This window comes from Bos mutus, chromosome 17 (genome assembly GCF_027580195.1).
Source record: "Bos mutus isolate GX-2022 chromosome 17, NWIPB_WYAK_1.1, whole genome shotgun sequence".
Classification (NCBI taxonomy): Eukaryota; Metazoa; Chordata; class Mammalia; order Artiodactyla; family Bovidae; genus Bos; species Bos mutus.
In genome coordinates, this window is record NC_091633.1 from 61,980,024 (window position 1) to 63,133,456 (window position 1,153,433).

Consider the following 1,153,433-nt stretch of genomic DNA (forward strand, 5'->3'; position numbering starts at 1 on the left):
AACCAGACCTCAGAGTCAAGCCGCCTGCTGAGGAGTATTACAGATGCTCTGAAGATGCCCCTTCCTGGTCCCGGTCAGGTTCCCCCGCATCGGGGAGCCGACAGTGAAGCAAAGAAAAGGGGAGGCGCTCGCGCCTGGGGCTGGAGGTGAGCCGCAGGGCGAAATTATACACCAAGGAAGCCTCGGAAGGAAGAGGAGGGGCCACTGCGCGTGGGGAAGAGAAGGAAAAGAAGGAAGAGACGTTCTGGGAAGGCAGGGAGAGGAGGAAGGAGGAAGGCGGAGGAACAAGACAGGGGCGCGCGCGGGGCGGGGCGGGGCGGGCCCGGGCCTCCGAGAGGGCGTGCGGCGCGGGGCCGGGCGGGGCGGGGCCGCGGCGCCCGAGCTTCGGCGGGGGCTGCCGGGATCCCGGCGCCGCGCTCTCGCTCGCTGCCGCTGTGCTGTTGCGTGCGGGCCGGCTCCCCTCCTCGGGGCATGTCCGCGCTGCTCTCGCCGCACGCCCGGGGCTCCTAGCTTCTCCGGCGCTTGCTACGCTCGCGGCCCCTCACCTCGCCCCGGCGCCCGGCTCGGGCTGTGCGCGCGGACTGCCGCCGTCATGGGGCTGCAGCCCCTGGAGTTCAGCGACTGCTACCTCGACAGCCCGTGGTTCCGGGAGAGGATCCGTGCCCACGAAGCGGAGCTGGAGAGGACCAACAAGTTCATCAAAGAGCTCATCAAGGACGGCAAGAACCTCATCGCCGCGACCAAAAGTAAGCGGGGCCGTGGGGCGCGGCCAGCAGGAGCCTCTGCCGGAGGGACACCGACCATCCTGTGCCTGGGGCCGGCAGCCGGAGGATCGGGGGATTCATCCGGCACCGCGAGGCCCCGGGGTCGTTCCTCCTCGGCTCCCCGGGCAGCCGGGGGCGAGTCCCTTTCCCGCCCCTGCCCCCGCGCGGCGGCCCGAGCCGGGAGCCATGCGCGTAAGCTTGCCGCCCGCCAGACCCCGCAGCTCCGGCCGGGCGCCCTCGGTGCCTGCGTTCTCCGCCGGACGCGCCGGAGGGCAGGTTCTCTTGCCCCCTAGAGCTGCTCTGTCTCGTCTGAAACACATCAATTTCACGGGTCTTGTCTCGTGATCCTTCGGAAGAACTTGCCTGAGGATTCTTTGCAAACCTGCTGAGTTGGTCAGAAGTCCCTTGAGCCGTACCCTTTCTGTGTCTTTTTTGGATCCCCTGCGACACTCCCGTCTCAGGCGCCTTTCTATGCGAAACCCGAAAGTCCACCTGGCGTTGTGCAAGTTCCTTCCCTCCTCCTGCGCCGAGGAGGTTCAAAGATTGGGGCTTGTGAGGCTGAGCAGACAGCCTGCCCTCTAGCCCCGGCGAGCCCTGCCTGCAAATAGGGAATTCCACCCCGGCCAAGCTTGATGCCTTTCAACCCTGTTCGTCTCTATCTTTTGAGCAACTCAGAAGTGGCCACAGGAAAATAAGAGATGTATCCTCATATAGCGTTTGAAAAGAGTCTAGGCGGGAGGTGGCCTGAAATGCATGCTGAAACACTGAGTTGGTGATGCAGGTGGAAATAGGAAAAAGTTAGCTTGAGTGAGGAGCCGGGCAGCCTGAGCACACATGTAACCTATACCCCATTCTGAGGATGCCGGATGAGTGTTGGCTTTTCCCTCTTAAAAAGACCTATCCATGCAGCAGTCTGGGAAATATATCCCATGTCACCGCGCCCCGCCCCCCCATTCCCCATTTTGCATTAAGGAAGATGGAAACCTACTGACTGAATTGTCTCAGGTACCCGGCCCAGAGCCTGGAACAGTGCAAATTCAATGAATGAATGAGTTGAAAGAAATATGATTTCATGGGAAGAATTCAGTGAGTGAGCCATCTCTAATTTTAGAAGCAAGTCACTCAACTTCTCTGGGTGATGACCAGGGTTCATTTTGGTTCTGTGACCTCTTTGGTGTTGTAGAATGAGGATTGGGAATCACTTTGGAACATGTGGCTGGTGGGCTATTGGGTTGGTGGCTCTCCAGTGTCTTGGCATTGTGTGTGTGTTGGGATGAGGGTGGGGAGGGGCTGTAAATATGTAGGTGTAAACGGAGAGAGGAGGAGACGAAAAGGACGTGGGATGTATGTGTGTGTGTGTGTGCAGTGGACATGAGGAGAAGGACTCTTTCCTTTTGTAGCTTGGTCTTAACTAGTGTCGCTGGCTGGGGGAGTGTTCTTTCTCACTGGCTCTAGCAGCTCCCTCTGGCTCGAGGGGTATGAGGAGGGAGGCTTTGGTGTGGAGAGAGGCAGATGGCAAAGCCAGTTTGGCCACTGGCAGAAAGCTATTTATGTGACTGCATATTCGCTCTTCTGCCAACAGGACACACGCCTGTGTTCCAGCAGCAGCCAGTGCATCTGGGGGCCCAGCTGTCAGCCCTTCTCTCCAGAATGTAGACTTTCTGGCATTTGTGAATTGACTCCCTACTCCTTTTGATTCTTATCCTTTACTGTAAGAACCATAACTTATGCTTATGCTCTAGAGATCAACCAAAGTTTCTTTTTTCTCCTTTTCCAGAGAAGGACAGGAACACAGCGTTAGCTCACATGCCTTTGGCAAGTTAGGAGGGACCTGGCCTTTGTCCAGCTTGCCCCATAAAGTTCACATGGAGTTCATATCAAGACTAAGATCGCAGGATGTAAGTTAGGACACCTGAGTGTAAGTCGCTTCACTGTTAGGGCCTGGCTGCAAGAAAATGAGGCAGGTCACTTTTGTGTTCTGTTTCTCTTGTTCTACTTCTAAGAGGCATCAGTAAGATTCTGCAGTGTTCAGCAGTGACTTGATTAGGTAATTAGAAATTACAGTCGAGGTCAATCATTGGCATAATCAGTTGAGCTTTTCTAGAACATCTGAGTGAAGAGGTTGAGGAGAGACCTGAGACAGAGGGAGGAGGTACGGAAAGGGGAACAGTCAACTAGCTCAGACTGATTGTGTTTTCTGACACTTTAGGCTTTGTTTTGCAAAAATGGCATTTTCAGAATTGTGCCTTTAAGGGGTTTCTGCTTTTAATTGCCCTGTGTGATGCCTCCTGCATTCACTGAATACTTGTAGGGTTTATGTAACTTTGTTTTTGCTTTTTTTTTTTAAATGGTTTGGTCATTTGTGAACGCGTAATCTCTGAAAATTATGAAAACACCCCTATTGCCAATACGTTTCTAAATACAAAGCTGACGACCAAATTGTTACTTCTGTGAAGAATGTATTGAGGCTTTGAATAATCCACAGATGATTAAAGAAGTTGGAGTTGGGTTCTGTAGGGCCTGAATGTTTACTCCTGACTTTAGTTATGTAGCCAATCAACAAGTACTTCTCATCTACAGCTTGAGTATCGGGCTGGAGACACAGAGAGGAATCCAAGCGGAGGCCCTTGTCCCTGAGGTTACTGTCCTGTGGTTAAAGTTCAGGTCAATCTAGGAAATGCATTTGAACTCCTGTACGCATTGTGCCTAGTTCTTGAAGAAACAAAGGGTACATAGACACACAGGTTAAAAGATTCAGAGGATTCAGTGACAGGTTTTCTAACTTGGACAGAAACAAGAGCATGTTGCAAGTTAGAGTGGAAGTTTGGGAATTCTTTGGTATTTCAAGGAAGGAGTAGAACCTGGTCAGATTGGAAACAGCTGGGTCTGAGTAGGATGAGGAGACCAGTTTGGCCGGAATGGCGATTTCATTTGCGGGAGTAGATGAGATTGGTGGAAAGGTCAGTTTCCAATGATTGAAGCCGTAAAAGTGGGCTTGGAATGTAGGCTTTATGCTGTGGCGAATCACTGAGGGTTTTGCAGCAGAAGCCTTACGTAATGGAAAAGAGCTGCTTTAGAGGGACGTTTTGGTGTCTGTCTACGTATCGGGGGTAATTTTGGAGATAGCAGTGGGGGTGGGGAAGAGCAGGAGAGAGGAGAGTCTGGGATCATTGATTTATGTGATGGATTTGGAGATCTTTCACTGAATTCAATGGACTCTTTGTTTAGATGGCTTTTTTAGCCCTTTTCCTTTTTTTCACTCCTTTCTAGAATAATCAGTGTCTTCTTTCAATACAGTTTAAACTTTTGTAAGCCTTTCCTGTGATGTCTGTGTAGTTTCAGATGCTTATGTTTCCTAGTGATGTATATTTACCAGAAATGGCAATAAGCCTTATATGCTTTTGCTGTAAAGTTTATAATTAGGCATTCCTGAGAGAATATGTTCTGTGCTAGAGGAAGCCATGTATGTTTTAAACAGATAGTCCTTACAGTCCTTAAGCACTTACATAGCTGAGTAGCAGGCTCTTTAGTAAACTCAGATTGTCTGGGGGGGGTGTGTGCATGTGTGTGTGTGTGCGCGCGTGTGTGCATGTGCCTGCGTGCGAGCGAGCTGGAGGGGCCCTCATTAGCCTTCTTTCATCACAGACCTGGGGAATCGTGTTACTGGTGGCCAGAACTAGAACTCAAGTCTTTCAAGTCTTGGTTTTGGTACTTCTTTTAGGCCTTGATATTTTGATGATTTTACTTTGGTTTTCTTAGGAGCATAAAAGTCCCCTTTTGCTGTCTTTGTGTTTCTTGTTCCAGAGACACGGTTCACATGGAATTCCTTTTGGGGAAGTTTCTCAGGTTCCTATTGCATGGAAGCATAAGGAGATTTGGAGGACTTAAAAGAATTTCATTTAGTAAACTTGAGCCTTAGTCTCATTTGTAAAACGGGGTTGTTGCCTATAGCCTTGAGCTTGACCCACATGTGCAAGTGTTTTGAAAACACAAGTGTGAAGCGGTTGTGTAGGTGTTATGGTTTGCCCAGCTAACATTTTTTTCCTCTGACAAGCCAAATTTTGTTCAGATGTCTACGCTATTTCCCAAATGACTTATAGAAAGGTGCTTAGGGATGATTCTGGTTAGCCTGACTCAGTGGTTCTCAATCCTAATCCTGGTTGACCATTAGGATCACCTGGTAGGCTGCAGTCCATGGGGTCATGAAGAGTCCGACACGACTGAGTGACTTCACTTTCACTTTTCACTTTCCCCGCATTGGAGAAGGAAATGGCAACCTGCTCTAGTGTTCTTGCCTGGAGTATCCAGGGATGGGGGAGCCTGGTGGGCTGCTGTCTATGGGGTCTCACAGAGCTGTACACGACTGAGGCAACTTAGCAGCAGCAGCAGGGAGCTGTGAACACGCACGGTTAGGGTTGAGAAGTGCTGAACTCTTAACAACTCAGCATGGTCCACCTGTTTTCTGGGCTGGTAATTAGATGAATGAATGATTGGTATCTCACTTCTGACCGGGGAGACCTGATAGGAAGTCTGCTGCAGACACTGGAAAAGGTCTTCTTTTCTGAGAGAGGAGACTCATATGAAGGGTTCTTGCCTTCTGCGATGTGTGTCTGTATTGCCTGGAGCTGTTCCCGCCATCTCAGGAGGCGAGGAGAACTAAGATAAGGAGTGGTAACTGAATCTGGAGTTTTGATGCTGTAATGAGAGCCACAGATGGTTCTGTGCCTGGCTTTCTGGTTCTTTAGTTGTTAAGTCATGTCTGACTCTTGCGATCACATGGACTGAGGCCGCCAGGCTCCTCTGTCCATGGGATTCTCCAGGCAAGAATACTGAAGTGGGTTGCCATTTCCTTCTCCAGAGGATCTTCCCAACCTAGGGATCGAACCTGGGTCTTTGGACCGCAGGCAGATTCTTTACCGACTAAGCTACAGGGGAAGTCTAACAAAATGGCAAGCCAGTTTCAGTTGGGTTTTCTGCTACTTAGTACTCTAACTTTTTTTGTTTTTTGGGTTTTTTTGGCTGCTCCTCATGGCTTATGGGCTTCCCTGGTAGCTCAGCTGGTAAAAAATCCACCTGCAATGCAGGAGATCCCAGTTCAATTCCTGGGTTGGGAAGACCCCCTGGAGGAGGACATGGCAACCCAGTCCAGTATTCTTGCCTGGAGATTCCACATGGACCGAGGAGCCTGGCGGGCTACAGTCCATGGGGGTTGCAAAGAATCAGATACGACTGAGTGACTAAGCACAGCAGAGTACATGTCTTGCAGAATTTTAGTTCCCCAACCAGCTATTGAACCTGGATCCTAACTAAGCTTTGAAAGTGTGGACTCCTAACTGCTGGACCACCAGGGAATTTCCAACATCCTGATTTTGATGAAGTGGGATAACTGTAAATTGTGGGCTGATGCTCTGATTAAGTAGAATTTAGAGAGGCCTGGAAGTAAAATGCTATTTAAAAAGTTAATAAATTAAATACAATTTTACTTTGAATGGAGGATACTCATCTGTATTCTTTGCCCCAAAGGAACTACTGTGGATCCCCTACAGTTCAGGGCATCACTTGGGGGTGAGTCTTAAACTCTCACTTGGGGTTTTACTACTGACCTGGTCTCTAGTGCTAGGGTAGACTTGCCACGAAAAAAATTCCTACCAGTCTTGACCTGGAATGTGGACCCAGACAGGCTTTAAAGGTTTTCAGTACTTTACTCACTGCAAAGGTGGTCCTTGTCTCCATTTAGAGTAGTTCCTATTAATATTCAGCACCCTCCACCAGCCAGCCCTGCTTGTGTGGAATGTCTGCCTGGTCAGTGAGTCATCTGCTGCTCTGGGTCTTCCTGCCGAACTGCTTTTTCCCTGCCCTCCCATTTGCTACCTTCTACTGAACTTTCTTTGACTACCTCCTCTTCACTCTGTTTTTTGGTGGGGGGACCAGAGAGCATCATTGACTTCCAGAAGAGGCAGAAGGCAGAGGAGGACATTTTTGTGTTTTAATTTTTAATATAGCTGGTGAGAGAGTATCGTATAGGAGATTAAGAGCACAGCCAAGGCGCTACCACTTATTCACCCTGGGACCTTAGTCATGTTGGTTAGCTTTTCTGTATCTGTGTTGTCATCCATAAAATGGAAATGATGAGACTTCCCCGGCAGTCCGGTGGTTAAGACTCTGTGCTTACACTGCCGGGTTCACAGGTTCAACCCCTGGTCAGTGCACTAAGATCCCACATGCTGCAAGGTATGGTCAGAAAGTGAAAAGAAAAAAGAAAATGGAGAGTGTTTCAAACAAGCACTCAAACGTGAACAATTATGATGTATTGTCTAATTTGCAGGTATACATTTTTTAAAATATAAATTTATTTAATTGGAGGCTAATTACTTTAAAATATTGTATTGGTTTTGCCATACATTGACATGAATCTGCCACGGGTGTACACATGTTCCCCATCCTGAACCCCCCTCCCATCTCCCTCCCCATACCCTCCCTCTGGGTCATCCCAGTGCACCAGCCCCAAGCGTCCTGTATTATGCATGGAACCTGGACTGGCGATTCGTTTCACATATGATAATATACATGTTTCAATGCAATTCTCCCAAATCATCCCACCCTTACCCTCTCCCACAGAGTCCAAAAGACTGTTCTATACATCTGTGTCTCTTTTGCTGTCTCGCATATAGGGTTATCGTTACCATCTTTCTAAATTCCATATATATGCGTTAGTATACTGTATTGGTGTTTCTCTTTCTGGCTTACTTCACTCTGTATAATAGGCTCCAGTTTCATCCACCTCATTAGAACTGATTCAAATGTATTCTTTTTAATGGCTGAGTAATACTCCATTGTGTATATGTACCACAGCTTTCTTATCCATTCATCTGCTCATCCATTCATCTTATCCATTCATCTGATGGACATCTAGGTTGCTTCCATGTCCTGGCTATTATAAACAGTGCTGCGATGAACATTGGGGTACACATGTCTCTTTCAATTCTGGTTTCCTCAGTGTGTATGCCCAGCAGTGGGATTGCTGGGTCATATGGCAGTTCTATTTCCAGATTTTTAAGGAATCTCCACACTGTTCTCCATAGTGGCTGTACTAGTTTGCATTCCCACCAACAGTGTAAGAGGGTTCCCTTTTCTCCACACCCTCTCCAGCATTTACTGCTTGTAGACTTTTGGATCGCAGCCATTCTGACTGGCGTGAAATGGTACCTCATTGTGGTTTTGATTTGCATTTCTCTGATAATGAGTGATGTTGGGCATCTTTTCATGTGTTTGTTAGCCATCTGTATGTCTTCTTTGGAGAAATGTCTGTTTAGTTCTTTGGCCCATTTTTTAACTGGGTCGTTTATTTTTCTGGAATTGAGCTGCAGGAGTTGTATATTTTTGAGATTAGTTGTTTGTCAGTTGCTTCATTTGCTATTATTTTCTCCCATTCTGAAGGCTGTCTTTTCACTTTGCTTATAGTATCCTTTGTTGTGCAGAAGCTTTTAATTTTAATTAGGTCCCATTTGTTTATTTTTGCTTTTATTTCCAATACTCTGGGAGGTGGGTCATAGAAGGATCCTGCTGTGATGTATGTCGGAGAGTGTTTTGCCTATGTTCTCCTCTAGGAGTTTTATAGTTTCTGGTCTTATGTTTAGATCTTTAATCCATTTTGAGTTTATTTTTGTGTATGGTGTTAGAAAGTGTTCTAGTTTCATTCTTTTACAAGTGGTTGACCAGTTTTCCCAGCACCACTTGTTAAAGAGATTGTCTTTTCTCCATTGTATATTCTTGCCTACTTTGTCAAAGATAAGGTGTCCATAGGTGCGTGGGTACAGGTATTCATTTTAGTATGCAGGCTGTTTTCTTGCCCCACAAAATGGCTGCTCTGGCCCAAAGATGAGGGTCTAATCTTTAGTGCCTGTTATCCCTAAAAATGTATTCGTCCAAATCATTGTGACCAGTGACCAAGAAGAAAGACTAAGTGGTCTAAGGCTGGTAAGGCTTCCAAAGTTTGAATGGAGCTCAGGATGCTAAGAAGTCTGGCAGGTTGTGAGTGGATGAATCAAAGCTAAGCGGTGTCTTGGGAGAGTATGTCCCAGAATTTGTTTCTGATTCAGAAAGGCCTCGGAGAAGGCAAAGGCACCCCACTCCAGTACTCTTGCCTGGAAAATCCCATAGATGGAGGAGCCTGGAAGGCTGCAGTCCATGGGGTCCCTGAGGGTCGGACATGACTGAGCGACTTCACTTTCACTTTTCACTTTCATGCATTGGAGAAGGAGGTGGCAACCCACTCCAGTGTTCTTGCCTGGAGAATCCCAGGGACGGGGGAGCCTGGTCGGCTGCCGTCTATGGGGTCGCACAGAGTCGGAAACAACTGAAGTGACTCAGCAGCAGTGTCAGAAAGGCCTGAGGGTGATGTGGAAGGTGTCACTAAGAATGTTGGTGATCTAGCCCAGTTGTCTGCAACTAAGGCTCAGGCAGGCAGCCCCAGGCCTGCCATCCAGGGGATTGATGGCAGAGGGCCCAAGACAGAGCCCAAGAGGGCAGGAAGAGCTCTGCTTGAGAAGAAAGGATAACATCGTCAGAGGTTGGAGCCCGCAAATTCTTGAAAATCACAACGGTGTTTTTAGAGGATATTCATCTTAGTGTCTAACATGCAGGAAACCCTAATAATTTAGTGGCTAGTGTTTGTGTTTGCTGTGGGAAATCCACCAAGATTATACAGGGCAGCCAGAGACAGTCTGGAGGAGTTGTTACATAACCTATTTTCTGCCAAACGATACTCCAAGTCCCCTGGACAGATTTCCAAAGAAGCTGTTTTAAATTCTGACTCCAGTAGCTATTTATTACCTTTTGATTTTATTTTTTGGGGAAGAGGTCGAGAAGCAAGAATTATGAAGGAGATACAAGTATTGTGTAGTCCTCTAGGTACTGTAAGTTGTGCTTAAATGATTGCTGACTGTGTGTAGTCGTGAATAGGTCCGAGTGTTTACCTCTGACCGTGGGGCTTCCCTGGTGGCTCAGAGTGTGAAGAATCTGCCTGCAATGCGGGAGACCCAGGTTCAATCCCTGGGTCAGGAAGATTCCCCTGGAGAAGGGAATGGCTACCCACTCCAGTATTCTTGCCTAGAGAATTCCATGGATAGAGGAGGCTGGTGGGCTACACAGTCCGTAGGGTCACAAAGAGTCAGACATGACTAAGTGACTCACACTGTCACTTTACGTCTGACCATAGTTAATATCATGTGGTGTCTGTTGTCACTTTTTAAAAGTTTAATGATAGAAATGTAGCTATGAATGCACTGCCTTTTGGGATTCAGTATTATCTTGTATTGCCTTTGATTTTTCTACAAATTGTTTAAAGAAAACTTGTCAAGTTGGCTTTCTTCAGGAATTGTAGGAGAGTGTTTAGATATTTGTAGATTCTGATTGACTGTCTTGGATGTTTTTTGCTTGGTTCCTGTTTGTTTTTTTTTTTTTAAGATTGTGTATTTTTGACTGCGCTGGGTCTTCGTTTCTGCACAGTTTCTCTATTGCGACGCGTGGGCTTATGGCGCTGGCTTCTCTTATTGTGGAGCCCAGATGGCAGGCGCGCCAGCTCCAGTAGTTGCGGTTACTAGGTTACTTTAACGGAATTACCTATCAGAGACTAACAGGCAGTTTACAACTTCAATCAAAAACTGTTATTTGAAATGAATGTCATTTAAATGATTTTAACAATGGTAGCTAACCTTTATTAAGCATTTACAGTTTGGTTTCAGTTCAGTCACTCAGTCGTGTCCGATTCTTTTCGACCCCATGAATCGCAGCGCCAGGCCTCCCTGTCCATCACCAACTCCCGGAGTTCACTCAGACTCATGTCCATCGAGTCAGTGATGCCATCCAGCCATCTCATCCTCTGTCGTCCCCTTCTCCTCCTGCCCCCAATCCCTCCCAGCATCAGGGTCTTTTCCAATGAGTCAACTCTTCTCATGAGGTGGCCAAAGTACTGGAGTTTCAGCTTCAGCATCATTCCTTCCAAAGAATACCCAGGACTGATTTCCTTTAGAATGGACTGCTTGGATCTCCTTGCAGTCCAAGGGACTCTTAAGAGTCTTCTCCAGCACCACAGTTGAAAAGCATCAATTCTTCAGTGCTCAGCTTTCTTCACAGTCCAACTCTCACATCCATACATGACCACTGGAAAAACCATAGCCTTGACTAGACAGACCTTTGTTGGCAAAGTAATGTCTCTACTTTTGAATGTGCTGTCTAGGTTGGTCATAACTTTCCTTCCAAGGAGTAATTTAATTTCATGGCTGCAGTCACCATCTGCAGTAATTTTGGAGCCCCCCCAAATAAAGTCTGACACTGTTTCCACTGTTTGCCCACCTATTTGCTATGAAGTGATGGGACCAGATGCCGTGATCTTAGTTTTCTGAGTGTTGAGCTTTAAGCCAACTTTTTCACTCTCCTCTTTCACTTTCATCAAGAGGCTTTTGAGTTCCTCTTCACTTTCTGCCATAAGGGTGGTGTCATCTGCATATCTAAGGTTATTGATATTTCTCCCTGCAATCTTGATTCCAGCTTGTGCTTCTTCCAGCCCAGCGTTTCTCATGATGTTAAATAAGCAAGGTTTCTGCATATAAGTTAAATAAGCAGGGTGACAATATACAGCCTTGACGTACTCCTTTTCCTATTTGGAAGCAGTCTGTTGTTCCATGTCCAGTTCTAGCTGTTGCTTCCTGACCTGCATACAGGTTTCTCAAGAGGCAGGTCAGATGGTCTGGTATTCCCATCTCTTTCAGAATTTTCCACAGTTTATTGTGATCCACACAGTCAAAGGCTTTGGCATAGTCAATAAAGCAGAAATAGATGTTTTTCTGGAACTCTCTTGCTTTTTCCATGATCCAACGGATGTTGGCAATTTGATCTCTGGTTCCTCTGCCTTTTCTAAAACCAGCTTGAACATCTGGAAGTTTACGGTTCACATATTGCTGAAGCCTGGCTTGGAGAATTTTGAGCATTACTTTACTTTACTAGCGTGAGTGCAATTGTGTGGTAGTTTGAACATTCTTTGGCATTGCCTTTCTTTGGGATTGGAATGAAAACTGACCTTTTCCAGTCCTGTGGCCACTGCTGAGTTTTCCAAATTTGCTGGCATATTGACTGCAGCACTTTCACAGCATTATCTTTCAGGATTTGAAATAGCTCAAATGGAATTCCATCACCTCCACTAGCTTTGTTCATAGTGATGCTTTGTAAGGCCCACTTGAATTCACATTCCAGGATGTCTGGCTCTAGGTCAGTGATCACACCATCATGATTATCTGGGTCGTGAAGATCTTTTTTGTACAGTTCTTCTGTATATTCTTGCCACCTCTTCTTAATATCTTCTGCTTCTGTTAGGTCCATACCATTTCTGTCCTTTATCGAGCCCATCTTTGCATGAAATGTCCCCTTGGTATCTCTTAATTTTCTTGAAGAGATCTCTAGTCTTTCCCATTCTGTTGTTTTCCTCTATTTCGTTGTATTGATCGCTGAGGAAGGCTTTCTTAAACAGTTTGGTTTACTTTGTGGTAAATCCTCTTATTTATTGTGAAAACTTCCTCAATGAGGTATGTTTTATTTACCCTGTTACAGATTTAGAAACTGAATTTAGCAAGCTTAACAGCTTGTTCCAGTCACGTGGTTTGTCAGTGGTGGAGCTGGAATGTGAACCCACATTTGTTGGATTCCAAAACCCTTAACCACAATAGTAAGCTGTCTCTCTAAAGGGGTGTACCTGTGGTCTTCCGTTAGGAGAAGTTACTACAGTAAGACCTGCTCATCTGGCAAATGTTATACATTTCACGATCCAGTTAGGAGACTGTGCTTTATTAGCTCAGGTCAAGGACCATGTTTTAAAATTTAAGGCCACCTGGGATGGCTACTGTAAGTAAAACTGATTGTTAATTTGTGTAGTAAGTGTAGATATTCAGAGATTGGGTTGATTTAGGATCAGTTGCTAGTTGCAGATGTCTCTCTTCCTGCCTCTTAATCTCCATCTCTTCCCTTCTCTTAGTGTCTCTTTTCCTGAAGAGTAAATTTTAATTTTGTTACATATATATGTATATACGTATATATATGTGTGTGTATATACGTATATGGGCTTCCCTGGTAGCTCAGATGGTAAAGAATCCGCCTGCAATGTGAGAGACCTGGGTTTGATCCCTGGGTTAGGAAGATCCCCTGGAGGAGGGCATGGCAACCCCCTCTAGTATTCTTGCCTGGAGAATCCCCATGGACAGAGGAGCCTGGTGGGCTGCAGCCCATGGGGTTGAAAAGAGTTGGACATGACTGAGCGACTAAGCACAGCACACATATATGTATATATGTATATGTATTTATGTGTGTGTATATATATTGTTTGGCCACACCACTGGGCTTGCAGGATCTTAGTTCCCTGACCAGGGATTGAACCCTTAGCAGTTGGAAGTGTGGAGTCCTAATCACTGGACTGTCAGGGAAGTCCTTTGTTCTTATATTTTAGTATTAGGCTTTTTCCTTTGCAAAAATGTTGGGTCAGTTTAGAACTGTAAAATGATACAGAGAGTCTCATCCTAAACCTCTCTGTATTTGCCTTTCAGCTTTGAAATAAAAGCTTCCTGTCTGCCTCTTCCCAATGGCACCCTTTCCCTGAAGAGGTGCAACTATCTCAAATCTGGCATACATTATTCCCAGGTATTTTAACTCATTATTGACTGGAGAATTTTTGTGGAAACTAATGCCTGTGGCCATCGATTTGTTATACAAGTGATATTGGTATGTTTCCGATCAATAATGTTCTGGTAACAAAAGATGTATTAATACCTTTCCTGTTAATAATGTGTTAATACATTTGCACACATTCCTAAATAAAAGATAGTGTGTTTTGCGTGTTTTTAGACATCATATAATGGATTCATATGACATGTGTTCACGTGTGCTCAGTTGTGGCCGACTCTTTGCAACCCTGTGGACTGTAGCCCGCCAGGCTCCTCTGTCCATGGAATTCTCCCAGCAAGAATACTGAAATGAGTTGCTATTTCCTTCTCCAGGGATCTTCCTGACCCAGGAATTGAACCTGCGTCTTTTTCATTTCCTACATTGGCAGGTGAATTCTTTACCACTGCACCACCCAGGAAGCCCACATAGGTTCTTCTGCAACTTTTTTCCCCTTGACATCCTATTTGTGAGATTTATCCACGTGGATACATGTAGCTCCATTTCATTGAGTTTGACCTTTTTCCTACAAGTGGTATTTAAAAAGACTTGGTTAATTGATGTTATGTAGATACTCTACGGAGAAGGCAATGGCACCCTACTCCAGTACTCTTGCCTGGAAAATCCCATGGACGGAGGAGCCTGGTAGACTGCAGTCCGTGGGGTCGCTAAGAGTCGGACACGACTGAGCGACTTCACTTTCACTTTTCACTTTCATGCATTGGAGAAGGAAATGGCAACCCACTCCAGTGTTCTTGCCTGGAGAATCCCAGGGATGGTGGAGCCTGATGGGCTGCCGTCTCTGGGGTCGCACAGAGTCGGACACGACTGAAGCCACTTAGCAGCAGCAGCAGCAGATACTCTAAGGTGTTTTATGGTGTACCTTATTTACATGCAGTTTTTGGATTGTGAGACAATATATTTGGAGAATTTATTCAGTATGAAAGCCCTGTTGTTAGTTTTATAAACTTTGAAATACTATCTCTGGGGACTTCCTTGGTGGTCTAGTGGTGGGACTCTGTGCTCCTAATGCAGGGGGCCTGGGTTCAATCCCTGGTCAGGGAACTAAGATCCCACATGCTGCAACTAAAGATCCTGCATGCCGTGACTAAGACCCAGTGCAGCCAAATAAACTAAGACAATCCAAACACTAACTCTAATAACCAGTAGATAAAGAATTCATGAATTTTAAAGATACTTAATAAAATTTCTGTTTGATATTTAATGTTACCAGCTTGGCATGGGCAATCAGAACAAATCAGTTTAAATTTCAGGATTGGAAAAAATAACTGGCCTGAGTCACACAAAATCTTCAAGGGCCTTTTTGCCTCACTGAAATTAGATTTTCAGTATTAGCATGTGAAAAAAAAAATGATCATCTTCATGAACACAGTGCTCTTTAAAGCACTCTGGAAACTGTCAGTCTGGTTAGGTCAGATGAACATGATTTTTAAGGCAGGGATTGGTTGGTATTTTGATAGGCCTCTGTGCAAACAGGCTTTTATTTAATTACCCTAATGTAGGAAATGTAGGGACATAATTTATAGACTTGCCAGGGGGATGCTTTTCTAATTAGAAAGCTTTGATATCCTTCTCTTTAAATAAACAGGCACACTGAAAAAAACCCCTGACACTTGACATTTTAAGAGCAGGCATCTCTTTAAGCCCCAAGATCTGCTGGGATTGCTGCTGCAATGCTGCTGCTAGGCCTGCCTCCCTGGTCAGACTAGAATTTCCTTCCTGTGCTTTCTGAGGAAGATGTTAGTCTTGTGTCACTTAATATTTCAACGGGGAGTGTGAGTTTTCCTTCCTCGTCACCTGGTTCACCCACCGGCACTGTCTGCCCTTTGCTCCGAGGTTCCATCACCTTCTGGTAGCGGTTGAGTCACGATTGGGTATGTGACTGGAGGAAGAATCAGTTTGGCCCTAGTGATTCAGGTCACCTCTGGCCTGAATGCTGGATATATTTTGGATTCTCATTAAGAATGTGATTTAAAAAAAATTCTGACTGTAAAGTTAGCTCTACCACTGATTAGGTGACCTTGGGCAAGTTAGTGAAACCCTCAGTGGCTGATTTTCTGTTTGTTAGTAAAATGGAGATTCCAAGAACTCTACCTCAAGGGATAGTGATATTTAATCCTCATGTTACTTATGAAAGGTCTTAGAGCTCTGCCTGGCCCGTGGTAGGTACTGTCGTCATCACCATCATCCCTCTGCTCCCCACCATCATTATCATTGTCGGAAGACGACTTTCTTTGGCTGAACTTGAATACGGTTGTGGCTTTACCCGTAGTAACCGTGGAAATCGTCTGTGAGCACATGTTCTCTTCTGTCTTTGAGGCTCACGATGTTTTGAAATGCAGGGCTGATACAGGCCTCTCATTTATTCAGCAGGAGAAACCTTCTGTAACAGGTTGTTGAAATCCAGCATATTACTGAAGATCCTAGCTTGAAAGTTTTGGAAACAAAGCCAACAAAGTACAAGGGAGTGGAGTGTCATCGACACGTCATTTCTTATATTTGAGAACCTGGCAGGTAGTACTTCTATCACTCTGACAGATAGTTTTGTTTTTCTTTTGTGAAATGCAGGTCAAAGGCAGCCCAGCCAAAATGTTAACAATCATGATGTTTGAAGTCAGATCCGTTTACTGTGTGACCTTGGGTGACTTTGCTTAACTTCTTTGTGCCTTAATGTCCTCCTCTGTCAAATGTGGATAGTAATTTTATCTCCCTGAATGTTGCTAAGATTAAATTAATTATTTGTAAAGCGCTTAAAAAGATGGCCTGGTCCATAGTGAGCCCTATATATGTTTTCAAAGCCTAGGGAAAAAATTTAAAAATCTGTTTACTATTTAGTTATTACTATAATAATCTCATTTATGACAGTGGAAGAGGGGTGTCATCTGAAGCCACTGAACTCAACCTGTTGTGGGGTTAGTTGCTAGAGGGTTAGGGGCTTCCTTGGTGGCTCAGAGGGTAAAGCGTCTGCCTGCAATGCGGGAGACCGGAGTTCGATCTCTGGGTCGGGAAGATCCCCTGGAGAAGGAAATGGCAACCCACTCCAGTATTCTTGCCTGGAGAATCCCATGGATGGAGGAGCCTGGTAGGCTACAGTCCACCGGTTGCAGAGTTGGACACGACTGAGCGACTTCACTTTCACTTTCATAGCAATAAAGAGACCTGGTAGATCTATGCAGAAGTTAGCCTTCTCATGGGGGAGATAGATTAATTAAGCAGTATCATCACACTGTTGAGTGAGAATGGAGAATGGGGTACTGTAGCCATAGTTAATAGGACTAATTGGTTGAGGGGATCAAGGAAGACTTGAAGAAATTAGAAACTTCTCAGAGACTTCCTTAGTGGTCCAGTGGTTAAGACTCTGGTCTTCCGCTGCAGGGGGATATGACATTGGTCCCTGCTTGGAGAGCTAAGATCCTACATATGCAAGGTGCAGCCTAAAAAAAAACAAACAAGAAAGAAGTTGGTAACTTCTACGCTGAGACCATAAGGAGGTCTGTGCTGTGGGTAGGGAAGAAGGATAGGGAAGAAGGATGTTCCCAGAGTAGTGAAATGCAGGCGGGTGGCCTGGAGGCAACAGCGAGCACATGGGTGTGGCTACCGGACCAGCGCGGATGGGGTGGGGCCTGGAGGTGGGGCTGGAGGAGGTCTTCTGTGGGCTTGGGAGCAGGAAGAGGGGGCTACGGTGCAGGGGCAAGGGGGGAAGGGTCTGGTGAAGCAGGTTGGGGACTTCAGACCCCTTATCCAAAGGACGGTGGAAAGCTATGGTGATATTTTGAGCAGGGGATTGGCCACATCTGAGTTGCATCTTAGAAAAGTTTAGGAAGCCTGCAACCGGAAGAATGGATTTGAGGACTGCAGGCCTGGAGGGTGGGCACTTACTCATCCAGGCCGGAGACTTTGGTGGACGAGGCAGGCTGTTAAGGAGCCAGGATTCTGGGGCTTTGGTGGGTGCTTGGGTTGGGGGGCTGAGGGAGGATGCATTGGAGATGACTCCTGGCTGCCTGGCCTGGGCAGTGAGAGCCGTGTGCTGAAGTGGGCCAGCCAGAGGAACGGGTTTGGTGGGAACGAGGAGGTGTTCGTGGTTCGGGCTGCGGAGGCGGAGGTGCTTCCGGGTTCTCCTCTGGCTGTGCTTGGAGGTATTTATTTCTTTTATGAGTGCGTATTGCAGAACATTTACTTCTGCTTTATTGACTACGCCAAAGCCTTTGACTGTGTGGACCGCAACGAACTCTGGAAAATTCTTAAAGAGATGGGAATACCAGAGCACCTGACCTGCCTCTTGAGAAACCTGTATGCAGGTCAGGAAGCAACAGTTAGAAATGGACATGGAACAACAGACTGGTTGCAAATTGGGAAAGGAGATCAACAAGGCTGTATATTGTCACCCTGATTATTTAACTTATATGCAGAGTACATCATGAGAAACGCCGGACTCGATGAAGCACAAGCTGGAATCAAGATTTCTGGGCAAGGTGACAAATATCAATAACCTCAGATATGCAGATGACACCACCCTTATGGCAGAAAGTGAAGAAGAACTAAAGAGCCTCTTGATGAAAGTGAAAGAAGAGAGTGAAAAAGTTGGCTTAAAACTCAACATTCAGAAAACTAAGATCATGGCATCCTGTCCCATCACTTCATGGCAAATAGGTGGGGAAACAGTGGAAACAGTGAGAGACTTTACTTTTTTGTGCTCCAAAATCACTGCAGATGGTGACTGCAGCCTTGAAATTAAAAGACACTTACTCCTTGGAAGAAAAGTTATGACCAACCTAGACAGCATATTAAAAAGCACAGACATTACTCTGCCAACAAAGGTCCGTTTAGTCAAAGCTATGGTTTTTCCAGTAGTCATGTTAGAGTTGGACTATAAGGAAAGCTGAACGCCGAAGAATTGATGCTTTTGAACTGTGGTGTTGGAGAAGACTATTGAAGAGTCCCTTGAACTGCAAGGCTGTCCAACCAGTCCATCCTAAAGGAAATCAGTCATGAATATTCATCGGAAGTACTGATGTTGAAGCTAAAACTCCAATACTTTGGTCACCTGATGTGAGGAACTGACTCATTGGAGAAGATCCTGATGCTGGGAAAGATTGAAGGCGGGAGAAGAAGGAGACGACAGAGGATGAGATGGTTGGATGGCTTCACTGACTTGATGGACATGAGTTTGAGTGAACTCCGGGAGTTGGTGATGGACAGGATGCCTGGCGTGCTGCAACCCATAGGGTCACAAAGCATCAGACATGACTGAGCGACTGAACTGATTGCAGAACAGGGTTCACAGCTGAAGAGACTGAAGACATAGCATCCAGATAGGAAATGACACTGGGCAACTGGATCACCAACCTGCTGGAGAGAAAATGTGGAGGAAGAGGCAGGGTGGCTCAGGGCAGGTCCTAGAGAATGGAACTTAAAAAAAAATTTTTGTTTGGCTGCGTTAGGTCTTAGTTGTGGCATGTGGGATCTAGTTCCCTGACCAGGGATTGAACCCAGAGCCCCTGCATTGGGAGCTCAGAGTCTTAGCCACTGGACCACCAGGGGAGTCTTGAGAATGGGATTTCTAAGGAGTGGGTAGAAGAGGCTGAGAAAGACATTTGGGAATAGTAGCTATTGAGAGGGAGGCAGCGGGTGGAAAAACCCAGACAGGATTGCATGAGCAGAAAGATAGTTTTAGAAAGTAGGAGGGAGTAGACAGGGCCATGCTGCGGAGAGGTCAGGTCCCAGGGGCCCAGGTGACACTGTGTTAGCAAGAACAGCGGTCGTTGACGCTCCTATATATGAGATGGCTAAGTAACAATGACTGCAGTATAGTGTGGGGAACTCTGTAATCACCTGTATGGAAATAGAATCTGAAAAAGAGTAGATGCATGTATAGCTGATTCACTTTTCTCAAACCAGCACAACACTGTAAATCAACAACTGTACTCCAATAAAAACTTTTAAGAAAACAACAGCATTTTTTTTTTTTTTTAGGTTTATTTTTATTTTTGCTGTGTTGCGTCTTAGTTGCAGCATGCAGAATCTTTTTAGTTGTGGTATATGGGGTCTAGTTCCCTGACCAGGGACCGAACCTAGGCCCTCTGGATTTGGAGCGTGGAGTCTTAGCCACTGGACTACCAAGGAAGTTCCCATGGATGGGATTTGAACATGCCAATTTAAGTGTTCAACAGAGAAGAGGAGATGGAAGGTTCAGGGGATAGTCCAGCAAATACAGCGCTTCTGAACAGTATAGAGGTTGGGATTCAGATTCCAGGTGAAGGGGGGACGCGTCTACTTCAGTAACAGAAGGGGTGGAAATGATGGGTGCAGACCCAGCTCCGTTTGTAGGTTTGTGTCAGGACATTGAGGAAATGACGACCTGATGGATTTATGTTCTCTGAAGTAGACAGCAAGATGATTTCAGTAATGAATTGTGTTAATTTTTCCCCAGCACATTCTTTTTCTGCTTAATCAATAATAGACAACTTGTAAAAGTTTTGTCTCTTTGAACTGGGTATGATGGAAAATTGTTGCAGAAACGAATGCCTGTGGCTGGTGATTTGTTGTGTAAGTGACTATTGATATATCTCTGGTCAATAACATTCCGGTGACAAAAGACGTAAGCAGTCAGTGGAGAGGCCACTGACTTTTTTTTTCTTTTTCACTGAGGACCACTGCTGATGTTTCGGTGTGATCGCAGTGGAGTCATGCTGGTTCTCTTTGAATGTCTGCAGAGAAGAAATTTCTCTTGGCCACATTGGAGAAGAGATTCTAGGATTTCAGGTTCAGAAGAGAACCTGTAAGAATTAAAGGTTGTAGTCAGTATCAGTGATTGGAACATTTCTTTTCTAGTTAACTGCTTAGTTAGGTTCGAACTAGTTTAAGAAACAATTCATGGCCATCCCCTTCCCTCAGGCCCCAGATGAATAGACTCTGTGCACCGGGTACCATCAAAGTTGGGAAACTGGAGACTTTCAGGTTCTTCAGTGGGAGGGCTTCTAGGACTTGGTGAAGTTCATTGCCTGTGCTAGAGGCAATGTGCTAGAGGCAGTGTGCCTAGAGCTAGAGTTGGTGGCCTGTTCTTGTGGAAAGCAGTAGGTTAGGGTTCCCATTAATTTTTTTTCCTCTTCTTGACAGTTCAGAATTTTGGCATAAAACATGCTGTGTATCCTCATGCATTGCCTTCAGTAGCAAGTGAGAGAAATCCAACTAAAACTAGTTGAGGCAAAAAAAGGCTTTCTGGCTCATGTGAGCCAAGTCTCAGGAGTGGGCCTGCTTTAGATACATAGGCAGCCAAGGGTTCAAGCAATGTCATCTGGTCTCTCTTTTTGCATCTTAGCACTTGCTGCAGTTGGCTTGACCCCAGTGGGTGCTCTTTCCCTAAAGTGGTGATAGCTTAGGGTTACTTGCTCCGTACTTAAGGTTACTTTTTAAAAGGGATTTCTTTCTTTGTTGGCTGTGATCAGTCTTCATGGTCGCACGCAGGCTCTCTCTGGGTGAGGCGAGTGCAGGCCACTCTTCTTGGAGTGCTCAGGCTTCTTGTGGTGGCTTCTCTCGTTGTGGAGCACAGGCTATAGGCTCACGGCTTCAGTAGTTGGAGCATGTGGGTTCAGTAGTTATGTTACATGGGCTTAGCTGCCCTGTGGCATGTGGGATCTTCTGGGACCAGGGATAGAACCTGTGTCCCTTGCATTTGCAAGGCGGGGCGAATTCTTAATCACTGGGCCACCAGGGAAGCCCCTGCTTGTCTTTCTCATTGTTCCCGGGGTTCCAGAGAACAATGCCTCCTTTTCCTTAGGGCGGTTGTTCTCAAACAGATGGTTTTGTGATGCCCTGGAGACATTTTTGTTGTCATAATTGGCACAGATGGCTGCTGGCATCTAATATGTAGAGGCCAACGATGCACTGAGGCTGGAATAGGCTTTGATGCACAGGGGCTACTGCCCCTGCTTTCCCCGCCCCCGCCGCAAGAGCTTTCTAGCTCAGAGCTACTTGCACTGAGGTTGAGAGAGACCATGTATTGTCTCTATCAGGATGCTTTTGGGCATAAAATTCTGCCAGTCCAACAGGCATAAACTGATCTTGTCCTAGGTGAACCTGAACATGTGGTTTCCTTCCCTGAAGGCCCTGTCTCTCCTTGGTCACTTGTCTAGCCTGGAGCCGTCACTCAGTGTGGTGGGACACCTTGGCCAGCCTGAATCCCATGCCTACCAGTGGGGAGAAGAAGCAGGCGACCAGTGATGATCTGCCTCACCAGAACGCCATGGGTCCTAACGAGAGATGTGCAGACCGTAGAAAAAAGCTCTGTTCAGTGTGCAAGAATATATGCATTTTCAGAAGCTTTCTAAGTTCTTTTTAAAAAAATTTTATTTTTGTTGTAGTTGATTTACAAAGTTGTTAGTTTTAGATGTACAGCAAAGTGTTTCAGTTATACGTGTATATATATATATATTATATATATATATATATTTTAGATTCTTTTCCCTCATAGGTTATTAAAGAATATTGAGTATAGTTCCCTGTGCTATTACAGTAGGTTCTTGTTGGGAACGTGCATCTTGGGAAGTATCTTTACTAGATCTGGTTTTTCTGGGCCTAAGGGTATGTATGGTGATTGCAGCCATGAAATTAAAAGACGCTTACTCCTTGGAAGGAAAGTTATGACCAAGCTAGATAGCATATTGAAAAGCAGAGACATTACTTTGCCAACAAAGGTCCGTCTAGTCAAAGCTATGGTTTTTCCAGTGGTCATGTATGGATGTGAGAGTTGGACTGTGAAGAAAGCTGAGCACTGAAGAATTGATGGTTTTGAACTGTGGTGCTGGAGAAGACTCTTGAGAGTCCCTTGGACTGCAAGGAGATCCAACCAATCCATCCTAAAGGAGATCAGTCCTGGGTGTTCATTGGAAGGACTGGTGCTGAGGCTGAAACTCCAATACTTTGGCCACCTCATGCGAAGAGTTGACTCATTGGAAAAGACCCTGATGCTGGGAGGGATTGCGGGCAGGAGGAGAAGGGGATGACAGAGGATGAGATGGCTGGATGGCATCACCGACTTGATGTACATGAGTCTGGGTGAACTCCAGGAGTTGATGATGGACAGGGAGGCCTGGTGTGCTGTGATTCATGGCGTCGCAGAGTCGGACACGACTGAGCGACTGAACTGAATTGAAGGGTTTGTGGCAAAGGGCTCTGTGAGATTATCGAGTCAAGATAAGAGTGGCTTCTCTTTTTTTTCCCATTGCTTGGTTGATTCATTTTAACCAAAATAGAGAAGGATGGGAGAGATGAAAGGGTGGAAACAAAGACTCCGGTCTGCACAGCTCCTCTGGATACAAAGTCAAAGTTGTTGATTCTCTGCTGTGCTGTGTGCTTGTCTGTGCTGAGCAGCATTTAATCTCTGAGCTCTGGAGTAGCTCAGACACTTGCCATCACTGTGGGAAAGCTGAAAGTAGTTAAGGTTTATAACATCTTGTTAGAGTCCAAGGAAACTTTTTGCAAGTTAAATAGTGATTTTTCTGGCGTTGTTTAGATTTCTGATGCTCATAGTGTTCTTGTTTAGTTTTGGAGAAGGTATTATTAAAAAAAACACAACTGATCTTTGTGAGTGTAATTCATCTGGCAGAAGGATTGAATAATTTTATGTTCTTTTTTCCTTTTTAAACAAACAAAATTCTTGAAGAGAACCGAGGGCAGATTTTAAAAACTTCTGATTTTCTGTATTCCTGGCTTAATTTTAATTTTGAAACCATTTGAGAAATCCTGTAAACACCTAGAAAAGTTGTCCAAATTATTTTCTTTTGAAATTGTGTGATGGTCTCTGGAAATACTTTCCTTGTCTCTGTTTTATTGTGTGTGTTGCTTAGTATCTAAAACAAGAATTTGAAAGTAGGTAAGTGACCTATTTGGACTGTTTTCTTAGTAGTCTAGGGGAGTTGAGATGGTTAAATGTTTATGATGTGAACTCTGAAATCTTGTAGAATTGACTGCTCTGTCTTAATGGCTGAAAGGCTTGCAAATTAACCTGGTAAGGAGCAGTCCCGCATCCACACACTGGATGTATCGCTTAACCAGAGTTAACAGGTTTTTGTTGTTCTGGGATGGTCCAGTGCCTTTTGACAGTGTCTCGGGGACTGATTTATCTTGACACTTGTCAAACAAAGTGGTTTTTATAAGTGCTCTTCTGTCCAGAGACAAAGAGGCAATTTTGTAAAGACCTTCACATTTTGTGACTTCGAAGCTTTCTTTTCCCAAAGCTTTAAAGCTCTAAGTAGAGTTTCGAGTTAAAGGCACTTCCTCAGTGTAATGTCTGGTGAGAGCATAGCTGGCCGGGGTGGTGGTGGGGAGAGTGGAGAGGACTGGGTTCCATGGTGGGAGCTAGTGCACTGGTGAGCATTTGACCTTTGGAAGGTGTGGGAGGGCACGTTGGAGCAAAGCCTGCTAGACTGTGGCATGGTTAATGCCTGTGAACCCAAACCCAGAGTTTATATTAGGAAGAAAAGATGGAATGGAGTGGAATGAATGCACATCCAGCTCTGTGGGCTTACATGGTGTGTGTGTGTGTAATCTAATCACTCTTTAGATGTAACTAAACAGGAGGGATCAGAGATGGTTCTTTATTCACTCCCAACCTATTTTTTGTGTGTATGTGAATATCCATTAAATTTTTAAAATTGAAATACAGTTTTACAGTGTGTTTCAGGTACACAGCAAAGTGATTCAGTTATATCAGATTCTTTTCCATGACGGTTTATTACAGGATATTGAATACCGTACAGTAAACCTTTGTTGGTTTTCTATTTTAAGTATAGTAGTATGTATCTATTAATCCCATACTGCTAATTTATGCCATCCCCTTCTTCTTTGGTAGCCATAACTTTGTTTTCTGTGTTTGTAAGTCTGTTTCTGTTTTGTAAATAAATTCGTGTCTTTTTGGTTCCATGTGTAAGTGATATATTTGTCTTTCTCAGTTGGGCTTCATTTACATGATAACCTCTCGGTCCATCCATCTTGCTGTAAATGGCAGTCTTTATTTCTTTTTAGCATCTGAGTGATATTCTGTAGTGTAAATGTGCTGCATCTTTATCCGTCTGTATCTGTCGATGGACATTTAGGTCGTTTCCATGTCTTGGCTCCTGTAAATAACGTGTGATAATGCATTTTTATCCACTGCTGCTGCTCTTCAGTTGCTCAGTCGTGTACGACTCTTCGCTACCCCATCAACCGTAGCCTAACAGGCTCCTGTGTCCATGGGATTTTCCAGGGAAGAATACTGGAGGGGGTTGCCATTTCCTTCTCCAGAGGATCTTCCTGACCCAGGGATTGAACTTGCTTGGCAGATGGATTTTTTTTTTTTTACCACTGAGCCACCTGGGAAGCCCTTTGTATATCTTAGTTGGTTAGATGAAGGTGCACGTAAAATATCTAAAGTTTGAAACAGCAATGGGTAGATTACTACAGTCTCTCAAATTAGAAGTATTAGATTTTATTTTCATTTGCCTTATAATGTGTTTATAAGTTTAGCTCTTGGTAAACATCTGAGATGTACTAACACAAAGTTTAAGTTTCCTAGAAGTCTTGATAATAATAGTGGTGGTGGTTGTATTTGTGGCAGCAGTCAGTAAGGTTTTAAAATTTATTTTTTAACCCCAGTGTAAGGGGACAAACCTTTATGTTAATTAGCATTTACTTCTCACAACAGTCCTGTTTGGTGGTTACTCTTGTAGTAGATACTATTTTGCAGTACAGGAACCTGGGTTTGGATGTGTTAACAAGTTTCTTTCCCCAGGGCCCTAGCCTGGAAAGCCATGTGGCCTCCAGTTTCACACTGTCTCTGAGACCTTTAGTTTTCTAGAAGAGCAAACATGATTGCCGTTGGTATAGTATGTATTTCACAAGCCTTATTTGTGGTGCTATCTTGTATAAAGGCTTGGGGGAGGGGATTATATCTCCAAAGCACACTTCAGGAAATTTAAAAATTTCCCATGAAGGTGATAAAAGCTTCCTTTAAGCTATTTAAAGTCACAGGAAAGGAAGTCATTTTCAGATGATCTGAAACAGTGGCTGTGGGATTCAATTTGTATTGCATAAAATGAAAAGGATTTTGCTATTGTTTGCTATTTAGACAAAGCAGAATCTCGAGAGTAATGCCATTGTTCAGGATCCAAAGGGCGCACTGGGTTTGAACGGTGCTGACAGACTGATGTTGCCATTTTCAGCTTCCATGTCTTATCGATGATCGACAAAGCATTTCTCTCCTCAAAGGAAAAAACTTTGCTTGTTTTGTGAAATGCATGCTTTACTGTCAATGCCAGTTTGGACCCTTGTTAAAATTTGCTGCTTATCTTACTCTCCAAAACTGTACTGCTATTTAATTTTCTTCACAAATAGCTGTTCCCTTTCTTTCTATCCTTTTCTCTTTATGTATTCTTTTTTTTTTTTATTTTTTTTTAAAAATTTTATTTTATTTTTAAACTTTACAATATTGTATTAGTTTTGCCAAATATCGAAATGAATCCGCCACAGGTATACCCGTGTTCCCCATCCTGAACCCTCCACCCTCCTCCCTCCCCTCCCCTCCCTCTGGGTGGTCGCAGTGCACCAGCCCCAAGCATCCAGTACCGTGCATCGAACCTGGACTGGCGACTCGTTTCATACATGATATTATACATGTTTCAATGCTATTTTCCCAAATCTCCCACCCTCTCCCTCTCCCACAGAGTCCATAAGACTGATCTATACATCGGTGTCTCTTTTGCTGTCTTGTACACAGGTTTATTGTTTCCATCTTTCTAAATTCCATATATATGCGTTAGTATACTGTATTGGTGTTTTTCTTTCTGGCTTACTTCACTCTGTATAATAGGTTCCAGTTTCATCCATCTCATTAGAACTGATTCAAATGTGTTCTTTTTAATGGTTTCTAGGTGCATGTTCATTCTTTTTGGTGCTGGTGTTCTGCATGTGTTTACCCTGAAATAAATTTTCTCCTGGTTCACTGGGGAGGAACTTGCTGCCCAGAAGATTAAGAATTTTGCCCAAAGCCAGATGGCAAAGTCGGAGACAGTGTTGATGAAGACATTGGAATTGATTTTAAGAGTTTCGGGGTTTGTCTGATCTTCGGTTTAGTGAATCTCAGTTTCCCTGTAGAATGCTGGAGGGCGAGTCCTGCTCTCCTGACTCTTGTGGAGTGGGAAGGAGTGCCCAGTCCTCTTCCTCTACAGACGAGGAGACAAGACCCACGCGCCCACTCGGATAGTCTGTTGGTTTCATGAAGCTCATTTGTAGTGTTGAGTCTCCATTGAGCTCATTTTTCTTCTCTGTGTATTAGCAGTATTAGTGAATAAATAGTGAGGAAATCCTATTTAAAGAGTGTTTCCTGCCCCCTTTGGAAACAAATTATTTCCGTGATGCTCATGTCGTATTCATGTTCATCAAAAATTTAGATACGGGGACCTCCATGGTGGTCCAGTGGCTACTACTCCGTGCTCCCCATGCAGGGGGTCCGGATTTGATCCCTGTTTGGGGAGCTAGACCCTGCATGCTGCAGCTAAGACCCGGTGCCCCCAAATAAATTAAAAAAAATTAAATCTGGAGGAGAGAAAATACAAGGTCAAGAGGATGGTTACGGCATGCCAGTACGGTTCCTACTTTGAAGGAGGTTTGGAGTAAAGCCTCTCATCTCTCTTTGTGACCCCATCGACTGCAGCCCACCAGCCTCCCCTGTCCATGGAATTTTCCAGGCAAGAATACTGGGGTGGGTTGCCATCTCATCTCTCAGGGTCTCATAAAAGCTCCTGACCTGACTATCACTATCAGATACTTTGCAAATATTAATTATACTTATGTCTCCTTCTATTGAGATAAGAGATACTGATCCCAATTCTCTTATCTATAGGAGTGCATAAACTACCTTAGTCCCAAGCATTAAGCCTAGTCCAATAATATATGCTGTTTTTAATCTGAGGTTCATAAAGACCTTCAAAAGGAATCCTCAACCTTCCACCACTGAATTATTCCTATGAGTGAGAGCCCTTCCTCTTGACACCTCCTTTGAAGTTGAAGTAGAGAAATGAATGAGTTGGACAGAGATGATGTAACATTGACATTGTTTTGTGCTTGGGGCTTCCATTCACCTGCTGTGACCGGTGCTAATAAAGCCTAGACATTCCTGAAGATGTCCTGCCACTCACCTTGCTCCTGTTCCAGGATGGTGAGCCCCTTGAGGGCAGTGTCTGATTTTGGTCCCTCACTAGTGTCGAGAGCTCTATCTGGCTCTGAGGTCTTGGATTCATACTTGCTGAGTAGATTTCTGTCTGGCTCCTTGCATATTGGAAGCCTTTGAGGTTCAGAGGTTGGATGATATCAGGAAAGACGCAGAGGAGAAGATGAGAATCAAGGGCCTCTGATGGCAGGCCTGTTCCTGAGCCACAGATGAAAGTGGAAACAGCCTTCTGTAACTTTGGACCAAATGTCACCATCTCCCATCTCAGCTCCTCACAGATTGCTGCCAGGATTCTTTACCTCTGATGAACACAGTCAAAATCAGAACTCTCAGGTGGCGAGAGTTAGAAAGTTGTTTTGGCCTGAGTTGAACTGATAAATCTTCAGAGTATGAAGACAGGTCTAGAAGGAGTTAGGGCATAGTTTGGGACAGCATTCAAGGTTCCAAACTGCCCCCAGATGGACAGAAAAGTTCAGACTGTGGTTAGTGCTTTATTTCTTTTGGCTGACTTTCTATTGTCATTCCTTAATAGCTGTTTATATTTAATATGATGCAAGTTGTATATTGTATACAAGTTATTCTTTAGCCTGTCTCTGTATAGAGAGAAACAGGATTGGTAAATTTTCACTGTTGCACACGAGTGAAATAGGGTGTTAATGTTTCATTTGTTTCACATCAAGTTAAATAAAAGGGAAAAACACAAATAAAGATAGTGATTTTGCTACACAGTCCAGTTGTACATTCTTTTGTTAGATTTAACAGAACAAGGTCCCTGAAGGAATGTTAAAATCCGTTCAAAGTGATAGCTTTAAAACGTTCCCAAGCAGTCATGATAAAATACAAGCAGTTATACTATTGAACTGTGATATTAGAAGTCCTTGTTATTTTAAGTAGAGCACAATGTCATATTTTTCCTTACTAATTTTTTTTTTGTTACATAGCGAACTCTTGTGATAAACTTGGTCTGGATGTTCTGTGTTCATGGCATCACTTTCCATTTGATTTCTCCTAGAAAATTAGGATGCATTCCATTCCTCTGGCTGCTTTGTACATGGTGATAGCTTAGCGTTGAGACTGATGTCAACCAGGGGCATGGCCTCTGGTCTCAGCGGGCAGGGACTCTGGCTGTAGGAAGGGACCCCAGGACCATGTTATCCTAAAGAGAGAGGGCTCTTTTTGGAAACAGTGACATCATTGGCCTTTTCCTTGGTAAGCTGCTGGTAAAATATTGCAGGGAGTGGCTTTCCTTTTGCTCACATAGAGGAGAAAGAGGCCGCCCTCTTGTGTGGGTCTCTTGCCCTTATTAAAGAACAGGGGATATTTTTCTCTGTCTCCTTTAGAAACTAGACTGTCACTGAAGAAGGTAGGGCTGTGTGGGGGTGTATGTGTAGTATATGGTGAGTTAGCCTCTGTGACTGCTTGCTGTGTATTTTGTCCTTGGTTTATAGTATGTCTTTTTAAAATAATCTCTTTTTAAAATGCATATATATTGAGTCCAGAAGGATGGTACTGATGAGCCTATTTGCAGGGCAGCAGTGGAGATGCAGACAGAGAGAACAGACTTGTGGTCACAGTTGGTCAAGGAGATGGTGGGACGAATTGGGAGCATGGCATTGAAACATATACTTTGCCATATGTAAGATGGATGGCCAGGATGGTGCAGGGAGCTCACCGGTGCTCTGTGACAGCCTAGATGGGTGGGAAGCTCAAGAGGGAGAGAGCGTGTATATACTTACGGCTGATTCATGTTGATGCATGTCAGAAACCAACACCATATTGGAAAGCAGTTATCTTCCAATTAAAAAATTTTTTCTTTCTTTTTAAAATTGAAGTATAATTGATAAACCGTGTTCTGTGAGTTTCAGGTATACAGCGAAGTGATTCAGTTACACATATATACATTTAAAAAAAAATGCTATTTTCCAGTATGGTTTACCATAGGATATTGAATACAGTTCTGTGTGCTCTACAGTAGGAACTTGTTGTGTATCCATCCTGTATGCTGTTTTTGCTGTTCAGTTGCCCAGTTGTGTCTGACTTTCTGCGACCCCATGGACTGCAGCGCACTGTTGACTAGATAATAATCCTTTGAATCTGTTCGTTACCTCTTTGCGTATTCATAGGGGATTTGATTTAAGTCATACCTGACTGGCCTAGTGGTTTTCCCCACTGTCTTTAGTTTAAGCCTGAATCTTGCTATGAGGAGTTGATGCTCTGAGCCATAGTCAGCTCCAGGTCTTGTTTTTGCTGACTGTATACAGCTTCTCCATCTTCAGCTACAACGAATGTCATCAGTTTGATTTCGGTATTGACCCTTTGGTGGAGTCCATGTGTAAAGTCATCTCTTGTGTTGTTGAAAAAGGGTGTTTGCTATGACCAGTGCATTCTCTTGGCAGAATTCAGTTAGCCTTTACCCTGCTTAATTTTGTTTTCCAAGGCCAGACTTGCCTACTAACTCCAGGTATCTCTTGACTTCCTGCTTTTTGCATTCCAGTCCCCAACGATGAATAGAACATCTGTTTTGGTGTTACTTCTAACAGGTCTTCTAGGTCTTCACAGAACTGATCAACTTCAGCTTCTTTGACGTGCATAGTAGGGGCATAGGCTTGAATTACTGTGATGTTGAATGGCTTGCGTTGGAAACACACCGAGATCATTCTGTCATTTTTGAGGTTGCACCCACATACTACATTTCAGACTCTTTTGTTGACTCTGAGGACTGTTCCATTTCTTCTATGAGATTCTTGCCCACAGTAGTAGATATACTGGTCATCTGAATTAAATTCACCCAATCCTGTCCATCTTAGTTCACCGGTTCCTAAGATGTTGATGTTTCTTCTCCTGCTTGACCGTGTCAAGTTTACCTTGATTCGTGGGCCTAGCATTCCAGGTTCCTATGCAGTACTATTCTTTGCATCAGATTTTACTTTCGTCACTAGACACATCCATAACTGAGCATCGTTTCTGCTTTGGTCCAGCCGCTTCTTTCTTTCTGGGGCTATTAGTAGTCATCCTCTGTTCTTCCCCAGAGCATACTGGACACCCTCTGACCTGGGGAACTCATCTTTTGATGTCATATCTTTTTGTCCTTTAATACAGTTCATGAGGTTCTCATGGAAAGCATACTGGGGTGGTTTGCCATTCCCTCTCCAGTGGATCACGTTCTGTCAGAAATCTCCACTATGACCCGTCTATCTGGGGTGGCCCTACATGGCGTGGCTCATGGCTTCATTGAGTTAAGCGAGCCCCTTCGCTACAACAGGGCAGTGATCTGTGAAGAGGGGATCCATTGTCTATATAACAGCTTAAATCTGCCAAGCCCAAGCTCCCATTCCATCCTTCCCCCATTGCAAAAGGAGGACCCTTTTGCAATGACAAGTCTGTTCTCTATAATTTTGGTTCATAGGTAGGTTCATCTGTGTCATTTTAGATTCCACGTATAAGTGATATATATGGTATTTGTTTTTCTCTTTCTGACTGCCTTCGCTTAGTATGATGATCTGTGGTTGCATACATGTTGCTGCAAATGGCATTATTTCATCCTTGTTATGACTGAGTGTTCCCTTGTGTGTGTGCCACATCTTTGTTACCAGTTCCTCTGTCGATGGACACTTAGGTAGCTTTCAAGTCTTGGCTCTTGAGGACAGTGCTGTTATGAACATAGGGATGCATGTATCTTTTTGAATTAAGAGTTTTGTCTGGATATATGCCAACGAGTAGGCGTGCCTGATCACACGATAATTCTATTTTTAGTTTTCTGGGAACTTCTATCCTATTTCCCATAGCAGCTGCACCAATTTACATTCCTTCTAACAGTGTAGAAGGGTTCCCTTTTCTACACACCCTCTCCAGCATTTGTTATTTGTAGAGTTTTTAATGATGGCCATTCTGACCAGTGTAAGGTAGTACCTCCTTGTAGTTTTGAGTTGATTTCGCTGATAGTGATGTTGAGCATCTATTCCTCTGTCTGTCTGGCCAGACAGACTGCTTGGCTGCTCTTAGATCTGGTGCCAATCCCTGTCTGGCCAGTTGTTAGCTGTCATAGAGAACGGATTTGCCCAAGACTGCCCGCCTCGCCCGGGCCTGGGAGAGGAGGACTGGGCTGGCTAGGGGCTCGCAGCGCACAAGTACGAACCTAATCCGTGTGCCAGAGCTGGCTTGGTGTTTTGTAATCATTTCTTTATCAGAGGGAGCTGTTTTCCTTCTCACACTATACAGAGTGTGGTGCGGTTACGTATGAATAAACTTTGACTAATCTTTTTTTTGGTATTTTTTAACAGCTTCACTGGGACATAATTCACACACCATATGATTCACTCACTTAAAGTGTACACTTCAGGGACTTCCCTGGTGGTCCAGTGATTTGGACTCTGCCCTTCCACTGCAGGGTCACAGGTTCAATCCCTGACTGGGGAACTACGATCCCACATGCTGTGCAGCTCGGCCAATAAGTAAATAAGTGAATACTAAACAAAAGTGTACAATTCATTGTTCAGTTTCTGTGCTCACAGATTTGTGTAGCCATCCCACGCCAGTTTTAGAAAATGTTCATCGGCCTGAAAAGAAGCCCTGTATCCCTTGGCATAATGTTTTTTGATGCTGATAACGGGTACCATGCTTGTCTACTGCCACGCTGTTCTAACGAGGCCTCCGACTTTCCGTATTCTCCCTTCCTTGTTCTTCCTCCCTCTTGCTGACTGTTATGTACCATTGTACTTAGCACTTTCTGTGTGTTTTTACATTTCTATTTTTTTTTAATATAACCTGGAAAGTCTTTTTTTAAAAACCACTGTTAATTCTATTACTTTTAATTTTTTTATCTTTGGTGGTGCTGGGCCTTCGTTGCTGTGTGCAGGTTTCCTCTAGGTGCAGTGAGCAGAGTGACTCTTCCTCGCGGTACACGGGCTTCTCATCTCTGTAGCTCCTCTTGTGGCGCACAGGCTCTAGGGCCCTGTGTTTCAGTAGTTGCGGCATGTGGGATCTTCCTGGACCAGGGTTTGCACCCATGTCTTCTGCAGTGGGAGGCGGATTCTTTACCACTGAGCCACCAGGGAAGCCCTTTACATTTCTGTTTTAATGTTTGTTTTTCTCAGAAGGTAAGCTTTATGGAGGCAGGGATTTTTGTCTTGGTTCAGTTCAGTCGCTCAGTCCTGTCCAACTCTATGCTACTCCGTGGATTGCAGCACGCTAGGCTTCCCTGTCCATCATCAACTCCTGGAACTTTCTCAAACTCATGTCCATTGAGTCGGTGATGCCATCCAACCATCTCATCCTCCTTCGTCCCCTTCTCCTCCCGCCTTCAGTCTTTCCCAGCATCAGGGTCTTTTCAAATGAGTCAGATCTTCGCATCAGGTGGCCAGATTATTGGAGTTTCAGCTTCAGCATCTGTCCTTCCAATGAATATTCAGGACTGGTTTCCTTTAGGATGGACTGGTTGGATCTCCTTGCTGTCCAAGGGACTCTCAAGAGTCTTCTCCAACACCACAGTTCAAAAGCATCAATTCTTCAGCGCTCAGCCTTCTTCACAGTCCAACTCTCACATCCATACATGACGACTGGAAGAACCATAGTCTTGACGAGACGGACCTTTGTTGGCAAAGTAATGTCTCTGCTTTTTAATATGCTGTCTAGGTTGGTCATAGCTTTTCTTCCAGTGAGCAAGTGTCTTTTAATTTCTTGGCTGCAGTCACTATCTGCAGTGATTTTGGAGCCCTCCAAATAAAATCTGTCACTCTTTCCATTATTTCCCCATCTATTTGCCATGAAGTGATGGGACCAGATGCCATGATCTTAGTTTTCTGAATGTTGAGTTTTAAGCCAGGTTTTTCACTCTCCTCTTTCACTTTCATCAAGAGGCTCTGTAGTTTTTCTTTGCTTACTGTTCTTGCCCACAGAGGTAGATATAATGGTCATCTGAGTTAAATTCACCCATCCCAGTCCATTTCAGTTCACTGTCTTAAAATGTTGATGTTCACTCTTGCCATCTCCTGTTGGATCACTTCCAATTTGCCTTGATTCATGGACCTAACATTCCAGGTTCCTATGCAATATTGCTGTTTACAGCTTTGGGCTTTACTTCCATCACCAGTCACATCCACAACTAGGTGTTGTTTTTGCTTAGGCTCTGTCTCTTCATTCTTTCTGGAGTTATTTCTCCACTGATCTCCAGTAGCATATTCGGCATATACTGACCTGGAGAGTTCGTCTTTCAGTGTCCTATCTTTTTGCCTTTTCATACTTTTCACGGGGTTTCTCAAGGCAAGAATACTGAAGTGGTTTGCCATTTCCCTCTCCAGTGGACCACATTTTGTCAGAACTCTCCACCATGACCCGTATGTCTTGGGTGGCCCTACACGGCATGGCTCATAGTTTCATTGAGTTAGACAAGGCTGTGGTCCATGTGATCAGTTTGGTTAGTTTTCTGTGATTGTGATTTTCAGTCTGTCTGCCCTCCGATGGATAAGGATAAAAGGCTTATGGAAGCTTCCTGATGGGACAGACTGACTGAGGGGGAAACTGGGTCTTGTTCTGATGGGCGGGGCCATGCTCAGAAAATCTTTAATCCAATTTCCTGTTGATGGGCGGGGCTGTGTTCCCTCCCTGTTTGACCTGAGGCCAAACTATGTTGGAGGTAATGAAGATAATTGCGACCTCCTTCAAAAGGTCCCCTGTCCAGGTCCCATTTTAGATAGCTTTTTGTCTTAAAATATCTAGAATACCATAAGGATTCAGATATTTGCTGAATGAATGATGAGTGATCAGTTTATTAATTTGTGCTAAGAACTTGCTTGAGAGCTACTGGCTTTATTTTATTCCCATAAGATTTTCAGCTCAGAGGCGAAATAACTTGCCCCAAGTAGGTAACTGGCAGAGCAGACTGGTGAATCAAAGTTTAGCTCATTGCTGTCTAGTACGATGTACGTCAGCCACCCATGGGGCTTCCCAGGTGGCTCAGTGGTAAAGAATATGCCCGCCAGTGCGGGAGATGAAAGAGACAAAGAGACACAGGTTCCATCCCTGGGTCGGGAAGATCCCCTGAAAGAGGGCGTGGCAACCCACTTCAGTATTCTTGCCTGGAAAATTCCATGCACAGAGGAGCCTGGCAGGCTACAGTAGTCCCTGGGGTCAGAAAGAGTCGATCACAGCTGATCACTGCTCATGCACTCCACACACATGCAAGCCAGGCATATAATTTACATTTTGTTAGTAACATAATTAAAAAGTTAAAAGAAACAGGTGAAATGTATAGATTTCATTAACCTAGGACATTCAGAGTATTATCATCTCAACATAAACCTTGTAATCAGTATAAAAATGGTCTTCTGCTTTTTTTTCAAAGCAAATCTTTGTAAGCCGTTGTGTATTTTATGCTAATGGTAACTATCCATGGAGACACATTTCTGGGGCTGAAGAGTTGCACCTGAGTAATGACTTTTCTGTTGGGACCCCAGCTCTAACTGATGTCAAATCTCATGGTCCTGCCTCCGTCCCTTGCTGCTTCCCAGTGTTCAAGCTGACACTCCTTTCCAGTTTGGGAAGAGGACAGCAGGACCCACACCTGACGTTTCTCGAGGCTGACCTCATGCAGACGGTTTTGGTCACGTGCTTACTAACACCTGTGATTTTCAGAAGAACTCAAGGGGGGTCAGTATGTCAGGTTCCAGATTTTGTCCAGTCAGTAGAGTTGCAGCATGTGGGATCTAGTTCTGCGCATGAGTGCTCAGTCGTATCTGACTTCACGATCCCATAGACTGTAGCCCGCCAGGCCCCGCTGTCCATGGAATTTTCCAGGCAAGAATACTGACCAGGGATTGAATCCAGGGCCCCCTGCATTAGGAGCGCAGAGCCTTAACCTGTGGACCTCCAGGGAAGTTGTCTCCTCTTGTTTAAACAGTTCCTCCTTCTCTACTGTAATCCACTTGTTGGATTTCTTTTTTCAGACTGGGTTCCTGGTAAGGCTTTCTTATTTCCCCAAATTCTCCCCTGGAAGTTCCCTGCCCTGTCCCTTTCATGACAAATAAGTTCAAACAGTCTTTTGAGAAAAACATATGTTAATTTGAGGACTTGACTCTCTGAGGGCCGGTTCATTAGTTGGCAGCACAGAACTAGGTGAAAGAAAGATTTCTCCTTTGAGGCTGGTTCCTTGCCTTCCCTGCTGGAGGGGGCTCTGTGGGTGTCTTCTGGGCGGGAGGGGCGAGCCTGCAGCGGTGTGGGTGCTGGGTGGAGTTTCAGGGGTTGAGAGCTGGCAATTCTTGCCAGGCTTGTGGAAACTATGTGGATTGGAACAAAAGGCTGGGTGTAAAGTTAAGAACCCTGAGCTGAGAGCTGGCAAAGAGCTGCCTGTGGGTGATTGTGTCTGAGAGGCAGAGTGTTTGACACGTTGAGGTTTCCTCTTTCCAGTATCCTGGAGTTAAATGTGTTGAGCACAGTTTAGGTCTTCTCTTGGGTTTTCCCTTTTAATAAGTAGTTTCTTCACTGACCTCAGATGAGTTTTGTGTATGTGGCTGGGGTGGGTGGGGCAATAGCATTTAATTCAAACCACATGAATCTGCAGCGTGACCTAGTAGTTCCTCTCTGGTTGAAAACTTGGTGTTTGGATTTATTCCACATTCTCTGCATTGGAGAAGCAGCAGTCTTTCATGAATGGAAGGAACACTTTGGATAGGGGTTAGTCATTGCATCAGACTTTTGAATTAATCCACTATGAAATGGAATTGCATGGATTTCTGGAGCATATAAAAGCAAGCAGCATGAATTGGGAAATCGGTCCATTTAGGATGTGTGGATTAGTTTGCCTTACATAATATTGGGCTCTTACTAAGATTTTGTGCAGATTAGTGCTGATTTTAAGGTGGTTTTAAGCAGTTTCCTAGGACAGAAGGAACAAAGCTGAGTGAGTTCACTTGTAAGTTGCATTTGCTTCCGTCATTTGAGCAGCAGCCTCTTTTCTTGGGTCCATTCTCTTGACTCTGATTTTCATGCTGATGCTTAGATGGGAAACTGCCAGATTCTCCCCTTTGAGAAATTCATTCCTTTTGAAATAGAAAATGGTACCAATTAATGCAGTTATCTTGTAACAAATTACACTTTTTAGCGATGGTGTTTTTTCTTTTTCAGCTTCATTGAGGTAGACAATATTGAGCAACCACTCTGACTGCATGAATCCACTTACACATAGATTTTTTCTAATAAATATTTACTACAGGACTGAATGGTCTGTGATTGGTTCTGAATCTGGGGATGAAGAGTCACCTGTGTGGAGAGTTGACTAAAGTTACATGAAGGTTTTAACTGCATGGTGGTTAGCACCCCAAACTCCCCACGCTGTAATTGACAAATAAAATTGTAAGATATTGAAAGTGTGCAACACAATGATTTGATATATGTGTACATTATGAAGGATCCCCCCTCTGAATTGATACATTTTATTATATAAAACACAATATTTTAATATAAAATATTATAAAACAATATTTTATATAATATAGTATATAATATTTTTATATTATATGTATCTGCTTCAAGTGAAGCAGGATGGTAACCTGATAAGGGTGTCACGTCAGTTCAGTTGCTCAGTTGTGTCCAACTCTGTGACCCCATGGACTGCAGCACGCCAGGCTTCCCTGTCCATCACAACTCCTGGAGCTTGCTCAAACTCATGTCCATTGAGTCAGTGATGCCATCCAACCATCTCATGCTCTGTTGTCCCCTTCTCCTCCTGCCTTCAATCTTTCCCAGCGTCAGGGTCTTTTCCAATGAGTCAGTTCTTTGCAGCAGGCGGCCAAAGTATTGGAGTTTCAGCTTCAGCATCAGTCCTTCCAATGAAAATGGAAAAGGAACGTCAGTGAGGTTGGTGAGACTGCCCCAAAGATGAATGATTTTTTCATTTCTTCAGTAAGTGAACTAAACATGGGGGAATAGAGGGTATTATTACTAATCAAAGAACCGATCTGGGCTACTCATCTATTCTCTGTTGCATTCCCTGGGAATGCTAAAGAATAACAATAACTTTTAACAAAAACCTTGACAGGACACAAGCACAAAGACATAACCAGTCAATGATATTATATAAAAAGATCCATATATAAAAGAAGATGCATATAAGGATGTATAAGATTTACTGCAAGATGAATATTATAGAACAGTGGCTTTCAGCCTTCACTGCTTTAGAATAAAATGGAAAACTTAAAAAAAAAAATGCTGATGACTAAAAAAAAAAAAAGATTGAGCGATTGTATTCAACTTGTTTTGGGATGAAGGCTGGGCATTTTTGAGAGCCCCCGAGGTAATTGAGAATAGGGTTGAGAATAACTGGGTGGGTCTTGAGTGGAAGCCTTATATAGAATGTGGTTCTTGACATTTAGGGAATCGGAAACACTGAGAATGCAGTTTCCTGGTCTTTGTTCAAATTCTGTCCTGGGTCGTCTCTGTTTGAGAAACCCTCTGGTAGGTGTAGACTGTTGGGTTATGAGGTCACTGGGCACTGGAGTTGGACAGGTTTCATGAAAAGTGGGGCATGAACAAGTGTCTAAGTAATGTGTAGAATCCAGGAGAGTGGGTGGGAGAGCAGAAGGTATGTTTGGGGCACTGAGAGAGTTGGTTTCGGTGGAGGAGTCATGTGAGATGAGGTTGGGAAGGTAGAGGGCCTTCAGCGCTCTTTTCTGCAGCTTAGGTTTTACATTGTTAGGCTTGGGGAGACTTGAGTTTGGAGGGCCTGGCCTGAGCAAGCCAGGTCAGTAAACATGCCCAGAGGGTAGGTGTCCTTGACACAGGAAGGTAGTGGTTATATGGTAGGTGACTTGGAAAGTACGGTCTTATTTCACATTAGCTCCCAGGATGTCATAAAATGGTGACACTTGAGCTAAAATTCTCTAAATTTGAAATAAATTAAGCATTAAAATTTTTTTTTTTAATGGGAGTATTTTTTAATTTTTTAAAAAAGTTTTGGCTGTGCCATGTGGCATGTAGGATCTTGGTTCTCTGACCGGGAATCCAACCCACACTCCCAGCACTGGAAGTATGGGGTCTTAACCACTGCACCACCAAGGGAGTACTTCAACAAGCATTTATTAAGTGCCTTTTGTACAGCAGATATGCTGAAGCACTCTAAGTTGTTTTCTGAAAGCATGCTGGAATGCTTTGTTGGTAGCATATTTATATATTAATTCCTGCAGACTCATCAGACCCCAGTCCATCAGACCATGGAAAAAAATAGCAACTGTGACTTTTATTTGTGCAACAATTCTAATGTCATGGTCATGGCTCATTGGAAATGCTTTACTCAGGACATTTCACAGTGGTTTGAGGATCTTGACACATACAATTGTGTCAATACAATACAATATGACTAGAAGAAAGCTAGAAGACTGCTGGCCTGTTGGGAATGTTTTAAAAATATATTTAGGCCCATGAATCCTTTGAATAGCTAATAAGAGCAAGAGCTGCCTTTCTACAAAAACCCATGGAGACATATAATCTTGCTTATAATTTTAGGACTTTTAAATGTTCTGAAATTAGTTCATAACCCCTGAAGGTCTCATAGACTCCAAGGTAAGGCTTGGAATAGACTGTGGAGTAACTGTGATGTCACTTACGTCTAGGGGAGTGGAGAGGTACAGCTGTCCCAGTCATTTTCTTTTCTTTGATTGTTTAGCCATAATTCATCACGACCTATGAGTAATTCAATACCTATTTAACAAATAGTTTTTTGATGAAGCTGGCATAAGCCACAGCTAAGTGTTTTCATATTTTAGTACTATAATTAAGTACATATCAGAACATCGGGGTGTGTGTGTGTGACTTAACGCCACATCCATTTTCACTGACAGGCTGCAGAGGAGTGAGCATGTCTGTTGTTAGGCCTTTTGAAGTAACACACGAGATAGGAGCTAATCCAGCAATTCCCAGTGTGTTTTCGGGGGTGGGATGCGGGAATGCTAGTGCTGATAGAAAGAAGCTGCTTGAAATCAGCATCTGAAGTAAACATCGTCCTGTAATCCATGATGTGTTCTGTAACTCATGACTCGTGGTGTCCTGTCTTGGGGATACATAGTAGATGTGATTATATTAAAGGAAGTCTGGCAGTAAAGAAGCCTGTTTAGTGTGGTTTAAGCTGATTGATTCTTAACTTTATTTAACTAGGACCTCTTTTCTCAAACCTGTCTAACTTCTCGAAGATAAATATTGCAGAATATTATTTTAACTTATAATTAAAGTTGACTGCATGAAATACACATGAAGCCTTAACATTGTGTGAGCTGCATTTGTTTTCTCACCCTACATGGAAGGAATTATGTAGACAGTCTGGATGATAACTTTGTCTCTGCAAATCTAGTGTCAGAATTTTGAGTAACCTTGTGAGATGACTGAGATCTGCCTATCACTACTTAAAAAAAAAAAGAGCTGTACTTGTTTCTGTAAAGACAGAATATTTCAAGAAGTTATCAGGAATCATGTTAAAGATAAAATGAAAAACTTGACAGCTTTCTTCTTCTAACCTGTGGCTTCTCAGCTGAGTCTTTTCTTTCCCCAGCGTGAATTGCAAATTTGAAAGCAGTCATAATGGGGGTAGGGGACTGGAGAATAACATATTTGCATGCTCAAGAGAACTGGTCTTAAATAATAAGACCAATAAATTTGAGTATTTTATTTATGAAGGAGCCCAGATAAAAGACGATAGAATCATAAGTGTGTTATTTATGAATATACTGGGGTATGACTCCTCCCCTCAAAATGGTGTAAGTCTTAAGGCATGAAAATTACAGTGTAATTAATGGATTATTCCTTTATTATTATTTAAATGTTTGGCTGTGCAGGGTCTTAGTTGTGTCGCATGGGATTTTTCCTTGTGGTGCATGGACTCCATGACTGTGGCTCTCAGGCTTAGTTGGTCCATGGCATGTGGAATCTTAGCTTCCTGACCAGAGGTTGAACCTGTGCGACCCCTGCATTGGAAGGTGGATTATTGACCACTGGATCAACAGGGAAGTCCCAGATTATTTCTTCTTAATAGTTTATTTATCAACTATTTCAGGATGATTTTCAAACATCTAATGGATTAGATCACATATCAAACCCTGGATAAACATCTGTAATTGAGCTGCTGAATATTCAGGGAAGGGTAGGATCTGGCTCCTGCCCCCGAGAGGCTCATCATTTTGGTGGAAGTTGCTTTCTCCATGCAGTGTTCCTCCGGGTGGTGTGTTTTTCCCCTCCAGGCACTCTCTCCTTCAAACCCCTCCTAACCGCCTGCCCTCTGCCCGCCACACGACTATTGCTCACAGCTGTTGCCAGCCTGATTTCAGGCTGAGTGGGTTATATAGAGAGGAGCGTGGCAGTATTTTGCGTTCTTATATTGTCCAACACTTCTTGATGGTTTTCAGTGTCTGAAAACATTGTGATACGGCCAAATAATCCTAACGGGCCTCTGTTTTAACATCACTGTACGGACATGTCAGTGACCGACCGTGGATTCCTATCACAGCAGTCTCCCTATTTAAGAAAAAGTCTTTCCAGTTTTGGATTTAATGAATTTTGCTTACTAAGTTTTCTCAGGAAGAAGAAACTTGAGCATATTCTCATTATGAAAGTGTTCATTCCAGGAATCTTCTCTGCCAAGTTTTCTGTTCTTTTTTTTTTCCCCCAAACATACGTTTGCCATTTTTGAGTTGAAATGGGTGATGGAAACTGTGGAGACTGAAAGACTGATGTCAACTTTTATGTGTTGTGAACATTTTGATTTAAATATTGTATCAGTACTTAAGTACTTAAAAATAGGGGAAAGTAAGTTATGCGGTGGTGATACCATCATTGCTCTCAGAAACTGCAGAGTAGCCTAAGGTACCACTCATCTGTTTCAGCGATGAGGCGTTTTTCTCACCAGGATAGTAGTTCTGGTCTTCAGGGGAATTACGCAGTAAATGTGCTTGAGGAAGAAGGGGAAAATGAAAGTTACCCATCATGGCTCGTAATTTTAAAGTTAAGGTAAATCCCTAATTAGAAATTAAGTATACATTTTATATGGATCTAAGTCTTTATATATGACCGTATTCTGTATTGTTTTAATCATAAAAGTGAAAATGAAGGTTGCTCAATCATGTCTGACACTCTGCGGCCCTATGGACTATACAGTCCATGAGACAAACATTAAAAACAAACCACGCATCAAGTCTTTTCTTTTAAATGCAAGCCACAGAGCTTTGCTTTGTATAGTAAAGTCCCTGTTAGCTGGCACTCTGTTACCTGGAATTTCCCTGAGTTGAGGTTCTTTCTGTAGTGATGATTAATACTTATAATAATTACCCCGAGGATCTGTGAAAACCTCTTTGAGTCATCAAAGATTAAGTTATATTCAGTCCTAGCTGTCATGACACACCTTTAATGCCTTCTAATGGTTTGAAAATCGAAAATCTGTTTGTGATATTTTTTTTTCCTGGTTGAAATGCCCCATTTGCTCGCATAAGAAACCATAGGATGGATGCCTCTGGTGGAACTGGTGTTCCTTCGTTATCGTGGTTAAAAAAAAGCAGGGGCTGGGATTAAGAACTGTTCTGAGGTAAGAAAACATGAGGAAATGAGGAGCCTGAAGTGCCTCCCACCTCTCCCTGACCGTGGTTTGTGGAGTACAGCTTTGGACTAAGAGTGATTGAAATGAAGGGGAGTGGATCCTGTCTTTTGTGCACAGATGCCAGATCACAAGGTCCCGAAGAAGGCAGGGAAAATTATTGTGCAGCTGTCACCTCTGATCGCACGGAGAAGGAGGCACGCAGCAGCGTATGCTCGCTATGTCCTGTCTGCTCACCTCACGCGCTGGGTCTCACTGGTGTCACCTCATCAGTCATGTGATGGGGGCATCTCCCTCAGTTCTGAACTTAACTTTAAACGATAGAATCACGGATGCAGTTGTTGTTGTTGTTTAGTTGCAAGTTGTATGGGACTCTCTTGTGACCCCCATGGACTGTAGCCCGCCACGCTCGTTTGTCCCAGGCAAGAGACAGAGGTTCTCCAGGCAAGAATATTGGAGTGGGTTGCTATGCCCTCCTCCAAGAGATCTTCCTGACCCAGGGATTGAACCTGCATCTCTTGCATCAAACCTGGGTCTTCCTGCATTGCAGGCAGATTCTTTTCAAGATACTGTACTGTAATATTAAAAATGTTTTCTTTATTTTTTGTTTTTGTGTATTATTTGTGTAAAAAGTATTATAAAGCTAGTACAATACCTTACTAAATAGCCTGTTGTGTTAGTTGGGTATGTAGGCTAACTTCGGACTTAAGAACAAATTGGACTAATGAACACGCTCTAAGATCGGATCTCATTCATATGTAGGGGACTTACTGTACATGTGAATAATGAAATCATTTTGCTGTATGCTGCTACTGCTTCTAAGTTGCTTCAGTTGTGTCCGACTCTGTGCGACCCCATAGATGGCAGCCCACCAGGCTCCCCCGTCCCTGGGATTCTCCAGGCAAGAACACTGGAGTGGGTTGCCATTTCCTCCTCCAATGCATGAAAGTGAAAAGTCAAAGTGAAGTCGCTCAGTCGTGTCTGACTCTTAGCGACCCCATGGACTGCAGCCTACCAGGCTCCTCCGTCCATGGGATTTTCCAGGCAAGAAGAGTACTGGAGTGGGGTGCCATATACCTGAAACTAATACAACATTGTAAAAAAAAAAAAAAAAAAAAGTGGCCAGTATTTATGGAGCACTTGCTTTGTGCCAGGCAAAGTGCTCAACTTGGAAAGAGTGGTCTGAGTTTTGACCTGGATTCAGGTTCCAGCTTTGCTCTGTGACCTTATCCAGGGACTCAGCCTCTCTGAGCTCTGCTGTCACTTTCTGGATAGCAGTTGTGTTGGTTTACTTGGGCTGCCACAGCGAAGCACCATGGACTGCCTGGCTAAAGAAGCACAGGTTTGTTTTCTCCCAGGTCTGGAGGCTGAAAGTTCAGGGTCAGAGTGCCTGTGCAGTTGTCTCTCTTTGGCTCGTGCGTGGCTGCCTTCTCCCCGTGTCTTCAAGTCTCTTCTTTCTCTGTGTGTCTAGGGACAGTTGTCTAAAGACCCCAGTCATACTGTTGGAGTAGGGCTCACCCTGATGATCTTATTTTAACTTAATATCCTTTTAAAAGCTCCTGTCTGCAAATAGACAGTGGTCACTTTCTGGGGTACTGGGATTTAAGTCATTGACATGCATTTTGGGGGACACAATTCAGCGGACCACAGCAGCAGTGAAAGTATTTATGTGCGAGTATGGAGGTATTGTTGTGAGGATTAAATAAAACAATATATGCAGAGGCCTGGCCCAGCAGCTTAGTGCCCACTCACTATTAACTCTTTTGCTCGAGGTGTGGGTGGAATCCTGCTTTCTTTAAATTCCATCCAAGTGTGAACTGTACACATTGCTGAGGTTGTGTTTTGAATACCTCCTGCCTTTTTTCCATTGGATTCTTTTTCTTTTCCCTCCATTCATGAAGTCAAATTGGTGTTGTGCTCCATGGCTGCTTTTCGTCTCTCCTGTGTTTGTGTGTGTGTTCTGATTCGCTTCAGTCACGTCTGACTCTTTGTAGCTCCATGGACTGTAGCCTGCCGGACTCCTCTGTCCATGGAGTTCTCCAGGCAAGAATACTGGAGTGCATTGCCATGCGCTTCTTTGGGGGATCTTCCCGACCCAGAGCTTGCATCAGCCTCTCTTTCATCCCCTGCGTTGGCAGATGGGCTCTTCACCTCCAGCGCCACCTGGGAAGCCCCTCTGGTCTCTCCTCGGACGTTAGTTCTCTCTGCCTAGTTAGTTCTGCTCCCTGTCCACCCGGGCAGCATTGCTTCCACTTTCACACCAAGCTGGGCTCTTCTTTCCTTGCAAGTTGGCAGGCGTGTCCGAGACTTTTCTGGTACTCAGCACTGGACTTTAGTTCCTTCTCTCCCTGGATTCTTTCACCATTTCCTCCTGGCAATAGTGTGTATCTGCCAGTGGACACTTTTCGGATCTCGTGGTTTGTGTTTTTTGGACCCTACTCTGATTCCCTCTACCTCACGCGACTGTATTTTTCACTCCCTCATCTTATTTCTGCACACAGATTGGAAGTTTAAGGCGAGGCGTGGAGTGGAAAGGAAAATGAGCCCCGGGCTCCGGATAACTTACTGTTTTAGTTCAGACCTGCATCCCGTGGCCCGGGACTCATGGTGAGTGAGCTGTAATCCCTCTGGGAATGTTCCCTTGGAGGATAATGTTTGACCAGGCATTAGCAAACCATCATCATCCCAGGAATTCCCGATAAACACACGTGAGTTTAAAATCCCAGGGTATAAATGGTCCCCAAATTTTACAAACCATTTACTTCTAGGAGAGAAAATGTATTTTATAAATGTCACTTAAAAAGCTTCTGCGGGCATTTTCACTATTACCTAAAGGGAGTTTCCATGCTGTGCTCCTCTCAAGTTGAGAAGGGTTAGTACTCAGTATCGTTTTCCAACTGGAGCCTGGTTTCCTGAAAGCTATTCTTGGTGTGGTGTCCAAGCGCAGCTGTTCACATCTCTTAATATTTCACTTTGAGTCTTTGGGTGGGCGGAACTGATTAGAATTCCAAAAGCAATAGACGCAGGCAGTTAGTGGAACTCTCTGGGAATATACTTGGAGAGATTTTTGAGGGAACCCCTACGTTCTGAAATTACTTAGGTGGTCAAAAGAAGACTTTCTGTACAAATTATCTGAGGAAGTGTCTTTTGCATTTTGCCTTGGTTTTCTTCTTAGATTGGTGGGACGCTTTTCTTTGTATATTAAGGAACTGTTAAAATACGTTGTCAAGAAGGCATTCTCTGGGACTTTCCAGTGGTCCAGTGGTTAGGACTCTGTGCACTCGCTGCAGAGGGGCACAGATGTGATCCCTGGCCAGGGATTTAAAGTCCCACAAACTGCACAATATGGCCTCCTGCCCCCAAATTAAAAAAAAAATAAATTAGAAGAGTTTGTATTATTAAATAAAAGAAAACATTCCTTGAAATTATTGACAATAATTATTGTGGGTTATTGTTGGTGGTTTAGTTGCTAAGTTGTGTCCGACTCTTGCAATCCCATGGACTGTAGCCCACGAGGCTCCTCTGTCCATGGAGTTTCCCCAGCAAGAAAACTGCAATGGGTTGCCATTTCCTTCTCCAGGGGATCTTCCCGACCTATGGATTAAACCCGAGTTTCCCGCATTGTAGGCAGATTCTTTATCAAGTGAACCACCGGGAAAGAGGGTTATTGTGGGTTAGTAGAGTCGGACACGACTGAGCAACTGAACTGAACTGATGACCTTATTTTCATGAATGATCCTGTGTACATACAAAGCATTCTCATTTTTTCTCTTAAATACTTTACAGAGCTTTTATAGTTATTCCACCCCGCTTATCCCAGGTTTGAATTTTGCCCTTTCCCAAGTACTACTTGAGAAGAGAAGTTAAATTTATGGGGTGGAAAGTAACTGTGGAGCTGGCTAGTATAAACATCCTTCTGGACCGTTATCCAGAATAATAGAGACAGGGCTGCAGAAGGCTTCAGAATGGAGGGCTCCAGCTGGCCAGGGACAACTTGGGAAGCGATGTTATTTTTTAAAGTTTGCATTCGGAATCAACTCAAAACCATATGTGGGCTGGAAGATTACTTTCTGAGTTACGACATAACTGACATTGTAGTGTTTTCTAGTGTGTGGTTTCCAGGGTTGCTCTGATGTCATCAGTAAGGCTTTAAAAACAGATCTGTTTTTCACAGGCAAAGTTTAGAACAGTGTATTCAGAAGCATGTGCTCTGTGCAATACAAGCCGTCTGTCAAAAGTATTGCATTGGCCAAAAGTTCGTTCAGGTTTTTGGTCTCATCTTACAGAGAAACCTAGATGAACTTTTGGGCCAACCCAGTAGAATGTTGGGGGATCCCTGGGGGCTCACGAGGAGAGAGGGTTCTTGCTTCCCCACCCTGAGTCTTCAGGATCTGAGCACGTTAAGAACCTGGGCAACTCTGAAACAGGCACGTTTTAGAGACTGTAGGATTGAAAGCCCCTTTGTGGGATTGGTTCCTTTTCTCAGTCCTCCCATCTCTGCTCACTTCTGGAGCATGGCATGAAATAGGTCTTGAAGCTGTTCATGAGGCAGCACCTCTGGTTAGGAGCACAGGCTGGAGAATCTGCTGGCCGGGCTAGTGCATACCTGCTTCTGCTCTGCGGCCTGGGGCGAGTTATGTACATATCTCCCATAGTTGACTCTCGTCACATCAGGTCGATTCTCCATTCCTGACCTAATTTGTCTTGGGTTCTCCACTGAAATCTAAGATCCCCAGGCTAGGCAAGTATTGTCTTCTTCTCAGTGGAATCTCTCTGGCATCATTTGTTTCTGCAGATATCTGAGGTCGTTTGACAAGTTTGGTTCGTGGGGATGGGTGTTAAGTGGAGAGCCAGCCCTGGGTCTGTGCTGTAGGGTGTAAAGTATGTCTTTAGGATCAGGGATATTAGGGCGATTTTGAGATTAAAGTTTTTTTTTTTTTAAGCTTTTTCCTTCCAGTGTTCTCTCTTCTATGACATACTTAATTTGTCTTTTTTTTTTTTTTTTTTTAACCTTTAAGGCTCAGCCTCTTTTTTCCTATGACTTTATTTTGTGGGACAGTGACCATCTGGGAGTTTGAAAGCTTGGGGTTTGTGCATAACAGTTTGTATAACATTCGGATAATGCTTTTAGCTAGCCACTTGTGTGTGTTTTATTTCTTTACTTGGACTTGTGTGAAGAGGCAGAGATAAGGTAAACATTTTGGCATTGTCTGAGCCCCAGCAGGACTCAGAGTTGATGTCAGCTGCAGTCCCTGGGTCTTCACGGTAATACTGTGGTTCTTTCCTCCTCGATGGTCCTTAACTGCCCTCGGAGTCCTCATTTCTTCATGGAGGTCAGGTGCAAATCTTCCATACATCCTCCCAGCCAGTCCTGAGCCCTACAGAAATAGATGGGCCTGCTTTGGGCTGCTCCAACTCCATCTTGGGCCGACAGAGATGGCTTTTCTGCAGAGACTGAGCTGGCAGGTGGGAGCTTTCTGGAAGAAAGCACCGCCTGTTGTCTCGGCCTGTGTGAGGGCCAGTGATGGTTAAGACCTTTTCTCAGAGCTGTGTCAGGGTTCTGGTCTAAACCTTGTTTTCATGTGAACTGAATCAGCATGTTATAATGTGGCCTGGCCTAATGGAGAAGAACGATGATTAGCGTCGATTCCAGCGATCCCCAGCCTTTTTGGCACCAGGGACCGGTTTGAAGGAAGGCTGTTTTTTCCACGGATGGCAGCAGGCTGTCGTTTCAGGGTGATTAAAGTGCATCATCTTTATTGTGCTCGTGTGAAAATCTAATGGTGCCGCTGACCTGATGGGAGGCAGAGCTTAGGCGGTGATGGGAATGATGGAGAGAGGCTGTAAATACAGGTGAAGCTTTGCTTTCTTCCCTGTTGTTCACCTACTGCTTCCTAACAGGCCACAGACTGGTAACCGTCCACGACCAGGGCACTGAGGACCCCCTGGTCAGTTCCCATGGCTTCTGGCTCGTTTCTATTTGGCCAGGAGGCAGAGTGGGAATATGGGAAGATGACAGGCAGACGTGGGTTTGAATTAAATAGAGACAAATAATAACTCGTACTGAGCCTGTTTTCTCCTCTGGAGCAGAAGGCAGGTTTCTCATTTTTCTCACGTCTATGGTGTAGAAACACCTGGAATGTGCAGCCCACCTGGGTAGTGGCAGACAGCGATGCTGGTGGTATTGTGGGTATTGATAGAGGGCTTGCTTTGTTCCAGGTATCGTCCTCAGATGTAACGTGTTTTATCACTTGAGCACCACCAAAACCGCACCTCTGCTTTGCACATCAAGGCCCCTAAGGCACAGAAAATGAACACAGCATATTGGCACTGAGAACTGGATTTATTTCCAGGTCCTCAAAAGTTTGCTCCTGCCGTCGTCCAGGTGTATAACTTCTTTTTTAAATTTATTTTTGGCTGTCTTTGTTGCAGCAAGTGGGCGCTTTAGTTGTGGCATGTGGGTTTGATTGTCCCGTGGCATGTAGAACTTAGTTCCCCAACCAGGGATCAAACCCGCGTCCCCTGCATTGGAAGGGGAATTCTGGACCACACAGAAAGTCCCCAGATGTATAACATTTTGATTATTCTGAAGGCTTTTTTTTTTTTTTTTTAAAGTATTTATTTGGCTGCGTTGGGGCTTAGTTCCTGCATGAGGGATCTTTAGTTGTGGTATGCGAACTCCTAGTTGAGGCGTGTGGGATCTAGTTCCCTGACCAGGGATCAAACCTGGGCCCCCTGCATTGGGTGTGCAGAGTCTTAGCCACTGGACGCCCCGGGGAAGTCCTCGAAGAGTTTTGACATTAGAAACTAGAGCGACTTCTCAATTCTCGGTCACCAGATAACACTTCCTTGGCTGCTACGTTCACCTCCTGGAGACCCCCCTGAGGGCCACAGAGACAGCCCACTGATGAGAAAACGGCCCTGTTGCAGAGCTGATGGATGTGGTTGAAAGGGCTGTCCCTGTTCGATGGGAAGCATTCTCCTCCCCTCAGAGACCGAGGGGAGTGCCCCCCACCCCGCCATGGATGACACACAGGCTGGGAACCATTGCCCTTGAACTTTTGATGAGTCTCCAGAGCCTTCTGGCTTCCCTGGGCATCTGTGCTTCATCCAGGATGTCTTGGGGCTCCGCTGCTGCTTGGAGGTGCGACTTGACGGGGAGCAGCTGGTCCGGGGCTGTGCCCTGGGGCCTGGACGGTTTCTTATCTCCTGTGAGGCTTGGATGATGTGTGGTTCATTCTGCTCCTGCTCAGCATTGGGGGGACTTTTGCCAGGGCCTGGTGACAGCCCTAGGGTGCCTCCTCTGTGTGTGAGAGCCAGTGTTCTCTCTCTCTTCTAGTGCCTTCCCCAGGCTTTAGAGGAAGACGTTGGGCTCTCTTCATCCCCGGCCAGTCTGGGAAAACACTGGCTGGGCTTGAATCTGGCAGCGCCAAGCCCTGCAGAGGGCTTGAAAGCTGTCCTAGTCGGTTCTCTTCTTCCAGACCCAAGTGTGTGTTTATGTCAAACTGTTGGATGGTCTGAGTCTCAACTCCGTATCCGTGTCTGTTCCCACACCATTAGGAAATTGAATTTTCTTGCCTTTGGCCAATTGAATGAAGGTTTGTGTGGCCGGAAAGAGTTGTCTGGCTAGGGTGTGTTGTTCAAACTTGGCCTTGTGCTGAACCTACAGCTTAGAGATGGAACCTTCCTGTCAGACAGGCAGATCTGTGAATCACACTGGCTGGGCTGCAGGGTGATTCATGAGCCTGTCATCCCCAACTGGGTCATTACTACTCCCCAGGTAGGGACGTTTTGCTTCTGTAAATGGTGAATGGGGAGCAAGGGGAGAGTGTTCTCTGCTTTTGATTATCTGAGTGACACACACGAAGTTATACAGTGGAATTCTTGTTCCATAAACAGTACAAGAATAGTAATACGATGACCTAAGTTTCTTTTTTTTTTTTTTTTAATTTTTTTGGCTGTGCTGGGTCTTTGTTGCTGCTCAGGCTTTTCTCTGGTGGTGGTGAGCAGGGGCTGCTCTCGAGTTGCGGTGCACGGGCTCTCGTTGTGGTGGGTTCTCTTGTTACAGAGCATAAACTCTACCTGCGCGGGCTTCCGGACTTGTGGCACACGGGCTTAGCGGCTCTGAGGCGTGTGGGATCTTCCCGACCCGGGGATGTAACCCGCATCTCCTGTGTCTCCTGCATGGGCAGGCAGATTCTTTACCGCTGAGCCCCCGGGGAAGCCCCCTCGGAGGACGTGTAAGTGAGGTTAAAAACAACATGGATTTGTAATAGGGAAGACTTGGTTAGAAATGTTTGTTAACATTGGCACCAAGAGGAACAAATGGTTTGAAATAGATGGAACTGTTACCTCTGAGCCTGACTTAGACATGGTATTTTTGTGTGGCTTTCTTTAAAAAAAAAAAAAAAAGATTTGGCTGTTCCAGATCTTAGTGGTGGCTTGCAGGATCTCTAGTTGTGGTGTATGGGATCTGATTCCCAGACCAGGGATATAACCCTGGCCCCCTGCATTAGGAGTGTGGATTCTTAGCCACCAGACCTCCAGGGAAGTCCCTGTGTGGATTTGTTAAGCAGAGGGAATTTGGTGTCATCTGCCAATGACGGATGTTACTGTTATTGACAGGAAATTTCTTTGTTTTTTGTTCCTCACGTCACCCAGGGGAGCATACCTGTGGAATTCTGGAGAAAATTTAGATATGCGTGGTGTTTACCGTGTGCTTTAACCTGGGGCGTCGCATGCTCGGTCCGCAGGCCCTGGGCTGCTCTCTCGCAGACGTATCAGAGGCAGACCTGTCGTTATGTGCACAGGCAGTGGACCCTGCCCCCTGAGTGCTGCTTACTGCAGTCTGGTTTGTCTCTGAGTCTTTGACAGCCCTTTCCCCCATCTCAGCTTGGGTTCAAACCCTAGAGCAGGAAAGACAGGTCAGTAAATATGCTATTGCTCTCCTCCAGACCTCCCAAGGAAACTGGCATGTTGCTCTTTGAAATAGCGTTTTCCTACCTGGGTAGAGCATCAGAGTCTTTCAGCACATGTGATTCCTGGCTGCAACTTCCAGTTTGGCTTAACATTGGCACATTTTACGACGCCTGTAATCCCTACCCTAGAGGCTGGAGGTGGCGTCATCTTTTGGCTGTGTTGAGCGAGATGACAGAGTCACATGTTAGGATCGCATGTTAGGGTGATCAGGAAAGAGCTGCTGGTGGAAGAAGGGCTGGATCTGTGCCCTGAAGGACAGAGACGGTTGAGATGGATGGATAGTGGGGAGGAAGTTGTCCTGTGAACATCGGGACAAGAGCTGGAAGGAAGAACAACTGCTAAACTGGCGATGGTGAAGAAGTCAGTTTGAGAGTTTGAGAGGGTTTCTGTGGGGCGGTGGTTCTTGGTTTCAATGTATCAGTCACCTCCGGGCCCCATCCCCAGAGTTTCTGGTTTAGTAGGGTCTGCAGGAGGGCCCGTGAGTTTGTATTTCTAACATGTTTCCAGGTGATGGTGGTGCTGTGGGTCCTCCCCAGCATCCGGGGAGATCAGATGCTGCTGGAGGAGTCACCTTCGGGTGGTGGTGATGACTGGGGCCGCACCGCTCCCAACTCCAGGGAGCACCATTCCCACGTGTTCTCTGTTCCGGGTTGGCCCTGGGCAGCAGCCGTGTTGCGGTCTGGAGCGAGCCTAAGTGTAGGTTATGAGAAGCCCGGGGAGGATTTTATCAGGATCTCCTTATTGGCATTAGCCTTTTGTTAATTTGGTGGCAGATGGGGAAGTGGCCAGAGATGTTTAGACAAGTTGAAGGGCAGTGCCATGTCCAGTGGGTGGGTCATTTTAGCAGTAGACTTGAGAGGAAGATCTGGAAGGAAAGAAAGAGGAAGAATGCAAAGGTGACCCAACGTTTCCTTCAGCTTGGGAGCCTGGCGAATGGTGCTCACATTGGCATAAAGGGGAAATCAGAGCCTGGGCTGCTTTGGAGGGAACGTCTCAGCTATTTTAAAACTGAGTTGAAATTGCTCATCTTTTCTTCCAGGAAGATTGTTGTTTATTCAGTTTTCAAAATGAAAGGTCTTTGTCATGTTCTGTGACTTCCAAGTGTTTTTATCTTTATTGTCCAAGCATTCCATGAGCTAAACATGCAGTCACTTGTCTCCTGGAACAATCTCCTCCTATACCAAGGTTTAAATGGAAAATTGTTTAAAAATATCTTTGCCATTCCAGTATAATTTTTTTCGATTTTTATACCCTTATGGTCTTGCTTGTGGGCTTCCCTGGTGGCTCAGCTGGTAAAGAATCCTCCTACCAGTGCAGGAGATGCCAGAGACATGGGTTTGATCCCTGGCTTGGGAAGATCCCCTGCTGGAGAGCAGGGCAACCTACTCCAGTATTCTTGCCTGAGAAATCCCGTGGACAGCAGAGCTTGGCGGGCTATAGTCCATGGGGCTGCAAAGAGTTGGATACAACTGAGCATGCACGCATACACACAGTCTTGCCTCAAATATGAGTAAAATAGTATTGTTAAAAGTCACTTGTGTTATTAGCAGTAGAGCCCTGATTACCTTGGGTTGCATTGTATCTGTTTTATTTTTCTGTAAGCTACCAATTTCTTGTGATCCTTGAGATCTTCTGTGATCCTTGTGAACACACAGGACGTTACTTTTGGATCTTTCCTTTTTTCAGTCATCTTCCAAATTGGAGAATTTTTGGAACATAGTTCAGTTCATTTGTTCAATCATGTCTGACTCTTTGCAACCCCATGAACTGCAGCACACCAGGCTTCCCTGTCCATCACCAACTCCCAGAGCTTGCTCAAACTCATGTTCATCGAGTCGGTGATGCCATCCAACTGTCTCATCCTTGGTGTCTCCTTTTCCTCCTGCCTTCAATCCTTCCCAGCATCAGGGTCTTTCCCGAGGAGTCAGTTCTTCGCATCAGGTGGCCAAAGTATTAGGGCTTCGGCATCAGTCCTTCCAATGAATATTCAGGATTGATTTCCTTTAGGATGGACTGGTTGGATCTCCTTGCAGTTGCAAAGGGATTCTCAAAGAGTCTTCTCCAACACCACAGTTCAAAAGCATCAATTCTTCGGCACTCGGCTTTCTTTATAGTCCAGTTCTCACATCCGTATTAGTAAGAGTTTAATTAAAGAAGAATCAGCCGTGAATTCTTAAGTCATGCCTTTGCACTTGTCCATCCCAGTCTCTCCATGGCTATGTGTGCTTGGCAGCCATTGTGACCTGCATTCTCCTGCCCCTCCTCTACCCCATGACCTGGCGACCCCTGCGTTTTGCCTGGAGCCACATGACAGGGAGCGACAGTAGGAAGCCAGATGCTGACCTGGACAAGAAAGGGGTCTGGGGAGCAGGGCTGGAAGTAAAGAGGGCCGTGCTTGGGGCTCTGATGGGGCCGGGGAAAATCAGACTCAAGAGACTGTCGCAGCAGGATTCCCCCACCTTGTCCACAGAGAGGGATCCAAGAAGGGAAGGTCCCTTACTGATCATGCAAAGAGAGAAGGAAACATTAGGGGTCGGTGACTGGCCAGCCTTGGCTTCCCTGCTGGTTCTGACAGGAAAGAATTCGACTGCAGTGCAGGAAACATGGGTTCAGTCCCTGGGTTGGGAAGATCCCCCGGAGGAGGGAGTGGCAACCCACTCCATATTCTTGCCTGGAGAATCTCCCATGGACAGAGGAGCCTGGCGGGCTATAGTCCATGGGGTAGCAAAGAGTTGGACACGACTGAGGCGACTTAGCAAGCGTGCATGACAGGCCAGCCCAGCCCGGGGTGGCTCTGGCAGGACAGCGGCCGCATGTGGAACAGCACAGGCGACAGTAAAGGTAGGTAGTGACAGAGCTGAAGGTGCAGCTGAGTGAACACATGCCCAGAGGGCGTGCTGGAAGCACTCCGAGAGGGGACCCGGGGCTGAGTCAGCAGCCTGGCTTCACGAGGGTGAGTCCTGTCCCCTCCACCTCCGCCTTTGGGAGCTCCAGAGAAAAAGGAGGAGGAAGGCTCAAGTCTTTGTTTGGTTGTAGGAGCCATTGACCCTGCAGACTTAGGGAATGCCTGAGAGTGACCTGACTTAGGGCCCAGAAGCTGCTGGGGCTTGGGTGTGGTGACCATTTAATCTGTTGACCAAACTGGGACACTGTTAATATTTTCATTGGGACTGGTAGGCTGGGATCACCCTAGATGTCAGGGCTATTCAGGTCACACTGACATAGTCAGAGACATGTAGGAACTGTTTCTATAGCTTAAGTACCTCCTTCCCAGGGCCCTGAACTATTTTCATATGTTGGCTTTTTTGTTATGTCTTAAAAAAAAATAAGGATAGCAGTACTTTATTAGAACTATTTTGCTATACTAAATATCTTACCAAAAATATTGTAATGGCTAGTTGGGTTTTGTTTCATAAATGTATCACAATTTTATTAATTTTATCATGCTATTAATCCATTCCAGTTGTTTGCTACTCTGAATGATAGCAAAATAAACAACTCTTTGTATATATCTAAATATTTCCTCAGAAGTGAAATTCTTAGAGCAGCTGGGTCTGATTGTACAGTTCTTGATAGGTGTTGCCCCTTCTAGGCATTTATGTTAAATCTGAATTTTTCAGTTGAAAAGTTCTGATGGTTGAGCCACCAGGACTTGGAAACACTATGAAATACATGATTTTTATAAAAAGTCATTAAATAATTTTTACCACTTTGTAGTCCAGGGTCACAAGAGAGCTACTAAGGGGTAATTCAGTGAGGAAACAGCTTAAATAAAGAAAACATTTTTGGGAAGGTCCCTGGTGGTCCAGTGGTTAGGACCCAGCAGTTTCACTACCAGTGCCCAGGTTCAGTCTCTGGTTGGTGCTGACTTAAAAAAAAAAAAAAAAAAAAGCACAATGTGAGAGTTGTAAGTTGTTTTATTTGGGGCAAACATGAGGACTATGGTCCAGGAAACAGCGTTTAAGATAGCTCTGAGAAATTGCTCCAAAAAGCTGACTAAGGTCAGTGTAGATGTGATGCGGAAGTACATGTGTTCAAGCAGGTATTTTTTTTTGCTGAAGGTTGCTGCTAGTCACGAGGAGCGGTCGTCACCAAGAAGGATTTTAGTGCTTTTGTAGATTGAGGAGATGCAAGAATTGGACTCATGAACTTGTCTCTTGAAGATATCTAGCTCTGCGAAGACCTCTTCTGCCTGTTTTTCCCAGAGTAGAGCGCCTCATTTCTACTCTCCACTCGGAACTCCTTTCAGCAGGTGTTGAAAATCAGCAGCTGCAGGGACTTCCCTTGTGGTACAGTGGTTAAGAATCTGCTTTCCAACGCAAGGGATGTGGGTTGGATCCCTGGTTGGGGAGCTGAGATTCCACACGCCACAGGGGAGCTAAGCTCCCACGCTGCAGCTGCACCCCCACAAAGACGCAGTGCATCCGCCTGCCACCCTGTGCCCTCTCCCCCGGCTAAGTCAGCAGTGGCAGCAGCACACGATTTAATCCTCACAGAGGTTGGTGTGTGTGCACTCAGTCACTCAGTCGTGTGCCTATGGAATGTAGCCTGCCACGCTCCTCTGTCCATGGGATTTCCCAGGCAGGCGTACTGGAGTGGGTTGGCATTTCCTTCTCCAGGGGATCTTCCGACACAGTGATCAAAACCGCATCTTCTGCATCCCCTGCGCTGGCAGGAGGATTCTTGACCGCTGAGCTATCGGGGAAGCCCTATAGCAGTAGGTGGCAAGTGCCAATTTGTAGTTAACATTGGGGAAATAAGATCCTGCAAACCTAGTGGTATGGCTGAAGAAAAAGGGGAAAAACACATTTGTGGGGAGGGGGCTGGATAAATTAGGAGTTTGAGATTAACAGATACATGTTACTACATATAAAATAAATAAAGAGCAAGGGTCTATTATATGGCACAGGGAAGTATATTCAATATCTTAGAATAACCTATAATGGAAAAGAATCTGAAAAAGAATATATATGGAGATATATGTATATCACATATATATTTCCATATATATGTGAAACTTTTTTACATACACTGAAGCTAACAGCGTAAATCAGCTATTCTTCAAAAATGTTGTTTTGGGGGAAGACATTTCTGTGGACAAAAGTAAACATTTTTTTCACGTTGTAAAACAAAATACCTCCCACTCCCACTTTTATTGCTAACGCAACCTCTTTTCACATTGCCATGGAACAGAAGTCTTAGACTGGATTATACTGAATTTAGCTGTGATGTGTGTAGGGGGGATGTGGGCAAAAACATATTTTCCGGTGAAAAGTCCCTCCTTGCTTTATTGACACTTGGCACACCATGGTTGAAAGATCAAGTACTGGCTGTGTTGAGCTCTGTGTAGTTTTCAGGAGGAACATGATTGTCTGTATCTGCTCAGTGGGTAAAGAATCTGCCTGCAATGCAGAAGACAAGGGATGCAGGTTTGATCCCTGGGTCAGAAAGATCCCGTTGGAGGAGGAAATGGCAACTGACTGCAGTATTCTTGCCCAGGAAATCCCATGGACAGAGGAGCCTGGCGGCTGCAGTCCAAAGGTCACAAAGAGTCGGATAGCCTGAGCACGCACACACGTGACGACAATTTCAGAACATCATGGGGAGGCCAGTGACATGTCCTGTGTGGCACGTGGATCATACCAGCATGAGAGTAGCACATTTTCAGCAATGGGTTCTTCCATTGTGAATCAGCCACGCAGCTGACTAGTCAGCTACTAGTTATAGAATAATGGTGGTCAGCAAAAAAAAAAACAAACAAAAAAACAACCGAGTCTGCCTGACCTCAGCGAGAACTAAAGCTGGAAAGTTGGGTTTGAGAGAACCATGCATGCCGGTCATGGGTTTGGATAAAATGAGGGCGCTTTGTGGAGGCTGCATGGTAGCTGGTTCAGTCACTGCTTCTATCTCTGTGCAGTCCGCCAGGCTGTGTCTGGGGTGCACATTACCGACTATATTACAGCTTGCTCAGAGGAGTCAGATCAGTTTGCAAACAGGAAAGAAGAAGCATCTGCAGAGTTCAAATGTGAAGATATCCTGGTTAGTTTGAAAGCATTCCTCAGTTGTTCCCAGCTCAACTAGTCTGTAAAGAGTCAATAGACCCAGGAAAGATGTCCTTCAATTTTAAATATGAGAGACTGTAGTCCATTCCAGAATGATGAAGTGTGCAGGTGATTATGTGCTAACAGTCCAGAAAATAAAATGTTACTGTGTGTATGACACTCAGATAATATTGCCTAAGTTAAAGGGGTCAAATAACTTTGAATTTTATTCAAATGATGCCACCGTTATGGCAGAAAGTAAAGAGGAACTAAAGAACCTCTTGATGAAAGTGAAAGACGAGAGTGGAAAAGCTGGCTTAAAACTCAACATTCAGAAAACTAAGATCATGGTATCCGGTCCCATCACTTCATGGCAAACAGATGGGGAAACAATGGAAACAGGGAGAGACTTTATTTTTTTGGGCTCCAAAATCACTGCAGATGGTGACTGCAGCCATGAAATTAAAAGACACTTGCTCCTTGAAAGAAAAGCTATGACCAACCTAGACAGCATATTCAAAAGCAGAGACATTACTTTGCTAACGAAGGTCTGTCTAGTCAGAGCTATGGTTTTTCCAGTAGTCATGCATGGATGTAAGAGTTGGACAAGTGCCGAAGAATTGGTGCTTTTGACTTGTGTTGGAGAAGACTCTTGAGAGTCCCTTGGACTGCAAGGAGATCCAACCAGTCCATCCTAAAGGAAATCAGTCCTGAATATTCATTGGAAGGACTGATGCTGAAGCAGAATCTCTAATACTTTGGCCACCTGATGCCAAGAACTGACTCATTGGAAAAGACCCTGATGCTGGGAAAGATCAAAGACAAGAGGAGAAGGGGGTGACAGAGGATGGGATGGTTATATAGCATCACTGACTTAATGGACATGAGTTTGGGCAAACTCTGGCAGGTAGTGAAGGATAGGGAAGCCTGGCGTGCTGTGGTCTGTGGGGTCACAAAGAGTCAGACACAATATAACAACTAAACAGAACTATCATTGATGGGCTTTCCAGGTGGCTCAGTGGCAAAGAATCTGCCTGCTAATGCAGAAGATTCGGGTTTGATCCCTGGGTTGGGAAGAACACCTGGAGAAGGAAATGGCAACCCACTCCCGTATTCTTGCCTGGGAAATTGCACAGACAGAGGATCCTGGCAGAGTACAGTCCATAGTGTTGCAGAGAGTCAGACACGCCTGAGTGGCTGAGCCTGCATGCACTATCATTGCTAACTGTGACTTTGGTCAATTACTGTGGGTTTTTAGCAGTCACTTCATATAAGGAAGATTGGACTCTGAAATTTTGTTACACTAGGCTTAAAAATATCTATAAAGGCTTGGCTCATAGATGACTGTTAGCTGACACTCATCAGCTAACTTAATGATAATTAATACACTTAATCCTTTAGGTATGCAAACCACTCCCTATTTTCATAATCTGATCACAGAATACATTTTTTTTTTTCAAAGTCCCAAATTAGTAGTGAGAAACGGAACCTTTGAATTCCCTTTATAGGATAAACTTATTTCTGATCTTCAGAAAATTGAGGTTGGTCTGTTGATGTTTATTGATAAGAATTTTATGGGGGCTGGGTTATTTAAAAATTGTTGGTTTCCAAATTTTCCGTGTGCGAGGTTGATTTTGGTGAAAGATAAGGCAGAGGGAGACCCTAGGCAAAGGAGCTGTGACAGTTTAAACTACCTGAGAGTCAGATGTTAGTGAAACTAGGGCTTCTCAAGTGGTGCTAGGGGTAAAGAACCCACCTGCCAGGGCAGGAGGCATAAGAGACATTGGTTTGATCTCTGGGTGGGGAAGGTCCCCTGGAGGAGGAAATGGCAACCAACTCCAGTATCTTGCCTGGAGAAACCTGGGGACCCTGGTGGGGCTGCAGTCCATGGGGCTGCAAAGAGTCAGATATGACTGAAGCAGCTGAGCACAGCACAGCACAGCCTTAAGGTGACTGGAGAGCCTTGAAGCCTTTCTTAAACTGATTTGCATTGATGTTTGGACAAAAAGCAGACCAAGTAGGGTGTTTCAGTGTATTTGTTTTTTGAATCTGGCAATATCAACGTTAAAGTTGTGTGACCCCCTGAATAATTGTGCTGTGGGCATGGGAAATGCAGCACCCCGGTGAGGGATCCAGAAAGTGAAACTCTGTCCCTTCCTGTGACAGGGAAAAGGGCATCTCAAAATATATAGGAAAGATTTTTTTTTTTCCTCTTTCCCATCAGTGCATTTTCCTTAACCTAGATGGTGTCCCATCTGCGGGAACAGAAAGGAGAAAACATTCCGTGAAAACGTTTTGGTTTGTGGGATGATAGGAAAAACAGTGTAATATTTCAGAAGACAGCTGAGGATTAAGTGAGGATAAAAGACTGCTTCAGGTCTGGTGTACTGCGTGGCACAAGTTAGTTTTGTGCTTGAATTCGTTTATAGCAATAATTACTGTCCCTTTTATTGTGACCGCTGGGTCTTCATTGTACGCCCCGGCTCAGTAGCTGGGGCAAGTGGGCTCCAGTTGTGACTCATCGCATGTGGGATCTCAGCTCCCCTACCAGGGATTGAACCTGCATACCCTGCATTGGAAGGTGGATTGTTAACCACTGGGTCACCAGGGAAGTCCCAATAACCACTATCTCTTTACACATAAGACCTCTTGAAGCTGTTTGGGGGTGCGGATGGTGGAAAGCTGGGATGATAGTGAATCTACATTCAGTCCCCATTTCCTTCTCTGCCTACTCTCTCTGCTCAACTCATTGTGTGTTCTTTGCTCTCCCCACTCTAGTGATGGTTGTCCTCTCCAAGGTCATGCCTCTGATCTCCTTGGACTTGGCGTAAAACGGATACTTTTTTACTTCTTATCTTCACCCCTTGGCAGCATGTGCTGTGTTGAAAGTCACTTCTTTGTTCTTGAAGTGCCCTCTTCGGAAGGACTGCTCAGTCCTTCTGCAGAAAAGTTTCTCTCTTGTTCACTAGGCTTATCGCCCCGACACATACTCCAGGTGGAAGCTAGGAGATTGGAGTATACACATATAAGGTGCTGTCAGCCTTTATAAGACAGGAGGGAAACTGGGGGACTAGGTATGAATTCCTGGTAGAAGCAGCATTGAATTTTTTTCCCTCTTGTTTAAGTGGGCTTTGAGAGGCACTTGGCACTGTGGGGGCTCAGCATTTGAATGAATAAAGGCAGGGTTTAAACAAACAGATTGGATCTGGGAAGAGTAGTTTCAGTGTAGGAAACAGCATGAGCCAAACAGTCAGGTGAGGGAGACGATGGAGTCTGTGAAGGTGAAAATGAATCACTCTTGGCTGGAGGCGAGGCGCTGGGAGGGGACGGGGCAGGGGGAGGGCAAGGATGCCAGCCAGGGAGTTCCGGGTTGTGCTCCTAAGGCAGTGGGTGGAGGGGAAGGACTCTGAGCCGGAGCGGCTGGAGGCATTGGGCAGATTCTGCAGCAGTGCGTTGGAGGGGGTTAGGATGAGGAAAACTGCATTTTGGTTTCTCACCTCTGGACTCTTCTCAGGCATATTGCTTCGGAGGGTCCTGTCCCAGCCACTGCCTTCCTGCTGCCCCGGCTCAGTCCTCTTGTCCTTTGGTCACTGCATCTGAGCCACCTGGTCCCATGACCACTGACTTCCTATCACCTTGTGCCAAGCACATCAAGTAATAATGGCCTTAACTCTGATCTGATAACAGGCACACTAATGCAGTAACCTTAGGAGCAGTCTTGGTGCCCGGTGGGAAATACAGCAGGGTGTCAGTGGAAGAGAGTCTGTGATGTAGGAAAGAGCGTGTGAAGGGCGTGGGCCATGTGAGCTGGGTGCCTGGGATGGGAGTAGGGATAAGGGGCATAGGGTGAAATCAGGCCTCAGTGTTGGTCTTAAAACCCTACTTTGTAAATAAATGGGATTCCCAGGTGGCTCAGGGATGAGGACTCCACATGCCAATGTAGGAGACACAGGTTCGATCCCTGGGTTGGGAAAATTCCCTGGAGAAAGAAATGGCAACCTACTCCCATATTCTTGCCTGGAGAATCCTATGGACAGAGGAGCCTGGCGGGCTCCTGTCTGGTTGCAAAGAGTTGGACATGGCTGAACACACATGCACAGACAGGGAATTGACTTTCCGCTCTTCCTCTGCAGGACTCCTTTCCGCACAAACCAAACACACCTTCCCTCAAACGTCATGTTGACATCATAGTAACCTGGTTTTTCTTTCCTTTAAAAGAGTAAGTACTTCTGAGGGTAAGGGGAAGTGTGAAGGAAACATGTAGAAAGCCTTCATTTTGTCCAAACCTTGGGGTACTTGGGGGCCATGACCAAAGGTGGAGTGGCCTGTGCCTTGGGCTGGGAAGGATAGGTTCTCTCTTCTTCTTCACCTCCACCAGCCTCTCTCTCCCTGTGTGCATGGGAGTGTTCTGTGCGCATGACTTGAACAGCGAGTGGCCAGCAGCCTGCCTGCCTTATCTCAGTAAGTGTAATCTGTGTTAGGTCTTTCTGCTGGGTAAATATGAGAAAAAACAAAACAGTGTCATTCTGAGATATTGATGAAGTGTGATTATAAGTGTTTTGGTGGATTCCTGCGACACCAGGAATGTGAGATACTTAATCTTAACGCTCAAGAGAATATTCATGTGTCATTGATATTTATTTCATGCATCATTGGTATTTATAAGCTATAAAGCAACATCTGGAAAATCCTTCAAATGGACTAAAGCTGAAATAGGTTAGAATTTCAATTAATGTTGTGATCATCAATATGATGCCAATGTCATAAATTGATTTGATTCTTAAAGCTGCAGGTTTGCCAGCTACTTGAAATTTTCTCGGACCTGCTGACCTGAGTGCAAAGGGGTGGCTATGCTGGTGAGAGCAGATTTCCCTCTTAGCAGCCCCAGCTGTCTCTGAGGTTGAGCCTTGGAAAAAGAGGCTCCTGGGATGAACATTACCTGTGTTCCATCTGTGGAAGTCAGTTTAACAATAATCTTAATTCAGCTTGGTAAATCTAAGCAGTATTTTGTTCAGGTATATGTCTGTGTGTGGATTGAATGCCACTCGATTGCCACATTTTAAGCAAGAGAGTCAGAAATTCCTAATTAGTGTAACATCCTAACTCTGAACCTGAAGAGACTCTGGTCCTTTGGAGCACTCTGGTGCTTTAGATGAGTGTGTCTGGTCATAAAGAGGAACTGAGTTGCCCAGTGTCATGCAGGGAGGTGGTGTCAGATCTCAGACCTCACATATTTTCACTCCCTAGTCAGGGCTTTCTCCAATAAACTACTGTTTTTCTTTGTAAAACGGTAATGGGAATCGTTTAAAGTCAGAGCATTCCTGTTGGTTCAGGGAGACGGGACCCACATGAAATATGGGCATCTTATCAGCTCCCCTTGGTAGGATTTGATGCTCTTCTATTAGCAGTTCAGAAGGTGTGTTCTTCATGAGCAGAGACGTTTTTTTTTTTTTGTTTGTTTGTTTGTTTTTAATCCTACTGTGTTAGCTTGGGTTGCTGTAACAAAATGCCATAGGCTGATTGGCTTAAACAACAGACATTTGTTTCTCAGTTCTGGAGGCTGGGAAGTCCAAAATTGCGGTGCCAGCAGATTTATTCATGGTGAGAACTTTCTTCCTGAGCACTTAAGCTCCGGTGTCTTCCTCTTATAAGGTCTCTTCCTCTTATAAGGGCACTAATCCCATCAAGGGCCCCACCCTCATGACCTCATTATGACCTCCTGAAGGCCCTTTCTCCAAATACCATCACTTGGGAGGTTAGGGCTTTACCATATGAATTTAGGGTAGACAGAAACATTGGGTTCATAACACATAGTGATACTGTTTTTAAAATAAGCTATCTAGTAGAAGATATGTGTTCTAGAGAAGATGCAGTGTATCAGTAATTATTATTCAGACTCATAAGTATTCAGCAATTAGATACACTGTATTTGAAAATCTTCAGAGATGACTTGATTAATAGTTTGACCTTTTTTTCTACCTGCTGGTCTAGTTATTGAGCAAATATTTATTTGAGCACATTTTATGATTCAGGCCTGGGCTGGTTTCTAGGCCGAAATGATAAGAAAGCTGTAGATAGGGGAGCCCACATTTGGTAGCTGGTATTAAAGGTGTTTACAAAGAGTTATTTTCATCCAATCTTCTTTCAAGTAAATTTTATTAAATTGTAATCTTGTCCTGTTTTTTCTTTTCTCTGTAAAATTGTGAACATACATATTAATAATATATGAAAGTGAAAATGTTAGTCGCTCAGTTGTGTCTGACTCTTTGTGACCCCATGGATTGTAGCCCACCAGGCTCCTCTGTCCATGGACTTCTCCAGGTGAGAATACTGGAGTGGTAGCCATCTCCTTCTCCAGGGGGATCTTCCTACCCGGGGATTGAACTCGGGTCTCCTACACTGCAGGCAGGTTGTCTGAGACACCAGGGAAGCCCATTATAATATATTGATAATATAATGAATACCTAAGTACTCACACCTGGCTTTGCCAGATCTTAATATTTGAAGGAAACATGTCAAAATATTTGTTAATATGAGAAATGAATATCACCTGGAACTCAAGACCGCTGTGTGCCTCTCCCTGTCCTGTGTGTCTCTGTCCTCTTCTAGAAGCAACCACTCTGCTGCATTTTCCGTATATCATTACTGTGCCTGAATTTATGCTTTTATTATGCACATATGAGTTTAGGAGCAATATAAAATGCCATTTTTTAAAACTTTATGAAAAAGATAGCAAACTTGTAGAAATTTTTCTGTGCTTTGAGAGAAAAAATAACCATAAAGTTATTTTTGAGTTTTATTTGTTATGAAACATAGCTCTAGTTCTTTTCAAAAACTGATGTATACGGTATTCCTTTGTATGATTAGTCTGTATTATAGAAGTCTGTTCTCCTGTTGTCAGATACGTTTGGAATGTTTCCGAATTTTCAGTGTTTTAAACATCGTTGCTGTGGACGTTCTTGCTGATGTGCCCTGCTGTTTGCGTGTGTGTGTTCCTGGGGACACATGCGAGTGTGGAGTTGCTGAGTGGAGCTTGTCTCCAGCTTCGCCAGAGAATATCACCTTGCTGTCCACAGGAGCCAGTTTACCATTCCCTTCAGTGCCTCTGTGATCTTGTTGAACCGCATCTTCTCTAGTACTTGATATCATCAGACTTTGGAATTTTTGCTCATCTGTGGGATGTAAAGTGATACCGTCCTGTTTCTAGCTTTCACACTGCCTTTCCCTGATGGTGGTGAGGTTGATTATCCCCTGTGACACATCTGTTGACCTTTCAGGCTGCTGCTTCTCTTAATTGTCTGTTCATAAGGCACTCCCTTTTCTTTATTGGTGATGGAACTTGGGTGCAGAGAAGCAGATCGACCATAATCTTTATCATGACACATGATGATCATTGGGCTTTCTGTGACTTTGTTGTTTATTCATATTTTTAATGTAATGGATACCTGTGAATGCATCAGCGTCTGAAACATTACCTACAATTTCCGTCTCCCTGTGTTTCTCCCTGCTTCATTCCTCTGCCTCTCCTTTCCCTCCAGTTTTTTTTTTTAATGTATTCTCCTGAGCTCTGTGATTGCTTCTTATCTAATTCTGGGAATGCGCTTTGCTCTGGGCCTTGCTTTTCTCATTCCTTGTTGTTAGGATAGTTTATCCTGGCTGTTACCTTGACTTAGGTCCATTCATTTTCACTGTCCTGTAACATTCCCCAATGTGATTATTTTTCCGTCATTTCACCTTTGAGTAGCATTTGGGTTATTTCCAGTTTTGTTGTTATGAACTATTCTTTTATGATTTTTCATTTATGTGAGTCTTCCCGGCTGTGATCAGGAAGGCCTCTTGAATACTATCTGGGACAGGAAATGCTGGATTAGATATTCTAATTATAATTTGCTTAGCAAATTCCAATTCTGCACCCCCCCCCACCCCCCGCCCCGCCAAGTTGTACCATTCTTGTTCCCACAAGCAGTGAATAAGGTTGTTCTAGAGCTTCTTCTCAACTTGCAGTTCTTTTAGTGTGTGTAATTCTCTTGAACAGACATCTGTTGGTTTGGTAGAATTGGTAGTAAGATTTGATTTCCTTGTAACACACCAGCTGCTCTGAAGCAGGCAGAGGAGGAACCCATCGACCTCCTTGGCTCACTGCTGGGGTCTCCCATTATTTGTGAAAAGAACCTGATGTTGGGTGGCCAAATGGGTTGCAAGGTCATTTGCAACGTTTCTCTTCCTATCTCATAGGTCTGTTGTTTACAGTCGAAGCAGATTGAATCCCTGCAGTTATTTACTTATGGTTGTGCTGCACGGGGGCTTTCTCTGCTTGTGATGCCTGCGCTTCTCATTGTGGTGGCTTCTCTTGTTGCAAGGCACAGGCTCAGTAGCTGTGGTGCATGGGCTTCCTTGACCCAAGACATGTGGGATCTTCCCAGACCAGGGATCGAACCTGTGTCCCCTGCATTGGCAGGTGGATTATTAACCACTGGACCACCAGAGAAGTCTGAATCCCTGCTGTTTTGTAGTATCTGCTCTGTTTTGTTCATGGTGGGTTTTTTTCCTTGTGTGTGTTTTAGTTTTGGCTTGTGAGGTCCTTTTTGGTTGAGTTTTCTCTGTTAGAGTCCTAGGAGAGCTATGACTAAGATGTATTACAAATATAGAGGAGGGGTTTGATTGACTAAATACTTCACAGTGTTGGGCAAGCTATAATAAACAACCTTTAATGCATAGATGTGATTGCTTAAAAAATATGGGAAAATCCCTTGAGTCTGACAATGAGGAAAAGATGATTCCAGACAGTATATTAGGTATATACTGAACTTTCAGCAGAGTCAGAAGCAAGATGCTTGATAGCTTCACACCAACACAAGAAGAGAGAAGGATGCTTTGGGCCAGGAGTGGGAGCTGTGGTCTTCCTCCCGGTCTGGTTTGTCAGGACTGTCCTGTGGCTGCAGCCTTGGTGAAGAAATGGACCGAAAACCCCTGCCTGCCAGCACAGAAGTTAGAGGTTTATCCATCTCAGCCCGGACTCTGGGTAGGAGCTCCACGTGCTCTGGTCTCTTCCTTAAGTTAGAAAGCATGGGTGGTTCCCTCACCTCTTAGAGTTCACAGGTATGCTGCCCAGGTTTTCTAGGAGTCACCAATTCAGAGAATTAGCATAAAATCCAAGGAGTCACCGACTCAGGGATTTAGTCTAAAATCCCTCTGCAGAGGTACCTCCCAGAAACGAATTATGCCTGTTTACACATCTTCCTGAACAGTAAGCTTCTTGGAATGTGGACACAGGATCCTGTGTACCTGTGTACATCATTGTGTTTGTGGAATGAATGAATGAGTGAACAAGTGGAAACGTGGACATGATTAAACCTACTTAAGATTTACCTAGTAGGTAGGTTTTCAATATGTTAAAAAATAAAGCTTAGCTACCGTGTGACCCTACAGTCCCACTCCTGGACATGTATCTGGAAAAAAACATCCGAAAGGATGCACGCACCCCATTGTTTATTGCAGCACTGTTTACAATAACCAAGACAGGGAAGCAGCCTAAAAGTCCATCAAAAGAGGAATGGATGCAGAAGATGTGGTACATATATACAATGGAATATTACTCAGCCGTTAAAAAACCGAAATAATGACATTTGCAACTACATGGATGGACCTTGAGATTGTCATACTGAGTGAAGTCAGACAGAGGGGAAATATTGTATGACATGTGGAATGTAAAAAGGAATGATACAAATGAACTTACTTGCAAAGCAGAAAGAGATTCACAAAGAGATTCACAGACGTAGAGAAGGAATTTATGGTTGCTGGGGGGAAGGGATGGTTAGGGAGTTTGGGATGGACATGTATACACGGCTGTATTTAAAGTGGATAACCAACAAGGACCTACTATATGGCATATGGAGCTCTGCTCAGTATTATGTGGCAGCCTGGTTGGGAGGGGAGTATGTGGAGAATGGATACATGTATATGTATGACTGAGTCCCTTCATTGTTCACCTGAAACTGTCACAACATTGTTAATCAGCTGTACTCCAATAGAAAATGATTTTTTTTAAAATACAACTTGGAAGGGTTGGTATTTTGCATTTTTTTTTAACAATTTTTAAATAATCCTTCCATTCTTAGAATTGTCTTCAGATCCCAGAATCAGCAGACATTTATTGAGCCTCTGTGCTGTTCTGTGCATTGTGAAGGATACACGGATGACCGTGTGCTCTGCCCTTCGGGAGTTATAAGTGTAGGCAGTGACAAGCTTGAATGTAAATTGTTATGTGCAAAGTGCAGAATAAGTGCTATAGTAAATTTTTACTGTAGTTTTGGGATGGCAGAGGTTGGCAGTGTTTCATTTCACCTTAGGGATTTGTTCATTCAGTGAGCATTTACCGGAGCTTCTCATGTGGTCAGCGCTGGGAAGATTACAGGAGTACCTAAGATTTAATGTACTCTCACCCATGGATTAGGTCACAAGCACTTTCTATACAGTTAATGTTTACAACACAGTTAAATTCTCACAACATCCTCTTGAAGAGGAGCCTATAATTATCTTCATTTTCAAAACTTTTAATTGAAGTTTAGCATATATGGAGAGAAATACACTTTTTTTGGGGGGGCTGCATGGTGCGGCATGCAAGATCTTTGTTTCTGGACCAGGAATTGAACCTGCATCCCCTGCAGTGAAAGCCAGGAGTCTTAACCACTGGACCACTGGGGAAGTCCTGAGAGTATGCTTTCATCTGTATACACCTGGGTGGATGTTCATGAATTGTACACATCTGGGTAACCAGCACCCAGAGCGAGAACAAACCACACATTACAGACGCTTCAGAAGCCCCTCTGTGCCTGCTTGACTTCCAGCAGCAATTTTTTCCTCTTTCTGTATTTTCTAGAAATGAAATCACGTAGTATGTATTCTTTTGTTGTGTTGTTCTATCGTATGGAATTTTAGATGATTTATTCCCATTTGTGCCGAGTATTCCATTAGCCCCATATTCCAGATGAGGAGACAAGGCTGAGAGGTCAGAGTACCCCAAGATCCTACAAGTAGTGACCAGTGTATTACAGTGCGCTTAAGTGTTTGTTTGAAACATGAATGTTCGTTTTCGCACTGTTGCATTTCTGTCATGTAAGTTACCATGGTAAATTTAGCCCCAGTGAATTGATGCTTCTGATGACTGTGTGGGTTCTCTCCAGCATGTCATCTTTGTGTGTCATGGGTGCTCGGTCGTGTCCAACTCTTTGCGACCCCCTGGACTGTAGCCCGCCAGCCCCCTCTGTCCATGGGATTCTCCAGACAAGAATACTGGAGTGGGTTGCCATTTCCTTCTCCGGGGATCTTCCTGACCCGGGGATCGAACCCGTGTCTCCTGCATTGCAGGTGGATTCTTTACCACTGAGCCATTCATCAGGGAAACCATCATCATAGATACTTAACTGTGAAAGGAAGTATGCATTTCAGTATTCTAAGTATCCAGCCACGTTGCCATTGACAGTCAGGTCCAGGTAAGTGCGGAGCTAACAAAGCATTGATTTCCCCCATGGCCTCCTTTGTGAGGTAGCAGCTGCCAGTCGGGTGGCGTTTGCAGTTTTTGTGGTCTACTTTTCTTTCGAAAGTACCTTTTAAAAGGATGTAGTGTCCTTGCTTTTTTCCTTTTAGCCTAGTTATGTTGTTTTCTTCCTATTCCCATTATTTTCCCTTTAAAACTTATTAGATCATCTCTGTTCTGCTGTAGCCCCAAATTCCTTTGCCTGAAGGCCGGCGCTTGGCCTGCTCATGAGACCTTCAGGGGGCTTTCTAGGGGTTATGGGTCTTCAGAGGACATAGAATTTTCTTTCTTCTTCTTTTTTATTGAAGTGTAGTATTCATATATATACAGGTATACATGCATATATAATATGTATACTGTACTTCACAGTTTTCCCACTTCATTACGAGATATTGAGTATAATTCCTTTTCCATACAGTTGGACCTTGTTTATCTTTTGGAAGGAATGATGCCAAAGCTGAAACTCCAGTACTTTGGCCACTTCATGCGAAGAGTTGACTCATTGGAAAAGACTCTGATGCTGGGAGGGATTGGGGGCAGGAGGAGAAGGGGACGACAGAGGATGAGATGGCTGGATGGCATCACTGACTCAATGGACATGAGTTTGGGTGAACTCCGGGAGTTGGTGATGGACAGGGAGGCCTGGCGTGCTGCGATTCATGGGGTCACAAAGAGTCGGACACGACTGAGTGACTGATCTGATCTGATGTATTAGTTTCTATCTTGTTTATCTATTTCATAGGTAATAGTTTGTATCTGCTAATCCTTAACTCCTAATTTATCTCCGCCAACCCTTCCCCTTTTGGTAACTTTAAGTTTGTTTTCTGTCTGTGAGTCTGTTTTGTCAGTAAGTTCATTTGTATCCTATTTTAAAATTCCATCTATAATATCATATGACTTACTCTCTGACTTCACTTAGTATAATAATCTCTGGGTTCCTCCATGTTGCTGCAGATGGCATTATTTCATTCTTCTTTATGGCTGAGTGATATTCCATTGTATTACATATTCATTCACTTGTTGATGGATGTTTAGGTGGCTTCCACGTCCTGGCTGTTGTAAATGGTGCTACAGTGAACACTGGGGTCAGTGTCTTTCCAAGTTAAGAGTTTTGTCGGGGTATATGCCCAGGAGTGGGGTTGCTGGATCATGTGGTAACTCTTGATTTTAGTTTTTTTAGGACACCTCCATACTATTTTCCTTCCTTAGTGGCTGTACCAATTTCCATTTCTACCAGCAGTGTAGGAGGGTCCTCCTTGTTTCACCCTTCTCCAGTATTGATTGATTGTAGATATTTGATGATGGCCGTTCTTCCTGGTGTGAGGTGATGCTTCCTTGCAGTTATGATTTTCATTTCTCTTCTAATTAGCAGTGTTGTTTCTTTGCATGTGCTTATTACAGACATTTCTCTGTGAAGCAGTGTTTACTACTGCAATTGACAGGGAGCTTCCAGAGTGTGAGCTCCTGGAAGGTGGGAGCTGTGTGGTAGTCACCATGGCACCTTGGATGTAGCTGATGCTCAATAAATGGCTCGTGGAAGACCTGCTGGAACCTCAGGCTTGTATTCTTTTGATTGAACGTTATAATGCCGTCCTTTATGTTTTGCGGGAACATGATTAATTTTCTCAGACTTTTTAGTCACAGATAGAATACCCAGAGCTGTTTATTTAAATATTTTCTCTCTGTTCTGATAGTAGAGGAGGAATGATTTAAGAATGCACTAGAAAGTAAATATACAGTGGTTTTGCTACAATATGGAGTTTCCTATATTTTCTCCATTTTTTGATGTTTATTGAAGCCCTACCTACTGACTGGCATACAGTAGACATACAAAGGTACATATAAATTATGCCTTTGGGGAACCTACTAGGAGAGACTGACACGTACATTAACGTAATACAGTGTGGTAAAATCAGTCAGTATAGCTGTGAGTAGATTTTGGTTTCTGAACATGGTGGAAAGGGAGACCTCAGCCTAGTGAGTGGCGAGGCTGTCTCAAGGGTCCTCTTGGAAGAGATGCTGCCAGAACAGATTCTTAGGGAATCTGTTCCTACTTAACCTTCCACCCAAACCCTACTCCACCTCTTTCCTCCTCTATTTCAAGAGTGGAGATACTGCCCACTTTTTACCCTTCTTAATGTAAAAACCTCATTCTTGTCTTTTCCTTCACATCATCTGGCTCTTCTCTCACAGGTTATGCTGATTCTCGCTTTGAAATGAGTTTAGAATGTGGTTTCTGCCTTCTTGTCCTTTCTGTCCTACCAGGGATGCTCTGGGTTTGGAAGACAAGAGAGAGAAGTCAGTTGTCATTGTGTTTTAAGCATCTGACCTGGAGCCTTGCACGTTGTGCATCCAAACTTCTGTTGGATCAGAATCCACTGAGTGATCTTAACTGATCCTCCTTCCTCTTGTCTCTTTTCCTTCCCTTTGATTCCATATAGGGTCCTCAAAATTAATAAACCCACCCCTCCCCAGTATTATTCCTCTGCTTAAAATTCTTCTGTGACTCCTTCTCACCCTCAAGATGGAAATCCAGTTTCCCGGCCCAGGTCCTTACCACTGACCCAGGCTGCATGAGGCGTGCCTCATCCTCCCACTGCCCCACCATACTGCATATCAGAGCACACCTCGAGATCTTAGTCATTTCCTGGCCCCATGTACTGACTCTCATTTTTTTTTCTGATGTGTCATTTCTGTGTCAGGTATTAAGATCCAGCTCAGCTGTCACCACCCCTGCAAAGCCTTCCCTACCTTTCCCAGGAAGGTGGTACCTTCTGCTGGGTTTGCTGATGACTGTCCAGTCAGTACTCTTCTGGGCTTCTACTACCCTGTTTCCCTCTGCATCGCTCCCATTACACTGAGGACCAGGAATGGTGCCTAATTCTTCTGTCCCTTGGTCAGGCTCTTATCACATGTCAGACAAATAGATCCTCCCTGTAAACACACTTGCCACTTCCCACCTCTTTAGTTCTGCTTGGGTAATTTTTTAATGAGGGACACACCCTTTCATTAGCTCTATTTAAATGCAGTGCATTGTTCAAGGGCCATCTTCTCATCCCTTGGCTGTGAAATTTTTCTGTCATTATGGAAGCCCAGAATATGGGCAACTACCTCTGAACTGTGTGTGTGTGTTAGCCATTGGCTGTGGCATTTATAGAACATCTTCAATTATTATTGACACTTCTGTTGTGTATGGGTCATCTCTCCCTACTTAGATTATAAACTCTGAAGGTAAGAGGTGGTCTTATAAATAATTTTGAGTCGTCTCTGTAGAAAAATAGAATTCCTTAATTAAAACTCATTTGTTGTTTAAAAGTAGGTCTGTTAGTGACACATTCCTTTAGTTACCTTTGAGAATGTCCATTTGCTGTTCGTCCCTGAAGGATACTTTTGTTGGGCATGGAATTTTCAGTTGAAAATTCTTTTCTTTCAGCACTTAAAAAATGTGCTACTTCCTTTAACCTCCATGGTTTCAGATGGAAAGTTCATTGTCATTTGAACTGGTGTTCCCTTCCTGATGGCATGTCATTTCTCTCTGCCTGCCTTCCGGATTTTTTGTCCTTAGTTTTCAAATGTTTATGTAGGATGTTATAATATTTTACCATTGACCCTAGCTTCTGCGTAGGTTTCTTTGGATTTATCCTGACTCAAGAATTTGCCCAGCTTTCTTAAATCTGTATGTCTGTGACTTTTACCAAATTTGGGAGGTTTTCAGTCATCATTTCTTTGAACACTCTTTTAGCCTCACCCCATTTATCCTCTCCTCTCTGGGACTCGGATGATACAGATGTTAGTTAGCTCTTTTGTTGTTCCCTGAGACTGTGTCGGTCCCTGAGACTGTGTTCATCTTTTCAGCATATTTTTTGCTGTTTTTCAGATTGCGTTAATCCTGTTTGTTTTTTCCTCAAGTTCATAGATTCTGTTCTCTTTCATCTCCACTGTACTATTGAGCCTATTCTGTGAGCTTTTACTTTTATTACTATATTTCCCAGCTATATAATCTCTATTTGGTTATGTTTCTATCTCCTGTTTCTTTGCCAAGAATTTCTATTATTAAATTTGTTGTAACAGAAGTTGTAATAGATTCTTGAAGCACTTTTATGACTTTTATGCTTTAAACCCTTATTAGGTGCTTCCAGCAGCTCACTTATCTCTGGATTGGCATCAGTGGATTGGCTTTTGTCCTTCAGCTTGTGGCTTTCCTGGTTCTTGGTCTGACGGGTGATTTTTCTGTTGTGTCCATCCATTTTGCTTGGACAGATTAGAATATTCTGGGTCCCACTTGTGTATTTTAGCCAACAGTCACCCTCTTTAGTTTTAGCACATTTGTGGGCTGTGGTTCCAATGATCGGTTAATTTCAGAGCCTTTTCAGGGTTAATTAATCTCCTTGGTTGACCAGGTATCACTGGAGCTCCTTGCTCTTACTGGTTGAGGGGGCAGAAGGGGTTTCCCTAAATGGGGCCACTGAGCATGTCTTGATGGAGGAAGGTAGACTCAGCTGTCTGGGGACTAGAAGCTTCCTTGAAGGTAGTGGCTCTCCCCTGCCTGTGGGTGTAGGGGGATAGATAGCTTTTCTTGATCTGGTGGCTTGTTGAGGTGAGACATCTGCAGGTGCTGCATGGCCCCTCTGAGGTCTCTGGGCAGGGGAAGTGGGGTGTCTGTGGAGCCAAAGAGGCTTCCTGCGCTGGGCCGTGCGTGGCTGGGTTCGTTGTGTGTCTGCCTGTTGTAGTTTCTGGGTCTTGGCTCCCCGAGTTGCTTATTGCTGGTGGGGCTTCAGATGGACCCCCTTTTGGATGGTGTGGGACCTGCCTGATGTTGCTGTAGGGCCTCCTTCCTTTGGGGTAGGACTGAGCCTCCATGTGTGGTCTGCTCTTGTTAGAATGGGGGTTGGGACCTGGTGGGTCCGAGCGGCCGCCTTCTTCAGTCCTTTGCTGTGTGGCTCCTTAAGTCTTGGAGTCACAAACTGATTTGCTTTCTTCCTGCCACCTTTCAGAGTTCTCCTCTGGCTTTTCTTCCGTTATTTCCAGGGTTTTTGTTTTTGTTTGTTTATTGGTTGCACTGGGTCTTCATCGCTGCTCAGGCTTTCTCTCGTTGCGGAGAGCGGGGGTTACTCACTGGTTGTGGTGCGTGGGGCTCTCTTCACGGCGGTTCTCTTGCTGTGGACCACAGGCTCTGGGGTGTGCGTGCTTCAGCAGTTGCAGCTCGTGGGCTCAGCAGTGGTGCACAGGCTTGGTTTCTCCATGGCTTGTGGGATCTTCCAGGACCAGGGATCAAACCTGTGTCTCCTGCATTGGCAGGCAGATTCTAGTCCACTGGACCACCAGGGAAGTCCTCCAGGGTTTTTAGGATTTAGCTGGGAGGATCAGGGGAAATAAGTCTATGTTATTTTTATCCCTAAGCATCCATGGTTAAGTGTTGGATTTTTTTCAAAGGAATTAAAAAATGTCAGGAAAATTAGCATTGCTTTTCCTGCATTGGCCAAAACATATCATTGAGCGCTCTCATTTTATATTGATAATAGATCAGGAAACTTGAGACCCAGTCAGGTTAGGGGACTGATTTCAGGGGTGCAGTTCTAGTTAATTGCGTAATCCAGATTTGACTCAGGTTCTTAATGAGAAAGCCAATATGTGTTTCCTTGTAGCAAATCAGAGAGTTGTCCGGAAGAGAAGTGACCTTTGCAGTGCTGCAGGGCTCTGGGCTTTAGAACATTAACCCACCAAAGAATTTATTGCCCAAATGAAAAACCTATCTGAATACAAGAGGAAAATAATCTAGTCCTACATTACATTACATTGAGGTTGAATGCCATGCTGTGTATTTGTCCCCATTTTAATAGTAATCATTTCTTATAAAGTCCAAGATAATCATGGGCTTCCCTGGTAGCTTAGCTGGTAAAGAATTCGCCTGCAGTGCAGAAGACCCCGGTTTGATTCCTGGGTATACCTTCTATTTTTACTATAAAACATCTGAGTAACCTTACAAAATGTTCCTTCTTGCAAAAGAAAAGTCTTCTGCTAGTTATCACCATTCATATTCTACTTCAAAGAAAGTGGAGAATGGAACAAAGATCGAAGGTGCTGCCCAAACAAATTAATATTATAGCTTAGCATTCTGTGTGGTTTGTTAACGTGTAATCTCTGTATCCTCCATCGACATTAGATACTTCTAGTGTTTCCCTGGGAAGCGTTTTCCTGTATGGCAGAGTTGGAGAAATGGGTCGATTCAGACGTTAACTCTTTGGTTGGTTGTATTTTTTTTTTTTTAAGTCTCCAAGGTTTTACAGACTATAATCTGTATAATACAGGGTCAGAGATGAACTGATGCCAAAACTCTTTGGAGATCTGAGAAGGGAAGCGTTTACTTTTTCCCCTAAGACTTTCCCTGAGGCTCCACAAGAATGAGATACGATAAACAGGGTTAAATGCAGGCTCTTTTTAGTGCTGCTTGGGTAGTAATGACCGTAGAAGCCTGAAGAAAGGGCGACGCTCGCTTGTACCCGTGCACTTGTTTCTCTTTTTCTGCTTTTTTCTTCCTCTTTCCTACTCATGGATTTTTGCTGAAAAGGTAAAATCTATGATCCCTACTGAAGAAAGAATTAAACATATTGTGCTTTGTAGAATTTTTCCAATCACTTATGATAAAACACTTGCCTCGGCAATCCATGTGCTAAAATCATTTGCTGGGAATTTGGAGTAAAATTTCATTAAAAATTCCATATACCATAATCATAAAAAAAAGCCTATGCAGTATAATGGTTAGTTTTTCAAACCCGCTTCTCTGATCCATGATGCATGTACTGTATTAATAGTTGAGCTCTGATGCCACTGGTGAGATAGTAGTATGGATGCTAATAGTTCACTGTTGATTGACTTAGAATCAGAAAATGTTAGCATTGGACAGGGACCCTTTTGGACCCCTGTTCTGACCTCCCATCCTCAGCAGTATCTCCATGATACAAACAGTGAAGAGGTCTCATAATTGTTTTCAGTGAGGAAGCCCATTGCATTACAGTTGGCAGGTTCTGCTTTATCCTAAACCAGATCTGCCTCCTTTAGCTTCTTCCTATATTGGGTTTTCTAGATCATGTAGGGTGAATCGAAGAATTCTTAATTAACATCCCCCACAATTCAGGAGGGGGCCCCCAGGTGGCTCAGTGGTAAAGAATCTACCTGCCAGTGCAGGAGACATGGGTTAAATTCTTGGAATGGGAAGATCCCCTGGAGAAGGAAATGGCAACCCACTCTAATATTCTTGCCTGGGAAATTCCATGGACAGAGAAGCCTGGCGGGCTGCAGTCCATGGGGTCGCAGAGAGCTGGACGCCACTGAGGACTGAGCACACCTTCACAATTGCGAAACAGAAGTTGTGATTCTACCTTTCTAACAGCGAGTCTTAATCAGTGGGGTTTTTGGACTCATCATCCTCTTAACTTTTTTCTGGATGTTTGGTTTTGCCAGTGTCCCCTTCAAATGTGGTCCAATCAAAGTACAGTGCCCGAAAGTTTTCTTAGTGAGGCAGGGGATATTACTTCTTAAAACCTCCCACTCCTGGGCATATATCCAGAGAAAACTCTTAATTCAGAAAGACACATGCACCCCAGTGTTTATAGCAGTGCTATTTACAATAGCCAAACTAAGTGTCCATTGACAGATACATGGATAAAGATGTGGTTCATATATACAATGGAGTATTATTCAGCCAAAAAAGAATGAAATCATGCTGTTGGCAGCAGCGTGAATGGACCTAGAGATTGTTAAACTGAGTGAAGTAAGTCAGAGAAGGAGAAATATTGTATGGCATGTGGAATCTAAAAAGAAATGATACAAGGGGACTTACTTCCGGAATCACTTTGCCGTACACCAGAGACCGATGTGGCATTGCAAATCAACCATACTTCAATTAAAAAAAATTTACTTCCTCTCTCAACTTCCCTTTTTGTTGTGTCACCCAGACAGGATAACTTAGTAATCTTTGATTGAATAATTTCCTTTGCTGCCATTTGTTATAGAAAATCCAGGATTATCCCCAAGTTGTCAGTGTTGAAACTGAGGGTTGAATGGGTGGTCACTTGCCCAGGTTCACCCAGCTGGTCACCACTGATGCTAGTGTGTGAGCCCGTCTGTCTGACACCAGAAGTCACGCTGGTGCTTGATTCACTGTGCTTTTCTGTCTCCAAGGAGCTTTGTGACCGGACTTTTTCAAAGAACAACTAACTGTACTTTGTGGACTGTGTCAAATGTTCAGAGATTGGCATATCTGCTGTCAATACTACTTATACTGGCTATCTGAGTGTTTGCTCTGGAAATGCTGCTCATATGATATCTCTTTTGTGGATGCAAAAGAAATTTGTCATTTTGCAATGCCAGATTATTTACATTTTCCTCTTTTGCGGGGAATTAGGGAGAACCCCAGGGACGGGGGAGCCTGGTGGGCTGCCATCTCTGGGGTCACACAGAGTTGGACACGACTGAAGCGACTTAGCAGCAGCAGCAGCAGCAGCAAGGGAGATGTGGCAGTAGTGGGGTGAAGGTTCTTCATTTCTTTCTTTCTACGAGTATATGAAAGGGCTCATCCATATACTTGCAGAGATTGAATTTTATGGTTTAAAATAGTGTTGGCCATCACGTGTAAAAGCTGTGACTTAAAATTTCCTTTCATCACTGGTGACACTGAATTTGTGTGTGTGTGTTTATTTGTGGATGGATGGTGTCCACCCACACGGGGGAAAGCCATCTGCTTTGCTCAGGCTGCCAACTGGAATGTAAGTTCTTCTGGAAACACTTTACAACGAAGCCTAGAAGTGAGACTTAATGTGCTAACTAGGCATCCCCAGGCCCGGCCCAGGTCACACGTAAAATAAACTGTCACAGACAGGCATGCCGAGATCTCTGCCCATCCTGATGATCAGCTGTCAATTATTCTTTGGTTTTGTTTGACTTCAGCTTGCTTTTTTCTGATCATAAATTTAAGTATTGCTAAATGAAGATTATTTTGAAACTGGTTATGATTTTGGTGGGGGGCTTACCTTCTAAACTGTTTTGTAGACACGTGGGTACCTTCCTCAGGCTTTAAGCAGCTTCACGGGTTGACCGTGTATCTTCTTCCTGTAACCTCCCTCTGTGAGCAGGGCGTTTGTGGGAGGTCCCTGTGTGTGGCAGGGTGGCCCTAGAGCCCTGGCTTGTGTGGGGTCTGCTGCCCGGGGTCCTGGCGCATCTGCTGGCCCTCCTTGAGGAAGCCTGAGCTGAGAGGCAGCCCTCACAGGCCTCGCCGCCCAGCCTGCACACTGGTTTCCTCACAGCTTTTCCACGTTTGCTGTTTCCTCCTTCCTGTTGGCTGGGGCTTCCTCTGCAGAGCTCGTTCTCATCCCGGGAAGCTTTCCTCTCCTGGGGGCTGGCCCAAAAACCTTTACTGAAAATTCCCGACCCCTCCTCAACATTTCAACACCATCTAGAAAGCTCTTTGATTATCTGTGTGTGTGTGTTGTAAGGGCATTGTGAGGAAAGCAGCTCGTGTCCACGTTGTGGTGGCCTCTATAGTTTGTGTTTCCTGCGATGCGGTAGCAGATGCTGTGTGTGTGTTTTCTTTTCCCAGTTTTTTAAAAACTTTTTGGCTGTACCTGCTGCCGTGCCAACCAGGGATTGAACCTGTGCCCCCTGCATTGGAAGCACAGAGCCTTAACCACTGGACAACCAGGGAAGTCCCAAGGCAGCAGGTTGTGATGGGTTAAAACGAAAGCTGGCTCCTGGGTTCAAATCCTGGCTCCATGACTTAACACTCTGTCTTCTTGCGCTTGTCCATAACATGCCGTGGGAAATGCTTACCCACCTGGGTGTAGGGAGGACTGAAGGAGCTAATAACATGCAGAGTCTTTCCATGGAGCAGTGACCAGCACATCTGAAGTGCTCGATAAATACTTGATGGTGAGGCAAACACCTAGACCATTTGGGCATGCTGAATTGCAAATGCTTTTCTAGTCAGTGATGAGTGTTGACATTTCTGTATGTTGAGCATAGTCCCTCACATTAAAATTGCCCATCTGTGGACTGAGGCCCTGCCTGTTACACTTTTTTCAGTGGGCTGGTTTCTGCCTTTAGGGACTTTTTTTGGTGGAATTTTATATGATAACATGGAATAACCTTCAGAATTAATTTTGGCCTTTAAAGATGTGGTGTTTTTCTGTGTTTTGTTTGTTTGGTTTGTTTATGGTTGTACCATGTGACATGCAGGGTCTACATTCCCCACCCCAAAGACTGAATGCCTAGCCTTGCAGTGCGAGCATGAGTTTTAATGCTTGACTGCCAGGGAAGTCCCAAAGATGTGGTTTTTTAAAAAAATTATTTTTTCAAAAAAAATTGAACTTTTGTTCATTTACAGTATTGTGTTTCTGGTGTACTGCAAAATGATTCAGTTGTATATACATATATATATATATACACACATACACATTCTTTTTCATATTCTTTTCCATTATAGTTTATTATAAAATATTGAATATAGTTCCCTCTGCTATCCTATAGGACCTTGTTGTTTATCAGTTTCATATATAATAGTGTGTATCTCCTAATTCCAAACTCCTGGAGGTTCATGACATTGTACGGGAGATGGGAATCAAGACCATCCCCAAGAAAAAGAAATGCAAAAAAGCAAAATGGCTGTCTGAGGAGGCCTTTCAAAAAGCTGTGAAAAGAAGGGACGTGAAAAGCAAAGGAGAAAAGGAAAGATATACGCATCTGAATGTAGAGTTCCAAAGAATAGCAAGGAGAGATAAGAAAGCCTTCCTCAGCAATCAATGCAAAGAAATAGAGGAAAACAATAGAATGGGAAAGACTAGAGATCTCTTCAAGAAAATCAGAGATACCAAGGGAACATTTCATGCAAAGATGGGCTCAATAAAGGACAGAAATGGTATGGACCTAACAGAAGCAGAAGATATTAAGAAGAGGTGGCAAGAATACACAGAAGAACTGTACAAAAAAGATCTTCACAACCAAGGTAATCACGATGGTGTGATCACTCATCTAGAGCCAGACATCCTGGAATGTGAAGTCAAGTGGGTCTTAGGAGGCATCACTATGAACAAAGCTAGTGGAGGTGATGGAATTCCAGTTGAGCTATTTCAGATCCTGAAAGATGATGCTGTGAAAGTGCTGCACTCAATATGCCAGCAAATATGGAAAACTCAGCAGTGGGCACAGGACTGGAAAAGGTCAGTTTTCATTACAGTTACATAGAAAGACAATGCCAAGGAATGCTCAAACTACCACACAATTGCACTCATCTCACATGCTAGTAAAGTAATGCTCAAAATTCTCCAAGCCAGGCTTCAGCAATACATGAACCGTGAACTTCCAGATGTTCAAGCTGGTTTTAGAAAAGGCAGAGGAACCAGAGATCAAATTGCCAACATCCGTGGATCATGGAAAAAGCAAGAGAGTTCCGGAAAAACATCTATTTCTGCTTTATTGACTATGCCAAAGCCTTTGACTGTGTGGATCACAATAAACTGTGGAAAATTCTGAAAGAGATGGAAATACCAGACCACCTGACTTGCCTCTTGAGAAATCTGTATGCAGGTCAGGAAGCAATAGTTAGAACTGGACATGGAACAACAGACTGGTTCCAAATAGGAAAAGGAGTACGTCAAGGCTGTATATTGTCATCCTGTTTATTTAACTTACATGCAGAGTACATCATGAGAAATGCTGGGCTGGAAGAAGCACAAGCTGGAATCAAGATTTCAGGGAGAAATATCAATAACCTCAGATATGCAGATGACACCCTTATGGCAGAAAGTGAAGAGGAACTAAAAAGCCTCTTGATGAAAGTGAAAAAGGAGAGTGAAAAAGTTGGCTTAAAGCTCAACTTTCAGAAAACTAAGATTATGGCATCCAGTCCCATCTCTTCATGGCAGGTACATGGGGAAACAGTGGAAACAGTGTCAGGCTTTATTTTTTTGGTCTCCAGAATCACTCAGATGGTGATTGCAGCCATGAAATTAAAAGACGCTTACTCCTTAGAAGGAAAGTTATAACCAACCTAGATTGCGCATTCAAAAGCAGAGACATTACGTTGCCAACAAAGGTCCATCTAATCAAGGCTATGGTTTTTCCAGTGGTCATGTATGAATGTGAGAGTTGGACTGTGAAGAAGGCTGAGCGCTGAAGAATCGATGCTTTTGAACTGTGGTGTTGGAGAAGACTCGTGAGAGTTCCTTGGACTGCAAGGAGATCCAACCAGTCCATCCTAAAGGAGATCAGTCCTGGGTGTTCATTGGTGGACTGATGTTGAAGCTTAAGCTCCAGTACTTTGGCCACCTGATGCGGAGAGCTGACTCATTTGAAAAGACCCTGATGCTGGGAAAGATTGAGGGCAGGAGGAGAAGGGGATGACAGAGGATGAGACGGTTGGATGGCATCATCGACTCAATGGACATGGGTTTGGGTGGACTCCAGGAGTTGGTGAACAGGGAGGCCTGGGATGCTGCGGTTCATGGGGTCGCAAAGAGTTGGACAGGAGTCAGCAACCGAATTGAACTGAATCCTCCCCCATCCCCTTTCCTCTTTGGTAACCATAAGTTTGTTTTCTGTTAGTCTATTTTTGTTTTGTAAATAAATTTATTTGTGTATTTTTTTTCTAGATTCCACATATAAGTGGTAGATGATATTTGTCTTTCTCTGACTTCACTTAGTATGATAACCTCTAGTTGTATCCCTGTTGCTGGAAATGTCATTATTTCATCTTTTTTAATGGCTGAGTAATATTCCTGTGTGTGTGTGTGTGTGTGTACCACATCTTATCCATTCATTTATTGATGGACATTTAGTTTGCTTCTTCCGTGTCTTGACTATTATAAATAGTGCTGGCATGAACATAGGGGTGTATGTTTTTTCTGAATTAAGAGTTTTTTCCCCTGGGTCTGTGTCCAGGAGTGGGTTTGAAGGATCATACGGCACCTCTAGTTTTTAGTTTTTTTAAGGCACCTCCATACTGTTCTCCATAGTAGCTGCACCAATTAACATTTCCCCCAGCAGCACAGGAGGATTTCTAAAGGAAATGTTTTGTACTCACTGGCTTTGCATGTGAGTCTCACTCATGTCCTCTGCCAACTACCGCATGGCTCTTAGCAGGGAGAGAGGCTCCGCCTCTGTGAGGGGGTGTCTCTCTGAGGACCTTGGGCTGTTCCTCCTCTCCTGTCCCTGGGCTGGCTAATGTCGCTGGGGAGGGGCCTTAGACAGCTGCGTGTGTCACGTCCTTCCGTGGGAAAGAAATGAGCAGGGCCGTTTGGAGTCTCCTGAGAATTTCACTTCGGGAACGAAGATGGGAAAAGCAGTGAGAGCTGAAGTTGAAAGAATGCATCTGAGTTGATGTGAGGATGCTGGAAAGGCCCCGGCCTTCCAGGAATGGCCAGGCCGCGGACCCTGTGGGGCAGCAGCAATTCTGACAAGAGGAGTTGTCGTGAAATAGAAGAAAACACCCCATTTCAAGTGGGAGGAAAGTAAACACTCAGAGAGCAGCCGCGTGGTATTAATGGCAGAGAGAGGGTCCCAGGGCAGACTGTACTGCAAGTTCTTAGCACAAGTTGTTCCCTATTTTTTCTCCCTGGCTCTTTGCAGTTATGTTCTCGTGACTTTATTGCTCGCATTCAAAGGCCCTAACTTACATAGGGCGCAGAATAGATGGAGTTCTCTTTCCATCGCAAGGACTCACCTCCTTTTGTTCATGGTACCTCACTGTCTCCCCTGTGGTTTATGATATGAATTTAACTCATTTTTGGGGAACCCTGTTCACCGCCCCCCCATTCTTTGCTGTTTTTTTCTGATGACTTTAATTTTTTTTTTTTTTAAGTTTGTTTTCTGCTGAACTCCACTGGAATGTGTCATTTTGACTCTGCAGAGTGGGTGGTGATCGCCCATCCAGTGGGGGCCGTGACTCCTTGGTCGGCCGTCACGTCCTCTTCTTATTTTATCCCACGCCCTGGGCCGTGCTGAGTGAACGGGCAGTGCAAGTCATCGGGCATTTCTTGTGAAATGCTTAATTTGGGGTGCAAACGGGGAGGTGTTAGGCCTTCCTTAGAGTGAGTCATGTTTGATTCAAATAATTTTATTTTAAAGGAAACGAGAGACTTCCCTAATGGTCCAGTGGTTAAGGCTCTGGCTTCCAGTTCAGGGGTGTGGGTTCAGTTCCTGGTTGGGGAAGTAAGATTTGACATGCTGTGTGGCATGGCCAAAAGTTAAAAAAGATGAAAGATATTAAAGGAAATGAGTATTTGTTTGTGAGAAATGGGAGACTTAAACTGCAGCTCTTGGCTTTGGTCAGCAGCTGAGTATCTAGTCCGCGCAGTGAAATGGTGACACACTGGCTGAAGGGTGGGAAAGCTTATATTCTTTCCGTCAGGTGAACACTCTGACATCTAAATCCTGGCTGATATTTATTTTGGACCTTAAGCATATGCTGTGGTTAACAAGGCAGCTTGTCTTGACAGTATTCCCTGTACGTGGTTTTATTTTTCTTTTCTGTCTCCCCTTCCTTAAGATATTTTGGAAACTGCTTTGTTTGCCAAGTTACTATATTCAGTTCCGAAATGTTTGAATAATATTATGTTTTGTCATTGAGCTTACATCCTCGATCTGGGGAAACAGTACTCGCAAATAGTGTTCTTGTCTTCTGTATATTACCTTGCACCTCAAGGTTACCTATTTTTCTTAAGAAAAAACTATCATGGTGTATTTGTTTCCTAGGGCTGCCATAGCAGAAATCCCACAGATGGGGCGGCTGAAGCAATGGAAATGTACTGTTGCACAGTCTTGGAGGTTAGAAGTCCAAGATCAAGGTGTCAGCAGAGGTGGTTCATTCCCGGAGCTGAGAGGGAGGAGCCTGGCCCAGGCCTTGCTCCTTGGTGGTAGATGGACCTCATCTCCTTGTGTCTCTTCACCTTGTCTTCTCTCTTTGCATGTTTCCGTGTCCTTTTTTTTTTTTTTTTTTTTTTTTAAAGGACACCCGTCATTGAACTAGGACCCGTCATAATGACCTTGGGACTCCCCACACGGCACTATTGGTAAAGGACCCGCCTGCCAGTGCAGGAGACTTAAGAAACTCGGGTTCAATCCCTGGGTCAAGAAGATCCCCTGGAGGGCGGCATGGCAACCCACTCCACTATTCTTGCTTGTTGTGTTTTTTAGATTCCACATGTAAGTGATACCGTACAGTAGCTGTCTTTCTCTGTCAGACTTGCTTCACTTAGTATAACAACACCTGCAGGTCCATCCATGTTGTCACAAATGGCAAAAACGTCATTCTTTTTAATGGCCGAGTAGTAATCCGTTGTGTATTTCTACCACACCTCCTGTATTCCGTCATCTGTTGATGGGTACTTAGGTTGCTTCCCTATTTTGGCCGTTGTAAATAACGCTGCTGTTTACATTGGGCTATGTGTATCATTTTGAATTAGTGTTTTCATTTTATTTTTAAGATATCTACCCAGGAGTGGAATTGCTGGGTCATATGATAGTTCTATTTTTAGTTTTTTGAGACGCCTCCATACTGTTTTCCACAGTGGATGCACCAGTTTTCATTCCTACCAACAATTTACGAGGGTTCCCTGTCCCCCACATCCTGGCCAACATTTGTTATTTGTGATCTTTCTGATAATAACCATTCTGACAGGTGTGAAGTGATATCTCATTGTGGTTTTAATTTACATTTCTCTGATTAATGATGTTGAGCATCTTTTTATATGTCTGGCCATCTATACATCTTTGGAAAAATGTCTATTTAGTTCTGCCCATTTTTTAAATCACTTTAAAAATATTGAGTTGTATGAGCTGTTTATATATGTTGGATATTAACTCCTTATGGGTCATAAGATTTGTAAATATTTTCTCCCATTTAGTAGGTTGTCTTTTTGTTTTGTCAGTGGTTTCCTTTGCTATTCTAAAACTTTGAGGACCACCGGTTTTTGTTGCTCAGATTTAGGTACTTCTCTGGATGTGTCAATGATCCTGCTGCTGCTGCTGCTAAGTCACTTCAGTCGTGTCTGACTCTGTGCGACCCCGTAGATGGCAGCCCGCCAGGCTCCCCCGTCCCTGGGATTCTCCAGGCAAGAACACTGGAGTGGGTTGCCATTTCCTTCTCCAATGCATGAAAGTGAAACGTGAAAGTGAAGTCGCTCAGTCGTGTCCGACTCTTCGCGACCCCATGGACTGCAGCCCACCAGGCCCCTCCGTCCATGGGGTTTTCCAGGCAGGAGCACTGCAGTGGGTGCCGTCGTTTCCACCATACGTTCTTGTTATTCAGCTTTGTTGGTCCATCAGCATTTCTTGTTTTCTCAGGTGATTAGAGAAGGTAGAAGTTGAGCGGGTGTTAGCCTGGTTATTCTTTCTCATACTTAAGCACTTCGCCTTATCCCACAGCATGTGTATGCGTGCACACACGTGTGTGTGTGTGTGCACGTCCTTTGCGGCTTCTCTCCGGGACGTGCTATTCAGCTGGTGGACCATGTGTCCCCCACTAAGAGTGTACCTGTCACTGCCATTCTTTGCCTCACCAGGCTAAACCAAGGCTGGATTCTGTACTAAAATCTGGATTCTAGCGAGTGCTCTCCTTGAATTAGGTGTGTGAAATTGAGCTAGTTGTCCACAGCTGTGCTTTCTTCCCTGCCTGTAGAGTGAGGGGAAGACTGTCTGTGATTTTCAGATTGACTCCCGTGGGATCTGGTCTCACTGGGGAGCACTCAGTGGGAGATGGGGGCGCCTCAGGCAGGGTTCTTCATCCTGCCTCCACCTGGGCAGTTGTGCGTACCTCTTGGTTCCACTGTTGACTGGTTGTGTGATCTTGGCTGAGGTGCTTGACTGTGTGTCTCAGTTTCCTCCTCTGTAAAGTGGGCATGATGACAGAACATGCCTCTTGGAGTTGTGGTGATACCCAGATGAATCAATGAACACAAGGTGGTTAGGAGAGTACCCGACATTATCAGGTATGGTAGGCAGTGTAATGACTCTCCAAAGATGTCCCTTCCTAATTACCGGATAACCTGTGAATGTTAATTTTGGTGGCAGAAGAGACTCCGCAGTTGGGAGTAAGGATCCTGAGGCGGTGAGATTATCCCGTGTTGTCATGGTGATCCCATTGTAGTTATGGTGGTCCTTAAGAGAGTAAGAGGAGGAGACGTAATGACAGAAGCAGAGGTTGGATGTGATTGACGGCTGGGGGGCATGAGCCAAGGATTGTGGGCACCCTTTAGGAGCTTGAAAAAGCCGGCAAATGTATTCTCCTCTAGGGCCCCAGAAGGAATACAGCCCTGAGGGACCCGTCTGGACTTCTGACCTCTAGAAATAGAAGATAATAAGTTGGTGGTATTTTAAGCCACTCAGTTGGTGGTAGTTTACCTTAGAGCAGCAGCAGGAAACAAATATAGAAGTGTTAGCTGCTTAGATGTGTGGCTGAAGTTTGAATGAATGTCGTTCTCATCTGACAGCCTGCGGTGGCAGCTCCTCTCTCTCTACAGACACCCTCACCCAAAAAGACTCCCCATGTTTGTAGAGGTGTGCAGCGTGGCTGAGGTCTGGAATGCGGCAGGGTGTGGCGGTGAGGATTGGGTGGTGGTCTGCCTTGGGTGGTCAGGCAGGAAGTGTGCCTGCCCTGTGGGATTCTCTGCATTGCCCACATCATTCCCCTCTGAAGCGTTTTTCGTAATGACGTGATCACTTTGGTCAACAGTATCTGGTTGTCTGTCATGCTCCATATTGGGTCTTTTTTTCTAGTTTTTATTTATTTGTTTTGGGCCATGCAGGGTTTTTTGCTGCTGTGTTGGCTCTTCTCTAGTTGGCAGCAAGTGGGGGCTGCTCTCTAGTTACAGGTGTGCAGGCTTCTTATTGCAGTGGTCCCTCTTGTGGAGCGTGGGCTCTAGGGCACGTGGGCTTCAGCAGTGGCAGCTCCTGGACTCGAGAGCACAGGCTCAGTAGTTGTGGCCCACAGGCTTAGTTGGGCTTCCCTGGTGGCTCAGATGGTAAAGAATCTGCCTGCAGTGTGGCAGACCTGGCTTCGATCCCTGGGTGGGGAAGATCCCCTGGAGGAGGGCATGGCAACCCACTCCAGTATTCTTGCCTGGAGAATCCCCATGGACAGAGGAGCCTGGTGGGCTACAGTCCATGGGGTAGCAAAGAGTCGGACACGACTGAGCGACTAAGCACAGCACAGGCTTAGTTGCCCCACAGTATGTGGGATCTTTCCAGATCAGGGATTGAACCCATATCTCCTGCATTGGCGGGCAGATTGTTTACCGCTGGGCCACCAGGGAAGCCCCTCCGTATTGGGTCTCGAGTCCTGGTTTATGCATTTGTTTTGAGGCATCTGCATCTTTGTGGACTCAGCTTGTGTTCCTTTACCCCCGGCATTTGTCAGTTCAGGCCATTCTATTACTAGTGACTTGAGGTGGGGTTTATTCTGTGATTAAGAAGAACTCTGCACAAGCATTCTAATTGGGTTGGATTGGAGAGTTAGGGCTAGGATGGCTTTAATGTAAGAGTTGCACAGATGGTACTGGCCCTTGAGCTGCTTGAAGTATAGCCTGTGATGTGGCCTTCAGGCCATGACTAGCCCAGTAAGGCATTCTGGGCTGGAGAGACATTTGCACCACTTAAAAACTATCAGATGAGTTGTTTTCTTTCTTTTTTGACTAGTATAGAGAGGCCAGACGGCTATTCTTGTACACGGTGCTGCAGTCAATTCTGTAAATCTGGAAAAACACGAAGGAAAAATGAGAAGCCCGTCCACAGTCCTGGAGGAATTTTGTTTCACTTCCAAGTTCCTTGGATTAACATCAGCATTATTTCCTCGGCATGCATCTGACGTGAAAGAAATGAAGTTCTTAGAGTCTGCACCCTGTTCTTCTCTAAATAAAACACAGAGGAATTTGGGGACGTGTTTTGATGTGCAGAATGGGTGGTGGCCCTTCCCTTGGCAGAGCCGGTGCATATTTGATAATCTAGCGATTTCAGTCTCTACATGCCGAGGAATGTGAGCTTCTGTGTGCAGTTTGTCCATTTGGAAAAAGAGTTTAGGATTTGATATGGTGAAGAATCCTGAGTTTCAAATTTCGTGAGTGAGAAAGGTACATTTATTGGCTGCTTCATTTTCCATCTCAAACTGGGAATTAGAGAGCATGCCACGGTTCCTCAAGGGTGCCATTTAGTGGTTTGGTTGATGGGATGGGAAGTTGCAGAGAGATCCTGTGGTTACAACGTTATTCCCAGGGCCAGTCTTGTCACTTCAGGGGCTCTCATGTACCCAGAGGGCTACCTGGCAGTGACGTAGAACAATCTGAACAGAGAGGTTTCCCTTCCTTCCAAGTGCTGTATGTGTCTAATCGTTCAGAACTATTAGGTGCATAGGTGGCTGTGCTGTAAGAAATAATCTCGTTTGTCAAACCATCAAGGATGAGTGGGGCAATTCCAGCCAGCGTCTGGAGGCTCTCCAAACCTGGATTTAAACTGTGGTTAGGAACTTCCTTGGTGGTCCAGTGGCTAAGACATTGCACTCCCAATGCAGGGGACTCAGGTTCGATCCCTGGTGAGGGAACTAGATCCTACATGCTACAAATAAAGTGTGGTTGGATCTCTACATGTGGAGTTCTGCCCTCAGACTGAGTAGGTCTCAAATACAACTCCTCATCTCTCAAATTTCTTCCAACCCTGGCTGTATTTTTCTCTTCCATTTGCCTGCAGATTGAAGACCTAAAAGTTCCACTCTGGGAGACTCTGGAAGCAGCAAGTTCAGTTGAAAGACTGCAGATCCCTTTAATTCTTTTAAGTCAGCTATGCTTTTTGTGCACACAGGCATCATATTGGGCTTCCCAGGTGGCTCAGTGGTAAAGAATCCACCTGCCAAGGCAGGGAGACACAAGAGATGTGAGTTTGATCCCTGGGTTGGGAAGATCCCCTGGAGAAGGAAATGGCAACCCACTGCAGTATTCTTGTGTGGGAAATACCATGGACAGAGGAGCCTGGTGGGCTGTAGTCCCTGGGGTCACAAGAGTTAGACATAACTTAGCGACTAAATAACACCACCGACAACAAAGGTTTGGTCTTATCCAGTAGTATGTGCCAGCCTTGAAGGTGTTCCTAGAGAGTAGTGCTATAATTTACCATCCTTGGGAATCAGCATGCAGGAGAGGATGAGGGACATGGAAACATATGGTATATGAATTTTCCATTTAGTTCAGTTCAGTTCAGTCACTCAGTCGTGTCCGACTCTATGTGACCCCATGAACCGCAGCACGCCAGGCCTCCCTGTCCATCACCAACTCCCGGAGTCCACCCAAACCCATGTCCATTGCGTTGGTGATGCCATGCAACCATCTCATCCTCTGTCGTCCCCTTCTCCTCCTACCCCCAATCCCTCCCAGCATCAGGGTCTTTTCAAATGAGTGAGCTCTCCACATCAGGTTGCCAAAGTATTGGAGTTTCAGCTTCAACATCAGTCCCTCCAATGAACACCCAGGACTGATCTCCTTTAGGATAGACTGGTTGGATCTCCTTGCAGTCCAAGGGACTCTCAAGAGTCTTCTCTAACACCACAGCTCAGAAGCATCAGTTCTTCTGCTCTCACCTTTCTTTATGATGCAACTCTCACATGCACACGTGACCACTGGAAAAACCATAGCCTTGACTAGACGGACCTTTGTTGGGAAAGCAATGTCTCTGCTTTTTAATGTGCTGTCTAGGTTGGTCATAACTTTCCTTCCAAGGAGTAAGCATCTTTTAATTTCATTTCAAGTGTCTTTTAATTTCATTCAGTCACCATCTGCAGTGATTTTGGAGCAAAGCCAGCCACTGTTTCTACTGTTTCCCCATCTATTTGCCATGAAGAGATGGGACAGGATGCCATGATCTTAGTTTTATGAATGTTGAGCTTTAAGCCAACTTTTTTACTCTCCTCTTTCATTTTCATCAAGAGGCTCTTTAGTTCTTCTTCACTTTCTGCCATAAGTGTGGTGTCATCTGCATATCTGAGGTTACTGATATTTCTCCCGGCAATCTTGATTCCAGCTTGTGCTTCTTCCAGCCCAGCGTTTCTCATGATGTACTCTGCATATAAGTTAAATAAGCAGGGTGACAACATACAGCCTTGAGGTCCTCCTTTTCCTATTTGGAACCAGTCTGTTGTTTCATGTCCAGTTCTAACTGTTGCTTCCTGACGTGCATACAGGTTTCTCAAGAGGCAGGTCAGGTGGTCTGGTATTCCCATCTCTTTCAGAATTTCCCACGGTTTATTATCCATTTAGTTTGAGCCATTCAAGAGAACTAGTTGAGATCTGTGCAAAGGCTCTGGGAATCATGTCAAATCTCCCGAAAAGTCAGAACAATGTGATGGAGAAGACATCAGTAGAAGCTTGAGAGACCAAGGAGTTGATCCTTTGCCTCCAGGTCATAATATGAGCAGTCTAAAGAGGTCTGTGAGTTTGATCAAGTCACTAATCTATCTCTGAACCTGCTTAACCCATCTGTAACTTAAGGTAACATCAACACTCACCCTTCAGGCTGGTTATAAGAAATAAGTGAAATATTATTTGTAAGTCCATTAGCACAGAGTAGGCACTCAACAAAGGCAGTCGCATCTAGTGGGCCCTTCATTACCTTCCCCTAGCAGAGGAGCACTGCCAGCCATTGTAACTGAGACTGGTTGAGTTTCATGTGCTATGATAAACCTTTATCTTTGGCACAGAGGATCTTTGTACTTTTTTAATGGACTGTGTAAATGTAGTAAAGTGTCTTATGATTTTGTTATGTATGAAAAGGCAGCAGAGATCTCTCAGAGTATAAACTACATGGGAGAGTGTGCTGTGCTTAGTCACTCAGTTGTGTCCACTCTTGGCAACGTCATGGACTGTACCCTACCAGGCTCCTATGTCCATGGGGATTCTCCAGGCAAGAATACTGGAGTGGGTTGCCATGCCCTCCTCCAGGGGATCTTTGCAAGCAGAGGTTCAAACCCGGATCTTCCACATTGCAGGTGGATTCTTTACTGTCTGAGCCACCAGGGATTTAAAATGTACTTTAGAGACTTCCCTCGTGGTCCAGTGGTTAAGAATCCATCTTCCAATGCAGGGGACATGGTCGGGGAGCTAAGACCCCACATGCCTCAGGGCAGCAGTGCCTGGGAGCCACAACTAAGACCTCATGCAGCCAAAAACAAGTAAATATTTAAAAAATGTACTACACAACAGAAAAGGTGATAAATTTGTGATGATTAAATGGAACTGGAGTTTAGAGTGGTGAAATTTTTAAGCAATAAGAAGTTTTTTAAATGAACTCTTAATAACACTAGAAAGAAGTCAGTGGAGGGGAAAAATGATTATATTCTAAAATAAAAATAGATGTAACTATAATACCTAGCACAGAGGTAAGAGAGAAAAGTATGGTATTTACATAGGAAGAAATGTATCATATTAGCTGTGCAAATATGATTCAGTTCAATTCTGCTGTTATAAATAGTTTCAACTAATGAGATTAGGAATTGAAATAAATGTTGAGAAATGGATGCATTTAAATTATAGCTTTCTGGAGAGTATCTTGCCCTGACATTATGAAAGCATGATTCTTGAAGTATTTTTTGACATGGTAGTTTTGGATAAAATAAAGGAAGAGACTCCAGAGGGGAAAAATAGATTTTATACCAGCATTTATGGTTCTGTGGGCTTCTCTGGTGGCTCAGATGATCAAGAATCTGATCCGGGTTCAGTCCCTGGGTAGGGAAGATATCCTGGAGAAGGGAATGGCAACCCACTCAACTGTTCTTGCCTGGAGAATTCTTTGGACAGAGGAGCCTGGCAGGCTAGAGTCCATGGGGTCATAAAGAGCCTCTGACACGAGCGAGTGACTAACATGGTTCTATATGTATAATATAAGCATTATATGTTGTTTATATCTGGCATATGTAAATAAGTACATAGAGATTTACATAGATAAACACACAAACGGAACCACTTACGTGCCCCTGTTGAGAACTGGCAAACATTAGCAAAATGGAATACGATAAAGTTATTAAAAATGATAATAAGCCCACACGCTCACTATTTGGAAACAGCTGCATGAACTAAAAAGCAAAAACTGTCTGGTCCCTGTTTCAAAGATAGAGGGAAGCACAAGGGTGCCAGCTGCTGCCTCAGGGCCCAGATAAGCTGAGGCGGGAGAAGAGAGAACCCCGAGAAAATACTGGCTAAATGAGGCAGTTTCAGGTGAGCAGCGCTGTGAAGGTCGCGCGCTGTGGAACAGAGCGGGGTGTAGGGCACAGGGGCGATGATTCTGGGGAGGGTGGTGCGAGGGGCAGGTTTCTGTGAAGGAGCCAGCCAGACGGGGGTGCGGGCGGGGAAGGAGCCCTTCCAGGACGGGACAGCACTTTGAAGCCTGGTAGTCTGGAGTGATTTGGCTTGTGTACACCAAGAACAGGCCGTCATGGCCAATCCTAGGGAATAATCCTATGTTTGCCTGGATTAACTCTGGACTGGCCTCGATAGCCAGGGTTTATTTTTTTTTTAGAAGATATATACCTTTATTATTTTATTTATCATGCCCCTTGGCATGTGGCATATTAGTTCCCTGACCGGGGATCGAACCTGTGTGTCCCCCTGCCAGCGCAGAGCTTAACCACTGGACTACCAGGGAAATCCCCAGGCTTTACATTTTTATGATTTAAACATTTTTATTGTTTAGATGTGAAATTTTGGTGGAAATACAGAAATATGGGAACCAGGTGTATGCTTTAAAGAAGAATGAGAAAGCAAATATCCGCAGACTCACCACTAGGTTATGAGCTAAAATAACCTTTGAATCCCCTCGTAGCCGTCTGTTGCATCCTCTGCCGTTGTCCCAGGTGGTGAAGATCATGTGACTTTTGAGAGAATGATTCACTTACCGTTCTTAGTTGTTCTGTAATTTTGTGACCCGTGTATGCAACGTACACATAGGGTTTAGTGGAGCTTGCTTTGAACTTCATGTGAAACAGCCATACTGTGGATTCTTTCGGGACTTCCTTCCTCCTCTCCACATTGTGAGGTTAATCTGTGTTGATGCGTGGATGTATGTTGTAGAAAGTACGCATCTGTAAGTGCACGTGTGCTGAAGTTTATCTTAGGAATTTACCTGGAAGGACAGTTGTAGGTTCTAGGTTCTTACCGAACTTATTAGATAATGCCAGAATACTTGAAAGGTGATTGTATCAATTTTTGGGCTTCCCAGGTGGCTCAGTGATAAAGAATCTGCCTGCCAAGCACGAGATGCGTGTTCTGTCCCTGGGTCAGGAAGATCCCCTGGAGAAGGAAATGGCAACCCACTCCAGTATCCTTGCCTGGGAAATCCCATGGAAGAGGAGCCTGGCGGGCTGCAGTCCTTGGGGTCACAAAGAGTCGGATAGGACTTAGCGACTAAATCACCACCACCACATACCCATTCTTACCCTTGCTGGCAGTAAGTGAAAATTTTTGTTGCTCCAGATACACCAACCCTTGAGGTTGCCAGACTTACTGATTTTTGCCAGTCCGATGAGTGTACTGAGGTGTGTTGAGGTTTTCTTTTCACTTTTATAATCACTAATGAGTTTGAGCACCTTTTCATGTGGTTTTGGGCCATTTGGATTTCCTTCATTTTGTTTTGCAAAGAGCCTATTCAAATGTTTTGCCCAATTTTTTATGGGACTTTCTGCCTTACCTCAGTGATTCATAGCTGCTGTTTGTACCTTTGGGGTATGTGCTTTTTCTTTACTCTTTAATGTCTTTAAAATTTTAATACAGTCAAATTTCATTAACCTTTCTATATTAGTCTATTTATTACTTAGTAACAAATCACCCCGTGTCTAGTGGCCTAAGCAGCAGTCTTTATGTCAGTTTGGACTCTGCCCATTGGGCAGTGTGATCTCATCTGGGCTACCTCCTTTAAGGCGGGAAGCTCTGCTTCTATGGGTGGGATGTCTGACCGATGGGGCAATAAGTGGGGGGCTTGGGCCACACATCTTTTACCGTTCAGGAGGCTAGCTGGGGCTTGATCACATGGCGGTCAGAGGCTTTCAATGGCGTGGAGCAGGGATGCGCGAAGTTCTGAAGCTGGAGGTTCCGAATTAGCAGTGTCCCTTTCATCACGTTCTGTTGGCCACAAGACCAGCCCAGATTCCGGGGGTGGGATAAAACTCTACCTATTGCCAAAGGAGCTGAAGAGTCCCATTAAAGAGAAGCCTCCTACAAAGGAGGGGTGGAGAAGGAGACCATGCTTGCACCCATCATGTTTTACATGATGGTTGTGCTTTTGTTCTGTACTCCAAGGGTAAGAAATTACGATCCTGTGTCACCTTCTAAAACGTTTCTGGTTTAGCTTTGGAAGAATGAGGTTTCCAAATCTGTGACAGTGGAGGTTGTTGATAATGAGGGAAGCTATGCATATCAGGGCAGGGGTTCTAGGGAAGACCTTTCTACCTTCTCCACAATTTGCTGTGAACCTGAAACTACCCTAAAATAGAAACTGTTAAGAAAACATTAAGAGGCCTTCCCTGGTGGTCCGGTGGTTAAGAGTCCACCTGCCAATGCAGGGGACGCGGGTTCCGTCCCTGGTCTGAGAAGATTCCGCATGCCACATGCCACGGGGCAGCTAAGCCCGTGAGCCACAGCTAGAGAAAGGCCACATGCCACAGTGAAGACTCAGCGCTGCCAGAAAGAAAATAAACAGCCAGACTGTGAGAGCGGCTGGGAGAACTGGGGAGGGTTCGTAGGAAGTTTAAGAAGTGAGAAGCAGCAGCTTGTCAAGGAGGGCATTGGGGAACCATTGTGCTTAATGAGTGGAGGTAAAGAGTTGGTTAAAAAGCTTTTTTTCCCAGTGTAAAAATAAGAAATTTTTTCTTTCACTCCTTGCTTGTTAGCTGTAATACAGTGACTAAAAAAGAGAAGCTTTTTGCTGCTACCATCTTACACCGTCTTATTAAAAACAGCCCTTAGTGTTCACGTCCAGTGCTTCGATTTCTTGTCCGTATTTATTTTTTGTGTAAGCGCTCTGATCAACAGTTATGGACTGGTGTTTTGCTTTTTCAACTTTTCTGTTTGCTTGACAGGAAGTGTTACTTTAACCCAGTCTGTCAGTATTCATTGTAGTGAGCCAGGAGCCGTACGTCAGGGAGCAGCAGCTTCTAAACCTTTGGAAGCAATCAAACCTTTGCTGTTGTACTAGCTGGGTGACTTAGTGCTAACATCTCCATGGTAAAATGGGGATAACCTTTATTCTCTCTTTAGAGCATTGAGAGAGGTTTAAAGAAATATGTATCCTGTAGTATCGTGTGTGGCCTGTAACATAACTGTTGAAAGTGAATGAAAGTGAAGTTGCTCGGTCGTGTCTGACTCTTTGCGACCCCATGGACTGTAGCCCTCCAGGCTCCTCCGTCCATGGGATTCTCCAGGCAAGAATACTGGAGTGGGTTGCCATTGCCTTCTCCAGGGATCTTCCCGACCCAGGGATTGAACCCAGGTCTCCCGCATTGCAGGCAGACTCTTTAACCTCTGAGCCAAACTGTTAGCCTGTTACAGAAGAAGAATTTTCCACTATTTTCTATGAATCACCAGTTTAGAAAGAAAAAATAGATGAGGCCCTATAGGTCTTTTGGAGAATGAATTCTTTCTGCCATTTAAGCTTGGCCTTTGGCTTACCTGGCTGCTGCTGTTTGCTTTGAAAGCTCTTTGAATCCTCTGGGTTCCTCCAGCCAGAGCTGGAGCATCAGTTCAGGGCATCTGGTGGGCTGACTGGGCTTTGAGATGTCTGTGTTTGAAATCTTGGCGCCTAGTTGGATGTCACCAAGCCTCGGGAGGTGCTCTCAGGTGCAGTGTGCCCCTAATGACGGCTGGAACTTGACTTGGCCCACGTTTTGACCTGAGTGAGTAGAGAACGGGAGACTGCTTTTGGGAGCAATATAAATATTTCTCCAGCAACTGCTCCATCCTAGAACATAGCAGACAAACTCCCTGGGCGTGCCCAGGTGGGATGCCGGGCCCCTTGGCTGAGGTGCTGGGTTGTGTCTCGTCACAGCTCATGTGGAGGACAGCTCCACAGCTCTGCCATCTGAGGAGGAATCAGTTCATGCTAAACTTTGACTGGAAGCAAGGACGCCCGTGGTCACTCCATCTTTCTTTCCAGGTCTCTCGGCAGCCCAGCGGAAGTTTGCGCACTCCCTAAGAGACTTCAAATTTGAGTTTATCGGTGATGCAGAGACTGACGATGAACGCTGCATAGGTACGTAAAGACGAGGTTTTCGTTGGCTTTCCTTTGCCTTGGCCATGAAATAATGATGCCTTTCTCCTTACAGATGCTTCCTTGCGTGAATTTTCTAATTTTTTGAAGAATCTGGAAGAGCAGAGGGAGATCATGGTGAGTGGTGGGGTGTTCATGAACACATCCGTCTTTAGATGGGGGGAAATCTGGGTGTAGAAGCTGGCTCTGGTGGAGGTTTTGGTGCATTTATCTGTGGATGAGTAGAACCTGGTAACGGAAAGAAGCCTGGGTGAGGTTTGGGGAGCCTGGATTTCTAGTACCCCAGTGGCGCCACTCATGGGGAGATCTTGGACAAATTTCTGAACCTCTTGACCAATGCTCTGTGTCTTCATCTGTAAAAAGGTGCTTTGAACTGTATCAACACTTCCTAGATTTTTGTTAGCCCTGGAGCAGTTGCATTGAAATCAAATCTCATGAAGAATCATCTTAACATATCAAGAAGACAAAAGCAGGAAACTTACGGAAGGACTTCTCTGGTGGTTTGGTGGTTAAGAATCCATCTGCTAATGCAGGGCACATGGCTTTGATCCCTGGTCTGGGAACTAAGATCCCACGTGTCTTGGGGCATCTAAGCCTTTGAGCTGCAACTGCTGAGCCCACGCCACAACTCCTGAGCTTGCGTACCCTAGACTGTGCGTGCTGCAACAAGAGAAACCACTGCAGTGAGAAACCCACACGCTGCAACTGGAGAGTGGCCCCTCCTCACCCCAGTTAGAGAAGGCTCATGTGCAGCAACAAAGAGCCAGTGCAGTCAAAATTTTCTTTTCTTAAAAAACCAACAAAAACAACAACAACTTATGGAGAGGCAGAGGGATAGCAGGGCAGTGTTGGAACTTGCCTCATTCGGTGGGTTTCTAGGCTGTGTGCAGAGGAAGAGAACTTGAGCCTGCGAGATTTTAAAGTCCCACTTTGCCTTGAAATACACTGTCCCAACAGGAGTAGTAATAGCTCCCCTCCGTGGAGTGCTCGCCATGTGCCCAGTGCTGTGCTGAGTGCATTGTGTGCATGATCTTACTTCACGTGAGTTCTGAGGGCGTTGAATAGTATTTACCAACATTTCTTAAACACTTGCATTTGTCTCCTGACATTCATTCACTCAACAGAGATTTACAGCAGAATCCCCACTAGATTGTGATACACTGTACTGTCACCAGTTTTTTCAGGCCTTAAAAAAAAGACAGGCTATTTTTTCTGTGTTCTCGAGAATGAGTACTTCCTAGAATTATGTTAAAGGGTAAGTGTATAAGCTGGAGGAGGAAGTGGCAACCCACTCCAGTATTCTTGCCTGGAGAATCCCATGGACAGAGGAGCCTGGCAGGCTACAGTCCTGGGGGTTGCAAAGAGTCAGATGTGACTGAGCGACTGGGCACGCACACGGCAGTGTATGAGTGAGTTCAGCTGTGGTGATAATGCTCCTGAACATGACAGCTAAGAGAATTGACCTTTACCCTGTGCCTGGTACTGGTCTAGGCTGTGTACCTGTTACTCAGTCCTTTAATTCTCATATCAGCCTTGTGATATAGACCCTGTGATTGCCCCCTGATTCACAGATGAGGAAACAGGTGCAGCACCTTGCCCAGGATCACGTGGTGGCTGAGGGCCGGAGTCAGGTCAGGGTAGAACCAGATACTCTGAACTGCCTGCCAGCTTCCTAGATGTTGCTGTCACAAGGCCAATTGCTGGTCGGGATTTTTAGCTGGTAGGATTGTAGTAGGAGAAGGAGGAGCAAAGTGCTGATTGTTTTTACCCCCAGTTGCACAACCAAATGTTGTTTATTTTTAAAACCTATTTTTATTAAAATTTTTTATTGGTGTATAGTTAATTTACAATATGGTATTAATTTCAAGTGTACATCAAAGTCAATCAGTTATACATACACAAATATATCTACTCTTTTTAAGATTCTTCTCCCATATAGGCCATTACAGAGTACTGAGTAGAGTTTTCGGTGCTTGCTATACGGGAGGTCCTTGTTAATCTATTTTATATACAGTAGAAAGCACTAATTTTTTACTTAAAATAACAACACCCATGGCCTCTAAAGGCTTTAATGTAATTCCCACTGCACCCTGAATTCTGAGATGATTTGTGTCTGTTGGAAATACTGAAGCGGGCACAAGAAGGTACTGTGTTTGCACTGGGTTCTTTTCTGGCACAAACTGACATATTCAGCTCTTATTAATATGCCCCTGTAGTCACTGATTTTTCAGTTCTTTAGAACAGTCTAAATGTCAGAGTGCATAAAAGTAGTGCCATGAAATCACCCTGTTAGGGCATGAAGTGGGTGTGGGTGTGGGCGTGTGGGTGGGGAAAGCGCATGTTCTTAGTTAACGTTAATAGTATCGGTTTTCTGTTCTCAACCCGCTTTGACCTTTAGTCCTATTTTCCTGGGATCCTGAGCATTCTGCATACGTGTTTGTTCTGCTTTTATGCTTCAGGTACTGTTGAGAGTCTGAGCACACAGAGGCAAACCAAGCCAAGTCCCAGCCCTCAGGGAGGTTACATTTTGGAAAGGAGAGGTGATAGACAAACTTATTGTCAAGTAGCAATAAGTGCTACAAGATAAAATTGAGGGGATTCCCCGGCAGTCCAGTGTTTAGGACTCTGTGCTCACTGCTGAGGGCCTGGGTTCAATTCCTGGTCTGGGAACTAAGAGCCCACAAGCCACCTGATGAGGCAAAAAAAAAAAAAAAAGAAAAACAAAATTGAGAAGGGCAAGGAGCCAGGGAGCACGTCGGGGCACCTTTACCTCTAGAGTGGCGTGGGAGGGAAGTCTTTGCGGTGGAGAACTGTGACAGCATCTTGGTACCCGGGGGAGGAGAACTTTAGGCAGAACGGCGCTGGAGTTTACCTCTACAGAAACACAGGGTGATATTCTGTAGCTGGTGCTCTGTATTCGTGGAGTTTGCCTTTGCAGATCAAAAATATTTGAAAAAAGATTCCGGCAAGTTCCAAAAAGTAAAACTTGCATTTTCTACATGCTGAAACTCTCTGTCTCCCGTATACATTGTAGTCACAGCTATTTACATAGCGTTTTCGTTAGGCCTTATTGTGCTTTTCAGATACTGTGTTTGTATTGCATGTTGGTGGTGACCTTAAGTTAAGCAAGTCTTTAGGCCCCATCTTCCCAATGACATTTGCTCCCTTTTTGACTCGGTCACATTTTGATAGTTCTTGTTAAAGTTCAAACTTTTTCATTGTTAACACATTTGTTGTGGCTGGCTGTGATCAGTGATCTTTGATGGCACTACGGCAAAGAGATCACGACTCACTGAAGGCTCAGATGATGGTTAGCATTTTATAGCAGTAAGATATTTCTAAATTAAGGTATGTACATTGCTTTTTAAAGATATGATGCTATTGCACACTCAGTGAACTGGTGGCTTAGATGGTAAAGAATCTGCCTACAATGTGGATGACCTAGGTTTGATCCCTGGGTTGGGAAGATTCCTGGAGAAGGAAATGGCAACCTGCCCAAGTATTCTTGCCTGGAGAATCCCATGGATGGAGGAGCCTGGTGGGCTACAGTCCATGGGGTCACAAAGAGTCGTACACGACTGAGCAACTAACACTTTCACTTCATATTAAAAACATAGCTGTGTATACTGGGAAATCACAAAATATGTGTGACTTGCTTTATTGCAACATTTGCTTTTTTACAGTTATCTGGAATTGACCCTGCAATTCCAGTCTGCTAAAATTGAACCTCTAAGGTCTGTCGGTTTGTATTATGTATTGCAAGTCATCTAGAGATGATTTCAAGTATATAGGAGGGTATGTATAGGTTATATGCAAGCATTATGCCATATTTATGTAGGGGACTTCAGCATCCTTGGATTTTGGTGTCCATGGCCATCCTTGAACAGTCCCCACTGGATTCTGAGGGACAACTGTACCTCTGGTTTCTGTGCCTTGAGATGAATTGGCAGGATTGTGGTCTTAGCTCCAGGCTGTCTGATAGAAAGTGTGGTTCTCAGAGCTGTTGGGAAGCTGACCTGTTGATTGAATCTTCAGCAGTGCCGGGGGTTGATTGGGCCTCTGTCTCAGGCAGGATGAGGGTGACAGGGCTGGGTTTCCAGCGTAGGGTAGAAGTAGGAACGGGATGGTGTCTGTATAAGGCCATGAACCTCAGAAAGGAATGGGACAGCATGTCACAACCCCTGTGTGGGGATGGCAGCTCCCAGACGGCAGGAAATGAACCAGAGCCAGGAAGCAGTGGAGGGTGGCTGCCACAGACCACGGAGTGCAGCGGGCACCTAATGCTTCCTTAAAGTTAGTATCTAAACTGTTTAGTCTGGAAAATTGTGAGCATGTGCAGATGGAGAACTAGAATTAAACTACACATCCTCAGTGGTCGCCTTCAGTGGGCACTGCCACACGGCCAGGCCTGTTTCTCCTGAACTCCTCACCACCCCACCCCCAGTATTTTGACAGAGAGTCCAGTATTATATTGTTTTATCATAACTCTCAAAGATAATACTCTTTTGAACCACAATATCCTTGGTCAAAGATGGGCTCGATAAAGGACAGAAATGGTATGGATCTGACAGAAATGGTATGGACCAGAAGATAAGAAGCAGTGGCAGGAATACACAGAAGAACTGTACAAAAAAGATCTTCACGACCCAGATAATCACGATGGTGTGATCACGCACCTAGAGCCAGACATCCTGGAATGTGAAGTCAAGTGGGCCTTAGGAAGCATCACTATGAACAAAGCTAGTAGAGGTGATGGCATTCCAGTTGAGCTATTTCAAATCCTGAAAGATGACGCTGTGAAAGTGCTGCACTCAATATGCCAGCAAATTTGGAAAACTCAGCAGTGGCCACAGGACTGGAAGAGGTCAGTTTTCATTCCAATCCTAAAGAAAGGCAATGCCAAAGAATGCTCAAACTACCGCACAATTGTATTCATCTCACACGCTAGTAAAATGATGCTCAGAATTCTCCAAGCCAGGCTTCAGCAATATGTGAACCGTGAACTTCCAGATGTTCAAACTGGTTTTAGAAAAGGCAGAGGTACCAGAGATCAAATTGCCAACATCTGCTGGATCATCGAAAAAGCAAAAGAGTTCCAGAAAAACATCTATTTCTGCTTTATTGACTATGCCAAAGCCTTTGACTGTGTGGATCACAATAAATTGGAAAAATCTGAAAGAGATGGGGATACCAGACCACCTGACCTGCCTCTTGAGAAACCTGTATGTAGGTCAGGAAGCAACAGTTAGAACTGGACATGGAACAACAGACTGGTTCCAAATAGGAAAAGGAGTACGTCAAGGCTGTATATTGTCATCCTGCTTATTTAACTTCTATGCAGAGTACATCATGAGAAAAGCTGGGCTGGAAGAAGCACAAGCTGGAATCAAGATTTTAGGGAGAAATATCAATAACCTCAGATATGCAGATGACACCACCCTTATGGCAGAAAGTGAAGAAGAACTAAAGAGCCTCTTGATGAAAGTAAAAGAAGAGAGTGAAAAAGTTGGCTTAAAGCTCAACATTCAGAAAACGAAGATCATGGCATCCAGTCCCATCACTTCATGGCAAATAGATGGGGAAATAGTGGGAATAGTGGCTGACTTTTTTTTTTTTGGGGGCTCCAGAATCACTGCAGATGGTGATTGCAGCCATGAAATTAAAAGACACTTGCTCTTTGGAAGGAAAGTTATGACCAACCTAGACAGCATATTAAAAAGCAGAGACATTACTTTGCCAACAGAGGTCCATCTAGTCTAGGCTATGGTTTTCCCAGTTGTCATGTATGGATGTGAGAGTTGAACTATAAAGAAAGCTGAGTGCCGAAGAATTGATGCTTTTGAACTGTGGTGTTGGAGAAGACTCTTAAGAGTCCCTTGGACAGCAAGGAAATCCAACCAGTCCATCCTAAAGGAGATTAGTCCTGGATGTTCATTGGAAGGATTGATGTTGAAGCTGAAACTCCAATACTTTGGCTACCTGATGCGAAGAACTGACTCATTTGAAAAGACCCTGGTGCTGGAAAAGATTGAGGACAGGAGGAGAAGGGGACGACAGAGGATGAGATGGTTGGATTGCATCACCGACTCAATGGACATGGGTTTAGGTGGACTCCGGGAGTTGGTGGTGGACAGGGAGGCCTGGTGTGCTGCAGTTCATGGGGTTGCAAAGAGTCGGACACGAATGAGCTACTGAACTGAACTGAATCTTTATCACACCTAAAAATAAACAGTAGTTCCTTGAGATTACAAAGAATTAGGCCATATTCATTTTCCCCCTGATACTCATTTACATTTTGTCTCTCCTATTACCTCCTTCCCATAACAGTTGGATTTGTTGGAATCTGGATCCAAAGACACTGCATTTGATTGATAAGTTTCTAAGTGCCATTTAATATATAGATTTTTCTTCTTCTCTTTCCCTCTTGACTGGAATTCCTGATATTGTTCCATTTGTTAATAGCACTACCACCTGAGTTATCAGTGAGTTATAATAATTAAATGAATGAATGTTAAAATCAATGGCACTTAACCCATGTTGGCATTATTTGGTGTTTCTGTCTAATCTTTATAGATAGTGGTTACTTGTTTTTTTAACCATGAAAATTGCATGGCATCATTATGGCTACTTTCGTTATATAACCTTTGATCGCTTAGTCAACAAAAAAACTTTGATGCTTTACCAGACTCCAGCCTGAAACTTTTGAGTAAGAAAAGATAGCTCCCTCAACAAGTGTCCAATGTGGTCTTGAGTAACTGTTAAAAAGTGAATTAAAATATATCATACTAAGTGCTAAACAGAAATACAGGGTGTAGTTGCCTGGAGGCGAGGAGTGGAGACTGTGCTTGCTGGGAAGGGCGTTATGAAAGAAGTGGTATTTGCACTGGAGTTTGTGGGGATAGAGACTTGGGGGTGAGGCTCTTTGTATAGTTTAACAAAGTCATACCTGCAAACACAATGACAAGGAAATTCAGGAGCTAAAATGGATGCCAGTACTTTCTGAGAACTTTGGAAAACTCTTGTTTTTCTTAAAATTGTTACAAAACAGCAGCATGTTAAAAGTCACATATTAAAAAAAAGAGCATGGAAAATGACTGCTGTAAAATAGAGGTAGACATACTCTGAAATTGGTTCCAAGAGTTTAACAAAATCTTCATGTCACTTAATCTTTAAAAGTGATTAGTCAGCAGATATGTAGAAAAGACGCTCAACGTCACTAATTATTAGAGAAATGCAAATCAAAACTTACAGTGAGGCATCATCTCATACTGAGCAGAATGGTCATCACCACAATATCTACAAATCAGTGTTGGAGAAGGTGTGGAGAAAAAGGAGCCGTCCTGCACGGTTGTTGAGAATGTAAAATGGTGTAGCCACTATGGAGAGCAATATGATGGTTCCTCAAACAAATAAAAATAGAGTTCCGATAAGATCCAGAGATCCTACTGCTGAGCATCTATCTGGACACAACTATGATTCAGAAAGGTATATGAACCCCTGTGTTCACACAGCACTGTTTGCAATAGACAAGACATGGAAGCAACCTAAATGTCCACTGATGAATGAATGGATAAAGAAGATGTGGTGTGTACACAAACACACACCCATACACTGGAATATAACTCAGCCATAAAGAAGAACAAAATAATGCCATTTGTGGCAACATGGATGGAAATAGAGGGTATCATGCTAAACGAAGTAAGTCAGAAAGAGACAAATATCAGTATGATTATCACTTACGTGTGGAATCTAAAACAGGACACAGATGAACCTGTCTATGAAGCAGAAACAGAGTCATGGACACCAGGCTTGTGGTTGCTGAGGGGAGTCGGGGGGAAGGATAGACTGGGAGTTTGGCATTAGCAGATGCAAACTCTTACATACAGACTGCATAAACAAGACCCTACTCTGTAGCACAGGAACTATATTCAATATCCTGAGATAAACCATAGTGGAGAAGAATATAAAAAAGAATATGTATGTATAACTGAATTACTTTTCTGTTCAGCAGAAATTAACAGTGTAAACCAATTGTACTTCAATTTTTTAAAAAGTGATGAATATTTCCTGGTGTCCTAAATTAAATGATGGTGTAGCATAATATGTAGATATTTACAATTAAGTCATTAATATAATCTGTATTTTAGAAGGCAAAGACTGGTGGCACATATTTTTTAAAAAGCTTTCCATCTCTGAAATAAATGTTAAAATATGTTTTGGGGCTTTAAGGGATAAAGACATGAGACTGGATGCTCAGCAATCAGGAATACATGCTTCTCTGTTTTGAGGCGCCAGGTATGTATGATCACATGCCTCATGTATGCCTCAGTGGGCTGGATATATGTATGTAGTTCGGCAAGCACTCTGTGTCAAGTGCCATCAAGACAAAGGCGTAGTTCTGAGCCTTGAGTGGTTAGTGCTGCACTGGGGAGATTGTCCAAAGTGTGCATTGTGGAAAGTTACTGGGGAATTCGGGGAAGGCGCTTTAGAGACATTGTTTCTGGTCTGAGTTGATATATTGGAGTTAGCCTGGGATGGAAAGATGGAAATGAAGCCTGTTTCTTTTCTGCTTTTTTTTTTTTAAACACTTACTTATTTGGCTGCAGTGGGTCTCAGTTGTGGCATACGGGATCTTTAGTTGCTGCATGTGGGATCTAGTTCCCTGACCAAGGATTGAGCCGGGCGCCCTGCATTGGGAGCGCAGAGTATTAGCCGTTGGACCACCAGGGAAATCCTCAGTTTCTTCCTTAAGGGAAAATGGATTGAATGTGGGGAAGAGGGAAGCTGTGTTTGCATATCCTCCCCCCACCAATGGTGTCCAGCTCTGTAGCCGTTAAAATGAAGTGTTAGAAAGTGGAGAGAATGCCAGTCTAGGAAGTCAGTGGTTCCCTCCATGCGTGAAAGTCAAATTTCTATGAACGGATGTGCCATGTCCTTGAAAAGGTCAATATTGCCCTTTTTCAGGACAGTGTTTCCAAGTGAGTAGTTTTTTCCTGATCATGTTGCCAACTGTTGAGGTGGAGAGCCAAGTCCACGGGATGCCTGTGTCACTTCCGTGCATGTCCCCCGAGAAAAGTCCTGTGTGGTGTTCCCCTGCCAGAATTCCGGACATGCTCTCCCTGGCGGGGCAGGACATGCCGTACTTATCTGCAGTGGGCAGCTGGCCAGGAATTTAGGGACGTTTAAAATAGTGCTGTTGTGTTGATGATGTTCTTTTGAAAGCCCTTCATGTTGTATTTACTTCTCTGCGTGAGTCCTGTCATCCTGCGTTTTTAATTTTTGTCCGTTGCTGTAAATCGGGAGTTTTCAGTGACGCTGAGTATATGGGAGTTCTGGTACATCAGGGCAGTTGCCTGAGGCCCAGAGGTGCAGGGAAGCTTGGGGAAGGCGGGCGTGTCTGGAGAGAGAAGTGAGAGCTTGCCCAGTGGTGTCCAGACGTAGGCGGGCATCTTGTCCCTCAGTTGCATCCTCTTCCCCCTTGAGCTGTCTCTGTGTACACAGACTCTTCAGGCTTTTGAGACCTCTTCCTTCCTTCCTTTCTGTTTTTTCTTCTCCATGTTCTTCCCCACCACAGATTTTACTCTTGTGAACCCACTGGGCCAGGAAGCACTTGCTGGGTGCTGGACCCTGAGCTTATGTCCTGATAAAGAAAGCACTGGGTTGAGTCTTGAAGGCTTTAGTTACTATTGGGTTGGCCAAAAAGTTAGTTTGGGTTTTTCTGTACGCTCTTACAGACCCAGTGGACTTTTTGTCTGACCCAGTAGTTTGGATGCTTCCAGGCAAGGCAGGATGGGTGTTCCCTCAACTCATTCTGATTTGCTTCACTCCTTTCTCATCATTCTTACCTAGTCTCAAGGATCTTCTGGAAGCATTTGGTTATGTGATTTCTGTATCTTTTGGGGGTTTTGACACTGATTTTTGTTTCAAACTTTCTATGACAATTTTAAAGTTTCAAAAATGCTTCATGGCGTTATTAAAATAATACATGTTGGTTGTGTGTGTGTGTTAGTCACTCAGTCGTATCTGAGTTCTCTGTGACCCCACAGGTTGTTGCCCATCAGGCTCCTCCATCCATGGAATTTTCCAGGCAAGAATACTAGAGTGGGTTGCCATTTCCTTCTCCAGGAGATCTTCCTGACCCAGGAATCAAACCCGGGTCTTCCGTGTTGCAGGCAGACTCTTTACTGATTGAGCCACTAGAGAAGCCCATGTGTGTTAACATGAACTAAGTAGCTTTTACCACTGGGGAGAAACTTCCGTGACATTCTGTCTTTAGTACCACCTTGGGTGGTGGTTCTCCAAGCTGGGTCGGTGGACCAGTAGCGGAACTGGGAACTTGTTTGGAAATGCAAACTTTCGGGCGCCTGTCCAGACCTACTGAATCAGGAACTCTGGGGTGGGGCACGTCAGGCTCTGTTTTAATAAGCCTCCAGGTTGTTGTGCAACATTTCTACAACTGCACCACTGGCCCCGGGTGCTCGTGAAAGCTCCACTGGCTTTCGTAGTCTTGGAGCCAGATCTGTCTGAAAGTTTTTGTTGTTGTTGAGTCTCTCAGTTGTGTCCCACTCTTCGTGACCCTATGAACTGCAGCAAGCCAGGCTTCCCTGCCCTTCACTATCTCCTGGAGCTTGCTCAAACTTATGTCCACTGAGTCGGTTGTGCCATCCAACCATCTCATCCTCTGTCACCCCCTTCTCCTCTGGTCTTTGATCTTTCCCAGCATCAGGGTCTTTTCCAGTGAGTCGGCTCTTCACATCAGATGGCCAAAGTATTGGAGTTTGAGCATCAGCCCTTCCGTTGAATATTCAGGACTGATTTCCTTTATGATTAACTGGTTTGATCTCCTTGCTGTCCATGGGACTCTCCAGAGTCTTCTCCAACACCACAGTCTGAAAGTTGGAGCCACTCTGAATTGCTTTTTGGTGACTTTGTGCCTCTCAGGAGGTTAAAGTAGTCTTTACGACCCTAAGTTTTCACTTGTCATTTCCAAAGTATTTTGAACTATATCTCATTTATTTTAATGGAGCAGATTTCTGCTGTTAGAAATTTTACGTATTTCTGTATTGGCATCAGGTCTTAGTTGCAGCTCGCGAGATCTCTGTTGCATCTTGTGGAATCTTCTGTTGAGGCACGTGGGCTTCGTAGTTGTGGTGCAGGGGCTTAGTTGCCCCTCGGCATGTAGGATCTGGTTCCCTGAGCAGGGATCTAACTCAAGTCTCCTGTAATGCAAGGTGGGTTCTTAACCACTGGACCACCAGGGAAGTCCCTCTGCTGTTAGGAATTACAGTGTTCTTTAGCTTGTGTTTAGTAATTGCTTCCGAATTCCTGTAAAGACATTACATGCCATTAGAAAAACTGCCTTTCATGTCATCTATTTATATTTTATACAGTATATCAAACCTAATTTAATTAGTTGTGTTACAGATAAATGACACATTTTTATGCAGCATTCCCTTGGCAGGCACAATTCAGGGGGGAGAGAATCCACCTTCAACTTATTTATGAAAACTTTTCTCTGTTCACTGTAAAAACTGTCAGTGATCTATATTTATGAAGAATTTTTCTCATAACTGACCTTTACAACTTGACAACAATGTTTTTCTGGGAAATCCGCTATAATTCAGCCGGACGCAGATGTCATGGTGAAGCTTGTTCTTCTGGAATGCACCTTTTGAGGCTTGGATTTTTTTCTGACCTAGAATCCTGTAGAGCCGGGGTCCCCAACCTCTGGATCTAATGCTGATGATCTGAGGTGGAGCTGAAGTCATAGTCAAAATAGAAACAAAATGTACAGGAGATGTAATGCGCTTGAACCATTCTGAAACGGCCCCTGCGACTTGCGTGTGGACACCCCGGGCGGGTGGCCGGGGCTCCTCCTGGGCCCTCTCGCGGGAAGCCTGGCCTCCTGACTCAGTGTCCTCACTCCTGGTGACTCAGGGTCATTTGTGGCCTTGCAGCCCTGTCATCGTCAGATGCTGCTTCCCTCTTGAAACTTGCGGTTCCTGAATTTCAGCTCCTTGGGCTTCTCCTCTGCTTCTGAGGAATCAGCCAGCTCTTGGGATAAACCACTTAGTACTGATGTGAAGGAGTAAAAAGCAGGCATGGACCCTTCCACTTGCCCCCCACCCCACCCCGCCACACACACACACAAACACACACTCGCTACACACATTCACCCCCAGCAGACACATACACACACACACACACACTCGCTACACACATTCACCCCCGACAGACACACACACACACACACACACACACTCGCTACACACATTCACCCCCGACAGACACACACACACACACTCGCTACACACATTCACCCCCGACAGACACACACACACACACACACACACACACACACACACTCACTCACTCACTCACTACACACATTCACCCCCGACAGACACACACACACACACACACACACTCGCTACACACATTCACCCCTGACAGACACACACACACACACACACAGACAGACACACACACACACACACACACTCGCTACACACACACACACACACTCGCTACACACATTCACCCCCAACAGGACCAGAAGGTAACCAGCCTGCTCAGTCAGCCGTCTCGTCCCCATTAGTGGGAATCAGTTCAGCTGCACCCATAGTTTCCTGAGGGAAAGACTTTGATTCAGGTCCTGTCGTGTAGCACTTCCGCAGTAAGGCTTTGGCTCCTAAAACAGAGATGAGGGAGAGCTTAGGGAAACTTAGGTGTTATCCCATCATTCCAAAAAAGGAAAGGAAACGGAAACTGGAAGAGGTGGAATGATTTGACTTGGGCTTCCTGGTGGCTCACACGGTTAAGAATCCGCCTGCAATGCCTCAGACTCAGGTTCGATCCCAGGGTCAGAAAGATTTCCCCTGGAGAAGGGAATGGCAACCCACTCCAGTATTCTTGCCTGGAGAATTCCATGGAATGACTTGACTTATATCACAAAGTAAGTTGGTGACAGAGATGCAAAGAGAATCTTTATCCTATCTTCTGGTAGTCCAGTGACAGTGTTCCTTGCCTTTAGCTCCTCATAAGATTGAACACCCCCACCTCCGCCTTTGAATATGGGTCAGATGTATGTGTATTCTTACAGCTGCTGCCCGCCCCCAGGCAGCAGTCAGGAAGAAACGTGACTTTGGTTGTTACCTGGCCTGTTTGGACAAGAGTAACCTCTCACTATTTCAGTCAACGGACCACTTAAGGACCGCTGAAAGAAGAAATATAAATTCTGCTGGTGGTTGGAACACCATTGAGGCCTTCTGGGTGGGTCAGGGAAGTGCCAGTATTATTACCTAAAGATCGCGTGCCATCATTTTGAAAGAAAATCTGGGTACCATAGTGGAGCACTCCTTAAAGAAATGATTCAGCTGTGAGACTCCTGATGGCACAGAAGGAAAAAAAAATACATGGGGAAAACCAGATATTGGTGACTGAACTGAAACTGACTGAGAAGAGTTGGATTCTGAAGAAGCTTTAGAAATATCTGTGATATATTTTGCCTTTTGTTGTTTTAAAAATGTATGCCCAAAAAGGGAACATGAGGGGCTTCCCTGTGGTTCAGTGGTTAAGACTTCCATGTAGAAGGTGCAGGTTCGACCCCTGGTTGGGGAACTAAGCTCCTGTATGCCTCACGGCCAAAAAAACAAAAACATAAAACAGAAGCAATATTATAACAAACTGAATAGAGACTTTAAAAATGGGCCATGTCAAAAAAAAAATCTTAAAAAGATGTATTATAAAAACATATTGACTCCCAAAGATCATTTTCAGTAAATATAAAAGTTCTTAGGGTTGATAGTGAATGATGTTACTAGCAGCATTTTTTTAATAGTATGGGAAAATATGGAGTGTCTTAGTTTTAGTGGCTTGTTAGATTTAATGAAACACAGTAGTACCGTGGTGGTGGGGACTGTTAGAGGCCCAGGGGAGAACCACTGGGAAGTGTAGTGGAAGGAATATGGAATTGGAAGCAATGGAAGACATGATCTCCCGTTGCAGGAAGTGGAATCCTCCCCTGGGCCTCATTGCTGCGAGGTTCCATCGCTGCATTAGCGCGGAGACCAGGGTTCCCACGTCTGCCCCCAGCCTGTGAATGAGCAGAGCAGAGATACGAAAGCAGGCTTATTCCTGGAGACTGGAGTCCTCTGGCAGGCAGCCAGGGCTCGAGGAGTCCCTGATGGTCTAGTCGAACTTTTTCTAGAACTGCACTGCAGTCTAACATACACCCACCCCACGTTTCTTCCTTCCTTGACTCCTTTCCCTCGGGCCAGACATTCATGGATATCTGATGACTTCCAGCCTCCCCTGTCTCCTTCTCCTTTTCTCTCATAAACATTTCTCAAATATCTTGTCTTTCTAATCCTGTCTTGGTGTCTGCTTTTTAGAAGACCTGGTCTAATACAGACACAGACTGTTCTGAAGGAGAGAGAATGTGTCCATATGTTGCAAGAAGGGGGGCCCCGTCCAGAACCTGAGAATGGTTTAACACTGAGAATGGTTCTTGTTTAACACTCAGAAGTGAATTATTGAAGACACCCATACTGGCAAAGCAAGAGACTTTATTGGCACGGGCGCCCAGGTGGAGAGCAGCAGGGTCAAGGAACCCAGGAGGATGGCTCTGCCACGTGGCTCCCAGTCTTGGGTTTTATAGTGATGGGATTAGTTTCCAAGTTGTCTCCGGTCAATCATTCTGACACAGGGTCCTTCCTGGTGCTGCGGGCTTCACTCAGGCAAGATGGGTTCCACAGAGGAGGATTCTGGGAGGACATGCAGACTGGCATCTCCTGTGGCTTTTTACCTTTCCTGAACTCTTCCAGCTGGTGGGGGCTTGTTAGTTCCACGTTCCTTACCAGGAACTCCTGTTGCAAATGGTCACAATGGTGCCTGGCCAGGGTGGGCGGCTTCAGTTAGTGTTTCCCTTAACACATATAGGAAACTCAACTTGGTCATTCGTGGCAACTTTATCACCAGCAGCAGGAAATTGATCCAGAAATGCTGTTCTCTATATTATATGATTTTGTGAGAGAATCTTGCTTTGTAAAACAAACACGTTTGAATGCCATTATGAGCTTGGCAGAGTTCTAGCACCTGAGGATACAGAGAGAACCTAGGCCCTATTCCAGGATGAGGTGCTTAGCTCGTGGCTACGCAGCAGAGAATGAGTTATCAAGGGCCCTGCTGCCCCAGGCCTCACAGAAGGGGTGGACAGCTCACCTCTTTGTCATTGGTCAAAAGTGTAGGTGCTCTTTTCTGACTAGTTCTCCTTCCTACTTCTCTCTCTCTCTCTGTCATATTTTCTTTATTCAGCAATTTATTGTCTCCTTGTTCATGACGTTCCATTTCTAGCCATACCACAGAGTTATACTGTTTCCTCAGAAATTAACATTTTCTTATTTACAGTTAAAAAAAAATCCCTCTAATTTTTTCAAGATACTTTTACAGCTTTCTGACAGGTTTAACTTTGACTCCTGTGGCATTTTATTCCTTCTCATGATGTTCTGCCCAAGTATTTATTTTGTCTGAAAAATAGAAGCCAGGTTTTTGTGGTCCCTCAGGCACAGAGGGAATGAGGTTCAAGGCTAAACATCCACACACCCCTATTAGGCTGTGCTCAGTCGCTGAGTCGTGTCCTGCCCTTTGAGACCCCGTGGGCTACAGCCCGCCAGGCTCCTCTATCCACAGAATTTTCCAGGCAGGGACACTGGAGTGGGTTGCCATATCCTCCTCCAGGGGCTCTTCCAGACCCAGGGATCAAACACACATCTCCTGTGTATCCTGCTTTGCAGGTGAATTTTTTTTTACTGCTGTGCCACTGGAGTAGCCCCTTATTAGGTAAAACCCAATAGCTTTTGTTAGAAGATTCTTGATTTTTCCTAAGTATGAAAAGCAAACAAAAAATAAACACTAAAAAACCTTTCCTGTTTGACTTAAACAATCTGAATAAAATTGGTACTTTTATTTTGGTTAACACCCTTCAAAATTGATGCTTCCCTCCCCCCACCCCCAAGCAGTCCCCAAACAAACACTAAGATATTTGTTTTTAGAAAATAGGCATTAAGTGCATCTTAAAATTTTGTCATAAAATGACTCAACTTCTTTTTTGAGAGCAAAAGTGAAAGTCGCTCAATTGTGTCCAACTCTTTGTGACCCCATGGACTATGCAGTCCATGGAATTCTCTAGGCAAGAATACTGGAGTGAGTAGCCTTTCCCTTCTCCAGGGAATCTTCCCAACCCAGGAATTGAACCTAGGTCTCCCCCATTGCAGGCGTATTCTGTACTAACTGAGCTATCAGGGAAGGCCCTTTCGAGGGTGAGGTGGCCAAACATCAGGGGCACTAACGCAGAGCAGAAGTGGTCAGACCTTGAGCTCAAACCCTCTAGCTTTGTTAAGTTTCAAGCTGTTTAGAATTAGGACTGAAAGTTGAAGAACTTTTATTCTTGAATTGTCTGAATAAAAGCACAAGCGTGGTAACTAAAGTCATGCATTTGGAATATATATCAATGTTTTACAAATTATGGTTCCTAGGCTTTTAAGTGAAATTGCCGTGGTCTGAAAGAATCAGACATTGAAGGAACCATCTCATATTAATTGGCTTCTCATTTTCAGGTCCAAACCCTACAGAATTAATGTGCAGACCCTCTGCACCTATGTCCCAATTAGAGCTTATTTTACAGGTCCATTAAAATGCTCTCCAATTCTTAGCTGGTGAGTTTGAGCTATTACCACTAGAAAATTTAATTTCATGTTTTCCCATTAATTCTTTTTTCTGACCAGGAGGGATTAAGTTAGCTTGTACTGTGCTTAGAAATAAAATAACATCCAAGGATTTATTTATTTTGAAGTTTAAAATTGCTTCTAGCATGATATCCTCTTCCTTTTTAACTTAACAGTATTAAGTAGGCAGAGAGCAAGTAATGTCCTTCTGTATTGTTGAGAATACACAGGTAACAAAAGAAAATTGTTTTTCCTGTGGTCTAAAAACAGAACTAGATAGCATATTAAAAACCAGAGATATTACTTTGCCAACAAAGGTCCTTCTAGTCAAGGCTATGGTTTTTCCAGTGGTCATGTATGGATGTGAGAGTTGGACTGTGAAGAAGGCTGAGCGCCGAAGAATTGATGCTTTTGAACTGTGGTGTTGGAGAAGACTCTTGCGAATCCCTTGGACTGCAAGGAGGTCCAACCAGTCCATCCTAAAGGAAATCAGTCCTGAATATTCATTGGAAGGACTGATGTTGAAGCTGAAAGTCCAGTACTATGGCCACCTCATGCAAAGAGTTGACTCATTTGAAAAGACCCTGATGCTGGGAGGAATTGGGGGCAGAAGGAGAAGGGGATGATAGAGGATGAGATGGCTGGATGGCATCACTGACTTGGTGGATGTGAGTTTGGGTGAGCTCCAGGAGTTGGTGATGGACAGGGAGGCCTGGCGTGCTGTGATTCATGGGGTCTCAAAGAGTTGGACACGACTGAGCGACTGAACTGAACTGAAAAACAGAACTAGTTAGCTCAGAGCCTAAGTGAGGAAATGCTGGCCTCGTATTTATCTCTGTGGCAGGACTCTTAGCAAAACCAGCTGTGAAACTTCATCATTTTTTGCCAACATTAGAGCCTTAAAAAAAAAAAGGGCGGGGGGGAGGACTTTAGTGTTCATTTAAATTTTCCCTTTAAGATTTGAGCCTTAATTGATAGGGGGAAGGTACAGTACAGGGAGAGACTGGCTAGAGGGAGAAAGAGGAAGCGAAGGAGCATGTGGATGGGGAGTAATCTAATTAATTAAAAGAGAATTGGTTTAATCAGGAGAAAAATCTTGTTTTGGAATATGGAGAAGGATAGCACTGAAAGCAGTTGGACAAGATGGTTTCAGGTTCTGAACTTTAAAAAAAATATTAGTCTAGATTCTCACTTTCTTGGTCTAGCTTTTCTGAACAGAAAGGAGGTTCATTGTTTGTTTATTTGGCTGCCTTGGGTCTTAGCTGTGGCACACGGGGTCTTCATTGCATCACGAGGGATCTTTTGTTGCAGCACTTGGACTCTGTAGTTGGGGCATTCGGGCTGAGTAGTTGTGCTGTGCAGCCCTTAGTTGCTCCATGACCTGTGGGATCTTAGTTCTCTTAGTTCCCTGACCAGGGATTGAACCCTCATCCCCTGCATTGCAAGGTGACTTCTTATCCAGTAGACCACCAGAAAGGGAGTTTATTAAAGAATAGTAGTAGCTTGCAGTATCTTTTTGGGAACTGGGAATGATGCTGAGGGTTGTAGCACAGAGTTGGGCTTGGAGACGGCCGCTGTTGCCACCACATGATGAGTGCACCAGCAAAACCACTGCCCCTGGTGGCTGTTGGTGGAACTGCTGCGCCTGGGAAAGAGGCGTTGCTCCCACCACCAGGACTTGGTTTCTCAAGTACTGTTGCTCAGATGCTCAGTCGTGTCTGATTCTTTGCGACCGCGTGGACTGTAGCCTGCCAGGCTCCTCTGTCCATGGGATTTTCCAGGCAAGAATACTGGAGTGGGTTGCCATTTCTTCCTTCAGGGGATCTTCCCAACCCAGGGATTGTGCTAGTTTCCAAATCAAATTCTTGAGTGGGGGTCACTGAGTAGTGGAACTCTGGCCGGGCGCCAGGACCTCACGCAAGATAGCAGGGAAAGCAAGTGTCTGTCATTTTCAGCCTTTACAGTGGAAGATGGGTTTTGTCCTATTTGGGAGGAGAATTTCTCAAACATAGAAAGGAGGTTTCAAGTATCCAGTAGCCGAAAAGGACAGATATCCACTACCTATAATGTTTATGCCTGATGGTAATGCAATACCATTTTCCCATGAAAAGATTAAATGAGAAATCTTTGTATAGCTTGAACTTACATACTTTTTAAGTATGCATGTATGTGTCTGCCAGATAATCAGATGTATATTATCATGATTTAGTTGGTTAAATGTGTGTCTGTATTTAAAAATTAAATTACCAGTGTATAATTTAGGAATATTTCCCATATTTCATGAAGAAATTATTCCAGGTTATTCCGTTGCCATTAATGTAATAATTATGATGCATTCTGAATTTTTCAGCACAGCTTTCCTTGTGGCCACGTCAGTCTGAGTTCTTTGAGATACAGACCTCTTTAAAATGTCTTTTCTGATGCTTTCACTGGAAATTTTATCTCAAGCTACAATTTTATCTTACAGCACATTTGGACAGTCTCACTTAAAAAAATTATTCCTGAGATGAATTTTCATGGCTTTCTGTTTTTAAAAATTTACTTTATTGAGGTGTAGGTGATTTACAAAGTTGTGTTAATTTCTGCTTTACAGCAGAGTCATTCAGTTATACGTATATGTACATTCATGACTTCCTTAATGTAATCACTTAGCTTGTTCTTCTAGAGTGGTTTTTATGAAATTACTGAACATCTCCTGAATGATAAATAAATCTCTTCAATTTCTTAGCTTCCCCTCGTGCTTGTAAGTCAAACCTGTTTGTGATCTCTAAGCAGCTGAAACTAGGGGTGTTCAGGGCTGTTCTAGGCTAGGATTCTTGAAATAATTCTTTGTTCATCAAAATGTTGGAAAGTACACTCCTTTGGGAGGCTAAGAATTCTTATATAGGGCTAAGTCTCTTTTTTTCCTGAGGGGAAGTTTGAGAAACACAGTCCTTATGATCAGATATATATGAGAGTTCCTTGACACCTTTTCTCAAGGTTCTGTTCAAGGAAAAATAATATGTCTTTGCCGAAAGGTTTCTCTGCTCCTCTTCTTGACACTGGAGTTGGAAAGTCGAGTTTTTGCTTCAGTCTAATGAAATGGAAGTCTCTGGAAGGTCATGGGAGAAAAATAGTGGAAATTCTCCTTTGCTTTCAGATTATGCATTCCTCTGGGGTCAAGAACACTTGGAATCCAGGCTTAAAATAACGAGAGCCATGGGGAATGGTCATAATTCCTTCTGTTTCATTACAATCTGTCTGTCCTTGTTAGAGCTGAGTGATTAGGAAGGCAGGGCGTAGTGAGGCTACTGGCTGATTCATTGTTTGACCTGGACTGAGACTTTAAAAAAAAAAAAAAAGAAATTACGAAAGATATCCTGGGATGCAGTTGTGCCTTTGTTGCCTTTTTACTGAATATGGGTTTCTGGTCGTAAACCCTCTTCTCTTTAGAATGTATATCAGAACTTCGCTGTGAGAAGGGATAGTTAGGGAGTTTGGGATGGATATGTAAATGCTGCTCTAGGTGAAATGGATAACCAACAAGGACTTGCTGTTTAGCACATGAAGCTCTGCTCAGTGTTATGTGGTAGCCCAGATGGGAAGGGAGTTTGGGGGAGAATGGATGCATGTAGATGTATGGCTGGGTCCCTTTGCTCTTTGCCTGAGGCTGTCACAACATTGTTAATTGGCCATACTCCAATAGAAAATAAAAGGTTAAAAAAAATGAACTTCACCTTTGACGTCATACGTGAGGGAAATTGAAAGCAGTGGCAGTGGTTCTTCCCAGTAGAGCCTGATCTCTTCAGGTCAGCTAGTATTGTCACGGGAGTCTCAGCTCTGGCTTAAACTGCAGAGGGAGATAAAGATACCACCCTATCATTCCTTTTTAAAAAATAAATATTTATTTGGCTGTGCTGGGTCTTAGTTGCAGCACAGGGGATCTTTAGTCGTGGCATTTCAACTGTTAGCTGTGGCATATAGGATCTCCTTCTCTGACCAGAGATTGAACCCTGGCTCCCACCCTGCACCGGGAGCCCAGACTCTCAGCTCGGACCACCAGGGAAGTCCCATCGTCCCTTTCCTTTTTAGACGTTTAAGCTCTCGGATCCTAATGGCTTACAAAAAGGGATTTCAGGCTTACCTAGTGAGAAGAATTGAATCCTCCACACTGTTACCTGATACTCTGGTTCTCTGACTTTGGATTGTGGAGTTCTGATGGGTCTGTGGTTTGTCATCATGACACAAGTGTGTGCGTCTGCCTCTTGCATCTCATGCTGAATCCCAGGTGAGAGAGATGGTTGGGACCTCGAGGTCTCCTTGGCTGAATCTGCGGTAGTGTCTTATTAGGACATGGGCCATCTTGCTTCAGTGAGTACTTGTTGACGGGGAAGGAGCCTGGGCGTCACACTACCTGGTTGGGTCCATCGTAGTTCGTATTGAGTTCCTCTTGGGGGCGAACCCAAATCTGCCCTATAGCTTTTCTTCGTTAGACCTCGTTTTGTCCTCTTTGAGCGTATCAAAATGATTTTTCCTTCTCTCATACTGTACCCTTTTAAATATTTGAAAACAGCTTACATCTTGTTCCCTCGAAATGTTCTTTTTCTCCCTAATTACATTTAACACTGTTTTTTTTTTAAACCTGTTCTTCTAAACATTGTTAGCCTTATCTCAGATTCCTACTATGTGCCCATTAGAGAATGTCTCTCTCTCCTTTTTTTAAATTTATTTTTTAATTGAAGAATAATTGCTTTACAGAATTTTGTTGTTTTCTGTCAAACCTCAACATGAATCAGCCACAGGTATACATATATCTCCTCTCTTTTGAACCTCCCTCCTACCTTCCTCCCCATCCCACCCCTTTAGGTTGATACAGAGCCCCTGTTTCAATTTCTTGAGACATACAGCAAATCTATTTTACGAGAATGTCTCTCTTCAAATGTGGTGAACCTGCTGTTGAGATAGTTTCTGATCTTACAAGACACAATTGAATGATTGTCTTATTTGGATTTGAACAATATATGTAGCCTACATATGTGTTCATTAACTTCTAGGGTGCCTTGTGACAACTTCAGTTCATGCTGAACTTTTAGTTCACTCAAACTTTTAGGAGCCACAGCCCCTGCTAAAGTCCACTATTAAATTAAGACACCTTTCACACTTGAGCATTTGGCTTTCAAGACTGCCTGGTTGGTTGCTTATCTCAGGCAAATACTGCAGCAGTGCTTTTGAGTCCTTTTCAACTTGAGAGCTTCTTGAGCTGTGATTTCCTTATCCAGCATTCAACCTTCCCTCCCAACTTTGGTGCCCTGCAAATATGACAAATGGATATTTAAAAAATATATAATCAGATAAGAGTAAGAAGAACAGCTTACGCCCAAGGTGATTCTCTGAGGCAGGGTTGAGTCACCCGGGGTCCATAGGCCCAACACAACTTGCCTCTTGTTTTGTAAATGAAATTTTGTCAGATCACAGCTATACTCGTTCGTAGGTATACTGTGTATGGCCGCGTTTTTACTGCTTGGGGCAGAGTTGAGTAGTTGCATCTGAGGCTGCACAGCTCAAAACCTGGATTATTTACTACCTGACCTTCTATAGAAAGAATTGTCTGACCCTTGCTGTAAGATGAGACCAACGGATTTATTAACATGCTTTATGTTCACATAGATACATTCTGTTTCTAAGCAAGACTGTCTCAAACTCTTTCCATGGCTCATTAGCAAGGCTTCTTATGACATTTTTTGTGTGTCTGCTTCAAGTATTTCATGCGAAAAATACAGTTATAAAACTGTATACATGGTTATAAAATCACATTCTAAATTTGCTTTCTCTGTTTTTAAATTATCTGATTGATTTTTAATATTTTAGGATTTGAAAACTCTTCTCCATACTATTACTTCAGTTGTTTCTTTCAAATTGGGTAATTTCCCCATCAGGAATTGCCTCAGTTTTAGGCACATTCCCTGGAATTGGTATATGTTTATCTCTAGGGAAGAAGACTCACTTTGGCATTAGAAAACTTCCATAACATTTATTACTCACAAATATTATATAGTATTTTTGTGAAATTATAGAAGGAACAGAGAGATTTCATGGAGTCTCTATTTTTAGAAAAAGAAGAAAACCATCTTTGTCGTTCAACCCACATTGCCTTACTCCGAAGCATTTAGCAGCTACTTTAGGATTTTGTCTTTGAATAGAATTGTTCAGTTCAGAAGTTACATAATCAGGCGTTTTTTTTTTTTTTTAAAGTTTATTTATTTTTGGCTTTGCTGGATCTTCATTGCTCTTTGTGGGCTTCCTCCGGTTGTGGTGAGCAGAGGCTCCCTTCGTTGCGGTGCGTGGACGTTTCTTCTTGCAGAGCACAGGCTCTTGGCACGTGGGCGTCAGCGGTTGCACCTCAAGGCTCCAGAGCACAGGCTTCGTTGCTCCATGGCATGTGGAATCTTCCTGGACCAGGGATCAAACCTTTGTCTCTGGCATCGGCAGGTGGATTCTTAACCACTGCACCACCAGGGAAGTCCAGACTTTATTATAGAAGAAAAATGATAGTGGCGTTTAAGTTAAAAAATTTTGATCAAAACACTTTGATCAAAGAATTGGGTTGCAGTGATGCCTGCCGTAACTACTATTTCTGTTATTTTGGAAATAATGCTTGTTGACCTGCCAACAGTAAGGTGGAAGCCCCTTATAATTTCTGTCTACACTAGTGCTATCCCTTGGAAGTTAGATATTGCATCAATTCTCTCGGCTAAGGATGGATATAAAATTGCTCATGTGGAATCTTTGTGGCATGATCCTTTTGTGAAGGACAGTGCTTACTCCACAGAGTTTGGGGTTTCAGGGTTCTGATTTTAAAGGGTCTTCACGTAGCTACATCATCGTTGCCACGTTTAGTGTTGATTCAGCATCTCTAGGTCGCATCCTGGTGACTTCTGGAGCCCGTCAGACTTCTCCAGCCTCCTCTCCTGATTTCTGATTTCTTCAGGGGCTTTAGTGACGCTGAATTGCTGGTGGTTCCATGCTAAGAATCACTGGTTTCCCCTCTTTCTTTTATTCTTATCCTTTGACCTGAGAACTCCCATGCCTGTTTCAGGCTCAGTTCTGTATTATCCCTTCAGGAAGTCCTCTCTCTCCTAAGCACCTGTTCTGGGCCTCATCCACACTGCACACACTGCATTATATCATCTTATGCTGATGGGCTCTCAGAAATAGTCTTACTAGGATGAACCCAACTGCTCACCTTCTTCATGCCTCATTGGAGACAGTCGCACAAGGCCCAGTGGAGGTCCCATAAACTCCTGCTTACTTCTCAGCCAGGAAGCCCTGTCCCCACTGTTTGTAATGATTCCTTCTTTCATGCTCCTCTTTATTCGCACTTTTCTCCACACCCGAAATCTTGAGAACTGACTTTGCCTTGTATGGAAAAAATAACTCTCTGGTAGCAAATCCCACAGCTTCTGTTCATGAAATCCACACACCCCTTTGTTTGAGCCACTGCTTGTTCCTTGCATCCTGTCTCCACCCCCATTAGAGACTTTAGACCATCTTTTCTGTATTCTTAACAGGGTGTGCTTTAATCTTTTTAATTTATTTCTTCGGCTGTGCTGGGTCTTAGTTGTAGCGCATGGGACCTTCGCTCCTCGTTGTGACATGCAGGATCTAGTTCCCTGACCAGGGATCGAACCCAGGCCTTCTGCTTTGGGAGTTCAGCGTCTTAACCTCTGCATCACCAGAGAAGCCCCTGCTTTCACCTTTGAAATGTCGACCTTACTAAGAAAACAAACACACACGCCTTTGCTTTATGTCGTGCTCCCTTTCGGCTGCCCTCCTCTCATCTCTGTCCTTCGTGGCCATCCTTGTGGAGAAGGGCTGTTCCCACAGATGTCCTTGCTTTTTAGTTATAAGCCAGCTCCAGTCTGGCCTTTTCTCTCTCCTTGCCTTGGGTATTGCTGAGGCCTTGTTCCTTATTTAATTTCTCTGCGGCTCATGCGGCTAAAACCCTGTCTTCATCATCAGTGCCCCAGTAGCTTCTTTCCAGTGTCTGTTGTCGTCTCCTCCTCCTGTTTGTCCCTTTCTGAGCATCCTAAGTGCCTAGTCTGAGACCTCTTGTTTCAATCCCCTACCACATCCTACTTGAGTTCTTTGGCTTCCAATACCACCTACTTGTAAACGACTCTTGCCAGATGTATATTTTTGATCTAGATGTCTTTCCTGGACGTTGCGCCAATGTCTCTGGCAGCCTCTTTTACTCATCTTTTGATCGTCTCTCAGCATCTCCAATGTAACATAACCCTGTAGTGCTTCCTCCCAATTGCCTTTCCTCAGAAGCTTCCTCTTTCAATAAATAAATGAATAATATTGTTGTCCATTCAGTTGCAGATGGCAGAAATCTAAGAGTCATCTTGGAAACCCTTACCCTTTCCACGTTCAGTCCATCACCAGTTACTTTAGTTCTACCTGTACATATCTCTGCAGTCTATCTGCTTCTCTCTAGTTTTGTTCTATCTGCTTCTCTCTAGTTTTGTTGTCACTGCCTTCAAGCCATCATCCTCTCTTGTCCGTGTTGCTCTGGAAGCTTCCTAACAATCTTTCTCCTTCCAGTTTTCCTTACCTCTAATCTCTCTTTCTCAGAGAGCCAGAAAGAGCCAGAATCTGGTGATTAAGACTTTACCTTCCAATGCCGGTGTTGTGGCTTCAATCACTTGTTGGGGAGCTAAGATCTCACAAGCCTTGTGGCCAAAAAACCTAAACATAAAACAGAAGCAGTATTGTAGAAAATTCAATAAAGACTTTAAAAGTGGTCCATATTAAAAAAAAACAAACTTAAATCGGAGTCATCTTTGAAAGATCATTGTAATAATTCTGAGCTTAAGGTCCTTTGCTGCTGCTGCTGCTAAGTCGCTTCAGTCGTGTCCGACTCTGTGTGACCCCATAGACGGCAGCCCACCAGGCTCCCCCGTCCCTGGGATTCTCCAGGCAAGAACACTGGAGTGGGTTGCCATTTCCTTCTCCAATGCATGAAAGTGAAATGTGAAAGTGAAGTCGCTCAGTCGTGTCTGACTCTTAGCGACCCCATGGACTGCAGCCCACCAGGCTCCTCCATCCATGGGATTTTCCAGGCAAGAGTACTGGAGTGGGGTGCCATTGCCTTCTCCCAGTGTGAGAGTAATAGTGAGTTTCTATTAATCCCAAAATAAAATAGCCCTTTCCCTGGACTCCCAGGCATAGCTTGTTCTGGTCCCCTGCCTTCTCTCATCTCTCTGTTCGCTTGCTTGTTCTCTGTGCTTCAGACTCACTGGTCTTTTGCTGTTTCCTGAGATCCTCACCTCAGTCCTTTGCCTCTGCTGGCTTCAGGCTGCAGTTCCAGCCTTGTTCTTTGCACCACTAATTCTGTCTCATCGTTCAGACCTCAAGCTTAAATATCACTTCTTTGAGGAAGCCCTCCCAGAGCTCATTTCTCCCTCTATCTCCTCTAATAGATTTGTCAGCCATGGGCCTACATTTCTCTGTTGGAACGAGTTACTGGACCTCTTTCTGCACATTTGCTCATGTCTTCATGTGTCCACTGTCTATCTCCCCACCTAGACAGTAAGTTCCACAAGGGCAGGGGCTGCACTTGGGCTATGTGTTCATAGTCGTGTCTTTAATACATGGTACTTGGCACTGAGTGTTCAGCACGTATGTGTCTCATGAGATAGTTTATTGATATGGCAGCTTGGAATGGGGAGGTGCCCATTTGGTACTTGGTGTTGCAGTATTGTATGGTAGTTAAGGCCAGGCTAGGCTCATGCTTATTTAAGTTTGCATCCTTGTTCCTCTGTGAACTTGAGCAGTTATGAGCCTGTGGTCCCAGCATGGAATTCTGGGCTGACTTCTTTCTTGAGTTGACCAAGCCTCCAAGGATGATATATCATATCTGGGTTTACTTAGGACCACTAATAGGCTAGGTCCAGATGTGAAAGCCTAGGAGATGGTATTTGTGCTAAGAGAAGTGAGCCTTAAATTATTTTGAGATGCCACTTCCCTGGCGGTCCAGTGGCTAAGATTCCATGCTCCCATGCTGGGTCTGCGGTTTGATCCCTGGTCAGGGAACTAGATCCCAACTAAGAGTTCATGTGGTACAACTAAGAGCCAGCTCAGCCAAATAACTAAGTGAATGAGTGAATGATTTTTGAGCTGTTGTATGTCGGTTGAGTCACCTTGAAAATGTACGGCAAAGCCTCTGATCTGCTTTCCCAGTGGACTTGGGGCTTCCATATTGTTTAGAGTCATCAGGGTTCCTGGCATGACCTGCTCTTTCCCTCTTCTGTTCTTTGGTTTGGTCTTGTTGTGGGTCACGTGGCCTACAATGTGGACAGGATGAGATTATCGTGTTTTGAAGGTGATCCCTTTCCCTTGACTTGTGATTGCTCTTAATTCTGTCTTTTGCCTAAACTCTTCAACACCCAAGTAACAAATTGTCAGGGTGGAAGTGAGTGGAGCCCAGTAGCTGGCCTGGGGAAGAGAGTTCAAGCAAGCTCTAGTCATCTTGAGTGTGGACAGGATCATTTTTTTGAGGATTCTCTAAGGGGCTTCCCTAGTGGCTCAGATGGTAAAGAATCTACCTGCAATGCAGGAGATCTGGGTTTGATCCCTGGGTCAGGAGGATGCCCTGGAGAAAGGAATGGCAACCCACTCCAGTGTTCTTGTCTTTTTTGATTCCGTGAATAAGTGATGTGTAGATTCTGTATTAAAATGACTTTTCACTTACATCTCACTGGATGAATCGTCTCTGGGAGAAACCCTTACATAATGAAACAATGCAAAGGAGCGTAGGGGGTTAAATGAAGATTGGTTTCCTATTCCAAGTCACTTATTTTTTTTTCTGTAATCTTAAGTTTGGATTTCTGGGGACCTTTATTGTAATAAGAGGGGGGTGATACATTGTTGTAAAGTGTTTTGAGGTTCTACTGAGATTCTATTCTGGACCTTTCTGGAAATGGTGAGAACACTACTCACTAGCATATTGTGGTTAAGTACATTCTCCTTAGGTAAATATTCCCTTGTGCATTTTCAGCATTGTTGTAGATTTTTAAAAATTTTTATTGAAATTAAAAAAATTGAAATATAGTTGACGTGCAGTGATATTATATGTTACAGGTGTATAGTATCGTAATTTACAATTTTAAGGTTATGTTTCATTTATAGTTATTAAAAAGCACTGACTGTATTCCCCCATATTGTATAATATGTCCTTGTAGCTTATTTTAAACCTAACGGTTTATACCTCTTAATCCTCCAGCCCTGTGTTGCCCTGCCCCTTTCCCTCGCCCCACTGGTAACCGCTGGTTTGTTCTTTGTATCTGTGAGTCTGCTTCTTTTTTGTTTATTCACTAGTTTATTGTCTTTTTTGATTCCACATATAAGTGTTGTGTAGATTCTGTATTAAAATGACAAGCCCCAAATCAGCCAATATAAGAATGAGTGAGGTTGTGGGTAGCATTCATGTGTGGTTCCTGTCACCGTGACCTTGCCAACTCCCCTAATATTTGGACGACTGACTGTCCTGAGCTCCAAGTGACTCTGTTTTGCTGGCACAGCCTAAATCCTTATGAGAAATTTTCAGTGATGAAGGGCAGTCTGAGTACATTTAAACTTGTAGCCACAAACCTAGCTCCCTGTGTAATGTAGTCTGATCACTAATAAAGGAACGTCATTGACTTTTAAATTTCTGAGCTGAGGGATTAAAACAAAAAACAAACCCTCAAACAGAAGTGTTCTGTTAATGAGTGTGATAGACCCCTTTGTTGTTTGAAGCCAACCCTCTTGCTGTGTCTCTGAAGAAAGGGCTGTGTTGGGGCTGGGTTGCACATTTCCCTGGCGCTTTGCCCCACCTCCTCTTCCCTAAAAATATTTATGGAGATCTGGTGTGTTAATAAATGTAGAAGTGATTTAATGGCCGCATTGGCAGGGTGAGATAAAGCTGTTCAGTGTGTTGTTCGTTTTGTTTCTGGGCGGGGTGGAAGAGGGGAATGGAAAGCTCACTTTTTCCCTTTTGGAAACCTAATGCTCTGCTCTTTTGTTATCGCTCTTGTTCTCTAGGCATTAAGTGTCACCGAAACCCTGATTAAACCCTTGGAAAAATTCAGAAAAGAGCAACTCGGAGCTGTCAAGGTCGGTGTCTAATCTGAGCACACTTGTAAACAGCCAGCGGAGACACTTCTGCCGCTGGAGCACACACTCGCTTCACACTCGACAGCCGGGAAGGGGCTGTTGGAGACTAATGTCTGTTGCTGAATGTTTCAAATGTATTGTATCCCCTTTGGGGGAATCTGAAAGCGAAAACAAAGCAAAAACACCTGGACTAGATGGTAAAACCTCTCGTACTCGTCTTGGCTACACCTTTTCGTATAGAGTTTTAAAAATACCTTTCACCAAACAGCACATTTACGCTGTGCCAAGCATCTTAATCTTTGTCAAGAGGGCACTGATTTCCGTGCCCGCCTCAGTTGGGCGTCAGAGTGTAGCATCATACGAGGGTTTAAGGTTGGAGTTGCTGCTACACTGGCCTGCCATTGAAACTAGAAAGAGACTACTTGGTTATTCTGATACACTTTACTTGTGCTTCTGTTAAGTGCTCATGTTGTCATGGGTGCTGGGGATTTAGAAGTCTGAGTGAACCACAGACTCAGCTTTCAGAAGCTCTGAGATGTAGCCAGGATTTCTGGGAGTACTGCAGCAATTTTGCCACCAGGAGCCTGGGATGTATTTAGCAACTTTTAAGGTTTGCAAACTGAGCTTTGAAATTAGTTCAGAGAAATAGTATCCACCAGCCTGTCCTGAAGGTAGTGCATGTACTCGAGGGAGGAAAAAGTAGCATCTGTGTGTTGTTGACCATTTTTGGCTTGGCCCAAGGAGAAGGGAATAAATAACATCAGTTTTAAGTAGAAAAGAGAGTTTTTATGTTTGTTTTGTTTTTTCCCTCATACCTTGGGGATGTGAGTTTTTTTTTTCCCCTTCGAAAACATACTATTAAAATCCTTTTCTGTAAATAAACATTGTGGTCTCCATGGCCATAGCTATACGAATGGGCCCAGAAAGGGCCCCTTTTTATGGATTCAGTTCTTCAAGTGACCTGTTAACATACTAGACACTGCTTTTCAGCATAGTTTTCAATGGAGGGCTTTGTGTGTTGAGTGGAGGTCAGTAGGGATACCCCCCAAAGTCTCAACCTAGGATTGTTTGCTGAGCTGCGCAAAGCTACTGACTTGTAGCAGGACTTTGGGGGTCTGGCTTCACATTTCTGTCCTTGGGCAAGTAATTGGCTTTAGTTTCTTACTTGTAAAATGACAGACCAGGGATCTGACTGCTTTGCTTTGCAGTTTAGTGATTCTGTTTTCTCCAGTCTTCCTAGACTATTTTGAAACTTGAATGTCTTGGTACTTTCTCTTTGAACATTTCATTGGCAGGCACTGAATGTAAACATTGGGTGGTGGTGGACAGATATTATATTATGGAAATTAAAAATGGATGTAACTTTATTAATAAATATATTTCCTTTCCATTTATTTACCGATCAGATTTTTAGAAATTTCCAGCCTCAGAATTTCTCTTGATTCCTTCTTCTCAACATACCGGCCCAGCTTCTCATGCTGTGGTCATTCAAGGTGTGGTTGACCCTTGAACAGCTCAGGTGTGGGCTGTGTGGTTCTACTTGGATAGTTTTCACTAGTAAAGACTGTCGTACTACAGGATTTGCGGTTGGCTGCATCCGCGAATGTATAACCTTGTATACTGAGGACCAACTATAAGCTACACTTGGAATTTTGTCTGCTCCTGTGTTGATGTCCCTGACCTCCGATGTTCAAGTCTTAGTTGTATAGTCTGCAAAGCAGTTTGCAAAAAAAAATTGCCATATCAAATGATTTAATTATTTTAACGCTTTTAGTCTATGTTTTGAGCTATTCAGTGGCCAAAATCTACCCTGGAGTCCCATTTCTTTCTTTCTGTGTTCCTGACTTCAAGTTTATGAAGGGTGTACCCTTCACTCTTGTTCAGTACAGTGTGTGTGTTGACTGTCAGTGATGGAGGCCCCATCATTGTGAGTCACAGGGAGTAGCCTTTTTTTTTTGGACTGGCTACTTCTGCTGCTGCTAAGTTGCTTCAGTTGTGTCCGACCCTGTGCGACCCCATAGACGGCAGCCCACCAGGCTCCTTTGTCCCTGGGATTCTCCAGGCAAGAACACTGGAGTAGGTTGCCATTTCCTTCTCCAATGCATGAAAGTGAAAAGTGAAAGTGAAGTCACTCAGTCCTGTCCAACTCTGAGCGACCCCATGGACTGCAGCCTACCAGGCCTCTCCGTCCGTGGGGTTTTCCAGGCAAGAGTACTGGAGTGGGGTACCATTGCCTTCTCTGCTTATTATAGTAAAAAGGGAAAGATAACTTTCTAGGTTATATAGTGACATATACGCATCTATCTTTTTCATCATGTTGTTAAATCTTTAAGAGAAAAGACTATGCTTATTTATTTTCCACTTTCTCCCATCTATTTTCCATGAAGTGATGGGGCCAGATGCCATGATCTTAGTTTTCTGAATGTTGAGTTTTAAGCCAGCTTTTTCACTCTCCTCATTCACCCTCATCAAGAGATTCTTTAGTTTCTTTTCACTTTCTGCCATTAGAGTGGTATCATCTGCATTTCTGAGGTTGTTGATATTTCTCCCAGCAATCTTGATTCCAGCTTGGGATTCATCCAGCCTGGCATTTCACACAATGTACTCTGCATAAAAGTTAAATAAGCAGTGTGACAACATTACAGTCTTAATGTCTTTCTTTCCCAGTTTTGAACCAGGCAGTTGTTCCATGACTGGTTCTAAAGGTTGCTTCTTAACCTGCAAGGTTTCTCAGGAGGCAAGTAAGGTGGTGTGGTATTCCTATGTCTTTAGGCATTTTCCTCAGTTTGTTTGATCCGCACAAAGGCTTCCACCTAGTCCATGAAGCAGAAGTAGATGGTTTTTTTTTGGAATTCCCTTGCTTTTTCTATGATCCAGCAGATGTTGGCAATTTGATCTCTGGTTCCTCTGCCTTTTCTAAATCCAGCTTGTACATCTGGAAGTTCCCAGTTCATGTTCTGTTGAAGCCTAGCTTAAAGGATTTTGAGCATTACTTTGCTAGCATGTGAAATAAACTAAGATTGTGGCATCTGGTCCCATCAGTTCATGTCAAATAGATGGGGAAAAAGTGGAGACAATGGCAGATTTTATTTTCTTGGACCCCAAAATCACTGTAGATGGTGACTGCAGCCATGAAATTAAAAGATGCTTGCTCCATGGAAGGAAAGCTCTGACAAACCTATGCTATGCTATGCTAAGTCACTTCAGTCGTGTCTGACTCTGTGCGACTCCATAGACGGCAGCCCACCAGAATCCCCCGTCCCTGGGCTTCTCTAGGCAAGAACACTGGAGTGGGCTGCCATTTCCTTCTCCAATGCATGAAAGTGAAAAGTGAAAGTGAAGTCTCTCAGTCGTGTCCGACTCTTAGCGACCCATGGACTACAGCCTAACAGGCTCCTCCATCCATGGGATTTTCCAAGCAAGAGTACTGGAGTGGGGTGCCATTGCCTTCTCCGATGACAAACCTAGACACCCATTTTAAAAAGCAGAGGCATCACTTTGCCGACCATAGTCAAAGCTATGGTTTTTCCAGTAGTCGTGTATGGATGTGAGAGTTGGACCCTAAAGAAGGCTGGGTGCTGAAGAATGGATGCTTTTGAATTGTGGTGCTTGAGACTTTTGAGAGTCCCCTGGAGAGTAAGGAGCTCAAACCAGTTAATCCTAAAGGAAATCAACCTTGAATATTCATTTGAAGGACTAATGTTGAAGCTCCAGTGCTTTGGCCACCTGATCCGAAGAGCTGACTCAGTGGAAAAGACCTTAATGCTGGGAAAGAAAGAGGATAAGAGGAGGAGAGGATGAGATGGTTGGATGGCATTACCAACTCAATGAACATGAATCTGAGCAAGCTCGGGGAGACGGTGAAGGACAGGGAAGCCTGGCGAGCTGCAGTTCATGGAGTCGCAGAGTTGGACACAACTTAGCGACTGAATAACAATGATTCCTTTGTTTTCTACCAATCTCCACTCTGACTGACTTTAAGTTATCTAATAAATAAATCAATTCTACCCTTAATTCTTTTCCATGGGGATGGTCTTAATCCCTGTCTCCTATACAATGTCACGAACCTCATTCCATAGTTCATCAGGCACTCTGTCTATCAGATCTAGGCCCTTAAATCTATTTCTCATTTCCACTGTATAATCATAAGGGATTTGATTAGGTCATACCTGAATGGTCTAGTGGTTTTCCCTACTTTATTCAATTTAAGTCTGAATTTGGCAATAAGGAGTTCATGGTCTGAGCCACAGTCAGCTCCTGGTCTTGTTTTTGCTGACTGTATAGAGCTTCTCTATCTTTGGCTGCAAAGAATATAATCAATCTGATTTCGGTGTTGACCATCTGGTGATGTCCATGTATAGAGTCTTCTCTTGTGTTGTTGGAAGAGGGTGTTTGCTATGACCAGTGCATTTTCTTGGCAAAACTGTATCAGTTTTTGCCCTGCTTCATTCCATACTCCAAGGCCAAATTTGCCTGTTACTCCAGGTGTTTCTTGACTTCCTACTTTTGCATTCCAGTCCCCTATAATGAAAAGTACATCTTTTTTGGGTGTTAGTTCTAAAAGGTCTTGTAGGTCTTCATAGAACTGTTCAACTTCAGCTTCTTCAGCGTTACTGGTTGGGGCATAGACTTGGATTACTGTGATATTGAATGGTTTGCCTTGGAAACGAACAGAGATCATTCTGTCGTTTTTGAGATTGCATCCAAGTACTGCATTTCGGACACTTTTGTTGACCATGATGGCCTCTCCATTTCTTCTGAGGGATTCCTGCCTGCAGTAGTAGATATAATGGTCATCTGAGTTAAATTCACCCATTCCAGTCCATTTGAGTTCACTGATTCCTAGAATGTCGACATTCACTCTTGCCATCTCTTGTTTGACCACTTCCAATTTGCCTTGATTCATGGACCTGACATTCCAGGTTCCTGTGCAATATTGCTCTTTACAGCATCGGATCTTGCTTCTATCACCAGTCACATCCACAGCTGGGTATTGTTTTTGCTTTGGCTCCATCCCTTCATTCTTTCTGGAGTTATTTCTCCACTGATCTCCAGTAGCATATTGGGCACCTACTGACCTGTGGAGTTTCTCTTTCAGTATCCTATCATTTTGCCTTTTCATACTGTTCATGGGGTTCTCAAGGCAAGAATACTGAAGTGGTTTGCCATTCCCTTCTCCAATGGACCACATTTTGTCAGATCTCTCCACCATGACCCACCCGTCTTGGGTTGCCCCACGGGCATGGCTTAGTTTCATTGAGTTAGACAAGGCTGTGGTCCTAGTGTGATTAGATTGACTAGTTTTCTGTGAGTATGGTTTCAGTGTGTCTGCCCTCTGATGCCTTCTTGCAACACCTACCGTCTTACTTGGGTTTCTCTTACCTTGGGCATGGGGTATCTCTTCACGGCTGCTCCAGCAAAGAGCAGCCATTGCTCCTTACCTTGGATGAGGGGTATCTCCTCACCGCTGCCCTTCCTGACCTTTAACATGGCTATTTCTGCTTTATTGACTATGCCAAATCCTTTGACTGTGTGGATCACAATAAACTGTGGAAAATTCTGAAAGAGATGGGAATACCAGACCACCTGACCTACCTCTTGAGAAATTTGTATGCAGGTCAGGAAGCAACAGTTAGAACTGGACATGGAACAACAGACTGGTTCCTAATAGGAAAAGGAGTACGTCAAGGCTGTATGTTGTCACCCTGCTTATTTAACTTCTATGCAGAGTACATCATGAGAAACGCTGGGCTGGAAGAAACACAAGCTGGAATCAAGATTGCCGGGAGAAATATCAATAACCTCAGATACGCAGATGACACGACCCTTATGGCAGAAAGTGAAGAGGAACTAAAAACCCTTTTGATGAAAGTGAAAGTGGAGAGTGAAAAAGTTGGCTTAAAGCTCAACATTTAGAAAACGAAGATCATGGCATCCGGTCCCATCGCTTCATGGGAAATAGATGGGGAAACAGTGGAAACAATGTCAGACTTTATTTTTTTGGGCTCCAAAATCACTGCAGATGGTGATTGCAGCCATGAAATTAAAAGACGCTTACTCCTCGGAAGGAAAGTTATGACCAACCTAGGTAGCATATTCAAAAGCAGAGACAGTACTTTGCCAACAAAGGTTCGTCTAGTAGAGGCTATGGTTTTTCCTGTGGTCATGTATGGATGTGAGAGTTGGACTGTGAAGAAGGCTGAGTGCCGAAGAATTGATGCTTTTGAACTGTGGTGTTGGAGAAGACTCTTGAGAGTCCCTTGGACTGCAAGGAGATCCAACCAGTCCATTCTGAAGGCGATCAGTCCTGGGATTTCTTTGGAAGGAATGATGCTAAAGCTGAAACTCCAGTCCTTTGGCCACCTGATGCGAAGAGTTGACTCATTGGAAAAGACTCTGATGCTGGGAGGGATTGGGGGCAGGAGGAGAAGGGGACGACAGAGGATGAGATGGCTGGATGGTATCATTGACTCGATGGACGTGAGTCTGAGTCAACTCAGGGAGTTGGTGATGGACAGGGAGGCCTGGCGTGCTGTGATTCATGGCGTTGCAAAGAGTTGGACACGATTGCGTGACTGAACTGAACCCTTAATTCTTGGCTTCTCAGGTGGCTTAGTGGTAAAGAATCAGCCCAGCAATGCAGGAGATGCAGGAGACGTGGGTTCAATCCCTGGGTCGGGAACATCCTCTGAAGAAGGAAATGGCAGCCCACTCCAGTATTTTTACCTGTCAAATCCCATGGACAGTGGAGCCTGGCAAGCTACAGTCCATGACCTCACAAAAGGTCGGCTGCAAATGAGCGACTAACACTTTCACTTTCACCCTTTATTCTAGAAGAACTAGGAAAGGGTTTATAATCTGGATATTTGATTTTCCCTATCTGTGTTTCCTAAACACCAATCAAGAACAATCGCATGTTCTTATTCTATTGGTTTGTTTACTTACTTGGGATACTTAAAAAATAACTTTATTCTCTTAGCATGATGATCTTTTAGAAAGTACTGTGAAGCAGTTTTCACGTGGGGGAGAAAAAACAAAAGTCTTTAAAAGCTGGCCACAGCAGAAGTTTTTGGATGTCCTTGTCAAAATGTTCATCTTCTGCTCCCTATCTGGAAAGGTTGCTACCTTTTGACTTTGTATGGAAGCTTCTTTCAGTTCCCTGTGCTTCCGTCTCCAGTTTCCAGAATCCCAATGACATGGGAACTTGTGGTTTTAATGTAATCAAAACTGCCAGGTGGCTTTTATAAATGGGATTTTTTAGGAATCACTGGACCTTTCTTCTCTGCTGTTTTCTCTTCTGTTTGGATATGTTCTCCATCAGTTGTCTGTTTGAGCTTCAACTTCCATCCTGTAGGTTCTGCCACTTTTTCTCATGTGCTTTCCACGTTCTCACCTCCGTGTAAAGAGACCCAGTTCCCACTGCAGGATGCAGGTGGTTCTGTGCTGTGTCCTGTCAGTTTGGAGTTTTCCTGTTGATGTCCCTCAGCTTTATGTCCTCTGAAACTCTTCTCCCTTCCCTAGAAGTTTGTCACTTATTCCCAAGTGTCTGCATACACTTTGTCGATAACCACTGCTCATTAACTGTCGGTTTATCCACAACTAATCCAGGCACCAGACAGCATCAGAGCCAAGTGCATTGTGTACAAACTCCAAGAAATACTAGAGCTTGCTGAGGGTTACAGTGGGACAGTATCAGTGGGGAGAACTTAAATGTGCTCTTTTTCTGAACGTGGCAGCATGCAGGTATCAGATGGATACAACAAAATGCTATGGATAATTTATAGAGCCTATTCAAACTCTGGGGCTTCCTGGTGGCTCAGTTGGTAAAGAATCTGCCTGCCAATGCAGGAGACCCATATTCGATCCCTGGTTTGGGAAGACCCCCTGGAGAAGGAAATGGCGACCCACTCCAGTATTCTTTCCTGGAGAATCCCAAGGACGGATGAGCCTGGTGAGCTACAGTCCATGGGGTCGCAGAGAGACAGACTCGACTGAAATGACTTAGCATGAAAAATTTCCTGTTTTATTCAATAGAATAAAAAAATTAACCTCAAGAGTTAAAAAATGTTTATATCATAAATTAAAACTTAGCAGCCCAGCCATTACCAGACTCACCTTTTTTTCATGGAGAAGGGAATGGCACCCCACTCCAATACTCTTGCTTGGAAAATCCCATGGGCGGGGGAGCCTGGTAGGCTGCAGTCCATGGGGTCTCTTAAGAGTCAGACACGACTGAGCGACTTCACTTTCACGTTTCACTTTCATGCATTGGAGAAGGAAATGTCAACCCACTCCAGTGTTCTTGCCTGGAGAATCCCAGGGACGGGACAGCGTGGTGGGCTGCCGTCTGTGGGGTCGCACGGAGTCGGACACGACTGAAGCGACTTAGCAGCAGCAGCTCTTTTCAAGGCTGTGTTTAGGGAATAAACGTTGAATAGAAATCGACCTCCTGAGAGTCTGTAAATGACTGCAAAATATAGGTAAGAAAGCAAATCTGAATAATTTCTCAATTATGTTTGATAGAGCAGAAAAAGTGTGACTTAATCACATTTCTTTCATTTTAGTATTACAATAATAAAACCGCTTATCAGGCCTATTTCAATGGCACAGTATGAGATATATGGTAAATATATCTGGGATATACATTAAGTCCCCTACTTAGGAACCTTTAAGTTGGAAACTTTGAAGATGTGAATGTGCGTTCCATCAGCATGAGGCTTGAGTGAACTTGCAGCTTGCCCTCCATCTCATATTGCTGACGATCCTTCAGCACTACCATCTCCTACCTCCTCTGTCTCCTCTGGTCAGTAACACTTTTTGCCTGTTCACTCCATGCCAGCCCCCGTATACCAGCCAGTGTCCTGTACTTCTGTGCTTTTCACGATATTGTACTGTGAGATTAAAAATGTTTTCTTTATTTCTGTGTCTGTTGTCTACATATTTTTTGTGTGACGAGTATTACAAACTTATTACAGTACAGTACTGTTTAGCTGGTTGTGTTAGTTGGGTATCTAGGCTAACTTTGTTGGACTTAGGGACAAATTGGACTTAGGAGCATGTTCTTGGATAACAGCTCATTTGTTTGTAGGGGACTTACTGTACAACTGTGAATTAAAACACTGTCCAGGCTTCAAGAAATTGGCGAGTCTGTGGGGAAGATGTTAAAAAAAAAAAAATAAAAATGCACTGTGAAAAGTGCCCTAGGGCTTCCCTGGCGGCTCAGTGGTGGGGAGTCTGCCTGCCAGTGTAGGAGACCTGGGTTTCGATTCCTGATCAGGAAGGATCCCATGTGCCACGGAGCAGCCAAGCCCACGGGCCACAACTAACGAGCCTGTGCTCTCCAGCCCGGGAGCCAGAACTGCCGAAGCCTGAACGCTCTAGAGCCTTTGCTCCACGAGAGAAGCTGCCAGTGAGAAGCCTGTGTGCCGCAACTGGAGAGTAGCCCCCACTCGCGACAACTAGAGAAAAACCCGTGGAGCAGGGAAGACCCAGAACAGCCAAATATAAATCAGTGCTAATAAATACAATTGAAAAAAAAGTGCTCTATGAAGAGAAAGCATCAGTGCTCTGTATGGGTGGCCTGTCATCTCAGTTTGGGGCCTGATTGTCCCTTGTTTTGAATTGGCTTTCTGCCCCTTGAGTATCTCTGTGATTTGGGACAAGTTACTTAAGGCCTCCAAGGCTCAGTTTCCTGGTCTTTAAAATGGTACCCATCACACCTGTCCCCGAAGGTTATTGCAAGGCTTCGGAGCCTTTGATGGCATATTTCTGGGGTCTAGTGCAGGGCCTGGCATATACACGGTTGCAGTTTTTTTATGATCCCCTTTGTGACTTGCTTTGTATCGGCTTGCTAACAACAACTTCTTAGGTTTTATTCCACCCTTTGCCCACCAGGTTCAAGCACTGTGGCTTGTGACCCTCCTGGTCAGACTGTGCTCAGGTGGTGGATTGGTGACTTGGGAGCACGTGCTGAGGAGCCAGCAGGGGCAGGTTTTCAGTGTCGGTGCCTCTGCAGCCATAGGCTTCCACCTTCCTGTGTTCTCTGACCATGTCCCCTGGGCATCTACCAGGTGTGGGGATAAAGGCTGACTTCTCAACGCTTTGGAGAGGCTGAAAGAGCTTAAAGGCAGGAGAGGGTGTGGGTTGGATCGGGCAAATGAACGTCAAGGAGGAGAGGTGACATTGGTGCAGGAGTTGAGGGAAGGGGCTGTTTCCCCACTGGAGAAGTCAAGGAGCGCTTCATGGAAGAGGTGGCATTTCACCTGGCTTGTAAGGTGTTGGTGGACCAGCGGAGAAGAGTGGGGATTTCAAAACTCTGGTTGGCCTGGATATGCAGGAAGAAGTGCTCCTGCCAAGTGTGTTTCATGTGCTATGAGTTGCATTTCTTGTAAGTGTGGGCATTGCCATTGTGCTAAGTCGCTTCAGGCGTGTCCGACTCTTTGTGATCCCCTGGACTGTAACCTTCCAGGTTCCTCTGTTCATGGGATTTTCCATACCAGACTACTGGAGTGGGTAGTCATTGCCTTGTCCAGAGGATCTTCTCTACCCAGGGATTGAACCCAGGTCTCCTGCTCTGTAGGTGGGTTCTTTACCATCTGAACCACCAGGGCAACCCACGTGTGGGCATTCCCCCCACCTTTTTATTTAAATAAAAAGAGAGTTGGAATCTTTAAGAACGTATGTAAGCTCTCATCTTGACTAGTTGGGACTTACTTTTTGCTGTTCATAGTCTGAAAATAAAAGTCTTTTCATTTCCTCATCCTAGAAAATTTGTAAAATACCAAAAATACATAAAAAGGAAAGTTACCTGGTAATTTAAAAATTTCCCCTTTTTCTAAGATGAAACAAAATATTCTAATAAATGTGGATAGTTTACAGGTATTTTCAAACTTTTGTGAATTTTCTGTAGTCTTTACTAATTTTTCTGTGGAAATGTAAGGTATGCTTTGAGCAAAAAAATTGCTTCATAAAGAATATTTTATGTGTTAGGAATGTTAACTCCCTTTCTTCCATATTAATTGTATCTCTTCCCTGCCAGTTGTTGGCTTTTTGCCTTATTTATTGTATAGTTTTGATATCTTAAAGTTCTTATGGCTTCTTCCATTTCCCTTTTCTTTATAAATTCCTTCTCTGTTCTGAGATCTGATGAAATGCTCTTTTTTGGTTTCATTTTTTACTTGTGACTCTCTCAGTGCATCTGGAATTAATTTTGATTTAAGACATGGTTCTCTTTTTATTTCCAACTACTTAACCAGTTATACCACACCATTAGTTGAATAATAGTTTTTTATTCCATGATTTGTTATGACACCTTTAAATATATATACTATATATATGTTTTTGGCTTCCCTGGTGGCTCAAGTGGTAAAGAATCTGCCTGCAATGTGGGAGACCCAGATTTGATCCCTGGGTCAGGAAGATGTGGAGGAGGGCATGGCAACCCACTCCAGGATCCTTGCCTGGAGAATCCCATGCACAGAGGAGCCTGGTGGGCTACAGTCCATGGGGTCACAAAGACTCAGACAGGACTGAGCGATTAATGCTTTGACTTTTCTTTTCTTTCATATGTATGTTTATTTCTAATATATTAAAAAAACCTGAGTATTTGTTTTGTTTCTTAGATTTAAAAATTTCTCTTCCATTTACATAGTGTGCATCTTATTTGGCTGGTTATTCTGTTTTAAGTAACAGCTGTTCTTCACTGTTTTTTATTTTTTGCATGTGAGATTTTATAACAGATTACAAACTGACTTCCCATGAGCCATCTTTAACTTGTAAACATTTTGTTTGGCTTACTGAAGTTGAATGCTTCTATGAAGACCTATAAAACCTTCTAGAACTACCACCCAAAAAAGATGTCCTCTTCATCATAGGGGACTGGAATGCAAAAGTAGGAAGTTAAGAAATACCTGGAGTAACAGGCAGATCTGGTCTTGGAGTACAAAATAAAGCAGGGCAAAGGCTAACAGAGTTTTTCCAAGAGAAGCACTGCTCATAGCAAACACCCTCTTCCAACAACGCAAGAGAAGACTCTATACATGGACATCACCAGATGGTCAACACCAAAATCAGATTGATTATACTCTTTGCAGCCAAAGATGGAGAAGTTCTATGCAGTTAGCAAAAACAAGACCGGGAGCTGACAGTGGCTCAAATCATGAACTCCTTATTGCCAAATTCAGACTGAAATTGAAGAAAGTAGGGGAAACCACTAGACCATTCAGGTATGACCTAAATCAAATCCCTTATGATTATACAGTGGAAGTGACAAATAGATTAAAGGGATTAGATCTGATAGAGTACCTGAAGAACTATGGATGGAGGTTCGTGACATTGTACAGGAGGCAGTGATCAGGACCATCCCCAAGAAAAAGAAATGGAAAAGGCAAAATGACTGAGGAAGCCTTACAAATAGCTGAGAAAAGAAGAAAAGTGAAAGGCAAAGGAGAGAAGGAAAGATATAAACATCTGAATGCAGAGTTATAAAGAATAGTGAGGAGAGATAAGAGAGCCTTCCTCAGTGGTCAGTGCAAAGAAATAGAAGAAAACAATAGAATGGGAAAGACTAGAGATCTCTTCAAGAAAATTAGAGATACCAAGGGAACATTTCATGCAAAGATGGGCTCAATAAAGGACAGAAATAGTATGGATCTAACAGAAGCAGAAGATATTAAGAAGAGGTGGGAGGAATACACAGAAGAACTATACCAAAAAGACCTTCATGACCCAGATAACCATGATGGTGTGATCACTCACCTAGAGCCAGGCATCCTGGAATGCAAAGTTAAGTGGGCCTTAGGAAGCATCACTGTGAACAAAGCTAGTGAAGGTGATGGAATTCCAGTTGAGCTATTTCAAATCCTGAAAGATAATGCTGTGAAAGTGCTGCACTCAATATGCCAGCAAATTTGGAAAACTCATCAGTGGCCACAGGACTGGAAAAGGTCAGTTTTCATTCCAGTCCCAAAGAAGGGCAATGCCAAAGAATGTTCAAACTACCACACAATTGCACTCATCTCACACGCTAGCAAAGTAATGCTCAAAATTCTCCAAGCCAGGCTTCAATAGTACGTGAACTGTAAGCTTCCAGATGTTCAAGCTGGTTTTAGATAAGGCAGAGGAACCAGAGATCAAATTGCCAACATTGGTTGGATCATCGAAAAACAAGAGAATTTCAGAAAAACATCTACTTCTGCTGTTTGATTATGTGAAAGCCTTTGACTGTGTAGATCACAACAAACAAGAAAATTCTGAAAGAGATGGGAATACCAGACCACCTTACCTGCCTCCTGAGAAATCTGTATGCAGGTCAAGAAGAAACAGTTAGAACTGGACATGGAACAGCAGACTGGTTCCAAATCAGGAAAGGAGTACATCAATGCTGTATATTGTCATACTGCTCATTTAACTTATATGCAGAGTACGTCATGAGAAACGCTGGGCTGGAAGAAGCACAAGCTGGAATCAAGATTGCCAGGAGAAATATCAATAACTTCAGATATGCAGATGACACCACCCTTATGGCAGAAAGTGAAGAGGAACTGAAGACCCTCTTGATGAAAGTGAAAGAGGAGAGTGAAAAAGTTGGCTTAAAGCTCAACATTAAGAATACTGAGATCATGGCATCCAGTCCCATCCCTTCATGGCAAATAGATGGGGAACATTGGTGAGAGACTTTATTTTCTTGAGCTCCCAAATCTCTGCAGATGGTGACTGCCGCCATTAAATTAAAAGATGCTTGCTCATTGGAAGAAAAGCTATGACCAACCTAGACAGCATATTAGAAAGCAGAGATGTTACTTTGCTGACAAAGGCCTGTCTAGTCAAAGCTATGGTTTTTCCAATAGTCATGTGTGAATGTGAGAGCTGGACCATAAAGAAAGCTGAACACCACAGAATTGATGCTTTTGAAATGTGTTGTAGAAGACTCTTGAGAGTCCCTTGTGCTGCAGGGAGATAAACCAGTCAATCCTAAAGGAAATCAGTCCTGAATAATCATTGGAAGGACTGATACTGATACTCCAATACTTTGGCCACCTGATGTGAAGAACTGGCTCATTGGAAAAGACCCTGATTTGGGGAAAGATTAAAGGCAGGAGGAGAAGGGGTGACAGTAGATGAGCTGGTTGGATGGCATTACCAACTTGTTGGATATGGGTTTGAACAATCTCTAGGAGTTGGTGAACTGGGAAGCTTGACGTGCTGCAGTCCATGGGGTTGCAAAGAGTTGGACAGGACTGAGCGACTTAACTGACTCTTGTTAAACCTAAAACATAAGTTTTTTTTTTTTTTTTTTTAAATTTTAATTTTTAAACTTTACATAATTGTATTAGTTTTGCCAAATATCAAAATGAATCCGCCACAGGTATACATGTGTTCCCCCATCCTGAACCCTCCTCCCTCCCCATACCATCCCTCTGGGTCATCCCAGTGCACTAGCCCCAAGCATCCAGTATCGTGCATCGAACCTGGACTGGCATCTCGTTTCTTACATGATATTTTACATGTTTCAATGCCATTCTCTCAAATCTTCCCACCCTCTCCCTCTCCCACAGAGTCCATAAGACTGTTCTATACAACACTGTCTCTTTTGCTCTCTCATACACAGGGTTATTGCTACCATCTTTCTAAATTCCATATATATGCGTTAGTATACTGTATTGGTGTTTTTCCTTCTGGCTTACTTCACTCTGTATAATAGGCTCCAGTTTCATCCACCTCATTAGAACTGATTCAAATGTATTCTTTTTAATGGCTGAGTAATACTCCATTGTGTATATGTACCACAGCTTTCTTATCCATTTATCTGCTGATGGGCATCTAGGTTGCTTCCATGTCCTGGCTATTATAAACAGTGCTGCGATGAACATTGGGGTACACGTGTCTCTTTCCCTTCTGGTTTCCTCAGTGTGTATGCCCAGCAGTGGGATTGCTGGATCATAAGGCAGTTCTATTTCCAGTTTTTTAAGGAATCTCCATACTGTTCTCCATAGTGGCTGTACTAGTTTGCATTCCCACCAACAGTGTAAGAGGGTTCCACCGTTTAAAAATCATTGAGTCTTTCAGCTGTTCTAGAAAAATCAGTGGAGCGGCCTAAATACTGGGCTTATAGTTCCACATGGCAGAAGTCTGCTGGGGTCTGTCATGGCTGCCTGCCTCTCTCTGTAATACAGATGTGGGCTGGCTGGCGAGCCCTTGCCTCCGCTTTTCCTTACTGGCTTTACTTCCAGCTTTACCCAGACTCACTGGAGTAATGCTGTTTCAAAAACAGTTTTCATTGTAATAATTTGATCCTTGATAGAGCCTTTTGTGTCATATTACTCTATTTTAGTTTTTTATTGGAGTATGCTTGCTTTACAGCGTTTTGTTTGTTTCTGCCGTACAGCATTATGAATCGGCTATATGTATACACATATCCCCTTTCTGGTGCCCCTCCCTCCCCTCTCTAGGTCATCACAGAGCGCCAGGCTGGGCCCCCTGAGTTATATGGCAGCTCCCGCAAGCTGTCTGTTTTGTATATGGCAGTGTATATATTTCAGTGCTACTTTCTTGATTTGTCCCACCCTCTCCTTCCTAATCTGTCTCCACAAGTCTTTTCTCTATGTCTGCACCTCTGTTCCTGACCTGCAAACGGATTCATCAATATTTATTTGTCTAGATTCCACATATATGTGTTAATATCCAGTATTTGTTTTTCTGACTGACTTCAGTCTGTATCACTTCAACTGATTCAATTTTGTTCCCTTTTATGGCTCATTTATTTTATATTTCTGTGTGTGTGTGTATATGTGTATATATACATGTACATATATATATCTGTATACATCCATATGTGTGTGTATCCTATATTGCAGTGTTGAAGAAAAGACTCTGTTCTTTATTGAATGCTACTTGAACACAGCCCCTTTTAAATTTAAGAATTAAGTGCCCAAAGTCATATGAGTACAGAGAAACAGAATATTCTGTAGAGACACCGAGAAAAAAAATGCAACGAGAGACGATTATCTGAGTCTTCAGATTCAAAACAACACACAGCAGCATTTGTATAGTATCATACCAAAGATGAACAAGTGTATTTTCACTCAAATTGGTGGGTGTGATGCTGTTTCTTGGCTAGATTCTTTCTTCACAGAGGCTCGATAGCACCATTTTCTTTCATTCCAGACTTAACCCACGTCCTCATTTACATACCCCACTATTTCCGCATGGGCTGGGCGTTTTGACTGCCGGCTGTAGCATCGTTGCTTCCTTTGTCCCCTTCTGTGATTCAGATGAAATCAAAGGAGTAAACACGTTTTCAGTATTCTCTGAATACTCATCTGCAAAGATAGTAAGCATTTTTAACCACATGATGTTGTGTTGCCGTGTACTTGTGGTAAATGCAGCTGTGTTACCTCCATTCCCGTCTGGTTTTAAACCTGAGAAACTGATGCTCAGAGAAGGCTGTGACCCCGGGGGCAGAGCCACAGGGTCATAGCGGCCACTGGAACCTGCGTCTTCTGACACCTAATCCAGTGCACACTCTATCGTATGAACTTGTAAAAATAGTGGAGACTTTAAAGTAGTGGCCATATGTTCCATTTAGTTTATTTTCTGTTAGTCATTAACATCGTACAGGAAGTGCGTCATAGTAAAAAGCAGAAAAGAGAGAGTAACCATGTAATATTAATGAGTTAGGCATAAAAAAAAGCTGTAAATTAAACCTAGGGCATAAAGGAAAAAAATGCCTCCATTTCAGTGAAAGTTTGACCATTCTCACGTATAGGTGAACGGTAGGATTACAGAATTTTAAGATTGGTTCTAAGAATGAACTAGGACAGAACTGAATTCCTGATTTTTTTTTTTTTTTTTTTTAATATTTTAGGTTTTATGACGGTGTTTTTTGGCCACACCACACAAGGGCATGTGGGGGCTGTGTGGGGTGTTAGTTCCCAGACCGGGGATGGAAGCCTCACAAGTGTGGAGTCCTACCTAACCACTGGGCCACCAAGGAAGTGCCCTGATCTTTTAAACAGAACAACGGAGGTTTTATACTGTTAAGTGTTCTGTTTTGTTTTTGCCCTTGAAGATGTGCGGCTAGTTGGTAATTAAACTTGAGGTAGAAATGGGAAGAAGCATCAGTTCTGAGTCTTGTGCCTTCGTCAGCATGGGGGTTAATTCAGCCTTTGGGTGAGCGGGCAGAGCTTCATTCCCAGTGTCTCACACGGTCTGTAGTCCCGTGGAGTGAAAAAAATGATGATAAATGCAGAGAAATACAATTTTTGTCCTTTATTTACCCCTTTTGCTTAATAGGAAGATCATGCCAGAAAAAGCCGGGACAGTTCATTATTTTTGACTTCATAAAATAGAAGCTGGAAAATAGGGAAGGGAACGTTCCTTTCTAGGAGGCCTTGGAGAGTTGGGGAGAGTCTGACGTTAATAGAAACATTTTGACAGCAGGAGAACATCACGTGAGCTCATTGGTGCTCAGAAATGTTTATGAAAAATCTACTTATGTTGGCAGGCAGTTTTAGGGGAGGTTGTCTCTGCCGTATAAAAAAAAATTGGTTCCTTGTTTTCTCTAAAAGCTACTCTAGCAAAAGGAAAACAAATAGTATTTCTTGGCAGTGCCTGAGAAATGTTTGTAATGTTAACCAAAGAATCTCAGTAGAAGTATGTCAGTATTATTTTAGGCCCTGTGGACCTATTGATAAATACTCTAGACAGTGTTATAGAAATCACTGCTGAAATTTGGGTAAGTAGTTGACATTTCTGATCAGAGGATTTTATTGTTATATTTATACTAGACAGTTAGGGAAGATTTTTTTTTCCGATATGTGTCTCCACCCCCACCATGGCGATTGTAAATAATTTTTAAACGTAGATCAAAACTTACTCAGTTTTATGTGAATTCCATTTATATGCCAAAATCTGTAGCAAGTTTGCTTTTTTAAGCTTTATGGTCTTATTATGTTTTCATCCTAAATGTTTTTTTTTTTTTAAATGGACAAGTGAATGGCATTAATTCCAAACACTGATAGGTATGAGGGATTGAAAATAACAGGCTAGGAAAAAAGTTCATTAAAGGAAAAAGCAAAAAGGTAAGTGACTCTTCAGTCCAAATGCTGTCTTGATGATTAATAAACAGTGGCCTGGCTGCAGATAGATTTTCCAGATAACTTTTTCACACTTCATGGTACTTTCTTTTTGGATATTTTTCATATTTTGATCTTCCTAGTAGATTGACTGTATATGCCTTTCCCCCCCTCTGTTTAATCATACTTGTCTATGTTTTTCTTATTTGTAGGAAGAAAAAAAGAAGTTTGACAAAGAGACTGAAAGGAACTATAGCCTAATTGATAAACATTTGAATTTATCAGCAAAAAAGAAAGACTCACATTTACAAGAGGTATTGTTTTTATTTTTCTTTTAACTTGTTTGTAAAATTTAATAATCAGTGCATGTCTTTTTTTTAATGAGCTTTTCTTTTGAAAATGTTTCATCTAGGTTTATTAGAGATGGAAAAAATGACTAGGTATCACCATGAATTTTAAAAAAAGCTCTTTTGGAATAAGACAAAATAAGATCTCATAGAGCGATTAATGCAGTGTGGGCTCAGAGTATTAGAAGTTTTTGTTCTGACTATATTTTCCCAGGAACAACCATTTTAACTAGGATAACTGAGAAAAGATATATTATTTTCAGGAATAGGTTATTAATTAACTTTCAAGATGTGTTGAAAAAGTGAATTGAATAAGCTCCTATACCATTTGGCTTTTATGTGAAGGCAGAATTAATCTTACCTAACGCTGAAGATTCAGGAGTTTTTCAGCTTCTTTGGAAAGAGAGCATGTTTTACTTGTGTTAATAGACTTGTTTCTTTTGGAGGGAGCCATATGTAAGGAGAAAGGAATTTATATCTTCTGTCTCGTTTTCGCTTTCTGTTTTTTTCTACATTCCCTGCCACTTGTTTTTCCTCACTCACACCCTGGAAATTCAGTTGTTTACAATTTGGAACATATGCTTTCCTTAAACATAATGCTGTTTTCATCCCACAGAAGTGTGACTTCTTCCCCGTGCATTTGTTTATTTTTAAACACATAAGGGATCCAGGCGTAAGGTGCCACTATAATAGACACTTGGTGAAGTATCATCAAAATGACAATGTTGTAGAGTAAACCTGGGTTGTGTTGAAATGTTACAGATTTAGTTGCAAACGCTGTGTGTATGTGTGTGGCTATGTTGACATGAACCACATGTTGCATCTTCTTTTGTCTCTGTAATGTGATTAGCCGATGTTTACATGGTGTTTGGTGGTCTGTAGAAGAGAAAGGCCCTTTTGTACCGTCTAATCCTGACTACAGTACTGTTTGCAGGCGGTCCTGCATTCTCTCGTTTTCCATATTGTGCAGAAAGCCATGCAGTTGCTACACGTGCTCCCTCACCTCCTGCCCTCTGGCAGTTTTGAAGGGACAGCTGTTGCTCGTAGAGGCTCTTTATGCCAGCAGTTTTCCACTTCCTGTTCTACTTGATCTCTGTTTCCAGGTATCCTGATGGGATTTCCATGCCCCAAGTCAATTTCCATCTCCACCTCACTCTCTAATTAGATATCATTCTACCTGTTGCTAGGGCAAAATCTGTAACGTCATCCTTGGCTTTTTCTCTCTTAGCCCGTCTACTCAGCCTAGGTCTTCTTCAACTTCAGGTTATTCTCAGAATGTGGCCAGTTCTCCTAGCCTGCAAACCTGTCACTCTGACGCAGGTGGTGGGCATTTCTCACATAGGTGACTATAGAAGCCTCCCGGCTTTTTACTCAGGGATCTCTACAGTTTATTTTCATTTTCAAGTTATTTTGCATTCATTTATGTGTATATGCATGCAGCTTTCTCTGTGGCTCAGACTGTAAAGAATCTGCCTGCAGTGCAGGAGACCCTGGTTGGATCCCTGGGTCTTAAAGATCCCCTGCAGAAGGGAATGGCTCCCCAGTCCAGTATTCTTGCCTGGGAAATCCCATGGACAGAGGAGCCTGGATGGACTACAGTCCTGGGACTGACTCAAGGAGTCAGACATGACTGACTAACACTTTCACTCTTTCTTTATGCATATGTGCATGCATGTTACTCTGTGTAATGACGACACAGGGATCGAACCCCTGTCCCCTGCATTGGGAACATGGACTCTCAACCCCTAGACTGCCAGGGAAGTCCTCTTACGGTTTATTTTCTATATGGCAGCAGAGTCAGCCTTTGTCTTGCTCTTCGTCTCCAAATGCTCCTAGAAGCTCTGTCAGAGGCCCCCAGTCCACTCCGCCTTCTCTCACCCCACATGGCAGCCTCATTCTGGCTTGGCTCCATGGCTTAGGGCCTCAGTGCTCGTCCTTCTGCCAGATCCGCATGACTCACTTGCAAATAGTCTTCCAGATAGTCTCCTCTCAGACTTCCCCTGAGTGGAGATGTTGTATCTTATTTAGGGTGCCTTCCTTACTCTGCCTTTTTTGTTGTTTTTTCTTTTTCTTGCTCTTACAACCATTTGACTCATTATGTATTCAGGTGTGGGCTTTCCTGGTGGTTCAGTGGTAAAGAATCCACCTGTAAATGCAAGAGGCATGAGAGACTCAGGTTCGATCCCTGAGTCAGGAAGATCCCCTGGAGTAGGAAGTGGCAACCAGCTCCCATATTCTTGCCTAGAAAATTCCATGGACAGAGGAGCCGGGGGGGCTACAGTCCATGGGGTCACAAAGTGCTGGACCCGACTGAGCACACACGGTACATTCGGGTCTCATGGCTTCTTTCCCTGGGATGTCAGCTCCTTGCAGGCAACAGCCTAGTTCTCTTCAGCACTCTGTCCACAGTGCCTAGAATAAGACCTGTCGGGGAGCAGGCACTCATAAATACTTATTGAATGAACTAGTGTGAAGATTATGAGAGCAGGCACTCATAAATACTTATTGAATGAACTAGTGTGAAGATGATGAGCTAGACCTTCAACAATTTCATCATTCCCAAAGATGATTAAACATTACGTTGGAAATTTGAAGAGACCCTCAAGATGAATCATTTTAGTTTTCACTTAAATTATATATTCTTGGGTCTTCTCTGGTGTTCCATGGTTAAAAGACTCTATGCTGTCCATGCAGGGGGCATGGGTTCGATCCCTGGTTGGGCATCTAAGATCCCACATACTGAGTGGCATGACCAAAAGGATTAAAAAAAATTACATTTTCTTTGCTGTTTTGATTTGTGTGCTCCTTTCAAATGTACAGAACCCCACTTGACCGAGCTTTCTGTTGCAAGAGTGAATGCCTTACGGATGGGGATGCTCCTTAAAGGAAAGAAGGTTAGATGTGGCTTTGGCCACTTCTGGCAGTGGCTAATGCGTTGCTGATCTTCAGTAAATTGAGTTGAGGTGCTTGAGAGATTAATAAAGGTTGCTGAGAGTGGTACTGAACAAAGGCGTGTGTCCTTGTTATCAGCTGTTCTTTCCTCTGGTTTCCAATGAAAATCACAGAGAATTGTGGCCGACAGCAGGCTGGCAGTTTTGGTTTATTCGGACCTTTGCCTCTCGCTCTGTATTGAACGGACACTAGCTTCTGCTCCATCACACCCCCAAATTCTCAATATTACTGTCTGTACTAGAACAGTAATTGGGTATTTGAGAAAATTCTTCGACTGCTGATATTTGAACTGTATTTTTGTTTTCTTATGGCAGCTAAAAATTAGCACTTGCCCTCTGCCTCTTTAGATTAAATTCACTAGGCAACCTCTGAGGCCCCGCTCCCAGGCTGTATTCCACATTGTGCCCCCATTAAAACTTGACTCACAACTCTCACATCGTGCATTTTTTTTCCAGTTGAGTACTCAGATAATTATATTTCCGTAAGTATGACCAGAGAAATAGATCCCCTGAAGATCTTTGTGTGAGGGATCTATTCCTGTTATGCGTATTTACAGCAGGCATGGTCAGAAGTGAAATTGATAATCTATTTGAAGTTATATGTTTAAAAAAATGACTTTTGCTTGGTATAGTAAAAAGTATAGTCCAGATGTGTGTTTTTCAATTGCCACCAAGCAATGATCTCTGTTCTGGCACTACCTGGAAATAGCGTCAGATCCTGCAGGTTAAAGGCTCAATCCTACAAGACCGCCCTACTGATGACTGGCAGATGCCAGCTATTATATATAGAATGGGTAAACAACAAGGCCCTATTCAGTATCCAGTAATAAACCATAATGGAAAAGAATGTATATGTGTAACCAAATCACTTTGTTGTACAGCAGAAGCTAACACATTGTAAATCAACTGTACTTCAGTTAAAAAAAAAAAGACCGCTTCTAACACCAAATCCTGGTGTGCTTCTGATTAACTGACTACAAAGAAAAGGTTCCTGTGGCCCCCTCTTCCTTGGGTTTGATTGATTTGCTAGGGCAACTCACAGAACTAGGCGACATTTACTTAAGTTTACCAGCTTATTATAAAAGGTAATCTAGGGGATTCAGATGAGCAGCCAAGAGGAAGAGGTGCACAGGACTGGGTCCAGAAGGGTCCCAGGTGCAGAAACTTCTGACCGTGTGGAGCTGGGGTGTGTCACTGTTCAGGCAAGTGGATGGATTTACTCATGACCTGAAATGAAGTCTGCCAGATATTTCTCCAGTAAAGACGGGTTTATTCAGGATCAGAAGAGAGTTGCTGTTTGAGGCCTCGCAGCCATGGTGAGCCAAGGGCACGTTCCCACCTGATGCATGAAGGAGATCCCCTTGATTGTGAGGGACCGGGAGTTGAGAGGCAATAGTAAACAGAGGCCATGGCTTTTCTTGGGCTGAGTCCTGGCCAGGCGAGAAGAGTCATCTTCCTTCTTTCTCTTGGGCTCTGTTGTTGTCTGAGGCCATGAGTGCTCCCACTCTGGTGACCCAGCTCTGTTTAATTGAGTTTTCTGTTTACTGATTTTTTACATTGCTAACCTGGAAGCTTATGAACCCATGTTCAGGAGTTGCTACAGAACTTAATCTGTAGTGCTTACCCCTTCCTGAGGGCCAGTGGGTGGGGCCGAGGTTCTAACCTTCTGATCAGTGCAGCCTTGGGGCCCCCCAAAGTCACCTTATTAGCACAAACAGGAGTGTTCTCACTCAGGGCTCCTTACAAATGACAGCAGGCACTTCCCTCAGTCCGGAAATTCCAAGGGTTTTAGGAGATTTGTGCCAGGAACCTGGGACAAAGACCAAATACATTTCTTCTTATACCGCTTATATAGTGATTGCCTTTCAGACGGAGTCAAGCTAAAGGACTGTGCTGCTGGGTGTAATTTGAATGTCTGTGGTGGTGGCGTAAATGATGGGTTATCTACAGTCCCAGGGATTCTGGTGATAAGATCTCTCCGTGCCTGGCACAGCAGAGGCTGTGAATAGAAGCTGAGCAGCGATACAGGAGCACAACCAGGAGAGAGAATCCAAAAAAAAAAAAAAAGAAAACGACCTTGGTAAATGTGATCCTGGTGAAATTTTCTTGAAAGGCATCTCCCATTAACAATAACATGAAAGATTCACCCTTAAATCCCCCATAGCTCCATTTTAGTAAATACTCAACACACTTGCATTGTTTTTCCTGGGAGTCGTGCCTGTTAACTGCTGGTGGCTGAGCTCAATCTCTGGTCATTAGAGGCATAAAAAATCATGATTTCTATGAGTATTAGGTAGAAAATTTGGCTGAATAAGAAACATTTTGACTTAGTCATGTTGGCTAAACAAGTAGTCACAATCTGAAAGTAGAGTTCTTTTTTCGGTGGAAATTATGAGGATTTCCAGGAGGAGAGAGCATCTCAAAGTGATCCCAAGAGACTGCTCCGAGGAGGCGGGGAAGGGAGTCAGTATATATAGAAGTTTGTAGCAAGGTAGGGGTGGCGGGAGGCAGTCTGTTAATTAAGGAAAGCCAGATATCTCAAGGAATTTAGCATTCTTATATGTATGTTGTTGTTCAGCTGCTAAGTTGTGTCTGATTCTTTGCAACCCCATGGAATGTAGCAAGCCAGGTTTCCCTGTCCTTCACCACCTCCCAGAGCTTGTTCAAACTCGTGTGCATTGAGTTGATGATGCTATCCAGCCGGCTCGTCCTCTGTTGTCCCCTTCTTCTCCTATCTTCAATATTTCCCAGCATCAGGGTCTTTTCAAATGAGTCAGCTCTTCCCATCAGGTGGCTGAAGTATTGGAGTTTCAGCTTCAGCAGCAGTCCTCCCAATGAATATTCAGGGTTGATTTCCTTTAGGATGGACTGGTTTGATCTCCTTGCAGTCCAAGGGACTCTCAAGAGCCTTCTCCAGCAGCACAGATCGCATGGATCACAGCCGTGTCTTCTGTGGGTGGGAAGACGCAAGTGTAGGCACCCATTTAATTCATTCCTTTCATGCGCCTCTCAGCTGTCTGGGGCCGAATCCTGCTTCTTGATTGTTCATACCCTTAGTGTTTACCGTATGTGTGTGTGTTAGTCACTCAGTCGTGTCCAACTCTTTGCGACCCCACGAACTGTAGCCCACCAGGCTCCTCTATCCATGGAATTCTCCAGGCAAGAATACTGGAGTGGGATGCCATTCCCTTCTCCAGGGAATGTTTACCATAACAGGTGGAAAATGTGACGGATGGCTGCCTCCTGTGCTTTCTTGGCATCCCCCCAAGCCCTTCAGCATACTTAGCCAATGGCTGGTGCATAGCTGGTATTGTTTTCCTGGGCTCAGAAATTTACATTTGAAAGGCTAATGTTTACACATACAGCAGAAAATATTTCATTTCAAAGTAAGATGCATTTATTATATTTAAACATTAATTAAAAAATGATACGCCAAAAAATTATTACCTGTTACCTTTTTTTCCCCCCAAAACTTAAAATTTTGTTGTGGTAAAATATAGCAGGTGAAGTGAAAGTTGTTCGGTTGTGTCTGACTCTTTGCGACCCCATGGACTACACAGTCCATGGAATACTCCAGGCCAGAGGGTGGCCTTTCCCTTGTCCAGGGGATCTTCCCAACCCAGGGATCGAACCTGGGTCTTCTGCATTGCAGGCGGATTCTTTTCCAGCTGAGCCACAAGGGAAGCCCAAAATATAGCAAGATATGATTTTAACTATGTTCAAGGATATCGTTTGTGCAGTGTCATTAAATACAGTCACCCCCACATTCCAACTCCTAAAGGCTTAGGTACGGAAACTCTGTGCTTCCCACTAAACTGTGACTCCCCAGCCCTCTTCCCTCCGGCTCCTAACCATCATTCTACTTCTGTCTCTATCAATTTCACTCTCCCAAGTACCTCATGGAAGAGCAATCATGTGGCACCTGTCCTTTTGTGATTGGCTCATTTCATTTAGCATTGTTGACTAAAATAAATGTAAAACGTTGTGAGTTGAGAGTTGTGAGGAAGTTTTATTTGGGGCAAAGTGAAGAAATTTTATTTGGGGCAAAATGAGAACTATAGCCTGGGAGACAGCATTTCAGATAGCTCTAAGAAACTGCTCCACAGTGGTGGAGGGAAGGTCAGTACATATGTGATTTTGTTGAAGGGGGTGTGCGTGCACTGAAGCATGCGTTTTTTTGTGTGGAAGGTTTCTGGTAGTTTTGTGAGGGTGACTGCTAGTCGCGAGGAGCAGACATCTCCGTGAAGGATTTTAGTGCTTTTCTAGATAGGAAGAGATACAAGAATTGGGCTCATCAAATCAGCTCCTGAAAATACGTAGCTATCTGAAGACCTGTCCTGGCAGTTTTTCCCAGAGCACAGAGTGCTTCATTTCTGCTCTCCACCCTGAACTCCTTTTCAGGGGGTTTTGATGGTCAGTAGCTATGCAGCTCATGATTTAGTGCTTGTAGAGGTACAAGGTAAGTGCCGTTATGTAGTTGACAGGTTAATGTCCTGAGGCTTCTTCCATGTTAAGCCAGGTGCCGGAATTTCCTTCCAGTCTGAGGCTGAATAATATCCCATTATCTGTGTAGACCAGATTTTGATTATCCCTTCGTCTGTCAGTGGGCACGTTGGTTATTTCTCCCGTTTCGCTGCTGTCAGTGTGGGTGAGCAAGTATCTGTTTGAGTCCCTGCTTGCAGTTCCTGTGAGTGTATACCCCGAAATGGAACTGTTAAGGTCGTATGGTCATTCTGTCTTTAATTTTTTTGTAGTCATGGCAGCTGAGTCATTTTGCATTCACGTCGGCAGTGTACAAAGCTGTTTCTCTACGTCTTCACCAGTACTTCTCGTTTTCTGTTTTGTTCTGGGGATAGGTCTGTTTTTTGTTTGTTTTGTTTTCGATAAGTGTGCAGTGAGTGTGCACACCACAGTGTAACCTGTGGTTTTAATTTGTATTTCCCTGATGGTGAGTGATGCTGAGCATCTTTCCATGTGTTTAGATATGGCCTCTTTGGAGAAATGTCCTGGTGAAACCTACATGATGCTGAATAGGAAATGTTCTGAGGGCCAGAGTTTTCTCCACCGTTCCTCTGTGGAGCCATCGCCTCTCCCAGTGCCTTTCTAGTTAGACAAGAGAACGGGTAACCTCTTTTTGGAATAGTCTCCCAGCCATCTGGTGCCTGCTCGCTTCCAAGGGATGGGCGTGTTGAGGGCGTAGGAGCGTGACTACCTGCAGATGGGCATCAAGCCCAGCCTTGCCTGGGAGCCAAGTTCTTGCACAGGGGCTGTTGCCACTTCTTCACCTGCTGTTTTCACTCAGGAATGCTGTGGCGACTGGAATTTGTTCAGTCCTCCTTCCCAGGCCGCTTCATGCTTAGGCGATTTGTTAATGGAAACACTGTTTGTGTAGTTCGGAGTCTGTGTGTATGGTTCCAACTTGCGTGTTAGTTGTGGTTGGGGTAGGTTTCTCGTGAAGAGCGAGACTGCGTGATGTTCGGTCCTTAGGAGTCAACCTCATCACAGACATGAGCAGGGGTTGGCAAACTACTTCTGCAGACAGTCAGATACTAATAAGTATTCTACATATTTGAAGACCATGAGGTCCCTCTTGGGACAACTCAGTTCAGCTGTCGAGCAGGGAAGTCCACATCGAAGATACGTTACGGAGTGTTTATGGCTGTGTCCAGCACAACCTCCTTTAGGAAGACAGCTGGCCATATTTGGCCCACAGATGGGAGCTTTGCAGACCTTGGATAAAGAGTTTCACATCACACCATCTCTAATCTGACTGCCTCCTTTGTTTTAACACAGGCAGATATCCAAGTGGAACAGAACCGGCAACACTTTTATGAACTGTCTCTTGAATATGTGTGTAAGCTTCAGGAAATCCAAGAAAGGAAGAAGTTTGAGTTTGTGGAACCCGTAAGTATAAGCAGCAAGCTTCTCTGTGAGTCAAATGTCGTGATAGAGAATAGGAGTCTGTTTCTTTCAAGGTCTTATTTACGGTTGCTACAGGCCGTGATGCATAAGCACGACAAGATGTCGTAAACTGTACACAGCGCGCCCAGGTCGCTGTGGAGTCAAAATCCCACCACTGAGTAGCGGTTCTTGGCCTTACTGTGCAGCAGTGGAATGAGGATTATCCCTTTTGCTGCATGGCCGCAAGGACCCTGCAGTCAGGTGCAACTTCTCCCATCCTAGTTGTGACTCCGCCCTTAGCAAGAATTCCCATGAAGTTACTGGAATATGAGTGAGCGTGGGGGTGTTTATGGGATAATCTTTATTCTACCTAAATTTGTTTCTAAGGCAAGTGCATCCATCCAAACCTTGGTACTTTCAACAATGACCGGTAACAAGTTATTTCTAATACAATTCACGCTACTTACACAATAGCTCAGTTGGTAAAGAATCTGCCTGCAGTGCAGAAGACCCCACTTCAATTCCTGGGTCGGGAAGAGCCCCGGGAGAAGGGATAGGCTACCCACTCAGTGTTCTTGGGCTTCCCGTGTGGCTCACCTGGTAAAGAATCTGCCTGCAATTCAGGAGACCCCAGTTCAATTCCTGGGTTGGGAAGATCCCCTGGAGCTACCCACAGTATTCTGGCCTGGAGAATTACATGGACTGTATAGTCCACGGGGTCACAAAGAATCAGACATGACTGAGTGACTTTCACTTTCACTTTCACGCAACCTAAATTAAGAACCAGTATGCAGAACATTTGAAACTACTTTGTGAGTTACTCTGACATTCTTTACACTTATTTTAGAAACACGTGATTTTCATTGGTGCTTATGTAGGTGTACTCTGAGAGCTTCACTTATTTTTATGTTAATGTATCTATGAATATATATCTTCTGAATCAGAACAAAGGATATTTCATACTGAGGGTTTTAGCAAAAAAAAAACAAAAAACAAAAAACACAAAAAACAGATATACACTGAGATCCATGATTCTCAAGTCACTTTAATTTTAATATAGTCTATATTGCATGTGATTAAAATAAAAAAGCTTTACTGAGGTATAATTCACATGCCATACAGTTTAACTATTGTATGTATGATGTTGAGAAACAAACTGAAGAACCAAGTAATTGTTAATGAAAAATGAGCATTGGTGGAAGCTATGTTCCAGTGGAGTAATGGAATTACCCTAAGTTAAAGAGAAAACCTCCTTCAAGCTTTCTTCTTATGAGAAATCATAATAATGGCCTACTTTTTTTTTTTTTTCTGGTTAACATTTACAGTGCTCTGCCATTGTTTAGGTCATTCTAAGCACTTTTCTGTGATCGTGTGTGGATTCCACACAGTACTCTATTAAGGAGATATTTTAATTATACCACTTAGCAAATGTAGACATCGAAGTAGAAAAATGTCAGCAATTGGCCCCAGTGGGGAATTGACCTCTGCTGGCCACTGGACGTCAGAGTCCCAAATTCCTCAGCACTACATGATGTGACATTCTGAAGATGGTGGATCCCGGGATTTCCTGAGCTCTCACCTCTAATCATTCTCACTGTAGATTTGCTCACACGTGGAGCAGAGGCAGCTGCTTTCTGGTCAAGAGGGTCGGGGGTTTGTAGGAAGCTCGGGGTTTGATGACTGCCCTGCCTTTGCACTCTCTGCCTCAGTCATGGAGCATCTTTGTCAACAACAGAGAGGGTGCCCTACACTGGGTGCCCTTTGAAAGAGCTTTTGACTCTGATCTGTATTTCACTTTCCTTATAGGTTCTATTGGCCTGTAGGGAAGAGGTTTCATTTTAAATGAGTGTAGGGATTCTCTTGATTAAAAAGGACAAATGAGGGCTTTCCTGATGGCTCAGTGCTCAAGAATCCACCTACCAATGCAGGAGACATGGGTTCGATCCCTGGAATGGGAAGATGCTACATGCCGTGGAGCAGTGAAGCCCGGGGGCCACAACCGTTGAGCCTGTGCCCCAGAGCCCGGGGTCCGCAACTACTGAGCCCACGTGCTGCCAGTACTGAAGCCCGTGCACCCTAGAGCCTGTGCCCTGCGGCAAGAGAAGCCTGCACCCCACAACCAGAGAGTGGCCCACGCTCATCGCAACCAGAGAAAAGCCCACACAGCAACAAAGAACCAGTATGGCCAGACATAAATAAAGATTTCTTTCTTTTTTTTTTTTAAAGAAAAAGGACAAAGGGGTGATGTAGAATTCCATTTCTTCTTACAGCATACTATAAAAGCTATCTAATGGCTCTGCTATTGAGGGAGAAATCGCAGATCCTTCATTCTTTTTTTATAGGGAACAATTAATGAACAAAATGCAGTTAGATTTAGTTGAATTCTAGTGACTTGCTTTGAATTATTTTCCATTGATAGAATCATAATGAGATGTGGGGAGACATGTGGCCGTTTTATTTTTTCCCCTGAGGGTTTGTGTGTGTGTGTGCGCGCTAATGTTGTCTTTTCTCCTTTGTTTTAGATGCTGTCATTTTTTCAGGGAATGTTTACTTTCTATCATCAGGGCCATGAACTTGCCAAAGACTTCAATCACTACAAAATGGAACTACAGATCAACATTCAGAACGTAAGGAAACGAAAGCTCTCGCTTTAAAAAAAAGACGTTTGAGAGGTGTAGTTGTGATTTCTTTGGTGTGTGAAAAGCCTTAGGAGCAGGCTGAGCTGTTGGTGCTGGGAAACCGAGGCTACGCTGCCACCTTCTGGTCAGTTCTTAGTATAACAGCTGCTCGCCCGCTAATGGAGGCTCAGGACACTGCCACCTAGCGGCTGCTTTTTTAAAAGACGAATTCATTTTCCATAATTAATTTTCCTCTCTTATTTTCCAAAAAGTCATGAAGTATGTTGTTATAATAAAATCTCACATAATTTGCCTAATTCCCTCCCCAATTTTCTTGAGATATAATTGACACACAGCACTGTATAAGCGGTACAGCTTAACAACTTACTAATTGCAAGATTATTTCCACTTTAGTTAACATCAGTCACCTCCTGTAGTTAAATTTTTTCTTTTTTACCTTGTGACGATAACGTTGAATGCCTACTCTCTTAGCAACTTTGAAACATGCTGTATAGTGATGTGACCTAGTCATTCTACATTTTGTAAGATGGTTCTAAGGATAACTTTTTCGTGTAATTCTAAGTTTGATCTGTATGAAAGACAAAACCGTCCTCCAGGTCTGATTTAAGGCATTTCAGTTGTAATCTAAATTTCTTCTGTTCCCTGTATGACTTATTTGACTTTTATTCCCACATAGGCTCTCAGTTCCAGTGGAATTTCTTTCCTGTGTTTTGTGCGTCTTCACTAATATATTGGTGTTCATAGTTGCTGTTGGTCCTTTATTTTCCTGGAAGAGCTATACTGTCTGTTAGGTCTTGAAGAGAGATTTTTTAAAGAACCTAATCTGTTAAATGGGTTTCCCAGGTGGCACCAGTGGTAAGGACCCTGCCTGCCAGTGCAGGAGGCTTAAGAGACTTGGATTTGATCTCTGGGTCAGGAACATCCCCTGGAGGAGGGCGTGGCCACTCACTCAGTATTCTTGCCTGGAGAATCACATGGACAGAGGAGTTTGGTGGGCTACAGTTCACAGGGTTGCAAAGAGCTGGACACGATTGAAATGACTTAGCACAGCACAACATAATCTTTTAAACAGTATATAGTATGTGGTTTTGATCAGAAGGTGGTACATATTTTTCATTTCAAAACTTTAGTTGATTTGGGAAGTTGGAAGTCTCTTCCTTGAAAAGCTATTCAAGTTATGTTTAGTATAATGTCAAATGTTGTTGAGAGTATAGTGAGTGAGTTTTGGGACAAACTCCTAGTGCATCCTGAAAGACATACCAGGAGAAAGATGGGAATCTCTGTACTGTTCTTATAATCTTAGAAATTGAGAATGAGGGGTTTTTGTGTAGATCTTGTTTCTAAGTTATTTTGGTATAGTTCCCTACACTTGGGAATACAGATAATGAAATCTCTCATGTTTTGTAATTCATGTGTCAGTTTGTATTTGAAGATCGTACATTCTGCTGAGTCATATGACTAAGAGTCGACTCCTCCCTTCACCCCCACCACTCCACCCCCACCCCAATATCAGTGACATAACATAACACAGTTTAAAACTATGTCCCCGTGTCTGTGTGTGGGTTAGTCCTAACTTCAAAGCTGCCTCTGTCGGTAGAACACTTAGTCTAACGACGCTGGGATGTATCGGAAGACTTCTGCAGACCGCGGAATACAGTGTTGTGAAAAGCGTGTTCCATAGTTAGTTTAGAAGATGAGGTGATTATCTTGATTTTTTTGTTTGTGTTTTCTCCACTACCTGACTGTGTAACTGTGTCTGTAGCTCACCTGTCAAGGGCAGGGCTGGTCTGGATGAGAACCTTCAGGCAGAACTAACCCATCATTTGTGTAAAATGAGGAGGCAGGCCCCCTTATTCCAGAATGAAGAATTTCAAGGCGGCCACGGTAGAGCGTTAAATCCAGCGCCCAGCCACCTGCGTGCGGGCCTGGGTGACAGCTCAGGCACCTGCCTGAGGAACCGCCGGCCCTCCGGGTCTGGGGCGAGGTGTGGGGACACTTCGGCCTCTCCTCGGGGCTCCGGAGGAGCCGTCCCTGCAGTGCTCGCTTGTGTGGACCCCCGGGGTCAGGGGGCTATAGTTAGCTTGTTGCTGTGTAGGTGCTAAGCAGTGTCTGACTCTTTTGCGACCCCATGGCCTACCTTACACACCCCACAATAGTTGGAGAGAGAGTCAGGATTTCAGTGGGATTGAACAGTACTCAGACATGAACCACTGTAAGCAGAGCTTGAAGACAGGCTGCCCGTTGAAATGGTTCACCTGGCTTGTAGCCTTAGTCTATTTAGCACTTAGTGCACATACTTGGTAACCTTAATTTCCCACAAAGAAATGGGCAGAGAATAAGTTACTGGGAAGAAGCCTTTTCCTGTGTCCCCGGAGCGTCAGGATCGTCCTCAGCCAGCTGCCCGAGAGCCCCACCGTCCCTGTGTGTGCTCCTCTGCCTTCTGTTCAGGCTCTTCCCCAGGCCGCTCTGCCTCCACCTCACCTTCAGCATGGGGACACCTGACCCCGGGAGCCGCCGTGCTCTGCACTTGTGCTTCTAGCTCATTCTTTTCCCTTCAGCAAGACCAGCGCCCGGGAAACGCATGCCACGCACTCCGCCTCACCTGCGGCACCTCAGTAAGGTGCTGTTCTTAGCCAGCTGTCCCATCCCCTGATGATGCCAGCTTACGGTGTACTGGAGACCACACAGTACAAAAGTCCCAGCTGGGCAAGGGCAGAGGGCGGTGGGCAGCACCAGGGAGTGGCACTGGCCGTACACGCCGCCACGTGGAAAATAGGTGGCTGGTGGGAAGCGCTTACATCACATGAAAGCCCAGCCTGGTGCCCTGTGACTGGAGGAGTGGGCTGGGGGCACAGGGCAGGGAGGCTCCAGAGGGAGGGGATTCATACGTGGTTATGACGGATGCTGAAGCTGAAACTCCCGTACTTTGGCCACCCCATGCGAAGAGCTGACTCATTGGAAAAGACCCTGATGCTGGGATGGATTGGGGGCAGGAGGAGAAGGGGACAACAGAGGATGAGATGGCTGGATGGCATCACTGACTCAATGGACGTGAGTTTGAGTGAACTCTGGGAGTTGGTGATGGACAGGGAGGCCTGGTGTGCTGCGATTCATGGGGTCGCAAAGAGTCGGACGTGACTGAGCGACTGAACTGATGATTGATCCACCTTGAACGACAGAAACCAACGCAGGAATGTAAAGCAGTTATCCTCCAATTAAAAAATAATCCCAGCTGTGTGTTACTCTTTTTGTTTGTTTTTTTTAAGAATCTATTTTTAAAATTTATTTTAATTGGCGGCTAATTACTTTACAATATTGTGGTGGTTTTTGCCATACATTCGCATGAATCAGCCATGGGTGTACATGTGTCCCCCATCCTGACCCTCCCTCCCAAGAATCTGCTTTTTGGCTGCTGTGACTTCACTGCTGCATACACTTTCTCTGCTTGCTGATCGTGGCCTTCCCGTTGCAGTGATTCCTCTTGCTGTGGGTCCCGGACTCTGGAACTCAGGCTCTGGAGTCTTGGTGCACAGGCTTAGTTGTCCCATGGCAGGTGGGATCTTCACGGACCAGGAGTTGAACCCGTGTCCCCTGCACTGGTAGGCAGATTCTTATCCGCCTGTACCACCAGGGAAGTCCCTGTTTGGTTTTAATCGATGTATGAGCTGTGCTCACTCAGTCGAGTTTGACTCTTTGCGACCCCGTGAACTGCAGCCCGCCAGGCTCCTCTGTCCATGGGATTTTCCAGGCAAGGACACTGGAGTGAGTTGCCCTTTTCCTTCTCTTGATGTATAGCAGATTTAAAATGTAGTGTTAGTTTCCTCTGTCCAGCAAAGTGATTCGTACATAGATACAGGTACATTCTTGTTCAGATTCTTTTCCTTTATACATTATTGCACGACATTGAATATAGTTCCTCACGCTGTACAGTAGGTCCCTGTTGTTCGCCGGTTTCACGTGTGCGTGTTAAGTCGTTTCAGTCGTGTCTTACGAAACCCATAGAGTGAAGCCCGCCAGGCTCCTCTGTCCCTGGAATTCCCCAGGCAGGAATACTGGAGTGGGTTGCCATGCCGTCCTCAGCGGATCTTCCTGACCCAGGGATCAAACCCACATCTCCTGCAGTGGCAGGCGGGTTCTTTACCGATAGTGCCACCTGGGAAGCTCTTTATGCATCAGGTCAGATCAGTTCAGTCGCTCAGTCGTGTCCAACTCTTTGCGACCCCATGAATCGCAGCATGCCAGGCCTCCCTGTCCATCACCAACTCCCGGAGTTCACTCAGACTCATGTCCATCGAGTCAGTGATGCCATCCAGCCATTTCATCCTCTGTCGTCCCCTTCTCCTCCTGCCCCCAATCCCTCCCAGCATCAGAGTCTTTTCCAATAGAGATGTGTATCTGTTAATCCCAAATTCCTAATTCATCCCTCCCCACTTCCTCTTTGGTAAGCATAAGTTTCTTTTCTATGTCTGTGAGTCAGTTTATAAGTAAGTTCATTTGTATTATTCTTCACGATTCCACATTTAAGTGATAAGATGACAGTTGTCTTTCTCTGATTTACTTATACTGTGTGTGTTTATGTGTTGAAGGAAACGTACCCAGGTGTTGACACCAAATCTTAGAGTTAACTATCTCTGTTCTATAATGTTAGAGATAATTTTGGTCAACTTTTAGGTATTTCCCTGTAGTAAAAAATGGAAAAACAGTTTTATAATTTAAAAAAAAAGGAAAAGTTACTTAAAAGTAGAACAACCTGTTTTCCCCCACCTAGTTTCACCTTTTCTGTAGTAAAAATGGTTAGACCTTTTTTTGAGAGAGACTTGTCTTTTTCCATGTCCCATAATCTAGAGTAATTGATGGGCAGCAAAAAAGAGCAAGATGGCTTTTAAAAATTACATTTTTTTCCAGAAGAATGTAAATTGCGTCAAAATTAAAGGATATTTTAAAAAATTAATTAAAAACATTTTATGATCTCTATCCCCAGAGAGACTAGAATAGAATTCTTCTGGAAGAAGTAGAACTGGAGAAATTTTAGGGTTCTGGAGTCCCTAGAAGATACTAAGAGCAGTTAGTAAGAATTTATGGATACACACACACGTGTTTGTTACAGTTTTGAGAGAAGAGTAGAACACCAAAATAAACTCTGTGACAAAAAGAGAGAGGTCGGAAGTGGTTGTGAGAAACACGGACGTGATGGTTTCTGAGGGGGAGCCTGTCTGTGGTCACTTCGTAATCCTGTTTGCCCCTCTTCTCGCCTCCAGACAGCGCTGTTCGTGCCCCCTCTCTGTTATAGTGTCATGATTAGCTTTTATAATCCCCCCCCCCAAAAAAAATTAAAAATGTACTTTCTCTTTCACTCAGATGTAAAGTAATACAATTGTAGTTTTATATTGAAGATTCTCTTCTTTCCTTTGTGAGAGACTGATTGTCACTATTGAGAGGCTTAATTGCAATGAAAATAATAATAACACTTATTTTGTTACCACATGCCATGTGTTACCAAGTGCAATTTGTTTGCAATACAAATGTGTCATAACATTAAGTCTTCAGAAATGTCCTGTGATGTAGATTTTAAAATTCCTACTTTGGCAAGTGAGGAAAAGGAGGAAAGATAACTTCCTCAAGTCATAGTGCTTTAAGGCCGAGTGGCATTGGAACTTGGGCAGGTTTATTCCAGGGCCCAAGGTCACTGATTTCAGACTTAATGTTGGGCTAGAAATAGGTTCACTCATGGAACGTCTGGGGTCAGTAAATATAGGAGTTGGTGGACATCCTGCCCTGGCCATTTGGCTTCCTTGGACCTTAACAGTTTCTGGCTGACATGGGCTTCCCTTTAATGGTAAGAGCTCAGACGTGGGTACGGGTGGGAAGCCTCAGCTCATGCCTGCCTCTCAGCAGTTCTAACCTGCATTCCCCTCGTCCCCGTGGAAGCTGTCCTTCAGGTGTTTAGACTTGATCACCTGTTGGCCTGGCTTCCATCGCATGCCCCTTCTTACCTGGCCATCTGCCCCTTCATAAGGCTCTTGAGGGGGTGAGTTGGGGATGCGGTGAGGGGTATGTGTGGAGAGCCCTGCCCCTTCTTTTCTGTTTAACTGTTTGGGGAGGTTGCTAAGGCAGGCTCAGGGGACCTACCCCTCATGTTTTACAGCTCCTTCATGAAACCCTCCTCGTATTTTTAATTATCCTCTGTCTTCTTTTGCTCTCTGGATGAGGTCATAGGGCCAGGATGAGAAAGCTTGAATGAAAAATGGCAATCTGAACTTGAAATCTGTCTTTGCTATCTGCCTGTGTGTGCTTTGTGCGTGGTCAGTCATGTCTGATTCTTTTGCGACCCCAAGGGCTGTACCCCACCAGGCTCAGAGCTCTGTCCGTGGGATTTCCCAGGCGAGAATACTGGAGTGGGTTGCCATCCCCTCCTCCAGGGGATCTTCCCGACCCAGGGATTGAACCCGAGTTTCCTGTATCTCCTGCATTGGCAGGCAGATTCTTTACCTCTAGTGCCATCTGGGAAACCTTGCTGTCTGCCTGTTAAGCTTTATTTCTGGGTCAGACTTGCTGTGAGCAGTGCCTTCTCTCCCCTCCCCGCCAGTTTTGTAAATACTCTGATGTATTTGAATTCCTGCTCAGTCCCCGCTTTGAATCCTCCTCCCCCCAACAGGTAATGTAATAATATATTTATTATGAGACTTAAGACTCACCAGTTTTGAAGTGTGTGTGTGTGTGTGTGTGTGTGTGTGTGTGTGTGTTTAACCAAAGCATGCAAGGAAAGGAAATACAGCAGTGGTGTTTTATAAGATTAGAGATGCTAGACTCTGTCATAGGTTATCGTGAGGATTAAAGCACTGTAAACTGATTTCGCAGCCTACTGTGCTATAGTTCACGGGGCCGCAAAGCGTCGGAAACGACTTAGAACTGAATGACCAAAATCTCAGTGTAAACCTTCTCATGTGACCTAGTAATATTTATAGTCTAACATTGTTATTATTCGATGATCTCTTCCTGTACACCTGGAATTTAGAACCAGAAATTGCTAGATTCCAGGCACTGTTCTCTTGCTGTTGCTAAGTTGTGTCCAGCTCTTTTGCAACCCCATGGACCATAGCCCACCAGGCTGCTCTGTCCATGGGATTTCCTAGGCTAGAGCACTGGAGTGGGTTGCCACTTCCTTCTCCAGGGGATCTTCCTGACCCAGGAATTGAACCCACATCTCCTGTTTTGCCAGGTGGGTTCTTTCCCATTGAACCTCCAGGGAAGCCCAGCCATTCTATTACTTGGGCTCTGATTTTTTTAAATGTAAATTCATAATTTACGTAAAATGACACATTAAAAATATAGCTACCCTTTTCCCTTCCTGGTGTAGAGTCACTGGCCTCGGAGGCAGGAGGGCAGTGAGGGTGGGAGGGTACAGAGGCAGAATGCAGAGGAGGGGCTGGAAGATTGAGAGGATTGGCTACATCGGGTGGATGTATTTGTTGAGCAAATAAGTAAATGTATCGGGAATACTGCGGAGAAGGCGATGGCAGCCCACTCCAGTACTCTTGCCTGGAAAATCCCGTGGACGGAGGAGCCTGGAAGGCTGCAGTCCATGGGGTCGCTGAGAGTCGGGCACGACTGAGCGACTTCACTTTCACTTTGCACTTTCATGAATTGGAGAAGGAAATGGCAACCCACTCCAGTGTTCTTGCCTGGAGCATCCCCATGGACAGAGGAGTCTGGTGGGCTACAGTCCCTGGGGTCGCAAAGAGCTGGACATGACTGAGCAACGGAGCATAGCACACAGGAAAATGAAACAGGAGGCGGCTAGAAGGGGTCCCTGCCGGTCAAATCTAGGACAGTTTGAGCATTAACTTAAATAATGAGAGTTTTGGATACAACTCGTTAGGTTAATAGCAGTGTGTGTGTGTGTGCACACACGTGTGTGCTAGCATTTGCATATATGTAGCGTGCACATACGTGTGTACATGTGTATGTGTATATATTAGACACAGAGATGGAAAGAAGTGAGAGATGGGGAGAATCTCTGTAAAGTGACAAGGTGACTAAAATTAGGGTATAATTAGCTTTAAGATGCGGCAGGAAACCCCAGAGCATAAGAAACGGGAAGGCGAGAGATGGCCACCAGCAGGTGAGTCCCACCCTCTCTGCAGCCCCGTACATTTTTAGAGTACATAAATGAATTAAAAACAATCTCTCAGCTTGTGTTTAAAATAAGCCTCTGTTAAGTTTCTCCTTTACAGTCTTCATTTATCAGACTTCCCATCCCCCTCTAAAACTGGACCATTCTAACATTTTTCTGCATTTAGAACCCTTGGTAACCCCTTTCATTGTAGGGAGGAGAGAGGAGGAATTTCAATAATAATTTTTCATCTCAGCTCCTCCACAGTTTCACATCAGCAGTTTTTCGGTATTAATACAATTATTTTTGAGTGTAGATGAAAGAAATGTCCGGAAACTTGGTGGTGCTGACTCGGCAGGTTTGCCTGGTAATTTTGTCACTTCACCTTGCATGTCCGTTGGCAGTCTAGCCGTCTGACAGAGATATTGACATCCCGTCTCCAGGGCTTCACAAATGTGATTTGCCTCTTTAGATATCAAAGACATTATTCGTAGGTGAGATTTCTTTCCCCCCTTCTTTATTCTGTGAAGAAATGTCATTTTCAAGTGCAATTACCACAGCCTGGGAAAAATGACACTGAGTTTTAGTAGTTTGCAAAGTAGAATTAAGTTTTTTCAGATTCTGAATACTTAGATATATTGCTGGTAATGAGTCAGATTGATTGTTGCAAACGAAAGACTTCCTTTATGGCCTATATATATATATATATTTTTTTTTTTTTAAACCTAAGATTTAATACTATTGTGAGACGTGCAGACATGAATTCTTATGTTGAATAATGGAATTATTCTTGGTGTTAGAAATCTTCCAAGTAAATAACCTCTAGTAACCTTTGTTCCTATATGTCTGTTAACTACTTAACTAGTTTTTTTCTTTGCACAATAATCTCAACAAAGAAGAGACAATGGAAAGGATGTACACGTTTTGAGAAGTTGGTAGAAAAATGCTACAGATTTAATTATAGCTATCCAGAGACTTGAAAATGTACTTAAGTTCGTTTTTAAGTCCTTTTAAAACTTATACGTGTTTCTTAAATCCATTTCAGACACGGAATCGTTTTGAAGGAACAAGGTCAGAAGTGGAAGAACTTATGAACAAGATCAGACAGAATCCCAAGGACCACAAACGAGCAAGTCAGTTCACAGCGGAGGGCTACCTGTATGTGCAGGAAAAAAGTAAGAGACTCTCCCGCGGTGGCGACTAACTCGTTAAAAATTATTAAAAACTCTCACTGTAATCACTCTCTGATATTTGGGAGTAGTTTTTCCTACCAGTTTCTTTGCTGTCTGAAGGTGTAGGTTGCAGTTTGGCGGGGAAAACACATTCCTTCCCTAGGGGGAGAATGCTGAGATTAGGAACTCTGTGAGCACCCTGCTTTCCAGCCACAGCCAACCGATTCTCCGTCACACTTTGTTAAAATTTGCTTGCAAGGGAGGAATGACTTGGTAACATCTGAAAGCGAGGTGGGTATTAGCTTTTTCCTCTTTTCTTCTCATCCTTATCATTAACACCAACACCCAGCCACCCACATACTCATATGCACCTGCACCCTCTCCCCAGAGCCCTGTTCTTCCGTGTTGAAGTCAAGAAGGGCAAATGTCTCTCCTGCTTTCACGTCACTTCTTGTGTGCTTTGTCTGAGATCGTTTTTTGTCCTTGTTAAAATTACCAGGGCAATTGCATATGACTATGAAAAAAAAATTCTGGATGACATGCTAACTTACCTCCCTGGATTTTCAGCATTGTTTTTCTCTTAGCGAACGTGCAGTGTGTGAGTCAGTCAGTCAGTTCAGTCGCTCAGTTGTGTCCGACTCTTCGCGACCCTATGAATCGCAGCATGCCAGGCCTCCCTGTTCATCACCAACTCCCGGAGTTCACCCAGACTCACGTCCATCGAGTCAGTGATGCCATCCAGCCATCTCATCCTCTGTCGTCCCCTTCTCCTCCTGCCCCCAATCCCTCCCAGCATCAGAGTCTTTTCCAATGAGTCAACTCTTCTCATGAGGTGGCCAAAGTACTGGAGTTTCAGCTTTAGCATCATTCCTTCCAAAGAACACACAGGACTGATCTCCTTTAGGATGGACTGGTTGGATCTCCTTGCAGTCCAAGGGACTCTCAAGAGTCTTCCCCAACACCACAGTTCAAAAGCATCAATTCTTCGGCGCTCAGCTTTCTTCACAGTCTAACTCTCACATCCATACATGACCACTGGAAAAACCATAGCCTTGACTAGATGGACCTTTGTTGGCAAAGCAATGTCTCTGCTTTTGAATATGCTATGAAGGTTGGTCATAACTTTCCTTCCAAGGAGTAAGTGTCTTCTAATTTCATGGCTGCAGTCACCATCTGCAGTGATTTTGGAGCTCCCAAAAAATAAAGTCTGACACTATTTCCACTGTTTCCCCATCTATTTCCCATGAAGTGATGGGACCGAATGCCATGATCTTCATTTTCTGAATGTTGAGCTTTAAGACAACTTTTTCACTCTCCTCTTTCACTTTCATCAAGACGCTCTTTAGTTCCTCTTCACTTTCTGCCATAAGGGTGGTGTCATCTGCATATCTGAGGTTATTGCTATTTCTCCTGGCAATCTTGATTCCAGCTTGTGCTTCATCCAGCCCAGCGTTTCTCATGATGTACTCTGCATATAAGTTAAATAAGCAGGGTGACAATGTACAGCCTTGACGTACTCCTTTTCCTATTTGGAACCAGTCCATTGTTCCATGTCCAGTTCTAACTGTTGCTTCCTGACCTGCATACAGGTTTCTCAAGAGGCAGGTCAGGTGGTCTGGTATTCCCATCTCTTTCAGAAATTTCCACAGTTTATTGTGATCCACACAGTCAAAGGCTTTGACATAGTCAATAAAGCAGATATAGATGTTTTTCTGGAACTCTCTTGCTTTTTCGATGATCCAGCAGATGTTGGCAATTTGATCTCTCATTCCTCTGCCTTTTCTAAAACCAGTTTGAACATCTGGAATTTCACGGTCCACGTACTGCTGAATCCCAGCTTGGAGAATTTTGAGCATTACTTTACTAGTGTGTGGGATGAGTGCAATTGTAGAGTATCCTTATTTTGAAATTAAAGCACCCCACGATGCCTTCAGACTTTGGACAGTGTGGTCTTACTTTAATGATGAGGCTGTTGCGGTTTACCTCCTCAGCTGTGGAGCCTGATTGCCAGTTAGGAGGAGGAGTCGTGGGCTTCCCAGGTGGTGTAGTGGTAAAGAATCCTCCTGCCAGCGCAGGAGACGGAGGAGACTAGACTTGGATTCGTGGATCAGGAAGATCCCCTGGAGGAGGGCTTGGCAACCCACTCCAGTCTTCTTGCTGGGATAATCCAATGACCAGAAGAGCCTGGCGGGCTGCAGTGCGTGGGGCTGAAAAGTCAGCCGTGATTTGGGGACTGCACATGCACACACAGGAGTGGTGTGTGAGAATGTTCCTGTATTTCCTGTTTCCCTCCCCTCCGCCCTTAACTGTAGTTAGGCTGCTTTAGAGTTTTCATTTGCCAAGTGTGACTCTTGCAACGGGATTCCCAAACTGACCAGTTTTGTAGCAGAGAGACTCAGGGAACAGCCGCGTGACCGGGTGTTCCTGTTACTTGCAGTGGGGAGACTGGTGGTCCTTTCTCCACTTGCCCTTCTTTAATCTGGGCTTAGTCTTAGTGTCTCATGAAGGACAGTTACTGGCATGGCACAACTGTAAATTTGTTTAATTTTTTTTAGTCTCCTCCCTCCCCCCAAAAAAACAAAACTGAGAGGCAATTTATTTTTACAAATGTTGGTTGAATGGCAAAATCGTGTCATTTCTAAAGGTGCTGTCAGGAACAACAGCTATTGAGCTGTGTATAGAGTGAATATTTCATTAAAAATTTTTTTTACTTGAGTATATATATTTTTACTGGAGTATATACTTTTTTTTTTTTTTTACTGGAGTAAAATATATGTGTTATTTTACAGCAAAGTGAGTCGGTTATACATATGTTTGTTTTCTTTTTCATATTCTTTTCCATTGTGATTTATCATGGGACACTGAATACGGTTCCCTGTGCTATGCAGTGAATGGGACCTTGTTTATCCACCCTATGTATTACTAGTTTGCTAATCCCAAGTTCTCCTTTCCTCCCCCTCTAATTTTTTTAACCTTTTTAACAGTCAAGTGAAAAATGTCACAAGAATCTTTTTTTAGACTTATAACTGTTGGTTAACTTACTGACTTTGAGAGAGATGGGGCTGAAATTGGACTGAAAAAACCACAGTGACAGAACTCTTCACTTTTTAGCTGTGCTAAACTCTCTATCCATCTTGTTTTATTTAATGCATTAAGAACTCCTATGAATTGTGAGGTGCTGTTATCACCCCGTTTGCCAGTGAGAACACAGAAGCACTGGGGGATTAACAGTGCTCCTTCGATCATGCACCTCCTCAGTGCTGGAACTGCCCGAGACGAGAGTCTGTGTTGGGCTTCCCTCGTGGCTCAGCTGGTGAAGAATCCGCCTGCATTGCGGGAGACCTGGGTTCCATCCCTGTGTTGGGAAGATGCCCTGGAGGAGCGGACGGCTATTCACTCCAGTATTCTGGCCTGGAGAATTCCATGGACAGAGGAGCCTGGCAGGCTGCAGTTCATGGAGTCACAAAGAGTTGGACACGACTGAACGACTTACACACACACACACACACGGCTGCAGTTCATGGAGTCGCAAAGAGTTGGACACGACTGAGCGACTTAAACACACACACACACGAGTCTGTGTTACACCCTCTCTGTCATATTGCCCAAAACTTGGACGGCATGAAAAGCTGTCACTAATCTCTGTGCTTAGGGCTGGTTGAGCGGGGTCCGGTGAAGTCGGGAGGGGGTGGCAGCTTAATCAGTGAAGCACCTTGATATCTGGGCAAGAGATTCTGAGGTTTGGCTTTGCCATTTGGTCTAAGCCTAAGATTTTCTTTAGATTAAAAAGACAGTAATATACATATCGTCTCTTGAGGTATTTTTCTTGGTGTTGAATGAAATACCTACGCAGTATTTTTATGAACCATAGAACAGAGTACACATGCTTGCTGTTGATCACACACACACACACTGAGGGTTCCCAAACTCTGGCCCAGCACTAAGGATGTTTTGAGGTGAGATTTATTGTGGTCTATTAAGCCCTTTCATCTCCCCTCCACCCAAGGTGATGTAATTCATTTTTCCTAAAGCTAAATGCATTTCTTTTAAATGGGTCCTTCCCCCCCCGCCCTCCAAGTTTGTTCTTTTTGATTTTTAGGTATAAAAATCTATATTTTTAGGCTTTATTTATATTTTCAGCTGTGATGATGTTGATCATAGGGTTGACTTTTTTTTTTAATTTTAATGTCCTTTCTTGATAAAAGAAAAAATTATCAAACTGAATGGGACCTCGCTTTTCCTTTGCTGTGATGGAACCGTTCTAGGTCTCCTGACTTGGGACCATTTTCTTTTAAGAGCTCTGATGGTTGTAATACTGACCAAGCAAGAGGTAAAAAGTGGTTCCAAAACTGTTCTGGTGCACATGTGGACAACTCACTCTTCTGTTCTAAACACGTCATTTAAATTTAGTTTTACTTTTGGCTGCTCTGGGTCTTTGTTGCTGCGAGCGGGCTTTCCCTACTGATGGTGAGTGGGGGCTGCTCTTCAGCTGTGGCACACAGGCTTCTGTTACAGAATGTGGACTCAGTTGCTCTGAGGCATGTGGGATCTTCGTTCCCGGGCCGGGGATCAAGCTCTTGTCCCCTGCATTAGCGGGCAGATTCTTAACCGATGGACCATCAGGGAGGTCTCATACTTCATTTTAAAGTTTACCTTTGACATCGTTAGTAAGGATAGCTGCTTACAAGGTGCTTTAGTGGGCTTAAAGCACTAGATAGATTTATAGTCTACATGCTTTTCTGCACTGTGATTCTACAATTCTATTATTTTGAGAGGCCAGAATTGAATCCAAAACCATCACATATATCTGGTGGCATTCTTGGAATTCTCACGAGCTATTCATACATAGACAAAAATAAAAAATGTATAATTTACAATTAGGAGATTTTCATGTATGAGATAGCAGTCTAGCAGATTATGTGAAAAACATGTCTTTAAATTATTTATTTGTTGCTGAGAACTGTTAGGACCTTTTCTCAAACTGTCTATATGAGCCCTCTTATTTCCCCTAGCTTTTCCCTTGTCTTAGATGAGCTGTGTTGCTGATTTGTTTTCTTGAGCTGTATTAGTTGCCATTTCTGGCTTTTTTCTCTTTAGCAATATAGAGTTTTGCATACCTGTTTGTTTATAAGGAAACATGTAAAGTTCTGTTTCTTGTTGAAGGGCCTCCTCCATTCGGTTCCAGCTGGGTCAAACACTACTGCATGTATCGAAAAGCTGCCAAGAAGTTCACCATGATCCCGTTTGAGCACAGATCCGGGGGGAAACTTGTAAGTGTTTCCTTTTTATGCTTTGTACTGGCTGTGAGGTGGTCTTTGAGGGCATCATTTTAATGGTGTTTCCATTAAATGATAAATACCTTCCATTTTGCTTTTAGAATGAAAAGATTGTTTTTTTTTTTCCTAAATAAAATCGGCCAGAAAATAATTCCTGTATTTTCTGAATTGCTGGCATGTGGTTTTAAAAAAATATTTTAAAAATGTTTATTTGGCTGCCCCAGGTCTTAGTTCTGGCACGCGGATCTCTTATATGTGGGGTGTGGGCTCTAGTTCCCTGACCAGGAGTTGAACCCAGGCCCCCGGCCTTGGAAATGCGGAGTCTTAGCTACTGGATCACCAGGGATGTCCTGTTGGCATGGATTTTTATGGTCAGATTTTTTTTTTTTTAAAGAAAGAATGATTTGACGTCCCTGTTACTGGAAGATAGAGTTCATACCTTCAGCATGCTTTCCTGACTCAGGGGGCTGACTGCTCAGGATTTATGGGGGAGGCCTGACGTTGTACATGGTGGTGGTGGTTTAGTTGCTAGGTCGTGTCTGACTCTTGCTATCCCCGCCATGGGGATAGCTCTCCAGGCTCCTCTGTCCATGGGATTTCCCAGGCAAGAAGGCTGGAGTGGGTTGTCATTTTCCTCCTCCAGGGGAATCTTCCCAACCCAGAGATTGAACCTACGTCTCTCACAGATTCTGCATTGACTGAGCCACGTGCACACGTAAATTCACATAAATGAAAAGATTACAGAGTAGATGATCTGTAGTGAAGTTTTCTGCTTTTCATTCAGACTTGAACCTTCTCACTTAGACACTCACCATTTAGTTTACACCTCCTGAGAAATAAACTCCACAGCAACTCGTGATACAGGAAATGTATGCGAGAAGCCCGCAGGAGCTGTCTGGGTGGAAAAGGTGGTCTTTGTTTTAAAGCAGAAGCTGTAGCTCTTAGCAACAATAATAGTCAACACAGAGCTCCTCTCACTAACATTGACTGTAACTGGTGACACATTTTAAGGTTAATTCATTGCTTGCTGGGTGGATGGGCATAATTTTGTTTCTGTGAATACAGAATTAACCCAAGTTCACTTCTGTTTACACGTACTTTGCATCTTCCTGAAAACTATTTAAAGCTGCTTATAATAGAAGCACATTTTTGTGATATCAAAATACACATGGAAAATCGTGGCCATGGTAAAGAAGAGGAAGCCAGGATGTCACCCCTGGAGGGGGATGGCTTTTGTTGTTTTTGTGTTCTTTTTTTTTTTTTTTTAAAGATCACATTCATTTATTTTTGTCAAATGTAACTAAAGTTTAATGGATACAGTCAGGAATAATTTGTTAAGAACATGTCAGACACAGAGAAGGCAAAATTTGTTGGTAAGTGAAGCATCAAATCTAATAAAAGAGCAAACTCCAGGAATGATCAGCAACTGTGCGCAGCTCATTAACCAAATGCTCGTGATTACTTTATACCTCTGAGGGCCACTGACATGATCAGAAGTTGCAGTGAGAGGATAAATATGGATTAGCTTCTGTATCTCTGTACACTTTTTCCAGTTTTTACAAATTTTATATTTAATGGGAGGATAATTGCTTTACAATGTTCTGTTGGTTTCTGCCATACGTCAACATGAATCAGCCATAGATAGACATGTGAACCCTCCCTCTTGAACACTAACTCCCATTCTCTTTAATGACAAACCGAGCATGGGTTGGAGTGCGAGTTTCCTTTCAGAGCCGACTCAAGACCCAGGACACATCTGCTTAGTGGTGTCTTTCTGTTTTAGCCCCAAATAACAAATACATTTAAAATACGATGACTGTGATATTTTGAATGTTTTTTACATCTGAATGCTGGTTTAATATTAGAGATCTTCACATTCCAGAAAATACTAAAATATTCCAGAAGTGTTTCTCAGACTCTTACAGTTTCTTACTGAGAACCTGTTTTTGCATTGCTTCTGTCTCCTGTTTTCTGCTGCTTTTTAAAGCTCTTGGAGAGGGTGGTTAACTGAGATAAAATGGTACCATATTTAACTGAACACTCAGTAAAGGTAAATTCAAGGTGATTCACTGAGGAAACAGCAAAGCACATAGATGTGTTGGGAAGATCCCCGGGAGAAGGAAATGGCAACCCACTGCAGTATTCCTGCCATGCATGATCCCCTGGACAGAGGAGCCTAGTGGGCTGCAGTCCATGGGGTTGCAAAGACCTGGGCACAGCTGAGCACACACCCACATAAATGGAATGGTTCTAGCTTGAGATGATCACAATGGCTGATCCAAGGTCCTTCATGTACTTTTAGGTAGATTCCTATGGAATTAAAGTTTTCATAGGTCAGAAATGGTTACCTGTGGGCTGTTTCATGTGGTATAATGTAATGTGAAATGCAAACACATTATCTTTTTTTTTTAACAAGAGGGCAATAAGAATAACAAATATAGACATGTGGAAACTATATTGCTAATCCACCTTTTAAAATTAGCACTCATAAGGTCTGGTTTAAGGTTACTGTAATTGAAGCAGCGTCTAAAAAATCTTAAGAAAAGGTCAGTGACAGAAATGGCTACAGTTCGAAATAAACTGGTTCCAAAGAGAACAGAATAGAGGAACCTAAGATCTGAACCTTGCCTCCCCTCCCCCCTTCAAGTATAGGATACGTAACTCTGTGTATGTGTATACTGTAGTGTTTGAAAATGCTTAAAATGATTCTTCGCAGGGGGATGGAGAGGTCTTCTTTTTGAAAGAATGTATCAGGAGACATACTGACTCCATTGACAGAAGGTTTTGCTTTGACGTGGAAGCTGCTGACCGGTAAGTTATTGGAATTCCTGGACTTCATGGAAGGAGTCGTTTCAGAAAATCATTTAAAAAATAGGTAATTGCAGCTTGGATTTCTGTGGCCTGGGAGACGGTTATCTTTCTGTTTTTCCAAGCTGTGTATTCACTGTGGGCTGTTCTGTGTTGGTCACTGCGTTTGGCTGTGGAATGATATAGCTTAGTCTTGGCCGAAGTTTGCAGTCACTTTAACTAGTGTTGTTGCTTAAACAGTGACCTTGGGGGGTTTCATTGTTGATCCAAGCCTCCTTTTCTGGCACTAAAAGTGTGAGGCGTGAAGATGAGGAAGTAGGTGATGGAGCTAGAAAGAGGTGCTTGTGGCTCTTCACACACAGCAGTATTCATTTTTGCGTGTGGGAATTTTCCATGTGTATATGGAAAGGTAATAGAAGGTCACAGGCAAACTCTGTTTATTCAAAGACTAGTTATCTTTTTTTTTTCTTGCAATATGACTTTTAGTTATAGAGATTCTTTTAGTTAGAAAAGAATCTTTGCTGGAGGGAAAGAAGTGAAAAAAAGAAAAACAAAGCTCATTTGTCAATATTACTACCTGTCTGGCATTTATTTCTGTGTCCTTCCATAGTACTAAGGAAAATCATGGTGCTCATAGAATATTTCTTTTTTAATGACTGATGATGGTATGAAGGTTTCTTGCCAGCCCTAGTTATGGGCAGCAATGGTCTCTAGATAATGATGTTTCATGTTTGTATAATAAAAGTTTACAATATGAGATTTTTTTAAACACAAGTTCATTTCAGATCAGGACCCAAGAATACAAAAATAGTGTTTCCTCTTCCCTCAGATGATGTAACTGAGTCTATGGGGTTCATTCAATAAATGCATTGAAGACCAGGTACATAAAAATGTGTGTTTATGTATCATGATAATATGGTAATACAATGAAAAGGACAAATGGTTTAATAAGCCTTTTGCCAAGACTGTAAAAAAAGAGAACGTCATTGTAAAAGAGGTTAAATTTCAAGCCAGTAAGGATAAGTTAAAAATCTTTAAGAAGAGATTCGGGCTGTATAATACAACTTGAGCGTAAGTATGTATGCTGTAAGCATTGACTGAGTTTTCTGTACGTACCAGATAGTGTTCTGAATTCTTCTCTTCTTTACCTCATTTTATCCTCAGCCCAGCTCTGTCAGGTAGACATTATGCTTCTCATTTCATGATGAAAAACGGAGCCTTATGTGGTTCTCCTAAGGTCATGTAGCTAGTAAGTGGAAGAGCTGAGATGTGAATTGTTGCGTTTGTCCCTGGAGCCCAGGCTCTTAACTGCTCTGCTGCAGGCATCAGAGTATAACTGTGTAAGTGTGTTGCCTCTGAAATAGTTGACAGAGGTGAGTCAGCAGTGATGTCTTACAGAAAATGTGTCAAATGAGGTTAATCTGCATTTCTTTAAAAGGGTAATTCTAGTACTTCCATTTATTGTTTTAATTTTGTATTAATTTTATTTTAATTTTGTATTGATTTTCCCCAGTCCTGTGTTTTCTCTAAGACCTTGATCATGCCAAATGCTCTTCTTCATTGATATCCTTATTACAATAACTGTTGAATTGACCAAAAAGTTTGTTTGGGTTTTTCTGCAAGATGTTATGGAAAAACCCGAACAAACTTTTTGACCAACCCAGTACTTTCCACCCCTCACAAAGGTTGATGAGTGGTTACTGTGGAGTTACTTTCATAATGATGGTATTTTGAATGGAGACCCTCAGAACTGGGGAAGACGTTAGAGGTGATCTATTTTAAAGCAGAGACATTACTTTGTCAACAAAGGTCTGTCTAGTCAAGGCTATGGTTTTTCCAGTAATCGTGTATGGATGTGAGAGTTGGACTATAAAGAAAGCTGAGTGCAGAAGAATTATTGCTTTTGAACTGTGGTGTTGGAGAAGACTCTTGAGAGTCCCTTGGACTGCAAGGAGATCCAACCAGTCCATCCTAAAGGAGATCAGTCCTGGGTGTTCATTGGAAGGACTGATGTTGAAGCTGAAATTCCAATACTTTGGCCACCTGATGTGAAGAGCTGGCTCATTTGAAAAGACCCTGATGTTGGGAAAGATTGAAGGCAGGAGGAGAAGGGGATGACAGAGGATGAGATGGTTAGATGGTATCACCAACTCAATGGACATGAGTTTGGGTAGACTCCGGGAGTTGGTGATGGACAGGGAGGCCTGGCATGCTGTGGTTCATGGGGTCACAAAGAGTCAGACATGACTGAGCGATTGAACTGAACTGATTTTAGTCGTTTTCAAACTGCTCTATAGGGATGTCTTTTCAAATAAAAACTTTACACTTTTAGGCATATATAAATCAGAAAAAAAGAGAGTTCCCTTATTAAAGTGAGGTAGGGGGCCTGGAGGGCTTCCTAGGTGGCATTAGTGGTAAAGAATCCACCTGCCAGGGCAGGAGACATAGATAGGTGGGTTCAATCCCTGGATTGGGGAGGTTCCCTGGAGGAGGGCATGGCAACTCATGCCAGTATTCTTGCCTGGAGAATCCCATGGACAGAGAGGAGTCTGGCAGGCTGCAGTCCATGGGATCACAAAGAGTCAGACACGACTGGAGTGACTTAGCATGCACGCATTCTGGGGACCTGGATCTTTACCCTCTCAGCTGCCTTCTTCTTGAAGAAATCACTGATTTACTTCCATTGATGCCCAGAGCTGCTTTCTGGGAACTGGGTGGAGGCAGACCAGTAATCTAGTTTACGTGATTCAAGAAAGGCATAGAGGATCTAACGTCTATAATGATAACTGAAGGTGTATTTGGAGTCAGCTGGGATTGATTGAGACACATTCCAGGCAGAGTGATTAATATGTGTAAAGTTCTGGAGACAGGAGAGCGTGGTCCATGTGAGGTCCCCCTGGGGATGGACACTGAGCATCACTGGGGCAGAGAGCTGGGGACGATGGAGATAAGGCTGGACAGCGGGGGTCAGGGCCTGACCCTGAGGTTTTGAGCTTAATGTATTAAATGGTTTTAAGCAGGGCATTGAGTGGTAGGTTCCTGCTTTTCAAAACCCACTGTGGCAGAGTAGAGAAAGTTTAGAAATGGCAGGAATGGTTGGAAGGGTTATGGATTGGTGTGGCGGTGGCCAGAGTGTCTGTTTGAGGAAGACTTGTAGAGAGAAATTTACAGAAACGTTGGATGTTAGATTCCAGGGTGAAGGAGGAGAAGGTTTCTGGCTTGAGCAACTAGGTGGTGCCATTTACTACGATGGGAGAAGCAGAAGGCACAAGGATGGAGGAAAATGATGCCTTCAGTTGTGGGCCTGTGGGGTTAGCTTGCTGTGGGCCGTTCAGTGGTACACGTAGCAGGCAATTGGATGTAGCCCTCGGCAGCTTCAGCAGCACTGGACTCGAGCTGACCTTGGACCTCCTCCATCCCGTGACTGTCACCGCAGGGAACCAGGCTGGTCCTCCCCCAGTTTGGGCAACCTGTCCGCTTTCAGCCGTTGCACCTTACAGAGTTATTTCCCACTGTGGCTTTTGTTTCTCCATCCATTCACATGGTTTCACCCTCAAAGTCTCTCTCTCTACAGTCTGTTCTCTTCTTACTTTTTTCCGTGTTTGGAACCGCATGCAGACTTCTGAAGTTCCTTTTGTCCGTGTGCCTTGCTTTTACACTTTCCTTGGTAATTTCAGTGTCACCTCGAGTGGTGCTTTCTCCTTGGACTCCTCTCCTTCAGGCCTCTGTTCCTCCCCTTCTCTCAGCCATTTCCTGTCACGCTCACTGCTTAGATCTTGTCACCAGGATGGGTACCCTGTCCACCATCTCAATTGTGAGGCTTCCTCCTTCCAACACCGCCTTCTCTTCTTCCCTAGTAAGTAGTCTTCGCTTACAATCAACTGATCCTACTTTTCTCAGCCCCTCACACCCTCACTTCTTTCCATGTGTGAATGGAATTTCAGTGTGTGAATTTGTCATTTGTTAAAGTCACTCTTTTCACTACACTCAACTCCATTGCCCTTCTCTGCCTTGATTAGACTTGTTTGCGCAGCTCCAAATTAAGGAGGCTTCACCTCTGCCTTCTCTCTTCCTGGAAAGGTGTATTGAGTCGTGTTCACTGGGCTCACTTCAGAGTCATGACCACCGGCCTCAGATAGGCCATTAATCCTGACCACAAAGCATCTTCCATTTTCTTAGTTCCTTCATTCTCCTAGTTGATGAATATTTTATATTTTCCCCTCTCTCTAAGCTTCTGGGACTGCCTCCCTTTGCTGATTTTGTGTCCTGTTTTGCTGTGAACTCTGTGAACTTAGAACTCCTTTGAAGAGCTCTTCCACTGAAATGGATGCCCGCCCCTTCCTCAGCGCCAGTGCCCCGCCTTCCCTCCACTGCCCTGCGGACCGCAGCGGCCAGCCTCTGTCCAGCTGTTTCCATCCCCTCTTCGCCTTCCCTCCTTACTTCTCCCGGATGTCACACAAGTAGTTCGTCTTTTTCTTTCTCATTGACACCTGTTTTTCCCTTTCTACTGGACGACTCCCCTCAGTGTACAGAACACTCTTAATTTCATCCATATTAAAAAAAAAATACCACCGCCATCACCAGTGAAAGAACCCTGTCTTCCCTTTAGTCTGCTGCCCATGTTTCGTTTCTCATACGTAGCAGAAATTCTTTAAGAAGCTCCTGTATTCAGGCCTCCTGCATATTCAGGGCCCTGTCTCCTTCCCCCTGTTCTCATCGGGGCCCAGGGCTCCCGGCTCCTTCCTCCTGTTCTCATCGGGCCTCGCCTCCACCCTCCGCTGCGTGTTCTGTGAGGGTCGTCGTGGTCTCGGTGCACCACCTCCACCGTATATTCAGGGCTCCCGTCCCCTTCCTCCTGTCCTCGTCGGGGCCCAGGGCCCCGTCTCCTTCCTCCTGCTCTTAGCGGGCCCTCCCCTCCACCCTCCTCTGCGTGTTCTGCGAGGGTCATCGTGGTCTCAGAGCGCCACCTCCAGCGTCAGTTCTCCGTCTTCCTGTTCTTTCCTGGCAGCAGCATCTGATGTGGCCGTTCACCTTCCCCTCTGTGATACCCTTGCTCTACTTGGCTCAATAACCTCACACCTACTTGCTTTTTCTCCCACCCCACTGGCTTTTCCATTTTTAGCTTCCTTTGCCAGATTTCCTCATTTCCTGGACTTTTTGTTGTTAGAGTTCTCTGGAGCTCAGTATTTTCTTTTTTTCCTTAAAAAATTTTCTTTTTTATCAAAGCATAAATTTATTTAATTTGATTTACAGTGTTGTGTTAATTTCTGCTGTACAACAAAGTGACTCAGCTATACATGTGTGTGTATATGTATATAGTTCCTCTGTCCATGGAATTCTCCAGGCAAGAATACTGGAGTGGGTTATCATTTCCTTCTCCAGGGGTTTTCCTGACCTAGGGGTTGAACCCAGATCCTCCTGCATTGTAGGCAAATTCTTTGCTATCTGAGCCACTAGGGAAGCCCCATATATATGTATGTATGTATCTGTGTGTATCTGTCTATCTATCAATCAAGATTTTCATGACCCAGATAACCACAACGGTGTGATCACTCACTTAGAGTCAGACATTCTGGAGTGCGAAGTCAAGTGGGCATTAGGAAGCATCAGTATGAACAAAGCTAGTGGAGGTGATGGAATTCCAGTTGAGCTATTTCAAATCCTGAAAGATAATGCTGTGAAATTGCTGCACTCAGTATGCCAGCAAATTTGGAAAAGTCATCAGTGGCCACAGGACTGGAAAAGGTCAGCTTTCATTCCAATCCCAAAGAAAGGCAATGCCAAAGAATGTTCAAACTACCATACAATTGCACTCATTTCACATGCTAACAAAGTATTGTTCAAAATCCTCCAATCCCCTAAGCTAGCCTTCAACAATATTTGAACCGAGAACTTCCAGATGTTCAAGCTGGATTTGGAAAAGGTAGAGGAATCGGAGATCAAATTGCCAACATCCATTGTGTCATAGAAAAAGCAAGAGAATTCCAGAAAAACATCTACTTCTGCTTCATGAGTATGCTAAAGCCTTTGACTGTGTGGATCACAATAAACTGTGGAAAATCCTGAAAGAGATGGGAATACCAGACCACCTGACCTGCCTCCTGAGAAACCTATATGCAGGTCAAGAAGCAACAGTTAGAACTGGATGTGGAACAACAGCCTAGTTCAAAATTGGGAAAGGAGTACATCAAGGCTGTGTTTTGTCACCCTGCTTATTTAAGTTATATGCAGAGTACATCATGAGAAACGCTGGGCTGGAAGAAGCACAAGCTGGAATCAAGATGGTGGGGAGAAATATCAATAAACTCAGATATGCAGATGACACCACCCTTATGGCATAAAGAGAAGTGGAATTAAAAGAGGCTCTTGATGGGGTGAAAGAGGAGAATGAAAAAGCTGGCTTAAAACTCAACATTCAAAAAAGGAGTATCATGGTATCTGGTCCCATCACTTCATGGTAAATAGGTGGGGAAACAGTGGAAACCAAAGTCACTGTGACAGAGACTGCACCCATGAAATTAAAAGATGCTTGCTCCTTGGAAGAAACGCTATGACAAACCTAGATAGTGCATTAAAAAGTAGAGACATTACTTTACCAATAAGGTCCATATAGTTGAGGCTATGATTTCTCCAGTAGTCATGTGTGGATATGATATTTGGACTATAAAGAAGGCTGAGCACTGAAGAATTGATGCTTTTGAACTGTGGTGCTGGTGAAGACTCTTGAGAGTCCCTCGACTGCAAGGAGATCAAACCAGTCCATCCTAAAGGAAATCAACTCTGAATGTTCATTGGAAGGACTGATGCTGAAGCTCCGATACTTTGGCCACCTGATGCAAAGAGCTGACTCATTGGAAAAGACCCTGATGCTGGGAGGGATTGAAGGCAGGAAAAGGGGACAACAGAGGATGAGATGGCTGGATGGCATCACTGACTGGATGGACATGAGTTTGAGCAAGCTCCAGGAGGTGGTGAAGGACAGGGAAGCCTGGCGTGCTGCAGTCCGTGGGGTTCCAAAGATTCGGATGCAACTGAGCAACTGAACAGCAGCATATATATTTCTATAAGCCCCATATACACATATCTGTATATATTCTTTTTTATACCCTCTTCTGTTCTGGTTTATCACAGGATATTGAGTATAATTCCCTGTTCTGTGTAGTAGTACTTTGTTGTTTTGTCTATCCTATATATATATCAGTACTGGTTTACATCTGCTAATCCCAAGCTCCCAATCCTTGCCTCCCGTTTGGCAACCACAGGTTTGCTCTCTATTTCAGCAAGTCTATTTCTGTCTCTTAAACATGTTCACTTGTGTCATATTTGAGATTCCATTGAGCTCAACCTTTAGATCTCCTCTCTCTAACCATCTTGTCCAGCCTCAGGACTTTACATGCTATCTATATGTCCGTAAAAACTTCCCAATTTATTGTCTATACCCAGATCTCCTTTGTGAACTCCAGGTTTTTAATAGCCATTTTTATAGTTGCTTCTGGGGTGTGTGCTGGGCATTTCAAACAGTGCCAGAGTGGGAGTGATTGACTGGTTTTTGTAAAGTTTCCAAGAATTCATGGGGGAAACAAGGTACATACTCTTTATGGGCCCAGCATTTTATATAGGTATGATACTTTAACCTTATCATATAAATACTAATAATATATAAATCTTTTTTTTTTTTTTAAGTAGTGTATTCTCATTGTAGTCTTTTTCTCTAAAGCTTTTGGTTTGACTTAGAAGGCTTTCCCATGTGTATCTCCTTGAGCCTCTGGGGTTACGTGACTCTTCCGTTGCATTATAGAGTTCTGTTGTCTTTGGTTTATTTCCTCATTCCTGAGCAACCGCAGTCTGTTCAGGTTGGATATTTCCAGTGGATAGTGTATTTGTGGGGCCCTCACTTTCCTTTTACCCACTACCGGCAGTGTGTGGCTGTTGGTCTTCTACTTCTAGAACAAAATCAGGAAGGAGGGAGAGAGAGTCACTACCCTAATTCTGGGGATTTTTAAGGCATAATTTAGCAAAAAGTTTGAATGGGATTGGCTCTTATTTTGTCTCTTTCTCTGATTCGCGGCCAAGCACAGTATTGGGAATTACAGGTAATTTGTTCCTTGTCTATTAGATTAGGAATTCCTTGAGGATAAGAGTCTTAGCTCATGAACTGCAGTACCCAATGCAGTGCTTTATGTGTGGTGGGCATTCACCAAATTTGTGCTGGATTAAATGAAATTGAGTTGTTGCTTAGCAGTGACAGGACCGGGATTGGATTCGGTCAGGCAACAGTCAGTGAACTGTCCTTTTTTTCTGTTCATGCTGCAGCATTGTGAGCGCCCGTGTTTGCATTCTGCTCAAAGAAAATACACTTCGCCCGTCTTGGAGTGTGTGGGTATTGCAGATAGGCTTCTAGTGGGGTGTGTGCCTAATGTGGACCTTCATACACAGCATTTCACCACCGATTGCATGTTTCATGTGAAGTTACCTTGTTGTCTTTCCTGGTTTCAGTCTTTGCTAGTTTTTTATTCCTTATGTTGGAAAAGCAGTCAGGTTAACACTGTGACAATAGGAAATACTTCTTAAACTGCAAAATGGAGCCTGGCCTTGCATTTGACCTGTGTACATGTAAATCAAGAGCATGCACTTCACTGTCACATGAGTTTAGATCAGATTTGATTGCATGTAACAGAAAAACTCAAAATATAATAACATACGTTAAACAGTGTAGAAGATGAGTTTCTTCTCTTTGTTAGCAAGCCTGAAGGTGATCAGGTCAGAGCTGATACACTTCTTGGTGTCAGTCATGCCCCCTCTTGTGCATTTACCTTGCTAGTCACCTGAGGGCAATCTGCCGACTCACATGTGCCATGTAGCCTTGTCTCTTGTAGTAGGAACGCTTTCCAGAGGAAGCACACGCTGGTTTTGCTCACATACCATTGACCTTGATGGAGTTGTGTGGTTATATCTAGCTGCAAGGGGAGCTGGGAGGTATTAAGACAAGGAAATGTCTGGGAACAAAAGAGAGCAATCCTGGACTTACGTGGTGGTTCCGTGGTCAAGAATCTGCCTTGCAGTGAAGGGAGTGACTTTGATCCCTGGTCAGAGAGCTAAGATCCCACATGCTGTGTGGTGTGGCAAAGAAAAAGAAAAAGATCAACACTGCATTTGCTGAAAATAAGAAAAATGATTATTTAAAAAGAAAAGAGCAATCCATGTGTTGTTCTAATATTAATACTTGGGAAATCTCTTGCTAAGAATGAAGGGGAGAATAGCTGGTGGGTTGGTTTCCAACTTGCTGTTACTGCTTTGGTTATCAGTGGTTAGGAGGGTGTGTGGTTCATTTTCCCTCTGTTCACTGAAAGCTTACTTTAACTGCTTTAGATAAGAGGTAGTTAAGAACACATATGTTAAGAACAACATTAGCAAAGTGAAAAGACAACCCACAGAATGGGAGAAAATTCTTGGAAATGACATATCTGTAAAGGCAGTGGTCCCCACCAGGGACTGGTTTTGTGGAAGACAATTTATCTATGAGCTTGGGATTGTGGGGATGGTTTCAGGATGATTCATGTACATTGCATTTATTGTGCACTTTATTTCTAATCTAATGCTGCTGCTGATCTGGCAAGAGTACCGGTCCACAGCCCAGAAGTTGGAATCTCCTGCGATAAGAGACTTGTATCCAGAATATATAAAGAACTCCTAACTCAATAATAAAGAACAAATAACCCAATTAAAATGGGTAAAAGTTCTAAATGAGACATTTCTTCAAAGAAAATATACAAGTGGTTGATAAGCATGGGCTTCCTTGGTAGCTCAGCTGGTAAAGAATCCACCTGCAATGCAGGAGACCCAGTTCAGTTCCTGGGTCAGGAAGATCCACTGGAGAAGGGATAGGCTACCCACTCCAGTATTGTTGGGCTTCCCTGTGGCTCAGCTGGTAAAGAATTCACCTGCAATGTGGGAGACCTGGGTTTGATCCCTGGGTGGGGAATATCCCCTGGAGGAGGGAAAGGCTACCCACTCTAGTATTTTCACCTGGAGAATTCCATGGACGGTATAGTCCATGGGGTCACAATTGGACATGTCTGAGCGACTTTCATTAATAAGCACATCAAAAGATGCTTAACATCATTAGCTAGTAGGGAAATGCAAACCTAAACCACAGTAAGATATCACCCACTAGGGTAACTATAACTGCTGCTGCTGCTGCTAAGTCGCTTCAGTCGTGTCCGACTCTGTGCGGCCCCGTAGATGGCAGCCCACCAGGCTCCCCCCATCCCTGGGACTTTCCAGGCAAGAATACTAGAGTGGGTTGACATTTCCTTCTCCAACACATGAAAGTGGAAAGTGAAAGTGAAGTCGCTTAGCGACCCCATGGACTGCAGCCTACCAGGCTCCTCCATCCAGGGGATTTTCCAGGCAAGAGTACTGGAGTGGGTTGCCATTGCCTTCTCCCAACTATAAGTGAAAAGTCAAATAATAACAAGTGTTGGTGATGACGTGGAGAAATAGGAACTCTTACGTACTGATGGTGGAAATTTGAAATGGTATAGCTGTTTTGTCACTTCCACTGTATAATCATAAGGGATTTGATTTAGGTTATACCTGAATGGCCTAGTGGTTTTCCCTACTTTTTTCAATTTAAGTCTGAATTTTGTAGTAAGGAGTTCATAATCTGAGCCATAGTCAATTCCTGGTCTTTTTTTTTTTTTTTGCTTATGGTATAGAGCTTCTCCATCTTTGGCTGCAAAGAATATAATCAATCTGATTTTGGTATTGACTGTCTGGTGATGTCCATGTGTAGAGTTGTCTCTTGTGTTGTTGCAAGAGAGTGTTTGCTATGACCAGTGCATTCTTTTGGCAAAACTCTGTTAGCCTTTGTCCTGCTTCATTTCGTACACCAAGGCCAAGCTTGCCTGTTACTCCAGATATCTCTTGACCTCCTCCTTTTGCATTCCAGTCCCCCACGATGAAAAAGACATCCTTTTTTTGGTATTACTGCTAGAAGGTCTTGTAAGTCTTCATAGAACCATTCAAGTTCAGCTGCTTTGGCATTAGTGGTTGGGGCATAGACTTGGATTACTGTGATATTGAATGATTTGCCTTGGAAATGAACAGAGATCATCCTGTCGTTTTTGAGATTGAAACCAAGTACTGCATTTTGGACTCTTTTGTTGACTATGAGGGCTACTCCATTTCTTCTAAGGGGTTCTTGCCCACAATAGTAGATATAATGGTCATCAATTAAATTCACGCTGTCTTGTCCATTTTAGTTAATTGATTCCTAAGATGTCCATGTTCACTCTTGCCATCTCCTGTTTGACCACTTCCAATTTACCTTGATTCATGGACCTAACATTCCAGATTTCTGCTCAATATTGTTCTTTACAGCATCGAACTTTACTTTCAGCACCAGTCACATTCACAACTGGGTGTTGTTTCCACTTTGTCTCAGCCTCTTCATTTCTTCTGGAGCCATTTCTACGCTCTTCTCCAGTAGCATATTGGACACCTACGGACCTGGGAAGTTCATCTTTGAGTGCAGGCACAATGAAGGACAGAAATGGTATGGACCTAACAGAAACAGAAGTACTGAGAAGAGGTGGCAAGAATACACAGAACTATACAAAAACATCTTAATGACCTGGATAACCGAAATGGTGTGATCACTCACCTAGAGCCAGACGTCCTTGAGTGCGAAGTCAGGTGGGCCTTAGGAAGCATCATTGTGAACAAAGCTAGTGGAGGTGATGGAATTCCAGCTGAACTATTTAAAATCCTAACAGATGATGCTGTTAGTGTGCTGCTCTGAATAAGCCAGCAAATTTGGAAGACTCAGCAGTGGCCACAGGTCTGGAGAAGGTCAGTTTTCATTCCAGTCCCAAAGAAAGGCAATGCCAAAGAATGTTCAAACTATTGCACAATTGTACTCATTTCATGTGCTAGCAAAGTAATGCTCACAATCCTTCAGGCTAGGGTTCAACAGTGTGTGAACCGAGAACTTCCCAATATACAAGCTGGATTTAGAAAAGGCAGAGGAACCAGAGATTGTATTGCCAACATCTCTTGGATCATAAAAAAGGCTAGAGAATTCCAGAAAAACATCTGCTTTATTGACTGTGCTAAAGCCTTTGACTGTGTGGATCACAAGAAACTGGAAAATTCTTAAAGAGATGGGAATACCAGACGACCTTAACTGCCTCCTGAGAACCTGTATGCAGGTCAAGAAGCAACAGTTGGAACTGGATGTGGAACAATGGACTGGTTCAGAATCGGGAAAGGAGTATGTCAAGGCTGCATAGTGTCACCCTGCTTATTTAACTTATATGCAGAGTACATCATGCGAAATGCTGATGCACAAACTGGAATCAAGATTGCTGGGAGAAATATCAATAACCTTATGTATGCAGATGATTCTATTCTTATGGGAGAAAGAGAAGAGGAACTGAAGAGCCTCTTGTTGAGGTGAAAAAGGAGAGGGAAAAACTGGCTTAAAACTCAACACTCAAATAATGAAGATCATGGCATTTGGTCCCATCACTTCATGGCAAATAGATGGGGAAGCAATGGAAACAGTGACAGACTTTCTTGTCTTGGGCTCCAAAATCACTGCAGATGGTGACTGCAGCCGTGAAATTAAAAGATGCTTCCTCCTTGGAAGAAAAGCTATGACCAACCTAGACAGCCTATTAAAAAGCAGAGACATTACTTTGCCAACAAAGTCCATCTAGTCAAGGCTATGGTTTTTCCAGTTGTCATGTATGGATGTGAGAGCTGGATTATGGAAAAGGTTAAGCCCAGAAGAATTGAGGCCTTCAAACTGTGGTGCTGGAGAAAACTCTTGAGAGTCCTTTGGACTGCAAGGAGATGAAACCAGTCAATTGTAAAGGAAACCAGTCCTGAATATTCTTTGGAAGGACAGATGGTGAAGCTGAAGATCCAAAACTTTGGCCACCTAATGCTAAGAGCCTACTAATTGGAAAAGACCCTGATGCTAGGAATGATTGAGGATAGGAGGAAAAGGGGGTGACAGAGGATGAGATGGTTAGATGGCATCACTGACTCAATGGATGTGAGTTTGGGCAGTCTCTTGGAGTTGGTGAAGGACAGAGAAGCCTGGTGTGCTGCAGTCCATGGGGTCACCAAGAATTGGGCATGACTGAGTGAACTGTAGAACAACAACAAATAGCTGTTTTGAAACTTGTTAGCTCTTTCAAAAATTAAAGTTACATGACCTGGAAAATTCTTTTCCTAGCAATATAAAAAAGAGAAATGAAAACCTAATGTCTAACTAAAAACTTGCACATGAATATTCATAGAAACATTATTCATAATAGCCAAAAAGTAGAAATGATGGAAATATCCATCAACTGATTGATAGATAAAGGTGGTATAGCCATGTGATAAAATACGGTTTGACAGTAAACAGAAATGAGGAGCTAATACATGCTGTGTTTTGTTTTTAGGCAAATTTAATTTAGAGCCTGAGACTGTCTTTGCTTATATTTTATTTAACACAGGTTCATTGTGGGAATAATTTCACAAGCAGTAGCATGTAGGACATGGCAACCCACTCCAGTGTTCTTGCCTGGAGAATCCCAGGGATGGGGGAGCCTGGTGGGCTGCCGTCTATGGGGTTGCACAGAGTCGGACACGACTGAAGTGACTTAGCAGCAGCAGCATGTAGGACGCATAATGTCTCTTTACACATACTGTCTCTAATAGTGTGCATGTTGTCTCTTAGCAAATTAATACAGAAATAACATAATCCAAACCAGTGACAGATTAACTCAACTAGCATTCCAGGCAAGGGAAGATGAAGGGAATACATATAGTTGAGGGGTACCTTTTTACAGGTCGGCTCTTGGAAGGAGACAGCTTGACCCATTGAGAGCAAATGTGGAAAGTACTTGGTTCCTAGGGAATGAAGGTGCTGGTGTGGATGGACAAGATCTTCTTTTTGGGGCTGCTGTTAGGTTTTTGCCTCTGCTGGTAAGAGTCCCCTTCACCACTGCTGGCGTTAATGCCCCAGGGGCTTCAGAGAGCTGCTTAGGTCAGTGGAGGGTAGCCTTGCCCAGACCTCACAAACCGCGTGTTGAGTTTGAATCCCCACCATCCCACGGTTCCTTCTTCATGTGTTCTTACTGACAAGCCCCCAGCAGTGCCCTTCACTACTTGAACTACTGAGTTCACAATTTCACAATTTCACTTTTTCTTTAATTAAAAAAATTTTTCTTGGAGTATAATTGATATGCACTCTTGTTAGTTTCTGCTGTACAGCAGAATGAATCTATTACACATGTATTACATGCATCCACTCTGTAAGATTCTTTTCCCATATAGGTCATTACAGAGTATTGAGTAGTGAGTGTTCCCTGTGCTGTACAATAGGTTCTTCTTAGTTATCTATTTTAATTTAAATTTTTAATTGGAGGATAATTGCTTTACAATGTTGTGTTGGCTTCTGCTGTTTAACAAAGTGAATCACCTCTACACCAGGGGTCTCTCCCAGAGCAGTATATCTCCCAACTTCACTCTTAAAAACTTTATTTTTGTCATGAACAAGAAGTTTTGAAATTATACCGAACCACTACCATGTGGATGAACCTTGAAAGCAGTCTGCTGAGTGAAACCAGCCAGTCATGAAAGACTGCATACCAGATGATTCCATTTATATGACACATCAGAAACAGCGAAATCTGTATAGGTAGAAAGTAGAGTAGTCATTGTCCAGGGCTGAGTATTTGGAGGGAAATAAAGATTAATGGATAATGGGTGTGGGTTTTTTTTTTTGTAGGTGGTGATGAAATATTCTAAAATTGATTTTCGTGATTGTCGTACATCTCTGTGACTGTATTAAAAGCTATTAAACTGTGTTCTCTAGGTAAATCTTATGGCGTGAATTATATCTCAGTAAAGCTTAAAAACGAACAATGCTGAAAATAAATACTATAACTAAAATCAGGCTTTTAAACGGCTATAAACATTCACTGCTTCACGCCCAGCCACACATCACCTCTCATCGGCTGTGAAATGGTCACGTCACTGATAGTAGGTTGGAGAAGAGCATTTTGTATAGTTAGCTCCCCCGTGGCAAGCTCTAGCCTATCAGGAGAGACAGCTTTCCTTCCTGGAGGGTGAAATATCACCTCCCGCCCACACACAATTTTGTTATATAATGTGCTTTTCATTTTCACCGGCATGCTTGCCATATGCTTCACTGTGCTGTGACCCCATACCCTTGCTTGGTAAATAATTACCATTCTGTGCCCTTCTTCCCCACGTCGCATTCAGGCAGCACTTAAAGAAAGCACTTGCTGTTTCGCTGTCATTAATCTAACATTTCAGATATATATGTATATTTGGTTTGATGTTGCCTCATTCCTGGTGTATTGCACCTGAGAGGATGCAGGCAAGATACTTCTTGTTTTTATAATTCACCCACTTATATTTTCATGATGATGATAAGATGAAATCACCCCTGTATCTGAAGCAATATGCATTTATACCAGAGACTTTATTTAGCATCTGTGTGCATGGTAATGTACTCTTTATCACTTCAAACGAGGGAGTTAAGACTATACTGCTTCCAGAAGCCCATTGAACTGAATAATAACAGAGATGTTTCTGTAGCACATCAGTTGGCATAATATTTGCAAGTATTTTTCTAGTGTGTGTCCCTCAGGGAACTAAACAGACTTTGACTGTGTTTGATGCTGAGGATGGGAGGGACAACCAGAGACTAAAGTATCTAACCTTAAGGGAACTCATAGCCTGGGAGTGTTTGCAAACAAAAAGCAGTTTGGAGCTCTGTCCAAGGTGCTTAGGGAGCTGAGAGGCAGTAGGGAATAGGGCTGTCTGCGAAAGTGTGTACTAGAAAAATTGATTGTTAAATTTAATCTTAAAGATTCGGTCAGTTTGGAAACTCGGAGGAAAAGAGACCTGAGATAAAAGGAATCATAGAAATCTTGGGAGAGCATGTTAAGATAATCCTTGGAGTCTGAGGTTCTCAACAGTGAGTGACTTTGTATCTGGGGACATTTTGATTGTTGCCGGTGAATGAGGACGGCAGCAGGGGTGCAGGCTGTTGCTTCTACTGTTTGGTGAGCGGAGGCCAGAAGTGATGCTAACTGTTCAGCCCAGGGCAGCCCTCCCCAAGAGAGCACCGTCTGATCTAGCCTGTCAGTATGGTCACTGTTGAGAAGTCCTGTTTTAAAGCATTTGAAAAGACAATGCCAAGAGTTGGTGCAATTGAATGGAGTTGTACTGTTTGCCTTTACATGTTTACAGGAATGTATTCATGAGGTATACATTTCAATTACAAAAAGTGTAACAGCAGCATAATTGGTTATAGTGCAGGGGATGCATAAAGACACTGTGCATCATTTAGTAATTCTGCTCAGATACCAGTAGAGAGAAGAGGAATGGAAGTAACTTTTAAAGAATTTTGTAGAATTGGTAGAAAATGGAGTGGGCAGAATTATAGGCAGCATTTCTTGCGTATAGGCTTCAGTGTTTTTCATAGAATGTACGATTTTTTTTTTTTTTTTTTACCTAAGGATGGTACTGTTAATAGTGGCATGCTGAAAGCTACATTTTGTACTGGTTCCAATATTTAAATGGAAATCTGAATTGACATTCATCTGAATTTATTCATGGAAATGCATGCTGAAGGACACTGGAGTGTGGATCGTTGAAAAGGTTTTTAGGTTTGTAAATAAAGTTGTAAAGAACAATTGTATACAAGGGTTTTTGTAGACACATGTTTTCATTTCCCTTGGATAGATATCTCTGAGTGGGATTGCTGGGTCTGTGGGCTCTGCGTGTGTACGACTTAAGAAAACTGAGAGTTTCTTCCTACCAGCCATGTATGAGAATTCCAGTCTCTCTATCCTCTTACCAACTTTTGATTGTGTTCGTGTTTTTCCTTTAATTTTTTTTTTTGTGTGTGTAATAAAGTTTTATTGAAGTATAAAGGAGATAGAGAAAGCTTCTGACATAGACATCAGAAGAGGGCAGAAAGAGTACCCGCTTGCTAGTGTTAACAATGAGGTTATATAATCCAAAGAATGTCTGGAGGTTGTAAAGACCTCATCAGACCTACTCCCATAATTTACATTTTAAGATAACACTGTCCTCAGGCAAGATACATCCATGTAAAGACCAGGTCTACTCCCATAATTTACATTTTAAGATAACAGAAGGTTGAATCCAAAGACTGTCCTTAGGCAGGATATATTATTGTTATATAATCTTAAGTAATGTGGAGAAAGAAAAAAGTTTGTCCTTTCTTCCTCCTTGTGAATTCCAGACCCCTCTCTCCTTGGGGACCCCTAGACTCCCTATCAACCTGCCTAGGAACTGACTCTCTCATTCCCCCCTTTTCTTTTAGGAGAATTTTGTTGCCTAGGGAAAAGGGGCATCGTTCTCGTTCTATAACTACTTCCGAGCTGACAAGGGGTGTTGTCCCTAAATTGGTGAGGCAACATATTCTCCCAATCCTTATATTGAGGATATATTATCCAGGGGCCCCAAACGTGTTTTTCCTTTAAGCTGGTCATGACTAGTGATGATGATTGAATGCTGTTCCATATGGTTTCTGGCCATTTATATTTCTAACATTATGAAGTGCCTATTAAAATCTTTTTTTTTTTCCTCCATGTAAAATATTTTGTTGGTCTTTTTGTTATTGAATTGTAGGATTTTAAGTTTTCTGGATACTAATCAACCATATTGTGAATATATTAATGTGAATATTTTCTGGGCTCTATGGTTTGCCTCTTCATTTTAACAGTGTCCTTTGATGAGAAAAACATTCTTATTTTGATGAAGTTAATTTATCAGTTTCTCGCTTAGTCTCATCCTTTGGTTTGTCTGTCCTTTTTGCCAGTTCTGTAGTACTATTATTACTGTAGCTTTATAGTAAGTCTTGAAGCCAAGTGGTACGATTTCCCTGGTCTTTTTCCAAATTTGTTTTTGCCATTCTAGATCCCTTCATATAAATGTTGCAATCAGTATAAATTTGTAGGAATTATTTTAAGTATTCTGGATACTAAGCCTTCATCAGAATCCTTCATCCAAAAACCTACAGGCCAATATTATCAATATGGAACCATAATAATTCACAAGTCTGACTTTCTATTTATTTAGTCTTAAATTTCAGCAGTGTTTTGTAGTTTTTAATATCAGATCATGGATATCTTTTGTTAAATTTCCCTAAGTATTTTATGTGTCTGGGTGCTATTCTTAAGTGTGTTTTATTTTTCATTTTATTTTCCCAATAAACTGTTAGTATATAAAAATGCAGTGCCCTATAATATTGCTGAGTTGATTTATTGCTTCCTATAGTTTCTTTAAGGATTTTTCTTTTGTATACAGTGGTATCATGTGTGAACAAGACAGCTTTCTTTCTTTCCAATCTGAATGCCTTTTATGTCTTTTACTTGTCTTTCTGCACTGCCAAGACCTCCAACAATATGTTGAATAGAAGTGGTGATAATTGGGCATTTTGTCCTGTTCTCATCTTAAGGGGAAAAGCATTCATTATTCACTGTAAAGGATGAAATTTGGTTTAAGGCTGTAGATGCCTTTTATATTGAGGAGATTTTTTTTTTTTTGTCTGTTCCTAGTTTTAATCATAAATAGATGTTGACTTTTGAAAAAAATGTCGGTATCTGTTGAAATGATGATGAAATATTTTTCTCAAATCTGTTAGTAGGTGAATTGCATTGAGTTTTCGAAGTTGAACTAACCTTGCATTTCTGAGATGAACTCTACTTGGTAGTGATGTATTAACTTCTTTGGATATTGCTAATAATTTTTATGCTAATATTTGGTTGATAAGGAAATAAAAGTGTGTTAGTTGCTCAGTCATGTCTGACTCTTTGCAACCCTATGGGCTGTAGCGTGCTGTGCCCCCCCGACCCCCCAGACTCTGATATCCTATTTTTGTGTGTCATTTTTGATAATTTGTTCTTCAAGGAATTTGTTAATTTCCTCTAAGCTGTTGACTTTATTGGCATCGCCTTCTTCATAATATCCACTATTTTCAAAGAGGATCTATAATGATACCTCTTTTTTAATGCTTGGTACTGAAGACTTATTTTTTTCTCAATAAGTCTTGCGTAGAACTTTATTAATTTGTTACTTTTTTCAGGTGACCCATATTGTCAATATGTCATTGGGTTTTGCTTCTATTTTTATTTCCTTTGGATTTTCTTTTTCTTTTAAACGTTTAAGATGGAAGCATGACTTTACTGTTTTATTTTGAATACAGACATTTAAATCTAAATTTCCTTCTAAAACTACTTTAGCTTGCATCGCATGAACTTCAATGTATAATGTTTTCATTGTAATCCAGTTCCAAAGAATTCAGATTTTTTGTGATTAGAATATAGGCATTGAGTTTTAACTCAGATGTTATTTAGAATGATGTTTTAGAAATTCCCAATGGATGGAGAATTTCTGTGTACATGCTATTTTTTTTTTTCTACTTCTCTTTTGGTCTGATAACATAGTCTGTATTTTATTAATGAGTTGAAGTTTACTAGACTTGTTTCATTGTCTTAAGTGTGACCTATTAGTAAATGATTCATGTGTATGTGAGAACAATGATTTTTCTGCTGTTGCTGGGTGTAATGTCCTGTAAATGTCAATTAGATCAAGTTGGTTGTTACTGTTTCTCAAATCTTTGGTACTGTCTTGATTTTTGATAATGTTCTGTCAATGACTAAACTAGCGATGTTGAAATTTCTAACTCTTATGAGGACTTGCTTGTTTTCCTTTGATTTTGTAATTTTTGTTTCCTATACTGAATATTCGTGATCTTTTTCTTTGTGTATGCACATTTATGATTGTCTTCTTCAAGTGACCGTTTTATCATTATGAAATGTCTGTTCTGGGATAATCTTTATTGTGGAATCTACCTTGTTTGATGTTAATTGTAGCTGCACTAACTTTCCTAGTGTTACTTGGCGTATTTTTTCCTCCTTTTTCTTTTATCCATTTGTGTCTTTATGCTTAATTTTTTTTGTAAGCAACATATAATTGAGTCCTGCCCTTTAAAAAGTCCAGTGTGTTAGCCTTTGCTTTTTAACCAGGGTTTTAGCTAATGTGAATATAATAGTATAGTTTTGGATATGCATAGGTTTAAGCCCACCATCTTGGTTTTGTTTTCTATTTGTCCTTTTTGCTCTTTTTCTGTTCCTCCTCTGCTGCCTTCTTTTGTGGAACTGAGTCATTTTTAGTATTCCATTTTATCTCCTCTATTATATGATTTTTGGTTATAGCCCTTTGTACCTTTATTTGAATATGAAGTGCATTTTATGGTTAACCTATTTTTTACCTTTTCATACTCAGTATAGGAACCTTGCAACAGTAGACTTCTAATGACCACCCTTTTGCCCTCTGTACCCTTGTTTTATGTATTTTAATTTTACATACACTCGGAGCCTAGTTGTATGTTACTGCTTTCACTTTATGAGATCAATGATCAGTAATCTTTTGAAAAAAATTCAGTGTTTCATTTACATATATAAGGGTGTGTGTGTGTGTTTTCTTGTCTTTTAGTGTCAGTGTATTTATCCATTCTGATTTTCTTCATTCTTTTCTGCAGAACTAAGTTTCTATCTTGTGCTATTTCCTTCAAGTCCCTTAGGGTCATTTAATTTGAACATTACTTATAATGCAGATGCGCTGGAGACTTCTTTCACGTTTTGTTTATCTGAAACCGTCTTTCTTTTGCCTTCACTTTTGATGAATGTAGAATTCTGGATTCATCATGTTTTACCCCCAGCACTTCTAAGAAGTCATTTTATTTTCTTTAGCTTCCATTTTTTTTTCCCTCATGGCAAGTCATCTTTCTTACTGTTCTCTTGTATGTTGTCTTTTTCTCTTGCTGCTTTCAAGATTTTCTTTTTATGACGTGCCTAGATGTGTTTTTCTTTGTTTTATCCTGCTTGGTGTTCTTTGAAGTTATTGGATATGGGAGTTGATAATTATTCTCAGTTTTACAAAATCTTACTCATTAGCTCCTCAAAGACTTCTTCTGCCCCCCTTTCTCCTCCTTCACTCTCTGGGATTCTGATCGCATTATGTTAGACCATTTGGGACTGATTTTAATTGTACCTGTGGGATTTTAATTTACAAAGGTGGCTGAGGGCTGACATGGAGAGGCTAATGCCACTGAAGAGAATTTTATCCCTACAGTTTCCAAGGGCAGAGAGCAAACACACTGTGTCGGGGCACGTGGGGAAACACCAGGGTTTGGTCAGGAGTCTGGAGGAGCAAGGGAAAAATCCTAGACCCTCTTTACTGGGGTTTCCAAGGGAAGGGCAAGGCAGAAAAAAGGGAAAAGCATAGGATTGGCTGCTTTGAGTGATGTTGGTGGGCTCTAGGCTGTGGGGGTGATTTTCAGTTGTCTGGCCTGGGGGTGACTTAGGGCAAGAGAAATTCTGGCTGGGCGTGTGAGAATTAGGGATATAGACTTGAACTTGTTGCTTTGCCTTTGGAAGTGAACTCTTCACTACTGTGTGGTTTTATTTTCTGTTTCTTGCATATCCACTTGTTTCTTTTTAATAGTTTCTATCCCTAGATAGCATATGCAAAAGCAGAGACATTACTTTGCCAACAAAGGTTCATCTAGTCAAGGCTATGGTTTTTCCTGTGGTCATGTATGGATGTGAGAGTTGGACTGTGAAGAAGGCTGAGCGCTGAAGAATTGATGTTTTTGAACTGTGGTGTTGGAGAAGACTCTGGAGAGTCCCTTGGACTGCAAGGAGATCCAACCAGTCAATTCTGAAGGAGATCAGCCCTGGGATTTCTTTGGAAGGACTGATGCTAAAGCTGAAACTCCAGTACTTTGGCCATGTCATGCGAAGAGTTGACTCATTGGAAAAGACTCTGATGATGCTGGGAGGGATTGGGGGCAAGAGAAGGGGACAAGAGAGGATGAGATGGCTGGATGGCATCACTGACTCGATGGACATGAGTCTGAGTGAACTCCGGGAGTTGGTGATGGACAGGGAGGCCTGGCATGCTGTGATTCATGGGGTCGCAAAGAGTCAGACCTGACTGAGCGACTGATCTGATCTGATCCCTTTGGTAAAATTCCTATCAATTTATGCGTGTTGGCCAGCTTTTTAAAAAAAATTCATTTATTTATTTGTTTAGCTTCATTACGACATCAAGGTCTTTAGTTGAGACATGTGGGATCTTATGTTCCCTGACCAGGGATTGAACTTGGGTCCCCTGCATTGGGAATGCAGAGTCTTGGCCACTGAACTGCCAGGGAAGTCCTTTGGCCACCTTTGACACTGGATACTTGAACATATTCAGATTGGTTTTTAGGTTTCAGTTTGACAGTCTCCCCTAGCCCCCACCGCCTGAATACCTGGGCTATTTCTGGGTCTCTTTCTTCATGATTTTGAGTTACTTTTCTTTGCTTCTTTGTATGCCTTGTAATTTTTTGATGGAATACCAGAGATTGTGTGTCAGAGAGCAGTAGAGACTAAAGGAAGTACTATCCATACCTGGTGAAAGGCACACCCATTTTTCCATCAAGCTACAAGTGTGTAGGACTGTCAGGATGGTTGGCAGTTGAGCTGAGATTGGGCATGGTTGTTGTTAGTCACAGGCTTCCTGCGATTTGAGGATGCTGTCAGAAGCCTGTGCGGAAGCTTGCCCGCCCTGTCCCTTATTCTTATGGCACATACCTCTTTTACCTCTGCTCTCCACCTGCCCCTGAGCATCTGGGGACACCCTGTGGGAAGGAGGGAGAAGGTGGACCCACATTCTTCCCTTGTCCATGTCTTTCAGAGACAGGGTCTTTAACCTCTGGGTTCTAATGCCTAATGATCTGAGGTGGAACTGATGTAATAATAATAGAAATAAAGTGCACAATAAATGTCAATAAACGGAGTGCACTTGAATCATCCTGAAGCCCTTGTCTGCCCCCATCCATGGAAAAATTGTCTTCCATGAAGCTGGTCCCTGGTGCCAAAAGAGTCGGGGGCCACTGTTGTAGAGGTTTAAGCCATCACACCAGCTCCTGCGCTCAGTCGCTTCAGTTGTGTCTGACTCTTTGCCACCCATAAACGGTAGCCCGGCAGGCTCCTCTGTCCATCGGGTTCTCTAGGCAAGAACACTGGAGGGGTTGCCGTGCCCTCCTCCAGGGGATCTTCCCGACCCAGGAGTTGAACCCGTGTCTCCTGTGTCTCCTGCATTGCAGGCAGGTTCTTACCCACTGAGCCATCTGGGAAGCCCCCCACCAGCTCATACTCTACCTTTAAAACTTTGTTGAAATCCAGTTTTCCTCCGCTCTTATAGCTTCCTCTTCGTCCTGCTCTTCCCGAAGGATGAAAACAGCTGTATATGTGTGTGTGTGCATCCTCTCTAGGAAAGGACTCTTTACTTCCTGTGTTTTAGCGTGGTTTTTTTTTTTTTTTGGCATCTTCAGTTCTCAGATGTTTATTAAAAAAAACCAAACTACTGTGATTTTGTAGGGATTTTATAGGTTCTCCATCTTGTTTGAGTCGTTAATGTAAAAATGATGTTTCCTATAACTCCTGCAGGTGGAGCAGAAGCAGCCGTTCTCTAATGAGAATGGGTTGAATTCACTTTTACTGGAGAAAATAATCCCACTTGTGACTATATCACTGCTTATTTGGTCTGTTTGAAACATCTTTTTGGTGGACCAAAGAAAGTTGTCATTAAGTCCTCCCCCTTAGTAAACTCAGGTTACATGCTTTAACCGTCTCTGGAAAAATTCATAGATTTATATTTAAATTTTTCCCCCCAGCATCTCTTGTGAGAAGCCGATTATGACTGCTACATTTCTAAAACTTTTAAAAGTGTTTTACTTGGCTTTGGCACTTTCCTCTTAGAATAAAATTTAGTGTAGGACTTGTAATACGCTGGGATTTTTTTTTCCCCCTCTTCCCTTTCAACATTCCTCTTACAAAAGCATTAGAATATTCTTGATTTATTTCCATCATAAGTTTTGGTAGCTGCTGCTTAGGTTTTTTCCCTCTTAACATCTCTATTTATAATAATATCTCATTAATTGACATCTTATAAATGTGAATGTTTCTCTCCACGCTTATGTTGTTTTATATTTTCTTAATTTACAGGCTCATTGATCTGTCTTGTAGAATCTAAGAAAAACCCGTGTCTTCCACATGCTTTGACAGAACAATAAAAAATGCAGTTGAAAGAGGATGAATAAATAGAAGGTCAAATGGAGAATATAGATACTAGCTTTGTAAGGCCGTTTCTCATGCATCAATCTTGGGTTGTGTCTGATACCTGATAGTCCATATTTTTTTTGAATGAATGAATGAAAAGAGATTGAGATGGTGATTTAAGAATAAGAACCTGTTTAACCTGAGTGTTTCTTTCTTCAAGTTTCAGTTCTCAACCTTCGCTGTATAACAATATTGGTTTTAAGTAAAGACAGACTATCCCAGCCAAGGGCTCTCTTTGGTCTGGTTCAGTTTTCCTTCATGAAGTTTATCCTGTTGCCTTTGTGTTCACCTGGAATCCGCTTTGCCTTGCTGGGCATGGAATAATCTGCAGAGCTTAGGATACTGTCTGGCACATAGTACATACCAAATGTTAATTTGGTTGAATTGATTATTTGATGAAGGAAGAAGAGGAGGCTATGTCCTCCCCGGGAAACATAACAGCAACATCTGTTCTAGAAAACCAAGTTAGAACATTCTCAATCCTGGTTTCTGGCTCCAGGGAAGTCACTAACGTTCTTCCCTTAGCTTGTCCATGAAATGAAGAGATAATTGCTATTTCTATCTTTATGTGGGCTTTCCTGGTGGCTCAGATGATATAGTAGCTGCCTGCAATGCAAGAGACCTGGGTTCAATCCCTGGGTTGGGAAGATCCCCTGGAGACGGGAATGGCTACCCACTCTGGTATTCTTGCCTGGAGAATTCATTGTTTCTCTCTTTATGTAAATGTGAACAATGCAGCATTTTGTTGTAAAATTTTCTGTTCTTCACTAGCCTTATGGTCACCAAGTTGTTCTATGTGCCCACTAAATTTTATTAGAAAAGCATGTTTTATCAATAAAAGATGTCTTTCTTTTGAAAACTGGAGAATTTTTATATTTTGTTTCAATGATGAGATCCTGTTAATACTGTAATTTAAAATGTGTCCTTAAGTCTCAGTTTTGCTTAATGATTTCATAGCAATGGATTATTACAAATAAAAGGAAGAAACTTGAGAAATTTTAAATGGTTGAAACGTATTTTAGTGCCTGACGTTTTATTTGGAGGTAGGAGCTGTAGTGGATGGCTTTGGGCTGCTTGTGTGGTAAGATGGGGCTGCTTTCTATAAATCTGGTGACTGTTCCCTGTAAGAAGCATGTGACGAGTGTGAAGTGTTCTGGGGAATCACTGCAGTGTGATGGATTGATTCTCTGAAGTGGAGTTGTTGTGAGTTACTGTGTTATTATTTGTCAAAATGGAAACAAAAATAGAATTCTGTCCTTGTAGGTAATAGATCTCTACTTAATCTCTCATCTTTCAGCAGGTAGGTTGGTTCATTCTCCGCTGTATTCTTCAGCGAGCCAGGGGGCTCAAGTCTGGATCATCATGCCTTGGAGACAAGGAGTACAATAGTATTTTCATTTTTATGCCACATTGGATTTTATCCAGACATAATGCGGCTGTTTGATCTGAAGCCTGACGATTGCTTTTTTATTTACTTTAGTATCTGTAATTCTAGTTTCATAACTCTTGATCATTCAACACTTTTGTCTTCAAGTTATCGGAACCAGTCATTGTCTCTCTCATTTGTTGCTCTTGTACAGTTTGGTTAAGAATATTCAACTGTAGTAAATGTTATCTTCCCTCATGTCTGAATGGAGAACCTTAGGGGAGAGCAAAAAGAAGCTAGCAAGTACAGGAAATTTCATCACGATTCAGGGCTGATTTTGAGTATTTGAAGTATGAGTGCATGCTATGCATGCATGCTTGGTCTCTCAGTCATGTCCGACTCTCTGGGACCCTGTGGATGTTGGCCCTCCAGGCTCCTCTGTCCATGGAGTTTTCCAGGCAGAAATACCGGACTGGGTTGCCATTTCCTCCTCCAGGAGATCTTCCTGACCCAGAGATTGAACCCATGTCTCCCACATCTCTTGCATTGGCAGGTGGGTTCTTTATCATTGCGCCACTTAGAAAGACCATTCTAAGTATTGGTTCAGGTCAGTCGTGTCTGACTCTTCCCTGTCTATCACCAGCTCCTGGAGCTTGCTCAAACTCATGTCCATCGAGTCAGTGATGCTATCCAACCATCTCATCTTCTGTCGTCCCCTTCTCCTCCTGCCTCCAGTCTTTCCCAGCATCAGGGTCTTGTCAAATGAGTCAGTTCTTCGCAGTAGATGGCCAGAGTATTGGAGTTTCAGCTTTATCATCAGTCCTTCCAATGAATATTCAGGACTGGTGTCCTTTAGGATGGACTGGTTGGATCTCCTTGCAGTCCAAGGGACTCTCAAGAGTCTTCTCCAACACCACGGTTCAAAAACATCCATTCTTTGACACTCAGCTTTCTTCACAGTCCAACTCTCACATCCATACATGACTACTGTAAAAACCATAGCTTTGACTAGACGGACCTTTGCTGGCAAAGTAATGTCTCTGCTTTTTAATATGCTGTCTAGGTTGGTCATAACTTTTCTTCCAAGGAGCAAGCATGTTTTAATTTCACAGCTGCAGTCACCATCTGCAATGATTTTTGAGCCCCCCCAAAATAAACTCAGCCACTGTTTCCACTGTTTCTCAGTTTATTTGCCATGAAGTGATGGGACCAGATGCCATGATCTTTGTTTTCTGAATGTTGAGCTTTAAACCAACTTTTTCACTCTCTTCTTTCACTTTCATCAAGAGGCTCTTTAGTTCCTCTTCACTTTCTGCCATAGGGGTGGTGTCATCTGCATGTCTGAGGTTATTGATATTTCTCCTGGCAATCTTGATTCCAGCTTGTGCTTCAAGTATTCTAAGTGTCAGTTCAGTTCAGTCGCTCAGTTGTGTCCAACTCTTTGCTAAGTATAGAATGTCTTTATTTGCTATGGCTGTTTTGGCTTTCACTGAATCGCTTAACTAGTTATTAATGGTATATTGTGAATGATCTGTCTTTCATTGTTTATTCTTAGAGTGATAGCTTTCTTACTCATTATTTTGTTGCCCATAGCATATGGAAGTGCCTCTTGAGTATTTTCTCAGATCCATTCATTTATTTCTCTTTATTTTGGTCATTCTGTCTTATCCTCCGAATTGTCTAACACTTTTTTTTAACCACCCCTGCTCAGCTTCAGTCCATTTGTTACTGAGTAGCCATTGTTCACATACACATTTTTTTTTAACTTTACCATAAGTTTTTAAATTGGAGTATAGTTGCTTTACAGTGTTGTTACTTTTTGCTTTAGAGCAAAGTGAATCAGCCACAGGTATACATATATCCTATTCCCTTCTCATTTACATCACCACAGAGCCCTGAGTAGAGTTCCTTATGCTATACAAAAGGTTCTCATTAGTTATCTATTTTATACATAGTAATGTGTATATGGGGTTTCCCTGATGGCTCAGATGATAAAGTGTGTATATACCAATCCCAATCTCCCATACGTTTGTTCTCTACATCTGTGCCTCTGTTTGTGCTTTGCAAATAAATAAGTTCATATGTACCATTTTTCTAGATTCCACATGTATGTCTTCATATATAATATTTGCTTTTCTCTTTCTGACTTACTTCACTCTGTATGTCAGTCTGTAGGATGTGGAAGCAGCCTAGTTGTCCATCAACAGAAGAACGGATAAAAGAAGATGTGGTACATATATACAGTGGAATATTACTCAGCCATGAGAGGGAACAGAATTGTGCCATTGATAGAGACATGTACATGTTTAATCTGATCATGCTGACCCCCTACTAAAAACCTTCAGTGACATGGAGGATTTGTTTATGTTTTAAGTCACTTTTAGTTGTGTCCAGCTCTATGGACCGCAGCACGCCAGGCCGCCTCGTCCCTCACTGTCTCCTGGAGTTTGCCCAAATTCATGTTCATTGAATCGCTGATGCTATCCAACCATCTTATCCTCTGCTGCCCTCTTCTTTTGCTTTCAGTCTTTCTCAGCATCAGAATCTTTTTCCAATGAATCAGCTCTTCATACCAGGTGGCCAAAGTATTGGAGCTTCAGCATCAGTCCTTCCAATGAATATTCAGGATTGATTTCCTTTAGGATTGACTGGTTTGATCTCCTTGCAGTCCAAGGGACTCTCGAGTCTTCTCTAGCACCACAGTTCAAAAGCATCAGTTCTTCGGTGCTCAGCCTTCTTTATGGTCTGACTCTCACATCCATCCATGACTACTGGAAAGACCATAGCTTTCACTATATGGATCTTTGTCAGCAGAGTGATGTCTTTGCTTTTTAGTACTCTCGTCTAGGTTTGTCACAGCTTTCCTTCCAAGGCACAAGCGTCTTCTAATTTCATGGCTACAGTCACCATCTGCAGTGATTTTTGGCTACGTAAACCCTCAGCATGACCAAGGAGGCCCTGCGTGGTGGGACCCCGTCTTCCCACGGAGTTGCTGTGCAGCTGGTTTTTGGGACCCATGATGAGACTGCTCCCAACTCCTCCAGAGGGTGCTCTGTCCTTGCTGTGTGCCTTCTCAGCCTAGGGAACACCATGACCCTCTTGCTTCTATTCGTACATAGCTCATTTATCCTTAAAGTTTCAGATTAAATGTCCCTTCCCCAGGAAAGCCTAACCTCCAGGGTTAGAACAGGCTTTCCTTTCTTATGGGACTTCCCTGGTGGCTCAGACGGTAAAGAATTTGCCTGAAATGCAGGACACCTGGATTCGATCCCTGGGTCAGGAAGATCTCCTGGAGAAGGAAACGCCAACCCACTCCCAGTATTCTTGCCTGAGAAGAGAATCCCAATGGACAGAGGAGCCTGGTGGACTGGAGTCCATGGGGTTACAAGAGTTGGACACAACTGAGCAACTAACACTTTCACTTTCTTCACTTCCTTTCTTACTCCCAGATCACCTTACAAATCCTGAAGTTGCCCAAAGAGATTGGCAGGTTCACCGACAAGTCTCCTAGACCACAATGATTTAGCATAGTTGAAATTGAAAGGTTTTCTATTTGGGCACATATCTCCTGATGTCCTCCTTCCTCTTTTCCTTCTAGGGAGCTGGCTTTGCTCATTTATACTCACCTGACTCCCTTGCAACAGTCTTTGTGTGTGCTGAGTCGCTTCAGTTGTGTCTGACTCTTTGCAGCCCTGTGGACTGTAGCCCACCAGGCTCCTTTGTCCATGGTATTCTCCAGGCAAGAATTCTGGAGTGGGTTGCTGTGCCCTCCTCCGTGGGATCTCTCTGACCCAGGGATGGAGCCCTCATCTCTTACATCTCTAGCACTGGCAGACAGGTTCCTTACCACTAGTGCCCCCTGGGAAGCCCAGCATTCTGTGTACTTGTAGTTAATTGATTATTTATGATTTGTTTATCTTCTGCTTTCTCTGCTAGACAGTATGCTCAGCCCAATACCTAGCACACCGTAAGATATTTAATAATTCCTGACCTCCTGGGACAAGACAAAGCAGAATAGCTCATCATCCGGTGATTGCTGAAAGGACTAAGTGGTTGTAAACTCTGTCTTTGTATCCCATGTCAGACTTTGCTGTTTTTGGCCTGGAGCCCCGTTTTCTCTGCTGGTTTTGTCATTCCTGGATTAGAAAATCTGTTAGCTTTCTACTATGCATTCGCTGTAGCCCCTCCCTGTCCATTTTATATTTATTTCTTTTGGTTATATATTAAGTGTTTGAATCCATGTACTTTTGGGAGAGGTCTTTAGATATTTTTTCTGCTTTGCAAGAATGGAGCATTCATGTAGACCTGAGACCCCCCCCGTGTGTAAATATTGTTTTATCACTTAACCGATGTAAAGAAAAACACGCCTGCCATCTGAAGTTTTCCCTCACAATTTTAATTAACTCCCCTGAGCCCAGTGTGGGTTACTAAGAATAAGGGCCAGAATCCCCACATCCCAGTCAAGGCACTTCTTAAAACAGCCTGGTTTTCTGGGCATCTTGCCTCAATTCTTGCTGCAGAAGGATGCTGTGCATAGCAGAGTGAGAGGAGGTGGGATCTTGGTTGTGAGCTCCGTAGTGCCAGGGTGATGGCAACCCTGGGCCATTGCTGAAATGTTTAGGGTAGACCAGTCAAGAGTCATGTTGCTGTTCAGGAGTGCACTTAGGGGTTGAGAATTGATTTTTAATTTTTAGGATTTTTTTTTTTTTTGATATGGACCATTTTTAAAGTCCTTTAAATTTGTTACCTGTGTGTGTGTGTGTGTATTTGGGGGGCCGTGTAGCATCTGGGATCTTAGTTTCCCGACCAGAGATTGAACCCCCACCTCTTGTACTGGAAGGTGAAGTCTTGACCTCTGGACCACTAGACACATCCACAAGTTATTTTTTTCCACAAAACTCATAGCCTGGAGAAAGTGGTTGAAGAGGCGGACCCATCAATTGTAGAGACTTGGTAGTGAAGTTGAAGCAGATAACTGCTCAGGCTTTGTAGCCATCATGTGGGGAGAAAGCCTAACACCTGTGGGTGTGAGTTTTGGGAACACAGTGTATTTGCCTTGGGTATGGTGCTTTTGGAGTATTGCATGCTTTAAGTACTTTATAAAAATTGTAGTGGTTCTTGAGTTACATTTGATTCTTGCCACTTGCTTTACTTGTAAAAGATTATCCAACTCTTGAAAATGAGGTGAAATACTGTTCCAGGGGTGATAACTTTAAAAAATATTGTATATTCAGTATTAAATGGGAATGGATATTTACTTTCCATTTCAACCATCTATTTTCATTTCCAGTTGTCTGTGGTTTGGAGTATTCTACCTTTTCATCCCTTTCCCAAAAGTTTATTTTTAATACTTTTTGTCAAACATACAAAAGTTGTTTCATTGGAGAAACCACCAAAGTTTAAGAGAAATTATTAATAGCTTTTCTACCTAGCACTCCTTCCCAGCATGAAGAGTTTTCAGGCAGATTGTCTAAATATCCAGATAAACTGAACTAAGAAAGATCAGCCTTTGGCTCTGAGGACCAACCCAAGGCTCTGAGAAAACACTGAGGAAACCCCCCAAACGGTTGACAGTGCTGGGGTGGGATGAAAAACGACTTTCTGGTTTCATTCTGCCCACGCCTGGGTAACAGTGAACTTGTGCCAAGTCGCTTCAGTCGTGTCCGACTCTTTGTGACCCCATGGGCTGTAGCCCACCAGGCTTTTCTGTCCGTGGGATTTCCCAGGCAAGAATACTGGAGTGGGTTGCCATTTCTTCCTCCAAGGGGTCTTCCCCATCCAGGAGCTGGACCTACATATGTCTCCCGCATTGGCAGACAGGGCCACTAGAGCCACCGGGTAAGCCAACCAACATGTGTATCTTTATAAATAAAAATGCAATCCTCACTACCATCCCACATCCACTGGATGGCGACTTTCAAAGAGAAGGAGAGAGGAAGAAAATTAAGTGTTGGTGAAGATATGGAGAAATTGGAACCCTGTGCAGTGTTAGTAGGAATGCACAATATTAAAAAGAATAAAAATAAAATTACCATTTAACCCCCCGCCTTGTGAGACAGAAAGGTTTCTCCCTAATTACAGAACACACCTGTACTCCAAATGTGTGAGTGTCTCTAAGCAATTCTCTAATTCTCCGTGGAGAGCAAGTGTGCTAAGATTAAACTCAGCTTTGGCACTAGGTGGAGTTCAGGAAGACCCCGCAGATCAAGGCCTCAAGGCTGCCCCCTACCACTGTCCTTGAGTTTGATAATTTGTTAGAATGGCTCACAGAACTCAGGAAAATAGTTTACTGACTGTTGTTGATTTATCTGTGTGTGTGTGCTCAGTCATGTCTGTCTGTCTGTGACCCCGCAGACTGTCGCCCGCCAGGCTCCTCTGTCCGTGGGATTTCCCAGGCAAGAATACTGGAGTGGATTACTATTTCTTCCTCCAGGGGAATCTTCCCAGTTTACAGTAAAGGATATTTTAATGAGAACAGATGAAAAAACCCATGAAGAGATAATACAGGGCAAAGTATGGAGGAAGGGACTTGGAGCTTCCGTTTCTGCTGTTGGGGTACTTTCCCTTCAGATTTCCATGGGCTCATCACCCTGCCAACTTTCTTGAACCCCAGGGATTTTTATGCGGGCTTCATTATGCAGGAATGATTGATTAAATCATTGGCTGTTGGTGTTGGAAGTCAACCTCCAGTCCCTCCCCACTCCTGGGAGGTGTATGGATGAGATGGAGCTGAAAATTCTAATGCTCTAATCACATGGTTGGTTCCCCAGGCAACCAGCCCACATCCTGAGGCTTTCCAGGAGCCTCAGCTCATTAGTATACAAAATGACACATCATTTTAAAGATTCCAAGTTTGTCCTTCCTGCCTACCCCCTTTCTCTATTCCTCCCTTCCTTCTGCACCACGCGTCATGCGGGATCTTAGTTCTCCAACCTGGGATCGAACCAGTGCCCCTGGCTTCAGACCTTCAGGGTAGTCCCTCTAAGGGTTTTTGGAGCTGTGTGCTGGGAGATGGGGTCAGAAATTAAACATATTTATTATATCACATCCTACAACTCCACTTCTGAGTATATACCCAAAAGAATTGAAAGCAGGATCTAGTAGCAGCATTGTTTACAGTAACCAGGTGGAAACAAACCATGCATTCACTGATGGGTGCATGGATAGAAAAATGTGGTATATTCATACAGTGGAGTACTATTCAGCCTTAAAAGGGGAGGACATTCTGACACATGCTACAGCATGGATGAAAATGGTGGATACTTTACCAATTGAGATAAGCAAGTCACAAAAAGACGAATACTGTATGAGTCTGCTTGTTAAGAGTCACCTAGAGTAATCAAGTTCCTTGAGACAACAGGTAGAAGGGTGGATGTCAGGAGCTGGGAGGGAGGGGAGTGGGGACTTGTTGTTTAATGGGTACAGAATTTTAGTTTTACAAGATGAAGAGTTCTGGAGTCTGGACTCAATACTGCTGAACCGTGTCGTTAAAAATGGGTATAGATGTAAATTTTATGTTCTGTGTATTTTATCTCAATTGAAAATTTAAAAGAAACAGTGACCACAATGAAACATTAGGAAGTGGAAAAGGAGGTTTGTTTTTTTTTTAGCAGTCAAGGAATAACCTGATCTGTTTCTGGTGTCTTGCAGGCCTGGTATTTCCTTGACCATGCAGGCGTTTTCGGAAGAAGAGAGGAAGCAGTGGTTGGAAGTTCTGGGTGGAAAAGAAGCTGTAAGATATAACCAGTGGTTGAGTTTTATTTCAAATCCTTTAGAGTTGACTTCTGTTCATTTTCATGTTATTTTTGCTTTATAGTATATGAAAAAAAGTTCCCTGCTGAAGCTGGTGTCTGAATTCCTCTTGGAAGCGTTTGGTAGTCTAGAAATTTGGTTTGAGATAGCAGCGGCACCCTTGAGACTGGCATATCATTATTTTTTATTTTTCTTGACTTTGTCGCTCAGGTTCGCTTTGCTTGAGGAAGTCATCTAAATTCTCAATTTCTTCTTCCCTACCTGCGAAAGTACTTTGGGTGATGAACACAATAAATGCTTGCAATTCATTTTGATCTCAGTGGAGATGGAACGATAAATATGAGGCTGTGCAGGCAGTATTACAAGTGACTGCTGCACTTATTTGCTTGATTTAACAATTTCTGGTTTAGCCTAATGAGCCACAGTGTGCAGTGTTAGGTAGCCTGAGTGAATGGGCCTCTGTGTTCAGATTGGTTTGAGGAATAAATTAAAGGCAGCGATAGCAATCCAGAGGCATGGGACTTCAGTCCGTTTGCCACTTTATTCAAGCACTGCCTTCCTCTCAGAGGACTGGTGGCGTCTGGGAGTTGAGAACTGGGCAGGTCATATATTGAATGGGGGACTTAACAAGGATAATTATAGAAAACACCATAGTACTGGTTTAAATCAACTCTACTTAAAGTATTATGACTCATAACCAGCTGCCAGTGCAGGTACCAGGTGGGCTTATCTGGCAAGCATTTGGCGTTTCAGCAGGATTTAAAAAGAGGGATAGAGCCCAGTAGAAGAGGGGTCATATATAGTAAAAAGAGAGGTGTCAGAATAGAGCTTGTGAGATGGGCAGAAGATAATGTTATCTGATGGCAGTGGGCAGTCCCTGAGAATATAATAAGGCGAAGAGGATGGGCAGCAACACATTTAGCAGTCTTGACACGGTGTTTGAAACATGGAAGCCCAAATTACATACTTTAAAAATAGATCCTGTATAAGAAAATGCATCATCCTTGGAGGAAAAAAGCAGTGATCAGATTTGTGTATCATTTTTTTATATTTGATCTACATTTAGCTTCCATGATTTTAGTTCTGTTTATTCTTAATTTGTCCTTGAAATTTTTAGCTAGGAGTCAAGAGTACTTTCAACATTGGTAGCTGCTGAGATCCAAAACAGTTTATCCTAATCCTCTCTAGTAAAGGCACTGACCTAGACTTGTCCCCCCAGAGATTCAAGAAATGCTTTGGAGAGTGAGTTTGCCTATTTGCATAGCAAAATGGTCATATGGCTAAGTCATGAGGAAATAAGTCTATTGCCAAAGGCAGTGTAACCTTGACACATACATCCTCTCCTTTAGAGTAAAAAAGCCAGGTAATTACTTTGAGATATACAGATAAATGCAAGTGTGCATAAAGAAAATAAATATTCAGTTATGTACTTAGGTAAGGGCACTGAAGGCATTTCATAATTTTTTTCAGGTGACGTATGTGCCTTGAAGATAATGGGGCAGCACTAGAATTCTCAGAGGCAGCCTGGGATCATCACCTTGATGTTTCAGATGTGGTTATTGAGATTACGGCAGAAGTCATGTCTTTAAGTAAACAGCAGATTTTAGCAATGGTGAATAAATGAGCTTCATCTTCCTAGTTAGAATGCAGGAGTTTGTTTGAGCATTACAAATTTACATGAACTTTCAGTCCTGGCCCTTCATATTATTTTTGCTACTTTGGCAATGCCTTGGTGAGAGGCCAAGGAGACTCAGAGCTCTCCTTTTTGTTACCTGTCTTGCCTTTGAGCCCATGATAGTGATTAACCAACGTCAGTGTATTATTTGGACAGTCCCTAGGTGTGCCTACTACAATAGAATCATTTTTATGGATTTGCTGAAAAAACTGTTTCCCCTTTTTCTCTTTTACTAGCTCTTCCCTAGTTTTAATAGAGCCATCATCCCAAGACCAGAAGGAAGTAAGTGCTAATGTATAAAAATGACTGTTGTCTCCCTTTCTCATGAGTTACTCTGTTTTTATTACTGATGTCAAACTGTCGCTGGGTGCTTGCTCTCTGTACTCTGTCTGTGTCAGTCTGCTAAGTGGTGGGTGTCTTATCCACTGAGGACCTCTTCAGACTTTTCTTGACTGCTGAAACTCGCCTTGATCTTTCCCATCTCTGAGCCTTTTTCTTTCTCGTCTTCCTCTACGGAAACCAAAATGCTCTATCATTGACTTTGGTATTTGTTTTTATGGCCATAAACGAATACACAAGAGTTTCAGGCATGCATCTGTAAGCTTCCTAAGTTATAAACTCCTGTGGGTGGGAACACCCCACCAGTTCCTCGGCTCCCCACCCCTCTCACCTCCACACATGGTATCCTTTATTCTTCCAGTCTCTTGGATGTGGGCTGTACAAATAGTCAGCATTACACCTTAGAAAATAAAACTAATAGCAACCAAATGCGTTCAGATATTCTAGGACAATGATCTTCCCTTGCCTTGTATGTCCTAGAGGAAAAGGAAATAATCTCTGGCTCTTGTACTCTTGATTTTAACTGGATAAGATAAGATGTGATGAAATTTTCTGGATTCTTTATGAATCTACTTTTCATATCTTTGGAAGAATGAAGCCACATTTGTCAGATGTCCACAGTTTGGAGACATTGTTAAATGAGCCACGATTTCAAAGTGATTATGGTGTGTGCATCACTTAACCCGGCCCTGGAAATTCACCAGGTGCCTCGCAAGGTTGTCAGCCATGGAGGCACCTGCTTAGGACTTCCCTCCCTCTTGTCTTCTCTTCTGTTGCCCTTTCTTCTCCTCCTTTCTCTTATCCCCTCTTTCTCTTCTCTTCCTTTCTTTTCTTTTTACCTGAGAAATGAAAACATGTTTTGGAAAAGTAGTTTTGCTAAGCAGAAAGAAACACTTAAATTTTATATAAATGTGAATAGTAGATCTGTAAAAAAGTACACCACTGCCCACTTTTCCTCATTAAAGTGCTCTCCAAGCTTAGCTTTAAACCTGTAAAGTTTTTGTTCATAAATTATTCCATGCTGTCCCTTCTGAGAACCAAGGGTTAGTATTCCTGCTTCTGAGTTCTAAAGGCGGAATAAAGCATTCACTTTCCCTGAGTGCATTTTTGAAACAAGAGTTGTCTTTTATTAGGGTCCTCAAATACATCAGCCTAATCAATGGCAAAGTATTCATATTAGAAAAAATATAAAATTGTATTTTCAAAATAATTTTTTTTTGCTACATGAATCATCTTTTAAATTCATTATGAAAATAATAAAATATTAAACATTTAGAGCATGGTATAAAATGTGAAAAAAGTTTCTAGCTCATCATTCAAATACTATTTTTAAGAGTGTCTAAGAATTTTTTCCTCCTAGGTTAAAAAAGAAAAGTTTTGTGTTATTTCCCCAGCTTGTCAAGTAATTTAAGAACTTTCACTTATGTTTATAATTAAAAAACAAACCTGAGTTGTTGGAATTTGGGCAAAACATTAACTATTTCTGGATAGCTTCCTCTAAAGATTAATTGTAATCACTTTCTTTTTCACTATTTAAAATATTTTTGCTAACAGCTAGTTTCAATTATGAATTTATTTATATATGTTGGTAATGTTAGTCATATATGGGTAATGTTAGTCGTGTCCAACTCTTTGAGACCCCATGGACTATAGCTTGCCAGGCTCACTGTCCATGGGGATTCTCCAGGTAAGAATACTGGAGTGGGTTCCCATGTCCTTCTCCAGGGGATCTTCCCAACCCAGAGACTGAATCCAGGTCTCCTTTCTGTAGGCGGATTCTTGACCGTCTGAGCCACCAAAGAAGTATCTGTTGTTAATGAAGGTCCTGATACTACAAGTGCTCCTCTTCTATGAAATTCTGATTTACGTTATTTAAACAGGGAGTGCATGGCCTTTAGTTTTCTTTTTTTGAAGAGGGAAATAAAAAGTATATTGGACCTAAATACTTTTGTCTTATTTTTGTCAGCAAGAAAAATGTGAGTATTTGCACCTTTAATATTTTACAACTGTATTTCTTTTAGGTGCACAGTTGGATAAAATGGGATTCACAATTCTTAGAAAATGCATCCGTGCAGTTGAAACACGAGGTAACATGATTGAATCATTTTATTCATGAGAGGCTATAGGTATGTAAAATCTTAGGGTTGTTTCAAATGCTTTTTGCTTGGTTAAGTAGAATGAAATATTTTAATGCAAAACGCACCTTCTAGGCATCAGAGATTCAGTTGTTCATTTACTCTGAGCCGGGTAGGGGAGGAGGGTGGCGGGGGTTCCTTTTTATTTACACGTTTCTTTCTTGTGTCGAAACCTGAAGTCAGTGGAAGAATCAGCAGCGCTGGACTTGGACAATCAGTCTTAATCACTTCTTGTTTACACGCTAGTAAGGTATTTCCGTCTTCACTTGTCTTGTTAGCTTCCAGTTTAAAAATCAGCATCATTGAGATATCTTTTATGTATGGTAAAATTCACTGATTTTAGCTGTAAATTGATAACTTTTGATGAATGTGTTATAGTTGTGTAGCTACCACCACTGTTATAGAAGATTTCTATCTCCCCCCCAAATTCCTTTGTGCCCCTTCTCAGCCTGCCTGCCATCCTTGGCCCTTGGCAACTACTGAACTGCTTTTTATCACTTTCGTTCTTTTTATTTTTTTAAAAAAGCTTTTTAAATGAATGGAATTATGTAGTATATACTCTTTTGAGTCTGGCCTCTTTTGTTTAGCATAATGCTTTTGAGATTCATCTTTTTGGGTGTACTTTTGTGTGCTCTAAGTTGCTTTAGTCATGTCCAACTCTTCGCGACCCTATGGACTGTAGCCAGCCAGGCTCCTCTGTCCATAGGATTCTCCAGGCAAGAATAACGGAGTGGGTTGCCATTTCCTTCTCCAGGGGATCTTTGCGACCCAGGAGTTGAACCCACATCTCTTACATCTCCTGCGTTGGCCAGCGGGTTCTTCACCACCAGCAAACACCTAGGTGTACTCTTAGTGCTTTTGTCTTATTGCTTGGCAGAAAATCCATGGACGGAGGAGCCTGGAAGGCTGCAGTCCATGGGGTCACTGAGAGTCGGAGACGACTGAGCGACTTCACTTTCACTCTTCACTTTCATGCATTGGAGAAGGAAATGGCAGCCCACTCCAGTGTTCTTGCCTGGAGAATCCCAGGGACAGGGGAGCCTGATGGGCTGCTGTCTATGGGGTCGCACAGAGTCGGACACGACGAAAGTGACTTAGCAGCAGCAGCAGCAGTATTTCATTTTATGGATATACTGCATTTTGTTTATTCATCCACCTGTTGGTAATTTTTGAATTGTTTCCACTTTAAACTTCAGGGAAGATAATCCCTCCCCATTTTGGTTTCCTGACTTAAAAGCTCAAGGGTCTTTTGTTTCTAGTCCTTAAGGAAAAACAGGGCCTTGGTGCTTTGCAGCCATTGTGGCAGGCTTTGGAGAAACTAAATACAATAAATTTGCAAAACAAGCTGTGTCTGGGGGCTGGATTTCTCTTTGTTTAGAGTCTAGTGAAGTATGGATAAATTGAATATTTAATTCCCTCTCATATATTGTTTATCCCAGTCCTACTCTGAATGACTTAGTGGAATGAAGCATTGCACTCACGTTTTCTGTCAAAACAAGGTCTTTGTTATAAAGCCAGGACTGCCACCTGTGAAATGAGAGTGTTGGCTAACAGATGAATACGAGCTGTTTTATGATTTGGGGATTTGCCCATCGATAATAAAAACCCAAGCCACAGAAAGCTTTTCTTCCATTCTCCCTTACAGTGGCAATTCAGGCAGTGACACATTTTCATTCATTTCAACCTGCACTGAGGTTGAGCTGACAAGTTTGTTCTTTTTCCTAATGGTTCAAAAATTTCCAAAATGGGGATACTGTGATTTTTCATCTCTCTCACTTCATCATTCATGTTTCTCTTTTTCCTGAGCTTCTTAAGAGCCTTTATGGTATCACTTGCATGGTTTTTTTTTTTTTTTTTGTAAATACAATTCTTTCCACAAAGGATATAATTTATATCTACTTGTCTCTGCCTGGGCAGATAGAAATCTATCTAGAATGCTTTCTGATGAATCTGTAGTTTTATGGAGTGTTATGTTCATTGGCCTCCCAGGTGGCGCTAGTGGTAAAGAAAGTGACTGCCAGCGCAGGAGATGTAAGAGTCACGGGATTGATCCCTGGGTGGGGAAGATCCCCTGGAGGAGGGCATGTCAGTCCACTCCAGTATTCTTGCCTGGAGAATCCCATGGACAGACGAGCCTACAGTCTATAGGGTCACACAGAGTTAGATACGACTGAGTGGCTTAGCGTGTATGCACATGTTCATTGAATGGAATATGTATAATAGAATCTGCATGAATTGAATGTATTTTATTATAAACATGTAAATTTTTTTTATAGAAGAATGAGTCTATATCTTTTAAGTTAGATTTTTCCCATTTACAATGAAAAACAAAAATGCATATAATATTCTTTTCAAATCTGTTGTCCCTCAAGCTCTTTCATAACTAAAGCCTTTTGTTTTTAGTAGAGTAATAGGCTAAAAATAGAGTTAAAAGGATCAACTGTCAGATCATGTTACTCAGTATGATGAGGAACCTTGTGGAATCGCTGAGGTTTTTATCCTAAATTTGGAAGTTCCCTCAGGGAATATTGCTCTGAATGATTTCCCCTAAATCAGCTATCACGGCTATTGATTTTTTTTTTTTTTTTTTGCTACCAATGTTGTTGCATCACTTTTTTTCATCAGTCAGGATAAAGCTAGTTTATGTTCCTATAACAGGAAGCTGGAAATTCTCTGCGGGTTAAGACAACAAGACTTATTTCTCACTCAGATAGTTGGTAGGAGGGCTTTGCCCATCACTGCTACCTGGCTTCCAGGTTCCTGGTTGCCTTGCCTGGAGGACTTTGGACCATCAGGTGAATACTCTGGCTTTGATGCGAGTTTCATTTGCTCACAGCTGATTGGTTAGAAATGACCACATGGCCTCGTTCAACCGCAAAAAGTCTACATAGCACACCCCTACCAGGAGCCTGGAAAGCAGGCAGAGAGCCAGGAGTATCTGGTGGTGGCATTAATGACCGCTGTGCGTGCTTTGTGGATCTACATGCCTACGGTCCAGAGGCATTTAATAAGATCTGTATGAAGAATTATTTCTGTTCACATTTTTCAACATTTTAAACAAAGACTATCATTTTCTCTGAAAACTACTGTTTCATATGTTTTGGTTAAAGCAGTTAGTGTACCTTTTACCTAACATGTCTTTTAAAAATGACACCTGGGATTTTTATCAACTTTTGAAAGCCACTCGGTCACGTCCGACTCTTTGCAACCCCATGGACTGTGGCCCGCCAGGCTCCTCTGTCCCTGGGATTCTCCAGGCAAGAATACAGGAATGGGTAGCCATTCCCTTCTCCTGGAGAATCCTTCTGATCCAAGTATTGAACTGAGGTCTACTGCGTTATTGGATGATTCTTTACCATCCGAGCCACAGGGAAGTGGCATCAATTTTGTGTTATCATTTAAATATGTACAAAGCATCAGACAAATGCCTAAAACTTACTGTAGTCCTCAGCCCCCTGAGAAAAGGTAACATTTTTACTGATGTATCTACCACACATAGTGATGTAGATAACATACGTACTATGTGACACATATGTAGTGTAATATATGTTGTCCTAGAGGGGACTGTTAGCATTTAGCATTTGCTGTGCTAACAGCCAAAAGCTAACAGCCAAAAGCATCCTAACAAACCCCATTTCACTGTAATGTCAGCATCAGTTAACAGATCCTACTCTTCTTTTCTGTAGAGTTGTTCATGAAGCTAAGGCACACGAGAGAGTCAGATCAAGGGGTCTTTCATCCATTTACTGAGTATTTGTTAATGATCTTGTACCGGCTCTTAATGGATCCAGGTCATCTGACCACCGCTGGGAGCATATCGCTTATGTTTTCCAAGTTGAAGGACTTCCTGAAGCATCTGTTCTCAAACACTGCTGTGCCATGGAATCACCTGAGATCTTTAAATAATGCTGCTGCCTAGCTCTCACCCCCAGTCAGTCTGATTTCGTTGCTGTTGGGTGTGAACTAGGAAGCTGGCGTTTTCAATGTTCCCCAGGTGATGCTAATATGTAGTAAAATTTAGGAGTCTTAATGGAAGAGTTGCTTATGTATTGGAGCAATGGGATACACAGATGTTATCTATATAGTGTCCTGCTGGGAGGGATTGGGGGCAGGAGGAGAAGGGGACGCCAGAGGATGAGATGGCTGGATGGCATCACTGACTCGATGGACGTGAGTCTGAGTGAACTCCAGGAGATGGTGATGGACAGGGAGGCCTGGCGTGCTGTGATTCATGGGGTCGCAAAGAGTCAGACACGACTGAGCAACTGAACTGAACATGGGGGACTTTCAACTTCTTTTTTAAAATAATCCAACCTAAACCCAGACAAACAACAGAAAACTTCCAAAGAAAATAGCTCCATGTTTGTTTCCTTCCCTCAGTAACAAGTGATTTGTCATAGTTAAACTGTAGTTCTCATGTGAAGCCAGTATTTATGGAGCATTCATGGGGTGAATATAGCCTTGCTCTAGGCTTTTGGGATTCATATTAAAGGTTGGTTACATGTAATGCTCAATCCATGAATGGTAGACAAAACATAGATATTTGTAAGTAATTTAAGGATTTCAGACACTAAAATAAAACTGTTACCAGATTGTGTGGATGAAGAGAATTTGAATATACAGATAGATTGCTGAGTGTGTGTCTCTGTGTATGTTCAGTTGCTAAATCGTGTTCGACTCTTACGATCCCATGGACTGCAGCATGCCAGGCTTTCCTGTCCTTCATTATCTCCTGGAGTTTGCTCAAACTGATGTCCACCCAGTTTTGATGCTATAAACCATCTCATCCTCTGCCTCCCTCTTTTGCCTTCAGTTTTTCCCAGCATCAGGGTCTTTTCCAGTGATTCAGCTCTGCATCGGGTGGCCAAAGTATTGGAACTTTAGCATCAGTCCTTCCAGTGAATAGTCAGGATTGAGTTCCTTTAGGATTGACTGGTTTGATCTCCTTGCTGTCCAAGGAACCCTCAAGAGCTTTTTCCAGCAGCACAATTTGAAAGCATCAATTCTTTGGTGCTCAGCTTTCTTTATAGTCCAACTCTCACAATCTGTACACGACTACTGGAAAAGCCATAGCTTTGACTATATGGACCTTTGTTGGCAAAGTGATGTCTCTGCTTTTTAATATGCTGTCAAGGTTTGTCACAGTCTTCCTTCCAAAGAGCAAGCGTCTTTTTCAATTTCATGGCTGTAGTCACTGTCCACAGTGATTTTGGAGCCCAGGAATGTAAAATCTGTCACTGCTTCCACTTTTTTTTCCCTTCTGTTTACCGTGAAGTGATGGGATCAGATGTCATGATCTTAATTTTTTGATTGGTGAGTTTTCATCTTAATTGAAGTCTGTGTTTTGGAACAGCCTTCTTTGGATTTATAGGAGTAGCAAAGTATATTTTAGCGTTTAGAGAGACCTCACCAAAGATGTGGAGACAGAAAATAGCCAAATGGAAAGGAAGCATGAAGAAGTAGAATAAAAGCAATACTCAGGTGTTTGCATTTAATTAAGAACCTGAATGAGCACTAGAGGGTGGTGGATAGCAGAATAGCAGGCTTAGAGAGGTAAATATAAAAGCTAGTATTAGTGACCATATGTGGGATAGAGGGGCTGAAGAAGCACGTGGGAGGGAGCGGGGAGCTCAGGTTACTCCAGGAAAGAGTTGCTTTCTGTGAATGATGAGATGTAGGTTCCAAAATGGTGCAATAAAGAGAGGCCTTTCAGAAAGTTACAGGTAGGTACAACTTTTTTTTTTTACCCTTTCAGGCTCTTAGTTTCTAAAAGACTGTCACTAGGAAGTTCATTCATCCTGTCTCCTCCCGCCCCATCTGTGAAGGTCAGAGAGCTAATTTTTTTACACAGTAGATTTTACTGCTCATTAAGTGTATCTGTTTCCTCTTTCTGTCCTTCCCTTGGGTTGTTTTGTTTCTTTTTTAAACTGTTTATTTTGCATTGGAGTATAGCCAGTTATCAGTGTTGTGATAGTTTCGGGCTGGCAGCAAAGGGACTCAGCCCTACATATGCATGTGTATCCATTCTCCCCCAAACTCCCCTCCCGTTCAACCTTTGGATTGTTTGAATCCTGAGATGTTCGTGTTCCTTCCTTTGGCACTTCTGTTGCCTGGTATTGTTAATTACGTACTTATTTTGTTTCAGAACGTGGAGAATAATTTTCTTTTGTAAATAACTTAAGGAACCGCCTCCCATGCCCAGTACCTGTTTTTTTTGGAGTTGGATGAAACTACATTTTCCAGGTGCATGCACTATAAAATATGCAAAAACAAAGTATAACGCTTGCTGAAAACCTTCTTTCAGTTGCTGTTTTTTAAATAGTCATAATTTAAAACTACATTCGAATGCCACTGGTTTATGAAGTTTCTCTTAAAAAATTCTTCCTTATGTGGATAATTTGAATATTCACTTTAATTTCTAGAGCATGGCATTAAGACGTCAGTCTAGGCAAGCTGTCAGTTATCAAATTCAGCTTTGTAACAAGCTGTGAATTCATGGGATAGAAGGAGGAAGCCACATCTAAGATATGACAGTCTTTGAATTGTCTCACGTAAAAGTGAATTTCTCTTCCTTTCGAAAGCAAAGTTTTAGGTCTTTGGGAAAATATCCTGAAGTTGGCTTGAGGACTTTTTCTGCTTCCAGAGCACTTCTAGAGCTGTATGGGGCCTTAGAATGGACCTGGTAGAAGATGATGATGTACAATTTCAGTATTAATCTTTGTGGGAGGGAAGATGCCCGAAGTGAACTTGCAACATATTTTACCAGCGTTGCACATTAATCTTAAATTGACAAGGGCCATTTACGTGCAAAATGAAGAAATAAAGAACAGCTGTCCCTGGAAAATTTACAGCAAGTTAACTAGCCTTTCTGGCTCACTGTCTCTTTTTTAATCAGAATGGGTGTGAGATGCGTGTGGGTGGAGAGAGAGGACGGTTTTCTGTGGGAGGGAGCTGGAGTCCTGTGGTGTCTGCATAATGCAAATACAGAGCTGAAATACTAACTCCAGGCGAGTCAAGACTGACTTTTCATTTTCTCAATTAGTAATCTTAATTGTTTTAAGAATAAGTACGTTTCCAAAGCTATTAGCTTCCAAATGAGTTGTTCTGTAAAATGAATAGCGACAAATGGTTAAACCGTCTTGTTCCTGAGTTGGCACGTGAGGTTTTGTGTGTTTGGCTCACAGTTGGATGAGGTCCGTGGGCATTTTCTTGTGAGCCTGTCTTGGCACTTGGAGCATCACGCTGGAGACCAGGGGCTCAGAAGTCAACCCTGATGAGAATCTCTTTCTCCACTTTTCTCTTTAGCTCTGCAGCCCTGTAAGTGAGCTTGTTAACCTGTCTCAATTTTATCATGAGCAAGACAGGCTAACAGGAGCAACTCCCTTATAGTGCGGTTGTGAAAATCAGCAATGGGGATTCTTGGGATATTGGCATACATTGAGTGCTTAGTAAATGTGAGTTGCTTAGAAATAAATCTATTACTTGAAGCCAGTCATCATTAAGTGGTCCCATCATTGATGCAAGGCTCTGGGAACACTAAGGAACTTTGTTTTGTTAATGGTCATTTATATAGGGAAAGAAATCACCTGAGTTCAGCTTGTCATGTAATGCTGTGTGACTTTTGTAAGAAGCAGCAAAATTAACTGGCTTGACTTTCAACCTCTGTCTCTCAGTGCCTTGTAATGGACACTTGAGCAGTTAAATGGCTTGAATGCAAGGAAGAGACCTTGCATATGGAAAAAGAAGAATATGGCTTTAGACTATCTCAAGCTTTCCAAAAAAGAAAGGAAAGAGAGACTGTTCAGGGTAGCCTAACAGTGCTGTTCAGTTGCTAAGTCGTGTCATACTTGTTTGCAACACCACAGACTGTAGCCCGCCAGGCTCGTCTGTCCATGATATTCTCCAGGCAAGAATACTGGAGTGGATCACCATTTCCTTCTCCAGGGACCTTCCTCACCCAGGAATTGAACCTACGTCTCCTGCATTGGCGGGTATTTTTTTTTTTTTTACCGCTGAGACACCACGGAAGCCCATACTTGAGAATAACCCACAGAAATATGGATATAAAGTTGTGATGATTTTTGACTTGTCCCTGTTGCCACAGCTGCTCTGAGGTGGTGAGGCAGGTGGCAGCAGAGAGACACCACTAGACCTTTTCCAATAATATTCTGATCTCTGTAGAGGACCGATAAAAAAAAAAGAGCCTTCCTAGAACTTTCCCAGTGGCCCAGTGGTTAAGACGCTGAGCTCACAATGCAGGGGCCACAGATTCAGTCCCTAATGGGGGAACTAAGATCCTGCATGCTGCATGGCGCAGCCTAAAAAAAACAAGTGTCTTGAAAATAGCAACTGCCAACTTTTGCTTTAAATCTGAGTCTCTTTTTAAATTTATGTAAGTAAAAATTTGTAGCTACTTAAACTTGAGCTACATGAGTGCTGAGTTTGAAAAGAAAATGACTCTTACTTAGCAGCCCATCCATTCTGGCTTGCTGTACTACTTATCCACTCCTGAGTGTGCACAAGTTAGATGGACTTTACTCAGCACTTTTTGACTTTCTTCAAGGGAAGATATCGGGGTTGGGGGGAGCGGGTAGTTAGATGGTAGAGATATGGTTCTTGTTCTTAATTATCACCTTTAGTTTAAGGCAGTGAAGGCTCTGAGATTTTATCTAAGTTTCATGTGAACAGGTTCCCCTGTAGAGTTTCATGGATGCCGGTAGAAAACTCAAGACTCCTGGATCAGGGATCAGGGACAGTTCCTTACTCTCAGTAGGCAGCGTTCTACATTTTGTGTTGGTGTCCTGAGCCCCAGTTCGCAAGGGCATGGCAGAGAGGGTGAAACGTATCTGCACACACTGCATTGTGCATTGTGTTGTAGGAGACGAACTCTGAACTTTGGAAACTCAACTGTTTTGAAATGACTGGCACATGGGCCTGCTGTTTGCTCTAGACGGACACTAGCTCTTATTTTCCAAGGCTGCAAACAAACCTGTTCTTTGTGTCAGAAGAAGGTGCTGGCACAGTCGGTGTTCACGCACCCTGGGGTGTTGCTGGCGGAGGTGAGTGGGTGGGGATGGCTTGAGAAGATGCTCAGCAAGCAGTTGAGGCCGGCGTGTGGTAGGTCCTGGGTGTTGGGCTGTATATTTGTCTCCGTTGTGCAAGCACTGTGAGAGTGACAGATTGGAGCAGAAGGGAACGCCCGAGGAGGAGATGGTTGGATGCCATGACAGACTTCATGGACGTGAGTTTGAGCAAGCTCCAGGAGTTGGTGATGGACAGGGAGGCCTGCGTGCTGTAGTCCATGGGGTCACAAAGAGTCAGACACGACTGAGCGACTGAACTGAACTGAGAGTTGATGTGGGGAGGGGCACAGAAGCAAAGACGGCTGGTTGGATTTTAGAAATAATCCAGGTGAGAGGTGATGGAGGTTTAAAGTTTCCATTGGCAAAGGGAAAGAGATAATGGATTGGAAGAGAGACTCAAGAGAAAAATAGGATCTGGTGACCTTTTGGATGTGTTCAGTTCAGTCACTCAGTCATGTCTGACTCTGCGACCCCATGGACTGCAGCACGCCACGCTTCCGTGTCCATCACCAACTCCTGGAGCTTGCTCAAACTCATGTCCATCAAGTTGATGATGCCATCCAACCGTCTCATCCTCTGTTATGCCCTTCTCCTCCTGCCTTCAATCTTTCCTAGCATCAGGGTCTATTCCAGTGAGTCAGTTCTTCGCATCAGGTGGCCAAAGTATTGGAGCTTCAACTTCAGTATCAGTCCTTCCAATGAATATTCAGGACTGAGAGATAAAAGTGAAAAGTAAAACAGATAAACAAAAACTTGACTCTAAGGTTTCCACCCTGGTAGATGAAGACATCTTTAGCCAAGACAGAGAATGCAAGAGAAGTAGTAACTTTTGAGGGAATATGAATTGGTTTCAGTTCAGTTCAGTCGCTCAGTTGTGTCCGACTCTTTGCGACCCCGTGAATCGCAGCACGCCAGGCCTCCCTGTCCATCACCAACTCCCGGAGTTCACTCAGACTCACGTCCATTGAGTCAGTGATGCCATCCAGCCATCTCATCCTCTGTCGTCCCCTTCTCCTCCTGCCCCCAATCCCTCCCAGCATCAGAGTCTTTTCCAATGAGTCAGCTCTTCGCATGAGGTGGCCAAAGTACTGGAGTTTCAGCTTTAGCATCAGTCCTTCCAAAGAAATCCCAGGGCTGATCTCCTTCAGAATGCACTGGTTGGATCTCCTTGTAGTCAAAGGGACTCTCGAGTCTTCCCCAACACGACAGTTCAAAAGCATCAATTCTTTGGTGCTCAGCTTTCTTCACAGTCCAACTCTTACATCCATATATGACCACTGGAAAAACCATAGCCTTGACTAGACGGACCTTTGTTGGCAAAGTAATGTCTCTGCTTTTGAATATGCTATCTAGGTTGGTCATAACTTCCTTCCAAGGAGTAAGCGTCTTTTAATTTCATGGCTGCAATCACCATCTGTAGTGATTTTGGAGCCCAGAAAAATAAAGTCTGACACTGTTTCCACTGTTTCCCCATCTATTTCCCATGAAGTGATGGGACCAGATGCCATGATCTTCGTTTTCTGAATGTTGAGTTTTAAGCCAACACTTTCACTTTCATCAAGAGGCCTCTTCACTTTCTGCCATAAGGGTGATGTCATCTGCATATCTGAGGTTATTGATATTTCTCCCTAAAATCTTGATTCCAGCTTGTGCTTCTTCCAGCCCAGCGTTTCTCATGATGTACTCTGCATATAAGTTAAATAAGCAGGGTGACAATATACAGCCTTGACGTTATTTGGAACCAGTCTGTTGTTCCATGTCCAGTTCTATCGGTTGCTTCCTGACCTGCATATAGGTTTCTCAAGAGGCAGATCAGGTGTTCTGGTATTCCCATCTCTTGAAGAGTTTTCCAGTTTATTGTGATCCACACAGTCAGTCTTTGGATAGTCAATAAAGCAGAAATAGATGTTTTTCTGGAACTCTCTTGCTTTTTCCATGATCCAGTGGATGTTAGCAATTTGATCTCTGGTTCCTCTGCCTTTTCTAAAACCAGTTTGAACATCTGGAAGTTCACGGTTCACGTATTGCTGAAGCGTGGCTTGGAGAATTTTGAGCATGACTTTACTAGCATGTGAGATGAGTGAAATTGTGCAGTAGTTTGAGCATTCTTTGGCATTGCCTTTCTTTGGGATTGGAATGAAAACTGACCTTGTCCAGTCCTGTGGCCACTGCTGAGTTTTCCAAATCTGCTGGCATATTGAGTGCAGCACTTTCACAGCATCATCTTTCAGGATTTGAAATAGCTCAACTGGAATTCCATCACCTCCACTAGCTTTGTTCATAGTGATGCTTTCTAAGAAGACCCACTTGACTTCACATTCCAGGATGTCTGGCTCTAGGTGAGTGATCACACCATCATGATTATCTGGGACCTGAAGATCTTTTTTGTACAGTTCTTCTGTGTATTCTTGCCACTTCTTAATATCTTCTGCTTCTGTTAGGTCCATACCATTTCTGTCCTTTATCGAGCCCATCTTTGCATGAAATGTTCCCTTGGTATCTCTGATTTTCTTGAAGAGGTCTCTAGTCTTTCCCATTATCCATTCCCCTGGAGTTCATAAAAGTTGATGGGCTTTCAGGTTGCTTCTGTGTCTTGGCTGTTGTAAACAGTGCTGCAGTGAGCACTGGGGTTATGCATCCTTTCAGATTATGGTTTTTTCTGGACATATGCTCAGGAGTGAGATTGCTGGATCGTATGGTAGTTCTAGTTTCAGTTTTTTAAGAAACCTCCGTAGTGGATGCACCAATTTACATTCCCACTCACAATGTATGAAGGTTTCCTTTTCTCCACACCTTCTCCAGCATTTATTGTTTGTAGACTTTTTGATGATGACTATTCTGACTGGTATGAGATAACCTCTCATCATAGTTTTACGTGTCTTCCTGGTGGCTCAATGGTAAAGAATCTACCTGCAGTGCAGGGGACACAGGAGACCTGGGTTTGATCCCTGGGTTGGGAAGATTCCTTGGAGAAGGGTTTGGCAGCTCACTCTGGTATCCTTGCCTGGAGAATCCTGTGGATGGAGGAGCCTGGTGGGATACAGTCCAAGGGGCTGCAGAAGAGTTGGACATGACTTAGTGACTAAACTACAGCAGCTAGTGATGTTGAGCATCTTTTCAGAAGACAAATTTTTAAGGAACAGAGGAAGTTTGAAACTAGACATTAGGAAAGGGAAGTGGGGAGAGAAGATTTGATTATCACTCTGTGAAGTGCTCATCTCCATTTGAGATAAAGCCATTCTGAAGTTACACCTGCCCTCTTTCCAGATCAGCTCCATCGTGGACCCCTGAGGTTTATCATCAGCCCGAGAAAGATATGTCCCCTTTGCTGAGACTCTGCAGTGCCTCAGAAAGTCTCTTAGTGGCAGATATCATGTCAGTGTAGAAGCTGCATCTGACAATGTTTAAAATCCTAATAAACAGAAGTTTACATTTTCTAGGTGTTTCAAATATGCTACTACACTACTTCACCCAATCCCTATAGAACTCAGTAGGTAGTTGACCACATATATCTTCTTTTTTAGGGTCAGGTGCGTAGTTCAGGAGACAAGTTGAAAGTGACAGAGCTGGAATTCAGATCTTGGTCTCTGATCTGATCCTGGTCTGTGCTTCTTAGAAATGCTGTGTGGTGTAAAGTAAAGTGAGAGGAAGAGTTGGGTGACGGAGCATCTTAGTGGTGGCAGGGATGCTGAATTCTGCCACAAGGTCCAGAGACTGTGCCATGCTGCTTTTCCCAAGGTTCACACCGTGAGGAAAGGCAGAAGGGTGCCTTGAATGAATTGAAGCTAGATCCCTTAGGTCTGGGACAGCTGGAGAGTGTGTGACCCTGAGCAGTTTTCCTGGCCACACCTTATGGCTTGTGTTCTCTGTATTCCCTGATCAGCGAGCAAGCCTGTGCCCCCTGCCGTAGAAGCGTGTGCTGTGGGCTAAGTTGCTTTAGCCAACTTGGTGCAACCCCATAGACTGTAGCCCACCAGGCTTCTCTGTCCATGGGATTCTCCAGGCAAGAATACTGGAGTGGGTTGCCATGCCCTCTTCTAGGGGATCTTCCCAACCCAGGAATTGAACCTGTACTTCTTAGGTCTCCTGCATTGGTAGGTGGATTCTTTACCACTGACATTACCTGTTAGAGTCTTAACCACGGGGCCACCTGGAAAGTGCTGTCTCCCTGAGCGTTTCTAATGAAATAAGAAACTTCCTGTTACTTTGCAGCTTTCTCTTGCCCCCTCCAGACATTCTGCCTGCTGGTTTGGGTGGTTGTACAAGGAATGCAACAAGTCTAGGGGTTTTCTTGTCTGAAACAAAAATTCTTTCTCTTGTTCTCGCCAAAAACTCGAGTTGTGGCCAGTTACCTGGAGTATTGGGAATATTTTGTAGTCCATTTGGGCCCTAATAAAGGTTAGGCCTTAATAAACCAAACACTCTTTATATTCGAGACTTGGATTTGAGAGGATGGCTCATGGTCAGACCTCCATGTGCTGCAGAGTCCAGAAATTATCAGTACTTCCAAAGAAGTTGGCTTGGACCTGGAATTGGAAATTTGCCTTGTAGTTTTTTTGAACATGTCTCACTCCTGCTGGAATGGGTGTGCATGTGACGGCTGGCCTCAGGAGTGCCAGGCTGGCGGGGTTCTGAGCTCAGCCTTGGGTTGGTCTGGGTGTGAAAACAACATGTGAGTGAAATCCTGAGACCTCTCCTCCAGGTGCCTGCGGATAGGGAGGCACCTTGATCCCAGCCTAGAAGTGGATTTATATGGTAAGAGTGTGGGAAAGGCGACATGAAAGCGAAAGCAAGGCTTCACAGGAAAGGAAAATGCAGATCAGCTCCTGGCAGGTAGTAGCTGTCTGTAATGGTTCTCTATCTGCCGCCCAAATAATTAGCATCCAAGGGAGAAATTCCAAATGTTATTGGTGAACAGGAATTTTATATTTTCCATGAGTCATTCATATTAAATAAACTTTGACTCTTTTCCCAGCATATGCTTTATTTTATGACAGTGGGCTGCAGACTATAAGCCTTCGTTAGGGTGACTATTTATATGCATTGTGCCAAACTGTTTTGATATTAATCTTGAATTTTATGTTACAGTAAGAGATTTTCATGACTGTTATGTAAGGCTTATGCAAATGCTTTATAAACATCATCTCTCTTATTTTCGCAGCAGCTCCATCCCATCATTAACCTCGTTTTCAGATAAAGAATTTGAGACAGAGATTGAGTAACTTGCCAGGTTATACAGCTGGGAGAGGGGAGAGCTGGAAGCTTTCAGAATCTCTATAACATTAATTTGTAATAATTTGTATCTGTAACCCTAAGAAGTTTGTTTCCCAGATGGTTGTATTTTTTTTTAAATGAGGGAACCAAGATCTAGAATGAAGATGTTACTCAGTATCATTTTGAGCTTCTCATCTTTGTAAAGCTGTAGTTAATCCTCTAACTGTCCCAGTGCTTAGGAATGGTGTCCTACCCTGCCTACTTTTTGCAGTATTTGCTACCTAGTGTTAAAATAATGCATTCGTCTCCTAAAGTTTTAGAATTCTTCAGTTTTATACATAGAGCATCTTAAATTTATGATGTTGAATACGTATGTTCCTTTGATGGAAGAGTGAAGCATTCTTGGTTTTATATGCTTATATTTAAAACTAATTTAATATAGACACATGTTCTTGACAGAACCTTAAAGTATTATGAATGACACTGTATCTGGGAAGGGTGTCTGTGTATGAACTTGTTTATGTAACTCAGTGTAGTGGATGGCTTGAAAAGCGTTTACTATACTGACACAGACATTTGAACAGAGTGTTTACTTAATTATAAATGTAAGAAACACATTGCCAAATGTTTGTATTCACCTGTGACCTAAAACAACGTTCATGAGCCTTTTCATTGCTTTTCTTTTCTTTGAATGACTTTAATAACATCTTATTTATTTATTTATGTTTAGAATTGAAGTATAGTTAATTTATGGTGTTGTATTATTTTAGGTGTACAGCAAAGTGATTTGATCATATATAGATATAGGATATAGGGCTTCCCAGGTGAGTCAGTGGTAAAGAGTCTGCCTGCCGATGCAGGAGATGCAGGAGACATAGGTTCGATCCCTGGGTTGGGAAGATCCCCTTGAGGAGGAAATGGCAACCCATTCCAGTATTCTTGCCTGAAAATCCCATGGACAGAGAAGCCTGGTGGGCTACAGTTCACTGGGTCGCAGAGAGTCAGATACAGCTGAATGCACACACACACACACACACACACACACGCATAGTGGTGTGTGTATATGTATATACTGTATACTTGTATATATACACACATACACATGTAATGTGTATGTATATACTTTTTCAGATTATTTTCCCCTATAGATTATTAAAAGATATGGAATATAGTTCCCTGTGCTACACAGTAGATCCTTGCTGTTTATTTCATTAATCCTATACTCCTAAATAGTCCCTTCCCCTCCTTTCCCCTTTGGTACCCATAAATTTGTTTTCTGTGTCTGTGAGTCTATTTATGTTTGTAAATAAATTCATTTGTATCACTTTTTTAGATCTCACGTATAAGCCGTATCATATGATATTTGTCCTTGTTCTGACTTCCTTCACTTAGTACGTGAATCTCCAGATCCATCCTTGTTGCTGCAAATGATATTATTTCATTCATTTTATGGCTAAAGAATATTCCACTGGGGGTGTGTGTATCACATCTTCTTTATCCGTTCACCTGTCGATGGGTACTTAGGTTGCTTCCGCATCTTGGCTATTGTAAATATTGTTGCTGTGAACACTGGAGTGCATGTATCTTTTTGAATTAGAGTTTTTCTCTGATATATGTCAGGGAGTGGGACTGCTGGATCATATGGCAACTCTATTTTTAATTTTTTGAGAAATTTCCATACTGTTCTCCATAGTGGCTGCACAAATTCACATTGCACCAGCAGTGTAGAAGGGTTCCCTGTTCTCTGCACCCTCTTCAGTGTTTGTTATTTGTAGGCTCTTTGATGATGGCCCTTTTGATTGGTGTGAGGTGATGCCTCATTGCAGTTTTGATTTGCATCTCTCTAATAATTTGTGATACAGCTGTCATTCTTAAGCTTCGTTGTTAGGTATTTCCTCACAAATTTTTCCTAATCATCTCACCTATGGTGCTCTTTCCCTTTTATTTTCCAGAATCTTGACGATATATAAGACATAAAACATATATGCATGAATATTTATGCTTATTCATTACATAGCCCACAGGGAAATTTGTCTTTGCAGTGCTGGTGGGATATGTACATGTATATTTGTATTTATGCATGTCCATGCATGTATATACACATGAGCCTTGTTAATAACGGCACACTTTAGACTTTTGATGTGAATGTGAACATGAACATTAATGACCTTTCACCCTAGTAGTCAGCATGCACAAATGCAAATAAATGTTTCACTTCCTCTGTAAATATTGATCAAGTATCTCAGTTCACGCCAAGCACTCTGCTTGTTACTCTCAGTAGGTGAGAACTGAATGAATGTTACTTTGTAGACCCATGGAACCTGATCTTAGAATCATACACCTGGAAAGGTCTTTTCAATAATTTTTTGCCTGTTAACCATCAAGTGTTGATGTTTCAGTTTGAGCCTTACTTCTTTGTACAGTTACATCTATTTTTTCTTTTCTTTAAAATGTTTTTGTTTTACATTGGACTATAGGTGATTTACAGTATTGTGTTATTTTTTTCTCATTATAATCTTTTTCGTCTCTTTCTCTCCATGTCTTGTTACCAGCCAGTCATCAAGTTATCACTCACTGGTTCAGTGTATCAGTTGACTCTGTTTCTTTGTTAAAGGTATGCCGTGTGCTCTCAGGCTCAGCATCTGCTGCTGAAGCCAGAGAAGTGCTTTTCAAAAGAAAAGACTTTATGACTGTGTGGGTCCCAAGTTTCTCTCTCTTTTAATTTGAATGCCTTTTTAAATGTTACCCTGTGTCGTCACTGTATTCTACCTCAGTGCCTGAAATATAGTAAGTCCTCAACAGTGGTTATGAAATCAACAGGAAACTAAATGTGATACAATTTCTAGCCCATGATCCTCTCCTTTCTTCCCCGTTTCTCCTTCCGTTCATTTTATAGTCATCTTCTCCCTGTCTGCCTTCCTGTGTGCGTGCTTTGAGTACCTGTCTTCTCTCTTCTGCTTCCATGACTCCAGACACCACTGTTTTTTTCTTACCACGTTGACTTGGTCAGGTCAGTCCTTCCAGCCTTTACTGCTAACCTCTGTTTTTTAATGGAATTTACCAAGCCTTGAAAGTTTCCTTTTTCCCCTTTTGCATGTAATTTTCTTTTGGTTGTCAGGTGAAGCATCTTCTTTTCTCATGTGATTCTCCAGCCCACCCCCAGGGCCTCTGGGTTGCCCTCTGGGGTTCCTGAGTGCCGTGTGAGTGTTTGCTGGGGCTGACCATTTGGAGAGGGAAGCAGTGAGACAGAGAGGATGATGAGGCCTGACTCATTCCTGCTGCTTGCCCCTCTCCTTCAGGAAGACGTGGGCAGTGCTCGCTGACAGAGCTGTGTGAGATTGGAGGAGGCAGGTGGGGGAAGGGAGACGAGTTTGATTTCACCGTGGCCACTGTGCCCGGGGACAGCCGTCATCAGCTGCTCATCAGTGAACTGGAGAGCACTCCCCTTGTCTTTGCTACTGGTCAGAACCAATCTGATTTATTAAAAAAAAAAAGCTGTTGGCCTGTAAATACTCTAATGAGATTCCAGGTTTTTGTTAAAAGTTAGAAAGGATTGTGGTGATGACAGCTGTCAGTGAGCTTTGATATGCTGGAAAAGTTGTAATACCTTGGATTTTTCTTAAGATTTTTTACTGGAGTATAGTTGATTTACGATGTTGTGTTCAATTTGGGTGTATAGCAAAGTGAATCCGTTATGTATATATGTATAGTCACACTTTTTTAGGTTCTTTTCCCTTATAGGTCATTACAGAGTATTGAGTAGAGCTCTCTGTGGTGTACAGTAGGTCCTTATTATTGTTGATATTTATTTTATATATAGTACTATGTATATGTCAGTCCCAATCTTTCAATTTATCCCTCTTCTCACTCACCCCTCATGACCATTAATTTGTTTTCTACGCCAATAGCTCTGTTTTATAAATCCATTTGTACCCTTTTTAAAGATTCCACATGTAAGCAGTACCATAATGACGTTTGTCTTCTTCTGTCTCACTTCACTCAGTGTGACAATCTCTAGGTCCGTCCATGTTGCTGCAGATGGCGTTATTTTGTCCTTTTTATGGCTGAGTAACGTTCCGTTGTATATGTGTACCACATCTATATCTGTTCCTCTATATCTGTTCCCTGACATTTAGGTTGCTTCCATGTTTGACTATTGTAAACAGTGCTTCAGTGAGCATCAGGGCACATGCATGTTTTTGAATTATGATTTTCTAGGGATATATGCCCGGGAGTGGGATTGCTGGATCATATGGTAGCTCTAAGTTTCGTTTTTGAAGGAGCCTCCATACCGTTTTCCATAGCTGCTATAACAGTTCCCATCCCACCAAGTGTGGAGGGTGCACTTTTCTCCATACCTTCTCCGGCATTTGTTATTTGTAGATTTTTTTTTGAAGATGGCCATTCTGACAGTGTGAGGTGATACTCATTGTAGTTTTGATTTGCTCTTGTCTAATAATTAGTGAAGTTGGGCATCTTTTCACTTTTTAGCAGTCTGTATGTCTTCTTTGGAGAAGTGTCTATTTAAATCTTCCACCCATTTTTTTGATACTTTTTTGATATTAAGTTTCATGAGCTGTTTATATATTTTGGAGATTAATCCCTTTTGAGTCACTTCATTTGCAAATATTTACTTCCATTCTGAGAGTTGTTGTTTTGTTTATTAATACCTTGGATATTTGAGTTTTTAGTTCCTAGGTGTAATGTCTGTTTTAGGCCAAGTCCAATCTATATCTGTAGTTCTAAATTAATTTCAAGTCAAATCAACCTAGGTATACTGTTCCATCCTCAACTAATCTATGCAAGGCACCGTGAAGGCTATTGAAAGCAAACACACCAAAAAACCCCAAACCAAAGCTAACCTACTATTTTTCAAGGTAATATGTCTACATATTTGGGGAGAGATGGAGGAACACAGGTCTTAATCTGAGAATTCTGAGGTGGACGTGTTTGAGAAAAGGTGGTATGTGGCATACATTGTCGAGCATATAGCATCTTTAGACAGGTTTGGTGTAGAAACTACTTTTAACATAGTGACGTATGAATATTCATACTGACTGGGGAAAAAGCAGACCGAAATAACCTGATGTCAGGTCAGGCATTCAGATGTTTGATTTTGGGAACTGTGAATGGGAGAATTTGGGCTTGTTTTAAATGTAATCAAATGTTAAAAGGAATTAATAATAAGTCAAATTCAGAAAAAGGGACTATCAGAGGGTGTGGAGAAAAAGGAACCCTCGTACACTGTTGTTAGGAATCTAAATTAGTGCACCCACTATGGAGAACAGTATGGAGGGTCCGTAAAGAAAACTGTGACTAGAATTAGAGCTGCCATATGACCCGTCAGTCTCCCTCCTGGGGATATGTCTAGAAAAGATGAAACTCTAATTCAAAAAAGACGCCTGGACCCCCCAGTGTTCGTAGCAACACAGTTTATAATGGCTGACACGTGGAAGCAGTCCTAGTGCCTGCTGACAGATGAATGGATAGAGGGCATGGTTCATATATAGAGTGGAATATCACTCAGCCATAAAATGTGATGCCGTCTGCAGCCCCGTGGAGAGACCTAGAGATTATCATACTAAGTGAAGAAGTCGGAGAAAGACTAATACCACTTGTATATGGAGTCCAAAATATACAAATGAACTTATTTACAACACAGAAAAAAATTCATAGACATAGAAACAAACTTAATAGTTCTCAAAGGAGATGGTGGTGGTGGGGGGGAGATGAATTAGGAGTTTGGGGTTAACAGATACACACTGCTGTATATAAATTAGATAAGCAACAAGGACCTACCATATGGAACGGGGAACTATCGTCAACATCTGGTAATAACCTAGAATGGAAAATAATCTGAAAAAGAATACATATACACACACACATACATACACATAACTGAGTGAATTTGCTGTGTGGTTGAAACAAACACACGTTACAAGTGAACTATAGAACAATAGGAAAAAATGATGGAAAAAGAATACATAAGTTCAAAACAGATAACATTTGTAATTAAAGGAAATATCACTATGTGACAGTGATAGTGACAGAAGAAAGGTGGGATTTTTTTTTTCTAGTTTGAAGTTCTGGATGGGACTTTATCTTGCTCCCTGTTGACTCTTGGGCAGCTAGAATTTTACCCGCCGTGTATTTGATGAATAAATATTTGGCAGATGAGTCATTAATGAAGAGAAAGGGAAGAACTTCTCCCTCAGAGGGGACTTGGGCCTGAGGAGGGGATGAATTTGTTTTTTTGTGGGTAATAGTCAGGGGTCTATTCTGATATAGATGAATATTCTACAATAAATTATGGGTTGGTGAGGTGAGGCTTGTTATGAAGAGTTATGTGTCTATGCCTTACATGCTTGTTCAGCTGAGGAATTTGGACTTGCTTTGATGACTTCCTCTTAAGTGTGGATGGGAAGGACCTAAAATAATCAAAGTCACTTGAAAAATAAAAAGTAGAAAAAAATGATGGTGTTCAGAATGGATTATGGTTATGTTCGTCCCTATTAGGGGTGCTCAACATACAGTCATCAAATTCAAGGCCATGTTGAAGAAGCAGAGGTTAGTCTGAAGTGTGAAGAAAATGCAGACATTGGTCTGTTGAATTCGGAAAGTGAAAGGGAAGAAGTTAAAGAAAATTTTCAAAATTATAATACTTAGTGATGAGAAATAGTGATCCCTCTGGCTGGAAGAGGGAAATTTGGAAAGAAGTTGCAGAGGTTATAAAAATCCTATGACTTGACATTTGGATTGGTAAAAAGCCTCTTGATGAAAGAGGAGAGTGAAAAAGTTGGCTTAAAGCTCAACATTTAGAAAACGAAGATCATGGCATCTGGTCCCATCACTTCATGGGAAATAGATGGGGAAACGGTGGAAACAGTGTCAGACTTTATTTTTTGGGGCTCCAAAATCACTGCAGATGGTGACTGCAGCCATGAAATTAAAAGACGCCTCCTCCTTGGAAGAAAAGTTATGACCAACCTAGATAGCATATTGAAAAGCAGAGACATTACTTTGCCAACAAAGGACTGTCTAGTCAAGGCTATGGTTTTTCCAGGGGTCACGTATGGATGTGAGAGTTGGACTGTGAAGAAAGCTGAGCACCGAAGAATTGATGCTTTTGAACTGTGGTGTTGGAGAAGACTCTTGAGAGTCCCTTGGACTGGATCCAACCAGTCCATTCTAAAGGAGATCAGCCCTGGGATTTCTTTGGAGGGAATGATGCTAAAGCTGAAACTCCAGTACTTTGGCCACCTCATGCGAAGAGTTGACTCATTGGAAAAGACTCTGATGCTTGGAGGGATTGGGGGCAGGAGGAGAAGGGGACGGCAGAGGATGAGATGGCTGGATGGCATCACCGACTCGATGGACATGAATTTGGGTGAACTCTGGGAGTTGGTAATGGACAGGGAGGCCTTGTGTGCTGCAATTAATGGGGTTGCAAAGAGTCGGACACAACTGAGCAACTGAACTGATACTCTTTGAATTTATTTATATGATGTGTTTTGTACATCATGCATGTGCTCATGGGTATAGTTTTTCTGATTATTTAGTCCAGAGCTTTTAAGGACAATGTGACAAGAAACAGAAAATTCTGCATGACTGGAGTATACGTGGTCCATGTGCTGTTTCCAAGTTGCTTTTGTACAAGGTTTATTTAAATTTATTTTAAAAAAGTAAAAAAATGTTGAGTAGCATTAATTCCCCCATGCACCTTTCATTATGCATTAGCAAATTAACTCTCCTTCTCTTAGGTTGATGAATGTGAACTTGATCAATTATCTGATCATAATTAGCAGCACAGAGTGATGACTGTTGCTGAAATAACATTCTTACTTTATTTCTCTACATTTGTCAGGCACTTCTTAGAGGGGCATGTTAGTCTGCAGAATATGACTTGTTCTTTTGGCTTCTGGCTTTGAGGCCAAACTATTTTAGGTTTCTTAAATAGAGGAGTGTTGAAAAAAAAAATACTCTGGTATTTCAAACTCTCTGGACATAGCCTTCTAGCCTCTAGGAGAAGAAAGGAGTGAGGCCTGGTCTTTTTTCCTCTGGCAGGTTCAAGCTCTGATTTTTGTGTTTTTTGACAGTGTTTCTAACTCTTGGCAGGGCTGATGTGCATTTTTATCCACCCTCAGCATTTCCTATCACAAAGGTGCCTCTTGGCTACTCTGATTCTTGAGCCTTCTGAACATCCGTGTAGAGACTGAAGGGCCAACCTTGGCCACCCTGGTTCTTTGAGCTCTAGAGGAAATCCAGAAAGAAGGTGTGTCTGTTTACTGGGACCGCCATACTCAAGGACCACAGACTGGGGGTCTTAAGCCACAGAAATTTCTTTTCTCATCGTTCTCGGGGCTGGAGATCCGGGACAGCGTGTTGGCATGCTGGTTTCTCCTGTAGAGCCCCTCCTCTGGGCTTGCAGACGGCTGTCTTCTCCCTCCGTTTCCACAGTGTCTTCCTTCTGTGTGTCTGAGGCTTGACCTCTGCTTATAAGGACACCAGTCTTATTGGATCAGGACCTGCCCTCATGACCTTGTTTTAACTTAACCACCTCTTTTAAAGACTTTGGTTACCAAAACTGTCACATTCTGGGATACTGGGGTTTAGGACGTCAACATACGAGTTTTGGGGGACATGTAACAGACAAACAGGGCATTCAGAAGTTTGAAGCTGAGTGAGGAGACGTAAGGGCTTCCCAGGTGGCTCAGTGGTAAAAGAATCTGCCTGCTAATGTAGGAGATGCAGGAGACTCAGGTTCCATCCCTGGGTCAGGAAGATATTCCGGAGGAGGAAATGGCAACCCACTCCAGTATTCTTGCCTGGAGAATCTCAAGGACAGAGGAGCCTGGCGGGCTACAGTTCTTAGGGTTACAACAAGTTGGATATGACTAATCAACTGAGCATGCACACAAGGAGAAGTAAAGGCCAAAAAGTGAAACAGAAGGAACAGAAATGCTCAGTTTTGTAAGGAGTAATGAAGCATGGTGTATGCGGTGTGTTATAATAAGCAGGGCACATGTATGTATCATTTGTGTTCTCCCAGTGAGACAGACTGGGACCTGGGACCCTTTGCTGCAATGCTTGTACCTGGACAAATGTCTCCTTGAGACAAAGAAACATTGTTTTGTCTTTGTCAAATACAAGGAAACTGTTGTTGTTCAGTCACTCAGTCATGTCCAACTCTTTGTGACCCCCTGGACTGCATCTCCTGGAACTTGCTGAAACTCATGTCTATCAAGCTGGTGATGCCGTCCAACCATCTCGTCCTCTGTTGTCCCCTTCTCCTCCTGCCTTCAATCTTCAGGGTCTTTTGCAATGAGTCGGCTTTGTATTAGGTGGCCAAAGTATTGGAGCTTCAGCTCAGAGAAACTGTAAGGGACTGAAAATAACTGCATGCGTGCTCAGTTGGCGCAAATCATGGGCAACAGGATACAAAAAGACCAAAAAAATCCAACTGCTACTTCTGAAGAGCCAGGAAGCAAAAGCACACGCCCCTCTGCACACATGGACACCAAAAGGGTGGGCAGACCACCTAAGCCACCCCCCAACCCAACCTCTGGGCCCGCCCCTACCCTCACCTGTGTAAGGAACCAGCTCTCCCCCCACCTCGGGCAGTGAGCTGGGGAACCTGTTATTTGTTCTTGCTCCCCCATACTACAGCAGGGGCCCCAGTAAAGCCTTGCCTGAATTTCTTATCTGGCCTTAGTCAATTTCTATTAATTAAGGAAGGCCAAGAGACCTGGCCTGTATCACCATGCTAGTTAGTACGTGGGGAGAGACACTGTCCTGACCTTGGAGGCAGCGTCGAGGCTCTCAGAGAAGGTTCCTGGCCTGCCCTGGGTCTCAGAACTCAGGAGTGACTGGGCTGTGACTTGAATCCAATTCTTTAGACTCTGGCTGGTACACTTGTCACCATACAGGGAGGCCAAAAAAAAAAAAAAAAGAGAAGTTCCCTTGGGTTCCTTGGCCTTTTTGGTGCGGTGTTTTGTGTTGGAAACTGCGGATTAGAGCCATGATCTCCTGGCCAGCCAGTCCGGTTCTTGTTAGGGTTAGCATTTGTGGTGCAGAAAATAAACACACAGAGTTTCACCTCTTTTAAGAAATAAAGATATTAAATCACACTTTTTGGAAGTCATGATTTTATTATGGAAATTTCAAGCCCAGAAAAGATAAGAGGGCACAATGAACTCTGCATTCTTGTGCAGACTCAAAAATTTTCAAGATTTTACTAGTCTCATCTTTCCCTTCCTCCTCCTTCAAGCAAATCTAAGATAGATTACTCTTACTCCTTTCAATATGCAACATGAACAATAAAGACATTTTCTTACATAACCCTAATGCCACTCCAAGTTTCCTGATTGCTTAAAAAATGTCCTTTTTTGCCGTGTTCACATCAGAATTCAAACAATCATGTGTCCAACATACTGAGTTACATTTGCTGATACATTTTCTTGCCTTTATTTCTTGTCTGTTGTACTTTGAGATACTTTGTTTCCAGGTCTCCACAGAGGGAGAATGCAGTGATTTGTTTCATTTTGATATATAATTTTGATGTGATCCTCATTTGGAGTTTTAGTGTTTCTCTGGACAATGCATGTACTGCCCTAAAGGAAACACAAAAGAAAACAAATTTTGCCTTACTTTTGATTAAGTGATTTCCTTGGTCTTCAAGAATCATCCAAACAATTTCTTTCTATGTACCAGTCAGCACCATATTATTTTTAAAAGGCTAAAACTTGTCAAGAACAATCTCAAGAATACCTAAACATAGGAAATGCGGAAGATACAGTGCATCTTTACAAATTGCATTGGTGTGTGTGACGACTGCTTAGCTAATGTTTTTTCATTTACTGCTTACTCCTTACATTTTGTCCACATGGAACTTTGTTTTATTTTTTTCCAGCTGTAACTCTTGAATACCAAGCTGCTAAGACAAGTTGGTAAACACTCTTGTCAAACATTATTTTTATAGGCGACAGGAATGCTGTTAATGTGAGCTAGCAAGAATTCTGTGTGCAACTGTGTGTCGACAGCTTTTCAGATTTGAATGTCTGTATTTTGCTAACATTTTTTCTCTTCCAATAGGTATAAACGACCAAGGATTGTATAGAGTTGTGGGGGTGAGTTCAAAGGTCCAGAGACTTCTGAGTATGTTGATGGGTATGCCTCTTTTCTAATCATTTTCCATGCGTTATTTGTTGATGTTCGTTGACTTTACAACTTAATGTTTCATAGTAACATAACTCAGAAATCCATTCTGTTCTACTGCCTCCAGGAGTTTTCTCCTGAGCAGAGTTGGCTCAGATAAGTCGATTAGTGTTTGCTCAGGCCTCTCTTACTAAGAAAGGGAGGAAGAAAAGAAGACAGCTCACGGGTGAATGTCTTCTGCTGCTTCTCCCAGGAAAGGAAAAGCCAGGCTTCTGATTCGCCTGGCTTCCAAATTGCCTGTGCGGTCTTGACAGTACGTTTGGTTGGACAAGACCACAGGGACACGTTCGTTTTTCTGGAGCTCCCCAGCTGTCACTCGACAGCGAGGGTCTGATTCTCAGGGATTCATTGGTATTCACACTGGCTTGTTTGTATCAGGCTCTTCTCCAGAACCATGCCTTCTCCATCTGTGCTGATAACACAGTGTTCTTTGGCACCGCAGACAAGAGGAAGCCAGAAAGTGAATTCATTTCATTACCCCAGACATTATGCGAATGACAAAGTGTTTTTACATTACACTCTGCTGTCAGCTTGGTGCCACCTGTAAAAGGCCCCACTTCTCCCTGCACCCTAGCCCCAAGCAGGCTACCTCCTGGGGGGTGATGAGAACTCATCAGGCTTCAGGGCCCATGTGTCAAACCGATCTGTCATTATGACCTTGCTAAATGTTAATTAATTTGCTATCTCACTTTAATCAATATTAACAGTACCCTCAGGTGTTCTATCAATGCATTTAAACCTGTCTACCTCTTAAAGTGTTGCAAAGGCTCACTTTGAGAAAGCTTGAACCGAGCTGCATAAAATCAACTGGGGTGTTACAGATAGCATTGCTCGTTTGGCTGTGTTTGAATTCAGGATTTAATAAGCAACAACCCTTTTTTTAGATATTAACCACAGGAAAAATGGCTCGTCATCACTTGGAAGAGCCTTATTAGAATACATTCGCTTTTCATGAGCTGTTTTCATTTTCTGCCTCTCTGGTTTAACTTGGGTGTGCAGTTTTGGCAGTCAGATTTTCCTTTTTACCATTAGTGGGCTCCAAATTAAATAGACTCAGGTTGCCAGTGGTTCAGTAGCAGCTGGCAGAGTTTAATGGGACAACAGCATCTGCTTTTAGTTAATTTTAAAATTAGAAACACTTCTCTCATTTCCAAGATGGTGTTATAGTGATTAGAACTGGAAGACTTTGTTGGTATCAGAAAGGGAGATTTGGCTGAAAGGCCCACTTGGCAGTGAATGGGTCGTAAGGATCCTAGGGTCATTTTACTATCTTCTCGTTCATGTTCAAGGGCAGCTCGAACAAGTGCCTGTCCCTGTGGTCACCCTGAGGTGTTAAGCTGCCTCCAAATTTGTTCTTAATCTCATAAAAGCCCACATGATCATCAGCATCCCTAGACCCGGGTGGTGCTTTGCTGTGCTTGTGGGAAATGTCCCAAGACAGTCCTTTACTTGCAAGGTGTTTAAAATATCTAAACCCTTAAAAATTCATGACCTGGAAAACTGTTTTCACTTTCCATGAGACTCAGGGTAGAGAAGTCCAGGACACAAGCGTGACACCACCACATTTAAGTTGCTGGCAAAAGAAATGCTGTGTTTTCAGTAATATTATTCTGCCATCAGAAAATCAGAGAATTAACACAAGACAAAGATACTGACTTGTTATTTTTCTTATTAAGTAAAGCATTTAAGGGAACAGTACTAGATAAATTTATTTTACTTCATCTCTAAATAATTCCTAGTATGAATTTGAAGTTGATCAGTCACAAACTTTGGATTTTTATTAGCATTAACATCATTTTTTGTTACTTTGTGTTACCAACTCAAACTTTAGTTCTTAGATTCATTCACTGTTTTCAAATGAATTTCAAGATGGCCTTAAGATGTTTCTTTCCTTTCTTGCTGATTCAGCAAGTGTACAAATTGAACTAATTTATGCTTTTTCAGAAAAAGAATTTTAGAATTTCTGAATAGTTGTGTACATTCTATCCCATAGATGTTTTTTCTTTCCAACCTTTCCCAACCTCTCTACACTCTTTCAAAGTTATATGTGTTAAATAGAAAAAATTGGGTGAGTCTGCCAGATTTTTAACTTTGCTCTATTGTACCAATCTGTTTTTCCCTCGTATAACTTATTAATTATGTTAATTTTGCCTGTTTGTGATATTAGGTAATTATTTTTAAAAAATATGTATCTATTCATTTATTTTTAACAAACAATTTTTTTTCATTTTGAAATAGTCTCAAGCCTACAGAATAATTGCAGCTATCGTACAACGGAGTCCCACGATAACGCTTCCTCAGATTTACTAAGTTTTAACATTTTTAGGCAGTTATTTTTTTAAATTTCTGTTCCTCTAGATAATATTTATTTCAAATTTGATTGTTTTCAAAGTGTTTTTGTTCATAATGCATTTTTTCTTTGCAGAAATGAAGACTAATATAACTTCTTAAGAATCTGAGAAAAAGTTCTAAGTTGTTTTATATTTTCTGACAGGAATTTCTGTGTTTTTTTTTTTTTTCCTTTGTCCTGGTTCTTTGTCATTCTTAAGAACCAGTCATATACTTTGCTATTATTTTTCTATTATTGCCATTTTTATGTAAAATATTTTTGTGTTTCTGTACTTTTTAAATATTCCTGTGTTAAATGTTTGTGATGATTTCTAAGAGAAGGGTGCATGCTTAATATCTTGCATGTATTTCTCTGCTTGTCTCTCTTGGGTGTTTGCAGTCTTCACATTTAAGATTGCAGCAGAGGGAAATATTTCTCTCTTCTTCCTCCTCCTCTTCCTTCCCCTCCTCCTCTTCCTCTCCATCCTCCCTTCCCCATTCCTGTTTGCCTCTCCCCTTCCTTCTCCTCTCTCCACCACCCATGAAATCCTGATGGCAGTTGACCATTAAGGCCCTCTAAACAGACACATTGTTTTACTCCTCCAGGTGAGGTAGGGAGGGGGAAGCTGCCTTCCCCCCTGGTGAGGAGAGTTGTTTGTCTTGGTCCTTCTCCATCCCCTGGGCAGAAGTTGCGGGCTGCTGAGTTTTGCAGCAGCCTCCCAGCGTCCCCTCAGACCATGCTTCTTCAGGTTCCACACACACATGCCTCAGTGCCTGCCTTCCCCTTACACGTGTTTTTCTTTTCCTCCTTCTTCCTCCTCTTTTTTCTCTAATAGAGGGCACACATAGTCTGTTAGAAGTTTTTTGGTTGGTTGGTTTGTTTTTTATGAGAAACTCGAGGCAGTTGGGAAAGGCAAGGAGAAACAGCAGATGAGGTGTCTTTGGGTGAGTCATGGTATTTTAGTAAGTGGGGTGAGGATGTAACAGATGAGCTGTGGTCGCTATTGGGAGGCTGGAACCGAGCTGAGTTACAGTTGTCCTGTGGGTTTCCTTCTCCACGGTGGAGTGAGAGCAGCAGAGCAGTGCTGGGGAAATCAGTGGTAACTTGTGTGTGCTGGTGAATCTTCTGTTTCTAAATTTAATTTGCAGTAACAGCTGGGTGATTTTATTTATTTAAGACATAGAACCACAGAAAGCCAGAAATCAAATTGATTTGGAGTTGTTTTTACCATAAGCCTATTGTGTTGCTTACTTTGTTTGTAGGACAACTTTTCACATAGGTTGAGGGGAAAAGCAAACTAATGGAGCTGAAAAAGATTCTGGTTTTGGGTTATAAAGAATATTCTCAAAACTCATTCAGGCACTGTGCATCTTCAAGTACTTTAGGACCCAAGTCAGTGTCCAGTAAGATGTCAGCACTTCGGGCTGGGCTGCAAGTTTCCAGTTTCAAAAAGAAAAATGACCACTGGTTATGTAATTATGAAACGTCTATCCAAATACAAAGTCAACTCTTTGTGTCTCTGCTCACTAGTGTAGGTTTTAAACTAATCCATGTGGTGTAATATTCCTTGGCCAGAGAAGGAACAGAATTTCTACCTTATTTGTAGTAGAGCATATATTCTAATTGAACTGTCTAAATGCATTTTTAAGTTTGAATCCCAAATAAGTTACTAACAAATTTATCTAGTCCCAGTGCATCCACAGATTTTCAAGAGCTGCTAGGGATGGGTGATTGAGTTATTTGAAAACAGTGACAATTTAATGGAGGAGTAATACCATGGACACCATGTAGTCATTGGTTTCTATTGTGACAGCTCCTTTTTATTCCATAAATGCAAAAGGTGGCTTATTTTCCCATAGAAAGACTATGATTCTCAAAATATAAAATAATCATCAAAAGCTGAAAGTGAAAGATTTCCTTTCGAAGCCTCCTGGATTTTAAAATGGTGATTTGCTGGTAGCAAGTTGATTGAAAATGTTATCTGACTTGTATGAGATTTAAATAATTGATTTAATGAGAGAGAGAATATTCAGTTACTGCAGTAATTGGTTGGCAAAGCCTTTAGAGCAGAATTATTTAGTCCTAGTTATGAAGGATTGCACCTTTAATCAGGGTGCTTAATTTGATTTCTTGAATGTATCTGTGGCTTGTCTGACAAGCGCAGTAACAAATGAGTTCTGAATTGTAGGAACCGATCAAAATGTAATCAGTGTCAATTGCCATTGTTGTAGTTTATTGCATCTTGCTGTCAGTTGCTGTAATCAAGAGCTGTTGAAGTGCTTTAAAAAGTCTCTAGACTTTTGAGTAATTGACTTCATATATCTGATGTTACGGCTGTGAAATAACCATCATTTCCTGTTTTACTTTATTTTCGAAAAATTTGAGGGTAGCATTGTGTTGTCACGCATCTTTTCTCTTTTAAGAGGCACGCGTGACTTAATGCACTGTTCCGTTTGAACAGGATTTTCTTTTTTGAGCTTTAATTTGAAAAGGGTATACCAACAAAGTGTTTCCTTGCATATTTAGACAAATAGAGTGCAATGAAGGAAAAAAACCCTGAAACGACTAGTTTTTTGGGGAATCTTAGTTGAAACCTTCTGGAATGAGGGGGAAATAAGTCTCTTTCACAAATCTCTTATTTTCTCCTTTGCATGGTTGGAGTGTAGAAACTCAAAGCAGTTTCTGCTGATTGACTGATGTCATTCATCATAACCCATTTACTGCTTCTCTCTTTGGGTAGAATGCTTATACTTTCGGTGACTCAGCTCTGGTGATTACCTGCACATTTAATGATTCATGGAAGTCTGCATACAGCCCTGATTGACTGATGCTCTCAATAGAGCGCTTATATCACCTCCATTGAGCACAGGAAGAGCTGACGTTCAGATAGGTTAGAACTGACTTAGAGTGATGAGGCTGGTCAGGTTTGCAGCGGGACTTAAGCCTAGGCATGTGATCCTTTGACGCACTCTCTTCCCTGCCACTGGGTCACAGCCTTCCAAGGCTTGGAGATGCCACCACACTCAGAATGCTTGCTTTCCCCACCATCCTTCTTTTTAAATTTCAGAACTGACTTTTTCCTTTTCAAAACCAACTGTACATTCCATCTCCTCCTCCCTCTCCTGCCCCTTCTCCTTCAACTCTTCTTGTTCTTTTTTTAGTGCATGTTTTATGTGTTTAGAGCTTACTAGGTATTTGAAAGGGCATTTGGAAGAAACACGTTATTAATTTCAGGACAAAGAAAACCAATTTAGCATGAATGTCAGAAATGTTTTGTAGCGGCTTCTAATAAATACCTCCTGGATGAGAGTATAAATTGTAATGTTAATAGGAAAGATTACTCATAAAAGACTTTTTAAGTTTGTGTGTCATCATATTTCTGTTTTGGTTGATCATGTATTAGTCTTTGGAGAGATAGTATGATGAGTGCAAACCTTAGAAGTGTGGGACCAGACTTAGCTTCCTTCTTCTCCACTGAGTTGTTGATCTTCTCATAGTAATTTTAACATTAAGGGTGCTGTTTCCCCTGTCATAACACAGTGTGATAACAATAATGCCACCCGAAGCAAGTTCAGATATGTAGGCACTTCGTATGTCACATGCTATAAGCCATGGCTGCTGAGTAGCATCTTATAATAGTAGTAGTAATAGCGATCTATGCTTTTCAGTTGTGAATACTGAAATGCTTTTTTAAGATCTTCCATACTCCTAGCCCAACCCTTACCCTTTTACTTTGATCTCCACTACAGATTTTCTGAAGTGCTAGAAATGTCTGAGAATAGAACATGGCTTGTAATATGATAAGAAATTGTATGTAATGTTTTTTATAGGAAACCGCAGAACTCAATATTTGTGGTTTGGCTGTTTAAGAATCTAAGCATTGTCAGGCCGTCAAGAGGGCCTCTGAATGGTCAGGTTTTAATATTTGTTTCTTCCTTGCTTGCTCACTAGATGTGAAGACCTGCAACGAGGTAGACCTGGAGAATTCCGTCGATTGGGAAGTGAAGACAATAACAAGTGCCCTGAAACAGTATTTGAGGTGAGCTTCTCTTGGTAGCGGGGGGAAGAGCAGACTGTGTCTAACACACAGCCAATGTTGACTCTGCATGTGCAACTCAAAAGTGAAAGTTTATATGCAAGTATAAACTATGAGGTACCTAATGTGATGCTCCAGGAAGTGTGGTCCATAGTCAGTGAACATCAGCTGACAGATCGATTGCAACTGAAGAGAATTGGAAGAGACTTGGGTTTTGAAATGCGGATGTGAGTTTTCGGAATTAAATGCTCTGAAACAGTGAGGAAGAAGGCTATTTATTAACATTCATTGAATCTTTTCTTTGTATTGTAGGCTAAAGTGAAGATATCTTAATTTAAATGTAAACCCTGTGAAGTTAAACACTTATGATAATGACACAAAGATACAAAGCTATTTGAAAAGAAGTTTAATTGATGAGGTGTTTTTTAAAGATGAACTTTGAGTTTCACATTTTTGCTATCGAGTGCCAAGAAGGTTCAGCATTTCTATGAGCATTCACTTCCTTGAAAAAATAAAGGAACTGAGTGATCACAAAGCTGGAGGTTAGATGAAGGACAAGTACATGGAGCAAAGGAATGGGAAATAGTCGCAGCTGTGGTTCCTCGGCTCTGGGTCTGCGGGGGACTTTGATTTTTGTCTGGCAGTCAAATGGCACTGCCTCCCCAGCACGAGTTCTTTTTAACCAACACACAGGATTATTTTTCAGGGAAATGCTATTTGGGTTCCAACAAGCACATTAGAGTCAACTGATAGTACGTATTTTATATTTAAAAATTTCAAACATATAGGCTTGAAGATGAATATAATGACTTCTCATCGCCCCAGTATCCTGCTTCTTCAGTTTTCAACATTCGACACTTCTTGTTTCGTCAGTCTCCCTACTGCCACGTTTTGGGGATAATACTTTAGAGATTTTCTAAACCATCATATTGCTGCACTCATAAATCTTTGAGTGTGTCTCAGAAAAGACAAGGACTTTAAAAAAGGGGCCAAATAGAAAAGACAAAATGTATCATGCTTGTGCACTCAGTCATGTCCAACTCTTTGCAACCCCTTGGACTGTAGCCCGCCAGGCTCCTCTGTCGGTGGGATTCTCCAGGCAAGCATACTGGAGTGGGTTGCCATTTCCTCCTCCAGGGAGTTCCAGTAATTCCCCAAATGCTGGGACAACGAGAGGGTCTCCCCTGCCCCCAGGTGTGCAAAATGTCTCACGTTGGATGAGAAGCTGACCGATGTGGTGACTCAATATAGTGTGTTGTATGTGGGAATCTTGTCATTTTTATTACCGCTTCCCCAGCGTTAACAGTAATAAAACAATAGTTAAGGGGTTTCTGAGGTGGTCTAGTGGTGAAGAATCCGCCTTCCGATGCGGGCCACTGGGATTCGATCTCTGGTCAGGGAACTAGGATCCCACATGCTGCAGGGCATCCAAGCCCATGAACAGTGATTACTGCGCCTGTGTGACACCGGAAATAGCCCACGAGCCACAAGGAAGACCCAGAGCAGCCAAAATTTTAAAAAAACAAACCTAAAAACACCCAATAATTCTTATTTTTTTATGCTGCATTGGTTGGCTAGACATACAGCAATGATGTAAGTAGCATGAAGATATTTAGATACGAATTCATTTTTATTGGAAATGAAGCACTCGCTATGGGATTTCTAAGCGATCTCATCCCCCACCCCCTTTTCTTTTCTTTTCAGAACCCTTTAACTTTCATTCTCTGACAGATAAACAGTTTCCTTTATCCCTCCTTCCTCCTTGATCCCGTTTTGAAGCAAAACCAGAGCTTTGCGTTTTGATTGCGTCGTCTTTTTCTTTATTTAGTCTGTGGTGTAATTCGTTTTATTTTTCTTCTTTGAGTATAGGGGATGAAGGGGAGAGAGAGGAAGCCAGAGAACAGCTTCTCTTCACCAGTGCTTTTCAGGTTTAGTTCTACTGTCTCCAGTTGTCGGTGTGTGTGTGTGTGTGTGTGGCAGTGTGTGTGTGTGTGTGGTGTGTGTGCGTGTGTGTGTGTGTGTGTGTGTGTGTGCGCGCGCGCGTGTGCGTGTGCGTGCGCGCGCTGCAGCATCATACATTGTATGTAAGATAACATAGTGGCTGGAGGGGCCTGGTGGAAGGATGAGACCGGTGTTAAAGGGGACAGACCTGTAATGGGAGGTAAACAGGCCACAGAGATGTAATGCACAGTATAACGGCTGTAGACAGCAGTGGACTGTAATTAGGTGATGTGATGAATACTGCTAAATCAGTTATCACATCACAATATATGAATTATCAAAATAACACCCTGTACACCTTCCACTTATCTAATGTTCCAAGTGAAATTTATTCAGTAAAAACTGAAATGTAGGGGGAGCATAGTCTGTAAATGTATTTTTGCATCTGTTTTGCAAAGCGGTTTTATTGAAGTGTAATTGATGTACAAGAAACTGCATATATTCATAAAATATCTTTGGACAAGTTTGATGTGCATGTACATCTGTGACGCCGTCAGCAAAGCCCGGATGGTGAACCTGCCATCAGGGGTTCCTCAAGCCCCTTTGAATTCGCTCTCTCTCACTCTTCTCATTCCCTCATCCCTGGGCAAACCTCTTGGCTTGCTTTCTGTCACTATACATTGATTGACATTTCCTGTAATTTCATATAAATGGAGTCATACAGCATGTACTTTTAAAAATCTGGGTTCTTGGACTTTCCTGGTGGTCCAGAGGGTAAGACTAGGCTCTTCCAACGCAGGGGGCACTGGTTCCATCCCTGGTCAGGGTTCTGGGATCCCACATGCTGCATGGCCAAAAAAGTAAAAAAAAATCTGGGTTCTTTCACTTGGTATAATTTGAGATTCACCTGTGTTGTAGCAAGCACCAGTTGTCCATTCCTTCTTGATGCTAACTGGTGTTGCTTTTTATGGATATACCACAAATTTCTTCTTTCATCCATTTACCTGTTAATAGATACTTGCATCATTTGTTGCTTTTGGCTGTTATAAATAAAGCTGCTAAACATCTTTGTGTAATTAATCTTTTGAGTGAACGTAGGCTTCCCAGGTGGCGCCAGTGGTAAAGGATCCTCCTGCCAGTGCAGGGGATACAAGAAACTGGTGTTTGATCCCTGGGTGGGAAGATCTCCTGGAGAAGGAAATGGCAATTCAGTTCAATATTCTTGCCTGGAAAATTCCAGGCACAGAGGAGCCTGGCAGGCTACAGTCCATGGGGTCACAAAGAACCAGACACAACTGAGCACCGAGGTGTTCGTTTCTCTTGCGTGAATCCTAAGAGTGTAGTGCCTGGGTCTTATGACAGGTATATATTTAACTTTTGGGGAAACGGACAAACTTCTTTCCAGAGTGGCTATGTTTTTTTGCATTCCTACTTATGATATACAAGAGTTCCATTTCCTTTATATCCTAGCTAGATCTTGTTATTTTGGATACAGATCCTTAGATATCTGCTTTGCAAATGTTTTCTTCCAACCTTTGTGGCTTGTCTTTTTATTCCCTTCAAAGTGTCCTTCAGAGAGCGTTTAAAACTTTTGATGATGTTGCATGTATTTATTAGTTGCTGTGGACTGTACTTTTGCCTAATGCAAAGTCACAAAGATTTTGTTTTCTTCCAGGAGTTTTATAGTTTTAAGTTTTACACGTAGGTCTATGATCTATTTTAAGTTAGTTGTTTTATAAGATACAGAGTATGGATCTGAGTTCACTTTTGAATGTGGATATCCAGTTGCTTCAGTACCATTTGTGGGAAAAACTATCCTTTCTCCTCTAAATTGTCTATTGAGATGATCTTACAGTTTTTCTTCTTTAGTTTGCTAGAATGGTGGTGGTGGTTGTGAGTTGCATTAATTTTATTTTAATATTAAGGCAGTTATGTTTCTGTGATGGGCTTCCTTGGTGGCTCAGTGGTAAAGAATCTTGCCTGCCGATGTAGGAAATGTGGGTTCAATCCCTGGGTTGGGAAGATCCCCTGAAGGAGGAAATGGCAACCCATTCCAGTATTCTTGCTAGGAAAATCCCACGGATAGTGGAATCTGGCAGGCCACAGTCCATGGGGTCACAGAGGAGTTGGGCATGACTTAGCGACTAAAAAACCAATAATTTCTGTGATAAATCCAACTTAGTCACAATATATTATCCTTTTATTTATCTTACTGAATTCCAGTTGTTAACACTTTATGTAGAATAGTTGCATCTACATTCATGAGTAATATCAGTAATATCTATAGTCTTTTTGTCTTTAATTTTGGTATTAATACTAAGGTAAATGCTGATATCAAGGAATGACTTAGAAAGTATTCCCTCTTATATTTTCTGGAAGGATTTGCATAGAATTGGTAGTATTCCTTCTTTAATTGTTTGGTAGAATTTATCAGTGAGTCATCTGGGTCTAGAGTTTTCTTATTGGCAGGATGTTTACAAATTCATTTTCTCTAACAGACGTGGGATAGCTGTTTCTCAGAGGAAGTACTTCTTATGGAGTGAGCTTTGATAGTTTCTGTCTTTTAAGACATTTGTCGATTTCATCTAAACTGTTGAATTTGTGGGCATGAATAGTTTCATAACATTTTATTGTCTTTAGAGCCGGCAGTGATTCTTCAGTCACCTCTGTTACTTGTGACTGGTAATTTGTGTTTTCTATCTTTTATTTCCTAATTATTATGGCTAGGCTTCCCAGGTGGCGCTAGTGGTAAAGAACCCGTCTGCCAGTGCAGGAGATGTAAGAACCCTGGGTTCCATCCCTGGGTGGGGAAGATCCCATAGAGAAGGAAATGGCAACCCACTCTGGTATTCTTCCGTAGAGAATCCCATGGACAGAGGAGCTGGTGGGCTGTAGTCCATGGGGTCACAAAAGAATCGGACACGACTGAGTACTGAGCAGCCGCAGACTTAACAACTTTATGGATTATGTAGAACCGGTTTTTGTATTCACTTATTTTCTCTGTTGTGTTTTGTTTTCTGTTTGATTGACTTCTGCTCTGATCTTTGTTTCTGTTTTTCTGCTTATTTTCAGTTTAATTTACTTTGTTGTTTTTTTTTTTTTTTGGCTGTTCAGGGTAGAAAGTTTAAGACTTTTTTCTAACATAAGTACTTAGTGGTATAAAATTTCCCCCAAATACTGTTTTACCAATATCCCTTAAATTCTGATATGTCTTATTTTCATTTTAATTCACAGTACTTCCTAGTTTTCCTTTCTTTGAGGTTTTCTAGATGTCTCTGTTCAGATCAGATCAGATCAGATCACTCAGTCGTGTCTGACTCTTTGCGACCCCATGAATCGCAGCACGCCAGGCCTCCCTGTCCAACACCAACTCCTGGAGTTCACTCAGACTTACATCCATCCAGTCAGTGATGCCATCCTGCCTCTGTCATCCCCTTCTCCTCCTGCCCCCAATCCCTCCCAGCATCAGAGTCTTTTCCAGTGAGTCAACTCTTTGCATGAGGTGGCCAAATTACTGGAGTTTCAGCTTTAGCATCATTCCCTCCAAAGAAATCCCAGGGCTGATCTCCTTGCAGTCCAAGGGACTCTCAAGAGTCTTCTCCAACACCACAGTTCAAAAGCATCAATTCTTCGGCGCTCAGCCTTCTTCACAGTCCAACTCTCACATCCATACATGACCACAGGAAAAACCATAGCCTTGACTAGACAGACCTTTATTGGCAAGGTAATGTCTCTGCTTTTGAATATGCTATCTAGGTTGGTCATAACTTTCCTTCCAAGGAGTAAGCGTCTTTTAATTTCATGGCTGCAGTCACCATCTGCAGTGATTTTGGAGCCTAGAAAAATAAAAATAAATTCAGACTTAAATTGAAGAAAGTAGGGAAAACCACTAGACCATTCAGGTATGACCTAAATCAAATCCCTTATGATTATACAATGGAAGTGAGAAATAGATTTAAGGGCCTAGATCTGATAGATAGAGTGCCTGATGAGCTATGGAATGAAGTTCGTGACATTGTACAGGAGACAGGGATCAAGACCATCCCCATGGAAAAGAAATGCAATAAAGCAAAATGGCTGTCTGGGGAGGCCTTACAAATAGCTGTGAAAAGAAGAGAAGTGAAAAGCAAAGGAGAAAAGGAAAGATATAAGCATCTGAATGCAGAGTTCCAAAGAATAGCAAGAAGAGATAAGAAAGCCTTCTTCAGCAATCAATGCAAAGAAATAGAGGAAAACAACAGAATGGGAAAGACTAGGGATCTCTTCAAGAAAATCAGAGATACCAAAGGAACATTTCATGCAAAGATGGGCTCAATAAAGGACAGAAATGATATGGACCTAACAAAAGCAGAAGATATTAAAAAGAGATGGCAAGAATACACAGAAGAACTGTACAAAAAAGATCTTCACGACCCAGATAATCACGATGGTGTGATCACTGACCTAGAGCCAGACATCCTGGAATGTGAAGTCAAGTGGGCCTTAGAAAGCATCACTATGAACAAAGCTAGTGGAGGTGATGGAATTCCAGTTGAGCTATTCCAAATCCTGAAAGATGATGCTGTACAAGTGCTGCACTCAATATGCCAGCAAATTTGGAAAACTCAGCAGTGACCACAGGACTGGAAAAGATATCTCTGTTACTGATGTCTAATTCAGTTTCTAATTGTAAACAGAAATACCCTGTATAAATTGAACCCTTTAAATTTATTGAGATTTGTTTCATGGTCCAGGATATCTTTATCATGATGAGTCCTCCATATGCACTAGGAAAGAATGTGTTTTCTGTTGATTTTGGATACAGTGTCATTTAGGTGACAGGAATACCAATTAGGTGGGCTTCCCTTGCAGCTTAGCTGGTAAAGAATCCGCCTGCAATGCAGAAGACCTGGGTTTGATCCCTGGGTTGGGAAGATCCCCTAGAGAAGGGAAAGGCTACCCTACTCCAGTATTCTGGCCTAGAGAATTCCATGGACTGTATAGTCCATGGGGTTGCAAAGAGTCGGACACGACTGAGCGACTCACTTTCGCTTTGATACCAATTAGGTACATTGATGGTTGGTAGCTTTGGTCAAATCTGTATCCTAATTGATTTTGTCTACTTGTTATTTATTATCGTTTTTTTGTCTACTTGTTTTTATCAGTTACTGAAACAGAGAGATGTTTAAATCTCTGGTCATATTTGTGGACTTGTCTTTTTCCTCCTTGTAGTTCCATCGGTTTTTGCTTCATGGATTTTGAAGATCCTGTTATTAGACCCATTAACATTTATGATTGTTGCAAATTCCCTGGCAGTCCATTAGGATTCTGTGCTTTCATTGCCGAGACTGAGGGTTCAATCCCTGGTTGGGGAACTAAGAACCTGCAAGTCATGGGGGCACAGCCAAAATAAATTAATAAATTTTAAAAACTCATTTCGGATTGTTTAAAAAATTAGGATTGTTATGTCTTCTTGATGAATTGACCTCTTTGTCAGTGTGACATGACCTTCTTTATCCCTGGCATTTTGAATGCGATTTGAATGTGTTTTAAATGTTTTTTTCTATGTGTATATATGTCTTTAATTTTTTAAAAAGCATTTGAAGAGGAATTTCTGGGCTTCATGATCTAAACGTTTTAAGAAGTTTTTATCTTTTATGTTGCCAGATTGCCTTCCAGAAAGCGAGTGCAGATTGATAACTCGTCTTAGTGTTCTTTAAGTGTTTATAGAGTTTGAAGATCTGGTCTTTTAAAATTTAAGATACATATCAATGCTCATTGAACTAACATTCTGTTGACCACAGTATGAAATCTACTATTTATGTAATTTGCTTTGTAGAAAATTAAAATGATTTTTTAAAAGTTGTTATCAATTTTATTTTATATCTTTATTGTTTCATAGGCATATATCAAAATTGAGTACTATATTTTTATAAGAGATGTAAGAGGAGGGGGCTTGATTTCTTTAAGTTTGTTTAATCTTCTCCATATAGTTTTTGTGACGTCTTCAATGAATGCCCTAGGGGTGATTGCCAATATTATGTTTATATTTAGTTGGATAAAATGTTTGACCTTAAATAAATTAGTCTGTGGAAGGAAGTTTTATATATGAAATCAGATGTTTGTAAAGGTACTTTCCTACATTAAATGTGAAATACTATGTGCTTAGATCCGATAGGGATTTGTGACTGCTTGAGCTTTTGATAATGCCTGGTGCAGATAACACTTAATAAAGGAATCCATTTGAATGATGTATTTTTTTGATATGTAAAATATTTCTTGGAGAGTTTTGCACATAAAGAAACGCATGACATATTGAATATCCTTTTGTAAAAAGCGCAAAGAGAGTTGACCTGTTTGGTAATTCTGAGCTGTCTTTTCCATGTAGGAGTCTTCCAGAGCCGCTGATGACCTATGAGTTACATGGAGATTTCATTGTTCCAGCCAGTAAGTATTGTGTCGAGGTGATAGAAACAGTTCTGTGGTTAACTGTGTATACGCTAAAATTTCCACTAAATGGAAACTGAATTTTGATTTAAATCTCCCTAATTTAATTTCCATTTAAATTTCCACTAAATCTCATTTCCACTAAAATGAGAGATTTGTTTTTGTTATAATCTGTATTAAAAATGGAAATCACTTTAGGAGGTGTTTGACATTTGCCCCCCTTTTAGAAGATGAAAAAAGGAATAATTAATATATGCATTCATACAGTCACAGACGTTTATTTATTGCCTACTGTGCACTGGTCCCTGGTAGATTGTGAATATATTGAGCTGTGAAAGGATTTCTGCCCCAGGAGTGAATTCTGTAGCAAATATTGGGGTTCACACACTTCTCCCTAAACCATAATATGTATAATAATGTCATGAGCACAATGTGATGGGAACACAGACATATTTAACTTGCAGAAGGTTGGGGAGATTAGCAGATTTGGAGAGATTAGCAGGTTGGAAATGACTTTACATAGAAAGATATTTAGATGGAAACTGCAGGCAGAAGGAATATTGTGAGCTCATGCCAGAAACCCACACAATATTTGGTAGAGAGTGAATTCTATGTGATAAAACGTTAAATGAAAAAGGCTTATAGTTGGTAGAATTTTAATTTGTGATTACATTTTTTTGTGAGTCATAACTCATTTCTTGTTTTCTTTCTATTATACACTCAATTATACCGTGTTATACACACTCAGTTTTTATATTTGACACATGGTGTTTAATCATCATAGTCCTCCTAAATATTCTGGTGTTAGGTATTTAATAGTTAAGGAAAGCAAGGTTGGGATATGTTAAGTACCTTGCCAGGTTATAGAGATCTTTATTTAAAATTCAAAACCCCAGTTCTATTGGCTGAAACCTGCAGTATTGGTTTTCACAGGTGCACTGACGGTAGCTGTAATTGTATTTTCATTTCCGTTTATTTTTTTCCCTTGGATGTATTCCATAGTTTAATCTGTTGAAAACCTTAGAGCAATCCCTTTGGGTCCCATGTTACTGCTGCCCAAACATTGCTTTAAATGTTATCTCCTTGTGAGGTCCCTGCTCCAGCCAGCATGAAGGTTCCTGGGAGGTTGCAGAAAGAAGTAATGGGTCAACCCAGTTAGATTCTGCATATAAAACAGGCGTTTGCAAAAATATGGTCTATTCACTTGTTTTCACATGGAAGAGGATTTTTTTAAAAAGGGAATCAGTATGATCAAGGAAGTAGGGGAAAGTTTTCTTGGCAAAAACTCAAGCAAATGCTTAGTTGTTTTGAATTCTTGCCTGTGGCATTTCTGGCAAACCGGGGAAAGAGAAATTAAACTCTCGTTGGAGGACAATTGTTTCATGTTGTTTGCCTCCGAGACTGGAAAAAGCAGAAGAGTGCCAGTTTTAATCTAAAATCCTTTGAGAATTGGAGAAAGATAAAGTGATTATGGGGTAAAGGCTTCAGTCACCATAAGTTAGTATCGTTACCGCGCTTTGTAACTGAAGCCAGTATGTTTGAAATTCTAACATCACTGTATTTTTACCAGATGTAGAGGTGGGAGTTCACAAGTGGTTGCTAAGTCCTAGGAGGTGAGTTTCAAGAGTTGTTGAGGCTGTCCTTTCACACTGTGGAGGAAGAGATTGTGTAAGTACAAAAGGCAGCGTCACCTTCTAGGCCAGTGCCTTATTTTTTGCTTCCGGACTTTGTGAGGATCCCACACAGCGGGCTCTCAGTTCCTGACCAGTAATCGAACCTGTACCCTCTGCTGTGGAGGCTCAAAGTCCTAACCACTGGACTGCCAGAAAAATCCTTCCCTTCATTTTTTTCCTTGTCAGTTTCTTTCCTGTAGAGGTCTGTTGAGAACCTGTGAGTTCATTTCTGGAGTATATAATACAAATAGAAATTTTCTCTCTCTGTTGTCATCACAGAAAAGAATTTTTTTTCTTCTTCATTCTTAAAAAACAAAAAACAAACAAAAAAACCCCTACTGATCCATGTTGAATGCATCAAGAAATTAAAAAAAATTTTTTTTTCTTAGTAAAATTAAGAGCATTTCAGCTGATGGAGTTTACTTAAAATTGCTAAAGAAACTGGAAACCATCTGTGTAGGAAAATCACTCCTGTGTGTCTCCTGCACACACACAATACTTCACTTCTGGTCACCAAATGTGTGGGTTTCCCCCCATACCAACCAATTCTGTGACACCAGCTGAGCGGCCTGCAGTTGGATTCAGTTCTGATTCTGTCTACCTGGAGTTGGCCTCTGATCCCACAAGTTAAGGACTTGGTCCCACAAGACTGCCTTCCCATTAAGATACCAGTCCGAAGTCCCAGGTTATTTCTGGTATTTTTGACTGACCGGCTAGAAGTCCACTTTCTCATAACCCCCGTCCTGGACAGGAGAATTTGTTAGAGTGCTTCATAGGAGTCGTGGAAATGCAAGTGTCCATTTATTTACCAGCTTATGGTAATGCATTTCATAAAAGATATGATGAAGGATGCAGATACATGGTCAGGTTCATAGGGCAAAGTCCAGATGTCTCGTGAGTGTAGGAGTGTTAGACCCATAAAGCTGGGATGTGCCACCCTCCTGGCATTTAGATATGTTCATTCACTTGGAAGCGCTCTCTCTATACCCTGTGCTAGAGGGACTTTTTATGAAGTCTTCATCCTGTAGGCATGATAGATTATTAACTCCATTTCTTGGCCCTCTCCAGAGAATGGTGGATGGACCTGAAAATTCAAGCTTCTTTCTGGTGCCTACCCGCCACGTAGAATCCCACCAAAAGTCACCTCATTAAAACAAAAGGCATTCTAATCACCCCCAGGTTCAGAGGGACCTGGGAGCTTGGTGTTAGATGTTCATATCACTCAGGAAATTGCAGAGCTCCTAGGAGTTCTGTGTCAGGAACTAGAAATATTAGAACATAAGACTCTCTGAGTACCCCCCAAAGACAAGGGTTTTAGGAGCTCAGCATCAGGAACTATATCAGGAACTCTCAGGCACAGAGACCAGTATATGTATATTTCTTACTATTTCATACCATCCATCTTGTGAGAGAATATAATGGGATTTTAGTATAGGAATTTGTAAGGTGAAAATACAGTTGGCTTGGTCCTGCTGGAATCAGAAGCTTACCCAGCTGGGGGAGATTGGTAGGCATTTACCTGGATCTGTTACTGCTCATGGGGTGTATTTCCTTTGAGAATGTTGTAGTCCTCAATGTGTGTCTCAGCCTTTCAGGCTCACAGTCTTTGATAGATCATATTGGTAAGAATTGGACCCAGGCTTCAGGGTTGTACTCATGCTAAACTTCATTTGAGAATGAAAACTGAAGCCTGGATGCCTAACACGGCATCACTCTAAAACTTCCCGTCTCCCAAATCAGAAACTGTTTTCTTTAGTCTGTGTTCTTCAGTTCAGTATGTGTTCTTCCTGTAGTCAAGTTACCTGGGAAGCAAAATCATAAATCACAGAGTTCTGTAGTCATTGGTAATGAGAAGGAAACTATTACCGGAAAGGCGCGAGTGTCTGCCTAGCTAGATTGTTCTATCCTTGTTTCTTGTAGGGGAAACAAGACACAGTCATGTTGTCTTGGTGAAGAGGGACTCAGAAATCTGGAAATTAAAGAAATTGGATGCTTAATGACATCAAGCTATCTGAGCCTGATGTATTCAATATCTGGTAGATAGGGTCTCCCCTGGAAGAACTGGATTCCTTGATGTCTGTTAATTGAAGCCCTTTGTCCTGTGGAAAGTACTTGAATATTTATTGCTAATGGTTTCCTAAAATTACAGTATTATTGACTTATGACATTTAAATATTGAATTTAAGTTTATCTGTCTGTGTATCTTTGATAAGCTCCAGTAAGCTACGTTCGTATCTTTTCCAGTCTCCATTAGTTGGCACAGCAACGTAAGCAGATTGACATTAAGTGTTGTAGACGCTGATTTGTAGTTTCACAATTTAAAATGCTTTTGCTATTACAGTAAACTCCTGTCCCTGGCAAGTGGCAGGAATTTGGTGTTATGAATTCGGTATCTTAGATTTTTTAAAAAGTTATGTCTTGCATTCTTTGTCAGTTTATATTAGTTAAAATATAATGAAATGCACATGGCATAGGCAGCTAAGGACAGTTTATCTTAGAAAACTCCTTTTGAGTACCTGAAAGTTATTATTATGTTGTAGCCGCATGAAAATGCCCATTAATATAAAGCTTTGATTAATATAAAAATGGAACAAAATGGAGAAAAAGTAGTTTCACATTAAAAACTTTGTATCCACAAAATCTTCTTTTTTGGAAGAAGGAAAATCAAACTCAGGAAAAAAATGTGTGTGTGACTTCCAATGAGATGAGTGTGAGCTGGTGGGACAGGGACTCAGGAAAGGACATGGAAGGTTTTGATTCTGTTTTTCAAAACTGATTATAGTATTTTTAGAAATGAAGAACCTTATCCTTTGAAAGCAGGAAAACTCTTTTCCTATCTTGTATTTCTGAATAAGTGATAAATCAAAAATATTAAAATTAGATTTTCTTTGAAGAAGATGATTATTGACAAGGTATACACATGAATTAGAAGTAGTGTTTTAGTGCAGAGTTTTCAAAAATTTTTAGTTTTTGAAAGTATGAAATTCTTACTGCAGGCAATTTTCCTTTCTTTCCCTGGGAATTTTTGACTGTTTTTGAGAGTCCCTGCTTTAATTTCATTTTAAAAATCAAAGCTGTGAATTGAAAAATGCCATTATGTTTTTATTGCTTTCATTTCCTTCCAGCTTTGATGTAGTAAGGTGTTATCTTGGTTTTAACTCCAGATTAAAAACTTGATTATAATTTATCACCTAACTCTTTAGAGAGTTGTACTTTTACTTTCGATGACAAATGTAGTCTGTATCTAAGAGTCTTTTATTATTTAATAGTATTTGATTAATACTCCTTTATCCTTTTTCCTTTATCATGTGCCTTTTCATTTCTTAGCCTTTTTTCCTTCCTCTTGCTTTATCAACAACATGTCCTGTGTTGTAAAATCTCATTCCTGTTCTCAAACAGTACTACTGAAAGTGTCACGTGGAACAAACTCAACTTTACAAACATTGGAAGCAACCTAAATATTCATAAAATTAATGGTGTGCAGTCCATTTAATGACCGAGAGATGTCCGTTATATATTAAGTGAAACAATATATGAATATCTCATTGAAAAAAAAGAGGGAAAACTCTGAAAGGATTAAATTTAAAAGTTACTAACACAGCCACTGTGGAGAACAGTATGGAGGGGCCTAAAAAAGTCTAAAACTAGTTACATATGATCCTGCAATCCCACTCTTGGGCGTATAGCTGGAAAAGGTGAAAACTCTAACTCAGAAACTTGTATGTACACCAGTGTTCATAGCAGTATTATTTACTATAGCCAGGATGTGGAAGCAGCCTAAATGTTCATCAAGAGATGAATGGATAAAAATGTGATTTGTGTGTGTACACACACATACACACACAATGGAATTTTAGCCATAAAAAGAGTGACATAATGCCATTAGTAGTAACGTGGATGAACCCAGAGATTATCATACTAAGTGAAGTAAATCAGAGAAAGACAAATACCATATGATATCACTTCTCTGTGGAATCTAAAACAAAATGATACAAATGAACTTATTTACAAAATAGACTCACAGACATAGAAAACAAATTTATGGTTACCCAAGGGGAAAAGGGGTAAGGTGGGATAAATTAGGATCTTGGGAGCAACATATACACACTTGTTGTTGTTTAGTCAGTAAGTTATGTCTGACTCTTTTGTGACCCCATGGACTGTAGCCTGCCAGGCTCCTCTGCCCACGGGATTCTCCAGGCAAAAATACAGGAGTGTGTTGCCATTTCTTTCTCCAGGGGATACTCCCCACCGAGGGATAGATCCCGCATCTCCTGCATCGGCAGGAGGATTCTTTCCCATTGAGCCACCAGGGAAGCCCATATACACTCCGCTATATATAAAATAGATTAACAACAAGGACCCACTGTATAGCACAGGGAACTATATTTAGCATCTTGTAATGACCTAAAATGAAAAAGAGTTTTAAAAATTACGATTTTATCTTAGGGTGAGATAAGTTTTATGAGTGACTTGGACTTTTCTTTGAAACATAATAGAAATGTGCACAAATAATCAGTGTGCAGTTAATGATTTTCGGTTAAGTGGAGATAGCTGTGCAGTTAGCCCTCAGGTCAAGAAACTGATCATTGAGGAATTTCCTGGTTAGGACTCTGCCTTCACCACCGAGGAGAGACAGCCGCCCCTGGTTACTGTCCCCCCTCCCCCATGCTCCTGACTTCTGACATCGTGGGTGAGGGTTGCTGCGTTTGACCTGTATGTGAATGGAATCATACAGGATACACTGACGTGTCTGGCTTTCTTAAGTTCATCTAACGAGATGTCTTCCTGTGGAGGGAACCGGCACGTCACTCTCACGGCAGTGCGGCGCCCCGTTGTGTGACTATACCGTCACCCACCTTTCTGGTCTTGATGCACGCTTGAGTTGCTTCAGTTTTGGACTGTTACCCAAGGTGCCGCTGCCAAGAACATTCCAGTGTGTGTCCTTTAGTGAGTGATCCTATGGCATGTTGGGATCACCGGGAATGTGTGTGTTCAAGATTGGTGGATTTTGCCTAACCGTCCTCCAAATTGGTTGTACCATTCAGTTATTCCCACCTAGTTAATGCATGACAGTTCCACTTGCTTCATGTCCTTATCAAAGCTTATTATTCACTTAGAGCCATCCTCATAGGTGTATAGGAGTTTTTATTTGGTTTTAATTTCTATTTTCCTGATAACTAATGAGGTTTGGTGCTTTTGCCATACATGTATGGGTCATTTAACTGTCGTCTTTCTTATATTTTTGCTCTACGCTTTCCCATTTTTCTTTCGGGTTGTCTCTCTCTCTTCTGATTGTAGGAATTCTATGTACTCTGATTGCATGTTCTTTTTAAACTATATGTATTTCCAATTTTTAGTGATTTTTTTTTTTACTGAATTTTTACTTTATCTGTTTTCTAAAATTTTAGCAGAACAGACTTTTTTTTTTAACAGTGATAAGGTGGTGAAACTATTATTTTGAAAAAGCATATTCCCTAAGTCAAGCAGAGAAAGACAAATACTGCATGATCTCACTTATTTGTGAACTTAAAAACAAACAAAAAACCTTCAAGTTCACAGACACTGGGATCAGATGAGTAGTTGACAGAGGTAGAAGACAATGAGGTGAGGAAAATGGGTGAAGAGGGATAAAAGGTACAGACGTCCAATTGTAACGTAAACGAGTCTTGAGGATGTAATGTACAGCTTGATGGCTATAGGTGGTAACACTGCATTGTATGTTTGAAAGTTGTAAGAGAGTAGATCTTAGACGTTCTCATCACCAGGAAAAAAATCTGTAACTATTTGTGGTGACAGATGTTAACTTGTTACGGTGATCATTTTTCATTTTTCAGTGTATCCAAATATTGAATTACAGTGTTGTACACCTGAAGCTAATATAATGTTACATGCCAAGTATTAAAAAGTTAAAAACAATTTAAAAGACACACTAAATTCCCCTTTCTTAATCGGCTTTGCCTTTCTTTTCCCGTCTCTGTCCTTTCTCCCACCACCCTCCTGCCCCGCCTTTTTTTCCTTTCTGGCTGAGCCTTTTGGCACACGGCACTTCTCCGACCACGGATCAATCTCGTGCCCCCTGCGGTGGAAACGCAGAGTCTTAACCACGGGAGCACCAGGGAAGTCCTCTCCTATTTTGAAGAGCTGGTTGAAACCCCGCCCGCCCTGTCCCGTCAGCACCTCGCTCTTTCACCTCCTGCTTCTGTTAGGTAGACTTTGCCGTATCTGGGGCTGCTCCTTTGGGTTTCGATTCCCCAGTCTCTCCTTAACTCCTGATGATATGATGGTGCGAGCTACCCGGTCTTCACGGGTTTCTTCTCATTTGACTGGCGACACTGAGCCTCCCTGGTCTTCTGGTCTCTTCCTCCTCCTGTGTTTTGCTTGGCTCCCTGTTGGCCTCTCCTGGAGCTCTTTTCCCCACCATGTCCTTTGTTGGCCTCTGGAGTAGTTGGGCAGCATTGGCCACGTGCCCGAGGTCACACGCTTTGGAGAGTGTGGCTAGTCTTCACCTGTAAAGCATCTTCCCCTTTACAGATAGCTGTTAGAGTGCCAGCCCTTGAATGTCACTTACTCCATCACTCACCATTGTCTTCCTCCTCAAACATGCTTTGCCTCCTGGGTTCCTGTCTGTCCATAGAACTAACTCTACTGCCAGATAACCCAGCCGAGAAACGTCTTCATCTCTGCCTCTTCCTTTGACCCGCAGCCGAGCTGAGGCTAGATCCTGTGAATTCTGCCTCTTCTGTAATAGCTCTCACATTAGAGGAACACAGACCGCAACAGTAACACAGATGACATCAGTAATGTTTGCTAACAGTTTGAGTGCCTCTCTCTGCCAGCCACTGGGGCTCAGCGCTTGACACTGGTCACCTCACTGAGTCTGAGCGGCCTGCTTAGATAGTGCTGTTCACTTTGTTTTGCAGGTGAGGAAACAGGCCTAGAGAGCTTAGGCAACTTGCCTAAGGCCACTTTGCTGTTAGTTGGGAGAAGTGATTCTACTAACTGCAGACTACACTTCTTTGCTCTGTTTTCTCATTTGTAGTTCAACCCCTTGCCAGACTTCCCTGGTGGTTCAGGTGGTAAAGAATCTGCCTGTAATGTGGGAGACCCAGGTTCGATCCCTAGATCAGGAAGATCCCCCGGTGGAGGAAATGGCAACCCACTCCAGTATCCTTGCCTGGAGAATCCCATGGACAGAGGAGCCTGGCGGGTTGTAGTCCACGGGGTTACAAAGAGCTGGACACAACTGAGTGACTAACACAACTGCTTTCCCATCTGCCTGCCCCTTCCTGCCTCGCTACTTCTTGCCCAGATAGCATTTCCCTCTTAATTTGTTCTTTTCCCCATTCAGATTCATCCTCCAAAAATTTCAGGTGTATCTTCCCCTCTGCTCATATTCTTTCTTGCTTTACTTTCAGTGACTAATTTAGAAGCCATCAGTAAAGACAGTTCTTTTTTTAAAAAAATTTTTATTAGAGTGTAGTTGATTCACAATGATGTGTTAGTTTCATGCGTACAGCAAAGTGAATCAGTTACACACGTACATACACACACACGTATATATATATTTACCCTTCATTAGATTCTAGCTCATATAGGCCATCACAGAGTATTAAGTAGAGTTCCCTGTGCTACAGAGTAGGTTCTTACTAGTTAACTGATTTGTGTATAGTGTGTGTATGTCAATCCCAGCCTCCAGTTTATCCTCCCTGTTACCTTTGATAACTACACGTTTGTTTTCTACATCTGTCACTCAATTTTTGTTTTGTAAATGAGTTCATTTGTACCTCTTTTAAAAAAGATTCCGCATATAAGCAATATATGGTATTTGTCTGACTTCACTCAGTGTGACAATCTCTAGGTCCGTCCGAGTCACTGCCGGTGGCCTTATTTTGTTCTTATGGATGAGTAATATTGGTCTTTACAGACCAAAGTTTGGTTGTGACCACCTTTCTATAAGTTGAAGCTGCCCTCTGTGAGGAGGCTGTGTACTTTCTCACACTGTTTGCCGAATGCAGAATGTACCCCTCACCTCCCAGTTCCGCCTGTCCCTGAAACCTTTCCTGTTTTTCAAGCCCCTGCTTCAATGCTCTCCCTTATGTGAAGCCTTCCTGCGCGTCCCTGCCAGCTCTCTGTGAACTTCCACAGCAGTTTGCAACCTTCCTTCCTGATGTGGTAACCTGAGCAGCTAATTCTTGTTAGCCACTTCTTTGACACCTCTGAAAACTCAAGCATAATTTTCGATATTGTGTTTTTTTTTTTTTTTTTGATGTGTTCCATGATTTTCCATCAACACAATAAAAGGAATTTGGGGACATTGTTCATAAGAGCCATGGATGATAAGACCAAAGTCTAAGGCATTAAGGGACTATATTTGTTCCCTTAAGCTGCTGTGACAAAGAACCACAAACAGAATGGCTTAAAACAGGAGAAGTATATTCTCTTACAGTTCAAGAGGTGAGGTCCCCAATCAAGGTGTCAGCAGGGCCTGCTCCCTTGGAAGACTCTAGGGCAGGGTCCTTCGTTGCCTCCTCCACCTTCTGACGTTTCCTGGCAATTCTCAGTGACCCTTGGCTTGTAGCTTCATCACTCCATTGACACATAGAGTCTCTCCTGTGTCTGCCTTCACAGTGGTCGTCTCCCCCCATGCTTTTGTTTTCTTATAAGGGCAGCAGTCATATTGGACTTGGGGCTTCCCTGGTGGCTCAGCTGGTAAAGAACCTGCCTGCTAGTGCAGGAGACACAAGAGACCCGGGTTCAATCCCTGGGTTGGGAAGATTCCTTGGAGAAGGAGATGGCAACGTGCTCCAGTATTCTTGCCTGGAAAATTCCACGGACAGAGGAGCCTGGTGGGCAGCACCACATTTCTCCACTGTTGTCTCATCTGAACTAATGACATCTTCAGTGACCTGTTCTAAATAAGCACTGAGTCAGGCACAGCGTGTGATCCCAATGTTTTGACATCTGGGGCCTGACTGACCCTGGGGAGACTGTCCTTTGCAGGGCTAACCAATTCCTAGAGATATTTAACCTTTGCACAGTTTCCATGTGCGAACTAACCAATCCAGAGCCCACGTTGCCTCCCTGACCCCACCTTTCAGGTTCTGACGTTCCAGGCCAACATTCTCCTGCCTTAGTAACCCCAGGACCAGGTGCCAGATAATCAGGAACAGTCTTTATATCCCTGAGCCTGTTCAAAGATTTGGACCAACCAATCCTAAGCCTGCTTACCCTGCCTTGTTCCTTCAGAAAGAGAGCACAGTAAAGCAGCTTGCCCTCACCTCCTGACCGCCCCTGGTGCTTCACCACATGGCCCTGCCTGGCATTGCATTTCCCCTTATTTCTAGGGATCTGTGAGGATCAGCTTCTTCCTTCATGACAGTTTTCATGTCTGTGTGTCTTACCATACCTGATGAAAACGAGATGGTACATTTAAAAACATTCAACTCTGTGATACCAGGAGTTAGAATTTCAGCACATCATTTTGGGGGATAAAATTTAACACATCAAAGGAAAGAAGCCACTTGGTGAGATTTTATTTGCATTCCTCTGTGAGGTGGTGACCCATGACTAGAGTCAACAGGTAAGTAAGGAGCAGACTCGAGGAGCAGCATGCCAGAGTGAGAAGCCATGGTCCCTTTCTGTTCTGAAATACCAGCAGAGGGAAAGGCGTTATTTGCCGCTGCACTGAAATTACATCATAGGGGAGGCATAGAAGATTCATAATAGGGAGAAAGATGGATTTTCTTTTCCTTTGAATGGAGGCAAAATGCGTGTAAATTCTGTGCTTGAAGATTTAATGGATGAGCTGTTGCAATTGTTTGTTTTCAGGCCCATATTTCATTCTGAATTCTCTGCTAACTTTTCTGTTTTTCTTTTTTTTTTTTAAAAGAGAGCGGCAGCCCGGAATCTCGTGTTAATGCCATCCATTTCTTGGTACACAAACTGCCAGAAAAAAATAAAGAAATGTTGGATATTTTGGTGAAACACTTAACTAAGTAAGCCTCTTTTTCTTCCTGACTTGCTTTATTTAGTTCTGGGTGCCATGTGGTGGTGTGGGTCTGTAAGGCTTTGAACTGGGGCTGCGGACCCAATACCAGAGCCACACCTGCAAGTGCAGGCTGGACGCTTGCCTCGCTGTGTGTGTTTTGGACAAGAGTGATGAAATGTGATGCTCATGAAGTCGTATAATTATTTGCTTAACTTCACTGCCAGCAACTCAGGGTTTGATTAGAAGTAAGAAAAGAGAATCTTAAACATTTCCCTATACACTGATTCTGGCCATGTGATTATAAGTCTGTTAGCAAATTTAGCTTGGTTTCACACCTTCCTAACTCTGAGTCTGCATGGATATATCCTTGAAGTTTGTTTAATCCAGTAGTAGGCAGTTATTTCATTCAATCCATTCCATTTTTTTTTTCACTCCCTCTTTACAAAGTAAGCAAAATCTAATAATTCAGTGGGGAAATTAGCTCTTTCGTCATATATAAATGGCTCCTAGGTCACTGTAATTGTAGAATTTTAGAGGTGGGAGGAAGCTGAGGAACACTGTGTTTTATAACCTGTATTTCACACACACACACAAGAAACTGAAGGTGAGAAAATATTGTGGCTTCCAGGGCTTCTCCTGCTGTAGAGCCATTCATTCATGTGGCCTGCCAGTGTTTTCTGAGTGCCTTCTAAGGTGTTAGTTGAACACATAGTTGAACAAGATAAAGTCCCTGTCTTTGTGAAGTACCTTCTTTCTAGGAGGGAAAAGATAATGAACAGACTACAAATAAAAATCATGTCAGGTGGCAAATGGTAAAAAGGCTCAGTAAGAGTGAGGGATAAAGAATATGTATTGGGTTTGGGACTATTAAGAGTTGTGATGGAGGGTCTTTTCAAGGATAAGACCTTTGAGTGGAGACTTGAATTGGGTGGCAGGCTGCTGAGAACAGTCGCCCAGGTTGTTGGCTGCACAGTGGAGTATGGGTGTTCTGACCAAGCTCTGTGTGCTCGTGACGATGCTTCTTACAAAGGCGCCAAGTGGTCTGGGAGTCCCTGGAAACAAGTGTATAACGACCAGGGGAAAGAAGGGGTGTTCTTAGCAGAAAGGAACAGACAGTACATGAAGGCCCTCAGGGACACAGGCTTAGCGTAGACATAGAATTATTAAGAATGGTGCTGTGGTTAAACAGAGCATCAAAGAAAAGGAAGGAAGTGGGAAGGCAGGTAGGGTCCCCAGCTGTGGTGCCCTGCCAGGCGTGGCTATTACAGTGGCGGACACTGAGGCCAGTTGAGTCCGGCTTCTTGCCTGTAGGGAAAGGCAGAGTTGCAGACATCCCACGGCCACTGCCCCTTCTTTTAACCAGAGACCTTTCTACCCCCTTTCATCTTATTAGTGTTTCAAATCACTCCAAGCAGAACCTCATGACCGTGGCAAATTTAGGAGTGGTGTTTGGACCAACTCTCATGAGGCCGCAGGAAGAGACTGTTGCTGCCATCATGGATTTGAAGTTTCAGAACATCGTTGTGGAAATTTTAATTGAAAACCATGAAAAGGTAAAAGTGCCTTTTTTCTCCTTTCCTTAGGGTAATTCCTGTTCGGGGCTTATTTCCATATGAGGTACGCCTGTCCTCTTAGTTTTTTGTGTAATGATTTTATGATCATGATGGCAAGCCTGGTTCTGAGAAGTCCTCATGGAGTTTGTGTCTTTGGTGGAGTTCTATAAATCTGAAGCTTTCCTAGGCTTCTGCTATTCCCCTGGTTTAAGGAAGCACCATTTATTCCAGATGTTGTAGACTGTTTCTTGCGGCCCTGTTCCTCGCCTTGGATTTCCCACGCAGATTCTGTTTTCTGTAACATGGGGAAAACGTGTTGTCGGTCCGTTTCACACTCTCCCCAGAAAACCACACACACCTGCCCCCTCTCCTCACAGCTATGCCAACAATTTCAAGAGATCCACATGCATTCTTGAACCTGGGGCCTCCAGGTTGAGAATCTCTGGCTTAAAATGAATAATCTCTTGGGTAACATCCTATTGTTTGTTTCTCTGTATTCAGAGGAATACATGAGTTTTCAAATAAATGGACTCTTTCAAGATCTTTTAGGATTTTTTCCTTCTCTTCTGTTCATATAGAGCAGGACCTAACTTTCCTCATTCTTCTTTTTTTTTTTTTTAAATAATTTTTATTGAGGTATAATTGCCTTACAGTGTTGTGTTATTTTCTACTCTACAGCATGATGACTCAGCTGTAGAGTAGATATACATATGTATACAGACATACAGCTGTACAGTAGATATGCATACATATGCATCTGTATGCATATGTATACAGATATACAGCTGCACAGTAGATATGCACATACATGTATCCCCTCTTTTTTGGTTTTCTTTCCCATTTGGGTCGCCACAGAGCACTGTGCAGACTTGTCTGAACTGCACAGTATGCTCTCACTAGTTACGTATGTTATTCATCGTGTCAGGAGTGTATATATGTCAGTCCCAATCTGCCAGTTCACCCCATCCCTCTTCCCCACTTGGTATCCATAAGTTTGTTCTCTCCATCTGTGTCTCTGTGTTTGCTTTGCAAATAAATTCATCTATAGCATTTTTCTAGATTCTACATATATGTGTCAATATACAGTACTTGTTTTTCTCTTTCTGACTTACTTCACTCTGTATCACAGACTCTAGGTCCACCCGTGTCTCTACAAATGTTCCAATCTCGTTCCATTTTATGGCTGAGTAATATTCCATTGTATATACGTACATCTTCTTTATCCGTTCCTCTGTTGATAGACACTTAGATTGCTTCCGTGTCTGACTATTGTAAACAGTGCTGCAGTGAACATTAGGGTGCACAGGTGTTTTTTGAGTTATGGTTTTCTTACTTCTAAGACAGGGAATTGGAAAACGGTTAAGATGATTGGTCAACAACTTTAATTGCTTACTAAATTTTGTAAAACATTGGGATTGCGTTATATGGTAAGCATGTATTAGGTGCTGGGAGGTGAAGACAAGCATTACAACCCCTGATGGAAAGTATGTCACCATCTGGGGGCTTGGAGTCGTGTTCTGGGAACTGTGTCCCACAGCTCACATCCCTAACATCTGGTGCAAGTGTACTTACTTTTCTAGTTGTTACCCGTTTCTCTCTTCTAGATCTCTGAGGACAGAGATCTTTTTGCACCTTTAGAATAAATCCTGGTACTCCTTAGGCACTCTGTTAATATTTATTTGGTGAATTAATGGATTCAGTAAAATATATGGAGGTCAGAGAAGTGGGAAGGAGACAGAGAGAGGTGTAGTCCCTTTGGCAAAGCGGGGGAGAATGTTCCTTGGATTCTTGTGTCTTCTGCTGCTGGAGCAATTCTAGCTTACGAGAATGTCACTTCCCACTGAAAAGTGAGGCTTGAAACCTAGTTAGAGATTCACTTTATGAGGGTGGCAAAAGCACCTTGCTTATGGGTGTCAGACATTGGTGGGTTTTTGCTTTGTTTTGTTTTTCGGCAGCTAGTGGTGCATTTATGCCTCCTTTCATGGTCCCGTTAAACCTCGTTAGCGTGGACAGTGAGCTGTCCAGTAAGACAGCTTCATGGCACAATGCTACTATTCGTTTTGTGGAAAAGAAATAATTAGACTCTAAGCTTCAAGAAAATGTTTAGGAGCGCAGCTGTCATTAGGTTAAATTCCAATTAGAGGACTTTTATTCAATTTATTTATGAAAATACCGACTCTGGGTCTTGCTCTGGGTTAAAAGGCTCCCCCCGCCTAATGCTGCAGCTCCCCATTTTCTTCTCTTATTTGGTGCTGGGGAGATAAGTACCTGATTCTCTTCTTCTGGGAAGTAGTGAGGGCTACTTACCCTGTTAACAAATCTTACAGGAACTTCCAAGCAGCATTGTCGAGCCAATTACAATAGTTACCGCAGATGGGACTGGACCCATGCGTGGAGCTGGAGTTTTATAAAATTAAGTGGAGGGCTTCTGGTCTGCGCTCTCCCCTTTGCTGTGGCCAAGCTAGGTGGTGCTGTGAATGCACAGCTGGTACTCACTGAAGTCCTGAGGTCTCCTACCAAGAGGAGATGAGATACTCAGTTTCAGATTGTTCCCTGAATGTGTGGGCTCATGTTTGGGTCACCCTAAGGGTTGCTTGGGGTGGGGACGTTCAGTTCAGTTCAGTCGCTCAGTCGCTCAGTTCAGTCGCTCACTCTTTGCTATCCCACGAACCGCAGCACGCCAGGCCTCCCTGTCCATCATCAACTCCCGGAGTCCACCCAAACCCACGTCCATCGAGTCGGTTATGCCATCCAACCATCTCATCCTCTGTCGTCCCCTTCTCCTCCTGCCCTCAATCTTTCCCAGCATCAGGGTCTTTTCAAGTGAGTTAGCTCTTTGCATCAGGTGGCCAAAGTATTGGATTTTCAGCTTAAACATCAGTCCTTCCAATGAACACCCAGGACTGATCTCCTTTAGGATGGACTGGTTGGATCTCCTTGCAGTCCAAGGGCGGTTAGCTTGGATTAATGAACATTTTTGAGAACTTAATTTCTCTATTCTCTCTTTTTTCCCCCCTTCAATTTCATCTTTGTGCACTTTTTTTTTAAAGATTTTTTTTAATGTGGACCATTTTTTAAAAAGTCTTTATTGAATTTGTTAAGATATTTTGCTTTATGTTTTGTTTTTTGGGCCCTGAGGCATGTGGGATCTTGTCTCCCTCACCAGGGATTGAACTGCAGCCCCACATTGAAAGCACGGAATCCTAACCACTGGCCCGCCTGGGAAGTCCTGCCCGTGTCCACTCTCACTCTCACTCCCAGCTTTTCGTTTCTGTTCGGGCTTCACGTAAGAGTCTGTGCTCAGCTCTGAGGAAGGGTATTTCTGCCGACGGGTGGTTTTGTGGAAACACTTCCTGTGGACATCTGGCCCCACCTGGGCCGTACGTTTCCTTGACAACTGATCTCCATATTCCACCTAAAGAGGCTGATGTTTGTCTTGAATGTGGTGAAAGAGGGATATGTTGATAGTTCCTTTTCATGTTTGAGAGCAAAGAGAAAAATGAGAAAGGATAGGAAATGTGAGAAAGAATAGTCTCGTGAGGAAGGAAAAAAAATTATAATTCAAGAAAGAGGGGAAACTAGCAGCGAAATGAAACGGCCAAAATGACAATGGAAGGAAAATGTTTTCTTGTCCTTAGTTACTTATTTTTCTTCCCTAGGAATGTGAAATATGTTAACTCTGACCAGGAAAGTTGCTAAGTCAGAAAAGGAAACTTTCAACAGATAATTAAAGCAAGAAAGCTCCAGATTAATTTTGGAGTTGGAAAAGGACCCCTGGTTAATCTTTGGAGATTACATTTTATCCAAGCCTCTTTGCTGTTTTCATAAAATCCATATGTACTTTATAGGAAACCTAATCCATATGTTTTGGCTTCACTTCCACTCAATACATTAAGATGTTGTTTTAAAAGAAGTGTTCATGAGCCAAAAATATTACCAAGGTCTTTTTTCCTTTGCAAACCAGAAAATTGCATTTCCCAGATGGAAAGGGTACTGTGAAATTCCCAGGGATTTTCAAATAGGGGTTACACCTTAGAATTTGTGAGTTTTGCATTTGTTTTGTTCTTAAAGTATACAGTTGATCCCTTGGTATCTGTGGGGAGTTGGTTCCAGGATCCCCTGCAGATACCAAAATCCACAGATTTTCTAGTCCCTTATATAAAATGGCATAGTATTTGCACATATCCTATGCACATTTTCCTGTGAGACTTCCCTGGTGGCTCAGATGGTGAAGCATCTGCCTACAATGCGGGAGACCCGGGTTCAATCTCTAGGCTGTAAAGATCTCCTAGAGAAGGAAATGGCAACCCACTCCAGTATTTTAGCCTGGAAAATCCCATGGACGGAGGAGCCTGGTGGGCTATAGTCCATGGGGTCACAAAGAGTCGGACTGAGCAACTTCACTATACACATTTTCCTGTATTCTTTACATCATCTCTAGATTACTTGTATTGATAATACCTAATACAATGCAAATGCTGTGTAAATAGTTGCCAGTGTGGGGCAAATGCAAGTTTTGCTTTTTGGAACTTTCTGGAATTTTTTTCTAAATAGTTTTGATATGCTGTGGACTGAATCTGCTAATGGGGAACCCATGGAGGGCCAACTAGTTGAGGATTAATTCAGTACATCTGTCACGAGCGCCTGCTCTGCATCAGACACAGTGTGAGATTTGAGAGAAGTGAAGACAATCCTGTAGGGAAAAGAAGAAATGAAGTGGTGGAGGGTAAGTGTGCTCAGACAGAAGAGAGAAAGCTGCCGGGAGTTTATGAGCAGAGTTTATGTCCAGCTGCGGGGAATCTGGAAGGCTTCCTGAAAAGGTGACTTGAATAGGTTGTAGCATGGAGTTTGAACAGGTGGAGGTGTTTTAAGGGGGCATTTCAGGTATGAGGCATCATGTAATCAGAGAAGCAGCGAGTCGGTGTGTGTTCTGGGAATGCACCTCTTGTTGGAACGCGGGCGAGTGGCACTAGATGAGATTGGAAAGAGATTCAGACCAGGTGTGGGGAGGTTGAGACTGCCACCATAGGACTTGGGGTTTAATTTTGGAGGTACCAGGGCCTCTCATCGTTTTGAAGTGAGCTGCTTAATCTGGCAGCAAGGTTTGCCATGAAAGCAGAGGAGTGAAGGGCCAGGTGAGAGGTCTATGGAACGCTGGTGGGAATGGGGCATTTCCAGGGGAGAGCATCAGTTTGTGAGGTGGAAGAGACAAAATCCAGCTGCCGGATTTGTGGGGCGCCTCAGAGGAAGGGGTTATAAATGATGCTGGGTACTCCATCTCAGGAGAATATTGGTGTTATTAATGAAAGAAGGGAAGAATGTGTTTGGGGCAGGAGTAAGATTGAGTTTAGTTTATAACATGTGGGATTTTAGTGGTTGTCTGGATATCTAGCAAGATCAGCCCAGCATTGGAAAAGACCCTGATTCTGGGAAAGACTGAAGGCAGGAGGAGAAGGGGCGGCAGAGGATGAGATGGTTGAATGGAATCACCGACTCAATGGACATGGATTTGAGCAAACTCAAGAAGGACAGGGAAGCCTGGACTGCTGCAGTCCATTGGGTTGCAAAGAGTCGGATACGACTTAGCGACTGAACAACAAAGCCCAGCAGGCAGTTGGGCTTTATTTAGTGATGCCAGTTGCTCTCAGGAGACAGGCAAGCTTGAGGGCTAATGGAAGACATGTTTTCTCCAAGAGTAAGATGTCTGTTGAGAGCAGCTTTTAAGGCCGTAAGTGCATGAGTGTTCAGGAGTGGGTAATTAGTCTAGATCTACTTTGGGTGTTTCCCGTGTCACAGAAGGACATACAGGAGCAAAAGTCAGAGCCTTCTTGACAGGGAAGGGAAGGCTGGTGTGGACTCCTGCACCTGCACTGACCATGGCTTGGTCATCATTCTCATACCTGATCTTCTGTTAGCTCACAGCTGGGGCGGGGATGATCCTCAGAGGAGCTTAGCTAAACTAAGTGTCAAGAACCCTCCTGAGTTATAGGGTCTATTTCAGTTGAGCATGTTCTGTTATTTTATATATTTCTAATGTCATAAAAGAAATTTATGTTTATAATGTGACTCCCTCCATGCCTCTGCCCTGATCTGTTCCCCCAGGGCCCTTGAACATTCAGAAGAGCCTTTGAGGATCATCAAAAAAAAGCAAAAATCCTATGTCACAGTGGTTTTCTTTTATTGTCTGCTTCATTTTATGTTCTTATTGAAAGTGGCAATTTATATCAAGTGTATAAAGTTACTCTCAAGAAAATCACTTCACAAAGTATGTATCATACTACAGTTATAATCTAAGTTATATTTATCTCGTTAAGGATTTTGGTTGGATTTTCAGTGTGATGGGTTTGCTCTCAAGGTCATTGATTCTGAGGGACAGTAGGTGATGTGGTTTTTTCCTGGTTTTAGCTTGTGTACAGTACAATTTCTGGGGACCTCAAGGTGCTGACAATTATGTTTTGTTTACATAAATCTTTTCCTCTACGAGGATTCCTGTAACTCTGCTACAAGAAGCATTGTTGCCTTTGAAATAGGCTCAGAGTCAGCCTGTGTCATTTTTTTTCTTTTTGATTGTGCTGTGTGGCATGCAAGGTCTTAGTTCCCTGACCAGGGATTGAACCTGGACCCCGGCAGTGAAAGCGTGGAGTCCCAACTACTGGATCACCAGGGAAATCCCTGTGTCTTTTTTTCTTGCTGAGAAAACAGAAGCTGTTGGAGATGGTCATGTGCTGTGGTAAAGGCTGATGTGACGTTCCTGTTCATGAGTTTCTTCAGTAGGCTTCCTTTAGCCTTCTTTTTTTGTAACGTGGGTTGCAAAGTTCTTGACTAGCCTGTATCCCCGTCACAGGAACCTCCCAGGTGGCTTGTGGTAAAGAATTTGCCTGCCAGTGCAGGGGATGTAGATTCAGTCCCTGGGTTGGGAAGATCCCCTTGAGAAACGGAATGGCAACCCATGCCAGTATTCTTGCCTGGAGAATTCCATGGACAGAGAGAGGAGCCTGGCGGGCTATAGTCCATGGGTTGCAAAGAAGAGTTGGATGGGGCTGAGTAACAGAGCATGCTTGCTGTTTATCACAGAGCATTTAGTAGTAATAAAGGTGAGACGGGCGTACATGTTTCCCCTCAGGTGTGCAGCGCAATCCCCAGATGTTAAATTATATCCCGTGGAGAGGGGTATCCGATGGGGGTGGGGGTGGGGGCGGGTATGATTCACTTCTGCTAACCTTGGGACTGACTGTCTGACCTTGCATCCAGTGGATTTTCCCAAAGCTAGAAGAGTCTGTCCGTGACTGGTGGGATGGATGGCGGGATGGATTCCCTGTTTGGGCCCCACCTGCAGGCCAGCAGCAGCCATGTGAGTTCTGGTTGGGGTATGGGGAGCCCGTTCCTCCATTCCTGTGGATACAGAAACCACACACCCAGCCTGGCCGTCTCCTGGTCTCTTGTCATCCTTTAACTCCAGTGAGACCCAAGTGAGCAGCGTGCAAACCATTTTTCCCAGAGTATGAGGAACCTTCCGGTCTTAGCACACGCTTGTTGTTTAATGGGAGAAAGATTCTTTTTCAAAAAGAACCCAACCTAAAATGCATCTTGATTTAGCTTTGCTGGCACTGGGTTGCTAGGCAGCACCCATTTTCATGTGCGAGAAAAAGAAATGTCTGAAACCCCAGCAACAACAATAAAACTCCTAAGTTTCTGAAAGTTGAGTCTGCCTGAGTTGTGATCACTCAGAGCAGAGGTCAAACTCTGTGGCAAGACTATTTTGAGAACTTTTCAAAGTTTTTTTTTTTTTTCTTTCCAGTTTTCATAAATGTTGACCTCCTTGGCATAGCCGTGAAAACATACTTTACTGTTGGATTTATTTTTTTTTCTCTCAACAGGGCAATGCATTTTCTGGAGCGTTTACAAAGAAGCTTTATTATTCTTTTTAATTGGAGGATAATTGCTTTACAATATTGTGTTGGTTTCTGCATATAAATATATATTGAGGAGAAAAAAGTGTTAGTTGCTCAGTCGTGTCTGACCCTTTGCAACCCCATGGACCATAGCCTGCCAGGCTCCTATGTCCATGGGATTTTCCAGGCAATAATACTGGAGTGGGTAGCCATTTCCTTCTCCAGGGGATCTTCCCAACCCAGCGATTGAACCCGGGTATCCTCCGTTTCAGGCAGATTCTTTACCATCTGAGCCACCATATATATATAATGTCTCCCTTCTTGAACACTCCCTCCCCACCAGCCCACCCACTAGGTCATCACAGGGCACTGAGCTGAGCTCCCTGTGCTGCACAGCAGCTTCCCAGCAGCTCCCTATTCTGCACGTGATATTGTATATATGGCACCCCACTCCAGGACTCTTGCTGGGAAAATCCCATGGACGGGGGAGCCTGGTGGGCTGCAGTCCACGGGGTCGCGAAGAGTCGGACATGACTGAGCGACTTCACTTTCACGTTTCACTTTCCTGCATTGGAGAAGGAAATGGCAACCCACTCCAGTGTTCTTGCCTGGAGAATCCCAGGGACGGGGGAGCCTGGTGGGCTGTCGTCTATGGGGTCGCACAGAGTTGGACATGACTGAAGTGACTTAGCAGCAGCAGCAGCGTATATATGTCAACGTTACTTTCTAAATTTGTCCCACCTCCTCCTTCCCCACCGTGTCCATAAGTCTCTTCTCTGTCTGCGTCTCTCTTTCTTCCCTGTAAATAGGTTCATCAGTACTGGTTTTCTAGATTCCATATATATGCACAGATATACGATATTTATTTTTCTCTTTTTGAAGAAAGGAGCCTTAGAAGCACAGGAAACTTGCTTCTTCCTTCCTTTAAGGTGAGTTGGAAAATAATAATGACGTTGTCTTCTGTTCTTTTCCTTTGGCTCCAGCATGAGGCGTCTCTGCTGTGTTGTAACTGTGTAGATGGTAGGCAGTATTTCCCCAGGGGACTGTAGCATGGCTTGATGTGAGAAAATTTGGGAGATGGGGGCCTTTTCTTCTGGAGCATTTTTGTGTCCAGTAGAGATGAGATGCTGGGACTGTCTCAGGAGGATGGAAGAGCTTCAGCACAGAAGAGGGAGATGGGGGAGATGATTCTCTCTTGTGTAAGAAAGCATGCCCAGTACAAGTGAGTGGAACTTGCCGGAAGATGAGTTTTTAATTTAGTAGAAGGAAGAACTCCGTAGGTTTTTGCGATTTACGTATGTATCTCTTTGGGCTGTGCTGGGTCTTCCTCGTCGTGGGGTGTTCTCTGGTTGCGGTGGATGGGGGCTGCTGTTCGTCATGATGTGCAGGCTTCTCACTGTGGTGGCTTCTCTTGTCGTGGAAGCATGGGCCCCAGGGTGTGAGAGCTCGGGAGTTGTGGCATGTGGACTTAGCTGCTCCTCAGCATGTGGGATCTTCCCAGACCAGGGATCGAACCCATGTGCCCCAGAGTGGCAGTGCATTCTTAACTCTTGGACTACCAGGGAAGCCCCATAATATTTTTAATCATGAGACTGTGTTCCTGGTAGAGATAGGTCTGAGGAGTTGAAGAAAAGCTGGCAGATGGCTGAGGTCTGGCCCAATCTGGAAGTCTTGGCCAGAGACTCTGGAGACGCAGAGCTGCAAAGACAGGTCCTCAGAGTTTGTCTCAGTGCTTGGAGCTTGCACTCAGTCAGTGTTGAAATAGTTAAAAATAGCAAGGAGGATTCTGATCCTTTTGGTCACCTCCCTTTTTTGTTATTTATATTCCCAGCATCATCCAGAGGTCTTGGAAGGGAAGATAAGGATCCAAGTGCTGGGTTTGTGTGGGAGGGCTCTGGAGAAACCACCATCAGTGCCTTTTCTTAGGGGGCAGCAGAGTGTGGGGTGTTTACTGGCTTTTGCATGGACAAATCTCCCCCTCCCTCCTTTAAATTTTCTTTGTAAAATCAAGAAACCAGCTTTCAGACCTGGCTCTTCTGTATCTCTCAAGCTCAAATTTGGTTTGGTTGAGAAGTCATGTCTCTTGTGACCCCATGAACTGTAGCCTGCCAAGCTCCTCTGTCCATGGGATTTTCCAGGCCAGAATAGTGGACCGGGTTGCTGTTTTCTTCTCCAGGAGGTCTTCCTGCAGGATCGAACCTGGATCTCCTGCATTACAGGTGGATTCTTTACCAGCTGAGTCACCAGTGAAACCCCAAGCTCAAATGGAGAACAGTAATAATTCCAGTAGCCAGTATTAACATAGGGGTGATGATGTGCTGGTACCAGGTTCTGCTCCTGACATGACATTTTATTGCAGTAGTCTGCAGACGGGATCACAGAATGCAGCAGAGTGGGCTCGAGCGCAAAATTCCTTGGGTTGGAATCTTAGCTCCACCAGGTATGTGACTTTGGGGCCTCAGGGCCCCCCACTGACCCTCATTGTCAATTTTCTCATCCGTGAAAGAAGAAAAGCTAAAGTATCTATCCAGTCGAGACCTACGCGAGGATGTTGGGAGCTATTTTACAGATGAAGAAAACGAGGCTCAGTAACTTGCTCAAGGGGCTGAGCTGGGGTTTAAACACAGTCTTTCTGCCTCCAAAGTCTTCTCCTAACATCTGTGCTGTAGCTGACTGACGAAGTATGCATAACTCTGTACATTTTATGTCAAACAGCTGTAGTGACTTATTTGTATTTTTGAACAGACTTTGCATATTTTAGAACAGTTTTAGGTTTATAACAAAATTGAGAGGAAGGTCCAAAGAGTTCCCCTACCCGTCCCCCCCACCTCAACCCGTGGGGGTCCCCCCCTCCTCAACCCCGTCCCCACACATACACAGCCTCCCTGACGCATGCATAGCTTCCTCCATCGTCGACACCTGCCACCTGAGGGGTCCATCTGTTAGAACTGAGGAACCCACCTGGACACATCATTATCACCAGAGTTTACTCAGGGTTCCCTTGTGGTGGTGTTCCTTCTTCAGTCAGTTCAGTCACTCAGTCATGTCCAACCCTTTGCGACCCCATGGACTGCAGCACCGGAGAAGGCAATGGCACCCCACTCCAGTACTTTTGCCTGGAAAATCCCATGGATGGAGGGGCCTGGTAGGCTGCAGTCCATGGGGTCGCTAGGAGTCAGACACGACTGAGCGACTTCACTTTCACTTTTCACTTTCATGCATTGGAGAAGGAAATGGCAACCCACTCCAGTGTTCTTGCCTGGAAAATCCCAGGGACCGGGAAGCCTGGTGGGTTGCCGTCTCTGGGGTCGCACAGAGTTGGACACGACTGAAGCGACTTAGCAGCAGCAGGACTGCAGCACGCCAGGCCCCCTGTCCATCACCACCCCTTGGAGACTGCTCAAAACTTATGTCCATTTCGTCAGTGATGCCATCCAACCATCTTATTCTCTTTTGTCCCCTTCTCCTGCCTTCAGTCTTTCCCAGAATCAGGATCTTTTCCAGTGAGTCTTCTTCACATCAGCTGGCCAAAGTATTGGAGCTTCAGTATCAGTGCTTTCAGTGAATAGTCAGGACTGTACCTTCTTGGGTTTGGCCAAACACATTACAAGCTTTATTCATCATAATCATCGGTGTGTTTTCATGGTCCTGGATATCCTGTGCTCAGCCTGTTCATCCCTTCCCTCCCCTACACCCTCCACCCCCGGCCCAGCATCACTGATCTTTCATTGTTTTCACGATGCTGCCTTTTTCAGAATGTCATGTAGTTAGACTCCTACAGGATGAGCCTTTCCAGATTGGTTTCTTTCACTTAGTACTGTGTGTTTAAGGCTCCCCCAAGTCTTTTCATGGCTTGGTAGCTCATTTCTTTTTAGTGCTGACTTGTTTGTAGTTTGAGAGAACCAGGATGATTGTTCTGTAAATGACTATTACGACCAGTAGGTAAGGACTCCTCTTCCCTGACCTCCTTCCCACCCCTAAGATGGCTTTCCTGTGACATACACCCCAGCGGACAGGGTCAGGCCTCTCATCTTCACTGCTGATAAAAGCTCTAGGTAAGCCCTGGAGGTCATTCTCTTCCTCCTCTTCATTGCCATCAAATTGAGAGGAAGGTATCAAAGGTTTCCCATACCTGTTCCCCAACCACCACCCCCACACCATCCCCATGCATGCACAGCCTCCCCCGTTATCAACACCTGCCACCCGAGGGGTCCATGGTTAGAACTGCGGAACCCACCTGGACCCATTGTCATCACCAGGGTTTACTCAGGGTTCACTTGTGACTTACGGGCAATGGCAGCACTGGGGTTTGAACTGAGGACTGGCTGGCTCAGGAGGCGGAGCTGTCCCGTCTTCTACTCTGCTGCTGCTCCTCCTGTTTTAAATCGCTTCCAGTGGAAGGCTTCGTGTTCAGGGCCACTAACCAGCAGGGCTGTGATACTCTGATGCTCAGAACCAGCAGATCTGGAGTAAGTCCCTTTTTACTTATGTTGACTTGGTGACATTTTGGTTGCAGCCAAGTCATCTTGGGGTGGTGTGAGAAAATATGTAGTGTAAAGTGCTGGCAGTTTGATGAATTCCCAGGTCGTTTATTCATTAGCTTTGATTTGGCTCAATTTATGTTTTGGTAATTTCAGGTAGTCCCTGCGTGTCCCTGAGTCCAGCTGCTCCTTGGGCCCAGTCCTTACGAAAACAGAACAAGTGGGTCTGGTCAATGTAGCTTTAGGTAGAAACTGGTACTTTGAAGTCACCCAGATCGGAACCTGTTGGTCTCTTCCCAGAATTTTATGACTAGACCTTCTTTAACTTTCTCCTTTAGTTTTCTCATCTTGGACCAAAGTAGAAACCAGAAGTGACTTTCTTCTCAAATCTCACATAAGGTCTTTTTTGCCAGGTGATTGATTTCCTAGGGCTTGGTCTCCAGTATCATGTACCCATTCTTCCTTGCATTCACGACTGCATATGTCTCCCAGCACTAGGGGCCTCTCGTCTACCTTGAGGCAGCCAGTTGGCATCTTAAAGTCTACTCATGTCTCTGACATCCTTTCCCTCTATCTAGAGAAGTAGTTTTGAAGGCATATTACATTAAGACCCACTTGGAAAATTCAAGGAAAGCTTTGGGTCCTTTTCCCAGAAAGTAGTATAGTATCTATACACAGAGAGACATATATACAGTTTTAGGAATTTTGGAGACTCCCAGGTCAAGAACCTAGAACCATAGGGAAAGCCAGAGCTACAGGATGATCCCGGAAGAACTAGGGTCCAGAGCATTTCTTCAGGTTCAGTCTTTCTCCTCTTTTGCTGGTGACCTACTTTCTCTGCTTCTGCTGAGGAACCGAGGTGGGGGCAGGGTGTGGGTAGGTAAGGATTCATACTTTATTTCATCAGTGACACTTGGTTGTTCCTGTCCTCTGCCTGGGGCCAGCCACTGAGGGGACCTTTCCTGAAGATACTGATTGCTCAGGTGGGCCACAGACAGTAGGGACCCCCAGCGAGAGGTGTTTTGTGTCAGTAATGAGAGACAGCCTCTCTGCATTATTTTGAGGTGTGCTGGTGCTCAGACTTCTGCCTCTGGGGGTACAGGGAGGAAATTAGGAGACAGATCGAAGAAGGCCACTCTGTCCACATCAGGACTTCCCAGAGGAAGCCCTTTTATCGCATTTGAATTCTTCCACATTTCCTTGAAGTTAAGCCTGCTCTGAAACCCACTGCTGCATTTAGTCAGTGATGACTGACCGCATGCTGGTGTCTCAGCTTCTGCATCTTTAGAATGGCAAATGGTGACATCTTACCCAACTGATAATGAATGGTAGCCAGGAAATGGCTAAACGAACGGTTGACAGTCATAGCTCATGATTTCCCGGGGCATAACTGTTGTCTTTCTGCCAGACTTCTGATCCTCCTCCAGTTTCTCTGGGACTACAGGTCACAGTGGGTAGACTGCTTAAGGAAGCAGGCTGCCATGGGGGGCGGGCCTCCAAATCGAGGCCTTCCCATTAAGTCTAGCGCCTGCCTCCCTGGGTGTGTCCTGGGTCTTTAAAACCATCCCTGTGCCTGGGGATTTGCTGGAGGGACTCACGGCACGCAGCTTGTGGTTGTACTCACAGTGATGCAGTAAGGACGTACAGTGGAGAAGATGACACCAGAGGCGTCTGGAAGAATCACGTGGAATCCTCCGTGTCGCCTCACCTCCCAGAGGGGTCACACACAGCAGACCCCAGCCCTGAAAATGCAGCCACAAGCATAGAATGTGTCTGTTCAGGGATGCGCCTTAGAGACTTGGGGCCTGTCGGGAGGTAGTCACGTCTACATCCTTTGCCAAGCGGGTACCAAGACTCCCGGGAGAAAAGCCAGTGTTCTGCATCACTCCTGCCTATGCATATTTATGTGTAGACAGTTGAGGCATGGTGGGCCATCCTGGCCATTTTGGAATTTTTTTTCTTTTGGCTGCATCATTTCAGGAATTTGGCGGGGGCGGGGGCGGGGCGGTGCACCTCGCAGCTTGTGGGATGTTAGTTGCCCGACCAGGGCTCAAACCTGGGCTCTCAGCAGTAAGAGTGTGGAGCCCTAACCACTGGACAGCCAGGGGATTCCCTCGGGAATGTTTTATAGCAATGTAGAGAACTGTTAATTTGCCAGGTTTCTAGATGCCAACCAGAGGCCAGCCTTGCCGACAGGGCTTTCTCAGGATGGCCGGCTCAGCTTTTCTGTTCGCTGGGAATCTTTGACCGGCCACGGTGAGGAACTTGGAGGGCAGCTGTGAGGGTGAATTCCTGTCTCGTCTGTAAGGATGTTCTCTGTCGTCGGGATTCAGAGCCCTTCCTCTTTTGCTTGGAAAATGTCTTCCCCATTCAAGAGGGGAAGTGCCCTGTGGTCAGCCCTACTGAAAGTGCAGGGCTCGTTCTGCCAAGGATTGGAGGAGGGGTGTGGTCAGTACAGGGTAAGCCGTGGCTTCTGATGTCACTGGATGAATTTGGCACAGGATGAAATGTCCCTCAGAATCTCTCTGTTTTAACTTTCTGGTTGGTTGATTTCTCCTTGAGAGTGACCCCAGAAGGCAGGCGCCAGCTTTGTTAGGCGTGTTTGTTTTCACCCTTAAGTTCTATGGAGTCGGGACTTTGGGGCCCCCCGTGTCCTCAAGGATCAAGGTGCTGCCAAGTCTCTCCTGCCCCCCTCCCTCTGCATCTGGTCAACCCCCACTTCTTGTCTCAGCCTGACCTTCCTCAGATATGCTCCTCCCTCTGCTTAATCTGGATTTTTCTCCAAGAAGCCTTCTTATTGCAAACTTTGATGAAATCCCTGCAGCCTTTCGTCAGTATTCCTCAGTGAGCTTTCCATCTGGTATTAACACTGTTTTCCTCCTCCCATGACATGTCTCAAGGTCATTGTTTCTTTTCATGAAGATATTTGTAAAATTATTATCTCTTTTGGGGGAGGATATCTTAATCATATCCATATTGTAAGTACCCCCTGATCCATAGCGGAGCTTCCCAGGGGTGCTAGTGGTAAAGAGCCCTCCTGCCAGTGTAGGCGACCTTAGAGACATGGGTTTGATCCCTGGGTCAGGAAGATCTCCTGGAGGAGGGCATGGCAACCCACTCCAGTATTCCTGTCTGGGAAATCCCATGGACAGAGTAGCCTGGCAGGCTACAGTTTATGGGATCACACAGAATCTTGGACACGACTGAAGTGACTTGGCACTCATGCACACAATGACCCGTAGCAGTTTAGGGGGATGGTTTGATTTTTACTTCTTGACCATGCAGTGGTGAATTCTGCTGATCTTGGTGCAATAGTGTATGTTTATTTTTACTCTCGAGATACTAGTATCTAGAATTCTAGAGTTAAGCAAAATTTAATCCCCTAAAGCTACTTAAAGACCTGTACGTACAATCCTTAGCCTAGAATCCTCTTCAAAACAATCTGGGGATATGGATGAACTAAGATTGGTCATCAGTTCGTGACTTGGTGTAGCTCGGTGAGGTGGACAGAGGAATTTGTTATAGTTTTCTTTTTATTTATATACTTGTGTATATATCTGAAATTTGTTGTTGTTCAGTTGCTCAGTCATGTCTGACTCTCTGCGATCCCATGGACTGTAGCACACTAGGCCTCCCTGTCCTTTTTCATCTCCTGGGGTTTGCTGAGTCTCATGTCCATTGAGTTGGTGATGCCATACAACCATCTCATCCTCTGTCGTCCCCTTCTCCTTTTGCCTTCAATCTTTCCCAGCATCAAGGTCTTTTCTAATGAGGTGGCTCTTTGCATCAGGTGGCCAGAGTTTTTAGAGCTTCAGCATCAGAAATGATTGATGATAAAAGTTAAATGATCTGATATTTAGTGCTGACATCATTTCTTTTTTTGCAGTTCATTATCCGTTCAATCAGTTGTTAAGCTGCTCCTTGCTTTGTACTGTATGGATAGGCATGTGTGCGCGCACACACACACGCAGGTCTTGCTTTCTAGAAGTCCAGCATTTTAGTGAGAAAAACAGCAGTGAGACTAACTTGGACACAGCTGAAGTCTAGTTCCCTGGCCTTAGGATTGTATGTTTGAGTTTGGACCAATGAGAAGCTAGTTACTTTCTTGGGCCAAAGCCCGGTTGAGACCGTTTTTGCACTTGAATTCTTTGTACTGGGCATCTCTTATTGTTTCTCCAGAAGGTTTTCACGCCTTCCATTTTCAGCAGCAAGTGAGACCTGTAGGGGCGGTAGTGTGTGTAATTATGAAATGTAAGGTTCCTTAGCAGACTAGAGTATTCGTGAGAGGCTGGGCTCTGAGGGCTTCCCGAGCCCCTGGGGCTCTAGACACTAGTCTGGCTCTAGGTCAGAGCAGAAATCAACCGGCTAATGCTGAAAGGGCAGGGAGTGTGGATTTGTCTGCAGTTTATAGACTTGGGCAAGAATCTGAAGCTTGGGGAGTTGAAAGTAACCAACCCAAGGTCACACAGCTTGCTTTATTCATTTACAGCCTGCGTCGTTCCAAAATGGATTTCAAGCCGTGAAGCCACACAGTTAGAAAGTTCCTTGTGGTCCTTCTACCATCCCAAGAAAAACAAGGCTATATTTTTTTTTCCTTTTTGAGCTTAAATGATGCATAGTGTTTCAGTCAATATTACTGCACGGATAGCTCCAAGTTTAAATTGTGCAAAAGTGCTTATGTATGTCTCTATTGGAATGTGTGGGACTCAGAAAGGAAGTCTCTGTATTTGGTTTCATAAAGTCATGAGCTTTTCATAGTCACCTGAGCCACACATGCCAGCGCCTGGTTGTACGCACGAGAAAGTTCTTATTCATCACGGTACAGCTGGGCTGTCGTTTGTCATCGTTATTCCTCATTCTTAATTACCAAAAGTGCACACGGGCTGCAGACTGTCGATCGTGCCAAACTAAACCTCTGAAGTGGTTGGATTAATAGGTTTGGGGGAAGATTTATAATCCTCTGTAAATGATAGTAATTCTGTGTATGTTCATGGAAAGAGAGAGTGAGTGCACATCAGAAAGTCACTCAAAATCTGGACTGAAATCTCAAGTATATTATTATTCTCTACATCTGCCTCCCATTCTTTTATTTGTTGAGGAATCAACTTTGCTTTCATTTTTTGTGTATTTAAAATGGAACTTATTTACAGGCTATGCTTTTTCTTTTTGTAATTTTTTTCCGTCTACCTCAGCAGTAAGTATAAGTGGAGACATTCTTCCTCCAGGGAAGGCTTCAAACACTTGGTTTTTCTGGAATGTCATTTCTCTTTAGGTGGAAATGAAGGGAATGACCACTAAGAGGATTAGTTGTCATTTCCAAAACTTAATGAAGGAATTAAGTCATTTGTGATTAATGTGCTTATAAGCTCAGAGTCAGCTGTGCTTATGGACAGATTGATGTGGAAAGGTCCTTGGAGAGAGAATTATTTCATGTGTATAACCATTTTATTCCATGATTCCTGCAAGACTGTTTCCTGGAGTGTCCAGGACCACAAACACATACTCAGCAGTTAAACTTCTTTGGAAGTCTGCTGTGGCTTTAGCCAAATTCCATGTATCTTAAAAGAAAATTCTTTTAGTTGCCTTTATTTTTCAGATGAATTCAACCTTTTGTAAATTGTCTCTAATTTTCCTTTGTTTCCCATTCTTGGCAGCTTTCCTGTTCATTACTCCAGGTCAGTGATTCTTAGCTAGTTTTTTTTTGTTTCATACCCCTTTGAGACATTAAAGGGTCACAGACCCACTTTCTGAAAAGATACAACTGCATATGTGGCACGTGCATGGAACTTTAGGGCATGTACTAACACTGGAGAGACCTCAGTTAAGGAACCCCTGCTCTAGGTGAGATGAACTTGACTGATATTGAAATAATTTAGTAAAAGCATGTGACTCATTTAGACAATGTGCAGAGTGGAGAAAGTGAAGTTATAGGTTTCCACATGAGATGGTATATTACTTTTTACTAATATATTTACCAGTATTATTTGTCATCCATTTATTATCTAAAATAGGTATCTCAAACATATGCTTCCTCATGGCATAAAAGTAAAGACTGGTCTTTAAGAGTGAAGACAGGTCTCATAATCTTGCAATATAAATAAAAAACAGGTTAAAAAGAGAGAAAAACCTTGGTATCAGGCAAATGGAGGAAAAAACCTCAGTTCAGTTCAGTCACTCAGTTGTATCCTACTCTTTGTGACCCCATGAATCGCAGCACGCCAGGCTTCCCTATCCATCACCAACTCCCGGAGTTTACCCAAACTCATGCCCATCAAGTCGGTGATGCCATCCAGCCATCTCATCCTCTGTCATCCCCTTCTCCTCCTGCCCCCAATCCCTCCCAGGCCTAGAGACCACCAAATGGAGTGTCCAAACATTGGTGTGGGCCATCTTCATTTTTATCCTAACTTAACCTTCCACAGACCACGGCATGGGGCAGAGATGTATGCAGTCCTCAAAGACACATCCCTTTGAAGTAAAGGGGTAAATTGTTCAGGTAGCTTTGGGTCAAGATGTGCAATTTCCACAGAGGCGGAAGCTCCTCCTGAACATCAAATTCTTCTGCTAAACTAGCTGGGGCTTTGGCAGATCATACTCCCATCTCAGAGATACTCCCGGATCAGTGATCTCCAGCAAGAAACAGAAAGACAGAAAGAAAACTTCAAAAGGAAAAGAGCTTCTGCAGAAGGAAGAGAGGGGACCCTGAGAGTGGAGGAGTGTCGCTTCCCACTCTGAGAACTTCTAGCGTGAGCACCTGGAAGTCATCATCTCTTATGTGGTCCACCTTGTGCCTGCAGAATGACAGGAAGTGTTCGACAAACTGGCCACCTAAGTAAGACTGATGCTCCTGGTGGGGGCTGAAAGACCACGCCCTCTGCAGGAATCGTGTGCAGCCCAGACAGGAGTGAACACATATGTGGGCATTTTGGCCAAACCACAAAGGTGAGGTCAGAGACTACTGCATCCAGTCCTGGCTGAATCCCTGTCCTCTCCATGCCTGTTGTTATGGGCTGAATTGTGTGTGTGTGTGTGTGTGTGTTAGTCAATCAGTCGTGTCAGACTTTTTGCAACCCCATTGATTGTAGCCCACCAGGCTCCTCTGTCCATGGAATTCTCCATGCAAGAATACTGGAGTGGGTTGCCATTACCCTTTCCAGGGGAATCTTCCCAACCCAAGGGTAGAACCTGGGTCTCCTGTGTTGCAGGCAGATTCTTTACTGTCTGAGCCACCAGGAAATTATATCCCCTCAAAATTGATATATTGAAGTTCTAGCCTCCAGTGTGACTCTATTCGACGGGGATCTTTAAGGAGAGAATTAACATTAAAATGATGTCAAAATGAGGGGCCCTAGTTCAATAGGACTGCTGTCTTTATAAAAAAAGGAAGAGGCACCCAGGATGTGCATGTACAGAAGAAAGCAAGCGTGAGGACCCAGGAAGAACCATGTACAAGCTAAGGAGACAGGCCTTGGAAGAAGCCAGCCCTCCCAGCACTTTGATCTTGGACTTCTGGCCACCAGAACTGCTGTTTAAACCACCTAGCTGTGGTGTTCTGCTGTGGCAACTCTTGTAGAGAAATCCACCATTCTCAGGCTGCAGACACCTGGGCAGGCAAAACTAGAGCATGGAAGAAGGACATCGACATCCAAAACATGGGGCAAGATTCAGGGCGATGTCACCCCAAATGTAGTGGTGTGAAGAGAAAGTGTTGGTCGAGCTGCCCATTTAGAACATTCAGATAATTGAAGTAAACCCCAAATACCCAGTGTGGACTCTATGTGAATCTCTTGCAGCAAGAGGGGAAGAAATACAAACTGTGGGTGAGGGATTTATTTTGATCTAAGGAAGAGCAGTGAACTTACTACCATTTACCTCTCTGGGAGAACTAAATATTCAGTAAAATGGGAGTTCAGAAATAGCGATGAGAATTTAAGAAAACAGACTGACACCTCCGGTGATACTTGAAAACAAATGAGCAAATTTAAAATGGAAATGAATAGAATCAAAAGGTAAAGAAAGAAGGGATCAACATCGATGAAGCAGACCCATTCAGTGAAAGGAGAGAGACAAACGGAAGCAGTCAGAACGGGAAACAAGGTGGAGATGACCCAGGGTAAGGCGTGGTCCCAGAGGTACAGAACCACATACACAGACAAAAATCATTTTGCTGATAAAAATAAGAGTCTTTTTTCCTGAATCAAAGTGAAACCTTTATCTGCTCAAAGTGTCACTGAATTGGAAGAAACCAATTCTGAATTTTAAGTCATTCAGAATTATTCGTATAGAGACAGAGTATGGCTCAGTTATTGGATTTTTGAGGAAAAATCAAAATTCCAGTGGGGATGATACATCTGGTTGCCGCATATTTTTCTATACCAACTCAGAAGGTAATAAAGCAATGTTTATAAGTCTTGAGTATCTATTTTTGGCAACAAAGAAAAAGTATAAATTTCAGAAGGCAGAAAGAAATATTGCTTTTTCTGATCCATATCAGGCTCAATCCAGAAAAATTTTAGCATTAATAATTATAGAAGCAAAAAAAAGTCTCTGGTCACTTGGAAATTTAGAAACTTTCATGATTCTTGGATCAAAATAGAAATTTTTAAAAATCATACAATGCCTAGAAAACTATTATGAAGACGAGTGCATTAGAACTTGGCGGATAAGGCACAAATTATGTTCTGAGGGAAATTATAACTTTAAATAACCACATAAGATAGAAGGAATGAAATATGCCAAAAGCTTCCACTCAGCCAGTTTAGTTCAGTTCAGTTTCGTCACTCAGTCATGTCTGACTCTTTGCGACCCAATGGACTGCAGCACGCCAGGCCTCCCTGTCCAGCACCAACCCCTGGAGCCTACTCAAACCCGTGTTCATTGTGTCGGTGATGCCATCCAACCATCTCATCCTCTGTCGTCCCCTTCTCCTCCTGCCCTCAATCTTTCCCAGCATCAGGGTCTTTTCCAATGAGTCAGCTCTTCACATCAGGTAGCCAAAGTATTGGACCTTCAGCTTCAACATCAGTCCTTCCAATGAACACCCAGGACTGATCTCCTTTAGGATGGACTGGTTAGATCTCCTTGCAGTCCAAGGGACTCTCAAGAGTCTTCTCCAACACCACAGTTCAAAATCATCAATTCTTCTGCACTCAGCTTTCTTTATAGCCCCACTCGCACGTCTATACACGGCTGCTGGAAAAACCATAGCTTTGACTAGACGGACTTTTGTTGACAAAGCAATGCCTCTGCTTTTTAATATGCTGTCTGGATTGGTCATAACTTTCCTTCCAAGGAGTAAACGTCTTTTAATTTCATGGCTGCAATCACCATCTGCAATGATTTTGGAGCCCCCCAAAATAAAGTCAGCCACTGTTTCCCCATCTATTTGCCATGAAATGATGGGACCTGATGCCATCATCTTAGTTTTCTGAATGTTGAGTTTTAAGCCAACTTTTTCACTCTCCTCTTTTTCACTTTCATCAAGAGGCTCTTTAGTTCCTCTTTACTTTCTGCCATAAGGGTGGTGTCATCTGCACATCTGAGGTGATTGATATTTCTCCTGGCAATCTTGATTCCAGCTTGTGCTTCCTCCAGCCCAGAGTTTCTCATGACGTACTCTGTATATAAGTTAAATAAGCAGGTGACAGTATATAGCCTTGACGAACTCCTTTTCCTATTTGGAACCAGTCTGTTGTTTTATGTCCAGTTCTAACTGTTGCTTCCTGACGTGCATACAGATTTCTCAAGAGGCAGGTCAGGTGGTCTGGTATTCCCATCTCTTTCAGAATTTTCCACAGTTTATTGTGATCCACACAGTCAAAGGCTTTGACATAGTCAATAAAGCAGAAATAGATATTTTTCTGGAACTGTCGCTTTTTCAATGATCCAGCAGATGTTGGCAATTTGATCTCTGGTCCTTTGCCTTTTCTTAAACCAGCTTGATCATCAGGAAGTTCACGGTTCACGTATTGCTGAAGCCTGGCTTGGAGAATTCTGAGCATTACTTTACTAGCGTGTGAGATGAGTGCAATTGTGTGGTAGTTTGAGCATTCTTTGGCATTGCCTTTCTTTGGGATTGGAATGAAAACTGACCTTTTCCAGTCCTGTGGCCACTGCTGAGTGTTCCAAATTTGCTGACTTATTGAGTGCAGCACTTTCACAGCATCATCTTTTAGGGTTTGAAATAGCTCAACTGGAATTCCATCACCTCCACTAGCTTTGTTTGTAGTGATGCTTCCTAAGGCCCACTTGAATTCTAGTAAAACACTTTAATAAAGTAGAAATTTTGGATACTTCCTTAAAATGATATAAAATGTGTATTTTAATCCAAAAGGTAGAGTTTTCATCATTAAAATGCTCAAAATGTTGAAATTCTGACTTGACATGCTATTTAATTAACTATTTTCCTAGGATTACTAAACAAAAAAAGAGAAAAAAAAAGGAGTTGGTATGAAAACTGGAAGGGGAAAATGTTAGATTATTTGCAAATGGATTGCGTACATGGGTGGCCCAAGAAAACAGACTGAAGAACTATTAGGTACATCAAATGATTCTTTGAGATGAAGGATTAAAAGTAATCATCCCATTGATAACTTCCTTATATACAACAAAAATCAGAAAATACAGTGAGAGAACAGGCTGTATCATTGATGTCCTTCAAAAAGATACATTACCTGAGCGTAAACCTAACTCAAGAAAAGATAAATCACCCAGTTGTAAGCTTAAATCAAGAGATGAAGAACACCTACTTGATAAAATTTTTAAGGTTCCACTAAGGAATGTGAGAGAAGTAAATCTCATTATTATTGTTCAGTTGCTAAGTCAGGTCTGATTCTTTTTGACCCCAGGGATTGCAGCATGCCAGGCTCTTCTGTCCTGGAGTTTGCTAAAATTCATGTGCACTGAGTTGGTGATGCTATCTAACCATCTCGTCCTCTCCTATCTCCCGGAGTTTGCTAAAATTCATGTGCATTGAGTTAGTGTTGTATCTAACCATCTTGTCCTCTCCTATCTCCTGGAGTTTGCTAAAATTCATGTGCATTGAGTTAGTGTTGTATCTAACCATCTCGTCCTGTGCTGCCCCCTTCTCCTTTTGCCTTCAGTCTTTCTCAGCATCAGGACCTTTTCTAATGAGTTGGCTCTTGGCTTCAGGTGGCCAAAGTATTGGAGCTTCAGCATCAGTCCTTCCACTGACTATTTAGTGTTGACATAAGTGGTCTTTTCTGTGGCTGATATAAGTGTGAGTTGGTGCAGCCTTTCTGAAATGGTTTGGCAGTGTCCAGCAAAGATTAAAATTCACTCCTAGTTTGAAGGCAATCTCTGCTACAAAATGCTCTACATATATTCTCTCAAAATTTTGCAAATATGTCGAACATGTTCATTGCCATGTGTATATCTCAGTGGAAAAAGTCAGAAACAGATAGTCTTCAATGACAAGGGAGAAAATTAAATTATATGCTCCTAAGAAGAAACATGGGTAACTCATTAAACAATGAGGTGGATTTGTAAATGCTGATACTGGTGGTGGACATATTCTAAGGTGACCCAGTGTTTAAGGCCCTTGAGCACTGGTGGGACCTGCTTGATTCTAACCAGTGGGACCCAAGCTGATGGATTCTTTCCCAAGAATGTTTGGTTATGAAAGACTCCAGTGGATCAGACTGGAGAGAGGTTCCCCTGCTGGCCTGAAAGAAGCAAATAGCCATGTTGTGAACTGCCTGTGGAGAGGCCCACATGGCAGGGAACTGCAGGCAGCCTCCAGCCCATAGTCAGCAAGAAGTCAGGACTCAGTCCTCTGACTGCAAGGAAGTGAATTCCGCCAGTGGCCCAAATGGGCTTGGAAGCAGAGTCATCCCCAGTGGAGCCTCCATAATTCAGGTTGGTGGACCCCTTGATGACAGCCTTGTGAGCTGAGGACCTGGGCAGGGGCTCCAGTTAAGATGTGCCTGGAAGCCTGACACTTGGAAACTTTGAGATAATTCTTTTCTAGTTCTTGTTATATGTAGCAAAGTTATAAAATGTATATTTAACTTTGTTATACAGCACAAGAATTAGAAAACACAATAATAGTAGCTGTATAATTTTCAGCCTATAAATTTATAGTCTTTTGTTAGTAATAGTAAATGAATATGCTGAAATTGAATGGTCTCCAAAACTCTGACATCCTGTCTTACTGTGAATTAAAAACAAAACAAAAAAACTCATGCTGTTTACTGATGCAGCTTCCCTTTCGTATCCTCATGCACTGCATTCTGGTCACCTGGCCTCTTTGGTTTCCTTGGAACACACAAGGTATGTTTCTACATCAGGGCCTTTGCACTTATTCCTTTATCTCCAACGTCCAGAGTGTTGCATGTCCCGTAGCAGGCGTTCAGTTAGTATTTGAATGGATAATACAAAACTAAAGTGATACACTGTATCTCTATCATGATCCTTTGTGTGTTAAAATACATACATAGAAATGACTCATGTGAGCAGGCGTATGCATAGGCAACTTTTAAAATTTTCTTAGGAAAAAAATCAAAGAAACTATTGGCAATGATTACCTTGGTGGGGAGAAAGGAACTTTGTATTTTTCCAATGTTCTTTGTCAGTATTATCATTACAGTGATGGGGGAGATTATGACTCATTTGTAGTTTTCTTCTTAGACTTAATAAGCCAAGGAAGTCTGCTGAATGGTATGTGGCAGCCTGGATGGGAAGGAAGTTTGGGGGAGAATGGATATGCGTACATGTATGGCTGGGTCTCTTCGCTGTTCACTTGAAACTGTCGTGACATCGTTAATCAGCTATCAGTTCAGTTCAGTTCAGTCGCTCAGTCGTGTCCGACTCTTTGCGACCCCATGAATCGCAGCACGCCAGGCCTCCCTGTCCATCACCAACTCCCAGAGTTCACTCAGACTCACGTCCATCGAGTCAGTGATGCCATCCAGCCATCTCATCCTCTGTCGTCCCCTTCTCCTCCTGCCCCCAATCCCTCCCAGCATCAGAGTCTTTTCCAATGAGTCAACTCTTCGCATGAGGTGGCCAAAGGACTGGAGTTTCAGCTTTAGCATCATTCCTTCCAAAGAAATCCCAGGGCTGATCTCCTTCAGAATGGACTACTTGGATCTCCTTGCAGTCCAGGGGACTCTCAAGAGTCTTCTCCAACACCACAGTTCAAAAGCATCAATTCTTCGGTGCTCAGCCTTCTTCACAGTCCAACTCTCACATCCATACATGACCACAGGAAAAACCATAGCTTTGACTAGACGAACCTTTGTTGGCAAGGTAATGTCTCTGCTTTTGAATATGCTATCTAGGTTGGTCATAACTTTCCTTCCAAGGAGTAAGCGTCTTCTATACCCCAATACAAAATAAAAAGTTTTAAAATAATTAAAAAAGAGAGAAAGGGGGATATATGTGTACATGTGACTGACTCACGTTATACACAGAAGCTAACACAATTGTAAAGCAATTATATTCCCATAGAAAGAAGGTAGAGAAAAAAATAGCAAGCTAAGTACCACAGACTTAAATTTACATTACAAGGTAAATAAGTACACTAGCCCTCAACCTCAGTGCAAGAATATCTGTCAGTTTGACTAATCTAGTGGATAAAATTGGAAATCACTAGAGGGATCAGGTTTCAGTTTGAAGAACCTTAAAAAAAATAATTCTGAATCTTTTTTGAGTTTGAGCTCCTTACAGTCTTCCGTATCCTTTGTGATAAATGGAGCTCTTGTGTGGCTGTCTTGTCCTCAGATGACAACGACTTGAAGCAGTCGTGAGAGAAGTATTGCTATTTATGACCGATTTAGCACATTATATTTATTGTGAAGTGTGTCTGTCTTGAAGTTACTTTGGGGATGGTTATTTTGCTCATCTTATGTCTGGGCCTGCACATGATACCAGATGAAACCTGAAATAAATGTGTCTCGTGGTGGCCTGTCACATTCTTCCTCACTGTTTTTGTAGAGACAGGAGAGTCTGTGTCTCCTTCTGTTAAACCTCAGTGGACTCTGAAATGACCTTGAGCATTAGACTGTGGCAGAAGTGACTCAGAGCTGTGGCTGGGAGAGACCGAGCCCTTCCTTCCACTTGCTCACCCGGAAGTCCACTGCGTGGAGGACATCCGGCCTCCCTGAGAATGGCGAGCTGCGAGGAGGCTCCTGCTCGCCACGGGCAGAGGCTGTGTAGCTGAGAGAGAGAGAGGCCTGGCCAGCCCCAGCCCCTCCAGCCTGTCCATCCTAGGCGTTATCCCAGACTCCAGCAGACCACACTGAGGAACCCCACCGACAGCCAAAACTGAGCTTGCAGACTCTGCGCCCAGTCCCGGTCCTAGCCATGTCCAGCCCTTTGCCAGATCCCTGCAAGGCTGATGGGCCTGCTGTGCCATGCCCAGGTCCCTGGGCCAGAGAATTAGGAGCGTAATTAAATAGAGGTTGTTGGAAACCATTCACTTTGGAGAGCCTGTTATGTTGTGATAAATAGCAGTATCCCACTACTTTGGTGAAAATCAATTTTTGTTTAGTGAGTATCTTTCCCTGTTGCCTTCCAGAGCCGTGTGCTTTTAGATGGACAATGGAGTGTTTTTGTTTTTTTTTTTAGAATTTTTTTATTGGCGTATAGTTGCTTTATAGTGTCGTGTTAATTTCTGCTGTATGGCAAAGTGAATCAGTTATATATATGTACATATTTCCCCTCTTTTTTAGATTTCCATCCTATTTAGGTCATTAAAGATCATTGAGTAGAATTCCCTGGGCTATACACTAGGTTCTTATTAGTTATCCATTTATACATAGTAATGTATATACATCAATCTACCAATGCATCCCACTCCCCATTCCCTTCTTGATATCCATAAGTTTGTTCTATATCTGTCTTTTTTCTGCTTTGCAAGTAAGTTCATTTGGACTGTTCTTCTAGATTTCACATATGTGCATTCGTATATAATATTTGTTTTTCTCTTTCCGACTTCACTCAGTATGACAGTCTCTAGGTTACCCACATCTCTGCAAATGGCGCTATTTCATTCCCTTTCATGGCTGAGTAATATTCCATTGTATATATGTACCACATCTTCTTTATCCATTCCTCTGTTGATGGATACTTAGGTTGCTTCTATGTCCTGGCTGTTGTAAATATTGCTGCGGTGAGCATTGGTGTGCATGTACTTTTTTTTTTTGCATTTTGCTAAATTTATTTATTTCTGTCTGTGCTGCTTTTTTGAATTTTTTTTTTAATTGAAGGATAATTGCTTTACAGAATTTTGTTGTTTTCTGTCAAACCTCAATATGAATCAGCCATAGGTATACACATATGCCCTCCCTTTTGAACCTCCCTCCCATCTCCTGCCCCATCCCATCCCTCTAGGTTGATACAGAGCCCCTGTTTGAGTTTCCTGAGCCGTACAGCAAATTCCCATTGGCTATCTATTTTACATATGGTAATGTAAGTTTCCATGTTATTCTTTCCATACGTCTCACCCTCTCCTCCCCTCTCCCCATGTCTGTAAGTCTATTCTCTATTCCTGTTTCTCCACTGCTGTCCTATAAATAAATTCTTCAATACCATTTTTCTAGATTCTGTATATATGCATTAGAATACAATATTTATCTTTCTCTTTCTGACTCACTTCACTCTGTAAAATAGGTTCTGTGTTCATCCACCTCATCAGAACTGACTCAAGTGAGTTCCTTTTTATGGCTGAGTAATACTCCATTGTGTATATGTACCACAACTTCTTTATCCATTCATCTGTTGATGAGCATCTAGGTTGCTTCCATGTTCTAGCTATTGTAAACAGTGCTGCAGTGAACAATGGGATACGTGTGTCTGTTTCAATTTTGGTTTCCTTGGGGTATATGGCTAGGAGTGGGATTGCTGGGTCGTATGGTGGTTTTATCCCTAGTTTTTAAAGGAATCTCCATACCATCTTCCATAGTGGCTGTATCAGTTTATATTCCCACCACCAGTGCAAGAGCGTTCCCTTTTCCCCACATCCTCTCCAGCACTTACTGTTTGTAGACTCTTTGATGAGGGCCATTCTGACCAGTGAGGGGTGATATCTCATTGTAGTTTTGATTTGCATTTCTCTAGTAGCACGTACCTTTTTGAATTAAGGTTTTCTCTGGGTGTATGCCCAGTAGTGATATTGCTGGGTCAGATTATAGTTCTACTTTTAGTCTTTTGAGGAACCTCTATACTATTCTCTGGAGAAGGCCATGGCACCCCACTCCAGTACTCTTGCCTGGAAAATCCCATGGATGGAGGAGCCTGGTAGGCTGCAGTCCATGGGGTTGCTAAGAGTCAGACAGGACTGAGCAACTTCACTTTCACTTTTCACTTGCATGCGTTGGAGAAAGAAATGGCAACCCACTCCAGTGCTCTTGCCTGGAGAATCCCAGGGACGGGGGAGCCTGGTGGGCTGCCGTGTATGGGGTTGCACAGAGTCGGACACGACTGAAGCGACTTAGCAGCAGCAGCAGTACTATTCTCCATAGTGGCTACACCAGTTTACATTCCCACCAGCAGTGTAGGAGGGTTCAGAAAAGGGAATATTTTTAAAGGTTATATATTTATAGACCAACATATCGTCTACATCTTTTCATTCAGTAGAAGTTCTTGAAAACGCAGTGCGAGTTCTGCACGTCACATAGCTTCTTCTCACGCCATTCTCCCCATATTAGCAGTGCTTTTAGAGCTCGGGCCACCTGGCTAAGACGTCCACCTCCTCTGCCCTTCTCTCTTTCGTCCTTTCCCCACACACGTACTTGAGCTTGTTCTCAGTTGAACTCTCAGGTCTTTGGGGGAATAGTAACAGGGGGACTGTAACACATGCATGATTTTGTGTGTGTTTCTGCATATTTTTGTGTACTATGATACAGGAAAATCAGGTTAGAATGCCAACAGGTGCTGTGGCTCTTAGGAAACTTCTCAGAGGCTAATTATTATACTCTTGGACATGTCTGTGGAAGAATTATAAAGTTAGCATTTCACGGGCCACATAAGAGTGACTTTATTGATGATGAATATATTTATGAACGATAACCGTTTACAAAGCCTTAGCATTTACTTGTTAATATCTGGCATGTTCTTCTTTGGGAAAGAGAAAATCAGATTAAAAGGAATATTAAGATGGGTCTGGGTCAGCCCTTTGGCATGTTGGTATCCATGCACTGCAGATGAAATCAGAACCCTGAACGTGACCAACTTGGAGTACAGAAAGAAAGTTCAAGTCCTGGCATGGCACAACCTGTGTTTGTCAAGGATCTGGTAAGGTTGCCCTGTCCTGCAGAAAAGGGTGACAGGTCAGCTTGACAGGCTGGCTTCTGTATTGAGAAGAGTGAGTCAGTTGGCTCAAAGAACTTGGTGAGTGAGACTGTCTTTAGGGATAGGCATGTATTTTCTTGCCTACAGATGCATGGGTCAGCTATTTGAGCCCTGCGTGTAATATTTGAACCTCTTTTGGAATGCCCCAGTCTTATCTTATAAAACTTTTGTGACATGGAACTCAGTGTCTCCCGAATTGACCTGCCCAGCAGTTGTGTAACTTCACCAACCCAGAAAGTTGTTTCCCTTCATACTCAGCTGACAGGTGCCTTTTTATTTTCTCAGCCCATTAGCCCTGGTTAAACCTCTGGGTCAAGTACAAGGTGAATCCCTCTTCCACATAGGACTGGTTTCAGAATCTGAGAATTGGTACAGCGACCTGTTGAGTTTCTTTCTGGGTCCTTTACTTGTATAACTTCAGTTTGAATTTCTTACCTTCCTGGTTACATTCTGTAATGTACTTTATTAAAAAAAAATTTTTTTTAAGTTATTAAAGTATGCTAACACATTTATAGAAGACTTGGAAAATACAGAACAAGGTTATATATAGTTCCACTACATATTAGTTATTTTTTAAGTAGATAAATTAAGATTTTTAATTGGAATTGCAATATCAAACTCTCAAAAATTAATAGAATGAATATACAGAGAAGTAGAAGGCTATAGTAGACCTGAAAAGCACTGTGAACCAATTCAACATAATTTTATGTTGATTTTACATACAATTTTCTCAAAACAATTTTCACACAACCGTAGGATACAAATTCTGTTCAAGTTCCCATAGACTGTAAACTAGCGGACGCTAGAACATGTCCTAGGACATAAAACAAGGTGCAAAAGTTTCATGGTCTAAAGGTATTGAAATCATACAGAGTTTGTTATCACGGTGGAATTATGTTAGAAATCAATATCAAAAGAACTTGAAAATAACCCACATATTTTCTAGTGTAGTGTGACATTTACCAAGAGAGATCTTTGACTTAGCCATTGAAACCTCAAAAAAGTTAGACTGATTAATGTCGAGGTATGGCAAAACCCACCACAATATTGTAAAGTAATTAGACTCCAATTAAAGTAAATTAGTTTTTTTTTTTACAGTTAGACTGAAAAAAACAGTCTGACTGCAGAGAAGAAAGCATTTAAATGAGAAATTAGTGTCAAAATGAGAAATTAAAGATACTTTAAACAGAATCCCATGTATTTAGAAATTAAATGTCCCCTTTTAAATGATGGGTATATCTAAGAAGCCGTAACAAGGAAAATTAGAAAATATTTGTAATTAAAAATGAAAAGAGAATCTACCAGAATTTGTTGCATGTAACAAGTGATAGAGTATTATTAACTAAAGTCAGGTTATGTTCCAATTTCACAGAATTTTAAACTAGTATCCATTATTTGCTTTGATGTACTTTATAATAAGAAATACATGTTTGGTTTTCATCCATGATACCTGGCACACAGCTCCCCAAACACTTGGAATTTCCTGAGTAATAAGAGTGCTCGGGGCATCTTTGTTAAATTTTGTCTCCCATCCACAGTTGCCCAAGTTGCTTCAGGGTCATGAAGATGAAATGGGTATCTTCCTTTCATGAGAATTCTCTTTGCACCATGACTGAGCCTATGTTAATTAGGTGGCTTTTGGAAAGTGCCTAGGTGTGAGGGCAGATTGCCATAGAACCAACCATGGATAAAGGATTGAAACTTTCAGTCCCACCCCTTGATTTGTCGGGAGGGGGAGGGGCTGGAGGTTGAATCAGTCACCAGGGGCCGATGGTGCCTGTGTATTAGAGTCTCTGTGAAAACCCGAAAGGAAGGACTTCAGAGAACTTTCAGTTGGGGAACCAGAAAGCTTCTGCATGCTACTCTGCCCATCTGCAAACTCCTGGAGGGTGGAAGCCCCTTCAGAACCTCCCGCATGTATCTCTTCATTTGGCTGTTGATTCATACCCTTAAACGTCCTTTGTGATAAATTGCTGAACTAGTGAGTGTGTGGGTTTCCTAAGTTCTCTGAGCCACTCTAGAAGATTAATTGAACCCAAGGAGAGTGGGTCTAGGAACCTCTGGTTTATAGCCAGTCTATCAGAACCAGATGTTCTGGTTCCAGATGTTCAAGCTGGATTTAGAAAAGGCAGAGGAACCAGAGATCAAATTGCCAACATCCGCTGGATCATAGAAAAAGCAAGAGAGTTCCAGAAAAACATCTACTTCTGCTTTATTGACTACTCTAAAGTCTTTGATTGTGTGGATCACAACAAACCGTGGAAAACTCTTAAAGAGATGGAAATACCAGACCACCTGACCTGCCTCTTGAGAAATCTATATGCAGGTCAAGAAGCAACAGTTAGAACTGGACATGGAACAACAGACTGGTTCCAAATCAGGAAAGGAGTACATCAAGGCTGAATATTGTCACCCCGCTTATTTAACTTAATGCAGAGTACATCATGTGAAATTCTGGGCTGGATGAAGCACAAGCTAGAATCAAGATTGCTGGGAGAAATAGCAATAACCTCAAATATGCAGATGACACCACCCTTATGGCAGAAGGTGAAGAAGAACAGAAGAGTTTCTTGATGAAAGTGAAAGAGGAGAATGAAAAAAGTGGCTTAAAACTCAACATTCAGAAAACAAAGATCATGACATCTGGTCCCATCACGTCATGGCAAATAGATGGGGAAACAATGGAAACAGTGACAGACTTTCTTTTCTTGGATGGTGACTGCAGCCATGAAATTAAAAGATCATTGCTCCTTGAAAGAAAAGCAATGACAAAGCTAGACAACATATTAAAAAGCAGAGACGTTACTTTGCCAACAAAGGTCCGTCTAGTCAAGGCTATTGTTTTTCCAGGGGTCATGTATGGATGTGAGAGTTGGACTATAAAGAAAGCTGAGAGCTGAAGAATTGATGCTTTTGAACTGTGGTGTTGGAGAAGACTCTTGAGAGTCCCTTAGACTGCAAGGAGATCCAACCAGTTAATCCCAAAGGAAATCAGTCGTGAATATTCATTGGAAGGACTGATGTTGAAGCAGAAACTCCAGTACTTTAGCCACCTGATGCGAAGAGCTGACTCATTGGAAAAGACCCTGATGCTGGGTAAGATTGAAGGCAGGAGGAGAAGGGGATGACAGAGGATGGGATGGTTGGATGGCATCACTGACTCGATGGAGATGAGTTTGAGCAAGCTCCGGGTGTTGGTGATGGACAGGGAAGCCTGGCATTCTGCCGTCCCTGGGGTCACAAAGAGTCGGATACGCTGAGCAACTGAACTTTACTGATCAGAATCATAGGTGACAACCTGGACTTGTGATTGGCACCTGAAGTAGGGGTTAGTTTTGTGGGACTGAAATTTCAACCTGTGGGGGCTGATCCTGTCTTCAGGTAGATGGGGTCAGAATTGTGTCAGATTGTAGGATATCCAGTGAGTGTCAGGAAATTGCTTATTGGTGGGGGGAAACCCTCACTACTTTCTGGAATTGATGACTGGAATCCTTGTACCCCACCAGGGACACTTCTGTTGCTCAGTGTCTCTTACCACGGGACAGGAGTGTAATGCCAGGAGTGTAATGCCCTCTCCTGGTCCAGGCAGTAAGGAGTACAGTTGGGATGAGCATCCTTCCTGTCTAGGTGTATTCTGTGTCATGTAATCGAGTCTGTGATGTCATCAGCTTGCCAGCCATGCCCTGTGGTAGCCTCAACCTGCCCTTACTGTCCACAGAGCTGGCTTTTTCCTGGTGGTTGCTGAAGTAGCTAGTCTCTGTACTGTAACTGTGGGACTGCTTTGTAGACATGTAGGTACTGCTCGATAGTTTTTCCCTTTAGATCCTGCCTTGCTTGTTGGTTTGTTTCCAAACTGCTGAAAGTTTGGGGCACGTTTCTCGCTCCGAAAATTATTCAGTACCTCTCCCAATTTTGTGTTGTCTGCTGTTGAAGACCAAGTCATGGATAATAAATATTGAACTAGCGCTCTGAGGCATACCACTAGAAATGTTTCTCTGGCTTTACAGCGGTGGTTCTCATTCCTCAGGAGATGTTTAGCAAAGTGTGAAGACATTTTTGATGGTTACGTCTGGGGAGGAGTAGAGTCTGGGATGCTGCTAACAGGCACAGAATAGCTCCTCCTAAAAAAGTGATCTGGGACTTCTCTGGTTGTCTACTGGTTAAGACTCTGTGCTTCCAATGCAGGGGGAGCAGGTTCGATCCCTGTTTAGGGAACTAAGATTCCACATGCTGAGTGACCATGAAAAAAAAAAAAAAGAGAATGATCAGACCCAAAATATCTGTGTTTCTGAGGGTGAGAAACTCTCCGGACCGATGTAAGTTTCCTACAGAGTGTCTGGTGGGGATGGTATTTTTAATTTAGTTAAGCACACTTACTATATCAGCATGTAAGACAGAGATTCTCAAAGTGTGGACTGGGGTCCCCCGAGACCCTTTCAGAGGTCTGTGAGGTGACTGCCTTTCTCACTTATTCTTTTACAACTGTCGAGTGGAGTTTTCCAGGGGTGATGTGACATCAGGTGTCAAAACAGATTGAATGCAGAAGCAGATATGAGAATCCTGCTGTCTTCATCTAAATCTGACAAGAAGTAGACTTACAAAATATAAAAACAATGCCATTTTTTTCACTGCATTATGTTTGTTTTGGAAAATAGTTATTTTTTCGTAAGACAGTATGTTGTTACGTAATGGTTGTTTAATCAACTAATATGTCTTTGAAAAATTTAAAATTTTATTTCCTATATCTAACGCTGGGGATATCATTAAGTGAGAATCCACACAAAGAAAAGTTCTTTGGAACCTAATAATTTTTAAGAGTATAAAGAGGTGCTGAGATGACAGATTTTAAGTGCCTTTGACTGGTCTGTATTTCTTCATTTTCTGTGCAGGGATACCCTGTCATGAGCAACAGTTTCTAAGGCCTTATTAGAATGTAGATACAGACTCACAGACTTAAGAGGGTGGGCTTGCGGTTGACAAGGGGAGTTGAAGGGAGGATGAATTGGGAGGCTGGGATTGGCATATGCACACTACTATATATAACATAGATAACTAACAAGGACCTACTGTTTAGCACAGGGAATTCTCCTCAATAGTCTGTAATGATCTACATGGGGAAAGAGAAAAAGGAGTGGCTATATGTTTGTAACTGATTCACTTTGCTGTACACCTGAAACTAACATGAGATTGTGAATCAACTATACTCCAATATGAAATAAACATAGTTTTAGAAAGTGAGTTCAAAAAATAGGGAAGAAAAACAATGTAGATGTACAAAATGTTGATCTGTTTCCCAGCCTGAAAGCCCTCAGTTCAGTTCAGTTCAGTCTCTCAGTCGTGTCCGACTCTTTGCGACCCCATGAATCGCAGCACGCCAGGCCTCCCTGTCCATCACCAACTCCCGGACTCACGTCCATTGAGTCACTGGTGCCATCCAGCCATCTCATCCTCTGTTATCCCCTTCTCCTCCTGCCCCCAATCCCTCCCAGCATCAGAGTCTTTTCCAATGAGTCAACTCTTCACATGAGGTGGCCAAAGTACTGGAGTTTCAGCTTTAGCATCATTCCTTCCAAAGAAATCCCAGGACTGATCTCCTTCAGAATGGACTGGTTGGATCTCCTTGCAGTCCAAGGGACTCTCAAGAGTCTTCTCCAACACCACAGTTCAAAAGCATCAATTCTTCGGTGCTCAGCCTTCTTCACAGTCCAACTCTCACATCCATACATGACCATTGGAAAAACCATAGCCTTGACTAGACGGACCTTTGTTGCCAAAGTAATGTCTCTGCTTTTGAATATGCTATCTAGGTTGGTCATAACTTGCCTTCCAAGGAGTAAGCGTCTTTTAATATCATGGCTGCAGTCACCATCTGCAGTGATTTTGGAGCCCCCCAAATTAAAGTCTGACACTGTTTCCCCATCTATTTCCCATGAAGTGATAGGACCAGATGCCATGATCTTCATTTTCTGAATGTTGAGCTTTAAACCAACTTTTTCACTCTCCTCTTTCACTTTCATCAAGAGGCTTTCTTCTTCACTTTCTGCCATAAGGGTGGTGTCATCTGCATAATTGAAAGCCCTGGACTGAAGGAAATTAATTGGCAGCTTCCTAGTTAACCTGCACAGTCCTGGATATTCTTTCTGCTTTTCCAGCTGCTCACCATTCCTTTAGAAATCAGTCCAGCGCCTAAGTTGGAATCTCCATTTTTCAGAATTGTCAGTTTCAGGTCCCTGGTCCCATTCGTGTGTACCATCTCTTGGTTGCACAGGTAAGGTTGTTGTTATTCGGTCACTAAGTCGTGTCAGACTCTTGGTGACCCCATGGACTGCAGCATGCCAAAAAAAGGCAGAGTTAAGATTAAATTTTTGAAAAATCTCTAGCCCTTTGATTCCTGGGTCGGAAAGATCCCCTGGAGAAGGGGTCGGCTACCCGCTCCAGTATTCTGGCCTGGAGAATTCCAGGGACTGTATAGCCCATGGGGTCGCAAAGAGCTGGACACGACTGAGAGACTTGCACTTTCACTCTGGCCCTTTGAGCGGGCTTTCCTTTGAGGCCCTAAAGCGTTGGAAGCATCCTTATCCTCATGCAGAATATTTTGAAATCTGCTTGCATGAAAACTAAGTCTGGCATCTGAATAAGGGATAATACTGTTTCATAGAGTAAAAATGGGGCTTAACTCTTGAACTTTTGTTAGTGTTTGGAATCATGGCTACTCTGGTTAACTAATTCAAGACTTCAGAGAGATCTGTTATTTGGTCTAGCTTAGATAGATAAGGTTTCCAGTAATGTTTGCTTTTACCCTTTCCTTCTGCCATGAAGGTGGACGAAGAATAAAGTTCTGCCATAGTGAAGTGTGGGAGGAATAGACTGATTGAACGGTGCACTGACTTGTGTTAATAACGTGGTGTTGGAGTTGCTCGAAGTCACTTGGTCTGGTGCAACCGTTCACATCAGGAAACTGAGGCTTAGAAGGCTGAGTTACTCTGCAAGGTCTGAGTTACTCTGCAAGTTGTGACAATCAAATGGCAAGTTATTAACAGCACTTGTCAAATAAGGGAGGTCATTATTTAACCTTTATGGCCTTGGGGCCCTTTATTAGTAAAATGATTACACACAAATTATTTAATCTCTCCAAACATCTGTTTTCTCAGGTATACCATTGAAATCAAACTAGCAACCTTATAGGGTTGTTGATATCTACCTATTTACATAATACCCTTTCTGTTCCAAAATTGTCCTTTGAAAATTTTCAGACCCATAGCAAGGTTGCAACAAAAATACAATAAAGGTTTGTAAGCTCCATACAGTGTAATTATAGCTATTGTTGTGGAACCCTTTGAGACTAAGTTCCCTTACATCATGACCCCTCATTTCTTCAACATTTGTCTTACAAAAACAAGGACAAGTTCAGGAAGTTTCGCATGGACACTGTATTGAATATGTTGTGATTCTAAGTGTGGCCATAGTCTAGCATGTCAATACAAATTGGGAATTTCTTAGAAATTAGAATTTGGGCCCCCACCCCAGCCTGCGAATTAGAATCTGTGTTTTCACCTCCAAGTGAGTGTACACGCATCAGTGTTTGAGAAGCACTAATGTATGGGTTATCCATATTCATGCTTCACCAGTTGTCAGATGATAATTTACAGGAAAATTGCCCTCAGTGCAGGATCCAGTCCAGTATCGTGCAGTGTATTTAACAACTGTCATGTCTCTTTCATCTCCTTTCATTTGGAACTGGTTTCTCAGTCTTTATTTTTCATGATACTGGTACTTTTTTTTAAGATTGATTTATTTCTGGCTGTGCTGGGTCTTCACTGCTGGTAGGCTTTCGCTAGTTGCAGCGAGTGGGGGCGCCTCTCTAGCTGTGGTGCTCAAGCTTCTCTTGTAGTGGAGCACAGACCCTGGGCACACAGGCTTCAGGAGTTGTGACACTCAAGCTTAGCTGCCACGTGGCATGTGGGATTGTCCTGGAGCAGGGATAGAACCCATGTCCCCGGAATCGGCAGGTGGATTTTTAACCACTGGACCATCAGGGAAGCCTGATACTGGTACTTTTCAAAGTATGTGGGCCAGTTATTTTTCAGAATGATCTGTTTTGACTTTTTCTTCACAATTAGATTCTGGTTATGTATTTTGGGGCAATAGACAAATGATGTTGATTCTTCAGAATCCTTCTGCTGGAAAGTCTTGAATGGCTGGGGACTGGAATCACCTGGAGGCTTCTGTAACTCACCTCTAATGCCTGGGCTGGGGTGAACTGAGAGTGGGCTCCTCTGGGTCTGTTGAGCAGAGGACGTGCACATAAGCCTCTTCCTGTATTTTGAGCTTCCTTGTAGAGTGTGGCAGCCTCAGGGCTCTGAGCGAGGATTTCAGCCAACAGGGCAGAGACCAAAGGGCCTTTTATGATTTAGCATCAGAGACCACAGAGCATCACTGAGCGTGTGTTGTTGACCGACTCAGTGGGGAGCCTGCCCAGGCTCAAGGGGAGGGGACGTGGACACCACTTCTTGTTGGGAAGAGTGTCAAGGGATTTGTAGCCATGTTTTAAGAGTGGGGTGCCAGATGTACACCTATGACTGATTCATGTTGATGTATGGCAGAAACCAGCCCAGTATTGTGAAGCAATTATCGTCCAATTTAAAATAAGTAAACAACAACAACAAAAAACCCATGCTATGGATGGTGACTGCCAGATTTCTCAATCATAAATGCACCGATCTCTTTGTAATTGATGATAATTGATCCATTAGGAGATACTCCAGAATAGTTAAGAATCCATTCCCTCCAGCAGGTTTTTACCCTTTTAAATTAATATTCACTGATGTTGAGATTTATGTTACATAAAAGTCTTAAACATAAGCTGCTCATCTCTCAGTAAATAAGCATATACATAATGATACAGAGTTGGAATCTTTTGTGATAAGGATAATCATGCATGACCCAATTTGACAGGTTCTAAACATATGGTGGCAAATAGATGGGGAAACAATGGAAACAGTGACAGACTTTATTTTCTTGGGCTCCAAAATCACTGCGGACAATGACTGCAGCCATGAAATTAAAAGACGCTTGCTCCTTGGAAGAAAAGCTATGACAAACCTAGACAGCATATTAAAAAGCAGAGACATTGCTTTGCTGACAAAGATCTGTATAGTCAAAGCTATGGTTTTTCCAGTAGTCATGTATGGATGTGAGAGTTGGACAATAAAAAGGGCTGAGCACCGAAGGATTGATGCTTTCGAACTGTGGTGTTGGTGAAGACTCTTGAGAGTCCCTTGGACAGCAAGGAGATCAGACCAGTCAATCCTAAAGGAGATCAACCCTGAATATTCATCAGAAGGATTGATGCTGAAACAGAAGCTCCAATACTTTGGCTACCTGATGCGAAGCTCCAGTACTTTGGCCACCTGATGCAACGAGCTGACTCATTGGAAAAGATGCTGGTGATGCTTTTCCTGATGCTGGGAAAGATTGAAGGCAGGAGGAGAAGGGGATGACAGAGGATGAGACGGCTGGATGGCAACGCTGACTCCATGGACATGAGTTTGAGCAAACCCTGGGAGTTGGTGGTGAAGGACAGGGAATCCTGGCATGCTGTAGTCTATGGGGTGTCAAAGAGTTGGACATGACTGAGAGACTGAACAAATAAACAAAAACATTTCATACTGATGTTAAGTGATAACTTGATAGATAGAATACCGACAGCAAAACAGGAAGGGGCTCTGCCGTCTTCAGTGTGTGGTTTGCTGGCTGTGTTATCCTGACCGTCTCCTTCCAGTTAAAGGAGTACACTTAATGCACCCTCGCACCCTTTGTCATTATTGGAAACCTGTATGTCAGAGCTGGTCCTTGGTGAAGGGAGCTCAGTGGAGGGAAATCTTCCTTTTTTCACTTCAAGCACAGCTACTAAAGATGGAGGATGCACAAGTTCCAAACTGAGCTGGAATCCAAGCATCTAAGCATTAACCTTCTGAGACGCTCCCTGTAAGGAACTAGGTAGAGTTGATGCTTTCATCACAGTTAAGACTTAAGAAGATGAATCGTGCATCCGCACTGAAGGAAAGGCTATTTTTGGTCTCCAGTACGTATGCCCTTGATGTAGCCTTGGGTTGGCAGAGATGAGGGTCTAAAACATTTGGCTGTTTGGAATGTTCTTAAAAATATGTATGCCTGATTTCTAAACCCTTAGTTAGAAACACGTTTCGCTTGGGAGGTTAAAATCTAGCTGGGCCCTAATGTGTTGAGAAATCGAATCTTGCCCAAAGCTTTGTTTCTAACTGATGCATACAGCAGAGGTCACCTCTAAAGTACAGCTAGGGACTGTGTTCTGGTAAACTCTAGGAGCCTGGGCTCCACATACAGTTGTCCTCATGGGTTGATTCTTTAAAGAGACAGGTGTTGCATGGGAAGAAAAGGCTCTGAAGACTAGTCATTAGCATTTTAACAGAAATGGTTTTGTGTGTGGGCTGATGGGTGGTTTCATCTTTAAAGAGATTTTTTTTTTTTTTGAATGTTTATCAGGATTTCTGCAAGGAATATAATGTGTATTAGTTATCACTTCTGTAACAAATAAATTGTAATTTGAAAGAAACTTGCTATTAAAAACTGACAACCTCATCCCATAAATTTTAGAAGCAGTGATAAAATATAAAGGCTGAAATCACACGTCACCTCTCCCCTTGTGCAACTTCTCATAAAATCCCACCATTGATCTCATACAGAACATGGTTTTGCTTTAGGCATTTTAGGCATTTTATTCTGATAGCTAAAATGGAAAAAAAAAAAAAGTGTGTTGCATTATCTCTCTTAAATATGTGGGCCACGCCTAGGGGTGTGCATATTTTGAAAAAGATTTCAGATGATTCTGTTAAATGTAATCATATGCAGGTCTTCAGGAGATGTTTTCTTCACTGATGAAAATCCATGCATTTCCTTTTGTAGAATTAGTAGGTCCAGGGCTTATTTTTCTTTTCAGAGAAATGGTCATTCGTGCCTACCCAAATGAGTAGGAGTCCTGGCTTACATGCCCAAAGAAAAAATGTCATTTACCTTGATGAGTCAGTTCTAAATTCTATATTCAGTTTAAAGTTTCACAGGTAACATTGAGGACAAGTCCTGCTTTTGTCATAGCCAGAGCTAGCCCTGGCTGGCAGAGATCTCTTTTTGCAGACCTAGGCTTCCTGTGTCCTGATCTTCTGTGCCATGGTTAGGACCATGTGATTTCTAAGGCAGGCTTGAGTCCTGGAGAGAGGCTAGAGTAACAGAGAAGTAAAAGAACCTCAGGAGAAGTTGTACACCTAAACTGAAGGAGGAGGAAGAGAAAAACAAAGGAATATCATGTGTGGAATACGCTGTATTGTTGACACGGGGTATGTTTCTTCAGTGTTATTCTAGGCTTCTGTAGGAAAAGTATAAGCTTTCTGTTTGCATGTGAGCCAGGGACATATTGATCAGAAAAAAATTCTAGCTAACCACTGGCTCTTTATTCAGTTAAGAATATTTGTAGACATTTGGGTTATGAAAGTCAGGTTGCAGCTGTGTTTGGGAAACTGTTTTCTTCTGACTTGAGAAAGTGTGTGCTTGCGTTTCCCAAATGTTTGCAGGTGCAGATTGATTAAAAAAAATGCACTTGGAGTGTTTTTAAAGGTTTGTAAACCAGAAAACAACATTTTAGAACTGGGAGTATGTGTTTGCACCGTGAATGTAAGAACGACGCAGTTTTGGCTTCATCAGGAGAGGTTCCCCTCATGAACTGATCAGGGAGAAAGTTACTTGGTGAGCACATGTGAATTTCTTAGATGCCAGTTGGTTCCAGTACGTTATCAGTGTTTCTTCTTCTTCCCTCTTTTGGTCTTTGTGGAACACTAGGAAGACCAGAGCACTGATGTCACATCTGCAGTTTTTGTCACTGAAAAAATGCCCATGGTTTGGGATGGGTTGTTTTGGGGTACGTTCCGTTTTATAAAGCTTGTTGATAAAGGTTGTCATTTACTGAAATCTTGAAGGCAAGAGCCAGAGTCAGTTATGTATTCTCCTATTTGGAGCACAGAGAGCTGCAGAAATCAAAGTATACATTGCCCTAGGACTTGGGAAGAGGTCGGAAAAATGCTACTGGATTGCCAGGGAAGTCCCCACAGTTGGAATCTTAGAAAGAAAAACAGCTCTACCAATTTGATAGATCCCTCCCCACCCTGTAGTGGGGCTTCCCAGGTGGCACTAGTGGTAAAAAAACCCACCTTAATCCCTGGGTTGGGAAGATTCCCTGGAGGAGGGCATGGCAACCCACTCCAGTATTCTTGTCTGGAGAATCCCATGGACACAGGAGCCTGGTGGGTTTCAGTCCATGGGGTCACAAAGAGTCAGACATGACTGAAGTAACTTAACGTGCATGCAAGGACCCCACCCTCCACCCCCACCCAATAAACTTTTTGCCTTTCTTTTCTTTGAGGGGAGATTTAAACCAAAATGGTTGCTCTTCAAACATTCACAGTGAGTCAGAGCCACTGTCAGAGCCGGGGTCCGGGGGATGGATGCCCCGGGGCTTATTGTGTCTCCCGTTCCTTCTTCCTGCTTGTTCTTCCTAGACGCCCCCCTCCCTCTCCTCTGTGATATCAAGCCTCGTGCTGGTGGGTGTCCGCAGAACTGGGAGCAAGCCCCTGCACTGTGCTCCCATGTCAGCCTCCTGGGTCTGTGTGTTGAGGCTTGTGTCCAATAATGCATGTGAAAGCATTTTCAAGAGTTTCAGCTACTGAGCAAAAATCTCCCCTATGAGGAAGGGCACGCATAAAGGATAGTCTTTTGGAAAGAAAGAGTCGGTGCCAGCGTGATGAGAGAGAGCAGTGAACACTGAGACCTTCATCTGGGAACGAATCTGCTGTTCGCTGGTGGTGTGAATAGAATATAAGGGAATCTTTAGCCACAGGGCCTCAGTCTGTTCCACTGAGATGCAGGGGTGAGGGAAGCGATAACTAGGAGCCTTTGCAGCTCGCGATTCTGAGTTTATTCTCCAACCAGAATAAAGCATGAAGCCTTAGACTGTTTCCAGGGTCTAGTCTTACTGTCAGTTGCTATGATCAGTGCTAGTTAAATTTTCTGTAAAACGCACGTTTAGTCTTGGGGTAATGTTGATTCCAGAACAGACAGTAGGATGTTTTCACAGCTCTTGGTGTGCTATTCACCCCCCAGCTTAACTCTGCACATATGTTGTAGATGGATGATCGGTCAGGGTTAGAGTCACACCGCCCCCAGGTAACAAGTGTTTGTCTAGAGACACTGGAGACTCTGAACTGAAAGAAATATTCGGCCATTTTGTAGTTATGTGTTTTATTTAAAATTTTTTATTTTTTACGTGATTGTTTTTGCTGGGAAAGATTGAGGGCAAGAGGAGAAGGGGTTGACAGAGAATGAGATGATTGGATGAGATCAATGGACATGAGTTTGAGCAAACTCAGAGAAATAGTAGAGGGTAGGGAAGCATGCTGCAGTTCACGGGTCGCAAAGAGTCATACACAACTCATCAGCCAAACAATACAGTTTTCAAAGATGAACCTCCCTTCACAGTTATTCCAAAATACTGACTGTATTCCCTATGTTGTACAGCATTTCTTTGTAACTTATTTTACACCTAATATTTTGTACCTCTTAATCTTTTAGCCCTGTGTTGTCCCTCGCCCCATTCCCTCTCCCCTCTGGTAACCACTAGTTTCTTCCCTGTATCTGTGAGTCTGCTTCCTTATTTTCCCTAGTCTGTTGTATGTTTTATTTTTTTAACTTTTCACTGGAGTATAGTTGATTTGCAGTGTTGTGTTAGTTTCAGGTATATACCAATGTAGTTTTGTATTAAAAAAAAAACAGAGATTGGATATTTTATTTGTCCCTCTTTTCTATATTAAAGGTTTACTAAGGAGAATATGCACGGATTTCCAATGTCTTCTTATTGAACCTGTTTACGGATAGATGTAGTTATATGAGATATGACATCACCAGAAAGGACATAAGATGAATGGGGCCTGGTATAACTGGGTGGTGTTGGATGTGGACGGGCACGGCGATGAAGACGGGCGTGCTGGAGTCAGGAAATCGGGGCTCAGCTCTTTGTGAGTTAAGCACCGGGCACAATGTCAGTCATACTGCAAGTACCCAGGAATTGCAACTGTTACTATTCAAGGTGCCAGGAATATACAAACATATTAGTAATCTCCCTATCACAAGAAAGACCACTGAACTCTTCTAGAGAAAGAGCTTTTTAAAAAAGAATGACCTCATTCCCCTTAACTTCCTTTACCCATGATGATCTTGTTTAGTCGCCAAGTCATGTCCAACTCTGTGTGACCCCATGGACTGTAGCCCCCCAGGCTCTTCTGTCCATGAGATTTCAGCTGAACCAAATGCTCTAGGCTTGAGTTGGATACTGAAGTGACATTTGCAGAAGCCCATTCTTGTTTCCTATTCTCTGCAAAGTATTTCCGGCAGAGGTCGCCTGGTCGTTTCCACTCAGGCCCCTGCTAGCAGAGCCTGAACGACCCAGGGAGGTATTTATGTGTATGGCTGCATCCCATGGGCATAAGCATCCGGTTTGTTAAGTCTGAGGAATCTGCGACTCTGAGCAGTAGTGCCAGACGTCTGCCTGTGCCAGCACTCTTCAGAGACCGAGTAAGCACTTCTTCACTGCCATGCCTACGTGTGGATTTTTGTTTTTTTGTCATTGGATTGTGTGGTTTGAGTTTTTCTTATGTTGTAAACACATAGGTACTGTGGAGAAATTTTCTACCCTGGAAAAAACAGATTCTGAGTAGGCTTGATTTGAGTTCATCTTTTGCCCCAGAGCCAAGATGTCCTGATGTGGGGAAGTTGGGAGAGTCGCATGATTTTGGAATGAGACTTGGGAGGTAGAGGAATTTGCATCCATGCAGTGGTTCTGGACTTGGAAAACCAGTGTTATATTTAAAGTAGACAAACGTCTTGACTATATAGAACAAGATAAGCTAAATTTTAACTGTTAGAATCAGATTCCCAGGAAAGAAGACAGCACTTTAAATAATTTACTCTTTCCTCCTCTTTTGAATTTAAAAAGAATATCTTTTAAAACTAAAAAAAAAAAAAAAAAGAGTATCTTTTAAAATAATTTCCGAAGTTTCAGAGAGAACCATGAGAGCATAGATTGGCAGCCTAAAAAAAAAGAGAGATCTGTGGTCGGTGCATTGGCGAACAAGGTTAGATACGTATGAAAGGCAATACATTCTTGAAATGTCTAGGAGACCAAAACACAATGATGGTAACTCTGTATAGATAACCTCCAGGTGAACTTTCCTGAATAGATACAGGGCAGCATAATTGGTGGTTTTTTCCTTAAGAATTAAGTTTGTTTGTTTTTTTAAATGGGCAACAGGAGCTTTGAAATCAGAGTTGAGAGTTAGGATACCAACTCTGCGGTCTGGGCCGACTATTTAATCTTTCAGCTTTTATCATTTTAAAAAACCATGAGGAGTAATACTCCCCTCAAAAGTCCTTGAGAATGTTCAACTGTTTCAGAGAGAGTCTACCACGTAGTAGGTGTTTATTAAATGTGAAATGTATTACATGATAGAGGAAGTAATTTAAATTCTAAATTTCAGTGGGAAAATACAGAAGTAAATATATGAAACCATTGTGTGATTCCAGGTGACTTGGCAGTTTTGAGGAGGTACTGTTCATTGTTTCCTTGTAGTCCATTGTTTGATGAGCTTTTCTACAAACACTTTCAACTAAACAGTGAATTTAAGGGATATTCAATACCTCAAAGAATTAACAACCTCTTAAAATGGCAGTTGAGTACGGCAATAAGGATCTGCTTTCATTTTTATTATCATTATTTACTGGATGTGATCCCATTATAATACAGTAGTTACTATTTATTTCTGTTACTTAACGGTGCCAAGTACTGTACCAAATGCTTTATAAATATCTCATTAAATCCCTGTAATAACTTGAGATGTACACATTATGGCTCTTACTATGTAAATGAAAAGATGAGAAAACACTCTTAATAATATGTCTAAACCTCCATAACTGGGAAGACTTAAAAACCAGGGTAGTACCTTTTCAAGTTATCATCTGTGCTTTGGAACCACCTAATCTGATGATGGGCTTCCCAGGTGGCTCAATGGTAATGAGTCTGCCTGCCAAGCAAGAGACACAGGTTTGATCCCTGACTCCGGAAGATCCCTTGGAGAAGAAAATGACTTGGTACACTATAGTCCATGGGGTTGCAAAGAGTTGCACACAACTTAGTAACTAAACCACCACCAGTTCAGTTCAGTTGCTCAGTCTTGTCTGACTCTTTGCAACCCCATAGACTGCAGAATGCCAGGCTTCCCTGTCTATCACCACCTCCCGGAGCTTGCTCAAACTCATGTCCATTGAGTCAGTGATGCCATCCAACCATCTCATCCTCTGTCGTCCCCTTCTTCTCCTGCCTTCGATCTTTCCCAGTGTCAGAGTCTTTTCCAAGGAGTCAGTTCTTTGCGTCAGGTGGCCAAAGTAATGGAGTTTCAGCTTCAGCATCAGTCCTTCCAATGAATATTCAGGACTGATTTCCTTTAGGACTGCCTGGTTTGATCTCCTTGCAGTCCAAGGGACTTTCAAGAGTCTTCTTCAACACCACAGTTCAAAAGCATCAATTCTTCTGCACTCAGCTTTCTTTATAGTCCAACTCTCACATCCATACATGACTACTGGAAAAACCATTGCTTTGGCTAGACGAATGTTTGTTGGCAAAGTGATGTGTCTGCTTTTTAATATGCTGTCTAGGTTTGTCATAGCTTTTCTTCCAAGGAGCAAGCATGTTTTAATTTCATGGCTGCAGTCACCATCTGCAGTGATTTTGGAGCCCAAGAAAAGAAAGTCTGTCACTGTTTCCATTGTTACCCCATCTATTTGCCATGAAGTGATGGATGGGCCTGGATGCCATGATCTTAGTTTTTGAATGTTAAGTTTGAAGCCAGCTTTTTCACTCTCCTCTTTCACTTTCATGAAGAGGCTCTGCAGTTCCTCTTCATTTTCTGCCATAAGGGTGGTGTCATCTGCATATCTGAGGTTATTGATATTTCTCCTGTCATTCTTGATTCCGGCTTGTGCTTCACTCACTCTGGCATTTCGCATGATGTACTCTGCATTAAGTTAAATAAGCAGGGTGATAGTATACCGCCTTGACATACTTCTTTACCAATTTTGAACCAGTCCATTGTTCCACGTCCGGTTCTAACTGTTGCTTCTTGGCCTGCATACAGATTTCTCAGGAGGCAGATCAGGTGGTCTGGTATTCCCATCTCTTTAAGAATTTTCCACAGTTTGTTGTGATCCACACAGTCAAAGGCTTTGGCATAGTCATTGAAGCAGAAATAGATGTTTTTCTGGAACTTCTCTTGCTTTTTCTATGATCCAGTGATATTGGCAATTTGATCTCTGGTTCCTCTGCCTTTTCTAAATCCAACTTGAACATCTGGAAGTTCACAGTTCAGGTACTGTTTGTTGAAGCCTTGCTTGGAGAATTTTGAGCAAACCACCACCACTGCTAATAGGTTAGCTCTTTGAAAGCTAATTCACATACAGTTTATTGAGAGAATGGTGGGTCATTAGAATCTTTGAATCATTTCACGCCTAGTTAGGACTTGGGAAGATCCAAGGAATTGATTGCATATGTTCAGGGCCAGTTTTTCTGAAACAACTATTCTGGTGTTTCAATATAGATTTAGTCCATCCAAGAAAAGTGGAATGACTATGGAATGACTATCATTGTTTCTCAGCCTTGACTACACAAAAGAATCACCTGGGTAGCTTTAAAATGCAAATCACAGAAAAACAGAACCACTCCCACCCCCTCCAAAAGCCCAAAACCCATTCTTAGATATATTCCCTCCATCAGTTTTATAATTGACATATAATGTTGTTTTAGTTGACGATGTACAACTAATTTGATACGAGTATATATTGTGAAAATTACCCCCGTAAGTTTAGTTACCATCCACCATCACATCACATAGTCACACAATTTTTTTTTCCTGTGATGGGAACTTTTAAGACTACTCTCTTAGCAACTTGCAAGCATATGATATAGTACTGGTAAGTATGGTGACAATGTGGACTTTACACCACCAGAACCTATTTATTTTATAACTCAAAGAAGTTTGTACATCTTGACTACCTTCACCCATTCCCGGAGCTGCCTCTGGCAGCCACCAATCTGTTCTTTGTTTCTATGAATTTGGCTTTTTCTGAGCTTTCTTTCTTTCTAAGAGTCCAGTGTAAGTGAGATCATATGTGTCTTTGTCTGACTTAATTCACTGAGCACAGTGCCCTCATCCACATTGTTGCTTGTAGCAGGGCTTTCTTCTTCTTTATGGCTTAGTAATATTCTCCTTGGAAGGACTGATGCTGAAGCTCCAATACTTTGGCCACCTGATACAAAGAACTGACTCATTAGAAAAGACCCTGATGCTGGGAAAGATTGAAGGTGGGAGGAGAAGGGGACGACAGAGGATGAGATGGTTGGAAGGTATTGCCGACTCTATAGACATGAGTTTGAGCGAGCTCTGAGAGTTGGTGATGGACAGGGAAGCCTGGCGTGCTGCAGTGCATGAGGCTGCAAAGAGTCGGAAAGGACTGAGCCAGTGAACTAACTGAATATTCTCCTGGATGCTCTGATGTAAACTCAACTGTTTCTTATCTTCTGGATGCCCAGCCCTGGGATGTCTTGGATCAGCCCCCCAGGAATCTAGGAGTCACACCCCTGGGTCCCGATTTGCTTGGTCGTTGGCTCTGCAGACTGGGACTGCTCTCACACTGCATTCCCCACACCCTTACCCTGTGTGGTGGGGGAGGTAGGGGATGCGAAACGGGTCAGCATCCACATCATTCCAATCAGTGCGATCTTCCAGGAAGGTCTGCTTAGACGGTTATCAGCTCTCCAGCACTGTTTCTTCGAATATACCCTTTCCACTGTTTATACTTCGGGGATACTGGCTCTGTGTTGTTTGATTTCCTGTTCCAGTAACATCCCAGAGGCAGGTGCCATGTTTGTAAAGATTGAACATAAGACCGCAGGCTCTTCCCAACGTTGGTCACACACAGGTGCTAGTTTCTTTTCATGGGATCAAGTTTCCCCATCTTTTCTTCCCTCTTTCACCACTGTCATCCTCTTCACCACCTAAATTCTTTCCTGTTCCCGTCACTCTGCAGCCTTCCTCAATTACAGTGATGACACATGGCAGTAAAGCCAGCTGTGCACAATAGTGTACACAGAAGGGCATTTTTTAAGGCAGATAAGTAGTTGCTATTTGCCAGAGCACCCTATTGGAGCACAAAGTCTGTGGAAATATGGTATTAGCAGGTTACCAGTTGGAGCACAAAATTAAATTTTCACAAGCAAATATTTGTCCATAGTAATTTAAACCATTTTTTATTCCATTTACACATGAGGGGGCAGTATGGTACTATAAAGCAAAAGCTCTGTTGAAATTGTTTATTTCTGTTGGTATATGATAGCTTTTAGATGAGAAATTGTAGATTGTGAATATAACTCTGACATGTTGGATAGCTATTCAATGTGATACATATATGTGGTACTCTCACTTGTATATACAGGTCATACACCTATTTTTATTCACATGCATAAATAATAATCTCTGTGCAACAAGGGGGCTTTCACTGAGTGCCTTTTATTGTGTAGTTTTATATTTATGGTTTATTTAATGCTAGCTGACTTTCTCCAAGTATCTACATTTAGAACGTCAGTGCTCTGGAGATACAGTGTCTGTTAGGGTGATGTCTAAATGTTTTATATTAAGACTTCGTTGAAGGCTGAAAGGACTCCAGTGTTGGGGATGGGAAGCTTCTGAACTCAGGTCTTGGCAGCAATGGAAATGTTATTATAAATCACCTCTGTGATATGCTTCCCTTTATGGCACAGTTTGGCGCTTCCCAGGTGGCACTAATGGTAAAGAACCCTCTTGCCAGTGCAGGAGACTAAGACACATGGGTTTGATCCCTGGGGTGGGGGGGGAAGATCCCCTGGAGGAGGGCAGGGCAACCCACTCCCGTAGTCTGGAGAATCCCATGGACAGAGGAGCCTGGTGGGCTACATACAGTCCATAGGGTCACAGAGTCAGACAAACGACTTAGGATGCACGCATGGTGCAGCTTGCGATTCTCAAAGAAAAAAATTTGCTAAGAAAAGAATCAGCACATTTTAATTAATGTTGTTGTTGCCGACAGATGAATGACACTGTAGATAATGAAGGTGCTGATATTCTAGGTTTCAAAAATAGAGGGGAAATATTTAAGGGAGGTTGGAGGGTATTAAACAAATTGATTAAACATACAGAGCATTTTATGAAAAATGTATGTGGACTCTGAAAGGTAATTTCATAAGCACAGGGTATTTTTAAATGTGTAAAAAATATTTGCAGTCCCATGTTTCTGTTTATGTAGTTTGAAAAAAAAATTGAAACTAGCATTTTGGCATAAATATAACCCTGTGTGAAATTGAATGGGATATTTGTTTTTAGTGTTTTATCCTGGTTACTTCCTTTGCGGATGAAGAGCTGTGGTATTGTCTACATCTGGTGGAGATAATTAGACTTGTTTAGTTTGGGCATGACTCTATTTTGAAATATAATGATTTGATGTTGCTTTTACTTACTGTTAATGAGAAATTTTATTTTGAAATCTTCTGTTAAAAAATAAATACAAGATTTATGACTTATGCCCAAAATTTAAAGGCATGGATTTTTGGCTCCAGCAGCCCATTTTGGATGGACTCCAAATCAAATGTTGTTTGGGATTGGTATACTGTTGCAAAACCCAAGTTTCTGTTCATGGAAAACAATTAATGTCCTTTGTGTTCCGATGGCAGATTTTTAGGACCCCGCCTGATGCCACATTGCCTGAGCCAGGCCCCCTGTCAGCACCCCCAAATGCTCCGCCGAGACAATCGAAGAGGCAGGGCCAGAGGACTAAGAGACCCGTGGCCGTATATAATCTCTGTCTTGAACTGGAAGATGGTAAGATGTTCGTTACATTTTTCTTCTATCCTTTGTCCCCAGGGCAGGCCATCATTTCCCATCCTTTGTGTTTTTAGCTTCCTTCTACCCTTAAGATTATAATTTTTTTAGATTAACAGGGAGGGTAAAGCTTGTGTGTCAGGGAGAGCGTGCAAAGTTTCAGTTTGTGTTTGTCTTTGTTATGCACGGTTCTTTTTCTACTTTGAAAAAGACAGCTTACATTTCTCTTTGGGAGGCTTGTGTGACCTCCTGTGAGGTTACATAACCCTGAGACAAATGGAGCTAAAGTGAAAGCAGCTCTTTTGCGAGAGGAGCAGATCCTGTCTGCTGTTCAGGGCATTGAGATCAAAGGCGCAGGGCACGCTTGCACTGGGTCTGTGCTTCCGCACCATCCTTGCCCCAGGTTTCTGACTTTCTCCTGAGGCAGGTGTCTTATCCTGTGGCAGAGGTGGCAAAGTGACCACGGGTGGGGCTCGACTGAGCGGACCAGGCTACACTGGGACTCTGATCAGTGGAAACCCTCACTTTCCATCCAAACCACCCTGTTCCAGCTCACTGTTGCTCAGCGGTTGCCACCTGTCTCAGTATTGCCACCTGTCTCAAATTGGAATTTTAAACAGTGATCCTTACAAAACAAGGCTGTGAGCTCACTGGACACACCCAGTTGCTGATTTGTAACCATGTGGTCATTGGTGTGGAGGATGAGATTGAAACTACCAAGGTTTCATTGGTTTGGAGGTATGAAGTGATTGTCAAAGGGAGGGCAGAAATGAAGATAGAAACAAATCCAGTACCTCCATTATAAGCAGCTGTATAGCTGATATCCAAAGATCCAAGCCAGCAAGCGACATGTGTCTTTAACTCCCAGGGGGTCTGTGCAGGAGGACTAAGGCTTTCCAATATTCTTTTAAAGTATTTAAGACATCCGTGCATGTGATACAAGTGTTAGCTTTACAATCACATCCACATTTTGCAGAGTAAGGGCATGATTTGTTGTGTTATTCCCTTAGTCATGTCCAACTCTTTGTGACCCTATGGACTGTAGCCTGCCAGTCTCCTCTGTCCATGGAATTCTCCAGGCAAGAATACTGGAGTGGGTAGCCATTCCCTTCTCCAGGAAATCTTCCTGATCCTGGGATTGAACCCAGGTCTCCCACATTGCAGGCGGATTATTTACCATCTGAGTCACCAGGGAAGCCCTCTGATTTAAAGCAACCTCTAGTTTCAGAGCTGCCTTTTAGTCCTTAGTTTGAGCTTCTGAGTCCAGCTAACTTTTTATCCTCTCCTTTTTTTTTTTTTTTTTTTCCCTCACATTCACTGTGTCTACAGAGTTGCTAATAAGGAGTAAAGCTGACTGGTTTGAATTGCACCTTGACTTCTATCTCACTTGTCCTCTGGTGGAAGTGTTAAAAGATCAGTGAATGAGGCAAATGTTGGAAAGTAGGTGGGGGAAAGAAATCAAGGTGACACGAAACAGTACCTACACAGGCTCATCGACTTTGAGCAAAATCGAATTGACTCTCATTTCATAAAAGGAGTGACCAAGGAGGGACCTTTGGTTTTAGAGTTGCATCTACTTGGGGGGCAGGTATTTTTAGCAATTGAATCAGAGTATCCAGTCATGTGAATATAGTTTACCAATCTCTTGGTCACTGGGTTGCTGAGTGATTATTATTAATGGATAAGAAACTGCTGAAGTGGTATTTAGCATATTTTTTATGGATATATTCAAAATGGTGTACAATCATAGCTTTTCTGATTTTTAGGCTACATAATAATTATTTAAAAATTTTAATTATAAGGAAAAAGATTGACAGATATTTAATTCCTTTAGTCTGTCTTTATATTCACTACTTATATGATGTTTTAATCTACATTTTGTCTTTTTATAAACTTTATGTTAATTCTTGATTTCAGCCTTTTTTTTTTTTTTTAATGTTGTTACACTCATAAAAGTTCCTGATTTTGGTCATGGAGTGATTTTATCTCACAGGTCATAAGATAAAGCAACTAAAAACTGTTATTTATCTTCTCCCCTCACTCCAACTATTTGTAGCTCAGCTTTAGTGAAACTCAAGTTGTGTAAAAAAGGATTGTTTCAGAGAGAACAAAGTGGGAGCCATATTCCGCATATTCTAAAAAAAGGAAATAAATGAAGAGGTGGTGAAAATGCTTTTGAAAGGAAGCATACAGAAAAAGGATACTAAAGAGCTTTGTTATTGATTACTTAGCATACTGAAAACTCTACCCTTTCAAAAAAAAAATCTCTTATCACCAGAACTAAATGTTTTTCAGTAGTCTGAGTCATCTAATTGTCAGCTCTATTTGGAATTTTCAAAGTTTAATATTTTTATGCATTTTTTCTTATTCATGGTCATTGGGTCACTTCTCATGTTTATCTAGTTTTGGTTACAGTATGTGTTATAGCCACCTTTGGTTGATTTATTTTTCCAAATTATTTGGTTGAGTCTAATAGAAAATTTAAATGCAAGTGTGTTTCTACCCTTCCCCCCACCCCATTTATCTACTGTAGTACAAGTTAGATTTAATGAAGTCCAGTACAAATTATTTTTGTTTAAAGTTAGGGAATTTATTTGCCAAGATTCAAGGAATTAGTTTGGATGACTAGGGATTTTATTTTTCTTTCTTTCTTTTTTTTTAAACTTTTTACTGGAGTATGGTTGCTTTGCAGTGTTGTGTTCTTTGAGGATTTTCTTAAGCTTTTTTGGTCACAGGTTTGGTATTTGAGTGAAGTGGTTTGTAGTATGTTATTTCTTCTGCATGCAGTAGGGTGTGAAAATATAATATGTGATGTACAGAACAGCCAACCTTGGAAAACACTTAGGATTGGTTTCAGTTTAGCATGTAGCAAATCAGAAAGTCATTATTACCAGTCAGCAAGCCTGATGGCATGAGCGGAAGTAGGGTAGGCTTGAAAAGCGGAGAGTCCTGGCTTCGCCTGTGTGAACTAGGAGAGACACCCTCTGCTGTTACACGTGGTTCTTTCTATGTTTTTTTAATACCCGCCCCTGCAAATTTAATTACACATACTTAGTATCTTTACTTTAGCAAAGGTTTAATTGGCATTGGCACATTTAGCCATATTGCATATGCAGGCTCATTATTTTCCTTTGTTAATATGTGATTTAATGGTATTAGACTTGTTATTTGCAGAAAACTTTACAATTTAGTTTCCTAAGGATCTCTGTTGATGATTAATATGAACTGAAATGGATATAGTATCTAGCTAGATTTCTAGAGCAACTGTTAAATCTATTCTGAAATTCTTATTATTTTGTAGAAGCCATATTGTTCACTTTAATATAGCATTTTATAGTCTCAAAACCTTAAAGCTGAATAGCTTTAGCTAAGTCAGTGAAATAGTGAAATATAAGGTAGGCTGCTCAATGCTAAAAAGTAGATCAAAGGCTCCCTTTTATTTTATTCTCAACTTATGTTCCTGTGTTTTTATTTCCTCAGAAGTGGTAGTAAAGTAACTTTAAAAAAGTTAATGTATGTTGTGTTTTTGTTTTCACCTGCCCACTCCAAATTTATGTCCTTACTACCTCTTTTTTAATTATATGGATTTCAGATGTACATTATTTTGACATCTGTATACACTAGAGGTTAATCACCACCACAAGTCAGTTATCATCCATCACCATACAGTTGACCTTCAACCGTTTCATCCACTTCCCAATCCTCTTTCCCTCTGATAACCACTAATCTGTTCTCTGTATCTGTGTATTTGTTTTATTTTGTTTATTTGTTTTGTTTTTTTAAGATCCCACATGTGAGTGAAATAATATAGTATTTGTCTTTTTCTCTCTGGCTTGGTTCATATAGCAAAATACTTCCAAGGTCCTTCTTTGTTGTCGCAGATATCAGGATTCCATTCTTTTTCATGGCTGAGTTACATATATACATATGCAATATACAAGGTACGTATATATACATATCCATTCATCTGTCAGCGGACACAGGTTGTTTTCCATATCTTGGCTGTTATAAATAATGCTGCAGTGAAAACTGGGGTGCATGTGTCTTGTTGAATTAGTGTTTTTGTGTTCTTCAGGTGAATACTCAGAAGGGGGATAGCTGCGTCACGTGGCAGTTCCATTCATCTCTTGAGGGACTGTTTCTTTTCCCTAATGGCTGTAGCAAGTTACTGTCCCACCAGCAGTGCTCCAGGGTTCTCTCTTCTCCACAGCCTCTCCAGCATTTTCTTATCTTTAGTAACAGTCATTCTAACAGGTGTGTGGTGATATCTCATTATGATTTTGATTTGCCTTTTCCTCATAATGGATGATGTTGGACATCTTTTCATGTGTCTTTTGGCCATTCCTATGTCTTCTTTGTAAAGTGTTCGTATTCCCTGCCCGTTTTAAAGTTGTGTTGATTTATTGCCTTACTTTTGGCTGCCCTAGGTCTTCGCTGTTGCCCATGAGCTTTCTGTAGTTGCAGTGATTCGGGGTTCCTCCTCTTTGCGGTCCGTGGGCTTGTCATCGTGGCGGCTTCTCTGGAGGAGCACAGGCTCTAGGGCATGTGGGCCTCAGGGGTTGTGGCTCATGGGCTTAGTTGCCCCACAGCATGTAGGGTCTTCTCAGACCAGGGATCAAATCTGTGTCCCCTGCCTTTGAGGCGGCTTTAAACCACTGGACCGCCAGGGAAGCCCTCAGCCCGTTTTTAACATGGGTTGTTCTATTTGTTTTTTGTTTTTACTGTTAACTTGTATGAGGTCATTATATTTTTGACATTTTAAAGCCTTACTATATATGTGGTTTGCTCACATCTCCTTCCATTCTGTAGGTTGCCTTGTCATTTGTTGATAGTTTCTCTTGCTGTACAGGGTTGATATAGTCTCATTTGTTTGTTTTGCTTCTGTTTCCCTTGCCTTTGGAGTCAGATCCACAAAAAAATTAGCTATGACCAATGTCAGTGAGTTTACTGCCTATGTTTTCATCAAGGTATTTTATGGTTTCAGCTCTTACATTCAAGTGTTTAATCCATTTTGAGTTAATTTTTGTGTCTGGTCATTCTTTCGCATGTGGCTGTCTCGTTCTCCCAGTGCTGTTTATTGAAGAGACTGTCATTTCTACATTTTATGTTACATTTACAATTATGTTGTTCCATAACTTAATTGTCCATGTGTGTGAAAGTTTATTTCTGGAATCTCAGTTCTGTTTTTTTGACCTGTGTGTCTGTTTTTGTTCCAGTACCATTCTGTTTGGATTCCTATAGCTTTGTAGTATACTTGGAATAAAGGGAGTATAACACCTCCAGCTTTGTTGTTCTTTCTCGAGATTGTTTTGGCTATTTGGGGTCTTTTGTGGTTCCATACAATTTTTGGAATTTTTTGTTCTGGTTCTGTGGAATGTGCCATTGGCATTTTGATAGGGATTTCATTGAATCTGTAGATAGCATGGATATTTTAGCAATATTTTTCTAATCTGTGAGCATGGAATATCTTTCCATTTATTTGTGTCTCCTTTGATTTCTTTCCAGTGTCTTATAGGTTCCAGTTTATAGGTCTTTCACCTCCTTGGTTAAATTGATTACCAGGTATTTCATTATTTTTAATGCAATTTTAAATGGGATTGTTTTCTTAATATCTGTTTCTGGTAGTTTGGTGTTAGTGTATATAAAAGCCACAAAATTCTATATATTGATTTTGTATCTCAACTTTAATGAATTCATTTATTCTAACAGTCTTGTTTTTGATGGAAGCTTTAGAGTTTTCTATATATGGTATTATATCATCTGTGAATAGTGACAGTTTTATTTCTTCCTTTCTAGTTTTGATGTCTTTTATTTCTTTTCTTACATAATTATTGTGACTAGGACTTTCAGTACTGTGTTCAATAAAAGTAAGGTGAGAGTGGGCATCCTAGTCTTGTTCCTAATCTTCAGAAGAAACTTTCAGCTTTCCACTGTTAGAATATGATGTTAGCTGTGGATTTGTCACATATGGCCTTAGTTATGTAAAGGTTCATGCCCTTTACATGCACTTTGTTGAGAGTTTTTCCATAAATGGATGTTGAATTTTGTGAAATGCTTTTTTTGTCATCTGTTGAGATGATCATATGGTTTTTATTCTTTAGCTTTGTTAATGTAATGTATCATATTGATTGATTTATGGATGTTGAACCAATCTTACATCCCTGAAATAAATCCTAATTGATAATGATGTAAGATCCTTTTAATCTATTGTTGACTTTCATTTGCTAATATTTTGTTGAGAATTTTTTTCATTCATCAGGTATTGGCCTGTAATTTTCTCTTTTTTGTGGTGTTCTTATTTGGTTTTGGCATCAGGGTAATTCTGGCTTCATAAAAAGTATATGAAAGATTTCTCTCCTTTTCTTTTTTTTTGGAAATGCTTGAGCAGGCTGGGTTTTAAATCTTTGAGTGTTCTGTAGAATTTGCTAGTGAAGCCATCTGCCTGGGTTTTTGTTTGTTGAGAGATTTTTGATTACTGTTTCAACCTCCTTGCTAGTAATTGATCTAGTTTAGATACTCTCTTTCTTCATGATTTAGTCTTAGAAAAATTGCATGTTTCTAGGAATTGATCCATTTATTCTAGGTTGTCCATCATTTGTTAGTTTATAATTGTTTGTAGTAGTTTTTCACGATTCATTGTGTTTCTCTAGTTGTTACTTCCCGTCTTTCATCTCTGATTTTATGCAGTTGAGTCCTCTCTTTTTTTCTCAGTAAGTCTAACTAAAGGCTTGTCAGTTTTTGTTTGTCTTTTCAGAAAACCAGCTTGTAGTTTCACTGATCTTTTCCATTGTTTTTTTCATCTCTGTTTGATTATTTTCACTCGATTATTCCCTTCCTTCTACTGACTTTGGACTGTGTTCTTTTTCTAGTTTCTTTAGATGTGAAATTAGGTTGTCTAACTGGAAATTTTCTTATTTCTTAAGGTAGGCCTGTATTGCTGTGAACTTTCTTTGCTGCAACTCATTGATTTTGGCATGTTGTATTTCTGTTTTTATCTCTAAATATTTTTTCTCTCTCCTTTGATTTCTTTGATGCTTTGGTTCCTCAGTAGCCTACTTACTGTCATGATTTTGTGGATTTTACTTTTTTTTTTTTTCTTGTGATTGATTTCTAGTTTCATGTCCCTGTGGTTGGAGTAAATGCATGATGTATAATTTCAGCCTTGAAACTAGTGAAATAACATGTAACCTGTCTTGGAGAATGTTCCACGTGCACTTTAAAAGACTGTATATTCTGCTTTTGGATGGAATGTTCTGTATTTGTATTAAGTCCATCTGATCTAATGCATTGTTTAAATTCAACGTTTCCTTATTGATTTTCTGTCTGGATGATCTACCTACTGATGTAAGTGAGGTGTTAAAGTCCTCCACTATAGTTGTATTGCCTTTAATTAATCTCTTTGTATGCCCATTAATACTTGCTTTTGTATATCTTGTGCTCCTCTACTGGGTGCTTATACATTTATAAATCTTATCTCTTCTTGCTGTATTAACACCTTTGTCATTATATAATGCCCTTCTTTGTCTTTTATTACAGTCTTTGTTTTAAAGAACATTTTGTCTGATATGAGTAGAGTTTCCTCCAGCTTCCTTTTATTTCCATTCATATGAAATGTCTTTTTTATATCCCTTCACTTTGAGTTTATATGTGCCCTGTCTTCTGAAGTCTGTCTCCATTCAGCCCTTCTCTCTCTTGATTGTAAAATTTAGTCTTTTTACATTTAAAGCAATTATTGATAGGAATGTACTTATTGCCTTTATGTTAATTGTTTTCTAGCTGTTATTGTAGTTCTTCTCTGTTCCTTTTCTCTATTAATAGCTTCTTTTGTCTTGGTGGTTTTGTGTGTGTGTGGGGGGGATATTGACATTTCTTCATGATTTTCTTCTGTGTGTTCACTGTAAGCTTTTCTTCATGGTTTCAATGAGATTCAAATATAACATTTTCATAGTAGCCCATTTTATGTTGATAGCCACAGCCTATTTTAAGTTGATAGCTGCTTAAAGCTTTGGAATGTGTCCAAATTTATCTTTTTACTCCCCATCACATTTTATACCTTTGAAAAAAAGTTATTTTAGTAACTTTTAATTAATTAATTTATTTTTGGCCACACTGTACATCATGTGGGATCCTAATGCCCTAGCCAGGGATCGAACCCATATTCCCTGCACTGGGACACAGAATCTTAACCACTGGACCAGGGAAGTCCCCACATTTTATACTTTTGATGACACATTTTACATCTTTTTATTTTGTGCATCTTTTAACTAATTATTTTAATTTTAGTTAATTTTACTACTTTTTGTCTTTTAACCTTCATAGTTGTGTTTTAAGTGGTTGATTCATTATTATATGTTCACCTTTTCCAGTGATCATTTTACTTTTATATGTTATCTCATCACTAGTGCCATTTCTTTTCAGCTTGAAAAATTTGTTTTAACATTTCTTAGAGGGCTGATTTAGTGGTGATAAACTCCTTTAGCTTTAACTTATCTGGGAAACTCTTAATCTCTACTTCAGTTCTGAATGATAACTTTGTGAGTACAGAATTCTTGGTTGGAAGCTTTTTTCTTTCAGCACTTTGAATATGTTGTATCATTCCCTTCTGGCTGAAGTTTCTGCTGAAGAAGTTGCCAATAGGCTTATGGGGCTTTGCTTGTATACAACAAATTGTTTTTCTCTTGCTGCTTTTATAATTCTCTTTATCCTTAACTTTTACCATTTTAACTGTGTGTCTTGGTGTGTGTCTTTTTGGTTTCATCTTGTTTGGAACTCTTGGGCTTCCTGGACCCTTGGAAAGTCTGTTTTCCTTCCACAGATTAGGGAGGTTTTGCAACCACTATTTCTTCAAGTAACTTTTCTGTCCCTTTCTCTCCCTCTTCTCCTTCTGGCACCCCTGTATATGAATATATTCTGCTTGATGTCCCAAAGGTCCCTTAGCTTATCTTCACTTAAATTCTTTTTTTTTTTTCCTTTTTGCGGCTCTGTCTGGGTGAGTCCCATTGTTTTCTCTTCCAGCTTGCCGATTCATTCTCTTGCCTCATTTAATCTCCTGTTGAGTCCCTGTAGTGTATTTTTCAGTTCATTGATAACTTATGTTTGGTACTTTCTTATTTTAATGTCTCTTTGTTGAAGTTCTCATTGTATTCATCTGTTCTTCTCCCAAGTTCAGTGAGTACCTTCTTGACTATTACTTTGAACTCTTGACAGGTAAATTGCTTGTCTTTGCTTTCTTTTGTTCTTTTTCTGAGGCTTTGTCTTTTTCTTTAGTTGGACCATATTGCATTGTCTCTTCATTTTGTCTCATTTTGTGTTTGTTTCTATTACTGACTTTAAAAAAATGCACAATGTGAAAGTTGTGAGTTTTATCTGGGGCAAAATGAGGACTATAGCCTGGGAGACAAAATTTCAGCTAGTTCTGAGAAACTGCTCCAAAGAGGTCAGGGGGATGGTGGCAGCGGTGTCGGGGAGGGGGGAGGTCCGTATATATGTGATTTCAGTAAAGGGGGAGTAAATGCAATCAAGCACATATTCTTCTTTTCAGAAGATTTCTACTAGTCACAAGGAGCCATTGTCACCATGAAGGATTTTAATGCTTTCCTAGATATGAGTAGATATAAGAATTGTGCACATAAAATCAGCTCCTGAGAATATCTAGCTCTCTAAACACCTGTCCTGTCAGTTTCCCAGAGCACAGAGTGCCTCGTTTCTGCTCTCCACATGATGAATTCCTTCCAGGGGGTACTGAAAATCAGCAACTGCAGCAGCTCATGATTTAATCCTTGTAGAGTTGGATGGCATGTGTCAATTTGTAGTTGACATATATTAGGTAAATCAGCTCTCTCTCCCTGAATTGACGGAATGGCCTCACTTAGGAGATTCCCTGTGGGGCCCAGAAGTGTTTTCCTGACTGGCCCACCAGGGCTAGGTACTCAGGGAATATTCACGGTGTGGGCAGCATGTGCTCTCTTACGGTGGGACTGTGGCTCCCGCTGCGGTGTCTGGTGGATGGGGCTGGCCCCTCAACCTTAGTACCCTTTCATATAAAGAGAGACTTTTATTTGTTTTAATGTCCCCATGTTTAAGGAAAGTTCATGAGGCTATATGAAGTATATTCTTTGCTATTTTCTATTTAAGGCAGAAGAAACATTTTAAAAGAAGGTTGGGAGTGAGTGAGAAGATTATCATCTGAATTTTGACTAAGCTCTCCAATTCTTCCTGTATGCTAGCTCTAATTTTAAACAGAACTAGACATTCACAGGACTAGTTTTTATTTGTATCTTCTTGGGTAATTAGGTATTCTATGCCTATCTTCTTTTGTACATGATATAGCAGTTTGTTTGTTTAGACAACATAAAAAATATGACTTATAATGAGTTGAAAACAAAATCATCTTGCAAGCCAATTGGCAAGATTTGATATTATTTTAGAGTAGTTCTTGCTTGGGTATCGTTAGGTTGGCACTTTCCCACTTGGATCCCCAATGTGCTAACTGCAGCACATTTTGTTGAACATGTATTATAGTCCTACACTGTGGTAGAGAACATGATGACAATGCAGAGCGTTGTAAGCAAAAATGTGAAAACACAACTGTTGAAGTGGAGATGGATTAACAATGAATCGGGACCATCTCTCTCCTTTCTTAAAGGAGGGAACCTCTCCTGATACACGTTGGTCTCTAAAATCAGATTAGAACACATCTGTCAGTAGGAATCAAGAAGGCTTTTGAAAAAGGCTGGGTTGATAATTTAAGCTTAGGTTGCTTGGGCTTGAGTCAGCAGTAGGAATTGAAAATAAATAGTTGTCTGGTAGAGATGTTAAAGCAGGTTTGCGACTTCTGCACTGATCAGATGTGGAAGATGAAGGCAGGTCATTAAAACAGACGTCATCAACAGCATTTTAGGCTCGTAGGTAAATCTGTTCCTTGTGTTTATATTTTAGTCTGGTCCGGAGGCTTTTTTTAAATAAAAATATTTGGACCATCTTCTCATCAAAAGGAAGAAATCATCTCATTTTGTTAGTGTCATCAGTACATATTGTTATGTATAACTGCTTTAGAAAATAGGTTTGGTATAAGTAGTGTATATAAAAACCAGTGGATAGAGAGATATTACATAATGACTAAAATGTTGTCTTCCTAGAGAAAGTATAGTGTCATAAATTATGAACAGTGTATTATAGAACTCAGTTTTCTCCTACTTTGCCTCACAGACATATCCATTCATTCATAGGCTTTTGTAGAGGACAGGCAGCACCCACCACACTCAAAGATGGTTATTTCAGTAGAAGTCAAGGACGGAAGGCTGACAGTCATGGCAGCTATGCACTCCCCAATCTCAGGCCCAACAGAGTATCTTCAGAGGAAGAAATGAGGAGTTTGGGATTGACGTGTACAACTGCTAGAGTTAAAATAATCCACAAGGGCCTACTGTATCGCACGGGGGAGTCTACTCAGTACTCTGTAATAGCTTAAATGGAAAAAGGATTTGAAAAACAACAGATACCTGTTATGTACAACCGAACCACAAGGGCCTACTGTATCGCACGGGGGAGTCTACTCAGTACTCTGTAATAACTTAAATGGAAAAAGGATTTGAAAAAGAACAGATACCTGTTATGTACAACCGAACCACTTTGCTGTACACTTGAAACTAACACGGCATTGTTAATCAACCATGTGTGTGCTCCGTCGTGTCTGCCTCTTTGTGACCCTGTGGACGGTAGCCCTCCAGGCTCCTCTGTCCGTGGACTTCTCCAGGCAAGATTACTGGAGCGGGTTGCCATTTCCTTCTCCAGGCCATCTTCCCAACCCAGGATTGAACCTGAGCCTCTTGCATCTCCTGCATTAACAGGCAGATTCATTACCCCTGCACCACCAGGGAAGCCCATCTATATGGGCTTAATCAACTATACTCTGATATTTAAAAAAAAAAAATAACCTTCATGAAAGCATGCTTTTGTAAGTAAATTGTTACTACCCCATCCTCTCTCAAATTATACCAGGGCCTTTATGTGAGAGAAGAACTGGTGTAAAACCTTGGTTGATGTGGATTTTCAGAGCTATTGGCATTTCCTTGTAGACATATCTGTTCAGTTTGCATAGAAGGATAACCAACCCAAGTAACCGGTCCCAGGTAGGTCTTTGTCTTAGGCTTGGTCATCTTCTCTTGATTCTTACCATTTTTATTTTTTGCATGACCCTTCAGGGGTGGACCCTGGATAATAACTTCCGAGGGTCAAGACCTCTTGTCACCTTCTCAGAGCAAAGTCACGGTTCCGTAGCATGGAATTACTGCATTGTGAAGTTAAATCTAAGCCCGCGCTTGGCTCAGTGACAGCCTATATAGACAGATTATGTCTCACTATTACAGTGATTAGATCAGTGGGTTGGAAAAGGCAGCCGGAATGTCAGGGCTGTGACTGAATTGTGGCCTGCCCATAAATCATGCACGCGGCCTCCTCTGCATGGGCGTCTCCCCAGATGCCTCCCTGAAGCTCAGCCTCCGGCGTATTAGCGGCAAAGCACGAGGCAGCTTCTTATATGACTTCCTCTATAATCTTAACTGTGCTTCTGTGTGGGATGAACATTTCCCCCTTTCTCTGGAGGGGGGAAAGAGGCTTATTTAATGCCTTAAAAAAATACATAGCTGCTTCTGTGGTGAAAATAAGTTCATGGCAGGTAACTTGAATTTATAGAAGAGAGAAGAAGTCTTTCAAGCTTGTCTCCCTGTGGTGTGGGTTTTTTTCTTCACTTCTAATAGCTTTTATTTTAATTTCTAGTTCTGAATTCAAGCAGCTGTCACTCTCTTTATAGCCCCCTTTGAAACGCTTACAGCGTAGGAGGTAGCTGGGCTGTCTAAGAAACATCTTTTCAAACCAACCAAAGTATTGTTTATCCTGAATGAAGTGGATTTTTTAAGGCTGTCAGGAGTGACTGATTTGAAACATTTCCTTTGGTAGCCAGGAAGATGAAGAGAAATCTTGAAGGGAAAGGTATTATCTCAATGTGGCCGAGTCCAAGTGACTCTGATTGCTCAGAAAACTCCTATGGACCATGATAAAAATTACCAGGCACCCAGGACTTCCCTGATGGTCTAGTGGTTAAGACTCTGCACTTTGACTGCTGGGTTCCAGGTTCAGTTGGTGGTCAGGGAACTAAGACCCCCAAGCTGTGCAGAGGAGCAAAAAAAAAAATTCTACCCGGAGTAGAGAGTGCCGTATGCAATTACTATAACCAAACAACCTGTGGCCAGCTAATCTGTACTTGCTAAATCCTTCCCAGCTATGGAAGAAAAAACATGACTTGGGGTTGAGTCAACTGTGGAGACTACTCCTGTAACCAGTTGTCTTGTATCTTCTTATGAACCTGCGGTCACAGCTTAGCAGCCTGGCTCCTCCTAAATGCCCATTCCACTTCCCATGGCATTCCTGCGTGTCTTCTGAGCCAGTATTTAGAAGTCCAGTGTCACCCTTGGATAGGGGGAAAAAAAATCTTCAAGCCTATTACAGTGAATTATACGTCTAATATTTTGCGGGTACTAATATTTGTTCTCTGAACTCAGCAGCATGAGTTTTTGAGCTTGAAATGTGATGATGGTCATGGTTTTATTTTTCTCTTTGGGTCAAAACAGAAATAGTGACTCTGTAATTCTCTGGTTATTATCTTAATCATTTCAAAGGTGGACTCTTAACATTTTTAATACTTACTGTGAGAATAGAATATACAATTGAGAGGGTAACACTACTGCACAGGTACAAATAGCGTATTACCTGCCAGCTACTGTTGTTAGCAATATTTGTTAAACTTATGTAATCCTTATAACAATCCTTTAGGTGGTACTATTATTGGTATTTTATAATTGAGGAAACTGAGACTCAGAGAAGGTTCAGTAGCTTACTTCAGTCTCCCGGCTGGTGAGGGACAAACCCAAGATTGACCAGTCAGATCCCACAGTCTGGGCTCCTTAACACTCTGCTCAAGTACAAACCCAAGTGCCTCAACACGGGGTCTTCTCTTCTCTGGAGTTTTCCACTACCAATCTTTTCTGAGCTATCGTGTGCCTTTCAAGCACTATGTTGGTTTACTTTTTTAATTTTAAGAATAATTCTTAGTTTTTTCTTTATAACTTTGTTTCTAATGAAAAAACTAAGAAAAATTCTTAGTTTTTTCATTAGAAACAAAGTTATAAAGAAATCAGAGTGATGATTGAAAGAGATGGAGAAGAAAGGGCCAGAAAAACATCTATTTCTGCTTTATTGACTATGCCAAAGCCTTTGACTGTGCAGATCACCATAAACTTTGGAAAATTCTGAAAGAGATGGGAATACCAGACCACTTGACCTGCCTCGTGAGAAACCTGTCTACAGGTCAGGAAGCAACAGTTAGAACTGGACATGGAACAATGGACTGGTTCCAAATAGGAAAAGGAGTATGTCACGGCTGTATATTGTCAGCCTGCTTATTTAACTTATATGCAGAATACATCATGAGAAACGCTGGACTGGAGGAAGCACAAGCTGGAATCAAGATTGCTGGGAGAAATATCAATCACCTCAGATATGCGGATGACACCACCCTTATGGCAGAAAGTGAAGAAGAACTAAAGAGCCTCTTGATGCAAGTGAAAGTGGAGAGTGAAAAAGTTGGCTTAAAGCTCAACATTCAGAAAACTAAGATCATGGCATCTGGTGCCACCACTTCATGGCAAATAGATGGGGAAACAGTGTTTAGACTTTATTTTTCTGGGCTCCAAAATCACTGCAGATGGTGATTGCAGCCATGAAATTAAAAGATGCTTACTCCTTGGAAGGAAAGTTATGACCAACCTAGATAGCGTATTCAAAAGCAGAGACATTACTTTGCCAACAAAGGTTCGTCTAGTCAAGGCTATGGTTTTTCCTGTGGTCATGTATGGATGTGAGAGTTGGACTGTGAAGAAGGCTGAGCACCGAAGAATTGATGCTTTTGAATTGTGGTGTTGGAGAACACTCTTGAGAGTCCCTTGGACTGCAAGGAGATCCAACCAGCCCATCCTAAAGGAGATGAGTCCTGGGTGTTCATTGGGAAGACTGATATTGTGAAGCTGAAGCTCCATTACTTTGGCCACCTGATGGCAAAGAGCTGACTCATTTGAAAAGACCCTGATGCTGGGAAAGATTGAGGGCAGGAGGAGAAGGGGATGACAGAGGATGAGATGGTTGGATGGCATCACCGACTCGAGGAACATGGGTTTGGGTGAACTCCGGGAATTGGTGATGGACAGGGAGGCCTGGCGTGCTGCAGTTCGTGGGGTCGCAAAGAGTTGGACACGACTGAGGGACTGAACTGATCTGAGGTGAGGATGGTTTTAAATCCAGGATACAATACACTTTTACAAAAATGGACCCCCAAGGAAAAGAGGGATACTAATTTTTATGGGCGAGGAGGAGGGAAAATAGTAATTTTATTTCAGTATTATATGTGTTTTATCATGATGTTTGTACCCATTTACCTCAGGGAACAAGTGTCTGTTCTTATGTTAGTTGTAATAAAGTGAAAAGTCTCCATTCAATTCCATTACTTCAGTCCCTGCTCCCCAGGTGCACCTGCAAACCAGATCTATAACCACTGCCATTAACAGGTTGAGCCATGCCTAGTGCCATCTCTCAGTTCTGAAGTTATCTAATATCAGCAATTTCAATTTTTTTTTTTCATTTAGTGCTTCAAAATAGTAAAGCAACATTAATTTCATGTCATTTCAGCCTATAGTTTCGTGAAAGTGAAGTCGCTCAGTTGTGTCCAACTCTTTGTGACGCCGTGGACTGTAGCCCACCAGGCTCCTCCGTCCATGGGATTCTCCAGGCAAGAGTACTTCAGTGGGTTGCCATTTCCTTCTCCAGGGGATCTTCCCGACCCAGGGATGGAACCCAGGTCTCCCGCATTGCAGGCAGACGCTGTAACCTCTAAGTCCTTTCAAAGTTGAATTCCGAATTGGATTGCTGGCCACTGTAATGAGTAGGGTCGTTCCGTGTGAAACTGCTCTGCTGCTTGTCTGTGTCAAAAATGATTGAACAGCAGCCGTTTGACATGGTTCACCCTGTAGTTTATTTTCTTCTTCTAGAATCTTTCATATATATATATATATAAAGCATATAGTTTCGTCCTTTATTTAAAAAAAAGAACTACAGTATATCTGGTGTTGCTTTTCATGCCCGTATAAAGAGAACTCTCTTCTTTTATATTGCTGCATATCATTCCTTGTGTTCTCTTGTGTGGTGTGCTCCTAGAAGCCTTGTGTTCTACAGCCAAACGTAAGCAATGTAGGTCCCATACTAACCACACACCAGCTTCTCACCTTCCAAGGATCATGCACACACACAAATGTGTCCGCAGAAATAATACACATAGTGTGTTTTTGAGTGGCTAAAGTAAGTTCTAAAACAGAATTTCAGAATCACCTCCCTTCTAAAAGGAAAACTAAGTGAATAAGCATAGAAATAAATCTGGAAGAGTATTAGTCAGCTATGACAGTAGTTATCCTTAGAAAGTGAGAGTCTGATTTTCATCTTTAAACGTACCTCTCTCTTTTTCCTTGTCATTACATACATACATAAATACACATACACATAAAACATGCATACAGGTATGTGTACTTAAGTTATAATAGTTTCAGCCTAATTGATGTAAGCTGTACTTACTATTTGGTGTCTTGGGTGTAAGTTGAAGATTTTGAAGTAGAAAACACGAAGCAAAGCCCAAGGAGAAACATATGGAGTCCCACCAGCCTGAGTTGACCTGGAGAAGCTTCCATGGCCGCACATTGAGAATGGGGAGCCCTCCCTGCTTGGTGTTTTCATCTTGGGTTTAATGCATCTTTCCTCTCCCCCCTGGGCTGCTCTCATGGTCTCCTTGCCCTGGCATTTTGGGGATCAGTATTACTGGAAATCCCTGGAGAAGGAAATGGCAACCCATTCCAGTGTTCTTGCCTGGGAAATCCTATGCATAGAGGAGCCTGGCAGGAGCCTGGCAGGCTACAGTCCATGGGGTCACAGAAGAGCTGGACACAGTGACTGAGTGCAACATATTTGTGGAAATACTTAAGACAGCAATGAGTTTTATTGAATGGCAGTATTATTTGTGGTTAAGTTTGGGTGTAACCTAACCTGGATTTCAATCCCTGTCCTCTTCTTCTTGTCTTTTATGACCTAGGCAAATTCCCCTCCAGGCCTCATGAGTTTGGGTTAGTAAACTTTCACATGGCTTTTGCCAAGAACAAATGAGTTAATGGCTGTAAGCACCCAACATTTAGTGCATACTCACTCTTGCCTGGAAAATCCCATGGACGGAGGAGCCTGGTGGGCTGCAGTCCCTGGGGTCGCTAAGAGTTGGACACGACTGAGCAGCTTCTCTTTCACTTTTCACTTTCATGCATTGGAGAAGGAAATGGCAACCCTCTCCAGTGTTCCAGGATGGGGGAGCCTGGTGGGCTGCCATCTATGGAGTCGCACAGAGTCAGACACGACTGAAGTGACTTAGCAGCAGCCGCAGCAAGAATTTTAGCTTACATTTTCCTGAGGACAAATAGAGGAACTATTTGTACTTTCTATGTCACTTTCCAAGAAAATATAACTTAGTCATTTGTTTTTGGTTATTTTTGTCCAGCTTAGTAAGGAGACTTATAGGTTGCTACTTAAGGTCTTCATCTGGCAAAAGATAATTTATATTGTTCAGGGGAGAAGAATGGAGGGGAGGAGAACAGGTAAATAGCTAGGAATCCAACAACCCTCCTTTCTCAGCTGGATTGGAAGGTGTTCCGAGCACAGTGCTCTAAATTTCCTGAGCTGTCAAAACGTCAGGCTTCCTCAGAAGTTTATGGAAGACAGCTTGATTCAGTATCTGATTACTTTTTGGTTCCTAAGGACAATAGTAGATGGCGGTCATATTTTTTGTTTGTTTATATAGGCAGAAATCTCAATCTGTAAATAATGCCTGAGGACTGTGATTATGATATAAAAACGCTCTCTGCTTTACAGAGTAAAGCAATTTGCTTTGACTTCTGTTGACATTGCAACTGAACTGGTCTTACTCACTTTGTAATTGAATTGCTGCAGACTTCCATTGACCTTTGTAAGTAGCAGAGGTGGTTCCTGGAGTGGTAACCTAATGCCTATTAGCTGCTGCTCTAACATTATAATTGGGTCTGTGTTTTATGTCATGTGATTAGAACACAGCTGATTCTCTCATCAGCTTTTCCCAGCTTACACTTTTGGCATATCTTAGCCATTCGGTAGCTTTTCAGGCAAGCATTATGTTCCATTTTTAACATCTTCAGGCAGTAGAAAATAAAATCTGCTTTATAATTGTATGGAAATTTCATTACATCTTTTCGTGCCTTAATGTGACAGGAGTTTACTTTTATTCTGATTTGCTTTGTGTGTCGGTGGGGAGGATGCGTCTCTGAGTGTACTTCTGTTTTTTTGACTTTGGGGACTGAGGGTGGGAGGCTATTCCATTAGAGTCACATTTCACGTTTTTAGACACTATTTGAGATAAAGTATATTGCCAAAGTGGATTTTTTCTTAGCTAGACCCTGAGTGTCATTAATTTGCATGTTATTAACTTCATCATGGTCCCCATTGTGGTTTGTTTTGTTCCATGAGGCCCAATGAAATGAGAGGAACTGAGACATCTTGCCCCCCACCCAGCATGACATTGCATTGACTTGCAGCAGAGTCAAGAATTAAGGTCACTGGGACTTTAGGAACCTTTCTTTCCACTTGACAATTGGAACTGGTCTCTCAGTGCACCTTTCACTGCTGAGAAGTAAATTAGTGTGCTTTCCTTAATGGACAGTTAGCTGGGTTAATTTCTTATAGTCCCCTCCCCTCTCTTTCCCTAATGCAAGACTTAGGATAGATTTTCTAATCAGAGAATCCAGACTTGTTTTCTCATAGTAGTCGTTTACTACCTACTGATCTGTGGATAGCAAAGGAGAATTCCCTTTGCATGGGAGGGTGGGATTTGCTCTTTTAAAAGAAACGTACCCCATCATATTAGCGATTACAAAAGTTTAATTTTAAATTCAAACTTTGAGTTTCCTAACCTGTCTTTATTATTCTAATTGGTTTAAGACAGAAATTGCACGTATGGGCAAGGACACATGGAGTTGTGTGCATGTGTGTACACTTTTTCAGTTAATTAAAGCTGACGTTTAAGATGTAACTCTTTTGGCCTGTGTTTTGAGAAGGATAAGAATACCTGGCCTGAAAACTATATCAGCTTTAATTTTTGTCTTGCCTTGAACGTCTCTTTCTCTCTGTTGATCTTACCTGTTTAATGCTGCTGTTGGCAGTGTCTCATAAGGCAAGTTCTCTTAATTCCTTGGCCATTTTAGTTGAGATGGACCAGCATATGCAGAGATGTGAAGGCAGTGCTGGGTTTTCTTTGGCTCTTAGGTGTTAATGGAGTCTGGGACCTGATGCTGTCACTTCTCAGCCATGCTGCTCACAGACTCCTCTGCTGTACGCTGGTCATTCCGTGTGTATGCTTCAGCTTTTAGTTCTAGAAGCTCATAGAACTCCATGAGGCTCTGGGTGAGTGTTTAAAAAGTGGTTATGAAGAAACAAGCCTGTTTACTTTTTCTCACCACCAAAGAGTGGACCACTTGATAAAACCAGGCCTAGATAGTCCAGTTAGGTAAGACAGGCTGTTCTATGTTACTGGAGTGTGTGTAGGCTTTTCCCATTTCCCTCAGTCTCACAGTAAATTTGACTATCTGGTCACCCTTTTATCTGCATGTTAGTTGTCAGGGTGATGCTAGCGCTAAGGACCAGATGCAAAACCAAAATGCTGGACAAAGCTGTAATCCTCCCTTTGGAGCAGGAGTTGTGCTCCAGCTACTGTTGTGGAAGTCATGCTCCTTTACTCAGAGTTGGAACCCTTGAATGTTCCATTGTTTACAGCAGTCTCACCCAGTAATTTGAAAGCAAGGAGACATTATGCTGTACTTTTAAGACTTAGGTGGGAAGAGTAAGCCGTGAATGACTCAAGTGTTCTTGAGTGTCCTTGTTAAAAGTGGAGTGCTGTCCTAGGTGGATGAGTATTCTGATCCAGCATGATAGTTCTATGAGGTCTCATTCCTCATGAGTTAAGTAGTGTACTTTGACTTTTATTAACCACATTTCAGGGCTTCTGTGGTGGCTCAGACGGTAAAGATTCAGCCTGCAATGTGGAAGACCCAGGTTCGATCCCTGGGTCAGGAAGATCTGGAGAAGGAAATGGCAGCCCACTCCAGTATTCTTGCCTGGAGAACTCCATGGACAGAGGAGCCTGGCAGGCTACAGTCCATGAGGTCCCAAAGAGTTGGACACGACTGAGCCACTAACACACATTCACAGCTGCATGTCAGGGACTAGCACTGCTCGGTGCATGCTGCTCTCCCTGTGCACGGAGTCATTAAAGAACGAATTGTGGCTGAATCCTTTGATGTCTGTCAGCCTTAAAAGCCCATTGTCAGTCCACATCCCACATCCCATCTGTTATATTGGCCTTATGAAGGTTGATGGGGGCATTTTTTTTTCTTTGATAGTGCTGGGTCTTCACTGCTCTGCATGGGCTTTCTGTGGTTGCAGCGAGCAGGGGCTGCTCCTTGTGGCAGCGCCTAGGCTTGTCCTTGCAGTGGCTCCTCTTGTTGCAGAGCGCAGGCTCTAGGTGCATGGACGTCATGTAGAGGCACATGGGTTCAATAGTTGTGGCTCGTGGGCTCCGTAGTTGTGTCTGTGGTGCTCAGGATTGGCTGTTCCACAGCACGTGGAAACCTCCCAGACCAGGGCTCAAACCTGTAGCCCCTGCATTGGCAGGCGGACTCCCATCCACTGTGCCACCAGTCGCATATAGCTGAAGCTTCACGCTGGCTCCTAGACAGGTTCAGCTTTATGTATGGAGGTCACTTCCATATTTGTTCAGCATTAGCTTTTGTTTACTGGAGAAGGCGATGGCACCCACTCCAGCACTCTTGCCTGGAAAATCCCATGGACGGAAGAGCCTGGTAGGCTGCAGTTCATGGGGTCGCTAAGAGTCAGACACGACTGAGCGACTTCACTTTCATGCATTGGAGAAGGAAATGGCAGCCCACTCTGGTGTTCTTGCCTGGAGAATCCCAGGGACGGGGGAGCCTGGTAGGCTGCAGTCCATGGGGTCACTAAGAGTCGGACACGACTGAGCGACTTCACTTTCACCTTTCCATTTCGTGCATTGGAGGAGGAAATGGCAACCCACTCCGGTGTTCTTGCCTGGAGACTCCCAGGGATGGCTGAGCTTGGCGGGCTGCCGTCTATGGGGTCGCACAGAGTCGGACACGACTGAAGCGACTTCCCAGCAGCAGGTTTTGTTTACAAGGTCAAGTCCACTGCATATTGGGTAAAGGGGAGGGTTTGGTTTATTCTGCTTTACACTAGTCAGTGCAGTTTTAGAAACTAGTTTTTGACATGATGAAATACGGCAACTCAGACTGCATTTTAGCTGAGTAAGAATTATTTAGTCAGAGTATCTGTGAAATGAGTTTGGGAGTACTGTTCCTGATACCAGGCACCCCTCTCCTTTTTAGTACACTGCATGTCCCGGGTGACCTTAGGAGGAACGACCACTGTGGCTCGAAGGACATTTTATTGATGTTATAATATCTACCACATGATGGAAACTGGGGCAGCATGACTATTTTCTGCTTAGTTCAAAGGTCGTGTTTTAAACAGGCTTATATAAGTTAGCAAAACAAACAAAACTCTCCTCCTGCAGCATTTCATCATCCCCTCCCAGTTTCAGCCTCTTTGCATTTAGCTTCATTACAACTGTTTGTCTGCTTCTGTGACTCGTACCCAGACATGTCTTTTCTTGGGGATAGCCTTTCTCAGTCTCCTCTGAAGTTGCAGATGCTGCATGCTCTTCAGCTTCAGACATAAAGCCCAAATGTTTGGCACCTGAGTCTTCCTTGGGAGCAGCATCATGAGAACACACATACCAAATGGACAAAGAAGATGCTGACACGCTAAGCAAGACATTATTGGTTATTATTGGGAAGCCCTGTTTAAAAGATAGAGAATGCAGAATGACAGGAGAATGAATGCACGCACAAGGGGAGAGGGATTTGAGGTGTCTGTTACCACATCAGCTTTCCACCCCCTGCTGGGGAAGGAGTACACCTGGTTTTGGTAGAAGCCACTCGACAGAGGAGCCTGTTGGGAATGCAGTCTGTGGGGTCGCAGAGTCAGAATTGACTGAGCATGCACACTCACACGTGCACACTCAAAAGTAAAACAGGTTATTTTAGCCTTGAGATTTATTTCTCTATACTTAGGTAGTGAATTTTTATATGTCTGATTATATTTTCTAGTCAATTTCCATTGTGATTTTAGAGATTTCTTCCCCCTAAGGAAGTCCTACGTACCAATCAATAATAAAAATAGCAGTTAAGAATATTAGTTTTTTACTTTAAGGAATAGCATGTGTATATTAATTATAGTATACAGGTAATCCTTGCTGAGTGAGTACACTAAAATATAAAATACATCAAATAGATTTTAATAAATTCTAGTTTTTAGGGTTTACTGTGATTGAATTTAACTTCAGTATTCAATCATGATGACCCTTTCACTATCACTATTTAGGAAAATTGCCTATTTAAATATGGCATAGAAAATGTTCTGAATCTTCTTTTTTTCCTAATAAATATTTTAGAGCTCTAAAATAATTCTTCTTGGTGTTATTGTGCTGTGTTTCACAAATTTTGATATGAAATATCTTTATCATTGAGTTCTAAATCTTTTTAAATTTCAATTATGATTCTCTTTTTAACCATATGTAGTTTAACAGCATATTGAAATCATAAAAATCTATCCTTTTATTAAGTTCTAAATATTTTACAATTTTGGCATGAGAAGAGAGTATGTATAATTTCATCCTTTGAAATATTTCCTTCAAAAACAGTTTATTCTTATAAAATATTTATCTTCTGTTTCTTTCAAAGTATGTGTGTATAAAACAGAATGCTTAGCATTATTGATTACAGATACCTTAATTTCTCTCTCTTTTTGTCCTGTCTGATAGCACTGCCTGAGAAGAGTATGTTAAAATCTCCAATTGCAGTAGTTGATTTTTTATCTTTTCTGTACAGTTCTATATGTTTCTTGAGGCATATTGTTAGGTATTTATCTTCTTGTTCCATAATCTTATCCCTTTATCAATGTAAAATGACCCTCTTTGTGTTTACTAAGGTTATTAACTTTATTTTGATTTATATTTGCCCAGGATAGCTTTATTTTTTAATTTTCAACCTTTGTCTTTTTGCTTTAAGTGTCTTGTAGTCAACACATTATTGGATTTAAAAAAATACATTGGAGAATCACTGCCTTTTAATTTGTGAGTTTAATCCATTTATATATAATATACTGCAGTTACCATTATGTTAGGATTTCTGTGATTTTACAGTTTTTACTTAATTATTTTTGATACTTTTTGCTTTTTAATTTTTTTCCTTTCCTCTTTTCTCTCTACTAAAGCAAGTGTTCTTCTGCTCTTTCCACTAATGTATATTCTGTCTTTGTTTTTAAGGTAGCTTTGAGATTTGTGATCTCATTTATCTATTGGCTTCTTAAACTTGATGGCTGAGGTGGTAAAGAATCTGCCCGCAATGCAGGAGACCCGGATTCAATCCCTGGGTTGGGAGATCCCCTTCAGAAGGGAATGGCTATGCACTCCCGTATTCTTGCCTGGAGAATTCCACGGATAGAGGAGCCTGGCAGACTACAGTCCATGGTCTCAAAGAGTTGGACGTGACTGAGCAACTTTCACTTTTCTTAAACTCAACCATGTTTCTTTCTCCATCTCTAATAAGATAAATAACTAATGAACTCTACATTTCCTTTCTGGGCTGCCCACCCCCATCATGTTGATATGACTCTAGGTTCTGGATCAATTTGGTTATTTTTTCCTTTTTTCTTTTATCTTAAAGTTTTCAGAGAACAACAGTAGACATTGAAAATCTCATAGTGCTTCATTTATTTAAATATTTGAAAATTGTCTTTCTTGAGAGTGTTATCGCTGTAGTTTTTTATGTGCCAAAGTTTGGGTGATTGTATGTCTAATATGTTTATTATGCCGTCACATTTGAATGGCAGTTTGAGTATACAGTTGTATGCTCAAAATTCTCCTTCAGTACTTAAAACATATTGCTGTGCATTCAGTTTTACTGTTGAGAACTCTGATGTCATTCTGGGTCTTTTTAAAAAATATCTTCCCTGTCAGGATGCTTTTTATTTTCTTCTCCATATTTGATATTCTCAGATTCCTCAATAACATATCTTATGAGCACCATTTTCTTTATTTCCTTGTTTGGTACTCTGAGTCCTTTATTAAATAGATTGAAGTCTTTCGAGGTCTTTGAGACTCTTTCATTTTGAGGAATTGGTCATTATCTCTTTAAATATGTCTGCTCAGTGTAGTTCTTTTTCTGGGGTCTGGATGTTGGCAGTTTCACTTCTCTTTTGTGTTACAGATCTCTAAATGCTGAATTTTTGTTGAGTTTGCTCTCCTGGTTTTCCTTGTGTTCTTAGACATTGCAGGTGCAAGTCCCTTGCTCAGGAGGGCTGTGTGTGTGCCTGTGCTTAGGATGGTTTGGAGTCTCCTTCTCTTCTCCTTTCTTTCTTTCTATTCCACTTCTGGCTTTGCCTTTATCGGGTTAACCGGGTTGAACCAGGTGTTTTGGTTCAGAACAGCGATTATTCCCGTACATAACTCTCATTCCGGGGAGGGGAGCACACAAGCTTACTAAACCCATTTCATAGGCAAGCAGGGCACTTCATCACAGATTTTTGACCTTCATTTAGTGTGGTGTCTCCCAACCCCTAATTCCACAACAAAAGCCTGGTTCTACCCCCGAATCATGCCTGGTGTATTGTAGGTGTATTGGTCTAAGGACACCCCAGGATTGAAATGTCTACTGGTTCTGCTGGTTTTGATGAGTCCTGGAGCCAGTAGACTTCTGGCTTGAGCTCCACTGACTTCTGAAACTATTTTCTTTTTATTTCTATTTCACAGAAATGTGAAGCAAGTTTTTCAACTACAAGTTTATTTTTAAAAAATAAAAAAGAAATCATTTCATTTTTGTTGTTTTGGGTATATGTGGGAAAAAATGTGGGTGTCCTTTTAAAATTTCATTGTCTTCTTGACTGAAAATTTCCTGACTGATCTTTATTGTTAAAGTGTTACTGTTGCTATAAGTACAGTTAGTGTTGCTATAAGTACAGTTACTTTGTTCTCAATAAATCTTTCTTTGATTCTAGTGACTAGCTGCTTGATATTTAGGAGCATCTAAGTTTATTCTGATCTGTATTGTAAAAGTGTTAACTGTGTTGTTGTAAGTATAGTTACTTTGTTCTCAATAAATCTTTCTTTGGTTCTTGTGACCACTAGCTGCTTGATATTTAGGAGCATCTAAGTTTATTCTGATTTGATGGAAGGGGTGTTTGTGTGCCAGGAGAACTACAGAGGGAATCTACTGTTGTCTTCCAATTAACCAAACGTGTAACTGGGGGGTTTGTCAAGAGTTAAGTTCAACTAATGCATTAGCTCTTTTTTTTTTTTTTTTTTTTTTTGCTTTATTTCTTTCCTCTTTTCTGTCCATTTTCCTTTTCTTTCTTTCTTCTGCTAATTCATCAGCCAGGATGTTTGAGAGGTGGGGACATGGACCAGCCTTACTAGTGCAGATAGGCTGTCCCTGAGAAATAACAGAAACCTTCTACAGTTTCAGCTCATGCCCAAGCATTCTAGGCTAAGTAGAAAACAGCTGGAGAGGGATTCAAAGGGAACCATCTCTGACTTCTTAACGATTAGGAAGTGATTTGAGAGGAGGACAAAGAAGAAATGAATGAAATGGGAAGGATAACTGTGAGCCTCATTCCCTCCAACAATGCAACGGCAGTTCTGTTTAAGTGAAATTAGCAGAAGATGAGTGGAGAGTTTCACCTTGTCATCATCAGACCAAGAAAGTTCAGTTGACTAGAGTAAAAGTTGATTAGTATATTAGAATATAGGAGATACACATCCTCTGTGTTAACTATGGTAGAATTATAGAGTTCTTCTTCCCTCTTCCTGTTCAGTTCTCTGCCAGTCATTGAAGATTGTTTTAGTCGCTCATGAGAACAAACCACTCCTGCACATGCTCAGGGTCATAAAGAAATCAGAATAAGTAATGAATCTATTGGCTTGGTCAAAAAGTTTGTTCGAGTTTTTCCAGAAGCCATAACGGAAAAACTCAAATGAACTTTTTGGCCATCCCAGTAGCTGGCATGAAGGCATGTCCTTGTGAATATTTTTTTTGGTCCATTTTTTAATGTGAGTCTATGTCTAGGGGGAAGTCCTAAATACTTACAACACTTCTTTCTCTTTACCAGAATGACAGCAACCACCACCACCACCACCACCAGTAAGGAGAAGCCTGCTCCTCACACTAAAGTTCCTCCAGGGCTCTCTCCCATTTTTTACGTCTCCATTGCTCTCTCCATCCATTGCCATGACTTCACTCTGCCCACATACCTCTCACATCGATGAAACTATCCCAGACCTCTCTGCAGGGCCCTGCAGCTGTTTAACCAGATCCCCTGGGTCTGTTACTCATCCCTCAAACCTATGTCCTCAAAACCATGTCCACAGCTGGTTTATGTCCCACACCCAGCTCACTTGCTCCTTGCTTTTCCTTCCCTGTTTCAATCGATAACTCTCCATTCACCCAGTTATCTAAGGCAAGAACTTGAGGGTCGTGTGCCTTGTACACTACATATGAATGAGTTGTGTTCCGAGAACACATTTGTGAGTCCAACAAAGTTAGCCTAGGTTCTCAACCACCACAATCGCCTATATAGTACAGTGATGCAATAGGTTTATCATACCTTTCACACAAATAACACATTAAAAAATGAACACAAAAATAGAACATTTTTAATCTTACAGTAGAGTACCTTGAAAAGTCCAGTAGTATAGTGCAACCGCTGGCATACAGGGGCTGGCATCAAGAGTTACTGACTGGAGGAGGGAGAGCAGGTGGGAGATGGTAGAGCTGAAGGACTGTCAGCAATCAGAGCCAGGGGGCAAGCTGTGCTCTCTCTCATGCCTGACGTTGATGGACCTCATATTGGCATCTTTGAAAATTCACAACTTGATGGGTCGTATGTCCGGGACTTACTGTATGTAAGCAGAGCCTCAGCAAATTGAAGAGAGGATGACTGTGGCTTCAAAGGGGAGAGGACAATCCTCAGAAACTGTGTGCAGATTTCATAACAGGACTCCCTTGAGGTTTGTAGGGTTTTTTCCTTGTTAATTCCTGGAGGTACTGGCTTTGCAATATCATGATCTCTTCCCTGGCAGTGAGTCCACAGTCAGTATTTCCTGAAGCCTCCTGATCTGCCTGGCAGTGCCTTGTGTTCTAAGGGTTACCAAGATGAGAGGCGGACTCCACCCTCAGAAGATGTGTAACGGTGATGGGGAGCTAAAATCAGGTCGTGGAAGCGTCGACAGTGCAGTGTGGACTTGACTGCACCTGCTGTTGTGAGAGAGGAGAGAACAGGCAGCAAATGTGGTTGGCAAGAGCTTATGGAGAAGGTGGGAATTAATCCAGGGTTAATTGTGAGGACGTCTTTCTCTCTCCGAGATGCTGGTGGTTCTCTTCTAGTGCCTTTCTCCTCTTGGAGTCTGTTGCTCACGAAAGCCCTTCAGAACCATTCTTGCTCACGTACCCAGCTCAGCCTTGTTACTCATAGGTGATGTGTGTGTCTGGAGATGCCTGTTGACGGGTAGCACCTAAACTAACAGGTTGTGTGACACGGAAGAAATGCAAGGTGAAAAGTGATGCGGGTGTCTGACTTTGCTTCTCAGGTACAAGTGAGCTTCACAGGATTTGACGTCTTTATTCATCGTCTTTATTCCTGTGAGCTTCACAGGATTTAACGTCTTAATTTATCGTCTTTATTCCCGATATTGTCGAACATGGAATTTTTTAAAGCTTTATTATTTTCCTCCTGTTAATAGTTACAAAGAAGTCATTTGGTGTTGGTAAACTAAACTTTTAGAATATTTAACTTTCCATGCCTGATATTAATGTTTCCTCAAATTCCGTGATTCTTAAGTAGAAAAGCACTTTCCTAAACAGTGGGAGAGAAGGGAATTTTGAGGGAGCTCTTTGATCAGTTTGTGTACACCTGTGCCCTTGTATCAATATTTTTTTTTCACTTGAGGGTTCAGATTGCCACCCTTTGGCAGGAAGGAAGGGAGAAATTCTCTTACTGGTGTGTGATTTAATATGTTGAGTGACAGTGTGTGCTGTGTCAGTCTGCTTGGGGACAGAATCAGAGGGGCTGGCCATGAGCTAGTGTCTGTGGTTGAGCGAGTGTTTCAGGCATGTACCTTTGGAAAGGAACTTGGGACCCTGGGCTCCACTTCCTCAAGCTACTTCTCAGTGTCAGCTTTCTCCTTGTAGGAATGAGGCAGGGAGTAATAGGCCCGCTTGCTGCTTTTGCTGGGTCAGGCCCTGCCCTGGAGACAGGGCCCGTGGCCCAGCAAGCAGAGGGCCAGCGTCCAGCCTCCTGCCGCCAGGAAGCTGCTGGCGTGCGACCCACTGTGGAGGTTACCCTGTCCTACTGCAGAACTGGTCCGCGTTTGCACCTTCTAGCCAAACCCCGAATTGGCAGCTGTCGTGCCAGAAAACATTTCAGAGTTTGCTTTAGACGGTGTGCTGTGGTTACACAAGAGGCCGTCCTAGTTTTAAAGGGAGTGGTTGCCCAGAATGACTGAGCGATACCCGGAAGGGCCCGGGAAAAGCTGGAGCTCCAGGTCTCATTCGCCGAGAACTGGATGGACGGAGCTCTCCAGGCACAGAGGGAGGCAGCCTTTGCTGCAGAGTGGACTGTATCCCAGAACGAAAATAAACCCAAAGGAAATCACAGAAATCTAGCAGTGGGTTTCGGTTCATTGGCCTGAAAATGAGCCCTTCTCTTCGGGGCTGAATTATCCCAATTAGCTAAATGTGTTTGTGGTGAAGGGCTGTAGGAAAAGGAAGCTCACTGGAAGAGGAAGCATATGGTATTCTGTTTTTTTTTTTTTTTTTTAATTTTATTGGAGTATAGTTGCTTTACATTGTGTTAGTCTCTGCCGTACAGCAGAGCCAGAAGCTCTGCATATATCCCCTCCCCTCTGTTTTTGGATTTCCTTCCTGTCTAAGTCATCACAGTGTTGAGTAGGGTTCCCTGGGCTATGCAGTAGTCCTCTTTAATTATCTATTTTATACGCAGTATCAATCATGTACCTAGATCTCCCAATTCATCCCACTCCCCCTTCCCCCTCAGTATCCATATGTGTATTCTCTATGTCCATGCGGTATTCTGGACCGTGTGTTTATGAATGGGGAGAGAGAACAAGGCTTTTATAGAGAGACTTTGCTCAGGGAGAAGACCTGCCCACAGGGATCACGTGATGTTCACCTCTTGCTCATTATATCTCCTTCCCCAACCGTGCATTTAAAAAAGAAAAAAGCTCAGAAAACCCTTCCTCACCACAGTCTTCTGCACAGGACCATGCACCCCCCTCAGTGCTTCCTTAAGGGATCCCTTCTTCCAGCCACCACCATCTCTAATTCCTTCTTGCCTGAATTCTGCTTTTCCAGATCTTTGCTCCTCAGATCCTTTTAGCCTTAGTTGTAAGCTGGGTCAGAGTTAAGTAAAAATTTTTCACACAGTCAGTTTTCAAGATTAGTATTTTGGAAGTGAGCCTAATCAGAGGCCAGGGATTTCGCTTGTGCTCTGTGATGAGTAGAGCTGAAGTATGTCTAATATGCTTTTCTGAGAGTGGGTTCCCAGCGTTCATACATCCTCTATTTCTGGGACTTAGGCCTGAGGAAGAAGGAAGCTTTAATCAGCTGGAAGCTGTTTGTGGCGAGGGTGTGACCATCCACATTGTGTGTTATCTGCTGCCATGGCAGTTTGTTGAGCAACTCTCGTGACCCATTATTTATAAAAATCAAGGCCAAGCCATTGCCATCTTAATAGAAAGTTGCTGCCTCTGGAAGACACCCTTGAGTGGTTACGATTTAATGGGGTCCGTGACTTTGGCTGAATGGGCCAAGCTGTGATGTGGGCTGACACTACCACGGAAGTGAGCAGACCAGTTGGGAGAGACAGAAGCTCTTCTGAGCTCCTACCCACCTTCTGCAGTTTCCGCCCAAGCTCGTCATGTGTACAAATGATACTAGATGTATTTCACCAAATGGTCCTCTCTGAGTGAATGAATCATGGAACCCATTTAAGAAACGCTTCTTCTGTTTGAGTGTAAGTTCATCTCTGGGGATTTCCGTGGTCTGGTGGTTGAGTGGTTAAGAATCTGCCTGCCAATGCAAAAGATAGGGGTTTGATCCCTGGTCCGGAGGATCCCATGTTCCGCAGAGCCGCTAAGCCTGAGCATCACGACTCTTGAGCCTGTGCTCCGGAGCCCGTGTGCTGCCGCTGCTGAAGCACCTGGAGCCTGCGCTTCACAGCCAGAGAAGCCGCCTCAGCAAGGAGCCCGTAAATGAAGAGGCCCTCCACTTTCTGCAGCTCGAGAAAGCCTGTAGCAACAAAGACTCAGTGCAGCCAAGTAAATAAATCTTAAAAAAAAAAGTCACCCCCTGTAGTCACTGCCTGGGCCTAGTTCTTGTAGAACATCTTCATGTTCACCAGCAAATGGAAGTTTCTTCTTGTCCACAGTTTAATCAGTTGGGCTGCTAAATTGTAATCTAAGATTTCAGCTCAGAAAACAAGGTCCCTTGCAAGTTGTTGAATTTATGTGGTAGGTGGCGATTGGCAGTAGCTTGAAGAGTCATCATGTGGCTGGAAAGAAAGAGGCTGGACCCGGCAGGGCTGATGCGCTGCTCTGCATTGCTCTTGAGGTTATCGCTGATTTATGACTGTGGTCCTTAGAGACCAGGAAGTCATCGTGGCTGCCATTTATTCATCTTCCGTCTTGATCTGACTTTGATTATTGCTTTTTTTCTTGTGGGGAAAAACTCCTCATTTTATATTATCCATGATTTATTTTAAGCATCTTTGATTTAAAAAAAAAACAAAACAAGAAAATCCCTGAAGACAGGGCACCAACATACTCTCAGACTGCATTGTAAATGTAATTTTGGATATAATTGGATTGACTCATCAAGTGAGGCCATGTAGTTATTAGTGGAGTTGTTTTTTTCTCCTCTGAGCATTTGTTTGAAAGTTAATGCCTTTTTCTCCTCCCTAGGTGACCGTCCCAGTCCTCCTAAGGAGGACACCCCTCCCAGCAGCCTGGACTCGCTTTCCTCTCCGTCTCCCACGACTGCCACTGCCCTTGGGCACCCTGGACCAGACCGGAACCACCTGCTTACAGACGGGGGCAGCTTCGGGGACTGGGCACCCACTGCGTAAGTAGCTGTGCTCTTCTCTTGGGTGCTGAGGGAAGGGGGGCGGTGATTTTTATTCTGAAGTTTTATGTGCCAGGTCAGTCCTATAGCCTGAGACCTCAGGACCTTTGCACTCTTAATCTGTGGGGATGCCACAGAGGAGAGGGTCCATAAGCCAAAGGGAATAGGGTCTGTGTGTTCCCAGTATGGAAGGGATGGGTGGATGCTATTTCAAATCTGTTTTCAGTTCAATTTGTGGAAGTTTGGGGTTGCACAAAGGAAGTTTGTTATTGTCCTGCTCGGGAGGTTTTCTCATTAGTTACCACAGACTTTTAGAAAGACGAAAATCTTGCCTTGTGATCAGTAGACTTTTAAGTTTTCTATAGGATGATATCTTAATGATAGGAATTTTTATGAGCGTCATGCTAATGCCTTACTCTGTTTACTCTGTGTGATCATGTACAATTGACAATTGATGGATGAAATATCTGATTTTGTCTTCTCAGTGTGGTTGAGTGCCAGGCATATGCAGATGCTCATGTGTATTAGGGTAAATAATTCTAATACAAACAGAATACCGTGTGTGGGCTTGGTTTGACTGCTTGAGGGTGTGTCTTTCTCTACTGCCTGCAGTTGTGGAGTAAATGCACATCGGTGGTGGTGTGCAACGTCAGACTTCAAACAAATGCTCAGAGAAGGGAAAATAAAACAACTCCACTAATAATTACATGACATGACTTGATTAGTCAATCAAGTGACATCCAAAAATACATCTGTAATTCAACCTGAGAGTATCTGGGTGTCCTGCCTTTAAAGTGGGGGAAAAAAATCAAAGTTGCTTAAAATAAGTCACAGATAATGATGTCATTTGACCCTAGCTGAGCATTCTTGGGACTTTAAATGGAATTGAAAACTGTTCCTCACAGTACTTGGCTTTTTATAGTTACTGCTGGATTCACATGAAATCATTATGAACTTATTAAGTATTAAAAGAGGCAGGGACAAATCTGGTATGTTATCCTGAAATTTGGGGGTGACCTAAAGACTTTGCAAAATCTAGCTGAAAATCCAAGCAGAACTCAAAATATGGGTACACGTTCTCCAGAGGAGTTTTTTCCCCCCAAAGATTGTCACATACATGTATTTAAATGCTGAAGACTGTATTGTGGATTTAAATTACATGTTACTCAAATGGGCCTATCATTTTTACTGTTCTCTTTTAAAAGTAAGAATAATTTTTCACTTTTGTGCCAGAAGCAAAAGTAACAGTGGCTACATCGGAACCCAGAAGCTGTAATGCAGGGCACTCTAGCAGTGGGACTTGAGGTGTATTAGTGTGTGTGTGTGTGTGTTTTAAAGCACAGACCAAGCCTCCAGTCTTGTCAGTAACTGTCCCGGTCAGTGGACAGCAGTTTAGTCAGTTCTTCGTGGTGGTTCTGTGGAGCAGTGGCATTCTGAGCCACGATGCAGCCCGTGCTCAGTTCATAGCACATCCACTGCTGAGACATGAAAAGCTTGATATTTTTGGTTGTCAATCAAATGCAGAGTGAATCCCCCAGCTTCTTATTCATACAGATTAAAAAAAAAAACAAAACACTTAGTCTTTATTTATCTGCTTTATGTCTCAGGCCAGGCCCTGCTCAGCGTGTGGGATCTGATTTCCCCGACCTTTGCTCCGAGTATAGGGAGCACAGAGCCGTAACCCCTGGGCCACCAGGAAGTCCCCATACACGTCTTAAAATGTCATAGAAAGTACTCCAACCTTGAGAGGCCTGAAAAAAACAGGGCAAAGTAAGTAGTTGAATCCAGTCCGGAAAGGAGATTTTTGTTACAATGGACACTTCTGCTATTTGAAGAACTTATCTTTTTCCCTGGGTGCTAGACAAAACCCGTCTCCCTCTTACATATGTAGAATGTTTCCTGTGTATCTTTTAAAGGATTTATTGTAAGCATGCTTCAGTCTAGATTTCTCATTAAGTTGGGGAGTGCTTCTCATACTTGAGCCAATGAGGACCCTTTGCAGGACTTGTGAAGCCCACAGTGCTGGATCCCACCCAAGAGTGATGCTTAGGGTTAGAGGGGAGCTGGAAGATGTATATTTCTAATGTATTTCCTGACGATGTTGGCAAACCCTGATATACTCTCCTGCCTGCCCCTCCCCCACGGTTCCAGGTGCGTGCCGATGTACATCTCCGAGGATTATAGTTAAGAGAAGTGACAGTGCATAGTGCTTCCTTTTTTTTTGCTTTTCTTTTCTCTTCCTAGGATTGTGTGTTTGCTCTCTTCAAGCAGCCCCTGGGTGCTCACTGCAAATGTTGATTCCCTTTGCCTGAAATGTCTCCCTTCCTTTTTGCTCAAGACAATCCTGACCTGTCTTCAGGGTGTAATTTAGTTTTCACTTTTGGGAAGCCTTCTCGAATATTCTAGTCTCCTGGAGGATTCAGAATTATACCTTTCTCTGTCTGTGCCCAATACTTGATGTTAGGAAATGATTCCCTAATTAATGTTGTTGTTGTTCAGTCACTAAGTCATGGACGTCATGCCACCAGGCTCCTCTGCCCTCCACTGTCTCCCAGAGTTTGCTCAGATTCATGTCCATTTCTCCTTTTGTCTTCAATCTTTTCCAGCATCAGGATCTTTTCCAGTGAGTCAGTTTTTCGAATCAGGTGGCTAAGTATTGAAGCTTCAGCTTCAGCAACAGTCCTTCCAAAAAATATTCAGGGTTTATTTCCTTAAAGATTGACTGGTTTGATCTCCTAGCAGTTCAAGGGACTCTCCAGGGTCTTCTCCAGCACCACAATTCAAAAGCATCAATTCTTTAGTGCTCAGCTTTCTTTATGGTCCATCTCTCACATCCATACATGACTGCTTTGAAAAACCATAGCTTTGACTATGTAGATCTTTGTTGTCAAAGTGATGTCTCTACTTTTAAATATGCTGTCTATGTTTGTCACAGCCTTCCTTCCAAGGAGCAGTGTCTTTTTATTTCATGGCTGCAGTCACCATCAGCAGTGATTTTGGAGCCCAACAAAATAGTCTGTCACTGCTTCCACTTTTTCCCCACCTATTTACCATGAAGTGATGGGACCGGATGCCATGACCTTAGTTTTTTTTGAATGTTGAGTGTTAAGCCAGCTTTTTCACTTTCCACTTCCACCCTTATCAAGAGGCTCCTAAGTTCCTCTTCACTTTCTGCCATTAGAGTGGTTTCTGCCGTTTTGCATTATGTACTCTGCATGGAAGTTAAATAAGCAGGGTGACAATATACAGCCTTGCCATACTCCTTTTCCAGTTTTGAACCAGTTTTTCCATGTCCAGTTCTAACTGTTGCTTCTTGACCTACATATGGGTTTCTCAGGAGGCAGGTCAGGTGGTCTGGTATTCCCAGCTCTTTAAGAATTTTCCACAGTTTGTTTTGATCCACACAGTCAAAGGCTTTTGCATACTCAGTGAAGCAGAAGTAGATATTTTTCTGAAATTCCCTTGCTTTCTCTATGATCTGGTGGATGTTGGCAGTTTGACCTCTGGTTCCTCTGCCTTTTCCAAATCCAGCTTGGGCATCTGTAAGTTCTCGGTTCATGTACTGTTGAAGACTAGCTTGGAGGATTTTGAGCGTTACCTTGCTAGCATGTGAAATGAGAGCAATTATGTGGAAGTTTGAACGTTCTTCGGCATTGCCCTTCTTTGGGATTCGAATGAAAACTGACCTTTTCCAGTCTTAGGACCACTGCTGAGTTTTCCAAATTTGCTGGCATATTGAGTGCAGCACATTAACGGCATCATCTTTCAGGATTTGAAATAGCTCAGCTGGAATTCCAACACCTCCACTAGCTTTACTTATAGTAATGCTTCCTGAGGCCCGCTTGACTTCACACTCCAGGGTATCCAGCTCTAGGTGAGTGACCACATCATCGTGGTTATCTGGGTCATTAAGAGCTCTACTGTACAATTCTTTAGTGTATTCTTGCCACCTCTTCTGTTGGATCCTTCCCATTTCTGTCCTTCATCAGGCCCATCCTTGCATGAAGTGTTCCCTCCATAGTTCTCCAGTTAACCCTTAACTTTCCTTCTTGTCTGATATGTGTGCGTCTGCGTCAGTAACTCCATGTGCCTGCCTGCTTATCTGTCTCACTCAGTTCCAGCTGCTGTAACAAAATTACTTTGAGTGGCTTTATGAACAGCAGGAGCTTAATTACCACAGTTTTGGAGGCTGGAAGTCCAAGTTCAGGGTGTCAGTCTAGCTGGGCCCCAGTGGGAGACTGCTTCCAGTGAGCAGAGTGCTCACTTATCTTGTATTTGCATGTGATGGAGAGCAGAGAACAGAAACGGATTCTCATGGATCTTCAGTTCAGTTCAGTCGCTCAGTCGTGTCTGACTCTTGTGACCCCATGAATCGCAGCATGCCAGGCTTCCCTGTCCATCACCAACTCCCGGAGTTCACTCAAACTCACATCCATCGAGTTGGTGATGCCATCCAGCCATCTCATCCTCTGTTGTCCCCTTCTCCTCCTGCCCCCAATCCCTCCCAGCATCAGAGTCTTTTCCAATGAGTCAACTCTTCGCATGAGGTGGCCAAAGTACTGGAGTTTCAGCTTTAGCATCATTCCTTCCAAAGAAATCCCAGGACTGATCTCCTTTAGAATGGACTGGTTGGATCTCCTTGCAGTCCAAGGGACTCTCAAGAGTGTTCTCCAGTACCACAGTTCAAAAGCATCAATTCTTCGGCGCTGAGCTTTCTTCACAGTCCAACTCTCACATCCATACATGACCACAGGAAAAATCATAGCCTTGACTAGACGAACCTTTGTTGGCAAAGTAATGTCTCTGCTTTTGAATATGCTATCTAGGTTGGTCATAACTTTCCTTCCAAGGAGTAAGCATCTTTTAATTTCATGGCTGTAATCACCATCTGCAGTGATTTTGGAGCCCCCCAAAATAGTCTGACACTGTTTCCACTGTTTCCCCATCTATTTTCCATGAAGTGATGGGACCAGATGCTATGATCGTGGCTTTCTGAATGTTGAGCTTTAAAAAGCCAACTTTTCCCACTCTCCTCTTTCACTTTCATCAAGAGGCTTTTTAGTTCCTCTTCACTTTCTGCCATAAGGGTGGTGTCATCTGCATATCTGAGGTTATTGATATTTCTCCCGACAATCTTGATTCCAGCTTGTGCTTCTTCCAGCCCAGCTTTTCTCATGATGTACTCTGCATAGAAGTTAAATAATCAGGGTGACAGTATACAGCTTTGACATACTCCTTTTCCTGTTTGGAACCAGTCTGTTGTTCCATGTCCAGTTCTAACTGTTGCTTCCTGACTTGCATACAGATTTCTTAAGAGACAGGTCAGGTGGTCTGGTATTCCATCTCTTTCAGAATTTTCCACAGTTTATTGTGATCCACACAAAGGCTTTGGCATAGTCAATAAAGCAGAAATAGATGTTTTTCTGGAACTCTCTTGCTTTTTCCATGATCCAGCGGATGTTGACAATTTGATCTCTGGTTCCTCTGCCTTTTCTAAAACCAGCTTGAACATCAGGAAGTTCATGGTTCACATATTGCTGAAGCCTGGCCTGAAGAATTTTGAGCATTACTTTACTAGCGTGTGAGATGAGTGCAATTGTGTGGTAGTTTGAGCATTCTTTGGCATTTCCTTTCTTTGGGATTGAAATGAAAACTGACCTTTTCCAGTCCTGTGGCCACTGCTGAGTTTTCCAAATTTGGTGGCATATTGAGTGCAGCACTTTCACAGCATCATCTTTCAGGATTTGAAATAGCTCAACTGGAATTCCATCACCTCCACTAGCTTTGTTCATAGTGATGCTTTCTAGGGCCCACTTGACTTCACATTCCAGAATGTCTGGCTCCAGGTGAGTGATCACACCATCGTGATTATCTTGGTCATGAAGATCTTTTTTGTACAGTTCTTCTGTGTATTCTTGCCACCTGTTCTTAATATCTTCTGCTTCTGTTAGGTCCATACTATTTCTGTCTTTTATCGAGCCCATCTTTGCATGAAATGGTCCCTTGGTATCTCTAATTTTCTTGCAGAGATCTCTAGTCTTTCCCATTCTGTTGTTTTCCTCTATTTCTTTGTATTGATTGCCGAGGAAGGCTTTCTTATCTCTTCTTGCTATTCTTTGGAACTCTGCATTCAGATACTTATATCTTTCCTTTTCTCCTTTGCTTTTCACTTCTCTTCTTTTCACAGCCTCCTCAGACAGCCATTTTGCTTTTTTGCATTTCTTTTTCATGGGGATGGTCTTGATCCCTGTCTCCTGTACAATGTCACAAACCTCCTTCCATAGTTCATCAGACACTGTATCTATCAGATCTAGTCTGTTAAATCTATTTCTCACTTCCACTGTATATTCATAAGGGATTTGATTTAAGTCGTACCTGAATGGTCTAGTGGTTTTTCCTACTTTCTTCAATTTAAGTCTGAATTTGGCAATAAGGAATTCATGATCTGAGCCATAGTCAGCTCCCAGTCTTGTTTTTGCTGACTGTATAGAGCTTTTCCGTCTTTGGCTTAGTGGGACACTAATCCCTTTCATGAGGATTCTACTCTCATCTCATCCTGATTTCCTCCTAAAGGCCCCAACTCCTAATGCCATCTCATTTTAGGGAGTAGGGTGTCAACGTGTAAATTTTGAGGGGACACAAACATCAGGTTCATAATACTATCCAATCTTTCCCTCACTCCAAGGTCAATAATAAAATTCTCAGTAGTAGAAATTGGGTCTTAGGACTTTTTAGTGATATTGCGTGTATGTGCTTGGTTGTGTCTGACTCTTTGACAATCCATTGGACTGCCCACCAGGCTCTTCCATCCATGGGATTTTTCAGGCAAGGATACTGGAATGGGTAGCCATTCCCTACTCCAGGTGATCCTCCCGGCCCGGGGATCAAACCCAAGTCTCCTGCATTGCAGGCAGATTCTTTACTGTCTGAGCCACCAGGGAAGCCCAAGTGATATTGAGATAGTTATTAATAGATATTTTATTTTCCATTTTAATTACTTCATATTTATAAAAATGCTTTCCTTGTGTCAGTCTCTCTTCTTTCTCTATATCATTGAATATCTCTCAGGCAGCTATGTTTGATTTGGTTTCCATCCTCTTTCTTCCTTAAGATTTAAAACTCTTCCTCTGGGAATTCAACAGAATTCATCTCACCATTTTCTCTTTGTAGCATTTTTCTTCATTTTCTCAGCATTTATAAATTTAGTTTTCATATGTATGTGCTTTCCTTTTTGTTTCTTAAAAAAATTACCTATATATACTAGCTGTACAGTATTGGTTATAGTAGGATCTGAGTAAATTTGATGACTAAGATCCCTTTTAATAAAACCAAAGCTGTTGTGGGGCGATTAAAACTCTACTCAGAGCCTGAAAGAAGAGGCACAGCCTGGTCTGCCTGATTTTAATCTAGAGTGGTGACTCTGTGTTTCAAAAGTTATACTCGCCTTATCAGAGGTCTTGTAAAATGAAGCCAAATGTATGTAGTTCACATGGGACCCCAGTGGCTCTATTGTAGAGTACTGCCATGACCCTCGTCACCAGGAAGCAGCTTCACACAGGAGAACCCACAGTAGCTGATATTCTGGTATAGGCAGTGTGTAAATACAGCTGTAGCCTCTGACAGGGAGAAAACAACCCAGCAGAATTGGATTTCTTGGGTTTCTGCTGATGGTGTGAATGGTGGGTCATATTCATCGCAGCCCATCAACCTGGAGCTATGACTTACCTGTGCGCTCAGGAAGGTGACAGGCGACCTCATTGCCGGTGAAGAATTGCATGCTCAGTCTCCTTGGAGACATTACATCACAGGCCAAGGTATTTCAAATGTTCTGAGGTCATTTTTCCCCCGTAAAGTAGTTTTCTCTTCAGTTTTAAATGATGGAGCAGGTCTTTGACAAGTAATTTTTTTTTTAGGTTCCCTGCCGCAATTGAGAATCTCTTGTTAGAAATACCAGGCATTGCTCTCTGCTTCCTTTACAGATTTCCAATGAAAAGAAGCACCTCCTTCCAGGACTTGGCCACACTCAAGATGGCAGCATCCATTGGTACCCACGTTGCAATGATGTGGGAAATTAGTAGTGTACACAGTTGCCATGGCATTTATTGCAGGGAACGTCCTCAGGGGACCTCAGTTCTCTTTGGCCAGTGAGTTCTGGGTCTGAGGATTGGCTCAGGTCTGGATCCTGATAAGGGATGGTATTTCTTTTAGGCAGCTTTCTATTAGGCAATGAATCTCAGCCCTCAACTCAGTCATTCTTGATCTATTAATTATGACACTAAGCAACACTCTCTGTTGGCTGTCCATCTGCCTCGCCTCTAGAAATACCGTGATCTATTAGACATTTCCGGAAGCCCCTTCACAGTCAGAATTTCCTGCTTCCATTCTGACATTGTTAGGGAGTTAAAAAATTTAGCTCTTTCTTCTGCCTCCCTGTCACCTGTCCCCCCAGCTTTCTGGAATCCTATTATCCTTGTTACTGTTGTAATATTATCTCTTAGGTCAGCCCCCACTACAAAGGACAGACACAGTGAGGTTAATTCTCTGCTCATTTATTATTGCCTCATATACACTTTCCTTTAGGAAATAGTTACCTGGGTTTTGTTTTTTTCTCCAGTTTTGTTTTATTACCAACACACCCAGTTCTCCACGCTTTTTCATGTCTTCCTGTACAGTCACTGTGGTGGTTCTGGCACCAATGCTTCATTTAACGTGGACCATAACTTTTGTTAGAATGACTTTATTGATATGTAATTCACCCATTGAAAAGAATCGATTGTGACGTCGTCACAGAGAGGTGTGACCATAGCCACAATCAATTTTGAAAGATTTTCATCACTGAAAGGCAAAGCTAAAGCTCCAATAGTTTGGCTACCTGCTGTGGAGAGTCGATTCAGTGGAAAAGACCCTGATGCTGGGAAAGACTGAGGGCAGGAGGAGAAGGGGGCGACAGGATGAAATGGTTGGATGGCTCATTGATCACTGACTCAATGGACGAGTTTGAGCAAGCTCCAGGAGATAGCGGAGGACAGGGAGGTCTGGCGCACCGCTTTCCATGGGGCCACAAAGAGTCGGACACGACTGAACAACAGCAGCAAAGGCGTTTTGAGAACATTGTCACCCCCTGTACCCGTTCTTTCCTGTGTGGTCAGCCTCTGTTTCTTTTCAACATTCTCCTCATCTCTAGACAAACAGTAATCTACTTTCTGTCTAAATGGATTTGCTTATGAATCCTGTAAATAAAATCACACAATCAAAAAAAAAAAAAAGATGGCTGCATCGTAGAATAGCTCTTCGTAACTGGGGATGTTGATACCCTGAGGTGTATCTCAGTCTGTGTTCTGGCAGGCTGGGAGGGCAATAGCTGCTTCTCTTCCTTCCACGCACTGTGAGGCTCTCGGTTTGGTTTATCCTGAGTGTGAAAGTTCCTAGCACACCTATCCTAGTGTGAAAGATGTTCCTAGCACATCTGTCCTCAGAGCTGCCTTGAACTTCATCAGAGGTTCATGCCTCCCCAGTCCTGGTGCTTGTTAGTTAAAGTCGTCACATGGTAGACTCCCGTGCCCATTGCAGACTCTGTGTGTGCTCGCTGGTGACCATCTTTATTCTTGTCAATGAAATAACTTGCCTCTTTTAATGTGGGCTGACAAATAGAATTTTCCCATAGACAGTTACATGGCATTTGAAATTCCTTGACTTTTGGTTACTCGATTGCTTTTCAGGGAGTTGGTAAACTTTGCTGGAAGATAGAAAAGTACCCTGGAGAAGGCAATGACACCCCACTCCAGTACTCTTGCCTGGAAAATCCCATGGATGGAGGAGCCTGGTGGGCTGCAGTCCATGGGGTCACTGAGGGTCTGACATGACTGAGTGACTTCACTTTCACTTTTCACTTTCATGCATTGGAGAAGGAAATGGCAACCCACTCCAGTGTTCTTGCCTGGAGAATCCCAGGGACGGGGGAGCCTGGTAGGAGGCCATCTATGGGGTTGCACAGAGTCGGACACGACTGAAGCAACTTAGCAGCAAAGTACCCCTTCAATTGTATTTGTGTCTACCACAACAGTGATTTGTCTGAATCAGAAAAATAATCCTCTTAAACAATTTTTAACCAGATTTGGTGAAATTGGGTGCACACTTAGAAGTGATCAGGTGGCTGTTATAGCAGACTTTGTCTCCACTTCTTCCCTTCCTCTCTCTCTCTCTTTCCCCTTCTCCCTCCTTCACCCCTTCAGGGAGGGCTTCTTCAACCCCACCGCTCTTGATTTTACTGCTCTCAACGCTGCCGGGGGCAGTCAATTCACCCTAGAAGTTGATGTCTTAAATTTTTATCTCTATTATGATTGTTTCAAAAGAAAATAGGGAATGTATCTCTTTAAGTTCTTTTTTTTACATAGACCATTTTAAAAATCTTTATGAAATTTGTTACAGTATTGCTTCTGTTTTATGTTTTGGTTTTTTGGTCTTGAAGCATGTAGGATCTTCGCTCCCCGACCGGGGATGGAACCCATACCCCAGGAAGGCAAAGTGCCAGCCACTGGGCCGCCACGGAAGTCCTGGGAATTTATCTTTTAAACGTTCTCCCTCTCTCTCTCTCTTTCTTTCTTTGTTTTTGCATATCTGTATTTTGTTAAACTTGACTAAGATGAACACAGATGGCTTTTGTAACAAGGGGAGGAAACTGATGCAGATTTGAAAAAGAGATTAAGAGAGGGTAGTCTTTAACTCCCCCAAATGAATTGCCCATCATAGAAATTTCCAGACTCTTTACTGGCTAATCAGGTGATCACATCCTTATAATGGGAGCACCTTGTCTTCTCTGCTTACCTCTAGGTGGGCCCCGTTGACCGTGATCTCTAGTAGAGCTCATGCTGGGAGCAGTAGTACATGTGGGAGGATGTACCCCGGTCCTATGGGGAGTGAATTGGAAGCCAGTGTCCTGTACCTAAGTGAGCAGCAAAGTCCCTGGTGGGTTCAGAAAGATCGACATGTCAGATAGCCCACAAGGAAACACAGGGCAGTGAGCAAGAGGAAAGAGCTTCCTTGCTGCGAGCCCCAGCAGTCTTGTTTCGTCTGCTCAGAGGTTGAACCCTTCTGGACCTGTGTGGGCTGGGGACTTAGAGGAGGAGGAGGCTTATGCTTTAGCAGGGATTGGTGGTGAGAGGCTGCAGGGAAGGTTTGATGCAATAAATCACCTCTTGTATTTCTCAGAATCAAAGACTGTAGAGCATTGACTCTCAAGGGCCACAGACTTTGTTATAGATTCTTTATAAATATTTCATGTTGAGCCTCACATCAAACCTGGTAAGGCAGAGATATATTCTTTTAAAAAATATATGTATTTATGTATTTAGTTTCTCTGGGTCTTTATTGAGGCAAGTGGGATCTAGTTCCCTGACTAGGGATTGAACCCGGGCCCCTGCGTTGGGAGCAAGGAGTCTTAGCCACTGGACCACCAGGGAGGTCCCAATGTATTCGTTTTTTTGAAAAAGTCTTTATTGAATTTGTTACAATATTGCTTCTGTTTTATTTTTTTTTTTTTTTGGCTTGGCCATGAGGTATTTGGGATATTTACTTCCCAAGCAATGATCGAACCTGCACCCCCTGCCTTGGAAGGCAAAGTGTTAATCACCAGGGAAATCCCGATATATTCGTTTTTAAACATAGGGAAATGGAGGCACAAAGATGGTCGGAAACCTGCCCCAAGTCACTTGACTAGGAAGGGCAGAGGTTGTTTTTGACCTTGATCTGTCTGTCCCTGGGATCTGTGGTTCCCTTGCCATGTTTTACCGTCAGTATAGAGATTGTCTGTTTGCAGATGGGGCCACTGTCGAATTGAAGCTTTCCCCTGATTCTGAGACCCGGTGAACTGATGAAGGGTGGCTGTCCGCTGGCCGCTGCCCTTGTTTTGAAGTGGAGCACTGACCCAGTCTTAGGTCATGTGGCTGCGGTTTATAATTATCTATGGGGAGTAAACACTTGAATCTGAATTTCGGCACATTTCACCGTCCAACACCTTTGGCTGAAATCTGGGAGGGGGGAGGGCATTTTCCCCCACCACACCCCACAGCAGAGCTGGGGGACTTGAAAATTTGATATTTTGCAACAGAGCAGCATCCATAATCTTTTATGAGTAATATGATATCTGGTAAAGCTCTTGAATCTAATCTCAGGGCCCACATTCTTGGCCTTCAACCATCAGTCTCTGCATGTTCACTGGTGGAGAGGTGGGGTAATATAATAATTTTTGTCCTGTATATTTTCTTGGATCTTTTTTCTCACTTGGTACAGACATGACGCTGCCCTGACCTAGCTTCCTTGCAGCCTTCTGTACATGTCCCTTGTGTGTTTCTAGGTGTTTTTGGTATTTGTATCGTGTACTTGGCACTTGCCTGTGGCCTGATTCATTTCTTCCTTTCCAGTGCTGTAACTACAGGTTCTGAAGTTCAGAGGTTTTATTTTCAAGCCAGATTGTTGGTCATTCTTGTAACTTTAAAGCCTCATAATGAAAAGTTGACTTTCCAAAATAAAGACACTTATCTGAATTTTTATAGTAGCTTCTCTACTGCTTAAGGCTCAAAAAAAAATTGTCTTCTCATGAGTCTTATTTTGTTTTTCATTTTCATTTTATCAGTTTTTGTTGTAATTCGTCATCGGCTGTTCATGGATTGGTTGGCTGTATCTCAGTACTGAAATGTAGGCAGGGCCTTGTGAGCTTTCTGTGAGTTGAGAGACTCTGGTGTAGACTGGTGAACCACTGACTTTTATAATTTATTTAACTTATCAAAGAATTTTTTTCTTCCTTTTTGAAAATTTTTTTTTAATTGGAGTATAATTGCTCTGTTACTGCTAAGTTGCTTCAGTCATGTCCGACTCTGTGCGACCCCATAGACCGAAGCCCACCAGGCTCCCCCGACCTTGGGATTCTCCAGGCAAGAGTACTGGAGTGGGGTGCCATTGCCTTCTCCAATGCATGAAAGTGAAAAGTGAAAGGGAAGTTGCTCAGTCATGTCCGACTCTTAGCGACCCCATGGACTGCAGCCCACCAGGCTCCTGCATCCATGGGATTTTCCAGGCAAGAGCACTGGAGTGGGGCGCCATCGCCTTCTCCAATAATTGCTCTATGACATTGTGTTGCTTTCTGCAGTACAACAGCGTGAATCAGCTGTATGTATACATGCTGATATACAGCTGATGGGCTACAGTCCATAGGGTCACAGAGAGCTGGACACCACTGAAGTGACTTAGCCCGCATACATATACCCTCTCCTTCATGAACGTCCCTCCCACCCCCGTCTCCCATTCAATCTCTCTAGGTCATTACTGAGCACTGAGCTGAGCTCCCCAAAGCACTGATTTTAGAGTCAAACAAGCCTAGCTTTGCATTCTTTTCCTGCCACTTCAAACCTTGGAGGCCTTATATAAATTACTCGAACAAACTAAGACTTAGTGAGATTATCTGCAAAGGGGGAGTGCGAGCACCTGCCCCTCTGAATTGTTGTGAGGTTTCTGGGTGCCACATGAAATCAGACCCCACTGCTCCCCTGGGAGCCCTGGGTGGCCACCTGCTTGCATTTTCCTTTCCTCTGAGAACCTAACTTGATAGTCTTAGTTGAACCTGACCTGACTTCTTGGTTCATCAGTTATATAATCTCCCCACCAAATGGCTTAGGAAAAATGACCTCTCCTGTCCTGCAGGAACCTTTGGCATTGACCCGAAGTTGTGTTGTTTCCAGCAGTTACAGTAGTTATTCCAGGAGGACCCGGGGCTCCCTTCCTAACCTCGCTGTACAGGAACCTCCTCTGGAGAAACTTCTGAGAAAATGGCCCTTGGGTATTGCGTGACCAGGGCATGGGGTTCCCATGGCCAGTGAACTCCCTCAACTGTTCTGAGAAGTTTGGGAAGCTCATCCATCATGACAGGTAACCTGTAAAACAGCTTGGGGAGTAACCAGAGGCTTTTCATAGCAGAGAAGTGGTATGCCCCTTTCAAGCTGTGCTTGGGAGCTCCCCTGTTCTATACGTTCCACTCTCATGTTGGGTGGCGCGTCTTCCCCATACAAATTAGACTTGTAGAAATATTCCCGTCAGTTGCCCTGCAGGACCACAGCTCTGAGACCCCTCCAGCCCCGTAATTCTCTGAAATGCAGCTGCAGCTCCTTTTCCATTGAGCTAGCAAGCCCTGTCCCTGATTCCACAGATCATCTAGAAAGAAGAGAAATGCGATTCAAGGAACACTTTGAGCAAAAGATTGTTAGAATTAATCACTCTCAGATAGTTCTTAGAGTTGCCACTCTCAGATATTTCTTTTATAGTGAAACCCAAGCAAATGATCCTCCTGGGAGTGAACTTCGTAAGATACTGGCTGACTCAGTGGTGATGTCCTTTGTTGTCAAGGGAGGAAAGCCACCAGCTGCCTTAGCATCCTGCAGGGTGGGGACTGAGTGTTCAGAGTGGTCGTGTCCAGCCTCAAAGGGTTCTGTCTCTCCTGCATTTGAGAGCTTTCCTCCCATTCCTTTCCTTCTCTCACTGCTCACCTCCCTCCTGTAGAAGACTTTTTATGTCAAGGGAGAGCAAGTTCTAGCTTTTAAGTGCTGGCTTGATCTATGGGCTGTCTCCTTCCTGCATGGCAGGTGATCTTGAGCAATTTGTGAAGAGAGCTGCTGCTGCAGGAGAGCCCTGGGTATTTGCACATTGGCTTCTAACACACACGGGAGCCCCATGCCACAAAGCCCAAGAAGATGGAGGAAGGGGAGTGGCTTCTTGAGCCCTGGGGAGTTTTCCATCAGTGTCTTCATGTCTTCCAACTCTCTACTACAAAACAGATTCACATCTAATACATCTCATTCAGGAGTCTGCAAACTGCATCCCACTGTTGCCTGTTTTTAATATATAAATAAAGTTTTATTGGAACACAGCCACCCAGACACTGACATTCTGTCTGTGACTGCTTTTGTGTGGCTTTGATAACAACTGGGTTAAGAGGGTGCAAGATCTACAGCCTGAAAATCCCAAAGCATTTACTGTCTGGCCCTTTGCAGAAAAAGCCAACCTCAATCTATCATATAAACAAAACCAATCTTTTTGGAGAAGTCCACATTCCTTAAAAACCAGTTTCAACAATTGTGGTTAATCGCTACCTTTCAGATGGGTGGTCTGAGTGATTTTTAAATAGAACCCTTATGAATTTTTTCTTATTATTCAATTAACCAAAAGGTTTCCTGCAAGTGTGTGATCGTAATTTCAAAAGGCTTTTAGTGTTTCAATGATTTAAAAAATTATTTGGGGTTATTCCTTTTAAAACCTATTGTTAAAAATAAACATTTTATTTTGAAATAGTTTTAGATTTATAGAAAATATGCAAAGATAGTATAGAGAGTTCCTGAGACCCTTCATTCACCTTCTCCTACTGTTAACATCTTACACTGAACCACTTTGGTTAAAACTAAGAAATCGGTTGGAATTATCACTCTCAGACAGTTTTACTTTTAACTAAACTTACTTTGGTTAAAATTAGGAAATTCACGTTGGTACAACACATACAAAATGTATTTGTATTTCACTGTATATATATTTTTAACTCATGTCCTTTTGTTCTAGGAACCAGCCCTAGATCATATATAGTCATATTGCATTTAGCAACATTTCTTCCCCAATAATGACATTTCCTTAATGTTTAGAGTTTTCTTTCTTTAACATAGTTCATTTCTTTAGGTAAAGAAGATGATTCATTAGTGAAGAAACAAGTCTGAAAAGCAGAGGCGAGAATACTTAGAGGTCATAAGAAGTGAACTTGGGGCTCCAGTCACTCCCGGACGCTTTCTGCCTGTAATGTTATTCATATCTTACTGCCAGCCAGCCTCTTAACAATTACTCTGACTTTAGCCAAGGAAGCTGAGACCAAGGAGATTGTTAGCCGCCTGTTTGAGTTGCGGCTGACCCTCAGCCAGGGCTGATAATGCCAGCTGTCTCCCAGCCTCCGAGAGAGTGAGAAGTGTCCTCCTCTCTTCCCAACCCGGCCTCATTTTTTTTTTTTTTTTTTTTTTAACAAAAAGAGGAAGAAGCTTAGGGAGATTACGAAATTGCAGATGGGCACCCAGCCAGAGCTGTCTTGGAACCCAGGTGTCTCTGTAGAGTAGCAGCGTGTCGTGGTGTGAATAAAATCCTTCAGTTGCCCTGCCTGTGAGCATTTGACTCCGTGGTCTTGTCCCCTGGGTACCTCTGCCTCCCCTCTCTCTCCATTCAGCTCATGTTTCATTCCAGCCACTCGCTGGTAGGGACCTGCGACTCAGAGGTCTTGCAGGCTTGTCAGAGCGCAGCTTCGACCCAACATGACCTTGAGTAAGCACCTTCGCCTTTCTGCTGCTGGCTCGTCACGAGTCACGTCGGAATGAGTGCAGTAACGTGTGTGCATTGTGTCTGGCAGAGTGCCAACGGCCAGGGTGTAGGGAGCGGGTGAGGATCCTGATGAGCGAGGCGTCGACTCAGGGCAGGAGGTCTCTCCCGATGCCACGTGACAGCTGCCTCCGCCTCTGTTCTCCTGCGGGACCCTGGGCCCCTCTCCGCGTGGCCCTCATCACGCTGCGTCGTCATCATCAGTGTATCCTTCTCCTCTCACCGGACTGGGTGCTTGTAGAAAACAGATGTCATAGTTCCTGGGGTGTCCCCAGGGCAGGCGAGGGGCCTGACTGGTGCTTCTCAGATCCTGAACGATGAGTGAACAGGGTGTGGTTGGAGCCCTCCTAGTGGCCAGCACTGACCTCCCGGCCCCCCACTGTGATTTCTGGTGACTTGTCACAGTGCCCCTCCCCACTGCCGTGCCCTCACTTGGAGCCAGCAGGGTGCTGGCTGGGGAGTTCTCCTTCTCGGGCACTTCAGGAAGAGCAGTGGCATTTATTTGAACAGAGATTTCCCATAATATACAGATCAACAATATTTCCTTCTGTCTTCATTAACATTTTCAAACACTCTTGCCCAGGACAGCTGTTCTAGACTTATGCCGTACGCTTCCTGGACTGGAATGAAAGATCATTTCACTAATGTGTTAGTTTCTGCTCGGAGACCTTGCAAATGAGCTTTTAAAATCTTTCCTTCCAGTGCAAACTTCTGATTTGATGCCGACACGACAAAGGCCATCTTCTTGGTGCTTGGGGGATTTAATCGCTTTAGAAAAGCAGTCATTTCTTTCCTTGAAATGTATTCCCCCTTGAATGTTACCTGACGCCCTGTGTTCCCAGAGTTTGGAACCGGGTACTTGTACTACCAGCATTGGCCAGGGCCTGACCTACCTCAGCTATGCAAGAAATATTTGTTAGAGATAGACAGGCTCTGGTGACTGGTGCACTGTTGTCGAATTTCAACAGTTAAAAGCCTAAGTCCCCTTCCCTATTTCTGAAATGTTTATGCTGTTTTGCTGCCAAAAAGTTTCTTAATATGCACGGTGCGTGGAGTCTGGTATTGGAGATTGGGTCGCCGTTTGAATCCCAAGCAGCATCTACTGCTGATTTGTTACGTTTTCAGAAAAATAAGCTCTGCAAAGTGTATGCATATATAGCTACGGTCATAATTTTGTCTTCAGGGTTTATTCCTCTGTGTGGTGAGAGCTACAGGGCCTTTCCCTGGAGTACAGACCTGTTTTGCCAAAGCAAAGATGTTGATTTTTGTTACTGGATAGAATTTTCTTCCCCTCCCCAAAGCAGGAGACATCCCTGTCGCCTTTCAGTGTCAGAAAGTTTTCCAGCATAAGTTTCTAAGTTAGCAGGGGGAAACCTCTGTGTTTTTTGGTGAAACCCTCTTGTTTTCATTTCTTCCTTTTCTCTGAGAAGGAAACATTCCTCCTCAAAGGAAGGTTGGCTCTTCTGCCCTGAAAATGGAGAGGAGTCACCACGCTTTCAGTTTCGTGTGAGAAGTTGGGAAGAAAGCAGAGACGCACATTCATCTTTCTCTGTAATTTATTTCTCTTTTGGTCAATGTGGTTTCTGAGCTTTTCAGGAAAAGTTGACTTCTGCCTCCCGTTTTTGCAGACCACAACTTGGCTTTCAGGAAACAGGGCACTTGAGGTGCTCTTTTATAATTGGCCAGGGGCTTCTTACTCAATAAAATCAGTGGTTTGTGATCACTTCAGTCTTGTTCATCAAAAATCCATAGTTAAAGGGGTAGCAGGAAGAAGGAATTAAATAGGTTTTTTTTTTATTTTTTAAGTGCTGAACCTTTGGGAAGTGAAGAGAGAACATTCAAAATATTGCATTATATTCTAGCGTCTTTATTATGTTCGTATTTTTTATTCTTGGATCAACTATCAGTTTTGGTCTTTTACCTGAGGGCACTTTTAGCCAGAGTTCTCCTGTGAACCACAGAATACAGGAAATGACCTGAGTATTTTCTCAGTGCTCTCAGGGATGCTGGCATGAACTGTGACGTTGGAAATTTGACTCTGCTTTGCAAGCTCCCACATTGGCCCGCCATGATTCCGAGAATGCTGGCACGGGACATGGGACGCCTGGTCAGAGTTAAAAGACCGTATTCAACACGGATATAGCAGTCCGCAGAGGATTCCTTTGAGTCCCATTTCTCATAGGGTGGTGCCCTGTGGGCCAGATAACACCTGCCTGTGGACTGCTGCAAGAGAGAATCCAGAGCTCTGGCAAACCAGATCTTTTATGATGGTGGTAAAGCCTGTTCTTCACTCCAGGAGAAGACACAAACTTTATCTTCCAAGGCTCTGTGTTCCATAAACACTTTTGAAAAGATAACCCAGCCTCTGCTCACTATAAGTGCATAAACAGCAGAGATTCGTGAAGAATTGTCTCCCAACGTGTGCGTAGCTAGAGCACTTCTGGACATGCAGGAGAGATGTTCATTCATTAGGTACATGAGTGCCTTAGGGTTTCCTTCTCTCCTACAGCGCTGGCTGAGAAAAACGGCCAGACCTTTGCTATGGGTACCCTCTCCCAAGTGCTTGAAGTCAAAGTGAAAGTGTTAGTTGCTTCAGTCATGTCCAACTCTTTGCCACCCCATGGACTATCGTCTGTGAGGCTCCTCTGTCCATGGAATTCTTCAGGCAAGAATACTGGAGTGGGTTGCCATTCCCTTCTACAGGGGATCTTCCTGACCCAGGGATTAAACCTGGTTTTCCTGCATTGCAGGCAGATTCATTACTGTCTGAGCTACCAGGACAGACACCACCCTGCCCCAAATGCCTAGGGTTCCTCTAAAATGTTTAAGTCAAAGAAGAGAAAGAGAATATCAGACATTCTATCTTAACACAGTATCAACTGGAGACATATTAATGCCATAGGTGTTTGTTTCTGCAAAAATCCCCTGGTCCATAATGTATTAAAAGTAATACTTTACTGCTTTTTGAGAAAATATAAGTATTATATTTAAAGATTTAAATACTTAAAAATATTTTTTGATGCTTATTGCCAAAACAAAACCAAACCCAAATTCTGAAAAGTAGTCAAAGTGAAGTCACTCAGTCATGTCCCCACGACTCTCTGCGACCCCATGGACTGTAGCCTACCATGCTCCTGTGTTCATGGGATTTTCCAGGCAAGAGTACTGAAGTGGGTTGCCATTTCCTTCTCCAGGGGATCTTCCTGACCCAGGGATTGAACCTGGGTCTCCCGCATTGTAGGCAGATGCTTTACCATCTGAGCCACCCAGGAAGTCCCTGAAAAGTAGGGAATGGTTTATATAAAAAAGCTCACGTTTACTATTTCTTGTCTTAAAAAAATTGGGGGACGATTGCTTTGGAGACACCTGTGAAGCATCTTCTAGCCTTTGCTGGCTGAGGTGAGAAGTCAGGTCTTCAGTCTTGAGTATATTTATGTAACTGCTTCCTGCCTCGTCCCGGCTCCTTCCCAGCAGGAAAGCCAGTGGAGAGTTTCTCGTATCCTTGAGACCACTCGCTGTTTCCCGAACTTCTTTTTGCCGGGCCAGTCTCACAGGACTTCCTTTCTCCATACGATGATGCTGCCTCCCTACCGTGGAGGCTGTTCCCAGACTTGTGTCTTCTGACCTCTTACAAATACTCCAGCCTGCAAAGCTCATGCCCACAGAGAAGTCCTCAGCTGAGGCTTCTGAGATGTTATGGAGAAACCCAGGGACTCAAATAAAGAAGGATTTCCCAGGTGGCGCTAGTCATAAAGAATCCACCTGCCAATGCAGGAGACACAGGAGATGGGGGTTCGATCCCTGGGTTGGGAAGATCCCCTGGAGGAGGAAATGGCAACCCTTGGGGTCACAGAGAGTCAGACACGACTTAGCTACTGAACATACAGCACACAAATAAAGAAGTTTAGGTCTCAGTGGGAAGTCTGGAAGGCTCTCTTTATGAATCATTGAGTGCGGGATTGCCAGCACATCTCTGTGTTGAAAGACAGTAGAAAAATCACAGAGAATAAACCAAGAAGCAAAAAAAGGCTCATGTTGAGGGCTTACTCTGGACAAGGTGGAGAAGCCAAGCTAGGGATATAACCTTGCCTTCTGCATTTGCTATTCCAACAATTCTTTGACTTTCTAGAAGGCGTATTTTCCCTTTACAAGAAAACAAAACAGTTTTCTTAAAAAAAAAAAAAAAAGGATGAAATAGATAATAGCTATAAAATTTATGACTTTCACTTTGAAAGAGCCTTATAAATACACACATTGTTACTCTGTCTTCATCTCGTGACTGTCCTCCCTGTCAGCGGATGGATGGCCATCATTTTATCGCTTGACTGTTTATGACCAGGAAGAGTTGATGGGGGTGGGGTAGTACACTTCATTCTCTGCCACCACCACCCCCGAGCACCTTGAGTAATTGCTGGGAGATAAAATGGCAATTGTTTGGCTAAGTGTGGTCTTAAATTCTCTGTCGGAGCTTCACTCCCGCTGTCCTTTCCTGATTAGTAAGACACCATTATAGGTTCCTTTTCTGCTAAAGAATGGAGTGACTTTTGCTGTTGGATATACGGACCCCCTTGGGATTTATAGAATGGTATATATTTATAGCTTGGTATGAAATAGATTTGATGACTTCCAAATGAATGGCTGGATAGGGGGATTGTAAAGAAGTTGTTCAAAGAATAACTTGTAATCTTTTGGCTCTGATGCATGTGGGATCTTAGTTCCCTGACCCCTGCATTGGCGGGGTGGAGTCTTAACCACCGGACTGCTGGGGAAGACCCCCAAAGTATAAAGTTTTTAAAACATGCATCCCCCCCCCCTTTTTTTTTCCTGATGAAGAGGATACGAACCTTTTCTGTACTAAAAGCCTATCAAGTCAGTCATGCAACATTTCATGTACTTGATGGATAAAAGCCAGGTAGTGTTAGAACATCTGGACTGAGTTCCCAGATGTGGCTTGAAGACTTCCCATGCCAAGCACTCTGCCTGGCTTTATGCAATCTATAGAAAGGATTATAAACCTGCTGTTATCCAGAGGCTAAAGAAATCCCTGAAACCATCACAGAATGATCCATGCTCATCTCCCCTCCCGTTTATTGGTGTGATGGGCCTGTAGAGGAGTTCTGTGACTTAGGCCAGAGGAGAAGTAGTTGGTGGGTGTGAGGCGGGGCGGGGGTGGCAGCTGGAGCTGAGCTGGGGGACGGGCTAGATTGGAACAGGCAGAGGAGCGGGAGAGACAGTGGGGCGGAGGGGAATGTCGGGGGGCCAGACCATGGGCAGAATGGCCAGGCTGCTGGGGCTGCTGGGGGAGCTGCTGGAGGGCAGGTGGGGGAGTGCACCAGTTCTTAGGGGAGGCAGATGAGGTAGACTGGGTCTTACCCGGTTGGCTGATGGAGCTCGCTGAGTGGGAAGCATGGGGCTGGGGGCTCGGCTAGGAGACCACAGCAGCAACACAGGCACGAGCAGGAAGAATGGGATTGCCTCCTGTTTATGACCAGAGGATACAGAAAGGAACAGCCTGGGAGCTTTTGCAGAAAAGATGGATAGAACGTGAGGTGCATTCTTGTCTACAGGAGAAATCAAAGAGAAGGCTCTGGGATGTGGAAGGACAGAAGCTGCTTGTCGAAACTGGTTTTAGCCAAAGAGGGTGAAATTGAGGTGAAGAGCATCTGGGTGTAGCCGCACTGAATACCCATGTGTTGAAAATGTCTTTGAATGAAACAAGCAGCTTTCAGAGCATTACTTTTATTTTTTTAAATATAAATTTATTTACTTTAATTGGAGGTTAATTACTTTACAATATTGTATTGGTTTTGCCATACATCAACATGGATCCACCACGCGTCAGCACATTCCTTTTAAAGCAAGCTTTATTGACCATAGTCTCAAGCCTCCAGTTTTGAGACCACTGAAAAATACTTTAATTCAGACCCACATATACTTATGGAAGTGTCCGTGTTTAGAGGAGCCTCCATGATCTGGATTACATGACCTGGTTTACTGATCTGCTTACATTAGCTTATTCTCAAAATTGGCAAATACCGGGGACTGTTCGGGTTACTAGGGGTTTGCTGTTCCCTGGTTTCTCCCTTCAGTGCTAGATTTTTGTCTACTCTAAAGGAATCTCAACTCCCAGTGGCATTTTGAGTTTCCACATGTATAGGACCAGGTGAAAGAACTTGAGACATGAAAAGGCCACTGTTGAATTTTTAGAGGTATAGGTCACAGGCTTAACTATAGATTCTTGTGACTTTCCTTCTAAGCAGAAAACACGAATACTTCGCAAGTCCAAGCAATTTGCTTTGGCCATTGGATTCTGGTGTTCTAATTAGTGAATCAGTATGATGCTAGCTTGGACAAGACTAGATCTTCTCCACAAACCTGGAGAAGTTCAGTAAGACATCTCTAGTTCTGAGGTGTGGCTCTTGGGGCTACAGACCTGGGAAGGTGTGGGGAGGATTCTGTCCCTTTGGATCATCTGGAGAGAGAGAGAAGCTCTCATCCTAGCTGTTGAGGAATGGAGTGTCATGTATTTGGTGTCCTATGGGCTTTATACTATTAATTCTATTCTTCAAACTCCCACCCTTAGCCCAAGTCAGGCCCGATCATCCGCAGTCCAGTGGCTTAACCCTCAATCTCCAACCACACCGAGCTGCAGCCCAGCTGTTACACCTCCTTCACCCAAGCTGCCACCTGTCCCCCTCTCTCTTCCTGCCACTGTAGCGGACAAGCCACCTGAAAGGTATGTGGTTTTCTGTGTGATGTAGAATATGGGGGTGGCGTGCAGAGGGGCTTGATCAACCTGAGTGGGTTCTTGTGCTCCCTGCATGGAAAAGGCTTCCCGTCTCCTGGACTCTGTGGACATTTATAACCTTATCTTAAAGGTTCAAGAGCAAGTACATTCTTGGAAGAAATTTGCCTTATGTGAGACCTGCTTGAACCTGCCCTTTTTGGTTCTGGTCGTGCATTTATGAAACCATATTTTTTGGAAGAACTCCTTATACATAAATAGAAAGCACACATGCTTTGTTTTCCAGAAGGAAATGTTGTTCAGCAGCTCAGTCATGTCTGACTCTTTGCAACCCCATGGACTGCAGCACCCCAGGCTTCCCTGTCCTCTACTGTCTCAAACTCATGCCCGTTGAGTCAGTGATGCCATCCAACCTTCTCATCTTCTGTCATCCCCTTCTTCTCCTGCCTTCAATCTTTCCCAGCATCAGGGACTTTTCCAGTGAGTCAGCTGTTTGCATCACATATAAATGGGGCACTGGAAACTGTAATTAATATGGCCCTTTGATGCGCTAGTGATGCAGAGGCCAGAGTGCTTTAGCAAAGCCCGTCCTCTGGGCCAGCAGACTGGCCATCCCCATCAGTGGCCCCCCCCTCCTGCCGAGAGATGGGATGCTGCCTTCTGCCCTGGTGTGCAGCTGGCTGGCAGCCTGGTTTCCATCCTTCCCCACTGGGTTCTTTTCCCACGAGAACACACAGGATGTTTTGACAAACGGAGAGAAGTTGAGCCTGATGTGCCTTTTGGGGGCGAGAGTGAGGGGGTCAAATACAGAAGACCCAGCTGAGAACAACAAGGCCTTTCCGGCGGGGGCGTGGAAGCAGACTGTCAGTGGAGGATCGTGTCCTCGGCGCATGGCTGGAGCCACTGAGTATCTGTGTGCCTCAGCCCTTAACTGACTTGCCCCTGTCTCAAGACACTGGTGCTTTTCCTTAATCGATAAATGCCTTGGAAATAAACATGCCCCGTGGTTCTAGTAACACTGAATGAGAGGAAAGGGCATCCCACTGAGTGCAGAGGAGAATCAGGTGAAGAGGTTCAGGGTAAACTTTTCAGAGAGCCTGCCTAAAAGGAAGATCTGAATTTGAAACTCGTCAGTTACTTGTCAAGCGCTGTGGTTTCGCCTGATGTTCACTTTCCCGCTAATCTCTCTTTTGGAAGGCACTGCTGCGCGGGTGTCATAGAAGTGAGATTCGGGAAATGCGGGTGGGGAGAGGTGAGGTTTCTCACGCTTCGATCTGTGCGTCTCACGTGCTCCCTCTTCAGCATCATCAGTCGGAAGGCCCGGGCGGTGTACCCCTGTGAAGCAGAACATAGCTCGGAGTTGTCCTTCGAAATTGGAGCCATTTTTGAGGATGGTAAGTGTCCCGTGGGAGCTTTGCGGGAGGTTGCCTTCTGCCCTCACAGAGGGTCTGCAGCCCAGAGCAGGCAGGCGGTCCCTGGCTGTGGGGTTGTCAGGAGCTTGCTGCTTTGGATGGGCGAGGGCCAGCCCACATGGCTCCCGGGAACTGAAGACCAGGGCCTGTGCATGCCCACTTCTGCTTTAACCTTGGTTTTTCTCCAAACTTGGTAACTCTCAAGGTCCTTCATTCAGGACATTTTTGTCCTGATGTAGAGAAGCGGGTGCAAAGTGAAATCAAGAAACGTTTCCAATTTGCACCCTCTGTTTTCCTCCCAGAGTCCCCAGCTCTCTTAAACGCTTCAGGTTCGTCAGCCCTGAGTTACAGGCAAGTGCTGTTGTCAACCGATTTTGCTTTATTGTTCCCTTACATTCTGAGGCTTGACATGGTTTTTGCTCATTGGAGTTGTGTCTGAATCTCTCGATGTGGGTATTGACTTTGCATATTGAGACCAGGGTATAGATTTTATTTGTGTGTTGAATAGTCACATGTAAGCGTTTTAGGAGCTATGCCCGGTTTCAGATTTCACAAATTCCTCCTGTGGTTCCATGTGTATCTCTTCCCTCCCCCTTGATTCCTTCCTTCCTTCCCAGTCCTCCTCATTATGAAACTCATTGGTTGCTATGGAAACAGCGATGTTGTGTGGGGGTGTGGCTGCCCAAAAGAGTTCTGGGGAAGCAGCGAGAACCTTTGATGCTTGGAATGGTTGATTAGCCAGAATGTTTGGAATATATGGAGTGCGTCAACACAGCGCCTGGTGCTGTATTGTCAGTGATGTGGCGTGTGCCGATGATTGTGGTTTAGAAAGCAAGCTGCCTCATTTAGAGGAGATTTCTGTATCTGTGGGATACGTACTCTGGAGAGCCAGAGACTGCCGACAGTGTCAGCAAACAAACAACAACAGAAAACCCCACATGTGACAGAATTAAACTCCGTGGAGAAATTTTGTTCTTAAGAGTAGAAGCTTCTGCCGCGGTAACATACGCGCACACGGTTTTGCCAGGAGACGGTAGTCGGTTAGCTGCACTGCTCCAGGCCTGTCACATATTGACACCCATAGAGCAGAAGGGAAAGCTGAGAGCGTTGAAACGTGTCATTTAAGACATGAAGATTATTATTATTATTATTTTTTTTTTTGCTGTATCCTCATGTATGGCATCAGAGAAGGCAATGGCATCCCACTCCAGTACTCTTGCCTGGAAAATCCCGTGGATGAAGGAGCCTGGTAGTCTGCAGTCCATGGGGTCGCTAAGAGTCATACAGGACTGAGCGACCTCACTTTCACTTTTCACTTTCATGCATTGGAGAATGAAATGGCAACCCGCTCCAGTGTTCTTGCCTGGAGAATCCCAGGGATGGGGGAGCCTGGTGGGCTGCCGTCTATGGGGTCGCACAGAGTCGGACATGACTGGAGTGACTTAGCAGCAGCTGCAGGTATGGCATGGAGTTGCCCAGGGGCTCAGATAGTGAAGAATCTGCCTGCAATGCAGATGTGGCTTCCATCCCTGGGTTGGAAAGTTCCCCTGGAGAAGGAAATGACAACCCACTCTAGTATTCTTGCTTGGAGAATTCCATGGACAGAAGAGCCTGGCAGGCTACAGTCCACGCGGTTGCAAAAAGTCAGACACTTGGTGAGTCAGCAACAACATGTACAGTGTGTGTGATCTTAGTTCCTCACCAGGGATTGAACCACTCCCCCTGCAGTGGAATCATGGAGGCTTAACCACTGGACCGCTTTTGACGCTGTGTGATTAGATTTGTTTGGGAGCCCCTGAACACAGCATGGTTCATGTGATGTTTATGTTGGTGGAAGATGTGTCTATTAGGGTGCCTTTGGCTGCAGGTAACAAAAACTGATAGATAGAGCTGGTGGAAGCAGTCATGAAGATGGGTTCCCTCACACAGTAAGAAGTCTGCAGGTGGGGAGCCCCGGGGCTGGTCAGCCACAGCCTCGAGGGTGTCACCAAAGCCCACAGCGTGTCCATCTCAGGCTGAACACGGGGGCCCTGGCTGCTTCCCCAGGCGGGTGGGAAGGCTGCCCCAGTTCTGGGTGTCATGGCCACACTCAGCCACAGCAGAGAGGCTGTGCCTCATCCTTGTGTTCTGGTTTTTAACTATGAGAAAACCTCTCCCAGCTTCCTTCCTGGGTTATCTGTTTGTTCTCAAGTCTCAATAGCCAGAATGAGGTCAGATACTCACCTTAAACCCACTGCTGGCCAGGACTTCAGACCACACTTGGTCCAGAAATTCCTCCTCTGGGCACAAAGACATAGGAAGGGGGAGTCAGAGTTTCAGTCAAATCTAGTTCTGCCAGCATGGATGATATTGGGAAAGGTCAGCAGAAGTCTGATGCCGGAGATTGAAGACCTCCACTTCTAAAGTCCCTCGGTGGCTTGCAGGAGTCCTTCTAAGAAAAATAGTGTGTGCACAGGTGTGTGTGTCTCTTTCTCTCTCTCTCTCTCTGTGTATACACATATCCATGTATACATGTACATACATATATGCACACACATGCATCTCAGTGTGTTTTGGGAACAGGAGAGTGATTGAGAGCAGAGAGCTATGGATTGTCAACCCTGCAGTTACTGCCTGAGGTCAGTTGGCTTTTCCACTTTCTGTGTGACCTGGACAAGTTCGTTAAGTTCTCTCTGCCTCAGGTCCTCCATCCTGATCCACAAGGATGTTCTCATGGGTGGTGATGTGTCAGGGCAGCATTTGGGGCCACGAGTGCAGCACAGACATCTGAGGAGGTTGTTGCTGACCACAGAGCTTCACTTGGTGCCCTGTGGACCCAGCTCCAATTTGACCCAAGGCACAGAGCCCTCAGATTGGGGGGTCTGTGGTGCTGGTCTGGATAGCTGGCTGGGGGACCCAGGAAGTACTGGGTGTTCCTCAGGCCTTCCCCAGGCCAGCTACCCCAGAGATGCTTACTGATGTGTTGACACCCTCCCTCTCCACGAGCATACTCGCCTGTCATTTGATGTGAACTCCATGCCTTGCAGCCCTGCCCCCTTCTTTTCCAGCAGCAAATACACACAGGGACCATGCTCAGAACCCTTGCCCCAGAATGACTGTTTCTTAAGGAGGTTCTTAAAGGTCACAGACAGTGGAAGACCCTTGTCTTTGCTGTTCAGTCACTAAATCATGTCCCACTCTTTGTGACCTCATGGACTGCAGCCTGCTAGGCTCCTCTGTCCTTCACTATCTCCCGGAGTTTGCTTAAATTCATGTCCATTGAGTTGGTGATGCTCTCTAACCATCTCATCCTCTGCTGCCCTCTTCTCCTGCCCTCAATCTTTCCCAGAACTGGGGTCTTTTCCATTGAGTTGGCTTTTTGCATCACGTGGCTAAAGTCTTGGAGCTTCAACTTCAGTATCAGTCCTTCCAGTGAATATTCAGGGCTGATTTCCTTTAGGATGGACTGATTTGATCTCCTTGCAGTCCAAGAGACTCTCAAGAGTCTTCTTCAGTACCATGGTACGAAAACATCAATTCTTCGGTGCTCAGCCTTCTTTATGATCCACCTCTCACATCTGTGCATGACTACTGGAAAAACCATAGCTTTGACTGTACGGACTTTCATCATCAAAGTGAGGTCTTTGCTTTTTAATATGCTGTCTAGGTTTGTCATAGCTTTCCTTCCAAGGAGCAAGCATCTTTTAATTTCACAGCTGCAGTCACTGTCTGCAGTGATTTTGGAGTCCCAAGGAAATAAAATCTGTCACTGCTTCTACTTTCTTCCCATCTATTTGCCGTGAAGTGTTGAGACGCCTAATGCTTAGCTGTTATTCTGGGGCAGTGCCTCCCATATCCCATAGGGGGCGCTGTGTGTGTAAGTTCTCAGGGCAGATGACGTTCTCATGCGACACCCCGCCCCTCCCCCCCAATACACACCTGTATGCGTGTGTGTGCACACACACACATACACAAGACATGTGTAGGGGTTATTTATGAGGACCTCTGACCTGGTCTGAAGCATTGAGAGTGGTCTTGGAGGGCGGGTGGGGTGCCAATATCTGAAGGTTGTCCGGGTGTAAATGGGAACAAGAGCAGAGGGCCAGCCATGTAAAGCTCAGACTGTGGCTGGCTACACAGGAGTGGGTTATGAACTCCGTTTGCTGAGTTGCAGTCAGCATTGAAAAATAGGAAAGAGTGCATTAAAAAAAGGTTCATTGAACATAGTGAGAAGTATTATCCCATGAAGCTTTCGTGTGTTGGGCACATGTCCGTGTGTGCTGGAGTTCAGCTACAGTAGCCATCTTCTGATGGGCTGTGGTCATGGCTGCTGTGCTTGGCCAGTTCCTGACCTGGTCTGCTGGGCCGGGACACACCTCCCCTTCCTTCTGTGGACATGGCTCCATGTCTGCTCCTGGTGTGGCCTGAGCTGGGATCGCCCCATGGCTGTGGGGGTCCAGATGCTTCCAGACCCTGGTGATGAGTGCTTAGACCCCGGGCCTGTTGCTGTCCAGCCTGTGCTGGTTGTCCTGCATATCGTTAGGGCTCTTTGTGGGACCTGGAGTCGCCCGACACTGGCCCAGGTGTGGAAGGCCTCCCTCTGTCCTCAGAAACACCCCATGCAGGTGCCAGTCAGACGGGGTATGCAGAGGAAGCTGGTGAGGCCTGGCCACTGCTGAGAATGGCCGAGGAAGACTCCCCAGAGGAGAGGGTGTCTGGGGGTCTCTGAAGAGGAAGAATCCCCCATGAAGAAGTGGGGGGAAAAGACTTCAGCGGAAAGCACTGCCCATGCAGAGGCCTAGACTCACTTGGGGGTGATTCCCTGAGGGTGACCTGCTTGTGGGCAGAGTCAGGACGGGTGGGGAGGTGGCCAGGCCAGGTGCCTATGGAAGTTTGGGTTTGTTCCTCCGGATGGTGGAGGGTTGTGCTGTGATCAGCCGGGTGTTCTGGAAAGTTCACTGAGCTCCCTGGTGCACCGTGGTTTAGGAGGAGCCCGACCGGACACTGAGGGGATGGTTTAGGAGGCTTCCGTAGGGAGGAGAAGTGGAGGCTGGGGTGACTGGTGGGAGGGGGGCCCCTGTAAATAACTCTTGTGCAGACTTGTAACCAGACGACCCGGGGGTGGCCCCCGTTGGGTTTGGTTGATGCACAGCGGGGCAGGGAGCTCACTGGTGGCAAGTGTTTTGGTAACGAGTGATGTCTCTTCCTTTGCAGTGCAAACCTCAAGGGAACCTGGCTGGCTGGAGGGGACTTTGAATGGCAAGAGGGGGCTGATTCCACAGAATTACGTCAAGCTGCTGTAGCGCCCGGCTGCAGACCCTGGCCCCAGAGCACCTTCCTGGGAGCGGCGAGCCCCGTCCACCTCCCGGGCGGAACCCACGGCCACCTGGACACTCCAGGGTGGGGACCGGGGGGGACAGATGGCTCGAGGCGGGGGGAGAACCGCTTTGGGAGGTGCGGATCTGAGTAGCGGGAGAAGGCTGTCCAGATGGACAGGAGAGACTCTGCATCTGGCATGCCTTGGGACTTGTGGTTTTAAATTATCTGGTCTCCAGGGCAAGGAGGAGGGCGACCTTCTGCTGGCCCACCTGCCCCACTGGCGGCCCCCTCACAGGACACCTCCCCTCACACCTGAAAGGGAACCGTGCTGTGAGATGTGCCCCTAATGCTGGTATCATTGAGGGATTGCAGCAGGCCGGCGCAGGCTGCGTTGGTCTCTGCACCCAGGGCAGCAGACCGAGGCTTCTGCTCGGACGGCCGGCCGCCCTCCCTGGGGACCCACGCTCACTGACTTAGGGCGCCTGCAGACTCACGACAAGCTTCTCTGTGCTGCTCACCGGCGTGCTGTTTCCCCGACATCCCCTGTCCGCCCCGAGTTTCCTGTATATGAAATAAAATCTAATTTACTATGGGATTTGTGTCTCACGTGGGGAAGAGGTGGTGGAACTCACTCACTCTGTAACATCTCCTGGTGTGGCTGGTGGGTGGGCTTGCACTCTCCCAGGTGTCGGCATGCACATGCTCACAGGTAGGATGGATTAACCGGGAGCCTGGCTGCTTTGGAATGGGGCATGTTTCTGGGGACAGGGGTCCCCTCTCTGACAGGTGAGATCCTGGCAGGTCCCCTCCAGCTACCTCAGAGGGCCTTGGGGGAGCCCAAACAGGATGGAGTTGGGGTGCTTTCCCCAGAGCTTTGTGTGTGGGGGCAAGCTCCTGACGAGCTTCTGTGTACAGCCCTGTATCACGACCCCCCTCCCCCCAGCCTCCCCCTCCCGCTGTTTTCAGACTGCAGTGCCCATCTCTCCATCTGGATTAAGCCGGGCTCTAGGGCTGTCTGGGCTACATGGACCCAGACCCTGCTTGGAGGAACTTCTGCCACACCCCTGCACACAGGGTGCTCCAAGTGATGCTTCTGTGGTCTTCTCAGCCTCTGACTCCCAGGCACAGCCTAAACCAACCTCTCCGGGAAGAGGGGACCTCTCTGCCCCCTGACCTGGAGTCCCTGGAGTGTGCAGCTCATTTGTAGGGGCCTTAGGACTGTGAAGCCAGCCCTGCTCCAGGGGCTGCTCAGGGGCCGGCATCTCTCTTTTTCCACAGAAGCTTTCTGGTCTGTCACAGTTCTCCCCTCAGATTGTCCCTGGAAGGATGTGTCTGTCGCCTCTTCCCAAGGTGAGATGATCCCAGAGTGCTGGTTATCAGTTTGGAGCTCGCCTCCTCTGGACCATGTAAGGTGTCACGTTTGGGGTCCGGTGTGTGTAGAGAGGCAAGCCCATTGAGAAGAATCCATTTTCTGACTAATGTGTTAAGTCACTTCAGTCATGCCCGACTCTTGGCAACCTCACGGACTGTAGCCCACTAGGCTCTTCTGTCCATGGGGTCGTCCAGGAAGAAATACTGGAGTGTGTTGCCATTAGAGCAGTATAATTAAAAATGCTGAACTGTGGGCCCAGTGGAGAGTACTGGGGCTGCCAGGGGCCCAGGGCCCAGACAATGCCTAGCCCTGGGGCTGTGGGCCAGGCTGGCAAGAGGGTGGGGGTGGCGCCTGTTTTGAGTTCTCCCTTCCTGCTCCTGCCTGCTGCTTAGAGGTACAGGAGAGAAGCTTGGCCTGGAGCAAACTTCCCCATTTCTGTGGGAAGGTGCAAGCTTGTGGGCAGTCACGGTGAGTGGACTCAGGTTAGCACTGGAGCAATTTCCTAGCTGTGTTCTTCACTGGAGTCCACCCATCGGCAATGGACAGAAGACTGGTCGTGGAAATTGCTGTAAGGTCTGGCTACCGGTGTGGGCTTTCCAGATGGCACTAGTGGTAAGGAAACTGCGGCATGGGTTTGATCCCTGGGGCGGGAAAATCCCCTGGAGGAGGGCATGGCAACACACTCTAGTTTTCTTGCCTGGAGAATCCCATGGACAGAGGATCCTGGTGGGCTACAGTCCATAGGGTCACAAAGAGTCAGACACGACTGAAGTGACTTAGCACACGCCCTGGCTACCTGTGTGGTAGGGCAAATTAAATCGACTCTGATTCTGTTCCTCCCGCCTAAAAAGCCAAGGATACTCCGAGATTTGGGGTTGAAGTGATAGTATACGCTCAGCGGGCAATGCTAGTCCCTGTACTGATGTGAGAGTCACTTGCTTCCGGTCCCCGTTGCCATGGGCCACCATCTGGTCACTACTGCTCCCCTACGGGGATGTTACTGATGTGAGAGTCACTGCATCTTTTTTGTCGGGGCATCTGTGTATGGGGCATACATGACAGTGTAACAGTAGTGAAGCCTCGGGATAGCGCTGGCTGCAAGGGCTCCCCCAGCCCTGCAAACTCCTCTCTGGCTGTTCCAGGAAGAACAGGGTTACACCAAAGGGGAGCTGGAGTGTTGGGGTGTCTTCCTCTGGGAATAGGTGGTGCCAGGCGGCCCCCGGCCGGGGCGCTTTCCTCTGGGCCTGGCCCAGAGTATGCTTAATAACAGGACCAGGAGGTGCTCTCTTGCACCTGCAGATCTCCATCTCCCCAGAAGAGACAGGAGTGTGGTGGTGTGTGGGTGTAGTTCCCTGAGCATCTACTGAAGGCTGGCTGAGCAGTGGCCCTGCCTCCCTCAGGACCCAGGCCCTTCAGCCCACCTCGTTCAGCACCAGCTGCCTCCTCCGGCTGCCATCCTGTGTTCGTTCAGAAGCATGATGGGGGTGGGGGGCGGGCTTTGAGCAAAAGAGGGCACTCAGATTGCTTACTTGCAGTGGAGCTTGCATTCTGTGGGGTCACTAAAAGGCTGGCCCTGGGGGTCCCTGCACCCGGAAAGGACACGCCAGATAAGAACAGAGCCAGATGGCCTTGGTGGGTTATAACCCCCTTTCTTTGTAGCAACAGAAGCATCTGTAGTTGGGAGTAGGGGGTGGCGGGGTCGGGGGGGAGCTGGGTTGTTTGTGCTGGTGGTGGACGTTCAGCCCATTCGTACTCTGCCCGGACTGACTTAGCCAGGGGAAGTTATTTTAATGAATGCTGTCAGGAGCAGAGAGCGTGGTTCAAGTTCAGTGAGCTGGTCACACTCTTTCTCCTCAACTGTCCTGCTCCTGGGGGCTGGTAAGGGTAAGCGCTGTTAGGAGTTGAATTGTGTACCCCTTCCAAAATTCATATGCTGAAGTCCTAACCCCGGTACCTGAATGTGACCTCATTGGGCAACAGGATCAAGGACAGTGTCAAGACACACAGGGAGACGATGGCCACGTCCAAGCCAGGGAGAGGCCGAATCCTCCCTTAGAGGGACCCAACCCTGGTGACCTTGTGATCTCAGACTTCCAGCCTCCCAGATGGGGAGATGAGACATTCCTGTTGGTTTTAAGCACCCCCATTTGTGGTACCTTGTGGCATTTCTAGGAAACAAATACGGTGGCTAAAAGTGCATGTTTTGAGTTAAAAAAATACATATATACCTATTTTGAAATTCTGTTTTCCATTTTGTACCTTGCTGATCTTGAATGTGTTCCCTTGACCTCTTATGTGTCAGTTTGCAGCCATGAAATGGAGAGAGTGGTACCAGCCTCCTTGGAGGACTGTGAAAAATGATGATGTGAAGCGTCTGGAGGGCACCCAGCAAGAAACGGGGTTTAGTAAATGGGGAAGATGGGAGAAGGCACCCCGAGGGGCCCTGGGGGCTGGTCTCTGCCCCCTTCTCTCACAGCCACGCCCTGCTTCCCTCTAGCCTGAGCGCTCCAAGGCCATGCCTTGCTCTCTCCCTCTGCCCTACATAGTCCAGCCTTCCCCTGCCTTCCCAAGGGCACTCCATGCCTTTATTTTTTAAGTAATTCACTTGGTTTAGTTGAGGCTGTTGTTAGTTGTGGTGTGGAGGCTTAGCTGCCCCAAGGTATGTGGGATATTAGTTCCCCCACCAGGAATCGAACCCATGTTCCCTGCACTGGAAGGCCGATTTTCAACCACTGGACTACCAGGGAAGCCCCCCGTTCCCTTTCCCACTGGGTCCCTTGTCACCTGCTCACTGGTTGTCCCCTCAAGACTCTCACCGCCCAGCCAGATGTTCTGCGGGACTCTGAGTCTTCCAGAGCCACCCGACTTTCTTCCCTCCCTCCTGCGGGAGGAAGTTATTCCAGGAGCGTGTCCTCAGCTTCCTGGCTGGAGCTCTGAGAACGTCTTCTCCGATGCTTGTCAGCGCTCTTTATCCTCGACTGGCCTGGGTGGTAATTTATCGCTACCCTGTCTGGGTAAGCTGGCACATTCTCCTGATGCCTTCATGTCTGGCTAAAAGTGTCTCAATCTGCTGAGTAGAATACCTTGGAGAATTCTTTCCTATCAGAAGATCAACTCGATTGGAAAGAAGAGTTTTAATTTTTGCCCAAGAGACTTGCACTTTGGACTTCGGCTTCATTGAGGCTGCTCAATACCATGCATTGTAGTTTCTGGATTTTTCCTTCCTTCGATGGTTTAACAGCTGCAGGTGGAGCAGCTCGGAGTGTGGGCAGAACACGATCTGACTCAGCTCAAGCAAGTTTTCACCACAACCCTCTCTGGATCAGGCTGGACCAGGGCACGAAGATCCAAAGAGATGGGTTTTTCTGGCCATGGAAAACTTGAAAATCACCATCTTGGCAACATAAATTCTATGAAAAAATACCTAAATTGTGCATGGTACATTGGTTGAATTATCCCAAATTTCACCCCTCACTGGATGCATGCCCTTATGGGTAACCCTCCCACGTGAACTATGGGCCTGACTTTGTGATTTGCTTTGGCCAACGAAGCAGGCAAACTTGATGCAATGAGAAGCTTGAAGAGCACTGTGCATGTCCACTGTCCTAGAGCCTTGTTTATATGTACCATGAAAATGCGCCCAGACTGGCCTGCCAGAGGACAGGCCACGTGGAGCAAAACTAGCTCAGACCAGCTGGCTACATGGCCAGCGCAGCCAAGCCCAGCCGGGCCCAGCCCAGCAGAACTTCCCCTGCTGGCTGACTTAGGAGAGTAATAAATGATGGTGGCTTTAAACCACTCAGTGTTGGGTGGTTTGTCGCAAACTGCGACTGTACTCCTTCACTCACTCTGCTTTGGATTCAGGTTTGGTCTGAGAGTCCCTTGGCCAGCAAGAGATCAAACCAGTCATTCCTAAAGGAAATCAATCCTGAATGTTCATTGGAAGGACTGATGCTGAAGCTGAACTTTGGCTACCTGATGCAAAGAGTCAACTCATTGGAAAAGATCCTGATGCTGGGAGAGATTGAGGGCAAGAGGAGAAGCAGGTGACAGAGGACGGAATGGTTGAATGGCATCACCAACTCAATGGACATGAGTTTGAGCAAACTTTGGAAAGTAATGAAGGACAGGGAAACCTGGAGTGTTACAGTCCATGGTGTTGCAATGAGTCGGACACGACTTAGCAACTAACAACAGGTTTGGTCTGTGTTGAATGTTAAAATCCTATTTTACTCTTTTCTTATCCAACATTGTTTGGGAAGCCGCTGCTTTATTTCCAAGAAAATTGCTGCAACAGCAATTGGATGATTTGAAATTAAGGTGCTGGAGATACTTGTAATCAAGTCATTTTAGTCTGTGGACATTTGAAGTTTATGAGAAAGTATGTGGAGCTGCCCTGGAGAAGGAAATGGCACCCACTCCAGTATTCTTGCCTGGAAAATCCCGTGGATGGAGGAGCCTGGCGGGCTGCAGTCCATGGGGTCGCAAAGAGTCCAGACACAACTGAGAGACTAACACACATGTGAAGCTGACTTTAAAATAAGGGAACAATGTTTTCTATTTGTTTGAGGGACACTTATAACAAACCCCTAACTATATATGCATCACTATACATAATTTTTGGAGAAGGCGATGGCACCCCACCCCAGTACTCTCGCCTGGAAAATCCCATGGATGGAGGAGCCTGGTGGGCTGCAGTCTGTGGGGTCGCTAAGAGTTGGACACGACTGAGCGACTTCACTTTCACTTTTCACTTTCATGATTGGCAAGGAAATGGCAACCCACTCCAGTGTTCTTGCCTGGAGAATCCCAGGGACAGAGGAGCCTGTTGGGCTGCCGTCTATGGGGTCACACAGAGTCAGAGATGACTGACGCGACTTAGCAGCAGCAGCATGCATAATTTTTACTGCTTTGGCATACAGTGGCTGGCTGGCTCGCTCAGCGGCAGAAACTTAGTTCTTAGCTAATGATTCCTAAATGTGCAGGTGGATCCTTTGGGTCTGAAAGCCCTTTGATACCTTCCTAGAAATACAGGAAGGTTCCTGGCTCATTGACCCAGGAATAAGCCTGCTCTATGAAGAAAGAGCACGCACTTTAACCAAGGGTGCACATCCACGGGGCCCCATATCTAGCCACGCAGACTCACAGACCATGACGGTTTTTGTTTAAAGTTAGAGGCTGTGAGAAACCCTGTACCCTCATAGGTCAGAATGCACACATTCTAAGATCTAAAATTACCTTCGTTTTCAATAAATTTTTACAAACAAATCTGCGCACAAAGCTTAATTTTTTTTCCTGTGCTGTGTTTCATGGCTAACATTGTGTTTCAGAAATACATCAGTTGTACTAAAGCAAAGTTGTGTTTAACCGTCAGTCTTCTAGTTTGTCACTTAAATGACACGTTAAAAATGTACATGAGTTTCTCTTGTGGGAAATACATGTTTTCTAGTTTTCAGATGAGCTGACAATTCCTGACTGCTCTTTTGTAGTCTGTATTGCTGAATGAGGTCCAGAGGGCAGCCTGTAAGGAATGTGAGGAGCATTATGACTGATGGTAATGGAGTCTCTTGACAGCCCAAGCAGATCTGGGGTAAGAGTAAGACTCCACTGTGTGGAGGAGGACCTGGAAACGAGATGGGGCGTCTGGTCTACTCAGGTGAGTCTCAAAGTCTGTAAACAAGCTTGCATGTGGTTGTGAAGATAAATGAGGCCATGTTAAGTATCAAATTTAGTGGCTACATCAGCAGTAATTATTGTTATGAAATTGTCATGGGGTATATTTCAGTGAACCAAATATTAGCACTAAGAAACAAAACATTTAACCAGTCCCCCAATAGAGTAATTAATATGCGGATAACACAGGGCTTCCTAACATGGCTAGGGGCTGGGCATGGGGATTCCATCTTGGATGTAGGCAGAGGGGCATACGATCCAGATTTAAAAGGCCACAAAATCCACGTGTTCCTATAGACGTTTAAATGAACTGTTTCCAAAACAACAGGTGATTAAAGTAAAGGATTTATTGTAATCTGCTTACAGTCCTTTGCAAAGACAGACATATGTTTTTGCATAAAGATATAAATTGCTTCATTTTAAACTAATTTAGTGTGGTTTTTTTAATTATATGAAGAAGTTTTGGTGAATTATGAATTGTACCAAACCAAGATTTTAAAGAGCAATATGGTACAAAAGTAAGAGCAGACAGACAATCTGGACTGGGACAGGCATTCAACAGTGGATTTAGAATATGGCTTTGCTGTTTACTCAAGCAAAGTTACCCGGAGACACACAAAGAGTCAGTAACTTTGTTAATACAAAAAGCTGATGCAGACTGTCTCCATCCCAAACCCGGTTACGTCGAAATTCTGATTTCATAAAAAGTCAGTCTGAATTAAAAGCTGCTCTTATGAAGCCACTTCTTTCCCAGAAACCCCCCAGTCCGCATGCGGCGTATTTACCACCTTCCAAGTGTGCCTTTCATATTGCTGTGCATGTAAGTTGACTGTGTTGAAAGATCTGCCTATAAATTAAATTCCTGAAATTGCAAATTATGTAAGAAAACACTCCTCTGTCTGAGTGCAGCTTTCACAGGTTTCCCCTTGCATAAGGCAGGTGTCTTCTGAGAGACAGGGTAATGTTGCCTGCATGGTGAACCCTGGAGAAAAGGGTCGATCCCAGCGCTGCCATCTCCCGGCCTTGGGGTTCCCCAGCTCGCTCTAGCTTTTAGGTTTTGGAAAAGAATAAGATTTCACCGAGTACCTGAAGATTATCATCACTTTTCCAAGATTAATTTGGCCTCTATTCAAAGTAGTTTATTTAGTGCAATCATATTAAGTTTCCCCAAAGATATATATATATATATATATGTTTGTGATTTGGGGCAAGAGAAAAAGCCATAAATTGCCTCAGTGCCAAACAGATTAGTGAATTAAAAATTTTAGTGCCACTGTCTTGCTTTATGATCTGTAGTGTTTTTTTTTCCCCCAAAACTGTTTACATATAAAATTTTATTTTTAAATCCTACCTTTTAAAAATCTAAAAACCCTCTAATTATCGTGCGGTCTCCACGCTGTTCTGACTGAACTGTGCCCAGGGGCATCTTCCAAGGGCTTCCTGCCATGACCTACGTGTTCCTGTGACCAGTTCCAGGAGTGCAACACCCCCTTCTGTGACCGGAAGTGAACATTTCACCTTTTGCAGACATAGAGAGTGCATGGAATTTTTCCCTGCCCCCCCGAAAGGAGAAAATTCAATTTCTAAAATGGGATGAAGATGAGCACTCTGAGCCACAGCCTTTCCAGTCTCTCTCCTAACGTGGATTCTGTTCTCGAGGGGGAAGAGGCAGCTTTCCTAAAGCCACAGCACTCCTGGGACATCCTCTCACAGGGGTGTCGTCGAAGGACGCCTTCACGGAGCTGCAGACACCACGCTGCGCTGTCCCCACTGGAAGGAGGATGGAGCCGAAGCCGGAAAATGCACTCGAGTCCCATGAACACCCCAAGCGGGAGACCAAGGACAAAACGAAAGTACAGAAGTAGTAGAAAGGCTGAGAGACAACCAAAGAGGCTTAAGTGTGGTTATTTACAACAGAGACTGTAAAACGGTAAATTAGATATGAAGCTAAAAAAGGCACAGCTTTCCCTTTCTTAAATACACTGTAAACGGTTCATGGTGCATGCAGAACATTTCACTTTACAAAAAAAAAAATTTTTTTTTTACCTTGTTGGTTTAGACAAAGATAGTACTTAAATAGTCTCCAGCAAAATAGAATTCTTTCAAAAATACTTTCCCATTCATCCTATTAACCATTAAAGTTTTTTTTTTTTTTTGTATGTGTCTCATTTACAAAAGTTCCTTATACCTTATTTTAGGTCCTTCACAATTTATACATACAATAATGTACAGCACAGCAAAAGACTGCAAAAATTATCTGTAAAGCCAACACAATAGATACTAGAAATTGAAACCAAGGCATTTTTCTGAACATCTTATCCATTCTAATTAAATAATAAGTGGAGAGGGTGTGGATACCAGTGATGCAGAAAGACGTGGGTGAAGACGCACCCCTGTGGGAGCTGCCAGTCCACTCCACGTGCTCCATTATTACACAACAGGAATCTGTATATATTTTTTTTTTTTTTTAAATAACAAAAGAATATTAATGCCCCATATTGACTATACGTTTTTATGTGCAAACCAAGGGTGAGCTTGAAAAAGTTCGTTAGTTCTTGAACCCTTTTAACACAAGCGAACGATCCCAGAAATGACATGGCATAGTTAAAACTTCCATCTGTTAAAATATCAAAATCAGACAGTTATTGACTAGATATGGCTTTTCATCCAGAGGAACAGGAACATGTTTCTAAGCGCTGGGGGTTGGAGAAGGAAGAACCTTCCAGACTGTGCAGGTCTCGCCAAAGCCACGTCACCCTGCCTGCCCACCTCCCAACCCTTGACATGATTTTCAACTTGAGAAACTGCTGAACAAGTGGGAATAAACCATCATGTGTGTCAAAAATAGGATTTTTCTTGGGTCCATCGTGGGTGTGGAACAACATGGGGAAACTTAAGGCAACGTTCTTCTTGTGAGACGTCTCCCGTCACTTCCTGTGGAAGTAAAGGGTCTTGGCATTCCCGGACTCCACCTTTGGCAGCTGGTCACTGATGATCTCCACCAGCATCGCTGGGAACTCCACTTTCAGCGCCTGTGACTCCCGGAAGGTATAGAAGCAAAATTCCAACAAGTCGCTCACCAGCTGCAACAGACAGACAGAGGGCCGTGAGGGCGAAGCCCGATTCCCACTCTGGCCTGCAGCCGGGGCAACGTTCATAAACCCGACCGTGTCTACGAAGCCGCCTAGCTCACGTGGCTAAGTCATCCATCCCGGGGGAGGAAGGAGGATGTACCTGCTGCGTGGAATACGCCTTTTGTGCAAAACGGATTCCAGTGGCTCAGGGCCAGTAACAGAGCCCAGAGTGGCAGCAGACATCACTGACTCATTTGTAAGTGTGGAGTTGGGTGGGGCAGGTATCAATACACGTGTGTAGCTCTGGACCCTGGCACTGAGCCTTCCCCAGCCCGTAAGGCCTGACCGGCCCTGCCAGTGGAGCTGTGGCTGCTGGGGGGCCAGACTCCTTCCTTCAGGACCCCGGTCCTGAGCTGGGGGCTGAGAAGTCTTTCTTAAGGTGGAATTGACATATAACTTGGTGGGAGTTTAAGGTGTACAAGGGGTAGATTTGACACACTTATAATACTGCAACATGAACACCTCTATTAAGGTACATCGTTACCATTTCTTTTTTATGGTAAGAACTTTTAGATCTCACTTAGCAGCTTTCCAGTGTATAATACGGCATTATTACTATAGCCACCATGCTATATACCAGATCCCCAGAACTTGTTCCTCTTACAACTGGAAATTTGTACTCTTTTACCAATATCTCATTTTCCCCACCTTCTGGTAACCACCATTCTACTGTTTCTATTCGTTTGCTTTTTAGGTTCCACATGTGAGGTTGTACAGGAGGAGTTTTCTGTCTGATTTATCTCACTGAGCATAATCCTTCCTGGGCTTCCCTGGTAGCTCAGATGGTAAAGAATCCACCTGCCATGCTGGAGACCGGGGTTTGATCCCTGGGTTGGGAAGATCCCCTGGAGGAGAGCATGGCAACCCACTCCAGTATTCTTGCCTGGAGAATCCCCATGGAGAGGGGAGTCTGCGGGCTACAGTCCACGGAGTTGCAGAGAGTCAGACACGACTGAGCAACTAAGCACACGGCACAGTCTTCCCTCGGTGCACCCATGTTGTTGCAAAGAGTGGTGTTTCCTTGTTTCTCATGGCTGGATAATGTTCCTGTGTGTGTGTAGTATACACTGATGTATTATATATATATATGTATATATGTGTGTGTGTATATATATGTACTATTATCTTTATCCATTCATCCATTCTCAGTCACTCTGAGAACATGAAAACATCAAGGAAAACTGTCTTGCCATCTGTCCAGCTATCTTCCCTCCACTGTGACCCAAGGACTTTGCTATCCTCCTGGAGCTGAACTACTCCCAATTCTGTAAGTTAAGAAAAAGACAAACCCACAAATGCAGTATAGCATTACTGGTTGCTTACTAGGAATATAATTTCAAATCAGAAAGTATATATTCTAATTTTTCTTGAGTTAATTCCATATCCTATTATGGGAAAAATGACTTTTGGTCATTTCCCACTGTATTAAAGTAGGTAATATTAACACAACATATAAAATAACTGCCATCTTAATAAAGTGGTTTTCACTTTATCAAGTGAAAATCTGTAACTTTCCCTCATCGCAGCACTGTTTATAATAGCCAGGACATGGAAGCAACCTAGATGCCCATCAGCAGATGAATGGATAAGAAAGCTGTGGTACATATACACAATGGAGTATTACTCAGCCATTAAAAAGAATACATTTGAATCAGTTCTAATGAGGTGGATGAAACTGGAGCCTATTATACAGAGTGAAGTAAGCCAGAAAGAAAAACACCAATACAGTATACTAATGCATATATATGGAATTTAGAAAGATGGTATTAATAACCCTGTGTACGAGACAGCAAAAGAGACACTGATGTATAGAACAGTCTTATGGACTCTGTGGGAGAGGGAGAGGGTGGGGAGATTTGGGAGAATGGCATTGAAACATGTATAATATCATGTATGAAACAAGTCACCAGTCCAGGTTCGATGCACGATACTGGATGCTTGGGGCTGGTGCACTGGGACGACCCAGAGGGAGGAGGGAAGAGGGTTCAGGATGGGGAACACAGGTATACCTGTGGCGGATTCGATATTTGGCAAAACTAATACAATATTGTAAAGTTTAAAAAAAAAAAAGGCAATCTGCAGGCTTATATTGAGTCAGGTAGTAAATAACTGTGTGGTAAGGCCTTCAAAACAAACCAGGAGTCTCAGAAAACCCATGGGGAGCAATATCTGATGCTTCTGTTTGTGCCTGAATATGCCCTCAGTCTGCAGACTGGTATCTCCCTAGGCAGGTTCCAAGGACTGAACTCTCTGTACCCACAGAAAGTTGAGGCCTCACAGGCTGTGAGACAGCGTGAGGCAGTCTCTGCTCTGGCTTGTTCAGGCACACACGTGCTTGCTTAGTGAATGATAGGCCTCAACTTCCCCATCTATAAAATGGGGGCAAGAAGAGTATCCTGCTGCTATTGGGACATCCCTCCTGGTCCAGTGGTTAAGACCCCCCATGCTTCCAATGCAGGGGGCACGGGGTTTGATTCCTGGTCAGGGGACTGAGAGCCCACATGCCATGTGGCACAGCCAAAAAAAAAAAAACTATCTGTTGCATGAGGCTGCAAGAGTGACTGAATCTGTGAACTGCATGGAGTAAACACTGAATGGGTCCCAGTTCACAATCATCCTTTCCCTCTTCCCAAACTCCTTCCACCATCATTTTTCTCTGCAAACTAGGACACAGTTTGCAAGACCTGCTCTGGAGCATCTCTGTGTAACTTGGTTCTCAGGCCCCCCCTTCTATAAAACGTGAGATGTGGGAACTTTACGTTTGGCCTTTTCTGGAAAGAGACTCTTGAATGAGATCTGCAATAGCAAGTTGCTTGATTGTTTCAGGTGGTGGGCCAGTGGCTGTGAGAACTAAAAGCCAAGCTGGGTCTTGCTCACCAGACTTGGTGCCACAAAGAAGTCTCACCATGGGCGGCAAGGCATGCCTGTCAGTGGCGCCGGCCGAGGGCACCTGGGACCTAGTTTAGGTTCACCCTGGTCTCCGCCCCTGCTGCTCCTGAGCAGGACAGCAGAGCTCTGCCACACCCGACATGTCTTTGGGGATGGGACGGGCTCACATCCAGAGAGAAAGGCTCCCTGTGGCTCAGAGCGTCTGGGGAGGGCTGAGGTCTTACCCACCTCTCATCCATCCATCCCAGTGAGGGCACCTACCCCAGACCAGGCGCTGGGACCCTCAGTGGACATGACAGAGTCCTGTTCTACTGGGAGGAGATGTCAGCGCAGGACGTCAGGTATGGATGGTGGCCAGAGTGAAAAGGGGACCTTGGTACGTGGCCCGAGGACGGTGGAGTGGGGTCTCTCAGCGCACTCAGAGCAGCAGGAAGCTTGTGGGCGGCACCTGCTGGCTGACAGACTACCATCCCTGATGCGTCAGCTGAGGGCCAGGGCCACTTAGGGGTTTATGCTGCAAATAGGTGCCAGCACTGCTGACTTCTGTATGCGATGAGAGATGAGGAAGCAGAGGCAGCCAGTCCGTGAACCTGAAGTAGCATGCAGGGGAGCACCTGTGAGTCTGTGAATGGGGACAGGCCCCGTCTTTACCAGCCACATGAGCGTCACCTAGGAGATGCGGAGCATGGACCAGATGGGAGGAGAGCAGGCCCGGGGCTCGGCGGGCCTTCCTGACAGGCTGGCTGGGGGCAACTGTCCTAGGTGCTACTATGACCCTGCATATTATAACCAGGGGCTGGCATTTCCTGCCCACCTCTGGACCACGGGCAAGGAAAGCAGCTTGATTCCAGTCATGAGCTATACCCAGGGCTTCTGTTCAAAAGAGATGTCAGCTGCCGAGGGAGGGGTCTCACGTGGGGTAGCCTCTGACCCTGAGAACACCTGAAGGGGGGCCCCATTATCACTAACTACTCTTAGGAAAGGGTTCACTGCTTGCTGTTGGGGTGGCCAAGATGCCCAGAAGCCCCCAGGAGCTACCAGAAGGCGCTAGCTGCCTCACAAGCCTGCCTGACTTACTGCCCTCGGAGGGCTGCAAAGCTCTGAAGACCCCAACCCAGCAGAACCTGGGCTGGTGGTTGCAGTTGGTGGGGTCAGAGGACATCTGAGAATAAAAGCCAGGAGCCCCTGGTCCGGGCTGTAGGACCTGCCTGCCAGACGCCTGCGGACCCGCAGCGCCCTTCCACAGCCAGAGCAGCAGGTGTCCCTGGCCCTTCAGAGATGCTGAGGCGCCTGCTGCTGCAATGCGTACAAGGGAACCATCCCTCCTGGAGAAAAACAAGGCACAGGAAGAGTGAGGCTGCAGATGTCAGGGCATGAGGTGGGGAACAGATCCTCAGAGCTAGGGATTTACATTTTGTTGCATCGGCAGGAATGCTGACCCAACAGAATGTACACCAGTTCCTGAGACAAACTGCTGTATCATGGAGACACATCTATTGGTCATGCTGCACACAAGCATGAGTCTCCTGGGTGTCAGCGCCCACGTGCAGCAGGTGGCTTCTCTGTCCGAGCCCAGAGGAGCCAGGAAACACAGGGACAACGAGGTATGTGTGATGCACGTCCCTCACGAGGCACCGTCCTGTCCTCTGCCCCAGGCACAGAGGGCTGGTGGGGGCAGGCAGGCCACAGTCAACAACCTGGAGGGTCGGTAAGTACAGGCTAGAAGGAGAGTAACAAAGCCTAATTATCATAAGCAATAAGAGTCCACACAAACTCTGCCGGCCAGAAGGGAATGGCAGGATTAAAGTACTGAAAGGGAAAAATCTACAACCAAGATTATTGTACCCAGCAAGGATCTCATTCAAAATTGATGGAGAAATAAAAAGGGACTTATATAGTCAAGAGATACGAGAAGAAAAAGATCTACAAAATCAACCCCAAACAATTAAGAAAATGGCAATAGGAACATATATATCAATAATTTAAATGTAAACAGATTAAATGCTCCAACCGAAAGACACAAATTGGCGAATGGATACAAAAACAAGACCCATATATATGCTGTCTACAAGAAACCCACTTCAGACCTAAAGACACATATAGACTGAAAGTGAGAGGATAGAAAAATATATTCCATGCAAATGGGAAGCAAAAGAAATCTGGATTATCAATCCTCATATCAGACAAAATAGACCTTAAAGGAGATTACAAGAGATAAGGAAGGACACTACATAATGATCAAGGGATCAATCTAAGAGGAAAATATAAGAATTGTAAATATCTATGCACCCAACATAGGAGCACCTCAATATATAAGACAAACACTAGCAGACATAACAGGAGAAACTTAGAGTAACACATTAATAGGAGACTTTAACCCCTCACTTACACCAATGGACAGATCATCTGAACAGAAAATTAATAAGGAAACACAAGTCTTAAGTGATACATTAGATGAGATAGAACTCATTGATATCTTCAGGACATTCCATCCAAATGTAAAAAAATACACCTTCTTCTCAAATGCACATGGAACATTCTCCAGGATAGACCACATCTTGGGTCACAAATCAAGCCTCAGTAAATTTAAGAAAACTGAAATCATATCAAGCATCTTCTCTGACCACAATACTATGAGATTAGGTATCAATTACAAGGAAAAAACCCTGTAAATACACAAACACATGGAGATTAAATAATGTTTCTAAATAACCAACAGGTTACTGAAGAAATCAAAAGGTAAATGAAAAATTTCTAGAAACAAATGACAATGAAAACACAATTCAAAACCTATGGGATGCAGCAAAAGCAGTTCTAAGAGGGAAGTTTATAGCAATACAATCCTACCTCAAGAAACAAGAAAAACATTGAACACAACCTAACTTTACACCTAAAACAAATGGGAAAAAAAGAATAAAAATCCCCCAAAATTAGTAGAAGGAAAGAAATAATAAAGATCAGAGCAGAAATAAATGAAAAAGAAATGAAAAAAACAATAGTAAAGATTAATAAAACTAAAAGCTGGTTCTTTCAGAAGATAAACAAAATTGACAAACCTTTAGCCAGACTCAACAAGAAAAAAAGAATCAAATCAACAAAATTAGAAATGAAAAAGGAGAGGTTACAACAGACAATACAGAAATACAAAGGATAATAAGAGACTATTATGAACAACTATATGGCAATAAAATGGATAACCTGCAAGAAATGGACAGATTGTTTGAAAAGTTCAACCTTCCAAGACTGAACCAGGAAGAAATAGAAATTATGAACAACCCAGTTACAAGCATGGAAATTGAAGCTGTGATCAATAATCTCCCAAAAAACAAAAGCCCAGGACCAGATGGCTTCATAGGAGAATTCTATTAAACATTTGCCTATCCTTCTAAAACTTTTTCAAAAAATTGCAGAGGAAGGAACACTTCCAAACTCATTCTACAAGGCCACCATCACCCTGATACTAAAACCAGACAAAAACAACACAAAAAAAGAAAACTATAGGCCAATATCACTGATGAACACAGATGCAAAAATCCTCAACAAAACTTTAGTAAACAGAATTCAGCAACACATCAAAAAGCTCATACACCATGATCAAGTTGGGTTTATTCCAGGGTGCAAGAATTCTTCAATATATGCAAATCAATCAATGTTATACACAATATTAACAAATTTAAAGATAAAAACCATATGATAACCTCAATATATGCAGAAAAAGCCTTTGACAAAATTAAGCACCCATTTATGATCAAAACTCTTCAAAAAATGGGCATAGAAGGAACCTACCTCAACACAGTAAAGGCCATATATGATAAGCCTACAGCAAACATTATTCTCAATGGTGAAACAGTGAAAACATTCCCCCTAAGATGAGGAAAAAGACAAGGGTGTCCACTTTCACCACTACTAGTCAACACAGTTCTGGAAGCTACAGCAATCAGAGAAGAAAAAGATAAAAGGAATCCAGATCCAAAAAAAAGAAGTAAAGCTCTCACTGTTTGCAGATGACATGATACTGAACACAGAAAACCCCTAGGATAGTGTCAGAAAATGACTAGAGCTAATCAGTGAATTTAGCAAAGTTGCAGGATACAAAATCAATACACAGAAATCACTTGCATTTCTATATACTAAGAATGAAAAATCAGAAAGAAATTAAGGAATCAATCCCATTCATCACTGCAACAAAAAGAATTAAATATCTAGGAATAAACTTACCTAAGGAGACAAAAGAACTGTACACAGAAAGTATAAGACACTAATAAAAGAAATTAAAGACAACAAACAAATGGAGAGATATTCCTTGTTCCTGAGTAGGAAGAATCAATATTGTGAAAATGACTATATCACCAAATGCAATCTACAGATCAAATGCGATCCCTATCAAATTACCAATGGTGTTTTTCACAGAACTAGAACAAAAAATTTCACAATTCATATGGGAACACAAAAGACCCTGAAGAGCCAAAGCAGTCTTGAGAAAGAATGGAACTGGAGAAATCAACCTTCCTGACTCCAGATGATACTACAAAGCTACAGTCATCAAGACAGTATGGTACTGGCACAAAGACAGAAACATAGACCAATGGAACAAGATAGAAAGCTCAGAAATAAACCCATGCACCTATGGGTCCCTTATTTTTGACAAAGGAGGCAAGAATATACAATGGGGCAAAGACAGCCTCTTCAATAAATGGTGCTGGGAAAACCGGACAGCTACAAGTAAAAGAATGAAATTAGAACACTTCCTAACATCATACACAAAGATAAACTCAAAATGGATTAAAGACCTAAATGTAAGACCAGAAACTTTTAAAACCCTTAGAGGAAAAGATAGACATAGAAAAACTCGATGACATAAATCAAAGCAAGATCCCTCTATGACCCACCTCCTAGAGTAATGGAAATAAAAATAAAAGTAAACAAGTGGGACCTGATTAAACTTAAAAAGTTTTTGCACAGCAAAGGAAACTATAAGCAAGGTGAAAAGATGACCCTTGGAATGGGAAAAAATAATAGCAAATGAAACAACTGACAAAGGATTAATTTTCAAAATATACAAGCAGCTCATGCAACTCAATACCAGAAAAACAAACAGCTCAAACAAAAGTGGAACAAGACCTAAACAGACATTTCTCCAAAGACGACACACTGATGGCTAACAAACACATGAAAAGATGGTCAACATCACTCAATTTTAGAAAAGTCAAAACTACAGTATCACCTCACACCAGTCAGAATGGCCATCATCAAAAATCTATAAACAGTAAATGCTGGAGAGGGTGTGGAGAAAAGGGAACGCTCTTGCATTGTTGGTGGGAATGTAAATTGATACAGCCACTATGGAAGAGTGTATGGAGATTCCTTAAAAAACTAGGAATAAAACCACCATATGACCCAGCAATCCCACTCCAAGGCATATATTCTGAGGAAACCAAAATTGAAACAGACACATGTATCCCATTGTTCACTGCAGCACTATTTACAATAGCTAGAACTTGGAAGCAACCTAGATGCCCATCGACAGATGAATGGATAAAGAAGCTGTGGTACAGATACATGATGGAATATTACTCAGCCATAAAAAAGGAACAAGTTTGAGTCAATTCTAATGAGGTGGATGAACCAAGAACCTATTATATAGAATGAAGTGAGTCAGAAAGAGAAAGATAGATATCGTATTCTAACACATACATACAGAATCTAGAAAAATGGTACTGAAGAATGTATTTACAGGGCAGCAATGGAGAAACAGAATAAACTTACGGACATGAGGAGAGGGTGAGATGTATGGAAAGAGTAACATGGAAACTTACATTACGATATGTAAAATAGATAGGCAGGAGGAATTTTCTGTATGGCTCAGGAAACTCAAACAGGGGCTCTGTATCAATCTAGAGGGGCAGGATGGGGTAGGAGATGGGAGGAAGGTTCCAAAGGAAGGGGACATATGTATACCTATGGCTGATTCATATTGAGGTTTTAGAGAAAACAACAAAATTCTGTAAAGCAATTATCCTTCAATAAATAAATAAATTTATTTAAAAAAAAGAGTCCATATTATTAGGAATCAAAGAAAGCCCTCTGTGTTGACTTTTCATTGTGTACAAAATGCATCTGGTTGGGAGCACAAAGTTTAGCTGCCTGCTCAGCATGACTGATTGAGAGCTCATGTCAGGGCCACAGCTGTCGGGGGAGGGAGGCACAGAGAAGCCTGGCAAGGTCAAGGGCGACTAGTGGCTCTGCTTGCTCGCCTTGGATGCTACGGGGCTTGGTCAGTGCCTTTTCCCCACTCTCTCCAATGAGTCATCACTGCCTGTGGCAGGCTGACAGCTGGGCCCTGTTCCCAGCATGAACTGAGGTCGTCTGTGGGGGGTACACAAGGAGGGTCCAGCCCTGCTGTTCTAAGGTTACACCCAGCGAGCAGTGATGGAGCACCTGAAAGACACAGCTTCTCTGCAGAAGGGTCCCCTGCGTTTTCAACGGCAAATAAATTAGCTGCTGACTCCAGAACTTTCACCTAATTAGGATGGAGCTTTTGCTTGAATTGAGCATTGGGTAGGGTGGGGGCGGGGTGGGTGATTAAGCTTTATTTGGGAAGATCAGAATTCTAGCCAGATATACTGACAGGGGGCAAAAGATACACAGCTTCAGCTCTCAATATTGCAGCAGTAATAGAAACAATCAGCAACCGTTTACCCTCATTGTTCCAGCAAGAGCCTTGTGAGTGCTGGACAACTATGCAAGGAGTCTGGCCTTTGTTCAAAACCCCCCAACCTCCACCCAGCGTAGGCTAGTGTGGGAGATGCCAGGGTGTGCACAGGTGGGGCCTCCGCGGCCAGGCAGGACTGCTTCTCTCTGGCCGGTGATGTCTCAGCAAAATGAGATGGTAACAAAGCCCCCTCCTACCCTGATTCAGTAGCATTTGCTTCTACACCCAGAAGAAAATATAACCTTTAACAACAAGGTTAGACTCTTTATTTGTGGGTTCCCATGGAAAACCCAGGCCCTGCAGTGAGGCTACCCTACTGAGTGTTCCTGGCAGGGTCTCCTAGAGGCTGAGTGTAGGAGGGTCCTAAAGGGCCTCCTAGATGCAACCAAGAGAAGAAGTACCAGAAAGAGACCATCACAGAGTACTATCAGCATCATGCATCCGCCTTTTTGTCTCCCTTTGTAGCAAAGAATTAGTCATCCATCTGTGAACAAAAGCTCCTTGTGGAACTCTGGGATCCTTGGGAGAAGTCTTGCCCACCTGTGTGTCTGGTAGCAGGCAGGTGTATTTTGGCAAGGACTACGAAACCAGTGGAGCAGTGGGCCTGCCTGGAGCCCTCCTGCCATGGTTGAGAAAATACCCGGAGACTGCTGACCTGGCCAGATACCCACCAACAAGGGAGGAACTGCAGAAAACCAGCCTTCCCAAGGGGAGATGCCAGCATACCGCTGGAGCAATAAACACAAGCGAGTTTGTAAGTACTGGAGATGGAAAGAAGTTTACTAGTGTTCTTCCAACCCTGGGCAACACTGCATGGGGTCAAATTATCAGGTGGCAGCGACCTGTCCCTCGGGAAAAGGTGAGTGAGTGCCTGGCTACCCTGCTGTTGCAGGTCACAGCTGGAGAAACCTGTTTCTTTACAGTAACACCGAGAGAACTGAGGTGGACCTCCATGACCGGAAGGAGGAGGGAGGAGACTGGGAGAGAGACAGGTAGGAATATCAAAGGACATTAAAGGCACACATTCTTTAAAGTCCACTCATGAGCTTCTGTGAATACTACACCTGGAGATCTCCCTAGAGAGTCCACAAGTACCCCCAAATCCCCAAGTGCTAAACTCGCAACTCCCCCTGACTCTGTGGCTGGCATCTTGTGCACAGTCCCAAACGTGGTGCAGCAGGAGGAAGCTCCAGTAGACAGGAAGTGTGCTCAGAAAACAGGCCTGGATCTGTGGACAAGGGAGAAATCACAAGCTTCTCTAGCAGCACCACCTTCTGGAAACAAAAGAAGGGTCGAGTAGTCAGCCTGTGGCGCTGTAAGAACAGGACAGAAAAGCTGAAGAATTCTGCCACCACAGGAAGCAAAAGGAGTGGAAAGATGTACCCACACAAAGGCAGACAGATTCCAAGTAAGAGCACCAAAGAACAGAACATCCCATCTGAAGGCAACCAGCAGTAGTTTACGGCAGTATCTGCCATTTCAAGTGCAAAAAAATGCAATGCAGAACTGCAAGAAACATGAAAAATCGAGAAAATGTGTCATCACTAAAAGACAGTAATTCCCTAAAAACTGAGATCAAAAGCATGGGCTTTTGCAATCTAGCTAAATTCAAGAAGAGCTGTTTTGAACAAACTCAGTGAGCTATAAGAAAACTCAGACAATTTAACAAGATTATGAAAAAATACAGGTTAAAAGTGAGTAATTTACCAAAGAAACACAAATCATAAAAAAGAACCAAGCAGAAATTCTGGAGCTGAGGAGCTCATGGAATGAAATAAAAAAAAATGCTATAGAGAGCATCAGCAGTTGAGCAGAATTAAGGAAGAAATAACAAGTAAGTCAGAAGATTTCAAATACCCATGTAAAAGGAAAACAAAGGACAAAGAATGAAAAACACTGAAGAAAGCCTATGGAATTGGGATTCCATCAAAAAACCTAACGTTAGAAAAATCGGGGGGTTCCAGAAGGAGGAGAGAAGGATATGGGGCAGAAAATTTATTTAAGGAAATAGCTGAGAACTTCCCAAACCTGGAGAGAAAAATGGACGTCCAAGTTCACAAGGTTACTCTAAGACACATTATAATGAAACTGTCAAACATCCAAAATAATCAATTCTACAAATAGCCATGGGGGTGGTGGGGTGGGGCAGGAGTAGATTGTAACCCGCAAAGGAACTTCCATTAGGCTCTCAGAAGATTTGTCAATAGAAAGCCTACAGGTCAGGAGAGAGTGGAATCACATACTCAAACTGTTGAGAGAAAAGAATTACCAGCCAAGAACTACCCAGCAAAATTATCTTTCAAATGTGTAGGAGAAAAAGACTTTCCAAGACAGACAAAAACTGAGAGAGTTCATCACCACGAGACCCACCCTGCAAGAAATGCTGAAAGGAGTACTTTAAGCTGAAATGAACAGATGCTAATCAGTGACATGGAAATACATGACTATACAACACGCTGGTAAAAGGTTAATATACAGTCAAATTTAGAAAATCTCAATTCTGTAATAGGATGGAATGTCAACCACTTTACTATAAAGGTCAAAGGAAAAGAATATTAAAAGTAATCATTATAGTGACTACAATGTGCTAAAGACACAATATAAGAAGAGGTAGATAATGACATAAAAGTATACAAGTGGAGTTAGGTTGCTATGAACTTAAAATGAACTGTTTTATCTATGTGATGTCTTATGTAAGCCTCATGGTAACCACAAACCAAAAAACCTACAGCAGATGCACAAGAGATAAAAGGGAAACAGCATACCAAAATGGAAAATTACCAATTTACAAAGATAGGCAGAAGCAGAGTAAAAGAAACCATGGAAATACAAAGCAACCGGAAAACAATGAACAGGACGGCATTACTAAGTCCTTACATTACCAACAACAACTCTAAGTATAAATGGACTGAATTTACCATCAAAAGACACAGTGGCTAGATGGGTAAAAAACCTAGACCCAGCTATATGCCTCCTACAAGAGACTTCCTTCAGCTTTAAGGCAGCACTCACACAGCCTCCGAGTGAAAGGAAGGAAAGAGATGTTCCACGCAAGCAGGATCCAAATGAAAGCGAGAGCAACTATTCTCATGATAGACAAAATAGACTTTAAGTCAAAAATGGTAACAAGAATCAAAGAAGGTCAATATATAATGGTAATGTGGTAAATTCATCAAGAAAACATAACCACTGTGTATGTATATACTTACATATGCAATATCAGAGCACCTAAATATATAAATATATTTAGGAAATATTAATATATCTGAGGGGGGACATATACAACAATCCAATAACAGTAAAGGACTTAAACATCCTACTTTCAGCAATGAAGAGATCATCCAAACTGAAAATCCGTAAGAAAACACTGGACTTGAACCATACACTAATCCACACAGACCTAAGAGAACATTCCCTCCAACACAAGTAGGATATACATTCATCTCTGGGGGACATGGGACATTCTCCAGTATTGACCATATGATAGTCACAAAACAAGTCTGGGCAAATTTAAGAAGAGTGAAGTCATACAAAAGTATCATTTCTGACCATATAAACTAGAAATCAGTACAAGGAAAGTCAGAAGATCTACAAATCTGTAGAAATTAAACAACACATTCCTAACAACAAATGTGTTAAAGAAGAAATTAAAAGGGAAATTAAAATATATCTTGAAACAAATGAAAATGCAAACAGTATACCAAGACCTATGGGATGCTGCAAGAGCAGTTCTGGGAAGACTTTATGATGATAAATGCATAAGTGATAAATGCATATATTAAGAGGACAGATTTCAAATAAGTAGCCTAACTTTACACTTCAAGAAAACGGGAAGAAAAACAAAGTTCAGCAGAATGAAAGAAATGACAAAGATCACAATGGAAATAAATGAAATAGAGCTCAGAAAAACAGTAAGAAAAAAAACCCTAATGAAACTAAGAGCTAGTATTTTGAAACAATAAACTGACAAAACTTTAGCTAGAGTCAAAAAAAAAAAAAAAAAAAAAGGCTCAAAACCTGAAAGAGGAGACATGACAACTGATACTACAAAAATACAATGGATTATAAGAGACTACTGTGAAAAATAATATGCTAATGAATGGGATAACTTGAAAGAGATGGACACATTCCTAGAAATACACAATCTAAATTAATCAAAATCTCCAAATACAGACAACTCTGAACCAGATGGTTTCAATGGCAAATTCTACCAAACATTTAAAGATTAATGCCAATCTTCCTCAAACTCTTCCTAAAAACTGAAGAAGAGGGAATACTTCCAAATTCCTTTTGCCAGGCCAGCATTACTAACACGAAAGCCAAAGATACTACAAGAAAACAAAACTATGCACCTATATCCCTGATGAACATAGATGCAAAAATTCTCAGCAGAATATTAACAAATAGAATTCAACGTACAGTAAAAGGAGTATCACAACAAATTGGGATTTATCTCTGGGATTAAAGATAGTTCAACATACACAAATCAATAAATGTGGTCCATCCATCCTAAGTCGCTTCAGTCAAGTTTGAGTCTTTGTGAACCTATGGACTGTAGCCCACCAGGCTGCTCTGTCCATGGGATTCTCCAGGCAAGAATATTTGAGTGGTTCCCATTTCCCTCTCCAGGGATCTTCCAAACCTGGGAATCGAACCCTCATCTCTTAAGTCTCCTGCACTGGCAGGTTCTTTGCTGCTAGTGCCACCTGGGAAGCCCCTAAATGTAGGACACTACATTAACAGAATTAAAACTTATATAATCATCTCAATAAATGCAGAAAAAGCATCTCATAAAATACAACATCCCTCTGTTAGGTAGTTAGAATAGGAAAAAGGAGTCCAGAATGGTAGTGACTAAAAGACAAAGAAGGGAAAAGCCCATGAAAACAGAACTAGGTAAAGTCTGAGGACCGGAGTGAGGACCTCAGGTAAAACAAACAGCCCTCCTGGCTGGCCCAATTTACATAGCGCAGACCGAGGGGGAGGAGAAAAAAAACATATACAAAGAGGAGCCAAAATTGAGCTGGGGGCTTCTCTTCCCTTCGTGGCTTTTGGGTTGGCACGCCCTCACACCTCGAGGATGTATTTTACTTTGCTTTCTAAATAAAACTGAGCTATAACACAGAGCTGTAACACTGGTCTGTCCAAGAAATTACACAGGGCTGTAATACTGGTCTGTCCGTCACTTCAAATTTTTGTTGCAACAAGAACTGAGGAAATTATGAACACCCCTGACACCTTCATGAAGAATCTCTCAGCAAACTGGGTATTAAGGGAGCATACCTGAACAAAATAAAGGCCACATACGACAAACTCAGAGCTACTGTTATACTCAATGGAGAAAGACTGAAAGTTTTTCTTCTATTATCAGGAGCAAGGCAAAAGTGCCCACTCTCACCCCTCTTAATCAGTATAGTACTAGAAATCCTATCCAGAACAACAGTTGTTGATGTTCAGTTGCTAAGTCATGTGTGACTCTTTGTGGCCCCCGGACTGCAGCATTCCAGGCTCCCCTGTCCTTCACTATCTCCTGATTGCTCAAATTCATGTCCATTGACACCAAAAGCATAAGTAACAAAAGCAAAGTTCAACAAGTACAACTGCATCAAGCTATCAAGCTTCTGCAGAGCAAAAGAAACAATCAAAAAATGAAAAGGGAGACGATAGGCTAGGAGACAATATCTTCAAATCATATAGAAGATAAGGGGTTAATATCCAAAATATATTAAAAATTCATAACTCAATAAGAAGCAATTTAATTGAACAATGGGTAGAGGAACTGAATATACTTTTTTTTTTTTTCTAAAGAAGACATCCAAATGGCCAAAGATACATGAAAAAGATGCTCCACCTCACTAATCAGGGAAATGTAAATCAAAACCACAATGAGATACCAACTCCACTGATACCAGATAACAACACCTGTTAGAATTGCTGTCACAGAGAAGAGAAGAGATATGTGTTAGTGAGGATGTGAAGAAAATGGGACCCTGCACACTGTTGTTGGTGGGAATGCAAAATGGTTCAGCCACTACGGAAAACAGTACAGGGGTTCCTCAAAACATTAGAACTACCCTACAATCCAGCAACCCCACTCCTGGTTATGTAGCTGAAGGGAAGGAAAATTGGGTCTCAAAGAGAGATATCTACTCTTGTGCAGCATTATTCAAAATAGCCAAGATTAAAACCTAAGAGTCAACAGATGACTGGAGGAAGAAGATGTGATACACACACACACATAAGAGATATTTTTCAGCCATGAGAAAGAAGGAAATGTGCAACAACTCTGATGGCTGCAAGGGCATTATGTTAAGTGAGATGAGCCAGGGAGAGACAAATACTGTATGATGTCATTTAAACCTGGAATCTAAAAAAGCCAAACTCTTAAAAACTGAGATTAGAAGACTGGTTACCAGGGGGATGAGGGACTTCGACAAACAGATGTTGTTTAAGGGTACAAACTTGCAGCCAGTAGGTAAGTCCTAGAGATCTGATGCACACCATAGTGATTACAGACAAGAATACTGTTTCATAAAGTTGCTACTCGGTTTAAACTCACTATAAAGTTTCTAGTCACTCCACAGTGTCTGACTCTTTGCAACCCCATGGACTGCATGGATTGATTAGATCTTAACTGTTCCTACCACAAAAAAGAAATGATAATTATGTGACATGATAGAGGGGTTAGCTAATACTGCTATGGTGGTAATCATTTCACAATATATAAATGTATAAAAGCAGTATGCTGGCATCTTAAACTTATACAATATTACATGTCAGTTATATCTCAATAAAAAGTACTCGAATCCAATAACACATAAAAAAGATCACAGACCATGAGCAAGTGGAATTCTTGCTAAGTTCACAAGAATGTCACCATAAGCAAATCAATCAATGTGATACACCACATCAACAGATGACAAAACCACACGTTCATCTCAAAAGGTGCAGAAAAAGCATTTGAAAAAATTCAAGGATGCATTTATGATAAAAACTCTCACCTAAGTGGGTTTAGAGGGAACATATACTCAAGACAATAAAATCTATTTATGACAAATCCACAGCCAGTATAATACTCAGTGGTATTGAAGGGAAAAGCCTTCATGCTAAAATCTGGAACAAGTCAAGGACGCCCACTATCATCTCTTCTATTCAACACAGTACTAGAAGTCCTAACCACAGCAATCAGATAAGAAAAAGAAATAAAATGTATCCAAATTGGAAGGAAAGAGATAAAATTGTCATATGAAGATGATATGATATAGAGAAAACCCTTAGGTGCTTCCCAGATTCCAACAAAAACTAGAGCTGATAAAGAAAATCAGCAAGGTGGTAGGATATATGATTAACATACAGAAACTTCTTTACACAAACAATAAAATATCATAAAGGGAATGTAAAAATAAAAACAATAACTTTTAAAATCAAACCACCCAAAATAAATACTTAGAATAAACCTGACCAAGGAAGTGAACGACTTATATGCTGAGAACCATAAAACTGATACAGGAAACTGAAGATGATTCAAAGAAATGGAAAGATATGCGATGCTCTTGGTTTGGAAGAATTAATATTGTTAAAATGAACATATTACCCAAAGCACTCTACAGATTTAATGTGATCCCTGACAAATTACCTATGACATTGTTCACAGAACTAGAATAATCTTAAAATTCATATGGAATCATAAAAGATCTAGAATTGCCAAAGGAATCCTGAAGAAAAAAAAAACAAAGTAAAGAGACATAACTCTCCCAGACTTCAAGCAATACGACAAGGCTACAGTAATCAAAAAAACGTTGTATTGGCACAAAAACAAACATATGGATCGATGGTACAGAAGACAGAGTCCAGAAATAAACACACACCTTTGATCAATTAATCTTCAACGAAGAGAAAAATAGACAATGGGAAAAAGGCTGTTCACCAAGTGGATTTGGAAAAGTTGGACTGTTGGATGTAAACCAATGAAGTTAAAATACACCCTCCCACCATAGACACACAAAAAAACTCTAAATGGCTTAAGGGCTTAAACATAAGATGTGACACCATAAAACTCCTAAAAGACATCATTGGCAAAACGTTTTCTGAAATAAATCATACCATAGGTCAGTCTCCCAAGGCAACAGAAATAAAAACAAACAAGTGGGATCTAATAAAACTTACAAGATTTGCACAGCAAGTGAAACCATAAACAAAATGAAAAGACAACATACAGGATGGGAGAAAATATTTTCACATAATGCAACTGATGAAGACTTTCATTTCCAAAACATACAAACAGCTCATACAACTAAACAACAAAAAACTTAACAACCTGATAAAAAAAAATGGGCGGAAGACCTAAATAAACATTTCCCAAAGAAGAAATACAGACAGCCATTAGGCATAAGGAAAGCTGTTCAACATCTCTAATTATCAGAGAAATGCAAATCCAGACTACAGTGAGGGTAGTCAGTACCTCCTCACACTGGTGAGAATGGTGATCACTAAAAAGTCTACAAATAACCAATGCTGGAGAGTGGGTGGAGAAAAGGGAACCCTCCTACACTACTAGTGGGAATGTAAGTTGGTGCAGCCACTGTTGAAAACAGTATGGAGGTTCCTCAAAAAATTAAAAACAGAATTACTGTATGATTCAGCAATCCCACTCTTGGGCATATATTCAGAGAAAACTAGAATTCAAAAAGATAAATACACGCCTATGTTCTAGCAGCACTATTCACAATAGCCAAGACATGGAAACAGCCTAAGTGTTCTACAGAGGAATGGATCAGGAAGATGTGGTGCATATACACAAGGCAGTATCAGTCACAAAAGGACAAAATAATGTCATCTGCAGCAACGTGGACCCAACTAGAGATTATCAGATGAGATTAACCCAGAGAGAAAGACAAATACCATATGATCACTTACATGTGGAATCTGAAATATGACACGAACAAAAACAGACACAGAGAACAAGACTGATGGTCTCTAAGGGGGGGGTTGGAATGGAGTTGGAAGTTGGGGTTAGCAGATGTAAACGTGTGTGTGTGTGTGTGTGTATGTATAAACAAGGTCCTACTCTGTAGCACAGAGAATTCTATTTGATATTCTAAGATAAACCATAATGGGAAAGAATAAAAAAGAATGTGTGTGTGTGTATATATATATATGTGTGTGTGTGTGTATATATATATAGCTGAATCATTGTGCTGTATAGCAGTAATAAACACACACTGTAAATCAACTATATTAAAAAAAAAAAAAGATATGGTCAGAAAAATATCTAGAAAGGCTATTTTTTAAACACTCACCAAAAGGCATTTCCTGGCCAGTTTAGAAGTGAATATACTGAGCATATCAACTAAATTCTCAGCCTACAGGAGGCATCTGGGGAACTCAGCAGGACGTTCTGGGGTTCTGAGTTACCACTGGCAGGAAAGCTGCCATCTGCAAGAGGGGTATCTGGATTCCCTATTGTAAAAACCTGCCTTCCTCTGCCAAGGGCCAGCCTGTATGGACACAGGCATCTGGGTTCACGTGTGTCCCAGAAGCAGGAGATAAGCCTCTATGAAGCTGCTTGCTCATGTGGTGAGCTCTGCCTGCAAATTCTAGACAAGCGGACCCCCTGTGAGGGTGACTTCAGGCCAAATGGGCACCTCTGGCTCTGCTTCCAGAGGCCCAGCTGCCTGACGAGGGAGAGAGGCAGGGTCGTCCCGCATGGCCTCAGAGGGCCGGCTCCCGAGTCTAGGATGGTACGGGCTCGAGCAGCTGGGCCACACCAGGTGCCCAGGAACGGGCTGGCTGCGGGGGTCAGAAGCAGGTCACGAAAAGCCAAGGGCATTTCTGAGCACTCTCCGCTGCCCCCATCCCATTAGTATCTGACTGTTATCTGAGGCTACATCTGAATTCATTTCTCATCACCGTTTTTATAATAAATTCAACACCAGGCATCCATCTCTGGTCAGTGATGAATATTCAATCTTCAAAATATGTTATTTGGATGCTGTGCTAAAGCAAGATGGGTTCAATTTCTTTCTGATTTTTTTTGTCCTTAAATTTATTTAATTTCCACCCTGTTTAACTTTCCTTGTATTACTAGCCTCGTTCTAGATCGCAGCTCCGCCTTCTTGTGAATAAGGTCTATTGTACGTGTGAAAACCACAAAGAAAAATGACACAATGGAAAAGCAGAAAGTAGAGCTTAAAGATAAAGGGGTAATTAGAACATTGCTGAACAAAGGAAATCTAATGAAAGGGTTGTGTGTGAAATGCATTGGCATGTTACTGTATATAGAAGTATGAACTTTTGCTACTTTTGTTTTCAATATTTCCTAGATCCCTCTTGGAAATACACGCTCCATGGAGCAGTGTAAAAATCTAAACCAATTCATATTTATAAGTTACCAACTTTAATATCTGGTTACATCAAGATGAAGCAGTTAAACCCTTATTTCAGTCTCTGAAAGCAAAGGATCACTGAGTAACAAGAGGCAGACACCACTGGCTAAGGACCAAAGGCCTCTTCTAATCCAAATAGGGACTTGCCAGTAGACACCAAGGTGGCTGAATTTATCCCTTTTATTCTATGAGGCCACTGAATGAATCGGTAATTATGGCCTCCAGGGTAAACCTGACCTAATAATGGTGTCTGTAAGAATTTTTCATTTGTTTTTTATACTTTTAAATAGTTGAAAAAAAAAAACCTAAAGAATATTTGTGACATGTGAAATTCATATGAGAAAGTTTACTGGAACCCAGCCATGCTCCTTCATTTAGATGAAGATGGCAAAGGCCATGGGACCCACAAAGCCTGTGGCATTTATTACCTGGTCCTTTATGGAAAAAAGTCTGCCGGCTCTAGACTGGAAGGAGCACCAGGGATTCAGTAATGGCTCTGGGAGAACAGGCTTTGGTTGTTAGTCAAATAAATCCAGTATAAAATGTTTCCTGATTTCAGAAACATTAAATGTGGGGGGAAAAGTCTGTGAATCAAGTGATATGGTTCTGGCTGGATCTGGTGTTCCAAGTATTATACAGATTCTCTAAGCCTTTAAGAAATGCTTTAGGAAGAATCCTTGTCCATAAAGGGGATAAACTAGGGAACCGAAGACATGGCCCAGCTTAAAGGATCCAGAATTTTTCATATAAGTGGAGAGCTCTCATCACTCATGTCATGTGGGTTACACACATTTACAGTTGATTCTAATTGTTCTCAGTAGTTATATCCTATAAAGTCACTGCCAGGAGTGAATCAGTGACTACAGACCCTTTGCTCCCAGGGATATAGAGGATCAGGTTCCCATGAGCTACTGGTCACAACATTAAACTATCAATACATAATCTTGTTTTATTAAGTCTCTGTGTGTGCATTCAGTTGTATCTGACCCTTTGAGACCCCCATGGACTGTAGCCCAGCAAGCTCCTCTGTCCACGGGATTTCCCAGGCAAGAATACTGAAGTGGGTTGCCGTTTCCTTCTCCAGGGGATCTTCCCGACCCAGGGATCGAACTTTCGTCTCTTGCATCTCCTGCATTAGCAGGTAGATTCTTCACCACTGTGCCATCTGGGAAGCCATATAACTGTTTAAAGACAACTGATTCCATGTATATTGCTGATTCCTTCACATTAAACTCATGGTCAAGAGCATTATTGTAACTCATACCTGAACAAAGCTTGGTGAACACACTTATCATTTCCATAAGGCATACTGCAGACTCCTTGTACGGAACTGCACAAGACGGTGCATGAGCAGTACATCTGGGGGCAACTGTAGACAGCAAGATCACCAACCAAAATGCAAAAAAACAGTGGCATTGAACAGTCCACCCAAAGGACACTCACTCACTGTACCAAGAGTGAGATAAGAAGGCAGCTTATTATTTGGCCTTGTTGGGTGCATGCTCCTTGGGGGTGACCTGAAGTTTCCACTGCTCTGTGCATGTCTGTGAATGACTGTGAAAGTGCCCTGAGAATTACTGATTTGAGGGGTAAAAATACATTTTAATTAGCAGGAAAATTCGTAAATACAGAATCTGCAAGTAAGGATGACCGGCTGTGTGTGTGAAACACTATACACTTTCTAGTCCCACGAACCATGACCTTCATAAATAAAAGTGATCCAGTGGCATCCTCCCAGTTTTTAAAATGATCTCAGGTTTTCTGTTTGTTTTACTTTTTGACCACGCCCCTCAGCATGTGGGATCTTCATTCCCTGACCACGGGTTGAACCTGCACTCCCTGTGTTAGAAGGTAAAGTCTTAACCACTGGACCACCAGTGAAAGTCACTCAATTATGTCCGACTCTTTGCGACCCCATGAATACTGGAGTGGGCAGTCATTCCCTTCTCCAGGGGATCTTCCCAACCCAGGGATCTGTGAGAATCTAAGTGTCTCACACTGCAGGCAGAGGTTCCTAAAACGATCTTAGTTTTAAGGTTCCTTTCCCGTGCACTGGTTTCCCTCACTCCCTTCAGTCCTCATGCCCTGCTTTACTGACGCTTTCTGCCTCTCTGACCCCTGCTTCCTTCATAGGCACTCGTGCACAGTTCACCACAGGCTGCAAATTCTCTTCACACTCACCATCTCCTCTGATCAACAGGATCGTAAACAGATTCTATTATGCCTGGGACAGGCTGCGCTGTTTGTGGAGCCAGTGCCAGAAAACACGGGGCCCCTTGTTCAAAGTTTGCTAAGAATTTCAAGATGGCAACAGTAGACCATTAAGCCAAGACGGAGGCCCTTTTTTGTGTGAGGGCCCTGCAGGGAGAGCAAAGCTACCGGGGGCGGGAGGGCTAAGCCAGGTGCAGGGCTGGCTCTGCACTCATGTCCCCTGCGGGGGCTTCTCCTCCCTTCTTTCCTGCCTTCTGGGCCTGCTTCTCTCATGAACCAGCGAAAACCCACTTAATCACTCCTTGCCTTCTTTTCTCTATAAAAAGGGTAAAAAAAATTGAGTAAATATTACTATTATTCTCTTTTCATAGAGAAAGGAGTTAGGATGAGGTAATTAAGTGTAAATAGTAATATTTACACATCCTTGCCTCATGAAGCTATTAGAAGGATTTATAGACAGGACTGAGGAAAAAAGGCACTAGGTAAATCCCAGGCATTATAGAATTATTTTATATGTAAGAAGAGGGATTTAGGTCGCCTAAGAGGGGGGGATTTATGGACACAGGTGTTAGACAATGACATAGTTTTCCAAAAGCTTCCCTAGGTAGATTTCGGATTAGGACAAGATTCCTCTTTGTCAAATGTGATTTTCTATGAGGACATTTTCCCAGACCCTCAGTGGCTCTTTCTAGCTGAGGTTTTTTTTCCTGAAAGCTTACCCTGTGGCATCATAAATCTCACGGGGTCAGATGGAAATGGAATGCACAATTCCCCTAACCTCTCTAAACAAGGCAAGGTCTGTACTTATCCCCAGCATTCCTACAGGATGTTCTTCTCTTATGGAGTTTCAAAACTAGCTGTGAACAAGGGCGCATGTTCTGTGGGTAGACTTAGGAAATGTATGAAATGAATAATGAAGCCAAAGAAATGGTTATGATAAGAAAAGTGCTTCCCCTCCTCCTTTAAATAAATTGGTATCAGACATAACCTTTAATTCTGCCAGTCAAGGATTAATAAGCAGACTACTGTCTGTTATCATTATAAATGTATAGGAGAAAGATTTCTGACACCAAGACAAAACCCCCATGGAATTGTAGAAAACATTTGCAAACAACCTGTAACTGAAACTGCTGGGAGAAATATCAATAACCTCAGATATGCAGATGACACCACCCTTACGGCAGAAAGTAAAGAAGAACTAAAGAACCTCTAGTGAAAGTGAAAGATGAGAGCGAAAAAGTTGGCTTAAAACTCAACATTCAGAAAACTAAGATCATGGCACCCAGTCCCATCACTTTATGGCAAATAGATGGAGAAACAATGAAAACAGCAAGACACTTTATTTTCTTGGGCTCCAAAATCACTGCAGATGGTGATTGCAGCCAAGAAATTAAGACACTTGCTCCTTGGAAGAAAAGCTATGACCAACCTAGACAGCATAATAAAAAGCAGAAACATTACTTTGCCAACAAAGGTCCGTCTAGTCAAAGCTATGGTTTTTCCGGTAGTCATGTATGGATATGAGAGTTGGACCATAAAGAAAGCTGAGCGGCAAAGAATTAATGCTTTTGAACTGTGGTGTTGGAGAAGACTCTTTTTCTTTGGAGAAGAGTCTTGAGAGTCCATTGGACTGCAAGGAGATCCAACCAGTCCATCCTAAAGGAAATCAGTCCTGAATATTCACTGGAAGAACTGTTGCTGAAGCTGAAACTCCAATACTTTGGCCAACTGATGTGAATAACTGACTCATTTGAAAAGACCCTGATGCTGGGAAAGACTGAAGGTGGGAGGAGAAGGGGACACCAGAGGATGAGATGGTTGGATGGCATCACCAACTTGATGGACATGAGTGTGAGTAAGCTCCGGGAGTTGGTGATGGACAGGAAATCCTAGCATGCTGCAGTCCATGGGGTCACAGAGTCGGACACAACTGAGCGACTGAACTGAACTGATGCACAATATATAAAGAATCCTACAACAATAGAAAAGCAACCAGTTTCTAAAAAATGGGTAAAAAAAAGGGCAATTCACCAAAGAAGACATACAAACGGCCAATAAGCACATGGAAAGATGCTCAATTATCACTAACCATTAGAGAAATGCAAACTAATACTACAATGAGATACTACATGAAAACCTGTTAGAATGGCCACTATCAAAAAAAAAAAACAACAACAACAAAAAACCCAACAAATAACAAGTGCTGGTGAGGAAGTACAGAAGCTGGAACTCTGTGCCCAGTTAATGGGAAGATAAGAAACTGCATAATAGTGTGGCAATTCCTCAACAAATTAAACACAGAACCATCACATGACCAGCAATTCTATTTCTAGATCTACACCTCCAAAAGAGTGTCAAAGAGATAACTTGCACACCCATGTCTATGCTGGCATTATTCATGATATCCAAGAGGTAAAACAAGTCAAGTTGTCATTGGTGGATGAGCGGACAAAACATGGTTTATACACAGAGCAGATTATCATCTACCTTAAAATGGGAATTCTGACACACTGCAACGTGTATGACAATGGAGGATATAACATTAATACTAAGTGAAATAAACCAGTCTCAAAAAGACAAAGACTGTATGCGTCCACAGAGATGAGGCGCCTAGTCAGGTGCAGAGAGGAAGTGGAACGGTGGTGGTTCTGGGCTGGGGAGGGGAGACAGGAGTTAACAGGCACGGAGCTTCAGTTCTGCAAGATGAAGAGTTCTGGAAACGGCTGCACGACAACGTGAACGTGCTTAGCATTACTCAGCCCGACAGCCAGGAATGGCCAAAGCGGTCAATTTTATGTGTGCGTATTTTACCATCATTTAAGGTAATTACTGATAAGTATGATCCCGTTGCCATTTACTTTATTGTTTTGGGTTCGAGTTTATACACTGTTTTTGTGTTTCCTGTCTAGAGAATATCCTTTAGTATTTGTTGGAGAGCTGGTTTGGTGGTGCTGAATTCTCTCAGCTTTTGCTTGTCTGAGAAGCTTTTGATTTCTCCTTCATATTTGAATGAGATCCTTGCTGGGTACAATAATCTGGGCTGTAGGTTATTTTCTTTCATCGCTTTAAGTATGTCTTGCCATTCCCTCCTGACTTGAAGAGTTTCTATTGAAAGATCAGCTGTTATCCTAATGGGAATTCCCTTGTGTGTTATTTGTTGTTTTTCCCTTGCTGCTTTTAATATTTGTTCTTTGTGTTTGATCTTTGTTAATTTGATTACTATGTGTCTTGGGGTGTTTCGCCTTGGGTTTATCCTGTTTGGGACTCTCTGGGTTTCTTGGACTTGGGTGATTATTTCCTTCCCCATTTTAGGGAAGTTTTCAACTATTATCTCCTCAAGTATTTTCTCATGGTCTTTCTTTTTGTCTTCTTCTTCTGGGACCCTATGATTGAATGTTGTAGCGTTTAATATTGTCCTGGAGGTCTCTGAGATTGTCCTCATTTCTTTTAATTCGTCTTTCTTTTATCCTCTCTGATTCATTTATTTCTACCATTCTATCTTCTAATTCACTAATCCTATCTTCTGCCTCTGTTATTCTACTATTTGCTGCCTCCAGAGTGTTTTTAATTTCATTTATTGCATTATTCATTTTATATTGACTCTCTTTTATTTCTTCTAGGTCCTTGTTAAACCTTTCTTGCATCTTCTCAATCTCTGTCTCCAAGCTATTTATCTGTGATTCCATTTTGATTTCAAGATTTTGGATCAAATTCACTATCATTATTCGGAATTCTTTATCAGGTAGATTCCCTATCTCTTCCTCTTTTGTTTGGTTTGGTGGGCTTTTATCCTGTTCCTTTGTCTGCTGGGTATTCCTCTGTCTCTTCATCTTGTTTAAATTGCTGAGTCTGGGGTGTCCTTTCTGTATTCTGGCAATTTGTGGAGTTCTCTTTATTGTGGCATTTCCTCACTCTGTGTGGGTTTGTACAGGTGGCTTGTCAAGGTTTCTTGGTTAGGGACGCTTGTGTTGGTGTTCTGGTGAGTGGAGCTGTATTTCTTCTCTCTCCTTTCGAAGACTTGGGTTGCTTTTCTGGGTGCCTGATGTCCTCTGCCAGCTTTCAGAAGTTGTTTTGTGGAATTTACTCGGCGTTTAAATGTTCTTTTGATGAATTTGTGGGGGAGAAAGTGTTCTCCCCGTCCTACTCCTCTGCCATCTTAGCTCCTCCCCTTTTACCATCATTTAAAAAAACAGGGATGGCAAGCTCTCATATTGAAGATTTTTTCCTCATTTCTCTAAAGTCAAGTTCAACTGCATCAAAATGTTGCCAGGCGACTGATCGGCAGTTGGTAAGCACTGTCTGAAATAGTCTAAACTTAGCCACTGAAAACATTTAAACATTTCACATCATTAAATTAAAACACTCACATCGTTAAATCATTTCACATTATTTGGAGATAACCCAGATTTTGCATTAAGTTAGCCATAGAAAGCCATGAGCAAACACAAATGACCAAAGGAGATAAAGTTCTGTGACTGAAAGTGGAAATTTACTGTTATTATAATTATGTTGAGATGTGAAAGTGATGGTAAGAAAGGATTCAGGACTAACCTTATGATAAAATCATGACTTGAAGAACAAGACCAGCTCCAAAGCATCATGGATGCCTTAGAGGCCAAATTCTCACATGTGTATCTACAGCTCTTCAGGGCTGAACACTCATCCAACCATCTATCCATCTACCTACCTGTCAGTCTGTCACCATCCATGTGTATAAATAGTACACATACATGTATATGGTACATTATATATATATCAGTTCAATTCAGTCACTCAGTAGTGTCCGCCTCTTTGCGACCCCATGAATTGCAGCACGCCAGGCCTCCCTGTCCATCACCAACTCCCAGAGTTCACTCAGACTCACGTCCATTAAGTCAGTGATGCCATCCAGACATCTCATCCTCTGTCGTCCCCTTCTCCTCCTGCCCCCAATCCCTTCCAGCATCAGTCTTTTCCAATGAGTCAACTCTTCACATGAGGTGGCCAAAGTATTGGGAGTTTCAGCTGTAGCATCATTTCTTCCAAAGAATACCCAGGACTGATCTCCTTCAGAATGGACTGGTTGGATCTCCTTGCAGTCCAAGGGACTCTCAAGAGTCTTCTCCAACATCACAGTTCAAAAGCATCAATTCTTCGGCGCTCAGCTTTCTTCACAGTCCAACTCTCACATCCACACATGACTACTGGAAAAACCATAGCCTTGACTAGACGGACCTTTGTTGGCAAAGTAATGTCTCTGCTTTTGAATATGCTGTCTAGGTTGGTCATAACTTTCCTTCCAAGGAGTAAGCATCTTTTAATTTCATGGCTGCAGTCACCATCTGCAGTGATTTTGGAGTCCCCCAAAATAAAGTCTGACAATGTTTCCGCATCTGTTTCCCAAGTGATGGGACCAGATGCCATGATCTTCATTTTCTGAATGTTGAGCTTTAAGCCAAGTTTTTCACTCTCCTCTTTCACTTTCATCAAGAGGCTTTTCACTTTCTGCCATAAGGGTGGTGTCATCTGTATATCTGAGGTTATTGATATTTCTCCTGGCAATCTTGATTCCAGCTTGTGCTTCTTCCAGCCCAGCATTTTCATGATGTACTCTGCATATAAGTTAAATAAGCAGGGTGACAATATACAGCCTTGACGAACTCCTTTTCCTATTTGGAACCAGTCTGTTGTTCCATGTCCAGTTCTAACTGTTGCTTCCTGACCTGCATATAGGTTTCTCAAGAGGTAGGTCAGGTGGTCTGGTATTCCCATCTCTTTCAGAATTTTCCACAGTTTACTGTGATTATATACATATATATATATATATGTATGTATGTAATACATAATAAAGCTTCACTAATTAAAAATTATTCAGACATGGGTCTAGGTCCATAATCATTTGTTTGGGGGCTTTTTATAAAGTTTGCTAAGCTACTGTGATTTCTTTGTTGTATTTAAACACGTAAACACAACCTTTGCAAGTCCTCTCAACCACATTCAGAAACGTTTGTCTTACATCCATGCCATCACATCACAGAAAGACTCCGAGTTCCGTCTTCTTAAAGTGGTTTTTATTAAAGAGCTTTACCGGATGTCACCTTGACCTTTTCCTGAGTTTCCCGGAGTCCCTGTTTACTCTGTGGTTTCTGAGAGGTGAGTTACTGGAAACCTAGTTGAATTAATCAGCTATTCCTCACAATAACCTCCTTGTTGCTATGGCTACTGAACGGTTTTCAGTCTGTTTGCTGACTGGCCCGTCGGCACCTTCTGCCCCCACCCCTGCGTTTGCACAGTGAGGGACACACTCTCTTCCGGCTCCTGTCGGTATCTTTGCCTCCTTATCTCACTTTGGCAGCAGCTCCTGCCCAGACTCTCTGCAGGCGCCCTCCTAGTTTTGGCCCCTTGGTGGGTCTCTTCCTCGGGGTTCGGTTCTGTCTACCACACAGCCACACTGATGCCTGGGCAGCTCCACTGACCCCCGGGCTGCGTGGACAGCCATGTGCTGTACCTCCCAAGGCTATATCAGCACTCATCCTCATCTCCACAGAGCCTTGAGCTCACCTGACATCTCTCCTGGGATTCCTCAGGGCACCTCAACTCAGCACGTCCAAAATATGCCCATCGCCTCTCCTCACAAAGCTCCTCCTCCACATCTCCTCACTCAGCACCGTTGCCGCCCCACAACAACCTACGTCCAAATCCTGGGTCATCTTAGACCCCCGCCCTCCTCTCTCAAGCCCTCTGTCCTATTCACCACCAAGAACCATCCGTTCCGCTACCTGAAGATGTCCGCGGTCCCCTTGCCCCTGCTCCACCTTAGCGCCTGGTCTCCATCTCTTACCTGGACCACCAGATCAGCAGCCTTACTGGCCCTCTGCTTCTCCTCCAATAGACCCTCTAGATCAGCACTGTCAATACGGCCATGGCAACTGGCCATATGTGGCTGCTGAGCCCGTCAAATGTGGGACATGAATTTTTTAAGTTCTATTTACATGTCAGTAGCCACTTGTCGGAGAAGGCAATGGCACCCCACTCCAGTACTCCTGCCTGGAAAATCCCATGGATGGAGGAGCCTGGAAGGCTGCAGTCCATGGGGTCGCTGAGGGTCGGACGTGACTGAGCGACTTCACTTTCACTTTTCACTTTCATGCATTGGAGAAGGAAATGGCAACCAACTCCAGTGTTCTTTCCTGGAGAATCCCAGGGACAGAGGAGCCTGGTGGGCCGCCATCTATGGGGTCACACAGAGTCAGACACGACTAAAGTGACTTAGCAGCAGCAGCAGCCACTTGTGGCCAGTGGTTACCAGATTGGAAGGAACAGCTCTCGACTCTACAGATGTGCTCAGAATCCCTCACGAGCTACCTCAAGGTGGTTTACAGACCTTTTCATTGTCCCCATCCTTAATCCTCTCTGCTCCTCTCTGATGCTCTTGGATACAGTGAATTTTCTATTTCTCAAAATCACCATGTGCTGTCTCCCTTGGGATAGGAACTCCTGTGGCTTGGGTTAACTTCCCTCTGTCTGTTTGGCCAACACCTTCTTTGTCTTTGGGACTGAGCTTAGCAGTCACTTCCCTCATCTCATGCCCTGGACCATCTCTACCCTGACACTCCCCCTTCAGTACACCTACCCTGACACACGTGGTCCTTACCCGTCGACCTCAAGCACCCAGCATGCCACACTCTAATGCCCAGTTTACTTGTCTCCTCTCTTCCCTATCAGACTACACACTCTGTGGGCAGAGACTGAGTCCCCCTCGGCTGCTCTTATATCCTCAGGATTAACAAGGTCCCTTGCCCAGTGGAGGCTTCCATACACCTGTGCCTACCTGTCAATTCCTTGACCTTGGTCTTGGCAAATGATTTTTTTGGATATGACACCAGAAGCACAAGTGGCAGTAGGAAAGTTCAACAAGTATGACTACCTCAAGCAACAGCCTCCGGGGGCATCCAGAGGGGAGCCTGGAGAAATACGACAGTGATCTCTGAGCACCAGCGCCCTTAACCATGAACGTGGCGAGCAAAGGCGGTACGACGGGCAGGGACTCCCTGTTTGTCCACGGGAACTCACACCTTCCAGCTGTGCTCCGTGGCCCCAGCTCCCAGCACATGAAACACACCCATCCCGAGGCCACCCCGACCTCTCCACGTCATACCCAAAGTCATCCTTTCCCTGTTTATCCATAATATTGAAAAAAACCCAGAACATTCTGACCTATTTTATCCCATTCCCCTCATCTTTATGTTTAAATACATGTGATACATTTTTTTCAGTCATGCAAACATAAAATAATTTTCTTAGAGGAAAATAAGCCCTCATTGGCACAATGCACCCAGGGCAAGCAGTCTGAGTCCACCGCACCCTTGAAACGAGAACTCTGTAAAGGCAAACTCAAAACAGGGCTGCAGAAAGAGACGCCACGAACGGTTAGTAAGTGCCCTGTTGGCCTCACCAAGCAGACAGAGGATGAGCTCCGCCTCGTCAATTCCTAGTTAATTTGAAACCGTTACCTATGATGATTTCCTTTCCAGGAGGAGTATGTCTGGGCCCCTCCCTGGTACCCTGGAAGATAAGGCTTTGCTCACTTTGCTGACTCTGGCATAAACAACCCTGCCTTTATTTAGAGTCTTTCTTAGTCATGGTCTCGTTAAAGAAGAAGGCAGTGTAATATGGCTAACAACTGTGTTAAATGGTTGTTTCCCCTGGGAGACAGAATAAGGCTTTAAATCTTGCCTGAGGTCTCTTACACACACACACACGGTGGGAGGCAGCGATGGTGTTGCCCGTACTTTAGCTTATTATTACACATGTAGTATCAAACAGTCTCATTTCCTTGTCACCTGAACAAGGGGCAGAGAAGGAGGTGTCCCCCCAGGACCCAGGGGCAGTATGGCCAGGCTTTACTTCTGAGCAGCATCCTGACCATACCGGGCCAAGGGGTTTCCTTCAGCAATGGTGATCCTCACAGCAATCCTTCCTTGTCTCCATCACCAACATCTTTCATCTGGTCAGTGAGTCAGGAAGCATCTGTAGCACATTCAGTGTGTTTTAGCAACACCAGCCTCCCCTGGCACAGGGCGGGACGCACAGAGCACTGCAGTAGTCATGAATGGATGTGAGAGCTGGACCATGACCATAAAGAAGGCTGAGCGCCAAAGAACAGATGCTTTCAAACTGCGGTGCTGGAGAAGACTCTTGAGAGTCCCCTGGACAGCAAGGAGATCCACCCAGTCCATCCTAAAGGAAATCAACTCCAAATACTCATTGCAAGGACTGAAGCTGAAGCTCCAATACTTTGGGTACCTGAAGCGAGGAGTTGACTCATTGGAAAAGACGCTGCTGCTGGGTAAGATTGAAGGCAGGAGGAGAGGGGGACATCAGAGGATGAGATGTTGGATGGCATCACCGACTCAATGGACATGAGTTTGAGCAAACTCTGGGAGATACTGAAGGACCAGGAAGCCTGGTGTGCTGCAGTCCGCGGGATCAGAGAGAGTCAGACGTGACTTAGTGACTGAACAACATCAGGGCACTGGGAACGGAAGCACCTGGAAAGGCTTCTATGCTGACCGAAGTCCATGGGATTCACCACTGGATGACTGCCCCCAATGCAGAATGGCTTTTCCTGCCCATGTCCCTGCTGGGTCTTGCCAACTTTAGACTGTTACCCACTTGAGGGCCCTGCCATATGCCTGTTTGTCTCTGTTTACAGTTAAATAAAACAGCCTGATGGATTTTCTTTTTGGTGGTGCTGAGACATGGTTTGCTGCTGCTAAGTTGCTTCAGTCGTGTCTGACTCTGTGGGACCCCATAGACGGCAGCCCACCAAGGCCCCGCCGTCCCTGGGATTCTCCAGGCAAGAACACTGGAGTGGGTTGCCGTTTCTTTCTCCAATGCATGAAAGTCAAATGTGAAAGTGAAAGTGAAGTCGCTCAGTCGTGTCTGACTCTTAGCGACCCCATGGACTGCAGCCTACCAGGCTCCTCCGTCTATGGGATTTTCCAGGCAAGAGTACTGGAGTGGGGTGCCATTGCCTTCTCCGAGAGACATGGTTTGGGGAAATGCAAACCCAAACTGGAAAAGTGGAAGCAAAACAATGAACATTTGTTTGGTGCTTGTTACCTTGTGGCTGTGTTATTTCACATGCTTCAAAAATTCCCGTATAGTAAGATGGGTATTATTCCCATTTTACAGCTGAAGAAACCGAGGACCAAGAAATTTAAGTGGAGTGCCCAAGAGAAATGCTGGTGGAGGAGCAGAGGCCACGCTCTACTGTTGTCCGCAGTGGTCATCATTTTGTGGCAGATTCTGATGTGGGCCTCAGAACCTTTCTGGAGGGGACACTGACCAAGAAGATGTGGAACAGAACCAGCAGGAAAGCGGCAGGCAGCTCACATGGTGGATCCAGCCGGCTTAGGGCTGGCATGCTTCAGTGTGCGGGAAGCAGCGGATCTGCATCGCTCTCAAAACCACCTCGAGTGCAGTCACGGTGGAAATCGCCACTATCACTGCCTGACACGAAAGCACCCGCTCATTAAAGGAGCAACGGGGGTCTCAGAATAATTTAACACACACGGCTGCTTGCAGCGATCTCTTCTGTTGATGATCATGAAACTGAAATTCACACCCTCTCCACATAAAGAAGGGAGTCTCCCGGTGTGCACATGGGGTGGGTCCTGTATCGCTGTGTCTGCTCCCATCGTGCCCGCCTCCCCCGTGCAGAAGAGCAGCTTAGCTCTGAGAGCCACCTGGGCTGTGCAGCCTTCCTTCTGCCACCACAGAAAGCAATCACAGAGAGAGAGGACCTTCTGGTCCCACCCAGGGACTCGCTGGTGCCCACCCCAGCAATGGGTAGGTTCTTAGCCCGGTTTACTGTTTAATGATCATTAGCAGAGGTGAAAACCTCCCCTCCGCCCTGAAACCAGCTCAGCCTACGGTGAGGCAGACCCTACATATGGTTTTGGGAACTGCTAAACATATGTGATGTTTTAGTATAACACCAGGTTCACTGCCTTCAGATGCAACCCCGCGCCTCACAAAACGATGCATTCCAGAAGCTGCCAGGGAAACGCCAAACGCGTCTGAAGAGTCAGAGAGCAGTGCAGCTGCCGTTTGTAGGACTCCTCCTGCTCGTTCTCTGAGCTCTGGAGACGCAGCCCAGCCTGGGACCCAGCGGCAGCCAGCAGTCTGAGGCCCTCCTGCATTGCGTGGGGGGTATGGGGAGCACCAGGCAGAGGGTTCCAGCTGCCACTGGCTCCCTGGGGACCCCGAGAAGTCACTCTCTGGACCTCTGCCTCATTTTCCAAGAAATAAAGATTCTCTGAGACACCCTTACTCCACTTCCAGAAGCCTTCCATGACCCCTGCCCAGCACGACTGGCTCCTAGACCTACCCGACAAGGTTTTCCAGCAACTCAGAATAAACATCCGTGAGCACACAATGCCCAGTGTGCTCATGTCTGCAGAGCTCCCAGCCCCCGCCCTGGACGGTGTTGTTGGTGGTCTTGAGCACGCGGAAAGCTCCCCGAGGCCAGATTTGAGTCTCTCCCTCCATTGCAATGCCTGACGCTTTTAGACACTAATGTATTTGTTGAATTAGATGAACCTCTTCCTCTATCAGAGCAAGTGGGAATCCTAAGGACAGGAATGGGAATAATGAGAATAATACTTATCTTACAGGGAGTTTTTAGAAGGGCATGAAATAACACAGGTACTGAGGCATCTGAACAGATACCCCTGCTTCCCCTTTTGAACAGGATGCTCTCCCTTAAGAGCAAGCGGTACCTAAAGACAGGTGTTCTGTCCCCATCTGTACCTCTCGTCCTGGAACACAGGAGGGGCTCGCAGACAAGTGAATGAATGAGCGGCATGTATGCTCTCAAAGATCGCTCTGTCCACAGTTACCTTCTGCCCTGTGGAGTGTTCTAGCTGCCTCATTTTAGACTCTAAGCAGTTTGAGGGGTAGATTGGTGTCCTATAGTTATTTTGTATCCTCTGTAGTCACAGGTTTGCTAGGCATGAGGCAACGTATTATGTACACGGAAATAAAGTCCATTACAATAGTATGGCCTTGATTCTACTTAACAGAAGGGTAACATTTTGCTTCTGAGAAATACTATTAATATCATCCTTTAACCTTTACTAGCTGTTCTACACCCTGATCATAGCATAAATAGGCCTTGCTCTCCATGAATGAATAGACGCTACCGATAAATTCATGAGAAATGTGCCTTCTTCACTAATAGGAAATTAACTGTCACTCCTAGCAATACCTAGAAAGTGACTGTGTGTATGGAGTTGCTCAGCCATGTCACTCAGCCATGTCTAACTCTTTGCGACCACGTGGACTGTAGCCCACCAGGCTCCTCTGTCCATGGGACTTTCCAGGCAAGAATAGTGGAGTGGGGTGCCATTTCCAGTATTCCTCCAGGTGATCGTCCAAACCCAGGGATCAAACCCGCATCTCCTTTGTCTCCTGCATTGCAGGAGATCTTTCCCTGCTGAGCCATTGGAAAAGAAAGTGACTAGTAATTCTCAATTCTCTCTGGAAGAATAAGGAATCTGTGTGCTTTCCATATAAAACACACCCATCCCTAGAAGCCTGGCCACAACTGCTTTCTTTGAACCTTTTTTGGGAGGGAGACTGATGTTCGGAGGGTTTGGGATTCATTCAAGTTGCTGACCCGTTCAAATACTTGACTGCCAACCTGATCTTTCAGACGCTGTTCCTTCACTCACCCTGGCCCTGTTCTGCCAACACACGTGTGCACCATGTGGGAAAAAACCGTATGTCCTGAGAAGTGTGTACACATGTCCCCAGATACGTGCGTCCCGAGGCTGGGCATACTAGGCATGCTACTTAAACAGAACTTGGATTTGCAGGCACAAGGTTCTTGTCTGTGTGACTCTCAGGAACACACGCTCTTTTTCCACAAAGTGACCAGATCGAGGCTCTGCGTACAGAGCCAGTCCTCCTGTAGCTCTTTGTTCCCTGGAAGAAAATTCCACAAATGTTGACTCACTAATTTACTCTAATGAAAAAGCTGTAGGCAGTCTCAAGTCTGAGTAAGCGTGAATGTTAGAAAGGTCCCTCCAGACTTACAATGCGTTTTTCAATGTTCTGTCTGGGATGGGAATATATTAATAAATAGAGCGCTGAAGATGCTTCTGTTAAGCTACTTCTGAGGGCAAACATCTCTGATTGTTTAAAATGAAAGGTTTTAGGCTTAAAGTGATTCCAGTGGTTCCCCAAAGAATGTTCTCCACCCAGCAAAAGTGGAGTCAGGTGGATTAGATCTACCCTTCCACCAAAAACAACACAAAAATGGTTTTTGAGATACTACATATCAGTCAATGAAGGACAATGACCTCTAGAACAAAACAGAAAAGCTTTGTGATGTTGGCATTGACAAGGAATTCTTAGCTACAAAACCAAAAACATGATTCATGAAAGAAAAAATAATCAACTGAACTTTCTTAGAACTGAAAATCCCTGCTCTTCAAAAGACATTGATAAGAGAATGATAAGATAAGCCACAGAGAGAAAATACTTGCAAGTTATATGTCTTATAAAGGAATTATATCCAGAATATACAAAGAACTCTCAAAACTCAACAATCCAATTACAAGCAAACATCCTAGTTTTTAAAAATGAGAAATAGTTGGACAGATATTTCAGCAAAGAGGACACAGAGATGGTAAAGAAGCATAAGAAAGGACCATTAATGATGAGGGAAATGCAAATTAAAACCATAAGGAGACTTTGGGGCTTCCTTGGTGGCTCAGACAATACAGAATCTGCTGCAATGCAGGAGACTCAGGGTTTGATCTCTCTGGTCAGAAGATCCCCTGGAGAAGGAAATGTCTATCCACTCCAGTATTCTTGCCTGGGAAATTCCATGGATAGAGGAGCCTGGCGGGCTACAGTCCATGGGGTCGCAGAGAGGTGGACATGACTCAGTGACTAACCAACCACTATTGTTATCTTCTCAACAACTCTATCCTGGAATAGAAAATGGTAACCCACTGCAGTATTCTTGCCCGGAAAATTCCATGGACAGAGAAGCCTGGAGGGCTACAGTCACAAAGACGGGTCCTAAAGAGTCAGACACACGACTGAGCGACTAACACTTACTTTCCAGGGAGACATCACCACACAGCTATTAGAATGGCTAAAACTAAAAAGACTAATGATACTGCATGTCAGCAAGGATATGGGGCAACCTGTATTCACACACACTTCTTGAGGGATTGTACAACTATGCAGCCACTTTGGAAAATAGTTATACACCTACCATATGACACAGGTCTTCCATGGCCGCCAGTTATTCACTCAAGAAAAAGAAAGTGGTGTCCATATATAGACATATACATAATGCACAACTTCGTGTGTGTAGTTAGTCGCTCAGTCGTGTCTGACTCTTTGAAACCCCATGGACTGAAGCCCGCCAGGCTCCTTTGTCCATGGGGATTCTCCAGGCAAGAATACTGGAGTGGGTTGCCATGCCCTCCTCCAAGGGGATCTTCCTAACCCAGGGATCGAACCCAGGTCTCCTGCATTGCAGGAGGATTCTTTACTGTCTGAGCCACCAGGGAAGCTCGAGAATACTGGAATGGGTAGCCTATCCCTTCTTCAGGGGATCTTCCCAACCCAGGAATCAAACTGGAGTCACCTGCATTGCAGGCAGATTCTTTACCAGCTGAGCTACCAAGGAAGCCCAACTTACTCTGAAACTGTCCCTAATCTGGAAACAATCCAAATGTCCATCAATGGGTGACGGGACCCCCAAACTGTAGAATATCTTCACAACGGGAGGTTGGTCAGCAATAAGTAGGAATGAAGTATTGCTATATGGCAACAGCATGGATGAGTCCCCAAATCTTATGTCAAGCGAAGGAAGCCAGATACAGCAGACTACATACTATAATACTGTATGATTCCATGGGTATGAAACACTAACATATATCAACCAATCTACACTGCCAGAAAGCAATCCAGAAAGCAACTGAGGAGGAGGAGGCAGCAGGACAGCTGATGGATGAACAACAAAGTCTACCATACAGCACAGGGAACCATATTCAGTAGTCTGCAATAAAAGATAATGGAAAAGAATATATATATATATGTATAACTGAGGCACTCTGCTGTACAGCAGAAATCAACAACAGTGTAAATCAAGTATACTTCTGATTTTTTAAAAGGGCGCAAGAAAACTTCTGGAGTGATGGGGATGTCTGCTCTCTTGATTTCAATAATTGTTTCATGGGTGTATACATGTCTCAAACATCCCAAATGGTACGCTTTAAGTATGTTCAGCTTATTTTGTATCAATTTCACTGTAATAAAAAAAATACTGAAAACATATTCATAGGAAGGACTGATGCCAAAGTTCCATTACTTTGGTCACCTGATATGAAGAGCCGATTCATTGGAAAAGATCTTGATGCTGGGAAGGCAAAAGGGAAAGGGAGGAGCAGAGGACAGATGGTCAGATAGCATCACCGACTCAAAGGTCATGAATCTGAGCAAACTCTGGGAGGCAGTGAAGGCCAGAGGAGCCTAGCATGCTGCAGCCCACGGGGCAGCAAAGAGTCACACATGACTTAGTGACTGAACAAGACACTGATTTGCTTTGGGGGGATCTGGCAGAAAATCATCATTTATGACTTAGACACTTGGCTATTGCTTACTGAGTAGCCACTGGCAAGTAGCTCAATGAGCTGGTGCTAAAAACAAGCCAGCGGAGGACAGTTTGACACCCTGACTACTGGTGTGGCCTCTGGGGGTTTTCACCATCCCACTGTGCACTGAGATTCCCAAAGGCATTGAGATTCCTTAAGGCTGTAGATAAACAAGTTTTAGCTTCTGTTGTTGAGTCTCATTATATGCAAAGTACTTCAAAGTGTATCTTTTTCATGAGATTACCTGATGCCAATTACACACTCATTTTACAACTGCACTTGTGCCTGCCAATCATTTGCATGAATAACATGATTCATCAAGAAAGAATCACACCTTCTGCTCCCTGGCCCCTGCTCCCAGCCCAGGTCTGTTAGGAGAAATGCTGACTGAAACGGCCCACCCTGGCAAGCCACCATGCTAACTATGTGGATGAGTTATTTTACAACAGGAGGGCCTGTTAAGGAACACGGAACTAACAAGCCACCACCAACTGGAAGCGTTTGGGAAAGGTCAAAAGGAGATGCCTCACGTCCCAACAACCTTCCAGAATCCTCCTCGCTGGAATCCATCTTGGCTGAATGAGGTGCACGCCACCAAGAAGGACCCTGAGTCAGAATAAAGAATAACTGGCCAGAGACAACCTGGGAACTAACCCCATTACTATAAAACCCAAGACTTCAAGCAACGTGGCAGAACAGTCCTCCTGGGTTCCCTTACCCTCCTGCTCTCCACCCAGGCACCCCTTCCCAATAAAGTCTCTGGCTTTGTCAGCATGTGTGTGTCTTTGGATAATTCATTTCTGAGTGTCAGACAAGAGCCCCATCTCGATCCAGGAAGGAAGGAAGGGTTAGTTGCTCAGTCGTGTCTGACTCTTTGCGACCCCATGGGCTGTAGCCCATGAGGCTCCTCTGTCCATGAGATTTTCTAGGCAAGGATACTGGAGTGGGTTGCCATTTCCTTCTCCAGGGGATCTTCCCAACCCAGGGATGGAACCCAGGTCTCCTGCATTGCAGGCAGATTCTTTATCGACTGAGGTACAAGGGAAGCCCCTCGATCCTGGAAGGAGTCCCCCTTTCTGCAACAGCTCCACTAAGAAAGGCTTTCAACAAAACCAACAGGAGAGTGTTAACAGTGCTCCTGATTCTTGGGTGGATGACCCTGCCTCATGCTCTACTTTCCTTTACTTCCTTTTGTGAGAGTTGTGAAGAGCACTGTTGGCTGTGTTCCCCAAAGTCTTGTAGCCCATCATTTATTATCTCTGAGATTTTCCAGTAAGTCGTGCTTTGAGGCCACTGATAACTAGTCCAACTATCTATCACTGAATTCACCTTGTGGGAATTTGACTCTTATCACGTGAAATGTTCAGAGAAAGTAAAGGCCAGTGTGATATGCACTGGGTCTTCAGTGTAAAACCCTGGAAAGCGACATTCTTTTATCAACCAACCCCAAAAGACATACCATTCCAGTGACATAGACAAATCTCTAAAGGATGAACCATTATTTCAGTAGCAACAAAATTATAATATTGGTCATCAAGCCTGTCAACACTGTCCTCAGCAACAAGGAAATAGTTGAAAAAGGTTTCTTATCCAACTCACATGGGCTGAACTTGGGCAATCAATGTACCAAAAGAAAGCAAATATAAAAATGTTAAATTAGCATGACCGTGTACAACTTTTTTCGAACCAGAACTGAAGAAACTGCTTGCAAAATGAAATGAGAAGCACATTTTAAGTGGCATGACAAACCAAGTTATCCGAATCAGTATTTTGTAGAAAGTGCTAACGCCTTGACTACATCTGTAACTCAGTAAATTAGAAACAAGCTCAAGAGTTTACTTTGCATATTTACACAAGACAAGAAAGGTGACTCCTATGAAGAACAGTGAATATAAGATTCCGAATCTGGCAAAAAATGCGATGATCCCAGCTGGCCTTGGACCACTAATAATGTTTTTGAAAGACTGGGTTATTAGATGAACAGTTGTAGAAGATGGAAATTATTTATGCAATGCTAAAGCAAACATTCCCACTAACCAAACATTTCCCAAGTTGCCAGCAGAAATGAGAAACCTGACCTGACACCTGCAGCAAATCTGAGGCCCTTCCTTCTCTGGCCCCGAGCTCAGGGTTTTGCCACGATGGCGCACATTTCTCCTACACTCTGCTCAGGAGGGGAAAGAGCCACACCTTTCACTTTAAATGAAGTTTGTTTCAAAGGTATTCTGAAAAAAATAATTTTCTTCCTAATCAGGTGTTTTTTTTTTTTTTTTAAATGAAAAATGTTGGGATCCTAGTCCCCTGACCAGGAATGGAACTGTATTGGAAGTATAGAGTCTTAATCACTGGATTGAAGGGGAAGTCCCCTGATCAGTTTTTAACCTCTCGTTGCCTCCTGTGGATAATATACCCCTGTTCTCCCCAAAGCCTCAAGAACTTTCTCAGCTCTCCGGTTTCTCTGGGCCCACAGTGTGTGGGTGACAGACACCAACAGGCTCTACTTACGTCATGCATGGAGTCCAGAAGCTTGGTTAGTTGGTAGAACCTCTGCCAGCTCTGCCCAGAGTTGCTGGGACACTTCGTTACCATCTTTCTCAGCTCCTTGATGTAATTTGTCCTCATTTCTTCAAACGCAGCCTGGCTTTTGAGGCCATCCTTTGGAACTGTGGTGAAGGAATACAGACATGTAAGTTCTCAAAATGGAAATCAGCTTTAGCACCTTCGTGGTTAGATGGCGTAGGCTATTTTGAGGTCATGAGGCTCACACTTTGAGACTGACACTGCATCTTGCTTACTGCATTGATCAATATGTGTGTGTGTTCAGTTGTGTCTGACTCTGCGTGACCCCACAGACTGCAGCCTGCCAGGCTCCTCTTCCTTTGTCCATGGGATTTTTCCAGCCAGAATACTGGAATGGGCTGCCAATTCCTTCTCTGGGGGATCTTCCTGACCCAGGGATCGAACCTGCATTTCCTGCATCTCCTGTATTGCAGGAGAGTTCTTTACCACTGAGCCACTGGGGAATCCCTTATGAGTAAATATGGTAGCTGCTGCTGCTGCTGCTGCTGCTGCATCGCTTCAGTTGTGTCTGACTCTGTGCAACCCCAGAGACAGCAGCCCACCAGGCTCCCCCGTCCCTGGGATTCTCCAGGAAAGAACACTGGAGTGGGTTGCCATTTCCTTCTCCAATGCAGGAAAGTGAAAAGTGAAAGTGAAGTTGCTCAGTTGTGTCCGACTCCTAGCGAACCCATGGACTGCAGCCTACCAGGCTCCTCTGTCCATGGGATTTGCCAGGCAAGAGTACTGGAGTGGGGTTCCACTGCCTTCTCTGAATATGGCAGCTATATAATGGTTAACCTCTGTATACACACATATACAAGAGAGTAACTGGCTTAGCAGGTGTATGTTAGAATGCACTTTGCTTATATTAACTTGCTTCATCTTGACATCAATCTTATGACCTCTTATGACATAATCATTATATTATCCTCATTTCACAGATGTGGAGACTGAAGATTGGACATTTAATCACTAGCCCAAGGACACAATAAATACATGGCAGAGAAAGAGCAGAAACCTAGGTCTGCTTCCAATGCCTGTCTCTTAACCTCAAAGCTACACTATCCTGTGGCCTGTCATCAAAGTTTTTATGAACCCTAACTTGCCAATACGTCTGAGGTAGGAAAATATACTTTGATTTTTCAGGACAACTGGAAGAAACACAGACAATCTAAGCTGGGGCTGAAATTAGAAATTCAAGTTCAAATGTCAAAGACACTTGGGGAAACCAGCTGTCTATCACGGGGAGGACATGCTGCAAAGAAGCACTTCCTATTCTCTTTGCTCTAAGATCACATGACCACTGAGGCACTGTCACGTGACCACCCAGACAGCCTGCCGGCAGGTCTGTGGCCGGATTTGTGTGTGTGACGGGTAAGAGGACAGTGCTGTACATACAAAACAAGATCACAACCTTCCGAAGGGAAGAAGTCACATTCACCTTTATCTTCAATAAGAGAAAATTAAGAAGTATGTTTTCTTCTTTCCTTGTATAGAGCGTGCCTGTGTGTGTGCATGCGTACACAGTCATGTCAGACTTTTGAGACCCCATGGAGTATAGCCCGCCAGGCTCCTCCATGCATGGAATTCTCAGGCAAGAATACTGGAGTGGGGTGCCACTTCCTTCTCCAGGGGATCTTCCCAACCCAGGGACTGAACCTGGGTCTCCTGCATTGCAGGCAGATTCTTTACCATCTGAGCCACCAGGGAAGGCCTATAGAGTTGCTAGTTTTTTCTAATTAAATGAAAAACATCTCACTGAAAATAATACTTTGAAATTCAGCACCTGTAAGCATAATAAGTGATTCTGGGACCTCAAAGGAGGTGATCTTTCCCAGGACACACGTGAACACAGTTTATGGACACAGGGAGCAACCTGTGCCTGCATTCTGCGAGGAGATGGAGGGCAGAGCGTAAACTACAGATGCTCCCTTTGAAAATCCACTTACACGTTTGCTTTTGTTCACTACAGCCAATAAGTACTGATGCTTTAACTCTGAAAAATAAAGTCACTGAGAACTTTCATTTTTGGAAGATGAAGATGAGAAAAATTCATCTTGTGGTATTAATAGTCTTGAGTATGAAGTTGCTCTTACTTTCATTTCTCAATTGCACATGCTATTTGCTCATTTATCAGATCAGATCAGTCGCTCAGTCGTGTCCGAACTTTGTGACCCCATGAATCGCAGCACGCCAGGCCTCCCTGTCCATCACCGACTCCCGGAGTTCACTGAGACTCACGTCCATCGAGTCGGTGATGCCATCCAGCCATCTCATCCTCTGTCGTCCCCTTCTCCTCCTGCCCCCAATCCCTCCAAGCATCAGAGTCTTCCAGTGAGTCAACTCTTCGCATGAGGTGGCCAAAATACTGGAGTTTCAGCTTTAGCATCATTCCTTCCGAAGAAATCCCAGGACTGATCTCCTTCAGAATGGACCGGTTGGATCTCCTTGCAGTCCAAGGGACTCTCAAAAGTCTTCTCCAACACCACACTTCAAAAGCATCAATTCTTCGGCCCTCAGCCTTCTTCACAGTCCAACTCTCACATCCATACATGACCACAGGAAAAACCATAGCCTTGACTAGACAGACCTTTGTTGGCAAAGTAATGTCTCTGCTTTTGAATATGCTATCTAGGTTGGTCATAACTTTCCTTGTAAGGAGTAAGCGTCTTTTAATTTCATGGCTGCAATCACCATCTGCAGTGATTTTGGAGCCCAGAAAAATAAAGTCTGACACTGTTTCCACTGTTTCCCTATCTATTTCCCATGAAGTGATGGGACCGGATGCCATGATCTTCATTTTCTGAATGTTGAGCTTTAAGCCAACTTTTTCACTCTCCACTTTCACTTTCATCAAGAGGCTTTTTAGTTCCTCTTCACTTTCTGCCATAAGGGTGGTGTCATCTGCATATCTGAGGTTATTGATATTTCTCCCGGCAATCTGGATTCCAGCTTGTGTTTCTTCCAGTCCAGCATTTCTCATGATGTACTCTGCATATAAGTTAAATAAACAGGGTGACAATATACAGCCTTGACGTACTCCTTTTCCTATTTGGAACCAGTCTGTTTTTCCATGTCCAGTTCTAACTGTTGCTTCCTGACCTGCATACAAATTTCTCAAGAGGCAGATCAGGTGGTCTGGTATTCCCATCTCTTTCAGAGAATTTTCCACAGTTTATTGTGATCCACACAGTCAAAGGCTTTGGCATAGTCAATAAAGCAGAAATAGATGTTTTTCTGGAACTCTCTTTTTACATGATCCAGTGGATGTTGGCAATTTGATCTCTGGTTCCTCTGCCTTTTCTAAAACCAGCTTGAACATCAGGAAGTTCATGGTTCACGTATTGCTGAAGCCTGGCCTGAAGAATTTTGAGCATTACTTTACTAGCGTGTGAGATGAGTGCAACTGTGTGGTAGTTTGAGCATTCTTTGGCACTGCCTTTCTTTGGGATTGGAATGAAAACTGACCTTTTTCAGTCCTGTGGCCACTGCTGAGTTTTCCAAATTTGGTGGCATATTGAGTGCATCACTTTCACAGCATCATCTTTCAGGATTTGAAATAGCTCAACTGGAATTCTATCACCTCCACTAGCTTTGTTCGTAGTGATGCTTTCTAAGGCCCACTTGACTTCACATTCCAGGATGTCTGGTTCTACGTCAGTGAGCACACCACCATGATTATCTGGGTCATGAAGATCTTTTCTGTACAGTTTTCCTGTGTATTCTTTCCATCTCTTCTTAATATCTTCTACTTCTGTTAGGTCCATAGCATTTCTGTCCTTTATCAAGCCCATCTTTGCATGAAATGTTCCTTTGGTATCTCTGATTTTCTTGAAGAGATCTCTAGTCTTTCCCATTCTGTTGTTTTCCTCTATTTCTTTGCATTGATCGCTGAAGAAGGCTTTCTTATCTCTTCTTGCTATTCTTTGGAACTCTGCATTCAGATGCTTATATCTTTCCTTTTCTCCTTTACTTTTCGCTTCTCTTCTTTTCACAGCTATTTGTAAGGCCTCCCCAGACAGCCATTTTGCTTTTTTGTATTTCTTTTCCATGGGGATGGTCTTGATCCCTGTCTCCTGTACAATGTCACGAACCTCATTCCATAGTTCATCAGGCACTCTATCAGATCTAGTCTGTTAAATCTATTTTTCACTTGCACTGTATAAGCATAAGGGATTTGATTTAGGTCATACCTGAATGGTCTAGTGGTTTTCCCTACTTTCTTCAATTTCAGTCTGAATTTGGCAATAAGGAGTTCATGGTCTGAGCCACAGTCAGCTCCTGGTCTTGTTTTTGCTGACTGTATAGAGCTTGTCCATCTTTGGCTGCAAAGAGTATAATCAATCTGATTTCGGTGTTGACCATCTGGTGATGTCCATGTGTAGAGTCTTCTCTTATGTTGCTGGAAGAGAGTGTTTGTTATGACCAGTGCATTTTCTTCACAAAACTCTATTAGCCTTTGCCCTGCTTCATTCCGTATTCCAAGGCCAAATTTGCCTGTTACTCCAGGTGTTTCTTGACTTCCTACTTTTGCATTCCACTCCCCTAGAATGAAAAGGACATCTTTTTTGGGTGTTAGTTCTAAAAGGTCTTGGTCTTCATAGAACCGTTCAACTTCAGCTTCTTCAGCATTACTGGTTGGGGCATAGACTTGGATTACTGTGATATTGAATGGTTTGGCTTGGAAACGAACAGAGATCATTCTGTCGTTTTTGAGACTGCATACAAGTACTGCATTTTGGACTCTTTTGTTGACCATGATGGCTACTGCATTTCTTCTGAGGGATTCCTGCCCGCAATAGTAGATATAATGGTCATCTGAGTTAAATTCACCCATTCCAGTCCATTTCAGTTTGCTGATTCCTAGAATGTTGACATTCACTCTTACCATCTCTTGTTTGACCACTTCCAGTTTGCCTTGCTCATTTATAACTGGTATCAGTAAAAATTCACTTGGGTCATCAGCTCTTTAGAACAGCTAAGTATGTTTTTGAGTGCTACATGTAACCCCGGGAATCAAGAATACCACTGCTCCCAAATAAACCCTGTTGTCCTATATAAAGATATGGATTATCTTGCAAATTAACTTCACACATGATGTTAATGACCTCCTTGAGTTTTAATTGTTGAGGCTTTTCGTTTGTGGTTTATCTTAACTCTATTTTTGTGGGGAAAAAATAAATCCCTGTGGGCATTGCACACATTCCTGAGGCTGCCACAATATTAGTTGTGGTTTCAAATATTTGACATTCACACTCATAATTAGATGGCCTTCATTATGTAACAGTTTTTTTCTTTCAAATTAAACCCTTGTTTTAAAAGTATACAAAAACATAAAGAACGATGGAAATAGGTAGAATGTTAACTGTGAAACTATAGATGTGCTTTCTACCAAAATCTTAAGGTTAACCCAAAACTTTATAAAATAAACTGAGAGTTTATATATACATGCTTTCATAGCCCACCTATTGAGACACATTTTTTTTTTTAAGTTTCAAAATGTTATGGAGTAAACCTTTCATTTATACAGATACTTATGGATATTACACATTTAAAACATTACCTAAAATGAGAATGGAGTGAGCACATTTCATGACTGTATTTCAGTGCTGTTTGGTGTAGCTACTGAGATTAACCAAAAGCTTTCATACTTCTGACAGTTGTGTTATCAAAAATTCTCAAGATGATGAACAACTTGTGTCAAATATTACTTGTGTTTTACTGCTGTGACGGAAATATATTGTACCATTTTCCTAGCCAGATATTTTAGAAGTTGAAACAGACCCACAAATAAAAGAGAACTTAGGCAAAACCTCAAATTTTGGAGGTCTGCCTAGATTTTCTGAATTTACTTATTAAATGCAGCAGGGCTCCTGGAAATCATCCAGAATCTATGGGCTGGAGAAGAGCAAAAAGACAGCTGGGTGGGAAGCTGGTTTGCTTTCCTGTGTGAGCAAAAAGAACATGATCTTCTTGATGTTACAGCCTAACTTTCCTCATACACCGGACATCAGGTGTGTAATGTAACCTTCTAAATAAGAAGAAAAATTTTCCTACATTCTATCAGAGATTAGCAAAATAAGCTTACTAAAGCCTGAAGTTTTCAAGATTGATACAATTCTTTACTTCTGTTCTCCTGTTTTTTTTTTATTTTGCTTTTTCTGCATCAGTAAAAATCAGCCTTGAATGTACTGAATTACCTGGAAGCTAATAAATTAATTTAGGGAGCTAAATGATATCAGAATTGATTATAAGGTTGACTGACTAAGTGGATGTAAAAGGACAAGATACCAATAACAATTGAGTGGCCAACGTTTATAAAGGATTATTATCATGAACATTTTTAGAAAAAAATTTAAATTCTATCACCCATTTGATATTTTTTTCCTTTTTCCTTTTTTTAAATTTCTTCTAACGGTTAATGATACAGCTTGGAAAGAGGACTGAAATCACTGTTGCTGAATGTAAAGAGTACATTTCCAGGGAATTATTCCGTGGCAGTCCAGAGGTTAGGACTCTGCTTTCACAGCTGAGGGTGCAGGTTCAATCCCTGGGCAGGGAACTAAAAGTACATTTCCCAAGTTCTGTTCTAGAAAGGATACGCTGGGAGCCTCAGAAATCTGGAAGAACAATGGAGCAGGGAGAAGAGCCTGGTTCTACTGAGCCTGTGGACGGAGGACTGCAAACACCAGCTCCTGAATGTGGGCTGAGCGTACAGTGAGGAGTGGTGGGTACTGAGGACTGGTGGGGCCTGCAGTAAACTGGGGAGAGCATGGGTTCCCTGTGCAATCAAAGTCCATGGCAATCAAACACGACAAAAGGCCGAAAGCAACCTGAAAAGCCTTGCTGGCCAAGCCAAACACAGCTGAGACACGCTGACCCCAACGCCCTCCCAGGCTACTGGTCTATCTTCGCTGCTGGAGTCCAGCCCAGCCGGCTCACCCTCCCCTCTCCCTGCGGCTGGGGGTCCCCTGCTGCCAGCCTACCTTCCACCCTTGCATCCGGCTGGAAGGGAAGGTCAAAGCCCTGGGTCTGAGTCCTGATTCACCAAGGAGGCTGCACAAGTCACACTTGCACGCCTCTGTTTTGTCCACTTTAGACAAGTTAGCAGTCTTGCACCATTAAATCAGATGATAGATGGAAAAACTCTTTGGAAACCTGAGAGAGGCCAGATGTGTGTAGGGCAGATACTGACACACCAGCCCCTGCCTTCCCCTTCCTGCCCTACCAGGTGCAGGCTTCACTCTTCCCCAGACCCAATTCCTCCATGCTGAGATCAGCAGCTTTTCTCAACCATTCTATCCTCAATGCTTGGCTGCTCATGCCACTCACTTCCAAACAGCTCTACTGAAAACCCTTCACCGCAGCCACTGATTCCTGGGCCGAGGGGAGGGCTGGGCATGTCTCAGATGCTCTTTTCAGCTTCCAGGGGGTCACTCAACAGCCTCTCCTCCTTTGAAGTTGGCGCCACTTGCCCTGGTGTCCTGGCACCCAGAACATTTCTCCTTTTCCTCAGTGGTCACGGCACTTGGTTCTGAGATTTCCTCTCTATCCTGTCTCCTGCCATCATCGCAGCCTCACCCTCATCTGATGAGAGCTTCCTCAAATTCCTTCCCCTCTGTTTGGAAAGGCTTGGGCCGCTGTCTGGGGAAGAAGTGTTTAGCATCCTTGCCAAGGCTAATCCTGCCTCCCTCGTCTCTCCTGGCTCCTTCTGCCATCGACTTCTCTCCTCTCATGCTTGGTTCCAGATGCCCGAAGCAGCTTCCCATCAATCTGCAAGTCCCTGGCCGTCTGGCCCCTGCCTGATGCCGCATGGTCAACCCCAGTAGGCTTCTGTCAGCATTCCTGGCTTCCACTGGAAGCTCTGCCACGAGTCACGCCTCTGGGAAGCCTTGACCTCTGGGCCCTCTGCCAGCTCCTCTGCCTCCCTGATGGTTCTCCCTGTCCCTCAGCACTGCGTTCCTCCTTTCACGCACCTCAGTGGGTCTTCCCTCTTCTTCCTGTGCCTCGGCACCCCCACTTGCCATTGGACTTTCCTGTTCTACAAAGATCATGTCAAGCTTATATGTCAATATCCAAATTTGTTTTCTGAGTTCAAGTCCCCCAGTTTCCCCCTCTTTAGGCCTCCCTCTGAGGCTACACATGCTCAGTCACTCAGTCATGTCCGACTCTTTGCGACCCCATGGACTGAAGCCCACCAGGCTCCTCTGTCCATCGGATCCTCCAGGCAAGAAGACTGGAGTGGGTTGCCATCACATCCCGCAGGGGATCTTCCTGACCCAGGGATGGAACCCACATCTCCTGTACCTCCTGCATTGGCAGGTGGGTTCTTTACCACTCAGCCACCTGGAGAAGTCATTTTATACTCCATAAAATCCGCTCCAGTCCCAACAAGAATGCACTTCTCCTCACAGTATCACTACCACCTCACAATCATCTGTGCCCTCAAAACCCAGGTTGCTTCTGATCCAGACTGTTTTGCGCCCCTTCTCGTCAAGGCTGACTCTGCAGTGTGTCTCGAATGCATCTGGCGCTGTCAGCAAGCTGCCCACCATCATTAAGAAAGTTAAAGTGTAGTCGCTCCGTCATGTCTGACTCTTTTGACCCTGTGGACTGTAGCCCGCCAGACTCCTCTGTCCGTGGAATTTCCCAGGCAAGAATACACCATTATTCAGGCTGTTATTTCAACAGCTTCACAGCAGGTCTCTGGGCTTCCGGTCTGGCTCAATTCTCTGTCTGACTTGGCCTCTCTCTCTCCTCATCCCATCCCCTTTCCTTCAGTCTATCTACTGCCAGACGTCTTCATGAAGCCATAAAGGACCCCTTTGGCCATGTCAGCCCACTACTCAGAGCCTTCTGGACCACACTCCCCTGCTTGCCTAATAGACAGCAGATGTCTTCAACAGGTGGGAATCTTCCAGTTCAATCTACAGGGCAACCATGCCTCCCCAGTCCAATAGTACCTGATATACCTTGAAAAATTGGTGGATACATAAATGAGATAAAAAACAAAAATCATAAACAGGCAAAACAACTCCGCAGAGCTAAGCACTATTATGTGGGTCTGCTTCCCACACCACCATGCTCTCTCACGCTCCCCAGCAGGGAGGTCAGCTCATGCCTCGGACTCAATCCCTCACCCTGGCAAAGCTCTCTGAGATGAAGCTTCATCAAGCATCCTCTGATGCCAAGAAGTGAGAATGTGCTTCCCTCCTCTGAGCCCCCAGGACAGTCTTTATCATGACAGACAATCACTTTCCACAGTGTATTAAAATGACCTTGAATTTATCTTACGGGAGACAGTGAAGGACAGGGAAGACTGGCGTGCTGCAATTTATGGGGTCGCAAAGAATCTGACATGACTCAGTGACTGAACAACAAAAACAAAACTCCCCGAGGGTTGAGACTGTGCCTCATTCATTCTGGTAGTTCCTGAACTGCCCAGTCCCACCATATACATAACAGACACTTAACGAATCCTTAGTGGCCGGATGGATGAAGGGATCAAGGCAGGTGCACCACCCAAAGCTTCTAACTCTGCAAGTAACTTAATTCATCCTGCACCAACACCCTCTGCCCACCTCCTCTTACTTTTTTTTTTTTAATACTGACTATCTGGCCCTAGAAACAGGCTAGTCTCCGAAAGGGAAGATGATGTGACAGTATAAAAAAGTGCCAGTTGGACATCAATTTACTTGTGCTCAGCAGCAGCAACACTTTCATTACGGTGTATTCCTCGAAGGTGAGCTGCAGCCGGACAAACTGAAGGCTGATCTGGTGCATCCCCTGGCAGAGCTCATACATGGCAGACTGGTGCATCTTCTCTCTGCAAAGGAAAAGCAAAGATGTCTGAGATTGGAAGGTCCAGGACCAAACCCAGACCAGCAGCCCCAGGGAGCCCACGGAGAAATCCGAGTCTGAGTTATGCCTTTGGCTTCAATACAGAGCAGGTGTGTATTTGCAAAAGAGACGTCAGCTGCCTAGCACGGTGACTGGTAAACTGCCTCTCGACCAACCTAGCCAGGCTGTTTATTCGTCCCCTTGGAGAATGTCAGAAGCACCGAAACCAACCTTTTTTCAAAGTGTGCCATGACTCCACTTTACATCAAGGGTGATAATGTGTGATGGTGCTGTGTGTGATCCTGAGATCATCCATGGAGTGGAGATGCTGCTGTGATGTGGGGTGAAGCCCAGAGATTCCAAGCCCTTACTGTTTGGAAGAGCTGTGTTAGATGCTATGGACACATGGCAAGGATGACCAGTCTCATTTCCACATGGGACCTCCATTACCCTCCCATAGAGGTTGTGAAATGTGCCTACTAATGCTTTGCAGCAACACATTTAACAAGACAAACCAGGCACTTCCCTGGAAGTTCAGTGGTTAAGACTTAAAGTTCCAAGGCAGCGGCTGTGGGTACAATCCCTGGTCAGAAAGCTAAGATCCCACATGCCTTGTGGCCAAAAAACCAAAACATAAAACAGAAGCAATACTGTAACAAATCCAATAAAGACTTAAAAAAAGAAAGAGAAACTGAATTTTGAAAAGTGAAGGGAAATCAGACAACATTTAAAAAGATTCCTCAAATGGAACCTCTCTGGTCCAGGAGAAGATGATTTGGGAATGTGTGTGAAACATATACATCCATTCAACCAACCAACAGAGCCACTCTCTATGCCAAAATCCAAGTGTTTCCATAAAAATCCACAAGATATTACAACACAAGTCATGATTATCTCTTTCCGTGAGAAGGAAGGCAGGCATCATTTAATTGTTCAGATGTTTTTCCTCAAAGTGATAAATCCTCTGGGAGGCCCTGGGTAAGTACCAAGTTATGATGACCAGAAAGAAATGAGTGAAAAAGAGACTACTAGTGAGAAACATGCCTGATGACTCAGGCCACAGACACAGCGGAGTTGATGATGGCTGATCCACTTCTATGAGTGACTGAACGCAGGGGAGCGTCCGTGGCAAAGCCACCCTGGGACTCCTCTTCCAGGACACACTCTTGGATTCCAATGGCAAAATTCTCTCTAAAAGCCATTTGTAAAGAACTCATCATAGAACACATTGCATTTTTCTTGGTATTATTGCTATATGTTTTTCTTTCCCCGTAATAAGCTAGGAGATATTTTTAACCATTAAAAATTAGAAAATTTTTTTTAATGTATGAAATTTTAAATTTAATTAAAAATTTTAATAAAAAATGCAGCATGTTGGATCTTATTTTCCCTACCAGGGATCAAGCCTGTGACCCCTGCATTGGGAGCACAGAGTCTTAACCACTGGACTGCCGGGGAAATCCTTTTAATTGAAGTATAGTTGATTTACAATGCTGTGCTAATTTCTGCTCTGCAGCAAAGTGATTCAGTTATACATATATATATACACACACACACATTCTTTTTCATATTGTTTTCCATTTCCATTTCCATTTCCAAGTACAGTTCCCTGCGCTATAGTAGGACCTTGTGGTTTATCCATTCTATATATAATGCTTTGCATCTGCTAATCCCAAACTTCCAATCCTTCCCCACCCACCCGCCTTGGCAACTACAAGTCTATTCTCTGTATCTGTGAGTCTGTTTTTGTTTCATAGGTAGGTTCACTTGCATCATATTTTAGATTCCGTATATAAGTGATATCACTTGGTATTCATCTTTCAGGGAGCTATCTCTAAATAAGGAAATATTTTCAAAATACTTGCACACACATCCAAACCCAAACACACACACATACACACACACACACAGAAAAACAGCAGGAGACTACGGATCCACCATGAAGAATTAAGAATGCAAATATATGCTAATATCTTTGCCATATTTGCTTCAGATCTTTAAAAAGTGAACAAGGCCTAGTTAAGTCCTGTTCTGCCTCCCTCCTTGTCCCCATTCATCTTCCTCATTCAAGAAGGGAACCACCCACCACAGGAGATTCCCATTTTCTCTCAGATATGTACACTTTACACACATGTATGTATTCATGAAAACAGCACCCAGTACCACTTTGTTTTATGTAAATTTGAAATTAGATATGCCCATCCTTCTGCAACTTATTTTTATTCAGCGTTGTGATTCTGCGATATGTCTGTTTTAACACACAGGTAACTCAAAGTGAAGTCGTTTTCTCTGCAGAGCCTTTCGTTTGTCTGAACACACCACAGTTTACTAATCCCTTCCACTCCGGATGGACACTGGGGTTGCTTCTGCTTTATGGCTATTCCAGATGAGGCCCCAGGGACATCAGTGGGTATTTCTCTAGGATGAAAACAGAGCTGCCGAGTCATGGATGTGTGCACAGCTGCTGCTTTCATTCCAACCAGAAGGAGATGCGATGTCCTTTTGTTCAAGTCCGGCCAACACTCATCATTAACCCATTTGAATCGTTTTTGCTTCTTGATGAGGGCTGAAAGGTTAGCCCCACTACTGCCTTTATTTGCATGGTCATGATCACCAGCAGGCTGAACATTTTTCAAATGTTTTTTTGACCATTTGAGTTTCTTCTTTTGTGATTTGTCTTTTCATATCTTTAAATACTTTAAGCTTTTTGCCTCCTTCTATCGCCAATCTTTATTCATAATTTTTTTGCCTTATAATTTTTGTCTGATATTAATATTGTTTCTTCCTCATTCCCTCTGCCTCTTTCTTTTGCTCTTTTTAGAATTAGCCTAGGGACTTCTCTAGCGGTCCAGTGGAAAGGACTCTGTGCTCTCACTGCGAGGGCCCAGGCTCCATCCCTGATCAGGGAACTAGGATTCCACAAGCCACGTGGTTGCAGTCAAAGGGGAAAAAAAAAAAAAAAAAGAATTTGCCTGGAATGCCCTTTAAAAAAAATCCCTTATTTACAAAGTCCCCACATAATTATATTTCACACATGTTGCTTACAAACAGCAAAAAGCTGAATTTAAAAAGTCTGAGAGTCTCTGTTTTATAATAGCTTGGTTTAATCTGTTTTCATTTATCATGATTATTGATTTATTTGGAATTTTTTTCCTACCATTTTAACTTCCTTTCCTCCTTTCTACTTCGTTTCATTAAATGGGTCTGGCTTAAAAAATTTTTTTTCTTTGCTCATCTACTGGATTTAGAAGGTTCACATTCTATTTTTACTCTTAAAATAATTAAGTTACGAACTTGCATATTTAAAAATCTAAAGTTAATCAGCAGCTTTTCCACGAGGAACAGAAAAAACGGAGAGTGCTTTTCTCTGGCCTACTGCCTCCCATTCTCACCGTGTCGCTCTTCAGTATTTCAACTTCCACTTGTTTTCAAATCACTGCCCAAGTCTCTCCCTCTCTCTCACATCCACACCTCGTGTCTGTTTAGAGTTACAGATGTATTTCTTTGATCACTGCTGTCAACTGCACTTCACTCCTTACTACTGGGTTCAATTTCCTACTGAAGAATATACATATACATACATATATAATTAAAATTCTGCAGCAGTCAGTCACTGAATGTTGAAATCTTTCCGTCTTGCTATGCCTGAAAGCGTTTTTATTTCACCTGCATTCTGGAATGACAGTTTAACACGTTATAGATTTCTAGTGTGGTAACCTCCTTCAGCAGAGAAGGCAATGGCACCCCACTCCAGTGCTCTTGGACGGAGGAGCCTGGTAGGCTGCAGTCCATGGGGTCGCTAAGAGTCAGGCACAACTAAGCAACTTCACTTTCACTTTTCACTTTCATGCATTGGAGAAGGAAATGGCAAAGCACTCCAGGGCTCTTGCCGGGAGATTCCCAGGGATGGGGGAGCCTGGTGGGCTGCTGTCTCTGGGGTTGCACAGAGTCGGACACGACTGAAGCGACTTAGCAGCAGCAGCAGTAGCAACCTCCTTCAGTACTTTGAAGATAGTATTCCACGACACCTGGATCTTCACCACCACTTCTGGGATTTTTTTTTTTTAATTTTATTTTTAAACTTTACAATATTGTATTGGTTTTGCCATATATCACATGAATCCGCCACAGGTATACACGTGTTCCCCATCCTGAACCCTCCTTCCTCCTCCCTCCCCATACCTTCCCTCTGGGTCGTCCCAGTGCACCAGCCCCAAGCTTCCAGTATCGTGCATCGAACCTGGGCTGGCGACTCGTTTCATATATGATATTATACATGTTTCAATGCCATTCTCCCAAATCATCCCACCCTCTCCTTCTCCCACAGAGTCCAAAAGACTGTTCTATAAATCTGTGTCTCTTTCTTGTTGGTCTAATTGTCTTTCCCTTATAGGTAGAGAACTAGTACTTTCCTTGGTAGCTTAATAAAAACTTGCTCTGTTTATTTTTGATGCTTGCATTTTCAATATGAGGAACTCAAGTATGCACTTATTTTTATTCCTGTTGGTCAGGACTCAGTGTCTTATTTGATTTGAAGATGCAGTTATTTCTTCAGTTCTGAAATGTTCTTAGACATTATTTCTTCGAATATCACCCCCACCCCACCTATTTTTCCTTTTTGAACTCCTACTCGTGGGTTAGACCTTTTCACTGAATCTTCTGCACTCACCACTGTTTCATATTTTCTATCTTCTTATCTCTTTGTACTGTGTCCCAGGTGGCTCAGTGGTGAAGAACCTGCCTGCCAATACAGAACACAAAAGAGATGTGGGTTTGACCCTTGGGTCGGGAAGATCCCCTGGAGGAGGGCATGACAACCCACTCACGTGTTCTTGCCTAGAGAACCCCACGGGCAGAGGGGCCTGGCGGGCAATGGACCATAGGGTCACAAAGAGTCGACGTAACTGAAGCGATTCAGCACGCACATCTGCACGGCACTCTAGGTGACTTTCTCATCTACTTTCTAATATTTTTTTTCCGTTTCTGTGTAATCTGTTTAATGTTTACAGCGTTTTGATTTTAATGTTTTTCATGTCTTGTGCTTGTTTGCTGAATCGTGTCTGACTCTGTGACCCCACGGACTGGAGCCTGCCAGGCTGCTCAGTCCAAGGGATTTCCCAGGCGAGAATATTAGAGCACATTGCCATTTCCTCCTTCGGAAATGGCAGGCTAGGTGCCTAGAAACGCTTGACTTAGTTTTTCCTCAAACATTTCTGTTATTTTCCATGAGATACTTCTTACTTTATGGTTATTATATGTCCTTTCTCTAAATCATACCTTATCTATTATATCTCTAAATACTTTCAACATGTTTATAGTTGGTTTAAAATATTTTAAATTCATTTTGGGGGGACGCTCATAAGCCTGCCCAGCATGTTTTATTAAGGCATATACTGTTTCTAGGTGAGTCCCAGTGGCACTGTCTTATGGAAGGGACTCTGCGGGAAGTTGTAGCATTTATAGCTATCAGGGGTACAAGCATTTCACTTGATCTGGACCAGTTTTGATGCTAAATTTTCAGCTTAATTGCTTTTTGCAAGACTCGTGTAGTTTAAATTTAGACTCCACACTTGACGTGATGCAGGCTTGTGGCTCTTCTTTCTTTCGGCTTCCTTGCCACGTCCCTGGGCTGGCTGGCTTGCTGGGTTTACTGTCCCTGCAAGTAGACAGTGAAATCTTTTCAGAGCCTGGGGCTCCATTGCAGGCCCAGTCTTGCAGGAGTGTACATTCTCCTTTCCTGTTCTTGTTTGTCTTCTAATACCCATCCCTAAGGTGTTTTTCTGCATCCAGAAGTCGGAGGACCATGTGTAACTAGCTTTAACTCCAAGTTGAACTACTCTGGCGGTGAATTCTCTGTTCTTTTTTTCTTTTGAACTTAGTTATATATTTAAGATCTTTTAAAATACAAAATTTCTATGTATTTTGTACATAGAGGGGGGAAAAAAAGCTCAATTCCATTTCACCATTCCAATTGCTAACTTTAAGCTTCTTAAAGGCAAGATCCATGTCCGATTGACCTTTGTGAAGGTCAAAGAGAGTCTGATAGCCAAATGCCCTGTGTCCATCTTTATGCAAAAGTGTTTCATGAATGAATGAGAGAGAAGGAAAGCCAAAAGGAAAGAGGACAGGCGAAGACAACCAAATGAATGACAGACACACAGATGTACATGTGACAGTGATGATCAGAGAAAGGTAACACTGAAAATTCACAGAAAGATCAAGTGGCTAATAAACTAGATACTGCTTTTGTTAAGTTCTTGAAAAGTTTCCAAGAACAAAAGGAGAGATATAGGTTATAAAACGGGGTGAAGCGGATAACAAATCTGGAGTCTGTGGAATATAATACAACACATATTTGATGACACGCAGTTTAAAAGTGCACTCCTAAGCACTTGATCCCTTCAGCTTCCCTGCGCAAGAGGCAGAACAGACATCCTTGGCTTTGCCCCAGTAGGGGGTAGGAACGCATGGACCATGGGCCCCTGAGTGTGCCGGTTTTATGAGCCTGGCATCATGTCACTTCTGAGATCTAGGCTTATCATATGTAAGCTGGGAATTAACACTAAATCCCACTGTGCAGAGATGTAGGGACCAACTGTATGGAAGTTCTTAAATTATAAAGCCCTCTATGAACATTAGCTTTTGCTGTTGATGTCATGGGGAGAACAAAATGCTTCTTGAGAGACCAATGATCATTTTGGTTAAACAGACCAAGAAAGAATCAAATTCTTAAAATTACTTTCCAGGAAAATAAGACTGCATTCTTGTTGTTATTTCTACACACATCATGGTAAATAAATCAGGAGAAAAACCAGAGAGGATGCAGATTTTCAAGAAGGTAGATGTGACTTGCCCAGGGTAGAACAGGAGGATGAAAGGTCTCATGTCAGTGTTTCTGTTACCAGAAGTGTTAGCAAAACGTCCACACACAGATTAAAGACTGTGTACAGACAGACCTCAGATTCTACTTGAAAGACAGATTAGAATGTGTAACAACACACCTAAAAAAAGCCACTTTTTTGTCACTTGTATGGGAAAAGCATCTCTTTAACTCTTTCTTGAGGCATTATTACCTGAATAATCGCCATCGTCTTCAGAGCTATCACTTATAGAATGCCTACCATACCAAAATTCCGTCTTGTTAGTTCTCATAATGCCTTGTGGAGACTCATTCTCATGTTCGTGACAAGGAAATACTTTAGGTGCACAATGGAGCCTTGGACTTAAACCCAGGTTTTTTTCTTCAAAACACTGGCCTCTGCATGTGAGCCAAGCAATTCCTGAAGGACCACCCCCGGACCCCCTCCCCCATGATGCAGAAAGTGGAAAAGACTTGCAGTGAAGAGCACAGCACTCTCTTAAAAGTTGTATCCATGAAACTGGGGGAAATCTGTACTGAACTGGTCACCACAGCAGTGACTGGAGTAAGAGATAAAGCCCAAATGATCCTAGATTATGAACAGTGTTCCTCAAAAGACAACCTGACGAGGCTAATGAAGTGAAATGAAAGTCGCTCAGCTGTGTCCAAATCTTTGCAACCCCATGGACTATACTGTCCATGGAATTCTCTAGGCCAGCATACTGGAATTAGTAGCCTTTCACTTCTCCTGGGGATCTTTCCAACCCAGGGATTGAACCCAGGTCTCTGGCATTGCAGGCGGATTCCTTACCAGCAGAGCCACAAGGGAAGCACTGAAGAGGCTAGGATGTTCTTAAAATAGACCTCCAAGAGATGGACTCCTTTCTGACAGACATATCCTCTCCACTCTGTTTAAGTGCATGCCATGAGATGGTGGGAACTGGGTTGCTTTCAGGCTCCTGACTCAAGAGAACCACCTGAAGCTGTTTTCAGCTAAGTTAACATCCCAGTCGCACTGACTTCACTCCTCTTCACTCTCTAGTTCCCATTCAGAGACTCTTAGGGCTGACTGTTTCAACTACCTCCATCAGAAACACGGCTCCCCAGCTAAGCCTGTGAGCCTCAACTGCTGAGCCCACGCTCTGCAGTAAGAGAAGCCCCCACAACGAGAAGCCCTGGCACCACAGCAAAGAGTCGCCCCCATTCGTCACAACCAGAGAAAGCCTGCATGCAGCAACGAAGACCCAGTGCGGCCGTACGTAAATAAAAAGGGGAAAAAATCCCTCAGGCCTTTCCTCTCTCCACGTTGCTGGCTTAGTCGTTTACAGCTCTCTCCTTCAGAGTGTCTCTTCACAACTATAAAGAGGTATTTGGTACCTCAAATGTTTTGCTGTCACATTTGCTCCCTTGTTTATATTTTGCTCCCCATTATGTGGTAAGATTTTGTGTTTTTCCAATTCCACTGCTGCTGCCACTGCATGAAATTGAGTTCTCTAAATGAAGAGTACTGTGTACTCAATATAGCTTGAAATTTCAAGAAAATAGGCCATCTTAAAAACACATTTTACATCACATCATTTTTTGCACAATTAGATTAAATGCACAGAAATTTAACGTACATCCAAAGAAGTTGAAACAAGGACAATCTTTTCACCATGATACGGGGATTAATTTTACAACAACATAAAAGTTATCTCTGCTACCTGCTTTGATTCATTAGATAATCTTACCTCATTTTGACTAAAAAATAAAAAAAAAATAAAAATACACAGACTACTTTGGGAAAGAGATGAAATTTGTATAAAAAATAAAAGTAAATGCCAAAGTTACCTGTGAACAGTGGGGCTGATATAGAGCCAGTAGGAGATTTTTGATGTAGGAAACAGCCCTGTATTAAGGTGAACATCGGACCTGACACTCATTTGTCTCTACTTCTAAATGTGGATACAACATCGTTTATAAACATCGTCTCCTTTTTAGGAATAGCACAAAGTCCAATTTTCAATAAACATGATAACAAAATGGTCACAGAGACCCAGTTTCAATGCAAAGACCTTAGGCTTAAATCCATGAGAATGACAGTTCTAAAATATTCTCAAAGAAACTCTTAAAAAAGAGAAAGAGAAAGAAACATTTCAATTGTCTTACCATTTTCTCCAACTAGGAAACCAATTTTATTCACAGCTATAACTTTATCTGGTCCTTTCTTAGGACACCTATTACACTAAATTGAAATCGTATGATCATTTGGAAATAGTTTTAAGATATTATATTAAAATAATCTCATGTCTCTAAACTTGATTTACTTGGAACAAAAGTGAAGAATCAAAGAATGAGAAAATACCTTCTTTTTTTTTCTCTTGAAAGAATTTTGAGTAGGATATGGAATTTACTCTCGTAATAAAAGTGGGAATTAGAGGGCCTTCTCTGCTCGTCCAGTGGTGAAGAATCCGCCTTCCAGTGCAGGCGACTTGGGTTCAATCCCTGGTCAGTGAACTAAGATCCCACAAACCTTGGAGCAACTGAGCTCTCGTGCCACAGCTACCGAGCCCAGAAGCTGCACCTGGAGAGGAGTCTGCGCGCCACAATGAAGCGCTCATGTGCCACGACCAGGACCCAATGCAGCCAAATAAATACTTTAAAAAAGAGTGGGATTTAGAAAAAGGCCCATTTAAGTCAGAGTGGGAAGGGCCTCACAATTTAAATGATTTGCATGGTAGTTGCCTGCTTTTAACTTAGCGGCTAAAAGATGTGAACCACTGTGTGTCTACGGGATCCATGTGTTCTTGCCATTATTATATGGTAACGGTTTTGTCCTATTTCACATTATGAGACTAGCCCATTTAACCTACTGTCCAATGGCTGTCAGAAGGAACACTCTTGTTTTGGTATTCAAGTACTGGTCTACTAAGATATTACTAAAGATGTGCTTGAAAATCTTATTCAATTATCTGGAGGTCCATATTGGACACAGCTGACTTAGGAAATTATTGTCCTAACTAAATACATTCCTGGAATCATATTTATGTTCTGCTCTGATAGAAACAAGACAGTTGATAAGCCCAAACCACAAAATATTCCAGGCTACAGGTACTACAGGACTCAGAAGCTCTAAGTTTTAGCCTGAACAGCTACAGGTATTCCTCATGCCGTGACCATTTACAAGGAGAATGCAAGCTAGCTTCAACTTACAGAATCTCTGCAAGAATTGAAAGCAGGCAGGGTCTTGAAGAGACACTGGTACCCCATGTTTGCAACAGCACTACTGAAAATACCCAGAAAGTGGAAGCAATCCAATGTGCATTGACAGATGAATGATAAAGTGTGCCACATACATATGTTGAAGTATTATTTAGCCTTAAAAAGGAAGGATATTCTGACATGTGCTACAACATGGATGAAACTTGATTGCATCATGCAAAGTGAAATAAGGCAGTCACAAAAAGACAAATACCATGTGAGTCCACTTCTCTGAGGTACCTAGAGTAGTCAAATTCAAAGCGATAGGAAGCAGAATGGTCGTTACCAGGGCTGGGAAGAGGAGGGAGTAGGGACTTATTTATATAACAATGTGTCAATGTATTTAACATTATTGAACTATACAGTTAATAATGGTTAAGATAATAAATTGTATGGTACAAGTATTTTATCACAATTAAAATTGTTAATTAAAACAATCTTTCTCTTTCCAAGAACTCACAGATTGTTAATTAAAAAAGAATATTTGCAAATTATGACTTATAAGGGGTTAATGTCCAAAATATATAAATAGTTCATATAACTCAACATCAAAAACAAACAACACAATTAAAAAATGTGCAGAAGACCCGAATAAACATTTTTCCAAAGGAGACCATCAGGCCATCATGTACAAGAAAAGATGTTCAACACTGATAATCATCAGAGAAATGCAAATTAAAACTACAATGAGATATCACCTTACACCTGGCAGAATGGCTATCATCAAAAAGACCACAAATAACAAATGCTGGTGACGACTCGGGAAAAATGAGAACCCTGGTGGGAATATAAATTGGTGCAGCCACAGTGGAAGGCAGTATAGAGGGTTCTCAAAAAACTAAAAACAGAACTCCCACAAGACCTGGCCATTCCATCCCTGGGCATATATACCTGAAGAAAATGAAAACATTAATTTGAAAAGAAACATGCACCCTCATGTTCACAGAGGCACTGTTTACAACAGTCAAGATATGGAAGCAACTTAAGTGTCCGTCAACAGACGAGTGAGTGAAGGAGACGGGGTACGTATATATACAATGAAATACTACTCAGCCATAAAAAAGAATGAAGTTTCGCCATTTGCAACAGCCAACGGTGGACCTGGAAGGCATTATACTTAGCGAAATACATTAGAGAAGAAAATATACTATATGATACTATTTAAATGTGGAATCTTAAAAAAAAAAAAAGTTTAGTGAACATAACAAAAAAGAAACAGATTCACAGACATAGAGAATAAACTAGTGATTACCAGCGGGGAGAGGGAAATGAGGAGGGGCAGGATACGGTTAGGGGAGTTAAGAGGCACAAACTATCTGTATAAAATAGGTAAGGTACAAGGATACACTGTACAACAGGGAATAAAGCCAACATTTCATAAAAATTATAAATGGAGTGAAACCTTTAAAAATTGTGAATCCCTGTGCCGTACACTGAAAGTTACATAATACTGTGCATTAACTAAGTGCGTGTGTGCTCAGTCATGGCCAACTCTTTGCAACCCCACGGACTGTAGCCTGCCAGGCTCCTCTGTCCATGGGATTTCCCAGACAAGATTACTAGAGTGGGCTGCCATTTCCTCCTCCAGGGGATCTTCCTGACCCAGAGATCAAATCGTCTTCTGTGTCTCCTGCACTGACAGATTCTTTACCACTGAGCCACCTGGGAAGCCCACATTATCTATACAACAACAACAAAAAAATCTGCAACTCATCATCCTATCTGCTATACTTTGATGGAGATTAGAAATTCAGATCTGTGTTTAATTGTGTAACTTCTCTTACGGTTTAGGCTTTTTATTTATTCTTCTTTTATAATATATAAATAATCTTCCTCCATTTTTACTATTTGCCTTTTGTATTTTGCTGCATTTTTAGTCTTACTGTATTGGTGTTTTTATTATAAGCTGCACTAAATGCTTTTTGAAAGTAGGAAGAGTGAAAATTCTTTCAAAAGCCATAGTTTTAAAAATTAGAAATGGTTCTCGAAAGGCCTGTCTGCTGTTGCTTTTGTATCCCAAGGAGGAAAGGAAAATAGAGCTACCTTTATCACTCCTTTCTCTTTCCAAGAACCCACAGTTGATACATGTAATTGTTTTACACTGGTTGATTTCATAAGTGCCAAAGCAGAAGTTCCTAGCCCTTCCACCTATGGGAGCCTATGGACGGTACAGTGACATTTTAAAACTTAATATCCTTTAGCAATATTGCAGCAAACTGTACCTTCGTCACCCAAACACCTTTTCAGTGTGTAGACATCACTTTGCTTAGTAAGAAACTAGAAAACTAAGTCTTTGAAATATTTCACTTTAACCCCTGAACCCAACTGAATCCCATTGTTTAATCAAACAACAAGCAACTCTCATCACCTGGAAAGTCTGTATCCTTCTTCTGGATACTAAGGCACATATCATTTTTTAAATCTATTTTTAGTTGGAGGATAATTGATTTACAACATTCTGTTGGCTTCTGCCATACAAGAGTGTGAGTCAGCCGTAAGTGTACATGTGTCCCTTTTCTCTTAAATCCCCCTAACACGTCTTACCCCATCCCACGCCTCTGGGATGCCACAGAGCTTGGGGCTGGGCTCCCTGTGTTATACAGCAACGTCCCATCAGCTGTCTACTTACATGAGGTAATGCATCTGTTTCAACGCTACTGTCTCAATTCTTCCTACCCTCTGCATCCCCTGCTGTGTTCAAAGTCTGTACTCTATGTCTGTGTCTCTGTCCCTGCCCTGCAAACAGGTCCATCAGTACTATGTTTCTAGATTCCATGTATATGCACCAGTATATGAAATTTGTTTTCCTGACTTACTTCACTCTATGTAACAGGCTTTAGGTTCATTGACCTCATTAGAACTGACTCAAATGTGTTCCTTTTTATGGCTGAGTAATATTCCATTGTACATTTGTAACACAGTTTCTTTATCCATTCATCTGTTGATGTTCATCTAAGTTACTTCCATGTCCTGGGTATTGTTAATAGTGCTACTATGAACACTGGGATACATGTGTTTTTGCAATTATAGTTTTCTCAGGGTATCTGCCTGGGTCATACGGTAAGTTTATTCCTAGTTTTTAAAGGAATCTCCATACTGTTCTCCATAGAAGCTGTTTCCATTTACATTCCCACCGACAGTGCAAGAGGTTCTCTTTTCTCCATACCTTCTCCAGCATTTACTGCCTGCAAATGTTTTGACGACGGCCATTCTGACCAGTGTGAGGTGATACTTCATTGTGGTTCTGACTTGCGTTTCTCCGATAATGAGCAATGCTGAGCATCTTTTTGTGTGATGGTTGCCATGTGTATGTCTTCTTTGGAGAAATGGCTGTTTATATCTGCTGCCCACTTTTTGACTGGGTTGCTTTTCTGGTATTGCTGCTGATATATTTTGGAGATTGATTGAAGCATGTATCTTTATATGAGTGTGCCTTTATATCTTTTGTACAGTGCACAGGTCCAAAATTACATGAGTGCTAAATAAATATCTGATAGCTACAGAGAACAGGTGAAGCCAACAGATTTCACAGACTTTGCTTGCTCCTCAAATATAGATACAAAGTTAGTGCTCACTCAGGGCTGAACTCCTTTAAGTCTCTGAAATCTCAAGAAGACGTTTCTTAATAAACCTGCTTGCTAACATACTATTACTTCTATCCATTGCTCCAGCTGTATGCACGCGTGTGTATGTGTATGCTGAGTGCTATGTTGGAATGAACTCATCAGTAGTGCCAGTCTTACAGCAGAGAGTTAAATAATTTGAGTGGGGTAGTGCACACAGATAATTACAGCAGATCTGAAGGACCAGACCTTATATCTGATACTGCAAATCACATCATTATGTCTGAATAAATCTAACATCTTGTTACATGGTCAGTCTAACAGATGGTCCCTGTCTCCAGCTTGTTATTTTCCTAAAAACAGCATGCAGAAACAGTTCTTCTTTTTCAAATCTTAATTAGAATAAAAATGACCTCAATTTGAGCATTCAAATGATGCCAGTTTATGGTTTTTATTTTTTTCACAGTCTTACTAGATTTTTCCCTAACGGACAAACAAAATATATCTGTAGGAGGACCATTTTGCTAGTTGCAGTTTTGATGTCTGTTCGTTTTACAGTATTGACATCATCTATTAACAGCCAGGGCAGAACTCAGCTGCTCAAGAATTGCTGGAGAATGTTGCTTGTGGTTTGCTTTCCTGGACAGGTGTGCCTAAAGGAGTGGTCTCCCCACCATTTCCATAACATTCATGTATTCCCCATTAATTTTACATGGTGAAAGCTCAGGAACAGTTAAAAGATGGTTCAGTGTTTTTCTTGTTACCTTAACTGACGTTCCAGAAGAGATGTGTTTCACAGAACTGACCTTGACTTAACCATACAATTTCACTGACTTTAATGAATGTTACACAGATCAAAAGAATATGTGCCCATCAAAAAAAATCTAGAAGGGGCCTAGTTATACGATGGTAACTGTAATTGACCAGCAACGGTCTTAGAAATCTACAAATGTTTTATTTTTAACCATACATTCTATAGATAGTTTTTAGTAAAACTCTTTTGTGCCTTATATTTTTAAATACTTATACAGGATCATTTCTTTTGGGTACAGGACCATGTTTTTTGGTACAGAAAGAAACATGTAGCCATAATCCACTGTGAAAAGGTCGGATTCTAGAGCAAGTTAATTGCGGGCACCTGCATGACAAAAATGTTTTGGACTGACCAAGTCAATCTTAGTATTCACTGCATTGTTAATTTCCACAGACCAGTTATGATATAATTCATTTAAAAAGTCTCACTGCATAGCACAGGGAACTGTATCCAGTCTCCTAGGATAAACCATCATGGAAAAGAATATAAAAAAGAATGTACGTATGTGTATAACTGGATCACTCCGCAATACACCAGAAATGAACACAACATTGTAAATCAACTATACCTCAATAAAAAATAAAAAAGTGATTTTGAAGCAACTTTTCATGACATATTTGTCCTGAGATGTGTGACTAATACTTCACACTAGAGGAAAGTCAGGAACACAGCAAACTGCTGTATGGCTCTCTATGTATTACCTATAAACTTTGGCACAGGCAAACAGGTGCAGGCACTGTCTTACTCCTGACATCACAGGGGACTGGAATGCAAAAGTAGGAAGTCAAGAGATACCTGGAGTAACAGGCAAATTTGGCCTTCGAGTACAGAATGAAACAGGGCAAAGGTTAACAGAGTTTTGCCAAGAGAACACATTGGTCATAGCAAACGCCCTCTTCCAACAACACATGAGAAGACTCGACACATAGACATCACCATATGGTCAATACAGGAATCGGACTGATTATACTCTTTGCAGCCAAAGATGGAGAAGCTCTATACAGACAGCAGAAAAAAAAAAAGACCAGGAGCTGACTGTGGCTCAGATCATGAATTCCTTATTGCTAAATTCAGACTGAAAATGAACAAAGTAGGGAAAAACACTAGACCATTCAGGTATGACGTAAATCAAATCCCTTACAATTATACAGTGGAAGTGACAAGTAGATCCAAAGGATTAAATCTGATAGAGTGTCTGAAGAACTATGGATGGAGGTTTGTGACATTGTACAGGAGGCAGTGATCAAGACCATTTTGAAGAAAAGAAATGCAAAAAGCCAAAATGATTGTCTGAAGAGTCCTTAAAAATAGCTGAGAAAAGAACAGAAGTTAAAGGCAAAGGAGAAAAGGAAAGATGTACCCATCTGAATGCAGAGTTCCAAAGAATAGCAAGGGGGAGACCACATACCTTCCTCAGCGATCAGTGCAAAGAAACAGAGGAAAACAACAGAATGGGAAAGACTAGAGATCTCGTCAAGAAAATTAGAGATACCAAGGGAACATTTCATGCAAAGATGGGCTCAATGAAGGACAGAAATGGTATGGACCTAACAGAAGCAGAAGATATTAAGAAGAGGTGGCAAGAATACATAGAAGAACTGTACAAAAAAGATCTTCACGACCCAGATAATCACAATGCTGTGACCACTCACCGAGAGCCAGAGATCCTGGAATGCAAAGTCAAGTGGGCCTTAGGAAGCATCACTACAAACAAAGCTAGTGGAGGTGATGGAATTCCAGTTGAGCTATTTCAAGTCCTAAAAGATGCTGCTGTCAAAGTGCTGCACTCAATATGCCAGCAAATTTGGAAAACTCAGCAGTGGCCCCAGGACTGGAAAAAGTCAGTTTTCATTGCAATCCCAAAGAAAGGCAACACCAAAGAATATTCAAACTACCACACAATTGCACTCATTTCACATGCTAGTAAATGCTCAAATTTCTCCAAGCCAGGCTTCAACAGTCTGTGAACTGTGAACTTCCAGATGTTCAAGCTGGATTTAGAAAAGGTAGAGGAACCAAGATCAACTTGCCAACATCCATTGAATTGCTGAAAAAGCAACAGAATTCCAGAAAAACATCTACTGCTTTACTGACTACACTAAAGCCTTTGACTATGTGGATCACAATAAACTGTGGAAAATTTTGAAAGAGATGGGAATATCAGACCACCTTACCTGCCTCTTGAGAAACCTCTATGCAGGTCAGGAAGCAACAGTCAGAATCAGATACGGAACAACAGACTGGTTTCAAATTGGGAAAGGAATACATCAAGGCTGTATATTGTCACCTTGTTTACTTAACTTATATGCAGAGTACATCATGTGAAATGCTGGGCTGGATGAAGCACAAGCTGGAATCAAGATTTCCAGGAGAAATACCAATTATCTCAGATACACAGATGGTACCACCCTTATGGCAGAAAGCAAACAACTAAAGAGCCTCTTGATGAAAGTGAAAGAGAAGAGTGAAAAAGCTGTTGTAAAACTGAACATTCAAAAAACCAAGATCATGGCATCTGGTCCCATCACTTCATGGGAAACAGATGGGCAAAGAATGAAAGACTTTATTTTGGGGGCTTCAAAATCACTGCAGATGGTGATTGCAGCCATGAAATTAAAAGATGCCTGCTCCATGGAAGAAAAGCTATGACCAACCTAGACAGCATATTAAAAAGCAGAGACATTACTTTGCCAACAAAGGTCCATCCAGCGAAAGCTATGTTTTTTCCAGTAGTTGAGTATGGATGTGAGAGTTGTACTATAAAGAAAGCTGAGTGCTGAAAATTGATGCTTTTGAACTGGATGCTAGAGAAGACTCTTGAAAGTCCCTTGGACTGTAAGGAGATCAAACCCGCCAATCCTAAAGGAAATCAGTCCTGAATATTCATTGGAAGGACTGATACTGAAGTTCCAATACTTTGGCCACCTGATTGATTAACTGACTCATTGGAGAAGACCCTGATGCTGGGAAAGACTGAAGGCAGGAGGACAAGGGGAAGACAGGATGAGATGATTGGATGGCATCACTGACTCGATGGACATGAGTTTGAGCAAGCTCCGGGAGTTGGTGATGGATAGGGAAGCCTGGCATGCTGCAGTCCATAGGGTCACAGTGTTGGACACGACTGGGTGTCCAACTGAACTTGGCACAGGCAAACAGGTGAACACTGCAGGCCGTGTGTTCCTCCTGACAGCAGCCACTCTACCAGGGGCAGAAAGTGGCCTGATTATTTCCTGGACACTTTACGACCTAGTGAACCAAATATTTTGATTTTTTTTCCTGCACCATGGCACATGTGGGATGTCAGTTCCCTGACCAAGGATCAAACATGTCCCCTGCAGTGGAAGGGCAGTCTTAATCACTGGGCTGACAGGGTAGTCCCACAAATGTTTAGATTCTTGATTTTGGTAACGAAGTGTATATGTCTTTGACAAAGGAGCAGGCTCTAGTTCTTGACCAGATAAAATTCTAAGTATAAACGAGAAAGGCAACCCTCACTGAAAATCGTATTCTAGGACTCGGATCCAAGCAGTTGGGTCTCAGAGCCTGCATTCAACTGTTACATTCAGGTTAAAGCATCCAACAGTGTGCTTTGAACCTTATGAGACTTCATCAGGGTTAACCATGTTAAGAGTTATCACAAGAATTGCTCTGCATGCAGAATGGATACAGAAGAAAAATATTCACTTCTGAAATTTTTTTTTAAATTATTAAGCCTCATTTTTGTAGGCTGTTGCAAAGAGTTGGACACGGCTGAGCGATTTCACTTTTCACTTTCACTTTGTAGGCTGTAGATTTTAATAGTAAAGTTCTGGAAATGCAACAGTATGAAGATGACAGGTGGTTCAACAGAAGACAGAAAACCTACAGTGAGCTAGTGCCTCACACGGGGGCATTTCAGGTACATACTTAAAGACACTGCTTCATTTCAATAAATGACCAGCATTTCCTGACCTGCTTGCTAACTACTGAATTTCAAGAAGGTAAACAACATGAATTGCTGAATTCAGAAATGTCACTGGACTATTACTTGAGTAAAGGGTGACCGCCAATCATTTTTGCCTAGTTTGATAAAAGTTATGTATTAAACTGCAACTTCTGGAGTTATTTTCTTCCTGAGGCAAAAGCCACAGTCTTCTAGCAACCAGAACCTGTCTTGGGTTATAAAGAAGGTCTTTCACTCTGATGAAGCCCAGGTGTGCAGCTGTGCTTCCAAGGCAATAGTTGAGCAGCTCACCATTGGAGAGGTGGCGTTAGCAATGCGTGTGCTAGGATGGGGATGCAGGTGTAGGAGGTGGGGAGCCACTGGATCACTGAGTCCTTCTTCTACCTTCAGAGTCTTGCTTTGGAAAAAGAAAGCAGCTAAACCTCCAGTGCCAACCTAGATAGCATTTTCAAAAGCAGAGACATTACTTTGCCAACAAAGGTTCATCTAGTCAAGCCTATGGTTTTTCCAGTAGTCATGTATGGATGCAAGAGTTGGACTGTGAAGAAAGCTGAGTGCCAAAGAATTGATGCTTTTGAACTATGGTGTTGGAGAAGACTCTTGAGAGTCCCTTGGACTGCAAGGAGATCTACCAGTCCATTCTAAAGGAGATCAGTCCTGGGTGTTCTTTGGAAGGACTGATGCTGAAGCTGAAACTCCAGTACTTTGGCCACCTCATGCGAAGAGTTGACTCATTGGAAAAGACCCTGATGCTGGGAGGGATTGGGGGCAGGAGGAGAAGGGGACGACAGAGGATGAGATGGCTGGATGGCATCACCGACTTGATGGACGTGAGTCTGAGTGAACTCTGGGAGTTGGTGATGGACAGGGAGGCCTGGCGTGCTGTGATTCACGGGGTCGCAAAGAGTCAGACACGACTGAGCGACTGAAGTGACTGAACTGAAACCTCCAGTGATTGTTATTACAGACCCTCTTCAACTCATTAACCAAACAGGGACCTAGAAAACATTTTCCATAATGCCATAATTCTGGGGGAATGGTAGTTTCTTCTGTTTGACTCATTCTAAAAGCCAATAAATCCATTTGCCTAAATTTATTTATTTTTAAATTAACTTACTTTTTATTGAAGTATAGTGGATTTACAATGTTGTGTTCGTTTCTGGTGTACAGTAATGTGATTCAGTTATATGTATACATACATCTTTCCCAGATTCTTTTCCCATATAAGTTATTACAGAATACTGAGTAGAGTTCCCTGTGCCATACAGTAGATCTTTACTGATTATCTATTATACATATATTGTGGCATGGGTTTCCCAGGTGGCTCAGTGGTAAAGAATCTGCCTGCCAACGCAAGAGATAAAGGAGACACAAGTTTGATCCTTGGGTGCGAAAGATCCCCTGGAGGAGGAAATGGCAACCCACTCTACTATTCTTGCCTGGGAAATCCCATGGTCATAGGAGCCTGGTGGGCTGCAGTCCACGGGGTCACAGAGAGTCAGACACGACAGACTGAGCACATGTGCACACATACAAATATTGTGTTAATAGCATGTATCTGTTGCTCCCTAATTTTTAATTTATCCCTCTTCTACCACCTTTCCCCATTTCTTGTCTTCATCAGTTTCTTTTCTATGTCTGTGAGTCTCTTGCTGTTTTGTAAATAAGCTCATTTGTAGCATTTTTTATAGGTTCCACATATGCACAATATCATATGATCTTCGTCTTTCCCTGAGTTACTTAATATGATCATCGCTAGGCCCATCCATGTTGCTGTAAATGGCATTATGTCATTCTTTTTTTATTCTGCCGAAATTAAAAAACAAAAGATGTTCAACTTGATTAATTTAGTGGAGATGAGCCATGCATCCTTTCTTATTACCGATTCTGAACATCTGTCACCAGGCAGGTTTTGTTCAGGACACTGTGAACACCTACGTCATTCAGGATGGGGTGGGGTCAGCATCACACCCCAGGCCAGCACACCAGCAGCACAATGTCAACACCGGGACGCACGCGCACACAGACGCGGAGTGAAAGCCGCGCAATGCTTATTCAACGGGGAGCGTCAACAGTTCTCTTCTTTTTTAATCTGCTTGTAGAAAGCTGCCAGTCAAGACAGCCAAGGACCATAGCTAACATTTTCTAACCTCTTTCACTCAGAAATTCTGTAAACTTCTGAACTTCCCCTAAATAAAAATGAAGGGCCACGGAATCTCTCTTTACTGACAGACAAATGATTCATTGGGGTTTTGTGTTCATCACCTAGGAGCAAAGAGAGCTAAAGCTCATATTTCACAAGTGTTAGTGCCCTGGGTTCTCTGGAGGAGGCAGACTTTGAATGAAGTGTCCTGAAAGACAAGGAAAATCAGAGCCTGGGCTGGGTTTTAAACATGACCTAGACTTTTGTTCTTTCACTCAGTCATGTGTGGCTGACTCTTGGCGACCCCATGGACTGCAGCATGCCAGGCTCTCCGGTCCTTCACTATCTCCCAGAATCTGCTCAAACTCACATCCATGAAGTCGATGATGCCATCCAACCATCTCATCCTCTGTTGCCCCCTTCTACTTCTGTCCTCAATCTTTCCCAGCCAAGGTTGGGAATGAGTTGGCTCCTCACATCAGGTAGCCAAAATACTGGAGGTTCAGTTCTTCCAGGGAATATTCAGGGTTGATTTCCTTTAGGATTGACTGGTTTGATCTCCTTGCTATCCAAGGGACTTTCAAGAGTCTTCTCCAGCATCGGTTCTCAAAGTGAGGTCTGAGGACCCAGGAGTACCCCCGGGACCTTTCCCAGGAGTCTGGGAAGTTCCTTCCCTGTGTGTTCCTGTTCTGACTACACATCTGGGTGAAGCCAAATATTTTTCCTACACTTTGGCCAAACAACCTATCACAACAGGTAAGAGGGTGAACTCTCTTCCTTTAAGTCAGATTGAAGGAATTTGCAAAAAGGCAAAAGAGTGTCACTCTAATTTCTTTGGTTTTAGGAAAAAGTTATCTTTCATAAAATATGTATCGCTGGATGTTTATGTTGTTATTTATGTAATATGTCAATGTTATTTTAAAGTGAATGAATCAAAATTTTAAAAACATTTATTTTAATTTCTGATACAGGTGAACACCAACAGCTATAACTTATATAAACAAAAGGTCTTTGGGGTCCTTGATGATTTTAAGAGTGTAAAGGGGGTCCTGAGAACAAAAAGTGTGTGAGCCACTGATCTGATCCAATCCCCTCCTTCTGTTGATGGGAGAAGAGGGTCTCGTGAAGTGAATCTCTCACCTGACAACACGGCAGGACTCAGCAAAGTCAGGGACTGAGCCCCAGGTTGTCAACAACGGAGCTCCTAAATACTGTGGCGATGTCAGAGAGCAAGGAGACAGATTTGGAGGACTAAGTCACATTCCAAATCACAGTTCCAGTTTTTCTAAGAATATTTTATTTCCCATTTGTGTTTTTATACCTTTGGCATGGTCTCATCTATTTTAGACAGAAACTCTTATGAAAGATGATACATGATTGGTCAGTAAAGTTTCCAAATATACAGAGTCTCTGAAACCATCTAACGAAACCAATATTAATGCCAAAAGTCTTGCCTGAGAAATCAAGTTCCATGGTCAAGGTATAAGCCTTGATGTAGCTGAAAAATTCTGAGATTTGGACTGAGAGACATCTGGGCTTGAAACATTGAGCCTCTGTCTCATCTTTGAAAAAAGGGTAATAAATTCCCATGTCATGGCTGTAAAGATGAAATAGGATAACGTGTGGGAGATGGTGTATATTATAGCATAAAGCCTTTAACCAGCTCTCAGCATCAGCTTATCATCCTTCAAATTCACCTTCTAAACTGCTAAGTCACTACAGTCATGTCCGATTCTGTGCGACCCCACAGACGGAAGCCCACCAGGCTCCCCCGTCCCTGGGATTCTCCAGGCAAGAACACTGGAGTGGGTTGCCATTTCCTTCTCTAATGCGTGAAAGTGAAAAGTGAAAGTGAAGTCGCTCAGTCGTGTCTGACTCTTAGCGACCCCAGGGACTGCAGCCTACCAGGCTCCTCTGTCCACGGGATTTTCCAGGCAAGAGTACTGGAGTGGGTGCCATTGCCTTCTCCACCTTCTAAACTACTTGATTATTAATAACTTTTGCACTCTAGTGTCCTTGTAAATGGGCAGTGTTATGCACTGAATGTTTGTGTCCTCCCCCTTCATATGTTGATGATGCTCTAATCCTGGATGTGATGGTATCGGTAGGTGGGGTTCAGGGGAGGTAATTAAGGTTAGGTGAGGTCATGTGGGTAGAGCCCCCAGGATGGGGGCAGTGGAGACCCCAGAGCTTCCTCTGTGCACCATATGAAGGCAGTAAGAAGGCTAGGAAGGTCTTTACCAGGCCTGACCACGCAGACATCCTGATCTTGGAATTCCAGCCTCCAGAACTGTGAGAAATAAATGCCTGCTGTGTAAACCGCCACACCTTTTTTTTTTAAATAGCAACCTGAGGTGCCAAGACAGAGAGGGATACCATGCCTGTAGCAGGAAGGGAATTAAGAGTTTATAACTGCTCAGTACACCAACTATGGAATAGACAGCATCTTTTCCAAGGTGGACGGACCGAGATGGGCCTAGTTGGACGAAGCTTGTGACACCTGGAACTGTGGATGTTGTCTGAGACGACATTCTCGCTGCAGCGCAGGTACATGTGACCCAGATACACGCTGAGCTTTAAATAAGGAGGCAGAGGGTCTCCACCGTATGGGGTTTTTTGACTTCTCTTCCTTCTCCACTTGTTTGTTTCAGAAAAGTATCAATCTCAAAACTTAAGACAAATTAAATAACTTCTCCAGAGCCCTCTATAAACAACTCTATTAAATTAGTTCATGACTTTATGGGTGAAAGTGAGGGATCTAAAACCAAGATCATCTCTCAGTGTGACACAATAAAAATAGCTAATCACATGGCTTGGCTTGGGTTTTAAAAGTGTCTAGAGACACAAGTTCAGAAAATACTTTATATATCAAGACAAGATTGTTTTCCTTCAATGAGAGGGGCACCATCAAACGACCATCTTTGTATCTTATGACCTGTGTCAAGGGAGGAAGCCAGGAGCCCTCTTTAATTGTGTTAATTAACTAATCCATTCCTTGTCATCTGCCCCATCTTGCAATAGAATCACTGCATCAAAACTAACTTTTCTCTTTTATTTTTTCAATAAAGAAATTAATTCCAGTGCTATTATTTTGTGTGGAAAAGGAGAGTATTTTTAGCCAAACAGACCACAGTCCTTGAGCACATTAACTGGAATAAAGGACAACATGCTAATATTAGCCACACTAAGCCTTTTAAACATAACATATGATCTTAAAGTGGTTCTGACTTTTATTCAAAATGAAAAATAGCTCCCTCTAGTTAGCCACAGGAAAGCTGGGACATATTTCTTGCATCATCACTACTCTGTGATTTCAATATAGTTAAAAATAGCTTAAACAGTTCATTCCATTTGCAGTCTATTTGTTTTACTTTAATTTCATACTATACTGACAATTACTCAGCTTCATTAACTACTTAGGAAATTTCTCAAGTACACTACAAGAAACATCAGGCAAGAAATAATAAATTACAGCATGTACGTTCTTGAAGTCAATCCCGAAAGAGCCTTTTCATGAAATTCACACGCTAAGCCCTTAAAGCCCTGTAGGGTCAACCCACATCAGGATTCTTGCTTCTGACCCTTGTAGTGGAAAGATGATTCATTACGAACCTAAACATCACCACTGTGTGTCAATTACATAGAAAGCATTTTGCTAGACGTTAAAGAAAAATTTAAAAATAATTCCTGTACTCTAGGAGTTTACAGTATACTTGGAATAAAAGTGTGTATATAAGACACAGGAAGCACCAGAGGACTGATATAGAAAAAAACTGATAGAAGAAGAGAGGTTTTTGGGAAAAGTCACTTGAGTTTGATGGTAAGAGAAGTGATCAGAGGAAGCACCCTCTGGCTTGGGCTTGGGGCAGAGGGGCAAGGAAAACAGAAGCAAAGGCACAGCAGTGGCAAGACAGGATGAAGGGATGTGGAAGGAAGGGTCATTTGGCCGCTACAGAGTTTCTGCGGGGAAATAATGCTGCAAATAGTATTGAAAGACTAATTCCTGTGATTTCATATAGTGCAGTGTGTATATGTCAATCCCAACCTCCCAATTTATCCTCTCTCCTTCCCCTACTCCAGTAACCATAGCTACTAAGGACATACTGTATAGTACAGGGAACTGAATTCAATACTCAGTAAAGACCTATACGGGAAAAGAATTGTAAAAAAAGAATGGATGTATGTGTATGTATAACTGATTCACTTTGCTGTACACCTGATACTGATACATTATACATCAATTACATTCCAATAAAAAATAAAAAAACACAGAAAAAATAAAATTAATTAGCTCATCAAGCACTTACTAATGCCAGACAGCATCCAAGGTGCTGGCCATGGGGAACTACACAGGTCAGACTCCTCCCTCCCCGAGCCTGCACCATGGGGTCAGGGGACCTGCTCTGGAGAAAATAAACGTGGGACGTGACGGGAGGGGTTAGGCAGGGTGGGCGTCTACCCAAATCTGGGGTTAAGGCAAAATCTGTCTGAAGAGGGATACTTGGAGCTAAGACAAGGTAAGAAAGCACCACCGTCCTTCACAGAGGGGACAGCCGGCACAGAGGGCCCGAGGCAGGCATGACCTGGGCACCGTCCTTCACAGAGGGGACGGCCGGCACAGAGGGCCCGAGGCAGGGGTGACCTGGGCACCGTCCTTCACAGAGGGGACAGCCGGCACAGAGGGCCCGAGGCAGGGGTGACCTGCGTCTTTCAAAGCACCCGCAGGCCATCGATGGGGCTAACCACAGGTACCAGCAAGTCCTCTGAGAGAATTCCTTCAAATCGCCCCTATTTTCAGAACCACTTTTGCATGGTCTTCCATGAGGATGATGGTATGTTAGCTAAGCCATATTCCCTGGGGATATGGCAGGTGGGATTTCTGCCTGACACCGCCTTCATTTTCTCCACAGTTCTACCCACCTGGCACTAGTAAGGGAGCCCCATGTTTTGCCCACTGTTGAATTCCCAGTGTCTAGAACAATGCTCAGTGTATTCAAGTTGCTCAGGGAAGTGCTTGTGGAATGAATGCACTGAGTGAGTATCACTTCTCGTCCTCCTCAGAGTGGTCCAAAATGAGAGGCAGGGAGAAGGAAAGACAAGACGGAACAAGAAGTGAATCAGAATGCCTACCTTCAGTTCTAGTTGAGGAATGGATAAAGAAGGTGTGATATATTTATACAATGAAATATTACTTAGCCATACAAAGGAACAAAGTTGGGTCATTTTTGTAGAGACATGGATGGACCTGGAGACGGTCATATGGACGGAAGTAAGTCAGAAAGAGAAAAACAAGTATCGTATTAATATGGACTGCATTTATATGGAAACTGAAAAAATTGGTAGATGACCTTATTTACAAAGTAGAAATAGAACACGTGTAGAGAAAAAATACGTATGGATACTAAGGAAGAAAGCGGGAGTGGAATGAATTAGGAGACTGGGATTGGCATATATGCATTATTAATACTATATATAAAACAAGTAACTAACGAGAACCTGCTGTATAGCTCAGGGACCTCTACTCAGTGCTCTATGGTGACCTGAATGGGAGGGAAAGAAAATGTGGTGTTTTTTCTAAAGGAAATTCCAAAAGGAGGGAATGTATGTACACGTGTAGCTGATTCCCTGGGCTATACAGCACAAACTGAAAGAACACTGCAAAGCAACTATATCCCAACAAAAACTTTACAAAGTAAAACATACGCTGCTAACCTCAGTGTACTCATCCTTCTCAGGTGAGGGGGTCCCTGGCCCTTGCACACTCCTCTCAGGAACTTTTTTTTTAATTTAAATTTATTTATTTTAATTAGAGGCTAATTACTTTACAATATTGTATTGGTTTTGCCATACATCAACATGAATCTGCCACAGGTGTACACGTGTTCCCCATCCTGAACCCCCCTCCCACCTCCCTTCCCATACCATCCCTCTGGGTCATCCCAGTGCACCAGCCCTGAGCTTCCTGTATCATGCATCGAACCTGGACTGGCGATTCGTTTCACATATGATATTATACATGTTTCAATGCCATTCTCCCAAATCATCCCACCCTCTCCCTCTCCCACAGAGTCCAAAACACTGTTCTATACACCTGTGTCTGTCTCTTTTGCTGTCTCACATACAGGGTTGTCGTTACCATCTTTCTAAATTCCATATATATGCATTAGTATACTGTATTGGTGTTTTTCTTTCTGGCTTACTTCACTCTGTATAACAGGCTCCAGTTTCATCCACCTCATTAGAACTGATTCAAATGAATTCTTTTTAATGGATGAGTAATACTCCATTGTGTATATGTACCACAGCTTTCTTATCCATTCATCTGCTGATGGACATGGAAGGTTGCTTCCATGTCCTGGCTATTGTAAACAGTGCTGTGATGAACACTGGGGTACACGTGTCTCTTTCAATTCTGGTTTCCTCGGTGTATATGCCCAGCAGTGGGATTGCTGGGTCGTATGGCAGTTCTATTTCCAGTTCTATTTTTTAAGGAATCTCCACACTGTTCTCCATAGTGGCTGTACTAGTTTGCATTCCCACCAACAGTGTAAGAGGGTTCCCTTTTCTCCACACCCTCTCCAGCATTTATTGCTTGTAGACTTTTGGATCACAGCCATTCTGACTGGCGTGAAATGGTACCTCATTGTGGTTTTGATTTGCATTTCTTTGATAATGAGTGATGTTGAGCATCTTTTCATGTGTTTGTTAGCCATCTGTATGTCTTCTTTGGAGAAATGTCTATTTAGTTCTTTGGCCCATTTTTTAACTGGGTTGTTTATTTTTCTGGAATTGAGCTGCAGGAGTTGCTTGTATATTTTTGAGATTAGTTGTTTGTCAGTTGCTTCATTTGCTATTATTTTCTCCCATTCTGAAGGCTGTCTTTTCACCTTGCATATAGTTTCTTTTGTTGTGCAGAAGCTTTTAATTTTAATTAGATCCCATTTATTTTTGCTTTTATTTCCAATATTCTGGGAGGTGGGTCATAGAGGATCCTGCTGTGATGTATGTCGGAGAGTGTTTTGCCTATGTTCTCCTCTAAGAGTTTTATAGTTTCTGGTATTATATTTATATCTTTAATCCATTTTGAGTTTATTTTTGTGTATGGTGTTAGAAAGTGTTCTAGTTTCATTCTTTTACAAGTGGTTGACCATTGTCCCAGCACCACTTGTCAAAGAGATTGTCTTTTCTCCATTGTATATTCTTGCCTCCTTTGTCAAAGATAAGGTGTCCATATGTGTGTGGATTTATCTCTGGGCTTTCTATTTTGTTCCATTGGTCTGTATTTCTGTCTTTGTGCCAGTACCATACTGTCTTGATGACTGTGGCTTTGTAGTAGAGCCTTAAGTCAGGCCGGTTTATTCCTCCAGTTCCATAGGAACTTTTCTTTTTTATTGAAGCAGAGTTGATTTATAATGTTGTGTTCCTTTCTGCTATACAGAAGTGATTCAGTCATACACATCTTTCTGTTCTTTTTCATATTCTTTTCCATTGTGGTTTCATACTGTTATTCATGACAGGATATTGCTTGTAATTCCCCAGGATGAACTTTTCTTGATGTGAGCAGCTTACCCATTCCATCAAGAACCTTCCTTCCTTCGCTTCCTCTGCTGAAATATCTGAAAGTAACTTTTGATTGCAACTGTACCTCTCATCACCCTGCTTGGTTGATAAAGGGGAAGAAATACTTTTTAAAAAAGAAGAGAAAGAAGAAATATTGTTTTTTAAAAAAGAATATAGTCCCTTCTGTTTTGGAACTTTCCCTACATTTCCCCTGCCCTCATATATAACTGAGCATTTTTTTAAATGAGTCTCTTTTATTTGGTCAGTATAAAGTTCAATTATTAAATAAAGCTTATTAACTATATTATACCAATCTATACAAATGTGGGAGGGGGAGAACAGTATTTAAATATGTCAAAGACAGAAGTATGTCAGGCCTCCTCCAGCATTTTTTTTTTTTGGCCACACTAAGCTTCCTGTGGGATCTTAGTTCCCAGACCAGGGATGACTGTGGCCCCTGCAGTGGTAACCACTGGACCACCAGAGAAGTCCCCTAACTTAACTATTTATTGCTTGTTGCTTACAAACAAGACTCCACTACACCTTCCTTGCAGCTCCCTCTGCCTGTTCCCCTTCCAATGGCAAGATGTCCTTTATGCCTTGATGTTAAATCACTAAGTTGTGTCTGACTCTTTGCGACCCCATGAACTGCAGCATGCCAGGCTTCTCTGTCCTTCATTATCTCCCTGAGTTTCCTCAAACTCATGTCAGTTGAGTCAGTGATGCCATCCAGCCGTCTCATCCTCTGTCACCCCCTCCTCCTCTTGCCCTCAATTTTTCCGAGCATCAGGGTCTTTTCCAATGAGTTGGCTCTTTGCATCAGGTGGCCAAAGTATTGGAGCTTCAGCATTAGTCCTTCCAATGAATATTCAGGGTTGATTTTCTTTAGGATTGATTTGTTTGATATCCTTGCTGTCCAAAGGACTTTAAAGATTCCTATTTCTTCATGGTGAATACATGGGGAAAATGTGGAAACAGTGTCAGATTTCAATTTCTTGGGCTCCAAAGTAAATGCAAGATGGTGACTGCAGCCATGAAATTAAACGACTCTTGGTCCTTGGAAGAATAGCTATGTCAAACCTTTATGCCCACTTTTGTGCAAAAGAAAGCTAGTTTCATTCTGCAATGTTTCTGTCCCTTGCAGACAAGGAATTATCACTATTTGCGAAACTGTTTTTCTTTGTTCAGGAGTCTCGCACTCAACCATCTACAGAGGCTGGGCCTGGGTGAGGAAGGCAGAAGGGCATGTGGAGGTGGGACGTGTGATGAGAGGAGCAGCTTTTGTACTATCTAAGTGAGGGCTCCGAGTCCTGCTTGGCAAGCCAAGCGCTCAGATCGTTCTACCAAGGGCCTTGGCCCTCCAGCTTCTGGTCCAGGGCCTGGGGCATGGGAGGGGCTAATGGAGACACAAGGAGGACTTTTTTCTTATACAGTTTATTCCCCTATATTGCCCCAGAAGTGAAAAATGAAACAATGGAAATCTCAGAAGACTGCTGATTTTTAAATGCAGGAAAAGAAGGGTAGGAGTGTGTGTGTGTGTGTGTGTGTGAGAGAGAGAGAGAGAGAGACAAAGAGAGGAAGGAAGGAAAGAGGAGGAAGCAGGAAGAGGTGGGGAGGTGAGGAGGGAAGAGATGAGAAAGTGGGGAGGAGAGGGGGAAAAGGAGGTGGTCAGAGCTAGAAACTACCGCAACTCCACAGTTCAGTGGAACAGAGAGAGGGAAGAAATCAGACCTGAAAGCAGGAGCAAGGGAACAGGGGAGGGGAGGACAGGCTGGGCACAGAGGGGGAAACAGAGGGAGCCAGTGCTGGGGGTGTGAGCCAGGTGCACCCCACACCCTGCCCCTGTCAGTCACCCGCCCCAGCCTGGCTGGATCAAGGCCCAGGCACCGAAGTCACCTCCTGTGGCTCGGGAATATTGATCAGCCCCTCGGGAAGCAAGGGTGGGGCGTGTCTCAGTCTCACTCCAACCCTCCGGGCCCCCGTGGGGACACGGATTCAAGCCTGAACAACCTGGATCGGTCCGCAAGATGCAGCCCCTCTCAGGCAAGCCTCCTGGAGCTTTAGGACTTCAGGTGCAGAGGGATCTTGAAGGGATGGTTCCTTGGGTAGAGCAGCCTGGGGAGAGCCCCTCACTGAAGTCAGCTGGACTATGGCGGCCCTCGGGGGGACAAACCAAGGGCAGGCAGCCCTCCATGGTCTGAAGCAGCTGATAACTGCCTCCTGCACTTCTCTACTGGCACTGCCATCAGACGAGCAGCTCTGAGCCAAGTGGGCAGGGTGGGCTGAGCTCACAAGCTGGTCAAACAAGGTCCTCCATGTAGTCACACTCAGCTCTTATCCGAGAGACTCAGAAAGGGGCAAGGAGGCTTAAATTCTCTCTTACCAACAGTCTCTGAAGCCAAACAATCAAAGGTTCAGAGCTACAAAGTCAGTCAAAAATCAACCAAAATACATTTAAAAAGAAATTGGGCTCTGACTTGAAACAATACAAACATGCTTTTTAAATACATTTTTCATTCTCTATTACTCAACCATTAAAAAGAATGAAACAATTCCATCTGTAGCAACATGGATGGGCCTAGAAATTATCATACTAAGTGAACTAACTTGGACAGAAAAAGACAAGTACCATACAATATATATATATATATGTGAAATCTAAAGTATTGATTAGACACAGCACAATTAACCTATCTATGAAACAGAAAAAGACTCACAGACATAGAGAACGAACTTGTGAGTGAGGAGGGATGGATTGGGAGTTTGGGACTAGTGGATGCAAACTAGTATATATAGGAGGGAAAAACAACCTCCTACTGTATAGCACAGGAATCATATTCAATATCCTGTGATAAATACAACGGGAAACAATATGAAAAAATATATCTATATATTTGTATAACTAAGTCACTGCAGTAGAGCATAAATTAACATAACACCATAAATCAACCATACCTCAATAAAATTAATACTTATATACTTTTAATTATAAAATATTCGATTCAGTTGCTCAGTTGTGCCCGACTCTGCAACACCATGGACTAAAGCATGCCAGGCCTCCCTGTCTATCATCAACTCCCGGAGTTTACCCAAACTCATGTCCATTGAGTCTGTGATGCTATCCAACCATCTCCTCTGTCGTCCCCTTCTCCTCCTGCCATCAATCCCTCCCAGCATCAGGGTCTTTTCCAATGAATCAGTTCTTCACATCAGGTGGCCAAAGTATTGGAGTTTCAACTTCAACATCAGTCCTTCCAATGAACACCCAGGACTGATCTTTAGGATGGACTGGTGGATCTCCTTGCAGTCCAAGGGACTTTCAAGAGTCTTCTCCAACACCACAGTTCAAAAGCATCAATTCGTCAGTGCTCAGTGTTCTTTATAGTCCAGCTCTCACATCCATACATGACTACTGGAAAAACCACAGCCTTAACTAGACAGAATTTTGTTGGCAAGGTAATGTCTCTGCCTTTTAATGTGCTGTCTAGGTTGGTCATAACGTTCCTTCCAAGGACTAAGCATCTTTTAATTTCATGGCTGCAATCACCATCTGCAGTGATTTTGAAGCCCCAAAAAGTAAAGTCTGCCACTGTTTCAACTGTTTCCCCATCTATTTGCCATGAAGTGATGGGACCAGATGCCATGATCATATTTTTCTGAATGTTGAGTTTAAGCCAACTTTTTCACTCTCCTCTTGCACTTTCATCAAAAGTCTCTTTAGTTCTTCACTTTCTGCCATAAGGGTGGTGTCATCTGCATATCTGAGGTTATTGGTATTTCTCCTGGCAATCTTGATTCCAGCTTGTGCTTCACCCAGCCCAGCGTTTCTCATGATGTACTCTGCATATAAGTTAAATAAGCAGGGTGACAATATACAGCCTTGACATACTCCTTTTCCTATTTGGAACCAGTCTGTTGTTTCATGGCCAGTTCTAACTGTTGCTTCCTGACTTGAATACAGATTTCTCAGGAGGCAGGTCAGGTGGTCTGGTATGCCTATCTCTTTCAGAATTTTCCACAGTTTATTGTGATCCACACAGTCAAAGGCTTTGGCATAGTCAATAAAGCAGAAGTAGATATTTTTCTGGAACTCTCTTACTTTTTCAATGATCCAGCGGATGTTGGCAATTTGATCTCTGGTTCTTCTGACTTTTCTAAAATCAGCTTGAACATCTGGAAGTTCATGGTTCACGTATTGCTGAAGCCTGGCCTGAAGAATTTTGAGCATTACTTTACTCGTGTGTGAGATGAGTGCAGTTGTGTGGTAGTTTGAACATTCTTTGGCATTGCCTTTCTTTGGGATTGGAATGAAAACTGACCTTTTCCAGTCCTGTGGCCACTGCTGAGTTTTCCAAATTTGCTGGCATATTGAGTGCAGCACTTTCACAGCATCATCTTTCAGGATTTGGAATAGCTCAACTGGAATTCCATCACCTCCACTAGCTTTGTTCATAGTGATGCTTTCTAGGGCCCACTTGACTTCACATTCCATGATGTCTGGCTCTAGGTGAGTGATCACACCATTGTGATCATCTGGGTCATGAAGATCTTTTTTGTACAGTTCTTCTGTGTATTCTTGCCACCTCTTCTTAATATCTTCTGCTTCTGTTAGGTCCATACCATTTCTGTCCTTTATTAAGCCCATCTTTGCATGAAATGTTCCCTTGGTATCTCTAATTTTCTTGACGAGATCTCTAGTCTTTCCTATTCTATTGTTTTCCTCTATTTCTTTGCACTGATCACTGAGGAAGGCTTTCTTATCTCTCCTTGCTATTCTTTGGAACTCTGCATTCAAATGGCTATATCTTTCCTTTTCTCCTTTGCTTTTCACTTCTCTTCTTTTCACAGCTGTTTGTAAGACCTCCTCAGACAGCCATTTTGCTTTTTTGCATTTCTTTTTCTTGGGGATGGTCTTGATTCCTGTCTCCTGTATAATGTCATGAACCTCCATCCATAGTTCATCAGGCACTCTATCAATCAGATCTAGTCCCTTAAATCTATTTCTCACTTCTACTGTATAATCATAAGGGATTTGATTTAGGTCATACTTGAATGGTTTAGTGGTTTTCCCTACTTTCTTCAATTTCAGTCTGAATTTGGCAATAAGGAGTTCATGATCTGAGCCACAGTCAGCTCCTAGTCTTGTTTTTGCTGACTGTATAGAGCTTCTCCATCTTTGGCTGCAAAGAATATAATCAGTCTGATTTTGGTGTTGACCATCTGGTGATGCCCATGTATAAAGTCTTCTCTTGTGTTGTTGGAAGAGGGTGTTTGCTATGACCAATGCATTCTCTTGGAAAAACTCTGTTAGCCTTTGCCCTGCTTCATTCTGTACTCCAAGGCCAAATTTGCCTGTTACTCCAGCTGTTTCTTGACTTTCTACTTTTGCATTCCAGTCTTCTATAATGAAAAGGACATCTTTTTTGGGTGTTAGTTCTAAAAGGTCTTGTAGGTCTTCATAGACCTGTTCAACTTCAGTTTCTTCAGCATTACTCATCGGGGCATAGACTTGGATTGTTGTGATATTGAATGGTTCGCCTTGGAAATGAACAGAGATCATTCTGTCATTTTTGAGACTGCATCCAAGTATTACATTTTGGACTCTTTTGTTGACTATGATGGCTACTCCGTTTCTTCTAAGGGATTCTTGCTCACAATAGTAGATATAATGGTCATCTGAGTTAAATTCACCCATTCCAGTTCATTTTAGTTTGCTGATTCCTAGAATGTCGATGTTCACTCTTGCCATCTCTTGTTTGACCACTTCCAATTTGCCCTGATTCAAGGACCTAACATTCCAGGTTCTTATGCAATATGGCTCTTTATAGCATCAGACCTTGCTTCCATTACCAGTCACATCCACAACTTGGTGTTGTTTTTGCTTTGGCTCTGTCTCTTCATTCTTTCTGGAGTTATTTCTCTACTGATCTCTATTTCCCAAGCATATTGGGCACCTACCGACCTGTGGAGTTCATCTTTCAGTGTCCTATCTTTTTGCCTTTTCATACTATTCATGGGGTTCTCAAGGCAAAAATACTAAAGTGGTTTGCCATTCCCTTCTCCAGTGGACCACATTTTGTCAGAACTCTCCACCATGACCCATCTGTCTTATTGGCTAGACTTAAAAGAGAACAAAACACTGAACCTTCATCTCAGAAATTAAAAAAAATTGAAGAAATTTCATTACAGGCTTAAATGGGAGTTTTAATATGTGTATTGAAGTTGATAAGAAATTTGAATACTTGCAGTGATCTGAAGCCATATTTGATAAGCTATTTCAAGGCAAAATTGAATAATGAATCATTTAATATATATTTGAAAGTTTTGAGTTTATAATAAAAATTCTAGTATTCTAATTTAAAATATTAACTCATATCTTCACCCCAAAGTTTAATAAAAACTTAAAAATAATGTTCTCCTTATTATTCCCTACTTCGCATCTTTCCTTTAGCTCCAATAACAGCTAAAGGATAAGATCTTTGGGAACTCTCAGAATCATTTCACAGTTGAAGGCAAAGACACAATCAACTATTCAAGTTTTCTTCTCCATTTTAAATATAGCTACACCTCTATTGGTGAAAACAAATCATTTCTGCATCATAGTTCTTGGTCATAAACTTCAACCTCATAAATAGCAATGATAATTAGAAATCTCTCTTGATGAATAGATTGTTCGGTGCATTTGCTCAATACTTGATATATTCCACAAATATTTATGGAGAACCTGCTATGCCTTGGACACAATGCCAAGGGCTGGAAATTAACAAATGATTAAGACAGAGTCCGTGATTTCAAGGAGGAGGTGCTATCTAACAGGGGAGGGATACAGACACCTACAAAGAGCTGCCAGGGTGAGAGGGGGTCCAAGACAGTTGAGGGTGAGTGGGAGAGCAAGGGTGGGCCCCATCAGTGCATTCTATCCTCAGCTGAATGGCATGCATTACTCCCTGGCACAAAAAGGCACCTTCTCTCCTCTTTGGTGAAAGGTATGAGGTATGGGCAATGACTGGGGGGAACACGGGGGCATGTTCAGAAGACATGAATATGTAAGCTGTTGGCAGGCCTGGGAGAAGCATGTTCAAACCTCCCAGTCCCCATTTTACTGGGACTGTTGTGATAGCATTTAGCACTGGTCACCACAGCTCCTTTTCCAAAGTTCTCTCTTTCCCTGGAATCTGTGAGATAACACTCTCCTATCTTTCTTCTTTTAACCTCCACCTCTAAGATGTATTTGAACATTTCTCTTTCCAGCAGGACCTCTCTTTAGGTTTCTGATCTGTACAGTTAACTGCCAGTTTGGCATCTCCTCTTAGACTATGAGTCAAAGGCAATTCAATCCTAACACATTTAAAACTGGCCTCATGCTCTTCCCTTCCAAACCCTGGTCCTCTAATCCAGCTCTTTAACCCAGTGAGTGGTGCCTTGTCTTCCCTGGTACTTATGGCTGAGGCCTGAAAGTCATCTTACACACCTACTTCCTCCTCCTCCTCTCCGATTTCTTTCAGAATCCAACCGCCCACAACTCGAGCTGATTCTGCCGCTGGGCATCTTTGCATTGTATCCAGGCCCACTGTGATGCTGCCTTGCATTCAGTGCTGGTCCCTCAGCCTAAATCAACTTTCCTCCTCCTGTACTTCCTGCCCCTGGATGACACTAGCTTCATCAATCCCAGGGAATCCTTCCTGTCTAGACCAATACCTCTCCTTAACTGCTCTCAAAGTACTCTTCTTTCAGTACTTATCACAATTATGATCTTAGAATTTTTTGATAATGTCTGTCTCTTCCATTAGACCATATGTTCCATGAGACAGCGTATATTAATATATTTCACAATTCGAAAATCACTGCTTAGAAAATTGATGAGTGGTAGTAAATATTTCCTCAATAAATGCAGGATGAAGTACGTATATATAAACTTCAGCTGTACCCCATACTCTGCAACTTATTAATTTCCCTAAAATATATAGGGTCTGTGAGAGCACCTTGTGATTGAGTTACCACAACCACTCTATTTGTTGATGGAGTTTGACCAAAAGGCTTTATGCCATTTCCAAATGTTTCCTGGGAGTAGGTTTTCCTCCCTGCTTTGAAAAATGCAAAGTTTTTTTTTTTTTTTTTTTTCTGCCCTGCTCTTTCTACTTGAGAGAAAACGTAGTAAGTCTAGGCTGCAGTTGAGGTCAGAGGTTTTAAGAACAGGGAACAAAATGTTCATTCTAGTAATTATACAATGTCATATTATTTAATTACTTATAATGTTAGAATGGAATTTTTTGGTTATTTCCATTTTATTTCTATTAATATTTTCTAGAACAAATAAATGCATAGAGCTTATATGACCTTATCTTTTGATTTTGGTTTCTTGTCTACTTCTAAAAAACCTTCAATGACATTAATTTTATCAGTGTCTGTGAATGGATAAAATGTGGTCAATTCTATTTGGTAAAAACAAAAGAAACAAATATGGTAATCATGTTCTATAAAGTTACAGTAGACACAAAAATAGCTAATACTGAGCTATGTCTCCTTCAAGGGGACATACAGGGTGAGGTTCCTGGGAGCTATCGCTCGTACCATTTTCACCAACTGATCTACACCTAATCTTGCTTTGTGTGTATTTCTGTTTAAAAGATATCCTACTAATATATACTGTTGATTCATTAATACTGAGCTCACAGCCAACAGTACCGTTACTCATGCCTGATAGAAGCTTATCGAACATCTGTATTTTTTCCTTAAAAAATACATCACACACATCACAGCCTTCTTGCACTTAGGAACACCAGAAAGTACTACAGCATTCTGTTAATGGGTCATTTTAAACAGTGAAATCATCAGAAAAAAGCACAACAATGCAAAAAATGGTACTAAATAGACCACGTAAAAGATACTTGTTTACCGTATGAGAACCGAAACAAGAAGGCAGAGTCTCAGCTGAAATGCACACGTCAGGCACCTCAAACTTACTGCCTCTGTGTGCGGCAAATATTGACTTCGGGTTTACAGATAAACATGCCAGAAGACCAATGCACAAATACAGAAGCTGCAAATAATGAGATAAAGTCTACACACATACAATGGAGTATTATCCAGCCGTGAAATGAAATTCTGATACCTGCTACAGTAAGGACGAACCTTGAAAACTTTATGCTAAGTGAAATAAGCCAGACCAAAAAAAAAAAGGACACATATTACATGGTTCCATTTATACGAAATATCTAGAATAGGCAAGTTATCAGGGCTTTGGGGGAAAGGAGGATGCTGAGTTATTGCTCAACGGGTCTAGAGTTTCTGTTTGGGATGATGAAACAAGTACTGGAGATGGGTGGTGATGGGAGCACAATGAAGTCAATGTAATGAATGCTAGTGTTGCACCATGAATGGTTAAAGAGGAACATTTTATATTAAACACATTTTACAATAAAAAATCAAAAGAGTCGCTGAATAAGATTAAATGGATTATGTGACTCTTCTGTTAAAACCTAAAGGAAACATCTGGATGGAACTAAGAGATTCTAATTTACCCACATGTCCTCTTAAAGCAAAGACCCTCCTTAATATGCTTTTTTTTTTGGTTCTTGGCCCCACTGAGCAGCTTACAGGATCTCAGTTCTCCAGCCAGGGATCAAACCCAGGCTCCCAGCAGTGAAAGCACAGTGGCCCAACCAGTGGACCCTCGGGGAACTCCAAAATGTTCTCCTTTCGGTTTATAGACCACATTGAAAAATAAGCTTCCTGTTTAATAATATCAGCTGATTATTGAGGAAAACAAACAATTTAAAATGTGCATGTCAGTTGTTTGGCCTCACTTTATGCTTTTGGTAAAAATTTATGTACTCGTAGAATAATTTGTTCTGATTGCCAAAAGAAGGGTCACCCCAGGAACCAACAACTGATGCTCCTAATTTATGTTGAACTAAAACTGCCTCTCTGGTCCACTATATTTGGGTGAAGTGATTTTCTCAGGAAAACTACCACCAGTACAACTTAGGTATTTAGGCACTACATGTCCACTGTGAATCTTTCATGTCCCTTCTCTCTCCTACCTCACCAATCTAATTCTCATCTGCTTCCTCCCCTATTTTCATATCTCTAGAGAGAGCCATCTGTTAGAATATGGCTGTGGTTGCCATCATCATTCAAATGTTCCTTTTTATTTTAAGTATTTCTTGACCCAGCAATTACAAAGAAGCATGGCTAGATATAAACATAAACGGAATGTGCTAATGTAGAATGCAAACAATATTAAAATGTTAAACTTAACATAGGGAGGAATTCATGGCCAAAGAAAAGTCTATTACAGTTCTTTCAATCTTTTTAAAATGCATCATAAAACTAAAAATGTTTCACTACAGAATAACATTTTGGCTTCTCTTACGATTGCAAAGAAGGGTAATTATGATTGTCATGAAAACACATTGAGCAGCTGTATACTGTTAACAAAAGAATCATTCTATGAACGTGCTCAAAAACTGGCACTTTGTATGCTCACATTTCCTAGAAATTAGACAGTCTTCCCAACTGGAGCAGACAGCAAAAGAGATGCCTTTCTATTAATTGTGGCTTTGTACCAATCAAGTTTTGGGAGCCAATTGGATTGTCTTTCTTTGGGACAATTTCTTACACATACTCAGACATGTGTATTATAATTTTATAAAAAGTAATTTTTAAGTTCTCAAATGATAGCCTTTTCTATTTGCTTTTTTAATTTTAAAATTTTTTGGCCTTGCTGCATGGCATGTGGGATCTTAGTTCCCCAATGAAGGATCAAACCCATACCTACTGCAAAGAAACATGGGAGTCTTAACCACTGGGCCACCAGGAAAGTCCTGATAGCTTTTTAACTCTTGGAAAATATTGGTGGGACTTCCCTACAGTGGATAGGAGTCCACCTGCCAATGCGGGCGATAGGGGTTCGATTCCTGGTCCGGGAAGATTCCACATGCCATGGAGGAACTAAAGCCCATATGCCACAATTACTGAAGCCTGCACTCTAGAGCCTGTGAGTTGCAACAATGGTGCCCATGTGCTACAACTGCCCACATGCCCTAGAACCCAAGCTCTATAATCAGAGGAGTCACTGCAAGAAGTCCATGCACGCCAACAGAGAAAGTCCATGTGCTGCTCACACTAGAGAAAGCCTGCGTGCGGCAATGAAGACCCAGCGCAACCAAACAAACCACATACACATATCAGGGTATTCTTTCATAAAGGCACATCTGTTCAGAAATCATTTGGAGTCTTTTCTCCTAATTGCTACGGTTGTTTGGACGGATGCATGTGCTTTCATTTTGAGGCAAAGTAGTGAAATGTTTTCACATTATCAAGATAAGAATCGACTGCTTTTGAGTCGACCTTACATGCTGGACCCCCATTCATACACAGCATGAAATAAGTCAGGGTCTTTACAAATGGTATTTTGATAGATGCTGGATTGTTATCTATGCCATATTTATGCCCACTCTTTTAAGAACAATGTAGCATTATGTTCATTTGGATAAACTGTGATTTGACAACTGATTTCAATAAAACATTTGCTTCACTTAAAAAAAAGAAATCATAAAAAAGCATAATGAGTAACTATTTTATGAAGGCTAATGAATAGGTACTTACTCATTAAAGACTAGGTCTGGTGCAAAATAGAGATACTGGCTGTTTGTATGTTTGTACGATCTCCAGCTCAAGGCAAATGACGACAGACACATCCAAGAATACTGGATGAGGGTTATTTGGTCCTCAAGAGGCAGGTTTTTAAATCCTGAAGAACAGAACAATTTACCACAGAAAACACTTAGCATTTAAGTACATCCCAGGAAGGAGCTTCTTAAGTCCACCCCCTTGCCCCCTCTCTTCTCATCGACTCAAAGCAATTCCACAGTTCCTTCCAGAGTACCTATCACGGACCTGGCCTTGTTTAACGTTTTATGTTAAATTCACTCTAAATTCTCAAGAAGCAAACACTGCCAGGACAAAGAAAACTAAGATGTCCTGGACGTTTCACTGTGGTCGGTGGTCTACCACCCTTAGTGAGACTGAAAGAATTTGTGTTAACTTGTGCCACTTGCTTCAGCCTACTCACAACTGATATCTTCATAACCAAAGATAATTTAATGACTGTCTACTACTGCATACCTGAAACAGTGGTGGAAGATGTTAGTTTTCATGAAGTGATGTGAAAGTTAGTCACTCAGTCAAGTCTGACTCTGTGACCTCATGGCCTTTAGCCCACCAGGCTCTTTTGTCCATGGAATTCTCCAGGAAAGAATACTGCAGTGGGTTGCCACTTCCTTTTCCAGGGGATCTTCCCAACCCAGGGATCGAACCCAGGTCTCCCACATTGCAGGCAGACTCTTTACTGTCTGAGCCACCAGGGAAGCCTCATTTCCTGGTTAATTTTCATGAGTTTGCAGAGATTTAAAAAGTCTTATTCCTTGCTTCCCCTAGTTGGACATAACCAGACTTTTGAGGCAGAATACGCATTCTTGGCAGGGCTTCCTCAATAGCTCCATGGTAAAGAATCTGCCTGCAATGCAGGAGACTCAGGAGATGCGGGTTCAATTCCAGGGTGAGGAAGATGCCCTGGAGGAGGAAATGGCAACCCTCTCCAGTATTCTTGCCTGGAGAATCCCAAACACAGAAGAGTCTGGCAGGCTACAATCTATGGCGGTCTAAGAGTCAGACACGACTGAATGACTGAGCACGCATGTCCTCAAGCATCCTTGGTGCTGGTCCTGCCTCACTCACAGTCTCCCTTTCTGGGCCTCAAGTCCTTCATTTGTTTCTTTTTCCACTCTCTGTACTCCAAGGGGCACCAGGGTATCCTTCTGTCCATGTAGTTTCACCTGGGCAAGACTCCCTTCAAAGAATTAGGGCTTCTGATTACCTTTTGTTTTATGGCTGGTAGGTGACCACAAGTCATTTAAGAAATGGCTTTGGATTAATGAACTGGGACAATGTGATCGCAATTGTAAGTGATGTTTCCATAGATTAACAGGGACCTTATCAATAAAATTCTACAGCATAAAAAAATGACTAAATTAGGAACTTCAAGGACAATTTAAAGAGTGCTGGAGGTAAGATGATATTTTCAGCAAGATGTAGAGTCCCCTAAAGCTTACTTGACAGGTCTTTTTAAAAAATTAATATTTATTGGAGCATAATTGATTTACAATATTGTGTTAGTTTCAGGTGTACAGCAAAGTGAATCAGTTTATACACAGGATACATATATATATATATATATATATATATATATATATGTATAATCAGGATATCTATCTATCTATCTATATATCTATCTCCACTCTTTTCAAGATTCTTTTCCCATAGAGGTCATTACAGAGTATTGAGTAGAGTTCCCTATGCTATATATATTTTATATATAGATAAATATAGTATGTGCGTGCATGTTCAGTTGCTTCATTCATGTCTGACTCTTTGTGACCCTGTGGACCATAGTCCATCAGGCTCCTCCATCCATGGGATTCTCCAGGCAAGAATACTAGAGTGGGTTGCCATGTCCTTCTCCAGAGAATCTTCCCAATTCAGGGATTAAAACCAGGTCTCTTACATCTCCTGCACCGGCAGGCGGGTTCTTTACCACTAGCACCACCTGAAAAGCCCATATATAGTATATATAACTATTTTATATACGGTAGCGTGTATGTCTTAATTAACCTGGTTTAGGCTTAGATTAGCTCTTGTTATGAGCTGCTAATTATGGGCTTATTTTGGGCTCTGACAACTAGAATATGTTTTACCTTATTAATATTACTGGGATGAAATGTTCCATTTCAATCCTCAACATAAGAAATGCATACATTATATGAACACTAGAATACTTAACTCTAACTTCTCAAGAGATGAGCACACTCACCAGACTTTCTACACCCTGAATTTGACATCGAGTTAAAAACAAAAAACTGGGTCTCAGGATTGAGACGAACGCTAACTCAATCGCACCGTTGCATATGGCGCACTCTGTGGCCCTGAGGCGCCCAGTCCAGGATGCAGACCCAGAAAGGAGAGCCCGTCCTTACCTGGAAGTACCTTCGCCCACTTCACAACTTGGATCATCTGCTTGCCGGCTAAGCGATTGAGGGTGGAGAGCAGGTTTTCGGCCGTATCTGGTTTGGAGCCGTCATAGCCTGCATATACAATCTCGGGCTCGATGGTTTCAAGGATCATAGAAGGCGAAGGTGTGAGCGCTCGCGAGATTGTGGAGAGCTGCGGGACCAGCGCCGAGTTGACCGAGGGCTCCTGCGCAGGCGCGATGTATGTAGTGCCTTCCTCCGGGCTCTGGGGGGGCGGGGGTGGGGGTGGAGGCTGCTGCGCCTGTTCCTCGTGAAGCCCTTTTAACTTCCCCAACTTCTTGGACTTCCGAGCTGAAAAAAACAAAGTGATAAACAATAAGGGCAAATTAAGATTATGTTTGGCCTGATAAATATGTCAAGTACAGCATTTCCATATGTTACAGATAAATGAATGTTGTTAAGAGTTACAAGAAAAAACTATTACAAGAAAAAATTTTATTTTTTCATTTTGTGTCCATATGAGGGTCTGACTGTTCACTAAACTGGGATAATCATTTCATAATGTAAAGTCATTAAAATCATTAAGCTCCACACTGTAAACTTATATATAGTGCATGTTGGGCTTCCCTGGTGGCTCAGCTGGTAAAGAATCCACCTGTGATGCAGGAGACCTGAATTCTATCCCTGGGTTGGGAAGATCCCCTGGAGAAGGGAAAGGCTACCCACTCCAGTATTCTGGCCTGGAGAATTCCATAGCATGGGGCAGCAAAGAGTCTGACAGGACTGAGCGACTTTCACTTTCTTTCTTTCAGGTCGCTTTAGTAGTGTCCCACTCTTTGTGACCCTGGACTATAGCCCACTGGGCTCCTCTGTCCATGGGATTCTGCAGGCAAGAATACTGGAGTGAGCTGCCACAGTGCTATATGTCAATTATTACCTCAATAAAAATGAAATGAAATAAACAGTACCAAAAAGGGGAGTTAAATAAAAGGTTATCTTGAGGATACTGTCCATGAGGTAAATTGCAATCAAATATTGACTTATATTGATGAAAACATATTTTTTTCTCTAAAGATGTCTTGCTATACTGGTAGGAACAGTTCTTTTCCAACATTTTTCTGATACCAGGCATTGTCCTATACGCTTTCTATAAATTAACCACTTTAACGACTTAGTCAGTTTTATGACTAGGTACTATTACAATTCTCATTTTATAATGAGGACACTGAGACCAGGAGGGCTGAGAAGTCTGTCCAGGATCACACAGCTAGCACATGTAAAATAGATGTAAGAGCTCAGAGGAAGGAAAAATTACTTCAGATGCTATCAAGTTATATATGCCACAACCAAATCTTTTATAAATAAAAAATTCCCACCTATTATCCACCAGAGTTGGCAACAAGAGCTAGTCTGACCTGAGTGTACTTATTATCTGAGCCCTGTCTCTGCTCCCTCTAATTAGCTTTCCCTGGCCCTTGACTTATTCCCCTTTGGTGCTTCTCTGTCACCTAATCTTTTTGCTGTGGCCTACATGTAACCAATTGTTTACTCAGAGTAGTTATTTTGTGCAAATGCTGTTAGACCAAGATCCCCAGCTATACTGTGAACTGCTGAGACATAAGGGTTGGGTGTTCCTCCTCTTTGACAGCCCCCACGTCACCTTGGTAAATGTTACACCTGCACAAATAATTTACACATTTCCACTGAATGAATGGGGTTGCAATCAACCCCAAAGCAAGACAACAGAAGGGAAGAAATGAAGTATCTAGACGATTCCAAACTGGAGTGCTAACTACTAAACGTACAGGAAATTAATGCTATTAAAAAAGGCAGGTGTGAGTTATACCACTACACAATCTTTAAAAATCTCTATTTTTTTTTTACTATAAACAAACAATTCACATATCACATGGTCTATAATTAAAAGAGATCACAAAATACTGTATAGGAATACCACTTTAGAGTTCCAGGAGAATATATGTACAAGAGACCATGTTCTAATTTATCTAGAACAGTCCTGGTTTAGATCAATTTGGTTTATGCTTGTTTTCCAGCATGATTATTAGTAAGTGCCCCCTTTTACTCCTAAAAGTACCACATTTTGGACAACAAATAATGCGTTCATCTTAATTAAAACCAAAGAATCAGTGTTAACTTTAAGCAACCGCTTACAAATTTTTTATTGTAGTTGATTTACAGTGTTGTGTTAATATCTGCAGTACAGCAAAGTGTCTCAGGTATACACATACATATTTCATATTCTTTTCCATTATGGTTTATCACAGGATATTGAATATATTTCCCTGTGCTATACAGGACTTTTATTTATCCAGTCTATATACAGTACTTTGCATCCGCTAATCCCGAACTCCCAAAACTTCCCTCTCCCCAACCCTGCCCCTTTGGCAACCACACATCTGTTCTCTATGTCTATGAGTCTGTTTCCGTTCCATGGATAGGTTCATTAGTGTTGTATTTTACATTCCACATGTAAGTGGTATCATATGGTATCTGTCTTTCACTCTCTGACTTAGTTTGCTTAGTGTGTTAATCTCAAGTTCCACCCATGTTGCTGCAAATAGCATTATTTTGTTCTTTTTAATGACTGGGTAATATTCCACCAGATATATGTACCACTACTTCTTTATCCACTCATCTCTTGATGGACATTTAGGCTGTTTCCATGTCTTGGCGATTGTAAATGGTGCAATAGCAACTGCTTTTCATTCACATTTCTCTTGATGGCTCAGTCATGCAGAAGAGATCCCTCTTTGCTTGACAAGTGAGTCTTCTCTCTGCTTTCCATGGGGTACTCTAGTTTTGTCCAAGAAAAGGTACTGATTTAATAACAGAAGTCTATCTTTGTTTGAGTGGATTTTTTTCTTCTGTGATCAATGGGATGTTAATGTGGATTTCTGGTTTTGTATTGAACAACTTTGGCCTTCCCAGGTGGTGCTAAAAAATCTGCCTGCCAATGCAGAAGATGCAAGAGATGAAGGCTCAATTCCTGGATTGGGAAGATCTCCTGGAGAAGGAAATGGCAACCCACTCCAATGTTCTTGCCTAAGAAGTCCAATGGACAGAGGAGCCTGGTAGGCTACAGTCCATAGGGTCGCAAAAGAGTTGGACACAACTTAGCAACTAAACAACAAGAGCAACAATGATAGAGATGGTAAAAGAAAGATGGGGGCGGGTAGGAGAACTGGAAGGTAGATGGGAAGAGTGGTGGGTGGATAGCAGGTGGTGGGGTTGATGAAGTTTACTAGATAATGGGAAAGATGGGTGAATGAGTGAATAAATGAATAACAGAGAAAGCTCAGAAATGCCAAATGAGTTTCATTTCAATTCAGTTCAGCTGCTCAATCATGTCTGACTCATTGTGACCCCATGGACTGCAGCACGCCAGGTTTCCCTGTCCATCACCATCTCCCAGAGCTTGCTCAAATTCATGTCCATCGAGTCAGTGACGCCATCCGACCATTTCATCCTCTGTTATCCCCTTCTCCTCCTGCCTTCAATCTTTCCCAGAATCAGGGTCTTTTCCAATGAGTCAGTTCTTTGCATCAGTTCTTTGCATTCAGCTCCAGCATCAGTCCTTCCAATGAATACTGAGGACTGATTTCCTTTAGGATAGACTAGTTTGATCTCCTTGCAGTCCAGAGGACTTTCAAGAGTCTTCTCCAACACCACAGTTCAAAAGCATCAATTCTTAAGTGCTCAGCTTTCTTTATGGTCCAACTCTCACTTCCAAATGAGTTTAGAGCTCTGTAATAACTTGCTTTGCAACTGTCAGCTTTTCCATTTTATTAATTTATTTTTAAACTCCTGAAGTACCAGACATCTTCAACTTAGTTCTAACATGAATGAGGAACTTACAGGATACAAATTTAACATAAAGTAGAGCTTTGCAACCAACATAGGTCTGTCTAGTCACAGCTATGGTTTTTCCAGTAGTCATGTATGGATGTGAGAGTTGGACTATAAAGAAAGCTGAGTGCCAAAGAATTGATGCTTTTGAACTGTGGTGTTGGAGAAGACTCTTGAGAGTCTCTTGGACTGCAAGGAGATCCAACCAGTCCATCCTAAAGGAGATCAGTCCTGAATATTTACTGCAGGACTGATGCTGAAGCTGAAACTCCAGTACTTTGGCCACCTGATGTGAAGAGCTGACTCACTGGAAAGACCCTGATGCTGGGAAAGATTGAAGGCGGGAGGAGAAGGGGATGATAGAGGATAAGATGGTTGGATGGCATCACCAACTCAATGGACATGGGTTTCAGTAAACTCTGGGAGTTGGTGATGGATAGGGAGGCCTGGCGAGCTGCAGTCCATGGGGTTGCAAAGAGTTGGACACAACTGAAAGACTGAACTGAACTGAGCTGAGACCTATGCCACACCAATTAACTTGATTTTCAAAATAACCATTCATGCTTGTCATTAATACCACTTTCATCACAAAAGCACTTACTGATACAGATAAAAGACAAGTCACTATCCAACCACAGATATATCTGCCACCAATTCATTAAATGTTGAAGCTGGGCTTAAGAGATGAACAACATGTCATTCCTATCTTTAAGGAGTTTGAAATTAGCAATTAACAGTTTAAAATTTTCAATTATTTCAGGTCATTTCATTTCTCATGGACTGTCTGTTTCAATAAAAGAGGCAGGAAAATCTGAGTTTCAGAACTGTCTGAATGAGCAGCAGATGCAGTCTATCTACATATGTTTGCCCAGCAGTTCTGAGTGTACAGCAGGGAACCAAGATGCTTCTGATGAAAGTGAAAGTGAAGCCGCTCAGTCGTGTCAGACTCTTTGCGATCCCATGGACTATAGCCTATCAGGCTCCTCTGTCCATGGGATTTTCCAGGCAAGAGTGCTGGAGTGGACTGCCCAGGAATGAGTGAATGAACTGAAGAAAAAATCATCACTAAACGCCTCAAAAACTAGGCTAGAGGAGGAGAAGAAAAGAATCAAACATGCAGATAATCCCAAATGCTGGTCAATGGATAACTCTATAAGAGCTTGAGAAAATCCTCGATTGCACAGATTAGCCATTTGAGGAGTCAGATATTTGGAACTAACTGCTTCTGTGTCACATGAAGTTCTCTCTAAGCCTCGACTGATTCATCCAAAAAATGAGAATGATAGTGTTTCTATCCCCAATTTCACAGAGGGCTACTTGGATAAGAAAACTAAAACAATGCTGAAAATTATTAACATCTGAAAGAGTGCTTCAGCATTACTTTCATTCTTTCACATAATTTCACAGATATTAAAACTATTCCAGTTCATTAAAATGTCCTTACTCTTTAGAAGACTACATCTAATGATAGCTATCATTTGATTGACAAGAAATAGCTAAGGGTGGTATTCTCAAATTTGATTAAAAGTTATATTTGCTTGCAAATTAATTATGAGATTCATACTTGTTTTAGGCCTTCAATCTATAATGCTGCATCTATTTTCATGACTGATTTAAGCTCAATGTTATGAAACATGAAGAAGAATGCTTAATATTTTCTCTAGCATTTATACACAATGTTGTGGCCTGTAGCAGGACCTATTGAGATTATCTATAGATTGCTTAGCATTTCAGCTACATTTAATTTTATGTTATAATCTTATATGTGGGACACCTGTAATTGAGTAATTATCTCTATTTCTTTAAATAGTTCAAGAAAATAAATATTTTCAGTGTGTAGATTTTTCAGCCAAGTGTTTCAGCCGATATCTTTTTCTAAAAGAGTATAGTTACATAATAATCATATTACTCAAAGTAGCCCTTCTAAAATGCTTGAAAATTTTATACTGTTCTCCAACACATGCTGTCTTCTAAAATTAAAGTTCCTGAAAGTTGTTAATGTCTCATGTATTCCTATAACATCACTTTCTGTGATGCTTGTGGGTACTCAATAATATGTTTGTTGACTAAATTTATTTCATCTTAACATTGTAACACATTTGAATAAACTATTATATATATAATGTATTAATTTACTTCTGTGCAGGAAATGCAGACAAGTTTCTGAGATTTTAGGATAAAATTCCTAAATTATTATTCCTTTTCAATCTATAGAGTTATTACTCTGAAAATCTCACAACTAAAATAATAATAAACTCAATTTACCAAGCACTTATGTACCAAGCACAGTTCAAAACAACTTCTAATGGTCTTAAGCATTCCAATGCAAACCAGGACCCTACGGTTAGGCAATTATTAGTTTCATTTTACAGGTGGAGAAACTGATGCACAGAGATAGTGTTTCTTTAAGGTTGCAGGGCTGCTGAACAACAGCAGGGCTAGGTTTGGAATCTGGTCATAGCTCTGAGCCCGCACTCTTTTTTTTTTTTTTTAATTGGAGGCTAATTACTTTACAATATTGTGGTGGTTTTTGCCATACATTGACATGAATCAGCCATGTGGGTGCATGTGTCCCCCTGTCCCAAAACCCCTACCACATCCCTCCCCATACCATCTGGGCTGTCCCAGTGCACTGGCTTTGAGTGCCCTGTTTCATGCACAATCAAACTTGGATTGGTCACCTATTTCACATGCTGGAGAAGACTCCTGAGAGTCCAATGAACTGCAAGGAGATCCAACCAGTCCATTCTAAAGGAGATCAGTCCTGGGTGTTCACTGGAAGGACTGATGCTAAAGCTGAAACTCCAATACTTTGGTCATCTGATGCGAAGAACTGATTTATTGGTAAAGACCCTGATGCTGGGAAAGATTGAGGGCAGGAGGAGAAGGGGATGACAGAGGATGAGATGGTTGGATGGTATCACCGACTCGATGGACATGAGTTTGAGTGAACTCCGGGAGTTGGTGATGGACAGGGAGGCCTGGCGTGCTGTAGTTCATGGGGTCGCAAAGAGTCGGACACGACTGAGCGACTGAACTGAATATACATGTTTCAGTGTTATACCATCCCACCTTCACCTTCTCCCACAGAGTCCAAAAGTCTGTTCTTTATATCTGTGTCTCTTTTGCTGTCTTGTATATAGGGTAGTCATTACCATCTTTCTAAATTCCATATATATGTGTTAGTATACTGTATTGGTGTTTTTCTTTCTGATTTACTTTACTCTGAATAATAGGCTCCAGTTTCATCCACCTCAGAACTGACACAAATGCATTCTTTATAGCAGTTGAGTAATATTCCATTGTGTATACGTACCACAGCTTTCTTATCCATTCGTCTGCTGATGGACATCTAGGTTGCTTCCATGTCCTGGCTATTGTAAACAGGGCTGCAATGAACACTGGAGTACACGTGTCTCTTTCAACTCTAGTTTTCTTGGTGTGTATGCCCAGCAGTGGGATTGCTGGGTTGTATGGCAGTTCTATTTCCAGTTTTTTAAGGAATCTCCACACTGTTCTCCATAGTGGCTGAACTAGTTTGCATTCCCACCAACAGTGTAAGACGGTTCCCTTTTCTCCACACCCTCTCCAGCATTTATTATCTGCAGATTTTTTGATAGCAGCCATTATGACCACCATGAGATGATACCTGACTGTGGTTTTGATTTGCATTTCTCTTATCATGAGTGATGTTGAGCATCTTTTCATGTGTTTGTTAGCCATCTGTATGTCTTCTCTGGAGAAGTGTCTGTTTAGTTCTTTGGCCCATTTTTTGATTGGGTCTTTTGTTTTTCTGGTATTGGGCTACACTAGCTGCTTGTATATTTTTGAGATTAATTCTTTGTCAGTTGCTTTGTTTGCTATTATTTTCTCCCATTTTGAAGGCTGTCTTTTCACCTTGCTTATAGTTTCCTTTGTTGTGCAAAAGCTTTTAAGTTTAATTAGGTCCCATTTGTTTATTTTTGCTTTTATTTCCAATACTCTGGGGTGGGTCATGGAAGATCTTGCTGTGATTTATGTCGGAGAGTGTTTTGCCTATGTTTTCCTCTAGGAGTTTTATAGTTTCTGGTCTTATGTTTAGATCTTTAATCCATTTTATTTTTGTGTATGGTGTTAGAAAGTGTTCTAATTTCATTCTTTTACAGGTGGTTGACCAGTTTTCCCAGCATCACTTGTTAAAGAGATTGTTTTTTCTCCATTGTATATTTTTGCCTCCTTTGTCAAAGATAAAGTGTCCATAGGTACATGGATTTATCTCTGGGCTTTCTATTTTGTTCCATTGATCTATATTTCTGTCTTTGTACCAGTACCATACTGTCTTGATGACTGTAGTTTTGTAGTATAGTCTGAAGCCAGGCAGGTTGATCCCCCAATTCTGTTCTTCTTTCTCAAGATCACTTTGGCTATTCAAGGTTTCTTGCATTTCCATACAAACTGTGAAATTATTTGTTCTAGTTCTGTGAAAAATACCATTCGTAGCTTGATAGAGATTGCATTGAATCTATAGATTGCTTTGGGTAGTATACTCATTTTCACTATATTGATTCTTCTGATCCATGAACAGGGTATATTTCTCCATCTATTTGTGGGATCTTTGATTTCTTTCATTAGTGTTTTATAGTTTTCTATATATAGGTCTTCTGTTTCTTTAGGTAAATTTATTCCTATTTTATTCTTTTCATTGCAATGGTGAATGCAATTGTTTCCTTAATTTATCTTTTGTTTTTTCATTGTTAGTGTATAGGTATGCAAGGGATTTCTGTGTATTAATTTTATACCCTGCAACTTTACTATATTAATTGATTAGCTCTAGCAATTTTCTGGTGGAATTGATTGATGGTGTCGCAAAGAGTCGGACACGACTGAGGACTGATCTGATCTGATCTGATGTAGAGGATCATGTCATCTGCAAACAGTGAGAGTTTTACTTCTTCTTTTCCAATCTGGATTCCTTTTATTTCTTTTTATTCTCTGATTTCAGTGGCTAAAACTTCCAAAGCTATGTTGAATAGTAGTGGTGAGACTGGGCACCCTTGTCTTATTCCTGACTTTAGAGGAAATGCTTTCAATTTTTTGCCACTGAGGATAATGTTTGCTGTGGGTTTATCATATATGGCTTTTACTATGTTGAGGTATGTTCCTTCTATGCCTGATTTCTGGAGAGTTCTTTTTTAAATCATAAATGAATGTTGAATTTTGTCAAAGGTTTTCTCTGTATCTATTGAGATAATCCTATGGTTTTATCTTTCAGTTTGTTAATGTAGTATATCACGTTGATTGATTTGCAAATATTGAAGAATCTTTGCATCCCTGGGATAAAGCCAGAGCCCACATTCTTAACCTCTAAGATAAGCAGTCTCCTAATCCTTTTCTCTTTATCTATTTTTTTTAACACTTAAAGATTAGCACCAGCTTCAAATCCAAGTGTATAATTAAGATGTATGCTAATTAAACAGGAAAATTTTTGGCCAAAGATACTTAATGAGCATGTTTCTATTATCCAGAGCATCCATGAACATAAATTTGGGGTCTTATCACTACCTACCATCTTACTAAATTAACATGGAGTTAATAACCTCTGGGCTTGGGAACTCATATTCCCAGGTGGCCCACAGACACACTTCATTTCTCAACTGCCAGCAGCAGTTGCAGGGTGGGTGGGTGAGTATTAATATGTCTGTGAACATCTCTAGTCCCACATGGGCCTAGAGGAATTTTCACTTGTTTACCTGGATGTCATAGTAATGTTATATACTTAGCAATTGCCCCCACTACCAAGTCCTTAATTATTAGCAGCATCTTGGCAGCCACTTTCTCCTGGCACAGCTGGGGGACAGAATGCTATGGACTGCCCATGAACTATTCCCTCAGGAGCTGTGAAATGGAGGCCCTGCTTCTTATCCAGACTGATAAGCAGAACAGCAGGCAGGAAGCAGCTGGTAGGACCCTATAAAATTGTGAAAAGTTCCTGATGGGGTCTCAAGATGCACAAAGGTCCTGAAACATGCCCTGACTTCCTTTCTGGTTTGCTCTGCCTCCTGAGGCCCACCTGGCCTGCTACACATCCTTTGGACCAACTATCAGTGTGCAGAACAATGGCCGGCTAGGAATGATACAGACAGCTTCTGCATCTCTCAGTAAAATGATGAGATACACGGGACTATCTTGGTACTTTGATCATGATCTTTGTCAAGTGTGTTCTATTACGGATTCTTTATAGACTTCTAGATGGATCGTCAGGACATTTTTTTCTTTTGTCCCCCTACAATCTGACGTAGAATAAAAGACTGATGGGGAGCTTTTTCAATCACAACATTGCCCTGGAAAGATTTCAAGGGAGAATTGTGTCATTTTAGAAATGCTTCATGTCATGTCTTGAAATTTTAGGTCTTGGCAGTAAATATTAGAGAGTATATATTGAGGTTATATGAAAACATGTATTTTTCTGTTCACAGGCCAAATGCAATTACTCGTTTAAACCCACAGGACAATACCAGCATCCAACCCGTCTTCTCTCTTTCACAGACTGTGTTTCTTGCTACTTTCCTCTTAATCATGCTCACCTATTTTTCTCATCCTCTTTATCCACGTGTTTTCTCCCTTACTCCCTTGAGTGGAGGAAGATGCTCTGAGTTAAGGGGAAAAAAACTAGGTATTTTTATGTCATGACACCAAATGAAGGAATGTCATCTTCCTACAGATTTAACTGTTTGGCAGAAAAACTTCTCTGGTTTTTACTAACAGAAAAAAGAGCACCGATGTTTCTCAAAGTCACACACATGAACAGAACTGGTGTGAGGGTCGGGGCACACTGCTTTATGAATAAATCATTAGCTGTTCAAGTGATAATAAGGAAGTGGCATTCCAGTCACTTGTAAATCTCTTTGAGTGGTTAAGGAACCTGAAAACTGAGTGTTCTTAAAAGTATTCCTAGATATGTTCACATTAATATACATAATTTAACAAATCATGTATATCACAGGCATTATTGATTTTTATTAGTATAAAAAACATGCTAAGGCAAACTCAAACCCAACCTTGGACCACCATACACACACACCAGTGGTAACTATGCGAGGTGATGGGCACATTAATTAGCTCAATTGTGGGATTCATTACTCAGGTATATTGCTGCTACAATACCACACTGTCCATGTTAAATATATATAACTTTTGTCAATCATAACCTCACTAGATCTGGGGCAGAGACAATCCAGATTAGTGGATCTCCATATGAATGAGTGAGTGAAGCTGCTCAGTCGTGTCTGACTCTTTGCGATCCCATGGACTGTAACCTACCAGGCTCCTCATTCATGGAATTTTCCAGGCAAGAGTACTGGAGTGGGTTGCCTTTTCCTTCTCCAGGGGATCTTCCCAACCCAGGGATCAAACCCAGGTCTCCCACGTTGCAGGCAGACGCTTTACCATCTGAACCACCAGGGAAGCCCAGAAGGTATAGGTATATATAGGATCCCCATATATTACCTTTTATTGTGTATATAAAGATAGCCATAGCTAGCTCCATAATAAACATAATTTTGTCACTATGGTTGTAGCATACATTTATCCATTACTTCACGAGTAATTGACATTCACCCACTGTGTAGAAAGTGCCCTGGTTTTGTGAGCAATGTGATGATGAATAATAAAAATAACAAAATCTGAGCCCAGACAATTGCTTACCATCTTGGGGAAGCTGGATCAATACATAAGAAAGTAGTTATGTTTATAAAGCAGGCCATGATAAGTCTGGGGTCAGTGTTCCTGATTATACATGTGTTGAGTCAGACAATGGCAGGGCGATGTTGGTTTTCGTTTCTACGAGCATTCCTACTTTCCTGCATCCCTCTGTGTTAATTCCCACTGTGCCTCCGTGCGCTTTGGGTGTGATTCACAGGACACTGAGGGCCCGCTCCATTCCACGTTAAACACGGCTAACACACTCTCAGAGGAAAGGCCCTCAGACCAGAAGCCAGATCCGAGCAGAGACGCAAGAAACCTGAGGGAGACTGAGTAAGGGGCCACTGATTTCGCAGACACAGTGACAAGGTTATAGAAAACAAACATATTCTGATACCTTCCCTGCTGGAGACAGGGATTCAGAAAGGGGCAAAGCCAGCAGCTGCCTGTGGGATACTCCCTGGGCTAGACGGATGATTAACATGATTGTTTTTGTGGCATTCATATTTTCTGTGACTATATTCTTTTTTTCTCCTTTAACACTTGGAAACATTTTTACCTCCCATTTTTCCTTCTACTGCCAGTCAAAATCAGGAATGCTTGCACATAAGAGGATGTGTCATGGGTGGGTTCCATCTCTGGCCAGAGTTCTGAAGGTGAGGCAACATGTGTCTGAGGCTGGCAAGGCCGGGACTGCATACTGAAGTCGCTCAGCTGTGTCCGACTCTTTGCAACCCCATGGACACCAGGCTCCTCTGTCCGTGGGATTTTCTAGGCAAGAGTACTGGAGTGGGTTGCCTTTTCCTTCTCCAGGGAACTTCCCAACCCAGGATCGAACCCAGGTCTCCTGCATTGTAGGCAGATACTTTACTGTCTGAGCCACCAGGGACTGCATGAAACCAAGCAAATATCTCAGAAGAAGATGAGATAGAAGGTCTGAGAAGTGGCCTCTTGGTGATAGCTTCTAAATAATGGAGAAAATTTCCAGTACTTTCTTCTGCTGAAACCTTTGCTGGTTTGGTACTAAAATGAGAGCGAATGCCACTGGATTGAGTGCCAGGGTGCTGAGCCACTGTAATTCCAAAACTCCTTTGAGCACAGTTCTAAATAGGGAGGTATCCAGCACCCCATGGCCAGGTGAGGTGGACAATGGGTTTATTACACAGAACACCTCCTACCTGGGCCTTGTTACTGCTGTGTTGATATATACCACCACGAAGTATCAGAAGGAATTGACAGAACAACAAAGTCTCCATGCACAAAAATTTCGGGCAAAAAATGCTTATGGAAAAACAATCTGAGAAAAGACGGGGATTAAGTTATCCTAGAGGAGAAAGTAAGAAATACGAGAAACCAAGTAGCAACTTCAAAAACTTGACATTTGCCAAATTATGGCGAGCATCTATTTTCTATTTCTGCTGGGGTCAAGATAAGATCTAAAGGGCTTAAAGGGCAGAAGCAGGGATTTAGATGAGACAGTAAGAGAATTTCCTTCAAGTTTTCTGGAATGTGTTATGGAGAGAGCCTGGAATGCATGACGGGCAAGAACATGTAATATTCTTTTCTAAAAACTCTTAAAGTAACAAACAGGTAGGCAGGTTCCCTACTTGCCTGAGTGCAGCTCTGCCCTGCGGGGGAAGGATGACAGAATGAGTTACTGAGACGCCGTGGCCCTACAGTGGAAGGAAATACAACCTCCCGTGTACCTTCCAGCCTCCCTGTGTCTGAATGGAACTTCTCTGTCTCATATGTGTCTAAAAAACAGGACTAAATGCTTTACACATATAAGTGTGGTGAGACATAATTTTAGAAATATTTTTCCAAAGTATACTTCCAGGGCAAATAATATGATCTCTGAACAAGGCTTGGAAGGACATCCAGACCCATGGGAAACCCCCTGAAGTTCTATATGCTCCCTTCTACCCTACATTCACACGCTTTTTTAATTTTCAGTTTTAACATCTAAGGTACAAAACTATTTGCTCAAGTCTGTATTTAAAATGGGCTCTGTGGTTTCTCCTAATCCTGAGATTAACTAATTTTTTTAAAGTGGGGAGAAGAGTTCATGGTAAAGAGCTCTCATTAATTGAGAATCTGCATGTCTAGAATAAACAGAATCTTTTAAAAATATCTTGCTTAATCCTCATAAGTGCCCTGCGAGGTAGGTACTGTTGTCAGTACCATTGTACACAGGGGTAAACAGTTTGTACAGGGTCACAAGGATGGTATGTGGTTAGGGTGGCAGGGTAGGAGAAGGTGAGTTATTGTAATGGCATAGGAAACAAGAATAGAGAAATCCCATCACATGTGCAGACAGCATCAACTCGACAGGTCAAAGGGGTATGAAAAGGACCGAGAGCCCAAGTGGCTTTTTAGCTGATCAGCAAGGTAGCCACTGCAGCATCTCTAGTAAAGAGATCAGACTTTTCAACGGACGGCACAGGACAACCTGTACCAATACACAGGTGCTTTCTGTCCTAATCCCCTGGGCAGGACAGTCAACTTCTGTGTACTTGGGGGCTGTTGCCATAGCAGATAAGCCCGTCTTTTTGCTTTTGCGTCTGGTATGGACACCTTAACTCTGATGGGAGGAGAAATCAAAGGCAGAAATCAAACCAATCCATATTAAAAAACAGGACCTGTGTGAGAAGGACTTACTACTTCTGATTAAAAATAAAGTTCCTATGTTCAGGAATATTGAAATGGTTAGTAGAGATGAATTAATCAATGTACAAATCAAAATGTCACCTTTTATAAGGATGAGTTTAGCTAAACTTCACACATCATCTTATTTCTGCAATATCAAAAAGACAGAATTCTTAGGTAAAAAAAAATTTCCTACACGCCACTGCAACTGATATCTGAGTTCTGAGTTTGAACAAATATATTTTTTAAAGTCAAATGAATATTCTTTAGAAAATACATGTTTGTTTGTTAATTCTTATTCATTGGGAATAATGATACCACACTCAAGACTGAAATATGTGTGTAAAAAAAAACAACACAAGCAAATAAGCAAAAAAGAAGAGAGAAAATCTCCCTCTAGTTTACAATCTACTTAAAATGAAAAAAAGAGCACTCTGATAGCTGTGGCCACCCAGCCAAAGGGCCGTCTCTTGGTTAAAAAGTTAATACTTAAATAGGTCCAAGAGTTGCCTTCTTGGCATGTGTTTGAACAGAAAATTTATTACATGAAGTACGAGATCACTGGGTATGCACGGTAAATAGTCTCATTAAGAATGTTTTATGAAGAAACGTGACTGCTCTAACAAGGTCAAAGGGTGAGCAAGGTATGAGAAAGAGGCAAAAAGCAGTGACCTGGAAACGGACGATGGCACCCAGCTTAATTTACTGTGCTTTCCCCCAGGCCTGGCGTGACCCTCCATAAGCTCAGACCTAAAAGAAGTGGTCAGAAACTGGAGCACATGCCATGCAGAAAACCCACATGTATGGTTCCAAGCAAGCCATCTCACCTGGCAAGTTGGCTAAGCAGATCTACCTTAAGCAAAATTATATATAGAAAAATAAGGGTTTACCCAACAGATATATTAGGAGGATATTTACACTGGGTAATGCCATTTTCCTTTATAAAATTATCAATGGAAGACTCCTCCCATAAGCTCTCAAAGAACATATAAAATATAATGCATGAATGTTTGTTTGCACATCATTTTTAGGTATTTTTAAAAATTTATTTTTAATTGGAGAATAGTTGCTTTACAATATTGTTTTGGTCTCCGCCATGCATCAGCATGAATTAGCCACAGGTATACATATGTCCCCTCCCTCCTGAACCTCCCTCCCACCTCCCACCCCATTTCACCCCTCTGCTGCTGCTGCTGCTGCTGCTGCTAAGTCGCTTCAGTCGTGTCTGACTCTGTGCGACCCCATAGATGGCAGCCCACCAGGCTCCCCCGTCCCTGGGATTCTCCAGGCAAGAACACTGGAGTGGGTTGCCATTTCCTCCTCCAATGCATGAAAGTGAAAAATGAAAGTGAAGTCGCTCAGTCGTGTCCGACCCTAGCGACCCCATGGACTGCAGCCTACCAGGCTCCTCCTTCCATGGGATTTTCTAGGCAAGAGTACTGGAGTGGGGTGCCATCGCCTTCTCCATCTCACCCCTCTAGGTTGTCATAAATTATCTTGTTCTTCTCTCTTGGCATTTGCTGCTACTTCACTGCAGTGCTTTCCTCACCTTGGTCCCCTTAATTGTAGCCTTACGATCGATCTTACAATTTGGAAGTGTCCAAGAATTCTAATGCAACCAAGGAAGTTGCCTAAATTCAGTTTCAGGATTTTTAAAATAATTAGTATTTGTGTATACGAGACATAAAAAACCATGAAGTGGAATGAAAAAATATATAGAGGTCAAACAGTTCTATTTCCAGGACCAATGTTTTTCAAAATATTTCATCCCTCTTAGCTCAATATTCTTACTATAAAACAATTACTAAGAGCCACATTACAAGTATTCTTTCAAAAACTATTATTTAACAGCATGTTCTACATAAAAATCACCTTCAGTTTTTAAATCAAATTATAAGTAATGCCTTACCTTATTTAATTGAAAAGTAAACTGATGAATTTTAGTTGAGACTACTAATGCTGAGATTATAACTGAATGATTAAAAATGATTAAAACTGCCTCAGAAGAACAGGTGAAGCAAATGTAAAATAGTAATCCCATGAATTGGTACAAAAACATTTTTCACAGCTGGTATAACACAGAAAATATTCTGTATTTCTAAATATTATCACTCTAGTATTAAGAACATTTTACAAATGCAAGACAAAGCAGGTCAGCAGAGTCAGAAAAAAATCCTCATGTTAAACACTAATATAAAAAAGAATGAGTAGAATGAGGACTTGTTAATGAGTTAACAGGCTGCCACTTAAGTTTGGGGAAAAAATTAAATAGGCCTGAGGAAAAAGAAAACAAACGCCAATGTTGCTAGTTCTTATGCATTTTCAGTAAATATTACTCCACATTCTCTTCCCCTGACATTATCAGAATGTGTTGAATTTAAGAATTAATAGTCGCCGATGATGCGCAGGCTTGGAAGAAAATTATTTTTCTAGGCTAGGATCTCTTCAGGATACAGGCAGAATTGGTTTGGAAACTCCCAGAGAAAGCTGAGCCAAACCAAATGGCCTTTTGTGAATAAGTGATTCTTTTGCATTCGCTTCTCTGTTTTCCTTCCAGCTTCTCTGTGCACACGGAGCTTGTGCTGGAACACCCAGAGGCCCTTTGATGATGTCTGGTGTTGGCAGGTGCCGGTCACTGCTGGGGAGGAGCCCTCTCAGCTGCCTGGTGTTGAACGGGGTGGTGCCAGGGTAGGGCCGATGCCCAGGTCTGACCTCTTAGCTCTGTTGAGAAGACACACTGCTCTCTTTTTTCACTTGGTATTCTGCCACAGTGTAAATTCCAAAGCTTCTGGTGACTCTCTCAAACCTAGCTCAGCAGGCTGAGAAAAAGCATTTTTTAAAAGAATATGCTTTCCATTTAGGTTTCAAAGGACTCTTTAAATTTACAGCATTTAGCTGTGCTTAAAAAAAAGAGTCCAAGAATTGAAGTTCTGAATATGAAGCTAACTCGTTAAAAAGAAACTTTTAGGAGAAGGAAATCTTAAATGTCCTTTTACTTTCAGTGATATTTTTCTTTCACATATAAGACTGAACCACGGACTGGATGGGAGCAAGTGAGCTCTTCTCCATCAAAGCTGGAAGATGAACTGTCTTCTGGAGATGATAGAAGTAGTTCAAGAAGGAGGGATAACCGGGCCATTTCTGCAAGTTTTTCCCCTGAGGCCGCAATTAACATCTAAGTCACTGTTAGTCGCTCAGTCGTGTCTGACTCTTCGTGACCTCATTGTCTATACAGTCCATGGAATTCTCCAGGCCAGAATACTGGAGTGGGTAGCCTTTCCCTTCTCCAGGGGATCTTCTCAACCCAGGGATCAAACTGGTAAAGAATCTGCCTGTGATGCAGGAGACCTGCTTTGGGAAGATCCTGTGGAGAAAGGAACGGCTACCCACTCCAGTATTCTGGCCTGGAGAATTCCATGGACTGTATAGCCCATGGGGTTGCAAAGAGTCGGACACGACTGAGCGACTTTCACTGTTAGTAATTTTTAAGGTAACATCATATTTACAATAGAGAGATTTAACAAAGCACTTAGTTGTTTATTCTCACAAATGGGTTCCCCTTTTCCTATTAAAATTCTGCTTCTGTTGCAAAGATAGGTTGCCCTTCCTTTAAAACAGTCTGTTAGCATGGTGTGATGTCAGCGCCCCATATATAGATCTGGAGAATGGATGCTGCCATTGAGGGATTTCATTGATGGCTTTGCTAGTGTTAGAACATCCTCTTCTGGAGTCACAGGGTGGCCCATGGCTGTCACCCCGAGCAGATGCCTTGACCAGCAGTCAGTTCTTCACTGCTGACTTGGGTTAAGGCCAGTTATATGCTAAGATTTTCAAATGGATGCTGTGGTTCTAAGTCACATATTAGGTAAAACGCAGTTTTTAACCCCCATAATGACTTTTCACTTTTGCATTTGCCAGAGATGACACAAGCCTATGGGCTTTCCCAGGGGTAAAGGATAGCTTGCCAACGAAGGAGACGTGGGTTCAATCCCTGTGGGGAAAGATCCCCCGGAGAAGGAAATGGCAATCCACTCCAGTATTCTTGCCTGGAAATCCCCATGGATACAGGAGCCTGGCAGGCTACCGTCCGTGGGTTCACAGAGTCAGAGATGACTTCGCCACAAACAATTGCAATAATAAAAAGCTGTGCTCTAGATCTGAAAGCTCTACTCCTGCCTTCATCTTGACAGAAATCACATTTTTTCCTTCTTAAAAGATATGGCCATTTTCTAGGTTAATATGTACAGATCTCATACATTTTTTTAATAAGCTGTATAATGTTAAGTTTTAAAATGTGATTTATTCAGCCATTTTCTTTTATAATAAGCTTTGTCGTATATTGAAAATATTTTCTCCCAGCCTATTTTTGAGTTTTGATGGAAAGTTTTAATTTGTATGTACTCAAATCTGTTGATACTTCTCTTTATGGATTCTGGGCTTCACAATGTTTTATAAAATTAATTAATTTATTTTAATTGGAGGATAATTACAATATTGTGATGGTTTTTGTCTATGGGGTCACATAGAGTTGGACACGACTGAAGTGACTTAGCAGCAGCAGCAACACGAATTGGCCACAGGTATACATGTGTCCCCCCATATTGAACCCCCGGCACCTCCCTCTGCACCCAACCTCTCTATGTTGTCCCAGAGCACTGCTTTGGGTGCCCTGTTTCGTGCGACGAACTCACACTGGCTGTCTATTTTACATATGGTAATGTACACATGGAATGTTCAATGCTATTCTCTCAAATCATCCCACCCTTCTCTTCTCCGAGTCCAAAAGTCTGTTCTTTATGTCTGTGTTTCCTCACAATGTTCTTAAATTATCTTCTGTTCTCATAGTTAAACATATATCTCAAATATTCTACTATTAGACTTTTTTTTGGCATTTAGTTTTTTAAAATGTATGATTTATTTATTGTACAGTATTAAATATGATATAATTTATTTTTTCCAGATGGACAGTAATTGAATAAAGTGCACTTTATCCCATATATTATAGAGTCATATTTATTATATTTAAAATTCATATGCACTTGGATAAGTTTCTAACTTAATATTCTATTTGACTATTCCTATGCCACTGGGCATGTGACTAAACAAGAACAATAATGAATCACATACCAGAGGATGGTCCTGAATAAATGACCCAGTCATTGCCATGTATCATTCTAGTTGTAAATTTCAAGAAGACATTGAATTCCTGACTATCAAAGCCCTGTGATTTGAATTCAATACCTTAAAACACATAGAATGTCAGACATGAGTCAAGGCCTCTGAAGGAAGAGACCTACAGGGACATAAACACCCAGTCTTCCTAAATGCCAATCACGATTTAGAGGAAAAGCTCTTCCAGAACTTACAACTGCCCTCACCATTTTTGCCTTCATGGAAAAAGCACATAGCATAAACTAATTCTTCCTGGGAGTCAATCTTTTGTAACATTTTGTATGCATAAGTGTGGTTAAGAAGTCACTAACATGAACTATTTTCAACATTTTCAGCCATAATGTCCATGCTTTTGACTAGTTCATGTGTTTAAAAATATTTTTTTAATTTTATTTTTAAAATATTTATTTTTGTTGTTGTTGTTTAGTTGCTAAGTTGTGTCCAACTCTTTCGCACCCCCAAGGACTGTAGCCCACCAGACTCCTCTGTCCATGGAATTTCCCAGGCAAGAATACTGGAGTGGGTTGCCATTTCCTTCTCCAGGGGATCTTCCTAATCTGCTGCGTTGGGTCTTAGCTGATGCATGCAGGATCTTTCCTTGTGGTGCATGGACTCTAGTTATGACATGTAGGCTCCAGAGCACATGGAGTTCAGTAGTTGTCTCACATTGGGGTTTAGTTTCTCCCCACCATGTGGGATCTTAGTTCCCTGACCAGGGATTGAAACTGCATCCCCTGCATTACAAAGCAAATTCCTAACCACTGGACTACAAGCGAAGTCCCCAAACAAATTTTTAGGGAACCACTATCAATGAGCATCTTACGGGGAAAACATATGGTATAAGACAAAAATAGGGAAGAGATTAGAAATTTGGGGAAAAACTCTAAGATATATTACCTAACTACTTGGATAACTTGTAAGGACCAAATACGATTATGCATGTGTGTGTACTAAGTCCTGTCTGACTCTGGAGCCTGACAGGCTCCTCTGCCCATGGAATTCTGCAGGCAAGAATACTGGAGCAGGTTGCCATTTCCTTCTCCAGGGGATCTTCCCAACTCAGGGATCGAACCTGCATCTCCTGCATTGGTGGGAAGATTCTATACCACTGAGAAGCCAGATAAATTATACTTTCAACTCTTTATCAATAAATACATTTAAATTTACTTATTTCCCAAAGTTTAAATGTTAAAAGCTATGTATATCTTAAGGGCTTGATCAAAGCAACAGGGTGTAATTGAGAACTTCAACTACTAAAGGATTTAAAAAATGAAGAAAAGAGTAGGGCCAGAGATTATGAAAACAAAGATTATCTTACTACTTCTCTATGGTCCGAGGATGGTCTTTCTTAGAATCACCTGGGAGCTTTTTCAAGGTGCAAAATCTTGAGCCATCCCAGATCTGCATGTAAGCATGTCTACAAGTGGGGGCTGGGACTCTTCATTTTTAAATACTCCCATGTGAGTGTATTTCTGCATTCTGAAAATGAGAACTACCGACCTGAATAAGATTAGAGAAAGATGGAAAAACAGAATCTGCGAAAAGATTCTTTAGAAGAAATACAGAAGGGAGGGAGGAAGGGAAGGATAAACAGGGATAAAAATACAGCCCATATCAGAGTTCTCAACCTCATGACTATGCATACTACGGACCACATAATTCTTTGTTGTTAGGTTCCGTCTTGTGCAAACATAGAATATTTAGCTTCATGCCAGGCCCTCTAATCCCTAGATGCCAGCAGCATCCTCCCACTGCAAATTGTGACAACCAAAAATATTTTCAGACTTTTCCAAATATCCCCCCGGGGGTATAATTGCCCCTGATTGAAAACCACTGGTCTACACTAAGGAAATTGATAAAAACAAGAACTGTAAGCTAGAAAGATAATTAAATCCCTAGACTATATTAAAAAAAAAAAAAACAAAAACAATCAAGTGAGCGCTGAGATGAGAAGCATGCTAATTCATTACACTCCGCATGTTAGTTTCCTTGCTAGCAGAAGTCATAAACCAGAAAGTGAGCTGAAGTTAATTTCAAAACTCCTTTTCATCTTTCAGAATTTGGCATATTTTGCACAAAAGTTTGTATTTCTGGTATCGAAAAGAAAGGAAACTCTTGCCATATCTGCCTGATCTCCCCTATGGCAACAAATAGCTGAAACAGATAGCTGGCCATTCCCTTTGAATGAAGCACTAAAGTTTTCCCCTTACACTTTACAGAGGTAAACTCTGCATAAAATTTCTGATATAGGTTATGGAGTTTGTAAAAGATGAGAACCTATCCATATGGTTAAAATTACATTTAGTTTCTTAGAAATACAAATTTTAGGACCAGCGCCACACTTTTAAACTACAAACGTAATTTACAAGCAATACAGGCACACAGCTACAGCATGCCAGAGAGGTTCCTGCAGTCTGATGTAATCACAGCCAATGGGTTTAGGATTCACAGGCATGGCCACACCACTTGCGTGTGTCCACTGACTGACAAGCACACAACCTGTATGTTATTGCACTCATTCAAAAAATAAATGAGTAATGGCTCAGCGATTTCGACATTCTTACATTAAAGTTCAAGCTGGGCTTCCTACAATAGGTGTCCTTACTAACCATCCATTAAAAAGAATATGTGTTCCTGGAATGAAACGCCCTCCCCAAACATAATCTTCCTTCAGCTGTGTGGCTGGCACTGCTTCCCATGGATGACTTCCTGCGGACACCACCTGGAGGGAAAAAGGTCCACATCCCCAGGTTTACAGCTTGTTTCTCATCTTGGAAGTTGCACCTTTTCCAGTTGCACATTACCCAGGAATGGTAGCCCTGTACCCACCAACTTAAGTGCAGAATTAAATACGACTACAGTGTAAAGGGATTTTTAGGTATGGCCTGCCGAGAGTGTCTTCAATCATGGGTGAAGTTTCATGCCGTTCAGTTATGTAGGCACTCCTCTTTTTCAGGAGGAGGGCATGGCAACCCACTCCAGTATTCTTGCCTGGAGAATCCCATGGACAGAGGAGCCTGGCAGGCTACAGTCCATAGGGTCACAGAGTCAAACACGACTGAAGCAACTTAGCACACACACATCTATCTCAAGAATGAAGGTCTTACAAATCCTCCCTGATAACGCTGTCTTTCTTTAGATGATAGACTTATTTCCCAGAAGCGGGGCTGAAAGACTGTCTCTGTATTTATGGCCATGGACACAGCATTGCTCATTTCCACTTTATTCAACTGGCCCCTCAAATATGGGTGGAGTGTTTCTGTTAATCTTGGCTAAGTTCTTGGGGAGACAAATTCTTCTCTTCTGAAACCAGCACTTCACCCTGACGCTGACCTTGTATTACACCTGAATTCATTCCACTGATTCAGTTAATGATCCTTGGAATATACTCCACTAACCTCCTCAGTCAAATCTTTGTCTTAACCTACTCTTCTTGCATTTGCCTCACTCTTTTTTGTCTTCTCTTCTTTCCATTCCTTCTCATTCTTGTGTTTTCATTTATTTTGGACGCTCAGTCCTCTAGCTCTTTTACCCTAGGTCAATTCATCCTACCTTGCCTTGACTTTGAATTTAATATGTCTCTATGTATGAACTATTGGATCAGAGCTAGAATGCCCACCTTAACAACAACGACAGCTGTGCCCAAATGCCACCCTCCCATGCTCATGACAAAAACTGTGGTTCAACAAGAATAATCAAGACATCACTTAAAAATTCTCACCAGGGAATGAAGAGATTTGCCAAGACTTTTTCTTATTTAAGAAGTTGCCGAGTTAAGGTATATAAGTCAATATAAGCTCAAGATGTAAACTGCACCTTCCTGGTACAAAAATGGAAAAATAATATTTATACAGAACATTCTTAAAACACCATCCTTGGAATCTTTGTTATAGTCATGAGTTTGTTTTAAAATGAAATCCACTGTGCCTTTAATAATAGTATAACCAAACAAGAGGTTTTTTTTTTTTTTTCTTCTAAATTCAGCTTACTAATGTATGGCCACCTGATGTGAAGAACTGACTCATTTGAAAAGACCCTGATGCTGGGAAAGATTGAAGGTCGGAGGAGAAGGGGATGACAGAGGTGAGATGGTTGGATGGCATCACCGACTCAATGGACATGAGTTTGAGTGAACTCCGGGAGTTGGTGATGGACAGGGAGACCTGGTGAGCTGCAGTCCACGGGGTCACAAACAGTCAGACACGACTGAGCAACTGAATTGAACTGAATGTATGAACAAGGTTTGACTTCCTACTCATGCATTCATTCATTCATTCAATAAGCATTTATTAAGAATCTACATGCTAAATGCCCTGGATATGAAAACAAAAGGATAACTCTGTTCCTGAGAAACTCAAAGACTATTTGGCAAGAAATACCTATAAACAATAAGTACAATAAAACATATGAAGTGTTACAATAGAAACTTTGGAAGCACAGAGGAGGCATTAATGAATGTGACCTTAACAAGTCATAAAAAGCTTTACAGGAGACATGTTAATACAGTATATACATACAGGGCTTCCCTGGCAGTCCAGTGGCTAAGACTCCATGCTCCCAGGCCTGGGTTCAATTCCTGGTTAGGGAACTAGATCCCACATGCCACAACTAAAGAACCCTAGTGCTGCCACTAAGACCCGGCACAGTCAAATAAATGAATATAAATAAATATTGAAAAGCAAATGTATATACATACATAACATCTTAGAACTGTGCAGGGTACAATTTAAGTAGAGGTGGAAGTGATGAATTTTTTGAGTTCAGTCTGGAATGGGTAGCAGGGACTGATCAGCACAAGGGAGGGATATGCAGGCCGTGTAAGAACTGTGCAGACAAAGGCACAGCCAGAAGGTTGTGAACCAGTGATGTGAGTGGCTTTTCAAAAGGAAGGGAAGTGTCAGGGAGTAAGAAGAGGCAGGGATGCGGTGGGTGAGTATGTAGAGGGCCAAAGTCAGCAAGGCATGCAAAAATCCCAGAGTGATGGGCACATATCTGGAAAAGACAGAAACTCTAATTCAAAAAGACACCTACACCTCAATGTGCACAGCAGCGCTGCTTACCAAGACAGGGACGCAACTTGAGCTTCCAGAGACAGATCAATGGATGAAGAGGATGTGGTACATGTATGCAGTGGAATATTACTGAGCCATAAAAAGGAGTGAAATAATGCCATTTTCAGCAACATGGGGAGACCCAGAGATCATCATACTGAGTGAAGTCACACAGGGAAAGACAAATATTATATGGTGTTGCTTATATGTGGAATCTAAAAACTAATATAAACAAAGTGAGGTCGCTCAGTTGTGTCTGACTCTCTGCGACCCCATGGACTGTAGTCCTACCAGGCTTCTCAGTCCATGGGATTTTCCAGGCATGAATACTGGAGTGGGTTGCCATTTCCTTCTCCAGGGGATCTTCCCGACCCAGGGATTGAACCCGGGTCTCCCGCATCGTAGGCAGACGCTTTACCCTCTGAGCCACCAGGAAAGCCCAGTAATATAAACAAATGTGTATGCAAAAACAGAAATAGACGCACAAGGACAGAAAACAAACTTCTGGTTACCAAAGAGAAATGGGCAGAGGGAGGAATAAACTAGGAGGATGGGATTAACTGACACACACAACTTACACAAAATAGACAAACAACAAAGATTTACTGTATAGCACAGGGAACTACAGTCAGTATCTTGTAATATATATCTTACCTGTGATGTTAGAATCTGGGAAAGATTCATACATCCGAATCTCTTTGCTGTACACTTGAAACTAACATAATACTGTAAGTCAAATACACTTCAATAAAAATAAAAAATTCCAGACTTTTGTTGGATATAGACCATGACATAGGTGATGGGCAAAATAATGGTCTCCCAAAGATGTTCACATCCTCATCCCCAACCTGTGAACGTGTAACCTTACAGGCAAAAGGACCCTGCAGGCTTAACTGAACTAAGTATTTTAAGATAAAGTGATTACTCTGAATTGTTGACACAGGCCGAATATAATCACACGGGTCCTTATAAGTGAGAGATGGAGGAAGGACAGGCAGAGAAGATGTGACAACAGAAGCAGAGGCAGAATGCACATTATACGGCTTTGAGGACGGAAGGGGGCCAGGAGCCCAGGAACGTGGGCAGCCTCCAGAAGCTGGAGGAGGCAAGGATACAAATTCTCTCCTTGAGCCTCCACCAACAAATATTGGCTGCTGACACACTGATTTTCACTCAATGAGACCCATTTTGGACCTCTGACCTTCAAAACTATCAGGTAACAAATCTGTCTTATTTTAAGCTTGCGTTGCTTTGCCACAGCAGCAAGGGGAAACTCTCTTAGCCTTCCTATGTTTGGTGCAAACGAGAGGCCTTTGTTGGGCCTGAAAAAGGGAGCTGAAAAAACCACCAAGAGGCAGCTGGCAGAAACTGTCCACAGGACTGAACCAGAAAGAGGAGTCAGGGTGGAGAAGTCACTGACCATGGGTGGGCACAGCAGAGCAGGTGGCAGACGAGTCACACATGACGATGCCCAGAAGTGGCTCAGAACCTTCCTAAGAGCAGGGGAGCCAGTAGCAGCAGAGAGGGATGCGTGTCAGGGGGAGTCGAGGCAAATCAGCATTGCAAACACTGCTTTATGATGAGTCACAGGATCTCGTTACTTCTGAATTTCAAATAGCCTGAGGAGATTTAGATTTCTTTCTTTTTAAATAAGTCAAATATATTGAGAAAAATCGACCTACTGGAAAAGAAAGCCTGTTTGGGAACACAGCAGTTAGTGAGCCTTACAGTAAATGAATCAAGTAAAGCTAAGCTCTTTTAACTTTTATTTTGAACCTGTTTTCAATTGCAATAAAAGTCCTGCAATAAGAGTATTGCAATAAAGTCTTTTATATCATATTTTGACCCTGATAAGAACATTTCTTTAACCACAAAACAGCTGGAAAGCCAACAATAGTGTCATCACTAATATTATCTGAAAAAGTTCAATGATGTGGCCCAAACTAACTCTACTGAGTAAAGACAGGGACGTGGGTCAAGAGGTTACTTATTGTGAAGAACAAACGTTGGGCAGAGACTCTCCTGAGGGCTCAGAAGACACCAGATACACAGGGGTTTCCTTCTAACCCACTGACCATAAGCGTGAGAGAAGACCACCATGGTGGGGCCTGAGAACTATGCATGCGGGGGGTGAGCTGCCACCCCAGCTTCCTTCTCTCCTCTCCTGCCTCTTCACAACGGATACAGATGTCTGCACACATCGAGGGTGTGCCCAGGTGGGAGCACGTGAGCAGAAGTGTGGCGACACGGGGTGGCATTTCTAAATTTGTTTCTTCTCTTGTAACAAATCATAAACCTCACCAGGGACCCCTCTTCCCCCCTCCATTTCCTTCCTGGGATTATTCCCACCTTCTCTTTCTTACCTCACTTTTGTCTCCTCAATATGGAAAGTCAGAATCATTGTTTCAGTAACTTTCTCTCCGGGGTGGTGGGGAGAGGGCTTCCCAGGTGGTGATAATGGTGAAGAATCTGCCTGCCTATGCCAGAGACACAAGAGACGAGGGTTCCATCCCTGGCTTGGGAAGATCTGCTGGAATAGGAAATGGCAACCCGCTTCAGTATTCTTGCCTGGAAAATTCCATGGACAGAGGAGCCTGGTGAGCTACAGTCGATGGGGTCACACACAACTGAGCAACTGAGCACACACACAACTCTCTGGGGATAAGGAACCTACCTTCATCTTTGAGTTCTGAACAATCTGCCCCAGGGATGTGCAGCATTTAAATGCGCAGCTTATCAAATATGTTTAAAGTTACTGCTTGGTAAGGCAAAAAACTAGTAAAGTTAGTGGACTAAAAGCTAACATGGCCCTTTGTAAGTTTTTTTTTTGCAAGAAAATTCAAAGATACTAACTTAAGATATTTTTAGGGGCCTTCTCCTGGTGAGGAAATATTTACCAGATGCCAGTTAGTGATTTACTTGAGAAAAATAGAAATAACATTAAATAGGAAAAAAAAATTAAAGGGTTTAAAAAATGAAACCAATTGAAGGGTTTTCTTATCCTAAGAAAAATGCTCCCAATGTTATAGCAAGCTCTCGAATAGTCGATCTCAGCTCCGGTGAGATGATGTGCACTGTCTAGAGTTTTATAAAGGAAAGATGCTGCCTCTGCTCCATCTACATTTACCGCATGAGAGTCTCCAGGCACAGGGCATGGGTGAGTGTGTTTACAACAAGGACTTGACACGCTAGAGAGGGTGCAGAGAAAAGGGAACCCTCTTACACTGTTGGGGGGACTGTGCATTGGTGCAGTCACTGTGGAAACAGTATGGAGTTTTCTCCAAAGATTAAAAACAGTTGCCATATGATCCAGCAATGCCATTCCTGGGACTGGGTCTATCTAAACCAAAACTCTAATTCAAAAAAATGCATGCACATTTATGTTCATAGCAGCACTGTCTACAGTAGTCAAGACATGGAAGCAACCTGAATATCTGACACATGAATGGATGAAGGAGATGTGGTACACACACACACACACACACAATGGAATATTACTCTGCCATAAAGAGAATGAAATAATGCCATTTGTAGCAACATGGAGAGACCTGCAGATTATCATACTAAGTGAAGTCAGTCAGAAAAAGACAAATACCATACAGTATCACTTATATACAGAATCTAAAATATGGCAGAGATGAACTTATCTATAAAACAGAAACAGACGCATAGACAGAAAATAGACTTGTGGTTGCCAAGGGGCAGGCGGTAGTTGGGGAGGGAAGGATCAAGACTTTGGGGTTAATAGACGTAAACTATTATATATAGAACAGCAAAACAACAAGGTCCTGCTGGACAGCACAGGGAACTATACTCAGCGTGTGTGCTGTGCTCAGCCGCTTCAGTCGTGTCCAGCTGTTTATGATCCCCTGGACTGTAGCCCACCAGGCTCCTCTCTCCATGGGATTCTCCAGGCAAGAATACTGCAGTGGGTTGTCATGCCCTCCTACAGGGTATCTTCCCGATTCAGGGATTGAACCCGTATCTCTTATGTCTCCTGCATTGGCAGCTGGGTTTTTTACCACGAGTGCCACCTTAGCTTCCGAGGTAAAGAAGCTGCCTGCCAATGCAGGAGACGCAAGGGACACAGGTTCGATCTCTGGGTCAGGAAGATCCTCTGGAGAAGGGCATGGCAATCCGCTGCAGTATTCTTGCCTGGAGAATCCCATGGACAGAGGGGCCTGGTGGGTTACAGCCCATAGGGTCATAAAGAGCCGGGTGTGACTGAGTGCACACACACACGCACACAAAGTATATTCAATATCCTGTGACAAATCATAATGAAAAAGAATATGCAACAATGTATATATACATATAACTGAATCACTTTGCTATACAGCAGAAACACAACACTGCAGATCAACTATACTTCAATAAAATAATCTTTAAAAAATAAAACAAAGACTTGAAGATGAGTTGGAGAGGCAGTGAGAACTGAGGAACAGCAGCCCCACAAGACAGCTAACTGTACAGTCCTCCTAATTCCCATCATTTTTACAAGTCACCTTTAGAAACTGGCCTAAAATTTCTCATCTGACTCAACTTTGTCTAAAAATATGAGTATTTACAAATGTAAAAGTGTTTTTACTTTAAGGGATTTAAATTTTGGCTTTAAAAATGTAAAAACTGAGCTAATTAACATATGCAAATGTTTCTAAGTAATTAACATGAAACTCCTGTCACTTACATGGCAAATGAAGATGTAACTGTTGGAAGTTTCACTGGTGAATTAGTCTAATTTTAGAATGAAGAACGGCTTGCTCTGAGGATTGATAGACTAAGTAAACTGTGTTGAAAGATATCTTCAATTATAAAAATTTTACAAAATTCCTCATCAAGGTGTCTCTCAGTTTCTCTGGTGGTACTGAAGTGAGTTTTGAAGAGTTTCCAGAGGCACAGAGAGGTGTTGGGGCGGGTCAAGAACTGAAAGGAGATGTCAGGAGGTCAGCTGGCACCAAATGGCTCCCGAGAGTCACAGCCTATCTTTACAGGTGTTTCTTAGCGTCTGTTACAAGAGATACATCAGTTCTTCAGCGCTCAGCTTTCTTCACAGTCCAACTCTCACATCCATACATGACCACTGGAAAAACCATAGCCTTGACTAGATGGACCTTTGTTGGCAAAGTAATGTCTCTGCTTTTTAATGTGCTATCTAGGTTGGTCGTAACTTTCCTTCCAAGGAGTAAGCGTCTTTTAATTTCATGGCTGCAATCACCATCTGCAGTGATTTTGGAGCCCCCAAAAATAAACACTGTTTATTTTTTATTTATTCTGACACTGTTTCCACTGTTTCCCCATCTATTTCTCATGGGACTGGATGCCATGATCTTAGTTTTCTGAATGTTGAGCTTTAAGCCAACTTTTTCACTCTCCTCTTTCACTTTCATCAAGAGGCTTTTTAGTTCCTCTTCACTTTCTGCCATAAGGGTGGTGTCATCTACATATCTGAGGTTATTGATATTTCTCCTGGCAATCTTGATTTCAGCTTGTGCTTCTTCCAGTCCAGCGTTTCTCATGATGTACTCTGCATATAAGTTACTTAAGCAAGGTGACAATATACAGCCTTGACGTACTCCTTTTCCTATTTGGACTGCAAGGAGAACCAACCAGTCCATCCTAAAGGAGATCAGTCCTGGGGGTTCATTGGAAGGAATGATGCTAAAGCTGAAACTCCAGTACTTTGGCCACCTCATGCGAAGAGTTGACTCATTTGAAAAGACTGTGATGCTGAGAGGGATTGGGGGCAGGAGGAGAAGGGGACGACAGAGGATGAGATGGCTGGATGACATCACTGACTCGATGGACATGAGTTTGGGTGAACTCCGGGAGTTGGTGATGGACAGGGAGGCCTGGCGTGCTGCGATTCATGGGGTTGCAAAGAGTCGGACATGACTGAGCGACTGAACTGACTGACTGACAAGAGACGCAAAAGACAGACAAGGCACGCATTCCAAAGACACCAACCAGAACTGCCTCAATGATTCCCAGGCTAGAAATGATTTAAAAATCTCTTGTGTTTGTGTGTTCAGTCGTGTCTGATTGTTTGCAACCCCATGGACTATAGCCTGCTATGCTCCCCTGTCCGTAGGATTCTCCAGGCAAGAACACTGGAGTGGGTTGCCATTTCATTCCCCAGGGGATCTTCCAGACTCATGCATCAAACCTGCATCTCTTGCATCTCCTGCAGGCTGATTCTTTACCACTGGAGCTACCCGGTAAGCCCTAAAAATCTCTAAGATGGCCAGAAACTTTAAGTCAAGTTGTATTCAAATTTTGGTAAGAATGGGAAGGGTTGATTTTCAGAGTCCTAGTTCAGAGCACCAACATCAAATGAAGAATGTTGTCTATGGATGGATGCTGAGGTCGGAATGGAGGTGGTTTGCAGGTAGGGAGAAGCGTGGGTCTTCTGATTTCACGATGCAGAACTGCTCCTTTCCAGATGACGTCCCACACAAGCCTTAGTTTGTGCCATAGGACCATTTGATCATTTCGATGCACAAAGCATGCCACCAGGATAAACGCCCTCCTCTCCAAATATTGAGGGACAGAATCAGAGAAAGGCATCCTGACATGCCACTACTTTAAGTGAGAGATAGAAGTCAGGAGGCTGACACTACTCTACAGCAAGGAGAAAGATCTGATGCGGGCTATCATCAACACAGAGGGTGCTCTTAAGTACAGTGCTGTACATTTCTAATGCTTATCTGGCCCATAATCAGTTTCCTCTTTCTTAGAGATTAGCCCTTTCAAAAAAAGGCTGGTGCCTGCCTTCACCTGGCTACACTGGCAACATCCCAGGGAACATATGGATTTAGGAGGCATGCAGTGGGTATTTGCTGGATGAAGAATCAATGGATGGCTTCATCAGAGATGCACTTTGCTTTGGCCCTGTAGCATGCGGGATCTTAGTTCCCTGACCAGGGATCGAACCTATGCCCCATGCCATTGGGAGTATGGAGCCTTAACCACTGGTGCCAGGGAAGTCCCAGAGGTACACTTTTTGAATACTATGATCCCCTCCTATATAGGCTAGATTAATTTTAATATAAAAGATAATTAAGTGATAGCAGAGTAACTGCCTATCTTCATCACTATTAAACATACTTTACATCGTTATGCTCTCAAAACAAATGTTGTATAAAACCCTTGAAGGAGGAATACAGAACAATTCCATTTTGGAGTTTCTTGTTTTCATGACCTAACTCAGCAACTGGCTTTACACTGTTGTTGACAGATCTCCTTTTCAAAATAATGAAGCACCACTTTCAGAAGAAACTTTTTATTAGCTCTGCTAGTTCAGGTTTTAAGAGCCTCTTCATCAAAATGTAAATCATTATTTTTTAATTAGCAAGTCTTGGCTCTTCTTCTACCTTCATTCCCCCAATTTAATACAAAGAACTTTCCCTTTCCCTTATTAATCACTGTAATGACTATGTATTTTATGACTTGATAATAAAAATATTTTCAAAATCTGTTAGAATTGCATTAGCTGTTAAAAGGTATGCTATCTGTCCCAGAAAAATCATCATCTATGATATTAAACATCATACTTACTTTTTCCTGAAGACTGAGGGGCTGATTTCTTTTTTTTTTTTTTGAGGGGCTGATTTCTGTTTTTTAATTTATTGAAGTATAGTTGACTGACAGTGTTGTGTTAATTGCTGTACAGCAGAGTGATTCAGTTATACACACATATATACATTCTTTTTCATGTTCTTTTCCATTATGGTTTATCACAAGATATGAAGGATTGTTTTCTAATAGTTACATATTAAGCAGTTGAATGGCTTTCTGTATATCTTAGAGATAAGAACAGAGACTTCACTGGAATATAGATAGGAGAAGAGGATATTTATCAAGAGTGAACAAGTTTCAGATCACTGGTCTCTAAGATTTTTCCAATCCAAGAAAAAAGACTAAGTTATATTCCTTAAAGTGCATACCTGTAAACTGAAAGTAAATGAAATAAATGATTGTAACTTTGAGAAATCAGAGTCTGTGAGGTTGATGATACCTACAGAATAGGTGGGACTTTACCTGGCATGATAGTTCAGCTCTTTCTAAGATGACTGAGTGCAGACAACCTATGACACTTGGTTTTAAGTGGATTGTCCCTCTTTTCAAATTACCTCTCCCACGAGCCCAGAGCTCACCCAAAATTCTACAGCCTGGCATTTAGGGGCAGAGAATAGCTCAGATTTAGAGAGGTATTCTATAAGACAATACCCATCTTACACATTGAATGATTAAAGAAAATTAAGATTTGTTTTATTTATGCTTTTTGTGTTATGTCTTGGTTTGTGTGTTTTCAAAAAAGCCATGTCAAAAAAGTCTTAAACTCCAAAATAAGGCCCTAGCAGTTCTGTTCCAAGAAGCATACAAAGCTATTACTTCCTTTTGTCCATCAGTTTTCTAAAAATGGACACTTTTTACTTCTAAACATATAGATAACTCAGAATAAATTCAGGGTGTTGGAAAAAGTGCTATGATTTAAGAGATGCTCCACAATTAAGAGATCGTTGGAATGGCTGGGAGTCTGTATTGCATTCACAGTACTCGGATCGCTAGCTACACTTACAGTTTCTTTTTGGAAAATGGGAACAAAAGGCTCCTTGTCACAGGTTGTCATGCTCTGGACCATAGCGACCTGTAACTGGCCATGCCGGGCTGGGTGAGGTGGGGCAGCAGAGTCAAAGGCAGCCATTTGTCTTCATCTCAACCCAGTGAGAAGCTCTGTTCCTCATGGTGACCAACCAGTTGGCCGGGCCTTCTTTGGGGAATTTTGAATCCAAGATAGTCAGGTGACAATGAAGCTGACAGAGAGAAGGCAGTAAGTAGAAACAGGTGTAGTGAAATAAAAAAAAGCAAACGAGGGAGGGAGGGAGGAGAGAGCGTGGCAGAAAGAAGCTGGTAAAAAAGGGAAAAAAATCAAAGAGAAAAAGTTCTAAAAACTGGAAACCTATTGTCTCCTAAATGACATCCTCATATTTCCCAAAGACTAAACGTGAAACTAGCAATATTTTTATAATAAAACTCCATCATCTGAGGTAACTCAAAAGAGCATAACAATAATATAAAACACCCTGAACAAAACAAAACCAAAACAAAATCTCCACTATTTTACCAGAGAGTTAGGAAAACAACTGTGTATTACAGAAAATATGGGTGAGTGTGTAGACTGTAGGGCTGCTGCAGACCAGCTTACAGAGACCTGCATCTCTGAGACGCTTCTCGGAAGGACAGTTCTGACTCAGCCCTATTGAAACCACAAACGTAAGATACCCTGGACCCCAAAGGTAGACAGGTTAAGCGCTGAGGCCCACTGGCCAGTTAAGCATGACTGGGATGATGACCCACCAGGACAGACTGCAAATGAAAAAAGGAAATGAAAGCAAAAATGGGCATCTGGGCTTCCCAAGTGGTACTAATGGTAGAGAATCCACCTGCCAATGCAGGAGACACAAGAGACAAGGGCTCAGCTCCTGGGTTGGGGAGATACCCTGGAGAAGGACGTGGCAACCCACTCCAGTATTCTTGCCTGGAGAATCCCATGGACAGCGGGCTACAGTCCATGGAGTCTCAAGAGAGTCAGATGTGATGGAAGTGACTGAGCACGCATGTATACCCAGTGGAAGGTTTCCAACATCCCTGGATTTTATATTTAAAAAGACCCAAGATAAGCAACCTGTTTGGGTAAGCTCAACAAGGCTCACGTGAGCATCTACAAGTATATATATTCTCAGGAGAGAAGAGCATTTACATTGAATGTCTGTACTGCTTCCATTCTAAGACACTATCGATGACAAAATAAGACATCAATTTCCCCCCCCTTTTGCTTAGCTTTGATGTTTTTCTTTCCTTTAAAAAATTTTTTATTTTATATTGGATTTCCAATGTTGTGCTAGTTTCAAGTATACAGCAAAGTGATTTAGTTATACATAAGTCTATTCTTTTTCAGATTCCAATTTAATTAGAGTTTTGAAGGGATTAATAAAAATTAAATGTACATATTGGTTACAAATTGTAACCACAACAGTTAGAAACCTACAAGAAAAAAAAAATGCCTTAGATTTGAAGAAATATAGTAAACTCTGAAATGCTGCCTGTTTCAGAACTGATCCTAAACTCTCCTTTGGAAATTTCACAAGGTAAAAATACCAGTTGTTTAATTCAAGTTGTATTACTATGACAATAAATAAGGCTTAACTTATATATGAAGGTTCAGAAACCATACTTTCACTGATTTATAGAAATGTGTCATTTTCCTCTCCACTTTCCTGCTCAGAAGTCCCATTGAAATTCTTACCGTTTACAAGCAAGAGGAACGGAAGGGGAAAAAAACCCAAGGAATGGTATTTCTTCATCAAACTCGGTACACTTGGGTTTTCTAAACTTCTACAGACTACTGCCTATCCGGCCTCAGGAGACCCTTAAAGATACAAAAATTGTTTTTCTTCTTGGATTTCAGATATTAAACCTTCTCTCTCACTGGCATTGATCCTGTGATTTCTCTCCCCAGACCTGCACTGTGGGTGAATTTTGCAGGTGACCAGATGAGCTAGTTGGAGGAAGCTGCTGGCAGATAAAGCCAATTTTCCTCAAGTAAAAAGATCTCTCTCTTAGGACTTCCCACGTCAGTCATGGCACTGTCATTCTTTGCTCCCTGGGTCTTTTGTTTTCACTCACTTTTCCCTTTCAGTTTTCAAAGCATTTCCCAGCGGAAGAATTACACATGCCTCTAGGTATTTTGTTTTTCCCTCTCTCCTTTTTACCTCCTTCCTGATTGTCCCTCTGTACGTCGAATTCTTTACCTCTTCTGCTCAGTAGCGCAATTAATCTTGTTTCCCTTCTTTCTAGTTCAAAATTGTGAATGCTATTTTTAAAACATTTCATTGCAGAACATGTTCATCAGGATTGATAAACTAGAAAAGAGCCAAGAAAAACCTTATCTGTCACTTTACTTTACAAATATAAGTGCTTTTTGTATCCTTCCATTTCTTCCTAGTCTCCTGACTCATGCAAATCTTTTCCTATAGAGCTGTAATCACATAATAGGAACCTAAATCATTTCGAATACTCATTTTTCATTATTACTTTTGTATAGAAAGTATTCTATTTTGTTATGAATTTTCATAACCATAATTTTATTGCCTGATTAATATTGCATTACGTGGATGGATTTTAATTTAAATATTTTCCTCTCTCTCTGGTTCCATTCTCATCAGGAATATAAGACTATCTGTTTCTTTGAATAGTTTCCAGAATTAACCTCATGTCTCCCTTTCTCACCTAGCTGCTTTCTTTCCAGCCTTCAAAAAAGCAACCATGAGATCTGCTGTTGCTACTGCTCCCTGTGTCTGAGGATCTTTTCTCTTTTCACATGACATGCTCCATTCCAAGAGTAAAAGGTGGACCTGAGACAGCAACCCTTTAAAGGCTCCTGCTCAACCAAGTAAAATGATGGATGCAGGGAGCCTTGGAAGTAAATTGAAAACAGAAATGGGACTATTACGTGATCTGTGAAATTTACATTTTTAAAGCTCCAGGAAGCAAGATTTGAATATTTTAGAGTCTTCATTAAAGGAATATGAAACTGGGCTTTAGCATAGATGATGAAAAATGAATCAGGGTGGTGGCTTGAAAAAGAGGAAAGACAACTGCGTTAGAATCCTTAGGTTGCATTTCTCAGGTCTCTGATGATATCATCTTGGACTCCAAGTTCCTCATCTGTGAGTGGAGGACCGCGACAGGAAAACCTCCAAGATCCCCTCTATCTTTTACAGCCAGAGTACAGTCAAGTTAGAAACACCCAAAGGACTCATTCCTGGTCTGAGGGCCATGGAGTCTTAATGCCGTGCTTTATATATTTTAGGGGCAGCTCGAAAACACATACATAAATCATCCTCTTTAGATCACTAGCAGTAAAAGCAAAGTGATGGATTTCTTAGGAGAAGGCTATGCAAAATAGTAAATTCTCATGGAATCAGAACCACACGTTTTTTAGATCTACTCTTAGGGGTTAAAGAAGAGTGTGTGGCCCAGCATGGGGGCAGAAAAACGGTTATTTTCCTTTCCATTTCTCTGGTGATATTCTTGCATCTTCTGTTCTATTCTCCTTTGCATGCAGTGTAAACATCAGCAGGATTTTTTTTTTTAAAGAAGGTAGTTGGTTTTGGTTTTATTTTTTTGAAGACTTACTTAAGCAACTATTTTATCCATAACCCCAAAACTTATTCACAGGAGAGCAAAACAATTAGATATAATATAATGTTATTGGTTATACATCAGCAGGATTTTAAAGAAAAGGGATAGAGCTTGTAATAAGAGGAAGGAAGTGGATCCAGAGAAAGGGGAAGAGGCACATTTAATGGCTTTGGTTTCTGATAAATATAAACCTACTCTTTCCTCCTCCTTCCTTCCACTTTCTAACAGAGAGGCTGTTTGGGGACATGGTTAGGATTATACGCTAACCAGTGGATAGGATACAGGAAAAAGAAATTCTGAGATATTTTGAACTGTCAGTGTCTTTAGAAGTGTGTTAGAAAGTGTTAGTCACCCAATCGTGTCCAACTCTTTGCGACCCCATGGACTGTAGCCCACCAGCCTCCTCTGTCCATGGAATTCTCTAGGCAAGAATAGTGGAGTGGGTAGCCACGCCCTTCCCCAGGGGATCTTTCTGACCCAGGGATAGAACCCCGGTCTTCTGCATTGCAAGCAGATTCTTTACCATCTGAGCCACAGGGAAGCCCTATCTTTAGAAGGGGAATGACTAATTTTGTTCCTGGGGTCACGATCATCCACTAAAGAAAATGTCTTCCAAGTGTTATATGAGGTTGCATCTGCCTTTTCTCCCAAGAGAGGTAACAGGAAAGAAGGGTGAATAAAGAGAGACCCGGCAGGCCTGCTCTGCTAGAAAAACAGGGATGGGATTGGAACATGTATAATAGGTTTTTATTTAATTCACATATTTCATTTGAAAAACTGCTTCATACTAAAAGATTAAACTTTTTAATCTATTTTATTATTTATCTATTAAACTTTTTAATCTATTTATCTATTTAATACTATTTTATAGTATTATCTCTTTTAAAATAATAAAATTGTTTGCATTTCTTTCTGCCCACATTTAAACAGAAAGCAAGGCTTCTAAATAAGTAATAAAAGAAAATGACAATGTATGTTACATCGACTGGATAATTAATACAAGTTAATTATTTAACCCAGGACCAGAAGGAGTTATATTATAACTTGAACCTAAAGAAAGTACTACTCTTATGAATATTAATTTCCACTCTATCTATTTTCGACTCACGACTTTCAATGACCTCAGGATTCAAGGTAAGCTTTTTCTCTAGGAAAATGTTTTACCGAAATCCATAAAACCTATCCTGCATATATACAGAAACCAACAACAAAGTTAGGTGAACCTGAATTGTGTACTGGGCCAAGCCTCACTTAGAGACATAGATCATAGATCATAGACACAAGTGAGAAGCCTGGTGCCACAGCTGCCATTAACAGATAAGCAGGCCTATTTTTAAATGTCAGTCTATAAACAGTGGACCCATGTCATACAGAAGAGTGACGCTGGAGATGAGCTTTTGTGCCAGGAACAGAGATTTCAGTTCTGGCGCTGCCACTCCCTAGGCTGGGGCCTTGGGCCAGCTTTCAACTTCTGTGAGCCTCCATGAACTCACTTCTTAGGAAGTCCAAAAGGGAGGGGAGATGTGTATATATATGGCGGATTCATTTTGTACTGTAAAAACGAACACGACATTGTAAAGCAACTATACTGCAATGAAGATCGATTTAAAAATAAAATGGACAGATTAATAGTATGATCACATAACGTTATGTGAGGTTTGACACATATAAAGGGCTTAGAAGAATGCTCACAATACAGAACCCTTAAAAGGGCCAGTTAATCATGCATTCACTCAGCAAACAACTACTGAACACCTGCTTCGTGCCAGGCACTGTTCTCGTCACTGGCGATAAAGCAATGGACAAAACTGACGAAAATTCTCCTTCTGATGGAATATATATTCTAGCAGGAACTATCTCACAGCTAAGTAGTTTAGTTATTTACTACTACTGGTAAACCACTGGATTCCAATGCCACCCAGGGGATACTTAGCAAAGTTTGGAAATATTTATGGTTGTCACACCGAGGGAGCAGGGCCAGCTAGACTGGCACCTAATAGGCAGTGATGAAGGATACTGATAAACATCCTACAGCACACAGATGGGCCCACAACCAAGATCTGTGCTGTGCTGTGCTAAGTCGCTTAGTCGTGTCCAACTCTTTGCAACCCCATGGACTGTAGCCTGCTAGGCTCCTCTGTCCCTGGGAATTCTCCAGGCAAGAATACTGGAGTGGGCTGCCATGCCCTCCTCCAGGGGATCTTCCCAACCCAGGGATGGAACCCGGGTCCCCTGCACTGAAAGCGAATTCTTTACCACCTGAGCCACCAAGGAAGCCCAAGAATATTGGAGTGGGTAGCCTATCCCTTCTTCAGGGGGTCTTCCCAACCCAGGAATCCAACTGTGGTTTCCTGCATTGCAGGTGGAGGTATCAGGGAAGCCCAACAAAGATCTATCTGGCCCCAAATGTCAACAGAGCAGAGACTGGGAAACTCTGTTCTAGAGGTTATGTATGGACTCAGTTAATTCTTAACACAGCCCTATAAGATATGGATTATAAGTATCACTATTTCATAGCATTTTATAGTAACCAATAGTAATGGTATTTTTAAAAAGATTTTTTTGATGTGGACCATTTTTAAAGTCTTTATTGAGTTTGTTACAATACTGTTTCAGTTTTATATTTTGTTTTTTTTGGCCCCAAGGCATATAGGATCTTAGCTCCCCAACCAGGGATCTAACCTGCATTGGAGGGAGAAGTTTAAACCACTGGACCACCAGGGAAGTCCCAGTAATGGCACTTTATATAAAGTGTGATGATGCAGTATTTATACTAAAGTGCATATATTTATGTGTGTATGTGTGTGTGTGTGTGTGTGTGTGTGTGTGTGTATGTAGCGCATGCTAAGTCACTTCAGTTGTGTCTGACTCTCTTTGAAACCCTATGGACTACATAGCCTGCCAGGCTCCTCTGTCCATGGGATTCTCCAGATAAGAATACTGGAGAGGGTTGCCATGCCCTCCTCCAGGGAATCTTCCAGACCCAGGGATTGACCTGCATCTCTTATGTCTCCTGCATGAGCAGGAGGGTTCTTTACCCCTAGCGCCACCTGGGAAGCCCCATATGCATACATATATAGAATATGTAAATAATAATATATAAGATTTATATAGTTATACAAAAATTACATAGGGATACACATACTTCAGCAGTGTGTGCACTTGAAACTCAGATGGCAGACTTTACAAAAACTGATTTTGAGTTCATTTTCTGACCCATAGCTGTACCCTGGTGCCATTTAGATTTTAAGTTGCTGATATCTTGCCAGATTTTTGTTCACAGGCTTCAGAAGGTGATCTTTTGCATCACATTTGCAATGATTGGGATGTCAGACAAGAGAGCAGAAACTCAGACCAGGAGTCCAGAGATCCAAGATGTAGCTTCATCGTTTCACTGGCTGTGGCATCTTGGGGCACGTTTCTTAATTCCCCTGGACATCACTGACACGTGGGGCAGTCACGTCCCTCAGATCATGCGTGAAAAGTACTATGGAACACGCAGTGAGTGATCACTCCAGAGACATGTACTGAGTGGTCACTCTACACTGACTTATTTACTTCTCACTACAGCCTGGGAGGTAGGTATGCTGATCAAGGTGAGTTGAAGGAAACAGGGGCATGGAAAGGTGGCAGCCTGCCTTTGAGGTTACAGGCCAGGAAGCGGCAGATCAAGGGGTCTCACCGTGCACTGTGGCTCCAGAGCCTGCCCTGTGGACCAGCATGGGCTGCTCTGGCTGAGGTCAGGACACCCACGAGGCTCTCCTCTTGATTCCCAAGGGTTGCTCTGCTCTACGTGTAGCCACATTCCTCCCCAGGCCTAACTCGTCAGCCAGTTGGTTCATTCATCAGAGAATGAAGTCTCTTTGTCTTTTATTTACTGGAATATAATTGCTTTACAATGTTGTATTGCTATCCTGTACAGTGGAGTGAATCAGCTATATGTATCCATATGTCCCCTCCCTCCTGAGCCTCCCGTCCACCGTCCTTGCCATCCTACCCATCTGTGTCATCACAGAGCACTGAGTTGAGCTTCCTGTGCTATACAACATGTTCCCACTAGCTACCTATTTCGTACACAATAGCGTATATGTTACTGTTGTTCAGTCGCCCAGTTGTGTCCGACTCTTTGCGATCCCATGAACTATAGCATGCCAGGCTGCCCTCTCTCTCACCATCTCCCAAAGTTTGCTCAAGTTCATGTCTATTGCATCGGTAATGCCATCCAGCCATCTCATCCTCTGATGCCCTCTTCTTCTTCTGTCCTCAATCTTTCACAGCATCCGGGACTTTTCCAATGAGTCAACTGTTTGCATCTCGTGACCAAAATACTGGAGCTTCAGCTTCAGCATCAATCTTTCCAATGAGTCTTCAGGGTTGATTTCTTTTAAGATTGACTGGGCTGATCTTGCAGTCCAAGGGACTCTCAGGAGTCTTCTCCAGCACCACAGTTCGAAGGCATCAATTCTTTGGTGCTCTGCCTTCTTTATGGTCCAGCTCTCAGAAACATACATGACCACTGGGAAGACCATAGCCTTGACTATATGGAGATCATGTATATAGGTCAATCCTAATCTCCCAATTTGTCCCACCCTCCCCTTTCCCCTGTGTCCACACGTCTGTTATTCATGTCTGCATCTCTATTCCTGCCCTGCAAATAGGTTCATCTGCACCAAAAAGACATATGTACCCTGACGTTCACTGCAGCACTATTAAAGCCAGGACATGGAAGCAAGTTAAATGTCCATCAACAGATGAATGGATAAAAAAGACTTGGTACATATATATAATAGGATATTACTCAGCCATAAAAAGGAATGAAATTGGGTCATTTGTTGTGATGTGGATGGACCTAGAGTCTGTCATATAGAGAGAAGCAGAAGGAGAAAAACAAATATCATATACTAACGCATATCTATGGAATCTAGAAAAATGTGCTTCTTTTTTGGATTACTTTCTTTTAAGTAGGTAACTGGAGTACACAAAAGATACATTAATCCAATGCAAAACTCAAAAGCACAGAAGAATAGACAGTGACAATTTTCCTTCCTATCCTTGTCTCCCAGCTATCCGCTCTTTTCTACTAAGCTAACCACCATTTCTGGCTTCTTGTATATCATTCCAGAAATGTGGTATACAATATATATGTATTCTTTTTTGAAAGCAGATATACTACATGTAATATACAAATCATACTATTTTGCAACTTGATTTTTTCACTAAAGAGTAGTTTTGATAATCAGTCCATATAGAGCTCCCTTTATTCTTATTAGTGTCTGAAGAGTATTCTGCAATTTATTTAATCAATTTTGAACAGATAAATAGTTAGTGTATGCCTGATGTTTAACAAGGCTACGCTGGACATATTATGCATATATCACTTCTTACATTGCCAGAACATACTTAGGATAAATTCCTAAAAGTGGAATTGGTGAGTCAAAGGGTATGTGACTTTTTAACATTTAATTGAAATAGCTAAATTGCTCTCCATAGGGGTTATATCAATTTCTACTTCCACCTAAAATGCACGAGATTAACATTTATTTTCACTTTTATTTCTATACTCAAACAATATATTAGAAAAATGTTTTCTCTTTGCCATTTGTAAGAAATTATATCTCACATTTTAAATTTACATTTCTCTTACTGGGTTTAGATTGAGAATCTTTTCATGTGTTTCAAGAACCAACTGCATTTCTTTTATTATTCTTTTACCTATGAATATTTTATTCATATTCTTATTCAGTCTCATTTTTCTAATGAGTTGGTTTATCTTATGAAATTAGAGAAGTGCTTTATCTACGTGAGAAATAAACCCTTTGTCTATAAGCTGCAGGTATTTTCCCCCAGTTTTTTTTAATTTGTCTTTGTGATGACATTCGGTTTATAAGTAGGGTTTATTTTCTCAATTCTTTTCTCTTATAGCTTCTGGGTTTATTTCATAATTAAAAAGTATAAAATAATATTCCACTTGCAGAATATTAAAAAAATCCTTTAGTACTTCTGTGTTATATTTCAAAGTTTAAATCTTTGAAAGAGCAGAATTTATCTTGGAGGATCATAAGAATTCGGATTTCACTTTCTTGTTTCCTAGTTGTCACAATAATTCCTATCAACTAATCTATCCTTTCCCCACAGATCTGAAATGCCAACTTTATTATAAACAAACTTCTCACATTATTTGAATTCATTTCTTGACTTTCTGCTGATCTGACAATCAATAAACAAATACATGGATCATGTTGATTACTGTAGCTGTCACATGCTTTACGATGGGCAGAGCCAGTTGTCCTCATTATATACCCCATTTCCAGAATTTTGCTGGCTGTTCTTTAAGAACTTAGAATCACCAAGTGGTATTTTTGTTAGACTTCTGTTATATTTATAAACTAACTTAGAGGAAACTGACACCTTCAGGATGTTGAATCTTCCCATCCATGGATGTTGTATACTTCTGTGCTACAAGTCTTTATCTCCCCCACTCTTTTGCTGAACTTCTAGAACATTAAACATTTTTTTCATACAGGCCTTCCTTTCCTACATTTACTCCTAGAGTTAGCAATATATTCCTATCTGGCTAACGGCAGCACAAATAGGTTTTACTTCTAAACACACATGGTAATGAAAACTATTAGCTACAGTTTTGTACAAAATGTCATTCATTTTTGTTTTGGCTTTGTTTATGCACCCAGTTCTTGAAACCTTAGCAAACTCAAGAGTTGAAAACTTCACTATGACCATGGCCACATAACAGACTTGTTTTAACTCTTTCTAAGAAATATTTTTCTCCTAAAATGTTTTAGCATGAATATAGAACTTACTAGATTTTTAAAAATCTTTGCTTCATGTTAGCTTCACCTTCAATTTTGGGAGTACATAGAGTCTAGTAGTGTTACATTGCATATTAATAGTTCTTATTAAACTAATACCCACAGACCTTACCTCCTAAATTCATTCCAGCTTGAAGACACTTCTGAAGTCTGCACGCAGGACAATTCTTCCGCCGAATCTTATCAATTATGCAGTCATTTCTTCCCGCACACAAATAGTTGTGTTGCCCTGAATAAAATAATAAAGAGTAATTGTTAAAATAAAGACTACTATATTAATATAAAATACTAATACGTATAATCAGATAATTAAACATCCTCTTTCCTGCCTTAAAATCTCTTTGTCAAAAAAAGTAGAAGAGAAACATGATCTGCAAATACTATAGGCACAGGAATGGTCAGCTGAATACAGGTGAGACTTCAGGTTGCAGATGATAAGCTTAAAACTACGTTTACTTCCAATAGGTTTCCAAAGAAACAGAGCTGCACTCCCCACTGCTTGACTTCATTGGCATGCTTCCTTTCAGGAGATGGTGCACATTTCACCCAGACATCACCCAGCACCAAACTAAACAAAGGCCTTGCTTCAGCTTTTTTAAAAAGTGTAGTTTATTGAAGTATAGTTGATTTACAATGTTGTGTTAGTTTTAAGTGTACAGCAAAGTGATTCAGCTATAAATCTATATACATTCTTTTCCCCATCTTTTCCATTATGGATTATCACCGGATACTGAATATAGCTCTCTGTGCCATGCAGCAGACCTTGTTGTTCATCCTTCCTACATATACCAGTTTACATCTGCTCATCCCAAACTCCCAGCTGCTGCTGCTGTTTCAGCTGCTCTGCCTGCTCCCATTTATACATGTCATTCCAACGGGAAGACTTTCAAATCATTTAACTAGAAATGTAGAACAATTTCATTTTGCAAGTCAAACTGGCACCAAAATAATTCAGATGTGGAATATGCTTAGAGGGTGGCATCTACTGGAAAAATGCTAAACTGTACCCTAGCTCTATTATTCATTTACATATCCAAATTAATATACTGTATTTACTGAACCTCCACTAGAGATCAGCTCTGTTAGAGGCAGCAACGCAAAAGACCCAAGTTTCCACTCTTATGACCTTTTAATGAGGGAAAGAGAGTCAACAGATAGGGTAATTGGGGACAATGGTCAACTGCTGGACAGTAACAGGTGCTCAGGAGAAAAACGAGGGCATAGAACGCGGTGGAGGTGAGGAGGGTGTTGACATTTTAGAAAGAATGGAGGGAAAACCCCACTGGAAAGCAACTTTAAAATAAAGGTCTAAAGCAAAGGAAGGTGCTACCTGTGTGGACATCTTGGGGAGAAAATACGGTACGGCGGAGGGAAAAGCAAACGAGGGTTGACAGGGGCGCGAGGGCACCTGGCAGGTTTAAGGAACAGCCAAGTGTGAAAGTGGACAGAGTCAGTGAACATTACGAGGGGATGAGGAAAAAGAGCTAACCTCAGTCAGCCCATGTAAGGCCTTATCAATCGTGTTCAAGACGTCGACTCAGTGAGATGGGAACCACTAGTTTCCAGGGCTTTGAGATGAGATGTGACTTGATGTGACTCATGTTTAATAGGACTGTTCTGGCCACTGTGTAAGAAGCCGACTGAAGTGGACTGAGCACAGGATCAGAGGGAATGGGTAGCAGGCTGTCCCTGTACTTCAGGGGAAGATGATGGGGGAGTAGCGATGAGAAGTGCTCAGGTCCAAGATACACTCTGAAGGCAGGGCTGCTGGAATCTGCTGAGAGGTCTGAGAACAAGGGGATCTAAAGAGGCAGTAAGACTCTTGGGCTGAACAAACAGAAAAATGGAACTGCTGTAAATTCAAATGAGCAGACAGTTAAGAGCCATGGCTTAGGGGGGAATTACTCTGGCTTGGTCTTAGACATGCTAAGAGGTATGTCAGTGGAAGTATGGGGCGGGGTAGGGGACAGTTAGATACAGAGACCTGGAGCTCAGGAGCGGTCTGGGCTGCAGATGTAATCAGCTTGTGGTCATTATTTTAAGCCATGAGACTGGATGAGATCATATGGAGACTGGAAAGGGAAGAGGTGTGAGGACTGAGTCATGGGTCTCTGAAAACATGCAGACTAAGCAAAGTGAGTCTCAGTGATGACTGTGAAGCAGGAAACAGGTTCCAAAACCCCCTCTTCAACCCAGTACCATCACATTCCCTTGGTTGATAATTACTAAGTAAATTACAGGAAGTACTCAATAAATATAATGTGTATTGCTAATGGTATTAAAATAATTTAATCTAGAGCTCATTCTCGGTAACATTATGGTAAATTTTAGTAATGACGATCACAATAAAAGAACAGTAATAGAACAGGGAAATCTATCAAAGGGAAGAAATCAAACTCCATCATTATAATAATCTAATGACCTCTTAAAAAACTGAAAGGCTCTTAGTCACTATAGGTAGGTGTAGATAATTACAAAAAGGCAATCAATACCCACAGGAAAGACTAGAACCAACGAATATAACATTTCACAACGCTGCACACCATCTTAAGAAGTTACCATAAAAATAAAATTTTAAGGCCTATTATAGCACTATTTTAGTTGTCGTATAACAACCCTACGACGTAGGTAAGGCAGTTATCACTGCTATTGTTCACAAGGAGAAACTCATACTAGAACTGATCAGGTGACCTCCCCAAAAGGTGGAAGTGGAAGCAGAATTCGGACCATGCTGCTGTGTCTCAAGGTCAGTCTTTTCTAAATGTCGATTTTGAAATATAATTTACTGGTGGTCCAACAGGATGCTGAATGCTCTTTGGAAAGAATAAGCAAAGGAACATTATTTGAATGAGGCATACTTTACTTTGTCACCCAGTATTTCCACTGGCAATCGGCACTGTGTGCCTTTTTTTGTGGTATGAAACTAAAGACAAACTCAGAAATTTCACCTCTAATGTACACTGAATTGAATAAACTTCAGTGCCCCAAAAAACAACTAAATGTAACTTTGGTTTCAATTCAACAGTTATTTATTGGGAACCTATTGTGTGTACAAGGCCATAAAACATTTGCATAAGGGGCTGGGGTGGTCTATGGTTCCTTCCATTTCTGAGAATCCATGATAAAATATGACAAAGTCTCTTAGCGGTAAGCATACAATAATGCATAAGAAATGGCCACTGTCCAATGCACACACTAGAAAACTTCTCTTTCTGAGTGTTCAAAAACAGACTTCTAAGAGTTAGGATTGTACTACGGGGATTTCTTTTTAATGAACACCTTTTAAAAATTCACGTTACTGTAAGAGCTGCAAAAAATGTCCTTCCACATACACTGAATTATTGTATCTGGTTTCTACCAGTTAGTAGAAACCAGAAATTGGTCACAATCACCAATTCATCTCCCATCCGAACCGGATGGGAGAGTTCAAAGGCCAGCTGTGGGAATGCCGTACTAGTTTTATCTGTCATTTGTTCATTTGTGTTTTTAAATCTGTAAACATGAAAGATCTGAATCACACCTACACAAATAGGCAGTGTGTATCCCGTCCAGTAATCTATATTGATAAAATAAACAATCAAAAAACCACAATGAAAATAAGAGATTGCGTTTAGAAGACTTAAAAAACTTTTGATCATGTCTTTAAAAGAACACTGTGCTCTCCTGGTATAAAAATAGCTAATCCAGAATAAGTCATAACCCAGGCTTTCGAAGGTAAGTAATTTTCTACTACAATGTTAACATAGGCTGGACAGTGGAGGCTTTGAATGAAACTCATTTTATTCAGCAGGTGATGAGATTCTTGCTTACAGGATGTGAAGTCCACAGGTGTATTTTACAAATATTAATCTGAAGGTTATGTCTTAAGGAGATAGAACAGAAGTAGCAGACACTACCACTTTCAACTGGAGGTTCTCTGAGATGGCCTCTATGCAAGTTAATAGCTCTATTTTAGTCAGAATATATAGCCACAGGAATAATCCTATGGATAAAAAATGTTAGCAGTAAAGGAAACAAAGATTTCTCATTCCACTTACATGTCCATTAGGGGAAGAATTTCAGTTTTACTAGTAGAATAACTTGAATCAGATAAATCTCCTGCTGCTGCTGCTGCTAAGTTGCTTCAGTTGTGTCCGACTCTGTGTGACCCCTTGGACAGCAGCCCACCAGGCTCCCCTGTCCCTGGGATTTTCCAGGCAAGAACACTGGAGTGGGTTGCCATTTCCTTCTCCAATGCATGAAAGTGAAAAGTGAAAGTGAAGTTGCTCAGTCATGTCCGACTCCTAGCGACCCCATGCACTGCAGCCTACCAGGCTCCTCCGTCCATGGGATTTTCCAGTTAAGAGTCTGCCTGTAATTCAGGAGACGCAGGAGATGTGGGTTCGATCCCTGGGTCAGGAAGATCCCCTGGAGAAGGAAATGGCAACTCACCCCAGTACTCTTGCCTGGGAAATCCCATGGGCAGAGGAGCCTTGTAGGGCTACAGTCCATGGGGTTGCAAAGAGTCACACATGACTTAGCAACCAAACCACAAAAATTGAAAATGGATAGACAGTCCAGAAAGAAGGGGATATCATGAGGTGTGGATATATTAACTCCTCTCAAATTTTCAGCTGACCTCTGAATTGAGCATGAGACTCCAAAGAGTCAAAAGGTGAAAGAATTTAATGCTTTAAACAGTTAAGCAGGGTATTTTAGTTACTATCAATCACAAGGAGAAAGAGTTTGAATCTCACTAAATTAGAAGGACTCAATCTTTCCATTTCCTTAGGCTTTCCATTGAAATTCTAGAAGGTCCCTGCCTTAGGAGGAAACAATGTATCCCAGGATTAAGGCATTAATTTTAGGGTTAAAGGTATAACAAAAACAGATCCTCCCTAAAAAATCATACAGCAAAGGCCCTGTAAGTTCAAAATGTTCTGTCAGTAATTTGACTACTAGATTAAAATGCAATATTCTTCAGAGAAATATAACAGAACCTGGAGTCTCCAGAATGTCTAGAATACAATAATAATTACTAGAAAAATACAAACCAGAGTCAAAAGAAAACTGAGTCAGTAGAAACAGACTCACAGATGATCCAGAGTATGAAACTAGCAGATAAGGATTTTAAAATTGATATTTTAGACAGCACAAGAAAATAAGAAAAAAAGAAAAGAAAGAAATGGGAATTCTCAGAAGAGATTTTGACACTATAAAAACAAACTGAAATCAAAGAACTGTAAAATATACTATTGAGGACAAAACATTTTGGGTTGAAATTAACAATATACTGGACACAAAAATCAGTGAAATTAAAGACATATAAATAAATCATAAAAATTAAAGCACAAAGAGAAAAGAATTAAAAGCTAAAAGAACAAGGTACTTGTGGCCTATGTGGTGGCATTAAGTAATTTAACATACTTGTAGTAGCAGTCCCAGAAAGAGAATACGTCAGAAAATAATATATAGAAATTTCCAAATTGACTAAAACAACAATTTTAGCAAATGCCCCAAGAGATAAATACAAAGAAAACCGCTAAGGTACAACATAGTTAAATTGCTGAAAACAAATATAAAAAAATTTTTAAAGCAGCCAGAACAAAGCAAAAAATAAATAAATAAATAAATAAACAATTACAGTATGTAAAGGGGAATAAAGGTAAGAGTAAAAACTGATTCTTTGTAACAATCAAGGCCAGATAGCAACATACAATTATTTTAAAATTCAGTAGCACCAGTGAAAACATTTCTCAAAATGAAGGTAAAATAAAGACATTTTTGGATAAACTGAAGTGAAGATAATTGGCTGATAATAGAATCACATTATAAGAAATAAAAAAGAAAGTTCTATGCTAAAGGGAAATGATATCAGAGAGAAATTTGAAATCTGGATGTACAGGAAAGAATTAGAAATGAAGGACAGCTAAATTTTAGAGAAATGTTCTTTCTTTTCTTAAATTCAAAAGTCAAATGACTGTTTAAAACAAAGTAAATGTGTATTATGGGATTTATAAAATGTATATAAGTGAAATATCTAAAAGCATAGTACAGAGTACAAGAAAAGATATACATGAAATTTTACTGCTCTAAGTTTCTTACACTGTACTTGAAATGGCATAAATTATTCAGGGTAGACTATGATAAGTTAAGAGTACATCTTGTAATCCCTCAAGCAATGATTTTCTTGCTCTGGACAAGCAGCATCAGCATTACCTAATAATTTATCAGAAATTAAAATCCATAAACCCAATTTCAGACCTGCTAGTTCAGAAATTTTGGAGTGGGACCTAGAAATCTGTGTTTTATGTAACTCTTCATGTGATTCTGATGTATATTAATGTTTGAGAAATACTACCCTAAGCAGCCAGCAGAATAAAAACACCAAGTATAGTTTAAGGGACAATAAAGATATAAAATGGCATACTAAAGATACTCAACCCAGAAAGGACAGAAAAGAAAAAACAGAGGAACAAGTAAAGGAGGAAAACACAAAGAAACACTCAGGTAAGAGAGAGAAGTTCAAGTGCAGAAACAGTTATACTAAATGTAAATGGTTTAAACACTCCAGTTAAAAGTCAAAGATGGGAGACTGAATTTTTTAAAAAAGACAGTACTTAAGCATGTGTTATGATGCATTTTAAATAGAAAAGTACATATAGGGTGAATGTTAAAAAAAAGGAAAATATATATACAATGAAAAAATGTAAGCATAAGAAAGCTGATGTGGCTACATTAAAGTCAGACAAAGTAGACTTCAAGAGAAAAGTATCACAAAAGATAAAAACTACCACTCGTAGTTATTAAGCTGGGATACAAGCAGCCCTAATATCAACGCACTTAACAACAGAGTTTCAAAATTCATCAGGTGAAAATTGTCACCTGGAGAAGGAAATGGCAACCCACGCCAGTATCCTTGCCTGGAGAATCCCATGGATGGAGGAGCCTGGTAGGCTACAGTCCACGGGGTTGCAGAGTCGAACACAACTGAGCGACTTTTTACTTTTACTTTTTAAACTATATAACATCCAGCCAAAGACTGGCAGGCAGGTATTCTTTCTGCCCCCTTCTGATGTCTATGTCAGAAGCTTTCCCTATCTCCTTTATACTTTAATAAAACTTTATTATACACACACACACACACAAAAGAAAATTGTCAGGATTAAGGCAAATAAAGGTTAGTCCAAAATCATAGTTGGAGGTTTAAAAACCCCTCTCTCAGCAATTGATAGAATAACCACTATGTAGAAAATCAGTGAGGATACAGGAGATTTTCAAACATCTTGGATCAATTAACACTTAGGCACATAACTGAACAATACACATGTTTTTTTCAAGTATACAAGAAGTATTCACTGAGACACACATAGTCTAAGCTATAAAACAAATTTAAAATTCTGAAAGGATTGAAATCATGTACAATATATTTGCTGGCCACAAAAGGAACCAAATTAGAAATCACACAACAAAATGATATATAGACAAGTCCCATATTTGATAATTAAGCAACATACTTCAAAAAATTTATGGGTCAATGAAGAAATCACAAGTGAAATTAGCAAAGATTTCAAAATGAATGATAACGAAAACATAAAACTTATTAAATACATTTAAGCAGTCCTTGTAGAACTTTTAGCTTCATATACTTAGTCTAAGAAAGGAGAAGGGTTTAAAATTGATGACTGAAGATTCTAGCTTAAAAAACTAGAAAACATAAAAACTAAAAGCAAATCAAATAGAAGGAGTAAAATTATAGTATAGAGATCAATGAGAAAGAAAAAACCAAGAGAGAAAAATAAACCAAGCTAAAAGTTGGGTTTTGGTACAGATCAATCAGGCATCAGCAGACAGGCTGGGAATTCTGTTCCCTGTGGCCCCAGGCTGACGGGAACAGCCAGCACAGTGAGTGCTGGGAGTCAGGGCAGAGGAGCTTCCGAGTCTGACCTAGGAAACCCACCGCTCCAGCCTAGAGTGGGCAACTCACCCTTGACTGCTCAGATTTAGTCCAATGACCCCACTCAAGCACAAGGGAGACTAGAATTGTAAGCTTACCTCTTGTCAGAACTCAAAGAGCTAGAAACAAATGAGGAACCTCACTGAAGACTACCTCCATAAAGGGAGATGAGAACATAAGATTCAACCTTCTATTACTTCCTCTCAGAAGTATTAAACTACTTAAATTATTGCTTTTTGAGGGACAAATTTTAATGGATGAAGGTGAGGGCCCTTTCTATAAATAGCTAAACTTTTCAAAACATTATTGAGAAGCTACCAGCAACTAATGTATTTTTTAGGAAAGAAATCAACATCTCTGGCTATTTTAATAAAGAATATAATCCAGTGACCACTCCACCCCTAAGCCTAGAAACCCATAACCTATTTTGTCAATGTCAGTACCCTAATAATGTCCATACATATTCAAGAATCCGTACCCCCCAAAATGGAAGGCAAATAAATTAAAGCTTAGAGGGGATCATTTTTTCCTCATAAAAATTTAGGGAAAGTTTGGTCTAGCTACCTGGTAGCAAGCACTGTAACCGATACTCCAAAGGGAAAAAAATGCATATTTTCACAACATAGAGAGAAATAAAAGCTTAAAATAAATGGGATATGATTGAAAAAATCCAAAATATTCCTTTAAAGTAAAACTTTTACACAAACGGGCTAAGCATCCATCCTCAGGCACTAAGGCACTCTCAGAGAAACACTATGGAGTATTAGTCTACAAACTGATTGAGAAAGTAGAGATACGGTACAAAGAGTATCCTGCCTGACAAACAGAACTTTTACGTTCTTTTGGAATGTTGTATATAGACACAAACCTGCAGTAATGACCTACTGGCTTACAACGCGCTGGTTTACAAAAGACCCATATAATACACGCATCATTTCTGTCCCATCTCCAGCACCATATTCACATATAACAATTTAGAGGGGAAGTCTACGCACGTAAGAGTTTAGAAAAAGACCTCGGAGGGCTCGCAAGAAGGCAGTAGAGGATTCTGTGAAAGGCAGAAACAGCTTAAAGCAGGGTCAGAATCCCAAGCCAGAGACACGTGCCTTCTTGGTGTCCTAAGTTTTAAATACTTTTACTGTAAGGCTCACATCACCGTCCACTGACATTGATTCAGTTCAGTTCAGTTGCTCAGTCGTGTCCAACTCTGCGACCCCATGAATTGCAGCACGCCAGGCCTCCCTGTCCATCACCAACTCCCGGAGTTCACTCAGACTCACGTCCATTGAGTCAGTGATGCCATCCAGCCATCTCATCCTCTGTCGTCCCTTTCTGCTCCTGCCCCCAATCCTGACATTGGTTAGGCTGCCTTAAATTATAGCCATTGCAGAGTCATTTAGATGTAAAAGCATCTTGTTTAAGAAAACGATTCTGTCCAGCAGGGCTCAGGGAACTTCAGTCACTCATCCATCTGTTGTACCAGTTCAAGGTACCTCCTGCCTGAGGGAGTGGTTACTTTTAGGAGAAAAGGAAGCCATTCTTGAAAATAGAAAGCTGCCAAGGTTAGAGTAAATTTGGATGGGGCACCAGGAAGATTAGTTAGTACAATATTAATTTACAGGGAAACAAGTACTCATATCAAAGGGGAAATACAGACTTAAAAAAAACAAAATCCCGTATCGTGCATCAGAGGGATGGTATGGGGAGGGAGGAGGGTACGAGGGTTCAGGATGGGGAACACATGTATACCTGTGGCGGATTCATTTTGATATTTGGCAAAACTAATACAATTATGTAAAGTTTAAAAATTAAATTAAATTTAAAAAATAAAATAAAAAAAAACAACAAAAAACAAAATCCCAAACAACCAAACTTGAGTTCCAAAATTTTAAAAAGTATCAATTTTCCTGTTTTTTCAACTATGATATTGCTTTTAATTGCAGAATAATTCTGCTTTTTTCAACAATGACATTGCTTTTAACATTGCTTAAATTTTATTCTTTAAAAAGTTACCGAACCCAATACAGTGTCTTTTAAAACTGTCAATTACTTTGAAATCAAGAAACAAATTTTTGTTATACTTGGGCTGATCCCCTATGAGAAAATACAGATTGTATAACACAGGGATCTTGTCTCAAAGCATCAATAATGCTAGAATGGAAAAGGTGGAAACATGGAAGGCAGCAAGGAAAAGACCCGGGGGAAGGGATGACTTTGTAACCAGATACCCCTGGATACCAATCCCACCTCAGTCAATAGGGAACTATGAGCTTCTTTGCCAAAAACAGTTGAATGGCTCTGAACCTCAGTTTCCTGATCTATGAAATGGGCACAGTAATGCCTACTTTATAGATTGTTGTACTAAGCCACTCAGTTGTGTCCAATACTTTTGCAACCCCATGGACTGTAACAGTCCATTAGGCTCCTCTGTCCATGGAATTCTCCAGGTAAGAATACTGGAGTAGGTTGCCATTTCCTCCTCTAGGTGATCTCCTGCGTCTCTTACCTCTCCAGCACTGGCAGGCAGGTTCTTTACCACCAGCACCATCTGGGAAGCCCTACTAGGTTGCTGGATGGATTCAAATTAATATACATAAACAAGAAGTGCAATGCCTGGCCTGAGGTAAGGACTTAGAATAAAAAGGTGATAGTTATCATCCATCATTCATTTGGTTAGCTCAGTCTTTCAAAAAAAAAAAATGGTATGAGAAATTCCAAAGAACAAACACAGTCAAACCTTAATTAAATATAAGAAAAGGATTTCCTGTTGGAAGCAAATATGACCACTGAATTAGGAAGGCTTCTAGATGAAAAGTGTCCACTTGAGACTGGACAAATACTACTCAGCTCTGATCTCATCTTCAAGCCTGAAAGTTTTCTAAAGGCTGGCTGTGAGAATGGAGAACTATATCCTTTAAGGTTAGTTCAGTTCAGTTCAGTCACTCAGTCGTGTCCTTTAAGGTCAGCACAGGACAAAAAGCCAGGACTTTCTGAGCTGTCTGCAACTCAGCTAAGAATTCTAGAGTAGTGCTTCAAACTGTAAGAGCTGTGTAAGATGCTGGAAAGCTGTAGCTCCCTTGAATTATTGTTCCTCATCTCCCCTGCTTGTTTCCTGTTACGACTTAATACCCAAACAGTAGGCACACATATTCGGGGGCAGACGAAAGGTGAATCTGGGAGACTGAACTCCATTGTGCCTGGTAAGGATAGCAGATACTTAGCAGCAAGCAAACTGAGAACAGAAGACCCTCCAGTTCAGTTCAGTTCAGTCGCTCAGTCGTCTCCGACTCTTGGCCACCCCATGAACTGCAGCACCCGCTGTCCATCACCAACTCCCGGAGTTCACTCAAACTCATGTCCACTGAGTTGGTGATGCCATCCAACCATCTCATCCTCTGTCGTCCCCTTCTCCTCCTGCCCTCAATCTTTCCCAGCATCAGGGTCTTTTCAAATGAGTCAGCTCTTCACATAAGGTGGCTGAAGGATTGGAGTTTCAGCTTTAGCAACAGTCCTTCCAATGAACACCCAGGACTGATCTCCTTTAGGATGGACTGGTTGGATCTCCTTGAAGTCCAAGGGACTCTCAAGAGTCTTCTCCACCACCACACTTCAAAAGCATCAATTCCTCGGCGCTCAGCCTTCTTCACAGTCCAACTCTCACATCCATACATGACCAGAGGAAAAACCATAGCCTTGACTAGACGGACCTTTGTTGGCAAAGGAATATCTCTGCTTTTGAATATGCTATCTAGGTTGGTCATAACTTTCCTTCCAAGGAGTAAGCATCTTTTAATTTCATGGCTACAGTCACCATTTGCAGTTATTTTGGAGCCCCCCAAAAATAAAGACCCTTGCAAAGAGCAAAAAGAGGTTCTGGGATTGACTGATTTTATTGGAGTACAGTTGATTTCCAATGTCATGTCAGTTTCAGGTATACAGCAAAATGATTCAGTTATATGTACATATATTTATTTTTGAGATTCTTTCCCCTAGTAGGTTATTGCAAAATACTGAGTATAGCTCCCTGTACTATACATTAGGTCCTTGTTAGTTATCTGCTTTATATATAGTAGTGTGTATATGTTAATCCCAAACTCCCCTTTGGAGATGGTAAGTTTGTTTTCTATGTCTGTGATTTAAAGTGAGTTCCCAGACGATGATTTAATTCCATTCAGCAGAGATAGCTAAACCAAGATATAAAGAAGCAACACATGGTCCATTTCTTCCAAGACCTTACTTTCTAAAGGCTGGGAAATTTTAAATGATTAAGAGGAATCATATGGTACTTCTGTGACTTTAAAGGCAGAAAAGATTATACCTGAATGGGTAGATGAGGAAGGTTTATAGAAGGAGAACGCATCTGACATAAGTCTTGAAGAATGTTGTGGGTCTGAAACATGGAGAGGACAGACATCAGGCACCCCCAGCAAAGGATGAGCACAGGGAAGGCAGAGACACAACTTCATGTTCAGTGAGCAACTGCTCTGGCGGGTGGACGCCCAGGAGGGCAGGGGCTCAGAGGAGGAGCCGGCGGCATCTACACATGCCGGTGATGAGAGGACGACCCGGGGCTGGCAGTGCCCCTCGGGCTCCTGGGCCCTCTCTTGCGTTCTGGGGTTCAGACCCACATAAGCACGTACCTGTGGAATACCCAACCCCAACGCCCGACACTTTAAGCTTCACAACCCTACGACTCACACAGCCCCCTTCCAGCCTCCTCAAATCCTTATCCTTAAAGCTTCGACCAGTGGCCCCAATCAGGAGCCGCCTGGTTTACACCCCGCTCCCTGAAATCCTCACAAGATCCCCACAATCCTTCCCTCAAGCTTTCCTTGAATCCTCTCCATGTTCACCAGGACCTTTGCCCTTTTTCTCAGGCTCTTTTGGTTAAACTTCTGGAGTTTGGAGTCTTGCTTACTATTTGTATGACCTCAGACGAGTGACACAACCTTTCTGTCCATCAGTTTCATCCTTTGTTAAATGGGAATCATCTAGGTGTCTACCTCACGAGTTCCCCTGAGGACGAGTACACCACACGTGACACTGGGAACCGTCACAGGCCCCCAGTAAGGGCGCAATGACTGGTGGTAGCAGTTCAGTTCAGTTCAGTCGCTCAGTCGTGTCCAACTCTTTGCGACCCCATGAACTGCAGCACGCCAGGCCTCCCTGTCCATCACCAACTCCTGGAGTTTGCTCAAACTCATGTCCATTGAGTCAGTGAAGCCATCCAACCATCTCATCCTCTGTCGTCCCCTTCTCCTCCTGCCCTCAATCGTTCCCAGCATCAGGGTCTTTTCAAATGAGTCAGCTCTTCGCATCAGGTGGCCTAAGTATTGGAGTTTCAGCTTCAACATCAGTCCTTCCAATGAACATCCAGGACTGATCTCCTTTAGAATGGCCTGGCTGGATCTCCTTGCAGTCCAGAGGACTCTCAAGAGTCTTCTCCAACAACACAGTTCAAAAGCATCATTCTTTGGTGCTCAGCTTTCTTTATAGCCCAACTCTCACATCCATACATGACCACTGGAAAAACCATAGCCTTGACTAGGCATACCTTTGTTGGCAAAGCAATGTCTCTGCTTTTGAATACGCTGTCCAGGTTGGTCACAGTTGTTACCCTGTACTATTGCTAGTGTCACGTGTTACTGCTGTCTTCATCCATTATTCCATATTATCTTTATTATATCAAGGGACTAGTAACGAGTCTACCTGCCTCTACTATTTCCCCATTTCTAAATCAAAGAAGTCTTAACCTTCAAAAGCTTTCTAAAAAAAAAAAAAAAAATTAACTCTTACTCAGACCTCAATTTGTTAAACCCAGAAAAGCAGAGCTATTGTGGTTGAAATGAATGCCAGGGAGGCTCCCTGGTGCAGTCCTCCACTTTGTACCCAGCAGTGATCCAGGAGGCACCCCCTGGACCCCCAGGTCTCCTCTAAGCAGCCACCCGGGGCCATGAGCCCAGTCTGGACAGTGAGCCTTCTGAATCACACATCTGATTAGCTCATTCTTCTGATTAAAGGCCTTTTCGGGCCCTTCACTACTTAAAACTCTTAAGTCCAAACTCTTTTTTATTCAAAGTGACACTGAGCCTCTGGAGCTCAGAGAGGGGAGAGAGGTAGGGAGACAGGGCTCAAGGATGTGCTGAGCAAAACTGACTGCCATTTGGGGAAATGCAAGCTCAGTGTGCATCAGGGGCATCTGATACAGTAACACTGGGTCATTATCTTCACTGGTGTTTTTACTATTGGTGTTTTAGTATTATTATTGGGGTTAACAACAATGTATTTCAAGGCTTATTTTAAGAAAGTGGAAAAAGTCAGAAGATTGGTCACTGTGCATATCTGTATTCCACTTCATATGTACAGACACGTAGGTCAGTCCTGTATCACAAGCACCATCCTTAGAGAGGTCCTAAGGCTGCAGGCATCCTAAGGCTGGCTGACCGAGGCGGACATTCAGCCCTAGTTTGGGACAGCACCTGTGAATCGTCGTCCCCCTCCCAGCTCTTTCTGACCTCAGGAAGGAGTCCTATCTTTGCTCTTCTCTGGCTTCACTAATCTCATATTTAGCACTGTCTATGGACACACACACCTCTTTCAGGTCCTTAGCAACGATCTGTGCCTCTAACCACATCATCTAGGAAATACCCCATCTCCTTTTCTTCCACCTGGGAGCTACGCAAGGCTGATAATCAAGGCTGCCCCCTTTTACCAAGTAAAATACTGAAGTTCTCAGGTCAGATTAGATATGGAAAGAACCACGTTCTAGAAGCCTGAAAAACAACAAAATATCTTTTGGTGGTGGTGTTGTTTAGTCACTCAGTCGTGTCCAACTCTTTATGACCCCATGGACTGTAGCCCTATTAGGCTCCTCCATGGGATTCTCCAGGCAAGAATACCATGGTTGCCATGCCCTTCTCCAGGGGATCTTCCCAACCCAGGGATCAAAGCTGCGTCTCCTGCTTGGCAGGCAGATTCTTGACCACTGAGCCACCAGGAAAGCCCACGAATACCTTTTAGAATCTTTAAAGAACGAGGCATGGAGAAGGTGGTTGAACTCAATCTTAGGAGCAGGGATTTCACCAGGCAGAGAATAAAAGTGATTTTCAACTGAACAGGATGCTCCAAATTCTACATCTTGAAAAACAAAATGACTTCTCATCTCACTGAATATTGATATCTGGCCCTGTCTAGCATGCCAGGTCCTTTCCCATCCTCCCAGAAAAGCCATGCCTGGGGATTAGACTGGGCATCCCAGAGGGGATGGCCTCTGCCCCCATCCCCAGCCCAGTGCTTCCTACCAGGCAGAGGCAGCTCCGTGAAAGCCACACCTAGGGCCCCTCTCTGTCTGCCTTACTCTCTCTGCCTTGACTAGTGCGTCTAAGGTCTGACTTGCCTGCTTCAGCACCATTCTCTTCCTCGTCCGGGAGGACTCCCTCGGGGAGTAGGCACGGCCTCTAGTCCTGGGGGCCCCACCATGACCTGGTGCCACTGCCTGTCCCTGCATCTAAATCTGGGACACAGGCAGGAGGGCCCTCCCTCGGTTGCTTTTTTTTTTTTTTTTCCCGCTCTTACCATTAAGCCATATCCTTCAACTTATTTACCAAACAACAAAAAAAGTTTCTATTTTCCCTTCCACCCACCACTTCTTTAATTTTCGGTTTGCTCAGAATCCAGGTGGGGAAAAAAGCAGGGCTATTTCGCAGGTCCCTTGGAGATGACGAAAGAACCAAGGCTCTGAGACCCAGATCTCAAGCACAGGACCTGGTGGCCTCCCAAGCACAAATTCTGTGCCCAGGATTCCACGGTCCCCTCCGCCCACCTCCTGGGAAGCCTGCTTCAGGATCTCCGCCCACCCTCTCCCCGAATCCACAGCTTCTTAAAAGGCAGGCAACGCAGTTGGTGTGATCGCTGTGGGAATCCACATCTTAGGGTGCAAATTCTTGATGACAGTTAAGGCAGATTTTAAACCTTTTTCTGTTGTTTTTGTTTCCCTCAAAAAAAAAAAAAACAAACAAACTGTCAACTACATTTCACCACAGAATCTTGTTTTCCTTTAAAACCTATTTTCATGCTTACTGTGCTACGTGAAATGTAATTTTCTTTTTCACACCTTGAAGCTACCACAGAATTTAACTAAGAGGGACAGTAACATGAAATAGTTTAATATTTATCAGTCTCTGAGTGAAATATTGCTCAATAACTTTGTTATACGCCCGAAGCCATGAGCAAACCTGATGGTTTTGTTGTTGCCATTCCTTAAAACATAAGAACATAAGCATTTTAATGGCAAACCAAACTTTTAAAGAATCCTTTTCACTGAACTACCCCTGACGGGTGCTTTAGAATAACCAGATCTTGAAATGGCAACCCACTCCAGTGTTCTTGCCTGGAGAATCCCAGGGACAGGGGAGCCTGGTGGGCTGCCATCTATGGGATCGCACAGAGTCGGACACGACTGAAGCGACTTAGCAGCAGCAGCAGCAGCAACAGCATATGCTTTTCCAAACATGTCATGCATTTTCAGCCTCAGAAAGGCACTTTGACCAAATTCCTTTTAAAATGAACTTCTTGCTTAAATCTCCGTTTCACATTTAGAAGTCAGAAAGAGAAAAACAAATATTGTATATTAAAGCATATACATGGACTCTAGAAAGATGATGAACCTATTTTCGGGGAAGCAGTGGAGATGCAGACATAGAGAACAGACTTATGGACAAGGTGGGGGCAGGAAGGAGAGGGTGAGATGAATGGAGAGAGTAGCATGGAAGCATATCCAGTACCATATGTATTTGCCGGATGACTCAGGGAGCTCTAACTGGGGCTCTGTGATAACCTGGAGGGGTGGGAAAGGGTAGAGGAAGGCTCACGAGGGAGGGGACGTATGCACACCGATGGCTGATTCATGCTGATGCAGAGCAGAAATCAACACTGTACAGCAATTATCCTTCAATTAAAAATAAAAATTAAAAAAAACTCCTTTTCACGTTCAGAGGTCCATTTGTTGTCCAGCTGGAGGACTTCTTTTTTTTAAAGCATTCGACAACTGCCCAGCAACAGCAGTCTGTGTTTGCAGTCACTATTTTGGGCTACATCACATGACACTTACATAACCTTGTTTAACTGCTCTTGAACTGGTTGGAACAACCTGGGAAACAGATTAGGGCAGTCCCAGCAAATTCCCGCATAGCAGATTCTGATGGGTGAGTTCTCATCCCCCCTAGCCCCACCCCCATCTTATAATGTTGCCTGGTGAGCCAGAGGGTGTCCAACAAGAACTGGTTACTCATTGTTCAAGCCAGCTAAAACATTTGATAATTAACTTCCTCTGCTCAGTTGAAACCAGTCTGGTCTGCCCATAATAAACCAATGAACAATGATCTCCCACCGCTGAGCTTTATGAGGGAGCCTGGATTAACAGGCTTTAAAACGCCAGAGGCGGGGAAAAAACTCACTTGAGAAGTAAGTACAGGTTGCCTCTGCCACCTTTAAACACAGATCTTTTGAAGCTGTGATCTGGGGAGTCTAAGATTTTAATTTAGAAGTCAAAATGGACTTATATTTTTTTCCCTGTGGTATTATAAGAGTTCTTCCCATGTGGGTCAGCACAAGAGTCCCAGATAAACATTTTTCTCAGTGTGAAAGGTGTTAAGTTTTTCATCAAAAAAAAAAAAAGAAAAAAATATATAAAACTTCTAATTATACTGATTTAAATTTTAGGCCTGCTGCCTATTTTAGTAAAAGATAATCAAAGAAAATACTGTACGACAAAAGCCAAGTGCTATATGCTTTTAACCCTGAGAAACATGTTATTATGATGCGTAATAAGAAAAGACAAGTAACTTATCACCATGGAACAAGGAACATTTATGTATTTTTTAGGAGGCATGACTTGCATCCTACACATTTAATAGCAGGAATTTAACCTAGTTGTATTTGACTATGCAAAAACATCTGTTATCTAGATAAACTAATATGCTATTCAGGGCAGTGGGCAGGGAACTAACATTTGTTGAATTCCTGTTATGTGACAGGTGCTTTCCCAATCATATAATTTAATCTGTGATTTAAAATCCTATGGGGAGGAGGCCTTGTGAGATTGGTCCTGTTATCTCCATTTGGTCAACAGACACACAGAAAGGTTAAGTCATGTGACTAGGGGCTTCCCTGGTTGCCCAGTGGTTATGAACAGCCTGCCAATGCAGGGGACACCAGTTAGATACCTGGTCCGGGAAGATGCAAAACGCTGGGGGGGCGACTAAGCCTGCACCCCAGAGCCCATGTTCCACAACGAGAGAAACCACCGCAGTGAGAAGCCCCCGGACCATAACAAGCAGGTGGACCCCACGTGCTGCAACTAGAGGAAGCCCACACGCAGCAACAACGATCCACCACAGCCAGAACTAAATAATAATAAATTAAAAAAAAAATTTAAATCACGTGACTAGCTTAGCAGGGATTCATACTTGGAATTCTTTTGTTACAGCACTTGTTCTTTCTATGGCTTCAGACATATTAGAAGCATCCTTTAGATATTTATACCTAGAGGGTCATACAGAACAGAAACAGGATCTCTGCAGTGGAAAACACTGCCTTGTAATGCATAAGTCTTACATGGAAACATCACTAACCACTCTGACAGATGGACAAAAAACTGCCTGAAGATAGTTGTACCTGCAAGTCCAAGCCTCAGCTGAAGTGTGCTAAGGACGGCAAACTTCCATACTGCGTAATCCACCTCTTTTTGCCTGATCCAAACATACCTCTAGACCCCAGACTTCAAAGCATACATGTGCCCAGCCCTGTGGCAGTGAAAACTCCTGTGTGCTAGGTTTTTCATGATCAGATTTCATTCATTCTGTTGGCTGAGAATAAGAAAGGCAGGGCAGGATGATGAACCCAATCCTAAGAGTGGGCAGGAGCCGTGAAATACGACAGATAGAATGAGACAGAACTGAAGAAGACTAATGCTTGTTGTGTGTCTGTATGTTCCAAGCTCCCAGGCTGGGAAAGTTATATGCTCTCCTTATTTAATGTTTATGATAACCTTCCTAACAGGTAATACTATCCTCCTGTCCTGGACAAGGAAATAAGCAGCTGTGTTCAGTGCTTCACATGGCCAGAGGTGATCCCAGGATTCAAACCCAGGTCTTACAAGAACCCGTGCTCATCTGGCAAATTGTGCAGAAGCAATCTGGCAATCTCAACATGCACAAAAATATCTCAATTTGCTTTCTGAGAAAGCTTTGGACTTATACATTATAACTTTGTACATTTCCTCATTTGAATAAATTGCTTAAAATCAAAGAATTTCCCATTTAGAGGACAGCTTAGTCCTTACTTACAGCCAAAATTCAGGACAAGGAAGCCTGTTAACTGTATTAACAGTTCCTAATGTAGTAATGGGGTTTGGAGTCAGAAACATGTGGCGAAAATCCAGACTCTGCCACTTATCAGCTGTGTGACACTGAGCCAGCCATTCAGTCTTGTATTTTCTCATCCATAAAGGGAGAGGAACAAAACTGATCTCCCCGGGGATTATCAAGAATAAATGTGGTGGTGTATTTAAAAAGCCTAGCACCATGCCTGAACAAAGCTTCTGGTCTTCCCCAAGGTCATGCCTTTAGGGATGGGGATCAGGAAGCACAGTACTACTCTAGGAGCAGACTGCTGGGTCCAGCAGGTCTTCCCAGACCCTGACTGCAAGACCCGGGGTTAGCCAGCCTCATGAAGCGTTAAGCCTCCCCTCTGTAAAATGGGGGCAGTAACGAAGCCTCTCTCCTCCGGCTGCATTCAGCCCTGTCCACTCCAAATTTGACTTTGAGCAGCAAGGATCCGGTCCCTCTACTCTAAACCTGGGATCTCGGAGTTAAGCCACTTCTCTTCTAACTATGCTTGTGCCTCAGGTTCGCTTTCTGTTACCTGGGTTTATGCCTCCTTCCCATATGTCCCACTGCCTATTCTGGAGTCTGCACTGTACCCCGAGCTCTTACACACTCACATTCCTGCAGGGCCTTCCCTGGTGGCTGAGGTGATAAAGAATCTGCCTGCAATGCAACCTGGGTTCCATCCCTGGGTCAGGAAGATCCCCTGGAGAAGGGAATGGCTACCGACTCCAGCATTCTTGCTGGAGAATCCCAGGGACAGAGGAGCCTGCTGGGCTACAGCCCATGGGGTTGCACAGAATTGGACATGGCTGAGTGACTAACACTTTCCAATTCCTATAACCCTGGTTCCCTCTGAAGTCCAGCTGAAGACTGGGGCTCTGACACTTGCCTTTCTCAAGAGTCTACCTGTCCCTTGATGATCTCTAAGACCACCATCGATGTTCTGTCCAGATCACAGGGGCCTCTGAGCTCTGCCTCTGGACTGTGCTTCCTTGCAGCACCTGTGCCCAGGCCCCATCACTGTCCTGGGGAGTAGGCATGGTTTCAAAGCCCAGGACTTTCCAGTTTGCTCCATTATTTCCTTAGTTAATTTCAAAGGATATATGTACTTCCTCTAATTCTCATTACCATTTCTCTTACACAGAAGACATAAGACATATATAGAAATATATAACAACATTTAATTTATCTTTTTTCTCTCTCAAAAACCAAGAGCTCGTCATGAAGAACATACCAAAACTGTCATGAGGAAGATACCAAATTGCTTTACTCAATCATAAAGACAGTGTATAGATTCACAAGCTGATAGCCATCACTGCAGTCACCTGTAAATGACACACACATTCATCTTAGTAGCCTAGGTCACTGGAAAATGTCAGCTGACTTTTAGCTCATTGAGAGAACGTAAAGAGGCCTGGGATGATTGTCTCTATTTCCAGGACTGTCCGGGTCTTCCCCTGATCCTCCAGGACTCCTACTTCCAGGTCTCCTGAAGCTTTAGGTCCTGGATTGATCCTGCTTAAGGCGAGAAGTTTCTAGAACATTTCTGCCCTTCCCTACTCCTGCTTCCCAATCCATGATGCTGGCCCCCTGGGTTTGCTCTAAGCTGCTCCGTTGCATGTGTGTGCGTGTATGCTAAGTTGGTTTAGCCGTGTCCGACTCTTTGTGACCCTGTGGACTGCAGCCCTCCAGGCTCCTCTGTTCGTGGGATTCTCCAGGCAAGAACACTGGAGTGGGTTGCCATGTCCTCCTCCAGGGGGTTCCTGACCCAGGGATTGAACCCACATCTCTCCTGTTTCCTGCACTGGCAGGCAGGTTCTTTACTACCAGTGCCATGTGGGAAGCACTGTTGTATACTCTTCTTAAAGTGGACCAGGACCCTGTGGGGCTCCTGGACACCGAAGCCTTTCTGACCCGTTTCTTGTTTGTTGGGCAAAGATTCCAGCCTCCCTGACCTTCCCTGAGTTCCAAAGGATTCAAAAAGTTGCTAATCAGGGAAGGGAGGAGAGGTGGAGGCAAAAGAGGAGCAGCCGAGAAACAACAGTGCAGCCTTGGGGCAGGGTCTTGGTTTCTCCTCAAGGGACACATATAATAATACCTTTCAATTCAGTTTAGTCGCGCATTCCTGTCCGACTCTCTGCAACCCCATGGACTGCAGCATACCAGGGCTCTCTGTCCATCACCAACTGGCGGAGTTTACTCAAACTCATAGCCATTGAGTTGGTGATGCCATCCAACGATCTCATCCTCTGTCGTCCCCTTCTCCTCCCACCTTCAATCTTTACCAGCATCAGGGCCCTTTCAGATGAGTCAGCTCTTTGCATCAGGTGGCCAAAGTATTAAGAGTTTCAGAATCAGCATCAGTCCTTCCAATGACTATTCGGGACTGATTTCCTTTAGGATGAACTGGTTGGATCTCCTTGCTGTCCAAGACTCTCAAGAGTCTTCTCCAACCCCACAGTTTAAAAGCATCAATTGTTTGGCGCTCAGCTTTCTTTACAGTCTCTCACATCCATACATGACTACTGGAAAAACCATAGCTGACAAAGTCAGACGGACCTTTGCTGGCAAAGTAATGTCTCTGCTTTTTAATATGCTGTCTAGGTTGGTCATAACTTTTCTTCCAAGGAGCAAGCACCTTTTAGTTTCATGGCTTCAGTCACCATCTGCAGTGATTTTGGAGCCCCCCAAACTAAATACCTTTACAGAACTAAAACAAGACCTCAAGTGGGCCTTAGGAAGCATGGCTACAAACAAAGCCAGTGAAGGTGATGGAAATCCAGTTGAACTATTTCAAATCCTAAAAGATGATGTAATTAAAGTGCTGCACTCAATATGTCAGCAAAAACAAGACCAGGAGCTGACTGTGGCTCAGACTTAAATTGAAGAAAGTAGGGAAACCACTAGAACATTCACATACGACCTAAATCAAACCCCATATGATAACACAGTAGAAGTGACAAATAGATTCAAGGGATTAGATCTGATAGAGTGCCTGAAAAACTATGGACAGAGGTTTGTGACACTGTACAGGAGACAGTTATCAAGACCATTCCAAGAAAAAGAAATGCAAAAAGGCAAAATGATTGTCTGAGGAGGCCTTACAAATAGCTGAGAAAAGAAGAGAAGTGAAAGGCAAAGGAGAAAAGGAAAGATATATCCATTTGAATTCAGCGTTCCAAAGAATAGCAAGGAGAATTAAGAAAGCCTTTCTCAGTGATCAATGCAAAGAAAGAGAGGAAAACAATAGAAAAGGAAAGACCAGAGATCTCTTCAAGAAAATTAGAGATACCAAGGGAACATTTCATGCAAAGATGGGCTCAATAAAGGACAGAAATGGTATGGACCTAACAGAAGCAGAAGATATTAAGAAGAGGTGGCAAGAATACACAGAAGAACTGTACAAAAAAGATCTTCATGACTCAGGTAACCATGATGGTGTGATCACTCACCTAGAGCCAGACATCCTGGAATGCAAAGTCAAGTGGGCCTTACGAAGCATCACTACAAACAAAGCTAATGGAGATGATGGAATTCCAGTTGAGCTATTTCAAATCCTCAAAGATGATGCTGTCAGAGTGTTGCACTCAATATGCCAGCAAATTTGGAAAACTCAGCAGTGGCCACAGGACTGGAAAAGGTCAGTTTTCATTCCAATCCCAAAGAAAGGCAATGACAAAGAATGTTCAAACTACCACACAATTGCACTCATCTCACACGCTAGCAAAGTAATCCTCAAAATTCTCCAAGTCAGGCTTCAATAGTACATGAACCATTGACTTCCAGATGTTCAAGCTGGATTTAGAAAAGTCAGAGGAACCGGAGCTCAAATTGCCAACATCAGCTGGATCATCAAAAAAGCAAGAGAGTTCCAGAAAAGCATCTACTTCTTCTTTATTGACTACGCCAAAGCCTTTGACTGTGTGGATCACAACAAACTGTGGAAAATTATTCAAGAGATGGCAATACCAGGCTACCTTACCTGCTTCCTGAGAAATCTTTATGTAGATCAAGAAGCAACAGTGAGAATTGGACATGGAACAACAGACTGGTTCACAATTGGAAAAGGAGTACATCTAGGCTGTATATTGTCACCCTGCTTATTTAACTTATATGAAGAGTACATCATGTGAAATGCCAGGCTGGATGGAACACAAGCTGGAATCAAGAATGCCGGAAGACATATCAATAACCTCAGATATGCAGATGACACCACCCTATGTCAGAAAGGGAAAAAGAACTCAAGAGCCTCTCAATTAAAGTGAAAGAGGACAGTGAAAAAGTTGGCTTACAACTCAACATTCATGGTATCCAGTCCCATCACTTCATGGCAAATAGATGGGGAAACAATGGAAACAGTGACAGACTTTATTTTGGGGGGCTTCAAAATCACTTCAGATAGTGACTGCAGCCATGAAATTAAGAGACGCTTGCTCTTGGGAAGAAAAGCTATGGCCAACCTAGACAGCATATTAAAAAGTAGAGACATTACTTTGCCAACAAAGCCCATCTAGTTAAATTTATGGTTTTTCCAGTAGTCATGTATGAATGTGAGAGCTGGATAATAAAGAAAGCTGAGTGCTGAATAATTGATGCTTTTGAACTGTGGTGTTGGAGAAGACTCTTCAGAGTCCCTTGGCCTGCAAGGAGATCCAACAAGTTAATAGTAAAGGAAATCAGTCCTGAATATTCATTGGAAGGACTGATGTTGAAACTGAAACTCCAATATTTTGGCCACCTGATGTGAAGAAGTGACTCACTGAACAAGACCCTGATGCTGGGAAAGACTGAAGGTGGGAGGAGAAGGGGAAAACAGAGGATGAGATGGTTGGATGGCATCATCGACTTGATGGACTTGAGTTTGAGTAAGCTCCAGGAGCCTGGCGTACTGCTGTCCATAGGGTTGCAAAGAGTAGGACACGACTAAGTGACTGACCTGCACTGAACTTACAGAACTAAAACTGCCCACAAGTGTAAGATGCTAGCATTCTTCATTCCAGAGAAGATCAGAGTTTGATAACCTCAAGAAGCTTATCAGGAGACCACTGGAGGCCAAAGGAGAGCAAGTCCTGCACACACCCTAATCTTATTAGCAAGCCTACCCTTGAACCATTGCTATAAGACTCTTCACCAAACCCTCCCACGTTGGGACACACAGTTTTGGAGCCATGAGGCTACTGTGTCCCCCTTTGCCTGGCAAAGCAATAAACCTATTCTTTTCCACATCACACAAAACCCTGTCTTTAAAATTCAATCTGGCATCTGAACACAGAGGCTGAGTTTTTTTGGCATCATTGTCTCACTGGACAACAGTTTCCCAGGCCTTGGTTTCCCTACTGGGCCTCATGTCCTAAGTCAGCATGGCCTCTCTGCTTCCCATCCTCTTCTCCTCAGAGGAGGGTCTGGTAGTCAGTCTAGAGGATGGTCCCTTTTTTGCTAGCAGAGAATGAAAGTGGGCACAGAGAGGACTGCTTTGGTGGGGGGATGCCTGACTAATCCTGACTCTCTTAAAAGAATTTTCTCCAGCAGTGTTTGGATCCAAGCCCAGTGCATCATAGCAAGGTCATTTGCGGGACTTCCCTGGTGGTCCAGTGGTTAAGATTCTGCGCTTCCAACACAGGGGACATGAGTTCAATTCCTGGTCAGGGAAGATCCCATATGCCTTGTGGCAAAAAAACACACACACAAAAAAACAAAAAACAAGGTAATTTGCTTCCTCACTGGTCAGTGTCTCTATGCATACTCCTAATGGGAGAAAAAGAAGTAGGGTCTGAGGCAAGGTTGAGCCTTGGTGGTAGTGCCCATCTGAGCCACTTTCCCTGAGATCTGTCTTTCGTGGCTGTTGTGCCCTTAGTTGTCCCCACTGCTTACCCCTGTATCCTGCATATGGCTTAAGCTGTCTACCTGGATTCTTCCTCTTAAGCCCTGCTCATCTGCTCTGCAATCTCCAAAGCATCACATCATCCATTCTCCTGGACTGAGCCTGGGGACTGCATACCCCTCCACTCTCAACCTTTTCAATCTGTCCTAAGATGTGTTAGAAGCACACGGTCATGCTGTGAGGATGAAGAAACTCTAAGCTATAAGGGCAAAGCAATTATGATGTGGTTTTTAAGCCTTTATTATCCACAAGTACCAAAAAATTAATGGTGTTACTATGTTCAGAGTTTTCATACATAAGTTCCTCTGCAATATCTATAAATCACTACCATGCTGGTTACCCCGGTCCAGTTATAGCCTTTCTACATCCCTTCTCTGTAAAGCGTGGACATGGCATTAGATGGTTTCCATGGTCTCTGTCCCTCTCTCTCTTGGCTTCTATGGTCCCAAAGAACAACTGCTGAGGGAAAGATAGAATGTCAGCGTTAGAATGAACAGGCAGTAAACGGGGCAACGGAGTCACACCCTGTGGCCCCTGTAAATACAGAGAGTAGCAGGCAAAGCGGACTAACAGCAAACTGCTAAAGACAGGAGAGGGAGCTGCAATCAGCATCTTTATCCCACATAAGAGTCTTAGAATTGCAAATGAGTGAAAAGAATTCAAAAGCAGTCACTATGGCCTTTGATGAGAAAGGCAGTCAAAGATACGGGAAGTTACTTTTATTTTTGGAAAATAACTTCTAAGGAAAGTACTCCAGGAGATAAAAAAACCAACAAGGCTGTAGACATTTGTGTACAGGTATCTATTCATACATATATTTTAAGTAACTGCAACAGGGTTGAAAGTTAAAAAGACATCAAACTACAGACTTAAAGCTCTGTTCTAAAAAAAAAAAAAAGCTGAACATTTTTATTAGGTATTCCATGATGAAAAGAAAAACACAGAAATGGAAGTTGCACTCCCCTTTTCTTCCCTGCTTGCCGAAGTCCTAGAAATTTTTAAGGAGGATATTTGTTTATGTATTTATATATACATCTGTGTGCTTTAGTTTCTTTATCTTATATTGTAATTACAAAAATTGATTAAAAAAAAGTGTTAAGAAGTCCAGCAGTACTATTTCAAGTTAAAGAAAAATGAGAGATTGTTATACTTGATGAGCTGTGGCTTTGCTGCAAGAATATTAAAGAAAAAGGTGCTGTGGTTAACACCTGAAATCAAGTTCTGTGAGATAATGTGCCTCTAAGAATCAGGATGGTGATAAACAAAATACAGCTTGTAGGCCAAAAATAGCCTACTTTTTCCCAGCTCTGAATTCCATCTGTCAAAATAAGCTGGATGGCATTCACCAGATACCAGCAGTGTGAATGTAGCTGGACTGATTCAGTCTTTTGGGGGACTTGGTTTCATTATCCATAGTAAGAATCAACCATCATCAGGTGGTAAAGAATCCACTTGCAGTGCAGGAGACCCTGGTTTGATTCCTAGGTTCAGGAAGATCTGATGGAGCAGGGATAGGCTCCCCACTCCAGTATTCCTGGGCTTCCCTGATGGCTCAGCTGGTAAAGAAACTGCCTGCAATGTGGGAGACCTCGGTTAGATCCCTGGTTGGGAAGATCCCCTGGAGAAGGGAACAGCTACCCACTCCAGGATTCTGGCCTGGAGAATTTCATGGTCTGTATATGGGGTCACAAAGAGTAACAAGTTCTTACTAGTTGTTGTTGCTTTTTCCCTACTTAAAGGTTTGGTGTTTGTACATCATTTCTTCATCTCTTTGTGTGTGTGCTCAGTTGTGTCCAATTTTTTGTGACCCCATTGGCTGTAGCCTGCCAGGCTCCTCTGTCCACGGGGATTCTCCAGGCAAGAATACTGGAGTGGGTTGCCATTTCCTCCTCTTGGGGATCTTCCCGACCCAGGGATTGAACCTGTGTCTCTTGCATTGGCAGGCAGATTCCTTATCACAAGGACCACCTTTCTTGATACCTGTATCAAAATACCTTCAAGGAGGGAGCGTGCCTTATGTATCAAGAGAGGCCAGGGCCACGGTGCCTAGAACATGTGTGTGTGTGTGTGTGTGTGTGTGTGTGTGTGTGTGTGTGTGCTCAGTTGCTCAGTCATACTTGACTCTTTGCAATACCATGGGCTATAGCCTGCCAGGCTCCTCTGTCCACGGAGTTTTTCAGGCAAGAATATTGGAGTGGGTTGCCATTTCTTCCTCCAGGGGAACTTCCTGATCCAGGGTTTGAACCCACGTCTCCTGCATCTCCTGCACTGGCAGGTAGATTCTTTACCACTGAGTCACCTGGGAAGCCCCTGCCTAGTACACAAGGAAGTGTTAGTCACTCAGTTGTGTCCGACTCTTTGCGACCCCATGGACTGCAGCCCACCAGGCTCCTCTGTCCATGAGATTTTCCAGGCAAAGGATACTGGAGTGGATTGCCATTTCCTTCTGCAGGGGATCTTCCCAACCCAGGGATTGAACCCAGGTCTCCTGCACTGCAGGCTGATCCTTTACCGACTGAGCTACAAGGGAAGCCTGGTACATGGTGAGTTTACATCCTCACCCTCTGGAGGAGCATGTGTGGTTCTCTTGTTTAGCAAGGGGCTCGTATCTGGGGCAGGAATGCCCCCTCTTCTCAGCTAATGCACCAACCCTGTGCTGTGAACTGCTGTTTCCTCCCAAACCTTGCAACGCCCAGGCTGGCAGAGTAGTAGGAGTTAATGTTTAAAACCCTGCCCAGGAAGAGTCATTAGTTATCATATCACCATATAATAAGGCTAATACACACAGGAATACAAGAAAATATCTGAAACTGAAGAACTTCATTTGAATGAAATGGAAAAAAAAATTTTTAAGTACATTTTGACCATTTTCAGTGGTCTGCCACAAGATGGAAAAAAAAAAAAGATTCTCATTTAACCAAAGTTTAATCTCAGGATACAAAATGATTTCTCATAAAACAGAAGTATTTTCTAATTGCTTGGTTTTAGCCTCTCTTTCTTTATATGCACCTACTGTGTGACAGATGTCATCTGTATCAAGCACACAATGGTTTTAAGGAAAAATACCTACTCACAAGGTGTTCATAGTACACTTACGATTAAGGTATAAAAGGTAAAAAAAAAAAAAGGTATAAAAGGTGCTATGAATCTCATACCTGTTAGAATGACTATCATCAAAAAGATGAGAGATAATGAGGAGCAGAGAAAAGGGGACCTTTGTGCTCTCTTGATGGGATTGCAATTGGTACAGCCACTATGGAAAACTGTGGAGTTTCCTCAAGAAATTAAAATAGAAGTACCACACGATTAGCAATTCCACTTCCAGGTATTTATCTACAGGAAATAAAATCACTATCTTAAAGAAGTATCTGTACTCCTATGTTCACTGCAGCATTAGTCACAAGCCAAGGTATGGAAACAACCTAAACACAATGGAATATTATTCAGCCGTATGAAAGAAGGGAATTCTGCCATTTTCAACAACACAGATGAACCTAGAGTGCATTGTATCACTATACTACGAGAGAACTATCAGAGAAAGACAGTTCTTGCATGCTATCACTTATACATGGAATTACAGAAAAAACAAACTCATAGATACAGAAAGTAGAGCAATAGTGGCCAGGGGCTAGGAGACAGGAAAATAGGGAGAGTCTGGGAAAAGAGTACAAAGGTTCAGTTATAAGCTGAATAAGGCCTAAGGATTTAATATATAGGATGGAGACTATAGAGGAGGGCATGGCAACCCACTCCAGTATTCTTGCCTGGAGAATTCGCATGGACAGAAGAGCCTGGTGGGCTACTGTCCATGGGGTCACAAAGAGTCGGACATGACTGAGCAACTAAGCACATGGTGATTATAGCTGATAAGACCGTATTGCATAAATGAAATCTGCTGAGAGCAGAACCTAGGGAAAAAAAAATTCGTAAAAGGGCAAGTATTCAAGGTGAGGCAGGCATCAGTTAACTCAATGGTGGGAGTTCTCTCATAATGTATATATCCAACAAATCATCATGCTGTTCATTTTAAATAATTTTAAATATATTACAAATTCATTTGTCAGTAGTACCTCAATGAAGCTAAAAAAAAAAAAATGTTAGGAGATCACAGAGGAGGAAGAACTTAATGAGAGAATGAAGGGATACAGCAATATGGGGGCAAAGAGGCTTGATGAAGAGGTCATTTTTTATCTAGACCTTAAAGAAGAAATGCAGTTTCCCCAGGCTGGGAAGGGAGAGGGTGATGCTTTCTTTCAGACAAGATCATATCTTGTCTGATATGTGATACATGTTTCCACAGCACAGGTACAATGCCCTCTACCCGGGACTTGAAATCAATCAGTAAAATAACTGGATGGTGACATTCAATGACATCATGGGATTAACTTTAACATCAGTATCATAAAGATATCCACAAAATGTGAGTCTATGGGGACAGTCATATTGCCAAATCCAAGGGAAAACAGAAATTGTCACTGACATGATTCTTAAGTCTTAAGAAGTCAAACAGAAGGTGAGACACCGAACCCCTAAGCTGATGGCATTCCTGGTAGGTCTGGAGTTACAGGATAACTTACTGAAGAATCAGTCTTCCCCGTTAATATGTATAGTACTCTGAACTGAATACGTTTCTCTCATATGAAATTAAAGCTGAGCATTATTACGCAGCATTTCTGAAGAATATGATCTTTCACATGTACTCAACCTTTAATTCAATACAATCTAATGCTTACAGAAGACATTACATTTCAGACAGCCATTCTGCCTAAAAATACTCTAAATTACTTAAATTGAATTCTGATTAAAGATAAAATAAAATTTTCTTCAATAGGGCATGCAAGGGTCTCAGAATTTTTGCAAATGGGATCTTTGTAATCTGATTCTGTTTCACCCAGTAAAACCATATAATGAATATGCTATGAAGCCAAGCCACAGTCACTGACTGTGGCATACTTTTCAACTCACTTAGCCTTCTTATTCTTGAACTCTTAGAAGGCAGAAGAAAACGGTACAAATGGCTCTCGTTGAAGCTTGAGTCCCAGATACCACATTCAGTTGCTGAATTGAAAGTTTTGTTTCTTATTGAAGAAAATAGAGAGCTTTGATCTGTTTATTTTAGAAAATTATATCATTTTAGAGCCAGAGGGAAATAGTTCACTCCAACCGAGGGCTTACCCAAGTCACAGAGATAACGAGATGTGTGTGTGTGTGTGTGTGTGTGTGTGCCGCTCAGTCGTGTCCATGACTTTGTGATACCATGGACTGTAGCCCGCCAGGCTCCTCTGTCCCTGGGATTCTCCAGGCAAGAATACTGGAGTGGGTAACCATTCCCTTCTCCAGGGCACCTTCCTGACCCAGGGATCGAACTCAGGTCTCCCACATTTCAGGTAGATTTTTTACCATCTGTGCCACCAAGGAAACCCATGCTGGACTTACTTGCTTTTTTAAAAAAAATAACTCAGCTTCCTCCATTGATTTAACTGCATTAGTCTCATTTTATTCACCAGTAAAAAAAAAAGATAGTAACGCTAACTTCATAGGGTTGCAATGATATAATGCAAGCATATGTCTAAGATGCTAGACTTTAAATCCAAAGACCTGAATTTGAAATCAAATTCATCTGGTCACTAGCTATGTGACTTGAAACAAATTACTTCACTCCCTAAGGGCTAGTTTCTTTATCTGTACAACTGTAAATATACAATCTATTTTGCTACTGCAAAGGACAGGGGGAAAAAAGCATATTTAAGGTGTCAAGTCTAGTACTTAGCAATAGTTTGCAAACAGCATAGCTATTAATATGGACGGAGAAGGCAATGGCACCCCACTCCAGTACTCTTGCCTGGAAAATCCCATGGACGGAGGAGCCTGGTAGGCTGCAGTCCATGGGGTCGCTAGGAGTCAGACACGACTGAGCGACTTCACTTTCTCTTTTCACTTTCATGCATTGGAGAAGGAAATAGCAACCCACTCCAGTGTTCTTGCCTGGAGAATCCCAGGGACGGGGAAGCCTGGTGAGCTGCCATCTACGGGGTCACACAGAGTTGGACACGACTGAAGTGACTTAGCATAGCACAGCATTAATATGGACTATAAAGTTGAGGCCAGAACCAACCAAGATCTCCTAGCTTCAGTTCACCAAATTGTCTGGGCTGTTTTTATCCTGCTCTTCGTTTGAGAAGTTAAGAAAAAAAAAAAAAAAAAAAAACTACCGTGTAATATAACCATGTACCCACTACCTACAAGTTGAGTTGTTTTTTCAATCTGAGGAACAAAGTAAAACAAAAAGGTTTCCCACATGACAGTTTAGGTCAAAATGAATGATTTGGCTTCATGACTCTTTAGCATGTTAGGTGACAAGTGAAAATTCCAGGAATCAAGGACTTTGCAAAGAGCTCCCTGAACCACATCTAGGAAAGGTGTGGCCCAGCAAGTTGCAAGGAGGCAGCACCCGGGGGATGGCAGGCCTCGGCCAAGCAGAGAGCAGCTGCTACAGCTGCTACTCAAGGCATGCCAACTGCTGGCATGCAGGAACACAGGGGTGGTGATGCCAGACCAGCACTGCTTTGAGAGAGGCTAGGTATCTGGATTTCGCATGAAATTTCCTGATTTTTAAACGCTGGCAACTAATTCAAAAAAAGAATTTATATAGGCCAAATCACACCTCGGCAGACTGGATTTCAATCACATTCAAGGCAAGCCTTGAAAGGACAGGCATATCCAGGTGTGGGGGCCAGGACTGCCTGCAGCCTTTAACAACCAGATGGGAGCTTGGAGAGAGGAGTGGATTCTCTGCTGAAGCACTGCAGGGTGGTGGCCTTCTGTACTTGGATTTGTATTTTTCTGGCGAAGAATTCAGAGTAAACCCTGGAAATTGGTATTAGGGTAGATAACATAAGGCCTGTTCAGCGTATGAGAAGGGAAAACAGGGTATCTACAACACAGGCATGTCCCTGAATTTTGTTAGCCTTACGTCCTTGGGATCCACTGCTATATGCCTCTGGTGTTTCACAGAGTATTGGGACAAACATTCAAATCGAATCTCAGTTCTCTGGAAAACCATTCCAGTTCACTAAGCTGCAAATGGTATTAAATGTCCTTGAGCCGTTTATCCCGGGCCTGCTGCGTGTTGGTGGTGACTGTGCTTGGCATGCTTCTGGAAGCTGCGCCAGGCCTTCCTTGTGAGAGAGCAAATGCTGTGGATAAACAAGATGGAGGAGGTGGAGGTAACTTATTAACTCAGATCACAGCACTGCCACACGTGACCCAAGATATGCACCTGTAACCTCAGGATCAAAGTAGCTATTGAATCTGTTATTCCTTCAACCCACTCTGGTAAGTAACATGGGGCTTCAAAAACACAAGACCATCAAGGCAAAAAGGCTTCCTCACTCTCTGTCCTATTGGATAGAGGGTATGATTAACCCAACTGGGCTCTGAGCATTGCAAAGATCCAGAGCAGGGGTAGACACGTTGTCTGTAAAGGGGCCAAAATGTAAACACTTTAGGCCTTGTGGGACAAAGCCACAGTAGTAGGGAAGCAACCATAAAGGATGTAAATAAGTCCAATTCAATCATGTAAATGAATGAACATGACTGTGGGTCCAAGAAAAATTTGTTTGTGGACATCAATGTGTGAATTTCATGTATTTTTTAATGTATCACAAAATATTTTTCTTTTAATTCCCCTCTCCTTTCCATTCTTAGCTCAAAGACCATACAAGACCCATTAGTGAACCGGATCTGGCCACTCATCTAGAGGAAACAGCATTTTGTGGTCAATTACCATAAATCACTTAACTATGACAACAACCCTATGAAGCACTCTGATTCTATTTTACATAAAGAATGCTAAGCCTTGGCACAGTCAAGTAACTTGCCTAAGTGTATAGGGACACAATTTGAACCCAAACACACTGGTTGTGGACTCCATGCTACATGCTGGAGCTACATATGCTCACAGTGGTTCTCAACCCTGGCTGAGCAACCTTACTGGAGAATTTTCAAAAATGCAGATACCCGAATTCCCCCAATGTGTTAGATCATTGGATTTAATAGAATCACGGGACATGGGAGTCAGACATCTTGATTTTTTTTTCCTTTTTTTAGTTTCCCACTAGTATTTCTGGAATTACAAAGAGGACTACTATCTGCCTAGACACTTGCTTTGTGGCACCAAGTATTATCAACCATGTTCTTACTAATAAAGAGTTTATATCTAATATATCTTGAATGGACATCACTGCTACTTGGACCTGTTACTTAATTCACATTCACAATCATAGGCAAGTTCTTTAAAGGTACAGGTCAGGTTCACAAGAAGTTAAGTGTCAGATTCTTGTGGGCCTGGAGTCTTCTTGCCAAAGACCTATTTGCTGAAAACTGCTACCATGGATGTGGGGATGAGCCAAAGCTGAACTAAAACTGGGATGCCTGAACCATATCAAGAGCAAAAAGTAGCAATACGTCTAGAAAAGGCAATACAAATCATGCAAGAACGTTAAATAATACATTTCAACAGGATAATCGTATGGACAGATAAACAGATCATAGATAAATGCTTATTTGCATGACTGCCATGGGTTCCCAATGGTCAGAATTTCCTCTTGCCTCTGGGAAGTAACGAAGTCTCTGGCTCAGCAAGAAACACACCTTAAGAAGCTCTTGTGATATCCCTGCTAGATTTAACCCAAAGGAAATCACAAAAGAAAACAGTCAGCTCAGGGAATAGATTTCTACCCAGGATAAAAATACATAAAGCTTCCAGGACATGCACAAAAAATCCCTCATGGTCCACAGAATCCAATCTGGTACTATACACCTCAGAGATTTTCAACCTGGGGTCAGGGCCAGTCATGTCTTCCTGAACTGCCCTTTATCAGAGGTCATTCATGCAATGGATTTTTTGCAACGCACACAAATGATGTGACTGTCTTTACTGAAGCCTTCCTGGGGCGGATCCACACTCCTACTGTGATGGAGTTTCTGCCTCCTTCCATCTTTTCTTCCTGATGACTTGTGCTGATATGCCGCCACTGTCTCTGTTGACACCAGTCAGTCACTCTTTCCTACTAACAAGTCTCTGGCCCCAAATATAGATTCAGGGCCTTGGGACCCAGAGTAGTTTTAACTTTTTCACCTTATCACTGAGATTGTGTGAAAGTGAATGTTGCTCAGTTGTGTCTGACTCTCTCCAGCCCAGAATCCTGGAGTGCGTAGCCCTTCCCTTCTCCAGGGGATCTTCCCAACCCAGGGACTGAACCCAGGTCTCCTGCATTGCAGGCAGATTCTTTACCAGCTGAGCCAGAAGGGAAACCTGGGATTGTGTGCTCCTGCTTATCAAGTACTCAAGAAGCTAAGAGCAATAAACAGAGAAGACAGATATGGAGAATAACTATATATCTAAAGGGGCAGACAGACTCCATGTATAATGAACTGTGGCTTTTATAATAAACATCTGTTGCCATCAGCAAGAAACTTCAACAATGGCACCACTGAATAGACAGGACAATGAAAACCTCTGAAAACCAGAGCAAATCTACTGCAGCTACATGTTTTTCCTTGCTGGGAGGGTTTATTCAATCAGATAAGTAGTTTTGCTGTCTTGTTTTAATTTTCTAAGGGGTAAAAGACCCTGATGCTGAAAAAGACTGAAAGCAGGAGGAGAAGGGGAAGACAGAGGATGAGATGGTTGGATGGCATCACCGACTCAATGGACATGAGTTTGAGCAAGCTCTGGGAGTTGGTGATAGATACAGAAGCCTGGTGTGCTGCAGTCCATAGGGTCACAGAGAGCTGGACACGACTGAGTGAGTGAACTGAACCCTGTAACTTCAGCAGAGTGGTACAAAAGAAAATATTACCAATATTTGATCTTAACTTCTTAAGGTACTAGGAACCCGATGTCTGAAGTGTGTCAAGGCTGTGAATTTGCTATAAGCTTAAGTACAAAAACAATGGTAAATGTGGTATTGTAATGATGCCTATTAATAATGCTATTGAAAAAATGGAAACAAGAGAAGATGTTAATGATAAGAGTGCATGGCATCACTGGAAATTGGGATCTTGAAAACAAGATAATATCTTGAGAGTGTGGCTCAAAGAGAATCTTCAGGCAAAAAGCACACAGTAGTACAGTCCGTTACACTGAAGCACAACTGGACAGAATCATAGGAAATGTTCCTATTCTAGGGGATCCAAAAGGTTACAGGATGTAATCACATACTCTCTCATAGGTAATAAGAGTGCATATTAGTCTATAGTAGTTCTACTGTTCTATTTTGGTTAAAATGTTGGCGTATTTCCCTTGTCGTATTTTTCAAGTACACATTTAATACCAATAGGTTTTTTCCTCACCCATTTTAAGTGTATGACTCAAATGTTTATTAGTTGATTGACAGACTGGAGTGACCATCACCCCAATCCAGTTTTAGAACATTCCCATCACTCCAAAAAGGTGTCTTATGCTCACTTGCAGTTAATTCTCATCTCTCCTACCCCCATAAATCACTAATCTGTTTTCTGTCTCTTTAGAATTGTCTAGAGCAAGTATAATGGAATCATATAATAGATGGTATTTTGTTTTCAGTGTTTTTTACTTAGCACACTTTTGAGGTTCATCTGTGTTGCAGCATGCAAGAGAAGTTAATTTCTTTTTGTTGCTTAAGAGTATTCCATTATATGGATATACCCCACAGTGTGTTCCTTCACTGACTGGGTGGTTTCTGCACTGGAGGGTTTCTACATTAATGCGGTACTGAATAATGCTCATATGACCATTTGTATATAAAACTGTGTGGGCATAACATTTCATTTTTCTTAGATAAGAAATTAGAAGTAGAATTTTGGGATTCTTTTAAGGTAAGTTTCTGTTTATTTTTCTTTTTTAAGAAACTGGCAAATTGTTTTTCAAACACCATTTTACATTTCTACTACCAACATACGACCAGGTTCTAGTTTTTGTACATCCTCATTAAACTTAACATCATCTGTTTCATTTTGCACTTTTATTATAGCCATTCTAGCATGTGTGAAGTGAACTCTCACGTTTCCTTGATGATTAATGATGTTGGACACCTCTCCATGGAATTGTTAACCACCCATATGTCTTCTTTAATGTTTATCTATTCCAAATTTTTGTTCATTAAAAAAAAAGCTATTTGTCATCTTACAAACAACAAGGGGTGGTTGTTCTAAGTGGGGTTCTAGGTTCCAAGTATTGTCATAACTATACTGAGACATAATTTGGCTTTTTCATTCTCATTCTTTTATGATTATGCAATGAAGGTTTTTAGAGACTAGAAGTACCTACAATTATCTGATAAGGTTCTTAAATACTGTTCCTTTTTTCAACTATATATCTGGGTAAGGCCACACTGCCTTTACATACTGCAAACAAAACAGCGTGGTAATCCAGCTGTCTTCTACTAAATCAGACAGTAGAGATTCACAAAAATGTAAATCAATGCCATCCTTCTCACTTTTTCCAGAAGTTATTTTTGATAAAATATATAATTAAATATATAATTAACGTTAATGTGGAATGGGTTTTATTGTTAAAAGAATTAACATTTTTGAAATGTCTGTTTTAATTTCTAACATGAAAACTATAAATAGCTATAACTTACATAAACAAAAGCTCTTCCACATTTTTGAGTGTATCAAGGAACTCTGCAACCAAGACTTGAGAATCACTGAGGTATAAAAACCATTAAGTGAAGGAAATACTGGAGTGGCCTGTGAACTTAGCAACTACCAGAAAGCATTTTGGTAAAACCTATAATCAAAGGAAAATTTCCTCATGCAGTCAAGAGGGAGATGCAGCAGACCAGAAAGGCACAACTCTGGAGAGGGTGAGTGCTAGGTGGGGGCTGGTGCTAAGGTTCTCTGCTCTGGCTCCTCACCTGGACCAGGGTGGGCGGGATGCAGGGCTGTGGGCACAGAGCAGTGGGTTGAGGGAAAACACACAGAGTGGACTCTGGTTAATCCCAGGTTTTTACATCTGCTTCTCTACTTCAGATGCAACTAACATTTCTGAAAGCTCTGAGGGTTTTGCCATTACATGCTGAGGAGGAGAATAAAGAAGCTGGCAAACAACAAAATACAGAGAAAGGCTAATTGAAGGTGAGCCCAATTTCTGATGAGATTACTGTTGAAACGTGTTAATGTGATGTTGGTCCCATCTACCTCCTGGGACACTGCTGTCAGAAGACAGTGACTGAGGAGTTTGAAAGGTAAATTGTAAATCTATATTATTATTTGAATCTACAGATTGTATTTTTTTTAATACATCTGCTAAATCTCAAACAAGCTTTCCCAACAGTGTAGTAACACTATGCAGTCATAAGACATAGATGTACAAGTCTTAAGAGTTAAGTCTTCTCAATCACCCCACTTTATTCTCATACATCCTTAAGTTCGAAGGGGATTATTTGTTTAATTGCTGGTCATCATATGTCATGAAGTATTATCAGTGAAAAAGTAAATAATGAAGAAAATTGGAAGAGGAAATTAGATAAGCTTCTTCTAAAGAAATTGATGAAAGTTTATCATTTTTCCTCTTTATTGAGACTAGAAAAAACCTCTAATAACTACAGATTGAAGTCTAACACAAACCATATATTTATTAGGTTGTAAGGCCAGTTTTGGAGAAGGAAATGGCAACCCACTCCAGTGTTCTTACCTGGAGAATCCCAGGGTCAGGGGAGCCTGGTGGGCTGCCATCTATGGGGTCGCACAGAGTCGGACACGACTGAAGAGACTTAGTAGCAGCAGCAAGGCCAGTTTAAAAATATTACTATAGTGGTTTTGATTTGCATTTCTCTGATAATGAGTGATGTTGAGCATCTTTTCATGTGTTTGTTAGCCATCTGTATGTCTTCTTTGGAGAAATGTCTATTTAGTTCTTTGGCCCATTTTTTGATTGGGTCATTTATTTTTCTGGAATTGAGGTGTAGGAGTTGCTTGTATATTTTTGAGATTAGTTGTTTGTCAGTTGCTTCATTTGCTATTATTTTCTCCCATTCTGAAGGCTGTCTTTTCACCTTGCTAATAGTTTCCTTTGTTGTGCAGAAGCTTTTAAGTTTAATTAGGTCCCACTTGTGTATTTTTGCTTTTATTTCCAATATTCTGGGAGGTGGGTCATAGAGGATCCTGCTGTGATATATGTCAGATAGTGTTTTGCCTATGTTCTCCTCTAGGAGTTTTCTAGTTTCTGGTCTTACGTTGAGATCTTTAATCCATTTTGAGTTTATTTTTGTGTATGGTGTTAGAAAGTGTTCTAGTTTCATTCTTTTACAAGTGGTTGACCAGTTTTCCCAGCACCACTTGTTAAAGAGATTGTCTTTAATCCATTGTATATTCTTGCCTCCTTTGTCAAAGATAAGGTGTCCATATGTGCGTGGATTTATCTCTGGGCTTTCTATTTTGTTCCATTGATCTATATTTCTGTCTTTGTGCCAGTACTATACTGTCTTGATGACTGTGGCTTTGTAGTAGAGCCTGAAGTCAGGTAGGTCGATTCCTCCAGTTCCATTCTTCTTTCTCAAGATAGCTTTGGCTATTCAAGGTTTTTTGTATTTCCATACAAATTGTGAAATTATTTGTTCTAGCTCTGTGAAGAATACCATTGGTAGCTTGATAGGGATTGCACTGAATCTATAAATTGCTTTGGGTAGTATACTCATTTTCACTATATTGATTTTTCCAATCCATGAACATGGTATATTTCTCCATTTATTAGTGTCCTCTTTGATTTTTTTCACCAGTGTTTTATAGTTTTCTATATATAGGTCTTTAGTTTCTTTTTTTATATTTTATTTTTAAACTTTACAATATTGTATTAGTTTTGCGAAATATCAAAATGAATCCACCACAGGTATACCCGCGTTCCCCATCCTGAACCCTCCTCCCTCCTCTACCCTCCCTCTGGGTCGTCCCAGTGCACCAGCCCCAAGCATCCAGTACCGTGCATCAAACCTGGTCTGGCGACTCGTTTCATACATGATATTATACATGTTTCAATGCTATTCGCCCATATCTCCCAACCCTCTCCCTCTCCCACAGAGTCCATAAGACTGATCTATACATTGGTGTCTCTTTTGCTGTCTTGTAAACAGGGTTATTGTTACCATCTTTCTAAATTCCATATATATGCGTTAGTATACTGTACTGGTGTTGTTTTTTTTTTTGTCTTTTTTTTTTTTTAATTTATTGCCAAATATCAAAATGAATCCACCACAGGCATACATGTGTTCCCCATCCTGAACCCTCCTCCCTCCTCCCTCCCCATACCATCCCTCCGGGTCATCCCAGTGCACCAGCCCCAAGCATCCAGCATCGTGCATTGAACCTGGACTGGCATCTCGTTTCATACATGACATTTCACATGTTTCAATGCCATTCTCCCAAATCTTCCCACCCTCTCCCTCTCCCACAGAGTCCATAAGCCTGTTCTATACATCAGTGTCTCTTTTGCTGTCTCGTATACAGGGTTATCGTTACCATCTTTCTAAATTCCATATATATGCGTTAGTATACTGTATTGGTGTTTTTCCTTCTGGCTTACTTCACTCTGTACAATAGGCTCCAGTTTCATCCACCTCATTAGAACTGATTCAAATGTATTCTTTTTAATGGCTGAGTAATACTCCATTGTGTATATGTACCACACCTTGCTTATCCATTCATCTGCTGATGGACATCTAGGTTGCTTCCATGTCTTGGCTATTATAAACAGTGCTGCGATGAACATTGGGGTACACGTGTCTCTTTCCCTTCTGGTTTCCTCAGTGTGTATGCCCAGCAGTGGGATTGCTGGATCATAAGGCAGTTCTATTTCCAGTTTTTTAAGGAATCTCCACACTGTTCTCCATAGTGGCTGTACTAATTTGCATTCCCACCAACAGTGTAAGAGGGTTCCCTTTTCTCCACACCCTCTCCAGCATTTATTATTTGTAGACTTTTGGATCGCAGCCATTCTGACTGGTGTGAAATGGTACCTCATAGTGGTTTTGATTTGCATTTCTCTGATAAAGAGTGATGTTGAACATCTTTTCAAGTGTTTGTTAGCCATCTGTATGTCTTCTTTGGAGAAATGTCTATTTAGATCTTTGGCCCATTTTTTGATTGGGTCATTTATTTTCTGGAGTTGAGCTGTAGGAGTTGCTTGTATATTTTTGAGATTAGTTGTTTGTCGGTTGCTTCATTTGCTATTATTTTCTCCCATTCTGAAGGCTGTCTTTTCACCTTGCTAATAGTTTCCTTTGATGTGCAGAAGCTTTTAAGTTTAATTAGGTCCCATTTGTTTATTTTTGCTTTTATTTCCAATATTCTGGGAGGTGGGTCATAGAGGATCCTGCTGTGATGTATGTCAGAGAGTGTTTTGCCTATGTTCTCCTCTAAGAGTTTTATAGTTTCTGGTCTTACGTTGAGATCTTTAATCCATTTTGAGTTTATTTTTGTATATGGTGTTAGAAAGTGTTCTAGTTTCATTCTTTTACAAGTGGTTGACCAGATTTCCCAGCACCACTTGTTAAAGAGATTGTCTTTAATCCATTGTATATTCTTGCCTCCTTTGTCAAAGATAAGGTGTCCATATGTGCGTGGATTTATCTCTGGGCTTTCTATTTTGTTCCAGTGATCTATATTTCTGTCTTTGTGCCAGTACCATACTGTCTTGATAACTGTGGCTTTGTAGTAGAGCCTGAAGTCAGGTAGGTTGATTCCTCCAGTTCCATTCTTCTTTCTCAAGATCGCTTTGGCTATTCGAGGTTTTTGTATTTCCATACAAATTGTGAAATTATTTGTTCTAGCTCTGTGAAGAATACTGTTGGTAGCTTGATAGGGATTGCATTGAATCTATAAATTGCTTTGGGTAGTATACTCATTTTCACTATATTGATTCTTCCAATCCATGAACATGGTATATTTCTCCATCTATTAGTGTCCTCTTTGATTTCTTTCACCAGTGTTTTATAGTTTTCTATATATAGGTCTTTGGTTTCTTTAGGTAGATATATTCCTAAGTATTTTATTCTTTTCGTTGCAATGGTGAATGGAATTTTTTCCTTAATTTCTCTTTCTGTTTTCTCATTACTAGTGTATAGGAATGCAAGGGATTTCTGTGTGTTGATTTTATATCCTGCAACTTTACTATAATCATTGATTAGTTCTAATAATTTTCTGGTGGAGTCTTTAGGGTTTTCTATGTAGAGGATCATGTCATCTGCAATTAGTGAGAGTTTTACTTCTTTTCCAATTTGGATTCCTTTTATTTCTTTTTCTGCTCTGATTGCCGTGGCCAAAACTTCCAAAACTATGTTGAATAGTAATGGTGAAAGTGGGCACCCTTGTCTTGTTCCTGATTTTAGAGGAAATGCTTTCAATTTTTCACCATTGAGGATAATGTTTGCTGTGGGTTTGTCATATATAGCTTTTATTATGTTGAGGTATGTTCCTTCTATTCCTGCTTTCTGGAGAGTTTTTATCATAAATGGGTGTTGAATTTTGTCAAAGGCTTTCTCTGCATCTATTGAGATAATCATATGGTTTTTATTTTTCAATTTGTTAATGTGGTGTATTACATTGATTGATTTGCGGATATTGAAGAATCCTTGCATCCCTGGGATAAAGCCCAGTTGATCATGGTGTATGATCTTTTTAATGTGTTGTTGGATTCTGATTGCTAGAATTTTGTTTAGGATTTTTGCATCTATATTCATCAGTGATATTGGCCTGTAGTTTTCTTTTTTTGTGGGATCTTTGTCGGGTTTTGGTATTAGGGTGATGGTGGCCTCATAGAATGAGTTTGGAAGTTTACCTTCCTCTGCAATTTTCTGGAAGAGTTTGAGCAGGATAGGTATTAGCTCTTCTCTAAATTTTTGGTAGAATTCAGCTGTGAAGCCGTCTGGACCTGGGCTTTTGTTTGCTGGAAGATTTTTGATTACAGTTTCAATTTCCGTGCTTGTGATGGGTCTGTTACGGTTTTCTATTTCTTCCTGGTCGAGTTTTGGAAAGTTGTACTTTTCTAAGAATTTGTCCATTTCTTCCTCGTTGTCCATTTTATTGGCATATAATTGTTGATAGTAGTCTCTTATGATCCTTTGTATTTCTGTGTTATCTGTTGTGATCTCTCCATTTTCGTTTCTAATTTTATTGATTTGATTTTTCTCCCTTTGTTTCTTGATGAGTCTGGCTAATGGTTTATCAATTTTATTTATCCTTTCAAAGAACCAGCTTTTGGCTTTGTTGATTTTTGCTATGGTCTCCTTTGTTTCTTTTGCATTTACTTCTGCTCTAATTTTTAAGATTTCTTTCCTTCTACTAACCCTGGGGTTCTTCTTCTTTTTCTAGTTGCTTTAGGTGTAGAGTTAGGTTATTTATTTGACTTTTTTTTTGTTTCTTGAGGTGTGCCTGTATTGCTATGAACTTTCCCCTTAGGACTGCTTTTACTGTGTCCCACAGGTTTTGGGTTGTTGTGTTTTCATTTTCATTCGTTTCTATGCAAATTTTGATTTCTTTTTTGATTTCTTCTGTGATTTGTTGGTTATTCAGCAGGGTGTTGTTCATCCTCCATATGTTGGAATTTTTAATAGTTTTTCTCCTGTAATTGAGATCTAATCTTACTGCATTGTGGTCAGAAAAGATGCTTGGAATGATTTCTATTTTTTTGAATTTACCAAGGCTAGCTTTATGACCCAGGATGTGATCTATCCTGGAGAAGGTTCCATGTGTGCTTGAGAAAAAGGTGAAATTCATTGTTTTGGGATGAAATGTCCTATAGATATCAATTAGGTCTAACTGGTCTATTGTATCGTTTAAAGTTTGTGTTTCCTTGTTAATTTTCTGTTTAGTTGATCTATCCATAGGTGTGAGTGGGGTATTGAAGTCTCCCACTATTATTGTGTTATTTTTAATTTCTCCTTTCATACTTGTTAGCATTTGTCTTACATACTGCGGTGCTCCCGTGTTGGGTGCATATATATTTATAATTGTTATATCTTCTTCTTGGATTGATCCTTTGATCATTATGTAGTGACCTTCTTTGTCTCTTTTCACAGCCTTTGTTTTAAAGTCTATTTTATCTGATATGAGTATTGCTACTCCTGCTTTCTTTTGGTCCCTATTTGCATGGAAAATCTTTTTCCAGCCCTTCACTTTCAGTCTGTATGTGTCCCCTGTTTTGAGGTGGGTCTCCTGTAGACAACATATGTAGGGGTCTTGTTTTTGTATCCATTCAGCCAGTCTTTGTCTTTTGTTGGGGCATTCAACCCATTTACGTTTAAGGTAATTACTGATAGTATATGATCCGTTGCCATTTACTTTATTGTTTGGGGTTCGAATTTATACACCATTTTTGTGTTTCCTGTCTAGAGAATATCCTTTAGTATTTGTTGGAGAGCTGGTTTGGTGGTGCTGAATTCTCTCAGCTTTTGCTTGTCTGAGAAGCTTTTGATTTCTCCTTCATACTTAAATGAAATCCTTGCTGGGTACAATAATCTGGGCTTTAGGTTATTTTCTTTCATCATTTTAAGTATGTCTTGCCATTCCCTTCTGGCTTGAAGAGTTTCTATTGAAAGATCAGCTGTTATCCTTATGGGAATTCCCTTGTGTGTTATTTGTTGTTTTTCCCTTGCTGCTTTTAATATTTGTTCTTTGTGTTTGATCTTTGTTAATTTGATTACTATGTGTCTTGGGGTGTTTCACCTTGGGTTTATCCTGTTTGGGATTCTCTGGGTTTCTTGGACTTGGGTGATTATTTCCTTCCCCAGTTTAGGGAAGTTTTCAACTATTATCTCCTCAAGTATTTTCTCATGGTCTTTCTTTTTGTCTTCTTCTTCTGGAACCCCTATGATTCGAATGTTGTAGCGTTTAATATTGTCCTGGAGGTCTCTGAGATTGTCCTCATTTCTTTTCATTCGTTTTTCTTTTATTCTCTCTGATTCATTTATTTCTACCATTCTATCTTCTAATTCACTAATCCTATCTTCTGCCTCTGTTATTCTACTATTTGTTGCCTCCAGAGTGTTTTTAATTTCATTTATTGCATTATTCATTATATATTGACTCTTTTTTATTTCTTCTAGGTCCTTGTTAAACCTTTCTTGCATCTTCTCAATCCTTGTCTCCAAGCTATTTATCTGTGATTCCATTTTAATTTCAAGATTTTGGATCAATTTCACTATCATTATTCGGAATTCTTTATCAGGTAGATTCCCTATCTCTTCCTCTTTTTGTTTGGTTTGGTGGGCATTTATCCTGTTCCTTTATCTGCTGGCTATTCCTCTGTCTCTTCATCTTGTTTAAATTGCTGAGTTTGGGGTGTCCTTTCTGTATTCTGGCAGTTTGTGGAGTTCTCTTTATTGTGGCTTTTCCTCACTGTGTGTGGGTTTGTACAGGTGGCTTGTCAAGGTTTCCTGGTTAGGGAAGCTTGTGTCGGTGTTCTGATGGGTGGAGCTGTATTTCTTCTCTTTGTTCAGTCGCGCTGTGGGGAGGGTGGGTGGGATGCTGCAAACAAATGACACTGGCGTGCGCTCGCAGTGCCTCAGCCACACTGGGTCTGCCCCCGCTCACGGGCGTGTAGCCTCCCTGCCCACACTGCTCGGGCTCTAGGTTGTTCCGCGGGAACAATCCGAGGCTGGCCCTGGGTTGCATGTACCTCCCAGGTCCAAGCCGCTCAGGTTCAGGCACTCGGGTAGTCCTCAGAGGCGCAGACTCAGTTGGGCCTGAGTTTTGTGCTCTTCCCAGGTCCGAGCAGCTCAAGTGATGAGGTGTTTGGCGGCGCCAATGCTGCGACTTATCGCCTCCCGCCACTCGGTTATCTGGGTGTAAAACCGCGCACCTTCTCAGGCAGATGTTAACCGTCCAGACCCCCAAAAAGTTTTAGTTAGCAAAGAAGCCTGCTTACAGTTTTATAGATAATGTCTCTCTGGGGCTGCGATTGCCCCCTTCCGGCTCTGGCTGCCTGTCACCGGAGGGGGAAGGTCTGCAGCTGGCTATCTCTGTTCAATTCTTTGTTCCGTGCGCAGGCCTGGCGGTCTTAGGTTAGGGCTGGCTTTTCGCGTGGTAGATATCCCACAGTCTGGTTTGCTAGCCCAAATTATTTCGCTCAGATAGTGCTCAGGGTATTCAGGCCAGATTCTTACTCTAAGCAATGCAGCCCGCGCTGCGCCTCCCTGTCCAGCCCCCGCTTGCTAATGGCACGTGCAGGCGTCTGCGCTGCTTCTCCGCTGGGGGAGTTACCGTAGGACTCGCAATCTTCGAGTTTTAATTGTTTATTTTTTCTTCCTGTTATGTTGCCCTCTGTGCTTCCAAAGCTCGGCACAGATTCGGCAGTGAGAAGGTTTCTGGTGTTTGGAAACTTCTCTCTTTTTAAGACTCCCTTCCCAGGACGGAACTCCGTCCCTCCCTCTTTTGTCTCTTTTTTTGTCTTTTATATTTTTTCCTACCTCCTTTCGAAGAGTTGGATTGCTTTTCTGGGTGTCTGATGTCCTCTGCCAGCATTCAGAAGTTGTTTTGTGGAATTGACTCCACGTTTAAATGCTCTTTTGATGATTGTGGGGGAGAAAGTGTTCTCCCCGTCCTACTCCTCCGCCATCTTGGCTCCTCCCCCCTGGTGTTTTTCTTCCTGGCTTATTTCACTCTGTATAATAGGTTCCAGTTTCATCCATCTCATAGGTAGATATATTCCTAAGTATTTTATTCTTTTCGTTGCAATGGCGAATGGAATTGTTTCCTTAATTTCTCTTTCTGTTTTCTCATTACTAGTGTATAGGAATGCAAGGGATTTCTGTGTGTTGATTTTATATCCTGCAGCTTTACTATAATCACTGATTAGTTCTAGTAATTTTCTGGTGGAGTCTTTAGGGTTTTCTATGTAGAGGATCATGTCATCTGCAATTAGTGAGAGTTTTACTTCTTCTTTTCCAATTTGGATTCCTTTTATTTCTTTTTCTGCTCTGATTGCTGTGGCCAAAACTTCCAAAACTATGTTGAATAGTAATGGTGAAAGTGGGCACCCTTGTCTTGTTCCTGACTTTAGAGGAAATGCTTTCAATTTTTCACCATTGAGGATAATGTTTGCTGTGGGTTTGTCATATATAGCTTTTATTATGTTGAGGTATGTTCCTTCTATTCCTGCTTTCTGGAGAGTTTCTATCATAAATGGATGTTGAATTTTGTCAAAGGCTTTCTCTGCATCTATTGAGATAATCATATGGTTTTTATTTTTCAATTTGTTAATGTGGTGTATTACATTGATTGATTTGCAGATATTGAAGAATCCTTGATACCTGGGATAAAGCCCACTTGATCATGGTATATGATCTTTTTAATGTGTTGTTGGATTCTGATTGCTAGAATTTTGTTAAGGATTTTTGCATCTACGTTCATCAGTGATATTGGCCTGTAGTTTTGTTTTTTTGTGGGATCTTTGTCGGGTTTTGGTATTAGGGTGATGGTGGCCTCATAGAATGAGTTTGGAAGTTTACCTTCCTCTGCAATTTTCTGGAAGAGTCTGAGTAGGACAGGTGTTAGCTCTTCTCTAAATTTTTGGTAGAATTCAGCTGTGAAGCCGTCTGGACCTGGGCTTTTGTTTGCTGGAAGATTTTTGATTACAGTTTCAATTTCCATGCTTGTGATGGGTCTGTTAAGATTTTCTATTTCTTCCTGGTCGAGTTTTGGAAAGTTGTACTTTTCTAAGAATTTGTCCATTTCTTCCACGTTGTCCATTTTATTGGCATATAATTGTTGATAGTAGTCTCTTATGATCCTTTGTATTTCTGTGTTGTCTGTTGTGATCTCTCCATTTTCATTTCTAATTTTATTGATTTGATTTTTCTCCCTTTGTTTCTTGATGAGTCTGGCTAATGGTTTGTCAATTTTATTTATCCTTTCAAAGAACCAGCTTTTGGCTTTGTTGATTTTTGCTATGGTCTCCTTTGTTTCTTTTGCATTTATTTCTGCTCTAATTTTTAAGATTTCTTTCCTTCTACTAACCCTGGGGTTCTTCATTTCTTCCTTTTCTAGTTGCTTTAGGTATAGAGTTAGGTTATTTATTTGACTTTTTTCTTGTTTCTTGAGGTATGCCTGTATTGCTATGAACTTTCCCCTTAGGACTGCTTTTACAGTGTCCCACAGGTTTTGGGTTGTTGTGTTTTCATTTTCATTCGTTTCTATGCAAATTTTGATTTCTTTTTTGATTTCTTCTGTGATTTGTTGGTTATTCGGCAGCGTGTTGTTCAGCCTCCATATGTTGGAATTTTTAATAGTTTTTCTCCTGTAATTGAGATCTAATCTTACTGCATTGTGGTCAGAAAAGATGCTTGGAATGATTTCTGTTTTTTTTGAATTTACCAAGGCTAGATTTATGGCCCAGGATGTGATCTATCCTGGAGAAGGTTCCATGTGTGCTTGAGAAAAAGGTGAAATTCATTGTTTTGGGATGAAATGTCCTATAGATATCAATTAGGTCTAACTGGTCTATTGTATCGTTTAAAGTTTGTGTTTCCTTGTTAATTTTCTGTTTAGTTGATCTATCCATAGGTGTGAGTGGGGTATTGAAGTCTCCCACTATTATTGTGTTATTGTTAATTTCTCCTTTCATACTTGTTAGCATTTGTCTTACATACTGCGGTGCTCCCGTGTTGGGTGTATATATATTTATAATTGTTATATCTTCTTCTTGGATTGATCCTTTGATCATTATGTAGTGAGCGTCTTTGTCTCTTTTCACAGCTTTTGTTTTAAAGTCTATTTTATCTGATATGAGTATTGCTACTCCTGCTTTCTTTTGGTCCCTATTTGCATGGAAAATCTTTTTCCAGCCCTTCACTTTCAGTCTGTATGTGTCCCCTGTTTTGAGGTGGGTCTCTTGTAGACAACATACGTAAGGGGTCTTGTTTTTATATCTATTCAGCCAGTCTTCACGCCAGTCAGAATGGCTGCGATCCAGAAGTCTACAAGCAATAAATGCTGGAGAGGGTGTGGAGAAAAGGGAACCCTCTTACACTGTTGGTGGGAATGCAAACTAGTACAGCCACTATGGAGAACAGTGTGGAGATTCCTTAAAAAACTGGAAATAGAACTGCCTTATGATCCAGCAATCCCACTGCTGGGCATACACACTGAGGAAACCAGAAGGGAAAGAGACACGTGTACCCCAATGTTCATCGCAGCACTGTTTATAATAGCCAGGACATGGAAGCAACCTAGATGTCCATCAGCAGATGAATGGATAAGAAAGCTGTGGTACATATACACAATGGAGTATTACTCAGCCATTAAAAAGAAAACATTTGAATCAGTTCTAATGAGTTGGATGAAACTGGAGCCTATTATACAGAGTGAAGTAAGCCAGAAAGAAAAACATCAATACGGTATACTAACACATATATATGGAATTTAGAAAGTTGGTAACAATAACCCTGTGTATGAGACAGCAAAAGAGACTCTGATGTATAGAACAGTCTTGTGGACTCTGTGGGAGAGGGAGAGGGTGGGAAGATTCGGGAGAATGGCATTGAAACATGTATAATATCATGTTTGAAACGAGTCACCAGTCCAGGTTCGATGCACGATACTGGATGCTTGGGGCTGGTGCACTGGGACGACCCAGAGGGAGGGTAAGGGGAGGGAGGAGGGAGGAGGGTTCAGGATGGGGAACACATGTATACCTGTGGTGGATTCATTTCGATATTTGGCAAAATCAATACAATATTGTAAAGTTTAAAAAAAAATTAAAAAAAAATAAAACTGCCTAAGAGAGTGGAAGAAAATGGAAATAAAAATCATATTCTGATGTTTAAAAAAATAGTATTATAATCTTATACTCTAAAATGGAATAATTATAGTAACCTAACTTACAGATTTGCATGTATGTGAACATGTTTGTGAGGATTAAATGAATTAATATATAAAGAACTAGAACTGTGTTTGGCAATCACGAAGCTTACTTGACTACTCAATCACTAATTAAGTAGGCAATCAATAAGTGTTCACTATTATCATTGTTGTTATTGATACAAAAGAAAACTCACTGATACCAAATAGGATACCAAATAGGATTTTTTTTATTTAATCTGTGGAACACCATTATATTGTCTTGAAATGAAACAAAATGTCATTGGAATTAGGACATATCTTATGAAGTGCCATAAAACATCATCTAAAGTGACAGATTTTCTATTCTTTGTAGTTATGAGCAATGAGGAGAGCATGAACAATTAAAATTCCCCAATAGATTCTTACTTCTTAGGAAGGTGTCAGGTGCTAAGTACATAAAAGCTTGTTGATTTAGTCAATCAACCCCGATGCCACTTTAGCCCACAATGTTTACCTGGAAGAAATTCACTCTGGTTACCCAATGCTACTAAGAAGCTGGACAAATTCCTATTACCTGAGCTGCACAGTAGAAAGTAATATGACACTGTAAAGCAATACTCAAATAAAATCTTAAAAAAATAAAATAAGGAATTAAAAGTCACAAAAAGACAAAAGATCTTATTACCTTCAATAGCAGCTCTGCTCTCTTTCTCTAAAAAAGGGGCAATAATTAAAAAAAATTTTAAGTGTAATAGTTGAAAGAGAAGCAATGTACCTAGTAGGGTAGACTCTGATTTCCTGACCACTGAAACACTGAAAATTCCCAGTGCACTGCTTTTCCATGACAAATGGCAGCATTTAGGAAATTAAGAAAACATAAGAAAGAGCAGTACAATTTCAAATGCAGGACATACCCTCTTACCCTCTGTTTGACTGAGAGTCCTTAATTTAATTCAGATAATTTTATAGCTTGCCATTTCAAACACTCACTAGGAAGAAGCAGAGCAGGTAGAAGTTTTGGTATTTCCTTTGCCACAATTCATTAAAGTAAGTGTTTACTGATCATGTACTTTGTGTCTACCAGCTTTGTGGATGCTATGGGAATATAAAGATATTTCAGACAGCATATTACACCGTTGGAGTTCATAGAATAGACTGGATGTGTCATGATCTACACACACCCACAGGGGACTGGTTCCAGGACTCCCCTCAGAAAACAAAATCCACAGAGGCTCAAGTCCCTTATATAAAGGGGATTTACTGTACCTCAACATGTGGGAGGGGAAGAAAAAGAAAGTGGGTAGGCAGGAAGAAAAAAGCTATAGGGGGTAAAAATGTACAGCAGATTCACATGGGCATCTGGGTAAAAGGGAACAAAAATAAGTGAACTGGAATTCTTTAGAAAGACTTAAGAAAGCATATTAAAAAGGGAGTAGAAACTGAATGGTGAGAGAAGCCAAAGGCATTCCGGTTCCAGCCCCACTGTCTAACCTGATCATGCACTCCACGCTACACCAAGACTCCCCTGAGGCAATGTTCCAGAGCTGTGCATTCAGCTCCTAACAGTCCTTACACCCCCTTGCAATTTCTACTGATTCTCTTGCCCCAGTCTCAAATGCATCCCCACTTCCTTGCCTCTGTAACTCCCTTGCTTGCTCTTATTCTCCAGGGCTCAGCTTAAGCCTCGTAAGGAAGCCCCTACTTTGGTCCTCAGTAAACCCTCCCATGTAGCTGTTAATGTCGTTTTCACACATCTGTTTTAATTCTCCAACTAGACCATAAGACTCCTCGAGGACATGGCCTGTGTATTACGTAAATCTGTGTATTCCCCACAGTGCTTGGCAGGCTTTCAATAAATATCTGGTAGCTGACTAAGGTAGAATCTGGTTTAGGAGCAAAGTCAGACTGTTATTGAGCTATGATAGAGGAGCCTGGTGGGCTGCAGTCCATGGGTCACTAAGAGTCGGACAGGACTGAGCGACTTCACTTTCACTTTTCACTTTCATGCACTGGAGAAGGAACTGGCAACCCACTCCAGTGTTCTTGCCTGGAGAATCCCAGGGACGGGGGAGCCTGGTGGGCTGCCGTCTATGGGGTCTCACAGAGTCAGACACGACTGAAGCGACTTAGCAGCAGCAGCAGCAAGCTCTTATTGAAGGAAGGCTCAAAGGAATCAGCATTGGAGAAATACTAGCTGAGCTGTGGTCCACTTAGTTTGGGGACAGGGTGGACTCTGCCAAGTGATGGAGGAGAAATACCTGGATAAACGGAGGAGGGAGAGCAGAGACATTGTGAAGGAAGAGTAAGTGAGACTTGGAGACTGATTTTACAGGAAGAACAAAATCAGAAGAACAAAAGCAAGAGACAAATCCAAATGACTTCAAGGTTATAAACCTTGGTGTCTGGAATAATAATGGTGTTATCATTAATAGTAATGTGGATTTGGAAAAAAACTGCCACTTTTGCAGGAGAGTTCAGAAGTTAAAATTTCCTCTTATATAAGATGCTTAAGCATCTTTCCATAAGATGCTATGAAAAACCTGAATGAACTCTTTGGTCAACCCAATGTATCAGATAGGGAAGTCTGGCATGCTTCAGTCCATGGGGTCACAAAGAGTCGGATACGACTTAGTGGCTGAGCAACAACAAATGTATAAGATATACATAAGATGCTTACATCTATAGCTTATGCTTATATATATATTAGCAACTTAGATATATCATAACCATCTGAGAAATATAGGCATAGGAAAATTCTACAAGCACATGAACTTAAAAAAACATAACTGAGAACTGAAAATGCAGAGAGAAATAGTTTTATAAACATACACTGACTGGATTTACCAAAGGGATTAAGTGAAAAAAGGGTAAGACCACAGAGTCAGAACCTCAAGTTAGGTGGGAGGAATATGTACTGGGGAAAGAATGGAACTCTCCCCCAAAAAAGTAGAAGAAAAAGAGGGAACTAGCAGAGACAGCCTGAAAGAGCCTATACTCAAGAAGTAGGTTATCTTGCAATCAATATAACGAACTGTTGTAGTCAAGAAGTTTATGATTGGGGCCTCCCCTGATGGCTCAGTGGATGAGAATCCATCTGCCGATGCAGGAGACACAGGGTTGATCCCTGGTCTGGGAAGATCCCATGTGGTGTGGAGCACTAAGCCCCTGCACAACAGCTCCTGAGCGTGTGCTCCAGGGTCTGTGCTCTGCAACAAGAGGAGCCTCTGCAGTGAGAAGCCCACACACTGCAAGCAGGGAGGAGCCCTGCTCACTGCAACTAGAGAAGAGCATATGCAGCAGCAAAAACTCTGTATTTATATTCCATAGCTGGAGAACATTTTAAGTGTTATCACACTTTTCAGATGTCAGCATACTCCACACGTCAAGCCATAATGCGGCATGCGGGAAACTACTTCGGTTTGGGAGGTGAACAGAATGGGTCAGTCCCCAGCTCTGCCATTTATTTGAAAACTGAAGCTTCTGGAAGTAACAACTTCAATGTCCTCATTTAAAAATGGTAATAATACTTAAAAGGATTGTTATGAGGAGTAAAAGAGATAAAATAAGTGGGAGGACCTGGCTAAAGGAAGGAAATTCATTTATTTCCCTCTCATCTGAGTAAAGTTACCTGCAGAAAAAAAAAAAAACAACAACAACAACAAAACCTCCTAGAGTTGAGGTTCCAGCATCTCATTTCCATTTTAATCAAATTTTTCCTCCCTCTGCTGAATCAAGGCAAAACTGATGAACAAAGAGGAACATATTACTAGGAATTAAATATTAAGGAATTATAACTTGAGTAAGAATGTCATGTTTAAAATTGGAACCTTCAATCTTCACTGGGAAGACAAGAAAATATGATGATATATAGTATGTTGTTGACAAAACATCGATTGATTTTCTCTCCCATGAAGGGCTTCTCTTCTAACTGGAATCCAAGCTTAACCCACTACCCCAGCTAACACAAGATTCTAGAAAATTCTATCACCAAATACATAGGGTTCTGGTGGATGACAGGAAACGCACTGAAGCTTGGCAGCTGACAGACACCTTCTGCTGAATGATCAATAAAACAGCAGTCTATACAAATGCTATGTGAGTTTCTAGCAAAGCTTATTCATCTACATATTAGAAAATATGAGTTAATGTTTGCAAATACAATTCATTATGAAACATCAAATCATGCCTCAAAAAATAGAAAAATATAAACTCCCTCATCTCCAGAACTTTGTTTTCCAAAGTTTATACATAATAATTTTATGAATTCTGTAGGAGTTTTAATTTTTTTCTCTGCTGAAACTGACACAAATATTCATTTAGAAAATATTCATTCCCATCAGCTCCTAATGAATTACATGTAATTTGTGAATATTAAAACTTGACTAATTTTGAAATAATTAGAGCTCTTCTGAAAAGAGAATTTCAATATCACTTCTATACTATTAACAGATTGACTCAGTTCCAGAAAAATGCCACTGAAATAACATGAAAAACATTTTTATTAACAAAAATCAACCTCCTGAGGAAATAAAGTGGATGCAAAGAATTTAACAGCAGACTCATCTGAAAGATTTTAACCTAACATTCTTATACTCTTCCTTAAGCCGAACTCAGACATCTGGCATTCTAGTCTATTATTCATTGGGCCATTTTACCTCTTTCAAAATGGATTGTTTTTGACTTACTAATAAATGTCCTAGCTTTATACAGAAGTTTACTGAAGTGAGAATATTTTCAGATGTTTGCAATCCATAATGTAAAATAGATGAATAAAATTTAGATATACTGTCTTTATGCTTTTCTAAGATATATCTAATAAAAATAATATAGAATAAAATTTCCTACAGTATCTAGCACAGAATAGTTACTGAAAGCTTTACCTACATGAATATTAACTTAAGGTTCCAGTTTTATACATGCCATTCTTGCTTAAGTTATCATTCCTTGCAAATTTCACTTAAGAGCTTATTCAACATCAGGCATTTTGTTTCATTCTGTGCTTTGGGTTTAACTGAGCTAAAATTGACTGTACAAGTTAATAAATTTGGGTAAAAACATACACCCATAAAATCAGATACAGAATATTTTCATTATCCCAGAAAATTCCTCTGCGCCCTCTTCCAGCCAATCCCCACCTACCACTGGACAGTAACAATTCTGATTTCAATCACCATAGCTGGGTTTTTGCCTTTTTTGAATTTCATGTAAATGGAACTGCACAGTTAATATTCTTTTGTGTCTGACTTCCTCAACATAAACTGTTCAGATTCACCCACAGTGTTGTATGTATCACTAGTTCATTCTTTCTCACTGCTGAGTAGTAGTTCATTACATGAACATACATAGTCTATCATATTATGAACAAAAATGCTGTCAATATTGATGCACATATTTGTGTGTATATGTGTCTTCATTGCTTTGAATTAATATGGTAGGCATAGGGTACACGTAAATTTTATAGGAATCTAAAACACTGCTTTCTAAAACAGTTATACTATTTTATATTCCCACCAGCAAATATGAAAAGTGAAAGTGAAAGTGTTACTTACTCAGTCGTGTCCAACTGTTTGTGACCCCATGGACTACAGCCCACCAAGCTCCTCTCCATGAAATTCTCCACGCAAGAATACTGGAGTCGGTTGCCATTCCTTTCTCCAGGGGATCTTCCTGACCCAGAGATTGAACCCTGGTCTCCTGCATTGCAGGCAGATTCTTTACCATCTGAATCACAAGGGTTCCAGCTAATACATGCCCTTGATGACACGTGATGATGTCCATCTTTATCATCAAATCTTCTAGGCATAAAATAGTGACTTAAGGTCTTAATTTGCAATTTGTATTTCTCTGACTGTTAATGATGTTAACATCTTTTCATGTGTTTATTGGCCAGCATCTTTGGTGGGGGGTGTGTTCAGGTCTTTCTGCTAGTATTTTTAACTTTTAATTTGGAAATGCTTTCAGACTTATAAAAATGTTGAAAAAAAATGCAGTTGGCCCTCCATACCCACGGACTCTACATCTACGGATTCAACTAGCCATAAATCAAAAATACTTGGGGAAAAAAAAATTCAGAAAGCTCCAAAAAGCAAAACTTGAATTTTCCATATGTTAGCAATTATTTACATAGTATTTACAGTGAATTTACAACTGTTTATATTGTCAGGTATTCGAAGTAATCTAGAAACGACTGAAGAGACTTAGCAGCAGCAACAGCAGCAGAGGTGATTTAAAGCACAGAGGAGAATGTACATCAGTTCAGTTCAGCTGCTCAGTCGTGTCCGACTCTTTGCGACCCCATGAACCGCAGCACGCCAGGCCTCCCTGTCCATCACCAACTCCCGGAGTTCACTCAAACTCACGTCCATCGAGTTGATGATGCCATCCAGCCATCTCACCTTCTGTCGTCCCCTTCTCCTCCTGCCCCCAATCTTCCCCAGCATCAGGGTCTTTTCAAATGAGTCAGCTCTTCACATCAGGTGGCCAAAGTATTGGAGTTTCAGCCTCAGCATCAGTCCTTCCAATGATCACCCAGGACTGGTCTCCTTTAGGATGGACTGGTTGGATCTCCTTGCAGTCCAAGGGACTCTCAAGAGTCTTCTCCAACACCACAGTTCAAAAGCATCAATTCTTCTGCACTCAGCTTTCTTCACAGTCCAACTCTCACATCCATACATAACTACTGGCAAAACCATAGCCTTGACTAGACAGACCTTTGTTGACAAAGTAATGTCTCTGCTTTTGAATATGCTATCTAGATTGGTCATAACTTTCCTTCCAAGGAGTAAGCGTCTTTTAATTTCATGGCTGCAATCACCATCTGCAGTGATTTTGGAGCCCAGAAAAATAAAGTCAGCCACTGTTTCCCCATCTATTTGCCATGAAGCGATGGGACCAGATGCCATGATCTGTAGGGGGGTCCTGGAAGCAATCTCCTGCAGATACTGATGGACCACTGTATCCTGCTTTTTATAGCTTCATCCACTAATTTAGCATCTTTAACTTGCAATAATTATTACCGCAGTGTCAGCTTCCAGGTGGTGCTAGTGGTAAAGAACCTGCTTGCCAATGCAGGAGACATAATAGATGTGGGTTTGATCTCTGGGTTGGGAAGATCCTTTGGAGGAGGGTATGGCAACTGACTCCAGTATTCTTGCCTGGAGAATCCCCATGGACAGAGGAGCCTGGTGGGCTACAGTCCATGGGGTGCAAGGAGTTGGACACGACTGAAGTGACTTAGCAGCAGCAACAGCAGCAGTGTCGGCAGTAATAGTGGTGATTCTCTATTTCCCTCCTTTCTTCTACATAAATTAATGGAATTTTACTGTCAAGAAGAATTATTTATTTCACCTTATTTCCATATAGTATATATGAACATGGATATTTTACTTATGCCATGGGTTATAACCCATTACTATCAGTCATTTTTTGCTCAAGTCTGTAATAATTTGCCACGGGAGCTCCTTCAAATTGGCTCTTGTGTGTTTTTGACATGCTCCCGTCACTTTTATTTTTTTTTTTGGATCCCTTCAAACCATGGTTCTGGAGAAGACTCTTGAGAGTCTCTTGAACAGTAAGGAAATCAAACCAGTCAATCCTAAAGGAAATCAGTCCTGAATATTCACTGGGAAGGACTAATGCTGAAGCTCCAATACTTTGGCCACCTGATGCAAAGAGTTGACTCATTAGAAAAGGCCCTGATGCAGGGAAAGATTGAAAGCAGGAGGACAAGGGGACAACAAGGATGAGATGGTTGGATGGCATCACCAACTCAATGGACATGAGTTTAAGCAAACTCCAGGAGATGGTGAAGGACAGGGGTTGCAAAGAGTTGGACATGACTGAGCAACTGAACACCAACAGCATCATATTTTTTTAAAGACTTCCTTACTTCTTAGTAGCTCAGCTGGTAAAGAATCCTGCTGCAATGCGAGAGACCTGGGTTTGATCCCTGGGTTGGGAAGATCCCCTGGAGAGCGGAAAGGCTACCCACTCCACTACTTTGGCCTGGAGAATTCCATGGACTGTATAGTCCACGGGGTCACAAAGAGTGGGACAGGCTGAGTGACTTTCACTTCACTTCACTTACTTCTTGGTGCCACACAGTGTTCCAGGATTATCTTGTGTGCTTTGACCCCAGCCTAATTTCAACCATTCCTCCAAAGATTCTGACCCTTTTTGTGGGAGAATGGTATTTATTAGAATCAAGATCTGGATGGTGTGCTCACTGCTACTGGTGTCATTGCTTTGGGGCTTCTCAGGAGATAGAGCAAGATAGCATCATGTATGTGTATATAAAAAAGACAAATATATCTGTATAAAGATTAAAAATCATGAGTTCATACTATTTTCTGTTCCGATCCAACAGTCTAGAGTTCATCCCTTATTTGCAACCACTTTCATTAGTTTCTGGTTTATGCTTCCAGTACAAATATGCAGATACTTTTATATTAAATCTTGTATTTTCATTTTTCTCAAATAAACAGTAGCATTACATAGATGAACTTTTGTACCCTGCTTTTTCCACTCATCAAAATATCCTCCATGTCAATTCTGAGATCTTTCTCATTCTCTCATGAAACTGTATAATACTCCACTGTATTGATGATATACCATGACTGATTTAGCTACTCTCCTATGTATGGCAGAGAAGGCAATGGCACCCCATTCCAATACTCTTGCCTGGAAAATCCCATGGACGGAGGAGCCTGGCGGGCTGCAGTCCATGGGGTCACTAAGAGTCAGACACAACTGAGTGACTTCCCTTTCACTTTTCAATTTCCTGCACTGGAGAAGGAAATGGCAACCCACTCCAGTGTTCTTGCCTGGAGAATCCCAGGGACGAGGGAGCCTGGTGGGCTGCCGTCTATGGGGTCGCACAGAGTCGGACACAACTGACGCGACTTAGCAGCAGCAGCAGCCTATGTATGGACATGTAGGTTGTTTCCAACATTTTGCTATAATATGCAAAGTTGCAATTAATTTTTGCATTTAAACATTTTTTTCTTAAAAATATACATATATCTTATATAAACAAGCCCTTTGTCAGATGTGTAATATGTATGTTGTAAATATTTTCTTCAACCTCTATTTCCTTTGCATTTTCTTAATGGTGTCTTTTGATGAACAGAGTTCAAAATTTTGATGAGGCCCCGATTTTTTATGAAAAGACAGTAAAGCAGAAGAAAGTTTTAAGTCTGCAGAGTTACTGAAATCTAAATACCTATTTTTAAAAAAATGGGTCAGCTATACACATTGTAAATATACAGCTTAAGAAACCTTATATTCAAGCCTATATAATAACAGCATTCAGAGAAACAGAATCTTTCCATTGCAGCCAGACTGCTGGCAGGAGAGAAAGGCAAGGACATAGTCCAAACCTCTGCGTAACACCAATAAAAGGGTTGGCAAGCACAGAAGAGATGAACAATTGCAGTGAAAGATCTGAGTACTAAGAGAAACATGTGGTCCAGACTCCATGAAAACAGACTCCTGACAAAGAGACAAAGTCTAGGCTGAGAATCCACCTCTCAGCCTTTTGCTGAAAGTAGACCAAATTAAGTTAGATTAGAGACCCGTATACACGCCAGTTCTGGGACTGGAGGGCATCCCAAGAACCTGATTCTAAAGAAAGAAATGCTATCTGGCCTGTGGCTCTCCTGGCAGAAAGGGATGAAGCCTGGTTAGAGACTATTGACATTCTCCACTCATAAATGCGTGCTGTGACAGGTCACAGACACTCCTATCCTACCCAGGTCTCCCCGTCCTACGATCTGCTACAGCAAAGAGAAAAGACACCAAAGGGAAATCACCAGGGTGACCCCTGGCCACAGGTCCCAACTTAAACAGTTAGAAGAGCAACTAGAGATCATTATACTAGGGGAAGTAAGTCAAAAAGAGCAAGATAAATACCATACGATATCACTTATCTGCGGAACTTAAAATACGCCACAAATGAACCTATCAATGAAACAGAACAGAATCAAGGACACACAGAACAGACTGGGGCTTGCCAGGGGGAGGGTGTTGAGAGGCATGGACTGGAAGGTTGGGGTTAGCAGATGCAAACTTTAATATACAGCATGCATAAACTGTGAGCTCCTACTGTACAGCACAGGGAACCATGCTCAATATCCTAGGATAACGGAAAAGAATATACACATATAAGCACTTTGCTACACAGCAAAAATTAACACCGTGCATCAACTATACTTCGAAGAAAAGAAGCAAACAGAAGAAAGTGGACTTTTCCATAAGCTGTTTGAAACTGAAAAGACCTTGTAGGGGTCACTACTGTTGCCCACATGGCCTCCCGCATCTCCTTTCCCCTTTCTATTTCTAAATATGCCCCCTTTCCACCCCTTCCCACCCAGATTTGTACTTCAAGATATCCAACTCCCATCTCAGCCCCAGGAAAATTCTTAATCCTACAGGTTATACCAATTCCCATGTCGAGAATGACTCACCAGTTGAGTGTGCAACTCTAAGGCCAAAGGTTTGCTGAGGACTTTGGGGAAAACAAAGCACTTATTTTCTTAATGAGTTCTATCTCCCTTTGTACAGAAATGAAAAGCACACAGCTCCAGTTGCTTCTGGGGGTAAAACAGGCACTAAACATCTGCTTGCAATGCGGGAGACCAGGGTTCAATCCCTGGGTTGGGAGGATCCCCTGAAGAAGGAAATGGCAACCCAATCCAGTATTCTTGCCTGGAGAATCCCATGGATGGAGGAGCCTGGTGGGCTACAGTCCATGGGGTTGCAAAGAATCGGACACGACTGAGAGACTTCACTCCCCTCACTTAGTGGGCAGAATGAAGGGAGGATGACAACATGGATCCCGATCTTGTTACTCTCTACTAACCAATCCTGATGCCTTCCCTCTGAATTTGCAAGAATGTGAGCAAGTAATATTTTGCATTATCGAAGTCTGTGTGTGTTGGATTTCTGAAAATTAATTACAGCCAAAAGCATTCTAAATAATAGAATATACTACTTAATATCCAATACTTTTGCCTCAGTTAAGGACTTTCTTCCTGCATTTCACTTAAGCTTGCCTGCTCAGTCCTAACCACGCAGTAGGCTGGGACAGCAGTGAGCACAAGTTCCACAGGAAAAATGTGAGAATATAATTATGCTGTAAGTCTTAGTCCTAAATTCAACAGACCAGGTGGTTCCTAGGATCGCAGTAACGTTTAGCAAAAGCTAAAGAATGAGAAAGATGTGCTCAGCGAATTTTCAACATTTAAATATCAGTTACTGAAAATAAGCTCTTGCAATATAAACTCAAAATAAAAATTCTAAGATGTGAAATTCGTAAATGGGCAGGCACAGGGGTGGTCTTGCGTACATGCTTAAAAATAAGACACATTTTTATTTTTAGGACCATGTAAAAGATCTTAGAACCTATTTGTCAAGCTGATTTTCACCCCTTGGTAAGAATTCCAATTCCTAGACAAATTAATCATCTCAGGTATTAGACAGTATTCAGTTAGAAGCACAGTGCCTTGAAGTGGCGACTGGAATGACCATGTTCTAAGAAACATAATTCTCTATGGCAAGAAAAACCTAGATTCTAGGCCTAGGTAAACAACTAATAATGATTTTGTACGACTAATTAAAACTTTCTGAACTCAGCTTTTTTGCCCCCTCCCCATCCCCAAAGTAAACAACACTTGCTACAACAACCAATAAATATTCATTTATTATGAGGATAAAATAACATACTGACAAATCACTTGAAATAAATGACCCATATTCACTCAATAATGATGAGGCTGACCACCATCCACAAGCAAGCCACCAGAAGCAACCTCCATATGCAAGCTTGGTTTCTGTCATATATGGTGAATCATCTGCACACTGAATACACTGTATCAATATGTATAGTCTCTCCACATTAGATTTTAGGAAGGTGACGTTATAATGACTTTTAAAACAAGTTGGACAGATCTGCTCTACATGAAAATATTTTCACAGGATATTTAGGCTAAACTACATCTGCTGTTTTACGAAATGATGAAAATATGTGCAAGACCTTTAGTGTGGTTCCTAAATCACATTTAAAATTATAGCTCCTAGCTTCTAAAATCCTTGGAGAAGGCAATGGCAACCCACTCCAGTACTCTTGCCTGGAAAATCCCTTGGACGGAGGAGCCTGGTACACTGCAGTCTATGGGGTCGTGAAGAGTCGGACATGACTGAGCGACTTCATTTTCACTTTTCACTTTCCTGCATTGGAGAAGGAAATGGCAACCCACTCCAGTGTTCTTGCCTGGAGAATCCCAGGGACGAGGGAGCCTAGTGGGCTGCTGTCTATGGGGTCGCACAGAGTCGGACACGACTGAAGTGACTTAGCAGCAGCAGCTGCTAAAATCCTAGTTAAATGCTGTTCAGGATGTTAAAATCTGTGTAGCTTGTTTGATTCTTGATTTCAACAATTATTAAAAAAAAAAAATTATTTCCTCCTTGCCAAGAAAAAACTAAGGAAATTTTCAATGACTGTTCTTTTAGTGATAATTACATTTCACAGTTTAAGTGACAATTAAATTTTAGTTCTATGTTTAAAAGAATCCTATCTCTTAAAGATACAAGTTGAAGAACTTATGGACACCAGGACATGCTTTAAAATAATCCAGAAAGGCAACAAAGGGAATATACAGATAATGGTTGAATCTGGTGGTTCATTACACTATTTTATCTACCTTTGTATATTTAAAAAAATTCTCCATAATGAAGTTAAAAAACATTTATTTTAAAATATGAGTAATTAAGAGCAGAATGGTTCAGTGGATTTTTTAAGACACAATGAAACCGTTCTGAAATTGGATTTTTTTTCACTTTTAACTGCTTTATTGAGGTACAATTGATATCCATAGAATTCTCCACTGTAAGTACACAGTTCACTGATTTTCATTTAGTTTTTACAGTTGTACAATCACCAGAACAATGATCTAATTTCAAACAAGAGAAATTTTTTTGCTTTTTTTTTTTTAATTTTTAAAATTTTTTATTTTTGAGAAAAAATTTTTGAGTATTTTTTTTTGTTGTTGAGAAAAAGTTCGACTTGCATGATGGTTGGCATAACAGCTTAGTTATGCTTTAGAACCCTGCCTGTTTTCCTCTTCTTGAAATACTGATGATGATGATGATGATGAAAGCCGCTCAGTCATGTCTGACTCTTTGCGACCCCATGGACTATACAGTCCATGGAATTCTCCAGGCCAGAATACTGGAGTGGGTAGCCTTTCCCTTCTCCAGGGGATATTCCCAACCCAGGGATCGAACCCAGGTCTCCCGCATTGCAGGGAGATTCTTTACCAGCTGAACCACAAGGGAAGCCCAAGAATCCTGGAGTGGGTAGCCTATCCCTTCTCCACCGGATCTTCCCGACCCAGGAATCGAACCGGGGTCTCCTGCAGTGCAGGCAGATTCTTTACCAACTGTATAAAATTCTGTATAAAAACAGAATTTATCAGCAATTACACTTTGAGACTACGACTACAGCTATGTTTTCCTTCCTCTGTCTTTACTGATATATTTCCTCCTGGCCAAGTTATGAGGAAGAAATACACATTTCTCCCTTTTCTATGTAACTTCTCTGTTGGCAGATGGTCATGGCCAGTAGCAGTGGGCAAACAAGAGGTGTGAATTGACTCCTGTGTTGTAAAGCTAGACCAGGGTTCCCACACCCCCATCTTAGGTTCTCTCGCGAAGAGCAGAATATAATTTTATCTTTCTCACTTCTCAAGAAGCGGGAAAAAACTGAATACACTAAAGTAGGTCTGATATAATGCTACCATTACTTCTCCACCATCATCCCCACTCAGGTTGTAAAGGATGAGGTAACTTACCACCTAGGAAACAATGGTTTCTAACAGTCATTTCTATGCAAACAGTTCTGTGTTAGTATCCATTCTAGAAATTGGCATCTGTGCTCTCACTTTCAAATTTCCAGTCTCAACCAAAAAACAATGATTGGTTTGTCTAATGAAATCCTATTGGCTTTTCATATAGGTGAAAAGATAACTTATTAATCTTAGTAGTGTGAGGACAAGTCACTTTGGACATATGTTGTTAACACACAACTCACGAAAGATATTCTGTAGATTAAAAATAAAATTTCAGAAGACTTTTATTTGAAGGTTTAGGAAACACCATAAATAAAATGTATAAGATTCTTTTATTTGGCAAAACTAATACAATTATGTAAAGTTTAAAAAAAAAAAAAGATTCTACTATGAGTAATAACACTCATGGGCTTCTGAGGTGACTCAGTGGTAAAGAATTTGCCTGCCAAGCAGGAGATGTGGGTTCTATCCCTTGGTTGGGAAGATCCACTAGAGGAGGAAATGGCAACCCACTCCAGTATTCTTGCTTGGGAAATCCCATGGACAGAGGAGCAAGGCAGGCTATAGTCCATGGGGTTGCAAAGAGTCAGACATGACTTAGCAACTAAACAACAACAATAATACTCATATTTCATTGTTTTGAGCATTTAAGAAAATGAAATTATTTGGGGGAAGTGTGGTACACAGACACTCATAGTCACAATTACAATGCATCGTACATAGAATAACCATATCATTTATTATCCAAACACTACTGAACGTGAAAGGAGATGCTGTTAAAAATTACACCAGGAAAACAGGCTTAATTCAAAACTATTCCAGGCAAACTGGGACCTACGATCATCCTAGTTATTACCAATTTAACATACGAACATTTAAGATTAATGAGACTCATCTACAGCTCTCAATTCTTTGTGGGTTATAATGAAGTCTCCAATAGTTATTCTGAAGTTTCTACCTTTGGAAAGCTTAGCCGTCACAAGTGAAGTGAAAGTCGCTCAGTCATGTCAGACTCCTTGAAACCCCATGGACTATAGAGTCCATGGAATTCTCCAGGCCATAATACTGGAGTGGGTAGCCTTTCCCTTCTCCAGGGGATCTTCCCAACCCAGGACTGAACCCAGGTCTCCGTCATTGCAGGTGGATTCTTTACCAGCTGAGCCACAAGAGAAGCCCTTAAAAGGGAGAAAGTAAAAGGATTTCTTTTTTTATCTTATCCCTTGATTCTGATATTTTATATCTGTACCATTAACATCCTTATCTTTATATTTATAATATATGTCACTGAACTATGAACTTTAATGAATCTTACTGAATATAGTAAAATATAATTTATCAAATGAGAATTATGACAACCTAATTGTAATATTTTGAAAACAACATCCAATTCCAGGAAGAATACTTTCACTTCCCAATCAGACAATTTAATTATTTAAGAAATACTGCCAAAACCCAGTAGGACTATAAAATACCAACAATAATTTAGAGATTCAGAATGTATGCCTAAATTAGAAATCCAACACAAAAAAAGAATGAACTTGGAGGTGTTCCTCACATATATCTCATTTGGATAATCCTAGAATTTGAATAACATTTCAATTTCTTTTAAGGTCACCTCACCCTACGAGTGTCATAATTAAAATTCTCAGCAGTACTTGTATCCATGAATGTTAAAATCAAAATCAAAATACAAAATTAAAAACAGCTGGAATTTATAAACCTAAAGGTTTTTCCACTTTGGTAAAGAGATTATAATGAAGTGTGACACAATTTTATGAACTTATTAGTCCAACTAAGTGAATTTACATTCTGCAGCACTTCAATAACTTTATAAGTTGGAGCACTGCCCAAAAACAAAATAAGAAAGTTTTTTCTTGTTGCTTTTTTATGTAGAAATCAAAATCATTTACATTTAAAAATTCAATTACAAAAGAAAATACATGGCATTAAAAAAATCAAGTGAAGAATACCAACGTGTGAAGTCGATGCATTTTATAGAGTAGAATAGTGTGCCATGTTTCTTTTGTGATGCTAAAATTATTTCTCATAGATGAGTAATAGCAATGTGAATTTTCCTGTCAAGAAAAAAGCAACATACATGCTAAAACTATTTCCAAATGAATGTCCAAAAGTATTACTATCATTCATTTAAATATTCTTGATAGTAAGGTGACAGCAGTTTAGATATGGATTCTGACAGTTTATTCCATCTCTACAAGATACCACAAGGAGAAATTGAGATACACTCTGAGGATCCCAAATGAGAAACCTCAGTGTCATTTTTTGACTAATATTTAAATGAGACCATCTGAGGACACCATTGAATATATTTTCCTTTCCCTAACTGATCACGATAATTACTGCTAGCATTATTTTATACTTCCGTTTAAAATTACAAACGCTATTTGCAAAAGTATCAACTGTTAGGCATCCTCTCTTGGTGGTGTTGGAGAAGATTGGACTGCAAGGAGATCCAACCAGTCTATTCTGAAGGAGATCAGCCCCGGGATTTCTCTGGAAGGAATGACGCTAAAGCTGAAACTCCAGTACTTTGGCCACCTCATGCGAAGAGTTGACTCATCAGAAAAAGACTCTGATGCTGGGAGGGATTGGGGGCAGGAGGAGAAGGGGACGACAAAGGATGAGATGGCTGGATGGCATCACTGACTCGATGGACTTGAGTCTCAGTGAACTCCCGGAGTTGGTGATGGACAGGGAGGCCTGGCGTGCTGCAATTCATGGGGTCGCAAGGAGTCGAACACGACTGAGTGACTGAACTGAACTGAACTGAACTGAACTTGGTATGCCCAGTACATGGGTCAAGATGAGAGAAAGGCAACTGCGATTCATTTAAAAAGCCTCTCAGCAGCAAGGGCTACCTAGTCACAGGTGGAAATGACACTCAAGATTTACCTTTGTTTCCCTAAGCCAAACCAATGTTTCCCCTCAGCTGAATTTTACCACTGGACTGATCCTGTAAGTCAAAAGGGAGTTAGTTTCTTAATATCATTTGTAAGAATGTGAGCAATTGGAGAAAATCTTCTAACGCTGGCAACAAAAACGTGATTTTGCTAGACAAAGGAGAAACCAACATAGAAAAGGAACTGAAGAAAGCCATCCAAAGTGTGAGAACAATTGAAAGATAGTAACAGATATCAACTGCATCAAATGATCACCATGAAGTACTGAATGACAGTGCACTGCTGAGACCCTATTCAAGATAATCAGCTCCCGTTTTTCTACCACAGTTAAATTTTTAAATATTGCATTTTCCAAGATCTAAGACACACGTTCAAAAACTACACATGACTGTGAGGAGACCCTGGCGTCTGAGTTTTCAGCCTATTAATTTATTCTCCTGCAAAGCACTAGGTGGTGGTTGTTCTGTCGCTCAGTCGTGTCCAACTCTTTGCGACCCCATGGACTGCAGCACGCCAGGCTTCCCTGTCCATCACCAACTCCGGAGCTTGCTCAAACTCATGTCCACGGAGTCGGTGATGCCATCCAACCAATGCACTAGATACTGCGTTACTTATAGAAATAAAAGATGAAACCAGGTGCATCTGTACTCTTCAGGTTACAGTGGGAAGACATACACAGGCCACTTTCAGATCTGTCATGGGGTGAGCTCAGTGTGACAAGACACCCAGGAGTCAGGGAAGCCTCCCAGAGGCAGCCACCTCTCATCTGAGAACTGAAGCCCAGGAAGAAGCCAGCTGGCACAGATCAGAGACAGGGAGGATGAAGGGGTGATCAAACAGACGGAACCACGCACGCAAAGCCTGCGGGGCGGAACGGGCAGTCCATCACACCCACAGGAGGGACAGAGGCCTTCAGACTCCAAGCACAGGTATGCAACAGATTCTGAAGCATAAGCAGGAAGCGACCCAGCTACAGAGGGAGGCAGGCTGCGAAGCGCAAGTACGCTGAGGAATTCTGAGGACTCGTACAAAGTCAAGCCACGTAGATGACTGCATGCCAGGCAGGCTCGTCTGCTCTCCCTGTTCCCTCTCCCCAGTGCCCCCTTCCCACCCAGGGAGCCAAAGGGGTGCTTCTGCCACATTACTAAATATAACAGACCTTTAAAACTAAGGCCAGACTCTCAGCCTGGCCAGATGAGTTTGGCCAACACAGTTCACAGCACGTGGGACCTGTAGGCTTCTGCAAGGCACGGGGTCTTTGGTTCGCCCGTGGGTCCCATTTGTTCCTTTACCTGGCTACTGACACTCCTTATCTACCCGCCGCTGAGGACATCTGAGTCTGCCTCTGGTCTAGACTATTGGGAGCAGCATCACAAGTGAGCAGAGAGTGATCTCCAAGTTCCTCATATGTGAAGAGCACCAGGACTTCCCTGGCGGCCCCGTGGTTAACACTTTGTTTTCCAGTGCTAGGGGTGTGGGTTCGATCCCTGGTCAGGGAGCTATGATCCCACATGATTTGGGGCCAAAAAAAACAAAACATAAAACAGAAGCAATATTGTAGCAAGTCCAATAAAGACTTAAAAACATGGTCCACATCAAAAAAGTCTTTTAAAAAAGGGGGGTACCATGACAACCACCCAAATGCAGAGGATGGCAACTCGTTAGTTGTCAGGAAGTGCTGCTCAGGTCTTGAGGAGTTCTCTTTCATCGTAGAAAATATATTTTTATTGAAAACATTTTGCTAGGTGAAATAATAAGCCTGTCACAAAAGGACAAATCAAATGCCTAGAAACAGAAAGCAGAATGGTGGTTGCCAGGGGTTACGGGGAGGGAGGTGAGGAGTTAGGCTTTCTTGGGTAGCATTTCAGTTGGGAAAGATGAAAAGAGTTCAGGAGATGCAAGGTGGGGATGGCTGCTGGACTGTACACTTAAAATGGTTAAGGTGGTAAATTTCATATTACATGTATTTTACCACAATTAAAAAAAAAAACAGTGATATCTACTCATCAAACTAGCAGTAAAAAGTGAAAAAGTCCAAATAAAAAGTGTGCCAGGATCTGTTGTTGGTGGGGATGAAGGAAGGGTACTCGAATAAACTCTGTGTGGACATGTGAATGATTTTAGCTTTTTGGAAAGCAATCTGGCAACATTTCTTAAAATTTAAAATCCTCATTTGACTCAGAAATCTTATTCTGAAAGCCTATCAAATATAAAAAATATATAAGGACATCTATAGGAAACATCTTCGTGGAAACATTCTCCCTCCATGTGAGAAGAGTTTAGAGCACATGTATTTCTTTGCATTCCTGTGGGCCGTGCATTTACTGGGCAGGAAAGCAGACATCACAACACCAACCGACTCTCATCGAATTCCCTGCCAAGCTCAAAGCATAAATGCTTTCTGTCTTTCTCATTCTTTTCCTTCTAAAATTTTACAGAAAATATTCTCTTACATAAGCAGAAGAAAAGACTACTTACTAAAAAGCTGTCTAACCAATGCAATTTTATCATCAAATCGACTTAAGGATGAGAAGTTTAAAAGTCTATTACAAAGTAAGAGAAATAGTGAGAACATATAAGAAGCTGAGAAATGAGGGTGAGTGAACCACATTAAGCTTCAAACATTCAATTTTCCAAAATATGTCAAATCAAAAATTTTATGTCTCCTCAATAAGACTCACTTAAGGCAAAATAAAATACTATTAAAATGATCCTAATAAAAGTAGGAACATTAACTGGTCACAAGAAGGTTACCACATAGGTAGCATGATTTCTCTGGATTTTTATTCATTTAAAATAGGTAGTTGGCTCTTTCTTCCTATACAGCCTTTTTTAAAAAAACTCTGAGCAGATGATCCCATAATAAATACAATCTCCTCAAGTACCACTCATCAGCTGATTACGATTATAAAAAAGAAAACTCACAGCAAAGCTACTTTTACTTCATTTCCCTGCCTCAATGGTTAATTTTAAGAAGGATTTCTAGTATGCACTTAATGTCCTGAGTTCTGTTTGAGACCAGACCTGTCTCCTTGAATTTCCAAAGGCTCTACCCACCTCCTTACAACACTCATAAATGGAATATACCAACTGAAGACTCACTGATCATTTCTATCATTTCCATGTCAACAAATACAGACTTCTACAGATTGGGCTTTCTTGAAACAGAATACACTTGAACAGTTGAGAAAAGTAATCCTGACCAGTTGTTGTCCTAAGTATCATCTCCCAAATCTACAGTGACATATTTACAATTAAAGCCATTCTAACTCCTTACGATGATGCAGAGCACTGGGACATCTTGGAAAGCAAATCATCTGTTGCTCTTAACTGTGTGCCAATTTTGACGTCGGTACCAGTTCATTGAAGAGTGCTGAATGATTACTGCTGTAACTTCTGCAACAGAAACGTTTCCTGCGGTTACATCCTTTACAACTGGCACTCTGGACAAAGTTCTTAAGATGGGTTAGTTTCCAGGACAGTCGCTGACATAAGAGATCGAGTTTATAGCACAATAAATTCTTGCTAACATGTACCAGGAGACTGAGCCACATGTAGAGGCAGAGCTGACAAACCACCAACCTCGGGAGATGTTCTGAGACATTTACTGACTCCCATGGTTTGAGAGGTCAGCGACACAAACCGCATTCTCAGCTAACAGAGCTCTCAATCTCTGTTTATATACTTGTTTCTAAATGGTCAGCTATAGGTTTAGGCTGAGAATGGTGGGCATCTCAGAAGTTTATGAAAGCATTTTGGGACAATGGAAATCAACTCCAGCTTAAAAATTTTAACCAAGGAACACCCCTTTTTCCACTTTTCTCCATAAACCATGCTTACAGAGTTAGCTACTTAGGGCTTTGAGGTCAGAGTTGGGTTTGAGTCTCAGCTTTGTCACTGATGTGGCTCAGTAATGAAGAATCCACCTGCCAACGCAGGAGATGCTAGAGATAACCTTGGCTCAGGAAGATCCCCTGGAGAAGGAAATGGCTACCCACTCCAGTATTCTTGTCTGGAAAATCCTATGGACAGAGGAGCCTGGCAGGCTACAGTCCATGGGGTTGCAAAGAGTCGGACAGGACTGAGCGACTGAGCACACACACAGCCTCTGTCACTGATTAGCTGTGCCACTTGCAGAAGCTGCTCAATGGCAAGTGTCTGCCGGTGTGACAATGTACACAAACACACTGCTATTATCTCAATGGTACACAAACAAACGGAGGTGAACCTCCCTGTATATATCTTCTCAGGAGCAGAGCCTCCAGGATCTTAACTTTGGCTGCCACTGTATTTTGGTTTCTGGAGATCTGGTCTTGAATGGAGAGAAACTGCCTAGCATTTTCATCAACTTACTGCATTCCTTGCTTTTTCTTCTAAAAGATTTTTAATGGATACTTCCCCGTTAGATGTACGTGGGCAGAATTTTAGTAAACTTTTGTTTCAAGTTAGGATTTAGGTTACTCCTTTGAGAAATCTAACAGTTTAGGACTTTTGATCTGTGCCCACACCTCGTATCATGCAGTGAATCTCTTCTACAAAACAGTATTACAGCTTTTAATGTCATCAATCACTGACTTGATAATAAAACAGAGCTATTTTAACAATTGGAAAAGCTGCTCACCCTCGGTCTACATCCAATTTCAGTGGCATTTATTCTCACCAGGATTCAGAGCAGCCCCTTTACTGGTTTCAAACACACACTTTGTATTTAACATGTGTGCAGGGGGTTTTGGCATGGGACATATAAAATTACGGGCCCCCTGACGTCTAGACACAATTCCATAAAGTAACCACTTAGGGAGCTCTGCCTACTCTGCAGGATGTGTTCAGCCTGACAAGTAGTAAAAGTACTGTGAACAGGTATCATTTCTTTAACACTGACAATGTGCCAGGCAATCGGCATACACCTACCACCTCCCGCTGCCGAAACATCACGATACGCAAGGTGCTTCCCCATCTCCATTCTACAGCAGGCAATCAGGGAGAACTTGCCCAGCACATGGTGAAACTGGAGCACGGAGAGTCGGGGACAGGAATACCCAACTGCCATTCCTACCTCTGTCTTTCACTGTGTGACTGTGGATGCATGATTTAATTCCTCTAATTAACTTCCTCATCAAAACACAAGGATACCACCTCACACCTACAGACACTACAGAAATGAAGCCAGAGACTGTCCATTCCAGTGCCCAGATCATAGCTGCCTTTCATACACGTTCACCATGATGAGTACTAGAGACAGTGACATTGCACTTTGGACACAGATTCCTAGGTTAGGATTCCAGCTTAGCATGGGATGTCTACACCGAATCTGGAAAATGAGATACCATCAACGTAATTTGTTACAATTAAAATTAAGAAAAAGAAGATGTTAGAAAAACAAAACCTATGCAGACAAAGTAAAATCGTGGTTGACAGAGGCTGGGGGAGGGGAGCCTGGGGGATGATGGTTTAATGGATTCAGAGTTTCAATGTCACAAAACGACAAGAGTTATGAGGATGAGAGATGGTTATAGCTGCACAAGCATGTCAATGCATTTGCTACTGCTGAACTGTACATTTAAAAAATGGTAAGATGTACATTTTTATGTTGTGTGTGTGTTTTACTACAGTTAAAGCCAAAATTAAACATTAAGCTTTATGAGACAGAATCTGGAAGTACGGTCTTTGCTGGAAATTTTATATAAGGAAATGGAATTACGATCTATTTTAAATATAACAGAATTGTTTTATTATGAGACCTTAGTAGAATCTTAAACAGTGGGAAGAATATTTATCCTATGATTTACCTGTATAATATGAATACATAAATAAATAAATAACTCCCTGGGATTAATTTCCAACTGATTTCTTAATTAGCTATTTAATAACAATAAGTGGGCCCCTGCAATGTGTTCTAGAAACCTGAAGGTAACAGAATGGTCAGCATCGCCTTATCAGATGGGATGAAAGAAGGCAGAGGGCCCTTTCTGTGATTCTAGACACAGCATTTTCTATTTTAAAAGACCTGGTCTATGGTAGTAGCATGAATGCAACACGGGTACACACCTCTCTGCACCTCTGTTGCTCTTGGTAACTGTTTTTCCCAAAACAAATCTCATAGAACATACAGCAGAATGATGTCATAATGCAATTTCTAAAGGAAAAACTACTTACATGTGAAGAAAGTTTACTGATGTTTCAACTTAAATCTTAAACATATTTCAGTAGCTGTTAAAGTATTTGATACAGAGTTGATTTTTTAAAAATCTTTACTGAAAGCAGTAATCACAAGTATCTAAAATGGATACTTGTGATTATCTAAAACAAGAAGAATTACAAAATTCTTCTTGTAATCCAGCTAGCAACTGATGATTTTCAAAAGATCATAATCAGATATGTTGATTAACATCTATTGAATACCCTTTTAGATTACTATTCTTTTATAAGCTATAATTTCAGGTCATATTGGATAGTAAAAAAAAAAAGGGGGGGAGAATTAGTACTTATGTAATGGAAAGTTAAAGACAAGAGAGACAGCCTAGTCTGTTTTATTACATAAATGAAGAAATACAATTTTTAGTTACATTCATAACAGTCTCTCCTCACTAGAGGAAAGACAATTTGCTTGATTTTTCAAGTAATTTAAAAATCACTTTAATTTCCTGGCTTGTGTGACAAAGGATGTATAATGGCTCAATAGAGGTTAATTTTCACTACTAAAATAATTTTTTTTGTTCCCATCCTCTCCCTGTGGGTCATGACTGTAAATTATAACTTACTCAGCCTATTAAAGAAAATAGCTATCAGTACCTGAAAACACCAATTTTCTGCCTAGAAAACAGTTTGACAGTGAGAAACTTTGTAAAAAGGGAAATCGTTCCTAGTTCTGGTTCCCTCGTGCACAGTTTGCACTGCTTCACAGAAAAAGGCAAGGTTAATTCCTAAGGCTTGATAGGATTATTTTTGCTTTATAGATAATTTTTAAGATATGGTAGAGGATAACAACTGGAGAAGGAAACGGCAACCCACTCCAGTATTCTTGCCTGGAGAATCTCATTGACAGAGGAGCCTGGCGGGCTATAGTCCATGGGGTCGCAAGAGTCGGACACGCCTTAGTGACTAAACCACCACCACCAGAGGCTAAGAAGAAGATACACTGTTTAGACTTAAAAAAGTGTGGTATCTAGCATTCCATGCCTTTCTGTTAAAAAAAATGGACGGTAGCCCATGCCCAGCCCAATACCTAGTTTTAAGTATCCACCAGATGCTGGTTGAATTGAAGGAAAGTGCCTGATTTCTGAGTCTACACTGTGGGCATATATATGGCATTTTCCTTTCCATTTTCAGTGACTGCTCTCCCCCACATCGGCCCTGGCCCTGTTGGTTCCCATCCTCTTCACTGTCTACTTCTTTTTTCATTATTATTTTTTTGGATGTGGACCATTTTTTATTGAATTTGTTGCAATACTGCTTCTGTTGCATGCTTTTTGATTTTTTTTGGTCACAAGGCATGTGGGATCTTGGCTCCCCAACTAGGGCTTGAACCCACACCCCCAGCTTTAGAAGGCGAAGTCTTAATCACTAGATCACCACAGAAATTCCTCCACTGTCTTCTGAGCACCTGCTCCTGGTTTGATTCTTCAAGTTCTGAACCAAGTTCTTCATGTTTCACTGACATCTGACCTTAGCCATGATTACAGCTCTGTTCTGTGAAATGCTAGTTAAATTAGGTGCAGGTCAGCTATCTCAACATTTGGGTGATGTCATATGAATAATTTGAATTTTAAGTATCACCAGTGATAGCAACTAACGGTCTTTAAATGCACCTTAATCAGATGTGTCCGAAGAACATTTAATTTTTATTTTTTAATTGGAGGATAATTGCTTTGCAATGTTGTTCTGGCTTCTGCCTATAAAAACAAGGTGAATCAGCCATAAGCATATACATGGCCTTTCACCTCCCTCCCACTCCACACCCCATCCCACTCGTCCAGGTGATCACAGAGCACCAGGCTGAGCTCCCTGTGTTACACAGCGATCTCCCGCTAGCTACCTGTTTTACACACGGTCATGTGTATGTTTCATTGCTACTTTCTCAGTCTGTCCCACCCTCTTCTTCCTCCTCTGCGTCAACAATTAATTTTAAATACTGAAATCAAAGGTTGTTTGAAGGACCTTTTCATCTATTATCATTTAATGACATTTCAGAAATGGTTTACCCACTATTCTCCTTGAAAAACAGCGATTTTTCTATTCATTTTATTAAAGTGGACTCTAAGGTGAACTGTGGACTCTGTTGATTATGATGTGCCAATGCAGCTCATCTTCAACTCAGAAAAAAAAAGGTATCATGTATCACTCTGTTAATAATGACTATTAATGTGAGCAGAGGGAGTACATGGGGAATTTCTGTACCTTCCTGTCAATTTTGTTGTAAACTTAAAACTGCTTTTAAAAGAAGTCTCAAAGAATTAACACTCAGGGTAGACATTTTTGGTTAAAATTTTGTTTCACTTATAAATATGTATATATATTACATGCATATTTTATATAATATTTTGTATATAATATATATAATACATCATATAACATATAAAATCACATAAAATATATTACTTTATTTTTATATTATATATAAACATACAAAATATAGAGCGTATTATGTATAAAATATTATATAATCATATATTATATAATATATAATATTATATACATGTTTGTTGTATTGTGATGAAAAATGTTTTTTTAGATCTAAAAAGTTTGTATGTAGTCCACTGTAGTTATACTGGCAAAGAAAAGCACAAATTATCCTCAAAAAATAAATAAAATAAAAACGGTGATTTTTATTTAAGATTTCTAATTAATAGCTACTAATAATCTTCATTCCTATTCTCTTTCTGAATGCAACTTCAATTTATATTGGATAATAAAAAAACAGGACAATTAGTGCTCATGTAATGCTAGCAATATCAAATTGCTGAGCCCGGTTCAACTGGGAAAATGCTTGGTACAGGCTGGAGGAAAAACAATCAACCTAGACTAATTCTGTACTGGTTTTCCAATTAAGCTGGTCAGCATGGGTGGGAGGGCAGGAGAATGCAGCGTGTTTTAGAAAGCCTGGTGCAATTAATTAAAATGGGAAGAAAGCAAAAAGTAGTTGTGATCTCCAAAATTGTTTAAGATGTAGAAAAGAGTGTAAAAACTCTCTCTGTTCTTTGTCTGATCCTGTATTTAGGCAGATTAAATTTAAATCCTGATCTTACAATGAACTAAGAATTTGAAAAAGAATAAATACAACTGAATCGCTCTGCTGTTCACCTAAAACTAACACAACATCGTTAACCAACTATGCTAAGTTGCTTCAGTCGTGGGGACCCCATGGACTATAGCCTGCCAGGCTCCTCTGTCCAAGGGATTCTCTAGGCAGGAATCCTGGAGTGGGCAGCCATGCCCTTCTCCAGGGGATGTTCCTGACCCGGGACAGAATCTGTGTCTTTTACGTCTTCTGCATCGGCAGGAGGATTCTTTACTGCCAGCACCATCGGATACTCCTACATAAAATAAAAAGTTAAAAAAAATCCTTATCTTAAATACAAAGGTTTCCCCACTATTACCCTCCAGTCCATGAGCAATATGGACCTGCCTAAGTCTTACCTAAAGTGAAATATGCCTTTCTTTAATTTTTACTGATTTTCCCCCTTCAAAGCAAATATTTAACATATGCAAAAAGTAGCTGGAATTAAATATTCTACAATTTATTGAGAACCAAGGTATACTAATTTAATGACTTCAGAAGGGCATACTGATTTTTAAATGCAGTGTTTGTAAAGTAACCCTTTACAAAAATTGTTTCTAAAGCAGTTTCAATACAGGTGAACTAATTTTTATACTCCTCACTCTGAGATGGGTAGGACAGATACTTTCAAGATTTATTTTCTCTTGATTACAGAAGTGGAAACAGAAGTTCATATTTGCTCAAATCATTCCAGACTCAAGGCAGATTGTCTGACCCCAGGGTCTATTCTCTCTCTACTCATGCTATAACTTAATATAAAGATGACCCTAGAGCCTGTGCTGGTGATGTATTATCACACAGACAGGGGAATCTGGCATGCTGCAGTCCATGGGGCTGCAGAGTCGGACGTGACTTAGCGGCTGGACAACAACAACTGGAGAACTCTTGCAGGGTTTCAACTGCTGGATAATAGCCAAGGAGCCTTTCACTAAGACATTAAGTGGTCATTATGGCTTCTAAAAGGATGGTGTGAATCTCCAAACTTAAGCCCTGGTTCTTCCTTCAGAACTGTAGAAGAAAATAAAAGAAGGGATTCGGAGGGAAGAAGTAATCGTGTCCCCCTGCCAGTTATACAGTTTTGACTCCTTTGAAACAAATATAATTTATTGAGCCTATATATTTGCTTAGATGACAAAGAATCTGCCTGCAATGCAGGAGATCCAGGTTCAATCCCTGGGTCGGGAAGATCCCCTGGAGAAGAAAATGGAAACCCACTGCAGTATTCTTGCATGGCAAATCCTGTGGACAGAGGAGCCTGGTGGGCTACAGACCATGGGGTCGCAAAGAGTTGGACACAACTGAGCCACAATCATTTTCACTTTCACTCATCTACAGTGCTGTGTGTGTGAATTTCAATTAAACTTCCTAAAAACTTCATCCCATTTATGCCCCCTAATTTGCCACAAGTGACTTTTCAACTCTTGTTCACGTTTATGATGACCCTCTAGAGTTTTATTCTTTAATCTTTTATTTCATTTGCTTTATTTTGTGGTCTAGGGCTTCCCTGGTGGCTCGGACGGTAAAGAATCTGCCTGCGATGTGGGAGGCCCAGGTTTGGCCTTACCATTAAAAAAGTAAACAGAACCTCTCTGTGAAGCTGAATCAGGTTGTCAAAGGCCAATGCTTTCACAGAGCCTTTAGCCTGATACTTATAAGGAGAAAATATGTTGGCCAAAATGTTTGGGTTTTTCTGTAAGATGTTATGAAAAAAACCCAAACAAACTTTTTGGCCAACCCAACACACTTCTCACTCTTCCGGAGGGATCGGGCTTTCTTCCACGTGGTGGAAGAGTTCACTATTAATCAGCAACACAGCGCGGACTGGAAGGCGATGCTTCTGTAAATCTAATGTTATAGTCAACACATTCCAAGTGCTGACGCTGATGGAAAAGAGCTTCAAATAGGGCCAACCCGAGGGCCACGGGCCACAAGCTGCTTTGCTCTGAGAGGGGTGAGCTTCATTCCTTGGGGGTGACCTCCTAGAAGTGGATCTGGTCTCAGATATCGGAGGCAGGAGGTACACAAGCATGAGAGGTTCAGAGAACATGACCATGTGCACAGATGCTTCTGTGATCATTTCAGGTGGTTCTGGAGGCTTCCTGCTGGTGTTCGCGCTTTCCCCCTCCCCTGAGTATGCCTCTCACAGGGTGACAGGGTGAGGTGGGGCAGAGCTCTGAACACACTGCGTGCCTGCACGTGTACATGTTACAGGTATCTTTCTAAAAAAGATTGTATTGGAGTGGAGTTGATTTACAATGCTGTGTTAGTATCAAGCGTCCAGCAAAGTAAATCAGTTAAACATATACATCTATCTACTCTTTTTTACAGGTATCTTATCTCTTCAGAAATCATAAGTCTCACTCTCTTCCTGCCCTAAGAAGTCAGGATGGGCAGTGAACAAAAATACCCAAGGAATAAGGGTAAAAGAAAAAAAAAAAAAGCCACTATGCTGAATATGTCTGTCTTTAAAGAGCAAAAAATTAGAGCAAAGCTTTTGGAGACCTGAAACATGGGCATTTTGTTTTGGCTACAGAATGTTTCTGCCTTCCTTATCATTAGTATCTCATTTTGTATTCTCCTGTGATGTCATGAGCTGCTAAAATCATCATTTAGTACCTCTGATACGGGCAGTAACAGTGGCACAAGTCCACCCGACGATCATAATACCCTGCAGGCCTGTTTCACCAGTGCTGAGTACCCAGCACCTTCACCAGGCTTTCAGTTCCACTGACTAACTTCCCATGTTCTGCACCAAATCAAGCAGTCGCTGACATCTGTTGCCTAAAACTAAGCCAATCTGCCAACTACCAGATACTTAGTTGGGCACTTTAAAATGCACAAGGAAGTCTCTCCAGGTAAAAATTGAACTGCTTTAGAATTTTGTCTCTGCTTTTCCATACCGACTGCTTTATCTCTTTGGGTGATTCAATCTCAACAGTTTTAAATGCTTCTCATTCTCTCCATTCTCCAAGTGTTTTCTTCCCAAATCTCCATCAGAGACCTCCAACATTGCTCAGAACTAACCCATCATGAGGTCCTGGCCCCTTCTTCCTTCTCACCTCTCCCATCAGGCCTCTGTTTAGTTGCCTCAGTTTCATCCCAAGCCAGGCCCTTTCCACTTTCCATCAGCCACAATCCCATCCCAGTCATCTCTTCTTCCAGGTGGTACCTGCCATGAGCCGCTGCACAGACACCAAGGGGAAACCCTACCTATGCTGTGTTACTGTTATTCAGTCACTCAGTCGTGTTCCGCTCTTTGCGACCCCATGGACTGCAGCACGCCAGGCTTCCCTGTTCACAATCTCCCAGAGTTTGCTCAAACTTATGTCCAAAGAGTCAATGATAGCATCCAACCATCTCATCCTCTGCCACCACCTTCAGTCTTTTCACCTTCAGTCTTTCCCAGCATCAAGGTCTTTTCCAAAGAATCGGCTTTTCACATCAGGTGGCCAAAGGATTGGAGTTTCAGCTTCAGCATCAGTCCTTCCAATGAATATTCAGGGTTGATTTCTTTTAGGATTGACTGGTTTGATCTCCTTGCTGTCCAAGGGACTCCTGCAATGATTTTTTTCCTGATAGAAGACTCACGGGGTTTAAGAAGGACTGAGACTTCTCACTGCACCATGACAGCCTTCACCCAGCCCCCGTGTCTTTGTTCAGCCACCTTCTCCATTTCTGGGCACTGGCCAGGCCCTCACTGAACTGCCTTACTGATCAGACTCAAGTTCAAGCCCCCATCTTCCCATCCCTCCACCGCTTTAAAGCCTAAATGCCTCCTCATCCTTCCCATCTTCCAGAGCTATGTTGACTGCAGTCAATTGAGCAATTTTCATTTTCGATGTCAAATCATTCTCAGGAGGGAATCACAGAAGCAGTATGATCCTAATCACGTCCTGGGTGTGGGTTCTGCGAGAGCAGCCCTGCGTCCTCTGGCTCTTGGGTCAGTTTCTGAGCCGCCAGGCATCAAGTGGACAGCAGGGCTGAAGGGTTTGGGGCTTTCAGCTTTCGGGAAGAAAGGTTCTTCCTGCAGTGGTTCTCTGAGCCTGATAGGCTACATCTAATTTTTATCACACACAGGAAATGAAACACAGGAAGATAAAAATTTTCCATAAGGCTTCAGATTAAGATGTTAAAGAAGTACTTTAGGGTGGTAATGGTAATTTTTTAAAAAATAGGGAGTTCATTCCTTAAGAAGAAAAATAGAGACTACCCAATTTCTTTCCCATTAGGGCAACAGAAATTCAAATGAGAGTTTCAACTTGGAATGGCTAGGAGTTAATTATTTAGGGTATAGCGAGGTAACTGTTAAATTATAATGTGCTCTTCGTAAGTGTTCTAAAGCCAGAAATGTTGCCCTACTTTTCGAGGGGTAAAAATAGTTGGGCTCTGATATGCCTCTGTGTGGGGCAGTACAGCTTGTGTGCTAAGTGGACAGAGTCAGCAGGCCTGGGCTTCCAGGGTTCAAATCCCAGTTCCGCCACTTCATTTGATCTGGGTGACCTCGGACTAACTTACTCGCCTCTCACCTGCCTCAGATGACTAACTGCTAACATGAGGGAGATAATAATCATACCTATTTAATAGGATTATCATGAGGATTAAAATGATAATGTGTAATAAAGTTCTTAGCATAATAGGCACAAAAGAAGTACTCAAATATTTACTACTGCGGCTATTAATTTTAAGAATTGAAGGATCATACCATTAAGCCTTGCTAAAAAATAGTCACTGTCTTCGTTGTCATAAAGATACTTAAAGGGCTCAGTTTTAAAGATCGTACCATGCAAAACCCACAAAACATTCACACTGAACAAGGTGGTTACGAGGGAAAAAATGAAACAAAATATGGAGGACTTAGCACAGTTCCTGCCTGGGTTGAGTAACTGCTCCACGAATAACAGTGATTACTATAGGTGCAGGAAGTTGACAGAATAAAGCATGTTTCTAGCAGTGTACCTTAAGATAAGCCAAACAATTCCATTAATACCAATGGGAGAGTTGCTTTAAAAAAAAAAAAATTCAGGTTATTGCTGTTGTTCAGTCCTGAAGTCGTGTCCAACTCTTTGCAACCCCATGGACTGCAGCACACCAGGCTTCCCTGTCCTCCACTATCTCCCAGAGTTTGCTCAAACTCATGTCCATTGAGTCTGTGATGCTATCTAACCATCTTGTCCTCTGCCACCCTCTTCTCCTTTTGCCTTCCATCTTTCCCAGCATCAGGGTTATAATTCACATGAAAAATAGAGGCACATTACAACCAAAGCAGCTCATGAAAACTTTCTTCTAAATAGGTGGTTTCCTAATCTAGTCTTTAAGAACACTGTGAGTCAGGTGAGTCACCACTGTCTGTGGGCTTGGGATGAGAAAGCTAAGTCTGTGGCTGATCTCTGCCAAGGTCAAAGGGCATACTTTCTCTATCCCAATTCTTGGTTCACTCTCCTTTCTCTTGTTCTCATCTTCCCTTTGTCCTGCTTTTCATTTCACTTACAAGAAATTTCATTTTGTCTCATGGAAACCTGTGAGTTGCTTCAGAACTAGATAGATGGGTTGCAAACAAACACCGAGGCAGGGGAAATACCTGAAAATGACTGTGCTTCCAATTTAGACTCTTCAAATTTGCTACGTGAAGTGCACCTTTGTTTACATTTTTTTACATTTATTTATTCATTTTTAAAATTTTTTGGCCACAGCACAGGGCATGTGGGATCTTAGCTCCCTAACCAGGGTTCAAATCCATGCTCCCTTCCTTGGAAGCTTGGAGTCTTAGCCACTGGACCACCAGGGAAGCTCTTCATTTAAAATTTTAAACAACAAGAACTTCTCTTTGGAATACTACTTTACTTTTGGTTTACATGTCCCTACTCAAAATCATTTTCAAATAAATCACTTCAACATAGTTTTGATTTCAGAGAAACAGTGACAGAATCAAGGGGAATCCTACACACACACACACACACACACACACACTTTGGTGATCACTGATCAACAAATGTGGCTTGGACATTAAAATGTAATAGCGAGGAGTAGGACAGAGAGAACACTTTCTCCCCCACAAATTCATCAAAAGAGCATTTAAACGTCGAGTAAATTCCACAAAACAACTTCTGAATGCCGGCAGAGGACATCAGGCACCCAGAAAAGCAATCCAACTCTTCGAAAGGAGGTAGGAAAAAATATAAAAGACAAAAAAAGAGACAAAAGAGGGAGGGACGGAGCTCCGTCCCGGGAAGGGAGTCTTAAAAAGAGAGAAGTTTCCAAACACCAGGAAACCTTCTCACTGCCGAATCTGTGCCGAGCTTTGGAAGCACAGAGGGCAACATAACAGGAAGAAAAAATAAATAAACAATTAAAACTCGAAGATTGCGAGTCCTACGGTAACTCCCCCAGCGGAGAAGCAGCGCAGAGGCGCCTGCAGGCGCCATTAACAAGCGGGGCTGGGCAGGGAGGCGCAGCGCGGGCTGCATCGCTTAGAGTAAGAATCTGGCCTGAATACCCTGAGCACTATCTGAGCGAAATAATTTGGGCTAACAAACCAGACTGTGGGATATCTACTACGCGAAAAGCCAGCCCCAACCTAAGACCGCCAGGCCCGCGCACGGAACAAAGAATTGAACAGAGATAGCCGGCTGCAGACCTTCCCCCTCCGGTGATAGGCAGCCAGAGCCGGAAGGGGGCAATCGCAGCCCCAGAGAGACATTATCTATAAAACTGTAAGCAGGCTTCTTTGCTAACTAAAACTTCTTGGGGGTCTGGACGGTTAACATCTGCCTAAGAAGGTGCGCCGGTTTTGCGCCCAGATAACCGAGTGGCGGGGAGGCGATAAGTCGCAGCATTGGCGCTCGCCAAACACCTCATCACTTGAGCTGCTCGGACCTGGGAAGAGCACAATACTCAGGCCCAACTGAGTCTGCGCCTCTGAGGACTATCCGAGTGCCTGAACCTGAGCGGCTTGGACCTGGGAGGTACATGCAACCCAGGGCCAGCCTCGGATTGTTCCCGGCGGAACAACCTAGAGCCCGAGCAGTGTGGGCAGGGAGGCTACACGCGCAGTGAGCGGGGCAGACCCAGTGTGGCTGAGGCACTGCGGCGCGCACGCCAGTGTTATTTGCTTGCAGCATCCCTCCCTCCCTCCCCACAGCGAGCGACTGAACAAAGAGAAGAAATACAGTTCCACCTATCAGAACACTGACACAAGCTTCCCTAACCAGGAAACCTTGACAAGCCACCTGTACAAACCCACACACAGTGAGGAATAGCCACAATAAAGAGAACTCCACAAACTGCCAGAATACAGAAAGGACACCCCATACTCAGCAATTTAAACAAGATGAAGAGACAGAGGAATAGCCAGCAGATAAAGGAACAGGATAAATGCCCACCAAACCAAACAAAAGAGGAAGAGATAGGGAATCTACCTGATAAAGAATTCGAATAATGATAGTGAAATTGATCCAAAATCTAGAAATTAAAATGGAATCACAGATAAATAGCTTGGAGACAAGGATTGAGAAGATGCAAGAAAGGTTTAACAAGGACCTAGAAGAAATAAAAAGAGTCAATATACAATGAATAATGCAATAAATGAAATTAAAAACACTCTGGAGGCAACAAATAGTAGAATAACAGAGGCAGAAGATAGGATTAGTGAATTAGAAGATAGAATGGTAGAAATAAATGAATCAGAGAGAATAAAGAAAAACGAATTAAAAGAAATGAGGACAATCTCAGAGACCTCCAGGACAATATTAAACGCTACAACATTGAATCATAGGGGTTCCAGAAGAAGAAGACAAAAAGAAAGACCATGAGAAAATACTTGAGGAGATAATAGTTGAAAACTTCCCTAAACTGGGGAAGGAAATAATCACCCAAGTCCAAGAAACCCAGAGAATCCCAAACAGGATAAACCCAAGGTGAAACACCCCAAGACACATATTACTCAAATTAACAAAGATCAAACACAAAGAACAAATATTAAAAGCAGCAAGGGAAAAACAACAAATAACACACAAGGGAATTCCATAAGGATAACAGCTGATCTTTCAATAGAAACTCTTCAAGCCAGGAGGGAATGGCAAGACATACTTAAAATGATGAAAGAAAATAACCTACAGCCCAGATTATTGTACCCAGCAAGGATTTCATTCAAGTATGAAGGAGAAATCAAAAGCTTCTCAGATAAGCAAAAGCTGAGAGAATTCTGCACCACCAAACCAGCTCTACAACAAATACTAAAGGATATTCTCTAGACAGGAAACACAAAAATGGTGTATAAATTGAACCCCAAACAATAAAGTAAATGGCAACGGGATCATACTTATCAGTAATTACCTTAAACGTAAATGGGTTGAATGCCCCAACCAAAAGACAAAGACTGGCTGAATGGATACAAAAACAAGACCCCTACATATGTTGTCTACAGGAGACCCACCTCAAAACAGGGACACATACAGACTGAAAGTGAAGGGCTGGAAAAAGATTTTCCATGCAAATAGAGACCAAAAGAAAGCAGGAGTAGCAATACTCATATCAGATAAAATAGACTTTAAAACAAAGGCTGTGAAAAGAGACAAAGAAGGTCACTACATAATGATCAAAGGATCAATCCAAGAAGAAGATATAACAATTATAAATATATATGCACCCAACACGGAGCATCGCAGTATGTAAGACAAATGCTAACAAGTATGAAAGGAGAAATTAACAATAACACAATAATAGTGGGAGACTTTAATACCCCACTCACACCTATGGATAGATCAACTAAACAGAAAATTAATAAGGAAACACAAACTTTAAACGATACAATAGACCAGTTAGACCTAATTGATATCTATAGGACATTTCATCCCAAAACAATGAATTTCACCTTTTTCTCAAGCGCACATGGAACCTTCTCCAGGATAGATCACATCCTGGGCCATAAAGCTAGCCTTGGTAAATTCAAAAAAATAGAAATCATTCCAAGCATCTTTTCTGACCACAATGCAGTAAGATTAGATCTCAATTACAGGAGAAAAACTATTAAAAATTCCAACATATGGAGGCTGAACAACACGCTGCTGAATAACCAACAAATCACAGAAGAAATCAAAAAAGAAATCAAAATTTGCATAGAAACGAATGAAAATGAAAACACAACAACCCAAAACCTGTGGGACACAGTAAAAGCAGTCCTAAGGGGAAAGTTCATAGCAATACAGGCACACTTCAAGAAACAAGAAAAAAGTCAAATAAATAACCTAACTCTACACCTCAAACAACTAGAAAAGGAAGAAATGAAGAACCCCAGGGTTAGTAGAAGGAAAGAAATCTTAAAAATTAGAGCAGAAATAAATGCAAAAGAAACAAAAGAGACCATAGCAAAAATCAACAAAGCCAAAAGCTGGTTCTTTGAAAGGATAAATAAAATTGACAAACCATTAGCCAGACTCATCAACAAACAAAGGGAGAAAAATCAAATCAATAAAATTAGAAATGACAGTGGAGAGATCACAACAGACAATATAGAAATACAAAGGATCATAAGAGACTATTATCAACAATTATATGCCAATAAAATGGACAACGAGGAAGAAATGGACAAATTCTTAGAAAAGTACAACTTTCCAAAACTCGACCAGGAAGAAATAGAAAACCTTAACAGACCCATCACAAGCATGGAAATTGAAACTGTAATCAAAAATCTTCCAGCAAACAAAAGCCCAGGTCCAGACGGCTTCACAGCTGAATTCTACCAAAAATTTAGAGAAGAGCTAACACCTATCCTGCTCAAACTCTTCCAGAAAATTGCAGAGGAAGGTAAACTTCCAAACTCATTCTATGAGGCCACCATCACCCTAATACCAAAACCTGACAAAGATGCCAAAAAAAAAAAAGAAAACTATAGGCCAATATCACTGATGAACATAGATGCAAAAATCCTAAACAAAATTCTAGCAATCAGAATCCAACAACACATTAAAAAGATCATACACCATGACCAAGTGGGCTTTATCCCAGGGATGCAAGGATTCTTCAATATCCATAAATCAATCAATGTAATACACCACATTAACAAATTGAAAAACAAAAACCATATGATTATCTCAATAGATGCAGAGAAAGCCTTTGACAAAATTCAACACCCATTTATGATAAAACTCTCCAGAAAGCAGGAATAGAAGGAACATACCTCAACATAATAAAAGCTATATATGACAAACCCACAGCAAACATTATCCTCAATGGTGAAAAATTGAAAGCATTTCCTCTAAAGTCAGGAACAAAACAAGGGTGCCCACTTTCACCATTACTATTCAACATAGTTTTGGAAGTTTTGGCCACGGCAATCAGAGCAGAAAAAGAAATAAAAGGAATCCAAATTGGAAAAGAAGAAGTAAAACTCTCACTATTTGCAGATGACATGATCCTCTACATAGAAAACCCTAAAGACTCCACCAGAAAATTACTAGAACTAATCAATGATTATAGTAAAGTTGCAGGATATAAAATCAACACACAGAAATCCCTTGCATTCCTATACACTAATAATGAGAAAACAGAAAGAGAAATTAAGGAAACAATTCCATTCACCATTGCAACGAAGAGAATAAAATACTTAGGAATATATCTACCTAAAGAAACTAAAGACCTATATATAGAAAACTATAAAACACTGGTGAAAGAAATCAAAGAGGACACTAATAGATGGAGAAATATACCATGTTCATGGATTGGAAGAATCAATATAGTGAAAATGAGTATACTACCCAAAGCAATTTATAGATTCAATGCAATCCCTATCAAGCTACCAACAGTATTCTTCACAGAGCTAGAACAAATAATTTCACAATTTGTATGGAAATACAAAAAACCTCGAATAGCCAAAGCGATCTTGAGAAAGAAAAATGGAACTGGAGGAATCAACCTACCTGACTTCAGGCTCTACTACAAAGCCACAGTTATCAAGACAGTATGGTACTGGCACAAAGACAGAAATATAGATCAATGGAACAAAATAGAAAGCCCAGAGATAAATCCACGCACATATGGACACCTTATCTTTGACAAAGGAGGCAAGAATATACAGTGGATTAAAGACAATCTCTTTAACAAGTGGTGCTGGGAAATCTGGTCAACCACTTGTAAAAAGAATGAAACTAGAACACTTTCTAACACCATATACAAAAATAAACTCAAAATGGATTAAAGATCTCAACATAAGACCAGAAACTATAAAACTCCTAGAGGAGAACATAGGCAAAACACTCTCTGACATACATCACAGCAGGATCCTCTATGACCCACCTCCCAGAATATTGGAAATAAAAGCAAAAATAAACAAATGGGACCTAATTAAACTTAAAAGCTTCTGCACATCAAAGGAAACTATTAGCAAGGTGAAAAGACAGCCTTCAGAATGGGAGAAAATAATAGCAAATGAAGCAAACCGACAAACAACTAATCTCAAAAATATACAAGCAACTCCTACAGCTCAACTCCAGAAAAATAAATGACCCAATCAAAAAATGGGCCAAAGATCTAAATAGACATTTCTCCAAAGAAGACATACAGATGGCTAACAAACACTTGAAAAGATGTTCAACATCACTCTTTATCAGAGAAATGCAAATCAAAACCACTATGAGGTACCATTTCACACCAGTCAGAATGGCTGCGATCCAAAAGTCTACAAATAATAAATGCTGGAGAGGGTGTGGAGAAAAGGGAACCCTCTTACACTGTTGGTGGGAATGCAAATTAGTACAGCCACTATGGAGAACAGTGTGGAGATTCCTTAAAAAACTGGAAATAGAACTGCCTTATGATCCAGCAATCCCACTGCTGGGCATACACACTGAGGAAACCAGAAGGGAAAGAGACACGTGTACCCCAATGTTCATCGCAGCACTGTTTATAATAGCCAGGACATGGAAGCAACCTAGATGTCCATCAGCAGATGAATGGATAAGAAAGCTGTGGTACATATACACAATGGAGTATTACTCAGCCATTAAAAAGAATACATTTGAATCAGTTCTAATGAGGTGGATGAAACTGGAGACTATTATACAGAGTGAAGTAAGCCAGAAGGAAAAACATAAATACAGTATACTAACGCATGTATATGGAATTTAGAAAGATGGTAACGATAACCCTGTGTACGAGACAGCAAAGAGACACTGATGTATAGAACAGTCTTATGGACTCTGTGGGAGAGGGTGGGAAGATTTGGGAGAATGTCATTGAAACATGTGAAATGTCATGTATGAAACGAGATGCCAGTCCAGGTTCAGTGCACGATGCTGGATGCTTGGGGCTGGTGCGCTGGGAAGGCCCAGGGGGATGGTATGGGGAGGTTGGGAGGGAGGAGGGTTCAGGATGGGGAGCATGTGATTTTTTTTTTTAAAATAAAATTAAAAAAACAAACAAACAAACAAAAAAAACAAATGTGGCTTGAGCATCTGCCACATATGTGACATTATTTCTGTCCAGGGTTGGCAAATCAAATTTCCTTGCTACCATGTTTGGTTGGGGGCTTTGGACTGGCTGAGATTCAAAAAGAATCAAGTTTAATGATAAATAAAGAGCAAAAACTGGGATTGAAAGTTCCACAGCTGCAATTATCTGAAGTTCAGCTCAACTTGGAAGAACCAGAGACAAAGTAACTAAAAATTTTCTGTGTACAACTTGGAGGACATTATTCACACATGTGTCACACACACACACACACAATGTCCTAGATTTACGTTCTCTAAGGTTCTAATCTTGCCTTATTCCTTGTCTATTTCTTGGGCAAATGCATCTATTTTCATGGCTGATGATTCTATAAACCTTTATTCTCCATACTGCCCTATTCCCCAAGCTTCCGAATCACAAATTCAACTTCCTGTTAGACACGTCTGAAGGTTTACTGACATTTCAAACTCACTGTCCTGAACAGAGTCTCATTCCAACCCCCTTAATTCTGGCAGTGCTTATTTTCCTGAGCAGCTATCACCTTTTCACATGCTACACAAATAACTCATTTATTATGTTTAATCTCTCCACTACCTCTCGCTGGAATGTAAGCTCCACCATGGCAAGGATCTTGGTCTATTTTGTTCACCTGATCTTCATCCAAGAAGTCCATAGGTTTGTCTAGAATTCTGCTGCTGCGAAGTTGCTTCAGTCGTGTCTGACTCTTTTGCAACCCCATGGACCGTGGCCTGCCAGGCTCCTCTGTCCATGGAATTCTCCAGGCAAAAATACTGGAGTGGGTTGCCATGCCCTCCTCCAGGAGATCTTCCCAACCCAGGGATTGAACCTGAATCTTTTACGTCTCCTGCATTGGCAGGTGGGTTCTTTACCACTAGCACCACTTGGGAAGACCTTGTCTGGAATAGTGCCTGCCATTCAGTGAATACAGAATATACATTTCTTGAATGAATGACCTTTGCCTCCCGTAACCCCAAAGCTGCTTCCACTCCAGGTCCCCAGTCTCCACAGAGGGCAGAAGCAGTGAAGCTTGGGGAAACATCCCAAAGCTTTGCTTCTTTACCTCCAATACAGACCCACTAGTGTCACTTCCCGACAGTCCTCACACGCTGTCCCCTCTTCTCTACCCCTCACACTGTTCTATCTCTCGTCATCTCTCATGAAAATGACTTGAAAGAGCCACTGGAGCTTACCCTGTTGAAATAAGCATACCTCCCTACAGCCAGATCTTACATGTGAACCTGCGCTCACCATTCTGCTACATGGAAACACTGAGAGGGTCTGTTTTTTCCAGAAATAAATGCAGGTCCCTCCTTAGAGTCCAGGGCCTGGGTCCAATCCGCACCTTAGTCTCCCGTCCTATCTCCTTGCATCTCATACATTCCCAGGGGCAACACGGAACTGCTTCTGGTGCCCTGTGCAGACAGCCTGTCCTTTCTCCCCCTCAGCACTGCCAATCTCAATCCTTCAAGATTCAGTTTGGGGGTCAACTCTTTAAGAAGCTTCCCTGACCTTCCAGGTTGGCCTAAATGTCATGGCTGTTCCCATGGCAACCAACTGAAAGGATATTTAAAAAAAAAAAATCTGGGCAAACATTTGCAATTAACACTAAAGCCTTGGCCTATATGGGAAAATCATCTAAAAAAGAGTGGATATATGTGTATGTGCAACATTCACTTTGCACCTGAAACCAACACAACATTGTAAATTGACTCTACTCCAATAAAAATTAAAAACAAACCAACAAAAAAAACTAAAGCCTTGGGCTTAGGTCAGGAGGAAAGAAGTGTCTATAAAAGTCCTAGATACGTTCAACCGGGTAGGTATTTATTTAAGTGCTTAAGTAGCTAGAATCAAGATACCTGGTTCCTAATTTCTGGTAAAAGGAAACAAAAGACTTAATCTTTAAAGTGTTTCATGAGAAAACTCTAAGTCAGAACGGTCTCTGGTTTGCGACCTCTGACAGCAGTTTCACAGGAGGCTCCATGGCCGCTGGTGTGCACTAGATTCCCGTATGTGGCACACGGAGGAGTATATCACACCATGACCAAAGACATCTAATAAAGTATGTGTTATTTCCTTAATTTTATGTTGCCAATTATAAGGCAATAGCTGTATTAATTACTGTGTAATACCATCCTAATCCTGTGTCAAACTCAATTTAAGTGCTCTATTTTGCAGGATAATCTCACTGTCAATCAATTGTCCAGCCCCCAAGACCTCACATTTGCTCACTCTCACTTTTGCTCAAAAGTACACAGCCTGACAGGCATAACTTGGGTCCATGAAACAGCGAGACACACTTTCCTCTGGACCTGTTCAGTTTACTCGTTCAAGTTTAGAAAAGTGAAGCAAATAACTCTCAGGCAACCATTACAGGTCCTTAAAAACATTTTCACCCCAAAGGATATTGTTGATGATATGAAAGATTCTCATCTATATGCTGTGAAGTACACAGGAGGAGGATGAGGAGTGTATGTCCAGATTTGCGTACCTTAAATACTGCAAATCCAAGGACTCCAGAGATTAATCTGCAACTAGGTCTTTCAAAGCCGTGTCATTTCAGGAAATAGATTTATAAGTCTCTTAACTTAAAGGGAAAGGTCTGAGTGTTGAAACAGGCATCATATGATTTGACTGGCCGTACCAAGATATGGACTCTTTAGCCTAACAGGTCTGCTTACAAAAATATAAATCCAGCTGACTTTACATAATAATGAGCTCTCTTCTTCTCTTACAACACTGCAGTGATTTGTGGTGGCTGTGTCTTTCAGACACTACCTGTATACTGAGCATCCAGAAACAAAATTAGGTTATAAAATAGCCTGCTGAATGTAGTCAGCTCTATTCATTGAGGGATCGCAAAGTAAAATACACATGTGATGAAACCAATGGCAATTTACAGCTGAAAAGAGACAAAGACAGTAAAAACTCCAGAGTAGAATTAGAAGTTGCAGATTAGATGTCAAAAGGCCTGTGTAAATTCTTGGGCCAGGTTTACTGCTAATTTACTGATTTGCAGGGAGGAGAGGAGTCATTTAACCTGGAATGCTCTATGTCATATAGGTCCATTCATGTGTACATTCAAACATTCTTTTAGCGGCTAATAAACATCTGCAGTGTTGCTAGGTTCCAGAGATAAGGTCCTTTCCTGTCCTAAAGACATCGAACAGGGACGCTGAAATTTCACTTGGTATCTCTCAATATTTTCTCTACTGTGCAGCCCTCACAGGTGGCACTGACCCAGTCAGCTCTGAAGGTTCGTTATGGGAGTGAATCTTGGTAGTTCAGTCCACGTTGGAAAATGTGGGAAAGTCCCTCGAGGGAAATTTGAAAGACCCTCCATTCCCCAACGCTTGACCCTTGGTCCCTACATTCTTTGAGAACTGCTAGTCTAGAAAGATCTTACAATTGCAAAGCCCAGTTCTATAGGCAAAATAAAGTACTATGGGAAAAATGAAGCTGCAATGACGAAAAAATGCAGACCTAACCGTGCAAAGTTACTGAATCATTTTCATGGTCCCTGTGTACAGACATGGCCAAAGAACTTCAGCATTTTGTTTTTAAAGAAGAGTCAAGATCTAATAGCTTGATGCCACTTTATGATTTATAAAATCTGCAAAAAGATGTTGTTTTCATGTAATTTTTCAAAGCATTAAGTAGGGCAATGTTACCTTTTCCATGTGTATATAAAGAAACTGAGGCCCAGGTAAGCTGCTGCTGCTGCTGCTGCTAAGTCGCTTCAGTCATGTCCGACTCTGTGCGACCCCAGAGACTGCAGCCCACCAAGCTCCCCCGTCCCTGGGATTCTCCAGGCAAGAATACTGGAGTGGGTTGCCATTTCCTTCTCTAAATGAAAGTGAAAAAATAAAGTGAAGTCGCTCAGTCATGTCTGACTCCTAGCGACCCCATGGACTGCAGCCCACCAGGCCCCTCCGTCCATGGGATTTTCCAGGCAAGAGTACTGGAGTGGGTTGCCATTGCCTTCTCCGCAGGTAAGCTATATAATTTGCAATAATCTCACATCTAGTGAGTGGCAAATCCGCAAATTAAACCGAGTCTTTTGACCCTAAAGCCAGCTCCACTTTCCACCACTAGGGAGAACCCTGTTTAAAATACATGTGTTGGGGTGGGTAATCATGAGAGAGAGAGAGAGAAAGAGAGAGAGAGAGAGAGAGAGAGAGAGTGTGTGTGTGTGTGTGTGTGTGCGTGTGCGTGCACGCATGTGTGCTTATTCTTTCTCTTTTGTCAGATAGGAAAGGTCCTAACAAACATTCAAGGCAAATAAGCAATTCAAATTCAAATTAAAATGATACATTTCCATTGAAAGGTAAAGTTATATGACTCTGAAGTGACATTATTGGCCAAAAAAAAAGGTATTCCAGATGAAGCTTACGGTTTTTATTTATTTTTTATTTTTGGGGGGGGTTATACTAAATGTTTATGAATTAAAAAAAAAAGCACACCTATATATCCCACTAGACAGAACACAGAGAACATAATTTACACTTAAATGGTGTGCAGTCCCCTATGTAGTCACCACTACACTATCAGACCCAGCTTCTGAGAGGCATGTTCTAGGGCATAAAGTCTTAAGCCAACAAGCTCAAAACTCACACTGTTGGGTTTTCCCCCGTTCTCTCTCACGTGGCCCTGGTACTGGCAGTTCCTTTCGACTTTTAGCACACTCCCCTTCTCTCAGCTCCCTCTACGCTCAAGTGCTTAGAACCCTGTTTTTATATTCTGAGGAGGAGCTTAAGGTTAAAACCAGAAAACAACCTTAGTAAATATTCAAATATAAAAGCACATATATACACACTTGTGTGTACATATGTGTGTGTGGACACACACTGGGACAGTTTCTCAGTGTTTACATCACTGCCACCACGGTTACTGAGCAGGCATAAAGCATGACATATAGAGTAGGGTTTTCACAAACTTGATAATTACGGAAAATGGAAACAACAGATTATGAGATTTAGTTATGAGGCCTTTGGTTGGATCTAGCTTTGGAGTCATAAGACTCTAATATGGGTTTAAGTTTGATCTTATGATTCTGAACAGGTTAGTTAACTGGGTCTGATCCCAAATGTCTTCATCTGTAAAAAGATGAATAAGAATAACATTCATATACCATGCTGCTGCTGCTAAGTCGCTTCAGTCGTGTCCGACTCTGTGCGACCCCATAGATGGCAGCCCACCAGGCTCCTCCGTCCCTGGGATTCTCCAGGCAAGAACACTGGAGTGGGTTGCCATTTCCTTCTCCAATGCATGAAAGTGAAAAGTGAAAGTGAAGTCGCTCAGTCGTGTCTGACTCTTTGAGACTCCATGGACTGCAGCCTACCAGGCTCCTTCATCCATGGGATTTTCCAGGCAAGAGTACTGGAGTGGGTTGCCATTGCCTTCTCATATACCATAGCTTTGTGAAATTAATCCCCTGAATTAGATAAAATATTTTTAAAATAATTTATTAAACCAAAAAATTCTGATTCAAAGGTGGTCCTATTTCTTTCACATGCACCCATGATAAGAGAGTAAGCAAGTACAAATTACAAAACAAAAACAAGTCATTACTCTCATGAAGTTTATATTTGAGTGATAAATTCTAATTACTAAATAAAGAGTAAATATGCTATATTAATAAAAGTTTTAAAAGGCACTCATCAAAGTTCATTATCCATTATTACTGATTGGTACTCCAATGAAACAAAAGCATATCCACGTTTAGGCTTTTCCATATTTATATGTCCCTCAGTTAAAAAATCAATTCCTTCCTTAGCTACTTCTAGAGAAACTACTTAAAACAACAACTAAGCAAAAACATCTAGAAAACCTTTTCGCAGAGAAGGGCAGGTTTTGTAAATAGCCAAAACGTGGGCTCTGATATGAAAGCTGACCTGTAGGTAGGGTAATACAGGACACTCTCTCTGAACGTCCTTCTCTCACTGCTTTATTTTTACTTACCACCTTTGTTCACACGTTAATGAGCCTGGGGGGGGGGAACCCTTATATCGGAAGGTATATAGTGGCCTAAGAAAGATGTCAGCGTCAAACCTTATTTATTTTTCTATTACTGAGTCAATCACAGAGTTAAGAAAGAAGAGGGTGGCAGGTAGACAGTCTTAAAAAATTATATTGATTTCAGTTTTATACATACTTCTTTCCCCTGTTTTCTAGAAATCAGCCTTCTCATAATAGACGCCACCTTCTTCTCCAGGAAACGCTCATCCCCACGGTTGGTCTAAGTGGTTCAGGTTGGCCAGAACCAGCCTATCAGATTGCTGCCCTCCCCTGCCATGGTGACTGGTTTGGAGGGGGCCGTGTGAGTCAAGTCAGACTATGGAGATTCAATTGGGGGGTTTTATAATAACTCCTGGGAACTTCAAACCTCTTTTTAAAGGAGGTCTGGTGGCTGTCTCATCACCATGAGAGAAAATACATGAAAAGAGAGCCAGAGCAAAGTCAAGCGATGGAGAGAATGAGATTGCGTGTGAGTGACCCGGATTAAGACCATGGCTTGCCCAAAGCCACACCCATGAGTACTTTCCACTTATGTGAGCCAATGAATTTCCATTTGTTCTTAACCCAGTTTCTGTGGAATTTTCTGTCACCTGTAACAAGAGTTCATCTCCTGAGAAATAGATACAGAACTCCTATTATCAATTCAATGCTGGGTTTGGGGACTATTAAATAATTAATTGTGTAAATAACATGAATCATGTGCTATCAATTAAATAATGCAGAATCAATCTCAGAAGCACAGACATAACTACTCAGTCAGCATTCTTCATCTGAGAACTAAGGACATTTCCTGTGGTCATCAGCAAAATAAAGATGAAACATTCAAATCATTTATGCTTAAAAGTCTCTAAAGAATCAGCAAAATAAAGATGAAACATTCAAATCATGTATGCTTAAAAGTCTCTAAAGCACCAATTCATCTCTCAGAAAAATATTCTGAGCAATACACCTGCAGATATCTTGAGGCTGAACTCTTTAGTGAGAATAAGTGTCGATAATACTTATAACACAATACTTCTCCTGATAGCAAAAACTTCTACACTTTGACCAGTCTTAATGCTCATCATTAATTAAACCATCTGGCCTGAATATGATGTTAATTAATTGCTTGGAAGTGAGGCTGGAGTAAGGCAGAAACAAACCAAAAGACCATTTCTTTTTAGGAAGTACGGTTACTTGGACGGAAGCAAAAGCTATCCTGCGTATACTTGAATCTCAGTACAATTTTTCATTTAATATAGTGGTTTGAAAACTTTCAGTAAGAACAAAACTAGGACTCAAATGGAGACACGGAATCTCAAGCAGCTATTAAATGACATAATTCTGTGAGGAATACAGCTTAAATTACACACATGATCCTGATATGTTTTAACTTGCCACAAACACATATATTTATATAGAAACACAGACCAGGCAGACATACTGTTTAAAAAACGCCCTTTTAGATCATGCAAATTAAATTCTGGTGACATATAATTATTTTTCTAAGTCTCAGTGAAAAAAACAAACTGAGATAAATCAACAACCAAAAAAACCAGTGTTTTTGACTGACTGTTCCCAATCCACGATTTCAAATTTTGGCCATTAAATATGGTTCAGTGAAAAATCTCCAAGTGATTTTTAGGCAAGGCATTATTATTCTTTTTCACTGACAGATTATATCTAAAAACACTTTTTGATTATTTCTCAATAATGCTATGGAGTTAACTGTACGAGGAAACTATACATGAAGAAAAAATGTGTAAAGGACACCCACATGAACATTTACCTTCCACTGCTCTTTTGAAGAACACTTTGCAGCTGCCACAGGTTACTACCCCATAATGACATCCTGAAGCCTCATCCCCACACACCAAACATATTTTGGAAGGTCTTGAGGATCCAGTAGAAACACTTCGTAAAGTAGAGCTGGGGAAAGAAATCAAGATTTAAGTAACTACACCACAGTGGCACATTTGCTGTACAGCTTAGCTCAATATCTGTCATTCATCTCAGTTCAATAAATTCAATAAGGTCCCATATCACGTAGGAAATGAAGGCCAAACCTTCATAAGAGGAGTAATGTATCAAATCCCCTATAGCAAAGCCTCTTTTCAGTACTAGGAAACCATAAACAATCTCATGTAAACTTTTTCTTCCTTTTCCTAATTTTGAGACTGCGTACCAAAAATATTATTTGCATTCTAGGTGAACAGGGAGGACAGAAATCTTGAGCCAAGTCATCATGAAAGTATTTTTGGCATCAAAGGGCTATTGCAATACCTATCAACTCTCTTCACTTGGACTCAGATTGTATCTCAATTATGCCAGGTGAAAAACTCTCCCCTCTCCAAAACAATGCACAAATTAAAATTAATTCTTGTCTGTATTGCCAGCAATTTCACCCTCTAAGCTCCTGCATTGTTTCCATGTTAACTTACCTAGGCATGTTCAATTCAGTTCATTGTGTTTACCAATTTAAAGAGACATGTGTGTGTGCTAAGTTGCTTCAGTTGTGCCCAATTCTTTATGACCCTATGGACTGTAGCCCCCTCCCCAGATTCCTCCATGCATGGGATTCTCCAGGCAAGAATACTGGAGTGGTTGCCATGTGCTCCTCCAGAGGATCTTCCTGACCCAGGGATCGAACCCACATCTCTTGCGTCTCCTGCATTGGCAGGCGGATTCTTTACCACTAGGACCACCTGGGAAGGGACATAGTCAACACTAAAAACAAGCCACATATGTAACTATCTAAGGGGACTTTCATGGCTACAAACTGAAGGATTCCATTTTGAGGGATAAATTTAACCCCTGAAGCAACAGTATACATGGAATACTTTTTAAGGAGACTCTTCTCAAGATATATTACATATTCCTGTATTGGGTTATGGCACAATCTGAACAAAACAGTTTTAAATTCTAGTAAGGTCTCATGGTTCAGTGGCAGATGTGGACCAGGCAAACGATGTTTTCTTTCCTAGTCTACATGCATTTATTGAATATCTACCCGCAGGTCCTGCAAAAGGTCCTGAGGAAATAACTGCCCAGCTCCTGTCATCAAAGCTGGTGAGGGCGTGAAGTATCATGGTATGTGCTTAGGTGTGGGGTAGTATGGCGGCACAGCTTTCCGTACCAGTAAGGGTGGGAATACTCCAGTCACAAGGCTTCCCCAAAGCCCTCTGAGTTTTGAAGGATGATTAGACCTTAGCCAGACAAAGATGGGGCAGAGGAGGCAGAATGTGCAATATGAGCTGGAAGGCAAGAGAAATTTGAGCTGGACGTGCTGAGGAAATGTCGGGTAGATTTGTTGTATGTCTCTACTACCGCCTTGCTATCCAAGCTTTTGTCTCTATGTTAAACAGCAGGAACATGAAAAAAAAGGACTCAAAGAAAACATATCGAAAGGCTAGAATGGTTAAGTTACCATGATGATTTCTCTATTTTTCGAATTAGCTAAAATGTGGTACTATTGCCTTGATGATTTTTTAAAATGATTTTATATGTTTTAACTACTTTCTCATCAGAAACAGATGAAGGAGCCACTGCTCAAGCACTATAGCATGACTGACTTTTTAGAAAACGACTTCTTAAATCAAGGGCTGAAATGATGTTCTCCAAAGTTGTTTCTCCTTCTGAGAAAAGTGCTCTTTATTATTTTTATTAGTGTCCTTTGACTTCTTTATGACATTCAAAACATTCCATTTCAGCACCAATAAATTCTTTGGCATATGAGCCAGTAAAACTCAATCCATACTCTGTCTGACTTTCCTATGCTGCACAGGAAGTACCAGGAAGCCATAAACAATTAGGATATAGCTTAAAAGTCATTACTAACATGTAAGTGCTTTTCTACAACTACAAGCATACACGGGATTTGCACTGAACATTTTTGTGAGCTTTGGTCTGGGTCCTCAAACTTAAAAGCCTCTTAACGTTAGTCTTTGGAACTCTCCTCTCCTCTCCAAACACATTTTCTTGGCAACTGCTACGGACTGAATTGTGTTCCCTGCCCACCCCAAATCGGTAAATTGAAGTCCTGGCCCCTAGGGCATCAGAGGGCAATCTTTTTTCAAAAACTGAAGTACAGTCAGTTTACAATGTTGTGTTAATTTCTGCTGAACACCAAAGAGACTCAGTTATACACGTATATATATTCTTTTCCATTATGGTTATTCTCAGGATATTGAATACCATTCCCTGTGCTATTCAGAAGGACCTTGTTGTTTTCCCATTCTACACGTGATATTGACATCCGCGAACTCCAAAGTAACAATTCATCCTTTCCCTAGCCCCTCAAAACAAGTCTATTCTCCATGTTTGTGAGTTGGTTTCTGCTTTGTAGATAGGTTCATTTTTGCCGTATTTTAGGTTACACATATAAGTGAGATCATATGGTATTTGTCTTTCTCACTTACTTCATTTAGGATGATAATCCCTACTTGCATCCATGTTACCACAAATAGCATTAATTTGTTCTTTTATGGCTGAGTAGTATTCCATTGCATATATGTACCATGTCTTCTTTATCCATTCATTTCTCAATTGGCATTCAGGTTGCTGTTTTCATGTCTTGGCTTTCGTAAATCGTGCTGCTATGAACATGAGGGTACAAAATACCTTGTGAATTACAGTTTTGTCTGGATTTATGCCCAGGAGTGGGATTGTTAGATTGCATGGTAACCTTATTTTTAGTCTTTCACCTAAAACTAAATCTTATTTGGATTTAGTGGAATCTTATTTGGGAATATGGCCACAGCAGACATAGTTAGTTGAGATGAGGTCCTTCTGGAGAAGGGTGGGTCCCTAGTCCAGTTTGATTGATGTTCTTGTTAGAAGACATTGGAGCACAGTCACACACGGGCAGAATGCTATGTGAAGATGAAGGCAGTGATCCTCTTACAAGCCAAGGAAGGCCAACGAACCACCAGAAGCTAGGAGAGAGGAATGAAACGGATTCTCCCCAACAGCCTTCAGAAGGAACCAACTCAGCCGACACGTTAAGCATGGCCGAGCCTACAGAACCAGGAAAGGATACATTCCTCTTATTTCAGCTACCCGTTTGTGGTGCTTCGTTACGCAGCCCTAGCAGACCACTACAGCAACTTGGACTCATTCCTGACTCTTTACCTCTGTTTTCTTTCTCAGTCTGTTAACTTCTCTTTCCTCTACCCTCTGAAAGCATACATATTTGGATCACTTCCCATAGTTCCTCTGGGACCACTCTAATCCATGCCACCAACACCTCTTCCCGGGATGTGCAGAAGCCTGCTCACTGATCTTCCCTTCTGTCCTTGTCCCCTTCCTTCTCCTGTAGCCAGAATGATTCTTATTTATTTCTTTGCTCAAAACCATCCAAGGGCTTTCCCTTACACTCAGAGGAAAAGTCAGGGTCAACCTATGACCACAGGGCCCCAGTATGGTTCCTATAAGTTTACTAACCTTTCTCACATGCCTGCTGTCCTTCAGCAACACTGGTCTCCTTGCCAGACCTCAAACACACCGGGCATGCACCCACCTCAGGGCCTTGGCACGTGCTGTCCTCTGTTCACCTAGATATGTATGTCCCTGCTTCTTCAGGGTTTCATCCAAATGTTATTTCCTCAGTCAGTCCTTCCCTGACCTCTCTACTGAAAATACTCGTTCTTCTGAACCCCTTTTCTCTTCTGCTTTATTTTCTCCCTAGCACACGTCACCACTGAACGTGTTGTCTATTTTCCTTCTTTAGTCTCTTTATTTTCCTCTTGATTTTGCTTCATTCACACAAGAAGGTAAATTCAACAGGGGCCTGGACCTGTGTCTGTGGTTCTTTGCCACTGTGTCCGCAGGGCATGGCACAGTCCTTGGTATAGATAAGGCTCCTGTTAACACTGGGGATAAATGAGTGGTCTAAGATGACTGGCCTTTTCACAACCATCATCAATTCTTAACTCCTACTGCACTCCTTACATACAAGAATGTGCTTGCTTCTTAACTCTCTCAAGAAAAGTATATAGTGGAACTGAATTAAGATAAAGGCAAAGAGAAGCATCAAAGAGATGCATTATGAAATCCTAATTAAAACAATAATTTGGCCAATGACAGAATTAAAGCAAACCTGGGTTATTTTCCCTTCTTGTTTGCTGACATCTCTCAATTACAAGAGCGCCTCCACGTACCTCTTGGCATTGCTCTGCTTCTTCGGTGTCTGTAAGGGTCTACTGAGCTCACTCTCTATTTCTGAGGCTCTTTTCTCACTGTCTTGATCGCCAGTGTAGATTTTCTTCAGTGTTCTACCTTTGGACATCTTTATTCTCATTTCTACAGTTTATCTCGATGATCTCATCCACTTATCCCAGCTCAGACAGCTCTCCTGCTGAACAACTTTCTGAATCTTTACATCCTACTCCAACCTCTGCCCGATGTTCCGATTTTATGTGTTCACTTCCTTTACAAAGCTGCCCTGCCTCTGTCTTCTCCTGGCTTCAGGAAGGATACTGCCATCTGCTAGGCACCCAGGTACAAACACTCAATATCACATCTACTCAGTTCCCAAGCCCTGCTCGTCCGGCCTTGACCCACTTCCATCACTTCCCCTCACCCTGTTGGGAAGCCTGCTTCAGACCCTCATCACTTCCTCAGGGTTCTCCCTCAACCCCAGCCTCCCTTCCAATTCATTCTACGGTGGCTGACAAAGACACTTCCTGTGACAGAGCTCTGATTCTATTACTTTCCAGGTTAGAAATATTCCATCATCCCCGTGCCCAATACCACCATCATGATAATGTCTGTGTGCCTCTTCCTTCTCCGCCTTCTCCTGCAGGTCCTCTTGCGCTTGTGGTCACCACACTGCAATCTCCCCGTCCACGGGCTTGGGCACCACCATCTGTATACCCACCCCCAGTCCAACTCCTGGAAAACCCGTCCATCCTTCAAGGGTCCCTGATGTTCTCCCGGCAGGACACAACCCTCTCTATTCTCATGATTTACTTTTGCATTTTGCTAATCCCGCTGCCTCTGTGGTCATCACTTCTGCCCTGACACTCTTGATTGGAGCACTCATCTCAAGCCCTCGAGGGCAAAGACCTTGTCCTCTGCCTCTCTGTGCTCTCTGCTGCCATTAGTGTCATGCTGGGACTATTTATTGAATGAATGAAATCACACCCTTAATCTCATCACAGCAGAACATTCATTTCCAAAAGGTGATTTTTACTGCAGGTAAATTAATGAGGCCAAGGTTATAGGTTCAATTCCCCTATGGTTCATTTAGCTTTGCAGAGAGCAGGGAGAAAGGCATCCAGGGAGACAGACTCTCCTCACAAGCTCAGCAAGCCATCCCACAACCAAGTGCATTATTAACATAGAAGACAGGCCATAATGGGTGGACGGGTCAGGAAAACTCCCGTCTCCACTGACATCCTATGATGCGATATCTCTGAAACTGAAAGATGGTACATGGTTGGGACGGTATCCATCCAGTGTTAGGAAATGCATTGCCACATTTTGTAAGTGGGGGCAGGGAGGAGAGAAAGAGCAAGAGAGGGAAGCAGGTCTTGAAATTTTCTTAGATGTTGAGTTTTATCAGAACACAAAGCTCACTGAGTGACTCTGAATGTCAGAATTTCTTTATAGTATGCACAAGACATTAACATCTTACTACAGCTAAATATCTTCATTGGATGTGAGTCCCAAACATACAGGGGTAAAGGCAGGAACAGGGACTTAGCAAGAAAGCCTCCTGTTCTCGGTTTAGCTTAGCCACTAACTGCTAAAACCTTAACAAAGCCCCCTTTCCTCTTTGGGCTATAATTCTCCCCATAAAAAAGGTTGAATAGGTGATCTCTAAGATCTTTTTTAAGATATCCTTTTAAGATAAAGATGAGTACAAAAGATAAATGGAACAGCCTGTCATAATGAAGTTTTATCCAAAAAATGGACTTCAAGTTTAAATTACAGAAAGTTTCCTATACATAGCCATTCTTTGATCTGGTTCAGCAGAAAATCATCTACATGTAAAAACTTACTCTTTCTAGAATAGCTAGTCCTATGGCACTTAAAACCTTACTTGCAGCTATATGAGTGCTATGCTGATTTTGCTTGGAATTTCTGTATACATGTATGCACTCAAATGGTACTCCACCTGCTAAAAACCATTTTAATATTAAAGAGTTGGGGAAAATTTCCCAACCCGGTCATTTTTGGTCTTGGTAATCAAAGAAATATTGTTCTCAGAAAGAATTTTATAATCAGACAAAGGTAGTTCATAGGACTTAACACATAAATGTTAAAATATCATTAAAGCAGAAATGAGTGAGCATTGTATTTCCACTTGTAAAGACAAATGTCTCTCTTTGGGAAATACAAGTAAGATGCAAGTATTTTCAGTATCAAATAGAATAGTTCTAATGATTCAGTGAAGAGTTGAAGAGGTTAATCAAAGGTTCATACTGATTTTTGTGACAACTGGAAGGGGCTATACTAACCCATCATTAAAAACACTAACTGGGCTAGCTTTCTTCTTAAAACGGCTGGGTGTTTAGGGAGAAGCAATAAGAAGCTGTGCAAGAAAAAGGAACTTTAACTGATCAAAATATAACTGGAGGATCTGGCTGTGAATGCTAATATACCATGTTCTGCTTTCGCAGGAATCGCTGTGTTGTTTCCCCATCTTCATAACAATTACCTAACAACACTGCAGTGATTGGTCCGCTATTCAGTGACCAGGATTCTTCACACAACAAGAATACTCTGTGTCGTTTCTGAAGCCCACTCAGTAAGAAATAAGCAAACCTGTCTTTTGTACTTTCATTTAATCAGATAGATGCTTTTACCAACATCCGTAGCTGCTGAAAAGTTTCTTTCCATGTGCAATCAATTCAAGCATTCATTCAGCAATCTAGAGCAAAGTGAGAATTCAGAGGCATCTGCAAATACTACTACAGGAAACATCCTTCTATTGCTGGTGTCTAAATTGTTCGTTAATTGAGCTATTCATTGAAAGCCTGATATGCCCCGCCTTTTTTAGGCACTCGGCTGAATGAGAAAATTCCTATTCTCATGGAGTTTTTACCACAGAAGGAAAAAAAGACAATACAGAAATAAGGAAATAAACTCAGATAGTGGTAAGTGCTTCGAAGAAAATGACAGAGATCAAGATTGGATGGGGCACTGGAGGGTTAGGATTCTTTAGAAAGGTCGCCTGTGAAGGCTGCTTTGGGGAGACTGAAAGGACACAGGAGGCGACCGTGCAAAAATGACAACGAAGGGAAGAGAAAGTGCAAAGTCCCGGAGGTAGGAATGAGCATGACATGGTCCAGAGATGGAAATGTGGCTGCAAGGAGGCAGGGAGATGGGAGGAGGTGGGGGGTGGGGCCCAAGAAGACAGAGAGGGACCACACGGGTCTCCAGGGCTGTGACGATGACTCAGGGTGCTATTTTCAGTACCATCACGAGGGATGTGAATATTGAGATGTTTTAAGCAGAAGGGTAACATGATCTGAGTGACATTTAAAAATCAGACTTTGGCTGCTGCCTGGAGAATGGACTACAGGAGTGGGTGATCTTGGAAGTGGGGAGACCAGCCACGACGACTCCGGCAATTATCCAGGCAGGAGATGATAACAGCTTGGATTCCGCTTAAAGGAGTGAAGACAGTGAGAAAGGGCCTTTTCATTCTTTAAGTAGATAGTACTGACCAGACTTGCAGAAAAATTGTATGCTGGTGCTATTTGCATTTACATAGTGGAGTGAGGAGCAGTTTTGGTGGTTCAGGGCAGTTTGTTTTGGACCTGACCGTGCTAAAACAGCATCAGTATGTTCTGTTCCTATTTTTGTAAATAATACAATAGCAATAATATCAAATGATAATCTACCCATAGAAAAAACTGGGAACAAGCACATGAGGTTACTTAACCATTCTGGGCCAGTTCTGTCATCTGAAAAGCAGTGATAACAAGTCATACCTGATAGGGTTCTTATAGATTAAATGACTCAAAACAAACATATATATTTGTGTGTATATACACATATTTTTTTAGGAATCCGATTTTTATTGTAAACAAAGTATTTTTGTCAAAGTATTTTCTTTTCCATCATGGTTTTTATTACACGATAGTGAATCTAGTTCTTTGCGCTATACATTAGGACCTTGTTGTTTAGTTTGTATATACTGGTTTGTATCTGCGAATCCCAATCTTCTAATTTATCCTTCCCTCACTCCCCTTTCCCCTGGTAATCACACATTTGTTTTTAGGTCTATGAGTCTATTTCTGTGTCATAAATCGGTTCATCTGTGTCATATTTTAGATTCCACATATACATGATATCGTATGGTATTTGTTTTTCTCTGACTTACTTCATTTAGTGTGATAATCTCTAGCTCTATCTATCTATGTTGCTGCAAATGGCATTATTTCATTCTTCTCTATGGCTAAATTAATCAATATACTCAACAGCACTTACAACACTGTCACACATTTAGTGGTATTTAAATTCTAGCCAGTATGAATCGGTATTATAGAGATGTTATTACTTTGCCAATAAAGGTCCATCTAGTCAAAGCCATGGTTTTTCCAGTAGTCATGCATTGATGTGACAGTTGGACTATAAAGAAAGCTGAGCGCCAAAGAATTGATGCTTTTGAACTGTGGTGTTGGAGATGACACTTGAGAGTGCCTTGGACTGCAAGGAGATCCAACCAGTCCATCCTGAAGGAAATCAGTCCTGGGTGTTCACTGGAAGGACTGATGTTGAAGCTGCAACTCCAATACTTTGGCCACCTGATGTGAAGAGGTGACTCATTGGAAAAGACCCTGATGCTGGGAAAGATTGAGGGCAGGAGGAGACGGGGACGACAGAGGATGAGATGGTTGGACGGCATCACCGACTCAATGGAATGAATTTGAGTAAGCTCTGGGAGTTAGTGATGGACAGGGAAGCCTGGCATGCTGCAAGCCATGGGGTCGCAACAGTCAGACACGACTGAGCGACTGAACTGAACTGATTATTGACTGGCATAGTAACAGAACTACAGATAATTCTACTTTTCTATATCATATTTTTCTGTAGTGCTGTAAATTTATACAAGCATGCATAACATTGGTTAGCAGCAGGAAAAAAAAGGTTTTTAAAAATACAGTATAAGAGAATGGTACAACAATAACCATATTGATTATTTACTGTATAGGCAATGTCCTGTGTGAATACAGACTCAAGCATCCATTTTAAAAATTCTGGTTCCTCTCTTTCTGTACATGTAACTGGGAACAGCCCCATAAGGTCATTAGGATAAACACATACTTTTTTATATAAGGAAAAATAAATTTAAGAATCTGGAGAACACTCAGTATACAAAAAATACATTTCAAAAACAAATCACCTCTTAATAACTAGTTTACTAAAATGCTTATTTTCATCTACACACAAATTAGGAAAAAAAAAAAAACACTTTTTTGCTATTTCCTTTTGTTTTAATAAACATATATTTTGAGTCACAATTTTTAACCTGAGTTGGAGAAGACTCTTGAGAGTGCCTTGGACTGCAAGGAGATCCAACCAGTCCATTCTAAAGGAGATCAGCCCTGGGGTTTCTTTGGAAGGAATGATGCCAAAGCTGAAACTCCAGTACTTTGGCCACCTCATGCAAAGAGTTGACTCATTGGAAAAGACTCTGATGCTGGGAGGGATTGGGGGCAAGAGGAGAAGGGGATGACAGAGGATGAGATGGCTGGATAGCATCACTGAATCAATGGACTTGAGTCTCAGTGAACTCCCGGAGTTGGTGATGGACAGGGAGGGAGGCCTGGTGTGCTGTGATTCATGGGGTTGCAAAGAGTCGGACAGGACTGAACGACTGATCTGATTTGATCTGATCTCATTGTAGTTTTCCCATTATTTAGGAGGAATGTTTGGGAGTGATTCTTGTGGTCTATTTTCTTTAATGGTATTATTTTTGACAATAAGATCATTAATGTCTCAGGAGATGATTCATCACTAAATAAGATTCCTTCTCTTAAGATGCAATTCATAGTATACCATATTAGTTCAGTCACTCAGCCATGTCTGACTCTTTGCAACCCCATGAACCACAGCATGCCAGGGCTCCCTGTCCATCACCAACTCCTGGAGTTCACCCAAACTCATGTCCATTGAGTTGGTGATGCCATCCAGCCATCTCATCCTCTGTTGTCCCCTTCTCCTCCTGCCCCCAATCCCTCCAGCATCAGGGTCTTTTCCAATGAGTCAGCTCTTCACATCAGGTGGCCAAAATATTGGAGTTGCAGCTTCAACATCAGTCCTTCCAATGAACACCCAGGACTGATCTCCTTTAGGATGGACTGGTTGGATCTCCTTGCAGTCCAAGGGACTCTTAAGAGTCTTCTCCAACACCACAGTTCAAAAGCATCAATTCTTTGGTACTCAGCTTTCTTCACAGTCCAATTCTCACATCCATACATGACCACTGGAAAAACCATAGCCTTGACTAGACGGACCTTTGTTGACAAAGTAATGTCTCTGCTTTTTAATGTACCATAAAGTGTACCATAGACAGGAATTAAATAATTGGTTCACGTCTTCCAATCTCAGGTACATAAATAAAATTTACAGATAGTTACCATACAGCTACCTGATACGGAAACCTCAAGGATGTGAATAGTTTGGAAAAGAACATGTAAAGCACAACAATGGCTGATTAGTTTTTTCAATTTACTTTTCTTTGTTTTCACGACAGTTTACACCATTAGTAATATTCATTACAGTGGCTCTGTTAATAAGGTAAGTATTTTCTACACACTAAATTTCATTTAAGTGAATGCAATTTTCCTGTAAAAGATTTAAAATAATAATCAACAGAGGGTAGCTTCAGCACCGCAGGGAAGTATTTTGGTAGAGATCTAAAAGGAAGAAAAAAGGCAAGAATATTTTGGATTACAGGAAGCTTAAGCCCACCCTAATATGGGCAAAATTTCATTTTAAAGATAAGAATCTATGCTAGAAGGGCATTCAAGTGACTTTTTATCCTTCAACTATGGCTAAACAAATTCACATTTGATCAAAATATGCAAAGTCTACTTTTTGGGAAATAGGGAAAACATTTAAATCTAGCTGAAAATGTATTTTCTAACAAAACAAATGATCAAATATAATTACTGGCCACTGTGCAGTTAATGAATCATTTTATTCAAATGATTTTTTTACTAAACAAAAGCTATGTGAAAGTACTTCTGAGAACACAAAGATAGCAAATGGCTTTTATTCTCAATGAATTTACACTCTAGGTAAGACCTGGAGACTGGTAAATATTAAAGTCACTGTGTAATAGCAGTCATCCATAGCTTAAATTGGAGAAGGCAATGGCACCCCACTCCAGTACTCTTGCCTGGAAAATCCCATGGACGGAGGAGCCTGGTAGGCTGCAGTCCATGGAGTCGCTAGGAGTCGGACATGACTGAGCGACTTCACTTTGACTTTTCACTTTCCTACATTGGAGAAGGAAATGGCAACCCACTCCAGTATTTTTGTCTGGAAAATCCCAGGGACAGAGGACCCTGGTGGGCTGCCGTCTATGGGGTCGCACAGAGTTGGACAGGACTGAAGCGACTTAGCAGCAGCAGAAGCATAGCTTAAAAAGGGCTTCCCTGATAGCTCAGTTGGTAAAGAATCTACCTGCAAAGCAGGAGACCCTGGTTTGATCCGTGGGTTGGGAAGATCCACCGGAGAAGGGACAGGCTACCCACTCCAGTATTTTTGGGTTTCCCTTGTGGCTCAGCTGGTAAAGAATGTGCCTGCAATGTGGGAGACCTTGGTTTGATCCCTGGATTGGGAAGATCTCCTGGAGAAGGGAAAGGCCACCCACTCCAGTATTGTGGCCTAGAGAATTTCATGGACTGTCTATGGGGTAGCAAACAGTCGTACATGACTGAGCAACTTTCACTTTTCATGGCTTGAAAAGAAATCATAATCCACAGAGAGTCCAATGACTTTCAGTTGGGTTGAAGGAAAACTTGATGAAGAAACGGCAAGGTGAAAATGAGCTAGACCAAGAAAAAAAGTCCAGACGAGGACAAATGCACCGGAATCCAGAACTCGATGAGTTATACCCTGACAAATATGGAGAAAGGCCCACATCATGAGTCTCTAAGACCAGATTCAGTAGCTAGAGATGATTCTAGGATCATGAATGGAAACACCTGGTAGACAATTACAACAGTGACACAGAAAATAAAGAGAGATGGGTACAAAGATCTACCACATGACAGACACAAATTGACTGATGACAACTTTAATACGTACAATACAGACAATGGCAGCAAAAAGAGCTGATAAATTGGAAGAAAACTAAGGACCACTGAAAAGAGGAAGCAGGAAAAACATGTTGAAGACGACAAAAGTTGGGACATACTAAAGAGGTAGTGACTCTTTGAGATTGGGAACTCTAGATTTTATTCACGGAACAATGAATGAAGTCACCCAGGTAAAAGGTGAAATTAGGAGAAAAGAAGGTCACAGATGGAAATCTACAGAAAACACATTTCTGGTTAGGTGGAGAAAGAATTTGCTAACCAACCTGAGGAAGGAAGACCAAAGAGGCAAGAAGGCAGAGGATGTAGCTTCTTGGAATCAAAGGGAGGAGATCAAGAATGGCGGACCAACAGTGTTTGATGCCATCAAGGGAACAAGACTAAAGGTGGACAGCTGGGATGCGGTCACTGTTGGCCTTAGTGATGGTTTTTCCTGCATATGTAAGATACACATATAAGCCTTATGAAAGAGAATCTTCATCTTCTCTGCTAAGAAGCTTCCACATTTAGGGAAATTGTTTTTTTCATAAAACTATTACCTTGTAACTTGAGCACATAAAAAGTCTCGAAAGCTCTAACACCAAATCATCTCCAGAGACACTTATTGAGCATATATATGCCAATCAGTGGTTGCTAATACAATGACCAAGTATATGTGCTAAAAAATGCATCCACATTTTATTTTGCCTCTGTAATCACTGGCATGTGTGTCATACATTAGTAAATGCATATTATAAGTTAGTAAATGTATTTGGTGGAGAAGGTGATGGCACCCCACTCCAGTACTCCTGCCTGGAAAATCCCATGGATGGAGGAGCCTGGTAGGCTGCAGTCCATGGGGTCGCTGAGGATCAGACATGACTGAGCGACTTCACTTTCACTTTTCACTTTCATGCATTGGAGAAGGAAATGGCAACCCACTCCAGTGTTCTTGCCTGGAGAACCCCCGGGATGGGGGAGCCTGGTGGGCTGCCATCTATGGGGTCACACAGAGTTGGACACGACTGAAGCGACTTAGCAGCAGCAGCAGCAAATGTATTTAGAATCCCCTTAGAAGGAATCATGAGCTAATTACACAATCGGTGGGTCAGTACTTTATAAAGTATTTTTGAAGGAGATTACCTCCAAATACTTGCTTGAGTGTATAAAGTTATTATTTTAAGAAGATTATCACAAAATGCTTGCTTGACTGTTTTTAATTACAGTGACTTTGCTTTTGAAACATACTATAAACAGAAACAGACTAGGAGACTTACAAAACAAACTTATGGTTACCAAAGGGGAGGGATAAATAAGGAGGTTGGAATTAACTATATGCTCTACTGTATATAAAAATAGATAACCAACAGGGACCTACTGTATAGCACAGGGAACTCTATTCAGTATTCTGTAACAATCTATACGGGAAAAGGATCTGAAAGAGAATGAATATATGTATACATACAACTGAATCACTTTGCTGTACACCTGAAACGGATGCAACACTGTAATTCAGCTAGCCTCCGATATAAAATAGATATTAAATTGGAAAAGTAAACAAAGACAAAAATTGTGAAAAAACAAACATACTATAGGTATTAAACCCGATTTAAGTTTTTTTCCCTGAGTTAGCTAAGATGCGGACTTCGATGCCGTTGCAGCAGCCTGTGACACTGAGCCCTGCCGGGCACTGGGCCGAGCTATGGGTCCCGAGCCTGAGTTATTTAGAAATTACGGAGTTCAGTATGTCTTTTGTTTATCACATTTGCAAGAAGTTGATGAAAAAAATGCTTCATCGTGGCCTCTCTGAGCAACAGGATATGGCTTCTTTTTATAAGTTTAAGTAATGAGTCCAAAACTCCAGCTGCTTTTTCTCTGAGTTGCCTTCAACTCTAGAAATAATCGTTTTTATCACCACTGGTATTGCTCTCTGATTTGCCAACTTGATTCAGCTATGACCGCTGCAATGTAAGACTCATACATAAGTTCATAGAGGTTTTGCAAATGGCACCTTGCATGCTACCTGCTTCATACTCAGGATTCTCACATGGGATAGAGAGGCAGCCTGCATTATTTCAACAATTTACATGTGACAGATTTAGAGAAGCTCACTGCAAAATCTACCAATTAATGACAATGTTCTAGCACTTTTCCTGATGGGGCACCATGCCATATTGACTTCAAATCTACTCAATATCCGATTTTGAGCAGAGTTATCACCCTTGAAATATTAAAAATAGCATCTTTTTTACATTTAATTTTTATTTTATATGATTTACAATTTTTATTTTATTTTGATTTACAATGTTGTGTTAGTTTCAGGTGTAGAGCAAGGTAATTGATTCAGATATACATATTTATATATCCATTCTTCTTCAGACTCTTTTCTCATATAGGTTATTATAGAACTATTGAGTAGAGTTCCCTGTGCTATACAGTAGGTCCCTTGTGATCATTTATTTTATATACAGTAATGTGTATATATTAATCCTACCTTCTAATTCATTCCTCCCACCCACCTTTCCCCTTTGGTAATCATGAGTTCGAAAACAGCATCTTAGTACAACATCAAACGTCTGAAGAAATGCTTAACTGAATCAAATAAACTCATTCTTTATCATCTCAGTGTCTGAATAATCAATGAGGCATCATCATTTGAGAGTTAGGGGTAAAAAAATGAAAAATAAATCCCAAATAATAAGCTTATTTTCTTAGGGTTAGTTCTATAATTGTGAAATGACATCACTGCATTCAGGTAAGCTTAATACCTGAAATGATCTTTCAATAAAGGTATAAGGACTCTATCAGGAAAAAAAAATCTTTCCCATTCATACCTTAGCTTTTAACAGGCAAAAAAAATATGTCCCTTTTCAAAACACTAAGGAATTTTTCTAGTTATGAGGGTTTTCTTCATGGGAGCCTAAGTCTAACCACACACAAAAAGAGCCACTCTGTCCTCATTCTGCTTGAAGGCAGGGTGACTAGGGGCTGCTCCTGTCTGTAGACAGCGCCACAAAGAGAGGTTTGGTCAGAGCTGCAAAATGCTGATCCGGGAAATGACCGACCTCACTGATAAGCTCTGAAAAGAAGGCATGTGTGCACAGACAGCTCAAGAGGAACGCACACGTACCCTCAAACATGCAGGAATCTTCTGCTGTGCAGGTATTCTTCATTAGGAATGCCTTCGGAAGAAAATGACAGAGGCTTTAAGTAGGAGCCAGCACAGGGCACCACCAGTCAGTAGGCTTGGTGACTGAGTCTGCAAAGAAATTCAGAGGCGCCCCGTCGACCCCGCCCCCATAGTCTTCAGCACCCAGGGATCAATGCTATACTGTTCCATTAAAAGTTGCCTGTGCTCGCCTTGAAGTTCCTACAGAGCTCCCTTTCAAATTTCTCCCACTCAAGCACAGTTTGCAGGATCAAGCCATGTGAAATTGCTGTGCTCCTGTGCTTTTTACCTGCAATTCAGGCATTTCTTACAGTTTCATTTAACACATTTCTGCCACAGGCTTTAATGATAAAACTAGGGTCTATCACAGTACAGCATTTCCAAATCAACAAAATGATCATCTATTCTTATGTGGGCAACAGCATTCTATTAAGCATGGTGGTCTCAGGTCTTCAAAGTAACACACTCAAGTATTGAAGTGAACTTTAATATTGCTTATTCCAATTCCTTATTGCTTATCCAACACCCAGATCACTGAGTTTCCTTCCATTATCATATAACCCAGCAATCTTGGCTATAATTTTTTTTAAAAAAATGTTGTGTCATACTTTGTTCACTTTTTTTCTGATCAATTTCATCACTTTTACATTTCTTCAGGTGAAATGCTAGTTTAAAAAAGTTAATAAATAAAACTGCATGCTCATTTCCTGACCTAACATGAACAGAACAATGACAGAATCCTGTGTACTTTCTTTGGGGATTTATTATTCTTAGGGTTTGATGTTTGGGGCTGTTTCTTTGATTGCCTCCCTCCAAAAACACGTGATGCCCAAAGTTTCAGAAAGGCTGCCTTTTGGCTAGCAAAGATCATACGCACCCATGTGCTGACTCAATGCTGCTCCACGAGGTACATAAAAAAACAAAGGTACATAAAAATGCATGATTTATTTATTTCCTGAGCAACCGTTTTGTTCAGGTATCTTGTAACCTACCTTATTTAATTCTAAGGGAAAAAAATAATAAAGGAAAAAATATCTACCAAATACTCTGCTTCTTCTTCCTTTCCAGCTCTGTCTTCTGTCTCACTTCCTCTGCCTAACCCCACTATCGTACATATTTTGGCTTTGAGAAGAAAGCTACTATCATCATCAGAGATGTGAGTATATTTGGTCTTCATAGAACAGACGTTAGCACTTCCCTGGTGGCTCAGTGGTAAAGAACCCACCTGCCAATGCAGGAGACATGGGTTCCACCCCTGGGTTGGGAAGATCCCCTGGAGAAGGGAATGGCTACCCACTCTAGTATTCTTGCCTGGAGAATCCCAAGGACAGAGGAGTCTGGTGGGTTACAGTCCATGGGATCACAAAAGTGTCGGACAGGACTTCGCAGCTAAACAACAACAGAGCAAACACTAAACGTGCTTAAATATTTACACTGAAAGGGGTATTTAAATATTTGCCAGTTGTGGAGCCACCTCTTTGTCTAGCTACCTCACTTATACTTCCTTCCTCATTACCTCCAGGTCTCTTTCCAAGCCCAGAGCTCACGGGCTGTGAGCAATATAGTAGGTGCTGAACAACTGATCCGTCCCTCCTTTCATTCACTCGACACCATTGCTAAGCACTGAGCATATGCCAGCATTGGTCTAAGTCCTTGACCAGTTATCAAAATCCACTAAAATCCCCACAATTTGAAGTCATATTCTTGGACAGGAATGAGGGTGGTGTGGCCAGGGGAGTGGACAAATCTCTACTGGAAAGTAGAGGAATACTGATACATGTGTTAACTTCTGAGTCCATGTGAAACTATTTTCCTCACTCTTACAAAATATATCAAGCTTGCTTGAAAGAGTGCTTCCTCAAACCAAGAAAAATCAAAATGAAAAATCTAGATTCAGTTAACTCAGTGTTAACTTCTACTTCTTAAAACTGAGATGAGAGACGCGAGATTAAAGAAAGTGCCCCCAAGAGTACTGAATTAGGATTTAAATACACACTTTCACTGTTTATCCATGGTGTGTGCATGTGTGTGTGAAAATGCCTTTGGAATTTGTTTAAGTAAATATGCCAGTCTTTCTTGCTTTCAGTGAAATGTGGTTGTCCTTCAAATAAAAGGTACTCATATTTTTACAGTTGGCATTAATACTCCATTTAATTATCTTCCAAGGTTGTGAAAATCTGTACTTAACGAAAGACAACTGTTAACTTGCACCAAAATAACTTTTATCATTTTCCTGACATTCTTAAAACCAATCACAGAAGCATTTCCCAAAAGTTTAAAAAAATCAAGTTAGGCTTTTGCTTTTGGAATGGATCTGAGAAAAGATGAAGCAGGTTTTTAAAATGAGGCAAATGGCATTGATATCAAAGCAAATGTGACATTGTTTAGTGGTCAGAAGTAGTTCCACCAGAGCTGGTGAAAAAAATTTCAGAATGCCTAAAAATAGTGATGAAAGGTGGTGATGTTGAGGAAGGGCGTTCCTCTGGTTTTAACAGCAACAAGGCAAGAAGCAGTGGACAAGTCGCTTAGATCTATCTTGCTTCAAAAATGTCTCCATGTCAACTACTGCTGGAGGAGGAGAAACAGACTGATGGCCATGATACCACCCTGATGACTGATCGTCAGAGGTCTGAGGGAATGAGTGGCCTTTCTCCGTTACAGGGAATTCCCTAAAGTAAGATTTACTAAGCCTTCTATATTTTATCTCAGTGCCGTAGAACTAGGATTGCTAGATGTCCCAACTTGATTTCAAGGACACTGCATATATTCTCTTTCAAAACTGTACCATAAATACCTGTTTGGGGGGTTCAGGATGGGGAACACATGTACACCCATAGCAGATTCATGGTTTTAGGAATAATTTTTTTAAAAATTAAAAAAAATCTGTATCAGTATTCCCTTTCTAGAGCTTGAAACACTCTACCAATCTCTTTGGTAAAGCTTAATATAAAATATTTTCAAATAGAGGGAACATAATACAGATGTGTTTGAAAGTGGAAGTGTTAGTCACTCTATTAAGTCTGACTCTTTGCAACTGCATGGACTGTAGCCCTGCAGGCTTCTCTGTCCATGGAATTCTCCAGGCAAGAATACTGGAGTGGGTTGCCATTCCCTTCTCTAGTGGATCTTCCCCACACAGGGATCGAACCTGGGTCTCCTCTTTTGCAGGCAGATTCTTTCCTGTCTGAGCCATTGGGGAAGCCCGTCACAGTGTTGGGACAGGCAAACCTTGTGGTGTCAAAGTCTGCCTCACCCAGGGAGCCTCCCCAGGGGCACTGGAGCCCTGCCTGCCCTGCCCTCAACCCAGACCAACAAGCAGCAAAAGACAGGCCAACATGTTCAATAGGCAGGAGGAAGCTGGTGCACGGGAAAAACGGCAAGTTCATGCAGGTGAGAAAGGCAGGAGAGAAAAGCTTAAAAAAAAAATAAAACAAAAGCACGTAGCATGAACTTTCCGAATATGTTAAGTGTTTGAAGGGAACTACAGTTAAGAACAGATGGACAAGATGGACAAAGAGACAAGGGGCAAATAATTCATTGGAGTTCTAGAAGGGTGGGTATATACAAGTTTAGTCAGGATAGTTACCTAGACATAGCCTGTATTTCCAAGGAAAATAATGGTAGGCATTGATCTGAGACAGAGGGAAACATAATTCTGAAATATGTGTTCAAGTTCACTGTTTATCTTCTGGGCAGAGAAGACTATTTGTTTATTGCAATAATTATAGCCATACTAAATGGAAAGATCATGATAAAGTGATAATGTAAGAAGTTAAAAGCAGAAAAAAGGATGTGTTAGGATAGAAGAATTTTCCACCATGTTTGTAAAATAAGAATATAATTTTGTGAATTCGAAAATAAAAGTTAAAAATTTGGTTCACTTTTATTTTCAAGATTTAAATTACAGAAGTACACAGGAGTGTATGAGGGATTAAATTTGCTATAAAGTGGATTATGCTAACCTTATATTATAAACCATATGAAAAATATAAAATACGTAAAGAAGTAATGTATGTATATAAAATGTACTTATGTATGTAAAATTATAATGAAAATAATTAACATAAGCCATTCATACAATAAGAAGAAAATCTGGATTTTTCTAAAAGTCAACAGAATGCAAGCAACTCTGAACAAATTTCTAATTCAATTTATAATTCCTGAAATAGGGAAAAGTATTTCAACAGGCTTATTTAAACAAACCATTATATATTAATAATATAAAATGTGATTGTAATAGACATGGGATAATTTGGTTTGTGGGCTTTCATAGTCCTACTTGATTATTATTCATACACTTCTTTTTCCTTAAACAAGTATGAAAATCATCCTAAAATAAACAGAGTGCAACGAACTCCATGGAACATGTTCACCTCACTCGGAACTTTACAATCCTTACTGTAAACATCTGAAGAGAGTCTTAACGTGTTTCACCTGGGAGCAGGGAGTGGGGCGGCCACCGGGGTGAGGTGCTATTTGGTTGGCGGTTTCCTGTTAACTACTGAAATCCTGCATACAAATTAGGAATGGGGGCTCTGATTAACTTGGATATACCTAACTGTGTGTTTTGGGGGTGTTTTTAAAATGCACACAACTGTGATGTGACGGGTCCTGTGATGGGCATGTTACAGATCCTGAAGTTGACCCAGAATCTAGTCACAAGAGACCAAAGAGAGGGCAGTTTACACTTCTTACTCACAGTTGCAAAAATTTTAAAGATCTAGTTTTCGAAAGCCAAACAAATAATGGCATTACAGTAACACGGGGACAAGGACTTCCCCTTCCTAACAACAAGTACAGCCCTAGCAAACCTCACCCAAACCAGAGTAAAGATCACCCGTGGTAACACTTACTTACGGTATTTGTTTAGCATGTGTGACTGGATAAAATAGATAAGGGTGGACACCCCCCCTTCCCCACAATTAGTAACATAGGCTGCTCCTGAGAAACAAATGCCATTCATTCACAAGGGTACCACAATTTCCTATTATTTGTTCAAGAGAAACAGTGGTAATATTGTAGAGAGGCACTAAATTTCTTTTATGTCATGAAATGGTTTACTGCTGAGTTATAACATTCATATCATAACCCAGTGATAAATTTTTCTTTTATAAACAGTTTCAAGGATACTGACAGCCATTTTAACTCTAGTTAAAATAACTAATTACATGTGTTTGTACATTATATCAAGTAAGATAAAGACTGATCGTCGTTTACTGTGTGTTGACTGACTTCATAATACCATCTAATAGATTTGTTTCACTTGATCTTTAAAAGTAAATATCCAATTTCTAAAAGGAATGAAAATACTCATAAATAATACTTTTTGGATTGTTCTTTAATAATCAAACATTTTAGGGGAATTAGATACATATTAGCAACTTAAAGATCAGTATTCACCTCAGTTTTTGATAAGTATTAGCATAAAATCCTACAAAATGGAATATTTTCATATTAAAAGTTTAAATTTCAGTTCTGAAAGAATTCTATCCTGTTATGTAGCAATATTAAGCAAAATAATGAATACCCAAAGAAGACATTTAAAGACTATTAAAACAATATCAATCATCGCTATACAGAAAATAATGTGTCCTGGAATCATCATGGCTATGGGTCGTCCTCGTAGACATACGAGGCATACAACATGATTTTAAATATTACAATGAAGTATCTAAACAGCCTCAAACTAATCTACATCAAAATCATATGTGTTCTTTTTTATTTATGCCATAAAGTTTAAGCAAGTAACAGGAAATAAAAGTTTTACAAATGGTGCCGAATTTAGAATAATCCCCACCTCTGGAAGTCTGCCGCCATTCCCTACCATCCCAGCACTCAGCCTAGATATCCTATGAGCTTTGTGACAGCAGCTACCCCAGTGACCCAAAGCCTATTGGGAAGGTCAAGACTTGAGAAGTGAGGAAACACCTCTATACCTATACAGCCTCATAAAAGAAAAGTCCACAACCTCAGTCATTCTCTAAATCACCTTCCTGGGAGCCCAGGTATATTTTCTAGAAGGAAATGAAAAAAAAAAAAATTCCTAGCATCTCAGAATGGAACTCTGTGCTATGGATTAACATTATGTGGTTAAGGAACTATCTTTAAGGACATGCTCCCAAAGAGCTATGGAATCAAGTTTTGAGCTATAACTTATTTTATAAGTTGAAAACTGCTTGCATTCAGATTGGCTGAATAATGTATAAAAATTTCAGAAGATCCTGGTCTGATTATAGATGATAACTTGGGAAGACTGAAAATGCACCCATGAACATAAATAAAACATATTTTTTTTTAAGTTTTGGATAATACCTGGCTCTTCTCTCCTACCACACCCCAACACTTCACTTTTCAAGAAAGTTCTGTATTTCTTATGACCCTTTCAGGAAATAACTCCTTAAGAAACTTTACCTATTGAGAACTACACTGAATTTTTAAACATAAAATACATGTATGCACATATATAACACATGTAGATTACCATATTTCATGCTACCATGTAAACAAATATGTATTCTCTAAAATGAAAACTACTATATATATTTAAAACATTCTGGCTTTATCTTGAATTTTAAACCCAAGTACTGTCAGATATGCAAATGACAGCACCCTTATGGCAGAAAGTTAAGAACAAAAGAGCCTCTTGATGAAAGTGAAAGAGGAGAGTGAAAAAGTTGAGCTTTAAGCTCAACATTCAGAAAACTAAGATCATGGCATCTGGCCCCATCACTTCATGGGAAATAGATGGGGAAACAGTGGAAACAGTGGCTGACTTTATTTTCTTGGGCTCCAAAATCACTGCAGATGGTGTCTGCAGCCATGAAATTAAAAGATGCTTACTCCTTGGAAAGAAAGAAAAAGCAGACATTACCTTGCCAACAAAGGTCCATCTAGTCAAGGCTATGGTTTTTCCAGTGGTCATGTATGGATGTGAGAGTTGGACTGTGAAGAAAGCTGAGAGCCAAAGAATCAATGCTTTTGAACTGTGGTGTTGGAGAAGACTCTTGAGAGTCCCTTGGACTGCAAGGAGATCCAACCAGTCCATCCTAAAGGAGATCAGTCCTGAGTGTTCATTGGAAGGACTGATGTTGAAGCTGAAACTCCAATACTTTGACCACCTGATGCAGAGAGATGATTCATTTGAAAAAGACCCTGATGCTGGGAAAGATTGGGGGCAGGAGGAGAAGGGGACAACAAAGGATGACATGGTTGGATGGCATCACCGACTCAATGGACATGAGTTTGGGTGAACTCCAGGAGTTGGTGATGGACAGGGAGGCCTGGCATGCTGCGGTCCATGGGATCGCAAAGAGTCGGACACAACTGAGAGACTGAACTGAATTGAACTGTCAAAGGGAAAAAAAAATCAAGACTGGTTTCTTGGCTTGTAAAGTACCTTACCATGTTGGGGAAACGTTTCAGAAATTGCTATGCTAAAACAAAAATTGATTACATTAGACCACAAATTGGTGGAGAACAGAACACTAAATGAGCACAATCTTTAATTTCTTTTCTTATTACTGGAAGTACTATAATGATCAAGAATGTGCATTTTATGCCAGACTTATGGAAAGAGGAAACAATACAGTCTAAAGACTCATGACTAACAATCAAAAAAAAAAAAAAAAAATATGAGTAGCGCCTGGCTCTACATCTTCTAGCTCAGACAATCAACCATAAAGGGGGCAGAGTGTTTACAAAAATGTAATGTACATGTTGACAACCATATGCACAAACATAAAATGTGTCTATTTTCCTTGATATAGGATGAACTAAGACTTTAATTGGAGTCAAATCAAGCACTGCCTCCATTACCTACCATACTCTGTAAAGTAGCAGCTTTAGCTGGCTTCAAACTGACAAAAATATCTTATTTTCACCTTAAAACAATCGGTCTACATCAGAAAAAATGAAAACTTAGTAACAGGAGATAAGTGTATCCTTTAACAGAATTTCACTGAGTTCCTATGGGAGAATAAATCTGGTTTTCAACAACTGTTGAAAGAAATTTTAAAGCATAAGGTATCCTCACAGTTTTTCTGAAGTATACTTTTTGCTAACTACTGTAAGAGTTAATATGATCCTACCTCCCCAGAGAAATAAAAATGACGTGTTCTGCAATTTTTCAGTTTATAAATATAGTTATCTGTTCAGCTAGAAGGGTTAACATGGGAAGAAAGTTATGAACAATACCAAAAAGAATGTCGGTTATAGCAAAGAAAAAGTCAGTGTAGTTAGAGATGCCAAGAATGGGACAGACCGTGCTTTAAGGCCTAGTATATCCAGAAACAATTATGTCTGTTTTAGGGTATATGTATCATATTTTCTCTGATAAACCCATTTTAAGGGAAGAGAAACAGATTCATATGCATTAATTCCCCTTTCATGATAATTTTGTGGAGGAGGAAATGGTAACCCACTCCAGTATTCACGGACAGAGGAGCCCAGCGGGCTATAGTCCATGGGATCGCAAAGAGTCAGACATGACTGAGTGACTAACACAGACAGATGTTGATTTTCTTTTTTTTTTTAATTTTATTTTATTTTTAAACTTTACAATATTGTATTGGTTTTGCCAAATATTGAAATGAATCTGCCACAGGTATACATGCGTTCCCCATCCTGAACCTTCCTCCCTCCTCCCTCCCCATACCATCCCTCTGGGTTTTTTTATGTTAAAATGTGTTTGAGACAACAAGTAGAGGCCAGTTGGGGAAACACTGAGCGTGCTCCCTGGGCCAGAGCTGCAGGCACCCCAGGAGCCACCTCCTTGGGAACTCCACTCAGCCTGACGCTTCCCCTCCTCTCCACTGACACTTCATCCTTTCCTGCTCCCCAGCTCTCTGAGCCCAAGCTGTCCCAGCTTTGACATTATCTCTGTTTTTCTTTTATCCCTTTGTTTAATTACGATCCTCAAAGGAGAGGAGGCAGACAATGACACTACCTAATTAACCCCATGGGGAAAAAGTGGGGAAAAGATGAGAGGAATTTCATTTTCCTTTATAAAACTAGTATCCCTCAGTACATGAAAATGCAGGGATAACTGCTGAACTGTAGTGAACTGTGTGTAAATGAAACCAAAATTTCAATTCAGTCAAACACTACTGAGCACATTCTGTAATTCTACATATTGTTAACTACCCTGTTTTATTTCCTTATTTAAAAAAATAAACATTTTATTTACATGTGGGTACTTTCTGTCATTACCAAATATTTTTATTTACATTTTCTTCTTCATGATTGAGAAAATTCAACTGCAAAACAGTCAAATATTTGTGTATTTTCAACCTTCAAAAAGCAGTGTTTCCTCAGTTATTTCCTACACTTGGTGCTTTCTCAATGTACTAAGTTCCAATCTTTTCCTTAGATCCACTGCTTCTTTCTGCTTTGTGCCTTATGAAGAGATCTGGTCAATATCAACATTCTCTGAATTTTCACCTTCTTTGCTCTCTACACCTCTCAATTCAGTCTAACATATTCAACAAGCATCTATGCTATGCAGGGAATGGTGGTAAATGTTTTGGGAGATGGAAAAATGATAATTTTTTCAAGTAACTAACAGAAGTACAAATATGTGTAAAGGTAATTATATACAATATTTATTAATGCTGTATCATTTACAGAAATTGTATCACAGAGACAAAGTAGGGAGACATTAATTCATTTAGAAGCAGAAATACCTGAGGTGGGCCTTAAAGCATACATTTTCATTAATCTGAATATCTCTCTTAGATTATTTGTTTACTACATGGTAGATTCACACAACAATTAAAAACAGAACCATTTTATGTAATAGAAATATTAGAAGAAAGTGTGTTATTTTCAAAATACTGCAGGCAAGTCTACCATGTACCACAGCATAAGAGTATGTGCAGTAGAGACACAAGTCTAAAAGCCAAATCAGTTATTCCTTCAACAAACATTCATTGAACAGGTGAGCAGGATACAGAGAGGGTAGTGACAAAGTCCCTGTAGGGAAGGAGCATGGAAACAAAGAGAAAGTCCCAAACTAAACTCTGGGTATGTGTACGCGTGCAGAGAAGTGTAGATAACCAAAGGGACAAAAATATCAAGGAAACTGCCTAAAACTCATTTGGCAAGAGTAAAGAATTCCAGGAGTGGAGATGAAGGAAGGAAAAGAAAAGGCAAGGGAGTGCAAGGACAGAGTAGTGAAGAAGAGATGCAAGGTAGACACAGTAAAAGACGGCAGGCAGAGGAAGGGTGGGACTCACAAGACGGAGAAGAGAGGCGGGGAAGGATGAGCGTTAAGGACTCTGCAGGCAATGTGAGGGGTAGAAAACAACAAAGGAGAGAGAGACAGTCTTAGAAGGAAAAGGAAACACAGAGCTGAGAAAGAGAAAAATCACACCTGGCAATCTTTCAGGAAAAAATCAGATATTTTATGTGCTACAAGTGGAAATATATGAAAGAAGTAAACAGAGTAAGCGGGTCATTTTGAAGGTAAGAAGGAGCATATGAAGGAAGACAGCTATAAGTGAATAAAAATTAAAATAACGTTGTTTCAGAATATGGTCGGGTAAGCCAATTTTAGTCATCACGTACAACTGGAAGGATCAGAAAAAGTCAGTCTCAATTTTATAGACATAACATCACAAAATGGGTAAGGCTTTTCAAAAGAATGCTAAATTTTAAATATATGATGCCAGTTTTATAAATACCATTTCCTTTATGTCAAGAGATATTTTTATAAAGAATCCATTAATATGGGGAACACATGTGTGACCATGACCCCAAGAGCCCAGGGTGTTCGCCCTCACTGTGACTGATGCTGACAAGCGTTTTAGGATTCCTAAAAGACTATCAAGAAATTTTAAGAGTATTAAAAACAAAACAAAAAAAAAGTATTAAAAACCTTAACTGCAGATGACTGTCGTTTTTCAGTTGAACTGCATACCTAGTCAGGTTCAGTTCCTTATCTACCTTGTTTGGTAACGTAATTGGCAAAAAGTACTGTTAATTTCCCTCCATTTTCAGAATATAGAAGAAAACTGCTAAAAATTATGTCATCTATAGCAATAAAAAACCAGCAACTTACAACTGAGTTCTGGTTAATTCATAACTGTGGCCAGGACAACAAATAACTTAGTTCATTAATTCATATTTGATTACATCAGTTTCTGGTAAATCATTATTCAGTGAGTCAGGACAAAAATTCAAAAGCACCGTGAACCTCTTCAGGTCACACACGAGACCACTAACAGTGAGGACAGTTACCAGCTCATCTCTCCCCACGTGAATAATTACGACTTGCAAGGTGTTCCTATGTCAGTTCAATTCATTTAAGGAATATTTTACTGATCTTGTACTACGTAAGGAACAACGGTGTAGAAGAGGACTGGACAGTGCAATAGCACAGGGATGGAGCACTACAGGGGCCCCTAGGAGGGCTCAGCGTGGACATACCTCCCTCTGTTGGTCGGTTGGTTTAGTTGCTAAGTTGTGTCTGACTCTTGTGACCCCATGGACTGTAGCCCGCCAGGCTCCTCTGTCCATGGGGATTCTCTAGCCAAGAATACTGGAGTGGGTTGCCATTTCCTTCGCCAGGGGATCTTCCTGACCTAGGAATTGAACCCGGGTCTCCTGCATTGCAGGGAGATTCTTTACCGACTGAGCTTGAGAAAAGCCCAAAGATGACTCTCTGTGACCCCGTGGACTGTACAGTCCATGGAATTCTCCAGGCCAGAACACTGGAGTGTGTAGCCTTTCCCTTCTTCAGGGGATCTTCCCAACCCAGGTCTCCCCCACTGCAGGTGGATTCTTTACCAGTTGAGCCACAAGGGAAGCCCAAGAATACTGGAGCGGGTAGCCTATCCCTTCTCCAGTGGATCTTCTCGACCCAGGAATCAAACTGGGGTCTCCTGCATTGCAGAAAGATTCTTTACCAATGGAGCTATCAAGAACCCATATTTCCCTCTACTGATCCTTATTTCTCTGGGTTCTTCTTTGCATACATGTGTCTCCCAGAAGCCTCATGACTTCTTCAGAGTACAGGCTAACTTTCTCATCTTTGGGGCCCCAGTAAAAGGTCTGACGTATCTTGATCCTCAGTACATGTTTCTTTGCCATAAATGCATGAACGAGTGCAGCAAAGAATCATGAACACTCTTCACATCTTCATGGCAAAACCAAATCTGGGTCCTGCCTAAACGATCATTACTTTTATCTAGAGGAATATTAAATTTGCTCCTTGTTATAACAACATCAGGTAGGTTATTTCCATAAGGATTCCTGCTGGTTCGTCTTGGTGTCCAGAATCTTACTGTGACAGCTTTCCGACCAGCTGGGAAGGTGAAAGTAGCCATGACTTTGTGTCTCGTGAGCCAAGCTTCATTTGATACTGACACACAGAGCTCCAGTGAGCACGTGCTGCCATCAGATGGCACACTAGCCCACCGCACTGTGATCCCAGCCCAACTGCCTAAACCTTCTGACCTTCAAGGGGAGGAGGAAGGAAATTCACACATGCTGAACTGAAAAGCACCGAGGGGCTGGAGTCAAAGCGCAGTCTTTTATTTTCATCCTACAAACAAGTCTTTCTGCTATAGACAGTGGTTCTCATTTTATAGATGAAAATCTCAGGCTCAGAAAAAGTGAAATATAACTACTCTGTGGTTACAGAGTGAGTACCTGGAGGAGACAGACTTGAACACGGGTGGGTAAGACTAAGAAGCCACATCTCTCTTGACATCTCCCTGGACTGTACAACATAGAACTCATTTCCAAAGTCCAGACTGCTTGATCTCAGCTATGGCAGCTCTGAGAGTCCTGCTCTAGGGCTGTCCTGTGTTTATTTCATAGTCCCCAAAGTGAATTGAGAATATCAGAAGGGAACAGGGTCCAGGATGTTTCCTGCTCCAAGAAGGTAGTGCTTTTCCCTTTGCTGCAGCCTTTTGCATGGGGTGAAAGCACTAAAAAAAAAAAAAAAAAAAAATGCTCAGGGCTTCCTGATCTGTAACTTACATCACAGAAGACAAAGGAAAAAAACAAAAAAACAAAAAACAATGGACTCTCCTTGAAGAATGAGGCTGAGGTTGGGCAGATTCTGGGGGTGCCAAGGAGAGAAGCAACACATCGGTTTTATAGAGAAGTCAGGAGAGGAAGCACATTTCATCTTCTGGAATTAAAAACGCCCTCCGTAGCTGCATCCAACAGCTGCTTTCTGCCCCTTACGTGTGGGGATAGGATGAGGTACCAGAGTCCCATATAAACTTCAGTCACAGTCAAACTGAGTGACACTTAAGAAGTATGATGCTTTCTCATGTAATCTCTATCCATCTACTGCACACATGTGGTATGCTATAAAATACATTTATCTTCCATAGAACTTATTCCAGAGGAACATATTAACATGGTAACTCTACTCAAAGAATGATTTTACAGTATGTGTTTAAAAAGAAGATTAAAAGTGAATGAAGTTTTATATATCATTTGTTTCATAATTAATATGACTAGGAGAGTCTGCAAGCAATGGGTTAAACAGGGATAATTGGGAAATTAAAAAAAAATTATTAGAGTTGAATCCCAATGCTGTGTTAATTTCTGCTGTACAGCAAAGGGATTCAGTTACACATACACGTACATTCTTTGTCATTTTCTTTTCCTTTATGGTTTATCACAGGATGTTGAATACAGTCCCCTTTGCTACATAGGACCTTGTTGTTCATCCATTCTCTATAGAATAGTTTGCATGGGAATTTTTTTCTTTAAGTGACACTGCAGGATAAGTCTGGGTAAGTGGCACAAATAATTCTTTTATTTAATTTTTTGCCATCAGTTCAAACTCTATGAAAGACCACAATGAAGAGGAATGCAATTTTCTTGGGAGATGTTGAACTGTTAGGATATTACAACATTAGGCAGACGGTTGATAACAGTTACAGAGCAAACTAGGCATCACTGTTAAAAACCGTTACTGTGAATGGCTTTTAAGTCTGTCTGTCTCCTTAAGCACTTCCACTTAACTGCTGGTGAACGTATAGGTCAGTAAAAATCAGGTTGTACCAAAGCTGAGGAAAATAACCTAATTATATGAATCAACTGTTCAGATTCTATAGCAACATAATTTCTCTGTGATTCATTTCTACAAATAACGTCATGGATCTACCCAATGACCATATGGTCACTGGAAAAAGAAAGTTCAGTCAAATCTATTACTTCATGAAATAAAATAGCCTGAAACGTCATTCTTGGGCTCACTGAAGAAATCCTGATGAAGGAGAAACATAGCTCTTTCCTAAATAAACCTGAGAGACAACCGCAGGTTATCCAACTGAGATAAAGAAATCATGCAACAGACAAATACACAGAAGTTTTCTCAATAGAGAATAAGCCTTTTCTAGGGATAAGATGGAATGAGGGCTAGTCTATGTCTAATCATAAAAGCATTTTAATAAATCCAACCTCTTATTTCACAGATACAACATAAATCCACCAATTGAGCTTGGGTGCAGCAAAAATCAAGCAACAATTTCTGCTCATCATTACTTTACAACCATGTACAAAAGGAGTCATGATTCTTGTCTGAATGGCAAAGTTGTTAGAGAATCAAGTGCTCTAAACTCCCCTGCCCTCAACCGCATTCTTATTCTGCATCTGTGTTTCCTGCTCACTTGTGGCAGAATACTAATTTCAACTAATTTCAATGAGAGCCCCACATAATGTAGAATCTCATTTTATTTAAACAAAAACTAGAGATAAGGAGCAAGGCAGGGATGGCCCACCATACTGCTCGAGCCAGCTTTCCATTATTTAACACAATTATTAGCTGTGCATGGTAACCATGTTTTTTTATTTCTCTAATGTTTCTGAATTCCGATCAGAGCTGTTACTACTGTTTCTAACTTTGTACCCTCTTTTGCAAGCTTTCACAAGCCCCTTATTAAAGCACTGGGAAGGCTTCCTATCTGATACTCTGCCAGGCACTGTCCTTCTGGACACAATGCATTCAGGTTATTAGCTTGATGGGCATCATTCAGCAAGCTGTCTTACAATTTCACTGATCATCATCTAGTAAGACTGAATTGCTGCCTTGCCCATGGCTTTTAGATTTATATAATTAACCAAAATTAGCTTGATGTTTAAAACACAATGCCAGCCTACTCATTTATTTTTGGAAGAACACTTTAGTGAACACAATGAGTGGGCTGCTTTGGAATTGCCAACTTAAACTCTCAAATTTTTCCTATAAAATTACTATACTTAAAAAATTGAAATTCTATGAAGGCAAATACCATTAAAAGGAAACTATGTGATAAAGTAATGAGGTAACATATTATTTGCATTTCAGTTCACTATTAGATTCAACTAGGTTCCAGTATAAAATATTTCACACAGTTGCTTGTGTGTGTGTCGCAAATATTATTTTTACATAGTAACTCCCAGAACAGAGTATAATGGCTTTGGTTACACAGCCCTAAAAACATAGCATGCACAAAATGACACGTATACACTCTGTCATTCAGAAGTTATTAATGTCAGATAAAAAATTTAAGTGCCAAGGGCATATTAAACATTGTAATACATAGTCAATAATACCTTAGAGAAGAGCGTGAGGCTTTTTTTTTTTTTTCCTAAACTACTTTTGTGCTTCCTGATATCAAATTTACCTTCATAACTGATCCATAAAACATATTTAGTTACCTATATTTTCCATAAAGGAATTGAAGAGCAAAAAATCAAAATTATTTCCATAAAACGAAACTCTCTGTAAATAGCATGAAGAAATGATGAAATTAAAATCTGATTCTCTTGTTTCTAGTTCCACTAAAGCCAGTAATAGATACGTTAGAATCTGCTGAATCTTACTTTGGGTAACTTGAGACACACTTTTCTCTATATGAAAGTTGGTGACAATAATACCTACCTGATAAAGATCTAGTAACACATGAAAATCTTACTAATTATGTGACTGGCATAAAGCGCGTGTGTGTGTGTGCTTAGTCGCTCAGTTGTGTCTGACCTTTTGCGACCCCATGGACTGCAGCCCACCAGGCTCCTCTGTTAATAAGATTTCTCAGGCAAGAATACTGGAACGGGTTGCCATTTCCTGCTCCAGGGGATGTTCCCAACCCAGAAATTGAACCTGCGTGTCCTGTGTCTCTTGCATTGTAGGCAGATTCTTTACCCACTGAGCCACTGGGGAAGCCTCATAACTGATATAAAATGAGCACTCTGTAAATGGCAGTTCACACGTAATTCATTTACAGTGAGATTTATGCAGCCAGTTTTAACTAAGCACGCTGAAGAGCCAGGCATTGTTCTCGGCAGTGCCCATGTGCAGCCATCATCCTAAGCAGGACTAATCGGGAAGATGTGAGCTTGTATTAACAGCATAAATGCCAACAAGTGGCCCCTCAGTCAACTTGGCCTCACCCCTCCATTCACCACAGGGCTGCTGGCTACCAGCCAATGGCTCAAGAGCAGACAGGAGACGAAGATTTGAATCTGGGCCGGCTGCTTCACTTTTTCGCTCTTGTTCTCTCAGGCTGCTACTTTCTACTCTTCCTCTTCTTTCAGTCTCAACCACCCATGATTAAACTACAGTGCCTCAGACTGTGCCAAACACAGGAGTTCAGCCAGGAAGGTGGCCGGGAGTAGGGATGGGGAAGCTAGGGGGAAAGGTCTCTCTGCTCTGCCTCAATAAGTACGGATTTTATCTGCTTTATGGTTTCTACTTAACATGCTAGACTTCCGGTGCAGATTCTGGTACTAATAAATAACTTTGGCACTAAAGGAATACAGGCTTAGGAAAAAGGAAATAGCACTGATTTAAAACATATCCCATTCTTTATCAAGTTGATGTACAGAAAAAAAGAAATGAGTATGGGACAAAGGTTCTAATGCACTAAAAGAAATTTATGAGACATAAAACCAAATGGAATAATGGTTCTTGACTGACTCCTGGTTTTGAATAAGTCGGCTGTACGTAATAATTTTGTCATATATTACTACAATACTATGCTATGTTCAAAACACGCTTTTTAACAGACGACTACTGAAATACTTAGAAATGAAATGCCATAATATAATTTTATTTCTAATTTTACTTCTTTTTGGCTGTAGCCAAAAGAGAGTGATATAAACATGACAATCAACAACTGTTAAATCCTGGTGATGAGTATGCACTGTATACTTCTCCTTTCTGTACATTTAATATATTTCATTAAAAAGTTTCAAAATATACAGTATGTGCAAAGCCTATTGGCATTTATTGACCCTAACAGGCCTTAATCCTCCTTCGAAGACACAAGCGTTAACACTATATACAAGTTGTTAGCTTTGTATGTAAAAGTTATATAATCCAATTAAAGCATATTTTAAAAATATCAAAATGACTTACCACTATAAAGAATAGATGGTTTACAAATTATATAGAATTATTACCATGTGAAAGATCTCTATCATGCTCTGATTTTTTATGATTATGAATAAACTTAATGGCAAACGTATATTTATGTGGGCTGTAAAACCCTCAGACAACCAGGCGGCCCCAATGAGGCCCATCTCCTGGTGGTCAAATGTTGTATAATCGTCTCCACTTGAGTGTTGGGAGGGACCTGGAGACAACTTCTAACCATTTAGTTCAGTTCAGTTCAGTCGCTCAGTCATGACCGACTCTTTGCGACCCCATGAATCGCAGCACACCAGGCCTCCCTGTCCATCACCATCTCCCAGAGTTCACTCAAACTCAAGTCCATCGAGTCGGTGATGCCATCAAGCCACATCATCCTCTGTCGTCCCCTTCTCCTCCTGCCCCCAATCCCTCCCAGCATACAGCAAAAGCAATGAGACTTCACTTTGGAGACTGGATTATAAAACACTGGGGCCTGTGGACTCTCCTCCCTTGCTTTCCCCTTTGCCGGCTCTGATATAGCAGCCGCCATGTTGTAAGTGAGCTGCCCTTGGAGGCTTCCCACAGATTCCCTCAGAACGACAGCTTATGAGGAACTGGGTCTCCCAGTTTAAAATCCTGCCAACCACTAAAAGCGTTCTGACATGGATCCTTCCATAGCCACACTCCGGGAAGGCTGTAGCCTGTAAGACTCTGGGTTAGTTTGTTTTAGGCCACCGTCATAGAAGTACCACAGACTGGCTGGCTTAAACAACACTGCGTTTGCTCACAGTTACAAAGGCTGCTGCTGCTGCTGCTACCGCTAAGTCGCTTCAGTCGTGTCCGACTCTGTGCGACCCCATAGACGGCAGCCCACCAGGCTTCCCCGTCCCTGCGGTTCTCCAGGCAAGAACACTGGAGTGGGTTGCCATTTCCTTCTCCAATGTATGAAAGTGAAAAGGGAAAGTGAAGTCGCTCAGTTATGTCTGACTCTTAGCAACCCCATGGACTGCGGTCTACCAGGCTCCTCCACCCATGGGATTTTCCAAGCAAGCGTACTGGAGTGGGGTGCCATTGCCTTCTCCAGTTATGAAGGCTAGGAGTATGCAATCAAGTATGCAGATTCATTGAATCTGAGGCCTCTTCTTGGCTTCCATATGGCAGCCTTCTCTCTGTATCTTCACATGGTCTTTTTTCTTTGCATACACATTTGTGTCCAAATTTTCTCCCCTTCATCAATCATATTGGATTAGAACTCACCCTAATTGCTCCATTTTAAACTTAACTACTCTTTAAAAACCTTATCTCCAAATACAGTCACATTCTGAGGTACTGAGGGTTTGGGCTTCCACATACAAATTTTGGGAGGGACACAATTCAGCCTATAACAGACCCTAAAGTAAAGGACTTCACTAAGTTATTCTTAGATTCTTGAGCTATAGAAAACATGAGATAATAAATGTTTCAAGCCACAAAGGTTTGGAATGATTTGATACGTGGTGACATAACCAATATACTAGGTAAAATTTTCAGTTCAGTTCAGTTCAGTCGCTCAGTCGTGTCCGACTCTGCAACCCCATGAATCACAGCACACCAGGCCTCCCTGTCCATCACCATCTCCTGGAGTTCACTCAAACTCACGTCCATTGAGTCGGTGATGCCATCCAGCCATCTCATCCTCTGTCGTCCCCTTCTCCTCCTTCCCCCAATCCCTCCCAACATCAGAGTCTTTTCCAATGAGTCAGCTCTTCGCATGAGGTGGCCAAAGTACTGGAGTTTCAGCTTTAGCATCATTACCATTCGCCATCTGGGCCCAGTAAAAAACAAGTTCATTAAAACTTTTCATATGAATGTAAAGCTAACAAACTCCCATTTTTAATTTCACATTTTCCTGGCTTTAAAGGTAAATGTATTTGAAATGACAAATGTCCTTTGTAGGCAAAAAACTGCTTAACTACTGTCATGCACAAATCTGGAGCATTTCCATCTGGTAAACACCAATTTCAGATTCAAATTCCTCTCTAAGAGGTTCAAGTTTATTATCACTTCTGGTACACTTCTTGCACTTACACCATCAAATGCAATATTTTGAAAAGTTTGAATTTCATCAGTTTCAAGAGAGAAGAGCCATTTTCTATGCTCTGTTTTTGCAAAATATTTTCAGTTTTAGATTTATGCTATGCTATGCTATGCTAAGTCGCTTCAGTCGTGTCCGACTCTGTGCAACCCCATAGATGGCAGCCACCAGGCTCCCCCGTCCCTGGGATTCTCCAGGCAAGAACACTGGAGTGGGTTGCCATTTCCTTCTCCAATGCATGAAAGTGAAAAGTGAAAGCAAAGTCGCTCAGTCGTGTCCGACTCTTAGCGACCCCATGGACTGCAGCCCACCAGGCTCCTCCATCCATGGGACTTTCCAGGCAAGAGTACTGGAGTGGGGTGCCATTGCCTTCTCCGTTTCGATTTATAATAACCCATTAGAATGTACTGACCAGCAGAATGAGCAATAAAATGATTTGTATCATCCCTGTATTATTAATTGTCTTTCATTCTATTTTGTGTAAAAACAAACTTCCTTCAATGCTTATCCACTTACAAACCATCTCAAGTAAATTAGTGTTTTTATTGCAAGATGGTACAAATTAACACATCAGGTTTTTACACTGACATCCACTCTTTATTCTGTTTGTTAATGAAAATGAATGGTCAACATTACTTAAAGACCAAGGAAACACACTCTTTTCAATTCAATTTTCCCCCTGCTAATTGTAAGCCTGTAACTAGATTATGACTTAGAATTTTTTTTTTTTACTAATGATTTCAAGACAGTCTTTATTCATTTAAACCTTTATGCCAGGATTTCCAGTCTGCTACAAGGGAAGACCTGTGGATCATATCTTTAATTTAATCTTTGACAGAGTGTTTTCCAAAAATGCCTCTGTGCTTAAGTTCTAGGCAATAACATCTATCATAGAGGACTGCTCTGTATACTAGTTTTTATATGTATTATTTTTATTGATCTTTTTTTGAGGGTCTGAAAAGCATTTATTGCTTTTCCTGTGACTACCAATATTTCAGTAGGCTACTAGTCAATGAAATTCAATTCATGTCTACAAGCATCATCCTCTATTTAGTTCTCACCTGTATTTGTAAGGGATTTGATGTAGATCATACCTGAATTGTCTAGTGGTTTTCCCTACTTTTTTCAATTTCAGTCTGAATTTGGCAATAAGGACTTCATGATCTGAGTCACAGTAAGCTCCCAGTCTTGTTTTTTCTGACTGTATAGAGCTTCTCCATCTTCAGCTGCAAAGAATATAATCAATCTGATTTTGGTATTGACCATCTGGTGCTGGACACGTGTAGAGCTGTCTCTTGTGTTGTTGGAAGACGGTGTTTGCTATGACCAGTGCATTCTCTTGGCAAAACTCTGTTAGCCTTTGCCCTACTTCATTTTGTACTCGAAGGCCAAACTTGCCTGTTTTTCAGGTATCTCTTAACTTCCTATTTTTGCATTCCAACACCCTATAATGAAAAGGACATCTTTGTAGGGGGTTAGTTCTAGAAGGTCTTGTAGGTCATAATGGAAACCGTTCAACCTCAGCTTCTTCAGTGTTACTGGTTGGGGTACAGACTTGGATTACTGTGATATTGAATGGTTTGCCTTGGAAACAAAGAGAGATCATTCTGTCATTTTTGAGACTGCATCCAAGTACTGCATTTCGGACTCTCTTGTTGACTATGAGGGCTACTCCATTTCTTCTAAGGGATTTTTGCCCACAGTAGTAGATATAATGGTCATCTGAGTGAAATTCACCCATCCCAGTCCATTTTAGTTCACTGATTCCTAAATTGTTGATGTTCACTCTTGCCATCTCCTGTTTGACCACTTGCAATTTACCTTGATTCATGAACCTAACATTCCAGGTTCTCAAAACTGCTCTTCACAGCATTGGACTATACGTCTATCATCAGTTACAACCATAAAACTGGGCGTTTTCACTTTGGCTCCATCTTGTCATTGATTCTGGAGTTATTTCTCCACTGATCTCCAGTAGCATATGGGCACCTACCAACCTGGGAGTTCATCTTTTAGTGTCCTATCTTTTTGCCTTTCATACTATTCATAGTATTCTCAAGGCAAGAATACTGAAGTGGTTTGCCATACCCTTCTCCAGTGGACCACGTTTTGTCAGAACTGTCCATCATGACACCATCTTGGGCGGCCCTATGAGGCATGGCTTATAGTTTCACTGAGTTAGACAGGACTGTGATCCATGTGGTCAGTTTGGTTAGTTTTCTGTGACTGTGGTTTTCATTCTGTCTGCCCTCTGATAGATAAGAATAAGAGGGCCGTGGAAGCTTCCTGATGGGAGAAACTGACTGTGGGGAAAACTGGGTCTTATTCTGATGGGCAGGGTCATATTCAGTAAATCTTTAATCCCGGTTTCTGTTGATGCTCAGGGCTGTGTTCCCTCCCTGCTGTTTGGCCTGAGGCCAAACTATGGTATGGGCACTGACTGTACCCATGGTATGGCCACTTCCTTCAAAAGGACTTATGCCCACACTGTTGTATTCAGTGCCCCGACCCTGATGTCCTTCAACAGTAAGTGAACTGTGAACTTTCAGATGTTCAAGTTGGACTCAGAAAAGGCAGAGGAACCAGGGATCAAATTTTCAACATCTGTTGGATCATAGAAAAAGCAAGAGAGTTCCCCAAAAAACATCTATTTCTGCTTTCTTGACTACGCCAAAGCCTTTGACTGTGTGGATCACAACAAACTGTGGAAAATTCTTCAAGAGATTCCAGGTAGTCTGGAATACCAGACTACCTGACCTACCTCCTGAGAAATCTGTATACAGGTCAAGAAGCAACAGTCAGAACTTGACATGGAACAACAGACTGGTTATAAATCAGGAAAGGAATATCAAGGTGTATATTGTCACCCTGCTTATTTAACTTATGTGCAGAGTACCTCATGTGAAATGCCAGGCTGGATGAAGCACAAATCAAGCACAGGCTTGACTCTCCCTGGAATCAAGATTGCAGGGAGAAACATCAATAGCTTCAAATATGCAGATGATATTACCCTTATGGCAGAAAGAGAACAGAAACTAAAGAGCCTCTTGATGAAAGTGAAAGAGGAGAGTGAAAAAGTTGGCTTAAAACTCAACATTCAAAAAACAAATATCATAGCATCTGGTCCCATCACTTCATGGGGAATAGATGGGGAAACAATGGAAACAATGACAGACTTTATTTTCTTGGGCTCCAAAATCACTGCTGATGGTGATTGCAGCCATGAAATTAAGACGCTTGCTCCTTGGAAGAAAAGCTATGACCAACCTAAACAGCATATTAAAAAGCAGAGACATTACTTTGCTGACAAAGGTCCGTCTAGGAAAGCTATGGTTTTCCCAGTAGTCACGTATGGATGTGAGAGGTAGACTATAAAGAAAGCTGAGTGCGAAGAATTGATGCTTTTGAACTGCATGTTGGAGAAGACTCTTGAGAGTCCCTTGGACTGCAAGGAGATCCAACCTTGGAAATCAAGTTTACCATTGAGCAAGCAGTAGCACTGTCAAGCTCAGCTTGACTTTGCAGTATTTATGCCTATGTATCACTTTTCTTTATTTGAAATAGCCTTAATTGTCTTTGCATACTTTCCTATTACCTCCCTTTCTTTCTTCCTTTGATCTTTATTACACTCTTATCACCATTATTTCTGGGTGTCATTCATAGCATCAAAAGGGTAAACTTGCTCGATTCATGTAAAATCAGCTGTTACCCTGATATTTTCTGCAAGAACTGTCACTCTAGTTCTAGATATACATCTCACAGTTACTTAACTGAAATCCTGTCTGGCACGTATTAATGCCCAGAAATATTTGCTGTTTTATATATCCTTCTTTAAGAAGACTGATGTATAGATATAAAATGCCATGTTAATATTGCTAAAATCCTGATTATAATACACAGTGCATTGTAGAAGGATATAAAATAGAAACTCCAGTATTTTACACATTTTGCTATACTGATTTGTAAAACTAGAAAGTCAAGACCTATGTATGAAAACACAGCAGTTCTCCTTTCCCTGCCCTACGATAGTTGCTGTCCAAGTAATCCATTTCAGGTTGGTGCCCACAGTCTGAGGCTTCCTTCAGATTGTGGTTTGAATGAGCGTGAAGGATTAGAATATAGAGAATTTGAATAAGGATTTTTCAAAAGTCAAACAGCTGAGTTCTTGAATTTTTTCCCAACCCTGACTCTCACGGGTCTTTAGACCAGTCAGGGCTGTTGCCAGACTCTAGGCAATGGAACATAATTCTGATATGACAAGTTGAAGTTTATAAAAATAGGATTCGACAGCTAACCTTTAGAATGTATTTATTTTTATACACTCTGTTCAACAAGCAATTCAAAGCATATTCACTGCCTTCCAGGCACCAGGGCTGTGATAGGTAAAAGGGATGCAGAGATGATGTTGAGTAACAGCTGTACGGAACACTAAAATATATATTGACCTAGAGCTTTTGAAAGAATGCATGATATGAAACAAGGTTAACAATTAACTTCGTGGTTAGCAGACCTTGAGAAAATCTCAAAATAAGAACATCTGAACTCACAGCAATCATTTCTGTGTTGTTTCACTTAGAATTATAATAAGTAAAAATCTATACTCTTTTCCAACAAATACAATATGTATTTCTAATAATTATTATTCACTTATAGTACGTATTAATACCAGAACACGGGCCATAGAGAAGATTGAATAGAAACATTTTCCCCAAAAAGTTGAACTAATTTATAACCATTTATTTAGAAGATCAAATTCCTTGCTTGGGTATGTGTAGGGAACTAATTTTGTTAATAGTCGTTCTTCAGGCCAGATTCAGGTACCAGAATTCACTGGAGAGAAGGGCGTCTTATCAGACTCTGCTATGAACATTTAGGAAATTTAGAGACAAAGACTGCTCAGAAACTCCCAGGCACGGACAGTGCCAGGGGTGCCACGGCTGGTGTTGGTCCTTCTCCAATCCATTACTGATCAGAGGTGCCTATTAATAAATATTGGGTTGGCCAAGTTCATTTGGGTTTTTATGTTACATCATACGAAAGAATCGGAACGAACTTTTTGGCCAACCCAATATAGTCACCTAATATGCTGACACTCAAATTTTGATTTTTGTTTTGCCTGTGTAATCACAATTGGTATTGCTCTTCATGCCGCAAAATCTGAGCTACCCGTGAGTGCTTTCTGCGTTTGTCCTAAACCAGCTGGAGGCCAGCCTATACACCCTTATGAGCCAGGAGAATTACTGATCGTTACCAGCACCAGCTCCGTGGGCAACAGAGCTGGGTTCACCCTGCAGCATCCCACTCACTAGTCACGGGAGATCGTGAGTTAAACATGTGCTGCCTCTGAGCCACAGTTTCCTCACCCAGAGAATGGGGATAGTACTTGCTTTACTGGTTTTTAAGAAATTTTATTGGCGTATAGCTGATTGACAATGTTGTGTTAGTGTCAGGGACAGCGAAGTGATTCAGTTGTACACACAGTCATTCTTTTTTCACATTCTTTTCCCATTTAGGTCATCACAGAGTACTGAGCAGAGCTCCCTGTGCTATACAGTAGATCCCTGTTGGTTATCTACTATAGAGTAGTATGTATGTGTTCATCTCAAGCTCCTAACAGTTTGGAGAACTAACCGAGACAGACACTTAGAGCAGGACTTCAGACGTGGTCGGCACTTGGTATTAATCTCCGATTACATGTCCTAAACTTGAACAAGGCTTGCCTAGCAGTGCCAGCCTTTAATGAATTTCAGGTGATTTCCACTATATTATACATACAACTACTCTGTTTTCCACACACAACCTGTGCAAAGCTATTTTTGACCATATTGTATTTAAATTGTCTGGAAATATTTTAAGCCTATCATGACCCACTCTTTCACAAAACAGCCCTGTTTTCTAATGTAATTTAATGCAAGTACCTCAACAGTGGGTAATCTGAATTTTAATCTAATACTATAGCACTGGTACCTTCATCCTAGTTCAAGAATTCCTTTTAGAGTTCCTCACTAACATAAAACTAGGTTGCTCTGTAATACTGTTAATCAAATGACAAGGAAATAAGCATTCTCATGTGATCTAAATACTGACAAAAGGTAAAATATTCAGAAATCTATTTAAATACATTCATTAGAAAATGAAAACTACAGAAGAGAATGGAAGGATCACTAAATTCTACTTGATTGTAAATATCCCATCAAATGAAAGTTTCTCTTTGAAATAGGTTGGTTGTAAGGTCATTTTTTCTGGAACCCAGTATTTTTAAAATGCTGATATAATCAGAAAAAAAAGTGGAGAAAAAAGTGTGAGAAAACCAAATGAATTGAGAAGTACATTTAAGTACAAAAATAAGCCCTGTGCCCCTACCCCAAGCCACAGCCCTGACTGGAAACTCACAATAAGACTGCAGCTTTCCTAACTCCCTCCATCCTCATGCTAATTCCCGTACCCTCTACTCCAGGACAGACCTTTCTGATGTTTCCAGCCTTTGAACTATTTTCTGTATCATGCACTCCATCTAAAATGCCCACTCCTGCCATCTTTGCTCATCAAACATCCTGCCCGTCCTGTAAGGCTCTGCCCAGAGGCCAGCGCCTGTGCAGGTCGGTCTCTTCCTCCCACCCTTACTGCTGGCACCACCCGGGGTTCATCTGACCCCCATCTGTCTTATTCTGTTTGAACCTCAGCTGAATAAGGACATGAAATAGTCCTCTCAACCAACTCACCCTCACTTCACCACATCCCCAGCAAAAGCCCCAGCAGAGGCACCCAGAAGGGGTTTGAACAACTGCAGGTGATGCCACTCTGCTGTCCCAGGTCAGCCGCTCACCTCCGTGCAGCTCAGAGCACAGACACTGGAGCTGACAGGAGCCAGGAAAGGTGCATTGTAAGTCTCAGCATCAAGCCATTTCATCTGGAAATGCAGCAAGTGTGGAAAACAAGGACTCTTTTGTTCAAGTTAATACTTTTCTTGAAACACAGAGATAGTTAATATCAGCTGAGAGGGAGAAAAGGGAGGAACGGAGGGACAGGCAGACCTAGGATGTGTTTAGGAAGGTCACAAAATATATTAGACTCACATCCTCCTTAAATCCATTATCAAAACAAATATCTCTTATTTTAAAAGATTATTTTGAAGAATGAAAAAGTAATATTTTTACTGTCAACTTATCTATGCTACAGCATCGCTTAAAATGTTACCACGTTTCTGGGGACTGACCCAAAAAGGTAGTATTCCTTAAAATCTATAAAAGAATCTAGATTGGGGGAAAAAACCAAGTACTATTTTATTTTGTCCCATTATATTCAATAGTAAAAGAGAGTACTAATTAGGATTTTTATGTTTTCTTTCTTCATACCAAGACATTATACCTTTCAGAAGCACATCATCACTGAAACCAAATGACTTCATTCTTAAGAAGACTGGCTTGTTTTTTAATAATTCATTGTCTTTATGACTTCAATCTGCTTAGTAACGATCTGACCAATTAAAAAAGCGTATGTGCCTAAAACATAAAAGGAACATATGAAAAGCTTCTAACAGTATAAAGAGGAGGAGGTCTGAATCAGCTATTCCATTTTAGATGCAGGAACAACTGACCAGCAGAATAAATGCTTATATAGGCTGTTACTGTTCTAAATAAACTGAGTTATATCAAATATACATAAAACATACCTTTGTAGTACTTGGAATTTGGGGTTTGTTTCTATCTTTGTATTGATGTTCTGTTGTACTGTAGTTCTGCAAAATGTGAGAGAAAGTGGATGAAGGGCATTTAGGATCTTTTTCTTTATTGATTTACAATATTATATTAGTTTCAGGTGTACAGCACTGTGATTCAGTATTTTTATAGATTATACTCCATTAAAAGTTATTATAAGATAATGGGTATAATTCCTTGTGGTATACAATAGAGCTTGTATGTTGCTTATTTCCTAAATAGTAGTATCTCTTTTCGGAGAAGGCGATGGCACCCCACTCCAGTACTCTTGCCTAGAAAATCCCATGGACGGAGGAGCCTGGTAGGCTGCCGTCCATGGGGTCACAGAGTCAGACACGACTGAGTGACTTTCCTTTAACTTTTCACTTTTATGTGTTGGAGAAGGAAACGGCAGCTCACTCCAGTGTTCTGGCCTGGAGAATCCCAGGGATGGAGGAGCCTGGTGGGCTGCCGTCTATGGGGTCGCACAGAGTTGGACACGACTAAAGCAACTTAGCAGCAGCAGCAGTTTCTCTTTTAATTTCATATCCTCCCTGATTGATCCCTTTTCCATTCCTTCTTCCATTTGGTAACCACTAGTTTGTATTCTATATCTGTGAGTCTGCCTCTGTTTTGCATATAAATTGTTTATTTTTTTTAGATTCCACATATAAGAGATATCATACAGTATCTGCTTTCTCTGACTTATTTCACTAAGCATAATATTCTCTAGGTCCATCTACATTGCTGAAAATGCAGAATTTCATTCTTTTTTAATGGCTGGCTAATATTCCATTGTATACATATACAACACATCTTCTTTATCCATTCATCTGTTCATGGGCGACTGGTTTACTTCCTTTCATATACTGATTATTGTAAATAATGCTACTATGAACACTGGGGTGCATATATCTTTTCAAGTTAATGTTTTCACTTTTTCCAGATATACATTCAGGAGTGAATTGCTAGATCATATGGTAGCTCACTTTGTTGACAAAGGTCTGTAGAGTCAAAGCTATGGTTTTTCCAGTAGTCACGTACGGATGTGAGAGTTGGACCATAAAGAAGGCTGAGCACCAAAGAACTGATGCTTTTGAACTGAGGTGCTGGAGAAGACTCCTGAGAGTCCCTTGGACTGCAAGGAGATCAAACCAGTAAATACTACGGGTAATCAACCCTGAATATTCATTAGAAGGATTGATGCTGAATCTGAAGCTCCAATACTTTGGCAACCTGATACAAAGAGCCAACTCATTGGGAAAGACTCTGATGCTGGGAAGGACTGACGGTAGGAGAAGGGGGTGAGAGAGGATGAGCTGACTGGAACATGAGTCTGAGCAAAACTGCAGGAGATGGTGGAGGACAGGGAGGCTGGCATGCTGCAGTCCATGGGGTTGCAGTCAGACACGACAGCGACTACACAACAACAATGGTGATTCTACTTTTAGTTTTCTGAGAAGCCTCCATCCTGTTTTCTACATTGGTTGTATCAATTTACATTCTCACTGACAATGTACAAGGGTTCCTTCCCTCTTCTCCACATCCTTGCCTACATTTGCTATTTGTGGATTTCTTTCTGATGGTGGCCATTCTGACAGGTGTGAGGAGATATCTAGTTTTTTTCGTTTGTATTTCTCTAACAAAGTTGAACACCTTTTCATGTGCCTGTTGGTCATTCATGTAGCTTCTCTGGAAATATGTCTATTCAGGTCTTCTTTCCATTTCTTCACTGCTGTTGAAAGTGTTAGTCACTCAGTTGTGTCCAACTTTGCAAAACTATGGATTGTAGCCCATCAGGCTCCTGTGTACAAAGAATTCTCCAGGCAAGAATACTGGAATGGGTTGTCATTCCCTTCTCCGGGGGGTCTTCTCAACCCAGGGACTGAACCTGGGTCTTCTGCATTGCAGGAAGATTGTTTAAAATCTGAGCCATTTTTTTTTTTTTTTTTTTGAAATTAAGTAGTCTGGTAGGCTGCAGTCCATGGGGTCGCTAAGAGTCGGACACGACTGAGCAACTTCACTTTCACTTTTCACTTTCATGCACTGGAGAAGGAAATGGCAACCCACTCCAGTGTTCTTGCCTGGAGAATCCCAGGGATGGGGGAGCCTGGTGGGCTGCCGTCTATGGGGTGGCACAGAGTTGGACACGACTGAAGCGACTTAGCAGCAGCAGCAGCAGAGGTGTTTATCTATTTTGGAAATTAATCCTTTGTTGATCAGAATATTTGCAAATATCTTCTCCCATTTTGTACATAGGTTCTCTTTCATTTTGTTAATGATTTACTTTGCTGTGCAAAAGCTTTTAAGTTTAATTAGGTCCTATTTATTTTTGCTTTTATTACTTCTGGCTTAGGAGACAGATGCAAAAAAAAAATTGCTATGATTTATGTCAAGTAAGTGTTCTGCCTACGTTCTCTTTTATAAGTTTTATGGTTTCAGGTCTTACATTTAGGTCTTTAATCCACTTTGAGTTAATTTTTGTTTATGGTGTTAGAAAATGTTCTAATTTCATTCTGTTACATGTAGCTGTTCAATATTCCCAGCACTACTTATTGAAGAGACTATTTTTTCTTCATTGTATACTCTTGCCTCCTCTGTCAATTGACCTAGGTATGTGAGTTTATTTCTGGGCTCTCTATTCTATTCCACTGATCTATGTGTCTGGTTTTGTGCCAATATGACACTGGTGTTTTGATTACTGTAGCTTTGTAACACAGTCTGAAATCTAGGAGTATGATACCTCCAGCTTTGTCTTTACTTTTCAGGATTTCTTTGGCATTTCAGAGTCTTTTGTGGCTCCATGTGAATTTTATTTTATTTTTTTCCATGTGAATTTTAGGCTTACTTATTCTAGTTCTGTGGAAAATGCCATGGGTATTCTAATAGGGACTGCATTAAATCTATAGATTGCTTTGAGTAATATGGCCATTTTAACAAAATTAATTCTTCCAATCCAAGAGCACGGGATATCTTTTTTTCTTTATATATATATACAGATATAGATATAGATATTATTGAAGCATAGTTAACTTACAATGTTTTAGGCACACAGGTAGGTGATTCAGTTATATATACACATATATTGTTTTTCAGATTATTTTCCATTATAGGTTACTACAAGATATTGACTATAATTCCCTGTGCTATACAGTAAACCTCTGTTGCTTACTGTGTATCTATTTTTTTTTAATTAAAGTAGAAATCTAGCATTCTATTCATACTAAGTCAAACAAGTAGAAACAAAATGTCATAATTTTTTTAGCAGGGCAAAAATTCGTAAGTTTTTTAAAATAAATATTTTATATGTGTGTGTGTGTATATATACACACACACACACACACACACACAAAGGCATTTCTACTACACTTGAGAAAGCCTTGGAAAAAACATCAAAAAAAAAAAAAGAAGCAATGGAGTAATTGGAAAACATAAATTAAACGAAATACAAGCACTGTATATGAACAGAAAACGTGAAACAAACTTCATAAAAGTAAAAGATCATCATATAGTCCAACTGTTTTTAAACATGACTGCAAGAGCATGGGGTATCTTTCCATTCCTTTGTATCATCTTCAATGTCCTTCATCAATGTTTTACAGTTTTTGGAGTACAGGTCTTTCATCTCTCTGATTAAGTGTATTCTTAGGTATTTTATTCTTTTTGATGAAACTTTTAACAGAATTTTTAACTTTCTCTTTCTAATACTTCATTATTAGTGTACAGAAAAGTGACAGGTTTCTGTATATTAATCTTTTCTCCTGCAACTTCGCTGAATTAATTTATTAGTTCTCATAGTTTTTGGGAAGAAGCTTTAGGGTTTTCTATACACAGTGTCATGTCATCTGCAATAGTGGCAATTTTACTTCTTTCTTAAATGCCTTTTATTTATTTTTCTTGTCTGAGTACTGTGATTAAGACATCTAATACTACGTTAAATAGAAGTGGCAAGAGTGGGCATGAGAGGAAAGGCTTTTGGCTTTTCACTGTATGATGTTAGCTGCGGGCTTCTCATAAATAACTTTTATGATGCTGAGATATGTTCTCTCTTTACCCACTTTGCTGAGAGCTTTTTTTAATCATGAATGGATGTTGCTGCTGTGCTATGCCAGGTTGCTTCAGTCATGTACAACTCTTTGCAACCCTATGGGCTGTAGCCCACCAGGCTACTCTGTCCACGGGATTCTTCTGGTAAGAATACTGGAATGGGTTGCCATGCCCTCCTCCAAGGGGTCTTCCGGGCCCAGGGACTGAACCTGCGTCTCTGAAGTCTCCTGCTTTGGCAGGCAGGCTCGCTACCACTAGCGCCACTTAAATCCTGTCAAGTGCTTTTTCTGACTCTGTTAAGATGATCGTGGGTTTTTATCCTTCCTTTCTGTCAATGTGAAGTTTCACAGTAATTGATTTGCTAATGTTGAACTGTCCTGTGTTCTAGAAAAAGTCCAGCTTATCATGATGTATGACCCTTTTTATATTGTTGGATTTGGTTTGCTACTATTGTCTTGAAGATTTGCATCTATATTCATCAAAGGCATTCGCCTATAATTTGCTTTTTTTGTAATGTCTTTGTCTGGTTTTGGTATCAGGATAATGATGGTCTTGTAGAATGAATTTGGGAGTGTTCTGTCCTCTTCAATTTTTTTTGAACAGTTTGAGAAGGATAGGTATTATCTCTTCTTTATATATTTGGTAAAAAGGACCTTTATTAATTTTTACAACTATATGTGAATCAATAATTACCTCAATAAAAGTGTCAATAAAAATAATTTTTAAAAATTCCAAATATAAAAATGTAAGTGACATTAGGAACAATGATTACAGCTAGGCTTGCACTTCCAAGTATATAAGTAAGGAAGACGTTTTCTTTATTTTACAATATAAGATCAGATAATACTTGAATACACTTGCTTGGACATGCATTATCCAATATAGTATCCACTTGCCATGATTAAAACAAAATACAAAAATTCACTGCTCAATAGCACTTAATGAGCCAGTATTCAGTTGTTACATGTTGCCATAACAGCACAGAATGAAATGTCCATCCATCAGGACAGAAAGTTCTATCAGACAGCACTGTCACACAATCATGTAAAATATTAAAAATAAAAAGTGATTTATGAATGAATGAATCAATGAATAAATAACTTAGCTTATGAACAAACAAACCTATAAAAACATAAATTTCCACATTTCATGTGCTAAAGATTCATAATTGCCTAGTTATCTTTCAACATCTTTTATCCTTAATTATTATCTATTATCTCTGTTGAATATCTCAACTCAAACCAATTAACAAAATATCTGTGCCAATTTGAGAAGAGTCCATTTAGTTTCTAATTCACAAAAATATGCAGATAGTATAACTTAAAATAATATTCCTACACATATATTAAAAAGTTATACAGTCTATATCCACCAGAATAGCTGAAATTAAAAAGTCAGATGACACGAAATGTTGGTGAGGATGTAAAGAGGAAAAAAAAAAAACTCTGAGGCTGGAGGGAGTGTAAAATGCTATATCTATCTTAGGAAAATGTCTGGCAGTTACTTAGAGGACTAAACACATACCTGCCCTATCACCCCAACAATTCCCCTGCTGCTGCTACTGCTGCTAAGTTGCTTCAGTCATGTCCGACTCTGTGCGACCCCATAGATGGCAGCCCACCAGGCTCCCCCGTCCCTGGGATTCTCCAGGCAAGACCCTCCCCTACTAGTTATTCATCCAAGAAAATGAAAACACGTCTACAGAAAGCCCTATACAGGACCCTGACTGAAGCTTCATTCTCAACAGAGACTGGAAACAGCCTAGGTGTCTATTAACAGAAGAGGTAAACTATTGGTATAATTGCATGATGGTGTAGTTAAGTTGGGTCTCACTCTTTGTGACCCCATGGACTGTAGCCTGCCAGGCTCCTCTGTCCATGGGATTTCCAGGCAAGAATACTGGAGTGGGTTGCCATTTCCTCCTCCAGGGGATCTTCATGATTCATGGATTGAACTCATGTCTCCTGCATCGTCAGGTGGATTCTTTACCACTGAGTCACCAGTGAATCCCTTGGTCAATGGCATACTATGTCTCCATAAAAAGCCACTTTTTTACACAATATGAATAAATCTAATTATTCATAATTATGATAAGTGGACCAAGAACATACTATAGGACTCCACTGATATGAAGTTCTAGAACACACAAAGCTTATCTATGGTGAAACAAAATGAAGCAAAACAAAACTCAGAGCAGGGATTGCCTCTGGAAGAGAATAAGGGGAAAGAATGACTGGAGGTGATGTATACTGCTTGTTACTTTTAGAATTTATAGATTTTCTTTTTAACTGAAACAAAGAAATGGGATAAAAGAAGAATAAATTAATTGCTAACTGAGTTTTCTCTTTACTGGCAATCACACAGCTAGTTTAAAAATCAGTAATAGAGACTTGAGATACTGAGATATGACAAGATGATCAAAAGATTTGTGTAGATGTCTTAGAACAAATGTGTCTCTCCTCACCCACTGTCAACTTATCCCAGTTCAGCAAGGCACAGACATTCCAGTTTTTCTGCTGCAAAGAAATTACAAAGGCTATTACAATATGTTACGTCTCTCCATAAGGGCTTTCATATTTAGAATTAATCCATAATGACTAAGCAATCTGAATATAATATTGCCATTAATTTACCATTTCTTGCAGTTCCTGGGCAGTCAGTGAAATGATAAAATAAAAATGTTCTCATTCACAAAACAGTGAAAAAAGTGCAAAGTACTTTTGTACAAATTTCTGGTACATATACACTGAAAAGAGAAATAATAAGTCATTAATTTTCCACCTAATTAATTTGGATTCTTGCTTAACTTTGTCTCAAGGAATCTAGAATGAAATAAAGGTTTTCTCCTCCACTCCCCTCAATTATAAAAACCAATAAGAACTTTCTGTATAGCACAGGGAGCTCTGCTCAGTATTCTGTAATAGCCTAATTGGGAAAAGAATTTGAAAAAGAAAAGATGCATGTGTATGTATAACTGAATCACCTTGCTGTACCCCTGAAACTAACACCACATTAATCAATTGTGCTCCAATAAAAAAAAACTCCACAATTTTCTTTTGCAGACAGTGAGTACAGACAGAAGCCACAGTCAAAAGAGGCTGGCAGAGGCTGAAGAGCAGCTTTTCCCGGGGGGCTCTAGACAGAGTCCCACCTGTTGCCCCTACCCCCCAGACCTGGGCACCCTGGGACAGGCGGTCAGGGGTAAGGCTGCAGATCCATGCAGAGTCCACTTGATCCTTCTGTCAGGTCTCCGGTTCTTTCTTTAAACATGTTACAACTTCCAAGACTCCTCTGAAAATCTCCAAAATGAAAACAAGGCTATTTGGAGGAACTTTAGGACAACCTTGATCTATAATCGTCCATATAAGAGCTCCTTGCTAATGGAGCAAAACAGCACGTTGTTTATACATGAGCACGTATGCCTCGGAGCTCGGAAAAAGCTGGTGCTTACAGGCGGTTAACTCAATTTGAGGATGTGAAATTAAAGACAAGTTACTACTATGAAAACAGGTGAACATTCTTTTAAGATTATGAGTATTTTATAAAAATTCATGGAAGTTATAGATTCAATATGTGTGCTGACTATTCTAGATGCTTTATTTTAAGGCTAAGTGAGCGACTGCTCCCAGAGTTCTTAGAAAAGACAGATTTGCAGGAGCTGGAGGGCCAGGGAAGGGGTTCTGAGGATCGACTAACAATAGGACAGCAGCTGCCTCTATTTCACAATGAAGTAAGTCCATGAGAGCCGTCTGGCCCACGGTGCTCGCCGCATCTCTGCCTTGCATTTGCCTGCGTAGCACTTTACAGTTTAAGGTGCATTTTCACAAACTGAGTTACTGTTCTGCTGCCTATCACCAACTATTCTAGGCAGTACCACCTACATTTGCGCCCAAAAGGGGACATAAATTAAGTGAATGTCCAGAAGCAAGAGGCAGACTAGAGACTGAGACATACAGACTTTTTCTGGATTCTAATGCATTTGACTCAGACTGTTTTTCCTTCTGTTAATTTCTTAAGTTCCTCTTGCTGACATGTTGGGACTTAAGAGAGAAGATGATTCTTTTGATGTTTTTTTTAAAGAAATGACTTTTTTTTTTTTTTAATTTTTTGTTTTGGCCATGTCCTGCAACTTGTGGGATCTTAGTTCCCCAACCAGGTATTGAACCCAGGGGCTCGGCAATGAGAGGGCAGAGTCCTAATCATTGGACCACCAGGGAATTCCCTTTTTCTGGTTTATTTTTAAGATAGACACCTGGGGCACCTTAGCTTTTCTGCCTGTTAGAGTTGGAACCGGGGTGACAAGATGCCACGGGTATCAGGCAGCCTAGATCACAAGAAAATTTTGGGAATCGTGGATGGGTCTCATCCATCAGTTGAAATTCTGAATGCAACGAAAGACTGACTTCCCTTGAGCAAGAGGGAATTCTGCCCGCCTTCGGACTTAAAGCTGTGACCTTAGCTCTGCCTGGGTTTCCAGTCTGATTTTGGATTTAATAGTCTATGTAATCATAACAGCTAATTCCTTAAAATCAACCAACCAATCAGTCCACACACACACACACACACACACACACACACACACAATTGGATCTGTTTCTCTAGAGAACCCTGATGAATACACAAAGTTTTTCCCCTCTGGTGAAATGTGAAAATACATGCAAACATAATAAATTCATACCTCATATATATCAATATGTATCTTCTAAGATTAAGAACATTCCCCTACATATACATGATTCTATTATCATACCTAAGAGAACTGGCTTTAATTCAATAGTATCTAACATATAGTTAATATTACAATTCTCCCAGCTGTCCCCAAAATGTCTTTTGTACTTTGCTTTGTTAAGGACCCAACCAAGGACTATTCACTGCATTTGGAAAAAGCCATCTTTTTTCAGGAAACAGACTTAGTAAACAGGGTCCAAAATCCAGCGTACAAGCTGTTTTTTGTGAGAATTCTATATAAGGTGATGCTGGGCCTTCTTTATTGTCATGTCAGGAAACATAAAACATATCAGGTTATTTCATCTCTGGCAATAAGCATTAACAATTTTAAACAACAACAACAAAATCAATACCAAGTATACAGACCTTCTGGTCCAGATTCTGCTACAATTATTTACCAAATACTTCTAAGGAACTTGCATTTCATACAACCTACAGAAACAGCAGGCCATGATCCCATGATTAAGATATGGGTGCGAGCTAAGTCGCTTTCGTCATGTCTGACTCTGTGACCCCATGGACTGTAGCCCGCCAGGCTCCTCTGTCCATGAGCTTCTCCAGGCAAGAGTGCTGGAGGGGCTTGCCATGCCCTCCTCCAGGGGATGTTCCCCACCCAGGGACCAAACCTGCATCTCTTCCATTTCCTGCATCGGCAGGCAGGTTCTCGTACCACTAGTGCCACCTAGGAAGCCCCCAAGAAAGCTAAAGAATCTAAAAAAGAATGTATCTGTGCATAACTGAAGGCATGACTGAATCACTTTGCTATCCACCTAAAACTAACATAGCACTGAAAATCAACTATGCCCAAAAAATTAAAAAGATCTTCAGACTTTACAGTAAAAATTTGCAGATAAAGATAATTCACCTCAAAGGCCTTGCTTATTCAAGTAATTGTTGGGGAAGAACCAGGAGCAAGGTTAGTCTGTCACAATCCTACTCAAAGAAAACCAGACCCCTGTCACTTCCCTTTAGTTTTCCGTACAATCCTTACTTTGTTTTTGTTTGTTTTTTGTTGTTTGGATTTTTTTTCAAAGCTCAAGAACAATTTTATATTCCAGATCTCTTGGGAAATAAGATTCCTAAATGGAGCTTACTAAATTTTGTAGTGGAAACTAAAGCCCAACCATCTCTTTCTCAGGATGCCAATGGGTTTTCTGTTTGTTTTTCACTTTTTAAAAATAACAACATGACTGTTTCATACTCTGATGCAAGTAAAATGAATTTCTATATTTCACCTTCCTTTCTGCTCACACTTGAAAATCCAGAATAAATTCAGGAAAAATACTAAGAGAAGAAGAAAATGAAATGACTATTAAATGAAAGATTCTGAGACATAAGCTTCTTGATTTTAGTGAACTGAAGAGGGTCTGCTGGCCCAGGTATATTTTGTCATCAATTCTACATAGCACCTCCACACATGCGTTTCACTTACACACATTTATATATGAACTTGAAACAGGAGTGCCGAGATGAATTCTGAATCAGTGGTGTCTGTCTCTCCCTCTTGCTGGCTGTTATACAGCAATGATGAGAACTGTACCTGGAGGCCTCTCTCCTCATTCATCCTTAACTTTTTACAGTAAGTCAATGAAATATTTGCACTTGCAATTCTTGAGGGAGTATATTTATTTTAACACTGAAAGTCATCCATAAACATTTCCACAATTGGGGGAAGGGAGGATTTAATATACTTTCAAAACAGAGATAAAATTTCCCAGCTAATAAAAAAGAAGAATTGAGAGAAAAGAGAACATATCTTAACTTTTCCAAAGGGATCAAAGTCAAGAAAATGTAAGTAGAATACTTTTCTTAGCATCATTACCTATACATTTACTGATCTCATTGAAACAAACTATGATCAATTTGTACAAAATTCTTAACAACTGTCTTTTGAGACATCATAACTCTTGGTTATAAAGTATTATGCATATTTTATAGCTCAGTTAAACTTCCTTAAAATCAGGGACTCTGTTGTATTCATTTGTGAATCCACCCCCTACTGTACCCTTTCTAACTTAGCTAAGAGAATTTTCAAATAAATAGATTTATCATTCCTAAATCTGAGGACAAGTCTATTATGAATATTCCCTCCAACATATCCTGAACTTTAAATACCAAATTACTATTAACCAGTCAAACTTTTTTTTTTCCTGCTTTGGGAAATCATTTAAGAGTTTCTTTTTATACAATAATGATTATGAAATATGACTGAACACAGAGCAATTTGAATCCCCTTGTGGGAGAACACAATTTAACTCATTTTTAGTGTTTCTCGTTTTCTCAGTTCTGGCCTAGGAGTGTGAACATGTTAGTCACTCAGTCATGTCCGACTCTTTGTGACTTTATGGACTTTAGCCCGCCAGGCTCCTCTGTCCCTGGAATTCTCTAGGCAGGAATACTGGAGTGGGCAGCCATTCCCTTCTCCAGGCGATCTTCCCCACCCTGGGACTGAACCCAGGTCTCCTGCACTGCAGGCAGATTCTTTACCATCTGAGCCACCAGGGAAGCCTAATGTTTAAGCCCCCCAAATAAGGAAACACATTAATAAAAGAAGTTTATGGTTTCCAATAAGTTCTAACAGATGGTTTCAGAACACATACCATAGCTTTAAATGCATAATTTCACCCTATAAATACGCTGCAAAGCATTAAAAATAGATCATAGCACATACGCCTTATGGGGCAAATGAAATGATAAAAGCAATTCTGTAGTAGATAAACTCATAAGAGATAATATTTGTTTACAACTATGTGTCCCTTTCAATAAAATGAGTGGATTAAATGTGATAGCTTTTGACATAGTTCTATTCCAAACATAGTAAAAGAGCAAAGATTTTCCTTTTAACAAATATTTTTGTGACAGATTAGGGTTTTTGAATTTAAATTTTTTATATTGCTCCCTCACTAATAAGAAACCAAGTTATATTTAAACACTAGGAGAATTTATTATTGTATTATATTAGGTAAAAAAATAAAACAAGATAAAACTTGGCAAAGCCAAATGACAACTATCTTTGAAGGAATTTTCCTTCTTAAGATAGTTTTTTCTGTTGAATTCTCTCTTGCAGCATTTTTGACAATTTCAGATCTAACTTATAATTGCAGTTAAAATGTATTCTACTAGAATGCAAAAATTAAATAGCAAGAAATTAATCAATTATTCTGTATTATATTTCTATCATACTTTATAATTTTCAACATAATTGCCTGATGTTTTAACTTACAGATTAACAGGAGGATGGAAAAAGAGACTGGTAGGTAACAGCTGGACTCAGCATGTGAAATCTGTGCATGACAAAGAACAACTACTAAAATACCTTTTACACGAAAATCACATAAATGGATAAAAAAGATATGGTACATATATACAATGAACGATTGATTACTCATCCATAAAAAAGAATGAAAGAATGCCATTTGGAGCTAGATAGATGGATCTATAGATTACCATATTAAGGAAGTAGGTCAGAAAGAGAAAGACAAATATTAATACCATATGAGATCACTTATATTTTGTTGTTGTTTAGTCACTAAGTTGTATACGACTCTTTGCGACCCCATGGACTGCATCCCATCAAGTCCTCTGTCCATGGGATTTCCCAGGCAAGAATACTGGAGTGGGTTGCCATTTCCTTCTCCAGGGGATCTTCTTGCCCCAGGGATCAAGCCCATATCTCCTGCATTGGCAGGCAGAGTCATTACTGCTAAGCCACCAGGTGGCTCATCACTTTTACATGGAATCTAAAATACGGCACAGATGAACCTATCTACGAAACAGAAGCAGACTGACAAAGAACAAGGACGGGGTTGGGGGTGCTGATCAGGAGTTGGGGACCAGCAACTGCAAACTACTGTATACAGAATGGATAAGCAGCAAGGTCTTGTATAGCACAGGGAACTATATTCAATACCCTGTGGAAAACCGTAATGGAAAAGAACATGAAAACAAATGTGTGTGTGTGTATATATATATATATATATGCAGACACATAGGAGCCGTGGCTGTGCGGGCACAGGAGGGCTTAGAGGAGCTATCCCACGTTGAAGGTCAGGAAGGGCGGCAGTGAGGAGATACCCCTTGTCCAAGGTAAGGAGCAATGGCTGCGCTTTGCTGGAGCAGCCGTGAAGAGATACCCCACAACCAAGGTAAGAGAAACCCAAGTAAGATGGTACGTGTTGCAAGAGGGCATCAGAGAGCAAACACACTGAAACCATACTCACAGAAAACTAGTCAATCTAATCACACTAGGACCAAAGCCTTGTCTAACTCAATGAAACTAAGCCATGCCGTGGGGCAACCCAAGACGGGCAGGTCATGGTGGAGAGATTTGACAGAATGTGGTCCACTGGAGAAGGGAATGGCAAACCACTTCAGTATTCTTGCCTTGAGAACCCCATGAACAGTATGAAAAGGCAAGATGATAGGATACTGAAAGAGGGCCTCCCCAGGTCAGTAGGTGCCCAATATGCTACTGGAGATCAGTGGAGAAATAACTCCAGAAAGAATGAATGGATGCAGCCAAAGCAAAAACAATACCCAGCTGTGGATGTGACTGGTGAAAGAAGCAAGGTCCGATGCTGTAAAGAGCAATATTGCACAGGAACCTGGAATGTCAGGTCCATGAATCAAGGCAAATTGGAAGTGGTCAAACAAGAGATGGCAAGAGTGAATGTCGACATTCTAGGAATCAGCGAACTGAAATGGGCTGGAATGGGGGAATTTAACTCAGATGACCATTATATCTACTACTGTGGGCAGGAATCCCTCAGAAGAAATGGAGTGGCCATCATGGTCAACAAAAGAGTCTGAAATGCAGTACTTGGATGCAATCTCAAAAACGACAGAATGATCTCTGTTAGTTTCCAAGGCAAACCATTCAATATCACAGTAATCCAAGTCTATGCCCCAACCAGTAACGCTGAAGAAGCTGAAGTTGAACGGTTCTATGCAGACCTACGAGACCTTTTAGAACTAACACTCAAAAAAGATGTCCTTTTCATTATAGGGGACTGGAATGCAAAAGTAGGAAGTCAAGAAACACCTGGGGTAACAGGCAAATTTGGCCTTGGAACATGGAATGAAGCAGGGCAAAGACTGATAGAGTTTTGCCAAGAAAATGCACTGGTCATAACAAACACCCTCTTCCAACAACACAAGAGAAGACTCTATACATGGACATCACCAGATGGTCAACACCAAAATCAGATTGATTATATTCTTTGCAGCCAAAGATGGAGAAGCTCTATACAGTCAGCAAAAACAAGATCAGGAGCTGACTGTGGCTCACACCATGAACTCCTTATTGACAAATTCAGACTTAAATTGAAGAAAGTAGGGAAAATCACTAGACCATTCAGGTATGACCGAAATCAAATCCCTTATGATTATACAGTGGAAGTGAGAAATAGATTTAAGGGCCTAGATCTGATAGATAGAGTGACTGATGAACTATGGAATGAGGTTCATGACATTGTACAGGAGACAGGGATCAAGACCATCCCCATGGAAAAGAAATGCAAAAAAGCAAAATGGCTGTCTGGGGAGGCCTTACAAATAGCTGTGAGAAGAAGAGAAGCAAAAAGCAAAGGAGAAAAGGAAAGATATAAACATCTGAACGCAGAGTTCCAAAGAATAGCAAGAAGAGATAAGAAAGCCTTCTTCAGCGATCAATGCAAAGAAATAGAGGAAAACAACAGAATGGGAAAGAGTAGGGATCTCTTCAAAAAAATCAGAGATACCAAGGGAACATTTCATGCAAAGATGGGCTCGATAAAGGACAGAAATGGTATGGACCTAACAGAAGCAGAAGATATTAAGAAGAGATGGCAAGAATACACAGAAGAACTGTACAAAAAAGATCTTCACGACCCAGATAATCATGATGGTGTGATCACTGACCTAGAGCCAGACATCCTGGAATGTGAAGTCAAGTGGGCCTTAGAAAGCATCACTACGAACAAAGCTAGTGGAGGTGATGGAATTCCAGTTGAGCTCTTTCAAATCTTGAAAGATGATGCTGTGAAATGCTGCACTCAATATGCCAGCAAATTTGGAAAACTCAGCAGTGGCCTCAGGACTGGAAAAGGTCAGTTTTCATTCCAATCCCAAAGAAAGGCAATGCCAAAGAATGCTCAAACTAACACACAATTGCACTCATCTCACACGCTAGTAAAGTAATGCTCAAAATTCTCCAAGCCAGGCTTTAGCAATATGTGAACCGTGAACTTCCTGATGTTCAAGCTGGTTTTAGAAAAGGCAGAGGAATCAGAGATCAAATTGCCAACATCCGCTGGATCATGGAAAAAGCAAGAGAGTTCCAGAAAAACATCTATTTCTGCTTTATTGACTATGCCAAAGCCTTTGACTGTGTGCATCACAATAAACTGTGGAAAATTCTGAAAGAGATAGGAATACCAGACCACCTGATCTGCCTCTTGAGAAATTTGTATGCAGGTCAGGAAGCAACAGTTAGAACTAGACATGGAACAACAGACTCGTTCCAAATAGGAAAAGGAGTTCGTCAAGGCTGTATATTGTCACCCTGTTTATTTAACTTATATGCAGAGTACATCATGAGAAATGCTGGACTGGAAGAAACACAAGCTGGAATCAAGACTGCTGGGAGAAATATCAATAAGCTCAGATATGCAGATGACACCACCCTTATGGCAGAAAGTGAAGAGGAACTCAAAAGCCTCTTGATGAAAGTGAAAGTGGAGAGTGAAAAAGTTGGCTTAAAGCTCAACATTCAGAAAACGAAGATCATGGCATCTGGTCCCACCACTTCATGGGAAAGAGATGGGGAAACAGTGGAAACAGTGTCAGACTTTATTTTTCTGGGATCCAAAATCACTACAGATGGTGACTGCAGCCATGAAATTAAAAGACGCTTACTCCTAGGAAGGCAAGTTATAACCAACCTAGATAGCATATTCAAAAGCAGAGACGTTACTGTGCCAACAAAGGTTCGTCTAGTCAAGGCTATGGTTTTTCCTGTGGTCATGTATGGATGTGAGAGTTGGACTGTGAAGAAGGCTGAGCGCCGAAGAACTGATGCTTTTGAACTGTGGTGTTGGAGAAGACTCTTGAGAGTCCCTTGGACTGCAAGGAGATCCAACCAGTCCATTCTGAAGGAGATCAGCCCAGGGATTTCTTTGGAAGGAATGATGCTGAAGCTGAAACTCCAGTACTCTGGCCACCTCATGAGAAGAGTTGACTCATTGGAAAAGACTCTGATGCTGGGAAGGATTGGGGGCAGGAGGAGAAGGGGACGACAGAGGATGAGATGGCTGGATGGCATCACCGACTCGATGGACATGAGTCTCAGTGAACTCCGGGAGTTGGTGATGGACAGGGAGGCCTGGCGTGCTGCGATTCATGGGGTCGCAAGGAGTCGGACACGACTGAGCGACTGATCTGATCTGATATATGTATATGTATAACTGAATTACTTTGTTGTACACCAAAAGCTAATACAACACAGTGAATCTACTATACTTAAATAAAAAAAAAGATGCAGTGTTTAAAAGATACAGTGTCTAGTGGGTACATTGCAGATTTAAAAGATGAAAAGAGTTCCAAAGATGGATTGTGGTGACAGAAGCATGCTGCGAATGTGTTTAATACCAGTGAACTGTACGTGCAAAAATGGCAAAGATGATTAATTTTATGTTTGTGTACTTAACCACAATAAAGAAACTTGGGGGAAAGGGTATAGTGTTTTTATAAGCAGGAACAGACTTCAGAAATCTTCAAACGACCTTGGAAGACCATGGGAATTGTTCAAGTTCACATGTAGTGATGTGGTATGTGAATTTAAATAATTTGACTCCCTATTGATCTCTTATCACAATGATTATAAAACTCATAGACTGTGTCAAGTGAACACGTAGATGACACTCCTCGACCATCATGGGCATTTAATCAATACAAGTTTAATGAGCCAGAAATGAACAAACAGATATATTAGGTTGGCCAAAAAGTTCATTTGGGTTTTTCCCATACATCCTTTGAAAAACCAAACTAACATTTTGGCCAACCCAACATAAAGATTTTGCCTGGTGGGGTGGCAGGTGGGGTGGAGGAGAAAATTAGAAAAGGGATCACAGGGCTTATAAAAATACTGTCTTTGCCTCTAAGAACTATAAATAAATGCGATATGATTCACCCACATTAATAACTGCAATGGTTCTTTTAACAAAAATTGTTTTGAGCTACCTCCTAAAATACCAGCATAGACTTATGCCAGAATTATATTATTTCATTCCCATACACATTTTAATCTCTTCTATTGCATAAATCCTCAGTTCCTCTTACTATCTCATTTCATCATACTTTGCCTAGCAAAACCCTAACCCTGCTATAATCCAAGTCTCCACCCACCAATTCCACCCCTGCATCCATGCTGCTGAACACGGCTACATAAAATGCCAAGAAGATGGATTTCATTTTAATTTCAAGATTGACAAATGCATGTGAACCTCAGTGCAGCCCCCTAATCTCCTCGGATGCCCAGAGCAGTTTCCTACTCTAGTTGCTCTTATGTAGACATAGACGACTAATTCACCCTTTCCCTTTAACTAAGAAGACACAGGCATTTGGAAGAGACCTCTTGTAGGTGTCCACCAGGGCATCTGCCCACCTGCATTCATGGACTCCACATTCCCTCGTGTTTCCATAGAGGCCCCAACGATGCTTCTGATGAATGCCGAGTGTCAGTGTCCCCTGGTGTCCCAGCGCCCCACATCCTTATGCCTGCTCAGAAATGAATCTGAACCTCAGTCTGCACCTTTAGGTTCCCTGCCATTAGCATACAAGGATGCAATCGTTTTTCTTTTTAAAGAAACACACTCTGACTCCATTTCCCCAGCCAGCTACCACCAATGTCTCTGCTTGCCTTCACAGCAAAACTAAGGAGAAAATCCCAATGCTCTGGGTCTCCAATCTCTCTCCTCCCGTACTCTCATGACCTCTCTGAACACGATCAGTCATGTTCTCACCATGGTCACCAATGACCCTCACATTCCAGGTGTGCCGGAGGATTCTCAGTTCCTACCTTATCCGACCTATAACCTGCAGCATATTTGATCACTCTCTTCTTGAAACATGCACTTCATCTGCTTTCCCACACCATGCCCTTTAACTGTCTTTTTCCCCCTTATTATTACGTATTTACTTGGCTGCACTGGGTCCTAGTTGCAGCACATGGCATCTTTGATCTTCGCTGCAGCACGTGGGATCTAGTTCCTTGAGCAGAAATCAAACCTGGGCCCTCTCCATTGGGAACATGGAGTCTGAGCCACTGCATCACCAGGGAAGTCCTTTATTTGCCTTCTAATGCCAGGCTATGTAGCTTGGGCTACTTCATCACCTCCCCATCTTCCCACTCTGTTAGATTACTCCTGACCTTTTCTCTATTCTCTTAGTAACCTCACCCATCTCTATTCTCAGGACTCTCAGACTTCTATCTTCAAAGCCAATCTCTCAGCAGATCCTGAAATCCAACTGCCCGCTCAATGTACCTACTTAAATGCCTAACAGCTACTTCAAACATAACATATAAAAAAAAAAAAAAACACTTTTCCCCTCCAAATCTGCAGCAGCCTTCCCCACCTCAATTAACTGTATCTCTATTCTTCCAGATGCTGAAGGACAAGCCTCGGAGTCATGGTCTTCTCTCTCATACCCCACTGTCAGCAAATCCAATCAACTGTACCATCAGAATAGACCTGGAATCTGGTCACTTGTTACCACCTCCATCCAGATGATCATCCAAGCGATTACTGCATTAGTGTCCTAACAGGTTTTCACACCTAGTCCTCATCCCGTAGAATCAGGAGCAGCCAGAGCCATCCTGCGACACCATCATTCATTTGCTCAGAAGTTCCCAATATTTTCCTTCCTTGCCCAATTACCTGTCCAAGTCCTACTAACAGCCAACAAGAGCCTAGGTATCGGCTCATCACTTAGTCTGCAACAGCCACGCTGGTCTCCATAATGAATGTGTTATGTGCCAAGTCACTCCTGCCCAGGGCTTTTGGACTCACTGTCCACTCTGCCTGGAGTGTCCTTCCCTAAAGGTTACGTGACTGTCTCCTTCACCTCCTTCGGGAAGTTGCTGAAATGGCCATTTCTCGATAAAGTCACTAGTGACCACACTTCCTAAAGCAGTACACGGGCGCGTGTGCACACACACATGTGCGGCAATCACTGCTTTGAACACACCACGTTTTCATCGTTTATTTGGCTTGTCCCTTCGTAGCGCATTGAGACGGCTTTCCCTGGGTCATGAAACCAAATTGTAAATTTTCAGGAATTCTGCCAATTGGTTGTTACCAGACTGCTATTATTAAAAATTATTTTCTATCAACTAAGAAATAATTAACTGCATTTAAAAAAGTAATTCTCCAGGCAAGAATACTTGAGTGGGTTGCCATGTCCTTCTCCAGGGGATCTTCCTAACCCAGGTATCGAACCTGGGTTTCTTACACTGCAGGCAGATTCTTTACCACTGAGCCACCAGGGAAGCACAAAAAAGTAATAAGTACTCAAAACTCATTGCTTCCTAAGCAGTAGATTCTACATCCTAAATATTTCTGGAATAAAAAAATTTCTTTCCATCATGAGTCCTAGCTATCATCATTTTTTCCCCACACTATATAAGAGCTTTCTACACACACACACACACACATATATATATGTACATATTCACACACAAGAGCTTCCTACACATACACACATATCTCTCACCCACAAGATATTTATTACAATGTAAATTTTATGGACTGTAAGTCTTTAAAATACATTGCTAAATTCAACAATCTGGACCACCTTTGTGGCTTTAGCCACCACAATCTTTCCCCTGTCCTGATGCAAACAACTCCTCCCAACTTAACACCACCTTTATGTACTTAACTCATACATGTCCTTCAGGAATAGAATTCCTATATGTCCTTGGAGGCTACAGTTAGGAGGCTACAATTCTTCTAATGCACATTTTTGTAGTAGTCTCAGCTTTATAACTCTGATAAACCAAATGATGTTGATAAGTATTTATTTACTGTATAATTTTCTTTCTAAACTCTTAATAAGCACAGAAATCGTATCTGTCCTGTTCAACTCTATATTCCCAGAAACTAGTCCACAGCGTGGAACATCACAAGTTCTCAATAATAGAGTTTCAATCACAAAAATGTAACATTTTTCTGTTACCAAAAATAAAGAATAGCTTTCAAGTTTTATGAGCTTCCCTGGTGGCTCAGACAATAAAGAATCCACCTGCAAGGCAGGAGATCCGGGTTCAACCCCTGGGTTGGGAAGATCCACTGGAGAAGGAAATAGTTACTTATTCCTGTATTCTTGCCTGTAGAATTCCACAGAGAAAAACCTGATGGGCTACAGTCCATGGGGTCGCACAGAGTTGGACACGCCTAAGCAACTAACACTTACTTACTTTCACTTTCAAGTTATATATTGCTATTTATAAATAAAACTTCTATATAAAACTTAGAATCAGCTAAATATGGCAGAGTTTACACAGAAAGAATCTTAAAGCTATTAACTTTCCACAAACTATAATAAGCCACAAAGATAAAAGTGCTATCTTTTCAATGCTTAGTCTACTAAAATGGCAAGCTTTTACTTAAGCACATCTTACACGTATACATAGAAAAGAAAAGAAAAAAACAAAACTCATTGCTTCCTAATTATTTTACTCCATTTTTCTCTACGTTCTTTCGGTGGAGATATTACATAACCACATGCTACTCAGCCCCTTTTCTTAACCTGAAATTCAGTAACATCACATTCACTGCTTGAAACCAGCTATGGTGGGAGTATTTACACCACAGAAATCTGCAAATGCTAGAAATCAGGGCTTTCTTCACCCCCAGAGAGCCAGCTGTTAAACACTCACCATGATGAGCTCTGCACTAATTGCCTGACTCTGCTACACAATAGTTCAGCAGCTAGTACAGTGCTCGGAACACAGCAGGCATTAAAACACGGAAGGGACACTAGAATGAGCTTCCCTGAAAGTCATTTGCAAAAGTATAAGACGAAGAAATAAATTGCAAAACTACAATTTTTTCTCTTTGACAAGTTATATACAGTTTTATATGTACTCTACTAAATAACATCCCATTAATTCAAATAAATGTCTCATAAAATGATTCAACTTAGCTACAGTTGGCATTTTTCCAGACAAATAATCAGACTTTTAAAAGAAATACATTATTGCCTCAGAGTTTTGTTTAGTTTGCATTTCAGCAAATTTATAAAGAAACTTTTCTACAAAAAAAAGCACATGTTTTTAGTTAAAAATATCTAATAATTAAATATACAGAGTTGTTTTTTTTTTTTTTTTACTGTTGGAATGATTCAGCTTTGAGCTACTGGCAGCTATAAGCATAGACAGTAAGTGCATCATCAACCCAAAACAAATAAAATTAACACGTTTCAAAGGCAAAAAATAGTAAATGGTCCTATTAATTACCTGTTTAAATGACCTGGGAGTTTCTTTTACTACCAACTGTGAGGAATAAGCCATACCAAAATAAGACAAAATATGATGGATATGTTACCAAGAAAAGGAAAAATTTCAGTCTTTAGAAAGTCCTTGGGGTATAGTCCAATGACATTTATCTTGTGATTAGTAAGCAGATTTATTATGATCTGTTAAAAAAACCCTATAAAACATGGTCACTTTTAACATACCCATACTTAGTACCAAAGAACTCCAAATGTATAACAAGCCCATTTCACTCAGTGAAAAATTTGATATATAAAAGTATTTTTAAAACATCCAACATGTTACATTTGCAAGAAAACTGACCTAGTGGACAATAATAAAACACTTGGGTATGGCTCCTACTAGACTTTGTACCAATTAAAAAATCATTCAATTTACATTTTGCACTAAAAAGAACCAGCAAAACATAAATCTAGCTAAAAGCTAAACTCCTTTGAAATCTGAGGACAGACCTGGGGTTTATTCTTGGTTTTAGAAATGAAAGAACAATGAACGTAAATGGTGTGGCCAAGACTACACAGTAATTTACGAAAATGGGACACAGTTTCAGCCCTGAATTCTTTGCTGTTTCTACTATGCTATGCTGAGTTTTCAACTGTTTTTCATATTCCAGTTTTTACACTTTATTTGCTTTGACATCCTTGCTGCAGCCTGGCTTTCCCCTTCTTCTGTGTACTCTGTTGTGCAAAATGGTAAATACACCCCCGGGCAAAGCAATTTTCTTGCTAAGCTCAATGGTAAAACTCAGATCTTGAAATTCTATGGCTGGCTTTTTTTTTTTTTTTGCTAGCACATTCGTTTAGGTTGCATGGAAATGGCTAATATACCCTGCATCTTCCATCTTTCCTAGGAGGAAAGCAGGTGACGGAGGGTCTCACGTACAGAAGCTGCAAATATTCTGACTTCTACTTGAAAGATGTCGTACTTTGTTATAAGAGCAAACATCGCAGTTTGCTGGCATCGCAGTTCCAACTCTGACTTAGGAAGCAGACTACTGAGAGCAACAGAGTGGATTCAGTTAAAAGTGAGAACTGAAGGAACACGTGGGGGAAAGATCTTCCAAAGAAATCTCACATAGTTTGAGGTAGCAGTGAAAGAGCCAGGCGATGGAGGGGGATGAGGCATCCATCTTGGCACACGTCACCAGGAATCAACACGGTTTCAGATGTAAGTGCACAATTTTCAGCATGATATTAAACTTGCCCACTTTTTAGTTCCATAAAAAATATTATGATCTTTTCAGGCTTAAAATATGAGACCATTTTACATTTAAGAGTTTTATTGAGTATCAGTCACAGAAAAGATGTTATGGGCTCATTATGTACATGGTTTTGGTCTTCCCTGGAGGCTCAGTGATAAAGAATCTGTCTCCCAATGCAGGAGACATGGGTTCAACCCCTGAGTCAGGGAGATCCCCTGGAGAAGAAAATGGCAACCCATTCCAGTATTCTTGCCTGGGAAACCCCGTGACTAAAACAACAATGAACATTGTTCTCCATGTTTTCCCACAAATGGCCTATAAATAAAACTATATTTCACATCTTTGGTTCAAATGTACACAGTAATGACACCTGAGTACCTAAAGCCCTCATTCTGTACAGTATTTTACAGAAGTATAGTACTATAAAAACTACATGTCCATATATTTGAAACATGATTTGGGGGTTATTATTAATCACTTGCAAACAGTTCTGTAATTTCCTAGAAAGGATAACTGATTTTAGAGATAATGTTCACATTGGTTCTAAAGCAAAAACTTAGCTTCTGAATTCTTAATAATCCAGGAGATTCTAAAAGAAAAATTTAAATCCAAAGCCATCTATTGCCACTCATTTGTAAAAACAATTGCAAACTCTATAGCTATTTCTTTTTTTTTTTTTTGGCCACACCAAATGGCATGTAGGATCTTCGTTCCCTAATCAGGGATGGAACCTGTCTCCCTGCAGTGGAAGCTCAGAGTCTTAACTACTGGACTGCCAGGGAAGTCCCTCTATGCCTATTTCTGACATCAAAATAAATCACAATATTCTCACAACTAAGCAAACACGCATCCAATAATGACACCGAATCTTCAGTGCACACGGTAAATACCTTGAGTGCTTTATACAATGAAAAGGATGTAAAATCTCTACTATGGAAAATTCTAACACTGAAAACGAGCATGCTCCAAATATCCTAACAATAAATGACAATGATGTACTTTTTAATGTGGAAAACTTGATTATCTATAACTCAGACAAGTGAAAAGTTTTAAATAGCCAATGTTTTGACAGGATCAAAGTTGCTGTGAGAATTTATTTTTACAAAATGGCTTTGGCAGTATGTCATAGGACCGGAATAGTTAGGGCCGGTGCTGGATCCCCTCCTACATCCTGGCTCACTCTTCACTCACTCTGATCAGCCAGTTACTTACAAAGCCCGACAGGGTCCCCTCGGGGTTGGCTGTGCCCAGCTCCCAGTCGCTGTAATGTCTGCTCCATGGGAAGCCACGGCCACGCTGAGGAGCTGACACAGTGCCAAAGCCCGCCTGTCGTGCAAAATGACCTGCAGTACCATTCCCAAGCTACCACGTTTGGGTGTTAGTATTCTCAACTACCCAACAGCTAGCTACAATCTGAGATACAAATAAACTCTTCTGGAAAACTCTGAACCCTTTACTCTATAACTAGTAAGTAATGTTTCTTCGCAACGATGCTTTGAGGTTGTAAGATCCCGCAACACCTCCTGAATATTTATTCTTGGTGCAGCTTCTTATAGGGATGTTTTGCTCTCATCAGATCAGATCAGATCAGTCACTCAGTCGTGTCCGACTCTTTGCGACCCCATGAATCGCAGCACGCCAGGCCTCCCTGTCCATCACCAACTCCCGGAGTTCACTGAGACTCACATCCATCGAGTCAGTGATGAAGTAATGCTGATGGTAATGTAAGTTGTACTACATTTATAAAAACAATTTTATGACACATACCTTCAAAAATTATCACTCTCTGATCTGGCAAGACCCCTTTTGGGAATTTATCTTCAAGAGTCAGAATTCAGGAAAGACTGAAGTACAAATGTGCACTTTCCACAAGTTATATGAGGGAAAAAACCAAATGTGAAATTAAATGGTCAGAAAGTGAAAACTTCAGTACGATATGATACAGGATGCACGTACGCTACATGCTCAGTGGCTAAGTCACGTCTGACTCTGTGACCCTAGGGACTGTAGCCCACCAGGCTCCTCTGTCCATGGGATTCTCCAGGCATGAATACTGGAGTGGACTGCCATTTCCTCCTCCAGGGGATCCTCCCGACCAGGGATCAAACCAGCGTTTCCAGGACTGGCAGGCAGATTCTAAAGGCTATATTAGTTTTTTTTTTCAAGCACTAAAAATATTTTTAAATTGAAAATGCTTATGATGTGGCAATGGAAAAAAGCAGAAAATGACTAAATATAAAACTCAATCACAATTATATTCAATATATGTAATACACAAAACACACATACACAGGGAGAAGAAACTGGAAGGAATTTTTAAAATATTTTTAGTGGTTGTTTCTGGTGTGGATGAATAATATTGGCTTGTTTATCTCTAGTTATCTATCTATATATATATATAGTAGGAGTTACTATATATAACAATTTTTAAAAACTATATTTATATTGAATTTCTATTGCATTTATTACCTCTTTAAGAAGGGAAATTACCTCCTGGGAACTACAATCCATGTAAATGTAGCTTTTAAAAAATATTTCTTTCTGTTTATTTATTTGGTTGCAGCAGATCTTAGTTGGGTCATGCGGAATCTTTCCTTGCAGTGCAGGCTTCTCTAGTTGGAGCTCAGGCTCAGGGGTTCGGTCGCATGGGCATAGCTGCTGCCCAGCATGTGGGATCTCAGCTCCCCTACCAGGGAAGTCCTGTAAACATGGCTTGAATTTGCTGTGCACAAATTTCTAAAGGCACTGACTTATTAAAAGTGCCAATTCATATGGAATATGAGAGAAAAATACCTTACACATTTTTACAGAAAGGACAGAGTGGAGAAACTGGCATAATTTAACATAAATGTGTTCATTAGAATTTTTAAGAAATAAAAATCAATAGGTATTTGTGAAATTCTCTTTTTGATTTAAGAAGGATAAATTTATAATTATGCTTAGAATTATATAGGCTTTTTATTTACTGATGTGACTCCAATTTGATATATCTACACTTCACATTATATTAGGAAAACGTTCATTTTGAGTCCTGACCCACAATGTAAATGTCAAATGTTCTATATCAGCATTTTTAAAAGGAAAATCATAGTCTTATGAATACTTAGGAATTTACTGACCTAAGACACTAGAAATTCAGTTCATATATTAGAAGGATTTTCATGAAAGATCTTTTTCTGAGTGGAAAAAAGAATACTTCAAAATTTTCCAATTATAAAAATTGAGACAGTATCATCTTATCAGTTTTCTTTGTAACTGTGGTAGCCCAACTAAACCAGGTTGCTTTGTACTTATTTTGAGTAACTCATAAAAAGGTTAGAAGCTAAATAAAAGAAAATACAATGAGTGTGGTTATAATAAAGTTGCAGAGAAGGCACAGGGGGGTTTAAGGAAGATAAACATAATACAAACAAGCAAAAAAAAAAAAAAATTAAGAAACCAGAAAATGATCTCAAAGAGAAAGCGATTTAGTTTTAATTTTTCCTTGAAATATACATCATAAATCATTTTGGCATTGTTTTAAATATATGAACAAATGAAGAAGTGTTATGGTAAAAAATGAAAAATAATGGATCTGTAGGAAAAGTTAAAAAAAATAAAATTATGTCTCATTTTTTTTTAAAAGTCTACAATCCTGAGATTTTTCTAAACATGATATAATTTTAAAATGCCTACATTTGTTTTCATTTCACAAATTACTCATTTCAAACCTCTATATGGTTCTACCAAAGATAAACATAAATCCCAGTGCAGAATGACAACTAGCGGGTGAGACCAGCATCGTAACAGTCACATTAATCTTCCTATATGCTCCATTATCAACCAGAGAAGACAGCATACCTCTAAGAAGGGCTAGCTCTCTTTAATTGAATAAAGGAACATTCTACGTGCCTTAACTATATGGAAGCCTCTCTTTTTCAAAACTGTTCACAAGTTGGTAAATTAAAGACATAAATAAATACATGGCAAAACATCTGTGGCAAAAGCCAAATGTTATTTCAACACTTAATGGGCATGAGAAAAAAAAGTCAGAACCATATTACAGGATCAATGATTACAATGACTATAAGATCATAAGTACAAAAATAAGATTCAGAATACTAGATCATTTGTATAAGCATACATTCACCAAAACAATTCTCTAAAACAAGCATCATGAAGTCTGCTGCTGTGATTAAGCCAGGAGAATGGGGGTGAGTGTGCATTCACAGGGAGAGGGCACCACCAGGAGTACACTTCTTCACACCCAAGTCTCTCAGCTCTGCTCCCAAAGAGCCTGGTAACCCTGAGCAGGCCATCCTGCATCGTGGAATCCTCATCTGTAAATGATGTCTTGCCCTGACTAGATATGATGAGCCACCAGATTACAGGAGGTGGGAGAAAAGAAAACTGAGTAACGTCACACGGCAGTCTTCGTCCGTATGTGTGTCTTACCTTCTCTTTTCTCTCCACTGTATTGTCCCTGTGGTTTGCCTTCTCTGTAAGAACAGAGAGGTGAGAACACATCACTGTGCTATAGATCCCTGAGAAAGACGTAACTGCACTTCCAGTTATTAGCAGGAAGTTATGACATGTAAAGTACAGTAACTCTGCAAGAAATACGGCTATTCTCTCTCACAGAGGTAGAGGGGGCCGTTTCACACATGTTCACACACATGACTGTCATCTACCAAGTGCACTATAGCACAAAATGGGTAAGATCAAAGCAGATTTACTCATTAGGGAGAGAGAACCCAGAATTTCCCTGTTGCTGTTAAGTAAGCAAGGGGGTAGTGAATGGTTTTCCCCAATGACTATGTCATCAAAATACCTCCCCCGCCTATGTAATAATCAGAGTGAGCAACTTTAATATATTCAAAACGAGATTCTTACAGTATAGGATCCTTACAATATAAGGTCTAAGATCTTATTTTGTCTGTTAAGTAGGAAATATACATGCATGTGCTACTTCGGCTGCATTGATTCAGATTCTGTAAGCTTTATTTTCCTTTTGCTTCCTGATTATGTAATAATCAGAGTGAGCAACTGATCTCCTTTAATATATTCAAAACAAGATCCTTGCAATATAAGATCTTTATAATATAAGATCTAAGATCTTATTTTGTCTGTTAAGTAGGAAATACACATGCATGGGCTACTTCAGCTGCATTGATTCAGATTCTGTAAGCTTTATTTTCCTTCTGTTCCATGAATGATAGCACTATTAACAAGTCTATGGATGAATTAGTTTGATCCTCCAAAATACACTTAATCTCTAATTTACAATTAAGGTTAGATGTAAACTCCAAACAGCAAGATCACTGAATTCAGATTGTGATAATAACTATGTATGCTTCATTTCTAAAAATATGTATTTTTCAAAGCATCTTTGTAAGTTTTAGATAAAGCCTCAAGCTTGCCAGTGTTAGGATTCCAAACTGAACGAGTTCTTTAGGGAAAAGAACTAAAGAGAAGGCTACACACAGCTAAAGTCCGTCTAGGTAATAGTGTTTTATTATCATCCATTATTTTCATTGTCTTAGCATGCAAGCTGTCAGTCTTTGAGACTTGAGCTTCTCAGGCTTTTTATTCTAGGGCTTGAAAGATTTTGACCCCAACTGTTTGTATAACACACAGATTTAAACAATACATTTAGAACAAGGACTGATAAATTTAACCTTTGGGACAGTGAGGCTTCACCACAACTAACAATATTTACTTTTTATGAAAGGAAATTGTGCCACACTGCTGAGAAAGCATGTGTAATGCTTACAACTAAGTGTAAATATTTGAATGTTTCTTCTAAATGAATATCTGCTTTGTAAATTAATACAAAGACAAAAATGACCAGAAGACATAAAAGTTCAGTAATACTATTAAGAATACATTATATTTATGAAACACAACTTAAATAGATCTTATATCCTATTAAATACTTCTTTACAGATACACCATGTCAGATAAGTCCATAGTTGAGTAAGAATTATTTTGTCTGATAATCCCAGTTCTAGATTTTCTATGTAAGGAGAGGCTACATAATGGGAAGAAATGAAATTTAAACTGGAAAAAGATGTCAGTAGGGTTAGGACAATGATCTTTAAGAATTAGGGGTCGCTCAGTAAGAATAGGAGAAGGCAATGGCACCCCACTCCAGTACTCTTGCCTGGAAAATCCCATGGATGGAGGAGCCTGGTAGGCTGCAGTCCATGGGGTCGTGAAGAGTCGGACACAACTGAGCGACTTCACTTTCACTTTTCACTTTCATGCATTGGAGAAGGAAATGGCAACTCCAGTGTTCTTGCCTGGAGAATGCCAGGGACAGGGGAGCCTGGTAGGCTGCCGTCTATGGGGTCGCACAGAGTTGGACACGACTGAAGCGACTTAGCAGCAGCAGTAAGAATATAAATAAAAATATCAAATTTCCTCAATTCTAAGTCACTGTCAATGGTAAGATGTAACACTGATTTATCTGCAAAGAAATCTATGCAACATGTTTCTATTGATTGAAAGAAACACCTCAATTTCTGAAAGTTCAAAACTGGATGGGAGAAAAAGAATACTTTAAAAATTAAGGATATGGAGCTAACTTAGTTGAAAATATGTGAATCTTCAAATTCAAGCTCAATCATGTACAGTCCCAATCTAAAACCAAAAAACCAAACATGCTAATCATGAACATCCCCACGTCCTCTCCAAGCTCACCCCAGGGGCCCCTTAGGGCAGCAGTCCCCAACTTCTTGGCAACAGGAACTGGTTTTGTGGAAGACAGTTTTTCCATGGAGCGGGAATGGGATGGTTTCGGGATGATTCAAGCACCCTACATTTATCGTGCACTTCATTTCTATTATCATCAGCTCCACCTCAGATTATCAGGCATTAGATCCCAGAGGTTGGCGACCCTTGTCTTAAGAGTATCATGGGCTCGATCCTGGGGGCTATTATCGTGGCAAAAACATGTCTGCAGCATGGAGCACCTCCAAACATACAATCATCATGGGTTTTGGAAGGCCTGTTCTTCTCCACCGTCAGTAATCAGCTGACATGTCAGTACACTGGAGCTCCCAAGACTCTGCCTATGACACCCTCCTAATGATTTTACCGAAGTGAGTGGAAAGAGTCAAGGGGTAGGAGTGAATATGCTTGGTCCATGGGACAAGGTGGGCAGGCTCTGTTACAGAAGTCAAATAAGACCTGTTGTTTTTGCTAGGGGTTTGGCAACTTAGTATTACTTCTTGGTAATTTCTCTTGATAACAAGGATTTGGTAATGGGATGAAATTCTATGGCCTCATCTCCGTGGCACGTGCTGGACTTCACCTTGTTCTCTCCATTCCTTAGGGTCTGCCCCTCACAGACCAGGCTCTGTGACCAGCCAGGCTCTGTGCTGGCTCCAAGAGTTTATCCAAGGCCCCGTGACTGATAAATGGGGGAATGTAAATTCTAACCCTGGGTTTTCTGATTCCAGATGAATTCTCAGTTATTTCAGAATCTATGAGAGGCAAACATTCTCAACCAATCTCTGACCATGCTCCTGCCAGATTTCTTAATGATACAATTTGTTTTTCCATTCTTCCCTTTTATACTCTATACTTGTAGAAATTGTAGACCTTTAAATTTGTGAAAGACTACACATCAGAATGATCGGATGAAGGTGTAAAATACAAACACCTTCTGGGGTCTGGTGGCCCATCAAGCAAATGTGGTCCCTGAACTGAGGGATGATGCTCCAGGGTATAGGGACCTGTGGTTACTGGAGAGGCGCCAGGCCCTTCCTCTCAGCATCCATGGGCACAGGTCTCCAGATCCCTTCCATTGTAAGGACTCTCGGGTGCTATACATTTACTCCTTTCTCTTTTCTCACGTTGCTCTCTTTTCTGTTCTGCCTCTCCTACTGACTGCCTCTCCGATGATTCACCCTTAGAAAATTCTGTACGATAGAAAGTCAATATTCATCTATATACACACAGATGTTTGGGCTTCCCTCGTGGCTGAGCTGGTAAAGAATCCATCTGCAATGTGGGAGACCCGAGTTCGATCCCTGGGTTGGGAAGATCTCCTGGAGAAGGGAAAGGCTACTCACTCCAGTATTCTGGCCGGGAGATTTCCATGGACTACGGTCCATGGGGTCGCAAAGAGTGGGGCACGACTGAGGGACTTTCACTTTCATACAGGTGTGTATGTTCCATATCAGCTATTTTTCAATATACTTAAGTCCCAACTCCTAATTTTATTTGAATTATCTAAAATGGGACATCTTCATTTTCCACGTTCTTCAAAGAACGATGAGGATTTCTTTCATTAACACTGCTTACAGATTCTGTACTTTTTGGTTCTTTCTTCTAAAATTTCAAGTTCCTTTTCCCCACAATACCAATTTGATATCACAAGAGATTCTCTCTGTGAGATGGCACTTCTTTTAAGAAACAAGAAGGGAGAAAGACAACTTGGCGTTTGCTGAACATCTACCTTGCACCAGGTGGCACCACAAGTAGATTTACATACAACAGCCTCAAGCAACTCCGGGGGAAGCTACAAAAGTTTGTAGGATGTTCTACATTTAACGTGTGAGCTAACTGAGGGAGAGAATGCTCAAGGAACTTGGCCAAGGTGGTGGATACTGGGATTGAATTCTGACCAATTCTAAGCTCAACAATTCATTCAGATAAAACTATTGAGTGATTCTTCTATGAAATTAGAATCTGTTAACTGGAAAAAAGTTTTATTTAACTGTTAGCAACACTTGATGGAGAAGGCAATGGCACCCCACTCCAGTACTCTTGCCTGGAAAATCCTATGGGCAGAGGAGCCTGGTAGGCTGCAGTCCATGGGGTCGTGAAGAGTCAGATACAGACTGAGTGACTTCCCTTTCACTTTTCACTTTCATGCATTGGAGAAGGAAATGGCAACCCACTCCAGTGTTCTTGCCTGGAGAATCCCAGGGACGGGGAGCCTAGTGGGCTGTCGTCTATGGGGTCGCACAGAGTCGGACACGACTGAAGCAACTTAGCAGCAGCAACACTTGAAACCTAAGTCACAGATTTTCACTCTGGGATCACCTGTTGCCTTTATATACCTGGCCACTGAGCATCTTTTTTTAAATGTTTAAAATTTATTTATTTGGCTGCAGTGGGTCTTAGTTGTCCCCACGGCATGTGGGATCTTAGTTCCCCAACCAGGGATTAAACCCGTATCCCCTGCACTGGAAGGCAGATTCTTAACCAGAGGACTGCTAGAGATGTCCCTCTTACCTACTTCTGACTACCCAGGAAGACTGTGTTTCAACAATGTAAACATTTCTACAATACTGGTTTGAGGGTGAGTTTAAGAAATGAGTGACTGAACTGGAAATTCAGCTGAGAGTTTCTAAGGTTAACCTCTCAGAAGAATGGAAAAAAACGATCTCAGTATGCCTCTGAGCACCTACATGTGCTTTTCGACTTCATAAAGCTTAGCCAATGTTAACTAATTAACCTCACAATATGCATAAAGTCGAATTCACTCTCAACAGGCATTTAAAAACTAGACAAGTTGTGGTTTCAAGATTTATGAGGTCTTCAGCTCAAAAACATTATGAAATACAGCCTTAGATTCACAACCGGCCCATCTTCGCCCTGATGAAACAACAAGCTTCACTGCCTTATAACCCAGTGTTTCATCAAGATTCCATTCCCTCCCCTCTGATTACACAGCATCCCAGAAAATAACTCATGTGTCCAAGCAGAGGTGATCCAACTTAGACCACAAAGTATAACTGTTTTTTTTTGTGCTTAACCTTTTTGTACCTTACTAATAGTATTTTTCTTTCTCTTATTTTGGCAATTAAAGTTTGAAAATAAGCCACACACCTTTTTTTTTTCTTTTTAAACTCCAACCTTTAGGTACATACAAACCTTTGTGAAACATACCTGGATACTCCTATTCTCCTACTGGACTCTATTTTCAGAAGTTCACTCGTAGTATATGAATGAGATATATATATATTCTCCAAAATTGGTCAATAGAAGTAAATCTAATCCTAGCCTTTGACCCTTATAAGATTTCTTGACAGGTGCAAAGGGGAAAAAAAAAAAAGCTCATTCTGCTAGTAGCAAAACTTATACCTAGAAGTGGAATTTTCTTCTTACAGGAAAAAGGATGGGTTAAAAGACAACAACAATTGATTGACAAAAAAGATTGTCCCAAACGTGGAAAGAAATCAGTTGAATAAGGGTTTAAAGTCCCCTCAGTCAACAACACACATCGGCAAGAGGGGGCAGCATAGAGGTGGCAGCCTCTTTCCACTGGGAATGTTACCTGTAAGATGCAAGGGAGTTCTCATTCAACACAGACACACATGACAATTAGAAACATTTACCTACCAGAGGCAAGTCCAGGATGCAAGCTGCATAAACGACATTTCTACAAGCTTTCTAAGCAACAGTTTAAACCTAAGCTTTCTCCCACACTTCAGCAAAAGTCCTGTGAATCCAATGAAAACCCGCCTTTATCATAAACACAGAGATACACTTTGATTTTAGAACAAAAGAAGGCAAAAGGTTTTCTAGTCAAAGAGGAACAGTGACTTGCAAAGAGACATAATAATGTCTCTATATTAGATATACTACCATCTGTACATTAGATTCAGAAACACCTATCTTTTAAATATAGTAATACCTATATTTTAGGTAATAATGTTTATAAACTAAATGTGTATCATCTGTGTATCCTGATATCCCACACCCAAGTGAACAAAGGTGTGAGAAAATGAAGCATGACACCTCACAGAGGACATCTGACCTTGTCACATATAAAATACCATCTTTTATTACTAAGTAATAAGTTCAACTGTCAACTCTTCCCCTGGGGCTCATCCATTCCTCCTCATAGCTCCATTTCAGGAGGTAGGAGAGCTGGAGTAAGAATATCTGCTTCACACATTAGTTGTTTAAAAAAATAAAAAAAACCTGAAAGCTCAGTGATTTATAAAAGTGTCAGAGAAAATTTAAGAGAACTGTTCTATGAACTTGGGGTTAGAAAGAACTTTGCAAATCTGTCACTAAAACCAGGAATCATGAAGGTTGACAGCTATTATATTTCAGAAAAAATACGCTTTAAAAATATCGACAACTTACGAACTTGAAAATAGTAAAAATGCAACATATTGTGATAATTAAATTCCAAACTCTTTCATATCAGATTGAACAAGAAACACAAAGGTTAAAAAATTATAAAAAGAAATGTTGTGATGATGTCTGTGAACAGACTAAGAAACACTGAATTATACACCTTAAATAGGCACATCGTATGATATGTAGATTAGATCTCAACAAAACTTTGCAGACAGAGAAAAGGGAAGGAGGGGAGGAATGGGGAGGGAGGAAGGCAGAAAAGGAAGGGAGGGAGAATGGGGAAAGACACTTACTAAATCGATGTAAATAGATAATCATGGCAAAGAAAAAACCACAAATAAAAATAAACACTTTTTCTTTTGCCCAAGATTATAATATTAATAATGCCTCCTGCCACTGGTAAAGTAAATTAATTCAATCTCTTAGAAGGCCACTTTTTAAAATGCTTTACTATTTAAATAATTATAACTTTTAAGGCAGGATTCCACTGGAAATGTCTTTTTTTTTCTTACAAAAAATGAATATACTCACCTATATGAATATACACACACCGCCCCATTTATCAAGCTTTGAAGACTATACACAAATACTTGTTAGCAGTAGCTATCACTGAAAGTTTGTTTGCTTTGGTGGATTTTGTCAAAATGTCCTCTATTAAAATGACCAGCAGACTGGGCTACAGCAGTATACACTGCATATATGGCTTACATTAAGATAGGGAAGATCAAACAGCAGTGGCAATAGAGAGTGAGAGATATTATGAGAAATAATAAAATAAATAACATTTAAAAATACATAATTTTATAACATTAAAAAAAATGGTCAGCAGACTGTTCTCAGTACACTAACGTCTGGCATTTGACCTCAGTGAAAACATCACACCGCTATAGTAGTTGCTGCTGCTGCTGCTAAGTCACTTCAGTCGTGTCCGACTCTGTGTGACCCCATAGACGGCAGCCCACCAGGCTCCGCCGTCCCTGGCATTCTCCAGGCAAGAACACTGGAGTGGGTTGCCATTTCCTTCTCCAATGCATGAAAGTGAAAAGTAAAAGTGAAGTCGCTCAGTCGTGTCCCACCCTCAGCGACCCCCTTGGACTGCAGCCTTCCAGGCTCCTCCGTCCATGGGATTTTCCAGGCAAGAGTACTGGAGTGGGGTGCCATTGCCTTCTACCTGACCTTAAAGCCTTGCTTCTCACATGCGGCTGTCGGTGTTCCAAAGAGGAACACTGAGACAGTCATGGGATATGGTGGTATGCCTTCATGGAACACTGATTTTATTCAGTTTCAGAGGAAGTTTTAAATCTTTTCCAAATTAAGGGTTGGTTTTGTATGTGTTTTTTTTTTGTTGTTGTTTGTTTTCCCAGAGCTTCCTTCTTGGTATTTTGTTTTGTCTTATTTCCTGGACATAAGAATACAACTAAAATTTATAGAAATTTATTTTTTCATATTACTTTTGTGTATTGCTTGCAAAAAAATAAATCCCAGGGTTTAACAAAACCATTCTATGCTGTAAACAGCTACAAAGATTGGTGTCTTGCACCACCAGTGGATATCCGATATCTGGCTCCCATCTTAGTAAAATAACTCTGAGTTTAGTTTGGGCACACTGTTGCCTCCCAAAGGACTAGACTTTCCAGTCTCCTCTGCAGCCGACGTGACCATGTGAGTAAGTTGTGGCCAATGAGATAGTAGCTGAGCTGCTCATGGAGCTCCTGAAACTCTCCCTAGTGGTAGAAGGAAGCATTGGGAGGACCACAAGTCTTTGATAACCAAGTACAACCAACATGATCTCTCCAGATGGCCACCCTCGAGATTCTTTTACATGAAACCAACCTTATTTAAACTGCTATTTTTGTGTGTGTACTTAAACCTAACCCCTGCTGATATAAAATCAGGACAAGCAAAGCAGTATTCATATGAGTTGTTTCAAAGTGAAACTGATATTTTTGCTACAAGAACAGACTGTCCTGGGACCCTGCTCACTGACTCACTCCTAGGAATGGGCCAAAGGAGTCAAAAAGCTGGAAGTAATGATTTCAGAACTGATTTGAAGACACCCAGGCAGCTGTCTTTGAAACTAGCTTTGAAAAACTGCCTACAAAGCAGCGACTGGCTTCTACTTTTGATTGTACACTTTAAAAATCAAAAGAATTCTAAATTCGGTTTTACCTGGGACTCTGGCTTGATAATTAGAAAACAGAAATTGTGACGTGGAAACAGAAGAATACGCAAAACAGTAAGATATGTTGGCAAAACCTGGAAGTCACGAAATGCCATAATTGGTCTGACCACAATGATCATACAAGCCTTCAGGAAAATGATGAAGAATACTAGAGACATTTGTAGCTAAAATGAGTTTTTTTTTTTTTTTTTAGGGAAAGCAGAGAGCACATAAAAATGTGTTTAAAGCATCCTTCAAGGACGGTAACAGAATAGACATACAGGGAGGATAGTACAAAAAAAAGAAACTTTAGAAACTTCATCATTGATGTGACCATAATTTGTCCTAGATGACAAAGAACAGGTGCGACCAGCTTAAAAGGAGAAAAAATGGCCTATGGTTATCAGACAGATGATTGTGAAACATTCTTGAACAGGTGTATTAGTTTGCTAGGGCTGCCGTACCAGGAACCATGAACTGGATTGCCTTAAACAACACAAATTTACTGCTTCACAGTTCTGGAGGATATAAAAATAAGAGCAAGCTTTCATCAGGGTTGACTTCTTCTGAGGGCCACGGAAGGGCATCAGTCCCAGCTTCTGCCCTGATCTCAACTCATTACTGACAGTCTCAAGTGTTCCTGGCCCCTTTTGTAGCACTCTGATTTCTGCCTCCATCCTCACATGGCATTTTCCTGTGAGAGTCTATATCTCAATCACCCCAGTATATAAGGATGCTAGTCACATTGGATTAGAGGGTCCACCCTACTCCACCTTAACTAATTACATCTGTGGGGACTGCTGCTGCTGCTGCTAAGTCGCTTCAGTCGTGTCCGACTCTGTGTGACCCCATAGACGGCAGCCACCAGGCTCCCCCGTCCCTAGGATTCTCCAGGCAAGAACACTGGAGTGGGTTGCCATTTCCTTCTCCAATGCAGGAAAGTGAAAAGTCAAAGTGAAGTCGCTTAGTCATGTCTGACTCTTAGTGACCCCATGGACTGCAGCCTACCAGGCTCCTCCATCCATGGGATTTTCCAGGCAAGAGTACTGGAGTGGGGTGCCATTGCCTTCTCCGTCTGTGGGGACTATCTCCATGTAAAGTCACATTGTGATGTGCTGAGGGGTTAAGGCTTCAGCATGTGGGTTTTAGCAGGACACAATCAGACCTGAAACACTGGTAAGATGCTATGGTCATTCTCATTCATTCCCGGAACAGCTGGATGAAAGTGAGTGGATGAGAATTACTCGAATATTCATCATTTTAGAAAAACTTTAAGAAAGACTTTGAACACCTGCTCTACTCATTACAGAGCTGTAACCTACAGAATGTTCTACTCAGTTTTCAAAATCAGCATTGGAAAAACTTTTGGCTCTACAGTATCTAAAAGGTCATTACTTTTTTTCATAACCAGAAATGCTCCTTCTGAGGATTTAACCCAAAAGAAATCACAAATAGCAAAGTAAGTATATGCACAAAAAGTTCCCTGCAGTGTTACAGCCCTGTAAACAGAAAGGATGACAACTGTCTAAGACAGGGGAGTGGCTAGCAAAGTATAGTACGCTCCAGGTAACACCCTGCAACTGTGACTGGCTAACACCTGAGTGCATCTTCTGTCCCTCCCTTGCCTCAGAGCCAGAGGCAGTTGTTGCCGGCAGAAAATGGGATTTCCTTACATCTTCTGGAATCCTGCACTCCTCAGTGGGATTAGACTCTGTGCTCCTGGGGGTGGTAATGGAAGAGAGGCACATGACTCTGAGAGCAGTGAGGTCAGGAGAGAGACCTCTGAAAGCCAGAGCAGGCCTCTGGGAGAGGGCGATCTGTTAGGAGAAATGGTAGTTTGATGGGTCTACTCGGGCAGAACTCCAAGATCCAGAGGGTGCAGACCCGGCGGGATTTCCATGCCCAGTGAAGATGTAGATCTGTCAGCTGTCGAAGGGGCATGGTGGCTTGGATGACAGGCCTTTGAGTGGGAGGGCGTAAGGACCCCTAGTTGGGGGACCTCCACAGGACTATGAGAGACTCCACACACAAACACCACAGGGTCTCTGCCAGGACCTGGGAGGAGAAAGCAGCAGGCAACAAGCTGAATGTCCCTTCTCCAACCTGTCAGAGCAGAGTCTACACAATTTAAAAGAAATTATGTCTAAGGGACTTCTATACTCTAGACTCAGATGAAGAATCCTCTATGTTACTTAACTGTTTAAATGGCACAAATGCACATTTAATTATGGGATCTTCCTAGTGGCTCAGATGACAAAGAATGTGCCTGCAACGCAAGAGACCCGGGTTCCATCCCAGGGTCGAGAAGATCCCCTGGAGAAGGGAATGGCTACCTACTCCAGTATTCTTGCCTGGAGAATTCCACAGACGAGGAGCCCGGCGGGCTAGAGTCCATGGGGTCACAAAGAGTCGGACATGACTGAGCGACTAACACAACTACTACAACAATAATTATGCCAAGAAATGTTGTAAAACATCATGGGAAACAAAGGCAGAATAAAAAAAAACAGGTGAGTCTGATGACATACACACAGGAAAAATGCCTGTGAGGAAATATATCAAAATGCCAATAGCTTCTGTTTCCTCTTTTTCAGTGGCCTGGGAAGAGGGAATATTCTCTTTTTTTTTTCCTATAATATGGTTATATTACATTTAAAATGGAAAAACCATTCAAGATAAACACACACAATTAGGATACTCTTTCCTTTCAAACTTAAATTTTTGGTTCATTTGGCATTCTGTTGATTATTTTTATGATCGCCAACATTTGTAGTATCTCTTGTTGATGTAGAAATTATAGTTTAGTGGTTAGTCTGCTGGTTTGGTTAAGTGATTGTTTAAGCAGTACACTGTAAAGTAGAAACATTAAGAAGAAAGGTCTTTTAATTAAGGTTTTATATAAACTTATGTGAATTTTCAAATATATTTAAGAATTAGGATTTGCTACTGATAACAAGTCTAAACATAATTTATCCATTTTCATAAAGAATTGGATTTGATCAAAAAAGCTTTGGTTTCAGTACTGGTATATGTTTATATATGCTACCTTTGTTTTAAACAATGCAAAGGAAAATCAATGTTAAAAATTGATTTTCAGACAAGACATATATGGCACATTTCCAAAATCAAGTTAACATTTCAGGCCGAAAATAAACAGTATTTACACAAATACACTTATGATGCAAGGATTTCAGCATGCAAAGTGGGAATCCACCTTCTGTTTGTTTGTTTGTTTTTGGTGGGAGAGGACCCAAAGGAAGGGTGACTCTCTCGTCAATTTTGAAAAACATCATGATGGGTCAATGCTCACAAAGACAAAAAACCTGGATTTGTATCTTGGATTTCTAATCAGCTTTGTGACCAGGTATACATTTTCTGAACTTTCCTTATCTCATTTGTCCCCCATCTGTAGGGTTGGAATAAGAAGAAGAACTGCCTTCATTGAGACACTATCAGGATTAAAGACATTATCTAAATCAATAAATACAGTATCTTTGTATGTAATGTTCATGGGCACAGGGTAAGCATCAATATGACTCCACTGTTACTGCTATTTTTAGGAAGGGGACTTGCTCTCAAAAAGGAAAGCTTCTCTTCATTATGGGGAACAGCAATACTACTATGAAACTCACAGAAGTCACTTTCCCTTAGAAATTTGTTTCTTACACTAACTACTTTAGAAGGAAATACACTAAAGTATAAACTCCTTTTTATTGTACTACAATATTAGTCCAATTAATTAAGGAAGAAAACTTAAATGACAAATTAAGCAGATTCTGTGCTCTAAAGTCGGAGAAGGCAATGGCACCCCACTCCAGTACTCTTGCCTGGAAAATCCCATTGATGGAGGAGCCTGGTAGGCTACAGTCCGTGGGGTTGTGAAGAGTTGGACACAACTGAACGACTTCACTTTCACTTTTCATTTCATGCACTAGAGAAGGAAATGGCAACCCACTCCAGTGTTCTTGCCTGGAGAATCCCAGGGACGGGAGGGCCTGGTGGGCTGCCACCTATGGGGTCGCACAGAGTCGGACACGACTGAAGTGACTTAGCAGCAGCAGCAGCAGTGCTCTAAAGTTAAGGCATCTGGGTCTACCAAAAATCTTTTAAGTTCAAACAATGCATTTACAGACTAAAAATCAAAAAGAAGATCTCTAAGAGTGAAATGTAATATGATTTTTAGAACAGTGTTATTTTAAAAAGATCATTTCAATGTTTTTATTTTTAAATAGTGATATGATAGACATCACCAGATGGTCAACACCGAAATCAGATTGATTATATTCTTTGCAGCCAAGGTGGAGAAGCTCTACACAGTCAGCAAAAACAAGACCAGGAGCTGACTGTGGCTCACACCATGAACTCATTATTGCCAAATTCAGACTTAAATTGAAGAAAGTAGGGAAAATCACTAGACCATTCAGGTATGACCTAAATCAAATCCCTTATGATTATACAGTGGAAGTGAGAAATAGATTTAAGGGCCTAGATCTGATAGATAGAGTGCCTGATGAACTATGGAATGAGGTTCGTGACACTGTACAGGAGACAGGATCAAGACCATCCCCATGGAAAAGAAATGCAAAAAAGCAAAATGGCTGTCTGGGGAGGCCTTACAAATAGCTGTGAGAAGAAGAGAAGCAAAAAGCAAAGGAGAAAAGGAAAGATATAAACATCTGAATGCAGAGTTCCAAAGAATAGCAAGAAGAGATAAGAAAGCCTTCTTCAGCGATCAATGCAAAGAAATAGAGGAAAACAACAGAATTGGAAAGACTAGGGATCTCTTCAAGAAAATCAGAGATACCAAAGGAATATTTCATGCAAAGATGGGCTCAATAAAGGACAGAAATGGTATGGACCTAACAGAAGCAGAAGATATTAAGAAGAGATGGCAAGAATATACAGAAGAACTGTACAAAAAAGATCTTCATGATCCAGATAATCATGATGGTGTGATCACTGACCTAGAGCCAGACATCCTGGAATGTGAAGTCAAGTGGGCCTTAGAAAGCATCACTACGAACAAAGCTAGTGGAGGTGATGGAATTCCAGTGGAGCTATTCCAAATCCTGAAAGATGATGCTGTGAAAGTGCTGCACTCAATATGCCAGCAAATTTGGAAAACTCAGCAGTGGCCACAAGACTGGAAAAGGTCAGTTTTCATTCCAATCCCAAAGAAAGGCAATGCCAAAGAATGCTCGAACTACTGCACAACTGCACTCATCTCACACGCTAGTAAACTAATGCTCAAAATTCTCCAAGCCAGGCTTCAGCAATATGTGAACCGTGAACTTGCTGACGTTCAAGCTGGTTTTAGAAAAGGCAGAGGAACCAGAGATCAAATTGCCAACATCCGCTGGATCATGGAAAAAGCAAGAGAGTTCCAGGAAAACATCCATTTCTGCTTTATTGACTATGCCAAAGCCTTTGACTGTGTGGATCACAATAAACTGTGGAGAATTCTTCAAGAGATGGGAATACCAGACCACTTGATCTGCCTCTTGAGAAATCTGTATGCAGGTCAGGAAGCAACAGTTAGAACTGGACATGGAACAACAGACTGGTTCCAAATAGGAGAAGGAGTTCATCAAGGCTGTATATTGTCACCCTGTTTATTTAACTTATATGCAGAGTACATCATGAGAAACTCTGGACTGGAAGAAACACAAGCTAGAATCAAGATTGCCGAGAGAAATACCAATAACCTCAGATATGCAGATGACACCACCCTTATGGCAGAAAGTGAAGAGGAACTCAAAAGCCTCTTGATGAAAGTGAAAGTGGAGAGTGAAAAAGTTGGCTTAAAGCTCAACATTCAGAAAATGAAGATCATGGCATCTGGTCCCATCACTTCATGGGAAATAGATGGGGAAACAGTGGAAACAGTGTCAGACTTTATTTTGGGGGGCTCCAAAATCACTGCAGATGGTGACTGCAGCCATGAAATTAAAAGACGCTTACTCCTTGGAAGGCAAGTTATGACCAACCTAGATAGCATATTCAAAAGCAGAGACATTACTTTGCCAACAAAGGTCCATCTAGTCAAGGCTATGGTTTTTCTTGTGAGATGTTGGAGTGTGAGAGTTCGACTGTGAAGAAGGCTGAGCGCCAAAGAATTGATGCTTTTGAACTGTGGTGTTGGAGAAGACTCTTGAGAGTCCTTTGGACTGCAAGGAGATCTAACCAGTCCATTCTGAAGATCAGCCCTGGGATTTCTTTGGAAGGAATGATGCTAAAGCGGAAACTCCAGTACTTTGGCCACCTCATGCGAAGAGTTGACTCATTGGAAAAGACTCTGATGCTGGGAGGGATTGGGGGCAGGAGGAGAAGGGGACGACAGAGGATGAGATGGCTGGATGGCATCACTGACTCAATGGACGTGAGTCTGAGTGAACTCCGGGAGTTGGTGATGGATAGGGAGGCCTGGCGTGCTGCGATTCATGGGGTCGCAAAGAGTCGGACATGACTGAGCGACTAATCTGATCTGATGATGGACCTGTGTATAAATTTTCCTTTGCTCATGGTACAAAAACCTTTTTCATGATTTGTCTAGGATTGGTTTATTCATGTCAAAATCAGGGGTCAAAACTCAAATGGCTATAGGAGTTAGGTAAAATAAAGGAGGAAAGGTATCAGACTGGGGCAGGGCAAGCCTGTTGCTGAATGACAGCAGATCGACCCCTGATCTTAGCAAGGAGGAGCAATAGGGAACAATAGGATCAATAGGGCAAATGCAGTGACCTAGGGACATGGGTCCCATAAAAAGCAGGCAGGTGCCCTGGACAAGGCAGAATTCACCACTAGTAGCACCAGACAGTCTGGTCTCTGCTGTTCCCCCATCCCTGCTGTGAACCACCAGAAATAACTCAATTTTTAAAAGTTAGGAACTCATTTAATTTCTACAACACAGAGGCAAATCAAAACACATTGCAGGGCCAAATTTGGTGAGTGTGCCAGTTTTGTGACATCTGCCCTGAGTGATCCCAATCACCTTAAACATTTTCAGTAACATCCTTTTTGGAGTGCTTGAAATAGAAAAATATATACATTTTTAATATTTAAAAGTTGCACTATGTGTACACATCTCTTTTAATATAAACACTTTTTTTTAAGTCTGGAAAAAAGTACCTGAAAACTAGAATAATAAATCACGTATTTATAATCTAAATACCCCCCAAACATTGCCTATTTGCAACACAGTCAAAAGCCAACCAACAAACAAAAGGGCTTCTGAACAGAAAACATGGTCACCTTCATACAGTGGACTTACACGGATATCTCGGATGCCCCCTGCTAATTTTTCTCACTCTGGTTTTACATGTTTCGTAATTAACCTGGGAGGAACGGGCCTGTTGAAGGCAGTCCCACTGAACAACAACAGACCTGATGCTAAAGACTCCAAAACGACAGGAAGAGCCTCAGAGAGTGACAGCTACCAGCAGTCATAGCCTGGGATCCTTGTGAAGGGTCACAGTGCCCAGCAGGACCCACAAAGCTCAAAGTTCTGTAAGGCATTTTACCAAAGGGCCCTGACGGCTCTTCTACACGCGTAATAGTTCAAACCAGTGCTGCAAATAATACACTGCTTGTGCACACGCACGCGTACACACGCTGCCCTGGGGTCTCAGGACACAGGTGCATGATGGTTAGCATTACATTCCAAGAGATATCTGCTTAACTCAACAAACATTTATAAGAAATCTATCATGTGCAAGGCCCGGGGACATTATATAAATACTAGATAAGAATTAGTTTAAAAGCTGATGTTTCATTATAGGTTAGACTACATCTCTGAAGGGCCTCACAATTCCAAAACCAGCCCGTGCCTTTCTCCTAAGCAGTTAAACACTCAAACTTTCCAGAAAATCAGCTTTGAACCTGCAAGAGCTCCTAATGGCAGCAATAAGGGGGTTGGTTTTGTTTTCAATCAGAATCATGACTACAGATACCAGGTTAAATTTAAAAGAAATAATGATTCTGTCATGTTTAAGGATTTTAGCTATCACTGCCTGGATCAAAAACCTAGTCTGCTCCAATCAGGCCGTCACTCCAGGTTTGCTCTGTAACTACGATCAGACCTTTTCTGTGGCTAGGCCAGATCTAATGCTGCCTCTGCCACTGCTGAGGCCACATTCTGATGAGAGCAGGAGGCGGGGCTCGGCGTTCCCCTCTTAGCTAACAGGGTCAGGGAAAGCAGCAGCAGCAATTAACCTCCAGCCTAGAGCGCCCAAAGAACTGTCGCAAACAGACAGGCCCGGCGTTGTCTTCCTCAACTCACAGTGAGTTAGCATTTAAGAACTGATGCCGTCCATTTTGCTGTTATTAGGCTACAGTTATTTATTTCTCTGAGATATACAATTTCTAAGCATGGGGAAAACAAGAATACCGAAAATGTTGAATAAATAAAACATTTTTGTGTGTGCTCAGCTGCTTAAGTCGTGTCTCTGACTTTGTGTGATCCTATGGACTGTAGCCTGGCAGGCTCCTCTGTCCATGGGATTTCCCAGGCAAGGATACCATAGTGGGTTGCCATTTCCTTCTCCAGGGGATCTTCGTAACTCAGGAATGGAACCTATGTCTCTTACGACTCCTGCATTGACAGGCATGTTCTTTACCACTTAGTGACACCTGGGAAGCCCCTAAAACAGTTCTAAGTGAGTTTTTAAAGAAATTATTTCTAAATCTTCACTTCTCAACATTATTTAGTATCCTGTTTTACTTAAAAATGCGGGATCTTTTTATTTTTTAATTCCAAAGATTTAGATTTCAAGTACATTGAATGAGGTGAGAAAGCCTGCATGTCTCGTATCAAAATAACTCCAAATTTTACTTTTAGAAGCATCAGAACAAAGGTTATAGTTTATACCAAATAGTTTTTCCTAAAGAGTCAAGCTCTGTGACATAGCAGCCATCAAGGGAAATAATAAAGAAGACTGAAATTCAAATTAGCAAAGAGGCTGCTGCCAAGTCGCGTCAGTCGTGTCCGACTCTGTGCGACCCCATAGACGGCAGCCCACCAGGCTCCCCCGTCCCTGGGATTCTCCAGGCAAGAACACTGGAGTGGGTTGCCATTTCCTTCTCCAATGCATGAAAGTGAAAAGTGAAAGTGAAGTCGCTTAGTCGTGTCTGACTCTTCACGACCCCATGGACTGTAGCCTACCAGGCTCCTCCGTCCATGGGATTTTTCAGGCAAGAGTACTGGAGTGGGTTGCCATTGCCTTCTCCAAAGCAAAGAGGGGAATTTCCTTTTTCTTTTTAAAGTATAGTTGACTTACAATAATGTATTAGTTTCAGGTGTAGAGCAAAGCAGTTCAGTTCTATATATATTTTTTCAGATTATTTTCCATTCTGGGTTATCATTACAAGACACAGTTCCCTATGCTATGCAGTAAATCCTTCTTGCTTATTTATATTATGTATAGTAAGTAGTTTGGCTCTGTCAATCCATTACTCCTAATTTATCCCTAACCCCCACCTTTTCCCTATGGTAACCATAAATTTGGTTTCTATGTTTATGAATCTCTTTTTGTTTAGCTTATATTATTCATTTGTGTTATTTTTTTAGATTCCACATACAAGTGATAAAAATACAATATCTGTCTTTCTCTGACTTACTTCACTTAAAGTGAAAGTCACTCAGTTGTGTTCAACTCTTCGTGACCCCAATAACTATAAAATCCATAGCATTCTCCAGGCAAGAATACTGGAGTGGATAGCCGTTCCCTTCTCCAGGGGATCTTCCCAGCCCGGGGACCGAACCCAGGTCTCCCACATTGCAGGCAGATTCTTTACCAACGGAGCCAATAGGGAAGCCCCTACTTCACTTAGTATGCAATTATTCTCTAGGTCCACTGATGTTCCTGTAAATGGCATCATTTTGTTCTTATTAATGGTTGAGTAATAGTCCATTATACTGGGTTGGCCAAAAAGTTCGTCTGTGTTTTTCCATAAGATGCTGAGAAAATCCACATGAACTTTCATATGTATATATATATTCTTAAACCACATCTTCTTAAACCAATCGTCTATTGATGGACACTTGAGTTATTCCCTGTCTTGGCTATTGTAAATAGTGTTGCTATGAAGACTGGGGTGCATGTATCTTTTCAAATTAGAGTTTTCATGTTTCCCAAATACATGCCTAGAAGTGGGATTGCTGGATCATATGGCAGCTCTATTTTTAGCTTTGTAAGAAACCTTCTCTATAGTGGCTGCACCAATTCACATCCCCACCAACAGTGGAGGAGGGTCCATTTTCAAGAGAAGAAGTTTCAACGAAACAGGATACATTAGCTGAGAAAGTGCATAAAGAGAAAGGCTTGTAAGAAAAGCTATCATACCATCTCTCTAACATCATGGCTACCTAAAAGCACCAACCATCGAGAGACTGAACAATTAAACACACATTAGAAACTTCTTTATTCGGCACTCCAAACATGTGCTGCGATGGGTATCGAGTGGCACAAAAGAAAACAGCTCTGAGAATGCACCTGTACTTCATACCTGAGGCGGCTCTGGTTGCTGATCCGTAATAAGCCCCTTATGAGCTAAGCTGTGCTTTCACGATAATCCTTCCCCACATATCCGAACCTGCTGCAGGATTTTTTTAAACTGCTATTAGCAGTGACTAGAACTTCTTATCCCCTGCTATACCTTTACTATTAACACATACAATTATCATGCTGTAGCATTAAAGAACTGCCAAAAACCTTACCTTATTTCTAAATCTCACTGTTTAACAAAGAAGTCACAGTACAATTTTCACGGAAATCCTGTTTCAGTCATTTCGTCTGTATTTTTACTGTAAATTACTTTGGCTGTAAGGTTAATTGACATCTTTCAAAGGCTCTGAGAAAACTTCAAAGAACTTGGAATGAATCCATTACTAATGCAACTACTTAAGATACAAAGTAATCTTTCTGGAGTTTACTAAAGACAAGGGTTGATTTTTAGCCCATTCCTGGAACATAAAATAGAACCCAATTTGGAGATTCATATGGTGGTAGTGGTTTAGTCGCTGTTGTGTCCGACTCTTTGCGACCCCAGGACTGTAGCCCGTCAGGCTCCTCTGTCCATGAGATTTTCCAGGCAAGAAAACTGGCGTGGGTCACCATTTGTTACTGTAGGGAATCTTCCCCACCTAAGGACTGGACTTGGGTCTCCTGCATTGCAGGCAGATTCTTCACTAACTGAGCCACCATATCCTGAAACAAAAAATAGAACCCAATTTGGAGATTTATATGATAGTTTGATACAGAATGACATTTATCTGACTCCATGTGAAAGTTGCTCTGCTGCTGCTGCTGCTAAGTCGCTTCAGTCGTGTCCGACTCTGTGCGACCCCGTAGACGGCAGCCCACCAGGCTCCCCCGTCCCTGGGATTCTCCAGGCAAGAACACTGGAGTGGGTTGCCACTTCCTTCTCCAATGCATGAAAGTGAAAAGTGAAAGTGAAGTCGCTCAGTCGTGTCCGACTCCTAGCGACCCCATGGACTGCAGCCCACCAGGCCCCTCCGAGCATGGGATTCTCCAGGCCAGAGTACTGAAGTGGGTAGTCTTCCCCTTCTCCAGGGGATCTTCCCAACCCAGGGACTGAACCCAGTCTCCTATATTGCAGGTGGATTCTTTACCAGCTGAGCCACAAGGGAAGCCCATGGTAATTATTAAAATAAGTATCATGGCTCTTTCCCTAATCAGACTTAGGAAAGACTCCTAAGTCGCTCAATCTCTGAAAACTGTACAGCAGACACATCCACCACGCCAGCACCTGCAGGATCTAAGGCCAAACAAATGGCATTTCCACTCCTTACTGTCACGCTGTTGTGTTGTTCATTTGCTAAGTTGGGTCCAATTCTTTTCGACCCCATGGATTGTATACAGCCCACCAGGCTCCTCTGTCCATGGGGTTCTCCAGGTAAAAATGTTGAAGTGGGTTGTCATTTCCACCTCTGGGGGATCTTCTTGACTCAGGGATCAGACCCACGTCTCCTGCATTACAGGCAGATTCTTTACCACTGAGCCACCTGGGAGCCCCTTTACTGTCATGGCTAAGTACTTATACCCCATCCCCATCTCTGGTTCTGTTAATCCTTATTATTACTTTTTAAAATTTTTTTTATTTTTTAACTTTACAATATTGTATTGGTTTTGCCATATATCAACATGAATCCACCACAGGTATACATGTGTTCCCTATCCAAAACCCTCCTCCCTCCTCCCTCGCCGTATGCAAATCAAATCCTTATTATTTTATCTCAGGTTCAATTATTTCACCTTCATCCGTGTCTATGTTACTGAATGACAACTGCTAAGCAACGAGAGACTTTAAATCCTTTCAGTTCAGTTCAGTTCAGTTGCTCAGTCGTGTCCGACTCTTTGCGACCCCATGTCCAGGCCTCCCTGTCCATCACCAGCTCCTGGAGTTCACCCAGACTCACGTCCATCAAGTCAGTGATGCCATCCAGCCATCTCATCCTCTGTCGTCCCCTTCTCCTCCTGCCCCCAATCCCTCCCAGCATCAGAGTCTTTTCCAATAAGTCAACTCTTCACATGAGGTGGCCAAAGTACTGGAGTTTCAGCTTTAGCATAATTCCTTCCAAAGAAATCCCAGGGCTGATCTCCTTCAGAATGGACTGGTTGGATCTCCTTGCAGTCCAAGGGACTCTCAAGAGTCTTCTCCAACACCACAGTTCAAAAGCATCAATTCTTTGGTGCTCAGTCTTCTTCACAGTCCAACTCTCACATCCATACATGACCACAGGAAAAACCATAGCCTTGACTAGACGGACCTTTGCTGGCAAAGTAATGTCTCTGCTTTTGAATATGCTATCTAGGTTGGTCATAACTTTCCTTCTAAGGAGTAAGCATCTTTTAATTTCATGGCTGTGGTCACCATCTGCAGTGATTTTGGAGCCCCCCAAAATAAAGTCTGACACTGTTTCCACTGTTTCCCTATCTATTTCCCATGAAGTGATGGGACCGGATGCCATGATCTTCATTTTCTGAATGTTGAGCTTTAAGCCAACTTTTTCACTCTCCACTTTCACTTTCATCAAGAGGCTTTTGAGTTCCTCTTCACTTTCTGCCATAAGGGTGGTGTCATCTGCATATCTGAGGTTATTGGTATTTCTCCCGGCAATCTTGATTCCAGCTTGTGTTTCTTCCAGTCCAGCGTTTCTCATGATGTACTTTGCATATAAGTTAAATAAGCAGGGTGACAATATACAGCCTTGATGAACTCCTTCTCCTATTTGAAGCCAGTCTGTTGTTCCATGTCCAGTTCTAACTGTTGCTTCCTGACCTGCATACAGATTTCTCAAGAGGCAGATCAGGTGGTCTGGTATTCCCATCTCTTGAAGAATTCTCCACAGTTTATTGTGATCCACACAGTCAAAGGCTTTGGCATAGTCAATAAAGCAGAAATAGATGTTTTTCTGGAACTCTCTTGCTTTTTCCATGATCCAGCGGATGTTGGCAATTTGATCTCTGGTTCCTCTGCCTTTTCTAAAACCAGCTTGAACATCAGGAATTTCAAGGTTCACATACTGCTGAAGCCTGGCTTGGAGAATTTTGAGCAATTCAGCCTCTCTGCATCTCTGTTTCAAGCATCAGGGCAGGAGTAGGGCGTTCCACAGCTGCCTTCTCCCTACCGATACCCACCCTGTTTGGCATGCTTTCAGTCCCTGGGATTTTACCCAGTTTATTTTTGAATTCTCAGCCTTTGGGATGGAACTGGATGGTATGAAGCCCTGATTTCTCATTGTGTTTGTAGCCAATTTCCACCAAAGTGTTCAGAAACTAGCGAGTAAACCTTTCTATCAATGAGAAAATTCTCCCCAAAGAAGAACTTTAAAGATATCTCTGAGAAAAGTTAAAGTCAGATGAGGAAACAAAAGTCCCTGAGTAATATAAACCTCTCCCCCCACACAAACACACACTCAAAAAAAAAAAGAAAGAAAGAAAGAAAATTTAATAATTATTAGCCTTCAGAGATCAGGACATTCAGAATTGGGGGGGGCATTAAATTATAACTTCTCCATAGAAAAACAGGTTGCAGGGACTTCCCTGGTGGTCCGTGGTTAAGAACCTGCCTTCCAAAGCAGGGGACGTGGCTTCAGTCTCTGGCTGTGGAACTAAGATCCCACATGTCGCGGAGCAACTAAGCCCATGCACCACAGCTACTGAGCTTTATGCCACAGCTAGAGAGCCCGTACGCCGCAACAAGAGATTCAGAGTGCCGCAGCTAAGACCCCATGCGGCCATAAACAAACAAATAAAGGTCCACATCAAAAAATCTTAATACAAAAAGAAAAGCAGGTTGCAGAGTGGTTCCTGGTTGAGCCATGGAAATTACAAGGCTGGTTGCGTTCTTGTTTGCTAAGCCTCAAGAATGATAAGCAAGACTAAAGTTGTTGACAATTCCCAATATAGCTTTAAATTGGTTGCTGAATGCCAACAGAGGCATTAGCTTTATCTAGAGAAAGGACAATAGACTCAAGTTTATTTAAAACTTCACAAAGAATAGTTCTAAAGCCCTTATTCTTTTGCCTATACTCCAACAGGGAAAAGAAATTTCCATCCAATTTCTCTCTTAAGGAATGGCTCCTTGCAGGTCAGTATCTTCAGAAATATTAACAACTAGAGATTTTAAACTTCTTGAATAATATTCAAACGTGTCCCTTATGTTATACTCAATTAAAACACAACTTTGGTACTGTAAGTGATGACAAAGTGAGTAACTTAAGAAATCTGAACACAGACAGTATGGCTGGAAACAGCCTAGGCTTTAAAGCCAGACACCAGGATTGGAGGTCAGACTCCACTTGGAGCTACATAAACCTGGCAAGTGACTGAAGCCTGGTAATTTATGAAGTGGATATATGCCCCCATCCTCAATGAGATAATGCACCTATGGCAGCAGCACAGTGCCCTGCACCACCTCAGCATTTGGCGTATGTTAGACGCTCTCAGCAGACTCTGCATCTGTCCACCTTCAAAGCCTGAGTTTTTCCACTGCTTCTCTGTTATTAGTCTGAGGTCAGCACTGCTACTATTGCTCAACATGCTTAACATTATTAAGAGGTTTAGAAATTCTAAAACCAAATGATGCAATTTGAAGTCCCTTGAGGATGAACTGGGGTAATATACACATGACCAAGATTTGCTTCTCCGCTAGATTTGCATCTGATTCTAAGAGTGGAGAGCAGGACAATTAACCCAATAAACTACTTGGTTCTTTAACATTGTTCCAGGGCCATATAGGATCAGCAATTCTACCAAAACCTGGCAGAAAGTAAACCTTTCCACTGATTAGCAAAAGATTAAAGATGAATGAATTCAGATTGGTTTTCTGATGCACAAAGTTAAAGACTGAGAAAAGTTGGCATTTCCAAAGCATGTGCCAATGGAGGATTTCCTTTTAATTGTTCTTTCCAAAACTTTTAAACATTCAGTGAAATAATCTCAATTTGCTTTGCTTTGTTCTTTGCTTTCAAATACTGTAAATGGCTGGATTCCAGATAGAGTAGTTATCCTCAAATGCCTTCCAATGAGGCCTGCCAGATTCTGTGGTTCAGAAGTAATTTAAAAGCAGAAATGTGTAACAAATGAGACCTAATGGAAAACACTGGATGCTTTATAGTTAGAACGATCACTTTTTTTTCCCCTCCAGGGAGAAACAGACAATACATACACAGACATATGAACACATACACAGAGACATGTAAGTAAGACAGAAGACGAGTTAACGTGTGTTTCATTTCTCTTCACTGTAGACATTAATTGGCAAGAATAAAAAAATACATATATACATTGTTCTGTTTTTCAATGGAAAATGAAACTCATGATGCAACTTTTAACCAAACTCAACAACAGCACGTAAGTCAAAACAGAATACTGAGGATAATACAAACTTTATCTCAGGGTTTTCTTTGGAGGGGTATAACGTTTCACAGTTTACAAAAAATTTACTTATATAAGACAAATTCTTTCTCTATACAATGAAACAACGTTTAAATAATGACTTGTTCAAAAGAAGAAATGCCCATCTATTTAGTTACATTTCCATTGCTAGTATGCAAGCAGAGGCTGGGATGCCCCAAAGGTAATGCATGTACTGGGTAAAGGTTAACTAAACCTGGAAACTACTACACCATACTCTTCTTGGATTTGCTCATTCATTCATCATTTCAAATATTTTCTTTTTTAAAAAATTTACTGAAGCGTAGTTGACTTACAATATGATATTAGTTTCAGGTGTACAACATGGTGACTGCTATTTTTATAGACTACACAAAGTGACTGTAGAATATATAGACACAAAGTTATCAACTACTGACCCTACTCTCTGGGTTATACATCACATCCCTGTAAGTTATAATTGGTAGTATGAGTATCTTACTTCCCCTAACCCAGGGCCAGTAACCACTCCTTTGTTCTCTGTATCTGAGTTTGTTTCTGTTTTGTTATATTTGTTTGGTTCATGAATTTCTCACTAAACGTCAGGTAACTTACTACACCCTTTACATACAGCAGAGCAAAGGACAGACCTCGTCCCTCCTTTCTTAGAGCTCAGAGTCCAACAGGGAAGATTAAATACAAGAATTTATTAACAACACAAGGGCCACTGGGATGTTAACAAGAGCCCCAGGCCCGGGGCAGGGAAAGACTTCTCTACCAAAACCGACTGAAGACAAATTGGAGTTAACTGCCCAAGACGAGAGAGCAGAATTCTCCAGGCAGAAAGCTGTGAGTGAGAAGTGAAGAAACGTCAGCATGGCTGAAATGGGAGGGCAGGTGTTGAAGCCTGGAAAGGGAGGCAGGAAGTGACCTTGATAGACACAATAAAAATGTTTGGATTTTATCCCAAGAGCAAGGGAAACTGTGGAAAGACCTTAAACGGTGAAGGGATGATTAGAATCAGGCAGGAACTCTGGGCAACATGGTGTCACAGCGGGAACTGCAGCAGGAAGACCAGGTCAGAGGCCGTTATGAAAGCCCAGATGGGAAATGATGGTTCTGGGGTCCAAGCAGCTGGCCTTGACGATGAAGAGCGAACGGATTCAAAGACCTTTGGTTGTTGTTACTATTATTATTATTACTACCTCTGCTACTACTACTAGCATTCCCAAAGTATTTATGCAGCCAATATTTTTTTGAGAACCTATGCTGTGTCCCAATGGGGACACAGCAGTGAACAAAACAGAGTGCCCGTCTTCACTGAGTTTATGATCTAGTGGCACAAAAAATAAACACCACTGCTTCACAGCAATAATCCTAACAGCAGATGAAGAACTCTCACAGCAGCAGTGGTTTAGAAGGTGTACAACTGGCAATAACTGCACCATTAAGCCCTTCACACCTATTACTTATTTAATGCTTGCGATTAATTCATGAGTTAGGTCACTCTTTGAGCCTATGAAGAAACAGTCAAGACAGAGCAGCCAGCCCTCAAGCCACACTCTGCCTCTTGGTTGGGGATCTATGTGACATCCCCCAGCCAGCTATATTCGCCATAAACCTGATGTTACAACATGCTTCGTCTGCCCAAAGCTGCACCCACCACGGTGATTACTTATCCTACGTGATCTACATCTGATTCGCTGACTGTTCTGTATACTCCACAAAGGCAAGGGCTGTATCTGAATCAAGGATTTATATCCTTAGCACTTAAAAAACAAACAAACAAAGAAAAACACCTGGGACATAGGAGGTGCTTAGAAACCATTAGTTAAATGAATGAGAGTAAATTTTCCAAATTTAGGAAATTTATTCATGTATAGGCCTAAACTTGTATTTTTACCATTCTAAGAAAACTTTCTCACCTGTGTCTGCCTTGATGTACTGTGCAGAATGGATGTAACTGTATCTTCCCAGGGTCATCACTGTGGGCTCTAAGTTTTGTTCTGGGTTGTAAATGCAGTGATACCATCAGGAGCTAATGAGGTCTGCAGGGTCATTTGCCTGGATAACAAATGGCTCCCTAATTGCTGTGCTAAGTGCTTGTATGGGCTTTAATGTCCTTTCCTACCACTTTTGATACGTGTGTTCTCATGCCCTAATTTGCTGCTCCTAATACATGATAATCCAAGAAACCTAATACATGTTTACTGGCCTTATCACTAGGGCATGGAATATAGTACAGAGATTTTGTAATATATATTTTAACTACTAGAATGATTTTTCTTCATTTTTCCTTCTGACTTTTCAACCATTCTCACGCCCTAAGGTTAACTCGTTACCTGACTTTTGCTGCATTCAAAGCAGTATTACCAAAGACACAAGAAAAGCAACTTGAAAGAAAACAGCATAGCTGAACATGTACTGTTAATTTATCCACTTAATTACACAGATGTGGCAACAATTCTGAAAGGCACAAAGGAGATGCTTTCTAACTTGGCCCCTGACTTGGATAAAACAATGAATTCAGAACATGTCACCTTTCGGTGCAGAAAATTCCATTACATACTGTGCAAAATAAGTCATCATATTCCTGGTATTAAAGTGTTCTCTCTCACAAGAGCCTTTCCTTTTCACTGATTATTTTGTTTGGCTGTCTCTACAGTATTTTTTCTGGTTTCATTACGTCTCACTTGTACTATAACTTGAATCTAAGATATAGCAACGTTCCAGGGACAGCTCACAATTTTGCCTGTTGGAAAGGCTGTTAAAGTCAGCTAGAAAGCAGGCTGGGAGAAAAAAAAAAAAAAAGAAGAAGAAATTAAACTCAGAGAAGGGAAGGCATATGACAAATGTCTAGCATATTCTTATGTGGCCCCATAAGTGTGAAAGTTGCTGTTGTGTCTGACTCTTTGCGACCCCATGGACTATACGCTCCATGGAATTCTCCAGGCGGAATACTGGAGTGGGAGCCGTTCCATTCTCCAGGGGATCTATCCAACCCATGGATCGAACCCAGGTCTCCTGCATTGCAGGCAAATTCTTTACCAGCTGAGCCACTAGGGAAGCCCAAGAATACTGAAGTGGGTAACCTAGCCCTTCTCTAGTGGATCTTCCCCACCCAGGATTTGAACAGGGTCTCCTGAATTGCAAGCAGATTCTTTACCAGCTGAGCTACCAGGGAAGCCCATGTGACCCCATAAGTGTTCCAGAAAAAAAAAAAAAAAACACAAGGGTTCATAGATGCTTCCTGGTTTAAAAACTGAGCAAAATTTTTTTAAATGAGAATTATTTCCCTTTTATGAAGGCTCTACTGGTTGCTTGGGAAAACAGTTCATAATGACCACTTTCCTTAGTATTTACAACGCATTTGATTTTTTGCTGTCGATGTTAACGTATGACATGCAATATCCTAATTTCATGACTTTCATTTCCCATTAGACAATTTCTCATTATTTGCTAAATTTCTCTGAGTCCCCAGAATAGTGTAAAGGAAAGGCTGATGGTGTATACTGTTGGTATCAAGTAACACTACAGTGTACTGCTCCCAAGACGACGTTATGAGACTGAAGGAAAACATTTGCAGGAAGAAGAAAAGATGTATAAACATAAAATTGAGGAAATATGGAAACAAGGGTCCTATTATACAAGTGGCAAAATAAACTCAGCAGCCCCAAATTACAACATAGTTGTCTTTCCTGAAAGACAAGTACCTTATTATAAGTAAAACCAAGAAACACTTGCTTGTTGCTTAGAAAGTGAGCTAGTATTGTGCCAGATGCTCTGTGTTCATCATCACCTTAATACTTACTCATTCTATACACCAGGAAATAGCATTATGCCCATTTTATGGAGGAGAATATTGAGGCTGAGAAAGATTAAGTTGCCCAGGAAATACAACTGCCAGGTAGGGAAGGTCTGTTTGACTCCGAAGTTAGTGCCCTTGTATGCTGACCATCCTGATATCAGTCTACTCGCACCTCCCACTGCTGAACATGGGAATTTCCAGGAAGTTTCAGGTGGTGGGATTGAAACTCTGTGTTCATATCCATAGCATACAAGTGAAAGTGAAGTCTCCCAGTTGTGTCTGACTCTTAGTGACCCCATGGACTGCAGCCCACCAGGCTCCTCCGTCCATGGGATTTTCCAGGCAAGAGTACTGGAGTGGGGTGCCAAATAAGACTTTAAATACTATATATTTGAATAGAAAAGACCAACTACACACCCCCCACTTAACTTTTCAAATAACTGGCATTAATACCTTAATGGAAAAAAAATCAAAGATTTAGAAATATCTCTAACGACTTTTTTTTCATTCTTAAATTCAATTTCCAAATCGTACCCTTGTTCAGGCCATGCTATTATATGAGATTACTGGATTAGTTTCCTAAAAGATCTCCTTTTTTTTTTTTTTTCTCATAGCCACCACACTAAAATTCAAATTCAAAACTACCTCTCGTCTGCCTCAAAGAGGAAAGAACATTTACATCTAGACAATTTCTGTCAATAAGAACAGCTCGTTTTAAACTTAAACTCATTGTCAGAACACAATTCTGTCTCCTTGGCATGGGATATAGAGTGCTTATTGGGGGGCACTCATCACTTACCTGTCTTAAAATGGCTGTGAACTCAAGGGCAAGAAAAAAGATTTATTAGATCAATAAAGGTTTACTGACACAAATTAAATTAGCAGCCTTAAGCTTGGCACAAAATATTCTATCATTCTACTATTCTTTTTCTTGTCTTATTCCTTTGTTTCCATCCTGAGAATAAGAAACCATGTATACATCTCTGAATGCACGAGTAGTTGGTGCTCAACTTGAAAAATAAGTAATTATAAATATAATGCCCTTACCAGACTCATGTTTTTTTTTTTTTTTCCCTGAATATTTAAAAAATGCTGCAAAGGAAATTCAAGTCTCCTGTTTTAACAGCAATTTCATATTCTGGGCCGATTTGTCTTTTCTACCAGGTAACTTCTGTCTGTTTTTCCCACTGGCCAGGAACATCTACCGCTGCCCTTACCCGTGGCTGCCCCTCCCTCTGCTCTCTTAGCTGTGCCATGGAGACAAGAGCCCCACACAGGCCCCGCTTGTTAGTGACAAGCTTGGAAGGCTTTCAGCCACCTGAGGGCAAAGTGGCAGGCATTTCATTCCCAGGGCAGCTGGGAGGTGATCAGCAGATGCTTGTTGAGTCAATGAGTGAACAAAAGCAAGTGAATTGACTCACAGTGACCAGTTCTGAGTCCAGGTTTCTTCGGTTATAAAAAGGTAATAAAGGCTGCCTATAATATTAGATATTATCATTGATATGACTACCTCAGGAAGCATTCTCAAAATTCAGCCTCTGTTCTTTTATTTTTTTTAATTGAGATATAATTGACATGACATTGTATTTGCTTATGTGTGATATAACTACTTGACATATGTATACACTGCAAAATGATTGTTAAAATTAAGTTTAAATACATTCATTTCCACATGCAGTTCCAAAATATTTTTTTCCTGTGTTGAGAACTTTTAAGATGTACTCTTCTAGCAACTTTCAAATGTGCAGCACAGTATTGTTAACCACAGTCACCAAGCTGTACATTATATCCCAAGAATACTGGAGTAGGTAGCCTATCCCTATTCTCCAGCGGATCTTCCCAACCAGGAGTCGAACCATGATCTCCTGCATTGCAGGCAGATTCTTTACCAACTGAACTATCAGGGAAGCCCATTATATCCCCAGGGTTTATAACTGGATATTCATACCTTTGAACCACCTTCACCCATCCCCTCCACCCCCACCTCTGGTAACCAACAATCTACCCTCTGCATCTATGTCAGTCTCCATTCTGGTTTTAAAGCTTTAGCAGCTCAAGTACCATAAGGCGTTTTCTCAGTGTCCTATACTCGGGATACCACAAGGATGAATAATCTTGTTGAAAAAGGAAGGAATTATGGGATCTTCTTAAATGACCAACGGAAACAGAAGTTACTTATTCTTCCTGCCTTGCTGGAGGGAGGAGGGCTGACAAGAGATCAGACCTATTCCTTAAACCAAGCATGGATTCTGCAATACTGATCCTGGGACAACAGAGTCCTACCCATTTTCCAGCAGTAAAATATGTGAAGATATTTTTCTAGATTTCTCTCTCAGTTTTTGGAAGTCATCTTGAGAAAGGGTGATGTGTGGGGTGCTTCTTATGGGTTGCTATTTTTTTTGAGGTCACTTAAGAGTATTTTATTTCTCTTGTCTGTGTTAATGAAAATCATAAATCTTAACTCTACATAGAACTATACATAGTTGTTCATCTGGCCAAAATGCTGCTTCGTATCTCAGATTCTATTTAGCCACAGGTGCCAACGACCCAGTGACTCATGTAGGCTGCTGCTCAGATGAAATGAAAGGCCTCACCCCAAAACTGCATCACAGATGGTCTTCTCCTGGCATCTCTGGGGAATCAGGAAAGGATGTGAAGCTGTGGCCCTTGATCTCTTATTCCTAAAATCAATCAGCCAACTAGCTCCCTTCACAATGAATCCAACAAAGAACAACTATAGACTCTTCCTATTTAAAAATCTTATCTTACTAAATATCTTGGAAATGCCCAGCAAGTATAGATATATAAATAATGGGAATGCTAAACACAAATAAATGCCTGAAAAATAAAGATTCTTATAGAAATGTGGTTTAAAAACATAGAGCAGCTAACAAGTTACTTAACACATTTTCTGAAATAACATAAAATATAAAGTCAAATGGTGAATGAATAAACATTAATGAGATCCCCAGAGATGACAAAGCAGGTCTTAACTTTATTTGCATAGATTTCAGGTAGCAAAAAAGCAAAGTGCTCACTATAAGGCATGTATCCATTTTCACAAAACCAGAGAGATCTCTTCTGCTTAAATAAGTGAAATTAATCTCAAAATGCTCCAAAGATATAATTAAACCAGATACTGTATTTTAATATATATATTTATATCATTTATATACTGCTTTATTCCAAAAAATTGTAAGGAGGCTTACAATAAAAATCCTAGTTAAATTAATTACAAAACCTGGTAAAATATACAACTGAAGCACCAATATATTCTTATTAATACAAATCTATCATAATTTTAAATTATGGAAATATATCAGAGTCAATGCTAAATTTAGTTTGCCAAAATCACCATAAGAAATAGCTTATTTATCAACAGGAGATTTTTAAAATATACCAAAATAAGTATAGATATATCTCCCATACATATGTATATACACACACATATATACATATATTCTAGAATATATAACAACACTGAAAAACTTGCATGAGATACAGTAAATGCAAGTGGTAATGAAAAGACTGCACAAAAATAACCTACAAAAATATATATTTTTTATAAAGCAGAAAACTATACTTTTCAGAAAAATGCATACTATTCCTATAGAAAAAGACCATCTCTGCTACTCAAAACCACACACTTCCTGTAGATGAGATATAGTAGAGGATCTAGTATCAGTCTCCTTGCTGACTTAACATGCTTTATTAAGATTTTATTGTTTTATAGGACAGAGTTTCACCCTAGGCCAACCCATGTACTGTAAATAAGGAACCACATCCTAGTGATGTTTCACTATATATAAAAGGGTTCAACTTCATGGCTCTTTCACTTAAGGATGAAAACCTCTTTTCCCACCCCCTTAAAATTAGTATCACACAGCTTTGAAAAATTATTACACAAATCACAAGATATCAGTTATACCTCTGGACATGTAAAATTTATTTTAAACCTACCCAACCATGCAAATAGCCACTCACCCAATGAGGAGAAATAACTGAAAAGAAGAAAAAAATGAAATACATTTTTAGAGTGTATGTAGAATGTATTACGGACAAGGCAATTGCACCCCATTCCAGTACTCTTGCCTGGAGAATCCCATGGACAGAGGAGCCTAGTAGGCTGCAGTCCATGGGGTTGCTAGGAGTCGGATACGACTGAGCGACTTCACTTTCACTTTTCACTTACATGCATTGGAGAAGGAAATGGCAACCCACTCCAGTATTCTTGCCTGGAGAATCCCAGGGACGGGGGAGCCTGGTGGGCTGCCGTCTATGGGGTCGCACAGAGTCGGACACGACTGAAGCGACTTAGCAGCAGCAGCAGCAGAATGTATTACAAAACATATTACATTTTTCTATAGGATGCATGCACATTCAGTTGTGTCCTACTCTTTTCAACCCCATGAACTGTATATAGCCCACAAGGCTCCTCTGTGGAAATTTGCAGGCAAAAATACTGGAGTGGGTTGCCATTTCCTCCTCCAGGGGATCTTCCCCACCCAGAATCAAACCCGTGTCTCCTGCATCGGCAGGTGGATTCTTTGCCCCTGAGCCATCTGGGAAGTCCACTCTATAGGATAAATGATTATAAAGGCAGGTTTACTTTTCAAACTTATGATTAGTATTTAAAAAAATTTTAAATCCTGACATAAAATGATGATAGGAAACTAATAGTTATAATCAAACATTTTTTTTTTTTTTTAAGTGCTTTGGGTGTACAAAGTATCTCCAAAAGAAATATAGTTCATGAAGCTGTCTTTAAGGAAAATATCATAAAACTGCACCACACCCAATTAAAAACGATACAGGTTTGCCTCAACCAAGGTTAGTTTCACTTTAGCATATAAAATTAAACAAATCTTTTGTAGCTAGGATAAACATAAAACAAGAACAAAAACATTAAACTTCAAATTAGCAAAGGAAATGAAGAAGTGATTTCATGATTTTATACGGAGTTCACACTATATTTAAAAAAATACCTCCATCACATAATACCATGAATTATTTCAATGAAGGGGTCAATCAAATAACAGCTTTTAATGGAATTGAGTACAATTAAAATATCACCTGGGGCTTCCCCAGTAGGTCAGCAGTAAAAGAATCCACCTGCAATGCAGGAGACAGGGGTTGGATCCCTGGGTAGGGAAGATCCCCTGGAAAGAAATGGCTATCAACTCCAGTATTCCTGGTGGGAAACCCCATGGACAGAGGAGCCTAGGGGGCTATACAATACATGGGGTCGCAAAGAGTTGGACACGACTCAGCAATTAAACAACAACAAACTATTACCTATTTCAATAACAGAGAGTTTAACACATGTCAGAAATTGTCTAGACGTCATTGTTCTGCATAGACTAATGAGTTGTCTCACTGTTCCACTCCCTAAGCAATTTATCAGTAAGATATCTTAACATCAACATTCTCAAGGTGAGGTCCACAGACCTCTTGGGGTGTGAGGGGTGCCAGAGATTAAAGTCCCATTTAACTGACAGCATGTTACCTTAGGTTGTTTTACTTTAGGAGCAGAATATTTTCAAAGAAAAGTATCTCAGACCAAAGTCTCAACCTGCTGATGGGCCCTGCATTCACCACAATGCTCTGTCTCTTGATCTGTTTATTCTTTCCTTTGTCCAGAACACCTTTCTCAACTCTCATCCCCATTCTTTCCCAGATCAATAACCGGTGAACTTCCACCCTGGTGTAAAGCCAGCTTTCCTGCCTTGTCCAGGCAGTGCTCCATCTGGGAGGGCTTCCCACCTGGCACCGTTGTAAAGAATCTGCCTGCCAATGCAGGAGATGTGAGTTCGACTCCTGGGTTGGGAAGATCCCCTGGAGGAGGAAATGGCAACCCATTCCAGTATTCTTGCCTGAAGAATCTGATGGACAGAGGAGCCTAGAAGACTACAGTCCACAGTGTCGCAAGAGTTGGACATGACTTAGCGACAGAACTTGCACACACATGCCCACACCATCTGGGGCAGTACTCCCAAAGCCCCTGGTGACCTGCAGCACACCCCTAAGGGCAGCATCCTTCCCAGTGGGGAGGGAGGGACCCTCCCCGCTCCCTGCATTCATCCACCGGGAGCTGGCAAACAAGAAATGTGGTACAAAGTTCTCTGAAGCGTGGGCATCCCACTGTGATCACCGGGAGGAGACCGACAAGCTACCAATGAATAAAACTAATGGTAAGAAGAACACTTTGAATTGAAGAGGCTTCTTGTCAGAAATCCAAAGAGGAAAAGTAAAGTTTTGGCTTTGGAGATCAAATCCTGGTCCTGTTACCTGACCTGACCAAGTTAGTTCACCTTTTGGAATTCACCTGTATTTCCTTGGTGTTAAAATGGGGACAGGGCAAATTCCCAACACACGGGGTTAAGTGTCTATTACATGACTCGTGTGCATGAGGTTCTTAGAATAGAACCCAACATAAGCTAGTGTTTCCTGAGTGCCCCTGATACCACACAATGTTCACACACAATCCTCAGACACACAGGATAAAACTCTCATCACGCCAGTTAGCAATAGCATGAAAAGAGACACCTTTTAAAGTATTTTATATATTATACTCATCAGACAATGGAAGCCACTGTTGCTGTAATAAGGAAAATATGCTCTCTGTATATGAAAAAATTCTATCCAAAGTACTTAAAATATTGATGAAACTAAACTCTCTCATAAATGTACAAATGATTTTGCTAAACCGTGCTAAACTGTATATGTCCTGTATTTACATGTACATTATATAATTCTGAAGAAAACTATATGAACATAGAAACAGCAATGTCTCATTTGAAGACAGACACCTGTGAAGCAGACACCCAGGGTAAAAACATGAATATTTTTTCCCAGTAGTTTCATCCATAAGTAGATCTAGGCTGTAACTTATTGACCCACAGTTTCCTACATGTAAATAGAATACATTGGGAATGTAGTATAAACCTATCCATTCTAAACTGGCATTTGCTAAGAGAGATACTTGAGGAGGGCACGGCAATTCACTCTAGCGTTCTTGCCTGGAGAATCCCTTGGACAGAGGGGCCTGGCGGGCTGCTGTCCATGGGGTCGCAGAGTCGGACACCACTGAAGCAGCTTAGCACACATGCAAGAGAGATACTTAGGACCTCTATAGTACTGTAACATTATTTCAAGACAAAAAGACCACTTCTTCCTTGTGTGTATAGGACATATCCCAAGAATAGACATTTATAAAAATGCTGTCACAGAAAAAAGTCTTGCAACCCCAATTAAATTTCACTTTCCCACAACTTTCTGCTCATAACTTTATAATTCTGGGAGAATCTTAGCTGTAAATCTTTAAAATGAGCATATATAATAAAAGACAAGCCTATTTACCTACTGACAAAGTACCTATGCTTTCAAATGTCATAACCTTCCTCCTCATCCTCCCCTATAGTGAGGGGACTGAACTCTAAGGAACCCTTCTAAATGACTAGACTGTAAGTATTTTTTATATGGCAGTTATAACATGGAAGGCCCCCACAAGTCATAACTTTATCAAAGTTAAACAAATGTCATTCACATATGGCTCCAAATATAAAGCATTTTTGTAATATCTAGAAAAAAATTAATTTCTCTCTAGATGAACATAGGAAAATGCTAACAAGATAAACTTCTATGACAAAACTTTCATCAATGGCTCTTTTTATTTAACATTAATTATCTCTGTTAAACAATCCTCATGATATACTTTTGTTTTCAATTCTCACTTAAAAAGAAAATGGAATAGGAGTATAACCCACTCAAGTTTCTGGCATGTAAAAATCCAAAGTAAGGCAAAGGCTATGAATGTGAGGGATGGGTCAAAAAAGGGATAAACAGGGTCCCATGATTAAGAATTCACGTTCCAATGCTGGGGTACTGGGTTCAGTCCCTGGTCAGAGAAGTCAGATCCCACACGTGGTGAGGCAACTAATCCCTTGACCCACAAATACAGAGAAGCCCAAGCACCGCAATGAAGATCCTGCTTACCACAACTCAGACCCCATGCAGCCAGATAAAGACATAGATAAATAAATATAAAAAAGGGAATAAACACATAGAGGCCAGAAATTTTTACTTCTCGGCTTATAGAGTATTATTATAAGAGAAAACCAAAAACAAGTATCCTGAAATTATGAAAATGCACTGAAAGTACTCTCTTTCAAAAGGGCTATATTTATTCAACTATGTGTTCTCAATACAAGGTAAACCCCTTATTAAAATGCCATGCCTCAGTTCTTTGTTTCCTAAATTTAAATTATACGAAACTGCTTAATCACTGAGGTTTCCAAAAGTAGTAGGTTCCAGAATCTCAAGGAAAAAAAAAAGAAAGCTTCCATTTTTAAGACACTTATAGCTGTGCTTATCCTAATCCATTAGGGTACTTGGCCAGTAGGTTAATATTTAATTGGCAAGTTCCTTTAAACAGGATAATAGCATACTAACAACAGTATTTCTATAAACTAAGTTTAGTCTAGGAAAATGGGAAGCAGGTACAAAAATGCTAAGTAGAAAAGATAAAATAAGCTAAACCACAACTCACAAAAAAATACAGATTGAAAAAACAATCCAAAATGCTACATATGTGATTCACTTACTGGGTCACAAAAGTAACCTATTTTTCAAGCTCCATTCCTTTGGATTATCATGCCAGAGGAGAGCTACATAAAGGAAAAAGTCATGCTAGAATGAAAGAATAAATGAACTGCTTTTTCTAATCTGTAATTTTGGACCAAATTCCTTACACAGTTCTCTCACTTCATTAATCTTCTTTTCTGGACCAGTCAACTTGGCTATCATTTGAAAAGATAAGCCAGTGCCCTTAGAGCAACTGCACTCACCATCTGACCAAAGGTGTTGAGTTCTCCGGCTTGTCCTCACCATAGCTATTTAAAAAAAAAAAAAAAAAAAAAGAAAATCTAATAATTTGAGCACCTCACAACCAGAATTTATTGCACCACATGGTTCTCACATGGTTCTTCTATTCCCGATAGGACTTAGGAATTTTATAGCCTCTAATTTCTCACATCCCCTTCGGGTATGTGTAAGACCTCTACCTCCCTTCCCCTCCCAGCAAAAGGATTCTAGTTACCTTCAGTTTTCCCACTCGAAAATTGCCAAATACAGCTATCAAACTAGATGAGAAACAAACGAGTACCAATAAAATTTATAGGTGCCAAAATAAATGAATCATCACTACAGCTTTTCACGGTTGCTCGAGATGCACATTTATTATTATTTTTTTAAAGAGAATATGGTGGTGTTGGTGGAGGTGGAGGAGATCTAAGAGTCAGCTCCTATGTTTTCCCTGTTTTGGGGTCCCAGCCCTTTGAGGAACAGCTAGGCACCCACTCCTCTCACACAGGTAAAATAGAATGTCAGATATAATTTCAAGAAGTTCATAGAGGCCCCCCAATGAACAATCTGTAAACTGTAAAAACGGCAGTGACAAATGTATATGGGGAGCTAAGTTTCTGCACACACACAACCGATTGGATTATCCTGTGTACTTGGTTACGGGGCGAGACTGAGCTCCCAGGACAAGGACCGCGGCAGGTAGGTGTGGATGGGAACCTGAGCCCACAAGTGCAGCACGGGGCCTGGCTTCACGCCGCTCACTCTCACACAGGAAGCACAGGCGGAAAAGCGAAAAGGAAAGGAAGCATTCAGTGACAGGGACAAGAAGAAACGGAACTTCCTCAGGCAGCCTGCTCAAGCACAGAAATATAGAAGGGATATCACAAGTCATTTAGAAAAATCTTGGCAAAACAGAGGCGTTTTTCATCTCCCCCTGCTTGTTCTCATTTTGCTTATTTAGCACCAAGCACTGTGGAGAAGTTTATAAAAATAAAACTAATTATATAATTAACACTATTAATTTATACACACACGTGCGTAAGTAGACTGTATGCATGTTTTTCTCCACATGACAGTGTGTGCTTTCTTCTTTAAACAAAACCAAAAATAAGCTTTAACTGAAACTGGATCATAGTAACACAGGCCAAGATCCATACGCTATGTAAGTGCAGTCAGTATGCTCATTAATGTCTTACTGTATGCTATGGGTATTAAAGGATCTTATTGTAGGCTCATAGGAAAGGCAAACAGCTCAGCCAAAAGCATCACAAAAACTCTATTGTAATTAGAAGTATGCGTTCTTCAGTAACAAACCCACTTTTCCCTAAAGAACTTTTTAAATTTATAAGCATCTGACATATTAACTAACGATTAATCATTCCTGTTTGGTTTTAGGATGTGTTTGGGCTATAAACAGAATCATGCTTTTGAATCACTGTTTGGTAGAATAGTCTCAGACTCTGGAATATTCCAATTCACATAGTAACTGACTGGGTTTATAAGACAGATTTTTTAACAAGTCAAAATGCTATGTGCCAGTTATTTCAATAGGAGCTTTCACCTAAGTTTTCATTTTAACTACACAATGCTAACTATAGTTAGCATTTTAACTATACAATGTATAGTTAACTATACATTGTATAGTTTCATTTTAACTATACAATGCTTTCATGGGGGCTTTCCCAATGGCTCGGCAGGTAAAGAATCCGCCTGTAATGCAGGAGACACATAAGATTCGTGTTCGATCCCTGGGTCAGGAAGATCCCCTGAAGCAGGAAATGGCAACCCACTCTAGTTTTCTTGCCTGGAGAACCCCATGGACAGAGGAGCCTGGTGGGCTACAATCCATAGGGTTGCAAAGAGTCAGACATGACTGAGCACTCACGCACACAACATCTTTCATAACACAATACGGAATACAGACTGACAAGAAATTACATTTTAAATTCACAATGTATGGGACTCCCTGGACAACGGAGTATGTGTCTTGGGCCACCACAGCTGTCACCTTTGTAGACAAGCCTCTTAGGATGCCACTCAATCCCTGTTGTGGAATCAGGACCCTAGGATTGTAAATATTATGTACATGTCTTTCTCTCTCTCTCTGGTATATAAGTTCCTACAAAGCAGAAGCCATATATTAACTGGTATCTGATAATAAATCTCTGATGATTTTTTTTAATGGAATGTTTGTTTACAGATAACCTGTTGGGGATTTTAAAAATGCAAAGATAATACAAATCAAGAATGAATTTTAAATGAAAAGGAAGAACCTCTAAATTGATAGCCCACATCAGTTGCTGCTGCTGCTGCTGCTGCTGCTAAGCCGCTTCAGTCTGATTCTGTGCGACCCCATAGACGGCAGCCCACCAGACTCCCCCGTCCCTGGGATTCTCCAGGCAAGAACACTGGAGTGGGTTGCCATTTCCTTCTCCAATGCATGTAAGTGAAAAGTGAAACTGAAGCCGCTCAGTCGTGTCCGACTCTTCGCAACCCCGTGGACTGCAGCCTACCAGGCTCAGCCTACCAGGCTCCTCCGTCCATGGGATTTTCCAGGCAAGAGTACTGGAGTGGGGTGCCTTTGCCTTCTCCGTAAATGAAAAGGAAGAACCTCTAAGTTGATAGCCCACATCAGTTACAGAGGATCAATTTCTACATGAGTTTCTTCTGTAACAGAGTTAAAGTGCTAAAACTTTAATCACTTTGAAGAAAAATCCCTACACTATGATATAGTTTTCTTTCTCAAATGTAATACAATTCAACATTCTGCCAATGACTCAGTAATTATTGTGAACATCACTTACTATACAGAACTCAAGGGGTTTTCCTGATGGCTCAGATAGTAAAGAATCTGTGTGCAATGCAGGAGACCCAGGTTCGAGTCCTGGGTTGGGGATGATCCCCTGAAGTCGGGAATGGCAACCCACTCCAGTATTCTTGCCTGGAGAATTCATGAATAGAGGAGCCTGGTGGGCTACAGTTCACGGGGCTGCAAAGAGTCAGACACGACCGAGTGACTTTCACTTTCACTAGGGACAGCTTTAAGTACGGACTCAGCCAAGGAAGTAGAGGACCACACTGCAACTTGACCCAGCAGCAGCTCTGCAAGCCTCCTACACTGTTCTCCATCCTCCTCAAATACAATACAATTCATGGGAAATCACGGACTCCAGTTTCCATCTCAGCTTTCACGCCTAATCATCTGAATCTTAGACAAGTTCAGTCTCTTTGGTCTACCATCTCTGAAACTGTCAAGTTTGTGATAAACTACCCACCGAAGGCTATGGCAGAGCTTGAATGAACACTCATTCTAGCTTCAGGGCCCTTCCTTTTCCGTGTTCCTTTTAAGGCGCACCTTCCCTTCAAGGCACTAATGCATAGGTAAAGATGCTTTCTGAACCCCAAATTTGGGTACATAACCACACAGCTAGACTAATATTTAAAAGATGGATTTCCTGAAGAATTCAGGGTCCAGGGCATTCCCCAGCATTGCAAGCTGTCTGCACCTCCTCTTTTCATTAAAAGTCCTTCCAAGTCTTTATCTCCACATTGGCCACTCTTCTATTTCCACTCATTGATAATATCCTATATATCCATCTCTGCTTTTATAAAAGTTTTAGTGTATCAGACATTATGCTGTGGGACTAGAGCAGGGAAGAGATGATTACCATTCTCACTGTTATGGAATTTACAATCTAGACTCCTGAGGGAGAAAGAGGCAGTTTTTTTTAAATTGAAGTATAGTTAATTTATACTATTAAACGAGCTTCAGGTATACAACAGAGTGAGTCAATACTTGCACAGATTATACTCAAACTTATAAAATAATGGCTATACTCCCTTATTGTACAACATATCCTTGTAGCTGATCATTTCCTATATTGTGGTTTGTAGTTCTTAGTCCCCTATCTATCTTGCCCCCCTTTCCCTCTCACCACTGGTAACCCTTGGTCTGACCTGTCAGTGTGCCTGTTTCTCTTTTGTTCTATTCATTCATTCATTTTTTTGATAAAGGAGACATCTCTCTCACACACAGAGGAAAGAGGTAAGAAACAAATCACCAGTCCAGGTTCGATGCAGGATACAGGATGCTTGGGGCTGGTGCACTGGGATGACCCAGAGGGATGGTATGGGGAGGGAGGTGGGAGAGGGGTTCAGGATGGGGAACACGTGTACACCCATGGCGGATTCATATTGATGTATGGCAAAACCAATAGATATTGTAAAGTAATTAGCCTCCAATTAAAATAAATTAAAAAAAAGAAAATGGAATAAATTATGTCAGAAAAAAAAAGAAACAATTACTCAAATGAATAATTACTAACTGGGATAACTGCTGGGGAGTACAAGACTGCATCACCTCCCAGAGAAACCAGATCCAGCAGAGGGGAGGGCCGAGGAGCCTTGGAGACCAGGAAGCATCTTGTAGGAATGTGCGAAGTCAGCCAAGGGCTGAAGGACACCCCCTCAGTCCCCACAGCAAGGTTCCCGTGGTGTGTCTCTTTACTACCCGCTCCTATATTTCTTCCTACCGCTTTTCATCCTCCCCACAGTCCCTCTCCCTTCTCACAACACAGTAGGAGGATAGGACTACACACAGTCAGACTCAGTCAGGAGACCCAGCTCTGCATCTCACCTGTAAAGCTGACAGATAACCAAGGGGCTCCTCCAGAGATCCTGGGAATGAGACTGGGTGTAAGTGACACAGGCCAGAGATCCTGGGGACTCGGGGCTACTTAACTGTGTGTAGTTATCTCTCTCGTTACATTTTCCTTCTTTTTTCCTCTGATCTTTAGTGGTCTCTCCACTATGTTAGCTTTCTCTGAATGAAAAAACATTTTAAATATCTCCAAGTCAACCTCCATAACACCACAACATATCTTCCTCCTTCCAGTCACTCATTCACTTACCAGACCTTTAAAATATGTTCTTTTTGCACTGAAGTCACAGGCATGAGAGAACAGGATTTGAACAATGAAAATGTGGCACTAATCATAATAACTAAAGTTAACTCTTCACATATCTCTATTGGGTTGGCCAAAAAGTTCATTTGGGGTTTTTCCATAAGATGTTATGTTATATTATAGAAACCCCCCAAATGAACTTTTTGGTTAATGTAAGATATCGTCTCCCCTATAACTTCAAAGAGGTCAAAATATCCTCCTTCTCAAACTGTGTAATCAATCTCAGGCATCAGTGAAAAAATGGATGGTATATTAGAGGAAGAAAATTCTAAAAGGAAAAAAAATCTCACATTTCAAAATTAATGTCTAATTAGTTTTACTCAGTTAAATAGCTTTACAGTTGGTAACTTCTGAGTAACATGACCATTTAATAAGCTGATACCTATTCTTTTGCTCATTTGGTCACCATAAAAATGAAACTTTTATAAAACATTAAATATCATTCCCATACCTTTGTTCTTTCCTCTTTCCACGTCTTACATTTCTTGATTAATAATACCAAGTAAATACTGAGTCAATAGAGGAATTTCACCAGGCTGCTACCCTCTGGCTTGCTGGAAACGAAGCACGCCCTTTTCTTCTGTGATCTGCTTAACTGACACATTGCAGTGGGGAGCACTGAAGCCCGCTGGTTTGGATTAGAGGAATGGAGACTACAGGAATCAATTGAAAAAGAAATGTTTAGGGAAAAGTAAGTCTCTTTGCTTCCATGAGTGGTAATGTTTTTGGAGCTATAGTGAAACCGGTGTGTCCCTGTAGCCGTTCACTCTAAAGTGTAACGATGCTGAGCTATACTGTGAAATGGGAGATTGAATGCAGAAATTCTATTAGATGCCTCATTTATGCTCCTAACAATAATAATATGCACATGTACAAAGGAAAAGATACCCAATTCCATTTAATAAATCTTCCGTATGCATACACTAAAATTTTTCAAAACAATTTCCCTTTTCTCTCTCTACAGTAATTTCCTGGTTGATGGGTGGCGTCATTATAGGGCACATATGAAAAGTTGGCAAAGATCACACAGTGAGGTGCTGGTAAGACTGGATCTAAAATATCAATCTGCTGGACTCTCCTGCCCAGAGGCTTTTATTTGCACCGTGGATCCCCCTGGCAGTCTGGTAAAGTCTATGGACCCCCTTCTCAGAATAATGGACTTTTGCTGTTGTTGTTGAGTATATAACTAGATTACATAAAAAACCAAAAAGATTGACAGTTACCAAAATATTTTAAAATGGGATAAAGTAACGTACTGCTTTATCAATCTATTAAATAACAAGGGTGGCTCTAATATGCAATTTTAAAGTAGCAACAAGCTTAAGTATTTTGAGATATCTACAACAACTATCATGTGATATGAAACTATCTGTGACTTCTCTCAGTGGCAAAGTCACTGGCTGTCAATGTAACTATGGTTCATTGCTCATGTTCCTTATTAATGGAAATGCTCAATCCCTGGTGGCTCAGAGGTTAAAGCGTCTGCCTGCAATGCGGGAGACCTGGGTTTGATCCCTGGGTCGGGAAGTTCCCCTGGAGAAGGAAATGGCAACCCACTCCAGTATTCTTGCCTGGAGAATCCATGGACAGAGGAGCCTGGTGGGCTATAGTCCACGGGGTCAGAGAGAGTCAGGTATGACTGAGCAACCTTACTTACTTACTTATTAATGAAAATGAAAGCATCATTATTCTCCCTCACCCAAGCTCACAAACTCTTGGAAACTCTACCCACTGATGCCACTTGGACCCTTGACAACTGTCACAACAAAGTTCACCAACTTACAATATGACCATAGGCGTTTCAAAGCATTTCTATACATGACAGAAAAGCTGTCCAAACCAAAATAAAACCAGAAAAGTCTATTTTTCATAAACTCAAAGTTTTATTTTCTAACCCTCCCCAATCTTAATTTTCTGAACCTTTACATAAATCCCTAAAACAGATTTCAAGAAATATGGAGTTTCAGCATACCTAGTGTGCTGAAAACCTAGTTGGATAAAGGTACTTGAGTTTCCAAATCAAAGAAAAAGTTAACAGAGCAAGTGTATCTAAACACAAGGATGTTAAATATTATGAAGCAGGATGTATTCGTGCTGTGCCTTCTCCCAGGTCCCCTCCACTGTGACCCTCCCACACTGTATCTTTCCCCAAGACTTCTGTAACACATTGCTTACTCGCTGATTTCAGTATCATCCTGTACAACTCTACCAAGATATCCAGGGAGAGAGGTCTCGCAATAGCCCCAGATTCACTCCTTGTAGACATAGAGACCACAGCTTCTAAACTCAAAATAAGCAGCAGAAGTGTAACTGTGGGGATGACTAGACCACACACTTGCTATCAGAAGGCTCCTGGAAAACCTCTAAGGGATGATTCAGTGCACACACAGGCAGGTTCTTTTCCCTCCTAAAGAGAATGGGTGACCTTCCTGTACGTACACCTGCAGATACACCTGTTCTACACGTTGTACAGTTGAAACCAAAGGAACGTCTCTGTTCTTCATCAGTTCACAAGCTCCCTCACCTAGAAGGCAAAGGTAAGACCTATCAAACCATCAAAAAAATTCTGATTTCCTCTTTCTCCCACATAACTTAAAACCAGAGTGATCATGATCTACCCTAATATCAAAAGCTAAAATTACAACAACAAAAAACTCTCCAAGAACTATAATAGAAATGGAATTTTCTAGAATATCAAATCAGTGAAATGATCATTCTTGGATTTTATTAATAAAACAATAGTTACATGTACAGTTAAACTGGCAATGTAATTTAATGATGCCAATCCACACACAAAAAAATTTCACTCTAATCTCCTGCATTGCAGGCAGGTTTCTCTGCCAGCTGAGCCACAAGGGAAGTCCAAGAATACTGGAGTGGGTAGCCTATCGCTTCTCCAGCAGACCTTGCCAACTCAGGAATTGAACCGGGGTCTCCTGCATTGCAGGTTGATTCTTTACCAACTGAGATTTCAGGGAAGTCCTAATATTTTACGTAAGGTGATTTATTTTCTACAATGCTAGGCTAACACTGACTTTCCAGGTGGCGCTAGTGGTAAGGCACCCACCTGCCAATGAAGAAGACATAAGAGATGTGGGTTCAATCCCTGGGTTGTAAAGAACTCCTGGAGGTGGGCATGGCAATCCACTCTAGTGTTCCTGCCTGGAGAATCCCATGGACAGAGGAGCCTGGTCGGCTTTAGTCCTTTGGGTCACAAAGAGTCAAACAGGACTGAAGTGACCTAGCACACATATGCTAATATTGCATGAGCTGTTAGGAAGAAAAAATAGTCCTTAAAAAGTTCATAAAATATGCTACATTCCATGAATCCAGTCTTGAATTTTAAGTGTTCAGTTCAGTAGCTCAGTTGTGTCCGACTCTTGACCCCATGGACTGCAGTATGCCTGGCTTCCCTGTCCATCACCAACTCCTGGAGCTTATTCAAACTCATGTCCATCAAGTCAGTGATGCCAACCAACCATCTCATCCTCTGGCATCTCTTTCTCCTGCCTTCAATCTTTCCCAGCATCAGGGTCTTTTCCAATGAGACTGTTCGCATCAGGTGGCCAATCATCAGCTTCAGCATCAGTAAGTACTTCCAATGAATATTTAGGAATGATTTCCTTTAGGATGGACTGGTTTGATCTCGTTGTAGTCCAAGGGACTCTCAAGAGTCTTCTTTAACACCACAGTTTGAAAGCATAAATTCTTCAGTGCTCAGGTTTATTTACAATATAACTCTCACATCCATACATGACTACTGGAAAAAACATAGCCTTGACTAGACAGACCTTTATAGGAAAAATAATGTCTTTGCTTTTTAATATGCTGTCTAGGTTGGTCATAGCTTTTCTTCTAAGGAACAAGTGCCTTTTAATTTCATGGATGCAATCTTCAGTGATTTTGGAGCACCAGAAAATAAAGTGTGTCACTATTTCCATTGTTTCCCCATCTATGGGCTGTGAAGTGATGCCATGATCTTAGTTTTCTGAATGTTGAGTTTTAAGTCAACTTTTTCATTCTCCTCTTTCACCAAGAGGCTCTTCAGTTCTTTGCTTTCTGCCATAAGGGTGGTGTCATCTGCATATCTGAGGTTACTGATATGTCTCCCGGCAATCTTGACTCCAGCTTGTGCTTCATCCAGCCCATCATTTCTCATGATGTACTCTGCATATAAGTTAAATAAGTAGGGTGAAAATATACAGCCTTGATGTACTCCTTTCCCAATTTTCAACCAGTCCACTTTCCATGTCCAGTTCTAAACACTACTTCTTGACCTGCACACAGATTTCTCAGGAAGTAGGTAAGGTGGTCTGGTATTTCCATCTCTTAATGAATCTTCCAGTTTGTTGTGATCCACACAGTCAAAGGCTTTGGAGTAGTCAATAAAGCAGAAGTAGATGTTTTTCTAGAACTCTCCTGTTTTTTCAATAATCCAATGGATGTTGGCAATTTGATCTCTGGTTCCTCTGCCTTTTCCAAATCCATCTTGAGTATCTGGAAGTTCACGATTCATGTACTGTTGAAACCTGGCTTGGAGAATTTTGAGCATTATTTACCTAGCGTGTGAGATGAGTGCAATTGTGCAGTAGTGTGAACATTCTTTGGCATTGCCTTTCTTTGGGATTGGAATGAAAACTGACCTTTTCCAGTCCTCTGGCCACTGCTGAGTTTTGCAAATTTGCTGGTATATTGAGGGCAGCACTTTCCCAACATCATCTTTTACGATTTGAAATAGCTCCACTGGAATTCCATCCCCTCCACTAGCTTTGTTCGTAGTGATGCTTCCTATGGCCCACTTGACTTCACATTCCAGGATGTCTGGCTCCAGGTGAGGGATCACACCATTGTGGTTATCTGTGTCATGAAGATCTTCTTTGTATAGCTCTTCTTTGTATTCCTGCCTCCTCTTAAAAGTATCTTCTGCTTCTGTTAGGTCCATACCATTTCTGTCCTTTACTGTGTTCATCTTTGCATAATGTTCCCTTGGTGTCTCTAATTTTCTTGAAAAGATCTCTAGTCTTTCCCATTCTAGTATTTTCCTCTATTTCTTTGCATTGATCACTGAGGAAGGCTTTCTTAATTCTCCTTGGTTTTCTTTGGAACTCTGCATTCAAATGGGTGTATCTTTCCTTTTCTCCTTTGCCTTTAGCTTATCTTCTTTACTCAGCTATTTGTAAGGCCTCCTCAGATAACCATTTTGCCTTTTTGCATTTCTTTTTCTTGGGGATGATCTTGATCCCTGCCTCCTGTACAATGTCATGAACCTTAGTCCATAGTTCTTCAAGCACTCTGTCTATAAGATCTAATCAGTTGAATCTATAGTCACTTCTACTGTATAATCGTAAGGGATTTGATTTAGGTCATATCTGAATGGTCTAGTGGTTTTCCCTACTTTCCTCAATTTAACTCTGAATTTTACAATAAGGAATTCATGATCTGAGGCACAGTCAGGTCCTGGTTTTGTTTTTGCTGACTGTATAAAGCTTCCCCATCTTTGACTGTAAAGAATATAATCAATCCGATTTTGGTATTGACCATCTGGTGATGTCCATGTATAGAGCCTTCTCTTGTGTTATTGGAAGAGGGTGTTTGCTACAACCAGAGTGTTCTCTTGGAAAAACTATTAGCCTTTGGCCTGCTTCATTTTGTACCTCAAGGCCAAATTTGCCTGTTCCAGGTATCTCTTGACTCCTACTTTTGCATTCCAGTCCCCTATAATGAAAATGACATTTTTTTTTCTTCTTTTAAATTTTATTTAATTTTTAAACTTTACATAATTGTATTCGTTTTGCCAAATATCAAAATGAATCCACCACACGTATACATGTGTTTCCCCATCCTGAACCCTCCTCCCTCCCCATACCATCCCTCTGGGTCATCCCAGTGCACTAGCCCCAAGCATCCAGTATTGTGCATCAAACCTGGACTGGCATCTCGTTTCTTACATGATATTTTACATGTTTCAATGCCATTCTCCCAAATCTTCCCACCTTCTCCCTCTCCCACAGAGTCCATAAGACTGTGCTATACATCAGTGTCTCTTTTGCTGTCTCGTACATAGGGTTATTGTTACCATCTTTCTAAATTCCATATATATGCGTTAGTATACTGTATTGGTGTTTTTCCTTCTGGCTTACTTCACTCTGTATAATAGTCTCCAGTTTCATCCACCTCATTAGAACTGATTCAAATGTATTCTTTTTAATGGCTGAGTAATACTCCATTGTGTATATGTACCACAGCTTTATTATCCATTCATCTGCTGATGGGCATCTAGGTTGCTTCCATGTCCTGGCTATTATAAACAGTGCTGCGATGAACATTGGGGTACACGTGTCTCTTTCCCTTCTGGTTTCCTCAGTGTGTATGCCCAGCAGTGGGATTGCTGGATCATAAGGCAGTTCTATTTCCAGTTTTTTAAGGAATCTCCACACTGTTCTCCATAGTGGCTGTACTAGTTTGCATTCCCACCAACAGTGTAAGAGGGTTCCCTTTTCTCCACACCCTCTCCAGCATTTATTATTTGTAGACTTTTGGATTGCAGCCATTCTGACTGGTGTGAAATGGTACCTCATAGTGGTTTTGATTTGCATTTCTCTGATGATGAGTGATGTTGAGCATCTTTTCATGTGTTTGTTAGCCATCTGTATGTCTTCTTTGGAGAAATGTCTATTTAGTTCTTTGGCCCATTTTTTGATTGGGTCATTTATTTTTCTGGAGTTGAGCTGTAAGAGTTGCTTGTATATCTTTGAGATTAGTTGTTTGTCAGTTGCTTCATTTGCTATTATTTTCTCCCATTCTGAAGGCTGTCTTTTCACCTTGCTAATAGTTTCCTTTGATGTGCAGAAGCTTTTTAGGTTAATTAGGTCCCATTTGTTTATTTTTGCTTTTATTTCCAATATTCTGGGAGGTGGGTCATAGAGGATCCTGCTGTGATGTATGTCAGAGAGTGTTTTGCCTATGTTCTCCTCTAGGAGTTTTATAGTTTCTGGTCTTACGTTTAGATCTTTAATCCATTTTGAGTTTATTTTTGTGTATGGTATTAGAAAGTGTTCTAGTTTCATTCTTGGAAATGACATCTTTTTTAGCTGTTAGTTCTAGAAAGTCTTGTAGGTACTCATGGAACTGTTCAACTTCAGCTTCTTCAGCATTACTGGTCAGGGCATAGACTGGGGTTACCGTGATACTGAATGGTTTGCCTTGGAAATGAACAGAAATCATTCTGTCATTTTTGAGATTGCATCCAAGTACTGCATTTCGGATTCTCTTGTTGATCATGAGTGCTACTCCATTTCTTCTAAGGGATTCTTGCCCACGGTAGTAGATATAATGGTCATCTGAGTTAAATTCACCCATTCCAGTCCATTTTAGTTCACTGAGTCATACAATGTCAGTGTTCACTCTTGCCATCTCCTGTTTGACCACTTTCAATTTGCCTTGATTCACAGACCTAAAATTCCAGGTTCCTATGCAATGTTGCTCTTTACAGCATCAGACTTTACTTCTATCACCAGTCACATCCACAACTGGGTGTTATTTTCACTTTGGCTCCATCCCTTCATTCTTTCTGGAGTTATTTCTCCACTGATCTCCAGTAGCATACTGGGCACCTACTGACCTGGGGAGTTCCTCTTTCAGTATCCTATCATTTTGCCTTTTCATACTGTTAATGAGGCTCTCAAGGCAGGAATACTAAAGTGGTTTGCCATTCCCCTCTCCAGCGGACCACGTGTTGTCAGAACTCTCCACCATGACCTGCCCATCCTGGGTGGCCCCACACGGCATGGCTCATAGTTTCACTGACTTAGACAAGGCTGTGGACCATGTGATCAGATTGGTTAGTTTTCTGAAATTGTGGTTTTCAGTCTGTCTGCCCTCTGATGGAGAAGGATAAGAGGCTTATGGAAGCTTCCTGATAGGAGAGACTGATTATGGGGGAAACTGGGTCTTGTTCTGATGGGCAGGGTCATGCTCAGTAAATCTTTAATTCAGTTTTCTGGTGATGGGTGAGGCCTTGTTCCCTCCCTTTTGTTTGACCTGAGACCAAACTATGGTGGAGGTGATGAAGATAATGGTGACCTCCTCACAAGATCCCTTGTACGCACTGACACACTCAGTGCCCACGACCCTGCAGCAGGCACCACCCATCCACGCCTCTGCTGGAGACTCCTGGACCCTCACTGGCAAGTCTGGGCATCACTTGAAAAGGGCAGAAAGGTTCCAGCGCCTCTACATTTGAGAGTCACTCTGCTATAGATACATACATTTCAAAAGCTACCTAAAAATTAAAAAGTGATTTTCAATGACTGCAACTGTTTGAGCTATGTGGCAATCCAAATATTAGGCAAACACTTTCAACACACTGTAATTGTTCTGTTGGTCTAGATCATATTACATACATACTATCACAATATTAAATCAACAATGCTTTCATTTAACTGGAATCTATAAAATATTAAAAAGTTTAAAGGCACTCTCCAACTGAAAAAAAAAAGTTTATTAAAATTCAACTGGGGTTTAATATGAAAAATGTTAACGTTCCAAAAGAATGCTAGCTAAGCAATCACGTATAGACAGATATTAGCCTGAAATTTAAGACACATTGCTGGATTGAATGATGAGACTATCAGGCTGAGTTCTTCAGTTCATTAGCTTAACTGCAATCCCAACCTAATATCCATAAAGGCACAAAGGCAGATGTAACATACCTCTTAAGTGTAGAGAACTACACAATTTTTTCATTATCTACATCACAAGGATTTATGTTCAGTATTACCTTAGTGACAGTGAAGAGAAACCCAGAAAAGCCTTTGAGGAAGAAGCTAACTTAAAAAAAAAAAAAAACAAACAAAATTAAAAAACCTGTTTTTCTTATGTTCAGTGCCAACATACTGAAAAACAGAAGTACACCCTTCTTTAAAAAAACAAAACCAAAAAAAACCCAACAAACTGAAAATGACCCAGTAGGTATCCACCTGGTGACACACCAAAGCAACTGGCCATCTTTGTCCCAAACCTGCTCTCCTCCTGTTATTTCCTGAGCCATCTACCCAGATACAAAACTGGTGTGAGTATCATCTGACCTCCGCTATCAACCACTCACCAAACCCTGCTGACTCCACGTCACTGTCCACCAGATCCACCACCTCTCCTGGGGCCCTGCCAGAGCAGCGGCCACGCCTCTGCCCAGGTGAGCCCGGGCACCTCTTCTCCACTCTCCCTCATCACCACCACCCTGCTCAGGGCGGCAGCTTCTCTCACCCCCGAGCCTCCGCACACTTCCAGTTTCCCCTTAAAGTCACTTACTGTGGATGGTGGGAGAGCTCTAACTTCTCAGATGGGGATGTGCTTTTAATATGAAGAAAGGCTTTCAATGGAATTACTACCTCCTCAAAGAGGAGAACCCCAGGAGAGGGAGCGGAGCCCCGGACTGCATGGTCACACTTTGAATGGCGTGGTGGTTTAGCTCCCTGTGTGCCCCGTAGCAGCCATCTCGGCTATGGCTGTTACATCGTTATTCTTACATCATCATCATTTTTGATGATAATCATAAGTAACCAATGGTGGCGTATTTTTATTATTCGTAAAATTAACATGGTACTTTAACATACGCAGTCACAAAGCGCATCTTTCCCCAGTCCTGGTTACACTGAGGACAATAGGAATCCTATACATTCTATCAGTGATAATGGTTCATTAACCATAGGGGAAGGAGGAAGCAGCAGAAGGGATCTGAAGACTTGAATGGGTATGGTAGCTGGCATTGGAACAAACAATGTGAGGGAAAGAAAAGACAGGTTTGTTCTCTCCCTCTGTGTTTCTATTTCTGTTTTGCAAATAAGATCATCTATACCATGCTTCCCTGGTGGCTCAGTGGTAGAGAATCTGCCTGCAATGTGGGAGACCCAGGTTCGATCCCTGGGTTGGGAAGATCCCCTGGAGAAGGGCATGGCAACCCACTCCAGTACTCTTGCCTGGAGAATCCCATGGACAGAGGAGCCTGAAAGGCTGAAGGCCTTAGGGTCGCACAGAGTCAGACATGACTGAAGTGACTTAGCAGGAGCAGCAGGAGCACACCACACCGAATGGTGAGGGGGGGCGGCATGAATTGGGAGACTGGCATTGACACATATACACTACTGATACTAAGTATCAGTTCAGTCCAGTCCAGTCGCTCAGTCTTGTCCTGACTTTTTGCAACCCCATGGCCTGTGGCACCAGTCCTTCCTGTCCATCACCAACTCCCGGATTCTACTCAAACTCATGTCCATTGAGTTGGTGATGCCACCCAACCATCTCATCCTCTGTCGTCCCCTTCTCCCTCCTTCCATCTTTTCCAGCATCAGACTCTTTTCCAATGAGTCAGTTCTTCCCGTCAGGTGGCCAAAGTGTTGGAGCTTCAGCTTCAGCATCAGTCCTCCCAATGAATATTCAGGACTCATTTCCTTTAAGATGAACTGCACTCGGCTTTCTTTATAGTCCAACTCTCACATCCATACGTGACTACTGGAAAAACCATAGCCTTGACTAGATAGACCTTTGTTGGCAAAGTAATGTCTCTGCATTTTAATATGCTGTCTAGGTTGGTCATAACTTTTCTTCCAAGGAGCAAGTGCCTTTTAATTTCATGGCTGCAGTCACCATCTGCAGTGATTTTGGAGCCCCCCAAAATGAAGTCTCTCACTGTTTCCCCATATATTTGCTACGAAGTGATGGGACCGGATACCATGATCTGAATGTTGAGTTTTAAGCCAACTTTTTCACTCTCCTCTTTCACTTTCATCAAGAGGCTCTTTAGTTCCTCTTCGCTTTCTGCCATTAAGGGTGGTGTCATCTGCATATCTGAGGTTATTGATATTTCTCCCAGCAATCTTGATTCCAACTTGTGCTTCTTCCAGCCCAGCATTTCTCATGATGTACTCTGCATATAAGTTAAAGAAGCAGGCTGACAATATACAGCCTTGTCAGACTCCTTTCCTGATTTGGAACCAGTCTGTTGTTCCATGTCCAGTTCTAACTGCTCAATATGCTACTGGACAAATAACTCCAGAAGGAATGAAGAGACAGAGCCAAAGCAAAAACAACACCCAGCTGCGGATGTGACTGGTGATGGAAGTAAAGTCCATCACTGTACTGGAGACAACAATACTGCATAGGAACCTGGAATGTTAGGTCTATGAATCAAGGCAAATTAAAAGTGGTCAAACAGGAGATGGCAAGAGTGAACATCGACATTTTAGGAATCAGAGAACTAAAATGGACTGCAATGGGTGAATTTAACTCAGATGATCATTATATCTAGTACTGTGAGCAAGAATCCCTTAGAAGAAATGGAGTAGCCATCATAGTCCACAAAAGGGTCTGAAATGCAGTACTTGGATGCAATCTCAGAAATGACAGAATGATCTGTGTTCGTTTCCAAGGCAAACCATTCAGTATCAGAGTAATCCAAGTCTATACCCCGACCAGTAATGCTGAAGCTGAAGTTGAAAGGTTCTATGAAGACCAAAAGACCTTCTATAACTAATACCCAAGAAAGATACTAAATATAAAACAGGTGACTAATGAGCACCTACTGTGTAGTTCAGGGAACTCTACTCAGTGCTCTGTGATGACCTAAATGGGAAGGAAATCCAAAAAAGAGGGGATATACGTATACTCACAGCTGACTCACTTTACTGTGCACTAGAAATTAACACAAATTGTAAAGTAACTATACTCCAATAAAAATTAATAAAGAAAAACAAATTAAACCAGGCCATCACCAGAAAAAATAAAGAAAACACAGGACAATATAAAAGATGTGCTGTGCTGTGCTTAGTCGCTCAGTTGTGTCCCACTCTTTGTGACCCCACGGACTGTAGCCTACCAGGCTTCTCTGTCCATGAGGATTCTCTAGGCAAGAATACTGGAGTGGGTTTCCCTGCCCTCCTCCAGGCGATCTTCCCAACCCAGGGATCAAACTCAGATCTCCCACACTGCAGGCAGATTCTTTACCATCTGAGTGACCAGGGAAGCCCAAGAATACTGGAGTGAGTGGCCTATACGTCTTCCAGGGTATCTTTCCAACCCAGGAATCGAACCAGGATCTCCTGCATTGCAGGAGGATTCTTTACCAGCTGAGCTGCCAGGGAAGCCATATAAAAAATACAAATGACTATTTAGGAGGTGTGTCTACAGGGAGACCTGGGGAAGTGGTCATCTCAATTCGTAAGTCTCCTGCTCCACTCTGTCTGGGGTGATTTTCCCAAAGACACAGCCCTGTGCACAGTTTTTTCCCCACCATACTCAGGATATCTTCTGGGTACATCCTTCTCTGTCTTTTCTCTCTTGTTACATCAGCTTCTCTCTGGGTCTATGTCTCCTTCACTGCTTGCTGCCATTAAGCACTTTCTGTAAAAATGGAGTCAGCAATTTAGAGTTCCTTGCAAGTCATGGGACTGTTCACATTTGGCAATTACCTGTTATCCGGGGGTTGGGGGGCTGGGGAACACTTCCCTTAAAAGAGTTTGTACAAAAATGATCCAGAATGGATTACAAAAGCAAGTATTGAAATTGTGATTCTGTATGTGGCATTGCATTCCTGAGTTTATGTGGTTTAAAAGTGTTGGCTATAAATGGATAGAATCTAGAGCTATTTTGTAATTTTGTTTAAGGTGCCCATGATGTGAATTAAAAACAAGTTACAATACAATTTCACACTGAGATTTACAAGTCACCATCTAATGCTCCTCATTTGAATTCACTCTCCATGTTTCATGACTATAGCATTTGCCCATAGAAATTTAAATGTCCCAAATGGCAGCATTATCAGAAACATACACTAGACTTGAAACATGAAAAATTAAGAGTTGGACTAAAAAAAAAAAAAGATTGATAGAACCTAACTGGTAACAGATCTGAAAACTGAGAATTATTTGCTCAGCACAAGTATAATCAGACCATGATCACCATTCCTCTTCAATCCTTCAGCTTCTCTAAATGTTAAAGCGTAAACTGCCATTTCTTTACGCAAATGGATTGTGCCCACTTGAATGTCAGTAAAGAAATTCTTATCCAGAGACATCTTTTCCCCGCCTTGGCAGGATCTTAATGAGGAGAACAAGACAAAACAAGCACAGCAATGTCACAGGAGGAAAGGCGTGGTGAGTTACAGTGCAAAAAGCAACAAGGCATGCCTCTGAGCTCAGGGTTAGCTGCGCTGGCTGTCGGTGTCTCCACGTGCCACAGAGAATCAGACGCGATTGATGGCATGGAAGGGCTGGAATCCAGCAGCAGCTTTCTAAATCAGTCACAGCCCACTTTCCCAGAGTCTGAGATGGTGCGGCCAGCCTGTCCGCAGGGAGGCATGCGCTGTGAAGTGTTTTGCTAGCACTGGTGATGGATGGGAAGACCTGTCCCGTGGGGATGGATGGTCAGGGACAGGTGCAAGACAACTGGCCAGACTGGGCCACGCAGTCTGACCAGAGAACAAAGCAGAGTTCCTGCTCCTTCTGGAAGGAAAACCTGGACCCCACGTACTCCAGAACTGACCTGGTCAAACAGGTCAGATAGGAAGCACAGCAACTGACCTGAGAGTTCAGAAGACAGTTTTTCCATCTACTCAATACTTATTTTCCTATGGCTCAACATACACTTCATTCAAACCAATAATTCAACAGTTAAAAACAAAAAACAACAACAAACTCTACTAAGCAATGCCAAGGTTGCTACTCAATTTATTTTGCTCAAATTTTTCACGTGAAGGTAATCCTGAAAGCGGTACCATTAGAAGAGTCAAATAATTAGCCTTGTTATGTAACTTTGTTTCAACATGTATGTACGAGTGTAAGCCTACATGTGAGCCTACATGTGAAAGAAAAAGATGTGTATGCTTTTGGGTAAAATTACATGGCATGTTTTAAAAAATCAGGAAGTCTAGCTAAGAGTCTCCCTAACTAGGCAGTTTTTAAGGAATATAAATGAATGAAGGGAAGCGGATGCTGAAATTTGGGAAAAAGACACACTCATAGCCAGGTTTACTTTAAAATAAAACACAAAAATCAACCCTACCAATAAGTATTATTTAGAAAATAAGTTATGAATGTTAAGTTCCCTTCATTACCTTTATTCTTATAATCGTAAGAGGAAAAGGACAGCTGATAAGAACTTCTCTGGACCTGTCTGCAGAGGGAACTAGATAAACGCCCAAGGACCCACTGGTTTGACAACATTTGTAATTCTACAGTTTTATAAATAATATAAATAGAGGCATAAGAGGCTCTCAAAGACACTATTACAGCACAGAATTAAATCCATATCGGCATACAACCTGTCTTATAGCAAGTGAAAATTTTATAGCAATAATCTTATGTATTAATAGTCCCTTTAAATGTAGTCTCGAACTCACCAGACAGGAAAAAAAAAAAAAACAATGAAGGCAAAAAGCATTCAAAGGCACTCAGAACTTCGGAGGGTGCCAAACAAATTTATATGGAACATTTTGCTTAAAATTTTGCTAAAATGAAAACATGATCTAAGTTAACCCTCACACGCCTGAGAGACAGGTACTATGACAGACAGTACACAAAAGGAGAAACTAAAGATTAGGTACATTAATAAAATCACTGCTTATGGCCATAAGCTAGTGAGTGACAGCACCCAAAAAGGATAAGACTAAAAGAACAAGGTGGAGAAAGTCAACGTTTCGACTCTTTCTATGAAAATCGTTATTTCTGTGCCCTTGATTTTTCATTTATTCATTCTGTAAACATTCTACTACTGTTGGTGCCCTGGACAGAAAAGAAATAAGGGATGGATACTTGGCAACCCACTCCAGTACTCATGCCTGGAAAATTCCATGGATGGAGAAGCCTGGTGGGCTACAGTCCACAGGGTCACAAAGAGTCAGACATGACTGAGCGACTTCACTTCACTGCTCAGGTACCAAAAATTCATGGTTATAATTTTAATACACTGTATCTAAACCCAGAAGCAAATATACCTGCATCAAGCTTTAGCAAATGAAGACTAATTTTTCAACCATAAGGCATATAAATTAAGATCTATCCTCTGATAAAACAACATTAATATCATACGCCACATTAAAAGGTGTTCTATGGATAAATACAGCAAAGCAGAAAAATGTCTCATTTTCTGAAAATATCCTAATGAGTTAATGACAATGGCAGAAATAGAATTCTAGACATGACACTGTGATCTCCTGTTTTTAAAATGTGCATATGCTATATTCCCTCTATTTTTATGTCCTGTTAATATATTCTTCACACAGAAGACCTGGTCTTGACCACTTCTCAGTAATTCTACTCATATCCTTTAAGACGATGTGACTGATAATCTCAGCATTCCCAAAAGCTGAACAGATGTAATCAAACAGTAAAGAAAATTTCTTAACATGTAAGAAAATAACCTAACTCAAGGTCTCAGAAAAACATTTTATATGGGCAATTAGTAATACAATGTATCTACAAACAATCTAATTTAGAGTATCTTATTTTAAAGAATATATTTTATGTTTATTATATATTTTACATTAAGAATGGTTTGTTACCAAAAGGTATACAGAAGGAAAAAGCTGATAACTTTTTAATTCTTCAAAATTAGTAACATGTAAACTCAGACACTGACTAGATCAATTCCAAATAAAGTGATTCAGTTATAGCTGAAGTGATAATAACCAAGATTAAATACTCCAATCCTTCCTCTGCTTTCTGAATATGCTTCAGATGGTTTCATCCCTTTAAAGCACTTTTTTCATCCTAATTAGTTAAAAAATATCAGGAGTATAACACTCCCCTGCTACAAGAAGAATTTATGTACCACTTGTAATTGAGATTTTTCAGCAATACCTTATTATATCTGATTCTAAATATATACCCTTGTTACATAATTGGCAAAACTATCCAGAGAAGGTAAATATCTTTCATAAGACATTAGAGTAAACCAGCACTTTATGTAAGTTTCCAATTCCTAAGGAGCTTAAACACGATGTTTTCCAACATAAAGTTATGCTACTGTTGATTTCTTCCTGAACCAACTTCTATTCGGCCCAAATTGACCTTCTCGTGCAGTGCTGCACAATCTTACTAGTTGAAACGACTGTACTCTACAGTACTTGACTCTCACTCACCATTTTACAACAAACTTTGCCATATTTTTATCTAGGCACAAACACACTTCCCCCTGAGCGTGGTAACTTAGATATTCAACAAAACTTTGCTGACTTAAACTGAAAGATGATATTTCAAAAATGTTAAAATTGAAGTTAAGGGTAGTCACACAACCAATCTAATTTAAGACCAGTTAATACAATGTATCTATGGAAATGTCATTGATATCCCCATACTGTAGACAAGGAAATCTCAGAATTGGAGTATTTTAATAAATTATGCCAGGGCCTCAAATTTTGAATATCAAAACCAGGATTCAAATGTAGGGTCCAGACTCAAAAGTCTCATGGCATGATGCTCTGAGGCTGCTGCTCAAGATAAGAAATGGTATGCCCCATCTGGCAGTATTAACATGCACTAGAGCTCTTCGAAACTACCAGATACCCCCCATTTGTAAGCCATTTTGCTCACATTCTCTCTATAAATGACATCAAATGACAAGGGTTATCATAAGCAAAAGGGATTCTAAAATCAGTAGGAACTAAAGAGATAAAAATTTCTTCAGATTATACATTATAAAATTATACACCTACATTCTATGACTGTGAATTAAATTTTCTGTACATTAGAATACCATGTTCTCATTATTCACAAATTCCAGTCTATAAAGAAGGCAAAATGATCACAGAGAGTTATCTAGACTCTTCATGTTAGAAGACACATCTAAGATCAACTAGTTCTCCCGATTATTTCACAGATGATGAAACCAGACCCAGCATGAGCCAACTGCCTCAGGGTCATATTATTATTAATAAAGGCCCAGAGAAGACCTGGACCCTTTGAACACCAACCCAATTACTCTGTCCACTGGTTATACTATAATTACACTGCGCTGGTATAATTATATACCGCATTTCTAGAGGAACACTGAAAGTAAGAATTACTCATTACATATGTCAATAGCTCAAAGAAACTGGATCCTTACACATTAGAATAATGATCTAAATTTTCATATGAGAGAGTTGATGCACAAATAAACCGATATATTTTGCCTAAATTTTAAATTTATTTTTAATCATTCCAATGACGATCTCCCTCAAACAGTGACATACTGGGGTATACAGAAACTTCATCACAGTAACTGAGAGTCTCTTCAGAGAAGCAGTTTTCCTCTCTCAATCGTTTATACTCTCGGGTCTTCCACAGGTTCTAAAAAGATGTCATAAAATCTGATTATCAACATAATATCCTCCACTGTGAATTATATCTAGAAATAAGACAAATAACCTCCAATTACATCCTAGTGAAATTTCTCCTTTTTTAAGGAGCAAAGACTAATGCACAAAATGAAAAAAGTAAACATGTTGAATATTTTTATTGTCAGCGAAGTAGGCAAGGATAGAATGTTCACTCTTAGCTTGATTTTTTTCAAAAAAATAATCACAATATACATTTAATTTTTACTTAGGTCTACAAGTTTCTATGTGCAAAATCAAGAAAGCTGCAAAATTTTCATTTGACAAGATGACATTTATATCAAAGGAAAAAAAAAAGGATATCCACTTCTTTCTGGCACCTTGATTTTAATATCATAGCAAATAATCCTTTCAAAAATACATTCCCAAGCTTTTACTTATATTAAAAACAAAGTTTCAAAAGGGGCACACCCTGTAGTTGAAAGGCAGAACTCCCCACCCTTCACTTCCCTCCACCTCCTTTCAATTCAGCTGCAGCCACACAAATTCCAACACAAGGGAAGGCAACTCAGTAACGTCAGAAATACAGCAGGGCCCTTGAAAATGAGAATCGAAAACCAAAAACACCCCAGGACAACAACAACTAAAGCCAAGATGCCAAGGAAGCAGGGAAGCAGCGATGCAGGATCCATTTTTAAAGTGGCATGATGTTCAGCAGTGGTCTGCCTTCAACTCAGCTCACCCCGCTCCACACTTTCCATGTGTCATCAGAGGACACTGTTCTTTTCAAAGTTAAGAGCAATGAAAGGATTCTACTTGTTTCATCAGAAATCTACCCGACATGAGGAGGAGGAAGGCAAGAGAGAAGAGAAAAAAAAAAAAAAAGGATTGTTTGGGCATTTCCACCGCACCCCCCACCCCCCGCCCCCCCGGCCCCAGACCAGACCACAACAAGTATTTTTCTATCTCCCGATAGATGAAACTCTTCAGTAAAGAAGGGGAAAGTAAATAAGAGGAAGAACTGTAATTCTTGAGCTGGTGCCAGTTTACAGTATTTAAAAAAAAGCATCTGCGCCACAGCTTGGCAGCCGGCCATATTTACAGTAAGCTATCTAGTGTTTTGCCCAAAGGGAAGAACAAAGGACTCAGTGTAGTGCTGCTGGGCTTGTGTGCTTCAAATACTGTGGAGGGAAGGAATGCCTCCCCACACGCAACAGACCCTCTCCTCTTTACAGCTCTCTCTCCTCAATGACTCTCAAATTATAGTCACAAGAGCCTCCAAAAGGGCAAGAGAAAGCTTCCTGGGCTAAGAGTTTTTGCTGAAACTTTAAAGAACCAATTATTTTATTTGCTGAGATAGATTATCTATTAAATAAATAGGTTGAACTTTCAAATTTCCAAAGCTTACAAGCACATGATGTTTAACAAGATAGGCGGGTTCTTGTCTTTTGAGAACAGTTAAACATGAAACTTAGCTATGATTTTCTTGGTGAGATTGAGTATCTATATTTTCCATTATATTATGACACATATTTAGCTGATAAAATGAACAGAATGTCACCAGGAAAATTACATCTATTTTAATAGAGGGCATTCCCACTTTGTTTCCAGAAGTAAAAATTTAAAGTGACAGTTTTATGACCAGCATAAAAATCAACAAAAACTCTTCTCCCCCGAGTGACACTTCTTTTGAAACTATGCCCAAATACAACATAAATAAATGAAGATGAAGCCAGTTTCTATTTCTTTATGTCTATGGTTACATATTTGCTTGAGCCAAAAAAAAAAAATTTATTTTAAATATCAATGTGGTGGGACTACATGCCTGATTTAACTTTTAGTTTCCTTATTGACATTCTAAGTGGAGAAGGAAGACAAGAGAAAGTTGAATAAGTGTAATAGACAGACTATTAGGTAATGCAAACTGCTGAGGAGAAAACACAAAGAAGGAATGGGAGCCATGAGTCGGTGGAGCAGGAAGAAGGGGGGTGCAATTTTAGGGACGGCGTCTGGGAAGGTATGTCTGGAGTTGTAAGAGGCAATCAACCCTCTGGGTATCACCAGCACACAATGAGGTTTCTGAAAGAATCAGCAAGTCTTCTAGAAGACTGTGAAGCTAGCTCTTCCCAAAAGGAGGAGGGAGAACAGTAGAGAACCTCTTCTTTAAACACAGTGCTGATCCCAAAATGAGACAAAGGAGCTCGTGCAAGGACCAAAGGAATTTAGAGGGAAACAAAGCAGATGAAAAAGGGAGAGGAAAAGCCATGGACAGCTGCGAATGATGTGGAGAGAAGAGGTTTTGAGGCAGTGGCCTAAATATTAATGATAATAATCAGTAGCATAGCTGAACATTAGACATTTGGAAAGAGAGTCTGTATAAACTCTTGCAGCCTGGAAGAGGCTTCTCAGGAGAGTCTGAGTAGCTACGAAGAGGAATCACCGGGATACTTCTACAGCAGGGTAGTTTACTGAGATTTTATTTTTGTTCTGTTTCCAGTGTTTTGTTTTGTTTCCTTCCTTGTGGGGACAGATGGGGGAAGGAAATTTTCTGGGACACAGGCTGTTGGGCTTCCCAGTACCCAGGAAAATAGCAGGCCCCAAGAGATAAATGGGTGTGTGCTGCGTTGCAGACTATGCTGACCTGGCACGGAAATCCTCATGTCACCTTGAAGGGGTGATGTGGATCTGGACAAGACACACCAGATACATGAGGGGAAAGCATAGACTGACAGCTGGAGGACCTCCCCATATGTCCTAAGCGGTAAAACCTCTGGGTCTTTCACATCAGCCATGGAGGAAGTTAAAGGAATAATAATGAGTATGAACGAGGAGGATCCAATTTCCTTCCAACCTGGTTGTTTAGGAGCTCTTGGGAAAGAGAAATGTAACTTTATGGCAACAATAAGAAAACATTCATACCCATCACAGTAGCAAAAATTTTAAACTCATTAATAACAGTGTGGGCAAGAATGTGAAACCGGAAGGACCCTCATAGACAGCTGGTAGGGCTATAAATTGTAAAAGACCCTGGCAACAACTAGAATATAACGAAGACAGGCACAGTCCATGCCGTGTCAATTTCCTTTACAGGAATAGATCCAGAAAAATGGTTGTCTCTCTGTACACAGAAACGCATAAAAGAATTCATTGCATCATGGTTTAAAGAAAAATTACAAGGCATTTTCATCAAAAGGAAACGAAACAAATTATGTTTATATAATAGGATACGAAAGAGCAATGAAAACGAATTCATGGGATCAATCTGCACCAGCAAAACCTGAAAAAAAAAAAAAAAAAAAGAAGAAAAGAAAAGATGAACAAACAATGCAAGTTACAAAAAAAAAAAAACCTGAAAAATAAATATGGGCTTCCCTGGTGGTCCAGAGATTAAGAATCCACACTTCCATGGTTTTATCCCTGGTAGTGGATCTACGATCCTGTATGACCTGAGGTGCAGCCAAAAAAATAATAACAATACACAGTATAATACAAAGAGTAAAAGCTGGAAAACGACACTAGTGGGAGAGTGAGCATCTAATGAAAAAGGACTGGGAATTAAATCTTACCCCATAAGTTAATTATATGTCTAAATTTAACTGTAGAAAATCTAGATTTGTCTTTTGGAATATGCATATTATTTTTTTTATATAATTTCTATTTAGAAATTCGATGTAAATCAAGTTTTCTTTATGCCAGTCTCAGACAGGGGTGGCCAAGAATTCATCAGGGAATCCAGGCAAGTTTATGGGGTCTCTCCACCTCTGCATGAGGAAGGGAAGGTGTCAATCCTGGTAGTGCAAACGGGCAGAGCAAATCCTCCTGCGTAAAAGCAACGTGCGCGGGAAGCTCACCCTCCCACTGGAGGCAGGCTGTCTCTACTCTGCAAAACAAGGTCCTGTACCAGTGAAGTACCAGCAGAATGCCTAGGTGCAATCTGTAAAAAGATCTAAGAAACCGTCCCTTTGGAACAACTATCTGGGCTTCTATTCAGAAACAAGAGTTGACAAGAGATGACAGGCCAATTCTGAAATAAAAGAAAAACAGGATTGTACAGCGTTCTCCCATATTATCTACTAGACAAGCAACTTCAATTTTCTCTGGATGCCAATGATAAAGAGAAAGATGAGATGCCATGAAGGGTTCAAAGAATAATCGGAAAAACCTATTTCAAAAGCTTGAGGATATTCAGAAGCAAGATAACATTAAGCTGGGCCTCCGTACTTAAGTCTTCCTCACAGATGCACACTTATTAAGCCCATATTTCAGGATGAATACACTTTAATACCAACTAATCCTCTCCTTTCACCTAATTTAGAAAACAAAAATTAAAGATTATATGCAAAAGTTCATAAAAATAGATTTAGATGATTTTTATATTATTCGAAACGACACATGGGAAATTTAGATATCTTTTTAAAACACAGTGATTTAGGGTAAATATAGGACCAGTGCTACTCGGTACACACATAAACTTTTTCCTTTGTTTTTATTGAGATATCATTCATATGCCATACAGCTTGTGTTTTTATAGTATGCAATTCAGTGATTTTGAGTATATTCATGAAGTGATACAATCACTGCCTCTAATTAATTCCAAAATATTTTTAACACCCTCCAAAATACTCTACACATTAGCAGTCCCTCCCACACTCCCTTCCCCACCCTTCCACTCCCTCTCTGCCATCCATCTGTAGGCCCTGCCAACCACTAACCTATGTTCTATGTCAGTGGAACTGACTACTCAGAACACTTCAAATAAACGGAATCGTACAATATGCAGCCTTTGTGCCTGGCTTCTTTCATTTGGCATAAAGACTTCAAATCTCACACATGTTGTAGCAGTATTAGTACTTCCACTCCTTTTTACGACTCTGTAATATTCCACGGTATCACTGTACAACACGTGTTTATTCATTTCTCAGCCAATGGACTTCTTGGTTATTATGAAATAACACTATGAGGAAAACTCATCTGTAAGTTTTTGTGTTAACATAAATATTTTCAGTTTTCTTGGAATTTCTGGGTCATATGATAATTCTTCGTTTAACCTTTTGAGGACTGCCAGATTTTTTTCAAGAGTTTCACTATTTTCCATTCCTATCAGCAAAGCATGAGAGTTCCCGTTTACCACATCCTCAGCAACACTTGTTATCCTCTGTTTAACTGTAGCTGTCTTAGTGGCCATGAACTGGTAATTACTAATAATATTGAGCATCTTTCAGCACAAAGATTTTTAGAAGAATAATATAGCTTATATTGATTTAACAAGTGCTGTTAACAATAATAAATTAGTTAACTCATATATAACAGTTTCCTTTCATAATTCAGTTCAGTTGCTCAGTCGTATCCGACTCTTTGCGACCCCATGAACCTCAGCACGCCAGGCCTCCCTGTCCATCACCAATTCCCAGAGCCTACCCAAACTCATGTCCATCGAGTTGGTGATGCCATGCAACCATCTCATCCTCTTTCATCCCCTTCTCCTTCTGCCCTCAATCCCTCCCAGCATCAGGGTCTTTTCCAATGAGTCAGCTCTTCATATCAGATGGCCAAAGTACTGAAGTTTCAGCTTCAACATCAGTCCTTCCAATGAACACCCAGAACTGATCTACTTTAGGATGGACTGGTTGGATCTCTTTGCAGTCCAAGGGACTCTCAAGAACCTCCCCCACACCACAGTCCAAAAGCATCAGTTCTTCGGTGCTCAGCTTTCTTCACAGTCCAACTCTCACTTCCATACATGACTACTGGAAAAACCATAGCCTTGACTAGATGGACCTTTGTTGACAAAGTAATGTCTCTGCTTTTTAATATATTATCTAGGTTGATCATAACTTTCCTTCCAAAAAGTAAGCGTCTTTTAATTTCATGGCTGCAGTCACCATCTGCAGTGATTTTGGAGCCCAAAAAAATAAAGTCAGCCACTGTTTCCACTGTTTCCTTTCATAATTAGACTTAACTAATATTTACATAGTCAATGAGTATTTTTTTCTGAGTAAGGGAACTGTTAGAAGATCAAAAAGTAAATCTTTAAAAAGTATATATACTGATATAAGACTTTAAACATTTATATACTTATGAAATGTATACATGTATACACTATAACATGCATACACTTTGTTATTCTTTAGCAAAAACGGTTGATCAAAGGGAACACTAGTGTAAGAATAAAATTTGGAAAAACCAGTTTAATATGTTGTATCGCAAAGCAGAAAATGGTTGTAAGTAGCTAGCCTCGTTGCTCAAATGCCATTTATTATTTCTCTAGAAAAATTATGATTCTAAACAATCATGAAAAGTTTCATTACTTGGCAACAGTTTTAAAATTGCTTTGAAATCACTTCTGTGACCTATGTGCTAGACCAAAATAAAACATTAATGTAAACTATATGCAGAAACACCCAGTATGAATTTTAAGTACTAGAAGGCATACTTCCCCATATGACACCATACATTACTGGCCACACTCATGACATTTAAGACCTCTGTACAATAAAAGCTAGGATGGAGACTGATGTTTAAAACATTGAAACTAAAATCAAAATGTTGTGATTTTTCAAAATCTAAAAGGAGAAGTTGAAAGCTCAAAGTACCGCTGACAGTCACAAGTAACTCATTCAAGCTATGATATTCAACTCATTCAGGGAATGCTCACTTGATCATTCAGCAAATGCTGCCATAGCTTTTCCCAGTGGAAGTACCACACCCATTCAGTGAATGTTGTTAGTATTCCGTGTGTATGTTTCAGGTGTTCAGGTCTAACCACTAAATCCCCCTAATATACCTTGTGTTTCTAGCCTTAATATATCGGTTCATGTAAGTTTCCCTGTCTGGAATTTTCTTTTCTCCAGTCTTCTTTTTCTACACCATTGCCATCTAACTGCATCCAATACAAACTCCATAAAGTTTACATAAAGCTGTTGGTGTAACTATTTCCTCCACTGAACAGTTAGCTATACCAAATACCAGTTGGGGCAATTACATTCACAGGTAGGTAAGAGGAGCTGGGTTTTGAAGAACCAAGGATGACGCCTACAGTTCTCATTTGTTCGACTATGTAGGACACACCCCTTTTCCCATAAACATTTATGAAGCTGGAAGCAGGACAAAGAACAGCCTCCAAATTAGAGGGCACAAGGGTAGCTGCACAAAGGACCTGGAAAAGGTCCTTTCCCAGGACCTCTGAATGAATTCGCTATTATGTATTCATTCATTTATTCAACATTTTTTTCACCTCTTCCTAAGTGGACCCTAAGGATAAAAATGGGGCTTCCCTGATGGTCAGCGATTAAAGAATCCACCTACAATGCAGGAGACACAGGAGATGTGGGTTCCATCCCTGGGCTGGGAAAATTCCCTGGAGGAGGAAATGGCAACCCATTCCAGTATTCTTGCCTGGAAAATCCCATGGACAAGAGGAGCCTGGTGGGGTACAAGTCCATGGGGTTGCAAAGAATCAGACATAACTGAGTGACTTGCATGCATGCAAGGATAATGATAGCAAGATGGAACATATATTTAATCAATATTTAATATTAGCCAAAAACTTACCATATAACAGTTGCTCCACATCTCCACTGTTACAGTTGCACCTTGGAGATACTGCGGGTTCAGTTCAGATAACCCAATAAGTGAGTCATACGAATTTCTGGGTGTCCCAGGGCACATAAAAGTTATGTTTACACTATAGTTTTTAAGTGTGCAATAGCATTTTGTCTAAAAATATGTACATTTCTTAATTTTTAAATATTTTACTACTAAAAAATGCTAACCAACATCTGAGCTATCAGAGAGCCAGAATCTTTTTGTTAGTGGCAGATTTTGCCTCAATGTCTATGGCTGCTGATTGACCGGTGTTGCGGCTGCTCAAGGTTGGGGTGGCTGTGACAATTTCTTAAAATAATATCACAATTAAGTCTGCTGCCTCAAATTGACTTTTCCTTTCATGAACAATTTCTTGGTAGCACGCAATGTAGTTTGATAGCATTTATTCACAGTAGAACTTCTTTCAAAATTGGAATCAAGCCAACATAGTACGTCTGCTATATTTCAGTTAAGAAATGAAATCAATCCTTTCAAACCCTACCACTGTTTTATCAACTAAGTTTGTGTAATATTCTAAATTCAGTGTTCTCATTTCAACAATCATCACAGCATCTTCACCAAGAATAGACTTTCATCTCAAGAAACCATTTTCTTTTCTCATGAATGAGGCAATTCCTCATCCATTAAAGTTTTATCATGAGAATTCAGTCAACTCTTCAGGCTCTACTTCTATTTCTCCTGCTATTTCTACAACATCGGCAGTTTCTTCCTTCACCAAAGTCTTGAACCTCTCAAAGTCATCCATGAGGATTCAGAATGAACTTTTTCCCAACTCCTGTTAATGTTGATATTCTGAACTCTTCACACAAATCACAAACATTCTTAATGGCATCTAGAATGGTGAATTGTTTCCAGAAGGTTTTCAAAACTGACTTTGCCCAGATCCATGAAGGAATCATTATCTATGGCAACAAAACTGCTCCTTGATCCATGGGCTGCAGAACAAAAATGTGTTTAGTTCAGTCACTCAGTCGTGTCAGACTCTTTGCTACCCTATGGACTGCAGCTCACCAGACCTCCCCGTCCATCACCGACTCCTGGAGCTTACTCAAACTCATGTCCATTGAGTCGCTGATGCCATCCTACCATCTCATCCTCCGTCGTCCCCTTCTCCTCCTTCCTTCAATCTTTCCCAGCATCAGGGTCTTTTCAAATGAGTCAGTTCTTCAAATTAGGTGGCCAAAGTATTGGAGTTTCAGTTTCAGCATCAGTCCTTCCACTGGATATTCAGGACTGATTTCCTTTAGGATGGATCTCCCTGCGGTCCAAGGGACTCTCAAGAGTCTTCTCCAACACCACACATCAAAAGCATCAATTCTTCGGCGCTCAGCTTTCTTCACAGTCCAACTCTCACATCCATACATGACTACTGGAAAAACCAAAGCTTTGACTAGACAGATCTTTGTTGGCAAAGTAATGTCTCTGCTTTTGAATATGCTATGTAGGTTGGTCATAACTTTTCTTCCAAGGAGAAGGCGTGTTTTAATTTCATGGCTGCAATCACTATCTGCAGTGATTTTGGAGCCCAAAAAGATAAAGTCTCTTACTGTTTTCACTGTTTCTCCATCTATTTGCCATGAAGTGATGGGATGAGATGACATGATCTCAGTTTTCTGAATGTTGAGCTTTAAGCCAACTTTTTCACTCTCCTCTTTCACTTTCGTCAACAGGCTCTTTAGTTCTTTGCTTTCTGCTCTAAGGGTGGTGTCATCTGCATATCTGAGGTTACTGACATTTCTCCCAGCAATCTAGATTCCAGTTTGTGCTTCATCCAGCCCGGTGTTTCTCATGATTTATTCTGCATATAAGTTAAATAAGCAGGGTGACAATATACAGCCTTGACGGACTCCTTTCCCAAATTGGAACCAAGTCTGTTGTTCCATGTCCAGTTATAACTGTTGCTTCCTGACCTGCATACAGATTCTTCAGGAGGCAGGTCAGGTGGTCTGGTATTCCTATCTCTTTCAGAATTTTCCACAGTTTGTTGTGGTCCACACAGTCAAAGGCTTTGGCATAGTCAATAAAGCAGAAGTAGATGTTTTCTGGAACTCTCTTGCTTTTTCAATGATCCAACGGATGTTGGCAATTTGATCTCTGGTTCCTCTGCCTTTTCTAAATGTGTTAGCAGATGTGAAAACATTAATCTTTCCCTACATCTCACCTTCATCAGAGTTCTTGGGTGACCAGGTACATTGTCAGTGAGCAGTTATATTGTGAAAGAAATCTTTTTCTCCCAGCATTAGGTCTCAAGAGTGGGATTAAAATACTCAGTAAACCATGCTGCAAACAGATGTGCCCTCATTCAGACTTTGTTGTTCTATTTATAGAGCAAAAGCAGAGTAGATTTAGCATAATTCGTAAGGGCTATAGGATTTTTAGAATGGTCGGTGAACACTGGTTTCAACTAAAGTCACCAGCTGCATTAGCTCCTAACAAGAGTCAATATACACTTAGGCTTTAAAGCCAGGCACTGACTTCTCCTCTCTAGCTATGAAAGTTCTAGATGGCATCTTCTCCCAAAAGAAGGCTGTTTCATCTCCCCAAAATCTGATGCCTAGTGTAACTACTTTCATTACTTATCTTGCTTAGATCTTCCAGATAACTTGCTGCAGCTTCTACATCAGCACCTGTTGCTTCCCCTTGCACTTTTATATTAGAGAAGTGCCTTCCTTCTTTCCTGAAACTTCACCAACCAACTCTGCTGGGCTTCAAACTTTTCCTCTGCACTTCCTCACCTCTCTCAGCTTTCAGAAAATGGAAGAGAAGGCCTTTGATCTGAACTAGGCTTTGGTTTCAGGGAATATTGTGGCTCGTCTGCTCTTCCAGCCAAACCATTAGAACTTTCTACATATCAGCCATAGGGCTGTTTCACTTACTGCATGTGTTCACTGGAGGAGCATCTTTAAATTCCTTCAAGAACTTTGCATTCACCACTTGGCTGTTGGGCACAAGAGGCCTAACTTTTGGCTTGCCTTGGCTTTTAACATGCCTTCTTCACTAAGTTTCTTTATTTGCAGCTTTTGATTTAAAGCGAGAGATGTGACTCTTCCTTTCACTTGAACAATGACAGGCCGCTGCACAATTATTAACTGGCCTGATTTCAATACTATTGTATCTCGGGAAACAGGCCTGAGGATTTGAGAGATAGGGAAGTGGCTGGTCTGTGGAGCAGTCAGAACACATACAACATTAAGTTCACCATCTCATGTATGTGTGGTAGTAACCCTTAGTTACTAGTGATAACTAAGATCGTTGACCACAGATCACCGTAACAAATACAATGATGAAAAAGTCTGAAATGTGAGAATTACTAAAATGTGACCCAGAGACAATGAAGTGAGGAAACGCTGTCGGAAAAATGGTGCTGAAAGACTTCCACAATGCAAGGGTGTCACAAACCTTTAATTTGTAAAAAACACAATAAAAGTGAGCAATAAAAAGAGGTACACCTATATTTTTAACCTTCACAAAAGACCCTACTGTTTTATCCACTGCAGAGAAAAAACAGCCTTAGAAGTGAAATTGTCCAAACTCATAAAACTAACCAGTACTCAAGCCAAGATCAAAAGACAAATCTGGGGAAAAAACAATCTGTCCAACTCCAAAGTTACTCAATCTCAGTCTGAAGCAACTCAATTAGTGAGGAATGTATTAAAGTATAACATACATGTTATATAGATGCAATCATATGTATTTTATAGCACATAAATTAGTGTCCGTAATTAACATATTATACAACAAATATGCTAGTCTGGTTTTAATATTATAAATTATAACCTAATTTCTTTTATAAAATACTTTATAAAAATTATCCATCTTTTGAAAAATTATAAAAATATGCTATGAATGGCAGTAATTAGTAAAATTTTTAAAACATCATTTATTTATAGGTTACTAACTTCTTACTGCAAATCAAGAGATCTGTTTTGGAAAAAACAGTCCAATATTAAAATTGAAAGTCACTCCAATATTAAAATAAGGAGACAGTTAGGATCTCGTAACTAAAGTAGGACTACACATAAAGCTGTGAAACAGTATGACCTCTTCTCTCCCAACGAAAAAGACCTGCTCCCAATCCACATCCTTAAAAAAAAAAGTAAATGGTAAAGTCTCCATTTCCCCAGAGGCAATATTTTCAAATCTAGCTTGTCACCACAAGATAAAGACAATTTACCCAAAGTGTAAATAAGAAGGTCTATAAATGAGATAATAAGCAAACAGAATATTCTCAAAATTAATCTGTGCCAAGAGTTAAAATATTCACAACTTGATTACTTTAATGCATGATAACATGGAGAACAGCATGAACTATCACGCTGCATATTTCAGAATACTGTATAAAAAGTGGCTACATTAATATGAACTAAAGTAGCCCTTTTCAACGATTTTCTTAGCATTCTCCTTTCTGAGCTGAGCAAACCAAGCCTTAGGCGATCGGGGTGGAGATAAATCTGTATTAAGAGGTACTTTACCTTCATGTAAATCAAGACAGTGTAGCTATAATTTTGTTATGCTCCAGCATACAGCAGCAGAGAAATCTAGTAGATCTTTGTTTCTTTTAGGATGATTTCATGCTTGAGTCTTTGGTTAACAATTATGGGTTTTCTATATTTTGTGTGTGTCTGAAATTAAACATGACAGCTCTGCCGCAATTTTTTGAAGTTTTATAAATGTTAAACAACAGCTGTTTGACTAAGGATTTGCCATACCAAAATGTAAACGAACATCACCAGCTCAAAGGGTCTAAGTTTACGACTTTAACGCCATAATCCAAGGACACAGTTCGACTTCACAGGGTCTATAAATAAGCACCTTTTAAAGCTGAATGACAGCAATAAGGAACTACACACTTAGTAAAATGATAGGTTTTTTTTTTTTTTTTTTGTCTTTTAAGAACCACAATTCACTGGCAATTTCTGGGAAGGAAACAAAATAAATTTTATGTAGACTACAATTGGCATCTACTGTTCAACATATTCAAAATAGAATTCAGATGATCACACATGATAAATAATACATGTTTTCTATTACCCAAAATATTAACAATATAAAAACAAACTTTTTTACCTGTAATAATTGAAGCTAAATTTTTTCACAGTATCATGAGAAATTTAGTTCAAATTTATTTTTTCCTAAATGTTACTGACAAAAAGACATAACATATGACCCCATCAATTGAGCTTTTTTATTCAAATACCTTACATAAAACCTATTAATATTCTGTCCTCCAACCCCACGTGGTTTGAACTTACTCCTCAAGCCTATACAACTCAGTACACATTCTAAACAAATAAGAAACTATCTGCTAAAGGTAATTCCCCAAACTGCATACAACAGGTTCATCTTATTCTATTTGGTAAAAACTACAGATTTTTGCTATGCGTAAATCAATTCTACAGTCAACTATTACCTGTTCCTCCTAAGATGTCATATAAATGGCTTCATAAGATGTCATATAAATGGAGAACTGTGAATTAATTTAATAATAAAACATTTAATCACACTGAATCGCTTCTTTACAAAGACATTTCTGAAAATACTGGCAACTAGGCATATTGGTAAGCTCTTTGCAATCATAGGTCCTATAGCAACTGCAAAGGCAGGCCCAATAGTGAGCAGCAGTCATCAGGGCAAAAGTCTGTACAACTCTATTCCTGGAAGAATGATCTCCCAGGACAACAGGATGCTGAGGGTAGAAAGGAGATCCTAGATCTTCCTGTGACTGTTTTATCAAAATGGAGGGTCATGCCTCCGGTTGTTCCCAGGTCCATCAGGGTAGCCAGCAGGCCTCTAAGCACCGATATGACTTGGCTGCCGTGGAGGAACGAAGATCCTCCTCTAGTTCAGCAATGCAGATGGCCAAGGACAGGGGCCCAAGAAAGAAGCTACCACGGAAATGAAAGAACAAATCCTGAGGAAAACAGACTTATCACATCAGCGTTATATAATAGGAAGAATCCCGATGCATCATGCGGCTTGTGCTAAAACGCTTAGTGATCTCATTCTTACCATAACAAATTATCTGCCAGCAAAGACCTTCAAGGTCAAACCCTGGCAACAATTAAAAAATAATGAAAAGCATTCATCCCAAGGCAGAGTTAGAATGTTTTAGTTTGAAGCAATGTGCTGTATATTTTATTAGCTATAACTTGTTTAATTATTCATCGCAACTCTGCTTACATTCCATATAGAAACCTCAGGTTGCTCAGATTTCTATCTGAAATCCTGTTTTTTCCCCCCTTATTCAAAGGCAAATGCCTTAAGAGACCAAAATTTCTATGATTTTCAACAGAACACAAAGATCTACTTGTTCAGAATAAGATACTAAATTAAAGCCTGAAATAAACACATGGAAAAAGAGGGGGGAAAGAAAGGAGAGAAAAGGAGAAGAGACAGATGTGTCACGTCATCATTGAAAATAACACAAACCTCTTGACCAGACTTTGCCCCAGGGTCCCTCCTTCTGTACCTTGGCTGCGCATGCTCCCAGCCCATTTGCCTTCTCCATGTGCCCATGCTGTTCTCAGGGTCCAGGGCCCTCTGCAGCCTCAAAGGCTAACTGAAGCATTGCTAGGCACTTTCCAGAAGCTTCCATGTGGCTGCCCATCAGTGATAATGCCATTGTCTCCTTGAGTTGCTTCTGGCACATTTTGCCCCTAAAGACAGAGCCATTATCACCAGTTTAATCATCTGCCTATTTCTGATACACAGGTGAGCCAAAGGTGTTCTCTGCTGGAGAAGCAGACAGAGGTATGGAGGTACAGGGCACGGTGGCGTGGGGGGGCCGGGGTTCTGCTCTGGTGTCTGCACTCTTGATACCAGTCTGATGAATGCATGCGAATTAGGTCCCCTCATTCACGTGACATAGAGGACTTCCCATCTCTCTCTCCATGGCTCTGAACGTGAGCATCTAAGTAGGAAAATTCAAGTCTTAACACTGAAACACACAGGGCCACTCCCTGGTGTGGACCCAGGTCTGAGCCCCAGAGGAGTCTCAAAGGGGTGACAGTCTGGACCAACAGCACACTTTGGCTTTCCTTTTCACACAATCAAAGGCCTTAACAAGTAACCTGATGGTAATGTTTCCTAAAAATGGCCACCAGGACTATATAATCCGCCTCATGTGAGGGGATTTGGAGTCAAACTGAGTAAGGTATCAGCAACAGACTGAGACAGTCAAAGCATCTTTAACCTTGGAGGGATCACAGCGATTCGTTCCGCTCCCTCATTTTAGAGGCCAAAGGGAGGAAGCCCTTATGCTAAGAATGGAGTAGCTTCCTGAGCAGATCTAAGTCAGACACGGGCATTCAAAGGGTCAGACCCCATGTTCCCCTAATCTGGGTCTGTAGCATTTTTATTGGGGGCTTCCCAGGTGGCATAGTGGTAAAACATCCAACTGCCAACCCAGGAGAGGCAAGAGACATGGGTTCGACTCCTCGTCCAGGAAGATTCTCCTGGAGCAGGAAGATTCTCCTGGAGGAGGAAATGGCAACCCACTGCAGTATTCCTGCATGGAGGATCCCATGGACAGAGGGGCCTGCTGGGCTACAGTCCAGGGGGTCACCAAGAGTTGGACATGACCACACAAGAGCACAAGCATTGCTATCACACCACAGATTGCTGGAATTCAAGAACTTCCTGGGGTCAATTTCAAAAGAAAAGACTACAGAATGTTAATTTCTTCTATTCTAGTGTTCTTTAGAGCTTTATCCTGTTTCTAAAGGAAAGATTAAAAAAACGTAGTTCCCTCTTACATGCCGTTTTCCGGGGTTTTGTCTTGACCTCTCTGCCGTGATACTGCTGCACACAAGTGGTGGGGGGCAGTTCTTCCACCCGCCTGTCTAGTCTACTCTTTTTCTTTAGAGACACAACCTCTGTTACATTCAGAGCAGCAACTTCTAGATAAGAAATGACACATCCCAACCTTTGGTTCAGCTACAGATGGCAGAGACCTAGCTCTGGCCAATGAGCTGCTTTAAGCTGCCAGTGAGAGCTCACAAGAAAGTTCTTTAAAAGGGAGGAGATTTGACTGGCTTCCGTCTTTTGCACCTTTCCTTTCAACTTCTTCATTTCTAGGAGGACCCTGGAGGTGTGGCAGCCACTTTGTCACCGTGAGGCAACAAGCATGAGGGTGAAAGCTGGATGACCGAAAGGAGGGCTGAAAAGAAAGTCAGAAAGATCCTCAGATCTGATGACAATGTAGGGTCATCTAACCTACCCTGGGCTGCCTTTCTCTAAATCAAAGAAAAAGACCTCTGTTTGATTAAGCCACTGCGGCTCGAGTTTTCAGTTACACACAGATGAATAGATGTTACCATGAACAAGAAAAACAATCACAATTGTGTATTTTCAATTATATAGTTCAAAAAATTTTTTATGATCGAATGTAGACCAACCACTCACTGAGTGCTATCTAACTTACTGGAAATAACATGAAGAGTTCTCAATGTGTCCCACTGTTAATAATAATAATAATACAGTCATCTGAATGCATAAAGTGCTAAATATGGCTGTATCCTGATAAAAGTCAAGGTAAACTGGGTCAGTAACTTATGGTAATCTCTAAGAATTTTTTACAGGGACACAACATCCCCTATATGAACTGGGGATGCTGTTTGCTCAAAAGGATGTGTTTTTATTCTAAACAGCCAATTTCTCAATGTCTAAATTCTCAAATTTAAAGCAAGCAATGTATTATCAATGGTGCAAAGAACATCCAAGCAGCCAGTTACCCCCATCTTATCAAATACTGTGTAGCCAGAAACACAATCAGAATATGAACATACCCCTGAACATCCTGCTCCCTGCACTGCATATTTAATAAACCATTTTCCGCGTCCAGATTCCTTCTTGAGACCTCCCCAAAATTCTCAGCTGCTACCACCTCTGCATCTGCCAGACGCATTTTAATTCTTGTCTCACTTGCAAATTCTAATAAGCTGAAAGGAGAAGATGGCTTCGGAAAATAACTTATATGCTACAGTAGTTTACTTCTCAGAATATTAGGCAAGTAAATAAAAGCCCAATACATTAGGGTAAAATGATAAGGTCCTGCAAGGCTACTTCAGCCTTAGACAGTCACTTCTAAATTTTATTTATTTATTTTTATTTATTTTTTATTTTATTTTTTAACTTTACAATATTGTATTGGTTTTGCCATATATCAACATGAATCCGCCACAGGTATAAATTATACCAATTTTACTCCTCAGAAAGTGTACTTGTATCACATCATGACTTCACATAAAAACATATCAAGTGTCAGCCCCTATTTCAATGTATAAAACCATATAGAAAGTGACAAAATGCCTAGCTGTAAGTAGGAAAATATTAAACATTCATTTATCTGGAAATAAGTAATCCTATTATTTAACAATGCATATCATTTAGTCACATGTGTGCTGTGCCAAGTCACTTCAGTCATGTTTGACTCTTTGCGACCCTATGAATTGCAGCCCACTAGGCTCCTCTGTCCATGGGATTCTCCAGGCAAGAATACTGGAGTGGGTTGCCATGCCCTCCTCCAGGGATCTTGCTGACCCAGGAATGGAACTCGCATCTCTTACGTCTCCTGCAATGGCAAGCACGTTCTTTACCACTAGTGCCACCTGGGAAGCCCTTCATTTAGTTGCTGTCTTGCCTAAATATTTTAAGGGGAAGGACCAGGAGGGACAGCTGCAGTCACAGGGCTTGTAGGAAACTCAAAGGAGAAAGCGGAGTTTCTCTGACTCTCTTGAAGCCTGGCTATCCTCAGGCAGAGGACTTGGGTGGCTTATATCTCTGGCAAGCAGGTTGGAAAGGGACATATGGACTCATAGGCATTGCCTTGGCAGGCACTCTACAGTACCCTGGCTTACAGAGGAAGCTTTGCTTGGCTAAGATCATAACTAAGGTATGTTACAGGTCAATAACTTTAAAGACATATGTTATATCTCAACTGATTCAACGTTCAATGTTGAGATCTAGCTTTTATCTAATAGTTCCACTTTCATCTACCAAAGCATCACATGTGGCTCTTCCTAAGACACCAGGAAAGCCTCTCTTAGCCACACCCCCAGGTCTCTGAAGCCACCCAACTTGCAATTAAATGCACTGAGGGGCCTGGCCAGATCCTACAGAAAGAGTGGAGCCCCCAGTGAAAAAGAACTCACTGCAGAGAGAACCTGGCTCACCTATACTTGAAAAGAAATGTGGCAGGGGCTTTGCTGTGATTCTACAAGGAACAGCTACAGTGCCTCAGCTGCAGGATTCAAAAATGGGTGTTTCCACTGTAAAGGCACCATTTTCAGGACATTAATTTTGTAAATGTACCTGTATTTTAAAAATACACTTTTTCACAGTTTTAGAAATCTTCTTGCCCTTTGCATTTTTCTTTCCCCATTTATCTCTTGAGGCTTACTTTTGTAAAACATGAGGCTTTCCTCTCTTCCCAATTACAGGAAAAATCCTTCATTTAGATAGAGTGTCAGTTTAACTTTTAATAAGACAATCTATATAGATAAGAATTTTAAAATCTCGACTGCACAAAAAAGTACATTCTTTGGACTGACAGATAAATATCTTGCATCCTTTGTGCATTTTATAGTGATTACATTATATAAATATAATATGAATAATCAGGTCTTAGTTGTATATTATTTCATTTAAATATACAGAAGACATACTATTGGTTACCAACTATAACAGAACTTGAAGAACAAAAATATTTAAAGAATAAAGGGTACAGCTGAGGCTAAAAACTTATGTTCACAAACTACTTTTCATATTTTAAATGAATTAAGAAATTTAAGGCCTTCCCAGGTGGTGCGGTGGTAAAGAATCTGCTTGCCAACACAGGCTACACAGGAGATGTGGGTGCAAACCCTAGGTCGGGAAGATGCCCTGGGGGAGGGCATGGCAACCCACTCCAGTATTCTTGCCAGTAAAAACTCATGGACAGAGGAGCCTAGCAGGTTGCAGTCTATAGGGTTGCAAAGAGTTGAACACAGCTGAGAGAATGAGCACACACACAAGAAATTTAAGTGCTAAGCAATATAATCATATTAAAGTTTTTTCACCTGAACATGATATGACATCAGGAAAATGCAAATTAAAACAAAGAGATAAACTACAGAACTATCAGAAACGCAAAAATTTAGAACACTGACAACATCAAATGCTGGCAAGAAAGTGGGACGACAGGAACTCTCACTCACTGCTGATGGTAAATCAAAAGGCACCTCAAGTCTGGGAGAAGAGTTAAGCCATTTCTTACAAAACTAAACTACTCTAAGCCTATGATTCAGTAATCACAGCCTTTAGTACTGACCCAAATGAAAATTCATGCCCACAGAAAACCTTTCACAAGAACATTTATCGTATCTTTACTCATAATCGCTAAAACTTGAAAGCAATCAATACGTCCTTCAGTAGGTGAATGAATAAACAGTGGTACATCCAGGCAAAAGAATATTACCCAGCACTAAAAAGAAACGGGGTCGCAAAGAGTCGGACATGACTGAGCAACTGAACTCAACTGAAAAAGAAAGGAGCTATCAACCCATGAAAAGACGTATAGGGACCTCAGGAATGCGTATAACTAAGCGAAAGAAGCCTGTCTGAAAAGGCAACATATACGATTCCAACTATGACATTCTGGGAAAGGCAAGACAATGGAAACAGGAAAAAGATCAGTGGTTGCTGGGGGCGGGCTGATACGGGTGGAACAAAGAGGGTTTTTAGGGCAATTAAAATACTCTGTATGATACCATGATGGCCCCAACACATCATTATACATCTGTCCAGATTCACAGAGCACATAACAACAAGAGTGAACCCTAATGGAAACTACCAACTGTGGGTAATAAAGGTGTCCGTGTAGGGCTACTCGGTGGGGGACGCTGGTAACACGAAGACTACGCGTGTGAAGAGGAGCAGGATGTGTGGGAAAGCATTGCACCTTCCTTTTAACTTTTCTGTCAATCTAAAATTGCTCTTTTAAAAGGTCTTTAAAAGTTCATCTGTAATGTAATGGCTCCGTTTTAAAAATCAGTATCTTTTACATATGCCAGGTTATGAATATGTAATGCAACAGTTCACATTGTGTATACATGTTGTTCTTCTTTAGTTGCTAAGCCATATCTGACTCTTTTGGGACCCCGTTGACTGTAGCCTGCCCGCCAGGCTCCTCTAGCCATATAATGTCCCAGGCAAGAATACTGGAGTGGGTTGCCATTCCCTTCTCCAGGGGATCTTCATGACCCAGGGACCAAACCCACGTCTCCTGCATTGGCAGGTGGATCCTTTACCACTGAGCCACCTGGCAAGTCCTTGTGGATACAGGGCTGTGCTAAAGGCATGAACTCTGTACTAGAAAGGGGAAACACCAGCTGAGTGGTAACATCTGAGAAAAAGGAAAGGAAATGTGATTAGGCATCTTTCAATTATACATTCCTTTAAAAAAAAAAAAGAAACTGCAGTAAATATGCAAAATGTTGACAAATTGGAAGGACAATTTCGTGAGTGTATTTCTAGTTTCTTCAGTATGGAAAAAAATCTTGGGATGAAATTGCAATATTCTCAGGTGAAAACACGACCCAGTGGCATCTGAGGGTAGGTGAGAAGTGCCAGGCTACAGGAAGGATTCAAAGGTTTTAGGAGAGAGGCAGGAAGGGTATTTAGAAGGATCGAAGAGCAGGGCCAGTCTCACCTGAAAAGAGGGCAGGGTAGGATTGTATTGGGAGACAGAGCACTGCAGGCCCAGTGTGTGGGAAACACAAGGCCCCATTCAAGCAGGTGCTGTTCACCTGGTGCTGTGTGACCCCAGATTTTAGAATTGTTTACATCGGCTTACTATGAAACAAGCAGGAAGATGCCTCATTTGTCACATAAAATGAAAGCTCAAACACAGAGGAAACCACTAAAATATTGTTAGAAACAACAATCTTAAACTAAGATGTTGACAGCACAAAAAACCTGTTAGCAAAGACATGCTTGCTTAGAAAAGTAAAAGACTATGCCTGCTCGTAATAGTACTTTTAAGAGTGAAGTCAGGAATTTATTTTATCTGGTACACACTGTAATTTGCTATAAAGCTTTATGAAACAGCTAAAGTAATGTTACAGCCAGAAACCAATTGTTGCTAAAATGCATTCAGTTAAAATGGAAAATATAGGCAAATAAAACACTGTAATTGTCTCTCAACCCACATTGTATATTATGTTGCTAAATTATATACTATTATATTTTCTACATTTTAATAAGCTTTCCCATAGAGGAATTGATAACATAAGGAAACCATTCTCTGCTTTTATTTCTGAAGACCTAAACAATATCCCACACGTATTTATAAACCAAACAGGGCCTGGGCCTCTCATTAGATCCCAAGGCTCACAAAATCTATCTCACAAAACCACGCCATGTAACAATACCTGAAATAGCTAACACAAATGGTTTTCCTGTCCTCCTCCTTACTTTTGATTCACAGTTGGGGAGTTACATATGTAAAGTGAGCTATAATAGTCTGTAAGAAAAAAAAAATCAAGGTTTTCTTAATTTTAGAAAAAAATCTTAATAGCGTGTTGTATAATTTATAAAATATTGTCTTTGGCCTTAATAATATTTTATTTAAATTTGTCCATCCACCAGTTAGTTGGTGTCAGTAAACATTCAGTGGGTGTAAGTAAAATGGAGACTTCTCCCCAAAGAGATGAGACTATTTCATGGCCCTGATCCCCATTTAACAGGATGCTGACCAACCACATACTAATAAGCATTATGTCCAGTACTTAAATAAAAGGTCACGCGTCTTCAAGCTATTTGAGAATTTTTTAAATAATAAATCATCATTAATAAAATGGTAGAAAACTTTTAGGGAAGTAAAAGAAATTCGCACGTCTCACAACAGTGAATAGTTTTCTAAGTGCAGAGCTGATTATAATATTAGGTGCTTGGGTTAAGCAGCGTACCAAACCTGAAATTTGAAGCAATATTCCTAAGCTCCAAAAGGATCTAGTTAGCCAAATATACTGAATGCACACAGCTCCAAAGATCTGGACAGGGCAAATTAGAATCGTTCACCAAATATTAACAGAGAAACTTCAATCAGAAGAGATGCACTTTGGTAGAAATTTTAAGGAAAACAATTTATAAGTCTTTTCAGGTCATATTATCGACTCTGATTTTCTATAAACACCTTAAAATGTGAAGCAGGAAACAAAGTTCTATGCTTACCCCCTTTGAAGGTTCAGATTGTGCCGAGTTCTAGGGAACTAATGTGTTTCTGAAATGTTTGCTATCAGCGAGATGTAAATTGTGTTTTTCCTGTTGACTCTCTCTTAGGGTATTTACAACACACTCTAACTTCCTGCTCCCCTTGTTCTTGCAGCGTATCTGGCCACTGTCCCTAGAATTTAGCCCAGCACTTGCTGATGACTCCATGGGTACGTATGACACAGAGAGGACAGGGCTGACAAAATGAGAAGGCAGCTCAAGGAAAACGAAAGCCGACCTTAAAAAGCCTGGTTCTCTTTGCAGGGAAAAGAAGATGGACCCCGCACAAGGATACCATGCAAATTCATGAAGTGTTTCATACTGTTTAAAAAATGAAAAGAAAAAAAAAATGGTTCTTTTGAAAGAATCTCAAATAAGCACTGACCACATCCAAAACACTGTAAAATTTTATTATGGTAGATGAAAAGTAATTTATGAAAATTAAATGCTATAGAAGAAGCTGCCTCAGAGACACAGAGAAGAGATAAGATAAAGTCTGCATGCCTGCTCATCCCTTTAACATAATTTAAGGCTTTACCTTCATTTCAAGGTGAGTGGTACTATCACCACAGCATCTGCTATAGGTAATCAGCATCTGTTTAATATCTGCAACTCTCTCCCATCTTGTTCTCATCTGTATCATTCTCTTGTCCCCTCTTTTTAACAGTAGGTACTTGCCGGTTATAATATTTTAAATATAGCAGTGTGTACATGTCAATCCCAAACTCCCTAATTATCCCTTCACTCCCAGGTAACCATAAGCTCATTCTCTTGGTCTGAGTTTATAAAGATATTTCTCAACAGGTAGAGATTCAGGTGCTAATATTAATAGAAAGATCACTACTGAAATTTATTGTTTATTTGAACTTCCTACAAATGGAATAGCCCTGAAGCTGCAATAAATGCTGACTTTTTTTTTAATATGGAGAAGGGAGACAAAATTAAATTTGCCAGCAATTCACAAATTAATTTCCCTATCTTATGTTCATCAGAGGAATTATGAGGAAAAATGAAATAAATGTGAAAGCACATGACATTTTTTTTTAGTAGTTCAGTTCAGTCACTCAGCCACATCTGACTCTTTGCAACCCCATGAACCGCAGCACGCCAGGCTTCCCTGTCCATCAACTCCCGGAGTTCACTCAAACTCATGCCCATCGAGTCAGTGGTGCCATCCAGCCATCTCATCCTCTGTCGTCCCCTTCTCCTCCTGCCCCCAATCCTTCCCAGCATCAGGGTCTTTTCCAATGAGTCAACTCTTCGCATGAGGTGGCCAAGTAGAGAAGTAAGTAAATGTGAAGTACAGTCATTTCTCATTGAATATGATTCAAATAGGTGGGAACCGTATCTTGACAGTGGTAATGATGGGGGGATATTCGGATCCCTAGTGAAGCTGGGTGAACACACATATATCTAGGCTCTGCTTCCCAGCACATCTAATCAGAGGGTGTTAGGTTCAGTTCAGTCGCTCAGTCGTGTCTGACTCTTTGTGACCCCATGACCCGCAGCACGCCAGGCCTCCCTGTCCATCACCAACTCCCGGAGTTCACCCAAACTCATGTCCATCGAGTCGGTGATGCCATCCAACCATCTCATCCTCTGTTGTCCCCTTCTCCTCCTGACCTCAATCTTTCCCAGCATCAGTGTCTTTTCTAATGAGTCAGCTCTTCACATCAGGTGGCCAAAGTATTGGAATTTCAGCTTCAACGCCGGTCCTTCCAATGAACACCGAGGACTGATCTTTAGGATGGACTGGTTGGATCTCTTTGCAGTCCAAGGGACTCTCAAGAGTCTTCTCCAGCACTACAGTTCAAAAACATCAATTCTGCTAGGTGGTGCCCTGGAATCTGAAGTTTTAAAAGCTGCACAGGTGGTTCTGTCGAAGCCCTGGTTGATGATGAGCTGCCACAGGTTCAGATGCCTTAACCACTGCGTGGGTCACATCAACCAGAAGGGTCAGTGGTGGGGATGGCGACAAAGTGCAAGATACCACCTACTGAGCTCCGGCTCCCTGGGAATGTCTAGATGCAAGCCTGGTAGAATCAGGGCTTCCGTTTTACTAAAGAGAAGACAGAATGCAAGATTTTGGTTGAATAATACAATGGAATTCTATTTTCTCTTCAGCAAAATGGAAGCCCTGGCAGGAATAGAGACACAGACAGAGAGAATGGACAGGTGGACTCAGGGTGGTTGAGGGGTGTGGGGACGAATTGAGAGATTAGCAGTGACATATACACTACCATGTGTGAAACAGAGAGCTAGTGGGAATGCTGTGTGGAACAGGGAGCTCGGCTCAGTGCTCTGTGATGACCTAGAGTGGTGGGATGGGGAAAGAGGTGGGAGTGAGACTCAGTAGGAAGGAGATGTATGTATACTTACAGCTGATTAGTGCACTTTGCTATACAGCAGAAACTAATACAACATTGTAAAGCAATGATACTCCAATAAAAATATTTTTAAAAAATTTTAAAAATTCAGTTGAATGGAAAAATCTCTTGAATTTTAACTGCTGATACATGCTAATGATCACACTGAGGCCCTGGCAGTCTGATCTCAGGTTCAGAAGATCTACAGTATTAAGTTTTGTTTCTCAGCTAGAGCGCTCTGAAGGGCTGTCATGGCAGTGTGTGGAGGGGAGGAGGCTGGAAAAACATGGCCACAGTACTTTGCAGCTCTTTCCATTAAGTGACAGTGGTCTATTCGCCACCCCTTGAGTCTGGCTGGCTCTGTGACTTATTTTCACCACTAGAACACAGCAAAGTGATACTGTGTGTGTTCCAGATCCGGGGCCTCAAGGAGCCTTGCAACCTTCCCCTCTCCCTGCTTTGAACGCTCCTGTTGCCAGGTAAGGACGCCTGGGACAGGAGACAGTGAATGAGAGACCCCCTGGGGAGAAGCTTGCTCAGCACCCAGCACCAAGGGCCCCCCGCCACCACCACATGGGTGTGGTCATCTGAAGCTATCCAGCCCCAGCCAGGCAAGGCATCAGATGACCACAGCCTCCTGAATGGGTCCAGCTATGATGAGAAAACCGCCCAGCCAAGCCCACCCAAAAGGCAGAATCATGAGCAAGTAGCTACTGCTTTAGCCATGCCACCTTGGGGAGGCTGAATCAGCAAAAATCAAAAACTGATACAGAAGCTGTACTGAGAACAGAGTGCTGCCATAATAAAAGGGGATAGGAAAAATGTATGATCTACACTGGAAACATGTGGAGTCAGTTTTCAGACTGGGTGGTAGACAGAAGCCGGGGAACTAATAAAGAGGTAATTAAAGGTTGGAAAAACAGTGGCCTGTTGTGGCAAAACAACCGATGACATTTTTGCCTGCGATAATGTGGAAGATAAAAACCCACCTAATGAACTGGTTGATCTGGTCAAGAAGATCTCTAGAAAGAATGCTGAAAACACAGTTTGGTTTCTGTAGTTGATAAGGCACCGGGGAAAGAAAAGAGGAGCTAAATAAGGAATTGTTCAGTTTGCAAGCAGAATGTAAGGGAAAAAGAACTCGGATTTGGTGGGCTGAAAATAAACCTCTCATCTTCAAAGTTTTCAGCGTGGTAGATAACCTCTGTGACTCTGTGTGTGTGTGTGTGTGTGTGTGTGTGTGTGTGTGCGCGCGCGCGCACATGAGTGTACACACGTGCTAGGGCAGAGTGGGCATGTAATACTTAAAAAAACACACACTTAAATGTACACATGTGTATGTAGATGTAAAGGTTTTTTTTACTATTTATTTAAAATAGTGCTTTACATTAAACAAATATGAATATACTATGCATAGATTCTAAATTGGCATCAACTTTTTAAGGTAAAATGTAAGACTGCAAATAAATTTTATTCTTGTGGCTAGTGGTTTGGGATACACCATTAAATCTTCCAAGATGGGCATTCCTCTTCCACATGAGGAGTACCAGGCGGAAAAGGGGGCAGCAATGAGATAAGCCACCCAGGCGAGTCCTCACTTCCCGTCTTAGAAACTTGGCATCCGTTTAAAGTTCCCATCAAAGTGGGGAGCACGGCAACACGGAGCCCTGGGATGATAACTTGGCCCCAAGGGTATACAAAGGATATGACTGTATTCCAACCCTCACAGATCCATTTCTCCAAAGAAAAGGACCCTGGGGTACATGTGTCTTTTTCAATTACGGCTTCCTCAGCATATATGCTCAGTAATAGGATTATTGGGTCATACAGTAGTTTTATTCCTAGTTTTTAAGGAATCTCCATACTGCTGTCTATAGAGGCTGTACCAACTTACCTTCACACCAACAATGCAAGAGGGTTCCCTTTTCTCCACACCCTCTCCAGCATTTACTGTTTGTAGATTTTTTTTTTTTTTTTATGATGGCCACTCTGATTGGTGTGAGGTGATACTGCACTGTAGTTTTGATTTGCATTTCTCTAATGATGAGCAATTAAATCAATTAAAAGAAAGAAAAGGATGGAAGCAAATGGTAGAAAAGTTAAGAAAAGCAGACCTCCGTGATGAAAACTGATGACTGCAAATTCATGTGCTAAAAGCACTCATGCAGAGTGACGGACACCTACTTACAGCGTATTTATTCTCACAGCAACTGAGGGATACTCAGTTAAATTTTCCAGACTCATACCAAAAGGAAAAGGTATCTAGAATGAGTTAGACAAGATTATAGCCCCCAAACAGGAAGCAGCGAGAGCAGCCCAAGGTCATTTATTTCATGGCAGAGTACCCTAAATGTATCAGTTGGTACGAAGGACACTGTATTTAGGCATTAGTTTCATTAATTCAACTAAAAGCACTGACCGTGTGCCATGCTTAGTGTCTGTCCGTCACAAGGCTAATCTTACCCTCAGGGACCTACACACACGAACAGGTCCAGCAGACATGAGGATAAGGCATCTTACTACCCCTGCGACAGCAACTAAGCTCCCAAGGAGCTCAAAATAAACCATCGTTTGATCATTCATCAAGGAAAGGTTTTTGCTCAGTGCAATCTATTTAAGAAGACAGGAAAACGGGCAATTTATTTTAGACAGACTTCTTTTCCAAATGTCTAAAACAAAACAGTGTTGAATTTTAAGCAAACTCTCAGCTCCCTGGAACAATCCCAACGCCAAAGTTGTACTGAACATATCATATGCAATATTTCACGATACATCATATAAATATAAAGCAGCACATAAAATAAATTACATATATAAACAGAGACTAAATTTGTATGTTAGTACTTATGAGTAATATAACTTGAAATGGTTATGCTTTCCCTGGGGCAGAGTTTCTTCATTTTATCCATTAAGAGTTCAAGGCAATTTGAGAAAAATTTATATCCAGCCATTCTGTATACATTTAAATTACCCTCAACGTCATATAACTAAGCACCTCTAACTAACAAAGGCTTGAGAAAAATAATTGAAACCTTATTTGAATTTAATTGCACAAAAAGTAAAGAGATCATTTTCCTTCCATAGTTAACTGAGTAAGTTGGTAGAAAGTTTCATTAAACTATAAAGAATAAGCACAATTTTCATACCATGAATTTGATATTTTTCAACCTAAATGATAATACAGGGACAAAAAAGTCTAAGTCCCTGGAAACAGGTTCGCATAAAATTACCTCCTTAGAAAACACTGTAGGCACTACAAGATATTTTTTAATTCATTTAGAAAGTACACAATAGCTCATCTGAGCTCATTCCATGAAATAAAACTTGTTCTTGATTAGCTGAAAACTTAATATACTCTAGTAAACTCTGAATAATTTTGAAGCAATTTTTAATCTTTTCATTAACTTTTTAAACTTTTCCTTACAACATAAATGCATTACACAAAGGAAGTGATTTTCTCCAAGCCTCATGTCGCCATATAAAGGACAACTCAACTTAGAGAAGGTGATGAATATTTTCTTCTTAGATCTTAGACATTTAAGAGTTTCTTTTTGAGAGATTCAAAGTTTTTTACATATTAAATATAAACTGTCATTTACAAATGTCCTCTGGAAGTTCCAATATAAAAATTTCCCACATGAACCCTGTTTAGGTTTACAGTTTGAACAGCTACTTCCTTATTTTATATCATGGATTATATACCATGTTACAAAGCCCTGCTTTTCACAGAACAAACCTCCTGGAAGCCACGGTAGGAAACGCCAGAGCGGACCAGCCTCCCTCCCCCCTCAGTCCTTGACGGGCTGTTCTGAGCACCGGGCTGGGCCCTGTATCCCCCACGGTCAGGGGGCTCACTCCCAACCCTGGGGAGTCATGTGCTTTCATCACCATCCCTTTCAAGGCAGGACTGTGCAGTGAAAATGTGGACAGTCCTGGAGCCAGAGTGCCCTGGGTTCTCATCCTGGCCGTGCCACCGAAGAACCACATGGCCTGGGCCTGTCAGCTGACATCAGGGCTATGGATACACAGAGCCCCAATCTCACAGAGGCTACCAAGACATACTGTCACACTGGCAGTCACATGATGTAAGCTTTGACATCATGTCATCTGAGACCAGAACCTAAAGTATAAGTATACTCCAAATCTTTACATGAGAGACTCACAGCAAATAAGGAATGGTCTGCGGAGAGACTTGGTACTTCTGATTCATTCATTCAGAAATATTTACCAAATGCTCCATATGGAACAGCCATCGATCTATAAATGGAGATAATCTCTGCTCTCATGGGGTTTATATTCTATCAGGGAGATAAGCCGGAGAAGGCAATGGCACCCCACTCCAGTACTCTTGCCTCAAAAATCCCATGGACGGAGGAGCCTGGTGGGCTGCAGTCCATGGGGTCGTGAAGAGTTGGACACAACTGAGCCACTTCACTTTCACTTTTCACTTTCATGCATTGGAGAAGGAAATAGCAACCCGCTCCAGTGTTCTTGCCTGGAGAATCCCAGGGATGGCGGAGCTTGGTGGGCTGTCATGTTTGGGGTCGCACAGAGTCGGACACGACTGAAGCGACTTAGCAGCAGCAGCAGGGAGATAAGTAGTTAAGAGATTCTCGATGATTACCAAGTATGATAAGCGAAGAAAGACATACCCACCCTGGCAGGAGGGAGGGAGGGAGATTTTGAATGTGTGTATGTGTGTGTTTGGATGAGGGTGATGAGTTCAGGGTGTGTCTGGGGAGCCCCTTTATGAAGGGGCCTGCTGAGCCACAGTCTGAAGCAGTCATAGGAGAAGACAGGGGAGAACCTTCTAGGAAGAAAAACAAATGCATGTTTAGGATGGCACAGACAAGACTCATTACCAACCAACTCCTGCTTATCTCTGCAGGGTCATACTTGCCACACTGTGCAGCTCAAACTCAATGTTTCCGTCTTCCATTCAGAACCACTTTCAGTCCCTTAAAACAGCCCACCTTCTCTTCCCCTTGGCCTTTGTGTACATGTCCTGGTATGACTTCTTTTACTGAGAAGACATATAAGGTACTTCCGTGTGATTCACAGTGAACATTCACCACACTTGTGTGAGCTTCATGACTGTTAAAATGGCACCATGACATTCCACTGAATGCCATGCCATCACTTACCATATTATTATTCACTTACATTTAAATCCGTAAGATTGCATTTTTCAAGTGTGGAAGTATCCAGAATGGGGCACAGGTGTCAGGCTCTTTCGGGTGTTTAATCTGAGACCAGGGCAGCAGTCATTGTTACATGTATAGACATAAGTTTCGTGAACAGTAGACAGGTGCAATTACCTTCTGGGCTTTGAATTCTTCACAATAAACAGCCAGACTAAATTGTGTTTCAGTAATTATTCTGAGAGTTCCAGAATAACATTTACTTCTGCTTTATTGACTATGTCAAAGCCTTTGTGTGGATCACAATAAACTGGAAAATTCTGAAAGAGATGGGAATACCAGACCACCTGACCTGCCTCTTGAGAAATCTGTGTGCAGGTCAGGAAGCAACAGTTAGAACTGGACATGGAACAACAAATTGGTTCCAAATCGGGAAAGGAGTACGTTAAGGCTGTATAATTGTCACCCTGCATAATTAACTTATATGCAGAGTACATCATGAGAAACTGGGCTGGCTGAAGCACAAGGTGGAATCAAGACTGCCGGGAGAAATATCAATAACCTCAGAAATGCAGATGACACCACCCTTATGGCAGAAAGTGAAGAAGAACTAAAGAGCCTCTTGATGAAAGTGAAAGAGCAGAGTGAAAAAGCTGGCTTAAAACTCAACATTCAGAAAACTGAGATCATGTCATCTGGTCCCATCACTTCATGGCAAACAGATGGAGAAGCAATGGAACAGTGAGAGACTATACTTTGGGACTCCAAAATCACTGCAGATGCTAACTGCAGTCATGAAATTAAAAGATGCTTACTCCTTGGAAGAAAAGCTATGACAAACCTAGACAGCATATTAAAAAGCAGAGACATTACTTTGCCAACAAAGGTCTGTCTAGTCAAAGCTATGATTTTTCCAGTAGTCATATATATGGATGTGAGAGTTGGACTGTAAATAAAACTTAGCACCCAAGAATTGATGCTTTTGAACTGTGGTGTTGGAGAAGACTCTTGAGGGTCCCTTGGACTGCCAGGAGATCCAACCAGTCCATCCTGAAGGAAATCAGTCCTGGGTGTTCTTTGGAAGGAATGATGCTAAAGCTGAAACTCTAGTACTTTGGCCACCTCATGTGAAGAGTTGACTCATTGGAAAAGACTCTGATGATGGGAAAGATTGAAGGTGGGAGGAGAAGGGGACAACAGAGGATGAGATGGTTGGATGGCATCACCGACTCAATGGACGTGAGTTTGAGTAAATCCTGGGAGTTGGTGATGGACTGGGAGGCCTGGTGTGCTGAAGTCCATGGGGTCGCAAAGAGTCGGACACAACTGAGTGACTGAATTGAACTTGAACTGAATTATTCTGAGCCAGGAATAACTTGAGATAGGAGAAAGTGGAGGAGCTAATCAAGGCGAAGCTCATAATAACAAAACGATCTGATATGGAAAACATCCTCAGTAATCTGTATTATACAGATGATTTATGAACATGAACTATCTCACCAGGGTATTATTTGCTATATTCCAATTAATAAGCTGTATTCACTAGCTTTCAGGTTTTGTGATAGACATAAATTTCACATGAAGTATCTGGGAAGAAAACACCTCAGAGACTAATACAGCAGCTCTAGACTCACTGGACGTCTAAGGGTTGTTAAACTGGCAGTTAGAAAGTTATTTCGATATTTATGCTATTTACATGTACAGACACAAAAATTCACTATGTAAGTCTGTTTTGAGGCCAGGGAGCTACATCTTCATTCCTATGTCCATAGTACCAGGCAAACAATAGGTAGTCAATAAATATTTACTTTATGAAGAAATAAATGCCTTAAGACTGAGATGTAAAAACAATGGGAAAGAAATTTATGAGGCTTTCCTGATATGGAAAAAAGTCCAAAATTTACTGTTGAATGAAAAATGGTAGTTGCAGAAAAATAAGGAACTGTTAAATGGACCAACAAATCTCCAAAAGGATATAATACCAAATAGGGGCTCTTTTGATTTTGAGGGTATTTTTTGTTGTTGTTAGTATGGAGCAATAAGGAAGTTTCTACTGTATATAATTCTGCATTATTATATATATATATATGTATGTATGTGTGTGTGTGTGTATATATATATATATATAGAGAGAGAGAGAGAGAGAGAGAGAGGGAGAGAGGGAGGGAGGGAGGGAGGGAGGGAGGGGGAGAGAGATTCCCTGGTGGCTGAGTGGTAAAACATCTCACTGTCAATGCAGGAGATGTAGGTTTGATCCCTGGGTTGGGAAGACCCCCTGGTGAAGAGAATGACTACTCACTCCAGTATTCTTGCCTTGGAAATCCCATAGACAGAGAAGCCTGGCTTTAGTCCACAGGACTGCAAAAGAGTCAGACATGACTTAGTGACTAAACAAACCACACCTATATATATGCTCATAAACGTATATACATATTTTTAAAATGTATTCGATAATAATGCACTTAAAATAGGTTTTTAATCATTTGAGGAATCTAAGTGAAAAGATGGGTATTACTCAGTTTAATCACAAAATTGAAATAAAAACAAAAAATAAGAGTATAATATGAAATCCTTACATTTCCTCTCTCATACTACCATAAAGCTTCAATTGCATGTTTTAATAAATAACTATTTTAGATCCAAATAAGATACTGGATGCTGAAAAGGAAATAGGAAGAGGTCTCTCTATTTCACTAGCTCTTAATTTTTTATTCATTGTTACGGTCTGCTTTCCACTTACTGGGTAATAATATCATTATTACAGGCTAAATCCCTCCTGGCTTTAGAAGGAAATCTTCCATTAGAAAGTAGTCAACTGTTGAAAGGAAGGTGATCAGGCCTAAAGGAAAAATAGAAATTTAGGGAGACGTTCTATTTTCTCATGACTTGGGAGGAAAATATCTACTTCTAGCAGATTTCAATGCCTACCCTCTCTACATAATGTTACTCAATTTTATTTCAGAATATTTTTACAAATTACTCTCTTCAGGAAACACATTTTTTTTTTTCTTTTTTACCGAGCCAGGTACTGGTGGAAAAATGAGGCCATGAAAATAAGATAACCCTTGTACTAGGCTTGATCAGGTGTGTGCATGCTCAGTCGTGTCTGACTCTTTGCGACCCTGTGGCCTGCAGCCTGCCAGGCTCCTCAGTCCATGGAATTTTCCAGGCAAGGATGCTGGAGTGGGTTGCCATTTCCTTCTCCAAGGGATCTTCCTGACCCAGGGATCAAACCCACATCTCTTGAGTCTCCTGCATTAGCAGGTGTATTTTTCATCACTATGCCTCCTGGGAATCCCCTCTGAATAATACAGTGTGGAAAATAAATACCAGCAGAAGCTCAGGATTCTAAAAGTTAGAAGCATGTTTCATCCTTCCTTTGATAACTAGTTTATGTTTCCAATGAAGGTATATTTTCTGAAGTCTTTTCGGAATCGAAATATTTTTACATACTCTTTTATATACTTTCTATTTCTCATATACCAGGGGAACTGTTTACCAAGAAGAGATTGGTGATAATTTGTTAAATGTATAAAGTTTCACATTCCTCAACAAACTTACATATTTATTTGTCTTCTCTTTTCGATAAGTAACATCCTCATTTCTTGGATGGACATACAAGAGTGAAAGCAGTTTTATATTTTGCTCAGGCTGCATCAGAATTTAAAATCAATATATCTGATTCCTAAAATCTGTGCCTCTGATGCTTTTGACTTGCAATTATTTTGTGAAGTATAAATTCATGTCTGATTTGTCTTCATTTTATAGCTCAGGCTTAAAAACCTGGTATGCTTGCATAAAATAATGGAAAATACAAGTTTATAAAAATTTATATAAATCAGTGAATCACAAATGATTCACTGATTATTTATCTTAGATAACATTTTTCTTTAGCATACACTTTTAAAGTTGTTAAAAATTAAAGTCTTCTGAATGAAATTTAAATATGACATATGGAACTTAAATTCACAAAAAGGAATCAGAACCCATTTATCAAATGGTGTACACTAATATTTAACAGTCAAAATTCTGTTAATGGCCAAAGATTATCTCAAGGTTCCCAGAGTCTTCGTTTTTTTGTTTGGTACAAGGGTGTGTATGTGTGTTGTGGAGTGGAGGGAAATGTATGAGCACAAAAAAGCAAACAGAAAAGATTTCAGATTTCTTGCCACAGCATAAATATGATGCTATCGTAATGCTCTTGTTAATTTCAAGGAATCATTTTCTAACACTGATGATCTAGCGGCTCATCTAGAAATTCAAATTCGAACTAATATACATGGATCTTGATGAATTTTTGGAAGGAAAATGATAAAATGATTTAAAAACATAACACCAAAGCATAAAAAAATAATTAAAAAGGAGGAAATATACTTAGGGGCATATTTTCAATAATGATGGAAGTCTGTGTAATGTTTTTCATTTACATTCACAATTTATTTGTAATATTTGCTTCTCAGAATGTTACCTGAAGGAAAAAATTATAATCAAATTTAGCTGCCTTAAAATAACAAGAAATAAAAGCATCAGAAACTCTAATCTTATGAAACTAAAATGCATGTGAGGAACTAAATGGTTCCAACTTCATATATTGGATCTTTTAGCAAATTATTTCAGTGTACAAAGTCAGTGGACTGTTAAGTTCCAAATATTTTATATTCTTGAAGATTAATTTCTAATAAGATAGTAATGGTTTAGAAGCCGTCTTCTGCTCATATAATATCCAAACCCAGACCAGACTTATTTTGCTTAAAGAAAATTCAGTACATGGAAATAACAAATCACATTTATGACAATCTGATATGCAATATGCCTCTGACAGAGAGATACCCAATTCTCACCAAAAGCTTATGGGAAGGGCATCATTTACAGTCACCACCTTTCTATCTAAAGCTCTCGAGCGAAAATACCTTGCAAATCTTTCACCAACTGCACGCATGTGTAGCACACAAATCCGTCTCATATTTTCCAACTGGGAGTAGCCAAGAGAGAAGGTTAAGATAGATCTGTCAACCCCCAGAATCATCAACTCTTCTTACAGACATTCACAACATAGGCACAAAAACTTCACTCCCTTCTCACTGGTGAGGGACTTACAGTTTTTATTGCAGTATCAAGACTTAAAATATCATATTAGTTTCTGATGTACAACAGAGTGATTTGATATTTTTACACATTACAAAATGATGACCACAACGTCTGCTTATCACCTGTCACCATACAAAGTTATTACGGTATTACTGACGTTACCCTCTGTGCTGTGCATTACAGCCTCCTAACTAATTGTACTGCTGAAGTCTGTACCTCTTAAGCCCCTTCACCATTTCTCCTACACTACCACCCCCTTCTCCTCTGATAACCACCAGCTTGTTACTCTGTATCGACAATTCTGTTTCTCTTGTTGTTTGTTCATTTCCATTTGCTTGGGATGTTTTTGAACTGTGGTGCTGGAGAAGACTCTTGAGAGTCCCTTGGACTGCAAGGAGATCCAACCAGTCCATTCTGAAGGAGATCAGCCCTGGGATTTCTTTGGAAGGAATGATGCTAAAGCTGAAACTCCAGTACTTTGGCCACCTCACGCGAAGAGTTGACTCATTGGAAAAGACTCTGATGCTGGGAGGGATTGGGGGCAGGAGGAGAAGGGGACGACAGAGGATGAGATGGCTGGATGGCATCACTGACTAGATGGACGTGAGTCTGAGTGAACTCCAGGAGTTGGTGATGGACAGGGAGGCCTGGCGTGCTCGATTCATGGGGTTGCAAAGAGTCGGACATGACTGAGCGACTGAACTGAATGATTTTGGTAAAATCATTCATTATTTTTCTGACTTATTTCCCTCATCTTAAAACTCTCTAGGTCCATCTATGTTGTCACAGCTGGCAAGATTTCTTTCTTTTTTATGGCCACGTAATAATCCCAGGGACGGGGGAGCCTGGTGGGCTGCCGTCTATGGGGTCGCACAGAGTAGGACACGACTGAAGCGACTTAGCAGCAGCAGCAATGTTCCATTGTAAATATATACCACACCCTCTTCAAAGGGATTTCACTTTTGGAAGTTACCAAGTTTTAACAAAATTCCCACTGCAACAAAATATTGACTAGTCCTTGAATGAGTTATAACTAGATTTTATGAGGAGTCTGCCTCTTTCTAGCAAGGTTTGTATGCTCTGTATTAATAAAAATTTGAGAGCCCTTTGATATTACAAACCATTTTACAAATGCAAGGTGTCTCTAATGGTAAGTTAGAGAAAGTTTTTAAAGGGAAGTTCCTGCTTCATACAAGCGCCGGCAGCAAGGCACCTGTGTGCACAGCACCCACACAGCAGCTGCCTGCCAGGGGCTGAGTGCCCCGTCCACTGCCAGCAGTTCTTGCTACTATTCTCCGAGGTTTCCAGCGTTTAAATGCTAAACCCAGTAAGAGAAGAGTCACAGCACTGTCCTCACGTGGGTATGCTTTCTACACGGGAAGACAGTTAAATGATGCAAAATGACAAAGCAGTTGTTATTAGTAGCACTAATATTCACAATGCTGATAATGCATTAATGTATCCTTGATAGAAAAGTATGAAGAATAGTAAGAATACATAGAAGGGGAATTTAAGATCATAGAATTTGGAATGCTTGTGCCGGGCGGAATGCAGGATCTTAGTTCCCTGATCAGGGACTGAACCCACACCCTTTGCAGTGGAAGCGTAGAATCCTCATTACTGTACCGCCAGGGAAGTGCCCTGGAATGCCTTCTTGATGGAGAAATGGTATGCTGAGCCCTGAAGTCCTATGAGGTAAGGGGCAAGGCAGCTGTGGGGTTGAGAGGCATGCAGAGAAAACTGCCCACTGTTGGAAAGCTGGGAAGAAATTCAGCCCAGAGACACTTGAGCTGTGAGAGAGAAAGTAAAACAGGAGAAAAGAGAGCTCGACTAGATCTTAAAGGCCATGATAGAAAGTCTGGACTTTTTATCTGAATGGCAATATGATGCCACCAAAAAGGCTGAAAGAGAGATCCTGACCAACAGGATCCTTTCAAATATTAAATTCTAAGAACATTAAAATAAGACAATTCACTATCAGACAAAATAATTGTTAAGGAAAAACTGTTTTTCAATTTCTTGACTACCAGAATACGTGATCTGGAAAACACGAAACAGACACATATCTCAGTGTTGAAATCAGACAGCTGGCAATTTCAGAGAGATGTGAATTTAAGTTGCATGATTATTGGACTTACATGTTTTAGTCTAAGAAAATGTGATACCAAGTAGTTAAAAATATGTGTCTTAATAATGGGAACTGTTTACAGAGTGAACACTGACACCAGTGCCAGGCATTGTGCTAAGGACCATGTATGTATTATTCATTTATTCCTCACAATCCCAATGAATTAAGTAGATTCTCACAACTGAAGAAATTGACACTTACAGAAATTAATGACTTTCCCAAGGTCACAGCACTAACAACCATCCAAAGTGCATGTGTGCTCAGTCATGACCTCATGGACTATATAGCCCACCAGGCTCCTCTGATGATGGGATTTCCCAGGCGAGAACACTGGAGTGGGTTGCCACTTCCTCCTCCAGTGATCTTCCCAACCCAGGGATTAAATCCATGACTCCTGCCCTGGCAGGTGGAATCTTTACCACTCAGCCACCAAGGAAGCCAAATAGCCATCCAGAACCAGAATGCACATACAAGGCAGTGCAATTTCAATTCCCAACACCGCACAGCAATCAAAGTCAAAGATGTCTGCTAGGAAGATGATCTCTATAATCGAAGAGAAGTATTGCTCATTAGCAACAACAACAAAAACGCTGTAACATGCAGAGTTCACTCAATTATATTTTATTTAAGCAAACAAAGTCTTCAAATCGAAGTATATGGCTATAAACTGTATAGAGGGGTCATAAAAAAGCTCTCTTTTCATATAGCTTCCCATATTAAAATGATTTTATCATGCCTCCCAAACATATAATTAGTTTTGATTGAATGGTTTACTTTTGTGAAATTGTATTGATCCATTAATTAAACAGCTTATTCTGCAAAGAAAACAGTGTTAAAGTCTGCATAAATTACCACTGATAGACAGGATTTCACCAGACTGGCAAGCACACCAAATATCTTTTTTCATAGTTCTAGAATATGATTTGCAAGCATATGCACATAATGAATCTAAATGAATTGTAAATCACTCAAATCTAACAGAAGTCCCACTTCATTAGGAATACATCCTTCTAAAGACATTAGTTCACCATCGCATTTTTACATTAGTTAGCAGCTCTTTCAACTCTTTTAGTATTAAAAAATGCCACACTTCTTTCAACAAAAGAGCAGTATCCTTTGCCCCATTACTGTTTATGACTAGAAGAATGTCCCAACTAGTATATTAACACGAATAGCAGGTTGCTTGTGTGCTCAGTCGCTTCAGTCATGCCTGACTCTTTGCAACCCTATGGACTGCCAGGCTCCTTTGTTCATGGGATTCTCCAGCCAAGCTTACTGGAGTGGGATGCCATGCCTTCCTCCAGGGGATCTTCCCAACCCAGAGATTGAACCCGCATCTCCTGCATTGCAGGCGGATTCTTTACCCACTGAGATACCTAGCTAGCAAATTGAAATAAAGAGAATTCCAACCACTTGGTGACAGGCCCTCAGCAATGCCTTCCTGGAAATTAAAAGGCAACAATTTTTAGATAAGAAAAAAACTTAGAAGAATCCCCCCTCCCACCTTCCTCCTTTTGCTATTGTGCTGAGTAGCAGGCAAGCCAACATGTGGCCAAATTAATATCCTTAGCTAAAAAATAATAAGGTTCCTTTATTATCAGTCACACATGAACTGGCAGGGACCCAGCACCTGAAGGAAAAGATATTTTATGTTTTAACCTAAATGGAAAGGGGAGGGTGGCAGGGTGTAACATGTAATCACAGGTGGGCCAAACCGGGCCTCAATTAATTACATAATCAAATTAATACTTCTATTAATCACTGCTGTTATCAGGTGGTTATAAATACTCTTATTTCATGTAACTATATATATAGAAGTAGGTTCTGAAAACTCAGAGCACTTGTAGGATTTTTAGCAGAGCTTTATCTTGCTTTTCTTATATTTTAAACTCCTGGAAGATGGATATCATACTGTATCTCTTTATACTCCATAGCATCAAACTCAATAATTAAAACTCAAGTGAAATAACCAAATCATCCATTAAAAGTTTACAATTCATAGAATATTTTTCTAAATGCTAGATGGTTTTTCTTTGCTTATAAAAGGGCAGCTGTTACTATTTACAATAGCTAAGACATGGAAGCAATCTAAACGCCCACTGGCAGATGAATGGATAAAGAAGATGTGCAACAAATATTCAATGGAATACTACTCAGCCATAAAAAAGAATGAAATAATGCCATTTGCAGCAACATGGATAGACCTAAACATTATATTAAGTGAAGTAAATCAAGAGACAAATACCACATGCTATCACTTATATGTATGTTGAATCTAAACTATGACACAGATGAACTTATTTACAAAACAGAAACAGACTCAGAGACACAAAAAACAAATTTGTGTTTACAAAAGAAGAAAGACGGAGGCAGGGATACATTAGGAGCATGGCATTAGGAGAAACGGACTACACAGAAAACAGATAAACAACAAGGTCCTCCTGTATAGCACAGGGACCTGCACTCTATATTGCATAATAAACCATAAGGAGAAAACAGATATATATACAACCAAATCACTTTGCTGTACTCCAGAAATTAACACTATAAATCAACCATACCTCAATTGAAAAAAATTTTAAATAAATAAAAGGGAAGCTGTTTTAACTTTCCGATTATAAAAACAATAGACGGGAGCTTCCCTGGCGGCTCAGTGGTAAAGAATCCCCCTGACAGTGCGGGAGACGAGGGCCCGATCCCTGGTCCAGGAAGATCCCACATGCTGTGAAGTAGCTGGGAGTGTGTGTCACAGTTACTGAGCCCGTGCCCCAGAGCCCAGGAGCTGCAAGTGCTGAGCCCATGTGCTGCACTTACTGAGACAATGCGCCCTAGAGCCTGTGCTCTGCAGCAGGAAAGCCCACTGCAGTGAAAGACCCGTGCACTGCAGCTGGAGCGTAGCCCCCCTTGCTGCAACTACAGAAAAGCTCACGCAACAGCAAAGACCCAGCAGAGCCAAAAATAAAACAGACAAAAAAATTCTAAAAGGTTATCACTCTAAAAATAAATAAATAAATAAAATGTACAGGAGCACATTCCTGTCCTATAAAAAAAAAAGAAATAATACACTAATTATAGATAACAGTGAATATAAAAAGTGTTAAGAAAAGTGAAACCATAATATATCACTACCCAGAGAAATACTGTATCTCATCTATGAATAAAACTAAGAATGTATATTTTACCTATATGAATATATGAAAAGGTCATGCTATATAGATTATTTTAAACTCTGCTTTTTCATTCAGTATTTTCTGTTCTCCCGAAAGTTATTGGAAAATATTTATAGCTATAAAGTCCCAAATAATAGGAATGCACCAAACTTTGTTGATGAATTCCCCTATCAGTTGTTGTTTTCTTGGTCATGCTAATACTGCAATAAATCACTATAAAAAATTTGTTCACATTTTTCCCTAAGGATAGTTTCCTAGAAGTGGGGATAATGAGTCAAAGGGTAAACAAAACAAGGCTATTAACATATTGCCAAACTGCTTTCCAGAAAAGACATCCCAATTTGTAATCTCATTAGAAGCATATGTGTATCACTCATTTCAAAAAATACAATTTATTTAAAATTTTTAGCAATATGGAAAGCAAGCAATAGATGTTTAGTGTCTCAATTTATATTTCCCTAGTAGTGAGATAAAACAACTTTTCGTGTGTTTATTAGCCATTTATATTTTCCCTTTCTGCACAAAAATTGTTAGTGTTTTTCCTTAGTATAAGCCATGAACTGTTCAGAACTGTAAACTATTCACAGCCTAATTTCAGTAATCCATATGTTGACATCTTCAGGGTAACTGTGCATTTCCAAGTATTTATCTGCTAGCCTTAGTCTTTGTTTTCATTGCCACAATATTATTTTTGTCAAAAGTTCTAAACCAAGACTCCAGCATTTAGACCCAATACTTCTCCAGTTTTAGTAAGTATATTTTAACTGCTATTTTTATCTTCCTAAGAATTACCTAAAAATTGCCCCTGATTATTAAGTCAATAAGTCAGTTTCTAGCTTGGTTCTTTGTAAATTAAGATGATAAAATGTTGAAACTAAAAATATATATTAGTAAAATTGAAATTTTGTATGGAAACTTCATATAAAGATGTGATTATCTAGGTGGTTCTTTCAACTATCATAGCTTAAATAAGTTCACAGTAAAATGTTCTAAGGAAGTAACTTAGTCCTAAATTCTGTTTTTTTAAAAACAGAAACAGACTGACAAAAAACACTGAATTAGTTTCAGGTGTAAAATACATTTATACACATTGCAAACTGACCACCAGAATAAATCTAGTTAACACCCATTACCTTACATAATCACAAAATTCTTGTTCTTATGATGAGAACTTTTCAGATCTACTCTCTTAGCAACTTTCAAATATAACTACAGTGTTCTCAACTACAGACTCCATGCTATACATTACATCCTCAGAACTCAGTTATTTTATGACAGGGAGTTTGTGCTGTTTGACCTCTTTCACCCACTTCACCTACTCCCACCCTCCTACAGTCTGTTTTTACCAGTGCTCTTCCTTCGGAATTTAAGGAAAACATACTTTCTCTTTGCTAAGAATTCTCCTTTATATAATAGTGGGTTTAAGAATGATACTCTAATCAATCACAAGAGGATATTATGATTCTAAATAACAATGTAAATAAAAGCCTTTAAATTATCTATCTTTTAAAAAACTTGAAGATTAAGTCCATAAACTAGTATTTCACATGTTTTTTAATAAACCTATCAAGTAAAAGTCACATCAAAATGAACGTACTTTTTGCCAAAAGGAACATACATATCAATAATTACTTTAAATGTAAATAAAATAAACACTCCAACCAAAAGACATAGACTGGCTGAACGGATCCAAAAACAAGACCCATATATGTGCTGTCTACAACAGATCCACTTCAGACCTAGAGACACATGCAGACTGAAAGTGAGAGGATGAGAAAAGATACTCCATGCAAATGGAAACTCAAAAAAGTCAGAGTAACAATTTTCATATAAGACAAAATAGACCTTAAAATACAGAATATTACAAAATACGAGAAAGGACAGTACATAGTGGTCAAGAGCTCAAGCCAAGAAGAAGACATAACAATTGTAAATATTTATGCACCCAATATAGGAGCACCTCAATACACAGGCAAACACTGACAGACAGAAAAGGGGAAACTGACAGTAACACAATAATCGTAGGGATTTTAACACCCCACTTACATCAATGGACAGATAATCAAAACAAATTAATAAAGAAACGCAAACCTTAAATGACACATTAGACCAGAGGAGCCTACCTGAGATTGTCAGGACATTCCACACAAATGCAGAAGAATACATTCTCAGGTGCCTGCAGAATATTTTCCAGGATAGATCACACCTTGGGTCACAAATCAAATCAAGCCTTAGTAAATTTTAAAAACTTGAAATTGTATCAAGCATCTTTTCTGACCACAATCCGAAGAGATTAGATATCAGTTACAGGGGGAAGAAAAAACGGTTAAAAAAAAAATCCACAAACACAAGAAGATTAAACAATACGTTTATAAATAACCAAAAGGTTACCAAAGAAATGAAAGTGGAAATGGAAAAACACAAACAAATGACAATGAAAACACAACTCAAAACCTATGGGATGCAGCAGCAGCAGTCCTAAGAGGGCTATCTGTAGCAATGAAATCCTGTCTCAAGAAACAAGAAAGACATCGAGTGGACAACCTAACCTGACACCAAAAGCAACTGGAAAAAGAACAAACAAGTCCCAAAGTTAGTGGGAGAAAAGAAATCAGAAAGATCAGATCAGAACTAAATGAAAACGAAATAAAGGAAGAAATAGCAAAGATCAGTAAAACTAAAAACTGTGTCCTTGAGAAGATAAGCAAAACTGACAAACCATTTGTCAGATGCGTCAAGACAAAAAGGGAGAAGACTCAAATCACCAAAATTAGAAATGAAAAGAGAGAGGTCACAACACACAACATGGAAATACAAAGGATCACAAGAGACTATTACAAGCAACTACATGCCAATAAAATGGACAACCTGGAACAAACGGACAGATACTTGAAAAGTTCAACCTTCCAAGACTGAACCAGAAAGAAACAGAAATTATGGACAAGTCAATCACAGGCACTGAAATCAAAACTGTGATCAAAAATCTCCCAAAAAACAAAACCCAGGGCCAAATGGCTTCACACGTGAGTTGCACCAAATGTTTAGAGAAGAGCTAATACTTACCCTTCTCAAACTCTTCCAAAAAATTTCAGAGGAAGGAATACTTTCAAACTCATTCCACGAGACCACCATCACCAAAATCAGACAAAGAAACCACAGAAAAAGAAAATTACAGACCAATATCACTGATGAACATAGATGCAAAAATCCGCAACAAAATTCTAGCAGGTAGAATTCAACAACACATAAAAGGACCGATCAAAAAATGGGCAGAAGACCTAAACAGACATTTCTTCAAAGAAGACATACAGCTGGCCGATAAACATATGAAAAGGTGCTCAACTGCGCTCATTACTAGAGAAATGCAAACCAAAACTACAATGAGGTATCACCTCACACCAATAAGAATGGCTATCACAAAAAAACAAACAAACAAAAAAAAAAAATTACAAACAGTGAATGCTGGAGAGGATGTGGAGAAAAGGGACTCCTACTGCAGTGATGCTGGGAATTTAAATTGTTATAGCCACTATGGAGAACAGTAGAGAGTCCTCAATAAAGTAGGAATAAAACTACCATACGACCCAGCAATCTCACTGCTGGGCATATTCCCTTAGAAAACCTGGCATATTCCTGTTTAACTGAGAAAAAAAAAACTACATGTAACCCCAATGTTCATTGCAGCAGTATGTACAATAGCCAGGACGTGGAATTAACCTAGATGTCCCTCAGCAGATGAATAGATACAGAAATTGTGGTACATATATATGCCGCTGCTGCTGCTAAGTCACTTCATTCGTGTCCGACTCTGTGTGATCCCTTGGATGGCAGCCCACCAGATTCCCCCATCCCTGGGATTCTCCAGGCAAGAACACTGGAGTGGGTTGCCATTTCCTTCTCCAATGCATGAAAGTGAAAAGTGAAAGTGAAGTCCCTCAGTCCTGTCCGACTCTTTGCAACCCCATGGACTGCAGCCCACCAGGCTCCTCTGTCCATGGGATTTTCCAGGCAGGAGTACTGCAGTGGGGTGCCATTGCCTTCTCTGGTATATATATATAATGGGATATTAATCAGCCAGAAAAAAGAATGAATTTGAGTCCGTTCTAGTGAGGTGGATAAACCTAGAGCCTATTATACCGAGTCAAGTCAGAAAAAGAAAAACAAATATCATGTATTAACACATATATATGGAATCTAGAAAATGGTATTCATGAAGCTATTTGCAGGGAAGGGATGGAGACAGAGACATAGAGATAAGACTTTTGGACAAAGTAGGGGAAGGAGAGAGTGGGACGAATACAGAATATAGCATCAACATACATACACCGCCACGTGTAAAACAGACAGCTGGTGAGAAGTTGCTATAAACACAGGGAGCCAAGCACGGTGCTCTGCGATGATCTGAAGTAGGAGGGGAAGGAGGCTCCAGTGGGAAGGGATGTATATATCCCTGCAGCTGATTCACATTGTTGCATGGCAGAAACCAATGCAACACTGTAAAGCAATTTTCCTCAATTAGAAAATAAAATTTTTTAAAAGTAATAAAAAAGAAAAAAATACCAAAAAAATGTACCATTTTAGTACATATATGATTGAATATTATTCAGTCACAAAAATAAACAAATTCGAGTCAGTTCTAGTGAAGCTGATGAACCTAGAGCCTGTCACAGAGTGAAGTCAGAAAGAGAAAAACAAGTATTGCATATTAATACATATAGATGGAATCTAGAAAAATGGTACTGATAAACCTATTTGTAGGGAAGAAACAGATGCAGACAAAGAGAACAGACTTGTCGACACAATGAGGGAAGGAGAGGGTGGGATGAATTAAGAGAGAAGCACTGAAACTTATACATCACCATATGTTTTGTTGATTTCTGCTATGGTCTCTTTTGTTTCTTTTGCATTTATTTCTGCTCTAATTTTTAAGATTTCTTTGCTTCTACTAACCCTGGGGTTCTTCATTTCTTCCTTTTCTAGTTGCTTTAGGTGTAGAGTTAGGTTATTTATTTGACTTTTTTCTTGTTTCTTGAGGTGTGCCTGTATTGCTATGAACTTTCCCCTTAGGATTGCTTTTACCGTGTCCCACAGGTTTTGGGTTGTTGTGTTTTCATTTTCATTCGTTTCTATGCAAATTTTGATTTCCTTTTTGATTTCTTCTGTGATTTGTTGGTTATTCAGCAGCGTGTTGTTCAGCCTCCATATGTTGGATTTTTTAATAGTTTTAATCCTGCAATTGAGATCTAATCTTACTGCATTGTGGTCAGAAAAAATGCTTGGGATGATTTCTATTTTTTTTGAATTTACCAAGGCTAGCTTTATGGCCCAGGATGTGATCTATCCTGGAGAAGGTTCCATGTGCGCTTGAGAAAAAGGTGAAATTCATTGTTGTGGGATGAAATGTCCTATAGATATCAATTAGGTCTAACTGGTCTATTGTATCGTTTAAAGTTTGTGTTTCCTTGTTAATTTTCTGTTTAGTTGATCTATCCATAGGTGTGAGTGGGGTATTAAAGTCTCCCACTATTATTGTGTTATTGTTAATTTCTCCTTTCATACTTGTTAGCATTTGTCTTATGTACTGTGGTGCTCCCATGTTGGGTGCATTTATATTTATAATTGTTATATCTTCTTCTTGGATTGATCCTTTGATCATTATGTAGTGACCTTCTTTGTCTCTTTTCACAGCCTTTGTTTTAAAGTCTATTTTATCTGATATGAGTATTGCTACTCCTGCTTTCTTTTGGTCCCTATTTGCATGGAAAATCTTTTTCCAGCCCTTCACTTTCAGTCTGTATGTGTCCCCTGTTTTGAGGTGGGTCTCTTGTAGACAACATATGTAGGGGTCTTGTTTTTGTATCCATTCAGCCAGTCTTTGTCTTTTGGTTGGGGCATTCAACCCATTTACATTTAAGGTAATTACTGATAAGTATGATCCGGTTGCCATTTACTTTATTGTTTTGGGTTCGAGTTTATACATTGTTTTTGTGTTTCCTGTCTAGAGAATATCCTTTAGTATTTGTTGGAGAGCTGGTTTGGTGGTGCAGAATTCTCTCAGCTTTTGCTTCTCTGAAAAGCTTTTGATTTCTCCTTCATACTTGAATGAGATCCTTGCTGGGTACAATAGTCTGGGCTGTAGGTTATTTTCTTTCATCATTTTAAGTATGTCTTGCCATTCCCTCCTGGCTTGAAGAGTTTCTATTGAAAGATCAGCTGTTATCCTTATGGGGATTTCCTTGTGTGTTATTTGTTGTTTTTCCCTTGCTGCTTTTAATATTTGTTCTTTGTGTTTGATCTTTGTTAATTTGATTAATATGTGTCTTGGGGTGTTTCTCCTTGGGTTTATCCTGTTTGGGACTCTCTGGGTTTCTTGGACTTGGGTGATTATTTCCTTCCCCATTTTAGGGAAGTTTTCCACTATTATCTCCTCAAGTATTTTCTCATGGTCTTTCTTTTTGTCTTCTTCTTCTGGAACCCTATGATTGAATGTTGTAGCGTTTAATATTGTCCTGGAGGTCTCTGAGATTGTCCTCATTTCTTTTCATTCGTTTTCTTTTATTCTCTCTGATTCATTTATTTCTACCATTCTATCTTCTAATTCACTAATCCTATCTTCTGCCTCTGTTATTCTACTATTTGTTGCCTTCAGAGTGTTCTTAATTTCATTTATTGCATTATTCATTATATATTGACTCTTTTTTATTTCTTCTAGGTCCCTGTTAAACCTTTCTTGCATCTTCTCAATCCTTGTCTCCAGGCTATTTATCTGTGATTCCATTTTAGTTTCAAGATTTTGGATCAATTTCACTATCATTATTCGGAATTCTTTATCAGGTAGATTCCCTATCTCTTCCTCTTTTGTTTGGTTTGGTGGGCATTTATCCTGTTCCTTTATCTGCTGAGTATTCCTCTGTCTCTTCATCTTGTTTAAATTGCTGAGTGTGGGGTGTCCTTTATGTATTCTGGCAGTTTGTGGAGTTCTCTTTATTGTGGCCTTTCCTCGCTGTGTGTGGGTTTGTACAGGTGGCTTGTCAAGGTTTCCTGGTTAGGGAAGCTTGTGTCGGTGTTCTGGTGGGTGGAGCTGTATTTCTTCTCTCTGGAGTGCAATGAAATGTCCAGTAGTGAGTTATGAGATGTCTATAGTTTTGGGGTGACTTTGGGCAGCCTGTATCTTGAAGCTCAGGGCTGTGTTCCTTTGTTGCTGGCAAAAATCAACAAAACCAAAAGCTGGTTCTTTGAAAGGATAAATAAAATTGACAAACCATTAGCCAGACTCATCAAGAAACAAAGGGAGAAAAATCAAATCAACAAAATTAGAAACGAAAATGGAGAGATCACAACAGACAACACAGAAATACAAAGGATCATAAGAGACTACTATCAACAATTATATGCCAATAAAATGGACAACGTGGAAGAAATGGACAAATTCTTAGAAAAGTACAACTTTCCAAAACTCGACCAGGAAGAAATAGAAAATCTTAACAGACCCATCACAAGCATGGAAATTGAAACTGTAATCAAAAATCTTCCAGCAAACAAAAGCCCGGTCCAGACGGCTTCACAGCTGAATTCTACCAAAAATTTAGAGAAGAGCTGACACCTATCCTGCTCAAACTCTTCCAAAAAATTGCAGAGGAAGGTAAACTTCCAAACTCATTCTATGAGGCCACCATCACCCTAATACCAAAACCTGACAAAGATGCCACAAAAAAAGAAAACTACAGGCCAATATCACTGATGAACATAGATGCAAAAATCCTTAACAAAATTCTAGCAATCAGAATCCAACAACACATTAAAAAGATCATACACCATGATCAAGTGGGCTTTATCCCAGGGATGCAAGGATTCTTCAATATCCGCAAATCAATCAATGTTATACATCACATTAACAAATTGAAAAATAAAAACCATATGATTATCTCAATAGATGCAGAGAAAGCCTTTGACAAAATTCAACATCCATTTATGATAAAAACTCTCCAGAAAGCAGGAATAGAAGGAACATACCTCAACATAATAAAAGCTATATATGACAAACCCACAGCAAACATTATCCTCAATGGTGAAAAATTGGAAGCATTTCTTCTAAAGTCAGGAACAAGACAAGGGCGCCCAGTTTCACCATTACTATTCAACATAGTTTTGGAAGTTTTGGCCACAGCAATCAGAGCAGAAAAAGAAATAAAAGGAATCCAAATTGGAAAAGAAGAAGTAAAACTCTCACTATTTGCAGATGACATGATCCTCTACATAGAAAACCCTAAAGATTCCACCAGAAAATTACTAGAAATAATCAATGACTATAGTAAAGTTGCAGGATATAAAATCAACACACAGAAATCCCTTGCATTCCTATACACTAATAATGAGAAAACAGAGAGAGAAATTAAGGAAACAATTCCATTCACCATTGCAATGGAAAGAATAAAATACTTAGGAATATATCTACCTAAAGAAACTAAAGACCTATATACATAAAAAAACTATAAAACACTGGTGAAAGAAATCAAAGAGGACACTAATAGATGGAGAAATATACCATGTTCATGGATTGGAAGAATCAATATAGTGAAAATGAGTATACTACCCAAAGCAATTTATAGATTCAACGCAATCCCTATCAAGCTACCAACAGTATTCTTCACAGAGCTAGAACAAATAATTTCACAATTTGTATGGAAATACAAAAAACCTGGAATAGCCAAAGCAATCTTGAGAAAGAAGAATGGAACTGGAGGAATCAACCTACCTGACTTCAGGCTCTACTACAAAGCCACAGTTATCAAGACAGTACGGTACTGGCACAAAGACAGAAATATAGATCAATGGAACAAAATAGAAAGCCCAGAGATAAATCCACGCACATATGGACACCTTATCTTTGACAAAGGAGGCAAGAATATACAATGGATTAAAGACAATCTCTTTAACAAGTGGTGCTGGGAAATCTGGTCAACCACTTGTAAAAGAATGAAATTAGACCACTTTCTAACACCATACACAAAAATAAACTCAAAATGGATTAAAGATCTCAACGTAAGACCAGAAACTATAAAACTCCTAGAGGAGAACATAGGCAAAACACTCTCTGACATACATCACAGCAGGATCCTCTATGACCCACCTTCCAGAATATTGGAAATAAAAGCAAAAATAAACAAATGGGACCTAATTAACCTTAAAAGCTTCTGCACATCAAAGGAAACTATTAGCAAGGTGAAAAGACAGCCTTCAGAATGGGAGAAAATAATTGCAAATGAAGCAACTGACAAACAACTAATCTCAAAGATATACAAGCAACTCCTACAGCTCAACTCCAGAAAAATAAATGACCCAATCAAAAAATGGGCCAAAGAACTAAATAGACATTTCTCCAAAGAAGACATACAGATGGCTAACAAACACATGAAAAGATGCTCAACATCACTCATTATCAGAGAAATGCAAATCAAAACCACTATGAGGTACCATTTCACACCAGTCGGAATGGCTGCGATCCAAAAGTCTACAAATAATAAATGCTGGAGAGGGTGTGGAGAAAAGGGAACCCTCTTACACTGTTGGTGGGAATGCAAACTAGTACAGCCACTATGGAGAACAGTGTGGAGATTCCTTAAAAAACTGGAAATAGAACTGCCTTATGATCCAGCAATCCCACTGCTGGGCATACACACTGAGGAAACCAGAAGGGAAAGAGACACGTGTACCCCAATGTTCATCGCAGCACTGTTTATAATAGCCAGGACATGGAAGCAACCTAGATGTCCATCAGCAGATGAATGGATAAGAAAGCAGTGGTACATATACACAATGGAGTATTACTCAGCCATTAAAAAGAATACATTTGAATCAGTTCTAATGAGGTGGATGAAACTGGAGCCTATTATACAGAGTGAAGTAAGCCAGAAGGAAAAACATAAATATAGTATACTAACGCATATATATGGAATTTAGAAAGATGGTAACAATAACCTGGTGTATGAGATAGCAAAAGAGACACTGATGTATAGAACAGTCTTATGGACTCTGTGGGAGAGGGAGAGGGTGGAAGATTTGGGAGAGTGACATTGAAACATGTAGAATATCATGTAAGAAACGAGTTGCCAGTCCAGGTTCGATGCGCGATACTGGATGCTTGGGGCTGGTGCACTGGGACGACCCAGAGGGATGGTGTGGGGAGGGAGGACGGAGGAGGGTTCAGGATGGGGAACACATGTATGCCTGTGGCGGATTCATTTTGATATTTGGCAAAACTAATACAATTATGTAAAGTTTAAAAATAAAATAAAATTTAAAAGAAAAAAAAAAAAAAGAGAGAAGCATTGAAACTTATACATCACCATATGTAGAACAGATAGCCAGTGGGGACTTGCTGTATGATGCAGGGTGCTCAACGTGCTGCTCTGTGACAACCCAGAGGGGTGGGATGGGGTGGGAGCTTCAAGGGAGTTTCGAGAGGGAGGGGACATATGTATACCTATGGCTGATACACATTGACGTATGGCAGAAACCAATGCAAAACTGTAAAGCAACTGTCCTCCAATAAACAATAAAAAATTAGGTACTTTTAAAGGGCTACCATATTGTTAACATAAAGGAAAAGAAAACTCTTTAAAGAACAACTTATATTTATTCATTTCTCAATCTATGGATTATCCAGTTCAAAATCTTGTCAGAGGTCTTAGAAAATATAATAATCTTGTATGTGTAAATTTCCTGTTATTATTAAATATAAGTAATAAGAATTGCTTCTGGAACTAAGCTCATCTTAAACCAACTGGCTGTTTCTCACCCATGATTTTCCAAATCAGGTGACCTGTGCTTCCAATAAATGAAAGTCCTTAAATGATCCACTAATAAAATTTACAATAAAAGTCCATTGTGAAATTGAGGCCGGGACAGAGAATGCACCAAGAAGCCAGACCATCCTCTGCAAGATCAGATTCTCTCACATCCTGGAGTTCACAGCATCCCCCACTTTAGTGGAGCAATAACTGGAGTTTACGAGCTTCCAATTTTGAGAGACTTAAATTCAGAGAACTCTTAATATCACATTGCAGTTTAATTGCAGAAGTTTAAACAAAAATTTAAGATAAAAGAAACAAAATTAAAATACGAATGAGTGTCTTGTGACCTTACCTACATGGTTGGAGACCTTTTGCTCTCTCTCAAAGAAATGATTTTTCTTGCCTATCTGGAAGTAAACGTGACCGTCTCAGACGCTAGGGGAAAACTGACTCCAAGCAATGAGTACTTACAGGCTGGTCATCCAAGTTTCCTTCTCGCCATACTAATGGAGGTTGTGCTTCTATCACTTCTGTGTCCACAGAGCACAGTGATGTCACATGCCATTCAGCCAGAAGCACTGACAAGGTGTGCTCTGCAGCTCACTGCACAAGTTCCCAGAGATACAGAACAGATACAGCCACCAGAGCCACAGTCCAGCACATGCAGCGACGCCTCGGATAATCTTCAGTAACCAGCTCTCAAGTCAACGTCACCTTGACACAATCTGGGGGCTTGAAGTACAGTTTCTTATCACGTCCCAACTACATACTCTTAGTTTTGGCAAGAGCTCAATATCTCTCCTTTCGGCTGGTCACAGCAGATGTCTCTTTTCCAAAGCCCAAACAAGGAATCAAAGAAATTCTTTAGTTCTAAGTCCCAGAGAGTTTTGTTTAGGGGCATGGTTATCGGTAGCTTCTCATCATGTTTTGTGGTGATGGTTAATGGGGGAAGGAAATCCAAATACAGAAAATTAGAAGCAAGAATATAAACATGTAACAAAATGCTTATAGACCTACTACCTTCAAGATGTTAACATTCATGAAATCCATCTCGGATCTTTTCCAAATATAAAATGAAAACATTACAGACAAGGGTGATATCTCTGTGTGTCCCTCTTTCTCCAGGAGCAAGCAATAATGAAAGGCTGGTTTTTGTCCCATATGTTTGTACTTCGCTATAAATACACACATATGAATAATAAATGGCTAATTAATGACTAAACAAGCAAAGCTGAGTCTTCAGTGTTGCAGGAGTACATAAGCTCTTTTCCCTCACCTTGCCGCCTCTGCGAGCACACAGCAAGAATCCCAAGGCTCTTGCTCTCCAACTCCGCATCTTCCCAAGCAGGAATTGGAGAAGCCACTCATGCCAAGGCACAAAGTCATACAATTCTAAAACCTCTGCTCATTTTAATTAGGAAGACAGTATAAAAAAGAAAGGGTTTTTTTTTAAGAGTGTGTCAGAGCGATGTCGTCAGCCCAATTCCACGTTTACTATGTGATCCTATATGCTTTAAAATTTTTACACAAATGGCTTCATGTGTACTGCTCTACCACCCACTTTTGTTTTTTCCTTAAAAAAAAAACAAAAAAAAAAACAAAAACTCGACACAGTGCCATTGAGACCCACCCTCCAACCTTTTGGACAGTGTAGTCCTACTTATGTTGTCTTTATCACTTCATGGGAAATAGATGGGGAAACAGTGGAAACAGTGTCAGACTTTATTTTTTTGGGCTTCAAAATCACTGCAGATGGTGACTGCAGCCATGAAATTAAAAGACGCTTACTCCTTGGAAGGAAAGTTATGACCAACCTCGATAGCATATTCAAAAGCACAGACATCACTTTGCCAACAAAGGTCTGTCTAGTCAAGGCTATGGTTTTTCCAGTGGTCATGTATGGATGTGAGAGTTGGACTGTGAAGAAGGCTGAGCGCCAAAGAATTGATGCTTTTGAACTGTGGTGTTGGAGAAGACTCTTGAGAGTCCCTTGGACTGCAAGGAGATCCAACCAGTCCATTCTGAAGGAGATCAGCCCTGGATTTCTTTGGAAGGAATGATGCTAAAGCTGAAACTCCAGTACTTTGGCCACCTCATGCGAAGAGTTGACTCATTGGAAAAGACTCTGATGCTGGGAGGGATTGGGGGCAGGAGGAGAAGGGGACGACGGAGGATGAGATGGCTGGATGGCATCACTGACTCGATGGACGTGAGTCTGGGTGAACTCTGGGAGTTGGTGATGGACAGGGAGGCCTGGTGTGCTGCGATTCATGGGGTCGCAAAGAGTCAGACACGACTGAGCAACTGAACTGAACTGAACAACATGAGAGGCTTATGGAGGTTACTGTCTGCATCCAGATCCAAACTAAGCTCTAAGATTAATGACTAAACAAGCAACGCTGAGTCTTCAGTGCTGCAGGAATACATAAGCTCTTTTCCCTCACCTTGCCTCTTCTGCAAGCACACAGCAAGAATCCCAAGGCTCTTGCTCTCCGACTCCGCATCTTCCCAAAGAGGAATTGGAGAAGCCACTCATGCCAAGGCACAAAGTCATACAATTCTAAAACCTCCGCTCATTTTAATTAGGAAGACAGTATAAACAAGAAAGGGTTTTTTAAGAGTCTGTCAGAGCGATGTTGTCAGCCCAATTCCATGTTTACTGTGTGATCCAAGTCTCACAGTCTACGCAGCCTGGTAAAAGCATCTCTCAACAGCGATGCAGCACACCGGTCTCTAGGTGTCGCCACAGAGACCCACGTACAAGGCATGGGACCGGTCCACAGGCAACCCTGAAGGCAGGGATGACTGCAGGCAGTGTGGACAGGCGGGTGCCGTGACGCCCTTCGTACTGCTAAGGAAGCAACGAATCCCTCAGGTTGAACCATTTGATTTCTTGAGACTGACTTCTTCCTAAAAGTGTAGGTTCAACTGAGTTAAATTTCAGAAGGCTCCATTTGTGCTAGAATATATAAGTGAAATTAAAAAAAAAGATCGAGCTGGAATTCTAACTTGCTTCTTGGCTAAGTAGTCACAGTTTGGGGATTCAGATTTAGCCCTTCGACGATAAAATGCAGGCAGTGTCTATCGGTAATTTAAATTGAAGAGAGAAGCAGAAACAAGAGAAGTTAGAGAAAGATGGTTTAAAGAGATATGTTCCTTCCTTTCTTAGGAAGGAAAAACAGGTTCGTCTGAGAGCCTTATAACAGCAACACCAACTGTAGCCTCGAAAACTCAATTGCCAGTGCTTTTCAGTCTTATGAACTCTCTTTTACTTATGGTTTCTAAAAATGAGTAATTTTTCAAGTGTGAGTCTGTGACAGAGCTCCCCTCTCTGACCCAAGCCACCCCACTGTGAAGGTAAGTTGTCTGAATTAGGGGTCACGCCCAAAGAGCTCCTGGTCACCTCTACCCTCCATCTGGTGACAGAGTATTGGGAGAAGAGAGCCCATATTTACATCATTTGTCCTTTTCCAGTCTGTGTTGCCTTAATGTTCATTTCCCATGTAATTTAAGATAACGATCTAAATCTACCCTGAACTGGGATCATCAAAAGCAGAAGTTTCCTCTATTTCAGCTTCCTACACCCATGTATTATTTTCACAAATATTTGAACCTTCAAACCAAATCAGAAATAAACACAGTCCTGACTTCTGTTTTACCTTGTGTTTACTGAAAAAACTTCTAAATAGCTGTTGCTCTTGGTAAGTCAGTGAGTAAGTGTTTTATGGTCTGAGCTCCTTAAATATGGTAGGAAATTATCCTTATTGCTGTGAAAATTATTTTAGAGGATGGTGGTGGCCGTGGAATATTTTCTAGAGTAACCACATTTCTGAAAAATAAATCCTTTTGTCTACTACTACGTGAAGAGTTTTGAGACTTAAAACAGAAATACTGCAGAAAGCACATATTAGAAAATATCTTTATGAATGTACGTTAGGGAAGGATTTCTTGGGTAAGGCAGAAAAAGCACAAACCTTGAGAAAAAAATGAAATATTGCATCAGAATGTAAAGCATTTGCATGAAAAAAGAATGCCATAAGATGATTAAAGCACAGGTCATCGACTGCAAGTCATGTTTTCAACTTACATAACCAAAGGGTTAATGTACAGAAGAATCACTTTTATAATCAAAATACAGAAGACTAGCCAAAGGAAATCTGGGTAAACAGGAAACAAACAGCAATTTACAGAAGAGGAAACACAGTCTGATATACCTAGGAGAATATGCTGCTGCTACTGCTAAGTCACTTCAGTCATGTCCGACTCTGTGTGACCCCATAGACGGCAGCCCACCAGGGAGAATATGCTAACCTCGCTGGTTATGGGGAGATTCACAAACTACAAATGAGACGCTATTTCCTACTCACAACACAAAGTGTCAACAAGGAAGTGAGGAGACCAGGACCTTACACACACTGCTGACAATGTAAGTCAGTATAAACACACTGCCCCACATCATGAAAGACTTGCAAAATTCAAGATTCACACATTCTCCATTACCCAGAAATTCTACTTCCAGTTGTCCATCTGACAGAAATCTCTGCTCATATAAGGAGACATGTCTTTGTAAGGAGACATTTACAAAACTGGTCTTTGCAGCACAAACAACCTCAATGCCCAGGAATAGCCAGATAAGCCACAAAATACATAAAGTAATGAAAGTCGAAAGAACTAAATCAAATGCATTGTCACACATGGAGCTCACAAATTGTTAGATATTGTGCAAGGGCGAGATTCCATTTCTATAAAATTGTTAAATGTATGCATATGTATATGTGTAGAGGATAAAAATATGGGCAGACAATACATATGACGTTGACTCAACTGTCTCTGCAAAAGCTCGGGTGAGGGGGAGGGATTCAAATAAGACTTGAACTTCAACTGTGACATTTTGTGTTTAACAATTTAAAGACAGATCTGAAACAATGACAAATGAACATGTATTAACTCGGTGGTAAAATATGGATATTATTATTGTCCTTGGTGGTTTAATTTTTAAAATAAAGAAAGGGACAAATAAGGCATCAAGTGTAAATTCCTAATCCCCATCTAGATGATCTAGCTTTTGGGTCAACTAATTCACTTCCAGGGAGGTAACTGTGATCTACCCTGACTATTGCCCACCGTAAGTAATTAGGTTCTGAACTTTATGCCACTTTGGAAAAAATACACCCCAAAATTACCAGTAGGTCAAACAAATACATTAAGGTCTTTTGGAAGATAATTTGTCATACATACTGATGTTAAACATGAAGGATTCTGAAAATAAATTTATGTATAAATTACATTTCCTGTAATTTATCTCGTTAAAAATCGTTTTTACTACAAAAAAACACTAGTTAACAGTAACAGCTTAATAACTACAAATATAAATCTAGACAAGTCAATACTTCCATGGTCATCAGAGCCTCCATGAATATAACATCTACTCGGCAGAACAACTCCAAACCATGACATTATTAATCTCAGGGGTTTTTAAAACAAGAATTTCATACTTATACATAAAAGTCAACCTTTAAAATGTTTATCAACTGATTAGTCTACCCCTCCCAAATCTATGAGGCTTACAAAGTTCCACAGATCACCTAATCCCAATTAATAAATATAACTTTTCCTGTTCATTCACATTTAACTTTTCTTCATATTGTTAAGCTCAAGGATCATTATGTGAGAATAGCACAACTTTACAAAAAAGGAAAGGACAAGAAAAATCAAAAGACTATCCAGCTTATCTAAGTCCCTGAAAGAACCATTCTTACACAGTCAAAGGAAATGAAGGGGGTTGAATTTCAGGCCTGATAAAACTGGGACCCTATGGTGGAACAAGAGGGAAGATCATTAAGGTAGAGGAGAAATAAATGTGAAGATAATAGATTTTTTTTTATGCAACATTTTTATTCTGCCCTAATAGCTCCTTAGTTCCTTTATTAGCTTAGGAAATAAACTGTGTTATGGAAAACTTACTTTATTCATCATGCTTGCTTATTCAGATAATTATAAATGTAACAATTTAATTTACTCTCAAGTAGTTTTAATGGATGTTACAACAAATGGTCCTACAACCTTAGAGAATCTGGAAGCAGGTAAAACCTGCAAGAAACAGCAACATTCTGATGGGCGTATGTAGGGCCTGTCCACCTCTCTCCCTCCAACCTTCCTCCCGCACCCACTGGGTCTTCTAAGGCTGGTCTGGAGAGCAAGGCACACATATCCATCAAGCTCAGGGCACGAAGAAACAAAATGCCCATCAGTCGGGGACTGTTTACTTCTCTGTGAAAACGGTAGTGCCATCTGGAGGCAGAGACGACCTTGTTTCTACATGTGAGAGATGTATTATACTCTCAAGATCATTCCCGGTGCTCTCTTAGTAATCTCTTTGCTGTAGAAATAATGCATTCTTATCGCAAAGAATTGGGTAAATACCAATTAGTGAAACAGAAATTCTATTATTCAGTGATAAACACTTTTGATTTTGAGACTTTTCCTTCCATTGAGGATGAAATATACACGTTTATGTCCACTGGGAATGAAAATGTGCATGTACACAAATGTGCACAAATTCTGTAAATAGTTACATATATATTAAATGAAAAAATTAGATGTTAATGATTTTCCAAGTTATTAAATTTTCTCCATAGAAATAACTGTATATATTACATGATAATAATAAAAATAAATTTACCATCATTCTGCTAATCCCCAATTAACTGGGGAGGGGAAGCTATTAAAACTTGTATAAATTATGCTAAAATGAGCACCATTATAAACTAATATTTGTCCATATGTATAACTTCCTGATGATACAGTCCTAGAAATTGGACTTTCTTAGGTATATAAAAGCAATGATGATAATAACACTAAAGCAAACATACTTATATAGGGCTTGTTCAGTTGCTGAGTCATGTCCGACTCTGTGACCCCATGCAGCATGCCAGGCTTCTCTAACCTCCACTGTCTCCCAGAGTTTGCTCAAATTCATGTCCACTGAGTCAGTGATCCTATTTAACCATCCTCTACCATTCCTGTCTCCTTTGGCCTTTGCTCTTTCCCAGCCTCAGGGTCTTTTCCAATGAGTCGGCTCTTCGCAACAAGTGGCCAAAGTATTGGAGCTTCAGCATCAGTCCTTTCAATGAATGTTCGGCATTGATCTCCTTTAGGATTGACTGGTTTGATCTCCTTGCAGTCCAAGGGACTCTCAAGAGTCTTTTCTAGCACCACAGTTTGAAAGCATAAAAATAGGGCTTACTATAGGCCAAGTACTTTTCTAAGCCCTTTACATATACAAACTCAATGATTGATCCCTTGTAACAGTTCCATTTAATAAATTCTATAATTATCTCCATTTCACAGGTGGGAAAACCAAGTTTAAGTAACTTGATCAAGGTTAAGTAACCAAGACCACAGAGCTAGTAAGTGGTAAAGCTGAAATTCATACAAGGCCTTCTGGCTGAAGAGCTGATGCTGTGGAATTGTATCAAACTGCTTCCCATGGTGCATGCATGAGTGTGTGTGTGTGCTAAATCGCTTCAGTCTTGTCTAACTCTTTGCAACTCTATGGACTGTAGCCCACCAGGTACCTGCTGCCAAATTACTTGTCTCTTTATACTAACTCCCTGTTGACATCCTTCACAGAGGTATCAATTTACCATCATTTGTTCTCCTCTCTGAAAATCTGACAGATGAAAAATAACTGTTCCTTTCTTTCTCTCTCTACTTACTAGCATGACTAGACAGTTTAGAAGTTCACACACTCCCTATTTGCGTTTCTATGAGCTGTCTGTTCATGTACTTTGTCTGTTTCTTCCAATCCCTACTGGAAGTATCCATGGTCTTTTTATTGGCTTGCATTAGTTCTTTTTAAGATTCTTTTTTTATGTGAGTCATTTTGTAAGTCTTTATTGAATTGTTTACAATATTGTTTTTTTTTTTTTTGGCCACAAGACATATGTGATTTTAGCTCCCCAACCAGGGTCAAATCCCACCCTCTGTATTGAGAGGGGAAGTTTTAATCACTGGATCACCAGGGAAGTCCCTGTATTAGCTCCTAATATAGAGATAATTAACCTAATCACCATTTCTCATTTTTATCTTAATTTTATTTGATACGTAGGCAATTTGAATTTTTATATAATCAAAATGCTCAGTTTACATGTGTATGCTTTCTTCTATTCCTCTAGTCTTTTTAAAAAATTTACATTTATTATCAACACGTTAACCTTGGAAATTCCTCTAAGTCCACAACTGAGATCTGCTTAGAATAGCAATAATTAAAGCTACATAGGTATATAAACTGATTTGTCTAAATTTGTATTTATAAACGACAATTATAAGGAAATGTTAAAGTCAAAAATATCAATTTTTGGTGGGTGGTGGGGGCTGCCGTGGGTGAAAGGGGTCAAAAGGGGTCAAAAGGGGTCAAAAGGGGTCATATGTATTTTCAGTTACAAAAGTTATGATATATATAGAAATATAGTTACACATCTGAAAATTATAACGCTATGCCAATTACACCTCAATAAAAATATGTATAAAAACATTATTTGTTCAATATGTTTTGTGAAATATAGTCTCAGTCAATAAATAAGACCTGCATACAAACAGCTAAAACCAAAGCAGATGTTAATAAAACCATACCCCCCCTTAAAAACAGTAATCTACTGGATTAACAGAGATTATTGCACCAACAGTACTGCATTTTCCAATATAAGAAATGATTCATAAATTATAGTCTATCTTTCTGAGACCTGAAACCTAAAGTCAAACTAAAATCAAACTAAATACACAACTTCTCCCTCCAGGAGTCAGATATATGTTCAAATATTTTTTCGATTGAGGCTCTCTTTCAGAGAACCTGGAAATTATCTAGTGTGTGGTGCTGGCATTAAATCTTCAACAGAGTGGAATTGAGAGAGACTTGATACTATGGATGGTTTTACATAATATGTTTTTATCCTCATGTAGTTTTTAGACTAGATAGCAACATATGCTGACTTATTACAGCAGAATTATTCAATCTGAGGAAAAGTTATAATCTAAGACACTTCTATTCTGGTTACAGCCGCATCAAAATCATCTCAAACATGAAAATGATCCTTACCTTTAAATACTGGCAGAGTAAAAGCTGTCATGGATCTTCTCCTAACAGTAATTCTAGCCCCATGTTTAACAGTAACATAAAGTCAGCAGATTTTCATAGTTGATTTCAATCCCTAACAGGATTTCTTCTTGTTTTATTCTGTTGTTCAAAGAAGACAGCAACTGTGTATCTTTCATCAATTGAATGGTTCTCTGATTTGAACAGCATTATTCTAGTGAGTGATTTTAACTGTGTGTGTGTGTGTGTGTGTGGCAGCAGAGGAGACCAATCGTGGCAGTTTTACTGATGTCTCAGACTCTCCTGTATACCCGAGTATCATACAACAGGGCATGATCAGCTGTGAGCAGTGTGGCAAGTAATTTGTTAATAATAATGAAACTGATGTTTATGAACTATTTACTTTTAAAACAGAAACACACAACAGGTCTGCAATTCTTCTTACCATGTAGCTGTGTACTCATCTGCATCCTAATGCTTTCACAGGTGGGAAGAGGTGGAAGTTAAAACCGTCCCAGTATATCACCACGCAGCCTGTGTGATCTATGCGACAGCCCACAGCAAGCAACTCTTCGTGAATAATACTTTTATGCCGAGTATTGATGTTTATGAATACCACAAAACAAAAAGCTCATGGTGCTATTTGCTTTGCTTCCCACACACACATACCCACACAATGCTTTTAAATCAAATCTGCCATGGACTATGTGATATGTGCGAATATTAATCTTAATTTGTATTGCTCTAAAAAAGCATTGAGAATCACTAAACTATCTTCATAATAACCTCTATTTTTGGAATTCAGAGAAGAAAAGAGTTCTCAATTAAGGATCTCATGAGGGTACAAAGAAGTGGAAGAATTTCCTCACTCTAAAATAATGTTTTGTGGTTGAATTTATTAAGTCTACATTGCTAATTCTTTTCATGATGGAATCTCTTAGGTCATACTTTCACATGAGCAATTATTTACACATGGGGTTCCTATTTGTTCCTATTCCTCAATTTCCATTATAACTGAAACTATTAATAATAACAATAATGGTAAGAACTAGGATTTCCATTGAGCACTTGCTATATGCCAGCACTTTACATGGACTTGTTCAGATATATTTCCCATAACCACAGTCCTTAATAGTAAGGACTACTGTTATCCTTTTAAAGATGTAGAAACTCACTGTTAGAGAGGGTAGGTAAGCTGCCCACGGTCACACACCAAGCAAGTAGAAGTGTGACCTCAAAGCTGGTCTGTCTATCCACCACCAATCTCCTATATATTCAATTCCTACATTTCGTCTCATTTAACCAGATTACTCTGGCTTCTGATCATTTTTCCTAAATGATACTATCTTTACCTGTCAATATCTGCAAGCTTATTGATCCTCATTTTTTTCAACTTGTCAGATGTCAACTAATCAGGTCAACTGACACCTCTGGCCTGTTTATACCAGACACTTAGGATTCCCATTTCGTGGGATTCTTTGGCCCAGATAGCCATTTTGCATAAATATTTAGTGCATAAGTTACAACCTGGCACTAATGTTGAACACACAATTCCAATTGCATTTTCAACTGTACAGGTCTGATTGGTAGTTGATCACGACAGTCCTCACTCTGTAGTTATGCAATTATATTTTAACAATGACCAAGAGGAGTGGTTCTTAACCTGCAGTCCATAGGTTCATGAAATGATCCATCAATCTTCTGAAGCCATATGCAAAACTCCATGTATAAGTACACACGCATACTGTACTGGTGAACAGGTATAAATCCATTTTATTAGTAATCCTCCCACATAAAATATATATATATATATATATATATATATATATAATTTATACCAAGAATGGCAGACGCTCTCAACGAACAAGCCAAAGAAAACACAATACAAGGCACTTCTTAGGTGCTCCTAGGTGGGTGATGATAATTAGTTCTGAATGGTCTAGGACTGTATATATTAATGGGGTCAACTTAAAAAAATTTTTGGAGTTACATTACTGCCAATTTTCCCTCTGTATCAGAGGGTAGGATTGAATCTGCAGTATACTGTTTTTGGAACACATTCTTGTTACTGCTACATTTTCTCCTTATCAAAGCATAAGTAAATATATTCCGTGAAAGAGACCATCAGATCTTCTCTCCCTCTAAAAAATAATGCATTGGCCCTTTCCAATCATTATTTTTCTATCCTCCACAAGTTCTCAACATTACTAAATAGTTCACTTCAATACTAGTAAAGCTTCATCAATGATAAAGCTTAAAGAATCAACCATTGTGCTTAACATTTCTGTTTCAATGAGAGATCACGAGTAACCGACTGCATCGTCGGTTTCTGAAAGTACTCATCTAGAGCGCACTCTTTGTTAGCCCAGAACACTCTGGAGGCCCATTCTACGGTGTTCAAGCAAACCTCAGTGCTGCATGAGGCCAAGCATTTCACCCCGCTGCCCACACACATGTACACAAGCACCACCTCTACTCAAGGCTGGACACAAAACCCCAGCCAGGCCAACGAGAATCTATCAAGAAAGGGGCTGTTCCTTCTACCACAATCAGTAACTAACGAAAATGCAACAGCTCCCCAAAACAAAGTTGAATGAAAAGAGACAAACTCCAATAGATGGAGAAACAAAGGAATTTTCATGACATCACCATTTGAAACCTGGGATCCAGCCAAGCCTGAGGTTTACCCCTTGAACTTCTCCCATTTTGTGAGCCAAGAGATGCCGTTTTGTTTAAATTAGTATGAGATGGTTTCCTGTGCTGTTTACAAACCAAGAGTTCTGACTAATCACATTCAATTCGCTTGTGGCCATCATGTAATTTTTTTAATGAAATGAATATTTTCAAAGTGTTCCTTCCCCACCTTTTCAAAACATTACTTGGTACGTCCCGAAAAGGACTCACCACAATCTACTCGGCAATGGGATCTCGGCTGGGTCCAGATGGGGTGTTCCAAAGGCTGAGGAAGTTCCCATTCTTGCTCTGACCATACATACACCCAGGACTCTGCCCTCAGAGAATCACGTGCTTAATAAAGGCTCGTTGAGTGGAAATCGGTCCTGAACGCAGCACGCACATGGCGCTGCATATATAAGTGTAGAAAAGTCAAAGCTCTGTGTGACAGAGTCCCTGCCTCCTCTCCTGAAGGAGCTCCCACACTGGACCTTCAGAGCACCCTCAATTCTTTCACTGTGTGCTGAATTTCATCAAAGCAAAGCACCCCCACTTCTGTTAGGACAAGGTGCTATTTTTGCTGTGATAAAATACATACATTTACTAGTTTGGTCATTTTTAAGTATATTAAGTACATTCACATAACAATCATTACCACCATCCATCACCAGAACTTTTGCCAAGAACTTTTTTCTTTTTTTTTAAAGTACATCTGTACTTTTTTTCAGATTCTTTCCATTACCGGTTATTACAAGATACTGAATATATAGTAGGTTCCTCTATATAGCAGTTCTTGTTATTTATCTATTTTATATATAGTAGTGTGTATCTGTTGGGGCTTCCCTGGTGGCTCAGTGGTAAAGAATCTGCCTGCAATGCAGGAGACCTGGGTTTGATCCCTGGGTCAGGAAGAGCCCCTGGAGATGGGCATGGCAACCCACTCCAGTATTCTTGTCTGGAGAATCCCATGGACAGAGGAGTCTGGTGAACTGTAGTCCATAGGGTCACAAAGAGTCTGACATGACTGAAGCAACTTCCCACACCATGCACACACGTGTATCTGTTAATCCCAAACTCCCAATTGAGCTCTCTCGGCCCCCTACCTTTCCCTTCAGTAACTGTAGGTTTGTTTTCTATGTCTGAGTCTATTTGTGTTTTGTAAATAGGTTCATTTGTATCTATGTTTAGATTCCATATATAAGTGATACATGATATTTATCTTTCTCTGACTTATTTCACTTAGTATGATAATCTCTAGGTCCATCCAACCATGTTGCTCCAAACAGCATTATTGCATTTTTTATGGCTGAGTAATATTCCATTGTATATATGTACATCTTCTTTATCCATTCATCTGTCCATGGACATTTAGGTTTTGCCATGTCTTGTCTGGGGCTTCCCTGGTGGCGCTAGTGATAAAGAACCTGCCTGCCAACGCAGGAGATGTAAGAGATGCTGGTTGGATGTCTGGGTGGGGAAGATGCCCTGGAGGAGGGCACAACAACCCACTCCATCATTCTTACCTGGAAAGTCCCAGGGACAGAGGAGCCTGGTTGGCTACAGTCTCTAGGGTCGCAATGAGTGAGACATGACTGAAGTGACGTAGCACATACACACACAGGCACATGTTTTGGCTACTGTAAATGGTGCTGTTATGAGCACTGGGGTACATGTATCTTTTTCAACTAGAGTTTTCTTTGTATACATGCTCAGGAGTGGGATCACCAGATCTTAAGGTAGCTCTATTTTTAGTTTAAGAAAACTCCATACTGTTCTCTACAGTGGCTGCACTAACCACTAGCCTGTATACCCACCAACAGTGAAGGAGGGTTCCTCTTTCTCCATAACCTCTCCAGGCTTCATTATTTATAGACTTCCAAGTAAGTGCATTATTGTTACAGACTCCTTGGTGTTCAGTAAACAGAACCAGTATTTCATTTAGTCACTTAAGGTAGCAGTGCACGCCTCTTAAAAAAATCCCCATGTTTTTTGACTTGCACAGTCTCTCTTGGGCTAAGGACCAGGGAAGGGCGCCCCCTTTTAAAGCCAAGCCGCTGAAATATCAACACTGTCTAAGAATAGTATGACAAGGACACTGTAGTCATTCTTCATTGATTAAGAGCCCTAAATAACTCAGGGTTAGCATGCTCTGCATCAGTTCCATGGCTGGAGGAGACCTACTATGTAGGGACTCTGACACTGTCTTGGAAATGTAGTCATTTTCCCCATTAAATAAAACATTGATTCTTAACATTTGTTTTATGTCTACTTTCCTTAAAACCCTCATGATACTAAATTTGATTATTTCTGCTAGAGTAGAATTGGCAAGAATCAAATTTCTTAAAAAAGCATATTTCATCAGTGTTATGAAATTTTAGAGGCTAGATCGCATTCGACACTTAGATTTCTATTCTTTACTTCTTCCATCCTCGGGTACTGGCGACAAATCCATCCTTCAAAAAATAAATGCACAGTTCAGGCAATTATACCCTCTTATAAAAATCTTTGGCTTTTAAATGAACATTAGCTCTAAAATTGGGGATCCCCGCCGATGAACTTTCAAGAACCACCCATGGAGCTAAATGTTTCCGAAGTCATGTAAATGCAAGAGCTATCAGCTTCAGATTTCCACCATGAAAAGGTTGCTGTGATTGTAACTCCTCTTTCCCCCCACTTCAGGCCTCTGTCAATTTCTTCAGTTCCTTAAAAAACAGTACTTAGAAGAGGGAAAAAGTGCTGTTTTCACCTGAATCATAGCAACGAAGTCCAAAATACAGGGTATATGTCAACAAAATTATCATATTTCTGCCACATACAGAAACTCAAATGCTTCCAGAGGTCTCAAAGGAATACTTCACATGAACACTTTTACCTCGCCTGAGTCTGAAAATGACAGAGAGATGGAGAAAAAATCACTTTGTTTTGTACAACCACAAATTCTTCAGTCTACCTTAAAGTTTCCAAGGACAAAAGCCTCTCTGAACACAATTTCCATTTCAAAAATTACAGTGAGAATACAAACCAGAGTAAATAAAAGAATATCTGCTCCCATCACATCCCTACACTCCCAAACTTTGCACTTGGAATCTCATCTCAAACTTATCAGAAAAGTATTTTTTAAGTAAATACAAACTGTACCATGTGATTGAGGAAAATCAGCATGTTTCCACTTTTGGAAAGAGCCCTGTGAATTCAAACACCAGTTACTTGAGGACAAAATAAATGGACTTCCCAACAAGCTGAGATTCTTCTGTTCCTTTGTATCCTTATACGCATATCAGATTTCCATATGTCACTATTTCTAATTCATTTACATAATCTGTCACCAGTATGCTTTCCAACTTTGTCAAGCCAGGAGTTGGCTCTTCCTGTCTCCATTCTCCGGGGGTATTTTTCCATAGTTTAATACAAAAGTATTCTATTTTGGTATGGAAATTATTGGTTTTACCTTCATCCAAGTAAGCAAGGGCATGGCAGCCCACTCCAGTATTCTTGCCTGAAGAATCCCCACGGACAGGAGAGTGTGGCGGGCTACAGTCCATGGGCTGCAAAGAGTCAGACACGACCGAGTGACTGGGCACAAACAAAGCCCAAGTAACCGAACTGTCTGGTGCTCCTTTGCTCTTAACAGTTAAGATTCTGCAGAAATTTCTCCTCATTACTATAAACTCTGCTTCTTTCTCCCCGAGGATCTCTGGCAATCCACTCTTTGTAAGGCTGCTAACACACGTGGCTTGAGAGGAGTAGGTGGAAGAAACAGGCTTTGGGTCAGATAATCTGATCTCCAATGACTTCTTCACATAAACTGACTAATATTTATCCCATGTTCACCACTCCAACTGCTCAGTCTAAATTACCATGTGACAGCCTCTCCATTGCTTTTCTTATCTGTTTGATGTGGACCATTTTTAAAGTCTTTATTGAGTCTAACACTGCTTCTGTTCTATATTTTTTTGGTTTTTTGACCATAAGGTATGTAGAATCTTAGCTCCCCGACCTGGGATTGAACTCACACTCCCTGCTTTGGAAGGTGAAATCTTAACCACTGGACCACTAAGGAAGCTCCTCCCTTGCTTTCTAAAATTTGTTTCTGTCACTATTTTCTATCCCCCTTTCCAGATGGACCTTTCTACCCTTTTATGTTATTCCTAGGTTTGAAAAAAAAAATGTTTACTAGCACTATATTAAAACTAGTAAGCACTTATTTTTCACCCTCACAGATTTCTGTAGTCAGTTTCCCCCAACTACCAATAAACCCTCCAAGCAGGCTTTGTTTGCTCTGTGCCCATACATGGGACCTGTGCTTTTACTTCTTCCTATGACATCTCTCTATGCGGTGCTGAAGCCACTTCAGCCCTGTTTGACTCTTTGAGTCCCATGGACTGTAGCCCGCCAGGCTCCTCTATCCATGGGGATTCTCCAGGCAAGAATAGTGGAGTGGGTTGCCATGCCCTCCTCCAGGGGATCTTCCCAATCCAGGGATCAAACTCAGGTATCCTGCATTGCAGGTGGATTCTTTATCATCTGAGCCACCAGGGAAGCCCATGCCACCTCTCTACGCCTAACCAAAGACCACCAATCATCAAACTTCAACTGAACTCTCACCTCCTACAGGAGGCTCTCCTTATCAATTATAGCCCACATAAGACACTTCCTTTTCTAATTTCTGGTGACATTTCTTTTTTAAAATTTTTAATTTGCATGAGGGTATAGCTGATTAACCACGTTTGTTAGTTTCAGGTCTACAGCAAAGAGATTCAGTTATCCATATACATGTGTCTATTCTTTTTCAAATTCTTTTCCCAATCATGTTATCACAGAGTACTGAGGAGAGTTCTCTGTGTTATACAGTAAGTCCTTGTCGGTCATTTAAAATATAGTAGTGTACGTATGTCAGTTTGGAGTTTGGGATCAATAATACTTATCTGCATCACATAACCAAACACATAATTAGGGAACCACCGGAAGAAGGGCTGCATAAACTCATGTGAGTCCTCTCCCTCAATGAGATGGGAATACAGGGGGGATATCTGGTTTGCTTCATATTCTTTTGGTTTGCTCACCCATGTTAAGAACACAGTACATACTACACAATTTGAGAGTTGCCTACTACTTTTTTCCACTGCCAACACAGAAGTTTTTAAAAGCTACGTTTCTCTTAGTTTTAGGTCTTCTATGGAAAAGCTTATCGTAAAAAGATACTGACAACAGAACTCAAAAAGAAGAAAACCACCCAGTAAAAATGGGCAAAAGAGTTAACAGGCCTGGAAGGAAGGTACATGAATGGGAAGTAAGCACATGAAAAGATGTTCAGAATCATGTAGACGTTAGAGAAATGCCAATTCAAACCACAGCGAGTCATGGGTACTCTAATAATGTCTAAAATGAAGAAGACCGACTCTCCCAAGTGTTGGCAAGGATGTAATGCAAGCAGAACTCGCCTGCAGCTGGTGGGGATGTAACGGTGCAACCATTTTGGTGAGAAACAGTTTAATACATTCTTAAAAATTAAAACCCCATGTACTGCATGACCTAGGTATTTTTACATGTAGGGATTGACTGAAGAAGAAAAAATGCAGCAAACGTCCCTTCAGAGATTTGTATGTGACCATGTATAGCAGCTTTATTTTTAACAGTCCAAACTAGAATCAACCTAAGTATCTATCAACAGGTGAATGGATGAGCAAACAACTGTATGGCCATAGATGGAATATCACTCAGCACTGAACAGAAACTAATTACCGGTTCCTGCAACTCCACCAACTTGTAAATGCACTAAGCTAAATGAAAGGACCAAGATATTTCTTTTTTTCCAATAAGATTTACTATAAAATAAATACATATACACACATATTAAAATATGTGTTGAAAAAATAATAAGCAACAGGATATATTGTACAGCACAGACAAATAGAACCTTTAGTTAGTAATAGCTTTAATCAGAGTATTATCTATAAAAATACTGAGTCACTATGTTGTAACCTGAAAATAATGTACCATTGTAAATCTACTTAAATATTTTTTTAATTGTACAAAAAAACAACAACAAAAAGAAAGAACCAATAATTAAAATGCTGTATAAAGTATGACTCCATTTATATGACAATCCAGAAAAAATGAACTACAGAGAGGGGCAACATATAAAAATGGTCACTAGGGTTTGATATAAGGAGAGGGGCTGGGTTCCGAGGGGGCAACACAAGGGAATTTCAGAGGGTGATAGAACTATTTTGTATCTTGAGTGGGCGGTGGTTACAGGATTCTGCATTTGGCATAACTCAAAGAACTGTACACCCGAAAGAGACAATTTTACTGTTCATAAATTAAAGTTAAATAAATGACCTCATAAAGAAGACTAAGAATGTCACCAGAGAGCCTGGAATACATCCTTACCAACTCCTCTATGATGCCGAGATTAGAAAAAATAAGAACAGCATCTGTTGATTATTTTCTGAAAGTCCTTAAAAATATGCTGAGAGAGGTCACAAGAATTTTTGCTAAACCCAGTAGAACTCGCTGTTATGTAACAACAATCTTACCCAATCGCCCACACTCATCTTCTCACCCCATGCCCCTCTGCTAATCAAGGCATTCAGTCCAGTCCATCAGGCTTTACCGAGCATCCACTGCACGCCTGGCGCTGGTGCAGGTAGCGAAAGTGAAAGCGAAAGTTGCTCAGTCGCGTCCGACTTTTTGAGACCCCATGGACTATGCAGTCCCTGTAATTCTCCAAGCCAGGATACTGGAGTGGGTAGCTGTTCCTTTCTCCAGGGGATCTTCCCAACCCAGGGATCAAACCCAGGTCTCCCACTTTGCAGGCGGGTTCTTTACCAGCTGAGCCACAAGGGAAGCCCAAGAAATTGGAGTGGGTAACCTATCCCTTCTCCAGTAGATCTTCGTGACCCAGGAATCAAAACAGGGTCTCCTGCACTGCAGGCAAATTCCTTGCCAACTGAGCTATCAGGAAATCCCAAGTGTGGCAAAGGTACTCGTAAAACAGGGCAGCTAAGGAAGGTCCCTGCTTGGAGGAAGCTGCCTTTCTACTTAGAGAAGTGAAATAAACAGATAATTTCTGAAAGGTGTGTGTTCTGAAGACAACAAAAGAGAGTGAGGAAGGAAGCAGGGGTCACCACTTTAAACACAGTGGTCAAGGAGGGCCTCTTTGAGAGGGTGACATTTGAGCTATTACCTTCCCCAGGGAATCTTTCCAACCTAGGGACCGAAACCGGGTCTTCCACACTGCCGGCAGATTCCTTACCATCTAAGCCATCAGAGAAGCCCCTCAGTGACAATCAGAGACGGCAGCAAACCCAAATCTGGAGGCAGAGCCTTCTTGCCAGAGGGACCAGCGAGCAGAGGCCCCAGGAAGAAAGGGGCTTGGGTGACTGAGCCCCAGAAAGGTTAGTGTGGGAAATGAGCAAGGACGAAGCATCTTAAATCAGGTTGTCAGGGGCCTGGTACCTCAGTGCTTTGCAGACCCTGAGTTACTCTACTTCAGACTGCTTCTAATGACATGGGGCCTGACGGCTATACATCTGCCACCCAATCTGATCTATGTTTGTAAAGGACCCATCTGCCTACTTCTCCAGGACATTGTTTTCGTCTTCTCTAGCTCAAGGGTTTGTTTCTTCATCCTCCTCAGCTCTGTGGCCTTAGACGGATCATGTTTACAGGCTGAGTCTCAGTTTCCAGGTCTGTAAAATGGTGACACCAGATACTATGGACGGCCTCCACCTATGGGTTCAAGCTGGCAGTTAAAATCTGACTCCCCGGCTAACCGCAGTCTCATTCCTATCCTCACCCTCTCTCCAGGACGTGGCCCCCATCAAGCACCTTCCCTCCCTCTGACGTTTTCAACCTCAATCTCAGCACAGGTCCACTGCCCACTTCAGACCTTACCTGTCCAGCAAAACCCTTACTCTGATCCTTCTGTTTCTTTGTGCCACCAACTCTCCCCTCGACCCCTGTGCCTCCACCATTGGACAGATGCATCCAAGAGTGAGCGCTGTCCCCTCGCCTCCAGGCTTCTCCTCTTCATCCCTAACCGACTCCTCAGCCAATCAATCTGAGTCCCATTCCCCATCTTTCTACAGAATTCCTTCCTGAAAACCCACCAGCCCCAACTATTCGGCCTAATTCCTGGTCGTCTCCACCCTCTCTCTGGGTTTTGAAACATCATCTCCCACTGGAAGGAAAGCTCTGTTACTAACTGCTTTGAATAAGACTGCAAGAGGTATACAATCTCTCTGGGCCTTAGTTTCATTATTCGTGCCGGCAGAGGGCTGGATTTAGAGACAGCCTTGGGGCCCTTCTAATTTGGAAGTTCTAGGCTGCCATGATTCCTCCCTTTGGTATCCATGATGCAACACCTGATTGTCAAAACAACACCCGTGTTCTTTATTAGCATCTGTTGCTCATCTCCTACATGGCGTTCAGTTCCTCCAAACTCCTAGCAAAGGCACCTCACACTATACTGAGTCATGTATACCTTTGCTCCTTGGATCGCACCGACGCTGCCCCTCCATGGCCATGTCTATAAGGAGGCCTTGCATACCCCCATACCAGCATTTCTACCTCTACAGAGAACTCCTCCAGTTAGAAGTGGTCTGGAATGTAAAACTCAGGTAACCAAGATAAATTCATCACTTCTTCTTGACCTCTCCATTTCTCTTTAACTGCTCATCATCCTCCATGGTGGTCAAGCTCATAACCTGTGAGTTTTCACTGACTTTCCACATATCTTTCCCCTTGTACTCAAATATCAACTTCTTTACTGAAAGTGTGTTAGTCGCTCAGTCGTGTCTGACTCTTTGGTACCCCATGGACTGTAGCCCTCCATAATCCCCTGTCTATGGAATTCTCCTGGAATGGGTTGCCATGCCCTCGTCCGAGGAATCTTCCTGACCCAAGAATCGAACCCAGTATCCCACACTGCAGGCAGATTTTCTAACGTCTGAGCCACCAGGGAAGCCTCAACTCCTCTACAATTCATCCTCAATGATTTAATTCTAATGTCATTAGGCCATACATAGTACAGCAGAGACCTTAGTGCGGGGTAGGGGCCCACGGTGGGGCAGCAAGCCCCAGGCAGAGAGTCAAGAGTCCCAGCAGGAAGGGGGAAACCACGTGCTCCCTGGTCCAGTGCAGGGTCTTATAACTCAAGGAGTGTAAGGACATCCCAGTAAGGAGAGTCAAGGCCCAAGTTTAGAAGAAGGGCATCCAGGGAGGGCGGAGGGGGTGTGGCCCTGTGACCTTGAATGTGGAGTTAGATTCCAATCACAGACAGGAAGGTGTCTGCGGGCATGGGCAAATTCCCTGAAGAAAGGGGTGACTCCAGGCCTGAGGAAGTAAAAGGACAAAGTGGGCCTAAAGCAAGGTAGCCCTCAGAGAAGTGATGGGAACATTGCAAAATCGTCACAGAAACCAGCATGGATGAGTTCCCACTGGCGAAATCAGGAACAAACTGAATATCAAAAATAAGGGCAGTACGAGGTTATAATTGACTGCTTAAAAGAACAGTGATGCCCCAAAGTGAAAGCCGCTCAGTCCCGTCTGATTCTTTGCGACCCCATGGACTATACAGTCCATGGAATTCTCCAGGCCAGAATACTGGAGTGGGTAGCCGTTCCCTTCTCCAGGGAACCTTCCCAACCCAGGGATTGAACCCAGGTCTCCCGCGTTGCAGGCAGATTCTTTACCAGCTAAGCCACCAGGGAAGCAACAAAAGAAAGTGAAAGTGAAGTCACTCGGTGGTGTCCGACTCTGCGACCCTGTGGACTGTAGCCCACCAGGCTTCTCCGTCCATGGGATTTTCCCAGGCAAGAGTACTGGAGTGGGTTTCCATTTCCTTTTCCAGTGGATCTTCCCAACCCAGGGATCGAACCTGGGTCTCCCGCATTGTAGGCAGACGCTTTACCGTCTGAGCCACCTACGGCTAATTTAATGAATACAAAAATGCAATGAGGACTGGGATGTGTATACAACTTCAAAGTACTGCTCCTCCAAATAGCTCCTAATTGCAAAGGGCAAAGAGTAACTTGACTGCGGGGAAGCCTGTCAGACAACACCTGGATGGAGCGCTGCAGATGGGCAATAAAGGCACGAAGGGAAATGGCTTGGCATGCGGCAGGAAGCAGGAGGAGAATACAGCCTGCTGTCTGTGGTCCTCCTGCCTAGGGGGCAGCACCAGAACAGAAACCTGAGGAAATAAGGACAAACCCAAATCGAGGGACTTTCTACTAAAGGGCTGGCCTGTCATCCCCTAAAGTCAAGTCATGAAATCTAGAAAAAGACAGGGAACTGTCCTAGACTGAGAGGGACTAGAGTCCTGACAGCTGAAAGCACAAAACACAATTCTGCACCAGGGTCCTTTCACTGCGAAAGATATTATTGGGACAACCGGCAAAACCAGAAATCAAGATGCCAGTAACTTTTTCATTTTTAAAGTATCTTTATCTGGCTGCATGGGATCTTGAGTTGAGGCATGCGGGATCTAGTTCTCTCACCAGGGATCGAACCTGGGCCCCCTGCACTGGGAGCTTGGAATCTTAGCCACTGACCACCAGGGAAGTCCCCCAGATATCAGTAACTTAATGTTACTTTCTGGCTTTCAGTGGCTGTATTGTGCTTATGTACGAGACTATCCTTGTTCATCATTCTTTGTAATGGCCTCCCGATTTTTTTCTGTGTCTGCGACTATTTTTAAAAAACGTCATTACATAAAAACCAACTGCTACAAAGTCTTCTATCGTACATCACACATACCCCTTTCTTCCACCAGCTCTGACATCCTCACTTCAGAGACCCAGTTCCCATCCTCCAGCACTGTTACAGTAACTTCTTAACAAGGCTCCTTAGGCTCCAATCCACCCTACAACCATTGCCTAATTAAGGTTTTTCCCAAGTGCACTTCAGCTCAGGCCGTTCCCTGCGCCAACATTTCAGTAACTCCTCATTACCTGCCAAATTAAGTACAAACTTCTTCATGTGACTTTCAAGTTCCATGGGCTTCTAGTTCCAACTGAGCTCTTCCGGGCCGTCTTTCCCCAAGTCCCCCATATCACAGCCAGCCATACAGCTGGGCCACACTCAGGGCTTTCTGCCCATCCAGGCTCTGCTCATACAACTCCCTTCACCAGGAAGTGTCCCCCCTGCTCAATCCCGTGCAAATTTCTCAAGACTAATGATAAATACTAACTCTCATCCTCCCATCTCCCTATTTTCCAAATCTTGCCCAGATCCTTTCCTGTTGGAACACTCAAAGTTGGTTTTGTCCATTACAAACCGTATTTCATTCTATTTTAGGTTATGATTTTTGTATATTTATTTCAACAATTTTTAAGATATTAAGGTGGAAATACATGTCAATCAAAGTACCCATCACTGATAAACTAAGTCATGGTCACAGCTGTGAATTCAAAGGACCAGTCATCAGCTCACATCAGTCTCCCTTGCGTATTAACTTTGTAAGTATCCAAATTACTTTTTGTTTATCTTCTTTTCCTTCCTTGGACTAGAGTGTTCTATTCCTTGCATAAATAAAAATTTCTCCCTATTTTCTACATAGAAATTTTGGCCTTGGCCATACCACTGACAATCGTAAATCCAGAGGTTTCCAGAGTATTAATTAGGTAACATGTTCATACATATATTTACATTTTAACTTCATCATTGCCTTATTATATAAAAAACAACATAAAACTCTTAAAACTGAAAACAAAGCCTATATTTGACAAGTTTAAAACTCAAAATTTTTAAATTTAAGATTAAGACACTATCCATTTAAACACACTTATATTTCCTGGATACTAATAAATTTTGGAATGCAGTCCACAAAGATATACAATTTAATGACTATATTTGAATGGATTCAAGAAATCAACGTTTTTTTCTCTCAGTCTGAATTTAGTAAATGAAAGAAAATAAATTACTTAGCAGCAGAGATGAAATTTTATCAGTTGTATGAAAGTACAGCAACAGTTGAAAGTCTGGGAAAGCAAGCATTATTTTGGAGAAAAAAATTAATGATATCAGGGGAAGTGAAGTAATACGCCTAAATTACTGGTGATCAATAGAACATCTGCTCTTACTCTAAACATTACAAGGATAGGAAAGATCAGGCACACCCAGAATTTCAATATTGCGAAAGGAATCAAATCCATAAATGATACGTATCTAGGTCCTAGATTCAGCATGTCACTGCTATGTATGAGAACTGCTTTAAGTTGAATAATTTGAGTTTATTTAACTGAAACCAGGGCTTTTATCTTCACTTTACGTAGGAAGTAAACAGTTTTAAATAGAACAACACTTTAGATGATAAAAGGTGAACACACTGACATATAAATCTGGGATACTTGTGAAAAGCAAAATGTAAGGAAGGACACTGCATAGTGATTTGCTTAATTAAAGAGGAATAAGGGGGTTTTCCCCCATAAAATTATCACTACTTCTACCGGAAATACCATAAATGAATGAAAGTGAATGAATCATCAGAAGAAGCGAGTCTCCTTTTAAACCATTTCTAAAAATACTATTTAGAACACTAACCTGGAGAAATTCTAAGCACACTAGCCATTTCAAAATCAAAACATTATGAGACAAATAAGAAAAAGAAAGTGTCCATGCCTTCATTTCCAAATGACCTAAGTTATTCTGTAATGGATTTATTATAGAAATAATCACCAATAATCAATTTCTCCCTTCCAACACCCACCATTTTTCAAACTTTGCATTGCGTGAAGATACTTCTATCTCAATGGTTTATTTACAGAAGTTTACTGACAGACATGGTAAACTGTAACAAACTCCTTGGATTCTGAAGCTTTTAGCTTATTACGGGAGATGGGTATTGAAAAACTTCAGGGATCACTGGGAAAGAGAAACCCAACCGGAGGTTATCACAGAATTGTTTCCTTCTATCATGGAAAAAAAAGTGCAGTTTATATTAAGATAAATTCCTGATTACGTGTCTTGAAACCTACGAGAATGTGCCCTTTGAAACAGTGAACTTTATATTCGAACGTTTAAGTCAATGTTAGCACTGTGTTATGATGCTATCAAAGTGACTATGACCATTGCCATAAACACCCAGTGTTATGTCAACAGACTAACCCTGCTTCCAAAAGGAATATTGCAAATTTAAAAGAACAGGAAACTCATCATATAAGTGTCAAGTTTTATGAAAGGAAAAGTTCTGATTTGAAAATAGAATGGCTTTTCCAAGCAAAATGATAGGTCACCCTCACTCATCCTTACTTTTAAATGATAATGATATTTTTCTATTACAACTGCCCTGGAAACTACAGAGCTGAACTGGTGATTAAGATAAACTTGAAACCAGACTAGTAAATATGTGAAGGGATTTTTCTATTTTCATTCTTAACATACACGACTCCAAGGAAACTATACAGACACTCAGTAGGGTGGCTGGCGGTCCTCGGAGAGCATCTCAGTCAACTTACTTTCTCTCAGATGAAGAAACGGAGGCTAAGAGACGCCGCCACTCACTCAAGCGCACAGCTCCGTCTGTGTCCAAGTGCGCAGGGGACCCTCCATCTATATGACCAAACCAGGTCCAGCGTCTACCGCAGAGTTTTATGTCAACTTTCATTGTCATATATTGGGATGGCCAAAATGTTAGTTTGGGTTTTTCCTGTAAGATGGTACAAAAACCGGAACAGACTTTTTGGCCAACCCTGTCCTTCTCTGTGTGGCAAGCAAGACAATCCACCTGCTGGAAATTCTGAGAGCTGCCTCTGGTCACACTCTCAGAGAACATCCACAGGCTGCAGTAGATACACTCTCCGTGGCCTTCACTTCAGTCAGCTTGAAAAATTCACCTGGATGAGAATCACTGTCCTTGCAGGGACAAGGCACCCCTTCTTCAGCATAACATTCAATTAAGCTAAGGCAAATAACATAATATCCTCTTTCTGCATGAACCGCCAAAGTTTTATAGGCTAGACCAACAGTTCTCAACGTCTGAGTCTCAGGATGTCTTTCCACTCTTGGAAATGTGTTGAGGTCAAGATCTTTTGTTTATGTGTATTCTATCTACTGATATTTACCTTATTACAAATTAAAACGAGTACTTCTTTTTAATCACTTAAAATAAGTCATCACACCTTAACATAAACATGCATATGTGAAAAGAAAAACAAACAAACAAACAAACAACAACTTGTGTTTCCCAGAACGAAAAACTTTTGCAAGTCTATTGTCTCACCTAATAGACGACAGCCAGATTCTCATATCGACTTCTGTGGTTAGTGTGTGGTGATGTGTTTTGGTTCAAGTATATGAAGAAAATCTGGCTTTACACTGTTATGTTGTTGAAAAAAGGAGAAGTATTTTAATGGTTATCTCAGATCAGTGGAGATATGATACTTCAGTACAGTGGAAATGGACAGTCAGGGGTTTCTTAAAGCTTAGTTGCCACACGGAATCTGAAACTGTATCAGTGAACTTTTCATGAACTATTTTAGAAAAACCATTGGTCTATCTTCCATTTTGCATGGCTCATCTACAAATGCACAATTTTTGAGTTTGTGGCCCTCCTGGATAAGGTCTCAGAAATCCCAAACCATACTTTGACATTTACTAGAAAACAGAGTTCAACCTAAAGATAAAGAATGTTATGAAACTTAGAAGCAGTTACAAACTGCCTTGATCCTTTATAATCTTTAATTCACTCATCTGACATTACCTGGAATGAGGTAACATCATCATAAATTATAAAGTAGGCAGAAAAGTTGGATTTTGGTCCAAAAATCACAAAACAAGAAGCCAATAATGAAGCTTGGATGAGGTTAAATTAAATATTATAAAATGTAGACTGAAATCCAGAAAAAAAGTCTGTGTTTCCTCTGAGAATGATCAAAACAAATAGACTTGGGTAATATTCACCAGGAAAAGCTGTAAGGAATTAGTAATCTAATTAAAGCAGTAATCTAAAACTTTACAACACCCCAGTTTCCCACAAAGGCACAGGAGACTCAAAGTCACCAATTCATAGGAATGTGTAAGGCGAGGGGTCCCAAGACCACCAAGAGGGGCATCATGAGTTGAGTCCGGCAAAGACAAAACAGTATAAATAGGATACAGAACAACTGGAAGAGAGTTAATGATTTTAGCTAGCATCTGGCTAGTGTTTCTACCAGAAATATCATTACCCAAAGCAACGGTCTTCAAAACTAAAAGAGCATAAACAGAAACGTAGAGTGCCTAGCTATAAAAAAGTAGAAATTAATCACAGGAATTTATCAACAACTATTTCCTTACACTTTGTACATTTCTTTAAAAGACTGTATGGAATTTCATTTAATGTACAAAAGAGAACACTAAAAGAAATAGAAACTAAAGGTTATGAACAATCCCATTAAATGCTAAGAGCAATTGCTGAAATGTATATAATACTCTATGATGCATGTTGTATTCCAGATGATAGTCAAAGGGCTTCTCATAATTTAACTCATTGTCTTGACTACTGAATTCCCTTTTTACAGATGAGAAGACTGAAGGCCAGAGAGGTGAAGAGATGAGCATAGGGTCACAAAGCAGTTAAGCGGCAGAGCTGGGGATTTCAACCAGGGTAGCCATGCTCTTAACTACCAGGCCAAACTCCTTCCAACTAACCCACTACAAACATCACTTAACAAAAGTATTGACAGTGTGTGCAAACCATCCTTCTCAGAAAGGAAAGCAAAGCACCTGCTGAGCTTGGTTCTGACGAAAGCTATGCCATTTCAGCATTTGTGAGAGTTTAGAATTTAGGAGAGAGCAACAGTGTGAGTCTAGGATTAACCAGTCATGCTACTGAGAACTGTAAGAGCATGTAAGTCTCCTTTATGGAATGTGTTGCTTCCATAAAAGCAAGAGGAGTGAGGTATGAGTCAATGAAGAGGAAAAGGAAGCACAAATGAAAAGTTTTTGCTTTTGCTTCAGTAAAAAACCAAAGGAGAAAGAACACAGAATGCACGTCAATCTTACGTTTTGTTGATGGGAATGGACATTTTCACCACCAAACAAGTTTTTAAGGAAAATAGCCACATCTTCCTAGAAGCCTCTGTGAACTATATCTAGGAAATCTATTCTTTATATGTTCAATAAAGGGATCATTGACCATATCCAGGTAATAAAAACAGTACTGAAGCAAAGTCCAACATAAGTATTCACTGTATGACTTAGAACCACCCTTTACAGTCATATCTGAAACCTCTTCCTTGTTTTTTCTAAATATATACAATATGCTATCTACAAGAAGGAAAGCCAAGAAGATATTTTACAGTAAGTAAAGTATGTCTCCTTGCAGATCTTAAAAGTTATAAATATACCAATCTTAAACTGCAGTGACATACTTCACTTCCAAAGAGTAGGAAAGCAAAACGGGCCACTTAGTAATTTTAGATGTGCTGAGTCTTTAAAAAGCTCTCCAGAGTTAAGGAAATGATTTATTTGTGCTGAAGACCACAACTTACATACGATTAACCAATCTAGAAAAAGATGAAAAGGGTGGGGAGCTTGTGGGTAACAGATTTGGGGTTTCATTTCATTTTTCACAACCAATGAAGTGATTAATAAAGAAAACTCTGGGGAAAAAAGACTTATGACCACAAAGAAAACAATTTAAAGCAATGTTAGTGAACCAGTATACAGCTAAAGAAAGAAAAAAAAAACCTAGCATTAGTCTGCTAAAGCATACGTAATAGCAGGCATTAGGAAACAAACTTATCTTAAATACCTACCTACCAGCAGCAATGCAGAAGGGGAAGAAGACCCATGTATATCACGTACACATGCTCCTTCCAAATCGATGGAAACATTTGAGACTCTCAAAATTTTTGGTTTCTCTATAGTGAAAGACAGGGAAGCCTGGAGTGCTGCAGTCCATGGGGTCACAGAGAATCGGATACAACTCAGTGACTCAACGACAATACATTTCTAACACACCAACAAGCTAAAGGGTAAGTATACAATGACCATGCTCCAAAGGAAACAGGAGACTGAAATGTGTTTGAATATATCCACAGCAAAGATAATGCTAACCTTCAGCATTTCACACAGCCATGGTTTTTCAAAACTGGAGAAAAAGGCCGACTTACCTTGATACGTTTTCTGGAATGTATTCTAGGACCGGATATCCATCACTTCTTCTCGATGACAGGTCACTGTGTGATTTCCACGACTCCACCAAGGTATTGACGGGAGGGAAGGAACTCAGGTGTTGGAAAGATTGGTCTCTAGCTGATCGTGATAAAGATATTGTACCTTGAGCACCAATCCTATAGTGAAAGGACTGTCCACCTGAATTCACGCCAACAATGGCAGATGGAGGGATGCTGGCTTCTGGGTAGAAGCTCCCATCATCCGGTTCTTGTTTTATCCCCATGGGGAACCCGCTGCCTTCACAGTTACCATCGAAGCCCGGCACAGGTGGTCCTAAAATTCCTGATAGAGAATAATAGTCTTTATCATCCATAAAGGAAAAGTATGAGCCATCCATGAATGGAAAGGGGTTGATTGCTGGATTCCCTTTAAAAGAGGTGCCAGAACATGAATGCTTGGTTGACTCTTGTTTTATTGGTACTGAGAAGGGGGAATCAGAATTTATTTTGCTGTTTCCTCCTAGACACGAGCTGCTGAAAGCTCCGTCTGGCTCCGGCTTTATGTACTGGACAATGTTAAGCTGGCCAGCCACACCATGGGAGATGGCGTTCTCTGTCTCCTCAGTCTTAGGAAAGGGGACCTCTTGAGCACCTTTCTCCTGGGTGTCTGGACTGGGAACCACATCTCGGGCTGCACTGGACCCCACTGGGGTGCCCGAAGCAGTGTAGCTGAAGGCGGTGCTTCCAGGGCTACAGATAGACCCCACAGTACTAGCGGCTGGGCTGGACAGCGTGGATCTGTTGTTTGTGTTGGAAGGGCTGGAAACGGAGCACCTTGAGTTGTTGATGTTTGCAGGGCTGGATACGCAGGATCGTAGAGTGACGTTATTAGGACTGGAAACCGGAGACTTCACGCTGCAGTGACTCGGGGGGCTGGAAATCGGGGATTTCATGCTACTCAACGGACTGGAGAGAGGTGAGCCCACGTTGCTGGCATGCGCTGGGCTGTGTGACCTGGAGCCCCGCGTCTCCACATTGGGGGAGCATGGCAGAGGGGTGCCCTGGGCGATGGGGCTGTGCACTGGGAAACTGCCGAAGCTGGCTGAAGTGGAGGACACACAGCTGATGCTGGCGGGGCTGCAACCCGAGGATGACAGGGTCAGAGGGCTGCAAACTGCCGGGCCCTTCTCGTGCCCTAGGATGGGGCTCTTCACCACATTGCGCATGACCCCGCCATTAACAGAGCCCCCAGAGTCGGGCAAGAAGGACCGCAAGGGCCTGCTCGCACCCCCTAGCGTGGAAGGACGGTGGCCGTTCTCTTTGTAAAATTTCACAAGCTGTTCGACGTTTTGATACATCTTTGCCGGACTCCCGCTTCCCTGTGGGTTCTGCTGATCATAGGCGTAGTCAGCCTCTCTCACGGAATCCATGTACAAGCCCATGGACTCGGCCACCGTGGCCGAAAGTTCCTTTGATTCCAGCTCGGTTTTTATGTCAGATGGTAAAATCCCGGACCGACTGTTGTCTTGCTGGAGGCAAGGGAGTAGTTCGTGTTTTTCTTTGCTGCTTCCTTGAGTACTGCTGTTTGGAATAGCACCGGAGACGCAGCGCACGTCGACGATCTCCATGTAGTTACTCTCGTCGGGCTGCTCCGTGGGTACGGGTCCCAGGGCAGGACGCTCTGCAGGCTGAGAAAGTTGACCCCACCGTCTTTCCATTTCTAGACCTTCAGGGAGACTGTGGTAGCCTTTGGTCTCCATAGCTAACATAAAAATTTATATTAAAAAAATCGAATTAGATTCGTGGATAGCACAGTTACTCTAAAAGACATTCTGAAATTGTACTGACTGAGCTATAAGTACATATTCTACTGATGATAAGCAATACTTCCAGATATACTCAAGTTATTACCTTTTTAGGTGCTGATACAACAGAGTCCTGACTATAATTTGTCCAGAAGCCAGAATATAAGAAGCAATAAAACTATTTCCCATCTAAATAAAAGCAACATCTTTGCTATAATAGAGCAAGCAATAAAACTATTTTGCATCCAAGTAACATCTTTACTATATACTACAGCCTTTGGAGTTTGAAGGAAATTTTACATATAAAACATCTTTGCTATAATACAGCCTGTAGAGTTTCCAAAGAATATTTACAAATGTTAACTTATTTAATATGCAAAGTAATCCTGGGGACTCCTGATGCATCCAAAGAGGAAACTGAGGGTTTAACCAAGTGGGCAACTTGCCCAAGGTCAAAGACACAGTAAGTGACAAAGTCAGGTTTAAAACGAAATCTAATGCCAAAGTCTTTGGAGTCTTTCCAGCATATAGAAGCTGCTTTTCATAGCTAATATGTGACTTGATTAAAAAACAATGAGGAAATGTAATTAATGTTACCATTTCCCAATGTAAAGTCATCCCGTGAATGATCACAGGCAAGATAACTTGAGGATTATTTTCAAAACAGTAAGATTTTCGTAAAATAGATTTTGGTGAAGATAATTTAATGTCAATTCTGAACAGTGAAGAGTCATATATCCTGATTAATTAAGCTAGTCCATAACTCAAAGAGGCTGAATGACAAGTTGAGAATGTCAGGACTCTAGTCTGTATTTCAGTCCTGGCAAGGACTCTGACATGCGCCTGACCTAGTGGTAGCTCTGCTGAAAAGACTCCAGACAGCCAGTTTCATTCTCAACAGTTAATGGAGGAAGTCTGAGATGGGTCCTGACAATTTATGTGTTCATTCATTCAACAAATATTCACCAAGTGTGTATTGCATCCTGGGCCTACAACTAGCCACTGAATCTACAGTGATGAACAAAACAGCCTCAATTCCCATCCTCAAGGAGTCCCCAGGATTGTTTTAGACATACTATTTTATCTACTGGCTCTCTCTATAAATTTATTCTATAGATAATCGTAACAGGCTGTATTTCTATAATTCTTATGCATGATATGGTTCAATGACCTATTACAAGCCTTTCACAGATATTAACGTACATACCCTTATAAATTACCCTACAAGATTGGCAGAAGTACTGTCCCAAATGATACAACTGGGGAAACCGAGGCAGAAGCTACACAGCAGAGCTGGAATTTGATCCCAGGTGTCTACACCAAGGTCTCTCAACCATGGCCCTACTGGGGGCCTGATAATGCTTTGTTGAGATCTCTCCTGTGCATTGTAAGATGTACAGCTGTATCCCTGACCCCTACCCACTAGATGCCAGTAGCATTCCTCCTGCCCCGCTGTGACAGCCCCAAATGTCTCCAGCCTTGCCAAAAGCCCCTAGGGGTGTGGGGAGGGGGGCCAAAATCACCCCTGGCTTCAGAAGCACCACTCTAAAGAAACATCTCTCAAAGAAAATTAATTCACTCAATAAAATTTCATTTGTGCATTTTCATGCATAGAACTCTTAAAATCTTTAACTACGCATTTTTCAAATCCTTTCAGGTGTATAAACAATCTCTGACCCAAATAAAGGTCCTGACCTAAAAGCTGCAGTTTCTGCAGTGCTGAACACAGATATTACTTCAGACCTCTCAGTCCTTTCCCCCACTCTGCCACTCACGATCTTCATCCACCCTACCCTCTTCTCATTAAAGAGACTAGGAAGACTTTTTGCTCCAGAAATTATATTAACATGGAAAAAATGATATAATGACTCTACTAAATAAATTGGCATCAGATATCACAGGGCTCTCTGGCAAAATTTAATGCCAAAATTGTCCGAAGATCATAATTACCTCTTACTTTTCTGTATTCCACACTAGGCTTTTAAGTTCCCAGAAGGAGGAAACTTTATCAGCTTTACCACTGCACCCCAAGATGACAGCATAGTACAAATAAAAAAATGTTAAACTATTATAAAATAATCAATACCCAGTAATTTGTGAACATTGAAATCTCCCAATTATGTAGCATGTTTTTGCTTAAAGAACATTATTCTATAAATTCCCAATCACAAAACAGTAGAAAGTAAGCCAAGTTATGAAGTCTGAGAAGGTAATCTGATAATTCCAGCAGGAAAAATTAGTGTGGATGGAAGCCAAGAACTGAATATAGTGAAATGGGACCAAAACAGCTAATACTGGCCTTTTGTACCTTACTGAAAAACCATTTAGTAATAGCCATGGGTTGAAAAATACCAGTAAATATGTGCTGCTTCTACTTCTAAGAATATTCAGCCTTCCCCATACCAAACTGGAACAGTATAGATAAGGTACAGATAGATACTTCAGTCCCAAATTCATCAAACCACAAGAAATGTGTCTATTCCTGTTTAAAACTGAACACCTTCTGTGTATCATCCCCCCACACCCCAATCCTATTCCTAAACCCACATTCCCTGTCTTGGTGAATTGTACCACCGTCTATTCAAATGCCCAGAAATCACCCCTGCCTTGGCACCCTTACTAAAGGTCTCCACAAGTTCATCCCTCCCCACTCCCACACCTACAGTCTCCCAGACAACAGGACCATCTGCCTTGAGTCTGAAGGATCATCGTCATCCAGACTTCTCTCCAAAAATTCTTTCTCCAAACTGTCTTTAGGAAAGGATGATCACTCACTGCCTGTTTTGAAGCTTCACAGTGGAAATTCACATGCTAAAACTCTTGAAGTTCTAAGGTACAGAAACCCATTTCCTTTTTAATTCAGAGTTCCCTAAATAATTTGGCCACTGCACCTGTTTTCTTTTTTCTCACACAACATCTACTAATATGCTGAGGGACACTTTTCATCACTGTGCCTCAAGCCAGGAGCCATGTCTTAGATACATAAGGCTATATAAAGATTTGAAGAGAACCTTTACGAGAGCGCAGATAGGCAAGAACCATCTTAAAGCACTCTTACAAGGAAGTACCTTATCAGCTAATATCATGCAGCTGATCACAACTTTCCAAGTCTTGTTTGGCTAGCCTTGAACTCTCTTGACAATAACACAGACCAGCCTGCATTTCACCACATTATTGACAAGGCTATCATTAGAGAATTTGCAAAGGCTTTGCTGAAATCTACATTAGCTTTAAGACATTTTGATCTGTCAACCTAATACACCTCTCAACAAAGAATATAAAGGCTGGCAACCAACAGTAAAGAACGGAAGATATCTAGGGCTAGGGCTAGCACCTACATGGCTTCCACTGGAAATATTTTTAAGGATCAGGCTTTTAAAAAAAAATATGATTATTGAAATATTTTATGCTGAATTCTCCCTATTATCTTTTCCTTTCTTTTTTTTAATGTACTTATTTTTAATTGAAAGATAAGTGCTTTACAATATTGTGTTGGTTTCTGCCATATATCAACATGAATCAGCCATAAGTATACATATATCCCCTCCCTTCTGAACCTACCTCCCACCTCCCACCTCCCACCCCATCCCACTCCTCTAGGTTGCCACAAGAGCCCTGGTTTGAGTTTACTAAGTCACACAGCAAATTCCCACTATCTATGTACATATGGTAGTGTGTAAGTTTCCATGCTATTCTGTCCTATATTATCTTAATTGATCTTCTCTATAAAACAAACGGATCAGTTAGGAAGTTATTTCCTATGTCGTCCAGGAAATCCAGGTTGTCTTTTTGAAACTGGCACAAGCTCCATGGCTTGAGCAGATTTTTAGTCAATCACTAGTGAATACTGAAAATATTAGTTGATGAATATGATCTTCATGGAACTTAATATCCAGAGGGAAAAGGTAAAGTTTTTGTTACTAAAGTATAAGATTAAACAGATATTGATATACAAATCTACTTATGTAAAATCAGGCTTGTCTCTCTTACAATGGAAACTATAACAGATACTCCCCTTGGGGCAAAGACAAAAAACATGAAGGTCCCTTAATATTCAGGCAAATGCCTCCCCTCTTAAAATGAAGGAACTTTCACACAGGGAAAGTAAGGAAAAATACTGATAGTTCTACCTTGTCATATATATGCTCTTAAACACTATTTTTGCAAAGGGAAAATCTGACTTTAAATTTTTATATTTTACAGACTCTGTTAAACTGCAGTTTCCCATAAGGAAGTAGTTCTTTTTGTTTGTTTGTTTCAGGAATATTAACAAAGAATCTTGCAAATTTATATTTTTTCCGAAAACAGTTTCACTTTTATAACCTCCCAAACACAGTTCCATTTCAAATGCATCATTTTCTATAGTTATCTGACTCTAATATTACATCCTCAAGACAGAACGTTAAGAATTTTATAATTTGTATTGGTTGCATAGTTGTAAAAGTTCACTGTAACTCTTTTGCTGTCATCCCTATTACTTAACTATAACCATGTTCCTTGTTTTAACAGATGAAATTAATGATAGAAATCAGCCCAAGGTCACCTAAGAGAGCCAGAGAACCAGTTAGAACTGCACACACCTGATTTCTATTCACTCACCTAATTCACTGAGCCACCTGATCGTTCCAAAAGCCCCAAACTAAACTATTTCTCCCTTAAAGGAAAAAGCTCCCCTTTTATTATTTTAAAAAAACTTCTTTCCTCAAGCATTTCCATGATAGCCTGTCGAAGTCAAATCTAAAATGAAAACTTCCCAGAATTTCACAGATGGAGAATGCTGTTAGCATTACTATGTAAATATCATCAATAACAGCACCTAGAGAAATGCCAATTCAAATATGAAAATGCAATTTACTGCCTTTGAAATTCAGTGGTTTCCAAACTTGTCTGGTATCAAAGTTTTCCTAACTTCTATGTTATAACAAATACTTAAACCTTTTGGTGCCGTAAACCATTACGATTTAAACCTGGTCTTCTAAAATTCATTAGGAAAAGCTGTGCACCTAAATTCAGTAGCAGGGCACGGATGTCACCGAAAGAAGCTTCATCCTTTCTCTCCTGCTTTTAGAATTCGAACTGATGCCACATAAAGCATAATCTCTTTCAGGAGTTTCGTGAATCCTAAGGCACGGGAAATGCACGAATTTCCAGAGCCTCTTTCCTACAGAATCTGTCGGGATTGGTATCTCCTTCAACTGCCCTTTTTCCACTACACCTCTGGCTGAGATTTGGGTGCTTCCGCAATTTATAAAGGAAAGAAATATTATTCAAACGTCCTTTAAAAACTGTACAAGAAAAACGATCCGAAATTCATCTTTGGGGAAAGGGAAGGGTGACAGACCTCCCACTGCCAAAGGCGGTAGAAAGCTGCTCGTTAGAGGGCATTTATCCAAAGTGGCCAAACTTTCCCAAAATAGTCCTCTGGCGGCCAAAGGGGGGGAAAGTGGAAAACCAAAACAAAACAACAAGCACACAGCACCCTACTGACAGTGCCTCCGGATTACGCAGCCACTTCTCCCTGCAAAGTGCACGCTCCCGCGCCGCGGCCACACGCCGAGCCGGGCAAGCGGCGCCCAGCCGCACACCCCTACACACCTGCCTCGGCCGGGGTCCGTCTCTCGGCGTCTACCTGTTGCAGCGCTCGCCAACGCCACGACACCCCTGCTGCGGAGCCCCCCTAAATCCAACCACATCCAGGCCAGCGAGTGCAGCTCTCCCTGCAGCGGGAGAGCCCGAGGCAGCAATGCTCTTGCACCCAGGTGACTGCACGGGTTTCCTCGGAGCAGCCTGAAGTTGGCTTGCGTCTCACCCGTCCAATGACACCCCGGGCGCGGGGGGGTGGAAAGGAGGGGGCAGGGGCAGGGGCAGGGCTAGGGCGGGGGAAGCTGGGAGGGAGAGAGAAGGAGAGGGCGGGCGAAAGCCCGGAGGGGGAGTGGGCCAGCTTCAGGGCCGGCCCTTTTAAAAGCGGGTCACATGTCCAGATAAAAAGTTCAGGTTGCTATCCCGCCCCCTTGGGCCCTTTCCATTGGTCCGGGGGGAAGCAAGGCTCCACGCTGCACGGGTCAGGCGGGCTTCTCATTGGACAATCCAGGCTGTCAGTCACCAGGAGGACGACATGACTGATACAAAGTTGCTGCGACACAGCCTGGACTCGGCAGCTCCCTTAAAGCCGCAGAAGCGGAGGCCGCTCGGGGTGCAGGGCAGCGGCTACGCCACTAGGTACTCACGACTCGCTGCCCCCCCACGCCCCTCGCTTCACTACCCCAAACTTGCTCACGCCCACCTGGCTCTCCTCCTGGCCTACCCCAGGATGTCGGGAAAGACGCTTAAAGTCTGGGGACGCTGAAGAAGTCGGTTTTTAGAAAACCAGTCAAGGTGTCCTCCCTGATGCTCTCCACCTGCAGCGCCAGGTGAGCGGCAGCCCTAGCCCAGGCACCGCCCACAGCGTCCGCGCGCAGGGAGGGACCCTCAGTGGGCTTCTCCCGACCCCGGAGGTTCATTCCCCGCCCCACTCGTCAGTCTGCCGAGTTACCTCAACACAGCAGCCGCAGCGTCCGCTGCCAGCAAGCAAGAGGATCACGTTCCCACTCGAATTGAATTTCCTTGTTTTAACCGTGCGGGGAAAGCGAGTGATTTCAGTGCAGCCAAAGCCCTTTAAACACGGCTTCTCTCCCACCCCCCCCACCCCCAATCCTTACACCTCTGGCAGGGTCAAGAGCTGCAGCACTCCTTCCTTACAATTTTGTGGCTGTATTTATTGCTTTCGTATTGGATTTTTCCAGTAGTTCAATTTGAAAGAAAGCTGACCATCGAGGATAGTCACTTTTTAATAATGGGTGGGAGGGGGTGCACATCATTGGGAGAAACAATCAGGAGGGGGGAAGGAAACAAAACTGTTTTCTAAGGATCAAGCGTCTGCAAGAAGAAATTTCGGTTTCCCTCCAGCCGCCTCCACCTCGACTCTCCTCCCGCCCACCCCAAGGCTGTAGTTACTAAGCAAAAGGATGGGCTTCTTAACTTTGATTTCTAAGGACTTTGAGGCTCGGAGTGTGAGGCTCCGTTTTATATTCCTGGCTGGTCCAGAGTCAGCACCGGTGACGTACACACCTAAATCTGGTCCCCGGGCCCTTGGCGACCCGCAGCCCGGCGGCGGCAGCTGTGCGTCCTCCCGCCTCACCCGTGCCCCGCACCAGCCAAACTCGGAAGTGGGGTGGGGGGGAGGGAGTTCACCCTGTGCCCAAAGGCCCCTCCTCTCCTTACAGTTCATTAAGCTTCGGGATTCCAGACCCCGAACCGAGGAAGACTCGAACTCTCAGTCGCTCCAGGTAGGGAACTCCCTGGCCGCGGGAGAGACGGCGGCGGCGCACAAGAACTGGTTGCGACCCCCCGACTCCTGTACTCAGCAGTCCCCGCTCTGAGCGGCTCCCGGCGCCCCCGCAGCCGGGAGTCCCCGCAAGTCTCCCAACTTTCCCGCGGGGCCCGAGGTCCTGCGCGCTCTCCGGGCCAAGCAAGCAGCCGGGCATCGATAGCTGCCGGGCCCGAGCGCAGACGGCCGGCAGGAAGGAGGGGAGTCCCGGACCTAGCGCCTGGGCACCCGAGGAGAAGACGGCTCCGCCTGCGCTGCCAAATTATTTATTATTCAAGGAATGGACGTGTCTCTTTTGCTAAGTTTTTACCACCTTTACGGAGGGCCAGTCTTGCCCTGGATCTCAGTTTCTTGCAAAATCTAGGTTAGAATCTTGCAGGGACTGGCCGCCACGATTGCTCGCCCGCCGCCCAACAACCCTGCCCGGAGGCGGCCGGGTGGGAACCTTGTCTCCTGCCCGCAGCCCACCTCGGCTTGCCAACCCGCGCCCTCTGCGCGGTACATGCCTTCCCGGGGCCGCCCTGCGCTCCCCGGACCCCTCCCGCGGCTGTCAGCGCCAAGTGACTGTCGCTGTACACTCACCTTTTCTAGGACATGGTGGGGAGGCTGGGGCGCGGGGCGGGGGTTGGGTGGGGGCAACCAGGCTCCCGCTCCCGCCGCCGCCGCCGCCAGCAAGTCCGATATTAGCAGATCGGCTGTAAGGATGGAGAGGAAGAGACTCCCGGCAGTCGTCCTACTGACGGTGGGTAGAGCAATAGAGCCGTAGTGTTGTTACCCGGCAGGAGGAGACGAGGCGGCGGCGCCAAATCGCGCAGAGGGGGACGCGGGCGCCCGCCCGCCCCCAGCAGCGGCGGCGGCCCGGCCTTAGGCGGCGGGCCCTCTCTCGGGGCTGTCGGTCTCCCGGGCGGCGGCGGCTGCCTTGGAAGCCGGGAAGTTAGGGGGGTTGACCCCGCGCCGGCCGCCCCGCAGCGGGCTCTCCGCGCCCCCTCCCCAGGCCTGGGGTGACCGGTGACAGCTCGGGCGGCAGAGCGTGTGAGTGTGTGTTTTGAGGGGGGTGGCCGTAGGGGGAGCCCTCTGTGCCGCGGCCCCCTTCCCGGGTCACACCCTCCGCAGAAGGAGCAGGCAGCCGAGCGTCCGGCCACCGTCTGGGGGGAAACCGGGCCGGGGGCGCCCGTGGCCCCCTCCCCAGCCTGGCCACTGGCTGCTAGGAGGCCGATGGCAAACTGAACCCCAGTGCACGTCACCCCACAGCCCTCCCCACGACTCCCCAAAGTCCAGCCCTGACCTCGCGCCCCCGGCCTCAGGTGCAGTTCCCAGCCGCCGGGAGGGGAGACGCGGGGTAGGGACCATGCGCGGGGGGCGGGAGGGAAAAGTTTCTTTTCCTGCTCCTCCGCTGCCCACCCGGAGAGGCTGCTCGTCTCTCCACCGCCCCCCGGCTTTTCTCCCCGGCTCGCCGCGCCTCTGCCCCACCCCCACCGTGGGGGGGGCGCCGAGGAAGGACCGGGTGTCTGCGCGCGGGGGAGACTGGCGAGCAGCGGCGGTCGCCGGCTGTCCCCTCGCTCTGACAGCGCCCGGGCCGCCGCCGCCCGCTCCGCCGAGCGAGCCGAGGACGCGGCCGGGCGCCAGGCCCCCTCCCCCCGCCGCGCGCCGAGCCCCGCGCGCCCCCGCGCCGCCCCGCGCGCCCCCGCGCCCTCCTGCCGCTCCGGCGGACACCTACGCAGACGCGAAAGGGAAAGGGGGGCGACCGAGCCGGGAGGGCGGACGGCGGCGCCCGGGAGCGCGGCACGGGGCGGGGGATGGAGCTGCGACCCGCGATCCCAGGAGCCTCAGGCTCCGGCTGCCTTGCGGAGCCGTCTGCGCCTCCTGGCTCTGGATTCTCCCCAAGTCCCACATCTCCGCCCCCCCCGCCCCGCCCCGGCAAACCACACAGATCACCCCCATTAGGGCAAATGTGTGCGTGTGTGTGTGCGCGCGTGTCCACGAGCTTCAACCCCAGACTCTTCTAACACTTAGCCTTAGTGGAAGATTTTGGGTAGGAGGGACGCACTGTGAATATCACGACCGCTTACAGGCTCCCCTGTTCTTGTCGTTTGTCACTCAGTTAAACTCCAGAAACTGACCACACTGGTCCCTGTCCCGGCTTTACACTCCTTTTCCTACAGGTTTTATTGACTCCCTCCCCCTGCCCTTTGCTGTGCTCCTTCCCGGTTTTCTTCCTAAGGAACTGTGGAAGTTGGTAATCCCTTCCCACCGTGTTAAACGCAGAACTGCCCTGTTAAAACAATCACAGCCCCACAATCCCGCTGCCCCAGTCTCTAGCTGTCCATTGCGGTGTCACCCACACAGTGTTGGCACTCCCCTGTTCTTAAAGTGGCATTTGGCCTGTGGCGAACAAACTTTTGCTTGTTTCCTTAGGTGTAGAGAAGGTGAAATTCTTAAAGTATTATGCTTAGGTGAAATCAAGAAAATAATTAACATAATAAATGTTCAATGAACTTTAAAAAGAATCACCATGTAGAAGGATACTGACTGAAAAAAATGAATTCTGAACTGCATCAAAAATAGGATGGATTGACAGTCATGAGTTCACAGACAGAAGGATTGATAGTTAATGTGATTAAGGCACTATATACTAGTGGTAGAAACTTGGTAGTGGGTTTTTTGTGTTTGAAATTTTTCCTAATGAAATATTAAGAGAAAACGAACTCTTCTTTAAGGTAATCTTTATAATGCGAATTCAGTTTACAGAATTGATAAATCTGGCATTTGATTATTCCTTTCCCCTTTATAAAATGATTTTACTTAAACTTTCTTTACCTAGGTGTTCCTCCACTATTTTAATCACTAATTTTATTACAGACAATTTATTAGGCAGCAGATTCTGATGTAAAGTGGGGTTATTGTAACTGCAACATTTTAGAAATCTAGAAGATTTCTTCCTGCGTTTTCCTTCTGTCCAATCTCAAATTTTAATCTTTCATGCTATAAAGCAGTTTGGTATTATAAAACTGAGACTGAGTTTTTAAGCAGTTACGTATATTCTTTTGAAACTTTTGCACACCAAAATCGCTTGTGGGGACATCCATATGCCCATGTATATCAATTTCTCTTATCCTTCAACAGAGATATTAGGGGATCTTGCCATTACTATTAAGCAAACCTTTATTTTTGTATATTTGAGTATCTGCTCAAACTTTTGAACAATTATTTTCTTTTGCTGGCTGTAAGAGGTGGTCTTGTGCCACCCTAGAAGGAAAACAGCTCCAAGATAAAATCTTTGGCTCCCTTATCTGAAGAGATGGTGGCACTGGTGTTACTGGGAATCACCCCACAAGTGATGTCTCTGAGAGACTCCATCAAAAATGGAGATGCAGGGTTTTTTGGTTATCCCGAATACTCTTGGTTTCCAATGCTTGATAATAAAGAGTCCTATCAACTTTGAAAACGTACATCTAGGAAATGTCATTACTTGCTGATTTTTAGGCTCATAACAAACTTTCTTCTTTTGATCCTTTTAGATGTATTTTTCTTTGCAAAAGGATAGAAATGTGTTTTTAAGAAAAATGAGTATTAAGGAAGTAAAAGCACAGAAAAGGACCTTAACTTCATCTCCAAATTATTGGAGACTACTTACAGCTGCCAAATAGTCTGAAACCTTGAAGCAGCATCCATTCTCTTCCCTTTTGACACTTGTTCAGCCTCCTTGCACAGTCCTGTACCTCAGGACACTTCCCTCCCTCAACCCATTAGCCTCAAGCTCCCTGAGGTTTGCTACCTAAAGTGCACGACTCAGCGTTTGCAATTTACATATGTGACATCACATCCTCTATTATATAACTTCAGATACAAAGCCTAATATCATCTAAGTTTGTGTCGGAAAAAAATCCTCCCTTGCTCTTTATTTCAGCTTTACCAGAGCAACCCCTTAGATCTCTGATCCAAATCTCACTTCATCCAACAGCTGACACTGGGGGGAGAAAAAAAAAACCAAAAACGCATGGAGTTGTTTAAGCCATGAAATGATAAGCAACACCCACCCCCATAAATACATTTTGAAATGTATTAGATCTCCTTTAGATCTTTATTTACTGATAGGAAAGTAAAGCCCGTTAAGTAGCATATAATTTAATTGTATTCAATAATCTTAAAAAGTTGAAGGCTAAGCATTTGGACATAGATAACTTCATTAATAAGCCTAGTCATGCTGGCACTTTTTTTTTTCTTTCAAAAAAGCTGAGCTTTTTTCCCCCCTGTCTCTTACCAGCTGTTAGGAAGAGTTGAGAAAGACAGAGAGAGTCAGAGAGAGAAAGGCGGGGCTAGGGCGGGCGGTGTTGGAGAGAAAAGATGAATAGGGGAAAAATATAAAATAGAATTTCTTCTTTGTTTATTGCAAAACACACATGTTACAGTTTATAAACATTGCAAGCAAATAAGAAATTGTGGACCAGAAGAGAAATACAAAACATATCAGAGTTTGTTAATACCCAAAATAGACCCAATTCAAGTTTCTGGACTACTTGGAATATTTTTATTAGCTTTGCTTACTCATTAATTTCCATATTTGTTTACCTAACTATTCATCTGTCTACCTTAATTTCATTTGCAGTCATTTTAAACAGAAAACACACAAACCTCATCCATCTCGATGACCAGATTTTGAGCTGACAGAGCACCAAACAGAACATGCATCACAATTAGCGTGCCACATTATTAGAGGCAAATCAGATTGCACTGTGCATACACTGATGTTCTAAATTTAGAAATAATGTACAGTGGTTGAAAAGGGGAGGGGGACTCAGAGCCGTGTATTTTAATAAAAATAAAGATATTTGCAATTCCTTCTCTTTTTCTTGGTTTAGTGCAGAAAATTCATCACCTTTAAATAACTATGCTAATCTTACATAAATAACTGCATGGTTTGTGAGCTCATTAGAATTATGCATCCGGCTGCTTTTCTGATATTATGGGCAATAACAACCACAGAAAAGTGAAACAATCCAGTGGGTCAGGTGTGGGAAATAAGAGTCTCTGCTGAACGTGATGAAAAACTCATTTAGAATTTCTCATTAGGACTTCACAGGAGCAGTTAGCTTTTCAGTAGTCGGCGCTGTATTTTTAGCAGCATTTTAACAGCTGTCAGTAACAACTAAGACAACATTTTGATCAACACTTTTTTTTTTTAATTCTAACAAAGATGTTTGCAAAGAAACAAAATGCTTCAAGATTTAAATGTTTAGCTCTGAAAAACAAACCAAAAAAGATACTTTCTTGTGACGTAAATTGTTAATGCCTCAAGGGCAGGCAGAAAGGTATCTACCTAAAATGAAGCCGAGTGGACTTCTAAGGTTTAATTTTCTGATTCCTAGGTACGTATAATAAAGATGATTTTAGGCTTGAAAGGTGTGTTCAGAGTCAGAAACGGAAACCTCAGTATAAGAGAATGTGCAGTGGATCTTGTCATGTATTTGCAAGTAGGTCAAGAATAGCCATGTGGGCACCCGAAATGAATAAAATCTTGTCCCTAACATTTGAGTTTATAAAGGGAGGTTATCACATGTCAGATATATGACACTGGAAATAGCAGATAGAAAAAAATGTAAGAGGCTTCATGACAGATGTCATCTTTATTTCTAAAGATAGAGGTAAATTTGCTGTGGGTAATGTATTACAAAGCAAACTAAAACTAAGCTCTGCAAGTGTCAAATTTCCCTCTCACCTGCAATCTCCCCAAACCGAGTGGTTTCTGTTCTAAGGGAAGTCATGGTATATTATTAAAGCAGCCTACTGAATCATCCTATCCAGAGGTCATCTGCTCATTTCGAGGACCTAATCCATGTTTTGAGTTTGTCCCAACTAAGGCAGCTGAGTATTTCCACTTCATCTAGCTGGCACGGTGGGGAATGAAGGCATTCTTAGATCAAATGATATTTTTATCATTGTTAGGTAGTTAGAATAGGAAACAGGAGTCCAAAATGGCGGTGGCTAAAAGACTAGGAAGGGAAAAGCCCGCAAAAATAAAACAAAGGAGGTCAAAGGAAGGTCTGAGGACTGGAGTGAGGGCTTCAGGTGGAACAAACAGCACTCCTGGCTAGCCCAATTTGCATAGGGCAGGCCCAGGGGGAGGAAAAACATATAAAAAGAAGAGCGCACGCGCTTTCTCTCTCCCTCCCTCTCTCTCCCTCTCTCTCCCTCTCTCTCCCTCTCTCTCTCTCCCTCTCTCTCCCCCACTTTGGGTTGGCATGCCCTCACGCTTCAAGGATGGATCCTCCTGCTGTCTTCTAAATAAAACAGAGCTGTACCACTGATTGGTGTAAGAGCTATAACGCGGTTTCTCCAAAACCCGAGAGCTGTGATGCGCCGAGGGCTTTAATGTCTGTTGCTCCAAATCTTTGTTGTAACGAGACAGAACCGAGGAGCATACACTTGCCTGACAATTATATTGCATTTTTTTTTTTTCCTATTCCTTGTAGGGGTACCAGTTCACTACCTCTTGCTTGCTTGGTAGGACTTTTTTCAACAAAACATGCAGGATATCTACTTCTTCTTTCTTCTTGCCCTGCACAAACCCCTGCCAGATGCAAATCTTTTAGTATTGATCGTTTTTCACGGAGCATGACATGGTTTTCTTAGTGCATACATTTTGGACATTAAATACCCATGTGTAAAAATGAAACATGTATCAACATCTTTTATATGGAAGGTACAGGTCACATCAATTATTAATATTTAAACCACAATCTATTTTGAAGTGCTTACTGCTAATTATAGCTAGACTTTAATATTTTATCAAAGTAAGTGGAAATTTAAACTAATCCATTACTTAAAAAAAAAAAAAAGCTTTTTAATGATCTTCACTATAAATGTGGTGGAACCATGTCATCTTAGTAAAACTGTGTAGACTTACAATGCCACTTTTTGCCAGTACAGATTGCTAGCTTACATAAAGGATCAAGTAAGCACCTAAATAAAGTCTTGGGATTCTTCTAACACATTTATATATGTAACTTTTATGTTGTTTTGATTTTTAAAAAGTACATATTTTCATAATAATTATCTATCTCAAAAGGGAAAAATCCAGGAAAATTATTTTTATCACTACATCAATTCAATATATGCTATTACTCTGTTCTTTTATAAATTATATGGCTCTATTTCTAATTTGAATATGACATGAACTGAAGTTTTGTTGAAAACAAATATTTTTTAATTACCTTTATTTGTAAACAAACATTGTTATAATTCAGTAAAAACTGCCAAGGAACAAACTGTAAGATCATATACACGTATCTTTTTATCTATTTTATGTTACTTCCATGGTACCAGATGATTTTACTCCTAGGATACAACTACTAGTATGTTAATAAACAAACTAGGGATCCAGGAGGGAAGTCAAGATTATTAATCACAACAATTTCTCACCTACAGGGAGAAATTAAAGCAAACACTAACTTCTACAGATAATTCAAAAAGCCCAGGGTAAAAGCAAGAGCTCTGAGGCTCAATCTCCTTGAATGAAAAGTCTAATCAGTACCTTTCAGCCTGGAGCTGTGTTTCATTACCCCTTTTCAAAGATACAGCAAATCAAACAGTGCATGAAATTCACTTGCATGGCTTTGAATCCTGGCTCCATGGCTTCCTAACCATATGACTCAGGGCAAATCACTTAGTCTTTCTAAATTTAGTTTCCTTATTTGTAATAAGAGACAACGGATACCATAGATGGATATGAACTTGACACAGTACCTGGATGTGGTAAGTGCTCCCCAAAAGTGTTAAATGTGTACCTCCAGAGTTTTGTCATAGAAAACTCAAAGTTGATTCTTCTGAGGATTCAAAATCTTCCTTACACTTCAAATGGGTTTTGAGGTCCCTCAAGATGGATGGAGGAGCCTGGTAGGCTGCAGTCCATGGGGTCACTAAGAGTCCGACAGGACTGAGCGACTTCACTTTCACTTTTCACTTTCATGCATTGGAGAAGGCAATGGCAATGTACTCCAGTATTCTTGCCTGGAGAATCCCAGGGACGGCGGAGCCTAGTGGGCTGCCGTCTATGGGGTCACACAGAGTTGGACACGACTGAAGCGACTTAGCAGCAGCAGCAGCAGCAAGAATCAGAGCTTTAACCTGAGGTCTTCAAGGGCTTCAGACTTCTAAGAATTCTCTTTGATAGAACAGTGATTCTCAAGTTTTATCATGCATCTGAATCACTGCAAGAGTCTGTTAAAAGTTTACTAGGCCCCATGCTTAGAGTTTCCTGTTCAGTAGGTATGGGGTGGAACCTGAGAGTTTATATTTCTCACAAGTTTCCAGGCAGATGATGCTGGTGCTGCTCTAGGAACTACTCTTTGAGAAGCAGATATGGCGCTAGTGGTAAAGAACCCACCTGTCAATGCCGGGGACATAAGAGATGCAGGTTTGATCCCTGGTGAGGCAGATGCCCTGGAGGAGGGCATAGCTACCCACTCCGGTATTCTTGCCTGGAGAATCCCATGAACAGAGGAGCCTGGAGGGCTTTGATCCATAGATCCACAGGGTCACAAAGAGTCAGACTAGACTGAAGCAATTAAGCATGTTGCACACACACCCTAGAATATGGAAAAGAAGCAATTGCCCCCAGGCTGCTTACTTTGCAAGGTTAAGTTACTGCTGGCAGCAGCTGATGGTGGGGGCAGGGAGGAGAGGGGGGTGGGCCCCAGGGAGAGATGAAAAGCAGGAAGTAGGAGACTAAAGAAAGGAAGTGTCAGTTATTGTTGAAAAGGGCAGGGATGGGTCTTCACAGTCAGGCATCATTGGAATCCAGAGGCTGGCTAGCTGTTGCTGAGTGAGAACTCTGTCTCCACAGCCCTTGGACTATATGTTGATCTATCATGATCTCCTTTTTTTTTTTTTTTAATTGGGATATAGTTGCTTTACAATGTTGTGTTGGTTTCTGATGTACAATGAAGTGAATCAGCTATAGTTACACATATATCCCCGCCCTCTTGGACCTCCCTTCCACCACACCCCCATCCCACCCCTCTAGGTCATCACAGAGCACCTAGCTGAGCTCCCTGTGCTATACAGCAGCTTCCCACTGGCTATCTATTTTACACATGGTAGTGAGTACGTGTCATTCCCAACCTCTCATTTCACCCAACATCCCCCTTTACCCCTCATGTCCGTGTCTGTTCTTTACATCTGCATCTCTATTCCTGCCCTGAAAATAGGTTCACCTCTACCATTTTTCTAGATTCCACATACATGCATTAATATGCGATATTTGTTTTTCTCTTTCTGACTTACCTCACTCTGTAAGACAGACTCTAGGTCTAGCCACATCTCTACAAATGACCAAGTTTCATTTTTTTTTTAAGTGCCGAGTGATGTTCCATTGTATGTGTGTACCACATCTTCTTTATCCATTCTTCATGGATATTTACGTTGCTTCCATGGTGTGGCTATTGTAAATAGTGCTACAGTGATTTTTCATGACCTCTAAATTCTTCCCTGAATAAGTATTTGGGAAGTACTTTACCACTTTCAGGCTCTTAAATTACCTATTAGTTTACTATTGTATTATCTTAAGGCATTAACTTTGGTTATTTGGGAGTGCAAGGGAGGGGAGTCAGAATCGGCAAAGCACAGTCCTTCAGTTACCTTTGCATACAGTATGCCATGGTCAAGTTCAGATCAGCTTTCTCCCTCTGTTCTGAGTGTGTCATGAAGATGAACCCCTGCCTCTTGAGTTAGATTTTAACTGATGCTTTTTCTTTTTTTCAGGTTTCATCAGATCAGAAGGGAACATTAGTTTAATCAGATGTGATAAGCTTTTGACAAAGTCATAGTGGTTGTTCCTAGTTTTGAACCAACAATTATGTGAGGAGATTTCCTATATTTTTGTCAGAAGTCCAGGCTTCCTGGGCTTCCCTGGCGGTTCAAGTGATAAAGAATCTGCCTGAAATATAGGAAGACCAGAGTTCAATCCCAGGGTCAGGAAGTTCCCATGGAGAAGAGAACAGCTACCCACTCCAGTATTCTTGCCTGGAGAATCCCATGGACAGAGGAGGCTGGCAGGCTATAGTTCATGGGGTCACAAAGAGTCGGACATGACTGAGCAACTAACACTTACCTTGCCAGTCTTCCTGTTTACTTCTATAACAGTTTCATTGCTTTATTAAGAAATGATGTCAACATTGTACGATTTAATTTCCTTAAGAAGAGGTGGCAAGAATACACTGAAGAACTATACAAAAAAAGATCATAACCCAGGTAACCACGATAGTGTGATCACTCACCTAGAGCCAGACATCCTGGAATGTGAAGTCAGGTGAGCCTTAGGAAGCATCACTATGAAAAAAGCTAGAGGAGGTCATGGAATTCCAGTTGAGCTATTTCAAATCCTGAAAGATGATGCTGTGAAAGTGCTGCACTCAATATGCCAGCAAAATTTGGAAAACTCAGTAGTGGCCACAGAACTGGAAAAGGTCAGTTTTCATTCAATCCCAAAGAAAGACAATGCCAAAGAATGTTCAAACTACTGCACAATTGCACTCATCTCACACACTAGCAAAGTAATGCTCAAAATTCTCCAAGCCAGGCTTCAACAGTATGTGAACCGTGAACTTCCAGATGTTCAAGCTGGATTTAGAAAAGGCAGAGGAAGCAGAGATCAAATTGCCAATATCCGTTGGATCATTGAAAAAGCAAGAAAGTTCCAGAAAAACATATACTTCTGCTTTATTGACTATGCCAAAGCTTTTGACTGTGTGGATCACAACAAACTGTGGAAAACTCTTCAAGAGATGAGAATACCAGACGACCTGACCTGCCTCCTGAGAAATCTGTATGAAGGTCAAGAAACAATAGTTAGAACTGGACATAAAACAACAGACTGGTTCCAAATTGGTAAAGAAGTACGTCAAGGATGTATGTTATCCCACTTATTTAACTTATATTGTGAAATGCCAGGCTGGATGAAGCACAAGCTGAAATCAAGATTGCCGGGAGAAATATCAATAACCTCAGATATGCAGATGACACCACCCCTATGGCAGAAAGTGGAGAACAACTAAAGAGCCTCTTGATAAAAGTGAAAGAGGAGAGCAAAAAAGTTGGCTTAAAACTCAACATTCAGAAAACTAAGATCATGGCATCCGGTCCCATCACTTCATGGCAAATAGATGGGGAAGCAATGGAAGCAGTGAATTTCTTTTCTTGGGCTCCAAAATCACTGCAGATGGTGACTGCAGCCATGAAATTAAAATACGCTTATTCCTTGGAAGAAAAGCTTTGACAAACCTAGACAGCATATTTAAAAGCAGAGACATTACTTTGTCAACAAAAGTCTGTCAAAGCTATGGTTTTTCTAGTAGTCATGTATGGATGAGAGAGGTGTACTGTAAAGAAAACTTAGCACCCAAGAATTGATGCTTTTGAACTGTGGTGTTGGAGAAGACTCTTGAGAGTCCCTTAGACTGCAAGGAGATCCAACCAGTCCATCCTAAAGGAAATCAGTCCTGAATATTCACTGGAAGGATTGATGCTGAAGCTGAAACTCTAATACTTTGGCCACCTGATGCAAAGAGCTGACTCATTTGAAAAGACCCTGATGCTGGGAAAGATTGAGGGCAGGAGGAGAAGGGAACGACAGAGGATGAGATGGTTGGATGGCATCACCGACTCAACGGATGTGAGTTTGAGTAAGCTTCGGGAGTTAGTTATGGACAGGGAAACCTGGCTTGCTGCAGTCCATGGGGTCACAAAGAGTTGGACATGACTGAGTGACTGAACTGAACTGAAGAAGTTGAAAAATGTAATTCAATCAAGACAGATGAAACCCCTGAATTTAGACAGATGAATTTGAAGAATAATCAAGGAAAGCTGACAGAAAGATAATAAAACTGCATTCCTAGTGTCACTTAAATTGAACTTTTTCATGGGTGAGAGAGATTGTAAAAAAAAAAGAGTGGAATATAGCCCATGTGAGGAAACTTGTTATATTCAGTTGGCCAAATATAAGGTGGTTGGTCATCTTACAGAAAATCCAGAAGAAAATTTTAACTAATCCAGTAGTTCGCAATAGACCTTGATTGGAGCATTACTTTATCCATAGGTTGTGAAAACAGTTCAGAAAGAAGGACAAACATCATTAACAGTTCTACAAACTAAGAGATACATGAAAAAATAGATTTCCTTAACCTAGTAAACAGTGACCTCATAAAAAAGTCAGGTAGCCCATTGAGTTCATTTTATTTTTTGCTAGTGTGAAAATCACTTAGAGTATTTGACTGCTTCTTTAATTTTGTTATATTAATACTTAATTATAGTATTATAAGTCATAACATATTTCATAAGCTTACAAATGTTTCATAAAATATTTCAAGTACCCCAAAAATAACAACAGGCTTTAATGTAGCCACAGCTCTCCTTGAGGTGGGAACATTTTGTCATATTTGCTGCAGAAGTATAAAATACTGCAAGAGTGTGATACATTCCTATTTCTTGATGGGGTTATTGGTGAAGGGGAGGGGAGACAAGAATATAGGGGTTGTCTCTTATCAACTGGAAGTAGTACTTCCATTGTTAGAAGCCCTGAGTGTTGCATTTTCAGACACAGATCTTAATGAGAGGGAATTAGTTCTTAATGTTTCCAAACAACATCCAAAGAGGGGCTGGTGGATAATCCCAGTCCCAACTCATGGTTTTCACTGAGGGCAGGGATGTAAAATTCAGAATTTCCCTGGTGGTTCTGTGGTTAGGAATCTGCCATTGCAGGATATACGGATTTGACCTCTAGTCTGGGAAGCTTCCACATGTCGGAAGGCAACCAAGCCTGTGGGCCACAGTTACTGAGACCACACACCCTAGTGTCCGTGATCCGCAACAAGAGAAAACCCTGCAAGAAGAAGTTCAAGAGCTGCAACTAAAGAAGGCCTTCACACAGCAACGAAGACCCGGCACAGCCAATAAATAAATGAAAACAGAAAAGTCAAACTATTCTCTCATAGATTCTCAAGAATGAAGTTGACTTCAGCACCACAAGAACTGCCCACCTAGGAAACTACAGATCCTTGCAAAGGAGTGTTAGATCCTTCTAACAATGGAAGTAATTCAAGTCCAGTTAGTTTCAATAGTATTGCTTTTTGGGTCACTTTCCAATCATATTTCCTCCTAGCCCAAGTAATTCTAATAGCCTCAATGAAATTCAGGGATGATATAAATCATTGCATGCTGATCTTAAGTCATTACCAGAACTTTTCTGATTAGTTCTATTGGCCCATGGTTATATGCACTGTTAAGTATTTTGACTTGAATCCTAGAGACAAGTGTTCAGTCCAATTTGGACAGGTATCTTAGTCTGTGGGGGCTCTGATAACAAAACACTATAGAATGGGTAATTTATAAACAGCATAAATTTACATTTCACAATTCTGAAGTGGATGTCCAAGATCAGGATGCAGTATGGTTGAATGAGGACTCTTCTGAAGAACAGATTTCTTTTATATTAGTGTGTATAGTTGATTAACAATGTTGTGTTAGTTTCAGGTGTACTGCAAAGTGATTCAGTTATACATATACATGTATCTATTCTTTCTCAAATTCTTTCTCCATTTAGGTTATTATGGAATATTGAGCGGAATATTCTCATTTGCTCAATATTCTCAGTTGGGGATTATCATCACATTTGGGGATTAAGGTTTCAACACATGTATCTAGGGGGTTCGTGTGTTGTATCATCATATTTGGGGATTAAAGTTTCAAGATATGAATCTAGGGGGACAGGAAATTTCAGATCATAATTAGAGGGCTTAAGAATCTAGTGTTTAGCCATTATCTGGCTCACTTCATTTGTCAATATATTGACCTTTAGCTTAGAAATAATCTTTGGGTATATCGTATATTCTGGTGTCAGGTATACATGAAGCTCCTGTAGAAAGACACCCCCACAATACAGTAGCTCAGATAAGAAAGAAATTTCATTCTATCTTACATAAAATTGAGAAAAATGAATGTGATCCACCTATCCATGGCAGATAGGTGGTTCTGCTGTGTGGGGTCTTTAGGACCTCCTGTCCCTTGAGGCACCCCAATTCTGCAGAGTGTTGTCCTTACCTATATGGTGGAGGCTGTGTCATTAGAATCATATCCACAGTTTTATATTAAAAAACAAACATTTGGGGGGCTTCCCTGGTCGCTCAGTGATGAAAATCTGCCTGCCAGTGCAGGAGACATAGCTTTGGTGCCTGATTCAGGAGGGTCCCACATGCCACCAAGCAACTTAGCCCACGCACCACAACTATTGAACCTGTGCTCTAGAGTCTGGGAGCCACAGCTACTGAAGCCCGAGGGCCCTAGAGCCCTTGCTCTGCAGTAAGAGAAGCCACCACAATAAGAAGCCAGCAAGTAGAGACCATTCCCCACCTGCCACAGCTAGATGTTTACATCTTGATGCCAGAGCAATTTTCAAGAAGGTTAACTGGTTGTGTTCCCTGCTAAAACTGGAGTTCTACTAAAAGGAAGAAGGGGTAAATAAATACAGGGGCCAATTAACAGTCTTTGTTAAGAGATAACCAGTTCCAATGAACAGAGTAGAAAATACGAGCTAAGTCTCTTCAGTCATGTCCGATTCTTCGCAGCTCTATGGACTGTAGCCCACCAGGCTCCTCTGTCCATGGGATTCTCCAGGCAAGAATACTGAAATGGGTTGCCATGCCTTCCTCCAGCGAATCTTCCCCACCCAAGGGTCAGATCTCTTGTGTCTCCTGCATTGGGAGGCCCATTCTTTACCACTAGTACCACCTTGAAATCCCAAGGAGAAAATGGGATGGGGCTTTAACTGTGGCACAAAGACCTAAGGTTATGGTTAAGGAGGGATGCAACTCAGCAGAGTTTGAAAAAGCAAATTATACTATTCCATGGAAAGCCAGAAATGCTCAGATTTTAACCTGTGCCTGACACAGAGACAGAGAGAGACAGAGAGCTAGCACGTAGCCCATGTGTATGTTAGTACAGGGGCAATCTGCAGGAGACACAATCTCCTTTAGCCTGCCTGTCAGAACACTACGGAACAAGGTAAAGGGTAGGACTGATGTTCAGTTGGTCAATACCAGGACAACTGGGCTCTTCTCACCACCCTAGTTCCTTCTGATTGGCTGATATCCATTGACAGTGCGAGTATACAGGTCATTGCTGTACTGTGCTCTGTCGCTCAAAGAACTGTTTGGGACCCTATGAACTATAACCCACCAGGCTCTTCTCTCTGTGGGCTTTTTCAGGCAAGAATACTGGAGTGGCTGCCATTTCCACCTCCCAGAACTCTTCCCTACCCAGGGGTCAAAACCAATCTCCTGCATTGCAGGCAGATTCTTTACCTGCTTCAGTCAGTTCAGTTCGGTTCAGTCTCTCAGTTGTGTCCAACTCTTTGCGACCCCATGAACTGCAGTGCGCCAGGCCTCCCTGTCCATCACCAACTCCCGGAGCTCACTCAGACTCACGTCCATTGAGTTGGTGATGCCATCCAGCCATCTCATCCTCTGTCATCCCCTTCTCCTCCTGCCCCCAATCCCTCCCAGCATCAGGGTCTCTTCCAATGAGTCAGCTCTTCACATGAGGTGGCCAAAGTATTGGAGTTTCAGCCTCAGCATCAGTCCTTCCAAAGAACACCCAGAACTGATCTCCTTTAGAATGGACTGGTTGGACCTCCTTGTAGTCCAAGGGACTCTCAAGAGTCTTCTCCAACACCATAGTTCAAAAGTATCAATTCTTCAGCACTCAGTTTTCTTCACAGTCCAACTCTCACATCCATACATACTGGAAAAACCATAGCCTTGACTAGACGGACCTTTGTTGGCAAAGTAATGTCTGCTTTTTAACATGCTGTCTAGGTTGGTCATAACTTTCCTTCCAAGGAGTAAGTGTCTTTTAATTTCATGGCTGTAATCACCATCTGCAGCAATTTTGGAGCCCGAAAAAATAAAGTCTGACACTGTTTCCACTGTCTCTCCATCTATTTCCCATGAAGTGATGGGACCGGATGCCATTATCTTAGTTTTTTGAATGTTGAGCTTTAAGCCAAGTTTTTCACTCTCCTCTTTCACTTTCATCAAGAGGATTTTTAGTTCCTCTTCACTTTCTGCCGTAAGGGTGGTGTCATCTGCATATCTGAGGTTATTGATATTTCTTCTGGCAATCTTGATTCCAGCTTGTGCTTCTTCCAGCCCACCATTTCTCATGATGTACTCTGCATATAAGTTAAATAAGCAGGGTGACAATACACAGCCTTGACATACTCCTTTTCCTATTTGGAACCAGTCTGTTGTTCCATGTCCAGTTCTAACTGTTGCTTCCTGACCTGCATAGAGGTTTCTCAAGAGGCAGGTCAGGTGGTCTGGTATTCCTATCTCTTTCAGAATTTTCCACAGTTTATTGTGATCCACACAGTAAAGGCTTTGGCATAGTCAATAAAGCAGGAATAGTTTTTCTGGAACTCTCTTGCTTTTACGATGATCCAGTGGATGTTGGCAATTTGATCTCTGGTTCCTCTGCCTTTTCTAAAACCATCTTGAAACCTGCTTAGCCATCAGGAAAGTCCACACAGGTCATTAAATATTATCAATGTTACCCCTGCTTTCAGGGGCTATTCAAAATTTTCTTGAAAGATGTTCAGACCACAAAGGGCCAAGGAAGAAGTTTCGTTTAAAAAAAAAAAAAATCAGTAGTTTTTTCTTCTCTGGTCTGCAATAATTCTGCATTTGAAATAGACAAAATGGAGAAAGAAAAAGATAACACCCAGATAGATTTATCAACTTCTCTTTAAGTGTGAAGGGTCTGCAGAAAGCATACATTTTGCCATTTTGGTTCATATGCTATTCTGAATTTACTGGCCTTCTCAGAATTTTGATGAAAAATTTCTGATTTCCTATACATTCCAAATGCTGTATATCTACTCTGGCTACAGATTACAAAATATTGAGACAGATTACCAAGGAAGCTGTGAACTTTCTACTCTGGATGAATTTAGAAGTAGGATTTCCTCTGAGCTGGAATGGCAAAGGCAGAGGTCTGTAAGTGGGGTGATGGAGTAGGGTTATCTATTGGTTTGTGTAGCCTTTTAAATAAATAATTACTTTGCAAAGAGGAAATGAGATCAGGAAAAAGAAACACACAGTATAGCCTGATGAATCAGTGGGTGATAAAGTACATTGGAACTTCAACATCCAGCCTTTTATGTTTTTTTTCAGAAAAGTTGCCCCTCAGTCAGAAACCAGGTATCACATAAAAGAGGAAATCCAGCAGTGTTTGTCTTTAAGAGCGGCAATAAAGAAGAAAGGTTAAAAGCCTAGACCCTGGACCCAGACTTAGCCTAGGTTTGAATCCTAACTCTGCCTCCCACTAGCTGTGGGATTATGGGTAAATTACATAAACTCTGGACTTCAGTTTCATCACCTATAAAATAATACAACTTACCTTATATGGTTGTTATGGGGATTAAGAACCTAACTCTTGCTTATAGTAAACAATGAACGTTAGCTATGATATTTTTACATCCCTTTAATCCTAAACCATATACACCCACTCACTCTTCTGCCCGTATTCTTTAGCACTCTCCAAGCTTGGCTTCTGACCTTATTTGATCACTTCTTTTTTGGTATTTTCCTTACTGGGCTATTTGATATTCAGGACTGACTGCTTGAGCTCCTCCCATTAACATCTAGGAAGATTTTCTTCTAATATTTCAAGCTTTGCATCGAAAAACATGTTAGTCTTGTGACCTGTAACCTAGTGTCCACGTCATAACTTTGACCTGTCCATAAAGTTCATTGGGTGTTTTTACTACTTGAAGAAATAAATTCCCTTAAATGGTGTGGAAGAGACAGTGCTATGAGCTTGCCAAATTCAGTTTCATTTGTCTCTTTCCAAGTGGACAGGAGGGCTACATGGCTCAGGCTCCCTTGCACTTAGGTTGGGTCCATATGCCTGGGTCTGCATCCTAATGTTTGATGTACTCACTGGTTATAACACTCATGAACGATTGTCTCAGCTCTCACTTCCCTTACTATTAATGCCTGGGAGGTCTCAAGTCTGGGATGGCAACATCACAGAATGGAAGGAGACTAGATCTCTGAATCATCTTGTGGAGGAAAGCTACTGAGGAGAGTTGCCAAACTGCACTGGACTGTGATGTAACTGATAAATATACCTTTATTCTGTGTACTTCATGAGATTTTGGTACATTGCCCTGATTAACTCAGCGGGTACTGAATATTTGTACAGAATATAAGCCTATAGTGAATAGTATTGTAGTAAGTTTGAATGTGTTTGTATCCTAATGGTTCCTATATTCAAGATTACCGAATTCATCATGGAGTTCAGTTAGCTAGCTGAGCAGAATGTTGTAGAGAAAAGAATATGGATGGGAATCCCACTGAAAGTGTTAGTCGCTCAGTCATGTCTGACTCTTTGCGACCCCATGGACTGTAGCCTGCCAGGCTCCTAAGTCCGTGGAATTTTCAAGGCAAGAATATTGGAGTGAGTTGCCATTCCCTTCTCCAGGGTAGCTTCTCAACACAGGGATTGAATCCAGATCTCCTGCATTGAGGGCAGATTCTTTACCGTGTGAGCCACCAGGGAATCCCACTGAACCAGATTCAAATTCTGTCTCAAATACTTATTACCTTGACTATCATGTGTTCTTTCATTGGAATCCAAATGATACTTTCTTTTTAGTAGCATTATGGGGTAAATAAACTAAACCCTATTAGGAAATTGTTTTCATCCATTTTCAGTATTCCAATATTTCCAGTCCAGTGTTAAGTTTCTGTGATTCTCCATTCGAAACTGATTTTCATAAATTTGACTTTACAGGAGCAACAGAAGTGGTAACACTTAGGTCCAGACAAAGTATCTATATATTTAAGTGAAAGTGAAAGTCGCTCAGTCATGTCCATCTCTTTGAGACCCCATGGACTACACAGTCCATGGAATTTTCCAGGTGAGAATACTGGAGTGGGTAGCCTTTCCCTTCTCCAGGGGATCTTCCTGACCCAGGAATTGAACCGGGCTCTCCTGCATTGCAGGCGGATTCTTTACCAACTGAGCAATCAGGGAAGCCCATCTATATTCTTAATGTGTGCCCAAATAAAAGGAAAGCACTACCTTTTTTTTTTTTTGGTGTTGAAAACAGTGCTTAGCAGAGAACAATCTCCCCTGTATTTGGTGTGTTATTCAGAAAGCCCCCAAGCCAGAGAATGCCTGCACCATGCGCCATGTGCCACAGCACAGTTCTGAAAATACTGTCTGTAATTAAAACGGGAATTTCTGAACATGATTACCATAGAATTTATCTTTCCAAACCTCAAACAGCATTCTTGACCCATGCAATATTGATGAGTTAATTTTTCTTTTTCCCAGTCTCATCTTAACAACGGAAAAATATTCTCTAATTCAAATTACTGAGGGTGGACCACTGGCAGAACATATACCAGCAAAGACAGAGATAACTAGCAACCACTTGTTTTTTAACCTGTTTTCACACAAAGCCACTTGCACACACAATATAAACAGATTTCAAAGGTACACCCACAAGAGCTGCCATTGTCCCTTGCTGTTTAATACTTTTAAAACGGTTTAGAATTTATGGCATATACTTGGCAGCTTTTTAATTAAAAAACAAGCTAACACATAACTTATTAAATTATGTTAAAGGACAAATATGGCAAAATTTCACCTTAGACATCATAGACAAGAGAGTTAACAATTCAACAGGCATTATTACATTGGAAGTTTACAGAATTTTGAACCCACATTGCGCAGTAATGTCTTTAAAAAATCAATATTGCAACAAACTAAGCCCTTTATGGTGCAGCTTGCCTTTTATAAAATTAATAAGCTTTTCCTTTCAATTATCAAATAGATGGCCCTGTAAATGGATAGACAAGGCGTTGGTCTCTCAGACTTCTTCGCTTTTCTGATCTTAGCTCACAATTTCTTTTCTCTTTATTCTCATCATGTTGTTGTTATTCAACTGCTAAGCAGTGTCCCACTCTTTTGAACCCCATGGACTGCAGCGCGCCAGGCTCCTCTGTCCTCTACAATCTCCTGCAGTTTGCTCAAATTCATGTGCATTGAGTTGGTGATGCTATCTAACCATCTCATCTTCCCACCCTTTAATTTCCCTCAAATCTCTACCCTAAGATCTCTGCTTCCTCACTACCATTCTTCTAATAGGTAATTACAATTTTACATAGAATTTGGTTCTAAAGTCAATGATCAAGGTGGAAAATTATATCTCAAAAATCTCTTAATTCACTTGGAAAGTACAACATATATGGCCCTTTTAATGTGCATTCAAAGCTACTATAGCATCCAACTCAGCCAGTTTTTCCTCCAGCATCAGAACAGATTGCTGTTTTCTCAGCTAAACACCTGATGAAGGAGTTGGCTTGCATTTAGGGGCCATGTTGTATGAAAAAAAAAATGTATCTTTAAACACTTGAATCACACTCAGTATGGTGAGCTGCTCATACTATGAGAGCGATTCAGGAACTGAGACCAACTGAAGGAACATCAGATTCACATCTCCCTTCCTGCGCGCCTCTGGGGCATATGCTCGAGTGGAACGTGGGACAGAATCACCCACACTATTTACATTCTTCTCTTTCTCTCTTTCTCTTTCTGGCAGAGAAAGTAGAGTTGAGTATGGATGAGAACTTTATATGTATTAAGGAAAAATTCTATTCAAAACCACAACTTTTTCTGAGAAGGGCAGCTCATGTTAAAGATTTCAGGGTCTCTGTTTTCTTGAGTGTTGTAGTGAGAATTGGGGGCTCCTCCATTAAAAGAAGGGGACCGTCTCATAAATTGTGTTCATTCAAAGATGGGGGAGACTTGGAGTCTGGGATATGGAGGCTGGAGAGAACTGATTTGCTCTATATGGTGGTTTTCCAACCTTGGCTCTATGAACACTTTTGGATCAGATAGTTCTCTGTTGTGGGGGGCTTTCCCACACAATGTAGGAGTATGGCCATATTTAGCAGTGTGGCCATCTTCAACCCACTAGGTGTCTCTAGTAACCACCCCCTCCACCAAGTAGTGAAAACCAAAAATGTCTCCAGACATTGCCAAATCATCCCTGAGGAGCAAAGCCACCCTTGACTGAGAAATGTTACTCTATATAATAAAATGGGAAGGGTTTGAAATCTTGCCGGGAAGAAGTGAACAGGAAACATGGGTGGTTAGGGGTGGGAGCAGCCTTATAGATAGTCCAAGACTGGACACTCTATAAGGTGAAACGGCCTCTGAAAAATTCTTAGCTGTCAGATGGTTGAAGCCTTTAAAAAATAAGACATGTCTAAAATCTTCTTTGAATCTGTTTTCTGTTATAGGAACACAACACCCTTCTGTTTCACCAAACCTTCAGTAAGATGGATCATGAACACCAACACCTCGTGAGGGCAGTTAGCTTGGAGCCCTCAAAGAAAAAATGAGTTCCTTAGCTGGGCTGATGCAGCAGAACAGGGACAGTTCATGTGGAAAGGTTACTTAATTCAGAGGAAAAGGCATCTTAGAACCAAGGTAAGTGTATTCACCTGGATTGTGCAAAAATCTTTGGACTTCCACAAGGAGTAGATTGTTGGTTTGAACCTCTCTCATGTGGAGAAGAAAATGGCAACCCACTCCAGTACTCTTGGCTGGAAAATTCCACGGATGGAGGAGCCTGGTAGGCTACATACAGTCCACGGGGTGGCAAAGAGTCAGACATGACTGAGCGACTTCACTTTCTTTCTTTCTATAGTTCCTTTTGGAGAATGAAATGGCAACCCTCTCCAGTGTTCTTGCCTGGAGAGTCCCATGGACGGAGGGGCCTGGTGGGCTACAGTCTGTGGGGTTGCAAAGAGTCAGACATGACTGAGCGACTAACACACACATGTGGATCCGAAGTGGCAAGGACTTCTCTGTGGCACCGTTACTGATACTCTGAAGGCTTATGACCTGTGGGTTCCATACACTACACGGAGGCACCACCAGCTCTGCCAAAGGTTGGTATGAGGTGCTCTTCTCCTCTCCTGTGCGTCTCAGAGGATTAGGATTAGAATCCAGGGCCATTCAAAACGGAAGGTGATCACTTCTCATCATGAGGATGGTCTTTACGATGTTATGTAAATCTGCCCCAGAACACTGCTAATTTCTCTTCTCCCTTATCCTCAAAATCTCAGTCTGTTTGGCTTTTCCATTGTGCCTGCTCCTCTATTAACCTACCATGATGTTCCATAAGTAAGTAAGTAAGTGAAGTCGCTCAGTCGTGTCCAACTCTTTGCGACCCGTGGACTATAGCCTACCAGGCTTCTCCGTCCATGGAATTTTCCAGCCAAGAACACTGGAGTGGGTTACCATTTCCTTCTCCAGGGGATCTTCCCGACCCAGGGATCAAACCAGGGTCTCCCGCATTGGAGGCAGATGCTTTAGCCTCTGAGCCACCAGGGAAGATATGATATCCCATACATTTTTTCAAATTTTAAATTTTTTGATGTGGACCATTTTTAAAGTCTTTACTGAATCTGTTAAACACTGCTTCTGTTTAATGCTTTGGTTTTTAGGCCAAGAGTCATGTGAGATCTTAGCTTCTGAACCAGGGTTTGAACCAATACCCATCACATTGGAAGGTGGGGTCTTAACCACTGGAGAATTGGGGAAGTCCCACCATATATTTTTTTCTAAACAAATTTCAGTGTAGCTTTTTGTCTCCTTCCCAAGGCTATCTCACTATGTAGGTATGGGTTTGGAAGTGTTCTCCTCCTTGTGGTCCTGTCTCCTTTTAGGGTCAAGTCCATCCTGTCAAATATAAACTGTTTTCACCAGATATTTCTGCTCTTTATCACTTCAATGCTCTTCTAGTCTCAAGCAGCTCCTCCCTATAGAAAGCCTTTCATTGCAACGTTTTGAGGTCTTAATTTGATCTATTGCATTGTAGTTCAAAATATCAGTTCAACAATACTATTTCTTATAGTATGAAACTCTGAACTCATAGAATTTATCTATACCTCTTTAATGGCATTTATTATTTTCTACCCACAGTTATTTGCATATATGATATCTTTATTCCTAGACTAAGTTCCTCAAAAACAGCAACTATATCTTAACAGTTGGTTCATAACCACTGTTAAGTAATTGATTTTATTTTTTCCCATTCCCCATCCCCCCAAACTTAAGGTGGCTTGCTGCTGCTGCTGCTAAGTCGCTGCAGTCGTGTCCGACTCTGTGAGACCCCATGGACTGCAGCCCATCAGGCTCCTCCGTCCCTGGGATTCTCCAGGTAAGAACACTGGAGTGGGCTGCCATTTCCTTCTCCAGTGCATGAAAGTGAAAAGTGAAAGTGAAGTCGCTCAGTCATGTCTGACTCTTAGCGACCCCATGGACCGCAGCCTACCAGGCTCCTCCGCCCTTGGGATTTTCCAGGCAAGAGTACTGGAGTGGGGTGCCATTTTAGAAGGACACAAAATACTGGCTAATGACTTAAATTAGAAGAAAATGAGAAAAAACAAGAGAGGTTTAATAAAAAAATCAAGACTAGTAGGTTTTAAATCAATGCTGGCTAAAAAAAAAATATCAATTTTCTTTATGTAACACTTGCCAGTGAGTTCAACCTTAGACACAAACTATATTTGCTTCTTCACTCAAAACTGTCCCAGTGGTGATGTCCGTGCCTCATCCTCCATATTTACTCCCTATTCCCCCACTTCTGCCTGCCAGCCACATCTGGCCATGCTTTGTTATGTCCTCCATTAGAAATTGCCATCTTCTTCCACAAGTTAACCTTCCTGACCACAGGGCTGGTACTAGGCATGGGTAATTATTTCAAGCCAAGCCAAATAGAATCCTTCTCTTGGTTTCTGGAGCTGGAACAAGAGGTAAGAGTCTTTTCTTCATGGATGGGAAGGCAGGAATTTGCTGATTCACCACAATCCCTGGGTAGAGAAAGCTGATTTTCAAGAGAAGAAATTAAAGCCAACCTCCAGAAAGAAGCAAAGCTCACAAAAATAATTCTGATAGTATTTGAACCCCTGGTTCTTGTTTCTGAGACGTCCCCCCTCCCAAAGTTTCCTTCATCGCCTGCCTTCCAAAAAGCATTTGTTAGGGTGTCTTGATTTTTATTGGAAAGAGGCCAAACCCTTGAGTCTGACAATCCAGCATTTCCAGCACCCAGTCAGCCTTATCTTTTTTCTAAATTCTCAGTTGAGAGCTGCTTTCTTCCAGATGCCAGGCTCTTTCTTCCCTCTGTGGTTTTCTTACAGTTATTTCCTTACCTTGAATGACCTCTTGCCTCCTCTCTCTGCAGTACTAATTCAGGTCTCTCTTCAAGGTCCACTTCAAGATCTATCTCCTCCATTAAAACCCTTCTTGATTGATCTTTCCCTTCTCTGAATTACTGTAGCCCTTATTTACCCAGCTTTTGCCATGCTGTCTGAAACATATTTATTTCTCTGCCTTGTTCTCTCTGGTGTTTTCTGTGTCAGAGGATTGTTGGTTTGGCTTATTACTTATTTATTTGGTGACTCAGATAGTAAAGAATCTGCCTGCAATGCAGGAGTCCCAGGTTTGATTCCTGGGTCAGGAAGATTCCCTGGAGAAGAGAATGGCTACTCACTCCAGTATTCTTGCCTAGAGAATTCCAAGGACAGAGGAGCCTAGTGGGCTACAGTCCATGGGGTTTCAAAGAAGTCGGACATGACTGAGCGACTAACACAAAAACACAAGAAATGTTAGGGCTTCCTTGGTGGCTCCAATGGTAAAGATTCTACCTGTGATGCAGGAGACCCAGGTTTGACCCCTGGGTTGGGGCAACCCACTCCAGTATTCTTGCCTGGAGAATCCCATGGACAGAGGAGTCTGGTGGACTACAGTCCATGGGGTCACAAAGAGTCAGATACAACTGAGAAATTAACACACACACACACACACACACACACATAGAAATGCTATCTTCCCTTTTGTTTGTTGGCACTTTGATTTATTTGGGTACGAAACTTTGGGGCAAGAATTGAGGGAGCATTGAATTGATCTACATGAAAAGAGTGCTGAATATGAGGCTCTAGCAAGCAATTCGGGAAAGGAGAAATGAGGGGCAGACAGGGAAGACCAGGAGGAAAGGGGCATTAGCAGTGAAGAGAAGGTTGTGGATAGTCCACTGTGATCGTTCTCCATGATCCTCAGTTGCTCAGGAAATTAAAATAAACTCATCAAATGCTTAAAGAGCAAGTATAGTTGATGGAAATTAGTGACGGGATGGGTTTTGGGTGTAGATTGTCAAGGGGTAGAGAACAGAAGCAGAAGCAAAACAGTTTTGACATCCAACTTGGTCTGGATTTGGGGGTTCAAGCCAAGGGATAAAAGCTCCCAGCCAACATCTGGGCTATGACTGTTTATTAATTGAGTGTTAAATGTATCAGTCTCGCCTCCCACATCGTGACTGTACGTTTCATAAGTAGGGACCATGCTGTGCCCTGCCTCAGATGCTGTCAGACTGTGTCAGGCTCAGAGAGCTATTTCTACATCACTCCTCTCTTCACTTTCCATAGCAATGTTAGGCTAATGACTCTTTTTTTTTTTTTATCATATTGGCTTCCTGATCTAAGAAAAAAGAAGAAGGAAAAGAAGGAGGAGGAAGAGGACGATCGTCTATAATTGGTCCCTGCAGCCATTTTTAACTTCTCTGCTGGTGATCAAACTCCTCCCTTATCTGGCCTCATCTGATTTGCCCAAACTCACCTTCTCTTATCCAGCATGATTCTCTTTCTGAGAAATGTTGAGGAGTCCTGTGTCCTCATATCACATGTCTTTATTTTATGAGGACCTGCTTGTCCTCAAATTCCAGCACAAGACCCAGTTCCTTCAGAAAACCTGTTATGACTTTCAATCAATCTGCAGTTATCTTTCTTCTCATACTAATTGCATTGATAATTTGGACCATGCCACATAGCACTGATTAATGCTCTAGTGATCTTACAATGGTTAATCGTCTCATAAGCACCTTAAGTACTGAAAGAATGGTTATCATTTTTATACAATGGGTGCTTGAAAAGTGAAAGCCACTCAGTTGTATCTGACTCTTTGTGACCCATTGGACTATACAAGTCCATGGAATTCTCTAGGCAAGAATACTGAAGTGGGTAGCCTATCCCTTCTCCAGGGGATCTTCCTGACCCAGGAATCAAACCAGGGTCTCTTGCGTTGCAGGTAGATTCTTTACCAACTGAGCTAGCTATAAGGGAAGCCCTCAGGTGCTTAGTACTAAATAAGCATTTAAGATATCCCTCCTCTAAGTGGATTCACAAAAGGCAGCAGTTTTATTTGATTTCCTATTCTTTCCCCTGAAGCTCCAATACTTAGGCCACCTGATGCGAAAAGCTGACTCATTGGAAAAAACCCCAATGCTGGGAAAGACTGAAGGCAAAAGGGGAAGGGGGAGGCAGAGGATGAGATGGTTAGACAGCATCACTGACTCAATGGACATGAATTTGAGAAAATTCTGGGAGATAGTGGAGGACAGAGGAGCCTGGCGCGCTACAGTCTATGGGATTGCAAAGAATCGGACTTAGCATTTGAACAACAACAAATTCTTCCCCCAGTGTCAGAACATTGGAAAATAGTAGGTACTCAATGAATATTTGTTTAATGAATGAACGAATATCAGTCTGCCAATCTTTAAGGCTTCTAGCAGGGAAGACCAGTCTTTTTGCTTTGTCTTTCTCACCTAATGTTTAAGGCCTTTTCATCCCATGGACGGAGGAGCCTGGTGGGCTACAGTCCATGGGGTCGCAAAGAGTCGGACACGACTGAGCAACTTCACTTTCACTTTTCATAATTCTTTTGAATCTAATAACTTTTTTTTGTTGGATTTCTCAGTCTTTTAGATAATTTCACATGGTGCTACCTAGCTTCTTTACTATGGAATCCATCATTCTGAAAGCACTGCATTTATTTCAAATCACATTTGTGCCAAATTTAATCTATTTATATGGAAAGAGAAAACAGGGCAGCAATGCATATGCATTGCTTGCTCTTTCACTTCCATGCTCTTCTGCGTGTATCACAGTATTGAAAAAGTGGGACTTGAGCTTTCATATGGTAAACTGAATCTCTCTAAAGATATCCCATTCACAAAGTACATAATTTTTATAAATGGAAATACTCAACATCATAAACATATCATTTATCCCCAAATTAATGAATTAAAATGTGATGCAATTCCCATAAAAATCCCAACAGAGAATTTTTTTCTGGTGAAAGTTAGCAGGCTGAGTCTAAAATTCACTTGGTGAAAAAGGCTGAGAATAGCAAAGGTAATTTTAAAGAAGAGCAAAGGAAAGGGACTAGACTTTTCAGATATCAAGATTTGCTTTAAGACCATAGTGATGAAATCAGAACGGTGTTAGTCCAGGGATAGACAGACTAACAGACTAAATGGAACAGAGGGGTCCCCACCTTCCACACACACACACACACACACAGAAATGGCATTACAAATTACTGTGAATATCAATTTGTGAAGCAATGATGTTGGGACAATTGATTGACCATATGAAACTAGACGTATATTCACGACGTAAAAACTGAAATAAATTCCATGTGGATAAACAGGTCACTATGTAAAAAGCAAAAGCAACAGCACTTTCAAGAAAAATACAGAATATTTTTCAGACGTGACACGGGAAGAACTTTTCAAAATAACACAGATAATGCATAGGTCATAAAGGAAAGAATATAAATAAATTTGACTGTATTCAAATTTGAGGCATTTTTATGAAAAAAAAAAAAAAGGTGAAATTAAAAGGCAAGTTACAAACTGGAAGAAGATATTTCAAGTCAAATATCTGACGAAGAATGATATCAGGAATGTACATTTTAAAGCAAAACTAATACAATATTGTAAAGTTTAAAAATAAAATTAAAAAAATAAAATAAAAAATAAGAGAGAAAAAAAATAAAGCTCAATTAGAGAAAGATCAGGATGGCAAAGAGATAGGTGATTACAGAAAAATAATGGCCATCTAAGGTTCACTCTATTACTATTCAGGGAAACACAACATCTAGTACCGTTGAGAAGGCACATGCTCTATTTTATTGTAATTCTTCTTTTGGTATATATATCCATATATATGCGTATACACACACACACATATGTGTATTTGTGTGTTAGCTGCTTAGTTATGTCTGACTCTTTGGGACCCCATGGACTGTATGTAGCCCGCCAGGCTCCATTGCCCATGGAATTCTTCAGGCAAGAAGACTGGAGTGGGTTGCCATGCCCTCCACCAGGGGATCTTTCTAACCTAGGGATCAAACCGGGGTCTTCTGAATTGCAAGCAGCTTCTTTACTATCTGAGCCACCTGGGAAGCTATATATATATATACATACATACATATATATGTGTGTATATATACATATTATCTATATATATGAAGCTCTTATGTATGTGAACAAGTATATATATACAAAGAATATCAGCAAAATTATAATTATAAAAATTAGAAAAAAACCCAAATTTTTCATTTATAGGGGAATAAGCAAGTACATGTGTTATTTTCCAAAAATCTGTTTAATAAATAGATTAGGGCTATGTGAGTCAATGTGAATACACCTTAGAAACATAATCTGAAGAGGAAAAAGCAAATTATAGAATATAATGCAATACCATTTACCTAAAGTTTAAAAATACACAGAACAATTTTTGCTATTATCCCAAGACCTATGTTGTATAGTGTAGTGGACCGGATTCCCCAAAAAGCAGGTTCTGAGATAGCGATTACCCAGCAGGAGGCTCTTTAGGGAGCGCCTTTGGGAACACTTTTATTTTTTTAAGAATTTTTTTTTTTTTTATGTGGACCATTTTAAAAGTCTTTATTGAATGTGCTACAACATCATTTTTGTTTTAGGTTTTGGTTTTTGGCCACAAGGAATGTGGGATCTCCCCAGTCAGAAATCAAACCCGTGTCCCTGCATTGGAAGGGAAAGCCGTAACCACTGGACTGCTAGGGAAGTCCCTGGGAACATCTTTTGGGAAGGAAGGGAAGGATGCAGGACTGGGCAGAGGGAGGGTTTGGGCATGGTGGGGGGCCAAGATGGGGTCTTAATAATGGCCTCTGTCAACCCCTCGGAAAGCCTGTGAAGCTGGGATTGCTCCCCAGAATTATCCTGAGTTGGGGTGAGGGCCCTGGCCTTTACACACCTGTGATGACAAGTCCCTGGATGTGGGAAAGCTGCATGACCCTGGGGTAGGCAGATGTCCTCAGTCTCTGTGACACATGAATGTTCTGATTTTCCTCTCTTAGAAGTGTGATAACACTGTGCATCCACATGTCCTTTGACTTAGGTATGTAATGTGCTTTGGCCAATGGAATATGAGCAGAAGTTGTGAGAGCACAACTTCTGAGTGGAAACTCCTAAGAGAGTGCACATGTGATTCTCCCGTGTCCCTTCCTCTTCCATTCGATCTGGGACATTCTAGATCTGCGGAAGCCCTTCCACCTGCGTGTCTGGGTTGCTGCCTGTGTGGAGGGGTGCCTTCAGCTGTCATGTGACGGACAGTAGGCATAAATGAAAAACACACTCTCTCTGTTCTTAATCAATAATACATTGGGTTTTGTTTCGTTTTTTGTCACGGATGTACAATAACCTAGGTATCCTGACTGATACTGTCTCTTGATTCCAAGTATCACTCTTGCCGTCTTTGAGCTCTCCTTTGCTTGCTACACATATTTACTTAATTGTCTTCCTTGCGTTGTTTCCTAGATCAGGGTTTCACAAAATGAAAGTGTTCTTCAGAAAACTTGTCACGGTTGTGTGAGCTGCTCTCCAAAATCATGGTTTTGATGGTCAACGAGGTGGGAAACCACACACTTCTTCACTCTCTCAGGGACTTAGAATCGCTCATTAGCATATTACATTTCCAGAACAGTCTTTCCATAAAGAAACCTGCTTTAACTAATTTTAATCTTCCATTTCACAAACTCATTTGACTATGGAACCCTAAAAATAAAATCTATTAACATCTGAACACATTTTTGGAAACTCTGCCCTAAGCAATCTTCCTTCTTTCCATGCCAAATTAAACACATCCAGCGGGTCTACTTGGAAATGAAGAGAAAGGAGCTGGGACTTATGTACAGTGGGTTCAAGAGCTGAAAGCCTTTCTACAAGCCTTTCTCTCTAATAGAGAAAGAGCAAAACTTTCACTTGGCTTCAAGATCAGCTAACACACAGATCATATCTGTAGACTGGAAAACACAAATATGTGTTTATTTGTGATGTGACTGTGATATGCAGTCCTTTATCACATAAACCACCTAAGGCTGACAGTATGTTTGCAAAATAATACGCAGACACGTAGAAAGCAGAACGATATACAACATAATCACTTTCAAATGAGTGGGTACGGACAGAACCTTAAGGGTGTCAAAAATCACACCATGAGTGAGGGCCAGACTTGGGGTCTACACCCCATGTATTGGATCCAAGAATCAAGGATTCACTGAGTCATGGAAGACTCACTCTTTGATAACATTCTGAATCTCTTACCTGAAGTGTGATATCAAAGAACTTAAATCTTAGACACAAACAATTAGAGTGATTAGCATTTCTGTACATTTCCATCATGGTGTCAGAAAACAAAAGAATACTTGCCAGTTTTCCAATCTGGCAAAGTTCAAAAAATGCCTGCCTATCTTGTCAATGCAGTGAACGATAGCTTGTTGGCTGAGAAAATGGCCCACTCAGAATGAGGAGGCAGGGCAGACGGCTGCCTGTGCCTTTATAATTTTTTTTTTCTTACAGAATTTAAAGAAGTTAAGGAATTACTTCTCTTGAATGAAAACTCCATATTTTAATAAATTAGAGTGGTTGACAACCTGGAATGGATGGAGCAGAATGTTACATAATTTCTAACCTCCTCTTCTTCCTTTTTATGTGTTCTGAATGAAAAGGAAACTATTTTAGCAGACAGGAAGAATAGACAAAAACTTTAAAAGAAACACCAAATTACCAAAGTCTTGCTTTTGCCTACACACAGATAGATTGAGATAGGATTAAAATTCACAATGTAATGATTTAGAGACTCAGAACTCAGATATTTTGAGAGTCAATGGCTCAGCAAAAACACAAATTACTTTTAGACCCAATCTATTATTTATTATTTCAATGTATAAAAAATGCACCCAATGCATCTTTGGGATGAAGAGTTCAAAGTCATTGTGATTGTTTAGTTGGCTTTTCTTTAGCATAGAGAAATCTGCATATTGTATGTCAGCCTGAAGTTGTGTACCATGCAAGACTGTCATGTCATAAAAACCAAAAGTTAAATTTCAAGAATAAAATTCACAGTATCATCATAAATATACTAATTACTTTTAGTGAAAGTTACTCAGTCGTGTCTGACTCTTTGCAACCCCATGGACAATTCAGTCCATGGAATTCTCCAGGCCAGAATACTGGAGTGGGTAGCCTTTCCCTTCTCCAGGGGATCTTCCTAACCCAGGGATAGAACCCAGGTTTCCCACATGGCAGGCGGATTCTTTACCATCTGAGCCACCAGGGAAGCTCAATTACTTTTAAGCTACATATAAAATAAAATACTATCAATAAGAGTTTTAATTAAATAATGAGGGATGGCTGCTGAAATTTCGAGTGGGCATTATTTTCATCACTATAGTTGATCATTTCTATTGCCTTCAAAGCAGAGTAAAAAAACAACCCTCCACAGGATAAAAAAGCCTGAACTCCGTTATCTGTAAACTGAAGTAATTAATGCCTTTGTGTGGTTATCTGTACTTACATTAAATTACCATTTCTAATGCCTTCTTTCTTCCTTTCTCCAGTGCTCCCCCGCCAACCCCACAGCTTCCAAAAGTCTTGGGTCTACTTAGTAGGCCAATTTTCCAATTTGGTCTACCTGCAACGCAAGAAACCTGGGTTCAGTCCCTGGGTTTCAAAGATCTCCTGGAGAAGGAAATGGCAACCCACTCCAGTATTCTTGTGTGGGAAATCCCATGGACAGAGGAGCCTGGCAGGCTACAGTCCATGGGGTCACAATCAGACAGGACTGAACAACTAACATTTTCACTCTCACTTTCCAGTTTGAAAAAAGAGCAAGTGGTTATGCTGAGCTGAAGTTTCCCACACCACTTTTGTTGGAGATTAGTCACAGTTCTTAGAAAATTCGCAAGTTGATTCTGAGACTCTTCTTTCTAAAAAAAAATTATAATGATGAAAAATCATGTTTCTTCTATTAAAAATTAATTTCAGTGCTACATTTATTTGGAAAGTATTACTCTGAAATCAATTTCTTGCTTTTTTTTTTTCTGAAAATAGACTATGTAAGTAGATAAGGAAAGTTAAACTGTATTTTAAAAGCTGAATCATAGATACTTCCCTTCATAAATATTTAAATCTTGAGTCTGGGTTTTGTCTTCTATTTGAGTTTTCATTGTCTCTTCCATATAATATTTCATATCTGATAGGGTGTAACTACCCTTATGGCAGAAAGTGAAGAGGAACTAAAAAGCCTCTTGAAAGTGAAAGTGGAGAGTGAAAAAGTTGGCTTAAAGCTCCACATTCAGAAAACGAAGACCATGGCATCCGGCCCCATCACTTCATGGGAAATAGATGGGGAAACTGTGGAAACAGTGTCAGACTTTCTTTTTTTGGGCTCCAAAATCACTGCAGATGGTGACTGCAGCCATGAGATTAAAAGACGCTTACTCCTTGGAAGGAAAGTTATGACCAACCTAGACAGCATATTCAAAGGCAGAGACATTACTTTGCCAGCAAAGGTCCATCTAGTCAAGGCTATGGTTTTTCCTGTGGTCATGCATGGATGTGAGAGTTGCACTGTGAAGAAGGCTGAGCGCCAAAGAATTGATGCTTTTGAACTGTGGTGTTGGAGAAGACTCTTGAGAGTCCCTTGGACTGCAAGGAGATCCAACCAGTCCATTCTGAAGGAGATCAGCCCTGGGATTTCTTTGGAGGGAATGATGCTGAAGCTGAAACTCCAGTACTTTGGCCACCTCATGCGAAGAGTTGACTCATTGGAAAAGACTCTGATGCTGGGAGGGATTGGGGGCAGGAGGAGAAGGGGACGACGGAGGATAAGATGGCTGGGTGGCATCACTGACTCGATGGACATGAGTCTGAGTGAACTCTGGGAGTTGGTGATGGACAGGGAGGCCTGGCGTGCTGCAGTTCATGGGGTTGCAAAGAGTTGGACACGACTGAGCGACTGAACTGAACTGAACTGAACTGAATCAAAGTTTTACTATGTAATAAATATAGTTTGTTGTTCTCTATTAAAGGTGAGAGTTGAATACATTTATAAATTCATAAATCAGCAGCCAGTTTGGCAAACCTCTTATATTAAATTAGACAGCATTTAATTATTAAGACAACTAGGAGATGAGTGAGATGCTAATTAAAACCCCAGTAAACAGCTATTCTCCATTCCTGATTTATAATTCAGTGTCCATCAAAAAAATCAAATTAAGGACACCATATCTTCTTACATCTGAATATCTTGAAAGAAATCTGACTGTTAAATCTACTCTCATTAGATGCTAAATTAGGATATAAAGAATAAGCTTATAAAACAACTGACCAAACAAACGAAAAGCTCCATAGAGTGAGATTTTTAAAAGGACAAGGATATGAGACGGTCTACTTAGAAAAGTACATTTCACATTTTTGTGCAGCAAAAAGCAATACAGCATTTTCAAATTGCAGGTAAATAGTCATTTGTGTTGTTATATCATCAGTTCAACATCTCTGTGCAGCACAAACAGGATGAATAAAGCTATATGGCACAGAGAAAGATTCTTCAAAATTGAGTTTCAGTGTTATCTTGCTCATCACATGAATGTGAATGAAAATAATTCAGAAGCTTAATCTGAACAAACTACTTATCACGGAGCACTTAACGAAATACTGCTTTCAAACAGCATTTAGGATATAAACTCCAGGATGAAGAATCAGAGATCCCATTACCTGGTACAATCAAGTGTTTCTGGAGCTACTTTCTTTAATCCTTTCCATCTCTAGTTGATAAAGATGGTTGGACCAGCATCCAGGAGGAGGCCGGGTGAGTTTCCAGGAGTCTGTCTACTTAAAAATTTCTAGGACCAAAATTCATATCATATCAGACGATGATGCTGCTTCCTCTGCCCTGCCTTCAGGAAAGCATAAAACAACTCCACATGTTACTGGGGAATGCTCAAGTCCCAGTGTCTGAGGAAATGGGAGTTTAAAGAACCATGTAAATATATATATATTTAACCATGTATATATATATATATTCAAAATATATATATATATATTCAAAAGATATATATATATATATTTTGTCCTGAAATTTCAACACTGCATTGTGTGTTTATGAAATATTATTTAATAGGAGTGAAGAACGCAGTCTCATTCACATGATTAATTTAAGTAACCCTAAGGTAGTAGGATCATTTATGTTTATTGAATTAGCTACTCAAACACTTTTTGGTGAAGCCAAGCACCGCGGTGCAGGTCACTCACAGTAGTCTCCCTGTACCGTTGTTCCTACTCGCCTCTATGCCGGAACGTACGAACCTTCAAGGTGCAGACTTTCACAGATGCCAGCATGCTCCTATCCAGAAATCACTGGATCGGTTTTGCAAGAGGGAAGATAGAATTGAATCCAACAAGCAACCAGAACCTGGGCCATTGTCGGGCATGAGCGAAGTGGCAGCTTGCCCTCCCTCTCTGATTGCTGACAGCCCTTCAGCTCTACCATCTCCCCCCTCCTCCCCCTCCTCCCCCTCCTCCAGTCAGTAAATCTTCTTGCCTTTTCACTCGATGCCAGCCCCTGTATGCCAGTGGTTATTCCGTACTACTGTACTTTTCAAGGTGCTGTACTGTGAGATTAAAAATGTTTATTTTTGTGTTTGTTTTTTATGTTTTATTTGTGTGAAAAGTATTAGAAACTTATTACAGTACAGTACTATATAGCCAGTTGTGTTAGTTGGGTACCTGGGCTAACTTTGTTGGAGTTACAAACAAATTGGACTTAAGAATGTGCTCTCAGAACATAACTTGTTTATACGTAGGGGACTTCCCATATCTATGCTCTCAGCAATGTGCTTTGTAGTTCTATTCATCAAGAGGTAGAGTCCAATTTTGGTTTCCTCAGGTATATGCCTAGGCGTGGGATTTCTGGGTCATATGGTGGTTTTATTCCTATTATACAGAGAGAAGTGAGTCAGAAAGAGAAAGATAAATACCATATTCTAATGCATATATATGGAATCTAGAAAAATGGTACTGAAGAATATATTTAACAGGGCAACAATGGAGAAACAGACATAGAGAAGAGATGTGTGGTCATGGGGAGAGGGGAGGAGAGGGTGAGATGTATGCAGAGAGTAACATGGAAACTTACATCACCATATGCAAAATAGATAGCCAGGGGGAATTTGCTGTATGGCTCAGGAAACTCAAACAGGGGCTCTGTATCAACCTAGAGGGATGGGTGGGGTGGGAGACGGGAGGGAGGTTCAAAAGGGAGGGCATATATGTATATCTATGGCTGAGTCATGTTGAGGTTTGACAGAAAACAGCAAAATTCTGTAAAGCAATTATGCTTCAATTAAAAATAAATTAATTTAAAAAAAAGAGGTAGAGTCCATATCCCCACTCCTTTAATTGGCACTCACCTTGTTGAATGTGGCCCAAGCAATGGTGTACCAGTTTCCACCTTGGACTTAAGAAACTTTGTTGACTTGTCTCTTTGGGGACCCCTTCCTCCATCCGATAAGCAAGACATGTTTTTATAGCCAGGGACTGAGGAACCTCAAAGACCAGAGCTGTGTCAGCCTAGTTCTCCCTGCCGAGGCCCTAGACAGGTGAGATAAGCCATCTAATATCGAGATCTGATTTGAAGCTTCAGATCTGACGCAAAGTTATAGCTGATCGAGAAGCTCAGCTGAGCTCAGCCTAAATCACCATGAGAAAAATAAATGGCCAGCTAAGACAAATTTGTTGTAAATTGATGATGACCGATTTCCCCAATTAGTGCTGTGGCACCTGAAACTGAGACATAATTCAGGATACAAATACGTGAAGCCACATCTCTGTATGGACTGTTATCTTTAAACTATCTTTGACATTGTGTTTTGGAAAGCCATACATAAGTCAGACTGATTGCCAGTAACTTTTGGTAACTTCTAAAAATTGTTTACCATATAAAAAGCATTTATACTTATATTTCATACTTTCTTCCATTGTGTAGAACTATTAAAAAGGTGTTCTTGCTTGATTAATGAACATGTTCTACAGATTAAATAAAGTTGAAAACAAAACCAAAAAAAGATGAAATCAACAAACCCCACAGACCTACTGGAAACCAAATAATAAGGCTAAAGGTGTGTACATAACATTATGAAACGTCATCGGTTCTTCTGTATCTGGGCATTTCAGATCGGTCAAGCATCAAGCTATCAAAGCAGAGACATTAAGTCCTCTTCTCCCACCATGCCAAAACTTTCAAATTACTGCATGTTCATTTCAGCCATTATAGATCAATGTCCAAATTCATCAGAGCGCGCAAATGGTAGAATTTTAAAGTTAGAAGGCAGTTCAGAGGTTTCTAAGTGTGGTGGTGGAAAAAGCAATCGTATATGAATGCTGCTGCTGCTGCTGCTAAGTCGCTTCAGTCGTGTCCGACTCTGTGCGACCCCATGGACGGAAGCCCACCAGGCTCCCCCGTCCCTGGGATTCTCCAGGCAAGAACACTGGAGTGGGTTGCCATTTCCTTCTCCAATGCATGAAAGTGAAAAGTGAAAGTGAAGTCGCTCAGTCGTGTCCGACTCTTAGCGACCCCATGGACTGCAGCCCACCAGGCTCCCCCGTCCATGGGATTTTCCAGGCAAGAGTACTACCCTATTCTATTCATGGCTGTGTCACATGGACCTTCTTTAGCCAATAGTTTTTGATCAGAAAATGAGAGTTTTGGTATACATGACTTCTCTGTGTGAGAGGGCAATTATAATAATTCCTTCCTGAATTCTAAAAGATGGTGAAGAAGAGTTGAGAGATGATGAAGGGGAAAAAGAGAGAGGACAGATCCCATAGACAGATAAAAGAGGTCTAATGGAGGAATTTGGAGATGCTTCTTTGGGATATTATGAGAGTTTCCCCATAAATATTGTCAATACTTTCAGAGTTAGAGTAAATGTTGAGGCAGATTGGGAAGGGGTAGGGAACAGACTGAGAAGTATAACCAAGTGTATCTAGGGGATCTCACATGTATTGGGCTGGCCAGAAATGTCAATTGGGTTTTTTTTGTTGTTGTTGTTTTTTAACAGCTTACAGAAAACCCAAACAAACTTTTTGGCCAAACCAATACTAGACCTGAGGAAAGAAGCTCTGCCCCCCAAAAGCCCAGTCATGTGTGGGTTACATAAGATTCCTTGCACATCTAAAAATCTCTGGCTAGAAAGGCAGCCCCTGCTTCACAGCATTTATACCAAACAACAGTTTTCTTCATCCTAAATTCTCTAACTCAGAATTCTTGATGAGCCATTTGGGACCTGGCTGATGTATATCTCTTTGCTATATATAAAAGATTTGTCAAAGAAATACACGGCACAAATAAGATCATAAAAATGACACTCAAAATGCTTGAAAGAGCAATTTTCAAACATCCTAAATACTTTAGGAACACAGTCTAATCAATTGTCCTCCATAAAACACATTAAAGTCACGACTGGTGATCTAAAAGGATGTATCTATATGTTTTCTCTAATTTTGTAGCATGATAATTGGAAGACTTTGCCTTTTTAAAGTGTGAATTATTACAAGATTAGGGAAATTGGCTAATAATTTGGCAGGCTGATTAGATGAATTAGTAAATTAACCCAAGCTGTTGTGTACATATGTAAGTCCTCTGAGATGGGAATTTTTAATTGATTCCTCAAGGGTTCTTGTTAAATGGCAAGATGGTTGTTTGACTATTCAAATAAGAGTTTAAAAAAGCAGTCAGTTAACTTCCCTACCAATGGGAATGGACTTTACACAGACATTACAATCACCGAATGTCAAAGTTCCACTTGAAACTCAAGGTTGGTTAGTTTCGTTTGCTCTTCTTCTGTTCACTTCCCAGCTTCCTATATACCCAGAGTCATTATTAATCAATAACGGAAGGTCGCTCTTGTCAGTGACCCTTGCCCATACTCCAGTCTCCCCCTGATCATTTTCCCATATCTTTCCCTCCGTCCTCCACTAGTTCTTCGTGCATCATCCGTCACGTTCTCAATTCCGCTATAAAGCTCTGAACACATTACGTTTTACTATAATGGGGCAGAGTGGAGATAGGATGGGATGTGATCCACCTGAGCTGGGTTCGACTTCTGCGACTCTGTTTAATAACTGTGTAGCCTCGGGAAATTTACTCAACCACAGTCCCTGCTTCCTCATTTGTAATCTGAAGGTACTGATAGCCAATTTGCATGGTTGCTGTGGGAATTCAGGATGATATAGATAAAGTTCTCAGAAGTTAGCACATAATTAGCAGCTCAAATGATTTTCTCTGCTTGTTTCCTCTTATTGAGACCCATATTGACTCCCAGAGTCACTGCTTCCCCCAGAACACTCTAAAGGTTGCCCCTGTATTTTGGCTTCTTGAAAAGGACTTCAACATTATCCTGTCTCCCTGCAGCTTCCTGGCAGTTTTGAGTAGTTTTCATTTAAAATCTCTCCTTATTTGAAGGATATGCTGCCCACTTTTATCTCTTGGTTCCTAACAATAAAAACTTCATATAATTATCCTTTTATTTGATCCCAAGGAAGCTGGGTGGCAAGGACAGCCAATATTATCTTGATGAAATATACAGGTGTGTTTTAGTGTTACCTCTGGGGCATTTCTTCTCGGTTTTCAAGGACTTTGAAACTTGGCTCACAGTTTCTCTCTTCACTCCAGCATCCGCTGTCGTCTTAAGTGACTTCGTGTTATGTCCTGATGAGCCCTCTAACAGCCTGCCCTCATACTGACAATCACCTCCTTTCCACTTTACCAACCCCATTTGCAGAAGCACACTTTGGACCTTTTATCACGTGGAACTGCTCCTCTGAACATCTGAATTTTGAAGGGACTCTGCCCATAACCTTGTATTCTTTCTCTTCTCCAACTCTTTCACTCCCACAAAACCTGTTGTTTCTGCCTCATCACACAATCTTGCTTCTCAAATCCTTTATAGTCATTCAGTCTATTAATGTCTTACTTCATTTCCTCCATAAACAGCCTGAATTTCAAGTATGTACTCATTCATTCATACATTCATTTAATTGTTCATTTGCGCATCGTTCCACATTTATTAAGTGCCTTTTGTGTGTCGGACACTATGGTAGGACATGTGATAGACCATTATCCTAGGCCTGAAATGACTCAGGGTAACCTGGTCTGCCCTCTTGACCACTTTTGGATTCTTTATCCTCTATGCTTTCCTTTGTTTCCACCTGGAAAATACCTGTTTATTATTTTTATTATTATTTATTGTCTCTGATTTTAGACCTTCTGGTTCTGATTGTGGCTGGATAAAAATCTGTCTCTTGCCTGAGCTGGGCCTTCAGGGAAAATCTAATCCCTCACACCCCAGACAGCCTTGTCTCTCTGCAGCTGCCATTCCAGAATGTTACTCTTTTCTCAAGCCTTTACCTGGGTGCTCTCTTCCTGGATGGTTAGGTCTCACTTCACTGAGAAAACAAAGGCTTCCAAGTATGAGCTGCCTCAATACCCCTCACCCTTTGCACTTTCTTCATATTCTGTAAAGCAACAAAGGAAACAAGATATGATGTAATGGGCACACTGCACTTCTCCATAGGTACCGCTGGCTTCCACCTTGATTCCTTAACTTATGTGCTCCTTCAGTCTCCCATTCCTCCTCCCCAAGAAAGATGCTTACCCTCAGCTTACAAACATCCTAAACACGCTTTCTTTGAATTCTGCCTGCTACTCAGGCTTCCATCACAAAATTCCAATAAATTCCATTCCATCTCCACGCATTGCCTTCACTTACCAATCTCTCCTTCACTCCAGGGCAGCATGATATCGACCTCTCAAACTAACCAAGTTGCTGGAACCCCTCAGTGGCCCTTCAGGCCTCTTGTTCCTGGAAATGATTGAACATCTCTAGTGTTCGTTCTGATCCAGTCTACCACCTGGCCAGAACTTGATAAGAAGCAGCTCTGTCAAAAATCCTGGAACTTTTTTGGGTTTTTCCCATCCTGATACTTCACCTCCCTCATTTTGCATTTACTTGATGTTTGCCCTCTTGCTCCATCTTTGATTTCCAGCTGATGTTTATCGCTTGAATCTGACAACAGATTTTCATTCTCTGGCAAATCTTTAGAACATGCCCGCAAAGTCTGATAGAGCTTCAAGCACTGTAGTCCCACTTGCTGGCTCGTTAGCATACCTGGTTTCTCTGCTGGTCTGATCTCTCCTGTGTGGGTAGGAATCTTAAAGCCTCTCCTCCCTTAATTTTCATGATACTCTCCTCTCCTGATGCTTTTTATACTACCCTAACCACTCTTTCAAGTATCCTGTGAAATCTCTTCTTCCTTTTCATCTCACTCTATACACATTTCTTGGCAGATTTCATCCACTCCCATGGCTTAACCATCATCTCTGTGTTGCCAACTCCCAAATTTATAATTCCAATTTTGAGTTCTGCATATGTAATACAAACGGCACACTGGATAGCTTCTTGAATTTGGACTTCAAATCCAACATATTTAAAAGCAGATTCATCATCTTTCCCTTCTACCTTGTATCTTCTCTCATCTTCCCATCTCAGTTAACCTCACTCTAAGTTCTATACCTAACAGCTACTCGAACTTTACGCATTTGAAACGCCTCCTCTGCTTGGTCTCTTATATTTGTTTTCAGGTCAGTTTCTTCTACTGTAGTTTAGATCAGTTTGCAGTATCTCTTGCAATATCTGCCTGCCAGATTTTTCTAATAGTCTGGTAACTAGTCTTCCTCTCAAAATTGCTTCTCTTTCCAAGTTATTTTCCACTTTGCATCAGAGCATGCCTGCTAATGGAGAGTTTTGTTTTTGCCACTCTGCAGCTTTAAAACCTTTTCTGGATTCTGCTGCCTATATCATAAAAGGCAATGGCACCCCACTCCAGTACTCTTGCCTGGAAAATCCTATGGATGGAGCAGCCTGGTAGGCTGCAGTCCATGGGGTCGCAGAGTTGGACATGACCGAGCGACTTCACTTTCACTTTTCACTTTCATGCATTGGAGAAGGAAATGGCAACCCACTCTAGTGCTCTTGCCTGGAGAATCCCAGGGATGGAGGAGCCTGGTGGGCTGCCATCTATGGGGTCGCACAGAGTCATACTTAGCAGCTGAAGCGACTTAGCAGCAGCAGCAGCAGCATACCATAAAAGCTATCCTCTAGTTGGGCACTGATGGTCCTTCATAATCTTACCTCCTCCTCAATTTTGGTCTCAGTGCTCACATGGTTGCCTGTTTCTCCTCTGTGCTCTAGTTCTGTTCAGTTCAGTTCAGTTGCTCAGTCGTGTCCGACTCTTTGCAACCCCATGAATTGCAGCATGCCAGGCTTCCCTGTCCATCACCAACTCCTGGAGCTTACCCAAACTCATGTCCATCGAGTTGGTGATGCCGTCCAGCCATCTCATCCTCTGTCGTCCCCTTCTCCTTCTGCCCCCAATCCCTTCCAGCATCAGGGTCTTTTCTAATGAGTCAACTCTTTGCATCAGGTGGCCAAAGAACTGGAGTTTCAGCTTCAGCATCATTCCTTCCAAAGAAATCCCAGGGCTGATCTCCTTCAGAATGGACTGGTTGGATCTCCTTGCAGTCCAAGGGACTCTCAAGAGTCCTCCAACACCACAGTTCAAAAGCATCAATTCTTCGGCACTCAGCTTTCTTCACAGTCCAACTCTCACATCCATGCATGACCACTGGAAAAACCATAGCCTTGACTAGACAGACCTTTGTTGGCAAAGTAATGTCTCTGCTTTTTAATATGCTGTCTAGGTTGGTCATAACTTTCCTTCCAAGGAGTAAGCATCTTTTAATTTCATGGCTGCAATCACCATCTGCAGTGATTTTGGAGCCCCCCAAAATAAAGTCTGACACTGTTTCCACAGTTTCCCCATCTATTTCCCATGAAGTGATGGGACCAGTTATGTTAGTCAATGTTAATTCATACAACTGAACCCAAGATTTCACAACTGAAGCGCTGTGTAAGCTTCCTCTTCTATCCAAGGTGACTTTGCTTTCTTTCCTTCCAACTTAAACCTTAATTCAATGCTATTCTCGGATATGATTTCTGAGTAGTCTTTCCGAAGGATTTCTGCTGTGTCCCCCGAACACTTATTTCTCTCCTCAAATGCTGACTCAGGGACCCAGGCTCCTTCTCTTTTTAGCTCTGCCATCTCCTGCAGCTCAGAGTGTTCCACTAGATTTCTGCATCTGATTAGAAGATGAGGAAGGTAAATGGAGGAACACATGTATGAGGGTTTGATGGCATACATCACTGCTGTTGACAAGCCATTGGCCACAACTCAGGCACATGGCTGCTGAAAACAGTCATCTTACTGTGCCCAGGAGGAAAAGGGAAATGGTCCAGTGAGCTACCAGTGAAAGTCTTTCCACACTGGCACATGGAGATGATTAGTATATACATTTGGAAGGGGATAATGAATCAACTTGATTATTACAGAATGGGCATTAGCTGTGGTTAAGTCTATGCCAATGTATGATCCTACCATTCAGATTCCTTATTGGCTTCCAACATTGTAATTCAAGAAAAAACATTATGCCATATGACCAGTTATACCACTGGTAAGGAAACTGATTTTACAGCTTAGCCAAATATTTTCTTTATTTATATTCATTATATATAATTCTTATTGACATTATAAAAGTTCAGAGATAGACCACTGTCTAAGAACACTAACAGTGTAATGAAAAGAATTTGATGTTTATTCTGCACAGCAATCTACAAATCACTCAGAATTACTTGATGAAGTTGCTACGCTTTAAGGCCTTTCCTTTCAGTTTCTATCTCTTTAACAATGTGCTTGGGAATGGCAGGCCGGGTCCTGTGACAGTGTGGTCCTACTGTGGGCAGTATAAAGGGGCTTGGGGGACTTAAGGTGTGACTGTACTGCTTCTTGGCTGGGTATCACTGACAAGTCTAAGTGGCCTAAATGTCTTCATTTTTAAAATCATGGACTTTTAATGGATAATCTTTTAGGCCTCTTGCAATTTTAACATTTGCTTCCAGGGTCTATTTGAAAGTGCTGGTTAACAGCAAATAGGCTGGTTAATAGACTAATAGAATGACAGTCAATGGGGAGCTTACAATTTCTAAGCAAGTTGTTAAATGAAGTTGTGCTTGGTATCAGAAGTGTGTTAATCATCCTTAATAGCAAGGGGAAAGTCTATCTAAAATTACGTACGGTCTGCTCTATTGCTATGCATGTAATCAGACTGTAGCATTGCAATTCTTTGGCCCGTGTGCCAGGCCTGTTCCCCTCTCCACAGCTCATGTGACGTCACATACCTGCGAGGCTGCTAAATGGTCTACCACTGAGAGTAGCCAGTGCCTTTCTTTATCTTAATAGCATCATATCTTAAGATGCTATGATTTTAGCTGAAATAACCACCTGCTTACTGACAAAGAGTGCTTTGGAATGGTTTGCCAAGCGTTTGTTCAAGGACCATGCAAATAGGACTAACACTCAGGAAAATGCACAGGCTCTCAGTGGGGTGTCCCCTCCCCCATAGCTTAGAGGTCTTCTCACCATCCTATTCAGTGTCAGGAAATGCAATGGCTTTAATTTCATTTTTGCTCCAGATAACACTCAGGAAATGATAATGAAGTGTCCAGATTTTCCTTTGTTCCAGAAATTCGTGCCAATGAAGTCAATAGTGTAGATTAATGTAGTGTAGCGGAGAAGGCAATGGCACCCCACTCCAGTACTCTTGCCTGGAAAATCCCATGGACGGAGGAGCCTGGTAGGCTGCAGTCCATGGGGTCGATAAGAGTCGGACACGACTGAACTACTTCACTTTCACTTTTCACTTTCATGCACTGGAGAAGGAAATGGCAACCCACTCCAGTGTTCTTGCCTGGAGAATCCCAGGGACGGGGGAGCCTGGTGGGCTGCCGTCTATGGGGTCGCACAGAGTCGGACACGACTGAAGCAACTTAACAGCAGCAGCAGCAGCAGTATAATCTAGTACAATGTCTCAGCAATGGTCTTGAAAATGTAATGACAGAAACAGACTCATGGACATGAAGAACAGACATGGTTGCCAAGAGTGGGGGGAGTCTGGGACTAGCAGATGCAAACTAGTATATATAGGATGGATAAACAACAGGTCCTACTGTATAGCACAGGGAACTAGAGTCAACATCCTACAATAAGCCATAATAGAAAAGAAACGTATAACAAGACTCGGCCTGACCATCTATGATCCAGAACCTAATGTGTCACTCATTAGGTGCCCCAGCATGGTCGACTATTTTAAGCCTCCTATTCCTGACTCATTATTTATGAAATGGGAATAATGCATTCATTTGTTTATTTACTGAGCATCTTCTGTATGCTGGGTGCTGCATGGGGACTGGAGAAATAGTAGAGAACAAAATAAATTCCCACCTGCATGGAGCTTTCATTCAAGTACAGAAAGACAGATAGAAACCACATGCTGTTAGATGACAAAAAATGCCGTTAGGAAAGAAGATGCAGTTTTATTGGGGGAGTCAAGGAATGGTTCTGAATAGGTGACATCTAAATAAAACTTGGAAGAAATGAGGGAGAAATCAATGTGTCTATCAGGGCAAAGAGTGTTGCAGGAAGAAGGCAGGACACAAATAAGAAGCTTGAGGGGAAAAAAAAAGCCTTTTTTCCCACCGTCATTATATGGCTGTTATAAGCATCAAATGAAAGTAATGTGATCTGAATATTGTTATGTATTATACCCATCTGCAGTGCTGTTACAGCTAGTATTTTTTATGGTTTATTGTTGCAAAATGAACTATTTATATACATATATAAAGCTATCATTTATTGTCTTCTTGAACTAACATTGCTAGTGCTATAAGATTTATTCTTTTCTTTTATTTCTTTTTGAGTGTTGCTCTATTTTTTATTTTATTGAAGTATAGTTGATTTACAATGCTGTGCTGATTTCTGCTGCACATTCAAGTGACTCAGTTATACACGTATATGGATGTATGTATATATATATTCTTTTTCATGTTTTTTCCACTATGGTTTGTCACGAAATATTGCACATAGTCCCTGTGCTATTCAGTGGGACATTGTTCTTTATCCATCCTATATACACTAGTTTGCATCTGCTAATGCAAACTGCAAGTCCTTCTCTCCCCCCACCTCCTGCCCCTTGGCAACCACACGTCTGTTCTTTTTGTCTGTGAATGTGTTTCTGTTTTATAGATACGTTCATTTGTGTCGAAAAGTGAACTATTTTATGTTTCATAAAAAGAGAGAACTTCTCTGACAGAAAGCTTAAAGGACATGTAAAAAGTGCCATAATCTTGAGGTTCACAGTGAAAGCATATTGTACCTTCAAAGAATTTATACAACACTAGAAGTCTGCAGGAAGAGTAGAGTATTAGAGAAAATAAGGCAAAGGTCACATGATGGAGCAGTTAGCAGTCTGCTGAATCATCTCTGAGATCTGAGAATTCACTGATTCTTACAATATTGAGATTGGTTTCTCTGCTAAGGAATCCGTCTCTCTACATGGTTTCCCTCTTTCTCTCTCCTTCTCTTTCCTTTCTTTCTTGTTTATCTGCCTCTTGCACACAAGTTTTGAGGTGGCTTACAGGAAGAATGGGCTTCCCAGGTGGCACTAGTTGTAAAAAACCTGCCTGTCAATGCCAGAGATGCGTGAGATGCTAGTTCAATCCTTGGGTCGGGAAGATCCCCTGAAAGAAGAGATGGCAACCCACTCCAGTATTGTTGCCTGGGAAATTCCACAGACAGAGGAGACTGGAGGGTTACAGTTCATAGGGTCGCAAAGAGCTGGCCAAGGCTGAAGCAACTTAGCATACATAAAGGCACAAGAAGAACAGAGTGATAAATAGTGGCCAAGAAGGAGGAGACCTGGGTTCAATCCCTGAGTTGGGAAGATCCCCTGGAGAAGGAAGTGGCAACCCACTCCAGTAGTCTTGCCTGGAAAACCCCATGGACGGAGGAGCCTGGGAGGCTGCAGTCCATGGGGTCACAAAGAGTTGGACACGACTGAGCGACTTCACTTTGACTTTGAAGAAGGAGGAACTTACAGTACCACATGAATATAGCTAAGAACACATTTCTTAATGTTCAATTCAAACACTATTATCGGTATTTTCATGACACGTTAAGCAACAGGCAAATTTTATAATTTTCTCAGATAAACAAGAATGCAGAGAAGTTGGCTCCTTGCTTCTGCTTCTCTAACGTTAGGGAACAGTTGGCTTGAGTATGGAAACACCCTTGACATCTATTTTTCTTTCTATACTACATGGACTTTTCAAAATCACGTCCAAAGTCGTGTCCAACTCTTTGAAACCCCCTGAACTGCAACATACCAAGCTTCCCTGTCCTTCACTATCTCCTGGAGTTTGCTCAAACTCATGTCCATCGCATTGGTGATGCCATCCAACCATCTCATCTTCTGTCATCCCCTTCTCCTCCTGCCTTCAATCTTTTCCAGCAGCAGGATCTTTTCCAATGAGCTCATCCTGAATGAAGAACTCTTCACATCAGGTGGCCAAAGTATTGGAGCTTCAGCTTCAGTTCCTTGGGATTGACTGGTTTAATCTCCTTGCAGTCCAAGGGCCTCCCATGAGTCTTCTTCAGCACCCCGATAAACAACTTAGGAAACGAAAAACAGAACTGAGAGAACATCTACCACAGGATACACAATGAGAGAGAAAGTCTATAAGGGGATTGCTGCTGCTGCTGCTGCTGTTGCTAAGTCGCTTCAGTCGTGTCCAACTCTGTGCGACCCCATAGACGGCAGCCCACCAGGCCCCGCCGTCCCTGGGACTCTCCAGGCAAGAACACTGGAGTGGGTTGCCATTTCCTTCTCCAATACATGAAAGTAAAAGTGAAAGTGAAGTCGCTCAGTCGTGTCCGACTCTTAGCGACCCCATGGACTGCAGCCCACCAGGCTCCCCCGTCCATGGGACTTTCCAGGCAGGAGTACTGGAGTGGGGCCCTGGGGTAAAGTCACACAGCATTTATTCATGCATGTTTATAGATACCAGCATCATGAATTTTAAGTATCACTGAAAATTATTAATGTATTCCCCAGCTTCTACACTAACTCCCGCCATAATCTGAAAATCAGAACCTCTTTTGTAAGATTTGTGGACAATAAGTTCTAGATCCTTTCATTTACTTACTTATTTAATCAAGTTCAACATTTACTATGTTTTCCGCACATCTGCTATATAACTTGAGGCCATGGTTTTGCACTGTCTGGGAAAAGAAGCAGGCTCTGGAGGTACAGAGCACTGGACTTAACTGTTTTAACTGGCGAAAAGAAAAGGATTTCTGCCTGAGTTCTCCCAGGTCTCTTTTCTCAAATTTATGCCAAGTGCTACTCCCATCCCCCCGCCAAATGTCCCCAGGAGATTGAGGATTGCTAAACTTGCATGTGTTTAAGGCACACCTGGAGTGCTCGATACGGTTGGAGAGATCCTGATTCAGCATTTCTGGGGTGCTGTCCAGAGTCTGTGTTTTCAATAAGGACCCAGGTGCCTCTGAGGCAGATCGTCAGTGGATCACACTGTGAGAAACCTTGTTTAGCCCAAACTTACTCAAAGGTAAAGAAGTTTTAAAGAAGCTGAATGTTGTACTGAGGGACAAATGGCGATCCGGCTCGAGCAGGAAGCAGGGAGTCCTGGGACATTGGTGAGGGCAGGGAGAAAGGATTTTAACAGAAAAATTTTATAGAATTTTTTTTAAATATAGAATTTTAATAAACAATTATGAGTTAATCTGGTTAGATGGAGCTATGATGGGTATCAGGAAAAATGGATGTTGGTTGATTAGAATTAGAAGAGCCTTGAAGGCAAAGGGAAAAATTCTCCAGAAAGACAGGGGGCCCAGAAAATGGACAGTTCCTAAAGAGGTTATTCCAGTTACTATAAAACAAACTACACCAAAATCTTTTTGGCTTAACCAAAAAAACAAAAGAACTAACTGAAAAATGGTCAGAAGACCTAAACAGACATTTCTCTGAAGATGACATACAGATGGCCAAGAGCTACATGAAAGGATGCTCAACATCACTAATTATTAGAGAAATGAAAATCGAAACTACAACGAGGTATCACCTTATACCAGTTAGGAATGATCTTCATTTAAAAAAATCTACAAATAACAAATGCTCCAGAGGGCATGGAGAAAGGGAACCCTCCTACACTGCTTGTGGGAATGTAAATTGGTACAGCCGGTGTAGGAAATAGTGTGGAGTTTCCTAAAAAAATTAAAAATAGAGTTACCATATGATCCAGAAACCCTGTTCCTTGGCATGTATCCAGGGAAAATCATAATTAGAAAAGATATATGCACCCCTATGTCCATTGCAGCACTGTTTACAACAGCCAAGACATGGAAATGATCTAAATGTCCATTGCTAGAATGGATAAAGGAGATGTCACATACGGCATGAGGAATACTGATGTACCATCTTTGGAAAATAAAATCGGTCAGGATCTAGGGAGTTGGGTGGCTGGAAGAATATGAACAAAATAGATAAGTTGATAGTAGTAAGTTTACTCATTGCAGTACCATATAGTAGTGAAAATGAGCGAACTACAGCTACACACATTATTAACGGATGAAGCTTAGAAACACCATGTCATTAAGAGTGCAAGTTGCACAATATTACAGTATGCTGCCAGTTTTACAAAGTTCGAAATCATTAAAAGTAATCAACACATTTTTTTTTCTTGCTTTGGTTTACCTACATCTATGATATGATCCTAAGGAGCAAGCAAGCCAGCGAGAAAAGGGAAAGCAAACTTTGGAAGGGTGGTGACTCCTGGGCACTCTGGGTGCTGAGGTGAAGAAATGGAGTACAATATACAGAGGAGTTTCTAGGTCCCAGCGCTGCTCTACTGTTAAGGTGGAGGATGGTTTCATGAGTGTTTATCCCACCCTCCATTCATTTATTGCAATTTTGCCCATGCTGAGTGACTAATTTACTTGTTTATTCAGCAAATATACATTGAGAGCCTCATATGTGCCTGACATGTGTGAGTCAGGGAGAAGAGAAGCACAAATAAAATAGTCATGGTTACCACCTTTTTTCAAAAGGGGTTTGTGGTGAACAAGTACACTGTGGAGGAAACGAACAGGGAACAACATACAGTGAGCTAAGTCTTTGCATAGGAGACCAGCAGCTGTGAGTAGCACATGACTCAGACTTGAAGTCAGGAAAGATCCCATGCAAGTCATGTATTAGGTTGGCCAAAAAGTTTGTTTTGATTTTTCTGTAAGATATTATGGGAAAACTCAAACAAACTTTTTGGTCAATCAAATAGATCAGATCAGATCAGTCGCTCAGTAGTGTCTGACTCTTTGTGACCCCATGAACCACAGCACGCCAGGCCTCCCTGTCCATCACCAACTCCCGGAGTTCCCAGACCCACATCCATCGAGTCAGTGATGCCACCCAGCCATCTCATCCTCTGTCGTCCCCTTCTCCTCCTGCCCCCAATCCCTCCCAGCATCAGAGTCTTTTCCAGTGAGTCAACTCTTCACATGAGGTGACCAAAGTACTGGAGTTTCAGCTTTAGCATCATTCCCTCCAAAGAAATCCCAGGGCTGATCTCCTTCAGAATGGACTGGTTGGATCTCCTTGCAGTCCAAGGGACTCTCAAGAGTCTTCTCCAACACCACAGTTCAAAAGCATCAATTCTTCAGCACTCAGCCTTCTTCAGAGTCCAACTCTCATATCCATGCATGACCACAGGAGCAATTACTTGAGAAAGGATCCCCTGATATCTACGTCTCACTGTTAAAGATAGTGCTTTTTTCCTAAAAGTAATAGAGTTCTGATCAGATGGCAATATAACTGGATTTGCATATTAGAAAGATAAGTTTGTCCAGAGTTTGGAAAATGGCCTGGGGGTGGTGATAATAAGATCACAGAGAGAAAGATGAATTTGTAGCTTGCTGCAGGGGAGAAAGAATGTGTTGTGAGACATTGAAAATGTGGTAAATTTCTGTTTATTTTCCACTTGTGTGTTTCAAACTGTGTCATTAGAGCATGTTTCGGAAAAGTCTAGCACTGAAGGGGGGCTGGGAAATATTTCTGTAGCCAATAAGATAGCCTACTCAAGGACAGTAATATGGCTTCTCAGGTGGCCCTGTGGTAAAGAGTCCACCTGCCAATGCAGGAGACACAGGACATGTGGGTCAGAAAGATCCCAGGAAACGGCCACCCACTCCAGTATTCCTGCCTGGGGAATCCCATAGACAGAAGAGCCTGGCAGGCTACAGTCCATGGGCTGCAAAGATTCAGACACAGCTGAATGACTGAGCACGCACACCACAGAGTGATAAGGTCCCTTCCTGTAGAGCAAATAGAACTCACAGAGATGTTCTGAAGTGTCTTCAATGTCTGGATTCATGCTTTTTGTTTTATTTTCATTGCTATAGTCAGAGGGTAGATCTAGGCTTAGGAATCCCCTTTTAGAAAAAAACAAAAGAGGCTATCAACATAAAATTAGAAATGGAAGTTAATTTTTATTGAGTGGGCCAAAAAGTTCCTTTGGGTTTTTCCGTAAGCTTTTATGAACAAAATTTTTGGCTAATCCAATATTTAGACTGAGAAAAAGGATCAGATATAAATACAACAAACATTACAAAATCCATTAAAAAACAAAACATTTTAAATAATTCTCTGCAGCCCAATCCCACCCCCCACCCCCAGAAACATTTTTTCTTGGATGCATACTTGTTCTTGATCAACTTTTATAAGCTAAGGGTTGTGGAACATTTATTAGAGAGAGATGAGAAAGATAAGTCTTTTTTCCAACTTGATGGATTGAAATTTAAAAAAACTAATAGTTTATAAACGTATCCTTCAGCATCACAGATCATTATGGGAAATGTCACGTAAATTGTTTTCAATTGTAAGTTGTTCTCAAATTTATGAAAAAACTTTCAATTTTTTGTCCCATGAATGATCTGCTTTAGACTTTCTGTGAGGTGGTGCTGAAAGTTTGTGTTATATAAACCTAGGAATTTTGAGAAATTCTACTTTGTACAACTATGGTTTAAAAAGAGACAAAGTATTATATGTCTACAGTTATAATACAGTTAAACAGTTATAATGTATATGCTGCATTCTTGAATAAATTCCCTATAGGAGAGACCATCTATTATGACTAGTTACCAATGAGAACTAAATAATCGACTTCCAACTTTCTACACCTGATGCTTGGAAGAATCTTTCACAGACTTTCTATAGGCTATGTACATTTCAAAATGTGTTTTCTTCCATCACGTGCACCTTTAGATCCTAAGGGCCTCAAGGGATGTTATATTATAATCTGTGGTCCTGCACCTTCCTGTTGAGTTAGCACTGAGGCATGGGAGGACTTCTGAAACTGTTTCTGCATAGGGAAAGATACTAACAACTTACATATGGGGGGTGGTGAATGAAAACCACATAAATATGCCTCACTAAACCCAAACTAAATTTTTCTTCAATTCAAATTCCCCCTACTCTCATTCCCCAAATGCCTACAGTTTCTGTAGAGTACAAGAGGAAAGTGACAAGGGAGGGAAGTATGGGTGCATGAACTGAATGTTTGTGTCCCTCCAGTATTCCTGTGCTGAGGTCCTAATGCCGAATGTGATAGGTAGGAGGAGGGGGCTTTGGAAGTGATTAGCATTAGATTAAGGCATAAAGGCAGAGTACATCATGAGAAACGCTGGACTGGAAGAAGCACAAGCTGGAATCAAGATTGCCAGGAGAAACATCAATAACCTCAGATATGCAGATGACACCACCCTTATGGCAGAAAGTGAAGAGGAACTAAAGAGGCTGTTGATGAAAGTGAAAGTGGAGAGTGAAAAAGTTGGCTTAAAGCTCAACATTCAGAAAATGAAGATCATGGCATCCTGTCCCATCACTTCATGGGAAATAGATGGGGAAACAGTGGAAACAGTGTCAGACTTTATTTTTCTGGGCTCCCAAATCACTGCAGATGGTGACTGCAGCCATGAAAGTAAAAGACGATTACTCCTTGGAAGGAAAGTTATGACCAACCTAGATAGCATATTCAAAAGCAGAGATATTACTTTGCCAACAAAGGTTTGTCTAGTCAAGGCTACGGTTTTTCCTGTGGTCATGCATGGATGTGAGAGTTGGACTGTGAAGAAGGCTGAGCGCTGAAGAATTGATGCTTTTGAACTGTGGTGTTGGAGAAGACTCTTGAGAGTCCCTTGGACTGCAAGGAGATCCAACCAGTCCATCCTGAAGGAGATCAGTCCTGGGTGTTCTTTGGAAGGAATGATACTAAAGCTGAAACTCTAGTACTTTGGCCACCTCATGTGAAGAGTTGACTCACTGGAAAAGACTCTGATGCTGGGAGGGATTGGGGGCAGGAGGAGAAGGGGACGACAGAGGATGAGATGGCTGGATGGCGTCACCGACTCTATGGACGTGAGTTTGAGTGAACTCCAGGAGTTGGTGATGGACAGGGAGGCCTGGCATGCTGCAATTCATGGGGTCGCAAAGAGTCGGACACAACTGAGCAACTGAACTGAACTGAAGGCATAAAGGTGGTGACCTCAAGGTCAGATTAATTTGTGTCCTTATAAGAACATCGAAAAAGCAAGAGAGTTCCAGAAAAACATCTGTTTCTGCTTTATTGACTATGCCAAAGCCTTTGACTGTGTGGATCACAATAAACTGTGGAAAATTCTGAAAGATATGGGAATATCAGATCACCTGACCTGCCTCTTGAGAAACCTGTATCAAGGTCAGGAAGTAATAGTTAGAACTGGACATGAAACAACAGACTGGTTCCAAACAGGAAAAGGAGTATGACAAGGCTGTATGTTGTCACCCTACTTATTTAACTTATATGCAGAGCACATCATGAGAAACACTGGGCTGGCGGAAGCACAAACTGCAATCAAGATTGCCAGGAGAAATATCAGTAACCTCAGATATGCAGATGACACCACCCTTATGGTAGAAAGTGAAGAACTAAAGAGGCTGTTGATAAAAGTGAAAGAGAAGAGTGAAAAAGTTGGCTTAAAACTCAACATTCAGAAAACGAAGATCATGGCATCCAGTCACATCACCTCATGGCAAATAGATGGGGAAACAGTGGAAACAGTGGCTATTTTTTGGGGCTTCAAAATCACTGCAGATGATGATTGCAGCCATGAAATTAAAAGACGCTTACTCCTTGGAAGGAAAGTTATAACCAACCTAGACAGCATATTAAAAAGCAGAGACATTACTTTGCCAACAAAGTTCTGTCTAGTCAAGGCTATGATTTTTCCAGTGGTCATGTATGGATGTGAGAGTTGGACTATACGGAAAGCTGAGTGCTGAAGAATTGATGCTTTTGAATTGTGGTGTTGGAGAAGACTCTTGAGAGTGCCATGGACTGCAAGGAGATCCAACCAGTCCATCTTAAAGGAGATCAGTCCTGGGTGTTCACTGGAAGGACTGATGTTGAAGCCGAAACTCCAATACTTTGGCCACCTGATGCGAAGAGCTTACTCATTTCAAAAGATCCTGATGCTGGGAAAGATTGAGGGGAGGAGGAGAAGGGGACAACAGAGCATGAGATGGTTGGATGGCATCACCAACTGGGTTTGGGTGGACTCCATGAGTTGGTGATGGACAGGGAGGCCTGGTGTGCTGCAGTTCATGGGGTTGCAAAGAGTAGGACACGACTGAGTGACTGAACTGAACTGAACTGAAGAACAGGAAGGGGCTTCCCAGGTGGCTCAGTGGTAAAGAATCTTCCTGCAGTGCAAGAGATACAGGTTCAGTTCCTGAGGAGGAAATGGCAACCCACTCTGGTATTCTTGCTTGGAGAATTCCATGGACAGAGGAGCCTGGCGGGCTATAGGCCATGGGGTCGCAAAGAGTCAGACATGACTTGGCGAGTAAACAACAAGAACAGGAAGAGAACTCTCTCTCCACCTGAGCACAGAGGAAGGGCCTTATGAGTTCACAGTGAGCTTCTCCAAGGCAGGAAGAGGCAGGAAGAGGTCTCTCACCAGAGCTTCATATGCTGACTCCCTGGTCTCAGATATCCAGCCTCTAGAACTGTGAGAAAATAGATCTCTTTTGTTGAAGCAGCCCCAGTCTATGGTATTTTGTTATGGAAGTCCAAACTGACTAATAGAAAGAGACAGTAGTCTTCACCAATTAATACCTTATTTTTGCAAAAGTTGACAACACAGACATGATATGCAAAGCGATTGTCATCTTCATATCATTTCTGAGGCCCCAGATGAGGTTCTTCAAAGTAAGGCGCCAAAGATGAAGCTTCATTAGCTCCATGGTAAATTCACCTTTGGCCACAACCCCATTCCCACCCTTAATTCTTACTGTTCAGATCATGGTATTAACTTTCTAGTGTAACTTCTCTAGATCAAGTTCTCCCTTCTCAACCACCTTGCATAATCACTATAAGGGTAATCATCTTTCCACATACAACTTTCACCATGACTTTCTCTGCTGAAATCCACTGGACACCTATAAAGTCTAAACCCCTTAGTCTGAGGTTCAGGGTCTCTACAATCTGGCTGTAGTTTTTATTTAGAAATGTTTTTCCTATGGCTTCCTACACAATGGAGAAAAAAGCAATCATTTATTAGCAGCCTACTTAGTAATAGGCTTTCCCCCAAAACACCAGCCATCTGACGCAAAAAGCTGACTTATTGGAAAAGACTCTGATGCTGGGAAAGATTGAAGGCAGGAGGAGAAGAGAGTGACAGAGGATGAGATGGATGGATGGCATCACCGACTCAATGGACATGAATTTGAGCAAGCTCCAGGAGATGGGGAGGACAGGGAAGCCTCGCGTGCTGCAGTCCATGGGGTTGCAAAGAGTTGGACATGACTGAGTGACTGAACAACAACAGCAATGCCAAGTGTTAATATTTTCGGTTCTTACAACCTCCTTACGTGATTCACAAATGAGTGGACAGAGTTCAGAGATGACAGTGGTGATCGGAGGTGGATCTGTCTGGCTTCAGTTCTGGGGCTGTTTCTACTGTATAATGTGCCACTAGCTTAGTCCTTCACCCTCTGTGTGAATTGTATTTAGCTATTTGGCTGTTCTGGGTCTTTGCTGTGGCACGTGGGTGTCTCTAGTTATGACGCTCGAGGTGCACAGGTTTAGTTGCACCGTGGCATGTGGGGTCTTAGCTCCTTGACCAGGGATGACACCTGCTTCCCCTGCATTGGAAGGTGGATTCCTAACCACTGTATCACCAGCAAAGTCCCTCTTTGTATGAATTTAGGTGTGGTTACAGCCTCCATTTAAATGTCATCCTCTCATGAAAACTTTTCCAGTTTACTCCCTCCACGATGGGGTCTTCCGTACCCTGCCACAGTACGGTATTTGGTGTCTGTTTTATTCAGTGGGCATGAATCCTACACAACCTTGCATTTCTAACTTATTTCATCCTTGTGTATTCTGACTCTAACTTGGTTGTAAGCTTTTTGGAGGGAGGGAAAATGACTGACGGTTTTGTGTGTACCTTGTAACACCTGGAAAGGCTCCCTCTATCATTTAAAGAATAAGTCTAGAATGAGTATATTTTTCTTCAGTGGGACCCCAAGATTAAGGGGAAATAAAGAGGAAGGGTCAGCTGCACTGCCTCTTGCTATTTCTCTATGCCATTATTAGATTACGAGGGCAAGGGAGAGTTGCCACTGGGGTTAGGTTTTAGATTCTTTGCAGAAGTACAGCTGCTGGTTGACAAGACCTCAGAGAATATTGAAACAGCACAAGCACCAGTTGGCAGTAGCTGGCATAAGGATGCTATTCCCCAAAGCACTACTCTCAGGGGTGACCACACACCCATCAGCTTTCACAATCATGACAGAAGACAAAAGAGCATGGCTCTCTGGGGATTCTGAGCACTTCGAAGAAGAAGTTGAAATTCCCTGCATCACCCTGACAGGTGTCCAGTGTTCTCTAGTAAAGTTATACATTTACCCTTCTATTGGATTTACTGTTGGTCTTTATTTTTCATAAGGAGTACTAAATTCAATTCTGAAGTTTTACTTCCTGTTTTCACCTTTTTCAATTGCAGAACATCTGAACTATATACAAAAAGTAGAGGGAATACTATAATGAACCACCATGTAATCATCAAAAAGCTTCTGAAATTAACATCTCATGGTCAATTGTGTTTCATTTCTCTGCTAGTTCTGGATTATTTTGAAGTAAATCCCAGAAATCATATTATTTCATCTTTTACATCTCTTCAAAATATGACAAAGTAAGTCTTTGACAAAAGAAGCTTAATATGGGAAAATTTAGTGATAATACTTTTGACAGGACAAATTCTTTTTAAAAACTATGACATTTGAATTATATTTGATTTAATTTTCAAAAAAAATAGGTATGTAAAATATCTCCTTATTATAAAAATCCTGAATGTAGAAATCCTGAGTAATGTCAAAGAGAACAAAAATTAATTTGGTTCTTCCTATTCATTTATTGTAAGCTAGCTAGAAGGAATAAGTAAGATACCCAGTAGTGCAAATGCTGATTTGGTGTCTTAGCTGGAAAATACTTTCAACTCTGTTTACCTAATTCATGTTCGATCAGTCCACTTCCTTAGCAACACGTTTGTGGAATTTGTTTGATTCCAGAATGGTCACTGGGCCATTGAGATTTCCCCAAGTGCCATCTCTGAAATTTGGATCCAGTTAGAACAACAGAGTCATATGTAATGGGGAAAACAGTGTTGGTGGCAGAAATCATGTCACTCCCCTATCACCTTTCTCTTGATGTCAGTTTTCCTCTTGCCATGAAAGAGACTGAAGGCTCATTTTGACATGCCTCACAAATTTAGAATGCAGGACAGGTTGAAGAAAGTAAAACATAGACAGTCGAAAAGACATTTAAAGAGCCTATAATGAAACTCATTCAATTTCTTTATCTTTTTAGTTTATGACGTCTCATTGTCTCTTAGAAAGGATTCGTGTTCTCCTGGTTGCTAAGAGGAGACAGATGTGGAACTTTTCATTTTCTGGGATTGTGTAGACTTCAGCTGTCATCTCTAGTGAATAAGGCAGCCTACAAGACAGCTCAGTTCAGGCTTTTTGTTATTTTTTATTTTTGTATTAGTGAGAAAAAAAATGACTGCTGTAGAGAGAAAATGGATTTCTAAACCCAGGTGAGGGGAGGATCCACTGCAGAGGGGTAAATGATGAGAGAAATAGAAGTGCTAGGCTGGGAGTGGGAGAAGGCAATGGCAACCCACTCCAGTACTCTTGCCTGGGAAATCCCATGGATGGAGGAGCCTGGTAGGCTACAGTCCATGGGGTCGTGAAGAGTCGGAAACGAATGAATGACTTCACTTTCATGCACTGGAGAAGGAAATGGCAACCAACTCCAGTGTTCTTGCCTAGAGAATCCCAGGGACAGGAGATTGGTGGGCTGCCGTCTATGGGGTCGCCCAGGGTCGGACATGACTGACGTGACTTAGCAGCTTAGCAGCAGGCTGAGAGAAGGTGGAGGATCTTCTCTGAATCTGAGAAAGGGGGCAAGCTGGTGGTTTGCAAGCATGAAGAGTAGTAGAACTCTCTTGTGCTCCCTAGGGAGGTAGGACCATAAGCGTTCAGCTCCCACCCTCAGCAAGCATCCATATCGCATCTCAGCTCTGGGGCCACCATGTGGATTGGGCAATGAGAAGCCTACCCACTATGATGACCAGCGTGGTGGTCACCAGTGAGCTTCTCCAAGTATTCTCAACCAAGTAAGCCTTTCTTGATCTCCACTGAACCTGGATGAAAGGGGCAGGGTGATGGAGACCCAGTAATAACCACAACTGATTTTCCAAGAGCCTGTGGTTCAGATTCAATAACATTAAGAAAAATAACAAATGTGGCATTTCTTAAATTTGAGATGTGGAGTAAAATTGATGACAGCTGCATTTTATACTCTGCCTAATTTACTGTTTCAGAGGTTTTGAAAGAATCCTCCTAAATATTAAGGAAAGTTTCTTTCAATGGGATTATAATATTCATGAGACTGAAGGTTTTGGGGGGTTGTACATTAGGAACTGAATTGTGTTCCTCCCACCAAAAAAAAAAAAAAAAATCACATAACCCCTTGATGGCCCTATTTTAGAAATAGGGCCTATAAAGAGATAAAGTTAAATGAGGTCATAAGGGTGGGGCCCTCATCCACTATGACAGATGTCCTTATAAAAGAGTGTGTCCCAGCAGTGTGTCCACAGAGGAAAGGTTGTGTCAGGGCACGGCATGGAGGCAGTCAACTATAATCCAGGGAGAGTGGCTTCAGGAGAAGCCCACCCTGCCAAAGCCTCCGTCTCTGGCTTCCAGCCCCCAGGACCCCGAGAAAATGAATCTCTGTTGTTTAAGTCACCCAGTCTGTGGTATTTTGTTATGGCAGCCCTGGCAAACTAATACACCATACTTAGTACTTTGATGTAGAGGTCTTTATTCTCATAGGAAATCTGTATTATGGCCCTCTAGTAGAAACTGTCGAACTGTGTAGAGTCGATTTATTCTCTATTGGCTAGAATGATTCACAATCTGAAAAGAGCATCACAAAGACATCCTGGATTGCCATTGACTGAACACACAAAAAGGTTGCTGTTCAACAGTGACTAAAATTAATGAGGGGAATAAGTGTATACGCAGGATGAAAGGCTCCACTACTACAAGTTAAAACAGGAAGTGCAGGGACTTCCACGGTGGTCCAGTGGTTAGGACTCCGGTTTCCAATGAGTTGGACCCCTGGTCAGGGAGCCAAGATCCCTCATGACTCAAGACCAGAAAACCAGAACATAAAACAGAAGCAATATTGTAACAAATTCAATAAATACTTTAAAAATCAACGTCAATAACAGAAAACAAACAGGAAGAACTTTCCCCAGAGATTGTGGTAATGCTAGCTAGCATCATGTTAACCTTTGTTAATATGGGGGTGCTGAATCTACGCTAGTGAACTGGGGAGACAGTGTTACATTATAAAAATTACTTTCTTACTGCCATATCTGCCTGTTTGCTGCCATTATAATTCTGCTTAAAATCTTTAAAGACTGAGAGTCAATCTTCTTCTGATTTTATAGGCCTCTAAAATTGCTAGTTAAATTTCCTGGGCACTCTCAATAAAAAAAAGAGGGGAGAAGACAGGAAAAATACAAAGACAATATAGTTTACATATTGCTAAACTATAAGTTCCTAGAAGTCAGGGATTTATCATTATCTCCTTGAGATCATCAAACACTCTCATTTCCACATGGTTGGCATTTATGAGTAGTTTACTGAATTGCATCTCCAGACAAAGAAAAGCACACAGCTAATATGACTATAGAATAAAGATGAAATTTTGCATATGCCATGTGAAATCAATTCTATCACTTTACAATTATATGTTATTTAGGAGTGAAAATATGTAAGTAGGTTTTAACTGAACTAATATAATGACAAAATGTAGGTATTTCTGAATTTCTAGATATATCCAAGTATCTGTGGTATTAAACATTATGAAAAACTAATTAATTGATTGCCCCAGTTTGTAACTTGGTTCACTTTTTTCAGCTTTATTATATAATTGACAAATAAAATTGTAAGATAGTTAAAGTGTACAATGTGATGATTATATATGCTGCTGCTGCTAAGTTGCTTCAGTTGTGTCCGACTCTGTGCGACCCCATAGACAGTAGCCCACCAGGCTCCGCCATCCCTGGGATTCTCCAGGCAAGAACATTGGAGTGGGTTGCCATTTCCTTCTCCAATGCATGAAAGTGAAAAGTGAAAGTGAAGTCGCTCAGTTGTGTCCAACTCTTCGCAACCCCATGGATTGTAGCCTACCAGGCTCCTCTGTCCATGGGATTTCCAGGCAAGAGTACTGGAATGGGGTGCCATTGCCTTCTCCAATGATTATATATACATATATATGTATACACACACATACATTGGGAAAGGAGTCCTCCCACCAAATTAATTAACATATCCCATCACCTCACATATTTACTTTTTTTTTGGTTTACCTTTTGCAAAAATATTTGATATCAAAAACCTTCTTCCTTGTTTAAGAACAAACAGTAGTGAAGATTAATAGTATCTAAGTTTCCTAAACATAACAATCTGGTAATGTAACCACCTGATTTATAACTTATCATAGATTAGTATATGTAATTATACTATTAGTATATATCATATATTAAAACAAAAAGAAAGCCATTATTTTTCTTCTTGGTCTGGTAAATTCTTTAAATTTTTTTTTCTAAAATTTTATGTACAATTTTTAAAGGTTACTTCCCATTTACAGTTCTCTAGTCTTTCCCACGGAGAAGGCAATGGCACCCCACTCCAGTACTCTTGCCTGGAAAATCCCATGGACGGAGGAGCCTGGTGGGCTGCAGTCCATGGGGTTGCAAAGAGTCGGACACAATTGAGCAACTTTACTTTCACTTTTCATTTTCATTCACTGGAGAAGGAAATGGCAACCCACTCCAGTGTTCTTGCCTGGAGAATCTCAAGGATGGGGGAGCCTGGTTGGCTGCTGTCTCTGGGATTGCACAGAGTAGGACAGGACTAAAGTGACTTAGCAGCAGCAGTCTTTCCCATTCTATTGTTTTCCTCTATTTCTTTGCATTGATCGTTGAGGAAGGCTTTCTTATCTCTCCTTGCTATTCTTCGGAACTCTGAATTCAGATGCTTATATCTTTCCTTTTCTCCTTTGCTTTTCACTTCTCTTCTTTTCACAGCTATTTGTAAGGCCTCCTCAGACAGACATTTTGCTTTTTTGCATTTCTTTTCCATGGGGATGGTCTTGATCCCTGTCTCCTGTACAATGTCACAAACCTCATTCCATAGTTCATCAGGCACTCATCTATCAGATCTAGTCCCTTAAATCTATTTCTCACTTCCACTGTATAGTCATGAGGGATTTGATTTTTACAATATTGGCCACATCCCCTGTTTTACAGTATATCCTGGAGCCATAATCAGTATCTCCACTCCCCTCTTATTCTGCTCCCCCATAACCAGTAGTCTGTTCTCTGTCTCTGTGAGTTTGTTTCTTTTATGTTATAGTCACTAGTTTCTTGTATTTATTAGATTCCACATATAAGTGATATCATACAGTATTCATCTCTCTCTGTTTGACTTAACCTAAAGCCCTCCAAGTCCATCCAAATGGCAAAATTTTGTTATTTTGAATGGCTGAGTAGTATTCCTGTGTGTGTGTGTGTGTGTGACATCTCTATCCATCTGTTGATGGACACTTGGGCAGTTTCTATATCCTAGCTGTTACAAATAATACTGCTATGAACATCGGGGTGCATGAATCTTTTCAAATTAGTGTTTTTGTTTGTCTGGATATATCCTGAGGAGTGGAATTACTGGGTCATATAGTAGCTCTATTTTTAGTTTTTGGGAAACCTCTATATTGTTCTCCACAGTGGCTCTACCAATTTACATTCCCACAAACAGTGTACAAGAAAACCATTAATTTTATATCCCAGATAAACATGGGATTCTACCAGAAGTCAGTGAAAACTAATCAAAAATACACAGTTCTATGTCTGTAGCAAAACCAAACACACAGTAAAATTTCTCTCCATCGATCTATCATGTTGCCTCTCGGCCTCACACCACAAAGTATCCGCCATGGTTAAGGTGCCGTGGGAACTCAGGGGAAGGAGAGAAGGACCTGGTGACTGGAGAAAATGTGAGTCACGTCACCTGTGCAGCTGTACAAGCCAGGGCGTGTTGTGTTGGCTGAATTGTAGCCGTACTCTCTGCAGGCTCAGCAACCCAATCATGATAACAGCAATAATATAAGACAGCATTTACGTATTGTAGCCAGAATATAATCTTGCGCTAGGAAGTTTAATTAATTAAGTTTAATCCTATCAAAATCTCAGGGCAAAAACAGCTTAGCTCAACTTCTGCCCAGAGGGAAGACTGTAGCAATGGGGACTTTCTTAACCAAATGATGGAAGAAGTGCTGAAAGAGAACTGTGTCGCCTTGCCAGCGTCATGGTGTGATTTAACCAGTACCTACAGCAGTGGTCAAGGAACTGGGTACTGGCTCTAAATGTGTCAGGAAAAGAAGGTATGAGGTACTTAGTACAGAGGGAACTGATTTTGAAAAGAATCTAGGCACGATACAGGATGACACATTCAGGGAGCTACTCAAACAAGGCTTGGAGTTTACTAGAGCCTGGTACATTTCTATTTCTCTCTGAAAAAATAAAACAAAAACGAACAACCCACTGACATGGTGCTTATTTTTTTACTGAGCCCTTTTGATTTAGGTTTTATCTTTGCAAGAGTCCCCACTAGATATTCTGTTATAGTTTATAGGACTGTTTGTGGAAAAAAAAAAAAAAAAGGACTGTTTGTGGGTGTAAATTTCATGTTCTGGTCTAGAAAATCTCAATTAAGGCTTTTATAAATTGGGTGGTCTTATTCAAAAGGATACTGCCTTTTATCTTAAAAAAATAAATATTATACTTAAACTAAATTTTAGATATTTATTATATTTATATACAGCTAGTTTACTTTCATTTTGTAATTTGCACAGACTCTCAGTTCAGTTCAGTTCAGTCGCTCAGTCGTGTCCGACTCTTTGCGACCCCATGAATCACAGCACACCAGGCCTCCCTGTCCATCACCGACTCCCGGAGTTCACCCACACTCACGTCCACCGAGTCAGTGATGCCATCCAGCCATCTCATCCTCTGTTGTCCCCTTCTCCTCCTGCCCCCAATCCCTCCCAGCATCAGAGTCTTTTCCAGTGAGTCAACTCTTTGCATGAGGTGGCCAAAGTACTGGAGTTTCAGGCTCTAAAGAAGAGTAAATTTTGACTTCTAATCAACCCTCAGTTTTAAAACAGGAAGTAACCTGAGAGGATTATTTGCCTTTGGAGAAGAAAGGAAATCTTTGCCATTATTGTATCTATGAATTACTGTTTTTAAAAATCTCACAGGAATAACAGCATCCACTTTTAAATTGTTAAGTAAGGACACCCTAAATCACTAACCGCTTTTAATAGGCAATGTGATCTATGACATAATTGCGTATGTGTGAAGTTGCTTCAGTTGTGTCTGACTCTGTGACCCTCTGGACTGTAGCCTGCCAGGCTCCTCTGCATGGGATTCTCCAGGAAAGAATACTGGAGTGGGTTGCCGTTTCCTTCTCCAGGGGATCTTCCTAACCCTAGGGATTGAACCCGCATCTCCTACATTGGCAGGCAGGTTCTTTACAACTAGCACCACCTGGGAAGCTCCATGACATAATTAAAGCCAATAATTTTATTATTCTCTATTAGAGAAAAGCCCATCTTCCTCTTAATGTTCAACATGAATGAGTCAGAACGTTTTTTATGTGAAGCCATAACGTCTCAAACACAAATATGGCAAAAGACTACAGAGAGAAGTAATGGGTCTTTGGCTTCTTTTGCATGTGCGGTGAGTATGTCTACTTGTTCTAGACTGAAGCAGTATGGTGCAGTCACACCCAGTTTGCAAGATTCACTGTTTCTTGAAAGAGCTGGTTTTAGGGCACCTTTCCCATTAAGGAGTTGTGGCTTTCAGTTAATTACATGGATATGGGTTTTCCCACAGGACGCTACATTTTGCATCTTTCTTCCTTGTCCCTTAGTGTCTTTCCCATTCCTGGAAGGCTGCCTGGAAAGGAGGGCATTGTAGGAAGCACAGCAGCCTGTACTTCCACAGTTTTGTTTCTATGAAGAAGGTCAAGGTCAGTTTCTGGCTGTAAAATGTAGAAGCTGACCTACAAACCAAGAGGAAGTACCAGCTCTCCAATTGGTCCAGGAAACTCTAATCTTAATATTTCAAAGATATGCATGCTTGATAAACTTTTAAACATCACCTAGGTCAAGGAGTGTATTCTGTGGTGACTACTTTGCATAGTTCTACAGTACTTTGTACTTTGAAAATGACAGAATCAATGGAAAGAAAAGATTAGAATCATACAAGCAGAATTTTGTACTGCATCACAGAACATGTTAGTCAGCAGTGGAAGATGAAAATATGTCCTGCTTTACCTAATAAAGTCTTCAAAATGCAGCATGATTATTTGTTTAAAGAAGCTTTCACATAAGTGCAATAACTTAGGAATGCTCAAAAGATCACTGGTTAGTGTTTTTTTTCGGCTCTGCCAGTTGCTTTTGCAATTTATTTGCTGCTTCATCTGTACATGCTAGAGAATGCATAAATTATGTTATGACTTTTTCCTGGGGAAATCAAGTCATTTTGAGAGTTACAGCATGACTCTGATAATATTGGTTCAATAGTTTCAAGCCACAAAGCACTCTCTCTGTTATACGTAGTCAGATGGTTCATTTATTGCAGAGATTCCCAAACACTTTTGGTTGTGATATGCCCAAATCGCCTAATTTGCATAGCAGACTGGAATCAAGGGGAAGGATGCTCAGAGAGGTAGAGCTGGACATGAACCTGCTTCCCATGAGCCGGAGAACAAAGAGCCTTTACCTTTTTGCACACTTAAATTCTACTCGTAGGTACCCTGGTTGATCTATTTAGAGCTACTTTACTGACTCATCTGAGCAGTCTAGATACCCATCACCCTCAGTCAATTGTCACATTTTAGAGTTGAACAGGACCTAAGAAAACCTTTGGAGTGACCATCAAATTCACAGATAAGACAACCTAGGAAGAAATCAGCAACATGATAAAGTGGGGAAGGAAGGGGATTTTGGAAACAGAATGAGGTCTGAATCTTGAGGTTTCTGTTTCGTACATCTGTAATCTTAGCCATGCTACTAAGCCACGTGGAATCTCAACTACAAAACAGGAAAATTCTATTTCCTTTGCTATAATACTCTAAGATTAGAACTAGTACACATGTGCTACATGCCTAGTGACTCTCCCAGTTTATAGAGCAAGATAGAAAGTCTGAATTAAAATTCTACATCTAGCTCCTAGCTCAGTGCATTCATATATGTGATGTCTTGGATATTTCAAAATAGTTTGACTTCTTATGTTAAAGATGAATGTTTGTGTTCCCCTCACCAAATTCAGGTGCTGAAACCTTAACCCCAAAATGATGATTTTTACAAGTTGAGGTCTTTAGGAGGTAATCAGGCTTAGGAAAAGTCATGAGGGTAGAGCCCCTGTGATGAAATTATTGTCCTCATAAGAGGAAGAAAAGGCTTCCCTGGTGGCTCAGTGGTAAAGAATCCACCTGCCAATGCAAGATACACAGGTTCAATCCCCGTGTTAGGAAGACCCCCTGGAGAAGGAAATGGCAACCTGCTCCAGTATTATTCTTGCCTGGGAAATCCTGTGAACAGAGGAGCCTGGTGGGCTACAGTCCATAGGGTCACAAAGAGTCAGACATGACTTAGTGACTAAACTACCACCAGCACCATAAGAGGAAGAAGAGATTGGAGTTCTCTTCATCATGTGAGGGGATGCAACGAGAAGGCAGTCATCTGCAAACCAGAAAGAAGATCCTCACCAGGTACCAAATCTGGTGGCACTTTGGTCTTGGATTTCTCAGCCTCCAGAACTGTGAGCAATAGATGACTGTTGTTTTAGTAACCCAGTTAATGGTGTTTGGTTATAGCAGCCCAAGCTGACTAATATACTTTACATCTACATACTGAAGTTTCCTAATGGTGTTATTACTCACCAATTTAGTGGTTATCAACATCCATTTCATTGTAGCAAGTATACCCAAGGTGAAGGAGATCTTTTGGTGAGAATTTCCAAAGCCACAAGTATTTGAAGAGCACTTTCAGTTTTCAGAGTGTTTTCACAGACTTAGAACCTCTGAGTAAGGAACTGCAACTATCCATGTTTTCGCCACCCTTGATACACGGATGAGGCAGCCTCAGTCAAAGAAGCTAAGGATGGTCAAGGCTTATTGCCTGTGCATAACAGGCCTCAGGAGAATCTGCCCCAAGTCCTGTGTTTTCACTGTTCTAAATGTTTCACTGCTGGATTTTGCAGTTGCCTCTACAAAAGATAAAGATTTCCCCCATGGACAGAGGAGCCTGGCAGGCTACATACAGTCCACGGGGTCTCAAAGAGTAGGACATGACTTAGTGACAAACAGCAACAACTAGAGGAAGATGCTGAGGGTTCAGACTCCTAACTACACACAGCAGATTAGGGTTCAAGTGACTGGAGAAGCAGGAATAAGATACACAATGATGGTGGAGTAGACAGTTATGATGGCAGCATGGCGGAAGCAAGCACAGGAGGCAGCTGAAGGGCAGGGAACTCAGGAGAGCAGGAGCTGAAGCTTCTCCAGATGTTATCAAGCCACCCAGGATTATTGTAATTTGCTAAAAAGAATACTGTGATTTGAGGCCTCTGCAAAGTGGCAAGATGCCATGCAACAGTATCGGAGCACATATTAGGCATAGACTAAGTCCTTCTAGTGTTTTGCTAAGATGAGAGAGTGTTTTACCAAGCATTACTGAGCTCTTCATTAAACTAAAAACTTGAAGTGTGGGATCAAAAAAAAAAAAAAAGTTGAAGCGATCAGTTCAACCAATATGTGTGATATTTATGACAACCTGAATTGATACATGCTAAAATCATCAGGAGACCTGACTCCATGTAAAGTTGCTAAATTTACTTACCTTGTTTCAAAGACAAAGAAGTTATAAAAATATAAGGGACTAAGATTAATATCAAAGAAGATTAAAGAAACTGATCCACATTATTTAGCTTTGCAGGGTCTTAGAAAACGTAGGCTGAATTTACCAAAAATAGCTATGCCATTAAAAATAGAGGACTGATCCAGTAAAACTTGCCTTCAGCAGGTATTGGTACAGGCTCCATCCTTCTGAAGAGCACTCATTTTTGATTCTTCAGCAAATCACTTGTTCTTTTTAGACAATTTGTTTCTCATTTATGAAAGACTGAACTAGCCTTTGGCTTAGCATTTAATTTAAACTTACTGAATAGAACAATCTAGGTACTAAGTGGGTAAAAATAGTTTTGGTTTATTGGTCATGTACTATGTATCAGATATTCTTCGGGATGCTAGCTGTGTGCACGCGCATGTGTATTGTCCATGATCTACACCACAGCCAGGCCAAGTGAGTAGTAAAAGTCTCGTTTTGTATGAAGGGGAACTGAGATGCAGTTTGTGTGATGATTGGCTTAGATTAGAATCCTGTCTGCTTGTAAATCCTATCCTCTTCAATCTTCATACACATTCTGATGTATAGGGGTGTAGAGATATTTGATAGTCAAGCCAGTTAAAAAATACAGTACTATTCACTCATTTATTCTGTAACTATTGATTCAAATTTTATTATGTTCCAGGTACTATTATAAGAACTGAGTCTACATTGATGAACACAACCAACAGGGGGCCCCTGTTTGGGCTTTTACGATTCTGTAGAGGAGTTTTACTTTGCCTATAAAGGTCAGTATAGTCAAAGTTATGGTTTTCCCAGTAGTTATGTATGGACGTGAGAGCTGGACAATAAAAAAGGCTGAGCACTGAAGAATTGGTACCTTTGAGCTGTGGTGCTGGAGAAGACTCTTGACAGTCTTTGGACAGTAAGGAGGTCAAACTAGTCAATCCTAAAGGAAATCAACCCTGAATATACATTGGAAGCACCGATGTTGAAGCTGAAACTCCAATACTTTGGCCACCTGATGCAAAGAACTGACTCATTGGAAAAGCCCCTGATGCTGGGAAAGATTGAAGGTGGGAGGAAAAGGGGGCAACAGAGGATGAGACGGTTGGATGGAATCACCGACTCAATGGACATGAGTTTGAGCAATTTCCAAGAGAAGGTGAAGGACAGGGAAGCCTGGCATGCTGCAGTCCTTGGGGTCGTAAAGAGTCAGACACAAGTTAGCAACTGAACAGCAAGATCATGAGAGTCACAGGTACACAATTTCCAGGAACTAACTTTTTTGCTTAACATTTTTAACATTGTTAATAATTAGCAGAAAATTAAACATCTCTGAGTATTATTTTACTTTGGGAAATGTGAACTAATTTAGTTAGTAATCAATGATTAATAATAATGACTGATTAATAATAAAAATTTATGACCCCCCTCCAATATGTTTTCTTTCATTTCAGAATACCACTTAGTAAATTCTACTATTTATTGTCCTAGGTACAGACTAATGAGATTTGTGGCTGCTAATGTATCCTAGCTCACTCTGTCAACCTCTCTGCCTTATTCGTGCTGAATTTTGTCAAATGTTGAACTTACTGTGGTTTCTCCCCATTCATTACTAACTCCAACCTGGCTTTGATGCACCTGTTTCTATTTTAAATGAATCTCAAAGTGGAAGATAATCATGTTCAATTTCCACTCTTTCTGAGAGTAGAAAACTCTCAGTCAAGTGGAGAGCTTCACTGTAGAATTTTCAATTTCCTTTAAATGGGGCTTAATAAGTAGACTTGCCCAGATGTGCCTGAGAAAGAGTGTGAAAAGAAAAAGATTAAAATAAAGGCACTAATGAAGCCAAGAAGAGTTGCCTATTGTTCTAGGCTCTTAGATCCTTGCTTCAAAATGAAATGCTTGACTGACAAGGATTTAGGTGCTTGCCTTTCTTGATAAAGGTTAACATAATGAATTGACATAACTGTGCAAAAGTGCCTTCCTGAAGTGCCAAATGAAACAACAAGAAATACTCCCTGATCGACGTTGCACTGACAAATCCAATTCAATAATCTGTAAGATTTTGACGCTAATACAAATTAGCCCTGAGACTGAAGAAACTGAAATTACCTGAGACAAATGTTACCTTCTCTTGATGTTTTCATGTTTTGACTCTCCTTTGGATATCAGATTGTGGTAGTGTCAATGTTTCCATTATGAACTCAGCTCTTTCTCAGATTTTCATTCTTCTATTTATCTTGTTTTACTTAAGCCTAAGTCCCGCGGAGGTGAGGGTGGTGGGGGAAGCCTCCCACTCAGACTGTGCTAAAAGGGAAGGTCATTTAAATAAAGGTTTCAATAGCCAAGTTCCTGACTTGTAGGTTAGAGGTGATAATGCCACCTTTTCCAAATAAAAGAAGTGACTGCAAAGTGTGGAGACCATTGTCATTACATTAAAATAGGTGACTCACACTGGGTGTACTTCCAGGATGGGGAGTTAGTTCCTCCTGTCTTTCTTTCCATGTTGGCAGAGCAGAGTCCTCCTCCCCACCCTCCCTGACTTCAAAGGAAATGTTATATTCCCGTCTCCTCCTCGTTTCGGACGAGGTAGAGTTAAAGAATTTAGGCAGATGAGCTCTTTCCTTTCTAGAAAAAAATGTAATATATTGAAATATATAACATATACAGAAACTTATCTAGATGTCTATATGAGGATTGCTATATAAATCTCATCTACATGTCTTTATATAAAAACATATAAGACACGTAGAGAAACTTATTCATATACATATATGCATATGTGCTAAGTCACTTCAGTCATGGCTAACTCTTTGTGACCCTATGTACTGTAGCCTGCTGGGCTCCTCTGTCCATGGGATACTCCAGGCAAGAAAACTGGAGATGGTTGCCATGCCCTTCTCCAGGGGATGTTCCCAAACCAGGGATGAAACCCACATCTCTACGTCTCTTGCATTGGCAGGTGGGTTCTTTACCACTAGCACCACCTGGGAAACCTATCTATATGCATACTTGAAATTTGGGAAAATAAGGCAGCAATCCAGTTTTATGGCAGAAAGTGAAGAACTAAAGAGCCTCTTGATGAAAGTGAAAGAGGAGAGTGGAAAAGTTGGCTTAAAGCTCAACATTCAGAAAACTAAGATTCATGGCATCCGGTCCCATCATTCCATGGCAAATAGATGGAGAAACAATGGAAACAGTGATAGACTTTATTTTGGGGGCTCCAAAATCACTGCAGATGGTGACTGCAGCCATGAAATTAAAAGACGCTTGCTCCTTGGAAGAAAAGCTATGACCAACCTAGACAGCATATTAAAAAGCAGAGACATTACTTTGCCAACAAAGGTCCATCTAGTCAAAGCTATGATTTTTCCAGTGGTCATGTATGGATGTGAGAGTTGGACTATCAAGAAAACTTAGTGGCAAAGAACTGATGCTTTTGAACTGTGGTGTTGGAGAAGACTCTTGAGAGTCCCTTGGACTGGAGGGAGATCCAACTAGTCCATCCTAAAGGAAATCAGTCCTGAATATTCACTGAAGGATTGATGCTGAAGCTGAAACTCCAGTACTTTGGCCACCTGATGTGAAGAACTGACTCATTGGAAAAGACCCTGATGATGGGAAAGACTGAAGTCAGGAGAAGAAGGGGACGACAGAGGATGAGATGGTTGGATGGCATCACTGACTCAACGGACATGAGTTTGAATAGGCTATGGGAGTTGGTGATGGACAGGGAAGCCTGGCTTGCTGCAGTCCATGGGGTCACAAAGAGTCAGACACGACTGAGTGACTGAACTGAACTGAATCCAGTTTTCATTGTAGAGGAAAGAATGCTTAATTCTGAGTTTGAAAACTTGGATACCTCCCAGTTGTGGGACCTTGAGAAGCAACATGAAATCTCTAAACCCAGATTGGTTTCCTCACTGATGCGCTAACTTCTGTCCTATTAACCAGGTTGTAAGCATGAAATAAAGTAATATATGTGAAAGTGATTTGAAACCTGTGATACCCTATACAATGGTCAAGTATTATATCACCTGTTTTTACTTGCTTGCACTGGTCACCATCTTAGCTTATGTGTCTTAAAGCCATATATGGATTTCTACAGAATTTATTTCGGAAGCCAGAGGAAAATGTGATTTGATCTATAAAAATACTTCTTTTGTGTATAACATTTACAGCTAAAGAAGTAAAATAATGCATTTCTGTGAATATGTATGGAAGAATGTGTGCAAATGAAGTAGGAAAAAGAAAGATTAGCATGATGCCCTACTCAAGGAAGTAGTTACATATTTCAGGGTGAAAAGTGCAAGTCACAGGAGAAGCCTGTTCACAGCTGTGGACTTAAACTGCTATCAGCTCTGCTGTCTTTCATCACCTATTCACTCCTCTGCTGTTCTATGAGAGCCATGGAGACTCTTGGTATGTACCTGTAGCAAACTGGAATTTGGATCTTTGTTGGCTTAGATTGTAAAGAATCTTCCTACAGTGAAGGATACCTGGGTTTGATCCCTGGATTGGGATGATCCGCTGGAGAAGGGAACGGCCACCACTTCAATACTCTTACGTGGAGAATTCCATGGACAGAGGAACCTGGTGGACTAAAGTCCATGGGGTTGCAAAGAGTCAGACATGACTGAGCAACTAACACTTTCACACTTTCACTTTCTTATCAATATATTGGCAAACTGAAGTGACCTCAATGAAACTGAACACTGAGGCAGAGAAACTGATCTGAGCTGATTTGGGTTCACCCCCTAAACATCAGGATTAGTGCAAATCTTCGTGGCTGTGTCAGTGCACATCACACTTGACTCACTAGTAGACAGACAAGGCCGTATCCCCTGGAATCACCATCACACTTTCTGAGTGTTCAGCTTTGCTCCATTCACTTCAGTTTGCTTTTTTTCCTTCTTTGGCCAAAGACACCCACGTATGTTTACTTGCGCATGTACAGTCTGCACAGTGTGAAGAGCCTGCAGGCTACCCTCTCACCCCGATGCTTCCTTGTTACACCCAGGCACCATCCAAAGGCAAGTTCCACGTTCTTCTCCAAGGCCCCATTCAGAAGGGCCAAGTGCCACTGGCCTCTTAGGTCCTGCTATGCAAACAGGGCTGCTGGTTGGCACAACATTTATGCGCTGATGCATTTGCTGGAATTTTGGAGGTTGCATTTTCTCAACCATGATTTCTGGATTTTATACTATGTGTATGGTTAGGGCTTGTAGCAAAGACGAATTATTGGTATTTTTATAGTTCTGAACTGCTTCCTTCAAAATCCAATTGCATATTAATATTACTCAGGCACTATATGTCTTAGCTTGTTGCATTCTCTGTTCTAAATATTTTGATATATCTTCTGCAAAAGAGGTAGCTAAAACACTTCTGCAATAGATAAGTGTTGAGAGACCACCAGAATAAATTTGTGACATTTTCCTGCCAAGCCAAAATGTACCAAGATGTGGCATATTAAAAGTTTAATTGAGATTGAATGGAGTCATTTTAAAATTAGCAGAACAGCAGCAAGTAATAAAATTGTGGTAGCATTTTGGCACATATTCTGGTATTCACATATTCACAAGTCTACCTTTCACTTGCTGAAATGGCAAATGGTGACTGTATCTGTGATATATTCATCATGTTGATGTTTCCTAGAACCACAAATTCAGATCCAAGTACGCTTGGTTAAGTCTTACATCTTGGTGAGAAATAAGTTATATTTTCAAATATTCCCAGGTCAGAAATTTTGCATAACATTTATAAAATGAATCTCTATTTCATCTGTGATTAAAATGCAGTGGAAATTTTCAGAAAGGGTACATTCTACCTTAACATTTATGGGTAGAATTTCTGGAATGCTGGTACATACCTTAAGAAATATTTCTTATAAACATTGAACATGTATGCATTTAGAAGAATTTTGCTTAGTGGCAGTATCAGATATTAAGAGAAAAAATATACATAGCTGTGGAAAAATCTACCCTGATACAATATTTGCATTCTTAAAAATCTGCATATTTCCAAGAAATGTAATATTTCTAGAGATGCAATAGTTTTCTGTTGACTTAATAGCAATTTTAGAAATGTTTTCATACAGACTTATCTTTCAAGCAACATGCAAGTAATTTTTTCAGAATGTGATAAACCTCTTTTCTTCTGTGTATATTTCCCTTCCAAAAGCCTACAGTGGATACAAATTGCTTTTGTTATGAAAAAGCATATTTAATTGTTGTAAAATTTGATAACATTTCAAGAAATATCTAACACAAGACCAGTGCATCTTCATACAATGAGTTAATATCCAACCATTAAAACTCTTAAGAGAATATCTATGACATGGAAAATACAAATAATATATGATAAAGGCCTATTGCAAAATGGTCAAAATATATTTTGAAGGAAAACAATGTGTACACGTGGATAAAGAAAAACACACAGTGAAATATTACCTGTCATTGTCTTTGACAATATGGATGTAGAAATGTGGATGCTTTTGTTCTTTTTGAAACTTTTCTATATTTTGCAATTTTCTCTGAGAATTGTATATGATTTTATAAGCAAGGAATACATATACTTTAAAATTAATATGTAGTGCTTATATAGATCTTTAAAAATTCTATGTTTAACAGGCATGACACAACAAGTACATGAGATCTTTGTACAGGATCAGCATAAGCAAATGTACAGAAATGTAAAACAGCACATTGAATTTTGTGAATGGCAGATCTGTAGATCCGAAGAGACAGACAGGGCCAGAGCATCGAATGCTCTAAATCAAGCTAAGAAATGTAACCTCTCTATAGGGTGACCATACAGACTGGTTTACCTGAGAGCCGCATCGTAGCCCTATTGTAGAAGCATAGTTGTTACTGGCATCCCCCTTTATTATCAAAGTTGTCTAGGTTTAGATGCTAAATTACGCAATCTACTTATATAGCTACTAGAAAGGCTTATATACCACTGGAGGGTTATTACTAGGAAACTGACACAAACAGATTTACGCTTTGGAAAGAGATCCTTGGTTATGCTGTGAAAATGTATTTGGGGGGCATGCAGGTGTGTGAGTGGGGAGATTGAGTAAGATTCATAGCAAAGTTAATGGGAATTAAGTAGTAGGATTAGTGTGGAGGGACAGGAGAGAAAATTCATATGGAAGAGCAAGTTGAGACGTTCATATAAGAGATGCTCTAAGCAGAGGTGTTTTTTTTTTTTTTTCTTTTTAATGTCAGTTGTAGGAAGTTCTAGAATAGCACTGTCCAATAGAACTTTCTGCCTTGATGAAAATATTCTGTGTTTGTGCCGTCCAATATGGTAACCACTAGCCACATGTGGGTAGTGACAAATTGAAAGTTTTAAATTATCATTTATTTATAAATTATTTTAAATAATTTATAAATTATTTTAAATAATTTACATTTGAAAAGTCCCATGTCTCTTGACTAGACAATGTACTTCTAGTTTTTACCCATAATGAAAGACATGGCCTGGAGTGATAGCTTTGTTGGACACAACTGAGTAACTGAACAAAACAATTAGGCATAGGACTTGTCAATGCATTTGGCCTACAGAGTAGGCCAAATATACAAGACCAGTGTCTTGTATATTTTTTTTTAATTAATTTTTATTGGAGCATACAATGTTGTGTTAGTTTCCACTGTATGGCAAAATAAACCGGCCATTCATATACGTATCCCCTCCCTTTTGGACTTCCTTCCCATTCAGGCTACCACAGTGAATTAAGAAGAATTTCTTGTGCTATACAACATGCTCTCATTAGCTATCTATTTTATGTATCATGGAGTGTAATTAGTAATGTAATGAGGATGAAATAGTTGGATGGCATCACCGACTCAATGGATATGAGTTTGAGCAGCCTTGGAGATGGTGAAGGACAGGGAAGCCTGGCCTGCTGCAGTCCATGGGGTCCCAAAGAGTTCACATGACTTAGTGACTGAACAACAACAGCAATGTAACAATAAAATAGAAAATACGTGTCAATCCCAAGAGAAAAGAGAAGGGCGCCATCTTTAAGAGATTGGCAGTGAAGAGGAGCCTGCAAAGGGGTCTGAGGAGACTCAGGAGAGGGTTTTGGTTTGGTGGTCAAAAAAATTCAGAGGGTCAAGAAGGGAATGATTAACAGTAATCAAAGTTCTTATGCTGTAGGACATTCAGGTAAAATGGAAACATTTTGGAAGGATTGAAGTTAGGAAATTCTAGAGGTAGGGAGACATTTGGAGGTTAATTGAAAAGTCTAGGTCTTGTAGAGTTGATTAGTATCTGAATTAGGATAATGCTGAAGTGAGAGAGTTCAGAAGTAAAAGCAGTGGGATTTGAAGCCTAATTCAAGGTGCTGGGAGACAAGGGGGTAGGATTCTAAACTAAACGATGTTGTTGGTAAAAAGGCAAAGTTATGCTTTTCCTCTGAGACAGAAGCTGTAGTCTCTATGAAGGTTGAAACATGAACACTCAGCCCCATCTGACACCCAACCCCCATGCCCCAATCCTTAAGGAATTGTACAGTAGATTTCTTGGTGAAGCTACTTTCTTAAGAATTGATGGCGGGTGACAGTCAGGAAGGAAACCTGTTTCATGAGTTCCGGGAACTGCTTTTTTTTTTTCTTCTTTGATGCTATCAGAAAAGAACCTGGAGGTTTGTTTTTCATTTCAGTTGGGCAACTGCAACAAAGGCCCATAGATGAAAGAAAGGTGGAATTCAAGAGAGGAGGAGAGAACCAAAACATCCTCTCTTCATTCCTTCTCCAAATAAAAAAGAAAAAAATATTGAAGAAAAACTCAAAAGTTTACTTTAGGGCTGGAAAGATGCAAATAGGTCTATGTTTATCTATAAACTGCTTTTAGGGGGGCAACATGATGTGCTGGAGCAGACAACTGAACTGACTTGGGTTCTAATGCTGGTTCTATCGTTAGTTAACTCTATGACCTTGGTGTGTACAGCATTTAACTCTTCCAGGTAACAGTTACTCATTAAACTAGATTAGTGTTCAAGTTTATGTTTTTCAATCTTAAAATTCCATTAGCATAAAGACCATGTTCAAATTATATCTAAATGTGCTAAAATACATCTGGATGTATGAAACTGTGCTAAATTTTGTTGACCTGTGTCACAAAATTTCATTCACTGCTTCAGTGGACACACTTTAAATGATTTTAATGGCTGTGTTGGCCCTCCACGTAGGAAATCAATGTTAAAATAGATGCTGCTGCTATGCTATGCTCAGTCGTGTCTGACTCTTGGCAACCCCATGGACTATAGCCTACCAGGTTCCTCTGTCCATGGAATTTTCCAGGCAAGAATACTGTTAAAAATAGTACAGAGATAAAGTGAGTTTTGCAAAGTTAACAAAACGTAAAATACGTAAGGAGTTATTTTCAAGTTAGAAAAAAAAGTAATGAGGTTGTGTCTAGGCTGAGAATATGATGTTTCAGTTTAAAAAAAATATTGAAGGCTTCTTAATGGTGCCCAGAGGGATGGACAGTGTGGTCAGTTAAAGAATGGAATATTAATACTTTTCATGATTGGTTTCAGTGTTTATTCAAAAGAAATAAAGAAAGAAGGAAAGAGAGAAAGAAGGAAGATAGAAATGAAGGAGGTAGGGAAGCAGGGGGAGAGAGAGAGAGAAGCAAAAAAGAGAAAGAAAGAAAATGAGATTGGTTGCTTATTGTTGCAAGAAAAGTTTGTGTGGTAGAATGTAATAGAATTTCCTTAATTGTCCAGTAGCTGTATGACCTTGGACAAGTAATCATATCTCTGGGACCCCAGTTCCTTGTCAGTAGAATGAGGGGCTGGGGCCAGAACTTTTAAAAACTCCCTTTCAACTCTGTGGTGTTACAACATTGACACTAATTCACATGGCCCAGGACTGTTGGTTGGTGTTGTTCAGAAAAGAGCAAAGTGTAGTATTAGAACAAAAGTCTTCTATTTTTTCATTTTCATACGTATATTCAGTTGCAGGAAACTGTTTGCAACAGATTGAGGTGGGGAAAAAAAACAGTTTTTCAGTTAATAATCCATTACGCCAGCTAAGCTGGAGGGTAGCAAGAATCACTAAATCTGCCAAGGGAGCGGTCATGAGGATTCATCTGTTCTATTCTCTCTGCTGCCCACCCCCCACAACATCAGTTCTAGGAAGATGTGCTCATCTTTATGGAAAAAGACAAGGGAAAGCCTCCATTTCAGAAATGAGTGTGGGGGAGAGCTCAAAAATGCCTTGAGCCACTGAACCTGTTGATATTCATGTATTTTCTACCATCGCTAAGTGTTTAACAAAGATTTATTATGAATAATTAGCTTTTTGTATTCATCGAATTTGATTTTGCCTTTGAAGCACAGAGGTGACTCTGCAATAGCAAGAAAAATATCTTGAAATTATCTTATTTTTTGGAGCGGGTTTGGTCAAGAACTTCGCTGTCAGAACCCTTAGGCTTCTCAAGGTACAATCTGAGATTCTGGAGTTAGGACTGTCAACCACGTTTGAGATTTCCACAAATCACTTAAATCTGGGCTGTCCTTAAAGGCAGAGTGAGCGTAACAGGAGTTCACTCTGAGAGTTTCCCAAGGTGCACATTACTTACTTCTTGGTTTCATGTAAACACAGCTAAAATGATAGAATGTGATGACTCCTCTTAGAATTGTTGTATTTTTTTCTTTTATTATAGAGATTTGCAAAACCCTTTAAGTGATACAGGGGCCAGGACAAAAGCAGTGCTTTCTTATAGTATTAAACCTTGTGGGACCTTAACTATCAGGTTTCAGGAAAAATGGGTTGTTGTTTGTATTGCAATGCTCTTGACCAAGCCTAACGGTGTTAGACTTTGTTCACTCATAACTGCTTTTTATTCTTCTTGCATCTTGCGTTACCAGTATAGAACTTTTCCTTTTCTGGCATGGAAACATTTCAGCGTCTTTGACTCTGGCACCATGACTATTCAGTATGGGCATTTCTTTGAAATGAGTGAAACAATCCGTTATCCGCATTTTCTGACTACTTATTTCCTTACTGACATTTATTCCTTTACTAAAATGACTTTCCTAAACGTCACTCAAGACAAGGGATTGCACTTTGTCCTCATCCTTGTGACCACTGTTCCAGTTGGGCTTGACTGACCAACTCTTCCCTCTTGAAATGTTCCTTCTTTGATACATCCAACATCATCACTCTGGTTCTTCCTAATTAATTTTTGTTGTTAATTTCCACGTTCTTTCCTCTTCAAACTTAACAGTTTTCTCTTGCCCTTTTTTTTTTTTTTTCTTCTTCTGGAATGTGAGCTCTTTCATATGGTCTTATCTACCATTTCTAATCTAATAACTCAAAACCCTAAATCCCTTGCTCTGATTTGCTCTCAGTTTCACTCTTGAGTTTCCAGTCTTTTTATATGTTTATAATTTGTGTAATTAGTACCAGGTGAAATGGAAGTTAACTGTGTTTCCAGTGAATGAACTGAATTGAAAAGTAACTAGTAGCTCTTATCTGTGGAGGCAGAAATTCACTTTGGAGCAGCTCTTTGCTTTCATAAGTTATATAAATATAAGGCTAATATTTAATCTAATGGTGTCTCTGAGTGATAGCCAAGTTATCTAAGTTAGAGATGTCAACTGTTCTGTTCCATAGAGAAAAACAGTTTCAGGCATCAATATGGATACAACAGGGTTGGTTAAGAAATTAGCAGATTTAGAATAAATAAGTGCCTTTAAAACCACAAAACTTCTTAAAATGGATGTAAGAAAACAAAGCCTGAAGATTCTGTTTTTTAAACAATGAAATTCCTCTTTTAAAATTGTCTCAGAAAGAAATATCCAGTCCCAGCAATGCTTCAGATATTTAAAAAGAAATATTACCAATGGCTAATTTCCAGGCCATTGCAAAAAAAGGATCAAGATGTTGTCACTCATGAACATACAAGCAAAAATTCCAAACACAATATTAGTGAAGAGAATCCCAGACTCTGTTGAAAGGATGATATTTCACCAGTGTTGCTGGTGTGGCCTGTGGGAGGGTCAAATTCTATACCTTCAATGTACTCATTTCTCATCTGAGGGCTTTTCTGAAGCTGTAGAAGACCATTTTTTTCCATGCATGAAGGCCAAATAACCAGAGAATTAATACGTTCCAAGAATGATCATTAACATATAATTGATAGGTGGGGAGGGTTGGTTTATAAATATTCTAGTTTATCCCTCAGGTAGGATAGCTCTAGGACATGTGTCCACAGCGTTTCCCTGTGTTTCTTGGTCACTGTAAGCTCCTGTTACCCACCATGGCAACAGGCTTGATAATCCACCCTCTGTTGGCTCCCTCTCCTTCCCCGTCTCATTTCTCCACCCTCCTTTCAGAGTTTCCTTCAATGCCCTAGTTAACTGCTGCTGCTGCTACTTCTAAGTTGCTTCAGTCGTGTCCGACTCTGTGCGACCCCATAGATGGCAGCCCACCAGGCTCCCCCGTCCCTGGGATTCTCCAGGCAAGAACACTGGAGTGGGTTGCTATTTCCTTCTCCAATGCATGAAAGTGAAAAGTGAAAGTGAAGTCACTCAGTCGTGTCCTACTCCTCACGACCCAGTGGACTGTAGCCTACCAGGCTCCTCTGTCCAAGGGATTTCCCAGGCAAGAGTACTGGAGTGGGGTGCCATTGCCTTCTCCTAAACTGTCACTATCCACAGACAAAATAATTGTTGATATAGAAAATCCAGAAGAATGTGCATATAAATTATTGAAATCTGGATATAGGGTTAAAATTAAATACATTTCATTTCTATATACTAACAAACACAATACCATGGACAATAGCATCAAAATTCACAAATACCTAGAAATGAATCTAACCAAAGATGAGGAAAAAATCCACACAAAACTACATTATAAAACATTACTGAGTTAAGTTAAAGAACAAAATGAATGGAGAGATTTTCCACGTTTATTGATTGGAAGGCTCGCTATCGTAAAGATGTCAATCCCTCCCAAATTTGTCTGTAGATTAATGCAGCTGTCAACACAAGGCAATCCCTATTCAAAAGTAAAAAAAAAAAAAAACAAACATTTGTTTTTCCTTTGTTTTTCCAGATAAATGGGTTGAGTTGATTTTCTACTTTTGTGGAAATGTAAAGGGTCAAGAATAACCAGGATAATCTGAAAAGAAGTGTATAGGACTTACATGATCAGGTATCAGGATGTATTACAAATCTACAGTAACTGAAATTAGTATTGATGCAAGAATAGATTAAAAGGTGCAGAGTAGAATAAAGACTCCAAAGCTTACTACAATATGCAGTAATTTGATTTATATTAAATGTGCTCCTTGTAGGGTTTTGGGGAAGGGAGAACAGGGCAGAGATGGAGAAGAAAACTGTTTAAACAAATGGTCCAAGACTGATGGATATCCAAATGGAAGAAAAGTAAATATTTATCCTTACTTACTTACTACTGATGCAAGAAAAGTAAGGATGAATAGTTCTATTCAAGAATAGAATCTAACTTAAGACCTCCCAGAAATGCTCCAGATATTTAATAAAGAAGTATTACCTGTGGCCAATTTCCAGGCCACTATGAAATAAAGAATTAACAGGCTAACCTCATTTATGAACAAAAGGTAAAAATCCTAAACATCATATTTGCTTGAGAATACCACAATACGTCAACCATAGAAAGCACAACATCACATACAAAAACATTCCAAATAATTTGTAGAGCTAAATGAGAAAGTAACCTGATAAAGTTTCTAGAAAGCAACATAGAAAACATTTGAATGGCTAAGATATTCTTGAGTAGACAAAGCTCCCCCCACTGCACCCCTTCCAGCTTTATGGTGATATGCTGCTGCTGCTAAGTCATTTCATTGTGTCCAACTCTGTGCGACCCCATAGAGGGCAGCCCACCAGGCTCCCCCGTCCCTGGGATTCTCCAGGCAAAAACACTGGAGTGGGTTGCCATTTCCTTCTCCAATGCGTGAAAGTGAAAAGTGAAAGTGAAGTCTCTCAGTCGTGTCCGACTCTTAGCGAACCCATGGACTGCAGCCCATCAGGCTCCCGGTCCCTGGGATTCTCCAGGCAAGAACACTGGAGTGGGTTGCCATTTCCTTCTCCAATGCGTGAAAGTGAAAAGTGAAAGTGAAGTTGCTCAGTCATGTCCGACTCTTAGCAACCCCATGGACTGCAGCCTACCAGGCTCCTCCATCCATGGGATTTTCCAGGCAAGAGTACTCGAGTGGGGTGCCATTGCCTTCTCCTTATGGTGATATAATCAGCATTAAAACACTGGGTGAGCTTAAGGTGTTGAATTGACACATTATATACTGCAATATGATTACCACTGTAGCTAATACCTCTATCATTTCTCATCATTATCATTTCTCCTTTGTAGTAACGATATTTAAGATTTACTCTCTTAGCAACTTTCAAGTATATAAGTGTGTTAGTTGCTCAGTAGTGTCAGACTCTCTGCAATCCCATGGACTGTAGCCCCCGGCAGGCTCCTGTATCCATGGAATTCTCCAGGCAAGAATACTGGAGTGGGTTGCCATTCCATTTTCCAGGGGATATTCCCCACCCAGGGACTGAACCTGGGTCTCCTGCACTGTAGGCAGATTCTTTACTATCTGAGCTATAGGGCGGAACCCTTCAAGTGTCTAATACAGTATTATTAACTCTAATCACCATGCTGTTCATTATATCCCCTGAAGTTGTCCATCTTATAATTTGAGGTTTGTACCCTTTGACTATATTTCCATTTCCCCCACTCCCCAGTCTCTGGTAACCACCACACTCTGTCTGTATGAGCTTCTGTTTGTAGATAGCTGTCTAATTGTTTTTCTTTGTGAGGACACAGAGGCTGGCATCTCCTATGTTGTCATTTTGGTTGGCAAACTCTTCAGAATGGGAGAAAATATTTGCAAACAGCAACCAACAGGGATTAATCTCTAAAATATACAAAGACCTCCTGTAGCTCAATAAAAAAACAACATAAGAACACAAAAAACCCAATCAAAAATGGGCAGAAGACCTAAATAGACATTTCTCCAAAGAAGACATATAGATGACCAACAGGCACATAAAAAGATTCTCAACATTACTAATTATTAGAGAAATGTAAATCAAAAATACAATGAGGTATCACCTCACACTGGTCAGAATGGCCATCACCAAGAAAATCTACAAATTATAAATGCTGAAGAGGATGTGAGGAAAAGGGAACCCTCCTACACTGTTGGAGGGAACATAAATTGGTACAGCCACTATGGAGGACAGTATGGAGGTTCCTCAAGAAACTAAAATTAGAACTACCATATTATCCAGAAATCCTACTCCTGGGAATACACCTTGAGAAAAATAGAGTTAAAAAAGATACGTACACCCCAGTGTTCACTGCAGCACTATTAACGATAGCCAGGAATGGAAGCAATCTAAATGTCCATCAACAGAAGAATGGATAAAGAAGATGTGGTACATATATACAATGGAATACTACCCCACCATAAAAGGAATAAAATAGTGCCATTTACAGAGATGTGGATAGACCTAGAGACAGTCATAAGAGAGTGAAGTAAGTCAGAAAGAGAAAAACAAATATTGTATCATATTGCTTATCTGTAGATTCTAGAAAAATTGTATGTGCTGTGCTGTGCTTAGTTGCTCAGTTGTGTCTGACTTTTTGCGACCCTGTGGATTGTAACCCACCTGGCTGCTCTGTTCATGGGGATTCTGCAGGCAAAAATACTGGAGTGGGTTCCCATGCCCTCCTCCAGGGGATCTTCCCAACCCAGGGATCAAACCCAGATCTCCTGCATTGCAGGTGGATTCTTTACCGTCTGAGCCACCATGGTATAGATGAACTTATTTATAAAGCAGAAATAGAGACACAGATAGAGAGCAAACTTATGGACACCAAGGGAGCAATGGAGGTGGGATGAACTGAGAGATTGCGATTCATGTATATACACTACTATATATAAAATTAATAATTAATGACAACCCGCTATATAGCATGGGGAACTCTACTCAATGCTCTCTGGCAACCTAAATGGGAAGGAAATCCAAAAAAGAGGGGATATATGTACACATACAACTGATTCCCTTTGCTTTACAGCAGAAACTAACATAAGATTGTAAAGCAAATATGCTCCAGTAAATTTTTTTTTAATTTATGAAAGAATAAATTTTATATCACAGACTCTCTGTGATGGCCAGAGAGTCAAGTTCGGTGGCCTTACATTCAGGAACAATCTCCAGACTGTAGTGTTGCACAGCTTCACTCAGTACAGGCTCTGAAGTTTGCAGGAGATGTTAGGACTAGGACTGCTAGGACCACTGCAGCCTCTGAAGTCTGTCTGTCCCTCTGTCGCCTCCCCAGCCACTGCCTGGCAGCATCAATACAACACCACACTCTTTCATTCACTCGACCTTTTTCAACCTTCATGTCTTGGTGAGACTCAGGTCATGAGCCTATACCCTACCCTGAGGGAAGCTAAGAAAATAATTTTTAGCTTCTACTTTGTTACTGTTGTCCAGTTGCTAAATCCTGTTTAATTCTCTGCAACCCCATGAACTGCAGCATGCCAGGCTTCCCTGTCTTCACTATCTCCCGGAGTTTGCTCAAATTCATGTCCACTGAATCAGTGATGCTATCTAACCATCTCATCCTCTGCCACCTTCTTCTCCTTTTGCCTTCAATCTTTCCCAACATCAGGGTCTTTTCTGATGAGCTTCTACTTTGGAGAGGCGAAAACTCTCCAACATAGGAAGGGTGCTCAAGTTTCTGGACATCTGTGGAAATGTGACAAGTGTCTACCCATCCCCTACCAGCCATCACTTTCATGCTAACTGCCTGTCTCTGTGTCTCTTATTGATGTATGCAACCAAAGAGCACCTGGGCTTGCAGGTGAAAGTGAAAGTCGCTCAGTCATGTCTGACTCTTTGTGACCCATGGATTATACAGTCCATGGAATGCTCCAGACCAGAATACTGGAGTGGATAGCCTTTCCCTTCTCAAGGGCTTCTTCCCAACCCAGGGATCAAATCCAGATTTCCCACATTGCAGGTAGATTCTTTACCAGCTCAGCCACCAGGGAAGCCAAGAATACTGGAGTGGGTAGCCTATCCCTTCTCCAGTGGAGCTTCCCAACCTAAGGATTGAAACCAGGCTTCCCACATTGCAGGCATATTCTTTACCAACTGAGCCCTCATGCAAGTATATAAATATGGTCCCTCTTCTGAGAGTCCTTGCTCTGCATGAAGCGACTGGACTACTCAGTAACTTCTTGTGTCTGACTTGGTTTAGTACTAATTAGTGGTACCATCCAAGGAGACATTGATTTTGCCTTTTAAATGATAATGGTGATTTTGTTGTTGGCAATGTATTTTATTGTTTGATCTTCTCTCTTTATTAAAATTTTAGGGATCCTTGGGGGAGGATGATAATCTTTTCCTTTTTGTGGGAATTGGCATATTGCTAGGAATGTAGGAAATACAGAATAAGTACTTGCTTTTTGATTGTTCTATGGTTTGAGCTTTGAGGGAAAGAGATCATAGTCAAATGACTTTTAACAATATATTCATGTGCATTTGGCTGTCCTGATCAGGATACAAAGTGGTAGACAAATCCCAATTCCTAGTTTATCAGTAGTATATTTGCTATTTATTAATATGCTTTTGAGTTTTCTTTCTCTCCCATTCCAAATTTGTCTTAGATTGTATAAAAGGTAAAATATGGGAAATAACATTGGTATTTATATAAAAGTCAAAAGGGAAATGAACCTTGGATGATACAACATTTTACCTTTTTGAATACCAATTCAGGAATATAACCAACAAGACCTTTTTGAGGGGAGAGAATTTACATTGAGTAAGAAATCTGAAGTTGAGTAGGTAGGGTATATCAAAGACTTTTCACAGTAAGAATCTATTAGTAATTTTCTCTTGGATTCCTAAAATATAGTCTTTGGAATAAATCATCAACTGAACAACAAACCCCTGAGATGCTTGACTAATGGGCACAAAAGTAATGTAAAGGAATGATGTGCTTGTGCTGACTCCTCTGTGAGCTGCCTTACCACCAGCTGACGTGGGTGTGCTCGTGAACACTGGCATTTGAAAAACACACACAGAGAGAAGACGAGGCAGCATGTCAAGCCCCAGATAAGCCTTCTGACATCCATGCCATGAACCCATACTTGCACACTTAGAACACAATTGAGGCACTCAGGAGAAATGCTAATATTAATAAAACGTATGGAAATCTTGACAGAGTAAATATAGGACTGCAGGCTTGATGTAAGTCTGGGAAAAACAACATCATAGCCCAGCTTGCAGAGAGGAAGCAAGGTAGCTAGTTAAAATTATTTTGATTGACAAAGGAAATCTAAAAGCCATTGTGCTTCTTCTGTTACTTAGGCAGTGTGAAGATCTAGTAGATCCAGTGAGCAGAAATGGGAAATGGAATCAATCAGAGGTTCAGGGTTCTCCAAGGTTCATGGCACATAAGATGTGTGTGTGTGTGTGTGTACATATACACACATATACATACACACCACATATATGCAGTCACCCTCTGTATCTGTGGGTTTTGCACCTGAATCTGCAGATGCTGAAACCATGACGCAGAGGGTTGATTACACTACACCATTTTATTTGAGGGACTTGAGCATCCATGGATCTTGTTATTTGCTGAGATTCTGGAACCAGCTTTGTTCCAGAATACTGAATACTGAATACTGAGGAGTGACTGTATACAATAAGACTTCAGCATAAAATGAGATTCTCAATAATTTTGATCTGTCTTACAGCATATATTAAGCACTTATTAAGTGTAAAAGAGTGGTCTAAGTCAGGAGCCCCCAACCCCTGGTAGAGGTTCGTGGCCTGTTAGGAACTGGGACACAGCAGGAGGTGAGTGGTGGGTGAGTGGGCGAAGCTTCAACTGTATTTACAGCCACTCCCCATCACTTGCATTCCTGCCTGATCCCTGCTCAGTGTCAGATCAGCAGCGGCATGATAAATGTAATGTACTTGAAACATCCCAAAAACCATCCCCCCATGCCGTCTGTGGAAAAAGTGTCTCCCACAAAACTGGTCCCTAATGCCAAAACGGTTGTGGGCCACTGGTGAATGTGATATTAAGGAAGAGGTGCTATCTCTGCTCTGAAGCTGGAAGGGACCGTGCATCACTGTGATAAAAGCTCCCCTGTGGCAGTGACTATTTATTGCTGTGTCCCCTGCACCTAGAACAGTGCTTGGTGCTTCCAGAAATAAGCAGTAAGTAAATGAACGTTATTACTTGAATGAGTTCATCAGTTCCTCTTGCGAATGGTATTCAACTCAAAATAGGCAAGTCAGACAGCAAGAAGCTAAATTTCACTAGTGAATGATGATTCTCATGGAAGCATGAGGCTTTGAAACTGGGCAGGCGTGAAGAATGTGTGGTCCCTCCGATGCTCACATGGATGCTCTTTGCTAACCTGGAGCACAGCAAACAAAAACAGACCGGATGGAAGAGCTATAAAGATCTCAGAAAATAAAATTTCACATGAGCCAGTGTAATTCTGGAATTCCAAATGATCATAAGAAGAACACTTTTACTTGCATGAGTTAGAAATATAGCTATTTACCAATAGTGGTAATGGGCAGAGCATGGTTTTAAGTGGTGGAGTTGCAGATAGCTGTGGGCTCTGCCAGCAGGGCTACAGCTGCCAACCATAGAAGCACCTTTATGTGTGTACAGCCTGGAAAGAACAGTTGGTCAGGCAAAGGTTTTTTCAGCCACACCTGTTCACTCAGATAACAATCACCACAGATAGTGTTATCTCTAACATAAAGATAGATATGTATTTTATATATCTATGACTATTGCACAACTTGTAAACTTGGTGAAAGTTAGATTGGCTGATTTTGTTCTATTAAAAGAAGAATACAACCTACTATAGATACTGGGTAGAAACTGGCAAATCTAATTTATGTAGAAGGATCTTGAAGTTGAGATGATTCTTTGAGTCATTAGCATGGCTTCATTTATGAGTACAATACTAGTAGAACCTTGTTATGAAATGACTCATTAATTATATTGAGTCAGTTACATCATGGGTCAGATCACATCTTCTGAAGTACAACCACTACAGACAGTAAAGTCTGAAACAATGTGATTGGCCCATTAATCATTTACTCACTCAATAATTCATTCACTAGCTCATTCAACCAATGCATATCAAGTGCTTCCTAAACTGGAGGGATTATGGGCCACACAAAGATGAATAATTCATAGCCTTTGTCCATCATTATCCTAAGAAAACTAGTTTTATCTAGTGAAATTGGTACTCTAAAAGAATGCTTTTAGTTAATGGAGGCAGCGGGGAGGTGGGGGTGGGATGAATTAGGAGACTATCATTGACACATGTACACTGCCATGTGTGAAACAGTGAGTGGGAGGCTGCTGTATAGCACGGGGAGCTTGTCTCGGAGCTCTGTGATGACCTAGAGAGGTGGGATGGGAGGGGCTATATGTTTCGTTATGCCTGATTCATGTTGTACAGCAGAAACTAACACAGCGTTGAAAAAGCAATTATACTCCAATAAAAAATACGGATACCTCTTACAAAATATTTTCATCCTAGTTTATTCAGAAAACATCTATGGCATGTTTTCTGTCTCAAAACAGTTTTTAGAACACCTATTGGATTTCAAACAAAAATAAAGTAAAAGGTCAGGAATTAGTGTCACTGTTACCATTTCGATAAAAACCTGATTATTCATCTTCATAATAACTATGAAGTTTAAAAACGTGTAGCTACAGGGTGAAAACTTTTAGAGCTGATCTGTCTCTCAACCCAGACTTAATCCAGGCTATTAACTATGATTAAAATTTAATATACTTAACTGTCATGATTTAGGATATGCCTATACCCTATATAGGATGCTTAAGTGGAGTGTGATTTTCCAGTTAAAGTCACAGATGAGGTAAAGTTTGCCTGCTGTGAGATTCTCTTCTTATTTAATTATATAAAAAAATTTGACTGAAGTGTAGTTCATTTACAATGCTGTGGTAGTTGCAGATGTATAGTAAAGTGATTCAATTATACATATATATATATATATTTTTTTTTTTTCTAGATTCTCTTTCTTTTTTTGTGTTTTAGTCCCTAAGTCACATCTGACTCTTTGTGACTCCATGACTGTAGCCTTCCAGGCTCCCCTGTCTGTGGGATTTTCCAGACAAGAATACTGGAGTAGGTTGCCTCCTTCTCCAGGGGATCTTCCTGACCCAGGGATTGAACCCACGTCTCCTGTATTAGCAGGTGGATTCTTTACCATTGAGCCATCTGGGAAGCTCTTTTCCCTTAAAGACTGTTACAAAATATTGAGTGTAGCTCCCTGTGCTATATAGCAGGTCCTTGTTGGTTATCTATTTTATATATATTAGTCTGTTTATGCTAATCCCAGACTTACAATTTATCCCTCTTTCTCTCTTTCCCCTTTGATGATCATAAGGTTGTGTTCCATGTCTGTGGGTATATTTCATGATTTGTATTTATGTGCAAATCAAAACTATACGAAGGTGTGACCTCACACTGGTCACAAGGGCCATTATCAAGAAGTCTACAAGGAATAAATGCTGAAAAGGGTGTGGAAAAAACAGAACCCTCCTACACTGTTGGTGGGAATATAAATTGGTACAGTTATTATGGAGACAGAATGGTGGTTCCTTAAAAAACTAAAAATAGAGCTACCATATCATCGTGCAATCCAACTCCTGGGCATATATCTGAAGAAAACAACAATAATTTGAAAAGTTACATGTACCGCCAGACATGAAAGCAAGCTAAATGTCTATCAACAGATGAATGTATAAAGATGTGGTATATATATTTATATATATATATATATGTATATTCAGTGGAATATTACCCATAAAAGGGTGAAATACTGTCTTTTGCAGCAACATGGATGGATCTAGAGATTATGCTAAGTGAAGTAAGCCAAAGACAAATATCACATATCACTTATATGTGGAATATAAAAAAAGATACATAGAAATTATTTAAAACAAATAATTAAGGTGGGAATGTCAGTTATCCATTACTGCATAATGGAATCATCCTCAAACTCTGTGACGGAAAATAACGAACCATTGTACTTACTCACAGTTTTCTGGGTCAGCCGGTGACTCTTTTCTTCTGAGCCAGCTTTGTTCATCTCTTTTGGCAGCTGTCCTGGGGATGGATGCTCTAGGGCAGTTTCCCTGTCAGCTGGAAAGTTGGATAGTCTAGTCTTTCAGTGGGATGGCTTGCTTTTGTGTCAGAAGGTCTCTCTGGTAGACTGTGGTGGTGGAAAGTTTCCCATTAGCAAGAGAAGGCAAGGCCCTAAGAATAATTTTCAGTCTCTGCTCATATCATATTTGGGCTATCCTGGTGGCTCCGTGGTAAAGAATCCACCTGCTAATACAGGAGACATGGGTTCAATCCCTGGGTGGGGAAGAAGCCCTGGAGAAGGAAATGGCAAGCCACTCCAGTATTCTTGCCTGGGAAATACCTGGGACAGAGGAGCCTGGTGGGCTACAGGCCATGGGGTTGCAAAAGACTTGGACACGACTTAGCGACTAAACAACACAGCATGTTTGCTGGTGGCCTTTTGACCAAACCAAGTAAAAATAAAAACCAAAAACCCAAACCACACAAGATTCAAGGAGTGGAGTAAAGATTCTCCCTCTTGTTGGGAGGAACAGAAAAGTCATGTGGTACAGGGGTGTTCTTATAAAAATGTGAGAAAATCATATCTATTTATTTGTAACTTAACATAGAGGGTTCTACAGTAAAAATCTTCACTCTCCTCTGCCAGTAAATGTCAATGAATATATGTAAATGTTAAGTAATCTATAGACTGATTCATGTTCTTGAAGAAAAAGTAAGCAAATACTGATTTAGGAGCTGTTTTTTTAAAAAATGGAATGTCCAATTATAATTAGAGGCTAAGAAACACACTTCATCAAGAAAAACACAATAAAACATTTAAAAATTATCAATAGTTTGAGTAGAATAACCAGGGCAAGTTGATTGGGATAAAGAAAAAGCTAAATTCTCGTAACACAACATTGCAAATCAATTATGTTTTAGTTTAAAAAAATGATGAAAAGGAAAAGTTAAACTCTCCGTTAGCCTTAAGGTTAAGCCTTTTCAGCCCCACTAACCAGGACACTCACCATCTTTTAGTCAGTGTAATGAGAACAGGTCTTTCTTGTTTTTTCTTTTCTCTGTGTGTTCTTTGTTCCACTCTCTATGGGCTATGCCTTTATCCACACTCATTATATTATGATGAGTCCCAATTTATATCTCCACATTTGATCCTCTTTTGTGTGACAAGACCTATTTAACTGATTGACTCCTTGATTATCTCTATAAGACTATCCCCGTAGGCAATGCAAACTTCTCATGTCCAAATATTCACTCATTGCCTTCTGCTAGAACCTCTTTCTCATATTGCCACCTCTGACCTAGTGAGTGGTAACGCCAAAAATTCATTCCATGTCTGAACTAGAGCCTGGAGAATTAGTACAGGCTCTTCCTCCCCTCCCATCATTGCTGCCTTCTTATCAATCACCAAGTCAGTGGTTTTCACTCCTTTAATACTTCTGGATTTCACCTTGTCCAGTTCCCCTGCATCCTGCATTCAGACTCCTCAGCTTCTCTCTCTGCTTCTATCCATCTAGAGCAATTGTCTTCAAACATAAACCTTATCATGTCATTCTAAAGCTTCCATTAAACAAATCCTCATGATTTACATGATATGAGCCACCACCTCATCCTGGCATATGAATATCTTTGTGATCTGACCCCTCTGCTCCATCCAAGGAAGGCTCTTTCTTGAATGAATCATGATATCTCTCACTTCTTCATCCAAACTGATCCCCTGTCCTTATTGTTCTTCCTAATCCCTTCCCTTCTCTACCCTGGTTAACTCTTACTCATTTTTAAGAATTCAAAAGCCATGTCACCTGGGAAGTATTCGTAAGTGAACACCGGGCTTGAGTGGGTACAAGTACCATCAATCATATCTCATAATTTTTAATTGGGGATTTACTGAGGTCATCTCTGTTGTTGATCTGTGTGATGTTAGCACTTAACCCAGTCCCTGACACACAGAAAGTTCTCAAAACTTGAATGATTGTTGAGACTGAACGTATTGCTTAAATAAATGAGTGAGCAGATAAAAGATGTGAGAGGAGTATAGTTATTACAGATAGGGTTGGCCACCTGTCCTGGCTACATCTCCATCAAATTCACATACATTGTGAAGTCATTTATGTAAGTCTCAGTGTTGGGAGGAATACACTTGGAGTTTAAGCCAAGATTCAGTTCAGGATAACAGTGGAATCAGGTTGAGAATGGAAACAGCCCTGCTTCTTAAAAATTTAGGGATCATTTATCAATTATTTCATAATTATTAAAGATGTGCCTCAATTCAATTGTGGGGATTAATTTTCTTTATTGTTTGCTGCAAACTGGTACTCTTTGCATTGTCTCTAAACTCTGATCATCTTTGACCCTTGATATCACTGAATATTTTCCTAGAGATTTCAAGCTAGTTTTAAAAGTTGCCTAATTGAAGCAAATTTGGCATGTAAATTTAGTGTAAGTAATTGTTTTTCAGACCCCAATTTAAATCATTTTGTGATATCTGCTGTTTTAGATCATTCAGATCAATGCTTCTAACATCTAACCATAGATAATAGAATTGAAGATGACTAGTCAATTGAAACTGATTCTCTGAATTTACAAGTAGTTGGGTGGTCAAGCAATTGATTTTCCTGGACTCTCATTTTGGAATATTCTGATTTGATGGAGAAACTGTTCTTTCAACAGATGGAGTTCTTTTGATTTGGATCTTTATGATATATCAAAAGTGGTGTCAAGAAGATATTTTATTATTGGTGTACATGTGTGTATGAAAGTGGTCTTATATTAATTTAAGAATACCTACTCAGTGAAAAAAAGAGCCAGACCATTAACTGTTTGCCCTACTGTCTTCCTTTGCCAGACACAATGGGCTCCTAGTCAACTTCCTTATTCTTCCCGGCATCCTATCCTTCATCTTGAACCACCAACTGCTTCATTTCCCCCTTTATTTTCAGGCAGTTATTTTTCCTTCTATTTAATAAGAAAGTGAAGCTATTAGACCAAACACTTTGGACCTACAGCCACGAAATTGCTAAGCTTGTCAGCAACTGTACCCTTTCTTGTCTTTCTTTTTTCCTCTCACAAATCAGGAGGAGTTTATCCTCTCTAAGACCTGACCTGGCATCTTTGTCTAGAACCCATCTTCCTACTTCCACATCAGCATTGAAACGTACTCAAGCCTGGCGCATCTTTCAGCCTCATAGTCCAGCCCACTCTTTGGACTCTCTCTCTCTTCTGCTCCAGAGCCAAATTTCTTGAAAGGATTGTGTATATTCATTGTCTCCATTTCCTTCCTTTTCACCCACTTCCTACAACTCATTTCCTTCTGGATTCTGACCCATTTTTCTACATAAACTTGTCAAGTTTACCAGTATCTTTGTCTCTAAATCCAATAGGGTTGTTGAAATCTTCTATTGTCTTGAACAGTCACCACTGCTAACCATTCCCGGTCGGCAGAACAATTAGACTAAGCACATGCTTGAAGTTCTTCCAAAAATCAAGGAAATAATGAAGAAATTTAGCCTCCATTTAGAAACCATTTTAATTTTGATATATGTATTGAATCATGCTTTATGAGTGGATAAATATATTACATATAATGATTTAATTTTAATATGCATATATAAATTCATATTTTTAATTTCCAATTGGAGAGAAAATACCATAATCTTTGAGTGTCTCTAAAAGCCCTGATCCAGCTCCCATGTCTTGGAACTCTCAATTACCTTTGGGACACCACCAATTCCCAGCTTCTCATGCACATCTCTGATTGCTGTCTCTTCCTCTGCAGGGACTTGAAATGCCAGTGTTCTCTGAGGTTCTATCCTAATCCCCCTTCTCTTACTCTGCCGACATTCTCTGGATGAGCATCCATATCTAAGCTTCAGGTTTTGTTTGTGATGATGCCTCCTATATCTACATCTGGGAGTTAGACCTCTTTCCTAAATTCTTTATCATAATATTTTACATATATATAATTCTATACTTAACCACCCAGTGGAAGCCACTGCTCAGATAGATATCTTGGAGATGATTTGAGCTCAGTGAGTCCTTGAATGACCTCAACTTACCTCTACAACTTTCTCCCCTCTTGGTGCTTGTTGTTTCAGTGAATGATGCTATAGTCCAGACTGGAAGCTCAGGATTCTGACCTAACTCCTCCTACTCCTTCATTGTCACAACCAATCAGCCATCAAGTCCGAGGACCCTGCTTCCTTCTACTCCTTGATTATGCCCATATCTCTCCCCAGACACTAACACAGTGTTCCAGGCCACCATCTTTTCTCTTCTAAATTACCACAATAATCATCTTCTTGGTTTTTCTCCAGCCTATTTTTTTTTTTTTCCAGTTTAGAACCGGGATGATTTTTTTAAGCAACGTGACCCTGATTCTCTCTGTGTAAAATCACTACATTTAAGATGACTTAGAAACCCTCCCATGGGTATCTCCAGACAATTCAACATTATTCAGTTCTTAAAAGAAATGATGTATCAAGCCATGAAAACACATGGAAAAACCACCTTATTCTTTTAGGACATTAGTAAGTGACTCAGAGGTTAAAGCGTCCGCCTCCAATGAGGGAGACCTGGGTTCAATCCCTGGGTTGGGAAGATCCCCTGGAGAAGGAAATGTCAACCCACTCCAGTACTCTTGCCTGGAGAATCCCATGGATGGAGGAGCCTGATAGGACTACAGTCCACAGGGTCGCAAAGAGTCGGACACGACTGAGCGACTTCACTTTCACTTTCAGTAAATGGCCGAAGTGACTTGGCACACAAGTGAAGTCAATATGGGAAGGCTGCATACTGGATGTTTCTAAACACATGACATTATAGAAAAGGTGAAACTATGGAGACAGTAAAAAGATCAGTGTTGGCCAAGGGTTAGGATTGAACAGGCGGAACACAGAGGACTTTTAGGGCAATGAAACTATAATGGTGGATACATGTCTTTAGACATTTGTTAAAATCCATAGAAGTATAATACCAAAAGTGAACCTGAATGTAAATTGTGGACTATGGGTGCTAATGTAGGTTCACGGATTGTAACGAATCTCCCCCTTTGGTGCAGGATGTTGACAGAGCGGGAGGCCTTGCACATATGAGGACAGGGGTATACAGGAACTCTGTGTTTGCTGCTTAATTTTGTTGTGAACTTAAACTGCTTAAAAAAACCACAACCCTCCATGGTCTGGCTTTTCTATACCTTTTCAAAATAATCTCTTCTTCATTCTGCCCTTGGAGTCTTTTCTGTTTAATACGGAACTTTGTTTCCTTGAACTAGCCATGTTCTTGTTCATTTCTGAGTCAGCAGATCTCTTCTAACTTTCCTTCTTGTGGTCTTCTTGTCATTCTCCATCATTTATCAGACTTTATCATTCTTGCATTTTCACTTGTCTGTTTTCTTTGCCAAACTCCAAGTTCTGAGTCCATTTTATTCACTGTAGTATCTCCAGGGTTGGGCATATAAAACACTAAATGAATGGGGAATATATGGCTGGAACAATTTTATCCCATTCTTACCCAGACCTACCCTGGTTTTGTTTTCAACTGTTCTTAGCTCTTTGTAAGAATGCACTCTAAAAAATAATAATCACAGGCCTAGGTTGCCAGATTTAATAAGGACAATGAAAGGTATAAGGCACTCAGATAAATTTGAATTTCAGGCAAATAATGGATAGTGTTTTAACATAAGTATGTCCCCTGATATGTAATATTTTTATAACGTTTAATTTAATATTTATATAACATTTGGGGACATTTGTATTAAAAATCTATTTGTTGTCTATAATTCAAATTTAACTGAGCTTCCTGTATTTTATCTGACAATTCTACTCAGGTCCCAAGAACTGTTTCCTGGTTACTGGAAACATTCATTTAAATGCAGATAATAGCTTTGGATAACTGCCTCCATGTTGAGTTCTCTTCAGTAAATTTCTGCGAAGAACTCACCTTTTCTCTTTTCATTTTTCAGTGCTTACAGAGGAGCATTTCTATCTCTCATAGAGAAAGTTTTTGCCATTTACTAGCAGGAAAGAGTTTTGCTTTTAAGCTGTGGCCTTGTATTTTGAAATGATATTATTATACATGTTATTCACATATCATCAGTTCAGTTCAATCACTCAGTTGTGTTCAACTCTTTGCGATCCCATGGACTGCAGCATGCCAGGTTTCTCTGTCCACCACCAACTCCCAGAGCTTGCTCAAACTCATGTCCATTGAGTCGGTGATGCCATCCAACTATCTCATCCTCTATCGTCCCCTTCTCCTCCTGCCTTCAATCTTTCCCAGCATCAGGGTCTTTTCCAAAGAGTCAGTTCTTCACATCAGATGGCCAAAGTATTGGAGCTTCAGCTTCAGCATCAATCCTTCCAATGAATATTCAGGACTGATTTCCTTTAGGATGGACTGGTTCGATCTCCTTGCAGTCCAAGGGACATTCAAGAGTCTTTTCCAACACCACAGCTCAAAAGCATCAATTCTTCGGCACTCAGCTTTCTTTAGAGTCCTTATAGTCCAACTCTCACAGCCATACATGACTACTGTAAAAACCATAGCTTTGACTGGATGGACCTTTGTTGGCAAAGTAATGTCTCTGGTTTTTAATATGCTGTTCATAATTCACATACCATAATTCACTCATTTAAAGAATACCATTTAGTATATTCACAGAGCTGTGCAACTGTCACCATAATCTAATTTTATTTTATATTTTTAAACAGAGTGCTTCTTATCTTTGGCTAAGTCCTACTGCATGCAGGATCTTAGTTCCCTGACCAGGGATAGAACCCATGCCCCATGTATTAGGAACACAGAGTCTGAACCACCAGGGAAATCCTTGCCATAATCTAATTTTAGAATATTTTCATCACTTCCCAAAAGAAACCTTGTACCTAATAGCAATCATTCCCTATTGGTCACCTATTCCCAGCCTCAGGCAATAGCTAATATGCTTTCTGTCCTTTCAGATTTGGAAATTTTATTTAAATGGGATCATGCCATACATGGTCTTTTGTGACTGACTTCTTTCCCTTAGGAAAATGCTTTCAAGTTTCATCCATGTTATAGCATGTATCATATTTCACTCCTTTGTATCACCAAATATTGTTCCATTGTGTGGGTATATCACAATTTATTTATCCTCCAATCAGTTGATGGGCATTTGGGTTATTTTTACTGTCTTTTGTAAGAATAACATCCTAAAATTGACTTCTGTCAATTTTTTGTTTATTGTCTATAGTCAAGTTTTAGGGAAAAAGCATAGGAAGTATTTTGCTTGTCTTAGTATTCTACTCTGCTTTTGAAATTTCGGTAGATTTCTTGGTCTATTTTGTTTTTCATTGAATCTTTTACATGGAAATTGTTTAATTCAAGAGGTATACTAGATGTTGTGATAAGCAACTGCAAGTTCTGTCATGCTGTTCTGAGATTTTTCAGCAATTAAACTTGAGAATTTGTTGTGCAACAGGTCTGTCCAGTGTGATATTTTCCATGACTACAGAGAATATTATAGACTATGGCATCTGGAATTGATCATGGGCTTTGATGGGCACACTGCCGCTCTGGTGGCTCAGACGGTAAAGCGTCTGCCTGCAATGCTGGAGACCCCAGTTCGATTCCTGGGTCTGGAAAACCCCCTGGAGAAGGAAATGGCAATCCACTCCAGCACTCTTGCCTGGAAAATCCCATGGACAGAGGAGCCTGATAGGCTACAGTCCATGGGGTTGCAAAGGGTCGGACATGACTGAGCGACTTCACTTTGATGGGCACAGATATGTGAAACTGTGGCGTGAGGCTGGAGTTTTTATGTTATGTATTTTTTTTATAAAATATATTTTCTCATGTGACCTGTGGATGACTATACCCAGGATGGTAAATCAAAATATAAAACCAAAACATATTGAGACAATAAGAATGCTTGAGTCTTCATAGACACAGAAACATTAAAGACAAATAATTTCTTGGTGAAGGTGAGTACCTAAGAGTCAATGATCATCATTGTGCTCTACAAGAATATTAATTCTGCCATGGGGAAGCCTTATGGCTTTGCTTACATTAGCTCAAAATGATGGAAAACTAGTAAAATTGTTATTTTTTTCTTGGCCATGCCATGTGGCATGCAGGATATTAGCTCTCCACTCACAGATTGAACTCATGTCCCCTGGAGTGGAAGCAGAGTCGTAACAGCTGGACCATTGGGGAAGTCACAGAGGTTTGTAAAATTAAATACAAAACCTCCTGTGCTTATGACATTAGTGTATGGCTTCCTTTCTTTTTTACTTCCTCTTTCCCTCCCTCCCTTCCTTCCTTTCTTTCCTCTTTCTTAATGATTTCCCCAAAATCACTTGGGTAGAATGAATATTTGGAAATTGCTAAAGGAACCATGATACTTTGCACGCTTTTACATAAATATTGATGAATACAAAGTAGTGATTTTCAAACTACTTAACACACAACTTCCAATAGATTAAGGTACCATTCAAGCTTTATAAAGAGTTGACACTCTAGCAGCCTTTTTTTCCCCCCGCATTTCATCATTTTTAAACAATGATCAAGGTATGCACTTTTAAAAATTAAAGTGAAAACATATTTATCATATTTTGAGATTTGCTCACCTCCCTTGAAATAATTATATGTATTTCTTAGATCATCACAAAGCACTTCTTTTTACACATATACCTTGTTCATACCTGTCTTTTCAAATATTCTTAAAGCTGGTGCTCAGAGACTACACATCCAAGAAGCATAATAGATCACTATGGTCCACTGAACTGAACACTTGCTCTTTGACTTTCAGTTAGAACTCACTATAGTCATTCTTTGGAATTCTATATGTTAACATTTTAATGAATTGAAGATTCCATCTTTCATGTACCACTAAGAAAGAAGAAAAAGGTTAATTCATTGAAATACATTGTAAGGTATATCCTGATTTCAGAGATATAACAATGAGGGAAAATATTCATTGTAGAATTAAAGACAAGTAGTACTACTGGCTTCCCAGGTGGCTCAGTGGTAAAGAATCTACCTGCCAATGCAGAAGACGCAAGGGATGTGGGTTTGATACCTGGGTCAGGAAGATCCCTGGAGAAAGAAATGGCAACCCACTCCAGTATTCCTGTCTGAGAAATCCCATGGACAGAGGAGCCTGCTGGACTAGTCCATGGGGTCGCAAAGAGTTGGACGTGACTGAGCACACACAGTAGTACTACTGGAAGCATACAAATATACTCAGAAGCACACTAAAATATAACTGGTAGTGGTCAATTTCATTTAGTTGGAAATTAATTGATTACTAACATATGTTTAGTTCTGGGCTCAATAACTGGGCTGCACCATTTACTGTCTAGAGTTTCTGTTTGGTAGCTGTCTTCTAGATGTACCACATTATACCGGCTGAAATAGGTGGAGTAGGTAGCTGCCCATGAAGTGTGGGTTAAAGTTTCCTGGAAAAGTCTTTATCCTTACTTATCCTCATTTTCTTGCTGCTGCCAGGAAACCTCCTGTAAGCATTTTCTTCCATTGGCCTTATGTCCTTTCAACATGTGGCTATTTCTGAAAGGATGCACTGACTATTTTAATCATTAACTCTCCAGTATGGAATCATTTGATCATTGATTACATTTTCCCAATGGGATGGCACACCATCATAACTTATGAGGAATCCAAGCTTCAGAGAGTTCATGTAACTTGCCAGGACTGCACAGCATAGAGCGGGTTTAACTGGGTTTTCATCTCTCTGCTATTTATTGAGTCTGACTGCCTTTCAAGAACGCCTCAAATATACACAAATTAAGTCTCCAATCCAGCTGATATTTTGAAAAGTAAGAGGATGAAAAGATAATGGGGAGGTGAGGTAGTGCCTGAGAGGATCAGTCTGGAGCGTGGATGGAGTGGGGGGTGTTATTTGGGCAATGAGAAGACAAAGTTTTCTGAAAGGGAAAGTAGAAAGATGCCAGAAATACACCTGTCAGTTCACAACTCTCGCCCTGTGCTTTTACCAGAAATTACTGATTCCTAGAACTGAGCTTGTTGACCTCGTATATTTGTTAGATTTACTTCAATATTTTACTGAGATTCCTCAGAAGACTTTAGGACTCACTTAGGAACCCTGGCATTTTTTTTTTTTTTTGTCTTGAACTTAGAGCTGAAATTACTGCATGTTAATCCAATAATGAATGGAAATTTTTTCTGACCAGTATTTGACTTTGGAGGTTCCTTTTATTCAATTTTTATGGTTAGAATGGGAAAACAACTGGGAAATTCTAGTTTGCAAGCATTCGAACACACCCATATCTGCATGGCTGAATCTTAACAGTGGTCATAAAGCCCATGGAGAGATAAGAAATACTAATATTATTTTTTCTGGATATCATAGATAATATTTGTTGTCTCTTTGTCCCTCAATAACATTGAAGAGTAAGCTTTAGCTTTTTATAGGAACACAGGACGACATACTGCACTTTTGCAGTAAATCCTTGATATGCATAAATGATACTATTGCAAACCCTCAGGCTTAATCTTCAGATTAAATTAACCAGAGTTCCTGGTTAGAAGACATAAGTGGAAAATAAAAGAGCTGGGTTGAAATGTATTCATTCATTTCACAAATATTTACAGAGCTCCTACTGTGTATCACTGTATATATACTTTTCAAGGCTATGGATATATAACAGTGCACTAACCAGACATATCTTCTGTCTTTATTCTAGAAGAATAGTCAAGTGGGATAAGAACAGTTAAGCCCTTGTGGTTTATTGCAGATACAGTAGTCTTTATATATGCTCTTCCCTTTGCTATGAAAACTTCTCATGAAGAGTTTTACTAACTCCTACTTATAATTTATGACTCCATTTAGATAGCCCTTCCTCTAGAAGCTTCCTCTGAGCCCTTAAGTTCAACTTATCTGCCCTTCTCATGTACCCTCATGAAACCTTGCATTATTTTTAGCTCTTAAGTTATACTATTTCATTTGTATGTATTCTCCACCAGATGATAAACTTGGATTATATTAAGAACTAGGAATTTTCGTTGTAACTCCAGCAACTTGCATGGTGTTTGGCACAAGATGGGAACACAGATTTTCTCAGTGAATAATCGATTTAATGAAATGTCTCACTCTAGCACATCAGTCACTTATAGAGTAGAATTCAAAATCATCTTTCCTTAGATTATTAGATGATTATTTTGGAAGAATCCACCAAGGATGTGAGATCCATTTACCAAGAGCCGAATGCTTTGAGTTCCTAGTCAATGTTTCTATGCAGTAAGATTGTTGATAAGATTTTAAAAGGTTCTTACAGTCTGAGTGTGTGTGTGTGTGTGTGTGTATGCATGTGTTTGTGTATGTGTTGATGTTAACTCTGATTTTTCACATCTTTCTACGTGAAACTCTAAAGTATATTTCATATCTCAATACTGAAAATATATAATATAAGAGCTTCAAGGAATAATATGGCATAAAGTTAGTTAATAATCAGTGATAGCAACATCATTTTAGTTCAGTTGCTCAGCAGTGTCCAACTCTTTGCAACCCCATGGATGGCAGCATGTCAGGCTTCCCTGTCCATCACCAACCCCTGGAGCTTACTCAAACTCATTGTCCATCTGTTGGTGATGCCATCCAACCATATCATCCTCTGTCATTCCCTTTTCCTCTTGTGTTCAATCTTTCCCAGCATCAGGGTCTTTTCCAATGAGTCAGTTCTTCGCATCAGGTGGCCAAACTAATGGAGTTTCAGTTTCAGCATCAGTCCTTCCAATGAATATTCAGGACTGATTTTCTTTGGATTGACTGGTTTGATCTCCTTGCAGTCCAAGGGATTCTCAAGAGTCTTCTCCAGCACCACCGTTCAAAAGCATCAATTCTTCGGCGCTCAGCTTTCTTTATAGTCCAACTCTCACATCCATACATGGATACTAGAAAAGCCATAGCTTTGACTAGACAGACCTGTGTCGGCAAAGTAATGTCTCTGCTTTTTAATATGTTGTCTAGGTTGGTCATAGCTTTTCTTTCAAGGAGAAAACATCTTTTAATTTCATGACTGCAGTCACCATCTGCAGTGATTTTGAAACCCCCAAAAATAAATCTGTCACTGTTCCCGTTATTTCTCCATCTATTTGCCATGAAGTGATGGGACCGGATGCTATGATCTTAATTTTCTGAATGTTGAGCTATAAGCCAACTTTTTCACTCTCCTCTTTCACTTCCATCAAGAGACTCTTTAGTTCTTCTTCAATTTCTGCCATAAGGGTGGTGTCATCTGCATATCTGAGGTTCTTGATATTTCTCCCAGCAATCTTGATTCCAGCTTGGGCTTCATCCAGCCTGCATTTCACATGATGTACTCTGCATATAAGTTAAATAAGTAGGTTGACAATATACAACCTTGATGTACTCCGTTCCCAGTTTGGAACCAGTCTGTTGTTCCCTGTCCCATTCTAACTGTTGCTTCTTGACCTTCATACAGATTTCTCAGGAGGCAGGTAAGGTGGTCTGGTATTCCCATCTCTTTCAGAATTTTCCATATTTTGTTGTGATCCACACAGTTAAAGACTTTGGCATAGTCAAGAAAGCAGAAGAAGATGTTTTTCTGGAATGCTCTTCCTTTCTCAATGATTCAACAGATGTTGGCAATTTGATCTCTGGTTCCTCTGCCTTTTCTAATCCAGCTTAAACATCTGGAAGTTCACGGTTCAGGTATGTTGAAGCCTGGCTGGGAGAATTTTGAGCATTACTATGCTAGTGTGTGAGGTAAGTGCAATTGTGCAGTAGTTTGAGCATTCTTTGGCTTTGCCATTCTTTGGGATTGGAATTAATACTGACCTTTTTCAGTCCTGTGGCCACCGCTGAGTTTTCCAAATTTGCTGACATTTAGAATGCAGCACTTTCACAGCATCATCTTTTAGGATTTGGAATAGCTCAACTGGAATTCCATCACCTCCACTAGCTTTGTTCGTAGTGATGGCCCATTTGACTTCACATTCCAGGATGTCTGGCTCTAGGTGGATGATCACACCATGGTGGTTATCTGGGTCATGAAGATCTTTTTTGCATAGTTCTTCTGTGTATTCTTGCCACCTCTTCTTAATATCTTTTGCTTCTGTTAGATCCATACCATTTCTGCCCTTTATTGTGCCCATCTTTGCATGGGATGTTCTCTTGGTATCTCTAATTTTTTGAAGAGATCTCTAGTCTTTCCCATTCTATTGGTTTCCTCTATTTCTTTGGATTGATCACTGAGGAAGGCTTTCTTATCTCTCCTTGCTATTCTTTGAAACTCTGCATTCAAATGGGTATAACTTTCCTTTCTCCTTTGCCTTTTGCTTCTCTTCTTTTCTCAGCTATTTGTAAGGCCTCCTCAAACAACCATTTTGCCTTTTGCATTTCTTTTTCTTTGGGATGGTCTTGATCAGTGCCTCTTGTACAATGTCATGAACCTCCGTCCATAGTTCTTCAGCTGCTCTATCAGATCTAATCCCTTGAATCTATTTGTCACTTCCACTGTATTATTGTAAGGGATTTGATGTAGGTCATACCTGAATGGTCTAGTGGTTTTCCCTACTTTCTTCAATTTAAGTCTGAATTTGGCAATAAGGATTTCATGGTCTGAGCCACAGTCAGCTCCTGATCTTGTTTTTGCTGACTGAATATAGCTTCTCCATCTTTGGCTTCAAAGAATATAATCAATCTGATTTCGGTGTTGACCATCTGGTGATGTCCATGTGTAGAGTCTTCTCTTGTGTTGTTGGAAGAGGGTGTTTGCTATGACTAGTGCATTCTCTTGGCAAAACTCTGTTAGCCTTTAACTTGCTTCACTTTTTACTCCAAGGTCAAATTTGCTTGTTACTCCAGATATCTCTTGACTTCTTACTTTTGCATTCCACTCCCCTTTAATGAAAAAGCTATCTTTTTTGGGTGTTAGTTCTAGAAGGTCTTGTAGGTCTTCATAAAATCAACAACTTCTGCTTCTTTGGCATTATTGTTTGGGGCAGAGACTTGGATTACTCTGATATTGAATAGTTTGCCTTGGAAATGAACAGAACAATCATTCTGTTGTTTTTGATATTGCATCCAAGTACTGCATTTCACACTCTTTTGTTGACTATGATGGCTACCCCATTTCTCCTAAAGGGATTCTTGCCCACAGTAGTAGATATAATGGTCATCTGAGTTAAATTCACCCATTCCAGTCCATCTTAGTTCACTGATTCCTAAGATGCTGATGTTCACTCTTGCCATCTCCTGTTTGACCACTTCCAATTTGCCTTGATTCATGGACCTAACATTCCAGGTTCCTATGCAATATTGCTCTTTACAGTATCAGACTTCACTTCCATTACCAGTCACATCTACAACTGGGTGTTGTTTTTGCTTTGGCTCTGTCTCTTCATTGTTTCTGGAGTTATTTCTACCCTGATCTCCACTAGCATATTGGGCACCTACCGACCTGGAGAGTTCATCTTTCAGTGTGCTGTATTTTTGCCTTTTCATACTGTTCATGGGGTTCTCAAGGCAAGAATACTGAGGTGGTCTGCCATTCTGTTCTCCAGTGGACCACATTTTGTCAGAACTCTCTACCATGACCTATTTATCATGGGTGATCCTACAGGGCATGGCTCATATTTTCATTGAGTTAGACAAGTCTGTGGTCCATGTGATCAGTTTGGTTAGTTTTTTGTGATTGTGGTTTTCATTCTGTTGGCCCTCTGATGGATAATGATAAGAAGCTTATGGAAGCTTCCTGATGGAAAAGACTGACTGAGGGGGAAACTGGGTCTTATTCTGACGGATGGGGCCATGCTCAGTATAGTTTAGTTCAGTAGCTCAGTCCTGTCTGACTCTTTGTGACCCCACGGCTGCAGCACGCTAGGCCTCCCTGTCCATCACCAACTCCTGGAGTTTACTCAAACTCATGTTCATTGGGTCGATGATGCCATCCAACCATTTCATCCTCTGTCATCTCCTTCTCCTCTCACCTTCAATCTTTCCCAGCATCAGGGTCTTCTCAAATGAGTCAGTTCTTCACATCAGGTGGCCAAAGTATTGGAGTTTCAGCTTCAGCATCAGTCCTTCCAATGAACACCCAGGACTGATCTCCTTTAGGATGGACTGCTTGAATCTCCTTGTAGTCCAAGGGACTCTTAAGAGTCTTCTCCAACACCACAGTTCAAAAGCATCAATTCTTTGGTGCTCAGTTTTCTTTATAGTCCAGCTCTCACATCCATACAAGGCTACTGGAAAAACCATAGCTTTGACTAGATGGACCTTCATTGGCAAAGTAATGTATCTGCTTTTAAATATGCTGTCTAGGTTGGTCATAACTTTTCTCCCAAGGAGCAAGTGTAGTTTAATTTCATGCTCAGTAAATCTTTGATCCAATTTTCTGTTGATGGGCGGGGCTGTATTCCCTCCCTGTTGTTTAATCTGAGGCAAAACTATGGTGGAGGTAATGAAGATAAGCTTCTTCAAAATGTCCCGTGCATGCACTGCTGCACTGAGTGCCTGACCCTGAAGCAGGCCACCACTGACCCACGTCTCTGATGGAGACTCCTGGTCACCTTTGGCAAGTCTGGGTCAGTTACTTTTGGGGTCACTGCTCCTTTCTCCTGAGTCCTGGTGTATATAAGGTTTTGTTTGTGCCCTCCAAGAGTCTGTTTCCCCAGTCCTATGTAAGTTCTAGCAACTCTATGGTGGGGTTAATGGTGACCTCCTCCAAGACTTCCCTGGTGGCTCAGATGGTAAAGCATCTGTCTACAGTGCAGGAGACCTGGGTTCGATCCCTGGGTCAGGAAGATCCCCTGGAGAAGGAAATGGCAATTCACTCCAGTACTCTTGCCTGGAAAACCCCATGGACAGAGGAGCCTGGTAGGCTATAGTCCATGGGTTTGCAAAGAGTTGGACACGACTGAGCGACTTTCATTTCCTTTCCTTTCCTCCAAGACGGCTTATGCCATACCCAGGTCTGCTGTGTGTATCATAGCAACATACACTTATCATATGCCAGGCAATGTTATAAGCACTTTGAAGTGTTAGTTGCTCAGTCATGTCCGACTCTATGCAACCCCATGGACTGTATAGCCTGTGAAGATCCTCTGTTCATGGGATTTCCCAGACAATGGAGTGGGTAGCCATTCCCTTCTCCAGGGGATCTTTCCAACCCAGGGATCGAACCCAGGTCTCCCACATTTCAGGCAGATTCTTTACTGTCTTAGCCACCACATACTTAATTTATATATCCACATCCCTGTGAAGAAACTGAGCCCATGGAGGTTACATAACTTGACTACTTAGTGACTGAACAGTTGACGAGGATGTAAACTCCTAAGTCTGGCTCTAGAGTTCACACTCTATGTTGGACTCCTTCAATTTGAAAATAAAAAATCTATGGATCTGATAAAAAACTCAAACAGAACATAATAAAACAATAAAGCAGCTAAAGGAGTACCACTTGAATTGGACCAAGCAATTCTTTTGATGTGTTAAAATTTGATATATTAAAAACTACCACCGACATCTATTTTTTTTTTTTTTTTTGTCAAGGGAATTAATTGCTTATAAGACAGATGGAAGAGTTCAGTTGAGGGGGAAAGTGCTAAAGTATGTAGCCTGTGTGAGAGAAAGGGCAAGCTTGGCATACAGTGATATGCCAAAAATACTTGCAAAAATATGTCAGAAAGATAGTAGGCAGGTGACTAGCATCCCAAAGTCCACATGACTGGGGCCAAGATGGGGAATAAAGAGAAGGCAATGAACAGGGAGATGACAGGTGAACAAAAACCTTTTATCTTTTAAAAGATGTCTTGTGCAATGAAATAGAAGCGATGACTCACAGTGCTGTAATTAGATAGGTAGAAGGTTGTAAATCACAGATTATTGGTAGAGTAAAACATTTAAGTGACTTAACCAATTAATATCCAATAGTATTCTTGAGAACAATAATTTTTGTTGATGACCAGCCATTTGATGAACACTCTATAGCACCAAAGTTGATTTATAGATAACTTGTGTATGTTGAAGGTTTTTTTTTCTATATTCCAGGGCTAGATCAGCTAGTGGGAAAAATGAAGGGATATTTGTAAATGCCTCTGGAGGACCTTAGAAACAAATATGCATGATGAACGAAAACCTGACACAGGCAATATGGTTTTTAACGTAAGGATGAAATATGTTATTGAGAAGTTCTAAAACAAACGTTTCTTCTGCCAAAGTTTGATATATGCTTTTATAAAGAACTTCATGTTTGGCAAAACCACCTCTAAAACAACAAAGGTTAACAGAAAGATAGAATTGGAGGAGGTCATTCCAAACCTGTATATGTTTATAACTAGTATGATATGAAAAATAACAGTCCTAATTACTAACACTAATTCAGTTAAAAGGACAATTCAATACTCTTTAAAAATAATACTACATTAAATTTTAAATTTCACCTCTGGGAGGGAAAAGGTAAAGGTAGCTGGATAGAAGTGAATGTAAGAGAGGGTTAAAGCATCTGAATTATGGAAATAAGGGAAGAGAGATATGTTGCAGGTCGAGGAATAACTTCAGACTTGGTACAAAATGCATAAAAGGAGGAAAATCTCCCACCAAGGACTTCAAGATAGTGCTTGTTTCACTGGGGATAGTACCAGGTCTGTGCACCCTGCTGCAGTGAGCTGTGTTATTGTATTGTATTCAGATGCTTTTACTTGATGACACAAAATGTTCACGGGCTGGGGAGATTCATGTATAAGCCAAGGCGACTTCTGTGTAGAAGTTGCAACATTGTAGAGAATCAATTAATTGTAACTTCATTTCTATCATCTATCAATCAATCATTCATCCATCCATTCATCTACCTACACACACACCAATCCACACAGCCAGCTATCCAGCTGTTCATCCAGCCATCTGTCTGTCTACCTCCGTATCTACTTACCGAGTAAGGATGAGGGGTTGAGGATATTCTTGGAATGTTTTTCTCTCAGTACTTGGAAAACTGAATCCCCCTCCTCTCACTGCATCCTAGAAAACTTCCATTTGGGTATTTGACTGCTTGAATCTATTCCTAATGTCTGACTCTGCCTCTATTGTTGAATTTGAAGTTTAGAAATCAGGTCAACATTTTGTATTCTAAAGTATTTGAACTGGATTTTTTTTTTTTAATTAAAAAATCAAAGCATCTCCAAATACTCCTGCTTACAATAAAATTAGTGTCTAAAATTTAAAAAAAAACCTTATTAATACAGAAAACCTGAAATATACATTTATCCTATGAAATTAAAGTAAACACAGCCAATCTCCTTTGTATTGAACTAAATTGCTGTTAATGCTTTTTCAGTTCCATTTCTGTACCGAATGACTGGGTTATATGAATTTTTATTGCATGCTGCTTCCTTTGCATTGGGAAAAATCATTTTGAGTGAAGAATTACTTCTCTCAATATAGGTTAATTATTTCTGAGGAGTTGGCAGATGAAAAAAAATGACAGGAATATTATCACTTGTGTTTAGCTTTTTGTGTATTTAACATGTGTAGCTGAAATAATTAAAATGAAAAGAATGCTCTTTTATCTAATGAATTAATGGAACAGGCATCCAGAAGTTGTACTGAAAAAGTTCAACTGAAGCTGCTTAAATCTTCTTCCATAAATCAACTGAGTTGGTTCAGTAATCTCATATCCAATAAGGTAATAATGTCTTCCTTTGCCTCGCTTTTATCTTTTGCATTCAAGTTACATGCACACCCTTGTTTGATATACAACTTTACTTTTAAGTTTATATGAAAAATGCAACATAATTTTATTCTAAATATGAACTTGACAATATGGATTCAAATTTGATTCACTGATGTGCAACCTTGCGTGTGATATCTGAAACCAGAAATTGTCAAATGGTATATCAAAAAGGTAAATTAGCATTTGCTCAGCACAACCTGACATGACAGATGGGTAGGAGGAGGGCTGTTATCCCTGAGAAGAAACTAAATATATTATAATTTGGATGTATACACAAACTGGATAGAGCTTTTCAGAAAAGAATTTTCTAGGCGAAATCTACTTTCCACACTCAAAATAATTAGCTAAGCACCCTTCATCACTTGCTTCTTTCTTTGCTTCTATGAATCGCTTTGCAAAGCATCCATGCATGAAAATTACTTCATAGAATTTGTGTTTGTTAAGCACATACTAATTTCAAGACACTGCACTGGGCTCTGTAGAATACATTGGTAGAACATTTCCATGATAATAATACTATTAGTAGTAGTAATACTAAAAATAATCATATTGATAATGCTCATAGTTGTTGAGGGCTTATGTGCCAGGAAGCTTTGTAAGAGCTTTTCATATATTCTGACTTTCACATACAGATACACCGCAAATACAGTGATATACACAGAAACATACAGATACACACACCACCCAGTCAAGTAAAAATAAATGATGACTGAGTGATGTGGGTAATTGTTTTTACAGAACACGCGTGCTTAGCTGTGTCAGACTCTTTGTGACCCCTATGGACTGTAGATCGCCTCCAGAGTAACACCAAAAGAGTCATATGAAGAAGGGGAGGCTGAGCTTGGACCTGAAATGAGTCAGAGTTGAGTAGACAGCATGGGGAGGAAAAGGCTCTTGGGGGCAAGGCGTTGGGGAAAGCTCTGTGAGTGAAAACTCAGAGATAGAAAACTGCAGTCTGGATACAGGAACAGAATTTGCATTAGGAAGGAAGTAATTAGTGGTAGAGAAGGCGGGGTTAATGTCTTGAGTGTGAACCTGAGGGGCTCAGATTTGATACTAGGTAAGTCATGGGGATCCATTAGGGTTTTTGGTTAAGGGGGGGTGATTTGAAAGGGATAATTTCAAAAGAGTTTCAGGTGAAACTAACGAGACAGCGTTGTTTAGGAATAGACATAAAGCAGTAATGACAGGAGAAGAATTTCTTTTGCTGTCAGAGGTGAGGAAAGAGGAGTGAATGATGGTTGTGATCTTTGTGGTCTAGATGTTGGTCAGAAAGAAGACCTGGTTACAAAGGCAGGTGATGATTCAGGCTGCAGGGATGTTAGATGGAGGCAGCCGTGAGATGTCTATGAACAGAGCATTATAGAACATGATGAGAAGTTTATGGGAGAAGTTCTGTTTGAAGGATCACCAGCCTAGGGCTGAGAGCTACATGGGAGAGATGGACAAATCCTGTTCTCAAGAAACAGAGAGTGAAAAGTGCAGAAGGCTGAGGAGAAAACCTGACCAATGGTGGAGGCAGAAGCAGAACTAGAGAATGGGATAAGGAATGCTCGCAGAGTCAGGGCTGAAACAAAGACAGCAGACAAGCTATGGGAAGGCAGCGAGGAGAGGAAAGAAGATCCTTCCTCTCAAGAAGGAAGGCATATTCAATCATACCTGATGTTGCTTCAGATGCACAGAGAAAAGGGGCTGAGTAAAGATGAGAGAACTGTAATAACAAAGTCATTTTGACATCTGAGAATATAGCTTTAGCAAACTGGGAGACTAAGACCTAATTTTAGGACATCTATATCTGTGTATATATTTTTAAATTTTTATTTTATATTGGAGCTTAGTTGACTAACAATGTTGTGTTAGTTTCAGGTGTACAGTAAAGTGATTCAGTTACACATGTGCATGCATCGAAGTTCCTTCAGCTGTGTCTGACTCTTTGCGACCCTATGGAGCCTGCCAGGCTCCTCTGTCCATGGGACTCTCCAGACAAGAATACTGGAGTGAGTTGCCAATGCTCTCCTCCAGGGGATCTTCCTGACCCAGGGATCAAACCCAGGTCTCCTGCATTGGAAGGCGGAATCTTTACCACTGAGCCACCAGGCAAGCCCTCTAAGTAGGCTAGGGACCTGGAAAAAAAGATGTATGTCTTCAGGCTATCAACAGTGATATAAGCAGAAGATAAAGGAGCAGGACAGGGCACTCTTGGGGGTTCTTTATATTATCAAATTAGAGGAACAAAATACTGTGAGAGGTTGAGGTTATTTAATAATCTGCTACCTAAGGGAGCCAGGAGGCTGGTGTCAAACCACATATTCAGCTTTTGAGGAAAGCCTTCCAGTTCCAGAAGCTTTTAGCTTTTGTGTTTATGTTCTTGAAACTCTTAATAGGAAATATGGCTTGTTTATGACTCTAGGATGTTAACAAATTTAAAAGCACAAAGGTTTTTTATATACACTAATAATTATATTCAAAGGGATTAAAATTAATTAAATTAAATTTTGATTAAAAGTACCAGCATTGCCCAGGAAAAAAATAAATAAATAAAGAGTGCTCTTAGGAGACAGAGGTTTCATTTCTATGATATTGGTGATGAAGTTACAGGCCTAATACAGTACTCCCTGGATTAGCATTAAAGAATCTGCCTGCTAATGCAGGAGTCATGGGTTTAAACCCACAGGAAGGGTCGGGAATATCTCCTGGAGAAGGAAATGGCAACCCACTCCAGTATTCTTGCCTGGAAAATCCCATGGAGAGAAGAGCCTACAGGGCTACAGTCCATAGGGTCGCAAAGAGTCGGACATGACTTAGTGACTGAAAAAATTCTCTATGGCATTAGAGAGTAGCCGAATGTGGTTATTTACTTTTAAATTCAGTAATTTGATTTATATTCAAACACTTACAGTTACAAGTTCAGTTCCTCAGTCATACTAGCCAAATTCTAAGCTTTTAGTAGACAGTGCAGAGAAAGAACATTCCTATCACCACAGTAAGTTCTATTAGACAAGAGTGGTATAAGATACAAAGCCATCTAAAGCTAGCCTGGTATCATAACCAGATGTGGAGAGCCATATATAGATAATATTTCATTTTAGAGGATACAACAATATTTCAAGACTGTGTTTGCATTTAGTAAATCTTGTTGCAGTGGGACTTCTTTGCTACACAATCTTGGGTTAAATTTTCTTCTATAGTATAAGTAGCTTTTGCAAATAACTACAAGCTGTTTTCCAAATAACTGTGAATGGAAGTGAGGGTTAAAAGAAACAGCAAAAAGAGATGTTAGGAGAAGCTTAGAGTATGAATTTCTTGTGACGGGACAGGTATTACCATGTCTGTGTTTATTCCTCCATCTGACTTCTTTCTGTCCCATACATAGTTCCTTCCAATTCCTAATAGTACTAAGACACTCTTGAGAGTTCCTTGGATAGCAGGAGATCAAGTTGGTCAATTCTAAAGGAAATCAACCCTGAATATTCATAGGAAGGACTGATACTGAAGATGAAGCTCCAGTACTTTGGCCACCTGATATGAAAAGCTGATTCACTGGAAAAGACCCTGATGCTGAGAAAGATTGAAGGCAGGAAGCGAAGGGGGCAATGGAAGACGAGATGGTTGGATGGCATCATTGACTCAATGGGCATGAGTTTGAGCAAACTCTAGGAGATAGTGAAGGACAGGGAAGCCTGGCTTGCTGCAGTTCATAGAGTCCCAAAGAGTTGGACATGACTGAGCGAATGAATACCAACCAATTCTGAATACTCTGTAAAATGGGTTGCAGCTGAATCTGTCTGTAGGAACCCTGGGCTTGGTCCAGCACATTTTACAGAATAGCTCAGCAGTATAATGGAATTAGGGAGGGGGAGGAGTTAAACACAGGGCAGGAAGAAGTGGGGATTACAGACGTAAGAACAGACTTTCTTTTTTTTTTTTTTTTGCAATATTTTATATCCATTCCAGTAATCTTGCCTGGAAAATCCCATGGACAGAGGAGCCTGGTGGGCTACAGTCCCTTGGGTGGCAAAGACTTGGACACAACTCCGTGAGCAAACAACAAAACAAATATGTTAAAATAATAAGCAAAAATTAACAAAATAAAAAGAAATGTGTATGTATGAAAAATAATCCAGTGTATACAATTAGAAATTAATATACAAACCAAACTTTGCTTGAATTATGGAATTGCATTTTTATAATTTTTTCTCAGCTATTCTTTAATCTTATTTTGATAGTGCTTCTACTAAAATAATTGTAATGAAATTTTATCTAGTTATTTGTTTATTTTACCACCCATTTTGAAGTAGAGGTTTTTCTGTTGGGTAGAAAAGGGTGAAGGAGCTCACAGCGGAAGGGGAAAATGAGAAGTGAAAGTGTTAGTCACTCAGTCATGTCTGACTCTTTGCGACCCCATGGACTGAAGCCCACCAGGCTCCTCTGTCCATGAAACTCACCAGGCAACAAAACTGGAGTAGGTAGCCGTTCCCTTCTCCAGGGGATCTTCCTAACCCAGCGACTGAAGCTGGGTCTGCTGCTTTGCAGGCAGATTCTTTACTGTCTGAGCCACCAGGGAAGCCTGAGTGGAAGGGAATTGTGACACAAAATCATGAACAGCACATGTAAATTTTGTACTCCATGGTGGCTTGAGACTGCAGAGGATGATCCTAGGGACACAGGCACTTAGTAAGTTACAAATCACAGCATAAATAGCATTTACTGAAGAGAAGGCTATACGGTTTTGGGGATGAGGTGTGGACATTTCATTAAGTCATTGCATCTGTTTAAAAATGTAGCTTTCTGGTCACAGTTCTCTTGAAAGCCGAGCCTGAAATGAAGCACTGGTGCCTGGCAGGTCATTCATGAGGTGATTTGAGGAAGTTGGAAAGAGGGAGGAAGGAGCACCAGATGGGGAAGAGGAGGATGACAGGAGGGGATATGATTGATTGCTCACAGTCACTGCTGTTAGCAAAGGGACTCTATTCTGCTGCAACAACTCCAGTTCTCCTTCCAGAGGACAAGATGCTGTGTGCTGTGCACCCCTCTTCTCAGAGGTCCAACTCCTCAACTTTCCTGGACTGGGCTGCATTTTCAGCTGGCCCAGCAGTGTTCCCAGGACCTGGGACAGAATGCAGAACAATCAGATGCACATTCTGAAGGTGAGATGCTATCAGTGCACTGAGTCTGAGACACACGCCATCTGGGGTTGAAAGCAGAGGGGGACCCTAGGCACGTGACACAGGGCACACAGGCATCAGCTACAGCTACTGTTTTCTTCGAATTATCACTACGTGTCAAACCCTGTGTTTAAACAAAGTACACACATTTTCTCATTTAGCAATACAGCCCCCCATAAAGCGGGTGTTACATGCCTGCATTTTATAAAAGAAGGTGTAGAAGATTTGTGTACTCATGCTCAGTTGCTCAGTCATGTCAGACTCTTTGCAATCCCGTGGACTGCAGCCCACCAGGCTCCTCTGTCCAGGGGATTTCCCAGGCAAGAACACTGGAGTGGGCTGCCATTTCCTTCTCCAGGGAATCTTCCTGGAACTGGGATCAAACCCACGTTTCCTGCAGTGGCAGGCAGATTCTTTACCGTAGAACCACCAGGGAAGCCCCAGGAGTCAGATTACTGACTCTTATTGTCAGTACATGTTCAACTTTTTAAGAAATTGCCAAACTGTTTGAGAAACTGACTTTATAGTTTTTCCATTCTCAACATTAATTTCTCCATATTCTCACCAGAACTTGTTATTTAAAACAAAACTTTTTTAGCCATCCTGCTGCTGCGAAGTCGCTTCACTCATGTCTGACTCTGTGAGACCCCATAGACGGCAGCCCATCAGGCTCCTCCGTCCCTGGGATTCTCCAGGCAAGAACAGTGGAGTGGGTTGCTATTTCCTTCTCCTTAACCATCCTAGCAGGCATTTAATTGAATATCACTGTGACTTCAATGCATTTCCCTAGTGACAACTGATGTTGAACATCTTTTCATGTATTTCCTGTAATCTGTGTATCTTCTCTGGTGAAGTATCTGTTCCAGTCTTTTGCCCACTTACTTTCATTGGGTTGTTTACTTTCTTAATATTGAATTTTAAGAGATCTTTTAATATTATGTACACACAAATTTTTAAAATCAGATGGGTGTCCTGAAAATATTTTCTGCTAATATATGGCTAGTCTTTTCATTCTGTTAATAATGTCTTTTGAAGACGAGTTCTTGATTTATATGGAGTCCAATTGTCTTTTTTTCTTTTATGGTGTGTGTTCTTCTTGTTATACCTAAGAAATCTTTGGCTAACCCCAGATCACAAAGATTTTTCTCATTTTCTTCTAAAACTTTCATGATTTTATATATTTCATGTAGGTCCATGACTTATTTTGAGTTAATTTTTCTATAGGGTACAAGGTATAGATGAAAACACTTCAAAAATGGATAGCTAGTTGTTCCAGCCCATTTGTTGAAAATATGATTCTTTCATCATTGAATAGCTTTTACACTTTTATCAAAAATCAACTGACCATATATGTGTGGGTCCACGTTTTGACTTTCTTCTGAGATCTGTTGATCTCCATTTCTTTGTTTCTCCAATACCACACTGTCTTGATTACTGTAGCTTTATAAAAAATCTGGAAATAAGTTAGTGTTATTCTTCTTTTTAAACATTTATTTTTGCTATTTTATTGCTATTTCATTGCATGTTTTCAAAAAAATTAGAATAAGCTTGATTATTTCCTTAAAACAATTCTGCTGGAATCTATAGGTCATTTTGAGGGAAAACTGACATCTTAATGATACTCATTTTATTACTAAACAGTCATCACATAGAGGAACTAAACATCAGCAGTATATTGGAAAGAAGATATGTTTATTAAAGTGTGACTGCTAAATAGTTAGGAAATTGTGAACATTTCTGTTTTCCAAGTTTACATATAATATAAATATCAACAAAATAACATGACCTTGTATTGCTGGCTAGGAGAATAAAGAACTATGTATTCATAAGAAGAGAACAGTGATATCTGCATCTTGCTATAGATTCCCTTCCTAGTGGACTGAAAGATCCATATGTCCTGAGTATAAATTATATACCATACATATTTAGGGGAGCCAGTACATTGTTAAAAAAATCATTATTAAAATATTTTTTAAAAGTGAAATACTCTGTACTCATAAAGGCAAAAACTGCTGCTCTTCTAGGAAATAAATCTAGTTATTATTTTTTTAAGTGCAAAATAGACAAATATAGAGATGATCTTTCATGCAGGTCGCTGGCATTGAATATCTCAGGATTTCTAGAGTATGAATGTTTTCCAGTGGCAATTCTATTTGCTGGAATTTTCTATGCATACTTTTTCATTGACAACTACACAAAGCAAAACACTCTCAGACACAGGAGTGGAATTCCTCCACATTGGTAACTTAGAATTTTGTTACCTTTACCTTTGGCCATCAGGCTCCTTCCTGTTGTTCTTGCCCTAAATTCAACTTTCAAAACGCTGCTCCTTGCCAGCTCAGTGTTTTAACCTTCCTCAGCCCATTGGCGGCTTCTTGGCAGAATGTCAAACCTGTCCAGGCAGGACGTCAGGCCAGTCCAGATTAAACTAGCTTGATCGAAGAAACACGCCAGTGCAAAACAGCAAGATCCTCGTTAATTTTAATTAACAGCTCCAAACAGAGTTGCATAACAAGGTCATTTTCCTTAAATGAATTATTAGATATAATAGAAGAAGTCAACTTCTCCAAGCAGTATTTTTAAACCCCAGGAGTCGGCAAATCTGTCCCAGAGAATATATGTCTTTCCAAGGCAGTCGACTCTCGTAAGTTTGAGGTAGACATTCCCAAAGTCATAATCCTACCTATTTTTCTCTTCTTTGCCTAAGATTCAAATGACTACAAAGTTCAAAGCCTTTTAGAGTATGCTATGCAGTAATACTTCCTCACCTAGGGAAAAACAGTGATTGGAAGAGCCTGAACAGTTTGGAACCATAAGGAAAATAATTTTCCCCTGTAAATTGAGAATATCTAATGTCTTCCAGAGTATATTAAACAATGTCCTATCTACATGTTTATGTGCTTATTTGCTTTATTGACTCTTTTTCTTATTAAAAATTATTGGGCACATTTTTCACAAATTAGGGCCTCTGGTTTCTTTCAGTTCTTTTGTCTTTCGAAGCTTACTTGTGTGTGATGTCTTAATCTTGCCCCAAAGCAATACTGTGTCTATGAAAAGCTTTAATTAATTATGGAATGGGCTTCCCTGGTGACTCAGACAGTAAAGAATCTGCCTGCAATGGGGGAGACTTCAGTTCGATTCCTGGTTCAGGAAGATCCCCTGGAGGAGGGCATGGCAACTCACCCCTGTATTCTTGCCTGGAGAATTCCATGGACAGAGAGTGTAGTCTGGCAGGCTACACTATATGGGGTTGCAAAGAGTTGGACATGACTGAGTGACTAACATTTTCACAGAGAATAGTATTTTTCCAGGCATTTGGGATAGCGCTTTTATTGAAACACTGTCTAAACACCCAAATAAAATTATCAGTATCAAAACGCTAAAAACTTTAACTGGGGCATAGTAAATTGACAGTTTAAAAAACTTTTCTATTAACTATCAGAAAATATTTATAAACCTTCATCATTTATCTGAAAAAATATAAATATGCATTAACACTGTTGGCTTCTTTATAATCTGATATCTTAGTGAAGAGATGAAAGTAATATGAAAGAGATGAGAGCTTATCTAGGAAACTCAGATTTGGAGTTACTGTAACAACTCTTGTGAAAAATCAAAACATTGCCAAAAGCAGCTGAAACTGCTGACCTAGCAGCCTGAATCTGAAAGAGGCATGCCCTAGGAGCTGCAGGGGTTGAACTAAACATATGCTATTGGATTACCATTAATCTGGGGAAACAGACCATCAGCAAACTGAGAAAAGAATCTCTTATTTCAGTGATTTATCAAGACTCTGCATTTTCATCCCCACTTTTCCTTTCTGATTTGTCTTCTGGTGTTTGCCTTATTGTCATGTAGGAATAAATGGTTTTCATAATAAATGGATTCTCCATTCAAATGTTTACACACATGTTCCCACCAACAACCTGTCAGATTTCAAACTGACACTGACATATATGTGTATTTTTCTCTATCTGTAGATACAGATACAGCTGTACATCAGTAATATTTAATATATAAAATATATATTTCTATGTATGATATATTGAATATACATGTTCAGTTGTAATATACATTACATATATATATATAGAGAGAGAAAGTAGGCAATCTTGTTCTTTTTAATTTATTTTTAACTTATTAAATAATTTTTTCAAGGTGAATTATAATAGTATACAAACTGCAAGGAGATGATATACAGGTTCAGTACAGTTTGGTGATCACAGTTGTTTCACTGTATAAGTTGCTTGATCGGTGCATGAATAAACCAGTTAATTGTTTTGTTTCTGACCTTTTGACTTCACCAGATGCAACTCTCTGGGTGAGCTTTTGAGACACATGGATATGTAAAAATGTGAGGATTTTGTTTCTCTGATTCTGTTATAAGATGACTAAGGAGAAAAGAGGCTACATTATATTAAGAATAAGATAGCCGAATGGTTAATTAATGATTAAAAAAAAATCAAACTAAACCAAACTAACAAATAAATCTGTCTCAAAACGTTAAAAAAGTTAATTCAAGTGAGTTCAATCAGTAGTTCTACAGAAAGTTTCCTTTACATGTGGTGTATATATATGTGTGTGTGTTCATTCCCCAGCCATCCAAGCATCCAGTATTTACACGTTGTATATCCCTTATCTTATTATTTGAAACAGACCATTTTGTGTTGTTTCCCCCATCCGACTCTTGAGAATAGGATGTCCCCTCTGGCTTCCGGTGATTAGCTCAGTCCTCAGAGCACCACAGGAAGACCCTGCAGAACTGGCTGGTGAGCAAAGAGCAAGTAGAATGAAGAGAGCTGTTGCAAGTGGCTGAGAAAGAACCTGTTTCTATCACAAGCCACAACCCTTGAGTGATTTGGGGAATGCCAGTGACTGCTCTTGCAGGCGGGCTTTTATACCAACTGCAGTGCAATTCTTTGATATAATTGTCTATGGCTCTAATCTCCCTCCGAATTCTTCTAGACTTCTGCATCGTTGAATATATATGCACACTTTCTGTAAGTGTAATTCCCCTTTATTTTTCATTTATTTCTTCTGTCTTTAAAAATACAAAAGCTTTAAGGAGAGACCCTTATAAATTTTATCAGTCTTCTATTTGACTATATGCCACTCTAAGTGAGTATAAATCTTCTGAAGGTTGAGTAAACAGAAAGACCACCAGACTTGTGAAAATTCATTGAAGCCCAGAGAGAAAAAGAGAAAAAGAAAGAGAGGGCAAGGGAGGGGTGACAGAGGAGAGAGACTATGAATATGGATATGGGCATCATTATGGAAAAAGAAAATCTGACAACCTATGATTTGAAGAACTGCATGCACATAGAAGACAATTGTTTAATTAACAGAAAATAAATATATTCAGCCATAATTCAGAAACTAAAATCAGAAAACTATGAGGAACATACATGACCCATCCAAGAGATGAACCTATAAAAAGAACTTTCTACATAGAGAAAACTAGAAAGGATGGATCAAAAGCAATAATCAAAGGAAAACTCCATTATGGCAAAAGGATAATCTCATCCTCAAAAGCTAGAATGTGCATTGAAATAGGTTATAGATCAACTTCGTGAAAACAAACCACAGCTACATATATTTTTATGCAATCTTTAAAAACCCAGAATCACATAAGAATCAGGAAAAACACATAGAGAAGAAAAATGTTAACATAGACTTCTCCAATTCCCCTACGAAGGACATTGATCCTCTTTTAATTCCTTTGCTATTAAATGTTAGAATATGAAACAATAGAGGTCAAAGGGCAAGATCATGGAGAGGCTGGGGCCAGACTGTCTGAATCCTAGCTTTGCTGAACATTAGTTATTTGAGTTTGAGCCAAGTCCTTATCTTCTTTGTGTCTCATTTTCATCAATAATACAAAAGATAATAAATGCATGCTCTTAGGGTCGTTGTTGCAATGGCACCCCACTCCAGCACTCTTGCCTGGAAAATCCCATGGACAGAGGAGCCTGGTAGGCGGCAATCCATGGGGTTGCTAAGAGTCGGACACGACTGAGCGACTTCACTTTCACTTTCATGCATTGGAGAAGAAAATGGCAACCCACTCCAGTGTTCTTGCCTGGAGAATCCCAGGGACGGCGGAGCCTGGTGGGCTGCCATCTATGAGGTCGCACATGAGTCAGACACTACTGAAGCGACTTAGCAGCAGCAGCAGCAGGGTCGTTGTTAGGATTAAGTGAATTAGTATATTTAAAGTAGTTAGAAGAGGACATGAGACATAGTAAGCAAATTATGTGTTCTTTTTCTTTTTCTTTCCTCCCCATCCCCCTTCACTTCTCTGAACACTTTTCTCCTCCTCTTTGGTTGCTGTTTTTTATTAGAGAGCTTTGAAAGAATTTTATACCCAGTCAAGTTATCAATATGTGAAGGCAACAGAAAGTCATTTTTTGATACACATGGATTAAAATATAGTGTCCAGGCAACTTCAAAAAATAATCCAAAAACCTAAGTCAAGACGATGCAAACTGTGTCAAAGATCAGAGGGGAAATAGTGTCTGCAAAGGGGCAGGAGTCTAAATTATTAGTAAAAATTACTAGACTAAATTATTAGCCTAATAATTTTAAAGTACCATGTGGATTACACAATTTGGTTTCCATTTAAACTACACAGCTTCTATTGTATAAGACCAGGTTCAATGCACGATACTGGATGTTTGGGGCTAGTGCACTGGGACGACCCAGAGGGATGGTATGGGGAGGGAGGAGGGAGGAGGGTTCAGGATGGGGAACACATGTATACCTGTGGCAGATTCATTTTGATATTTGGCAAAACTAATACAATTATGTAAAGTTTAAAAATAAAATAAAATTAAAAAGAAAAATAAAAGCTCATGAATAAAAAGTAAAAAAAAAGAAAGAAAAATACAGAAATCATAACTTAAATGATGACCTATAAATCACTGAGGATTTGAAAGCAAAGGCACAAAGTATTTAATTCATCATCAGCGATAGTTAACAAATAACTACTTTGCCCCCAAGTCTTATGGTTGAAATGTGAAAGTGTTAGTCGTTCAGTCATGTCCAACTATTTGCCACCCTGTGGACTGTAGGCCAGCAGGCTCCTCTATCCATGGAGTTCTCCAGGTAAGAATACTGTCGTGGGTAAGCCATTCCTTTCTTCAGGGGATCTTCCCAACCCAAGGATTGAACCCAGGTCACCTGCATTGCAGGTGGATTCTTTACCATTGAGCCACCATTTTTATGACTATCTCTGGAAACCTGAAGGTAATATGTAAGGAATAAGCGTAGATTTTCTTCTTTCCAAAGTAAGGATTGTAAATAGCAGCAACACCCGCCCCTCCCATCAAATTCCCCAAACCAAACTCAAACTCTATTCAGCAAAAGTAAATAGGGAAAAATCAGGAAGCAAATGTTTTAAGAGAACAAAATGAAAATACATTCTTATAGAAACATGACCAAGTATTAGTAAGATTATTAAATTTATACTAGTTAAGTGTCTTCATGAAAGAGAAAATCCACTGATATGCTACTTATAATTTGCTCACCTAAAATATATATTTTGAAATACAAGCCAAAAGAAGTATACTTCTAAATACAGAAGTATATAGAAAAATGTCTAATAATAAGTGACTAAATGTTAACAGTGGTTATATCTGGATGTATTACAGGTAATTATTCATGTTCCTTTTTATATATTTTCAAAATTTTTTAGATAAGAAAGAGCAAGGAGAGGATTGCTAAACAAATGTGTAGAAGAGAATGGTTTGAAAAGTACTTTTTATGAATTATTCTCGTATTTTTAATAGTAAGTAAATAATGTCTGTTGAAACTACATTTCTCTATTATCTTCCTTCCACAAGGCCTACAAGACACTGAACATGACTGAAAAAACAGCAGTCAAATAATTACATTTCTCTCTCATACTCTTAAATTTTAGTATTTATATAGAACTCTGTATATTAATATTAGGAAACATTTTCACAATTATTACCTTATTTAACTTTCACAATATTTCTCTGAAAAAGGTGATACTACAGTCCTCAATCTATAGGAGAGGGAAGATGAAAACTTACCTACCTAAGGACACACAGATAAAATCCTGAGCTCTTTCCTGTACTCCATCTGTATTGTTTATGCAGGTATTTGAAGTCCTCTTGAGTTTTTATTAGAATCTCACATCACATGTTATTACTCTTGTGTATATATATCTAGGAAAGATGGAGTAACATATTAAAAAAACTCAATGAATAACACAACATTGTGATTCCCAAGAGAAATTCATATTCATTTTATTTTACTTTGGGCTACCAGGTTTGAGGCACATAGAATCAACCTACGGTTGTACATTTACACCTATTATGTTTTTCTTTTTAAGGCAATTTGTTTTTACAGTAGTTTTAGATTCACAGCTAAACTGAGAAGTAGGTATGACATCTATTATCTTAATGTGTCTCTCTAAGCTGTAAGTCACACTGGACTGTTTGCCCTTTTGTGACTGAATTTAACATTCAATTTATTTGAGACTTTAGGCTCCATGTGAAACTCAGCCGGGTATTAATGGAAGTCACTGGACATTGAAAGTGAGTGTACTCAGCATTTTGTCTGGGCTAGAAGTCAATCAGACTGCAATCATTCATTAAGACTCCTGCAAGCAACAGCCACTGTGCTCTGCCAACATTCATCAAGTTAAGGGCCAGGAAATGTGAGTGCCAGGGCAGATCTCAGACAGACAGCACAAAAATCAGCTCGTCTCAATTACAACACGGCAATGGCCATCTTCCTCAGATCTACACACTCACAAGGAAATGTGAGAGGCGATTCAGACCTTTTCCATTGGGTTCATTCTCAGCAGGCATACCCTATAAGAAACAAACCTGGGTACTTATTTTCTTGTTCTTGATTTTCCCAAGAATGATTGCAACACAGGGCCGACGCCTTGCTGACTTAAGAAAGCAAAGAAGCAAGAATGAAGATGAGTCTTGAATATTGGAGTCACATTGAGAGAGGACACTGAAGTGACAACACTCAACAGCTTTTTAGGAAAACACTTAAAATCTTAGCTCTATATCTTGCTAACTCTGTACTCCTAGACAAGTTCTTTATTTTTTCTATATTTAAGAATACTTATCTGTAAGCTATCTACTCCATGGGGTTGTTATAAGAAATACACAGAAAAATGTAAAGAACTGGGGAAAAAAGTGCACAGTAGGTGGCCGCTATTATGACAAGGGTAAAATCCATTGAGGTTTAGATCTCTTTCATCTGAAATTTGGATGTGGCTAGCTATATTTTTTGAGTCAGATAGAGAGTTAAACTTTGAGAACAAATGATAGTGATCAGAGTGAAGTAAGCACGAGAGACTCCTTAGAGACTCTTCAATTCTCCTGGGTCTCATTAGGAAACAAGAGTGATATATGCATCTCACCTAAAAGCCTAAAGAAATGTTTGAAGCTCATCTGTCAGCATGGAGATATGCCGAAGAACTACTGAAAACAAATGGAGCTTTTATAAGCCTGAGATGTTTTGACAATGGAGGAAATGACTAGAAGCAGTCTTGACTTTTTGGGATGCTCTCTCATCTCCATGGTTTCTGTGGGGTGCATGTAAATGCCTAATGTGTTATGAGGTGTATGGATTATATGAACTCAACTGCTTATTTCCTTTCCCCCACAATTACATATAAATCTGATGTAGTTACTTGTAGATGAAAATGATATAATGCTGACGTGAAATCTATTATTCACACAGCCACATGCTTCATACCTGTTCGCACTGTAATTTACAACGTATCAGTACATGGCCTGCGTCATTCCCGGAACAGTCACGTAGCGGTGAGAATTCGAGTTGAACGCACGGCCTGTTTCTACCTCCGCGTGTGAGGAAAGCCTGCCGTACAAGTCACAGTTGGAGTTTCCTCTTTTACTCAGAAGCCTATGGCATGCAAGCCTGTAATTCTGGAATGCATGACTCCATGGGTGAGGAATTGGAGTCTTGCTTCAAGGACTGGGCTCAGTGTTACTGTACGGCACATGGCCACAGCGTTGCTGGGAAACAGGGCTTGTTTTCCCGCTGCTGGGATTCCCGCTTCTGCTTCCCTAGACGCGCGTTACATAGTTGATCTGTGTGATGTGTTCTAATTCTGTTTGAGGGCGGCTGCCAGCAACCCAAGCATGGCAAGAGGGATTTTGATTATATAGTATATGCCTCTTTTGTTACAAGGTTAAAGAATAATACACATCTTCCATTATAAAGATGTGCCATCTGGTTGCTATTGAACCAGTCTTGCTCTACTGCCACCTGTTCAAAAATCTCCAACCGCTGGCCCCTGTCCCGTTCTTCAGCGGGTGTCCTAAGTTTCATCCCTGAGCAGTCAGTGTAAAAGTAGCTGAGAGGATAAAGATATGACGTATGTGCCACCAAGGATGGTTTTACTGGAAACGTATTTCAAGCTAGCCTGACAGAGGAAGTTGCTTACTAATTCAACGTGCATGTGACAACTTCATTGAGGACATTGGTCATTTCAGCCCCAAATACACAAATCTAGACCTACGTTCATACACTGTCCTGTGGGGAATTGGAGCTATTTCCACATGATGAGCTTAGCAGCGGTTGTGGTTGGAGGAAAAAAAAAAAAAATACTTAGCACGTTATACTACCTAAGAAAACCAGTATCACATAAACAGAAATTTTAAAATTGTCTTTTCCTGCTGTTTTTTGAAGGTACTAGAAGTGTTTTGTTCCACCCTCAGATTGCGATGCTCAGTATGGCGGCACTGCAGGGGGTCCTTTCTGCTGCTTTTACTCACTTCTACACTTTTCCTGCCTTCCTTTTAGTGGTTGAAAATTTTTTATCAATAACTTTTAACATGCCGGGCGCAATAAAATTGTTTATGGGTTATACATGAAGAATATAACAAATTTAAAATTATTAAGGACAACCAGATTCCAATTAAAGGGAGAAATGTAAAGCAGAATTTTCCTACTTTATAAAACACAATCTGCTAGATGGGTGTGCTGAAAAATATTTGACAGCTGGCTCTGGGAGTAGATGGAGTTTAAATAAATGTTTTTTAGTTGAAGTATAGTTGATTTAAAATATTGTGTTATTTTTGAGTGTATAGCTTCAGACTCCTTTCCATCATAGGTATTACAAGATATTGAGAAGAAGGAAATGGCAACCCACTCCAGTATTCTTGCCTGGGAAATCCCATGGCCAGGGGAGCCTAGTGGGCTACAGTCCATGAGGTCACAAGAGTCTGACATGACTGATGAGACTTAGCACAAGATACTGAATATAGCTCCCTGTGTTATATAGTAAATTCTTTTTATTTATAGTAGTGTGTATCTGTTAATACCGTACTCCTAATTTATCTCCCCCTCCTTTGGCCTTGTGGTACCCATAAGTTTGTTTTCTATGTCTCTGTTTCTCTTTTGTAAATAAGTTGATTTGTATTTTTTTTTAATTTCACATATAAGTGATATCATATCAATATTTATCTTTGACTTACTTCGGCTAGTATGATAATTTCTAAGTCCATTCATGTTGCTGAAAATGGCTTTATTTCATTTTTTATGGCTGAGTAGTAGTTCATTTTGTGTGTGTGTGTGTGTGTGTGTGTGTGTGTGTGTGTGTGTGTCTGGCTTCTTCATCCATTTATCTGTTGATGGAAAGTTAGGTTGCTTCTAAGTCTTGGCTATTGTGAATAGTGTGGCTATGAACATTGAGGTGGGTGTATCTTTTCAAATTAGAGTTTTTGTCTTTTCTGGATATATGCCCAGGAGTGGAATGGCTGTATCATAACTCTATTTTTAGTTTTTTGCTGCCAAGTCGCTCCAGTCGTGTCCGACTCTGTGCGACCCAGTGGACGGCAGCCCACCAGGCTCCCCTGTCCCTGGGATTCTCCAGGCAAGAACACTGGAGTGGGTTGCCATTTCCTTCTCCAATGCATGAAAGTGAAAAGTGAAAGTGAAGTCGTTCAGTCATGTCCGACCCCCAGCGACCCCATGGACTGCAGCCTTCCAGGCTCCTCCATCCATGGGATTTTCTAGGCAAGAGTACTGGAGTGGGGTGCCATTTAGTTTTTTAGGGACCCCTTTTTTCCATAGTGGCTGCATCATTTTACATTCCCACCAACAGTGTAGGAGGGCTCCTTTTCTTTATACCCTCTCCAGCATTTATTATTTGTAAACTTTTTGATGATAGTCATCCTGACTGGTGTGAGATGATACCACATTTTAGATTTGATTTGCATTTCTGTAATAATTTGCATCTCCTCACGTGCATGTTGGCTATCTGTATATCTTCTTTGGAGAAATGTCTATTTAGGTCTCCCATCTGGTTTTTGATTTTTTGTTTGTTTGTTTGTTTGATATTGAGTTCTATGAGTGGTTTGTATATTTTGGAAATTAAGCCTTTGTTACATTACTTGCAACTATTTTCTCCATGTCTGTAGGTTGTCTTTTTGTTCTGCTTATGGTTTCCTTCATTGAGGGGAAGCTTATATGTTTAAGTCCTATTTTTTTATTTTTGCTTTTATTTATTTTACCTTGGGAAACTCAGAAAATATTACTGTAATATCTGTCTGAAAGTGTTTTGCCTATGTCCTCTTCTAGGATTTTTATGGTGTCATGTCTTATATTTAAGTATTTAAGCTATTTTGAGTTTATTTTTGTGTATGGAATGAAGATGTGTTCTAACTTCATTGATTTACATGAGGTCTTCTGCTTTCCCAAAGACCACTTGTTGAAGAGATGATCTTTTCTCCATTGTATATTATTCTTCCTTTGTTAATGATTGAGTTTAGGTGTGTGGATTTGCTTCTGGGCTGGCTAATCTGTTTTGTTGATTTCTAGGTCTGTTTTTGTGCCAATACCATGCTGTTTTGATTACTGTGGCTTTGTAGTGTTGTCTGAAGTCTAGGAGCATTAGGGCTTCCAGCTTTGTTCTTTTCCATCAGAATTGCTTTGACAATTCTGGGCCTTTAGTAGTTCCATGTAAATTTTAGGATTATCTGTTCTAGTTCTGTGAAAAATGCCACTAGGTACTTTATAAGGATTGCATTAAATCTGTAGTTTGATTTGTGTAGTATGGCCATTTCAGCAATATTAATTCTTCCAATTCAAGAGCATGGAGTATCTTTCTATTCCTCTGAAACATCTTCTGTTTCCTTTATCAGTGCTTTATAGTTTCCAGCATATAAATCTTTCAATTCCCTGGTTTGGAGAAGGAAATGGCAACCCACTCCAGTATTCTTGCCTGGAGAATTCCATGGACAGAGGAGCCTGGTGGGCTACAGTCAATGCGGTCACAAAGAGTCAGACATGGCTGACTAACACTCCCTGGTTTGGTTTATTCCTAGGTAGTTTTTGGATGCAATTTAATTGGGATTTTTTTTTAAACTTTCCCTTTCTGATATTTCAGTGTTAGTGGAAAGAACAATTGATTTCTGTATGTTGATCTTGTATCCTGTTATCTTGCTGAATTCATTTATTAGTTCTATTTTTTGTGTGTGTATGGATTCTCTTGGGTTTTCTATATAGAATATCTTGTCATCTACATACAATTTTACCTCTTCCCTCAGATTTGGATAGAGTAGGTGGAGTACTGACTTGCAGTGTTTGATGATTTCCAGGGTGTAAATACTCCCTCTGTGGCTGATTTCAAGTTACCATCCCAATGTCACTGAATACATTTGGGAAGAAATGGGTACAACTGGGTCTCTGTATGAGCTGCCTTCAACATACCATGGCTGCTAGATGTTAATAGGATTTCAGGAAGAAATTACTCATAGTTTTAAAAAATTGGGGAACACTGGGTGAAGTTAAACATATGTGGGGAATTTTAAAACATTCAAAACATTAATTTGCATTTTGAAATCCTAGAACATTTTTTATAATTCATTTGACACCTATTGACATGAGTAGGACACTAGTGTGCTAGGAAACACAATTTAGAAAATGTATAAGCTAAAGCTTTAATTTTTCTGTTTTTAGTATTTTCAACTTTGTAATTCTTTTAAGTTACAAAAGCAATATCAACTCAAATTAATAAATTAGCAAAAAAATATAAAATTATATTCTCCCTTTTAATTCCATTTCCCTGAATTACTAAGTGATAAGGGCTTGATGGAATTCTAGTTGAGCTATTTCAAATCCTAAAAGATGATTCTGTGAAAGTGCTTCACTCTATATGCCAGCAAATTTGGAAAACTCAGCAGTGGCCACAAGACTGGAAAAGGTCAGTTTTCATTCCAATCCCAAAGAAAGGCAATGCCAAAGAATGCTCAAACTACCACATAATTGCACTCATCTCACACGCTAGCAAAGTAATGCTCAAAATTCTCCAAGCCAGGTTTCAGCAATATGTGAACCGTGAACTTCCTGATGTTCAAGCTGGTTTTAGAAAAGGCAGAGGAACCAGAAATCAAATTGCCAACATCCGCTGGATCATGGAAAAAGCAAGAGAGTTCCAGAAAAACATCTATTTCTGCTTTATTGACTATGCCAAAGCCTTTGACTGTGTGGATCACAATAAACTGTGGAAAATTCTTCAAGAGATGGGAATACCAGACCACCTGAGCTGCCTCTTGAGAAATCTGTATGCAGGTCAGGAAGCCACAGTTAGAACTGGACATGGAACAACAGACTGGTTCCAAATAGGAAAAGGAATACGTCAAGGCTGTATATTGTTACCCTGCTTATTTAACTTATATGCAGAGTACATGATGAGAAATGCTGGGCTGGAGGAAGCACAAGCTGGAATCAAGATTGCCGGGAGAAATATCAATAACCTCAGATACGCAGATGACACCACCCTTATGGCAGAAAGTGAAAGAGCCTCTTGATGAAAGTGAAAGAGGAGAGTGAAAAAGTTGGCTTAAAGCTCAACATTCAGAAAACAAAGATCATGGCATCTGATCCCATCACTTCATGGGAAATAGATGGGGAAACAGTGGAAACAGTGGCTGATTTTACTTTTTTGGGCTCCAAAATCACTGCAGACGGTGACTGCAGCTATGAAATAAGAAGATGGTTACTCCTTGGAAGAAAAGTTATAACCAACCTAGACAGCATATTAAAAAGCAGAGACATTACTTTGCCAACAAATGTCCATCTTGTCAAGGCTATGATTTTTCCAGTAGTTACGTATGGATGTGAGTGTTGGACTATAAAGAAAGCTGAGTGCCAAAGAATTGATGCTTTTGAACTGTGGTGTTGGACAAGACTATTGAGAGTCCCTTGGACTGCAAGGAGATCCAACCAGTCCATCCTAAAGGTAATCAGTCCTGAATGTTCATTGGAAGGACTGATGTTGAAGCTGAAATTCCAATACTTTGGCCACCTGATGTGAAGAACTGACTCATTTCGAAAGACCCTGATGCTGGGAAAGATTGAAGGAGAGAGGAGAAGGGGACGACAGAAGATGATATGGTTGGATGGCATCACCAACTCAATGGACATGAGTTTGAGTGAACTCTGGGAGTTGGTGATGGATAGGGTGGCTTGGCATGCTGCGGTTCATGGGGTTGCAAAGAGTCAGACACGACTGAGTGACTGAACTGAACTGAACTGAAGGGCTTAATGCGTGTCATTTCATCCTTTTATCATATAAACTTATACAAATTAGGTCTACATATGTAATAGAAGTTCCCCATTACTTTTATTTAAATTGAGATATAATTGACATGTAATATTAGTTTCAGGTCATAATCCCATTCTTGTATATATTGTAAAATGATCACCTGAATAAATTAACATGTGTCACTACTCATGGTTACAATTTATCTTTTAATGAGAACTTTAAAGATCCACTCTCTTAGCAACCTTTAAATATGCATTGTCTTTTAAAAATACACAGTATTCTGCCACTTAAAATATTTTAGCTTTCTTATTGTAAATAAAACATAATATCAACTTCAGAGAACAAGCGAGGGACTCAGTACAGTGGTTCTCAAACTTTAGCATGCATCCTTAAACCTGGAGGGACTGTCAAAGCACAGATTGCCTGGTCCCATCTTGAGAATTTCTGATCCAGTCTTCAATTTTAGTCTCTGAGGATTCTGTGTAAAAGTAGCTGAGAGACGATAAAGGAATGACATATGTGCCAGCAAGGATGGTGTTTATTGGAAACATATTTCAAACTAGAGGAAGTTGGGCTGAGGTCTGAAAATTTGCATTTCTAACAAGTTCCCAGGTGATGCTGACACTATCTGGGATCACAGTTGGAGAACCTTAAGTTTAGTGAATTATTTATAAGATCAACACCTTATAACCACAATTCAGGTGAAAAATAGAACTTTCCTGTCATAGCCCATTCTAACAAGAGTTCCTATCTCCCTTCTGGTAACCACTATTCTGACTCTTTGGGTAATCACTTCCTTGTGTTGCTCCATGTTTTTTCCCTTATGAATATATTTTGTTGAACAAATTGAGATCATCTGTACACACTGTTAGTACATGTCACAACATGGTATATTCCCATGTCAGCAAATGCTAATCTGTATTATTTTTTATAGTAATGAATTTTATTTTTATGGAAGAGTTTTAGGTTCATATAAAAATTGAGTGGAAAATACAAAAGAATTGCCTTATAACTCCTGCCTGTGCCCCCCTTTCCAAGTCCCCCAACTCAGTCACGATCGACATTTCTCACCAGAATGGTACATTTGTTACCAAAGATGAACCTGTACTGACACATCATTATCACTGGGGTTTGCTCTTGATGTTGTACCTTCTGTGGCTTTGGACAAATTTATAAAGACATGTATTCCCCATTGTAATTTCATACAGAATAATTTCACTGCCCTAAAAATCCTCTTTGCTCTGCCAACTCTTGCTGGCTTTCCTTTTACCCTTTGGCAATGACCATTTTTTAATAGTTTGTCTTTTTCAGAATATCATATAGCTGGAATTATGCAGTATGTGGCCTATTCAGATTGGCTTCTATCATTTAGTAATGTCTTTAAAATGTAAAATTTCTCCATGTCTTTTCCTGCCTGGAGAGCTCATTTATTTTTTAGTGCTGAATAATATTCTATTGTATGGATGTACCACAACTATTTGCCTACTGAAGAACATTTGGTTACTTCTAAGTCTCAGCAATTATGAATAATGCTGCCATAAACACATGTGGGAATTATTTTTGTGTGTGTGGTGTGTGCAGACATAAATTTTCAGTTTATTTGGCTAGCCACCAAGGAGTGCAATTGCTGAATACCCAGATCATGAACTCCTTATTGCCAAATTCAGACTTAAATTGAAGAAAGTAAGGAAAACCACTAGACCATTCAGGTATGACCTAAATCAAATCCCTTATGATTATACAGTGGAAGTGAGAAATAGATTTAAGGGCCTAGATCTGATAGATAGAGTGCCTGATGAACTATGGACTGAGGTTCGTGACATTGTACAGGAGACAGGGATCAAGACCATCCCCATGGAAAAGAAATGCAAAAAAGCAAAATGGCTGTCTGGCGAGGCCTTACAAATAGTTGTGAAAAGAAGAGAAGCGAAAAGCAAAGGAGAAAAGGAAAGATATAAACATCTGAATGCAGAGTTCCAAAGAATAGCAAGAATAGATAAGAAAGCCTTCTTCAGTGATCAATGCAAAGAAATAGAGGAAAACAACACAATGGGAAAGACTAGGGATCTCTTCAAGAAAATCAGAGATACCAAAGGAATATTTCATGCAAAGATGGGCTCGATAAAGGACAGAAATGATATGGACCTAACAGAAGCAGAAGATACTAAGAAGAGATGGCAAGAATACACAGAAGAACTGTACAAAAAAGATCTTCACGACCCAGATGATCATGATGGTGTGATCACTGACCTAGAGCCAGACATCCTGGAATGTGAAGTCAAGTGGGCCTTAGAAAGCATCACTATGAACAAAGCTAGTGGGGGTGACGGAATTCCAGTTGAGCTATTTCAAATCCTGAAAGATGATGCTGTGAAAGTGCTGCACTCAATATGCCAGCAAATTTGGAAAACTCAGCAGTGGCTACAGGACTGAAAAGGTCAGTTTTCATTCCAATCCCAAAGAAAGGCAATGCCAAAGAATGCTCAAACTACCGCACAATTGCACTCATCTCACACGCTAGTAAAGTAATGCTCAAAATTCTCCAAGCCAGGCTTCAGCAATATGTGAACTGTGAACTTCCTGATGTTCAAGCTGAATTTAGAAAAGGCAGAGGAACCAGAGATCAAATTGCCAACATCCACTGGATCATGGAAAAAGCAAGGGAGTTCCAGGAAAACATCTATTTCTGCTTTATTGACTATGCCAAAGCCTTTGACTGTGTGGATCACAATAAACTGTAGAAAATTCTGAAAGAGATGGGAGTATCAGACCACCTGACCTGCCTCTTGAGAAATTTGTATGCAGGTCAGGAAGCAACAGTTAGAACTGGACATGGAACAACAGATTGGTTCCAAATAGGACAAGGAGTTCGTCAAGGCTGTATATTGTCACCCTGTTTATTTAACTTATATGTAGAGTACATCATGAGAAACGCTGGGCTGGAAGAAACACAAGCTGGAATCAAGATTTCCAGGAGAAATATCAATAACCTCAGATATGCAGATGATACCACCCTTATGGCAGAAAGTGAAGAGGAACTTAAACGGCTCTTGATGAAAGTGAAAGTGGAGAGTGAAAAAGTTGGCTTAAAGCTCAACATTCAGAAAATGAAGATCATGGCATCCTGTCCCATCACTTCATGGGAAATAGATGGGGAAACAGTGGAAACAGTGTCAGACTTTATTTTTCTGGGCTCCAAAATCACTGCAGATGGTGACTGCAGCCATGAAATTAAAAGACGATTACTCCTTGGAAGGAAAGGTATGACCAACCTAGATAGCATATTGAAAAGCAGAGACATTACTTTGCCAACAAAGGTTTGTCTAGTCAAGGCTATGGTTTTTCCTGTGGTCATGTATGGATGTGAGAGTTGGACTGTGAAGAAGGCTGAGCACCAAAGAATTGATGCTTTTGAACTGTGGTGTTGGAGAAGACTCTTGAGAGTCCCTTGGACTGCAAGGAGATCCAACCAGTCCATTCTAAAGGAGATCAGCTCTGGGATTTCTTTGGAAGGACTGATGCTAAAGCTGAAACTGCAGTACTTTGGCCACCTCATGTGAAGAGTTGACTCATTGGAAAAGACTCTGATGCTGGGAGGGATTGGGGCCAGGAGGAGAAGGGGACGACAGAGGATGAGATGGCTGGATGGCATCACTCATGGATGGACATGAGTCTGAGTGAACTCCGGGAGTTGGTGATGGACAGGGAGGCCTGGTGTGCTGCGATTCATGGGGTCGCAAAGAGTCGGACACGACTGAGCGACTGATCTGAATCTGAATGTGATGGTAAGATTATGTTCAGTCTTGTAAGAAACTGCCAAAATAACCTTCAAAGTGGCTATACCATTTTGCATTCAACCAATAATAAATGAAAGTTCCTACTATTGCTCAACATCCTCACCAGCATTTGACATTTACTGTCAATGTTTTGGGTTTTGGTCATTCTAATAGATGTGTAATGGAATCTCTGTGATTTAGTTTGCATTTCCCTGTTCAATATTCTGTACACAGAATATTGAACATCTCGTAGATGCTTATTTAATATCAGTGTATCTTCTTTGGTCAGGTGTCTGTCCAGGTATTCTGCTCATTTTTAATCAGGTTATTGTCTTATTGTTGTATTTTAAGAGTTCTCTCTATATTTTGGATAACAGCCATTTACAGATACTTTTTTTTTTTTCCAGTTTGTCTCTTGTTTTTTTCATTCTCTTGACAGTCTTCTACAGGGCAGAAACTTTTAGTTTGTCTAGATTCCAGTTTATCAATTATTTATTTCACAGATCACATTTTGGTCTTGTCCCTAAAAAGGCATTGCCCTACCCAAGGTCATCTAGGTTTTCCTCTATGTTTTTTTTCTGGAAGTTTTATACTTTTGCCTTTTACATGTAGGTCTATGATGCACTTTTCATTCATTTTTGTGAGTAGGTGCCAAGTCTATATTTAGATTTGTTTTTTTTTTTTTTTTTTGGCATGAGGATGTCTAGTCTAGTTGAAAAGACACTATCTTGCTTCATTACATTGCCTTTGCTGCTTTGTGGAAGAGCAGTTGCCTATATTTATGTAGGTCTATCATGCGAAGAGTTGACTCATTGGAAAAGACTCTGATGCTGGGAGGGATTGGGGGCAAGAGGAGAAGGGGATGACAGAGGATGAGATGGCTGGATGGCATCACTGACTCGATGGACATGAGTCTGAGTGAAATCCGGGAGCTGGTGATGGACAGGGAGGCCTGGCGTGCTGTGATTCATGGGGTCGCAAAGAGTTGGACATGACTGAGCGACTCATCTGATCTGATTTATAGGCTTGCTATTCTGTTTCATTGATCTTTTTTGCAAATCCCACACTGTCTTGAATAATATAGCTTGAAGTCAGGTAGTGTCAGTCTTCTGCCTTTGCTTTATCCTTTCAATATGGAGTTGAGTATCCTATTTCTCCTCTCAATATAAACTTTAGAATTAGTTTGTTAGTATCCAGGAAATAACTTCCTCAATTTTATGTGGAATTGCATTAAATCTAGAAGGCAAATTGAGAATAGCTGACATCTTGACAATATTTAGTCTTCCTATCTATGAACATGGAATATCTCATTGACTTAGTTGCTCTTTAATATCTTTTATCAGAATTTTGTAGTTTTCCTCCTATGGATCTGACACATACTTTGTTGGAATTATACCTAAGTGTTTCATTTTGTGGGATGCTAATTTAAATGACACTGTGTTTTTAATTCCAAGTTTTAACAACTTGTTCATTGCTGGTATATAGAAGAGTGACTGCCTTTTGTGTATTAACTTTGTAGCCTGTGAAAATATTACACTCATCTAATTGGTTCCAGATGTTTTCTGTCAATTTTTTCAGCTGTTCTATATAGGTGATTATGTCATCTGTGAACGAAGATGGTTTTATTTCTTCCTTTCTCATTTTTGTATTTCCTCTTTCCCAATCTTTGTGCTTGGGAAGGAGGAGATGCTGTATGTATAGTATATATACATGTACATACACACACACACACAGAGGCTTCCCACGTGGCTCAGTGGTAAAGAATCCGCCTGCTAACGCAGGAGACACGGAAGATGTGGGTTTGATTCCTGGCTCAGAAAGATTTCCTGGAGGAGGAAATGACACCCCACTCCAGTATTCTTGCCTGAAAAAAAATCCCATGGAAAGAGAAGCCTGGTGGGCTGCATAGCATGGGGTCCCAAAGTTGGACATGACTGACTGACTAAACATATCAAATAAATAAATATATATAACACATACATATTTTCTTTTCTTATTGTACTAGATTAGCCATGAATTATGGTATGATATTGAAAGGCAGTAGTCAAAGGGGAAAAACTTGCCCTTTTTCTAATCTTAGTGCAAAAGCTTCAAGTTTCTCATCATTTAATTGTAGTTTTTTTTCATAGATATTCTTTATCAAGTTGAGGAATTCCTTCTATTCCTGGATTTCAGAGAGATTTTATCATGAATAGGTATAAGATTTAATCATATGCTTTTCCTCCAGATGTTGATATGATTATATGATTTTGTTTTTCTTTACTTGGTTGATGTGGTTATTTAATTTATTTTTAGATGTTGAACCCAGTCTTTCCTTCGTGGGATAAATTTCACTTTATCTAATATCTATAATTTTATCATGATTTATCATGGAGGACAATTCTTTTAACACATTGTTGGGTTTGACTTGCTAGCTTTTTTTAAAGGGTTTTTGCACATATGTGCAAAAGACATATCCCATGAGAGATATTGCTCTCTACTTTTTTTTTCTTGAATGTCTTTATTTGGTTTCGGTGTTTAGACTAATTCTGACCTCACAGAATGAGTTAGGAACTATTCCCTATGCTTCAGTCAGCAAGTTAACTTTCTGGCATGTGCTCTTTTCCTAACTTGTAGGTGGTCAATTTATCGGGGTGTGCTTACACAGCCTTTCTTCAGTGTATTCATGGAGACTCTTCGTGACCCCATGAATTGTAGCTGCCAGGCTTCTCTGTCCATGGGATTTCCCAGGCAAGAATACTGGAGTGGGTTGCCATTTCCTTCTCCAAGGGATCTTCCTGACCCAGGGATGGAACCATGTTTCCTGCTGAGCCACCAGGGACAGAGGGACACCAGGACACCTTCAGAGGGACAGACAAATAGAAAGAGACTCACTTCCTGTTCTTATAAGGCTGTTAATCCTATCAGATTAGGACCCTCAACCTTATATCTTTAACCTTAATTAATTCCTCACATCTCTATTTCCAACTGTAGTCATATTGGATGTTTGGGCCTCACTGTATGAATTTCACAGGGACACAGCTTAGTCCAGGGTACCTTCACTGATTCCTTCTCCAATGCTCTTACTTTCTTTATGTAGATCCAAGTGAATTAATTATATCATTTTTATTCTCTCTGAAGAGTTTAACTTTTTTTGCAAAGCAGATCTATTGGCAACAAATTTTCTCAATATTTGTCTAAGAAAGTCTTTATTTCTCTTTCACTTTTAAAGGATAATTTCACAGGAAAGATCATTTCACAGAAGGCAAATGTCTAGGTTTTTGGTTTTTTCCTCTCAAAACTTGAAATATTTCATTTCATGCTCACTTTGCTTGCATGGTTTCTGAGGAGAGTCAGATCTAAACTCTTACCTTTTCTCCTTGATAAGTTGTGCTTTCCTCTGACTTTCTCCAAAACTTTTTCCTTTATCGTTGATTTTCTGTAGTTTAAAAATGCTATGCCTCAGTGAAGCTTTCTCTGCATTTATCGTGTCTGTTGTTCTCTGAGCATCTTGAATATGTGGGTTGGCATCTGACATTAATTTAGGGAAATTCTGAGTCCTTATTATCTCAAGCACTGTTCCTGTTCCCCTCTCCCTTTCCTCTCTAGTATTCCCAACATACAATCACACAGGTTGTAGTTGTCCTAGTTTGGGGGTTTCCTGTTCTGTCTTGTTTTTCAGTATTTTTTCTCTTTGCTTTTCAGTTTCAAAAGTTCATATTATCATATCTTCAAGCTCAGAGATTTTTTTCCTTAACCATGCTCAGTCTACTAATGAAAGCATTTATAAAAGACATTCTCCATTTACGTTACTATGTTTCTAAATTCTAGCATTTCTTTTTGGGGTCTTCTGTAGGATTTCCATCTCTCTGCTTGCATTATCTCTTATTGCAGGCTGTGTAATTTCCTAATTAAAACCCTTAGCATATTCATCATAGTTAAAAATATATATATTGGTCTGAAGATTTCGACATTCCTGCCATATCTGACTCTGGCACTTGTTCAGTCTCTTAAACTGTACTATTTGCCTTTTAGTACCTTGTAATTGTTTCTTGAAAGTTTGTCATGATGTACTAAGAAGAACTGTGACAAATAGCCTTTACTGATATAGTACTAAGGTGTTGGGGAGAGAAACCTGATTTATTATTTATAATTTATAATCATAAGTCTTATGATTAGGTCTCAGTCTTTTGGTGAGTCTGTGTCACTGGAATGTAAATTTCACTGGAGCTTCTCAGCTGTTTTTCCTCCCTTAGGTGGGACAGGATGACTAGAGGAGGCTGGTGTTGAGATCTGCTAAACTTCCAGCAGGTTGTGCTTGGATGAAATAGTTTCTCCTGAGGGCAGGCCTTGTTAAGAATGCTCTTGCATATTTCAAGATTGTTACTGTTACCCTCTTCATGCTGGAAGCACAGTGGGGAATTTTCTCGGATATTCTAAGGACCTTGTAGAGCTCCTGAGAGTAACATTCATGAAAGTGTGGAAGACTCCATGGCTGGTTTCCCTGGAGTTTTCTATTCTCTGCATTGTCCACACTGAACTTCCAACAGTATGTCATTTACAGCTCAGGTTTTCCTGCTCCAGCACTGGTCTCTCTGGACTTTTCTGCTCATGGGTTTCTGCTCTAGTAGGTTGTGATTCTCTGTATCTGCCCATCTGTCTCTCCAAATTTGGGGACAGCAGTTTGCCCTGTGACCCCACTTTCCAGTGGCTCTGAGAAGAGTTGCTGATTTTTCAATTTGCTCAGCTCTTTATTTGTTTTTAGGATGGAGTGGTTACTTTCTTTCTTTTTTAATTTGGCTACATTGGGTCTTAGTTGTGGCCCATGGGATCTTCCTTGCATCATGTAGGATCTTTCACTGCAGTGTCTGGGCTCAGGAGTTGCGGCTTACGGACTCTCTAATTGTGGCACGCAGGTTCTATACCACACAGTAGCTGTGGTGTGTGGGCTTAGTTGCTCCATGGCAGGTGGGATCTTAGTTCCTCAACCGGGGATCAAACCTGTGTCCCCTGGATTGCAAGGCAGATTCTTAAGCACTGGACTGCCAGGGAAGTCTCTGAAATGGTCACTGTAAAATAAGCTCATTATATGCTGAACTGGAAACTGGAATTCTGCTTCATGTTTTTATCACCCAAATATGAATAGGGACTAATTGAACAAGCTTGCTTTAAAAAAATTTATTTCTCTTTTAAATCCATAGAAAGTATTTGTAGAAGAATCCCAGCTATTTCACCTGTACAGTTTTCTAATCTGGATCTCCTTGATTTCATAATGTTGGTGCAGTTTAACACAGTCATCTGCCTCTAGTTGAAAAATAGCACAGTCATTTTTCCTGCAAACTGGCAGCTGGATCCACAGGTTCCAGTTAGACCAGACCCACATCTAATAACTTTGGCAAGATTATCAGTGGTTGTGAATTTTTTCAGCAGGAGGCATATAAAGTCTGGTTTTTGTTCTATTTTTTATCATTGTGACAGTTTCTTGACTGTACATATTTATCAAAACCCATCAAATATTACATTTTAAATTGGTGAATTTATTGTATATAAGTTATACCAAAATAAAATTGATAAAAAGTTTTTTCCAGTTTGGGGCTATATGAATAAACTGTTATCTGGGGACAGATACATTCAGCGCAGTCAAACTCCTCTGTCCATTCACTATCTCCTGAAAACCATTCCTCCTGATTACTATAGTTTTGCCTTTTACATAATTTCAAATAAACAGACTACTACACTATTAGCCTTCTGTGTCTGCATCTTTCACATTACATGATACTTAAGAGATTTACTTCTTTTTCTGTGTAGATAAGTAGTTTATTCTTTTATTATTACACTGTAGTGTTTCATTGTATGGATTTACCACAATTTGTTAATCTGTTTACCAGTGGATGGATATTTGAGTTTTTTCCAGTTTGGGGCTATATGAATAAAACTGCGCTGAATGTATCTGTCCCCCAGATAACAGTTTATGCAAACAGCAACCCAGCTCCTCTCTTCTGAGTGTGGAGTCCCAACCTGAATCTACTGCTTTTGGTTCACTTTTTAGTGACTTTTAGCAGCTTTTTTTTTGTCTTCTGTCCAGAATTTGTGATTGTCTTCTGGACTGTTATGAATTTAGTTTGCTATTTCTTCAAGTATTTGTTCTCAGAATGGTAATAGTCCTATTTTACTATTTAATTTTTATTTATAATTGGCTAGTAAAGTAATGCTCAAAATTCTCCAAGCCAGGCTTCAGCAGTACGTGAACTGTGAACTTCCAGATGTTCGAGCTGGTTTTAGAAAAGGCAGAAAAAAAAAAAAGAAAAGGCAGAGGAACCAGAAATCAAATTGCCAACATCCGCTGAATCATGGAAAAACAAGAGGGTTCCAGAAAAACATCTATTTCTGCTTTATTGACTATGCCAAAGCCTTTGACTGTGTGGATCACAATAAACTGTGGAAAATTCTGAAAGAAATGGGAATACCAGACCACCTGACCTGCCTCTTGAGAAATCTGTATGCAGGTTAGGAAGCAACAGTTAGAACTGGACATGGAACAACAGACTGGTTCCAAATAGGAAAAGGAGTACATCAAGGCTGTATATTGTCACCCTGCTTATTTAACTTATATGCAGAGTACATCATGAGAAACGCTGGGCTGGAGGAGGCACAAGCTGGAATCAAGATAGCGGGGAGAAATATCAACAACCTCAGATATGTAGATGACACCACCCTTATGGCAGAAAGTGAAGAGGAACTCAAAAGCCTCTTGATGAAAGTGAAAGTGGAGAGTGAAAAAGTTGGCTTAAAGCTCAACATTCAGAAAACGAAGATCACAGCATCTGGTTCCATCACTTCATGGGAAATAGATGGGGAAACAGTGGAAACAGTGTCAGACTTTATATTGGGGGGCTCCAAAATCACTACCAATGGTGACTGCAGCCATGAAATTAAAAGACGATTACTCCTTGGAAGGAAAGTTATGACCAACCTAGATAGCATATTCAAAAGCAGAGACATTACTTTGCCAACAAAGGTCCGTCTAGTCAAGGCTATGGTTTTTTCAGTGGTCATGTATGGATGTGAGAGTTGGACTGTGAAAAAGCTGAGTGTCGAAGAATTGATGCTTTTGAACTGTGGTGTTGGAGAAGACTCTTGAGAGTCCCTTGGACTTCAAGGATATCCAACCAGTCTGTTCTAAAGGAGATCAGCCCTGGGTGTTCTTGGGAAGGAATGATGCTAAAGCTGAAACGCCAGTACTTTGGCCACCTGATGCAAAGTGTTGACTCATTGGAAAAGACTCTGATGCTGGGAGGGATTGGGGGCAAGAGGAGAAGGGGACGACAGAGGATGAGATGGCTGGATGGCATCACCGACTTGATGGATGTGGGTTTGGGTGAACCCCAGGAGTTGGTGATGAACAGGGAGGCCTGCCGTGCTGAAATTCATGGGGTCACAAAGAGTCGGACGCGACTGAACTGAACTGAACTAAACTGAACACTTATTCATGATAAAAATAACAAACTAAGGAGAATTTTCTTAACTTGATAAAGAAGATCTACAAAACCTTATAGCTAATGGTGAGAAACTTGAAGTTTCTCAATAAGATCTGAAACAAGACAAGGATGTCCTCACTTACTATTAGTTTTCAACACTGTACTGCAACTGCTAGCTTATGCAATAATAAAAATATCATTATGCAATCATGTATTTAAATATATTTGTTGAGTTTTAGTTCTTTGTAATTCTCCTTACTAAAGTACAAAAATCCTATCTTGGACAGTGAACTCCTCTTTGAATTGGCTCCTGAATTTTCTGATATAACCCTGTTGTAAATACCTTTATGCCATCTACTTTGTTGAGGTATTATATGCCTATTTTGTTCATTTCCTTTCCTGACCAGAATGACTAGATTGGTAATCGTTTCTAGACCTTTTCAGTGGACAATTAAGGCACACACATACGGACACTATATCTCTCTTTAAAAAGCCTCATATATTCTCAATGCTTTTTCCAATTAAAAACAGAATGACAGACTTTTTATTTAATCTGGTCTATATTACACTACTCTGTCATTTCTTACATTCTGAAAATCCTGGAAGGTCATAGAAAATATCCCATAATTACTCATTTATTTTTTTCCTATATATGTGAATATTATAAAAATGATAATATCATCACTAATTATTGAAAATAGTTTAAAATTATAAAAATTAAAAATGCAATACCATTCTTTATTTCTAGTTACAGTACATCTATATGTGAGATTTCATAATGTTTATTTTAATCTTTATTTAGAGTTAGTTCTGTACATATTTATAGATTTACTTCTTGCCACCAATCTTTACATAAATATCTCTGTAAATTTTAGTTGCTTTAAGCTATTTTTCTAGTAAATTACTTAAGAAGAACTCAGTGAAACAACAAATACTCCCTGAAGACTTGCTTGTTGCTAACAACTATGTTCTAGATTTAGAGATCTGTTTTACTGGATAGAAAATTTTTCACATTTTCTTTCCTTAATACATGAAATATGTTACTTTATTTTTTTCTAGTGTAAAGATATGATGTCAAAAAGTTTGATGGCAGAGAGTGTTTTGCCTATGTTCTCCTCTAGGAGTTTTATAGTTTCTGGTCTTACGTTGAGATCTTTAATCCATTTTGAGTTTATTTTTGTGTATGGTGTTAGAAAGTGAGAACATAGGCAAAACACTCTCCGACATACATCACAGCAGGATCCTCTATGACCCACCTCCCAGAATATTGGAAATAAAAGCAAAAACAAACAAATGGGACCTAATTAAACTTAAAATCTTCTGCACAACAAAGGAAACTATTAGCAAGGTGAAAAGGCAGCCTTCAGAATGGGAGAAAATAATAGCAAATGAAGCAACTGACAAACAACTAATCTCAAAAATATACAAGCAACTCCTACAGCTCAGCTCCAGAAAAATAAATGACCCAATCAAAAAATGGGCCAAAGAACTAAATAGACATTTCTCCAAAGAAGACATACAGATGGCTAACAAACACATGAAAAGATGCTCAACATCTCATTATCAGAGAAATGCAAATCAAAACCACTATGAGGTACCATTTCACGCCAGTCAGAATGGCTGCGATCCAAAAGTCTACAAGCAATAAATGTTGGAGAGGGTGTGGAGAAAAGGGAACCCTCTTACACTGTTGGTGGAATGCAAACTAGTACAGCCACTATGGAGAACAGTGTGGAGATTCCTAAAAAACTGGAAATAGAACTGCCTTATGATCCAGCAATCCCACTGCTGGGCATATGCACCAAGGAAACCAGAAGGGAAAGAGACACGTGTACCCCAGTGTTCATCGCAGCACTGTTTGTAATAGCCAGGACATGGAAGCAACCTAGATGTCCATCAGCAGATGAATGGATAAGAAAGCTGTGGTACATATACACAATGGAGTATTACTCATCCATTAAAAAGAATACATTTGAATCAGTTCTAATGAGGTGGATGAAACTGGAACCTATTATACAGAGTGAAGTAAGCCAGAAAGAAAAACACCAATACAGTATACTAACGCATATATATGGAATTTAGAAAGATGGTAACAATAACCCTGTGTAAGAGACAGCAAAAGAGACACTGATGTATAGATCTGTCTTGTGGACTCTCTGGGAGAGGGAGAGGGTGGGGAGATTTGGGAGAATGGCATTGAAACATGTGTAATATCGTGTATGAGATGAGGAGCCAGTCCAGGTTCGATGCACGATGCTGGATGCTTGGGGCTGGTGCACTGGGACGGCCCAGAGGGAGGGTATGGGGAGGGAGGAGGGAGGAGGGTTCAGGATGGGGAGCACAGGTATACCTGTGGTGGATTTATTTCGATGTTGGGCAAAACTAATACAATATTGTAAAGTTTAAAAAAAAAAAAGTTTGATGGCAGTAGACAGTACATCTTTATATGTCTTTTAAGTCATATGTTTTATTCTCTCCTGAGCATCAAAGCCTTTTTATTTTCCTTTATTTTCTAATAATTTCACCAGAATGTCCTTGTGTTTGTTTTTCTGATTCTATATACTTAAGTACACTTTATGCTCTATCAATATTTTAAACAAACGTAAATTTTCATAAACTTAGTTTTGTAATGTTGATTTCCTTTGTTAGAATGCCTAATATTGTATCATTTTCCCCCAATCTTTAATTATGTCACTGTCTGAATTCCTTTATTTCTTTTCTTGTATCTTATAATTAAAGACGTTCTTTTAATAATTTTAAGCAAAATTTCTTGAGTTTATTCACTCTGGTTTTCCTTCTAGAGAGTCTTGATTTCTAAAATGACTTCTCTGTTACTTCTAATTCTTGAATTTTTTGTCTCAGATTTTTATAATTTTTAGTTATACTGTTTTTTATATTTTGTATTTTTCTTAATATATTCTAGCTTGTTTTGAAATAATACTTTATAATTTTTTTCTGTCTTTTGTATACAACTTTCTGGTATATTTTTATTATCTGTAGAGATGTCATTCTGGTTCTTATTCTTTTTTCTGTAGTAATTTTGGGTGGGATTTGATTTCAATAGCTTTATATTGATCATTTTAATATAATTTTAGTCCCTCTGAACTTTTAGGAGCTTGACTCATATTGTCTCTGCCTTCATAAAGTGTACTTTTCTCTTTGTTTTTGTGTGGTGTAAAAATGTGGCATATTGCTAAGATTTCCTGGCCTTATTTACTCTGTCCAATTTTGACTCTTCTCTTTTCTTTGTCACTCTATCCCAGTCCTGCTCAGTTTTCATTTTGCTTCCATCAGTTTTTCCTCTTACATGGTCCTGTTCTACAAAAGATTCCTACCAATTCAGTTTCAAGAATTCATAGTGGCTAGACTTCTCCAAACTCATTAAATCTCACTGTGGTTCTTTGTAATGAAACGCCAGTACAGGGTGCAAAATGCTTCTGAGATGCAGTTACTGTTCTCAAATTGGTCTGCCAAAATTCAAGATGACAATTTCATATTATTCTATTCTTAGGTCAGTCAGATGGACTCTGCTTTCTCTCATAGCAATGTCAACAACATTTTGACCTTGTGGCTATTGGTGGTTTGTCTCTGTCTGTATTTGGGGGTGTATGGTTTTACCTTGTTATCAGGATTTGTTGTAAATATTTTTTTTGCTCTCTAGTTTCTTTGACATTCCATGTGAGAATTTAGAAAGATATAAAAGCTGTACTACAGATCTAACAGCTGTACTGCTACCATCATCTTGCCAGAATTCACATTTTTTCCTCTTAAAATATAAGGCTATTTTCCAGGTCAATGCATATAGATCTAGTATATTCTTTTTATAAGTTAAATAATGCTGTTTTAAAATGCAATTTATTCAGCCATTTCCTTTTATAATAAGCTTTGTCATATATATTGAAAATATTTTCTCCCAGTCTATTTTGACAGAAAGTCTTAAATTTTATGTACTCAAATCTGTTGATACTTCTTTTATGGTTTCTGGGCTTCTCAATGCTCTTACATTATCTGCTGTTCTCAGATTTACACAAGTACCTCTTAAATATTCTACTGACATACTTTTTTGGTGATATTTAGTTTTTAAATTGTGTGATTTATTTTTTTGTGTGATATCAAATATGGTATATTTTTCTAGATGGATAGTAATTGAATAGTGTATTTTATGCAATATATCATAAAATCATATTTACTTTGTTTAAAATTCATCTATACTTGGATAAGTTTCTAACCCAATATTCTCCTCTTTGACTATTCCTATGCCAATATATTCTATTAAAATTATGGTAAGTTGATAGTAGTGCATTGTATTTAATAGGATGAGAATGCTTTGTTTAATTCTCAATTTTAAGTGATTATCAATTTTTTGATAATCGCTTTTGTGAATGAAAAAGAAAACATAATTTTTTCTGTGTAGATAAGTAGTTTATTCTTTTATTATTACACTGTAGTGTTTCATTGTATGGATTTACCACAATTTGTTAATCTGTTTACCAGTGGATGGATATTTGAGTTTTTTCCAGTTTGGGGCTATATGAATAAAACTGCGCTGAATTTATCTGTCCCCCAGATAACAGTTTATGCAAACAGCAACCCAGCTCCTCACTTCTGAGTGTGGAGTCCCAACCTGAATCTACTGCTTTTGGTTCACTTTTTAGTGACTTTTAGCAGCTTTTTTTTGTCTTCTGTCCAGAATTTGTGATTGTCTTCTGGACTGTTATGAATTTAGTTTGCTATTTCTTCAAGTATTTGTTCTCAGAATGGTAATAGTCCTATTTTACTATTTAATTTTTATTTATAATTGGCTAGTAAAGTAATGCTCAAAATTCTCCAAGCCAGGCTTCAGCAGTACGTGAACTGTGAACTTCCAGATGTTCGAGCTGGTTTTAGAAAAGGCAGAAAAAAAAAAAAGAAAAGGCAGAGGAACCAGAAATCAAATTGCCAACATCCGCTGAATCATGGAAAAAACAAGAGGGTTCCAGAAAAACATCTATTTCTGCTTTATTGACTATGCCAAAGCCTTTGACTGTGTGGATCACAATAAACTGTGGAAAATTCTGAAAGAAATGGGAATACCAGACCACCTGACCTGCCTCTTGAGAAATCTGTATGCAGGTTAGGAAGCAACAGTTAGAACTGGACATGGAACAACAGACTGGTTCCAAATAGGAAAAGGAGTACATCAAGGCTGTATATTGTCACCCTGCTTATTTAACTTATATGCAGAGTACATCATGAGAAACGCTGGGCTGGAGGAGGCACAAGCTGGAATCAAGATAGCGGGGGAGAAATATCAACAACCTCAGATATGTAGATGACACCACCCTTATGGCAGAAAGTGAAGAGGAACTCAAAAGCCTCTTGATGAAAGTGAAAGTGGAGAGTGAAAAAGTTGGCTTAAAGCTCAACATTCAGAAAACGAAGATCACAGCATCTGGTTCCATCACTTCATGGGAAATAGATGGGGAAACAGTGGAAACAGTGTCAGACTTTATATTGGGGGGGCTCCAAAATCACTACCAATGGTGACTGCAGCCATGAAATTAAAAGACGATTACTCCTTGGAAGGAAAGTTATGACCAACCTAGATAGCATATTCAAAAGCAGAGACATTACTTTGCCAACAAAGGTCCGTCTAGTCAAGGCTATGGTTTTTCAGTGGTCATGTATGGATGTGAGAGTTGGACTGTGAAAAAGCTGAGTGTCGAAGAATTGATGCTTTTGAACTGTGGTGTTGGAGAAGACTCTTGAGAGTCCCTTGGACTTCAAGGATATCCAACCAGTCTGTTCTAAAGGAGATCAGCCCTGGGTGTTCTTGGGAAGGAATGATGCTAAAGCTGAAACGCCAGTACTTTGGCCACCTGATGCAAAGTGTTGACTCATTGGAAAAGACTCTGATGCTGGGAGGGATTGGGGGCAAGAGGAGAAGGGGACGACAGAGGATGAGATGGCTGGATGGCATCACCGACTTGATGGATGTGGGTTTGGGTGAACCCCAGGAGTTGGTGATGAACAGGGAGGCCTGCCGTGCTGAAATTCATGGGGTCACAAAGAGTCGGACGCGACTGAACTGAACTGAACTAAACTGAACACTTATTCATGATAAAAATAACAAACTAAGGAGAATTTTCTTAACTTGATAAAGAAGATCTACAAAAACCTTACAGCTAATGGTGAGAAACTTGAAGTTTCTCAATAAGATCTGAAACAAGACAAGGATGTCCTCACTTACTATTAGTTTTCAACACTGTACTGCAACTGCTAGCTTATGCAATAATAAAAATATCATTATGCAATCATGTATTTAAATATATTTGTTGAGTTTTAGTTCTTTGTAATTCTCCTTACTAAAGTACAAAATTCCTATCTTGGACAGTGAACTCCTCTTTGAATTGGCTCCTGAATTTTCTGATATAACCCTGTTGTAAATACCTTTATGCCATCTACTTTGTTGAGGTATTATATGCCTATTTTGTTCATTTCCTTTCCCTGACCAGAATGACTAGATTGGTAATCGTTTCTAGACCTTTTCAGTGGACAATTAAGGCACACACATACGGACACTATATCTCTCTCTTTAAAAAGCCTCATATATTCTCAATGCTTTTTCCAATTAAAAACAGAATGACAGACTTTTTATTTAATCTGGTCTATATTACACTACTCTGTCATTTCTTACATTCTGAAAATCCTGGAAGGTCATAGAAAATATCCCATAATTACTCATTTATTTTTTCCTATATATGTGAATATTATAAAAATGATAATATCATCACTAATTATTGAAAATAGTTTAAAATTATAAAAAATTAAAAATGCAATACCATTCTTTATTTCTAGTTACAGTACATCTATATGTGAGATTTCATAATGTTTATTTTAATCTTTATTTAGAGTTAGTTCTGTACATATTTATAGATTTACTTCTTGCCACCAATCTTTACATAAATATCTCTGTAAATTTTAGTTGCTTTAAGCTATTTTTCTAGTAAATTACTTAAGAAGAACTCAGTGAAACAACAAATACTCCTGAAGACTTGCTTTGTTGCTAACAACTATGTTCTAGATTTAGAGATCTGTTTTACTGGATAGAAAATTTTTCACATTTTCTTTCCTTAATACATGAAATATGTTACTTTATTTTTTTCTAGTGTAAAGATATGATGTCAAAAAGTTTGATGGCAGAGAGTGTTTTGCCTATGTTCTCCTCTAGGAGTTTTATAGTTTCTGGTCTTACGTTGAGATCTTTAATCCATTTTGAGTTTATTTTTGTGTATGGTGTTAGAAAGTGAGAACATAGGCAAAACACTCTCCGACATACATCACAGCAGGATCCTCTATGACCCACCTCCCAGAATATTGGAAATAAAAGCAAAAACAAACAAATGGGACCTAATTAAACTTAAAATCTTCTGCACAACAAAGGAAACTATTAGCAAGGTGAAAAGGCAGCCTTCAGAATGGGAGAAAATAATAGCAAATGAAGCAACTGACAAACAACTAATCTCAAAAATATACAAGCAACTCCTACAGCTCAGCTCCAGAAAAATAAATGACCCAATCAAAAAATGGGCCAAAGAACTAAATAGACATTTCTCCAAAGAAGACATACAGATGGCTAACAAACACATGAAAAGATGCTCAACATCTCATTATCAGAGAAATGCAAATCAAAACCACTATGAGGTACCATTTCACGCCAGTCAGAATGGCTGCGATCCAAAAGTCTACAAGCAATAAATGTTGGAGAGGGTGTGGAGAAAAGGGAACCCTCTTACACTGTTGGTGGGAATGCAAACTAGTACAGCCACTATGGAGAACAGTGTGGAGATTCCTTAAAAAACTGGAAATAGAACTGCCTTATGATCCAGCAATCCCACTGCTGGGCATATGCACCAAGGAAACCAGAAGGGAAAGAGACACGTGTACCCCAGTGTTCATCGCAGCACTGTTTGTAATAGCCAGGACATGGAAGCAACCTAGATGTCCATCAGCAGATGAATGGATAAGAAAGCTGTGGTACATATACACAATGGAGTATTACTCATCCATTAAAAAGAATACATTTGAATCAGTTCTAATGAGGTGGATGAAACTGGAACCTATTATACAGAGTGAAGTAAGCCAGAAAGAAAAACACCAATACAGTATACTAACGCATATATATGGAATTTAGAAAGATGGTAACAATAACCCTGTGTAAGAGACAGCAAAAGAGACACTGATGTATAGATCTGTCTTGTGGACTCTCTGGGAGAGGGAGAGGGTGGGGAGATTTGGGAGAATGGCATTGAAACATGTGTAATATCGTGTATGAGATGAGGAGCCAGTCCAGGTTCGATGCACGATGCTGGATGCTTGGGGCTGGTGCACTGGGACGGCCCAGAGGAGGGTATGGGGAGGGAGGAGGGAGGAGGGTTCAGGATGGGAGCACAGGTATACCTGTGGTGGATTTATTTCGATGTTGGGCAAAACTAATACAATATTGTAAAGTTTAAAAAAAAAAAAGTTTGATGGCAGTAGACAGTACATCTTTATATGTCTTTTAAGTCATATGTTTTATTCTCTCCTGAGCATCAAAGCCTTTTTATTTTTCCTTTATTTTCTAATAATTTCACCAGAATGGCCTTGTGTTTGTTTTTCTGATTCTATATACTTAAGTACACTTTATGCTCTATCAATATACAGTTTTAAACAAACATAAATTTTCATAAACTTAGTTTTGTAATGTTGATTTCTGTTGTTAGAATGCCTAATATTGTATCATTTTTCCCCCCAATCTTTAATTATGTCACTGTCTGAATTCCTTTTATTTCTTTTCTTGTATCTTATAATTAAAGACATTCTTTTAATCATTTTTAAGCAAAATTTCTTGAGTTTATTCACTCTGGTTTTCCTTCTAGAGAATCTTGATTTCTAAAATGACTTCTCTGTTACTTCTAATTCTTGAATTTTTGTCTCAGATTTTTTATAATTTTTAGTTATACTGTTTTTTATATTTTGTATTTTTCTTAATATATTCTAGCTTGTTTTGAAAAAAATACTTTATAATTTTTTCTGTCTTTTGTATACAACTTTCTGGTATATTTTTATTATCTGTAGAGATGTCATTCTGGTTCTTATTCTTTTTTCTGTAGTAATTTTGGGTGGGATTTGATTTCAATAGCTTTATATTGATCATTTTAATATAATTTTAGTCCCTCTGAACTTTTAGGAGCTTGACTCATATTGTCTCTGCCTTCATAAAGTGTACTTTTCTCTTTGTTTTTGTGTGGTGTAAAAATGTGGCATATTGCTAAGATTTCCTGGCCTTATTTACTCTGTCCAATTTTGACTCTTCTCTTTTCTTTGTCACTCTATCCCAGTCCTGCTCAGTTTTCATTTTGCTTCCATCAGTTTTTCCTCTTATATGGTCCTGTTCTACAAAAGATTCCTACCAATTCAGTTTTAAGAATTCATAGTGGCTAGACTTCTCCAAACTCATTAAATCTCACTGTGGTTCTTTGTACTGAAACGCCAGTACAGGGTGCAAAATGCTTCTGAGATGCAGTTACTGTTCTCAAATTGGTCTGCCAAAATTCAAGATGACTATTTCATATTATTCTATTCTTAGGTCAGTCAGATGGACTCTGCTTTCTCTCATAGCAATGTCAACAATAGTTTGACCTTGTGGCTATTGGTGGTTTGTCTCTGTCTGTATTTGGGTGTGTATGGTTTTACCTTGTTACCAGGATTTGTTGTAAATATTTTTTTTTGCTCTCTAGTTTCTTTGACTTTCCATGTGAGAATTTAGAAAGATATAAAAGCTGTACTACAGATCTAACAGCTGTACTGCTACCATCATCTTGCCAGAATTCACATTTTTTCCTCTTAAAATATAAGGCTATTTTCCAGGTCAATGCATATAGATCTAGTATATTCTTTTTATAAGTTAAATAATGCTGTTTTAAAATGCAATTTATTCAGCCATTTCCTTTTATAATAAGCTTTGTCATATATATTGAAAATATTTTCTCCCAGTCTATTTTGACAGAAAGTCTTAAATTTTATGTACTCAAATCTGTTGATACTTCTTTTATGGTTTCTGGGCTTCTCAATGCTCTTACATTATCTGCTGTTCTCAGATTTACACAAGTACCTCTTAAATATTCTACTGACATACTTTTTTGGTGATATTTAGTTTTTAAATTGTGTGATTTATTTTTTGTGTGATATCAAATATGGTATATTTTTCTAGATGGATAGTAATTGAATAGTGTATTTTATGCAATATATCATAAAATCATATTTACTTTGTTTAAAATTCATCTATACTTGGATAAGTTTCTAACCCAATATTCTCCTCTTTGACTATTCCTATGCCAATATATTCTATTAAAATTATGGTAAGTTGATAGTAGTGCATTGTATTTAATAGGATGAGAATGCTTTGTTTAATTCTCAATTTTAAGTGATTATCAATTTTTGATAATCGCCTTTGTGAATGAAAAAGAAAACATAATTTTTACTTTACTAAAACTCTTTATAATTTATAGTTTATATAATTTATATAATTATATAATTTATATAATTTAACTGCAAATGCATTAAAAATACATATATATACAAATTTTGGGAACACTGATATTTGTATGACTTTATCTTTTCATATATCTTATGTATATCTTCATATATCTTATATAATTTATATATAACTGCAAATGCATTAAAAATACATATATACACAAATTTTGGGAACACTGACATTTGTATGACTTTATCTTTTCGTCCAAGATAATGTTACTCCTCCAAAGTTATTCAGGTCTCAATTTTGTAAAGATTGTTTTGCTCTCTAGATTTACAGTTTTTCTTTGAAGTTTATGGAATATTTTAAATGTTTTTTATGGGCTTGGTCACACAAAAAATTTACTTGAAAAAACTAGAGATTTTCCACAGCTTTTTCTCCAAATATGATCAAATAAAGATAGAAAGCAACAATAAAATATTGTCTAGGAGTTTTCATACACTGCTGCTGCTGCTGCTAAGTCACTTCAGTCGTGTCTGACTCTGTGTGACCCCATAGACGGCAGCCCACCAGGCTGCCCCGTCCCTGGGATTCTCCAGGCAAGAACACTGGAGTGGGTTGCCATTTCCTTCTCCAATGTATGAAAGTGAAAAGTGAAAGTGAAGTCGCTCAGTCATGTCTGACTCCTAGCAACCCCATGTACTGCAGCCCACCAGGCTCCTCCATCCGTGGGATTTTCCAGGCAAGAGTACTGGAGTGGGGTGCCATTGCCTTCTCCGTCATACACTGCTAGAGAAGATAAAAGGTAACATTGCTCTTCAGTCACTAAGTCGTGTCTGACTCTTTGTGGCCCCATGGACTACAGCATGTCAGGCTTCCTTGTCTTTCACTATCTCCTGGAGTTTCCTCAAATTCATGTTCATTAAGTCAGTGATGCTATCTAACCATCTCATCTTCTGCTGCCCTCTTCTCTTTTGGCTTTAATCTTTCCCAGCATCAGGGTCTTTTCCAATGAGTTGACTCTTCATGTCAAGTAGCCAGAGTATCAACTTTGAAAACTGAAAGACTAAAGCTGAACACTGAATACCCAGCAAATTCATCACTAAGTAGGTGCCCTGTGTACAGATGTATAACAAAGCATAACAGGGTACACAGTGGTATATTATTCACAACATTCTCAGCTTGCAAACATCCCTAATATCCTTCAGTTGTAGACTATACACATAACTTCTGATATCTGCAAACAATAGAATACTGCATAGCAGTGAGAAAGAACAAACCATTCTTTCATGGATGAGCATAGATGAATATCATAAAGACAATGTTAAATAAAAGAAACCAGATAAGAAAGAGTACATACCATTTAATGTCATTTATATAAAGTTAAAAAATGAGAAAAACATTTATGGAACTTGGGATAATGATACCGTTGGGGACATAGCAACTGGGACGGACTATGATGACTACTGAAGAAATGATGTTTTCTGTTGATCCCTTTATGAAAAGTTGTTAAGCTCTACATTTATGATTTATGCACCCTTTTGTATATGTTACACTCTAATAACAAATGCACTTAAGGACGTGTCCAAGATATATTGTTAATTGTACTTATTTCCTGAATAAGCAAGAAAAAATCCACTCCCAAATCCACACAACCAAACAAGTATATCAATTTCAGTACACAAATATACATTTTTCCTCAGATGGAACAGACTGTTTTGTTGTTGTTCATGTTGACAAATGGCTCTGGTAGAATTACCACATTGAGGAAAGATGACTTTTAATACAGAGGAAGGAAGTGTCTGGTCCTGCCTGCTTCTTTTAAAGCTGTCAGGCCGCCCCTGTGCCATAGCAGCAGTGTCTCCAAGACCAGGATGTACTCTCGTACTCTTTACGGTTTAAAACCTTAAGTGCTTGCTCTAGTCCATCTCATTGTGCTTACAAATTTCCTGCAAATCTGAATTCTTCTGATCCTGAGATTTTCCTCACATTTGGGGCTCTAAATATCTCTTGTATCTCATAACATTTTTTGACCAAATTTATACCCTACTCATCATATGGCCCAAGGCCCCCTGAATAAAGAGATGCCTTCTCTCATCATTTACATCTTGATGTAGCCTCTCTCATCATTTTTCATAGCCTCTTGATTGTTCTTGGCCCTGAAAAATGATCTAGACTGAGGATATGTTGTTCAGTCACTAAGTTGTGTCCAACTCTTTGTGACTCCATGGACTGCAGCATGCCAGGCCTCCCTGTCCTTCACTATCTCCCAGAGTTTGCACAAACTCATGTCCATTGGGTCGGTGATGTCATCCAACCATCTCATCCTCTGTCTCCCTCTTCTTCTCTTACCCTCAATCTTTCCCAGCATCATGGTCTTTTCCAATGAGTTGGCTCTTCACATCAGGTGGCCAAAGTATTGCAGCTTCAGCATCAGTTCTTCCAATGAATATTCAGGGTTGATTTCCTTTAGATTGACTGGTTTGACCTCCTTGAAGTCCAAGGATCTCTTAAGAGTCTTCTCCAGTACCACATTTTGAAAGCATCAATTCTTCAGTGCTTAGCCTTCTTTATAGTCTAACTCTCACATCTGTATGTGATTACTGGAAATTCCATAGCTTTGACTAGATGGACATTTGTTGGCAAAGTGATGTCTGAAGGTATACAGACTGAGGGTATAGATTTCAAAACAAAAACTCTTCATTGTAAAATTCAGACTTAAAACTACCAAAATAGTAGAAAGAATTCCTGCATCTTCTTCTTCCAAATTTCCCAATTTGACATTTTATCCCATTTGCTTCATCATTCTCTCTTTCTAAATTCTCATTATTTGTGGTATTTTTATCACATAAAGTCATCACAGACACCGAATTAGCAAATACTGAGCTACCACGGGAAAAACAGTATTAGGTTCCCTTGACCCTCTGCTTACATTTGTCAACTGATCTTTACCAAACCTTGTTTAATGTGTATCTATTAGGACAGTTTTAAAAACATATTAATGTCATTGATTCGTTAACATTTAATTCATAGCCAATTGCACTGTCACACATGCCTGAAATGGGGATTATTCGTTTTTTCCACAAAACACATCACAGCTGGTTTATACTTAGGAACACCACACAACACTTCAGCCCTATTATAGGGGCCTTTTAAGCAACAAAATCACCAACAAAATGCACAAAAAATGCAAGCACTGTGGCACTAAACTGAATGAAAATGACACTTATTTGCAATCTGAGAGCTACAAGGCAGAGCATCGCTTGGTCAACACCCACTGGAAAGTGCGCATTGGATGACTCGAAGTTTTCACACTCTGTACATGTCTATGAATGACTGCAAAAGCACTGCAAATGCTGATTTTGTGGTTACAAGTAATTTTAGTGAGTAAATAAATTTTCAAGTAATAATGAATGATAATGAAAGTCATTCAGTCATGTCCAACTCTTTGTGACCCCACGGACTATACAGTCTATGGAATTCTCCAGGCCAGGATACTGGAGTTGGGTAGCCTTTCCCTTCTCCAGGGGATCCTCCCAACCCCGGGATTGAACTCAGGTTTCCCTCACTGTAGGCGGATTCTTTACCAACTGAGCCTCAAGGGAAGCCCAAATTTGCAAGTAGGAAGCCCATAAATAATGAGGATCAACTATACATATATATATATACATGGATATGTGTATAGATACACGTACACACACTTATTTCAGAAACATTTGGGAGTAAGTTGCACATATGATACTCCTTTAGTCATAAATATTTTAGTGTATATTTACTAAAAACAAGGGTGTTGTATTATATAACCATATTACAATGATCACCACCAAGAAATTAACCTTAATAAAGTGCTGTTATTGCAGCTACAGATTTCATTTATGTTCCACCAATTATTTCACTAATGTCCATTCTATTTCAGGATGTAATCCAGAATTACATGTTGCATTTAGCTGTCTTGTCTCCTTAGTTTCCTTTAACGCATAAGAGTTCCTTGGTCTTTATTTGCCTTTTATTGATGCTGCCTTTTTGGTAGTATCAGGGGCTGGAAGTAACAAGGAGAAAGTTGTGAAAGATGTAAATAAAGGGGAATGAGAGAATAGTCATTATTAAACATTGTTGGATTCTCATGATGATATCACCGAGGGAGTGTAGCAATGGTAAATAATAGCTAATGTTTTGCTGCCTACTAGTTTAAACTTATTCTTTCTGAATTAATTCTTTATACAAATGAGGGCACTGAGAGTCAGAGAAGTTAAGCATTTATCAGATCAGTCGCTCAGTCGTGTCCAACTCTTTGCGACCCCATGAATCGCAGCACACCAGGCCTCCCTGTCCATCACCAGCTCCCGGAGTTCACCCAGACTCACGTCCATCGAGTCAGTGATGCCATCCAGCCATCTCATCCTCTGTCGTCCACTTCTCCTCTTGCCCCCAATCCCTCCCAGCATCACAGTCTTTTCCAATTAGTCAACTCTTCACATGAGGTGGCCAAAGTACTGGCGTTTCAGCTTTAGCATCATTCCTTCCCAAGAAATCCCAGGGCTGATCTCCTTTAGAATGGACTGGTGGGATCTCCTTGCAGTCCAAGGGACTCTCAAGAGTCTTCTCCAACACCACAATTCAAAAGCATCAATTCTTTGGTGCTCAGCCTTCTTCACAGTCCAACTCTCACATCCATACATGACCACAGGAAAAACCATAGCCTTGACTAGACAGACCTTTGTTGGCAAAGTAATGTCTCTGCTTTTGAATATGCTATCTAGGTTGGTCATAACTTTCCTTCCAAGGAATAAGTGTCTTTTAATTTCATGGCTGCAGTCACCATCTGCAGTGATTTTGGAGCCCCAGAAAATAAAGTCTGACACTGTTTCCACTGTTTCCCCATCTATTTCCCATGAAGTGATGGGACCGGACGCCATGATCTTTGTTTTCTGAATGTTGAGCTTTAAGCCAACTTTTTCACTCTCCACTTTTCACTTCCATCGAGAGGCTTTTGAGTTCCTCTTCACTTTCTGCCATAAGGGTGGTGTCATCTGCATATCTGAGGTTATTGATATTTCTCCCAGCAATCTTGATTCCAGCTTGTGCTTCCTCCAGCCCAATGTTTCTCGTGATGTACTCTGCATATACGTCAAATAAGTAGGGTGACAATATACAGCCTTCACGTATTCCTTTTCCTATTTGGAACCAGTCTGTTGTTCCATGTCCAGTTCTAACTGTTGCTTCCTGACCTGCATACAAATTTCTCAAGAGGCAGGTCAGGTGGTCTGGTATTCCCATTTCTTTCAGAATTTTCCACAGTTTATTGTGATCGACACAGTCAAAGGCTTTGGCATAGTCAATAAAGCAGAAATAGATGTTTTTCTGGAACTCTCTTGCTTTTTCCATGATCCAGCGGATGTTGGCAATTTGATCTCTGGTTCCTCTGCCTTTTCTAAAACCAGCTTGAACATCAGGAAGTTCACGGTTCACATATTGCTGAAGCCTGGCTTGGAGAATTTTGAGCATTACTTTACTAGCGTGTGAGATGAGTGCAATTGTGCAGTAGTTTGAGCATTCTTTGGCATTGCCTTCCTTTGGGATTGGAATGAAAACTGACCTTTTCCAGTCCTGTGGTCACTGCTAAATTTTCCAAATTTGCTGGCATATTGAGTGCAGCACCTTCACAGCATCATCTTTCAGGATTTGGAGTAGTTCAACTGGAATTCCATCACCTCCACTAGCTTTGGTCACAGTGATGCTTTCTAAGGCCCACTTGACTTCACATTCCAGGATGTCTGCCTCTAGGTCAGTGATCACACCATCGTGATTATTTGGGTCATGAAGATGTTTTTTGTACAGTTCTTCTGTGTATTCTTGCCATCTCTTCTTCATATCTTCTGCTTCTGTTAGGTCCATACCATTTCTGTCCTTTATCGAGCCCATCTTTGCATGAAATGTTCCTTTGGTATCTCTGATTTTCTTGAAGAGATCTCTAGTCTTTCCCATTCTGTTGTTTTCCTCTATTTCTTTGCATTGATAGCTGAAGAAGGCTTTCTTATCTCTTCTTGCTATTCTTTGGAACTCTGCATTCAGATGCTTATATCTTTCCTTTTCTCCTTTGCTTTTCACTTCTCTTCTTTTCACAGAAGGTCACATAAATAGCAGTGGTGGGATTATAACTCAAATCAGTTTAATAAGGCACTAAAGGGACTTCCCTGGAACTTCTTGCTTCCAATGTAGGGGGCCTGGGTTCAGTTCATGGTCAGGGAACTAGACCCTACATGCTACAATTAAGACTTCACATGCTGCAACTAAAAAACAACAACAACAACAATAAAACCTGCATGCGACAATGAAGATCAGAGGTCTCGTGTGCCGCAACTAGGACATTCACCACTGGATAAATGAGTAAATAAGGCAGTGAAAAGCAGTGCTCTTTTAGATGTACGTCCTAATGTTACCAAGATGGCACCCAATGAAACATCTAATAATCTCAATACTACCTAATTGCTATACTGCCCTTATTTTTGTCATCCCCTATTGTTAAAAAAAATCCACAAAAATAATATGAGAAAAACCATAGTGGGCTTTAACAAAACAATTGTAAATCCAAACAGGACCACTAAAATTTTCCATTGGAAGGTGGCCTGGAGGCAATCTCATTATCATTTTTCCCATGAGCATCTCCCATGAGGATGCATTTAATTTCATTGTTAAACTTGACTTTTAAGACTTGTAAAAAGCAATATTTACAAAGTTTTTAGCAGAGTCTCCCTTAAGGTAGGAGATATATAGATTAGATTAGTCTGTGTTCTCAGGCATGTTGGAAAGGGAGTTATCTTGGGAGTTAAGTTTGAATTTAGGGACTGTAATCTCAACCCAGGAAAAGTCTGTCTGCTTAACTAGAATACTTGTTTTTGTCCCCGTGGTCTAGTGAATACCCTGCATTGTCAAAATGCTTTGTAATAGCTGAAACCCACAGTCTGTGAGAACACAGGGCTGTAGGTGGGATGTTTGCGGCATTTGACCATCTACATAAGAACTAAACACGAATCATTTCTGATTCTTCTGCCTTTGTTTGGAATCACAGAAGCAGAAACACAGAACTGGAGGGAATATAAGAAATCATCTTGTCTAACTCTCAAATTTGGGGGATTTTCCTATTAAAATGATTTCTAAACAGCTAGCATTCAGTGTGTGTGCTAAGTCGCTTCAGTCACGTCCGACTCTGCGCCAATCTATGGATGGTAGCCTTCCAGGCTCTTCTGTCCATGGGATTCTCCAGGCAGGAATACTGGAGTGCATTACCATACCTCCTCCAGAGGATCTTCCCGAACATTCAGTGAGCTCTTATGCTCAATATTATGCAAGATATGTTTCATTGTTTAAGTTTCACAATTCTCTGAGGTGGATATTACTATTTACAGTTTATAGATGATGAAACTGGGTCTCAGTAACTTGTCCTAGGTCACACAGCTAAGAAGTAATATATTAAAGTCTGAAGTCAGGGCTAACCAAAAAGTCTGTGCTCCTTTCATCCTACCACTGATTTCCTTGGTAAAAAGTTTCCATCTTCTCTGAGGAACTTGTTGATATGTTAACAGTTATTAATAACTACTACTGGTCTAAGAAAAATTGTGAATTCGATAAAATCTGCTCTTAGTATCTTTTGAGTCATCATCGTAACCTTTTTACAAGATTGGCTCATATACCTTGGCCCGGTGTCTTTAAGACATTTTTCCTTTGTCTACCTTTGGGATTTTCTCAGACCCAAAGATGCCATGGAGAGAGTCAGGTAAGTTAATACTTATGAATGTGAAAATGGGAAATTATTCAGTGAGTACCTTTTAGAGAAGATGTACACTTTTTATCAAGTCTGTTATGAAGTAGAGAGAACCACATCTATAAAAATGTATTATTAATGGTCAGATCTTCTATGTTATCTGTTTCGTAACTCCTGATAGGTTAGCCACATAGGTACAAGAAATAAAAATGGTACATCAGGAGGTGTAAAGAAAGTTTGAGTTCTAATGTAATACAAATAGTTTATTATTATTAGACACAGAGAAGTTTAAGAATGCTTGGTTAAAGGTTTTCATTCTTTTTTCTGCATAAAAATTTATAAAGAATATAAAATGTAGTAGCAGAAATAACAGAATCGGAATTAAGTAGTCATGATAGTATCAAATCAATTTTTAAATCAACTGCTGATCTCTATACCCACAGCACTTCACTCATTTCATTGCGCATAAGAAGTTCAAATGGCTGGAGAGTTTTACAGTGCTCCTACTTTATGACGTGGAAATATGGAGAAGTTCTTGCTCTAATCATAATGCCTGAAGATTATTCTATGTCAAAGCAAAATTCACATTTGAAACCCATGTGTTTAACATCTGCAAAAGGAGGGAAAAAGGAAGGTGTTATCAATGGATTACCAAGCTCTAGATATGATTAATCTTCCACATGATATGGAAACTTAGGAAGGAAATGGAAAATTATTGTTATCAAATATATTTTATATTTAATAGTTTCAAAGAAAAAAATATACACACATACATAAAACTATACATGTGCATGAATGTCTCTATTATCTAGTGTGCCAAATTAGGTGGTAAAATATGATAGGAGGAGAGTTAACTAGCTCCAAGGCAGGGCAGTGAAGATAAACTGCTCTCCTTACAAAGGAAAGGTAAACAGCTTCTGATCCTCCATATTTAGAGAAATCTAGTTAAATAACTCCTTACTAAATTTCAGAAGCTGTGATGATCTGCTTCAGTAAAAAGAAACTGTGACTGGGGCTACCATCTTTTTAAGTTGCAGTGGTTCACCCTCACCCGCCAGGATGCATCTGGTGTTTGTGAGGGTCTAGGTGAGTTGATAAAGACACTGCCATTGCAGTGTCTTTGATGGTGCTGGATACTCTACAGTTCTTCATAAGAAGTAGCCTCTCCTCTGATTACTTCTGATTATTTATTTACCTTAGTGGGTGGATGCAAATTTCAGAGACTGCCACTATAACCACTCTCATTCCAACCAATGTGAGTAGCTTCGTATACTTTCATCAATTATATATTTAGGACCTGTGGAAATTACCAAAGAATAGGCTCAAAGACCTGTTGGACCCACAAGCAGATGATCCTGACCTATAAGTACATTGATTACTTGGCTTCCATAAGCTCTCATTCATATTGGAGGACTGAGATGCTGTTCTACCTTTCCTGAGAAAGTCTTGGTATTATTGACTCCCCCATGGCCTTTACCCTGGGAAGTGTCTTTAGATTTCTCTGGAGCAAGAAAAAAGGAATATTTGCTATATATGACTGAGTGGCACTAGAGGGTTATTCTTCGAAGGAATCTAACCTCCCTTTCAAATAATGTTATAGATGTAAAGCTGGAAACTGGGTAGAAAGTAGTGGTTTTCCACTACAGTACTGACATCAGCCTTTTGCTCGCCAGATTTCAATTTCTCTTTAAACACAAATCAAACAACACCTTGGTCAGCTGTGACTTATATCTCAGCTCTGCAGACATCTTGATCTGTTCACCATCATGAGGTCTCTCTGTCTTCAGTGCACTAAACATCACTTTAGTCTTGATACCATGATGTTGATGCCATATGCTTTGTCTCTGATGGTTAGGAGTTTCCCACAGGCTTCTGCATCCTGGAGCCCAGCTCTATGGTAGACAACACTCACCACCAAGCTTCTCAAAATTCCCAGTGTCCCCTTAACAACAAAACATTTATCTCTGAGGCTAACTCAAGGATGGATAGACAAGAGCACAGAAACATAGAGGGGAATTTGGTATAAATCAGTGGGCAATCAGTGAAGAGAGGATTTAATAAATGGAGCTATAAACTTGGTTCTCCTTAAGGAGAAAATAATTAAATACCTGGATTATATCCCTATCTCATGCCATACAAAAATATATCCCAGATGGAGATAAATTCATGTCTTAAATTTGAAGAGCAAACAAAAACGAAGAAAACAAAACAAAAATTTCATGATCTTAGATTAGGAAAAGACTTCTTAAACAAGAATACACAAAAACAAAAGGCATGAAGTAAGGGAAATATTGATAAATATTACAACTTAACATTAAAAACTTTAATCCAAGAGACAACCCACAAATTCAGAGGAGATCTTTTCAATATTTTAGCACATGATTTATATCCAGAAAATTCCAAGGCCATCTACCAGTAGGTAAAAAAAAAAGATTCAAATAGTATGAACAATGAATTCATAGAATAGGTAATCCAAATGGTAAATGATAATGGCAATTAAAGTAATAATGAGTTACTATTTTGCACATCAGATTTCCACAACTCTATGTTCAAATGTTCTTTCGATGAATTTGTAGGGGAGAAAGTGGTCTCCCCATCCTATTCCTCTGCCATCTTAGGACCGCCCCTCTCCACAACTCTAAATATCTCAAGAGTGAGACAGAGTGTGGGCTAGTAACAGTTATACAGGGCTAGGTGTAAAGCTTCAGATGGTGACTGCAGCCATGAAATTAAAAGATGTTTACTCCTTGGAAGAAAATTTATGACCAACCTAGATAGCATATTGAAAAGCAGAGACACTGCTTTGCCAACAAAGGTTTGTCTAGTTAAGGCTATGGTTTTTCCTGTGTCCATGTATAGATATGAGAGTTGGACTGTGAAGAAGGCTGAGCGCTGAAGAATTGATGCTTTTGAACTGTGGTGTTGGAGAAGACTCTTGAGAGTCCCTTGGACTGCAAGGAGATCCAGCCAGTCCATTCTGAAGGAGATCAGCCCTGGGTGTTCCTTGGAAGGAATGATGCTAAAGCTGAAACTCCAGTACTTTGGCCACCTCATGCGAAGAGTTGACACATTGGAAAAGACTCTGATGCTGGGAGGGATTGGGGGCAGGAGGAGAAGGGGACGACAGAGGATGAGATGGCTGGATGGCATCACTGACTCGCTGGACGTGAGTCTGAGTGAACTCCGGGAGTTGGTGATGGACAGGGAGGCCTGGCGTGCTGCAATTCATGGGGTTGCAAAGAGTCAGACACGACTGAGCGACTGAACTGAACTGAACTGAACTGAGGGGTAAAGTATTTAATAAAGCTGAATGCGTTCCTATCCTACAATGCAGCCGTTTCATTTCCAGGATGATTGTAATTGGAACCACACAGAAAATGTCTTCCTCTGTAGTTTGTCATGATATTCAAAAGTCCTGTAAACACATGCTTGTCTTTAGATTAAGTTACTGTTTATGAAAGTTCATGGCTGAAATACAAATATCTTTCATTGGAGGAATATACTAACCAGCAATGTGGATTATTTGATCGGCTTAACTTTTATCTTTGACAAGAGTCCTAGGGGAGGATCCATGGGAAGGACAAAAAGAAATGTCTTAGAAGTAAAAATGCTGTTGAGAGGGGATTCAAGGAAATGACAAAAGGAACACTGTCACCTTTTCTTCCTTGTCCAAGTTTGATTTAGCTGCATCGTCTCAGTTAAGTATTTATTGGGTTTAATGAAACCTTTGGTTTTGTGGGAACATTAGCAGAGAACACTAATGACGGGCTTCTTTTCCAGTGAGCTCAGTAAGCACTTAGAGGGGGAATTGGAAAAAGGACTGTAAAGTGAGAGACCCAGGGATATTACTAAATTGATAAGCATTGTGGATCAAAGTTATAGGAGGAAGGCTATATTTCATGAATGTAACTGGTCTCACTGGCCTTCAGTGGAGATGTGGCTGAGTTCCTAGCCTTGAACTTGCAGGAGTGAGGGCAAGGGAGACTCCCACTGGTTTCTTAGCAACAGTCTAGAGCCCATGATAGGGGTCACTTTTACTCTCAACTATTTGGGGGACATGCTGCCTCTTAGAGTAACCACGAACCAAAGCCCTAATGAGTGTAGCCAACAACAAGAATATAAACATTGTTGTTGTTCAGTCACTAAGTCATGTCCATCTCTTTGCAACCCCATGGATTGAAGCATGCCAGGCTTCTCTGTCCTCTACTATGTCGCTGAGTTTCCTCAAACTCATGCCAGTTGAGTCAGTGATGCCATCCAATCATCTCATCTTCGTCGTCCCATTTTCGTCTTGCCCTCAATTTTTCCCAACAAGATCTTTTCCAGTGAGTTGGCTCTTTGCATCAGGTGGCCAAAGTATTGAGTTTTGGCATCAATCCTTCCAATGAATATTCAGGACAGATTTCCTTCAGGATTGACTGGTTTGATCTCCTTGCTGTTCAAGGGACTCTCAAGAGTCTTCTCCAGCATCACAGTTCGAAAGCATCAATTCTTCAATGCACAGCCTTCTTTATGGTCCAACTCTCACATCCACACATGACTACTGGAAGAAATATAGCTTTGACTGTGTGGACCTTTGTCAGCAAATTGATGTCTCTGCTTTTTAAAACACTGTCTAGGTTGACATAGCTATTTTCCAAGGAGCAAGTGTCTTTAAATTTTGTGGCTGCAGTCACAACCTGCAGTGATTTTGGAGACCAAGAAAATAAAGTCTGTCACTCTTTCCATTGTTTCCCCATCTATTTGCCATGAAGTGATGCGGCCAGATGCCATGATCTTAGTTTTTTGAATGTTGAGTTTTAAGCCATCTTTTTCACTCTCCTCTTTCACCTTCATCAAGAGGCTCTTTAGTTCCTGTTCACTTTCTGCTGTTAAAGTGGTATCATCTACATATCTGAGGTTGTTCATATTTCTCCTGGAGATCTTTATTCCAGCTTGTGATTCATCTAGCCCAGCAATTCATAAACATACAAAACAATAATAATAATAACAGTAGTAATATTTTAGTGGGTCCAAAAGCCTGAGAAAAGATACATGAAAAACAGATCATATGTGCAGTGAATTAGAACCACTGAAATAAGCAGATGGGTGCTCCAATCAAGATGACAGAATAGAAGCATGTGGAGCTCACCTCCTTCCACAAATACATAGAAAATACACCTACATGAGGAACAGTTCTCACAGAATACCAACTGAACGCGGGCAGAAGATTTCAGAAAGCCAAAATTTCAAGAAAGATCTCCCAGTAACTGGGTAAGATGAATGAAATAGGTAGATTGACAACATGAACAAAAAATAATAAATGTGCTTGAAGAAAGTAAAGTTGACCTACTTACACAAAAAGAAATCTAAATGAAGTATAAAAGCCCAAACCATACATTTCAAACTAAGTAAATTAGTGGATGGGATATCTGCTGCAGTGATAATGTAGTAACTAAAACTAACTTATCTTCCCATAGTAAACAACCGGAAAACAGAATAAAATAGATGAACAATAGTCTTCTAACTGTGGGCAGCAGGCTGCAGCAGGGAGAAACGCAGATGAAACTGGTGAACCCTTCAATCACACTGTACTGTTGCCTGCAGGCACTTTCCAGACCACAGGACACGGAGGGCCTTCCAAGCACAACACAGTAATTTCACTGATCAGAATTTGCAGGGCGTGGAGCGGGGGTGGTCAGGGTACCAGAGGAGAAAGAACTAAGCAGAGAAGAGCTCCAGAAATTTGCGTTGAGTCCCCTTGACTCTGTTATATCAATAGAGTGAAACTACATAACAACTCCAAGAACCCACATAGATTTGGAAGATATCTGAGTTCTGACTAGCCAGATTGGACTGTCCTTGTTGAATTCTCAGGGCATTCAGTGAAATCCCAGAAGGATCTTGCATTACTATTAGAAAAAAATGTAGCTCCAGAATAAAGATAACTTTAGATTTATGCTAAGAATGTTTAAAAATAGTCCTTCAGAGGACCAGGTATGCCAATTAATTTGTAATTTAACTGTAAATCCAAAACAGAGCCCAGCACTCTTGAAGGAAGAAAACATATTCCAGTATTTAGATGTAAATTTCACAATATTCAGTATTTAAGAAAATTACTAGATGTGATGAGGCAGAAACAGACAATTTCATCAATAGAAACAACTTTGAAAATGATGGGAATGGTAAAAATATAAGACACAGCCTTAAAAACAGCTGTAGAATTTACAGGAAATCATGAATAAAATGAGAAGAGAAATAGAAGATATAAAAATGACAAATGGTACTTCTAAAAGTGAAAAATACAGTATCTGAAATGGAAATTTTACTGCAGAGGATTAAGAGCAATGTAGATTTTGTAGAAGAAAATATACGTGATAGACACAATTCAAACTAGGGCAGAAACAGAAATGAGATTGAAAAAAAGATGAACAAAGCAGAAATTAGTGAAATAGAAAATGAACAAATAAAACAAGCAGAAAACTGCTTGTTGAGCAATTTCCTCAGAAATTGCTGAGAATATCAGCAAAATTGATAAGCTCTAAATAGACAAATCAAGTAGAAAAAGAGACAAGACATAAATTGTCAACATCGGGGATAGAAGAGAGGAAGTTACTGCAGATTCTACAGATGTTAAAAGGATAAGAGATTATGATTATGAACTGTAGACTAAGCAGAATAGATAACCTGAATTTCCTATACTTATTAAAAAAATTGAATTCACCCTATAATTGAATTATGCCTACCTCCTACACTCCCCCAAATCAAGGTAAAGGTGATTTCACTGCTTAATTTGATCAAATCCATAAGGAAGAAATAATACCAGTTCTACACAAACTCTTACAGAAAATGGAGAGGCAGGAATACTTCCCAACTTGTTTTATGAGTCCAAAAGTTGATTTGTGACGTTGTGAGGAAAACAAGCTAAAGATCAATATCCCTCATAACATAGACATAAAAATCCTTAAAATATATTAGCAAATAAATCAATAACTATTAAAAAATTACAATACATCATTGAAAAGTGAAAGTCTCACAGTTGTGTCTGACTCTTTGCGACCCCATGGACTGTAGCCTTCTAGTCTCTGTCCATGGAATACTCCAGGCAAGAATACTAGAGTGGGTTACCATTTCCTTCTCTAGGGCATCTTCATGACCTAGAAATTGAATCCACGTCTCCTTCACCTCCTGCATTGGCAGGCAGATTCTTTACCACTAAGCCACCTAGGAAGCTGGCCAAGGGCATCTACAAATGAGTAAATAATATGTAAGAGAGGATGGTCACATTAATTCAGATTCAAATTAATGGCTTTGAAGGCCATTTGGAAGAAATATTTGAAAACTTAAAAGTATGAAGAGTTGGAAATTGAAAGAAAAAGGACAGAAGGCTTATAATGGATTCAGAATACATATCATAAAAATAAGCATTTTAGAAGGATATGCAACTGATAGAAGCAATAATTGAACAACTAATATAAGAATTCTTTCCAACTTGAAGATTTGAATGCCAGTTAGGCTGGACCAGTTAAACTCAGAGACAGGTAAAATGAATTATGGTAACAAAAAAAGGAAACAAAGAGAACAGAAGGTAAGAGACACATGTAATCCATTCAAATGTCCTAAAATTAATGTTATAGTCTCAGAGGGAAAGAGGGAAGAGCACTGGGCAGAGCAATATTTGACAACAATAGTGAGTCATTTTTTCAAAAAAATTGATGAAAGAGATCAACTTACAGTTTAAAGGAACTTAGTGAACCCTAAGCAGAGTAAATATAAAGAAAGTCATGACTAGGAACATCAAACCAAAAATAATAGGAAAACAATCATAAAGTCAATTGGGCAGGTATAAATTGCTTTTAAAAGATGAAAATCAAAGTTCATGGCTGAATTTTCAACAGTATTATAGAAATCACAAAACAATGAAATGAAATTCTTTTAAAGTGCTAAAAGATTCTGTCACCTTCTGTCATTTTATTTTGTATTCATTCAAATGTATTTTTTCTTGTGTATATTATAAAACTATATTTTATGATCTCCTACCTAAATAACTACTTGCAAATGACTTAAGGAAAAAAAAAATAAAGTGCTAAAAGAAAAAAAACCCTGTCCATTGGGAATTCTACATTCAATTAAAACACCCTTCAAAAGTGAAGTACATACTCAATGGTGAAAAGTTGAAAGCTTTTCCTCTAAGATCAGCAAGACAAGAATGCTCCCTCTCTTCACCTTTATTCAACATAGTATTGAAAATCCTAGCCAGAGAAATTTGGCAAGAAAAGAAAGAAAATTCATTCCAAATCAGAAAGGAGCAGTAAAACTCACTATTTGCTGATAACATATTGTGTACTTAAATTTAAAGATTTCACCATAACTCTGCTAAAGTGAAGTGAAGTCGTTCAGTCGTGTCCGATTCTTTGCGACCCCAGGAAAGTAGCCTACCAGGTTCCTCCGTCCATGGGATTTTCCAGGCAAGAGTACTGGAGTGGGGTGCCATGTCCTTCTCCAGGGGATCTTCCTGACCCAGGGATTGAACTTGGGTCTCCCGCATTGTAGGCAGACGCTTTACCCTCCGAGTCACCAGGGGAAGTAAAGAACAGGAAAGCATAAACCTGTTAGAACCAATAAATAATTCAGCAAAGTTTCAGGATATAAAATTATTATTAAATTCTATAAATCTAAATACTAAACAGAAAACTCAGAAATCAACAATTCATAAGTTTTAAATTGAAAGCAGTTATGTACTCACGATGAAATTTTGCACCATCCCACCAAAGATGTGAGTCATATTTTTGTCCAGCATATCCACACTATGTAAGCTACCTGTCTAGTGGTCACTTGGTAGCCACTTGGTTATAAGGTCTACTGTGGTGGTGTTGCAGTGCTTGTGTTCAAGTAGTTCTTATTTTACTTAATATCACTCCTAAGTGCAAGCATAGTGATGCCTGTAATTTGAATTTTCTTTTACATAATTTGCATAATTTATAAACTAAACTTTATATATAAGCATGTATAAGAAAAAATGGTGCATACAGACATTCCTCATTTTATTATGCTTTGTGAATTCTGTGTTTTTCACATATTGAAGGTTTGTGGCAACCCTGTGTTGTCAGTTGATGGTTAGCATTTTTATTTTTAGCAATAAAGTTTTTAATTAAGGTAAATACATGGCTTTATTTAGACATAATACTATTGCAGACTTGGTAGACTGCAGCATAGTGTACACATAACTGCGCTGGGAAACCAAAAATGGTGTGACTCTCTTTATTGTGATTTTCACTTTATTGTAGTGGCCTGGCACTGAGCATATATTATCTCCAAGCTGTGCCTGTTTGAGTTTGGTATTATCCATGGTTTCAGGTATCCACTGAGGGTCTTCAACTGTATTCCCTGCAGATAAGGGGGAACTACTACACAACAGAAAAAGGACTCTCTCTTCAATAAATTGTGCTGGGTAAACTGGACAGCCACATGCGAAAGAATAAAACTGGAATTCTGTTTTACACTATAAATAAAAATTAACTCAAAATATATTAAAGAGCCTAAGACCTGTAACCATAAAACTAGAAGAAAACAGAGGCCATAAGCTCCTCTATTTTGGTCTTGGGGGGTGTTTTTTTTTTTTGGACTTGATGTCAAAAGCAAAGGCAAAAAAAGTAAAAACAAACAAATGGGACTATATCAAACTAGAAGTTTGGACACAGCAAAGGAAACCATCAACAAAATTAAAGGGCAACCTAGGGAATGGGAGAAAATGCTTGCAAATCATATACCTGACATAGTATATCTAAAGTATATAAAGACCTCAAACAATAACAAAAAAACAAACAAATTAAAAAATGGGCTGAGGATATAGACATTTTCCTAAAGACACACAGAGGTAAGCAGGCGCGTGAAGAGGTGCTCAGCATTATCAGGAAATGCAAATCAAACCCAGAACGAGGTTTTTATCTCTCATCTGTTAGAATGAGTATTTTAAAACGAGAAGAAATAGCAAGTGTTAGAGAGGGTGTGAAGGAAAGGGAACACTTGTACACTGTTGGAGGGAATGTAAATCGGTATGGCCACTATGGAAAACAGTATGGAGATTTCTCAGAAAATTAAAAATAGAACTACCATATGATCCAGAAATTCCACTTCTGGGAATATATTGAAAGGAAACAAAAATACTAACTCAAAAAATATCTGTACCCCAACTGCAGCTTATTTATAATATCCAAGATACAGAAACAAACTAAGTATCTATTGACTGGTAAATGGATAAAGAAGTTGTGGTACTTACACCTGCACCGAATAGTATCCAGCCATAAAAGGAATGAAATTTTGCCATTTGTGACAACGTAAATGGATCTTGAGGGCATTATGCTAAGTGAAAGAAATCAGATAGTCAGAGGAGGACAAATACTGTAAGGTGTCACTTATCTGGATGTTTTTAGATGGAATCTAAAAACAAACAAACAAATCAAACTCATAAATTTAGAGAACAGATTGATGGTTGGGGAGTGGTCAAAATAGGTCAAGGTGGTTAAAAGGTAAAACTTCCAGTTATAAAATAAGTAAGTAATGGTGACAACGTGTAGCAGGGAGACCAGAGTTAAAAATCCTATTTTGTATTTGAAATTTTGTATTTGTGTATATGAAATTTGCTAAGAGAGTAAATCTTAAATGTCATCATAAGAAAAAAAGTGCAGGTATGTGTTGTTATGGATAGTAGCTAGATTTATTGTAGCAATTATTTTGCAATGTATACAAATATTGAATCATTATGTTGTATACCTGAAACTAATATAGTGTTATACATCACTTACATCTTAATTTTTTTTTTAAAAGAAGCAAAATTAAAATGTTCTCAGACAAAAAGTGCTATGGAAACTTGTTGCTGGTACACAATAAAAATTAGTAAATGAAGTCATTTGAGAAAAAGCAGTCTCAGAGAAGAAAATAGAGAATACATCTTAAGGTAGTCACAAGTGGAAACAAAGAAGTTAAAGAGAGAATGAAAATCACTAGAAATTAATTATGTTGATAAATAGAATACCAGCTGTTTAAAACTAAAGTAATAATGTATTATGGTGTTTATATCTCATATAGAAATATCATATTAATTGTACAAAACATGGGAGGGATTAAATGTTGTTACATTTCTTCAGTGTTCTTGTATTATTTGAGAAATGCTAAATATCTGAATTTAAGTAAGACTGTAATGTGTTAAGCATCCACTAAAAGAAAAATACAAAATGTTCCAACTAAAACACTAAAGTTAGATAAAGTAGGTAAAAAGAATTTTTAAAAGTATTTCATTAATACAAACAAGGCAGGAACGGAGAAATAAAGCCGACAGGTGGGATAAAGAGAATACATAAAAACAGAGAAAGTAGCAGAATCAAATTAGTAATAGGAAAATGTAAGTGGTAAAAAAAACTCCAATGAGAAGGCAAAGATTATTAGGTTGTATTTAAGAAAATAAGACTCAACTGTATCCTATTTACAAGAGACAAACTTTAAATATAAGAATATAGATAGGGAGAAGGTTAAAGATAGGGAGAAGGTTAAAGAATAAATATATACTAAGACATATTAACTCACAGAGACTATACTCATATCAGAAAATTTAGACTTTAAGGCCAAAGATTATTTCATAATGAAAAGAAGAAAATATAATTCTAAAATTATGTGCAGATAGTAACAAAGTTTTAAGTTGTATTAATCAAAAATTGGCAGAAATATTAGAAGAAATAGACAAATTCACAATCAGAGTTTGAGATACGGCAAGTAGAAAAAATTAGTAAAGATATACATAATTTGAACAAATAACCTGACATGATTGACAAGGAAGAAGACATAAATTTTTTAAGTGGCCATGCAACATTAAACAAAAGATAGTTTATACTGAGCTATAAAGATAATCTTTGGAAATATTAAAGGATTGAAAACATAACAAACTATGTTCCCTTGTCATATGGAAATAAGTTATAAATCAATATAAGAAATACAGCTAGAAAATCTCCCCAAATCTGGCAATTTCAAATTTTGAAGCAGTACATTTCAATATAACTCACTGAGCCAAATGGTAAAATCTCAATTGAAATGATAAAATATTCTGAACTGAATAATAATGAAAATATAATATATTGAAATGTATAGGGCATAGAGAAAACAGTCTTTAAAGGGAAAATATAAGCTTTGAATGTATATATTAGAAGGATAGTTGACAATCTATGATCAAACTTTTATTTTAAGGAGTAGAAAAATAACCGCAAACAAGAAAGAGAGAGGAAGGATATGTGAACAGAAAAAGAAAAATAACTGACTTGGAAAGCAAAGGCACAATCAAGAATATTGACAAAGCCAGAAGTCATATGATGACAATTAACGTGTCAACTGGACCGCAGGGTGCCCAGATACTTGGGTAAACATTATTTTGGGTGTGTCTGTGAGGGATGTTTTTGGAAGAGATTAACATTTGAATCAGTAGACTAAATAAAGCAGATTGCCTTTCCCGAAGTGGGTGGGCCTTTAATTTTGTAAAGGCCTTAATAGAACAAAAAGGTTGAATAATAGCGTATCATTTCTCTCTCTGAGTCTTCAAGCTGGGGATATCCTGCCTTCACATTTGAACTCAAACTGGAACTTTCATCATAAGTTCTGTTTCTCAGGTTTTTGGACTAAGACTGGAAATATGACACCAAGTCTCTTTGATCTCCAGGTTTGTAACTGCAAATAATTGGACTTCCCAGCCTCCATAATTGTGTGAGCCATTTTCTACCAGTTCTGTTTCTCTGGAGAACCCTTACTAGATTTTGATACCAAGAGTGGTCTTCTTGGGATTCCTCAGCCTCTGTAATCCTGTAAGCCAATTCCTTATGATAAATCTCTTTATTTACATTCCTTATTTATTCTGTATTACTGGAGAACCCTGTTTCTCAAGTTGCATATTTGAATATTTCTGTAAAATTTTATTAACATCTAGAAAAATTGATCAAGAAATAAAATAATTATTACTAAAAATAAAAAATTTGTCATCACATATTTATGATATATGAAGTTAACTAAAAATATAATAAAGTATATTTTGTACAACATTAAGAATAGGTGTAAAACTTTAAATGAAAAATTATATTGAAAAACATAACTCACCACAAATGACATAAGAAGTAATTGAACCATCTCAAGGCTTTTTATTTATTAAAAGAAACTGAATTCTTCTTGTAAAGAAAACTCCATTAAGAAGACAACCTGACTGGGAAATTCTTCCAAATATTTAAAGAAGAAAAAAGTATCAACCAAACATAAACTCTTTAAGAGATTCCAAAAAGAGACAACAGTTCTTGCTTCATGAGTCCAATATAATCCCAACACCAAAACCTAAAAATAACATTAAAAGGAGGTAAAATTAGAGGCTTATATCTCTTATGAAAATAAATGTGAATTCTTAAACATAAGATTAGCAAATTGAATCCAGTAAATATGAAAAGGGTAATAAATCATGACTGAATAAGGTTTATCCAAGGAATGCAAGGTCAGCTGACATTAAAAAAAAAAATCAAACAATAAAACTCAATTTAATTCATTTCATTAACAGAAAGGGAAAATAATGTCATTGCAATATATATAGAAAAGCATTTGATAAAATTCAACCCATATTCATAAGAAGTACTCACAGAAAACTGGGAGTAGAAAGGAGCATCCTTGACCTGATAAAGAGCACATATAAAAAATATACAGCTAAGCTCATAAGTAGTGTTAAATATTGAATGTCTCCTCTCTCCTTGAGTTTGGGAAAAAGAATGTCCACTATCACCATTTCTACTCTATTCAACATTATTCTGGAGGTTATATCCAGGACAAAAGAGCAAGAGAAAGAAATTAAAGTGTAAATATTAGAAATAAAGAAACAAAATTGCTTTTAAGAAGACATGAATATATATACAGAAAATCCAAAAGAATCTACAAACTGTCATATTTAATATTTGAATTTAGCAAAGCCTTTTCAATATAAAATTATTTGTTATAAAATAAATATACACACTTTTAATATATTTCCAGTACCAAATAGTAAACAAATAGTATCAAAATCATACAAATTTCTAGGAATAAGGAATTTGAAACTAAGGAAGATAAATTATCTGGAATAATATTTAATTTTCATGGAATGCATGAAATTCATTATGCATGTATGAAATCAATGTCTTTAATGTAATTGTTGGAGGAAATCAAAATGTCAGAGTTGGAGGATGCAGAACTCACCTTCCCTTACAAATGTGTCAAAAATATACCTACAAGTGGAACAGTTCTCACTGAAAACTGGAGACTGGCAGAAAGATTCCTGCACAAATGAGGTTGTAAGAGAGATTCACACGGGATCAGGTAGGAAGGAAAGAAAAATGATCAGGTTGGGATCTGCATCTCAGGGAGGGAGCTCAGAGAAAAAGGGAGATTAAATGGGGAGAGATCTTGCTGGGGGTGTGAGCAGTTTGAAAGACATATTGGGCATCCCAGTCCTGGGGTCCTGGATGGGAAAGACAAGCCCCCTTGGCTGACTGGAAGGCTGGTGAGCCTAACAGGAGGACTTTTAGGAACAGCTAACAGTAGGAAGACTAGACTTCATTCAGGAGGAGTGTGTGTACCCTCGCTTGCTCCTGAGGCAAGGTGGAGAGGGGGTAGTAGAACTGTGAGGATCGCTGACTGGTTTTCCTCAAATGCCCCAGTGTGTGTCCCAGTCTGAGCTGAGGGAACACTCCAGTCCCTGTTTCTTCATTTTGCAGCTCTGTGCTGGAGCCAGGGCTGCCATGACTGAGGAAAGAGGGCTCAGCTGTGAGAAACGGAGGTAGCTTAGACCCCAAATGGCATCTGAGCAGGGTGCGGGCAATCCTTACTGGCACTTTCAGAAGAAGCCTCAAAGGCTTTCTCCAGCCAGACTCCCACAACCTGCACCCCATCACGTGCCAAAAGCTCATATAGGTGCTATTTGCTCTAGCACTGTTCCCCTCTGGGGTTAGAGTGTTGGTGCTGGGATGAGAAGAGCTCACGCTTAAAGAAAAAAACACAGGACGCATCTGACCCTCAGGGCTCTGCTCTAGCTACTTGAGACCACCCCACTCATCCCCTTGAGCCTGGTGACAGCCACTGAATGGGGGAAACCCGGCTTAACATCTGGTTCCTACCCTAGCTCACGCGTCTTCAGCCTCACTTGTTACCAAAGTGACTCGCTGCCAGCGTACACTGAGGTAAGCTGTGACTTGGGATCATGTAAAACCCAGCTCTCCCCCTAAAGCCACTCGGCACATGCAGAATGTATAGGATGCTCCCACATGAGATTACGTCAAGATTGCAAAAGATTGTTGTTTCATCTAATTTCAGAGAGACAGAGAAAGTTGAGCAAAATGAGAAGACAGAGGAATTGGTCCCAACTGAAAGCCAAGAGAATACCTATGAAAAAACAACCATTGAAACAGAAACAATTTATTTGGTAAAGAATTAGTAATAAGAATGCTAACTGAGGACTTCCCTGGTGGCTCAGACAGTAAAGCGTCTGTCTACAATGCAGAAGACCTGGGTTCGATCCCTGGGTTGGGAAGATTTCCTGGAGAGGGAAATGGCAACCCACTCCAGTACCCTTGCCTAGAAAGTCCCATGGATGGAGAAGCCTGGTGTCCATGGGGTCGCAAAGAGTCGGACACAACTGAGTGACTTCACATGCTAGCTGAATTAGGGAAAAGATTAGATGAACACAGAATTTTCACAAGGCTAGGAAAAAAAAAAGAACTAGTCTATTTTGGAACTTGAGAACATGATAACTAAAGTGAAAAACACACTAGAAAGAATCAAGAGCAGACTAGGTGATACAGCAGAATACATAAGTGATCTGGAAGACAGAATAACAAAAATCACCCAATCAAAACCATACTGTTGTTTTTCAGTCACCCAGTTGGGTCCGACTCTTTGCAATCCCATGGACTGTAGCAATTAAGGCTTCGCTGTCCCTCACCATCTCCCGGACTTTGCCCAAGTTCATGTCCATTGCATCGGTGATGCCATCCAGCCATCTCATCCTCTGATGCCCTCTTCTCCTTCTGTTCTCAATCTTTTCTAGCACCAGGGTTTTTTCCAATGAGTTGGCTATTCACATCAGGTAACCAAAATATTGGAGCTTCAGCATCAGTCCTTCCAATGAGTATTCAGGGTTGATTTCCTTTAAGACTGACAGGTTTGATCTCCTTGCTGTCAGAGGGACTCTCCAGCACCACACTTCAAACGCATCAGTTCTTTGGTGCTCTGCCTTCTTTACAGTCCAGCTCTCACAGCAATACAGGATTATTGGAAAGATCATAGCTTTGACCATATGGACATTTGTCGGCAAAGTGATGTCTTTGGTTTTCAATTCACTGTCTAGGTTTGTCATAGCTTTCCTGCAAAGAAGCAATGGTCTTCTAATTTTATATGCAGACACTATCTGTATGATTTTAGAGCTTAAGAGGAAATCTGTCACTGCTTCCACCTTTTCTCCCTCTATTTGCCATGAAGTTATGGGGCTGAATGCCATGATCTTTTTTTTTTTTTTTTTTTTTAATATTTAGTCTTAAGCCAGCTTTCTCACTCTCTTCCTTCACCCTCATCAAGAGGCTCTTTAGTTCATCTTCACTTTCTGCCATTAGAATGGTAACGTCGGCCTATGTAAGGTTGTTGATCTTTCTCCTGCCAATCTTGATTTCAGCTTGTAACTCATCCAGCCTGTCATTTCTCATGATTTGCTCAGTGTCTAATTTAAATAAACAGGGTGACAACAAGCAGCCTTGTTGTACTTGCTTCTCAATCCTGAACCAGTCAATTGCTCCATACAGGATACTAACTGTTGCTTCCCGACTCACATGCAGGTTTCTCAGGAGACAGGTAAGATGGTCTGGTATTCCCATCTTTTCGAGAGCTCTCCACAGTTTATGTTCCACATAGTCAAAGATTTAGTGTAGTTGAGGAAACAGAGGTAGATGTTTTCTGGAATCCCCTTGCTTTCTCTGTGATCCAGCAAATGTTGGAAATTTGATCACTGGTTCCTCTGTGCCTTTTCTAAACCCAGCTTGGATGGCTGGAAGTTCTCAGTTCACATTATGCTGAAACCTAGCCTGTAGGATTTTGAGCATCACCTTACTAGCAATGGAGATAAGTGTGACTGTCCGGTGGTTGGAACATTCTTTAACACTGCCCTTCTTGGGAATTAGGATGATTGACCTTTTTCGGTCCTGTGGCCATTGCTGGGTTTTCCAGATTTGCTGACATATTGAGTGCAGCACTCTGATAAAATCTTTTAGAATTTTAAATAGCTCTACTGGAATTCCATCACATCCACTAGCTTTATTGACAGCTGTGTTTCCTAAGGCTCACTTGACTTCACACTCCAGAATGTCTGGCTGTGGGTGACTGACCACACCATCGTGATTATCCAGGTCACTAAGAACTATTTTGTACAGTTCTTCTGGGTATGATTTCCATCTCTTCTTGATCTCTTTTGCTTCTACTAGATCTATAGAGTCTGAAATGCAGTACTTGGGTGCAACCTCAAAATGACAGAATGATCTTGGTGTGTTTCCAAGGCAATCAAAACTATAGAAAAAGACAAATTTAAAAAAAATTAAAACATTTCAATGGCACCCCACTCCAGTACTTTTGCATGGAAAATCCCATGGACGGAGGAGCCTGGTGGGCCGCAGTCCGTGGGGTCGCTAACAGTCGGACACGACTGAGCGACTTCACTTTCACTTTTCACTTTCATGTACTGGATAAGGAAATGGCAACCCACTCCAGTGTTCTTCCTGGAGAATCCCAGGGACAGGGAAGCCTGGTGGGCTGCCGTCTATGGGGTTGCACAGAGTCGGACACAACTGAAGTGACTTAGCAGCAGCAGCAGCGAGAGGTCTGTGGGAAAACATTAAATGTACCAACATTTACATTATAGCTGTCTCAGAAGGAGAAAAGAGAGAAATGGCCAAAAATCTGTTTGAAGAGATTATGGCTGAAATTTTTCCAAAGCTGAAGAAGGATACAGAAACCCAGGTGCAGAAAGTACAGAGGGTCTCAAACAACGGGGACAGAAACAGTCCCACACCAAGACATACCATAATTAAAATGACTATAGTTAAATATTAGGAGGAAATTCTAAAGGCAGCAAGAGAAAAACAGGGTCAGTTGACAAAGGAACCCGCATAAAGTTATCAGCTGAATTTTTTCAGAGCTAGGACACACACAGACAGAAAGTGAGGGGATGGAAAAAGTATTTCATGCAAACAGAAGCAACAAGACTGCAAGGGTAGCAATATTGATATCAGAAAAAATAGACTTTAAGTAAAACAATAACAAAAGACAGAGAATGTCATTATATAATGATAAAGGGATCAACACCAGAAGAGGATATTATACTTATTAACATATATACATTCAACACAGGAACACCTAAATTCATAAATCAAATTAACAGACATAAAGAGAATTGATAACATTACAACTAGTAGGGGAATTTAACACCCGACTTTTATCAATGGACAAGTCATCCATAGAGAAAATCAATATGAGTGGTCCTAAATGATGCAAAAGGCCACTTGGACTTAATAGATTTATCTACAGGACATTCCACTCTAAAACGGCAGAATACCTTTTTTTTTTTTTTAAGTGTGCATGTAACTCTAGGATAAATCAGATTTTAAGCCAAAAAAGCAAGTCTTGAAAAGTTTAACAGGATAGAAATTATGCCAATTAGTTTTTCCAAACACAACACTATGAAACAAGAAATTGGTTAAAGAAAAATGGGAAAAGCACAAACACACGGAGACTAAATAACACGCTACTAAAAAACCCCAATTGATGAACAATGAAGACAGAGAGGATATGAGAAAATACCTTGAGACAAATGAAAATGGAAACACAATTTTCCAAAATGTATGGTATGCAACAAAAGCAGCTGTAAGAGGGAAGCTTACAGCAATTTAGGCTGACCTAAAGAAACAAGAATAATTTCAAATAAACAATCTATAGGAATTAGAAAAAGAAGAACAAACAAAGCCCAAATTCAGCAGAAGGAAGGAAATAATAAAGATCCAAGAGAAAATAAATAAAATAGAGGCCATAAAAATGGAAAAGATCAAGAAAACCAAGGGTAGATAAAGATAAAGATATTTTTAAAGATAAAATTAATAAATCTTTACCTAGGCTAATCAAGATGAAAAGAGACATGACAAAAATAAATAAGAAATGAAATAAAATATCAACCAATATCACAGAAATATGAAAACTCATAAAAGAATACTACAGTTACATGGCAACAATTGGACAACCTAGATTAAATGGACAAATTTCTAGAAACACAGAAACTTCCAAGGCTGAATCAGGATTAAATAGATAATCTGAACAGACTGTTCACTAGTACTGAAATTGAATTTGTAATAAAAAATGTAATTAAAAAAAAAACTCTCAGCAGACAAAACTCTAGTACTGTATGGCTTTACAGGGGAATTCTATCAAACATATAAAGGAGACCTAATACCTATCCTCAAACTATTCCAAGAAGTTTAAGAAGTTGGAAACCTTAAATGTAATCTATGAGGCCATAATTACCCTGATACCAGAATCATACAAAAATATTACAAAAATGAATATTACAGGCCAATATCTCTGGTGAACATAGATGCAAAAATCCTCAAAATTTTTACCAAAACAAATTCAGCAGTATATAAAAATGATCATACACCATGATCAACTGGAATTTATTCCAAGTATGCAAAATTGTTTAACATTCACAAATCAATCAACATGATATACCACACTAACAAAAAGAAGGATAAAATCACATGATCTCAATAAATGCAGAAAAAGCAATTAACAAAATCCAACATCCATTCATGATAAAAACTCTCATCAAAGTAGGCATAAAGGGAATATATCTCAACATAATAAGGGCCATTTATGATAAACTCAACAGCTATCATCATGCTCAATGGTGAAAAACTGAAAGCCTTTCCTCTACAATCAGGAATAATACAACGATACCCACTCTCACCACTTTCATTTAACAAAGTATAATACTATGTTAAATACTAAGTATTTAACTTCTATCAGAAGTCTCAGCCTTAGCAATAAAGCTAGAAAAGAAATACACATCAAAATTGGAGGAGAAGAAGTAAAATGGTCACTAATTGCAGATCACACAATACTGTATAAAACTATAAAATCACCACCAAAAAACCTGTTAGAATAAATGAATTCAGCAAAGTTGTAGGATAAAAGATTAATACACATAAATCTGTTGCTTTTCTATACAATAATAATGAACTATCAGTAAGAGTAAGCCAGAAAACAGTGCAGTTTAAAATTGTTTAAAAAACTGGAGCCTATTATACAGAGTGAAGTAAGCCAGAAAGAAAAACACCAATACAGTATACTAACGCATATATATGGAATTTAGAAAGATGGTAACAATAACCCTGTATCAGATCAGATCAGATCAGTCGCTGAGTCGTGTCTGACTCTGTGACCCCATGAATCGCAGCACGCCAGGCCTCCCTGTCCATCACCAACTCCCGGAGTTCACCCAGACTCACATCCATCGAGTCAGTGATGCCATCCAGACATCTCATCCTATGTCGTCCCCTTCTCCTCCTGCCCCCAATCCCTCCCAGCATCACAGTCTTTTCCAATGAGTCAACTCTTCGCATGAGGTGGCCAAAGTACTGGAGTTTCAGCTTTAGCATCATTCCTTCCAAAGAAATCCCAGGGCTGATCTCCTTCAGAATGGACTGGTTGGATCTCCTTGCAGTCCAAGGGACTCGCAAGAGTCTTCTCCAATACCACAGTTCAAAAGCATCAATTCTTCGGTGCTCAGCCTTCTTCACAGTCCAACTCTCACATCCATACATGACCACAGGAAAAACCATAGCCTTGACTAGACAAACCTTTGTTGGCAAAGTAATGTCTCTGCTTTTCAATATGCTATCTAGGTTGGTCATGACTTTCTTTCCAAGGAGTAAGCGTCTTTTAATTTCATGGCTGCAGTCACCATCTGCAGTGATTTTGGAGCCCCCCAAAATAAAGTCTGACACTGTTTCCACTGTTTCCCCATCTATTAGCCATGAAGTGGTGGGACCGGATGCCATGATCTTCGTTTTCTGAATGTTGAGCTTTAAGCCAACTTTTTCACTCTCCACTTTCACTTTCATCAAGAGGCTTTTGAGTTCCTCTTCACTTTCTGCCATAACGGTGGTGTCATCTGCATATCTGAGGTTATTGATATTTCTCCTGGCAATCTTGATTCCAGTTTGTGTTTCTTCCAGCCCAGCGTTTGTCATAATGTACTCTGCATATAAGTTAAATAAACAGGGTGACAATATACAGCCTTGATGAACTCCTTTTCCTATTTGGAACCAGTCTGTTGTTCCATGTCCAGTTCTAACTGTTGCTTCCTGACCTGCATACAAATTTCTCAAGAGACAGATCAGGTGGTCTGGTATTCCCATCTCTTTCAGAATTTTCCACAGTTTATTGTGATCGACACAGTCAAAGGCTTTGGCATAGTCAATAAAGCAGAAATAGATGTTTTTCTGGAATCTCTTGCTTTTTCTATGATCCAGCAAATGTTGGCAATTTGATCTCTGGTTCCTCTGCCTTTTCTAAAACCAGCTTGAACAGCAGCAAGTTCATGGTTCACATATTGCTGAAGCCTGGCTTGGAGAATTTTGAGCATTACTTTACCAGCGTGTGAGATGACTGCAATTGTGCGGTAGTTTGAGCATTCTTTGGCATTGCCTTTCTTTAGGATTGGAATGAAAACTGACCTTTTCAGTCCTGTGGCCACTGCTGAGTCTTCCAAATTTGCTTGAATATTGAGTGCAGAACTTTCACAGCATATACGAGACAGCAAAAGAGACACTGATGTATAGAACAGTCTTTTGGACTCCATGGGAGAGGGTGAGGGTGGGATGATTTGGGAGAATGGCATTGAAACATGTATATTATCATATGTGAAACGAATCACCAGTCCAGGTTTGATGCATGATACAGGGTGCTCAGGGCTGGTGCACTGGGATGACCTAGAGGGAGGGGATGGGGATGGAGCTGGGAGGGGGGTTCAGGATGGGGAACACATGTACACCCATGGCGGATTCATGTTGATGTATGACAAAACCAATACAATATTGTAAAGTAATTAGCTTCCAATTAAAATAAATAAATTAAAAAAAATAAAATTGTTTCAAAAATAGCAAAATATCTAGAAATAAACTTAACCAAGGAAGTGAATGACATATCCTCTAAAAACTATAAAACAATGATGATAGAATTTGCAAATGATATAAACAAATAGAAAGATATTTCATGTTATTTACTGGAAGAATTAATATTATTAAAATATCCATACTACCAAAAGCAATCTGGAAATTTAATCCAAATCTAATGAAAATATCCATGACCTTTTTTTTAAGAACTTGAACAAAGTAGCCTAAAATTTGTATGGAATTATAATATACCCCAAATTGCCAAAGCAATCTTGAGAAAAAAGGACAGTGATGGAGGTGTTACATTTCCTGATTTCAGAGTATACATACTATGCATTTATAGTTATCAAAACAGTATGGTGCTGGCAAATAAAGGAGACACAGATCATAGGAACAAGATAGGGAGCCCAGAAATAAGCCCACACAGCTATGGTCAACTAATCTATGACAGGCAAGGCAAGTATATATGATGGAAATAAGACTCTTTCTTCAACAGTTGGTGCTGGGAAAACTTTACAGTTACCTATAACACAGTGAGATTACAACATCTCATACCATATGCAAAATAAATGTAAAATAGGTTAAAGGCCTAAATTTAAAAACTGAAACCATAAAACTCCTAGATGAAGATATAGGTAGAAGATTCTTCGATTAGTATACTTTTATCAGAGTATACAATATACTTTTTGATATATACTTTTTGATCTGTCTTCTGAGGCAAAAGAAATAAAGCAAAAAGAAACAAATGGGGCCTAATTAAACTTAGAAGATTTTGCACAACAAAGAACACAATCAACAAAATAAAAAGACAATTTACCGAATGTGAAAAAATATTTTCAAATAGTATGGACAAAAAAGGGTTAATATCCAAAAATATATAAATAGAACATACAACTCATTATAAAGAAAAGAAATAACCTGATCAAAAATTGGGCATAAGATCATAATAGAAACTTTTCCAAAGAAGACATACAGATGGCTAACATGCGAACTAAAAGATGTTAACATCACTAGTCATCAGAAAAATGAAAATCAAAGCCAAAATGAAACACCACCTCACATTTGTCAGAATGGCTATCATAAAATTCTTCAAATAACAATTGTTGACCAGGGTGTGGGGAAAAGGGACCCTTATACACTGTTGGTGCAGATATAGATTAGTGCAGACACTGTGGAAAACAGTGTGGAAAAGCGTGTGGTAGTTCTATTTTTAGTTTTCTAAAAAAATCATATTTTCCAGCAATTCCACCTCTGGGTATTCTTCTGATGAAAACGAAAACTCTAATTTGAAAAAGATATGTGCACCCCGATCTTCACAGTGGCATTATTTACAATAGCCAAGATACAGAAAACACTTAAGTGTCTATCAAAAGATGAATGGATACAGAAGATGTGAAAGCTGTTATCTATAATGCAATATTATTTAGCCATCAGTTCAGTTGCTCAGTCATGTCCGACTCTTTGCAACCCCATGGACTGCAGCACACCAGGCTTTCCTGTCTATCACCAACTCCCAGAGCTTACTGAAACTCATGTCTATCAAGTTGGTGATGCCATCCAACCATCTCATCCTCTGTTGTCTCCTTCTCCTCCTGCCTTCAATCTTTCCCAGCATCAGGTTTTTTTCCAATGAGTCAGTTCTTCTCATCAGGTGACCAAAGTATTGGAGCTTCAGCTTCAGCTTCCAGTGAATATTCAGGACTGATTTTCTTTGGGATGGACTGGTTGGATCTCCTTGCAGTCCAAGGGACTCTCAAGAGTCTTCTCCAATACCACAGCTTGAAAGCATCAATTCTTTGGCACTCAGCTTTCTTATAGTCCAACTCTCACATCCATACATGACTACTGGAAAAATCATAGCTTTAATTAGATGGATCTTTCTTGGCAAAGTAATGTCTCTGCTTTTTAATATGCTGTCATGTCTAGGTTGGTCATAACTTTTCTTCCAAGGAGCAAGCATCTTTTAATTTCATGGCTGCAGTCACTATCTGCAGTGATTTTGGAGCCCAAATAGATAAAGTCTATCACTGTTTCCATTGTTTCCCCATCCATTTGCCATAAAGTGATGGGACTGGATGCCATGATCTTAGTTTTATTTAGCCATAAAAATTAAATGAAATTCTGCCATTTGCAATAATGAGCCTAGAGAATATTATGCTTAGTGAAATAGACAAAGATAAATACTCTGTTATCACATATCTGGAACTTAAAAAATAAAAGAAACAAATGTATCACAGCAAGAGATTCACAGATACAGTGAATAAACTAGTGAATATCCATAGGGAGAGGGAAGTTGGGAGGGGTAAAATAGGCATATGGGATATGGAATAGATAAGCAACAAGGATACACTGCATATCACAGGAAAATATAGCCATTGTTTTATAATAATGTTTATATGCAGTATAATCTATAAAAACATTAAATCACTTTGCTGTGCACCTCAAAGTAATACAGTATTGTAAATCACCTATGCTGTGCTGTGCTGAGTCGCTCAGTCATGTTAGACCCTGATGACCCCATGGACTGTAGCTGGCCAGGCTCCTCTTTCCATGGGGATTCTTCAGGCAAAAATACTACAGTGGGTTGCCATCCTCCAGGGGATCTTCCCAACCCAGGGATTGAACCCAAGTCTCCTGCATTGCAGGAGGATTCTTTACCATCTGATCTACTAGGGAAGCCCATGAATACTGGAGTGGGTAGTCTATTCCTTCTCCAGGGGATCTTCCTGGACCAGGCACCAAACCAGTGTCTCCTGCATTGCAGGCAGATTATTTACCACCTGAGCTACCAGGGAATTAGAAAAAAAAAAGTCCATTTTCCCCAGGTAGGCAATTTTTAAGGAATAAAACAAAATTTAAGAATTTATGCACTACTAGATATCAAGACTTACTAAAAAGATACTAAGCATGTGATATTTACCCAAGGATAGAAAGTTGTCCAATTGTAAAAAATACAGACTGCAGAAAAGTTCTATCCCCATACGGTCACCTGATTTGCTACAAGGATATTTGCTATTTCCTCTTGCTATTTCAGGAGGAAAAGAATGGTCTTTTCCATAAATGATCATGGAACAATTAGATATGTATATGGAAAAAATAAACTTTGATCCCTTACAAAGAATTCTGTTCAAGGTGGATCAAAGCTCTCAGTATAAATGACAAAATAAAAAGCATGCAGAAGGAAAGTGAAAGTCGCTCAGTTGTATCTGACTCTTTGTGACCCCATGGACTATAGTCTTTCCCTTCTCTAGGGGATCTTCCCAACCCAGGGATTGAACCCAAGGCTCCTACATTGCAGGCGGATTCTTTACCAGCTGAGCCACTAGGGAAGCCCAAGAATACTGGAGTGGGTAGCCTATCCCTTCTCCAGCGAATCTTCCTAACCCAGGAATCAAACCAATGTCTCCTGCATTGCAGGCAGATTCTTTCCCAACTGAGCTATTGTGGTTTTATTAAATAGGATACAAAAAAGCATGAACTGTATAATAAAAGATTGGTAAATTGATAAATTGAACTTCATTAAAATCAAAGACTTCTGTTTTTCAAAATATCATTGAAAGAGGGAAAAGGGAAGCCACACACTGGGAGAAGATATTCATAATACATATATCCAAAATGGCAAGAACCTTGAATACACAAAGAGTATTTTAATCATTAATTAAAAGACAGATAATCTCTTTACAAAATGGACAAAGGCTTTAAATAGGCACTTCATAAAACTGACTTTAGAAAGACAACAAGGGCACAAAATAAAGCTCAACATCATTACTTACCAAGGAAATGCAAACCAAAACCAAATGAGATGCAGTTTCACATATACCTGAATGGCCAAATTAAAAAGACTGTCAATTAGTACCACATATGGACTAGAAAATGAGACAAGTAGAACCTACATGTTTTCTTTGTGAAAATATAATTTAGTACAACAACCTATTTGGAAAACTATTTTGCAGCAGCTAAATCTGTATACCTCATGGCCCAGTAGTTCTCACCATGGTGTATACCCAGGGGAATTGATTGTGTGTATCTACCAAAAGACACATGAAACAATGCATCTTTTAACAGCTTTATTTACAATAGTCTCAAGGTGAAAAGATCTGAATTTTTAAGTAAATTGTAGAACACCCATGTATGAAAAGCAATGAAAAGATGGAATTATTTCCACTCCCTACAATATAATTGAATTCATAATTGCAACACTGAGTAAAAATAGAAAACAATGAGTTTTCTTTATATAAGCATTTACATGATGTTCAAGAATAATCAAAATTAATCTGAGGTGACAGATATCAGAGGAATGATCTAGGGATGGAGTGAGGGAGCAGTTTGTATTGTTGGCAAAAGGGTACATGAAATCCTTTTCAGATGTTGTTAATATCTTGTGTCTTGATCTGGAAGGTATATGCTTATCCAAAATTTTATCCAGCAGTACACATAAGATTTGTGCATTTTACTATATCTCAATGTTAAAAAAAAAAAGTAAATGGGAAATTCTCAGAAAAACTAATACAAATGGCCAATAAAGGGAAATATGCTCAAATATATAAACAAGGAAATGTATGTTAAAGTAATAGTGAACATCATTAAGACTGCCAAAAAGTTGAAAAGAAGGGAGTACATTGCTGGTAGGAATGTGAATTATCACCATAGCTTAGGATGCAACCTGGCAAGACCTATTAAAACTATAAACACATATACTTTTGACCAAAGATATCATATCTGAGAATCTCTTTCAATGCAATAAAAACTCTAGTTCTTAGTTGATATTTATAAAAGTTACAACAATAAAGGGTAAAGATGGAAATAAAGTTAATGTACAAATAGAGTTACTGATTTTAAAAATTTTGATAATACACATGATGTCATAGTAAATAATTAAATGGGGTTAGTTAGAACTATATAAGTTGACTTGGAGTGATATAGTGAGAAATGGAAGAAAAAGAGACATGGATGTATTTTTATTGCATATTGGCAAAAAAATTAGAACAATTCATATACATGTATATTTGTACGGAATTGTATTTTTATGCATAGTTATACATGTCTCCTGCCTCTTGAGAAACCTGTATGCAAGTCAGGAAGCAACAGTTAGAACTGGACATGGAACAACAGACTGGTTCCAAATAGGAAAAGGAGTACATCAAGGCTGTATATTGTCACCCTGCTTATTTAACTTATATGCAGAGTACATCATGAGAAACGCTGGGCTGGAAGAAGCACAAGCTGGAATCAAGACTGCCGGGAGAAATATCAATAACCTCAGTATGCAGATGACACCACCGTTATGGCAGAAAGTGAAGAGGAACTAAAAAGCCTCTTGATGAAAGTGAAAGAGGAGAACGAAAAAGTTGGCTTAAAGCTCAATATTCAGAAAACTAAGATCATGGTATCCGGTCCCATCACTTCATGGCAAATAGATGCGGAAACAATGTCAGACTTTATTTTGGGGGGCTCCAAAATCACTGCAGATGGTGATTGCAGCCATGAAATTAAAAGATGCTTACTCCTTGGAAGGAAAGTTAATGACCAACCTAGACAGCATATTAAAAAGCCAGAGGGAGGGTAGGGGAGGGAGGAGGGAGAAGGGTTCAGGATGGGGAACGCGGGTATACCTGTGGCGGATTCATTTCGATATTTGGCAAAACTAATACAATATTGTAAAGTTTAAAAATAAAATAAAATTAAAAAAAAAAAAAGCAGAGACATTGCTTTGTCAACAAAGGTCCATCTAGTCAAGGCTATGGTTTTTCAGTGGTTATGTATGGATGTGAGATTTGGACTATAAAGAAAGCTGAGCGCCGAAAGAATTGATGCTTTTGAACTGTGGTGTTGGAGAAGACTCTTGAGAATCCCTTGGACTGCAAGGAGACCCAACCAGTCCATCCTAAAGGAGATCAGTCCTGGGTGTTCATTGGAAGGACTGATGTTGAAGCTGAAACTCCAATACTTTGTCCACCTCATGCGAAGAACTGACTCATTTGAAAAGACCCTGATGCTGGGAAAGATTGAGGGCAGGAGAAGGGGACAACAGAGGATGAGATGGTTGGATGGCATCACCGACTTGATGGACATGGGTTTGGGTAGACTCTGGGATTGGTGATGGACAGGGAGGCCTGGTGTGCTGCGGTTCATGGGGTGGCAAAGAGTTAGACACGACTGAGCGACTGAACTGAACTGTGTTATAAGAACATGGAAAAAAGGAAAAATATACTAGATTTTAAAACATGGATAAGATGGTGAGATGGGTGATGGGGGTTTGGAAATGTTGACTAGGAAGGTAAATAAAACAATAAATAAGAGTGCACAGAAAATTCCCATTGAATGTGGATTGGACTATATTTACACATTTATGTCAAAGTATTTATACATGTACATATGTAAAAAGAAATTTAAAACTGGCATTTACTTATAAAAATTACCATTAATTAAACCCATAATTATTTCACTTGATATAAGTATTTTTTATAAATCTATTGCTGTCATTGTACAACTGTGCATTTTAACAAAATTTTATTTGTAAATACTTCTTTGTATATCTATGAGATCTATATAAAGACCTCATAGATCTTTGTATTTCTATGGTATTTATAATAAATAAAGATTTAGTATGCAATCTTTAATAAATCATAATAAATACACAATTTATTATGAGCCAATAAATTGCTTCATATTTCCTTCTAGAAAATATATCATAATTTACCAATTTTCAAATGCCAAATCACACACATTTTAAAAATCAAGGCTATATTAACATTCTTGTCATAACCGTTTTTGTATATACATTTTCCCTTTGTTTTTTAAAAACAATTTCATTACAGTAGTTTAAATTCAGGCTTCCCTGGTGACTCAGTGGGTAAAGCGTCTGCCTACAATGTGGGAGACCCGGGTTCAATCCCTGAGTTGGGAAGATCCCCTGGAGAAGGAAATGGCAACCCACTCCAGTACTCTTGCCTGGAAAATCCCATGGACGGAGAAGCCTGGTAAATTCCTGGGTATGTGGTTATTAGGTCAAAGGTTATGAACATTTTTATGACTCTTGAAGCATGCTGCCAGATTTTATCCTCAAAGAAGGAAACAATGGATATTAATGGATATTATGGATATTAATGGATATTAATACCAGAAATTTGTATCTCCAATTTTTCAAATTATCCTCTAAAATTTTTTAACATCAAGATATTAAAGGCACATTTTATTGCTTTAGAGATAAAGCTTGATTGTTTTTCAATACTGAGATAATCTTATCATTTCATTTTTGTTGATGCCTTTGAACTACATTTCCCCCTGGACTTTGGCATTGCTCTTTTATAAATTGACATTTAAAATGTATTTTAGATAATTACTCTTTTGAGAGCATATGGGAATTTTATGAAGAATAAAGGGATTTGATTTGTGCGAATGGAGTCTTGCCTGGACATTCAGAGTTAGGGACATATAGAAGACACTGAAAAATTAAGGGGAGAGGGAATTCCGTAAGGAAAAGTGCTCGATAGTTGAGTAGCTACGTTTGGAGATGATTATGTTGCAGCGTATTGTCCTTTGCCTCTCTAGTGTTCAATAATCCTGTAAGACTCAGTTTCAATGTTGCTCCGAGGAGGAGGAGGCTGTTTAGATACTTCCATATTTAAACATCCATGCTCACACAGAACCTAGGAATGTCCCTGTCATCTTCACTTAACATTCTGTTTTATTACATTTGGGTTATTCATCTCCTCATTGAACTTGAAAACTATGAAGACTGAAACTGTCACCTAATAGGGTAGTTAACATGTAGTAGGCTGTCAAAAAATAATGAATGAAGCAATTTATCTCAAGTAGGAAGTAAATGTCTTATATGGGATTGTTGATAATTAAGCTCATTCTTATTAGCAGGAATGAACATGATTGTTCTTTTATTACCCACAAAAATTATAAATTTGGGAGGAATCTCAAATGATACATCCACACAGACAGATAACTATATATATAATTCTTCAGTGAAGGGGTTTTTATACCTTGATGTAATAGTCCATTCCAATGTGTAACCAGTGAAGTAGTATAAGTAATTTGTCAAAAAGTCTGTTGCAGTTGACCATGTGATTCTATGAGAAAATTATATAAAGTAAGCTATTTATCATTTCCTGCTGCTGCTACTGCTAAGTCACTTCAGTTGTGTCCGACTCTGTGCGACCCCATAGACGGCAGCCCACCAGGCGCCCCCGTCCCTGGGATTCTCCAGGCAAGAACACTGGAGTGGGCTGCCATTTCCTTTTCCAATGCATGAAAGTGAAAAGTGAAAGTGAAGTCGCTCAGTCGTGTCCGACTCTTAGCGACTCCATGGACTGCAGCCCACCAGGCTCCTCCGTCCATGGGATTTTCCAGGCAAGAGTACTGGAGTGGGGTGCCATCGCCTTCTCCCTTATCATTTCCTAAAGTGATATAATCCTTTAAATAGTTTGTCTTCATATTTTAGTGGTTTTTAGCCTTATATCTACTATAGCTCTATAACTGATATCCTGGGCCCTAACCAAAAAATTATGAATAGAATATCACTGAGAGAGAGCACATAAACACAGCAATCACCATAGAAGGGATACCAGCTATTTACATATCGGACCTGGAACAAAAACAATAGTAAAAGCTAATGTTTACCCTGTATGTATTAATACATGCATTATATGCCAGGCATTGTTCTAAAGGTTTTATTAATACTTTTAAATCCATTTAATTTTCACAAAACCCTAAGAGGTGTTATAATTATGTGTTGGCACTCCAAAATAGCCTGGTGTGAACATAGTTAAGTCAGGATACTCAATCACATGGAGCTTATGCGATTACAATTACATAGTCAATGTACCAGGAGGGTCAATGCTTGGTCTCAGACTTCCTAAATAGTATAATTTAGGTCTATTTTCCTTCCACTGATCATTTTCAGATATTTGGATTTTAAGTTTTAAACAAAAAAAAGGAGAGCTAACATGATGTTGAAAACTTTTTTCTTAATCCAAGTAAGGTAATTAAAAACCAGTGTCTTTTTTTTTTAATAATAGCAATAGCAAAAAAGGAAAAAAAGAAGTTAAAACCTACAAAAAGCAATGAACAATAACAATAATCTTACATAACATCTATTAACTTTTTTGCTATTACCCAGACACTGTGCCAAGTTTTACATGGATTATCCTGTTTAATCTTCACACAATCCCACAAAGTTAAGTACCATTATTTTCATTTTCCTTTATCCTTTCACAGGAGAAAGTATATTTTCTTAAAAAAATAGGTAGAAAGGCCATGACTTTAGAATAAAATTTAGACTTTTCAATGGAATAAAATTTAGCTTTTTGAAAATGAACAGTGTGTGTGTGTGTATTTTTGGGTTGCTTGTTTTTCTGTAATCTATAAAACTAATCCATGGGATGATGATGTAATAATGGATACCTGTCATTACATGTATAACCAAAGCCATAGAGCGTACAAGACCAAGAGTAAACCCTACAGTTAACTATGGACTCTGGATAACTGTGGTGAGTCAGTGGACATTCATCAGCGGTAACAAGCATAGGGGATGTTGATCATGGGGGCGGCCATGCCTGTGTGGGGGCAGAGAATATATGGGAAATATCTGTACCTTCCACTCAATTTTGCTGTTAACCTAAAGCCTCTCTAAAAAAACTATCAAGTCTTGGGAATTTCCTGGTGTTCCAGTGGCGGCTAATACTGTGCTCCCCATGCAGGCGGCCTGCGTTTGATCCCTGGTCAGGGAAATAGTTCCCACATGGCTTGACTAAGAGTTCACCTGACTCAGCCAAGACCTGGTGCAGCCAAATAAATAAATGAAAATTAAATATTAAAATAAGTAAGTTATAAAATCTTAAAACACAAAAGAAATATCCTTAACCATGGATCAGTATTGGCTAGCCTTGGCCTTAATGCTATATTGCTTGCTCCTAACAAAAAACAGAAAAACTTTAGCAGCTATTTGGAAAACTGAAGCAAGAAATGACTGTAGGTTCCAGAAGAAGAAATGCTCACTTGACATCCTGAAATACAATGTAAAGCCTTGCTGTGTAGTTAAGATATTCTGAGTATAGCAGCAGCCAAAAGACCCACTTGGCAGTGAGTAAATCCATGTAGCTCTTTTAGAGCAAAGACATCAGTAACCCATTGAGCAAAGAGACAGAGTCATGAGAAATGATTTGTTCTAAAATGGTCTCTAGAGCTACAAAAATAAGACAGTCCTCCAGTACATCTGCCCATGTGGCAAGATTGTTAGTCTCTCTCTGAGATTTTTAACCTTATCCATATATATGGCAAACAACCCCATTAGTAGAGTTATCTGTGACTGCAAACTACAACAATACATTATATATGTGCACTAACATATTTGCTGAATTTTAAAGTATGCAGCAATGTGAGAGCTGGAGTAAGGCTGTTGTTTATAATGTATATCATGAAATGGAGAACAGATGATCTAAGAATGAACATTTGTTGGAGTGATCTCTCTGGGCTTAAATATTTATTTTACTTCCTCTACCCCTCCCTTTTTGACAAAGTACTATGTTTTCCAAAATCTACAGTATGAAACCATGGAAAGTTTATGATAAAATCACCTCAAATTGCTACCATAAATTATTACCTCCTACATAGTCTTTTTTCCTGCGATGTGTAATTAATCAAGGAAGCAACTTATTCATTCTAATTAAAAAGTTGGTTCTCAGAGTTTTATTTTAGGTGTGAGAGGGGGTCTTGATTTCTGGGGGAAAAATACATGGTTGTTCAATAGTATATTCTGTATTTTCCCTTCGAGCTTGAGGGTTTTGTATACAAGCCCAAGGAAAGGATGCCCCTTGTCCTATTCCTCAGGGCAAGTGGGAACCCAGCACTATAAAAGTTTAAGGTTGGGAAGGCAGTCTTGAAGGCAACAATGTCTTAATAGGCAGTTTACACAGAAGATTTTTGGGAGACACACTCACAAGAGTTGGTTAAGATCAATTTCTAGAGCTCATTAGAGAGGATGAAGATTTATTTTCTATGTTAACTCCTGCAGGGTGTGGTGAGAATCTCATTGCTTATTTCCTAGGTTTTTAAAAAATTTGTTCTGATAAATTATTTTACCCAGAGCTCATTTATCCTTGTGGTGTGATGATTTATCAGTTTACTCATCCATCTGTCTGTTCATCCTTCTGTCCATGAATCCATCCAACCATCTTCTAACCAACTAATACATCAGTGCATCTGTATTGGGCACCTGCCAGATACATACAGTGTAAGTCTTGACAATCCAAATATGAATTAACTGATCTCTGCCTTTGAAAAATGCCAAGGTCAATATAGGCATGCAATACCATTTGCTTCACTCCTTGAATTAATTTTCTAAAACTGGATCATGATAAGATACTTCAAGGGGTCTATCTTGTTATCAGAATAAAACTAGCCAGTGCACAATTTGAGGTCTTACCTGAATTCATCCTTAATTACTGTTAAAGCCACCCTGTTACCACTTTTCCTTTTCAAGGCCCACACTTTGGCCCAGGCACCTACTTCCCTTATTTATTTTGTCCTTGTATTTTCCTGTCTCCTGAACCTTATTTGCATTGTTCCATTAGTCCTGAATGGGATTTTTCCAATTCCAGGGCTAAGCTCAAATTCTTCCTCCTTGAGGAATTTATTCTATTTTCTTTTTTATAATCCAGCTGTATATTGTACCTCTTTTGAGGGCCTCCAGCTGTATTCTCCTACAACTAATTATCAGAATGTTCTCTTAAAGCATCAACTTGATCCCGTCACTCCATTTTAAACCAAGTAATGATTTTCTGTGGCTCCTGTAAGATGAAGTTCCAGGTTTTCAGCAAGGCATCTGAGATCCTTTATGGTTTGACTCCAGCCCCAGCCAATCAGGATTGTGTGACATTCCTTGAGCATAGCACATTCTCCTGTGTGTGCAATCCTTTGCACAAATTATCTTCTTTTCCTGAATTGCATCCATTTCCCTTTTTTACCTGATAATCTCCTGATTTTCTTTCAGCTTCCAATTTTGATGTCACTTCCTTCAGAAAATCTTCTTGATTCTTGAAGATTGGGTCAGGTGTCTCTTATGTGTTCCTTTAGTGTCTTGCATTTCCCTACAAAGCACATCAGGTACCTTGTCACATTGACATGCAGTAGGTACTAGCAATAGGTATTCAGCGAATGTTTGCTTAGTTGAGAATATTGAGTTGAGCCACCATAATTTCCCTTAGGAAATGTGCAAGCTGGAAATTGACAGTAATGTTCCACCACATGGCCAGACAGCATGCGAGAACTGGTGGGAAGCAGGTGAGCACTGAGGTTAAATATTCCCACCCCAATACACATACACTAAAGTTTCTTATACAACTTGGTCTGAAACATAGTTTCCACAAGGATAGCAATTTTCTGTCTAAAATACAGCAGTTATGGATTCAAAGAGTCAAATCACTAAGAGCTGCAAAACCAATTAGCATATGGGGTTCAAGCAGTTCTTTTTTGATTTCATTTGTTCTTGGGGAGTGGATATATTTCCTTGTACCTCAAGAAACCACTAAACTCTAGGTTAATCAACAGAACTCCTCCTTGTAGGCTATGTAAACAGTGAGCATGGCCCTGGGGAGAGGGTCATTTCTGCAGTATATTCCAGTTCCAGTAATTACTGGAAAAGGTACCCAAGTGTCAACTACAGACTGGCACTTGCCATCTACCTCTGCAAGGATTAAATCATGTGCTGCTGCAGCTGATTTTCAACACCCCCAAAAAGAGTTCAGAATGGAGAGCAGAAATGAGGCACTCTGTGCTGGGGCAGGGTGGGGGTAACTGGCAGAACAGGTCTTTGGATAGTTATTTTCAGGAGCTGATTTTATGAGCCCAACACTTTCATCTCCTCATATTTAGAAGTGAAAGTGAAGTCGCTCAGTCGTGTCCAACTCTTTGCGACCCCATGGACTGCTGCCTCCCAGGCTCCTCCGCCCATGGGATTTTCCAGGCAAGAATACTGGAGTGGGTTGCACTAAAATCCTTCATGGTGATGACTGCTCCTCATGATTAGCAGAATCCTGCAAAAAATATGTGCTTCACTGTATGCATCCCCTCTTCACCAAAATCACATACATACTGACCTTTCTCCTCTGTCTCTTTGGAGAAGTTTCTCAGAGCTATCATAGGTGTTGTTTTCCAGGCTGCTGTCCTCATTTTGCCCCAAATAAAACTTAACTTGCCACTCTCACAGTGTGTGTTTTTTTGTGTTAACACAAGGGAGCCTAGATCATCCAGACAGGCTCTCTGGAAGTCACCCATTGTGGAAATCTGTAGTGAATGTGTCTGAGTTACAAACCAGAATAAACAAACCTAGGGATTCTTCATAATTTGTGTATGTGTGGGGTAGGAGAGAACTGTTATGACTCTCAGGATGTGGTAATTAGTGTCCCATTGGAACTGGTTCACTGGATTTTAAAGGTGATGCCGGTAAATTTCATAATTACAGATTGGGGAAGACTGGGGGCTTCTGAGTCATATATCATTAATTAAGCCATACCAACTTACCCCTTCTTTTTCAAATAATCCATAGTTTTCACATTTAAAAAGTGAATTAATATAAACCCATGGAGCATAGGATCTTAAAAAATTATGCATTGATTTCTCTGTCTCTAAGCAGGTCCTCACTATAGGAGTTGCTTGACTCTTTAAAAATCTTCAAAGGGAAAGGTTCCATAACTACTTTTGGTAGTTCTTTGTCTTCCTTAAAGTAATTTAGTTTATTTCTATAATAGTCCTTCCTGCAACAATTTAAAATCCTGTTTTCTTTTTGCTGGTCTTGACTTACAATGACAGCATTGCTTAGTGTGCTATGATAAATGAAGCAAACTTTCAATTATCTGTGCTAATGGGGTGGGCAAGTGAAGAAGAGCATGGATAAATGAAATTTAGCATAGTCTCCAAACCTCATTTTGGCTATTAGTTTTGACATTTTCTCCAACTAACCTTTCAAAGGGTCTACTGAATTTCAAGCCTTTTCTTTTTTTACCTTCTTATCTGGTGGAGATGATAATGATCATTGAGATCCCCAAAGGAGAAGGAGACAGTGGGAGAGGGAGGAATCAGGGATGTGGATAAATTGGAGGCTACATTCATGCATTTGTAAAAAGGTTTAGGGTTCTGGCTTACCAATCTGCTTTCTCCAATTGCTCTATAACTTCATTTAGCATTGTAAGTCGTGAAATCATTGTGCATGCATGTCATTTAGGATGGGCAAAATGTGCACTTGAACAATATTCTGCACTGAGCAATGGTAATGTATCCAGTCTGAGCTCAAAATCCATGAACAACCAGGTGCTACGTAGGAGAATGCACTCACCGTTTTATAAAAATAAAACAATAAAATAATCAATGCTCCTTAGTAATTAAAAACACAGCCAATTAAAGGCATGTACGTTTCCATAAATGTAAGAACCTTAAGTTTTGCATTTCCTAACTGATAGGATTAAACTTCCAAAGAAAGTGTGAATTAAGGCAAATGTTAACATGGCATCTCCTAAATCCTTTTCTACTTTTACCGCCAGGAACAGAATATAGAAAAGTAAAAACACATAATGAGAGGCCAGTCTCTGCTGGTTTTGTCATTTACCCAAGGAATACCAAGCGTGCTTAGAAACTGTGGAGGAAAAGGGGAGGGGAGGGATAAATTGGGAGACTGGGATTGACATACACACAGTACTATATAGAAAATAGATAACGAATAAGGTATAACACAGAAAACTCTACTCAGTACTCTGTAATGACCAATATGGACCGATATGGGAAAAGAATCTAAAAAAGGAGTAGTTATATGTATATGTATAACTGATTCTGGAGAAGGCAATGGCACCCCACTCCAGTACTCTTGCCTGGAAAATCCCATGGATGGAGGAGCCTGGAAGGCTGCAGTTCACTCTACTGTACACTTGAAACTAACACAATGATGTAAATCAACGATACTACAATAAAAATTAAAAAAAGAAACTGTGGAATATTTAGCAAGATTTCAGGTAGCAAACATGTATAGAGATTATATCTATGTCTATCAGTTTCTAGATCTATATGGTTATTGGTGTTATTCAGTAGCTAAGCTGTGTCTGACTCTGCATCACATGGACTGCAGCACACCAGGCTTCCCTGTCCTTCACTATCTTGAAGTTTGCCCAAATTCATGTCCGTTGAGTTCGTGATACTATCTAACCATGTCATCCTCTATTGCCTATTTCTTTTGTCTTCAACTTTCCCAGCATCAGGGTCTTTTCCAATGAGATGTCTCATCACATTAGGTGGCCAAAGTATTGGAGCTTCATCAGTCCTTCCAAGTGAATAATGATGGTTTATTTCCTTTAAAATAAACAAGTTTGATCTCCTTGCTGTCCACGGACTCTCAGTCTTCTCTGGGACCACAATTTGAAAGCATTGGTTCTTCAGCACTCAGCCCTTTTTATGGTCCAACTCATCCATACATTACTACTGGAAAAACCATAGCTTTGACTATATGGATCTTTGTCTTTAAGTGGTATCTTTGCTTTTTAATACTGCTGTCTAGGTTTTTCATAGCTTTCCTTCCAAGGAACAAGCGTCTTAATTTCATCACTGCTGTCACTGTCCACAGTGATTTTGGAGACCAAAAAAGTAAAATCTGTCACTGTTTCCACTTTTTCGCCTTCTATTTGCCATGAAGTAATGGGACTGGATACCATGATCTATGTGGATCACAATAAACTGTGGAAAATTCTGAAAGAAATGGGAATACCAGACCACCTGACCTGCCTCTTGAGAAACCTGTATGCAGGTCAGGAAGCAACAGTTAGAACTGGACATGGAACAACAGACTGGTTCCAAAAAGGAAAAGGAGTATGTCAAGGCTGTATATTGTCACCCTGCTTATTTAACTTATATGCAGAGTACACCATGAGAAACACTGGGCTGGAAGAAGCACAAGCTGGAATCAAGACTGCCAGGAGAAATATCAATAACCTCAGATATGTAGATGACACCACCCTTATGGCAGAAAGTGAAGAAGAACTAAAGAGCCTCTTGATGAAAGTGAAAGAGGAGAGTGAAAAAGTTGGCTTAAAGCTCAACATTCAGAAAACTAAGATCATGGCATCTGGTCCCATCACTTCATGGGAAATAGATGGGGAAACAGTGGAAAGAGTGGCTGATTTTATTTTTGGGGCTCCAAAATCACTGCAGATGGTGATTGCATCCATGAAATTAAAAGATGCTTACTCCTTGGAAGGAAAGTTATGACCAACCTAGACAGCATATTAAAAAGCAGAGACATTGCTTTGTCAACAAAGGCCCATCTAGTCAAGGCTATGGTTTTTCCAGTAGTCATGTATGGATGTGAGAGTTGGGTTGTAAAGGAAGCTGAGCCCCAAAGAATTGATGTTTTTGAACTGTGGTGCTGGAGAAGACTCTTGAGAATCCCTTGGACTGCAAGGATATTCAACCAGTCCATCCTAAAGGAGATCAGTCCTGGGTGCTCTTTGGAAGGACTGATGCTGAAGCTGAAACTCCAATACTCTGGCCACCTGATGTGAAGAGCTGACTCATTTGAAAAGCCCCTGATGCTGGGAAATATTGAAGACAGGAAGAGAAGCGGACGACAGAGGATGAGATAGTTGGATGGCATCACCAACTCAATGGACATGAGTTTGGGTGAAGTCTGGGAGTTGGTGATGGACAGGGAGGCCTGGCGTGCTGTGCTTCATGGGGTTGCAAAGAGTCGGACACAACTGAGTGACTGAATGGGACGGGATGCCATGATGTTAGTGAGACCTAATTTCATCTGGTATATCCGTGCTGTTCAGACTCCCTGATAAGAAACTCCTGACTAGCTTTATCTTTTCAGAGGCTGTCATCTTTAGTGGTCCCATTCCTTAAGTGAGATCTTCCTCTTTATTATCTATAGCAGCCTTTCTAGGATGGTTGCCTTCTTGTCCTCTGTCCCCAGCAAAGAATTTGTTTCCTTCTTTGTTCCTCTGCTTGTTACCTTTCTAGTGGGACCTAGGTTCTATGATGGTGGTCTATTTTCTTTAGACATAGCCTTCTATGTCCAGTCTTCTTTCCAACTGTACCCCTTACTCATCACCCTGGGCTGGGGAAATCCAGGTCTCCACAGGGTTGCCTTTACATGCCTATGACCCTGTAAGGTCAAGCATGTTGCCAAAAATATTATCCCTATTGAACCTCAAGCTCCGCAGTGTTAGGTTTATGGTTACATTTATGGCTGTGCCAATGAAAGTACTTAGGACAATTGAATATTGGAGTCTGGATTGATCTTTATTTACCAGATTTGCTTTGGAGATGGTTGTAAGATACTACATGCTAAAAGATCTCTGTTTTCTTTGTTTTGCATGGTTGACACTGCTTAATAAACATTCATGTGTATTTCTTCTCATCATTACCTACTCACTTGTTGAATATCTCACTGAAATTAAATATTTTGTAACCGGCAATTGCAAAAGCTTATGCTTATTTTTATGAAGATTCATTTAAAATATAATTTCTAGAAGTGTTCTGCATTGTAAAAGCTGGAATCCTCTGTCAAAGATAAATGCCTACCTGCTCAACCAAAGATATAGAAAATACAGTGTTTGAAAAATGAGTTTCCATAAGACCACAAGTTACAATGACCCATAAAATACAGTTCTTTGAACGCCATCATGTGCAAAGTCTTCATTCAGTTTCAAATAACTTTCAAAGAGTTTCTGCAGCCCATCCTCTCCTGACAATCAATATATTTAATATTTTTATTTCTCACAGATGAAAATCATTTGTGCAAATCGAGGTTTTATGGTTCAGGCATGTTGGGATGATTTACTGCGGAAAAGAAGCTGTGGTTCATTGCCTTGTGGTTCATGGCTTCTTTCCCTTTTAAGGTGCTGAGGGGTGTGTCTCACTAGAGTCTTAGAACCTCCAGCCAATCAGAAATGGATCTCTGGTTGTACTCTCCTCTTAAGGATGTGAATTTGAGGTCAGAGATGACTCAGTCTAGCTGATTATGTAACAGTGAAGAACAAAATCTAACACCATGTTGGATTTATTTCTTTAACATTTGCTTTCCATTGCTTTTGTTGCTATAAAGACTAAAAGGACGCTGTCTATAGCTATCAGTTCAGTCACTCGGTCATGTCTGACTGGGACCCCATGGACTGCAGCACACCAGGCTTTCTTGTCCTTCACTATCTCCCGGAGCTTGCTCAAACTCATATCCATAGAGTCAGTGATGCCATCCAACTATCTCATCCTCTGTCATACCCTTCTCCTCCTGTCTTCAATATTTCCCAGCATCAGGGTGTTTTCTAAGGAGTCAATTCTTTGCATCAGGTGGCCAAATTATTAGAGTTTCAGCTTCAGCCTCAGTCCTTCCAATGAATATTCAGGACTGATTTCCTTTAGGATGGCCTGGTTGGATCTTCTTGCAGTCCAAGGGACTCTCGAGAGTCTTCTCCAACACCACAATTCAAAAGCATCAATTCTGTGGGGCTCAGCTTTCTTTATAGTCCAACTCTTACATCTGTACATGGCTACTGGAAAAATCATAGCTTTTACTAGATGGACCATTATCAGCAAAGTAATGTTTCTGCTTTTTAATATGCTGTCTAGGTTGGTCATGGCTTTTCTCCCAAGGAGCAAGTGCTTTTTAATTTCATGGCTACAGTCACTAACTGCAGTGATTTTGGAGCCCCCAAAATAAAGTCTGTCAATGTTGCCATTGTTTCCCCATCTATTTGCCATGAAGTGATGGGACCAGATGCCATCATCTTAATTTTCTGAATGTTGAGTTTTTAGACAGCTTTTTCACTCTTCTCTTTCAAGTTCCTCAAGAGGCTTTTTAGTTCTTCTTTGCTCTCTGCCATAAGGGTGGTGTCATCTGCATACCGGAGGTTATTGACAATCTTGATTTCAGTTTGTTCTTCATTCAGCCCAGCATTTCTCATGGTGTACTCTGCATAAAATTTAAATAAGCAGCGTGACAATATACAGCCTTGATGTACTCCTTTAACAATCTGGAACCAGTCTGTTGTTCCATGTCCAGTTCTAACTGTTGCTTCTTGACCTGAGTACAGATTTCTCAGGAGACAGGTAAGGTAGCCTGGTATTCCCACATCTTGAAGAATTTTCCACAGTTTGCTGTGATCCACATAGTCAAAGGCTTTGGTGTTGTCAATAAAGTAGAAGTAGATGTTTTTCTGGAATGCTGTTGCTTTTTCATTGATCCAATGAATGTTGGCAATTTGATCTCTGCTTCCTCTGCCTTTTCTAAATCCAGCTTGAACATCTGGAAGTTCACGGTTCAGGTACTGTTGAAGCCTGGCTTGGAGAATTTTTATCAATACTTTGCTAGCGTGTGAGATGACTGCAATTGTGCAGGAGTTTGAGCATTTTTTGGCATTGTCTTTCTTTGGGACTGGAATGAAAACTGACCTTTTCCTGTCCTGTAGCCACTGCTGAGTTTTCCAAATTTGCTGGCATATAGAGTGCAGCACTTTCACAGCAGCATCTTTTAGGATTTGAAATAGCTCAGCTGGAGTAGCTATAAGCATGCATAATGGCCTGTCTCAGGGAACCCTGCACCTTGCCTGAATGTTAGAGTGCCTTTGTTCAGCTCACAGGGAAAGTCCCTGACACTGCCCACCTGTGAACAGCTGGAAGAAAGAAGAAATTAATACTCCCACTCCCCATCGCTGCTCCAAGGCTGGCCAAACCAGAAGACATTTCACAAGACTTATGGCCTTTTAACTTTATTTCCTCACCTCCTCCCCCTCTCTGTTCTATAAAAGAAACTAGCCTCAAGACCCTAATAAGATGGTTCTCTAGGACTCCAGTCTACCATCTTCTTGGGCTATTTGGCATTCTGAATCACGTTGCTATTCCTTGCCTCAACACCTTGTTTCCAGATTTTTGGCATGTTGTGTGGCAAGCAAACGAAACTTGGACTTGTAACAGTGAGAGGTGAGGAAGAGCAGTCTGGAATCTCAGGATTCAACTCCCATCTTATTTTTCACCAACACAGCCCTGCATTTTATGGTTTGTTTTTAAAGTTCATGATTGAATTCAGAGGAAGTTTCCTGTTATTGTCCAGAAGGCACTTTGGGTTTTGAAAATTACATTGTTTTAATTTTTTTTAACTCTAAATGAGCCATTTTTTAACATCTCTAGGGTATTTTAAACTTGCTCCCATACCATAGTCCTCTCTGCTTTAAGACAAAGCCAATGTCCCCTGATTTCCTCTCAGATTTTTCCCAAGAGGTTTTTGTGGGCTCCACAAATATTCTGGTAAATTCCTAGGTGGAATGTTAGCGGAATCTATTTCCACCAAATTTCTTTTGCTCAGAAGCTTCCCATCCAAACGAGCCTTGTCCCAGGTTGGGCTCTCCAGAAACAGATGCTGAGTCAGAGACTGGAGTGAAGCATGTTCAGTTCAGTTCAGTCACTCAGTCATGTCCGACTCTTTGCAACCCCATGAATTGCAGCACGCCAGGCCTCCCTGTCCATCACCAACTCCCGGAGTTCACTCAGACTCACGTCCATCGAGTCAATGATGCCATCCAGCCATCTCATCCTCTGTCGTCCCCTTCTCCTCCTGCCCCCAATCCCTCCCAGCATCAGAGTCTTTTCCAATGAGTCAACTCTTCACATGAGGTGGCCAAAGTACTGGAGTTTCGGCTTTAGCATCATTCCTTCCCAAGAAATCCCAGGGCTGATCTCCTTCAGAATGGACTGGTTGGATCTCCTTGCAGTCCAAGGGACTCTCAAGAGTCTTCTCCAACACCACAGTTCAAAAGCATCAATTCTAAGTGTGGAAGGAAGTAGATATGGGCAGAGGGCAAAGTTGAATTGAAATGCTGGCCAGACCTCTCAGGAGATCTCTGGCATTTCTACTACCAGAGTTGTCTCTTGGGGAGCTTTATGGGGCCTTTATGTGGCTGCCGCAAGCAGTCTTTGGATGTGGTCCACTCTTGGAAGAGCCTGGCCTTGGCTGAGGAGGGTCTCTGCCACTGAGGCAAATCTTGAAGAAGCTGGCAACTAAGAGTCCTTTGCTGATAGCATTCCCAGCGACTAGGACATTGCTTTTCAATGTGTCCCTTTACAATCGTTAGCAGGTGCTTCTCCCTGTCAGTGGTTTGTGATTCTTCCTCAGAATTATCAAATCCCATTAAACTGACAGGTATTATGAAGTGTGTTAGGTGCCCTGGATGTCAGACTGATACAAAACACCTATTCAAGTTCTTGAGCCTAAAGTACTGCCAGTATAGTGACTGTTCAAGAGGTGTGAAGTTTACAACAAATCTCTTTGACGACTTCTCTGAGAACTCGCCATAAGCTCTCTCTGTACCTTCTTTACTCACTTGACCTGTTTCTCCCCACCACTGACAACTACCAGTCTGCTCTCTGTAGAGATCAGGTGTTTTCCTTTCTTTAGATTCCACCTGTAAGTGAGATCACGTGGTGTTTGTCTTCCTCTGACTGGTTGCATTTTGTGTAATACCTACAGATCCATCCACATTGTCACAAATGGCCAGATTTCATTATTTTTATGGCTAACATTTCTGTGTGTATCTCAGTTTCTTTACTCCTCTGTCCACAGACATTTCTGTTTTATGTGATGTTGGCGATCACACACAATGCAGCAGGGAGCATGGCTGTGCCCATATCTTTTCAGCTTAGAGTTTTCACCTTCTTCTGATGAATATCCAGAACTGGAATTGTTGTATCATGGCGTAGCTCTATTTTTAATTTTTGAGGAACCCCCATACTGTTTTCACAGCAGCTGCACCAGTTTGTATTCCCACCAACATTACACTGGGCTCTCTTTTCTCTACATCCTCACCAGCACATGTTACTTCTTGTCTTTTTGGTGTTCACTGTTCTAACATGTGTGAGCCGATAGGCACAGCATGGTGACTGTAGTTAATAATGCACTACTGCATATTTGAAAGTTACTAAGAAATTAAATCTTAAGAGTTCTCATCACAAGAAAAAAATTTGTAACTGTGAATGGTGACATGTTCACTAGACTAATTGTGGTGTCCATTTTGAAATATATACAAATATCAAATCATTATTTTGTATACTTGAAATGAATATAACGTTGTATGTTGATTATATCTGTATTAAAAATTTAAAAATCACTCTGAATATCAAAACGTGTTTTCATTGTTTCAATATGACACTCTGTTATAGCTGACCCACAGTAGGAGTCACACATGTTCTCATTCATGGAGAAAGCAGGCAGCTCCCAAAGAGAAAGGGATCCAGCCTACACATCTCCCCAGTGCTTTGTTGGACATGTTTTTCCAGAGGGATTGGTTTGTGTCCCAGCTTGGTGGCCACACCTCTTGGGAAGTTATTATAAGCACTACTCAAAAGTAGAAAGTCAAGAGATTCCTGGAGTAATAGGCAAACTTGGCCTTGAATATGGAATGAAGCAGGGCAAAGGCTAACAGAGTTTTGCCAAGAGAATGCACTGGTCATAGCAAACACCTCTTCCAACAACACAAGAGAAAACTCTACACATGAACATCACCAAGTGTTGAATACCAAAATCAGACTGATTATATTCTTTGCAGCCGAAGAAGGAGAAGCTCTATACAGTCAGCAAAAACAAGACTGGGAGCTGACTGTGGCTCAGATCATGAACTCCTTATTGCCAAATTCAGACTGAAATTGAAGAAAGTAGGACAAACCAGTAGACCATTCAGGTATGACCCAAATCAAATCCCTTACAATTACACAGTGGAAGTGACAAATAGATTCAAGGGATTAGACCTGATAGAGTGCCTAAACTATGCCTAAACTATGGACAGAGTCATGATGTTGTATAGGACGCAGGGATCAAGACCATCCCAAAGAAAAAGAAATGCAAAAAGGCAAAATGGTTGTCTGAGGAGGCCTTACACATAGCTGTGAAAAGAAGAGACACAAAAGGCAAAGGAGAAAGGAAAGTTATACCCATTTGAATGCAGAGTTTCAAAGAATAGCAAGGAGAGATAAGAAAGCCTTCCTCAGTGATCAATGCAAAGAAATAGAGGAAAACAATAGACTGGGAAAGACGAGAGATCTCTTCAAGAAAATTAGAGATACCAAGGGAATATTTCATGCAAAGATGGGCTCAATAAAGGTCAGAAATGGTATGGACCTAACAGAAGCAAAAGAGATTAGAAAGAGGTGGCAAGAATATACAGAAGAACTGTACAAAAAGATCTTCATGACCCACATAATCACGATGGTGTGATCACTCACCTAGAGCCAGACTTCCTGGAATGCAAAGTCAAGTGGGTTTTAGGAAGCATCACTACGAACAAAGCTAGTGAAGGTGATGGAATTCCAGTTGAGCTATTTCAAATCTTAAAAGATGACGTGTGAGAAAGTGCTGCACTAATATGCCAGCAAATTTGGAAAACTTAGCAGTGCCTACAGGACTGAACAAAGTCAGTTTTCATTCCAATCCCAAAGAAAGGAAATGCCAAAGAATGTTCAAACTGCTGCACAATTGTACTCATCTCACATGCTAGCAAAGTATCGCTAAAAATTCTCCAAGGCAGGCTTCAACAGTACCTGAACTGTGAACTTTCAAATGTTCAAGTTGGATTCAGAAAAGGCAGAGGAAGCAGAGATCAAATTGCCAACGTCCGTTGGATCATTGAAAAAGCAACAGCATTCCAGAAAACATGTACTTTGCTTTATTGACTATGCCAAAGCCTTTGACTGTGTGGATCACAACAAACTATGGAAATTTCTTTAAGAGATGGGAACACCAGACCACCTTACCTGCCTCCTGAGAAATCTATATGTAGGTTAAGAATCAACAATTAGAACTGGACATGGAACAACAGACTGGTTCAAAGTTGGGAAAGGAGTATGTCAAGGCTGTATATTGTCACCCTGCTTATTTAACTTTTATGCAGAATATATCATGTGAAATGCTGTTGAATGAAGCACATGCTTGAATCAAGATTGCAGGAGAAATACCAATAACCTCATTTACCCAGATTACACCACCCTTATGGCAGAAAGTGAAGAAGAACTAAAGAGCCTCTTGATGAAAGTGAAAGAGGAGAGTGAAAAGCTGGCTGAAAACTCAAATGTTCAGAAAACTAAGATCATGGCATTTGGTGTTATCCTTCATGGCAAATAGGTGGAGAAACAGTGGAGATGATAACAGACTTTATTTTTTGGGGCTCCAAAATCACTGCAGATGGTGACTGCAGCCATGAAATTATAAGACGCTTGCTCCTTGGAACAGAAGCAATGGCTTTTTAATTTCATGGCTACAGTCACTAACTGCAGTGATTTTGGAGCCCCAAAATAAAGTCTGTCAATGTTGCCATTGTTTCCCCATCTATTTGCCATGAAGTGATGGGACCAGATGCCATCATCTTAATTTTCTGAATGTTGAGTTTTTAGACAGCTTTTTCACTCTTCTCTTTCAAGTTCCTCAAGAGGCTTTTTAGTTCTTCTTTGCTCTCTGCCATAAGGGTGGTGTCATCTGCATACCGGAGGTTATTGACAATCTTGATTTCAGTTTGTTCTTCATTCAGCCCAGCATTTCTCATGGTGTACTCTGCATAAAATTTAAATAAGCAGCGTGACAATATACAGCCTTGATGTACTCCTTTAACAATCTGGAACCAGTCTGTTGTTCCATGTCCAGTTCTAACTGTTGCTTCTTGACCTGAGTACAGATTTCTCAGGAGACAGGTAAGGTAGCCTGGTATTCCCACATCTTGAAGAATTTTCCACAGTTTGCTGTGATCCACATAGTCAAAGGCTTTGGTGTTGTCAATAAAGTAGAAGTAGATGTTTTTCTGGAATGCTGTTGCTTTTTCAATGATCCAATGAATGTTGGCAATTTGATCTCTGCTTCCTCTGCCTTTTCTAAATCCAGCTTGAACATCTGGAAGTTCACGGTTCAGGTACTGTTGAAGCCTGGCTTGGAGAATTTTTATCAATACTTTGCTAGTGTGTGAGATGACTGCAATTGTGCAGGAGTTTGAGCATTTTTGGCATTGTCTTTCTTTGGGACTGGAATGAAAACTGACCTTTCCTGTCCTGTAGCCACTGCTGAGTTTTCCAAATTTGCTGGCATATAGAGTGCAGCACTTTCACAGCAGCATCTTTTAGGATTTGAAATAGCTCAGCTGGAGTAGCTATAAGCATGCATAATGGCCTGTCTCAGGGAACCCTGCACCTTGCCTGAATGTTAGAGTGCCTTTGTTCAGCTCACAGGGAAAGTCCCTGACACTGCCCACCTGTGAACAGCTGGAAGAAAGAAGAAATTAATACTCCCACTCCCCATCGCTGCTCCAAGGCTGGCCAAACCAGAAGACATTTCACAAGACTTATGGCCTTTTAACTTTATTTCCTCACCTCCTCCCCCTCTCTGTTCTATAAAAGAAACTAGCCTCAAGACCCTAATAAGATGGTTCTCTAGGACTCCAGTCTACCATCTTCTTGGGCTATTTGGCATTCTGAATCACGTTGCTATTCCTTGCCTCAACACCTTGTTTCCAGATTTTTGGCATGTTGTGTGGCAAGCAAACGAAACTTGGACTTGTAACAGTGAGAGGTGAGGAAGAGCAGTCTGGAATCTCAGGATTCAACTCCCATCTTATTTTTCACCAACACAGCCCTGCATTTTATGGTTTGTTTTAAAGTTCATGATTGAATTCAGAGGAAGTTTCCTGTTATTGTCCAGAAGGCACTTTGGGTTTTGAAAATTACATTGTTTTAATTTTTTTAACTCTAAATGAGCCATTTTTAACATCTCTAGGTATTTTAAACTTGCTCCCATACCATAGTCCTCTCTGCTTTAAGACAAAGCCAATGTCCCCTGATTTCCTCTCAGATTTTTCCCAAAGAGGTTTTGTGGGCTCCACAAATATTCTGTAAATTCCTAGGTGGAATGTTAGCGGAATCTATTTCCACCAAATTTCTTTTGCTCAGAAGCTTCCCATCCAAACGAGCCTTGTCCCAGGTTGGGCTCTCCAGAAACAGATGCTGAGTCAGAGACTGGAGTGAAGCATGTTCAGTTCAGTTCAGTCACTCAGTCATGTCCGACTCTTTGCAACCCCATGAATTGCAGCACGCCAGGCCTCCCTGTCCATCACCAACTCCCGGAGTTCACTCAGACTCACGTCCATCGAGTCAATGATGCCATCCAGCCATCTCATCCTCTGTCGTCCCCTTCTCCTCCTGCCCCCAATCCCTCCCAGCATCAGAGTCTTTTCCAATGAGTCAACTCTTCACATGAGGTGGCCAAAGTACTGGAGTTTCGGCTTTAGCATCATTCCTTCCCAAGAAATCCCAGGGCTGATCTCCTTCAGAATGGACTGGTTGGATCTCCTTGCAGTCCAAGGGACTCTCAAGAGTCTTCTCCAACACCACAGTTCAAAAGCATCAATTCTAAGTGTGGAAGGAAGTAGATATGGGCAGAGGGCAAAGTTGAATTGAAATGCTGGCCAGACCTCTCAGGAGATCTCTGGCATTTCTACTACCAGAGTTGTCTCTTGGGAGCTTTATGGGGCCTTTATGTGGCTGCCATAAAGCAGTCTTTGGATGTGGTCCACTCTTGGAAGAGCCTGGCCTTGGCTGAGGAGGGTCTCTGCCACTGAGGCAAATCTTGAAGAAGCTGGCAACTAAGAGTCCTTTGCTGATAGCATTCCCAGCGACTAGGACATTGCTTTTCAATGTGTCCCTTTACAATCGTTAGCAGGTGCTTCTCCCTGTCAGTGGTTTGTGATTCTTCCTCAGAATTATCAAATCCCATTAAACTGACAGGTATTATGAAGTGTGTTAGGTGCCCTGGATGTCAGACTGATACAAAACACCTATTCAAGTTCTTGAGCCTAAAGTACTGCCAGTATAGTGACTGTTCAAGAGGTGTGAAGTTTACAACAAATCTCTTTGACGACTTCTCTGAGAACTCGCCATAAGCTCTCTCTGTACCTTCTTTACTCACTTGACCCGTTTCTCCCCACCACTGACAACTACCAGTCTGCTCTCTGTAGAGATCAGGTGTTTTCCTTTCTTTAGATTCCACCTGTAAGTGAGATCACGTGGTGTTTGTCTTCCTCTGACTGGTTGCATTTTGTGTAATACCCTACAGATCCATCCACATTGTCACAAATGGCCAGATTTCATTATTTTTATGGCTAACATTTCTGTGTGTATCTCAGTTTCTTTACTCCTCTGTCCACAGACATTTCTGTTTTGCGTATGTTGGCGATCACACACAATGCAGCAGGGAGCATGGCTGTGCCCATATCTTTTCAGCTTAGAGTTTTCACCTTCTTCTGATGAATATCCAGAACTGGAATTGTTGTATCATGGCGTAGCTCTATTTTTAATTTTTGAGGAACCCCCATACTGTTTTCACAGCAGCTGCACCAGTTTGTATTCCCACCAACATTACACTGGGCTCTCTTTTCTCTACATCCTCACCAGCACATGTTACTTCTTGTCTTTTTGGTGTTCACTGTTCTAACATGTGTGAGCCGATAGGCACAGCATGGTGACTGTAGTTAATAATGCACTACTGCATATTTGAAAGTTACTAAGAAATTAAATCTTAAGAGTTCTCATCACAAGAAAAAAAAATTTGTAACTGTGAATGGTGACATGTTCACTAGACTAATTGTGGTGTCCATTTTGAAATATATACAAATATCAAATCATTATTTTGTATACTTGAAATGAATATAACGTTGTATGTTGATTATATCTGTATTAAAAAATTTAAAAATCACTCTGAATATCAAAACGTGTTTTCATTGCTTCAATATGACACTCTGTTATAGCTGACCCACAGTAGGAGTCACACATGTTCTCATTCATGGAGAAAGCAGGCAGCTCCCCAAAGAGAAAGGGATCCAGCCTACACATCTCCCCAGTGCTTTGTTGGACATGTTTTTCCAGAGGGATTGGTTTGTGTCCCAGCTTGGTGGCCACACCTCTTGGGAAGTTATTATAAGCACTACTCAAAAGTAGAAAGTCAAGAGATTCCTGGAGTAATAGGCAAACTTGGCCTTGGAATATGGAATGAAGCAGGGCAAAGGCTAACAGAGTTTTGCCAAGAGAATGCACTGGTCATAGCAAACACCCTCTTCCAACAACACAAGAGAAAACTCTACACATGAACATCACCAAGTGTTGAATACCAAAATCAGACTGATTATATTCTTTGCAGCCGAAGAAGGAGAAGCTCTATACAGTCAGCAAAAACAAGACTGGGAGCTGACTGTGGCTCAGATCATGAACTCCTTATTGCCAAATTCAGACTGAAATTGAAGAAAGTAGGACAAACCAGTAGACCATTCAGGTATGACCCAAATCAAATCCCTTACAATTACACAGTGGAAGTGACAAATAGATTCAAGGGATTAGACCTGATAGAGTGCCTAAACTATGCCTAAACTATGGACAGAGTCATGATGTTGTATAGGACGCAGGGATCAAGACCATCCCAAAGAAAAAGAAATGCAAAAGGCAAAATGGTTGTCTGAGGAGGCCTTACACATAGCTGTGAAAAGAAGAGACACAAAAGGCAAAGGAGAAAGGAAAGTTATACCCATTTGAATGCAGAGTTTCAAAGAATAGCAAGGAGAGATAAGAAAGCCTTCCTCAGTGATCAATGCAAAGAAATAGAGGAAAACAATAGACTGGGAAAGACGAGAGATCTCTTCAAGAAAATTAGAGATACCAAGGGAATATTTCATGCAAAGATGGGCTCAATAAAGGTCAGAAATGGTATGGACCTAACAGAAGCAAAAGAGATTAGAAAGAGGTGGCAAGAATATACAGAAGAACTGTACAAAAAAGATCTTCATGACCCACATAATCACGATGGTGTGATCACTCACCTAGAGCCAGACTTCCTGGAATGCAAAGTCAAGTGGGCCTTAGGAAGCATCACTACGAACAAAGCTAGTGAAGGTGATGGAATTCCAGTTGAGCTATTTCAAATCTTAAAAGATGACGGTGAGAAAGTGCTGCACTCAATATGCCAGCAAATTTGGAAAACTTAGCAGTGCCCACAGGACTGAACAAAGTCAGTTTTCATTCCAATCCCAAAGAAAGGAAATGCCAAAGAATGTTCAAACTGCTGCACAATTGTACTCATCTCACATGCTAGCAAAGTATCGCTAAAAATTCTCCAAGGCAGGCTTCAACAGTACCTGAACTGTGAACTTTCAAATGTTCAAGTTGGATTCAGAAAAGGCAGAGGAAGCAGAGATCAAATTGCCAACGTCCGTTGGATCATTGAAAAAGCAACAGCATTCCAGAAAAACATGTACTTCTGCTTTATTGACTATGCCAAAGCCTTTGACTGTGTGGATCACAACAAACTATGGAAATTTCTTTAAGAGATGGGAACACCAGACCACCTTACCTGCCTCCTGAGAAATCTATATGTAGGTTAAGAATCAACAATTAGAACTGGACATGGAACAACAGACTGGTTCAAAGTTGGGAAAGGAGTATGTCAAGGCTGTATATTGTCACCCTGCTTATTTAACTTTTATGCAGAATATATCATGTGAAATGCTAAGCTGAATGAAGCACAAGCTGGAATCAAGATTGCAGGGAGAAATACCAATAACCTCATTTACCCAGATTACACCACCCTTATGGCAGAAAGTGAAGAAGAACTAAAGAGCCTCTTGATGAAAGTGAAAGAGGAGAGTGAAAAAGCTGGCTGAAAAACTCAAATGTTCAGAAAACTAAGATCATGGCATTTGGTGTTATCCCTTCATGGCAAATAGGTGGAGAAACAGTGGAGATGATAACAGACTTTATTTTTTGGGGCTCCAAAATCACTGCAGATGGTGACTGCAGCCATGAAATTATAAGACGCTTGCTCCTTGGAACAGAAGCAATGAAAAAATCTAGTTCAGCTCAGTTCAGTCACTCAGTCATGTCTGACTCTTTGCAACCCCATAAATTGCAGCACACCAGGCCTCCCTGTCCAGCACCAACTCCCGGAGTTCACCCAGACTCACGTCCATCGTGTCAGTGATGTCATCCAGCCATCTCATCCTCTGTCATCCCCTTATCCTCCTGCCCTCAATCCCTCCCAGCATCAGAGTTTTTTCCAATGAGTCAACTCTTCGCATGAGGTGGCCAAAGTACTGGAGTTTCAGCTTTAGCATCAGTCCTTCCAAAGAAATCCCAGGGCTGATCTCCTTTAGGATGGACTGGTTGGATCTCCTTGCAGTCCAAGGGACTCTCAAGAGTCTTCTCCAACACCACAGTTCAAAAGCATCAATTCTTCGGCACTCAGCCTTCTTCACAGTCCAACTCTCACACCCATACATGACCACAGGAAAAACCATAGCCTTGACTAGACAGACTTTTGTTGGCAAAGTAACGTCTCTGCTTTTGAAAATGCTATCTAGGTTGGTCCTAACTTTCCTTCCAAGGAGTAAGTGCCTTTTAATTTCATGGCTGCAGTCACCATCTGCAGTGATTTTGGAGCCCCCCCAAAAAAAGTCTGACACTGTTTCCACTGTTTCCCCATCTATTTCTCATGAAGTGATGGGACCGGATGCCATGATCTTCGTTTTCTGAATGTTGAGCTTTAAGCCAACTTTTTCACCCTCCACTTTCACTTTCATCAAGAGGATTTTTAGTTCCTCTTCACTTTCTGCCATAACGGTGGTGTCATCTGCATATCTGAGGTTATTGATATTTCTCCCAGCAATCTTGATTCCAGCTTGTGTTTCTTCCAGTCCAGCGTTTGTCATGATGTACTCTGCATAGAAGTTATATAAGCAGGGTGACAATATACAGTCTTGACGTACTCCTTTTCCTATTTGGAACCAGTATGTTGTTCCATGTCCAGTTCTAACTCTTGCTTCCTGACCTGCGTACAAATTTCTCAAGAGGCAGGTCAGGTGGTCTGGTATTCCTATGTCTTTCAGAATTTTCCACAGTTTATTGTGATTCACACAGTCAAAGGTTTTGGCGTAGTCAATAAAGCAGAAATAGATGTTTTTCTGGAACTCTCTTGCTTTTTCCATGATCCAGTGGATGTTGGCAATTTGATCTCTGGTTTCTCTGCCTTTTCTAAAACCAGCTTGAACATCTGGAAGTTCACGGTTCACATATTGCTGAATCCTGGCTTAGAGAATTTTGAGCATTACTTTACTAGTGTGAAAAATCTAGACAGGATATTAAAAAGCAGAGAGATTACTTTGCTGACAAAAGTGATCTGTGGTGTTGGAGAAGACTTGAGATTCCTTGGACTTCAAGGAGATCAATCCAGTCAGTCCTAAAGGAAATCAATCGTGAATATTCATTGGACTGATGCTGAAGCTGATACTCCATTACTTTTGGCCATCTGATGGGAAGAACTTACTCTTTGGAAAGACCCTGTTGCTGGGAAAGATTGAAAGCAGGAGGAGAAGTTGGACGACAGAAGATGAGATGGTTGGATGGCATCAGTGACTCGATGGATATGTGTTTGGGTCAGCTTGGGAGTTGGTGATGGACAGGAAGCCTGTCGTGTTGCAGTCCATGGGGTCCCAAAGAGTTGAATACAACTGAGCGACTGAACTGAAAAGTTTCATTATTATTTTTGGATTAGAAAGTGTCCACAGATTGAAAAATAAAGTTTGTGAATCCAGAAAGATATATGTAAAATTAGAACATTTTTCACTTAGAGCAATAAAATAAGTTTTTCCCTCTCTATGATTGAGTTGCTAAATATGGAATCTGAACAAGTATTGGTTGGATGATCCAATCAACTGATAAGACTGATGATCTAATCAGCTGTGTCCAACTCTTTTTCAACCCCATGGACTGTAGCCATCAGGCTCCTCATTTCATGGAATTCTCCAGGCACGACTACTGCAGTGGGTAGCCGTTCCCTTCTCCAGGGGATCTTCCCAACCCAGGGATTGAACCTGAGTCTCTGGCATTGCAGGAAAACTTTTACCATCCGAGCCACCAGGAAAGCACTCTCATCAGCTAGTGACCTGCAACCATTATGGCCTGATTTTGCCGTGCTTGTCATATTCTTGGGACAGTGCAATGCTGGTGACATTCCTCAACTCCTTTCCAACAGATACCTTTTATTTATTTATTATTTATTATTTTATTTTTTGACCATGCTGCAAGGCATGTGGGATCTTAGTTCCCCAGTCAGGGGTTGCATCTCTGCCCCCTGCAGTGGAAGCATCAGTCTTTAACACTGGATGCCCAACAGACACCTTTTACACTGAGCCATTGAAAGCCCATTCGGAAATGGTGAAAACCTTTTTCAAAGATGCTTCCCCAAAAGGGAAAATATATTTTGTAAAATATTTTAATAATATTTATAAGGATTTGTATTAATAACATTGTCAAATGTTATTCCACTTTTTGTTTGGAATATTTTCTTAAAAGACCAAGGTTATGTTGATTATATTTTGAGTTCTGAACCTCTCAATCTCCTGCACTGTGTCATTCCGAGGGTCATTCTATTTTAACATGTTCTATAACATATAACAATTTGGAGAAGGCAATGGCGCCCCACTCCAGTACTCTTGCCTGGAAAATCCCACGGACGGAGGAGCCTAGAAGGCTGCAGTCCATGGGGTTGCTGAGGGTCGGGCACGACTGAGCAACTTCACTTTCACTTTTCACTTTCCTGCATTGGAGAAGGAAATGGCAACCCACTCAGGTGTTCTTGCCTGGAGAATCCCAGGGCCAGGGGAGCCTGGTGGGCTGCCGTCTATGGGGTCGCACAGAGTCGGACACGACTGAAGCGACTTAGCATAACATATAACATATTTAAAAAGGCCATATATTCTAAATATTTTACTCAGTGGGTTTTCACAAAATGAAAATACCCAGTGGAACTAGCACTGGATCAAGAAACAAAATTTTCAATACCTAGGAAACTACCTCACCACACCCTGAGGCGCATGCCCCCTTCCACTCTCTAACTATTCATCAAAGAGTAAACACTATTCTGACTTCTGTAGCACAGAATCGTTGTGTTGAGGTTGGGACACTTTGTATCATCAGAATTTTGTTTATAGGTGGTTGTGTTGATTTCAACCTTGTCGTTGCCCATATCCTGCATATAGATAGGAAATTACTGGAGGAAGGGCTACCCAAACTGAACTGCTCCAACCGCGTGATGTACTCTGGGCAGTGATTACAGGTCGACAATGGAAACTGGGAGGCAGTGGGCACCATGGTAGAAGGACTAGAAAAATAAGACAGGCAGAGGTCAAAGAAAACGCTTCCTGTCTTCACACCTCTGCTTTGGAAAATCTCTAGGGAACAGAGTTCTCATTTCTCTTTGCAACTTTTCTCTGGAGACCTATGTACGGTTTTCACTGTTGACTTCGCCATTTGTGCTTGTAAAGATCAAGTGTTATTTTTAGTACCAGACAACTTGGTGAGTATTAAAGACATAAATACTGAGATTTATAAGAACATTCTGCTTATACGAGTATTTTATTTTCGTGCATTTTCAGGGAATGTCTTTCTCAGGGCTGAATAGGACCGTATTTTCAATTCACCAGCACATAGTAGTTACTAACAAGAGGTACAAAGATCAGTCAAAGCATAGGCTTGCATTATTGATGAGAGGGTAGAGGGTGAGCAGAAACTGATGTCTTCAGGGGTGGGTTTCTAGTGACTAGTAAGAACTACTGAGGAAAAATAAAACACTGAGGAACTTCCAGAAATACCCATCAGCACTCATATGCTAAGGGTTGAGGCAGTTCTTTATTTCCCTCTTTAAGGAACATCAGTCATGAGCACCCCTTACTGAAGATGAGAGAAGGCAGTGGCGGTGTGTATTATCCTGAGAGCAGGACCTTTTCTAATTCCCAGCATTATTCTTGGAAGGTCTGCTTCCTGGAAGAGGATGGCTCAAAGAAACACCTTAATAGCCCTGGGTGCTTCCTTTTCTTTTATTTGAAACAGACCCCACCCTTCCAAATGCAACAGTGATTTCAGTTGTAAGAACATGTGACACGTGACTTACTAAGGCATCTTAAGGGCCTTAGTTGCTTTTCTTTCTGATCTACTTTTATATGGTCCCCTGGTAGCTCAGCTGGTAAAGAATCTGACTGCAATTCAGGAGACTGTGGTGTGATTCCTGGGTCGGGAAGTTCCCCTGGAGAAGGGACAGGCTACCCACTTCAATATTCTTGGGCTTCCCTTGTGCTCAGCTGGTAAAGAATCTGCCCACAATGCAGGAGACCTGGGTTGGATCCCGGGGTTGGGAAGATCCCCTGGAGGAGGACATGGCCACCCACTCTAGTATCCTTGCCTGGAGAATCCTCATGAATAGAGGAACCTGGTGGGCTGCAGTCCATGAAGTCACAAAGAGTCGGACACGACTGAGTGACTAAGCACAGCACAGTGTTATTTCCGACAGAGTTAGCACTTGAACTGGAGTCAAGAGAGACGCAGAGCTAGGCAAGCCTGGAGAGTCACTAATCTGTTCCCCTGCACACGCCAGAGCAGCCGCACCTGCCAGCTGGAAGGGGTTTGTATATCCTGTGAAGTCTTGGTAGTCAGTAGGCTGGGAATAAAAGACCCCTAAGTGTTAGGTCTGGGGCTCTCCTTTCAGGTTCATTCTGAGCCCTAGGAATCTCACTGAGACCCACATAAAAAGAATTCTCTGAAGTCCGTCCTTATTTACAGCTTCCTTTCTGCCATGCTTTCTTCTCCAGTCTCAGTTCTCTTTGCCTTCTGATTTTGATCTCTGTGTCATTTTCCCCCTATTTGTCTCCCTCTCAAATTCCTCTCTTATGCTCAGTAGGTTTCTTTTGACTTCTGCTCTGATTCTGTTCATCTGGTATTCAATTTAGCTCCCACTTTGTGCAACTGGGTCTACCAAGGTGAAACTTTGATGAATCCTGGTTTCTATGTTCTAGTTATTTTCAAGAAGGACAGCTCAAGCTGTGGTTTGGTGCAGGCCTCTCCCTCTGCCTTTACTGCCCCTCCTCACTTCTTTCATTTTTCCATCCATGCCAACTTAATTCATTTATAATGAGAAATACAAATGTCGAATTTATTGCAGTGCTTGTATTGTTAGACTGCTTTAATTTTTTCCCTATAGGTAAAAGAAATCTTGCTTAGCAAACATGGCATCTAATGTAGGGTAGTCAATCATTATTTGATTGTTTAATCATCTTCAAAACAGGAAAATACTTTCCATCCCATGCTTGTGCTTAGGACTGTGTCTGCCATGTTAGGTGATACCAGTATTATATGTGGGAAATTCTCCTTCTCCAGGCTCCAATGCAGGCAGCTTATATGGCTAAAAGTTTGGCCTTTAAAGTGCTTTTAACTTCTCAGTATCTCCTTCCTTTCTGCTTTCTTTTTCTGCTGCTTTAATATTTCATTTCTACACTTCTCTTTTTCCTTAATTTTCCTATCTTTTGTTTCTTTTAAAAAATGATTACTCTGTTTATTTACTGGAGCATAATTGCTTTACAATGTTGCATTTCCCAATGGACTGAGTATGTTTGCATATATCTCCTCCCTCCTGAGCCTCTTTCCCAGCCTCACATCCAATCCCACCCATCTGGGTCACCACAGAGCACCAGGCTGAGCCCCCGGTGCTGTACAGCAGGCCCCATTAGCAATCTGCTTCACACATGGTCATGCATATATGTCAATCCTAATCTCCCAATTTGTCCCACCCTCCCTTTCCCCCACTGTGTCCACATGTTTGTTCTTTACCTCCGTCTCTATTCCTACTCTGCAAATAGGTTCATCTGTACCATTTGTTTTTCTAGATTCCACATATATGTGTTAATATAGTAATATAACATTTGTTTTTCTCTGACTTATTTCACTTTGTATGACAGTCTCTAGGTTCATCTACATCTTTACAAATGCCCCTATTTCATTCCTTTTCATGGCTGAGTAATATTCAGAAGGAAATGGCAACACACTTCAGTATTCTTGCCCGGAAAATTCCATGGACAGGAGCCTGGTGGGCTACAGTCCATGGGGTCACAAAGAGTCAGACACGACTGAGTGACTCAACAACAACAAACCACATCTTCTTTACCCATTCATCAATTTATGGACATTTAGGTTGCTTCCATGTCCTGACTATTGTAAGTAGTGCTGCAATTAGCATGAGTGTACAAGTGGCTTTCTCCATTATGTTTTTCTCAGGGCATATGCCCAGTAGTGGGATTGCTGGGGCATATGGTAGTTCTCTGTCTAGGTTTTGAAAGAAACTCCATACTGTTTTCCATAATGGCTGTATCAGTTTACATCCCAACAACAGTTCAAGAGGGCAGATGAAGCAACTGACAAGGGATTAATCTCTAAAATACATAAACAGCTCATGCAACTCAATATCAAAACAATCAATGACCCAATTAAAATATGGGCAGAAGATCTAAATAGACATTTCTTGAAAGAAGACATACAGATGGCCAAGAGACACATGAAAAGATGTTCAACATCACTAATTATTAGAGAAAAGCAAATCAAAACTACAATGAGGGATCACCTCACACTGGTCAGAATGGCCATCGTAAAAAAAAAATTAAAAAAAAAAGAAAATCTACAAGAAATCAATGCCGGAGAGGATGTGGAGAAAAGGGAACCATACCTTTTGTTTCTTTCCCCAGAAAGCACTCTCTCTTGTGGCATCCTATGCCTTCCTGCATGCTCCTGTCATTAAGTATATCTCTCTGTCCTCCTGGCCTCTGCTTCTATTCATTTACCACAGAAAACAAGATCATCATTGGTGACTAAAGACAGATACCTGCAAAATTCATGTATCTTTACACTCCCTGGAAATAGGAAAGCACAATCACCATTCATTCTTATTTCTCTAGCTTCAGCAATGTGGTAGGGACCAAGGCACACCAAAGGTTTTTGGACAACCTCAACTATTAATAATCGTCAATCATGGTAGTGACCCATGAAAATACTACTTTGGCGCTTTTGATGCATTATATTTATAGTGAGTGTTATGTCATAATATTTACCTTAACAATTTTGTTGTTTATCTATCTTACCAGGTTGGGTGGAGTGGGAGTGGCTCATCTTAGAATCTGTTCTGAATTAGTTACTTTAGGACTTCTTAGCAGTATTTTTCTCTCTGTGTGTATGCTTTTCCTGAGTAAATGAGTAAATATGTGAGGGAATTATCAAACTTGATGGGAAAATGAACCCAAGAAGAATTGAAGATAGGTAAAGATATCATTTTCTTTTGCTTTTAGTGGTCAAAATTCCACATATTCATTAACTAAAATGACGGCACTAGAAATGAATGAAATTAGAATTAAAGTGGGATAAAGTAAGAGTATTTCTAAAGAAAATCTTTTTGTTTTCATTTTTTGACAATGTGAATGAACTCCACTTATTCGCTTACAGCACATTACCACGTAGAACTCCTACCAAAACTGTTTTAATGAACAGCAAAGACTCATTTGTAAGTAGTTATTTTTTTCTCCAATGATATTGTGAAAATATGTTTTTTTCTTGGTTTGCTCTTCCCTGTACAATTTGGCTTATACTGATTTTCTCAGATCCTTGCTACTCAAAGTACTTTTGTGCACTGGGAGCAAAGAACAAGCAGTGTGTGAAAGTCACTCAGTTGTGTCTGACTCTTTGTGACCCCATGGACTATACAGTCCATGGGATTCTCCAGGCCAGAATTCTGCAGTGGGTAGCCGTTTCCTCCAGGGGATCTTCCCAAACCAGGGATTGAACCCAGGTCTCCTGCACTGCAGGCAGATTCTTTACCAGCTGAGCCACCAGGGAAGCCCCGAAGGACCGGCAGGGAGTCAGTAAAAACGCAGACACTCAGGGCCCCACCCCAGAGCTGTTGGAATGCATTTAACAAAATCCCCAGATGATTCCTATGAACATTAACACTGAGAAATATTGACCTAGAAGATCGTTCTCCCCAAATTAAAGAGCTAACTTTAGTTTATTTTCAATGAGATTATCTGAAATTCTGAATTAACAGAGTCAAAATTAATCAACTTTTATTAGATTTCACTTCTAGTGTTTATAGACTGAATTTTATCATTTGATTTTACTTAAAATTTTATTGTCTAATAGCTTATTTCATAGGCTCATATTATCTACTTTAGAGAAAAACATCTATTAAAACCTGGAGTCATCTTCTTTCAATGCTCTTTCAATCTATTCAGCATAGATGGGCTATAGCCTTAAAATTCTGTTTGAAGGAGCATTTCCTTTTCTGGAGCATTGCATTCTTTCCTCTAATGGTGTACTGGACAATTTCCTCAGTAGCAACCTATGTTTCATGTTTATTCTCTGAATTAAGAACTCTCAACAAACTTAGAGAAGTCTCCTGATATATGTTAAACTGACAATATTTGGAACCTAGTTGATGAGTTAGAGATTTCTCAAATTCTATAAAACATTCAAAGGTTAAGTTTCAGCTTTTGGTTCAAATAGGAGGAAATTCGCAGAATGTCAGGGCAAACCTCTACTTATGTTATACACTTTGCTTTTCTCCATTATCTTTGTGCTTCAAACAACAGCTCTAAGTGGCCTAAACATGTGCAAGCCAAAAACTATAAGGCCAAATAAAAACAGTACAAGTCACATTTCCCTGATATCACTTTAAAAGGAAAATTTATTGATCTATCTGAGAATCCATATTTTCTTTTAAAGACAGATAATACTGTAGCTATCTGAATGGCATCCTTTATCCTTTGCCACTTTATTAAAAAATAATTTTAGACAGTAATTTGTTTGCAGATGACTCTCAAATGATTGTAAAACTAAGATATAAAGTCTCTGGAGGCAGTATTTTTCTCTGATGTATCTTCTAGCACCTAGGACAGTGCCCCACAGAAGGTTTATGATGAACTCTTGCTGATAGGATGAATACATGAATTACAAGATTAAAAAGAGGAAAAATGTAAAGTCTCTTCAGAATTAAACAATTTAGATTCATTTCTTACTGGAGCATTTTGCCAAAAATATATCTTTGAGTAAGAGTCTCCCTGGAAACAAGATCTTATCTAAACAACTAAATAAGGGAAGCCAAAGATAATTGTGATTCTTGAAAGGACTGTGTAGGAATGGTCCCAACAATACTCTCAGTGTACCTACAGCTCATTATTTCACAGCTTTTATCTATGATGGTATCACAGCTAAAGTGCTTTTCTTTTAAAGCACCTCCTCTTCCTATCACTTGACTTCTGGTAACAAAATTGTTCAGAGGAACTTCCTTTCTACTTCACACTCATCACCTTCCTGGACCTGAGACAGAGCCATTTTTTTCCTTTTAAGCTTGACTTTGATGCCCTTCTCTTTATATGGCTGGCTGGTGATATGGCTCTCTGATAAATTTATCTGATAGGCTTATGACCCCCAATTTACCTCCTTTTTCCTTATGGAAGAACATACTCTATGCTAATGGTAGGGTGGGTAGACAGGCAGGTAGGGAATAATGGCATGGTTATTTTCCCTCTTGGGGGCTTTGTGGTCAGAATAACTTCTATCCTCTCCAATTTCATGTGTATGTCCTATATCCCCCTGCACCCCCACAGAAGATACCTGGCCTTCCTACAGCCCTGTTGAGTTCCATAGCATTTCAACAGGGCTCATTATTTTTAAAATATATTTTATAATTTTAAAAGAAAAAGCCAACTCTGTTGTTTTCTACTTAATTTTACTGCTAAAAATGTGATGAGCAATTCCACATGTTTTGTGGACTGGCCCAGGAAACTTAATTCCTCCAGGGAAATACATTACATTAAAAAGCCATGATTTGCTAGTGAACTTTCATAAGCTGGGAACTGTAATATACAATAAAGTAGGCTTACAATCCAAAATCATAAAAGATCTTGAAAGGATTATTTAATGATTATAATTCCTTAAGCATTGTAAAAGCAAACAATTATCCATCCGATTGGTAAAAACAATGTGTAGTCTTTATCATAAGAGGTGCATTCACAAGCAAAGTGTGTATGTAGAGCTAACATATTAAGGATGGCCAACGGATGTGGGCTCTATAGTCAGAATCCCACTTCTCTTACTTACAAGTTCTTTGTGATCAGCAGGTTACTTTTCCTGTTGGTGTCCCAGTTTTCTCATCTATAGTAAGAGACATAATAATATGACTTATTTCTAGAATTTTTGTAAAGACTAAATAAAATACTGTATGTATAGTATTAAGATACTGTACGTACAGTGATTATCATGCATTAAAGTGAAAGTGAAAGTGAAGTCGCTCAGTCGTGTCCAATTCTTTGCGACCCCATGGACACCAGGCTCCTCCATCCCTGGGATTTTCTAGGCAAGAGTACTGGAGTGTGTTGCCATTTCCTTCTGCAGGGAACGCACCGACCCAGGGATCGAACCCAGGTCTGCCACATTGTAGACAGACGCTTTACTGTCTGAGCCACTAGGGAAGTCTTAGAGCAGTGCTAATAGACTTTTTGTCCTTGTTCAGTTACTTAATTGTGTATGACTTTGTGATCCCATGAACTGCAGCATGCCAGGCTCCTCTGTCCTTCACTATCTCCTGGAGTTTGCTCAAATTCATGTTCATTGAGTAGATGATTTTATGTTTATCTTTGAAAATTCAACTGCCTTTGAATGAATCTAAAACTCAATGGCAAGTTAAGACATTCTGAGAGTTTTACATCATGTGCTCTATTAAAAACATGGTATAAGAGTGAGTTGATTAGCTGGAGAGGGAGCTTAGCTCACTTTGGCATCCACATTTTGTGTGCTTCACCCTTTTCCATTTGATCCCAGATGCAAATGATGGCTCTGGAAAGGAAGCCAGGTACTTCTGTTGGTGACAGTATTGGAAAATTTGAAGATACATGGACATGTTCTATATAAGAGCTAATAGTCTATTTGCTATATTTGTTATTCCTTAAAAATATAAGCTGCTAATATCATTATTTTGAAAATAAAATTCAAGTCAAATAGTTCACAATATATGACTATACTACATCAGTGGCGGATCAAATATTACAATTCAGACATTTTTGTTCATGTTACAGAGGCAGATTCCAATGACAGCTGAGCGCTTCAAGGCACAGAACTAGCTGAGACATAATTCAGGCAAATATGCCTGTTTGAGCCAGGCCTGTAATAAGAGGGTGCATCAAAAGAAGGAATCACATTGTTTCCCCCTCCCAACCCCGACAGTGAGAATTTAACATAAAGAATTGTTAATTAATGATTGAAGAATTGACAAGGCTAAAAGACAACCTGAAGTTATCTCCAAGGTAACAACTGCAGGGAGCAGCCATCAACCCTGAGGCTGAGAGAGGTTGAGAACATAAAGGGAGGAGTCTGAGCTGTTACAACTTAAAGCTTGGAGGAGGGGGCTGGTCAGAGGAGGGACCCTGTGGACCTGGGACCTGAATGACTAAAGAGAAAATACAAGCTGCTGCTGGTGTCTCTGAGCGGGCAAATAAAATTGGGGGAAAAAAAACCCAACAACCTGCAAACTAGGTTTGCTATTAATTGGGATTAACTGCCAGGGTGAAGCAGAGGCATGGTTGATCAATGCTGTCAGGAACAGAAAGCCCATGGAGAGTGAGCAGGAAGCAGGAGACTCTCTCCCTTTCTCCAGGCCTGTAGTCTCCTCCAGCAGCCCTATTGGAAGAGTCTAACAGAGCCAGCCGGATAAGGCAATGGCACCCCACTCCAGTACTCTTGCCTGGAAAATCCCATGGATGGAGGAGCCTGGTAGGCTGCAGTCCATGGGGTCGCTGAGGGTCGGACACAACTGAGCGACTTCACTTTCACTTTTCACTTTTATGCATTGGAGAAGGAAATGGCAACCCACTCCAGTGTTCTTGCCTGGAGAATCCTAGGGACGGGGGAGCCTGGTGGGCTGCCGTCTATGGGATCTCACAGAGTAGGACACAACTGAAGTGACGCAGCAGCAGCAGCAGCAACAGAGCCAGCCAGCAAAACAGAAATGCAGGCTGCAGAGTCCTAGTCTCAGCATCACAAAGCAGAGAAGAGAAGGGCGGGTTTGAAGCTGATGGACCATAGCATGGGGTCTGCAGGGTAGTGACTTGAATAGTCGGAGGAACAAGGCAGGATCAGTGGTCCCATGAGATCGATCTGTCCTTCCTAGGGCAAATGGGGTACTATCAGATAGGATAGCCTAGTGGGGGGGGGGCGTGAGTCATAAGTGATGCTGAGGCAGTCTTGGGGGCATGTCCCTAGAACTTAATGTTTTGGCTGCTGGTCTTGCGGCAGGATGCCATAGCCTGCTAAGTGTTAGGCTGAAGCTGTTGCAATTATTGTTGCCCTTGTCAAAATGACTCAGAAGCTGCTGCAGATCTGAGGCTGTAAAAGAGGATCATCAAGTGACTACTGTGGTGGTGAAGGAGCTAATGTAGGGAAAGAGGATTGAGAACCCAAGTTAGTGCTTAAAATACCCCATGGAGACAAAAGCCAATACTCCCATAAGCAGACAGGAAATACTTGTTTTGAGTTTGCAGCAAGTGAGTTGTGAGAGAAACAGAGAGAGAGGATGGGAGAGAGTGCTTTTTACTATTGTGTCTATTGACTAAAAAAGGTAAGTGGTCCTCAGGACACTATAGAACTGATCATGGAAAACTCACATTCATTCAGTCTTCCAAGATTCTCGACCAATTGGAGAGTCCATGATGAGGGATGATGTGGTCCCAGAGCAAGTCAGTCCTTAATTGCCTTAAGCTGGCATTCATGCTCTATAATTTGACCCTTTCTCATGTCTCTAGGGCTGCCCACTCCCATTCCCTGCCAACATTCCCTGTCAATCAGCCATGGAACACTGCCGATAATACTGGCGCTGTATCTCTCCCAGACCAATTAAGCAAGACTATTTGGAGATGGGACAGGGTCACTGGCATTTTTTAAAAGTTCCCCATGAAATTCTAATGTCAGCCAAACTAATGAACTATGTGTTTGAGAATCTAATGCCCCAACGAATCTGTTTTTCAATTTAATTTCCCAGGCAATATTCTTGGTGCTGGAGACACAAATGAGACAAGATAAATATCTTATGATTCAATAGGAGAGATCAAGATATATATATATATATATATATATGATTTAATTTGGTAAGTTTTATGAATAATTAGCTATTGAAAAGGATGATAATTAATTCTACCTGGGTATGTCTGAAGAGAAAAGATGTGGAAACCCTCGCATCACAAAGGAAAATATGCATCTAGAATGTAGAAGATTAGTCTATAACTGAGTTAATTCTTGGAGGATGAATAGGCTTTTAACAGAGCTTAGAGTATGAAACAGCATGCCTTGTTCAGTCATGATGAATAGTCTATATGACTAGAAAATTGGGTGAATTGGGTGAAAAGTTGGAGATGAGACAGAAAAGGAGAGTGAAAACCACATTGTAAATCATTTTGAATTCAATGTCAATTGAACATCCATGAGAATCCTAGTACTCAGCTAGGTTCTGAAGGTACAAAAATGAATAGAAATCAGTGCCTATTTTTAAGATGCTCTCAGTTATATGGATGAGTCAAGTACAAGGGGCAGCAGGGCAGGAAGAGAGAACTATATGGACAAAAACACAGGCTTGACCACGCCTGTGATCTCAGTGATAATGGGTGACAGAGACGGAATCTTACAAGCCAGAGTGAATGAGGTTGGAAAGCACTCTGCACTGTATTTATTTATTATTTTTAACATTTCTTATTGGAGTGTAGTTGTTGAATAGTGTGAAAGTTCCATGAAAAACTAATACGAGAGCTACCCTATGGCCCAGCAATCCCACTACTGGTCACAGGCTCAGATAAAATTGTAATTCAAAAAGATACATGCACTCTAATGTTCATCGTAGTAGCGTTTACAATAGCCAAGACACGGAAGCAACCTACATGTCCATCAACAGAGGCATGGGTAAGAAGGTGTGTACTGTATTGAGGAGTTTGGATTTTATGCTGTGACTTAACAAGGGAGTGTGAGGATTTTAAAGTGAAGATTGACATGGTTCGTATCTGATTTATAATTGATAATTTAGGTTGCACCACACAATTTTTGACTTTGCAGAAAGGTGGAAAGGAGAGATTAGAGAACAAAAGACCAGGTAAATACTATATAAAGTAGTCCAGATAAGAGATTTTCTGATTTAAGGCAGCTAGGTTTTGTCATGAATGGGTTGAATTTTATGGGCTTAGGAAGATAGGGAAGGGGAATTTTTTTCCTTTGCATACTTTTTGGTGAGAAGAAAGAGGATACCTGGAGTCTGAGGTTTCTGGGTTATCCAGGTGGAGCAGGGGACAGTTGAGAATACACCTCTAGCGCATAGACTAATATAGCCTGGAAATGGCTGCATGGTGTCAGCAGCTTGTGGGGGCTGGATGAAGCTAAGTAAACAGCCAGACATGAACTGACTCTTGGGGAAAGTCAACATTTAGAGATGAACAAAAGAAAGATGCAGAAGGAGACTAGGAAAAATGGGAGGGCATCAGGAGGGATGACTATTTCAGAGGTCTCATTTCTCTCTAGATATTAACATTAGGGAGAAGATCCTTCCAAGAGGAATGGATTGAGCAACAGTGTCAATTTTTGACTGAAAAGAAGTCAAATAGGATAAAAACTGAGGAAAAAACACTTTCAGACAAAATTCCATGAACAAAGGGACCATACGTGTCTTTGATACATATTAGGTACCTAATGTTTGTGGAATGAATGAAGGGATTTATATTTTGGATTTACCTTAAGGGAGATTACTGCTACTGTTCTCCAATTTTCTCTTGCTTGTATATAAGATAACCTATATTTCAAACTATAACCCATATTAGATACGAATATTTCTCTGATTTTCAAAGAAAGGAGATAGAATTAACCTAAAAGGAATATAGCCACATTTTTCTAGTTAAAAATTGGCATTATTTTGCACAAAAAAGGATCTTCCTCTCATTTTCAGATAAATGATATATTAGGTATTAAACAATAGAAGATGAACTAGCACATATTTAATTTCCTTGGTCATTAGCAGTATGTTCCTTTTGACCTTTACAAGTTAAATTCAAAAGTGAATTCAATTTTCTGACTAAAGGCTATTAAGGTTCCGAAGCAAGGATTTAGGTTGGATTCAGAAAGATTTTAATGAGTTGGAAGTGGGTCAAAAAACATTTACTACTCATTTTCAAAACTGCTCCTATTTATCATGACTTTTTCTCTCTTTTCATAGTGTGTCCTCTATCAAAATTAAATCCTATTAGGTGATCAACTGCTATATTAATTTGAAATGAGCCAAATGTCTTTCAAGGGACCTAATGAAATAATTTGTAGACTATTTAAAAAATACATCACTTGAAAGGAATTTGACTTAATTTTTTTTCAGTGAAGAAGTTTCAAAACTGCTGCAAACCTAAATATTATTTTACATCTTATTTGTACTCTTCTAACTTTCCATTTATATTCACATTCACTAGGATGATGTTTAGTTTTAGATTCTCTTTGAGGGAGAGGTTTATGAAGGTGATTAACAGATTATGTGAAATTTTAGTTGGTTAATATAAACCAATTCAGAATAATTCTGTTTTTGAGCATTGCATGTACACATAGATGACTCATTATAGATTGGTAAGGAATGCAGATGGCATGGTTTTATTAGTGGTTTGAGCTACTACCTTAGCTTAGTTTTTCCAGAAACAGCCTCAGAGAAGAAGATTTGGGGCCAGGTGATTTATGAAGGAGGTACTTTCAGGAGAAAGTAGAGAGACAGGGCAGGGAAGGAGGCAGGCCAAGCAAGGGTGGGGGTTCAGGCAGGGTCCTTCTTGGCCTCACCTTGAACCCAAAGGACAGATCTGGGGCATTTGAATACTCTGAGTGCCTTATCCTAGGCAAAAAACCTGGACTGTCTAGTTTGGTATCAACTAGACATTTGCTTAGTGCTATGGGCTTCTCTAGTGGGTTCAAATAGTAAAGAATCTGCCTGCAGTGCAGGAGACCTAGATTTCTTCGTTGGGTTGGGAAGATCCCCTGGAGAAGGGACTGCCTACCCACTTCCCTGGGTAGATACAATGGACAGAGGAGCCTCACAGGCCCACGGGGTCGCAGAGTCAGACACGCCGGAGTGACTGACACATTTTACACAATGAAGGTGGAGGAAGACAGGGGAGCACACTCCCAGAACTTTCTTCTACTTTATTTGGCAAAGCAGCGCTTTCAGTAGCCTGAGGACAGACCCTGAAGGAGAGTCTGTGGCACTGGCCATTGAAGTCAAAATAGGTAAGGGTAGGCTGTGAGGGCTGAGTAGGGGGTAAGAAATGATAGAAGTGGTATGCAGTGATCTCAGCGATGCAAAAACAATATGCTTTATATAGTCAAAACCTAATTTGTTTGAAGATATTACAACTTTTACATTCCTTTAATTTCACTGTAGTTCTTGATTCAAAAGTCCATACCAACAAGGTTTTATGTAACTACTTAGAGCGGGTTGGTTGCTGAGTTAAAAATGTCCACTCTTTTTTATAGATAAAACCAGGTGGAAATGCATTTAGAGACATGCTAGCTGGCTAAAGGAAATGTTCTTTATTGCTCTATTTGTTGTTTGGAGAGGCTCTTTTCTGATCCTAGAACAAACTATTCCACATGACATTCTTCGATATTAGAAATAGGTACCTGATTCACCAAGGTATCTTCCACATCACATTTGACAAATGACTATTTTTCTCATTAAGCAGGTTTTTTTTTTTTTTTTTACAGATCCACATGAAATTTGTTTTGCTTTTGTTATGGGGAGTCACTTTTCTCATCTTAGTTTGGCAAAGATTTTTTTTTTGGTCCAAGGATAAAGAAACCATATAAAAGCATATGATGATGTTTTTTTAGCTCAAAAGCACTTCACAAAAATCTCTAAGTCATTAGTTTTTCTTTCCTGAGCGTATGAGAAGTTAGTTGGTACAAAAGTTCCTTCATGGTTTGCAGTAACTGCTGGGAAGATTAAGAAAAGTAGTTTGAAACATATGCTTGCTTTGCTTTTGCAAAGAGTGATGTTCTAAGCTCCATTGTCCTCTGAAAAGATTCAGATTTTGATGGAAGAAAATATGACAGAGATCTTAAGACCGTAACTACTACTTCTTGTAGATTCAAATATTTCATTATAGTGTTGACAAACCACAGACAATAGGCAATCCAGGTCAGAGTTTACGCCCTGCCTTCTCTTTTGTAGGGGACTGAGAGAGGAAGATGCCTCAAACTGAGGGTGAGAGGGTAATCCAATCTCTGTTCGTCCATCTTGGCTGCAGGTGGAAATTGAATCTTTGTCTTTTGAAAGTGGATTTGATTTTTAAAAACAGCCCATAGAGGGGATCCAACCAAGATGGCAGAATAGCAGGACAGGAAACTCACCTCCTCCCATAAATACATCAAAGATACATCTTCAAAAAGAAAAATTCTCACAGAACATGTATAGAATATCAGCAGAAGACCTCACATACCTGAAAGGACAGGAAAGGTCTCTATGTAACTTGATGGGACAATAGGAAAAAAATGAAAGTGGAAGCAGGATGAGACCTGTGCCCCTGGGAGGGAGCTAAAAAAGAAGAAAAGTTTACAGCCTGGAAAGCCCCCTCACTGGTGTGAAGATCAGGCAAGACAGAAAAGAAGTATCACAGGATCAGAGGAGAGCACAACAACTCTTTGTGACGGGCAGAATGGGGAAAGACCTGCGCAGAGAGTCCGTGCCAGCACCTGGTTCCTCCAGCCTGAGATGTGCAACTGCTGGTGTGGGTAGGGGCTTGGTGACGGAACTCAGGGTTCAGAGGACTGACGCAGGGAGAGGACTGCTGCTGGCTGTAAGGAGACAGTTGAAGGGACTGGAATATGGTACTGCAGCAACCAGAGGTGTTTGTCAAAGAAGCCCTGGGCCCACCATAGAAGCAAAGCTCCATCATTAAGAGCACCTAAAGGGAGGGGTGAAGCCACCATTACAGCCTTTGCTCTGTGAATTGGCCCCTGCCTCCACCAGCTTTGGGAGGACAATCCTAGCTGCCACTTTGGCCGGTTCCTCCTTGGGCAGGCTTTGTAAATTTAGTGCCTTCAGGACATCTGAATGGACATTAGGACCCGTGTGGCCATAGCAGCTGTGGGCTTTGTGAGCATGTGCATGTTGGGGCTGCGCTGAGCCACCTCCAAAGCTCCTAGAGCAGGTCCGGGCATGCAACTACTACAGTCTTAGGACCTGACTTCTGCGGATTTGCACTGATGACTTTGTGAAAACAATGCCTGAGGGATACCAGGGCTGATTATCAGCATTCCCAAGGTTGAGAAAGGGTCAAGGGCAGTGCAAACAACAGTGCAGTTTGTGAGCCCACGCAACAGGTGATAGGTGACAAAACAGTACAGTCAATGGTGAACAGCTCTGGCAGAGAAATGCTCAGTGGCTCTTCTCCCAGTGGAAGAGCTCCAATCCCGCCAGTTTCACACCACAGATCAGAAACACAGCACAAAAATGGATCTCAAGGGCTAGGGAACAGACCTTGTCCCTGACAGGACTGTGAGAACCAACCAGCAAAGAAGAAGCCCTGCTCATTTCAGTGCAGGCTCTGGCCACCACAATACCAATTACACCACCTATCAAGGGGGACATGGCCAGCATACGCTGAGAAGAGAGGTGGCGGGCATCCATAATAAAAACAGCCCTTGTGCCAAAAATATTAAACCCACACAGGCTATATGGGGATGTTCCCACATAAAGATAGCCCTCCAAGACCACAGTAGATAATTGTTTCTCCTAAACTCATAGAACAAGAGAAATAAAAGTAAAATGAAGAAGCAGAGGAACCATTCCCAATTAAAAGATCAAGAAAATTCCCCTGAACAAGTGAACAATGAAACAGACCTCCTCAGTCTAACAGACACCACTTTAAAAAGGAGAGAATGAAAATACTGAAATTAAGAAAGACTATCAACAGAAATGCAAATTACTCTTAAAAAGAGCTAGAAACTATAAAGAGGACCCAAGAAAAATTAGAAAATTCATTTGCAGAGATGAAAGCTGAACTAAAGGCAATGAATAGCAGGATGAATAATGCAGAAGAACGAATAAGTGATCTGAAAGACAGAATAATGGAAATCACCCAATCAGAACAGCAGATACAATACCAAACCAAAAAAAAGAGAAAACAATATAAGAAACCTATGGGATAATATAAAGTGTGCCAATCTATGCATAACAGGGATTCCAGAAGGAGAAGAAAGAGAAAAGGGGATTGAAAATATAATTGAAGAAATTATGACTGAAAAGTTCCCAATTAAGGAAGGAAAATGATATCCAGGTACAGGAAGACAGAGCATCCCAAATAGATAAACTCAAATATACCTACACCAAGACATATAATAATAAAAATGGCAATAAAGGCAGCAAGAGGAAAACAAAGAATTAATTATGAGGGAACCACCATAAGGTTATCAGCTGATTTCTCTACAGAAAGATTGCAGGCCATAAGGGAGTGACAAGATATATTCGGAGTCCTGAAAGAGAAAAGCCTATAACCTGAGATATTCTACCCAGCAAGATTACAATTTAGAATAGAAGGAAAGATAAAGAGTTTTTCAGAAAAGCAAAAGCTAAAAGAATACAGCACTACTAAGTCTATTCTACGGAGAAGGCAATGGCAATCTACTCCAGTACTCTTGCCTGGAAAATCCCATGGATGGAGGAGCCTGGCAGGCTGCAGTCCATGGGGTCGCGAAGAGTAGGACATGACTGAGCATGTCCCTTTCACTTTTCACTTTCATGCATTGGAGAAGGAAGTGGCAACCCACTCCAGTGTTCTTGCCTAGAGAATCCCAGAGGCAGGGGAGCCTGGTGGGCTGCCGTCTATGGGGTCACACAGAGTTGGACATGACTGAAGCAACTTAGCAGCAGCAGCAACAACAAGCCTATTCTAAGGTAACTATTGAAAAGTCTTCTCTAGATAGAAAAAGAGTAAGACTCTAGCAAATAGAAAACCACAACTGGAAAGTAAATCACTTAAATATGCCAGTACACAGATCAAAAAAAATATAAAAAATAAACTTATGTGAAAGTGATGATAACCACAATGAGCAGCAAGAGGATGAACATCAAGATGTAAAATATAAAATAATAAAATGTGGGTGAAAAGAGTAAGAAAATGTAGTTTTTTTCCCCTAGAATGTGTTTGAGCCTATATGACTACCAGTCTAAGGCAAGAAGATATAAGAAGGTGTTACTACACTTGAAAAATAGGTTAACCACAAACCAAAAATATACAATAGATTCACAAAAACCAAAAACAATAGAACATAAGCATAATACAAAAGAAAACTTTCAAACCACAAAAGGAAAAAGAAAAAGAAAGGAACAAAGAAGAAATATAAAATCAGAGGGAAAAAAAAAAGGTTTGAAATAGAAATAAATACATATCTAACAATAATTTCCTTAAATGTCAATGGGCTAAATACTCCAATCAAAAGACACACAGTGGCAGGTTAGATAAAAGAAAAAGAGCCTACAATATGCTGCCTATAAGAGATCCACTTTAGGGCAAAAGGTACATATAGATTGCAAGTGAGGGGATGGAAAAAGATATTTCATGCAAACATAAATGATAAGAAAGCAGGGATCACAATACTCATATAAGACAAAATGGAGTTCTAAACAAAGGCTGTAAAGAATTAGAGGAGGGTCAATACAAGGAAAGGATATTACACACATCAACATATATGTTCCCAATATAGGACTGCTCAAATACATAAAATAAATACTAACAGACATAAAAGGAGAAACTGGTAGGAATACAATAATAGTAGGAGACTTTAACAATCCGCTAACATCAGTGGACAGATCTTTAAAACAGAAAATCAATAAGGCAACAGAGATCCTAAATGATACAATAGTACAGCTAGACTTACTTGATATTTTCAGGACATTACATGGCACAAAAGTAGAATACACATTTTTTCAATTGTACATGAAATATTCTCTAGGACTGACAACATAGAGGGCACAAAACAACCCTCAAAAATTTAAGAGTATAATAATTATTTCAAGCATCTTTCCTGACCACAAGGTTATGAAATTAAAGATCAACCACAGAAAAAGAAATTAAAAAATAACAACAACAACAACAATTACATGGAGACTAAACAACATGCTACTAAAAAAGCCAGTGGGTCAATGGTGAATCAAAGAAGAAATTTAAAAATACCTTGAGGCAAATGACAATGTAAACGCACCATACTAAATCTATGGGAGGCAGCCCAAGCAGTTCTTAGAGGGAAGTTCATAGCAAAATAGGCCTTCTTTAAGAAATAAGGAAAATCTCAAATAAATAATCTAACCCACCACATAAAAGAATTAGAAAAATAACAACCAAAATTTAAAATCAGCAGAAGGAAGGAGATAATAAAGATCAGACAGGAAATAGATATTTTAAAAATCAATGGAAAAAAAAATCAATAAAATTAAGAGCTGGTTATTTGATAGGGTAAACAAAATTGAGAAAGCTCTGGCCAGGCTTATTAAGAAGAAAAGAGAGAAAACACAAATAAATAAAATAAAAAATGAAGGAGAAGAAATCACAACTGACAGTACAGAAATGCAAAATGAACAGAAGAGAATACCGTGAACAATTATATGGCAACAGATTTGACAGCCAAGGAAAGATGGACAAGTTTCTAGAAACATACGGCCCATCAAAACTGAATCAAAAGTAAACAGGTAACTTGAACAGACCAGTCACTGGAAGTGAAGTACAATCTGTAATTTAAAATATAACTCCACACAGACAAAAGCCCAGGACCAGAGGGTGTTCCAGGAAATTTTACAGACGTAGAAAGAAGAAGAAGAACTTAAACTGATCCTACTCAAACTCTTCCCAAAGGTTAGAGGAGGAAACATCTCCGAAGACATTATCACCTCAATACCAAAATCAAAAACACTTCCAAAAAAGAAAATTGCAGGCCAATATCTTTGATGAATGAATATAGATACAATAATTCTCAATATTAGCAAACTGAATCCAACAACACATTAAAAAAGTTCATACACCATGACCAAGTTGGATTCACCCAGGGTCACATGGATGTTTCAACATATGCAAATCAATCAGTGTGATACACCACATGAACAAAAGAAAAGATACAATCATCTTAATAGCATTTGATAAGATCAGCCCTGGGAATTCTTTGGAAGGAATGATGCTAAAGCTGAAACTCCAGTACTTTGGCCACCTCATGTGAAGAGTTGACTCATTGGAAAAGACTCTGATGCTGGGAGGGATTGGGGGCAGGAGGAGAAGGGGACGACAGAGGATGAGATGGCTGGATGGCATCACCGACTCGATGGACATGAGTTTGAGTGAACTCCTGGAGATGGTGATGGACAGGGAGGCCTGGCGTGCTGCGATTTATGGGGTCGCAAAGAGTCGGACACGACTGAGCAACTGAACTGAACTGAAGATTCAACATCTGTTCATGATAAAAAACTATTTAAAAAGTGGGTATAGAGGGAATGTATCTCAACATAATAAAAGCTACTTATGACAAATGCACAGTCAATATAATACTCAACAGTGTAAAGCTGAAAGCCTTTCCACTGAAACCAGAAACAAGACAAGAATTACCACTCTAGTGACTTCTATTTAACATACTGCTAAAAGTCTTAGTCACAAAAATCAGACAAGACAAAGAAATAAAAGGTATTCAAATCGGTAGGGAAGAGATTGTATATAGAAATGGGTTGCATTTCTTTACACTGACAAGGAAATATCAGAAAATGGGCACACACAAGACCCGTTTAAAAATTACATCAGAAAAGACAAAATACTCAGGAATAAACCTTGCCAAAGAGGTGAGACTTATATGCTGAGAACAATAAAACATTCATAAATGAAACTGAAGATGATTCAAAGAAATGGAAAGATACTCCATGCTCTTAGAAGAATTAGTATTTTTAAAATGGCCATACTACCCAGAGAAATCTGCAGATATCATGCATTACCTATTCAAATTTGCATGACATTTTTCACAGGACTAGAGTATATAATCCAAAAATTTATATAAAAGCATGAGAGACCCCAAATTGCCAAGGCAATTCCGAGGAAAAAGAACAAAGGAAGAGGCATAAATCCCCCAGACTTCAGGCCGTACTACAAAGCTACAGGAGTCAAATGTGTGGATTGGCACAAAAATAGGCATAAAAAGGATGAATGGATAGAGAGCCCAGAAAGAAACCCATATACCTATGGAAAATTAAATCTTCAGCAAAGGAGGCAAGAATATACAACGAGAAAAAGAATCTCTTCCGCAAGTGATGTCGGGAATGGCGGACAACCACATGTGAATCAGTGAAGCTAGGACACACCCGCATATCAGACCCCAAATTAAACTCAAATGGCTTCAACTCTTCAAGACAAAACACCATAAAGCTCCTAGGAGAAACATTGTCTGACATAAATCGTACCAATGTTTTCTTATGTCAATCTCCCAAAGCAATAAAAATAAGCAAATGGGACCTAACCAAATTTAAAAGCTTTTGCAAGGTGAAGGAAATCATAAATAAGACAAAAAGACAACCTACAGGCTGGGAGAAAAAATTGCAAATGATGCAGACTGGCAAGGGATTGATTCCCCAAATATACAGAGAGCCCATACAATTCAGTATCAGAAGAAAGCAATCAAAAAATGAGCAGAAGACGTAAATAAGACATTTCTCCAAAGAAGACATACAAACAGCTAGCGGGCTTATGAAACTATGTAGAAATGCAAATCAAAACAATAATGAGCTGCCACCTCACACCAGTCGGTATGTGCTGTGCTATGCTCTGCTCAGTTGCTTCAGTCGTGTCTGACTCTTTACGACCCCATGGACTGTAGCCCACCAGGCTCCTCTTTCCATGGGATTCTCTAGGCAAGAATACTGGAGTGGGTTGCCATTTCCTTCTCCACCAGTCAGTATGGTCATCATTAAAATGTCTACAAATAATAAATGATAGAGAAGGTGCAGAGAAAAGAGAACCCTCTTATACTGTTGGTAGGAATGCAAAGTGGTACAGCTACTATGGAAAATGGTATGGAGGTTCCTCAAAAAACTATAAAGAGTTGCCATATGATCCAGTAATACCACTCCTGAGCATATACTCAGACAAAACCATAATTCAAAAAAATACTTGTACTCCTATGTTCATAGTAGCACTACTCACAATAACCAAGACATGGAAACAACATAACGTCCTTGACAGATGAATGGATAAAGATATGGTATATACATGCATATATATGTCAACATGTGTGTGTGTGTGTACACACCCACATATCAAACACAAAATTATGATAGGATATTATTACACATTCACACACAACAGAATATTACCCAGTCATAAAAAAGAGTGAAATAATGCTTTTTGCAGTAACATGAATGGACCTAGAGAGTGATATTATTATTAAGTGAGGTAAGTCAGAAAGAGAAAGACAAATATGGTATGAGATCATTTATGTGTGGAATCCAAAATATAACACATACGAACATATCTGCAAAACAAACATAGACAGATATAGAGAATGGAGGTGTGGTTGCCAAGTAAGAGGGTAAATGGAGGGGAGGATTGGGAGTCTGTGACTAGCGGATGCAAACTATTATATATATGATGGATAACAACAAGGTCCTACTGTAATACACAGGGAACTATATTCAATATCTTATTGAATATTGAATAGGTCATAATGGAAAAGAATATGAAAAGAATATATGTATGTAATAACTGAGTCCAGGCAAGAATGTTGGAGTGTGTTGCCATTTCCTTCTCCAGGGGATCTTCCCAGCCCAAGGATTGAACCTGCATGCATTCCTTGCATTTGTGGGTGAATTCTTTACCACTGAACCACCAGGGAAGCCCAGTTTAAGCTTACTTGGACCAGTAAGGTTTATTTCTTCTTTGTTTACTATTTTTTCCACATCCTCAGATATTAGGAAAAATGACTCTAAAAACACTTATACATATACTCTTCCTATTGCCAAAAATGTAATGCAGAGTAAGGTCTAAATGGATAGGGCACAATGGAGTTGATTGCAAAGCAGCAGAGGAAGCAGGGAGAAAAATTTCCTGGACACTTGAAATGAGTGGTTCACCCACACTAGGAGACATCACTTAACTTCAAATTTGTTATCAAAGCAAAAGAAAACGTATTTTGATTTCTCTCTTCCTTTGCCATCAATCTCAGATCACTTTGACTTGAATGGGCCACAAGCTAGAAGAAACGTGGCTCAGTTTATCCCCACCAATTCTGTCCTTTTTTTCCCAAATTCCCATCAGGAATCATGAATTTCAGAGGATGATATTCCATGTGAAACTAAACACTGGAAAAATGAGGTCCAGAAGTGACGTGACGACTGAAGAATGTATGACGTAATGGAAATGAACTTAGACGTCACCCCTTGCCTTGCCACTGGACTGCTATATTTCCTATCATTGTGCTTTCAGTGTGGAGTGAAAATGATGTTAGAAGGAACAGCAGCTATTCTGTCCTCTGAAACCATGGTGGCTGCCAGGCTGAGGTCACCATTCCACTTCTGTCTCACTCTTCATTCCTTTTGATCTCACTATCTTCTCACTAGTTTGAATGGACATGCTTTGGGTCCTGCAGTATCTACATCTGTGGCCAAACTGCAGTTTGACAGGAGGCAAATCATTGTTCCTGTTGAGTTATCCATTTTCATCACTTAAAAGCAAGGGAGTTGGTCCTTGTCTTCCTTACCTCCTAAGAATTTGAGGAGGAGGAATAAGGAAGTGTGTACAGAATGTTCTAGACATGCAGGGTACAGGTACTACATATCACAGGTTATCTACCTATCTCACAGGGATGTTATAAGCTAAGCGAGATCATATGTGAAATATATTGAGTTCCATGGAACGTAAGCAGCATATGCATTGGAGCTGTTATGATTTATGTTCTATGTAGCTATGACAGTATATTACTTAATATGTTTATTCATTTCTTTATTAATTCTATACCAGACTCTACATGGGCAGTGATTCAATAGTGGGAAAAAAGATTGCATTTTTTAAAATTCCCAAGGAAGTATACAGTTATCCAATAAATATTGCAGGTCCTGTCTACATACCACCACTGAGCTGTCTATTGTGATTTATATTTTCATTTCAATGAGGAGGGAGGTGGAAGGGATGGTAATGAAGGGAGAGAACAAAGAGAATATGATGTCAGAGAGGTTTATATTCAAGTAATTCTAGCTCTCCTAACACTCAGCATGCTGAAAGAGCCTCCAAGTATTAAGACATTAAAATGTCTTTTTGGGAATAACTGATCAGTAGAATGGACTTGAATTTCTCTGTTTGCTACAGGATAAAAAGTTTTTATTAAAAAACAAAACAAAAAATACTTTCACGGAAATCTGTTTTAAGAAATATAGGTCATCCAGATCAACCCCCTCCATAGACCATTCACATTTCAAAGCACCATGAAAAATGTCTGCTTACTGCTTGTTTAGAGTATTATAATTAGCATATTATTTAGACAGGCTAACAGAAAACAACACAGATTAATTTGAGCAACACAGTCTTTAGGAGGGGAAGCCAGGTGGCCCACACAGTATAAGAAAGACCTAAACCAGCAGACTTTGAGGAAGGCAGGAACATCCGCTTCCGCCATCTGAAGAGCAGGAATTCAGGGCTCTCTCCTTTGGTTGGAGCCATCACTCAAATCAGTATCTGTGTTCTGCTCAAGATTCAACTCCGTGTGAGAAAGTATAATTAAATTAGTTTGGATCAAGTGCCCATCTTGGTGGTGGTGGTGAAGGGTTCAGTACATTGGCAGCCCTGCCAAAAAACATGGACCTTTCCCCAAAAGGAAAGGCCGTCGGTGGACCAAAATCCAAGACATCTACTACTTCAAAACTATACTATATACTAAATTGGTTTTTTGAGAGGCTAGTCTGCCAACTTCTCAGTCTGCTAGCTTTCTGATTAAAATCATTATTCCTTGTTCCAAGAACTCATCTCCCAATTTATCGGCCTGTTGTGAGATTTAACTTCTCTCTCAGCTCCTGACTATCAAACATCCCATATCCAAACCCTACTCAGAAAAACAAAGGGCCTCAGTCAACAAGATTCAACCCTCCTAGAAGGCATAAACGCGCCGGCTGCGATGGACCATGCAGAAGCATGGCTGAGAGGAGCTATCCCTCGCCCAAGGTCAGGGGCGGTGACCGAGAGTGCCAGGATGTGAAGGCGCAGGAGCGGCTGAGAGGAGCTACCCCTCGTCCAAGGAGCGGCGGCTGCGTGTGCATGGGATAGCCCTAGAGGAGCTATTCCATGTTCAAGATCAGGAGGGGTGGTCCTGAGGAGATACCCCCGGCCAAAGGTAAGGAGCAGAGGCTGCGCTTTGCTGGAGCAGCCATGAAGAGATACCCCACGTCCAAGGTAAGATAAACCCAAGTAAGACGGTAGGTGTTCCAAGAGGGCATCAGAGGGCAGACACACTGAAACCATAATCACAGAAGACTAGCCAATCTAATCACACGGACCACAGCCTCGTCTAACTCGATGAAACTAAGCCATGCTCTGTGGGGCCACCCAAGATGGGCAGGTCATGGTGGAGAGGTCTCGCAGAATGTGGTCCACTGGAGAAGGGAATGGCAAACCACTTTAGTATTCTTGCCTTGAGAACCCCATAAACAGTATGAAAAGGCAAAATGATAGGATACTGAAAGAGGAACTCCCCAGGTCGGTAAGTGCCCAACATGCTACTGGAGATCAGTGGAGAAATAACTCCAGAAAGAATGAAGGGATGGGGCCAAAGCAAAAACAATACTCAGTTGTGGATTTGACTGGTGATAGAAGCAAGGTCCGATCCTGTAAGAGCAATATTGCATACGAACCTGGAATATTAGGTCCATGAATCAAGGCAAATTGGAAGTGGTCAAACAGGTAATGGCAACAGTGAACATAGACATTCTAGGAATCAGCGAACTAAAATGGACTGGAATGGGTGAATTTAACTCAGATGATTATTATATCTACTACCGTGGGCAGGAATCCCTTAGGAGAAATGGAGTAGCCATCACAGTCAACAAGAGTCCAAAATTCAATACTTGGGTGCAATCTCAAAAACGACAGAATGATCTCTGTTCGTTTCCAAGGCAAACCATTCAATATCACAGTAATCCAAGCCTATGCCCCAACCAGTAATGCTGAAGAAGCTGAAGTTGAATGGACACCCCAAAAAGATGTCCTTTTCATTATAGGGGACTGGAATGCAAAAGTAGGAAGTTAAGAAACATCTGGAGTAACAGGCAAATTTGGCCTTGGAGTACGGAATGAAGCAGGGCAAAGGCTAATAGAGTTTTGCCAAGAAAATGCACTGGTCATAGCAAACACCCTCTTCCAACAACACTAGAGAAGACTCTACACATGGACATCATCAGATGCTCAACACCGAAATCAGACTGATTATATTCTTTGCGGCCAAAGATGGAGAAGCTCTATACAGTCAGCAAAAACAAGACCAGGAGCTAACTGTGGCTCAGATCACGAACTCATTGCCAAATTCAGAGTTAAATTGAAGAAAGTAGGGAAAACCACTAGACCATTCAGGTATGACCTAAATCAAATCCCTTATGATTATACAATGGAAGTGAGAAATAGATTTAAGGGACTAGATCTGATAGATAGAGTGCCTGATGAACTGTGGATAGAGGTTCGTGACACTGTAGAGGAGACAGATATCAAGACCATCCCCAAGAAAAAGAAATGCAAAAAAGCAAAATGGCTGTATGAGGAGGCCTTACAAATAGCTGTGAAAAGAAGAGAAGTGAAAAGCAAAGGAGAAAAGGAAATATAAGCATCTGAATGCAGAGTTCCAAAGAATAGCAAGAAGAGATAAGAAAGCCTTCCTCAGCGATCAATGCAAAGAAATAGAGGAAAACAACAGAATGGGAAAGACTAGAGCTCTCTTCAAGAAAATCAGAGATACCAAGGGAACATTTCATGCAAAGATGGGCTCGATAAAAGACAGAAGCAGAAGATATTAAGAAGAGGTGGCAAGAATACACAGAAGAACTGTACAAAAAAGATCTTCACGACCCAGATAATCATGATAGTGTGATCACTCACCTAGAGCCCGACATCCTGGAACGTGAGGTCAAGGGGGCCTTAGAAAGCATCACTACGAACAAAGCTAGTGGAGGGGATGGAATTCCAGTTGAGCTATTTCAAATCCTGAAAGATGATGCTGTGAAGGTGCTGCACTCAATATGCCAGCAAATTTGGAAAACCCAGCAGTGGCCACAGGACTGGAAAATGTCAGTTTTCATTCCAATCCCAACGAAAGGCAATGCCAAAGAATGCTCAAACTACTGCACAATTGCACTCATCTCACACGCTAGTAAAGTAATGCTCAAAATTCTCCAAGCCAGACTTCAGCAATACATGAACTGTGAACTTCCAGATGTCCAAGCTGGCTTTAGAAAAGGCAGAGGAACCAGAGATCAAACTGCCAACATCTGCTGGATCATGAAAAAGCAAGAGAGTTTCAGAAAAACATCTATTTCTGCTTTATTGACTACGCTAAAGCCTTTGACTGTGTGGATCACACTAAACTGTGGAAAATTCTGAAAGAGATAGGCATACCAGACCACCTGACCTGCCTCTTGAGAAACCTATATGCAGGTCTGGAAGCAACAGTTAGAACTGGACATGGAACAACATACTGGTTCCAAATAGGAAAAGGAATACATCAAGGCTGTATATTGTCACCCTGCTTATTTAACTTAAATGCAGAGTACATCATGAGAAACACTGGGCTGGAAGAAGCACAAGCTAGAATCAAGATTGCTGGGAGAAATATCAATAACCTCAGATATGCATATGACACCACCCTTATGGCAGAAAGTGAAGAGGAACTAAAAAACCTCTTGATGAAAGTGAAAGAGGAGAGTGAAAAAGTTGGCTTAAAGGTCAACATTCATAAAATGAAGATAATGGCATCAGGTCCCATCACTTCATGGGAAATAGATGGGGAAACAGTGGAAACAGTGTCAGACTTTATTTTTTGGGGCTCCCAAATCACTGCAGATGGTGATTGCAGTCATGAAATTAAAAGATGCTTACTCCTTGGAAGGAAAGTTATGACCAACCTAGAGAGCATATTCAAAAGCAGAGACATTACTTTGCCAACAAAGGTTCGTCTAGTCAAGGCTATGGTTTTTCCTGTGGTCAGGTATGGATGTGAGAGTTGGACTGTGAAGAAGGCTGAGCACCAAAGAATTGATGCTCTTGAACTATGGTGTTGGAAGAGACTCTTGAGAGTCCCTTTGACTGCAAGGAGATCCAACCAGTCCATTCTAAAGGAGATCAGTCCTGGGTGTTCATTGGAAGGACTGATGTTAAAGCTGAAACCCTAATACTTTGGACACCTTATGCAAAGAGTTTACTCATTGGAAAAGACCCTGATGCTAGGAGGGATTGGGGGCAGGAGGAGAAGGGGACGACAGAGGATGAGATGGCTGGATGGCATCACCGACTCGATGAACATGAGTATGAGTAAACTCTGGGAGTTGGTGCTGGACAGGGAGACCTGGCGTGCTGCGATTCTTGGGGTCACAAAGAGTCAGACATGACTGAGCGACTGAACTGAAGCTGATTTGGAAAAATATGCAATAGAGGAATAGATGGTTGGATGGCGTCAGCAACTCAGTGGACAACATGAGTTTCAGCAAACTCTGGGAGATGGTGAAGGTCAGGGAAGCCTGGTGTGCTGCAGTCCATGGGATCACAAGGAGTCAGAAATGACTAAGTGACTGAACAACAACATTTTATAGTGCATTGGAGTCCTGACAGATTTTATACTTGCATAAAATCTTTAAATTTATGTAAGGGGATACAAGGGGTGATGTGGTCTATATACCTGGGTTTGCCTTGGTATGGCCACTAACTAGCAGTTGTACCTGGGTAGGGACCTTAATCTCTTAGGGTCTCAGTTTTCAGAATTGAAAATGAGGGCATTTATAGATCTATCACTTTTTCCATATATTTTTGTTCTTGCCATTGATCTGAGTTATAGGATTATTAATTATTTACCCCAGTTTTCTGGGCTCCAAAATCACTGCAGATGGTGACTGCAGCTATGAAATTAAAAGACGCTTACTCCTTGGAAGGAAAGTTATGACCAACCTAGAGAGCATATTCAAAAGCAGAGACATTACTTTGCCAACAAAGGTTCGTCTAGTCAAGGCTATGGTTTTTCCTGTGGTCATGTATGGATGTGAGAGTTGGACTGTGAAGAAGGCTGAGCACCGAAGAATTGATGCTTTTGAACTGTGGTGTTGGAGAAGACTCTTGAGAGTGCCTTGGACTGCAAGGAGATCCAACCAGTCCATTCTGAAGGAGATCAGCCCTGGGATTTCTTGGGAAGGAAAGATGCTAAAGCTGAAACTCCAGTACTTTGGCCACCTCATGCGAAGAGTTGACTCATTGGAAAAGACTCTGATGCTGGGAGGGATTGGGAGCAGGAGGAGAAGGGGATGACAGAGGATGAGATGGCTGGGTGGCATCACTGACTTGATGGACGTGAGTCTGAGTGAACTCCAGGAGTTGGTGATGGACAGGGAGGCTTGGTGTGCTGCGATTCATGGGGTCGCAAAGAGTCGGACACGACTGAGCGACTGATCTGATAGCACCCTATCACATTCTTCTAAGCAAGATGCCTTTCTAGTTTTATTTTATTTTCTACTTTATCCTTAATCTCCATTCTTTTCATTCCATATATAACCAATCCAATTATTTCAATACATATTCTGGTATATGTAAATATACAGCGTTTTTGCTATGTGTTTGTATATGTGTTCATATACAAATTCATTATATATACATATTTAAGCTGGTTATAAATAGTATTAGCTGTTTGTACTTATCATCAGTAATTAGCTACTGATCTTTCTGTTTTTTAATAGTGTTTTCATGCAACATTATGATTTTTAAGGCTATCCACATTGACCCAGGTATGTCTAATGCATTGTTTCTAACTGCTTTATAGCATTTATTATATGTGCCACTAGTGAAATGACTGAGCGACTTCACTTTCACTTTTCACTTTCATGCATTGTAGAAGGAAATGGCAACCCACTCCAGTGTTGTTGCCTGGAGAATCCCAGGGATGGGGGAGCCTGGTGGGCTGCTGTCTCTGGGGTCGCACAGAGTCAGACACGACTGAAGCGACTTAGCAGCAGCAGCAGCAGCAGCAGCAGTGAAACCAGTAGTGAGACCATGAGTGTACCACTAGTGATAAACACACAAAGCATTACTAAATCCCACTAGCAAACTGCTTGCTTTTACCTGTCAAGAATTTCTGTGGAATATTCCTATGGTAGTAAGATTAAGATATAAAATTTATAATTTCACTAAATATAGTAAAACCACTTTTCCATCAGTTTAGGCATAAAATCTCTTTGTCTATATTCTCTTAAGGCATTATCCAACTTTACAAATACATGTACATACAGAAATATTGACATATGTTTATATACATATTTGTATATATACATATTTTGCCCACAATCAGCAAGACATTCACCTATACTTTCTCCTATTTGCTTTATCATTTTAAGTTTCATACTCAAATCTTTAGTCCATTGAAATACATCTTTGCTTTTCTTTATTTGGTTGTTTTTGGCTGTGCTGGGTCTTTGTTGCAGTGTGGGCTTTCCTTTAGTTGCCACAAGCAGGAGCTAACTTCTAGTTGCGGTGTTCAGGCTTCTCTCACTGCAGTGGCTTCTCTCATTGCAGAGGATGGGCTCTAGGGTACACCAGGCTTCAGTAGTTTCAGTACATGGGCGCAGCAGTTGTGGCTCCTGGGCTCTCAAGCACAGGCTCGACAGCTGCAGCACATAGGCCAAGTTGATCTGTGGCATGTGGGATCCTCCGAATCAGCGATCAAGCCCTTGTCTCCCGCACTGGCAGGTGGATTCTTCACCACTGAGCCACTTGGAAGCCCATAAATCTTTGTGTTTCACTTTTACTTTCTCCATGTAAACTAATTTTTCCAGATCATCTATTAAATAAGCCTTATTTCATCTTTTCTCACATATTTTGGTGTCAACTTTATATTAGTATAGCAAATAATATATAAATATTAGCTTACTTCAAGCACTCTGCTTTGTTCCATTGATCAGTCTGTTTATTTTTATACCTATACCACATTGCCTCAAATTATTGCAGCGTGTGGCATACCTTAATATCTGAGAGATTAAGTCCCTGTTCTTTGTTTCCCTTTTTCCCAAAATTGACCAAAACTGACTAGCTATTCATATGGAAAAAGAAAAATATGACCTATTGTCAAAAGTTAACTCCAGACAAATAAGGGCTTAGAAATAATTTTAAAACTTGGCTAGATATCTATGAGCATAAACACAGAATGGATGGATTACTGAGATCTTCCTAGTGAAACTGGAAATCCAGAGGCTATACAATAGAAGATAGAAATATTTGACTATGTAGAAAATTAAAACTTTTTTAATGGCAAAACATCCCATAGAATATCAATAGACAATGATGGAACAAGAAAAATACATTTGTAACTCAGATAAAAAAAGTATTAATTTCTATATTATTCAAAGGTAAACCACTCAACTAAAAATATGGATAATTCAGAAAATGACAATTTAAATGGCCAAATATGAACAGAAGTACACAAGATGACAGAGAACTTCATATTAAAGAACTATTAAATGAAATAGTCTCCTCATTGGACATGGATATAGAGGAAAGGACAGTATGATAAATATTGGTGGTGAGACTGTTAAGATGTATAGCATTTTGGTAAAGAAATTAGTTAATATCTACTAAAACTAAAAATACACTGTCTCTTGGTCAACTAACATTTGACAAAAGAGCAAAGAATATTCAAAAGAGCAAAGACAGTCTTCAATAAATGGTGCTGGGAGAAATTGGACATTCACATGCAAAAGAATGAAAACTTGATCCCTATATTACCTCACTCAGAGAAATTAAATCAGAATCAAAGATTTAAAGGTAAGATCTGAAACCATGAAACTATTAGAAGAAAATAAAGGAAAAAATCTTCCTCATGAGGTCTTGGTAGTGAATTTTTGGAAAACATACCTGACGGCCTCTTCAATAAGTGGTGCTGCAAAAGCTGGACAGCCATGTGTAAAAGAATGAAACTAGAACAGTTCCCAACACCACACACAATAAAATGAACTCAAAATGATTAAAGGCTTAAATGTAAGGCCAGAAACTATAAAGTGCTTAGCAGAAAACATAGGCAGTATACTCTTTGACCTAAATCACAGTAAGATCTTCTTTGACCCACTTCCTAGAATAATGGAAATAAAAACAAAAGTAAACAAATGGGACCTAATTAAACTTAGAAGTTTTGTACAGCAAAGAATAACAAACAAGATTAAGAGACAACCCTCAGAATGGGAGAAAATAATTGCAAACAAAGCAACTAACAGAGGATTAATCTCCAAAATATATAAGCAGCTCATACAGCTCAATATTAGAAAACCAAACAGCCCAGTCAAAAAATGAGCAGATCTAAACAGACATTTCTTCAAAGAAGACACAGAGATGGCCAAGAAACACATGAAAAGATGCTCAACCTTATTATTAGAGAAATGCAAAGAAAAAGTACAAGGACCTCACAGCAGTAACAATGGCCATCATCAAAAAAATCTACAAACAGTGAACACTGGAGAGGAGGTAGAGAAAAGGGAACCCGACTGCATGGTTAGTGGGAATGTAAATTGATACAGATACAGCCACTATGGAGAATACTATGGAGATTCCTTAAAAAACTAGGAATAAATATATTGCATAACCCAGTAATATGGTATATACTGGGCATATACCCTGAGAAAATCATAACTGAAAAAGACATGTATCCCAATACTCATAGCAGCACTATTTTCAATATCTAGGACATGGAAGCAACCTAGATGCCCATCAATGGATGAATGGATAAAGATGTGATACATATGTACAATGGAATATAACTTGGCCATAAAAAGAATACATTTGAGTCAGTTCTAGTGAGATAGATGAACCTAGAGCCTGTTAAAAGAGTGAGGTAAGTCAGAAAAAGGAAAACAAAAGTCATATATTAACATACATACGTTGGAGGCCCAAGAGGGAGGTGTTATATGTATAATTATGATTGACTTGCAATGTTGTATGGCAGAAACCAACACAACATTGTAAAGCAATTTTCCTCCAATTACAAAATAAATTAAAAAAAAAACACACCTGAAACACAAGTAATAAAATAAAAAACGAACAACTAGGACTATATCAAACTAAAAAGCTTGCACAGAAAAAGAAATCAATAGAGTGAAAATGCAACCTACAGAATGGAAAAAAAGTATTTGCAAACCATATATCTGGTAAGGGACAATATCCAAAATATATACAGCTCATACAATAGCAAAAATTTCCCCACATAATCCTTTTAGAAATGGGCAGAGGCTCTGAACAGACATTTTCCAAAGAAGATATATTAGTGGCCAATAGGTACATGAGAAGTTATTCAACATCACCCGTACTTAGGGAAATGCAAATTCAAACAACAATAAGGTATCACTTTATGTTTGTAAGAACAGCTATTATCAAAATGACAAGACATAGCAAATGTTGGGTGGATGCAGAGCAAAGGGAACCCTGGGCATTGCGATAAGATTACAAATTGGCATAGACACGTTGGAAAACAATATAGAGGATCCTAAACAAATTAAAATAGTATCATATGATACAGCAATCTCAATTCTGAGAAAGTAATAAAACAATAAAGAAAACAATAAAGATACCAACTCAGAAAAATATCTGTACCCCTCTGTTCGTAGAAGCTTTATTTATAATAGCCAAGATATGGCAACAAGCTGTCTGTTGATGGATGAATAGATAAAGTTGTGATTTATACATACAATGGAATATTATTCAGCCTTAAAATGAGAAAATTCTACAATCTGTGACAACATGGATGAACCTCAAAGACATTATGCTAAATGAAATAAGTCAGACAAAGACAAAAACTGCCTGATCTCATTTACATGTGGAATCTATAAAACAACCCCAAAACTCAGAACACCAAACTCTTAAAAAAGAGATCAGATTTGTGGTTATCAGAAGTAAGGGTGGTGTTAGGGGGAGTTGAAAGTGATCAAAACATATCAAGTTCTAGTTACAAGATAAATAAGTACTAGGAATATAGTAATATTCAGCATAATGACTATAGCTAACACTGCTGTATGATATATAGTGAAGCTGTTAACAGAGTAGAACTGAGTTCTCATCACAAGGAGAAATCTTTTCCTTTCCTTTTATTGTACATACATGAGATGAATGTTAACTAAATCTATCGTGATAGCCACTTTAAAACATGTCAATCAAACCATCATGCTTTACACTTTAAACTTAAAATGTGATGCATGTCAATTATTTCTCAATAAAACTGGAAAAATACATATTCTCTTCTACTCAATGATTCTATTCCCAAAACCTCTATTATAGAAATAAAAACATAAATCTTGTCCACAAAAATAAAAGTACACATTTGTATGAATCTACAAATTACAAGGACATTTATTGCAGCATTCTTTATACTGACCAAAAACTAAGCAAAGAATATGACTAAAGAGATGAACATAATTATGGTTCAAACTCTATATAATACTTAAAGCCATGAAAATCAGAACATATATGTTATGTGTAGGACATATGATTACGGGAAAAAATACAATGTTAGCTTGAAATTGAGGATCACAGTGGAGCAAAATATCCATGATATGACACCTATATAAAATTATATATGTATACCTATGCATAAGTAACACAACAATGAATGATTTTAGAATATTATAGGTGAGTATCACAGGGTGGTGAAATTTCAAATATCTTTACATTTTTAGATATTATTCAAATTGTTTTTACAGTGACTATGTTTGTATAATCAGAAGAAGATAAAAATATTTTCATTATGGGAAGAAGTTTACAAAAATGCAAAACAAATACAAAATAAAATTGAAAATTATTTATGAAGATTTATTCTTCTGTGTCATATTAGGAAAAGTTTCTCAAGCTTACAAATAATTCCTACTGACATCTTTATTTCCATTAAGTTGAATTCAGGAAAAATTCTTTGCAGATTTTATATCTTTATAATATTACATTGTATTTTAAATTTATTTCTAATTTTTAATCCTTAAGAGTTTAAACTTTTTCTCTATAAAGGTCTTTTTACCTTTTATTAGGATGGTTCCTAAATGCATTATTATTTTTATTGCTATTTAAAATGTTTTCTTCTTTTCTATTTTATTTTGAGGTATAGAAGAATCTTTTTCACATCAATAAGTTGATCTTATAGTTATGCTGATTTATGAATTCACATTTATTTTTAAATTAAAGCTATTATATTAGGGTGAAATACAGCATAAAAAGTACTATCATATGCAACTGACAAGGGGTTAATATCCAAAATATACAAACAACTCATACAACTCAATATAAGAAAAAAAACAAGCAACCCGATCAAAAAATGGATAGAAGACCTAAATAGACATTTCTCCAAAGAGGACAGACAGATGCCAATAAACAGGTGAAAAAACACTCAACATCACTAATTTTGACTTTTGGTTTCACTGAGTATTCCTCTTCAGAAAGTCTGTTTTTCTCGGCTGTGATCTACTATTATAATACTGGAACCCTCCTGGTATCATTGTAGTGGACAGGGGTGGGTGAGTGTTCCGGAATACTCCAAGTAAGTTTCCGTCTTTCGGTGAGCCATAGTGTCGGGTTTGTGACCTTCACCAGCAGTTCTTCTGGTGTAACTCCCCCACTCCTCTTAGGTCAGAGAGGGAGACCGGAGAGGACCGGAGTGAAAGGAACATCCTTCCCACTACAAATATTGCACAGGCTCTGGTAAAGTATTTCTTTTTTTTTTTTTTTTAAAGTATAATAGGCTTTTTATTATAAGTTTATCCTCAGTCCACCATGTTTCACATATTAAATTTACTTTTTTTTTCTTAAATTTTATTTTATTTTTAAACTTTACATAATTGTATTAGTTTTGCCAAATATCAAAATTCTTCCTGGAAAGTAGGCCTTTATTTTAAATAGAAAAGTCTCTGGGCATATTTACCAAGGATTACCAAGGTTAGGTCCACGATTCAAGGTAAACTGGAAGTGGTCAAATAGGAGATGGCAAGAATGAACATTGACATTTCAGGAGTCAGTGAATTAAAATGGACTGGAATGGGTGAATTTAATTCAGATGACCATTGTATCTGTTACTGTGGGCAAGAATCCCTTAGAAGAAATGGAGTAGCTCTTCTAGTTAAAAAAAAAAAAAAAAGAGTCCAAAATGCAGTACTTGAGTTCAGTCTCAAAAACAACAGAATGATCTGTTTGTTTCCAAGGCAAATCATTCAATGTCACAGTAACCAAAGTCTATGCCCCAACCAGCAATGCTGAGGAAGCTGAAGACCTATGAAGACCTACAAGACCTTCTAGAACTAACACCTGAAAAAGATGTCATTTTCATCATAGGGGACTGGAATGTAAAACTAAAAAGTCAAGAGATACTTGGAGTAACAGGCAAGTTTGGCCTTGGAGTACAGAATGAAGCAGGGCAAAGGCTAACAGAGTTTTGCCAAGAGAACACACTGATCATAGCAAACACCCTCTTCCAACAACACAAGAGAATACTCAACACATAGACATCGCCAAATGATCAATACTGAAATGAGACTGATTATATTCTTTGCAGCTAAAGATGGAGAAGCTCTATACAGTCAGCAAAAACAAGACCGGGAGCTGGCTGTGGCTCAGATCATGAACTCCTTATTGCCAAATTCAGACTTAAATTGAAAAAAGTAGGGAAAACCACTAGACCATTCAGGTATGACCTAAATTAAATCCCTTAAGATTATACAGTGGAAGTGAGAAATAGATTCAAGGGATTAGATCTGAGAAACAGAGTGCCTGAAGAACTGTGGATGGAGGTTTCTGACATTGTACAGGAGGCAGTGATCAAGACCATCCTGAAGAAAAGGAAACACAAAAAGGCAAAATGGTTGTCTGAGGAGACCTTAAAAATAGCTGAGAAAAGAAGAGAAACTAAAGGCAAAGGAAAGATATATGCATCTGAATGCAGAGCTCCAAAGAACAGCAAGGAGAGATAAGAAAGCCTTCCTCAGTGATCAATGCAAAGAAAGAGAGGAAAACAACAGAATGGGAAAGACGAAAGATCTCTTCAAGAAAATTAGAGATACCAAGGGAACATTTCATGCAAAGATGGGCACAATAAAGGACAGAAATGGTATAGACCAAGCACAAGAGACTAGAAAGAGGTGGCAAGAATACCCAGAAGAATCGTACAAAACAATCTTTATAACCCAGATAACCACAACGGTGTGATCATGCACCTGGAGCCAGACATCCTGGAACGGGAAGTCAAGTGGGCCCTAGGAAGCATCTCTACAAACAAAGCTAGTGGAGGTGATGGAATTCCAGTTGAGCTATTTCAAATCCAAAAAGATGATTCTGTGAAAGTGCTACACTCCCTATGGCAGCAAATTTGGAAAACTCAGCAGTGGCCACAGGACTGAAAAGGTCAGTTTTCATTCCAATCCCAAAGAAGGGAAATGTCAAAGAATGTTCAAAAGTTAGTCAAGTCACTTAGTTGTGTCCAACTCTCTGCGACCCCGTGGACTGTAGCCTACCATGTTCCTCTGTCCATGGGATTTTCCAGGCAAGAATACTGGAGTAGATTGCCATTTCCTTCTCCAGGAGATCTTCCCTACCCAGGGATTGAACCTGGGTCTCCCACATTGTAGGCAGACGCTTTTACCATCTGAAACCACCACACAATTGCATTCATCTCACACACTAGCAAAGCAATGCTCAAAATTCTCCAAGCCAGACTTCAACAGTATGTGAACCATGAACTTCCAGATGTTCAAGTGTATTTAGAAAAGATAGAGGAAGCAGAGATCAAATTGCCAACATCCGTGGAATAACTGAAAAAGCAAGAGCATTCCAGAAAAATATCTATTTCTGCTTTATTGACTATGCCAAAGCCTTTGACTGTGTGGATCACAGTAAACTGTGGAAAATTCTTCAAGAGATAGGAATACCAGACCACCTAACCTGCCTGCTGAGGAATCTGTATGCAGGTCAAGAAGCAACAGTTAGAACTGGACATGGAACAATGGACTGGTTTCAAATTGGGAAAGGAGTACGTCAAGGCTGTATATTGTCATCCTGCTTATTTAACTTCTATGCAGAGAACATCATGAGAAACGCTGGGCTGGAAGAACACAAGCTGGAATCAAGATTGCTGGGAGAAATATCAATAACCTCAGGTACACAGATGACACCACCTTTATGGCAGAAAGCGAAGAATTAAAGGGTCTCTTGATGAAAGTGAAAGAGGAGGGTGAAAAAGTTGGCTTAAAACTCAACATTCAGAAAACTAAGATCATGACATCCCGTCCCATCACTTCATGGCAAACAGACGGGGAAAGAGTGAAAAGAGTGAGAGACTTTATTTTTCTGGGCTCCAAAATCACTGCAGATGTGACTGCAGCCATGGAATTAAAAGACGCTTGCTCCTTGGAAGGAAAGCTATGACAAATCTAGACAACATATTAAAAAGCAGAGACATTGCTTTGCCAACAAGGTCCATCTAGTCAGTTATGGCTTTTCCCATTACTCGTATATGGATGTGAGAGGTGGACTATATAGAAAGCTGAGCACCAAAAAATTGATGTTTTTGAACTGTGGTGTTGGAGAAGACTCTTGAGAGTCCCTTGGACTGCAAGGAGATCCAACCAGTCCATCCTAAAGGAGATCAGTCCTGAATATTCATTGAAAGGACTTAGGCTCAAACCGAAACTCCAATACTTTGGCCACCTGATGCGAAGAACTGACTCATTCGACCAAACCCTGATGTTGGGACAGATTGAAGGCAGGAAGAGAAAAGGATGACAGAGGACAAGATGGTTGGATGGAATCACCAGCTCTATGGACATGAGTTTGAGCAAGCTCTGGGAGTTGGTGATGGACAGGGAAGCCTGGCGTGCTGCAGTCCATGGGGTCGCAAAGAGTCAGACACGACTGAGTGACTGAACTGACTCCTCATCTTGACTCCTCCTAGAGCCACAGTGGGAACTTCCTTGGATCTTTACCCTGAGAACCTCATGGGGTTCCTGAAGATAAGGACAAAATGACCCTTGGATTTTCACTTTTAATACATATTCATCTCCCAGAAAGTAATCAAAATTGTCATTGAAGTATTCCTACCATTGTGTGGCTTCCAAGGCTTCTGAGCAGATGTTGGCTGTAACTCTCTGGGTTTGTCTATATTTCCAGAGTTTGAGATGGTAGTTAGTCCTGCAGACTCAGTTCTGATTTGTTCAAGAAAAGTTATTGATTTTCTTTTTGCTCAGCTTGTTTTTGTGAGAAAAGGACTTGCATATTGAAGCTGAAACAAAATTCAGCTCACTGCTTACATCTTTGTTTAATGCGTCCACCCATTTCATTGTTTTCAGCTTTTCTATATTCTCCTCTTAGTATGTCTCTCATGTTGGATGCATTGCTGGATAGTGCCCTTTTTAGTGCAATCTAAAAGTCTTCATCTGTGTAGTTAAAAATTACATGTGAAGTGAAGTGAAGTGAAGTTGCTCAGTCATGTCCGACTCTTTGCGACCCCATGGATGGTAGCCTACCAGGCTCCGCAGTCCATGAGATTCTCCAGGCAAGAACACTCTTGGAGTGGGCTGCCATTTGCTTCTCCAGGGGATCTTCCCAACCCAGGGATTGAACCTGGGTCTCCCGCATTGCAGATAGACGCTTTACGTCTGAGCCACCAGGGAAGTCAGACAAAGCAAAACGGCCATCAAAAATCACAACACAGAACACAGAGTTAAAACACACACATATAAACCTGGCAGTCCTCATCGCACACTCCTTAAATACAATACAGTCCCTCAGAAAACCTCCTATAGAGACACAGAACTTCAGCAAAAGGAGGAAAGGAAGCCAGGTTGAAAGAAGAAGGGGGAGGAGGCGGGAGAGGGGGTGAAAGGGGGGGCCTTACAGATGTCTCCTGCCACTTACAGATACCCAGGCGTTACGGGACTTTTCCCTGGGCCTCCAGAGAAGGGAGGACTGGAACTCGGCCCAACCAGAAATCAGACCAGACCAGTAATATGTATTGTAGTTACTGCTAAAGTACACATTTTTCAACTTAAATATCTTGTATTTTCTGTTTGCTTCTTGTATGTTTCTTTTCCTGTATTCTATCTATTGCATTTTCCTGACTTTAAAGTTATGCCTTTGTTTTTAGTTTTTGGGAGACTCCTCTTAAGCTATAAAAGCTCACACCTAAATTTCTGTTCCTTATTCATTTTGAAGTTTCTTTATCCTATCTTCCTCCTGAACCACATGAATACTTCTGCGCCCCTACAGCCACTCTCATTCTTCATTAGCAACGCTCTGTACTCTTCCTTAATACTGTATGTTGGTATTTCTCCGGGTTTAAGTTCAGGTGAAAGAGCCATCAACCATGCTACTTGCCACTGTATTAAGTGCTGAAAAATCGTTGCTCTAACATTTCATGGGTCAAAGTCCCAACTGCTACTCCATGTTTCACTTGGTAGGGGCAGTAAGGATGTACTTTGTCTTATGAAATGAGAATCATACAATTTGTGTCCATAAATTGACCTTAGAGATCATTTAGTATAATTATTGAGCATATAAAAAGTTGAGCATATAAAAAGTCATTTTCTTGTGGCTTTCTAAGCTGGTTGCTCCCATTGTCTTCATGTTGTGCAAAGGAATACAGTTAATTACAAAACTTAGCTACTCTACACAGTATGTTTAGCATTACTCTCACCTCTAAATGAGCTTCTAGAAAATTTCAGATAAAAGACAAGTGTCACTTTAGTGTAATAAGGGATACCTGACTTAGTTTAGTTGCATGCTTTTCAGAGAAATCAATGTAAAACTAGGTAGATGAGGTGACTGTGGTCCAGCTCATGTAACATTGTAGAAGAAGAGCCAAGGCTGGGTCCTGGGCTCTGACACCTGTTCCAGTGCCTAGTCCCTGCAACCTTAATGGCTCCTATTTAGATTCTATTTTGTGTCGGTGCATATGAGGAAATAGCTACATGTGCGTACATGAAAATTCCGTATCACAATACAATGCTGTGTTAGAAGGAGAAAGTAATTTTCATTATAAGCCACTCCTTTCTGTTGTTCAAAGCCTTCTGAAATAATCTCTTTTAGATATAAATTATCCTATCCTTGAAAAATGTCTGGTCAAAGCCCAGAGGTAATTTTACTTTGAAGAATTTGGGCTGACTCTTTTGAGATACATAAGATTACTGGACAGTTAGAGAAGAAAGGAATTAGTGAAGACTCACTCTTCTTAGCTTTTATTCAATGCCCAACTTGCTGAATTCTTAACTGTCTTCAAATTATTCATTTAATTGGAAGAAAAGCACAAAATAGTTGACTAGTTAAAATTTTAGGCCAGTTAACTTTTAATTAATGGAAAATACCAATAAGCACCATGATCCTTATTTTTCTTGCCTTTAAAACAAAAATGACACTAGCTGAAACATATACACACACTAACAGGACCACCCACAGAAAGTTGTATGTAGGTAAGTTGTTTGAACACTGTAATGTCAGTTTTCAAAATGAAGTTTCTTTATGAAATAAAGCTCAAACTCAGTATTTATTGCTATTTCCTATTTCTTGCTAAAACTTAGCTAGGCATTTTTGCACTGATTGAAAGGGATAGAGACCTGTCCTAACAAGCCAAGCAATGGGGGCTTTTGGGGAGAATGCATGTGGTCTGAAGCTAGAAGAGGAAACCCACTGAAAACTGAACTGCTTTTTCTTGATTTCACTCACTGAGTTTTAGTTTCTCTCTAGGTGTCTTTTTTGCTCTTTTCTTTATTCTGGCAGATTCTTTTGTTTATTTAAATCTTTCACTCCCTCCTGACTTCAATGTGTCATTGCAGACTCTCTGGCCTTCCTATATATACATCATGAGTATTCATCTCCACATGATCCTTGGGGAACAGAAAACATCCACCCACAGGTCGCAGTGATGTTCACCTTGATGCACTTGGTTTCAGGTGGATGCAGTGAGGTCATGTAATACAAGCTATGGCTGCAGAGTTCCTCACATCTCCAGCACAAATAGGTACTTATGTACATATTTAACCAGGAATGACAAATGGATATATATACATTACCATGTCCAGCTTGTCATCATAAATTACAGTTATTGGGGACCTCAGTAAATTACTCCAAGATGTCAAAAGTGATACTATATATAGGGTACAACTGTGTAAGATAGTTTCCCAAGATACTTATTATTAATCTCTTAGCTGGATATTACTTCAGTATTTTAGGTAATTCACACACATTTCATGAATTGTGACATATACAGTGGCTACACATCATCATATCTCAGGAGCTTCTATTTCTAGTTTTATTGAGGTGAGGGAAAAGGGGATAGAGAATACATGGACTTTTTAAAAAACGGAAAAGTAAACTCAAATTGTCAAGTTTTTTTGCTTTGATCAATGCATATATACAAAGGTAGAAATATTTGGTGGTTACCTTTGGGACCACGGGTTCCTCCCCAGACTATTTTTAGCAGACTTTTCTTTGCAATATCCTTTTCTTCACTAAGTGTTTTCAGTTGACTGTATTTGAATCCCTAGGAAAAGGCAGCCTGAACAGCGAGTTTATCCTTGGTACAATTATGACCTTTCACGGCAATTCATGGATCATGCTGTTCCAAGCAGGTTGTAGGAAATGGAGAAAATTTATTCCAAAAGCTAGTTCTTTGAAAAGATAAAAAATACTGACAAACCTTTGGCCCCACTCATCAAGAGATAAAGGAGAGGAACCAAATCAACAAAATCTGAAAAAGTTACAATTGACACCACAGAAATACAAAAAACCTTAAGAGACTACTACAAGCAACTCTGTGTCAATAAAATGGACAATCTAGAATAAATGGATAAGTTCTTAGAAAGGTACAATTTCCCAAGTCTGAACCAGGAAGAACTAGAAAATATGAACAGACCAATTGCAACTGCTGAAATTGAATATACAGTTTAAAATCTCCCACCAAACCAAAGTCCAAGAGCAGATGGCTTCACAAGTGAATTCTATCAAACATTTAGAGAAGAGTTAACACCAATTCTTCTGAAACTGTTCCAAGAAATTGCAGATAAAGGAACACTTTCAAATTCATTCTATGAGGCCACTATTACCCTGACATCAAAACCAGACAAAGATACTACAAAAAAGAAAATTATAGGCTAATATCACTGATGGTAAAGTGTCTGTCTGCAATGCGGGAGACCCTGGGTTGGGAAGATCTCCTGGAGAAGGAAATGGCAACCCACTCCAATATTCTTGCCTGGAGAATCTCACAGATGGAGGAGCCTGGTGGGCTACAGTCCATGGGGTGGCAGAGTCAGACACCACTGAGCGACTTCACTTTCACTGTCATCACTGATGAACATAGACTAAAAAATCCAACAAAATACTAGCAAACTGAATGCAATACATTATATACAATACAGTGTGTTAAAAGGATATCATGATCAAATTGGATTTATTGAATGGATACAAAGATATTTCAATAGCTGCAAATCAATCAGTGTAATACACCACATTAACACAATGAAAAATAAAAGACATATGATCATCTCAGCAGATTATAAAAAGTTTTTAATAAAATTCAACATCTATTTATGATAAAAACTCTCCAGAAAGTAGACATAGAGGGAACCTACCTCAATATAATGAAGGTCATATATGACAAACTTGTAGCTAACATCATACTCAATGGTGAAAAGCTGAAAGTCCCCTTCTTCTCCTCCTGCCCCCAATCCCTCCCAGCATCAGAGTCTTTTCCAATGAGTCAACTCTTCGCATGAGGTGGTCAAAGTATTGGAGTTTCAGCTTTAGCATCAGTCCTTCCAATGAACACCCAGGACTGATCTCCTTTAGGATGGACTGGTTGAATCTCCTTGCAGCAGTCCAAGGGACTCTCAAGAGTCTTCTCCAACACCACAGTTCAAAAGCATCAATTCTTCAGTGCTGAGCTTTCTTCACAGTCCAACTCTCACATCCATACATGACCACTGGAAAAGCCATAGCCTTAACTAGATGGACCTTTGTTGGCAAAGTAACGTCTCTGCTTTTGAATATGCTACCTAGGTTGGTCATAACTTTTCTTCCAAGGAGTAAGCATCTTTTAATTTCATGGCTGCAGTCACCATCTGCAGTGATTTTGGAGCCCAGAAAAATAAAGTCTGACACTGTTTCCACTGTTTCCCCATTTATTTCCCATGATGGGACCGGATGCCATGATCTTCATTTTCTGAATGTTGAGTTTTAAGCCAACTTTGTCACTCTCCTCTTTCACTTTCATCAAGAGGCTTTTTAGTTCCTCTTCACTTTCTGCCATAAGAGTGGTGTCATCTGCATATCTCAGGTTATTGATATTTCTCCCGGCAATCTTGATTCCAGCTTGTGCTTCTTCCAGCCCAGCGTTTCTCATGATGTACTCTGCATATAAGTTAAATAAGCAGGGTGACAATACACATATAATAAAATATTACTCGGACATAAAAAAGAAGGAAATAATTAAATCTGGCGCAAACAGACATACCTAGAGGTTATCATACTAAGTGAAGTAAGATAGAAAAAGACAAATATCTTATGTCACATGTGGTATCTAAAAAAATTTTACAAATAAACTTATTTACAAAACAGCAAGTTGACTCACAGACTCAGAAAACAAATTTATGGTACCGAAGGGGAAAGGGGGACTAGAGGAAGGGATAAATTAGGATGTTGGGATTAACAAATACATAATACTAAATATAAAATAAACATGGACCTACTGTATAGCACAGAGAACTATACTCAGTATTTATATATAATAATTTATAAAAAGCTATATATATATAGACAGAGAGAGAGAGAGAGAGAGGCTTCCCAGGTGGTGCTAGTGGTAAAGAACCCACCTGCCAGTAGAGGAGATTGTAAGAGACATGGGTATAATTGTTAGGTTGGGAAGATGCCCTGGAGGAGGGCACGGCAACTGACCCCAGTATTCTTGCCTGGAAATCCCATGGACAGAGGAGCCTGCTGGGCTACAGGTCATGGGTTGCAAAGAGTAAGACATGACTTAGCAAAAAAACCCAAAAAACCAAAAAAAAAAAAAAAAAAACCCACAGGAAAGCCTACTTATAAGTTATCAGAATGCAGGTAACCAAGAAGAGAAAAAGTAACGTGATCAATGACAATAATTTGAAAATGAATAAATACATTAGATCAGATTAGTCGCTCAGTCGTGTCCGACTTTTTGCGACCCCATGAATCACAGCATGCCAGGCCTCCCTGTCCAACACCAACTCCTGGAGTTCACTGAGACTCACGTCCATCGAGTCAGTAATGCCATCCAGCCATCTCATCCTCTGTCGTCCCCTCATCCTCCTGCCCCCAATCCCTCCCAGCATCAGAGTCTTTTCCAATGAGTCAACTCTTTGAATTACTTTGCTGTAAGAATCGGATATGACTTAAATTACTTAGCACACACACATATTGTTGTTGTTGTTCAGTCGTTCAGTTGTGGCCGACCCTTTTCGACCCCATGGACTACAGCACACCAGGCTTCCCTGTCCTTCACATCTCCTGGAGTTTGCTCAAATTCATGTCCATTAAGTCAGTGATGCCATCCAACCATCTCATCTTCTGTTGCCCCCTTCTCCTCCTGTCTTTAGTCTTTCTCAGCATCAGGGTCTTTTCCAATGAGTTGGCTCTTCACATCAGGTGGCCAAAGTATTGGAGCTTCAACCTCAGTATCAGTCCTTTTACTGAATATTCAGGATTGATTTCCTTTGGGATCGACTGGTTTCATTTCCTTGCAGTCCCAGGGACTCTCAAGAGTCTTCTCCAGCACCACAGTTTGAAGGCATCAGTTCTTCAGCACTCAGTTTTGTTACTGTCCAGCTCTCACATCTGTACATGACTACTGGAAAAAAAAATGTAGCTTTGGCTATATGGAACTTTGTCAGCAGTATCTCTGCTTTTTAATATGCTGTTGAGGTTTGCCATTGCTTTTCTTCCAAGGAACAGGCGTCTTTCAATTTCATGGCTGCAATCACTGTCTGCAGTAATTTTGGCGCCCAAGAAAACAGTCTGTCACTCTTTCCATTGTTTCCCCATCTATTTGCCATGGAGTGATGGGACCAGATGCCATAATCTTCATTTTCTGAATGTTGAGTTTTAAGCCAGCTTTTTCACTCTCCTCTTTCACTTTCATCAAGAGGTTCTTTAGTAGTTCTTTCTATCAGATATCTGAGGTTATTGATATTTCTCCCCACAACCTTGATTCCAGCTTGGGCTTCATCTATCCTGGCATTTTACATGATGTACTCTGCATATAAGTTAAATAAGCAGGGCGACAAGATATACTCCTTTCCCAATTTTGAACCAGTCCATTGACCTGCATACAGGTTTGGCAGGAGGTAGGTAAGGTGGTCTGGTATTCCCATCTCTTTAAGAATTTTCCAGTTTGTTGTGGTATACACAGTCAAAGGCTTTTAGCATAGTCAATGAAGCAGAAGTATATGCTTTTCTGGAATTCTCTAGATATTATTTCTATGATTCAATGGATGTTGACAATTTGATCTCTGGTTCCTCTGCCTTTTCTAATTCAGCTTGTACTTCTGGAAGTTCTTAGTTCACATACTGTTGAAGCCTAGCTTGAACAATTTTGAGCATTACTTAGACAGCATGTGACATGCATGCAACATGTGGTAGTTTGAGCATTCTTTGGCATTGCCTTTCTTTGGGATTGGAATGAAAGCTGACCTTTTCCAGTCCTGTGGTCACAGCTGAGTTCTCCAAATATGCTGGCATATTGAGTGCAGCACTTTCACAGCATCATCTTTTAGGATATGAAACAGCTCAGCTGGAATTCCATCACCTCAACTATCTTTGTTTGTAGTGATGCTTTCTAAGGCCCAGTTGACTTCACATTCCAGATGTCTGGCTCTAGGTGAGTGATCACGCCATCATGGCTATTTGTTTGTTTGTTTTTTGTATAATTCGTCTATGTATTCTTACCACCTCTTCTTAATATCTTCTTCTTATAATCATATATATATATGTGTGTGTGTGTGTGTGTGTGTGTGTATAATTGAACTACTCTGCTATACACTGGAAAATAACCTGATATTGTAAATCAACTATACTTCTATAATTTAAGGTAAGTCTGTCCTCACCACTCTGGTCTTTAAAGTCCCAAAACTGCATAAGAAGTAGGAAAAGTAGAAAGATTCAGCAAGAGGCCAAGCTCCTTCTGGAATAGTGGCATCTATGGATGGATAGGTAGGGATCAGGGATCCAGATGATCAAGTCCCACTCTACTCTCTACTTGCTTTCAAGTTCCTGCAGGCTGTCTGATTAACCAAGTGGTTCATGGGAAAACCATTAATAGTCTGGTTTGCAAAAGCTCTACTGAAGTGCTGATCTTGTGTTTATGTGCATGCATCTGGTATTTGTGAATCTTCTGCAACAGCAGAGGCTCTGACCAGAGCACATTTCCTTAGCAGGAAGATTCACTGTGGTGTAATGGAAAAAAGCCTGGAATAAGAATTGAGGCATTAGAACCTGGATTTGTCCTCATGAGCTGTTTGAACTTTGGCCTTTATGGGACTGGGTTCTTCATCTGAAAAATGCAGGTGCTTTTTAAAAATTATTAAACAGTGAAACACCCACCCGACTTTTCCTTAAAATGAAATCGTAAATAGAAATTTAGTATGTTCAACATTTTATGCTGAGTGGCAATACTCATCAAGCTTTCTTTTCACTCTTAGAGAAGTCCCTGAACATCTACTGCAGAGTCTTAGGACTCAGAAAAGAGTCACATATGATCAGATTATCTTAGTGCTTCCTGGGCTGTGCTCCCAAAGATTCTAATTCAGAAGTGTTGGGGGAATTGCCTAGGAATCTGAATTTTTCATGTCCCTCCCTCACCAAGTGATTCTGACATGGGTCAGGATTTTTGAGGGTCTCTTGGTCTGTTACTTTTGTGAAATTTCACTTAGATAATCTGTACTTATAAAGATTAAAACAGTACCTTACTTCAAAGGGGTTTTTTTTTGTGAAAATCACACGAGACAATGTATGCAAAATTATGAATTTTAAAAAGACATCTGTTGAAAGGTGATTTAAATACCTGACAGACTATAGAATACTATACTCTACTAAAAATAGCTTCATGTAAAAATGCAATCCAGATAGTGTAAGAAGGAAGCTTTAATTCCAAAACTTCTATATGAAGATCTTCTAGAAAGAACAACTCTATTTGGGTGGTGGTTTTTTCTAACAACAACAAAAAAAGTTATATGTACTATCTGAGTAATTAAAGTGAAACAGTTCTTAAAAGAATAGCACTTTTTACAAGTTTTCTTTTAGGAATTTCTGTGTAACAGGGGTATATAAAGAGACTCTTAGCTATTAAATTGATGCTCATTCCAAACAGACCTTTAATTTGACAAGAGGTAGAGGGTCTCTGGCTAATTTTCACTGCATATAAAGAGCATTCCTTTTTTTTTTTTTGGATGAAAACACACTTGTACACATTCGAAGAAGTTCAGCTCTGGGATATATTATGTTCAGTTTGACACTAAAACACTTATTCATTTCAAAAGTCTTCAGACTGTATTCCCACATCTATAACATAAGAACCCAGGGACTTCCCTGGTGGTCCAATGGTTAAGAGCATGCTTCTGCTGCAAGTGGTATGGCTTCGACTCCTGGTCTGGGAACTAACATCCCACATGCCCCATGACCAAAAAATTAAAAACAAGCAACCAGATCACCTCTAGGTCCTTCAACCTAAGTGTAAGCCTTTGCAGTGTGTAAAGAGCACTCTGGAGGGGATAAATTACTTCAAGACATCCATATAAGAGGGTGAGGCTATTGTTTAAGTCTTCAATTTTTGCAGTAGCTGATATTTCTTAAGATTCTGTAGAATTTCCTTATTTAACTAACAGTGACTGTCCATTAGCCTGGGCTTCCCTGGTGGCTCAGTGATAAAGAATCCACCTGCCAATGCAGGAAACTCAGGTTCAATTCCTGGGTCAAGAAGATCTCCTGGAGAAGAAAACAGCAACTCACTCCTGTATTCTTGCCTGGAAAATCCAATGGAAAGAGGAGCCTAGGGGGCTACAGTCCATGGGGTCTCAGAGAGTCAAACATGACCTAGCAACTTAACAATTCGTTAGCCTATAACCAGGAAAGCAACAGTTCATTAGCCTAGAACTGGAAGGTACGCTTAGCCTTTGCTTCTGACACAGGCTCCTCTCAGACCTAGTGAAGAGTAGAATTGGAATGATTGATATTTTCAAAGTGGGTCTTTCTGAAGCAAGATACAGCATATCTTGCTGCAATATATAGACCATTTGCAGCAAGAGCCATCTGAACTTTCATCACATTATCATGCCAAGTTTCTCTTTCCAATGAAAATTTCCTTTTGATTGAATTTTTATAAAATATAGGCTTTCTTATAGCTTTATAGTTATGGAGAATAATAAAAGCATGCAAATAAGTTGGGCCATATTATATTTCCAAATAGAATCAAATGAAAACGCTTTCAGGAATTTAGTCAATATGCCTTCCTGAGCCCTCACTGCTTTATACACATGCAAACATGTATTTCTCTACAGTTTCCCACTGACACCATGTGATGCATGCTGAGGGCTCAGTTATTTCTCCTCAACTCCAGAATTTCTTTGTAGATGAAGGGGAAAGCTATTTCAAAGGAAGTAGAATAGAAAAGTGTGGAGTATTAAAAAGTTGCTCTTGAAAGAATTTATGATAAATCAATAACTCTTTCTATCTCTGGCATATCCTGATGTACGGCTTTCAGTAGATTTTTTATAATTGCCTTTGAATATCTTCTGTGTTTCCTCCTACAGCCTGGACATCTTCCTTGCACCTGTGTTTTCTCTTAACAACTGGCATAGAAAATGTTTTCCTTTGGTTGTGTGACAGCTGGTAACCTTAACTTTTTACCTCATTGTATTCTTCTGAGCTCATTGTTTTGATTACCCCACTCTTCTAAATATGGTACAGATATGTATCATACCATGGGTCCTCTGCAGAGTTCTTCAGGCCTAATCAGTAATATGACCAAGTGAATGAGCACATACATGATGAATACTCGATGATGACAAAATGTCCCATTCATGTATCTCATACATGTTATCATAGGAATTCTAGCAGAAAGTTTCAATCTGAAATCTTGAATTATGACTTTTTATAGCTGACTATCTTAGGGATTCTGTTAGCAAAAACAAGCTCACTCAAGCCAGCATGAATAAAGGGGTTGTCTCACATCTTCTCACTGCAAACTAGGAAGTTAGATTATTCCTCTTTTCCCCTCTTCTTGTCACTGTGGATGTAATGTCTTCAGCTAGTGTCTCTAGTTGTCGATTCCCAGAAGAGAGAACCAGATGGGCTCAGGTGTTATGTAATCTCAGTGTTGGAAATTGGTGGGGAGCAGAAAATATAAGAAGAGGCATGGAAACTGGGCAGAAATGATAGTTCTGGTAAATACCAATGCTACTTACTGAATTTTGGTTGTAATATCTACTATACATCTTTTTTTTTTCCTAATATACTTCCTAATATACTAATATATTAAAGCATTTTAATAACCAGATGAATTCAGTTCACTAGGATCCTTGTTCTGTTATTATTACTATTATTATTTTCTGATGCTATGCTGATCTTGTGCCAAACTGCCCCCATATTGTTCCCTTCTCTTGCTCTGGTCCCTGTGGTCCCATTGCCTGCTTCCTACAGTAGTTAGGATTAGCTAATAAATGGTACCCACAAGACCAGGGTAGGTGGAAGGGAGATGCATGGGTCTTCTTTCCTCTTTTCCCTACTTCGGCATCATTTTTTTGGTGTTAGCACCTTCTCGGTGTCCCCAGCTCCTATGGGCCTCAGTGGTTCCAGCTCCCTCTCTGCCCCAGCCTCTGGCTCTCATAAGGCCTCTCTCCCTTTGTCTTTCAGCTTTAAGGGTAGATGTTGCTTCCTGCCATTGCAAATCAAGTTGCCCTCACTGTCTGCACCCTCTCTGATTCTCATCTTCCACCTCACCTATGTAACTAGGCCTTGTTCTTAAATTCCCTCTGGTTTAAATAATGAACAGTGGTTTCTGTTTTATTATCTATCCCCTCCCACTCTCAGTGTTAGTAGTTTGCATTAATATGGTACGTATGATGACTGCATGCCTGGGTGCTCAGTTGTTAAGCTGTGCCCAACTCTTTTCAACCCCATGGACTGTAGCCCGCCAGGCTCCTCTGTCCATGGGGTTCTCCAGGCAGGAATACTGGAGTGGGCTGCATGCCCTCCTGCAGGGGATCGTCCCAGCTCAGGGACTGAACCTGCATCCCCTGCGTCTTCTGCACTGTTGGGTGGACTCTTCACCTCGCAGTCACCTGAGAACTCACATTTGATAAGACTGATGAACAGGCAGTGATTTATTATTATTAACTAAGTCCATAGCTTACTTTAGGGCTCACTCTTCATATTATGCATTCTAAATGCTTTGATAAATATATAATGATATATATCCACCAATATAGTATCATAGAGGAATCTTCTGTGTTCCACCTATTTATCCTTCACTTCTTTCTTCCTTCTCCATCCTGCTGGTAACTCCAGGCTTTTTACTATCGCTATAGTTCACCTTTCAGAATGCCATATAGTTGGAATATACAGCATTTTCAGACTGGCTTCTTTTTACGTAGTAAATATACATTTAAGTTTCTTCCCTATATTTTTGTGGCTTGATAGCTAATTTTTTTATTTCTGAATAAATCTCCATTCATACCACCTTAGCTGCCTCCAAAGAAACCTCTGTGAAGGTCAAGAAGCAATAGTTAGTACTGGACATGGAACAATGGATTAGTGGTTCAAAATTGGGAAAGGAGTACATCAAAGCTGTATATTGTCACCCTGATTATTTAACTTCTATGCAGAATACAACATGCAAAATGCCAGGCTGGATGAAGCAGAAGCTGGAATCAAGATTGTCAGCAGAAACATCAATACCTCAGATATGCAGATGACACCACCCTAATGGAAGAAAGTGAAGAGGAACTAAAGAGCTTCTTGATGAAGGTGAAAGAGGAGATTGAAAAAGCTGGCTTAAAACTCAACATTCAAAAAATGAAGATGGTGGCATCCAGTCCCATCACTTCACGGCAAATAAATGGGGAATCAATGGAAACAATGACAGACTTTATTTTGGGGGGCTCTAAAATCACTGCAGATGGTGACTGCAGCCATGAAATTAAAAAAAAAAAATTTGCTCCTTGGAAGAAAAGCTATGACCAACCTAGATAGCATATTAAAAACCAGAGACATTACCTTGCCAACAAATGTCTGTCTAGTCAAAGCTATGGTTTTTCCAGTAGTCATGTATGGATGTGAGAGTTGGACTATCAAGAAAGCTGAGCACCGAAGAATTGATGCTTTTGAACGGTGGTGTTGGAGAAGACTCTTGAGAATCCCTTGGACTGCAAGGAGATCAAACCAGGCAATCCTAAAGGAAATCAGTCCTGAATATTCATTGGAAGGACTGATGCTAAAGCTCCAATACTCTGGCTACCTGATGTGAAGAACTGACTCATTGGAAAAGACCCTGATGCTGGGAAAGATTGAAGGCAGGAGTAGGGGACGACAGAGAACGAGATGATTGGATGGCATCACCGACATGATAGACATGAGTTTGAGCAAATTCCAGGAGATGTGAAGGACAGGGAAGCCTGGCATGCTGCAGTCCATGGGGTCACAAAGAGTCAGACACAACTGAGTGACTGAACAACAGCAGAGCTCCTCATGGACTTCCCCGGTAGCCCAGTGAGTGGCACAGAATATACCTGCCAGTGAAAGAGACATGGGCTTGATCTCTGGGTTGGGAAGACCCCCTGGAGGAAGAAATGGCAGCCCACTCCAGTAATCTTGCCTGGGAAATCCCATGGACAGAGGAGCCTGGTGGGCTGCAGTCCATGGGGTCACAAAGAGTTGAACATGTCTTTGGAACTAAACACCAACAATGCTCCATTATATGGATACACTTCAGCTTGTTTATCTATTTACATATTGAAAGATATCTTGGTTGCTTTTGAGTTTGGCACTTATGAATAAAAGTGCTATAAACATTTGGGTACAGACTTTTGTGGACATGTAAATTTTTGACTCACCTGAGTATCTAATTTCTGGGTGATATGGTAAGAGTGTATTTAGTTTGGTAAGAAATTCTCAGGCTATCTTCCAAAGTTGGTGTGCCATTTCACATTCCCACCAGCAATAAATGAGAGTTCCTTTTTGCTCCATGTCCTTGCCAGCTTTTCAGGGTTTCAAATTTTAGCTGTTTTAACCACATTTTTTGTTTGTTTGTTTGGCTATCAGTGTTAACTTAATCTTTTTTTCTTTTGTGGCATAAAAAATTTAGCTCAATGGCTATGTCATGTCTGTTGGTAAGATGCTTTGTTAATTATTACTATTTCTTAAGGACTTATATGTTTTGAAACATCTGTTATGTATTTGCTTCTTTTGGGTCTCATTGCTTCTTTGGTCACAGTTAGTTTTGTGTTTCATTTCTTAATTGGTAGTAAAATCCAGAAATCAAGGATGCGTGTTTGTGTGTGTGTGTGTACATTTCCTTGTGTGTTGTAGTGTGCACCAACATATCCACATCCAAGGCAAGAGAACAAGACATATTTCCTATATTTTCTGTGACAACTATCCTGATCCATGCTTTCTTTGTTAAATATGTAGACCAGTAAGCCTAAATCATTATTTTCTATGGCAGTCTATAGCTCACAAAAGAGGAACAAGGTTGTATTTTTCCATTATGATTTTGGAAAATATTCTAGGGCTTAACCTATTTTTGCTGCATCTCTCATGTTCATTTCCAATACTCCAACCTCAGTTCTAGCCTCCTTATCACTTGGTTCACACCAGTAATCCTCCAAGTGACATTTCTGTTGCACATTCTCATTCATTTACTCCACGACTACATACAAGGTCATAACAAATCTACTACAGGTCAACATTATGCTAATCATTGGGGATAGAGAGACCAGTGAGATACGACCTCTGCCATCTAAAATATTATATTGTAATATTATATTGCCATACAGTAGGAGAGAAAATTAGGTAATGACATAATCAGAACAGAATTTAGTAGGTCAGACAATACAGATATCACACAATAACAACATACTTACTCATGAATATGCCCAGGTAATTAGTTCTGGATGGAAGTTATTGGTTACTATGCCAATAACTCCAACAAGAAAAAAATGAAGAGGACCTTGACCTTAATGTTAAAGGCTTTGCCCATGACCTCCTCATGGGCAAAGCCTTTAAGATCATCTGGGAATTTAGCCACATAAAGTACCGTGTGGATCTTGGTCATTCAAAAATCCTTCAGTGGATTCAAACTTACTTTTAAACTAAAACCAAATGCCTTAGCTTGAAAATTAAGGCCATTCATGTCTAGACCTTTGCCTCCCTCTCCAACCCTGTCATATTTTACTTCTGCAAACCTTTTGTACATATAGTCAAACTAGGCTGTTCTCTGTCTTCTGCAGAACCCCATGTCATACTCTGCTCATATCATTCAACCTATAAAATTCCCTCCTCACCTCTACCTGTCAAAAATTTTACCTACTGTTCCAGTTCAAATAACAGGATACTTGTAAATATACTGGGATCTCTCCAAACACATTCAATCTCCTGATTTCCTCAATCATTTATAACACATATATTTTTCTCTTTGTGTCTTACCAGAATGTGAATCTTTGCATTATTTGCATAGTTATCTAGTGTTCTTTAATAGATTAGAGGTCTCTTGAGGGGTTTTTTGACCCATAAAGAATATAGCACAGGGCTGTGACCATAACATGATCTCAAGAAATATTTGTTGAAGGAGTGAGAGCTTGAGTTCTCCCTCTCTGTGAATGTCAGCTGAGTCTTTAGATGTGCAGTTTGAGAAGCTTTAACTCTTAGGGAAGCATAAATCTCATTGTCTTTCCAACCGAGAGGTTCAGATTTAACTGAGCAATAAAAAACATACTCTCTGTTCTACAGAAAAAAAGCAAGTGTCTGTTTAGAACATTGCTTGTTCTTCTTACAAGTTTCCATTAAGGTAGTATATAACACTATAAATATCTTGCATCTGGACCTGCAATAGAGCTATAGTTGTTTTCCCCTCTGGCTCTGACTGTTCTAGCCTGTGTCTAGAAATTTTGGGTTGTATGCAGGGGCAAGTCAGAAGTCTTCCCTGTAAAGGGGATAGCAGAGAGAGGTTCATCTCTAGGGGTATCCATAGAAAGGGAACATCAAGCGTGTGGAGTCACCACATGGAAATGGCAAAACCATACCCACATGCGTGTGCATGATCAACCAACCCACAAAACTGTTCCTCATATCTCTAAAAATATGAGTTGTTAGTGAACAGTCTAGGTGTGTGGTAAAACACTAGGCTCTTTTGCATCTATGATTACTTTGAAATAAACAGGCTACCAAATTTGTCAGCAAAGAGATGGCTTGATGAGAGTAGTGTTGGGGAGAGGTGGTCAGTGTACTGATGAGTGCAGAGAAGGGGTCCTTGCCAAGAAGCTTATGTTTGAAGCGCAAGGTAATAGGGAGGCCTTGAAGAAGGAAGGAAAACTAATAAGAGCAGTACTTTAGGAAGTTTGCACAGCAGTGTTTCCCCCAACCCAGAGAAGGTGACAGGAGAGTTGGACCTTTGCAAAGAGGGCTTGTGTTTGCAATGAGCTCAGAGGTTGCCCTCTGGTCCTCACCTCTGTGTTCTCTGGAGAATGTTGTAGCCCTGCCCTGTCTGGCTTTTTTTGGTGTGTCCTCTGCCCTTCCAGTTTGGAGGTCCACTCAGCTCTGAAGGTGGGGGTGAAGGTGTCAGAAGCACACATGTAGCAGTTGATCCCTAAGAGGGAATCTGGTCAAATGAAGAGGCAGGACTCAAGGACTCAACCTTGGGGGAGAGAAAGGAAAAGGAGTCAGCAAAGAATCAGAGGCCTTTTTAACAGATCCTGAGATGAACACTGGATCAGGCTATACAACCAGCAAAACCAAGTGAGTTTCAAGAAGAAAGGACTCTTCTTTGGGATCAAGGGCAGTGAGTCTGTGAAGCATCTAGGAAACCTGTACTATGACCCTGGTTAAAATGAATTACTCTCTCATCTCTGCATACCCTGAACAGCTCTTATTTTTGGAGGCTCAGATATATAATTGAGTCCATGACCTTTTGTACACGTTACTTAATTATAGGTTTATGAAATAAATATCTTTATCATCATCGTTATTTTCTGGTTGACTGCAGATGAGGAAACTAAACTCAGAAAGGTGAAATAACCTATTTAGGTTTATGCAGCTGGTCAGTCGACCTGGGATTAAAACTCAGGTCTGTTTGTGTCCAGCGTCTGAGTTTTCAGTACTAGTGGTTATTGGTGGCACTCGAGTTTTGGTTTGTGTGTCTGCCACCCCCCAAAATTAAGACCCTTTTTCAACTGCTTCTTTGATCTTCACCACCTCATGCACACAGTAAACATACAATGCAGATTAAATGGGTAAGAGAGAAATGGAATGAAAAAGAACAGGCTGTCAGCACTGGTGACAGTGACATAGTAATCGGTACCTCATGAAATCAGACTGCAAAGGAGTTACCTCTGACCTAAGCTAGATTTGCTATTCCCTCTCCTGGGTAGTCTGGATGCATGTCCAGATTCCCATTTCCATTTATCTGACTGGGCTAAGAGTTACCCTGCAGTCATCCCATAACCATAATTGTTAAGGGTCAGGTTCTAAAACTAGAAATAACGTTTGACTCACTGGCCCTTACCATGTCCTGAACATGCTGTCTAACAACACTTATTTGCATAGAATTTTCTATTTTTTTTTTAATAGCCTACAAAGGCTAATCTTGGTAAGAGAAAACTCAAGGACCACTGAGTGAAATTGAAGTACTTTTGCTCACTTTGAATATAACATTGGATTTGCCCTTCCTTGTCATCTGAAAAAGAGGTTACCTACATGACTCATCAATGGAACAGCAACAAAATTGAGTGAAGAAGGACTGCAGATCCTTGGATAAACACGATCTACAAAAGATCTGAGTGACCCTATTTAGAGATAGCCCTTTGCAAATTAGAGTTGGATTTTCCCCTAGATGAATGAATGTTAAATTGGTGTGGTATACTGCCTTTTTGGAGAAGGCAATGGCACCCCACTCCAGTACTCTTGCCTGGAAAATCCCATGGATGGAGGAGCCTGGTGGGCTGCAGTCCATGGGGTCGCTAAGAGTCGGACACGACTGAATGACTTCACCTTCACTTTTTACTTTCATGCATTGGAGAAGGAAATGGCAACCCACTCCAGTGTTCTTGCCTGGTGGATCCCAGGGACAGGGGAGCCTGGTGGGCTGCCGTCTCTGGGGTCGCACAGAGTCGGACACGACTGAAGCAACAGCAGCAGCAGCAGCAGCAACTGCCTTTTTATTTAAAAATGTGTGTATGCTGGAAGTTTGCATTTGAATGAAACACAGGGATCACTAGATTCACATTGGCTCACACAGATGAGAAAACTGAAATTAGCCAACTGGTTTTAAAAATCCCAAAACTAAGAAGGTGGGGAGTACACCAGGACACTTGCCCTATCCCGTTTCTGGTTACCATGGCAAACTGCCACCCAGCAACCCTGTGGCCTCGTCCTCTCAACTCCCTGGAGACAAAATTCTGAGCTTTTCAAACGTTTTTTATCTGGGGCCATACAATTTATTTTAGAATGTTAATCCCAGCACCCACTTTTTGATGCATATATTATACAATAATTAGGGGGACTTTTTAAAAGAGTCACGTTAATTCAGCAACTTAAGAAATGTTTACTGAACTTCTGCCATGTGCCTGCCAGGCACTGTGCTGAAACCAAGGGACACAATGGTGAGCAAGGTGTGGGCCCTCGACTCCAGATGCCTCAATGAGAGTAAAACTGGCTTCGTGTTCTGCTATTTGGGAGCTTAACCTTGGGTTAATTACCTAACCTCTTGGATTTTCAATTTTCCTTATCGTACAAGGGAATGATATCTCATAGGGCTTTGTATAAAAGTACACATGAAAATCCTAACATACAGGAGCTCAGCAAATGGAGCTATTATTAGAGGCTCATTTTATAAGCAAGGAAGCTATGGTCCAGGAAGGCCGAGCTATTTGTGGAAGGTCACACAGTTGTGGGCCATCTGATTCATCATCCGGCCCTGATTAAATGGCCGGGACTTTCTGAGCATGCTCAGCAAAGAACCCTTCATTTACATTTTGCTGAATAATATCTCATGCAACAATTGCTTTCTCTGGTATTTTGTTACACTGAAATCTGTTTGAATGTTGAAGTGGATTACAAAATAGCCAATGATTATTTAGCAGGTGTTAAGGGGGATAAAAGCGATATTCTTGACTTGAGTTCTTCAGTCTCTTATAATGAAAGAAATCTCAGAGGTCATTCAGATAAATACTTTGTATGTATAGGTACTAGCTTTCTTAAAACCTGTCTGGTGTTAATTTTCAAGGATACTTATTAAGTATCAGATAATCATCTTATCAAAGCATGCTTAGTGTGAAAGAGCTCTCCAGTTTAGAAAACCATACATTTTCAAATACTGTTTCCTTTTCAGACCATCATGGTAGGTTTGTTTCTGTGTAAATTAAGTTGAAGAGGTTACCTGGTGGCCATGCAGTAGTTCAAATAGTTTAAGAAAGGTTTAAATTTCAGGGCAAACACAATTTTAATAAGTAGTCATATGTTCTGCTATCCTATACCACATTTCATTTTACCCAAAAAAAAAAAAAATGTTGTTACCTTTTTCGGGACTGAATTTGAGTGAGCTCACTCTGGGACCAAGGTTGGGAAGGGTCATCCTCAGGAATGGACCTCCACCTCTCTTCTGCTCCTCAGCCACCATCTCTTCCCCAGGGTGTCTCGGGATCTCTGGGAGCTTGTTATAAATGTAGATTCATCCAGACCAACTAAAGCTGATCCTCTGGGGGAGGTGCAGGGTGGGTTTGAGAAAACACAACTTTAACAAGCTCTCCAGGTGGCTTTACCTCCTAATAAAGTTTGAGAACAACTTCAGGTGTGTCTGTTTATTGTCTCACTCTGGCTCCTGTGTGAAAACGGTGGTTCTCAAACCAGGTTGCCTGGAAGAACCACCTGCCAGAGCCACCCCTAGTGATCCTGGAATAGCTGGCTTGGGATGGAGCCCAGCCATCGTTGTTTTCTCCAGGGGATTCTCACATGAAGTTGAGAACTACAGCAGTCCTTCTGGGCTCCCCCCGCCCCCAGGCCTCTCTCACACCCTCCCTCGCTCCCAGTACTGTGCTTTCTTCCACCACTTTCCAATTTGCTGCTTCCTTTACTTGCTTTGTACATCCCTCATTCCTGACAGATGGGATTCACAGACCGCTTGGCCTATGAAAAAGAATACTGTAAAACATGGAAAGCAGGAAGTCACTCCATATTTAACATCTGTATTGCTTACTTGTAACCTCCAGGAAGGTTGTGTTCTACGCACCATCCTATAATCCAAATGGTGCCCTTTGCACCCGGCTCTGCGATTCTGATTATGAGGTGACACGCCTTAAAAATAAAACTGCAGAAAAAAGGAAGGATTGATCCTATTGCTGCTGATGTTTCCATTTGCTATTGTGACATGGGGGAGTGCTGGGACACTTTTCATTGGGCCATATGCTATATTGCCTGTAACCTTTGGAGACCCAGTTTGAAGACTAAAGTTGTTCCACTTCTTTCATTCCATGACATGTGGAGATTTACTTCCTCTTCCGGATCTTAGCGATCGTTGTTTTGTGCATTATCTTCATTTATAAATATTTATTGGATGCAGGCCCTACTGGGATGAGAATGACCTACAACCACATGCAACAATATGGATGATTCTTCCTAACATAATGCTGAACAAAAGAATTAGACCCAAAAGCAAACGTACTGTATGATTTATGTAAAGTAAAAGCAAGCACAAAACTAATCTATGCTGTGATAAATCAGGATTATCATTACCCACTGGGATGTATTGACCAGTAGAGGCACAATAGGGGGCTTCACTGGATCGTGTTCTATTTCTTAATCTAGGTAATGTGCTGCTTTTGATTTATGGTAATTTATTGAGCTTTTAACTTATGATGTGGGCATGATTTGTAGCTATTTTATATTCCGATAAAAGTTTAGAAACAATGTGAAAAAGTATTTATTTCATGGGCACTGCAGGACACTAGGGATTTGATGGCAAATCAGTCAGACTTGTACCCTGCCCTCCGAGTATTTTTTTACAGTCATGTGGAGAATGCAGGAATGTTAGAGCAAATAAGGTTTAGGGAGAAAATGAGAGCTAAGGGGTTTGAAGTGTGAACAGGAGTTGGCTAGTATAAATGGTAAGGGAAGGACAGATGTTTACAGTAGCAAGAGCATATGACCATGGTTCAGAGGATGAGCAAGCATGGAGGGATGGAGGAGCAGAATGACTTGGTGGGATGGGAATATAGTGAATAAAGGAAAGCAATGGAGGATGAGACTAGATAGATACACTGGGGCCAGAGCAGACCTTTATAAATAATTTAAGGGGCTGTATGCCAAAGCCTTTGACTATGTGGATCACAACAAACTGGAAAATTTGTGAAGAAATGGGAATACGAGGCCAACTGACCTGCCTCCTGAGAAATCTGTATGCAGGTCCAGAAGGAACAGTTAGAACTGGACATGGAACAACAGACTGATTCCAAATCGGGAAAGGAGTACATCAAGGGTGTATATTGTCACCCTGCTTATTTAACTTATATACAGAGTACACCATGAGAAATGCCGGACTGGAAGAAGCACAAGCTGGAATCAAGATTTATGGGAGAAATATCAATAACCTCAGATATGCAGATGACACCACCCTTATGGCAGAAAGTGAAGAGGAACTAAAGAGCCTCTTGATGAGTGTGAAAGAGGAGAGTGAAAAAGTTGGCTTAAAATCCAACATTCAGAAAACAAAGATCATGGCATCCGGTCCCATCACTTCATGGCTAATAGATGGGGAAACAATGGAAACAGTGTCAGACTTTATTTTTTTGGGCTCCAAAATCACTGCAGATGGTGACTGCACCCATGAAATTAAAAGACGTTTGCTCTTTGGAAGAAAAGCTATGACCAACCTATATTGGAGTATAGTTGATTACTCCAACTATATGCTGGAATGTTAGGAAAGACAAGGCAAATAGAGAAGAGGGTGGCAGAGGATGGATGGTTAGATAGCATCATTGACTTAATGGACATGAACTTGAGCAAACTCTGGGAGATAGTGGAGGCCTGAGAAGCCTGGCATGCTGCAGTCTGTGGGATCACAAAGAGTCAGACAAGACCTAGGGACTGAACAACAACAATAGTTGATTAACTATGTCGTGTTAGTTTCAGGCACACATCAAAGTGATTAAGCGATGCATATACACCTATCTCGGAGAAGGCACTGGTGACCCACTCCAGTACTCTTGCCTGGAAAATTCCATGGACGGAGGAGCCTGGTGGGCTGCAGTCCATGAGATCGCTAAGAGTCAGACATGACTGAACGACTTCACTTTCACTTTTCAGTTTCATGCATTGGAGAAGGAACTGGCAACCCACTCCAGTGTTCTTGCCTGGAGAATCCCAGGGACGGGGGAGCCTGGTGGGCTGCGGTCTATGGGGTCACACAGAGTCGGACACGACTGACGTGACTTAGCAGCAGCAGCATACACCTATCTATTCTTTCTCAACTTCTTTCTCATTTGGGTTACCACAGAACTCCCTGTTCTGTACAGTATGTCCTTGTTGCTTATTTTTAACATGGTAGTGCAGTGCAGCCGTGTGTACACGTGTTAATTCTAGCTGGGAACTCTCTTACAAAGCTGAGCTTTCTGGTCAGCTTCCAGTCCTCCCTAAGGGTGAGGGCTATTTCAAAACAATGGCATTAATGGTGAAATGAAAAGAAGTTGTTAGATCCATCCATGGGGCAGCGTAAGGCAAGTCTCTTAACCTGAGATTTCTCAGCTTCTTTCCCTGTAAAATGATGATGACTAGCAAGCCCCACCGACCCCAGGGAAGACGAGAAGGTAAAGTGAAATCCTAACTGTCATCACCCTATACCTAGATGCAAGGAGTTACCCTTACTATTTCACCCTAGTAGGTCTTAGAGAGCCTTTCCCAGTGTTTCCTTCAGGACTCTTGTTGCTGCTGCTGCTGCTGCTAAGTTGCTTCAGTCGTGTCCGACTCTGTGTGACCCCAGAGACGGCAGCCCACCAGGCTCCCCCGTCCCTGGGATTCTCCAGGCAATAACACTGGAGTGGGTTGCCATTTCCTTCTCCAATGCATGAAAGTGGAAAGTGAAAAGTGAAATTGAAGTCGCTCAGTCGTGTCCGACCCTCAGCGACCCCATGAACTGCAGCCCACCAGGCTCCTCTGTCCATGGGATTTTCCAGGCAAGAGTACTGGAATGGGGTGCCATTGCCTTCTCTGCAGGACTCTTGTTAGATGATATCAAATGCCTATGTTTTGGCTTCATGTTCCTAGGAAAGGTGTTGCTGATATGTGTGTGTGGGTTGCTCAGTCATGACTGATTCTTTCTGACTCCATGGACTCTAGCCCACCAGGCTCCTCTGTCTATGGGATTCTTCAGTCAAGAATACTGAAGTGGGTTGCCATTTCCTCCTCCAGGGGATCTTGCTGGCCCAGGGATCGGACCTACATCTCCTGCACTGGCAGGTAGATTCTTTACAAACTGCACCGCCTGTGTTTCTGATATTCCTGGAAAAAGGACTGGAATCACCCATCCTCATTTTTACCCTTGAGGTGGATCTTTCTGTCCCTGTCTTGGTCATGTTGGCATTTTGGTTCATTCTGTGTTCTGACAAGCTGCTTCTGAAGCATGTGAACCTCCTGGATCTTCTGGAAGCATGTTTTAGTTCTACAAGTGGCCCCACCATCCCACAGGTGGCATGTGCAGCCTTGGGCAGGAACCAGAAAATGGAAAAACCTCCACCTCACAGACTGAAAGACAAAATCACTGCTCTCCAACTGCCTGCTTCCTGCTCACCAGTGAAGAAATCATAGGTGTCACATTATAACTACTATCACAAGGACAGAATGAACTAGGTTCATTTCCAGGGCAAACCATTCAACATCACAGTAATCCAAGTCTATGCCCCAACCACGAATGCTGAAGAAGCTGAAGTTGAATGCTTCTGTGAAGACCTACAAGACCTTCTAGAATTAAAACCAAAAAAGATGTCTTTTCATCATGGTGGACTGGAATGCCAAAGTAGAAAGTCAAGAGATACCCTGAAAAACAGGAAAGTTTGGGCTTATAGAACAAAATGAAGCAGGGCACAGGCCAACAGAGTTTTGTCAAGAGAACACTAGTCACAGCAAACACCCCCCTTTCAACAAAAGAGAAGACTCTACACATGGACATCACCAGAAGGCCAACACTGAAATTAGATTGATTATATTCTTTGCAGCTGAAGATGGAGCAGCTCTATACAAGTCTGGGAGCTGATTTGGCTCAGATTATTAGCTATTTATTGCAAAATTCAGACTTAAGTTGAAGAAAGTAGGGAAAACCACTAAGCAATTCACATATGACCTAAATCAGATCCTTTATGATTATATAGTGGAGGTGATGAACAGATTCAAGGGATTAGACATGGTAGAGTGCCTGAAGAACTATGGACAGAGATTCATATCATTGTACAGGAGGTGGTGACCAAAACCATCCCAAAGAAAAACAAATGCAAGAAGGCAGTGTGATTGTCTGAGGAGGCCTTACAAATAGCTGAGGAAAAGAAGAGAAGTAAAAGGCAAAGGAGAAAAGGCAAGGTATATACAACTGAATGCAGAGCTCCAGAGAAGAGCAAGGAGAGATGGGAAAGCCTTCTTAAGTGGACAAAGAAACAGAGGGAAAAAAATAGGATGCGAAAGACTAGCAATCTCTTCAAGACAATTGGAGATGCAAAGGGAACATACCATGCAATTATGGGCACAATAAAAGACAGAAACAGTATGGACCTAACAGAAGCAGAAAGGATTAGAAAGAAGTGGCAAGAATACACAGAAGAATTATTCAAAAAAGATCTTCATGACCCAGATAACCACCATGGTGTGATCACTCATCCAGAGCCATACATCCTAAAGTGTGAAGTCAAGTGGTCCTTAGGAAGCGTTACTAAGAACAAAGTTAGTGGAGGTGATGAAATTCAGCTGAACTATTACAAGTCCTAAAAGATGATGCTGTTAAAGTGCAGCATTCAATATGCCAGCAAATTTGGAAACCTCAGCAGTGGTCACAGGACTGGAAAAGGTCAGTTTTCATTCCAGTCCCAAAGAAAGGCCATGCCAAATAATGTTTAAACTACCATGCAATAGGGCTCATTTTGCATGCTAGGAAGGTAATGCTCAAAATCCTTCAAGCTAGGCTTCAACAGTACTTGAACTGAGAAATTCCAGATAAACAAACTGGATTTAGAAAAAGCAGAGGAGCCAGAGATCAAACTGCCAACATCCACTGAATCATAGAAAAAGCAAGCAAATTCCAGAAATACATCTGCTTTATTAACTACACTAAAACCTTTGACTTTATGGATCACAACAAACTGTGGGAAATTCTTAAAGATATGGGAATACAAGACCACATTACTTGTCTCCTGAGAAACCTGTATGCAGGTCAAGAAGTAACAGTAGAACTGAACATGAAACATGGACTGGTTCAAATTTGGGAAAGGAGTACGTCAAGGCTGTATATTGCCACCTGCTATTTAACTTATATGCAGAGTACATGATGTGAAATACCAGGGTGGATGACTCACAAGCTGGAATCAAGATTGTTGGGAGAAACATCAATAACTTCAGATATGCAGATGATGTAACTCTAATGGCAGAAAGCAAAGAAGAACTAAAGAACTTCTTGATGAACGTGAAAGAGGAGAGTGAAAAAGCTGACTTAAAACTCAACATTCAAAAAACTAAGATGATGGCAACTGGTCCCATCACTTCATGGCAAATAAAAGGGGAAAAAGTGGAAGCAGTGACATATTTTATTTTCTTGGGCTCCAAAATCACTGCAGATGGTGACTGCAGCCATGAAATTAAAATACACGTGCTCCTTGGGGAAAAAAGCTATGACAAACCTAGACAGTGTATTAAAAGGCAGAGACATTACTTTTCTGACAAAGGTCCATATAGTCAAAGCTATCATTTTCCCAGGAGTTATTTATGGATTTGAGAGTTGAACTGGAAAGAAAGCTGAGCACTGAAGAATTGATGCTTTCAAATTACAGTGCTGGAGAAGACTCTTGAGAGTCCCTTGGACAGCAAAGAGATCAAACCAGTCAATCCTAAAGGAAATCAACTCTGAATATTCATTGGAAGAACTGATGCTGAAGCTGAAGCTCCAATACTTTGGCCACCTGATGTGAAGAGCTGACTCACTAGAAAAGACTGATGCTGGGAAAGATTGAGAGCAGGAGGAGAAGGGGACGACAGAGGATGAGATGGCTGGATGGCATCACTGGCTCAATGGACATGAGTTTGAGAATCTCTGGAAGACAGTGAAGGACAGGGAAGCTCGGTGTGCTGCAGTCCTTGCAGTTACAAGGAGACAGACACAACTTAGTAACCGAACAACAGTAACAATGTCTAAGAAGATACGTGAAAATCCTTTTAATATGCAGGTTTGAAAACTGCTCCAGTATGAAAGTTTGGATTTATGTAATCATGTTTTATTCACAATTTAAACCATAAATCACAAAGTTATATGTTACTTGTATGGCTAACTACTGTTTCTAAGTATCGTTTGGTGTGTGGTATTTTTGAATGGAGTATCTGTCTTAACTATGTATCCTCCCTAGTTTCAGAAGAACATTTGGAAACATTATTTACCACTATGAAAGTTCATCATTTAAGAAAAATGTTTGTTATTTTTAAATATTTTTAGTCTGTGCTGTGTGACATGTGAGATCTTAGTTTCCCAACCGTGGGTCAAACCTATGATCCCTGCATTGGGAGTGTGGAATCTTGACCACTGGACTGCCAGGGAAGTCCCCATGATTTTTAATATTAGACAAAACATGAACAACTATATCATAAATATTAGTCACAATAATCAATTTGTATAGTTCTAAGATACAATAAATAACTTGAGATATGTTGAATTCATAGTATTACATGGTATTATAAAACAATTGAGCACTGAAGAATCGATGTTTTTGAATTCTGGTGTTGGAGAAGACCCTTAAGAGTCCCTGGGACTGCAAGGAGATCAAAGAAGTCAATCTTAAAGGAAATCAACCCTGAATATTCATTGGAAGGACTGATGCTGAAGCTGAAGCTCCAATACTTTGGCCACCTGATGCAAAGAGCCGACTCATTAGAAAAGACCATGATGCTGGGAAAGATTGAAGGCAGGTGGAGAAGGGGATGACAGAGGATGAGATGGATGGATGGCATCACTGACTCAATGGACGTGAGTTTGAGCAAGTTCTGGGAGATAGTGAAGGACAGAGAAGCCTGGTGTGCTGCAGTCCATGGGGTTGCGAAGAGTCAGACATGACTGAGCAACTGTACAACAGAAAACAGTTAATCTGACTGAAGTATTTATTACACATTTAATTTACTTTTAGTATATGTGCATCCAGCTACATTCCTAAGTACTGAACTTGCATAGTGATCTTTAATCCCAGAGCTTCTGGATATAGTTGAGATATATTATTTTAGATTCCAGATACATTATTTTCTTTCTCATGTCTGTCTTCCAACGCACCCTTTCATTCCCTGTGCTGTGCTTTGCTTAGTTGCTCAGTCGTGTCCGATTCTTTGTGACCCCATGGACTGTCACCTACCAGGCTCCTCTGTCCATGGGGATTCTCCAGGCAAGAATATTGGAGTGGCTTGCCATGCCCTCCTCCAGGGGATCTTCCCAGCCCAGGACTCGAACCCAGGTCTCCCGCATTGCAGGTGGATTCTTTACCATCTGAGCCACCAGGGAAGTGCAAGAATACTGGAGTGGGTAGCCTGTCCCTTCTCCAGAGGATCTTCCTGACCCAGGAATTGAACTGGGATCTCCTGCATTTCAGGTGGATTCTTTACCAGCTGAGCTACCAGGGAAGCCCAATTCTTTCCTTACTTGGGCCTAGACTATTTTTTAATCCATCCACTAAGATTTTTATTTCACTGATTATTTATGTTTGGTTGCTTTTCAAACCTGCTTGTCTTGTCTTTGTTTCTCTGAACACTGAAAACCATCTCAGGTTGCTTTTTACCTGTAACTCTTAGGTTGTGAACTATGCTGTTTGTTGAGGTTCTTTTCTGGGGTGGTTGTTCCCATCTGTAATGTTTGACTCTTCCATGCAAACTCCACTACATGCCCTGCCTAGGTGACTCAACATTCCGTGGGTCCCAGTTTCCCCCAACACTGACTTTCTCGTACCTTCCTCTTATCAGTTTTGCCTTCTCCTCTTCCTCCAGATGGAGAAGGCAATGGCACCCTACTCCAGTACTCTTGCCTGGAGAGTCCCATGGACAGAGGAGCCTGGTGGGCTGCAGTCCATGGGGTCGCTATGAGTCGGACACGACTGAGCAACTTCACTTTCACTTTTCACTTTCATGCATTGGAGAAGGAAATGGCAACCCACTCCAGTGTTCTTGCCTGGAGAATGCCAGGGACGGGGGAGCCTGGTGGGCTGCCGTCTATGGGGTCGCACAGAATCAGACATGACTGAAGCGACTTAGCAGCTACCTCCAGAAATGCCTGCTGTCACTGATTTCCGAACAAGTGTACAAGTGAGCTGTATTCTTCTATTTGCGTTTCATCCACAGAGTTGTGGATAAGAAAAAGCCATAGTTGAAAGCTTTAGTTAAGAACATTTTAAAACACTATCATGAAGAACATGAATTATGGGTATTAATTAAAAATATAAACATTTATTACATATTAGGTGCCAGACCCCTTCTGGTTATTGGAGACACAGAGCTGAGCAGAGCTTATCTAGGTAGGAGATTGACAAGCAAACAATTATTACATGATTTGATAAACACTATTAGAGAATCATGACAAAGTGTTCTGGGAGAACAAGTGATAACGATTACAGCAGCCGTCGGTGGATACTTTGTGCCAGGGACTGTGCTAAACATTTAACTTTGTAGTGACTGAACACCACACACACACACACACACACACACACACACACACAAATAACCCTGCGAGGCAGCTGACAGTGACACACACATGTTTATATGCTTGTTTTACAAAGGAGAAAACAGGGGTCATCCTATGAACAGGAGTTATACCCCTAATAACTGGCAGAACTGTTTGTCTTTTTTTTCCCAAGCATATCTTTGACTCTGAGACACTCCTTGTCAGGAGAAATTGGAGAGACTGCAAAGAGGAGTCAGCGACTGATCTGAGTCCTGGATAGGTAGATGGTAGCCAGCCGGGAACGTTCTTGGAAGAGAGAAGTCGTAACAGCATGTGGAGGATCTGGGAGTGGGGGGCTGCTTGCTGAAATGCGGACATAGAGAATGTGGAAGCACTGTGGGAACGGGGTAGAAGATGAGTCTGGAAAGGTAGACTGGGGACCAGATGCTGAGGATATCACAGCCACTATTGTCTCTATCAGTGACCAGCTCCAGCACATCCTTGGGATTGGAGGGAAATTAGGGATTAGGGGAGGGGTTAGGGTGACGGGTAAAGTATACAACTGGTGTGTATTTCAATAAGGAAAACCTAAAATTAAGATCCTGGCTGCTGCTGCTGCTAAGTTGCTTCAGTTGTGTCTGACTCTGTGCGACCCCATATACAGCAGCCCACCAGGCTCCCCATCCCTGGGATTCTCCAGGTGAGAACACAGGAGTGGGTTGCTATTTCCTTTTCCAATGCATGAAAGTGAAAAGTGAAAGTGAAGTCGCTCAGTCCTGTCCGACTCTTCGCGACCCCATGGACTGCAGCCTACCAGGCTCCTCCGTCCATGGGATTTTCCAGGTGAGAGTACTGGAGTGGGGTGCCATCACCTTCCCCACATTGCATATAAATTCCCAGCTCCCGTTTGCCGTGTGTATAAAAGCACCACGGAGCTACCGTCCAAGGAGCGGGTGCAGCCACCATCCTGATGCTGTCTTTAGCCTCACCGCGCCGTCCTTCCCTCACTGCAGAGCATCTGTTGCGGTTTATTACTGGACTCCACCTCAGCGGTTTCAACTACCAAACTTTTTTTTTTTTTTTTTTTTTAATGGTGTGCTGTGGTTGAAACTTTGCAAAGAAGAAAACAAAATTCCCCCTCTTTCAACTGTGTTCTGGAGAGCATATGCTCTATTTAATGACTTCAGACAATCAAATTAAGAACACAATAATAGTAACTGGTGATGTTTACAGGAGGGACAGTGACCTAGGGCTTTTTGCCCTCTGGTTGGCACGTGGTCATCACATAGGTAGAAATGTCTCTCTGGTAATGAACATCACTCAGGGAATGTGCTACATTTGGGCCTTTTTTTTTCAACGATACAGAGAGAGTTTTACCAATCTGCAGGACAAATAATTTTTTGAGGCATTTTTTTCTGTATTCACAACAACATTCCTTTGCTTTACTAGTGGATATTGTAGAGAAAGTGTAGACATGAAGTGTTGTTACTTACTGTGGCCCTTTTCCTGTATAAAAATTTCCTTCTCAGGTACATGCACAGTGACTAAATAGAAATGCTCTGAGTGATTTGAGCACATTATTTTATTTGAAATCCCAATTAAAGTGTCTTATAATTATCACAGGTTTAGCTGAACTGTGTTCTTGGCTTGTGCTGTCAGCCGTTCTTTTTATTTCAGTGCTGGATCATCACTAAATTCTTGTATTTATTTCCATTTTGCCAATTAGCTTAAGTTGTTAGTGCAAATTTATATGTCCTGGTTCTTCTAAGTCCTTGCCAATTACTTTGGAACATTGAACACTTAACTGCACTTGCTCTGGGGTACTAGCAATGAAACAGTAATTAACTGAGATATTTGCCTCTTTTCCTTAAAAGCTGGAGAATAGGATTATACTCCAATAAACAAGCTTAGAGCAACATGATGGTAACTCTTTTGATAACAAGTTTTTAATCATCGTTTACATGCAATTTTTTTTGCATTAGTTAAACACTACAGAAATGAAAACAAACCAAATTAGGGTTTGTCAGATATAATAAAATGCTCACAGATCAAATCTGGCTTGGCTCAGCAATGCTCTACAATTTACATGACGTTTTAAATAAATCATAAAATGTTAATCATGCAGAAATCTTGACCTAATCCAAATAATCGGATTCAGTTCTGCTATAGATGGGAAGCCAGTGGGATTTTCATTTCTAATTACATTTTTATGTAATTTTTTACATTTTTTATCTTTTAAAAATCCATTTATGGTTATTGAGACTTTGAAATAATTTTTAAAGTACTACTTTAAAATTAAACTCTTTCATCACCTTCAACAATTTGGTCATTTTCCAGTGGAGAAAAGCAAAATGGGGATTAAATGATTTCAAATGTTGTGTTAATAGTTAAGCTGAATTTCAGACACACTGAGGGACAATCAATAGATTGGCAACTTTTGCTGAGTCTCTACTGATGCATCTAGATAAGGATGCTGCTAAGGATCTGAAAAGATACTAAGGAACATGTGTGTGTATTGAAATGTATATATGTATAAAAACATATACATCTATATGTATATATGTATACACACATACACACACAACCCACTGTAATTTTATAAACTGCTTACTTCCTACGGATCTAGGACTTTAGAAGCATAAAATCCAGAGATAATATATGAAAGGATTATTTTGTGTTGCGTGACCTTCAGATACTTGGCTTGGGGTAAAGACTGATGCAGATGAGAGATCTGAGTTGGGAAGTTCTGAAAGTGACACAGAAGAAGAGATGCTCTGTCTAAACAAAGGTGTAGTGTTAAATGGGAGGACCAACCACTTACTCCAACACTTCTTAAAAGTCTTTGGTCTACTGGGAGATCATTTTTTAAAAGTCAATATACAGTCAATTGGATAAATTAAAAACATTTAGCGAAAATACTTTATAACCATTTCCTAGATAGTATGTGGGTTTCATAAAGTCAGAGATTCTTATGAAGCATTTTACAACTTTCTCCTAAATTCAATGCCATTGGTTCTGTAGTGGGAGATGTCACTGTCCACAGATGACAGTCTTTAGTTGGAGCTTCTTGCTTTCAGATCTAGGTTTCAGGGCAATAGGAATTTGCACAACCAGGGAAAACTAGCTTGTTTTAGGCTTCCAAATCCCCAAGGAAGTATATTTCTTCTTGCTGTGAAACCTCTCCATGTAGCTTACATTTTACGTTTTTCTCTTTTAAGATCCAAGTGTCTATTTCCTATGAAGTTTATTACATCTCTGAAAGTAAGACTTAATACTACTATTCGTATATGGACATGTCATGACAAGACACAAAGATTTCAACTTCATTTATATCAAAACCTAAGCTCTTCCTTAGAAGGTAATGGTTCATTAGGACATCCGTATCTTTGTTTCTCTTTCAATTCAGTTCAGTTCAGTCGCTCAGTCGTGTCCGACTCTTTGTGACCCCATGAATCGCAGCACGCCAGGCCTCCCTGTCCATCACCAACTCCCGGAGTTCACTCAGACTCACGTCCATCGAGTCAGTGATGCCATCCAGCCATCTCATCCTCTGTCATCCCCTTCTCGTCCTGCCCCCAATCCCTCCCAGCATTAGAGTCTTTTCCAATGAGTCAACTCTTTGCATGAGGTGGCCAAAGTACTGGAGTTTCAGCTTTAGCATCATTCCTTCCAAAGAACACCCAGGACTGATCTCCTTCAGAATGGACTGGTTGGATCTCCTTGCAGTCCAAGGGACTCTCAAGTAGAGGTTTCAAATTTCCCCTTCAACCTCTGAATGAGTATCAAGAACCGTTTTCCCACTCCATCTTAATATAATGCAGAATCAAGTGGATCATCAGATGTTCATTTCTAATAGACATTTCTTTCTTGGCATATCCCAAACTGAACTTCTGATCTCCAACCTTCAGCTCACATGCCCCATGACCCTCCCCTCATACAACTTGCTCTTGCCTCCATCTTCCTAATATCATTTGATGACCACACCATCCTTCTTAGTCACTTAGTAAAAAAACTTTGGTGCAATTCCCCACCCTGCCTTAATCACCCCATCCTGGTCTACTTTTCCCTCTTACCACACTCCACTTTTTCTTTTACTCACAGCACGTACCATTTTCTAATACACTGTAATGATGTACTCATGTATAATGTGTATCATCTAGTATCAATAGTATCTAGACAGATACTATTCTCTCCAGATTAGAATATAAGATTCACAAAGGCATGAGGACAAGAATCTTTGACCCAAGGGCCTAAAATAGTGCCTTTCTAGATGAAACTCAGGAAATATTTGTGAGTAAGTGACAAAATAAGCTATGAACAAATTCCGAAAGAGATTCTTGAGTTAGCTATTTTTATTGCCTAGATGTAGCTAAACGTACCCAATATCAAGGAATCTCCTGCTGACTCTCTAATTTAGAACAGTCCCAGAATTGCTAGGATTTGACTTTCAAAGTAAGACTGAGCTGGGTTAGGTTGGTTTCTAGAGACACCCTGAAAGTGAAATTAATGTGAAAGATGGGAAGAATGATCTCTAATCTTACTGATATCTGATTTTCGATAGATAATTTGTACATAACTTTTTTAGAACTGAAGGGTGTAGGCAAAGACATTGACTATGGTCTTGAGAAAAACCCAGCTTATATTTTGCTGTTCTTGCAATTTAGCATGATCACTTTATTTAAAGAGCCTAGCTTTAATTCTGACAACACTCTCAGTAAATTTGGATGATTAAATTCTTTCTATTTAAACTGACTCAACCTAGCTGGGCGCTTAGATAGTTTTGTACTTATTTCTGTCCTCAATCAAGAAAATACATTTAATTAGTTTTCTTTCAAAAATTTCCGAGAATAGGGAAAAAGCAATAATAAGAATAAAAAGTTCAGAATATATTTCATTTTCTTCTCAGATAATTAAGATAAAAGGCTATTGTTGACCAGATAAATTGTGTAGATAATTTGTGAGATATAAAAGTTGAATTTTTATAGTTATTACTATTTTGGTTTTTTTCCAGAAGGACTGGCTTTTATTTAATGTACTTGATTAAAATATCTGAATCCTACTTAGTTGTGAGTAATATCAATTCGATGGAATTTTGACTAGCAGACATCAGGTGATTTACCTACCCAGAGGTTCCTTACCACATAGTTAGTCAATGTCAGAGCCATCCATGGAACCCAGGACTGAGGACTGCCAGGTCAGAACTTTTTCCCAATGTATATGCAGATTGCTTTATATATTTCTTTCCTTCTTGATTTAAGCTTCATTTTATTACTGCTGTTACCACTGGAATATAACTTCTGTTGTGTTTAAGACCAAAAGGTAACTAAAAAGCCAGGCTAGTGTGGAATGGCATACACTCTGCCTTGGGGTATAAACTTGCCCTTTTGGCACCTGATCAATCCTTTTACATATGTAATCAGTTAAATGCGATTTTCTGATTCTTCCAAATTTTTCATAAACAGCACATGCTATTTTACAATGGAAACTTAATTTTAAAAAACATTATTGAAGTAAAAATATTTTTCATGTGTAATAACAAAGTAAATATATCAATACAGTAAATATAATAATCTAGACTAAAGTAGATTCCAATTTATTTGTATCTTTAAGGAATAAATTATGTCATGTTTAGAAAGTTGTTTATTACTTTTCATGTTTAGGAAAAAAAGCATACTAAAGTAAGCTTTGTGAGTACTCATCCTTTCTTTTTCTGATTCCTTTTGTATAAATAGTACTTATCTAAATATATCTGCTTGTTCTTCAAATATTTAAAACAAACTTTTCAAGGATTGGATATATGGGAAATAGGGAAACAGTGGAAACAGTGTCAGACTTTATTTTTTTGGGCTCCAAAATCACTGCAGATGGTGACTGCAGCGATGAAATTAAAAGATGCTTACTTCTTGGAAGGGAAGTTATGACCAACCTAGAGAGCATATTCAAAAGCAGAGACATTACTTTGCCAACAAAGGTCCATCTAGTCAAGGCTATGGTTTTTCCAGTGGTCATGTATGGATGTGAGAGTTGGACTGTGAAGAAAGCTGAGCGCCAAAGAATTGATGCTTTTGAACTGTGGTGTTGGAGAAGACTCCAGAGAGTCCCTTGGACTGCAAGGAGATCCAACAGGTCCATTCTAAAGGAGATCAGCCCTGGGTGTTCTTTGGAAGGAATGATGCTAAAGCTGAAACTCCAGTACTTTGGCCACCTCATGCGAAGAGTTGACTCATTGGAAAAGACCCTGATGCTGGGAGGGATTAGGGGCAGAAGGAGAAGGGGACGACAGAGGATGAGATGGCTGGATGGCATCACCGACTTGATGGACATGAGTTTGAGTAGACTCCAGGAGTTGGTGATGGACAGGGAGCCTGGTGTGCTGTGATTCATGGGGTCACAAAGAGTCGGACAGGACTGAGCGACTGAACTGAACTGAACAGTTTACTGTATTCACTTTTCCATTTGTGGTTAAATGTAATCTATGGTAGTTACACTTGACTTACCCAGTCAGGCACGGCTTTTCTTGATACTGTCTCTATGTACAATCAAAGGACAGCAGAGGTTTAAACTATATTTAGGTTCTCTAGTGGTTTTCATTTTAATTTTCCAGAAGCTGAATTTTGAGCTTAAATTAGCTGGCTACCTTGGAACTTGACCTGACCTTCCAGTTTAGTTTTGTGGAAGAGAGCCTTCTTATTATATAGAGAGAATTCCTACCAGGCAGCAATTTGTATCTAAGAACTATCATGTTTCAAATACCATTAGGAGAAGCCTTTAGCAGTACTGATCCATTTGGATAAATCTGGAAGAGAAGACAGAAATCTGTAAATCATTATCAGAAATGGAGTCTACAGATTGGTTGAAGGAAAAAAAAAAAAAAAAGACCAAAAGAGGAAGGAACTGATATTCTGGATAAGACAGTATGGGAGAGCGAAAAATGCACTAAACTGCTAAGGTATCCTGCTACCTCTCGAAAGGAATATGGTATGGGGTAAAATGGCCTTGGATGGAGAATAAGTGGAATTAAAGCTCCTCAGTCCAGGGGGCCTGGATTGATGAGTCCAACAGTCACGGAGAGGAGAGATGACAGTTGACCTGGAATCAAGTTGACCTTGGTTCCAGAACTTGGTGGGTGCCGACTACAAGGACATAGCTTAAAGATGGAATTTCTTGCATCCAGAATTTGTCTTGAGGGGGAGTCAGGATATGATACATACATAGTATGAGGAAACATCGGAATCTGTTCAGCCTAAACAGAGGAGCAAACATAAATTTAGATCTCATCAGTTAGTCCCTGGAGGGACATAGCACCAGAGGGTGTAGGGGAGGTAAACTGACTTTGATATACTAAGTAATCCCTGGGTTTTTCCTGTCTAGACATTTTCTATGTAGTGAGTATTAAAACGTGTTCATGATGGCATGTTATTTGTACTTTGTCTATGGTCAGTCCCTCCTGCTCTGTTCCTCTCTTCTTCATGAGATTCTGCTTGATTCTTTTGAGGAGGGACCACGTACTGTCCATTGTTTTATACCTCCACTATTGTTTTATACCACTAACAATGCAGCCCCATTGCCACCCATGATCCAGTATCCCCAACCTCTCTAGCCTGCCCCATTTTCATCTCCTTGGATTTATCATGATCTAACATGCTATATCATGTACTATATATTATGTCTAAGTTAATATCTGTTTCCTCTTCTGGAATGTAAACCCCACGAGGACTGATTGTTGTCTCTTCTCTTAGTTGTTTTCCAAAAGCCTAGAAAAGTGCCCCGGGGGTTAGGAAGTACTGAGTAACTAAATGTTGTTTAAACTGTTGCGTTCCTTGTTAAATATCTTGGTTAGTGGCATGTATCTTATGATTATGCTATTCTCCTCTTGTAAGTAGAGCTGCAAAGCTTAAATCAGCAGAGTCTCTCCTATTTTTCTGTAAGGTGGGAGCAATTATAATAGATGTTGACCTGAAAGGAGAGACAGGGCATCAGTTAAGGTGGGACTGACCCTGGGACCTGGAGAGACAGATGCTCAATGAAGAGCACTTCTGCTGCAGCCTATCCTGATTCTAAGAGGCTCAGGACTGCCTTCAGTGCCCGGAGTTCCTACCTAGGCCAGCTTGGCTCTAGGTTCGTTCTGTCACTAATTTACCAGGTGACATTGAACAAGTCACTGTCTTGGTCTCACTGTCTATAATATGGGAATAATAATAGTCTGCTATTTTTGTTTCACAGTTTTTCGAGTTAACCCTGTATACGACATGTTTAAATAGTTTTAAAAGTTTGCTGTTATTTTAGTCTCTCAGTCACATCTAACTCTTTTGTGACCCCATGGACTGTAGCCTGTCCATGGGATTCTCCATGGAGTGGACTGCCATTCCCTTCTCCAGCTTAAGATGCTATATATTTGTAAAAACATTTGTTATTATTACTATTACTGTTATTATTATTGAAGTTTTTATTTTTTAAAATACTTTCCCTAAGATATCATATCTCTACGTACAGAATAAGATTTGAAGGTACAATATACAATTTGTTTAGGTGATATTATTTGTTTAATATCCATATGAGATATTTCCTGGTTTTGAATATCAATCATTTTTGTAAGGCATGATTTTTTTTGGTATTTTCTTCATTTTGATAAGAATATAAGTTACTCTGTAGACAATCAGACAACGAAGTTTGGTTCTTTGTGATTTTGGCTGAGAAGGTGGTGGATTTGAAGTGGAGGTTATAAGGCAGGCTCGTGAGGAAGGCTGAGGTGGCTCGTGAGTGCACATGAGGATTACCTGTGTCAGGAGCCAGCTCATCAGGCGCATGGGTCATAAAACGAGGGCAGGAGGGACACGGTGTTCCCAGTGACAGTAGTAAATCCGTTTCAAATAAAGTGAAATGTTTGCTTAAACTTTCCTATGTTCTGTCAGACCTCTGGCACTGAGAACCAACTCAATATAGAAATTAGCTCACCCAGAGGCTGCAGGGCAGAAAGACTCAAAGGACAGACTGTTGCATCAAAATTGTGTTTAGAAACACAAAGTTCTCATGAAATATATGGTGTGTTGCTTTTTAGAACTTTCTAGTTTGAACAGATTTACCATTTCTTATATTACTGCTCTTTAAGTATAACATTTGCAACAAAGTACTTACCTGATGAAATATATATATATATATATATATATATATATATTCAGGTCTTTGACAAATCTATGCTCTTTAAAATTTTTATTAAAATTATACAAGGAAAATTACTTAGCATCCCAAGAGGAATTGACTGTACTGATTCTCATGGATATTTCATTAAAAAAAAAATTATGTGGACTCTTTTCAACTCCGGTTTCTCCAGTGAAGATTGTTTCAAATAAAGCTGTCTGATATAGAAAGACATGGTTGCTAGGGAGCCAGAGTCACGACGGCTGATGTTACTAGGGAGGATACAGAGGTGAGTCCCTGATTATAGAAGAGAACCATTTTTCATTCTCCTTGAAAGTGAGTCTTCTTTATACACAGATGACAAGCTCACTAACTCGGTAGGAGTAATACTTCAGAAAGAAATATGAAATTTTAATATGTTTCCTCAGAGTAACGTAAATCTAAAGCTATTTCTTCAGGATGAATACAGTTTATGCCCACCTGTACCTTAATGGATGGTGGAAATGCTTTTGGCAGTTCCACGTGGTGCAAATCTTTTGGCAAGCTCTCTAAGGCCTTGCTACCTGAGTGGAATGAGGAATCTCTGTCTAATATTTCTTCCATCTTCATATTGGTTGAGTATAGGCCAATAAACATTTATTGAAATCTACTATGTGCTAGGCATTTTATGAGGGACTTTTATCCCATTTTCTCATTTAATCCTATAATCCTGATGCAAGTTATTATCATTTCAGTAAACACTAGGAAATATTAATATTCTTTGTCAGTTAAATGGTAGGATCTGAACCCCATTTGGTGTCATGAAGTTCTCTCTTTTCAAATGTCTCATGTTAAGGAAGAACAGGAAGGATGAGATGGTTGCATGATATCACTGACTCTATAGACATGAGTTTGAGCAAGCTGTAGGAGTTGGTGATGGGCAGAGGAGCCTGGTGTAATGCAGCCCATGGGGTTGCAGCCCACTCCACATAGAGTCAGACATGACTGAGTGGCTGAACTGAACTGAAAGAAGAATAAATACATAAGTATATTCATGTACTTTTTCTGTTAGTTTTACCAGAGTTTTTAAAAATTTATATGTGGGAATGTTTAGTGAAAGACTTTCAGGAGATTATCCTGACTATTGAAAACAAAATGTGGTGAGCAGTGCTTAGTTTTACCATTTGATAGTGCCTTGTTGTTTGGGCTCCCTGTGGGATATTAATAAACACAATAGAACTCAACTTAAAAAAACAAACAACTTAGTGAGTAGATTCTTTGTATAGAATATTGTGTGAGGAAGGGTAAGACTATCATTATGAGGCTTTCACTATAATGCTGTGAGAATATTACCAGATGGTAAAAGGAAAGCACCCTGAGTAGAAATCTTAAATGCTCCTGCAATAATTGAGCTTTGCAAAGAGGGAGTCCTATCAATGATATGTTACTCTGCAACTTTAGATACCTTCAGTCTTCAACGCGCTAGAACTTTTTCATGGAGTCACAAGGTCAAAGCCAAAGAGTGTCTGCAACTTCTTCCAAGATGATGGAATTTTCACTTATGGAAGCTGAAGGAAGGCAGATGGGATCGACTGCTACCCTTTAAGAAAAGGTTGTGAGTGTTTGGGTTCACAGGTGACCACGGCATGAGCCAAGCTGAAGACTAGAAAGGGCACCCTGCTAGCCTGAGAAGCCACATCTTATAGCCCAGAATATCTTTTAGAAAGCAAAAGTGGATTAAAAAAAGAGAAAGCAATGTTCTTGGAGAGCAAGCTGTGTGGCCTGAGTGAGATTTATGGAGGTAATTATTGTGTCTGGGTCTTCAAAAGTGCTGGAAAATTTTATGACCACCACCAGGTCCTTGTAGCCTGGCCAGTGGAGACTGAAGAGAAAGGTTATTCAATGTTTCTGAATATGGGTTTATTGCCCATGGGAATTAAAATTGAGAGTCTTTCCCATGTAGTGCTTTTTCTTATGCTATATTATTTTTAAAAGTAGTTTTTTAAAAAAAGAGAAAGGTCTCTTCCTCTGAAATACCTCTTTGTTGATTACTATTAGGGGCAGGATATTTGATTAGATAGACGAGAGCACGTACAGCAAATGCCACCCTACTTGAGTAGAGGTTGCTAAGAAACATAGTGTTTGGGAACTACTACCTTAATGGTTATCTACAAATTTAACACCACCAATTTCTTATCTCACAGAGGGCGTGGGCAAACTAAATGACTCCAATTTTAGAGATCGTGGCACTGTGCATTAGGCATCAGCTTTTGCAGCAGACCTGGGCCTTGGACGTGGACTGAGATAAGAGATATACGTGAAAGACAAGACTTGTTTGTCAAACCACTGGCTGCTCATAAAACATGACAATCAGATAGAGTGGTACGAGTCTTAAACATAGGAAAGAGGAGGCTGTATTCTTCCACACACTCTGTGATTTTTTATCTATAAGCCGGCTTTCCAGGAAAAACCTTATGAACAGTTGTAATAAGATGACGTATCAATGCAAGTTGTTAAGGGAAACAGCAATGTTAAAATCATCTGTAGGACTGCATTGTTCATAAATGAGCCAGTTGGTTTTGAAGCATTTGATTGATCCAGTGAGTCAGAATAGCCAAAATATTTGTATATATTACCTGTATTGATATAACTAGGGATTATATATATATGCAATTCACAAAGCATTCAGATATTAGTAGAAAGTCTTGAATGTAGTCTAATGTTGGCCTCTCTATAATTCAGAAAAAGATACATTCAATTTACTACTAATGTATCTGCTGAATCCTTATTTTATGTCAGGCATTGCAGATGTGATTATGGACTAGATATGGGGAAAATTGTACTTCTACAAAGAAGAATATTTGCTGAAGCCAACATTGCTATTGAGACAGATTGTGGCATACAAAACAGGACTATTTGACCTTGGTTGTCATGTCAGTCAAAACTGACTGTTCTAGAGGATATTGGTCCATCATAGCAAAGACCAAAAAGACCTGCATATTTTAGGTTATAATCACATGAAATTTAAAAAATCTGCTTCATAAACATTTAAAGTCTTCTTTGTTCTTTAGACATACACAAATGATCGCTGCTACATTTCTACTCTTTCCCCTATTTTAACAGGCAGTGGCCACAATTGATTCAGCACTACTTCACCAGACTAGGCAAAAGTCTATTTGCCTTGCATGATATTATTAACAAATTAAATCTGAGAAATGACTTAAATTTTAATGCTTCACATTTAAAAGTTCATCTGTGCTAATACTTAAATAACACAACACCCTATCTTTCAGACTCAGATTCCATACCTTGGTCTTCTTTGGTTTTAGGCTTTTGTTGGAAGCTCTAAATTTATTTAATCTTTCTCTTTTCCAGAAAGGTGAGAGTATTGCTCTAAATTTTGTTCCACTGAAAAAATTGTGCAAATCTTACTTCAGATTCATTCACTGAGGTATTTATTTTACTAGGTTAGATCAAGACTTAGTCACAAAGGCAAATAATATAAAGTAATATTACCTATAATATTCTTTTAGTATATTTGAGGAGAAGGCAATGGCACCCCACTCCAGTGCTCTTGCCTGGAAAACCCCATGGATGCAGGAGCCTGGTAGGCTGCAGTCCATGGGGTCACGAAGAGTCGGACCTGACTGAGCGACTTCACTTTCACTTTTCACCTCCATGCATTGGAGAAGCAAATGGCAACCCACTCCAGTGTTCTGCCTGGAGAATCCCAGGGACGGGGGAGCCTGGTGGGCTGCCGTCTATGGGGTCGCACAGAGTCAGACACGACTGAAGCGACTTAGTAGCAGCAGTATATTTGATAGAAGTGTAGAGTGACCACATCATCAAATGTACGCCTATAAAGAAATTTGTCTCATTTCATTTCTCACTGATTTGAATTACTTCTTTCCCCAAATCACTGAAGATGAAGCAATCCTTCTAGGATTTCTATATAAATATAGGCAGTTTTTCACTTTGCATATATCAGATGAACCAGTAGACTGTAAATACATTTTCCTTTCCAATTTTCCCCTACTTTATATTGGAATATATTGTTGCCAAACTGCCTCCCTCCATTTTTGTGAAGGTCTCTATGTATATGCTTGCTGTCTCCCCACACTCAGACACAGACACACAGGTACACTCACTTTGCCTCATGAGAAGAGACAGTGTGAGAAAAAAATTCAAGACCATAACACTATTCTTTCCATCAAATGGGTAAGTTTCTAAACCTCAAAGAACTTTAGTTTCTTTATTTACAAAATGGAGTCAATCAAACCTACCTTTTTGGCGTTTTATGAAGATTAAATGAATATGCAAAACAAATAGATTCTGACAAATTATGGGCAATAAAAATGTATCTCTTTTCTTCTTATTGCTAATTGTTGAATGCATTAGCAAGGCAAAATACGCTACTCTTTACTTTTTTCCGCTAAGATCCAGGAGACAAGGTAAGATTATATTTTACTTTTCAAAATGTATAAAGTTGCCAATCAGAAGAAGTAAGATTTAGTACTAGGTGAAATAATTTAGTATTAGGAGATAAACAATAATGATATTGTTTCATGTATTTCCTTAGAAGAAATATATTCATATGAAATTTTATTAACCATAGAAACTATTCTATAGTTTGACAAATTATTTCAATGAATTAGGCTGTTTTTAAATTTTGTGTGCTTTTTTTTTTGGAAAAGCTTGTATACACTCCAACCATTTTTTTCACCATGCCAATTCAATTTACAATTATGCCAGAAGGACATCGTGAAGAGTTTAACAACACAATGCTCAGATGTAGCAGTTCACACCTAATCTTTTAAAGATTCTTTAAGGTTTAGGCATTTGTGATAGATAGTATCCAGCAATGGCCACTACCAATTTCTTCCTTCTCTGAATATGTATGTTGCCCCTCATGTCAAGTTCAGTTCAATTCAGTCGCTCAGTCGTGTCCAGCTCTTTGCGACCCCATGGATCGCAGCACGCCAGGCCTCCCTGTCCACCACCAACTCCCGGAGTTCACCCAAACTCATGTCCATCAAGTCAGTCATGCTATCCTGCCATCTCATCCTCTGTCCCCTTCTCTTCCTGCCCCTAATCCCTCCCAGCATCAGAGTCTTTTCCAATGAGTCAACTCTTCTCATGAGGTGGCCAAATATTGGAGTTTAAGCTTTAGCATCAGTCCTTCCAATGAACACCCAGGACTGATCTCCTTTAGAATGGACTGGTTGGATCTCCTTGCAGTCCAAGGGACTCTCAAGAGTCTTCTCCAACACCATAGTTCAAAAGCATCAATTCTTCAGTGCTCAGCTTTCTTCACAGTCCAACTCTCACATCCATACATGACGACTGGAAAAACCATAGCCTTGACTAGACGGATATTTGTTGGCAAAGTAGTGTCTCTGCTTTTGAATATGCTATCTAGGTTGGTCATAACTTCCCTTCCAAGGAGTAAACGTCTTTTAATTTCATGGCTGCAGTCACCATCTGCAGTGATTTTGGAGCCCAAAAATATAAAGTCTGATACTGTTTCCCCATCTATTTCCCATGAAGTGATGGGACCAGATGGAGTCTAATTTCCATAACCTTGTGTCTGGGCTGGCCTTAGTGACCAGTGTAACCAACAAAGTGGGTCAGGAGTGATGCTCTATAGCCTCTGAGTCCATGCTATCTGAAGTTTCATATCTTCTTTGTTGATCTTTTGGGATATTTCCTCACAGGATCAATCAGCCTTGCTGTAAGAAGTCCAAGACACATAGAGAAGACTTGCAGGAGCTCCCGCTGACAGCCGAGCTTAGCCCCAGTTGCTAGCCATTATTAGTGACCAGCAATGGGAATAAGCCATCTTGGATGTCTAGCCCAGCAAGGATTCACATGACTCTAGTCCCAGCAGCCACTGGACTACAACCACACAAGAAAACACAAGTTAGAACCAGTCAACCTACAGAACCATAAGAGAAAATAGTAAATTGTTGTTTTAAGCCACCACATGCTGGGTAGTTTGCAAAAATATAGACAACCAGAGCAGCATTATAAGCAGAAAATGTGATTCTCAAACAAACATGTTCATATAAAGATGGGGCATCTGTTATGTTAAACCTCAAAATATTAAGCAATTTGTGCCCTTAATTAGGCTTCAAATCCTGTTTCTGATTTCAGTGTCATCAGACTTTAAGAAATATTGTGAGTGTATGGTGTTAGATTTGAGGGGGAGAATTGAAATATAGCATTTTGGAGCTCTGAGCTTCATATGTATCCATCCATTCATTTAAATATTGATTATGCAAAGCAATATGCCAGGTGCTGTGGGGGATAAAGGCATGAGTCAGAAAGCTGTACCCATATTAGCATTTTGGAAGACCCTCCCTTTTCCCTCTGAAGACAATTAACACAGTGTTCAAGTTGCCTGCTGGGTTTTCATTTGGTGTTCTCTTGAGTTTTCTGTCTTCCATTTTTTGGGGCCATTTCCTACCCAGATTGTTTGTTTTTTGAGTGTTTGGAAATTATAAAAAGAAAACAAAGACTCTTAATTTGAAAGAAAACCAGTTACATATCTAAGGACTTGATAATATTTAAAAAACAAGCAAACTAGTAATACTAATAAGCAAGCTAGAATTTTGGATTTTTATTTCTCGCTCCAATTTCTATTGATCCCATAATATTATAGTTCTCTCAGTGAGATTTAAGTTCATAATCTGGTATAAATGACAGGATGGATAACAGAATTCCTATGTAGCCCAGATGCTTTAAATGTGATAAACCAACTATTAATCGCTTTCAAGTGCTGTGACTTTGCTAAGAACAGGAGATTTGAAGGGAGAAAAACTGAACTCTGACAGTATTCTTTCTTTACTTTAGGTAATTCTGAAAATACTCTAAGCCTGTTGCATTTTCTATAAAGTGAGTGTAAAAGGGGTCTTGATATCCAAAGCTATTGTGAGATTAGCTGCAGTTATGTATATAAAGTACTTGAAAGACTCTAGTGTATAGTAAGAGAATCAACGTTTTTCTGAGATCATGGTCATGGGAATTATATTTTCTATGGTGTAAAAAAATGGTGATGCTGAGAGTTCAATGCGATTTTATTTAGGTTCCTCAGGCAGTGGGGCAATTAAAAATTATCTGGATCTACTTACTTTTGGGGCTTCCCTGGTGGCTCAGTGGTAAAGAACATGGCTGCCAATGCAGGAGACATAAGAGATGTTGGTTAAATCCCTGGGTCAGGGACAATCCCCTGGAGAAGGAAACAGCAACCTACTCGTCTTGCCTGGAGAAGTCTTGTTTTGTCTTGTCCATGGTAAATCCCATGGACAGGGGAGCCTGGCAGGGGGCTACAGTTCATAGGGTTGCAGGGGAATCAGGCAAGACTTAGTGATGAAACATTTACTTTTTCCAAGTAGTTTTAAGTTTTTAAAGGATCATTTAGAAAGCAGTGCAAACTTTCTTTAAATGAAATCCCACATAGGTGGACCATTTGTTTGGTTGAAATTGGGACGGGGACTAGTCTCCCTTTCTGCGGGGGTTCTCATGACAAAAACCTAATGGTTTAGTAAAGTTTACTTTAAAAACAACTGCACTAGTTATTTTTCCTACGCTGGCAGCTCTATTTCTTCCTAGTCCTGCTCTGCCATATGTTGTAAGCACTTGAAACTGTATATTATCCTAAATGTCCTGTGTCATTTCTTGCTTTCCTATAGGGGTTACAATTTCTTACTCTTGTCTGCCTAGGTCTAATCTGTACTATTGCAATACAGGTTCAGCCTCCTTGCACCAGCTCGGAGGTGAAAGTATATAAAGGGAATATTATTAAGGTTATAAAAACAAAAACTTTAAGATGCATTAATTTGCTATTGCAAATGTTTTACCCCAATTGCAAAATGAAATCAAGTATGTTTCACCGTAATTGCTTAAGCCAGCTGAGCAACATTTTCATCCCATAGCTTGAAGTTTTATAATTTGGGATTTCTCCAAATACACTCTAGGGAAGTTGGTAAAGGCAGCTGGTGAACACAGATGTTATTTCATTAACATATTTAGCCAAATCTTGATAAATCATAATATACATTTCGTTAAACCGGGAAATTCCTTTCCTTGAGTACCTTTTCTGACTTCCAGAGATTTTCAGGGTTGGTGACCTGTATTCATGAGATTTACCTGGTTTTAGTTCTTTTTACAGTGACCACTTAAGTCCAGTCCAAATTTCATAGACCTTTGATTTGCTCCTGGGTTCTCATGCCACTCAAGGCTGTGCCTCTGCTGTCACTGTGAGGCTGGGTGTCCCTTATATTAAGCACAGTGGGGAGGTCTGAGAGCCTGCTGTTGAACCTGTAAAGTGTGAATAAGAACATCTCTTATGTATACCAATATAGGGAGGAGCTTAATGTTTGCATGAACACAGAAGTACTTGAGTAGCAGGTGACAGCTTTTTTAATTAAGCAAAAATCAAATTATAAAAATAAAATGTTTATTTTAAAATTTGAAACAACAGAGATACATGTAGATAAAAGGGGGGATCTCCCATTGTTTGTTCATTTTGTTCAAGCATTCTGTAAGTTTCTACTTTTTTGTTTGTTTCTATATTTAATTTTTTTATCAGCATTCTTAGACAGAAAGGAGAGAAAATGAGGCAGAGGCAATATAGCAACTTTGTTTTTATTAATGTTTTATGATATATCTTTACCCAGGCTTTCATTTTCAAACTTCCTCTTTCTTCTGTTATAATTAATAAAGTTGGAATTTTTAAAAGGTAGTCTAAAATTTTTTTGTCCTTTAACTACAACATGTAATGTATTGAGGTTTAGTATTTCAAATTGTTTCAAATATTTCAAATTGTCCTGTGTTTTTAGAACTGATTAATTTTTTTTATTATTCCCTTCTCCTACTTTGGAAGTTGTATATTCTGTTTCCTTTCTTTTAGTGGTTTCCCTAGAAATTATAATGTGACTAATTAACACATCAAAGTCTAATGGAAAAACTTTACCTCTCTCCTAGACAATATAAATCTTAAAAAACCTCTAATTCCATTTACTCGCCTTCTGATTTGTATGATTTTGCTAGGAATTATAATTGTATATTTTTATACTTCCTGATATATTACTACCATTATTGATTTTATATTGTCAAAACTCAGGTTTACTCAAAAACTTATTCATTTCTTTGCTATTTATTCCTTCTTATATCTCAGGCTTTCCATTGGGATCACTTTTCTTACACCTGAGGAATATCCTCTAGAATTTTACTACATAAGGTCTGCTAATGACTTTCTGAATTTTTGTTTATAAGGAAATTCCACTGTTTTTCCATTTTTAAAAGTGATATTTTCTCTGCATATAGAATTCTAGATAGACAGTCACTTGTTTTCAGCACACTGAATGTATCATTCCATTGGCTTTGGTTTCACTGAATCTGTTGAGAAACAAAATGTCAGCCTGTTCCTTTATTGAAGGAATCCTCTCCCCTCCTCTTCTGCCAAGCCCTGGTTTCTTTTTACACCATCCGTCTTTGGTGTTGTGCTGGTTTACTATTAATATAAAGTGAGATTTCTTTGATGGGGACTGATTAGGTTCCTTAAATCTGTGGATTGATGTCTCACCATTTCTGGAATATTTTCAGGCATTGTCTTCCTAAATATTGTATCTGCATCATTCTGTCCTTTCTTCCATCTGAAGCTTTGACAGAAAATTTGATAACATGCTAACTCTATGTGCAATCAGTATTAACTTTCATTTTTTCACTACTTTCTTCATATTACTTTGTAGATAGTTTTCTTCTAATCTATTTTAGAGTTCTTAATTTTTTCTTCAGCTGTGTTTAGTTTGCTCACAAACACATCAGTTGAGTTCTTAAATTTAAGTACATGTATTTGTTATTTCTAAAGTATCTCTGTTTTTAGGTTCGTGGGTCATTTTTAATAGTGTTCACAGGTTAATTCTTCTCTTTAATAGGCATTTCATAATTTAGTGCTAACTATTCAAATATTTGAAAACTCATTTTGTTTTAGCTTTTCAGTTGTTTTCATAATGCCTTGATTTGATGTGTACACATAAGTTTTAATCCTGAGTTGCTTGTTTTCTCTGGGAAATTATTTACAGGAATTTTTGAGTCCCTGGATGATGACGAGCTCCTCTAAATATCTGGGGGGTAGTTTTGCTTGTTTCTGTCCTATACCTGAGAGAATTATGTCTAGGAAAACTTTAAAATGAATTTATAGTCTGAAGTCTCTGAACACACAAATGATATGGATTTGAGCTACAAATGTATATAAAAGCTCATTTAAAATTATGACATCTCAGGGAAAATGTATCCTTTTTCTTTCCTTAATATCAAAGCAAATTTTCCTGTCGCTTCCTGAAGGTGGGGAGGGAGGAATGAGCTTATTTTTTATTCATTCTCACTGAGCATTTGGCCAACTGGAGTCCCAGATTATTGGTTGGCAAGACTCTCTTATAGACGCTCTAACTTGGGTTAACCTTTGTTTTCAATCCCTACTATGCTATAAGGCTGTAAAATTGCAATTCAAGTTTTTAAGTTTAGAAAATGCCCAGTGGTAAAAGTAACTTAGTTGTCTGCTAATCTTAGGATTCTCTTTTCCACTTAGCTTTTTATTAGCAATAATTTACTATTTTTGTTATATCATAAATATTTTTAATATGACATTTTCATATTTAATCCAGTATTTTTAGTTGTTTTCAGGAATATATTAATAATCAATCCTTCCAAATCCCTAAGCACCATAACATATGAAGCAGAAATCTCCATTTCTGTCTATATCAAGTATGGCTATCATTCAGTCATATGGAGACTTTGAGACTCCATATGTGGAATCATATGGAGACTCTTTCTTTGTTACTAATAATGATTGGGTTATATACCATTTTATTTGTAGGTGCCATCATTTCAACTGCATTATAAATGCCTTAAGACAACTTTGTTGTGATCTGCAGGGTTCCCAAATAATGGGGTTACATTACTGGTCCCCAGAATATATTGGCTGATTGAAAGACTAGGGTACACTTTCTTCATTCAAGGAATATTCTGATTTTTATCCATCAGTATGGCAGCACTGATCCGCTGGCAGTAAGTCATGCTCTTTAAGTTCTTTTCTCCATCAATACTGATTAATTTATGCTGATCTATCTCTACTCTCTGAGCAGGAATATTTGTCTCCAGGGCCTTGAATTCATGAAGACAGAGGAGGCTAGGAAATACACAGGCAGACTTCTTCTAAGTGTGTGTAATATAGCAATGACAGAGATGGTTAATTTTCTTCCAATATCTACTTCTGCGTTTCTCCCATTATAATAAGATTGTTTTAGCTAGATACATGACTTTCTAGGGCTTCCCTGTTGGCTCAGATGGTAAAGAATCTGCCAGTAATACGGGAGACTGGGCTTTGATCCCTGGGTGGGAAGATTCCCTGGACAAGGGAATGGCTATCCACTCCAGTATTCTTGCCTGGAGAATTCCATGGACAGAGGAGCGCGGTGGGGTCACAGTCAGACATGACTGAGTGACTAACACTTTCACTTACATTTTCCTAGAATAATAGAATATACTGGCCAGCTTTCTTTGTAGGAAGCATGACATATAACTATGTTCTGGTCAAAGGGGTGTAAAAATAAATACCTGTGATGGCTTCCGGGACCCTTCCATATGAGACAATTGGCATGGACTCAATGAGCCTTCTTATCTCTTTTCCCTAACATGCTGCCTGTACTTTATATGATGGCTGTAATTCCATCTCAGTCCATGAGTGAAGACCATGACCAAAGGATGACAGAGTGGAAAGGTAGAAGGAATCTGGGTCCCTCTGGGCTTTGTGGAATAAGGCTGCCTCACCATCCCTCTGAAATGTTTACCTCTTTTTCCCTGAGAGACAAATTAACTTCTAGTTTATTTAAACCATTATTAGTTTAGGTTTCTGTTATTCACATCTGAACACTATCTGAACTAACCTAGTGAGTAACCATTTAATAAGAGAAATGATGTAGTCAGGGGTTTGTTTATAAATATCTGGGATCCATGACATAACATCTAGTTACACTAATTAATGGCTTTTGTCAATCCTTAGAGGTGGGATTGGATAGTAAATAGCATAACCTAAATATATGATATCTATTTTATGTGGTGTGCTGCAAATCATGGGGTCGCAAAGAGTCGGACACAACTGAGCAACTGAATTGAACTGAACTGAACTTCATAGCTTTCAATACGTTTCGAGTTCCATTTTTCTATAATGTCTATACCAGGGCTTAGAATTGGTAGGTTTTTCAACTCGTTGGAAGATAGACTGAATGGCAAAATTCCTCTTGATTCCAGAAAAAGATAACCTCCAAATGATTCACTTATGGAAACAGAAGCAAAAGAAGTAAGTAAAATAAAAGCAAACGGAAGCAGTCACCACACATCATAACCAAGGTGGTTTATTTCCAGGTTTGCCACTGTTTTTCAACATTAGGAAACTTTCCAGTGTGATTCATCCTATCAGTAAATTAAAAGTGTGTGTATGAAGGAAATCAATCAGAAGATACTGAAAAATTGTTCCTACTGGTAAAATCTCTTAGCAATATAGAAACAAAATCTTTTAACCATAAATAGTGTATTTCTAGAAGACGTAAAGCATCAGATCAGATCAGATCAGTCGCTCAGTCGTGTCCGACTCTTTGCGACCTTGACTAGATGAACCTTTGTTGGCAAAGTAATGTCTCTGCTTTTGAACATGCTATCTAGGTTGGTCGTAACTTTCCTTCCAAGGAGTAAACGTCTTTTAATTTCATGGCTGCAGTCACCATCTGCAGTGATTTTGGAGCCAAGAAAAACGAAGTCTGACACTGTTTCCCCATCTATTTCCCATGAAGTGGTGGGACCGGATGCCATGATCTTCGTTTTCTGAATGTTGAGCTGACGTAAAGCATAGGCTTTACTTAATGGTAAAATACTCACATCAGAGCCAAGCGTGAGGTAAAATATTCACTAAAACTGGTAGCACTCCACATTAGATGAGAAATCCTGTTCAATTCAATTAATTAAAAATTTTATATTATGTAGAAATCATATACATTTATCTTTTATCATACTATTTATAGTATACAATGGATATATTATTTCATAGTACTTATATAATACATGATTATATAAATAATACACAAATATTTCTCTGTATATAATATCATATATATATAATAAATATAAATGTAATACTCTTGATGCAAAAGAAATTACTAGACCATGGGGACTCTAACAGAATCTCCAAATAATGCATATAAACATAAGAATTTAATATATATAATAAAGGTGAGTTTGAGGAATGCCTTCCTAAATAAGGCAGAAAATCTAGAATCTAAAAGGAAAAATAACAGAGATTTGATTTTTATAAGCCCAAAGAAACCAAACAAAAAAAACCTGAGTATGTTAAAGGGTAAACAAATTTAAAAGGCAAGAAGTAGATTAGAATAAAAAATGTATGTAAGTGCATATAATAAAAATATTGCTTTAGCAAAAACCTGTATATATAAAAAAATTTTTAAAAAGCCAATAAAAATTTAAATTGCCCAATAAAAAGACAGGCAAAGCCTATGAAATAAAAATAAGTGAATGAACTTTTGAAATAACACTAACTCTGCTATAAAAATCAAGGAAATGAAATTAGAACTATTGTGATAAACATATATTGCCCCCAAATAAGAGAAGGGTAAAAAAAGGCTTGGTGAATTAGTCAGGAAATGCTGACTGAAAACACTCTTTGTTGGGAAATAAATTGGTTAAGCCTCTTTGAAGGTCCTTTGAACATTTTTATCAAAATTAAAAAATAAATTTAACATGAGCCAAATTTTAACCTTTATACATATAGGGACAGACTTATCTACTTAGATAATCACCTAATCAAAGTTTGTAATTAAGAATGATTGAGATTTTCCTAAATGTAATTTAATAGTGGAATGGTTAATATCCCAGAAAGTCAAAGTTTTTCCCTGAGAAACAACACAAACTTAAATTGGGAATTACTAAAATTCAGTGTGACACTGTTGAGACCTTTCTAATTCATGGTGAAAGAGAAGTGAAGAACTTTAAAAAAGGAAACATTTTTTTGGTTATTTGATCTTAGAGGAAGGCAAAACATTTCTTCTTTTATGAAGAAATAAATTTATTGATGTCCTTTGGGAAGGACATATGATCTATGAGAGGCAGTGAGAGAAGAGCCTAGGGAAAGTGAAAGGGGATATTTACTTGGTAACCTACATATTTTTGTCTTATTTGAATTTCCTTAAAAAACTACACCCTTGTGGCAGAAAGTGACAGGAGCTAAAAAGCCTCTTGATGAAAGTGAAAGTGGAGAATGAAAAAGTTGGCTTAAAGCTCAACATTCAGAAAATGAAGATCATGGCATCTGGTTTCATCACTTCATGGGAAATAGATGGGGAAACAGTGTCAGACTTTATTTTTGGGGTTCCAAAATCACTGCAGATGGTGACTGTAGCCAGGAAATTAAAAGATGCTTATTCCTTGGAAGGAAAGTTATGGCCAACCTAGATAGCATATTCAAAAGCAGAGACATTACTTTGCCAACAAAGGTCCATTTAGTCAAGGCTATGGTTTTTCCAGTGCTCATGTATGGATGTGAGAGTTGGACTGTGAAGAAAGCTGAGTGGCGAAGAATTGATGCTTTTGAACTGTGGTGTTAGAAAAGACTCTTGAGAGTCCCTTGGACTGCAAGGAGGTCCAACCAGTCCATTCTAAAGGAGATCAGTCCTGGGTGTTCATTGGAAGGACTGATGCTAAAGCTGAAACTCCAATACTTTGGCCACCTCATGCGAAGAGTTGACTCATTGGAAAAGACTCTGATGCTGGGAGGGACTGGGGCCAGAGGAAAAGGTTGGGGGCGGGAGGAGAAGGGGACAACAGAGGATGAGATGGCTGGATGGCATCACCGACTTAATAGACATGAGTTTGAGTGAACTCTGGGAGTTGGTGATGGACAGGGAGGCCTGGCGTGCTGCTATTCATAGGGTCGCAGAGTCGGACACAACTAAGTGACTGAACTGAACTGAACTGAATGGATTTTAAAACAATTACAAAGACCCAAGATTCTTCTTTCTAGTTGGGGTTACTCCTGTATGAAATGCTTCATTTGCAAGTCCTATAACATTCCACATAGCCATTTTAAGGAAACCCCGATTGATCATTAGGAATTAAGTATACATACAAAATAGTTCTGCAGGGATAAAAATGGTATAAAATTTTAGCTATTGTTACAATACATGTATATTGTTATAATAAATGTATATGTGGACAGTGGTTTCACATATGGTAGGTATATACGTTCTAACAATGCCATTTGTTTGGAAGTAAATACAATTTTTAGATAGTGAAGACTTGGGCATAGAGAGTGCATTTCTATTTCTTTTGAGATAATCTTAAAGAGCTTGAAAATTAGAGAAAAAAATTCAGTGAAAATTGGTACTGGAGTTGTTTCTAGAGCGTTTCATGTTCTGCTAGCTCTAAAAATCCCCTTTCACCTATTACCTGTTCCATGTGTTTTCATGGGTTAGGAAGAGGTGACTTCATCGAGTCCTTCTCAAGGAATCCTGTATCTTACTTGTAGCCACTGGAATGCCTATCATGCTTTCACTACTTAGTAGAAGCACATATTTGTCACATGAATAGGAATGATGGTGATTTTTTAATTTTGACATCATCAATATCCTAGAAAGTCAAGTTTTTCACTTGAGAAATAATGCAGAATTAAATTGGGAATTGATAATACCCAGTGTGATACTGTTGAGACCTCTCTAATTTATGATGAAAGAGAGGTGAAGAACTTTAAAATAAGGGAAAATGTTCTAGGTTATTTGACGTTAAGTAAATGTGAAAGTGTTAGTCACTCAGTTGTGTTTGACTCTTCACAACCCCAAGGACTGCAGCCCACCAGGCTCCTCTGTCCATGGGATTCTCCAGGCAGGAATACTGGAGTGAGTAGCCATTCCCTTCTCCAGGGTATTATCTCAACCCAGGGATCGAACCCTGGTCTCCCTCAATGCAGCCAGATTCTTTATCATCTGAGTCACCAGTGAAGTCCTTCCTATTTGATATCAGAGGAAGGCAAAACGTTTCTCCTTTTATGGTTGGAGAAAACGAATGAAACAAGTGTACCAATTATATTTTCATTAGTTATTGCTGACATATTCAACTTCATATTGATTCTATTTACGAAACCTGATTTTCTCTTTTGTGACTCAATTAAAAGCTCTGCCAGTGGACCGTGGGTCAAGCAACAGAGTGAGAGACAAGTTAGTGTGCAGAGTGCTTATCAACTGCAGAAGACCTAAATTTTCAAAGTACTGTTGAAATGCCAAGATCTATGGAAACTGCAGCCAGAGAGGCGGCACTAAAGTTTACTGTAAAGTCCCAAGGTAGGAAGAGGTTCACTGAGGAAAGGCCTCAATAAAGTAGAGGAAACTGAAAGCTTAGCAAGCAAAAATGCACATCTGGGTAATATGATTAATCTGGGATTTCAGAGGACGAGTGTGTGAAAGAATGAAATGCAGCCTTAGAGAAGAAACCAAGAGCAAGGGACGTCATGAAGCAAAAGTTCCACTCTTACTTTGTGTCTTGTTTCATTTCTTGGTACATCAAGAGCAACCTTCTGTTCTGGTTCTATCTACAGCTCTTTCTACTACATCCAGTTCCTATTTTTTTCTTGGGAAGAGGAAGCCTTTTCTCGAAAACAGCACTAAAGCAAGTCAACAATATAATCTCTAAGGATAGAAACATGAGGGGTAGTAAGGAGATTGGTAATTAAACATGTTGATCAGCCAAGAGTGGTAAGTGATTAGCCAGAGTATATTTGGAGGTAGAATGTGGTTAAGAAAACTTCTTTTCTGGAATTGGGTGAAATACAACTTTAAAAGCCACATCAACCAATATCAGACTAAATTGGAATTGTATACTAATTGAAATGCAAATATTTCTGGTGCTGATTCTACGTATGTAGAAGTGATTTTCCTTATTGAGAATAATGGCTGCTTAAATAATCATCTGTGCTTCTGTTTGGATAGTTTGATTGTTAGGAAGCCATTAAAGATATCCCTGGCTATGTTCGATGTAAAGCTTGGGTTCAGATTATATTTGGCATTCTCTTTTGACAATCTTTGTCAAAAGCATTTCTTCCACCTTAATTTCCATTGTGGGTGTTTGAACCTAATTACTTAGTTAATTCATTAACAGGTTCATCGTAAATTTACTGAGAGTACATTCTGTACCAGACACTATGCTGTGGCTAGAGTGGTGAATAAGGTAATAATGGTTCCTGTCATTATAGAGTTTTCAACTGAGTGGATTTTAGTAGAACTGGACAATGTCCCCTTATTGGGATTTTTAGATAAATTTTTATACTCTGTATAAAATTAATGCACAGACTTAATGCAAAGTATAGGAAAAGATAAGAATGCACAGGATAGACGAAAAAATGGTATCTCTTACTCCCATATCTTACAGATAACAACTGCTAAAGTTCTGATATACTGCTTTTGTATTATTTTTCTAAGATGTGGAGATCTGTGTATTAATGCCTTTATACTTTTACCTATTTGTCATCTATTAATCTTTCTATCCCTCAACATGAATATACAGGTGCCTGAGCACACACAGACACATATACAACCATTTTGTTAACTGAATAAAATTAAAAGACTACAAAGAGTATTCTTTGCTTAGTAAACATTTTATATAAATTTAAATTATAAGGGCTGCCCTTGTGGCTTAGCTAGAAAAGAAACTGCTTGCAATGCGAGAGACCTGGGTTCGATCCCTGGGTTGGGAAGATCCCTAGAGAAGGGAACAGCTACCCACTCCAGTATTCTGGCCTAGAGAATTCCATGGACTGTATAGTCCATGGGGTTGCAAAGAGTTGGACACGACTGAGCAACTTTCATTTTCAAACTATAATAATGTATTTCTTTTTGAAAAAAGATTCACATTCAGCTTCTAAAAATGCTTGGGGCTGGTGCACTGGGACGACCCAGAGAGATGGTATGGGGAGGGAGGAGGGAGGTGGGTTCAGGATGGGGAACACATGTACACCTGTGGCGGATTCATTTTGATATATGGCAAAACCAATACAATGTTGCAAAGTTAAAAAATTAAATTAAATTAAAAAAAATAAAAATGAGTAATCTAAATAAAAACTTCAATTGTCCACTGAAATCAAATCTTTCTACATTCAACCTATTTTTTTCTCTTTATCTTTCTTTATTGAACTATAATTGACATACATTAGTTTCAGATGTACAACATAATGATTTGACATTTGTATAAGGATATTCATACCTAGTAGTTCTCAACCTGTAAGCTTTAGGCTCTATACAGAGGTTTCTGAGAATAACATATGCATGGGGTTCACCTCAGACATTCTGATTAACCTGGGCTAGAGAGGGGGCCTGGCAACAGTGTTTCTAGAAGTTCCCTACATGATTCCAAGGTGCAGCCAGAGTTTTAAAAAGTCCCACTACCCAGGCTGTACCCTAGATATCCCACATCAGGTAAATCAGAATCTTTGGATGAAGCCCAAACACACGTTTTTTTTGTTGTTGTTGTTGTTTTATTAAAAGTGCTCAGGTGATTCCTATGTTCCCTGGTGATTCCTATGTTACTCAAAATTGAAAACCAATGGTTGAGAACCACCAAGTTGCTTGACTTAAGGCTTAAGCATGTCAACTGGTCTTTTTCAAAAAAACATTCTTCCTGAACCAAAATCAGTTCGAGATAATCACTGTAATAAACCAGTAAAGAATTCTAAGCTTTATCCACTCTGATAGTACCTTATTCAAGGAATTTCTCCTCAATTTTTCTATAAATGCAAAAGAAGCAGAAGAAAGATATGGAAATCACAAGAGAAATATTTCAAAATACTTTTAGCACAGTAATCCATACCATGCTGCTGTATCAGGCTCTAATTCACAGTGAAGAACAAAACTGAAAGCAGAATTGACTTTGGTTGAGGCTATAATGTTAAGGGGAGCACAGCTTAGAAGGTAATCATAGCATCTTCCAGTGAATTCTAGGGCAACAAATATAATAATTAAAGTAATTTTCCCGTGACTCTTTAACAGTTCAAGATGCCAATGTAAACCATATTCTTATATCAGTTTCAAAGAATGCTAGAAAATACATTTAAAATAGTGAATTTAAGAGAATTTCTGCTCAGAGACCAACTAAAACATATAGTTAAATTGCACATATTTTATGTATAAGATATATATCTTTTGTATTTAAATTTTTTTCAAATATTCTAATGATCACGTGAAAAAGACATCCCCCCTCCCATCTTTTTTTTTTCATTACTTACCCTAAGGAAAGAAGGCCCCAGGAATCAAACTCCACACTTTTCACAATTACAAATGGCAACTAATGGGAGAAATCTGGGATACTACACTTCTTTAGGCTTCCACACACGTCTGTTTGAAACACTTAAAACAGATACAAAATTTGTATTAACAGCACTGTGGCATTTCTCTGCCACATCACTTTTAGTACCCATATTAAACAAGCACAGCAAAATTCATATTTACCACATAGACAAATGTATATCTATCTTTCAGTTCAATATATATCTATCTGACTTTCAGTTCAGTATATATTTGCATTATAGCTCCATTACGGGCTTCAGGGGTGGCTCAGTGGTAAAAGAATCCACCTGCAATGCAGGCAGGCGACAGAGAGGAGACCAGGACTAGATCCTTGGGTGGTGACTATCTCTTGGAGAAGGAAACAGCAACCCAATCCCAGTATTCTTGACCAGAGAATTCCATGGACAGAGGAACCTGACGGGCTATATATAGTCTATGGTGTGGTAAAAGAGACAGCACTTAGGGACTAAAGAACAACAATAACAAGTTTATTGCTCAAGAAGTTCCATTCAGCAGAAGAAAAATACGGAAGAATTAAATCTATGAGTTTTGCCTTTCACCATATGACTGCTACTCTTCACCGGAAAAAAGTCAGCTGTTCCAAGAGAGTCACTTCACACCTGCACTGGGCCTCCCGGAAGGTGAAAGCGAAGTGGAGGCAGCCAATCAGCGGCCGAAGAGGGCGAGCTCCAGCTCCGCCCCAACCACTCGAGCAGGCGCAGAACTTGGGGTGAGCAGGCTGCAAGTCCTGCCTGGCTGGAGAGCCGTCATATCCGCACAGCCATCCAGACCAGAGGCATCGTCCAGCCTGTAAGGGCGCAGGGCCCTGAAGCTCAGCCTTGTGTCAGCCTCCTGAGGCTCTCCTCCTGCCCTGGTGCTCTCCGACCACCCGTCCAACCTATTTCTGACCCACGTGACCCAAGGGCCCACAGGAGGAAGGTGAGCTTGATTTTTCTTGACCAAAATTCACTCCTTTGCCTGCTCTTGGATTCCCCATTATTTGAACAAGGGAGGGTACATGAGAGGAAAAGAGACAAAGTCTTCAGTTCAGTTCAGTTGCTCAGTTTTTTCTGACTCTTTGAGACCCCATGGCCTGCAGCACGCCAGGCTTCCCTGTCCGTCACCAACTCCTGGAGTTTGCACAGACTCATGTCCGTCGAGTCAGTGATGCCATTCAACCATCTCATCCTCTGTCGTCCCCTTCTCCTCTCGCCTTCAATCTTTCCCAGCATCAGGGTCTTTTCAAATGAGTCTGTTCTTCGCACCAGGTGGCCAAAGTACTGGAGTTTCAGCTTCAACAACAGTCCTTCCAATGAATATTCAGGACTGATTTCCTTTAGGATGGACCTGTTTGATTTCCTTGCAGTCCAAGGGACTCTCAAGAGTCTTCTCCAACACCACAGTTCAAAAGCATCAATTCTTTGGTGCTCAACTTTCTTTATAGTCCAACTCTCACATGCATACATGACTATGGGAAAAACCATATCCTTGACTAGACCGACCTTTGTTGGAAAAGTAGTATCTCTGCTTTTTTTGTCTGGTGGTTCTATGGTGGGATTAATGGTGACCTCCTCCAAGAGGGCTTATGCCATGCCCAGGTCTGCTGCACCCAGAGCCGCTGCGGCAGGCCACTGCTGAGTCGTCCCTTCCCAGGAGACACTCAAACACAGTTTGGCTCAGTGTCTGTGGGGTCTCTGGGTCCTGGTGTGCATAAGGTTTGTTTGAGCTCTCTGGCAGGTAAGTTTGATTCTAAATTCGATTTCACCCCTCCTACCATCTTGCTGGGGCTTCTCCTTTGCCCTTGGGATCTTGGCAGGATCCAACATACTCCAGTTGACAGTCACTCAGCTGTGAATTGTAGTTTTGGAGTTCTTGCAGGAGAAGGGAGTGCATGTCCTACGCCACCGTATTTCTGGGATGGCTTAACACTAAGACAATGTCTTAGCACTGTTTTTTATTTTTAAGAGTCAGTTTGCGTTGTATGTGGAGAAGGCAATGGCACCCCACTCCAGTACTCTTGCCTGGAAAATCCCATGGATGGAGGAGCCTGGTAGGCTGCAGTCCATGGGGTCGCTAAGAATCGGACACGACTGAGCGACTTCACTTTCAGTTTTCACTTTCATGCGTTGGAGAAGGAAATGGCAACCCACACCAGTGTTCTTGCCTGGAGAATCTCAGGGGACGGAGGGGGCCTGGTGGGCTGCCATCTATGGGGTCGCACAGAGTGGGACACAACTGAAGTGAGTTAGCAGCAGCAGCGGCAGCGTTGCATGCACACGCACACACACAGAGTTGTGCTCCATCTAGACTGTTTCCTCAAACAGATGTTTCTCTAACTTCTTCACATGTCCTTCCTTACTGCACCAAGAGTTCTCACTGTCTCTCGGATGGGGCACATCCTTCATTCCACTTAGCCCTCTGGAATCTTGAACATGCTGGCCTCGCTATGAAGTTGAAGTACCAGCTGCTCCTTACAACTGTCCTTGATCCTTACCTTACTAACTCAGATGGCTCCAGCCCATTGCCTGCTGTCAGACTGAGCAGCAGTTTGCGGTCTCCCCAGATTCCAAGAGCCTCTGTCAGGACTGTCACTTAATTTCAGTTTATTTCGGGCTTGGGGCACATGAGTGATGCCAGTGTCTCCATTTTGTGGCTGTTCTATTCCTCTATGAATGTTTCTTTTTGGAGCCTTTGAGAGAGGGTTTGAAGGGAAGGGAAAATGCCACTACACTCTCTGTGAATTTGCCTAATCCTCTCTCTTAAAGGGGCTCTTTTATCCACTTTTGCACTTTAGACTTCACTTAAGTAGGTTAGAGGTGGTGGTGGGGGTGATAGTGAGCTTCTGGACCTGCTCTTCTCTTTTCACCCAACCTCCATAGATGGGTCTAGCATCTTTCTTTAGAATGTGCAGTTATTTATAACCCATTGTTCTCAGTTTTGGAGCTTCAGCCAAAATTCTAAGACAACAGGAAGAGTCCTATTGAAATTCTTATTTTATACATGTGTATATGACACTCACACACACACACAACACAGTCGATTTCACATGGCTTGCCCAGTGCTTTCTTACTTTTCTAAACTTAAAATTATATCATGTGCATTTCATCTTGTCATTGCATCTCTTTGGAAGTGTTTCATATTATTTCATCTAATAAAAGTGTCATAATTTATTTCCCTTTTTAATTGTTTAAAATATTGTTTTTTTTCTATTTGATTATAGCAGTAATACTCATTAAAGATATTTATAAAATACAGAAAAGTACCAAGAAGACAACAATGTCATTTGTAATTGCTTGAAAAAGAACTGCCTATATTTTTATATGTTCCCTTCTAGGTTTTCTCCCTCTGCATATATATAATTAGTTATATGGATACATAGAAGTAGCTGTATCTCTGTGTGTGTGTGTGTGTGTGTGTATATATATATATATATATGTATCTATCTATATGCATTTTTAATCTCAACACATATTATCATACATCTACATTTAAAAATGAATGAGGTTTCTACTGTATACAGTTTTATATCCTGTTTTCACTTTCAATTATATTTTACTCTTTCTTCATATTTGGAGTATTTTAAAAACCTAACTTTTTATTACCATAAAATCACATGCATCAATAATAGAGAATTTAGAAAATATAGATTAGCCAAAAAGAAAGTAGTCATAATAATATTAACTTTTGTTATTTAACCATTTTGAATCTGTCAAACAGCTTTTAGATAGGAAAAGGAGCTCATAGTAATATGACTAGTCAGATCTCACTAGCGCTTCTGTGGAGTTTTCTCTCTGGTCCCCACCCTCTCTGGTTATTTGTGGGCACTCCTCGCGTTTCAATGCTAGCCATTCTGCTGCTGCCACTGCGTGCATCTGTGGGTCGGTAGCCACTGTATGTGGATGAGAGCATCTGGGAGGCTGTGGCCGGAGCTCCTGGTGGGTGGGGTGTGCTGTCAGCTAGCATGCTTTAGGCTCTGGAACCATGACTTTCTGCCCACCTGGGAGCTCAATCCAGGTTGTTTTCAGTGAGCTCCCTCCCTCCCTCGGATTCTCTCCAGGGCCCTTATAGCTCTGCCCTAAAATCTGTCCTTGTACTATCGTTCTTCCATCTCCCATGGTCTGAGAGTTTTGTCTGCATATATACGGAATTTAATTGTAGATATAATTCAAAAACGTACTCCTCCCCAGGGACTGCAGCAGCCCTGCTATAATTCATTAGAGTTGTTAGCAGGGGAAGTTGACACTGGCAGTATGTGGTTACACACACATGCATACACTTTTATAATTATGAGATAATTTTGATAAAATGCATGAAATTGTATACGATGTGCTTTTCTTGGTGTGTTTATCATGAAATCCTTTATGTATTTAAATATTTTTTATCTGTATATGTCTGTGTACATGGTGGTTTCAAAGACGGGTCTATGGATACTCCAACACTCCTAGTCAAGAGGTGCAGCTTAATTACCCTAAACTTTCAATGCTGTTGATCTCAGTGACTTGCTCCTAGTGGTAGGACATCAGTTATAATGTTAGACTATAACAAACTGTGCGTCTATCTCAAGCTCACCCCTCCACCGATCTCTTGAATCTGACTTGAATAAACTGGAGAGAAAAAAAATGATTACTGTTTTAAGCTGCTTGCTGCTGCTGCTAAGTTGCCTCAGTCGTGTCTGACTCTGTGCAACCCCATAGATGGCAGTCCACCAGGCTCCCCCGTCCCTGGGATTCTCCAGGCAAGAACACTGGAGTGGGTTGCCATTTCCTTCTCAAATATTAATAACCTCAGATATGCAGATAACACCACCCTTATGGCAGAAAGTGAAGAGGAACTAAAAAGCCTCTTGATGAAAGTGAAAGTGGAGAGTGAAAAAGTTGGCTTAAAGCTCAACATTCAGAAAACGAAGATTATGGCATCTGGTCCCATCATTCCATGGGAAATAGATGGGGAAACAGTGGAAACAGTGTCGGACTTTCTTTTTGGGGGCTCCAAAATCACTGCAGACGGTGACTGCAGCCATGAAATTAAAAGGCACTTTACTCCTTGGAAGGAAAGTTATGACCAACCTAGAGAGCATATTCGAAAGCAGAGACATTCCTTTGCCAACAAAGGTCTGTCTAGTCAAGGCTATGGTTTTTCCTGTGGTCATGTATGGATGTGAGAATTGGACTGTGAAGAAAGCTGAGCGCCAAAGAACTGATGCTTTTGAACTGTGGTGTTGGAGAAGACTCTTGAGAGTCCCTTGGACTGCAAGGAGATCCAACCAGTCCATTCTGAAGGAGATCAGCCCTGGGTTTTCTTTGGAAGGAATGATGCTAAAGCTGAAACTCCAGTACTTTGGCCACCTCATGCGAAGAGTTGACTCATTGGAAAAGACTCTGATGCTGGGAGGGATTGGGGGCAGGAGGAGAAGGGGACGACAGAGGATGAGATGGCTGGATGGCATCACTGACTCGATGGACGTGAGTCTGAGTGAACTCTGGGAGTTGGTGATGGACAGGGAGGCCTGGCGTGCTGTGATTCATGGGATCGCAAAGAGTGGGACATGACTGAAGGACTGAACTGAACTGAAGGGTAGGAAAGAAGAGAGAACTTAAATATACAAACACAGGAGAGGAAACAACACACTGTTGCAGTCCTCTTTGTAACTGGTCATGAGACTGAAAGTTAGCAATTAAGCCTTTTCTCTTCCACTGTTCATTTCAGGTGTCTTTTAAAAAATTTAGCCAATATCTTAGATGTTCAAGGTTCTTTAGCTGGTGTGGTGTCTCAAATCTTCATTCTTGAGAAATCTGAGCCTTTGTTTGCTTTTCCTACATAGATGCAACGGTCTTCCAATTCATTTCTTCAGTGAGCAAATCAGACCAGGAAACGCTCCAGGGCATTCTTTGAGTTCCGTCAATATTTCTTACTTTTCCTGTTTGTGCAGCAGCAGTTCTAATCCCGCTTGACAATCAAGATCAATCTCAAAAGGCAACACCGTAATTCCCTTTATCGCCTGTTTGCTTAGTGCATGAAGAGCTTGAATTGGGGGGCTGGTATTGTCAGCTTACCGATTAATGACTCCCTTGTTGGATCTTCTGAAGCATTCCAACCTTGGTTACTAGGACAACCAAACCAGTAGCACCCAGAGTTTCATGGATGGAAAGCTACATTTTGAGAATGCCTCTGTTTTGTGCACGGACTTTTGAAATCTAGGGATTTTTCCCCCCTTTTTGATTAATTGATCATAGACACCTCTCCATGATAGCTGAGGCAAAAATAAAAGTGTGCACGTTCAGTTGTACCTGACTCTTTTGTTACGCCTATAGACTGTAGACCTCCAGGCTCCTCTGTCAATGGGATTTTTTTTCAGACAAGAATACTGGAGTGGGTTGCCATTTTGCCCTCCAGGGGATCTTCCCCACCTAGGGATTGAACCCATATCTCCTGCATTGGCAGGCAGATTCTTTACCACTGAGCCACCTGATAAGAGATAAAAATCCAAGTAGAAATTAGTAATGGGGCTCCAAAGCTCATTTGTGCTTTCAGAACCTAATCAAATCTAGTTCTATACATCCATTTCCATTTGTTGATGGAGCACTTTGGAGCACATCTGACTTCATAGTGAAGTGAAATTGTTCAGTTGTGTCCGACTGTTTGTGACCCTATGGACTGTAGCCCTGTAGCCCGCCAGGCTCCTCTGTCCATGGGATTTTCCAGGCAAGAATACTGGAGTGGGTTGCCATTTTCTTCTCCAGGGGGTCTTCCCAACTCAGGGATTGAACTTGGGTCTTCCACATTGCAGACAGACTCTTTACCCTCTAAACCACGAGGGAATAGGTGAATTAATACATAAATTCTTAATGTGACATTTCTTGTCCCATGGTCACATGTTTAGTTGTAGACTAGTACCAGAGACAAGCCAGGATCTATCATTCAAAATAAGCACAGACACTTGAAAAAAGGGTAATTGCTTTACCCACAAATCTTAACAATTTCTGCTGTGATTCTCCTATTGGGCTGGCTGCCAACCTAACCATTAGATTTCCTGGGTAAAAAGCAAACTAGTGAAGCTGCTTCCAGAAGTGTCTGGTCATCTGAAGAGCCTTCTTTTCCTCTGGGATCGTACTTGAAACTGACACCCTTTAATATGTCTTGTAAATGCTCAGATAGCATACTAAAAAGCAGTTATGTTTTCTCTCCTAAAACAAAAATGGCCCAAGTGCCATGACCTTTTGTAGTGGATAAAAAATATTGTATCTTATCATCTATTTTGGTGGAAGAGCCCAGGTTGCCTGGAAATGTCTTTTAAAGAAGTTAATATTAGGCTTCTATAGTTTTGTTTTTAAGCTTCTTTATTTTATCTTTTGTCTTAATCTTTTTGCTTTTATTTTGTTTTTATCTCCTATTTTCTGAAAAATGTATATTTTACTCAGGTATATTTTAGTAAGGCCTAAGGGTCTTACTATTTCCCATGAACTAGAATGTCTGTAAGATAATGAGACAATCCACTTCTCTAAAGGGAGTCCAGCTTATCTCTTACCAAGACTCATAAGATATGGGATTCCCCATATACTAGAGTCTCAGGAAAATGACAAATGTCCACTGCAATAATGAGTGATCCCCATAAGGTCCAAATTTGCAATTAAGGAAGATTAACAACTCAATTGAATGAGACTGAGCAATACATGAAATTAAAAGACGCTTACTCCTTGGAAGGAAAGTTATGACCAACCTAGACAGCATATTCAAAAGCAGAGACATTACTTTGCCAACAAAGGTCTGTCTAGTCAAGGCTATGGTTTTTCCAGTGGTCATGTATGGATGTTAGAGTTGGACTATAAAGAAAGCTGAGTGCTGAAGAATTGATGCTATTGAACTGTGGTGTTGGAGAAGACTCTTGAGAGTCCCTTGGACTGCAAGGAGGTCCAACCAGTCCATCCTAAAGGAGATCAGCCCTGGGATTTCTTTGGAAGGACTGATGCTGAAACTCCAATACTTTGGCCACCTGATGCGAAGAGCTGACTCATTTAAAAAGACCCTGATGCTGGGAAAGATTGAGAGCAGGAGGAGAAGGGGATGACAGAGGATGAAATGGTTGGATGGTGACACCGACTCAATGGACATGGGTTTGGGTGAACTCTGGAAGTTGGTGATGGACAGGGAGGCCTGGTGTGCTGCAGTTCATGGGGTTGCAAAGAGTCAGACACGACTGAGCGACTGAACTGAACTGAGCAATACAAGTATTATACTTGACAACCAGGCTCTTGAAGACCATTAGTTAAGTGCATCTTTCGAACATAAAACTCCATGGACTCCTTCTAGTCAGTTTTACCGCACCTTGATCCTATGAGCAAAACGTCCTTCAAAATTTTTAGTTTGTGTTGTCTTAATGTGGAAAATGTGAATTTTTTTCATGGATATATTCAAATTTTCTGAACAGCACTGAGCTCCTGTGGTTATTTGTCCTGGGGAAAAAATGAATAAATAGGATTGAACCATAATGGGCAAGAAGCACCCACTATACCAAAGCTATCATGCTTTTCTCCCCTTTTTAAAAACAGAAAAGGGGATAGTTCCAATGTGCAGAGGTGGGGAAATGCTACCAGAATTGTTAGTTTGTCCAGCCTTTGTTAAAAATCACCTGCTTTTTCCTGTTCATTCACCAAATCGTCCATCTTTTTCTAATTTTCCCAACATAGTCATTTGGAATTTATCTCTCTTTATACATATTTCCCTGAAGACATTCCAAGGATAATTACATAAGCATAGCTTTTAATTACTAAGAGATAACACTTAGGGAATGCCATATTTAAAACATTTTTAATTCCAATTAAGTGACAATTTTACTACAGGTCACAGGCATTTCAATTTATTAATAATATCATATGGGTGAATATTAGATCAGTTCATATTATGCTTATAAGATACATACTGCACATGTCTATGATTATTTTTGTAAATGAAATTTCTGGATCAGAGGGAGTACATGTTCATAAGTCTGTCTTGAACAGACTTGCCCCCAAGAAAAAGATGAATTAATTTGTAATTCTATCAATAAGTGTACAAAGAACTTATTTCTTTATACCTTTGCTAACCTTAGATATTACAAGTAAACACAGTTTTTGACATTTTGTTAGATAAAAAATATTGTATCCATTAAAAAATGCACAAATCACATATTTTTATAGGTTTCTTGTAATAATTTTTGCCATTTTTTAAATTGAAGTTTTTGTTTTCTTGATTTCTTTCTTTCTTTTTTTTTCCCCTCAGTCAGGTTTATTTTCCTCTAATGAGACAGTTTCAGCATTTCAAAGTTGGGCATTCTACACTCTTACAAACTTCAGTTATTAGCATCAGGAACATAAAAACATTGCAAGACCTCAAAACACAAATAAATACCAAATAAAACCACACACGATATACAGTAAACAAAAATATCAAGCATAATAATGCTATCAGGAATTAAGAATATTAAGCATATAATTGCCATTTATACCTAAAATATTTTCTCCAGTTTTTTTTTTTTATTCAATTTTAATTTAAAAAAAATTATACATGTGTTCCCCATCCTGAACCCTCCTCCCTCCTCCCTCCCCATACCATCCCTCTGGGTCGTCCCAGTGCACCAGCCCCAAGCATCCAGCATCGTGCATTGAACCTGGACTGGCATCTCGTTTCATACATGACATTTCACATGTTTCAATGCCATTTTCCCAAATCTTCCCACCCTCTCCCTCTCCCACAGAGTCCATAAGCCTGTTCTATACATCAGTGTCTCTTTTGCTGTCTCGTATACAGGGTTATCGTTACCATCTTTCTAAATTCCATATATATGCGTTAGTATACTGTATTGGTGTTTG

General features: G+C 41.1%; 2 protein-coding genes, 1 long non-coding RNA gene and 2 other non-coding genes across 15 annotated transcripts; 3 read left to right on the forward strand and 2 right to left on the reverse strand.

Annotated features, from left to right (window-relative positions):
• The first annotated feature begins 345 nt into the window (after window positions 1-345).
• Window positions 346-375,808, forward strand: ARHGAP10 (Rho GTPase activating protein 10). 5 transcript variants are annotated; one of them, XM_070386637.1, is made up of 24 exons: window positions 623-746; window positions 13,355-13,448; window positions 95,978-96,073; window positions 96,147-96,208; window positions 124,879-124,950; window positions 143,237-143,338; window positions 152,116-152,226; window positions 154,746-154,850; window positions 164,021-164,150; window positions 169,311-169,417; window positions 172,140-172,234; window positions 205,481-205,562; window positions 207,494-207,539; window positions 209,618-209,683; window positions 235,120-235,194; window positions 241,523-241,610; window positions 249,916-249,974; window positions 261,540-261,645; window positions 263,032-263,191; window positions 313,771-313,918; window positions 345,207-345,366; window positions 368,342-368,494; window positions 369,701-369,897; window positions 375,109-375,331. In XM_070386637.1, exons 4-24 carry the CDS (start codon window positions 96,206-96,208, stop codon window positions 375,195-375,197), a joined length of 2,154 nt encoding a protein of 717 aa, XP_070242738.1. In that variant the 5' UTR covers window positions 623-746; window positions 13,355-13,448; window positions 95,978-96,073; window positions 96,147-96,205; the 3' UTR covers window positions 375,198-375,331. The 5 variants fall into 5 exon arrangements, with proteins under 5 accessions (XP_070242737.1, XP_070242734.1, XP_070242735.1 ...); XM_070386633.1 differs by lacking the exon at window positions 13,355-13,448 and having other exon boundaries at window positions 347-746; XM_070386635.1 differs by lacking the exon at window positions 13,355-13,448 and having other exon boundaries at window positions 349-746; window positions 369,806-369,897.
• Window positions 88,319-88,391, forward strand: TRNAG-CCC (transfer RNA glycine (anticodon CCC)). Its single transcript has one exon. It is a non-coding gene; the product is annotated as a tRNA-Gly (tRNA).
• On the reverse strand, window positions 364,959-365,030 carry TRNAC-ACA (transfer RNA cysteine (anticodon ACA)). Its single transcript has one exon. It is a non-coding gene; the product is annotated as a tRNA-Cys (tRNA).
• A 6,732-nt stretch (window positions 375,809-382,540) lies between the features above and the next one.
• On the reverse strand, window positions 382,541-835,240 carry NR3C2 (nuclear receptor subfamily 3 group C member 2). Of its 6 annotated transcripts, none has more exons than XM_070386627.1 (10): window positions 835,084-835,240; window positions 825,328-827,092; window positions 659,304-659,369; window positions 616,555-616,706; window positions 521,365-521,481; window positions 477,812-478,156; window positions 475,386-475,530; window positions 435,506-435,636; window positions 425,757-425,914; window positions 382,541-385,341 (listed from the first exon to the last, which is right to left on the reverse strand). In XM_070386627.1, exons 2-10 carry the CDS (start codon window positions 827,088-827,090, stop codon window positions 385,186-385,188), a joined length of 3,033 nt encoding a protein of 1,010 aa, XP_070242728.1. In that variant the 5' UTR covers window positions 827,091-827,092; window positions 835,084-835,240; the 3' UTR covers window positions 382,541-385,185. The 6 variants fall into 6 exon arrangements, with proteins under 6 accessions (XP_070242728.1, XP_070242727.1, XP_070242731.1 ...); XM_070386626.1 differs by lacking the exon at window positions 835,084-835,240 and adding an exon at window positions 832,731-833,006; XM_070386630.1 differs by lacking the exons at window positions 659,304-659,369; window positions 835,084-835,240 and adding exons at window positions 723,630-723,674; window positions 832,731-833,005.
• On the forward strand, window positions 834,278-869,403 carry LOC138991502 (uncharacterized). 2 transcript variants are annotated; one of them, XR_011467481.1, is made up of 5 exons: window positions 834,278-835,243; window positions 855,864-856,053; window positions 856,274-856,517; window positions 857,689-857,791; window positions 860,112-869,403. It is a non-coding gene; the product is annotated as an uncharacterized lncRNA (long non-coding RNA). The 2 variants fall into 2 exon arrangements; XR_011467482.1 differs by having other exon boundaries at window positions 834,278-834,460.
• Window positions 869,404-1,153,433: the final 284,030 nt, after the last annotated feature.

Excerpts from the sequence above, each read along its gene's own strand:
- ARHGAP10 (XM_070386633.1), top strand. The coding sequence starts at position 593 with ATGGGGCTGCAGCCCCTGGAGTTCAGCGACTGCTACCTCGACAGCCCG. Across the intron at positions 241,611-249,915 it reads GCCCTGAAACAGTATTTGAG|GAGTCTTCCAGAGCCGCTGA; the intron begins GTGAGCTTCTCT and ends TTTTCCATGTAG. Across the intron at positions 261,646-263,031 it reads TTGGTGAAACACTTAACTAA|TGTTTCAAATCACTCCAAGC; the intron begins GTAAGCCTCTTT and ends TCATCTTATTAG.
- NR3C2 (XM_070386627.1), bottom strand. The coding sequence starts at position 827,090 with ATGGAGACCAAAGGCTACCACAGTCTCCCTGAAGGTCTAGAAATGGAA. Across the intron at positions 425,915-435,505 it reads GTTGCTGCTGCTGAGCACAA|TTCCAAAGGATGGCCTCAAA; the intron begins GTAAATTGATGT and ends CCTTCACCACAG. Across the intron at positions 385,342-425,756 it reads TTCTGGACTCCATGCATGAC|CTGGTGAGCGACTTGTTGGA; the intron begins GTAAGTAGAGCC and ends TGTCTGTTGCAG.